The sequence below is a fragment of the Hemitrygon akajei genome, unplaced genomic scaffold (genome assembly GCF_048418815.1).
Source record: "Hemitrygon akajei unplaced genomic scaffold, sHemAka1.3 Scf000135, whole genome shotgun sequence".
NCBI lineage: Eukaryota > Metazoa > Chordata > Chondrichthyes > Myliobatiformes > Dasyatidae > Hemitrygon > Hemitrygon akajei.
Window position 1 is genome coordinate 284,899 of NW_027332021.1, and position 1,153,433 is coordinate 1,438,331.

A 1,153,433-nucleotide genomic window follows, 5' to 3' on the forward strand; every position below is an offset into this window, starting at 1 on the left:
TCATGGATGACCTCACATCGTCGCTCAACACCACCTCCCTGAAAAAGAAGGCACAGCAGCAGCTCAACTTCCTATAATACTGAGCCAGGTGAGGCTCACCCACCGCCCATCCGAACTGAATGTCACAGCGGAACCATTGAGACCATCCTGACAAACTGCACCTCCATCTGGTCTGGGAGAAACCAAGCTTCGACCCAGAAATCCCCTGAAAGGACTGTGAGAACACCTAAGAAGGTCTTGGGAGACTCTCTCTAACATCCATTGGGGACATTTATCAGGACCGCTGCATACGCAGGGCTCTCAGCGTTACAAGGTTCCCACCCACCTATCCAGTATCCTCTTTGACGTTCTACCATCGGGCAGGAGATTATGAAGGATAAAAACAAGAATGGACAGCATGGCAAACAGTTTCTTCTCTCAGGCCATTCATCTTTCCGAAATCCCTGCCTCATAACATTCGCTGTGTCATCGATTAATCTGTTCTGCACCTGACAATTTTTAATTGATGTATTTATTTATGCAGAGTTCGTCAGTAGATTTTATTCTTACTTTCCGGAGTTATTGGGTGTTACATGAGTAATTCTGTGTTTTACACCGTGTTCTGGATAAATGGCGTCTCATTTCAGGTACACAGTTAAATGACAATAAACTTGACTTGACTTAAATGGATGAAGTTCCTGTATCTTCTTCCGTTAATGTTGCTTCCAACAGTAAAACTAGCCTACACACAGTGTCAGAATCCGGCCGCAAACATTGTGCTTTCATCCCAGCACATTGTAAATTGACCAGCTCACTGAGTGCCCGATGGAGACCCAACCCGTGCCGTGTACACATGTGATCACATCTCCCATGATTCGTACATTTCAAATACCCTCAGGATGGATTTCTGATTCAGTCTCAAGTTTAAGGTACATTCAGCTCATCATCAGACCTGATAAACCATGTCTCCCCACAGCTGGACCTACTGGTGCGCCCTCTTTCCTCCATCTCCAGGGAAGCTGCATCTCCACACAGACTCCTCACTGGACAAGACGTGAAACAGGGAAGCACATTACGTCACTGTCGCTTTCCTTTTACCGTGTCTGACTTAATTTCGTCCGTGTGTCCTCCCGGCTCTCTCTCCTCATCATTTGGCCTCTTTCCTCAGTCATCATCTGTGAGATGACAAAACAATCATCAAAAATAATCTATCAGACAGCTCTTGTACCTCTTCACCCAGACCATGTTTCCCTAGTTAAAACTCTCTATCCTCAGCGCCTTCCCTATTCCCTTTTTCAACCCCAGATATGTTACCAGATTTGATTCCACTGCAAGGACGTTTATGTCTCACAAGAGTCTGAACCAACCCGTGGCCTTCTCTGATGTAGAGGTCACTGACTCTCCCCTCCACTTTCCGAATCTGCTCTTGCATTCCTGATGGCAGCTGTTCCCAGATTCTGTAACAAACACAACGTTAACAGTAAGGTTTGACAGTAATTAATATAAGAGAAAATTATTGTTTTATGGAAGGACACGCGTGCTCTCTGATACAACGGACCAGATCCTCCCATGTTAACAACTTAATTCGCACCGAGAACCATCGTACCCGGCGCACAGTGCGTCCGATCCGTTCACTACCCCTAACATTATTCCTTCTACAGTCCCACACCCTTCCAATCAATTTTTGTTCGTTTTTGTGAACGAACAAAAATACTTCCTCCCATAACCTCTCCCACTCGCACAGACAGATCTCCTCTACCACAAACCCCTCCGAGCTTTGGGTACCGCAACAAACTGACCTAACCGCCCAAGCTCAGACGCAAATAAATAAAAAGACTGGAGCCCTCCAGCTGTCCGGCAGATCTCTGTCCCGGCCATTTTCTACTGCAACCAACCCTCGATTAGGCCAACGCGAGATTATCCTTTTCCTCATCACCGTCCGGGGAAGACAATCGCTTCGCAGGAGGTCCCCGCAGCGACGTCAGTGGCGGAATGGACCTCGCAGAACTTGTAGACGGAGATTTCAGCAGCGCCCTCGGCGACCAGTGGTCGAAGGGATAACGCAATGATTCGGCTTTCAGACCCTTTCATTGGGACTCACCCGACATCCATAACTACCCCATGCAACGGACTCTGGGTGAATTTAAATGACAATTCCTCTGGACCATCGTTTGTCTGAGTAACTCACGACCTTTTAGAGTACATATGGTTCGCATACTCGGACTATGTCAAACGGGATGGACAGAGGGGGGGCCCGCTCATAAGAGATGACAGAAACCAACTGATCTATTCAGGAGGAAGTGAACGTAAGCACGGAGTTGGAACTATGGTAGATAAGGAAACAGCAAGAACGATCAAAGGCAATGTATCCATTAACGAAAGAATGATGATGATTAAAATCTCGGCTGAACCATTTGACATTAACGTCAGAGTTCTATATGCCAACTACGGACTATGACGACGATGAATTCGATATAATGTACGGAGAAGTTGAAAAGCTGATGAAAAAGACTAAAGACAACGAAGTAACTGTGATTCTTGGTGATTTGAATGCCAATGTTGGCAGCGCAAGAGAAGTTTTGACAGTAAGACCCTTCGGGCTTACGGAAAGAAACGACCGCGGAGAAAGACTGGTTGAATTTGCAAAAGTTAACAAACTAATGATTGCGAGCACCTGGTACAGTCTGCCCAAACGGAGACTGTATACATGGACCAGTCCTGATGGTTAGGTAAAAAAAAAAAAAAACAAATTCACTACAGTTTAGTACTCAACTGGTTCAGGAGTGAAGTGAAGCAGGTGAGAACGTACGCTGGTGCTGACAGTAAAACAGATCGCAATCCTGTGGTATTGGACGCGTGTGTGCGTTTGAAGAAGCTGAGAAAGGTCAAACCATCAAATAAAATAGACTTTGATATGCTCACGGATTAAGCAAAAAAGTTCGAATGTTTGGTCGAAACGGAGAATATATTTTCAGTCATATGACGAGGTTAGCAACATGGCAGTGGACAACATCTTGGATGAGTTTAAAACAACAGTGACTGAAGTTGCGGTAAGAATTCGGGTTATCAGGAAAAGAGCAAGAGACTTAACCCTTGTTTCACCGGTGAGCTGAGAAAGTTATCTGAAGAAAGAAGAAAGGTAAAACATCGGGATAATGAAGGCGACAAAGCCCTGAACCGCTTGGTTCAAAGAAAATGGAAAGGAGCGAAAGAGAATTGGATGAATGAACAGTGCGAAAAAATTGAGCAGTTTGAACAAAATCATGATTTTCTAATCGATAATGCCAATGAGCAAAACGGCAACAGATCGTTCCTGTGTTAGAGGACTCCATCGACAATCAGCATTCTTCAAAGATTGTCTGTCTGGCGTCAATGGTCGCACAACCAGGACCTGTGATATACAGCAGCTGTTCTTAGGACCAATCTCCGATAGCTGAACGTGACCCTGATCGGCGGGGTGGAGGGGGAGTAGTGGGCCAAGCAGGTGAGCTAACCATGCTCAAGTGTGACCTACAGGCTAGCGGAGGAAAGGAGATTCTGACATCTCTTTTATTTGGTCTATCTACAAAATAATAATTCCGGATTTTGTTCAATCGATACGTGGATAAAGAATGAAAGGAGGAGCAGCTTGTGTTCAGTGGTGCAGATAATGGAAAACCCCGAGGAACCTAAAAATATCGAGTCCACATAACTTTGTGCTGCATACGGATGCATTTATCTGATGACAAATGCTGTCAATAATGTAACAAATATAATTGTTAACATTATCAGTATGTCTGTGAACACACGTTTGAAAATTATAAAATACTCAAAAATATTGTGAAGACTGCTGCAAATAAATGTTCAGATTGTGTTGCTCAAACCATGTTTTTTCATCAACAAAGAGAATTATTGCACATCACAAATCGGATAATTACAGTCAGAAATAGATGCAGTTAACCTGTTGTTGTCCAGCACATGTAGAAATAAGGAATCCACCGGATGTTGGTATAATGTGAAAATAAATCATGTTATTGATAAAGATTTTGCAATAATTTGGAGTTGTGCTCTAATATGGATAAACATTCCAAGGAAGAGTTCTCTCCAAATGGGGACGGTTGTGATACACAGCCTTGATGAATCTGCTCGAAGCCTTCGCTAATCACACGCAGACTACCTCTCCGATCTCCTGGACAGCCTTTACCTGGACTGGAACTGCAGAACAGCGGATACGAAGCAGACACGTTGAGTGTAATGCTGGAACGCCAGGACGATTACGGGCTCCTGCGTGCAATAAGCAGAATGGTCTGCAGTTTCAAAACACGTCACTGATCACGTTGATATTGTCATTGCTTCTCCAGACCTCAGCTCACTGAGCTGCGGCGATGATCTTACTGGTGGCCACGCTGCTGACGTCATTAGTATTCCGCGCCCATCGTTGAACATGTTGATAATTTTGTTGGCTCTGGAGACTTAAGAACGGCCACAGTGATGATGTCACAGCGTTTCCTGGTCATCAGCTGAAATACATTCCAAAGACACTCACATTTAATTTTCTCCTCTGTGCAAATAATTCAGCTGGAGATTTATCCAACTCCTTGTGCGATCCCTGCAGTCAGCTGATCTTTGATTATCTAGATCAAAGGGATGAACTAAGTGCTGTCTGGCATTCTGTACATTTCTGCTTTTGTTGTTTTCTGCGTGGACCGCATTGGCGATTCTGCCACAAAAAACAGCGTAATTAACAACCCAGGAGGACAATCATTCCAAGTGCTACTCCTGCAGCTTCACCACTGACATCAAATGCAGGACCACTGCCTCACCCGTACGTGGATTTTTACTTTAAAGTTGCATCTGATGTGTCGTTGTTCTAATGTCAATAGATTACAATTCGTCAAAACGCATCTGGTCTGTTTTCTATATGGATACGCCACTACACACCAGATTGGCAACGATATCAAATGAAAACCAAAGGATAGATCTTGCTTTTACTGATTGGATGACGGAGCAGTGCGATTGAGAACAAAATGTAGTGAGGTCTGGTTTCTGGGTTCTGTACGATTCAGAAATTTAATGACCGAGGGAAGAAGCTATTCCTATATTATCAATGCAGATCTAGACACATCATTGACCAGAATGACAGCGTCCCTACTTATCAAATCCCACATCCCTGATCACAGTGATAATTTTGCTTTTACAGATCGAATGACGGAGCGAAGCGATTGAAGATCGCAGTTATGCGATTTGGTGCCAGACACATTGCTGATTTCAACCTGAGTTTCTGCACAGACAATGTTTTAAACTCCACGTTTGTACCATAAATATACACACTGGATAAATCATAATCAGCATTTTGTCATTACATCTGGCGATGGAAATATTCAACACGGGACAGCTTTCTCAAATTGCGAGACGGGTTTAGACAACAGGGTCGTGTAAAGAGATTGGTAATTCACACGTATCTGACGAAAGACTTGATGCAAATGAATCTGGGACGCACTGAGTGAGGTGATTAGTGGTAGAGGGTTCACTCGAAAGATTTGGAAGTATAACAGTCGATTGAGAAGGATACCAAGTTTGAGGTAGACAACTTGTTTTCACTTCTGGAACATCACAGCTATTACAGGCACAATTTATTTCTTAAAGCGATCCTACGCAGCGATAAATTCAGCAGCCGTAGATCTTAAAAGAGAATCACTAAATATATATATAAAAAACTAGAATGAAGTTTAATGTCACCGGTATATATCGTAAAATGTGTCGTTATGCGGCAGGAGTATATTACAATACATAACAATTAAAACTGTAAATCAGAGTCACAGTTAACATTGGTCAAGAAAGTTAAATTAAGTTAAGGCATAAAATGTAGTGAGTTATGGTTCCTTGGTTCTATGCGATTCAGAACTATAATGGCTGAGGGAAGAAGCTATTCCTATATTATCATTGCAAATCCAGACACATCATTGGCCAGAATGACAGCATCCCTACTTATCAAATAGACAATAGGTGCAGAAGTAGACCATTCGGCCCTTCGAGCCTGCACCGCCATTTTGAGATCATGGCTGATCAAGTCCTATCAATATCCAGTTCCTGCCTTGTCCCCATATCCCTTGATTCCCCTATCCATAAGATACCTATCTAGCTCCTTCTTGAAAGCATCCAGAGAATTGGCCTCCACTACCTTCCGAAGCAGTGCATTCCAGACCCCCACAACTCTCTGGGAGAAGAAGATTTCCTTAACTCTGTCCTAAATGACCTACCCCTTATTCTCAAACCATGCCCTCTGGTACCGGACTCTCCCAGCATCTGGAACATATTTCCTGCCTCTATCTTGTCCAATCCCTTAATAATCTTATATGTTTCAATCAGATCCCCTCTCAATCTCCTTAATTCCAGCGTGTACAAGCCCAGTCTCTCTAACCTCTCTGCGTAAGACAGTCCAGACATCCCAGGAATTAACCTCGTGAATCTACGCTGCACTTCCTCTACAGCCAGGATGTCCTTCCTTAACCCTGGATACCAAAACTGTACACAATACTCCAGGTGTGGTCTTACCAGGGCTCTGTACAAATGCAAGAGGATTTCCTTGCTCTTGTACTCAATTCCCTTTGTAATAAAGGCCAACATTCCATTAGCCTTCTTCACTGCCTGCTGCACTTGCTCAATCACCTTCAGTGACTGATGAACAAGGACTCCGAGATCTCTTTGTATTTCTTCCTTACCCAACTGTATACCGTTCAGATAATAATCTGCCTTCCCGTTCTTACTCCCAAGGTGGATAACCTCACACTTATTCACATTAAACGCCATCTGCCAAGTATCTGCCCATTCACCCAGCCTATCCAAGTCACCCTGAATTCTCCTAACATCCTTATCACATGTCACACTGCCACCCAGCTTAGTATCATCAGCAAATTTGCTGATGTTGTTTTCTATGCCTTCACCCAAATCGTTAAGTTAAATGGTAAACAGCTGTGGGCCCAATACCGGGCCCTGTGGCACCCCACTATTCACCACCTACCATTCCGAGAAACACCCATTCACCGCTACCCTTTGCTTTCTATCTGCCAACCAGTTTTCTATCCATGTCAATGCCTTCCCCCCGATGCCCTGAGCTTTGGTTTTACCCACCAATCTTCTATGTGGGACCTTATCAAATGCCTTCTGAAAATCGAGATACACTACATTCACTGGATCTCCCCCGTCTAACTTCCTGGTTACATCCTCGAAACACTCCAACAGATTAGTCAAGCATGATTTACCCTTGGTAAATCCATGCTGGCTCGGCCCAATCCTATCACTGCTATCTAGATAAGCCACTATTTCATCCTTAATAATGGATCCGACATCCCTGATCACAGTGATAATTTCACTGCATATCCAGTCCCATCACTGTCCAGACGGAGAAGTAAACTGCATGGCCAGAACCATTATGCACTGCACTAGTAATGTCGGGGCTACCCCAACTTCAGCACTGACTATGACAAGGTCTGTTTTTAAACACGTCGCTCAGCTGAACCATAAGGCTAAAAATGATGTCGAATTATCATTGATCGCACCATCACGGGGTCCGAAGGGCAAGCGTTATAAAATTCGTAATATATTGAATTGTTAACGGCCGCTCACATGTCAGCAAACATAACTGTTGTATGTTGAGATTGACAGACATACTTTATTGATTCCGAGGGAACTTGGGCAAAATACAAACTACACAGTGAATACCTCAGTATATGCTTCGTTGATGAGATTTCAAGTACCCTAAACATCAAGGTCATATGATGTATTTTTTCGCAAGAATATCAATAAACACTCAAGCTATTGGGGAAGAACGCTCGCTGTGTTTTGTTGTTATCGTTACATCGGACAGTTGTTACACTCCGACCGAGTAGACGCGAGAAAGCGAGTGTTCATCGCACAGGGTTTCACATCAGTAATGCTTAAAGGAATTTGTTACACTTACACCGAAGGCAGTTGTGATTTAACGTCAAATTTAAATCTGGACTCCGTTCTGTCTATTCTCATATAAAGAATCTCAAATAACATAATCAGGTGCCGTTTGTATTCAGTGGCTCGACGAAAGGGTGCCGAAAGAGGAATGTAATAATATATTGTCTTTGACACCTACAGTGCACAACTGTACTTGTCTAATGTCTTGCCTGGATAAGAAATATGCTTTACAATAACTCATATGCCTTTAATCAAACGCTTACCAGCTTTAAACACCATTCTGTCAAATTTATTGCGACGACTAATGAGAATAAATATCCCCGTTTCCATGTTTTCGTATTTCAAAGCTTTAGGAGAAGCTTATTGCAAACCATAATAGAGATTAACAACAGTTAAGGAGAAATGTGATTCACCCGTTTCCGTCCATCATCTGTAAGTTCACAGATATGCCATGTTATCAGTCTACGGAAAAAATAAATCAAGACTAGTTTCCAAATATTTTGAAATAATATTTGAATGCACACACTGCTCAAGTGAGAGGAAACATTCCAAGGAACCGAATAAAGAGGAACAAAGACTAATAACATAAACCGAATAATCGGTTTAGGGCCCTGGTGGCTGTTTGTTTTTGTGTGATCTTCAATGGAGAGTAAATCGTACAAAGTTACAGCATCATCATTCCTTTCCAAATAAATACAAAGACATTTTATAAAACATGCTTATGCCCCTGAAATTAATTCTATCCTACCACACCATCATTTTATACAGAGCGAAACAGCATCAACTACTACACACTGGTAACATCTGCATGATTGTGACGTGGACTCTTGTATGGGCTACGAGTACGGGTATGGGCAGTAAGGAGATTGTTTTTATTTTTTTCCCCCTTGTTCCTTTCTGATTGAACACCATCAGGAATTCGCAAGGAAGTGAGGCACTGTACACATGTTGAAGATTATTACCATATCTACGATATGAGCATGACATGAGAAATACTAATCAGCCACTTGTAGAAACACAGAAGAATAGAGTGCCAAGAATACCTATTGACCACTCAGTGATCTGATCCCCATTGTGCTGAAGGAAACCCAGGTGCGGACAATTAATTCCACCATTCTTATCACTGTATCTCTCTCTCTCTCTCTCTCTCTCTCTCTCTCTCTCTCTCTCTCTCCTCTCTCTCTCTCTCTCTCTCTCTCTCCTCTCTCTCTCTCTTCTCTCTCTCTCTCTCTCTCTCTCTCTCTTCCCTTCCTGCCCCCCATGTCTACTTCCTACTCCTGTCTAACATGAGAGCAGGTTTCTACAGAAGGATGATAGTCCTTTTCTCTCTCATCAAACGTCCGCATTCCAAGCTCTGCTTCAGAACCATTGTTTCTTGTCCGGCATTTTAGGCAAATTAAAGAGTAATCACATGTGACTGCTGACTAAATTACTTCTTTCTTTACAGGGGATTTTTTTTAACGAAAAAGCATAAATTCTTTAATTATTTAAGGACGATTTTTGTTCTATTTTAAACTTCCTTAAATCCACCCGAAATGCCGTGAGATTTGTTATTAGTTTTCAAATTCCAAGCCATGTAACAACAACAGCGTTAGTCTACATACTGGTTCCTCAGTCACTGGTAAATGCCAAGGGTTAACTCTTCCCGTAGTTTCATGGGAAAATAATTCGCGTCAATTCAAGGTAGACTGCTGACGTCAACTAAGGGTTTCTCTCTCTTATTAATAGGAGTCCCTTTCTCTCAGTTCCCCCAGTTTCAGCGAGATCAGCCTATCCGACAACGGACAGAGATCCGGAGCTTCACCGAGAGGAGAGTAAGGACGGACTGACTCGTCCTGCCATGGATCAGAGTCCGGAAAAGATGGCTTGGAATATAACAGGACATGAGAAAAATATCTTCTGGATGGTTCCATATATTTTTGCAGATTATGATTGGATAACGGTAGATTTTCGACTCGCGCATGCTTTACAAACCATTCAAGTGATTTTCTTTGCCGTCCTCGCTATCATTGCTCTTCCCGGTGAGTGTCTTTCCAAAGATAACTTGACTGCATTTTTTTCTTCTCACGTGTACCTTTCATAATAGTAATTAACGCTGCTCTCACACATACAGCTGATAATCACAAATATCTTTGTTTTATGCACTTTGGTAATTTAGTGTCGTTAGGAATCCTGTTTAAGAAAATATGTGCTGGCAGTGGTGATCATCCAGAGCAGGTTCAGGGCAGTACTCGATTTAACCCATTGAGGCGTGTTTATTAGCCCTCTGCCTCTGGTGTTGATCAGAAAAGGAGCGGGGAACGAGAGAAGCTTACTTGTATTTGAATGGCACAGAACGAGCAGTCGTGCAGAGGATCTATCCAATGGTGGGGGAGTACAGGACGGAGAGCGCAATCTCAGAATAGATGAATGCTGCCGTCAGAACAGGGCCAAGGGGGGATTTCTATAGCCCGGTGTCAATGTGTTTATGACCTCATTGCCACAGACTGTTGCCGAGGCCAGAAGATTGGATGCATTTTAAGCGGGAGGTTAATAGGTACGTCATGAGTAGGGACATCAACAGTTGAAAGGGAGAAGGCACGAGAACGGTGTTGGGAGGGAGATAGATCGGCCATGATCGAATGGCTTATGACGGTGTGCTGTGATCAGGCTGTCTCAGTTAAAGTTCCGAAGGGCTGCTGCTGAGCTTCCGGCTACACTTTAGTCCCGCGCTTCTCAGCTACGGGCACCCAGTCCGGAAGGGAGCGAGTCGAGAGGAGGATCTCCTGGTCGGCTTGTTCCTGCGCTTGGACAAGATGGCCATTCACGGTCTCGGCGGCGGATGATGAAGGGCGCTGCCCAGGGCCGAAAGGCTGCCCCTTTTCCGAATATATGTCCGTGCCAGGGTGTCGTTGGAGAGAGAGCACGGGGTCGTCGCGGACACACTGAGGAATTTCCGTGAGCGGTGGTCACGGCGCCGGAACGACTGTTTTATCGACAAGAGAATTTATATAGTAAGTTTGGGTGTAGCTACTGACTAGTAAATATTGATTGTCTCGTTAATAAAAGTTAATGTTCCAGATGCAATCGTCAAATTTCTGATGAGTGAACTTACATACAATTGTTGCACACAGCAGCCTGTCACTGAGACGTTGAAACTGTACATTTTGACACGGTACCCACCTTTTTCCGCTCTATCTCCGACTCAAGCATATCTGCTGTGAGACAAGTGGCTTCCAGACTTGAAATTCCTTTGCAATTAAGCTTGGGTTCCAAGACTCCCAGTCTTTCCGCGGCTAATCGGTGTGACTATTATCTGCACGTCTGGCTGTTCCTGAACATTAACCAGATCCTCCGCTCTTCCGGACCTTCGGACGTGCTGCATTATTATTAAAATAGGTCAAAGGCATTTCGGCTCAAACCAGATCTATCTCTCTCTTATAAGCTCTTGGGATATACTCAGAAATTTCATCACGTTTCCCCATTGGCTGTCATTCCGCAATAACATGCCGTGCACGTTCTCTAATTGTGAACATTTCTCTTAATGATTCAGCTTCTGCCCAGCGTTGTGCTCGACTGTTCTGTTATCACATATGTGAGCAGTTTACTTTCTTTGCTTCGTATCAATTCTCACTCGGAGCCGATGGCAGGTTCAATGGTGCTGAAAAAGATACCGCATTATCTAGATTTAATGAATAACATTGTTACATACCCCGTAACGGGGTAAAAAGAACCAGCAGAAAATGGAACACACCTGGAGTCTGAGTCTTCTGTTACAAACTCTGTTTTATTAGTAAATACGTAAAATAGTCATATAAAACAAGATGAGGTAAACAGGTTAGCCAATATCAACGAGTAAATAAAGTTTCCAAACGTATGCAAGCTTAGGTAGTGAATGGTGCAGTCTTCTGAATGGTGTAGATACCGACTGTCAGTTCAGTTCATGATGGCGAATTGAGCATAATTGTGGAGGGAGAGAGAGAGAGAGAGAGAGAGAGAGAGAGAGAGAGAGAGAGAGAGAGAGAGAGAGAGAGAGGAGAGAGAGAGAGAGAGAGAGAGAAGAGAGAGAGAGAGAGAGAGAGAGAGAGAGAGAGAGAGAGAGAGAGAGAGTTGATTTGTTTTCCCAGGGCCGATGCGATGCCTTTTATCTTCCACGTCGTCCTCCAAAGTCCTGTAGAAGTCACCGACTGTGACCTCACTAAATAGAATGGCGTTTTCACGCGGTTAGTCATCAGCCCCGACAAGGGTTAAACACATCACTAGCTTTCCACCGGTAACCCCTTTGTCGGGACTGTGAGCAGAAACCCCACACTAGTCGTAGGCACACAAAACTCATCCAGTGTCATTGTCTTCCTTGAGTGTCTCGTGTGTCAGATTACAAAGTCATGTTGGCCTTGTATATATTCCACAAATCCTGAACACCAGGGGTCCTTCATATAACTCCGCCCTATCGTAACCATGGCAACCCACTGGCTGCTCGTTGCTCTCTCTCTCTTTCTGAAGTAGCACACACTTCCTCTCTATTTTTAAAGGAACAATCCATAGTGAATAATCCTTCGGATCTCGTCACAAGAATACAGAGCTGACGGTGAAAGTAAAAAAAAAGGAGACGGTGGGCCTTGTAACATGATTTGAAGCTGTAATCACTCACTCAATGTCGGCAACCAAGAAGAGAGACGCAATGATACGACTTTGGGTCGCTGCTGTCTCTGCAAACCCGGCGCCCTGGGTAACAATCATGGACGGGAATCTGCGCTTCCGCTAAATGTTAGGGGTGTCATGCAGACTAATTTCAGGACAACGACATTATGCAGAATTATCCATCATTCAGTTCATTTTTCCCTCAACACGTACGAAATTCCCCAATCACCAGCCATCGTTACCTGCTGATACAATAGATTGTACTGCTTACAGTAGTTTCCAAACGGTATAGGTTTATTGAATGGTAACACTACGATTATATTCAATCGTCTTCTACAATCATTTCTAACAGTGTTACAGACAAGAAAGTGGTCTACAGTATATGTTTGCTTCAGGGGAACCGTTGCTGATGTGTTTAACCTGACCGTTTTCTTCGCTCGCAGTGAACATGGTGACCATATTCGTTCTGTCTCGGGGAAAGTGCGGCCTCTCCAGAGTTGTCACTTGCTACCTGGTTGCCATGGCAGTGGCGGATCTTCTGGTTCTCATCCTGGACCTGATACTGAGCAAGATTCCACTGATGTATATGTCACGCTACGTTTACCTCCACGCATTGATCAAGGGGTGTAATATCCACGCTGTTCTGCTTCACTCCGTCACCGACTGTTCGGTCTGGTTCACCGTCATGTTCACCTTTGATCGGTTTATCGCCATTTGTTGCCAGAAGCTGAAAGCAAAATATTGCACCGGGAAAACTGCGGTCGTCATTTTGGGAACAGTCACTGTGATCAGCTGTTTAAAGAATATTTACTGGTATTTTCGGCTCTCACGGTACTACAGAGGACTGACTGCTCTATTCATTTGTTCGGAGAGACCGGTTTTTTTAACTCTAAGAAAATCTACTGTAATTGAACTCTTTTACTACTTCCTCACCCCTGTACTCCCATTTGTGCTGGTTCTGCTGACGAACGGCCTCACTGTCAAGCACGTCTTAGTCACCGGCAGAGCTCGCAGGAGACTCAGGGTTCCCGGAAACGGACAGACAGCCGGAGACCCGGAGATGGAGAAACGCAGGAAATCCCTTATTTTATTGTTGATCGTCTCGGGCAATTTCATCCTGCTGTGGGCACCTTTCACTGTATACTCTGCGTGGGATCGGATTTCTTTTGTTACCACATATGTGTTTCCTCCCGACTCGCTGATGCAGCTTGGCATCATTCTGCAGCTTCTGAGCTGTTGTACGAACACGGCCCTCTACGCCGTTACACAGACCAGGTTCAGGGAGCAGCTAATAAATGTGGTAAAATCTCCGCTTTCCCTCATTGTTGCGAGGAAGTCCTGAGTCAGCGGCCTCACCCACCCGGACCTGACCAACGTTCCGTACATTGTAGGCACCTTCTGTCCGACTGGGCCGGCGCAATCCTTGTTCCACTCAGAACTCCCAAGCAACAATTACATACAGAGGTCCCTCCCACAGACTCAGTGTGTTTCCTTCATTCGCCGGCTTGTCTTCCCATTTCTGCTCCATCAGAGCACCCTTCAATTTTAAAGTGCATTGTGCTCCACAGTTGCACCGTGCGGTCCTATTGCCCGCCAGTGTACATCTGTCCAGCTACGAGACTATGGTCCTGAGTCTGTGTTCCCGAACCCATCTGTTCAACCCCTACATTGACGACTGAATTAGTGCTGCTTCCAGCACCAACGCTGAGCTCGTCAATTTCATCTACGACGCCGACAACTTTCCCCACCGCCTTCAGATATGCCACTGATCCTCCCGACAACCTCCTGCGGCAACTCCTCCTGTCCCTCGTGCGAAAGCGCTATTACATTTTGTCATTTCTTTGGATGAGCAGTTCCTCTCAGGACATTGCGGGCGGGGTGCAGAGAGGAGGGGAGAGTTCGATATTTTACAATAAACTGAAATACCCTTCCACCATGATCGGCGATGACATCGTCACTATCTGCGCTATTTCCATCAAGTGTACTATTACCCCACCCCAAGGCAAATAATAGAGGATGTTTTGTTAATACAAGTTTGAAATATTTGTTCATATCATTGTGAAAATCCCTGAAATACGTTATGTCGTAGTTTATAATTAATAAATTTTCTGAATAGTGAACAAACCCCGGACTGTATTTTGAAAGAGCTTGGAACTTCAGTGTATTTACATTGTCGGATTTTCAAGTTAGGACACTGTTACAAGCAGCAAAATTAGCCAGAATGGAAGGCGATATTTCATTTTTAGTAAATTGCCGGCAGCTGAACACCGACGCAGTCTGGTCAAAGCATTGCAATTTTGCCATTGTGCCTGTCAGTTGTCTTGACAGCCGGGCATCATTTACTCGGTTACAGCATTTACAATAAGCTCAATTATCAGTCAGTGTAATAGTTTCCCGTCGAGGCGATGGTTGAACCCGCCCAGCTGTTAAAAAAAAAAGAGGAAACGTTGTTGACTTGCAATATCTGGGTTCAGAATCTGACCTTATAATCAGGACTTTTGAAAAGAAGAGCAAAAGGGCGGTTGTCGTTTTAACGAGAAAGGCATCCTGATATTTCTTCCATCAGAATCTCTGGTTCTTCGCTTGTTGATGCCGTCTTTCTATAAATATCTATCCGCGCATTAGTCACACCATACCCGTCTTTGGAGATAAAGTGCTTCGAGTATTGCGCAGTTTTTTATTGTCGCTCTGTTTAGGGAAAGCAGGTGTATGTGGAAAGGAATGGAGACAGTATTTAAAATTTAAATCTGGACTCTGTTCAGTCTATTCTCAGATAAAAAATCTCAAATAACATAATCAGGTGCCGTTTGTATTCAGTGGCTCGACGAAAGGGTGCCGAAAGAGGAATGTAATAATATATTGTCTTTGACACCTACTGTGCACAACTGTACTTGTCTAATGTCTTGCCTGGATAAGAAATATGCTTTAAGAAATATGCTTTACAATAACTCATATGCCTTTAATCAAACGCTTACCAGCTTTAAACACCATTCTGTCAAATTTATTGCGACGACCAATGAGAATAAATATCCCCGTTTCCATGTTTTCGTATTTCAAAAGCTTTAGGAGAAGCTTATTGCAAACCGTAATAGAGATTAACAACAGTTAAGGAGGAATGTGATTCACCGTTTCCGTCCATCATCTGTAAGTTCACAGATATGCCATGTTATCAGTCTACGGAAAAAATAAATCAACACTAGTTTCCAAATATTTTGAAATAATATTTGAATGCACACACTGCTCAAGTGAGAGGAAACATTCCAAGGAACCAACTAAAGAGGGACAAAGAATAATAACATAAACCGAATAACCGGTTTAGGGCCATGGTGGCTGCTGTTTTTGTGTGATCTTCAATGGAGAGTAAATTGTACAAAGTTACAGCATCATCATTCCTTTCCAAATAAATACAAAGTCATTTTAATAAAACATGCTGATGCCCCTGAAATTAATTCTATCCTACCACACCATCATTTTACACAGAGCGAAACAGCATCAACTACTACACACTGGTAACATCTGCATGATTGTGAACGTGGACTCTTGTATGGGCTACGAGTACGGGAGTATGGGGTAGCAGTAAGTAGATTGTTTTTATTTTTTTTCCCCTTGTTCCTTTCTGATTGAACACCATCAGGAATTCGCAAGGAAGTGAGGGCACTGTACACATGTCGAAGATTATTACCATATCTACGATATCAGCATGACATGAGAAATACTAAACAGGCACGTAGAACCACAGAAGAATAGTGTGCCAAGAATAGCTATTGACCACTCAGTGATCCGATCCCCATTGTGCTGAAGTAAACCCAGGTGCGGACAATTAATTCCACCATTCTTGTCACTGTATCTCTCTCTCTCTCTCTCTCTCTCTCTCTCTCTCTCTCTCCTCTCTCTCTCTCTCTCTCTCTCTCTCTCTCTCTCTCTCTCTCTCTCTCTCTCTCTCTCTCTCTCTCTCTCTCTCTCTCTCTCTCTCTCTCTCTCTCTCTCTCTCTCTCTCCTCTCTCTCTCTCTCTCTCTCTCTCCTCTTCCCTTCCTTCCTATTCCTGTCTAACATGAGAGCAGGTTTCTACAGAAGGCTGATAGTCCTTTTCTCTCTCATCAAACGTCCGCATTCCAAGCTCTGCTTCAGAACCAGTGTTTCTTGTTCCTGCATTTTAGGCAAATTAAAGAGTAATCACATGTGACTGCTGACTAATTTATTTATTTCTTTACAGGGGATTTTTTTTAACGAAAAAAGCATAAATTCTTTAATTATTTAAGCACGATTTTGTTCTATTTTAAACTTCCTTAAATCCCCCCGAAATGCCGTGAGATTTGTTATTAGTTTTCAAATTCCAAGCCATGTAACAACAACAGCGTTCGTCTACACACTGGTTCCTCAGCCACTGGTAAACCAAGGGTTAACTCTCCCGTAGTTTCATGGAAAATAATTCGCGTCAATTCAAGGTAGACTGCTGACGTCAACTAAGGGTTTCTCTCTCTTATTAATAGGAGTCCCTTTCACTCAGTTCCAGCCTATCGACAACGGACAATGATCCGGAGCTGCACCGGGAGGAGAGTAAGGACGTACTGACTCGCTCCTGCCATGGATCAGAGTCCGGGAAAGATGGCTTGGAATATAACAGGACATGGGAAAAATATATTCTGGATGTTTTCCATATATTTTTGCAGATTATGATTGGATAACGGTAGATTTTCGACTCGCGCATGCTGTACAAACCATTCAAGTGATTTTCTTTCCCGTCCTCGCTATCATTGCTCTTCCCGGTGAGTGTTTTTTCCAAAGATAACTTGACTGCATTTTTTTCTTCTCACGTGTTACCTTTCATAATAGTAATTAATGCTGCTCTCACACATACAGTTGATAATCACATATATCTTTGTTTTAAGCACTTTGATAATTTAGTGTCGTTAGGAATCCTGTTTAAGAAAATATGTGCTGGCAGTGGGGATCATCCAGAGCAGGTTCAGGGCAGTACTCGATTTAACCCATGAGGCGTGTTTGTTAGCCCTCTGCCTCTGGTGTTGATCAGAAAGGAGCGGGGAACGAGAGAAGCTTACTTGTATTTGAATGGCACAGAACGAGCCGTCGTGCAGAGGATCTATCCAACGGTGGGGGAGTCCAGGACAGAGAGCGCAATCTCAGAATAGATGAATGCTGCCGTCAGAACAGGGCCAAGGGGGAATTTATATAGCCGGTGGCAATGTGTTTATGGACCTCATTGCCACAGACTTTTGCCGAGGCCAGAAGATTGGATGCATTTTAGGCGGAGGTTAATAGGTACGTCCATGAGTAGGGACATCAACAGTTAAAGGGAGAAGGCACGAGAACGGTGTTGGGAGGGAGATACATCGGCCATGATCGAATGGCTTATGACCGTGTGCTGTGATCAGGCTGTCTCAGTTAATGCTCCGAAGTGCTGCTGCTGAGTTTCCGGCTGCACTTTCGACCCGCGATCCTCATCTCCGGGCACCCATTCCGGAAGGGGGGCGAGTCGAGAGGGGATCTCCTGGTCGGCTTGTTCCCGGGCTCGGCCGAGATGGCCATTCACGAGTCTGGGCGGCGGATGATGAAGGGCGGCTGCCAGGGCCGAAAGGCAGACGCTTTTCCGAGTATATGTCCGTGCCAGGGTGTCGTTGGAGAGAGAGCACGGGGGTCGTCGCGGACACACTGAGGAATTTCCGTGAGCGGTGGTCACGGCGCCGGAACGACTGTTTTATCGACAAGAGAATTTATATAGTAATTTTGGGTGTAGCTACTGTCTTGTAAATATTGATTGTCTCGTTAATAAAAGTTAATGCTCCAGATGCAAACGTCAAATTTCTGATGAATGAACTTACTTACATTCGTTGCACACAAGCCTGTCACTGAGACGTTGAAACTGTACATTTTGACACGGTACCCCCCTTTTCTCCGCTCTATCCCCGCCTCATGTATACTGCTGTGAGACAAGTGGCTTTCTCACTAGAGGTTCCTTTGCAATTAAGCTGGGTTCCAAACCTTTCCGCGGCTAATCGGTGTGACTATTATCTGCACGTCTGGCAATCATATAATGATTTTGGGTGTAGCTACTGTCTTGTAACTATTGATTGTCTTGTTCATAAAAGTTAATGCTCCGGATGCAATGCTCAGATTTCTGATGAGTGAACTTACATACAATCGTTGCACACAGCAGCCTGTCACTGAGAGGCTGGAACGTTACATTTTTGACAGGATACCCCCTTTCCATCCGCTCTATCTCCGCCTCAAGTGTATCTGCTGTGAAACAAGATGCTTCCTCACTTGAGGTTCCTCTGCAATTAAACTGGGTTCCAACATCCCAGTCTTTCCGTGGCTAATCGGAGTGACTATCATCTGCACATCAGACTGTTCCTGAACATTAACCAGGTTCCTCCGTTCTTAGGACCTTCGGACGTGCCTGCCATATTATTAAAGCGGTCATTTGCATTTCGGATCAAAACAGAACTACCTCCTTTTTAAAGCTCTTGGGATATACTCAGAACTTTCACCACGGTTCCCCATTGGCTGTTATTCCGCAATAACATGCCGTGCACGTTCTCTAATTGTGAACATTTCTCTTAATGATTCAGCTTCTGCCCAGCGTTCTGCTCGACTGTTCTGTATCCACGTATGTGAGCAGTTTACTTTCTTTGGTTTCGAATTAATTCTCACTCGGAGCCGATGGCAGGTTCAATGGTGCTGAAAAAGATACCGCATTATCGAGATTTAATGAATGGCATTGTTACATACCCCGTAACGGGGTAAAAAGGACCAGCAGAAGTGGAACACACCTGGAGTATGAGTCTTCTGTTACAAACTCTGTTTTATTAGTAACTACGTAAAATAGTCATATAAAACAAGATGAGGTAAACAGGTTAGCCAATATCAACGAGTAAATAAAGTTTCCAAACGTCTGCAAGCTTAGGTAATGAATGGTGCAGTCTTCTGAATGGTGTAGATAGCGACTGTCAGTTCAGTTCATGATGGTGAATTGAGTATAATTGAGGAGGAGAGAGAGAGAGAGAGAGAGAGAGAGAGAGAGAGAGAGAGAGAGAGAGAGAGAGAGAGAGAGGAGAGAGAGAGAGAGAGAGAGAGAGAGAGAGAGAGAGAGAGAGAGAGAGAGAGAGGTGATTTGTTTTCCCAGTGGCCGATGCGATGCCTTTTATCTTCCACGTCGTCCTCCAAAGTCCTGTAGAAGTCACCGACTGTGACCTCACTAAATAGAATGGCGTTTTCACGCGGTTAGTCATCAACCCCGACAAGGGTTAAACACATCACTAGCTTTCCACCGGTCACCCCTTTGTCGGGACTGTGAGCAGAAAGCCCACACTTGTCGTGAGCACACAAAACTCATCCAGTGTCATTGTCTTCCTTGAGTGTCTCGTGTGTCTGATTACAAAGCCAGATGACCTTGTATATATTCCACAAATGCTGAACACCAGCGGTCCTTCATATAACTCCGCCCTATCGTAACCATGGCAACCCACTGGCTGCTCGTTGCTCTCTCTCTCTCTTTCTGAAGTAGCACACACTTCCACTCTTTTTAAAGGAACAATCCATAGTGAATAATCCTTCGGATCTCGTCACAAGCATACAGATATGAAGGTGAAAGTAAAAAAAAAAGGAGACGGTGGGCCTTGTAACATGATTTGAAGCTGTAATCACTCACTCAATGTCGGCAAGCAAGAAGAGAGACGCAATGATACGACTTTGGGTCGCTGCTGTCTCTGCAAACCCGGCGCCCTGGATAACAGTCAGGGACGGGAATCTGCGCTTCCGCTAAATGTTAGGGGTGTCATGCAGACTAATTTCAGGACAACGACATTATGCAGAATTATCCATCATTCAGTTCATTTTTCCCTCAACACGTACGAAATTCCCCAATCACCATCCATCGTTACCTGCTGATACAATAGATTGCACTGTTTACAGTAGTTTACAAACGGTATAGGTTTATTGAATGGTAACGCTACGATTATATTCAATCGTCTTCTACAATCATTTCTAACAGTGTTACAGACAAGAAAGTGGTCTACAGTATATGTTTGCTTTAGGAGAACGTTGCTGATGTGTTTAACCTGACCGTTTCCTTTGTTCGCAGTGAACATGGTGACCATATTCGTTCTATCTCGGGGAAAGTGCGGCCTCTCCAGAGTTGTCACTTGCTACCTGGTTGCCATGGCAGTGGCGGATCTTCTGGTTCTCATCCTGGACCTGATATTGAGCAAGATTCCACTGATGTACATGTCACGCTACGTTTACCTCCACGCATTGATCAAGGGGTGTAATATCCACGCTTGTCTGATTTACACCGTCACCGACTGTTCGGTCTGGTTCACCGTCACGTTCACCTTTGATCGGTTTATCGCCATTTGTTGCCAGAAGCTGAAAACAAAATATTGCACCGGGAAAACTGCGGTCGTCGTTTTGGGGACAGTCACTGTGATCAGCTGTTTAAAGAATATTTACTGGTATTTTCGGCTCTCACGGTACTACAGAGGAATGATTGGTCTATTCATTTGTAGGGAGAGACCGTTTTTTTTAACTCTAAGAAAATCTACTGTAATTGAACTCTTTCACTACTTCCTCACCCCTGTACTCCCATTTGTGCTGGTTCTGCTGACGAACAGCCTCACCGTCAGGTACGTCTTAGTCACCGGCAGAGCTCGCAGGAGACTCAAGGTTCCCGGAAACGGACAGACAGCCAGAGACCCGGAGATGGAGAAACGCAGGAAATCCCTCGTTTTATTGTTGATCGTCTCAGGCAATTTCATCCTGCTGTCGGCACCTTTCACTGTGTATTCTGCGTGGGAACAGGTGTCTTTTGTTACCACATATGTGTTTCCTCCAGATTCGCTGATACAGCTGGGCATCATGCTGCAGCTTCTGAGCTGTTGTACGAACACGGTCCTTTACGCTGTTACACAGACCAGGTTCAGGGAGCAGCTATTAAATGTGGTAAAATCTCCGCTTTCCCTCATTGTTGCGAGGAAGTTCTGAGTCAGCGGCCTCACCCACCCGGACCTGACCAACGTTCCGTACATTGCCGGCACCTTCTGTCCGACTGGGCCGGCGCAATCCTTGTTCCACTCAGAACTCTCAAGCAGAAATTACATACAGAGGTCCCTCCCACGGACTCAGTGCGTTTCCTTCATTCGCCGGCTTGTCTTCCCATTTCTGCTCCATCAGATCACCCTTCAATTTTAAAGTGCATTGTGCTCCACAGTTGCACCGTGCGGTCCTATTGCCCGCCAGTGTACATCTGTCCAGATACAAGACTATGGTGCTGAGTCTGTGCTCCGGAGACCACCCATTCAACCCCTACATTGACGACTGAATTAGTGCTGCTTCCTGCACCCACGCTGAGTTCATCAATTTCATCTACGACGCCGACAACTTTCCCCACCGCCTTCAGATATGCCACTGATCCTCCCGCCAACCTCCTGCGGCACCTCCTCCTGTCCCACGTGCGAAAGCGCTATTACATTTTGTCATTTCTTTGGATGAGCAGTTCCTCTCAGGACATTGCGGGTGGGGTGCAGAGAGGAGGGGAGAGTCCGATATTTTACAATAAACTGAAATTGCCTTCCACCATGATCGGCGATGACATCGTCACTATCTGCGTTATTTCCATCAAGTGTCCTATTACCCCATCCCAAGGCAAATAATAAAGGAGGTTTTGCTAATACAACACTGAAATATTTGTTCATATTATTGTCAAAATCCCTGAAATAAGTTATGTCGTAGTTTATAATTAATAAATTTTCTGAATAGTAAACATACCACGGACAGTACTTTGAAAGAGCTTGGAACTTCAGTCTATGTACATTGTCGGATTTTCAAGTTAGGACACTGTTACAAGCAGTACAGTTCACCAGAATGGAAGACGATATTTCATTTTTAGTAAATTGCCGGCAGCTGAACACCGACGCTGCCTGGTCAAAGCATTGCAATTTTGCCATTGTGCCTGTCAGTTGGGTTGACAGCCGGGCATCATTACCCGTTTGCAGCATTTACAATGAGCTCAATTATCAGTCAGTGTAATAGTTTCCCGTCGAGGCGGTGGTTGAACCCGCCCAGCTGTTAAAAAATAAGAGGGAACGTTGTTGACTTGCAATATCTGGGTTCAGAATCTGACCTTATAATCAGGACTTTTGAAAAGAAGAGCAAAAGGGCGGTTGTCGTTTTAACGAGAAAGGCATCCTGATATTTCTTCCACAAGAATCTCTGGTTCTTCGCTTGTTGATGCCGTCTTTCTATAAATCTCTATCCGCGCATTAGTCACACCATACCCGTCTTTGGAGATAAAGTGATTCAAGTATCGCGCAGTTTTTTTTTTTGTCGCTCTGTTTAGGGAAAGCAGGAGTATGTGGAAAGGAATGTAGACAGTATTTAAAATTATGCTGTAATGACCCTAGTGTCTGAGTTATAGTGAGAAGTGTCGCCGTGTCATAGGGACGGATTCGGACGAGTGGCATTTTATTCCTTCAGGAGACGTTTGGAGCATGACTTCATAGAGGTGTGTTAATTCCTGACGGTGTGTAGATACAGTTAATGTGTGAAGTCATGGGTTTTTTTCTCTCTCCATAGGTTGGGTAAACATGAACTACGGAGGAAGGTTTAAGTTCAGATGACAAAGATGTAGTTAGATGCCATATAACCATATAACCATATAACAATCACAGCACGGAAACAGGCCATTCCGGCCCTCCTAGTCCGTGCCGAACTCTTAATCTCACCTAGTCCCACCTACCCGCACTCAGCCCATAACCCTCCACTCCTTTCCTATCCATATACCTATCCAATTTTACCTTAAATGACACAACTGATCTGGCCTCTACTACTTCTACAGGAAGCTCATTCCACACAGCTATCACTCTCTGAGTAAAGAAATACCCCCTCGTGTTTCCCTTAAACTTTTGCCCCCTAACTCTCAAATCATGTCCTCTCGTTTGAATCTCCCCTACTCTCAATGGAAACAGCCTATTCACGTCAACTCTATCTATCCCTCTCAACATTTTAAATACCTCGATCAAATCCCCCCTCAACCTTCTACGCTCCAATGAATAGAGACCTAACTTGTTCAACCTTTCTCTGTAACTTAAGTGCTGAAACCCTGGTAACATCCTAGTAAATCGTCTCTGCACTCTCTCTAATTTATTGATATCTTTCCTATAATTCGGTGACCAGAACTGTACACAATATTCCAAATTTGGCCTTACCAATGCCTTGTACAATTTTAACATTACATCCCAACTTCTGTACTCAATGCTCTGATTTATAAAGGCCAGCGTTCCAAAAGCCTTCTTCACCACCCTATCTACATGAGACTCCACCTTCAGGGAACTATGCACTGTTATTCCTAGATCTCTCTGTTCCACTGCATTCCTCAATGCCCTACCATTTACCCTGTATGTTCTATTTGGATTATTCCTGCCAAAATGTAGAACCTCACACTTCTCAGCATTAAACTCCATCTGCCAACGTTCAGCCCATTCTTCTAACCGGCATAAATCTCCCTGCAAGCTTTGAAAACCCACCTCATTATCCACAACACCTCCTACCTTAGTATCATCAGCATACTTACTAATCCAATTTACCACCCCATCATCCAGATCATTTATGTATATTACAAACAACATTGGGCCCAAAACAGATCCCTGAGGCACCCCGCTAGTCACCGGCCTCCATCCCGATAAACAATTATCCACCACTACTCTCTGGCATCTCCCATCTAGCCACTGTTGAATCCATTTTATTACTCCAGCACTAATACCTAACGACTGAACCTTCTTAACTAACCTTCCATGTGGAACTTTGTCAAAGGCCTTGCTGAAGTCCATATAGACTACATCCACTGCCTTACCCTCGTCAACATTCCTCGTAACTACTTCAAAAAATTCAATAAGGTTTGTCAAACATGACCTTCCACGCACAAATCCATGCTGGCTACTCCTAATCAGATCCTGTCTATCCAGATAATTATAAATACTATCTCTAAGAATACTTTCCATTAATTTACCCACCACTGATGTCAAACTGACAGGTCTATAATTGCCAGGCTTACTTCTAGAACCCTTTTTAAACAATGGAACCACATGAGCAATACGCCAATCCTCCGGCACAATCCCTGTTTCTAATGACATCTGAAAGATCTCCGTCAGAGCTCCTGCTATCTCTACACAAACTTCCCTCAAGGTCCTGGGGAATATCCGGTCAGGACCCGGAGATTTATCCACTTTTAAATTTCTTAAAAGCGCCAGTACTTCCACCTCTTTAATTGTCATAGGTTCCATAACTTCCTTACTTGTTTCCCACACCTTACACCATTCGATATCCTTCTCCTTAGTGAATACCGAAGAGAAGAAATTGTTCAAAATCTCTCCCATCTCCCTCGGCTCCACACATAGCTGACCACCCTGATTCTCTAAGGGACCAATTTTATCCCTCACTATCCTCTTGCTTTTAATATAACTGTAGAAGCCTTTCGGATTTACTTCCACCTTATTTGCCAAACCAAACTCGTAACTTCTTTTAGCTTTTCTAATCTCTTTCTTAAGTTTCCTTTTACATTCTTTATATTCCTCGAGCAATTCCTTTACTCCATGCTGCCTATATCTATTGTAGACATCCCTCTTTTTTCGAACCAAGTTTCTAATATCCCTTGAAAACCATGGCGCTTTCAAACCTTTAATCTTTCCTTTCAACCGAACAGGAACATAAAGATTCTGTACCCTCATAATTTCACCCTTAAATGACCTCCATTTCTCTATTACATCCTTCCCATAAAACAACTTGACCCATTCCACTCTCTCTAAATCCCTGCGCATCTCCTCAAAGTTAGCCTTTCTCCAATCAAAAATCTCAACTCTAGGTCCAGTCCTGTCCTTCTCCATAATTATATTGAAGCTAATGCTATTGTGATCACTGGACCCGAAGTGCTCCCCAACACATACATCTGTCAGCTGACCTATCGCATTCCCTAACAGGAGATCTAACACTGCCCCATCTCTAGTCGGTACTTCTATGTATTGTTGCAAAAAGCTATCCTGCACACATTTCACAAACTCTAAACCATCCAGCCCTTTTACAGAATGAGCTTCCCAATCTATGTGTGGAAAATTAAAATCTCCCACAATCACCACCTTGTGTTTACTACAAATATCTGCTATCTCCTTACACATTTGCTCTTCCAACTCACGCTCCCCATTAGGTGGCCTATAATACACTCCTATCAGTGTTACTACACCTTTCCCATTCCTCAATTCCACCCAAATAGCCTCCCTAGAGGAGCTCTGTAATCTATCCTTCCAAAGCACCGCCATAAGATTTTCTCGGACAAGCAATGCAACACCTCCTCCTCTGGCCCCTCCTACTCTATCACACCTGAAGCAACTAAATCCAGGAATATTTAGTTGCCAATCACACCCTTCCTGCAACCATGTTTCACTAATAGCTACAACATCATAATTCCATGTATCAATCCACACTTTAAGCTCATCCACCTTTCTTACAATGCTCCTAGCATTAAAATAGATACATTTAAGATACTCTCCACCTCCTCCTCTCTTTTCATCCCTAGCAATGCATTCAAATTTATTATCCTTTTCTTTCTTCTCCCCTACAACTTCGGGCTGAGCGCATCCCTCCTCCATCACCTGCCTGTCCTCCCTCACACACGGTCTACTTACTTGCTCTACTGTTGAACTAACCTCCTCTCCCATAGTTTCCTCAAATTGATTTCCGCCCCCCCATCTTACTAGTTTAAAGTCTGCCCCGTAGCCCTAGCAAACCTCCCCGCTAGGATATTGGTCCCCCCAGGATTCAAGTGTAACCCGTCCTTCTTGAACAGGTCACGCCTGCCCCAGAAGAGGTCCCAATGATCCAGAAACTTGAATCCCTGCCCCCTGCTCCAATCCCTCAACCACGCATTCATCCTCCACCTAATTCCATTCCTACTCTCACTGTCGCGTGGTACAGGCAGTAATCCCGAGATTACTACCTTTGCGGTCCTTCTTCTTAACTGCCTTCCTAACTCCCTATACTCTCGTTTCAGGACCTCTTCCCCTTTCCTACCTATGTCATTGGTACCTACATGTACCACGATCTCTGGCTCCTCACCCTCCCACTTCAGGATATCTTGGACGCGATCAGAAACGTCCCGGACCCTGGCACCAGGGAGGCAAACTACCATCCGGGACTCCCGATCACCTCCACAGAACCGCCTGTCTGAACCCCTGACTATCGAGTCCCCTATTACTATGGTCCTCTTTCTTCTATCCCTACCCTTCTGAGCTACAGGGCCGTCCTCTGTGCCGGAGGCCCGGCCACTGTCACTTCCTCCAGGTAGGCTGTCCCCCCCAACAGTACTCAAACATGAGTACTTATTGTCAAGGGGTACAGCCACTGGGGTACTCTCTAGTACCTGCCCCTTCCCCTTCCTGATCGTGACCCACCTATCTGCCTCCCGTGGCCCCGGAGTGACCACCTGCCTGTAACTCCTCTCTATCACCTCCTCACTCTCCCTGACCAGGCGAAGGTCATCGAGCTGCAGCTCCAGTTCCCTAATTCGGTCCCTCAGGAGCTGCAGTTCGGCGCACCTGGCGCAGATGTGGACGTCCGGGAGGCTCGGAGACTCCAGGATCTCCCACATCCGACACCGAGAACAACAAGCTGCCCTCACACTCATACCTCCCGAATAACTGAAAATAACAAGAACTAAAAGATAAGCCTACTGTGCCCTCTTCCGCCTAAGCCCTCTGAGCCCAAGCCCTACACTCTGCTCCCGACTCAGTCCGCTGCCCGCAAACGAAGCTGCCCGCTGCTTAAGGCTGCGTTCTTTTTATATCTTCCCTCCTTCCCAGGCCTCCTTCACGCGCCTGCGCAGTCCCGCCTCTCAGAACTCCGATCTGAGAAGCAATTTGAAAATGGCCGCCGCCGCACTTCTTCTCAGCCTCGCTGTCCTCTTCCAAAAGAGAACTGCCTCACTCCTTCTCTCCTTTTTATATCTTCCCTCCTTCCCAGGCCTCCTTCACGCGCCTGCGCAGTCCCGCCTCTCAGAACTCCGATCTGAGAAGCAATGCCGAGGGACATTTTATCACAAAGAATGTGATCTGTATGTGGAACAGCCTAACAAAGTACGTGGATGTTACAGGGCCGTTAACAATATTTAAAAGACTCCTGGACACTTTCTTGAATGAGAAAAGTTGACAGAGATGTGATCCATACGCGGACAAACGGGACCAGCTCAGATGGCCATGTCAGTCAGCTTGGAAATATTGGGCTCTATCAATCTTGCACTCTACTCGTAGCTGCGGCCTCGGTGAACGTGAAGCGATTATATGAATATATACTACTGTAACGCACTTTATGCTCTGGACAGGTGTTCACATAAACCGCATAAACAAAGGTATATCCTTACTCACAGTGATAAAGTCCATTAGAAGTAAATGACGGACTTTATATCAAGCGAACAAAAGATGTTTCGACTTCTATACAAATGGCGATTTGATTTTTAAGAAAAAAAATCTTGTTTTTGTTCTGTTTCGTTTCGCCGCAGTTAACCTTGTGACAATCACCATTCTCTGCCGAGGAAAATGCGCTCTGTCCAAATGTGTCTGTCGTTACCTGTTGGCGATGGCTGTGGCGGATCTAATGGTGGTGATTATCGAAGTCCTGTTGTAACAGATTGGTCAAGTATATAGACTTTACCGTGTCCTGTACAACGCAGTGTCCACTACGTCCTGTGGCACGCGGCCGTTGATTGCTCCGTGTGCTTCACTGTCGCTTTCACTTTCGATAGCTTTGCGGTCATTTGCTCCGTTACATTTAAAACAAAATATTGCTCTCACAAAATTACGTAATTCGTAATTGGCGCAGTATCTGTTGGTTTCTGTTTAAAACACAACCCATTTTCTTTCCTGTTTATGAAAACAGTAACGTCGTTCGGGAGTGGCAAATAGGTCTGTAACGGTAGACTTGTAATTCTTTTTTGGAAATCATTTGGGGGTTTTATTGGGTGGAAGGTCTGTTGTAACCGTTACTTCCTTTCTTCCTCATTCTGACTCTCAATGCTCTCATTGCCAGACAGATTCTGTCGGCGATCAGAGACCGCAGGGGTCTCAAGGGACGGGGCATATGCGGGCAACAGCGAGATCCGGAAATAGAGAGCTATAGACAATCCACCATTCTGCTCCTCACCCTGTCGATGAGTTTCCTTCTCTGTTGAGCGTCAACCACTCTGGTCTTCATTCTCATGCGATGTCTCTTCAGCTTTTTCAGGAACAATGTTGGGTTCTGTGATTCAGAATTTCAGTAGCTGCACAAATACATTTATTTATGGCATGACCCAGACTAGGTTCACAGAGTAGCTGAAAGATGTTTTACTCTCCCCCGCGAAATTAATTCTGATTTTATTTTTTAGAAATCTGTACCTCACAGATGAAAGGTTCAAATAATATTCCAATTCCGAAAAAAAGGAAAAACCTGCTTTATGCTGCAAAAATATTAACAACTGTTACAGACTGGAAACGTTGCTGTTCTGAACCAACATTTCGGTTCCCTACAGATCTGCCTTCGCTCTCTTTCAGTAAAACCTTATTCAGAAAGTGAAGAGTAATGGGGTCTAAGAATGGGAATTGATTGATTCGAAATGGTTTAAAGTACTGTGCAAACTGTCTTTGTAATTATGCCGCATAACGCTCTGGCCGTTGGCACATTTTAGAGGTAATTCAGTTTGTTACTTTATCATTTTCTGTCAGAGTCATCTGATATTCAGATACCCCCGCAACCAGCCTCTATTTAAGTACAGTCAATGTATATAAGTTAATCCTATGTAATTACCATCTCACTGTACTTTTTATTTCATAGTATAACGTTTATATTGATATTTATTGTGTTATTATGCGTACTTTGTTTTTTTTTAAAGCTGCATCGGAATTGAGTAATAATGGTTTCGTTCTCCATTACGCTCGTGGATTGATGAATGATAATAGACGATCCCAACATTCGAGAATTGATGCAACACACACAAAATGTTTGTGGAACACAGCAGGTCAGGCAGCATCTATAAGGAGAAGCACTAGATGCTGCCTGACCTGCTGTGTTCCACCAGCATTTTGTGTGTGTTGCTTGAATTTCCAGCATCTGCAGATTTCCTCGTATTCGAGAATTGATATCGGGTTGGAGTCACAGAGAGGGTCGGACCGATCAGAGAGAGAACAGTGAATGCCGACAACGCACAAGCGAAGCAATAATTGGCGGCATTCCCTCATGACGATTGTTATATTACCCTTTAGGCATGGAATACTATCTCCCGTTGTTATTTGTATACCACATCCCTACTCTTGTCTGTGGGGTCTCTCTAAAAATCACACCGACGTCTTTTACCCTTACAGTTCGTTAGCTCTATCCACAATGATACATCGCCTTATCACCCTGTATCACCTCTTTGCAATGATTTGATTTCATTTTTAAACAACAGAGCAACAGCGCCCCTTCCTCGTTCTTTCCTGGACTTTTGCTACAATGTGTATCACTCACATTAAGCTCCTAGCTATAATCTTCTTTCAACTATGATTCAGTTGTTCTTTCCACAGCTTACACACATATGCCAATATGGAGCTCCGCTAGAAGTTCTACAATATCCAGTAAACAACGCAAATTGAAATATAACTTCTTCAGTCCAGCGTTCACCCATTTCAATTACGTCCGCCTTTTTAACGTGCAACTAATCTTCTTGAAAGCAATTTTGGTCTATCATCAGCCTTTCCTTTCTAGCGGTCTCGTTACACATTGCCTCTGTTTCTCAAACAGCTGCCGCATCTTTGGCACTATCACGTCGGTTCCCTGCCCCATAACAAATTAAGATAAATTGACCAGAAAAACTCGAGCCAAACTGCCTGTTAGGACATTAGACCCCATGGATTCAGGTCTAACTTGTCCCTTTGGTACAGATCATACCTTCCCCAGAATCTCTTCCACAATCTCAAATGCAATCTCATTTTGTTAGTTAATGTGAATGAGGAGAAACGGCAACAAATCGCCCCTGTGTTCGAGGACTCCAGGGATGATCAGCACTCTTCAAACATTGTCTGTTTTCCGTCAATGGTTCCATAACCAGGACCTGTGACATACAACAACTGCTCATATGACAATCCGCCACCAAATCCCATGGCTGCACGTGACACTGATCGATGCGGTGGAGGGGGAGCAGTGGGCTAAGCAAGTTGGCTAACCATATTCAAGTATGACTAGCAGGCTAGAGGAGGAAAGGGACGACTTACATCTCTTTTATTTGGTCTATCTGCACAAAAAAAAAATAATTCCGGACATTGCTCAGTGGAGAAGTTAATAAAGAACCGAAAGTATGAAAGGATGTGCAGCTTGTATTCAGTGGTGCAGATAATGGAACACACGGGGGAGTATAATAATATCGAGTCTACATCAATTACAGCTTTATACAGCAGCTTTTTGTTCTGATCTCGCATACTGGTAATGACATAGCAAATATAATTGTTGAAATATCATGCATGCATATAAACACACATTTTACATATTTAAACACTTAACCGTATTGTGAAAAATTTCCTAATAAATGTTCAGGTTTGTTTTGATTAAACTTGGCTGTATGCAACAACAAAGAGAGTCATTGGACATCACAAATCAGATTAATTGCAGTTAGAAATAATTGTTGTTAACCCGTTGCAGTTCAGCCAATGCAGTTATGGAATACGCCATATGACTGTATAAAATAAAATAAATCATGCTATTCTTAAAGATCTTGCATTGATTTGTAAACATTGCTTCAAAAGAATAAAAGGAAGAGTTCTTTGCAAATGCAGACGGATGTGAAACACTGTCTTGATGAATCCGTCCGAAATCTCAGCCGATGAAACTCAAACTCATCTCTTCGACCTCATGGAGATCAACTCCCTGGATTGGAACTGTAGGACAGCGGAAACGGAGCAGACACAATGAGTGTAATGCTGGAACTTCAGAAAGATTACGGGCCTTTGCCTTAAATGAAAAGAGTGTTCTACATGTTCAAGGTTGGTCACTGCTCACGCTGATGTTGTCATTGCTTGTCTGGCTCTCAGCTCACTCAGCTGAGATGATGATCTCACTGCAGGACAAGCTGCCGACGTCATTACTTTTCAACGCCCACAGTTGACCATGATGATAATTTGTCATTTGGGCCATAGCAGTGACCAATGTGATAATTTTACGGCGTGTCCTGTTCACTGACTGAACTGTGTTCCGAAGACAGCCACATTTTAAATTCTTCCTCTCTGCATAGAATTAAACTGGAGATTTATCCAACTCCTCTGCAGTCATCAGCTCGCGATTACCTGTATCAAAGGCACCATAAATGCAGAATTGTATTTTGTCCATTACTGCCCCATATGACAGCGTAAGTAGCAACAGGTGGACAATCATTCCAGGTGCTACTGTCTTGCTGCTTCACAGCTAACCTCAAATGCAGAATCACTGCCTAACTCATATATCGGCTTTTACCTTAAAAGTGCAACTGTGTGTCGATATTCTAATGCCAATAGATTGCAATTTGTCATCATGCATCCGTATGGTTTCTGTATAGATGAGACTGTACACAGCAAATTGCGAACTGTATGAAGTGATCACCAACGGAAATAACTTTTTCTATGGGTCGGACAGCGGAGCGAAAGGATTGAACAATGCAATGATGTAATTTGGTGGCACAAGTGTTGACCATTTTAACTTGAGTTTTTGCGTGGCCATTTCAGTCTCCACGTGTGTAGCACAAACATATACAGAGAACAAATCATAATCAGCATCTTCTTCATTACACCTGATGGTGGAAATAATCAAAATGAAAGAGCCTTCTCACCCTGCGCGATGGGATACTATTTGGACAACAGAACCGTGTAAAGGGATTGATAATACAGAGGCATCTGAGGGAAAATCTGTCAGAAGGAATCTCAAACGCACAGTAAAATGATTTGGGGTAGAGGATAATATTGCACAGTAGATTGAGAAGATTGACAGATAGGAAAAAGGGAACTAGTCTGAACTTCTGGAAGGTTTCAACTATCAGAGGCGTATTTTGATTTCTTAAATGGACCCTACGCAATACTAAATAAAGCAGCCATGAATCTTTGAAGCGAATCACTGACTGTACACAATCAGAACCAGAAGGAGGTGTAAAATAATGTTAGAAGATAATATATAAAATAGTTAAATTGAATTAGTGCACAAAGTGGACAACATGTTGTGAGGGAGTGTTTCTGGGTTCAATATCCATTCAGAATCCTGATGGCTGAGGGAAATAAGCTATTCCTGTATGATCATTACGGATCCAAACACATCACTGACCAGACTTACAGCGCCCCTACTGCTCACATCCCACATCGCTAACCACAGTGATAATTTCACTGCAGACACAGTCCCGTCTCTGTTCACATGGAGAACTAAGCTGCTTGCCCAGTTCCAGTATGTTCGACACCAGTAATGCCGCTGCTACTCCAACACCATCGCTGACAATGCGGTGGCCTGTCTTTAATCAAGTCGCTCGGCAGAACTATTCGACCAATGATAATGTCCAACTATTATTGATCCCATTGTCATGGGTTACTAACGACAAGTGCGACAACATTCGTAATATGCTGAATTGTTAATGCCCGCTCACATGCAGCAAATATAACGGCTCACTGCTCAGCAAGATACAAAACTGTATAGTCAATATCTCAATATTGGTGTCATTGATGGGATTTCTAACAAATAAACATTAAGCTTATATGATGTTACTTTTGCACAAGGATATTGGTAAACATTCAGGCTGTTAGGGAAGAAGGGTAGTAGTCTGTTATTTTTATCATTACATCGGGTTGTGGTACAATACGAGCAGATCAGAGAAAGCGAGTGTTTATGGAAGAAATGTTCACATAGTACGGACAAAGGAATTTGTCACACTTACAACGAAGACATTTGAGACTTCTACGTTCAATTTAATACTAGTGACTGTTCATTTGATAAAGAACCTGAAGTCACATAATCATATGCCGCTTATATTAAGTGATTAGACGGAACGGTGCCGACAGGAGAATCTAATAATTTCCTTCCACGGCACTGACTGTGCAATGGTTTATACACCGTTACGCGAGTATGCTTCTTTGATGTTTCGTGTGACAAAGAAATATATGTTTTTAAAGCAGAATCTGCCACCGCCCCTCTTCTCGCGGGACCCCTGCCACCCGCAGCCGTCTGCGTAGTCCGTCGCCGTAGGGGGGGGGGAGTGGCCCTCTCTACCAGTCCGATCATCCGGAGGGTCGACTCCCGCTGTTAAAATCGGGGACATCTCAGTTCTCAGCTCTGCCATTCCACGGGTTGGGCTGGCCGCGGAAACTTCACCACTAGGCGCTACTGCCGAGGACTGTACCCTGCCAACGGATTCCGCCCGCATCTCCGATGTGTTCTTCTCCTCCCGCACCTCTCTGATCAGCTGAACAAGTGAGGGACTGTTGCAGACCCCAAGCAATCATGTCCTGGGATGGACGCCCTTGGCTATCTGGTCCATCCTCAACTTATCCACCTCAGCCACCTGAATGACCCACGGTGCCGCAAATAAATTTAACTGCCTCTGTAGCCGAAAAATGTAAGCGGAAAGCTTCTCCGTATTCTCTATGATTTGAAACCCCCCATAAACTCCAGTGGGCTCCCTGTCGTACCAAAAGCGCTTTCTAATGCGTGTAGATACTCAGACAGCGTAGCAGAGGTTTGGCTAGTTTTCACGGCTGTCACTATATCAGCCGCCAACCTCTTCAATCAGTCCGGAACTCAAAATCAGTCAAAAATCTGGTATCATCAAGGACATTAAAATAATTTGTGCTTTCCCAATTGCAAAGCGGCTGAATCGATGGAATGAATTCAAGAAATAAAATATGAATTCGGGTAGACTTTGGAGCCGGACGAAGTGTAGAATACGCTGGTGAATCTTCATCATGACTAAAAATCTGTAAATATCGCAGCTCAAGGACATTCAGGTTTATCGTGCATCGCAGTTTAATAAACCTCCTCAACAGAATGCAGATCCACTGAGAGAGCCATACGGCCTGCGGATATTTGTCCCACTGTAGACATAAACACACACACACACACACACACACACACACACACACACACACACACACACACACACACACACACACACACACATAGATATAGATATATAGCTAGAGATACAGTAAGATCAAAATAGTGCAAAAACAGAAGTAATAAAAGTGAGTTACTTTTAATTGGTTAAATGTCTATTGAAGAATCGGATTTCAGAGCGAATGAAACTGCTCCTGGATCGCTGCATGTGTACTTTCAGCACTGTACTTCCCTCCTGACAATAGCAATGAGAAGCGGGCATGTCCTGAGTGATGGAGTGATGGGGGGTCGGATGGTCCTCAGTGACAATCTGCGCCTTTCTGAGGCATCCCTCCTTGAAGATATCTGGGACATTACGGAAGCCAGTAGGCAAGATGGAGCTGACAAATGTTGCAATTTTTTGTAGTTTCCTTTGATCCTGTACAATAGTCCCGCAGCCCCGTACCAGACAATGATGCAGCCTGTCAGGATGATAACCATGGTACATCTGTAGAAGCTATCGAGTGTTTTAGGTGACAAACCAAACACAGCCGATGTCTTGTTTTATTTAAACTGCATCGATACGATGGGTTCAGGTCTACTGGTGAGTATACTGGCAGTAGAGCAATAGGCTAAACACACATCCCTGACGTGCGCCAATGTTGATGGGCACCGTGGAGGAGACATTATTACCATTCCGCACAGAATATATAAACCCCATTTCCAGAAAAGTTGCGATATTTTCCAAAACGCAATAAAAACAAAAATCTGTGATATGTTAATTCACGTGAACCTTTATTTAACTGACAAAAGTACAGAGAAAATATTTTCAATAGTTTTACTGACCAACTTAATTGTATTTTGTAAATATACACAAATTTAGAATTTGATAGCTGCAACACACTCAACAAAAGTTGGGACAGAGTCATGTTTACACATTGTGTTACATCGCCTTTCCTTTTAATAACACTTTTTAATCGTTTTGGAACTGAGGATACTAATTGTAGTAGATTTGCAATTGGAAATTTTCTTTCTTGTTCAATCTTTTTATTATTATTATTAGTATCAACAAAACAAAATTAATACATAGATAATGGGATTACAGAACATACATATTTCAACTGAACATAAAAGAGTACATAAGCAATGATTACATTATAAATGAGTATCCCAAATAATAAACGATACAATATACAAATAAACAAGGCAAGCCTGGGTATATCATAATATGTATAAAAAAGAAAAAAGAAAAAAAAAATATGCAAAAAACTAATCTAATAATCTAATAACTAATAAGAAAAAAACAAACAAGAAAAAGGAAAAAAGAAAAAAGAAAAGAAAAGAAGAATAAAAAGGGCTGTTTATATTATCTCAGAAGAATACATAATCATCAGTGTCGTCAGCTCCGATCCTCTCAACATAAATAAAATTAAGGCTGGAAAATCCAATAAACTTGGAACAGGGTCATATTACATCATATTAAAATATTGAATAAATGGTCTCCATAACTTTTCAAATTTAATAGAAGTATCGAATACACCACTTCTAATTTTTTTCTAAATTTAAACATAACATAGTTTGAGAAAGCCAATGAAATACAGTGGGAGGATTAATTTCCTTCCAATTCAACAAAATAGATCTTCTAGCCATCAAAGTAAGAAATGCAATCATTCGACCGGCGGAAGGAGATAAATGAATTGAGTCCTTCATCGGTAAACCAAAAATTGCGGTAATAGGATGGGGTTGTAAATCTATGTTCAATACCGCAGAAATAATATCAAAAATATCTTTCCAATATTTTTTCAAAATCGGACAAGACCAAAATATATGAGTTAAAGACGCAATTTCAAATTGACATCTATCACAAGTAGGGTTTATATAAGAATAAAAATGAGCTAATTTATCCTTAGACATAAATATGAACGACCTTAAATTGTATTAATGAATGTTTGGCACATATAGATGATGTATTAACTAATTGAAGAATTCTATGCCAATTCTCATTAGGAATAATAAGATTAAGCTCTCTTTCCCAATCATTTTTGGTCTTGTCAAGGGACTCTGAACGTATCATCATAATTATATTATAAATTTTTGATATAAGCCCTTTTTGAAAGGGGTTTAATTCGAACAAACTCTCCAAAATATCTGAAGATACAAAATTTGGAAACGAAGGAAGTACCGTACTTAAAAAATGCCTCACCTGTAAATATCTAAAAAAGTGAAATCTAGGCAAATTAAATTTATTAGATAATTGCTCAAAAGACATAAAACAATTGTCCGAAAATAAATCAGAAAATCTTAATAAACCCTTAGTTTTCCAGGACAAAAAAGCTTGATCTATAATTGAAGGATGGAAAAAACAATTAGATACGATAGGACTATTTAAAACGAAATGTGTCAACCCGAAAAATTTCCTAAATTGAAACCATATACGTAAGGTATATTTAACTATCGGGTTGTCAATTCGTTTCGGCAACTTAGAAAGAGCAAAAGGGAGAGTAGTCCTTAAAATAGAACCCAGGGCATAACCTGGTACCGATTTAATTTCTAAACACACCCAATGTGGACCAAAAGGACCGTCCCAATCTTTTAACCAACATAACAAATATCTAATATTAACTGCCCAATAATAAAATCTGAAATTAGGTAATGCCAACCCACCTTCCTTCTTTGTCTTCTGTAAGTATATTTTACATATCCTGGGATTTTTATTCTGCCATATGTTTGAGGAAATTTTTGAATCAACATTAGTAAAAAAGGATTTCGGAATAAAAATTGGTACGGCTTGAAAAATGTATAAAAACTTAGGTAAAATAACCATCTTAATAGCATTAATCCTACCTATCAGAGATAAAGATAAAGGTGACCACTTAGTAAACAAGGCTTTAATCTGATCAATTAAGGGTAAAAAATTAAACCTAATAAATCCTTATGGTTTTTTTGTAATTTTAATCCCTAAGTAAGTAAAAGAGTCATTAACTAATTTAAAAGGTAAGTTACCATAACTTGGGACCTGTCTATTCAAAGGATACTAATTGTAGTAGATTTGCAATTTGAAATTTTGGCCATTCTTGTTTGATATAAGACTTCAGCTGCTCAACAGTCCGTGGTCTCCGTTGTCTGATTCTCCTCTTCATGATACTCCATACATGTTCAATAGGAGATAGATCTGGACTGGCAGCGGGCCAGTCAAGCGCATGCACTGTGTGTCTACAAAGCCACGCTGTTGTAGCCCGTCCAGAATATGGCCTGGCATTGTCCTGCTGAAATAAGCATGTACGTCACCTTGATGGCAACATATGTCTCTCTAAAACCATAATATACGCCTCAGAGTCAATGGTACATTCACATACATGCAACTCATCCATGCCGTGGGCACTGATGCACCCCCATACCATCACAGATGCTGGATTTTGCACCTTTCGCTGATAACAATCAGGATGGTCGTTTTCATCTTTGGCACGGAGAACTCAACGCCCGTTTTTTTCGGAAAACTAGCTGAAATGTGGGCTCATCTGACCACAGCACATGGTTCCACAGTCTTTCAGTCACTCTGAGATGAGCTCGGGCAAAGAGAACCCGCCGGCGTTTCTGCATAGAGATGATGTATGGCTTCCTCCTTGAGTAATACAGTTTCAAGTTGCATTTCTGGATGCAGCGATGGACTGTGTTAAGTGACAATGGTTTTCCAAAAGTACTTCCGAGCCCAGGAGGCTATAATTGTCACACTAGCATGATGGTTTCTTAGGCAGTGCCACCTGACGGCTCGAAGATCACACGCATTCCACAGTGGTTTCTGACCTTTCCCTTTACGCACTGAGATGCCTCGGAATTCTCTGAATCTTTTCACAATATTATGTACTGTAGATGTTCAAATACCTAAATTCTCTGCAATCTTGCTTTGGGAAATGTTCCTTTTGAACTGACTACCAATTCTGTCATGAATCTTGGCACAAAGGGGTGAGCCACAACCCATCCTTGCTTGCAAAGACTGAGCCTTCGATGGACGCTACTCTCATATCCAGTCATGATACCTCACCTGTTTCCAATTAATCTACATAATGTGGAGTCTTCCAAACCGGTGTTAGTTGAATATTATGTGCACTTTTCAATCTTATTTTAATTCTGTCCCAACTTTTGCTGAGTGTGCTGCAGCCATCAAATTCTAAATTTGTGTATATTTACAAAATACAATTACGTTGGTCAGTAAAACTATTGACAATCTTTTCTTTGTGTTTTTGTCAGTTAAATAAAGGTTCACATGAATTAACATATCACAGATTTTTGTTTTTATTGCATTTTGGAAAATATCCCAACTTTTTCTGGAAATGGGGCTTGTATATTACTGTTCAGGAAATCGACGAACGGGTTGCAGTGGAAGGTACAGGGTCCAGGTACCGAAATATATCAATGGGGACTAGTGGAATAATGATGGTGTTCAACGATGAGCTAATCAACGAAGGCATCGAGACATAGGTGATTCTATTGTCCAAGTGATCAAAACCGCGTGAAGACCTTCTGCCTTAGACCTATTGTGGCTATAGCCAAATTGCAATGGTCCAGTTCCTTGCTGAGGCACGATTTAATTCTGGCCATGACGAACCTCACCTCCTCAAAGCATTTTATCACCGTAGATGTGACTGCTACGGACGGTAATCAGTAAGGAAGCACTCTGCCTACACTCAGGAAGTAGCGGTACAGTCGGGTGATTGAACATTCCTGGTGTGGGCGTAAAATAGCACGGTAAGCTCTCTTCATCTTACTGTAACTGCGGTTCAGTGTGTTGTTCACACTGGTACTACACGTGATTGTTGATGACAACTTTTAAGTGACCTTTTCAAACTGGCCTGGTTAAAATCCCCCAATAAGATGCCGATTCAAGTAATATTGGCGATTAGGCGAATGAGAAGGGGGCGGGTGAGTAGGAATGATGGACGAAACTACGACGTGATAGGTAGACATGTCAAAGGCCTGAAGTAGATGTAATCTGATTGTAGTACATGGTGGACCATGGATTGAAGGGAAACAAGTGGAGGGGGAAATAGTGCAATGAGTGCTTGGATGACGGCCGATACGAGAGTGTCCATGGAAAGTGACTGCTTTATTTTTATGGGGGGAACAGTGGAATTCGCTCTTTCCTTTGCGAAGTCCATTATCCAGCTGTCCAATCCCCACATCCCCAGATCACATCTCTGCCTCTCTCTCCATCTGTCCATGAACAGGTACATGGACAGGAACGTTTAAGAGGAATTCGCACCATAGTCGGACAAATGTGACGAGCAGATGGGATTCTTGGTCAGCATCTAATAGCTGGGGCGATAAACTATATAATCCTTCCGGGATTACGTCATACCCCCCACCACGTTCTCCAACATTCCTAGCCTGGATGCAGGTATTAAGGAAGAGAAACAGTTTAAAATTGGAGCTCAAACCCACAAGCCTGAATGAAAAGTCTGTTCTAAAAATCCGCACTCATTATGAATCTTGAGTTCATGTATGTCTGGTGTAACACTGAAGCCATTTTCTTGAGTGTTAAATATCCCAAGTTATCTATTAAGCCAGCAACCAATAACAGAAAATCTGCAGAATAAAGAAAATCAACCGATTAACTGCCACCTTGCTCTTCTTCCTCTCCTCACTCCACCTTCTTGCTCTAAATTCGCATCTTTTTTATCCCGCCGCAAGTCCTGATGAACGTCGGCGGCACGGAACGTCGACTATTTTCTTCCACAGCTGTTGCCTGGCCTGCTGACTTCCTCCAACATGTTGTGTGTATCACTAGTAACTAATAAATTACTCCCCATAAATTGTCTGGCCTTCATGTAAACTCTGATCCTTTTCACACTCTGTCTCACTGTGATAGACCGTGCAGGGATTTGCAGTTAGCCATCGCTGTTCGGGATTTATTTACGGATCAATGTTCCTCGATTATGGAGCTGATCTTCAGTAGTCGAACAACCTCAGCTGTCGCTGTGACAAATAATTTGTACAACGTGCCCCACTGCCAGTTTGCGTACACCACCCGTCATCCTGTCCTCGCGTTAATCCGACGATTTCGCACCATTCTGATGGGAAATGTATCAGCGATATAGATGAAGTAGGTTCTCGAATCGAAACATCGTCTCTATTCGTTCCCATAGATGCTGACTGGCCTGCTGAGTTCCATCAGCATTTTATGTGCGTTGCTTTTGATGAGTAAAGCACAGATTTCTCGCAACATTACTGTCAATGTGATGCAAATTTATCAAGTTCATGCGTAGTGCAGTGTCAATTCAAAATATCAGATTTATAAGCTTTAAAATCGAATGGCATTCAGAAACGCAAATGCACCCCCAGATTTCAGCTCATTATCCTGGGCCTTGAAACCTAGCAGACTGATCCTGCACTGCAGTTTTCCCCGTTATTCCAGACGTTCCGTTGTCGTGTCTGTCGTTGGGAGCTGCGTACCATCGAGATTGGAATGCGCTACGGTCGCAGAGATCGCGAGGTGGAATACAAGTTGGAAGTTAAGTGAAACTGGCAAGAGTTGGGCAAGGGAGGGGTGGGGGTGTTCAGTAGCAGGAATAGTGGTGCAGAATTTTGACTGACAGTGTGAAGTGTTGTGGGACACCACCAAAATTTAAACAGGGAAACAATTGAGTAAGCGGCGGATCGCCCGATGTAATATTAGTGCATTTCTGTCTGTATATACATATAAATGTGTGCGCTCGTGTCCGTTTGTCATTTCCCACTTTGTCGGTCATGCTGCCAATTATTCAAGTATTTTATGTGTTTATGTAAGTGCAAATCTGTATATAATAAAGGTGCCAATTTATCCAGAAGGGGCTCTGCGCGATTCTATATATGCCCGGTCAGAGAGTGACAGTATTTGATGACTATGCAAACGTGAGAGATACGGAATGTGATTGAAGGTACGTGTGTGAGATAAGGTGCAATTGTGAGATGAGGAATATGGATTCTTCAAAGTTCAAATATTCACAGAAAAATCTTTAATCAGAGTACATACATGTCACCACATACAACCATGATATTATTTTTATTTTCCTATGGGCACACTTGGCTAACCTATGGAACAGCAAGAGTAAACAGGATCAATGGACAACAAACTGTGTAAATCCAGATATAAATAAATCTCAATAAACACAAAGCATGAACTAAAAAGGGTGTATTTAAATGAGTGTCGTTATCCAATTTTGTTCAAGAACCTGATGGGTCACGGGTATCTGGTGTTCTTGAGCCTGGTGGCGCGAGTCCTGAGGCTCTTGTACCATCCACCTGATGGCAGCAGCGAGGAAAGAGCGCGGCCTGGGTGGTGAGAATCCCCAATGATAGACGCTGCTATCCCACGGCAACGTTTTATTGAGGTTTGGTCAAAGGTTGAGAGGGATCCAGCCGAGATATACTCGACCGAATCATCCCACCCCCTGTCGGATTTTCCGCTCAAAGGCATTGCTGTTCCCATACCAGACTGCAATGCAGCCAATCAGCACACTCCAGAGCCCTCAGTAGTTTGCCAATATTTCTGATGACATGCCGAATCTCCGCAGACCCATGAGGAAGCAAAGGCGACGCCGCGCCCCTTTGCTACCATACCTGTATGATAGGTCCCGGACAGGTCTTCTGGCAGGATTTTAAGGTTTATTTGTGAGTAAAGTAGAGGAGCTGAGATTGGATATGTGACAGGCTGCGTGTAAATAGGTAACACTGAGAAGGTAGGTAAGGGTGCATATGCCTGCTTGGGTAATGGAGTGTTCATTAAACACACATGAAGGTGCACGAGAAATGGGTTATGTGTGCATGAAAGCTGGAAAGGGGACTGCAAAGAGCAGTAAAATATTGTATCTGTTATTAGATGAAGAACTTATGAATTTACGCCCCGCTCCCTAATCAATAAATTCAATACAATGAATTTTTGCACTGGTGTGAGGAAAGAGTTAAATTTTATTCCTCTTTGCCAAGACATGTAACAAAAAACATCGATCTTTGTTAGACATTTTTTCAGTCTATAAAGTGGGAATGTATTGCGAGAGTTCAGCAAAGACCATTGCACAGTGATGTTTTACAACTCAGCGTGAGTACGTTTATAGACGCACGAGAGGCTGGGGGGGAGAGAGACGGGAAAGAAAGACGAGAAGAGTAGGAGGTAGAGACACTAGGGGAGAATGAAGGGAAGACGGTGAAAGTTCGAGGCGGAGAGAATAGAAGAAGAGTAGGACAATGGGCTGAGAGGGACGGGGAGAGAGCAATGCTGGAGAGCGCGGCAGGGAGAATGAGAATCGGGGAGAGAGACGTAAAGAAGACGGGGAATCAAACTGGAAGAAAGAGACAGGGGAGAGAGAGACGGGGAGAGCGAGATTGTGGTGAGTGGAAATGGGGGAAGAGACACTGAGGACAGCGAGAGACACGGGCGAGAGTGAGAGAGACTGGGGAGAGCGAAACCGATTTGGAAGAGCGAGAGGGAAAGGGAGAGAAATGTTGAGCAGACAGGGAGACCAGGGGGAGAGATAATGGAGTAAAACTGAGAGAGTAGGAGCGAAGAGCGTCTGTGTGGAGAGCGATCCAGAGGGGAGGGTGTAAGGGGCAGAGACCTTTGGGAGCGAGAGACCGTGGTTGGGGTCCGGGAAGATTGACTGTGGGAAGAGGGGGAGAGAGAGATTGTTTTAGATATTGGCCCTATCCCCCAGCTCACTATGTGTGTGCTAACCATGATGACAATTTGTTACTGCATGTTTGCCTGAATGTGTGTCGGTCGCCTCATTGACTAAATCCCCAAAGGTTTAAACCACCTTACTGCTCGTTGACCTAAAGTCTCCTCCTCCTTGTTGTCCACACGTCTGAGAATATTGCCATACCAACTTCCTGATATAATTCGCTCTATCAGTCTCTCTCTTGCTTTCACTCGCCTGCTGTCCATCACTTCGGTTCTCTGTTGCGCTCCCTCTCAGCGCTCCATCACCGCTCAATTGCTGACAGCAGTCATAAAGGTATGTGCCTTTACGGTATCGTGATAGATGTTGTGAAGCCGTGCACCCTCCCGCTCTGGCAGCGGCTGTAGTAGTATCTGCATTCTTACCGTACGGGGTTTTGTGTTCTAAAGCTCAGTTAAAGTTCTCTAGCTGGAAGACAGTTGAAGGTGGCAGAGGGAATGAGAACCTATAGGTAGAGGAGGAGGAGAAAAAGAGCGTGTACGTAATGACGGGTCACAACAGGGGCAGGAGTGTTTCACACAGACGAAATTATACTCAGGGATCAGGCAGTGTTGTCAAAACCGAGAAGCAGGGGTAACAGGCTCGCCTGAACTTTCAATTTCATTAGAGAGGGAGGATTTATGCAAAGGAAAATTCTATGGAAAAGAACAAACAGGGGCCGACACCATTCATCAGGACCTTGAGTTTGTGTGTGTTGTTTTTGGACTTCGAGGATCTAAGAGATTTTCTCATGTTTACTTTGTATCTCTGTTCATCACATTGTTTGTTTTCTAACTCTCTTCATAAAAATCCGATTCAAAGGCCATTTCACCGCATTCTTCAGTTCCTCTCTGAATTTGCTCTGAGTCAGTCCGTAAATACAAGTGTTGGTGCAGGAACTGAGAACCTGCAGCATCGCTGAAATCTCTTCTGCGATGTAACAGGGGTCCGGGACAGAATAAACAAAACTCAATGAAATTCGTTGATAGATATAAAATACCACCTGTGTTATCCACAGCAAGATGAAACTACCGGATATGCTGAAGAGCAAAATGATGGATTTGCGACGGTTTGCTATCTCCCGGCCCCTGTCAGTCTCTCCACTGTTTTGTCCTCCGAGCCTCCTGCGGGCTCGACTGGCAGCTAGAATCCGCCTGACGGTCAGTATATTGAACAGGAAAATCAGAAAGAATGGGGTACAAGGGGTTAAAATGCGGTAAGACAATTCAAATGCGGCCCATGCGGGAGAGTTTTCGAAACTCGATGTAAGAGCACAATACCAGGGAACGCCATGAATTAACTCTCTACGCTCGTATACAAAGTACCAGGGAACACTCTCCAAACAGGCCAGCGCACTCACTGTCCCGATAACCACAGCCGCCGTTCTCTCGGTGCAATATTTTGTTTTCAGCTTCTCACAGCAAATAGCCACAAATCGATCGACGGTGAAAGCGACAGTCATCCAGACAGAGGTCGCGGTGCTCGCAAATACCAGCCATCCACCGAGACTGCACACAGGAGTGATGAAAAGGAATGATCGGGGAAAATAAAACGATGCAGTCCACCCCAGCAGCGGATCGGAGATAACGACCAGGAGATCGGCCGCTGCCATTCCCACCAGGTACCGAGAGACACATTTGGAGAGACCGCACTTTCCCCGGAGCAAGATCACAATCGCCACCAAGTTCGCTGGATGAGAGAGAGGGAACAGGAAGTTGAGAAAAAGAACTCCTCACATTTGCTAAATTGTTACTACCAAAAGATCGTTTTATTGTTACACCTAACTCAGAGACCCGTTCAAGTACAACTGCAGACAATCAATTCGTTTAGTATTAGCTGGCTGTGCAAACACAGTATTCCCAAATACAGGGCAGCTGCCACAAGACCAAAGTACGGAAAACAGAACATCAAATTATTGAACGCAAACACCAGGAAGAACGCTGTCTAACCCGTTCAATTCCACAGATGTTGGCCGATTCGCTAAATTCTTGCAGCAGTTTGTTTTTGATCCGGATTCCAGAATACACATTCCCGGTGTTTCCATTCCATTCCTGAAATGCAGAACACCGGGACTGGACAGGTGACAGTGGAAACCAGCGACAGAAGCGATCACAATATTATTATTAAACTTCAATTCCCACCAACGGCAGGTGACACTGCGGCCTACCGGGAATTCCAAAGGCTGAAATAAAAGGACAGTAGACTTCCTTTATCTGCCAGATGAGAGAACAATCCATTTCAGTGAGAATGTATTAATTCTGTTACTCCTGAATCCACAGCTCGGGCAGACACTTTGAGCTGATTTCGTCAAAACGGCCCTGGTTTATACAAATTATCGGTCTCCTGAGATATGGTTGCATCCCTGACTAACTTTCTTAGTTACAGCTTCTTGAACAAACACTTTAATTTAAAATTATTGTCTCTGATGTAAGTATTCGGCCGATCGAAGACAACTGCAACAAAAATGTTTGGGCATTATATAGATGATTCATCTGGAGGAAATAATGCGGTAGCAGTCACATTTACAGATTTCAGGGATTTGCTGACTAATTGTACATCTGTAAACGAGGTGCACCGACACCGCCCGACCGACACCGAACTTCTGCCCCTGCCGTTTCCCATTTTGAACTGCCCTTCAATGCTTCAACACCTTTCTGGCCAAACACACACACACACACACACTCTCTCTCTCACGCACACACACACACACACACACACACACACACACACACACACACACACACACACACACACACACACACACACACACACAAACACACACACACACACACACACACACACACGAAAAACAGATATAAACAGAGATATAGCAGACAGATGAACGTCGTGTTAGCAACGGACAAATGAACACGTTGCTGATGTAGAAAAAATATGAAACCATTTGCAGATGCTGTAAATCCTAAACAACACACACGATGTTCTGGCAAATCTCTGCTGAGTTCATCCAGCATTTTGTGATTTTGCTGATGTAAAATAATTGTGTACATATCACAAATCTGTCAGAGGTGTAACGAAAACTGAGAAGAAATGTTTCATGCTGCAAATAAGTGGGCATACCGGAAACTAATTAAAAATTAGTCTCCCCAGTATAAGAAACATCCTCTCCCAATCTTCTCTATCTAGGCTGTTCAATATTCGATAGGTTTCAATGAGATCCCCCTCCATTCTTCTAAACTCAAGCGAGTACAGGCCAAGAGCCATCAAATTCTCCTCATTGATTAACATTTATTCCGATGGACCTCTATAAACCTTTCCAATGCCAGCACATCTTTTTCTTAGATAAAGGGCCCAAATCTGATCACACCGCTCCGTGTGGTCTGACCAATGGTTATAACGCCCCAGGAGTACATCCTTGCTCTTATATTATAGTTCTCTTGAAATGAAAGCAACCACAGACTCAGCCCTCAAGTTAACCATTAGATAATCCTGCACAAGGAGTCCCAGGTTCCTTTGCACCTCTGAGTGTTAAACTTTCTCTCCATTTAGAAAATAGTCTATGCCTTTATTCTTCTACCAAAGTGCATGACTATATAAACACTTCCCTACACTATATTCCATCTTCTCATTCTCCTAGTCTGTCTCAGCCTTCTGCAGATTTTAGCTTCCTGAACGCTACCTTCCCCTGCAACTCTCTTTGGGTAATACTGAATCTTGGCATAAAGCCATCAATTCTGTCATCCAAATCACTGACATATAACATGAAAAGAATCGGCTCCGACAAAGTGGCCCCGTTGAACACTGCTAAGTGACTGCAGCAAACCAGAAAAGTCCCCTTATTCTCACTTCTGCCAGTTAGCCAACCTTCGATCTATGCTAGTATCTTTCCAGTAGTGCCGTGGGCTCTTAATTTGCGAAGCAGACTCATGTGCGGCACCTTGTCAAAGCCCTTCTGAAAATCCAAGTAATCAACATCCACAGATTTTCTGTTGTTTATCCTGCTTGTGATTTCCTCAAAGAATTCCAACAGATTTGTTAGGCATGATTTCCTCTGAAGGAAACCACTCTGATTTTGCTGGCTTTATCATGTGCCTCCAACTACACCAAAACCTCATCCTTAATAATAACTCCAGCACCTCCAACTACTGAAGTCAGGATGATTGGCTAATAATTCTCTTTCTTTTGCCTCCCTCCCTTAAAGTGTGGAGTGATATTTGCACTTTTCCAATCTTCCAGAGCCATTGTAGAACCTAATGATTATTGAAAGATCATGACTAATACCTCTACAGCCTCCTCTGCTACCTCTTTCAGAACCTGAGAGTGTAGTCCATCCGGTCCTGGTGACTTATCTAACATTCAAACTTTCAACTTCCAAAGCACCTTCTCCTTAGTAATAACAACACTCAATTATGCCCCCAATATTTTTGGATTCTTGGCATACTCCTAGTGCCTTCTACAGTGAAAACAGACAGAAAATACGTATTAAGTTTGTCTGCCATTTCTTTTCCCGCATTACTACCTCTCCAGCGCAATTTTCCAGTGGTCCGATGTCCACTCTCGTCTCTCCTTTACTTTTTATATTTCAGAAAAAATAGTTTTGGCATCATCACATTATTGGCTAACTTATGTTCATTTTTTATCTATTCTCTCTTTCTGACGTTTGGTTGTGCATTGTTAGTTTTTAAAAGCTTCGCAATCCTCCAACTTCCCACAATTTTTGCTTTATTGTTTGTTCTCTCATTTCACTCTATGCAGTCTTTGACTTCGGTTGTCAGCCACAGTTACCTTTAGAATACTTGGGGATGTATCTATCCTGCGCCTTCTGAATTGCTCCCAGATACACCAACCATTGTTGTTCTGCTGTAATCCCTCGTACTGTCCCCTTCCAATTAAACTTGCCCAGCTCCGCTCTCATGCTTCTGTTACAGTATTCATTTTTTTCCACTGAAATACTAATATATCCGACTTTATTTTCTCCCTCGCAATCTGCAGGCTGAATTTATCATATTACGATACCTGTCTCATTTACCTAAAACTTCCTAATGAAATCTGGTTCATAACACAGCAATCAATCCAGAATTGCTTTTCACCTGGTGGCCTCAACCACAACAGGTTCCAGAAACCCAACTTGAACGCTTTCCACAAATTCCATCTCTTGGGGTTCGGCACCAACATGAATGTCTCAATCTACCTGCATATTGAAATACCCCATGACTATTGTAACATTTCCATTTTTATATGCCTCTTCTGTCTGCTGTTGTGATTTGTACCTCACATCTAGCCGCTGTTCGAAGTCCTGGATATAATTCCCATCAGGTTCTCGTTCCCCTTGCAGTTTCTTAACTCTACCCACAAGGATACTTCATCTTCCAATCGAATGTTTCCTATTTCATTTTTTACTAACAAAGCCACTCCACCCTCTCTGCCTACCTGTCTGTCCTTTCCTTACAATGTATTTTTTGACGTTAATCTCCCAACTATTAATTTATTTCATTCACGATTCAGTGATGCCCACAATGTCATAACTGTAATCTTTAACTTCTACCTTATTCCATAAACTGTACAGTGTGCATTCAGATATTATACCTTCAGACATTTATTCCTTACCCTCTACGATTTTGCTACCATGCCAGACTTCAACTCATCCCAGTGGCTGCAACTTTGCCCTATCATCTGCCTGTCCTTCCTCACAGACTCACTACACTCTGCATCTACTTGTATATCAAATGCCCCATCATCAGACCTGTAATTCCAGTTTCTTTCCTCCCTGCCTAATTAGTTTAACCATCCCCCACAGCTCCAGCAAACCTGCCCACAAGAATATTGGTGCCCCTTGGCTTCAGGTGTCATCTATCCTTTTGGTATAGGTCATAAATTCCGATCTTAGGCTATTAGTTTCAAGAAAATTAGACCATCATTGTTTAACGTTCTCATGGGTTTCATAACTAGTGGAAATAACAGTGTTAGGCCACCATTAAAATGGATCCTTAGCATTCTGTTTTGAAACACACGCTGTTGATCTGACGTAACTCAATCCAAGATTCTTCTCTCCTTCCAGGACTTTGCTTTATTTCTACTTCTGACTGCAAGTTTATTGGACTGGATGGTTGTTCCTCCTGTAGGGGAGGGATGATCCTGTGCTTCTGTTTTTCTTGCGTCATTTCTGGGATTTCTATTATTCATGTAGTTTTTGCTTTTAAGGCCGTGCACCTAAGGGAACCAAGGGATCAGAGGTTTCCCATCATTTTAAGTGCATAAAGGTGGACCAATCTAATGAAATCATGTTTGCAATGTCGGGTATCAACATCTTTATTCAATTAGGTAATAGCATTTAACTATTAATTCATAACTACGTACGTAATTTTGTACGTACAAAAATTGATCTCTGTGATTTAAAAAAAAAAATCCCACAGAAATAATCTTTTTTTTTACAACGGATGGTCTTCTGTGTTCTTCCTGGTGAGGCTTCAATTAGAAATCCTTTATTGCTTGTTTGCTAATATTTTCTCCTTTTTCTACTATTTTTTAGGTTTAGGCCGCTTCAATGCTAACTCAGAGGGAAAGGATGTCTAATTCAACGCAGACAAATTCATCTCTCAGCAACCTAACAGACATCAAAAGAGGGAGCGCTTACAAAACAGTTGAAGTAATCTTTATTGTGATTGTAGCATTATCTTTGAGTCTGGTGACCATTATCGGAAACATTCTGGTTATGCTTTCTATCAAATTAAACAGACAGTTACAAACAATTAACAACTATTTTATTTTCAGCTTAGCCTCTGCTGATTTGATTATTGGTGCGTTCTCCATGAACCTTTACACCATTTACATCGTCTTTGGATACTGGCCTATGGGCCCAGTGGTGTGTGATTTATGGCTGGCTCTAGATTATGTTGTTAGTTCTGCATCTGTCATGAACCTTCTTATCATCAGCTTTGACCGATATTTCTGTGTGACAAAGCCTCTCAGCTACCCTGCGAAGAGAACCACCAAGATGGCACGGATGATGATTGCAGCTGCTTGGGTGCTGTCATTTATCCTGTGGGCTCCTGCCATTCTCTTCTGGCAGTTCATTGTAGGTGGGCGGACTGTTGAAGAAGGTGAGTGTCATATACAGTTCTTATCAAATCCACTTGTCACTTTTGGTACTGGAATAGCAGCCTTCTATCTACCAGTTATTACCATGACTATTTTGTATCTGCACATATCCCGTGCGAGCAAGAGTCGGATCAGGAAGGATAAGAAAGAGCCAGAGTCATGTTGTTCTCCCAGTCTAGTGCGAGGCCAAACAATGAAACCAAATAACAACAACATTTCCAGTGTACCTGATGAGATGCAGAATGTCAAAACACAGAACGGCAAGGCAGCTTGTGAAGTAATGACGGATCATTGTGGCCAAGGACAGGAAAAGGGGGTCCCAAATGACTCGACTTCCCTCAGTGTCGTCCCTTCCATCCAGACGGAGGAAAGAACGATTGATGAAAGCTCAAACGTCTCCAGTGTACAGAGGCATTTTAGCAATGGCAGCTCCAAGCTCTCCAACATAAAGGTTGTCACGAAATCCCAGAAGAGTGACTACTGTGCTACCGCAATTGAAATGGTGTCAGACAACAGCAATAAGAATGGTAAAGATAGAGAGCGCACCGCAGCCCACAAGATCATTAAAATGACAAAGACCCCTGCTAAGAAAAAGAAGGGAGCTGTAACCCGTGAGAATAAGGTGACCAGGACCATCTTGGCTATTCTGCTGTCATGTATCATCACCTGGACCCCATACAGTGTCATGGTTATCATTAACACTATATGTTCAGTTTGCGTCCCTAACACAGTATGGACCATTGGATACTGGCTCTGTTACATCAACAGTACTCTCAACCCAGCCTGCTATGCACTATTTAATTCTACCTTCAAGAAAACCTTCAAACATCTTCTCTTCTGTCAATATAAAAACATTGGTGCAACAAGATAAAATCAACAACAAACTCATCTCCATGAACATTTTATACATGCGATAGATGACTTTCATAATGTTTATCACTAATGTATGCAAGTAAAATGTTCAACACGCCACGTTATGCCTCAAATAGACATTACATGTAATATAGTGAAAGTACACTTGAGTTATGTCCAATGAATTTCTAATTTCTCTTTAAATGAAGAGTGTGCTGATTAGTATAATGTTTCTGTGTGAAATCATAAACGAATCTGCCCAAATTTCAAATATAGTGCGTAATTGGGGCAGACGGAATTGTACATTTTGGCCCGATTAAATGGCTGCCCCAATGAGCCGAAGTTTCCTGGAAATAGTTAACACGGTATAAAAAAAGACAAACTTCCATATAAATACGTAACAAACTATGTATTTAAAGGAAATACAGAATAAATTGGAACACAACAAAAATCACTACGGTATATAAAACTGTGTTAGTTCCTGATTATTATGCTGTAATTCATTAAGTGTACATTGACATGTTCTTTTGATTGACTGTAAATAAACAAAATTATCAGAAACACCAAGTGCAGATAGTGGACAGCTTTCAAACAGTGTTATCGATTATTGGAACCTCCAAATCCTCATTTTAATTGTAACGTTCAAGATGATTGCTGATACCTTTAAATTAATCATAGTACCTAACTAAGTGAAGTATTGAAATTGTTTCATTGCACCCCAGCCGTTTCTGGCATCCGCAAGCCTGAATGCTTGAAACTGCAGTGAGGAAAACCGTTCCAAATTGTCTTACTGTTTATCATTTGCCTGCGATCAATGACAAAAATCACTGCTTTTTGAATACGAACACACAAGTGATACTATTTAAGATGGTTGCTTTAATTGCAGCGTAGTGTATAATGGCCACATAACTTGCATGTGACTGATAATAGTTAGAACCTGTTTGGGAACAGATTCCTGCTCCAATTAAGTGGCATAGTTTTCCAAATAAAGAAAGAAATCTTTTTTTTTTTAATTTATTTTTTTCATTAAGTATTGTCCGAAATAAGCGGCTGCTCCAATTAACCAATGGCACAATTAATGCCATTTGACTGAATTATAAAATTAAACATAGTCACATCTAATAACTTTGTGTTTCTAATAGATACACACTACATTACCTTTTAGTTAGTAGTTCTAATTGGTTGCTTCGAAACTTAATCACTTGTCATAAAGGGGGCGTTACGACACTGAGGGACTAGGAACAGGGCTAGTTGTGTTAAGAAAGCAAGGGAAGAGAGGAATAAATGACGAAGGACATTGGCACAGGCATTGAACGAGACTAGGATTCAGGGCCTGGGCTGGGACTTGTTCTAGAGACAAGGGACACGGACGTTGAACTAGGAACTTGGAGCCTGGGCTAGGGCTCCGAGCCGGAGACTGGACAAGGACCCAAAACCTAAGTCTTGACTTGGGCTCAGAACACGGATTTAGGCGAGGTCAAAACGTGGCTACAGGTCGTGGCGTGGCTACAGGACTGGATATGAGGCTCCAGGACAGGACGGGGGAACTCCAACACCGGGATGCGCGAGGTAGCCCTGGACTGGGCGAGGTACAAGGACAGGACGAGGCACATGGACAGAACGAGAACATGAAGCGGCCGCACTGGGAGCACCGGAAGCAGTATGTCATACCGGTTGACTCACAGATGAAGTGTCGCCACAGTTAGAAGGACAGTCTGCGGCCATGAATGTTAGTGATGGAGCAAGTGTAAGGGCAGGTGTAGCACTTGTTCCATTTACAAGGTTAAGTGCTGGGAGGGAGATCGGTGGAATGGATCGGGGTATGTATGGACAAGGGAGAAACGTAGAGAGGGATCTCTGTGGAAAGCAGAAACTGGGGGGGGGGGGGGGGCTGGAGGTGAGGGCGGAAAATGTGCTTGCCGGTGAGGTGCTTCCAGTTCGGACTTATATACATTGGTGAGAACTGAGGCAGACTGGGAGACCGTTTCACTGAATACCGACTCTCTGTCCGCCAGAGGAAGCAGGATCTCCTAGTGGCCATACATTTTAATTCCACGTCACATTCCCATTCTGATATGTCTATCCACGGCATCCTCCACTGTCAAGACGATGCCACACTCAGGTTGCAGGAACAACACCTTATATACCGGCTGGGTAGCCTCTAGCCTGATGGCATGAACATTGACTTCTCTAACTTTCGTTAATGCCACTCCTCCCCTTAATACCCCATCCTTTATTCATCCATTCATTCATTTATCTATCTATCTATTTATTTATTTATTCATTCATTTATTTGTTTGTTTATTCATTTAGTTATTCTCCCTTTCTTCTTTCTCTCTCTCTGTCCCTCAAACAATACTCCTTGGTATTCCTTTGCGGATGCAGCGTATAATGTAAATGTCCGTGATGGCGGGAAGAGAGGCGCCGATGATCTTCTCAGGAAACATTGAGCCTCCGGGGCTCCACTCCCTCTTTCTTTCTTCCCAGCCTCCCGTCGCATGACCCTTTCCTTTCTGCAGTCGGGTATCCCTTTTGCCAATCAACTTTCCAGCTCTATCTCCTCCCCATCCTGTCTTGTCCTATCATTTCCGATCTCTCCTTCCCCTTTCAAATCTCTCACTATCTCTTCTTTCAGTTAGTCCTGACGCAGGATCTCGTCCCGAAACATCGACTGTGCTTCTGTCTATAAATGCTGCCTGGCCTGTTGTGCAACATCAGCATCTTGTGTGTGTTACTTGTATTTTCAGCATCTGCAGATTTCCACGTGTTTGCATCAGACATCCTTTGTGCACCACTGTCACATTAACCATCGTCCCATTGATCACCGTCTGTCAACCAGGTTCATAACTAGCATCCATACACTCAGTAGCATAGTTGCATATGTAGCAAGTCTCGTGACTATTGTTCATAGGTTGCACATAATTCAACAATGACAGACACAGTATTCAAATAGTCCTGTATAAAGCAGAATAATTCATTCCCTCTCATTCTGTCCGGGATATTAGACAGAGAGCAGTAGTTAGGATGGCTGAGACATTGCATCACATGTCCTCACAGAGAGGCGCTGCTTCATGTTAGTAGGACTAACCTATTGGGTCAATGGTTAATCCTCGGCTGAATACCGAACCCTTCTCGAATTCTACTTTCCACTTAATCCACAATTTCTCATGTTTTACCAAATGTATAACTGTCTTAACAGAAAAATAATTCTTTTACATTCGCCCGTGTCCCTCAAAACTTCGGTACTCCTGTGGGGTAAATTTCAGCTGGCCAAGAATCACACTCTAGTAAACTGGTGATGGAAAGGAATTTAAATGATGGCACCGACTCACTCAGTCGTGTAATCAAATCGAGCGCATTATTTAGAGATGGGCTCAGCGGTGTATCTTTGCATATGGAGTAATTCCGGGCATGTAGCCTGCACCTTGGGCTCGGGATGTACGAATAATTCAGTAAATCACAGAAAAGTTTGAGAAAAACCAAGTTAAGTAAGGACTTTCGTGAATAAGAAGGTTAAGAATTGTGAAATTCCTGATTCCAGAAAACGTGTGAAGAGCATGGAGGAATCCACATTAACCTTGCAAAGAGATTGGAGCCCTTCCACAGCTTCACAGAAGTGCTGAGTAACTTCGTTTTGGGTTGAAGACCCTGTGCCTTGCAGCTGATATCTCAAATCCTGATGCAGTAGTGGCGGACTCCAACCAAGTGTACGTGTGTTGATGTGGAAGCTCCCATTTCCACTGTCTCAACTCAGGATGTGGCCAATATGGTGGGGGATAATAATGTTCAAAAGCAATGACAGGATGTTGTAACAATACAGCAATCTCATCTCGTTCACAGTGCTGGGGTAGCTGGACTGTCATGTGGAGGGAGCAGCAGTGGCATTATGCAGTAAAGACTGAATTCATTATCCCACCATTGTCATTCTGCCAGTTGTCTTGTCATTATGAGAAACGATATTCAAGTCTCACAGGATAATCAGGAGCCCTTCTCATCAGAAATGATGCCAATCTTCACGGGAATGTATAGTTCAGAGACAGACTTCCAGACCCACAATTGCACACCAAAGCTATTTACAGTCTCCTTCACTAAAGTTCCCTACATTCAGCCTACCGCAGAGTGTGCTCTGCATGAATCTCTTCCCAACTTACTTCAATAATTCCATCAAAGGTTCAAAAGTCCAATTTAATGTCAGAGAAATGTATAAAATATACATCCTCAATTGCTTTATGTTTGCAAACATCCACCAAAACAAAGAAGTGCCCCGAAGAATGAACGACAGTTAAACATGAGAACCCCAAAATCCCCCTCCCTTGCATAAGCAGTTGCAACCAATAATCCTCCCTCCTCCCACCGACAGAAAAAGCAAGCATCGGCACCGTCACCAAGCGGTCAAGTGTGAGCAAAGCGATAGCAAAGACACAGACTTGCAGTTACCCCAAAGACTTCGAATTTCACCCAGTCTTCGACATATCGCAGGTTCTCTCTCTCCCTAATGAGGGAGATGAAGTATTCTCCATCAGCAGACAAATGTATTTCCTTCCTCACAAACTCTATTTAGTATCCACTTAAGTGCGTCTGTATTATTTACTTAAGACACCTTCTGTCATGGCAATTTTGATTTCTACCTTCTTACCTATCTTTGGATAAGTAAGTTAGATTTTAATGGTGACTAACTTGTTGCGTTGGCCTCTATGTGTTCCACCTGACCACTGGAGCGATTCTGTCGCCATCCACTTAAGTAAAGACACTAAGGGTGAAAAAGTGTTCTTATTCTACTTGCTAAGATTGGATTGATAAAACCGGGTTGGAATATTTATTTTGTATTGGCTTGGTATTTCATGTTGCAGCCAAATACGTTTTAACAGAATAGTGAATGAGGATGTGTTTTACTGCTGCAGTTGGATGAATTGGTACTGAAATGGATGAGCATTCAACCTGGCCAAGCATTCTGCTTCTGTTTCTCTTTCTTCTTGTTCCCCTTCTGCTTCTGAACCCCCAACCTCCCCACCACTTTTTTCTTAGTGTCTAGCTGCTTGACAAGGAGCTGGTTAACAAAAGAAGAGCCCTTATAAAGGGAAGCCTGTGAGGCACACAGCAGAATTCGAGCCATAGAATCATCAAAAAGTACAGCACAGAAACAGACCCTTCAGCCCATCTAGGGGGCCGAACAATTAAAACTGCCTACTCCCATCGACCTGCACCAAGACCATAGCCCTCCATACATCTACCATCCATGTACCCATCCAAACTTCTCTTAAATGTTTCATGTATCTCTCATGCTGGCAGCTCTTTCCCCACTCACAGAACCCTCTGAGTGAAAAAGTTTCCCCTCATGTTCCCCTTAAACTTTTCCCCGTTTTCTTCTGCCGTGTATTGCAGAGCTCCTCCTGGTTGGTGTGGGCAGTAGAATCTTTGTTGCAGCTCAACAACTGTTTGCTCTTTCACATTTTTGTCTGGTAGCCATGTGGCATTTGTGTGTGCAGGAATCCCTGTGTAGCAGACCATGTTGTAGGCATTAACACTTAAACTCCCATAACTACTTTTTGGTTAGTTGTGGTGGTTCACCTGCAGACTGCAGCAGAACATTATAGTATACAGCCATCTTGACAGCTCCAGGCACCATCATTTATTTGTGTCAATTCACTGATTGGCCTTGCCCTGTCTGGTCACCAAGAGCATGATTATTCCTTTTGGTCAAGTTAAACCTAGATCACCAGCCTTTAATATGCCATAGACGGATCCCATTAAGCAAGGGGTTGGTGGATGCCAGATTGGCATCTGGAGCTTTAATGTGGCATCTGCAGAGTTGTGGTCTGATCACCCTGCACAGTGAAGAAGCTTGCACAAAGCTATTCACAGATTCCATTCTTGCTTCTCTGGCATTGGAGACTCTCACTTAGGAAGGTGACCTCCAGTGCATTGCCGCTTCAGGTTTGAACTTCTAATTATGGCTGGAGAAGGTGACCGTTTTGAGTGAGAGCGTCTTTATTGAACCACCAATGACTGGAAGATTGTTCTCTTACTGAGATTCAGAGAATTGCTCCTGAATATTTTGTGTATGAGAGCCCTTCTTCTAAGAGACTTGCCTCACTGTCTCCCGTAGCTTTCTCTCTCATCAAACAGGCTGTCCTCTATATGCTCTCAGCTCATTCTGCATACACAAAGAATACCTGCTAATCCACGCCCCCGCCCCCCCCCCGTATCTGGGAGAAACTGGTGTCTGCAGAAGCCTTCGAGTCAAGCCAAAAGCTTAGTGTTTTGTCACATCATTACCTGTACACTGCCCAAGAGTAAACATTAGAAACAATTAAACATTTGTGGATTTCCAGTTCACCAATCAGAAATAAATCAAATCTCTCAGCGTTGTCTCAACTAAGCTGAGTTTTAAAAAAAATGTATGTGTCCTTCAAGACAGCCTGCTGTGCTGGAAGGTGAACTGTTATCACTGCAAGTATCTTGGGATAAATAGGAATGCATCACTGCACTGTATATACACTTATCACAATGACGGAAGGATTGAACCTTTGTATCGGTAGAGCTGTCTAAAGGAATGAAAGATTTTATTACCATTGCACATCAGGATATTCTGAAATAGCTGTCCAGTTTTGAAAAGGAAAGTCGGTCCTGAGAAGCCTCGAAGCCTTTGATTGATTTTGGCTTGCTGTGAATAGGATGTCTCAGGGGCTTGTTTGTTTCTTGAATTTGGCTAGTTCACAGGGATTGGTGTGCCTGTGCTTTGTCTTTTATTTATGCAGAAGCCAGTTGATGCCAGATATGACGGAGATTAGGAGCCATTCTTCGTTTGTGATGAAGAATCAGTTGAGGGCCTGGAGAAAGAGGGCAAGCAACTCAAAGAGAGAGAGAGGAAGGAAAGAACACTAAAGGGCTTTGATAACTGCAAGGAATATTCAGAAGCAATTCATCCACCTGAGCATCAATAAGAAACAGTGTATCAGGTATCTGTGTGTCAGGAAAGATGTTCTCTCTAAAACCTGCCACCTGTTCCAAACATAGATAAAATAGTTATTGTTTTCAGTTGGCAGTGAAGGGACTGTACGTCTGTCATGCTGCAACTAATATGGAATTTTAATTCCCACATACATTTGAGCTCCATTTACTAAACCTCAGGAAGAGATGCCACATGCAACATAAAATAATACAGTTGTTATTATTTTAAGAAATAATAAAATTCCAGAAAAATAATTTAAGTTACAGACTGCACACGGAATTTGTCTTTTTCAATAAATATTAAGAGTAGAAAACTGTTTTGTTTCCAGTAACTTGACTGTATCCGTTCTCAATATCCTGCGTTACGATTTACAGCTCAGATTTATGGTCGAATAAGTAAAGAATGCCACAGTAATTTGCTGATCATGTCTTGTTTTAAAATAACAAAAACAAAATTTCTTTTGAACTATTACGCTTTTTAGAAATTCTCTAGTTTGATTACCTCTGATTTTGAACGCTGGAAGCTATTCTGAATTATAGGTTACGAACTTCTCAATACAAATTATCAGCACACTCTTAATATATGTAATTATTGGTTCCTCTATGATTACTGTCTTGCTCTTAGACAAGGTCATTTGTAGGCTGCTTATTTCAGTCAAATATATGTCAAAGTGGAAATGTCTTTCCTTCGTGTCAGTGCCAGTGAATCATCAACAATATCTTACTATTAAAATTTCATGGGCCAATAGGGTTAAAGTAAGGTGCCTGTGGTATCTTACATTCCACATCAATGCCTTCCTTTAGTTTCTCTTCATTGTGATTGAATGAAATGAATGTAAAACTGACATGTATCATCCTCATCTTTTTGGTAGCACTATCATGCTCTCTGATGTCTCTCTGATTTATATTAACGTCATTTGACATAAGTGTTCGTTAATACCCTCAATATGCATGCACAGAAAGTGAATTGACTTCTCATTTCATTGAAGTATCATTGTTTGAAATGTCTGCCTTACATTGTGAATACGTGAATGAGAGGAAATCTTCAGGATTGATTTTGGTCACTGCGGTATGAAAATGACACTATGTTCTGGTTAAGAGATGCAGATTCATTACAGCGATGCAACCCTTGACTAGTGATCGTGTTTGGCTTAGTGATAGATGTATCAGGCAAACCTGCTTCGTCAGCATGGTGACAAATAATTGAAACAAAATTCAGTGAGGAGGCATGGATCTGATGGCAAACTGAAATGCTAACATCAATCCAGGAACTAGTAACCAACTAACGGAAATGGGTGAGTATCAATTCTGCACGGACATGGTGAGAAGGGTAGATTATACTGTATTCTCCATTGAAGATTTTTCAGTTACATATTCTAATTAATTGTTAGCCACTTTGTCTTTGATAACTTTGTAAAAAAAAAATTCTTCTTCCCTTACAGTTTGCAAAGCGAAGGTAGGTTGTTAATAACATTGATTGATTGCGTTGAAGCACAATTGTGCTTTTCAGTAAAGTATCTCATTAGATGCACAAAGAACATAATTTTATTATCTTTTAGTTGATCGCATCCGTCCACTCCAGGAACTGGTTTCGCATGCCGGGGTAGACAACTCCCTATCTTACTGGGGTTGAAGTTTCCTGGCTACACTCAACTGTTTTAGCCCGCTTGTCGACGTGGAGTACTAGGGTGTTGTCACTGTCACATGCAGACTGTTACGCGGAGCCACAGGTGAGTTCTGGATGGCAGGAGGGGACTAAAGGTGAACGAGCTGCCACTGTGTGGAGCACGAACAACCCGCCACCAGAAGTGCCTAACCAATTAATGTTTATAATATTTTGAAATAAAGGGTACTGCAGTTTTTTTTGCACGATTTTCATAATCATTGCTGGTATCTGTTTCTGGTTGTGATTCTGTATATTCCATAAAAATAGTCTCCGTGCCTATTTTAAAGAAAGAGATTTACAGTTTATCGCCAATGTGCGGAAATGAATCGATATTAGATGGATAAATAGATATTTAAAAAGATAGATTGTGAAGGATAACATTTAGGAGAAAGATAATTTGATTCCCTTCCTCAGCTGTGAGGAAACAACTGGGGTTATTTCCCTGCTCCGAAGGGATCCACTACTGCAGTGAACAGAACTGTCAGAGCTCTACAGGCACATCACTGACGAACCCGGTCAGTGCTTAATCTGACATAACACCGGCTACATAGATAATGTCACTACTTGTCCAGTTCCCTCAATATTGCAATGTTATTATCAAAGCTCATTCGGTCCCACCATCTCTCACAGAACATATCACTGCTTATTCAGAACCATCTCTGAAAATACTGGTAATTTCATTGCTCGCAGTCTCATGACGGTCACAGCGAAAAGAAGATGCCTGACCATAAGACCATAACATATAATAACATCGTTCTTTAAAAAAGTGCCCCTCCGCCCCTCCGCACAATCACAAAGTTTGGGTCTATGTCTGTCACCACTCTCCACGCGGTCAGTGAGTATCAGAACATACAGGTTATGTCTTTATTTGTCAATGCCGGCTCCCTTGCAACAAATAAAATGCTGATAACGCAGCAAATTACAAACTGGAGAATCAATACCTCAAACGTGCAATCAATAATGTCATTTATAGTACCCTGTACAACAAGAGATAGCTATGTGATGCGGATAGAACTTCCATGCAACTTATCATTATGGACTTGTTTTACAGGTTGTACAGTTCAGAGGAGAGGGATGATCTATCCATGTACCAACGAGTACCCGAGCATCATTGACGAAAACAGGTACAGCTTGTGTTCAGTAGGGTCAGATAATCTGAACCACCAAGAATGTATAGTCATTATCACTAACACCTTACACAACCAACATGCTTTTTCACTGATGTCTCATACCAAGAATAGAATAGTAAATATAATTGTTAAAATACCCGCTATAGATGTAAATATACGATAGGTTTTCTTAAACTTTGGAAAAAATGTGCTGTATGCAGCGAATAAATGTGTATTTTATTGTTGTTTCAAGCAGGTGGTGTAGAACAACAAGAGAAAATTATTGCACATCACTGGTCCGATTAATCACAGTCAAGATGAGATGAAGTTAACCCCTTGTAGTTTGCACTTCCAGAATTACGAAATACGCTCAGCTATATGTTTGAGTACATTCACAGAGACAGCTTTCTCTAACACATTTTGTAATAATTTGTAAATATGGCTCGAATGAGAGAAAACATTCCAAGGAAAATAATAAAGAGGCCAGGTCTCCGCAGATGAGCAGTAAAGAGAAACACAGCCACATGAATATGCACAAACTATAGAAGGTAACAGGTGAAACCAAAAGGAGGAGGAAATACCCTTCTTGTCCAGCTATCTGTCAATTCTTAACTTCCGGTCACAGATTGTCATCTATAAGACTAAACAGAATACGGTGCATTTACACTGAAGTCCTCTGACGTTAATTTCTATGACCTATCCATTCAAGTTTAAATCTGGACCCTTGTGCGGATCAGTTGAAACAGAATCGGAGGTTCATAAACATGTGCCAGTTGTATTCATTGGCTGGAGTTGTGGCCCGATGGGGGAATGGAAAATTATTGTTACTGATACACTTACTGTGTAATGGTGTGTGCAGCTTTATGCTGGATACTGCACTTTTCTGCGGTTTCGTGCCATGAGGAATATTTCAAATATGTTTGAATGTATCGTGTGTCCTACTAAACAGACATTTAACAGGTTGAAACACATGTTCTGAATATTTAGCTAGGTGTGTGTCTGCTTCGTTGTTCCTACATGTTTGTGTAGAAAAGCAAGAAAGGCTTATTGTGCATGACCGATGAGATTAACAATATTCGAGAAGATATTTAGTCAACGCGCTGCTGTTCGCCATTACAGGCTCACGTGGTATTTATTTTTGTAAAATGGAAAGAAGACCAAATTTCGAAGGATTTTGAAAACATATATAAATGAGTCTGTTGTTCCAATAATTGAGAAATAAAGAACCAGAGGGTTTTGCACTTTCAACATTTCTGGACCCAAGAGCCGAACCCCCATCTCTGTCACTTCCTGGACAGCTACAGCTGGAAAAAGGAACCAAGCAGGCACGAAGGACACAAACTGATTGCAGTACGATCACAGGCGGAGCTTCGTCGTTCAAATAGAGACGTCAGTTTGACACAGAGAATAGTTTGTTTTATTTTGTAATAACCTCAGCGACAGCACTGATGTTATCGCTGCCTTTCCAGAACAATCACTGCACACACTGACAATGTCACTGCTGACCATGCTGATGACGAAATTGGTAATGCAGGCCCATCACTGACCACACTAAAATAGAGTGATCTCTCTGCAGACTTACCAGTGTCAGTTTAGGCAACCATGAACTAAAGAAACATTGATTTAAGGTGACCTGAGAGAATTAATAGAAAGTGGAGGGACAAATTTTGACCAATGAAGTGGGTAGGTATATGGAAAGAGCTGCCCGTGGACATTTTCGAGGTATACACTTCCTCAACAGTCCATGAATTGGACTACAGTAGTTGGGTAGTACATGAATACAAATGTTTTAATCGGGATAACGGCCACAGCGAGCTAATAAGGTCAGTTTCTCTCTCTCTCTCTCTCTCTCTCTCTCTCTCTCTCTCTCTCTCTCTCTCTCTCTCTCTCTCTCTCTCTCTCTCTCTCTCATCTCTCTCTCTCTCTCTCTCTCTCTCTCTCTCTCTCTCTCTCTCTCTCTCTCTCTCTCGATGTGTGGAGGGAGATTCACTGTCTGATCCCGGAGTGTGTGATGGAACGGCGTGAAGGGATCATCACTCTGTGCGGAGTGTGATGGGAGACTCTCTTTCTCTCTCTCTCCCTCCCTCCCTTCCTCCCTGTCTCTCGTTCTGGTTCTCTCTGGTATGCGTCATGTCAGATGTCACTGCAAGATGTTGGTAAATCAGACAAATTGTACCTATAGTATCCAATCCCCTTTTTGTTCGCAAACATGAGGACATCAGCAGATACTGGAAATTAAAAGAAAACACACAAAAAAACTGCTGTTGAACGCAGCAGGCCAGGCAGCATCTATAGGAAGAGGTACAGTCGACGTTTCGGGCACAGACCCTTCGTCAGGGCTAACTGGAAGAAGAGATAGTAACGATTTGAAAGGTTGTTTTCCCTTGCTTTACCTCAATGAACTGTGTACTGATTTGAATAGTGTGCGCAGTATGTTAGTAACGGTGCTCACAGTACATCGGTACACGGTACATGTCAGAATACTAATTCCAATTCCACATAACGTACCCACGGCATTTTTTCTTCTAAGAGATTCTGGCTAAATACATGAGGAAGACTGACAGGAGATCAGTGTTACAGGCTAAGTGGAATAGCTCTGAATTGCCATATCCCAAACACAGCCTGAATGTGCGAAATTCACTCTTCCAATGTAAACATTTCCATTTACTTAACTACAAATTACACTCCCATTGAACCGCCAGTAGACTCATCACATTGCCAAACGCTATCTGTGTCTGTTGAGCTGAGAGTTTCACCTGGTGAATATTCTCCAAAGCCTATTCTGATAAAATCGCCAATAGGTAGATTCCACTGTTCGCCCTGACTCACGCTGTTGTTGCGTTTGTGATGGGAAATTGAGATAATCAGGCCTCCATTTCAGCCGCAGCGACACTAAGATTTGCTGAAATGTGTTCGTCTTGAGCTGCATCGTTAAGCCAGACTACAGTGAAATTGCTGAGACCAAGAGAGGTTACTCACTATCAAATGTCTTCCGTCACACAGAGAGATTTTTGTAGTTCTAGCTGGACGCCTCTAATCTTTTGAATTTAAATCTCACAGCATTAAACGGCGTGTCATTACACCGCTACATTACACCAGAACGTAACACAATATGATCAGCAGTAATCCCTATGGGGTCTCAAACCTCGGTCAATATTTCCAGCCGATCAGCAGGCCTTTAACAGCTCGAATCAATCCGCATCACAACAGCTTTTCAGTACACACTGAACCAACGGATATACACTTATCAGTTATCAATGTATATTACTGCCATATCCCGGAACATGGTGATAGTATCTAAGTTAGTTATAAAAGTATTTACACATATCAGGATTAAATGAAAGAATCTCCGCCTCCAACCCTCTGTGACACGAAGTATTCATCAAGAGATTTCCAGGAGGTCATGGGCTGGGTAGTATTATGGACCGTGGTGACGATGTTGAGTGTTGAATCTGGGGAGTGGTTGGTGTTTGAAGTTTTTCATGTCAACAGCTTTTTTTCCTTAGAAGTGTCGAGATTCTTGAAGCACTGATTTCATCTGGTGGTGTTGGTGCCATTGGAGTGATTCTTGTTGCTGGAGAAGCAAAGGGGCGGAGTGAAACGGCTGAGGTGTTGAACGCGCCAAGGCCGAAAAATGAAATTGATTCAGGGAGTGAATGAAGGAGATAGACAAACGACATGGTAGGGAGCCTCACGGTTGGATATACCTCTCCAGTGTTTGGGCAGAGAGTACTTTGAACCCACGAAATCGAAGGGGAAAACATGGTAGATCAAAAATTATGCCATGGTTGTCATATGGTGGAGCTGGGAGCGGACCCAAATGCAAGACCCAGACATTGACGTACTAGGAACAGGACAGGTCTAGTGATTAGAGTTAGGGAAGTGACTGGATGCAGTCTAGGAGCTGGGACAAGAACACAGACTTGGGCTAGGACATTGGCTAGGAAATCGGGAGCAGGACAAGGAGCTGTGAACAAGGAACCTGGGATTTGACTCCGAGCCAGAGACTGGATAAGGACCCAGAACTTGGGTCTTCACTTGGGCTCGGACCCCGGAAATAGACGACAACATGACGTGGCTGCAGAACTGGATATGGCCTGGGTTCTTCGTGGCTTGGGTTCTTCATGGCTTGGGTTATTCATCGCTTGAGTTCTTCATGGCTTGGGTTCTTCATGGCTTGGGTTCTTCGAGGCGAGGACATGACGAGGCTTGGGTTGGTATCCGAGCCAGAGACTGGACAAGGACCCAGAACCTGGGTCTTGACACGGGCTCGGAGTCCAGAACTAGGCAAAGACATGACGTGGTCTTGGGAAACAGGACGAGGCGAAGCTACGGAACAGAACGTGAGTCTCTTGGGCAGGACGAGGGAACTCCAGCACAGGACGAGAGAATTCCAGCACAGGACGAAGCATATGCACAGGAGGAGGTACATGGACCGGACGAGAACACGGAGCCTTGTAACTCTGGAAGAGCCGAGCCTTGGACTTGAGACGACAAGAACCTCGGAACCTTGGACTTGGGATAACAGGAACGCAGAATACAGAGCCTTGGTCTTTGGGAGGACAGAAACACAGAGGCTTGGTCCAGAGCACGGGAACAAAGGGACATGGAAAATAGAGCCGAAACCCCTCCTTAGGAACAGGATTTATGGCCGGGACTCGTACACGGAACACAGAGCCATGACCCCTCCTTGGGAACAGGACATGGGGCCGGGGATCTGCACAAAATGCCGATCACGACGAGACGGTTCCTCAACACTAGGTAGCGGCAAACGGCCGGACCTACCTAGCGCAGGCGTAGACACAGAGACAGTTCCAAGTCAACGATAGAAACAGTTCCTTATCATGAGACAGCAAGGCTCCGGTCTCGCTCCGATGGTAGAACTTCACAAAGTTGCAGGCAGGGATCCAGAGACAGGTTGCAGGAAAGGCTTCAGAAGGAATGGCAAAGGAATGGAACAGTCCAGCCTCAGGGTAACGGCCAAGACGGCCTGGCTTACCCAACGGAGGCAAGGACAGGAAGGGGCAGGTCCAACCTCAGGGTAACGGCAAATAGGTTCAAAGGTCCAAAGTTTCAAAGGTTCAAAGGTTCAATGGTTCAAATATAAGAGGAATGTATATAATATGCATCCAGAAATGCTTTTTCTCTGCAAACATCCACGAAAACAAAGCGCCACTAAGAATGTACGGCAGTTAAACTTAGGATCCCAAAGATCCCTCCACAGCTGCCATTACCCCCGCGCGAAAGCGGCAGCAAACAAAGATTCCCCTCCCCCTCCCACCAGCAAACTAGCATCAGCACCCAACACCAAGCACTCAAGCGGGAGCAATTCAATAGCTAATACACAGACTTGTATTCACCCCGAAAGCCTGGCGTGTCACCCGGAATTCGTCACAACGTAGGTACTCTGTCTTCCTTATAAGGGACAAGGAGGTGCCTCTGTTATTTTACCCAGCAAGCGGGAGACATGACAAGCAACTCGTTGGTTTACGATGTTAAAATTCCGTCACGTGGCTTTTGCCGAGCTTTGTTCCCAAAGTTCTCATAATCCATGGATCTTTGGACGCACAACAGTAGACTTTCTGGCCCCAGCGACAAGACGCTGTTCTCCTGCCGTGACACGGATTCTCGGTCCGCCCGTTTCCAGAGCACCGAGATCTTAGGCTTCCAAATCAGAGTAGGATGCTCGGGCCGAACCCTCGGCATCCCGAACAACAGCCAGTCCCGGAATCCCGAGAACGGGTCCCCTTCCCGTAAAGAACCGAAGTCAACGTCTAACTACAGGTCAGGGTCTTCAAAGGAACCCTGAAAGGGAGAAATAAAGATATTAAAGATGGAAATAGAGCTGTTTCAGAAGATGCAAGCAAAGGTGTCGCCGCTTACTGCCATCTTGAATACTCACCGCCTCCCATGGAGCTTAGAAAAATACAGGGCTCTGGGTAACCCAGGTAATCTCGAAAGAAATTTTCATTTCGGCACAGCATTGTGGGACGAAGGGCTTGTATTGTGGCACGTTTTCTATGTTTCTATGGTTCTAAATTCCTCGGGATATTGGCAATGAGTGCATCTTATTTCTTGTGAGGCGAGATGTCACCATCTCCTACAACTGTTCCCAACTCTTTTGTGTCGTGACGTAACGAAACATAAGTATGCAGAAGCTCAGAATGCGCAGCCTGCAGCACAGTTTCGAATGGCAACAGTTTCAGCTATTTTTTGGGCGATCTTCACAGCGAATACTCAGCTGGCGTTTCTTATCTGAAACCGACAGGCACATTCTCTGCATTGAATTGTATTGCTTCAATTCTACTCTGAAATAAAGAAATTTACATGTGCAGCAACTTTCGTTCGTGAAGCAGCACAATGTGCCGAGATCCCGTGGCGACAAGACATTTAGTGTTGCCTACAGATTAGCTGAGTTACAGATACTGAGCAGAATTACATATCCCAATTCTGGTCATTTGCAAATACGTCATTCCATGGTTTGTTATCTATTCGGCTCTAAAACACCAAATAAGAATCAGACGAAAGTAATCACAAGCAAGTGATTTGTCTGCAAATGCCGATTCCCACAGACAAACGATCTACCTGAGCCACAGTAAGAGAATAATACATTTACAAAATTCCCTAAATCCTCTGGCCGGTTGGTGTTCAATGGAACATGATTTTCCACCAATCAGCTTCTCCTTGTTCAAAATTTGAAAAACAAAAACATCTCCTGACGTATCTTGATCTCGCCCTCTTGTACAATTTGGCATATTTTCGGAACGCTTTCCTGAAGTATGCCTGTCATTCCCTTATTCCCCTATTATCGTCAGAATACCAAGCAGACGCTAGGTGTTCTTTTCATTGTCTAATTCGCAATATCCAAAAACAATTTCCTGATTTCACGTTGCACCCTGACTGGTGTTTGTAGGCTATACATTTCAGATCACATCTGCTCTTCGGTAGCTCTTACTTCTCTGCTGAAGGTTTGCCAGCGGTCACCTTATCTTAGACTGCTTCCAGTAAGACCCATCATAGCCTAAAGCAGGTAATGGAGTCCTGCTGGCGATGACAGCTTGAAACACGTTGACATGTTGGGCCGTAACATTGGTCCGTGTTCTATGACACGTGAAATTCAGCTCGTTAGAATTGCCTAAGTAGTGTTTAGGCCCCTATATTTGATAAGTGAAGATGCTAAAAGAGATCCCGTATTTTAACAGCAATCGAGAACTGAATACAATGCGAAAACAACAACTCATACAGACAGACAAGAGGGTAAGGGCTTTTTGGAAGAACATTCTATCCGTTCTAGCCAGTGAATCGGTCGGGCAGGATGAAAAGCACCCAATGTCATTCCCTTGTTTAAGGAGAACATGGATAATCCATAGAAATAGAGGCGGGTGTGTTTCCCGTGTGTAACATGGAAGGGATAGGAGAAGATTTTAGGGAGATAATTGTCTCTATAACGTATGCCGATTAACGACAGTCCGCATCCCGCCTGCGGAACATGTCATGCGTTAAACAAAAGAACTACTCAGAGTTTGGAGGAGATCCCGGATATGGGTTGTGAAAAGTAGATGTCTGCATTTATTTTGTTACAGCGTTTGAGATGGCCGCTCATTGTTAGCTGCTCGGTTTGATTATGGACACGAGATTCACGGAGAATGTTAAGTTTGATTGAAAACATCTTGATCATGGAAGAAAGTGGACAGTGGCGGAAGGATGTTATTCTGGCTGGGCGTCTGTGATTATTGATGTTCCGGACAGATCACCGCTGGGACCTCTGCTGTTTTTTGACCTGATTGCAAGGGGAACGTTTAGCAGGATACATAACATAACTGATGTACAGAACGATATTGGAGTCCGAGTCGAAATTTGTTCTTCTTTCCACTTTACACAAATAGATAACTTGTGAGCCTGCAATGGCGAATAGCAGCGCGTTGACTAAATGTCTTCTCCACTATTGTTAATCTGATCTGTGATGCACAATAAGCCTTTCTTGCTTTTCGACACAACCATGTAGGAACAACGAAGCAGACACATACTTTGCAAAATATTCAGAAAATGTTTTTCAACCTGTTAAATGTCTGCTTAGTAGGACACGGGATACATTCAAATATACTTGAAATATTCCTCATGGCACGAAACCGCAGAAAAGTGCAGTATACAGCATAAAGCTGCACACACCATTACACAGTACGTGATTCAGTAACAATACTTTTCGATTCCCCGATCGGGCCACAACTCCAGCCAATGAATACAACTGGCACATGTTTATGAACCTCCGATTCTGTTTCTACTGATCCGCACAAGCGTCCAGATTTAAATTTGAATGGATAGGTCATAGAAATTAACGTCAGAAGTCTTCAGTGTAAATGTACCGAATTCTGTTTAGTCTTATATTTGACAATCTGTGTCCGGAAGCTGAGAATTGACAGAGAGCTGGACAGGAAGTGTATTTCCTCCTCCTTCTGGTTTCACATATTCAATTGGCTGTGTTTCTCTTTACTGCTCATCTGCGGAGACCTGGCATCTTTATTATTTTGCTTGGAAAGTTTTCTCTCATTCGAGCAATATTTACAGAACTGTTTCCGAAGATGCAAGCAAAGCAGTCTCCCTTAGGCGCCATCATCCTAAGCTCCGCCCTCCAATTATAAACGAGGTATCACATTAAATAGATACACCTTCACTCCATTAATAAGGCGGTAAAGAACATAGTTCCGAATTGGAGGTCCGTGTGGCAAACTTCCTATGTTCTACCTGGCTCGTTGATTAAGGCACCCGATTCTCATCCGAACCGGCATCATAAAAACTCCGGTTTACATCTATTCAGGGCTGAACCGTTACTTCAGCCAGTGCGGCAATGTATTTTCCGAGCCGCCAAGGATGGTGGATTCTAAGCTGCTTCTGTGCCTGGGGTTGCTTCGGGAATTCTGTCTCTTTGTATTCAGTTAAGTGATTGCCGGTCGTTTGCCGCTACTCCGAGTCACGAACTGAGTGTTCTGTATTCTGAGTTCCGTTCCCGCGCTGGTTGCCTGTATTAATTCACTCCCGTGTTAATAGTAGGGCATTCCGCCATCTGTTCTTTCCCGGCCAAGCTCATCCCCTGGCCCACATCCTTCTTCTGCCTAATAACTCCCGAATCTTGCTGACGTGACCCGGGTTCGATCCCCGGTCCAGCTTCTCTCACTCCTTGGCTCCCCTCGACCTACCCGCCGGCCTTCCTTGCAACTATTAATAAACACACTTCTGTTAATACTACCTACGTGTCTGTGTCCTGCACTTGGGTCCTTGTAACAGAAGGGTCCAGCCAAACACAGACACAAACACTGACTTACAAACTCTCGCTAACCAGAATCCCGCCCAGGGAGCAATTGTATGTTTGAAGAGAGTGACTCAGAGCACCCAGGTATCAACTGATAAAATTGTGCAAATGCAACGACAATTAGAATAATACAATGTGCCGTTACCAACTGAATTGTACTTTTGAGCTAGGATTAGGGTACTGTTGTCATTGACAAGGTAGGGGGTGATATTACATGGTGTATTACAACATGCAACTTTGATATTGATAATTGATAACTTTGATAGTGATATTGATAACCTTGATAATAAACTCACTTCTGTTAACACAACCTACGTGCCGATGTTTTGGTTCGCTTCCAACGTCCCTGTGACATTGTTGATTCAACGGTGGTAATTGTGAGTATTAAACATGATACTATACAACAAATCGTTCATTTAGTCTCAATCCCATCTTTGGTTACTGATTTGAGGTGAGAGCACGTTTAAGTCTTTGGAGAATTGGTAATGTGGTGACGGCATGATTTCAATATTTTGAATATTAACTTGCGTACGATACATAACTACCAGCGACCTTCGCTTTTGACTCGAAAGAATTCCTTATTTGTTGTATGATTCCAAATATGGATTATTTGTTAATTGTTCAACATTTAAAGGTGTGTCATGCTCTGCGAGAGTTTAAAGTGTGAACACATTGAGAATATACAATATTGCACAAGTACTGAACATTCAGTTCAGAACAAAGAGAAACAGTGGTAATGCGTGCTTGAATCAACGGAAGGCTAGGCGTGTGATTTTTAGGATTGTGTTGAAAAGATTATTGAATCAAACCTTTCTGTCACAATTGGATCTCACTGTCTGCAATTGTATGCTTCATTGGTTGAAATAAATATGTAGGAGCATGTGAATATCACAGACTGTTTCCTTTTTTTCCGAAATTGTATCAAGTCTTAGTATATTGGGCCGCAATCACCCATATCTGGTTTAGAATATTTGTTAAGGATGTTCACTCTAGGAATTATCTGTTTATTCTATATACGCAAGTTACCGGTTACAGTTTTGAAGGAAGAAACGTTCGAGCTTAGATTTTTGTTTTGCCTTACCTGCGTATTTAGATTTTGTTCCTTTGTTTGTTTCCTTTGGTATTGATTTCAGAAGGAGACACCGATTCCACACTTGCCGTGGGAAAGGTTAAAGTGACGGAGATTGAGTGTATCTATTCCGGGTCCGATAAACCAGCTGTCCCAAGCTAAACGGACATTAATACAAATTCGAATCGACTTGAATTTGGAATTTGAAATTCTCGTTATGGTAGGCTGGTTCATTTGGAGAACACCAAAGGATACGGCTGAGTACTTTGAAATGCAGATTTTGAGTTGCAGGATACCATCGGAAAAGATTGTTTTGATGTAATCGTAGCATCTGCCCTGTAACAAATAAATGTGATTTCAGTTTCGAGATTGTGCAGTTTCTGTCCGGATTCAGTACTTTGCTTCCAAAATCAGCCCTAACTCAGTAAATTAGCAAAGTGCTGCAGGATGGTCAAATTAATGTCTGTCTCTCAGAACACTGATAGCAGAGTCTAGATGTAGTTGTAAAGTATACAAAAGATTATACCTTTCCTGCGGAACATCACTAGCCACTGTCCTCCAGGCAGAGTACACTCCATCCACTACCTCACTGGTCTTCCCTTGGTTAGCCAGTTCAAAATCTAGGCAGCCAGGTTTCACTAGATCCCAGGAATCTTTCACTTCTTTCACTTCTGTTTTTCACTTATTTTGGCTCATAAGGGACACAAACCCATGCTGACTATCCCAAAACAGAATACGTTTATCCGTAAATTCTGTCTCTAACGAACCTCTCCAACACCTTGCCCACTACTGACCGAAGACTCACTAGCCTGTAATTCTCAAGACTATCTCTATTACAGTTTTTGAACAAAGAAATAGCATTTGCCATTCTCCAACCCTCCCGTACTACGTCTGTGCCCAGTGATGACGCAAATGTTATGTCCAAAATCGCAGCAATATTTTTACTCGTTTTTTCTAATTACATGGATTACATCCATTCTAGCACTGGAGAATGGATACTTGTCACGTTTTCCCAGTTTCTAGCTCGTAACTCGAAGCGTCTGCATGTCCCAGCACACCTGTTTTTTTTTTGTTTTTTTTCCCCTCGCTATACCCACATCCATCAAGGTCTCATTCACTGGCGAATACCGAAGCAAGTTATCAGAAAGGACCTTCACTGCCTCCTTGCACTACAGACACACACTTCATCTTTTATCTCTGATCTCTCCCACACTCTTTCCCGTCATACCCCTGCTTTTCACCTACCTTACCGCTGCTCTCCCATGCCTTCCATTTTAATTCTTCTAAGTCCACTTTCAAATCCCTCCGCGCGACATTGTGACTTTCCATAGCCTTGCCTGATCCTTTCTTCCAAACCATTATGTACATTGCTTTCTTCTTCTTGAAGAGGTGTTCCATATCTCTTGTCAACCAGTTTTACTTTACGGGGCCATTCGTTCCCCGCCTCAATGAAAGAAGCCAAGGCTGAACCCCAAACAAGTGCTCCATTAACAATCTCCAAATTTCTCTTGTGCATTTGAAGGAACAAATCGCTTCCCTAATTCGGCTCCCACGTTCCGACCCAATAGTATCAATTAAGTACATTGCATAACGTCTGCTGGTATGCCAGTGTAAGGTATGTCGAATAACTCTGCTCTATCGTTCTGAAATGCTGACAGGCGGAGAGATCAGTTACCTGACTCATTCCATTTCTCGTATTATTCACAGGATGGACTGGTCACTTCTCCACCTGCCCGCTACTTGTGCCAGGTCTCCTTCCTGTACACAACTGAGAAACTCCCTCACATCTAAATCCTTTAATGGGAAGAATTACCAATGAATGTCCGCGAAGTTTAAGTTGCCCGTGGCAACAGCCGTGTTAATATAAGCACCTGTGGAAAATATATGTTCCGACCTGTCACTGTCTCTGTGTGTTGTTTCCGTTCTGGTGATGCGAGCTCTGTACAGAGTACACTGAAACGAGTGTTTCTTCCCTTCCTACTTCTGGGTTCCACTCACAGTCTATAAACATACAAAGCCCCCACAGCGTCCTTTTCCGCAGCTGTGAGGCTGTCAAGCTCTCCCTGTGTTTAAAAGACTTTCTGTTTACTCTGTTTTACCCGAAATTCTGTCACATCTATTCCTTTTAAAAAGAGGAATTGCCGATGAATACCAGTGAAGTTTCAGTTGCCTATGACAACAGACGTGATAATATTAGCACCTATGCAAAATATATGTCCCGATCTGTCACTGTCTCACTGTTTCCATTTTGGTGATGTGAGCTCTGTACAGAGTAGTCTGAAACGATTGTTTGTTCCCTTACTACATCTAAGTTCCACTCACAGTCTATTAACATACAATCACACCACGTTGTCCTCCTTTTCCGTAATTGTGAGGCTGTCAAGCACTCCCTGTGTTTAAAATACTTTCCCTTTATTCTCTTTAAGCGATTGTGAGCATTTCGAAACATCTGAACCCCGAAAAGTACGGAAGTCAATCATCCCCTTGTGATTGAATTGACTTTATTTCTTACATTCTTCACATGCCTGACGAATAAAGATCTTCAGGTTACGTCTCCGTCTAAATGTGTAATGTGCAATCCTAGTAATTTATCATAAGTTATAATAAATAGAACAGTCAATATAACATAGAAAATCACTCAAATCAGCGGGAGTTAATCTGTTTTATGGCCTGGCGGATGACGCTATCCCGGAGCCAGTTGGTCCTGACTTTTATGCTGTGGTATCGTTTGCAGGATGATTGTCAAGTCTCTGTGATAGTTTGGAATGTATTCATTTCAGGATGACCAGTGTTACGTACTCGTGACACGTGACAGTGGTACCCTTGTCACGTGTCTGGGGTTGAAGTTATACAGGACTTGAGGTAATGTTCTTGTGATGGTGGAGTGACGTCATTTTCCCGCCTGTAGAGGTCATGTGACAGTTTCTTTTTACAGGTTATAAAAGGAAGACCCCACCCTGTGGGGAGGGGCAGTTCGTGGCTGGATTTGCCAAGTTGACTTCATGCCACTGCGTGATTTAATGTTATGACGCAGTTTAGTTGCAAAATGAAGTTTTATCTAATGCCTAAAGTTTAAAAGGTCATTGCCAGCAGTTTCTTTACAATACTGCTAGTGGAGAGTGAAGATAAGAGTTCGGGAGTTAAGAATCGAGGAGAATCGATTTTCGACGGTGGAATGGATTCGACCTTGTGTGATCCTCATTCGGAAGGATTCAGTTGACTGTTCTCATGTTAATCTCTGCGGGATAGCAGAAGATTGAGGCCAGTGTGATAAAGGAAAGGTCAGTGCCTTTAATCCGTTAAGTTTCATAAAATTCTTCGTGGGAAGAGTTCGACTTTGGAAACTGAAGGAAAACGACGTGGAAGAGAATTTAAATCGCCTTAAAATGTCTCTCCTTTTAAATGTCCTGTGAGCATTTTGAACTTTTGGCAATATCGCTTTAAAGAACTGTTTTTGCAACATCGCTTTAAGAACTGTTTGAGCTACATCGCTTTAAGAACTGTTAAGCTGCCGCACAGCAGCTGTTTTCCGGTTACGTTAGTGTTTGTTTACTTTTGGGGGGTTTGTTTTCTGTGTTTAATAAACGTGTTATTTGTTATAAAAACCCTTGCCTAACTCACATATATTTATTGTTGCCTAAATACGTAACACCAGGCACAAAATTGTTTGAATTTATGACATGATTGCAAAAACTAATCATTTATTCCAACTGTTTTATTCTCAAATTCCGCTGAATTGCAATTGGAGTGGGCGTTATCTACACAGACGCCCATTTAACGTAAACACATACTTCATTCCATCCTTCAGCTCTTGCCTGAATTTCCTCTGTGTCAGTGTATAGATACAAGTATTGGTGCACACACTGAGAGTTTACAACATGTACCCAAATTGCTGTAGTATATACACCGAGGTACTCAAATATCTGTCCAGGTAATAATAATTTTCCGTTTGCCATTTCAGGGAACGAATTGTAGCGGGCATCCAAAGTAATATGAAATTAGCTGAAATTGCAAACAATAAAATCATCGATTTTCTGCGGTTTTCCACCTCGGTATCTTTCTGTTTATCACTGCTCTTCCGAAGCCCTCTGCGGACTCTATTTACCGCAATTATATGTCTGATTGTTAACCCATTGAAGATAAGAATTAAGCCGATTGGTAGCAACGGTGATAAAATGCTATCTAGTAATTCGAATCCTTTCCACACGGGTGAAGTAGCGTATTCATCTGTGAGGGTGCAACGCCACGGCACGTTGTCAATAATGACGTAAGGTTCAACAACAAAGTAAAACGGGAAACTTTTCCCGCAGCACACTATAACCACGGTGGCCATAACCACCGTTGCTGTTCTCTCAGTGCAGTATCGTTCCCCGAGCTTTCGACAACATATTGCGATGAAACGTTCGAAGGTAAAACTGACCGTGAACCAAACAGAACAGTCCAACGTCACAACAAATAATACACCTGTCACTGCGCATACAGGAGTAATGAGCAGGAATCTAGAATAAATGTAGATATTGTTGGTCTGTTCCACTAAAGCGACAACTATAACCGCCATCAGATCCGCTGTTGCCATTCCCACCAGGTAACGGGTGATGCATTTGGAGAGTCCGCACTTTCCCCGAGATAGGATTACAATCGCCGTTAAATTAACTACAAGAAATTTGCAGAGAAAAAAAAATCAACACCGAATTATCGTTAGCTGCAAATGTCTGAATGCCCATCACTTTCCCAATGCTACGTAGGGTATAATTTTTTTTTTGAAAATGAAAAGCAGAAATTCATTTTGTATGGAATCTGTCCGTGCACTCCGTCTGGACAATAATGGGCAGAATTAGCAGTGGTTTGGTGACGTTCTGACAGTTTAGAGCTGGGCATCTGATTTCCACATCACGTTCCTGTAAAGGTCGGTCGCTCCATTTCCATTGTTTGAGGTGAAATAGCTGAGGCTGTATTTGTGGTGAAATCATGAGATTGAATGCACAAGATATAATTTAAAGTTTTATGGAAGAAAACACCTTAGTGTCAATTTTCGATTGGCGGGTCAGTTGAAAAAATCTCCTGATCTGGAAAAGCGACCACTGTTGGTTCAGAAAGCCGAGGAAGGTGAAATTATGGATCTATGGCAATATTGGCACCAACGCAATTATTTGTTAATTGTTCAACATTTAAAACTCAAGATGGTACAATACATAGAGTGACCAGCTCCAGTATCTTACCAGGGATACCGATCGCTACGATTGCAGGATAGAAAACACACGCGATGTAGTAAATTGCTGGATATCCCATACTCCGTCAGAAGCTGCGTTCATTTGCAGAGAACGGTCCAAGTGCTCATATGAACTGATGGCAGGTTTTACAGACTTATATGTAATTCAGAGTAATTCCACTGAGGCAGTTAGTGTGTTTATGACATCTGTCGCACGAAGGACAACCAGCTACACAGTTGCATTAAAATGTTTTTGTCACTCTGTAACCTTAACCAGAAACTTGTATCCCCAAGGGATGTTACAAGTTATTATCCTTTCAACAAAAGATAATACGAGCGTTACCAATGTACTTTCCAAGACAGCTGACGTCAGCTGCTAAAATGGGACATTTTCTGGTCAGTGTTGTTTCTAACGTAGACAATCATCCTGAGCAATCAACATAGACAATCAACTTCAAACAGATTTATCTTGTCCCATTCAACCGAACACATTCACTGTTGATATTGAGGGCGGGTTTTCAACTGGACAGGTGAAATAGGGTAGGGTTTCATGAGGGGGGAATATAGGATCATTCTTACTTTCGCTTGTTTTAGTCACTTCGAGTCACTTGACTGAAGAAAATCATAGTAATAGCTGATGACATGTATCAAAATAAAATACGTTGTACGTATGTTCTTCTGAGCATATAAAAGAGATAGAGAGTAATATCTCAGAGACCTTTGACAATATAAAAAAAAATACGAGTCCATACGAATTTAGACGTGGCTTGTGCACGGATTGATGACCGTTATTTTCTCGATTATCAGAGAGCGGATGGTTGATTTTTTGACTCTGACAAGTGTACTGAAGGGATTGGTGTTAGGCCCATTTTTAAAAAAATATTATCATGAATGTTAATGACTGAGATGTCGATGTAGAAAAGTGAATCAGAAGAATTGCGGACGACTCCTGAGCTGGTGTCGTTGTTCCAACCAGGAACTCCATCCAAGGTTGTAGCTTGATGTTGACTCGTTAGGAAACATGCTGAAAAATGGCAGATGGCATTTAATACAGACAAGTGTAGGATTGTCTGCGTTGTGAGGAAAGATAGAACAGGTTTCGACGCTCATATTGAATATGTGGACTTTGGCGTGCAGTATTTAAAAAAGAGACGTGGCGATAAAGATGGATAATTCCAGGAAAGCGGTGTCATGGGCAGATCGGCTTGCATTGAGCTCTGATCACAGTGGCCCTCACAAGCAGATCACGGAGTATACGAGTTTGGACATTATGTTGAAGATGGACAACACGTTGGTGAGGCCGTAGTTTGAATAACGTAGCCAATTCTCGCCAACAACTTAAAGTTTGGAAATATCAATAAGCTTCAAAATGTCCAGAGATAATTCGAAAGGAAGAGTTCGGGAAACGAACAAGGTGAATGCCTGCAGATTTTCCCCAACTAGGGTCTATACTATAGACACTATAGAGAGGGTGCGTATAGAGAGGGAGTGCAAAGGCGATTTACAAGGGAATAGAGGTCGTACCTTAGGAGAACAGCATTAGTGCACTTAATTTGTTCGCCTTGTAGTGGCGGAAGTGAGAGGTGACCTGAAAGAGGTGTATAAGATGAAGAGAGTAATTGATCGTGTGGATAGTCAGAGTGTTTTCCTCCAGGGTCGAAATGGCTAACACAAGAGAGCATAGCTGTAAAATGCTAGGAAATAGGTACAGAGGGGAAACGAGGGGTAAGTTTTTCACACAGACAGCGCTCTCTGCATGGAATGCAGTGCGGGCGATGTTGGTGGCAGCGAATAAAATAGGGTCTTTTAAGAGTCTTTTAGACAGGTACACGGAGCTTATAAATCTAGAGGGCTACGCGCTTGGGAATGTCTAAAGTGATTCTAGCGTCGGTTACATATTAGGCACAACATTGTGGACCGAAGGGCCTTTAATATGCCCTGGATTTCTATGTTCTATCTTCAGACAGACAGACAAACAGACAGACAGACATACTTTATTGATCCCGAGGGAAACTGGGTTTCGTTACAGTCGCACCAACCAAGAATAGTGTAGAAAGAAAGCAATATAAAACCATAAATAATTAAATAATAAGTAAGATTATTCCAAGTGGAAATAAGTCCAGGACCAGCCTATTGGGTCAGGGTGTCTGACACTCCGACGCGGAGTTGTAAGGTTTGATGGCCACAGGTAGGAATGACTTCCTATGACGCTCAGTGTTGCATCTCGGTGGAATGAGTCTCTGGCTGAACGTACTCCTGTGCCTAACCAGTACGTTATGGAGTGGATGGGAGTCATTGTCCAAGATGGCATGCAACTTGGACAGCATCCTCTTTTCAGTCAGCACCGTCAGAGAGTCCAGTTCCACCCCCACAACATCACTGGCCTTATGAATGAATTTGTTGATTCTGTTGGTGTCTGCTACCCTCAGACTGCTGCCCCAGCACACAACAGCAAACAGGATAGTACTATCCACCACAGACTCGTAGAACATCCTCAGCATCGTCCAGAAGATGTTAAAGGACCTCAGTCTCCTCAGGAAATAGAGACGGCTCTGCCCCTTCTTGCAGGCAGCCTCAGTGTTCTTTGACCATTCCAGTTTATTTCTTTCCAGTTCTTTCTTTTCAGTAATTCTACAACTAGAGTTCATCGGCTTGGGGAGAAATTTCAAATATGCAAGAAGTTAATGCACTAGAACTTATTCACTCAGAGGGTCGAGCGGGTGTGGAATGAACTGCATACATAACTGGTAGATGCGGATTCAATTGTATCATTTCAGTGAAAGCTGTGTAGGTACGTGGATGTGAGAGCGGCAGAGGGTGCAGATATATAGGACTGGGCGGAGGATCACAGAGAGATGACTTAGATGAACAGAAGTGTGTATTTCTCTGTAGTAGTAATCTATGACTTCACGACTATCTCTGTCCGATTTCCCCATTCACTGTCTTCTCATTTTCGCCACCAATCTAAGTATGTGCAGAACAGAGGGTGCGTCCAAGCTCACCTTCCAAGCTCATTTCCGTCTGCTTTTGTAGTACAAACTACTGGCTGCCTTTTGTGGAACTCGTACCGATGAACGAACCTCGACTTGTAGGGAGAGCAAAGTCTTACCATTCTGCATCCGGTGTGGAACTTGTACCAATGTGCAGCCTTCGGTTGACTGGAGAAAATCTCACGTCTGTATCCATCGTGGAGCTGGTATCGATGTGCGATGTGCGGAACTGGTATCATCACTGTGGGCTGACTCAGCACCCTGTATGCATTGTGGAACTGGTACTGCTGCGTGGCCTTCGGCTTCTCTGAAAATATCTTAGCGCTGATACGACGCTTTTCCCTCTCACACTTTGAATACGATCTCTGAGGCTAACTGCGCTAGTCTCTCCGTGTGATTCGCCTTTTCTTGTAAATTCTGTCAATAACTCGGAAATAGTTTTCATTTGTTGCGAAAGCAATTCATTTCAAGACCGACTCCGCCATTTCATTGTCCACTGCCCCATTAATCAATATATCCTGTCCATTGATCAATACATCAACGCTCGTACTAGGTTAGTTGACTTCTGCGATATGTGTGTTGTTACCGAGGCATCATTTATTATCTGTCTTCAATTGCTTCTCCGATGACAATGATTAACTTCTCTTTCATAGGATTGCAGCCTTTCCAGTGGCGAATGGGCAGACGTAGAGAATAACAGTGACGTATGGAGATATATGTCTTTGCAAAACAGTTTTCTGACTCACATGTGGACTCTGAGATGGAGAGTTCCCCTCCAACTGTGTCATCGTTCCAATTGCCTGGACAAACACCATAAACGGTACACACTGCAGAATGAAATGTGATGAAACGGGGTCCTTTGCTGATGGCATCAACATTCCTATTGACTTGCTGAAGCTTGAAGTGTGGAGTATTCCATCATACTCTTGTTCCGTGTCACGTGTGGACAAAAAGTCGGATATCTCAGGAGAAGGGTCACAGAGCAAGTTTCCAAAGTGAATCCTGCATCCTGCTGCAAAGCAGTTTGACACTTATTTTTCCAATCTACCTGGGATTCACTGGGCTCCATTCTTTAAGACCGGTCGCAGATCCATCTGGATAGGAACACCGGGGAATGTTCACATGTTCACTCGGCAATGTAAAAAGAGGCTAATGTTTAGATGGAGAATGCGGAGCAATAGTGCTCCACAATGAGGTACCGGAATCTATATTGGGTCTCACCAATGTGAAATGAGGGAGGACGTGTAGATGCAGGTAGAGAACTTCTAACGCTTGCAGTGATAAGTGCCAGGAAGGAGATTAGTAGAGAGAGATAGTCATACCTGCAGAAACCGCATAAGGGTCTGGGGACTGTGTAGAGGATTGGATTGTCGTAAGATTCCCGTTGAAGAGGGAGGATGTTCCGGAGGGGGTTTGCTGGACGGGTGTTAGGTAACAACATGAAGATATTTTTTTCTCTCCAGCTAGAGGAAGGACGTGGAAATCACAGAAAGGGTGCAGAGAAGATGTACAAAGATTTGCCTTATCAGAATAGGTTGAGTGAAGTCGGCCTTTTTTACTTGAGCGACGGAGGAAGAGAGGTGACTTGGCAGAGGTGTATAATGATGAGAAGCATTGGATCGTGTGGATAGTCAGAGGCTTTTTCCCAGGGCTGGAATGGTTAGCACGAGAGGGCAGATTTTTAAGAGCCTTGAAAGTAGGTACAGAGGCGATGTCAGGGGTAAGCTTTTTTTACGCAGAGAGTGGTGACTGCATATAATGGGCTGTCGGCGATGGTGGTGGAGTCGGATACCATAGGGTCTTTAAAAGACTCCTGGACAGGTATATGGAGCTCACAAAAGTAGAGTGCTATGGGTATCTCAAGGTAACTTCACAGGTAAGGTCATGTTCAGCACATGTTTTGGGCCGAAGGCCCTGTATGGAGCTGTAGGTTTCCCTTGTTTCTATGTTACTGTGACACTGGAAGAAGGTAACTCAGCTGGTTCAGGGTGATAATATCATTTTGTCAGTAGAACGTCAGGCAAATATTGTGCAAAAAGAAATATTAAGACCAAACCCTGTAAAATAATGATGATTACTAGCTGAAGTAAATGAGAACGCGGGATACTGCACCAAATTTCAAGTGTGTGAGGATGTTTCTTTCTGGATCCTCAATGGGAAGTACCTAAGGACACAGTCCGATGTAATAGTTACGTGCTAGAAAGAATTGTTCTGACAACTCTGCAACAAAATTACAGATGCTGTCTCTCCAGTGAATACAATTACTGTCATTGTCATCCTGAACATTTGGGTTTTGTACTGGTCATATAAATATCGTGAAGATTTAGTATGCTAAATATCGTCAACTACAACCAACATTGAATTACTAACGGCTCAGTGAAACGTGGGTCTTCCACCTTCAGGAACACATATACATTTAGCTCATTTTACCCACTTACAAACTCCCTGTCGTTAACAGGCAGCCATTGTGCTCTGCCAACAATCAGACTTGATACCTATTTAGTTCACTTTGTTCATGCTATGAAAGTGACTAATTTTAAAATTTCTCTAATTAACAGCTCAGGTTTCCTGCCTAAATAAAATCTGCAAGTCCCTTCATTTTAAAATGTTGTAAACAGAATATTCTTTGCTCCTGTCGTGTTGGGCTTGTCGTACTCTACCCAGAGGCAGCTCGTCCACTTTTCGTTCCCTCCTGACAACCAGCTCTTACTGATGGCTCCAAGAAACTGTTTGCATCCGACAGTGGCAACCCCGGTACGGTGCTTCGACAGGCGGGCTAAACGAGATGAGGGTAGCCGCCAAACATGAAGCTCCGTGAGTTAGGGATTTGCCTACGCCATCATGTTTAGCCAGTTCCAGGACTCGGCGGTTGAGATCAACTACAAGATCCAACACCCAAGAAGGCTCTGCAGCAACGCTTCATGGACAATGAACTCAAAACACATGCAGAGAAGACGTCACAGCTACCGCTGCAGCCGAGCAAAACTCCATAGAAATCGTCACTATGTCTCTTTCAAAGAAAGAGGTTTTCAGTTTATTCCCAATGTGTGCATATAAATTGATAGTTTCGTGCATAAGTAGATAGATATACAGATAGATAGATTGAGAAGGATTACATTTAAGAGACAGATAATTTGATTCACTTTCTGGGCTCTGTGGAGACCACTGGGGTCATGTTCCCTCCTTTCGAGCGATCAATTACATCAACGAACAGGGTTGTCACAGACTATAGGAACATCAATAGCCACATGGTGTTGTCAGTGCTTATTCTGACACGCCACCGAAAACATGGATAATGTCACTGTCTGTCCAGTTCCACCAATACTGCAATGTTATTTTCTCATCTCATTCGGTCCACGAACTCTCACACAAAGAATGTCACTGCTTATTCAGAACCATCTTCAAGTGTACTGGTAAATTCATTGCTTGTCCAACGTCTTGATGGACTCAGCGAAAACAAGATGCATGACTATAAAACCATATCAATATCCCTCTTTAAATGTAAAAAATTCTCTTCAGCACAATAACACTACCAGTAATGATAGCCTGTAATCAATGGTCACACTGTAACTGGATATCAGAACATATTGGTTATGCGTATATTTTTAATGCCCGCTCCCTTGCAGCAAATAACATGTTATTAACACATAAATTACAAATTGTAGAATCAATATATTAAATGTGCAATCATTAATGGCATTTACAGTGCCCTGCACAACAGGAGATGGCTCTGTGATGTGGACAGAATCTCCGTGCAACTTATCGTGTAGAGGGGTTCGGTCGTGTACGGTACGTTACGGGATTCGGTCGGGTTTTGATCGTGTACTTTTAATTTACCAACGAGTGACCGAAACATCAGTGGACATAAAGATATTTAACCTCGGCTTTTGTTGTTACTTTCGTACTCATATCAGCTTTGACCCAACGGATAAGGAGAAATATTCACTCTTATTTTTTCTCTGTCATCACATTGGACCATGTTTATATTTCGAAGCACCTGCGCATTTTTATTTTAGTATATCTAAATGAAATTTAGTTATTTATTTATAAGTCCTGTTACACTTTTATAGTTGGTCAGTCCGCACGGGGAAAAAGAAACATCCAGATATTGTGCAATGTGTTCCCGGGTAAAGAACCGCATTGACGAAAATAGGCAGAACTTGCATTCAGTGGGTTCAGATAATGGGAACCACCGGGGAGCATACGAATGCAGAGTCTTCATCACTAACACTTTACACAACCGATATTATTTCATCTGATGTCTCACACCAGGAATAAAATAGTGAATATAATTGTTAAAATACCCTGTATACATTATAAGTTAAATATATAAGTTAACCCATTATAGTTCGACACTTGCAGAATTGCAAGAAACGTTCAGTTATATGTTTGTGTACAACAAAACCGAGACATTTCTGAAAGACTTGGAAATAATTGTAAATATTGATCGAATGAGATAAACTTACAAGGAACACAATAAAAAGGACTCTGTAGGAAGACCAGAAACATGAAACACAACTGGATGAATATGCATAAGTTCTAGAAGGTGAGAGATGAAAGCAAGTGGGTGAGGTATCCTTCTTGTTCAGCTCTTTGCCTTTTCCTCCCGTCATTTCCCAGCTTCAGACACATATTTTCATTTATCAGACTAAGCGGAATACGGTACATTTACATTGAAGGCCTCTCACATTCATTATTGTGACCTATCTGTTTTATTTTAAATCTGGACTCGTCTGCGTATCAGAGGAAACAGAATCGGGGGTTGCATAAACATACGCCACTTGTATTCAGTGGCTAGAGGTAATGGTCCCGATCTGGGAATTGAAAAGTGTTTTTACATGAATCACTTACTGTGCAATGGTGTGTAGAGCTTTATGTTGTACAACCGAAATTTACTGCGGTTTCATGTCATGAAGACTATCTTAACTGCTGCTTTTCCAAAACAATTACAACACACACATTGAACTGACAATGTCATTTCTGACCATGATCAGAATCAGAATCAGAATCAGACTTTAATCGCCAAGTACCTATGCACATACAAGGAATTTACTTCCGGCAGATGTTGTCTCTCTGCTCAAAACAATAATAATGATAAATATAAATGAAAATATAGATTATGCATACAGGTAGGGCAATCCAAGTAATAGTTAGCCGACAGTTAACCGGCAGTTAACTGTTCAGCAAAATAACCGCAGTAGGAAAAAAACTTCTCCAGTGCCTATTAGTCTTAGTCTGGAGGGATCTAAAGCGCCTACCAGACGGAAGCAGATCAAACAGTCCGTGCGCAGGATGGGAGGAGTCCTTTATGATGTTCCCCGCCCTCTTCTTCAACCTGGAAGAGTACAGGTCCACAATAGAGGGCAGGGAGGCTCCAATAATGCGCTCGGCAGTCCTCACGGTGCGCTGTAGTCTGGTTCTATCCTGCTTGGTGGCGGCCCCAAACCACACAATGATGGAGGTGCACAGGACAGACTCAATGACTGCAGTGTAGAACTGCAGCAGCAATTCTTGAGGCAGACCGTATTTCCTCAAGAGCCGCAGGAAATACATCCGCTGCTGGGCCTTCTTCAGGATGGAGCTGATGTTGTGCTCCCACTTCAGATCCTGAGAGATGGTGGTTTCCAGGAACCTGAAGTTCTCCACGGTGGACACAGGGCTGCTGAGGACTGTGAGGGGAGACATTGGTATTCCAGGCCCATCACTGCCCAAACGAATAATACTGTTATCTCTGCAGACATACCAGTGAGAATCATTTACTAATAGACATTGATTTAAGGTGACGAGAGAAGTAATAGAAAGTGGAGAGACCACTTTTGACCAATAAAGTCAGTAAGTGTATGGGACGAGCTGCCCGAGGATGTGTTTGAGAAACACACTTTCGGAACAAGCAAAATGTAATTTGACAGTCCATGTATAGGAATGCTTTAACGGGATAAGGTCAAAAAGGGAGCAAATTAAGATAGCTTAGATGGTACGAACCGCTTGGGCCACCGTTTTTACATCTGTTTACGAAGACTATTTACTTTAAGAACTGGAACATTAATAGCGTCTGCAATTCTGTGCATGAGTTGTGCTTTATTTCCGATTTCAGTCACTTGTGTATACTCCTGTGCTAAGGATAATCGTGGAGGTGAACCAAATAGACGGAGAATGGAGACAGAGACTGTGCGCATGTGTGAAAGAGGGAGAGAACTCCTAAGCTATGCTGAATTATCCTTTAGTATTTTTCATTTACGGCAGATAATGTTTTTTTTTCCCTGGGGCTTTGCTATTGCTTCTTTGGTAGGGGAAGGGTGACGATGCGTTTTGCTGCAATGACCGTTGGAGGGGCGGTCAATGACTTTTACTCGCGTGAATGTGGCAAATTCTGTTCAGCACATGGCATCCAGATTAATGAAATATTCCCAATTCTTGGTAGTTGTGCAGAAGTTGAAACACAAACAGATGGAGGATGTCCTCCACGGGAATCAGGATCTGTCTTTCTGCTGCAAGGATTCTCACAGTTCTTGCTGTTGGTAAGTAAATGATTAATGAGTTTTTAGTAAACAGCATCTTTTGTCTCACTTGCAAAACCCGTGACCTTCTCCATCGTAACAGCATATTGGATCAATCGTTCATCAAAGAGTCCTACCGGACCATTCCGGATTGGCTAAGGCCTCGGGGACCATACATGGAGGCTGGTGGTGTTAGGCTTTCTATCTGGCCTGCTCACGCTGCGATGCCCTTGTCTCCACCCAGCTGATACGGTTCACCTGCCACTCGTTCCACACACATGATCCGAAGCCCACTTAACCCCAGTTCTCAAACACCATCCTTCTTCACTCATCGATCCAGTCGGCCTCAACCAGTAGATTTTTGGCTTTCAGCTGACCTGTAAACGTTCACCTTGTCAAATTTCCTTGCCCCATATTTTGTGGCTTCTGGTGTTATTCTGTTTTATTACTTTGCGATCTTATAGAAGTTATCTTTCCCCGCTGAATCCGCTCCGCTGCTCTAATTATGGATCAAGCCTCCGCTGCATTTCCTGACAGATTGAACGTCAAGCGCGTTAAATATAGAAGACATCTCCCGGTGATATTACAGCCACCCTTGGAATAACGTTTGTTATATTCCATGAAATGACATGAAATATTTACCCTTGATTTGAACAGTAGTGGAGTAAAATCTGTGATGATAAATGCTCCTGTTATTAGATATTTTTCAATTACACACAAAACGTTTCAGAACACGAATGAAAGCGTAACATCGCAGATATGATGACATTTAACTGAGAAGTAAATTGTATTTTTTTTTTAAATTTTATTTAATTGAATTTTTAAATGATTACAAGTGTAGAAAAAAAAAGTATGTGACCCTTCCCCCCTCCCCTTAATCCCTCCCCCCTAACTTCCCTATATGAAAAAAATTAAGAAAGAAAGAAAAGAAAGAAAGAAAGAATGCCTGGTTGTTGGAAGGTCTCCACATGCTCCATTGAGTTCTTATTAACTTTAGTATATGTATTTATTTCTTTCCCCAAGTAACCATTAATTTTCTCTTCAGAGCACCTATATATTTAATCCTGTCTTTTGTAAATAAGGGCCCCAGATTTTCAAAAATGTTTCATATTTATCTCTTAAGTTATAAGTAATTTTTTCTAATGGAATACAGCCATAGATTTCTTTTTTCCAACAATCTATACTTAAATATGTATCTGATTTCCAAGTAATTGCAATAGCCTTTTTGGCTACAGCCAGCGCAATTTTTATAAATTATTTCTGATATTTATTAAGTTTGAGTTTCGGTTTTGTCCCTTCAATATCACCTAGTAAAAGTAATATTGGATTATGAGGAAAAGTAAATTGTAATTAAAGAAATAACGCAATATGTCGTATTTTTTCTATTACGACCTTTAACGAAAATAGGAAATTTGTCAATAATTCTTTACAATCTATCTTTCCCTGAATTAATTCGTGCTGATGAGTAGATTGCATGTCATCCTTTGGAATTTGTACTTCCCAACGGTGAGTTATTTCATTGTAAATGCATGCAACTGTAGGATCAGAAAGGGGAAAAAATGGATTTAAAATGTACTTACAGTAGAACCCGTACAGGATCCCACACGACAGTTGTACAAAACTATCCGGAGTATTGCACCTGCTGCTGCACTGGATGCAAAGAGCTAGGGGTGAGGACAAGTTTTATGCGGATGCATCAGTCCCGTTCTTCGAACTGGCCTTGTATCTATTGTAAAGCAACATAACCTCAGTTGTAAACGTTGTGATTTTACATAACTTGCCCTGCAGGAAAGTTCACAAAAATCCAACTGCCGCAAGTGACCGAAATCGGAAATGAAGCAAAACTCGGGTACAGAAACTCAGAAACTATTAACGTTCTAGGTCTTAAAGTAAACAGTCTCAGTTAACAAATGTACAAATAGCGGTCCAAGCGTTTCGCACCATTTAAGCTGTCTTCATTTGCTCCCTTTTGAAACTTACCCTGTTAAAGCATTGTCCAATTAAATTTTGAATTTTGTGAAAGCGCACACGTCAACCACATCCTCAGTATCGCTTTCCATGTACTTAACACTTAAGTGGTCAAAGTGGTCCCTCCACTTCTTATTAACTTTCTCTCGACACTTTAAATAAATGCCCATTAGTAAATGATCTGCTAAACAGTTTGCCACTGGTAAGTCTGCAGGGCTAAGAGTATTTTTAGTCTGATCATTGATGTGCCTGTGTTACCAATGTCGTCATCATCATGGTCAGCAGTGACATTGTCAGTGCGTGTGCGCAGTATTGTTCTGGAAAAGCAGCAGTTACGATATTCTTCATGACTGGAAACCGCCGTAATGTTCGGTTCTATAATATAAAGCTCTACACCTCATTGATTGATTTAGTGAAAACACTTCAATTACTAGAATAAAAAACACAAAATGCTGGCAGAATTCAGCAGGCCAGAGAGCATATACTGATACAGTATATCACCCCAGGTGACACGCAGTTGAAGTGGTGCCTCACCTGAAAGGACTGTCTGGGGCCTGGGATGGTGGTGAGGGAAGAGGTCCTACACCTGTCTCCACACCACTTTGCCTGCCAGTCAACTGGGGTAATATACCGTATCCGGCGCTCCGTCCTCCAGCAGTGGCGGGATCTCCCTATGGCCACACACTTCAATTCCACAGACCACTCCCACTCCAACATGTCTGTCCAAGGCCTCCTGTACCGTCAAGATGAGGCCACACGCAGGTCGATGGAGCAATACCTTATCTCCCGCCTAGGTAGCCTCCTTCCTGCCGGCATGAACATCCAATTCACTGACCTCCGTTGATAACACTGCCCCCACCCTTACCCCTATCCCTATCTATTATTTTAGTCTGGTTCTTTTTCTCTCTCTTTTCCCCCCCTCACTATAATCTCTCCCGCCAGCCTACCTTTCTCTCTCTTTTATTTACCATAATTCTGCACCTTCCCCCTAGACCATTTCCCTCCAGCCTATCACTTCCCATCTCTCTACTTTATCCCTCCCCCCTCGACCATCCCACGTTACTTCACTCCTGATGAAGGGTTTCGGCCCGAAACGTCGTCACTACCTCCTCCCATAGATGCTGTCTGGCCTGCTGAGTTCTGCCAGCATTTTGTGTTTTTTAAAAAATTTATTTCCAGCATCTGCAGATTCACTCGTGTTGCCTTTCAATTGCGAGACTATTATTTCTAGCCACTGAATATAAGTGGCACATGCTTATGCAATTTCCATTTCTGTTTCCACGGATCCACATACGAGTTCAGATTTGAATTTGAACGGAAACTATTTACTTCATTGTAAGTGTACCAAATTTTATTTAGTCTTACAAATGAAAATATGTGTCCGAAGCAGGGAAATGACAGGAGGAAAGGTATCTCCTCCACCTGCTTTCATCTCTCACCTTCTAGAGATTGTGCATATTCATCCGGATGTGTTTCAGGTTATTGTTCATCCTGCAGAGACCACTTTATTCTGTTCCTTGCAATGTATGTCTCATTCCAGTAATACTTACAAATTATTCAAAATCTTTTAAACTGTCTCAATTTTATTGTACACAAACATGTAACTGAGCGTATCTTGTAATTCTGCAAGTGCCGAACTATAACGGGTTAACTACTTCTCACCTTGACAGTAATTAATCTGACTAGCGATGTGTAATAATTCTCTCTTGTTGTTCTACTCCATGTGCTTGAAACAATAGAAAGCGTACTCATTTATTCTCAGCATACAGCACAGTTTTTTTCAAAGGTTAAGAATATCTAACGTATGTTTACACATATGTAGGGTGTTTTAACAATTAGATTCTCTATTTTATTCTTGGCATGATGCATCAGAAGAAATGATATCGGTGTGTAAAGGTGATGAAAGCTCGTCATTCTCATGTTCCCCGGTGGTTTCCATTATCTGAACCCACTGAACACCAGCTGCACCTATATTCATCATTGCTGTTCTATACCTGCGAGCCCACTGAACAATGTCCGGATTTCTTCGTGCAGACTCACTAAGTATAAGCGTGTGACAGGATTTTAATATAAACAACACAGAATTTCATTTAGATATACTAAAATAAAAATGTGCCGGTGCTTCACAATATAAACACGGCCCAACGTGATGATAGAAAAGAATGAATGACTATTTCTCCTTATACACTGTGTCACACCTGAGATGAGTACGAAAATATCAACAAAAGCCGAGGTTAAATATCTTTATGTCCACTGATGTTTCGGTCACTCGTTGGTACATTGACCGTACGACAGATATTGTTTCTGCAGTTTCTAATTTGTGTTATCAACATTTTATTTGCTGCAAGGGAGCGGGCATTGACATATAAATACATAAATAATATGTTCCGATCAGCGACATTGTGATCACTGATTGCAGGGCATCATCTCTAACAGTTCGATTGTGCTGAAGTTCATTTTTTATAAAGAAGGATAATGATATGGTTTTCTGATCATACATATTGTTTTCGTTGTGTTCGTCATGAGGTTGGACAAACAGTGAAATTGGACATGGTTTGAATAAGCAGTGATATTCTCTGTGTGAGGGATCATGGGACCTAAAGTGGTGTGATAATAACATTTACGGTATTGATGGAACTTGACAAACAGAGACATTATCACCACCAGTGTTGAAGTGATACGCCTGTAGAGCATGACTGTCCAGTTAATTGCAAGGATGGAAGTAACACAACTTCGCTCCTCACAGCCCAAAAGGGAATTAAATTCTCGTAAGCGTAATCCTTCTCAATCAGGTCATGTATATATCTGTCTATTTATGCAGCTATCTATCTATATCCGCACATTGGCGATAAGCTGAAAACCTCTTTCTTTGAAATAGCCCTGATGATAATGTTTATGGAATATGCAGAATTAAACTAGAAAGCAGATGTATACTTGAAATGATCGTGAAAATCGTGCAAAGTGAAATCTTGAAAGAATATCAGTGCGTTATGTCCTAGCTGATTTGTTTGTAGTTTACATATATTTCTAACTCATATTTAATTATTGTTTAGCGGTGTTGATTGCCTGTCGTATCCGACGAACGCGCAAAATTTGAAGGAAGAATTTCATAGTGAAAAAGTCGTTGCACGGAGCAGTTCCACTCTCTCGGCCTCAAATATCTTGGTCCAATGGCAGGAAAGGACGTCAAAATTGGAGACTTTCTCGGCTGCAGTGGATAACCGGGACTCCTTTTGTGCCTTGCTTTGCCCTTCGTTGTCCATGAAGCGTTGTTGCACCGCCTTCTTGGGTGTTGGATCTTGTAGTTGATCTCATCCGCCGAATCCGGGAAATGGCTTCATATGCTGGGGTAGGCAATTCCCTAACTCACGGGGGTTCAAGTTTGCCGGCGACCCTTATCTGTCGAAGCGCCGTACCAGGGGACTGCCACTGTCGGATGCAAACAGTTACTCGGAGCCAACAGTAAGAGCTGGACGTAGGAGGGGACTAAAAGTGGACGAGCTGCCTCTGGGTAGAGTACGACAAGCCCAGCACGAGAGGTGAAAAATAAGCTACTGTGTATAACATTTTAAAATGAAGGGTCTTGGAGATTTTATTTTGGCACGAAACTTGGCCTGCTAATTTGAGAAATATTAATAATTAGTAACATTCATTGCATGTACGATGTGCAAATAAATAAGTATCAAAATTGAATTTTGGTAGAGCACAATGGTTCTCTGTTAACGACTGGAAGTATTTTAAGCGGGTGAAATGTACTATATGTATATATGTTCCTGAAGGTGGAACACGCATGCTTCGCGAAGCCGTTAGTAATTCAAATCTGGTTGTGGTTGATGATATTTATCATAATAAATGTTTACTTGACCAGTACATAATCAACATTTTCAGGATGACAATGACAGTAATTGCATTCACCAGAGAAACACCATCTGGAATTTTATCGCAGAGTTGGCAGAGCAACACTTTCTAGCAGGTACATATACCGTTTTCCCATGTCCTTAGATACATCCCATTGATGATCCTGCAAAAACAGCTTTACACGCTTGAAGTTTGTTGCAGTTCCCTGCATTCTCATTTACTTCAGAGAGAAATCATCCTTATTTTGCAGGTTTTGTTGTTTGATTTTGCACAAAATTTGTCTGACCTTCGATTCCCTTGTCCACTATTCCTCCCTACTAATCTCCTTCCTAGCAATTGTCACTGAAAGCGTTAAATGTGCCCTACCTGCATCAACACGTCCTCCCTCATTCCACATTGGTGAGTCCCAGTATAGATTTCCATACCGCATTGTGGAACACTATCGTTTTGCATTCACCCTCTAAAATCCATGCCTTGTGCATTAGTGAATGAAACTGTGAGCATGTCCGGATGTTCCTATCAAGGTGGATCTGCGTCCTTCTATAAGAATGGAACCGACTGAACTCCAGGTAGAGTGCCGAAATGAGTTTCAAACTGCCTTCCAACAGGATGCATAGATTCACGTCGGAGACTTGCTCTGTAACTCGCCTCTTAAGATGACACGGAACAAGAGTATGATGGAATATTCCACATTTAAATCTTCAGCAATTCAATAGGAATGTTAATGCCATCCAGCGAAGGACCCCGCTTCATCACATCTCATTCTGTAGTGTGGACCGTGTTCAGTGCTCGTCCAGGCAGCACCTCCGGTGTCTGAGCATTGACTACAGTTGCAGGGAAACCTCGCCATGCACGTTTGAATAAGAAACCTGCTTTGCCGAGAAATACTATATATCTCTGTCCATCACTGTTCTTCTCTACCACTTCCCATTCGCTACTTGAAAGGTTACAATCCTAAAAATCATTGTCATCGGAGCAGCAATTGGAGACAGATATTAAATGATGCCTTGGTAACAACACAAATATCGCAGAAATCAACAAAACTCGTACGAGCGTTGACGTATGGATCAATGAACCAGATATATTGATTAATGGCGCAGGAGGAATGGAAATTAATTGTCGCAACAAACGTCAACTGTTTCCGATTTACTGATAGAAAACAACTTACAAGAAAAGGTGAATCACATGGTGAGATTAGCACAGTCAGACTCACTGATCGTATTCAAATTGTGGAGGTGAAAAGTGTTTTATCAACGCTGAAATTTTCTAAACGAAGCCGAGATCCACGCATCAATATGAGTTTCACAATGGATATACTGGTGAGTCAACCCACAGTGGTGATACGAGTTCCGCATATCAATAGAAGCTCCACGATGGATATAGAAGTGATAGTTTCTCCAGGCAACCGAGGGCTGCACAGTGGTACAAGTTCCACGTTGGATGCAGAATGGTGAGACTTTGTTTTTCAGATAAGCCAAGGGCCGCTCGACATTACCTCTCGGCTCCTAAATTCAATTCCACGATTGATGAACACCAAAAAAATCATACGCCTTCTTAACACAGCGTCAATCTGCGCAGCTGCTTTGCGCGTCCTATGGACTCGGACCCCAAGATTCCTCTGATCCTCCACACTGCCAAGAGTCTTACCATTAATACTATATTCTGCCATCACATCTGACCTACAAATATGAACCACTTCACACTTATCTGGGTTGAATTCCATCTGCCACTTCTCAGCCCAGTTTTGGATCCTATCAATGCCCCGCTGTAACCTCTGACAACCCTACACACTATCCACAACACCTCCAAACTTTGTGTCATTAGCAAACTTACTAACTCATCCCTCCACTTCCTCATCCATGACATTTATAAAAATCAGGAAGAGATTTTTTTTAATAAAATCCCAGAACAGATCCCTAAGGCACCCCACTGGTGACCGACCTCCATGCTCAATATGACCCATCTACAAACAGGCTTTACCTTCTATGGGCAAGCCAGTTCCGGATCCACAAAACAATCTCCGCTTGGATCCGGTACCTCTTTACTTTCTCAATAAGCCTTGCATGGGGTACCTTATCAAATCCATGTACACTACATCTACTGCCCTTTCTTCATCAACGTGATTAGTTATATCCTCAAGAAATTCAATCAGGCTCGTAACGCACGACCTGTCCTTGACAAAGCCATGCTGACTACTCCTAATCATATTACACTTCTCCAAATGTTCATAAATCCTGCATTTCAGGATCTTCTCCATCAACTTACCAACCACTAGGGTTTAAATCACTGGTCTATAATAATGCAAAGGTAATCGCCAGAGGCTCATGGATCTCCTCCCTTGCCTCCCACAAATAGCCTGGGGTACATCTCATCCGATCCCGGCGACCTATCCAACTTGATGCTTTCCAAAAGCTCCAGCACATCCTCTGTCTTAATAACTACATGATCAAGCTTTTCAGTCTGTTGCAAGACATCACTCCAATCACCAAGATCTTTTTCCATAGTGAATACTGAAGTAAAGTTTTCATAAAGCACCTTTGCTATTTCCGCCGGTTCCATATACACTTTCTAAATGTCACACTTGATAGATCCTATCCTTTTACGTCTTATCCTCTTTCTCTTCACATACTTGTAGAATGCATTGGGGTTTTCCTTAATCCTGCAGGTGAAGGCCTTCTCATTGCTCCTTCTGGCTCTCCTAATTTCCTTCTTAAGATCCTTCCTATTAGCCTGATAAACTTATGGATCTCTAACATTACCTAGCTCTCTGAACCTTTTGTTAACTTTTCTTTTCTTCTTGACTAGGTTTATTACAGCCTTTGTACACCACAGTTCCTGTACCTCACCAGAACTTCCCTGTATCATTTATCTGCACCCTCCGTCTCTCTTTCATCCACGTACCTACTCAAACTTCACTGAAATGATACAATTGAATCCGCATCTGCCAGTTACGCTTGCAGTTCCTTCCACATTCTTGCGAACCTCTGAGTGAATAACATCTACTACATAAAGTTCTTGCATATTTCCACTTCCTTCCCAAGCCGATGAACTCTAGTTGTAGATTCACTTAAAGGAGAGAACACAGAATATAGAAATCTACAGCATATTACAGGCCCTTCGGTGCACATGCTGTGCCGAATATGTAACCTTCTCTAGCAACTTCTTGGGTGCATTGGTTCCCTAGTGCATTGCCCACTATTGTTCTGTGTTCCATGTACCTGTCTAAAAGGCTCTTAAAAGACTCTATTGTATCCGATTCTACCACAGCAGCCGGCAGTGCATTCCATGCGCACACCACTGTCTGCGGGAAAACCTTACCCTGGTAACCCCGCTGTCGCTCACAACGCAGACCACTTCACACTTATCTGTACTAAATGTGATCTGCCATTTTTCAGCCCATTTCCCAGCCAATCAACATCAAGCTACAAGCTTGAATAGAGTTCCCAGAGTGGACTACGCCCCCAACCTAGGAGTGTTCCGCATGTCTTTTGATTCAGTTATCTACATCGACAACTATGTCATTAACATTCATGATAAATAACAACGGACCGAACACCAATTGCTGCAGCAGACACGTCAGAGTCAAAGAATCAACCATTCACTTTCTGCTAATCCAGATAAGAACGTTTATCAATTCGTCTACAAGCCGGAGCCAAATTCGAGTGGGCACGTAATTTTTTTTTATTATCACAGGTGCCTGGAATATTGCTCTCGATCTCGCTTATATGCTCTGAAGAACAAACGTACAACGTGTTTTACTGTGATACATATCACCGGGTGATACTGTTATTTTCGTCATTCAAATGACTCGAAATTACTATAACAAGCGACAGAAAAATATGATCCCATCTTCCTCTTCAATAAAGTGTACTCCATTTCACCTGCCGAGCTAATGTCCCGCATCAATGTCAGAAGCGAATGAGCTTCGCTGAATGTGACAAAATAAATTTGTTTGAAGTTGATTATCCATGTTGATTGTTCAGGATGATTGCCTATGTTAGAAAGAACACTGATCAGAAAATGTCCCATTTTACCAGCTGACGTCAGATGTCTTGGAAATTACATTGGCAACGTTCATATTATCTTTTGTTTAAAAGTTAACAACTTGTAACATCCTTGGAGATTTCATAGCACGGTACCAGAGTAAGAAAAACACTTTAATGTAAGTGCTTGTTTTGTCCCTCATGCGACTGAGGTGATAATCACACTAATTGCCACAATGGAATTGCACTGAATTGCATATAGCTCTAAAACCGATCACCGGCCCACATGAGCAGTTGGATCGTCCCATACAACTGAACGCTGCCTCTGACGGATTATGGGATATGCAGCGATTTATTACATCGCGGGCGTTTTCTATCCTACAATCGTAGCGATCGGCGTCCCTGGTAAGATACTGGACCCGGTCACTCTATGTATGGTGCCGTCTTCATCCTGCTTTTGTTCCGCTGCACTGTTTGGACTTTTACTGAGCACAGATGCTACCTTCGTCTGAACTGTGTTTCAAGAATTGAGGATCCAAGCATCTGATAGTTTTGTAACTTAGTTTCCATATTGTTTTTGAGTGATGCTTTCTACTTTTATCAATTATGTTGGTGTCGATATTGCCAGAATTCTACAGTGTCACCTTGGTTGACTCTCAGGTCTGTTCTTCATGAAACGTTAGATTATAACTTATGCATTAAATCTCATGATTTCACCACAAATAATCCCTTCAGCTATTTCACCTCAAACAATGGAAATGATGTTGTTTCTGGAGCGATCGACCTTCACGGGTACGTGACGTGGATATCAGATGCCCGGCTATAAGCTGTCGGAAAGTCACCAACCCACTGCTAATTCTGTCCATTATTGTCCAGCCGGAGTGCACGGACAGAGTCCGCACAAATTGAATTTCTGCTTTTCACTTCCAAAAAATAAATCCTATACTGCGGAGCATTGGAAAAATGGTGGGCATGCAGACATTTGCAGCTAACGATAATTCTGTGTTGATTTTTTTCCTCTCCTAATTTCTTGTAGTTAATTTAACGGCGATTGTGATCCTGTCTCGTGGAAAATGCGGACTCTCCAAATGCATCAGCCGTTACCTGGTTGGAATGGCAACAGCGGATCTGATGACGGTCATAGTTTTCGCTTTACTGGAACAGACCAACAATATCTACATTTATTCTAGATTCCTGCTAATCACTCCTGTATGCGCAGTGACAGGTGTATTATATGTTGTGACGAGGGACTGTTCTGTTTGGTTTACGGTCAGTTTTACCTTCGATCGTTTCATCGCAATATGTTGTCGAAAGCTCGGGAAACGATACTGCACTGACAGAACAGCAACTGTGGTTATGGTGACCGTGGTTATAGTGAGCTGCGGGAAATGTGTCCCGTATTACTTTGTTGTTGAACCTTACGTCATTATTGACAACGTGCCGTGGCGTTGCGCCCTCACACATGAATACGCTACTTTACCCGTGTGGAGAGGATACGAAATGTTGGATAGCATTGTTACACCTTTGCTACCAATCGTCTTAATTCTTATCTTCAATGGGTTAACAGTAAGACATATAATTGCGGCAAATAGCGTCCGCAGAGGGCTTCGGAAGAGCACCGATAATCAGAAGGATACCGAGGTGGGAAACCGCAGAAAATCTATGATTTTGTTGTTTGCAATTTCAGCTAATTTCATATTACTTTGGATGCCCTATACAGTTCGTTCCCTGAAATGGCAATTGGAAAATTACTATTACATGGACAGATATTTGACTACCCCGGTCTATTTACTACAACAATTTGGGCACATGTTGCAAACTCTCAGTGTGTGCACCAATACTTGTATCTATACACTGACACAGAGGAAATTCAGACAAGAGCTGAAGGATGGAATGAAGTATGTTTTTACGTTAAATGGCCATCTATGTCGATAACGCCCACTCCAATTGCAATTCAGCGGAGGTTTAAAATAAAACAGTTGGAATAAATCATTAGGATTGGTAAATATGTCATAAATTCAAACAATCTTGTGCCTGGTCATCCGGAAATGAATAAATTCCAAACTATCACAGAGACTGGACAGTCATCCGGGAAACGGTAACACAGCATAAATGCCAGGACCAACAGGCTCCGGGATAGCTTCATCCACCAGGCCGTCAAGCTGATTAACTCGCGCGGATTTGAGTGGTTTTCTATGTTATATTAACTGTTCTATTTATTATAAATTATTAGGATTGCACATTTAGACGGAGACGTAACCTAAAGATATTTATTCATCATGTATGTGAAGGATGTAGAAAATTCAGTAAGTTCAGTCTCAAGGGGAGGAATGACTTCCGGACTTCTCGGCGTTCAGATGTTTCAAAATGCGCATAGTCGCGTAAAAGAGTAAAGGGAAAGTCTTTTAAACACAAGGAGTTGTTGACAACCTCACAACTGCTGAAAGGGAGGTGATTGTATGTTGATAGACTGTGAGTGCAACTCAGAAGTAGGAAGTAGCAGGCACAAGTTCTGGAACAAGTAGCAGGCAAGCGGACTCGTAAACATTTCATCTTGTGCTAATACTAGAAAGTTAATTGTGTCGGGTAACTGATTTCTCCGCGTGTCAGCATTTCAGAACGATAGAGCACAGCTATTCGACATACCTTACACTGGGATAGCAGCAGACAATATGGAATGTACTTAATTGATACTATTGGGTAGGAACGTGGGAGCCGGATTAGGGAAGCGATGCAAATCTTCAAATGCAGAAAAGAAATATGAAGATTGTTCATGGAGCACTTGATTGGGTTTCAGCATTGGTTTGTTTCATTGAGGCGGGGTTCGGGAGGTCCCGTAAAGTAACCCTGGTTAATGAGAGATATGGAACACCTCTTCAAGAAGAAGAAATAAATATACTTAAGGTGTTGGAAGAAAGGATCAGGCAGCGTTAAGGAAAAACACAAAGTAACCAGGAGAGATTTAACAATAGATTTAGCAGCATGAAAAGGAGTCAGGAGAAAGCATGGGAGAGCCGCATTAATGTAGGTGAAAAACAGGAAGGTAACGAGAGAGAGAGAGAGTGGAAGAGATAAGAGATAAAAGAGGAAACGTGTGTCTGGAGTGCAAGGAGGCAGTGAAATTCCTTTATGATACTTTGCTTCGGTAATCACCAGTGAGTGAGATCTTGATGCATTTGGATACAGCAAAAAAAGGCAGGCGTGCTGACGCCTGCAGACGCAGAGAATTACGAGCTGGAAACTGGGAATACTTGAACATAAACCATTTCCCGGTGCTGGAAGGTACGCAATCCAGGTAATTAGAGAAAGCGAGCGGAAATATTGCTGGGGCTTTGGACATGACATTTGCGTCATCACTGGCTACTGAAGTAGTATAGAAGGATTGGAGAATGGCAAATGTTATTTCTTTGTTCATGAAATGTAATAGGGATAGTCTTGAGAATTACAGACCAGTGAGTCGGTCAGTAGCGGGCAAACTATTGGAGAGGCTTCTTAGAGACGGAATTTACGGAAAACCGTATTCTGTTTGGTGATAGTATGGTTTTCTGTCGCTTATGAGTCAGAATAAATTCCATGAAAAAGTGAAAAATAGGTAGATGAAGCAGAAGAGTCGATATGGGGTATATTAATTCTCTAAGTTGCTAGACTGGGTTCCCGATGGTGCACCCTTTCAGAAAGGCAGGTGGCCTGGGATCTAGTGAAACCCGGCTGCATAGATTCAGAAATGGCTACTCAAGGGAAGGCCGATGAGGCAGTTGACGGAGTGTATTCTGCCCGGATGACAGTGGCTAGTGATTTTCCTCAAGGAATGTCTAATCTTTAGTACACTTTACAACTATATATATAGACTTTGCTATTATAGTGTTCTGAGAGACAGACCATAATTTCTCCATCCTGCAGGACTTGGATAATTTACTGAGTTAGGGCTGATTTTGAAAGCAAACTAGTGAATTCGGACTGAAACTGCACGCTATCTAAACTGAAATCACGTATTCTTATTACAGGACTGAAACTGCACGCTATCTAAACTGAAATCATGTATTCTGATTACAGGACGGAAACTGCACGCAATCTAAACTGAAATCACGTATTCTTATTACAGGACTGAAACTGCACGCTATCTAAACTGAAATCACGTATTCTTATTACAGGACTGAAACTGCACGCAATCTAAACTGAAATCACGTATTCTTATTACAGGACAGAAACTGCACGCTATCTAAACTGAAATCACGTATTCTTATTACAGGACTAAAACTGCACGCAATCTAAACTGAAATCATGTATTCTGATTACAGGACGGAAACTGCACGCAATCTAAACTGAAATTATGTTTACTTATTACAAGGCAGGTGGTACGGTTACTTCCAAACATTTTATGTTTCCAATGGAACCCAGCAACTCAAGATCAGTATTTCAAAATATTCAGCAGCGTCCTTTGTTGCTTTCCAAATGAACGAGCCTCCCGGAAAGCGAAATTCAAATTACCAATTCAAGTAAACACGAATTTGTCTTATGTCAGTTTACGTTTGAACAGTGGCTTTATCGTACCCGGAACATATATACTAATATCTCGATCATTTTATCCGTGATTTCGCATTGCCCTTGTGGAATCCGTGTCACCCTCTGAAATCAATACCAAAGCAAACAAACACCAGAATGCAATCGAAATACGCAGGTAAGGCATTTATTTCAACCAATGAAGCAGACATTTGCAGACAGTGAAATCCTTTTCTGAATGAAAAGGTTAATTCAAACATCCTTTCAATACAATGCCAACAATCACACAACTTTCTTCCGTTCATTCACGCACGGATTACATCTGTTTCTCTTTCAACTGAACTCACAATTGTCCAGTCCTTGTGCAATATTTTACATTCTCAGTCCATTCACACTTTAAACTATCGCTGAACATTTAAGTGTTGAACAGTGAACAAATAATCTATGATTAGAATCATACAACATTTAAGACATCCTTTCGAGTCTAAAGCAGAGGGACGCTGATAGTTATGTATCGTCCGCAAATCATTCTTCAACGTTTCTAAAAGATTACGTCACCGCATCCCCAAATCTCCAACGGCTTAAACTTTTTCTCACCTCCAATCACTGACCAAAGATAGGATTGAGATTGTATGAACGTTTCGTTGTATATTATCAGTTTTAATAAACCCCGTCATCACCGTTAAAGTAACAGATTTGTTCACTGAAGTTAGAGGCCGCAGCCGAAGTCGCGAAGGATGAAGTGGAAGCATTAAAAAACAAAGCAGTGTTTTACAAACGGCTATAAATGTGATTCGGAAATCCGCACCGGAAAGGAAAAGCAACACAGGCGATCGTGCAAAGTGCAAAAAACAGTTTCAAAATTTGCAGGACCAACTTGCAGCACAGAGAGGAATGAAATATGTTTTTGGATGTAAACAGGGGAGGAAGGTAAACATGGAGATATTGTTTTATATGATTTAACAGATTAAGCTACTTGACACAGTTACGATAATTACAGAGCCCCATTTCCCATGGAATTCCCACGAACACACTATCAACGGGAGCGGGTACTACCGTCTCAACTATTCTCATACCTAGTTACTATCAGAAAATTGTGCGGGTGGGGGTGGCGTAGGGTGAGCTAATCAAATCCGAACATATCAAACACCGCACTGTTCGACGTACAGCAGTTTGGAGACATTGCTACGTATATCGGGACGTGTGTGCTCGGAGACGATCCTCGAGAGGTTTTCCAAGCAACTAGACATCACAGAGTAATACATGGCCTAGATCACTCTGAGGAAAGGACATTCATGATAATGTGTTTATATCCAAGTTTACACTCAGCTTTGCCAGATATATAACCAAATGTTCTGGGAACAAGGATGTGACTGAAGAACGCAATAATGACTGCAATGGGTGTTAACAGAGGAGACACTGCATACCTGCTATTCAAATGTGACAAGTGGAGAGGGGAACATTCCAGTGTATTTGCATCCCGTTTATGGATTGTGTTCCAAGGGATGTATGGAACAGCATTAGATCGGGACTATTTAGGAACAGGGGCCTCAGATAGATGGTTGAGGACACTGGTGTCTCACTACACCGATGAATCTAAAACGGTTCTGGAAATGTCTGATGGCAGGCATGCTGAGCATGGTCACGGAGGAAAATGAGTAGAGCGTGGGACAAGGAGATACAGAGACCAACAGAACTCTGTAATGGGAAGGGCATGTCTATTAAATGTCAGCCTGCCTGGAGAACAGGGGGTAGGGTTCTCTTCCCAAGGACCTTCTTGCTACAGTATCGAAGGGCACGGAAGGGCAGAGGATATGAAACAGGGCTCGGAAAAGCGAGAACTGAAGGTGGTGAAATTAAATGCTTTATCTGAGGTAAGGAGGGACACATTAAGAGAGAACGCTCAAACCGGAGACGGGAAAAAGCAGAGCAATGCGGTTTGCCATTGGAGGGGCCAGAACGACCGAGACCACAAAATAACATGGTCGACACGCCATCATACAGGGAATTGTACCCTAAGCTCCAATGACCGTGTCAGGATTCACCAACATGGCTATGTGGCATAAGATATGATGAAGTCGGAAGGCCTCTGCCGAATAGTGGGGTTGGAGGCCACCCTGTTACCTATTTCTAGACACTGGCGGATCGCGAGAAAATGTAATAAAAACGCAATGTGGAATATACAAGGTAAAAGTATTCAACGTAGATTTAGGACATTCACAAGTGGGACATACGAGTGCACCTTTGGAAGTTATAATAGGAGACATAGCATTGAAACATCCGATAGTGTTGGTGGCATTACTCGGGGAGAAAGGTGCATATACTGCGAAGTGATTCTATGGCTAAAGCGCGGCTCTGCTTTGACCCAGTGAACTGTAATATTTAGCAGTTGAGTAACACACCGCATGCAGATCCCAGCAGAAGAATATCAGGATGGAATACACACAATGACTGAAACGTGGATAAAACCGGAGGAGGTGAGCAATGAGCAGACGGTACAGCAAAATATTGCACAGAAGACGGGGCATTTACAGGGTTCAGACATTCCACCACCACCCCCCCCCCCAAAAAAAAAACAGAGGAAGTTATAGGTAAGTTAATACGTGTTTAGTACAAAAGGAGAACTGAGGCTGGTGGCCTCAACTATTAACACACCCATATGGCCAGTGAGGAAAGCAGATGTAGTTGGAGGTTCACAATAGACTATCGGCAGCTGAATAAAGCAACTCCGTTAACAGCCCCAACTGTTTCAACTAACCCGGAGACAGTAGTCCAACATATTGAAAGAGTGCAATGGTTCACAGTTTCAGACATAATTAATGGATTTTGATCTATCCCAGTAAATCGAGAGTGTCAATACAAGCTTTTATTTACCATTCAGGGTCAGCAGTATGCGTGGACAGCCCTACCACAGGCGTACTATAATTCCCTTAATATTTCACCAGTCCTTAGGGGAAGTTGTAAAATAGATTTCAAAAACACACTGTTTGGTGCAATACGTAGATGACATACCCTTGCAGACTGAAACCAAGCAGGAGTATTATCAACTATTGAACATAGAATAGTACAGCACATTACAGGCCATTCGGCCCACAATGTTGGTCCGACCCACAAAACCTGCCTCCCATATAACCCCCCACATTAAATTCCTCCATATACCTATCTAGTAGTCTCTTAAAGTTCACTAGTGTATCTGCATCCACCACTGACTCAGGCAGTGCATTCCACGCACCAACCACTCTCTGAGAAAAAAAACCTGAGGAAGGACACGTAGATACAGGTACGGCGCTTGTAACGCCTGCAGTGATAAGTGCAAGAAGGAGATTAGTAGGGAGGGGTATTGAACAAGGGAGTGACGTGATACCATCGGAAACCGCAGAAGGGGCTGGGAGTTGTGTGTGTAATTGTATCGTCGTAAGATTTCCGTTAAAGACGGAGGAGGAATGACGGAGGTGTGTTAGGTAACAACATGAATTTATTTCTCTCTCTCTTTCTCTCTCTCTCTCTCTCTCTCTCTCTCTCTCTCTCTCTCTCTCTCTCTCTCTCTCTCTCTCTCTCTCTCTCTCTCTCTCTCTCTCTCTCTCTCTCTCTCTCTCTCTCTCTCTCTCTCTCTCTCTCTCTCTCTCTCCAGCAATAGGAAGGATGTGCAAATCTTAGAATGGGTGCGGAGGCGATTTACAAAGATTTACCTGGCTTAGGTAGCATGCCTTATGAGCATAGGTTGAATGAACTTGCCCTTTTTTGCTCAGAGCGACGGAGGATGAGATGTGACCTGATAGAGGTGTATAACAGGATGAGAGGCATTGATCGTGTGAATAGTCAGAGGCTTTTTCCTCGGGCTGGAATGGCTAACACGAGTGGACACAGATATAAAGTGCTTGGAAGTGGGTTCAGAGGAGATATCAGGGGCATTGAATTACTAACGGCTCAGTAAAACGCGGGTCTTCCGCCTTCAGGAACACATTTACATTTACTTCCTTTTGCCTGCTTAAGAACTCCCTGTCGTTAACAGAGAGCCATTGTGCTTTGCCAAGGATTGGATTTGATACTTATATTGTGCACGTTGTACATGCTATCGAAGTGACGAAAATTTCTCTAATTAGCAGCTCAAGTTTCGTGTCGAAATAAAATCTCCAAGACCCTTCATTGTAATATGTTGAAAACAGTATATTCGTTGCGCTTCTGGTGGCGAGCTTGTCGCAATCAACCTAGAGGCAGTTCGTCCACTTTGAGTCCCGCCTGTCACCCAGCTCTTACCGGTGGCTCCAAGTAACTGATTGCATCCGACAGTGCCAAACCCCGGTACGGCGCTTCGACAGGCGGGCTAAACCAGGTGAGGGTAGCCGACAAACTTAAACTCAAATGAGTTATGGATTTGCCTACCCCAGCATGTGAAGCCAGTTCCCGGACTCGGCGGATGAGATCAACTACGAGATCCAACACGAAAGAAAACGGTGCAGCAACGCTTCGTGGAGAGCGAAGGGCAAAGCTAGGCACAAAGTGCGTTATTGTTATCCATTGCAGCCGAGGAAGTCTCCAATCTTGACATTCTTTCCAGCCATCAGACCAGGACTTTTGAGGCCGACAGAGTGGAGCTACCCCAGATCAATGATTTTTTTTCAATATGATATTCTTCCTTTACAAGTTATAGCATCGTCGGAAATGACGGACATTCAACACCGATAAACAATAATTAAAAAATAAAGAATTAGAATTAAATCAATGGAACAAATCAGCTAGGGCATAATACATTGATGCTCTTCTCGGATTTTACCTTTCACCGTTTCAAGTACACATCTGTTTTCTAGTTATAATTCTGTATATGCCATAGTAATCGTCACCACGGCTATTTCAAAGAAAGAGATTATAGGTTTACCGCCAATAGACGCATATAAAGAGATAGATAGTTGCATATATAGATAGATAAAATGCGAAGGATTACATTTGCGACTCAGAAAATTTGATTCGTTTTCTGGGGTGTGAGGAGCAACTGGGAGATTTCCCTTCTTCCAATGGATCCACTACTGTAATGAACAGGACTGTCAAAAATCTACAGGCACATCACTGAGAATCTGGGTGTTACCATGTGCTTACTCTGAAATGCCACCGGCCACATGGATAATGTGTCTGCTTGTCGAGATCCCTCAATTCTGCAATATATTATCACATTTCTTTCGGTCCCACTAACTCTCACACAAAGAATGTCACTGCTTATTCAGAACCATCTTCAAGTATACTGGTAAATTCATTGCTTGTCCAACATCATGATACACATATCGAAAACAATATGTATGACCATTAAACCATATCAATATCCCTCTCTATAAAAATGTTCTATATCACAATCCACTGCTATTGATGATGCCCTGCAATCAATATTCACACTGTCGCTGCATATCAGAATATATTGGTTAAACTTTTATGTGTCAATGACCGCTCCCTTGTAGCAAATAAAATATTGATAACGCACAAATTACAAACGGCAGAATCAATACCTCAAATGTGTAATCATTAACGGCATTTATAGTACCTGCGTAGCAGGAGATGGCCACATGATGTGAACAGATTCAATACCTCACATGTGTAATCACTGATGACATTTACAGTACCTGCACAGCTGGAGATGGCTATGTGATGTGGACAGAATCAGTACGTCACATGTGTAATCACTGATGACATTTACGGTGCCTGCACAGCAGGAGATGGCTTTGTGAAGTGGACAGAATTATTAATGTGTAATCATGAATGACATTTATAGTACCGTGCACGATATGAGATGCCTATGTAAATTAAACAGAATCTTCGTGCAACTTATCGTTCAGAGGGGAGAGTTGTATGGTCAATTTGCCAACTAGTGACCGAAGCATCAGTAGACATAAAGAGATTTAACTTCGGCTTTTGTTGCTATTTCCGTACTCATATCAGCTGTGACCCAGCGGATAAGGAGAAATACTAACTCTGTTTTTCTATCATCACATTGGGCCATGTTTATATTTCCGGTCACCCGCATATTTTTTATTTCCATATATCTAAAAGAAATTCAGTGATGTTTATTTGCAAGTCCTGTTACACGCTGATATTCAGTGGGTTCGCGGATAGAGTCATGCAATGACGAAAATAAATGCAGCTTGTGTTTAGAAGCTTCAGATAATGGAAACCACCGGGGAACATGAGAATGCCGAGCTTTCATCGCCTTTACACAACCGATATGATTTCCTCTGATGTCTCATACCAGCAATAAAACAGTTAATATAATCGTTAAAATACCCTGTATACATGTAAACATACGTTAGGTATTCATAACTTTGAAAAAAAATGTGCCGTATGCTGCGAATAAATGTGTAAACTTTCTGTTGTTTCAAGCAGATGGTGTAGAGAGAGAATTATTGTACACCACTAAGCAGATTAATAACAGTCAAGGTGAGATGTAGTTAACCCGTTATAGTTCGGCACTTGCAGAATTACAACATACGCTCAGTTATATGTTTCTTACAATAAAATTGAGACAGTTTTTAAAGATTTTGAAATAATTTAGAAATATTGCTTGAATGAGATAAAACATTGCAAGGAACAGAATAAGGTGGTCTCTGCAGTATGACCAATAACCTGAAACACAACCGGTTGAATCTGCACAAGCGCTAGATGGTGAGAGATGAAAAGAGGTGGAGGAGATTCCCTTCTTGTTCAGCTCTTTCTCCGTTCCTCCTGTCATTCCCCAGCTTCGTTCACAATTCTTCATGTGGAAGACTCAACGGAATTCGGTACATTTACAATGAAGTCTTCTCACAAACATTATATTGACCTATCCGTTCAAATTTAAATCTGGACTCGATTGCGGATCTGTGAAAGCAGAATCGGTGGTTGCATAAACATATGCCGCTTGTCTTCAGTGGCTGGAATTAATGGTCTGGGAATCGAAATGTGTCTTCATTAAATCATTTTCTGTGTAATGATGGGTAGAGATTTATATTGTACAACCGAACTTCACTGCGCTTTCCTGTCCTGAAGAATATTTTAATTGCCGCTTTTCCAGAACCATTACTGCACACACACTGCCAATGCCTTTGCTGAATATGATGATGACAACAATGCTAATCCAGGCACGTCACTGACCAGACTAACAATACTGGCGACTCAGCAGACTTACCAGTGACAAACAGTTTAGAGAATCATCTACTAATGGACTTTGATTTAACGTGACGAGAGAGAATGAATGGAAAGTGGAGGGACCACTTTGACCAACTCAGTGTAAGTACATGTAAAGATGTAACCAAGAACCTGTTTGAGGTATACACTTCCACAACATTCAGAATGTAATTGGACAGTCCATGGATAGGAAGGCTTTAATGGGGTAAGGTCCAAAGGGGGGCAAATGAGGATAGCTTCGATGTTATGAACGGCTTCGGCCGCCGTTTCCACATCCGGTCACTAAGACTGTTTACTTTAAGAACCGGAACATTAATAGCTTCTGCGATTCTGTACCTGACTTGTATTTCATTTCCGATTCTGTACCTGACTTGTACTTCACTTCCGATTCTGTACCTGACTTATACTTCACTTCCGATTCTATACCTGACTTGTACTTCACTTCCGATTCTGTACCTGACTTGTACTTCACTTCCGATTCTGTACCTGACTTGTACTTCACTTCCGATTCTGTACCTGACTTGTATTTCATTTCCGATTCTGTACCTGACTTGTACTTCACTTCCGATTCTACACCTGACTTGTACTTCACTTCCGATTCTGTACCTGACTTGTACTTCACTTCCGATTCTACACCTGACTTGTACTTCACTTCCGATTCTGTACCTGACTTGTACTTCACTTCCGATTCTACACCTGACTTGTACTTCACTTCCGATTCTGTACCTGACTTGTACTTCACTTCCGATTTCGGGCACGTGCGGCAGTTGGATTTCTGTGTTTTTTCATGGAGGGTAAAATATGAAAAAACACAGCGTTTGCATGAGGTTATTTTGACTGTCAATATATACAAGGTCAGTTCGAAGCATTGGACTGATGCATCTGCAGAAAACCTGTCCTCTCATGCTACTTCGTTGCATCCAAGGGAGCAGCATCAGGTGCCATACTCCGGAGCATTTTGTACAGCTGTGGTGTGGGATCATGTACGGGTTCTGCTGTAAAGGAAATATTTTAATTCAATTTGTTTTCCTTTATGATTAAACAGCCGCATGTACTTACAATGAAATAACGCACGGCGGAAGTATTGAAGTCCGTAAAAGCACGCATTTATCAGGATAACATGCAATCTACTCATCAGCCAGATGAAAAATGGAAGTAAACCAGAGAAAGATATGTGGTAAAGAATACCTATCGGGCATTCAGTGATCTGACCCATTGAATACTGGAGGGAAACCACTTGCCGACAGCTGAACCCGCCAAAGCACTTTTATGCTAACACCACTGTGTCTTCCTGCTATCAGCTTTCGTTACCGATTCTCAGACATAACAAGTAAACACAAATGTGATTATTGACAAATTTCCTATTCCCTTTAAAGTTCGTAATATGAAAAAAACGAAATATCGCGTTCTATTTATAATTATAAATTTATTTTACGTTAAATATGATCATATCTGCCATGTTACGCTTTAATACATACTCTGAGACTTTCTGTGTGTAGTTCAAAAATAGGTAATAACAGGAGCATTTATCCTCACAGATTTTGCTCCACTATTGTCCAAGTCAAGAGGTAACATTTCATGGAAGATAATTAACGTCATTTCAAGAGTGGCTGTAATATGACCGGAAAGATCTTTTCTCTATTTAAAACGCTTGCCGTTTAATCAGAAATGCAGAGGAGGCTTGAGCCAAAATCAGAACAGTGGATCGGATTAAGCGGAGAACGATAACTTACATGACAGATCGCACAATAATAAAGCAGAATAACAACAGAAGCCACAGCAAACCGGACAAGGGAAAATAAACGCCTTTTGCGACAAGGTAAACGTTATGCAGGCCGAGTGAAAGCCATAACATACTAGTTGAGGCTGATTAGTTTGATAAGTGAGCAAGGATGGTGGTTGAGGACTGGGGTTAAGTAGGCTGCAGACCACGTGTATGGAGCGAGTGGCCGGTGAAGCCTATCGGCTGGGTGGAGACAAGGATATGTCAGCGAGAGCACGTCACCCTCCATGGCCCTTCTCCGACCACCTTAGCGGAACTGGATGGGTCCGGTAGAACTTATTGATGAGCAATTAATCCAAGATGCTGTTACGAAGGAAGACATTGATTAGTAAAAGCTCATTAATCATTTACTTAACAACAGCAAGAACTGTCACGTAATTGCAGCAGAAATTAAAACCCTGATTTTCTCGGAGAGCATTCCCGCTCTCTTTGTAATTCAGCCTCTGCCAATAATTTGGAATATTTCATGGGATTTTGAATTTAATCTGGACGCCACGTGTTTAACAGCATTTGCCGATGACACACGACTAAAAGTTATCTTTGCTCACTTTGTGCATTTGTTTTTAATATGTCCGTATATAGGATGAAGTTCAGGCCAGAACATCGCAAAAAAAAGGATTCCGGAATTACCGGAATGTGAATTCTCATGACCTGAACATTGTAAGGAGAAAACAATCCATAATATTACTCTTCACTATATCGGGCACCGTCATGCAACTCAGTCTGACAGCATCCGGGAATCATGTTATCCTTTCTTTCGCCAAGTATTCAGATCCCGACCATATTCCCCTACGGATATCATTGAACATATCAGGCAGCTGCTCACGCACATCATTTAGAAAATAGACAATAGACAATAGGTGCAGAAGTAGTCCATTCGGCCCTTCGAACCGGCACCACCATTTTGAGATCATGGCTGATCAACTACTATCAATACCCGGTTCCTGTCTTGTCCCCATATCCCTTGATTCCCCTATCCATAAGATAGCTATCCAGCTCCTTCTTGAAAGCATCCAGTGAATTGGCCTCCACTACCATCCGAGGCAGTGCATTCCAGACCCCCACAACTCTCTGGGAGAAGAGGTTTTTCCTTAAATCAGTCCTAAATGACCTACCCCTTATTCTCAAACCATGCCCTCTGGTACTGAACTCTCCCAGCATCTGGAACATATTTCCTGCCTCTATCTTGTCCAATCCCTTAATAATCTTATATGTTTCAATCAGAACTCCTCTCAATCTCCTTAATTCCAGCGTGTACAAGCCCAGTCTCTCTAACCTCTCTCCGTAAGACAGTCCAGACATCCCAGGAATTAACCTCGTGAATCTACGTTGCACTTCCTCTACAGCCAGGATGTCTTAACCCTGGAGACCAAAACTATACACAATACTCCAGGTGTGGTCTCACCAGGGCTCTGTACAAATGGAAGAGGTTTTCCTTGCTCTTGTACTCAATTCCCTTTGTAATAAAGGCCAACATTCCATTCGCCTTCTTCACTGCCTGCTGCACTTACTCATTCACCTTCAGTGACTGATGAACAAGGACTCCTAGATCTCTTTGTATTTCTCCCTTACCTAACTCTACACCGTTCAGATAATAATCTACCTTCCTGTTCTTACTCCCAAAGTGGATAACCTCACACTTATTCACATTAAACGCCATCTGCCAAGTATCTGCCCACTCACCCAGCCTATCCAAGTCACCCTGAATTCTCCTAACATCCTCATCACATGTCATCCTGCCACCCAGCTTAGTATCATCAGCAAATTTGCTGATGTTATTTTCAATGCCTTCATCCAAATCGTTAACGTAAATGGTAAACAGCTGTGGTCCCAATATCGAGCCCTGTGGCACCCCACTAGTCACCACCTGTCTTTCCGAGAAACACCCATTCACCGCTACCCTTTGCTTTCTATCTGCCAACCAGTTTTCTATCCATGTCAATGTCTTCCCCCCGATGCCCTGAGTTTTCATTTTACCCACCAATCTCCTAAGTGGGACCTTATCAAATGCCTTCTGAAAATCGAGGTACACTACATCCAGTGGATCTGCCCCGTCTAACTTCCTGGTTACATCCTCGAAAAACTCCAACAGATTAGTCAAGCATGATTTACCCTTGGTAAATCCATGCTGGCTCGGCACAATCCTATCATTATTATCTAGATATGCCACTATTTCATCCTTAATAATGGACTCTAGCATCTTCCCCACCACCGATGTCAGGCTGACTGGTCGATAGTTCTCTGTTTTCTCCCAAACTCCTTTCTTAAAAAGTGGGATAACATTAGACATTCTCCAATCCTCAGGAACTGATCCTGAATCCAAGGAGCATTGGAAAATGATTACCAATGCATCCGCAATTTCCAGGGTCACCTCCTTTAGTACCCGAGGATGCAGACCATCCGGACCTGGGGATTTGTCAGCCTTCAGTCCCATCAGTCTTCTCATCACCATTTCCTTCCGAATGTCAATCTGTTTCATTTCCTCTGTTACCCTATGTCCTTGGCCCATCCATACATCTGGGAGATTGTTTATGTCTTCCTTAGTGAAAACAGATCTAAAGTACTCATTAAATCATTAAATTCTTCTGCCATTTCTCTGTTTCCCATAACAATTACACCCAATTCATTCTTGTTGTTGTAGTTCATCCATGCGATGTCTAGATGCTTGCCATTGCATATCCACCGTCAACCCTTAGCAAGAATCATTTGCTAGTCTATCTTAGCGAATTCACGTTTCATACATTCAAAGTTACCTTTCTTTAAGTTCAGAACCTTTGTTTCTGAATTAACTATGTCACTGTCCATCTTAATGAAGAATTCCACCATATTATGGTCACTCTTACCCAAGGGGCCTCGCACGACAAGATTGCTAACTAACCCTTCCTCATTGCTCAATGTTAAACTAGAATGGCCTGCTCTCTAAATTGGTTCCTCAACATGTTGGTTCAGAAAACCATCCCGCATACATTCTACGAAATCCTATTCCTCAGCACCCTTACCAATTTGGTTCCCCAATCTATATGTAGATTGAAGTCACCCATTATAACTACTGTTCCTTTATCGCACGCATTTCTAATTTCCTGTTTAATGCCATCCCCAACCTCGCTACTACTGTTAGTTGGCCTGTGCACAAAGCCCACCAGCGTTTTCTGCCCCTTAGTGTTATGCAGTTCGACCCATATCGATTCCACATCCTCCAGGCTAATGTTCTTCCTTTCTATTGCGTTAAACTCCTCTCTAACCAGCAATGCTACCCAACCTCCTTTTCTTTCCTGTCTATCCATCCTGAATATTGTATATCCCTGAATGTTGAGCTCCCATCCTTGGTCACCCTGGAGCCATGTCTCTCTGATCCCAATTATATCATATTCGTTAATAACTATCTGCACGTTCAATTCATCTACCTTATTTCGAATGCTCCTTGCATTGACGCACAAAGCCTTTAGACTTGGTTTTACAACACTCTTAGCCCTTATACAATTATGTTGAAAAGTGGCCCTTTTTGCTTTATGCCCTGGATTTGCCTGCCTGCCACTTTTACTTTTCACCTTACTACTTTTTGTTTCTACCCTCATTTTACACCACTCCGTCTCTCTGCACTTGTTCCCATCCCCCTGCCACATTAGTTGAAATCCTCCTGAACAGCAATAGCAAACGCTCCTCCAAGGACATTGATTCCAGTACAGCCCAGGTGCAGACCTTCCTGTTTACACCGGTCCCACCTCCCTCAGATCTGGTTCCAATGCCCCAAAAATTTTAATCCCTTCCCCTTGCACCATTTTCAAGCCATGTATTCATCTGAAATATCCTCCTATTTCTACTCTGACTAGCACGTGGCACTGGTAGTAATCCAGAGATTATTACCTTTGTGGTCCTACTTTTTAGTTTATCTCCTAACTCCCTAGATTCACCTTGTAGGACCTCATCCAGTTTTTCACCTATATCGTTGGTACCTATGTGCACCACGACCACTGGCTGTTCACCCTCCCACTACAGAATGTCCTGCAGCCGCTCAGAGACATCCTTGACCATTGCACCAGGGAGACAACATACCATCCTGGAGTCTCGTTTGCGGCCGCAGAAACGCCTATCTATTCCCCTTACAATCCAATCCCCTATCGCTATAGCTCTCCCACTCCTTTTCCTTCCCTCCAGTGCCGCAGAGCCACCCATGGTGCCATGAACTTGGCTGCTGCTGCTTTCCCCTGATGAGACATCTCCCCCAACAGTATTTCTGTTAAGGAGGAAGAAGACCTCAGGGGTCTCTTGCACTACTTGCCTACTGCTACGCTGTCTAGTGGCCACCCCTTCCCTTTCTGCCTGTGTAGCCTTTACCTGTAGTGTGGCCAACTCACTGAACGTGCTATTCACGACTTTCTCAGCATTGCGAATGCTCCAGTATGAATCCAATCGCAGCTCCAGACGCTCAATGCGGTCTGCCAGAAGCTGCAGCTGGACACACTTCCTGCACACATAGTCGTCAGGGACACTGGAAGTAACCCTGATTTCCCACATGCTGCAGGATGAACAAACCACGGGGCCGATCGCAGCCGCCATGACCTACCCAATATGTTGCCTCAACTTTTGAAACGTTCTCCTTTTAAAGGAACTTACCCGGCCTTACCATACTTGGAATGAAGCTCGTCCTCAACCAGTCAAGACAAAGCCTTCCTACTCTTGCCCCCTGTAATCCGTCGCCCGCTCCGTCTAACTGTTCTCTTTAAAGACTCCCGCTGCCTCACGGTCCGACTTAAACGCGCTTGCGCATTCGTGCCCCCGTTAAACGGCCGAAGAAAATGACCTACTTCTTCTAACTGTTCTCTTTAAATACTATCTATTGCCTCAGACACGCTAATTGCCTCAGCGAAATTGCTCTCTCCTCAAAAAAAGTCAGCTAAAACGATCGCCAGTCCATCTGAGTAGCTGAAACGTTCCTTACAACTGAACGCTGCTTCTGACGGAATATGGGATATCCGGCGATTTACTAGATCGCGACCATTTTCTATCCCACACTTGTAGCGGTTGTTGTCCCCGGTAACGTGCCGGACTGGTTACTTTATGCATAGTGCCGTCGTTACTGCGCTGCGGTACCCGCACAGATGCTACTATCGGCTGAAACGTCTTTGCGAAATGGAGGATTCAGGCATCTGATTGTTTTATTTCCACTTTTCTTACTTTGGTCGCAGATTTTTTCTTCTTTCTTCAATTAAGTTGGTGCCGATATTGCCACTGTTTCACAATTTCACCTCGGTAGGCTTTCTGAAGTGATTAAGGTGGTCTTTGCTCTTCTAGGCCAGAGTCTCTATCAGTACAGACACTGCGACCTTATAACAACATGGTAGCTTATTTAAATAACGGTCCAGTCTGTTTTCGACACGGAATTCTGTTCTTCTATATGTCAGTAAATGAGAACTCCTGCTTTATATCTCATTGACTCTACTTTGTCACCGCTCCAAACAATCCTTTCAGCTGTTTCACCTCTAATAATAGAATTTGTATTGTTTACAGGAGCGAGCGACTGCTAGCCGGTACGTGAGTGGTGGACCTCGGATGCCTCGCTCTAAACTGTGGGAAGGTCGCAAATCGACTGAAAATCACATCCGTCATTGTCCTCCAGCCGCAGTGCAGCGACGGAGACCACACACACTGGATTCCCCTTTCCACTTCCAAACAGACCATAGCCTGCATAGCATCGGTAGAATGGGGACATTCCGGGAGCTGACCATATTTCTATTTTGTTTCCAAATTTCTTGCAGTTAACTTAACCCCGATTGTGATCCTATCTCGGTGAAAATCCGGACTCTCCAAATGGATCACCCGTTACCTAGTTGGAATGGCAACAGCGGATCTGTTGGTGGTTATCGTTTTTGCTTTAGTGGAACAGACCAACAATATCTACATTTATTTCAGATCTCTGCTCATCACTCCTGTGTGCGCTCTGACACTTGTATTTCCGGCTGTGGCGCAGGACTGTTCTGTTTGGTTTACGGTCAGTTTTACCTTGGATCGCTTCATCACAATATGTTGCCGAAAGCTGCGGGAGAGATACTGCACTGATAGAACAGCAACGGTGATTATACTGACCGTGGTTATAGTGAGCTGCGGGAGATGTGCCCCGGTTTACTTTGCCCTTGAAACATACGTCATCATTGACAATACGCCGTGGCAGTGCAGCGGCATATATGAATATGCTACTTCACCTCTGTGGAGAGGATACTCATTACTGGACTGTATTGTAACACTATTACTACCGATCTGCTTATTCCTCGTGTTTAACGGGTTAACCGTAAGACATATTTCTTTGTGGCAAATAGAGTCCGCAGAAGGCTTCTGCACAGCAGTGACAATCAGAAAGATGCCGAGATGGAAAAACGCAGAAAATAGATGATTTTGTTGTTTTCAATATCAGCTAATTTCATATTATTTTGGATGCCCAATGTAAACCACTCTCTGAAATGGCAAGACCAAAACTATTTTCAGGAGGACAGATATTTGAGTTCCCTGGTATATATACTACAACAATTTGGGTACATGCTGCAAATTCTCGCGTGTGCACCAATACTTGTATCTATACACTGACATAGAGGAAATTCAGAGAAGAGCTGAGGAACGGACTGACGTATGTGTTTACGTTAAATGGCCATCTCTGTAGATAACGCCCGCGTCTAATGGTAAGTTGGCCGAGTTTTCAAATAAAGCCGTTTCAAAATCAACAGGTTTGGCAAATATGACCTTAATTCTTTTTCAATCTTTGTATTAAATTTCAATTCATTACAAATGTAGTTTAGCCTCCCAATCTCTTTGGAACTTACCATGAAAAAATATATTTTATAAAGAGACAAAAAAAACCTTAACTAATAAAAGCTAAACTAACAGAAAACAAAGACTGGCCTGCCATATTTCATCGGCTAAAATTATAATTTGTCGTTAACTCCGCTCCTCTATACATGAGCAAAAAATTACCAAAAAAAAAAGAAAGGATTCTGAGAGGATCAACTTACATCATATGGAAGTATTGAACAAACGGCCTCCAAGTTTCTTCAAATTTAACCGAAAGAGCCATAGTAGTGCTCCTAATTTTTTCCAAGGTTAATCATGCTATCGTTTCGGAAAACCATTGAAATATGGTAGAGGGATTGGAATATTTCGATTTAAGTAAAATGAATCTTCTGGCTATTAATGTAACAAATACAATTAGACGACAAGCCGATGAGGATAACTAACTGTTGTCTATCACTGCTAGTCCAAAAAATGCAGTAATAGGATAAGGTTGTAAATCAACACGCAGAACTACTGAAGTAATATCAAAAAATATCTTTCCAAAATTTTCCTAGAAGAGGGCAAGATCAGAACATATGTGTCAAGGAAGCTACTTCAGATTTACTTCTATCACGAATAGGATTTATATGGAAGTAAAAACGAGTTAACATATCTTTGGACATATGAGTCCTATGAACCACCTTAAATTCTATCAAATCTTGTCTGGCGCACTTGAAGAATTATTAACTGCATGAAGCATTTTCCGCCATTTCTCTGTAGATAAAGATATTTGAAGTTCTCCTTTCCACCCATTCTTAATTTTATCAGAAGTACCTAAGCGTATTTTCAGAATTAAATCATAAGTAAATGCTATTAAACACTTCTGATATGGATTTAAACTTTTTTTTCTGTAACTTCAATTTGATGTGATATCGGAAAAGTAACTAACGTAGCGTTCAAAACGTTTCTAATCTGCAAATATCTGAATAAGTGTGAAGGCATTAACTCAAACAATCAGATGCCTGGTCAACCTGAAATTGCAGAATTGGCGGAAGATTGCCGAATTCATGCAGTTCAGGTCGGTAACAATACAAACGTTCGATGCTGCTGGTGTGATTTTCACATTGGTTGAAGTATGTTCCAAACTATCACAGACACTCGACTGGCAGAAGGGCAGGGAAGGCGTCAGGACTTTTCGGGTTTCAGATGCTTGACAATGGTCAGGGAAAAGTAAAAAAAAACAAAAGGTGAAGGCCGTGCGATGACAAACCAGAGATAGGATCGTTTCTGCAGAAAGGGAGGGCTACGTGGAGCGTTCGTTTGTTAATAGACCGTCAGACGAACAGGAAGAGCGCGAAAGCCCTATTTTGACCATTCGAAACAGCCGCCCACCAAATTAACCAAACAAAAAACTGCAACGGAAACCGTGATGAACCGATAGGGAAGCGGATCTTGGACATGTGCCATGTTATTGAAACGAGCAATTGAAGCTTCCCTAATATTGTTTGGCACCTCCTCAAGGTAAATGGATTTGGTATGGCATCATTTCCCAGTTATGTCAAATATTGGAAAAGGAAACGGATCAGGTGACAGATCTCTTCGCGGGTCAGCGTTTCAGAACGACAGGGCAGAACTCCCCGACATTTACTTTGCATAGGGATAGGACAAGGGAGTATGGGATGTGCTTAATTGGGGGTTGGCGATGTATGATGCTACCTGACAGGAGATTGGGAACGTACATTGGAAAATAATGTATTCAGGGAAATGCGTATCAGTAAGGTCTCACTGAGGTAGGGAAAGGATGATAGCGTAAAGTGACCCGGGATGACAAGATTCAAGAGGAAGAAAGAAATATACTTAAGAGTCAGGAAGAAAGGATCGGGTAGGGTTTAGGCGAGTCACAATGGAGACAGGAGAGAATTTAAAAGTGTACTTAGAAGAGGTAGAAGGGGACTTGAGAAGCCCTTTGCGAGTTGCACTGTGGTGAACAGGAGGATGACGAGAGAGAGTGTGGGCAGATCAGAGGTAAAAGAGGAAGACTTGTGTCCGGAGTCCAAGGAGGCAGTGAAGCTCCTTACTGAATATATTGGTGAATGTGAACACAGCGTAAAACGGCAGATATGCTCGAACATGCCGGCACTGAGAAAGAGGATGCGCTGGAAACTTGGTAAATATGATAGGTTATTCCCCGGTGCCGAAAGGGATATTGTCTGGTGATTTTGGAAAGCGAACGAAGATATTACAGAGCTTTTCAGAAGTACACTTGTGTCTTCGCTGGCCACGGAAGCGGAACTAGATGACTGGAGAGTGGAAAGTGTAATTCCTTTGTCCAAGAAAGATAGTAAGGATACTTATTGGAATTATCGACCTGTGAGTCTTACGTCAGTTATGTACAACCTATTGGAGAGGATTATCAGAGAGGACATTTATGAGTATTTGAAGAAACGTAGTCTGGCTACAGACAGTCAACACAGCTTTTTGTGGCATGTTGTCCTTTATGAGGCAGGTTGAATTATTTGAAAAAGTGACAATAAACAGATGAATCAGAACAGTGGATCTGGGTGCGTGAATTTTGGTCAGACATTTGATCCGTTCCCCACAGCAGACTCATTCTGAGAGTCAGGGGCATGGGATCTAGGTAATCCTGTGTTGATTCAGAATTGGCTTACTAACAGAAGGCAGATGATGAGTAGATAGAGTGAATTCGGGCTGGAAGACAACGGGCAGCAGCGTCCCGCTTGGAGGGTGGAAACTTTGGGGCATTTTACAACTATATTTGGAGTCTGCAGTTACAGTGCTCGAGAAATAGCGTTGTGGAAATAACCGATTTTATCTGACCACCCAGTAGCAGCTGGATAATTTATGCAATTTGGGCTGACGATTTAAGCCAATCTCCGAGCTAGTGACTGCAACAGTGCGATATCTAAACTGACCTGCCGTTTACATGTTACAGGGCAGATGCTTCAATGTCCACAAAACAATCTTTTCCAAAAGAACCCTACAATTTAAAACCAGCAATTCAAAATGTTTAGCAGCAGCTTTTGGTGCTCATTAAACGAACTAGGCTTCCAAGATGCCAAGTTCAAATTCCCAATTCAAGTACACACCAATTTATCCTAATGCCAATTTACCGCTGGATCGTGGTTTTATCGTATCGGGTGTAGATACACTCATATTTTGATCCATTTAACCCTGAATACACACGGCTGGTGTGAGATCCATGTCTCCCTCTGAAATCAATAATAAATGAAACAAATAAAGCTACAGAAGCTAAATACGCAGCGAATGAAAAACAAGCATCCGGTCTCACACTTATCTTCCTTCCACACCATCGCAGGGAATTGGAGAATACAGAATAAACAACTTCTAAAGCAAAAGACCTGAGCACGTATTCTAAAGAACTTCGGAGAGTGAGATGTGGGGAGCTGAGGCACACACACACTAACACTTCATAGAATTTCGGAAAGATATGCAGACTCCGAATTTCACATCTGTTCTTGGAAATCACATCTCGCAAGGAACCACAAATTTTCTGCCACATGTCTGGTCAAAAGGACGGTGAATTCAATCATTCCCCCCCCCCAACGCAAACTAAAGAAGCACATCACTCTAATAAAGTCAGTTATGACCGTAATGTTTCTTTATCTTTCTTTTTGAATTGAACTCAATTATGTCCACACATCGTGCAATATTTTAAATCCGCAATGCATTCATATTTTAAAAATATCGCAGAAAATGGCAATCTCTTATTTGTTCGACAGTTAACAAACATCTGGAATGGCAATCACACAACATTTAATAAAGCATTTCGATTACAAGACAAAAAGATTATTCTTATTACTCTTATCTCGTTACTATTATTATTGTTGTCATTATTGTTAAACAGCGTCTTGACTTTTCTACATTAGTTGTACGTGTTTCATTGGTCTTTCATTGATTATATTATTCTATAATACATTTATTTAGTATGCACGCAAGAAAAAAATAAGACTCTCGGGTTTGTGTGTGGCGCTGACACATTAATTTCAACACTGAACGTTGAGGACGATAATGATAAGAGCTCCTGTTTTGACAAGCTGGATAATCCATCACCAGACTGAATCAGATAAAAAATTCTGAGTGTAGTTGATAGGTCAGAAGGAGAACAGATGTGATCGCATGTGTAGGCATTACGTTTCCATCTGACCCCCAGTGAGATGGTTCAAGTTACAATGTGCAGGAATGAAAGCACATTACACAGTGATTGTGACAGTTAGTTTTCTGTAAGGAAGCAACATTAATGGAAGAAAACTCAGAAACTTCATCAATTAACAGTTGTTTAACGGAAATGAGCAACTTGCATGCGACCTTAACAAACTCATATTCGCAGTGGTTACAAAGGGGTGCAGTCTGATTTATTTCAGATTGGAGAGTGGTGTGGAGATGTGATACCAATGCCAGCATGTTGGGAGTGGTGAATCACACAGCACGGGAACAGGCCTTTCGCCGGCCATACCTGTTCTGACCATCCACTCACTGTCTACACTGGCCCCATTTATCAGCACTTGGTTCACAGCCGACTGTATCTCGGCAGTTTCAATGTTCATCCACTTTGTAAATGTTATCAAGTTACCTGCTACCAGCACCACCTCAGGCAGTGTTTTCCAGATTTTAACTTCCCTCTGAGTGACACGTTCCTTCCTCAGATTCCTCATAATTACGCCAATTGCTACTTCCCATCTGCATCAATAGGTTGATTGATTATGCATTTGTTATTGGTATCAAGGTTGCAGGGAGTAAGTTCAATGACTTTTATTGAAAGATAATTGATATCAACTCCTCTTTGTTTCCTTCTCCCTACTTAGAATCCCCCTCCCCTCTCGCTTTCTCCCTCCCCCCACCTAACGCCTGTTTCCCTCTACACAGCATCTTCCCCTCCCTTCCTCTCGGAGTTCCAGAATTAGGGGTGAACAGTGAAATGTTTAAGGGAATCTGAGAGGAGCTTCACTTAGTGTATGGTGACTGTGTGGAACGAGATTACAGCGGAAGTGGTTGATAATGGCTCGATATCGATATTTAACGGAAATCTTATCAGGACAGGATGGGATGTTTGCGGGTGGGGAGGAATAGTAAAGTTTCATCGGACCACTCAGGAAAAAAACAGACAGCATGGGCTAGAAGGACCTAAGGGCCTGTTTCTGTGCTACTGCGCTCTATGAAACTAATAATGTTCTGATTTGCAATTTCCTCTGTTAGTGGTTTGCTGATAACGACTGAACCTAGAAAGTTGCAGTGTGGGTGAAGAGGCTGCCCATCGACTGTTGCTGTGCTGAAAGTCTCTGGTACTTCCCATCACTGAGCTGATATTGTCTTCTCCATTCTCTTTCACTCAGTTTGTCACTCAGCAAGTTGATTGTTTACAGGAAGCCACAGAACTCACGGAGAAGGGTAACCCAACAGAGGATTCCCCGATAAAGCTTAACCTAGTGATGGGGAAAGGCTCCCAGTCCCAGGGAGTGATGTGGGAATCCTCTGTGGGAAAGAGGAATGGGCTGGCACAGTTGGATACATTGCTGAAAGAAACGCAGTAGCTTGGTACGTTAAAACGATACACTGCAATGAAAATTACACTGACAAGTTGTTGACTTAACATAGGCAGAGAGCATAGAACAGTCTAGCACAGCGACAGGCCATTCGGCCCACAATGTTCATATCTCCCTGGAAGAGGCCCAAACTGCTCTGTACACTAATCCTTTGTGCATTCAAAATTTCAATATCCTACCACTTTCCTCTCATACAGTCTCCCTGCTCTACATATATCTCTTACAAACATAAACCTCTATCATATTTCACTTCACAATCGACCTCTCAAGCGAAAACAGCCCAAGTTTGTTTAAGAACCTCGTACAACTATTGTGCACTCTCTCCAAAACCACAACATTTTTCCTGGAGTGAGGCTACCAGAACGGTGCGCAATATTATGATGTGGCCTAACTATAGTTCTATCAGGTGCAACATAACTACCTGAATTTTGAATCAACTGCCTCGCGTAATAAAGTCAAGCATGCCATATGCCTTCTTAACTACCTAATCAACCTGCATAACCAATATCATGGAACGTTGAACTAGAATCCCAACATCTTTCTACATATTAACACCTGTTAAGTGTCTTGCACTTAGCAGTGTACTGTCCCTTTCCATGTGACCCACAGAGGTGCAAAACGTCAGATTTGCCTGGGTTAAACTCCATCTGCCATTTCCCTGACCATAACTGCAATTGAATCACGGTACACCCAGCTGTCTTCTTTGCCAGTTATCATTGCTATCTATACCCATGTACATTTTCAGCAACATCGTTTATATACCTCAGAAACTGCAGAGGTGGCAGTACTGATCCCTGCAGAACACCACTTATCAGAGAAAACCAGCAACAATAGTTCCCTTCAACCACCACCCTCTGTCTCCAATGGGCAGGCCAGTTCTGGATCCAAACGCCCAATTCACCACTGATCCCAGGCATCATCATCATCATCATCATCATCATCATCATCATCATCATCATCATCATCATCATCATCATCATCATCACTATTATTATCTGATAGTTTGAGTCCTGAGGCTTCTATACCTTCCTCCTGATGCTATATCAAGAGGAAGGAATGGACTGTATGGCGGAGTTCTCTGATGATGGATGATGCTTTTCTGCGACGTTTCATGTAGAGCTGCCCAGTAGTGAGGAAGACTTATTCGTGATGGATGGGGCCTTTTCCAGTTCTTTTCATGTGACTTTCCGTTCAATGGCAATCATGTTTCCATACCAGGTTGTGGTGCAGCCAGCCAATGTGGTCTTTACTGCCCATCTATAGAAGTTCGTCAAAGTTTTAGATGTCATGCCAAATCGTCGCAAAGTCCAAAGGAAGTAGAGCACCGGCACGCTTCCTAGGTAACTGTATTTACATTCTGGGCCCAGGACAAGCCTTCCAAGTAATAACGCTAAGGGAACTCACGACGTTAGAAGCAGCTCTTTGGTCTTGCTACTTGGTCAGTCTCCTTCCCATATGCCGATTCGTTACCACTTTGGATATAATACGCTTAATTCGTGAAACATTAATTGTCTCTTCAACCTACAAACAATTGGCATGTGTCTTCGCGCTCAGCCAGTTGATTGGCTTACTCAAAGTCACTTGTCATTGATTTCCTTGTGTACATACTAATGCGCGTAGGCCACTCGGCCCCTCAGCCACGCTACTCCTGGCAGTAACCTGATTTAAACTTTGCTTGTCACACTTGCAATTTCATCCCGCATTCGGAACGCCCGCTCCACAGAGCTATTCACTCCCACGTTGAACAATCATCTGGCTTTCGAATGTTATTGAAAATGCTTCCACTGGCCATTGTGAGAAATTACAAACACTTACAATCTACCCAGAATATACATTCATGCATACATCTGAAATGAGATATTTTGAAAACCTAGCAGGCGTTGGCCAACCCCCAAGAATATTCTGACATTGTTGACGTTTTCAAGTGGTGCCTTTCAACTCGCCCCCCTCACTGCCCCGCACATGCCCTCTCGGGGACATTTTGTGATCTTAGCAATACACAAAATACTGCGAGAATTCAGCAGGTCAGGCAGCGTCCATGCATGAAAGTGAACAGTCCATGTTTGAGTCCGATAGCTTTCATGGGGACTGGAAATGAAGTGGGATGTAGGCAGATGATTTATTGATTTGACAGGTGCAGGTTGTTGTCCTGTAAAATTCAGAACTCAGGTTCCCTCGTAAGCAGCTGCGTGTCCGAGCACATTTCTGAGATCAGGGAGCGGCTCTCAAACTGAAATCAATACTAATCCGTTCCTTAAAAAACAGTCATATTCAGAAGTGAACAAAGTCGCTTTAATATTGTAAATAACCGTTTCTGCTGCAGGCACGACCATTCCATACTCTAACGTAATAAAAAAAGACAAGTCTTTAATTGATAGTAGACTCGAGTCATCTACAATTTCCTCAACAAAATATTCTTCACGATTCCTTTTGGTTGCTTCTCAACAGCAACATTTTTTTTAACATAAAAAATACAACAACATTATCTACAGAATGGAACTGTTACAATTTCTACTTACATTTTCAATGCTCTATGTGGAAGCGTGAGGGTGAGTATGAGGAGAAGAGAGAGAGTGAGGGTAAGGATTGAATTATGCTTTGTGCTGAGGCGAGTGCGATTTTAGGTTGAGAGTGGGGCGGTCGTAGTGTGAGTAAGAGTGAATGTGGGGGTGGGGAGGGTGAGCGTGAGTTTGGGGATGAGTTTTAAGGTGATGTTTAGATTTAGCAGTGAGAGAAAGAGGGTGATGGGGAGTGAAAGCGGAGGGTGAGGGGGAGGGTCTGGAAAAGTGAAGCTGAGAAGAGTCGCCGGGGCAACGGAGGGATGGGGAGAAAGTTGACGGGATTGGTGTGTGGAAAGTTGATGATGAGGTAGACGGTTATGGTGAGAGGGAGAGTGGGGCAAATACGGAGAGTGAGGGTGGGAGTGCGTGGTGAGTGTGAATGTCTGAGGGAGCGAGGACAATGGGATGTCTAAGATGGGTAGACAGGAGGGATGGATGAGAGGGATGTAAGGAGAGGAGGAACGTTGACCGATTTTGTTAGGGCAATGTGGCAGTCGGGGTGAGGGAGACGAGCGTGAGGATGAACGAGTGAAGGAGTGGGGTGAGGACGAAGGAGTGAGCATGAGCGATCGGTGAGTGAGAAGAGCAGATGGAGAAAGGGAGTGTTGAGTTGAGAGGGATGTAGAAGAGGGAGGCGTGAAGGAGAAGGGCAGTGAGAGACAGGTGGGAGAGAGAGGCAGCAAACAGGGAGGGATGGATGAATGTGGCGAGGAATGGGACGTGATGGTAAAGGGCAGGTGGAGGGAGCTTTGATCAGTATTGTTAAACTAACTATTTATTCATTCCACAGCAACATGGATTTCATTCCTGGCTGTTCACAAGTCACCGAACAAGTCCGCGGTGAGATTATATTTCCTTGTCTCATCTCGGTATCGTACACCAGGAGATTTGCCACGCAATGTTCCCTTTCTCCATGTCCTACATGGATAGTTTTACCTCACACGATTACCAGTCTCTATATCCCACCGCACACAATTTCTAGTCACCGTATGCTACACGGGAATTTTACCGTGCATAATTCCGAATGTGCCACACTGGGAGGTATACTCTGCACGTTTGCTGGTCTCTGCCGAACTGTTAGTCTACCGAGACCCGTTACCTGGTCTCCGTACTCGTCCCACCCAAGTACTTATCCACATTTCTGAAACAGATGTTAGTATCGCTGACAAGTCGGGATTAAAATGTTCCACGCACCAACCACTCTCTGAGTGAAAAAACCCTTCCTCTAATATCCCCCTTGAACTTCCCTCCCATTAACTTAAATCCATGTCCTCTTGTACTGAGCAGTGGTGGCCTGGGGAAGAGGAGATGGCTGTCCACTCTGTCCATTCCTCTTAATATCTTGTACACCTCTATCATGTCTCCTCTCATCCTCCTTCTCACCAAAGAGTAAAACCCTAGCTGCCTTAATCTCTGATCATAATCCACACTCTGTAAACCAGGCAGCATCCTGGTAAATCTCCTCTGTACGCTTTCCAATGCTTCCACATCCATCCTATAGTGAGACGACCCGAACTGGACACAGTACTCCAAGTGTGGCCTAACTAGAGTTTTATAGAGCTGCATCATTACATCGCCTCTCCTAAACTCTGTCCCTCGACTTATGAAAGCTAACACCCCATAAGCTTTCTTAACTACCCTATCTACCTGTGAGGTAACTTTCAGGGATCTCTGGACATGTACCCCAAGACCCCGCTGCTCCTCCACACTGCCAAGTATCCTATCCATACTTGACATCCACGTATCTATCCAAACTTCTCTGATAGATTGAAATTGGAATCGCATCCAGCACTTGCGCTGGAAGCTTCTTCTTCTACCGTCTCACTACCCACTTTACCTTTCAACCTTAACCCGTGACTTTTAGTTGTATTCCACAAACGGAAAAAAAACTGTTTGCATTTACCCGATCTATACTCTTCTTAATAGTGTAAACCCTAATCAATTGCCCCTTAATCTTCGGCGTTGTAAGCAATAAATTTCTGACCTATTCGATGTCTCCTTATAACACAGATCCTCCAGACCTGTCAACATCTTTGTTTTTTTTTCTGTACTCCATCGATCTTGTTTACATCTAGCCTGTCGGTAAATGACCAAATCTGTACACTTTACTCCAAATTAGGCCTCACTAACGCCTTATTCTGGCAACAAAGAGAACCAGTGGATGTTTTATTACTGCCCTCAATTGCTCCCTGAACATTTTCTGGGTGACGGCATAAAGAGCCGTGTTTGTGCAGCAGCTCAGAATCTGCAGCATTGAGCCCAGATCTTGCAGAATTTCAGGGGCAGGAATCGATGTATAATAATATAAAAGCGGGACCCATGCGGAATACACAGTGTACGGTGCCCAAAGCAGGACGAAATTGCCAGAGATGATCAGCAGTAAAACGAGGGATTTCCTGCGGCTCGCCATTTCCTGGTCTCTGGCACCCTGTCCCTTGTCAGCACCCCGGAGTCTCCTGCGCCCTCTGCTGGTGACTAAAACATATCTGACGGTTAATCCATTCGTCAGGAGAATCAGCAGGAATGGGATTACAGGGGTGAGGAAGAAATTAAATAAATCTATTAGCCCGGAGATATATGGGGACAAAGACCCGGAAGGCAAGCAAATAAATGGAGCAAACATCAGTGCATAATAACCTGCGAGCAGAAAATACCAGTAAATGTTCTTTAAACAGCTGATCACCGTCACTGTCCCCAGAATCAGAGCCGCTGTTTTCCTGATACAATATTTTGATTTCAGCTTTTGGCAACATATGGCCACGAATCGATCAAAGGTGAAAGTGACGGTGAACCAGACGGAACAATCGGTGGCGATGTAAAGCAGAACGGCATGTATATTACACACCGGTGTAGACAGAGACCAGAAATAAACGACGAATGGCGCATAACTATTCGGAATCTTGCTCAATATGAGGTCCAGGACAACGACCAGAAGATCCGCTGTTGCCATGGCCACCAGGTAGCAAGTGACAACTCTAGAGAGACCGCACTTTCCTCTGGACAGGATTACAATAGTCACCAGATTCACTGTGATAAGCATAAAAAAAATCAGTCAGTACGCATCAGGAACCGTTCTCCATTAAATGGACACATAACTTATCTCATGTGTTTCTGTCCTTAGTCATGTTAGAACGTCATTGCACCTCGGGAGATATTTATTCGTAGCGAAAAGCGATAATTAGAATCCAAAGACAGCTAAAATCAGTGAAGTGTCGAGCGGAATATTTGCGGACAAATATCACCCAAGAAACAGCATTAAATACCAAACATAACGATCACTGATGATTGGACAATTTCGTACATGTTGAGGGAAAAGAGGTAGCTGAGGCATTAAATACTAACTTCGCTGAAACGTAATTGCCATTGAATAAATGTTCACAACACTGACTCTGTTCAGATCAAGGGCAGGCTTCTGTAAAATAGCTGTCGTGCTTAAGGAATTTGAACAGGACTGTCTTTATCAACGTAGAGCGTGTTTGCAAATCTGGCGGGAGCAAACAATGTTGGTAAAGGGGAGGGTGGAGATGTGGAACTGGTGACAGAGGAGGACTGCCGGGGCGGTTTGGCGCGGGTGCAGACACACCCAGTCCTGAGTCACCAGGCAAGGTAATTTCATTCCAAATAATTGTTTATTGATCATTACAGAATGTCTCGACAGTGCTTCCCGCTCCCTCCCACTATCTTCTCCTTTTCCCAACCGTGATTCCCCTCTCCCTGCTCTCTTCCCACTGTCAGTCAACAACAGAGACATATCAGATCAGAATCATCATCACTCTCTTATGTTACTGATTTAATTATTTTGTTTGCAGCAGCATCACAGTGCAATGCATAAAATTACTGCAGTACTGGGCAAAGGTCTTTGGCATTCTACTATCCGACTTCTCCTCTATCCTATACTTTAACCAATAGGGTACTGTCACTGATTATCCTGTCAGCAGTGGCTCCGTCGAATTCGCTCACTGAGCGAGTGTGTCAGAGCTGTGGTACCGAACCAGGTTTCACACGACCCATCAGCTGATCCAAAGCAGCCGAAAAAAAGCTTGGAGAAACTGGTAGACTTTCAGGAACGCTGAGTGGAAGAGCTGACTTTCCTGCATCAAATGATGTGATCACACACCGAAGGTTACCTGCTCAGATCGTACACACTTGGAATACGTTACCCCCTTCAGAAACACCTGCCCGTATTAGCGGCATTTCCCTCATTCTTATGCATTTTATTCCATTCCTGACGCAATGTTATTTAGCCGCAGCTGTGATCCCCTTCTATCGCCAAACCAAAGTAGCACAGTAAGAATATCGTGGGCTTTTCGCAATCTTTGAATTTGCAGATATGTTATAAGGATTGAGTTCACAGTCCAATACAAACACCGATGATAACAAAACTATCAGTTCAGGACATTTTTGTACTGCAATAGGAGAACGCAATCAGTTTTAGGTGACGACTACCGTAAATCACTGAGTCAAGTGCGCCCGCCAAATATCAGTACGAACATTGGCATTTTACAAAAGTTGAATTCCAATCGTAGGTATAACTATGATAGAGACAACATGGTGAGGAGGCTGGTCAGAGGAGCATGAGTCATGGCAACACCATTTTAACGGAGAGATAGTGGAGATTGTGATCGCTTTCCTTTTGATGAAGAAAATTTAAACGGAATTCAAGGAATAATTCCAAAGTAGCAATTACGCCGAAGCTTATGCTGTTGATATGACGATCAATATTTTTTTAATGACCAGAGAATGAGAGAGGCGAGAGGATTCACAATAGCTTAACTCTTTGAGGAGAAGACAAATAATGGGCCGTTTCTCTTTGCTTTCATTATTACACAATTCCACCATAGAGTCAGAGTGACAATCTAAAAGGGAATCAAGTTAAATAAAATATTTACTTTTGTGGAGACAGGAAAGGACAATGGGGAATTTCGAAGGGGCGGAACAATTGATAACTTTAGGTATTGTGGAGATGGAGTTGCAGTGGGACGAATGCCAGCAGAGAACAGCGAGGAAAGGACCAGGGGTTCTCTGGACCTCCCGAGAGTTTAAGCATACACAGCTGGCCTGGGAGAAGTGCAAAGAGGGAATGGTCTGTTTATGACACGGTAGGCCCGTACGAAGCTTCAGCACGCCTGTGGACACTCTCTCTTGGGGAGTGACCCTGACGTGCAGATGACACAATCCGAACAGTTGCCTGCAGGAATAGTGCGGATTTGGATCTCAGATTACAGTGACCATCACAAGTAGATAACAGAGCAGTTGTCTCCGGGAATATTGCCGATATTAAGATGAGATTAAATTCAATAGAAACACAACGCGAGGAAACACCTTGATTCTGCACCAGATATTTCCGAGGCGAGGATGGTGGAAATAAAATGAAGCAACGTCTACAGATGCAAAATATCAGACCCTCTGCCCTAAACCAATTTGAGCAAAGATTGAACACAGTTTACCGATCAGATCATTGACTATTACATCGGAACATTTCTAAAAGCCGCAGTGGACAGCATCGGTTGCAGATTTTAGAGTGCTGAAGATTTCTTTTCTGATGTGTGACAGTAGCCATAATTTGACATTCGTTGTACACATTAGAATGAAAGGAATGCAGTTAAATATAGGTGCATAATTAAGCTTTGGAGAGAGACTCACCGGGAAGAGCAACTATAGCGAGGACGGGGTAGTAAAACACCCGAATTACTTTTATTGCATACACGATTCGAAAATGCAAGGTAATCCACTCGTCATTTGCAAAGATAAATTCAGCAGCCCAGAGGGGATTCTGCCGAATTCCTGTTACATTCCGCACGGCTGTTCGTCGACTCTGATCCATTCCGGAGCCAGCAAAGCTTCTTTCCCCAAAGTATGCCCTCTCTGTCCCTCTTGTTGGATCATACGGTCGTTGTCAGTGTCGGGGCGGCTGCTCACGTTGACACTGAGAGAACTCGGTGAGTCGGACGGCTATTCACATGAGAGAGAAACTCTCTTGTGACGTCGAAATCCTCCGTGGAATTTACATTAATTCTGTTCTGTCAAATGACAGATGCAGTTAACCCTTCGATCATGATAGTTGTATATATCCATAATTTGTTTAGAAATAATTCAGCAGGTTTAACAAAATATTTAAGCAATTATGCGGATGAACACACTTCATTTGGACTGCTCGTGTTTGTGGCTGTACCATTTCTACCCTGCTCAAGCATATTTTTAAAAGTTATTCATAAACCTGTTGCACCCACGTGATCGATCCATATACTTAAGTAAAACAGTTACCCATCCTTCCCGAGTAAATGTCTACACTCACCCTGTCCGTTAGTGCATGACCCGTGAGGATCTGGTCAGTGACGACTCTGCAGAAGCAACAAACTTATCTGTGTGGTCAGTGATAGACGGGGAGCGGCAAGAACTCCGCCGGCCTGGTCCGTGTGCTGAGGGGAGTGTTTGGGCAGATCCAGAAGACTGTGGTGAACATCTCTCCCCAACTGCTCAACTCTCTTTATTGGAACCCTGAGACATTTCTCCCCTATTAGAGCGGCATCTGGATTTATATTTTATTACAAGATATTTTGAATAATTGTACGTCTTCACTGGTTAACCTTTAGTTACATACCCCTCCTTGCATCTTGTCGGATGGTTCAGCATTCAGTGTATTTCACGGCCCAGTATGCTCAAAGAAACGCCGAGAACGATATTTCAAACGTTGTGAAGCTGTGTACGGAACACGTGGGAATTGAAAACTTGGCTCCTTAGAAACAAGTATTGGAATGAGCAAAGTTTCTGTCATCACATTACATTATCTTTACTCCTACATCAGACCTTCCATACAGTTAAACATCTCTTCATCTCATTTGAGGAATGCAGTTTGTTGTCTAATCAATATTCAAATCTTGATGAACGTCTTTTGGCAGAATATAATCCATTAAATAAGGCTAATGAAATATGAGGTAAAAAGTGAAGGTAATTGTTCCTTCTATTATTTTTACCGCAGTGCCGACCAATCATTTCTGTGAGTAGGAAATGTGTACATAGTCTGAAAGCTCCGGGGCTATTTATTTATTGTAATGTTCATACTATGAGTGTCCAGAAAGAAAACTGAAACATCACATTCTTTGATTTCATTTATTATTTGAAGGGTATAATGAAATACCGCACAATAAAGACAATCTTCCGCATTTTGAACATTATCGTCCGCAGCTTCCGCCAATTTCAACAGGACCCCACCACTAAACACATTTTTCCCTCTCTACCCCTCTCCGCTTTTCGCAAGGATCGTACCCTGCGCGACTGCCTGGTCCACACGTCCGTCCCCACGGATCTTCCACCCGGCACTTATTCCTGCAAGCGTAAGTCCTACACCTGTCCCTACACCTCTTATCCCACCACCGTTCAGGGCCCCAAACAGTCCTTCCAGGTGAGTCAACACTGCACTTGTGAATCCGTTGGGGTCATCTAATGCATCCGGTGCTCCCGGTGCGGTGTCCTCTACATCGGTGAGACCCGCCCGAGATTGTGGGACCACTTCGTCGAGCCCGTCCACTCCGTCCGCCACAACAGACAGGATCTCCCGTTTGCCACCCACTTCAACTCTGCTTCACATTCCCATTCGGATATGTCCATACATGGCCTCCTCTACTGCCATGACGAGGCCAAACTCAGGTTGGAGGAGCAACACGTCACATACCGTCTGGGTAGTCTCCAGTCCTTTGGTATGAACATCGAATTCTCCTACTTCCGGTAATTCCTTCCCTCTGCCTTCCCCCCATCCCACTTTCACACTGCCTCCTCTTCCAGCTGCCTATCACCGCTCTCATGATTCTGCCTTCTTGTACTACCCATAGTGCTTTCCCCTTATATTCGTGCTTCACCTTTCCTGCCTATCCCCTCCCTGCCTCCCCTCCCCCACCCCTTGATCTTTCCTCTGATTGTTTTTTCACGTGGCACCTTCTTTATATGGCCACTGCCCCTCCTTCTTCAGTCCTGACGAAGGGTCTCAGCCCGAAACGTTGACTGTTCGTTTCCACGGATTCTGCCCGACCTGCTGTGTTCCTCCAGCATGTTTGTACGGCGGTGGTAGAGGCGGAAACGATAGTGTCTTTTATGAGTTTCCTGTATAGGTACAGGAGCTTAGAAGAATAGAGGGCCAAGGATAACCCTAGGTTAAACATCAGGTAAGGACATGTTCAGCACCGCATTGTGGGCCGAATGGCCTGTATTGTGCTCTAAGTTTTCTATGTTTCTAAAATACCAGAAACCTAATGCCTGAGCCTTCATTTCTTCTTAGCGAAGCCTCTTGAGCAAATCTTCAAATCCCCACTTGAATACTGACCAACTCACCGAATTGCGTCTCCCGCAAATGAGGCTCTGCTTAAGTATAGCTTCGTTATATAAATGTTCCATATCACAAACTTGTCGTCAACTTCCTGCAAGTCCTGCGCACTTTTATGTGGTGCACTGTTCCTGTAACACGCAATATATCTGATTTGAAGTCATACTGAGAATCTGACAGTAAACTACTTACCAGTTAGAACGGTGATATTAGTTATATGTACAGTGAGTGTGCTGTCCTGCTAAGAGAGTATCCCTTTGGTCTTGAGAACGGTCGGTAATCGGTCATTGTATTCTTCATCATAACCGGAAGCTTTATATTGATCTGGTTAATATGGGGCATTTCATATCTGCTGACGCATTGCAAAGAATCCTCATAACTCTGACATTGATCAGATTTAAATGGTAGAATCCGCGGGAACGACGCTGAAGGGCATTTACCTTCAGATTCCACATATTGAGCTCAATAATCAGTTCCTCGGTCTTGTTGCCTTTCAGTCAGAGGGTCGGAGGTTGTTGTTATGGTACCACTCAGCGAGATTTTGAAACTTCCTCGGATATGCTGATTTCTTACCAGTATTGGGATATACTGATATAGCCTGGGATAGTCGTGTAGCCTCAATCTTGAAAATGCCATTGCTGCTGTTCATAGTCACAGAGTTACAAATGAAATCTCGTGGAGGAGGGATTTCAGCACAAATACAGGGATACACCTGGACTGATAGAGATTGTGGAGGAGATTTTGCCAATCTTAACTGAACTGGGTCTGCAGGTTATAACAGGGTGCCAAAATCATAAAGGCTGATGAATACAGGAGTGGAAGATTTACCTCTGTGTCCTCGAAGGAGACAGAAGAAGGGTATATGTTATTGTAATGCAATTAACGTTTGGCAGGTTCGATGCTGATGGTTTGTCAGAAGCGTGGCTGAATGAAGTTCATAGCCAGGAATTAATATCCAAATATGCATTTTGTATCGAAAGGACAGGAAGGTGTGTATCTAAAGATCTTGACGATTGTAGGGATGATTTACAGCGGAATAGGATCGGCGATTGTAAGGATGAATTGCAGCAGACAGAATAGCTTGAGAATGTAGATAATGAGGAAGAGGAAATGCTCTTGGAAAGCATCAAGTTGGATAAGTCACCGGGACAGGACAGGATGTACTGCAGGCTACTGTGGGAAGCGAGGGAGGTGATTGCTGAGCCTCTGGCAATGATCGTTGCATCATTAATGAGGAAGGGCGAGGATTGTAGGATTGTGGATGGTGTTCCTTTATTCAAGTAAGAGATTAGAGAGAGTCCAGGAAATCATAGATCTGTCTTTCTTACTTCAAAGGTTGCTAAGTTTATGGAGAAGATCAGGAGAGGCAGCAATTATGAAAATTTGTAGAGGCATAATATGATTAGGAATAGTCAGCACGTCAAAAGCAGGTTGTGCCTTACGTGCCTGATTGATATTTTTGTGCATGACTAAACACATTTATGAAGGTAGAGCCATAGATCTAGTGCATCTGGATTTCAGCAAAGCATTTGATAAGGTACCAGTCAAGGCTTATGAAGAAGGTAAGGACACATGCAATGCAAGGGAACAATGCTTTGTGGATAAGGAACTGGCTTGCCCACAGAAGGCAAATAATGGTTGTAGATGGATCATATTCTGCATGGATGTCGGTGATCACTGGTGTGTCTCAGGGATCTGTTTTGGGACCCCTACTGTTCGTGATTTTTATAAATGACCTGGATGAAGAAGTGGACCTGGAAGGGTTACTAAATTTGCTGATGACACAAAGGTTGGGGTGTTGTGGATAGTGTGAAGGGCGGTCAAAAGTTACAGCTGGATATTAAGAGGATGCAAAACTGGGCTGACAAGTGTTAGATGGACTTCAACCCAGATCATTGTGAGGTGATTCATTTTGGTAGATCAAATATGTTGGCAGAAAATAGCGTTCATACTCAGACTCTTAGCGGTGTGGTTTCCGAGGGATTGTGGGGTCAGAGTTCATGGGACACTCAAAGCTGCTATGCAGGTGGACTCTGTGGTTAAGAAGGCATACGGTGCATTGACCTTCATCAACCGTGGGATTGAGTTTAAGAGCCGAGAGCTAGTGTTTCAGTTATATAGGACCTGGTCAGACCCCACTTGGAGGACTGTGTTCATTTCTGGTCGCCTCACTATAGGAAGGAGGTGGAATCAATAGAAAACGGTGCAGAGGAGATTTACAAGGATGTTGACTGCATTGGGGAGGCATGCCTTATGAGAATAGGTGTTGAGAACTCGGCCTTTTCTCCTTGAAGCGACGAAGGATAAGAGGATGTGACGAAGGACGAAGGATCTGATAGAGTTGATCGTGTGGATAGGCAGAGACTTTTTTCCCCAGGGCTGAAATGGCTGGTACGAGAGAGCATCGTGCTTGGAAGTAGGTACAGCGGAGATGTCAGGGGTAAGTTGTTTTTTTTTTGATAGGCACTTCCAGAGAAAGTTGCTAAATCAGAAACAATTCCATTCCTTAGTAGAGAGTTTGAAAGATAAACAGATATATTGAAAGTGAAAGCCGCCAAGAGAGTCGCAGTTCTCCCTTCCCCTAACAATGACACTTACCAGGAGCTTTGCGGACTTAGGGCGCAAACCATTGTTGAGGATTCCTACCACCCGTTCAACAGTCTCTTTATCTCTCTGCCGTCAGTACGAAGGAACTGAAGGATTGGTACTGGGTCTGCCAGACTGGGTAACATTTTCTTTACTCAGGCTCTGAGGTTAACGAATATCTTCCTAACATCGAGCTATTGTCACCCGGCCAGCGAGGTTCTAGCTGTTTATTGTACAGTTTACTGATTACTATGTACCCATGGTGAACATTACACATATTTGGAATTATATTTTCATATCATATTTGTGGTAATATTTGGTTAATGCCCTCTGTGTGGTTTTCTGATGGGTGGACGTACCTTGGTCCAGAGGAAAGGTGTTAGGTGTGATTGCATCTATGTAAAGTCAATTGACAATAAACTTAAACTTCAACGTGACACATAAATATGCAGGCTTTGAGTGAGAGGTTCCTAATGCCGGTAATCTGCATTGGAGTGGATTGGCAAGATGGTCAGCATGGCCAGGACTGAATTACACACGTACGTTATCTCCTTCGACCTATTTCTTCGAAGTACTGTCTCAAATCATATTTATTTACTTTTTCGCTGATATTGAACTTCTGTGCTACACAATGCACTGCACTTGAACATATGAAATTCAGAATGACAAATAGAAAGAGAAGAACAAAAATGGCTCGAGACTGAGCATGAGCACGAAGGGATGGAGTACAGAAGGAATTAAAAGGAGAAATATTGCGAAACAGTGAGGAAGAAGGTTAGAGTAAGGTATGATGACAAATACTTGTCAAGCGGCAGCTGAATTTAAATAGCAGGAATAATATCTGGCAGAAGACGTTGAACGAGGTATTTCATGTAAAAGCTGAAAGAGAACAGCGTTAACACGAGACATCAGAAGAAGTTGTCGAAAGAGAGGATACATCATAATCGGCTTTTATTGTTGGGCTCTCATCATTCCTCTGCTCATTTAATGATGTTTGCAATTTGGACAAAGGGATATTTCACCATATTGTTTACCTGCTCCCTGAACGTCGCCTGGGTTACAGCGTAAATACACGTGTTCGTGCAGCAGCTGAAAAGCTGGAACATGAATCCCAGTTCTTGCAGAAACTCCGGAAAGTACGCTGGCCTCAGCCCCATAAAGCGGAGCCGTGTGATGATAGAGCAGAACATGAACAGTGCCCATAGCAAGATAAAATTACCAGAAATGGCAAACAATAAAACGATGGATTTCCTTCTGCTCGCCATCTCGGAATCTTTTGGAGTATCTGCAGTACTCTGACCACGGAGCCGCCTCCGTCCCCTGCTCGCCACTATAATCTGCCTGACGGTCAAGGTGTTGAAAAGCAGGATCAGAGCAAATGCTACTCCAGGGGTAAGGATATAATGAAGGAGTTCTACCGATCCCCAGGCAGACGAATTCGAAATACCTTGCGTTACAAAACCAAGGGAAATTCCAGAGTATATAATTACCAGTGAACATAAAATACCAGAAGATATTCTTCAGACAGCTCACAACAGTGACCGTCCCCAGAACCACAATCGCCTTCTGCGCGGTGCAATACGTTGCTCTCAGTTTCTGGCAACAAGTAGCGATGAAGCGATCAAGGGTGAAAGAGACGGTGAACAAGACGGACCAATCTGTGGCTGCGAACAGAAGGACGGCGTGTATATGACATATGCGGATTCTGGCCACGAATTGAAATTCTCGCCAATAAACAATGGGAATCTGTCTCCATATCAGGTCCAGTATAACGACCAGCAGATCTGCCACCGCCATGGCCACCAGGTAGCGAGTAACGCATTTGGAGAGACCGCATTTTCCACGGGACAGGACTACGATCGACAGCAGGTTAACTGAGAGGAAGCAAATAGAACAATATTATCCTATGCTCCAAAACATGCATGTTTGTTTCAATGTCTGTTTTTTTTTTAATTCACAGAATCTGCTGGTAAGACTGCATGTGTGGAAAAAGAAACGAGTAACCGTTTCTGATCGATCCCTATTTGAACATATTCGAGTAGTGCTGCCGCAAAATAAAACAATGTCCGTGTCATATGCCAGAGATAGTTAACCGGTTTTCCATTCTGATTCGGATTCCAATCCTAACTCTCAAGCTGATTAAACGTATATAACGATCAGATATATCAGATCGGATATGATCAGATAATTATATATAACTTTCATAACTTTATTTCTTAATGAAATCTGTTCTTTTTATTGATAAGGTTGGTATGGTTAGATATCTCATAAAAAAAACACTCTTTCCGGAACATTTCTAAACTATTTCCTCAATTTAAAAAAAATGCATTTATTTATTAATTTCGTTCTTATAACATGAGCTTTGAACTTCTTCTGTCAGAAACGTCGAACAAAGATAAGGTCAATTGTCCTGCTTCCAGATAGATGCAGTTACACCGGTTTTAAGTTGCGTGCTACTGAAAACAAGTCTGAACCCGCTAGAGAATACGAAATGTAAATGTTGGTTATCTCTGCCAGATCAAAATCGTAATGAGTAACCAACAAATACGCAAGCATAGTCGGAGCACTGATCAGGATGTCAGAGGTGTGACCAACGCCATCAATCACACAAGCTGTTCTCTATTACATCGGTGCCCAGCTGCAACACCAAATGAAGATCGATTTGATGATTCTAATAATGACATCGGCAGAGTCAGCAGAACGAACAGGAAGCGCACAGTGTTCAGATAATATCTCAGAACATGTCACTCCGAACGACTCGGCTAAATGGGATAACGATTACTTGAAAAAAGAACATCATCTCCACGGACAGGTAAAGAATGTACAATATCAATTGTCTCTCAAATCACATTTAATTTCTAAGGTAACTCCTTCAGTTGGTAGTTGTGATGGACGTTGAGATTGCGATTATCATTCATATCAGAACATCAGAACAACAAAAACGCAAATATTTTTAATATAATATAATCATTTCTATATCAGTGTTCCATTTGTATGGAATCAACCGCCTGATGAATTTACATGCCAGGAACTGCAATAGCAGCGAGTAATGGATAATATCTCCATTGTGCCCTCAAGACGTAGCTATAAATGATCATATGGAACATCATGTTCTTCCCCGATTGGAACAGCAATCCCGGTAAATACCGATGGAATCGCTGTCACTGGATAGTTGAAGCCATCTGACAAACGTCCCTCTTATACAGGAGAGAACATTGAACCGATGACGTAACGGGGTTCCAATGAGACTCCAATTAATACAGTAAATTAACAAAATTATTTAACCGTTTCAAAACCGAAAATTACAGAGAAAAATATGTGGAACACAATGCCATATTGTAATGTATAAAGCTCGACGAAACTCCAGACCAACAAAGTGAGAAATTTGGTTAAGTAATTATTTCTCCAACTCTGTGGGACAAGGCAATTGTGTGAAATTTATCGGGACGGTTGGATAGAAGTCTTGCAATGAAGAGGATATGTTTCCGGATGGAATGAATGAATATACCTGCACAGACAGTGTCCTGAGATAAATAAACTGATCGTCAAAGGATTGAGCTGTTCTCGCATCAGCAGCTCATGTAGCACCTATATGGTATAAAGCAGGAGATATTCCATACAAGCAGCTGTAATATAGAACCGCACGACAAATATCAACTGAGTTGGTACTGGAAAATAAAACTACTATCACATATTGTTACTATTAACACAATATTGTTACATTCACAACAAATCACGTGTGTGTGTGTGTGTGTGTGTGTGTGTCTGTGTGTGTGTGTGTGTGCGTGCGTGCGTGTGTGTGTGAGTGTGTGTGTGTGTGTGTGTGTGTGTGTGTGTGTGTGTGTGTGTGTGCGTGCGTGCGTGTGTGTGTGAGTGTGTGTGTGTGTGTGTGTGTGTGTGTGTGTGTGTGTGTGTGTGTGTGTGTCTGTGAGCGTGTGTGTGTGTGTGTGTGTGTGTGTGTGTGTGTGTGTGTGTGTGTGTGTGTGTGTGTGTGTGAGCGTGTGTGCGTGGTTGACTGTCAATACCACCAAGACAGAAGTGGTTTGCTAATGGAGTACCAGTCTCCCACCCACCCTACCTGCCATCACTGTTGGTGATGAAAAGCTGTCAGTAGTGCCATCTTTCAAATGCCTGGGGACCGTTCACTCTGAGGATAGCGGCATTGAGAACGGTATCCATAGCCACATTAAACAGGCATCAGCTGCCTTTCGGAGACCTCGGCGTAGAGTCATTCAGAACACGAGCCTTCGTCCCTTCACAAAGGTCGCCTTATACCAAGCGCTCTGTGTCACCACCCTCCTTTATAGCTGTGAACCTTAGGTAACCTACAGCCGTCAAATCAGGTCCTTGGAGCGCTTCCATATAAGCTGCCTTCTGTGCATCCTGGGAACTACCTGGCGTGAGCGGGTACCTCACACTTAAATACTTGTAAAGACAAAATGCAGAAGTATTTGAGGCCATGATTATTCAGCGTCAGCTGCAGTCGCTGGAGTACGTGATAATGATGCCCCCATGTCGGCTAGCCCGCAGAGTGTTATACGGCCAGCTACATCATAGTCGACGCTCAGCTGGAGGGCGCATGAAGCGCTATAAGGATCAGATGAAGAATGCTTTAGGGATGTGCAAGATCAGACCTGAATCTATCACTTGGCGACTGCTGTGTAGGCATTGAGTTCGTATTCTGGAGATGGAAAGAACAACCAGAAGAAAGTAGAAGAGAGTCAGGAGAAATGCAGCCATGGTTGCCAACACTACCACGACTACTACATATACATGTCCCACCTGCAATAGGGCTTAAAGGTCCAGGATAGGATTGCATAATCAGCCAAGATCTCACTATTAAAGGAGCAGACTTCGTCATCGAATTTCGATGGGAAGAAGAAGAAGAAAGAAGAAGAAGAAGAAGAAGAAGAAGAAGAAGAAGAAGAAGAAGAAGAAGAAGAAGAAGAAGAAGAAGAAGAAGAAGAAGAAGAAGAAGAAGAAGAAGAAGAAGAAGGAAGAGAAGGAGGAGGAGGAGGAGGAGGAGGAGGAGGAGGAGGGAGGAGGAAGAGGAAGAGAGAGCGAGAGAGAGAGCGAGAAATCTGTTTTAATGTCTGTCTTTGACGGGTGCTCTCCTGCTTCACATGTGCTGGGCTATTGATCCGAACCAATGAAAATAACACTAATGACGCAGTGCCGTGGTGTCACCTCACCTTCATGAAAAGTGTCCGATTGGTGTTGAAGTTGCTCATGTGGGGCTTGCCCGATGTCCCACACTGGCTGCGTGGATTCTCCCTGTGGTATCCAGTTTCAACGAGTGATAATTTGTTAAGTAACTGTGGCTGTAATTTACCCTCGCTGCCGTTGAGACCTCATAGAGACGATTTGCAGATGATAGAAATTATAGATAAAGTGTAAACGAGAGGCGGCAGAGGATACTGGATCACTGAAAAACGAAGTTGCAGAAATGGTAATGGGGAAAACCTAATGGTAGATGAAGTGAATAAATATTTCGAATCTACACTGTGGAAGAGAAGTACAGTCTGGTGGAAGTTGCAGGTGTCAAAGATCATGGAGGGTGTAAAGTTGTCAAAACTAAAGAGAGGGTTCTTTAGGGACGGAATGGTTTGAATGTAGGTAGGTCACCTGGACGAGAAGGTCTACACTCCAATTTTTCAAAGATGTGGATGCGGAGGTCATGCAGACTTTGGTAATAATCATTCAATAATCTCTAGAGTCTGGATTGGTTCCCGAAGACGGAAAAATTATAAATGTCAGTCAACACATTTTTATGTACCCCGTAACTGGGTGTCCGACCTGCAGAGAAAGAAGAATCCGTTGGAGTCTGGTGGTACCAAGCTAAAGGTGTTTATTAGTAAACTACACAATACAATATCAAAAATGCAAATATACATATAAAACGAGTTAGCAGTAATAAACCTAAAAGTGTTGAAATAATAATAATCAATAATAAGCAAGCTCTATTGATGTCTAGGGGTAAAGTAATTGTCATAGGAAAGTATATTCAGTTCATAAATGCTGAAGTAGTTATGGTTGTTGTATTGAAAACGTTGGAGAGAGATAGAGAGAGAGAGAGAGATAGCGAGATGTAACAGGTACAGCAGCCAAACCTTTTGTTGCTTTCTTAATCCGTCGTATCGTTGTGGTCATTCAGTTATGACGAATCTTTTCTTCAGCTAGACCGTTCTTCTGCGGTGCACTCGTCACTCTGGCATGAGTGGTCACACACACAAGTCCCCACCGGCCCTGCTGTCACACTGTGAGCTTTATTGACCGATTTACTGGTTCGGACTCGTAAGCGGGAGTCTCTCCAGGCCTATATTTTATCCTCTCTCACGGGGTATCAGCAATCCATCAACTCTGAATGACTGTGTCCATCAAATCAGGCCACTCCTGCTATCTCCTGAGGAATGTTAACGAGCAAAGTACAGTCCTTGTAGTAGAAGTTATATAATCCAAGAAGAATCATAATAAAGTAAATCAACAGTGTCTCTCTCCCCTCTTATCTGTAGCAAATGTTCTTGCCTGGGCTTTCTCTCTCTCTCTCACGCTCTCTCTCTCTCTCTCTCTCTCTCTCTCTCTCTCTCTCTCTCTCTCTCTCTCTCTCTCTCTCTCTCTCTCTCTCTCTCTCTCTCTCTCTCTCTCTCTCTCTCTCTCTCTCTCTCTCTCTCTCAATAGCTGTATAACAACCGCAATAGTTCGTAGTTCTCAGGAGGGGGGGCGGGGAATGGTTAACTCTGCACCCCATTGTCCATCAGGTCTGTCCATCACTCATAACAAGATCAAGACGGGAGAGAAGCAGAGAAAAGAAACAATAGGCTTGTTCCTGTGACCTCAGAGATTGGCAAGCTGTTAGAGTCGATTATTATGGATGAGATTTCAGGGTACTTTGATCCACATGACAAAATAGGCGCCATCAACATAGTTTCCACAAGGGGAAATCTTGCCCAACAAACTTGTTGGAACTTTTTAAAGGAATAACAAAGAAGATAGACAATGATGAGTCTGTTCATTTTGTGTATATAGATTTTCAGAAGACCTTTGACATGGTGCCACATGAGAATGCTTAACCCAAGGTAACACAGGAAATAGTCTAGCATGGATAAAGCAGTGACCATGTGGCAAGACCCAACGAGTGAGAATAAAGGGAGCCTCTTTAGCAGTGACAAGTGGTGTAAGACTGAGGTCCGTTAACATCTGCCGGACGATGCTGACGATGTTGTACGAGTCTGTGGTGGCCAGTGCTATCATGTTTGCTGTTGCGAGCTGGGGCAACAGGCTGAGGGTAACCGGCAACAGCAGAATCAACAAACTCATTCGTAAGGCCAGTGATATTGTGGGGGTGGAATTGGACTCTCTGACGGTGGTGTCTGGAAAGAGGATGCTGTCTAAGTTGCTTGCCACCTTGAACAATGATTCCCATGCACTCCATAATGTACTGGTTGGGCACAGGAGTACGTTCAGCCAGAGACTCATTCCACCGAGATGTAACACTGTGCGTCATTTGAAGTCATTCCTGCCTGTGGCCATCAAACTTTACAATTCCTTCCTCGGAGTGTCAGACACCCTGAGCCAATAAGCTGGTCCTGAACTTATTTCCACTTGTTATAATTAACATTATTATTTAATTATTTATGGTTTTATATTGCTATATTTCTACACTATTCTTGGTTGGTGCGGCTGTAGCAAAACCCTGTTTCCCTCGGGATCAATGAAGTCTGTCTGTCTGTCTGTCTGTGTTCCTCAGGCGTCTGTGATGGGACCGATTATTTTTTTCGTTGTCTGTCAGTGATAGATTTTATGGCTTGGTTGCAAAGTTTGCAGACAATATGAAGACAGATGAAAGACAGGCAGTTTTGCGAAATTGAGAGGCTACAGATGGACTTCAGTTAGGAGAATGGGCGAATACATTGTCCGGAAGTGTAAGGTCATGCACTTTGGCAGAAGAAATAAAAGGGCTGATTATTTTCTAAATCGGGAGAAAATACAAGAAACTGGGGTGCAATGGGGCTTCGATCCTTGCAGAGGCGTTCCGAAGGTTAATTTGCAGTTTAAGTCTCTGGTGAGGAAGGGAAATACAATGTATGCTTCCAACCAAGAGGACTAGAACATAAAATCACTGGGGAGGCATCATAGAGCATTGTAAGCTGTTCTGGGCCCCTTATCATAGAAAGGATTCGCTGCCACTGGAGAGGGTTCGGAACAGGTTCACGAAACTGATTCCAGGACTGAATGGATTGTCACTTGAAGAGCGTTTAATGCTCTGAGCCTTTATGATCAAGAATTCAAAATGAGTGGTAGACCTTATTGTGACCTATCTAATGGTGAAAGGCCTTGATAGAGTGGATGCGTAGAGGATGTCTCTTATGATGGGAGAGTCGAAGACAGAGGACAGTGTGTCAGAATAGAGGCACTTCCTTTTAGAAGGGTCAGAAGGAGGAATTTCGTTAGCGGGAAAGCGGTGAATCTGTGAATTCTTTTTTTTTCTTTGCCAAAGGCCGTTGTAGAGGCTAGGTGTTTATACATATTCAAGGTAGAGATTGATTTATAGTTTATTGGTAAGGGCTTGAAAGGATGCAGCGATGTGGGGTAGAGTGGCAACGAATACTCCCAAATAGGAACTGAGGTAGTGTTTGTGGGTTAAAAATCCTCTGATATATTCACGTAAAGGAAAATAAGCTACTTACTATTCCACAAATTACAACTCCAGTAGACTTAACATTGCTTGTCCTGCCTGCTACCTGTTCCTGCAGTAAACAAGCAAATCTTTGTTCCTGTTCACGCTGGGCAATGAAGTGGTAAATGAAATACCCTGTTGGAAAGTGTATGATCATGCACGTTGGTGGTGGAAATAAACGGGCAGACTATTATTTAGATAGGGAGAGAATTCAAAATGCAGAGGTAATAGGAACTAATAGGGTAATCTCAGGACTGCGTCAGTTGTGAAGAAGGCGAAAGCAATGCTGGCATTCTTATATAGAATATAAGAGCAGGGATGTGATGTAGAGACTCTATAAGGCACCGGTGAGACCAGACTTGGAGTATTGTCTGCAGTTTTGGAGTCCTTATTTTAGAAAGCATATACAGACATTGGAGAGGGTTCAGAGAAGATTTAAGAGGATGATTCCAGGAATGAAAGTGCACTGCATGAGGAACGTCTGGCGGGTCCGGATCTGCATTTCCTGGAGTTCAGTGAAATAAGTTGAGTGAAATCGGCAGGGGGGTGGGGAAGGTTGGATCTCAGTAGAACTGCAATTATGCCTAGTTCCTGACCAGCTACTTGGTTCACGCGAGCAGAGACAAACAGGTACAGTATGAACCGGACATTCACGCACTGTAACAGAGAGTAGGAGATACAGCAGGAACGTTACAATCCTACATTGAATGAATCTACCCGTGGATGTCTGCCTGCCTGCTTATCAATCCTTCTATCAGTTTTCCCATCAGCCTCCCTCCCTCTCTCTCGAAACTAAAACTGTATCTCACGTTCACTTGCAGCCATCCTGCATGTTTTCTGCTCGAAATTTAGAGAACTTTAAAAAAATTATTTAACCAGTCTGTCCATTCCTTTGAAGATGGAAAAGATTCTGCTAAGTTTTCCTTTGATGGATTTCAGATCCCTATAAAACTCTATTACATCAGCAACATCGTACACAAAATACGACAGGAACTCAGCAGAAAGCCGCCAGCACGTAATTAGTGTGGCCTTCGATTTCCAAAATCTGCAGACGTTCTGTTTGTTATATTTCCGTGCGTACCTGTAATTCTGTGGGATTTGAGGGACTGAAAGGCAGATCCAATGGTTCGTCTCGGAGAACTCCGTTTGCAGATGTATAATTAGACAACAAAAAATTGATAGCTGTAAATGTGATTGCTCCGAAACAAAGCTCATTCTTTGTTATTAGAGCTCCTGCATCATTTCCACCGTATGAAAGAATACTGAGGTAATGCCAAAGGAATTTTTGATGTTTTTGTGTTCAATCAGCCCAATATTTACATCAGAGACAATGGTGCCGAATTAAAGTGTTTATTCAAGTAAGTGCAACTAAGAAAGTTAGTCAGGGGTGTAACCGTATCTCTGGAGACCGATCCTCTCTATAAGGCAGGCTTGTTTGGAATGAATCAGCTCAGAGTGTCCGCAAGAGCTGTGAATTCTGGAGCAACAGCAGTCACGGATTCTCAGTTAGATGGGTTATCCGGTCATCTGGCGGATACTAGATGTTTACTATCCCTTCATTTCAGCCTTTGGAATTCTCGGTAAGCTGAGGTGCCATCTGCTGTAGCTGGTAAATGGTTTAATTCCATATTGTGTTTGTTTTTGTCTCTGGTTTCCATTGCCATCTGCCCAGTTCCAGTATTTCGCGTTTCAGGAATGAAGTGGAAAAACCGGGACTGTGGATTTCCGGATTAGGATCTGAAAACAGGAATTCAGCGAATCCACTAACATCTGTGGAATTCAACGATCAAGCAGCGTTCTCCAGCGGTTTGTGATCAATAATGTGATGTTCGGGTCTTTGAGCCTTTGGTCTTGTAGCAGCTGCAATTGCTTTGCAAATATTGCGTTGTTACAGCACGTGGAGATTATACCAGTTGACTGTTTACATTTGTATGTGAGCAGTTGTCTGAATTAGGTGTAACAATCAAACCAATACTGGTAGTGACAATTGAGTAAATGTGAGCAGTTCCATGTTGCAGCATGAGACTTGTGTATTTTTGATAAATGTGTGCGCAGTGACTGAATGTGAAGCAGTTGGCGGACAACACAATGTAGTCGTTGCAGAGTTGATTAACACAACTAACGTGTTAATGTTATCACCACCCTGAAATGTATTCTGTTATATTGACATCAAACACTGTTACAGACATCTGACTACGGCACCGGATTTACTGCTGGATGTTGAGTTTCAGCATCCTACAAATGGATTGAAAGGGAGGCGTCATGTCTGTCTGTGAGATTGTGTCAGACTGCGCGGTATTGGTTGGAATCAGTCAATGTTTTGTTGTAAAGTCAGTCAGTTGGCTAATGCTGGGATTGAAAATAAACACAAGAAATGCGGGAAACACTGAGCCCCAGGCTGCTTAGATGGAATGGGAAACGTTACCACGCGTGTCCTAGGCCTCCCTGAGAACAGTTCTGAGGCGAGACACTTCGACTGTGTTTTCTCCACATGTTTCGTTTTGTCCAGATGAATGTTTCCAGCATTTCCTGTCTTTTGTTCCGTCCTTCGGCTGTTCTGTCGCGGTCGGGGAGCGCCATGGTAATTGATGATTGTCTTATGGAAGAATCCCGCCAGCAGCACGTGGATTTATTCTCTTCATACTCACGAGACGCCGAATGACATCCATTAATGACTCTGAGGAGTTCGTTACTCAGTTTTAGCTTTGACCTGTCACTTCACATTTCAGTCAATAATATTCGCCTCTGCTCAGTATTTTCTCAACTTGCTGTTCACTGTCTTTCTTCCAGCGAACTTGGTGGCGATTGTCATCCTGTCGCGGGGAAAGTGCGGTCTTTCCAAATGTGTCACTCGCTACATGGTGGGAATGGCCGCGGCCGATCTCCTGGTCGTTATCTTGGACCCGCTGCTGAGGTGGACAGCTTGGAGTTATTTTCCCGGAACATTCCTGGACATCACTCCCGTGTGCAACCTCCATGAATGGCTGGTTTTTGCGAGCACTGCGATTTCTGTCTGGCTGACTGTCGCCTTCACAATCGATCGATTTGTGGCTATTTGTTGTCAGAAGCTGAAAGCAAAATATTGCACCGAGAGAACTGCAGCTGTGGTTATCGGGACAGTGAGTGTGCTGGTCTGTTTGGAGAGTGTCCCCTGGTACTTTACATATGAGCCTTTTGTAATAATTGATGGTATTCCCTGGTACTGTGTTAGGAAACCGAGCTACTATACATCTCCTTCATGGGCGGCGTTTACGATGTTTCACCGCATTTTAACCCCTTGTGTACCATTCTTTCTGATTTTGCTATTCAATATTCTGACTGTCAGGCGGATTCTAGCGGCCAGTCAAGCTCGCAGGGGGCTCCGGGGACAAAAAAATGGAGAGAATGACAAGGACAGGGAGATGGAGAATCGACGCAAATCCATCGTTTTGCTTTTCAGCATTACCGGTAGTTTCATATTGCTGTGGGTTACACAGGTTGTGTTTTATATCTACGAACGGATTTCAAAGAGTATTGTTTATTCTGTCACTGATCTCCGTTACATCACAGTATATACAGCAGCAATGCTTCAGGTTCTCAGTTCCTGCACCAATTCGTGCATTTACGCCCTGACTCAGAGCAAATTCCGAGAGGAACTAAAGAATGCGGTGAAGTACCCATTGAATCGGATTTTGAAACTATGAAACGTTAAAAATAATTCCTGTAAGTCGTTACCATTCAGTTGCCTCCATGCTTCCTATTTTGTGTTAATACTTTGGTGAATGTAAACAATGTGATCAACAGGGTTGCAAATCAAACACGATAATATCTGCTGATGCTCTTAGTACAAAACAACACACACAAAATCAGAGTCCCGATGAAGTGTGTAGACCCAAAACGACTGATTACTGTTTTCAAGAGTTCCTCCAGCATGCTACCCTTTGTTACTAAAAGCTTCCCTGGCGTCAGCCCACCATTCCCACGATAATATTGATGCGTGAAGTGAAGCCTGAGCCATGTAAGGATTTGTATTCAGACATTACCTGATCGAGATGAACAACTGACGACCTTCATTCAAGGGTTTACTCCTGATTTGTTGTTCCATAGAGTCAATCCAGTTCATCTGGAGCGGGTAGAATCTAAGCGTACACTTGATCAATAGGCAATAGGAATGATAGTGGAAACTCTGAAACAGTGACACATGCATTAATGGAGCCTAAATTATTGGAGAAAATTCTTCGAGATTGGATTGCTGAGTGCTCGGTGAGAGAAAATCACGGCAATTCTATGGCTTTTTGCGGGTAAGTCGTGCCTTACATACAAATTGATTTTCTTTGAGGAGGTGACAAAGCAAGTTCAGCTGTGGATGCTGGGTATATGCAATTGTCTGAGGAGCCTGACAAGAGTCCACGTCACAGACCCATTCAGAATGTCACGAGGCCTGGGATTCATCGAAACATGGCTGACTGGATTTGTAATTACTTTGCCCTTGAGGCACCTACTGGTTATAGATGGAGCATTTCCAACAAATCTGTTATGGAGCCCTGCTATTTGTGATTTCTGTAAATGACTTTGAAGAGGAAGTGTATAGTTGGGTTGCTAAGTATCAGTTTGGGACACCACGTGGCTTAGCTACTCCAGTTCGAGGCGTTGGAATTCCTCGTTCAATGCCAGCTTCCTCTGGAATGAGTCTGTGAGCACTCTGGGTCTCCTTTCCCCTGCCAAATTTAAATAGAGTAGATTAACTGGTCATTATAGATTCCCTAGCGACGAGGCCAGAGTTAAATCGGGGTTGCTGGGCACCGTGACTCATTGTGCCTTAAAGAGCTATTACCTCTATATGTTTAAAATAAACAAATATTAAATCAATAAATAATACGAAGGTTGGTGGCGTTGTGAATAGTGTAGAACGTATTTAACGATTATACAGGGACGCCGACACGTTGCAGAGCTGGGCTGAGAACTGGCAAATGGAGTTCCATCCGGAAAAATGTGAGGTACTACGGAATGAAAAGTCAAACTGCATTACAGAGTACAGATGGCAGAATTCAGTGGCAATATGGAAAAACGGGCGGGATTTGATCGTGCTTTGGAAGCTCACAGATCCCTTAAGCTTTCCTCATATGTTAATTGGGTGGTTATGAAAGCTTTTGATGTGTTGGTCTTCATTATTCCGGGCATTAAGTTGAAGAGCCACGTGACATTATTACAAATCTACAAAACTCTGATTCACCACACGAAATATTGTGTTACCTTCGGGTCGCCTGATTATCGGAAGCATGTGGCAACTTTTTAGATGGTGCAGAGGGTATTTGAAATGATTCAGCCTTAATTAGAGAACCCGTACGGACCCCATTTCTTCCCGGTCGTCTCTAAAACTTGGTCGCTAGTCCTCGATGGCAGGCACCCAACGCAGCACCGAAATTACTGCTGTTCTCCAGCCGCGTACGTCTGAGGATTACACACTCTGTTCCCGCCAAACCGATTGAGATTAAGATGTCTCTCCCGCCCAAGTTCTGGATTTTGTGAATCGTGTGTCATTTAGAGCTCGTTGCCAGGAAGTTACAGACCGCACACTGTAAATAATTCAATGCTGTATAAAAATGAATATCAACTTAAATAAAGGGTTACTAAATCGGATAAAAGCAAAACAAAAGACCAATTATAATTAAACAGACAAATATGCCCACATTGGAACTCAACTCTTCCATAAGTCATATTCGTCGATTGTGAGTAGTCTCCAGCACCTTGCTCCATCGACCCATGGTCATCACCGGATCGAATCTACGACCCATTGTTCCCTGTTCATCTCTCGACGATCGAAGCCAAAGGCTCACACCGGTGTCAGGCACAAAAAAAAGCTTCCTCCACCTTCTCTCCTGATTGGATGGCTCACATTTCTCAGCTCCCTTCATCTCTGACAACCCAAACACTGTTTCTACAGAAAGACCATTACATGGGTTATCCTACAACGTTAGCAGTGAAACCTTTACTAGGGAGTTACACTCTCCACAAGCTAAACATAATCGTTTTCCCTGGACTTTGAGATAACTGATCCCCCTTCATGAACAACCCTGATTTTGAAAGGAATTTCGCTGTGTCAGTCCTTCTGATCCAGGTGAAAATGGCGGTTACATATCTCAAAATGGAGAGTAGCACAACACAAGCTTTCCGGTGCGACATGGTCCGAACTATCTGGGGAACTCCAGACTCACATTTACTTCTCCGGTCGCATCCTAGTTTTTTTTTTCTGTCTACACGGGGATGGGTCTCCCTGTCTGTTACTCTCGCCTCCAGAAAATTCAGACCCCCTTGCCGTTTGGCTAATCTCAGCTTCAGCTCCAGTTATTCTCAAGTCCAGTCTCCCGTAATTTTCGAACCGAGACTCCATCTGCCACAGCTAGGTCCCCCCATTTCACCTGCATTAAAGTTGGTGGAGTTGGGAATCTCTTCATCTGCACTTAGGGAGTTTGAAAAGGGCTGCGTAGCCCATTCGCCCATCCTCTGAGTCGGTAATACATTCAGTAGTTAGGTCCTGCCCAGATCTTCCTGCTGCTTGCCCTTCAGCTCTCCCACGTCGCCGAAGAGTCCTGTTATTGAGTGTAGGGACCAGGTCAGTCTCAGGCTCAACACACACCTCTTGTCACAGAGGCTGAAGGCGTTTCCGATGCAGAATCTTAACAAGCCCATTCCCATTCTGTGGTTTCACCCGGAAAACTAATAAGTTTGGCATCTGACTCTCCACTGCACAGGACGTATCCGTGCAGCGATCAACGAACTGATTCATCCCAGGTTTCCCAAGAAGACTCCGTCTCCAGGCATGAGCTGGGAAAACATAACCTTCTGATCGTACCTCTTCTTATTCCCTCAATATTGCTTGGTAGCCGCGACCTCCGCTAGTTCATGGGTCCTTTTCATTTCTGTCCAGATATCAGACACAAACTTTGTGTGAACACCCTACCCGCCAGTCCCAAAACAGAGGTTAACGTACAGCCTTTCCTCGCGTCCAAACATCTGGTAAAATTGCGAGTACCTGGTGGCTTCACTCACAGCACAGTTAGAGCAGTTGTCCAGATGCCCAATATGTTGAATCCACCTGTTCTTCCAACAGATCTCCAAAATTCCTAGCACGTTCATTAATGTCGGTTTGAAGCTCTCGGGCTAAGGATCACCTTGAAGGTGAGAAGGGGTTGTCCTCGACTTGGAGCTCCTGGCTTGCCCGCGATCTCAACTTAGATCAGGGGTGACCACGTCTTTGTTGCAGCCCCTAGACTAATGAACAGCATTAGCCCCACAACAGATCTGCCCTCTTCATCGACTCTTTTAATTCCAGGCGTAATACTTACTTTTTATTCACTAACTTTGAAAGCACTTCATCAACCGATTCTCCTTTGTCTATCTTACTTTTTACTTCTTCAAAAAATTTCAACATACTTATCAAGAAGTTTTTCCCTCGAAGACAACATGCTGAGAGTGGCCGATTTTATCACGTGCCTCGAAATACACTGAAAACACATCCTCGATGACCGATTCCATTATCTTCCCAATCGGTGGGGCCGAAAATTTCTGTTCTTCCACCTCTTTCCCTTCTTGAAGAGTGGAGTGATATTTCCAAATTTCCATACTTCCAGAACCATACAAGAATCCATTGTTTCTAGAAATATCATTACTGAACCCCTCCACAATCTCTTCAGCTACCTGTTTCAGAACTCTGGGATGTACACCATCTGGTCCAGGTGACGTATTTACCTTCATTCATTTCTGTTTCTCCAGAACCTTCTCCCGAGTAATATAACTTTACACACTTCTGACCACTGACATCTGGGCTTCTACCGCTAATATCTTCTATAGTGAAGACTGATGCAGAATACTTATTCAGCTCATACACCGGCTCCTTGTCCCCTATTACCTCCCCCCAGCCACGTTTTCCAGTGGTCCGATATCCACTTTCAACTCTCCTTCATACTTTCCTCCTTTACAAGAAACATTTGGTATCCTCTTTATTACTGGATAGCATAACTTCGCATTCCATATTTCGCTTCTCAATTGCTTAGTACCCTTTTGTTGCTTTCCAAAAGCTTCCTAATCCCCTAACTTGCCACCATTGTTTGATTTGTAATATGCCCTCCCTTTGGCTTTCATGTTGGCTTTCCCTTCTCATTAGCTACCGTTGCTTCATCTTGTCTTTGGAATACTTCTTCCTCTTTGGTACATATGGCTTATCCTGTGCCTTCCAAATTGCTTCCAGAAATTCCAGTCATTCTGTCGTCATCCCTGCCAGTGTTCTTTTCTAAACAATTTAGGACAAACCTTCTCTCTGTAATTCTCTTTTTCTTCTACGGAAGTCAATGTTCGTGCCATCAGGTTGGAGACTACCCATCTGGTATATAAGGTGTTGTTCCTCCAACCTGAGTGTGGCTTCATCTTACCAGAAAAGGAGTCCGTGGATAGACATATCAGAATGGGAATGGGACGTGGAATTAAAATGTGTGGCCACTGGGAGACACTGCTTTCTCTGGCGGACAGATAAACGGTCTCCCAGTCTGCGTCGGGTCTCAACAATATATAAAAGTCCGCACCGGGAGCACCAGACGCAGTATACCACACCAACCGACTCACAGGTGAAGTGTCACCTCACCTGGAATGACTTCTCTAACTTCTGTTAATTTCCCTTCTTAACCCATCCCTGATATATTTAGTTTTTCCTCCCATTTTTTTCTCTCTCTCTGCCCATCACTCTGCCTGTTCTTTATCTCCCTCTGGTACTCCCTTCCCCCTTACTTTCTCCCTAGGCCTCCCGTCCCATGATCCCTTCCCTTCTCCAGCTCTGTATCCCTTTTGCCCAACATCTCTCCAGCTCTTAGCTTCACCCCACCCCCTCCGGTCTTCTCCTATCATTTCGAATTTCCCCTCCCACTCCTACTATCAAATCACTTGCCAGCTTCCCTTTCAGTTAGCCCTGACGAAGGGTTTCGGCCCGAAACATCGACAGTGCTTCTTCCAATAGATGCTGCCCGTCCTGCTGCATTCCACCAGCATTTTGTGTGTGTTGCTTGAATTTCCAGCATCTGCATATTTCCTGGTGTTTGCTTTTCAGGTTAACTCCCAATGTCATTCTTCCTCAGCCCAGAGATTAGAGGGGAACAGAACATCTGACAGAACTGCAGTCAGCTCGACTTCTTCAGTCTGCAGAAAATTCAGGGGAAACCTCTTCACCCACAGAGAGGTGACTGTTTGGAACCGATCACAAAAGGGAGAGCGAGAGATGAACAACAGGGGAGGATTTAAAAGGACTGACGTGGAACTGAATCACTGGCAGGGTCGAGCCGGCCTGAGTTAACTCTCTACTGTACACTAGGTGTGTTATAAATTCACTAAATACTAGAGACTGAGTTCAAAATAGAACTGTTTTATTTGTTTCAGATCCAGAATATTAAACTCCAGTCCCATTAATGGTGAATGTGCAGCAGAAGAGACTCCTCTCATGTCCAGTGACCAGGGTGCAGAACTGGGTGTAGCAAGCAACAGCAATAATTGCAGAGTTCAGCACCGACAGTCACTCTCGAAATTGCATTCAGCAACGGCGATGGACAAATATCCAGCATGCAACTCATTGAAACTTTCTCCCCAGTGTGAACCCGGTAGTGTGTCACAAGGTTACACAACTGAGTGAATCCCTTCCCACATTCACAGCAGGTGAGCGGCCTCTCCCCAGTGTGAACTCAATGATGCACATTTTGTTAATTTTGCACAGAGAATCTCTTCCCACAGTCTGAACAGGTGAACGTCCTCTACCCAGTGTGAATTCTCTGGTAAACCTGCAGGTTGGATGATTGCGTGAACCCCTTCCCACATTCTGAGCAGGTAAATGGCCTCTGTCCAGTGTGACCTCTCTGATGTACCTTCAGTTGAGATGAGCAAGTGAATCCCTTCCCACAGTCTGAGCTGATGAACGGCCTCTCCCCAGTGTGAACTCGTTGGTGAGCCAGCAGATCAGATGTCTGAGTGAATGCTTTCCCACATTAAGAGCAGGTGAACGGCTTCTCCCCAGTGTGAACTTGTTGGTGACTGTTGATTGGGTAACGGGGTGAATTCCTTTCCACAGTCTGAGCAGGTGAATGGTTTCTCCCCTGTGTGAACTTGTTGGTGACTCCGTAGGTGGGATGATTGAGAGAATCCCTTTCCACAGTCTGCACAGGTGAATGGCCTCTCTCCAGTGTGAACTCGCTGATGTACCTTCAGTTGAGATGAACAAGTGAATCCCTTCCCACAGTCTGAGCAGGTGAATGGCCTCTCTCCAGTGTGAACTCGCAGGTGAGCCATTAGGTCAGAAGACTGAGTGAATCCTTCCCCACAAATTCAGCAGATGACCAGCCTCTGACCAATGTGAACTGACTGGTGTGTCCACAGGTGGGAAGACAAAATGAAGCCTTTCTCACACAGAGAACAGTTGGATGGCCGTGCCCAGTGTAAACTTGCTGATGTACGTTTAGTTGAGATGACCGACTGAATCTAGTCCCACTGTCTGAGCACGTGAATGGGTTAACCCTGTGTAAAATGAAGGCTGTGCCAGTCGTTCAGATGACCGAGTGAATCCCTGCCCACAGTCTAAGCAGGAAGGATGATCGAGGGAATCCCTTGCTCCACTTCGTAAAAATCTGGACAGAGGCAACAAAACTGGCATGTTGTGCTTGAGATTCCCGTAGATAAATCCAGTGTCATTTTAAACCTGTGAAACGATTTACAAAATCCATCAATGGGTATAGGACAACATTTCAGATGAGCTTACTTGAGTTGTCAAGGTGTGATCTAGTATTACACTGTTACAGTGAAGTTTCACCCAAGTTGGAGAGAGAAATCATCTTCCAACTGGGCACAGTGATGGGATCTGGAATGACCATCAATCTCTCTGATGCTCTTCCTGTCTCTACAAGAATCGGGCATTTCTGCCGTCTCCAATCTGTGACCTGGCTCAGTCTGACTCTCTCCATTGGTATTATTCCCTGGTCCCAGTGAGCTCCATGAGTGTCTAGCCCAACAGTAACTGAAACACTCTCATGCAGATACTCTTTGTGGACGTGCAGCTGGGATTATCTTTTATGCACTGTTAATTTGAAGTGCCACAGTTTCATGAAATGTAAATATCTCCTGACCTGGCTGGAGGCATAGTGGCATCAGTGCGGAATTCGGGACGAAAGATCCCGATTTCAAATCCAGCCAGCTCCCCTGCATACTTTCCATCCGTCGTAAGCTGGTGGTTTCTTTGGAATCTCACCCGGAAGAAAGCAATAACAAACCACTGCTGTAACTTGCCTCGGACGCGGTTCCTCATTACATCAGAGAGGCGTGAAGGGAAACCATCCGCTAACCGGAGAAACTCCGGATGCAACGTACCTTTCCTTAAATGTCCCCTACTCAGATGTGTGTTTGGTCTGCACAGATGTTAAAAGGAATTCCAGTGAATGTTAGTATTATTTAAGGTTCCTGTCACAGTCATGGAAAAGTACAACACGGAAACAGGCCCTTTGGCCCATCTAGATTGTGTTGAACTATTTAAACTGTCTAATTCCGGACCCCTGCCATCCAGGTACCTATACAGATACCTAACATGTTGAAATTGAGCTCGCATGCACCACTTGGGCTATCTGCTCATTCCACACCCGGATGACCGTCTTTGGGAAGATGTTTCCCCTCATGTTCCCCTTAATGTTTGACATTTCACACTTAACCCATGGCCTATGGTTGTAATGCCACCCCATCTCAGTGGTAAAAGACAGCTTGCATTTACCACAGGTTAGGTTACTGTCGATGCAATGCTCCTCAGACAGGATGAAGAGGTCAATACTCCCGAATGCCATTAGGCTTTACAATTCAACTGCCAGGACTTAAGAACTTTTTTAAAGCTATTATTAATGCTTTTTGAGTTAGTGATTTAGATGCATATCATATTATTACTGAGTTAAGTATTGTATGTAATGAGTTTTTGCTACAACAAGTGTATGGGACATTGGAAAAAATGTTGAATTTCCCCATGGGGATGAATAAAGTATCTATCTATCTATCTATCTATCTCTCACACTCATAATATTGGTACACCTCCATCAAATTTCCCCTCAATCTTCTATATTCTAAGGAATAAAGCCCAGACCTGTCCAATCTCTCCTTATGACCCAAACCCAGCAGACCTGGCAATATCCTTGCAAATTTTAACTCTTTCAACCTCTTTTACATATTTCCTGCAGGTAAGTGACCAAACTGCACACACTACTCAAAATTCGGCCTCGCCAATATCTTGTACAACGTGAACATATAAACCATCTCCTGTATTCAGTACTTTGGTTCATGAAGGCCAATGTGCCAAAATCTTTCTTTCCATTCCTATCGAACTGTGACACCACTTTCAGTGAAATATAGACCTGTATTCCCAGATTTCTTTCCTCTACAACACTGCTCAGTGCCCGACCAGTCACTGTGTAAGACCTACCCTGTTAGGTCCTACCAAAGTGCAACACCTCACACTTGTCTGCATTAAATTCCATTTTCCATTTCTCAACACAATTTTCTAGCTGGTCCAGTTTGCACTGCAAGCCATGATAGTCTTCTCGCAGTCTGCTGAATCCCCGGTCTTGGTTTCATCTACAAATTTGTTGATCCAGCTAATCATGTTATGATCCACATTCTGATATGCATGACAAACAACAAAAACTCCAGCACTGATCTCTGTGGCAAGAACTAGTCGCAGGCCTCCAGTTAACCATATAACCATATAACAATCACAGCACGGAAAACAGGCCATTCCGGCCCTCCTAGTCCGTGCTGAACTGTTAATCTCACCTAGTCCCAGCTACCCGCACTCAGCCCATAACCCTCCACTCCTTTCCTGTCCATATACCTATCCAATTTTACCTTAAATGACACAACTGAACTGGCCTCTACTACTTCTACAGGAAGCTCATTCCACACAGCTATCACTCTCTGAGTAAAGAAATACCCCCTCGTGTTTCCCTTAAACTTTTGCCCCCTAACTCTCAAATCATGTCCTCTCGTTTGAATCTCCCCTACTCTCAATGGAAACAGCCTATTCACGTCAACTCTATCTATCCCTCTCAACATTTTAAATACCTCGATCAAATCCCCCCTCAACCTTCTACGCTCCAATGAATAGAGACCTAACTTGTTCAACCTTTCTCTGTAACTTAAGTGCTGAAACCCAGGTAACATCCTAGTAAGTCGTCTCTGCACTCTCTCTAATTTATTGATATCTTTCCTATAATTCGGTGACCAGAACTGTACACAATATTCCAAATTTGGCCTTACCAATGCCTTGTACAATTTTAACATTGCATCCCAACTTCTGTACTCAATGCTCTGATTTATAAAGGCCAGCGTTCCAAAAGCCTTCTTCACCACCCTATCTACATGAGACTCCACCTTCAGGGAGCTATGCACTGTTATTCCTAGATCTCTCTGTTCCACTGCATTCCGCAATGCCCTACCGTTTACCCTGTATGTTCTATTTGGATTATTCCTGCCAAAATGTAGAACCTCACACTTCTCAGCATTATCTCCATCTGCCAACGTTCAGCCCATTCTTCTAACCGGCATAAATCTCCCTGCAAGCTTTGAAAACCCACCTAGTTAAAGAGGCAACCATCTGCTACCACACTCTGGCTTCTCCCAAAGCCAGTGTCTCATCCAATTTCCTATCTCAACTTGAATACTGAGTGACTGAACCTTCTTGACCCACCTCCCATATGAGACATTGTCAAGTGCCTTGTGTAGGTCCATGTAGACAACATCCACTGCCTTGCCTTCATCCACTTTCCTGATACCTTCCTCGAGAGACTCTATAACAATGGTTAGACATGACGTACCATGCACAAAGCCATGTTGTCTGTCCTTAATCAGTCGACATCTATACAAATACTTATATATCCAGTTCTTGCACATACATTCCAATAATTTTCCCACTACGGATGTCAAGATCACCAACATACAATTTCTTAGTTTATTTTAGAGCCTTTCTTGAACAGAGGAACAACATTGGTTGCCCTCCAATCCTCCAGTACCTCACCTGTCACTAAGGATGATTTAAATATCTGTGCTTATGCCCCGACAATTTCTACATTTGTTTTCAGCATGGTTCTAGGATACAACCTGTCCGGCCCTGGGGATTTATCCACGCTAATTTCACTTGAGACAGCAAACATCTCTGCCTCTGTAATCTGTACAGGGTCTATGAAGTTGAGGCTGCTTTGCCTCAATTCTATAGACTCTGTGTCCGTCTCCTGTATAAATATGGATACAAAAGAATCTCCCTGATCTATTTTGTTACCTCATATGGATTACCATTCTGATCTTCCAGAGGATTATTTTTTTCCCTTGCAATCTTTTTGCTCTTAACATATCTGCAGAATCCATGAGGATTCTCCTTCACCTTGTCTACTGGGCAACCTCATGCCTTCTTTTATTTCTTTCATAAGTGTTCACTTGAATTTCCTGTACCTCACAAGTACCACTTTTGTTCCTATTTGCCTGTACCTCGTATGAAGCTCATTTTTATTGATCTGGGAGATGAAAACCAAAAGGGGTGATAGAGCTGCATGGTGGGAAGTGGGGGTAGAGTGTGGTGTTAAACTAAAGTTGCAGGGGGAATGGGAGACTTTATAGCATAACAGATTGTGGAGGGGTTGTGGAGACAGATGTTGTTCAGTCCTCAGACAAAGTCAGGAATGAAAAATTTGAGCAATTTGCAGTGAATATGCTGAGCCCTGTATATTTCAATAAATGGAGCAGCGTAGAAAAGGTGGATGCGTTTAGGGTGCTGGAAAAACTTAATAATGGACGCTACGTTTCAGAGATACCGCTCCCTAAAAATGTCCTGAGTACTTTGTAGGCTCGTGCCCAAGATGTAGCTAACTAGATTTACAACCTTTTGCAGTTTCACTCGGTCCTGTGCAGTAGCCCGGCCACACCAGACAGTGATGCAGCTTGTCAGAATGATCTCCACGGTAAAACTATAGAAGGTTTTGAGTGCATTTGTTTTCTAGTGCTTGTGTGGCAACTTATCAAAAGCCTTCTGAATATCCAGATAAATGTCGTTCAAAGGCTGTCCTTTGTCCACCCTGCTTGGTATTTCCTCGAATAGCTCTAAGAAATTTGTCAGGCAAGGTTTCCCTGACAGAATCCATGCTGACTTTGACTTATTTAATCATTAATCTCCAAGTACCCAGAAACATCCTTAATAATAGACTCCAAAACTTTACCAACCACTGAGGATAGACTAACTAACCTATGATTTCCGTTCTTTTGACTTCGTCCCATCTTAAAAAGTGGTGTGGCATTTGCAAGTTGCCAGTCCTCGGGGGCCGTGGAGGATCAAGTAATCCCTGAAAGACTGGAAGCAATGCAGCCGTTCTCTCTTCAGCAACGACTCTCAGGACTGCGAGATGTTGTCCGCCTGGTGCAGGTGATATTCACCTTCAAACTTTGAGCGTAACCTGCACATTTTCCTTTGTAATAGCAAAGTCAATCTCTCCTGCCTACTGACACTCACGGCCTTCTGGGACACTGCTCGTGTTTTCCACACGGAAGACTGATGCACGGCATTCATTATGTCCATCTGCCATTTTATTGTCCCCCATTAGTATCACACCAACATCACTTTCCAGTGATCCATTATCAACCCTTATCTCCCTTTTACTCTGACTAACTGAAAATTAATTTTGGTATTCTGCTTTATATTATCGGCCAGTCTGCCGACATATTTCATCTTTTCCCTTATTATTGCTTTGTAGTTGCCTTTTGCTGGAATTTAGAAGCTTCTCTGTCATCCAAGCTCCTACTTACTTACCTGCCTTTCTGCAAATTCATTAGCTATTATGTAATCCTTTACTTCCCATTTCAGTCATGGTTTCCTACCACTTCCAGTTGGGAACTTCTTCCTCTGCGGGGTATATCTATCGTGCGCTTTGTGAACTATTCCCAGAAACTTCAGTCGTTTCTCTCCTGTCATCCCCGCCAGTATCCCTCTGCAATCCAGCTAGGCAAGCTCCTCTCTTATGCCTTTGTAATTTACTTGAGAAAATATTGTTTTTTTATTATTCACTATATCATTTAGCAACAGGTTTTGTCCCTTAAATATTAAAAACGCTGTATATCTTATTATTGTTTATAACAAGTTAAATGATGGGTCTTGGAGGTTCAACTTTGGCATGAAATTTGAGCTGCTTAATTTGAAAATGGTAATTATTAGTTATTTTTATAACTTGAACAATCAGCTCCATAAAAGTGCCAGTTCTTACTCAAAAATCGGCAGAGCACGATGGTTCTCTAATAAAGGAAGTTCTTTGGCAGGTAAAATTAATTATATGTGTTGCTGAAGGTGGAAACCGTTTCCTGAAAGGAACAATCCTGCCTGACAAACCCACTGCGATTGTTTGAGGAAATTACAAGCAGGGCAATAGAGGAGATGCAGTAGACGTTGTGTACTTGGATTTTCAGAAGGCTTTTGACAAGGTGTCGCACATAAGGCTGCTTAGCAATATAAGACCCATGGGATTATAGGGAAGTTATTCTAGCGGGTGGAGCATCGGCTGGTCGACAGCAAACAGAGAGTGGAAATAAGGGGATCCTATTCCGGCTTACTGCCAGTTACCAGTGGAGTTCCACAGGGGTCGGTGTTCGGACCGCGGCTTTTTACGATATATGTCAATGATATGGACGACGATAATAATGGATTTGTGGCTAAATTTGCCGATGATACAAAGATAGCTGAAGGAGCGGGTAGTGTTGAGCAAACAGAGACCCTGTAGAGAGACAGTTATCATCGGGGACTGGGCTAAGAAGGAGCAAATGAAATATAATGTTGGGAAGTAAAGTGGTCATGCACAGTGGTGGAATTCAAAATTAGAGATAATTAGATCGGGAAATAATTGAAAATGCAGAGATGCAAAGACACTTGCAAGCCCTTGGGCAAGATATCACATCGGTTAACCTCCAGGTACTGTCGGTTGTGAAGAAGGCGAAAGCAATGTTGGTATTCATTACTGGAGATATAGAATATAAGAGCAGGGATGTGATGATGAGGCTCTATAAGGCACTCTTGAAACCACACTTGGAGTACAGTATGCAGTTTTGGGCTCCTCATTTTAGAAAGGATACACTGACAGAGGAGACTATTCAGAGAGAATTCGCGAGAATGATTCCAGGAATGAAAGAGTTACCGTACGGTGAACGTCTGGCACCTCCTGGGCTGTATTCCCTGGAATTCAGGAGAATTGGGGTGGGGTGATCTCATATAAACATCCGATTGTTAAAGCACCCGAACAGATTAGATGTGGCAAAGTTCATTCCCATTGTAGGGGATCCTTGGACAAAAGGGCAGAACTTCAGCAGAGAAGGACGTCCTTTTGGAACAGAGATGCGGAAAAATTAATTTAGTCAGAGGGTAGTCAATCTATGGGATTTGTTGACACAAGCGTCTGTGGAGGCCAGGCCAGTGGGTATAATTAAGGCAGAGATAGATAGGTTCTTGATGAGTCAGGGCATCAAAGTATCTGTGGTGAAAGCAGAGGGGTGGGATTGACTGATGAAGTGGATCAGCCCATGTTTGAATGGCGGAGCAGACACAATTGGGCGAATGCCCTATTCCTGTTCCTATTTCTTATGTTCATATGGGAATTATTTGAAAGAAAAACACCGCACCCAAACCACCATCCCGTCCAAGAAGAACAACACCCCGATCCGCAAACCACCTTCCCCCACCGCGCGAAATGGAACGGGAACATTTGCTTCCTGTTCCGAAAGAAACAACCTCTCTCCGCACGAATAAGGAACATGATTTCCCACAACTTACTCTGTGTGTGTGTGTGTGTGTGTGTGTGTGTGTGTGTGTGTGTGTGTGTGTGTGTGTGTGTGTGTGTGTGCGTGTGTGTGAGTGTGTGTGTGTGTGTGTGTGTGCGTGCGTGTGTGTGTGTGTGTGTGTGCGTGTGTGTGTGTGTGTGTGTGTGTGTGTGTGTGCGTGTGTGTGCGTGTGTGTATGTGTGTGTGTGTGTGTGTGTGTGTGTGTGTATGCGAATATGCACGCGCGCGCGTGTGAACTGTATAATTGTCATTAAGCTGTGACAAAGATCTCTCCTTGTAAGTAAACACACAGTTCTTTTTGCTGTCCGATACTTTACTGAGGTAATGCCAAAGAATTTTGATGTAATTATATTCAATCGAACCAAACACATATACGATATAATGGATTGAATTAAATTGTTTGTTCAAGTGACTGTAACTAAGAAACTATCTCCGGAGACCGAACCGCCGTATAAATCATGGACTTTTCGAATGTATCAGCTTAGAGTGTCTGCGGAGCTGTGAATCCAGGAGCAACAGAAGTCACAGATTCTCACTTAAATGGAGTATCCAGTCATCACGCGGATACGAGAAGTTTACTATCCTTTTATTTCGGCATTTGGAATTCCCGGTAAGCTGCAGTGCCAGTTGACGTTGTTGGGAAGTGAAGTTTAATTCCAATGCTGGGACTGTTTCTGTCGCTTATTTTCGCTAGCACCTGTCAGTCCCACTGTTCCACATTTCAGGTGTGGAATGGCAACACCGATCTGTGGATTCAGATATCTGGATGGAAAAACAAACCGGCTCAGAAATACACCGAATCGACCAGCATTGTGGAATTCAGCCGGTTAGACAGCGTCCTTACTGCGGTTTCCGTTCAGTGATGGGATATTATACCAATTGATTGTCTGCACTTGCATGCGAGCAGTTGTCAGAGTTCGATGTAACAATCAAACATTTAATAACACTTTAGCGAATGTAAGGAGTTCCGTGTTGTAGCATGAAACCTGAGGATGTTTGATAAACCTGTGCTGTATGACTGCGTGTGAAGCCGTTCATGGACAACACAATGAAGAGCTCTCTGAACCAATTATCACAACCGACGTGTTACTTCATAGTTGCCAACACTGGAAAATTTATTCTTTTATACCGGTCGTTGAATTCCTCTGGCCCGCCTTCGAGTGATGGATTCAACGGGAGGCGTCATGTCTGTCTGTGAGGTTGTGACAGACAGCGCTGTATCTATTGGAATCAGTCAATGTTCTGTTGTAAAGTCAGTGAGGTGCCAAATGCTGGAATAGGAAACAAACTCATGGAGGCTGAAAACACTAATCCCCAGGCAGCTTGTGTGGAAAGAGGGCTGTCTGAGAGCAGTTCCGATGTGAAATACTTTAACTGTTTTTCCGTATAATCTGGTTTGTCTGGATGATTGCTTCCACATTTCATATTTCCCATCCATCCGCCGGTGTTATGACAGGAAGTGCCCTGGAAGCTGATGTTTCAGTAATGTAGATTTGTCCTAGATGTATTCCATACATACGAGACGCGGGAGGAACCGGGAGAAAATGTTCCAAACTCTATTGACACTGAGGAGATAGCAATCCTATTTTAACTTTCAGCTGCTACTTCACATTTCGGAAATCAGTAAGGAATCCATATTCAGATCTTACTGAACTTGCTTCACTCTTTAAACTCCTTGTTTGCCTTGCCAGCTCTGTGCACTCTCTCGGCCGCTAACTGCAACAATGATGTTGAAATATTACTGGACCCCTCACACTGCTGCATTGGCTTCTGCTCAGTATTTTCTCATCTTGCTGTTATCTGTCTCTCTTCCAGCGAACTTGGTGGCGATTGTGATTCTGGTCCGCGGAAAGTGCTGTCTCTCCAAATGCGTCACTCGCTACCTGATTGGAATGGCCGCGGCCGATCTCCTGGTCGTTATCTCGGATCCCCTGTTGAGGTGGACTGCTGATATTTATTTTCCCGGATCGTTCCTGTCCATCACTCCTGTCTGTAGACTCGGCAGATGGCTGATTTTTGCCAGCACTGCGACCTCTGTCTGGCTGACTGTCGCTTTCACCGTAGATCGATTTGTGGCTATTTGCTGTGAGAAGCTGAAAACAAAATATTGCACCGAGAGAACGGCGGCTGTGTTTATCGGGACAGTGAGTCTGCTGGCCTGTTTGGAGTGTGTTCCCTGGGGCTTTATATACGGACCTTTGGTAATAATGAATGGCGTTCCCTGGTACTGTGTTCATACCGCGAACTACAAAAACTCTCCTTCATGGGCGGCATTTGAGATGTTTCACCGAATTTTAACCCCTTGTGTCCCATTCTTTCTGATTTTGCTGTTCAATATTCAGACTGTCAGGCGGATTCTAGCGGCCAGTCGAGCCCGCATGAGGCTCCGGGAACAAAAGAGTGGAGAGAATGACAAGGACCGAGAGATGGAGAACCGACGCAAATCCATCGTTTTGCTCTTCAGCATAACCGGTAGTTTCATATTGTTGTGGATAACTCAGGTGGTATTTTATATCTATAGACGGATTTCAATGAGTTTTGTTTATTCTGTCACGGATCCCCGTTACATCACAGAATATGCATCGGGAATGTTGCAAGTTCTCAGTTCTTGCACCAACACGTGTATTTACGCCCTGACTCAGAGCAAGTTCCGAGAGGAACTCAAAAACGCAGTGATTTGCCCTCTGAATCGAATTTGGAAACCCATGAAACGTGATAAATAATTGTTTTAAAGGATTAAAATTCAGCTTCATCTGTGCTCCCATTCTGTATATCTGCTTGTGGATGAATGTAAACAATGTGATGAACAGAGTTACGAAACAAGCACGAGAAACTCTGCAGAAGTTCGAAATACAAAATAGCAGACACGAATCAGAGTCCTATTGAAGTGCCTCGGCCCGAAACAATTTTCCATGGATGATGCCTGTCCTGCTGAATTTTCCAGCATTTCTTTTTGTATATTGTTAAAAATTACAACATCGCAGCTTCCAGCTGATCTCGACGGCATGACTGGCTTCATCAGCACAGGGAAATCCCCTTTGCAATTGCATTTTCCCCGCGATTAAATTGAAGATAGAGGTTCAAGTATTACCCTTGCTTCTCGGTTCTGATAAAACTGCTTGATCTTGAGTATAATTTGGTCTGAATCAGTCACACCTGCTCCTGCATAACCCGTTTTCCCTTTATTTCTCTTTATCTCCTTGTTCTCTATCAGCTGTCTCCTTCTGAACTTGCAATAACAAATTTTCACTGTTTTACAAATAATGACATATAACCATAGAGAGATGGTGGTGGGGAGTGAGTGAGAAAGAAAGAGTGAGGGAGAGAGAGAGACACACACACAGAGGTGGAGGGAGAGCGAGATGTGAACAAAGCAAAGACAAACCCAAGAACACAAAATGGGAGCATACATGATATAAACCTGGTCCATAGCAAACTGATCAAAGTGATATTCTGCCGTGACAACACGGAGTCGACCCTGGACATGAAAACAGCGAATAATCCATGAAAAGAACAGTGAGAGTTATTGTAAATCAGAAGCTCTGACATGATAATTTATTGAACAATGGCTCAGATAATTTTGAATTTATGCAAGCCGATTGCCGAAGGGTGACTCAAAACCAACATTTACGGACAGATTATTGATTGTATGCGTTGATGTTGACGAGATAAGTAGACAACTGTATTCTAATTTAGAGGGTGGAGCAGAGGACGCTGTTTAAGTGGAATTGAGTCAGGCGTTCGTCCTAAAAAATATGGTCAAGCAGCAAGATAGGAGGCCTGGAATTGATGGAAACTTGGCTTACTGAATCTGGAATTGTCTTGCCCAGAGAATAAGAAACTAACACTAAATGGGGGTTTCCAGGCTGTTCTGTAACCATGCTCTTTCTGATTTTTCTAAAGAGACTTGAAAGAGGAACTGGATATGTGAAAACTGTACGGAAGGGAATTCTCTCACAGGAAGGTTTGCGGGAGTTGCGTTGGGTGAAGCTTAAACTGTGGCATACGGGGGAGGGCGGTGTGCGGGAAACTATTGCTACAATTCAGCAAGTAGCATCGAGCAGAAGGCAGAGACGCGGACCGGGAATGCCAAAATGAAGTCGAAGTGCGTCCGCACGTTAATGAGCACGTTAGTCACGTGGGCCAGAATTGTGTTTATTTCACTGCAGGGTGGATAACAGTTAAGACAGATACCTTTAGAGCCATTACAGATAACCGGTACAAAGAAAGGCTGGACTGGTGGCTAATCATTGCTGGGTTGAAATGATTGAGATGATTCGGACAGTTCACAGTGAGGTATAGCAGTTTGGCCAGCTCCCCTGCTGATCAGGCTACGAAACAGGGGCAAGGTCATCCCATAGGCTCAGCCAGTATGCCTAGGTCGGTAGAGCTTAATAATAAGACAGATGAAGTCGCTGTTATGGGATTATACTAGTATTCCTCCCAATATCCAGTAAGAGAGAGAAACCGGTATGTCAGAAGTTTATGGGCTGATGTAAGAATAATTTAGTGGGTGAATAGTCTGCAGTGAATGGCCAGGAATCACCTTCCTCTAAGGCCTGGATTCCTGAATCAGTATGTAGATGGACCACACGGGAGGGAGAGACACTTGACCTGGTATTGGGAAAGAAGCTTAGCGACTTGATTGGAGTTTCGTTAGAAATTCTGGAGATTTTCAAACGGTTATTGATAAGGAAAAGACGAGAAGTCCAGTCGGATAAATGGAAATTTGGGGAAGAGTAATTACAGCAGAATTGGGTAGGAATCACAGAGCGTACTCTGTGTACCGGTGTTATGTCTGACATGTGAGAGTCACTTACCGTCAAGTTGTTCAGACTACAGGACTTGCCCGTTGCTTTGAAGTAATTAGAGAATGATGGGTTATTCAGGAAATTGGAATGATATGGTATTTATTTCAACAAGTAAGCCGAGTCATATGTAAGCTTTGCAAGCTGAAAATATATAGGTTTTTGTAGGAGCATATAGGAACCCAGAAACAAGTCACACTGTGAATCAGGAGAGTTAGCAGTCTGCAGGAAATGTCACAGAGAGTGGTGTGTACGTGGAATGCACTGCCGACGGCGGTGGTGGAAGCGGATACAATAGCGCCTTTTAGGAACCTATTCAATAGTACGTCGAGTTTGGGAAAACAGAGGGCCGTACGCTAGGGAAATTCTAGGCAGGCTGTAAATCAAGTTACATGGTTTGTACAACATTGTGGGCCGAAAGGTTCTGCAATCTGCCGTAATTTCTATGTTCTATGTCCAACGTGAAGAGAATTGAGTCCCAGCGCATTTTATGAATACACTGAAAATAACAGTATACACAGGGCTACTCAAGAACAAAGAAGTGAGTCTATTCCTGCTGCCAGAGTTAGCACGTGATGTACAGAAATATTCATTTGCATTCATTGGAGTTCACTGAGGAGAATGACATGGAGGAAAGCGAGATCAGGGAGGTGATATGGTGATACTTTCAGACGTACAGATACTGAGGAGGAGATTGTGTTGTGCACTAAGGTGTGCAGATACTTTGGGGAATTCAGTCCGCTGGGGACACAGGCCATATCCAGGGAAACATGCAGTATAAATTGTCATGATGGTCAGCACACAGACAGTACGCAGAGGGGGCTGTTCCTGTGCTGTACTGTTCACCATTTATTGGTCAATGAATTGAGGCCCAGTTGGCAAAGGATCAACGGGGCCTATTAATGTGGTTCTCGACTGGGACACACTCCATGCAGGGTTGGGGGAACAGACAATCAAAATGCTGGATGAGGAACTGGGCACGTTATTTAGGAATTTTAACCTGTCAAGCTGTCGGAAGACAGTGGGGAACGGGACGGTAGGAATGTTGCGATTCAGTGGCTACTAATGACATCAGACACTTAGTCCGATCTCCAGGAGAACTCTAATCTATCTGGTCTAATCTATCTAATCTATCTATCTAATCTATTCCAAGCACACCCAGCTGTCAGAGGATGCTCAAGACAGTAAGGGCACATACCAGTACAAGACTCCAATGCAAGTGTAGATTTGTTTTCAACACTGAATACATATATCTGGACAATCCCACTTTTGCACTGTAACTGTGATCAAAAAAACACCATCAGCATTGTGTTCTAGTGGGACAAGCCTTTGCCAACACTGTGCACGGCATGGGAAGGATACACAACTCTAAAAGAGTTGGCACCAGACCGAAGACAGACATCTCTCCAATAGTCGACACCGTTCTGTAAGGCCATTGATCTTTACAACAGCTGGCCCCGCACTGCAAGGTAGACATGTTTACAACAAATGGCAACGTACTGTAAGGATAGAGATCTTTACGACAGCGTATCGTACTATAAGATTAGAGACCTTTACTACAACTAGCACCATGTACCAAGAACAGAGAACTCGGCAAGAGCTAGCACTGGACTGTAAGGGCAGAGATCTTTGTAACTGTTGGCAGCATGTTCTGAGGAGACTGTCCTTTACAACAACTAGACAGCAAAAGCCCTGCACAGCCGCGGATAAGGTGGATGTGCAGAGGTTGTTTCTGGTGGTGATGTGTCCAGAACTAAAGGGGACAGCCTCAGAATTGAGGGGCGAACTTTTACAAAGGACGTAAGGAAGATTTTTTTCTTTATCCAGAGAGTCGAGAATGTGAGAGACAGGTGTAGAGGCCAAGTCCGTAGGTAAATTTAAGGCACTGTAATATTGTCCCTGATTAGAAGTACTACTCCACCTTCTTTTACCTCCACCTCCGCGCTTTCTAAACTTATGAAAACCTTTTATAGTCATCATCCATTCTAGTCCCGCTCTCAGTCTGGGCTCTGTAATGTACTCGTCGCATTAAAAGGCTCATTTCAAACCATCAAATAGCTTAACTGAATTTTGCCTCCGCCTTTCTTCATTTTTTGATCTGGTGCTCTCGTTCCTACCCCATGGGAAAATTAGTTTAAACCCTCGACAAGCACTATCTAACCTTCAGGCCAGGGTATTAGTTCCCCGGACAAACAAGCTGGATGAACTCAGCAGGTCGGGCAGCATCCGCTGAAGCGAGCAGTTACCGTTTCGGGCCGAGACCCTTCGTCAGGACTGAAGAGGGAGGGGGCAGGGGCCCTATAAAGAAGGTGGGGGAGGGTGGGTAGGAGAAGGCTGGTAGGTGCCGGGTGAAAACTAATCAGAGGAAAGATCAAGGGGTGGGGGAAGGGAAGCCGGGAGGGGATAGGCTGAAGAGGTGAAGAAGGAATCTAACGGGAAAGCACTATGAGTAGTAGAAGAAGGCAGAGACATGATAGGCAGCTAGAAGAGGAGGCAGAGTGGAAGTGGGATGGGGCAAGGGAGAGGGGGGGAATTAACGGGTTGGAGAATTCGATGTTGATAACAAGGTGCTGGAGACTACCCAGACGGTATATGAGGTGTTGCTCCTCCAACCTGAGTTTGGCCTAATCATGGCAGTAGAGGAGGCCATGTATGGACATATTCGAATGGGAATGTGAAGCAGAGTTGAAGTAGGCGGCAACCAGCAGGTCCTGTTTGTTGTGGCGGACGGAACGGAGGTGCTCGACGAAGCGGTCCCCCAATCTGCGGCGGGTCTCGCAGATGTAGAGGAGGCCGCACCGGGAGCACCGGATGCAATAGATGACCCCAGCAGACTCACAAGGGAAGTGTTGGCTCACCTGCAAGGACTGATTGGGGCCCTGAATGGTGGTAGGAGAGAAGGTGCAGGGACAGGTGTAGCACTTACGCTTGCAGGGATAAGAACCTGCTGAGTTCATCCAGCGTGTTTGTACGTGTTGACTTGACCACAGCATCTGCAGTGAACTTTGTGTTTACCATCAGTTCCCCTCCAGTTCCGATGCAATCCGTCCCTCTTGTACCGATCACCCATTCCCCGGAATAACATTCCAATGGCCCAAGGAGCTGAAACCCAGCAGCCTGCACCATCATCCCTCAGACACACATTCATACCATTCGTAATTGCGCCAGCTCGATTCAGCAGAAGTGATCCGGAGATAAGTACGTTGGAGATCCTTCTGTTCAGTCACATTCCCAACTCTACATACTCACTGCGTGAGGCTCTTCCTCATTTTGCCTGTGCCATTAATACCAACACACTTCACAAGCTCTGACTGTTCAGCCTTCATCTTGAAAATATCCTTGAGCCACTCCGATACATGCTGGAACCTTGCGTCCCGGAAGCAGCACACCAACCTTGTGTATTTGCTGTCAGAGAGTTTCCTGGCTGTCCCCCTAACTATCGAGTCACCTATCACTACAATACTGCCTGACTTTACCCTTATATACAGCGCCTCAGAGCCGGCTCCATTGCTACGGCTGCTGTTTTGCCCTGATGGCCCATCAACCCCACCCTGTTGTATCCAAATCGGTATGCTTGTTGCTGCAGGGATTAGCAATAGGAAAACTGCCAATAATTTTTAGTCATATTTTGAAATTAAATAAATTCGTATAGTTTGGTACAGACAAAACACATCGATAGTGTCATTGCACTCGGGCTGTTGTCTGAGAATCTGGATTAAAATCTGCTGTGCTCTGACACTGGAGGTCTCGGACAGCAGGCCACAGGCCAGATTTTGGATACTAAGAGTAAAAAGTGACTACACTGCCTTCCTTCCATTGACCAGACGCGAGCTGGATGGCACGTTCATTGGCAACTGGATACCGTCCTTTCTGTACATAGGTGACAGAAGGAGGAAAGAGGCGATGGGTGACTGGGAAATTACCGTGTTCATTGTCAGAGCTATATCGCTGGCAGTTATGCCCTTCTGAGTCTGAGTCCCTGTTCATGATCAGAATATATCCTTTGCCCTTGGCTGTGGCTGGGTGGGACTGGTGTACTGGGAATGCGATTTCACTGACAGTGGGTTGTTCTGCCATTCCACCCGTGTGTCGAAAGGAGCTCTCCCTGGAACGAAAATCATACCTCATTTCTGGTCAATCCTGTAGGAATAGTAAGTTTGTTGTGTAGAGTTCTGTGGGATTATGTTACATGGGAAAGATGTGTTTAGATCACCCACACCGCATGTACAACTTACAACAACTCGCTGCTTTTCTGATCGCAGGGTCCTTTTACCTTCCGTCACGGAAGCTCGCAGCTTCTGCCTACTCACAATGCACTGTGACAAAATTCAGCCATCTTGCAAACACCGTCTGTACAGGGCAATGGGCTGAGGCTGAATTACATTCTCCTCAAATGGTGAGCATTCCGAATTAATATTCTGATAGGATATGAATTAATATTCCAGTATTATTCGCCCTGTGAGAAATTGCTTTTTCTTGGAGGGGAGGGGGGTATGGTTGATGTTTGAAATTTAAAAAGTCATGAAGGGTACAGAGGAGATTTACCAGGATGCTGCCTGGTTTAGAGAATATGGAATATGATCAGAGATTAAGGGACCTAGGGCTTTTCTCTTTGCAGAGATGGAGGATGAGAGGAGACATGATAGAGGTGTACAAGATATTAAGAGGAATAGACAGAGTGGACAGCCAGCGCCCCTTCCCCAGGGCACCACTGCTCAGTACAAGAGGACATGGCGTTAAGGTAGGGGTGGCAAGTGAAAGGGGGATATTAGAGGAAGGTCTTTTACTCAGAGAGTGGTTGATGCGTGGAATGCACTGCCTGGGTTAGTGGTGGAGGCAGATACACTAGTGAAGTTTAAGAGACTACTAGACAGGTATAAGGAGGAATTTAAGGTGGGGGTTATATGGGAGGCAGGGTTTGAGGGTCAGCACCACATTGTGGGCCGAAGGGCCTGTAATGTGCTGCACTATTCTATGTTCTATGTTCTATAAGATCACAGATAGATGTGAAACGAGAAACTTTCCCCTTTAAATCTGGAGGGTACATGACAATGCACAAGTGAGGCAATGCAGACAAAATGTCTACGTAAGGCCAGGAGATCCATATCAAATGGTGGAATGTGAAGTACAATGGTGGACCAGAGGGATCCCGGAAAGCACATGGACAGATCTCTGAAGATAAGGGCCCAGTTCGGTGGGAAATTTAGCAGCCGAATTGAGATCTGATTCTGTTGATTAACGGTAGTGAATGCCAGAGAAGGTAGCTCTGCTGGATCTATAGAAACACTTGTCTGCATAAACATGAAGCGTTGTGCGCAGTCCGGCCATTACGCCAAAGGGACATACAGACACAGTAACATTAACATCAGGAGGATGTGATGTGCAAGCGGACTTCTGCCTTCAAAGTCAGGCATGAATTCATAAGAATCCAAACTCCATATCCCGATATACCTCCTGGAAACGTTTAGCCCTTTACTTGTCAAATATCTGCGAACGGCTGTCTCAAAATACTCAAATCTACGCTCTCATCACCATTTCCGGGGAAAAAGTAGCAAAGATACTGGAGTGAATACGACATCACCCTGAAAACACATATACGGGGCTTAATTACAACATTTATTATAGAATTAGTAATATATGATGTACTGTTGGCTTCACAATCTGCCTACTTTTGATGTTGCACCTTATCATCTACCTTTCTCTACAGCGGTTATACCTCACTCCGCATTCCGTAATTCAACTACTACGACCACAGTTACGTCATTCAATAGTGTAGAACCGTTGCGAATCTTTTTTCAGTGACTCCCAGCACATGTCCCGAGAACTACTAAAGTTAATGCAATAGCGTGTATTAATAATTAGGAGTGAACATTGAGATTGTCGGCCCGTAGTCCTATTTCCGCCTGAATGACTTTTGCAGTATTATTCCAACATAACTACTATCGTCCAGCTGTCAGTGTGTATAATGAATTTGGAGGTGTCAGCTGGAGGTAGCTTGATATAGTTGTGCAAAATGTAGTTTGAATAAAAAAATGCAGCTAATTGTACACGATGATCTAATGTCAGACTTATGGGACAAAAGCAAAAAGTAAAAGTATGATCCCGTCATTTTCACGCTATATCAGAGACGGAGGTACAATATGAAATCCATACTGTTACACTGTAGAGGAGACAGAGAGATACAGAATGAAACTGACACTCTCACACTGTAGATCAGACAGAGAGATGCGGATTGAAACTGACACTCTCACACTGTAGAAGAGACAGAGAGATGCGGGTTGAAACACACATTCTCACACTGTAGAAGAGACTGAGAGATGCAGAATGAAACTGACACTCTCACACTGTAGAAGAGACAGAGAGATGCAGAATAAAACTGACACTCTCACACTGCAGAGGAGACAGAGAGATACAGAATGAAATCCGCACTCTCACACTCCAGCAGGAACCAGCAGGAACAGAACGAACCCTACACTGTCCCAGAGACTGACACGTACAGAATGAACACCACACTCTCAAACTGTAAAAGATACTGACAGATAGGGAATGAACCCCACACTCACACACAATGCAGCACTCTCACATGGTACAGGAGACCGACAGGGACTGAATGAACCCGACATTCATCTATTGCATCACAGACTAGGACATACAGCAGCAACATCAGACATCTACTCATCTGCCTCTGGTTGTCTGTCTGCCTACATGTCTCTCTCTCTCTCTCTCTCTCTCTCTCTCTCTCTCTCTCTCTCTCTCTCTCTCTCTCTCTCTCTCTCTCTCTCTCTCTCTCTCTCTCTCATATCTGACATTGCACGTGATGCTTCTCTTTCTCTCGTTTGCTTTCAGATATCCTGCATCTACTCTAGACAGAGTACTATTTTTTTATTATTATTTAACATGTCTCCCAATTCCTTTGCAGATTGAAATATTTCTTCTCAAAATCTGTTTGACCTTTAGATGATTTGAGATGTTCATAAAAGTCTACAAATTCAGCACCATACAAAATATTGTAGGAGTTCAGCAAAGATTTTCCAGCACTTAGTTTGTCCTGCATTGAACTTCCAGATTCCGCAGAATTTCCTCGTTTTTTTACATCGCCATTAGGGTTATTTGATAATTGTCATCCCGACACTGTTCTGTCTGTTGCATCTCTGCTCCTATTGTGCTACTCTTACTCTCTCACTCTGTGTGTGTGTGTGTGTGTGTGTGTGTGTGTGTGTGTGTGTGTGTGTATGAGAGAGAGAGAGAGAGAGAGAGAGAGAGAGAGAGAGAGAGAGAGAGAGAGAGAGAGAGAGAGAGAGAGAGAGGGAGGGACTGCCTGACAGGAATTGCAGGACAGTACAAAATGGAACCCGTAGGGACAGAAGCTACGGATCTGTCGGTGTCGGTGTCGATGAATAATCAACAAAAAACGTGAAATCTGTAAATGTGTCGGCTCCGTGACGAAGCTCAGCTTGTCATTGGAGTTACTGCAATATTTACACCTGCTGAGTCACTGCTGAGGTGTACCCAATAATTTAATGTATTTGTCTTTGATCGGACAGTGCCTACATCTGGTCCCGTATTTAATTCAATCGGACTGAATTAAGTGTTTGTTCATGTGACTGAAAACAAGAACGCTACTGAAGGGTACAAACGTGTCTCTGGAGATTGATCCTCTGTGTAAATATGGGCGCTGTGTAAGCATCAGCTCAGAGTGTCTGCCGGAGCTGTGAATCCAGGAGCAACAGGTGTCCCAGCCTCTCACTGAAATGGTGTATCCCGTCATCTGGCGGATACAATACGTTTACTACCCTTTGATTTCAGCCTTTGGAATTGTCGGTAATTCAATGTCAGAATGTCAGCGGCCGTTGGTGGTAATTGAAGTTTAATTCCGATGTTGAGAGTGTATCTGTCGCTAGTTTCCACTGTCAGATGTTGTGTCCTTGGTATCTCGCATTTCCACAATGCAATGGAAACAGAGGGACTGTGGATTCCGGATTCCGGATATAAAATCAAGCCACTGCGGGAATTTAGCCATTCCGCCAATACCTCTGGTTTTCAGCGGACCAGGCAGCGCCCTTCCTGCCATTTATGTTTAATAATGTGTTGTCCGGATCGCTGTGCTGTTGGTCTTGTCGCAGCTTTACTGGTTTGGCAAATATAACCATATAAACAGTAACATATAACAATTACAGCACGGAAACAGGCCATCTCGGGCCTTCTAGTCCATGCCGAACGCTTACTGTCACCTAGTCCCACCTACCTGCACTCAGCCGATAACCCTTCATTCCTTTCCTGCCCCATACCTATCCATTTTTTTAATGACAACATCGAACGTGCCTCTACCACTTCTACTGCAATTTCGTTTCACGCAGCTACCACTCTCTGAGTAAAGACCTTCCCCCTCGTGTCACCCCTAAACTTTTGCCCCTTAACTCTCGACTCATATCCTCTTGATGAATCTCCCCTACCCTCAAGGGAAAAAACCTATTCACGTCAACTCTATCAGTCCCCCTCATAATTTTAAATATCTCTATCAAGTCCCCCCTCAACCTTCTACGCTCCAAAGAATAAAGACCTAACTTGTTCAACCTTTAGTGAATTTATACAGCCGACGCAGATTATGCCAATTGTTTCTCTGCACTTGGATAAGAGCTGTTGTCTCTGTTAGTTGTAATAATCAAACCATCGACTGGTAGTAACATTTTGGCAACGGCGGGGAGTTCGATGTTGTATCATGAAACGTGTGGATTTTTAATAAACGTGTGCGCTGTGAGTGAATGTGAAGCAGTTGCTGTACAACGCAATGAAGTCTTTGTTGATGAGATACCCCACGCAAGTCTTACTGAGAAAGCAAGGAGGTATAGGATCCAGGGAAACCATGCTTTGTGGATCCATAACTGGCTTGTCCACAGAAGATACCGATTGATTATAATCGGATCATATTCTGCATGGTGGTAGGTGACCAGTGGTGTGCCTCAGGGATCTGTTCTGGGACCTCTAATCTTTGTGATTTTTATAAATGACCTGAATGAGAAAATGGAGGATGGGTCGGTAAATATGCTGATCACACAAGTTTGCAGGTGTTGTGGATAGTGTGGAGGCCTGTCAGAGGTTATAGCAGAACATTGATAAAATGCAAAACTGGCCTGAGAAGGAGCAAATGCAGTCCAACCCAGATAAGGTAAGGTAGTTCCTTTTGGTAGGTCAAACATGGTGACAGAATACAACAATAATTGTAAGTCTTTTGTCAGTGTTGAGGATCAGAGGGATCTTGGGGTCCGAGTCCATAGGACACTCAGAGCTGCTGAGCAGGTTGACTCTGCGGTTGAGAAGGCAAACAGTGTATTGGTCCATCAATCGTGGGAATGAGATAAAGAGCGTAGTTTAATGTTGCAGCTATATAGGACCCTGGTCAGACCCCACCCGGAGTACTGTGCTCAGTTCTGGTCACCTCACTACAGGAAGGAGATGAAAACAATAGAAAGTGTGCAGAGGAGATTTACAAGTATGTCTTCTGGATTGGGGATCAAGCCTTATGAGAAAGGTCTGAGTAAATTCGGCCTTTCCTCCTTGGAGCGACGAAGTATGAGAGGTGACCTGATAGAGGTGTTTAAGGTGATTATAGGCGTTGATCGTGTGGATAGTCAGAGGATTTTTCCCAGGGTTGAATGGTTGGAACCAGAGGGCATGGTTTGAAAGTGCTTGGCAGGAGGTACAGATCAGATTTCAAGGGTAAATTGTGATTCTTTTTAACGCAGAAAGCGGTGGTGCGTGGAATGGGCGGCCAGCGGAAGTGGTGGAGGCGGAAACGATAGGCTCTTTTAAGAGAATCCTGGATAAGTCCATGGAGCTCAGAAAAAATATAGGGCTATGGGTAAGCCGAGGTAATGTCGAAGTTAAGGACATGCAGAATGTGCCGACATAAAATGGTCATTTAGAGTTGACTCTGAGGAGGTAGTTTCCCAGTTTTAGCTATCCCTGCCACTTCACATTTCCGTCCTCATTAAGAAATCTGTAATCAGATTGTACTAATTTTATTTTACTGATAAACTTCCGTGTCTCTGCCCGCTCGGCATTCTCTCTCGATCCATCCACCGCTAAATGCAGCAATGAAGCGGAAATATTACACGATCCACTCCAATCGCTGCATTGTCTTCTGCTCAGTATTTTCTAAACTTGCTGTTCCCCGTCTGTCTTCCAACGAACTTGGTGGCGATTCTGCTCCTGTCCCGGGGAAGTGCGGTTTAGCCAAATATGTCACTAGCTAACTTGTGGGAATGGCAGCGGCCGATCTCCTGGTAGTCATTTCGGATCCGCTGCTGACGAGGACATCTGGGATTTATTTTTTTCCGTTCATTCCTGCGCATCACTCCTGTGTGCAGAGGCCGTGAATGGATAATTTTTGCGAGAACTGCGACCTCGGAATGGCTGACTGTCGCTTTCACCGTCGATCGATTTTTGACTATTTCCTATGAGAAGCTGAAAACAAAATATTGCACCGAGAGAACGGCAGCTGTGGCTGTAGAAACAATGAGTTGTGCTGGTTTGTTTGGAGAGTGACAGCTGGGGCTTTATATACGAGTATATAGAAATAATTGATCGTGCTCCCTGGTATTGTGTTGCTACAACGAGCTACAGAAACTCTCCCTCATGGGTGGCATTTACACTGTTTTACCTCATTTTAACCCCTTGTGTCCCATGCTTTCTGATTTTGCTGTTCAATGTTCAGACTGTCTGTTTGATTCTGGCGGCCAGTCGAGCTCGCAGGGGTCTCCGGGGACAAACGAGTGGAGAGATTATCAGGGACCGGGAGATTGAGACCCGTCGCAAATCCATCGTTTTACTCTTCTCTGATTCTCCGGCATCATTGGATAGAAGGCTGCTTCTTGATCACTTTTCCCCACATTGTTCAATTGCAGATGTTCACTCAATCACTTCTGTCTGCATCCACAAACGCTTCTCTACCTATCGCAATACTGATTCTGCCACCAAGCTCTGTAACTGCAGCGGACACAAATATAATACACTTGGTCCCACATTCAAATTATTATATCGACAGCGAACAGTTGGGGGCCAAGACCCAATCCACCAGTTTCTGTTCTGTGCACAGATTCCCAAACAGAAAGTGCCCCAATTATTCCCCTTTCTGCCTTTGACCTGCTTCTGATTGTCAGTCCAACAAACTCATTATTCAGAACACCATGTGCTTGTCAGTATCTTTTCTAAATTCCACACACACCTGATTCATTATTTCCCAATTTTCCATCTGATTGTCCTTTCTTGCACCACACTGACAATGCTAACGCTCTTGTTACTGTCCTCCCAAAACCTCGCGTGGGTAAATGGAGTCTGGGTCAGTGTCTCTACCTGTACGACCCTGGTATGGTATACAGTGTAAACATTGATCACCTCGGTTTGAGTGTAACAGCTGTATTGGAATCGAGTATCTCGTGTTTGGGCTCAGATTCGGACTGGATATCTCTTCCCTCTATGAATGTGCAAACCATGAGCGGTCAGTACTTTGCTGATCTGTAACACACCTAGCCAGTGAGAGAGGGGTGGCTGTCCTTTACCTTGTGTCTCGACAGGAGGAAAGTCGGAGGTGGTTAGGAGAAGGAAACAGGGCAGTGAGGGGGAGGTAATAGTCAGGCGGTTCTGTGAAGTGGCCGGTGCAGACAGTGCCAGAGTCAACCTGTCTGTCTATCTGTTTGACGTTGTCTTTGTCCGTGAATCTGTTTATCTCCCAATATAGAATACCATTTTTGTTATTTAACCGGACTGCCATTTCTCTGCCGGTTGAAAGAAATATTTTCAATGTTCGTTTGACCTCTGGCAGATTTGAGATGCTCATGAAAGTCTATTACATCAGCAACATCAAAGCTGCGAGAGGAACCAAGCAGAGTTTAAGCAGCATTCTGTGCGTTTGTGTTGTCCTCGAATCCAGCATCTGCATATTTTCTCATGTTTGTACATGAGCAACCTGGTCATCTGACCGTTACTGTGCCGACCTTGTTCTGTCTATTTTATCTCTGCTCTTATCTGTGTTTCTGTGTGTGTGTGTGTGTGTGTGTGTGTGTGTGTGTGTGTGTGTGTGTGTGTGTGTGTGTGTGTGTGTGTGTGTGTCTGTCTGTCTGTCTTCGCTCACGTGTATGTGTGTTGGACAATGTGTGTGGCCAGGAGGGATGTGAAGCACTGAAGGAGAGTTTAAATTGGGAAACCGCAAAGAAAGACGTTAGGGATCGGGCAGTACTGATGAACACCTTAAAGATGAATATCAAACATCAAAAGCGTGAACTTTGTGAACGTGGCTACTCGGTGACAACACTCAGCCTTTGGCATTAGAGCTCCACCGCATGAGTGGAAAATGTCCAATGCCCGCGAACTCTGATGCGCTTATCTTCAATGAGGCTAATATTTACATCAGAGTCAATGGTGCAGAATTCAAGTGTTCGTTCAAGTGACTGTAACGAAGGAAGCTAGTCAGGGGCATAATCGTATCTCTGGAGACCGATCCTCTGTATAAATCGGGGCCGTTTGGAAAGGATCAGCTCAGAGTGTCTGCCGGAGCTGTAGAGCCAGGAGAAACAGTGGTCACACATTCTCACTGAAATGGTGTATCCAGTCATCTGGCGGATAGAGGACGTCTACTATCCTTTTATTTCAGCCTTTGGAATTCCCGGTAAGCCGCAGTGTCAGCTGTCGTTGCTGGGAAATGAGGCTTAATTCCAATATTGCGATTATTTCTGTCGCTGGTTTCCACTGTCACAGGTCCAGTCCTAATATTCAAATTTTCAGGAATTGAATGTAAACACAAGGATTGTGGATTGTGGGATCTGGATCTGAAGACCGCTGCAGAAATGTCGCGATTCCGCCAACACCTGCGGAACGCAACGGGTCAGGCAGTGATCTTCCATCTGTTTGTGTTCAATGGTATTGTGATCGGGTTTTGTAGCAGGTGAACTGCATTTGGAAATATTGTTCCACATAGATTATAACAATTGATTCTCTACGTTTGCATGGGAGTGGTTGTCTGAGTTAGATTTAACAACTAAACCATCGACTGGTAGTAACACTTTAGCAACTGTGCGCAGTTGCATGTTGTATCATAAACGTCGCATATCTTTAATAAATGTATACGATATGACTAAATGTGAAAGAATTGATGGACAACATAATGAAGTTATTGCTGAGCAATTAACGCCATCGACGTGTTGTTCCATTGCTATCAGTAGTGTGAAATGTCTTCCTTTTTGTCTACATCTGACACTGCTACAAACATGGGACTACGGCACCGAGCTCAGGCTGGACGTAGAGTTCCTCTCCCCGGCTTCCCTGTGATGGATTCTGTGGGGGGCGCCATGTCTGTCTGTGAGGTTGTGTCAGACTGCGCTGTGTCTGATGGTATGTCGATGCTCTGTTATGAAGTCACTGAAGATGCAAATGGGGGAATAGGAAACTCACCCGGGGAATTCTAGAAGCACGAAGCCCGAAGCAGCTTGTGTGGAAAGAGAAACTAGGTAACACTCGTGTCAGGGGCCTCACTGAGAACAATTCTGACGAAAGAATCGTCAACTGCTTTTCCACATATTCCTTTTTTACCTAGAGAAGCGTTTCCAGTTTCAGATTTCCCCTGCCACTTCACAGTTCGGTCATCAGTTATGAATCTTTATTCAGATCATATTGTTCTGATTTTACTGCATAAACTCCTCTCTGTCTCCGTCAGCTCTGCGACTTCTCTCCACCCTCCCACCGGTAAAGGCAACAATAAAGTGAAAACATGAAAGGATCCGCTCACACTGCTGCATTGCTCTTTGTTCAGTATATTCCCTACATGCTGTTCCCTTTCTCTCTTCCAGCGAACTTGGTGGCGATTGTGATCCTGTCCCGGGGAAGGTGCGGTCTCTCCAAATGTATCACTTGTTACATGATGGGAATGGCAGCGAGCGACCTTCTGTCGTCATCTCCGATCCGCTGCTAAGGTGGACTGCCGATATTTATTTTCCCCCATCATTCCTGTCCATCACTCCTGTGTGCAGACTCAGGATGTGGTTGGTTTATGCGAGCACTGCGACCTCTGTCTGGCTGACTGTCGCTTTCACCGTCGATCGATTTGTGGATATTTGCTGTGAGAAGCTGAAAACAAAATATTGCACGACGAGAACGGCGGTTGTGGTTATCGGGACAGTGAGTCTGCTCGCCTATTTGGAGTGTGTCCCCTGGGGCTTTGTACATGAGCCTCGAGAAATCATTGACGGTGTTCCCTGGTATTGTGTCTTTGCAGCGTACTTCAAACGCTCTCCCGAGTGGGCGGCATTTGAGATGTTTCACCGAATTTTAACCCCTTGTGTTCCATCTTCTCTGATTTTGCTGTTCAATATTCAGACTGTCAGGCGGATTCTAGCGGGCAGTCGAGCCCGCAGGGGACTCCGGGGACAAAAGAGTGGAGAGAATGACAAGGACCGGGAGATGGAGAACCGACGCAAATCCATCGTTTTGCTCTTCAGTATTACCGGTAGTTTCATATCGTTGTGGGTAACACCGGTGGTATTTTACATCTATCAACGGATTTCAAGGAGTTTTGTTTATTCTGTCACGGATCCCCGTTACATCACAGAATACTCATCGGGAATGCTCCAGGTTCTCAGTTCCTGCACCAACACGTGTATTTACGCCCTGACTCAGAGCAAGTTCCGAGAGGAACTCAAAAATGCGGTGAAATATCCATTGAGTTGGATTTTAAAGCTCATGAAACGTTAGGAATAAATGATGTAAAGTATTACAATTCAGCTGCCTTCCTGCTCCCTATTCTCTTCTCCCACTTGTGGGTAAATGTAAACAATGTGATAAGCGGAGTTACAAAACAAACAGGAGAAAATCTGCAGACGCTCGACATACAAAACGACACACACGAAGTCAGATCTGGGCCCGAAACGACGACTTTCTTCTCTCTTCAAAGCTGTTGAGTGGTTTGATGAAATTCTCCAGCATTTTGAGTGAGTTGTCTTCGAGTTACAAAGCAATTGTTTACTGCTGTTCCCGATGGCATCACTGGGCTTAGCGTCCCGGAGAAATACCCGTTGCTCCTCACCTTGTCTTCCGATTAAACTGAAGCTTGAGCTGAATCTGTGTGTACCTGCCGATCTGTGGGAGAGATTGGGGGAAGGGGGCAGAGGGAATATTGAACCAGGAGCTAGTATAGACTCGATCGGTTGGACGGACCCCGTCCCACAATGATCCTGTGCCCAATAATAGTAACAAATTTCCTACAAATCTCCAACAAACCTCTAATCCAAGGTCATTTTGAGTAATAACGGCACATTTCTTTAAAGGCACTCGTCCTGTTTTCTACGCACAGTGAGCTGCCAGAGCACAGCACCTCCCAGTGAGGGCACAGAACAATACAAAACTCTAGAACAACGCCAGGCTTTATTAAAGCACAACCCTGATGGCGCAGAGCTGGGCAATACCAGTTTTGCACTATAACGCTGACATAAAAACATCGTCAGCACTGTATTGTAAGGTCACAGACCTTTATAATACCAAACACCATTCTGTAGGGACACATACGTATATTAACAACAGCTGGCTCCTGAGTAAGGTAAGAGGTCATTGAAATAGGCGGCACCATGCTGTAAGTAAATTTGATTTTACAACAGCTTGTCACGTACTGCAAGCCTACAGATCGTTAGAACAGATGACAAGGTACTGTAAGGATACAGATCTTTACAACTGCAGGCCGCATGCTGTAAGGAAATAGACTTTCACAACAAGCTGCATAGACCTGCAGTTGTGTACAAAAAGACCGGCATAGCCATGGAAATATACTGGAAAGGCAGAGACTCTTATTACACATCGACACCGAACTGGCTTGTGCTGACTGATCAAAGACCTGGGCGATCAATGAAATGGGCATAAATTTAACTGTAATGTAATACCCTGGATCATATACTTTTTTACTGTGATGCTATTCTGTATTTATTTTTCTGCTGTTCTCTACAAGCTTGTTTGGGTTACTCTTGGAGATAAGAGATAGGAGAATTGTGTGCCATCCAATCAGGATGCGGGGATGGACGGTAGGATTCTCTGGTGAGGAACACTGAGGTTGGGCTTGGGGCTTTCGTTAAGTTGATGAACAGAGAAGAGATCGTAGTACTCGGCATGGATCGGGGTTATGATTCGACAAACAGCTGAGAGAGATCAAAGCAGTTTCGGCGACGGGGTAACCGTGAGTAGCAACTTGTACACAACAGACTTTTTCATTTAAATGGACCGTTTTCTTTCTTTTTTTTTGCTCTTTCTCTTCTAAATTTAAAACGGTGTACTGTGTTTATCTCGTGGCAATTACTTGTAACACGTTAAAAAAAACACGCCGCACAAGAGGGGGCTTGGGGGTGGGTTTGTGCCGGAATCTCACGGGTTTGGCGGCACCAGAGATAGTCTTTCCTAGACTTACGCAGCCAACGGAAGCAGAGTGTTTCATTGTGAGCGTATCGTCCGGTGCCGATGCTGTTGCATGTTGTGCGATTGCCCTGAGCATTGATCCGATTTATTTACGCCTGTGCCAAGCTGTAGTGCGGTAAAGTGATCACGGTACGCGGTTATGGATGCTACAGGGGTTCAGCGGTGGTGCGAATCCACGGGGTTACTGGTAATGAATTAATGAATTGTTCATCCGACACTTTAAGTACTGTTAAAGCCCTAGGAACAGTTACCATTGTGGCGAATGGGTTTGACAAAATGGCAGGCAAAACCTTTACTTTAGATCAGGCTACCGCTAACTTAACGGCAGTGGAAATGCGTGGGTGATCGAGGGTTGTCCATACGTGCCCGGAGGAGGGGAGTGTAGGAGGGCGGACCGAATCGCAAGCCGAGTGTCCCGCAGCAGGGGACGGATACTTCAAAGCCAAGTTGCTCACGTTTCAGCGGAGAGAGTGAACGGAGTAGTCCGATATAATATCTAACGAGTCCCAGCGAAGAGTGGGACTTCTGAGGCGGTATCAGCCCTCACACCACTGGCGAATAAATGGACCAGTGCCCAAGACGAGGGTCTTACCTACCTTTAGCTGAGCATGTTCTCCGGAGTGAAGACCACTCCCCGAGGGGAAAAAGGGGCATGAAACTTGGGCGGAAAAGACTTGTCAGCTGTTAGAAGAGCGGTAGCGCTGTGAAAACGTAAAAAGACTGCAATAGTGAGAGCAATAAAGTCAGAGAACCCCCTCGCTACGTCTGCGGTCAGCAAGCAAGCGCTGTAAAGTGTGTTTGCCGGGACGGGAAACAAACAGAACATGTTTCAGGAGAAGAGGGATATGTATGTTGAACTGATCAGAGAAGTGCCGGCTGGTGTTGGAACAGATCACACAGCTGTGTCCGTTTCAAGTCGTGGTCCATACCCTTCCCAGTCCACCAGGTACTGGACCTTACCATCCACCCGGCGAGATGCCTGGAGGCGCCTGCATCTTATAGACAAGGGAACCATCTATCAGGCGGGGAGGATGGGCTGGTGGGTTGACTGGGGCCAGGAGTGAGGTATCAAACGGCTTGAGCTGGGAAACGAGGAAGAGTGGGAGGATCTTCAGTTATGTTCGTAGACGCAACCTATAGGACACTTTGACAGCCTTACCCACTGACAGTCTATGTCACCCACATAGCTCGGTGACAATTTCCGGATCTCGACTTTCAGGAGATGGTATCTTGACACCGACCTGACCTCCTTTCCTGACTTGACTGCCCTTACCTGTCGACGGAGCCGAGCAGCCTGCCGGGAATGCTGTTTCCCGGCGCGCAGCACAGAAGCCCTGGGTCGGCTCCAGGTGCGCTTGTAGCGCTGGATCGGCTGTTCACCAGTTAGAACACCTACGTCAAGCTCCAGATCAGGGAAGAGTGGGGTCTGGAATCGCTTTGGCATTCAACGGGAGTGACACCGGTGGAGGACGACTGGATTTTATTGTGAGCGATCTCTGTCCAAAGCAATTGGGAGCTCTAGGACGTGGGGTTGGAAGAGGCAGGACAGCGCAGGATTTTCGCCAACTTCTGGTCCACTCTTTCAGTCTGACCATTGGATTGGGGTTGGAACTAAGACGAGAGGCTGGCCGTCACTCCTGCAAGAGAGGTTTAGGAAACCTTCCAAAAGCGGAAACTGAACTGTGGTCAAGCCAATTCCAGTGAATTCTTATTGTCAGTGCAACCATAACTGCAGGTACAGTACACAGTAAAAACGAGACGACTTTTTTCAGGACCGTGGTGCTACATGAAATAATACAAAAACTACACTGAACTACGTGATAAACAACACAGAAAAAAAGAAATACTACACTGGACTACAGACCTACCCAGGACTGCATAAAGTGCACAGCCCAGTGCAGGCATTACAATAAATAATAGACAGGAAAATAGGCACGGCAGAGGGCAGAAGTTTGGTGTCAATCCAGGCTCTGAGTATTGAGGAGGCTGATAGCATGGGGGAAGAAACTGTTACATTATCTGGCCGTGGGAGTCCGAATGCTTCGGTGCCTTTTCCCAGACGGCAGGAAGGAGAAGAGTTTGTATAAGGGCTGCGTGGGGTCCATCACAATGCTGTTTGCTTTGCGGGTGCAGATGTCTGTAATGGTGGGAAGAGAGACCCCGATGATTTCTCAGCTGACCTCACTATCTATTCAAGTGTCTTGCGATCCAAGATGGTGCAATTTCCGAACCAGGCAGTGAAGCAGCTGACCCTGTATCTGCATTTAACATGCTGAACACCAGCTGTCCATTGTATAGCTCCGCCCTTCTATCACCATAGCAACGTACGTACGAGCTGCTCGGTTCCTCTCTCTCTCTCCCTCTCTCTCTCTCTCCCTCTCTCTCTCTCTCTCCCTCCCTCTCTCCCTCCCTCCCTCTCTCTCTCTCTCCCTCCCTCTCTCTCTCTCTCTCTCTCTCTCTCTCTCTCTCTCTCTCTCTCTCTCTCTCTCTCTCTCTCTCTCTCTCTCTCTCTCTCTCCTCTCTCTCTCTCTCTCTCTCTCTCTCTTTTTAAAGGCACCGTCCATAATGAACAAACCTTAGGATTTCGTCACATGTCATTTTCTCTAATTTCAAAGGACTGAGCCTCAGACAGCTTGGTTGTTTGCAGTGCGGCTCCAAAGTCTGACAGCAGACTAGCGAGTCAGATGAAGCAGAGTCAGAAACCAAGGAGTTGCCAGCCTGATTCAGGGCTTTGGTGCTCCAAAGAGTGATGGGGCCTAGAGTTTACGAGGAGGAGGAGGAATCAGATCAGCAGGATATGACTACAAAGGAAAGATCTGAAACATTAGAAAACTGATTGCTCGAAAATAATTATTTAATTTCTGCAAAATACCGGTGGAAATCAACAGATCAGGCAGCAAATGTGTAGAGGAATAAATACACAACGTTTATGCCGAACCCTTTCAGCATGCCTAGACTGTGTGCTCCTTTGCTTAGTTGTTGCCTGAACCTCAGAGCTTCTCCAGTAGCTTGTGGGCATGTGTCTGCATTTCCAGTAACTGCAGAATATCTTGTGTTTCAAATCTGCATTTGTAAGAAGGTTCTACTTTGGCATTAAACACCCAGAAAGTTTGCAGATATTAAGTGTATTGTTTATGGGAGCTGCTTTCTGCGTTGAAAGTACTGCAGAGCTTTCTACACAAAAAAATGAGGAACGTGTAGTATTGATGAGACTCGGACACCGCTGCAGATTGAACAACCACGTTTATTTAAGTCAAGTCTATTTAATTGTCATTTCGACCAAAACTGCTGGTACAGTACATAGTAAAATGAGACAACGCTTTTCAGGACCATGGTGTTACATGACACAGTATAAAAACTAGACTGAACTACGTAAAAACAAAAACAACACAGACTTCAGACCGACACAGGACTGCGTAAAATGCACAAAAAACATTGTAGGCATTGCAATAAATAATAGACAGGACAATAGGTCAACGTGTCAGTCAAGGCTCTGGGTATTGAGGAGTCTGAGAGCTCGGGGGAAGAAACTGTTACATAGTCTGGTCGTGAGAGCCTGAATGCTTCGGTGCCTTTTCCAAAACAGCAGGAGGGAGAAGAGTTTGCATGAGGGGTGCATGGGGTCCTTCATAATGCTGTTTGCTTTGCGGATGCAGCGTGTAGTGTAAATGTCCGTGATGGCGGCAAGAGAGACCCCGATGATCTTCTCAGCTGACCTCAATATCCACTGCAGGGTCTTGCGATCCGAGATGGTGTGATCTCCGAACCAGGCAGTGATGCAGCTGCTCAGGATGCTCTCAATACAACCACTCTAGAATGTGATGAGGATGGGGGGTGGGAGATGGACTTTCCTCAACCTTCGCAAAAAGTGGAGACGCTGTTGTGCTTTCTTTGCTATGGAGCTGGTGTTCAGGGACCACGTGAGATTCTCCGCCAGGTGAACACCGAGAAATATGGATCTCTACCGAGGAACCGTCGATATTCAGCGGGGAGTGGTCGCTCCGTGCCCTCCTGAAGTCAATAACCATATTTTCTGTTTTGTTCATATTAAGAGACAGGTTGTTGGCTCTGCACCAGCCTGTTAACTGCTGCACCTTCTCTCTGTAAGCTGACTTGTCCTTCTTGCTGATGAGACCCACCACGGTGGTGTCATCGGCGAACTTGATGATGTGGTTCGAGCTGTGTGTTGCAGCACAGTCGTGGGTCAGCAGAGTGAACAGCAGTGGACTGAGCACACGGCCCTGGGGGACCCCCGTGTTCAGTGTGATGGTGTTGGAGATGTTGTCTCCGATCCAGTCTGACTGAGGTCGAGAATCCAGTTGCAGAAGGAGGTGTTCAGGCCCAAACGGCTCAGCTTTCCAATCAGTTTCTGAGGGATGATTGTGTTGAATGCTGAACTGAAGTCCATGAACAGCATTCGAACATTTTTTTTGTCCAGGTGGATTAGGGTAGTTGTAATAGGGTCGTCTGTTGAACGGTTGGGACGGTACGCGAACAGCAGGGTGACCAGTGGGGGGGGGGGGGGGGCAGCAGGATTTTGATGTGCCTCATGACGAGCATCTCGAAACACTTCATGATGATGGATGTGAGTCCGAAGACTTCTTCGGCACTGGGACGATGGTGGCGACCTTGAAGCGCGTGGGAAATACGGCCCCGCTCAGAGAGATTTTGAAAGTGTCAGTGAGAACATCTGCTAACTGTCCTGCACAACCTCTAAGCGCTCTCCAAGGAATATTGTCTGGTCCAGCAGCCTTCCTTGGGTTGACCCTGCACAGGGTTCTTCTCACACCAGCCACGGTGAGACACAGCACCAGGGCATTTGGAGGACCGGTGGACTGCCTCGCAGCTACGTCATTTTCCGCCTAAAAACGAGCGAAGATGCTGTTCAGTGTACCTAGGAGGGAGGCATCACCCGCACAGTCGGATGATGCTGTTCTGTAGTTGGTGATGCCCTGAATACCCTTCCACATGCGCCGTGTGTCGCCGCTGTCGTGGAAGTGGCTGTGGATTCGCTGGGCTTGAGCATGTTTTGCCTCTCTGATGGCCCGGGACAGGTTGGCCCTCGCTTTTGTTAGGGCTGCCTTGTCGCCTGCTCTGAAGGCGGAGTCGCGGGTCCTCAGCAGCGCACGCACCTCTGCGGTCATCCATGGCTTCTGGTTAGCGCGTGCTGTGTTGATCTTGCCCACAATGACGTCGTCGATGCAGTTGCTGATGTAGCTGGGCACTGATGCCTTGTACTCCTCTAAGTTGGCAGAGTCACCATCGCTTGCAGCCTCCTTGAGCATGTGCCAGTCAGTGTGCTCAAAGCAGTCTTGAAGAACAGAGATGGCTCTGGTTGGTTTGGTTTTCTCCTGCTTCTGAACTAGTCTGGAGCGCAACTCTAGCGGTCTGTATGCTGTTACTAGCATAACAGAGATGTGGTCTGAATAACCGAGGTGGGAGCGGTGCTCCGCCCGGTACGCGTCGGGAATGTTTGTATAAATAATCTCCAACGCGTTCTCCCCTCTCGTTGCAAAGTCCACATATTGATAGAATTTGGGGAGCACTGACTTGAGGTTGAATTTCCCACACCCAGCTACGGAAAACCCGACTTGTGATTGGGTTCGTTCGGCCACCCACCGTTACGTCGGCGCTGGTCAGCATTAAGGCTGATTTATACTGGTGTATCATATCGACGCCGTAGCTAACGCGTAACTTACACCTTACCTGTGCCTTACCTTACCTATGCTGTAGGGTGACGTGCAGAAAGGTTACTCACGCGTCACGGCGACGCAGACCGCAACAACTGTAATTGATCCGCTTGGGAGCATCGCATTTCCTTCTACGCATTTCCGGTTGCTTCTCCTCCGCCGTTGCTTTAGTCGGTGCGTACAACGTTGCGAAATAAATAATCCAAATTGTCAAATCTACCTGCCGACATGCGAAAATGTTTCAAATGCATTTCCTCGTCCATGTCTCTCACGAAGAAACTCAACACAGCGGCATAGAAACCCCACCGCCAACTAGCGTTTTGACGTACGAATGCTCGCTTTGGCGTAGAGCGACGCAGAGGTGAAAATCAGGGTTATGGCGTAGGCTGTGGCATAGCCCGTACGGAAGAATCAGCCTAAACGACAGCTAGGCCGATATTTTATCAAAACTCCGCCCACTCTCGCAAGTTCAACAGTACTTAACTGGCGAATTAGCAATGCATTCGAAGTACGACTATCGACCCAACTAGTTCAATGCTCAGGGTTTTCACACGACATTGCCGAAATCAATACAACAACGATATCCCCACAATTGGAACCGTCAGGTTCAGCTGGCGGCTTAATCTAGGGGAAGACTGCTTGCGGCCGGTCCAAATTTGAGTAATGGTGTCTGGATGCATGTTGCGTCATATGTCCGTTAAAAATCAGTGCCACGAAAGCAGAAACAGTATACCATATGCAATTAAAGGACTGAGCTTTTTAATTCTTAATTTGGCTATAGGTTAGTAAAGATCCCGAAAACAAGAAAAAAAAACATGTGTCCATTCATATAAAACTGTCTAATGCGCACGTTGGAGCTCACACTTCCGTCGATGCATCACGCATCGGTCTAACTCGAGTGTCGCGGACCCTCGCATCCTCGCTCCAAGTCCACTCCGTCCAGCAGTCTACCTCTTCCCACCACTCGCGCCTTCTGTCCTCATCTTTCCCCGACAAAATACCCTGAAATTCCTTCTCTCAGAGCCACAAGAAAGCCTCTTATTGGAGGACGCACATTCCAAAGACGCGTACAAACATTGCCACCGCAGAGACGTCATTGCATTAGCAGTCAGCCCTTACATACCGGTCTTTCATCACAGCACAAAGCCAGTCAAGTGTCAGCGTGTGTCCTTCCATCTCATTTTCGTGCCTATAAAGGATTTTATATGCCCAGTTGTTGTGAAGGCCTGTCTCTTACTGCGTGCGGACTATAGTCATAAACATCTGTATCCTAACAGTACGGTGCCATATTTTTTATAGATCTGTACCCTTACATGGCTAGCTGCTGTAAAAATCCAACTTGCTTACAGCATAGTGCCGAATATTGCAAAGATCTCTATCCTTCATCTGGTGCCAAAAGCTGTAAAGGTCTGTGTTCTGACACTGCAGGGTTCGGTATCATAAAGGCCTGAGCTGGTGATGTGTTTTATGTCAGCCTTCCAGTGCGAAAGCCCAGCTTTGTCCAGCTCTCCGGCATCATGTTTTGATAAATCCTCTCCTTGTTTTAGAGTTTTGTGCTGCTCTAAGCCTTCATTGGACAGTGCTGTTTTCTGTCAGCTCATTGTGCTTGGAATACAGTGGCAGTGACTTTATATAAGTGTGTCCTTATCGTGCAAAAGAACCTTATATACACTATGGCAGAGAAAAAGTGTCGTGGAGACCAGACAGAGAGTTTGCTACCATTACTGGAGATAGGATCATTGTGGGATGGGGTAGACCATTTAACCCATAAGGTCTGTGTAAGCTCCTGATTCAACATTTCCCAGTTCCCTTCCCCAATCTCTTCCCAGAGTTCGGCAGGTAAATTCTCCTGAAGGACCGGCCCAGTTCATCATTGAACGCGTTGATTGATCGCTTCCTCCACCAGTGGTCCCGGATGACAACCAGAAACGGTATAGAAATAAGAATTCTGTCACATGCTCATTTGATACGTTGCTCACTGTTCCTCAAATCATTGAACAATAAACAGTGAAGAGTACAGCAAGAAACAGTCCTCTCGGCCGATTTTCTGTCTGATGACCCTGACGACAATTCACACTGCATCTTTGGCTGCCTATGGTCTGTCCCCGAAGGACAAAAGCATTTCCCGCCAGTGCCGTTTACTCAACACCACATCCTATTTAATGTTACCAAGCTGAGAATATCAGCATACCCCATTCCTGATCTCGCTTTTCTCCATCTCCTTCTCCTCAGTGAAAACCAATGAATGTAAAGTAATTATCTTGTGCCTCGCATACTGACTCTGGTTACAGGCATAAATCCCCTTCATTGTCCTTGAGTGGCCCTGTGCTCTCCACAGAAAAAATGCTGTTTCAGTGTATACCTAAAATATTTTGGTAACCCCGATAATCGCACTCGATGAGATTATTTCCAGTCCATTGTTATTTCTTCTAATTCACAATGTGACTGTGTGACTTGGTTCTTGGATCATATATGCCCGTCCAAGACTCGGTCTAATTTTAACTTCCGAAATTTTGAACACGACTCATCTTACTTTTTGTTTAACTAAATACAATGCCTATCACCATCCACAGTTCTTGAATGTCCCCTTCCTTCTCTAACTCCCTCAAAGGAACAGGAACATCCTGAATTTTGATCGGCTGAACTGCAAGCGACCCTCACATGTCAGATATGCACTAAGCCATTAACACAGGTATCCAGACGAATCCGTCCGATTCCTGCCCAGTTCTGCTTGAAATAGCCTTCCCCAAATATGCATTTATCCACCAAAGGTCCAGTCTCATCCATGTTAGTGATGACCTGAAAACAGCCTGAATTTTAATACTTAAATATTTCCAGATGTAACTCCAATAATCTCGCTAGGCTCAGTTTACAATATAAATTTAACTGTTACTGCCTCCCTGGTGGACACCTACATAACGTTTCGGGAAACCTTCCTGAACAAACCTAACAAATAATGTCATCCAAGGCTTAGGGTGTAGGCTATTCCCAGTGAATCTGTGGAGATTATTCATCCACTACAGTTGCTCTAATTGACATCAGCAGATAACCTGTCGACATATCTGATCCTCTGTCCTAATGTCTACTGGGAGGCTAAGTATAGTAACTTCACAGCAATTTCACCATCCTCATTCTTGAGCTCAACCCATATATTATTACTGATTGATCCTCTGCGATTAAAGCGCCTCTATGACAACCTGCCTGATCAACAGTAGAAATCCACAAAATACTTCGACCTCCCTTTGGACTGTCCGAATCATCTGAAACCTGAAATGTTTGGCTGCCGTTCCTGCCCTTCTCTCAGCCGGATCTCTAGAATGGACGATCCACCGTGGCACGTACTAGTACGGGATCCAAGAACATCTGCCGTAACTGTTACACACCCTGCTTTAAAATAAACTCACTCCAACCATAAACTGCCGCTTCCTCGCATTTTCTATAGCGTGATGTATCCCTCTCTCTCTCTCTCGCTCGCTGTCAATATCAGGCAGTTTCGTAAGAACGGTGAATCACCGGTAATACTTTCGTCTCAATCTTCAAATTAATCGGAGGGGAGGGTAAGAAACAAGGGGAAATTCTCTGGGATGCTAAGGCCAATAATGCCGTCGGGACCAGGTGATCACGGTTGTTTTGTAACTCTATGGCAACAGACACAGAAGACTGGAGAAACTCTTTTAAGAATCTCCTCTTTTAATAAACTCTTAAGAATTTGTTTGTTTCTTTTTCCGTCACCCTCTTTCAAGAATCTGATATATGTGTGATCTTAATTATTTCGAGCCCCTGCAGAATTTCTCCTGTTTGTTTTGTAAGGCTGTTCATCACTTTGTTTCCATGTACCCAGAAATGGGGTGGGGGGAGAGAGAGGGGGAGTGTGGTGGATGAGACTGTTGAGCATGATGCAGCTGAAACTTCACACTATACAGTATTCATTTCTAACGATTAATGAATTTCAAAATCAGATTCAATGGGTATATCACCGCATTCGTGAGTTCCTCTCGGAATTTGCTCTGAGTCAGGGCGTAAATACAAGTGTTGCTGCAGGAACTGAGAACCTGCAGCATTGCCGATGTCTGTAGTATAATGTAACGGGGATCCCTGACTGAATAAACAAAACTCATTGAAATTCGTCTATAGATATAAAATTCCACCTGAGTTACCCACAACAATGTGAAACTACCGGTTATGCTGAAGACCAAAACGATGGATTTTCGACGGTTCTCCGTCTCCCGGTCCTTGACATGCTCTCGACTCTTTGTTCCCCGGAGTCCCTTCCGGGCACGACTAGCCTCTAGAATCCGTCTGGCAGTCATTATATTAAACAGCAAAATCAGAAAGAATGGGACGCAGGGAGTAAAAATGCGGTGAAACATTTCAAATGCCGTCCATGAAGGAGAGTTTTTGTAGCTGGATGTAAGAACACAAAACCAGGGAACACCGTCAATAATTTCGCTAGGCTTGAGTATAAAGCCCCAGGGAACACACTCCAAAAAGGCCAGCATACTCACTGTCCCAATAACCACAGCCGCCGTTCTCTCAGTGCAATATTTTGTTTTCAGTTTCTCACAGCAAATAGCCACAAATCGATCGACGGTGAAAGCGACAGTCAGCCAGACAGAGGTCGCAGTGCTCGCAAAAATCAACCACATCCTGAGTCTGCACACAGGAGTGATGAACAGGAATGATCGGGGAAAATAAATCCGAGCAGTCCACCTCATCAGTGGATCGAAGATAACGACTAGGAGATCGGCCGCTGCCATTCCCACCAGGTAGCGAGTGACACATTTGGAGAGACCGCACTGTCCCCGGGACAGGATCACAATCGCCACCAAGTTCGCTGGAAGAGAGACAGGAACAGCAAGTTAAGAACACACTGAGCAAAAGTCAATGCCGCAGTTTGAGATACCATTTTATTTTTGCATTTAGCGTTGAAATGGTCAAGATAGGGCAGAGAGCTGGCGGAAACAGAGATGTTTAAACAACAAGGCAAAAACAATATTATCCGAATGCGGGTGCGTAACTGATTAAAGGACTGTGAAGTGGGTAACGAAAGACAAAACTTGTTATCTGCCTCCTGAGAGTCAATACTGGATGGAACATTTTCTACCGGCGCCTTCCTCATCTCCTTTCGATGAAATGAATACATCCAGATTCTTCCATCGGACAATCATCAACTTCCATGGCGATCCCTGTCAGCGACAGAACAGCCGAAGGACGGAATTTAAAAATAAGTAAATGTTGTAAGTGCATATTTAGGCAAAACAGAATATGTGGAAGAACTGCTCTAAGGGAGGCCCGTAACACGAGTGTTAACTGGTTACTCTTTCTATATAAGCTTCATGGGGCTCAGTGCTCCCAGCATTCCATGTGCCTGTTTACAGTTGAAGCATTTGCCACCTCAGTGACTTGACTGATTCCAGAGGATACAGCGCGGAACAATGTCTACATGTGGCAGTACAACCAGCGACAGGAACAATCACAACATTGGAATTAAACTGCGATTCCCACCAACGGCATTTGACACTGTGGCTTACCGGGAATTCCAAAGACTGAAATAAAAGGATAGTAAACTTCTCGTATTCGCCAGATGACCGGATACACCATTTCAGTTAGAATCTGTCGCTCCTACTGCTCCTGAATTCACTGCTCCAGCTGATACTGAACTGATGCATTCCAAACGACCGTGATTTATATAGAGAATCAGTCTCTGGAGACGGTTATACCCCTGACTAACTTTGTTAGTTACAGCTACTTGAACAAACATTTAGTTCAATACCACTGTCTCTCATGTGAGTATGAGCCGATGGAAGACAATAAATCAGAATCTTTGGGCAATACCTCAGCAATGATTCATCGGGTGGAATTAGTTACAACGACCACGTTTTGTCAAAGAGCAGCCACGCCTACAGATTTCACGTTTTATATAGCTAATTATTCTTTGTAGAAGGACGTTAACCGACACCGATCGACCACTAATATCTGTCCCCGCAGTTTCTCAGTTTCAACTGTCCTTGAGTCCTTCAGATCCCTCTTGAACACAGACACACAGACACACACACACACACACACACACACACACACACACACACACACACACACACACACACACACACACACACACACACACACACACACACACACACACACACACACACACACAATTCAGAGTGGTGACACTCCTTCTATATCTCCCAGTCTCTGAGGCCGTGAGCGAATGCGGGTTCATTTTGTACTTGTATGTCTATGATTCAATATTGGAGTGTGGGGTTCATTCTGCACCTGTCAATCTATGATAAAGTGTAAAAATGTAGCTTAATTTCTGTAAATTCCAGAAAAGCTAAAGACGAACTTAAAGTGGTGGGGGGAGGAGGGGGAAAGTGGCTGCACAACCAATCATGGATACTATCAGAGCTAAAGTCAGGGAGAACATATTAGTGGGTTTATTTACTGAGCTATTTAGTGAAACTCAAGTATACGATGGGCCCAATCAAACTGATGAGATTGTACTACTACTACCTGGTGTTGGGAAATGTGAGTTTCTATGTGTGAGTAGCTGAGCAACAGTGGCCACAAATCTATCAGTTTTAGGATAGCTAGAGGTATGATAACTCTGGGAGAGTCTTACGTTGGAATAGGGCAAATTGTGATGGCACAAGGCAGTAATTTAAAAAAAATGTTAATTGGGTAAAATGATTTTTCTGGCAAGTCTTTATCGGAAATGTGGATAGTGGTTAAAGATCATTGTACAGAATTCAGATAGAAGGATGGACAGAAAGTGAAATATAAATGATCCTCGGATGTTCAGGGAGATGATTAATTCAGTCAAGAAGAAAAAAAAGAAAGGCACGTTAAGCTTCCTAAGTTAGGATCAAATGAGCACAAGGATTATAAAGAAGCCAAGAAGAACTAACGAAGGGATATATGAATGCTAAAATAGACTATGAAAATCTCATGATATTGTATACATACATCAAGAGCAAAGGGATAACTAGAGTGTAGGACTAAGGAAGAATAAAAAGATGATTATTTGCTTGGATATGGATAATATGAATGAGGTACTCAATGTCCCGTGCTTCAGTAGTTCAAATTTTAATGCTTATTGTAAATTTTTAAACTAACTTTTTTTATATATCTCTGTTTTTTTCGTTGTTGCTGTTCTTGAATACTGATTCACACATGTTATCTTCTGTTCATGTGGCACATCACACATCACACGTTCACTAGCCAGTGAACGCTTAATAATCTCTGGCATTGCCCCAGCTCTCTTCCTTGTTGTTCTGCACAGCAGCCCATGATACGTCTCGTCGGGGCCCGAGGATTTACACACCATCAACTATCTAAGATCAGTCATATCTGCTCCGCTAAATTTTATATGTTCAAACTAAGAAATTGAGGGAATGCTACGGAACATGTACATTTCTGAAACGGGTAGATGAGATAGAGACTGAAGTATAGTTCCACTGGTAAGTAAGCTTTGAACCGAAGACATAACATCAAGATTCAGGGGAAGTGATTTACGGTGCCGATGATGAGAATCTGCCTCTCCCAGGTAGTAGTGAATCTGCGGATTATTATTTTTATAAGGAAATTGCAGGAAAGTTTGATGAAGGAAAGGCAAACGAAGGTTTCTACATGAAAATTATTAAGTTAATTGACAAAATCCCATATGGTAGGTTGATTAAAATGTTCTTTTTTTATTCCGCAAATGCATTGTCTTTCCTAGATAAGCCGCAGACGGCAGTAGCAGTTGCCTCTCCGAATGAAGGCCTGTGACTAGTGCTGTGATGAAGTAATCGATAATGGGGCTGCTGTTCTTTGGCATCCGTGTCAATGATTTGGATGACAATGCGGTAAATTCGATTAATGTATTTACGGATGACACCAGGAATGAGAGTACGGTGGACAGGAAGAAATGTTATCAAAGCTTGCAATGGGATCTGGACCAGCTGTAAACATGCATGTGCAATTTAATGCAGAAAAGTGTGTGGTGTGTGGATAGACAAACGTGGATAGAACTTGCAGCGTGCACCGCAGGGAATTGAAACGTGTGGAAGAATAGAGGGATTTAGGAATACGATCTATAATGCCATTACAGGAAGAGGAGGATTGCTTTTGGTACTTAAGACTTGGTCAATCAAATTATTGAGTGAGGGGCAAGGGGAGTTTGTTTTGCTTTGACATTTTATGAGACATTGGTGAGGTCTAATTTAACGTCTGGTGACCAATTATAGTCACCTATCTATAGGAAATATATCAAGAATATTGAAAGAGTGCAGACAAAATTTACAAGGATGATGCGAGGACTTGAGAACCTGATTTAATGGGCAGAGTTTAACGTACTGTGAATATTCCCCAGATCACAGGAGAACAAGAGGAGATTTGATGGAACTACTCAAATTTACGAGTGGTGTACGTGGGGAAAATGCAATCCGGGATTTCCATTGAGGATGGGTGAGTCTAGAACTAGAATTTGAGAGAGAAAGGTGAAACGTTTAAAGGGAACATGAGGGGTATATTCTTTAATCAGAGAGTGGCGAGATTCTGGAACAAGCTGCCAAAGGAAGTGGTGAAGGCGGGTATCATTCCGACATTTCAGAGATTGTGGCGAGATTGTGGAACAAGCTGCCAAAGGAAGTGGTGAAGGCGGGTATCATTCCGACATTTCAGAGATTGTGGCGAGATTGTGGAACAAGCTGCCAAAGGAAGTGGTGAAGGCTGGTATCATTCCAACATTTCAGATCGGATCCAGTTGATAGGAATTGACAGATTAATAGTTCGGGGGTCCTAGGTAGTGCATGGTTATATGCAGAAGGGTTTAATGACTCGACAACACTTGAGGCATTTGCACAGATATTTCAATGAGTAAGGCATTAATTAGTATAGACAGGTCTGATAGTGGACACACACATATGATGGACCGATGGGCCTGTTTCTATGCTGTACAGTGTTTGATCCCATCCGTTCAACAATCTTTCAGACACCTCTCCAGTATTATCCACAACGCCTCACCCCTTTCCCATGTAAAATGATGTTTCATTATTTTACCCTCGATCAATAGAAATTCATTACAATGTTTTTGAATGTTTCAGGTCAGTTCGGTTGAAGTTCTGTGTTGCAGATTCCCAGCGCAGAGTCAGAGCCCATCGTGTGAATGCTGATAATCGAAAGTCTGTCTCTTCCAAATCAGCATTTGGTCTGTTGCCAGCTATTTTGATGATTCAAGTGTTCCAGAAAATGGTCCTTAAATACCTGCCTGCATAATTCGCTCAGGCTCTGTGTTCCAGATTGTTACTTCCAGAAGCATTCATTCCTCCGAACGCCACTTAATCTCACACTCCTCTTCTTGTGCCCGGCCACAAAAGACGGGTATCCCATTGGATGCCTTCATTCTGTCCACGTGTTTGTGCACCTTCAGTGACCTCTGTGCCTGTACGTCACTGTTGGAATTCCTGGGAGTATTGCAGAAGGCACAGGTTAGATACGTCAGTTAAAATTTGGGGCATATAAATTGCAAAAACAGCATATAGTGGGAAGAGATATGATTGGCTTTTAAAATAAAAAAAATAGAATCAGATTTCAAATGTTCAAAGCACATTTATTTTCAAAGTATATTTTTTATATGCATCCTTGAAATCCGTCTATATACAGGCAGACAGGAAACAAAGAACCGATTGAAGATAAATCTCTCTCTCTCTCTCTCTCTCTCTCTCTCTCTCTCTCTCTCTCTCTCTCTCTCTCTCTCTCTCTCTCTCTCTCTCTCTCTCTCTCTCTCTCTCTCTCTCTCTCTCTCTCTCTCTCTCTCTCTCTCCCCCTCCTCTTTCTCTCTCTCTCTCAATGCAGTGGCCAGCCGGGTCCTTAAGCGGTTACGGGATCGGAACAACGAGGATAATCGCCATGATCCGGACATGGTGAGCAGGAGGAGGTTTCGTGGTTTTACTTTTTTCCCTGTCCGGCAGCTTCATACACCTGTGGATAATATTCTTAGTTAATTCCATATATTTTCAGCTCTCGGGAAAAGGATTTGATTTCAATATTTCGGAACAGATATTTCACTTCTTCGGCTATTTGCCGAGGAAATTTAGCTGTTGCACGAATACCGTTATTTACGTGGTGACTCAGTGGAAATTCAAGATTTTTCTGTTCATTAATAAAGCCTAAACCAAAGGCAGCAGTAGCAGCTTCATTCCGGGCTGCAGCTCCTCCCATTCATCAACTGATCCCCCAGTTGTTATACTCGGTACTCGGACGTATTGTCCCAATTGGCCGGAAGCTACGAGATTGTGTGTGTGTGTGTGTGTGTGTGTGTGTGTGTGTGTGTGTGTGTGTGTGTGTGTGTGTGTGTGTGTGTGTGTGTGTGTGGTGTGTGTGTGTGTGTGTGTGAGAGAGAGAGAGAGAGAGAGAGAGAGAGAGAAGGGGGTGGGGTGAAGCTCCGTTCTGGCGCCACAGTTCCTTATTAGCCCCGCGATATATCAGTCAGAAAACATCACCGGAAATCCGCCCACCAGTCAGACTTTGGACATGTCCGTCTGTTCATATTCCAGCCCCGGAACCTAATTGTCTGACGTCGGAACTAGTCTTACGCTGGTTAGGTAATCTACTGTATGCACTCCAGTCTACTCCTATCAATGAACAATTGCCTACCGTGAAGAAGAGGGGCGGATTTTCAATCAATGGCGTTTGCCAGATCAACTTAATTGTGCATTCCCACCCGCAGCTGAGATGGACTGTGGTGCAGAGAACTGTGGAGTAAATCCCTGACCACTTGTTTGTTTGCTTTTTTTTCCGTGAAGTAGAGCGAATTGACCCCAAAGTGAGCCCTACAGATTGTAATTAAAGAAAGAAGATAGTATGAATTAATTTTATTCACTTCCATAATTCAGCAATTTAAAAACATATAAACTATAAACCAATAAAGAGTTAATGAAGCCTGAATTTGATTTATGTCAACCGTATGTTATTCAATTGTTTCATATCGACAAAACGTAAGCAACCCAAAATGATGTTTACAAACAATAAGTTAGACGGAAAAGAGCATGTTATAGCCAATTGTAAGCTCCGTCCGCTGGAAAAAGCGGGATATCCAGTGTACATCAATTTTGATTCCACTTCCCATTTACAACACGACATGTCAGTCCATGGCTTCCTCCATTGCCGCAATATGGCCACACTCAGGTCTGAGGAGCGACAACTGGAATTCCGTCTGAGTAGCCTCCAACTTGATGGCGTGAACATCGGTTTCTCAAACGTCCAGTGAAGTCCACCCTCCCCTTCATCATTCCCCATTCCCAATAGCTTCTTTATCTTATCACCGTACCTTCACATCACCACCGTCTGGTAGCTGCCCCGCCGCAGCCCGGCCGTTCCTCGATTCCCTTAGACAATAAGGCATGGGCGGATAACTAAGCTATTCTGCCCATCGAGCCTGCTTCACCATTCCATTAGGTTTCGACTTAACCGCATACACCTGTCTAAAGGGCCTACCCCCTCCCTTATCTCTATTACTGGGCTTCGGACCTCTCCCCCCCCCCCTCCCACCCCGCATTCCTGACGATGTGTCTCGGCCCGAAACGTTGGCTACTCTTTTCTCTCGGATGCTGCCTGACCTGCTGAGTTCTTCCAGCGTTGTGTACGTCAACTTTCAACTTTGAAGGTAATGGGAGCTATTTTGTGAACTGTTTGATACGACTGTTGCTTTTGGATAAACTAGTGTGCATGTGGGGTTGTCTATCTTTATGCGGTGTACTTTGAATTTGGGTTGCTCGAATTTGGTGATGTGCGCAGATTTGGTGTTGCACAAGGAATTGGCGACGTTGGCAGGTTGAGGGTGTGTTCTCGAGTATCCGGGTGCACACGGATTTGCAGTTATACCCAGACATGGGAGACATTGGTGAGTCCGCCGATTTGACGTTGCAATCGAAGTTTAGGCTGCTTGCGGAATTTTAATGTCGAACGAACCCATTTTCAGATCCTTTTGAAATGATTCTGCTTTGGGTTAAACTATAATGCATGTAGCGTTGGGAGTGTGTTTGTGGTGCGCACTGACTTACGGATTGCACAGATTCAGTGCAGTGTCCGGTAAATAAAGGTGCTCACCGATTTGGGAAAACGGAAAAGATTTGTGGTGTCACTGGATTTGCACTTGTGACGTATGTTAAGATTTCATTCACAGATACGTTCATAATCAATGCACATTGACATTTCATCGGTACTCTTGTGGTTTTATAATGGAGACTGCAATTTTGTGAACTGTGTGAAATGATTATTCCTTTGGGGTACTCCACTGTGCATGTCGGGGTATCAGCGGGCTTGGGGTGAGCACTTACTTGGGATATGAGCAAATCCTTGGATTTGGGGATTCGCACGAATTGGTAGATGACCACAGATTGGGGTGTCTCAGCGTATTTAGGGATGCACACGAATTTGGGTGTGTATGCGCATTTGTGACTGTGGCTTTGTCACGTTTACACACCTGTACGGTATCTGCACATTCGGATGTATGACGAAACTCGATATTGTTTCAATGAGACAGCTATTTTATGAACTCACTGTAATGATTCTTGTTCAGCGATAATCTCATGTGCATGGCGGGGTGTTGAGGCCAGGTGGTATCAGCCGGCATGGGGTGCACATATTTGTGTTTACTTGAGGATTTGGGGGAACACAGGTATTTGGGCTTCCTGTGGATTTGGGTCTGCACGCTGATGTTGGGGTTGTTTGCGGTTTGATGAAAACACAGATTTGGGTGTAAACATGGATTTGGTGCACACGGGTTTGGGGATGCTCACAGAGTTAGGCATCCGTCGGCAAATGCGGGTGTAACGTACTTAGTGGATGCGAAAAGAGTTAGGGATCTGTTTGCCAAATAGAGATGCACGCGGACTTGGGGTGTGCAGAGATTTTGGTGTGTGGTTTCGAATAGTTTGTTGGATTCGGAATGTGAGTGGACAGTGATTCGTGTGCGTCGGTGGGTTTAGGAGTGCACACGGATTACAGGCGATTGGCGGTGTGATGAATCTCAAAGCACTTTGAATGTTGAACTTTGTCCTTGATATTGCTTAAAGCAGAGACAGCTATTACAAGAATGTTTCTCGCTCTGGGATAATCTAATGCGCACGTGGCGGTGACAGTGGATTTGAGGATGTACTCAGATTTACCTCTGCTGGAGAAGTTGGGAGTGCACACAGATTTGGGGATGTCGGTGTATTATGTGGTGCGCACTGATTTCTGGGTTGCATGTTTGCTGGGTGCTGCAGATGGATTTGGGTCTGCGCACATGGTCTGAGGGTGCGTGCGGATTTGGGGATGTGCGCACATTTAGGGGTGTGTTGAAAATGGCTGCGAATGGAAAGGTGTACGTAGAAATGTGACAAACTCAAGGATGTTTTATTTTATAGATACCCTCATGATAAACGAATTTTAAATGTTGAACGCCATTCTTGCTCTACTTTTAAGGTGGAAAAAAACATTTTCTGCAGTGTTTGAAGGGAATCTTTATCTGGGATAATCAATTATGCATGCGCAGCTGTCAGAGATTTTGGTGATCCGTATGCATTTTGTTTTGCACTCGGACTTGGACAGTGCGTGCCGATTTGGGGATTTAGGGGTGTGTCAGCGCATATAGGTTCACAAGGATTAATGGATGCCGGTGGATTTTGGGTTTGACTAGTCTCAAATTTGTATCATTTACAGATACATAAGTTTGTTCTTGCAGTAACTTTAAGGTGGAGACATTTACATTCTGAACAGTTACAAATGATAGTTTTGCTGGGATGATCAAATGTGCATACAGGTGTTTCTGTAGATACGGTCACGGATATGAGGTGTTCACGGATATAGGGATGTCCGCAGATTTTGGGGTGTGTCTGCGAATATTTGAATCCACACGGATTTGCAAGGTGTCAGTGCATTTGGAGGTGTGACGAAACTCAAGATTGTTTCATTTATAGATACTTTATTACATGTTTATAATACATGTATAAATGCATGTACAAACTGAACTTTGGCCTTGATATTTCTGTAAGATGAATGCAGCTATTCTGTGATCTGTTTGAAAAGATTTTTTTTTTGTCCTCTGGGATAACAAATATGTATATGGGGATGTCAGCGCGATTGTCGGTTAGAAACATAGAAACATAAACATAGAAAGCCTACAGCACAATACAGGGCCTTCGGCCCATAAAGCTACGCCGATCATATCGTTAACTTAGACATAACCTAAGGTTACTTATAGCGCTCTATTTTTCTGAGCTCAATGTGCCTGTCCACGACTTTCTTAAAAGACCTTATCGTATCTGCCTCCACTACCAGTTAAATTAATAGGCAGAAGGTGTGGTCTGGCAATTTGCATAAGAAATATTAAATCATTAGAAAGGGATGACATAGGTACAGGAAGTGTAGAGAACCCTATGGGTTGATTTACCAAAAGACAAGGGTTAAACCTCAATGGCAGTTGTCATCAGGCATCCAAACAACAGCTGGGTTGTGGAGTAAAAATTATAGCGGAAGACCAACGTGATGATAATCGTTAGTGTCTTTAACATGAAACTGGATTGGGAAAACCAGGCCAGTACTGGACCTCAAGACAGAGAACTTGCAGGATATGTGAGTGTGGCATTTTAAAACAGCTTGTTGTTAAGCCTACTCGGGGATCGGCTGTGGTAGATAAGGTGCTGTACAACGTTCCGGAGGTGATAAAGAGGTTAAGGTTAAGGGACACTTATGTAGTATTCACAATATGATCGAATTCATTTTGAAATTTGAGTGGAAGAAGGAACTGAATTCCAATGTGTCGGTATTTCAGTGGAATAAGGAAAATTACAATAGCGTGAGAAGGGAGCCGACCAAGGGTGACTGGGAAGAACACTTAGCAGGAAGGACAGCAGAGCGGCAATGCCTTATTCCAAATAAGATGAAATTTTCGAACGGAAGAAGGACAATACCATGGTTGACAAGTGAAGTCAGAAAGTGAAAGCAAAAGAGAGGGCTTACCAGCCCCTTTTTTTTCCAGAACCAGGAACCAGGGATAACAGGTTTGCCTCAAAAATTTATTTAATCGATCCGCGAGGTAAGGTGCAACAAGGATGTCTCTGGATGCTGAGGCCAGTGAGTTGTGGGGAAAATTTGTAAACAGCTGATATGCTACTGTAAGAGAACAAACCCAAAATGATGCAGGAACTCAGCAGACCAGGCAGCAACCAGGGAGAACACAATTCTGGCAGACACCATTCATCAGGCCTGATCTTTTCCCACAAGTAGGAGAATAGAACATTTAACATGAAAACAGCTGAAATGAAATACATCACTACATTTATTTATAACGATTACTGAGTTTCAAAATCCGAATCAGCGGGTATATCACCACATTCTTCAGTTCCTCTCGAAATTTGCTCTGGGTCAGGGCGTAAATACACGTGTTGGTGCAGGAGCTGAGAACCTGTAGCATCCCCGCTGTATGGTCTGTGATGTAACGGGGATCGGTGATAGAATACACAAAACTCATTGAAATCCGTTGATAGATATAAAATACCACCTGTGTTATCCACAACAATATGAAACTACCGGTAATGCTGAAGAGTAGAACGATGGCCTTGCGTCGGTTCTCCACCTCCCTGTCCTTGTCATTCTCTCCGCTCCTTTGTCCCTTCAGCCCCCTGCGGGCTCGACTGGCCGTTAAAATCCTTCTGACAGTCAGAACATTGAACAGCAAAATCAGAAAGAATGCGACACAAGGGGTTAAAATCAGGTGTAACAACTCAAATGCCGCCCAGGAGGGAGAGTTAACGAAGCTCGGTTTGTAAGCACAATACCAGGGAAGACCATTAATTATTAGAACATGCTTCAATGTAAAGCTCCAGGGGACACTCTCCAAACAGGCCAGCACACTCACTGTCCCGATAACCACAGCCGCCGTTCTCTCGGTGCAATATTTTGTTTTCAGCTTCTCACAGCAAATAGCCACAAATCGATCGACGGTGAAAGCGACAGTCAGCCAGACAGAGGTCGCAGTGCTCGCAAAAATCAACCAAAAACAGAGTTTGCACACGGGAGTGAAGAACAGGAATGACTGGGGAAAATAAATCCGAGCAGTCCACCTCAGCAGCGGATCGGAGATAACGACCAGGAGATCGGCCGCTGCCATTCCCAGCAGGTAGCGAGAGACACATTTGGAGAGACCGCACCTTCCCCGGGACAGGATCACAATCGCCACCAAGTTCACTGGAAGAGATACAGAAACAGCAAGTTGAGAAATTTCTGAGCAGAAACTAATGTAGCAGCGTGAGGGGATTCAGTAATATTTCACAGTTTTGCTGCATTTAGTGGTGTTCAAGCGAGTGCTCAGAGCTGCTGGAGTCATGGACGGAGTTTACACGGTAAAACAGAGTCAATGTGATCTCAATACCGATTCATTACTGATTCCCGAAATCTGAAGTGTTAGCGGAAAGCTAAAGACTCCTCAGAATCAATACTAGATCATTTTCCACCGTTGCCTTCCACATCCCGTAAGGATGGAAAGAATACATGGAGGGATTCTTCCATTTGAGAATCATCAACATCCTTGGCTCTCCCTGTCAGCGACAGAACAGTCAAAGGGCGGAACAAAAAACAGGAAATGCTGAAAACACATCCAGGCCAAATGGAATAAGTGGAAAAAAAAAGTTCGTGTCTTTTCTGAGAAATATTCTCTGAGAATCCCCGAATATGAGAGTGTTACTCGCTTCTATTTACAAAACAAGTTGCTTCCAGCATTCTCCAAGTTTGTTTCCTATTTCAGCATTTGTCAGTTCACTCATTACAACAGAATATTGACTGATTCCAGCAAATAAAGCGCATTCTAACACAACCTCACAGACAAACATGACATGCCCCACTAAATCCCTCACAGGGGGGCAAGGAAGAGGAATTCAACGTCCAGCACCAAGCTCATTGCCCTAATCTTATGCCTATAACAGTGTCAAAGATAGATATAATAGAATGTATTGCAGAATATAGATAACTATGAAGCAGCACGTCTGTCGTGCTAAATGGCGGAACAAAGACTTCATGGTGTTGTCCATGAACTGTCTCACATTCAGTTGTAGCGCACAGATTCAGTAAAAATCCACACGTTTTATGCTACAGCATGGAACTACTCACATTTGCTGAACTGTTGCTACCTGTCAATGGTTTGATTGATAAACCTATTTCAGATAACCGCTCACATACAAATGTAGACAATCAATTGGTAAACACAGTGTGTGTAAATAGATAGATAGATAGATAGATAGATAGATAGATAGATAGATAGATAGATAGATAGATAGATAGATAGATAGATAGATACTTTATTCATCCCCATGGGGAAATTCAACATTTTTTCCAATGTCCCATACACTTGTTGCAGCAAAAACTAATTACATACAATACTTAACTCAGTAATAATATGATATGCATCTAAATCACTAACTCAAAAAGCATTAATAATAGCTTTAAAAAAAAGTTCTTAAGTCCTGGCAGTTGAATTGTAAAGCCTAATGGCATTGGGGAGTATTGACCTCTTCATCCTGTCTGAGGAGCATTGCATCGATAGTAACCTGTCGCTGAAACTGCTTCTCTGTCTCTGGATGGTGCTATGTAGAGGATGTTCAGGGTTTTCCATAATTGACCGTAGCCTACTCAGCGCCCTTCGCTCAGCTACCGATGTTAAACTCTCCAGTACTTTGCCCACGACAGAGCCCGCATTCCTTACCAGCTTATTAGCTGCTTAGCTACTATAAGACCAAGAGTAAAGAAACTCTAACATCACATCATTGATGAGAAACAGCTAGACTCTTTGAATTGCGCTGATGGTTACCGATCCACTGCGGTTTGTTTCCAGATCCAAATCCCAGACTCCACAGTCCCAATCCTTCCAGTCCATTGCTGAAATGACGAATACTGAGACTGGACATGCGGCGGTGCACACCAGCGATAGAAACATTCACAACATTGGAATTAAATGTCAATTCCCACCTACGGCTCTGACACTGCAGCTTACCGGGAATTCCAAAGGCTGAAATGAAAGGATAGTAAACGTCCTCTATCCGCCAGATGACTGGATACTCCATTTCAGGGAGAATCTGTGACTCTATGGTTTCTGAATTCACAGCTCCGGCAGAAACTCTGATCTGATGCATTCAGAACGGCCCTATTTATACAGACGATCAGTCTCCAGAGATACCCCTGACTGAATTTATTTGGTAAAGATACATGAACAAACAATTTAATTCAATACAATTGTCACTCACGTAAATATTTGGCCGGTTGAAGACAAGCAGAGCAAATTTCCTGGCCATTACCTCAGCATTGTTCATCTGGTGAAAATAATGCCGAAGCTCTGATTACAAAGACTGAGCTTTGTCAGAGTGCAGCTGCATTTTCATATATCAGGTTTGTTGTTAGCTAATCACTTATCTGTAAACGGAGTTCACCGACAGCGCCCGACATTTAACTTCAGTCCCTGTAGTTACCCATTTCGTACTGTGCCTCAGTCCTTCAATACCCTGCTGGCTGCATACACACACACGCAGATACAGACACACACTCATAAACACACACACACACACACACACACAAACACACGCGCGCAGATACAGAAACTCACTCATAAACACACACACACACACACACACACACACTCACACACACACGCGCACACGCACACACACTCATAAACACACACACACACAAACACACGCACGCAGATACAGACACTCACTCATAAACACACACACACACACACACACACACACACAAACACACGCACGCAGATACAGACACTCACTCATAAACACACACACACACACACACACACACTTACACACACACGCGCACACGCACACACACACACACACGCACACACACACACACACACACACACACACACACACACATACACAATAAAGTCGGGATGGCAACGCTGAGATGTCCTTGTTGCTGTTGGACAAACATGAGAAATTCTGCAGACGCTGGAAATAGAAGGGAATACACACAAAGAGCTGAAAAATTTCTGCTGATATCTTCCAGCATTTTGTTATGTTGCTGAAATTATAGACTTTTAACAACATCTCAAATCTACCAGAAGTAAAACGAAATTTAATCTTCAAAAGAATGGGCAGACCTTTTAAAAATGAAAAAAATAAACAGAATTCTAAATTGGGAGATGCACAGATGCAGGTCGACTGGAAGTGAATGAAAGAAGGACAAGCGTCAGATACGGTGTTATTTATGTGTGTGCGTTAGTGAGTCTATGTGTGTTTATGCGCGTGTGGCTCGGTGACTGCGTCTGTGTGTGTGAGCCGGTGTGGGTGTGTGTGTGGGGGGGGGGAGTGGTGTGTGTTTGTGTCTGTGTGTGTGCGCGTGTGGGTCTGTGTGTGTGGGTGTGTGTATGTCTGTCTGAGTGTTTGAGAGAGTCTCGGAGTCTGAGTGTCTGACAGTCAATCAGTCTGAGATTCTGACAGTCAGATTGACTGACAAGTAAGCAGACAGACAGCCAAAGACAGAGAAGTAGAGTGTAGGATTGTAATTTTCCTCATGTACCCCTCGGCTCCTGTTTCACACGGATATCTGTGCAGGCCAGCTCTTTGGGTGTATTAATGGCAGAGCCTGATATATCCTTGATTGGCCACGGCATGCAAGATTGCGGAGAGAAGGTCGAGGAATGGGGCTGAGGACGGGAAATGAATCAGCCATGATTGAACGGCGGAATAGACCCGATGAGCCATGTGGCCTAAAGCTGTTCCTATGCCTTATCATATTGTTGTCTGTTGGACAGGAACATTGCAAATGCCACATCACACTTCAGTGTGGAACTGCTTCTTTTCACGTTATCGCTCAATGAAACGATGCTCTTGTCGCCAGGTTTGCCGATGACATGAAGATAGCCGGTGGAATAAGCAGTGCTATGCAAGATCAATAGACAGATTAGGTAATCGGTAAAGAAGTGGCAGATAGAAAAACCTGTTGGGATGTGGATGATTAGGTAGTTTAATAGAATGACTAAGGATACCGACAATATTTTAAATGGAGAGCAAATTAATAAATAATCGATGGAGCAGAGAGAATACTGAGTCCTCCTGTAGGATTTCCTAAAGTCGCTGGTGAGAAAGGCAAATGTACTCTTCACATTTACTTTGAGGTGAATCGAATATGAAAAAAAAAATGATGCAGTGTTGGGCAAATATAAGGCAGTGATCCGGTCTCACTTGGAATATTGTGAGCAGTTTTGGGTTTCTTATATAAGAACAAATAAGATGGCACTGGAGAGCGTCCAGACGAGGCTCATGAGAATAATTCCCGGAAGGAAACTGTTAACATATGAGAAGTGTTCTCTGCCTCTGGGCATGTACTCGCTGGGGTTGGAAGAATGTGCTGCGTTCTCCTTTAAAAATTGCTTGAGGTTTTCAGCAGCCAGGGAGCATCTATGAAAAAGAGGAAAGTTAGCTTTTCGGTCGGAGACTCTTCATCAGGACTGGAGAAAAAAGATGAGAACAGACTATGAATATGGGGCAAGGTGCGGAAGAAATGCCAGGTAGTAATTGACAGTTGAAACCGGGAGGTGAGGGGAGTGAAGCAAATAGCTGGAAAGGCGAATTTTGAAAGATTCAAAATGCTGGAGAAGGGAGAAAGTGATAGGAGAGTGCAGAATGCCATGGAAGAAAGGGAAGGCGGAGCACGACAGAGAGATGTGCAGCAAATAAGAGGATAACTTGAGAGAGGGAAATAGGAATGGTAAATATTGAAAGAGCAGTGGGTACAGAATATTACCCTAACAGACTCTCAAATGAAGTGTCGCCTGACCAGGAAGGATTGTTTTGTGCTCTGAACGTTTGTGAGGGAGGAGGTGTTGGCGTAGGTGTAGCACGTATTCCACATGGAAGGATGAGTGCCAGGAGGGAGGTCAATAGGAATGGCTAAATGGAAAATGGCGTCGTAAAGGGGGTAATCCCAGTGGAATACAGAAAGAGGGAGAAAGGGAAATATATGCTACGTGGTGGGATTCCTTTGCAAATGGTGGAAGTTACGGAGCACTATGTGCAGGAGTTGGATCCTAGTGGGGTGGTAAGGAAGGTCAAGAGGATCGCTGTACGTGGTAGCGTGGTGAGATGCCGGAGTGAAGACAGATGTGCACAAAATGGAAGCGATGCGGTTAACGGCAGCGTTGATGGTGGAGGATAGGAAGTTCCTTTCTTTGAAGAAGGATGGCATCTCTGTAGTTCTGGAAGGAAAGGTCTCTTCAAGAAAGCAGATGCAGTGGAGACGGAAGAACTGAGAGAAGAGGGTGGTGATTTTGCAAGTGACAGATAAGGTAGAGGTGGGGTCCAGTTAGCTGTGAGAGTCAGTTGATTTATAAAAGACATCATTAGATAATCTCTCTCTAGCGATAAATTTAGAAAGGTTAAGGACCGTGTCTGAGGTGTGAAAATGGAGTAGGTAAATTTGAGGGCTATGTCGGCGTCAAAATAGTTGAAGATTATACGAAGCATCACGTACGCAGTCGTCGATGTAGTGTAGGAATTGCCTGGAACTGATGCTAGTGTAGGCTTGAAACATAGACTGTTCCATTTAACTGACAACAATGCATGCATAACTGGGATGTATGCAACGAATTTGAAATTCTAAACGGCGGTGACTGGTGATGGAGTGGATCGGATTGGCCCTGATGTTCAAAAACAAATACAGACAGTTTTGAAAGTTTTCTGCGGTGGCTGGATGTTTATTGGTACTGGAGATCAAGGCGGTGGAACTGGAAATCACTGAAAAGATCAGGAATGTAGTAACTGCTAGCGATTTAAATAGCAAAATCTTGAACAGTGATGTGAAAATGAGTCGTCGTATGCAGATATCAGTTCAGTGCGGCCGGAATAAACAGAGACAATGCGTCTACAGGGAAAACAGGTTTATGGATTACGGTTAGGGGGTAGAACGTGAGCTGTGAGGTGAGTGAACTATGATGTTGGTGGCAGTGGATGGGAGATCCCCAAAGCTAATAAGGTAAGTAAAGGTGTAGGGGGCAATGGCTTGAGATCCCTAGTGGGGTCCTGTTCAAGAGGTATGTAAGAGCAGGGGACTGAGAGGACTCGCTTGGCCTCAGCAACGTACAGGTAATACTCACAGAGTGGGGGGGGGGGGGCGGGCGCAGGGCGCCAAAGGAGGCCGTTACAAAGGGCGGAACACTCAACGCACAATTCAAATGCAGAAGAATTGATTGATGTTAGGACATGATGTTGATACTGAAGAAGGCTATCATAGATCACAGGGAAATCCTGATCAGTTGGGGAAGAGGGCTACAGAGTGGCAAGTACATTCCAACGCAGGCAGTTGTGTACTTTCTAAGGAAGCTGAAGATAGCTGGACTATGCTTTCTATACTCAGATCATTTTGCAGATACGCAGTCGGCGGGAGATTATTATAAAATGAACTTCATTCACTTAAAAATTATAGGTTTAAACCGTGCGAAGCCTTACAATTTCTTCCACACAAAGTCAATATTACACACCAATTATTAGCACTGCTGCAACTTATGTGACGTCCTGTTGTGGTTTACTACTGCACTTACTGAGGGCTTTATATTTCCAAACTGGCCCCTCATTCTGGAGTAGCAGAACAACAAGAAACTGTGGTCCGTTTCTACCGACCCTTTGCAGTGGCTGTCCCAAGTTGCAGGGCGTCCATCAGCAGGTACTCCTCCTCTCTTAAATGTAGGATATCAACATCAGGCGCGTAAACTGGGTTTGGTCCTACCCTGGATTTGTCATTGAGCACTAAATATTGTCGCTGGCGTAGCCTTCATCAGTAATTAGTGATTAATTAAACACAACAGAAGATGAACCAGTGACTGAAGACGAAATGAAAATCCGGTCACAAGAAGAGTAAAATTTACAAAGAGATCTGTTTTCCAACAGTCTACTACTGCGCAGCTAAAGGGTTTCAAGAAACACGAATACAAACTCGATCTGTTACGGACAGAGGCAGCAGGAGGATACTCAAAAGATTGATTTGAAATGCCAAAAAGAGTCCATGAAATGTTTTTGACGAGCAGGATCAAGCATAATCACAACGCATTTTATAGTTTATTTAAGGAAAGGGAGTTAAGCAAGGAGAGGACAGGTTAATGGTAGAACGTCATGGTCGGAGTCACTGCAAGTTGCCGAGATACTAAATGAGTATTTTTAGACGGTATCTACCGAGGTGAAGAAATCTGAGTGTGCAGAGATGTGTTGAGATTGACGAGGAAGGAATGCTGGATCTTCAGAAAACAGTAAGTCTGATGGCTTACATCCCACAATCGTAAAAGAAGCAAGTGAGAATAATGATGGGGATTTGACAAGGATCAGTATAGCCTCGGAAGCAACAACCCTGGAGTAATTTTGTAGTAATTTTGTGCCTTTGCTCAAGAATAGGCCAAACATCACTGTAAGCTGTTGAAGAGGATAAAGACGGACAGGATTTATGCAAATTTGGAAAGGCAGTTTCTGCTTGGGAACAGGACAGCATAGCTTTGTCTGGGAAGTTCATGCCTCATAAACCTGAGTGAGGTTTTTTTTAAGGTAGTGAAATAGATATGTGATTATGCTAATACAGTTGATGTTATCTACGTGAACCCTATCAATGCACTTACTAACTATTTTCATGCCAACTTCTTTGAGATATACTGGATTCATTTAGATAATCCGTTTAGATAAGGGACTGGCTTACCCAGAGAAGGGTGAATAGGGGTGCAAAACTGTTATTCTGGATGCATGACTGCATCATCAGTCGTGTTCCACAGTCATCGGTGGTGGATTCTCTTTTGTCTGTGATATCGAAAATTTGGATGAACATCTAGATGGGTAGATTGAGAAGTTTTCAGATGACTCTAAGAACCCACATTCAGGAAACCGAGGTGGAAATGGTCAGTAACATTAAATTAATTTGCATTATATCTGAGGACGTGTCCTGGGATCCGGACGAAATTGTCTTTAGAAAGAAGACAGAGCAACACTCCCTACTTTCACAGGCGATTATATGGATTCGGCGTATCATGTAACCCTTTGGCAAAGTTCTATAGATGTACACTGTGGTGTGTCCTGAGTGGTTGGTACGGAGCCTCGTGAAGAAACAGTAATGTCTAAGAATGGAAAAGCCGACAAACGTGGTGGATGTAGACCAGTCAGGTACATCATAGGAAAAGCCTTCCTCACCATTCAAAGCTTCCGGACTTAGTGCTACCACAAGAAATCAACATCATTCATCAAAGACTCAACGAACCAGGCTATGCTATCTTCCCGTAGCTACCATCAGAAGCGAGGTGCAGGAGGCTTAGGCCCCACTCTACCAAATTGAAGGACATTTAAAATTCTGAAAACCTCAGGATCCGGAAGTACAATGAGTACCTTCACTCACCTCAACACTGAACTGCCTGCACAACCTCTAGCAGCAGGAAGGAAATTGTAAACAGGCTACCCTGACCTCAGTGGTCGGGAAGATATTGGAATCTAACGTTAAGGATGAGGTTATGGAGAACTTGATGACACAGGACACGATAGGTCAAAATGAACGCCTTTTCTGTAAGGGTAATCTTGCCAAACCGGTTGCAGTTCTTGAGTAGATAACAAGTAGGATAGATAAAGATGATGCAGTGGACGTTGTACATTTTGATTTCAAAATGCCTATGACAATATGCCATACATCATCTTGCCTACCAAGTTAAGGGCCTATGGTTTTACAAGCAAGTTACTAGCATGTTCAGCCCGTTGGCTAATTGGTAAGAGGAAGTCAGTGGGAAAGAAAGGATCCTTTTCTGTTTGGCAGCATGTTACTGGTGCTGCTCCACTGGGTTCTGTGTTGAGACTGCTTCATTTTATTCTGCATATCAATGACTTAGATGATTGATTATATGGTTTTGTTGCCAATTTTGCAGATGATACGAAGATTTGTTGAGGAGCTAATGGGGGTGGAGGAAAGAGGAAGGATACGGACGGACTTAGATGAGAGGAATGGGCAATGAAGTGGCAAATGAAAGTGTTGGAATATTCATCGTCATTTTTTTAGGTAAAAGAAATAAATGTGCAGGCAATTCTCATAACAAGGAGAAACTCCAAAAGTCTGAGATGCAAATGGAATTGGCAGTTCTCGTGCATAACACCCTAAATGTTAGCTTGCAATTGGAATCAATGGTAACTAAGGCAAATGCAATATCAGCATCCAATTCGAAAGCGCTGGAAGGTAAGAGGAGGGATATGATGCTGAGGTTTATAAGGTACTGGTCAGGCCTCATACTGAGTGGCGTGAACAGTTTGGGGCTCCTCATCTGAGAAAAATGTCCTGGCATTGGAAAGGGTTCAGAGTAGTCCGGAAAAATTCCGGGAATGAAAGGGTTATCATCTGAGGGTCGTTTGATGGCTCTGGGCCTGTACTCGCTGAGAGTTAGAAGAATGAAGGGGGATCTCAGTAAAACATTTCTAATGATGAAATACCTAGACTGAGCGAACGTGTAAAAGATGTTTCCGACGGTGGGGAGTGCAGTACAAGAGGGCACAGTATCAGGACAGAGCGGCGTCCATTGAAAATAGTGATACGGGGAATTAATTGATCCAGAGACTGGGAAATCTGTTGAATTTGTTGCAAGATCCAGCTGTGGAGGCGAGATCGTTGGGTGTTTTTAAGGCGCAGATTTATATGATCTTTATGAAACGGCATCAAAGTTGAGGGCAAAACGGTTACGGGAAGTGGAGCTGAGGAGTGGTAAAAAGGGATGAGCAATGGTAGAATGCTGGAGGAGAGACGATTGGCCAAATGACCTAATTCTGCTGCTATGTCTATATAAACCTGGATGTTTACATGAATCTCGTCAAGACGTACAAGGAAACGCATGGAAATCATGGAATGTTGGCATCTGAGGAAGCACATTAGTAGTACAGAGAAGTTAGAAAAGTGTTACAGAAGGGTATTCGGAAAGCCAGGAGTGGCCACGAAAAGCCTTGGCATCTAAGATTAAGGTGAATCACAAAGTAGAAACAGGAACATTCCCCATATGGCAGAGGGAAGAACGTGTTCTTGAATCGCTGAGCGTGTTCCTCCAGGCTTTGGTACCTCTATCCTGACACGAGCAATGAGAAGAAGGCATGTCCTGGCTGATGGTTGTCTTTATTATTAGATGCCATCTTTCTGTGGCAACGCTGTCTATATATGTCTTGGGTCCTACGGAAGCCGGTACCTAAGATAGGGCTGAATAATTTTACAACTTTCTGCAGTTTCTTTCGATCCTGTGCAGTAGCAACCCAATCCCGCAAACTAGACAGTGATGCAGCCTGTCAGAATACAATCTTGGAACATTTTCAGACGTACTCGAGCGTTGCACGTGATATTTCAAATCCCCGCCTACTCCGAAAGAACCATTACCACTGCCTTGCCTTCTTTATAGCGACATAAATATGAGGCGACGAGGTTATGTCCTCAGAGATCTCAACAACAAGGAACCTGAAATTAGTTACTCTCTCCACCTCTGTTCCCACTATGAGGGTTGGTTTCTCTTCTGTTCTCTTGTGTTACCATTACTGATGTCCACAATCAGTTTTTTTTCGCTTACTGACATTGAGTGGAAAGACATTCCTGCGACACCACTCAGCTACCTGATGGATATCACTCCTGTACACATCTCCACCTGAGATTCTACTAACAATGGTTCTATCAGTAACAAATTTATAGATCACAGTAGAATTATACATAGCAACGGAATTAAGGGTATAAAGAGAGTAGAATAAAGGACAAAGCACGCATCGCTTGAGTGCAACAGTGTTGATCGCCTGTGTGGAGGCGATTGTGTTATTTACCCACACAGATTGAGGTCTTCCGGTTGAGAGGTCGAGGATCCAATTGCAGAGGAGGTACAGATGCCCAGATTTGGTAGCCTTTTCATCAGGACTTTTGGAATTATCGTGTTAAACTTTGAGCTACAGTCAACGAACAGCATCCTGACATAGCTGTTTGTATTGGTCTGGTGATCTAAGATGAGAAGGGCCATTGAGATTGCGTTTGCAGTAGACCTATTGTGGCGATAGGCAAATTGCAGTGGATCCAGGTTCTTGCAGAGGATGGAGCTGGTTGTAGCCATGACAAACCTTTCAAAGCATTTCATTCTAATGAGGACTAATGGTGATACTGGATGATAGGGATGAAGAGCACTCACACCACTCTTCTTGGGCATTAGTATAATTCAGCGGTGTCAAACTCATTTTAGGTCACGGGCGGGATTGAGCAAAATGCAGCTTGATGCGGGCCGGATCAGTCGGACGCGTGCGAACGCAGCTTTCGTTGCCTCCGTTTTTTCAGCCTGCTCTCATGTGTCTCAGTCTCTGCTATTACTACAAAGTGTTTCACTTTACAAATTCCGTTTCTTATGAAGAAGACTGCCGAATAAACACTAAAAACCCTGAAAACCTGGTAGCTGAATAAACTCAGTATTAGCCATATCATACGCCATAGGCGCTTCGATTACTGGGGCCAGCTTTAATAGTAATTAGATATTATCTCGCCGGCCAAAGATAATTCCACCGCGGGCCGTATGTGGCCCGAGGGCCTTGAGTTTGACATATATGGTATAATTGTTGCCATTTTGAAGCAGATGGATACTTATTAGGTGTTGATATTTGCCTTGTATACACCCGGTAGTTGTACGGTGCAGGTTCTCAGAGGCTCACCAGGTACTCCGACAGGGCCTGTCACCTTGCGTGATCAAGCTTCTGAATTGGTAGAAGTACATAAGTGAATGGGAGATATAGATCAGTCAGCGACATTTTACCCTCACGAGTAAATCATAAACATTAGAAAGCATCTTTTTCTTCCGAGAGGGGGAAAAAATAGAGGCCATATCGATGGCATTTTCTCAGGCAGAACGGACTGCCCGAGGAGGAGGTCGAAATCGATATGGTCAGAAAGTGTAAGAGGAACTTCGGCAGATCAACCGGCGGTACTTGTGATATGGACCATGCAAACTAACATGTAATAGTGGGAAATTAAAACGGTGCTCTGCATAAATGTTGTGGGTCAAATACCCTGAACCTGTGCTGAAATATTCTCCTCCACGCTCATCACCACAGCTAATCTCCAAATAGTCTATGTTCTGTAAATCGCAAGATCATTGTATAGGTCCAACATTGGGCCTGAAATTTGCGACATTTTTTCTAACGTGCATCAGTTATATTGAAGGGATTTGGAAAGACTGCTAAGTAGAGAGAAGGCGCTCTGAGTGCCAGATTTGTAGTCTGGAGTAACAGACCATTCCCGCCTTCTAAATCCATCGGTTCATAAAGGTAGCCACAAAGTTGGAAGGGACAGTCAATAATGTATTTTTTTTTTCCTTTGCTAAGACCATAGCAAAAACAAACAGGCGATTTCGAAATTTCAGATAAATAGAGGCACTGATTAAATAAACATCAACCTAACATTTCCGCCGTCTGATTTTACATACAACCAGTTTTTGTTTTTTGTTTTTTTAATTCACTTCCGACATAGAACACAAGTACATTGAGGTGTTCTTACAAATGCATATAACGTCGTTTCTTCTACCACTAGTGGACTACAAGCCGGTCCGGTCGACACTGTACAGTAAATAATGTCGGTACTGCAATGGTGCTGAAGATGGTACTGCAATTGTGCCGTGGCAGTTTTTCAGTGCAAAGAAGTAACTGGATCCGGCAGAGTGTGTACTTGTTGCAGTGAAACAAGCCGAGGCGGACCGAGAGCATAGAATATCAGCGGACTAATCAGTTGGCGTACAAATTTAGAGGGATGGGTTGTTGTCAAGATAAACTGGTTCAAAGGGGAAAAGAGGTCCTTCTTCCTTCACTCAGAGAGTGTTTACTAGCTGTAACATGTTGCCCGATCAATTGGATCGGATTTCACTGGACTTCTGAAGTGTCGACATGAACACTTGGAAAGGAAAGATGAATAGGGCTTCTGACCAAATGCAATATTTGCGAATACTTCATGTGGACTCGTTTGGCCGAATATTCGTGACTATATAATAAAGAATCTGTGATCAAGTTAGCGGTCGGGTCTCACACGTCTTTGGGCAAGATGATCTGGGACACCTGATGGAATTCTGATCCCCATAGCGGTCAGGATGTTTCGCATGTGCTCCGGGATACCCGGCGGGCGGATTGGAATTGGTTATTTTCACTATTGTCACACTTACTGTAAAGCAGTGAAATGGACGTTCATCGAAAAGCTTATTATGGATAGTATTCATGCAGAACAACTCATTATACAGTGAACTGCAGTAAAACAACAGCGGTGCAGAATAAATTGTAAAGCTGCAGGTGAACAGTGAGGCACAATACCACATCAAGATTCATGGTGAGGCCGTTTCAATCTTTCCCGCTTGACACAAGCCACAGCAAGAGAGAAACCCGTAAAGGAGCCGACTCACTGTAAACACTGTAAAAGGACAGTGAAGGGAAGGAACAGAAGCTGGAAAGTGATAGGAAAGTTAAGCGGAGTGGGAAGGCAGGGGACTGGGGAGTCGGGATGAAAGGGATTCATAAATAAGCCGTTAGCTGATAGCTGGAAGACGTGGAGCTGAGGAAGAGGAATCTGAAAGGTCAGAAGTCCCTGGAATTATATGAAGAATTTCGATGCTGATGGGCAGTTTATAAGGGTGTGGATGACGAGAATGCACGAGAAGCTCACCTGACTGAGAGGAAAGGAAAGGAAGAGCTGTGAGAAAATCGTCGAGATTGTTTACCGGCGGCAACAGAAAGGGATGTGCTCTAGACAAGAATACCCATTGTGGGCCATCTGTTGCAGTGCGAACCCTTGTAGTGGTCACCCTGATTCACATGCGATCAGCGACTCCCCGCGGGCTGATTGTAATTGGATTTGTTTGATTAGTTGTTTTATTATGTAATTGGATTTGTTTATGATGATGTATACGGTAAAGCAATGAATTGGATGTTCATGGAAAAGCTTGTGGTGCATAGTATTCATGGAGAATACATTTTATACAGTGAATTGAAGTAAAACATCAGCAGTGCAGTAAGTTGTAACAGCCACAGGTGAACAATAATGCACAATACTACAACGAGATAACTTGTGAGGTCAAGGGTCAGTCATATCGACTCTCCTCTAGCCCCAGCAATACGGACGACCTGAAGGAGTCAACTCGCTGTAAGCACCTTCGCGTCATAAAACATGTAAACACAAACGCTTCCAGGCATCGCTCAGATTCGGCAACACAGAACGCAAGAAGAATTGTTAGCAGGAAAGTCAGCAAAAAGTATCGCATCTGCAAGAATACCAATTACTTCGTTATTCTCCAGGTACCTAAACAGCCTGGCCGGAGCGGCAATATTTCATATGCAAACCATTGGGCGTTAAGTGAAATCACTGGTGCTCAGATTGTGACACCTCCTCTGCATTGTTAAGGTCTGACGTTGGCTCAATAACCACTTCATCTACCAGTTTGGATCTGTCTTTGCTGCTGTCTAGAGCCGCCGACTCCACCACCCCCACGCCAACCGCACAGTCGTATTTATTCCGCTTCTCTTCCGACACTGAAATATCTATTCTAGCGCTCGACAGTCGCCAAATTGATCCTCTATGAACAAACGTGAATAACTTACACTTAATTTTCCGCTTGTGCGCTCACCAATATCACGGTAAAAGCATCGATTACGCAAGATGGTGGAAATCTGCGGCTTCACGGAGTTTCTGCAATATTTGTCATCGTTTCAGCGATAGCCAGCTCAGAACATTCTGTCCCGTCTGATTCTGGGAAGTGAGTTAGTTGACCGCTGCAGATAAGGGAAATCATGACCAAAACGAAGAAATTGTAGGAGGAAGCCAGCATGCCAGGCAGAAAGGATACAGGGAAAGGGGCCGTTTCGTGCCAACACGCTCCTTTAGGTTTGGAAGGGATATCGACAGAAGCCCGGGAATAAACAAAAGTCCCATTGAAGGGGTGTAGCTGAAACTAGAAGCTGATATCTGAGTTCAGCTGAGCGGGAAAGCAGGTGGTTTGGAAAGGTGGCATGAAACAGAATCACAAGTGAAGCAGGGAGTTGATCAGTGGAAGACAAAAGAGCAGAGGAAGACGAATAGGGCTGTGAACCGTGGAATAAAGCACAGAGCCTGGGAACTAGAGGATGGTGATAGACAGGTCATGAGGGCGGGGTGGCCGAGAATGCGCGAGAAGCGCAACATACTGCAGGAAAACAAATGGGTAAGCGGTGAGAAACAAAAAGAGATTGTTCCCGGCACTAAAAGAAATGGAGAACCAGAGACATTATGAGGTGTTACTCATTTTACCTGAGATGGATTTATCGTGGCAGAATTGGAAGTTGTGGATCGACGTAACGTGTCGGGATGTGTTACACAACTCAAGTAGATAGACGCCCACTGATCCTGAATGAGGCAGCGAATAGAGCAAATGTGTCCTATAAAACGGTCCCTCAATCTACCTGGGGTCACAGTGAGGTAGAGGAGGCCGTAGTGGGAGCACGGGATTCAGTCAATGTCCATGAAAGATTCGCAGGTGGAAGCATCGCCTTACAAGAGAGGATGCTTGGGGCCTTAATGACTGTGAAGAGATAGTTTACGGGCAGATGAAGTAATAAGCAAGGTGGCAGGAATGAGGGAGACCTGTGGGAAGCGACGAGTAAATACAAGAATCGCGCAGAGAACGATCTTCGAAACTGGACATGAGGAAGAAAAAAACGTATTTAGTGGCAGAGTCGATTTAGAGATTGCAGGACTTCTGATACCTATCTTGCATGCGGAGGCTTGTGGCTTGTTATCTGCGGACAAGGAGACTAATATCCTTGATTTTTTTTATTATTTTGTGTGGCATGGAGTGATGTTAGATACAGCAAATATTGTTGATGTGAGCGTCGATCATGGTGGAATGCAATTTCTGTTTTCTGTAAAATATAGGAATCTCCGCTCCCTTCTCCCCCCACTCGCCATGACCAGAGAGAATATACTCATCCAAAGAAATTATAGAATGGAATAGCGTTTTGAATGTGTTAGTGAGGCAGCGGGTATAGTTTCAACATCAATGGTTTTCCAAACGAGGTTGATAGACAATCTGCCTCTGGAATTGGGGCGAAGATATCTAGAGTCCACTGTCGAGGCAGGCATCTGGGTGGGAACGAATATATCTCAGGGCGCTGCGGAAAATTGCAGGAAACACTGATGTAATTGGCGAGTTCAGCGCCCATGCGCGAAGCAGAACCAATTCTTTCGTCAATGTTGGGATTGAATTTGTTATCTCGGGAGCACAGACGCCCTCTCGGGCTTATCGCCTAATAGCTGGACCGATGTACACGGGCGTACAGCAGGGCTACACGGTGAAATTCTGGGGCAAAATGTATTAGAATTGTAGGGTGCTCCCATGGGTCAGAGATGGGAAGATAGGTCAGCGAATGAAGGAAACGCATTGAGTCTGTGTGAGGGACCTTCATATGTAATGGCCGCTAGGGAGGTGTGAGTGGAGCAAGGACAGCACCAGGACCAGAGGGACACAAGGTACCCGCAATTTATGGATTTCAGTTATGTCAGTGCAGATGACACTGCTAATTCACGACTTCCTCGCAACAATGAGTCTGAGTGGAGATTTTACCAAATTCTTTAGCTGCTCCCTGAACTTGGTCTGTGTAACGGCGTAAAGAGCCGTGTTTGTACAGCAGCTCAAAAGCTGCAGAAAAATGCCTAGCTCTCGCAGCGAATCGGGCGGAAGCACGGACATGGTAAGATCATACAGTCGATTCCACGCAGAATACACTGTGAAAGGTGCCCACAGCAGGATGAAGTTACCCGAGACAATCAGCAATAAAACGAGGGATTTCCTGCGTTTCTCCATCTCCGGGTCTCTGGTACTCTGTCCGTTGCCGGGAACCCTCAGTCTCACGCGAGCTCTGCTGGTGACTAAGACGTGCCTGGTGGTGAATCCATTCGATACCAGAATCAACACAAATGGGAGTACAGGGGTGAGGAAGTAATAAAAGAGTTCAATTTGGGTCGCAATAAATACATTGAAATAATGATCTCTCATCAAACAAATGAATGGCTGGATTATCCACGTGTATTTCTCTGAGAGCCGAAAATACCAGTAAATATTCTTTAAACAGCTGATCGCAGTTACTGTTCCCAAAACCACTGCCGCAGTTTTCCCGGTGCAATATTTTGCTTTCAGCTTCTTGCAACAAATGGCGATAAACCGATCAAAGGTGAACGTGACGGTGAACCAGACCGAACAGTCGGTGACGGTGTAAATGAGAGCCGCGTGGATATTGCACCACTTGGTCATTGACTGGATGAAAACGTATAATGACATGTACATAAGTGGCAATTTGCTCAATGTCAGGTCCAGGATAAGAATCAGAAGATCCGCCGCTGCCATGGCAACCAGGTAGCAAGTGACAACTCTGGAGAGGCCGCACTTTCCCCGAGACAGGATGAATATGGTCACCATGTTCACTGCGAACAAACGAAACAATCAGGGTAAACACATCAGGAAGGGTTCTCTAAAAGCAAACATATTTTGCAGACGGCTTTTCTACTTGTGCCAACGAGAAAAGTAAGTGTACTTGACGGAATAATACAATCGTAGCGATTGTCAATCAATAAAAGTAAACCGTTTTGCAAACCAGTGTAAACTCACTGCTGTCTGTTCGGTCAAATATCACTAATGAAATAGGAAGATCACAGGAACAGTAAGGATCACGGATGAGGATGGATGATGATCAGACAATTTCGTATGCGTTGAGTGAAAGAGCGCTGAATCTATTTACTGCAGAATCTCAAATGTCGTGAAATAAGTTTAACTGATAACAGCCAAGTTCAGATAAAGCAAACGTCTAAGGCAATGAGTTCCAGATACTGTCTCTGGCAGTCGAAATTTTTCCGCAGCTCTGTTCTCACGGGGAATTCATTTATTCTGAGGCTGCGCTCTCTGGCCCTAGACTCGCTCACTATCTGAGCCTTTAAATTACTGGTAAGCTTCCGCGGTCCCCCGGTCCCATTCTGCTAAATTCCTACGAATACAGGCACAGGGCATTGAAACACGATTCATACATTAAATCTTTTATTTCCGGGATCATCCTCGCATACCTGTTCTGGATCATCACTGCGGCCGACAGAGGTCCTCAGGACAGTAACTTAGCAAAGTTCATTGAGCAAAGGTTTGCTTAATCAGCAACTGGTATGTACGAGAGCAGCATTAGTTATTATAATGAGAAGTGCACATCGGAAGGAAAATGTGCAGTTAAATGTTGCTTCATAAGTTATCTTTGGAAAGAGACTCACCGGGCAGAGCAATGATGGCGAGGACGGGGTAGAAAATCACTTGAATGGTGACTAAAGCATGCGTGACCCGAAAATCTACCGTTATCCAATCACCATCTGCAAAAATATACGGAATCATCCAGAAGATATATTTCCCATTCCCTGTTATATTCCAAGCTGTCCTTCCCGGATTGTGATCCATGACGGAACGACCCTGTCTGTCCTTACTCCCCCTCTTTGTTCAGATCCGGATCTGTGTCCGAGGCAGGAGAGGCTGCTCTCGCTGAAACTGGGGAACTGAGTGAAAGCGACTCTTATTAATAAGAGACAGAAACTCTCCAGTGACGTCAGAAGCCAACTTTGAAAAAGCACTAATTATTTTCCATGAAACTACGAAGAGTTAACCATGACTCATGACTGATCCATGACAGAATAGGCTTTGATTCAGAGGCATCAGCATTTTTATACGAAATTACTTTGTATTTTTTGGCAGACAAAGGGGGAAGCTGTGACATTGTAGAATTTAATCTCCATTGAAGATCACACTAAAACAAACAACCACCAGTGATCTAAATCGGTTATTCGGTTTAATTTATTATTCTGTTACTTGAGCAGAATCTGCATTGATATATTATTTAAAATCCTTGGAAAATGGTTTTATTTTCGCAAGCTGATGTACCTAAATGTAGTTTATATTAAGACATACTTCTTCATCACACAAAACATCAGACAAGCAAAGTTGTGAAACGTTCTATAGCTGTTGAAGTAACGATGTTATCAGATTGTACTGTCGGCACCATTACGTCCAGACACTGAATACAAACGGCACATGATTGTGTAATTCAAGTTATTTATCTGCTTATCAACTAAACAACGATCACATTTAGACCCGAACGTATAATTCACAAATGTCTTAGGTGTACATTTAACAAGTTCTTTCAGCCTTACTAATGTGTAACCCCGTGTAACCACGAGCCAATGTAATGATAGCAATAAAACACAGCGAACGTTCCTCCCCAACAGCTTGGCTGCTTGCTGAAAATTCTGTGTAAAAGGATCATTTGATCTTCATGTCCATGTGTTATAAGTTCCTTTATTGATGCCAAAGCTGTACAGTTTTATATCTTGTTGAACAGACAACCGTGAAGTTTGCTGGCATGTGAGCCGGCAGTAACAATTCAATATATACGAATATTTTCATTCCTGCCTTTGTAATCCGTAACAAAGGGATCGATGGCAAACGGACATCATCTTTGGTCGTATAGTTCTGCTGAGTGACATGTTTAAAGACAGACATTCGGATTGTCAGTGGTGGTGTTGGAGGAGCAGCGTCATTACTCGTGCTGAACATAATGGAACTGGGCGAGCAGCTTAGTTCTCAGTGCGGACAGTGCTGGGACAGGATATGTAGTCAAATCATCACTGTGGTTCGGGCTGTGGATTTGATCATCAGGGGCCCTGTCAGTCTGGTCAGTGATGTGTCTGGATCTGCAATAATAACATAGGATTATCGTCGTTCCATCAGCCATCAGGATTCTGAATGGACGTTGAACCCATAAACCCTTCCTCATTTCGCTTCGCCCTTTTTTGCACTTATTTAATTTATCTTTTTTATATATTATCTCCTAACTGTGATTTACACTTTCTATTATTATTTTTATTCTTATAGTTTTTTTAAAATTATTATGTGTTGCCACGTACAGCTGCCGCATTTCACGACATGGTTCTGGTTCTGAGTTTGTACAGATGGTTCGCTTCTAACATCTGCGGCTGCTTTGTTTATTGCTGCGTCGGCTCCATTTAAGAATTCAACTACGCCTCTGGTAGCAGTCACGGTCCAGAAGTGCAAACGTTTTGTCTCCATTATATCTGGCACCATTCCTAGTCTACTGTAAAACATATCTCATCCAAATGATTTGTGTTTACCCTCTACCACTAATCACCTTACTCAGTGCGTCCATATTCCTTCTGACATATGGTTGGAATTTCTTTTTCCTCAGACTCCTCTGTATTATCAAGCCCTTTACCCGATTCCATTGTCTAAGTAGTGTCCTGTTCGCATGGTGAGAAAGGTGTCCCGTTTCCACCACTAGGTGTAATGAAGTAGATGCTTATGATGACTTATCCTGCAGAAAAAATGACTGCGCAGAAGGTAAAGTTGAAATGAATGACGTGTTTGCCAACAAATTACATTGCTGCAAACACGAGGAAATCTGCAGATGCTGGAAAATCAAGCAACACACACACAAACAGCTGTTGGGACGCAGCAGGCCAGGCAGAATCTATAGGAAGAAGTACAGTCGACGTTTCGGCCCGAGATCCTTCGTCAGGACTAACTGGAAGAAGAGATAGTAAGAGATTTGAAAGTGCGAACTACATTACTGCGTTGCTCAATCGTTTCGCTCCGTCGTCCGAGCTATAAAACAAGTTATTGCTTCTTTTGATCTAGATAATCGCGATCAGATGACTGCAGGGAACTCTCCAGGAGATGGATAAATCTCTCTCCGCAGAGAGAAGGAATCTAAAGTAGAGTTGCTTTAGGAATACATTTCGGTGAATGACCAGGACACGCTGTAACATTACCGCCGTGGTCAGTGTTAAGGCTCTAGAGACAATAACATTACCATCACGATCAACAGTCGGAGTGGAATAATAATGACTTCGACATCTTGGCCTGCATCATCTCAGTTCAGTGAGTGGAGATCCAGAACAGTGACAACATCAGCGTGGTCAGTGACATGAGTAGTGGAGACTTCGGGCAGATTCATCAAGGTTATATTTCACATCCGTCCCATCCGCAGAGACATCTTCCTTGGAATATTTACTTCAATTGGAGCAAGCATTTCAAATCATTGCAGAATCTTTAATAATAACATGCCATAATTTCATTTTACACCGACATGTGACGTGTTCCATATTTCTGCATGTGCTGAGCTACAACGGGTTAACTACATCTATTTCTGACTGCAATCAATCTGATTCGTGATGTAGAATAATTCTCTATGTTGCTCTACACAGCCTGGCTGAAATAACACGAATCTGAATGTTTATTTGTAGTATTCATCACAATATATTTAGTGTTTCAGTATGTTAGAGGAATATTTAACCATTATGTTTACTATGTTATTGGCAGTATACGGGATCAGATAAAAGCAACTGTATAAAGCTGTAAGTGATGTAAACTCGCTCTTTTAGGTCCTCCGTGTGTTTAATTATCTGCATCACTGAACACAAGCTGCACATCTTTTCATATTTTAGCTTCTCTATCCACTACTCCTCTGAGCAATGCCTGGAATTAATTTTGTGCAGATAGACCAAGTAACAGAGATGATAAAACGCTCCTTCCGTCCACGAGTCTTCAGCTTAGACTCGAGCATACTGCAGTCACGGCTCAGCGCACCACTTGACCCAGCCCCACCGATATGGCCACGTGCAGCCGTGGGAGCTGCTGGAGGATGGTCGATTGGGGCGCTGCTGTATATCACAAGTCCTGGTTATACGACCACTGACACCAGACAGACAATTTTGAAGGTGTGGATTATCGCGGGGTTCATCGAACACAAGGACGATTTGTTGCCGGTTTGCTCATCGACATTAACGATTTGAATGAGATTGTAGTTACGACCTATACAGAAGAAGCCGGTTACACCAAAACCCGGGCAGAGTGGCAAGAGCATTTGTGGTGGACATCGATTAATTTTCCACGGGGACGTGAACCGCCGTGATAGTGTCGAAGATGCCGCAACTGTTTGACAAAGAGATGCATTGTGCAGTGAGACTGCTAGGAAGGAAGGGCTGATATTGTGGCAAAGCATAATAGGTGGGCAAAACTAAAATGGGTGAAAACAGGACTGAAAGCATCATATTTGATTGTGCGAGGTATACTGGGTATCATTGAATAACTTGCAGCAGATTCACAGACTGGATGTGCTGAAGCCTGCTGCCCGGGTTCGGGACATCTTATCTGCTCCGCAGAGCAATTTGTAGTGGGAGGGGGAAGGTATAGTTGTCCTGGTCCATGTGCGCACCGGCGACATAAGGAGAACGAGTAGAGAGGTTCTGCTAAGGAAATTTCAGCAGCAAAGGACTACATTAAAATGCAGAAACAAAAAGATGTCAATCTCTGGATTACTACTTGAGCAGCGTACAAATTGGCATCGGGTCAGCAGAATTAGGCAGTTAAATGCGTGGCTCAAAGATTCTTCTGGGAGAAGTGGGTTTGAATTAATGGAAATTGACCCCAGTGTTGGGGAAGGAAGAAGCTGTACTAATGGTACAGGCTCCAGTTGAACCATGATGGGACCTGCATCCCAGCGAATCACACAACAAGGGCTAAGGGTAAAGCTTTAAAAAAAATCATATAGGATGCATGCAGCAGATTGGAGAAGTAAAGTTTCACTATTATTAGGTTATGGCTGTGTATATTGCCTACAGCCGTTGTACACAGGTGGTACATACCTCATATTTAGGATGTGCTGTACACTAATTTACGAGAACTTGTTCATAGTAACTTCCGACAGAAATGAATCTGAGACTCATTTAAGAAAATCTCGCCAATAACGGAAATAATTAAGTATCGGGAAAAGACTCGGTAACATCGGATCCCTCCACAGGAAAACACTTTACATTGTGATGTTTCAAAATAATACAGTGAGCGTTTCTGTCAACAGTTCGATGCATTCCCTATACTATCGCGAATAGGATAACAGAAGTCAAAGTTAAATGCCTCTATGTTCCTCTGTGAGAGTGGTCACTCGCTGGAGCCTTTGTCCATATATGTATCTCCCTCAAACGGTATAACATCAAGCTTCAAACCACTTTCAGGTTTCACCCTGTCAGACCAAGCTATCCCCGATGTATGCGGCATCGGGATAGCTAATTCTGACAGGGACTGTAAATGGCTTCATTGATGACAATAGGTTTTCAGGATTGTAGCATTGTCAGCATTTTATTTCTTGCAAGGCAGCGGACAATACTAATAAAGTGTATTACAAATATGGTCTCCGTTGTTCTTGGATTACCATTGCCTGTTTGGGAACAATGCCTGGAGTACGGTTACAGGAAAAATTGATGCATGTGGGAAACGGCATGTTATCAATGGAGTCGCGCAAACAACGGTCTTCGGCCTGCGGGGATTGGGGAAGGAAAGACGTGCCTAGTGCTGGAGTCGCCACGGAGTTGGAGGAAATTAGGGAAAATATCCTGAAGGCGGAGGCTTCTGGCGTGTTACCTGAGGGCAAGGAGACCCTATCTGTTTTATTATATTCGGAGGGATGGAGTGATGTCACCGACAGGAAATGCGACTGGGAATGGTGACGGCAGCATTGGTCGTGCTGGAATAGAATCTCCATTTACTGTAAAACGTCCTGAGAGGAAATTTAGATCCAAGGAAATGGAATGGAACAACACTTTTGCGAGAGTCCGTATGGCAGGACATGTCGAAAATGTAACTGTGAGGGTTAGTAGCTTAACTTTTCAAAATATGTTGTTAGATAATCTGTCTCTAGAATTGGGGATGGAGTGACCGAGAGAGAGGAGAAGTGTCAGAATGGGACCAAGTTGACCTGAGGGCGGTGCGGCAAGTTGTAGGGAACGTACATGAAATGGACGAGCTCAGCGTTGGTGAAGGAAGTCGCATCAGTTGTGTCGTCAATGGACTCGTAGCATCAATTCAGTCGTCACTGTCGGGAATGAACGGGTTGTTTCGGAAACAGAGAAGCCCTCGAAGGAGTATGGACTTGCAGCTGGACCAATGTATCGCAAGGAAAAACACTGCGTCTGTATAAGAGACCGTTCGCTGTAACTGCCGCTTGTGGGATGTGAGAGGAACGAGGATAGCAGCAGGCCCCGAGGGACAGACAGTGCCCGCAGTGTATTGAAATTTAGTGGGGTCAGCTCGGGCGACACCGCAAGAACAAGACCTCTGCGCAAAAATGAGAGCGAACGGAGATTCTACCACATTCTTTTGCTGCTCTCTGAAAACTGGTCTGCGTAACGGTGTAATGGACCGTGTTTGTACAACAGCTCAGAAGCTGCAGAATGACGCCCAGCTCTCGCAGCGAATCAGGTAGACGCACAGACGTGGTGAAAACATACAGCCGATTCCACGCAGAGAACACAGAAAACACGCAGCGCCCACAGCAGGATGAAATTGCCCAAGACGATCAGCAGTAAAACGAGGGATTTCCTGCGTTTCTCCATCCCCTGGTCTCTGGCTCTCCGTCCGTTGCCGGGAATCCTGAATCTCCTGCAAGTCTGCTGTGACTAAGACGTGTCTGACAGTTAAGCCGTTCGTCAACAGAACCAGGAGAAATGGAAGTACAGGTGTGGGGAAGTAATAAAATAGTATATTTTAATCGCCACAAATAAACGCAAATAATACGCTCTCTCCCTGGAAACGATTAGGTCAAAGATCCATGTATATTTTTTGAGATCCAAAAATTCCAGTAAATATTCTTTAAACATCTGATTACAGTTACTGTCCCCAAATCTCCACCATCAGTTTTTGTTCTATAATATTTTGTTTTCATCTGCTGGCAACAAATGTCAATAACCCGATCAAAGGTGAACGTGAAGGTGAACCAGACTGAACAGTCGGTGTCGGTGTGAAGCAGAATAGTGTGGATATTACATCCCCTGGCCACTGATCGGAGGAGGACTTGGAATGGCATGTACGTAAGCAGAATCTTGCTCAACAGCTCGACCAGGATAAGAACGAGAAGAAACGTCACTGCCATGGCAACCAGGTAGCAAGTGACAACCCAGGAGAGGCCGCAACTTCCCGGAGACAGGATGAATACTGTTACCATGTTCACCGCGAAAAAAGAAACGGTCAGGGGAGCGCACAACGAAGGATTATCTCAAAGCAAAATTATAACATAAAATTAAACAGTCTTGCAAGTGAGGGTGAACTCAATCCAATCTGTTTGGACCGAATATCAGTAAAGAACCAGAGAGTGAAGAACACAGGTAACGAGGGCTAATGACTGGGAAACTCCGTTCGTGATGAGGCAAACAGAGCTGAATGGAGTATCAGCGATGAAATCTGCGGCATCTCAACTGCCGTGAACTGAGTATCCTTGACAGCCACCAGCTTTAGATGAAGAGCAGCTTCCCGCCACTGATCGTCACCCGGGCACCGCAATTTACAAATGGAGTAGCAACCCAGATCCCAGTTACTGCACCTCTCTTCCTGTTTCCCTTGAGAAAGTGAATATTAGCTTCAACTTATACGACGAGTCTCTCCGTCTCCTTCACTGGACACATTTGGCAGATTTTCGAATGCTGTGCATTATTTTTTTTTCTTCAACATTGACGTGGATTTCCCACCAGCACAATACGTCATGATTAGTATTTCAAGGTGTTTCAGTGGTCTATCATGTTTTCAGAAATGTGTTGCTTACGTTCCGAGCACCGTCAAATGCAGCCGGCGTGAAAATGTACTTTCAGGAACTTTGTATTTCATAATGTTTGGATACCAATCGGAAAATGCATTTTACGCACTCAGAGGGGAGGAGGATAACCATATCCCGAAGAGGGAACTCGTGATTACATTCGCAGAGACAATTCTTATTTTGCTTCAGCGGGAACTCTGGCACCATACGGAAGTAGGGAACGCGTTTACAAATGTACTAATTTTTGTATTCCGACCGATGTTTAGTTAAAATTATCAGGGAGAAATCGAGTATGTGTGCTTACAATAATGTTACTTTTTATATGGAAAGACTGCTCACGTACGTGGAAACTGAACAGGGGAACGCAAACATAGGCAGAAGAGGAAGGCTTAAGATAAATCTTCACAATAAGAGAATGTGGACATGTTATGATGGAGAGACAGTGAAGTGGAAACATGAAAAGTGAACGCCGGGCTTTGAGAAAATCAGAGGGAGATAGTTCCGTTAGGAACCGAAATGTGAATATTCCCTTTGATAATAAGGCGGACACGTCCGAAGGTCTTAAAAGCAGAGGGACCTGGTTAATGTTCCGCAACGCCCTGGGGTGTAGATGACAGTCAGCGATTAACTTCGGGAACACAGGGGGCTTGGAAATCAGTTTAATTGCAAGGGAATCTCAAGTGTGGAAGCAACTCGATTCACAACAGATATTCCCGAGTCCAGGATACATGGAAAGGGGAATCAGAGCGGATTAAACATGTAATCTTTCATCGTTTCAGTGACTGACCGCTGTGTGCAGCAATTTTAGGGCGTTTACTCATGAGAACTTTTTCAATTGCATCTGGAATATTAGCGCGGCAACGTGACCAGAGCACATGCTGATGATAGTTGATGTATTTTCCACCCAGCAGGGTTTTTCTTGCCTTCTCTATATAAACTTCGATGTCCCTGTGAATTACACTTCTATAAACCTCCGCTTAAAAACGCCAATTATTTGGCCTCAGCAACCGTTCTGTGGTTGAAATGAATTGTAAATTGAGGTTATGACGATATGGGAGGAGCTTAAAGTTAGGTCCGCAAAGAGCGACTGCACTTTCGGAAATGCTCCATAATTCAGAAACCTTGGGGATACGCCAAACTGAATTATTGACAAATTTCTTAACACGAGGTGTGATTGCTAAATTCGTGGCCGAAGATAGAAGGAGATTTTTTATACAACTCTCGTTACATGCACATGTAGTGCAGCTCATTGAGTGATTATGCAGAAAGTTTGAAGTTAAGAACTCATCAGTCATTAACTCATCGGTGTGTTTGATAAGTTCGTGGCCCAAGTTAGCAGGAGATGTTATTAACTTCAACCTTTCTGCATAATCACTCAAAGGTTGAGCTGCATGAGCATGTAAAAAGAGCTGTATAGCTGATGCCTATGAACCATAGGCCACGGACGTATCAATCACCCATGTGTGGGCACTTTCTGGAGGTCCAAGATTCGTATAATCAACGACCGCTGGACTAAGTGTGTAGATGTAGGAGTGGACAATGTTGAAAAAATAAAAGTGCCAGGTTTTCTGAAATTGGCTCCTTCTAACCCATGCCACGAATTATCAGTCACCCCGCGATAAACTACTCAACATACGAAGTATGCGGTTTGTGTTTCAATTATGTACCAAGGATTAACAAAGTTAAATTTAGAGAACCACCATTTTCCATATTAGATATCAGGTGGACAGTGCAGGAAATAGATAGATGACACATGTTGTCACATTCGGGAATTCACCTGAACAAACTCCTCCGTGTATATTATAGAAATAGGTCGGGACCACTTAATGTTGGATCAGGACTTTATATTTTTTAACCATAGTAAAAACCGAATATGCCCACTGTATTGTGGGGAAGCGTCAAGAAGGAGCTTGGATTTCACTCGTCACTCACCCATTTATGCTTTCAAATGGCAATAATCTAACAAGGGGGCACATTTCACTCCTTGTAGTCAAAGGAAAGAATCGTTCAGCCAACGGACGGTCCCCTATTTCAGCGTCTGGGGTTTGGAGAGGTATTCGGAGTCAGTATTCGTACAATAGGAACAATACAATTCTGGATTTTATTTGTTGCCCTGGGGTAACCACAATTCCGGTTATCTTTATATAGAAACAATAAAGTACAACTGTTGAATTATTCAAAACTTCCGCAGAGAATTGCCAAATCTCGATCAGTTGACGATAGTTCAACACCGGTTAGCATCATCTGTTCCAGCGCCTCCGTTCCAACTTTGAAATTTGTATTAGTGATTTGGTTGAGAGTCAGAATTGCAGCACAGCGTGAATTTAAATCGAGGATCATTCAATCGGTAATTTTAAGCTGGAATCAACATGAGAGTGTCTGAATGTGGTCAGATATTCCGGAAAGACGCAAAATCAGTTATTATGTTAGAGACAGTAGGCAATTGGCATGTATTATTCTGTTAACGTGTAGATGCAGCATGCAATCACAAAGATGAAATGCGAGCTGGTGATTGTTGGATATTTCATTAAACGAGAAGAACATCTCTATGAAAGGAAATCTGGATATGTTGAGCTCACATCCGCGGTCTCATAATACGCTGCAAATGGACAAGGTCAGCTCAGTTTCAGCAGATTCCTTGCTAGCACATTTAGCTAGTCATTTCAAGAAGGACTGAGTAGGCATGGCTTCAATTGCCGGACAGCAGAAACAATAGAATATGGTCTCCACAAAGTTATGCAAGATGTGTACAGGCCTCAACAGAACTGTTGCAGACTTTTCTTACATTACAAGAAACCACATTTGGTTAAACACTGAAGCAAATAAATCTTTCTTTGAAAGGAACGCCGGCCTGCCCCCAGATAGTGTTTCCAATCGGTATGAGTCAGCATTCAGTATCTCCGTCTGCATTCAAACGCATCGTTGTTAGATGTTGACGCACCTCTGTAGTCTCTGTCGTCACAATCAATGCAATAGATTTGATAAATCTAACGACTGCTTCCATGGAATTACGGGAGTTTTGCATCACTATTGGTGTAGCTTCGGAGATCGATATCAGTGGTTGGTAAGTAAACATGTGACACCCAGACATTGCGTATCAGGGAAGTGCCTACGTATTGAGAGGGGGGAACAATTGACAACGGTCAATCTAGGCAATGGGTTGTAGCAACTGTTCTTTGCAAGTACTTGTTCTCATCGGATCGGCATTTGGGAACTGCTCGGCGATTAAATATGCAAAAATGTAGTCTTTTCGATTTTAGCAGGGATTGCTTTAACGGGAGAATGAACGCAAAACGTTGCAGTGGTCTCCGGACTTCGCTCAACAGCTGGTTTTCTTAATGAACTCAAAAACTGAGGTAACGGGATTTTTCACTCGCTCCCTGAACTTGGACTGAGTCGCCACGTAAATAAATGTGTTGGTGCAGCAGCTTAAAGTTCTCAGCAAAAAAGCGACTTCATAAAATATATATTCAGAATCATTCCACTCGCCTCCTGTTCCTGTTATTTGATAATAGAGGAATTGTAAAACAGCTGTCAGCCACAGGAAGATGAAGCTGCCGGAGAGAGTGAAGAGTAAAACCACTGATCTCCTCCTGCTCTCCATCTCTGGGTCACTGCGACTCTCCCCTTTGCTCTGACCCCTCAGCCCCTTCCGGACCCGACTGGCCACTAAGATGTGTCTGACAGTCAGAGCGTTGAGCAGCAGAATTACAGCGAAAGGGAGCAATGGAGTTAATACCGTATCAAACCAGTCAAATCCAATCCATCCCGGAGCAGTGTAGTAACTTACTTTTATAACAATGTACCACGGTACGTTGTCAATAATTTCTCCCGGTTCAAGCGTGAAGTAGAAGGGAATATTTTTCAAACAGAACAACACGCCAACTGCTGCCAGAACCACGGCTGCTGTTTTCCCGGTGCAATATTTTGCTTTCAGCTTGTGGCAACAAATGGCGATAAAGCGATCAAATGTGAAAGCGACAGTGAACCATACAGAATAGTCCACGACTGCACGAGTCAGGACAACTCTAACACTCCCCACGGGAGTAATGTTCAGGACACTCACTGGGAAATAATGATTGCTGATCCGATACAAAATTACCTCCGTGATAATGACCATCAGATCTGCCGTTGCCATGGCCACCAAGTAGCGAGTGGTGCAGGTGGACAAACCACACTTCCTCTGTGACAGGATTGTAATCGCCAATAAATTCACTGGAGAAACAGAGTTAAGAGGCATTATAGATTACAATAAATACCTTTACAAGAAAAGTGGCTGATATATTTAATCAACGAAATCAAACCAAAGCCTTTGCACCGGAAGAGTGGATACTGAGAGTACCCGTGACTTTGGATACCAACAAGTAAAGTTAAGGGTGAAATGGTCGCAGAAAGATTGGACAAACCAAACGGTTTTCCATTTTTATCCCGTACAGAGCGTTTAATCAAAACAACTGGACACCGAAGGGAAGCAAGAAGACGTTCAGAGGGCAGACAAAGCTAGTCCGTTGTTCAGGAGAAAGCGGATTCATTACAGGACTACTGTTGCAATGAGTACAATTCATTTTTTTTTCCGCTGTGACATGTCCTGCTATTATGTGCCCTGTAAGCGAACAAAACCAACTGAAACCATCTTAGTCTATCCTTCCGATGTGTTCCCTTTGCTCAGCGCTGGCACACCAACCTAGACAGTGTCCGTGAAGGCTGCTTACATTTACGGCTTTACCATACGTTTCATACAGTTTTCTCAGTCACGTGGCTGCAAGTAATAGGCAAACTACCGGATGAAAACTGTGTAAATGAGCAAAGGATTATCACCACACGAGGCTTTGGATGCAGGTCGCCGATATAGTAAGCAAAAAAAAAAAACAGTCTCACTTACAGAGTTGTTGTGTTCTTGGATTCGCTTACCTGGAACGCCAATCAGGGCAATGAAGACATAAAATATTTTCTCGACACGGTAATACGCTTCAAGCATTTTCTTTTCACGCAATTAGCCGGTCCGTTTGCGTTACAGGCATTCTTTTTGATTGAATGTTTTCGTCCATGCAGTTTATATCCTTTATGATCTCTCCTGGGACAATGGTTCACAACTACTACCATTGGATTCTAGAAATGGAAGCAAACAGATGACGCCATCTCAGTTACATTCCCGACGTGGCAGATTTTGAAAATCTCTGAGATCGAATGAGCAGACCCAATACATTTAATCCGATCAGACCAATTGCTTAAACTGCAGCATCTCCTTTGCAGTAAATGGCATACCTTTTCAAATGCCAACAGCTCATCCCAGTTTCTCATATTGCTGGATTTTTTTAAAAAATCTTCCGATCATTTACAAACTCACTTTAGTCACCGGAATCTGTGGATGAACTGTTTATCAATGCTAGAGTCGAGTATGCATGGTATTCAAGTATTCATATAACTAGACCCCCATTCCTGGCCTAAATATGGACAGAACAGTTGAGTGATGGCGGCCTAAGAAATGTGAGTCTGTTCTTCATCAGATTTTCTAGCTTGGGTCTAAGTCTACTCGTGAAAATGAACATGATGGACGTCACTGGGTGTTTGTGACAGTCCCAGTACCTCTACAAAGGAAGATATTTATGTTTGTAACATATCAGTAGATTCGGCATACTGGACTCCTTGTGAATATTACCCAACTTCAGTCATAGGCTGGCAGGCACGCCCTTAAATAAGGGACTTCATCGTAAACTTTAACTATTTATTTCCATAGATGCTGCCAAATCTGCTGTGTCCATCTACCATTTTGTCTGTGCCGCTTTCATTTCCAGCATCTCCAGCATTCCTTGTGTTCTTCATTTGCTACTTCAATGCAAACATACTTCGACGGATGACCACACTGAAAAAAGTTTAAATCTTCTTAAATAATAAAAAAACAAACACCTTTTTGTCTGTTCCAAAGTCTCACCTATTTTCTGTTCTCACATTTATCACTTGCTACTTGGCCCCTTCCTCCTTCGTTTTTTCCTAACGTCCGTTCCCTTCGCGTATTAGATTCCTCCCTCTGCAGACCTTTACCATTCCCAGCCACCAGGCTTCACCTATCAGCTTCTGGCAGAGATCACATCGCTGGCAGTGACACCAATGCGTACCCACTCATGAAACTCTTGAGGGTAGGCGTCGCATGGGAAGGGAAACCAGAACAAGGCAGAATCAGATCTTAATACAGATCTTGCAACAGCACCTTCGATTAAGACCCAGGCCTCTCCGAGTCATTCTCGTTCGAGGTCGCTGCCACCATAAAACCGTATCAGCTTTGTAACTCCAAAGATGACAGACTGACGCCAGTAACATTTGCAAATCGAATATTTACACCGACGAAACGAGATATCTAACATCCCAAGGTCATTATCGATGATTTGGACAGTTAAATATTTTACTTATGCTCTGGCATAATATGCTTTATGTCATCTGGATGACAGTAAGAAAGATGCAACTGTCAGTCAAATTCCACTAGTCAGTTGAAATTGTTATTACAGGGCTGTAACGTCGTGGTTGAACGAGTTAACAGTGCTGTCACGCTCGTTGAGAATTGAACTTATCGGGGTGAAACTCATGAGTGCCCGGTGACAGTAGTACAACAAAGGAAAGGACCATTCATTCTCATCTTAAATTAAAATCAAGAGAGGGCAATAGGGCCATGCGAATGCAATGTTCATATTTATGGATATTTCCTGAAGGATGGCGATTAGATCAGGAAGAAGAGTGGTTTGTCGAATCTGTTCTATAGATATGGATGGAGTATGAGTACAGATAGAAAGTATTATGAACAATCTGCCAAAATTAATGTGTACACAAGTGCTAGAACTTGCTTTAATGGCTTTTATTGTTAACAACCCAGACGAAACTCCTTCAGGGACGACATTGCACACGGATAGTATGTGTGTCTGTGATAGTTTAACTGAATAATTTCAATTATGGGAAGCCAGATCTTACATGTATCCCCAAATACGTGTGCACGGCCATGTTTCAGATTAAATTTCGAGTGATGTCTGAGTTTCTTCCTTAAATCTCACCGGCGGTTCTTTTCTCGCATTCCCTTCAAACTTGCAGCAATTTCTAAAAGCACAGCGCAGTACCGTTAAATGTGAATTTAAAGTATTTTACAATTTTGATAAAGAATTAGACCAATACTCTGTAAAGTTGCCCAGTGCTCCAGATTATTCGAATGTAATTTAGCAGAGTCTTTGCATTGATAAATCAAAACTGCAGCCATGAATTCACAAAACCTTGCACATCAGCAAATCAGTGCGCACTCCAAATACGGTGACACACCACATACAAAATAGATTATTCCAAAGCAGAATTCATGTCCAACAGTTCAGAAAATGGCTGTTTCGATCTTTAAAATCCGCACGCACCCCAAAATACGATCGCAACTGTTGATCGGTCAACAAATAACCCCCGGAATATACGAACATCAGAACATCTAATTACGCCCCCGTAATTGACTAAAACCCCAAAATTTGCGTGTATCCCCAAATACCTGTGCATATTTGCCGCCAACCCTACAATCTACGAACACCCGAAGTCAATGCTCACCCCTTCATTTGAGGATTCAACTTTAAATCCGTGCGCATTCCCAAAATCCAAACTCACACCATAGCAGTGTGCACCCCTTATTCTCAGACACTGCCCAATATCTGTACGACTCAATTCAGTGCGCACCCCAAAAACGCTAACATCCTGACATGCAGTTTAAAATCCTTTCAAGAATTCAGAAAATAGATGCCTCGATATTAAAACCCGCACACAGTCCAAAATTCATGTGCAACTTCTGATCCACCAACACGCCCAAATCTTTATCTCAGCCCATATCCGTGTTTACATGTACACAATCCCAAATCCATGTACACCTCAAATATGTATACCACCTCAACTAGGAGCCTACCCTAAAATTCATGTGAATATCATACCCGCGAAGAAAGACACTTGCACATTAGATTATCGCAGAGGAGAGACATTTAAAATACTTCATGTCAAATTTCTAATTAAATTTATTATTCACGTGATCTACATGAAACAACTTTGAGCTTCGGCACAGCTCCAAACAGTAGACACCCCAAATACGTGAGAAATCCATGTGCAACTCCAAATGCAAATAGATCCCCACAACTTCAAAACCGTGGACACACACCCGCTAAATCGATTATCTCAACATAATAATTTCAGACTTTCACAAGATGACAAAATCTGTGTACAACGAGCCCCACAAATGAATGTGGGGGTTTCAGCGTGTTTGGGCTGCGCATGGATTTGGTGATGCGCACCAATTTGACAATGCACATGGATTTGGTGATATTCGCTGATTTGGGTTGCCTTTTCGATCATGGGATACACATAGATTTGGTGAGTTGACGGATCAAAATTTGCGTGCGGATTATTAATGTCGAGGCTGCCACTTTCTCAATTGCTTTTATTGATTGTTGCTCCGGGAAAATCTGTTGTACAAGTGGCGGAGTCCGTGGGTTTCGGGTTCGCACTGAATTGGCGATTGCGCAATTTTATTTTTTGTCGTCAAATATGGGTTGTACACGGTCTTGTGTTTTATAAGGATCTGGGGTTGTGAATGGATTTAGGAGCGTTCTCTAATAAAGGGTTGCAAACTGTTTTAGGGGAGTGCTCCGATATCGGGGTGCGCACCTTTTTGGGGATAGCAAATTTGGGGTAGTTAGCGAATATGTGAGTCTCCACATTTTTGTGAGTGCATATCGATTTGGTGACGGACGTTGGGATTTTGGGTTACGTAGTGGTTTTTTTCTGTTAAGACAGCCATTTTGTGTTTGGGTCATCTAATATGCCTGTGGGGTGCTCTCGTATTTGAGGATGTGCGCAGATTTGGGGGTGCGGACGGATTTTAGTGATCAGATATTAAGAGTGTAGATTTCAATATGGGCTGCACACGGATTTGGGTTGACACGCAGATTTGGGTGTTTCGCCGATCTGCAAAAGGATTTTGCCTTCCTAACCTGGAGATGGTCATTTTCTGAATTGATTGAAATGTTTGCTTGTCTGGGATAATCCATTATGCATCTCGGGTGTCAGCGGGTTTGGGGAGCGCACCGATTTTGGGTTTGCGCAGATTTAGGGCTGCTTCGGCATATATGGGTGGCAACTGATTTGCGATGCGAACAGATTTTGGGAAAATAGCGGATTTGGGGGTACATACAGATCTGGACTCTTTAGGAGAGTTTCCGCGAGGACGTGTGCACAGTGATCGGTGGATTTGGAAACACATACGTATTTGATGGTGCTTTCTGATTGGGAGGTTGCACAAGCTTAGGAATGTATCAACCAATATAGGTGCACAGGACGTCAGTATGAATTTGGGGTGCACACGGGTGCCTGACGATTGATGATGAGATCAGGTTTAGGTAGGTGTCGGCGCATATGGGTGCATATTAATTTGTTGGTGTCTGTCGATTTGGGGTTGTGGTCAATCTCAAAGTCATTTCATTTATAGAGTCTTCAATAATAGCTGCACTATTTTCTCGCGATTTCTTTAAGGTGAATGCTGTCACACTAAAGTGACTCTTCTTTTGGGAAAAACAAATGTGTATACGTGGGTGTCAGCAGGTTTGGTTGTGTACAACCATGGTGTTGCGCATTCACATATGAATACGGTACTTCACTAGTACGGAAAGGAATCGAATTACTGGATAGCAGTTTAACACCGTTGCTACCAATCGGCTTAATCCTAGTGTTCAATGAGTTAACAGTAAGGCATATTATTAAGGCAAATAGAGTCCGCAGAGGGCTTCGGAAGAAATGTGATAATCAGAAGTATGCCGAGGTAGAAAAGTGATGATTTTGTTGTTTGCAATATCCGCTAATTTCATATTATTTTGGCTGCCCTATGTAGCTCATTCCCTGAAATGGCAAGCACAAAACTATTCTTATCAAGACAGATATTTGAGTTCCTCGGTATATATACTACAGCAATTGTTGCAAATTCTGAGTATGTGCACTAACACTTGTATCTGTACACTGACACAAAGGAAATTCAGAGAAGAGCTGAAGAATAGATGTGTTTACATTAAATGGCCGTCTATGTAGATAACGTCCAAGTTCAATTGCAAATCAGCGGAGTTTTCAAGCAAAACAGTTTTCAGGATAATGTTTGGCAAAGTATTCATATATTCAAACAATCAAGTGACAGGCCATTCTTAAATCCAAAATCGGCGCAAGATTGCACACTTCATACAGTTCAAGTAGGAAACTGGGCAAATGGTCAATGAGCTGACGTAATTGTTACATTGGTTGATTAAACTCCAAATTATCACAGAAACTTCACAATCACAAGGAGAGGAATGGCTTCTGGACAGGCCGGAGTTCCGATGTTACAGAACGGATATTGACGGGTGAATAAGTTTAAAGACAGAGCCTTTCAACAACAGGGAAGGTCAGATAATTTAGCAGTTCACTTTGGTTGCTTATTTCAGTAAACAGATGGTTGTGTCTCAAGAGGTATTTGCAAAGCAGTCGTTTTGAAGGCAGGGTTAACGGGAAGGGTTTGGTAATAGAAATTTCTCGATGAGGTGTCAGACTATAGAAAATTGTTTCCATTACCCAGTCCCATCATCTTCTGTCACCTCAGCTTTGCTGCCATCAGTTTTTTTTTTAATATGCGTCTGTGCGTTTCAACAGATGTTACCTCTCCATCGTTCGTATTCTGATAACGTCTTGTGGTAAACACAAATTCATATAAGCAGCCGTTGAGCAAAGCACACTGTTTATTGGAAATTTCAGAGGCATCAGGTTTTGCAGAAGATCCACGGTAAACTCTGCATGGAATTACAGTGCTGCGCATAAAGCCAGGGAGGCTAAAACATTTGTCAGTGCTGTATACGCCAAAATGGAGTGGAAAGTGAGTTTATAAAGCTGATGGGAGCAAAGGATGTTGGGAAGGGCGACATTGGAACGTCGCGTGAGAGGTGTTGAATTGGAGGCAGATCAGGAGTGCTAGAGGTAGTGGCATATTTCAGAATATAGAGTACGTTACTAAAATGCCATAAGACATAAGAGCAGTATCAGCCCATCAAGCCTGCTCCACAATTTCAGCATGGCTGATCCATTTCTCCTTTCAGTCCCAGTCTTCGGCAGAGCTCACAGCCCCCGACCATATCCCTTCATACCCTGACCAATCAGGAATATATCAACATCTGTCTTAAATATAATTAAAGATTTGGCTTCTACAGCTGCCTGCGGCAAATAATTACACCGAGTCACTGCTTTCTCGCTGAAAACAATCCTCCTCAACTCAGTTCTAAATGGACGCACTCATTTCTGAGATTGTACCCTCCAACGTTAGACACTACCACCATCGGAAGCATCCTCTCCAGATTCACTCACCATTAAGGAGGATGTGAGCGTGGTGATCCTGGTGAGAAACCCGTTTCTAACCTTACTCTGCCCCACGCATTCTTTCACAGAGCTGTGTAGCACTTTAGCCTGGACGCTCCCTTCTTCTCACCCGAGGTTTACAAATTATCCTTCCACTAATAGCAACCTCATGATTCCTCACTAACCTGGCAAACCTAGCTCTACCCCCCTCTCCAAACCTAATAGGAGAACTTCTTATTATCTCCTCCCTTTTTAAATGATCCCAATGAACTATTATCATTACTGGGTTTGGCGTCCTACTAACCGCTTCCTACTCCCTATATATATTTATTATAACACAACGAGGGCCTCTCCCCCCTCATATAACCTTTATAAATCCCTCCCATACACGAGAATATCTATTAATATATCTCCATCTAATCCCAACACTCCTCCTTATCTCCAAACCAGAACTAATTCTAGGCTGAACATCCTGTAATTATAGCTTAATAAAAACATTAGATTGTGGTTCTAAAAATAAAAGTTAAACTCTTTTTAATTACCCAAGAAAGGTCTGGGACAAGGGAAACTGCTAACTTCCCCCACCGATGGTTCAAATCCATGGTTTTCTTAAAGCTTTAGAAAGATAATAGTCATCTATCGGTCTTAGGAACCAAAAACTCTTGGTGCAACTCCAAGCTGAAGCTATGATCTCATTAATCTTCAACACATCATTTTTACTAATCTTCCTAATCCTCCTATATCCCTTAATTTCATCTATACTCCCTACCAAAACACACCTCGATCATACCTGATCCTCAACCTATGTTAAAACAGCCGTAAAAACTTCTTTCTTCATCAGCCTTATCCCCCTATTCATTTTTCCAGACCAAGGCTTAGAATCTATTACAACTATTTGAAACTGAATTAACCTAGAAACTATTGACATTAACATGCTTCAAATTTGACTCCTATTCCATTATCTGAGTTGATTAAGTTAATGAAACAGGGAAAGAGTACAAGAAAAATATGCTGTTTTGGTAGGAATATGAAGACATGCGTTAGGTACTAAAATGGCTGCTGCTGATTTTGTGACAGTAACGCGTAGTTGTTTTGGTGGAACGTGTGAGCGAGTGAAAACGTTAGCAGGATGTGCAAAGATTTTGATAACAGAAAGTAGCGCTAAACGTTCAAACAAACAAACAAACAACGACGATGGAATTACAGTTTATACTATCAATCCTTCGAGACAGCGACAGCATCCGAAGTCCGGGCAATTACAGCCGGCATCAACAGTCCTGCGGAAAAACGGCAACATCCTAGTTCTGGAAAATCACAGCCGGCAGCAAACAGTCCTGTAATACCGTGCTGCCATCCGAGCTCTGGGAAATTACAGTCTATATCAAGCATTCCTCTGATTTACGCTGGCTGCCCCACCACTCTATATGTCCTGGTCCATCACGCCCATGACTCTGAATGAACCGGAGTATATCCAGATTCAACTCGAACACCTTTGGGCGGATTGTTACACAATGCAGCTGTGTGCACTTCCCGCAGGTGTCGTCATCAGGAACTCTGGACGTCTCCCCGCCTTCCACATCCTGCGAGGAGCCTTTTACTGAGACAATGGCTGCCCCGCTTGTCCCTGCCTTACTTTAATGTGTTCAGTGCCGTTACCACTGGATCAGAGAACCTGAGCGAATTACGTTCTCTAAAGCGTCTTATCTCTCAGAAAGGCATCTGCTCTAACGTTCAAAACACCTTTCTTCTGTTTCCTCTCCGTCAGATTAAACATTGGCCGACAAGCCTGAACAACATTCTGACTGTAATAACTCATCCATGACGGAATGATGAAGCAAACCCAGGAGACCGAACCGTCTTTCTGCACGATGTCTTATGTTCTTGTGAACCTTATATCGATTTGGCTTCCTTCCATAATCATCAGATAACTGGGCCTTATAGTCTACTTACCAACATCCATCTGTAAAGCAGCGTTGCACGGTACAATTGAACCTCCTGTGTTCAGTTTCTGTTGTCACGATCAAATCCCACCCAATGTTTTCAGATTCAGTCCTGTCTAGAAACGTTTATTTCTCCGCTTCCCTAAATGTGAAAACAATGAGTCTTCCAAGCGTTCTCATCCATCTCAGCAAAAGTCCTTCCCAGTTCTTGCAGAGACGCGTCCCACAAGTCTTCGATTTGTAATTGTTTTACAGCTTCACTCTCCACAGAAGCTGTTAACCTCTCGCCTTCATTTCCGATATGCAGGGCGAAATGCGTGTTTGTCTGTATATGACTTTGCTTACAAATCGGACATTCATTCCGTTCTGAAACACAACTCAAAAGTTGTCCGGATGGCCGAGTGCTCTAAGGCGCCAGACTCAAGGAATGAAAGTATTTCCAACAAAATGGAGTGTTCTGGTCTCCATCTGGGGTCGTGGGTTCGAATCCCACTCCTGACATAATTTGTCTATAAGCATTCAATAGAGGTGATGTTATTACTGCAAAAAAAAACAAAAACACCTGGGGTGTTGAGGTGGATTAGAAAACTGGTTGGAAGATAAGGTTTTGTTTTTTTGACACTGTACATCGCATTACAACAGATCAATGTATACCGAATTCTGGGTAAGTGATTTCTTCAGAAACAATTTCACAGTGAAGAATCTCGGCCCAAAACGCCGACTGTTTACGTTTTTCCACAGATGCTGCCTGGTCTACTGAGCTCCTCCTGGCATACTCAGCTAATCAATACAGAATAGCTTTTAAAATGAAATGACTGGTTGTCAGAATGTTCAATGGATGAGCACGTGAGTGTACATTATCACCTTTTGATGAAATTTCATATGATATAAACATGATTTCGGAAGTTATAAGAATAAAATCTGGACAATATAAACACATTAATCCACATTAAAAATAGCAAGAACAAAACTCAACGTTAAAGTGCATTATTTATCCGAGTATCTATAAACGAAACAATTTGAATTTTGGCATTAACCCAATTCCTCCGACATCCAAAAATCCACGAGCACTCCCAATTCCGTATGCTCACCCAAATGGGTGCGCACTCCGTATCCGACAACACCTCTCACTTACAGATTAAGTTATCAGAGAGGAGAAATAATTTCAAATAGCTCGCAAAGTAACAACCTCCAAATTAAAAATCACAGCAAGAGCAGAGTAGAAAAATGAAAGTGTATTTATTAATAATATACCTGTCAATGAAACAACCTTGATGTTTATCAGGATCCGAAATCCAAAGACACCCCCAAATCCGGGAGCACTCTAAGATCGTGTACACCACCAAACCTGTTGACACACACATGGGAATTTGATTTTCCCAAAGGAACAATCACTTTAGAGTGGCAGCATTCACCTCAAAGAAATCGCGAGAACATAGTGCAGGTATTTAAAGGCACTATAAATAAAATGACTTTGAGCTTCAGCACAACCCCAAATCGACCGACACCAACAAATTTATGTGCACCCATATGCGCCGACATGCACCTAAACCTGTCCTCATCCCCAGTCCTCAGGGGACTGTATAGTCTGAATGAGGTGGGGAGATGCATTCGAAGATCACAATGACAAAACAGCTGCTTAACATAATAAATCAAGTTGACAGAGTATAAATGCTGGCAGTAAGAAAATGAATGAACTAATGTTCAGAGCTCCCGCCACACCATGCAACTCACACCCTCCATTCTACTCTCTGAATCCACTCCAAATCCACACTGACGTCTAAGTACCAGTGCATCCATATTGCTTGTGCAACCTCCCAGTCAGAAAGCACCATCAAATACGTATGTGGTTCCAAATCATTGTGCACACGTATTCGCCGAAACTCTCCTAAAGAGAGTACCCCCAAATCCGCTGTTTTCACTAAATCTGTTCGCCGAAGCAGCCCTAAATCTGCGCAATCCCAAAATCGGTGCGCACCCCAAAACGGCTGACACACCAGATGCATGATGGATGCCAGCAAGCATTTCAATCAATTCAGAAGATGACCGTCTCGAGGTTAGGAAGCCACATGTGCGCCAAAATCCTTTTGCAGATCGGTGACACACCCAAATCTGCGTATCAACGCAAATCCGTGTGCAGCCCCATATTCAGGACTACACCTCGAACTGTAAGCAGATCACTAAATTCCGTCCGCACCCCCAAATCTGCGCACATCCCATATACGAGAGCGTCTCAGATCCGCTGACAATCCTACAGGCATATGAGATGATCCAGACGGATAATCAATGCAAACACAAAATGGCTGTCTTAACAGTAAAAAGCACCACGTATCCCAAGACTCTAAGTACGTCACCAAATCGATATGCAAAACTTGGAGACTCGCCAACTACCCAAAATCTGCTATCGCCAAAAAGGTGCGCACCCCTATATCGGAGCGCTCCCCTAAATCAGTTTGCAACCCTTTATTAGAGAACGCTCCGAAATCCATGCACAACCGCAGATCCATATGAACCACAGGTGTGCAACCCATATTCGACGACAGAAAGTAAAATTCCGCAATCGCCAATTCAGTGCGCACCCTAAACCTGCGGACTCCACCACGGGTAAATCAGATTTTCCCGGAGCAACAGTCAATAAAAACAATTGAGAAAAAGGCAGCCAGACGCAAATTTTGATCCGCCAACTCACACAAATCTATGTGTATCCCATCAGCGCACATAACCATGTGCATCGTCAAATTGGTGCGCATCACCAAATCTATCGTCAAATTGGTGCACCAAATCATCGTCAAATTGGTGCACATCACCATGTGCATCGTCCATGTGCATCGTCAAATTGGTGCGTATCACCAAATCTATGCGCAGCCCTAACACGCTGACACCCGGGGCTCGTTGTACACAGATTTTGTCATCTTGTGAACGTCTAAAATTATTATTTTGCGATAATCTAATTAACGTGTTTTGAAGTTGTGGGGATGCATTTGCATTTGGAGATGCACACGGATTTCTCACTCATTTTGGGTGTCTGCGGTTTGGAGGTGTGCCGATTCTCAAAGTTGTTTCATATAGATCACGTGAATAATGAAGTTAATTTGATACTTGACATGAAGTATTTTAAATGATACTTCCTCTGGGATAATCTAATGTGCGGATGGGTTTCTCACAGGGTATGATATTCGCATGGATTTTGGGGTGCGCTCCTAGTGAGGTGGTGCACATATTTGAAGTGTACATGGATGAGATTGTGTACATGGAAACGGATTTAGGGTGAGATAAAGATTTGGGCGTGTTGGCGGATCTGAAGTTGCACATGAATTTTGAGCTTTGTGCGGATTCTAAAGTCGTGGCATCCACTTTCTGAATTTTTGAAAGGACTCTAAACTGCAAGTTTGGATGTTAGCGGATTTATGTACAACAGACAATAAACAATAGGTGCAGAAGTAGACCATTTGGCCCTTCGAGCCTGCACCGCCATTTTGAGATCATGGCTGATCATCTACTATCAATACCCGGTTCCTGCCTTGTCTCCACATCCCTTGATTCCCCTATCCATAAGATACCTATCTAGCTCCTTCTTGAAAGCATCCAGAGAATTGGGCTCCACTACCTTCCGAGGCAGTGCATTCCAGACCCCCACAATTCTCCGGGAGAAGAAGTTTTTCCTTAACTCAGTCCTAAATGACCTACCCCTTATTCTCAAACCATGCTCTCTGGAGCTCGACTCTCCCAGCATCTGGAACATATTTCCTGCCTCTATCTTGTCCAATCCCTTAATAATCTTATATGTTGCAATCAGATCCCCTCTCAATCTCCTTAATTCCAGCGTGTACAAGCCCAGTCTCTCTAATCCCTCTGCGTAATACAGTCCAGACATCGCAGGAATTAACCTCGTGAATCTACGCTGCACTTCCTCTACAGCCAGGATGTCCTTCCTTAACCCTGGAGACCAAAACTGTACACAATACTCCGGGTGTGGTCTCACCAGGGATCTGTACAAATGCAAGAGCATTTGCTCTTTGCTCTTGTACTCAATTCCCTTGATAATAAAGGGCAACATTCCATTAGCCTTCTTCACTGCCTGCGGCACTTGCTCATTCACCTTCCGTGACTGATGAACTAGGAATCCTGGATCTCTTTGTATCTCTTCTCCCTTACCTAACTCTACATCATTCAGATAATAATCTGCCTTCCTGTTCTTACTCCCAAATTGGATAACCTCACACTTATTCACATTAAACGTCATCTGCCAAGTATCTGCCCACTCATCCAACCTATCCAAGTCACCCTGAATTCTCCTAACATCCTCTTCACATGTCACACTGTCACCCAGCTTAGTATCATCAGCAAATTTGCTGATGTTATTCTCAATGCCTTCATCTAAATCGTTGACGTAAATTGTAAACAGCTGTGGTCCCAATACCGAGCCCTGCGGCACCCCACTAGTCACCACCTGCCATTCCGAGAAATACCCATTTACCGCTACACTTTGCTTTCTATCTGACATCCAGTTTTCTATCCATGTCAATGTCTTCCCCCCGATGCCATGAGCTTTGATTTTACCCTGCAATCTCCTATGTGGGAACTTATCAAATGCCTTCTGAAAATCGAGGTACACTACATCCACTGCATCTCCCCCGTCTATCTTCCTGGTTACATCCTCGGAAAACTCCAACAGATTAGTCAAGCATGATTTACCCTTGGTAAATCCATGCTGGCTCGGCCCAATACAATCACTGCTATCTAGATATGACACTATTTAATCCTTAATAATGGACTCTAGCATGTTCCCCACCACCGATGTCAGGCTGAGAGGTCGATAGTTTTCTGTTTTCTCCCTCCCTCCTTTCTTAAAAAGTGGGATAACATTAGCCATTCTCCAATCCTCAGGAACTGATCCTGAATCTAAGGAACATTGGAAAATGATTACCAATGCATCCGCAATTTCCAGGGCCAGCTCCTTTAGTACCCTAGGATGCAGACCATCTGGACCTGGGGATTTTTCAGCCTTCAGTCCCATCAGTCTTCTCATCACCGTTTCCTTTCTAATGTCAATCTGTTTCATTTCCTCTGTTACTCTATGTCCTTGGCCCATCCATACATCTGGGAGACCGCTGGTGTCTTCCTTAGTGAAAACAGATCTAAAGTACTCATTAAATTATTCTGCCGTTTCTGTGTTTCCCATAACAATTTCACCCAATTCATTCTTCAAGGGCCAAACATTGATAGATAGATAGATAGATAGATAGATAGATAGATAGATAGATAGATAGATAGATAGATAGATAGATAGATAGATAGATAGATAGATAGATAGATAGATAGATAGATAGATAGATAGATACTTTATTCATCCCCATGGGGAAATTCAACTTTTTTTCCAATGTCCCATACACTTGTTGTAGCAAAGCTAATTACATACAATACTTAACTCAGTAAAAAAATATGATATGCATCTAAATCACTATCTCAAAAAGCATTAATAATAGCTTTTAAAAAGTTCTTAAGTCCTGGCGGTAGAATTGTAAAGCCTAATGGCATTGGGGAGTATTGACCTCTTCATCCTGTCTGAGGAGCATTGCATCGATAGTAACCTGTCGCTGAAACTGCTTCTCTGTCTCTTGTTCTTAACTGTCTTCTTTCTCTTCACATACCTAAAAAAGCTTTTGCTATCTTCCTTTATATTCCTGGCTAGCTTGCGTTCGGACCTCATTTTTTCACCCCGTATTGCCTTTTTAGTTAAGTTCTGTTGTTCCTTAAAAACTTCCCAATCATCTGTCCTCCCACTCACCTTAGCTCTGTCATACTTCCTTTTTTAATGCTATGCAAACTCTGACTTCCTTTGTCAACCACTGTGGCACCTTTCCCCCCTTTGAATCCTTCCTTCTCAGGGGTATGAACTGATTTTGCACCTTGTGCATTATTCCCAAGAGTCCCTGGGTGCGCACTGAATTGGGTCGCGCGGATATTGGACAGTGTCGGAGAATAAGGGGTGCACACTGCTATGGTGTGAGTTTGGATTTGGGAATGCACACGGATTTAAAGTTGAGTCCTCAAATAAAGTTAAGTCCTCAGTTGAGCACTGATTTCAGGTGTGCGTAGATTTAGGGTTTGGCGGAAAATATGCACAAGGATTTGGGGATACGCGCCAATTTAGGGATCTGTAGTTAATTAGGGGACGTAATTAGATGTGATGTTCGTATATTCCGGGGGCTCTTTGCTTACTAATCAACAGTTGCAATCGTAATTTCGGGTTGTGCGAATTTTAAATGTCAAAACAACCATTTTCTGAACTGTTGGACATGATTTCTGCTTTGAAATTATCTATTATGTATATGGGGTGTCAGTGTGTTTGGAGTGTGCACTGATTTGGTGATGTGCACATCTTTTGTGGATTCGTGGCGGGCAGTTTTGATTTATCAGTGCAAAGACTCTGCCAAAGTAAATTCCGAAAGTCCGGAGCGCTGTGCAACTTTACAGACTATTGGTCTAATTCATAATCAATGCTGTAACATACTTTAAATTTACATTTAAAGGTACTGAGCTGTGCTTTTAGAAATTGCTGCAAGTTTGAAGGGAATGCGAGAAAAGAACCGCTGGTGAGATTTCAGGAAGAAACTCAGACATCACTCGAAATTTAGTCTCAAACATGGCCGTGCACACGTATTTGGAGATATACATAGATTTGGGTGTGTTGGCCGATCAGGATTTGCACCCGAAAGTGTTGAGTGCGGATTGTTAACGTCGAGTCTGCCAATTTCCCAACTGTTTCGAATGTATCTTGCTTGGGAAAATCCCATGGACATGTGGGGGTGTCAGCGGGTTTAGGATGCGCGCTGCAGAAATTAGGCGTGTCAGCGAAAATGGGTTGCACAGAGTCTCGGGGTGCACACGGATGCACACGGATTTTGGGGTTTGTTCTTGAATATGTGGATGCGCTCGTATTTGGGGATAGCATATCTGGGGGTGTGTCGGCGAATATGGAGTCGCCACATTTCTTTGGGTGTATCTGCGAGTTCATAAGGATTTGGGTTGATCTGTGTGTGTCGGTGGATTTGGTGATGTGCTCACGACCTTTGGGATGCGTGGGGCTTTTAGCGTCAATGCAGCCATTTTGTGTTTGAAATGATTCTTCGTCTGGGTCATCAAATGTGCGTCCTTACTTGGGGAAGTGCGCAGATTTTGGGACTCACACGCATTTTCGAGATACGTGCATACTGCTGCTGAGTATGAGGGTGCACATGAATTTGACCATCGTTGACCATGATGATAATGTTGTTGTATTTGGAGCCTTAACACTGGCCAGTGTGATAATATAACAACGTGTCCCGGTCATTCACAGCAATGCATTCCTAAGACACCCATACTGTAACTTCCTCTCCTGTGCATACAATTCAACTGGAGATTTACCCAACTCCTTGAGTCGGCTGAATGCAATCAGCTCGATCAAAGGTATATGCAGTCTTGTATGCTGTACATTACTGCCCCATATAACTGAATACTTAACAAAACGGGTGCGGGGGGTGGTGTTTAGTCCAAATGCTGGAGAAACTTCTCAGGCCAGGCAGCATTTATGGAAAAGAACGCAGTCGACGTTTCGGGCCGAAGCCCCTCAGCAGGACTGGAGGGGAAAAAAGCAGAGGAGTAGATTTGAAAGATAGTGTGAGGGGAAAGAGAAACCCCAGACGACAGGTGAAACTTGGAGGTGGAAGGATGAAGCAAAGTGCTAGGAAGTTGATTGCTGAAAGAGACAGAAAGCTATGGAAGAATGAAAGAAAAATGGGGTAAGGGGAGCTGGACCATAGTGAGGCTATAGCGGACAAGGAGATATTAAGTGAGAGGGACAAAGGGGTGGAAATGGTGAAGGAGAGGTTTGAGAAAGCAATGTTCATGCCATCAGGTTGGAAGCGAACCAAACGGATTATAAGCTGTTGTTCCTCGCACCTAAGTGTGACCTTATCGTGACAGTGGAGGATCTCATGAATGGACATATCGGAATGGGAATGGGAAGTGGAATTAAAATGGGTGACCACTTGGAGATACCGCCTGTTCGGCGGATGGAGTGTAGATGCACAAACCCCCAATCGGTTTGCATCCCTTTAACTGAGAAGAAACCCTTAAGTCTGCGCAATTTCCAATTCTGTTCACATCTCAAACCCATGTGCACCCCAAATACGCACACATCCTCAAGAAAGAGCACACCCAAAATCCACCTGTGCATCAAACCCGCTGGGAACCTCAAATGCGTTTTAAGTATCCCAGAAAATAATCATTTCGAGTAGTACACATGATGGCTTCGTAAATTATTGTGCTTCGCAAATTTGTAGCGGACGTCCTAAATCTGCTCTATCCCCAAATCGGCGCGCACCCTAATCACTCTGACACGCCCCAATGCATAATCTCAGAATGAGAATCATTTTAAAGAATTCAGAAAATGACTGTCTCGACGTTAAAAATTCACATATACCCCAGAATTCATTTGGAGATCAACCACTACACAAAAGTATGGTTGTACAGCAAATCTGCGTGGAGCCACATATTCAACCTTGCACCCCTATACCGGCGCAATCCCAATTTCAGTCTGACCACAAGCCCGTTGACATGCACACATGCACATTAGATTTTCCCAGAGCAAGGATAACTTCAAACAGATCACCAAATTGCTGCCGCCACCATAAAGTAACAAGAATACTGTGGAACATTAAAAGTATATCTATTATGAAAGTATCTGTAAATGATGCAAAATTTAGACAAGTCACAACTCCAAATCCGCAGACACCAAAACTCTGTGAGATCTCAGAATTCCGAAAACATCCCCATAAATCGGCGCAATCCCTAAATCAGTGCGCACCTAAAACACGCTGACACTTCCAAATGCATAATGGATTATTTCAGAGCAGGAATCATTTCAACCAGTTCAGAAAATGTCTGAATCGACATTAAAAAATCCTGACAAATGCCCCAAAATTGTTTACAGATCGGCAGACACACTGAAATTTGCTTCTCACCACAAAGCCCTGTTTACCCTCATACTCAACAGTACACACCTAAATATGCACAGATCACGAAAATCTGCGAAAGCTCCATAACCTTCGCAGATCTCTAAATAAGAGCGCACCCCAAAGTGCATGTACACCTCAACCCAGATATTGGATGATCCAGGCACAGGATGGTTTCAAACACGAGATGGCTGCCTTGACAGCAAAAACCCCAGGCATCTCAAAATCCATGAGGAGACCACCACATCCGTAGAAATACCAAGATCACAACCAACCCGCCTGAACACCCAGATACACCCACAAAAACGTGGATATGGGGTGCTCACGTACTTGGGGATAACATGTTTGGGGTGTGTGCATGGGTGCATTGATTAATATAATTGTGTAAAATGTAAATTGAAGAAAACATGAAGATAATCACAAAAGATGATTCAGTGCCAGATTTATGGACGAAATTTGTAAAAGTGTATGAACCTTACGTTCTCACACTGTAGCAGAGACAGACAGGTAGAGGATGAATTATTTAACCAGACTGCCCATTACTTGGCAGCCTGAAATATTTCTTCACAACTTTCGTCTGACCTCAGTCAGCTTTGACATGCTCAGAAAATTCTCTTACATCAGCAACATCACGCACACAATTCTCAGCAGAGATGTTCCTGTTCTCATTGGGTGTTGCCTTGGACGTCGCATTCTGCAGATTTTCTTCAGTTTCTTCAACAGTAACATGGTCATTTCACCGTTGTCACCGACCTTGTTCTCTGTTTCGTAACTCTGCTGGTGTGTGTGTGTGTGTGTGTGTGTGTGTGTGTGTGTGTGTGTGTGTGTGTGTGTGTGTGTGTGTGTGTGTGTGTGTGTGTGTGTGTGTGTGTGTGTGTGTGCGTGTGCGCGTGTGTGTGTGCGTGTGTGTGTGCGTGTGTGTGTGTGTGTGTGTGTGTGTGCAATCAGCGTCCGGATTTACTAATTTCATCCAACGTGACGCGAAGGCAGGGGTAAAAAAAAGACTCTTAGGAGGGTGATAACCCGGCTTTAGTTTTCCTCTGCCGCTTCAAATTTAGGAATTAATATAGGAATCATTTTGACTTCATTTTACAGGGCAAAATCCTCTTCTGTCTCTGGATGACATGCGCCCTCTCTTGACACTTTCACTAAATGCGACAATGAACTGGAAATATTGCAGGATCCCCTCAAACTGCTGAATTAGTTGCTGCTCTGTATTTTCTGTTCTCGCTTTTCTCTGCCTCTGTTCCAGCGAATTTGATGACGATTGCAAGCCTGTATCGGGGAAAGTGCGGTCTCTCCAAATGTGTCACTCGCTACCTGGTGGGAATGGCAGTGGCCGATATCCTGGTCGTTATCTCCGATCCGCTGCTGAGGTGGACTCCTTGGTATTATTTCCCCAGTCATTCCTGATCATAACTCCTGTGTGTAAACTCCTTTTCTGGTTGATTTTTGCGAGAAAAGCGACCTCTGTCTGTCTGACTGTCGCTTTCACCGTCGGTCGATTTGTGGCTATTTGCTGTGACAAGCTGAAAATAAAATATTGCACAGAGAGAACGGCGGTTGTGGTTATCGGAACAGTGAGTGTGCTGGCCTGTTTGGAGAGTGTTCCCTGGGAATTTGCATCAGAACATAAGGTAATAATTAATAGTGTTCCCTGGTATTGTGTTCTTACACCGAGCTATAGAAACTCACTCTCATGAGCTGAGTTTGTGATTCTTCACCGCATTTGTACACCTTATGTCCCATTTTTTCTGATTTTGTTGTTCAATATTTTGACTGTCAACCGGATTCTAGCGGCTAGTCAAGCCCGCAGTGCGCTCCGCAGACAAAAGAGTGCAGAGAATGAGCAGGACCGGGAGATGAAGAACCGACGGAAATCTATCGTTTTGCTCTTCAGCATTACCGGTAGCTTCATATTGTTGTGGGTAACACAAGTAATATTTTATATCTATCAAACGATTTCAAAGAGTGTTGCTTATTCTGTTACTGAACCCCGTTAAATCACAGAAACGACATACAGAATGCTGCAGATTCTCAGTTCCTGTTCTAATACATTTACGTCCTGACCCAGAGCAAATTCCGGGAGGAACTAAGGAATGCGGTGCGATACCCGTGGAATCCTGTGTTGAAGCTCATGAAACGTCAGAAATGAATGACATGAAGATTTATAATTCGGCTGTCTTCTTGCTCCCTATTCTGCAACCCGCCTTGTGTATACAATGAAACAATGTGATGATCACAGTTACAAAACAAACAGCGCACCCAAGATCAGAGTCTTGATAAAGAGTGTCAACCCAAGAGGTTGACTCTTTACAAATTTACACCGAAATCACCTTTGCACTCACTCACCTCCCACCTTTATAATTTTCAGGCGAACCTGTCACCCTCAGTCTTCTGGTTCTGACAAAACTACCTGATCCTGGAGCATATTTTCGTCAGTACCAACTACTCCTGCTCCCGTAATAACTCGCGCTTTCCTTCCCTCTTGCACTCTTGTTTTCTCCTCTTTCTTTAACTGTAGGTTCTTCAGCTATCTTCCAGCAACAGAAGTTTTACTGTTTTACAGATTAAGATGGAACAAAATTGCTTTAACTTTTAACTGCAAGAGAGAGAAAAATAAATATAGGAGAGTAGAGTGATAGAAAGAGAGAAAGAGGAGGGTTGTAAAGGAGATACCTGAGAGAGGGGAAAAGAGGAAGAGACATTGTGAGAGACAGCTTGGGAGAGAGAGCGCGCGAGGAAGAGCGACAGAGACAGAGAAGGAAGAATGAGATCAGGAAGCGCCTATGGTGATATTCTCAGACGCGTTGATACTACGGAGGAGGTGGTGCTCGATCAAGGAGCATAACTGTGGGGGACACGGACCACATGCAGGCACATATGCAGCTTAAATTATCATCATTGACAGCACACACACAGTGAGCTGGGGAAGGGTGTGGAGGTCTATTCCTGTACTGTACTGTTTAATGTATATTGGTCAATTGTTTGAAGCCCAGTCTGCATGTGATGAAATTGTTATTTCGACTCTGACTGTCGTTTTCATCTGGGACATTCCTGCATGGGTGCTGGGAACAGCCAATTAGAGTGTTCAGAGCTAAGGTGGGCAGATCCTCCGGGAGAATTAACCTGCCGAGCTGCAGGAACGGGACAGTGGGAACGATATACAAGATTAGTTTGTGTGACAAGAACACACTTCTCTAAACGCAATGGCACTGCAAACAAGCAAACAGAGGTGCCAGAGCACAGCTCTGGTCAGTGTTTGTACAGGCCAGCACAAGAGTCTAATACAAGTGCCGAGATTGATCAAAATATAACATTGATAATGCAGAGCTGGTTTGTACTGTAACTCTGATCGATAAACATCGCCAGCTCTGGACTGTTGGGGCACCAAAATCGAGGAACACGAATTCCAATAAACGCAACACTGCTCGGCGAAGACTCATATTTACTGTAGAGGTAAAGGCACGAACAACCTCACATTTCACTGTGCATTCAGAGACGATCATTCTCAGCCCGCTGAATACACCGGCCACCTGCAACACTGCAGGAACACAGACCTGTGCAAACCAGCTCTGAACTGTATGTACACTGACCAGTGCAGCTCCAGCACGGCACCGCAGGGAGGTGGATAATCAGAAAGCAAACTCTGCTGCAACTCCGCGTGTTGAGAAAGAGGAGGGTGTAACCATCATATAAACATGTCGTGCATACGAGCCTGTACGAGAACATACAGCAGCTGGTTGCCTGGATAATGAACTTTACAATATCCAGATTTTCAAAACCAGGACACAGACCTATACAACTCTGAACATTGTGAATTGACCACATAGACCTTTCCACACTCAGCACTGTACTCCACCCTGTGCGACACTGACACTGGAATTCATCGACACTATCAATCACCTACCTCCCTCTAGGCAGCTTTCGAGATGTAACGCAGAGTTCATGGGGGGAGGGGGGGGGGGGTTCCTGAGATGTTATGTGCTTCAATTTCCAAAGATTTTTGAGATGCTAGCAGGAGAGAAATAAATACATGCCACCAGCTTATGGAAATTGTAAGAGCACCAGAGTAGTTTGCAGCTCGCCTATAATTACTTAAATATTGACTGGAATTGTTAGTGTAGAGGCCCAGAGGAGCAGCATTTGTTAGCTGTGTTTTGGAAAGGTTTACCAGTATTTACAACCTGTACTATGTCAGTTCGTGCAGATTTGTGATGTCATCCAAACATATTAACATCTACGGGTGTATACTGGAGAATATCTGACAGACTGTATCATGATCTGGTATGGAAACACAAATCTCTTATACCGACTGAACTGCTCGCTCCATTTTTCCATGGTGATAATCGTGTTCCATTCTCGTCCTAGTACGATACAACCCTAAAGAGAAGCCAGTGTTTCACGCGCCACAGTTTAACTTATCTTTCACAGCCCCACAAACTCCATTTTGAAAATTGAAGCATTTACTCTTCACCTAAAGTCCGAGGGTGATCGTTATGTATATGTTTCTATTTCAGACCTTGAAACAACACCTGTCACGTGACATACACTGACAAAAACGAATCATAAATTACCAAATGCCCATGGCCGATCCATGGAATGGAATAAACTGGAGCCATTAGTTTCATGCTGTAATGGCAGGCGAATCACGTCTGAAAATGCGCGAGTGCTCTTCGAGGTTGAACTGCCATTGTCGAACGAGGTTGTGCCATGAAAACTCATGAAATACTGGATAGTGGTCATCGACAGGCGAACAGGGGTCACTATTGAGGTCATTAACTTCCATGGATGAGTTGGGTTGGGATATTGACAAAGAGTGAATGGGTTCTTATCTGCTGATGTAGGGAAAGGCAAGGGAATGGGATTTCAAACATGAATGAAGGTAGGGAACGTGTAGAGAATTGTGCATTTCAACACATTCCGACTACCTGTCTTAACGAACCGGAAAGGTCATGATCCAGTGACATATAATTATGGTCTAATCAGAGTATCATAATGTTTGGATGTGATTGCACTGAAACCGCTGCAGAAAGGCTTCACCAGGAAGTTGCCAAACATGAAAAATTTCAGATATCAGCGGAGAATCTAGCATTCAATTCTTGAACTGGAGGAAGAAGAAGCAGTTTAAAAAAAAGTTTAAAAGAATATTAGAGTCATACTGTTGTTCATTAGTGTTAACTACTTCTCCATATCAGGTGTATCTAATATGACGGCATAGGTTTATTGGAACTGTAAGTTTTAACTGACGTCAGCGGAATGTGCTGAGTTTCTTCAGATGTAGGCATTTGTCGCAGCGATTTCGTCTCCACACTGCGACCAATGTTAGTGCATTTTCATTGCTCACAAAATTGACGCTTCCACATTAGAACAAAGAATCACCGGGCTTGGGTGCACGGTCTCCGGAATAGTTGTGTACGGACCACATGGGTGAACCTGCGTTTTCTGGTGAAACTCATTCCAGTGACCTTCAAACTATTTTCCCCGCCTCCGGCGTTCTCCACTGGCATCGCGAGGCAGAGCAAACAGGACATCAGATCATCCACCATGACCGGTTTGCAAGGATTCGGGATGAACTACGATGTCTTTTGTTCTTGCACCGGCTGAGCTGTCCTCTCGCTGCTTCTATGACGATGCCGTGCCCCTTTCTCGCATGTGATTAAGCCACGCTGAGTCAGAATATCCGTCCCAAAGAATCTCCATCCTCGAGTAAGAATCTTCATCCCTGAGTAATTATCAGCAATGTCCTTCTCGTCTGCATAACAGTCTATGTCTTTCTTTCTATCTTTCTTTCTTACACAAATATTTCCACACAAATATTCCCTGTTCCTGTATACTGAACCAGTATACTCCATAACCTCCCTGTCTCACTGGACCGTACCAATGCAGAACTCCACACAAAAATGCCCTGAACCTGTACCCCTCCATTACCTACCCGTCTCCCTGGAACTAACCAATGCAGAACTCCACACAAATTTGCCCTGAACCTGTACCCTCCATAACAACCCTGTCTCACTGCAACGTAACAGTGCAGAACTCCACAAAAGTATGCCCTGGACCTGTACCCCTCCATAACCTCCCTTTCTCACTGGAATGTACCAATGCAGAACTCCACACAAATATGTCCTGAACCTGTACCCTCCATAACCTCCTAGTGTCACTGGAACGTACCAATGCAGAACTCCACACAAATATGCCCTGAACCTGTAACCCTCCATAACCTCCCTTTCTCACTGGAATGTACCAATGCAGAACTCCACACAAATATGTCCTGAACCTGTACCCTCCATAACCTCCTTGTGTCACTGGAACGTACCAATGCAGAACTCCACACAAATATGCCCTGAACCTGTAACCCTCCATAACCTCTCAGTCTCACTGGAACTTACCAATGCAGAACTCCACACAAAAATGCCCTGACCCTGTACCCCACCATAACATCCCTGTCTGACTGGAACGAACCAATGCAGAACTCCACACAAATATACCCTGAACCTGTACCCTCCAAGACCTCCCTGTCTCACTGGAACGTACCAATGCAGAACTCCACGCAAATATGCCCTGAACCTGTACCCCTACATTAATTCCCTGTCTCACTGGAACGAACCAATGCAGAACTCCACACAAATATGCCCTGAAGCTATACCCTCCATAACCTCGCTCTCTCACTGGAACGTACCAAAGCAGAACTCCACACAAATATGTCCTGAACCTGTACCCTCCGTAACCTCCCTGTCTCACTGGAAAGTACCAATGCAGAACTCCACACAAATATGCTCTGAACCTGTTCCCCTGCATTACCTCCCAGTCTCACTGGAACGTACCAATGCAGATCTCCACACAAATATGCCCTGAACCAGTATCCTCCATAAACTCCCTGTCTCACTGGAACGTACCAATGCAGGACTCCACACAAATATGCCCTGAACCTGCACCCTCCATAACCACCCTGTCTGACTGGAAAGTACCAATGCAGAACTCCACACAAATATGCTCTGAACCTGTAACCCTCCATTACCTCCCTGTCTCACTGGAACGTGCCAATGCAGAACTCCACACATATATGCCCTGAACCTGTACGCTCCATAACCTCCCTGTCTCACTGGAAAGTACCAATGCAGAACTCCACACAAATATGCTCTGAACCTGTAACCCTCCATTAACTCCCTGTCTCACTGGAACGTACCAATGCAGATCTCCACACAAATATGCCCTGAACCAGTATCCTCCATAATCTCCCTGTCTCACTGGAACGTACCAATGCAGATCTCCACACAAATATGCCCTTAACCAGTATCCTCCATAACCTCCCTGTCTCACTGGAACGTACCAATGCAGATCTCCACACAGATATGCCCTGAACCAGTATCCTCCATAACCTCCCTGTCTCACTGGAACGTACCAATGCAGAACTCCACACAAATGTGCCCTGAACATGCACCCCTCCATTAACTCCCTGTCTCACTGGACCGTACCAATGCAGAACTCCACACAAATATGCCCAGAACATGTACCCTTCCATGACCTAACCGTCTCCCTGGAACTAACCAATGCAGAACTCCACACAAATTTGCCCTGAACCTGTACCCTCCATAACATCAATGACTCACTGGAACGTACCAATGCAGAACCCCACACAAATATGCACTGTTCCAGATCCCCTCCATAACCTCCCTGTCTCACTGGAACGTAACAGTGCAGAACTCCACAAAAGTATGCCCTGAACCTGTACCCCTCCATAACCTCCCTTTCTCACTGGAATGTACCAATGCAGAACTCCACAGAAATATGCCCTGAACCTGGACCCCTCCATAACCTCCCAGTCTCACTGTAAATTACCAATGCAGAACTCCACACAAAAATGCCCTGACCCTGTACCCCACCATAACATTCCTGTCTGACTGGAACGAACCAATGCAGAACTCCACACAAATATGCCCTGAACCTGTACCCCTACATAAATTCCCTGTCTCACTGGAACGAACCAATGCAGAACTCCAAACAAATATGCCCAGAACCAGTACCCTCCATAACCTCCCTCTCTCACTGGAACGTACCAATGCAGAACTCCACACAAATATGACCTGAACCGGTACCCCTCCATAACCTCCCTGTCTCACTGGAACGTACCAATGCAGAACTCCACAGAAATATGCACTGAACCTATTCCCCTGCATTACCTCCCAGTCTCACTGGAACGTACCAATGCAGATCTCCACACAAATATGCCCTGAACCAGTATCCTCCATAACCTCCCTATTTCACCGGAACGTACCAATGCAGAACTCCACACAAATATGCCCTGAACATGCACCACTCCATTAACTCCCTGTCTCACTGGAACGTACCAATTCAGAAATCCACACAAATATGCACTGAACCTGTACCCCTCCATTACCTCCCCGTCTCCCTGGAACTAACCAATGCAGAACTCCACACAAATTTGCCCTGAACCTGTACCCTCCATAACCTCCCTGTCTCACTGGAACATACCAATGCAGAACTACACACAAATATTCCCTGTTCCTGTACCCCTCCATAACGTCCCTGTCTCACTGTAAAGTAGCAATGCAGAACTCCACACAAATATGCCCTGTTCCTGTACCGAACCATAACATCCCTGTATGACTGGAACGAACCAATGTAGAACTCCACACAAATATGCCCTGAACCTGTACCCTCCATGACCTCCCTGTCTCACTGGAACGTACCAATGCAGAACTCCACACAAATATGCCCTGAACCTGTACCCCTCCATTACCTCCACGTCTCACTGGAACTAACCGATGCAGAACTCCACACAAATATGCCCTGAAGCTGTACCCTCCATAACCTCCCAGTCTCACTGGAATGTAACAATGCTGACCTCCACACAAATATGCCCTTTTCGTTTACCCCTCCATAACCTCCCTGTCTCACTGTAAAGTACCAATGCAGAACTCCACACAAATATGCCCTGACCCTGTACCCCTCCATAACCTCCCTGTCTCACTGGAACGTACCAATGCAGATCTCCACAGAAATATGCCCTGAACCAGTACCCTCCAAGACCTCCCTGTCTCACTGGAACGTACCAATGCAGAACTCCACACAAATATGCTCTGAACCTGTAACCCTCCATTAACTCCCTGTCTCACTGGAACGTACCAATGCAGATCTCCACACAAATATGCCCTGAACCAGTATCCTCCATAACCTCCCTGTCTCACTGGAACGTACCAATGCAGATCTCCACACAAATATGCCCTTAACCAGTATCCTCCATAATCTCCCTGTCTCACTGGAACGTACCAATGCAGATCTCCACACAGATATGCCCTGAACCAGTATCCTCCATAAACTCCCTGTCTCACTGGAACGTACCAATGCAGAACTCCACACAAATGTGCCCTGAACAGGCTCCCCTCCATTAACTCCCTGTCTCACTGGACCGTACCAATGCAGAACTCCACACAAATATGCCCTGAACATGTACCCTTCCATTACCTAACCGTCTCCCTGGAACTAACCAATGCAGAACTCCACACAAATTTGCCCTGAACCTGTACCCTCCATAACATCAATGACTCACTGGAACGTACCAATGCAGAACCCCACACAAATATGCACTGTTCCAGAACCCCTCCATAACCTCCCTGTCTCACTGGAATGTACCAATGCAGAACTCCACAGAAATATGCCCTGAACCTGTACCCTCCATAACCTCCTTGTGTCACTGGAACGTACCCATGCAGAACACCACATAAAAATGCCCTGAACCTGTACCCCTCCATAACCTCCCAGTCTCACTGGAAATTACCAATGCAGAACTCCACACAAAAATGCCCTAACCCTGTACCCCACCATAACATTCCTGTCTGACTGGAACGAACCAATGCAGAACTCCACACAAATATGCCCTGAACCTGTACCCCTACATAAATTCCCTGTCTCACTGGAACGAACCAATGCAGAACTCCAAACAAATATGTCCAGAACCAGTACCCTCCATAACCTCCCTCTCTCACTGGAACGTACCAATGCAGAACTCCACACAAATATGACCTGAACCGGTACCCCTCCATAACCTCCCTGTCTCACTGGAACGTACCAATGCAGAACTCCACAGAAATATGCACTGAACCTATTCCCCTGCATTACCTCCCAGTATCACTGGAACGTACCAATGCAGATCTCCACACAAATATGCCCTGAACCAGTATCCTCCATAACCTCCCTGTTTCACCGGAACGTACCAATGCAGAACTCCACACAAATATGCCCTGAACATGCACCACTCCATTAACTCCCTGTCTCACTGGAACGTACCAATTCAGAACTCCACACAAATATGCACTGAACCTGTACCCCTCCATTACCTCCCCGTCTCCCTGGAACTAACCAATGCAGAACTCCACACAAATTTGCCCTGAACCTGTACCCTCCATAACCTCCCTGTCTCACTGGAACATACCAATGCAGAACTACACACAAATATTCCCTGTTCCTGTACCCCTCCATAACGTCCCTGTCTCACTGTAAAGTAGCAATGCAGAACTCCACACAAATATGCCCTGTTCCTGTACCCCACCATAACATCCCTGTATGACTGGAACGAACCAATGTAGAACTCCACACAAATATGCCCTGAACCTGTACCCTCCATGACCTCCCTGTCTCACTGGAACGTACCAATGCAGAACTCCACACAAATATGCCCTGAACCTGTACCCCTCCATTACCTCCACGTCTCACTGGAACTAACCGATGCAGAACTCCACACAAATATGCCCTGAAGCTGTACCCTCCATAAACTCCCAGTCTCACTGGAATGTAACAATGCCGACCTCCACACAAATATGCCCTTTTCGTTTACCCCTCCATAACCTCCCTGTCTCACTGTAAAGTACCAATGCAGAACTCCACACAAATATGCCCTGACCGTGTACCCCTCCATAACCTCCCTGTCTCACTGGAACGTACCAATGCAGATCTCCACAGAAATATGCCCTGAACCAGTACCCTCCAAGACCTCCCTGTCTCACTGGAACGTACCAATGCACAACTCCACGCAAATATGCCCTGAACCTGTACCCCTACATTAATTCCATGTCTCACTGGAACGAACCAATGCAGAACTCCACACAAATATGCCCTGAACCTGTACCCTCCATAACCTCCCTGTCTCACTGGAACGTACCAATGCCGAACTCCACACAAATATGCTCTGAACCTGTACCCCTCCATAACCTCCCTGTCTCACTGGAACTCACCAATGCCGAACTCCACTCAAATATGACCTGAACCTGTACCCTGCGTAACCTCCCTGTCTCACTGGAAAGTACCAATGCAGAACTCCAAACAAATATGCCCTGAACCTGTACCCGTCCATTACCTCCCTGTCTCACTGGAACGTACCACTGCAGAACTCAACAAAAATCTGCCCTGATGCTGTACCCTCCATAACCTCCCGGTCTCACTGGAATGTACCAATGCAGAACTCCACACAAATATGCAATGAACCTGTACCCCTCCATAACTTCCCTGTCTCACTGGAACGTACCAATGCAGAACTCCACACAAATATGCCCTGAACCTGTACCCGTCCATAACCTCCCTGTCTCACTGGAACGTCCCACTGAAGAACTCCACACAAATTTGCCATGAACCTGTACCCTCCTTAACCTCCCTGTCTGACTGGAAAGTACCAATGCGGAACTACACACAAATATGCCCTGAAACTGTACCCATTCATAACCTCCCTGTCTCATTAGAACGTGCCAATGCAGAACTACACACAAATATGCCCTGACCCTGTACCCCTCCATAACCTCCCTGTCTCCCTGGAACGCACCAAAGCCGATCTCCACTCAAATATGCCCTGAACCTGTACCCTGCATAACCTCCCTGTCTCACTGGAACTAACCGATGCAGAACTCCACACAAATATGCCCTGAAGCTGTACCCTCCATAACCTCCCAGTCTCACTGGAATGTAACAATGCCGACCTCCACACAAATATGCCCTTTTCGTTTACCCCTCCATAACCTCCCTGTCTCACTGTAAAGTACCAATGCAGAACTCCACACAAATATGCCCTGACCGTGTACCCCTCCATAACCTCCCTGTCTCACTGGAACGTACCAATGCAGACCTCCACAGAAATATGCCCTGAACCAGTACCCTCCAAGACCTCCCTGTCTCACTGGAACGTACCAATGCAGAACTCCACGCAAATATGCCCTGAACCTGTACCCCTACATTAATTCCCTGTCTCACTGGAACGAACCAATGCAGAACTCCACACAAATATGCCCTGAACCTGTACCCTCCATAACCTCCCTGTCACACTGGAACGTACCAATGCCGAACTCCACACAAATATGCTCTGAACCTGTACCCCTCCATAACCTCCCTGTCTCACTGGAACTCACCAATGCCGAACTCTACTCAAATATGACCTGAACCTGTACCCCTGCGTAACCTCCCTGTCTCACTGGAAAGTACCAATGCAGAACTCCAAACAAATATGCCCTGAACCTGTACCCGTCCATAACCTCCCTGTCTCACTGGAACGTCCCACTGCAGAACTCCACACAAATTTGCCATGAACCTGTACCCTCCTTAACCTCCCTGTCTGACTGGAAAGTACCAATGCGGAACTACACACAAATATGCCCTGAAACTGTACCCATCCATAACCTCCCTGTCTCATTAGAACGTGCCAATGCAGAACTACACACAAATATGCCCTGACCCTGTACCCCTCCATAACCTCCCTGTCTCCCTGGAACGCACCAAAGCCGATCTCCACTCAAATATGCACTGAACCTGTACCCTGCATAACCTCCCTGTCTCACTCGAAAGTACCACTGCAGAAAACCACACAAATTTGCCCTGAAACTGTACCCCTCCATAACCGCTCTGTCTCCCAGGAACGTACCAATGCAGAACTCCACACAAATATGCCCTGAACCTGTACCCGTCCATTACCTCCCTGTCTCACTGGAACGTACCACTGCAGAACTCAACAAAAATCTGCCCTGATGCTGTACCCTCCATAACCTCCCGGTCTCACTGGAATGTACCAATGCAGAACTCCACACAAATATGCAATGAACCTGTACCCCTCCTTAACCTCCCTGTCTGACTGGAAAGTACCAATGCGGAACTACACACAAATATGCCCTGAAACTGTACCCATCCATAACCTCCCTGTCTCATTAGAACGTGCCAATGCAGAACTACACACAAATATGCCCTGACCCTGTACCCCTCCATAACCTCCCTGTCTCCCTGGAACGCACCAAAGCCGATCTCCACTCAAATATGCACTGAACCTGTACCCTGCATAACCTCCCTGTCTCACTCGAAAGTACCACTGCAGAAAACCACACAAATTTGCCCTGAAACTGTACCCCTCCATAACCGCTCTGTCTCCCAGGAACGTACCAATGCAGAACTCCACACAAATATGCCCTGAACCTGTACCCGTCCATTACCTCCCTGTCTCACTGGAACGTACCACTGCAGAACTCAACAAAAATCTGCCCTGATGCTGTACCCTCCATAACCTCCCGGTCTCACTGGAATGTACCAATGCAGAACTCCACACAAATATGCAATGAACCTGTACCCCTCCTTAACCTCCCTGTCTGACTGGAAAGTACCAATGCGGAACTACACACAAATATGCCCTGAAACTGTACCCATCCATAAACTCCCTGTCTCATTAGAACGTGCCAATGCAGAACTACACACAAATATGCCCTGACCCTGTACCCCTCCATAACCTCCCTGTCTCCCTGGAACGCACCAAAGCCGATCTCCACTCAAATATGCCCTGAACCTGTACCCTGCATAACCTCCCTGTCTCACTGGAACGTACCATTGCAGAACACCACACAAATATGCCCTGAACCTGTACCCCTCCATAACCACCCTGTCTCCCTGGAAAGTACCAATGCAGATCTCCACACAAATATGCCCTGAACATGTACCCGTTCATATTCTCCCTGTCTCACTGGAACGTATAACTGCAGAACTCCACACAAATATGCACTGAACCTGTACCCTGCATAACCTCCCTGTCTCACTCGAACGTACCACTGCAGAAAACCACACAAATATGCCCTGAAACTGTACCCCTCCATAACCGCTCTGTCTCCCAGGAACGTACCAATGCAGAACTCCACACAAATATGCCCTGAACCTGTACCCGTCCATTACCTCCCTGTCTCACTGGAACGTACCACTGCAGAACTCAACAAAAATCTGCCCTGATGCTGTACCCTCCATAACCTCCCGGTCTCACTGGAATGTACCAATGCAGAACTCCACACAAATATGCAATGAACCTGTACCCCTCCATATCTTCCCTGTCTCACTGGAACGCACCAATGCCAAACTCCACTCAAATGTGCCTGAACCTGTACCCTGCATAACCTCCCTGTCTCACTGGAACGTACCATTGCAGAACACCACACAAATATGCCCTGAACCTGTACCCCTCCATAACCACACTGTCTCACTGGAACGTACCAATGCAGAACTCCACACAAATATGCATTGAACCTGAACCCTGCATAAAGTCCCTGTCTCACTGGAACGTACCATTGCAGAACACCACACAAATATGTCCTGAACCTGTACCCCTCCATAGCTTCCCTGTCTGACTGGAAAATACCAATGCAGAACTCCACACAAATATGCCCTGAAACTGTACCCTGCATAACCTCCCTGTCTCACTGGAACGTACCATTGCAGAACACTACACAAATATGCCCTGAACTGGAACCCCTCCATAACCACCCTGTCTCACTGGAATGTACCAATGCCGATCTCCACTCAAATATGCCCTGAACCTGTACCCTGCATAACCTCCCTGTCTCACTGGTACGTACCATTGCAGAACATCACACAAATATGCCCTGAACCTGTACCCCTCCATAACCACCTTGTCTCACTGGAACGTAGCAATGCAGAACTCCACACAAATATGCCCTGAAACTGTACCCGTCCATAACCTCTCTGTCTCACTGGAACGCACCAATGCCGAACTCCACTCAAATATGCCCTGAACCTGTACCCTGCATAACCTCCCTGTCTCACTGGAACGTACCACTGCAGAACACCACACAAATATGCCCTGAACCTGTACCCCTCAATAATCGCTCTGTCTCACTGGAACGTACCAATGCAGAACTCCACACAAATATGCCCTGAACATGTACACGTCCATATTCTCCCTGTCTAAGTGGAACGTCCCACTGCAGAACTCCACAGAAATATGCATTGAACCTGTACCCTCCATAACCTCCCTGTCTCACTGGAAAGTGCCAATGCAGAACTCCACACAAATATGCCCTGAACATGTACCCGTTCATATTCTCCCTGTCTCACTGGAACGTATCACTGCAGAACTACACACAAATATGCCCTGACCCTGTACCCCTCCATAACCTCCCTGTCTCCCTGGAACGCACCAAAGCCGATCTCCACTCAAATATGCCCTGAACCTGTACCCTGCATAACCTCCCTGTCTCACTGGAACGTACCATTGCAGAACACCACACAAATATGCCCTGAACCTGTACCCCTCCATAACCACCCTGTCTCCCTGGAAAGTACCAATGCAGATCTCCACACAAATATGCCCTGAACATGTACCCGTTCATATTCTCCCTGTCTCACTGGAACGTATCACTGCAGAACTCCACACAAATATGCACTGAACCTGTACCCTGCATAACCTCCCTGTCTCACTCGAACGTACCACTGCAGAAAACCACACAAATATGCCCTGAAACTGTACCCCTCCATAACCGCTCTGTCTCCCAGGAACGTACCAATGCAGAACTCCACACAAATATGCCCTGAACCTGTACCCGTCCATTACCTCCCTGTCTCACTGGAACGTACCACTGCAGAACTCAACAAAAATCTGCCCTGATGCTGTACCCTCCATAACCTCCCGGTCTCACTGGAATGTACCAATGCAGAACTCCACACAAATATGCAATGAACCTGTACCCCTCCATATCTTCCCTGTCTCACTGGAACGCACCAATGCCAAACTCCACTCAAATGTGCCTGAACCTGTACCCTGCATAACCTCCCTGTCTCACTGGAACGTACCATTGCAGAACACCACACAAATATGCCCTGAACCTGTACCCCTCCATAACCACACTGTCTCACTGGAACGTACCAATGCAGAACTCCACACAAATATGCATTGAACCTGAACCCTGCATAAAGTCCCTGTCTCACTGGAACGTACCATTGCAGAACACCACACAAATATGTCCTGAACCTGTACCCCTCCATAGCTTCCCTGTCTGACTGGAAAATACCAATGCAGAACTCCACACAAATATGCCCTGAAACTGTACCCTGCATAACCTCCCTGTCTCACTGGAACGTACCATTGCAGAACACTACACAAATATGCCCTGAACCTGTACCCCTCCATAACCACCCTGTCTCACTGGAATGTACCAATGCCGATCTCCACTCAAATATGCCCTGAACCTGTACCCTGCATAACCTCCCTGTCTCACTGGTACGTACCATTGCAGAACATCACACAAATATGCCCTGAACCTGTACCCCTCCATAACCACCTTGTCTCACTGGAACGTAGCAATGCAGATCTCCACACAAATATGCCCTGAAACTGTACCCGTCCATAACCTCTCTGTCTCACTGGAACGCACCAATGCCGAACTCCACTCAAATATGCCCTGAACCTGTACCCTGCATAACCTCCCTGTCTCACTAGAACGTACCACTGCAGAACACCACACAAATATGCCCTGAAACTGTACCCCTCAATAATCGCTCTGTCTCACTGGAACGTACCAATGCAGAACTCCACACAAATATGCCCTGAACATGTACACGTCCATATTCTCCCTGTCTAAGTGGAACGTCCCACTGCAGAACTCCACAGAAATATGCATTGAACCTGTACCCTCCATAACCTCCCTGTCTCACTGGAAAGTGCCAATGCAGAACTCCACACAAATATGCCCTGAACATGTACCCGTTCATATTCTCCCTGTCTCACTGGAACGTATCACTGCAGAACTACACACAAATATGCCCTGACCCTGTACCCCTCCATAACCTCCCTGTCTCCCTGGAACGCACCAAAGCCGATCTCCACTCAAATATGCCCTGAACCTGTACCCTGCATAACCTCCCTGTCTCACTGGAACGTACCATTGCAGAACACCACACAAATATGCCCTGAACCTGTACCCCTCCATAACCACCCTGTCTCCCTGGAAAGTACCAATGCAGATCTCCACACAAATATGCCCTGAACATGTACCCGTTCATATTCTCCCTGTCTCACTGGAACGTATCACTGCAGAACTCCACACAAATATGCACTGAACCTGTACCCTGCATAACCTCCCTGTCTCACTCGAACGTACCACTGCAGAAAACCACACAAATATGCCCTGAAACTGTACCCCTCCATAACCGCTCTGTCTCCCAGGAACGTACCAATGCAGAACTCCACACAAATATGCCCTGAACCTGTACCCGTCCATTACCTCCCTGTCTCACTGGAACGTACCACTGCAGAACTCAACAAAAATCTGCCCTGATGCTGTACCCTCCATAACCTCCCGGTCTCACTGGAATGTACCAATGCAGAACTCCACACAAATATGCAATGAACCTGTACCCCTCCATATCTTCCCTGTCTCACTGGAACGCACCAATGCCAAACTCCACTCAAATGTGCCTGAACCTGTACCCTGCATAACCTCCCTGTCTCACTGGAACGTACCATTGCAGAACACCACACAAATATGCCCTGAACATGTACCCCTCCATAACCACACTGTCTCACTGGAACGTACCAATGCAGAACTCCACACAAATATGCATTGAACCTGAACCCTGCATAAACTCCCTGTCTCACTGGAACGTACCATTGCAGAACACCACACAAATATGTCCTGAACCTGTACCCCTCCATAGCTTCCCTGTCTGACTGGAAAATACCAATGCAGAACTCCACACAAATATGCCCTGAAACTGTACCCTGCATAACCTCCCTGTCTCACTGGAACGTACCATTGCAGAACACTACACAAATATGCCCTGAACCTGTACCCGTCCATAACCACCCTGGCTCACTGGAATGTACCAATGCCGATCTCCACTCAAATATGCCCTGAACCTGTACCCTGCATAACCTCCCTGTCTCACTGGTACGTACCATTGCAGAACATCACACAAATATGCCCTGAACCTGTACCCCTCCATAACCACCTTGTCTCACTGGAACGTACCAATGCAGAACTCCACACAAATATGCCCTGAAACTGTACCCGTCCATAACCTCTCTGTCTCACTGGAACGCACCAAAGCCGAACTCCACTCAAATATGCCCTGTACCTGTACCCTGCATAACCTCCCTGTCTCACTGGAACGTACCACTGCAGAACACCACACAAATATGCCCTGAACCTGTACCCCTCAATAATCGCTCTGTCTCACTGGAATGTACCAGTGCAGAACTCCACACAAATATGCCCTGAACATGTACCCGTCCATAACCTCTCTGTCTCACTGGAACGCACCAATGCCGAACTCCACTCAAATATGCCCTGAACCTGTACCATGCATAACATCCCTGTCTCACTGGAACGTACCAATGCAGAACTCCACACAAATATGCCCTGAACATGTACACGTCCATATTCTCCTTGTCTCAGTGGAACGTCCCACTGCAGAACTCCACACAAATATGCATTGAACCTGTACCCGTCCATTACCTCCCTGTCTCACTGGAACGTACCACTGCAGAACTCAACACAAATATGCCCTGATGCTGTATCCTCCATAACCTCCCTTACTCACTGGAATGTACCAATGCAGAACTACACACAAATATGCCCTGAACCTGTACCCCTCCATAACCTCCTTGTCTCACTGGTACGTACCAATGCAGAACTCCACACAAATATGCCCTGAACCTGTACCCCTCCATAACCTCCCTGTCTCAGTGGAACGTACCAATGCAGAACTCCACACAAATATGCCCTGAAGCTGTACCCCTCCATAACCTCCTTGTCTCACTGGTACGTACTAATGCAGAACTCCACACAAATATGCCCTGAAACTGTACCCTGCATAACCTACCTGTCTTACTGGAACGTACCATTGCAGAACACTACACAAATATGCCCTGAACCTGTACCCCTCCATAACCACCCTGTCTCACTGGAATGTACCAATGCCGATCTCCACTCAAATATGCCCTGAACCTGTACCCTGCATAACCTCCCTGTCTCACTGGTACGTACCATTGCAGAACATCACACAAATATGCCCTGAAACTGTACCCGTCCATAACCTCCCTGTCTCACTGGAACGTACCACTGCAGAACACCACACAAATATGCCCTGAACCTGTACCCGTCCATTACCACCCTGACTCACTGGAACGTACCACTGCAGAACTCAACACAAATATGCCCTGATGCTGTATCCTCCATAACCTCCCTGACTCACTGGAATGTACCAATGCAGAACTACACACAAATATGCCCTGAACCTGTACCCCTCCATAACGTCCCTGTCTCACTGTAAAGTAGCAATGCAGAACTCCACACAAATATGCCCTGTTCCTGTACCCCACCATAACATCCCTGTATGACTGGAACGAACCAATGTAGAACTCCACACAAATATGCCCTGAACCTGTACCCTCCATGACCTCCCTGTCTCACTGGAACGTACCAATGCAGAACTCCACACAAATATGCCCTGAACCTGTACCCCTCCATTACCTCCACGTCTCACTGGAACTAACCGATGCAGAACTCCACACAAATATGCCCTGAAGCTGTACCCTCCATAACCTCCCAGTCTCACTGGAATGTAACAATGCGACCTCCACACAAAAATGCCCTTTTCGTTTACCCCTCCATAACCTCCCTGTCTCACTGTAAAGTACCAATGCAGAACTCCACACAAATATGCCCTGACCCTGTACCCCTCCATAACCTCCCTGTCTCACTGGAACGTACCAATGCAGATCTCCACAGAAATATGCCCTGAACCAGTACCCTCCAAGACCTCCCTGTCTCACTGGAACGTACCAATGCAGAACTCCACGCAAATATGCCCTGAACCTGTACCCCTACATTAATTCCCTGTCTCACTGGAACGAACCAATGCAGAACTCCACACAAATATGCCCTGAACCTGTACCCTCCATAACCTCCCTGTCTCACTGGAACGTACCAATGCCGAACTCCACACAAATATGCTCTGAACCTGTACCCCTCCATAACCTCCCTGTCTCACTGGAACTCACCAATGCCGAACTCCACTCAAATATGACCTGAACCTGTACCCTGCGTAACCTCCCTGTCTCACTGGAAAGTACCAATGCAGAACTCCAAACAAATATGCCCTGAACCTGTACCCGTCCATTACCTCCCTGTCTCACTGGAACGTACCACTGCAGAACTCAACAAAAATCTGCCCTGATGCTGTACCCTCCATAACCTCCCGGTCTCACTGGAATGTACCAATGCAGAACTCCACACAAATATGCAATGAACCTGTACCCCTCCATAACTTCCCTGTCTCACTGGAACGTACCAATGCAGAACTCCACACAAATATGCCCTGAACCTGTACCCGTCCATAACCTCACTGTCTCACTGGAACGTCCCACTGCAGAACTCCACACAAATTTGCCATGAACCTGTACCCTCCTTAACCTCCCTGTCTGACTGGAAAGTACCAATGCGGAACTACACACAAATATGCCCTGAAACTGTACCCATCCATAACCTCCCTGTCTCATTAGAACGTGCCAAAGCAGAACTACACACAAATATGCCCTGACCCTGTACCCCTCCATAACCTCCCTGTCACCCTGGAACGCACCAAAGCCGATCTCCACTCAAATATGCCCTGAACCTGTACCCTGCATAACCTCCCTGTCTCACTGAAACGTACCATTGCAGAACACCACACAAATATGCCCTGAACCTGTACCCCTCCATAACCACCCTGTCTCCCTGGAAAGTACCAATGCAGATCTCCACACAAATATGCCCTGAACATGTACCCGTTCATATTCTCCCTGTCTCACTGGAACGTATCACTGCAGAACACCACACAAATATGCACTGAACTTGTACCCTGCATAACCTCCCTGTCTCACTCGAACGTACCACTGCAGAAAACCACACAAATATGCCCTGAAACTGTACCCCTCCATAACCGCTCTGTCTCCCAGGAACGTACCAATGCAGAACTCCACACAAATATGCCCTGAACCTGTACCCGTCCATTACCTCCCTGTCTCACTGGAACGTACCACTGCAGAACTCAACAAAAATCTGCCCTGATGCTGTACCCTCCATAACCTCCCGGTCTCACTGGAATGTACCAATGCAGAACTCCACACAAATATGCAATGAACCTGTACCCCTCCATATCTTCCCTGTCTCACTGGAACGCACCAATGCCAAACTCCACTCAAATGTGCCTGAACCTGTACCCTGCATAACCTCCCCCTCTCACTGGAACGTACCAATGCAGAACTCCACACAAATATGCCCTGAAACTGTACCCTGCATAACCTCCCTGTCTCACTGGAACGTACCATTGCAGAACACTACACAAATATGCCCTGAACCTGTACCCCTCCATAACCACCCTGTCTCACTGGAATGTACCAATGCCGATCTCCACTCAAATATGCCCTGAACCTGTACCCTGCATAACCTCCCTGTCTCACTGGTACGTACCATTGCAGAACATCACACAAATATGCCCTGAACCTGTACCCCTCCATAACCACCTTGTCTCACTGGAACGTACCAATGCAGAACTCCACACAAATATGCCCTGAAACTGTACCCGTCCATAACCTCTCTGTCGCACTGGAACGCACCAATGCCGAACTCCACTCAAATATGCCCTGAAGCTGTACCCTGCATAACCTCCCTGTCTCACTGGAACGTACCACTGCAGAACACCACACAAATATGCCCTGAACCTGTACCCCTCAATAATCGCTCTGTCTCACTGGAACGTACCAATGCAGAACTCCACACAAATATGCCCTGAACATGTACACGTCCATATTCTCCCTGTCTAAGTGGAACGTCCCACTGCAGAACTCCACAGAAATATGCATTGAACCTGTACCCTCCATAACCTCCCTGTCTCACTGGAAAGTGCCAATGCAGAACTCCAAACAAATATGCCCTGAACCTGTACCCGTCCATTACCTCCCTGTCTCACTGGAACGTACCAATGCAGAACTCCACACAAATATGCCCTGAACCTGTACCCGTCCATAACCTCCCTGTCTCACTGGAACGTCCCACTGCAGAACTCCACACAAATTTGCCATGAACCTGTACCCTCCTTAACCTCCCTGTCTGACTGGAAAGTACCAATGCGGAACTACACACAAATATGCCCTGAAACTGTACCCATCCATAACCTCCCTGTCTCATTAGAACGTGCCAATGCAGAACTACACACAAATATGCCCTGACCCTGTACCCCTCCATAACCTCCCTGTCTCCCTGGAAGGCACCAAAGCCGATCTCCACTCAAATATGCACTGAACCTGTACCCTGCATAACCTCCCTGTCTCACTGGAACGTACCATTGCAGAACACCACACAAATATGCCCTGAACCTGTACCCCTCCATAACCACCCTGTCTCCCTGGAAAGTACCAATGCAGATCTCCACACAAATATGCCCTGAACATGTACCCGTTCATATTCTCCCTGTCTCACTGGAACGTATCACTGCAGAACTCCACACAAATATGCACTGAACCTGTACCCTGCATAACCTCCCTGTCTCACTCGAACGTACCACTGCAGAAAACCACACAAATATGCCCTGAAACTGTACCCCTCCATAACCGCTCTGTCTCCCAGGAACGTACCAAATCAGAACTCCACACAAATATGCCCTGAACCTGTACCCGTCCATTACCTCCCTGTCTCACTGGAACGTACCACTGCAGAATTCAACAAAAATCTGCCCTGATGCTGTACCCTCCATAACCTCCCGGTCTCACTGGAATGTACCAATGCAGAACTCCACACAAATATGCAATTAACCTGTACCCCTCCATATCTTCCCTGTCTCACTGGAACGCACCAATGCCAAACTCCACTCAAATGTGCCTGAACCTGTACACTGCATAACCTCCCTGTCTCACTGGAACGTACCATTGCAGAACACCACACAAATATGCCCTGAACCTGTACCCCTCCATAACCACACTGTCTCACTGGAACGTACCAATGCAGAACTCCACACAAATATGCATTGAACCTGAACCCTGCATAAACTCCCTGTCTCACTGGAACGTACCATTGCAGAACACCATACAAATATGTCCTGAACCTGTACCCCTCCATAGCTTCCCTGTCTGACTGGAAAATACCAATGCAGAACTCCACACAAATATGCCCTGAAACTGTACCCTGCATAACCTCCCTGTCTCACTGGAACGTACCATTGCAGAACACTACACAAATATGCCCTAAACCTGTACCCCTCCATAACCACCCTGTCTCACTGGAATGTACCAATGCCGATCTCCACTCAAATATGCCCTGAACCTGTACCCTGCATAACCTCCCTGTCTCACTGGTACGTACCATTGCAGAACATCACACAAATATGCCCTGAACCTGTACCCCTCCATTACCACCTTGTCTCACTGGAACGTACCAATGCAGAACTCCACACAAATATGCCCTGAAACTGTACCCTCCATAACCTCCCTGACTCACTGGAATGTACCAATGCAGAACTCCACACAAATATGCCCTGAACCTGTACCCCTCCATAACCTCCTTGTCTCACTGGTACGTACCAATGCAGAACTCCACACAAATATTCCATGAACCTGTACCCCCCCATAACCTCCCTGTCTCAGTGGAACGTACCAATGCAGAACTCCACACAAATATGCCCTGAAACTGTACCCGTCCGTAACCTCTCTGTCTCACTGGAACGCACCAATGCCGAACTCCACTCAAATATGCCCTGAACCTGTACCATGCATAACATCCCTGTCTCACTGGAACGTACCACTGCAGAACACCACACAAATATGCCCTGAACCTGTACCCCTCCATAACCGCTCTGTCTCACTGGAACGTACCAATGCAGAACTCCACACAAATATGCCCTGAACATGTACCCGTCCATATTCTCCCTGTCTCAGTGGAACGTCCCACTGCAGAATTCCACAAAAATATGCCCTGAACCTGTACCCTCCATAACCTCCCTGTCTCACTGGAGCGTACCAATACAGAACTCCACACAAATATGCCCTGAACCTGCACACCTCCATAAACACCCTGTCTCACTGGAACGTACCAATGCAGAACTCCACACAAATATGCCCTGAACATGTACCCGTCCATATTCTCCCAGTCTCAGTGGAACGTCCCTCTGCAGAACTCCACACAAATATGCATTGAACCTGTACCCTCCATAACCTCTCTGTCTCACTGGAAAGTACCAATGCAGAACTCCAAACAAATATGCCCTGAACCTGTACCCGTCCATTGCCTCCCTGTCTCACTGGAACATACCACTGCAGAACTCAACAAAAATATGCCCTGATGCTGTACCCTCCATAACCTCCCGGTCTCACTGGAATGTACCAATGCAGAACTCCACACAAATATGCCCTGAACCTGTACCCCTCCATAACTTCCCTGTCTCACTGGAACGTACCAATGCAGAACTCCACACAAATATGCCCTGAACCTGTACCCGTCCATAACCTCCCTGTCTCACTGGAACGTTGCACTGCAGAACTCCACACAAATTTGCCATAAACCTGTACCCTCCATAAACTCCCTGTCTGACTGGAAAGTACCAATGCGGAACTACACACAAATATGCCCTGAAACTGTACCCATCCATAACCACCCGGTCTCACTGGAACGTACCACGGCAGAACTCCACACAAATATGCCCTGAACCTGTACCCTGCATCACCTCCCTGTCTCCCTGGAACGCACCAATGCCGATCTCCACTCAAATATGCCCTGAACCTGTACCCTGCATAACCTCCCTGTCTCACTGGAACGTACCATTGCAGAACACCACACAAATATCCCCTGAACCTGTACCCCTCCATAACCACCCTGTCTCACTGGAAAGATCCAATGCAGAACTCCACACAAATATGCCCTGAAACAGTACCCGTCCATAAACTCCCTATCTCAATGGAACATACCACTGCAGAATTCCACACAAATATCCCCTGAACCTGTACCCTGCATAACCTCCCTGTCTCACTGGAACGTACCAATGCAGAACTCCACACAAATATGCCCAGAAACTATACCCGTCCATAACCTCCCTGTCTCACTGGAACGCACCAATGCCGAACTCCACTCAAATATGCCTGAACCTGTAACCTGCATAACCTCCCTGTCTCAGTGGAACGTACCATTGCAGAACACCACACAAATATTCCCTGAACCTGTACCCCTCCATAACCACCCTGTCTCACTGGAACGTACCAATGCAGAACTCCACACAAATATGCATTGAACCTGAAACCTGCATAAACTCCCTGTCTCACTGGTACGTACCATTGCAGAACATCACACAAATATGACCTGAACCTGTACCCCTCCATAACCACCTTGTCTCACTGGAACGTACCAATGCAGAACTCCACACAAATATGCCCTGAAACTGTACCCGTCCATAACCTCTCTGTCTCACTGGAACGCACCAATGCCGAACTCCACTCAAATATGCCCTGAACCTGTACCCCTCCATAACCTCCCTGTCTCACTGGAACGTACCATTGCAGAACTCCACACAAATATGCCCTGAAACTGTACCCGTCCATAACCTCCCTGTCTCACTGGAACGTACCACTGCAGAACACCACACAAATATGCCCTGAACCTGTACCCGTCCATTACCTCCCTGACTCACTGTAACGTACCACTGCAGAACTCAACACAAATATGCCCTGATGCTGTATCCTCCATAACCTCCCTGACTCATTGGAATGTACCAAATCAGAACTACAAACAAATATGCCCTGAACCTGTACCCCCCCATAACCTCCCTGTCTCAGTGGAACGTACCAATGCAGAACTCCACACAAATATGCCCTGAAACTGTACCCGTCCATAACCTCTCTGTCTCACTGGAACGTACCAATGCAGAACTCCACACAAATATGCCCAGAAACTATACCCGTCCATAACCTCCCTGTCTCACTGGAACGCACCAATGCCGAACTCCACTCAAATATGACTGAACCTGTACCCTGCATAACCTCCCTGTCTCAGTGGAACGTACCATTGCAGAACACCACACAAATATTCCCTGAACCAGTACCCTGCAAAACCTCACTGTCTCACTGGAACGTACCATTGCAGAACTCCACACAAATATGCCCTGAAACTGTACCCGTCCATAACCTCTCTGTCTCACTGGAACGCACCAATGCCGAACTCCACTCAAATATGCCCTGAACCTGTACCCTGCAAAACCTCCCTGACTCACTGGAACGTACCACTGCAGAACTCAACACAAATATGCCCTAATGCTGTATCCTCCATAACCTCCCTGACTCACTGGAATGTAGCAATGCAGAACTACACACAAATATTCCCTGAACCTGTACCCCCCCATAACCTCCCTGTCTCACTGGAACGTTGCACTGCAGAACTCCACACAAATTTGCCATAAACCTGTACCCTCCATAAACTCCCTGTCTGACTGGAAAGTACCAATGCGGAACTACACACAAATATGCCCTGAAACTGTACCCATCCATAACCACCCGGTCTCACTGGAACGTACCACGGCAGAACTCCACACAAATATGCACTGAACCTGTACCCTGCATAACCTCCCTGTCTCCGTGGAACGCACCAATGCCGATCTCCACTCAAATATGCCCTGAACCTGTACCCTGCATAACCTCCCTGTCTCACTGGAACGTACCATTGCAGAACACCACACAAATGTCCCCTGAACCTGTACCCCTCCATAACCACCCTGTCTCACTGGAAAGATCCAATGCAGAACTCCACACAAATATGCCCTGAAACTGTACCCGTCCATAAACTCCCTATCTCAATGGAACGTACCACTGCAGAATTCCACACAAATATCCCCTGAACCTGTACCCTGCATAACCTCCCTGACTCACTGGAACGTACCAATGCAGAACTCCACACAAATATGCCCAGAAACTATACCCGTCCATAACCTCCCTGTCTCACTGGAACGCACCAATGCCGAACTCCACTCAAATATGCCTGAACCTGTACCCTGCATAACCTCCCTGTCTCAGTGGAACGTACCATTGCAGAACACCACACAAATATTCCCTGAACCTGTTCCCCTCCATAACCACCCTGTCTCACTGGAACGTACCAATGCAGAACTCCACACAAATATGCATTGAACCTGAAACCTGCATAAACTCCCTGTCTCACTGGTACGTACCATTGCAGAACATCACACAAATATGACCTGAACCTGTACCCCTCCATAACCACCTTGTCTCACTGGAACGTACCAATGCAGAACTCCACACAAATATGCCCTGAAACTGTACCCGTCCATAACCTCTCTGTCTCACTGGAACGCACCAATGCCGAACTCCACTCAAATATGCCCTGAACCTGTACCCTGCAAAACCTCCCTGTCTCACTGGAACGTACCAGTGCAGAACTCCACACAAATATGCCCTGAAACTGTACCCGTCCATAACCTCCCTGTCTCACTGGAACGTACCACTGCAGAACACCACACAAATATGCCCTGAACCTGTAGGCGTCCATTACCTCCCTGACTCACTGGAACGTACCACTGCAGAACTCAACACAAATATGCCCTGATGCTGTATCCTCCATAACCTCCCTGACTCACTGGAATGTACCAATGCAGAACTACACACAAATATGCCCTGAACCTGTACCCCTCCATAACCTCCTTGTCTCACTGGTACGTACCAATGCAGAACTCCACACAAATATTCCCTGAACCTGTACCCCCCCATAACCTCCCTGTCTCAGTGGAACGTACCAATGCAGAACTCCACACAAATATGCCCTGAACCTGTACCATGCATAACATCCCTGTCTCACTGGAACGTACCACTGCAGAACACCACACAAATATGCCCTGAACCTGTACCCCTCCATAACCGCTCTGACTCACTGGAACGTACCAATGCAGAACTCCACACAAATATGCCCTGAACATGTACCCGTCCATATTCTCCCTGTCTCAGTGGAACGTCCCACTGCAGAATTCCACAAAAATATGCCCTGAACCTGTACCCTCCATAACCTCCCTGTCTCACTGGAGCGTACCAATACAGAACTCCACACAAATATGCCCTGAACCTGCACACCTCCATAAACACCCTGTCTCACTGGAACGTACCAATGCAGAACTCCACACAAATATGCCCTGAACATGTACCCGTCCATATTCTCCCAGTCTCAGTGGAACGTCCCTCTGCAGAACTCCACACAAATATGCATTGAACCTGTACCCTCCATAACCTCTCTGTCTCACTGGAAAGTACCAATGCAGAACTCCAAACAAATATGCCCTGAACCTGTACCCGTCCATTGCCTCCCTGTCTCACTGGAACATACCACTGCAGAACTCAACAAAAATATGCCCTGATGCTGTACCCTCCATTACCTCCCGGTCTCACTGGAATGTACCAATGCAGAACTCCACACAAATATGCCCTGAACCTGTACCCCTCCATAACTTCCCTGTCTCACTGGAACGTACCAATGCAGAACTCCCCACAAATATGCCCTGAACCTGTACCCGTCCATAACCCCCCTGTCTCACTGGAACGTTGCACTGCAGAACTCCACACAAATTTGCCATAAACCTGTACCCTCCATAAACTCCCTGTCTGACTGGAAAGTACCAATGCGGAACTACACACAAATATGCCCGGAAACTGTACCCATCCATAACCACCCGGTCTCACTGGAACGTACCACGGCAGAACTCCACACAAATATGCCCTGAACCTGTACCCTGCATCACCTCCCTGTCTCCCTGGAACGCACCAATGCCGATCTCCACTCAAATATGCCCTGAACCTGTACCCTGCATAACCTCCCTGTCTCACTGGAACGTACCATTGCAGAACACCACACAAATATCCCCTGAACCTGTACCCCTCCATAACCACCCTGTCTCACTGGAAAGATCCAATGCAGAACTCCACACAAATATGCCCTGAAACAGTACCCGTCCATAAACTCCCTATCTCAATGGAACGTACCACTGCAGAATTCCACACAAATATCCCCTGAACCTGTACCCTGCATAACCTCCCTGTCTCACTGGAACGTACCAATGCAGAACTCCACACAAATATGCCCAGAAACTATACCCGTCCATAACCTCCCTGTCTCACTGGAACGCACCAATGCCGAACTCCACTCAAATATGCCTGAACCTGTACCCTGCATAACCTCCCTGTCTCAGTGGAACGTACCATTGCAGAACACCACACAAATATTCCCTGAACCTGTACCCCTCCATAACCACCCTGTCTCACTGGAACGTACCAATGCAGAACTCCACACAAATATGCATTGAACCTGAAACCTGCATAAACTCCCTGACTCACTGGTACGTACCATTGCAGAACATCACGCAAATATGACCTGAACCTGTACCCCTCCATAACCACCTTGTCTCACTGGAACGTACCAATGCAGAACTCCACACAAATATGCCCTGAAACTGTACCCGTCCATAACCTCTCTGTCTCACTGGAACGCACCAATGCCGAACTCCACTCAAATATGCCCTGAACCTGTACCCTGCAAAACCTCCCTGTCTCACTGGAACGTACCATTGCAGAACTCCACACAAATATGCCCTGAAACTGTACCCGTCCATAACCTCCCTGTCTCACTGGAAAGTACCACTGCAGAACACCACACAAATATGCCCTGAACCTGTACCCGTCCATTACCTCCCTGACTCACTGGAACGTACCACTGCAGAACTCAACACAAATATGCCCTGATGCTGTATCCTCCATAACCTCCCTGACTCACTGGAATGTACCAATGCAGAACTACACACAAATATGCCCTGAACCTGTACCCCTCCATAACCTCCTTGTCTCACTTGTACGTACCAATGCAGAACTCCACACAAATATTCCCTGAACCTGTACCCCCCCCATAAACTTCCTGTCTCAGTGGAACGTACCAATGCAGAACTCCACACAAATATGCCCTGAAACTGTACCCGTCCATAACCTCTCTGTCTGACTGGAACGTACCAATGCAGAACTCCACACAAATATGCCCAGAAACTATACCCGTCCATAACCTCCCTGTCTCACTGGAACGCACCAATGCCGAACTCCACTCAAATATGCCTGAACCTGTACCCTGCATAACCTCCCTGTCTCAGTGGAACGTACCATTGCAGAACACCACACAAATATTCCCTGAACCAGTACCCCTCCATAACCACCCTGTCTCACTGGAACGTACCAATGCAGAACTCCACACAAATATGCATTGAACCTGAAACCTCCATAAACTACCTGTCTCACTAGTACGTACCATTGCAGAACATCACACAAATATGACCTGAACCTGTACCCCTCCATAACCACCTTGTCTCACTGGAACGTACCAATGCAGAACTCCACACAAATATGCCCTGAAACTGTACCCGTCCATAACCTCTCTGTCTCACTGGAACGCACCAATGCCGAACTCCACTCAAATATGCCCTGAACCTGTACCCTGCAAAACCTCCCTGTCTCACTGGAACGTACCATTGCAGAACTCCACACAAATATGCCCTGAAACTGTACCCGTCCATAACCTCCCTGTCTCACTGGAACGTACCACTGCAGAACACCACACAAATATGCCCTGAACCTGTACCCGTCCATTACCTCCCTGAATCACTGGAACGTACCACTGCAGAACTCAACACAAATATGCCCTGATGCTGTATCCTCCATAACCTCCCTGACTCACTGGAATGTAGCAATGCAGAACTACACACAAATATTCCCTGAACCTGTACCGCCCCCATAACCTCCCTGTCTCAGTGGAACGTACCAATGCAGAACTCCACACAAATATGCCCTGAAACTGTACCCGTCCATAACCTCTCTGTCTCACTGGGACGCACCAATGCCGAACTCCACTCAAATATGCCCTGAACCTGTACCATGCATAACATCCCTGTCTCACTGGAACGTACCACTGCAGAACACCACACAAATATGCCCTGAACCTGTACCCGTCAATAATCGCTCTGTCTCACTGGAACGCACCAATGCAGAACTCCACACAAATATGCCCTGAACCTGTACCCGTCCATAACCTCCCTGTCTCACTGGAACGTTGCACTGCAGAACTCCACACAAATTTGCCATAAACCTGTACCCTCCATAAACTCCCTGTCTGACTGGAAAGTACCAATGCGGAACTACACACAAATATGCCCTGAAACTGTACCCATCCATAACCACCCGGTCTCACTGGAACGTACCACGGCAGAACTCCACACAAATATGCCCTGAACCTGTACCCTGCATCACCTCCCTGTCTCCCTGGAACGCACCAATGCCGATCTCCACTCAAATATGCCCTGAACCTGTACCCTGCATAACCTCCCTGTCTCACTGGAACGTACCATTGCAGAACACCACACAAATATCCCCTGAACCTGTACCCCTCCATAACCACCCTGTCTCACTGGAAAGATCCAATGCAGAACTCCACACAAATATGCCCAGAAACTATACCCGTCCATAACCTCCCTGTCTCACTGGAACGCACCAATGCCGAACTCCACTCAAATATGCCTGAACCTGTACCCTGCATAACCTCCCTGTCTCAGTGGAACGTACCATTGCAGAACACCACACAAATATTCCCTGAACCTGTACCCCTCCATAACCACCCTGTCTCACTGGAACGTACCAATGCAGAACTCCACACAAATATGCATTGAACCTGAAACCTGCATAAACTCCCTGTCTCACTGGTACGTACCATTGCAGAACATCACACAAATATGACCTGAACCTGTACCCCTCCATAACCACCTTGTCTCACTGGAACGTACCAATGCAGAACTCCACACAAATATGCCCTGAAACTGTACCCGTCCATAACCTCTCTGTCTCACTGGAACGCACCACTGCAGAATTCCACAAAAATATGCCCTGAACCTGTACCCTCCATAACCTCCCTGTCTCACTGGAGCGTACCAATACAGAACTCCACACAAATATGCCCTGAACCTGCACACCTCCATAAACACCCTGTCTCACTGGAACGTACCAATGCAGAACTCCACACAAATATGCCCTGAACATGTACCCGTCCATATTCTCCCAGTCTCAGTGGAACGTCCCTCTGCAGAACTCCACACAAATATGCATTGAACCTGTACCCTCCATAACCTCTCTGTCTCACTGGAACATACCACTGCAGAACTCAACAAAAATATGCCCTGATGCTGTACCCTCCATTACCTCCCGGTCTCACTGGAATGTACCAATGCAGAACTCCACACAAATATGCCCTGAACCTGTACCCCTCCATAACTTCCCTGTCTCACTGGAACGTACCAATGCAGAACTCCACACAAATATGCCCTGAACCTGTACCCGTCCATAACCTCCCTGTCTCACTGGAACGTTGCACTGCAGAACTCCACACAAATTTGCCATAAACCTGTACCCTCCATAAACTCCCTGTCTGACTGGAAAGTACCAATGCGGAACTACACACAAATATGCCCGGAAACTGTACCCATCCATAACCACCCGGTCTCACTGGAACGTACCACGGCAGAACTCCACACAAATATGCCCTGAACCTGTACCCTGCATCACCTCCCTGTCTCCCTGGAACGCACCAATGCCGATCTCCACTCAAATATGCCCTGAACCTGTACCCTGCATAACCTCCCTGTCTCACTGGAACGTACCATTGCAGAACACCACACAAATATCCCCTGAACCTGTACCCCTCCATAACCACCCTGTCTCACTGGAAAGATCCAATGCAGAACTCCACACAAATATGCCCTGAAACAGTACCCGTCCATAAACTCCCTATCTCAATGGAACGTACCACTGCAGAATTCCACACAAATATCCCCTGAACCTGTACCCTGCATAACCTCCCTGTCTCACTGGAACGTACCAATGCAGAACTCCACACAAATATGCCCAGAAACTATACCCGTCCATAACCTCCCTGTCTCACTGGAACGCACCAATGCCGAACTCCACTCAAATATGCCTGAACCTGTACCCTGCATAACCTCCCTGTCTCAGTGGAACGTACCATTGCAGAACACCACACAAATATTCCCTGAACCTGTACCCCTCCATAACCACCCTGTCTCACTGGAACGTACCAATGCAGAACTCCACACAAATATGCATTGAACCTGAAACCTGCATAAACTCCCTGTCTCACTGGTACGTACCATTGCAGAACATCACACAAATATGACCTGAACCTGTACCCCTCCATAACCACCTTGTCTCACTGGAACGTACCAATGCAGAACTCCACACAAATATGCCCTGAAACTGTACCCGTCCATAACCTCTCTGTCTCACTGGAACGCACCAATGCCGAACTCCACTCAAATATGCCCTGAACCTGTACCCTGCAAAACCTCCCTGTCTCACTGGAACGTACCATTGCAGAACTCCACACAAATATGCCCTGAAACTGTACCCGTCCATAACCTCCCTGTCTCACTGGAAAGTACCACTGCAGAACACCACACAAATATGCCCTGAACCTGTACCCGTCCATTACCTCCCTGACTCACTGGAACGTACCACTGCAGAACTCAACACAAATATGCCCTGATGCTGTATCCTCCATAACCTCCCTGACTCACTGGAATGTACCAATGCAGAACTACACACAAATATGCCCTGAACCTGTACCCCTCCATAACCTCCTTGTCTCACTTGTACGTACCAATGCAGAACTCCACACAAATATTCCCTGAACCTGTACCCCCCCCATAAACTTCCTGTCTCAGTGGAACGTACCAATGCAGAACTCCACACAAATATGCCCTGAAACTGTACCCGTCCATAACCTCTCTGTCTGACTGGAACGTACCAATGCAGAACTCCACACAAATATGCCCAGAAACTATACCCGTCCATAACCTCCCTGTCTCACTGGAACGCACCAATGCCGAACTCCACTCAAATATGCCTGAACCTGTACCCTGCATAACCTCCCTGTCTCAGTGGAACGTACCATTGCAGAACACCACACAAATATTCCCTGAACCAGTACCCCTCCATAACCACCCTGTCTCACTGGAACGTACCAATGCAGAACTCCACACAAATATGCATTGAACCTGAAACCTCCATAAACTACCTGTCTCACTGGTACGTACCATTGCAGAACATCACACAAATATGACCTGAACCTGTACCCCTCCATAACCACCTTGTCTCACTGGAACGTACCAATGCAGAACTCCACACAAATATGCCCTGAAACTGTACCCGTCCATAACCTCTCTGTCTCACTGGAACGCACCAATGCCGAACTCCACTCAAATATGCCCTGAACCTGTACCCTGCAAAACCTCCCTGTCTCACTGGAACGTACCATTGCAGAACTCCACACAAATATGCCCTGAAACTGTACCCGTCCATAACCTCCCTGTCTCACTGGAACGTACCACTGCAGAACACCACACAAATATGCCCTGAACCTGTACCCGTCCATTACCTCCCTGAATCACTGGAACGTACCACTGCAGAACTCAACACAAATATGCCCTGATGCTGTATCCTCCATAACCTCCCTGACTCACTGGAATGTAGCAATGCAGAACTACACACAAATATTCCCTGAACCTGTACCGCCCCCATAACCTCCCTGTCTCAGTGGAACGTACCAATGCAGAACTCCACACAAATATGCCCTGAAACTGTACCCGTCCATAACCTCTCTGTCTCACTGGGACGCACCAATGCCGAACTCCACTCAAATATGCCCTGAACCTGTACCATGCATAACATCCCTGTCTCACTGGAACGTACCACTGCAGAACACCACACAAATATGCCCTGAACCTGTACCCGTCAATAATCGCTCTGTCTCACTGGAACGCACCAATGCAGAACTCCACACAAATATGCCCTGAACCTGTACCCGTCCATAACCTCCCTGTCTCACTGGAACGTTGCACTGCAGAACTCCACACAAATTTGCCATAAACCTGTACCCTCCATAAACTCCCTGTCTGACTGGAAAGTACCAATGCGGAACTACACACAAATATGCCCTGAAACTGTACCCATCCATAACCACCCGGTCTCACTGGAACGTACCACGGCAGAACTCCACACAAATATGCCCTGAACCTGTACCCTGCATCACCTCCCTGTCTCCCTGGAACGCACCAATGCCGATCTCCACTCAAATATGCCCTGAACCTGTACCCTGCATAACCTCCCTGTCTCACTGGAACGTACCATTGCAGAACACCACACAAATATCCCCTGAACCTGTACCCCTCCATAACCACCCTGTCTCACTGGAAAGATCCAATGCAGAACTCCACACAAATATGCCCAGAAACTATACCCGTCCATAACCTCCCTGTCTCACTGGAACGCACCAATGCCGAACTCCACTCAAATATGCCTGAACCTGTACCCTGCATAACCTCCCTGTCTCAGTGGAACGTACCATTGCAGAACACCACACAAATATTCCCTGAACCTGTACCCCTCCATAACCACCCTGTCTCACTGGAACGTACCAATGCAGAACTCCACACAAATATGCATTGAACCTGACACCTGCATAAACTCCCTGTCTCACTGGTACGTACCATTGCAGAACATCACACAAATATGACCTGAACCTGTACCCCTCCATAACCACCTTGTCTCACTGGAACGTACCAATGCAGAACTCCACACAAATATGCCCTGAAACTGTACCCGTCCATAACCTCTCTGTCTCACTGGAACGCACCACTGCAGAACACCACACAAATATGCCCTGAACCTGTACCCGTCCATTACCTCCCTGACTCACTGGAACGTACCACTGCAGAACTCAACACAAATATGCCCTGATGCTGTATCCTCCATAACCTCCCTGACTCACTGGAATGTACCAATGCAGAACTACACACAAATATGCCCAGAAACTATACCCGTCCATAACCTCCCTGTCTCACTGGAACGCACCAATGCCGAACTCCACTCAAATATGCCTGAACCTGTACCCTGCATAACCTCCCTGTCTCAGTGGAACGTACCATTGCAGAACACCACACAAATATTCCCTGAACCAGTACCCCTCCATAACCACCCTGTCTCACTGGAACGTACCAATGCAGAACTCCACACAAATATGCATTGAACCTGAAACCTGCATAAACTCCCTGTCTCACTGGTACGTACCATTGCAGAACATCACACAAATATGACCTGAACCTGTACCCCTCCATAACCACCTTGTCTCACTGGAACGTACCAATGCAGAACTCCACACAAATATGCCCTGAAACTGTACCCGTCCATAACCTCTCTGTCTCACTGGAACGCACCAATGCCGAACTCCACTCAAATATGCCCTGAACCTGTACCCTGCAAAACCTCCCTGTCTCACTGGAACGTACCATTGCAGAACTCCACACAAATATGCCCTGAAACTGTACCCGTCCATAAACTCCCTGTCTCACTGGAACGTACCACTGCAGAACACCACACAAATATGCCCTGAACCTGTACCCGTCCATTACCTCCCTGACTCACTGGAACGTACCACTGCAGAACTCAACACAAATATGCCCTGATGCTGTATCCTCCATAACCTCCCTGACTCACTGGAATGTAGCAATGCAGAACTACACACAAATATTCCCTGAACCTGTACCCCCCCATAACCTCCCTGTCTCAGTGGAACGTACCAATGCAGAACTCCACACAAATATGCCCTGAAACTGTACCCGTCCATAACCTCTCTGTCTCACTGGGACGCACCAATGCCGAACTCCACTCAAATATGCCCTGAACCTGTACCATGCATAACATCCCTGTCTCACTGGAACGTGCCACTGCAGAACAACACACAAATATGCCCTGAACCTGTACCCCTCAATAATCGCTCTGTCTCACTGGAACGTACCAATGCAGAACTCCACACAAATATGCTCTGAACATGTACACGTCCATATTCTCCCTGTCTCAGTGGAACGGCCCACTGCAGAACTCCACAGAAATATGCATTGAACCTGTACCCTCCATAACCTCCCTGTCTCACTGGAAAGTGCCAATGCAGAACTCCAAACAAATATGCCCTGAACCTGTACCCGTCCATTACCTCCCTGTCTCACTGGAACGTACCACTGCAGAACTCAACACAAATATGCCCTGATGCTGTATCCTCCATAACCTCCCTGACTCACTGGAATGTACCAATGCAGAACTACACACAAATATGCCCTGAACCTGTACCCCTCCATAACCTCCTTGTCTCACTGGAACGTACCAATGCAGAACTCCACACAAATATTCCCTGAACCTGTACCCCCCCATAACCTCCCTGTCTCAGTGGAACGTACCAATGCAGAACTCCACACAAATATGCCCTGAAACTGTACCCGTCCATAACCTCTCTGTCTCACTGGAACGCACCATTGCCGAACTCCACTCAAATATGCCCTGAACCTGTACCATGCATAACATCCCTGTCTCACTGGAACGTACCACTGCAGAACAACACACAAATATGCCCTGAACCTGTACCCGTCAATAATCGCTCTGTCTCACTGGAGCGTACCAATGCAGAACTCCACACAAATATGCCCTGAACATGTACACGTCCATATTCTCCTTGTCTCAGTGGAACGTCCCACTGCAGAACTCCACACAAATATGCATTGAACCTGTACCCGTCCATTACCTCCCTGTCTTACTGGAACGTACCACTGCAGAACTCAACACAAATATGCCCTGATGCTGTATCCTCCATAACCTCCCTGACTCACTGGAATGTACCAATGCAGAACTACACACAAATATGCCCTGAACCTGTACCCCTCCATAACCTCCTTGTCTCACTGGTACGTACCAATGCAGAACTCCACACAAATATGCCCTGAACCTGTACCCCTCCATAACCTCCCTGTCTCAGTGGAACGTACCAATGCAGAACTCCACACAAATATGCCCTGAACCTGTACCCCTCCATAACCTCCCTGTCTCACTGGAACGCACCAATGCCGAACTCCACTCAAATATGCCCTGAACCTGTACCCTGCAAAACCTCCCTGTCTCACTGGAACGTACCATTGCAGAACTCCACACAAATATGCCCTGAAACTGTACCCGTCCATAACCTCCCTGTCTCACTGGAACGTACCACTGCAGAACACCACACAAATATGCCCTGAACCTGTACCCGTCCATTACCTCCCTGAATCACTGGAACGTACCACTGCAGAACTCAACACAAATATGCCCTGATGCTGTATCCTCCATAACCTCCCTGACTCACTGGAATGTAGCAATGCAGAACTACACACAAATATTCCCTGAACCTGTACCGCCCCCATAACCTCCCTGTCTCAGTGGAACGTACCAATGCAGAACTCCACACAAATATGCCCTGAAACTGTACCCGTCCATAACCTCTCTGTCTCACTGGGACGCACCAATGCCGAACTCCACTCAAATATGCCCTGAACCTGTACCATGCATAACATCCCTGTCTCACTGGAACGTACCACTGCAGAACACCACACAAATATGCCCTGAACCTGTACCCGTCAATAATCGCTCTGTCTCACTGGAACGCACCAATGCAGAACTCCACACAAATATGCCCTGAACCTGTACCCGTCCATAACCTCCCTGTCTCACTGGAACGTTGCACTGCAGAACTCCACACAAATTTGCCATAAACCTGTACCCTCCATAAACTCCCTGTCTGACTGGAAAGTACCAATGCGGAACTACACTCAAATATGCCCTGAACCTGTACCCTGCAAAACCTCCCTGTCTCACTGGAACGTACCATTGCAGAACTCCACTCAAATATGCCCTGAACCTGTACCCTGCAAAACCTCCCTGTCTCACTGGAACGTACCATTGCAGAACTCCACACAAATATGCCCTGAAACTGTACCCGTCCATAAACTCCCTGTCTCACTGGAACGTACCACTGCAGAACACCACACAAATATGCCCTGAACCTGTACCCGTCCATTACCTCCCTGACTCACTGGAACGTACCACTGCAGAACTCAACACAAATATGCCCTGATGCTGTATCCTCCATAACCTCCCTGACTCACTGGAATGTAGCAATGCAGAACTACACACAAATATTCCCTGAACCTGTACCCCCCCATAACCTCCCTGTCTCAGTGGAACGTACCAATGCAGAACTCCACACAAATATGCCCTGAAACTGTACCCGTCCATAACCTCTCTGTCTCACTGGGACGCACCAATGCCGAACTCCACTCAAATATGCCCTGAACCTGTACCATGCATAACATCCCTGTCTCACTGGAACGTGCCACTGCAGAACAACACACAAATATGCCCTGAACCTGTACCCCTCAATAATCGCTCTGTCTCACTGGAACGTACCAATGCAGAACTCCACACAAATATGCTCTGAACATGTACACGTCCATATTCTCCCTGTCTCAGTGGAACGGCCCACTGCAGAACTCCACAGAAATATGCATTGAACCTGTACCCTCCATAACCTCCCTGTCTCACTGGAAAGTGCCAATGCAGAACTCCAAACAAATATGCCCTGAACCTGTACCCGTCCATTACCTCCCTGTCTCACTGGAACGTACCACTGCAGAACTCAACACAAATATGCCCTGATGCTGTATCCTCCATAACCTCCCTGACTCACTGGAATGTACCAATGCAGAACTACACACAAATATGCCCTGAACCTGTACCCCTCCATAACCTCCTTGTCTCACTGGAACGTACCAATGCAGAACTCCACACAAATATTCCCTGAACCTGTACCCCCCCATAACCTCCCTGTCTCAGTGGAACGTACCAATGCAGAACTCCACACAAATATGCCCTGAAACTGTACCCGTCCATAACCTCTCTGTCTCACTGGAACGCACCATTGCCGAACTCCACTCAAATATGCCCTGAACCTGTACCATGCATAACATCCCTGTCTCACTGGAACGTACCACTGCAGAACAACACACAAATATGCCCTGAACCTGTACCCGTCAATAATCGCTCTGTCTCACTGGAGCGTACCAATGCAGAACTCCACACAAATATGCCCTGAACATGTACACGTCCATATTCTCCTTGTCTCAGTGGAACGTCCCACTGCAGAACTCCACACAAATATGCATTGAACCTGTACCCGTCCATTACCTCCCTGTCTTACTGGAACGTACCACTGCAGAACTCAACACAAATATGCCCTGATGCTGTATCCTCCATAACCTCCCTGACTCACTGGAATGTACCAATGCAGAACTACACACAAATATGCCCTGAACCTGTACCCCTCCATAACCTCCTTGTCTCACTGGTACGTACCAATGCAGAACTCCACACAAATATGCCCTGAACCTGTACCCCTCCATAACCTCCCTGTCTCAGTGGAACGTACCAATGCAGAACTCCACACAAATATGCCCTGAACCTGTACCCCTCCATAACCTCCCTGTCTCACTGGAACGCACCAATGCCGAACTCCACTCAAATATGCCCTGAACCTGTACCCTGCAAAACCTCCCTGTCTCACTGGAACGTACCATTGCAGAACTCCACACAAATATGCCCTGAAACTGTACCCGTCCATAACCTCCCTGTCTCACTGGAACGTACCACTGCAGAACACCACACAAATATGCCCTGAACCTGTACCCGTCCATTACCTCCCTGAATCACTGGAACGTACCACTGCAGAACTCAACACAAATATGCCCTGATGCTGTATCCTCCATAACCTCCCTGACTCACTGGAATGTAGCAATGCAGAACTACACACAAATATTCCCTGAACCTGTACCGCCCCCATAACCTCCCTGTCTCAGTGGAACGTACCAATGCAGAACTCCACACAAATATGCCCTGAAACTGTACCCGTCCATAACCTCTCTGTCTCACTGGGACGCACCAATGCCGAACTCCACTCAAATATGCCCTGAACCTGTACCATGCATAACATCCCTGTCTCACTGGAACGTACCACTGCAGAACACCACACAAATATGCCCTGAACCTGTACCCGTCAATAATCGCTCTGTCTCACTGGAACGCACCAATGCAGAACTCCACACAAATATGCCCTGAACCTGTACCCGTCCATAACCTCCCTGTCTCACTGGAACGTTGCACTGCAGAACTCCACACAAATTTGCCATAAACCTGTACCCTCCATAAACTCCCTGTCTGACTGGAAAGTACCAATGCGGAACTACACTCAAATATGCCCTGAACCTGTACCCTGCAAAACCTCCCTGTCTCACTGGAACGTACCATTGCAGAACTCCACACAAATATGCCCTGAAACTGTACCCGTCCATAAACTCCCTGTCTCACTGGAACGTACCACTGCAGAACACCACACAAATATGCCCTGAACCTGTACCCGTCCATTACCTCCATGACTCACTGGAACGTACCACTGCAGAACTCAACACAAATATGCCCTGATGCTGTATCCTCCATAACCTCCCTGACTCACTGGAATGTAGCAATGCAGAACTACACACAAATATTCCCTGAACCTGTACCCCCCCATAACCTCCCTGTCTCAGTGGAACGTACCAATGCAGAACTCCACACAAATATGCCCTGAAACTGTACCCGTCCATAACCTCTCTGTCTCACTGGGACGCACCAATGCCGAACTCCACTCAAATATGCCCTGAACCTGTACCATGCATAACATCCCTGTCTCACTGGAACGTGCCACTGCAGAACAACACACAAATATGCCCTGAACCTGTACCCCTCAATAATCGCTCTGTCTCACTGGAACGTACCAATGCAGAACTCCACACAAATATGCTCTGAACATGTACACGTCCATATTCTCCCTGTCTCAGTGGAACGGCCCACTGCAGAACTCCACAGAAATATGCATTGAACCTGTACCCTCCATAACCTCCCTGTCTCACTGGAAAGTGCCAATGCAGAACTCCAAACAAATATGCCCTGAACCTGTACCCGTCCATTACCTCCCTGTCTCACTGGAACGTACCACTGCAGAACTCAACACAAATATGCCCTGATGCTGTATCCTCCATAACCTCCCTGACTCACTGGAATGTACCAATGCAGAACTACACACAAATATGCCCTGAACCTGTACCCCTCCATAACCTCCTTGTCTCACTGGAACGTACCAATGCAGAACTCCACACAAATATTCCCTGAACCTGTACCCCCCCATAACCTCCCTGTCTCAGTGGAACGTACCAATGCAGAACTCCACACAAATATGCCCTGAAACTGTACCCGTCCATAACCTCTCTGTCTCACTGGAACGCACCATTGCCGAACTCCACTCAAATATGCCCTGAACCTGTACCATGCATAACATCCCTGTCTCACTGGAACGTACCACTGCAGAACAACACACAAATATGCCCTGAACCTGTACCCGTCAATAATCGCTCTGTCTCACTGGAGCGTACCAATGCAGAACTCCACACAAATATGCCCTGAACATGTACACGTCCATATTCTCCTTGTCTCAGTGGAACGTCCCACTGCAGAACTCCACACAAATATGCATTGAACCTGTACCCGTCCATTACCTCCCTGTCTTACTGGAACGTACCACTGCAGAACTCAACACAAATATGCCCTGATGCTGTATCCTCCATAACCTCCCTGACTCACTGGAATGTACCAATGCAGAACTACACACAAATATGCCCTGAACCTGTACCCCTCCATAACCTCCTTGTCTCACTGGTACGTACCAATGCAGAACTCCACACAAATATGCCCTGAACCTGTACCCCTCCATAACCTCCCTGTCTCAGTGGAACGTACCAATGCAGAACTCCACACAAATATGCCCTGAACCTGTACCCCTCCATAACCTCCCTGTCTCACTGGAACGCACCAATGCCGAACTCCACTCAAATATGCCCTGAACCTGTACCCTGCAAAACCTCCCTGTCTCACTGGAACGTACCATTGCAGAACTCCACACAAATATGCCCTGAAACTGTACCCGTCCATAACCTCCCTGTCTCACTGGAACGTACCACTGCAGAACACCACACAAATATGCCCTGAACCTGTACCCGTCCATTACCTCCCTGAATCACTGGAACGTACCACTGCAGAACTCAACACAAATATGCCCTGATGCTGTATCCTCCATAACCTCCCTGACTCACTGGAATGTAGCAATGCAGAACTACACACAAATATTCCCTGAACCTGTACCGCCCCCATAACCTCCCTGTCTCAGTGGAACGTACCAATGCAGAACTCCACACAAATATGCCCTGAAACTGTACCCGTCCATAACCTCTCTGTCTCACTGGGACGCACCAATGCCGAACTCCACTCAAATATGCCCTGAACCTGTACCATGCATAACATCCCTGTCTCACTGGAACGTACCACTGCAGAACACCACACAAATATGCCCTGAACCTGTACCCGTCAATAATCGCTCTGTCTCACTGGAACGCACCAATGCAGAACTCCACACAAATATGCCCTGAACCTGTACCCGTCCATAACCTCCCTGTCTCACTGGAACGTTGCACTGCAGAACTCCACACAAATTTGCCATAAACCTGTACCCTCCATAAACTCCCTGTCTGACTGGAAAGTACCAATGCGGAACTACACACAAATATGCCCTGAAACTGTACCCATCCATAACCACCCGGTCTCACTGGAACGTACCACGGCAGAACTCCACACAAATATGCCCTGAACCTGTACCCTGCATCACCTCCCTGTCTCCCTGGAACGCACCAATGCCGATCTCCACTCAAATATGCCCTGAACCTGTACCCTGCATAACCTCCCTGTCTCACTGGAACGTACCATTGCAGAACACCACACAAATATCCCCTGAACCTGTACCCCTCCATAACCACCCTGTCTCACTGGAAAGATCCAATGCAGAACTCCACACAAATATGCCCAGAAACTATACCCGTCCATAACCTCCCTGTCTCACTGGAACGCACCAATGCCGAACTCCACTCAAATATGCCTGAACCTGTACCCTGCATAACCTCCCTGTCTCAGTGGAACGTACCATTGCAGAACACCACACAAATATTCCCTGAACCTGTACCCCTCCATAACCACCCTGTCTCACTGGAACGTACCAATGCAGAACTCCACACAAATATGCATTGAACCTGAAACCTGCATAAACTCCCTGTCTCACTGGTACGTACCATTGCAGAACATCACACAAATATGACCTGAACCTGTACCCCTCCATAACCACCTTGTCTCACTGGAACGTACCAATGCAGAACTCCACACAAATATGCCCTGAAACTGTACCCGTCCATAACCTCTCTGTCTCACTGGAACGCACCACTGCAGAACACCACACAAATATGCCCTGAACCTGTACCCGTCCATTACCTCCCTGACTCACTGGAACGTACCACTGCAGAACTCAACACAAATATGCCCTGATGCTGTATCCTCCATAACCTCCCTGACTCACTGGAATGTACCAATGCAGAACTACACACAAATATGCCCAGAAACTATACCCGTCCATAACCTCCCTGTCTCACTGGAACGCACCAATGCCGAACTCCACTCAAATATGCCTGAACCTGTACCCTGCATAACCTCCCTGTCTCAGTGGAACGTACCATTGCAGAACACCACACAAATATTCCCTGAACCAGTACCCCTCCATAACCACCCTGTCTCACTGGAACGTACCAATGCAGAACTCCACACAAATATGCATTGAACCTGAAACCTGCATAAACTCCCTGTCTCACTGGTACGTACCATTGCAGAACATCACACAAATATGACCTGAACCTGTACCCCTCCATAACCACCTTGTCTCACTGGAACGTACCAATGCAGAACTCCACACAAATATGCCCTGAAACTGTACCCGTCCATAACCTCTCTGTCTCACTGGAACGCACCAATGCCGAACTCCACTCAAATATGCCCTGAACCTGTACCCTGCAAAACCTCCCTGTCTCACTGGAACGTACCATTGCAGAACTCCACACAAATATGCCCTGAAACTGTACCCGTCCATAACCTCCCTGTCTCACTGGAACGTACCACTGCAGAACACCACACAAATATGCCCTGAACCTGTACCCGTCCATTACCTCCCTGACTCACTGGAACGTACCACTGCAGAACTCAACACAAATATGCCCTGATGCTGTATCCTCCATAACCTCCCTGACTCACTGGAATGTAGCAATGCAGAACTACACACAAATATTCCCTGAACCTGTACCCCCCCATAACCTCCCTGTCTCAGTGGAACGTACCAATGCAGAACTCCACACAAATATGCCCTGAAACTGTACCCGTCCATAACCTCTCTGTCTCACTGGGACGCACCAATGCCGAACTCCACTCAAATATGCCCTGAACCTGTACCATGCATAACATCCCTGTCTCACTGGAACGTGCCACTGCAGAACAACACACAAATATGCCCTGAACCTGTACCCCTCAATAGTCGCTCTGTCTCACTGGAACGTACCAATGCAGAACTCCACACAAATATGCTCTGAACATGTACACGTCCATATTCTCCCTGTCTCAGTGGAACGGCCCACTGCAGAACTCCACAGAAATATGCATTGAACCTGTACCCTCCATAACCTCCCTGTCTCACTGGAAAGTGCCAATGCAGAACTCCAAACAAATATGCCCTGAACCTGTACCCGTCCATTACCTCCCTGTCTCACTGGAACGTACCACTGCAGAACTCAACACAAATATGCCCTGATGCTGTATCCTCCATAACCTCCCTGACTCACTGGAATGTACCAATGCAGAACTACACACAAATATGCCCTGAACCTGTACCCCTCCATAACCTCCTTGTCTCACTGGAACGTACCAATGCAGAACTCCACACAAATATTCCCTGAACCTGTACCCCCCCATAACCTCCCTGTCTCAGTGGAACGTACCAATGCAGAACTCCACACAAATATGCCCTGAAACTGTACCCGTCCATAACCTCTCTGTCTCACTGGAACGCACCATTGCCGAACTCCACTCAAATATGCCCTGAACCTGTACCATGCATAACATCCCTGTCTCACTGGAACGTACCACTGCAGAACAACACACAAATATGCCCTGAACCTGTACCCGTCAATAATCGCTCTGTCTCACTGGAGCGTACCAATGCAGAACTCCACACAAATATGCCCTGAACATGTACACGTCCATATTCTCCTTGTCTCAGTGGAACGTCCCACTGCAGAACTCCACACAAATATGCATTGAACCTGTACCCGTCCATTACCTCCCTGTCTTACTGGAACGTACCACTGCAGAACTCAACACAAATATGCCCTGATGCTGTATCCTCCATAACCTCCCTGACTCACTGGAATGTACCAATGCAGAACTACACACAAATATGCCCTGAACCTGTACCCCTCCATAACCTCCTTGTCTCACTGGTACGTACCAATGCAGAACTCCACACAAATATGCCCTGAACCTGTACCCCTCCATAACCTCCCTGTCTCAGTGGAACGTACCAATGCAGAACTCCACACAAATATGCCCTGAACCTGTACCCCTCCATAACCTCCCTGTCTCACTGGAACGCACCAATGCCGAACTCCACTCAAATATGCCCTGAACCTGTACCCTGCAAAACCTCCCTGTCTCACTGGAACGTACCATTGCAGAACTCCACACAAATATGCCCTGAAACTGTACCCGTCCATAACCTCCCTGTCTCACTGGAACGTACCACTGCAGAACACCACACAAATATGCCCTGAACCTGTACCCGTCCATTACCTCCCTGAATCACTGGAACGTACCACTGCAGAACTCAACACAAATATGCCCTGATGCTGTATCCTCCATAACCTCCCTGACTCACTGGAATGTAGCAATGCAGAACTACACACAAATATTCCCTGAACCTGTACCGCCCCCATAACCTCCCTGTCTCAGTGGAACGTACCAATGCAGAACTCCACACAAATATGCCCTGAAACTGTACCCGTCCATAACCTCTCTGTCTCACTGGGACGCACCAATGCCGAACTCCACTCAAATATGCCCTGAACCTGTACCATGCATAACATCCCTGTCTCACTGGAACGTACCACTGCAGAACACCACACAAATATGCCCTGAACCTGTACCCGTCAATAATCGCTCTGTCTCACTGGAACGCACCAATGCAGAACTCCACACAAATATGCCCTGAACCTGTACCCGTCCATAACCTCCCTGTCTCACTGGAACGTTGCACTGCAGAACTCCACACAAATTTGCCATAAACCTGTACCCTCCATAAACTCCCTGTCTGACTGGAAAGTACCAATGCGGAACTACACACAAATATGCCCTGAAACTGTACCCATCCATAACCACCCGGTCTCACTGGAACGTACCACGGCAGAACTCCACACAAATATGCCCTGAACCTGTACCCTGCATCACCTCCCTGTCTCCCTGGAACGCACCAATGCCGATCTCCACTCAAATATGCCCTGAACCTGTACCCTGCATAACCTCCCTGTCTCACTGGAACGTACCATTGCAGAACACCACACAAATATCCCCTGAACCTGTACCCCTCCATAACCACCCTGTCTCACTGGAAAGATCCAATGCAGAACTCCACACAAATATGCCCAGAAACTATACCCGTCCATAACCTCCCTGTCTCACTGGAACGCACCAATGCCGAACTCCACTCAAATATGCCTGAACCTGTACCCTGCATAACCTCCCTGTCTCAGTGGAACGTACCATTGCAGAACACCACACAAATATTCCCTGAACCTGTACCCCTCCATAACCACCCTGTCTCACTGGAACGTACCAATGCAGAACTCCACACAAATATGCATTGAACCTGAAACCTGCATAAACTCCCTGTCTCACTGGTACGTACCATTGCAGAACATCACACAAATATGACCTGAACCTGTACCCCTCCATAACCACCTTGTCTCACTGGAACGTACCAATGCAGAACTCCACACAAATATGCCCTGAAACTGTACCCGTCCATAACCTCTCTGTCTCACTGGAACGCACCACTGCAGAACACCACACAAATATGACCTGAACCTGTACCCGTCCATTACCTCCCTGACTCACTGGAACGTACCACTGCAGAACTCAACACAAATATGCCCTGATGCTGTATCCTCCATAACCTCCCTGACTCACTGGAATGTACCAATGCAGAACTACACACAAATATGCCCAGAAACTATACCCGTCCATAACCTCCCTGTCTCACTGGAACGCACCAATGCCGAACTCCACTCAAATATGCCTGAACCTGTACCCTGCATAACCTCCCTGTCTCAGTGGAACGTACCATTGCAGAACACCACACAAATATTCCCTGAACCAGTACCCCTCCATAACCACCCTGTCTCACTGGAACGTACCAATGCAGAACTCCACACAAATATGCATTGAACCTGAAACCTGCATAACTCCCTGTCTCACTGGTACGTACCATTGCAGAACATCACACAAATATGACCTGAACCTGTACCCCTCCATAACCACCTTGTCTCACTGGAACGTACCAATGCAGAACTCCACACAAATATGCCCTGAAACTGTACCCGTCCATAACCTCTCTGTCTCACTGGAACGCACCAATGCCGAACTCCACTCAAATATGCCCTGAACCTGTACCCTGCAAAACCTCCCTGTCTCACTGGAACGTACCATTGCAGAACTCCACACAAATATGCCCTGAAACTGTACCCGTCCATAACCTCCCTGTCTCACTGGAACGTACCACTGCAGAACACCACACAAATATGCCCTGAACCTGTACCCGTCCATTACCTCCCTGACTCACTGGAACGTACCACTGCAGAACTCAACACAAATATGCCCTGATGCTGTATCCTCCATAACCTCCCTGACTCACTGGAATGTAGCAATGCAGAACTACACACAAATATTCCCTGAACCTGTACCCCCCCATAACCTCCCTGTCTCAGTGGAACGTACCAATGCAGAACTCCACACAAATATGCCCTGAAACTGTACCCGTCCATAACCTCTCTGTCTCACTGGGACGCACCAATGCCGAACTCCACTCAAATATGCCCTGAACCTGTACCATGCATAACATCCCTGTCTCACTGGAACGTGCCACTGCAGAACAACACACAAATATGCCCTGAACCTGTACCCCTCAATAATCGCTCTGTCTCACTGGAACGTACCAATGCAGAACTCCACACAAATATGCTCTGAACATGTACACGTCCATATTCTCCCTGTCTCAGTGGAACGGCCCACTGCAGAACTCCACAGAAATATGCATTGAACCTGTACCCTCCATAACCTCCCTGTCTCACTGGAAAGTGCCAATGCAGAACTCCAAACAAATATGCCCTGAACCTGTACCCGTCCATTACCTCCCTGTCTCACTGGAACGTACCACTGCAGAACTCAACACAAATATGCCCTGATGCTGTATCCTCCATAACCTCCCTGACTCACTGGAATGTACCAATGCAGAACTACACACAAATATGCCCTGAACCTGTACCCCTCCATAACCTCCTTGTCTCACTGGAACGTACCAATGCAGAACTCCACACAAATATTCCCTGAACCTGTACCCCCCCATAACCTCCCTGTCTCAGTGGAACGTACCAATGCAGAACTCCACACAAATATGCCCTGAAACTGTACCCGTCCATAACCTCTCTGTCTCACTGGAACGCACCAATGCCGAACTCCACTCAAATATGCCCTGAACCTGTACCATGCATAACATCCCTGTCTCACTGGAACGTACCACTGCAGAACAACACACAAATATGCCCTGAACCTGTACCCGTCAATAATCGCTCTGTCTCACTGGAGCGTACCAATGCAGAACTCCACACAAATATGCCCTGAACATGTACACGTCCATATTCTCCTTGTCTCAGTGGAACGTCCCACTGCAGAACTCCACACAAATATGCATTGAACCTGTACCCGTCCATTACCTCCCTGTCTTACTGGAACGTACCACTGCAGAACTCAACACAAATATGCCCTGATGCTGTATCCTCCATAACCTCCCTGACTCACTGGAATGTACCAATGCAGAACTACACACAAATATGCCCTGAACCTGTACCCCTCCATAACCTCCTTGTCTCACTGGTACGTACCAATGCAGAACTCCACACAAATATGCCCTGAACCTGTACCCCTCCATAACCTCCCTGTCTCAGTGGAACGTACCAATGCAGAACTCCACACAAATATGTCCTGAACCTGTACCCCTCCATAGCTTCCCTGTCTGACTGGAAAATACCAATGCAGAACTCCACACAAATATGCCCTGAACCTGTACCCCTCCATAACCACCTTGTCTCACTGGAACGTACCAATGCAGAACTCCCCACAAATATGCACTGAAACTGTACCCGTCCATAACATCTCTGTCTCACTGGAACGCACCAATGCCGAACTCCACTCAAATATGCCCTGAACCTGTACCCTGCATAACCTCCCTGTCTCACTGGAACGTACCATTGCAGAACTCCACACAAATATGCCCTGAAACTGTACCCGTCCATAACCTCCCTGTCTCACTGGAACGTACCACTGCAGAACTCCACACAAATATGCCCTGAACCTGTACCCTGCATAACCTCCTTGTCTCACTCGAACGTACCACTGCAGAACCCACACAAATATGCCCTGAACATGTACCCCTCCATAACCGCTCTGTCTCACTGGAACGTACCAATGCAGAACTCCACACTAATATGCCCTGAACATGTACCCGTCCATATTCTCCCTGTCTCACTGGAACGTACCACTGCAGAATTCCACACAAATATGCCCTGAACATGTACCCGTCCATATTCTCCCAGTCTCAGTGGAACGTCCCACTGCAGAATTCCACAAAAATATGCCCTGAACCTGTACCCTCCATAACCTCCCTGTCTCACTGGAGCGTACCAATACAGAACTCCACACAAATATGCCCTGAACCTGCACACCTCCATAAACACCCTGTCTCACTGGAACGTACCAATGCAGAACTCCACACAAATATGCCCTGAAACTGTACCCGTCCATAAACTCTCTGTCTCACTGGGACGCACCAATGCCGAACTCCACTCAAATATGCCCTGAACCTGTACCATGCATAACATCCCTGTCTCACTGGAACGTACCACTGCAGAACACCTCACAAATATGCCCTGAACCTGTACCCGTCAATAATCGCTCTGTCTCACTGGAACGCACCAATGCAGAACTCCACACAAATATGCCCTGAACATGTACCCTGCATAACATCCCTGTCTCAGTGGAACGTACCATTGCAGAACACCACACAAATATTCCCTGAACCAGTACCCCTCCATAACCACCCTGTCTCACTGGAACGTACCAATGCAGAACTCCACACAAATATGCATTGAACCTGAAACCTGCATAAACTCCCTGTCTCACTGGTACGTACCATTGCAGAACATCACACAAATATGCCCTGATGCTGTATCCTCCATAACCTCCCTGACTCACTGGAATGTAGCAATGCAGAACTACACCCAAATATTCCCTGAACCTGTACCCCCCCCCATAACCTCCCTGTCTCAGTGGAACGTACCAATGCAGAACTCCACACAAGTATGCCCTGAAACTGTACCCGTCCATAACCTCTCTGTCTCACTGGGACGCACCAATGCCGAACTCCACTCAAATATGCCCTGAACCTGTACCATGCATAACATCCATGTCTCACTGGAACGTACCACTGCAGAACACCACACAAATATGCCCTGAACCTGTACCCGTCAATAATCGCTCTGTCTCACTGGAACGTACCAATGCAGAACTCCACACAAATATGCCCTGAACATGTACACGTCCATATTCTCCTTGTCTCAGTGGAACGTCCCACTGCAGAACTCCACACAAATATGCATTGAACCTGTACCCGTCCATTACCTCCCTGTCTCACTGGAACGTACCACTGCAGAACTCAACACAAATATGCCCTGATGCTGTATCCTCCATAACCTCCCTGACTCACTGGAATGTACCAATGCAGAACTACACACAAATATGCCCTGAACCTGTACCCCTCCATAACCTCCTTGTCTCACTGGTACGTACCAATGCAGAACTCCACACAAATATGCCCTGAACCTGTACCCCTCCATAACCCCCCTGTCTCAGTGGAACGTACCAATGCAGAACTCCACACAAATATGCCCTGAAACTGTACCCGTCCATAAACTCTCTGTCTCACTGGGACGCACCAATGCCGAACTCCACTCAAATATGCCCTGAACCTGTACCATGCATAACATCCCTGTCTCACTGGAACGTACCACTGCAGAACACCTCACAAATATGCCCTGAACCTGTACCCGTCAATAATCGCTCTGTCTCACTGGAACGCACCAATGCAGAACTCCACACAAATATGCCCTGAACATGTACCCTGCATAACATCCCTGTCTCAGTGGAACGTACCATTGCAGAACACCACACAAATATTCCCTGAACCAGTACCCCTCCATAACCACCCTGTCTCACTGGAACGTACCAATGCAGAACTCCACACAAATATGCATTGAACCTGAAACCTGCATAAACTCCCTGTCTCACTGGTACGTACCATTGCAGAACATCACACAAATATGCCCTGATGCTGTATCCTCCATAACCTCCCTGACTCACTGGAATGTAGCAATGCAGAACTACACACAAATATTCCCTGAACCTGTACCCCCCCCCCCCATAACCTCCCTGTCTCAGTGGAACGTACCAATGCAGAACTCCACACAAATATGCCCTGAAACTGTACCCGTCCATAACCTCTCTGTCTCACTGGGACGCACCAATGCCGAACTCCACTCAAATATGCCCTGAACCTGTACCATGCATAACATCCATGTCTCACTGGAACGTACCACTGCAGAACACCACACAAATATGCCCTGAACCTGTACCCGTCAATAATCGCTCTGTCTCACTGGAACGTACCAATGCAGAACTCCACACAAATATGCCCTGAACATGTACACGTCCATATTCTCCTTGTCTCAGTGGAACGTCCCACTGCAGAACTCCACACAAATATGCATTGAACCTGTACCCGTCCATTACCTCCCTGTCTCACTGGAACGTACCACTGCAGAACTCAACACAAATATGCCCTGATGCTGTATCCTCCATAACCTCCCTGACTCACTGGAATGTACCAATGCAGAACTACACACAAATATGCCCTGAACCTGTACCCCTCCATAACCTCCTTGTCTCACTGGTACGTACCAATGCAGAACTCCACACAAATATGCCCTGAACCTGTACCCCTCCATAACCCCCCTGTCTCAGTGGAACGTAGCAATGCAGAACTCCACACAAATATGCCCTGAAGCTGTACCCCTCCATAACCTCCTTGTCTCACTGGTACGTACTAATGCAGAACTCGACACAAATATGCCCTGAAACTGTACCCTGCATAACCTCCCTGTCTCACTGGAACGTACCATTGCAGAACACTACACAAATATGCCCTGAACCTGTACCCCTCCATAACCACCCTGTCTCACTGGAATGTACCAATGCCGATCTCCACTCAAATATGCCCTGAACCTGTACCCTGCATAACCTCCCTGTCTCACTGGTACGTACCATTGCAGAACATCACACAAAAATGCCCTGAACCTGTACCCCTCCATAACCACCTTGTCTCACCGGAACGTACCAATGCAGAACTCCACACAAATATGCCCTGAAACTGTACCCGTCCATAACCTCTCTGTCTCCCTGGAACGCACCAATGCCGAACTCCACTCAAATATGCCCTGAACCTGTACCCTGCATAACCTCCCTGTCTCACTGGAACGTACCATTGCAGAACTCCACACAAATATGCCCTGAACCTGTACCCTGCATAACCTCCCTGTCTCACTGGAACGTACCACTGCAGAACACCACACAAATATGCCCTGAACCTGTACCCCTCAATAATCGCTCTGTCTCTCTGGAACGTACCAATGCAGAACTCCACACAAATATGACCTGAACATGTACACGTCCATATTCTCCCTGTCTCAGTGGAACGTCCCACTGCAGAACTCCACAGAAATATGCATTGAACCTGTACCCTCCATAACCTCCCTGTCTCACTGGAAAGTGCCAATGCAGAACTCCAAAAAAAAATATGCCCTGAACCTGTACCCGTCCATTACCTCCCTGTCTCACTGGAACGTACCACTGCAGAACTCAACACAAATATGCCCTGATGCTGTATCCTCCATAACCTCCCTGACTCACTGGAATGTACCAATGCAGAACTACACACAAATATGCCCTGAACCTGTACCCCTCCATAACCTCCTTGTCTCACTGGTACGTACCAATGCAGAACTCCACACAAATATTCCCTGAACCTGTACCCCCCCATAACCTCCCTGTCTCAGTGGAACGTACCAATTCAGAACTCCACACAAATATGCCCTGAAACTGTACCCGTCCATAACCTCTCTGTCTCACTGGAACGCACCAATGCCGAACTCCACTCAAATATGCCCTGAACCTGTACCATGCATAACAGCCCTGTCTCACTGGAACGTACCACTGCAGAACACCACACAAATATGCCCTGAACCTGTACCCGTCAATAATCGCTCTGTCTCACTGGAACGTACCAATGCAGAACTCCACACAAATATGCCCTGAACATGTACACGTCCATATTCTCCTTGTCTCAGTGGAACGTCCCACTGCAGAACTCCACACAAGTATGCATTGAACCTGTACCCGTCCATTACCTCCCTGTCTCACTGGAACGTACCACTGCAGAACTCAACACAAATATGCCCTGATGCTGTATCCTCCATAACCTCCCTGACTCACTGGAATGTACCAATGCAGAACTACACATAAATATGCCCTGAACCTGTACCCCTCCATAACCTCCTTGTCTCACTGGTACGTACTAATGCAGAACTCGACACAAATATGCCCTGAAACTGTACCCTGCATAACCTCCCTGTCTCACTGGAACGTACCATTGCAGAACACTACACAAATATGCCCTGAACCTGTACCCTGCAAAACCTCCCTGTCTCACTGGAACGTGCCATTGCAGAACTCCACACAAATATGCCCTGAAACTGTACCCGTCCATAACCTCCCTGTCTCACTGGAACGTACCACTGCAGAACACCACACAAATATGCCCTGAACCTGTACCCGTCCATTACCTCCCTGACTCACTGGAACGTACCACTGCAGAACTCAACACAAATATGCCCTGATGCTGTATCCTCCATAACCTCCCTGACTCACTGGAATGTAGCAATGCAGAACTACACACAAATATTCCCTGAACCTGTACCCCCCCCCCATAACCTCCCTGTCTCAGTGGAACGTACCAATGCAGAACTCCACACAAATATGCCCTGAAACTGTACCCGTCCATAACCTCTCTGTCTCACTGGGACGCACCAATGCCGAACTCCACTCAAATATGCCCTGAACCTGTACCATGCATAACATCCATGTCTCACTGGAACGTACCACTGCAGAACACCACACAAATATGCCCTGAACCTGTACCCGTCAATAATCGCTCTGTCTCACTGGAACGTACCAATGCCGAACTCCACTCAAATATGCCCTGAACCTGTACCCTGCATAACCTCCCTGTCTCACTGGAACGTACCATTGCAGAACTCCACACAAATATGCCCTGAAACTGTACCCGTCCATAACCTCCCTGTCTCACTGGAACGTACCACTGCAGAACTCCACACAAATATGCCCTGAACCTGTACCCTGCATAACCTCCTTGTCTCACTCGAACGTACCACTGCAGAACACCACACAAATATGCCCTGAACATGTACCCCTCCATAACCGCTCTGTCTCACTGGAACGTACCAATGCAGAACTCCACACTAATATGCCCTGAACATGTACCCGTCCATATTCTCCCTGTCTCACTGGAACGTACCACTGCAGAATTCCACACAAATATGCCCTGAACATGTACCCTGCATAACCTCCCTGTCTCAGTGGAACGTACCATTGCAGAACACCACACAAATATTCCCTGAACCAGTACCCCTCCATAACCACCCTGTCTCACTGGAACGTACCAATGCAGAACTCCACACAAATATGCATTGAACCTGAAACCTGCATAAACTCCCTGTCTCACTGGTACGTACCATTGCAGAACATCACACAAATATGCCCTGATGCTGTATCCTCCATAACCTCCCTGACTCACTGGAATGTAGCAATGCAGAACTACACACAAATATTCCCTGAACCTGTACCCCCCCCCATAACCTCCCTGTCTCAGTGGAACGTACCAATGCAGAACTCCACACAAATATGCCCTGAAACTGTACCCGTCCATAACCTCTCTGTCTCACTGGGACGCACCAATGCCGAACTCCACTCAAATATGCCCTGAACCTGTACCATGCATAACATCCATGTCTCACTGGAACGTACCACTGCAGAACACAACACAAATATGCCCTGAACCTGTACCCGTCAATAATCGCTCTGTCTCACTGGAACGTACCAATGCAGAACTCCACACAAATATGCCCTGAACATGTACACGTCCATATTCTCCTTGTCTCAGTGGAACGTCCCACTGCAGAACTCCACACAAATATGCATTGAACCTGTACCCGTCCATTACCTCCCTGTCTCACTGGAACGTACCACTGCAGAACTCAACACAAATATGCCCTGATGCTGTATCCTCCATAACCTCCCTGACTCACTGGAATGTACCAATGCAGAACTACACACAAATATGCCCTGAACCTGTACCCCTCCATAACCTCCTTGTCTCACTGGTACGTACCAATGCAGAACTCCACACAAATATGCCCTGAACCTGTACCCCTCCATAACCCCCCTGTCTCAGTGGAACGTACCAATGCAGAACTCCACACAAATATGCCCTGAAGCTGTACCCCTCCATAACCTCCTTGTCTCACTGGTACGTACTAATGCAGAACTCGACACAAATATGCCCTGAACCTGTACCCCTCCATAACCACCCTGTCTCACTGGAATGTACCAATGCCGATCTCCACTCAAATATGCCCTGAACCTGTACCCTGCATAACCTCCCTGTCTCACTGGTACGTACCATTGCAGAACACCACACAAAAATGCCCTGAACCTGTACCCCTCCATAACCACCTTGTCTCACCGGAACGTACCAATGCAGAACTCCACACAAATATGCCCTGAAACTGTACCCGTCCATAACCTCTCTGTCTCCCTGGAACGCACCAATGCCGAACTCCACTCAAATATGCCCTGAACCTGTACCCTGCATAACCTCCCTGTCTCACTGGAACGTACCATTGCAGAACTCCACACAAATATGCCCTGAACCTGTACCCTGCATAACCTCCCTGTCTCACTGGAACGTACCACTGCAGAACACCACACAAATATGCCCTGAACCTGTACCCCTCAATAATCGCTCTGTCTCTCTGGAACGTACCAATGCAGAACTCCACACAAATATGACCTGAACATGTACACGTCCATATTCTCCCTGTCTCAGTGGAACGTCCCACTGCAGAACTCCACAGAAATATGCATTGAACCTGTACCCTCCATAACCTCCCTGTCTCACTGGAAAGTGCCAATGCAGAACTCCAAAAAAAAATATGCCCTGAACCTGTACCCGTCCATTACCTCCCTGTCTCACTGGAACGTACCACTGCAGAACTCAACACAAATATGCCCTGATGCTGTATCCTCCATAACCTCCCTGACTCACTGGAATGTACCAATGCAGAACTACACACAAATATGCCCTGAAACTGTACCCCTCCATAACCTCCTTGTCTCACTGGTACGTACCAATGCAGAACTCCACACAAATATTCCCTGAACCTGTACCCCCCCATAACCTCCCTGTCTCAGTGGAACGTACCAATGCAGAACTCCACACAAATATGCCCTGAAACTGTACCCGTCCATAACCTCTCTGTCTCACTGGAACGCACCAATGCCGAACTCCACTCAAATATGCCCTGAACCTGTACCATGCATAACAGCCCTGTCTCACTGGAACGTACCACTGCAGAACACCACACAAATATGCCCTGAACCTGTACCCGTCAATAATCGCTCTGTCTCACTGGAACGTACCAATGCAGAACTCCACACAAATATGCCCTGAACATGTACACGTCCATATTCTCCTTGTCTCAGTGGAACGTCCCACTGCAGAACTCCACACAAGTATGCATTGAACCTGTACCCGTCCATTACCTCCCTGTCTCACTGGAACGTACCACTGCAGAACTCAACACAAATATGCCCTGATGCTCTATCCTCCATAACCTCCCTGACTCACTGGAATGTACCAATGCAGAACTACACATAAATATGCCCTGAACCTGTACCCCTCCATAACCTCCTTGTCTCACTGGTACGTACTAATGCAGAACTCGACACAAATATGCCCTGAAACTGTACCCTGCATAACCTCCCTGTCTCACTGGAACGTACCATTGCAGAACACTACACAAATATGCCCTGAACCTGTACCCTGCAAATCCTCCCTGTCTCACTGGAACGTGCCATTGCAGAACTCCACACAAATATGCCCTGAAACTGTACCCGTCCATAACCTCCCTGTCTCACTGGAACGTACCACTGCAGAACACCACACAAATATGCCCTGAACCTGTACCCGTCCATTACCTCCCTGACTCACTGGAACGTACCACTGCAGAACTCAACACAAATATGCCCTGATGCTGTATCCTCCATAACCTCCCTGACTCACTGGAATGTAGCAATGCAGAACTACACACAAATATTCCCTGAACCTGTACCCCCCCCCCATAACCTCCCTGTCTCAGTGGAACGTACCAATGCAGAACTCCACACAAATATGCCCTGAAACTGTACCCGTCCATAACCTCTCTGTCTCACTGGGACGCACCAATGCCGAACTCCACTCAAATATGCCCTGAACCTGTACCATGCATAACATCCATGTCTCACTGGAACGTACCACTGCAGAACACCACACAAATATGCCCTGAACCTGTACCCGTCAATAATCGCTCTGTCTCACTGGAACGTACCAATGCAGAACTCCACACAAATATGCCCTGAACATGTACACGTCCATATTCTCCTTGTCTCAGTGGAACGTCCCACTGCAGAACTCCACACAAATATGCATTGAACCTGTACCCGTCCATTACCTCCCTGTCTCACTGGAACGTACCACTGCAGAACTCAACACAAATATGCCCTGATGCTGTATCCTCCATAACCTCCCTGACTCACTGGAATGTACCAATGCAGAACTACACACAAATATGCCCTGAACCTGTACCCCTCCATAACCTCCTTGTCTCACTGGTACGTACCAATGCAGAACTCCACACAAATATGCCCTGAACCTGTACCCCTCCATAACCCCCCTGTCTCAGTGGAACGTACCAATGCAGAACTCCACACAAATATGCCCTGAAGCTGTACCCCTCCATAACCTCCTTGTCTCACTGGTACGTACTAATGCAGAACCCGACACAAATATGCCCTGAAACTGTACCCTGCATAACCTCCCTGTCTCACTGGAACGTACCATTGCAGAACACTACACAAATATGCCCTGAACCTGTACCCCTCCATAACCACCCTGTCACACTGGAATGTACCAATGCCGATCTCCACTCAAATATGCCCTGAACCTGTACCCTGCATAACCTCCCTGTCTCACTGGTACGTACCATTGCAGAACATCACACAAAAATGCCCTGAACCTGTACCCCTCCATAACCACCTTGTCTCACCGGAACGTACCAATGCAGAACTCCACACAAATATGCCCTGAACATGTACACGTCCATATTCTCCTTGTCTCAGTGGAACGTCCCACTGCAGAACTCCACACAAGTATGCATTGAACCTGTACCCGTCCATTACCTCCCTGTCTCACTGGAACGTACCACTGCAGAACTCAACACAAATATGCCCTGATGCTGTATCCTCCATAACCTCCCTGACTCACTGGAATGTACCAATGCAGAACTACACATAAATATGCCCTGAACCAGTACCCCTCCATAACCTCCTTGTCTCACTGGTACGTACTAATGCAGAACTCGACACAAATATGCCCTGAAACTGTACCCTGCATAACCTCCCTGTCTCACTGGAACGTACCATTGCAGAACACTACACAAATATGCCCTGAACCTGTACCCCTCCATAACCACCCTGTCTCACTGGAATGTACCAATGCCGATCTCCACTCAAATATGCCCTGAACCTGTACCCTGCATAACCTCCCTGTCTCACTGGTACGTACCATTGCAGAACATCACACAAAAATGCCCTGAACCTGTACCCCTCCATAACCACCTTGTCTCACCGGAACGTACCAATGCAGAACTCCACACAAATATGCCCTGAAACTGTACCCGTCCATAACCTCTCTGTCTCCCTGGAACGCACCAATGCCGAACTCCACTCAAATATGCCCTGAACCTGTGCCCTGCATAACCTCCCTGTCTCACTGGAACGTACCATTGCAGAACTCCACACAAATATGCCCTGAACCTGTACCCTGCATAACCTCCCTGTCTCACTGGAACGTACCACTGCAGAACACCACACAAATATGCCCTGAACCTGTACCCTGCATAACCTCCCTGTCTCACTGGTACGTACCATTGCAGAACATCACACAAAAATGCCCTGAACCTGTACCCCTCCATAACCACCTTGTCTCACCGGAACGTACCAATGCAGAACTCCACACAAATATGCCCTGAAACTGTACCCGTCCATAACCTCTCTGTCTCCCTGGAACGCACCAATGCCGAACTCCACTCAAATATGCCCTGAACCTGTACCCTGCATAACCTCCCTGTCTCACTGGAACGTACCATTGCAGAACTCCACACAAATATGCCCTGAACCTGTACCCTGCATAACCTCCCTGTCTCACTGGAACGTACCACTGCAGAACACCACACAAATATGCCCTGAACCTGTACCCCTCAATAATCGCTCTGTCTCTCTGGAACGTACCAATGCAGAACTCCACACAAATATGCCCTGAACATGTACACGTCCATATTCTCCTTGTCTCAGTGGAACGTCCCACTGCAGAACTCCACACAAATATGCATTGAACCTGTACCCGTCCATTACCTCCCTGTCTCACTGGAACGTACCACTGCAGAACTCAACACAAATATGCCCTGATGCTGTATCCTCCATAACCTCCCTGACTCACTGGAATGTACCAATGCAGAACTACACACAAATATGCCCTGAACCTGTACCCCTCCATAACCTCCTTGTCTCACTGGTACGTACCAATGCAGAACTCCACACAAATATGCCCTGAACCTGTACCCCTCCATAACCTCCCTGTCTCAGTGGTACGTACCATTGCAGAACATCACACAAAAATGCCCTGAACCTGTATCCCTCCATAACCACCTTGTCTCACCGGAACGTACCAATGCAGAACTCCACACAAATATGCCCTGAACCTGTACCCCTCCATAACCTCCTTGTCTCACTGGTACGTACCAATGCAGAACTGCACACAAATATTCCCTGAACCTGTACCCCCCCATAACCTCCCTGTCTCAGTGGAACGTACCAATGCAGAACTCCACACAAATATGCCCTGAAACTGTACCCGTCCATAACCTCTCTGTCTCACTGGAACGCACCAATGCCGAACTCCACTCAAATATGCCCTGAACCTGTACCATGCATAACATCCCTGTCTCACTGGAACGTACCACTGCAGAACACCACACAAATATGCCCTGAACCTGTACCCGTCAATAATCGCTCTGTCTCACTGGAACGTACCAATGCAGAACTCCACACAAATATGCCCTGAACATGTACACGTCCATATTCTCCTTGTCTCAGTGGAACGTCCCACTGCAGAACTCCACACAAATATGCATTGAACCTGTACCCGTCCATTACCTCCCTGTCTCACTGGAACGTACCACTGCAGAACTCAACACAAATATGCCCTGATGCTGTATCCTCCATAACCTCCCTGACTCACTGGAATGTACCAATGCAGAACTACACACAAATATGCCCTGAACCTGTACCCCTCCATAACCTCCTTGTCTCACTGGTACGTACCAATGCAGAACTCCACACAAATATGCCCTGAACCTGTACCCCTCCATAACCTCCCTGTCTCAGTGGTACGTACCATTGCAGAACATCACACAAAAATGCCCTGAACCTGTACCCCTCCATAACCACCTTGTCTCACCGGAACGTACCAATGCAGAACTCCACACAAATATGCCCTGAACATGTACACGTCCATATTCTCCTTGTCTCAGTGGAACGTCCCACTGCAGAACTCCACACAAGTATGCATTGAACCTGTACCCGTCCATTACCTCCCTGTCTCACTGGAACGTACCACTGCAGAACTCAACACAAATATGCCCTGATGCTGTATCCTCCATAACCTCCCTGACTCACTGGAATGTACCAATGCAGAACTACACATAAATATGCCCTGAACCTGTACCCCTCCATAACCTCCTTGTCTCACTGGTACGTACTAATGCAGAACTCGACACAAATATGCCCTGAAACTGTACCCTGCATAACCTCCCTGTCTCACTGGAACGTACCATTGCAGAACACTACACAAATATGCCCTGAACCTGTACCCCTCCATAACCACCCTGTCTCACTGGAATGTACCAATGCCGATCTCCACTCAAATATGCCCTGAACCTGTACCCTGCATAACCTCCCTGTCTCACTGGTACGTACCATTGCAGAACATCACACAAAAATGCCCTGAACCTGTACCCCTCCATAACCACCTTGTCTCACCGGAACGTACCAATGCAGAACTCCACACAAATATGCCCTGAAACTGTACCCGTCCATAACCTCTCTGTCTCCCTGGAACGCACCAATGCCGAACTCCACTCAAATATGCCCTGAACCTGTACCCTGCATAACCTCCCTGTCTCACTGGAACGTACCATTGCAGAACTCCACACAAATATGCCCTGAACCTGTACCCTGCATAACCTCCCTGTCTCACTGGAACGTACCACTGCAGAACACCACACAAATATGCCCTGAACATGTACCCCTCAATAATCGCTCTGTCTCTCTGGAACGTACCAATGCAGAACTCCACACAAATATGCCCTGAAACTGTACCCGTCCATAACCTCTCTGTCTCACTGGAACGCACCAATGCCGAACTCCACTCAAATATGCCCTGTACCTGTACCATGCATAACATCCCTGTCTCACTGGAACGTACCACTGCAGAACACCACACAAATATGCCCTGAACCTGTACCCGTCAATAATCGCTCTGTCTCACTGGAACGTACCAATGCAGAACTCCACACAAATATGCCCTGAACATGTACACGTCCATATTCTCCTTGTCTCAGTGGAACGTCCCACTGCAGAACTCCACACAAATATGCATTGAACCTGTACCCGTCCATTACGTCCCTGTCTCACTGGAACGTACCACTGCAGAACTCAACACAAATATGCCCTGATGCTGTATCCTCCATAACCTCCCTGACTCACTGGAATGTACCAATGCAGAACTACACACAAATATGCCCTGAACCTGTACCCCTCCATAACCTCCTTGTCTCACTGGTACGTACCAATGCAGAACTCCACACAAATATGCCCTGAACCTGTACCCCTCCATAACCTCCCTGTCTCAGTGGAACGTACCAATGCAGAACTCCACACAAATATGTCCTGAACCTGTACCCCTCCATAGCTTCCCTGTCTGACTGGAAAATACCAATGCAGAACTCCACACAAATATGCCCTGAACCTGTACCCCTCCATAACCACCTTGTCTCACTGGAACGTACCAATGCAGAACTCCCCACAAATATGCACTGAAACTGTACCCGTCCATAACATCTCTGTCTCACTGGAACGCACCAATGCCGAACTCCACTCAAATATGCCCTGAACCTGTACCCTGCATAACCTCCCTGTCTCACTGGAACGTACCATTGCAGAACTCCACACAAATATGCCCTGAAACTGTACCCGTCCATAACCTCCCTGTCTCACTGGAACGTACCACTGCAGAACTCCACACAAATATGTCCTGAACCTGTACCCTGCATAACCTCCTTGTCTCACTCGAACGTACCACTGCAGAACACCACACAAATATGCCCTGAACCTGTACCCCTCAATAATCGCTCTGTCTCACTGGAACGTACCAATGCAGAACTCCACACAAATATGCCCTGAACATGTACACGTCCATATTCTCCCTGTCTCAGTGGAACGTCCCACTGCAGAACTCCACAGAAATATGCATTGAACCTGTACCCTCCATAACCTCCCTGTCTCACTGGAAAGTGCCAATGCAGAACTCCAAAAAAAAATATGCCCTGAACCTGTACCCGTCCATTACCTCCCTGTCTCACTGGAACGTACCACTGCAGAACTCAACACAAATATGCCCTGATGCTGTATCCTCCATAACCTCCCTGACTCACTGGAATGTACCAATGCAGAACTACACACAAATATGCCCTGAACCTGTACCCCTCCATAACCTCCTTGTCTCACTGGTACGTACCAATGCAGAACTCCACACAAATATTCCCTGAACCTGTACCCCCCCATAACCTCCCTGTCTCAGTGGAACGTACCAATGCAGAACTCCACACAAATATGCCCTGAAACTGTACCCGTCCATAACCTCTCTGTCTCACTGGAACGCACCAATGCCGAACTCCACTCAAATATGCCCTGAACCTGTACCATGCATAACATCCCTGTCTCACTGGAACGTACCACTGCAGAACACCACACAAATATGCCCTGAACCTGTACCCGTCAATAATCGCTCTGTCTCACTGGAACGTACCAATGCAGAACTCCACACAAATATGCCCTGAACATGTACACGTCCATATTCTCCTTGTCTCAGTGGAACGTCCCACTGCAGAACTCCACACAAATATGCATTGAACCTGTACCCGTCCATTACCTCCCTGTCTCACTGGAACGTACCACTGCAGAACTCAACACAAATATGCCCTGATGCTGTATCCTCCATAACCTCCCTGACTCACTGGAATGTACCAATGCAGAACTACACACAAATATGCCCTGAACCTGTACCCCTCCATAACCTCCTTGTCTCACTGGTACGTACCAATGCAGAACTCCACACAAATATGCCCTGAACCTGTACCCCTCCATAACCTCCCTGTCTCAGTGGAACGTACCAATGCAGAACTCCACACAAATATGTCCTGAACCTGTACCCCTCCATAGCTTCCCTGTCTGACTGGAAAATACCAATGCAGAACTCCACACAAATATGCCCTGAACCTGTACCCCTCCATAACCACCTTGTCTCACTGGAACGTACCAATGCAGAACTCCCCACAAATATGCCCTGAACCTGTACCCGTCAATAATCGCTCTGTCTCACTGGAACGTACCAATGCAGAACTCCACACAAATATGCCCTGAACATGTACACGTCCATATTCTCCTTGTCTCAGTGGAACGTCCCACTGCAGAACTCCACACAAATATGCATTGAACCTGTACCCGTCCATTACCTCCCTGTCTCACTGGAACGTACCACTGCAGAACTCAACACAAATATGCCCTGATGCTGTATCCTCCATAACCTCCCTGACTCACTGGAATGTACCAATGCAGAACTACACACAAATATGCCCTGAACCTGTACCCCTCCATAACCTCCTTGTCTCACTGGTACGTACCAATGCAGAACTCCACACAAATATGCCCTGAACCTGTACCCCTCCATAACCTCCCTGTCTCAGTGGAACGTACCAATGCAGAACTCCACACAAATATGTCCTGAACCTGTACCCCTCCATAGCTTCCCTGTCTGACTGGAAAATACCAATGCAGAACTCCACACAAATATGCCCTGAACCTGTACCCCTCCATAACCACCTTGTCTCACTGGAACGTACCAATGCAGAACTCCCCACAAATATGCACTGAAACTGTACCCGTCCATAACATCTCTGTCTCACTGGAACGCACCAATGCCGAACTCCACTCAAATATGCCCTGAACCTGTACCCTGCATAACCTCCCTGTCTCACTGGAACGTACCATTGCAGAACTCCACACAAATATGCCCTGAAACTGTACCCGTCCATAACCTCCCTGTCTCACTGGAACGTACCACTGCAGAACTCCACACAAATATGTCCTGAACCTGTACCCTGCATAACCTCCTTGTCTCACTCGAACGTACCACTGCAGAACACCACACAAATATGCCCTGAACATGTACCCCTCCATAACCGCTCTGTCTCACTGGAACGTACCAATGCAGAACTCCACACTAATATGCCCTGAACATGTACCCGTCCATATTCTCCCTGTCTCACTGGAACGTACCACTGCAGAACTCCACACAAATATGCCCTGAACATGTACCCGTCCATATTCTCCCAGTCTCAGTGGAACGTCCCATTGCAGAATTCCACAAAAATATGCCCTGAACCTGTACCCTCCATAACCTCCCTGTCTCACTGGAGCGTACCAATACAGAACTCCACACAAATATGCCCTGAACCTGCACACCTCCATAAACACCCTGTCTCACTGGAACGTACCAATGCAGAACTCCACACAAATATGCCCTGAAACTGTACCCGTCCATAACCTCTCTGTCTCACTGGGACGCACCAATGCCGAACTCCACTCAAATATGCCCTGAACCTGTACCATGCATAACATCCCTGTCTCACTGGAACGTACCACTGCAGAACACCTCACAAATATGCCCTGAACCTGTACCCGTCAATAATCGCTCTGTCTCACTGGAACGCACCAATGCAGAACTCCACACAAATATGCCCTGAACATGTACCCTGCATAACCTCCCTGTCTCAGTGGAACGTACCATTGCAGAACACCACACAAATATTCCCTGAACCAGTACCCCTCCATAACCACCCTGTCTCAATGGAACGTACCAATGCAGAACTCCACACAAATATGCATTGAACCTGAAACCTGCATAAACTCCCTGTCTCACTGGTACGTACCATTGCAGAACATCACACAAATATGACCTGAACCTGTACCCCTCCATAACCACCTTGTCTCACTGGAACGTACCAATGCAGAACTCCACACAAATATGCCCTGAAACTGTACCCGTCCATAACCTCTCTGTCTCACTGGAACGCACCAATGCCGAACTCCACTCAAATATGCCCTGAACCTGTGCCCTGCAAAACCTCCCTGTCTCACTGGAACGTGCCATTGCAGAACTCCACACAAATATGCCCTGAAACTGTACCCGTCCATAACCTCCCTGTCTCACTGGAACGTACCACTGCAGAACACCACACAAATATGCCCTGAACCTGTACCCGTCCATTACCTCCCTGACTCACTGGAACGTACCACTGCAGAACTCAACACAAATATGCCCTGATGCTGTATCCTCCATAACCTCCCTGACTCACTGGAATGTAGCAATGCAGAACTACACACAAATATTCCCTGAACCTGTACCCTGCATAACCTCCCTGTCTCAGTGGAACGTACCAATGCAGAACTCCACACAAATATGCCCTGAAACTGTACCCGTCCATAACCTCTCTGTCTCACTGGGACGCACCAATGCCGAACTCCACTCAAATATGCCCTGAACCTGTACCATGCATAACATCCCTGTCTCACTGGAACGTACCACTGCAGAACACCACACAAATATGCCCTGAACCTGTACCCGTCAATAATCGCTCTGTCTCACTGGAACGTACCAATGCAGAACTCCACACAAATATGCCCTGAACATGTACACGTCCATATTCTCCTTGTCTCAGTGGAACGTCCCACTGCAGAACTCCACACAAATATGCATTGAACCTGTACCCGTCCATTACCTCCCTGTCTCACTGGAACGTACCACTGCAGAACTCAACACAAATATGCCCTGATGCTGTATCCTCCATAACCTCCCTGACTCACTGGAATGTACCAATGCAGAACTCCACACAAATATGCCCTGAACCTGTACCCCTCCATAACCACCTTGTCTCACCGGAACGTACCAATGCAGAACTCCACACAAATATGCCCTGAAACTGTACCCGTCCATAACCTCTCTGTCTCCCTGGAACGCACCAATGCCGAACTCCACTCAAATATGCCCTGAACCTGTACCCTGCATAACTTCCCTGTCTCACTGGAACGTACCATTGCAGAACTCCACACAAATATGCCCTGAACCTGTACCCTGCATAACCTCCCTGTCTCACTGGAACGTACCACTGCAGAACACCACACAAATATGCCCTGAACCTGTACCCCTCAATAATCGCTCTGTCTCACTGGAACGTACCAATGCAGAACTCCACACAAATATGCCCTGAACATGTACACGTCCATATTCTCCCTGTCTCAGTGGAACGTCCCACTGCCGAACTCCACAGAAATATGCATTGAACCTGTACCCTCCATAACCTCCCTGTCTCACTGGAAAGTGCCAATGCAGAACTCCAAAAAAAAATATGCCCTGAACCTGTACCCGTCCATTACCTCCCTGTCTCACTGGAACGTACCACTGCAGAACTCAACACAAATATGCCCTGATGCTGTATCCTCCATAACCTCCCTGACTCACTGGAATGTACCAATGCAGAACTACACACAAATATGCCCTGAACCTGTACCCCTCCATAACCTCCTTGTCTCACTGGTACGTACCAATGCAGAACTCCACACAAATATTCCCTGAACCTGTACCCCCCCATAACCTCCCTGTCTCAGTGGAACGTACCAATGCAGAACTCCACACAAATATGCCCTGAAACTGTACCCGTCCATAACCTCTCTGTCTCACTGGAACGCACCAATGCCGAACTCCACACAAATATGCCCTGAACATGTACACGTCCATATTCTCCTTGTCTCAGTGGAACGTCCCACTGCAGAACTCCACACAAATATGCATTGAACCTGTACCCGTCCATTACCTCCCTGTCTCACTGGAACGTACCACTGCAGAACTCAACACAAATATGCCCTGATGCTGTATCCTCCATAACCTCCCTGACTCACTGGAATGTACCAATGCAGAACTACACACAAATATGCCCTGAACCTGTACCCCTCCATAACCTCCTTGTCTCACTGGTACGTACCAATGCAGAACTCCACACAAAAATGCCCTGAACCTGTACCCCTCCATAACCTCCCTGTCTCAGTGGAACGTACCAATGCAGAACTCCACACAAATATGTCCTGAACCTGTACCCCTCCATAGCTTCCCTGTCTGACTGGAAAATACCAATGCAGAACTCCACACAAATATGCCCTGAACCTGTACCCCTCCATAACCACCTTGTCTCACTGGAACGTACCAATGCAGAACTCCCCACAAATATGCCCTGAACCTGTACCCGTCAATAATCGCTCTGTCTCACTGGAACGTACCAATGCAGAACTCCACACAAATATGCCCTGAACATGTACACGTCCATATTCTCCTTGTCTCAGTGGAACGTCCCACTGCAGAACTCCACACAAATATGCATTGAACCTGTACCCGTCCATTACCTCCCTGTCTCACTGGAACGTACCACTGCAGAACTCAACACAAATATGCCCTGATGCTGTATCCTCCATAACCTCCCTGACTCACTGGAATGTACCAATGCAGAACTACACACAAATATGCCCTGAACCTGTACCCCTCCATAACCTCCTTGTCTCACTGGTACGTACCAATGCAGAACTCCACACAAATATGCCCTGAACCTGTACCCCTCCATAACCTCCCTGTCTCAGTGGAACGTACCAATGCAGAACTCCACACAAATATGTCCTGAACCTGTACCCCTCCATAGCTTCCCTGTCTGACTGGAAAATACCAATGCAGAACTCCACACAAATATGCCCTGAACCTGTACCCCTCCATAACCACCTTGTCTCACTGGAACGTACCAATGCAGAACTCCCCACAAATATGCACTGAAACTGTACCCGTCCATAACATCTCTGTCTCACTGGAACGCACCAATGCCGAACTCCACTCAAATATGCCCTGAACCTGTACCCTGCATAACCTCCCTGTCTCACTGGAACGTACCATTGCAGAACTCCACACAAATATGCCCTGAAACTGTACCCGTCCATAACCTCCCTGTCTCACTGGAACGTACCACTGCAGAACTCCACACAAATATGTCCTGAACCTGTACCCTGCATAACCTCCTTGTCTCACTCGAACGTACCACTGCAGAACACCACACAAATATGCCCTGAACATGTACCCCTCCATAACCGCTCTGTCTCACTGGAACGTACCAATGCAGAACTCCACACTAATATGCCCTGAACATGTACCCGTCCATATTCTCCCTGTCTCACTGGAACGTACCACTGCAGAACTCCACACAAATATGCCCTGAACATGTACCCGTCCATATTCTCCCAGTCTCAGTGGAACGTCCCATTGCAGAATTCCACAAAAATATGCCCTGAACCTGTACCCTCCATAACCTCCCTGTCTCACTGGAGCGTACCAATACAGAACTCCACACAAATATGCCCTGAACCTGCACACCTCCATAAACACCCTGTCTCACTGGAACGTACCAATGCAGAACTCCACACAAATATGCCCTGAAACTGTACCCGTCCATAACCTCTCTGTCTCACTGGGACGCACCAATGCCGAACTCCACTCAAATATGCCCTGAACCTGTACCATGCATAACATCCCTGTCTCACTGGAACGTACCACTGCAGAACACCTCACAAATATGCCCTGAACCTGTACCCGTCAATAATCGCTCTGTCTCACTGGAACGCACCAATGCAGAACTCCACACAAATATGCCCTGAACATGTACCCTGCATAACCTCCCTGTCTCAGTGGAACGTACCATTGCAGAACACCACACAAATATTCCCTGAACCAGTACCCCTCCATAACCACCCTGTCTCAATGGAACGTACCAATGCAGAACTCCACACAAATATGCATTGAACCTGAAACCTGCATAAACTCCCTGTCTCACTGGTACGTACCATTGCAGAACATCACACAAATATGACCTGAACCTGTACCCCTCCATAACCACCTTGTCTCACTGGAACGTACCAATGCAGAACTCCACACAAATATGCCCTGAAACTGTACCCGTCCATAACCTCTCTGTCTCACTGGAACGCACCAATGCCGAACTCCACTCAAATATGCCCTGAACCTGTGCCCTGCAAAACCTCCCTGTCTCACTGGAACGTGCCATTGCAGAACTCCACACAAATATGCCCTGAAACTGTACCCGTCCATAACCTCCCTGTCTCACTGGAACGTACCACTGCAGAACACCACACAAATATGCCCTGAACCTGTACCCGTCCATTACCTCCCTGACTCACTGGAACGTACCACTGCAGAACTCAACACAAATATGCCCTGATGCTGTATCCTCCATAACCTCCCTGACTCACTGGAATGTAGCAATGCAGAACTACACACAAATATTCCCTGAACCTGTACCCTGCATAACCTCCCTGTCTCAGTGGAACGTACCAATGCAGAACTCCACACAAATATGCCCTGAAACTGTACCCGTCCATAACCTCTCTGTCTCACTGGGACGCACCAATGCCGAACTCCACTCAAATATGCCCTGAACCTGTACCATGCATAACATCCCTGTCTCACTGGAACGTACCACTGCAGAACACCACACAAATATGCCCTGAACCTGTACCCGTCAATAATCGCTCTGTCTCACTGGAACGTACCAATGCAGAACTCCACACAAATATGCCCTGAACATGTACACGTCCATATTCTCCTTGTCTCAGTGGAACGTCCCACTGCAGAACTCCACACAAATATGCATTGAACCTGTACCCGTCCATTACCTCCCTGTCTCACTGGAACGTACCACTGCAGAACTCAACACAAATATGCCCTGATGCTGTATCCTCCATAACCTCCCTGACTCACTGGAATGTACCAATGCAGAACTCCACACAAATATGCCCTGAACCTGTACCCCTCCATAACCACCTTGTCTCACCGGAACGTACCAATGCAGAACTCCACACAAATATGCCCTGAAACTGTACCCGTCCATAACCTCTCTGTCTCCCTGGAACGCACCAATGCCGAACTCCACTCAAATATGCCCTGAACCTGTACCCTGCATAACCTCCCTGTCTCACTGGAACGTACCATTGCAGAACTCCACACAAATATGCCCTGAACCTGTACCCTGCATAACCTCCCTGTCTCACTGGAACGTACCACTGCAGAACACCACACAAATATGCCCTGAACCTGTACCCCTCAATAATCGCTCTGTCTCACTGGAACGTACCAATGCAGAACTCCACACAAATATGCCCTGAACATGTACACGTCCATATTCTCCCTGTCTCAGTGGAACGTCCCACTGCCGAACTCCACAGAAATATGCATTGAACCTGTACCCTCCATAACCTCCCTGTCTCACTGGAAAGTGCCAATGCAGAACTCCAAAAAAAAATATGCCCTGAACCTGTACCCGTCCATTACCTCCCTGTCTCACTGGAACGTACCACTGCAGAACTCAACACAAATATGCCCTGATGCTGTATCCTCCATAACCTCCCTGACTCACTGGAATGTACCAATGCAGAACTACACACAAATATGCCCTGAACCTGTACCCCTCCATAACCTCCTTGTCTCACTGGTACGTACCAATGCAGAACTCCACACAAATATTCCCTGAACCTGTACCCCCCCATAACCTCCCTGTCTCAGTGGAACGTACCAATGCAGAACTCCACACAAATATGCCCTGAAACTGTACCCGTCCATAACCTCTCTGTCTCACTGGAACGCACCAATGCCGAACTCCACTCAAATATGCCCTGAACCTGTACCATGCATAACATCCCTGTCTCACTGGAACGTACCACTGCAGAACACCACACAAATATGCCCTGAACCAGTACCCGTCAATAATCGCTCTGTCTCACTGGAACGTACCAATGCAGAACTCCACACAAATATGCCCTGAACATGTACACGTCCATATTCTCCTTGTCTCAGTGGAACGTCCCACTGCAGAACTCCACACAAATATGCATTGAACCTGTACCCGTCCATTACCTCCCTGTCTCACTGGAACGTACCACTGCAGAACTCAACACAAATATGCCCTGATGCTGTATCCTCCATAACCTCCCTGACTCACTGGAATGTACCAATGCAGAACTACACACAAATATGCCCTGAACCTGTACCCCTCCATAACCTCCTTGTCTCACTGGTACGTACCAATGCAGAACTCCACACAAATATGCCCTGAACCTGTACCCCTCCATAACCTCCCTGTCTCAGTGGAACGTACCAATGCAGAACTCCACACAAATATGTCCTGAACATGTACCCCTCCATAGCTTCCCTGTCTGACTGGAAAATACCAATGCAGAACTCCACACAAATATGCCCTGAACCTGTACCCCTCCATAACCACCTTGTCTCACTGGAACGTACCAATGCAGAACTCCCCACAAATATGCACTGAAACTGTACCCGTCCATAACATCTCTGTCTCACTGGAACGCACCAATGCCGAACTCCACTCAAATATGCCCTGAACCTGTACCCTGCATAACCTCCCTGTCTCACTGGAACGTACCATTGCAGAACTCCACACAAATATGCCCTGAAACTGTACCCGTCCATAACCTCCCTGTCTCACTGGAACGTACCACTGCAGAACTCCACACAAATATGTCCTGAACCTGTATCCTGCATAACCTCCTTGTCTCACTCGAACGTACCACTGCAGAACACCACACAAATATGCCCTGAACATGTACCCCTCCATAACCGCTCTGTCTCACTGGAACGTACCAATGCAGAACTCCACACTAATATGCCCTGAACATGTTACCCGTCCATATTCTCCTTGTCTCACTGGAACGTACCACTGCAGAACTCCACACAAATATGCCCTGAACATGTACCCGTCCATATTCTCCCAGTCTCAGTGGAACGTCCCACTGCAGAATTCCACAAAAATATGCCCTGAACCTGTACCCTCCATAACCTCCCTGTCTCACTGGAGCGTACCAATACAGAACTCCACACAAATATGCCCTGAACCTGCACACCTCCATAAACACCCTGTCTCACTGGAACGTACCAATGCAGAACTCCACACAAATATGCCCTGAAACTGTACCCGTCCATAACCTCTCTGTCTCACTGGGACGCACCAATGCCGAACTCCACTCAAATATGCCCTGAACCTGTACCATGCATAACATCCCTGTCTCACTGGAACGTACCACTGCAGAACACCTCACAAATATGCCCTGAACCTGTACCCGTCAATAATCGCTCTGTCTCACTGGAACGCACCAATGCAGAACTCCACACAAATATGCCCTGAACCTGTACCCTGCATAACCTCCCTGTCTCACTGGAACGTACCACTGCAGAACACCACACAAATATGCCCTGAACCTGTACCCCTCAATAATCGCTCTGTCTCTCTGGAACGTACCAATGCAGAACTCCACACAAATATGACCTGAACATGTACACGTCCATATTCTCCCTGTCTCAGTGGAACGTCCCACTGCAGAACTCCACAGAAATATGCATTGAACCTGTACCCTCCATAACCTCCCTGTCTCACTGGAAAGTGCCAATGCAGAACTCCAAAAAAAAATATGCCCTGAACCTGTACCCGTCCATTACCTCCCTGTCTCACTGGAACGTACCACTGCAGAACTCAACACAAATATGCCCTGATGCTGTATCCTCCATAACCTCCCTGACTCACTGGAATGTACCAATGCAGAACTACACACAAATATGCCCTGAACCTGTACCCCTCCATAACCTCCTTGTCTCACTGGTACGTACCAATGCAGAACTCCACACAAATATTCCCTGAACCTGTACCCCCCCATAACCTCCCTGTCTCAGTGGAACGTACCAATGCAGAACTCCACACAAATATGCCCTGAAACTGTACCCGTCCATAACCTCTCTGTCTCACTGGAACGCACCAATGCCGAACTCCACTCAAATATGCCCTGAACCTGTACCATGCATAACATCCCTGTCTCACTGGAACGTACCACTGCAGAACACCACACAAATATGCCCTGAACCTGTACCCGTCAATAATCGCTCTGTCTCACTGGAACGTACCAATGCAGAACTCCACACAAATATGCCCTGAACATGTACACGTCCATATTCTCCTTGTCTCAGTGGAACGTCCCACTGCAGAACTCCACACAAATATGCATTGAACCTGTACCCGTCCATTACCTCCCTGTCTCACTGGAACGTACCACTGCAGAACTCAACACAAATATGCCCTGATGCTGTATCCTCCATAACCTCCCTGACTCACTGGAATGTACCAATGCAGAACTACACACAAATATGCCCTGAACCTGTACCCCTCCATAACCTCCTTGTCTCACTGGTACGTACCAATGCAGAACTCCACACAAATATGCCCTGAACCTGTACCCCTCCATAACCTCCCTGTCTCAGTGGAACGTACCAATGCAGAACTCCACACAAATATGTCCTGAACCTGTACCCCTCCATAGCTTCCCTGTCTGACTGGAAAATACCAATGCAGAACTCCACACAAATATGCCCTGAACCTGTACCCCTCCATAACCACCTTGTCTCACTGGAACGTACCAATGCAGAACTCCCCACAAATATGCACTGAAACTGTACCCGTCCATAACATCTCTGTCTCACTGGAACGCACCAATGCCGAACTCCACTCAAATATGCCCTGAACCTGTACCCTGCATAACCTCCCTGTCTCACTGGAACGTACCATTGCAGAACTCCACACAAATATGCCCTGAAACTGTACCCGTCCATAACCTCCCTGTCTCACTGGAACGTACCACTGCAGAACTCCACACAAATATGTCCTGAACCTGTATCCTGCATAACCTCCTTGTCTCACACGAACGTACCACTGCAGAACACCACACAAATATGCCCTGAACATGTACCCCTCCATAACCGCTCTGTCTCACTGGAACGTACCAATGCAGAACTCCACACTAATATGCCCTGAACATGTTACCCGTCCATATTCTCCTTGTCTCACTGGAACGTACCACTGCAGAACTCCACACAAATATGCCCTGAACATGTACCCGTCCATATTCTCCCAGTCTCAGTGGAACGTCCCACTGCAGAATTCCACAAAAATATGCCCTGAACCTGTACCCTCCATAACCTCCCTGTCTCACTGGAGCGTACCAATACAGAACTCCACACAAATATGCCCTGAACCTGCACACCTCCATAAACACCCTGTCTCACTGGAACGTACCAATGCAGAACTCCACACAAATATGCCCTGAAACTGTACCCGTCCATAACCTCTCTGTCTCACTGGGACGCACCAATGCCGAACTCCACTCAAATATGCCCTGAACCTGTACCATGCATAACATCCCTGTCTCACTGGAACGTACCACTGCAGAACACCTCACAAATATGCCCTGAACCTGTACCCGTCAATAATCGCTCTGTCTCACTGGAACGCACCAATGCAGAACTCCACACAAATATGCCCTGAACATGTACCCTGCATAACCTCCCTGTCTCAGTGGAACGTACCATTGCAGAACACCACACAAATATTCCCTGAACCAGTACCCCTCCATAACCACCCTGTCTCACTGGAACGTACCAATGCAGAACTCCACACAAATATGCATTGAACCTGAAACCTGCATAAACTCCCTGTCTCACTGGTACGTACCATTGCAGAACATCACACAAATATGACCTGAACCTGTACCCCTCCATAACCACCTTGTCTCACTGGAACGTACCAATGCAGAACTCCACACAAATATGCCCTGAAACTGTACCCGTCCATAACCTCTCTGTCTCACTGGAACGCACCAATGCCGAACTCCACTCAAATATGCCCTGAACCTGTACCCTGCAAAACCTCCCTGTCTCACTGGAACGTGCCATTGCAGAACTCCACACAAATATGCCCTGAAACTGTACCCGTCCATAACCTCCCTGTCTCACTGGAACGTACCACTGCAGAACACCACACAAATATGCCCTGAACCTGTACCCGTCCATTACCTCCCTGACTCACTGGAACGTACCACTGCAGAACTCAACACAAATATGCCCTGATGCTGTATCCTCCATAACCTCCCTGACTCACTGGAATGTAGCAATGCAGAACTACACACAAATATTCCCTGAACCTGTACCCCCCCATAACCTCCCTGTCTCAGTGGAACGTACCAATGCAGAACTCCACACAAATATGCCCTGAAACTGTACCCGTCCATAACCTCTCTGTCTCACTGGGACGCACCAATGCCGAACTCCACTCAAATATGCCCTGAACCTGTACCATGCATAACATCCCTGTCTCACTGGAACGTACCACTGCAGAACACCACACAAATATGCCCTGAACCTGTACCCGTCAATAATCGCTCTGTCTCACTGGAACGTACCAATGCAGAACTCCACACAAATATGCCCTGAACATGTACACGTCCATATTCTCCTTGTCTCAGTGGAACGTCCCACTGCAGAACTCCACACAAATATGCATTGAACCTGTACCCGTCCATTACCTCCCTGTCTTACTGGAACGTACCACTGCAGAACTCAACACAAATATGCCCTGATGCTGTATCCTCCATAACCTCCCTGACTCACTGGAATGTACCAATGCAGAACTCCACACAAATATGCCCTGAACCTGTACCCCTCCATAACCTCCCTGTCTCAGTGGAACGTACCAATGCAGAACTCCACACAAATATGCCCTGAAGCTGTACCCCTCCATAACCTCCTTGTCTCACTGGTACGTACTAATGCAGAACTCCACACAAATATGCCCTGAAACTGTACCCTGCATAACCTCCCTGTCTCACTGGAACGTACCATTGCAGAAAACTACACAAATATGCCCTGAACCTGTACCCCTCCATAACCACCCTGTCTCACTGGAATGTACCAATGCCGATCTCCACTCAAATATGCCCTGAACCTGTACCCTGCATAACCTCCCTGTCTCACTGGTACGTACCATTGCAGAACATCACACAAAAATGCCCTGAACCTGTACCCCTCCATAACCACCTTGTCTCACCGGAACGTACCAATGCAGAACTCCACACAAATATGCCCTGAAACTGTACCCGTCCATAACCTCTCTGTCTCCCTGGAACGCACCAATGCCGAACTCCACTCAAATATGCCCTGAACCTGTACCCTGCATAACCTCCCTGTCTCACTGGAACGTACCATTGCAGAACTCCACACAAATATGCCCTGAACCTGTACCCTGCATAACCTCCCTGTCTCACTGGAACGTACCACTGCAGAACACCACACAAATATGCCCTGAACCTGTACCCCTCAATAATCGCTCTGTCTCACTGGAACGTACCAATGCAGAACTCCACACAAATATGCCCTGAACATGTACACGTCCATATTCTCCCTGTCTCAGTGGAACGTCCCACTGCAGAACTCCACAGAAATATGCATTGAACCTGTACCCTCCATAACCCCCCTGTCTCACTGGAAAGTGCCAATGCAGAACTCCAAAAAAAAATATGCCCTGAACCTGTACCCGTCCATTACCTCCCTGTCTCACTGGAACGTACCACTGCAGAACTCAACACAAATATGCCCTGATGCTGTATCCTCCATAACCTCCCTGACTCACTGGAATGTACCAATGCAGAACTACACACAAATATGCCCTGAACCTGTACCCCTCCATAACCTCCTTGTCTCACTGGTACGTACCAATGCAGAACTCCACACAAATATTCCCTGAACCTGTACCCCCCCATAACCTCCCTGTCTCAGTGGAACGTACCAATGCAGAACTCCACACAAATATGCCCTGAAACTGTACCCGTCCATAACCTCTCTGTCTCACTGGAACGCACCAATGCCGAACTCCACTCAAATATGCCCTGAACCTGTACCATGCATAACATCCCTGTCTCACTGGAACGTACCACTGCAGAACACCACACAAATATGCCCTGAACCTGTACCCGTCAATAATCGCTCTGTCTCACTGGAACGTACCAATGCAGAACTCCACACAAATATGCCCTGAACATGTACACGTCCATATTCTCCTTGTCTCAGTGGAACGTCCCACTGCAGAACTCCACACAAATATGCATTGAACCTGTACCCGTCCATTACCTCCCTGTCTCACTGGAACGTACCACTGCAGAACTCAACACAAATATGCCCTGATGCTGTATCCTCCATAACCTCCCTGACTGTACCCCTCCATAGCTTCCCTGTCTGACTGGAAAATACCAATGCAGAACTCCACACAAATATGCCCTGAACCTGTACCCCTCCATAACCACCTTGTCTCACTGGAACGTACCAATGCAGAACTCCCCACAAATATGCACTGAAACTGTACCCGTCCATAACATCTCTGTCTCACTGGAACGTACCATTGCAGAACTCCACACAAATATGCCCTGAAACTGTACCCGTCCATAACCTCCCTGTCTCACTGGAACGTACCATTGCAGAACTCCACACAAATATGCCCTGAACCTGTACCCTGCATAACCTCCCTGTCTCACTGGAACGTACCACTGCAGAACACCACACAAATATGCCCTGAACCTGTACCCCTCAATAATCGCTCTGTCTCTCTGGAACGTACCAATGCAGAACTCCACACAAATATGACCTGAACATGTACACGTCCATATTCTCCCTGTCTCAGTGGAACGTCCCACTGCAGAACTCCACAGAAATATGCATTGAACCTGTACCCTCCATAACCTCCCTGTCTCACTGGAAAGTGCCAATGCAGAACTCCAAAAAAAAATATGCCCTGAACCTGTACCCGTCCATTACCTCCCTGTCTCACTGGAACGTACCACTGCAGAACTCAACACAAATATGCCCTGATGCTGTATCCTCCATAACCTCCCTGACTCACCGGAATGTACCAATGCAGAACTACACACAAATATGCCCTGAACCTGTACCCCTCCATAACCTCCTTGTCTCACTGGTACGTACCAATGCAGAACTCCACACAAATATTCCCTGAACCTGTACCCCCCCATAACCTCCCTGTCTCAGTGGAACGTACCAATGCAGAACTCCACACAAATATGCCCTGAAACTGTACCCGTCCATAACCTCTCTGTCTCACTGGAACGCACCAATGCCGAACTCCACTCAAATATGCCCTGAACCTGTACCATGCATAACATCCCTGTCTCACTGGAACGTACCACTGCAGAACACCACACAAATATGCCCTGAACCTGTACCCGTCAATAATCGCTCTGTCTCACTGGAACGTACCAATGCAGAACTCCACACAAATATGCCCTGAACATGTACACGTCCATATTCTCCTTGTCTCAGTGGAACGTCCCACTGCAGAACTCCACACAAATATGCATTGAACCTGTACCCGTCCATTACCTCCCTGTCTCACTGGAACGTACCACTGCAGAACTCAACACAAATATGCCCTGATGCTGTATCCTCCATAACCTCCCTGACTCACTGGAATGTACCAATGCAGAACTACACACAAATATGCCCTGAACCTGTACCCCTCCATAACCTCCTTGTCTCACTGGTACGTACCAATGCAGAACTCCACACAAATATGCCCTGAACCTGTACCCCTCCATAACCTCCCTGTCTCAGTGGAACGTACCAATGCAGAACTCCACACAAATATGTCCTGAACCTGTACCCCTCCATAGCTTCCCTGTCTGACTGGAAAATACCAATGCAGAACTCCACACAAATATGCCCTGAACCTGTACCCCTCCATAACCACCTTGTCTCACTGGAACGTACCAATGCAGAACACCCACAAATATGCACTGAAACTGTACCCGTCCATAACATCTCTGTCTCACTGGAACGCACCAATGCCGAACTCCACTCAAATATGCCCTGAACCTGTACCCTGCATAACCTCCCTGTCTCACTGGAACGTACCATTGCAGAACTCCACACAAATATGCCCTGAAACTGTACCCGTCCATAACCTCCCTGTCTCACTGGAACGTACCACTGCAGAACTCCACACAAATATGTCCTGAACCTGTATCCTGCATAACCTCCTTGTCTCACTCGAACGTACCACTGCAGAACACCACACAAATATGCCCTGAACATGTACCCCTCCATAACCGCTCTGTCTCACTGGAACGTACCAATGCAGAACTCCACACTAATATGCCCTGAACATGTACCCGTCCATATTCTCCTTGTCTCACTGGAACGTACCACTGCAGAACTCCACACAAATATGCCCTGAACATGTACCCGTCCATATTCTCCCAGTCTCAGTGGAACGTCCCACTGCAGAATTCCACAAAAATATGCCCTGAACCTGTACCCTCCATAACCTCCCTGTCTCACTGGAGCGTACCAATACAGAACTCCACACAAATATGCCCTGAACCTGCACACCTCCATAAACACCCTGTCTCACTGGAACGTACCAATGCAGAACTCCACACAAATATGCCCTGAAACTGTACCCGTCCATAACCTCTCTGTCTCACTGGGACGCACCAATGCCGAACTCCACTCAAATATGCCCTGAACCTGTACCATGCATAACATCCCTGTCTCACTGGAACGTACCACTGCAGAACACCTCACAAATATGCCCTGAACCTGTACCCGTCAATAATCGCTCTGTCTCACTGGAACGCACCAATGCAGAACTCCACACAAATATGCCCTGAACATGTACCCTGCATAACCTCCCTGTCTCAGTGGAACGTACCATTGCAGAACACCACACAAATATTCCCTGAACCAGTACCCCTCCATAACCACCCTGTCTCACTGGAACGTACCAATGCAGAACTCCACACAAATATGCATTGAACCTGAAACCTGCATAAACTCCCTGTCTCACTGGTACGTACCATTGCAGAACATCACACAAATATGACCTGAACCTGTACCCCTCCATAACCACCTTGTCTCACTGGAACATACCAATGCAGAACTCCACACAAATATGCCCTGAACCTGTACCCTGCAAAACCTCCCTGTCTCACTGGAACGTGCCATTGCAGAACTCCACACAAATATGCCCTGAAACTGTACCCGTCCATAACCTCCCTGTCTCACTGGAACGTACCACTGCAGAACACCACACAAATATGCCCTGAACCTGTACCCGTCCATTACCTCCCTGACTCACTGGAACGTACCACTGCAGAACTCAACACAAATATGCCCTGATGCTGTATCCTCCATAACCTCCCTGACTCACTGGAATGTAGCAATGCAGAACTACACACAAATATTCCCTGAACCTGTACCCCCCCATAACCTCCCTGTCTCAGTGGAACGTACCAATGCAGAACTCCACACAAATATGCCCTGAAACTGTACCCGTCCATAACCTCTCTGTCTCACTGGGACGCACCAATGCCGAACTCCACTCAAATATGCCCTGAACCTGTACCATGCATAACATCCCTGTCTCACTGGAACGTGCCACTGCAGAACAACACACAAATATGCCCTGAACCTTTACCCCTCAATAATCGCTCAGTCTCACTGGAGCGTACCAATGCAGAACTCCACACAAATATGCCCTGAACATGTACACGTCCATATTCTCCTTGTCTCAGTGGAACGTCCCACTGCAGAACTCCACACAAATATGCATTGAACCTGTACCCGTCCATTACCTCCCTGTCTCACTGGAACGTACCACTGCAGAACTCAACACAAATATGCCCTGATGCTGTATCCTCCATAACCTCCCTGACTCACTGGAATGTACCAATGCAGAACTCCACACAAATATGCCCTGAACCTGTACCCCTCCATAACCTCCCTGTCTCAGTGGAACGTACCAATGCAGAACTCCACACAAATATGTCCTGAACCTGTACCCCTCCATAGCTTCCCTGTCTGACTGGAAAATACCAATGCAGAACTCCACACAAATATGCCCTGAACCTGTACCCCTCCATAACCACCTTGTCTCACTGGAACGTACCAATGCAGAACTCCCCACAAATATGCACTGAAACTGTACCCGTCCATAACATCTCTGTCTCACTGGAACGCACCAATGCCGAACTCCACTCAAATATGCCCTGAACCTGTACCCTGCACAACCTCCCTGTCTCACTGGAACGTACCATTGCAGAACTCCACACAAATATGCCCTGAAACTGTACCCGTCCATAACCTCCCTGTCTCACTGGAACGTACCACTGCAGAACTCCACACAAATATGCCCTGAACCTGTACCCTGCATAACCTCCTTGTCTCACTCGAACGTACCACTGCAGAACACCACACAAATATGCCCTGAACATGTACCCCTCCATAACCGCTCTGTCTCACTGGAACGTACCAATGCAGAACTCCACACTAATATGCCCTGAACATGTACCCGTCCATATTCTCCCTGTCTCACTGGAACGTACCACTGCAGAACTCCACACAAATATGCCCTGAACATGTACCCGTCCATATTCTCCCAGTCTCAGTGGACGTCCCACTGCAGAATTCCACAAAAATATGCCCTGAACCTGTACCCTCCATAAACTCCCTGTCTCACTGGAGCGTACCAATACAGAACTCCACACAAATATGCCCTGAACCTGCACACCTCCATAAACACCCTGTCTCACTGGAACGTACCAATGCAGAACTCCACACAAATATGCCCTGAAACTGTACCCGTCCATAACCTCTCTGTCTCACTGGGACGCACCAATGCCGAACTCCACTCAAATATGCCCTGAACCTGTACCATGCATAACATCCCTGTCTCACTGGAACGTACCACTGCAGAACACTTCACAAATATGCCCTGAACCTGTACCCGTCAATAATCGCTCTGTCTCACTGGAACGCACCAATGCAGAACTCCACACAAATATGCCCTGAACATGTACACGTCCATATTCTCCTTGTCTCAGTGGAACGTCCCACTGCAGAACTCCACACAAATATGCATTGAACCTGTACCCGTCCATTAACTCCCTGTCTCACTGGAACGTACCACTGCAGAACTCAACACAAATATGCCCTGATGCTGTATCCTCCATAACCTCCCTGACTCACTGGAATGTACCAATGCCGAACTACACACAAATATGCCCTGAACCTGTACCCCTCCATAACCTCCTTGTCTCACTGGTACGTACCATTGCAGAACTCCACACAAATATGCACTGAACCTGTACCCCTCCATAACCTCCCTGTCTCAGTGGAACGTACCAATGCAGAACTCCACACAAATATGCCCTGAAGCTGTACCCCTCCATAACCTCCTTGTCTCACTGGTACGTACTAATGCAGAACTCCACACAAATATGCCCTGAAACTGTACCCTGCATAACCTCCCTGTCTCACTGGAACGTACCATTGCAGAAAACTACACAAATATGCCCTGAACCTGTACCCCTCCATAACCACCCTGTCTCACTGGAATGTACCAATGCCGATCTCCACTCAAATATGCCCTGAACCTGTACCCTGCATAACCTCCCTGTCTCACTGGTACGTACCATTGCAGAACATCACACAAAAATGCCCTGAACCTGTACCCCTCCATAACCACCTTGTCTCACCGGAACGTACCAATGCAGAACTCCACACAAATATGCCCTGAAACTGTACCCGTCCATAACCTCTCTGTCTCCCTGGAACGCACCAATGCCGAACTCCACTCAAATATGCCCTGAACCTGTACCCTGCATAACCTCCCTGTCTCACTGGAACGTACCATTGCAGAACTCCACACAAATATGCCCTGAACCTGTACCCTGCATAACCTCCCTGTCTCACTGGAACGTACCACTGCAGAACACCACACAAATATGCCCTGAACCTGTACCCCTCAATAATCGCTCTGTCTCACTGGAACGTACCAATGCAGAACTCCACACAAATATGCCCTGAACATGTACACGTCCATATTCTCCCTGTCTCAGTGGAACGTCCCACTGCAGAACTCCACAGAAATATGCATTGAACCTGTACCCTCCATAACCTCCCTGTCTCACTGGAAAGTGCCAATGCAGAACTCCAAAAAAAAATATGCCCTGAACCTGTACCCGTCCATTACCTCCCTGTCTCACTGGAACGTACCACTGCAGAACTCAACACAAATATGCCCTGATGCTGTATCCTCCATAACCTCCCTGACTCACTGGAATGTACCAATGCAGAACTACACACAAATATGCCCTGAACCTGTACCCCTCCATAACCTCCTTGTCTCACTGGTACGTACCAATGCAGAACTCCACACAAATATTCCCTGAACCTGTACCCCCCCATAACCTCCCTGTCTCAGTGGAACGTACCAATGCAGAACTCCACACAAATATGCCCTGAAACTGTACCCGTCCATAACCTCTCTGTCTCACTGGAACGTACCACTGCAGAACACCACACAAATATGCCCTGAACCTGTACCCGTCAATAATCGCTCTGTCTCACTGGAACGTACCAATGCAGAACTCCACACAAATATGCCCTGAACATGTACACGTCCGTATTCTCCTTGTCTCAGTGGAACGTCCCACTGCAGAACTCCACACAAATATGCATTGAACCTGTACCCGTCCATTACCTCCCTGTCTCACTGGAACGTACCACTGCAGAACTCAACACAAATATGCCCTGATGCTGTATCCTCCATAACCTCCCTGACTCACTGGAATGTACCAATGCAGAACTACACACAAATATGCCCTGAACCTGTACCCCTCCATAACCTCCTTGTCTCACTGGTACGTACCAATGCAGAACTCCACACAAATATGCCCTGAACCTGTACCCCTCCATAACCTCCCTGTCTCAGTGGAACGTACCAATGCAGAACTCCACACAAATATGTCCTGAACCTGTACCCCTCCATAGCTTCCCTGTCTGACTGGAAAATACCAATGCAGAACTCCACACAAATATGCCCTGAACCTGTACCCCTCCATAACCACCTTGTCTCACTGGAACGTACCAATGCAGAACTCCCCACAAATATGCACTGAAACTGTACCCGTCCATAACATCTCTGTCTCACTGGAACGCACCAATGCCGAACTCCACTCAAATATGCCCTGAACCTGTACCCTGCATAACCTCCCTGTCTCACTGGAACGTACCATTGCAGAACTCCACACAAATATGCCCTGAAACTGTACCCGTCCATAACCTCCCTGTCTCACTGGAACGTACCACTGCAGAACTCCACACAAATATGCCCTGAACCTGTACCCTGCATAACCTCCTTGTCTCACTCGAACGTACCACTGCAGAACACCACACAAATATGCCCTGAACATGTACCCCTCCATAACCGCTTTGTCTCACTGGAACGTACCAATGCAGAACTCCACACTAATATGCCCTGAACATGTACCCGTCCATATTCTCCCTGTCTCACTGGAACGTACCACTGCAGAACTCCACACAAATATGCCCTGAACATGTACCCGTCCATATTCTCCCAGTCTCAGTGGAACGTCCCACTGCAGAATTCCACAAAAATATGCCCTGAACCTGTACCCTCCATAACCTCCCTGTCTCACTGGAGCGTACCAATACAGAACTCCACACAAATATGCCCTGAACCTGCACACCTCCATAAACACCCTGTCTCACTGGAACGTACCAATGCAGAACTCCACACAAATATGCCCTGAAACTGTACCCGTCCATAACCTCTCTGTCTCACTGGGACGCACCAATGCCGAACTCCACTCAAATATGCCCTGAACCTGTACCATGCATAACATCCCTGTCTCACTGGAAGGTACCACTGCAGAACACCTCACAAATATGCCCTGAACCTGTACCCGTCAATAATCGCTCTGTCTCACTGGAACGCACCAATGCAGAACTCCACACAAATATGCCCTGAACATGTACCCTGCATAACCTCCCTGTCTCAGTGGAACGTACCATTGCAGAACACCACACAAATATTCCGTGAACCAGTACCCCTCCATAACCACCCTGTCTCACTGGAACGTACCAATGCAGAACTCCACACAAATATGCATTGAACCTGAAACCTGAATAAACTCCCTGTCTCACTGGTACGTACCATTGCAGAACATCACACAAATATGACCTGAACCTGTACCCCTCCATAACCACCTTGTCTCACTGGAACGTACCAATGCAGAACTCCACACAAATATGCCCTGAAACTGTACCCGTCCATAACCTCTCTGTCTCACTGGAACGCACCAATGCCGAACTCCACTCAAATATGCCCTGAACCTGTACCCTGCAAAACCTCCCTGTCTCACTGGAACGTGCCATTGCAGAACTCCACACAAATATGCCCTGAAACTGTAACCGTCCATAACCTCCCTGTCTCACTGGAACGTACCACTGCAGAACACCACACAAATATGCCCTGAACCTGTACCCGTCCATTACCTCCCTGACTCACTGGAACGTACCACTGCAGAACTCAACACAAATATGCCCTGATGCTGTATCCTCCATAACCTCCCTGACTCACTGGAATGTAGCAATGCAGAACTACACACAAATATTCCCTGAACCTGTACCCCCCCATAACCTCCCTGTCTCAGTGGAACGTACCTATGCAGAACTCCACACAAATATGCCCTGAAACTGTACCCGTCCATAACCTCTCTGTCTCACTGGGACGCACCAATGCCGAACTCCACTCAAATATGCCCTGAACCTGTACCATGCATAACATCCCTGTCTCACTGGAACGTACCACTGCAGAACACCACACAAATATGCCCTGAACCTGTACCCCTCAATAATCGCTCTGTCTCACTGGAACGTACCAATGCAGAACTCCACACAAATATGCCCTGAACATGTACACGTCCATATTCTCCCTGTCTCAGTGGAACGTCCCACTGCAGAACTCCACACAAATATGCATTGAACCTGTACCCGTCCATTACCTCCCTGTCTCACTGGAACGTACCACTGCAGAACTCAACACAAATATGCCCTGATGCTGTATCCTCCATAACCTCCCTGACTCACTGGAAGGTACCAATGCAGAACTACACACAAATATGCCCTGAACCTGTACCCCTCCATAACCTCCCTGTCTCAGTGGAACGTACCAATGCAGAACTCCACACAAATATGCCCTGAAGCTGTACCCCTCCATAACCTCCTTGTCTCACTGGTACGTACTAATGCAGAACTCCACACAAATATGCCCTGAAACTGTACCCGTCCATAACCTCTCTGTCTCCCTGGAACGCACCAATGCCGAACTCCACTCAAATATGCCCTGAACCTGTACCCTGCATAACCTCCCTGTCTCACTGGAACGTACCATTGCAGAACTCCACACAAATATGCCCTGAACCTGTACCCTGCATAACCTCCCTGTCTCACTGGAACGTACCACTGCAGAACACAACACAAATATGCCCTGAACCTGTACCCCTCAATAATCGCTCTGTCTCACTGGAACGTACCAATGCAGAACTCCACACAAATATGCCCTGAACATGTACACGTCCATATTCTCCCTGTCTCAGTGGAACGTCCCACTGCAGAACTCCACAGAAATATGCATTGAACCTGTACCCTCCATAACCTCCCTGTCTCACTGGAAAGTGCCAATGCAGAACTCCAAAAAAAAATATGCCCTGAACCTGTACCCGTCCATTACCTCCCTGTCTCACTGGAACGTACCACTGCAGAACTCAACACAAATATGCCCTGATGCTGTATCCTCCATAACCTCCCTGACTCACTGGAATGTACCAATGCAGAACTACACACAAATATGCCCTGAACCTGTACCCCTCCATAACCTCCTTGTCTCACTGGTACGTACCAATGCAGAACTCCACACAAATATTCCCTGAACCTGTACCCCCCCCATAACCTCCCTGTCTCAGTGGAACGTACCAATGCAGAACTCCACACAAATATGCCCTGAAACTGTACCCGTCCATAACCTCTCTGTCTCACTGGAACGCACCAATGCCGAACTCCACTCAAATATGCCCTGAACCTGTACAATGCATAACATCCCTGTCTCACTGGAACGTACCACTGCAGAACACCACACAAATATGCCCTGAACCTGTACCCGTCAATAATCGCTCTGTCTCACTGGAACGTACCAATGCAGAACTCCACACAAATATGCCCTGAACATGTACACGTCCATATTCTCCTTGTCTCAGTGGAACGTCCCACTGCAGAACTCCACACAAATATGCATTGAACCTGTACCCGTCCATTACCTCCCTGTCTCACTGGAACGTACCACTGCAGAACTCAACACAAATATGCCCTGATGCTGTATCCTCCATAACCTCCCTGACTCACTGGAATGTACCAATGCAGAACTACACACAAATATGCCCTGAACCTGTACCCCTCCATAACCTCCTTTTCTCACTGGTACGTACCAATGCAGAACTCCACACAAATATGCCCTGAACCTGTACCCCTCCATAACCTCCCTGTCTCAGTGGAACGTACCAATGCAGAACTCCACACAAATATGTCCTGAACCTGTACCCCTCCATAGCTTCCCTGTCTGACTGGAAAATACCAATGCAGAACTCCACACAAATATGCCCTGAACCTGTACCCCTCCATAACCACCTTGTCTCACTGGAACGTACCAATGCAGAACTCCCCACAAATATGCACTGAAACTGTACCCGTCCATAACATCTCTGTCTCACTGGAACGCACCAATGCCGAACTCCACTCAAATATGCCCTGAACCTGTAACCTGCATAACCTCCCTGTCTCACTGGAACGTACCATTGCAGAACTCCACACAAATATGCCCTGAAACTGTACCCGTCCATAACCTCCCTGTCTCACTGGAACGTACCACTGCAGAACTCCACACAAATATGCCCTGAACCTGTACCCTGCATAACCTCCTTGTCTCACTCGAACGTACCACTGCAGAACACCACACAAATATGCCCTGAACCTGTACCCCTCCATAACCGCTCTGTCTCACTGGAACGTACCAATGCAGAACTCCACACTAATATGCCCTGAACATGTACCCGTCCATATTCTCCCTGTCACACTGGAACGTACCACTGCAGAACTCCACACAAATATGCCCTGAACATGTACCCGTCCATATTCTCCCAGTCTCAGTGGAACGTCCCACTGCAGAATTCCACAAAAATATGCCCTGAACCTGTACCCTCCATAACCTCCCTGTCTCACTGGAGCGTACCAATACAGAACTCCACACAAATATGCCCTGAACCTGCACACCTCCATAAACACCCTGTCTCACTGGAACGTACCAATGCAGAACTCCACACAAATATGCCCTGAACATGTACCCGTCCATATTCTCCCAGTCTCAGTGGAACGTCCCTCTGCAGAACTCCACACAAATATGCATTGAACCTGTACCCTCCATAACCTCTCTGTCTCACTGGAAAGTACCAATGCAGAACTCCAAACAAATATGCCCTGAACCTGTACCCGTCCATTGCCTCCCTGTCTCACTGGAACGTACCACTGCAGAACTCAACAAAAATATGCCCTGATGCTGTACCCTCCATAACCTCCCGGTCTCACTGGAATGTACCAATGCAGAACTCCACACAAATATGCCCTGAACCTGTACCCCTCCATAACTTCCCTGTCTCACTGGAACGTACCAATGCAGAACTCCACACAAATATGCCCTGAACCTGTACCCTCCATAAACTCCCTGTCTGACTGGAAAGTACCAATGCGGAACTACACACAAATATGCCCTGAAACTGTACCCATCCATAACCACCCGGTCTCACTGGAACGTACCACGGCAGAACTCCACACAAATATGCCCTGAACCTGTACCCTGCATCACCTCCCTGTCTCCCTGGAACGCACCAATGCCGATCTCCACTCAAATATGCCCTGAACCTGTACCCTGCATAACCTCCCTGTCTCACTGGAACGTACCATTGCAGAACACCACACAAATATCCCCTGAACCTGTACCCCTCCATAACCACCCTGTCTCACTGGAAAGAACCAATGCAGAACTCCACACAAATATGCCCTGAAACTGTACCCGTCCATAAACTCCCTATCTCAATGGAACGTACCACTGCAGAATTCCACACAAATATCCCCTGAACCTGTACCCTGCATAACCTCCCTGTCTCACTGGAACGTACCAATGCAGAACTCCACACAAATATGCCCAGAAACTATACCCGTCCATAACCTCCCTGTCTCACTGGAACGTACCATTGCAGAACACCACACAAATATTCCCTGAACCTGTACCCCTCCATATCCACCCTGTCTCACTGGAACGTACCAATGCAGAACTCCACACAAATATGCATTGAACCTGAAACCTGCATAAACTCCCTGTCTCACTGGTACGTACCATTGCAGAACATCACACAAATATGACCTGAACCTGTACCCCTCCATAACCACCTTGTCTCACTGGAACGTACCAATGCAGAACTCCACACAAATATGCCCTGAAACTGTACCCGTCCATAACCTCTCTGTCTCACTGGAACGCACCAATGCCGAACTCCACTCAAATATGCCCTGAAACTGTACCCTGCAAAACCTCCCTGTCTCACTGGAACGTACCATTGCAGAACTCCACACAAATATGCCCTGAAACTGTACCCGTCCATAACCTCCCTGTCTCACTGGAACGTACCACTGCAGAACAACACACAAATATGCCCTGAACCTGTACCCGTCCATTACCTCCCTGACTCACTGGAACGTACCACTGCAGAACTCAACACAAATATGCCCTGATGCTGTATCCTCCATAACCTCCCTGACTCACTGGAATGTACCAATGCAGAACTACACACAAATATGCCCTGAACCTGTACCCCTCCATAACCTCCTTGTCTCACTGGTACGTACCAATGCAGAACTCCACACAAATATTCCCTGAATCTGTACCCCCCCATAACCTCCCTGTCTCAGTGGAACGTACCAATGCAGAACTCCACACAAATATGCCCTGAAACTGTACCCGTCCATAACCTCTCTGTCTCACTGGAACGCACCATTGCCGAACTCCACTCAAATATGCCATGAACCTGTACCATGCATAACATCCCTGTCTCACTGGAACGTACCACTGAAGAACACCACACAAATATGCCCTGAACCTGTACCCGTCAATAATCGCTCTGTCTCACTGGAACGTACCAATGCCGAACTCCACACAAATATGCCCTGAACATGTACACGTCCATATTCTCCCTGTCTCAGTGGAACCTCCCACTGCGGAACTCCACACAAATATGCATTGAACCTGTACCCGTCCATTACCTCCCTGTCTCACTGGAACGTACCACTGCAGAACTCAACACAAATATGCCCTGATGCTGTATCCTCCATAACCTCCCTGACTCACTGGAATGTACCAATGCAGAACTACACACAAATATGCCCTGAACCTGTACCCCTCCATAACCTCCTTGTCTCACTGGTACGTACTAATGCAGAACGCCACACAAATATGCCCTGAACCTGTACCCCTCCATAACCTCCCTGTCTCAGTGGAACGTACCAATGCAGAAATCCACACAAATATGTCCTGAACCTGTACCCCTCCATAGCTTCCCTGTCTGACTGGAAAATACCAATGCAGAACTCCACACAAATATGCCCTGAAACTGTACCCTGCATAACCTCCCTGTCTCACTGGAACGTACCATTGCAGAACACTACACAAATATGCCCTGAACCTGTACCCCTCCATAACCACCCTGTCTCACTGGAATGTACCAATGCCGATCTCCACTCAAAGATGCCCTGAACCTGTACCCTGCATAACCTCCCTGTCGCACTGGTACGTACCATTGCAGAACATCACACAAATATGCCCTGAACCTGTACCCCTCCATAACCTTCCTGACTCACTGGAATGTACCAATGCAGAACTACACACAAATATGCCCTGAACCTGTACCCCTCCATAACCTCCTTGTCTCACTGGTACGTACCAATGCAGAACTCCACACAAATATTCCCTGAACCTGTACCCCCCCATAACCTCCCTGTCTCAGTGGAACGTACCAATGCAGAACTCCACACAAATATGCCCTGAAACTGTACCCGTCCATAACCTCTCTGTCTCACTGGAACGCACCAATGCCGAACTCCACTCAAATATGCCCTGAACCTGTACCATGCATAACATCCCTGTCTCACTGGAACGTACTACTGCAGAACACCACACAAATATGCCCTGAACCTGTACCCGTCAATAATCGCTCTGTCTCACTGGAACGTACCAATGCTGAACTCCACACAAATATGCCCTGAACATGTACACGTCCATATTCTCCTTGTCTCAGTGGAACGTCCCACTGCAGAACTCCACACAAATATGCATTGAACCTGTACCCGTCCATTACCTCCCTGTCTCACTGGAACATACCACTGCGGAACTCAAAACAAATATGCCCTGATGCTGTATCCTCCATAACCTCCCTGACTCACTGGAATGTACCAATGCAGAACTACACACAAATATGCCCTGAACCTGTACCCCTCCATAACCTCCTTGTCTCACTGGTACGTACCAATGCAGAACTCCACACAAATATGCCCTGAACCTGTACCCCTCCATAACCTCCCTGTCTCAGTGGAACGTACCAATGCAGAACTCCACACAAATATGCCCTGAACCTGTACCCCTCCATAACCACCTTGTCTAGCTGGAACGTGCCAATGCAGAACTCCCCACAAATATGCACAGAAACTGTACCCGTCCATAACATCTCTGTCTCACTGGAACGCACCAATGCCGAACTCCACTCAAATATGCCCTGAACCTGTACCCTGCATAACCTCCCTGTCTCACTGGAACGTACCATTGCAGAACTCCACACAAATATGCCCTGAAACTGTACCCGTCCATAACCTCCCTGTCTCACTGGAACGTACCACTGCAGAACTCCACACAAATATGTCCTGAACCTGTACCCTGCATAACCTCCTTGTCTCACTCGAACGTACCACTGCAGAACACCACACAAATATGCCCTGAACCTGTACCCCTCCATAACCGCTCTGTCTCACTGGAACGTACCAATGCAGAACTCCACACTAATATGCCCTGAACATGTACCCGTCCATATTCTCCCTGTCTCACTGGAACGTACCACTGCAGAACTCCACACAAATATGCCCTGAACATGTACCCGTCCATATTCTCCCTGTCTCAGTGGAACGTCCCACTGCAGAATTCCACAAAAATATGCCCTGAACCTGTACCCTCCATAACCTCCCTGTCTCACTGGAGCGTACCAATACAGAACTCCACACAAATATGCCCTGAACCTGCACACCTCCATAAACACCCTGTCTCACTGGAACGTACCAATGCAGAACTCCACACAAATATGCCCTGAACATGTACCCGTCCATATTCTCCCAGTCTCAGTGGAACGTCCCTCTGCAGAACTCCACACAAATATGCATTGAACCTGTACCCTCCATAACCTCCCTGTCTCACTGGAAAGTACCAATGCAGAACTCCAAACAAATATACCCTGAACCTGTACCCGTCCATTGCCTCCCTGTCTCACTGGAACGTACCACTGCAGAAATCAACAAAAATATGCCCTGATGCTGTACCCTCCATAACCTCCCGGTCTCACTGGAATGTACCAATGCAGAACTCCACACAAATATGCCCTGAACCTGTACCCCTCCATAACTTCCCTGTCTCACTGGAACCTACCAATGCAGAACTCCACACAAATATGCCCTGAACCTGTACCCGTCCATAACCTCCCTGTCTCACTGGAACGTCCCACTGCAGAACTCCACACAAATTTGCCATAAACCTGTACCCTCCATAAACTCCCTGTCTGACTGGACAGTACCAATGCGGAACTACACACAAATATGCCCTGAAACTGTACCCATCCATAACCACCCGGTCTCACTGGAACGTACCACGGCAGAACTCCACACAAATATGCCCTGAACCTGTACCCTATATAACCTCCCTGTCTCCCTGGAACGCACCAATGCCGATCTCCACTCAAATATGCCCTGAACCTGTACCCTGCATAACCTCCCTGTCTCACTGGAACGTACCATTGCAGAACACCACACAAATATCCCCTGAACCTGTACCCCTCCATAACCACCCTGTCTCACTGGAAAGTACCAATGCAGAACTCCACACAAATATGCCCTGAAACTGTACCCGTCCATAAACTCCCTATCTCAATGGAACGTACCACTGCAGAATTCCACACAAATATCCCCTGAACCTGTACCCTGCATAACCTCCATGTCTCACTGGAACGTACCAATGCAGAACTCCACACAAATATGCCCAGAAACTATACCCGTCCATAACCTCCCTGTCTCACTGGAACGCACCAATGCCGAACTCCACTCAAATATGCCTGAACCTGTACCCTGCATAACCTCCCTGTCTCAGTGGAACGTACCATTGCAGAACACCACACAAATATTCCCTGAACCTGTACCCCTCCATAACCACCTTGTCTCACTGGAACGTACCAATGCAGAACTCCACACAAATATGCCCAGAAACTATACCCGTCCATAACCTCCCTGTCTCACTGGAACGCACCAATGCCGAACTCCACTCAAATATGCCTGAACCTGTACCCTGCATAACCTCCCTGTCTCACTGGAACCTACCACTGCAGAACTCAACACAAATATGCCCTGATGCTGTATCCTCCATAACCTCCCTGACTCACTGGAATGTACCAATGCAGAACTCCACACAAATATGCCCTGAAGCTGTACCCCTCCATAACCTCCTTGTCTCACTGGTACGTACTAATGCAGAACTCCACACAAATATGCCCTGAACCTGTACCCCTCCATAACCTCCCTGTCTCAGTGGAACGTAAAAATGCAGAAATCCACACAAATATGTCCTGAACCTGTACCCCTCCATAGCTTCCCTGTCTGACTGGAAAATACCAATGCAGAACTCCACACAAATATGCCCTGAAACTGTACCCTGCATAACCTCCCTGTCTCACTGGAACGTACCATTGCAGAACACTACACAAATATGCCCTGAACCTGTACCCCTCCATAACCACCCTGTCTCACTGGAATGTACCAATGCCGATCTCCACTCAAAGATGCCCTGAACCTGTACCCTGCATAACCTCCCTGTCTCACTGGTACGTACCATTGCAGAACATCACACAAATATGCCCTGAACCTGTACCCCTCCATAACCTCCCTGACTCACTGGAATGTACCAATGCAGAACTACACACAAATATGCCCTGAACCTGTACACCTCCATAACCTCCTTGTCTCACTGGTACGTACCAATGCAGAACTCCACACAAATATTCCCTGAACCTGTACCCCCCCATAACCTCCCTGTCTCACTGGAACGTACTACTGCAGAACACCACACAAATATGCCCTGAACCTGTACCCGTCAATAATCGCTCTGTCTCACTGGAACGTACCAATGCAGAACTCCACACAAATATGCCCTGAACATGTACACGTCCATATTCTCCTTGTCTCAGTGGAACGTCCCACTGCAGAACTCCACACAAATATGCATTGAACCTGTACCCGTCCATTACCTCCCTGTCTCACTGGAACATACCACTGCGGAACTCAACACAAATATGCCCTGATGCTGTATCCTCCATAATCTCCCTGACTCACTGGAATGTACCAATGCAGAACTACACACAAATATGCCCTGAACCTGTACCCCTCCATAACCTCCTTGTTTCACTGGTACGTACCAATGCAGAACTCCACACAAATATGCCCTGAACCTGTACCCCTCCATAACCTCCCTGTCTCAGTGGAACGTACCAATGCAGAACTCCACACAAATATGTCCTGAACCTGTACCCCTCCATAGCTTCCCTGTCTGACTGGAAAATACCAATGCAGAACTCCACACAAATATGCCCTGAACCTGTACCCTTCCATAACCACCTTGTCTAGCTGGAACGTACCAATGCAGAACTCCCCACAAATATGCACTGAAACTGTACCCGTCCATAACATCTCTGTCTCACTGGAACGCACCAATGCCGAACTCCACTCAAATATGCCCTGAACCTGTACCCTGCATAACCTCCCTGTCTCACTGGAACGTACCATTGCAGAACTCCACACAAATATGCCCTGAAACTGTACCCGTCCATAACCTCCCTGTCTCACTGGAACGTACCACTGCAGAACTCCACACAAATATGTCCTGAACCTGTACCCTGCATAACCTCCTTGTCTCACTCGAACGTACCACTGCAGAACTCCACACAAATATGCCCTGAAACTGTACCCGTCCATAACCTCCCTGTCTCACTGGAACGTACCACTGCAGAACTCCACACAAATATGTCCTGAACCTGTACCCTGCATAACCTCCTTGTCTCACTCGAACGTACCACTGCAGAACACCACACAAATATGCCCTGAACCTGTACCCCTCCATAACCGCTCTGTCTCACTGGAACGTACCAATGCAGAACTCCACACTAATATGCCCTGAACATGTACCCGTCCATATTCTCCCTGTCTCACTGGAACGTACCACTGCAGAACTCCACACAAATATGCCCTGAACATGTACCCGTCCATATTCTCCCTGTCTCAGTGGAACGTCCCACTGCAGAATTCCACAAAAATATTCCCTGAACCTGTACCCTCCATAACCTCCCTGTCTCACTGGAGCGTACCAATACAGAACTCCACACAAATATGCCCTGAACCTGCACACCTCCATAAACACCCTGTCTCACTGGAACGTACCAATGCAGAACTCCACACAAATATGCCCTGAACATGTACCCGTCCATATTCTCCCAGTCTCAGTGGAACGTCCCTCTGCAGAACTCCACACAAATATGCATTGAACCTGTACCCTCCATAACCTCCCTGTCTCACTGGAAAGTACCAATGCAGAACTCCAAACAAATATACCCTGAACCTGTACCCGTCCATTGCCTCCCTGTCTCACTGGAACCTACCAATGCAGAACTCCACACAAATATGCCCTGAACCTGTACCCGTCCATAACCACCCTGTCTCACTGGAAAGTACCAATGCAGAACTCCACACAAATATGCCCTGAAACTGTACCCGTCCATAAACTCCCTATCTCAATGGAAAGTACCACTGCAGAATTCCACACAAATATCCCCTGAACCTGTACCCTGCATAACCTCCCTGTCTCACTGGAACGTAGCAATGCAGAACTCCACACAAATATGCCCAGAAACTATACCCGTCCATAACCTCCCTGTCTCACTGGAACGCACCAATGCCGAACTCCACTCAAATATGCCTGAACCTGTACCCTGCATAACCTCCCTGTCTCAGTGGAACGTACCATTGCAGAACACCACACAAATATTCCCTGAACCTGTACCCCTCCATAACCACCTTGTCTCACTGGAACGTACCAATGCAGAACTCCACACAAATATGCCCTGAAACTGTACCCGTCCATAAACTCTCTGTCTCACTGGAACGCACCAATGCCGAACTCCACTCAAATATGCCCTGAACCTGTACCCTGCAAAACCTCCCTGTCTCAGTGGAACGTACCAATGCAGAACTCCACACAAATATGCCCAGAAACTATACCCGTCCATAACCTCCCTGTCTCACTGGAACGCACCAATGCCGAACTCCACTCAAATATGCCTGAACCTGTACCCTGCATAACCTCCCTGTCTCACTGGAACGTACCACTGCAGAACTCAACACAAATATGCCCTGATGCTGTATCCTCCATAACCTCCCTGACTCACTGGAATGTACCAATGCAGAACTCCACACAAATATGCCCTGAAGCTGTACCCCTCCATAACCTCCTTGTCCCACTGGTACGTACTAATGCAGAACTCCACACAAATATGCCCTGAACCTGTACCCCTCCATAACCTCCCTGTCTCAGTGGAACGTACCAATGCAGAAATCCACACAAATATGTCCTGAACCTGTACCCCTCCATAGCTTCCCTGTCTGACTGGAAAATACCAATGCAGAACTCCACACAAATATGCCCTGAAACTGTACCCTGCATAACCTCCCTGTCTCACTGGAACGTACCATTGCAGAACACTACACAAATATGCCCTGAACCTGTACCCCTCCATAACCACCCTGTCTCACTGGAATGTACCAATGCCGATCTCCACTCAAAGATGCCCTGAACCTGTACCCTGCATAACCTCCCTGTCTCACTGGTACGTACCATTGCAGAACATCACACAAATATGCCCTGAACCTGTACCCCTCCATAACCTCCCTGACTCACTGGTACGTACCAATGCAGAACTCCACACAAATATTCCCTGAACCTGTACCCCCCCATAACCTCCCTGTCTCAGTGCAACGTACCAATGCAGAACTCCACACAAATATGCCCTGAAACTGTACCCGTCCATAACCTCTCTGTCTCACTGGAACGCACCAATGCCGAACTCCACTCAAATATGCCCTGAACCTGTACCATGCATAACATCCCTGTCTCACTGGAACGTACTACTGCAGAACACCACACAAATATGCCCTGAACCTGTACCCGTCAATAATCGCTCTGTCTCACTGGAACGTACCAATGCAGAACTCCACACAAATATGCCCTGAACATGTACACGTCCATATTCTCCTTGTCTCAGTGGAACGTCCCACTGCAGAACTCCACACAAATATGCATTGAACCTGTACCCGTCCATTACCTCCCTGTCTCACTGGAACATACCACTGCGGAACTCAACCCAAATATGCCCTGATGCTGTATCCTCCATAACCTCCCTGACTCACTGGAATGTACCAATGCAGAACTACACACAAATATGCCCTGAACCTGTACCCCTCCATAACCTCCTTGTCTCACTGGTACGTACCAATGCAGAACTCCACACAAATATGCCCTGAACCTGTACCCCTCCATAACCTCCCTGTCTCAGTGGAACGTACCAATGCAGAACTCCACACAAATATGTCCTGAACCTGTACCCCTCCATAGCTTCCCTGTCTGACTGGAAAATACCAATGCAGAACTCCACACAAATATGCCCTGAACCTGTACCCCTCCATAACCACCTTGTCTAGCTGGAACGTACCAATGCAGAACTCCCCACAAATATGCACTGAAACTGTACCCGTCCATAACATCTCTGTCTCACTGGAACGCACCAATGCCGAACTCCACTCAAATATGCCCTGAACCTGTACCCTGCATAACCTCCCTGTCTCACTGGAACGTACCATTGCAGAACTCCACACAAATATGCCCTGAAACTGTACCCGTCCATAACCTCCCTGTCTCACTGGAACGTACCACTGCAGAACTCCACACAAATATGTCCTGAACCTGTACCCTGCATAACCTCCTTGTCTCACTCGAACGTACCACTGCAGAACACCACACAAATATGCCCTGAACCTGTACCCCTCCATAACCGCTCTGTCTCACTGGAACGTACCAATGCAGAACTCCACACTAATATGCCCTGAACATGTACCCGTCCATATTCTCCCTGTCTCACTGGAACGTACCACTGCAGAACTCCACACAAATATGCCCTGAACATGTACCCGTCCATATTCTCCCTGTCTCAGTGGAACGTCCCACTGCAGAATTCCACAAAAATAAGCCCTGAACCTGTACCCTCCATAACCTCCCTGTCTCACTGGAGCGTACCAATACAGAACTCCACACAAATATGCCCTGAACCTGCACACCTCCATAAACACCCTGTCTCACTGGAACGTACCAATGCAGAACTCCACACAAATATGCCCTGAACATGTACCCGTCCATATTCTCCCAGTCTCAGTGGAACGTCCCTCTGCAGAACTCCACACAAATATGCATTGAACCTGTACCCTCCATAACCTCCCTGTCTCACTGGAAAGTACCAATGCAGAACTCCAAACAAATATACCCTGAACCTGTACCCGTCCATTGCCTCCCTGTCTCACTGGAACGTACCACTGCAGAAATCAACAAAAATATGCCCTGATGCTGTACCCTCCATAACCTCCCGGTCTCACTGGAATGTACCAATGCAGAACTCCACACAAATATGCCCTGAATCTGTACCCCTCCATAACTTCCCTGTCTCACTGGAACCTACCAATGCAGAACTCCACACAAATATGCCCTGAACCTGTACCCGTCCATAACCTCCCTGTCTCACTGGAACGTCCCACTGCAGAACTCCACACAAATTTGCCATAAACCTGTACCCTCCATAAACTCCCTGTCTGACTGGAAAGTACCAATGCGGAACTACACACAAATATGCCCTGAAACTGTACCCATCCATAACCACCCGGTCTCACTGGAACGTACCACGGCAGAACTCCACTCAAATATGCCCTGAACCTGTACCCTGCATCACCTCCCTGTCTCCCTGGAACGCACCAATGCCGATCTCCACTTAAATATGCCCTGAACCTGTACCCCTCCATAACCACCCTGTCTCACTGGAAAGTACCAATGCAGAACTCCACACAAATATGCCCTGAAACTGTACCCGTCCATAAACTCCCTATCTCAATGGAACGTACCACTGCAGAATTCCACACAAATATCCCCTGAACCTGTACCCTGCATAACCTCCCTGTCTAACTGGAACGTACCAATGCAGAACTCCACACAAATATGCCCAGAAACTATACCCGTCCATAACATCCCTGTCTCACTGGAACGCACCAATGCCGAACTCCACTGAAATATGCCTGAACCTGTACCCTGCATAACCTCCCTGTCTCAGTGGAACGTACCATTGCAGAACACCACACAAATATTCCCTGAACCTGTACCCCTGCATAACCACCTTGTCTCACTGGAACGTACCAATGCAGAACTCCACACAAATATGCCCTGAAACTGTACCCGTCCATAACCTCTCTGTCTCACTGGAACGCACCAATGCCGAACTCCACTCAAATATGCCCTGAACCTGTACCCTGCAAAACCTCCCTGCCTCACTGGAACGTACCATTGCAGAACTCCACACAAATATGCCCTGAAACTGTACCCGTCCATAACCTCCCTGTCTCACTGGAACGTACCACTGCAGAACACCACACAAATATGCCCTGAACCTGTACCCGTCCATTACCTCCATGACTCACTGGAACGTACCACTGCAGAACTCAACACAAATATGCCCTGATGCTGTATTCTCCATAACCTCCCTGACTCACTGGAATGTACCAATGCAGAAATACACACAAATATGCCCTGAACCTGTACCCCTCCATAACCTCCCTGACTCACTGGAATGTACCAATGCAGAACTCCACACAAATATGCCCTGAAGCTGTACCCCTCCATAACCTCCTTGTCTCACTGGTACGTACTAATGCAGAACTCCACACATATATGCCCTGAACCTGTACCCCTCCATAACCTCCCTGTCTCAGTGGAACGTACCAATGCAGAAATCCACACAAATATGTCCTGAACCTGTACCCCTCCATAGCTTCCCTGTCTGACTGGAAAATACCAATGCAGAACTCAACACAAATATGCCCTGATGCTGTATTCTCCATAACCTCCCTGACTCACTGGAATGTACCAATGCAGAAGTACACACAAATATGCCCTGAACCTGTACCCCTCCATAACCTCCCTGACTCACTGGAATGTACCAATGCAGAACTCCACACAAATATGCCCTGAAGCTGTACCCCTCCATAACCTCCTTGTCTCACTGGTACGTACTAATGCAGAACTCCACACATATATGCCCTGAACCTGTACCCCTCCATAACCTCCCTGTCTCAGTGGAACGTACCAATGCAGAAATCCACACAAATATGTCCTGAACCTGTACCCCTCCATAGCTTCCCTGTCTGACTGGAAAATACCAATGCAGAACTCCACACAAATATGCCCTGAAACTGTACCCTGCATAACCTCCCTGTCTCACTGGAACGTACCATTGCAGAACACTACACAAATATGCCCTGAACCTGTACCCCTCCATAACCACCCTGTCTCACTGGAATGTACCAATGCCGATCTCCACTCAAAGATGCCCTGAACCTGTACCCTGCATAACCTCCCTGTCTCACTGGTACGTACCATTGCAGAACATCACACAAATATGCCCTGAAACTGTACCCGTCCATAACCTCTCTGTCTCACTGGAACGCACCAATGACGAACTCCACTGAAATATGCCCTGAACCTGTACCATGCATAACATCCCTTTCTCACTGGAACGTACCACTGCAGAACACCACACAAATATGCCCTGAACCTGTACCCGTCAATAATCGCTCTGTCTCACTGGAACGTACCAATGCAGAACTCCACACAAATATGCCCTGAACATGTACACGTCCATATTCTCCCTGTCTCAGTGGAACGTCCCACTGCAGAACTCCACACAAATATGCATTGAACCTGTACCCGTCCATTACCTCCCTGTCTCACTGGAACGTACCACTGCAGAACTCAACACAAATATGCCCTGATGCTGTATCCTCCATAAACTCCCTGACTCACTGGAATGTACCAATGCAGAAATACACACAAATATGCCCTGAACCTGTCCCCCTCCATAACCTCCTTGTCTCACTGGTACGTACCAATGCAGAACTCCACACAAATATGCCCTGAACCTGTACCCCTCCATAGCTTCCCTGTCTGACTGGAAAATACCAATGCAGAACTCCACACAAATATGCCCTGAACCTGTACCCCTCCATAACCACCTTGTCTCACTGGAACGTACCAATGCAGAAATCCCCACAAATATGCCCTGAAACTGTACCCGTCCATAAAATCTCTGTCTCACTGGAACGCACCAATGCCAAACTCCACTCAAATATGCCCTGAACCTGTACCCTGCATAACCTCCCTGTCTCACTGGGACGTACCATTGCAGAACTCCACACAAATATGCCCTGAAACTGTACCCGTCCATAACTTCCCTGTCTCACTGGAACGTACCACTGCAGAACTCCACACAAATATGCCCTGAACCTGTACCCTGCATAACCTCCTTGTCTCACTCGAACGTACCACTGCAGAACACCACACAAATATGCCCTGAACCTGTACCCCTCCATAACCGCTCTGTCTCACTGGAACGTACCAATGCAGAACTCCACACTAATATGCCCTGAACATGTACCCGTCCATATTCTCCCTGTCTCACTGGAACGTACCACTGCAGAACTCCACACAAATATGCCCTGAACATGTACCCGTCCATATTCTCCCTGTCTCAGTGGAACGTCCCACTGCAGAATTCCACAAAAATATGCCCTGAACCTGTACCCTCCATAACCTCCCTGTCTCACTGGAGCGTACCAATACAGAACTCCACACAAATATGCCCTGAACCTGTACACCTCCATAAACACCCTGTCTCACTGGAAGGTACCAATGCAGAACTCCACACAAATATGCCCTGAACATGTACCCGTCCATATTCTCCCAGTCTCAGTGGAACGTCCCACTGCAGATCTCCACACAAATATGCATTGAACCTGTACCCTCCTAAACCTCCCTGTCTCACTGGAAAGTACCAATGCAGAACTCAACACAAATATGCCCTGATGCTGCATCCTCCATAACCTCCCTGACTCACTGGAATGTACCAATGCAGAACTACACACAAATATGCCCTGAACCTGTACCCCTCCATAACCTCCTTGTCTCACTGGTACGTACCAATGCAGAACTCCACACAAATATTCCCTGAACCTGTACCCCCCCATAACCTCCCTGTCTCAGTGGAACGTACCAATGCAGAACTCCACACAAATATGCCCTGAAACTGGACCCGTCCATAACCTCTCTGTCTCACTGGAACGCACCAATGCCGAACTCCACTCAAATATGCCCTGAACCTGTACCATGCATAACATCCCTGTCTCACTGGAACGTACCACTGCAGAACACCACACAAATATGCCCTGAACCTGTACCCGTCAATAATCGCTCTGTCTCACTGGAACGTACCAATGCAGAACTCCACACAAATATGCCCTGAACATGTACACGTCCATATTCTCCCTGTCTCAGTGGAACGTCCCACTGCAGAACTCCACACAAATATGCATTGAACCTGTACCCGTCCATTACCTCCCTGTCTCACTGGAACGTACCACTGCAGAACTCAACACAAATATGCCCTGATGCTGTATCCTCCATAAACTCCCTGACTCACTGGAATGTACCAATGCAGAAATACACACAAATATGCCCTGAACCTGTCCCCCTCCATAACCTCCTTGTCTCACTGGTACGTACCAATGCAGAACTCCACACAAATATGCCCTGAACCTGTACCCCTCCATAGCTTCCCTGTCTGACTGGAAAATACCAATGCAGAACTCCACACAAATATGCCCTGAACCTGTACCCCTCCATAACCACCTTGTCTCACTGGAACGTACCAATGCAGAAATCCCCACAAATATGCCCTGAAACTGTACCCGTCCATAAAATCTCTGTCTCACTGGAACGCACCAATGCCAAACTCCACTCAAATATGCCCTGAACCTGTACCCTGCATAACCTCCCTGTCTCACTGGGACGTACCATTGCAGAACTCCACACAAATATGCCCTGAAACTGTACCCGTCCATAACTTCCCTGTCTCACTGGAACGTACCACTGCAGAACTCCACACAAATATGCCCTGAACCTGTACCCTGCATAACCTCCTTGTCTCACTCGAACGTACCACTGCAGAACACCACACAAATATGCCCTGAACCTGTACCCCTCCATAACCGCTCTGTCTCACTGGAACGTACCAATGCAGAACTCCACACTAATATGCCCTGAACATGTACCCGTCCATATTCTCCCTGTCTCACTGGAACGTACCACTGCAGAACTCCACACAAATATGCCCTGAACATGTACCCGTCCATATTCTCCCTGTCTCAGTGGAACGTCCCACTGCAGAATTCCACAAAAATATGCCCTGAACCTGTACCCTCCATAACCTCCCTGTCTCACTGGAGCGTACCAATACAGAACTCCACACAAATATGCCCTGAACCTGTACACCTCCATAAACACCCTGTCTCACTGGAAAGTACCAATGCAGAACTCCACACAAATATGCCCTGAACATGTACCCGTCCATATTCTCCCAGTCTCAGTGGAACGTCCCACTGCAGATCTCCACACAAATATGCATTGAACCTGTACCCTCCTAAACCTCCCTGTCTCACTGGAAAGTACCAATGCAGAACTCAACACAAATATGCCCTGATGCTGTATCCTCCATAACCTCCCTGACTCACTGGAATGTACCAATGCAGAACTACACACAAATATGCCCTGAACCTGTACCCCTCCATAACCTCCTTGTCTCACTGGTACGTACCAATGCAGAACTCCACACAAATATTCCCTGAACCTGTACCCCCCCATAACCTCCCTGTCTCAGTGGAACGTACCAATGCAGAACTCCACACAAATATGCCCTGAAACTGGACCCGTCCATAACCTCTCTGTCTCACTGGAACGCACCAATGCCGAACTCCACTCAAATATGCCCTGAACCTGTACCATGCATAACATCCCTGTCTCACTGGAACGTACCACTGCAGAACACCACACAAATATGCCCTGAACCTGTACCCGTCAATAATCGCTCTGTCTCACTGGAACGTACCAATGCAGAACTCCACACAAATATGCCCTGAACATGTACACGTCCATATTCTCCCTGTCTCAGTGGAACGTCCCACTGCAGAACTCCACACAAATATGCATTGAACCTGTACCCGTCCATTACCTCCCTGTCTCACTGGAACGTACCACTGCAGAACTCAACACAAATATGCCCTGATGCTGTATCCTCCATAACCTCCCTGTCTCAGTGGAATGTACCAATGCAGAACTCCACACAAATATGCCCTGAAACTGTACCCGTCCATAACCTCTCTGTCTCACTGGAACGCACCAATGCCGAACTCCACTCAAATATGCCCTGAACCTGTACCCTGCATAACCTCCCTGTCTCACTGGAACGTACCATTGCAGAACTCCACACAAATATGCCCTGAAACTGTACCCGTCCATAACTTCCCTGTCTCACTGGAACGTACCACTGCAGAACTCCACACAAATATGCCCTGAACCTGTACCGTGCATAACCTCCTTGTCTCACTCGAACGTACCACTGCAGAACACCACACAAATATGCCCTGAACCTGTACCCCTCCATAACCGCTCTGTCTCACTGGAATGTACCAATGCAGAACTCCACACTAATATGCCCTGAACATGTACCCGTCCATATTCTCCCTGTCTCACTGGAACGTACCACTGCAGAACTCCACACAAATATGCCCTGAACATGTACCCGTCCATATTCTCCCTGTCTCAGTGGAACGTCCCACTGCAGAATTCCACAAAAATATGCCCTGAACCTGTACCCTCCATAACCTCCCTGTCTCACTGGAGCGTACCAATACAGAACTCCACACAAATATGCCCTGAACCTGTACACCTCCATAAAAACCCTGTCTCACTGGAACGTACCAATGCAGAATTCCACACAAATATGCCCTGAACATGTACCCGTCCATATTCTCCCAGTCTCAGTGGAACGTCCCACTGCAGAACTCCACACAAATATGCATTGAACCTGTACCCTCCATAACCTCCCTGTCTCACTGGAAAGTACCAATGCAGAACTCCAAACAAATATGCCCTGTACCTGTACCCGTCCATTGCCTCCCTGTCTCACTGGAACGTACCACTGCAGAACTCAACAAAAATATGCCCTGATGCTGTACCCTCCATAACCTCCCGGTCTCACTGGAATGTACCAATGCAGAACTCCACACAAATATGCCCTGAAACTGTACCCCTCCATAACTTCCCTGTCTCACTGGAACGTACCAATGCAGAACATCACTCAAATATGCCCTGAACCTGTACCCCTCCATAACCACCTTGTCTCACTGGAACGTACCACTGCAGAACTCAACACAAATATGCCCAGATGCTGTATCCTCCATAACCTCCCTGACTCACTGGAATGTACCAATGCAGAACTACACACAAATATGCCCTGAACCTGTAACCCTCCATAACCTCCTTGTGTCACTGGTACGTACCAATGCAGAACTCCACACAAATATTCCCTGAACCTGTACCCCCCCATAACCTCCCTGTCTCAGTGGAACGTACCAATGCAGAACTCCACACAAATATGCCCTGAAACTGTACCCGTCCATAACCTCTCTGTCTCACTGGAAGGCACCAATGCCGAACTCCACTCAAATATGCTCTGAACCTGTACCATGCATAACATCCCTGTCTCACTGGAACGTACCACTGCAGAACACCACACAAATATGCCCTGAACCTGTACCCGTCAATAATCGCTCTGTCTCACTGGAACGTACCAATGCAGAACTCCACACAAATATGCCCTGAACATGTACACGTCCATATTCTCCCTGCCTCAGTGGAACGTCCCACTGCAGAACTCCACACAAATATGCATTGAACCTGTACCCGTCCATTACCTCCCTGTCTCACTGGAACGTAGCACTGCAGAACTCAACACAAATATGCCCTGATGCTGTATCCTCCATAACCTCCCTGACTCACTGGAATGTACCACTGCAGAACTACACACAAATATGCCCTGAACCTGTACCCCTCCATAACTACCTTGTCTCACTGGTACGTACCAATGCAGAACTCCACACAAATATGCCCTGAACCTGTACCCCTCCATTACCTCCCTGTCTCAGTGGAACGTACCAATGCAGAACTCCACACAAATATGTCCTGAAACTTTACCCCTCCATAGCTTCCCTGTCTGACTGGAAAATACCAATGCAGATCTCCACCCAAATATGCCCTGAACCTGTACCCCTCCATAACCACCTTGTCTCACTGGAACGTACCAATGCAGAACTCCCCACAAATATGCCCTGAAACTGTACCCGTCCATAACATCTCTGTCTCACTGGAACGCTCCAATGCCGAACTCCACTCAAATATGCCCTGAACCTGTACCCTGCATAACGTCCCTGTCTCACTGGAACGTACCATTGCAGAACTCCACACAAATATGCCCTGAAACTGTACCCGTCCATAACTTCCCTGTCTCACTGGAACGTACCACTGCAGAACTCCACACAAATATGCCCTGAACCTGTACCCTGCATAACCTCCTTGTCTCACTCGAACGTACCACTGCAGAACACCACACAAATATGCCCTGAACCTGTACCCCTCCATAACCGCTCTGTCTCACTGGAACGTACCAATGCAGAACTCCACACTAATATGCCCTGAACATGTACCCGTCCATATTCTTCCTGTCTCACTGGAACGTACCAGTGCAGAACTCCACAAAAATATGCCCTGAACATGTACCCGTCCATATTCTCCCTGTCTCAGTGGAACGTCCCACTGCAGAATTCCACAAAAATATGCCCTGATCCTGTCCCCTCCATAATCTCCCTGTCTAGCTGGAGCGTACCAATACAGAACTCCACACAAATATGCCCTGAACCTGTACACCTCCATAAACACCCTGTCTCACTGGAACGTACCAATGCAGAACTCCACACAAATATGCCCTGAACATGTACCCGTCCATATTCTCCCAGTCTCAGTGGAACGTCCCACTGCAGAACTCCACACAAATATGCATTGAACCTGTACCCTCCATAACCTCCCTGTCTCACTGGAACGTACCACTGCAGAACTCAACAAAAATATGCCCTGATGCTGTACCCTCCATAACCTCCCGGTCTCACTGGAATGTACCAATGCAGAACTCCACAGAAATATGCCCTGAACCTGTACCCCTCCATAACTTCCCTGTCTCACTGGAAAGTACCAATGCAGAACTCCACACAAATATGCCCTGAACATGTACCCGTCCATATTCTCCCTGTCTCAGTGGAACGTCCCACTGCAGATCTCCACACAAATATGCATTGAACCTGTACCCTCCTAAACCTCCCTGTCTCACTGGAAAGTACCAATGCAGAACTCAACACAAATATGCCCTGATGCTGTATCCTCCATAACCTCCCTGACTCACTGGAATGTACCAATGCAGAACTACACACAAATATGCCCTGAACCTGTACCCCTCCATAACCTCCTTGTCTCACTGGTACGTACCAATGCAGAACTCCACACAAATATTCCCTGAACCTGTACCCCCCCATAACCTCCCTGTCTCAGTGGAACGTACCAATGCAGAACTCCACACAAATATGCCCTGAAACTGGACCCGTCCATAACCTCTCTGTCTCACTGGAACGCACCAATGCCGAACTCCACTCAAATATGCCCTGAACCTGTACCATGCATAACATCCCTGTCTCACTGGAACGTACCACTGCAGAACACCACACAAATATGCCCTGAACCTGTACCCGTCAATAATCGCTCTGTCTCACTGGAACGTACCAATGCAGAACTCCACACAAATATGCCCTGAACATGTACACGTCCATATTCTCCCTGTCTCAGTGGAACGTCCCACTGCAGAACTCCACACAAATATGCATTGAACCTGTACCCGTCCATTACCTCCCTGTCTCACTGGAACGTACCACTGCAGAACTCAACACAAATATGCCCTGATGCTGTATCCTCCATAACCTCCCTGTCTCAGTGGAATGTACCAATGCAGAACTCCACACAAATATGCCCTGAAACTGTACCCGTCCATAACCTCTCTGTCTCACTGGAACGCACCAATGCCGAACTCCACTCAAATATGCCCTGAACCTGTACCCTGCATAACCTCCCTGTCTCACTGGAACGTACCATTGCAGAACTCCACACAAATATGCCCTGAAACTGTACCCGTCCATAACTTCCCTGTCTCACTGGAACGTACCACTGCAGAACTCCACACAAATATGCCCTGAACCTGTACCGTGCATAACCTCCTTGTCTCACTCGAACGTACCACTGCAGAACACCACACAAATATGCCCTGAACCTGTACCCCTCCATAACCGCTCTGTCTCACTGGAATGTACCAATGCAGAACTCCACACTAATATGCCCTGAACATGTACCCGTCCATATTCTCCCTGTCTCACTGGAACGTACCACTGCAGAACTCCACACAAATATGCCCTGAACATGTACCCGTCCATATTCTCCCTGTCTCAGTGGAACGTCCCACTGCAGAATTCCACAAAAATATGCCCTGAACCTGTACCCTCCATAACCTCCCTGTCTCACTGGAGCGTACCAATACAGAACTCCACACAAATATGCCCTGAACCTGTACACCTCCATAAAAACCCTGTCTCACTGGAACGTACCAATGCAGAATTCCACACAAATATGCCCTGAACATGTACCCGTCCATATTCTCCCAGTCTCAGTGGAACGTCCCACTGCAGAACTCCACACAAATATGCATTGAACCTGTACCCTCCATAACCTCCCTGTCTCACTGGAAAGTACCAATGCAGAACTCCTAACAAATATGCCCTGTACCTGTACCCGTCCATTGCCTCCCTGTCTCACTGGAACGTACCACTGCAGAACTCAACAAAAATATGCCCTGATGCTGTACCCTCCATAACCTCCCGGTCTCACTGGAATGTACCAATGCAGAACTCCACACAAATATGCCCTGAAACTGTACCCCTCCATAATTTCCCTGTCTCACTGGAACGTACCAATGCAGAACATCACTCAAATATGCCCTGAACCTGTACCCCTCCATAACCACCTTGTCTCACTGGAACGTACCACTGCAGAACTCAACACAAATATGCCCAGATGCTGTATCCTCCATAACCTCCCTGACTCACTGGAATGTACCAATGCAGAACTACACACAAATATGCCCTGAACCTGTAACCCTCCATAACCTCCTTGTCTCACTGGTACGTACCAATGCAGAACTCCACACAAATATTCCCTGAACCTGTACCCCCCCATAACCTCCCTGTCTCAGTGGAACGTACCAATGCAGAACTCCACACAAATATGCCCTGAAACTGTACCCGTCCATAACCTCTCTGTCTCACTGGAACGCACCAATGCCGAACTCCACTCAAATATGCTCTGAACCTGTACCATGCATAACATCCCTGTCTCACTGGAACGTACCACTGCAGAACACCACACAAATATGCCCTGAACCTGTACCCGTCAATAATCGCTCTGTCTCACTGGAACGTACCAATGCAGAACTCCACACAAATATGCCCTGAACATGTACACGTCCATATTCTCCCTGCCTCAGTGGAACGTCCCACTGCAGAACTCCACACAAATATGCATTGAACCTGTACCCGTCCATTACCTCCCTGTCTCACTGGAACGTAGCACTGCAGAACTCAACACAAATATGCCCTGATGCTGTATCCTCCATAACCTCCCTGACTCACTGGAATGTACCACTGCAGAACTACACACAAATATGCCCTGAACCTGTACCCCTCCATAACTACCTTGTCTCACTGGTACGTACCAATGCAGAACTCCACACAAATATGCCCTGAACCTGTACCCCTCCATTACCTCCCTGTCTCAGTGGAACGTACCAATGCAGAACTCCACACAAATATGCATTGAACCTGTACCCGTCCATTACCTCCCTGTCTCACTGGAACGTACCACTGCAGAACTCAACACAAATATGCCCTGATGCTGTATCCTCCATAACCTCCCTGTCTCAGTGGAATGTACCAATGCAGAACTCCACACAAATATGCCCTGAAACTGTACCCGTCCATAACCTCTCTGTCTCACTGGAACGCACCAATGCCGAACTCCACTCAAATATGCCCTGAACCTGTACCCTGCATAACCTCCCTGTCTCACTGGAACGTACCATTGCAGAACTCCACACAAATATGCCCTGAAACTGTACCCGTCCATAACTTCCCTGTCTCACTGGAACGTACCACTGCAGAACTCCACACAAATATGCCCTGAACCTGTACCGTGCATAACCTCCTTGTCTCACTCGAACGTACCACTGCAGAACACCACACAAATATGCCCTGAACCTGTACCCCTCCATAACCGCTCTGTCTCACTGGAATGTACCAATGCAGAACTCCACACTAATATGCCCTGAACATGTACCCGTCCATATTCTCCCTGTCTCACTGGAACGTACCACTGCAGAACTCCACACAAATATGCCCTGAACATGTACCCGTCCATATTCTCCCTGTCTCAGTGGAACGTCCCACTGCAGAATTCCACAAAAATATGCCCTGAACCTGTACCCTCCATAACCTCCCTGTCTCACTGGAGCGTACCAATACAGAACTCCACACAAATATGCCCTGAACCTGTACACCTCCATAAAAACCCTGTCTCACTGGAACGTACCAATGCAGAATTCCACACAAATATGCCCTGAACATGTACCCGTCCATATTCTCCCAGTCTCAGTGGAACGTCCCACTGCAGAACTCCACACAAATATGCATTGAACCTGTACCCTCCATAACCTCCCTGTCTCACTGGAAAGTACCAATGCAGAACTCCAAACAAATATGCCCTGTACCTGTACCCGTCCATTGCCTCCCTGTCTCACTGGAACGTACCACTGCAGAACTCAACAAAAATATGCCCTGATGCTGTACCCTCCATAACCTCCCGGTCTCACTGGAATGTACCAATGCAGAACTCCACACAAATATGCCCTGAAACTGTACCCCTCCATAATTTCCCTGTCTCACTGGAACGTACCAATGCAGAACATCACTCAAATATGCCCTGAACCTGTACCCCTCCATAACCACCTTGTCTCACTGGAACGTACCACTGCAGAACTCAACACAAATATGCCCAGATGCTGTATCCTCCATAACCTCCCTGACTCACTGGAATGTACCAATGCAGAACTACACACAAATATGCCCTGAACCTGTAACCCTCCATAACCTCCTTGTCTCACTGGTACGTACCAATGCAGAACTCCACACAAATATTCCCTGAACCTGTACCCCCCCATAACCTCCCTGTCTCAGTGGAACGTACCAATGCAGAACTCCACACAAATATGCCCTGAAACTGTACCCGTCCATAACCTCTCTGTCTCACTGGAACGTACCAATGCCGAACTCCACTCAAATATGCTCTGAACCTGTACCATGCATAACATCCCTGTCTCACTGGAACGTACCACTGCAGAACACCACACAAATATGCCCTGAACCTGTACCCGTCAATAATCGCTCTGTCTCACTGGAACGTACCAATGCAGAACTCCACACAAATATGCCCTGAACATGTACACGTCCATATTCTCCCTGCCTCAGTGGAACGTCCCACTGCAGAACTCCACACAAATATGCATTGAACCTGTACCCGTCCATTACCTCCCTGTCTCACTGGAACGTACCACTGCAGAACTCAACACAAATATGCCCTGATGCTGTATCCTCCATAACCTCCCTGACTCACTGGAATGTACCACTGCAGAACTACACACAAATATGCCCTGAACCTGTACCCCTCCATAACTACCTTGTCTCACTGGTACGTACCAATGCAAAACTCCACACAAATATGCCCTGAACCTGTACCCCTCCATTACCTCCCTGTCTCAGTGGAACGTACCAATGCAGAACTCCACACAAATATGTCCTGAAACTGTACCCCTCCATAGCTTCCCTGTCTGACTGGAAAATACCAATGCAGATCTCCACCCAAATATGCCCTGAACCTGTACCCCTCCATAACCACCTTGTCTCACTGGAACGTACCAATGCAGAACTCCCCACAAATATGCCCTGAAACTGTACCCGTCCATAACATCTCTGTCTCACTGGAACGCTCCAATGCCGAACTCCACTCAAATATGCCCTGAACCTGTACCCTGCATAACGTCCCTGTCTCAGTGGAACGTACCATTGCAGAACTCCACACAAATATGCCCTGAAACTGTACCCGTCCATAACTTCCCTGTCTCACTGGAACGTACCACTGCAGAACTCCACACAAATATGCCCTGAACCTGTACCCTGCATAACCTCCTTGTCTCACTCGAACGTACCACTGCAGAACACCACACAAATATGCCCTGAACCTGTACCCCTCCATAACCGCTCTGTCTCACTGGAACGTACCAATGCAGAACTCCACACTAATATGCCCTGAACATGTACCCGTCCATATTCTTCCTGTCTCACTGGAACGTACCAGTGCAGAACTCCACAAAAATATGCCCTGAACATGTACCCGTCCATATTCTCCCTGTCTCAGTGGAACGTCCCACTGCAGAATTCCACAAAAATATGCCCTGATCCTGTACCCTCCATAATCTCCCTGTCTCACTGGAGCGTACCAATACAGAACTCCACACAAATATGCCCTGAACCTGTACACCTCCATAAACACCCTGTCTCACTGGAACGTACCAATGCAGAACTCCACACAAATATGCCCTGAACATGTACCCGTCCATATTCTCCCAGTCTCAGTGGAACGTCCCACTGCAGAACTCCACACAAATATGCATTGAACCTGTACCCTCCATAACCTCCCTGTCTCACTGGAACGTACCACTGCAGAACTCAACAAAAATATGCCCTGATGCTGTACCCTCCATAACCTCCCGGTCTCACTGGAATGTACCAATGCAGAACTCCACAGAAATATGCCCTGAACCTGTACCCCTCCATAACTTCCCTGTCTCACTGGAACGTACCAATGCAGAACTCCACACAAATATGCCTTAAACCTGTACCCTCCATAAACTCCCTGTCTGACTGGAAAGTACCAATGCGGAACTACACACAAATATGCGCTGAAACTGTACCCATCCATAACCACCCGGTCTCACTGGAACGTACCACTGCAGAACTCCACACAAATATGCCCTGCACCTGTACCCTGCATAACCTCCCTGTCTCCCTGGAACGCACCAATGCCGATCTCCACTCAAATATGCCCTGAAACTGTACCCTGCATAACCTCCCTGTCTCACTGGAACGTACCATTGCAGAACACCACACAAATATCCCCTGAACCTGTACCCCTCCATAACCACCCTGTCTCACTGGAAAGTACCAATGCAGAACTCCACACAAATATGCCCTGAAACTGTACCCGTCCATAAACTCCCTATCTCAATGGAACGTACCACTGCAGAATTCCACAGAAATATCCCCTGAACCTGTACCCTGCATAACCTCCCTGTCTCACTGGAACGTACCAATGCAGAACTCCACACAAATATGCCCGGAAACTATACCCGTCCATAACCTCCCTGTCTCACTGGATCGCACCAATGCCGAACTCCACTCAAATATGCCTGAACCTGTACGCTGCATAACCTCCCTGTCTCGGTGGAACGTACCATTGGAGAACACCACACAAATATGCCCTGAACCTGTACCCCTCCATAACCACCCTGTCTCACTGGAACGTACCAATGCAGAACTCCACACAAATATGCATTGAACCTGAAACCTGCATAAACTCCCTGTCTCACTGGTACGTACCATTGCAGAACATCACACAAATATGCCCTGAACCTGTACCCCTCCATAACCACCTTGTCTCACTGGAACGTACCAATGCAGAACTCCACACAAATATGCCCTGAAACTGTACCCGTCCATAACCTCTCTGTCTCACTGGAACGCACCAATGCCGAACTCCACTCAAATATGCCCTGAACCTGTACCCTGAAAAACCTCCCTGTCTCACTGGAATGTACCATTGCAGAACTCCACACAAATATGCCCTGAAACTGTACCCGTCCATAACCTCCCTGTCTCACTGGAACGTACCACTGCAGAACACCACTCAAATATGCCCTGAACCTGTACCCCTCCATAACCGCTCTGTCTCTCTGGAACGTACCAATGCAGAACTCCACACTAATATGCCCTGAACATGTACCCTTCCATATTCTCCCTGTCTCACTGGAACGTACCACTGCAGAACTCCACACAAATATGCCCTGAACATGTACCCGTCCATATTCTCCCTGTCTCAGTGGAACGTCCCACTGCAGAAATCCACACAAATATGCATTGAACGTGTACCCTCCATAACCTCCCTGTCTCACTGGAACGTACCAATGCAGAACTCCACACAAATATGCCCTGAACCTGTACCCTGCATAACCTCCCTGTCTCATTAGAACGTGCCAATGCAGAACTACACACAAATATGCCCTGACCCTGTACCCCTCCATAACCTCCCTGTCTCCCTGGAACGCACCAAAGCCGATCTCCACTCAAATATGCCCTGAACCTGTACCCTGCATGACCTCCCTGTCTCACTGGAACGTACCATTGCAGAACACCACACAAATATCTCCTGAACCTGTACCCCTCCATAACCACCCTGTCTCACTGGAACGTACCAATGCAGAACTCCACACAAATATGCCCTGAACCTGTACCCTGCATAATCTCCCTGTCTCATTAGAACGTGCCAATGCAGATCTCCACACAAATATGCCCTGAAACTGTACCCGTCCATTAACTCCCTGTCTCAATGGAACGTACCACTGCAGAACGCCACACAAATATGCCCTGAACCTGTACCCTGTATAACCACTCTGTCTCACTGGAACGTACCAATGCAGAACTCCACACTAATATGCCCTGAACATGTACCCGTCCATATTCTCCCTGTCTCACTGGAACTTACCACTGCAGAACTCCACACAAATATGCCCTGAACATGTACCCGTCCATATTCTCCCTGTCTCAGTGGAACGTCCCACTGCAGAATTCCACAAAAATATGCCCTGAACCTGTACCCTCCATAACCTCCCTGTCTCACTGGAGCGTACCACTGCAGAACTCAACACAAATATGCCCTGATGCTGTATCCTCCATAACCTCCCTGACTCACTGGAATGTACCAATGCAGAACTACACACAAATATGCCCTGAACCTGTACCCCTCCATAACTACCTTGTCTCACTGGTACGTACCAATGCAGAAATCCACACAAATATGCCCTGAACCTGTACCCCTCCATAACCTCCCTGTCTCAGTGGAACGTACCAATGCAGAACTCCACACAAATATGTCCTGAACCTGTACCCCTCCATAGCTTCCCTGTCTGACTGGAAAATACCAATGCAGAACTCCACACAAATATGCCCTGAACCTGTACCCCTCCATAACCACCTTGTCTCACTGGAACGTACCAATGCAGAACTCCCCACAAATATGCCCTGAAACTGTACCCGTCCATAACATCTCTGTCTCACTGGAACGCACCAATGCCGAACTCCACTCAAATATGCCCTGAACCTGTACCCTGCATAACCTCCCTGTCTCACTGGAACGTACCATTGCAGAACTCCACACAAATATGCCCTGAAACTGTACCCGTCCATAACTTCCCTGTCTCACTGGAACGTACCACTGCAGAACTCCACACAAATATGCCCTGAACCTGTACCCTGCATAACCTCCTTGTCTCACTCGAACGTACCACTGCAGAACACCACACAAATATGCCCTGAACCTGTACCCCTCCATAACCGCTCTGTCTCACTGGAACGTACCAATGCAGAACTCCACACTAATATGCCCTGAACATGTACCCGTCCATATTCTCCCTGTCTCACTGGAACGTACCACTGCAGAACTCCACACAAATATGCCCTGAACATGTACCCGTCCTTATTCTCCCTGTCTCAGTGGAACGTCCCACTGCAGAATTCCACAAAAATATGCCCTGAACCTGTACCCTCCATAACCTCCCTGTCTCACTGGAGCATACCAATACAGAACTCCACACAAATATGCCCTGAACCTGTACACCTCCATAAACACCCTGTCTCACTGGAACGTACCAATGCAGAACTCCACACAAATATGCCCTGAACATGTACCGGTCCATATTCTCCCAGTCTCAGTGGAACGTCCCACTGCAGAACTCCACACAAATATGCATTGAACCTGTACCCTCCATAACCTCCCTGTCTCACTGGAAAGTACCAATGCAGAACTCCAAACAAATATGCCCTGAACCTGTACCCGTCCATTGCCTCCCTGACTCACTGGAACGTACCACTGCAGAACTCCACACAAATATGCATTGAACGTGTACCCTCCATAACCTCCCTGTCTCACTGGAACGTACCAATGCAGAACTCCACACAAATATGCCCTGAACCTGTACCCGTCCATTGCCTCCCTGACTCACTGGAACGTCCCACTGCAGAACTCCACACAAATATGCATTGAACGTGTACCCTCCATAACCTCCCTGTCTCACTGGAACGTACCAATGCAGAACTCCACACAAATATGCCCTGAACCTGTACCCTGCATAACCTCCCTGTCTCATTAGAACGTGCCAATGCAGAACTACACACAAATATGCCCTGACCCTGTACCCCTCCATAACCTCCCTGTCTCCCTGGAACGCACCAAAGCCGATCTCCACTCAAATATGCCCTGAACCTGTACCCTGCATGACCTCCCTGTCTCACTGGAACGTACCATTGCAGAACACCACACAAATATCTCCTGAACCTGTACCCCTCCATAACCACCCTGTCTCACTGGAACGTACCAATGCAGAACTCCACACAAATATGCCCTGAACCTGTACCCTGCATAACCTCCCTGTCTCATTAGAACGTGCCAATGCAGATCTCCACACAAATATGCCCTGAAACTGTACCCGTCCATTAACTCCCTGTCTCAATGGAACGTACCACTGCAGAACGCCACACAAATATGCCCTGAACCTGTACCCTGTATAACCACTCTGTCTCACTGGAACGTACCAATGCAGAACTCCACACTAATATGCCCTGAACATGTACCCGTCCATATTCTCCCTGTCTCACTGGAACTTACCACTGCAGAACTCCACACAAATATGCCCTGAACATGTACCCGTCCATATTCTCCCTGTCTCAGTGGAACGTCCCACTGCAGAATTCCACAAAAATATGCCCTGAACCTGTACCCTCCATAACCTCCCTGTCTCACTGGAGCGTACCACTGCAGAACTCAACACAAATATGCCCTGATGCTGTATCCTCCATAACCTCCCTGACTCACTGGAATGTACCAATGCAGAACTACACACAAATATGCCCTGAACCTGTACCCCTCCATAACTACCTTGTCTCACTGGTACGTACCAATGCAGAAATCCACACAAATATGCCCTGAACCTGTACCCCTCCATAACCTCCCTGTCTCAGTGGAACGTACCAATGCAGAACTCCACACAAATATGTCCTGAACCTGTACCCCTCCATAGCTTCCCTGTCTGACTGGAAAATACCAATGCAGAACTCCACACAAATATGCCCTGAACCTGTACCCCTCCATAACCACCTTGTCTCACTGGAACGTACCAATGCAGAACTCCCCACAAATATGCCCTGAAACTGTACCCGTCCATAACATCTCTGTCTCACTGGAACGCACCAATGCCGAACTCCACTCAAATATGCCCTGAACCTGTACCCTGCATAACCTCCCTGTCTCACTGGAACGTACCATTGCAGAACTCCACACAAATATGCCCTGAAACTGTACCCGTCCATAACTTCCCTGTCTCACTGGAACGTACCACTGCAGAACTCCACACAAATATGCCCTGAACCTGTACCCTGCATAACCTCCTTGTCTCACTCGAACGTACCACTGCAGAACACCACACAAATATGCCCTGAACCTGTACCCCTCCATAACCGCTCTGTCTCACTGGAACGTACCAATGCAGAACTCCACACTAATATGCCCTGAACATGTACCCGTCCATATTCTCCCTGTCTCACTGGAACGTACCACTGCAGAACTCCACACAAATATGCCCTGAACATGTACCCGTCCTTATTCTCCCTGTCTCAGTGGAACGTCCCACTGCAGAATTCCACAAAAATATGCCCTGAACCTGTACCCTCCATAACCTCCCTGTCTCACTGGAGCATACCAATACAGAACTCCACACAAATATGCCCTGAACCTGTACACCTCCATAAACACCCTGTCTCACTGGAACGTACCAATGCAGAACTCCACACAAATATGCCCTGAACATGTACCGGTCCATATTCTCCCAGTCTCAGTGGAACGTCCCACTGCAGAACTCCACACAAATATGCATTGAACCTGTACCCTCCATAACCTCCCTGTCTCACTGGAAAGTACCAATGCAGAACTCCAAACAAATATGCCCTGAACCTGTACCCGTCCATTGCCTCCCTGACTCACTGGAACGTACCACTGCAGAACTCAACAAAAATATGCCCTGATGCTGTACCCTCCATAACTTCCCTGTCTGACTGGAAAGTACCAATGCGGAACTACACACAAATATGCGCTGAAACTGTACCCATCCATAACCACCCGGTCTCACTGGAACGTACCACTGCAGAACTCCACACAAATATGCCCTGAACCTGTACCCTGCATAACCTCCCTGTCTCCCTGGAACGCACCAATGCCGATCTCCACTCAAATATGCCCTGAACCTGTACCCTGCATAACCTCCCTGTCTCACTGGAACGTACCATTGCAGAACACCACACAAATATCCCCTGAACCTGTACCCCTCCATAACCACCTTGTCTCACTGGAACGTACCAATGCAGAACTCCCCACAAATATGCCCTGAAACTGTACCCGTCCATAACATCTCTGTCTCACTGGAACGCTCCAATGCCGAACTCCACTCAAATATGCCCTGAACCTGTACCCTGCATAACGTCCCTGTCTCACTGGAACGTACCATTGCAGAACTCCACACAAATATGCCCTGAAACTGTACCCGTCCATAACTTCCCTGTCTCACTGGAACGTACCACTGCAGAACTCCACACAAATATGCCCTGAACCTGTACCCTGCATAACCTCCTTGTCTCACTCGAACGTACCACTGCAGAACACCACACAAATATGCCCTGAACCTGTACCCCTCCATAACCGCTCTGTCTCACTGGAACGTACCAATGCAGAACTCCACACTAATATGCCCTGAACCTGTACCCTGCATAACCTCCCTGTCTCATTAGAACGTGCCAATGCAGATCTCCACACAAATATGCCCTGAAACTGTACCCGTCCATTAACTCCCTGTCTCAATGGAACGTACCACTGCAGAACGCCACACAAATATGCCCTGAACCTGTACCCTGTATAACCACTCTGTCTCACTGGAACGTACCAATGCAGAACTCCACACTAATATGCCCTGAACATGTACCCGTCCATATTCTCCCTGTCTCACTGGAACTTACCACTGCAGAACTCCACACAAATATGCCCTGAACATGTACCCGTCCATATTCTCCCTGTCTCAGTGGAACGTCCCACTGCAGAATTCCACAAAAATATGCCCTGAACCTGTACCCTCCATAACCTCCCTGTCTCACTGGAGCGTACCACTGCAGAACTCAACACAAATATGCCCTGATGCTGTATCCTCCATAACCTCCCTGACTCACTGGAATGTACCAATGCAGAACTACACACAAATATGCCCTGAACCTGTACCCCTCCATAACTACCTTGTCTCACTGGTACGTACCAATGCAGAAATCCACACAAATATGCCCTGAACCTGTACCCCTCCATAACCTCCCTGTCTCAGTGGAACGTACCAATGCAGAACTCCACACAAATATGTCCTGAACCTGTACCCCTCCATAGCTTCCCTGTCTGACTGGAAAATACCAATGCAGAACTCCACACAAATATGCCCTGAACCTGTACCCCTCCATAACCACCTTGTCTCACTGGAACGTACCAATGCAGAACTCCCCACAAATATGCCCTGAAACTGTACCCGTCCATAACATCTCTGTCTCACTGGAACGCACCAATGCCGAACTCCACTCAAATATGCCCTGAACCTGTACCCTGCATAACCTCCCTGTCTCACTGGAACGTACCATTGCAGAACTCCACACAAATATGCCCTGAAACTGTACCCGTCCATAACTTCCCTGTCTCACTGGAACGTACCACTGCAGAACTCCACACAAATATGCCCTGAACCTGTACCCTGCATAACCTCCTTGTCTCACTCGAACGTACCACTGCAGAACACCACACAAATATGCCCTGAACCTGTACCCCTCCATAACCGCTCTGTCTCACTGGAACGTACCAATGCAGAACTCCACACTAATATGCCCTGAACATGTACCCGTCCATATTCTCCCTGTCTCACTGGAACGTACCACTGCAGAACTCCACACAAATATGCCCTGAACATGTACCCGTCCTTATTCTCCCTGTCTCAGTGGAACGTCCCACTGCAGAATTCCACAAAAATATGCCCTGAACCTGTACCCTCCATAACCTCCCTGTCTCACTGGAGCATACCAATACAGAACTCCACACAAATATGCCCTGAACCTGTACACCTCCATAAACACCCTGTCTCACTGGAACGTACCAATGCAGAACTCCACACAAATATGCCCTGAACATGTACCGGTCCATATTCTCCCAGTCTCAGTGGAACGTCCCACTGCAGAACTCCACACAAATATGCATTGAACCTGTACCCTCCATAACCTCCCTGTCTCACTGGAAAGTACCAATGCAGAACTCCAAACAAATATGCCCTGAACCTGTACCCGTCCATTGCCTCCCTGACTCACTGGAACGTACCACTGCAGAACTCAACAAAAATATGCCCTGATGCTGTACCCTCCATAACTTCCCTGTCTGACTGGAAAGTACCAATGCGGAACTACACACAAATATGCGCTGAAACTGTACCCATCCATAACCACCCGGTCTCACTGGAACGTACCACTGCAGAACTCCACACAAATATGCCCTGAACCTGTACCCTGCATAACCTCCCTGTCTCCCTGGAACGCACCAATGCCGATCTCCACTCAAATATGCCCTGAACCTGTACCCTGCATAACCTCCCTGTCTCACTGGAACGTACCATTGCAGAACACCACACAAATATCCCCTGAACCTGTACCCCTCCATAACCACCTTGTCTCACTGGAACGTACCAATGCAGAACTCCCCACAAATATGCCCTGAAACTGTACCCGTCCATAACATCTCTGTCTCACTGGAACGCTCCAATGCCGAACTCCACTCAAATATGCCCTGAACCTGTACCCTGCATAACGTCCCTGTCTCACTGGAACGTACCATTGCAGAACTCCACACAAATATGCCCTGAAACTGTACCCGTCCATAACTTCCCTGTCTCACTGGAACGTACCACTGCAGAACTCCACACAAATATGCCCTGAACCTGTACCCTGCATAACCTCCTTGTCTCACTCGAACGTACCACTGCAGAACACCACACAAATATGCCCTGAACCTGTACCCCTCCATAACCGCTCTGTCTCACTGGAACGTACCAATGCAGAACTCCACACTAATATGCCCTGAACATGTACCCGTCCATATTCCTCCTGTCTCACTGGAACGTACCAGTGCAGAACTCCACAAAAATATGCCCAGAACATGTACCCGTCCATATTCTCCCTGTCTCAGTGGAACGTCCCACTGCAGAATTCCACAAAAATATGCCCTGATCCTGTACCCTCCATAATCTCCCTGTCTCACTGGAGCGTACCAATACAGAACTCCACACAAATATGCCCTGAACCTGTACACCTCCATAAACACCCTGTCTCACTGGAACGTACCAATGCAGAACTCCACACAAATATGCCCTGAACATGTACCCGTCCATATTCTCCCAGTCTCAGTGGAACGTCCCACTGCAGAACTCCACACAAATATGCATTGAACCTGTACCCTCCATAACCTCCCTGTCTCACTGGAACGTACCACTGCAGAACTCAACAAAAATATGCCCTGATGCTGTACCCTCCATAACCTCCCGGTCTCACTGGAATGTACCAATGCAGAACTCCACAGAAATATGCCCTGAACCTGTACCCCTCCATAACTTCCCTGTCTCACTGGAACGTACCAATGCAGAACTCCACACAAATATGCCTGAACCTGTACCCGTCCATAACCTCCCTGTCTCACTGGAACGTCCCACTGCGGAACTCCACACAAATTTGCCATAAACCTGTACCCTCCATAAACTCCCTGTCTGACTGGAAAGTACCAATGCGGAACTACACACAAATATGCGCTGAAACTGTACCCATCCATAACCACCCGGTCTCACTGGAACGTACCACTGCAGAATTCCACACAAATATGCCCTGCACCTGTACCCTGCATAACCTCCCTGTCTCCCTGGAACGCACCAATGCCGATCTCCACTCAAATATGCCCTGAACCTGTACCCTGCATAACCTCCCTGTCTCACTGGAACGTACCATTGCAGAACACCACACAAATATCCCCTGAACCTGTACCCCTCCATAACCACCCTGTCTCACTGGAAAGTACCAATGCAGAACTCCACACAAATATGCCCTGAAACTGTACCCTGCATAACCTCCCTGTCTCACTGGAACGTACCATTGCAGAACACCACAGAAATATCCCCTGAACCTGTACCCTGCATAACCTCCCTGTCTCACTGGAACGTACCAATGCAGAACTCCACACAAATATGCCCGGAAACTATACCCGTCCATAACCTCCCTGTCTCACTGGATCGCACCAATGCCGAACTCCACTCAAATATGCCTGAACCTGTACGCTGCATAACCTCCCTGTCTCAGTGGAACGTACCATTGGAGAACACCACACAAATATGCCCTGAACCTGTACCCCTCCATAACCACCCTGTCTCACTGGAACGTACCAATGCAGAACTCCACACAAATATGCATTGAACCTGAAACCTGCATAAACTCCCTGTCTCACTGGTTCGTACCATTGCAGAACATCACACAAATATGCCCTGAACCTGTACCCCTCCATAACCAGCTTGTCTCACTGGAACGTACCAATGCAGAACTCCACACAAATATGCCCTGAAACTGTACCCGTCCATAACCTCTCTGTCTCACTGGAACGCACCAATGCCGAACTCCACTCAAATATGCCCTGAACCTGTACCCTGAAAAACCTCCCTGTCTCACTGGAATGTACCATTGCAGAACTCCACACAAATATGCCCTGAAACTGTACCCGTCCATAACCTCCCTGTCTCACTGGAACGTACCACTGCAGAACACCACACAAATATGCCCTGAACCTGTACCCCTCCATAACCGCTCTGTCTCTCTGGAACGTACCAATGCAGAACTCCACACTAATATGCCCTGAACATGTACCCTTCCATATTCTCCCTGTCTCACTGGAACGTACCACTGCAGAACTCCACACAAATATGCCCTGAACATGTACCCGTCCATATTCTCCCTGTCTCAGTGGAACGTCCCACTGCAGAACTCCACACAAATATGCATTGAACGTGTACCCTCCATAACCTCCCTGTCTCACTGGAACGTACCAATGCAGAACTCCACACAAATATGCCCTGAACCTGTACCCTGCATAACCTCCCTGTCTCATTAGAACGTGCCAATGCAGAACTACACACAAATATGCCCTGACCCTGTACCCCTCCATAACCTCCCTGTCTCCCTGGAACGCACCAAAGCCGATCTCCACTCAAATATGCCCTGAACCTGTACCCTGCATGACCTCCCTGTCTCACTGGAACGTACCATTGCAGAACACCACACAAATATCTCCTGAACCTGTACCCCTCCATAACCACCCTGTCTCACTGGAACGTACCAATGCAGAACTCCACACAAATATGCCCTGAACCTGTACCCTGCATAACCTCCCTGTCTCATTAGAACGTGCCAATGCAGATCTCCACACAAATATGCCCTGAAACTGTACCCGTCCATTAACTCCCTGTCTCAATGGAACGTACCACTGCAGAACGCCACACAAATATGCCCTGAACCTGTACCCTGTATAACCACTCTGTCTCACTGGAACGTACCAATGCAGAACTCCACACTAATATGCCCTGAACATGTACCCGTCCATATTCTCCCTGTCTCACTGGAACGTACCACTGCAGAACTCCACACAAATATGCCCTGAACATGTACCCGTCCATATTCTCCCTGTCTCAGTGGAACGTCCCACTGCAGAATTCCACAAAAATATGCCCTGAACCTGTACCCTCCATAACCTCCCTGTCTCACTGGAGCGTACCACTGCAGAACTCAACACAAATATGCCCTGATGCTGTATCCTCCATAACCTCCCTGACTCACTGGAATGTACCAATGCAGAACTACACACAAATATGCCCTGAACCTGTACCCCTCCATAACCTCCTTCTCTCACTGGTACGTACCAATGCAGAAATCCACACAAATATGCCCTGAACCTGTACCCCTCCATAACCTCCCTGTCTCAGTGGAACGTACCAATGCAGAACTCCACACAAATATGTCCTGAACCTGTACCCCTCCATAGCTTCCCTGTCTGACTGGAAAATACCAATGCAGAACTCCACACAAATATGCCCTGAACCTGTACCCCTCCATAACCACCTTGTCTCACTGGAACGTACCAATGCAGAACTCCCCACAAATATGCTCTGAAACTGTACCCGTCCATAACATCTCTGTCTCACTGGAACGCACCAATGCCGAACTCCACTCAAATATGCCCTGAACCTGTACCCTGCATAACCTCCCTGTCTCACTGGAACGTACCATTGCAGAACTCCACACAAATATGCCCTGAAACTGTACCCGTCCATAACTTCCCTGTCTCACTGGAACGTACCACTGCAGAACTCCACACAAATATGCCCTGAACCTGTACCCTGCATAACCTCCTTGTCTCAATCGAACGTACCACTGCAGAACACCACACAAATATGCCCTGAACCTGTACCCCTCCATAACCGCTCTGTCTCACTGGAACGTACCAATGCAGAACTCCACACTAATATGCCCTGAACATGTACCCGTCCATATTCTCCCTGTCTCACTGGAACGTACCACTGCAGAACTCCACACAAATATGCCCTGAACATGTACCCGTCCTTATTCTCCCTGTCTCAGTGGAACGTCCCACTGCAGAATTCCACAAAAATATGCCCTGAACCTGTACCCTCCATAACCTCCCTGTCTCACTGGAGCATACCAATACAGAACTCCACACAAATATGCCCTGAACCTGTACACCTCCATAAACACCCTGTCTCACTGGAACGTACCAATGCAGAACTCCACACAAATATGCCCTGAACATGTACCGGTCCATATTCTCCCAGTCTCAGTGGAACGTCCCACTGCAGAACTCCACACAAATATGCATTGAACCTGTACCCTCCATAACCTCCCTGTCTCACTGGAAAGTACCAATACAGAACTCCAAACAAATATGCCCTGAACCTGTACCCGTCCATTGCCTCCCTGTCTCACTGGAACGTACCACTGCAGAACTCAACAAAAATATGCCCTGATGCTGTACCCTCCATAACCTCCCTGTCTGACTGGAAAGTACCAATGCGGAACTACACACAAATATGCGCTGAAACTGTACCCATCCATAACCACCCGGTCTCACTGGAACGTACCACTGCAGAACTCCACACAAATATGCCCTGAACCTGTACCCTGCATAACCTCCCTGTCTCCCTGGAACGCACCAATGCCGATCTCCACTCAAATATGCCCTGAACCTGTACCCTGCATAACCTCCCTGTCTCACCGGAACGTACCATTGCAGAACACCACACAAATATCCCCTGAACCTGTACCCCTCCATAACCACCCTGTCTCACTGGAAAGTACCAATGCAGAACTCCACACAAATATGCCCTGAAACTGTACCCGTCCATAAACTCCCTATCTCAATGGAACGTACCACTGCAGAATTCCACAGAAATATCCCCTGAACCTGTACCCTGCATAACCTCCCTGTCTCACTGGAACGTACCAATGCAGAACTCCACACAAATATGCCCGGAAACTATACCCGTCCATAACCTCCCTGTCTCACTGGAAGGCACCAATGCCGAACTCCACTCAAATATGCCTGAACCTGTACGCTGCATAACCTCCCTGTCTCAGTGGAACGTACCATTGCAGAACACCACACAAATATGCCCTGAACCTGTACCCCTCCATAACCACCCTGTCTCACTGGAACGTACCAATGCAGAACTCCACACAAATATGCATTGAAGCTGAAACCTGCATAAACTCCCTGTCTCACTGGTACGTACCATTGCAGAACATCACACAAATATGCCCTGAACCTGTACCCCTCCATAACCACCTTGTCTCACTGGAACGTACCAATGCAGAACTCCACACAAATATGCCCTGAAACTGTACCCGTCCATAACCTCCCTGTCTCACTGGAACGTACCACTGCAGAACACCACACAAATATGCCCTGAACCTGTACCCCTTCCTAACCGCTCTGTCTCACTGGAACGTACCAATGCAGAACTCCACACTAATATGCCCTGAACATGTACCCTTCCATATTCTCCCTGTCTCACTGGAACGTACCACTGCAGAACTCCACACAAATATGCCCTGAACATGTACCCGTCCATATTCTCCCTGTCTCAGTGGAACGTCCCACTGCAGAACTCCACACAAATATGCATTGAACGTGTACCCTCCATAACCTCCCTGTCTCACTGGAACGTACCAATGCAGAACTCCACACAAATATGCCCTGAACCTGTACCCTGCATAACCTCCCTGTCTCATTAGAACGTGCCAATGCAGAACTACACACAAATATGCCCTGACCCTGTACCCCTCCATAACCTCCCTGTCTCCCTGGAACGCACCAAAGCCGATCTCCACTCAAATATGCCCTGAACCTGTACCCTGCATGACCTCCCTGTCACACTGGAACGTACCATTGCAGAACACCACACAAATATCTCCTGAACCTGTACCCCTCCATAACCACCCTGTCTCACTGGAACGTACCAATGCAGAACTCCACACAAATATGCCCTGAAACTGTACCCGTCCAATAACTCCCTGTCTCAATGGAACATACCACTGCAGAACGCCACACAAATATGCCCTGAACCTGTACCCTGTATAACCACTCTGTCTCACTGGAACGTACCAATGCAGAACTCCACACTAATATGCCCTGAACCTGTACCCTCCATAACCTCCCTGTCTCACTGGAGCGTACCACTGCAGAACTCAACACAAATATGCCCTGATGCTTTATCCTCCATAACCTCCCTGACTCACTGGAATGTACCAATGCAGAACTACACACAAATATGCCCTGAACCTGTACCCCTCCATACCCTCCTTGTCTCACTGGTACGTACCAATGCAGAAATCCACACAAATATGCCCTGAACCTGTACCCCTCCATAACCTCCCTGTCTCAGTGGAACGTACCAATGCAGAACTCCACACAAATATGTCCTGAATCTGTACCCCTCCATAGCTTCCCTGTCTGACTGGAAAATACCAATGCAGAACACCACTCAAATATCTCCTGAACCTGTACCCCTCCATAACCACCCTGTCTCAGTGGAACGTACCAATGCAGAACTCCACACTAATATGCCCTGAACCTGTACCCTCCATAACCTCCCTGTCTCACTGGAGCGTACCACTGCAGAACTCAACACAAATATGCCCTGAACCTGTACCCTGTATAACCACTCTGTCTCACTGGAACGTACCAATGAAGAACTCCACACTAATATGCCCTGAACCTGTACCCTCCATAACCTCCCTGTCTCACTGGAGCGTACCACTGCAGAACTCAACACAAATATGCCCTGATGCTGTATCCTCCATAACCTCCCTGACTCACTGGAATGTACCAATGCAGAACTACACACAAATATGACCTGAACCTGTACCCCTCCATAACCTCCTTGTCTCACTGGTACGTACCAATGCAGAACTCCACACAAATATGCCCTGAAACTGTACCCGTCCATAACCTCTCTGTCTCACTGGAACGCACCAATGCCGAACTCCACTCAAATATGCCCTGAACCTGTACCCTGAAAAACCTCCCTGTCTCACTGGAAAGTACCATTGCAGAACTCCACACAAATATGCCCTGAAACTGTACCCGTCCATAACCTCCCTGTCTCACTGGAACGTACCACTGCAGAACACCACACAAATATGCCCTGAACCTGTACCCCTCCATAACCGCTCTGTCTCACTGGAACGTACCAATGCAGAACTCCACACTAATATGCCCTGAACATGTACCCTTCCATATTCTCCCTGTCTCACTGGAACGTACCACTGCAGAACTCCACACAAATATGCCCTGAACATGTACCCGTCCATATTCTCCCTGTCTCAGTGGAACGTCACACTGCAGAACTCCACACAAATATGCATTGAACGTGTACCCTCCATAACCTCCCTGTCTCACTGGAACGTACCAATGCAGAACTCCACACAAATATGCCCTGAACCTGTACCCTGCATAACCTCCCTGTCTCATTAGAACGTGCCAATGCAGAACTACACACAAATATGCCCTGACCCTGTACCCCTCCATAACCTCCCTGTCTCCCTGGAACGCACCAAAGCCGATCTCCACTCAAATATGCCCTGAACCTGTACCCTGCATGACCTCCCTGTCACACTGGAACGTACCATTGCAGAACACCACACAAATATCTCCTGAACCTGTACCCCTCCATAACCACCCTGTCTGACTGGAACGTACCAATGCAGAACTCCACACAAATATGCCCTGAACCTGTACCCTGCATAACCTCCCTGTCTCATTAGAACGTGCCAATGCAGATCTCCACACAAATATGCCCTGAAACTGTACCCGTCCATTAACTCCCTGTCTCAATGGAACATACCACTGCAGAACGCCACACAAATATGCCCTGAACCTGTACCCTGTATAACCACTCTGTCTCACTGGAACGTACCAATGCAGAACTCCACACTAATATGCCCTGAACTTGTACCCGTCCATATTCTCCCTGTCTCACTGGAACGTACCAATGCAGAACTCCACACTAATATGCCCTGAACCTGTACCCTCCATAACCTCCCTGTCTCACTGGAGCGTACCACTGCAGAACTCAACACAAATATGCCCTGAACCTGTACCCTGCATAACCACTCTGTCTCACTGGAACGTACCAATGAAGAACTCCACACTAATATGCCCTGAACCTGTACCCTCCATAACCTCCCTGTCTCACTGGAGCGTACCACTGCAGAACTCAACACAAATATGCCCTGATGCTGTATCCTCCATAACCTCCCTGACTCACTGGAATGTACCAATGCAGAACTACACACAAATATGCCCTGAACCTGTACCCCTCCATAACCTCCTTGTCTCACTGGTACATAACAATGCAGAACTCCACACAAATATGCCCTGAAACTGTACCCGTCCATAACCTCTCTGTCTCACTGGAACGCACCAATGCCGAACTCCACTCAAATATGCCCTGAACCTGTACCCTGAAAAACCTCCCTGTCTCACTGGAACGTACCATTGCAGAACTCCACACAAATATGCCCTGAAACTGTACCCGTCCATAACCTCCCTGTCTCACTGGAACGTACCACTGCAGAACACCACACAAATATGCCCTGAACCTGTACCCCTCCATAACCGCTCTGTCTCACTGGAACGTACCAATGCAGAACTCCACACTAATATGCCCTGAACATGTACCCTTCCATATTCTCCCTGTCTCACTGGAACGTACCACTGCAGAACTCCACACAAATATGCCCTGAACATGTACCCGTCCATATTCTCCCTGTCTCAGTGGAACGTCCCACTGCAGAACTCCACACAAATATGCATTGAACGTGTACCCTCCATAACCTCCCTGTCTCACTGGAACGTACCAATGCAGAACTCCACACAAATATGCCCTGAACCTGTACCCTGCATAACCTCCCTGTCTCATTAGAACGTGCCAATGCAGAACTACACACAAATATGCCCTGACCCTGTACCCCTCCATAACCTCCCTGTCTCCCTGGAACGCACCAAAGCCGATCTCCACTCAAATATGCCCTGAACCTGTACCCTGCATGACCTCCCTGTCTCACTGGAACGTACCATTGCAGAACACCACACAAATATCTCCTGAACCTGTACCCCTCCATAACCACCCTGTCTCACTGGAACGTACCAATGCAGAACTCCACACAAATATGCCCTGAACCTGTACCCTGCATAACCTCCCTGTCTCATTAGAACGTGCCAATGCAGATCTCCACACAAATATGCCCTGAAACTGTACCCGTCCATTAACTCCCTGTCTCAATGGAACGTACCACTGCAGAACGCCACACAAATATGCCCTGAACCTGTACCCTGTATAACCACTCTGTCTCACTGGAACGTACCAATGCAGAACTCCACACTAATATGCCCTGAACATGTACCCGTCCATATTCTCCCTGTCTCACTGGAACGTACCACTGCAGAACTCCACACAAATATGCCCTGAACATGTACCCGTCCATATTCTCCCTGTCTCAGTGGAACGTCCCACTGCAGAATTCCACAAAAATATGCCCTGAACCTGTACCCTCCATAACCTCCCTGTCTCACTGGAGCGTACCACTGCAGAACTCAACACAAATATGCCCTGATGCTGTATCCTCCATAACCTCCCTGACTCACTGGAATGTACCAATGCAGAACTACACACAAATATGCCCTGAACCTGTACCCCTCCATAACCTCCTTCTCTCACTGGTACGTACCAATGCAGAAATCCACACAAATATGCCCTGAACCTGTACCCCTCCATAACCTCCCTGTCTCAGTGGAACGTACCAATGCAGAACTCCACACAAATATGTCCTGAACCTGTACCCCTCCATAGCTTCCCTGTCTGACTGGAAAATACCAATGCAGAACTCCACACAAATATGCCCTGAACCTGTACCCCTCCATAACCACCTTGTCTCACTGGAACGTACCAATGCAGAACTCCCCACAAATATGCCCTGAAACTGTACCCGTCCATAACATCTCTGTCTCACTGGAACGCACCAATGCCGAACTCCACTCAAATATGCCCTGAACCTGTACCCTGCATAACCTCCCTGTCTCACTGGAACGTACCATTGCAGAACTCCACACAAATATGCCCTGAAACTGTACCCGTCCATAACTTCCCTGTCTCACTGGAACGTACCACTGCAGAACTCCACACAAATATGCCCTGAACCTGTACCCTGCATAACCTCCTTGTCTCACTCGAACGTACCACTGCAGAACACCACACAAATATGCCCTGAACCTGTACCCCTCCATAACCGCTCTGTCTCACTGGAACGTACCAATGCAGAACTCCACACTAATATGCCCTGAACATGTACCCGTCCATATTCTCCCTGTCTCACTGGAACGTACCACTGCAGAACTCCACACAAATATGCCCTGAACATGTACCCGTCCTTATTCTCCCTGTCTCAGTGGAACGTCCCACTGCAGAATTCCACAAAAATATGCCCTGAACCTGTACCCTCCATAACCTCCCTGTCTCACTGGAGCATACCAATACAGAACTCCACACAAATATGCCCTGAACCTGTACACCTCCATAAACACCCTGTCTCACTGGAACGTACCAATGCAGAACTCCACACAAATATGCCCTGAACATGTACCGGTCCATATTCTCCCAGTCTCAGTGGAACGTCCCACTGCAGAACTCCACACAAATATGCATTGAACCTGTACCCTCCATAACCTCCCTGTCTCACTGGAACGTACCACTGCAGAACTCAACAAAAATATGCCATGATGCTGTACCCTCCATAACCTCCCTGTCTGACTGGAAAGTACCAATGCGGAACTACACACAAATATGCGCTGAAACTGTACCCATCCATAACCACCCGGTCTCACTGGAACGTACCACTGCAGAACTCCAGACAAATATGCCCTGAACCTGTACCCTGCATAACCTCCCTGTCTCCCTGGAACGCACCAATGCCGATCTCCACTCAAATATGCCCTGAACCTGTACCCTGCATAACCTCCCTGTCTCACTGGAACGTACCATTGCAGAACACCACACAAATATCCCCTGAACCTGTACCCCTCCATAACCACCCTGTCTCACTGGAAAGTACCAATGCAGAACTCCACACAAATATGCCCTGAAACTGTACCCGTCCATAAACTCCCTATCTCAATGGAACGTACCACTGCAGAATTCCACAGAAATATCCCCTGAACCTGTACCCTGCATAACCTCCCTGTCTCACTGGAACGTACCAATGCAGAACTCCACACAAATATGCCCGGAAACTATACCCGTCCATAACCTCCCTGTCTCACTGGAAGGCACCAATGCCGAACTCCACTCAAATATGCCTGAACCTGTACGCTGCATAACCTCCCTGTCTCAGTGGAACGTACCATTGCAGAACACCACACAAATATGCCCTGAACCTGTACCCCTCCATAACCACCCTGTCTCACTGGAACGTACCAATGCAGAACTCCACACAAATATGCATTGAAGCTGAAACCTGCATAAACTCCCTGTCTCACTGGTACGTACCATTGCAGAACATCACACAAATATGCCCTGAACCTGTACCCCTCCATAACCACCTTGTCTCACTGGAACGTACCAATGCAGAACTCCACACAAATATGCCCTGAAACTGTACCCGTCCATAACCTCCCTGTCTCACTGGAACGTACCACTGCAGAACACCACACAAATATGCCCTGAACCTGTACCCCTTCCTAACCGCTCTGTCTCACTGGAACGTACCAATGCAGAACTCCACACTAATATGCCCTGAACATGTACCCTTCCATATTCTCCCTGTCTCACTGGAACGTACCACTGCAGAACTCCACACAAATATGCCCTGAACATGTACCCGTCCATATTCTCCCTGTCTCAGTGGAACGTCCCACTGCAGAACTCCACACAAATATGCATTGAACGTGTACCCTCCATAACCTCCCTGTCTCACTGGAACGTACCAATGCAGAACTCCACACAAATATGCCCTGAACCTGTACCCTGCATAACCTCCCTGTCTCATTAGAACGTGCCAATGCAGAACTACACACAAATATGCCCTGACCCTGTACCCCTCCATAACCTCCCTGTCTCCCTGGAACGCACCAAAGCCGATCTCCACTCAAATATGCCCTGAACCTGTACCCTGCATGACCTCCCTGTCACACTGGAACGTACCATTGCAGAACACCACACAAATATCTCCTGAACCTGTACCCCTCCATAACCACCCTGTCTCACTGGAACGTACCAATGCAGAACTCCACACAAATATGCCCTGAAACTGTACCCGTCCATTAACTCCCTGTCTCAATGGAACATACCACTGCAGAACGCCACACAAATATGCCCTGAACCTGTACCCTGTATAACCACTCTGTCTCACTGGAACGTACCAATGCAGAACTCCACACTAATATGCCCTGAACCTGTACCCTCCATAACCTCCCTGTCTCACTGGAGCGTACCACTGCAGAACTCAACACAAATATGCCCTGATGCTTTATCCTCCATAACCTCCCTGACTCACTGGAATGTACCAATGCAGAACTACACACAAATATGCCCTGAACCTGTACCCCTCCATACCCTCCTTGTCTCACTGGTACGTACCAATGCAGAAATCCACACAAATATGCCCTGAACCTGTACCCCTCCATAACCTCCCTGTCTCAGTGGAACGTACCAATGCAGAACTCCACACAAATATGTCCTGAATCTGTACCCCTCCATAGCTTCCCTGTCTGACTGGAAAATACCAATGCAGAACACCACTCAAATATCTCCTGAACCTGTACCCCTCCATAACCACCCTGTCTCAGTGGAACGTACCAATGCAGAACTCCACACTAATATGCCCTGAAACTGTACCCATCCATAACCACCCGGTCTCACTGGAACGTACCACTGCAGAACTCCAGACAAATATGCCCTGAACCTGTACCCTGCATAACCTCCCTGTCTCCCTGGAACGCACCAATGCCGATCTCCACTCAAATATGCCCTGAACCTGTACCCTGCATAACCTCCCTGTCTCACTGGAACGTACCATTGCAGAACACCACACAAATATCCCCTGAACCTGTACCCCTCCATAACCACCCTGTCTCACTGGAAAGTACCAATGCAGAACTCCACACAAATATGCCCTGAAACTGTACCCGTCCATAAACTCCCTATCTCAATGGAACGTACCACTGCAGAATTCCACAGAAATATCCCCTGAACCTGTACCCTGCATAACCTCCCTGTCTCACTGGAACGTACCAATGCAGAACTCCACACAAATATGCCCGGAAACTATACCCGTCCATAACCTCCCTGTCTCACTGGAAGGCACCAATGCCGAACTCCACTCAAATATGCCTGAACCTGTACGCTGCATAACCTCCCTGTCTCAGTGGAACGTACCATTGCAGAACACCACACAAATATGCCCTGAACCTGTACCCCTCCATAACCACCCTGTCTCACTGGAACGTACCAATGCAGAACTCCACACAAATATGCATTGAAGCTGAAACCTGCATAAACTCCCTGTCTCACTGGTACGTACCATTGCAGAACATCACACAAATATGCCCTGAACCTGTACCCCTCCATAACCACCTTGTCTCACTGGAACGTACCAATGCAGAACTCCACACAAATATGCCCTGAAACTGTACCCGTCCATAACCTCCCTGTCTCACTGGAACGTACCACTGCAGAACACCACACAAATATGCCCTGAACCTGTACCCCTTCCTAACCGCTCTGTCTCACTGGAACGTACCAATGCAGAACTCCACACTAATATGCCCTGAACATGTACCCTTCCATATTCTCCCTGTCTCACTGGAACGTACCACTGCAGAACTCCACACAAATATGCCCTGAACATGTACCCGTCCATATTCTCCCTGTCTCAGTGGAACGTCCCACTGCAGAACTCCACACAAATATGCATTGAACGTGTACCCTCCATAACCTCCCTGTCTCACTGGAACGTACCAATGCAGAACTCCACACAAATATGCCCTGAACCTGTACCCTGCATAACCTCCCTGTCTCATTAGAACGTGCCAATGCAGAACTACACACAAATATGCCCTGACCCTGTACCCCTCCATAACCTCCCTGTCTCCCTGGAACGCACCAAAGCCGATCTCCACTCAAATATGCCCTGAACCTGTACCCTGCATGACCTCCCTGTCACACTGGAACGTACCATTGCAGAACACCACACAAATATCTCCTGAACCTGTACCCCTCCATAACCACCCTGTCTCACTGGAACGTACCAATGCAGAACTCCACACAAATATGCCCTGAAACTGTACCCGTCCATTAACTCCCTGTCTCAATGGAACATACCACTGCAGAACGCCACACAAATATGCCCTGAACCTGTACCCTGTATAACCACTCTGTCTCACTGGAACGTACCAATGCAGAACTCCACACTAATATGCCCTGAACCTGTACCCTCCATAACCTCCCTGTCTCACTGGAGCGTACCACTGCAGAACTCAACACAAATATGCCCTGATGCTTTATCCTCCATAACCTCCCTGACTCACTGGAATGTACCAATGCAGAACTACACACAAATATGCCCTGAACCTGTACCCCTCCATACCCTCCTTGTCTCACTGGTACGTACCAATGCAGAAATCCACACAAATATGCCCTGAACCTGTACCCCTCCATAACCTCCCTGTCTCAGTGGAACGTACCAATGCAGAACTCCACACAAATATGTCCTGAATCTGTACCCCTCCATAGCTTCCCTGTCTGACTGGAAAATACCAATGCAGAACACCACTCAAATATCTCCTGAACCTGTACCCCTCCATAACCACCCTGTCTCAGTGGAACGTACCAATGCAGAACTCCACACTAATATGCCCTGAACCTGTACCCTCCATAACCTCCCTGTCTCACTGGAGCGTACCACTGCAGAACTCAACACAAATATGCCCTGAACCTGTACCCTGTATAACCACTCTGTCTCACTGGAACGTACCAATGAAGAACTCCACACTAATATGCCCTGAACCTGTACCCTCCATAACCTCCCTGTCTCACTGGAGCGTACCACTGCAGAACTCAACACAAATATGCCCTGATGCTGTATCCTCCATAACCTCCCTGACTCACTGGAACGTACCAATGCAGAACTACACACAAATATGACCTGAACCTGTACCCCTCCATAACCTCCTTGTCTCACTGGTACGTACCAATGCAGAACTCCACACAAATATGCCCTGAAACTGTACCCGTCCATATTCTCCCTGTCTCAGTGGAACGTCACACTGCAGAACTCCACACAAATATGCATTGAACGTGTACCCTCCATAACCTCCCTGTCTCACTGGAACGTACCAATGCAGAACTCCACACAAATATGCCCTGAACCTGTACCCTGCATAACCTCCCTGTCTCATTAGAACGTGCCAATGCAGAACTACACACAAATATGCCCTGACCCTGTACCCCTCCATAACCTCCCTGTCTCCCTGGAACGCACCAAAGCCGATCTCCACTCAAATATGCCCTGAACCTGTACCCTGCATGACCTCCCTGTCACACTGGAACGTACCATTGCAGAACACCACACAAATATCTCCTGAACCTGTACCCCTCCATAACCACCCTGTCTCACTGGAACGTACCAATGCAGAACTCCACACAAATATGCCCTGAACCTGTACCCGTCCATTAACTCCCTGTCTCAATGGAACATACCACTGCAGAACGCCACACAAATATGCCCTGAACCTGTACCCTGTATAACCACTCTGTCTCACTGGAACGTACCAATGCAGAACTCCACACTAATATGCCCTGAACTTGTACCCGTCCATATTCTCCCTGTCTCACTGGAACGTAACACTGCAGAACTCCACACAAATATGCCCTGAACATGTACCCGTCCATATTCTCCCTGTCTCACTGGAACGTACCAATGCAGAACTCCACACTAATATGCCCTGAACCTGTACCCTCCATAACCTCCCTGTCTCACTGGAGCGTACCACTGCAGAACTCAACACAAATATGCCCTGAACCTGTACCCTGCATAACCACTCTGTCTCACTGGAACGTACCAATGAAGAACTCCACACTAATATGCCCTGAACCTGTACCCTCCATAACCTCCCTGTCTCACTGGAGCGTACCACTGCAGAACTCAACACAAATATGCCCTGATGCTGTATCCTCCATAACCTCCCTGACTCACTGGAATGTACCAATGCAGAACTACACACAAATATGCCCTGAACCTGTACCCCTCCATAACCTCCTTGTCTCACTGGTACATAACAATGCAGAACTCCACACAAATATGCCCTGAAACTGTACCCGTCCATAACCTCTCTGTCTCACTGGAACGCACCAATGCCGAACTCCACTCAAATATGCCCTGAACCTGTACCCTGAAAAACCTCCCTGTCTCACTGGAACGTACCATTGCAGAACTCCACACAAATATGCCCTGAAACTGTACCCGTCCATAACCTCCCTGTCTCACTGGAACGTACCACTGCAGAACACCACACAAATATGCCCTGAACCTGTACCCCTCCATAACCGCTCTGTCTCACTGGAACGTACCAATGCAGAACTCCACACTAATATGCCCTGAACATGTACCCTTCCATATTCTCCCTGTCTCACTGGAACGTACCACTGCAGAACTCCACACAAATATGCCCTGAACATGTACCCGTCCATATTCTCCCTGTCTCAGTGGAACGTCCCACTGCAGAACTCCACACAAATATGCATTGAACGTGTACCCTCCATAACCTCCCTGTCTCACTGGAACGTACCAATGCAGAACTCCACACACATATGCCCTGAACCTGTACCCTGCATAACCTCCCTGTCTCATTAGAACGTGCCAATGCAGAACTACACACAAATATGCCCTGACCCTGTACCCCTCCATAACCTCCCTGTCTCCCTGGAACGCACCAAAGCCGATCTCCACTCAAATATGCCCTGAACCTGTACCCTGCATGACCTCCCTGTCACACTGGAACGTACCATTGCAGAACACCACACAAATATCTCCTGAACCTGTACCCCTCCATAACCACCCTGTCTCACTGGAACGTACCAATGCAGAACTCCACACAAATATGCCCTGAAACTGTACCCGTCCATTAACTCCCTGTCTCAATGGAACATACCACTGCAGAACGCCACACAAATATGCCCTGAACCTGTACCCTGTATAACCACTCTGTCTCACTGGAACGTACCAATGCAGAACTCCACACTAATATGCCCTGAACCTGTACCCTCCATAACCTCCCTGTCTCACTGGAGCGTACCACTGCAGAACTCAACACAAATATGCCCTGATGCTGTATCCTCCATAACCTCCCTGACTCACTGGTACGTACCAATGCAGAAATCCACACAAATATGCCCTGAACCTGTACCCGTCCATATTCTCCCTGTCTCAGTGGAACGTCCCACTGCAGAATTCCACACAAATATGCCCTGAACATGTACCGGTCCATATTCTCCCAGTCTCAGTGGAACGTCCCACTGCAGAACTCCACACAAATATGCCCTGAACCTGTACCCGTCCATTGCCTCCCTGTCTCACTGGAACGTACCACTGCAGAACTCAACAAAAATATGCCCTGATGCTGTACCCTCCATAACCTCCCTGTCTGACTGGAAAGTACCAATGCGTAACTACACACAAATATGCGCTGAAACTGTACCCATCCATAACCACCCTGTCTCACTGGAACGTACCAATGCAGAACTCCACACAAATATGCATTGAAGCTGAAACCTGCATAAACTCCCTGTCTCACTGGTACGTACCGTTGCAGAACATCACACAAATATGCCCTGAACCTGTACCCCTCCATAACCACCTTGTCTCACTGGAACGTACCAATGCAGAACTCCACACAAATATGCCCTGAAACTGTACCCGTCCATAACCTCTCTGTCTCACTGGAACGCACCAATGCCGAACTCCACTCAAATATGCCCTGAACCTGTACCCTGAAAAACCTCCCTGTCTCACTGGAACGTACCATTGCAGAACTCCACACAAATATGCCCTGAAACTGTACCCGTCCATAACCTCCCTGTCTCACTGGAACGTACCACTGCAGAACACCACACAAATATGCCCTGAACCTGTACCCCTCCATAACCGCTCTGTCTCACTGGAACGTACCAATGCAGAACTCCACACTAATATGCCCTGAACATGTACCCTTCCATATTCTCCCTGTCTCACTGGAACGTACCACTGCAGAACTCCACACAAATATGCCCTGAACATGTACCCGTCCATATTCTCCCTGTCTCAGTGGAACGTCCCACTGCAGAACTCCACACAAATATGCATTGAACGTGTACCCTCCATAACCTCCCTGTCTCACTGGAACGTACCAATGCAGAACTCCACACAAATATGCCCTGAACCTGTACCCTGCATAACCTCCCTGTCTCATTAGAACGTGCCAATGCAGAACTACACACAAATATGCCCTGACCCTGTACCCCTCCATAACCTCCCTGTCTCCCTGGAACGCACCAAAGCCGATCTCCACTCAAATATGCCCTGAACCTGTACCCTGCATGACCTCCCTGTCACACTGGAACGTACCATTGCAGAACACCACACAAATATCTCCTGAACCTGTACCCCTCCATAACCACCCTGTCTCACTGGAACGTACCAATGCAGAACTCCACACAAATATGCCCTGAACCTGTACCCTGCATAACCTCCCTGTCTCATTAGAACGTGCCAATGCTGATCTCCACACAAATATGCCCTGAAACTGTACCCGTCCATTAACTCCCTGTCTCAATGGAACATACCACTGCAGAACGCCACACAAATATGCCCTGAACCTGTACCCTGTATAACCACTCTGTCTCACTGGAACGTACCAATGCAGAACTCCACACTAATATGCCCTGAACCTGTACCCTCCATAACCTCCCTGTCTCACTGGAGCGTACCACTGCAGAACTCAACACAAATATGCCCTGATGCTGTATCCTCCATAACCTCCCTGACTCACTGGAATGTACCAATGCAGAACTACACACAAATATGCCCTGAACCTGTACCCCTCCATAACCTCCTTGTCTCACTGGTACGTACCAATGCAGAAATCCACACAAATATGCCCTGAACCTGTACCCCTCCATAACCTCCCTGTCTCAGTGGAACGTACCAATGCAGAACTCCACACAAATATGTCCTGAACCTGTACCCCTCCATAGCTTCCCTGTCTGACTGGAAAATACCAATGCAGAACTCCACACATATATGCCCTGAACCTGCACCCGTCCATATTCTCCCTGTCTCAGTGGAACGTCCCACTGCAGAATTCCACAAAAATATGCCCTGAACCTGTACCCTCCATAACCTCCCTGTCTCACTGGAGCATACCAATACAGAACTCCACACAAATATGCCCTGAACCTGTACACCTCCATAAACACCCTGTCTCACTGGAACGTACCAATGCAGAACTCCACACAAATATGCCCTGAACATGTACCGGTCCATATTCTCCCAGTCTCAGTGGAACGTCCCACTGCAGAACTCCACACAAATATGCATTGAACCTGTACCCTCCATAACCTCCCTGTCTCACTGGAAAGTACCAATGCAGAACTCCAAACAAATATGCCCTGAACCTGTACCCGTCCATTGCCTCCCTGTCTCACTGGAACGTACCACTGCAGAACTCAACAAAAATATGCCCTGATGCTGTACCCTCCATAACCTCCCTGTCTGACTGGAAAGTACCAATGCGTAACTACACACAAATATGCGCTGAAACTGTACCCATCCATAACCACCCGGTCTCACTGGAACGTACCACTGCAGAACTCCACACAAATATGCCCTGAACCTGTACCCTGCATAACCTCCCTGTCTCACTGGAACGTACCAATGCAGAACTCCACACAAATATGCCCGGAAACTATACCCGTCCATAACCTCCCTGTCTCACTGGAACGCACCAATGCCGAACTCCACTCAAATATGCCTGAACCTGTACGCTGCATAACCTCCCTGTCTCAGTGGAACGTACCATTGCAGAACACCACACAAATATGCCCTGAACCTGTACCCCTCCATAACCACCCTGTCTCACTGGAACGTACCAATGCAGAACTCCACACAAATATGCATTGAACCTGAAACCTGCATAAACTCCCTGTCTCACTGGTACGTACCATTGCAGAACATCACACAAATATGCCCTGAACCTGTACCCCTCCATAACCACCTTGTCTCACTGGAACGTACCAATGCAGAACTCCACACAAATATGCCCTGAAACTGTACCCGTCCATAACCTTTCTGTCTCACTGGAACGCACCAATGCCGAACTCCACTCAAATATGCCCTGAACCTGTACCCTGAAAAACCTCCCTGTCTCACTGGAACGTACCATTGCAGAACTCCACACAAATATGCCCTGAAACTGTACCCGTCCATAACCTCCCTGTCTCACTGGAAGGTACCACTGCAGAACACCACACAAATATGCCCTGAACCTGTACCCCTCCATAAGCGCTCTGTCTCACTGGAACGTACCAATGCAGAACTCCACACTAATATGCCCTGAACATGTACCCTTCCATATTCTCCCTGTCTCACTGGAACGTACCACTGCAGAACTCCACACAAATATGCCCTGAACATGTACCCGTCCATATTCTCCCTGTCTCAGTGGAACGTCCCACTGCAGAACTCCACACAAATATGCATTGAACGTGTACCCTCCATAACCTCCCTGTCTCACTGGAACGTACCAATGCAGAACTCCACACAAATATGCCCTGAACCTGTACCCCTCCATAACCACCCTGTCTCACTGGAACGTACCAATGCAGAACTCCACACAAATATGCCCTGAACCTGTACCCTGCATAACCTCCCTGTCTCATTAGAACTTGCCAATGCAGATCTCCACACAAATATGCCCTGAAACTGTACCCGTCCATTAACTCCCTGTCTCAATGGAACATACCACTGCAGAACGCCACACAAATATGCCCTGAACCTGTACCCTCCATAACCTCCCTGTCTCACTGGAGCGTACCACTGCAGAACTCAACACAAATATGCCCTGATGCTGTATCCTCCATAACCTCCCTGACTCACTGGAATGTACCAATGCAGAACTACACACAAATATGCCCTGAACCTGTACCCCTCCATAACCTCCTTGTCTCACTGGTACATAACAATGCAGAACTCCACACAAATATGCCCTGAAACTGTACCCGTCCATAACCTCTCTGTCTCACTGGAACGCACCAATGCCGAACTCCACTCAAATATGCCCTGAACCTGTACCCTGAAAAACCTCCCTGTCTCACTGGAACGTACCATTGCAGAACTCCACACAAATATGCCCTGAAACTGTACCCGTCCATAACCTCCCTGTCTCACTGGAACGTACCACTGCAGAACACCACACAAATATGCCCTGAACCTGTACCCCTCCATAACCGCTCTGTCTCACTGGAACGTACCAATGCAGAACTCCACACTAATATGCCCTGAACATGTACCCTTCCATATTCTCCCTGTCTCACTGGAACGTACCACTGCAGAACTCCACACAAATATGCCCTGAACATGTACCCGTCCATATTCTCCCTGTCTCAGTGGAACGTCCCACTGCAGAACTCCACACAAATATGCATTGAACGTGTACCCTCCATAACCTCCCTGTCTCACTGGAACGTACCAATGCAGAACTCCACACACATATGCCCTGAACCTGTACCCTGCATAACCTCCCTGTCTCATTAGAACGTGCCAATGCAGAACTACACACAAATATGCCCTGACCCTGTACCCCTCCATAACCTCCCTGTCTCCCTGGAACGCACCAAAGCCGATCTCCACTCAAATATGCCCTGAACCTGTACCCTGCATGACCTCCCTGTCACACTGGAACGTACCATTGCAGAACACCACACAAATATCTCCTGAACCTGTACCCCTCCATAACCACCCTGTCTCACTGGAACGTACCAATGCAGAACTCCACACAAATATGCCCTGAAACTGTACCCGTCCATTAACTCCCTGTCTCAATGGAACATACCACTGCAGAACGCCACACAAATATGCCCTGAACCTGTACCCTGTATAACCACTCTGTCTCACTGGAACGTACCAATGCAGAACTCCACACTAATATGCCCTGAACCTGTACCCTCCATAACCTCCCTGTCTCACTGGAGCGTACCACTGCAGAACTCAACACAAATATGCCCTGATGCTGTATCCTCCATAACCTCCCTGACTCACTGGTACGTACCAATGCAGAAATCCACACAAATATGCCCTGAACCTGTACCCGTCCATATTCTCCCTGTCTCAGTGGAACGTCCCACTGCAGAATTCCACACAAATATGCCCTGAACATGTACCGGTCCATATTCTCCCAGTCTCAGTGGAACGTCCCACTGCAGAACTCCACACAAATATGCCCTGAACCTGTACCCGTCCATTGCCTCCCTGTCTCACTGGAACGTACCACTGCAGAACTCAACAAAAATATGCCCTGATGCTGTACCCTCCATAACCTCCCTGTCTGACTGGAAAGTACCAATGCGTAACTACACACAAATATGCGCTGAAACTGTACCCATCCATAACCACCCTGTCTCACTGGAACGTACCAATGCAGAACTCCACACAAATATGCATTGAAGCTGAAACCTGCATAAACTCCCTGTCTCACTGGTACGTACCGTTGCAGAACATCACACAAATATGCCCTGAACCTGTACCCCTCCATAACCACCTTGTCTCACTGGAACGTACCAATGCAGAACTCCACACAAATATGCCCTGAAACTGTACCCGTCCATAACCTCTCTGTCTCACTGGAACGCACCAATGCCGAACTCCACTCAAATATGCCCTGAACCTGTACCCTGAAAAACCTCCCTGTCTCACTGGAACGTACCATTGCAGAACTCCACACAAATATGCCCTGAAACTGTACCCGTCCATAACCTCCCTGTCTCACTGGAACGTACCACTGCAGAACACCACACAAATATGCCCTGAACCTGTACCCCTCCATAACCGCTCTGTCTCACTGGAACGTACCAATGCAGAACTCCACACTAATATGCCCTGAACATGTACCCTTCCATATTCTCCCTGTCTCACTGGAACGTACCACTGCAGAACTCCACACAAATATGCCCTGAACATGTACCCGTCCATATTCTCCCTGTCTCAGTGGAACGTCCCACTGCAGAACTCCACACAAATATGCATTGAACGTGTACCCTCCATAACCTCCCTGTCTCACTGGAACGTACCAATGCAGAACTCCACACAAATATGCCCTGAACCTGTACCCTGCATAACCTCCCTGTCTCATTAGAACGTGCCAATGCAGAACTACACACAAATATGCCCTGACCCTGTACCCCTCCATAACCTCCCTGTCTCCCTGGAACGCACCAAAGCCGATCTCCACTCAAATATGCCCTGAACCTGTACCCTGCATGACCTCCCTGTCACACTGGAACGTACCATTGCAGAACACCACACAAATATCTCCTGAACCTGTACCCCTCCATAACCACCCTGTCTCACTGGAACGTACCAATGCAGAACTCCACACAAATATGCCCTGAACCTGTACCCTGCATAACCTCCCTGTCTCATTAGAACGTGCCAATGCTGATCTCCACACAAATATGCCCTGAAACTGTACCCGTCCATTAACTCCCTGTCTCAATGGAACATACCACTGCAGAACGCCACACAAATATGCCCTGAACCTGTACCCTGTATAACCACTCTGTCTCACTGGAACGTACCAATGCAGAACTCCACACTAATATGCCCTGAACCTGTACCCTCCATAACCTCCCTGTCTCACTGGAGCGTACCACTGCAGAACTCAACACAAATATGCCCTGATGCTGTATCCTCCATAACCTCCCTGACTCACTGGAATGTACCAATGCAGAACTACACACAAATATGCCCTGAACCTGTACCCCTCCATAACCTCCTTGTCTCACTGGTACGTACCAATGCAGAAATCCACACAAATATGCCCTGAACCTGTACCCCTCCATAACCTCCCTGTCTCAGTGGAACGTACCAATGCAGAACTCCACACAAATATGTCCTGAACCTGTACCCCTCCATAGCTTCCCTGTCTGACTGGAAAATACCAATGCAGAACTCCACACATATATGCCCTGAACCTGCACCCGTCCATATTCTCCCTGTCTCAGTGGAACGTCCCACTGCAGAATTCCACAAAAATATGCCCTGAACCTGTACCCTCCATAACCTCCCTGTCTCACTGGAGCATACCAATACAGAACTCCACACAAATATGCCCTGAACCTGTACACCTCCATAAACACCCTGTCTCACTGGAACGTACCAATGCAGAACTCCACACAAATATGCCCTGAACATGTACCGGTCCATATTCTCCCAGTCTCAGTGGAACGTCCCACTGCAGAACTCCACACAAATATGCATTGAACCTGTACCCTCCATAACCTCCCTGTCTCACTGGAAAGTACCAATGCAGAACTCCAAACAAATATGCCCTGAACCTGTACCCGTCCATTGCCTCCCTGTCTCACTGGAACGTACCACTGCAGAACTCAACAAAAATATGCCCTGATGCTGTACCCTCCATAACCTCCCTGTCTGACTGGAAAGTACCAATGCGTAACTACACACAAATATGCGCTGAAACTGTACCCATCCATAACCACCCGGTCTCACTGGAACGTACCACTGCAGAACTCCACACAAATATGCCCTGAACCTGTACCCTGCATAACCTCCCTGTCTCACTGGAACGTACCAATGCAGAACTCCACACAAATATGCCCGGAAACTATACCCGTCCATAACCTCCCTGTCTCACTGGAACGCACCAATGCCGAACTCCACTCAAATATGCCTGAACCTGTACGCTGCATAACCTCCCTGTCTCAGTGGAACGTACCATTGCAGAACACCACACAAATATGCCCTGAACCTGTACCCCTCCATAACCACCCTGTCTCACTGGAACGTACCAATGCAGAACTCCACACAAATATGCATTGAACCTGAAACCTGCATAAACTCCCTGTCTCACTGGTACGTACCATTGCAGAACATCACACAAATATGCCCTGAACCTGTACCCCTCCATAACCACCTTGTCTCACTGGAACGTACCAATGCAGAACTCCACACAAATATGCCCTGAAACTGTACCCGTCCATAACCTTTCTGTCTCACTGGAACGCACCAATGCCGAACTCCACTCAAATATGCCCTGAACCTGTACCCTGAAAAACCTCCCTGTCTCACTGGAACGTACCATTGCAGAACTCCACACAAATATGCCCTGAAACTGTACCCGTCCATAACCTCCCTGTCTCACTGGAAGGTACCACTGCAGAACACCACACAAATATGCCCTGAACCTGTACCCCTCCATAAGCGCTCTGTCTCACTGGAACGTACCAATGCAGAACTCCACACTAATATGCCCTGAACATGTACCCTTCCATATTCTCCCTGTCTCACTGGAACGTACCACTGCAGAACTCCACACAAATATGCCCTGAACATGTACCCGTCCATATTCTCCCTGTCTCAGTGGAACGTCCCACTGCAGAACTCCACACAAATATGCATTGAACGTGTACCCTCCATAACCTCCCTGTCTCACTGGAACGTACCAATGCAGAACTCCACACAAATATGCCCTGAACCTGTACCCCTCCATAACCACCCTGTCTCACTGGAACGTACCAATGCAGAACTCCACACAAATATGCCCTGAACCTGTACCCTGCATAACCTCCCTGTCTCATTAGAACTTGCCAATGCAGATCTCCACACAAATATGCCCTGAAACTGTACCCGTCCATTAACTCCCTGTCTCAATGGAACATACCACTGCAGAACGCCACACAAATATGCCCTGAACCTGTACCCTGTATAACCACACTGTCTCACTGGAACGTACCAATGCAGAACTCCACACCAATATGCCCTGAACATGTACCCGTCCATATTCTCCCTGTCTCACTGGAACGTACCACTGCAGAACTCCACACAAATATGCCCTGAACATGTACCCGTCCATATTCTCCCTGTCTCAGTGGAACGTCCCACTGCAGAATTCCACAAAAATATGCCCTGAACCTGTACCCTCCATAACCTCCCTGTCTCACTGGAGCGTACCACTGCAGAACTCAACACAAATATGCCCTGATGCTGTATCCTCCATAACCTCCCTGACTCACTGGAATGTACCAATGCAGAACTACACACAAATATGCCCTGAACCTGTACCCCTCCATAACCTCCTTGTCTCACTGGTACGTACCAATGCAGAAATCCACACAAATATGCCCTGAACCTGTACCCCTCCATAACCTCCCTGTCTCAGTGGAACGTACCAATGCAGAACTCCACACAAATATGTCCTGAACCTGTACCCCTCCATAGCTTCCCTGTCTGACTGGAAAATACCAATGCAGAACTCCACACAAATATGCCCTGAACCTGTACCCCTCCATAACCACCTTGTCTCACTGGAACGTACCAATGCAGAACTCCCCACAAATATGCCCTGAAACTGTACCCGTCCATAACATCTCTGTCTCACTGGAACGCACCAATGCCGAACTCCACTCAAATATGCCCTGAACCTGTACCCTGCATAACCTCCCTGTCTCACTGGAACGTACCATTGCAGAACTCCACACAAATATGCCCTGAAACTGTACCCGTCCATAACTTCCCTGTCTCACTGGAACGTACCACTGCAGAACTCCACACAAATATGCCCTGAACCTGTACCCTGCATAACCTCCTTGTCTCACTCGAACGTACCACTGCAGAACACCACACAAATATGCCCTGAACATGTACCCCTCCATAACCGCTCTGTCTCACTGGAACGTACCAATGCAGAACTCCACACTAATATGCCCTGAACATGTACCCGTCCATATTCTCCCTGTCTCACTGGAACGTACCACTGCAGAACTCCACACAAATATGCCCTGAACATGTACCCTTCCATATTCTCCCTGTCTCAGTGGAACGTCCCACTGCAGAATTCCACAAAAATATGCCCTGAACCTGTACCCTCCATAACCTCCCTGTCTCACTGGAGCGTACCAATACAGAACTCCACACAAATATGCCCTGAACCTGTACACCTCCATAAACACCCTATCTCACTGGAACGTACCAATGCAGAACTCCACACAAATATGCCCTGAACATGTACCCGTCCATATTCTCCCTGTCTCACTGGAACGTACCACTGCAGAACTCCACACAAATATGCCCTGAACATGTACCCTTCCATATTCTCCCTGTCTCAGTGGAACGTCCCACTGCAGAATTCCACAAAAATATGCCCTGAACCTGTACCCTCCATAACCTCCCTGTCTCACTGGAGCGTACCAATACAGAACTCCACACAAATATGCCCTGAACCTGTACACCTCCATAAACACCCTATCTCACTGGAACGTCCCACTGCAGAACACCACACAAATATGCATTGAACCTGTACCCTCCATAACCTCCCTGTCTCACTGGAAAGTACCAATGCAGAACTCCAAACAAATATGCCCTGAACCTGTACCCGTCCATTGTCTCCCTGTCTCACTGGAACGTACCACTGCAGAACTCAACAAATATATGCCCTGATTTTGTACCCTCCATAACCTCCCGGTCTCACTGGAATGTACCAATGCAGAACTCCACAAAATTATGCCCTGAACCTGTACCCCTCCATAACTTCCCTGTCTCACTGGAACGTACCAATGCAGAACTCCACACAAATATGCCCTGAACCTGTACCCGTCCATAACCTCCCTGTCTCACTTGAACGTCCCACTGCAGAACTCCACACAAATTTGCCATAAACCTGTACCCTCCATAAACTCCCTGTCTGACGGGAAAGTACCAATGCGGAACTACACACAAATATGCCCTGAAACTGTACCCATCCATAACCACCCGGTCTCACTGGAACGTACCACTGCAGAACTCCACACAAATATGCCCTGAACCTGTACCCTGCATCACCTCCCTGTCTCCCTGGAACCCACCAATGCCGATCTCCACTCAAATATGCCCTGAACCTGTACCCGTCCATAAACTCCCTATCTCAATGGAACGTACCACTGCAGAATTCCACACAAATATGCCCTGAACCTGTACCCTGCATCACCTCCCTGTCTCCCTGGAACGCACCAATGCCGATCTCCACACAAATATCCCCTGAACCTGTACCCTGCATAACCTCCCTGTCTCACTGGAACGTACCACTGCAGAACGCCACAAAAATATGCCCTGAACCTGTACCCATCCATTACCTCCCTGTCTCACTGGAACGTACCAATGCAGAACTCCACACAAATATGCCCTGAAACTGTACCCGTCCATAACCTCTCTGTCTCACTGGAACGCACCAATGCCGAACTCCACTCAAATATGCCCTGAACCTGTACCCTGCAAAACCTCCCTGTCTCACTGGAACGTACCATTGCAGAACTCCACACAAATATGCCCTGAAACTGTACCCGTCCATAACCTCCCTGTCTCACTGGAACGTACCACTGCAGAACGCCACAAAAATATGCCCTGAACCTGTACCCATCCATTACCTCCCTGTCTCACTGGAACGTACCACTGCAGAACTCAACACAAATATGCCCTGATGCTGTATCCTCCATAACCTCCCTGACTCACTGGACTGTAGCAATGCAGAACTACACACAAATATGCCCTGAACCTGTACCCGTCCATAAACTCCCTATCTCAATGGAACGTACCACTGCAGAATTCCACACAAATATGCCCTGAACCTGTACCCTGCATCACCTCCCTGTCTCCCTGGAACGCACCAATGCCGATCTCCACACAAATATGCCCTGAAACTGTACCCGTCCATAAACTCCCTATCTCAATGGAACGTACCACTGCAGAATTCCACACAAATATCCCCTGAACCTGTACCCTGCATAACCTCCCTGTCTCACTGGAACGTACCAATGCAGAACTCCACACAAATATGCCCAAAAACTATACCCGTCCATAACCTCCCTGTCTCACTGGAACGCACCAATGCCGAACTCCACTCAAATATGCCTGAACCTGTACCCTGCATAACCTCCCTGTCTCAGTGGATCGTACCATTGCAGAACACCACACAAATATGCCCTGAACCTGTACCCCTCCATAACCACCCTGTCTCACTGGAACGTACCAATGCAGAACTCCACACAAATATGCATTGAACCTGAAACCTGCATAAACTCCCTGTCTCACTGGTACGTACCATTGCAGAACATCACACAAATATGCCCTGAACCTGTACCCCTCTATAATCACCTTGTCTCACTGGAACGTACCAATGCAGAACTCCACACAAATATGCCCTGAAACTGTACCCGTCCATAACCTCTCTGTCTCACTGGAACGCACCAATGCCGAACTCCACTCAAATATGCCCTGAACCTGTACCCTGCAAAACCTCCCTGTCTCACTGGAACGTACCATTGCAGAACTCCACACAAATATGCCCTGAAACTGTACCCGTCCATAACCTCCCTGTCTCACTGGAACGTACCACTGCAGAACGCCACAAAAATATGCCCTGAACCTGTACCCATCCATTACCTCACTGTCTCACTGGAACGTACCAATGCAGAACTCCACACAAATATGCCCTGAAACTGTACCCGTCCATAACCTCTCTGTCTCACTGGAACGCACCAATGCCGAACTCCACTCAAATATGCCCTGAACCTGTACCCTGCAAAACCTCCCTGTCTCACTGGAACGTACCATTGCAGAACTCCACACAAATATGCCCTGAAACTGTACCCGTCCATAACCTCCCTGTCTCACTGGAACGTACCACTGCAGAACGCCACAAAAATATGCCCTGAACCTGTACCCATCCATTACCTCCCTGTCTCACTGGAACGTACCAATGCAGAACTCCACACAAATATGCCCAGAAACTATACCCGTCCATAACCTCCCTGACTCACTGGACTGTACCAATGCAGAACTACACACAAATAAGCCCTGAACCTGTACCCGTCCATAAACTCCCTATCTCAATGGAACGTACCACTGCAGAATTCCACACAAATATGCCCTGAACCTGTACCCTGCATCACCTCCCTGTCTCCCTGGAACGCACCAATGCCGATCTCCACACAAATATGCCCTGAAACTGTACCCGTCCATATTCTCCCTGTCTCACTGGAACGTACCACTGCAGAACTCCACACAAATATGCCCTGAACATGTACCCTTCCATATTCTCCCTGTCTCAGTGGAACGTCCCACTGCAGAATTCCACAAAAATATGCCCTGAACCTGTACCCTCCATAACCTCCCTGTCTCACTGGAGCGTACCAATACAGAACTCCACACAAATATGCCCTGAACCTGTACACCTCCATAAACACCCTATCTCACTGGAACGTCCCACTGCAGAACACCACACAAATATGCATTGAACCTGTACCCTCCATAACCTCCCTGTCTCACTGGAAAGTACCAATGCAGAACTCCAAACAAATATGCCCTGAACCTGTACCCGTCCATTGTCTCCCTGTCTCACTGGAACGTACCACTGCAGAACTCAACAAATATATGCCCTGATTTTGTACCCTCCATAACCTCCCGGTCTCACTGGAATGTACCAATGCAGAACTCCACAAAATTATGCCCTGAACCTGTACCCCTCCATAACTTCCCTGTCTCACTGGAACGTACCAATGCAGAACTCCACACAAATATGCCCTGAACCTGTACCCGTCCATAACCTCCCTGTCTCACTTGAACGTCCCACTGCAGAACTCCACACAAATTTGCCATAAACCTGTACCCTCCATAAACTCCCTGTCTGACGGGAAAGTACCAATGCGGAACTACACACAAATATGCCCTGAAACTGTACCCATCCATAACCACCCGGTCTCACTGGAACGTACCACTGCAGAACTCCACACAAATATGCCCTGAACCTGTACCCTGCATCACCTCCCTGTCTCCCTGGAACCCACCAATGCCGATCTCCACTCAAATATGCCCTGAACCTGTACCCGTCCATAAACTCCCTATCTCAATGGAACGTACCACTGCAGAATTCCACACAAATATGCCCTGAACCTGTACCCTGCATCACCTCCCTGTCTCCCTGGAACGCACCAATGCCGATCTCCACACAAATATCCCCTGAACCTGTACCCTGCATAACCTCCCTGTCTCACTGGAACGTACCACTGCAGAACGCCACAAAAATATGCCCTGAACCTGTACCCATCCATTACCTCCCTGTCTCACTGGAACGTACCAATGCAGAACTCCACACAAATATGCCCTGAAACTGTACCCGTCCATAACCTCTCTGTCTCACTGGAACGCACCAATGCCGAACTCCACTCAAATATGCCCTGAACCTGTACCCTGCAAAACCTCCCTGTCTCACTGGAACGTACCATTGCAGAACTCCACACAAATATGCCCTGAAACTGTACCCGTCCATAACCTCCCTGTCTCACTGGAACGTACCACTGCAGAACGCCACAAAAATATGCCCTGAACCTGTACCCATCCATTACCTCCCTGTCTCACTGGAACGTACCACTGCAGAACTCAACACAAATATGCCCTGATGCTGTATCCTCCATAACCTCCCTGACTCACTGGACTGTAGCAATGCAGAACTACACACAAATATGCCCTGAACCTGTACCCGTCCATAAACTCCCTATCTCAATGGAACGTACCACTGCAGAATTCCACACAAATATGCCCTGAACCTGTACCCTGCATCACCTCCCTGTCTCCCTGGAACGCACCAATGCCGATCTCCACACAAATATGCCCTGAAACTGTACCCGTCCATAAACTCCCTATCTCAATGGAACGTACCACTGCAGAATTCCACACAAATATCCCCTGAACCTGTACCCTGCATAACCTCCCTGTCTCACTGGAACGTACCAATGCAGAACTCCACACAAATATGCCCAAAAACTATACCCGTCCATAACCTCCCTGTCTCACTGGAACGCACCAATGCCGAACTCCACTCAAATATGCCTGAACCTGTACCCTGCATAACCTCCCTGTCTCAGTGGATCGTACCATTGCAGAACACCACACAAATATGCCCTGAACCTGTACCCCTCCATAACCACCCTGTCTCACTGGAACGTACCAATGCAGAACTCCACACAAATATGCATTGAACCTGAAACCTGCATAAACTCCCTGTCTCACTGGTACGTACCATTGCAGAACATCACACAAATATGCCCTGAACCTGTACCCCTCTATAATCACCTTGTCTCACTGGAACGTACCAATGCAGAACTCCACACAAATATGCCCTGAAACTGTACCCGTCCATAACCTCTCTGTCTCACTGGAACGCACCAATGCCGAACTCCACTCAAATATGCCCTGAACCTGTACCCTGCAAAACCTCCCTGTCTCACTGGAACGTACCATTGCAGAACTCCACACAAATATGCCCTGAAACTGTACCCGTCCATAACCTCCCTGTCTCACTGGAACGTACCACTGCAGAACGCCACAAAAATATGCCCTGAACCTGTACCCATCCATTACCTCACTGTCTCACTGGAACGTACCAATGCAGAACTCCACACAAATATGCCCTGAAACTGTACCCGTCCATAACCTCTCTGTCTCACTGGAACGCACCAATGCCGAACTCCACTCAAATATGCCCTGAACCTGTACCCTGCAAAACCTCCCTGTCTCACTGGAACGTACCATTGCAGAACTCCACACAAATATGCCCTGAAACTGTACCCGTCCATAACCTCCCTGTCTCACTGGAACGTACCACTGCAGAACGCCACAAAAATATGCCCTGAACCTGTACCCATCCATTACCTCCCTGTCTCACTGGAACGTACCAATGCAGAACTCCACACAAATATGCCCAGAAACTATACCCGTCCATAACCTCCCTGACTCACTGGACTGTACCAATGCAGAACTACACACAAATAAGCCCTGAACCTGTACCCGTCCATAAACTCCCTATCTCAATGGAACGTACCACTGCAGAATTCCACACAAATATGCCCTGAACCTGTACCCTGCATCACCTCCCTGTCTCCCTGGAACGCACCAATGCCGATCTCCACACAAATATGCCCTGAAACTGTACCCGTCCATAAACTCCCTATCTCAATGGAACGTACCACTGCAGAATTCCACACAAATATCCCCTGAACCTGTACCCTGCATAACCTCCCTGTCTCACTGGAACGCACCAATGCCGAACTCCACTCAAATATGCCTGAACCTGTACCCTGCATAACCTCCCTGTCTCAGTGGAACGTACCATTGCAGAACACCACACAAATATGCCCTGAAACTGTACCCCTCCATAACCACCCTGTCTCATGGGAACGTACCAATGCAGAACTCCACACAAATATGCATTGAACCTGAAACCTGCATAAACTCCCTGTCTCACTGGTACGTACCATTGCAGAACATCACACAAATATGCCCTGAACCTGTACCCCTCCATAATCACCTTGTCTCACTGGAACGTACCAATGCAGAACTCCACACAAATATGCCCTGAAACTGTACCCGTCCATAACCTCTCTGTCTCACTGGAACGCACCAATGCCGAACTCCACTCAAATATGCCCTGAACCTGTACCCTGCAAAACCTCCCTGTCTCACTGGAACGTACCATTGCAGAACTCCACACAAATATGCCCTGAAACTGTACCCGTCCATAACCTCCCTGTCTCACTGGAACGTACCACTGCAGAACGCCACAAAAATATGCCCTGAACCTGTACCCATCCATTACCTCCCTGTCTCACTGGAACGTACCAATGCAGAACTCCACACAAATATGCCCTGAAACTGTACCCGTCCATAACCTCTTGTCTCACTGGAACGCACCAATGCCGAACTCCACTCAAATATGCCCTGAACCTGTACCCTGCAAAACCTCCCTGTCTCACTGGAACGTACCATTGCAGAACTTCACACAAATATGCCCTGAAACTGTACACGTTCATAACCTCCCTGTCTCACTGGAACGTACCACTGCAGAACGCCACAAAAATATGCCCTGAACCTGTACCCATCCATTACCTCCCTGTCTCACTGGAACGTACCAATGCAGAACTCCACACAAATATGCCCTGAAACTGTACCCGTCCATAACCTCTCTGTCTCACTGGAACGCACCAATGCCGAACTCCACTCAAATATGCCCTGAACCTGTACCCTGCAAAACCTCCCTGTCTCACTGGAACGTACCATTGCAGAACTCCACACAAATATGCCCTGAAACTGTACCCGTCCATAACCTCCCTGTCTCACTGGAACGTACCACTGCAGAACGCCACAAAAATATGCCCTGAACCTGTACCCATCCATTACCTCCCTGTCTCACTGGAACGTACCACTGCAGAACTCAACACAAATATGCCCTGATGCTGTATCCTCCATAACCTCCCTGACTCACTGGACTGTACCAATGCAGAACTACACACAAATATCTCCTGAACCTGTACCCGTCCATAACCTCCCTGTCTCACTGGAAAGTACCAATGCAGATCTCCACACAAATATGCCCTGAACCTGTACCCCTCCATAACGGCTCTGTCTCACTGGAACGTACCAATGCAGAACTCCACACTAATATGCCCTGAACATGTACCCTTCCATATTCTCCCTGTCTCACTGGAAAGTACCACTGCAGAACTCCACACAAATATGCCCTGAACATGTACCCGTCCATATTCTCCCTGTCTCAGTGGAACGTCCCACTGCAGAACTCCACACAAATATGCATTGAACGTGTACCCTCCATAACCTCCCTGTCTCACTGGAACGTACCAATGCAGAACTCCACACAAATATGCCCTGAACCTGTACCCTGCATAACCTCCCTGTCTCATTAGAACGTGCCAATGCAGAACTACACACAAATATGCCCTGACCCTGTACCCCTCCATAACCTCCCTGTCTCCCTGGAACGCACCAAAGCCGATCTCCACTCAAATATGCCCTGAACCTGTACCCTGCATGACCTCCCTGTCACACTGGAACGTACCATTGCAGAACACCACACAAATATCTCCTGAACCTGTACCCCTCCATAACCACCCTGTCTCACTGGAACTTACCAATGCAGAACTCCACACAAATATGCCCTGAACCTGTACCCTGCATAACCTCCCTGTCTCATTAGAACGTGCCAATGCAGATCTCCACACAAATATGCCCTGAAACTGTACCCGTCCATTAACTCCCTGTCTCAATGGAACATACCACTGCAGAACGCCACACAAATATGCCCTGAACCTGTACCCTGTATAACCACACTGTCTCACTGGAACGTACCAATGCAGAACTCCACACCAATATGCCCTGAACATGTACCCGTCCATATTCTCCCTGTCTCACTGGAACGTACCACTGCAGAACTCCACACAAATATGCCCTGAACATGTACCCGTCCATATTCTCCCTGTCTCAGTGGAACGTCCCACTGCAGAATTCCACAAAAATATGCCCTGAACCTGTACCCTCCATAACCTCCCTGTCTCACTGGAGCGTACCACTGCAGAATTCAACACAAATATGCCCTGATGCTGTATCCTCCATAACCTCCCTGACTCACTGGAATGTACCAATGCAGAACTACACACAAATATGCCCTGAACCTGTACCCCTCCATAACCTCCTTGTCTCACTGGTACGTACCAATGCAGAAATCCACACAAATATGCCCTGAACCTGTACCCCTCCATAACCTCCCTGTCTCAGTGGAACGTACCAATGCAGAACTCCACACAAATATGTCCTGAACCTGTACCCCTCCATAGCTTCCCTGTCTGACTGGAAAATACCAATGCAGAACTCCACACAAATATGCCCTGAACCTGTACCCCTCCATAACCACCTTGTCTCACTGGAACGTACCAATGCAGAACTCCCCACAAATATGCCCTGAAACTGTACCCGTCCATAACATCTCTGTCTCACTGGAACGCACCAATGCCGAACTCCACTCAAATATGCCCTGAACCTGTACCCTGCATAACCTCCCTGTCTCACTGGAACGTACCATTGCAGAACTCCACACAAATATGCCCTGAAACTGTACCCGTCCATAACTTCCCTGTCTCACTGGAACGTACCACTGCAGAACTCCACACAAATATGCCCTGAACCTGTACCCTGCATAACCTCCTTGTCTCACTCGAACGTACCACTGCAGAACACCACACAAATATGCCCTGAACATGTACCCCTCCATAACCGCTCTGTCTCACTGGAACGTACCAATGCAGAACTCCACACTAATATGCCCTGAACATGTACCCGTCCATATTCTCCCTGTCTCTCTGGAACGTACCACTGCAGAACTCCACACAAATATGCCCTGAACATGTACCCTTCCATATTCCCCCTGTCTCAGTGGAACGTCCCACTGCAGAATTCCACAAAAATATGCCCTGAACCTGTACTCTCCATAACCTCCCTGTCTCACTGGAGCGTACCAATACAGAACTCCACACAAATATGCCCTGAACCTGTACACCTCCATAAACACCCTATCTCTCTGGAACGTACCAATGCAGAACTCCACACAAATATGCCCTGAACATGTACCCGTCCATATTCTCCCAGTCTCAGTGGAACGTCCCACTGCAGAACACCACACAAATATGCATTGAACCTGTACCCTCCATAACCTCCCTGTCTCACTGGAAAGTACCAATGCAGAACTCCAAACAAATATGCCCTGAACCTGTACCCTTCCATTGCCTCCCTGTCTCACTGGAACGTACCACTGCAGAACTCAACAAAAATATGCCCTGATGCTGTACCCTCCATAACCTCCCGGTCTCACTGGAATGTACCAATGCAGAACTCCACACAATTATGCCCTGAACCTGTACCCCTCCATAACTTCCCTGTCTCACTGGAACGTACCAATGCAGAACTCCACACAAATATGCCCTGAACCTGTACCCGTCCATAACCTCCCTGTCTCACTGGAACGTCCCACTGCAGAACTCCACACAAATTTGCCATAAACCTGTACCCTCCATAAACTCCCTGTCTGACGGGAAAGTACCAATGCGGAACTACACACAAATATGCCCTGAAACTGTACCCATCCATAACCACCCGGTCTCACTGGAACGTACCACTGCAGAACTCCACACAAATATGCCCTGAACCTGTACCCTGCATCACCTCCCTGTCTCCCTGGAACGCACCAATGCCGATCTCCACTCAAATATGCCCTGAACCTGTACCCGTCCATAAACTCCCTATCTCAATGGAACGTACCACTGCAGAATTCCACACAAATATGCCCTGAACCTGTACCCTGCATCACCTCCCTGTCTCCCTGGAACGAACCAATGCCGATCTCCACACAAATATGCCCTGAAACTGTACCCGTCCATAAACTCCCTATCTCAATGGAACGTACCACTGCAGAATTCCACAGAAATATCCCCTGAACCTGTACCCTGCATAACCTCCCTGTCTCACTGGAACGTACCAATGCAGAACTCCACACAAATATGCCCTGAAACTGTACCCGTCCATAACCTCTCTGTCTCACTGGAACGCACCAATGCCGAACTCCACTCAAATATGCCCTGAACCTGTACCCTGCAAAACCTCCCTGTCTCACTGGAACGTACCATTGCAGAACTCCACACAAATATGCCCTGAAACTGTACCCGTCCATAACCTCCCTGTCTCACTGGAACGTACCACTGCAGAACGCCACAAAAATATGCCCTGAACCTGTACCCATCCATTACCTCCCTGTCTCACTGGAACGTACCACTGCAGAACTCAACACAAATATGCCCTGATGCTGTATCCTCCATAACCTCCCTGACTCACTGGACTGTAGCAATGCAGAACTACACACAAATATGCCCTGAACCTGTACCCGTCCATAAACTCCCTATCTCAATGGAACGTACCACTGCAGAATTCCACACAAATATGCCCTGAACCTGTACCCTGCATCACCTCCCTGTCTCCCTGGAACGCACCAATGCCGATCTCCACACAAATATGCCCTGAAACTGTACCCGTCCATAAACTCCCTATCTCAATGGAACGTACCACTGCAGAATTCCACACAAATATCCCCTGAACCTGTACCCTGCATAACCTCCCTGTCTCACTGGAACGTACCAATGCAGAACTCCACACAAATATGCCCAAAAACTATACCCGTCCATAACCTCCCTGTCTCACTGGAACGCACCAATGCCGAACTCCACTCAAATATGCCTGAACCTGTACCCTGCATAACCTCCCTGTCTCAGTGGATCGTACCATTGCAGAACACCACACAAATATGCCCTGAACCTGTACCCCTCCATAACCACCCTGTCTCACTGGAACGTACCAATGCAGAACTCCACACAAATATGCATTGAACCTGAAACCTGCATAAACTCCCTGTCTCACTGGTACGTACCATTGCAGAACATCACACAAATATGCCCTGAACCTGTACCCCTCTATAATCACCTTGTCTCACTGGAACGTACCAATGCAGAACTCCACACAAATATGCCCTGAAACTGTACCCGTCCATAACCTCTCTGTCTCACTGGAACGCACCAATGCCGAACTCCACTCAAATATGCCCTGAACCTGTACCCTGCAAAACCTCCCTGTCTCACTGGAACGTACCATTGCAGAACTCCACACAAATATGCCCTGAAACTGTACCCGTCCATAACCTCCCTGTCTCACTGGAACGTACCACTGCAGAACGCCACAAAAATATGCCCTGAACCTGTACCCATCCATTACCTCACTGTCTCACTGGAACGTACCAATGCAGAACTCCACACAAATATGCCCTGAAACTGTACCCGTCCATAACCTCTCTGTCTCACTGGAACGCACCAATGCCGAACTCCACTCAAATATGCCCTGAACCTGTACCCTGCAAAACCTCCCTGTCTCACTGGAACGTACCATTGCAGAACTCCACACAAATATGCCCTGAAACTGTACCCGTCCATAACCTCCCTGTCTCACTGGAACGTACCACTGCAGAACGCCACAAAAATATGCCCTGAACCTGTACCCATCCATTACCTCCCTGTCTCACTGGAACGTACCAATGCAGAACTCCACACAAATATGCCCAGAAACTATACCCGTCCATAACCTCCCTGACTCACTGGACTGTACCAATGCAGAACTACACACAAATAAGCCCTGAACCTGTACCCGTCCATAAACTCCCTATCTCAATGGAACGTACCACTGCAGAATTCCACACAAATATGCCCTGAACCTGTACCCTGCATCACCTCCCTGTCTCCCTGGAACGCACCAATGCCGATCTCCACACAAATATGCCCTGAAACTGTACCCGTCCATAAACTCCCTATCTCAATGGAACGTACCACTGCAGAATTCCACACAAATATCCCCTGAACCTGTACCCTGCATAACCTCCCTGTCTCACTGGAACGCACCAATGCCGAACTCCACTCAAATATGCCTGAACCTGTACCCTGCATAACCTCCCTGTCTCAGTGGAACGTACCATTGCAGAACACCACACAAATATGCCCTGAAACTGTACCCCTCCATAACCACCCTGTCTCATGGGAACGTACCAATGCAGAACTCCACACAAATATGCATTGAACCTGAAACCTGCATAAACTCCCTGTCTCACTGGTACGTACCATTGCAGAACATCACACAAATATGCCCTGAACCTGTACCCCTCCATAATCACCTTGTCTCACTGGAACGTACCAATGCAGAACTCCACACAAATATGCCCTGAAACTGTACCCGTCCATAACCTCTCTGTCTCACTGGAACGCACCAATGCCGAACTCCACTCAAATATGCCCTGAACCTGTACCCTGCAAAACCTCCCTGTCTCACTGGAACGTACCATTGCAGAACTCCACACAAATATGCCCTGAAACTGTACCCGTCCATAACCTCCCTGTCTCACTGGAACGTACCACTGCAGAACGCCACAAAAATATGCCCTGAACCTGTACCCATCCATTACCTCCCTGTCTCACTGGAACGTACCAATGCAGAACTCCACACAAATATGCCCTGAAACTGTACCCGTCCATAACCTCTTGTCTCACTGGAACGCACCAATGCCGAACTCCACTCAAATATGCCCTGAACCTGTACCCTGCAAAACCTCCCTGTCTCACTGGAACGTACCATTGCAGAACTCCACACAAATATGCCCTGAAACTGTACACGTTCATAACCTCCCTGTCTCACTGGAACGTACCACTGCAGAACGCCACAAAAATATGCCCTGAACCTGTACCCATCCATTACCTCCCTGTCTCACTGGAACGTACCAATGCAGAACTCCACACAAATATGCCCTGAAACTGTACCCGTCCATAACCTCTCTGTCTCACTGGAACGCACCAATGCCGAACTCCACTCAAATATGCCCTGAACCTGTACCCTGCAAAACCTCCCTGTCTCACTGGAACGTACCATTGCAGAACTCCACACAAATATGCCCTGAAACTGTACCCGTCCATAACCTCCCTGTCTCACTGGAACGTACCACTGCAGAACGCCACAAAAATATGCCCTGAACCTGTACCCATCCATTACCTCCCTGTCTCACTGGAACGTACCACTGCAGAACTCAACACAAATATGCCCTGATGCTGTATCCTCCATAACCTCCCTGACTCACTGGACTGTACCAATGCAGAACTACACACAAATATCTCCTGAACCTGTACCCGTCCATAACCTCCCTGTCTCACTGGAAAGTACCAATGCAGATCTCCACACAAATATGCCCTGAACCTGTACCCCTCCATAACGGCTCTGTCTCACTGGAACGTACCAATGCAGAACTCCACACTAATATGCCCTGAACATGTACCCTTCCATATTCTCCCTGTCTCACTGGAAAGTACCACTGCAGAACTCCACACAAATATGCCCTGAACATGTACCCGTCCATATTCTCCCTGTCTCAGTGGAACGTCCCACTGCAGAACTCCACACAAATATGCATTGAACGTGTACCCTCCATAACCTCCCTGTCTCACTGGAACGTACCAATGCAGAACTCCACACAAATATGCCCTGAACCTGTACCCTGCATAACCTCCCTGTCTCATTAGAACGTGCCAATGCAGAACTACACACAAATATGCCCTGACCCTGTACCCCTCCATAACCTCCCTGTCTCCCTGGAACGCACCAAAGCCGATCTCCACTCAAATATGCCCTGAACCTGTACCCTGCATGACCTCCCTGTCACACTGGAACGTACCATTGCAGAACACCACACAAATATCTCCTGAACCTGTACCCCTCCATAACCACCCTGTCTCACTGGAACTTACCAATGCAGAACTCCACACAAATATGCCCTGAACCTGTACCCTGCATAACCTCCCTGTCTCATTAGAACGTGCCAATGCAGATCTCCACACAAATATGCCCTGAAACTGTACCCGTCCATTAACTCCCTGTCTCAATGGAACATACCACTGCAGAACGCCACACAAATATGCCCTGAACCTGTACCCTGTATAACCACACTGTCTCACTGGAACGTACCAATGCAGAACTCCACACCAATATGCCCTGAACATGTACCCGTCCATATTCTCCCTGTCTCACTGGAACGTACCACTGCAGAACTCCACACAAATATGCCCTGAACATGTACCCGTCCATATTCTCCCTGTCTCAGTGGAACGTCCCACTGCAGAATTCCACAAAAATATGCCCTGAACCTGTACCCTCCATAACCTCCCTGTCTCACTGGAGCGTACCACTGCAGAATTCAACACAAATATGCCCTGATGCTGTATCCTCCATAACCTCCCTGACTCACTGGAATGTACCAATGCAGAACTACACACAAATATGCCCTGAACCTGTACCCCTCCATAACCTCCCTGTCTCACTGGTACGTACCAATGCAGAACTCCACACAAATATGTCCTGAACCTGTACCCCTCCATAGCTTCCCTGTCTGACTGGAAAATACCAATGCAGAACTCCACACAAATATGCCCTGAACCTGTACCCCTCCATAACCACCTTGTCTCACTGGAACGTACCAATGCAGAACTCCCCACAAATATGCCCTGAAACTGTACCCGTCCATAACATCTCTGTCTCACTGGAACGCACCAATGCCGAACTCCACTCAAATATGCCCTGAACCTGTACCCTGCATAACCTCCCTGTCTCACTGGAACGTACCATTGCAGAACTCCACACAAATATGCCCTGAAACTGTACCCGTCCATAACTTCCCTGTCTCACTGGAACGTACCACTGCAGAACTCCACACAAATATGCCCTGAACCTGTACCCTGCATAACCTCCTTGTCTCACTCGAACGTACCACTGCAGAACACCACACAAATATGCCCTGAACATGTACCCCTCCATAACCGCTCTGTCTCACTGGAACGTACCAATGCAGAACTCCACACTAATATGCCCTGAACATGTACCCGTCCATATTCTCCCTGTCTCTCTGGAACGTACCACTGCAGAACTCCACACAAATATGCCCTGAACATGTACCCTTCCATATTCCCCCTGTCTCAGTGGAACGTCCCACTGCAGAATTCCACAAAAATATGCCCTGAACCTGTACTCTCCATAACCTCCCTGTCTCACTGGAGCGTACCAATACAGAACTCCACACAAATATGCCCTGAACCTGTACACCTCCATAAACACCCTATCTCTCTGGAACGTACCAATGCAGAACTCCACACAAATATGCCCTGAACATGTACCCGTCCATATTCTCCCAGTCTCAGTGGAACGTCCCACTGCAGAACACCACACAAATATGCATTGAACCTGTACCCTCCATAACCTCCCTGTCTCACTGGAAAGTACCAATGCAGAACTCCAAACAAATATGCCCTGAACCTGTACCCTTCCATTGCCTCCCTGTCTCACTGGAACGTACCACTGCAGAACTCAACAAAAATATGCCCTGATGCTGTACCCTCCATAACCTCCCGGTCTCACTGGAATGTACCAATGCAGAACTCCACACAATTATGCCCTGAACCTGTACCCCTCCATAACTTCCCTGTCTCACTGGAACGTACCAATGCAGAACTCCACACAAATATGCCCTGAACCTGTACCCGTCCATAACCTCCCTGTCTCACTGGAACGTCCCACTGCAGAACTCCACACAAATTTGCCATAAACCTGTACCCTCCATAAACTCCCTGTCTGACGGGAAAGTACCAATGCGGAACTACACACAAATATGCCCTGAAACTGTACCCATCCATAACCACCCGGTCTCACTGGAACGTACCACTGCAGAACTCCACACAAATATGCCCTGAACCTGTACCCTGCATCACCTCCCTGTCTCCCTGGAACGCACCAATGCCGATCTCCACTCAAATATGCCCTGAACCTGTACCCGTCCATAAACTCCCTATCTCAATGGAACGTACCACTGCAGAATTCCACACAAATATGCCCTGAACCTGTACCCTGCATCACCTCCCTGTCTCCCTGGAACGAACCAATGCCGATCTCCACACAAATATGCCCTGAAACTGTACCCGTCCATAAACTCCCTATCTCAATGGAACGTACCACTGCAGAATTCCACAGAAATATCCCCTGAACCTGTACCCTGCATAACCTCCCTGTCTCACTGGAACGTACCAATGCAGAACTCCACACAAATATGCCCGGAAACTATACCCGTCCATAACCTCCCTGTCTCACTGGAACGCACCAATGCCGAACTCCACTCAAATATGCCTGAACCTGTACCCTGCATAACCTCCCTGTCTCAGTGGATCGTACCATTGCAGAACACCACACAAATATCCCCTGAACCTGTACCCCTCCATAACCACCCTGTCTCACTGGAACGTACCAATGCAGAACTCCACACAAATATGCATTGAACCTGAAACCTGCATAAACTCCCAGTCTCACTGGTACGTACCATTGCAGAACATCACACAAATATGCCCTGAACCTGTACCCCTCCATAATCACCTTGTCTCACTGGAACGTACCAATGCAGAACTCCACACAAATATGCCCTGAAACTGTACCCGTCCATAACCTCTCTGTCTCACTGGAGCGCACCAATGCCGAACTCCACTCAAATATGCCCTGAACCTGTACCCTGCAAAACCTCCCTGTCTCACTGGAACGTACCATTGCAGAACTCCACACAAATATGCCCTGAAACTGTACCCGTCCATAACCTCCCTGTCTCACTGGAACGTACCACTGCAGAACGCCACAAAAATATGCCCTGAACCTGTACCCATCCATTACCTCCCTGTCTCACTGGAACGTACCAATGCAGAACTCCACACAAATATGCCCTGAAACTGTACCCGTCCATAACCTCTCTGTCTCACTGGACTGTACCAATGCAGAACTACACACAAATATCTCCTGAACCTGTACCCCTCCATAACCACCCTGTCTCACTGGAACGTACCAATGCAGAACTCCACACAAATATGCATTGAACCTGAAACCTGCATAAACTCCCTGTCTCACTGGTACGTACCATTGCAGAACATCACACAAATATGCCCTGAACCTGTACCCCTCCATAATCACCTTGTCTCACTGGAACGTACCAATGCAGAACTCCACACAAATATGCCCTGAAACTGTACCCGTCCATAACCTCTCTGTCTCACTGGAACGCACCAATGCCGAACTCCACTCAAATATGCCCTGAACCTGTACCCTGCAAAACCTCCCTGTCTCACTGGAACGTACCATTGCAGAACTCCACACAAATATGCCCTGAAACTGTACCCGTCCATAACCTCCCTGTCTCACTGGAACGTACCACTGCAGAACGCCACAAAAATATGCCCTGAACCTGTACCCATCCATTACCTCCCTGTCTCACTGGAACGCACCAATGCCGAACTCCACTCAAATATGCCCTGAACCTGTACCCTGCAAAACCTCCCTGTCTCACTGGAACGTACCATTGCAGAACTCCACACAAATATGCCCTGAAACTGTACCCGTCCATAACCTCCCTGTCTCACTGGAACGTACCACTGCAGAACGCCACAAAAATATGCCCTGAACCTGTACCCATCCATTACCACCCTGTCTCACTGGAACGTACCAATGCAGAACTCCACACAAATATGCCCTGAAACTGTACCCGTCCATAACCTCTCTGTCTCACTGGAACGCACCAATGCCGAACTCCACTCAAATATGCCCTGAACCTGTACCCTGCAAAACCTCCCTGTCTCACTGGAACGTACCATTGCAGAACTCCACTCAAATATGCCCTGAACCTGTACCCTGCAAAACCTCCCTGTCTCACTGGAACGTACCATTGCAGAACTCCACACAAATATGCCCTGAAACTGTACCCGTCCATAACCTCCCTGTCTCACTGGAACGTACCACTGCAGAACGCCACAAAAATATGCCCTGAACCTGTACCCATCCATTACCTCCCTGTCTCCCTGGAACGTACCAATGCAGAACTCCACACAAATATGCCCAGAAACTATACCCGTCCATAACCTCCCTGACTCACTGGACTGTACCAATGCAGAACTACACACAAATAAGCCCTGAACCTGTACCCGTCCATAAACTCCCTATCTCAATGGAACGTACCACTGCAGAATTCCACACAAATATGCCCTGAACCTGTACCCTGCATCACCTCCCTGTCTCCCTGGAACGCACCAATGCCGATCTCCACACAAATATGCCCTGAAACTGTACCCGTCCATAAACTCCCTATCTCAATGGAACGTACCACTGCAGAATTCCACACAAATATCCCCTGAACCTGTACCCTGCATAACCTCCCTGTCTCACTGGAACGTACCAATGCAGAACTCCACACAAATATGCCCAGAAACTATACCCGTCCATAACCTCCCTGTCTCACTGGAACGCACCAATGCCGAACTCCACTCAAATATGCCTGAACCTGTACCCTGCATAACCTCCCTGTCTCAGTGGATCGTACCATTGCAGAACACCACACAAATATGCCCTGAACCTGTACCCCTCCATAACCACCCTGTCTCACTGGAACGTACCAATGCAGAACTCCACACAAATATGCATTGAACCTGAAACCTGCATAAACTCCCTGTCTCACTGGTACGTACCATTGCAGAACATCACACAAATATGCCCTGAACCTGTACCCCTCCATAATCACCTTGTCTCACTGGAACGTACCAATGCAGAACTCCACACAAATATGCCCTGAAACTGTACCCGTCCATAACCTCTCTGTCTCACTGGAACGCACCAATGCCGAACTCCACTCAAATATGCCCTGAACCTGTACCCTGCAAAACCTCCCTGTCTCACTGGAACGTACCATTGCAGAACTCCACACAAATATGCCCTGAAACTGTACCCGTCCATAACATCCCTGTCTCACTGGAACGTACCACTGCAGAACGCCACAAAAATATGCCCTGAACCTGTACCCATCCATTACCTCCCTGTCTCACTGAAACGTACCACTGCAGAACTCAACACAAATATGCCCTGATGCTGTATCCTCCATAACCTCCCTGACTCACTGGACTGTACCAATGCAGAACTACACACAAATATCTCCTGAACCTGTACCCCTCCATAACCAACCTGTCTCACTGGAAAGTACCAATGCAGATCTCCACACAAATATGCCCTGAAACTGTACCCGTCCATTAACTCCCTGTCTCAATGGAACGTACCACTGCAGAACGCCACACAAATATGCCCTGAACCTGTACCCTGCATAACCGCTCTGTCTCACTGGAACGTACCAATGCAGAACTCCACACTAATATGCGTTGAACATGTACCCGTCCATATTCTCCCTGTCTCACTGGAACGTACCACTGCAGAACTCCACACAAATATGCCCTGAACATGTACCCGTCCATATTCTCCCTGTCTCAGTGGAACGTCCCACTGCAGAATTCCACAAAAATATGCCCTGAACCTGTACCCTCCATAACCTCCCTGTCTCACTGGAGCGTACCAATACAGAACTCCACACAAATATGCCCTGAACCTGTACACCTCCATAAACACCCTGTCTCACTGGAACGCACCAATGCCGAACTCCACTCAAATATGCCCTGAACCTGTACCCTGAAAATCCTCCCTGTCTCACTGGAACGTACCATTGCAGAACTCCACACAAATATGCCCTGAAACTGTACCCGTCCATAACCTCCCTGTCTCACTGGAACGTACCACTGCAGAACGCCACAAAAATATGCCCTGAACCTGTACCCATCCATTACCTCCCTGTCTCACTGGAACGTACCACTGCAGAACTCAACACAAATATGCCCTGATGCTGTATCCTCCATAACCTCCCTGACTCACTGGACTGTACCATTGCAGAACTCCACACAAATATGCCCTGAAAGTGTACCCGTCCATAACCTCCCTGTCTCACTGGAAGGTACCACTGCAGAACACCACACAAATATGCCCTGAACCTGTACCCATCCATTACCTCCCTGTCTCACTGGAACGCACCAATGCCGAACTCCACTCAAATATGCCCTGAACCTGTACCCTGCAAAACCTCCCTGTCTCACTGGAACGTACCATTGCAGAACTCCACACAAATATGCCCTGAAACTGTACCCGTCCATAACCTCCCTGTCTCACTGGAACGTACCACTGCAGAACGCCACAAAAATATGCCCTGAACCTGTACCCATCCATTACCTCCCTGTCTCACTGGAACGTACCAATGCAGAACTCCACACAAATATGCCCTGAAACTGTACCCGTCCATAACCTCTCTGTCTCACTGGAACGCACCAATGCCGAACTCCACTCAAATATGCCCTGAACCTGTACCCTGCAAAACCTCCCTGTCTCACTGGAACGTACCATTGCAGAACTCCACACAAATATGCCCTGAAACTGTACCCGTCCATAACCTCCCTGTCTCACTGGAACGTACCACTGCAGAACGCCACAAAAATATGCCCTGAACCTGTACCCATCCATTACCTCCCTGTCTCACTGGAACGTACCAATGCAGAACTCCACACAAATATGCCCAGAAACTATACCCGTCCATAACCTCCCTGACTCACTGGACTGTACCAATGCAGAACTACACACAAATAAGCCCTGAACCTGTACCCGTCCATAAACTCCCTATCTCAATGGAACGTACCACTGCAGAATTCCACACAAATATGCCCTGAACCTGTACCCTGCATCACCTCCCTGTCTCCCTGGAACGCACCAATGCCGATCTCCACACAAATATGCCCTGAAACTGTACCCGTCCATAAACTCCCTATCTCAATGGAACGTACCACTGCAGAATTCCACACAAATATCCCCTGAACCTGTACCCTGCATAACCTCCCTGTCTCACTGGAACGTACCAATGCAGAACTCCACACAAATATGCCCAGAAACTATACCCGTCCATAACCTCCCTGTCTCACTGGAACGCACCAATGCCGAACTCCACTCAAATATGCCTGAACCTGTACCCTGCATAACCTCCCTGTCTCAGTGGATCGTACCATTGCAGAACACCACACAAATATGCCCTGAACCTGTACCCCTCCATAACCACCCTGTCTCACTGGAACGTACCAATGCAGAACTCCACACAAATATGCATTGAACCTGAAACCTGCATAAACTCCCTGTCTCACTGGTACGTACAATTGCAGAACATCACACAAATATGCCCTGAACCTGTACCCCTCCATAATCACCTTGTCTCACTGGAACGTACCAATGCAGAACTCCACACAAATATGCCCTGAAACTGTACCCGTCCATAACCTCTCTGTCTCACTGGAACGCACCAATGCCGAACTCCACTCAAATATGCCCTGAACCTGTACCCTGCAAAACCTCCCTGTCTCACTGGAACGTACCATTGCAGAACTCCACACAAATATGCCCTGAAACTGTACCCGTCCATAACCTCCCTGTCTCACTGGAACGTACCACTGCAGAACGCCACAAAAATATGCCCTGAACCTGTACCCATCCATTACCTCCCTGTCTCACTGAAACGTACCACTGCAGAACTCAACACAAATATGCCCTGATGCTGTATCCTCCATAACCTCCCTGACTCACTGGACTGTACCAATGCAGAACTACACACAAATATCTCCTGAACCTGTACCCCTCCATAACCACCCTGTCTCACTGGAAAGTACCAATGCAGATCTCCACACAAATAATCCCTGAACCTGTACCCGTCCATTAACTCCCTGTCTCAATGGAACGTACCACTGCAGAACGCCACACAAATATGCCCTGAACCTGTACCCTGCATAACCGCTCTGTCTCACTGGAACGTACCAATGCAGAACTCCACACTAATATGCCCTGAACATGTACCCGTCCATATTCTCCCTGTCTCACTGGAACGTACCACTGCAGAACTCCACACAAATATGCCCTGAACATGTACCCGTCCATATTCTCCCTGTCTCAGTGGAACGTCCCACTGCAGAATTCCACAAAAATATGCCCTGAACCTGTACCCTCCATAACCTCCCTGTCTCACTGGAGCGTACCAATACAGAACTCCACACAAATATGCCCTGAACCTGTAAACCTCCATAAACACCCTGTCTCACTGGAACGCACCAATGCCGAACTCCACTCAAATATGCCCTGAACCTGTACCCTGAAAATCCTCCCTGTCTCACTGGAACGTACCATTGCAGAACTCCACACAAATATGCCCTGAAACTGTACCCGTCCATAACCTCCCTGTCTCACTGGAACGTACCACTGCAGAACGCCACAAAAATATGCCCTGAACCTGTACCCATCCATTACCTCCCTGTCTCACTGGAACGTACCACTGCAGAACTCAACACAAATATGCCCTGATGCTGTATCCTCCATAACCTCCCTGACTCACTGGACTGTACCATTGCAGAACTCCACACAAATATGCCCAGAAACTGTACCCGTCCATAACCTCCCTGTCTCACTGGAAGGTACCACTGCAGAACACCACACAAATATGCCCTGAACCTGTACCCCTCCATAACCGCTCTGTCTCACTGGAACGTACCAATGCAGAACTCCACACTAATATGCCCTGAACATGTACCCTTCCATATTCTCCCTGTCTCACTGGAACGTACCACTGCAGAACTCCACACAAATATGCCCTGAACATGTACCCGTCCATATTCTCCCTGTCTCAGTGGAACGTCCCACTGCAGAACTCCACACAAATATGCATTGAACGTGTACCCTCCATAACCTCCCTGTCTCACTGGAACGTACCAATGCAGAACTCCACACAAATATGCCCTGAACCTGTACCCTGCATAACCTCCCTGTCTCATTTGAACGTGCCAATGCAGAACTACACACAAATATGCCCTGACCCTGTACCCCTCCATAACCTCCCTGTCTCCCTGGAACGCACCAAAGCCGATCTCCACATAAATATGCCCTGAACCTGTACCCTGCATGACCTCCCTGTCACACTGGAACGTACCATTGCAGAACACCACACAAATATCTCCTGAACCTGTACCCCTCCATAACCACCCTGTCTCACTGGAACTTACCAATGCAGAACTCCACACAAATATGCCCTGAACCTGTACCCTGCATAACCTCCCTGTCTCATTAGAACGTGCCAATGCAGATCTCCACACAAATATGCCCTGAAACTGTACCCGTCCATTAACTCCCTGTCTCAATGGAACATACCACTGCAGAACGCCACACAAATATGCCCTGAACCTGTACCCTGTATAACCACACTGTCTCACTGGAACGTACCAATGCAGAACTCCACACCAATATGCCCTGAACATGTACCCGTCCATATTCTCCCTGTCTCACTGGAACGTACCACTGCAGAACTCCACACAACTATGCCCTGAACATGTACCCGTCCATATTCTCCCTGTCTCAGTGGAACGTCCCACTGCAGAATTCCACAAAAATATGCCCTGAACCTGTACCCTCCATAACCTCCCTGTCTCACTGGAGCGTACCACTGCAGAACTCAACACAAATATGCCCTGATGCTGTATCCTCCATAACCTCCCTGACTCACTGGAATGTACCAATGCAGAACTACACACAAATATGCCCTGAACCTGTACCCCTCCATAACCTCCTTGTCTCACTAGTACGTACCAATGCAGAAATCCACACAAATATGCCCTGAACCTGTACCCCTCCATAACCTCCCTGTCTCAGTGGAACGTACCAATGCAGAACTCCACACAAATATGTCCTGAACCTGTACCCCTCCATAGCTTCCCTGTCTGACTGGAAAATACCAATGCAGAACTCCACACAAATATGCCCTGAACCTGTACCCCTCCATAACCACCTTGTCTCACTGGAACGTACCAATGCAGAACTCCCCACAAATATGCCCTGAAACTGTACCCGTCCATAACATCTCTGTCTCACTGGAACGCACCAATGCCGAACTCCACTCAAATATGCCCTGAACCTGTACCCTGCATAACCTCCCTGTCTCACTGGAACGTACCATTGCAGAACTCCACACAAATATGCCCTGAAACTGTACCCGTCCATAACTTCCCGTCTCACTGGAACGTACCACTGCAGAACTCCACAAAAATATGCCCTGAACCTGTACCCTGCATAACCTCCTTGTCTCACTCGAACGTACCACTGCAGAACACCACACAAATATGCCCTGAACATGTACCCCTCCATAACCGCTCTGTCTCACTGGAACGTACCAATGCAGAACTCCACACTAATATGCCCTGAACATGTACCCGTCCATATTCTCCCTGTCTCACTGGAACGTACCACTGCAGAACTCCACACAAATATGCCCTGAACATGTACCCTTCCATATTCTCCCTGTCTCAGTGGAACGTCCCACTGCAGAATTCCACAAAAATATGCCCTGAACCTGTACCCTCCATAACCTCCCTGTCTCACTGGAGCGTACCAATACAGAACTCCACACAAATATGCCCTGAACCTGTACACCTCCATAAACACCCTATCTCACTGGAACGTACCAATGCAGAACTCCACACAAATATGCCCTGAACATGTACCCGTCCATATTCTCCCAGTCTCAGTGGAACGTCCCACTGCAGAACACCACACAAATATGCATTGAACCTGTACCCTCCATAACCTCCCTGTCTCACTGGAAAGTACCAATGCAGAACTCCAAACAAATATGCCCTGAACCTGTACCCGTCCATTGCCTCCCTGTCTCACTGGAACGTACCACTGCAGAACTCAACAAAAATATGCCCTGATGCTGTACCCTCCATAACATCCCGGTCTCACTGGGATGTACCAATGCAGAACTCCACACAATTATGCCCTGAACCTGTACCCCTCCATAACTTCCCTGTCTCACTGGAACGTACCAATGCAGAACTCCACACAAATATGCCCTGAACCTGTACCCGTCCATAACCTCCCTGTCTCACTGGAACGTCCCACTGCAGAACTCCACACAAATTTGCCATAAACCTGTACCCTCCAAAAACTCCCTGTCTGACGGGAAAGTACCAATGCGGAACTACACACAAATATGCCCTGAAACTGTACCCATCCATAACCACCCGGTCTCACTGGAACGTACCACTGCAGAACTCCACACAAATATGCCCTGAACCTGTACCCTGCATCACCTCCCTGTCTCCCTGGAACGCACCAATGCCGATCTCCACTCAAATATGCCCTGAACCTGTACCCGTCCATAAACTCCCTATCTCAATGGAACGTACCACTGCAGAATTCCACACAAATATGCCCTGAACCTGTACCCTGCATCACCTCCCTGTCTCCCTGGAACGCACCAATGCCGATCTCCACACAAATATGCCCTGAAACTGTACCCGTCCATAAACTCCCTATCTCAATGGAACGTACCACTGCAGAATTCCACACAAATATCCCCTGAACCTGTACCCTGCATAACCTCCCTGTCTCAGTGGATCGTACCATTGCAGAACACCACACAAATATGCCCTGAACCTGTACCCCTCCATAACCACCCTGTCTCACTGGAACGTACCAATGCAGAACTCCACACAAATATGCATTGAACCTGAAACCTGCATAAACTCCCTGTCTCACTGGTACGTACCATTGCAGAACATCACACAAATATGCCCTGAACCTGTACCCCTCCATAATCACCTTGTCTCACTGGAACGTACCAATGCAGAACTCCACACAAATATGCCCTGAAACTGTACCCGTCCATAACCTCTCTGTCTCACTGGAACGCACCAATGCCGAACTCCACTCAAATATGCCCTGAACCTGTACCCTGCAAAACCTCCCTGTCTCACTGGAACGTACCATTGCAGAACTCCACACAAATATGCCCTGAAACTGTACCCGTCCATAACCTCCCTGTCTCACTGGAACGTACCACTGCAGAACGCCACAAAAATATGCCCTGAACCTGTACCCATCCATTACCTCCCTGTCTCACTGAAACGTACCACTGCAGAACTCAACACAAATATGCCCTGATGCTGTATCCTCCATAACCTCCCTGACTCACTGGACTGTACCAATGCAGAACTACACACAAATATCTCCTGAACCTGTACCCCTCCATAACCACCCTGTCTCACTGGAAAGTACCAATGCAGATCTCCACACAAATATGCCCTGAAACTGTACCCGTCCATTAACTCCCTGTCTCAATGGAACGTACCACTGCAGAACGCCACACAAATATGCCCTGAACCTGTACCCTGCATAACCGCTCTGTCTCACTGGAACGTACCAATGCAGAACTCCACACTAATATGCCCTGAACATGTACCCGTCCATATTCTCCCTGTCTCACTGGAACGTACCACTGCAGAACTCCACACAAATATGCCCTGAACATGTACCCGTCCATATTCTCCCTGTCTCAGTGGAACGTCCCACTGCAGAATTCCACAAAAATATGCCCTGAACCTGTACCCGTCCATAACCTCCCTGTCTCACTGGAACGTCCCACTGCAGAACTCCACACAAATTTGCCATAAACCTGTACCCTCCATAAACTCCCTGTCTGACGGGAAAGTACCAATGCGGAACTACACACAAATATGCCCTGAAACTGTACCCATCCATAACCACCCGGTCTCACTGGAACGTACCACTGCAGAACTCCACACAAATATGCCCTGAACCTGTACCCTGCATCACCTCCCTGTCTCCCTGGAACGCACCAATGCAGATCTCCACTCAAATATGCCCTGAACCTGTACCCGTCCATAAACTCCCTATCTCAATGGAACGTACCACTGCAGAATTCCACACAAATATGCCCTGAACCTGTACCCTGCATCACCTCCCTGTCTCCCTGGAACGCACCAATGCCGATCTCCACACAAATATGCCCTGAAACTGTACCCGTCCATAAACTCCCTATCTCAATGGAACGTACCACTGCAGAATTCCACACAAATATCCCCTGAACCTGTACCCTGCATAACCTCCCTGTCTCACTGGAACGTACCAATGCAGAACTCCACACAAATATGCCCAGAAACTATACCCGTCCATAACCTCCCTGTCTCACTGGAACGCACCAATGCCGAACTCCACTCAAATATGCCTGAACCTGTACCCTGCATAACCTCCCTGTCTCAGTGGATCGTACCATTGCAGAACACCACACAAATATGCCCTGAACCTGTACCCCTCCATAACCACCCTGTCTCACTGGAACGTACCAATGCAGAACTCCACACAAATATGCATTGAACCTGAAACCTGCATAAACTCCCTGTCTCACTGGTACGTACCATTGCAGAACATCACACAAATATGCCCTGAACCTGTACCCCTCCATAATCACCTTGTCTCACTGGAACGTACCAATGCAGAACTCCACACAAATATGCCCTGAAACTGTACCCGTCCATAACCTCTCTGTCTCACTGGAACGCACCAATGCCGAACTCCACTCAAATATGCCCTGAACCTGTACCCTGCAAAACCTCCCTGTCTCACTGGAACGTACCATTGCAGAACTCCACACAAATATGCCCTGAAACTGTACCCGTCCATAACCTCCCTGTCTCACTGGAACGTACCACTGCAGAACGCCACAAAAATATGCCCTGAACCTGTACCCATCCATTACCTCCCTGTCTCACTGAAACGTACCACTGCAGAACTCAACACAAATATGCCCTGATGCTGTATCCTCCATAACCTCCCTGACTCACTGGACTGTACCAATGCAGAACTACACACAAATATCTCCTGAACCTGTACCCCTCCATAACCACCCTGTCTCACTGGAAAGTACCAATGCAGATCTCCACACAAATATGCCCTGAAACTGTACCCGTCCATTAACTCCCTGTCTCAATGGAACGTACCACTGCAGAACGCCACACAAATATGCCCTGAACCTGTACCCTGCATAACCGCTCTGTCTCACTGGAACGTACCAATGCAGAACTCCACACTAATATGCCCTGAACATGTACCCGTCCATATTCTCCCTGTCTCACTGAAACGTACCACTGCAGAACTCCACACAAATATGCCCTGAACATGTACCCGTCCATATTCTCCCTGTCTCAGTGGAACGTCCCACTGCAGAATTCCACAAAAATATGCCCTGAACCTGTACCCTCCATAACCTCCCTGTCTCACTGGAGCGTACCAATACAGAACTCCACACAAATATGCCCTGAACCTGTACACCTCCATAAACACCCTGTCTCACTGGAACGCACCAATGCCGAACTCCACTCAAATATGCCCTGAACCTGTACCCTGAAAATCCTCCCTGTCTCACTGGAACGTACCATTGCAGAACTCCACACAAATATGCCCTGAAACTGTACCCGTCCATAACCTCCCTGTCTCACTGGAACGTACCACTGCAGAACGCCACAAAAATATGCCCTGAACCTGTACCCATCCATTACCTCCCTGTCTCACTGGAACGTACCACTGCAGAGCTCAACACAAATATGCCCTGATGCTGTATCCTCCATAACCTCCCTGACTCACTGGACTGTACCATTGCAGAACTCCACACAAATATGCCCTGAAACTGTACCCGTCCATAACCTCCCTGTCTCACTGGAAGGTACCACTGCAGAACACCACACAAATATGCCCTGAACCTGTACCCCTCCATAACCGCTCTGTCTCACTGGAACGTACCAATGCAGAACTCCACACTAATATGCCCTGAACATGTACCCTTCCATATTCTCCCTGTCTCACTGGAACGTACCACTGCAGAACTCCACACAAATATGCCCTGAACATGTTCCCGTCCATATTCTCCCTGTCTCAGTGGAACGTCCCACTGCAGAACTCCACACAAATATGCATTGAACGTGTACCCTCCATAACCTCCCTGTCTCACTGGAACGTACCAATGCAGAACTCCACACAAATATGCCCTGAACCTGTACCCTGCATAACCTCCCTGTCTCATTAGAACGTGCCAATGCAGAACTACACACAAATATGCCCTGACCCTGTACCCCTCCATAACCTCCCTGTCTCCCTGGAACGCACCAAAGCCGATCTCCACTCAAATATGCCCTGAACCTGTACCCTGCATGACCTCCCTGTCACACTGGAACGTACCATTACAGAACACCACACAAATATCTCCTGAACCTGTACCCCTCCATAACCACCCTGTCTCACTGGAACTTACCAATGCAGAACTCCACACAAATATGCCCTGAACCTGTACCCTGCATAACCTCCCTGTCTCATTAGAACGTGCCAATGCAGATCTCCACACAAATATGCCCTGAAACTGTACCCGTCCATTAACTCCCTGTCTCAATGGAACATACCACTGCAGAACGCCACACAAATATGCCCTGAACCTGTACCCTGTATAACCACACTGTCTCACTGGAACGTACCAATGCAGAACTCCACACCAATATGCCCTGAACATGTACCCGTCCATATTCTCCCTGTCTCACTGGAACGTACCACTGCAGAACTCCACACAACTGTGCCCTGAACATGTACCCGTCCATATTCTCCCTGTCTCAGTGGAACGTCCCACTGCAGAATTCCACAAAAATATGCCCTGAACCTGTACCCTCCATAACCTCCCTGTCTCACTGGAGCGTACCACTGCAGAACTCAACACAAATATGCCCTGATGCTGTATCCTCCATAACCTCCCTGACTCACTGGAATGTACCAATGCAGAACTACACACAAATATGCCCTGAACCTGTACCCCTCCATAACCTCCTTGTCTCACTAGTACGTACCAATGCAGAAATCCACACAAATATGCCCTGAACCTGTACCCCTCCATAACCTCCCTGTCTCAGTGGAACGTACCAATGCAGAACTCCACACAAATATGTCCTGAACCTGTACCCCTCCATAGCTTCCCTGTCTGACTGGAAAATACCAATGCAGAACTCCACACAAATATGCCCTGAACCTGTACCCCTCCATAACCACCTTGTCTCACTGGAACGTACCAATGCAGAACTCCCCACAAATATGCCCTGAAACTGTACCCGTCCATAACATCTCTGTCTCACTGGAACGCACCAATGCCGAACTCCACTCAAATATGCCCTGAACCTGTACCCTGCATAACCTCCCTGTCTCACTGGAACGTACCATTGCAGAACTCCACACAAATATGCCCTGAAACTGTACCCGTCCATAACTTCCCTGTCTCACTGGAACGTACCACTGCAGAACTCCACACAAATATGCCCTGAACCTGTACCCTGCATAACCTCCTTGTCTCACTCGAACGTACCACTGCAGAACACCACACAAATATGCCCTGAACATGTACCCCTCCATAACCGTTCTGTCTCACTGGAACGTACCAATGCAGAACTCCACACTAATATGCCCTGAACATGTACCCGTCCATATTCTCCCAGTCTCACTGGAACGTACCACTGCAGAACTCCACACAAATATGCCCTGAACATGTACCCTTCCATATTCTCCCTGTCTCAGTGGAACGTCCCACTGCAGAATTCCACAAAAATATGCCCTGAACCTGTACCCTCCATAACCTCCCTGTCTCACTGGAGCGTACCAATACAGAACTCCACACAAATATGCCCTGAACCTGTACACCTCCATAAACACCCTATCTCACTGGAACGTACCAATGCAGAACTCCACACAAATATGCCCTGAACATGTACCCGTCCATATTCTCCCAGTCTCAGTGGAACGTCCCACTGCAGAACACCACACAAATATGCATTGAACCTGTACCCTCCATAACCTCCCTGTCTCACTGGAAAGTACCAATGCAGAACTCCAAACAAATATGCCCTGAACCTGTACCCGTCCATTGCCTCCCTGTCTCACTGGAACGTACCACTGCAGAACTCAACAAAAATATGCCCTGATGCTGTACCCTCCATAACCTCCCGGTCTCACTGGAATGTACCAATGCAGAACTCCACACAATTATGCCCTGAACCTGTACCCCTCCATAACTTCCCTGTCTCACTGGAACGTACCAATGCAGAACTCCACACAAATATGCCCTGAACCTGTACCCGTCCATAACCTCCCTGTCTCACTGGAACGTCCCACTGCAGAACTCCACACAAATTTGCCATAAACCTGTACCCTCCATAAACTCCCTGTCTGACGGGAAAGTACCAATGCGGAACTACACACAAATATGCCCTGAAACTGTACCCATCCATAACCACCCGGTCTCACTGGAACGTACCACTGCAGAACTCCACACAAATATGCCCTGAACCTGTACCCTGCATCACCTCCCTGTCTCCCTGGAACGCACCAATGCCGATCTCCACTCAAATATGCCCTGAACCTGTACCCGTCCATAAACTCCCTATCTCAATGGAACGTACCACTGCAGAATTCCACACAAATATGCCCTGAACCTGTACCCTGCATCACCTCCCTGTCTCCCTGGAACGCACCAATGCCGATCTCCACACAAATATGCCCTGAAACTGTACCCGTCCATAAACTCCCTATCTCAATGGAACGTACCACTGCAGAATTCCACACAAATATCCCCTGAACCTGTACCCTGCATAACCTCCCTGTCTCACTGGAACGTACCAATGCAGAACTCCACACAAATATGCCCAGAAACTATACCCGTCCATAACCTCCCTGTCTCACTGGAACGCACCAATGCCGAACTCCACTCAAATATGCCTGAACCTGTACCCTGCATAACCTCCCTGTCTCAGTGGATCGTACCATTGCAGAACACCACACAAATATGCCCTGAACCTGTACCCCTCCATAACCACCCTGTCTCACTGGAACGTACCAATGCAGAACTCCACACAAATATGCATTGAACCTGAAACCTGCATAAACTCCCTGTCTCACTGGTACGTACCATTGCAGAACATCACACAAATATGCCCTGAACCTGTACCCCTCCATAATCACCTTGTCTCACTGGAACGTACCAATGCAGAACTCCACACAAATATGCCCTGAAACTGTACCCGTCCATAACCTCTCTGTCTCACTGGAACGCACCAATGCCGAACTCCACTCTAATATGCCCTGAACCTGTACCCTGCAAAACCTCCCTGTCTCACTGGAACGTACCATTGCAGAACTCCACACAAATATGCCCTGAAACTGTACCCGTCCATAACCTCCCTGTCTCACTGGAACGTACCACTGCAGAACGCCACAAAAATATGCCCTGAACCTGTACCCATCCATTACCTCCCTGTCTCACTGAAACGTACCACTGCAGAACTCAACACAAATATGCCCTGATGCTGTATCCTCCATAACCTCCCTGACTCACTGGACTGTACCAATGCAGAACTACACACAAATATCTCCTGAACCTGTACCCCTCCATAACCACCCTGTCTCACTGGAAAGTACCAATGCAGATCTCCACACAAATATGCCCTGAAACTGTACCCGTCCATTAACTCCCTGTCTCAATGGAACGTACCACTGCAGAACGCCACACAAATATGCCCTGAACCTGTACCCTGCATAACCGCTCTGTCTCACTGGAACGTACCAATGCAGAACTCCACACTAATATGCCCTGAACATGTACCCGTCCATATTCTCCCTGTCTCACTGGAACGTACCACTGCAGAACTCCACACAAATATGCCCTGAACATGTACCCGTCCATATTCTCCCTGTCTCAGTGGAACGTCCCACTGCAGAATTCCACAAAAATATGCCCTGAACCTGTACCCTCCATAACCTCCCTGTCTCACTGGAGCGTACCAATACAGAACTCCACACAAATATGCCCTGAACCTGTACACCTCCATAAACACCCTGTCTCACTGGAACGCACCAATGCCGAACTCCACTCAAATATGCCCTGAACCTGTACCCTGAAAATCCTCCCTGTCTCACTGGAACGTACCATTGCAGAACTCCACACAAATATGCCCTGAAACTGTACCCGTCCATAACCTCCCTGTCTCACTGGAACGTACCACTGCAGAACGCCACAAAAATATGCCCTGAACCTGTACCCATCCATTACCTCCCTGTCTCACTGGAACGTACCAATGCAGAACTCCACACAAATATGCATTGAACCTGAAACCTGCATAAACTCCCTGTCTCACTGGTACGTACCATTGCAGAACTTCACACAAATATGCCCTGAACCTGTACCCCTCCATAATCACCTTGTCTCACTGGAACGTACCAATGCAGAACTCCACACAAATATGCCCTGAAACTGTACCCGTCCATAACCTCTCTGTCTCACTGGAACGCACCAATGCCGAACTCCACTCAAATATGCCCTGAACCTGTACCCTGCAAAACCTCCCTGTCTCACTGGAACGTACCATTGCAGAACTCCACACAAATATGCCCAGAAACTGTACCCGTCCATAACCTCCCTGTCTCACTGGAACGTACCACTGCAGAACGCCACAAAAATATGCCCTGAACCTGTACCCATCCATTACCTCCCTGTCTCACTGAAACGTACCACTGCAGAACTCAACACAAATATGCCCTGATACTGTATCCTCCATAACCTCCCTGACTCACTGGACTGTACCAATGCAGAACTACACACAAATATCTCCTGAACCTGTACCCCTCCATAACCACCCTGTCTCACTGGAAAGTACCAATGCAGATCTCCACACAAATATGCCCTGAAACTGTACCCGTCCATTAACTCCCTGTCTCAATGGAACGTACCACTGCAGAACGCCACACAAATATGCCCTGAACCTGTACCCTGCATAACCGCTCTGTCTCACTGGAACGTACCAATGCAGAACTCCACACTAATATGCCCTGAACATGTACCCGTCCATATTCTCCCTGTCTCACTGGAACGTACCACTGCAGAACTCCACACAAATATGCCCTGAACATGTACCCGTCCATATTCTCCCTGTCTCAGTGGAACGTCCCACTGCAGAATTCCACAAAAATATGCCCTGAACCTGTACCCTCCATAACCTCCCTGTCTCACTGGAGCGTACCAATACAGAACTCCACACAAATATGCCCTGAACCTGTACACCTCCATAAACACCCTGTCTCACTGGAACGCACCAATGCCGAACTCCACTCAAATATGCCCTGAACCTGTACCCTGAAAATCCTCCCTGTCTCACTGGAACGTACCATTGCAGAACTCCACACAAATATGCCCTGAAACTGTACCCGTCCATAACCTCCCTGTCTCACTGGAACGTACCACTGCAGAACGCCACAAAAATATGCCCTGAACCTGTACCCATCCATTACCTCCCTGTCTCACTGGAACGTACCACTGCAGAACTCAACACAAATATGCCCTGATGCTGTATCCTCCATAACCTCCCTGTCTCACTGGAAGGTACCACTGCAGAACACCACACAAATATGCCCTGAACCTGTACCCCTCCATAACCGCTCTGTCTCACTGGAACGTACCAATGCAGAACTCCACACTAATATGCCCTGAACATGTACCCTTCCATATTCTCCCTGTCTCACTGGAACGTACCACTGCAGAACTCCACACAAATATGCCCTGAACATGTACCCGTCCATATTCTCCCTGTCTCAGTGGAACGTCCCACTGCAGAACTCCACACAAATATGCATTGAACGTGTACCCTCCATAACCTCCCTGTTTCACTGGAACGTACCAATGCAGAACTCCACACAAATATGCCCTGAACCTGTACCCTGCATAACCTCCCTGTCTCATTAGAACGTGCCAATGCAGAACTACACACAAATATGCCCTGACCCTGTACCCCTCCATAACCTCCCTGTCTCCCTGGAACGCACCAAAGCCGATCTCCACTCAAATATGCCCTGAACCTGTACCCTGCATGACCTCCCTGTCACACTGGAACGTACCATTGCAGAACACCACACAAATATCTCCTGAACCTGTACCCCTCCATAACCACCCTGTCTCACTGGAACTTACCAATGCAGAACTCCACACAAATATGCCCTGAACCTGTACCCTGCATAACCTCCCTGTCTCATTAGAACGTGCCAATGCAGATCTCCACACAAATATGCCCTGAAACTGTACCCGTCCATTAACTCCCTGTCTCAATGGAACATACCACTGCAGAACGCCACACAAATATGCCCTGAACCTGTACCCTGTATAACCACACTGTCTCACTGGAACGTACCAATGCAGAACTCCACACCAATATGCCCTGAACATGTACCCGTCCATATTCTCCCTGTCTCACTGGAACGTACCACTGCAGAACTCCACACAACTATGCCCTGAACATGTACCCGTCCATATTCTCCCTGTCTCAGTGGAACGTCCCACTGCAGAATTCCACAAAAATATGCCCTGAACCTGTACCCTCCATAACCTCCCTGTCTCACTGGAGCGTATCACTGCAGAACTCAACACAAATATGCCCTGATGCTGTATCCTCCATAACCTCCCTGACTCACTGGAATGTACCAATGCAGAACTACACACAAATATGCCCTGAACCTGTACCCTGCATAACCTCCCTGTCTCACTGGAACGTACCATTGCAGAACTCCACACAAATATGCCCTGAAACTGTACCCGTCCATAACTTCCCTGTCTCACTGGAACGTACCACTGCAGAACTCCACAAAAATATGCCCTGAACCTGTACCCTGCATAACCTCCTTGTCTCACTCGAACGTACCACTGCAGAACACCACACAAATATGCCCTGAACATGTACCCCTCCATAACCGCTCTGTCTCACTGGAACGTACCAATGCAGAACTCCACACTAATATGCCCTGAACATGTACCCGTCCATATTCTCCCTGTCTCACTGGAACGTACCACTGCAGAACTCCACACAAATATGCCCTGAACATGTACCCTTCCATATTCTCCCTGTCTCAGTGGAACGTCCCACTGCAGAATTCCACAAAAATATGCCCTGAACCTGTACCCTCCATAACCTCCCTGTCTCACTGGAGCGTACCAATACAGAACTCCACACAAATATGCCCTGAACCTGTACACCTCCATAAACACCCTATCTCACTGGAACGTACCAATGCAGAACTCCACACAAATATGCCCTGAACATGTACCCGTCCATATTCTCCCAGTCTCAGTGGAACGTCCCACTGCAGAACACCACACAAATATGCATTGAACCTGTACCCTCCATAACCTCCCTGTCTCACTGGAAAGTACCAATGCAGAACTCCAAACAAATATGCCCTGAACCTGTACCCGTCCATTGCCTCCCTGTCTCACTGGAACGTACCACTGCAGAACTCAACAAAAATATGCCCTGATGCTGTACCCTCCATAACCTCCCGGTCTCACTGGAATGTACCAATGCAGAACTCCACACAATTATGCCCTGAACCTGTACCCCTCCATAACTTCCCTGTCTCACTGGAACGTACCAATGCAGAACTCCACACAAATATGCCCTGAACCTGTACCCGTCCATAACCTCCCTGTCTCACTGGAACGTCCCACTGCAGAACTCCACACAAATTTGCCATAAACCTGTACCCTCCATAAACTCCCTGTCTGACGGGAAAGTACCAATGCGGAACTACACACAAATATGCCCTGAAACTGTACCCATCCATAACCACCCGGTCTCACTGGAACGTACCACTGCAGAACTCCACACAAATATGCCCTGAACCTGTACCCTGCATCATCTCCCTGTCTCCCTGGAACGCACCAATGCCGATCTCCACTCAAATATGCCCTGAACCTGTACCCGTCCATAAACTCCCTATCTCAATGGAACGTACCACTGCAGAATTCCACACAAATATGCCCTGAACCTGTACCCTGCATCACCTCCCTGTCTCCCTGGAACGCACCAATGCCGATCTCCACACAAATATGCCCTGAAACTGTACCCGTCCATAAACTCCCTATCTCAATGGAACGTACCACTGCAGAATTCCACACAAATATCCCCTGAACCTGTACCCTGCATAACCTCCCTGTCTCACTGGAACGTACCAATGCAGAACTCCACACAAATATGCCCAGAAACTATACCCGTCCATAACCTCCCTGTCTCACTGGAACGCACCAATGCCGAACTCCACTCAAATATGCCTGAACCTGTACCCTGCATAACCTCCCTGTCTCAGTGGATCGTACCATTGCAGAACACCACACAAATATGCCCTGAACCTGTACCCCTCCATAACCACCCTGTCTCACTGGAACGTACCAATGCAGAACTCCACACAAATATGCATTGAACCTGAAACCTGCATAAACTCCCTGTCTCACTGGTACGTACCATTGCAGAACATCACACAAATATGCCCTGAACCTGTACCCCTCCATAATCACCTTGTCTCACTGGAACGTACCAATGCAGAACTCCACACAAATATGCCCTGAAACTGTACCCGTCCATAACCTCTCTGTCTCACTGGAACGCACCAATGCCGAACTCCACTCAAATATGCCCTGAACCTGTACCCTGCAAAACCTCCCTGTCTCACTGGAACGTACCATTGCAGAACTCCACACAAATATGCCCTGAAACTGTACCCGTCCATAACCTCCCTGTCTCACTGGAACGTACCACTGCAGAACGCCACAAAAATATGCCCTGAACCTGTACCCATCCATTACCTCCCTGTCTCACTGAAACGTACCACTGCAGAACTCAACACAAATATGCCCTGATGCTGTATCCTCCATAACCTCCCTGACTCACTGGACTGTACCAATGCAGAACTACACACAAATATCTCCTGAACCTGTACCCCTCCATAACCACCCTGTCTCACTGGAAAGTACCAATGCAGATCTCCACACAAATATGCCCTGAAACTGTACCCGTCCATTAACTCCCTGTCTCAATGGAACGTACCACTGCAGAACGCCACACAAATATGCCCTGAACCTGTACCCTGCATAACCGCTCTGTCTCACTGGAACGTACCAATGCAGAACTCCACACTAATATGCCCTGAACATGTACCCGTCCATATTCTCCCTGTCTCACTGGAACGTACCACTGCAGAACTCCACACAAATATGCCCTGAACATGTACCCGTCCATATTCTCCCTGTCTCAGTGGAACGTCCCACTGCAGAATTCCACAAAAATATGCCCTGAACCTGTACCCTCCATAACCTCCCTGTCTCACTGGAGCGTACCAATACAGAACTCCACACAAATATGCCCTGAACCTGTACACCTCCATAAACACCCTGTCTCACTGGAACGCAACAATGCCGAACTCCACTCAAATATGCCCTGAACCTGTACCCTGAAAATCCTCCCTGTCTCACTGGAACGTACCATTGCAGAACTCCACACAAATATGCCCTGAAACTGTACCCGTCCATAACCTCCCTGTCTCACTGGAACGTACCACTGCAGAACGCCACAAAAATATGCCCTGAACCTGTACCCATCCATTACCTCCCTGTCTCACTGGAACGTACCACTGCAGAACTCAACACTAATATGCCCTGATGCTGTATCCTCCATAACCCCCCTGACTCACTGGACTGTACCATTGCAGAACTCCACACAAATATGCCCTGAAACTGTACCCGTCCATAACCTCCCTGTCTCACTGGAAGGTACCACTGCAGAACACCACACAAATATGCCCTGAACCTGTACCCCTCCATAACCGCTCTGTCTCACTGGAACGTACCAATGCAGAACTCCACACTAATATGCCCTGAACATGTACCCTTCCATATTCTCCCTGTCTCACTGGAACGTACCACTGCAGAACTCCACACAAATATGCCCTGAACATGTACCCGTCCATATTCTCCCTGTCTCAGTGGAACGTCCCACTGCAGAACTCCACACAAATATGCATTGAACGTGTACCCTCCATAACCTCCCTGTTTCACTGGAACGTACCAATGCAGAACTCCACACAAATATGCCCTGAACCTGTACCCTGCATAACCTCCCTGTCTCATTAGAACGTGCCAATGCAGAACTACACACAAATATGCCCTGACCCTGTACCCCTCCATAACCTCCCTGTCTCCCTGGAACGCACCAAAGCCGATCTCCACTCAAATATGCCCTGAACCTGTACCCTGCATGACCTCCCTGTCACACTGGAACGTACCATTGCAGAACACCACACAAATATCTCCTGAACCTGTACCCCTCCATAACCACCCTGTCTCACTGGAACTTACCAATGCAGAACTCCACACAAATATGCCCTGAACCTGTACCCTGCATAACCTCCCTGTCTCATTAGAACGTGCCAATGCAGATCTCCACACAAATATGCCCTGAAACTGTACCCGTCCATTAACTCCCTGTCTCAATGGAACATACCACTGCAGAACGCCACACAAATATGCCCTGAACCTGTACCCTGTATAACCACACTGTCTCACTGGAACGTACCAATGCAGAACTCCACACCAATATGCCCTGAACATGTACCCGTCCATATTCTCCCTGTCTCACTGGAACGTACCACTGCAGAACTCCACACAACTATGCCCTGAACATGTACCCGTCCATATTCTCCCTGTCTCAGTGGAACGTCCCACTGCAGAATTCCACAAAAATATGCCCTGAACCTGTACCCTCCATAACCTCCCTGTCTCACTGGAGCGTATCACTGCAGAACTCAACACAAATATGCCCTGATGCTGTATCCTCCATAACCTCCCTGACTCACTGGAATGTACCAATGCAGAACTACACACAAATATGCCCTGAACCTGTACCCCTCCATAACCTCCTTGTCTCACTAGTACGTACCAATGCAGAAATCCACACAAATATGCCCTGAACCTGTACCCCTCCATAACCTCCCTGTCTCAGTGGAACGTACCAATGCAGAACTCCACACAAATATGTCCTGAACCTGTACCCCTCCATAGCTTCCCTGTCTGACTGGAAAATACCAATGCAGAACTCCACACAAATATGCCCTGAACCTGTACCCCTCCATAACCACCTTGTCTCACTGGAACGTACCAATGCAGAACTCCCCACAAATATGCCCTGAAACTGTACCCGTCCATAACATCTCTGTCTCACTGGAACGCACCAATGCCGAACTCCACTCAAATATGCCCTGAACCTGTACCCTGCATAACCTCCCTGTCTCACTGGAACGTACCATTGCAGAACTCCACACAAATATGCCCTGAAACTGTACCCGTCCATAACTTCCCTGTCTCACTGGAACGTACCACTGCAGAACTCCACAAAAATATGCCCTGAACCTGTACCCTGCATAACCTCCTTGTCTCACTCGAACGTACCACTGCAGAACACCACACAAATATGCCCTGAACATGTACCCCTCCATAACCGCTCTGTCTCACTGGAACGTACCAATGCAGAACTCCACACTAATATGCCCTGAACATGTACCCGTCCATATTCTCCCTGTCTCACTGGAACGTACCACTGCAGAACTCCACACAAATATGCCCTGAACATGTACCCTTCCATATTCTCCCTGTCTCAGTGGAACGTCCCACTGCAGAATTCCACAAAAATATGCCCTGAACCTGTACCCTCCATAACCTCCCTGTCTCACTGGAGCGTACCAATACAGAACTCCACACAAATATGCCCTGAACCTGTACACCTCCATAAACACCCTATCTCACTGGAACGTACCAATGCAGAACTCCACACAAATATGCCCTGAACATGTACCCGTCCATATTCTCCCAGTCTCAGTGGAACGTCCCACTGCAGAACACCACACAAATATGCATTGAACCTGTACCCTCCATAACCTCCCTGTCTCACTGGAAAGTACCAATGCAGAACTCCAAACAAATATGCCCTGAACCTGTACCCGTCCATTGCCTCCCTGTCTCACTGGAACGTACCACTGCAGAACTCAACAAAAATATGCCCTGATGCTGTACCCTCCATAACCTCCCGGTCTCACTGGAATGTACCAATGCAGAACTCCACACAATTATGCCCTGAACCTGTACCCCTCCATAACTTCCCTGTCTCACTGGAACGTACCAATGCAGAACTCCACACAAATATGCCCTGAACCTGTACCCGTCCATAACCTCCCTGTCTCACTGGAACGTCCCACTGCAGAACTCCACACAAATTTGCCATAAACCTGTACCCTCCATAAACTCCCTGTCTGACGGGAAAGTACCAATGCGGAACTACACACAAATATGCCCTGAAACTGTACCCATCCATAACCACCCGGTCTCACTGGAACGTACCACTGCAGAACTCCACACAAATATGCGCTGAACCTGTACCCTGCATCATCTCCCTGTCTCCCTGGAACGCACCAATGCCGATCTCCACTCAAATATGCCCTGAACCTGTACCCGTCCATAAACTCCCTATCTCAATGGAACGTACCACTGCAGAATTCCACACAAATATGCCCTGAACCTGTACCCTGCATCACCTCCCTGTCTCCCTGGAACGCACCAATGCCGATCTCCACACAAATATGCCCTGAAACTGTACCCGTCCATAAACTCCCTATCTCAATGGAACGTACCACTGCAGAATTCCACACAAATATCCCCTGAACCTGTACCCTGCATAACCTCCCTGTCTCACTGGAACGTACCAATGCAGAACTCCACACAAATATGCCCAGAAACTATACCCGTCCATAACCTCCCTGTCTCACTGGAACGCACCAATGCCGAACTCCACTCAAATATGCCTGAACCTGTACCCTGCATAACCTCCCTGTCTCAGTGGATCGTACCATTGCAGAACACCACACAAATATGCCCTGAACCTGTACCCCTCCATAACCACCCTGTCTCACTGGAACGTACCAATGCAGAACTCCACACAAATATGCATTGAACCTGAAACCTGCATAAACTCCCTGTCTCACTGGTACGTACCATTGCAGAACATCACACAAATATGCCCTGAACCTGTACCCCTCCATAATCACCTTGTCTCACTGGAACGTACCAATGCAGAACTCCACACAAATATGCCCTGAAACTGTACCCGTCCATAACCTCTCTGTCTCACTGGAACGCACCAATGCCGAACTCCACTCAAATATGCCCTGAACCTGTACCCTGCAAAACCTCCCTGTCTCACTGGAACGTACCATTGCAGAACTCCACACAAATATGCCCTGAAACTGTACCCGTCCATAACCTCCCTGTCTCACTGGAACGTACCACTGCAGAACGCCACAAAAATATGCCCTGAACCTGTACCCATCCATTACCTCCCTGTCTCACTGAAACGTACCACTGCAGAACTCAACACAAATATGCCCTGATGCTGTATCCTCCATAACCTCCCTGACTCACTGGACTGTACCAATGCAGAACTACACACAAATATCTCCTGAACCTGTACCCCTCCATAACCACCCTGTCTCACTGGAAAGTACCAATGCAGATCTCCACACAAATATGCCCTGAAACTGTACCCGTCCATTAACTCCCTGTCTCAATGGAACGTACCACTGCAGAACGCCACACAAATATGCCCTGAACCTGTACCCTGCATAACCGCTCTGTCTCACTGGAACGTACCAATGCAGAACTCCACACTAATATGCCCTGAACATGTACCCGTCCATATTCTCCCTGTCTCACTGGAACGTACCACTGCAGAACTCCACACAAATATGCCCTGAACATGTACCCGTCCATATTCTCCCTGTCTCAGTGGAACGTCCCACTGCAGAATTCCACAAAAATATGCCCTGAACCTGTACCCTCCATAACCTCCCTGTCTCACTGGAGCGTACCAATACAGAACTCCACACAAATATGCCCTGAACCTGTACACCTCCATAAACACCCTGTCTCACTGGAACGCACCAATGCCGAACTCCACTCAAATATGCCCTGAACCTGTACCCTGAAAATCCTCCCTGTCTCACTGGAACGTACCATTGCAGAACTCCACACAAATATGCCCTGAAACTGTACCCGTCCATAACCTCCCTGTCTCACTGGAACGTACCACTGCAGAACGCCACAAAAATATGCCCTGAACCTGTACCCATCCATTACCTCCCTGTCTCACTGGAACGTACCACTGCAGAACTCAACACAAATATGCCCTGATGCTGTATCCTCCATAACCCCCCTGACTCACTGGACTGTACCATTGCAGAACTCCACACAAATATGCCCTGAAACTGTACCCGTCCATAACCTCCCTGTCTCACTGGAAGGTACCACTGCAGAACACCACACAAATATGCCCTGAACCTGTACCCCTCCATAACCGCTCTGTCTCACTGGAACGTACCAATGCAGAACTCCACACTAATATGCCCTGAACATGTACCCTTCCATATTCTCCCTGTCTCACTGGAACGTACCACTGCAGAACTCCACACAAATATGCTCTGAACATGTACCCGTCCATATTCTCCCTCTCTCAGTGGAACGTCCCACTGCAGAACTCCACACAAATATGCATTGAACGTGTACCCTCCATAACCTCCCTGTCTCACTGGAACGTACCAATGCAGAACTCCACACAAATATGCCCTGAACCTGTACCCTGCATAACCTCCCTGTCTCATTAGAACGTGCCAATGCAGAACTACACACAAATATGCCCTGACCCTGTACCCCTCCATAACCTCCCTGTCTCCCTGGAACGCACCAAAGCCGATCTCCACTCAAATATGCCCTGAACCTGTACCCTGCATGACCTCCCTGTCACACTGGAACATACCATTGCAGAACACCACACAAATATCTCCTCAACCTGTACCCCTCCATAACCACCCTGTCTCACTGGAACTTACCAATGCAGAACTCCACACAAATATGCCCTGAACCTGTACCCTGCATAACCTCCCTGTCTCATTAGAACGTGCCAATGCAGATCTCCACACAAATATGCCCTGAAACTGTACCCGTCCATTAACTCCCTGTCTCAATGGAACATACCACTGCAGAACGCCACACAAATATGCCCTGAACCTGTACCCTGTATAACCACACTGTCTCACTGGAACGTACCAATGCAGAACTCCACACCAATATGCCCTGAACATGTACCCGTCCATATTCTCCCTGTCTCACTGGAACGTACCACTGCAGAACTCCACACAACTATGCCCTGAACATGTACCCGTCCATATTCTCCCTGTCTCAGTGGAACGTCCCACTGCAGAATTCCACAAAAATATGCCCTGAACCTGTACCCTCCATAACCTCCCTGTCTCACTGGAGCGTACCACTGCAGAACTCAACACAAATATGCCCTGATGCTGTATCCTCCATAACCTCCCTGACTCACTGGAATGTACCAATGCAGAACTACACACAAATATGCCCTGAACCTGTACCCCTCCATAACCTCCTTGTCTCACTAGTACGTACCAATGCAGAAATCCACACAAATATGCCCTGAACCTGTACCCCTCCATAACCTCCCTGTCTCAGTGGAACGTACCAATGCAGAACTCCACACAAATATGTCCTGAACCTGTACCCCTCCATAGCTTCCCTGTCTGACTGGAAAATACCAATGCAGAACTCCACACAAATATGCCCTGAACCTGTACCCCTCCATAACCACCTTGTCTCACTGGAACGTACCAATGCAGAACTCCCCACAAATATGCCCTGAAACTATACCCGTCCATAACATCTCTGTCTCACTGGAACGCACCAATGCGAACTCCACTCAAATATGCCCTGAACCTGTACCCTGCATAACCTCCCTGTCTCACTGGAACGTACCATTGCAGAACTCCACACAAATATGCCCTGAAACTGTACCCGTCCATAACTTCCCTGTCTCACTGGAACGTACCACTGCAGAACTCCACACAAATATGCCCTGAACCTGTACCCTGCATAACCTCCTTGTCTCACTCGAACGTACCACTGCAGAACACCACACAAATATGCCCTGAACATGTACCCCTCCATAACCGCTCTGTCTCACTGGAACGTACCAATGCAGAACTCCACACTAATATGCCCTGAACATGTACCCGTCCATATTCTCCCTGTCTCACTGGAACGTACCACTGCAGAACTCCACACAAATATGCCCTGAACATGTACCCTTCCATATTCTCCCTGTCTCAGTGGAACGTCCCACTGCAGAATTCCACAAAAATATGCCCTGAACCTGTACCCTCCATAACCTCCCTGTCTCACTGGAGCGTACCAATACAGAACTCCACACAAATATGCCCTGAACCTGTACACCTCCATAAACACCCTATCTCACTGGAACGTACCAATGCAGAACTCCACACAAATATGCCCTGAACATGTACCCGTCCATATTCTCCCAGTCTCAGTGGAACGTCCCACTGCAGAACACCACACAAATATGCATTGAACCTGTACCCTCCATAACCTCCCTGTCTCACTGGAAAGTACCAATGCAGAACTCCAAACAAATATGCCCTGAACCTGTACCCGTCCATTGCCTCCCTGTCTCACTGGAACGTACCACTGCAGAACTCAACAAAAATATGCCCTGATGCTGTACCCTCCATAACCTCCCGGTCTCACTGGAATGTACCAATGCAGAACTCCACACAATTATGCCCTGAACCTGTACCCCTCCATAACTTCCCTGTCTCACTGGAACGTACCAATGCAGAACTCCACACAAATATGCCCTGAACCTGTACCCGTCCATAACCTCCCTGTCTCACTGGAACGTCCCACTGCAGAACTCCACACAAATTTGCCATAAACCTGTACCCTCCATAAACTCCCTGTCTGACGGGAAAGTACCAATGCGGAACTACACACAAATATGCCCTGAAACTGTACCCATCCATAACCACCCGGTCTCACTGGAACGTACCACTGCAGAACTCCACACAAATATGCCCTGAACCTGTACCCTGCATCACCTCCCTGTCTCGCTGGAACGCACCAATGCCGATCTCCACTCAAATATGCCCTGAACCTGTACCCGTCCATAAACTCCCTATCTCAATGGAACGTACCACTGCAGAATTCCACACAAATATGCCCTGAACCTGTACCCTGCATCACCTCCCTGTCTCCCTGGAACGCACCAATGCCGATCTCCACACAAATATGCCCTGAAACTGTACCCGTCCATAAACTCCCTATCTCAATGGAACGTACCACTGCAGAATTCCACACAAATATCCCCTGAACCTGTACCCTGCATAACCTCCCTGTCTCACTGGAACGTACCAATGCAGAACTCCACACAAATATGCCCAGAAACTATACCCGTCCATAACCTCCCTGTCTCACTGGAACGCACCAATGCCGAACTCCACTCAAATATGCCTGAACCTGTACCCTGCATAACCTCCCTGTCTCAGTGGATCGTACCATTGCAGAACACCACACAAATATGCCCTGAACCTGTACCCCTCCATAACCACCCTGTCTCACTGGAACGTACCAATGCAGAACTCCACACAAATATGCATTGAACCTGAAACCTGCATAAACTCCCTGTCTCACTGGTACGTACCATTGCAGAACATCACACAAATATGCCCTGAACCTGTACCCCTCCATAATCACCTTGTCTCACTGGAACGTACCAATGCAGAACTCCACACAAATATGCCCTGAAACTGTACCCGTCCATAACCTCTCTGTCTCACTGGAACGCACCAATGCCGAACTCCACTCAAATATGCCCTGAACCTGTACCCTGCAAAACCTCCCTGTCTCACTGGAACGTACCATTGCAGAACTCCACACAAATATGCCCTGAAACTGTACCCGTCCATAACCTCCCTGTCTCACTGGAACGTACCACTGCAGAACGCCACAAAAATATGCCCTGAACCTGTACCCATCCATTACCTCCCTGTCTCACTGGAACGTACCAATGCAGAACTCCACACAAATATGCCCTGAAACTGTACCCGTCCATAACCTCTCTGTCTCACTGGACTGTACCAATGCAGAACTACACACAAATATCTCCTGAACCTGTACCCCTCCATAACCACCCTGTCTCACTGGAACGTACCAATGCAGAACTCCACACAAATATGCATTGAACCTGTACCCATCCATTACCTCCCTGTCTCACTGGAACGTACCAATGCAGAACTCCACACAAATATGCCCTGAAACTGTACCCGTCCATAACCTCTCTGTCTCACTGGAACGCACCAATGCCGAACTCCACTCAAATATGCCCTGAACCTGTACCCTGCAAAACCTCCCTGTCTCACTGGAACGTACCATTGCAGAACTCCACACAAATATGCCCTGAAACTGTACACGTCCATAACCTCCCTGTCTCACTGGAACGTACCACTGCAGAACGCCACAAAAATATGCCCTGAACCTGTACCCATCCATTACCTCCCTGTCTCACTGGAACGTACCACTGCAGAACTCAACACAAATATGCCCTGATGCTGTATCCTCCATAACCTCCCTGACTCACTGGACTGTACCAATGCAGAACTACACACAAATATGCCCTGAACCTGTACCCGTCCATAAACTCCCTATCTCAATGGAACGTACCACTGCAGAATTCCACACAGATATGCCCTGAACCTGTACCCTGCATCACCTCCCTGTCTCCCTGGAACGCACCAATGCCGATCTCCACACAAATATGCCCTGAAACTGTACCCGTCCATAAACTCCCTATCTCAATGGAACGTACCACTGCAGAATTCCACACAAATATCCCCTGAACCTGTACCCTGTATAACCTCCCTGTCTCACTGGAACGTACCAATGCAGAACTCCACACAAATATGCCCAGAAACTATACCCGTCCATAACCTCCCTGTCTCACTGGAACGCACCAATGCCGAACTCCACTCAAATATGCCTGAACCTGTACCCTGCATAACCTCCCTGTCTCAGTGGATCGTACCATTGCAGAACACCACACAAATATGCCCTGAACCTGTACCCCTCCATAACCACCCTGTCTCACTGGAACGTACCAATGCAGAACTCCACACAAATATGCATTGAACCTGAAACCTGCATAAACTCCCTGTCTCACTGGTACGTACCATTGCAGAACATCACACAAATATGCCCTGAACCTGTACCCCTCCATAATCACCTTGTCTCACTGGAACGTACCAATGCAGAACTCCACACAAATATGCCCTGAAACTGTACCCGTCCATAACCTCTCTGTCTCACTGGAACGCACCAATGCCGAACTCCAATCAAATATGCCCTAAACCTGTACCCTGCAAAACCTCCCTGTCTCACTGGAACGTACCATTGCAGAACTCCACACAAATATGCCCTGAAACTGTACCCGTCCATAACCTCCCTGTCTCACTGGAACGTACCACTGCAGAACGCCACAAAAATATGCCCTGAACCTGTACCCATCCATTACCCCTCTGTCTCACTGGAACGTACCAATGCAGAACTCCACACAAATATGCCCTGAAACTGTACCCGTCCATAACCTCTCTGTCTCACTGGAACGCACCAATGCCGAACTCCACTCAAATATGCCCTGAACCTGTACCCTGCAAAACCTCCCTGTCTCACTGGAACGTACCATTGCAGAACTCCACACAAATATGCCCTGAAACTGTACCCGTCCATAACCTCCCTGTCTCACTGGAACGTACCACTGCAGAACGCCACAAAAATATGCCCTGAACCTGTACCCATCCATTACCTCCCTGTCTCACTGGAACGTACCAATGCAGAACTCCACACAAATATGCCCTGAAACTGTACCCGTCCATAACCTCTCTGTCTCACTGGAACGCACCAATGCCGAACTCCACTCAAATATGCCCTGAACCTGTACCCTGCAAAACCTCCCTGTCTCACTGGAACGTACCATTGCAGAACTCCACACAAATATGCCCTGAAACTGTACCCGTCCATAACCTCCCTGTCTCACTGGAACGTACCACTGCAGAACGCCACAAAAATATGCCCTGAACCTGTACCCATCCATTACCTCCCTGTCTCACTGGAACGTACCACTGCAGAAATCAACACAAATATGCCCTGATGCTGTATCCTCCATAACCTCCCTGACTCACTGGACTGTACCAATGCAGAACTACACACAAATATGCCCTGAACCTGTACCCGTCCATAAACTCCCTATCTCAATGGAACGTACCACTGCAGAATTCCACACAAATATGCCCTGAACCTGTACCCTGCATCACCTCCCTGTCTCCCTGGAACGCACCAATGCCGATCTCCACACAAATATGCCCTGAAACTGTACCCGTCCATAAACTCCCTATCTCAATGGAACGTACCACTGCAGAATTCCACACAAATATCCCCTGAACCTGTACCCTGCATAACCTCCCTGTCTCACTGGAACGTACCAATGCAGAACTCCACACAAATATGCCCAGAAACTATACCCGTCCATAACCTCCCTGTCTCACTGGAACGCACCAATGCCGAACTCCACTCACATATGCCTGAACCTGTACCCTGCATAACCTCCCTGTCTCAGTGGATCGTACCATGGCAGAACACCACACAAATATGCCCTGAACCTGTACCCCTCCATAACCACCCTGTCTCACTGGAACGTACCAATGCAGAACTCCACACAAATATGCATTGAACCTGAAACCTGCATAAACTCCCTGTCTCACTGGTACGTACCATTGCAGAACATCACACAAATATGCCCTGAACCTGTACCCCTCCATAATCACCTTGTCTCACTGGAACGTACCAATGCAGAACTCCACACAAATATGCCCTGAAACTGTACCCGTCCATAACCTCTCTGTCTCACTGGAACGCACCAATGCCGAACTCCACTCAAATATGCCCTGAACCTGTACCCTGCAAAACCTCCCTGTCTCACTGGAACGTACCATTGCAGAACTCCACACAAATATGCCCTGAAACTGTACCCGTCCATAACCTCCCTGTCTCACTGGAACGTACCACTGCAGAACGCCACAAAAATATGCCCTGAACCTGTACCCATCCATTACCTCCCTGTCTCACTGGAACGTACCACTGCAGAACTCAACACAAATATGCCCTGATGCTGTATCCTCCATAACCTCCCTGACTCACTGGACTGTACCAATGCAGAACTACACACAAATATCTCCTGAACCTGTACCCCTCCATAACCACCCTGTCTCACTGGAAAGTACCAATGCAGATCTCCACACAAATATGCCCTGAAACTGTACCCGTCCATTAACTCCCTGTCTCAATGGAACGTACCACTGCAGAACGCCACACAAATATGCCCTGAACCTGTACCCTGCATAACCGCTCTGTCTCACTGAACGTACCAATGCAGAACTCCACACTAATATGCCCTGAACATGTACCCGTCCATATTCTCCCTGTCTCACTGGATCGTACCACTGCAGAACTCCACACAAATATGCCCTGAACATGTACCCGTCCATATTCTCCCTGTCTCAGTGGAACGTCCCACTGCAGAATTCCACAAAAATATGCCCTGAACCTGTACCCTCCATAACCTCCCTGTCTCACTGGAGCGTACCAATACAGAACTCCACACAAATATGCCCTGAACCAGTACACCTCCATAAACACCCTGTCTCACTGGAACGCACCAATGCCGAACTCCACTCAAATATGCCCTGAACCTGTACCCTGAAAAACCTCCCTGTCTCACTGGAACGTACCATTGCAGAACTCCACACAAATATGCCCTGAAACTGTACCCGTCCATAACCTCCCTGTCTCACTGGAACGTACCACTGCAGAACGCCACAAAAATATGCCCTGAACCTGTACCCATCCATTACCTCCCTGTCTCACTGGAACGTACCACTGCAGAACTCAACACAAATATGCCCTGATGCTGTATCCTCCATAACCTCCCTGACTCACTGGACTGTACCAATGCAGAACTACACACAAATATCTCCTGAACCTGTACCCCTCCATAACCACCCTGTCTCACTGGAAAGTACCAATGCAGAACTCCACACAAATATGCCCTGAAACTGTACCCCTCCATAACCGCTCTGTCTCACTGGAACGTACCAATGCAGAACTCCACACTAATATGCCCTGAACATGTACCCGTCCATATTCTCCCTGTCTCACTAGAACGTACCACTGCAGAACTCCACACAAATATGCCCTGAACATGTACCCTTCCATATTCTCCCTGTCTCAGTGGAACGTCCCACTGCAGAATTCCACAAAAATATGCCCTGAACCTGTACCCTCCATAACCTCCCTGTCTCACTGGAGCGTACCAATACAGAACTCCACACAAATATGCCCTGAACCTGTACACCTCCATAAACACCCTATCTCACTGGAACGTACCAATGCAGAACTCCACACAAATATGCCCTGAACATGTACCCGTCCATATTCTCCCAGTCTCAGTGGAACGTCCCACTGCAGAACACCACACAAATATGCATTGAACCTGTACCCTCCATAACCTCCCTGTCTCACTGGAAAGTACCAATGCAGAACTCCAAACAAATATGCCCTGAACCTGTACCCGTCCATTGCCTCCCTGTCTCACTGGAACGTACCACTGCAGAACTCAACAAAAATATGCCCTGATGCTGTACCCTCCATAACCTCCCGGTCTCACTGGAATGTACCAATGCAGAACTCCACACAATTATGCCCTGAACCTGTACCCCTCCATAACTTCCCTGTCTCACTGGAACGTACCAATGCAGAACTCCACACAAATATGCCCTGAACCTGTACCCGTCCATAACCTCCCTATCTCACTGGAACGTCCCACTGCAGAACTCCACACAAATTTGCCATAAACCTGTACCCTCCATAAACTCCCTGTCTGACGGGAAAGTACCAATGCGGACCTACACACAAATATGCCCTGAAACTGTACCCATCCATAACCACCCGGTCTCACTGGAACGTACCACTGCAGAACTCCACACAAATATGCCCTGAACCTGTACCCTGCATCACCTCCCTGTCTCCCTGGAACGCACCAATGCCGATCTCCACTCAAATATGCCCTGAACCTGTACCCGTCCATAAACTCCCTATCTCAATGGAACGTACCACTGCAGAATTCCACACAAATATGCCCTGAACCTGTACCCTGCATCACCTCCCTGTCTCCCTGGAACGCACCAATGCCGATCTCCACACAAATATGCCCTGAAACTGTACCCGTCCATAAACTCCCTATCTCAATGGAACGTACCACTGCAGAATTCCACACAAATATCCCCTGAACCTGTACCCTGCATAACCTCCCTGTCTCACTGGAACGTACCAATGCAGAACTCCACACAAATATGCCCAGAAACTATACCCGTCCATAACCTCCCTGTCTCACTGGAACGCACCAATGCCGAACTCCACTCAAATATGCCTGAAACTGTACCCTGCATAACCTCCCTGTCTCAATGGAACGTACCACTGCAGAACGCCACACAAATATGCCCTGAACCTGTACCCTGCATAACCGCTCTGTCTCACTGGAACGTACCAATGCAGAACTCCACACTAATATGCCCTGAACATGTACCCGTCCATATTCTCCCTGTCTCACTGGAACGTACCACTGCAGAACTCCACACAAATATGCCCTGAACATGTACCCGTCCATATTCTCCCTGTCTCAGTGGAACGTCCCACTGCAGAATTCCACAAAAATATGCCCTGAACCTGTACCCGTCCATAACCTCCCTGTCTCACTGGAACGTCCCACTGCAGAACTCCACACAAATTTGCCATAAACCTGTACCCTCCATAAACTCCCTGTCTGACGGGAAAGTACCAATGCGGACCTACACACAAATATGCCCTGAAACTGTACCCATCCATAGCCACCCGGTCTCACTGGAAAGTACCACTGCAGAACTCCACACAAATATGCCCTGAACCTGTACCCTGCATCACCTCCCTGTCTCCCTGGAACGCACCAATGCCGATCTCCACTCAAATATGCCCTGAACCTGTACCCGTCCATAAACTCCCTATCTCAATGGAACGTACCACTGCAGAATTCCACACAAATATGCCCTGAACCTGTACCCTGCATCACCTCCCTGTCTCCCTGGAACGCACCAATGCCGATCTCCACACAAATATGCCCTGAAACTGTACCCGTCCATAAACTCCCTATCTCAATGGAACGTACCACTGCAGAATTCCACACAAATATCCCCTGAACCTGTACCCTGCATAACCTCCCTGTCTCACTGGAAGGTACCAATGCAGAACTCCACACAAATATGCCCAGAAACTATACCCGTCCATAACCTCCCTGTCTCACTGGAACGCACCAATGCCGAACTCCACTCAAATATGCCTGAACCTGTACCCTGCATAACCTCCCTGTCTCAGTGGAACGTACCATTGCAGAACACCACACAAATATGCCCTGAACCTGTACCCCTCCATAACCACCCTGTCTCACTGGAACGTACCAATGCAGAACTCCACACAAATATGCATTGAACCTGAAACCTGCATAAACTCCCTGTCTCACTGGTACGTACCATTGCAGAACATCACACAAATATGCCCTGAACCTGTACCCCTCCATAATCACCTTGTCTCACTGGAACGTACCAATGCAGAACTCCACACAAATATGCCCTGAAACTGTACCCGTCCATAACCTCTCTGTCTCACTGGAACGCACCAATGCCGAACTCCACTCAAATATGCCCTGAACCTGTACCCTGCAAAACCTCCCTGTCTCACTGGAACGTACCATTGCAGAACTCCACAAAAATATGCCCTGAACCTGTACCCATCCATTACCTCCCTGTCTCACTGGAACGTACCACTGCAGAACTCAACACAAATATGCCCTGATGCTGTATCCTCCATAACCTCCCTGACTCACTGGACTGTACCAATGCAGAACTACACACAAATATCTCCTGAACCTGTACCCCTCCATAACCACCCTGTCTCACTGGAAAGTACCAATGCAGATCTCCACACAAATATGTCCTGAAACTGTACCCGTCCATTAACTCCCTGTCTCAATGGAACGTACCACTGCAGAACGCCACACAAATATGCCCTGAACCTGTACCCTGCATAACCGCTCTGTCTCACTGGAACGTACCAATGCAGAACTCCACACTAATATGCCCTGAACATGTACCCGTCCATATTCTCCCTGTCTCACTGGAACGTACCACTGCAGAACTCCACACAAATATGCCCTGTACATGTACCCGTCCATATTCTCCCTGTCTCAGTGGAACGTCCCACTGCAGAATTCCACAAAAATATGCCCTGAACCTGTACCCTCCATAACCTCCCTGTCTCACTGGAGCGTACCACTGCAGAACTCAACACAAATATGCCCAGATGCTGTATCCTCCATAACCTCCCTGACTCACTGGAATGTACCAATGCAGAACTACACACAAATATGCCCTGAACCTGTACCCCTCCATAACCTCCTTGTCTCACTGGTACGTACCAATGCAGAAATCCACACAAATATGCCCTGAACCTGTACCCCTCCATAACCTCCCTGTCTCAGTGGAACGTACCAATGCAGAACTCCACACAAATATGTCCTGAACCTGTACCCCTCCATAGCTGCCCTGTCTGACTGGAAAATACCAATGCAGAACTCCACACAAATATGCCCTGAACCTGTACCCCTCCATAACCACCTTGTCTCACTGGAACGTACCAATGCAGAACTCCCCACAAATATGCCCTGAAACTGTACCCGTCCATAACATCTCTGTCTCACTGGAACGCACCAATGCCGAACTCCACTCAAATATGCCCTGAACCTGTACCCTGCATAACCTCCCTGTCTCACTGGAACGTACCATTGCAGAACTCCACACAAATATGCCCTGAAACTGTACCCGTCCATAACTTCCCTGTCTCACTGGAACGTACCACTGCAGAACTCCACACAAATATGCCCTGAACCTGTACCCTGCATAACCTCCTTGTCTCACTCGAACGTACCACTGCAGAACACCACACAAATATGCCCTGAACCTGTACCCCTCCATAACCGCTCTGTCTCACTGGAACGTACCAATGCAGAACTCCACACTAATATGCCCTGAACATGTACCCGTCCATATTCTCCCTGTCTCACTGGAACGTACCACTGCAGAACTCCACACAAATATGCCCTGAACATGTACCCGTCCATATTCTCCCTGTCTCAGTGGAACGTCCCACTGCAGAATTCCACAAAAATATGCCCTGAAACTGTACCCTCCATAACCTCACTGTCTCACTGGAGCATACCAATACAGAACTCCACACAAATATGCCCTGAACCTGTACACCTCCATAAACACCCTGTCTCACTGGAACGTACCAATGCAGAACTCCACACAAATATGCCCTGAACATGTACCCGTCCATATTCTCCCAGTCTCAGTGGAACGTCCCACTGCAGAACACCACACAAATATGCATTGAACCTGTACCCTTCATAACCTCCCTGTCTCACTGGAAAGTACCAATGCAGAACTCCAAACAAATATGCCCTGAACCTGTACCCGTCCATTGCCTCCCTGTCTCACTGGAACGTACCACTGCAGAACTCAACAAAAATATGCCCTGATGCTGTACCCTCCATAACCTCCCGGTCTCACTGGAATGTACCAATGCAGAACTCCACACAAATATGCCCTGAACCTGTACCCCTCCATAACTTCCCTGTCTCAGTGGAACGTACCATTGCAGAACACCACACAAATATGCCCTGAACCTGTACCCCTCCATAACCACCCTGCCTCACTGGAACGTACCACTGCAGAACTCCACACAAATATGCCCTGAACCTGTACCCTGCATCACCTCCCTGTCTGCCTGGAACGCACCAATGCCGATCTCCACTCAAATATGCCCTGAACCTGTACCCGTCCATAAACTCCCTATCTCAATGGAACGTACCACTGCAGAATTCCACACAAATATGCCCTGAACCTGTACCCTGCATCACCTCCCTGTCTCCCTGGAACGCACCAATGCCGATCTCCACACAAATATGCCCTGAAACTGTACCCGTCCATAAACTCCCTATCTCAATGGAACGTACCACTGCAGAATTCCACACAAATATCCCCTGAACCTGTACCCTGCATAACCTCCCTGTCTCACTGGAACGTACCAATGCAGAACTCCACACAAATATGCCCAGAAACTATACCCGTCCATAACCTCCCTGTCTCACTGGAACGCACCAATGCCGAACTCCACTCAAATATGCCTGAACCTGTACCCTGCATAACCTCCCTGTCTCAGTGGAACGTACCATTGCAGAACACCACACAAATATGCCCTGAACCTGTACCCCTCCATAACCACCCTGTCTCACTGGAACGTACCAATGCAGAACTCCACACAAATATGCATTGAACCTGAAACCTGCATAAACTCCCTGTCTCACTGGTACGTACCATTGCAGAACATCACACAAATATGCCCTGAACCTGTACCCCTCCATAATCACCTTGTCTCACTGGAACGTACCAATGCAGAACTCCACACAAATATGCCCTGAAACTGTACCCGTCCATAACCTCTCTGTCTCACTGGAACGCACCAATGCCGAACTCCACTCAAATATGCCCTGAACCTGTACCCTGCAAAACCTCCCTGTCTCACTGGAACGTACCATTGCAGAACTCCACAAAAATATGCCCTGAACCTGTACCCATCCATTACCTCCCTGTCTCACTGGAACGTACCACTGCAGAACTCAACACAAATATGCCCTGATGCTGTATCCTCCATAACCTCCCTGACTCACTGGACTGTACCAATGCAGAACTACACACAAATATCTCCTGAACCTGTACCCCTCCATAACCACCCTGTCTCACTGGAAAGTACCAATGCAGATCTCCACACAAATATGTCCTGAAACTGTACCCGTCCATTAACTCCCTGTCTCAATGGAACGTACCACTGCAGAACGCCACACAAATATGCCCTGAACCTGTACCCTGCATAACCGCTCTGTCTCACTGGAACGTACCAATGCAGAACTCCACACTAATATGCCCTGAACATGTACCCGTCCATATTCTCCCTGTCTCACTGGAACGTACCACTGCAGAACTCCACACAAATATGCCCTGTACATGTACCCGTCCATATTCTCCCTGTCTCAGTGGAACGTCCCACTGCAGAATTCCACAAAAATATGCCCTGAACCTGTACCCTCCATAACCTCCCTGTCTCACTGGAGCGTACCACTGCAGAACTCAACACAAATATGCCCAGATGCTGTATCCTCCATAACCTCCCTGACTCACTGGAATGTACCAATGCAGAACTACACACAAATATGCCCTGAACCTGTACCCCTCCATAACCTCCTTGTCTCACTGGTACGTACCAATGCAGAAATCCACACAAATATGCCCTGAACCTGTACCCCTCCATAACCTCCCTGTCTCAGTGGAACGTACCAATGCAGAACTCCACACAAATATGTCCTGAACCTGTACCCCTCCATAGCTTCCCTGTCTGACTGGAAAATACCAATGCAGAACTCCACACAAATATGCCCTGAACCTGTACCCCTCCATAACCACCTTGTCTCACTGGAACGTACCAATGCAGAACTCCCCACAAATATGCCCTGAAACTGTACCCGTCCATAACATCTCTGTCTCACTGGAACGCACCAATGCCGAACTCCACTCAAATATGCCCTGAACCTGTACCCTGCATAACCTCCCTGTCTCACTGGAACGTACCATTGCAGAACTCCACACAAATATGCCCTGAAACTGTACCCGTCCATAACTTCCCTGTCTCACTGGAACGTACCACTGCAGAACTCCACACAAATATGCCCTGAACCTGTACCCTGCATAACCTCCTTGTCTCACTCGAACGTACCACTGCAGAACACCACACAAATATGCCCTGAACCTGTACCCCTCCATAACCGCTCTGTCTCACTGGAACGTACCAATGCAGAACTCCACACTAATATGCCCTGAACATGTACCCGTCCATATTCTCCCTGTCTCACTGGAACGTACCACTGCAGAACTCCACACAAATATGCCCTGAACATGTACCCGTCCATATTCTCCCTGTCTCAGTGGAACGTCCCACTGCAGAATTCCACAAAAATATGCCCCGAAACTGTACCCTCCATAACCTCACTGTCTCACTGGAGCATACCAATACAGAACTCCACACAAATATGCCCTGAACCTGTACACCTCCATAAACACCCTGTCTCACTGGAAAGTACCAATGCAGATCTCCACACAAATATGTCCTGAAACTGTACCCGTCCATTAACTCCCTGTCTCAATGGAACGTACCACTGCAGAACGCCACACAAATATGCCCTGAACCTGTACCCTGCATAACCGCTCTGTCTCACTGGAACGTACCAATGCAGAACTCCACACTAATATGCCCTGAACATGTACCCGTCCATATTCTCCCTGTCTCACTGGAACGTACCACTGCAGAACTCCACACAAATATGCCCTGTACATGTACCCGTCCATATTCTCCCTGTCTCAGTGGAACGTCCCACTGCAGAATTCCACAAAAATATGCCCTGAACCTGTACCCTCCATAACCTCCCTGTCTCACTGGAGCGTACCACTGCAGAACTCAACACAAATATGCCCAGATGCTGTATCCTCCATAACCTCCCTGACTCACTGGAATGTACCAATGCAGAACTACACACAAATATGCCCTGAACCTGTACCCCTCCATAACCTCCTTGTCTCACTGGTACGTACCAATGCAGAAATCCACACAAATATGCCCTGAACCTGTACCCCTCCATAACCTCCCTGTCTCAGTGGAACGTACCAATGCAGAACTCCACACAAATATGTCCTGAACCTGTACCCCTCCATAGCTTCCCTGTCTGACTGGAAAATACCAATGCAGAACTCCACACAAATATGCCCTGAACCTGTACCCCTCCATAACCACCTTGTCTCACTGGAACGTACCAATGCAGAACTCCCCACAAATATGCCCTGAAACTGTACCCGTCCATAACATCTCTGTCTCACTGGAACGCACCAATGCCGAACTCCACTCAAATATGCCCTGAACCTGTACCCTGCATAACCTCCCTGTCTCACTGGAACGTACCATTGCAGAACTCCACACAAATATGCCCTGAAACTGTACCCGTCCATAACTTCCCTGTCTCACTGGAACGTACCACTGCAGAACTCCACACAAATATGCCCTGAACCTGTACCCTGCATAACCTCCTTGTCTCACTCGAACGTACCACTGCAGAACACCACACAAATATGCCCTGAACCTGTACCCCTCCATAACCGCTCTGTCTCACTGGAACGTACCAATGCAGAACTCCACACTAATATGCCCTGAACATGTACCCGTCCATATTCTCCCTGTCTCACTGGAACGTACCACTGCAGAACTCCACACAAATATGCCCTGAACATGTACCCGTCCATATTCTCCCTGTCTCAGTGGAACGTCCCACTGCAGAATTCCACAAAAATATGCCCCGAAACTGTACCCTCCATAACCTCACTGTCTCACTGGAGCATACCAATACAGAACTCCACACAAATATGCCCTGAACCTGTACACCTCCATAAACACCCTGTCTCACTGGAACGTACCAATGCAGAACTCCACACAAATATGCCCTGAACATGTACCCGTCCATATTCTCCCAGTCTCAGTGGAACGTCCCACTGCAGAACACCACACAAATATGCATTGAACCTGTACCCTCCATAACCTCCCTGTCTCACTGGAAAGTACCAATGCAGAACTCCAAACAAATATGCCCTGAACCTGTACCCGTCCATTGCCTCCCTGTCTCACTGGAACGTACCACTGCAGAACTCAACAAAAATATGCCCTGATGCTGTACCCTCCATAACCTCCCGGTCTCACTGGAATGTACCAATGCAGAACTCCACACAAATATGCCCTGAACCTGTACCCCTCCATAACTTCCCTGTCTCAGTGGAACGTACCATTGCAGAACACCACACAAATATGCCCTGAACCTGTACCCCTCCATAACCACCCTGCCTCACTGGAACGTACCACTGCAGAACTCCACACAAATATGCCCTGAACCTGTACCCTGCATCACCTCCCTGTCTGCCTGGAACGCACCAATGCCGATCTCCACTCAAATATGCCCTGAACCTGTACCCGTCCATAAACTCCCTATCTCAATGGAACGTACCACTGCAGAATTCCACACAAATATGCCCTGAACCTGTACCCTGCATCACCTCCCTGTCTCCCTGGAACGCACCAATGCAGAACTCCACACAAATATGCCCAGAAACTATACCCGTCCATAACCTCCCTGTCTCACTGGAACGCACCAATGCCGAACTCCACTCAAATATGCCTGAACCTGTACCCTGCATAACCTCCCTGTCTCAGTGGAACGTACCATTGCAGAACACCACACAAATATGCCCTGAACCTGTACCCCTCCATAACCACCCTGTCTCACTGGAACGTACCAATGCAGAACTCCACACAAATATGCATTGAACCTGAAACCTGCATAAACTCCCTGTCTCACTGGTACGTACCATTGCAGAACATCACACAAATATGCCCTGAACCTGTACCCCTCCATAATCACCTTGTCTCACTGGAACGTACCAATGCAGAACTCCACACAAATATGCCCTGAAACTGTACCCGTCCATAACCTCTCTGTCTCACTGGAACGCACCAATGCCGAACTCCACTCAAATATGCCCTGAACCTGTACCCTGCAAAACCTCCCTGTCTCACTGGAACGTACCATTGCAGAACTCCACAAAAATATGCCCTGAACCTGTACCCATCCATTACCTCCCTGTCTCACTGGAACGTACCACTGCAGAACTCAACACAAATATGCCCTGATGCTGTATCCTCCATAACCTCCCTGACTCACTGGACTGTACCAATGCAGAACTACACACAAATATCTCCTGAACCTGTACCCCTCCATAACCACCCTGTCTCACTGGAAAGTACCAATGCAGATCTCCACACAAATATGTCCTGAAACTGTACCCGTCCATTAACTCCCTGTCTCAATGGAACGTACCACTGCAGAACGCCACACAAATATGCCCTGAACCTGTACCCTGCATAACCGCTCTGTCTCACTGGAACGTACCAATGCAGAACTCCACACTAATATGCCCTGAACATGTACCCGTCCATATTCTCCCTGTCTCACTGGAACGTACCACTGCAGAACTCCACACAAATATGCCCTGTACATGTACCCGTCCATATTCTCCCTGTCTCAGTGGAACGTCCCACTGCAGAATTCCACAAAAATATGCCCTGAACCTGTACCCTCCATAACCTCCCTGTCTCACTGGAGCGTACCACTGCAGAACTCAACACAAATATGCCCAGATGCTGTATCCTCCATAACCTCCCTGACTCACTGGAATGTACCAATGCAGAACTACACACAAATATGCCCTGAACCTGTACCCCTCCATAACCTCCTTGTCTCACTGGTACGTACCAATGCAGAAATCCACACAAATATGCCCTGAACCTGTACCCCTCCATAACCTTCCTGTCTCAGTGGAACGTACCAATGCAGAACTCCACACAAATATGTCCTGAACCTGTACCCCTCCATAGCTTCCCTGTCTGACTGGAAAATACCAATGCAGAACTCCACACAAATATGCCCTGAACCTGTACCCCTCCATAACCACCTTGTCTCACTGGAACGTACCAATGCAGAACTCCCCACAAATATGCCCTGAAACTGTACCCGTCCATAACATCTCTGTCTCACTGGAACGCACCAATGCCGAACTCCACTCAAATATGCCCTGAACCTGTACCCTGCATAACCTCCCTGTCTCACTGGAACGTACCATTGCAGAACTCCACACAAATATGCCCTGAAACTGTACCCGTCCATAACTTCCCTGTCTCACTGGAACGTACCACTGCAGAACTCCACACAAATATGCCCTGAACCTGTACCCTGCATAACCTCCTTGTCTCACTCGAACGTACCACTGCAGAACACCACACAAATATGCCCTGAACCTGTACCCCTCCATAACCGCTCTGTCTCACTGGAACGTACCAATGCAGAACTCCACACTAATATGCCCTGAACATGTACCCGTCCATATTCTCCCTGTCTCACTGGAACGTACCACTGCAGAACTCCACACAAATATGCCCTGAACATGTACCCGTCCATATTCTCCCTGTCTCAGTGGAACGTCCCACTGCAGAATTCCACAAAAATATGCCCTGAAACTGTACCCTCCATAACCTCACTGTCTCACTGGAGCATACCAATACAGAACTCCACACAAATATGCCCTGAACCTGTACACCTCCATAAACACCCTGTCTCACTGGAACGTACCAATGCAGAACTCCACACAAATATGCCCTGAACATGTACCCGTCCATATTCTCCCAGTCTCAGTGGAACGTCCCACTGCAGAACACCACACAAATATGCATTGAACCTGTACCCTCCATAACCTCCCTGTCTCACTGGAAAGTACCAATGCAGAACTCCAAACAAATATGCCCTGAACCTGTACCCGTCCATTGCCTCCCTGTCTCACTGGAACGTACCACTGCAGAACTCAACAAAAATATGCCCTGATGCTGTACCCTCCATAACCTCCCGGTCTCACTGGAATGTACCAATGCAGAACTCCACACAAATATGCCCTGAACCTGTACCCCTCCATAACTTCCCTGTCTCACTGGAACGTACCAATGCAGAACTCCACACAAATATGCCCTGAACCTGTACCCGTCCATAACCTCCCTGTCTCACTGGAACGTCCCACTGCAGAATTCCACACAAATTTGCCATAAACCTGTACCCTCCATAAACTCCCTGTCTGACTGGAAAGTGCCAATGCGGAACTACACACAAATATGCCCTGAAACTGTACCCATCCATAACCACCCGGTCTCCCTGGAACGCACCAATGCCGATCTCCACTCAAATATGCCCTGAACCTGTACCCGTCCATAAACTCCCTATCTCAATGGAACGTACCACTGCAGAATTCCACACAAATATGCCCTGAACCTGTACCCTGCATCACCTCCCTGTCTCCCTGGAACGCACCAATGCCGATCTCCACACAAATATGCCCTGAAACTGTACCCGTCCATAAACTCCCTATCTCAATGGAACGTACCACTGCAGAATTCCACACAAATATCCCCTGAACCTGTACCCTGCATAACCTCCCTGTCTCACTGGAACGTACCAATGCAGAACTCCACACAAATATGCCCAGAAACTATACCCGTCCATAACCTCCCTGTCTCACTGGAACGCACCAATGCCGAACTCCACTCAAATATGCCTGAACCTGTACCCTGCATAACCTCCCTGTCTCAGTGGAACGTACCATTGCAGAACACCACACAAATATGCCCTGAACCTGTACCCCTCCATAACCACCCTGCCTCACTGAAACGTACCACTGCAGAACTCCACACAAATGTGCCCTGAACCTGTACCCTGCATCACCTCCCTGTCTGCCTGGAACGCACCAATGCCGATCTCCACTCAAATATGCCCTGAACCTGTACCCGTCCATAAACTCCCTATCTCAATGGAACGTACCACTGCAGAATTCCACACAAATATGCCCTGAACCTGTACCCTGCAACACCTCCCTGTCTCCCTGGAACGCACCAATGCCGATCTCCACACAAATATGCCCTGAAACTGTACCCGTCCATAAACTCCCTATCTCAATGGAACGTACCACTGCAGAATTCCACACAAATATCCCCTGAACCTGTACCCTGCATAACCTCCCTGTCTCACTGGAACGTACCAATGCAGAACTCCACACAAATATGCCCAGAAACTATACCCGTCCATAACCTCCCTGTCTCACTGGAACGCACCAATGCCGAACTCCACTCAAATATGCCTGAACCTGTACCCTGCATAACCTCCCTGTCTCAGTGGAACGTACCATTGCAGAACACCACACAAATATGCCCTGAACCTGTACCCCTCCATAACCACCCTGTCTCACTGGAACGTACCAATGCAGAACTCCACACAAATATGCATTGAACCTGAAACCTGCATAAACTCCCTGTCTCACTGGTACGTACCATTGCAGAACATCACACAAATATGCCCTGAACCTGTACCCCTCCATAATCACCTTGTCTCACTGGAACGTACCAATGCAGAACTCCACACAAATATGCCCTGAAACTGTACCCGTCCATAACCTCTCTGTCTCACTGGAACGCACCAATGCCGAACTCCACTCAAATATGCCCTGAACCTGTACCCTGCAAAACCTCCCTGTCTCACTGGAACGTACCATTGCAGAACTCCACACAAATATGCCCTGAAACTGTACCCGTCCATAACCTCCCTGTCTCACTGGAACGTACCACTGCAGAACTCAACACAAATATGCCCTGATGCTGTATCCTCCATAACCTCCCTGACTCACTGGACTGTACCAATGCAGAACTACACACAAATATCTCCTGAACCTGTACCCCTCCATAACCACCCTGTCTCACTGGAAAGTACCAATGCAGATCTCCACACAAATATGCCCTGAAACTGTACCCGTCCATTAACTCCCTGTCTCAATGGAACGTACCACTGCAGAACGCCACACAAATATGCCCTGAACCTGTACCCTGCATAACCGCTCTGTCTCACTGGAACGTACCAATGCAGAACTCCACACCAATATGCCCTGAACATGTACCCGTCCATATTCTCCCTGTCTCACTGGAACGTACCACTGCAGAACTCCACACAAATATGCCCTGAACATGTACCCGTCCATATTCTCCCTGTCTCAGTGGAACGTCCCACTGCAGAATTCCACAAAAATATGCCCTGAACCTGTACCCTCCATAACCTCCCTGTCTCACTGGAGCGTACCAATACAGAACTCCACACAAATATGCCCTGAACCTGTACACCTCCATAAACACCCTGTCTCACTGGAACGCACCAATGCCGAACTCCACTCAAATATGCCCTGAACCTGTACCCTGAAAATCCTCCCTGTCTCACTGGAACGTACCATTGCAGAACTCCACACAAATATGCCCTGAAACTGTACCCGTCCATAACCTCCCTGTCTCACTGGAACGTACCACTGCAGAACGCCACAAAAATATGCCCTGAACCTGTACCCATCCATTACCTCCCTGTCTCACTGGAACGTACCACTGCAGAACTCAACACAAATATGCCCTGATGCTGTATCCTCCATAACCTCCCTGACTCACTGGACTGTACCAATGCAGAACTACACACAAATATCTCCTGAACCTGTACGCCTCCATAACCACCCTGTCTCACTGGAAAGTACCAATGCAGAACTCCACACAAATATGCCCTGAAACTGTACCCCTACATAACCGCTCTGTCTCACTGGAACGTACCAATGCAGAACTCCACACTAATATGCCCTGAACATGTACCCGTCCATATTCTCCCTGTCTCACTGGAACGTACCACTGCAGAACTCCACACAAATATGCCCTGAACATGTACCCTTCCATATTCTCCCTGTCTCAGTGGAACGTCCCACTGCAGAATTCCACAAAAATATGCCCTGAACCTGTACCCTCCATAACCTCCCTGTCTCACTGGAGCGTACCAATACAGAACTCCACACAAATATGCCCTGAACCTGTACACCTCCATAAACACCCTATCTCACTGGAACGTACCAATGCAGAACTCCACACAAATATGCCCTGAACATGTACCCGTCCATATTCTCCCAGTCTCAGTGGAACGTCCCACTGCATAACACCACACAAATATGCATTGAACCTGTACCCTCCATAACCTCCCTGTCTCACTGGAAAGTACCAATGCAGAACTCCAAACAAATATGCCCTGAACCTGTACCCGTCCATTGCCTCCCTGTCTCACTGGAACGTACCACTGCAGAACTCAACAAAAATATGCCCTGATGCTGTACCCTCCATAACCTCCCGGTCTCCCTGGAATGTACCAATGCAGAACTCCACACAAATATGCCCTGAACCTGTACCCCTCCATAACTTCCCTGTCTTACTGGAACGTACCAATGCAGAACTCCACACAAATATGCCCTGAACCTGTACCCGTCCATAACCTCCCTGTCTCACTGGAACGTCCCACTGCAGAACTCCACACAAATTTGCCATAAACCTGTACCCTCCATAAACTCCCTGTCTGACGGGAAAGTACCAATGCGGAACTACACACAAATATGCCCTGAAACTGTACCCCTCCATAACCACCCTGTCTCACTGGAACGTACCAATGCAGAACTCCACACAAATATGCCCAGAAACTATACCCGTCCATAACCTCCCTGTCTCACTGGAACGCACCAATGCCGAACTCCACTCAAATATGCCTGAACCTGTACCCTGCATAACCTCCCTGTCTCAGTGGAACGTACCATTGCAGAACACCACACAAATATGCCCTGAACCTGTACCCCTCCATAACCACCCTGCCTCACTGGAACGTACCACTGCAGAACTCCACACAAATGTGCCCTGAACCTGTACCCTGCATCACCTCCCTGTCTGCCTGGAACGCACCAATGCCGATCTCCACTCAAATATGCCCTGAACCTGTACACGTCCATAAACTCCCTATCTCAATGGAACGTACCACTGCAGAATTCCACACAAATATGCCCTGAACCTGTACCCTGCATCACCTCCCTGTCTCCCTGGAACGCACCAATGCCGATCTCCACACAAATATGCCCTGAAACTGTACCCGTCCATAAACTCCCTATCTCAATGGAACGTACCACTGCAGAATTCCACACAAATATCCCCTGAACCTGTACCCTGCATAACCTCCCTGTCTCACTGGAACGTACCAATGCAGAACACCACACAAATATGCCCTGAACCTGTACCCCTCCATAACCTCTCTGTCTCACTGGAACGCACCAATGCCGAACTCCACTCAAATATGCCCTGAACCTGTACCCTGCAAAACCTCCCTGTCTCACTGGAACGTACCATTGCAGAACTCCACACAAATATGCCCTGAAACTGTACCCGTCCATAACCTCCCTGTCTCACTGGAACGTACCACTGCAGAACTCAACACAAATATGCCCTGATGCTGTATCCTCCATAACCTCCCTGACTCACTGGACTGTACCAATGCAGAACTACACACAAATATCTCCTGAACCTGTACCCCTCCATAACCACCCTGTCTCACTGGAAAGTACCCATGCAGAACTCCACACAAATATGCCCTGAACATGTACCCGTCCATATTCTCCCTGTCTCAGTGGAACGTCCCACTGCAGAATTCCACAAAAATATGCCCTGAACCTGTACCCTCCATAACCTCCCTGTCTCACTGGAACGCACCAATGCCGAAATCCACTCAAATATGCCCTGAACCTGTACCCTGAAAAACCTCCCTGTCTCACTGGAACGTACCATTGCAGAACTCCACACAAATATGCCCTGAAACTGTACCCGTCCATAACCTCCCTGTCTCACTGGAACGTACCACTGCAGAACGCCACAAAAATATGCCCTGAACCTGTACCCATCCATTACCTCCCTGTCTCACTGGAACGTACCACTGCAGAACTCAACACAAATATGCCCTGATGCTGTATCCTCCATAACCTCCCTGACTCACTGGACTGTACCAATGCAGAACTACACACAAATATCTCCTGAACCTGTACGCCTCCATAACCACCCTGTCTCACTGGAAAGTACCAATGCAGAACTCCACACAAATATGCCCTGAAACTGTACCCCTACATAACCGCTCTGTCTCACTGGAACGTACCAATGCAGAACTCCACACTAATATGCCCTGAACATGTACCCGTCCATATTCTCCCTGTCTCACTGGAACGTACCACTGCAGAACTCCACACAAATATGCCCTGAACATGTACCCTTCCATATTCTCCCTGTCTCAGTGGAACGTCCCACTGCAGAATTCCACAAAAATATGCCCTGAACCTGTACCCTCCATAACCTCCCTGTCTCACTGGAGCGTACCAATACAGAACTCCACACAAATATGCCCTGAACCTGTACACCTCCATAAACACCCTATCTCACTGGAACGTACCAATGCAGAACTCCACACAAATATGCCCTGAACATGTACCCGTCCATAACCTCCCTGTCTCACTGGAACGTCCCACTGCAGAACTCCACACAAATTTGCCATAAACCTGTACCCTCCATAAACTCCCTGTCTGACGGGAAAGTACCAATGCGGAACTACACACAAATATGCCCTGAAACTGTACCCATCCATAACCACCCGGTCTCACTGGAACGTACCACTGCAGAACTCCACACAAATATGCCCTGAAACTGTACCCTGCATCACCTCCCTGTCTCCCTGGAACGCACCAATGCCGATCTCCACTCAAATATGCCCTGAACCTGTACCCGTCCATAAACTCCCTATCTCAATGGAACGTACCACTGCAGAATTCCACACAAATATGCCCTGAACCTGTACCCTGCATCACCTCCCTGTCTCCCTGGAACGCACCAATGCCGATCTCCACACAAATATGCCCTGAAACTGTACCCGTCCATAAACTCCCTATCTCAATGGAACGTACCACTGCAGAATTCCACACAAATATCCCCTGAACCTGTACCCTGCATAACCTCCCTGTCTCACTGGAACGTACCAATGCAGAACTCCACACAAATATGCCCAGAAACTATACCCGTCCATAACCTCCCTGTCTCACTGGAACGCACCAATGCCGAACTCCACTCAAATATGCCTGAACCTGTACCCTGCATAACCTCCCTGTCTCAGTGGAACGTACCATTGCAGAACACCACACAAATATGCCCTGAACCTGTACCCCTCCATAACCACCCTGTCTCACTGGAACGTACGAATGCAGAACTCCACACAAATATGCATTGAACCTGAAACCTGCATAAACTCCCTGTCTCACTGGTACGTACCATTGCAGAACATCACACAAATATGCCCTGAACCTGTACCCCTCCATAATCACCTTGTCTCACTGGAACGTACCAATGCAGAACTCCACACAAATATGCCCTGAAACTGTACCCGTCCATAACCTCCCTGTCTCACTGGAACGTACCACTGCAGAACGCCACAAAAATATGCCCTGAACCTGTACCCATCCATTACCTCCCTGTCTCACTGGAACGTACCACTGCAGAACTCAACACAAATATGCCCTGATGCTGTATCCTCCATAACCTCCCTGACTCACTGGACTGTACCATGCAGAACTACACACAAATATCTCCTGAACCTGTACCCCTCCATAACCACCCTGTCTCACTGGAAAGTACCAATGCAGATCTCCACACAAATATGCCCTGAAACTGTACCCGTCCATTAACTCCCTGTCTCAATGGAACGTACCACTGCAGAACGCCACACAAATATGCCCTGAACCTGTACCCTGCATAACCGCTCTGTCTCACTGGAACGTACCAATGCAGAACTCCACACTAATATGCCCTGAACATGTACCCGTCCATATTCTCCCTGTCTCACTGGAACGTACCACTGCAGAACTCCACACAAATATGCCCTGAACATGTACCCGTCCATATTCTCCCTGTCTCAGTGGAACGTCCCACTGCAGAATTCCACAAAAATATGCCCTGAACCTGTACCCTCCATAACCTCCCTGTCTCACTGGAGCGTACCAATACAGAACTCCACACAAATATGCCCTGAACCTGTACACCTCCATAAACACCCTGTCTCACTGGAACGCACCAATGCCGAACTCCACTCAAATATGCCCTGAACCTGTACCCTGAAAAACCTCCCTGTCTCACTGGAACGTACCATTGCAGAACTCCACACAAATATGCCCTGAAACTGTACCCGTCCATAACCTCCCTGTCTCACTGGAACGTACCACTGCAGAACGCCACAAAAATATGCCCTGAACCTGTACCCATCCATTACCTCCCTGTCTCACTGGAACGTACCACTGCAGAACTCAACACAAATATGCCCTGATGCTGTATCCTCCATAACCTCCCTGACTCACTGGACTGTACCAATGCAGAACTACACACAAATATCTCCTGAACCTGTACCCCTCCATAACCACCCTGTCTCACTGGAAAGTACCAATGCAGATCTCCACACAAATATGCCCTGAAACTGTACCCGTCCATTAACTCCCTGTCTCAATGGAACGTACCACTGCAGAACGCCACACAAATATGCCCTGAACCTTTACCCTGCATAACCGCTCTGTCTCACTGGAACGTACCAATGCAGAACTCCACACTAATATGCCCTGAACATGTACCCGTCCATATTCTCCCTGTCTCACTGGAACGTACCACTGCAGAACTCCACACAAATATGCCCTGAACATGTACCCGTCCATATTCTCCCTGTCTCAGTGGAACGTCCCACTGCAGAATTCCACAAAAATATGCCCTGAACCTGTACCCTCCATAACCTCCCTGTCTCACTGGAGCGTACCACTGCAGAACTCAACACAAATATGCCCAGATGCTGTATCCTCCATAACCTCCCTGACTCACTGGAATGTACCAATGCAGAACTACACACAAATATGCCCTGAACCTGTACCCCTCCATAACCTCCTTGTCTCACTGGTACGTACCAATGCAGAAATCCACACAAATATGCCCTGAACCTGTACCCCTCCATAACCTCCCTGTCTCAGTGGAACGTACCAATGCAGAACTCCACACAAATATGTCCTGAACCTGTACCCCTCCATAGCTTCCCTGTCTGACTGGAAAATACCAATGCAGATCTCCACACAAATATGCCCTGAACCTGTACCCCTCCATAACCACCTTGTATCACTGGAACGTACCAATGCAGAACTCCCCACAAATATGCCCTGAAACTGTACCCGTCCATAACATCTCTGTCTCACTGGAACGCACCAATGCCGAACTCCACTCAAATATGCCCTGAACCTGTACCCTGCATAACCTCCCTGTCTCACTGGAACGTACCATTGCAGAACTCCACACAAATATGCCCTGAAACTGTACCCGTCCATAACTTCCCTGTCTCACTGGAACGTACCACTGCAGAACTCCACACAAATATGCCCTGAACCTGTACCCTGCATAACCTCCTTGTCTCACTCGAACGTACCACTGCAGAACACCTCACAAATATGCCCTGAACCTGTACCCCTCCATAACCGCTCTGTCTCACTGGAACGTACCAATGCAGAACTCCACACTAATATGCCCTGAACATGTACCCGTCCATATTCTCCCTGTCTCAGTGGAACGTCCCACTGCAGAATTCCACAAAAATATGCCCTGAACCTGTACCCTCCATAACCTCACTGTCTCACTGGAGCATACCAATACAGAACTCCACACAAATATGCCCTGAACCTGTACACCTCCATAAACACCCTGTCTCACTGGAACGCACCAATGCCGAACTCCACTCAAATATGCCCTGAACCTGTACCCTGAAAAACCTCCCTGTCTCACTGGAACGTACCATTGCAGAACTCCACACAAATATGCCCTGAAACTGTACCCGTCCATAACCTCCCTGTCTCACTGGAACGTACCACTGCAGAACGCCAGAAAAATATGCCCTGAACCTGTACCCATCCATTACCTCCCTGTCTCACTGGAACGTACCACTGCAGAACTCAACACAAATATGCCCTGATGCTGTATCCTCCATAACCTCCCTGACTCACTGGACTGTACCAATGCAGAACTACACACAAATATCTCCTGAACCTGTACCCCTCCATAACCACCCTGTCTCACTGGAAAGTACCAATGCAGATCTCCACACAAATATGCCCTGAAACTGTACCCGTCCATTAACTCCCTGTCTCAATGGAACGTACCACTGCAGAACGCCACACAAATATGCCCTGAACCTGTACCCTGCATAGCCGCTCTGTCTCACTGGAACGTACCAATGCAGAACTCCACACTAATATGCCCTGAACATGTACCCGTCCATATTCTCCCTGTCTCACTGGAACGTACCACTGCAGAACTCCACACAAATATGCCCTGAACATGTACCCGTCCATATTCTCCCTGTCTCAGTGGAACGTCCCACTGCAGAATTCCACAAAAATATGCCCTGAACCTGTACCCTCCATAACCTCCCTGTCTCACTGGAGCGTACCACTGCAGAACTCAACACAAATATGCCCAGATGCTGTATCCTCCATAAACTCCCTGACTCACTGGAATGTACCAATGCAGAACTACACACAAATATGCCCTGAACCTGTACCCCTCCATAACCTCCTTGTCTCACTGGTACGTACCAATGCAGAAATCCACACAAATATGCCCTGAACCTGTACCCCTCCATAACCTCCCTGTCTCAGTGGAACGTACCAATGCAGAACTCCACACAAATATGTCCTGAACCTGTACCCCTCCATAGCTTCCCTGTCTGACTGGAAAATACCAATGCAGAACTCCACACAAATATGCCCTGAACCTGTACCCCTCCATAACCACCTTGCCTCACTGGAACGTACCAATGCAGAACTCCCCACAAATATGCCCTGAAACTGTACCCGTCCATAACATCTCTGTCTCACTGGAACGCACCAATGCCGAACTCCACTCAAATATGCCCTGAACCTGTACCCTGCATAACCTCCCTGTCTCACTGGAACGTACCATTGCAGAACTCCACACAAATATGCCCTGAAACTGTACCCGTCCATAACTTCCCTGTCTCACTGGAACGTACCACTGCAGAACTCCACACAAATATGCCCTGAACCTGTACCCTGCATAACCTCCTTGTCTCACTCGAACGTACAACTGCAGAACACCACACAAATATGCCCTGAACCTGTACCCCTCCATAACCGCTCTGTCTCACTGGAACGTACCAATGCAGAACTCCACACTAATATGCCCTGAACATGTACCCGTCCATATTCTCCCTGTCTCACTGGAACGTACCACTGCAGAACTCCACACAAATATGCCCTGAACATGTACCCCTCCATATTCTCCCTGTCTCAGTGGAACGTCCCACTGCAGAATTCCACAAAAATATGCCCTGAACCTGTACCCTCCATAACCTCACTGTCTCACTGGAGCATACCAATACAGTACTCCACACAAATATGCCCTGAACCTGTACACCTCCATAAACACCCTGTCTCACTGGAACGTACGAATGCAGAACTCCACACAAATATGCCCTGAACATGTACCCGTCCATATTCTCCCAGTCTCAGTGGAACGTCCCACTGCAGAACACCACACAAATATGCATTGAACCTGTACCCTCCATAACCTCCCTGTCTCACTGGAAAGTACCAATGCAGAACTCCAAACAAATATGCCCTGAACCTGTACCCGTCCATTGCCTCCCTGTCTCACTGGAACGTACCACTGCAGAACTCAACAAAAATATGCCCTGATGCTGTACCCTCCATAACCTCCCGGTCTCCCTGGAATGTACCAATGCAGAACTCCACACAAATATGCCCTGAACCTGTACCCCTCCATAACCACCCTGTCTCACTGGAACGTACCAATGCAGAACTCCACACAAATATGCATTGAACCTGAAACCTGCATAAACTCCCTGTCTCACTGGTACGTACCATTGCAGAACATCACACAAATATGCCCTGAACCTGTACCCCTCCATAATCACCTTGTCTCACTGGAACGTACCAATGCAGAACTCCACACAAATATGCCCTGAAACTGTACCCGTCCATAACCTCCCTGTCTCACTGGAACGTACCACTGCAGAACGCCACAAAAATATGCCCTGAACCTGTACCCATCCATTACCTCCCTGTCTCACTGGAACGTACCACTGCAGAACTCAACACAAATATGCCCTGATGCTGTATCCTCCATAACCTCCCTGACTCACTGGACTGTACCATGCAGAACTACACACAAATATCTCCTGAACCTGTACCCCTCCATAACCACCCTGTCTCACTGGAAAGTACCAATGCAGATCTCCACACAAATATGCCCTGAAACTGTACCCGTCCATTAACTCCCTGTCTCAATGGAACGTACCACTGCAGAACGCCACACAAATATGCCCTGAACCTGTACCCTGCATAACCGCTCTGTCTCACTGGAACGTACCAATGCAGAACTCCAGACTAATATGCCCTGAACATGTACCCGTCCATATTCTCCCTGTCTCACTGGAACGTACCACTGCAGAACTCCACACAAATATGCCCTGAACATGTACCCGTCCATATTCTCCCTGTCTCAGTGGAACGTCCCACTGCAGAATTCCACAAAAATATGCCCTGAACCTGTACCCTCCATAACCTCCCTGTCTCACTGGAGCGTACCAATACAGAACTCCACACAAATATGCCCTGAACCTGTACACCTCCATAAACACCCTGTCTCACTGGAACGCACCAATGCCGAACTCCACTCAAATATGCCCTGAACCTGTACCCTGAAAAACCTCCCTGTCTCACTGGAACGTACCATTGCAGAACTCCACACAAATATGCCCTGAAACTGTACCCGTCCATAACCTCCCTGTCTCACTGGAACGTACCACTGCAGAACGCCACAAAAATATGCCCTGAACCTGTACCCATCCATTACCTCCCTGTCTCACTGGAACGTACCACTGCAGAACTCAACACAAATATGCCCTGATGCTGTATCCTCCATAACCTCCCTGACTCACTGGACTGTACCAATGCAGAACTACACACAAATATCTCCTGAACCTGTACCCCTCCATAACCACCCTGTCTCACTGGAAAGTACCAATGCAGATCTCCACACAAATATGCCCTGAAACTGTACCCGTCCATTAACTCCCTGTCTCAATGGAACGTACCACTGCAGAACGCCACACAAATATGCCCTGAACCTGTACCCTGCATAACCGCTCTGTCTCACTGGAACGTACCAATGCAGAACTCCACACTAATATGCCCTGAACATGTACCCGTCCATATTCTCCCTGTCTCACTGGAACGTACCACTGCAGAACTCCACACAAATATGCCCTGAACATGTACCCGTCCATATTCTCCCTGTCTCAGTGGAACGTCCCACTGCAGAATTCCACAAAAATATGCCCTGAACCTGTACCCTCCATAACCTCCCTGTCTCACTGGAGCGTACCACTGCAGAACTCAACACAAATATGCCCAGATGCTGTATCCTCCATAACCTCCCTGACTCACTGGAATGTACCAATGCAGAACTACACACAAATATGCCCTGAACCTGTACCCCTCCATAACCTCCTTGTCTCACTGGTACGTACCAATGCAGAAATCCACACAAATATGCCCTGAACCTGTACCCCTCCATAACCTCCCTGTCTCAGTGGAACGTACCAATGCAGCACTCCACACAAATATGTCCTGAACCTGTACCCCTCCATAGCTTCCCTGTCTGACTGGAAAATACCAATGCAGAACTCCACACAAATATGCCCTGAACCTGTACCCCTCCATAACCACCTTGTCTCACTGGAACGTACCAATGCAGAACTCCCCACAAATATGCCCTGAAACTGTACCCGTCCATAACATCTCTGTCTCACTGGAACGCACCAATGCCGAACTCCACTCAAATATGCCCTGAACCTGTACCCTGCATAACCTCCCTGTCTCACTGGAACGTACCATTGCAGAACTCCACACAAATATGCCCTGAAACTGTACCCGTCCATAACTTCCCTGTCTCACTGGAACGTACCACTGCAGAACTCCACACAAATATGCCCTGAACCTGTACCCTGCATAACCTCCTTGTCTCACTCGAACGTACCACTGCAGAACACCACACAAATATGCCCTGAACCTGTACCCCTCCATAACCGCTCTGTCTCACTGGAACGTACCAATGCAGAACTCCACACTAATATGCCCTGAACATGTACCCGTCCATATTCTCCCTGTCTCACTGGAACGTACCACTGCAGAACTCCACACAAATATGCCCTGAACATGTACCCGTCCATATTCTCCCTGTCTCAGTGGAACGTCCCACTGCAGAATTCCACAAAAATATGCCCAGAACCTGTACCCTCCATAACCTCACTGTCTCACTGGAGCATACCAATACAGAACTCCACACAAATATGCCCTGAACCTGTACACCTCCATAAACACCCTGTCTCACTGGAACGTACCAATGCAGAACTCCACACTAATATGCCCTGAACATGTACCCGTCCATATTCTCCCTGTCTCACTGGAACGTACCACTGCAGAACTCCACACAAATATGCACTGAACCTGTACCCTGCATAACCTCCCTGTCACACTCGAACGTACCACTGCAGAACACCCCACAAATATGCCCTGGAACTGTACCCCTCCATAACCGCTCTGTCTCACTGGAACGTACCAATGCAGAACTCCACACAAATATGCCCTGAACATGTACCCGTCCATATTCTCCCTGTCTCAGTGGAATGTCCCTCTGCAGAATTCCACAAAAATATGCCCTGAACCTGTACCCTCCATAACCTCCCTGTCTCACTGGAGCGTACCAATACAGAACTCCACAGAAATATGCCCTGAACCTGTACCCGCCCATAACCTCATTGTCTCACTGGAACTTACCAATGCAGAACTCCACACAAATTTGCCCTGAACCTGTACACCTCCATAACCACCCTGTCTCACTGGAACGTACCAATGCAGAACTCCACACAAATATGCCCTGAACCTGTACCCTCCATAACCTCCCTGTCTCACTGGAAAGTACCAACGCCGAACTCCACACAAATATGCTCTGAACCTGTACCCCTCCATAACCTCCCTGTATCACTGGAACTCACCAATGCCGAACTCCACTCAAATATGACCTGAACCTGTACCCTGCATAACCTCCCTGTCTCACTGGAAAGTACCAATGCAGAACTCCAAACAAATATGCCCTGAACCTGTACCCGTCCATTACCTCCCTGTCTCACTGGAACGTACCACTGCAGAACTCAACAAAAATCTGCCCTGATGCTGTACCCTCCATAACCTCCCGGTCTCACTGGAATGTACCAATGCAGAACTCCACACAAATATGCAATGAACCTGTACCCCTCCATAATTTCCCTGTCTCACTGGAACGTACCAATGCAGAACTCCACACAAATATGCCCTGAACCTGTACCCGTCCATAACCTCCCTGTCTCACTGGAACGTCCCACTGCAGAACTCCACACAAATTTGCCATTAACCTGTACCCTCCATAACCTCCCTGTCTGACTGGAAAGTAACAAAGCGGAACTACACACAAATATGCCCTGAAACTGTACCCATCCATAACCTCCCTGTCTCACTGGAACGTACCAATGCAGAACTCCACACAAATATGCCCTGAACCTGTACCCTGCATAACCTCCCTGTCTCATTAGAACGTGCCAATGCAGAACTACACACAAATATGCCCTGACCCTGTACCCCTCCATAACCTTCCTGTCTCCCTGGAACGCACCAAAGCCGATCTCCACTCAAATATGCCCTGAACCTGTACCCTGCATAACCTCCCTGTCTCACTGGAACGTACCATTGCAGAACACCCCACAAATATCCCCTGAACCTGTACCCCGCCATAACCACCCTGTCTCACTGGAAAGTACCAATGCAGATCTCCACACAAATATGCACTGAAACTGTACCCGTCCATTAACTCCCTGTCTCAATGGAACGTACCACTGCAGAACGCCACACAAATATGCCCTGAACCTGTACCCTGCATAACCTCCCTGTCTCACTGGAACGTACCAATGCAGAACTCCACACAAATATGCCCAGAAACTGTACCCGTCTATAATCTCCCTTTCTCACTGGAACGCACCAATGCCAAACTCCACTCAAATGTGCCTGAACCTGTACCCTGCATAACCTCCCTGTCTCACTGGAACGTACCATTGCAGAACACCACACAAATATGCCCTGAACCTGTACCCCTCCATAACCACCCTGTCTCACTGGAACGTACCAATGCAGAACTCCACACAAATATGCATTGAACCTGAACCCTGCATAAACTCCCTGTCTCACTGGAACGTACCATTGCAGAACACCACACAAATATGCCCTGAACCTGTACCCCTCCATAACCACCCTGTCTCACTGGAACGTACCAATGCAGAACTCCACACAAATATGCCCTGAAACTGTACCCGTCCATATCCTCCCTTTCTCACGGCAACGTACCACTGCAGAAATCCACACAAATATGCCCTGAACCTGTACCCTGCATAACCTCCCTGACTCACTGGAACGTACCACTGCAGAACACCACACAAAAATGCCCTGAACCTGTACCCCTCAATAATCGCTCGGTCTCACTGGAACGTACCAATGCAGAACTCCACACAAATATGCCCTGAACATGTACACGTCCTTATTCTCCCTGTCTCAGTGGAACGTCCCACTGCAGAACTCCACACAAATATGCATTGAACCTGTACCCTCCATAACCTCCCTGTCTCACTGGAAAGTACCAATGCAGAACTCCAAACAAATATGCCCTGAACCTGTACCCGTCCATTACCTCCCTGTCTCACTGGAACGTACCACTGCAGAACTCAACACAAATATTCCCTGATGCTGTATCCTCCATAACCTCCCGGACTCACTGGAATGTACCAATGCAGAACTACACACAAATATGCCCTGAACCTGTACCCCTCCATAACCTCCTTGTCTCACTGGTACGTACCAATGCAGAACTCCACACAAATATGCCCTGAACCTGTACCCCTCCATAACCTCCCTGTCTCTGTGGAACGCACCAATGCCGAACTCCACTCAAATATGCCCTGAACCTGTACCCCTCCATAACCACCCTGTCTCACTGGAATGTACCAATGCCGATCTCCACTCAAATATGCCCTGAACCTGTACCCTGCATAACCTCCCTGTCTCACTGGTACGTACCATTGCAGAACATCACACAAATATGCCCTGAACCTGTACCCCTCCATAACCACCTTGTCTCACTGGAACGTACCAATGCAGAACTCCACACAAATATGCCCTGAAACTGTACCCGTCCATAACCTCTCTGTCTCACTGGAACGCACCAATGCCGAACTCCACTCAAATATGCCCTGAACCTGTACCCTGCATAATCTCCCTGTCTCACTGGAACGTACCATGGTAGAACTCCACACAAATATGCCCTGAACCTGCACCCTGCATAACCTCCCTGTCTCACTGGAACGTACCACTGCAGAACACCACACAAATATGCCCTGAACCTGTACCCCTCAATAATCGCTCTGTCTCACTGGAACGTACCAATGCAGAACTCCACACAAATATGCCCTGAACATGTACACGTCCATATTCTCCCTGTCTCAGTGGAACGTCCCACTGCAGAACTCAACACAAATATGCCCTGATGCTGTATCCTCCATAACCACCCTGACTCACTGGAATGTACCAATGCAGAACTCCACACAAATATGCCCTGAACCTGTACCCCTCCATAACCTCCCTGTCTCAGTGGAACGTACCAATGCAGAACTCCACACAAATATGCCCTGAAACTGTACCCGTCCATAACCTCTCTGTCTCACTGGAACGGACCAATGCCGAACTCCGCTCAAATATGCCATGAACCTGTACCATGCATAACCTCCCTGTCTCACTGGAACGTACCACTGCAGAACACCACACAAATATGCCCTGGAACTGTACCCCTCCATAACCGCTCTGTCTCACTGGAACGTACCAATGCAGAACTCCACACAAATATGCCCTGAACATGTACCCGTCCATATTCTCCCTGTCTCAGTGGAATGTCCCTCTGCAGAATTCCACAAAAATATGCCCTGAACCTGTACCCTCCATAACCTCCCTGTCTCACTGGAGCGTACCAATACAGAACTCCACACAAATATGCTCTGAACCTGTACCCCTCCATAACCTCCCTGTATCACTGGAACTCACCAATGCCGAACTCCACTCAAATATGACCTGAACCTGTACCCTGCATAACCTCCCTGACTCACTGGAAAGTACCAATGCAGAACTCCAAACAAATTTGCCCTGAACCTGTACCCGTCCATTACCTCCCTGTCTCACTGGAACGTACCACTGCAGAACTCAACAAAAATCTGCCCTGATGCTGTACCCCTCCATAACTTCCCTGTCTCACTGGAACGTACCAATGCAGAACTCCACACAAATATCTCCTGAACCTGTACCCCTCCATAACCACCCTGTCTCACTGGAAAGTACCAATGCAGATCTCCACACAAATATGCCCTGAAACTGTACCCGTCCATTAACTCCCTGTCTCAATGGAACGTACCACTGCAGAACGCCACACAAATATGCCCTGAACCTGTACCCTGCATAACCGCTCTGTCTCACTGGAACGTACCAATGCAGAACTCCACACTAATATGCCCTGAACATGTACCCGTCCATATTCTCCCTGTCTCACTGGAACGTACCACTGCAGAACTCCACACAAATATGCCCTGAACATGTACCCGTCCATATTCTCCCTGTCTCAGTGGAACGTCCCACTGCAGAATTCCACAAAAATATGCCCTGAACCTGTACCCTCCATAACCTCCCTGTCTCACTGGAGCGTACCACTGCAGAACTCAACACAAATATGCCCAGATGCTGTATCCTCCATAACCTCCCTGACTCACTGGAATGTACCAATGCAGAACTACACACAAATATGCCCTGAACCTGTACCCCTCCATAACCTCCTTGTCTCACTGGTACGTACCAATGCAGAAATCCACACAAATATGCCCTGAACCTGTACCCCTCCATAACCTCCCTGTCTCAGTGGAACGTACCAATGCAGCACTCCACACAAATATGTCCTGAACCTGTACCCCTCCATAGCTTCCCTGTCTGACTGGAAAATACCAATGCAGAACTCCACACAAATATGCCCTGAACCTGTACCCCTCCATAACCACCTTGTCTCACTGGAACGTACCAATGCAGAACTCCCCACAAATATGCCCTGAAACTGTACCCGTCCATAACATCTCTGTCTCACTGGAACGCACCAATGCCGAACTCCACTCAAATATGCCCTGAACCTGTACCCTGCATAACCTCCCTGTCTCACTGGAACGTACCATTGCAGAACTCCACACAAATATGCCCTGAAACTGTACCCGTCCATAACTTCCCTGTCTCACTGGAACGTACCACTGCAGAACTCCACACAAATATGCCCTGAACCTGTACCCTGCATAACCTCCTTGTCTCACTCGAACGTACCACTGCAGAACACCACACAAATATGCCCTGAACCTGTACCCCTCCATAACCGCTCTGTCTCACTGGAACGTACCAATGCAGAACTCCACACTAATATGCCCTGAACATGTACCCGTCCATATTCTCCCTGTCTCACTGGAACGTACCACTGCAGAACTCCACACAAATATGCCCTGAACATGTACCCGTCCATATTCTCCCTGTCTCAGTGGAACGTCCCACTGCAGAATTCCACAAAAATATGCCCAGAACCTGTACCCTCCATAACCTCACTGTCTCACTGGAGCATACCAATACAGAACTCCACACAAATATGCCCTGAACCTGTACACCTCCATAAACACCCTGTCTCACTGGAACGTACCAATGCAGAACTCCACACTAATATGCCCTGAACATGTACCCGTCCATATTCTCCCTGTCTCACTGGAACGTACCACTGCAGAACTCCACACAAATATGCACTGAACCTGTACCCTGCATAACCTCCCTGTCACACTCGAACGTACCACTGCAGAACACCACACAAATATGCCCTGGAACTGTACCCCTCCATAACCGCTCTGTCTCACTGGAACGTACCAATGCAGAACTCCACACAAATATGCCCTGAACATGTACCCGTCCATATTCTCCCTGTCTCAGTGGAATGTCCCTCTGCAGAATTCCACAAAAATATGCCCTGAACCTGTACCCTCCATAACCTCCCTGTCTCACTGGAGCGTACCAATACAGAACTCCACAGAAATATGCCCTGAACCTGTACCCGCCCATAACCTCATTGTCTCACTGGAACTTACCAATGCAGAACTCCACACAAATTTGCCCTGAACCTGTACACCTCCATAACCACCCTGTCTCACTGGAACGTACCAATGCAGAACTCCACACAAATATGCCCTGAACCTGTACCCTCCATAACCTCCCTGTCTCACTGGAAAGTACCAACGCCGAACTCCACACAAATATGCTCTGAACCTGTACCCCTCCATAACCTCCCTGTATCACTGGAACTCACCAATGCCGAACTCCACTCAAATATGACCTGAACCTGTACCCTGCATAACCTCCCTGTCTCACTGGAAAGTACCAATGCAGAACTCCAAACAAATATGCCCTGAACCTGTACCCGTCCATTACCTCCCTGTCTCACTGGAACGTACCACTGCAGAACTCAACAAAAATCTGCCCTGATGCTGTACCCTCCATAACCTCCCGGTCTCACTGGAATGTACCAATGCAGAACTCCACACAAATATGCAATGAACCTGTACCCCTCCATAATTTCCCTGTCTCACTGGAACGTACCAATGCAGAACTCCACACAAATATGCCCTGAACCTGTACCCGTCCATAACCTCCCTGTCTCACTGGAACGTCCCACTGCAGAACTCCACACAAATTTGCCATTAACCTGTACCCTCCATAACCTCCCTGTCTGACTGGAAAGTAACAAAGCGGAACTACACACAAATATGCCCTGAAACTGTACCCATCCATAACCTCCCTGTCTCACTGGAACGTACCAATGCAGAACTCCACACAAATATGCCCTGAACCTGTACCCTGCATAACCTCCCTGTCTCATTAGAACGTGCCAATGCAGAACTACACACAAATATGCCCTGACCCTGTACCCCTCCATAACCTTCCTGTCTCCCTGGAACGCACCAAAGCCGATCTCCACTCAAATATGCCCTGAACCTGTACCCTGCATAACCTCCCTGTCTCACTGGAACGTACCATTGCAGAACACCCCACAAATATCCCCTGAACCTGTACCCCGCCATAACCACCCTGTCTCACTGGAAAGTACCAATGCAGATCTCCACACAAATATGCACTGAAACTGTACCCGTCCATTAACTCCCTGTCTCAATGGAACGTACCACTGCAGAACGCCACACAAATATGCCCTGAACCTGTACCCTGCATAACCTCCCTGTCTCACTGGAACGTACCAATGCAGAACTCCACACAAATATGCCCAGAAACTGTACCCGTCTATAATCTCCCTTTCTCACTGGAACGCACCAATGCCAAACTCCACTCAAATGTGCCTGAACCTGTACCCTGCATAACCTCCCTGTCTCACTGGAACGTACCATTGCAGAACACCACACAAATATGCCCTGAACCTGTACCCCTCCATAACCACCCTGTCTCACTGGAACGTACCAATGCAGAACTCCACACAAATATGCATTGAACCTGAACCCTGCATAAACTCCCTGTCTCACTGGAACGTACCATTGCAGAACACCACACAAATATGCCCTGAACCTGTACCCCTCCATAACCACCCTGTCTCACTGGAACGTACCAATGCAGAACTCCACACAAATATGCCCTGAAACTGTACCCGTCCATATCCTCCCTTTCTCACGGCAACGTACCACTGCAGAAATCCACACAAATATGCCCTGAACCTGTACCCTGCATAACCTCCCTGACTCACTGGAACGTACCACTGCAGAACACCACACAAAAATGCCCTGAACCTGTACCCCTCAATAATCGCTCGGTCTCACTGGAACGTACCAATGCAGAACTCCACACAAATATGCCCTGAACATGTACACGTCCTTATTCTCCCTGTCTCAGTGGAACGTCCCACTGCAGAACTCCACACAAATATGCATTGAACCTGTACCCTCCATAACCTCCCTGTCTCACTGGAAAGTACCAATGCAGAACTCCAAACAAATATGCCCTGAACCTGTACCCGTCCATTACCTCCCTGTCTCACTGGAACGTACCACTGCAGAACTCAACACAAATATTCCCTGATGCTGTATCCTCCATAACCTCCCGGACTCACTGGAATGTACCAATGCAGAACTACACACAAATATGCCCTGAACCTGTACCCCTCCATAACCTCCTTGTCTCACTGGTACGTACCAATGCAGAACTCCACACAAATATGCCCTGAACCTGTACCCCTCCATAACCTCCCTGTCTCTGTGGAACGCACCAATGCCGAACTCCACTCAAATATGCCCTGAACCTGTACCCCTCCATAACCACCCTGTCTCACTGGAATGTACCAATGCCGATCTCCACTCAAATATGCCCTGAACCTGTACCCTGCATAACCTCCCTGTCTCACTGGTACGTACCATTGCAGAACATCACACAAATATGCCCTGAACCTGTACCCCTCCATAACCACCTTGTCTCACTGGAACGTACCAATGCAGAACTCCACACAAATATGCCCTGAAACTGTACCCGTCCATAACCTCTCTGTCTCACTGGAACGCACCAATGCCGAACTCCACTCAAATATGCCCTGAACCTGTACCCTGCATAATCTCCCTGTCTCACTGGAACGTACCATGGTAGAACTCCACACAAATATGCCCTGAACCTGCACCCTGCATAACCTCCCTGTCTCACTGGAACGTACCACTGCAGAACACCACACAAATATGCCCTGAACCTGTACCCCTCAATAATCGCTCTGTCTCACTGGAACGTACCAATGCAGAACTCCACACAAATATGCCCTGAACATGTACACGTCCATATTCTCCCTGTCTCAGTGGAACGTCCCACTGCAGAACTCAACACAAATATGCCCTGATGCTGTATCCTCCATAACCACCCTGACTCACTGGAATGTACCAATGCAGAACTCCACACAAATATGCCCTGAACCTGTACCCCTCCATAACCTCCCTGTCTCAGTGGAACGTACCAATGCAGAACTCCACACAAATATGCCCTGAAACTGTACCCGTCCATAACCTCTCTGTCTCACTGGAACGGACCAATGCCGAACTCCGCTCAAATATGCCATGAACCTGTACCATGCATAACCTCCCTGTCTCACTGGAACGTACCACTGCAGAACACCACACAAATATGCCCTGGAACTGTACCCCTCCATAACCGCTCTGTCTCACTGGAACGTACCAATGCAGAACTCCACACAAATATGCCCTGAACATGTACCCGTCCATATTCTCCCTGTCTCAGTGGAATGTCCCTCTGCAGAATTCCACAAAAATATGCCCTGAACCTGTACCCTCCATAACCTCCCTGTCTCACTGGAGCGTACCAATACAGAACTCCACACAAATATGCTCTGAACCTGTACCCCTCCATAACCTCCCTGTATCACTGGAACTCACCAATGCCGAACTCCACTCAAATATGACCTGAACCTGTACCCTGCATAACCTCCCTGACTCACTGGAAAGTACCAATGCAGAACTCCAAACAAATTTGCCCTGAACCTGTACCCGTCCATTACCTCCCTGTCTCACTGGAACGTACCACTGCAGAACTCAACAAAAATCTGCCCTGATGCTGTACCCCTCCATAACTTCCCTGTCTCACTGGAACGTACCAATGCAGAACTCCACACAAATATGCCCTGAACCTGTACCCGTCCATAACCTCCCTGTCTCACTGGAACGTCCCACTGCAGAACTCCACACAAATTTGCCATGAACCTGTACCCTCCATAACCTCCCTGTCTGACTGGAAAGTACCAATGCGGAACTACACACAAATATGCCCTGAACCTGTACCCTGCATAACCTCCCTGTCTCATTAGAACGTGCCAATGCAGAACTATACACAAATATGCCCTGACCCTGTACCCCTCCATAACCTCCCTGTCTCCCTGGAACGCACCAAAGCCGATCTCCACTCAAATATGCCCTGAACCTATACCCTGCATAACCTCCTTGTCTCACTGGAACGTACCATTGCAGAACACCACACAAATATCCCCTGAACCTGTACCCCTCCATAACCACCCTGTCTCACTGGAAAGTACCAATGCAGATCTCCACACAATTATGCCCTGAAACTGTACCCGTCCATTAACTCCCTGTCTCAATGGAACGTACCACTGCAGAACGCCACACAAATATGCCCTGAACCTGTACCCTGCATAACCTCCCTGTCTCACTGGAAAGTACCAATGCAGAACTCCACACAAATATGCCCAGAAACTGTACCCGTCCATAATCTCCCTGTCTCACTGGAGCGCACCAATGCCAAACTCCACTCAAATGTGCCTGAACCTGTACCCTGCATAACCTCCCTGTCTCACTGGAACGTACCATTGCAGAACACCACACAAATATGCCCTGAACCTGTACCCCTCCATAACCACACTGTCTCACTGGAACGTACCAATGCAGAACTCCACACAAATATGCATTGAACCTGAACCCTGCATAAACTCCCTGTCTCACTGGAACGTACCATTGCAGAACACCACACAAATATGCCCTGAACCTGTACCCCTCCATAACCACCCTGTCTCACTGGAACGTACCAATGCAGAACTCCACACAAATATGCCCTGAAACTGTACCCGTCCATATCCTCCCTTTCTCACGGGAACGTACCACTGCAGAAATCCACACAAATATGCCCTGAACCTGTACCCTGCATAACCTCCCTGACTCACTGGAATGTACCACTGCAGAACACCACACAAAAATGCCCTGAACCTGTACCCCTCAATAATCGCTCTGTCTCACTGGAACGTACCAATGGAGAACTCCACACAAATATGCCCTGAACATGTACACGTCCATATTCTCCCTGTCTCAGTGGAACGTCCCACTGCAGAACTCCACACAAATATGCATTGAACCTGTACCCGTCCATTACCTCCCTGTCTCACTGGAACGTACCACTGCAGAACTCAACACAAATATTCCCTGATGCTGTATCCTCCATAACCTCCCTGACTCACTGGAAGGTACCAATGCAGAACTACACACAAATATGCCCTGAACCTGTACCCCTCCATAACCTCCTTGTCTCACTGGTACGTACCAATGCAGAACTCCACACAAATATGCCCTGAACCTGTACCCCTCCATAAATTCCCTGTCTCAGTGGAACGTACCAATGCAGAACACCACACAAATATGTCCTGAACCTGTACCCCTCCATAGCTTCCCTGTCTGACTGGAAAATACCAATTCAGAACTCCACACAAATATGCCCTGAAACTGTACCCTGCATAACCTCCCTGTCTCACTGGAACGTACCATAGCAGAACACTACACAAATATGCCCTGAACCTGTACCCCTCCATAACCACCCTGTCTCACTGGAATGTACCAATGCCGATCTCCACTCAAATATGCCCTGAACCTGTACCCTGCATAACCTCCCTGTCTCACTGGTACGTACCATTGCGGAACATCACACAAATATGCCCTGAACCTGTACCCCTCCATAACCACCTTGTCTCACTGGAACGTACCAATGCAGAACTCCACACAAATATGCCCTGAAACTGTACCCGTCCATAACCTCTCTGTCTCACTGGAACGCACCAATGCCGAACTCCACTCAAATATGCCCTGAACCTGTACCCTGCATAATCTCCCTGTCTCACTGGAACGTACCATTGCAGAACTCCACACAAATATGCCCTGAACCTGTACCCCTCAATAATCGCTCTGTCTCAGTGGAACGTCCCACTGCAGAACTCCACACAAATATGCATTGAACCTGTACCCTCCATAACCTCCCTGTCTCACTGGAATGTACCAATGCAGAACTCTTAACAAATATGCCCTGAACCTGTACCCGTCCATTACCTCCCTGTCTCACTGGAACGTACCACTGCAGAACTCAACACAAATATGCCCTGAAACTGTACCCGTCCATAACCTCTCTGTCTCACTGGAACGCACCAATGCCAAACTCCACTCAAATATGCCCTGAACCTGTACCCCTCCATAACCACCCTGTCTCACTGGAATGTACCAATGCCGATCTCCACTCAAATATGCCCTGAACCTGTACCCTGCATAACCTCCCTGTCTCACTGGTACGTACCATTGCAGAACATCACACAAATATGCCCTGAAACTGTACCCGTCCATAACCTCTCTGTCTCACTGGAACGCACCAATGCCGAACTCCACACAAATATGCCCTGAACCTGTACCCTGCATAATCTCCCTGTCTCACTGGAACGTACCATTGCAGAACTCCACACAAATATGCCCTGAACCTGTACCCCTCAATAATCGCTCTGTCTCACTGGAACGTACCAATGCAGAACTCCACACAAATATGCCCTGAACATGTACACGTCCATATTCTCCCTGACTCAGTGGAACGTCCCACTGCAGAACTCAACACAAATATGCCCTGATGCTGTATCCTCCATAACCACCCTGACTCACTGGAATGTACCAATGCAGAACTCCACACAAATATGCCCTGAACCTGTACCCCTCCATAACCTCCCTGTCTCAGTGGAACGTACCAATGCAGAACTCCACACAAATATGCCCTGAAACTGTACCCGTCCATAACCTCTCTGTCTCACTGGAACGGACCAATGCCGAACTCCGCTCAAATATGCCATGAACCTGTACCATGCATAACCTCCCTGTCTCACTGGAACGTACCACTGCAGAACACCACACAAATATGCCCTGGAACTGTACCCCTCCATAACCGCTCTGTCTCACTGGAACGTACCAATGCAGAACTCCACACAAATATGCCCTGAACATGTACCCGTCCATATTCTCCCTGTCTCAGTGGAATGTCCCTCTGCAGAATTCCACAAAAATATGCCCTGAACCTGTACCCTCCATAACCTCCCTGTCTCACTGGAGCGTACCAATACAGAACTCCACACAAATATGCTCTGAACCTGTACCCCTCCATAACCTCCCTGTATCACTGGAACTCACCAATGCCGAACTCCACTCAAATATGACCTGAACCTGTACCCTGCATAACCTCCCTGACTCACTGGAAAGTACCAATGCAGAACTCCAAACAAATTTGCCCTGAACCTGTACCCGTCCATTACCTCCCTGTCTCACTGGAACGTACCACTGCAGAACTCAACAAAAATCTGCCCTGATGCTGTACCCCTCCATAACTTCCCTGTCTCACTGGAACGTACCAATGCAGAACTCCACACAAATATGCCCTGAACCTGTACCCGTCCATAACCTCCCTGTCTCACTGGAACGTCCCACTGCAGAACTCCACACAAATTTGCCATGAACCTGTACCCTCCATAACCTCCCTGTCTGACTGGAAAGTACCAATGCGGAACTACACACAAATATGCCCTGAACCTGTACCCTGCATAACCTCCCTGTCTCATTAGAACGTGCCAATGCAGAACTATACACAAATATGCCCTGACCCTGTACCCCTCCATAACCTCCCTGTCTCCCTGGAACGCACCAAAGCCGATCTCCACTCAAATATGCCCTGAACCTATACCCTGCATAACCTCCTTGTCTCACTGGAACGTACCATTGCAGAACACCACACAAATATCCCCTGAACCTGTACCCCTCCATAACCACCCTGTCTCACTGGAAAGTACCAATGCAGATCTCCACACAATTATGCCCTGAAACTGTACCCGTCCATTAACTCCCTGTCTCAATGGAACGTACCACTGCAGAACGCCACACAAATATGCCCTGAACCTGTACCCTGCATAACCTCCCTGTCTCACTGGAAAGTACCAATGCAGAACTCCACACAAATATGCCCAGAAACTGTACCCGTCCATAATCTCCCTGTCTCACTGGAGCGCACCAATGCCAAACTCCACTCAAATGTGCCTGAACCTGTACCCTGCATAACCTCCCTGTCTCACTGGAACGTACCATTGCAGAACACCACACAAATATGCCCTGAACCTGTACCCCTCCATAACCACACTGTCTCACTGGAACGTACCAATGCAGAACTCCACACAAATATGCATTGAACCTGAACCCTGCATAAACTCCCTGTCTCACTGGAACGTACCATTGCAGAACACCACACAAATATGCCCTGAACCTGTACCCCTCCATAACCACCCTGTCTCACTGGAACGTACCAATGCAGAACTCCACACAAATATGCCCTGAAACTGTACCCGTCCATATCCTCCCTTTCTCACGGGAACGTACCACTGCAGAAATCCACACAAATATGCCCTGAACCTGTACCCTGCATAACCTCCCTGACTCACTGGAATGTACCACTGCAGAACACCACACAAAAATGCCCTGAACCTGTACCCCTCAATAATCGCTCTGTCTCACTGGAACGTACCAATGGAGAACTCCACACAAATATGCCCTGAACATGTACACGTCCATATTCTCCCTGTCTCAGTGGAACGTCCCACTGCAGAACTCCACACAAATATGCATTGAACCTGTACCCGTCCATTACCTCCCTGTCTCACTGGAACGTACCACTGCAGAACTCAACACAAATATTCCCTGATGCTGTATCCTCCATAACCTCCCTGACTCACTGGAAGGTACCAATGCAGAACTACACACAAATATGCCCTGAACCTGTACCCCTCCATAACCTCCTTGTCTCACTGGTACGTACCAATGCAGAACTCCACACAAATATGCCCTGAACCTGTACCTCTCCATAAATTCCCTGTCTCAGTGGAACGTACCAATGCAGAACACCACACAAATATGTCCTGAACCTGTACCCCTCCATAGCTTCCCTGTCTGACTGGAAAATACCAATTCAGAACTCCACACAAATATGCCCTGAAACTGTACCCTGCATAACCTCCCTGTCTCACTGGAACGTACCATAGCAGAACACTACACAAATATGCCCTGAACCTGTACCCCTCCATAACCACCCTGTCTCACTGGAATGTACCAATGCCGATCTCCACTCAAATATGCCCTGAACCTGTACCCTGCATAACCTCCCTGTCTCACTGGTACGTACCATTGCGGAACATCACACAAATATGCCCTGAACCTGTACCCCTCCATAACCACCTTGTCTCACTGGAACGTACCAATGCAGAACTCCACACAAATATGCCCTGAAACTGTACCCGTCCATAACCTCTCTGTCTCACTGGAACGCACCAATGCCGAACTCCACTCAAATATGCCCTGAACCTGTACCCTGCATAATCTCCCTGTCTCACTGGAACGTACCATTGCAGAACTCCACACAAATATGCCCTGAACCTGTACCCCTCAATAATCGCTCTGTCTCAGTGGAACGTCCCACTGCAGAACTCCACACAAATATGCATTGAACCTGTACCCTCCATAACCTCCCTGTCTCACTGGAATGTACCAATGCAGAACTCTTAACAAATATGCCCTGAACCTGTACCCGTCCATTACCTCCCTGTCTCACTGGAACGTACCAATGCAGAACTCCACACAAATATGCCCTGAACCTGTACCCCTCCATAACCTCCCTGTCTCAGTGGAACGTACCAATGCAGAACTCCACACAAATATGCCCTGAAACTGTACCCGTCCATAACCTCTCTGTCTCACTGGAACGGACCAATGCCGAACTCCGCTCAAATATGCCATGAACCTGTACCATGCATAACCTCCCTGTCTCACTGGAACGTACCACTGCAGAACACCACACAAATATGCCCTGGAACTGTACCCCTCCATAACCGCTCTGTCTCACTGGAACGTACCAATGCAGAACTCCACACAAATATGCCCTGAACATGTACCCGTCCATATTCTCCCTGTCTCAGTGGAATGTCCCTCTGCAGAATTCCACAAAAATATGCCCTGAACCTGTACCCTCCATAACCTCCCTGTCTCACTGGAGCGTACCAATACAGAACTCCACACAAATATGCTCTGAACCTGTACCCCTCCATAACCTCCCTGTATCACTGGAACTCACCAATGCCGAACTCCACTCAAATATGACCTGAACCTGTACCCTGCATAACCTCCCTGACTCACTGGAAAGTACCAATGCAGAACTCCAAACAAATTTGCCCTGAACCTGTACCCGTCCATTACCTCCCTGTCTCACTGGAACGTACCACTGCAGAACTCAACAAAAATCTGCCCTGATGCTGTACCCCTCCATAACTTCCCTGTCTCACTGGAACGTACCAATGCAGAACTCCACACAAATATGCCCTGAACCTGTACCCGTCCATAACCTCCCTGTCTCACTGGAACGTCCCACTGCAGAACTCCACACAAATTTGCCATGAACCTGTACCCTCCATAACCTCCCTGTCTGACTGGAAAGTACCAATGCGGAACTACACACAAATATGCCCTGAACCTGTACCCTGCATAACCTCCCTGTCTCATTAGAACGTGCCAATGCAGAACTATACACAAATATGCCCTGACCCTGTACCCCTCCATAACCTCCCTGTCTCCCTGGAACGCACCAAAGCCGATCTCCACTCAAATATGCCCTGAACCTATACCCTGCATAACCTCCTTGTCTCACTGGAACGTACCATTGCAGAACACCACACAAATATCCCCTGAACCTGTACCCCTCCATAACCACCCTGTCTCACTGGAAAGTACCAATGCAGATCTCCACACAATTATGCCCTGAAACTGTACCCGTCCATTAACTCCCTGTCTCAATGGAACGTACCACTGCAGAACGCCACACAAATATGCCCTGAACCTGTACCCTGCATAACCTCCCTGTCTCACTGGAAAGTACCAATGCAGAACTCCACACAAATATGCCCAGAAACTGTACCCGTCCATAATCTCCCTGTCTCACTGGAGCGCACCAATGCCAAACTCCACTCAAATGTGCCTGAACCTGTACCCTGCATAACCTCCCTGTCTCACTGGAACGTACCATTGCAGAACACCACACAAATATGCCCTGAACCTGTACCCCTCCATAACCACACTGTCTCACTGGAACGTACCAATGCAGAACTCCACACAAATATGCATTGAACCTGAACCCTGCATAAACTCCCTGTCTCACTGGAACGTACCATTGCAGAACACCACACAAATATGCCCTGAACCTGTACCCCTCCATAACCACCCTGTCTCACTGGAACGTACCAATGCAGAACTCCACACAAATATGCCCTGAAACTGTACCCGTCCATATCCTCCCTTTCTCACGGGAACGTACCACTGCAGAAATCCACACAAATATGCCCTGAACCTGTACCCTGCATAACCTCCCTGACTCACTGGAATGTACCACTGCAGAACACCACACAAAAATGCCCTGAACCTGTACCCCTCAATAATCGCTCTGTCTCACTGGAACGTACCAATGGAGAACTCCACACAAATATGCCCTGAACATGTACACGTCCATATTCTCCCTGTCTCAGTGGAACGTCCCACTGCAGAACTCCACACAAATATGCATTGAACCTGTACCCGTCCATTACCTCCCTGTCTCACTGGAACGTACCACTGCAGAACTCAACACAAATATTCCCTGATGCTGTATCCTCCATAACCTCCCTGACTCACTGGAAGGTACCAATGCAGAACTACACACAAATATGCCCTGAACCTGTACCCCTCCATAACCTCCTTGTCTCACTGGTACGTACCAATGCAGAACTCCACACAAATATGCCCTGAACCTGTACCTCTCCATAAATTCCCTGTCTCAGTGGAACGTACCAATGCAGAACACCACACAAATATGTCCTGAACCTGTACCCCTCCATAGCTTCCCTGTCTGACTGGAAAATACCAATTCAGAACTCCACACAAATATGCCCTGAAACTGTACCCTGCATAACCTCCCTGTCTCACTGGAACGTACCATAGCAGAACACTACACAAATATGCCCTGAACCTGTACCCCTCCATAACCACCCTGTCTCACTGGAATGTACCAATGCCGATCTCCACTCAAATATGCCCTGAACCTGTACCCTGCATAACCTCCCTGTCTCACTGGTACGTACCATTGCGGAACATCACACAAATATGCCCTGAACCTGTACCCCTCCATAACCACCTTGTCTCACTGGAACGTACCAATGCAGAACTCCACACAAATATGCCCTGAAACTGTACCCGTCCATAACCTCTCTGTCTCACTGGAACGCACCAATGCCGAACTCCACTCAAATATGCCCTGAACCTGTACCCTGCATAATCTCCCTGTCTCACTGGAACGTACCATTGCAGAACTCCACACAAATATGCCCTGAACCTGTACCCCTCAATAATCGCTCTGTCTCAGTGGAACGTCCCACTGCAGAACTCCACACAAATATGCATTGAACCTGTACCCTCCATAACCTCCCTGTCTCACTGGAATGTACCAATGCAGAACTCTTAACAAATATGCCCTGAACCTGTACCCGTCCATTACCTCCCTGTCTCACTGGAACGTACCACTGCAGAACTCAACACAAATATGCCCTGAAACTGTACCCGTCCATAACCTCTCTGTCTCACTGGAACGCACCAATGCCAAACTCCACTCAAATATGCCCTGAACCTGTACCCCTCCATAACCACCCTGTCTCACTGGAATGTACCAATGCCGATCTCCACTCAAATATGCCCTGAACCTGTACCCTGCATAACCTCCCTGTCTCACTGGTACGTACCATTGCAGAACATCACACAAATATGCCCTGAAACTGTACCCGTCCATAACCTCTCTGTCTCACTGGAACGCACCAATGCCGAACTCCACACAAATATGCCCTGAACCTGTACCCTGCATAATCTCCCTGTCTCACTGGAACGTACCATTGCAGAACTCCACACAAATATGCCCTGAACCTGTACCCCTCAATAATCGCTCTGTCTCACTGGAACGTACCAATGCAGAACTCCACACAAATATGCCCTGAACATGTACACGTCCATATTCTCCCTGTCTCAGTGGAACGTCCCACTGCAGAACTCCACACAAATATGCATTGAACCTGTACCCTCCATAACCTCCCTGTCTCACTGGAAAGTACCAATGCAGAACTCTTAACAAATATGCCCTGAACCTGTACCCGTCCATTACCTCCCTGTCTCACTGGAACGTACCACTGCAGAACTCAACACAAATATGCCCTGATGCTGTATCCTCCATAACCTCCCTGACTCACTGGAATGTACCAATGCAGAACTACACACAAATATGCCCTGAACCTGTACCCCTCCATAACCTCCCTGTCTCAGTGGAACGTACCAATGCAGAACTCCACACAAATATGCCCTGAACCTGTACCATGCATAACCTCCCTGTCTCACTGGAACGTACCACTGCAGAACACCACACAAATATGCCCTGGAACTGTACCCCTCCATAACCGCTCTGTCTCACTGGAACGTACCAATGCAGAACTCCATACAAATATGCCCTGAACATGTACCCGTCCATATTCTCCCTGTCTCAGTGGAATGTCCCTCTGCAGAATTCCACAAAAATATGCCCTGAACCTGTACCCTCCATAACCTCCCTGTCTCACTGGAGCGTACCAATACAGAACTCCACACAAATATGCTCTGAACCTGTACCCCTCCATAACCTCCCTGTATCACTGGAACTCACCAATGCCGAACTCCACTCAAATATGACCTGAACCTGTACCCTGCATAACCTCCCTGACTCACTGGAAAGTACCAATGCAGAACTCCAAACAAATATGCCCTGAACCTGTACCCGTCCATTACCTCCCTGTCTCACTGGAACGTACCACTGCAGAACTCAACAAAAATCTGCCCTGATGCTGTACCCCTCCATAACTTCCCTGTCTCACTGGAACGTACCAAAGCAGAACTCCACACAAATATGCCCTGAACCTGTACCCGTCCATAACCTCCCTGTCTCACTGGAACGTCCCACTGCAGAACTCCACACAAATTTGCCATGAACCTGTACCCTCCATAACCTCCCTGTCTGACTGGAAAGTACCAATGCGGAACTACACACAAATATGCCCTGAAACTGTACCGATCCATAACCTCACTGTCTCACTGGAACGTACCAATGCAGAACTCCACACAAATATGCCCTGAACCTGTACCCTGCATAACCTCCCTGTCTCATTAGAACGTGCCAATGCAGAACTATAAACAAATATGCCCTGACCCTGTACCCCTCCATAACCTCCCTGTCTCCCTGGAACGCACCAAAGCCGATCTCCACTCAAATATGCCCTGAACCTATACCCTGCATAACCTCACTGTCTCACTGGAACGTACCACTGCAGAACTCCACACAAATATGCCCTGAACATGTACCCGTCCATATTCTCCCTGTCTCAGTGGAACGTCCCACTGCAGAATTCCACAAAAATATGCCCTGAACCTGTACCCTCCATAACCTCCCTGTCTCACTGGAGCGTACCAATACAGAACTCCACACAAATATGCCCTGAACCTGTACACCTCCATAAACACCCTGTCTCACTGGAATGTACCAATGCAGAACTCCACACAAATATGCCCTGAACATGTACCCGTCCATATTCTCCCAGTCTCAGTGGAACGTCCCACTGCAGAACTCCACACAAATATGCATTGAACCTGTACCCTCCATAACCTCCCTGTCTCACTGGAAAGTACCAATGCAGAACTCCAAACAAATATGCCCTGAACCTGTACCCGTCCATTACCTCCCTGTCTCACTGGAACGTACCACTGCAGAACTCAACACAAATATGCCCTGATGCTGTATCCTCCATAACCTCCCTGACTCACTGGAATGTACCAATGCAGAACTACACACAAATATGCCCTGAACCTGTACCCCTCCATAACCTCCTTGTCTCACTGGTACGTACCAATGCAGAACTCCACACAAATATGCCCTGAACCTGTACCCCTCCATAACCTGCCGGTCTCAGTGGAACGTACCAATGCAGAACTCCACACAAATATGCCCTGAAACTGTACCCGTCCATAACCTCTCTGTCTCACTGGAATGTACCAATGCCGATCTCCACTCAAATATGCCCTGAACCTGTACCCTGCATAACCTCCCTGTCTCACTGGTACGTACCATTGCAGAACATCACACAAATATGCCCTGAACCTGTACCCCTCCATAACCACCTTGTCTCACTGGAACGTACCAATGCAGAACTCCACACAAATATGCCCTGAAACTGTACCCGTCCATAACCTCTCTGTCTCACTGGAACGCACCAATGCCGAACTCCACTCAAATATGCCCTGAACCTGTACCCTGCATAATATAATCTCCCTGTCTCACTGGAACGTACCATTGCAGAATCCACACAAATATGCCCTGAACCTGTACCCCTCAATAATCGCTCTGTCTCACTGGAACGTACCAATGCAGAACTCCACACAAATATGCCCTGAACATGTACACGTCCATATTCTCCCTGTCTCAGTGGAACGTCCCACTGCAGAACTCCACACAAATATGCATTGAACCTGTACACTCCATAACCTCCCTGTCTCACTGGTAAGTACCAATGCAGAACTCTTAACAAATATGCCCTGAACCTGTACCCGTCCATTACCTCCCTGTCTCACTGGAACGTACCACTGCAGAACGCAACACAAATATGCCCTGATGCTGTATCCTCCATAACCTCCCTGACTCACTGGAATGTACCAATGCAGAACTCCAAACAAATATGCCCTGAACCTGTACCCCTCCATAACCTCATTGTCTCACTGGTACGTACCAATGCAGAACTCCACACAAATATGCCCTGAACCTGTACCCCTCCATAACCTCCCTGTCTCAGTGGAACGTACCAATGCAGAACTCCACACAAATATGCCCTGAAACTGTACCCGTCCATAACCTCTCTGTCTCACTGGAACGCACCAATGCCGAACTCCACTCAAATATGCCCTGAACCTGTACCATGCATAACTTCCCTGTCTCACTGAAACGTACCACTGCAGAACACCACACAAAAATGCCCTGAACCTGAACCCGTCAATAATCGCTCTGTCTCACTGGAACGTACCAATGCAGAACTCCACACAAATATGCCCTGAACATGTACACGTCCATATTCTCCCTGTCTCAGTGGAACGTCCCACTGCAGAACTCCACACAAATATGCATTGAACCTGTACCCTCTATAACCTCCCTGTCGCACTGGAAAGTACCAATGCAGAACTCCAAACAAATATGCCCTGAACCTGTACCCGTCCATTACCTCCCTGTCTCACTGGAACGTAACACTGCAGAACTCAACACAAATATGCCCTGATGCTGTATCCTCCATAACCTCCCTGACTCACTGGAATGTACCAATGCAGAACTACACACAAATATGCCCTGAACCTGTACCCCTCCATAACCTCCTTGTCTCACTGGTACGTACCAATGCAGAACTCCACACAAATATGCCCTGAACCTGTACCCCTCCATAACCTCCCGGTCTCAGTGGAACGTACCAATGCAGAACTCCACACAAATATGCCCTGAAACTGTACCCGTCCATAACCTCTCTGTCTCACTGGAATGTACCAATGCCGATCTCCACTCAAATATGCCCTGAACCTGTACCCTGCATAACCTCCCTGTCTCACTGGTACGTACCATTGCAGAACATCACACAAATATGCCCTGAACCTGTACCCCTCCATAACCACCTTGTCTCACTGGAACGTACCAATGCAGAACTCCACACAAATATGCCCTGAAACTGTACCCGTCCATAACCTCTCTGTCTCACTGGAACGCACCAATGCCGAACTCCACTCAAATATGCCCTGAACCTGTACCCTGCATAATATAATCTCCCTGTCTCACTGGAACGTACCATTGCAGAATCCACACAAATATGCCCTGAACCTGTACCCCTCAATAATCGCTCTGTCTCACTGGAACGTACCAATGCAGAACTCCACACAAATATGCCCTGAACATGTACACGTCCATATTCTCCCTGTCTCAGTGGAACGTCCCACTGCAGAACTCCACACAAATATGCATTGAACCTGTACACTCCATAACCTCCCTGTCTCACTGGTAAGTACCAATGCAGAACTCTTAACAAATATGCCCTGAACCTGTACCCGTCCATTACCTCCCTGTCTCACTGGAACGTACCACTGCAGAACGCAACACAAATATGCCCTGATGCTGTATCCTCCATAACCTCCCTGACTCACTGGAATGTACCAATGCAGAACTCCAAACAAATATGCCCTGAACCTGTACCCCTCCATAACCTCATTGTCTCACTGGTACGTACCAATGCAGAACTCCACACAAATATGCCCTGAACCTGTACCCCTCCATAACCTCCCTGTCTCAGTGGAACGTACCAATGCAGAACTCCACACAAATATGCCCTGAAACTGTACCCGTCCATAACCTCTCTGTCTCACTGGAATGTACCAATGCCGATCTCCACTCAAATATGCCCTGAACCTGTACCCTGCATAACCTCCCTGTCTCACTGGTACGTACCATTGCAGAACATCACACAAATATGCCCTGAACCTGTACCCCTCCATAACCACCTTGTCTCACTGGAACGTACCAATGCAGAACTCCACACAAATATGCCCTGAAACTGTACCCGTCCATAACCTCTCTGTCTCACTGGAACGCACCAATGCCGAACTCCACTCAAATATGCCCTGAACCTGTACCCTGCATAATATAATCTCCCTGTCTCACTGGAACGTACCATTGCAGAATCCACACAAATATGCCCTGAACCTGTACCCCTCAATAATCGCTCTGTCTCACTGGAACGTACCAATGCAGAACTCCACACAAATATGCCCTGAACATGTACACGTCCATATTCTCCCTGTCTCAGTGGAACGTCCCACTGCAGAACTCCACACAAATATGCATTGAACCTGTACACTCCATAACCTCCCTGTCTCACTGGTAAGTACCAATGCAGAACTCTTAACAAATATGCCCTGAACCTGTACCCGTCCATTACCTCCCTGTCTCACTGGAACGTACCACTGCAGAACGCAACACAAATATGCCCTGATGCTGTATCCTCCATAACCTCCCTGACTCACTGGAATGTACCAATGCAGAACTCCAAACAAATATGCCCTGAACCTGTACCCCTCCATAACCTCATTGTCTCACTGGTACGTACCAATGCAGAACTCCACACAAATATGCCCTGAACCTGTACCCCTCCATAACCTCCCTGTCTCAGTGGAACGTACCAATGCAGAACTCCACACAAATATGCCCTGAAACTGTACCCGTCCATAACCTCTCTGTCTCACTGGAACGCACCAATGCCGAACTCCACTCAAATATGCCCTGAACCTGTACCATGCATAACTTCCCTGTCTCACTGAAACGTACCACTGCAGAACACCACACAAAAATGCCCTGAACCTGAACCCGTCAATAATCGCTCTGTCTCACTGGAACGTACCAATGCAGAACTCCACACAAATATGCCCTGAACATGTACACGTCCATATTCTCCCTGTCTCAGTGGAACGTCCCACTGCAGAACTCCACACAAATATGCATTGAACCTGTACCCTCTATAACCTCCCTGTCGCACTGGAAAGTACCAATGCAGAACTCCAAACAAATATGCCCTGAACCTGTACCCGTCCATTACCTCCCTGTCTCACTGGAACGTAACACTGCAGAACTCAACACAAATATGCCCTGATGCTGTATCCTCCATAACCTCCCTGACTCACTGGAATGTACCAATGCAGAACTACACACAAATATGCCCTGAACCTGTACCCCTCCATAACCTCCTTGTCTCACTGGTACGTACCAATGCAGAACTCCACACAAATATGCCCTGAACCTGTACCCCTCCATAACCTCCCGGTCTCAGTGGAACGTACCAATGCAGAACTCCACACAAATATGCCCTGAAACTGTACCCGTCCATAACCTCTCTGTCTCACTGGAATGTACCAATGCCGATCTCCACTCAAATATGCCCTGAACCTGTACCCTGCATAACCTCCCTGTCTCACTGGTACGTACCATTGCAGAACATCACACAAATATGCCCTGAACCTGTACCCCTCCATAACCACCTTGTCTCACTGGAACGTACCAATGCAGAACTCCACACAAATATGCCCTGAAACTGTACCCGTCCATAACCTCTCTGTCTCACTGGAACGCACCAATGCCGAACTCCACTCAAATATGCCCTGAACCTGTACCCTGCATAATATAATCTCCCTGTCTCACTGGAACGTACCATTGCAGAATCCACACAAATATGCCCTGAACCTGTACCCCTCAATAATCGCTCTGTCTCACTGGAACGTACCAATGCAGAACTCCACACAAATATGCCCTGAACATGTACACGTCCATATTCTCCCTGTCTCAGTGGAACGTCCCACTGCAGAACTCCACACAAATATGCATTGAACCTGTACACTCCATAACCTCCCTGTCTCACTGGTAAGTACCAATGCAGAACTCTTAACAAATATGCCCTGAACCTGTACCCGTCCATTACCTCCCTGTCTCACTGGAACGTACCACTGCAGAACGCAACACAAATATGCCCTGATGCTGTATCCTCCATAACCTCCCTGACTCACTGGAATGTACCAATGCAGAACTCCAAACAAATATGCCCTGAACCTGTACCCCTCCATAACCTCATTGTCTCACTGGTACGTACCAATGCAGAACTCCACACAAATATGCCCTGAACCTGTACCCCTCCATAACCTCCCTGTCTCAGTGGAACGTACCAATGCAGAACTCCACACAAATATGCCCTGAAACTGTACCCGTCCATAACCTCTCTGTCTCACTGGAACGCACCAATGCCGAACTCCACTCAAATATGCCCTGAACCTGTACCATGCATAACTTCCCTGTCTCACTGAAACGTACCACTGCAGAACACCACACAAAAATGCCCTGAACCTGAACCCGTCAATAATCGCTCTGTCTCACTGGAACGTACCAATGCAGAACTCCACACAAATATGCCCTGAACATGTACACGTCCATATTCTCCCTGTCTCAGTGGAACGTCCCACTGCAGAACTCCACACAAATATGCATTGAACCTGTACCCTCTATAACCTCCCTGTCGCACTGGAAAGTACCAATGCAGAACTCCAAACAAATATGCCCTGAACCTGTACCCGTCCATTACCTCCCTGTCTCACTGGAACGTAACACTGCAGAACTCAACACAAATATGCCCTGATGCTGTATCCTCCATAACCTCCCTGACTCACTGGAATGTACCAATGCAGAACTACACACAAATATGCCCTGAACCTGTACCCCTCCATAACCTCCTTGTCTCACTGGTACGTACCAATGCCGATCTCCACTCAAATATGCCCTGAACCTGTACCCTGCATAACCTCCCTGTCTCACTGGTACGTACCATTGCAGAACATCACACAAATATGCCCTGAACCTGTACCCCTCCATAACCACCTTGTCTCACTGGAACGTACCAATGCAGAACTCCACACAAATATGCCCTGAAACTGTACCCGTCCATAACCTCTCTGTCTCACTGGAACGCACCAATGCCGAACTCCACTCAAATATGCCCTGAACCTGTACCCTGCATAATATAATCTCCCTGTCTCACTGGAACGTACCATTGCAGAATCCACACAAATATGCCCTGAACCTGTACCCCTCAATAATCGCTCTGTCTCACTGGAACGTACCAATGCAGAACTCCACACAAATATGCCCTGAACATGTACACGTCCATATTCTCCCTGTCTCAGTGGAACGTCCCACTGCAGAACTCCACACAAATATGCATTGAACCTGTACACTCCATAACCTCCCTGTCTCACTGGTAAGTACCAATGCAGAACTCTTAACAAATATGCCCTGAACCTGTACCCGTCCATTACCTCCCTGTCTCACTGGAACGTACCACTGCAGAACGCAACACAAATATGCCCTGATGCTGTATCCTCCATAACCTCCCTGACTCACTGGAATGTACCAATGCAGAACTCCAAACAAATATGCCCTGAACCTGTACCCCTCCATAACCTCATTGTCTCACTGGTACGTACCAATGCAGAACTCCACACAAATATGCCCTGAACCTGTACCCCTCCATAACCTCCCTGTCTCAGTGGAACGTACCAATGCAGAACTCCACACAAATATGCCCTGAAACTGTACCCCTCCATAGCTTCCCTGTCTGACTGGAAAGTACCAATGCAGAACTCCACACAAATATGCCCTGAACCTGTACCCCTCCATAACCACCTTGTCTCACTGGAACGTACCAATGCAGAACTCCACACAAATATGCCCTGCAACTGTACCCGTCCATAACCTCTCTGTCTCACTGGAACGCACCAATGCCGAACTCCACACAAATATGCCCTGAACCTGTAGCCTGCATAACATTCTTGTCTCACTCGAACGTACCACTGCAGAACACCACACAAATATGCCCTGAACCTGTACCCCTCCATAACCGCTCTGTCTCACTGGAACGTACCAATGCAGAATTCCACTCTAATATGCCCTGAACATGTACCCGTCCATATTCCCCCTGTCTCACTGGAACGTACCACTGCAGAACTCCACACAAATATGCCCTGAACATGTACCCGTCCATATTCTCCCTGTCTCAGTGGAACGTCCCACTGCAGAATTCCACAAAAATATGCCCTGAACCTGTACCCTCCATAACCTCCCTGTCTCACTGGAGCGTACCAATACAGAACTCCACACAAATATGCCCTGAACCTGTACACCTCCATAAACACCCTGTCTCACTGGAATGTACCTATGCAGAACTCCACACAAATATGCCCTGAACATGTACCCGTCCATATTCTCCCAGTCTCAGTGGAACGTCCCACTGCAGAACTCCACACAAATATGCATTGAACCTGTACCCTCCATAACCACCTTGTCTCACTGGAACGTACCAATGCAGAACTCCACACAAATATGCCCTGAAACTGTACCCGTCCATAACCTCTCTGTCTCACTGGAACGCACCAATGCCGAACTCCACTCAAATATGCCCTGAACCTGTACCCTGCATAACCTCCCTGTCTCACTGGAACGTACCATTGCAGAACTCCACACAAATATGCCCTGAAACTGTACCCGTCCATAAACTCCCTGTCTCACTGGAACGTACCAATGCAGAACTCCAGACAAATATGCCCTGAACCTGTACCCGTCCATAACCTCCCTGTCTCACTGGAACGTCCCACTGCAGAACTCCACACAAATTTGCCATAAACCTGTACCCTCCATAAACTCCCTGTCTGACTGGAAAGTACCAATGCGGAACTACACACAAATATGCCCTGAAAATTTAACCATCCATAACCACCCGGTCTCACTGGAACGTACCACTGCAGAACTCCACAGAAATATGCCCTGAACCTGTACCCTGCATAACCTCCCTGTCTCCCTGGAACGCACCAATGCCGATCTCCACTCAAATATGCCCTGAACCTGTACCCTGCATAACCTCCCTGTCTCACTGGAACGTACCAATGCCGAACTCCACTCAAATATGACCTGAACCTGTACCCTGCATAACCTCCCTGACTCACTGGAAAGTACCAATGCAGAACACCACACAAATATGCCCTGGAACTGTACCCCTCCATAACCGCTCTGTCTCACTGGAACGTACCAATGCAGAACTCCACACAAATATGCCCTGAACATGTACCCGTCCATATTCTCCCTGTCTCAGTGGAATGTCCCTCTGCAGAATTCCACAAAAATATGCCCTGAACCTGTACCCTCCATAACCTCCCTGTCTCACTGGAGCGTACCAATACAGAACTCCACACAAATATGCTCTGAACCTGTACCCCTCCATAACCTCCCTGTATCACTGGAACTCACCAATGCCGAACTCCACTCAAATATGACCTGAACCTGTACCCTGCATAACCTCCCTGACTCACTGGAAAGTACCAATGCAGAACTCCAAACAAATATGCCCTGAACCTGTACCCGTCCATTACCTCCCTGTCTCACTGGAACGTACCACTGCAGAACTCAACAAAAATCTGCCCTGATGCTGTACCCCTCCATAACTTCCCTGTCTCACTGGAACGTACCAAAGCAGAACTCCACACAAATATGCCCTGAACCTGTACCCGTCCATAACCTCCCTGTCTCACTGGAACGTCCCACTGCAGAACTCCACACAAATATGCCCTGAACCTGTACCCCTCCATAAATTCCCTGTCTCAGTGGAACGTACCAATGCAGAACACCACACAAATATGTCCTGAACCTGTACCCCTCCATAGCTTCCCTGTCTGACTGGAAAATACCAATTCAGAACTCCACACAAATATGCCCTGAAACTGTACCCTGCATAACCTCCCTGTCTCACTGGAACGTACCATAGCAGAACACTACACAAATATGCCCTGAACCTGTACCCCTCCATAACCACCCTGTCTCACTGGAATGTACCAATGCCGATCTCCACTCAAATATGCCCTGAACCTGTACCCTGCATAACCTCCCTGTCTCACTGGTACGTACCATTGCGGAACATCACACAAATATGCCCTGAACCTGTACCCCTCCATAACCACCTTGTCTCACTGGAACGTACCAATGCAGAACTCCACACAAATATGCCCTGAAACTGTACCCGTCCATAACCTCTCTGTCTCACTGGAACGCACCAATGCCGAACTCCACTCAAATATGCCCTGAACCTGTACCCTGCATAATCTCCCTGTCTCACTGGAACGTACCATTGCAGAACTCCACACAAATATGCCCTGAACCTGTACCCCTCAATAATCGCTCTGTCTCAGTGGAACGTCCCACTGCAGAACTCCACACAAATATGCATTGAACCTGTACCCTCCATAACCTCCCTGTCTCACTGGAATGTACCAATGCAGAACTCTTAACAAATATGCCCTGAACCTGTACCCGTCCATTACCTCCCTGTCTCACTGGAACGTACCACTGCAGAACTCAACACAAATATGCCCTGAAACTGTACCCGTCCATAACCTCTCTGTCTCACTGGAACGCACCAATGCCAAACTCCACTCAAATATGCCCTGAACCTGTACCCCTCCATAACCACCCTGTCTCACTGGAATGTACCAATGCCGATCTCCACTCAAATATGCCCTGAACCTGTACCCTGCATAACCTCCCTGTCTCACTGGTACGTACCATTGCAGAACATCACACAAATATGCCCTGAAACTGTACCCGTCCATAACCTCTCTGTCTCACTGGAACGCACCAATGCCGAACTCCACACAAATATGCCCTGAACCTGTACCCTGCATAATCTCCCTGTCTCACTGGAACGTACCATTGCAGAACTCCACACAAATATGCCCTGAACCTGTACCCCTCAATAATCGCTCTGTCTCACTGGAACGTACCAATGCAGAACTCCACACAAATATGCCCTGAACATGTACACGTCCATATTCTCCCTGTCTCAGTGGAACGTCCCACTGCAGAACTCAACACAAATATGCCCTGATGCTGTATCCTCCATAACCACCCTGACTCACTGGAATGTACCAATGCAGAACTCCACACAAATATGCCCTGAACCTGTACCCCTCCATAACCTCCCTGTCTCAGTGGAACGTACCAATGCAGAACTCCACACAAATATGCCCTGAAACTGTACCCGTCCATAACCTCTCTGTCTCACTGGAACGGACCAATGCCGAACTCCGCTCAAATATGCCATGAACCTGTACCATGCATAACCTCCCTGTCTCACTGGAACGTACCACTGCAGAACACCACACAAATATGCCCTGGAACTGTACCCCTCCATAACCGCTCTGTCTCACTGGAACGTACCAATGCAGAACTCCACACAAATATGCCCTGAACATGTACCCGTCCATATTCTCCCTGTCTCAGTGGAATGTCCCTCTGCAGAATTCCACAAAAATATGCCCTGAACCTGTACCCTCCATAACCTCCCTGTCTCACTGGAGCGTACCAATACAGAACTCCACACAAATATGCTCTGAACCTGTACCCCTCCATAACCTCCCTGTATCACTGGAACTCACCAATGCCGAACTCCACTCAAATATGACCTGAACCTGTACCCTGCATAACCTCCCTGACTCACTGGAAAGTACCAATGCAGAACTCCAAACAAATTTGCCCTGAACCTGTACCCGTCCATTACCTCCCTGTCTCACTGGAACGTACCACTGCAGAACTCAACAAAAATCTGCCCTGATGCTGTACCCCTCCATAACTTCCCTGTCTCACTGGAACGTACCAATGCAGAACTCCACACAAATATGCCCTGAACCTGTACCCGTCCATAACCTCCCTGTCTCACTGGAACGTCCCACTGCAGAACTCCACACAAATTTGCCATGAACCTGTACCCTCCATAACCTCCCTGTCTGACTGGAAAGTACCAATGCGGAACTACACACAAATATGCCCTGAACCTGTACCCTGCATAACCTCCCTGTCTCATTAGAACGTGCCAATGCAGAACTATACACAAATATGCCCTGACCCTGTACCCCTCCATAACCTCCCTGTCTCCCTGGAACGCACCAAAGCCGATCTCCACTCAAATATGCCCTGAACCTATACCCTGCATAACCTCCTTGTCTCACTGGAACGTACCATTGCAGAACACCACACAAATATCCCCTGAACCTGTACCCCTCCATAACCACCCTGTCTCACTGGAAAGTACCAATGCAGATCTCCACACAATTATGCCCTGAAACTGTACCCGTCCATTAACTCCCTGTCTCAATGGAACGTACCACTGCAGAACGCCACACAAATATGCCCTGAACCTGTACCCTGCATAACCTCCCTGTCTCACTGGAAAGTACCAATGCAGAACTCCACACAAATATGCCCAGAAACTGTACCCGTCCATAATCTCCCTGTCTCACTGGAGCGCACCAATGCCAAACTCCACTCAAATGTGCCTGAACCTGTACCCTGCATAACCTCCCTGTCTCACTGGAACGTACCATTGCAGAACACCACACAAATATGCCCTGAACCTGTACCCCTCCATAACCACACTGTCTCACTGGAACGTACCAATGCAGAACTCCACACAAATATGCATTGAACCTGAACCCTGCATAAACTCCCTGTCTCACTGGAACGTACCATTGCAGAACACCACACAAATATGCCCTGAACCTGTACCCCTCCATAACCACCCTGTCTCACTGGAACGTACCAATGCAGAACTCCACACAAATATGCCCTGAAACTGTACCCGTCCATATCCTCCCTTTCTCACGGGAACGTACCACTGCAGAAATCCACACAAATATGCCCTGAACCTGTACCCTGCATAACCTCCCTGACTCACTGGAATGTACCACTGCAGAACACCACACAAAAATGCCCTGAACCTGTACCCCTCAATAATCGCTCTGTCTCACTGGAACGTACCAATGGAGAACTCCACACAAATATGCCCTGAACATGTACACGTCCATATTCTCCCTGTCTCAGTGGAACGTCCCACTGCAGAACTCCACACAAATATGCATTGAACCTGTACCCGTCCATTACCTCCCTGTCTCACTGGAACGTACCACTGCAGAACTCAACACAAATATTCCCTGATGCTGTATCCTCCATAACCTCCCTGACTCACTGGAAGGTACCAATGCAGAACTACACACAAATATGCCCTGAACCTGTACCCCTCCATAACCTCCTTGTCTCACTGGTACGTACCAATGCAGAACTCCACACAAATATGCCCTGAACCTGTACCTCTCCATAAATTCCCTGTCTCAGTGGAACGTACCAATGCAGAACACCACACAAATATGTCCTGAACCTGTACCCCTCCATAGCTTCCCTGTCTGACTGGAAAATACCAATTCAGAACTCCACACAAATATGCCCTGAAACTGTACCCTGCATAACCTCCCTGTCTCACTGGAACGTACCATAGCAGAACACTACACAAATATGCCCTGAACCTGTACCCCTCCATAACCACCCTGTCTCACTGGAATGTACCAATGCCGATCTCCACTCAAATATGCCCTGAACCTGTACCCTGCATAACCTCCCTGTCTCACTGGTACGTACCATTGCGGAACATCACACAAATATGCCCTGAACCTGTACCCCTCCATAACCACCTTGTCTCACTGGAACGTACCAATGCAGAACTCCACACAAATATGCCCTGAAACTGTACCCGTCCATAACCTCTCTGTCTCACTGGAACGCACCAATGCCGAACTCCACTCAAATATGCCCTGAACCTGTACCCTGCATAATCTCCCTGTCTCACTGGAACGTACCATTGCAGAACTCCACACAAATATGCCCTGAACCTGTACCCCTCAATAATCGCTCTGTCTCAGTGGAACGTCCCACTGCAGAACTCCACACAAATATGCATTGAACCTGTACCCTCCATAACCTCCCTGTCTCACTGGAATGTACCAATGCAGAACTCTTAACAAATATGCCCTGAACCTGTACCCGTCCATTACCTCCCTGTCTCACTGGAACGTACCACTGCAGAACTCAACACAAATATGCCCTGAAACTGTACCCGTCCATAACCTCTCTGTCTCACTGGAACGCACCAATGCCAAACTCCACTCAAATATGCCCTGAACCTGTACCCCTCCATAACCACCCTGTCTCACTGGAATGTACCAATGCCGATCTCCACTCAAATATGCCCTGAACCTGTACCCTGCATAACCTCCCTGTCTCACTGGTACGTACCATTGCAGAACATCACACAAATATGCCCTGAAACTGTACCCGTCCATAACCTCTCTGTCTCACTGGAACGCACCAATGCCGAACTCCACACAAATATGCCCTGAACCTGTACCCTGCATAATCTCCCTGTCTCACTGGAACGTACCATTGCAGAACTCCACACAAATATGCCCTGAACCTGTACCCCTCAATAATCGCTCTGTCTCACTGGAACGTACCAATGCAGAACTCCACACAAATATGCCCTGAACATGTACACGTCCATATTCTCCCTGTCTCAGTGGAACGTCCCACTGCAGAACTCCACACAAATATGCATTGAACCTGTACCCTCCATAACCTCCCTGTCTCACTGGAAAGTACCAATGCAGAACTCTTAACAAATATGCCCTGAACCTGTACCCGTCCATTACCTCCCTGTCTCACTGGAACGTACCACTGCAGAACTCAACACAAATATGCCCTGATGCTGTATCCTCCATAACCTCCCTGACTCACTGGAATGTACCAATGCAGAACTACACACAAATATGCCCTGAACCTGTACCCCTCCATAACCTCCCTGTCTCAGTGGAACGTACCAATGCAGAACTCCACACAAATATGCCCTGAACCTGTACCATGCATAACCTCCCTGTCTCACTGGAACGTACCACTGCAGAACACCACACAAATATGCCCTGGAACTGTACCCCTCCATAACCGCTCTGTCTCACTGGAACGTACCAATGCAGAACTCCATACAAATATGCCCTGAACATGTACCCGTCCATATTCTCCCTGTCTCAGTGGAATGTCCCTCTGCAGAATTCCACAAAAATATGCCCTGAACCTGTACCCTCCATAACCTCCCTGTCTCACTGGAGCGTACCAATACAGAACTCCACACAAATATGCTCTGAACCTGTACCCCTCCATAACCTCCCTGTATCACTGGAACTCACCAATGCCGAACTCCACTCAAATATGACCTGAACCTGTACCCTGCATAACCTCCCTGACTCACTGGAAAGTACCAATGCAGAACTCCAAACAAATATGCCCTGAACCTGTACCCGTCCATTACCTCCCTGTCTCACTGGAACGTACCACTGCAGAACTCAACAAAAATCTGCCCTGATGCTGTACCCCTCCATAACTTCCCTGTCTCACTGGAACGTACCAAAGCAGAACTCCACACAAATATGCCCTGAACCTGTACCCGTCCATAACCTCCCTGTCTCACTGGAACGTCCCACTGCAGAACTCCACACAAATTTGCCATGAACCTGTACCCTCCATAACCTCCCTGTCTGACTGGAAAGTACCAATGCGGAACTACACACAAATATGCCCTGAAACTGTACCGATCCATAACCTCACTGTCTCACTGGAACGTACCAATGCAGAACTCCACACAAATATGCCCTGAACCTGTACCCTGCATAACCTCCCTGTCTCATTAGAACGTGCCAATGCAGAACTATAAACAAATATGCCCTGACCCTGTACCCCTCCATAACCTCCCTGTCTCCCTGGAACGCACCAAAGCCGATCTCCACTCAAATATGCCCTGAACCTATACCCTGCATAACCTCACTGTCTCACTGGAACGTACCACTGCAGAACTCCACACAAATATGCCCTGAACATGTACCCGTCCATATTCTCCCTGTCTCAGTGGAACGTCCCACTGCAGAATTCCACAAAAATATGCCCTGAACCTGTACCCTCCATAACCTCCCTGTCTCACTGGAGCGTACCAATACAGAACTCCACACAAATATGCCCTGAACCTGTACACCTCCATAAACACCCTGTCTCACTGGAATGTACCAATGCAGAACTCCACACAAATATGCCCTGAACATGTACCCGTCCATATTCTCCCAGTCTCAGTGGAACGTCCCACTGCAGAACTCCACACAAATATGCATTGAACCTGTACCCTCCATAACCTCCCTGTCTCACTGGAAAGTACCAATGCAGAACTCCAAACAAATATGCCCTGAACCTGTACCCGTCCATTACCTCCCTGTCTCACTGGAACGTACCACTGCAGAACTCAACACAAATATGCCCTGATGCTGTATCCTCCATAACCTCCCTGACTCACTGGAATGTACCAATGCAGAACTACACACAAATATGCCCTGAACCTGTACCCCTCCATAACCTCCTTGTCTCACTGGTACGTACCAATGCAGAACTCCACACAAATATGCCCTGAACCTGTACCCCTCCATAACCTGCCGGTCTCAGTGGAACGTACCAATGCAGAACTCCACACAAATATGCCCTGAAACTGTACCCGTCCATAACCTCTCTGTCTCACTGGAATGTACCAATGCCGATCTCCACTCAAATATGCCCTGAACCTGTACCCTGCATAACCTCCCTGTCTCACTGGTACGTACCATTGCAGAACATCACACAAATATGCCCTGAACCTGTACCCCTCCATAACCACCTTGTCTCACTGGAACGTACCAATGCAGAACTCCACACAAATATGCCCTGAAACTGTACCCGTCCATAACCTCTCTGTCTCACTGGAACGCACCAATGCCGAACTCCACTCAAATATGCCCTGAACCTGTACCCTGCATAATATAATCTCCCTGTCTCACTGGAACGTACCATTGCAGAATCCACACAAATATGCCCTGAACCTGTACCCCTCAATAATCGCTCTGTCTCACTGGAACGTACCAATGCAGAACTCCACACAAATATGCCCTGAACATGTACACGTCCATATTCTCCCTGTCTCAGTGGAACGTCCCACTGCAGAACTCCACACAAATATGCATTGAACCTGTACACTCCATAACCTCCCTGTCTCACTGGTAAGTACCAATGCAGAACTCTTAACAAATATGCCCTGAACCTGTACCCGTCCATTACCTCCCTGTCTCACTGGAACGTACCACTGCAGAACGCAACACAAATATGCCCTGATGCTGTATCCTCCATAACCTCCCTGACTCACTGGAATGTACCAATGCAGAACTCCAAACAAATATGCCCTGAACCTGTACCCCTCCATAACCTCATTGTCTCACTGGTACGTACCAATGCAGAACTCCACACAAATATGCCCTGAACCTGTACCCCTCCATAACCTCCCTGTCTCAGTGGAACGTACCAATGCAGAACTCCACACAAATATGCCCTGAAACTGTACCCGTCCATAACCTCTCTGTCTCACTGGAACGCACCAATGCCGAACTCCACTCAAATATGCCCTGAACCTGTACCATGCATAACTTCCCTGTCTCACTGAAACGTACCACTGCAGAACACCACACAAAAATGCCCTGAACCTGAACCCGTCAATAATCGCTCTGTCTCACTGGAACGTACCAATGCAGAACTCCACACAAATATGCCCTGAACATGTACACGTCCATATTCTCCCTGTCTCAGTGGAACGTCCCACTGCAGAACTCCACACAAATATGCATTGAACCTGTACCCTCTATAACCTCCCTGTCGCACTGGAACGTACCAATGCAGAACTCCAAACAAATATGCCCTGAACCTGTACCCGTCCATTACCTCCCTGTCTCACTGGAACGTAACACTGCAGAACTCAACACAAATATGCCCTGATGCTGTATCCTCCATAACCTCCCTGACTCACTGGAATGTACCAATGCAGAACTACACACAAATATGCCCTGAACCTGTACCCCTCCATAACCTCCTTGTCTCACTGGTACGTACCAATGCAGAACTCCACACAAATATGCCCTGAACCTGTACCCCTCCATAACCTCCCGGTCTCAGTGGAACGTACCAATGCAGAACTCCACACAAATATGCCCTGAAACTGTACCCGTCCATAACCTCTCTGTCTCACTGGAATGTACCAATGCCGATCTCCACTCAAATATGCCCTGAACCTGTACCCTGCATAACCTCCCTGTCTCACTGGTACGTACCATTGCAGAACATCACACAAATATGCCCTGAACCTGTACCCCTCCATAACCACCTTGTCTCACTGGAACGTACCAATGCAGAACTCCACACAAATATGCCCTGAAACTGTACCCGTCCATAACCTCTCTGTCTCACTGGAACGCACCAATGCCGAACTCCACTCAAATATGCCCTGAACCTGTACCCTGCATAATATAATCTCCCTGTCTCACTGGAACGTACCATTGCAGAATCCACACAAATATGCCCTGAACCTGTACCCCTCAATAATCGCTCTGTCTCACTGGAACGTACCAATGCAGAACTCCACACAAATATGCCCTGAACATGTACACGTCCATATTCTCCCTGTCTCAGTGGAACGTCCCACTGCAGAACTCCACACAAATATGCATTGAACCTGTACACTCCATAACCTCCCTGTCTCACTGGTAAGTACCAATGCAGAACTCTTAACAAATATGCCCTGAACCTGTACCCGTCCATTACCTCCCTGTCTCACTGGAACGTACCACTGCAGAACGCAACACAAATATGCCCTGATGCTGTATCCTCCATAACCTCCCTGACTCACTGGAATGTACCAATGCAGAACTCCAAACAAATATGCCCTGAACCTGTACCCCTCCATAACCTCATTGTCTCACTGGTACGTACCAATGCAGAACTCCACACAAATATGCCCTGAACCTGTACCCCTCCATAACCTCCCTGTCTCAGTGGAACGTACCAATGCAGAACTCCACACAAATATGCCCTGAAACTGTACCCGTCCATAACCTCTCTGTCTCACTGGAACGCACCAATGCCGAACTCCACTCAAATATGCCCTGAACCTGTACCATGCATAACTTCCCTGTCTCACTGAAACGTACCACTGCAGAACACCACACAAAAATGCCCTGAACCTGAACCCGTCAATAATCGCTCTGTCTCACTGGAACGTACCAATGCAGAACTCCACACAAATATGCCCTGAACATGTACACGTCCATATTCTCCCTGTCTCAGTGGAACGTCCCACTGCAGAACTCCACACAAATATGCATTGAACCTGTACCCTCTATAACCTCCCTGTCGCACTGGAAAGTACCAATGCAGAACTCCAAACAAATATGCCCTGAACCTGTACCCGTCCATTACCTCCCTGTCTCACTGGAACGTAACACTGCAGAACTCAACACAAATATGCCCTGATGCTGTATCCTCCATAACCTCCCTGACTCACTGGAATGTACCAATGCAGAACTACACACAAATATGCCCTGAACCTGTACCCCTCCATAACCTCCTTGTCTCACTGGTACGTACCAATGCAGAACTGCACACAAATATGCCCTGAACCTGAACCCCTCCATAACCTCCCTGTCTCAGTGGAACGTTCCAATGCAGAACTCCACACAAATATGTCCTGAACCTGTACCCCTCCATAGCGTCCCTGTCTGACTGGAAAATACCAATGCAGAACTACACACAAATATGCCCTGAACCTGTACCCCTCCATAACCTCCTTGTCTCACTGGTACGTACCAATGCAGAACTCCACACAAATATGCCCAGAACCTGTACCCCTCCATAACCTCCCTGTCTCAGTGGAACGTACCAATGCAGAACTCCACACAAATATGTCCTGAACCTGTACCCCTCCATAGCTTCCCTGTCTGACTGGAAAGTACCAATGCAGAACTCCACACAAATATGCCCTGAACCTGTACCCCTCCATAACCACCTTGTCTCACTGGAACGTACCAATGCAGAACTCCACACAAATATGCCCTGCAACTGTACCCGTCCATAACCTCTCTGTCTCACTGGAACGCACCAATGCCGAACTCCACACAAATATGCCCTGAACCTGTAGCCTGCATAACATTCTTGTCTCACTCGAACGTACCACTGCAGAACACCACACAAATATGCCCTGAACCTGTACCCCTCCATAACCGCTCTGTCTCACTGGAACGTACCAATGCAGAATTCCACTCTAATATGCCCTGAACATGTACCCGTCCATATTCCCCCTGTCTCACTGGAACGTACCACTGCAGAACTCCACACAAATATGCCCTGAACATGTACCCGTCCATATTCTCCCTGTCTCAGTGGAACGTCCCACTGCAGAATTCCACAAAAATATGCCCTGAACCTGTACCCTCCATAACCTCCCTGTCTCACTGGAGCGTACCAATACAGAACTCCACACAAATATGCCCTGAACCTGTACACCTCCATAAACACCCTGTCTCACTGGAATGTACCTATGCAGAACTCCACACAAATATGCCCTGAACATGTACCCGTCCATATTCTCCCAGTCTCAGTGGAACGTCCCACTGCAGAACTCCACACAAATATGCATTGAACCTGTACCCTCCATAACCACCTTGTCTCACTGGAACGTACCAATGCAGAACTCCACACAAATATGCCCTGAAACTGTACCCGTCCATAACCTCTCTGTCTCACTGGAACGCACCAATGCCGAACTCCACTCAAATATGCCCTGAACCTGTACCCTGCATAACCTCCCTGTCTCACTGGAACGTACCATTGCAGAACTCCACACAAATATGCCCTGAAACTGTACCCGTCCATAAACTCCCTGTCTCACTGGAACGTACCAATGCAGAACTCCAGACAAATATGCCCTGAACCTGTACCCGTCCATAATCTCCCTGTCTCACTGGAACGTCCCACTGCAGAACTCCACACAAATTTGCCATAAACCTGTACCCTCCATAAACTCCCTGTCTGACTGGAAAGTACCAATGCGGAACTACACACAAATATGCCCTGAAAATTTAACCATCCATAACCACCCGGTCTCACTGGAACGTACCACTGCAGAACTCCACAGAAATATGCCCTGAACCTGTACCCTGCATAACCTCCCTGTCTCCCTGGAACGCACCAATGCCGATCTCCACTCAAATATGCCCTGAACCTGTACCCTGCATAACCTCCCTGTCTCACTGGAACGTACCAATGCCGAACTCCACTCAAATATGACCTGAACCTGTACCCTGCATAACCTCCCTGACTCACTGGAAAGTACCAATGCAGAACACCACACAAATATGCCCTGGAACTGTACCCCTCCATAACCGCTCTGTCTCACTGGAACGTACCAATGCAGAACTCCACACAAATATGCCCTGAACATGTACCCGTCCATATTCTCCCTGTCTCAGTGGAATGTCCCTCTGCAGAATTCCACAAAAATATGCCCTGAACCTGTACCCTCCATAACCTCCCTGTCTCACTGGAGCGTACCAATACAGAACTCCACACAAATATGCTCTGAACCTGTACCCCTCCATAACCTCCCTGTATCACTGGAACTCACCAATGCCGAACTCCACTCAAATATGACCTGAACCTGTACCCTGCATAACCTCCCTGACTCACTGGAAAGTACCAATGCAGAACTCCAAACAAATATGCCCTGAACCTGTACCCGTCCATTACCTCCCTGTCTCACTGGAACGTACCACTGCAGAACTCCACACAAATATGCCCTGAACCTGTACCCGTCCATAACCTCCCTGTCTCACTGGAACGTCCCACTGCAGAACTCCACACAAATTTGCCATGAACCTGTACCCTCCATAACCTCCCTGTCTGACTGGAAAGTACCAATGCGGAACTACACACAAATATGCCCTGAAACTGTACCGATCCATAACCTCACTGTCTCACTGGAACGTACCAATGCAGAACTCCACACAAATATGCCCTGAACCTGTACCCTGCATAACCTCCCTGTCTCATTAGAACGTGCCAATGCAGAACTATAAACAAATATGCCCTGACCCTGTACCCCTCCATAACCTCCCTGTCTCCCTGGAACGCACCAAAGCCGATCTCCACTCAAATATGCCCTGAACCTATACCCTGCATAACCTCACTGTCTCACTGGAACGTACCACTGCAGAACTCCACACAAATATGCCCTGAACATGTACCCGTCCATATTCTCCCTGTCTCAGTGGAACGTCCCACTGCAGAATTCCACAAAAATATGCCCTGAACCTGTACCCTCCATAACCTCCCTGTCTCACTGGAGCGTACCAATACAGAACTCCACACAAATATGCCCTGAACCTGTACACCTCCATAAACACCCTGTCTCACTGGAATGTACCAATGCAGAACTCCACACAAATATGCCCTGAACATGTACCCGTCCATATTCTCCCAGTCTCAGAGGAACGTCCCACTGCAGAACTCCACACAAATATGCATTGAACCTGTACCCTCCATAACCACCTTGTCTCACTGGAACGTACCAATGCAGAACTCCACACAAATATGCCCTGAAACTGTACCCGTCCATAACCTCTCTGTCTCACTGGAACGCACCAATGCCGAACTCCACTCAAATATGCCCTGAACCTGTACCCTGCATAACCTCCCTGTCTCACTGGAACGTACCATTGCAGAACTCCACACAAATATGCCCTGAAACTGTACCCGTCCATAAACTCCCTGTCTCACTGGAACGTACCAATGCAGAACTCCAGACAAATATGCCCTGAACCTGTACCCGTCCATAATCTCCCTGTCTCACTGGAACGTCCCACTGCAGAACTCCACACAAATTTGCCATAAACCTGTACCCTCCATAAACTCCCTGTCTGACTGGAAAGTACCAATGCGGAACTACACACAAATATGCCCTGAAAATTTAACCATCCATAACCACCCGGTCTCACTGGAACGTACCACTGCAGAACTCCACAGAAATATGCCCTGAACCTGTACCCTGCATAACCTCCCTGTCTCCCTGGAACGCACCAATGCCGATCTCCACTCAAATATGCCCTGAACCTGTACCCTGCATAACCTCCCTGTCTCACTGGAACGTACCAATGCCGAACTCCACTCAAATATGACCTGAACCTGTACCCTGCATAACCTCCCTGACTCACTGGAAAGTACCAATGCAGAACACCACACAAATATGCCCTGGAACTGTACCCCTCCATAACCGCTCTGTCTCACTGGAACGTACCAATGCAGAACTCCACACAAATATGCCCTGAACATGTACCCGTCCATATTCTCCCTGTCTCAGTGGAATGTCCCTCTGCAGAATTCCACAAAAATATGCCCTGAACCTGTACCCTCCATAACCTCCCTGTCTCACTGGAGCGTACCAATACAGAACTCCACACAAATATGCTCTGAACCTGTACCCCTCCATAACCTCCCTGTATCACTGGAACTCACCAATGCCGAACTCCACTCAAATATGACCTGAACCTGTACCCTGCATAACCTCCCTGACTCACTGGAAAGTACCAATGCAGAACTCCAAACAAATATGCCCTGAACCTGTACCCGTCCATTACCTCCCTGTCTCACTGGAACGTACCACTGCAGAACTCCACACAAATATGCCCTGAACCTGTACCCGTCCATAACCTCCCTGTCTCACTGGAACGTCCCACTGCAGAACTCCACACAAATTTGCCATGAACCTGTACCCTCCATAACCTCCCTGTCTGACTGGAAAGTACCAATGCGGAACTACACACAAATATGCCCTGAAACTGTACCGATCCATAACCTCACTGTCTCACTGGAACGTACCAATGCAGAACTCCACACAAATATGCCCTGAACCTGTACCCTGCATAACCTCCCTGTCTCATTAGAACGTGCCAATGCAGAACTATAAACAAATATGCCCTGACCCTGTACCCCTCCATAACCTCCCTGTCTCCCTGGAACGCACCAAAGCCGATCTCCACTCAAATATGCCCTGAACCTATACCCTGCATAACCTCACTGTCTCACTGGAACGTACCACTGCAGAACTCCACACAAATATGCCCTGAACATGTACCCGTCCATATTCTCCCTGTCTCAGTGGAACGTCCCACTGCAGAATTCCACAAAAATATGCCCTGAACCTGTACCCTCCATAACCTCCCTGTCTCACTGGAGCGTACCAATACAGAACTCCACACAAATATGCCCTGAACCTGTACACCTCCATAAACACCCTGTCTCACTGGAATGTACCAATGCAGAACTCCACACAAATATGCCCTGAACATGTACCCGTCCATATTCTCCCAGTCTCAGTGGAACGTCCCACTGCAGAACTCCACACAAATATGCATTGAACCTGTACCCTCCATAACCTCCCTGTCTCACTGGAAAGTACCAATGCAGAACTCCAAACAAATATGCCCTGAACCTGTACCCGTCCATTACCTCCCTGTCTCACTGGAACGTACCACTGCAGAACTCAACACAAATATGCCCTGATGCTGTATCCTCCATAACCTCCCTGACTCACTGGAATGTACCAATGCAGAACTACACACAAATATGCCCTGAACCTGTACCCCTCCATAACCTCCTTGTCTCACTGGTACGTACCAATGCAGAACTCCACACAAATATGCCCTGAACCTGTACCCCTCCATAACCTCCCGGTCTCAGTGGAACGTACCAATGCAGAACTCCACACAAATATGCCCTGAACCTGTACCCTGCATAACCTCCCTGTCTCCCTGGAACGCACCAATGCCGATCTCCACTCAAATATGCCCTGAACCTGTACCCTGCATAACCTCCCTGTCTCACTGGAACGTACCAATGCCGAACTCCACTCAAATATGACCTGAACCTGTACCCTGCATAACCTCCATGACTCACTGGAAAGTACCAATGCAGAACACCACACAAATATGCCCTGGAACTGTACGCCTCCATAACCGCTCTGTCTCACTGGAACGTACCAATGCAGAACTCCACACAAATATGCCCTGAACATGTACCCGTCCATATTCTCCCTGTCTCAGTGGAATGTCCCTCTGCAGAATTCCACAAAAATATGCCCTGAACCTGTACCCTCCATAACCTCCCTGTCTCACTGGAGCGTACCAATACAGAACTCCACACAAATATGCTCTGAACCTGTACCCCTCCATAACCTCCCTGTATCACTGGAACTCACCAATGCCGAACTCCACTCAAATATGACCTGAACCTGTACCCTGCATAACCTCCCTGACTCACTGGAAAGTACCAATGCAGAACTCCAAACAAATATGCCCTGAACCTGTACCCGTCCATTACCTCCCTGTCTCACTGGAACGTACCACTGCAGAACTCAACAAAAATCTGCCCTGATGCTGTACCCCTCCATAACTTCCCTGTCTCACTGGAACGTACCAAAGCAGAACTCCACACAAATATGCCCTGAACCTGTACCCGTCCATAACCTCCCTGTCTCACTGGAACGTCCCACTGCAGAACTCCACACAAATTTGCCATGAACCTGTACCCTCCATAACCTCCCTGTCTGACTGGAAAGTACCAATGCGGAACTACACACAAATATGCCCTGAAACTGTACCCATCCATAACCTCACTGTCTCACTGGAACGTACCAATGCAGAACTCCACACAAATATGCCCTGAACCTGTACCCTGCATAACCTCCCTGTCTCATTAGAACGTGCCAATGCAGAACTATAAACAAATATGCCCTGACCCTGTACCCCTCCATAACCTCCCTGTCTCCCTGGAACGCACCAAAGCCGATCTCCACTCAAATATGCCCTGAACCTATACCCTGCATAACCTCACTGTCTCACTGGAACGTACCACTGCAGAACTCCACACAAATATGCCCTGAACATGTACCCGTCCATATTCTCCCTGTCTCAGTGGAACGTCCCACTGCAGAATTCCACAAAAATATGCCCTGAACCTGTACCCTCCATAACCTCCCTGTCTCACTGGAGCGTACCAATACAGAACTCCACACAAATATGCCCTGAACCTGTACACCTCCATAAACACCCTGTCTCACTGGAATGTACCAATGCAGAACTCCACACAAATATGCCCTGAACATGTACCCGTCCATATTCTCCCAGTCTCAGTGGAACGTCCCACTGCAGAACTCCACACAAATATGCATTGAACCTGTACCCTCCATAACCTCCCTGTCTCACTGGAAAGTACCAATGCAGAACTCCAAACAAATATGCCCTGAACCTGTACCCGTCCATTACCTCCCTGTCTCACTGGAACGTACCACTGCAGAACTCAACACAAATATGCCCTGATGCTGTATCCTCCATAACCTCCCTGACTCACTGGAATGTACCAATGCAGAACTACACACAAATATGCCCTGAACCTGTACCCCTCCATAACCTCCTTGTCTCACTGGTACGTACCAATGCAGAACTCCACACAAATATGCCCTGAACCTGTACCCCTCCATAACCTCCCGGTCTCAGTGGAACGTACCAATGCAGAACTCCACACAAATATGCCCTGAAACTGTACCCGTCCATAACCTCTCTGTCTCACTGGAATGTACCAATGCCGATCTCCACTCAAATATGCCCTGAACCTGTACCCTGCATAACCTCCCTGTCTCACTGGTACGTACCATTGCGGAACATCACACAAATATGCCCTGAACCTGTACCCCTCCATAACCACCTTGTCTCACTGGAACGTACCAATGCAGAACTCCACACAAATATGCCCTGAAACTGTACCCGTCCATAACCTCTCTGTCTCACTGGAACGCACCAATGCCGAACTCCACTCAAATATGCCCTGAACCTGTACCCTGCATAATCTCCCTGTCTCACTGGAACGTACCATTGCAGAACTCCACACAAATATGCCCTGAACCTGTACCCCTCAATAATCGCTCTGTCTCAGTGGAACGTCCCACTGCAGAACTCCACACAAATATGCATTGAACCTGTACCCTCCATAACCTCCCTGTCTCACTGGAATGTACCATGCAGAACTCTTAACAAATATGCCCTGAACCTGTACCCGTCCAATACCTCCCTGTCTCACTGGAACGTACCACTGCAGAACTCAACACAAATATGCCCTGAAACTGTACCCGTCCATAACCTCTCTGTCTCACTGGAACGCACCAATGCCAAACTCCACTCAAATATGCCCTGAACCTGTACCCCTCCATAACCACCCTGTCTCACTGGAATGTACCAATGCCGATCTCCACTCAAATATGCCCTGAACCTGTACCCTGCATAACCTCCCTGTCTCACTGGTACGTACCATTGCAGAACATCACACAAATATGCCCTGAAACTGTACCCGTCCATAACCTCTCTGTCTCACTGGAACGCACCAATGCCGAACTCCACACAAATATGCCCTGAACCTGTACCCTGCATAATCTCCCTGTCTCACTGGAACGTACCATTGCAGAACTCCACACAAATATGCCCTGAACCTGTACCCCTCAATAATCGCTCTGTCTCACTGGAACGTACCAATGCAGAACTCCACACAAATATGCCCTGAACATGTACACGTCCATATTCTCCCTGTCTCAGTGGAACGTCCCACTGCAGAACTCCACACAAATATGCATTGAACCTGTACCCTCCATAACCTCCCTGTCTCACTGGAAAGTACCAATGCAGAACTCTTAACAAATATGCCCTGAACCTGTACCCGTCCATTACCTCCCTGTCTCACTGGAACGTACCACTGCAGAACTCAACACAAATATGCCCTGATGCTGTATCCTCCATAACCTCCCTGACTCACTGGAATGTACCAATGCAGAACTACACACAAATATGCCCTGAACCTGTACCCCTCCATAACCTCCCTGTCTCAGTGGAACGTACCAATGCAGAACTCCACACAAATATGCCCTGAACCTGTACCATGCATAACCTCCCTGTCTCACTGGAACGTACCACTGCAGAACACCACACAAATATGCCCTGGAACTGTACCCCTCCATAACCGCTCTGTCTCACTGGAACGTACCAATGCAGAACTCCACACAAATATGCCCTGAACATGTACCCGTCCATATTCTCCCTGTCTCAGTGGAATGTCCCTCTGCAGAATTCCACAAAAATATGCCCTGAACCTGTACCCTCCATAACCTCCCTGTCTCACTGGAGCGTACCAATACAGAACTCCACACAAATATGCTCTGAACCTGTACCCCTCCATAACCTCCCTGTATCACTGGAACTCACCAATGCCGAACTCCACTCAAATATGACCTGAACCTGTACCCTGCATAACCTCCCTGACTCACTGGAAAGTACCAATGCAGAACTCCAAACAAATATGCCCTGAACCTGTACCCGTCCATTACCTCCCTGTCTCACTGGAACGTACCACTGCAGAACTCAACAAAAATCTGCCCTGATGCTGTACCCCTCCATAACTTCCCTGTCTCACTGGAACGTACCAAAGCAGAACTCCACACAAATATGCCCTGAACCTGTACCCGTCCATAACCTCCCTGTCTCACTGGAACGTCCCACTGCAGAACTCCACACAAATTTGCCATGAACCTGTACCCTCCATAACCTCCCTGTCTGACTGGAAAGTACCAATGCGGAACTACACACAAATATGCCCTGAAACTGTACCCATCCATAACCTCACTGTCTCACTGGAACGTACCAATGCAGAACTCCACACAAATATGCCCTGAACCTGTACCCTGCATAACCTACCTGTCTCATTAGAACGTGCCAATGCAGAACTATAAACAAATATGCCCTGACCCTGTACCCCTCCATAACCTCCCTGTCTCCCTGGAACGCACCAAAGCCGATCTCCACTCAAATATGCCCTGAACCTATACCCTGCATAACCTCACTGTCTCACTGGAACGTACCACTGCAGAACTCCACACAAATATGCCCTGAACATGTACCCGTCCATATTCTCCCTGTCTCAGTGGAACGTCCCACTGCAGAATTCCACAAAAATATGCCCTGAACCTGTAACCTCCATAACCTCCCTGTCTCACTGGAGCGTACCAATACAGAACTCCACACAAATATGCCCTGAACCTGTACACCTCCATAAACACCCTGTCTCACTGGAATGTACCAATGCAGAACTCCACACAAATATGCCCTGAACATGTACCCGTCCATATTCTCCCAGTCTCAGTGGAACGTCCCACTGCAGAACTCCACACAAATATGCATTGAACCTGTACCCTCCATAACCTCCCTGTCTCACTGGAAAGTACCAATGCAGAACTCCAAACAAATATGCCCTGAACCTGTACCCGTCCATTACCTCCCTGTCTCACTGGAACGTACCACTGCAGAACTCAACACAAATATGCCCTGATGCTGTATCCTCCATAACCTCCCTGACTCACTGGAATGTACCAATGCAGAACTACACACAAATATGCCCTGAACCTGTACCCCTCCATAACCTCCTTGTCTCACTGGTACGTACCAATGCAGAACTCCACACAAATATGCCCTGAACCTGTACCCCTCCATAACCTCCCGGTCTCAGTGGAACGTACCAATGCAGAACTCCACACAAATATGCCCTGAAACTGTACCCGTCCATAACCTCTCTGTCTCACTGGAATGTACCAATGCCGATCTCCACTCAAATATGCCCTGAACCTGTACCCTGCATAACCTCCCTGTCTCACTGGTACGTACCATTGCGGAACATCACACAAATATGCCCTGAACCTGTACCCCTCCATAACCACCTTGTCTCACTGGAACGTACCAATGCAGAACTCCACACAAATATGCCCTGAAACTGTACCCGTCCATAACCTCTCTGTCTCACTGGAACGCACCAATGCCGAACTCCACTCAAATATGCCCTGAACCTGTACCCTGCATAATATAATCTCCCTGTCTCACTGGAACGTACCATTGCAGAATCCACACAAATATGCCCTGAACCTGTACCCCTCAATAATCGCTCTGTCTCACTGGAACGTACCAATGCAGAACTCCACACAAATATGCCCTGAACATGTACACGTCCATATTCTCCCTGTCTCAGTGGAACGTCCCACTGCAGAACTCCACACAAATATGCATTGAACCTGTACACTCCATAACCTCCCTGTCTCACTGGTAAGTACCAATGCAGAACTCTTAACAAATATGCCCTGAACCTGTACCCGTCCATTACCTCCCTGTCTCACTGGAACGTACCACTGCAGAACGCAACACAAATATGCCCTGATGCTGTATCCTCCATAACCTCCCTGACTCACTGGAATGTACCAATGCAGAACTCCAAACAAATGTGCCCTGAACCTGTACCCCTCCATAACCTCATTGTCTCACTGGTACGTACCAATGCAGAACTCCACACAAATATGCCCTGAACCTGTACCCCTCCATAACCTCCCTGTCTCAGTGGAACGTACCACTGCAGAACACCACACAAAAATGCCCTGAACCTGAACCCGTCAATAATCGCTCTGTCTCACTGGAACGTACCAATGCAGAACTCCACACAAATATGCCCTGAACATGTACACGTCCATATTCTCCCTGTCTCAGTGGAACGTCCCACTGCAGAACTCAACACAAATATGCCCTGATGCTGTATCCTCCATAACCTCCCTGACTCACTGGAATGTACCAATGCAGAACTACACACAAATATGCCCTGAACCTGTACCCCTCCATAACCTCCTTGTCTCACTGGTACGTACCAATGCAGAACTGCACACAAATATGCCCTGAACCTGAACCCCTCCATAACCTCCCTGTCTCAGTGGAACGTTCCAATGCAGAACTCCACACAAATATGTCCTGAACCTGTACCCCTCCATAGCTTCCCTGTCTGACTGGAAAATACCAATGCAGAACTACACACAAATATGCCCTGAACCTGTACCCCTCCATAACCTCCTTGTCTCACTGGTACGTACCAATGCAGAACTCCACACAAATATGCCCAGAACCTGTACCCCTCCATAACCTCCCTGTCTCAGTGGAACGTACCAATGCAGAACTCCACACAAATATGTCCTGAACCTGTACCCCTCCATAGCTTCCCTGTCTGACTGGAAAGTACCAATGCAGAACTCCACACAAATATGCCCTGAACCTGTACCCCTCCATAACCACCTTGTCTCACTGGAACGTACCAATGCAGAACTCCACACAAATATGCCCTGCAACTGTACCCGTCCATAACCTCTCTGTCTCACTGGAACGCACCAATGCCGAACTCCACACAAATATGCCCTGAACCTGTAGCCTGCATAACATTCTTGTCTCACTCGAACGTACCACTGCAGAACACCACACAAATATGCCCTGAACCTGTACCCCTCCATAACCGCTCTGTCTCACTGGAACGTACCAATGCAGAATTCCACACTAATATGCCCTGAACATGTACCCGTCCATATTCTCCCTGTCTCACTGGAACGTACCACTGCAGAACTCCACACAAATATGCCCTGAACATGTACCCGTCCATATTCTCCCTGTCTCAGTGGAACGTCCCACTGCAGAATTCCACAAAAATATGCCCTGAACCTGTACCCTCCATAACCTCCCTGTCTCACTGGAGCGTACCAATACAGAACTCCACACAAATATGCCCTGAACCTGTACACCTCCATAAACACCCTGTCTCACTGGAATGTACCTATGCAGAACTCCACACAAATATGCCCTGAACATGTACCCGTCCATATTCTCCCAGTCTCAGTGGAACGTCCCACTGCAGAACTCCACACAAATATGCATTGAACCTGTACCCTCCATAACCACCTTGTCTCACTGGAACGTACCAATGCAGAACTCCACACAAATATGCCCTGAAACTGTACCCGTCCATAACCTCTCTGTCTCACTGGAACGCACCAATGCCGAACTCCACTCAAATATGCCCTGAACCTGTACCCTGCATAACCTCCCTGTCTCACTGGAACGTACCATTGCAGAACTCCACACAAATATGCCCTGAAACTGTACCCGTCCATAAACTCCCTGTCTCACTGGAACGTACCAATGCAGAACTCCAGACAAATATGCCCTGAACCTGTACCCGTCCATAACCTCCCTGTCTCACTAGAACGTCCCACTGCAGAACTCCACACAAATTTGCCATAAACCTGTACCCTCCATAACCTCCCTGTCTCACTGGAACGTACCAATGCCGAACTACACACAAATATGCCCTGAAACTGTACCCTGCATAACCTCCCTGACTCACTGGAAAGTACCAATGCAGAACACCACACAAATATGCCCTGGAACTGTACCCCTCCATAACCGCTCTGTCTCACTGGAACGTACCAATGCAGAACTCCACACAAATATGCCCTGAACATGTACCCGTCCATATTCTCCCTGTCTCAGTGGAATGTCCCTCTGCAGAATTCCACAAAAATATGCCCTGAACCTGTACCCTCCATAATCTCCCTGTCTCACTGGAGCGTACCAATACAGAACTCCACACAAATATGCTCTGAACCTGTACCCCTCCATAACCTCCCTGTATCACTGGAACTCACCAATGCCGAACTCCACTCAAATATGACCTGAACCTGTACCCTGCATAACCTCCCTGACTCACTGGAAAGTACCAATGCAGAACTCCAAACAAATATGCCCTGAACCTGTACCCGTCCATTACCTCCCTGTCTCACTGGAACGTACCACTGCAGAACTCAACAAAAATCTGCCCTGATGCTGTACCCTCCATAACTTCCCTGTCTCACTGGAACGTACCAAAGCAGAACTCCACACAAATATGCCCTGAACCTGTACCCGTCCATAACCTCCCTGTCTCACTGGAACGTCCCACTGCAGAACTCCACACAAATTTGCCATGAACCTGTACCCTCCATAACCTCCCTGTCTGACTGGAAAGTACCAATGCGGAACTACACACAAATATGCCCTGAAACTGTACCGATCCATAACCTCACTGTCTCACTGGAACGTACCAATGCAGAACTCCACACAAATATGCCCTGAACCTGTACCCTGCATAACCTCCCTGTCTCATTAGAACGTGCCAATGCAGAACTATAAACAAATATGCCCTGACCCTGTACCCCTCCATAACCTCCCTGTCTCCCTGGAACGTACCACTGCAGAACTCCACACAAATATGCCCTGAACATGTACCCGTCCATATTCTCCCTGTCTCAGCGGAACGTCCCACTGCAGAATTCCACAAAAATATGCCCTGAACCTGTACCCTCCATAACCTCCCTGTCTCACTGGAGCGTACCAATACAGAACTCCACACAAATATGCCCTGAACCTGTACACCTCCATAAACACCCTGTCTCACTGGAATGTACCAATGCAGAACTCCACACAAATATGCCCTGAACATGTACCCGTCCATATTCTCCCAGTCTCAGTGGAACGTCCCACTGCAGAACTCCACACAAATATGCATTGAACCTGTACCCTCCATAACCTCCCTGTCTCACTGGAAAGTACCAATGCAGAACTCCAAACAAATATGCCCTGAACCTGTACCCGTCCATTACCTCCCTGTCTCACTGGAACGTACCACTGCAGAACTCAACACAAATATGCCCTGATGCTGTATCCTCCATAACCTCCCTGACTCACTGGAATGTACCAATGCAGAACTACACACAAATATGCCCTGAACCTGTACCCCTCCATAACCTCCTTGTCTCACTGGTACGTACCAATGCAGAACTCCACACAAATATGCCCTGAACCTGTACCCCTCCATAACCTCCCGGTCTCAGTGGAACGTACCAATGCAGAACTCCACACAAATATGCCCTGAAACTGTACCCGTCCATAACCTCTCTGTCTCACTGGAATGTACCAATGCCGATCTCCACTCAAATATGCCCTGAACCTGTACCCTGCATAACCTCCCTGTCTCACTGGTACGTACCATTGCAGAACATCACACAAATATGCCCTGAACCTGTACCCCTCCATAACCACCTTGTCTCACTGGAACGTACCAATGCAGAACTCCACACAAATATGCCCTGAAACTGTACCCGTCCATAACCTCTCTGTCTCACTGGAACGCACCAATGCCGAACTCCACTCAAATATGCCCTGAACCTGTACCCTGCATAATATAATCTCCCTGTCTCACTGGAACGTACCATTGCAGAACTCCACACAAATATGCCCTGAACCTGTACCCCTCAATAATCGCTCTGTCTCACTGGTAAGTACCAATGCAGAACTCTTAACAAATATGCCCTGAACCTGTACCCGTCCATTACCTCCCTGTCTCACTGGAACGTACCACTGCAGAACGCAACACAAATATGCCCTGATGCTGTATCCTCCATAACCTCCCTGACTCACTGGAATGTACCAATGCAGAACTCCACACAAATATGCCCTGAACCTGTACCCCTCCATAACCTCATTGTCTCACTGGTACGTACCAATGCAGAACTCCACACAAATATGCCCTGAAACTGTACCCGTCCATAACCTCTCTGTCTCACTGGAACGCACCAATGCCGAACTCCACTCAAATATGCCCTGAACCTGTACCCTGCATAATCTCCCTGTCTCACTGGAACGTACCATTGCAGAACTCCACACAAATATGCCCTGAACCTGTACCCCTCAATAATCGCTCTGTCTCAGTGGAACGTCCCACTGCAGAACTCCACACAAATATGCATTGAACCTGTACCCTCCATAACCTCCCTGTCTCACTGGAATGTACCATGCAGAACTCTTAACAAATATGCCCTGAACCTGTACCCGTCCATTACCTCCCTGTCTCACTGGAACGTACCACTGCAGAACTCAACACAAATATGCCCTGAAACTGTACCCGTCCATAACCTCTCTGTCTCACTGGAACGCACCAATGCCAAACTCCACTCAAATATGCCCTGAACCTGTACCCCTCCATAACCACCCTGTCTCACTGGAATGTACCAATGCCGATCTCCACTCAAATATGCCCTGAACCTGTACCCTGCATAACCTCCCTGTCTCACTGGTACGTACCATTGCAGAACATCACACAAATATGCCCTGAAACTGTACCCGTCCATAACCTCTCTGTCTCACTGGAACGCACCAATGCCGAACTCCACACAAATATGCCCTGAACCTGTACCCTGCATAATCTCCCTGTCTCACTGGAACGTACCATTGCAGAACTCCACACAAATATGCCCTGAACCTGTACCCCTCAATAATCGCTCTGTCTCACTGGAACGTACCAATGCAGAACTCCACACAAAAATGCCCTGAACATGTACACGTCCATATTCTCCCTGTCTCAGTGGAACGTCCCACTGCAGAACTCCACACAAATATGCATTGAACCTGTACCCTCCATAACCTCCCTGTCTCACTGGAAAGTACCAATGCAGAACTCTTAACAAATATGCCCTGAACCTGTACCCGTCCATTACCTCCCTGTCTCACTGGAACGTACCACTGCAGAACTCAACACAAATATGCCCTGATGCTGTATCCTCCATAACCTCCCTGACTCACTGGAATGTACCAATGCAGAACTACACACAAATATGCCCTGAACCTGTACCCCTCCATAACCTCCCTGTCTCAGTGGAACGTACCAATGCAGAACTCCACACAAATATGCCCTGAACCTGTACCATGCATAACCTCCCTGTCTCACTGGAACGTACCACTGCAGAACACCACACAAATATGCCCTGGAACTGTACCCCTCCATAACCGCTCTGTCTCACTGGAACGTACCAATGCAGAACTCCACACAAATATGCCCTGAACATGTACCCGTCCATATTCTCCCTGTCTCAGTGGAATGTCCCTCTGCAGAATTCCACAAAAATATGCCCTGAACCTGTACCCTCCATAACCTCCCTGTCTCACTGGAGCGTACCAATACAGAACTCCACACAAATATGCTCTGAACCTGTACCCCTCCATAACCTCCCTGTATCACTGGAACTCACCAATGCCGAACTCCACTCAAATATGACCTGAACCTGTACCCTGCATAACCTCCCTGACTCACTGGAAAGTACCAATGCAGAACTCCAAACAAATATGCCCTGAACCTGTACCCTGCATAACCTCCCTGTCTCATTAGAACGTGCCAATGCAGAACTATAAACAAATATGCCCTGACCCTGTACCCCTCCATAACCTCCCTGTCTCCCTGGAACGCACCAAAGCCGATCTCCACTCAAATATGCCCTGAACCTATACCCTGCATAACCTCACTGTCTCACTGGAACGTACCACTGCAGAACTCCACACAAATATGCCCTGAACATGTACCCGTCCATATTCTCCCTGTCTCAGTGGAACGTCCCACTGCAGAATTCCACAAAAATATGCCCTGAACCTGTACCCTCCATAACCTCCCTGTCTCACTGGAGCGTACCAATACAGAACTCCACACAAATATGCCCTGAACCTGTACACCTCCATAAACACCCTGTCTCACTGGAATGTACCAATGCAGAACTCCACACAAATATGCCCTGAACATGTACCCGTCCATATTCTCCCAGTCTCAGTGGAACGTCCCACTGCAGAACTCCACACAAATATGCATTGAACCTGTACCCTCCATAACCTCCCTGTCTCACTGGAAAGTACCAATGCAGAACTCCAAACAAATATGCCCTGAACCTGTACCCGTCCATTACCTCCCTGTCTCACTGGAACGTACCACTGCAGAACTCAACACAAATATGCCCTGATGCTGTATCCTCCATAACCTCCCTGACTCACTGGAATGTACCAATGCAGAACTACACACAAATATGCCCTGAACCTGTACCCCTCCATAACCTCCTTGTCTCACTGGTACGTACCAATGCAGAACTCCACACAAATATGCCCTGAACCTGTACCCCTCCATAACCTCCCGGTCTCAGTGGAACGTACCAATGCAGAACTCCACACAAATATGCCCTGAAACTGTACCCGTCCATAACCTCTCTGTCTCACTGGAATGTACCAATGCCGATCTCCACTCAAATATGCCCTGAACCTGTACCCTGCATAACCTCCCTGTCTCACTGGTACGTACCATTGCAGAACATCACACAAATATGCCCTGAACCTGTACCCCTCCATAACCACCTTGTCTCACTGGAACGTACCAATGCAGAACTCCACACAAATATGCCCTGAAACTGTACCCGTCCATAACCTCTCTGTCTCACTGGAACGCACCAATGCCGAACTCCACTCAAATATGCCCTGAACCTGTACCCTGCATAATATAATCTCCCTGTCTCACTGGAACGTACCATTGCAGAATCCACACAAATATGCCCTGAACCTGTACCCCTCAATAATCGCTCTGTCTCACTGGAACGTACCAATGCAGAACTCCACACAAATATGCCCTGAACATGTACACGTCCATATTCTCCCTGTCTCAGTGGAACGTCCCACTGCAGAACTCCACACAAATATGCATTGAACCTGTACACTCCATAACCTCCCTGTCTCACTGGTAAGTACCAATGCAGAACTCTTAACAAATATGCCCTGAACCTGTACCCGTCCATTACCTCCCTGTCTCACTGGAACATACCACTGCAGAACGCAACACAAATATGCCCTGATGCTGTATCCTCCATAACCTCCCTGACTCACTGGAATGTACCAATGCAGAACTCCAAACAAATATGCCCTGAACCTGTACCCCTCCATAACCTCATTGTCTCACTGGTACGTACCAATGCAGAACTCCACACAAATATGCCCAGAACCTGTACCCCTCCATAACCTCCCTGTCTCAGTGGAACGTACCAATGCAGAACTCCACACAAATATGCCCTGAACCTGTACCCCTCCATAACCACCTTGTCTCACTGGAACGTACCAATGCAGAACTCCACACAAATATGCCCTGCAACTGTACCCGTCCATAACCTCTCTGTCTCACTGGAACGCACCAATGCCGAACTCCACACAAATATGCCCTGAACCTGTAGCCTGCATAACATTCTTGTCTCACTCGAACGTACCACTGCAGAACACCACACAAATATGCCCTGAACCTGTACCCCTCCATAACCGCTCTGTCTCACTGGAACGTACCAATGCAGAATTCCACACTAATATGCCCTGAACATGTACCCGTCCATATTCTCCCTGTCTCACTGGAACGTACCACTGCAGAACTCCACACAAATATGCCCTGAACATGTACCCGTCCATATTCTCCCTGTCTCAGTGGAACGTCCCACTGCAGAATTCCACAAAAATATGCCCTGAACCTGTACCCTCCATAACCTCCCTGTCTCACTGGAGCGTACCAATACAGAACTCCACACAAATATGCCCTGAACCTGTACACCTCCATAAACACCCTGTCTCACTGGAATGTACCTATGCAGAACTCCACACAAATATGCCCAAAACATGTACCCGTCCATATTCTCCCAGTCTCAGTGGAACGTCCCACTGCAGAACTCCACACAAATATGCATTGAACCTGTACCCTCCATAACCACCTTGTCTCACTGGAACGTACCAATGCAGAACTCCACACAAATATGCCCTGAAACTGTACCCGTCCATAACCTCTCTGTCTCACTGGAACGCACCAATGCCGAACTCCACTCAAATATGCCCTGAACCTGTACCCTGCATAACCTCCCTGTCTCACTGGAACGTACCATTGCAGAACTCCACACAAATATGCCCTGAAACTGTACCCGTCCATAAACTCCCTGTCTCACTGGAACGTACCAATGCAGAACTCCAGACAAATATGCCCTGAACCTGTACCCGTCCATAACCTCCCTGTCTCACTGGAACGTCCCACTGCAGAACTCCACACAAATTTGCCATAAACCTGTACCCTCCATAACCTCCCTGTCTCACTGGAACGTACCAATGCCGAACTACACACAAATATGCCCTGAAACTGTACCCTGCATAACCTCCCTGACTCACTGGAAAGTACCAATGCAGAACACCACACAAATATGCCCTGGAACTGTACCCCTCCATAACCGCTCTGTCTCACTGGAACGTACCAATGCAGAACTCCACACAAATATGCCCTGAACATGTACCCGTCCATATTCTCCCTGTCTCAGTGGAATGTCCCTCTGCAGAATTCCACAAAAATATGCCCTGAACCTGTACCCTCCATAACCTCCCTGTCTCACTGGAGCGTACCAATACAGAACTCCACACAAATATGCTCTGAACCTGTACCCCTCCATAACCTCCCTGTATCACTGGAACTCACCAATGCCGAACTCCACTCAAATATGACCTGAACCTGTACCCTGCATAACCTCCCTGACTCACTGGAAAGTACCAATGCAGAACTCCAAACAAATATGCCCTGAACCTGTACCCGTCCATTACCTCCCTGTCTCACTGGAACGTACCACTGCAGAACTCAACAAAAATCTGCCCTGATGCTGTACCCTCCATAACTTCCCTGTCTCACTGGAACGTACCAAAGCAGAACTCCACACAAATATGCCCTGAACCTGTACCCGTCCATAACCTCCCTGTCTCACTGGAACGTCCCACTGCAGAACTCCACACAAATTTGCCATGAACCTGTACCCTCCATAACCTCCCTGTCTGACTGGAAAGTACCAATGCGGAACTACACACAAATATGCCCTGAAACTGTACCGATCCATAACCTCACTGTCTCACTGGAACGTACCAATGCAGAACTCCACACAAATATGCCCTGAACCTGTACCCTGCATAACCTCCCTGTCTCATTAGAACGTGCCAATGCAGAACTATAAACAAATATGCCCTGACCCTGTACCCCTCCATAACCTCCCTGTCTCCCTGGAACGCACCAAAGCCGATCTCCACTCAAATATGCCCTGAACCTATACCCTGCATAACCTCACTGTCTCACTGGAACGTACCACTGCAGAACTCCACACAAATATGCCCTGAACATGTACCCGTCCATATTCTCCCTGTCTCAGCGGAACGTCCCACTGCAGAATTCCACAAAAATATGCCCTGAACCTGTACCCTCCATAACCTCCCTGTCTCACTGGAGCGTACCAATACAGAACTCCACACAAATATGCCCTGAACCTGTACACCTCCATAAACACCCTGTCTCACTGGAATGTACCAATGCAGAACTCCACACAAATATGCCCTGAACATGTACCCGTCCATATTCTCCCAGTCTCAGTGGAACGTCCCACTGCAGAACTCCACACAAATATGCATTGAACCTGTACCCTCCATAACATCCCTGTCTCACTGGAAAGTACCAATGCAGAACTCCAAACAAATATGCCCTGAACCTGTACCCGTCCATTACCTCCCTGTCTCACTGGAACGTACCACTGCAGAACTCAACACAAATATGCCCTGATGCTGTATCCTCCATAACCTCCCTGACTCACTGGAATGTACCAATGCAGAACTACACACAAATATGCCCTGAACCTGTACCCCTCCATAACCTCCTTGTCTCACTGGTACGTACCAATGCAGAACTCCACACAAATATGCCCTGAACCTGTACCCCTCCATAACCTCCCGGTCTCAGTGGAACGTACCAATGCAGAACTCCACACAAATATGCCCTGAAACTGTACCCGTCCATAACCTCTCTGTCTCACTGGAAAGTACCAATGCCGATCTCCACTCAAATATGCCCTGAACCTGTACCCTGCATAACCTCCCTGTCTCACTGGTACGTACCATTGCAGAACATCACACAAATATGCCCTGAACCTGTACCCCTCCATAACCACCTTGTCTCACTGGAACGTAACAATGCAGAACTCCACACAAATATGCCCTGAAACTGTACCCGTCCATAACCTCTCTGTCTCACTGGAACGCACCAATGCCGAACTCCACTCAAATATGCCCTGAACCTGTACCCTGCATAATATAATCTCCCTGTCTCACTGGAACGTACCATTGCAGAACTCCACACAAATATGCCCTGAACCTGTACCCCTCAATAATCGCTCTGTCTCACTGGTAAGTACCAATGCAGAACTCTTAACAAATATGCCCTGAACCTGTACCCGTCCATTACCTCCCTGTCTCACTGGAACGTACCACTGCAGAACGCAACACAAATATGCCCTGATGCTGTATCCTCCATAACCTCCCTGACTCACTGGAATGTACCAATGCAGAACTCCACACAAATATGCCCTGAACCTGTACCCCTCCATAACCTCATTGTCTCACTGGTACGTACCAATGCAGAACTCCACACAAATATGCCCTGAACCTGTACCCCTCCATAACCTCCCTGTCTCAGTGGAACGTACCAATGCAGAACTCCACACAAATATGCCCTGAAACTGTACCCGTCCATAACCTCTCTGTCTCACTGGAACGCACCAATGCCGAACTCCACTCAAATATGCCCTGAACCTGTACCATGCATAACTTCCCTGTCTCACTGAAACGTACCACTGCAGAACACCACACAAAAATGCCCTGAACCTGAACCCGTCAATAATCGCTCTGTCTCACTGGAACGTACCAATGCAGAACTCCACACAAATATGCCCTGAACCTGAACCCGTCCATTACCTCCCTGTCTCACTGGAACGTAACACTGCAGAACTCAACACAAATATGCCCTGAACATGTACACGTCCATATTCTCCCTGTCTCAGTGGAACGTCCCACTGCAGAACTCCACACAAATATGCATTGAACCTGTACCCTCCATAACCTCCCTGTCGCACTGGAAAGTACCAATGCAGAACTCCAAACAAATATGCCCTGAACCTGAACCCGTCCATTACCTCCTTGTCTCACTGGAACGTAACACTGCAGAACTCAACACAAATATGCCCTGATGCTGTATCCTCCATAACCTCCCTGACTCACTGGAATGTACCAATGCAGAACTACACACAAATATGCCCTGAACCTGTACCCCTCCATAACCTCCTTCTCTCACTGGTACGTACCAATGCAGAACTGCACACAAATATGCCCTGAACCTGAACCCCTCCATAACCTCCCTGTCTCAGTGGAACGTTCCAATGCAGAACTCCACACAAATATGTCCTGAACCTGTACCCCTCCATAGCTTCCCTGTCTGACTGGAAAATACCAATGCAGAACTACACACAAATTTGCCCTGAACCTGTACCCCTCCATAACCTCCTTGTCTCACTGGTACGTACCAATGCAGAACTCCACACAAATATGCCCAGAACCTGTACCCCTCCATAACCTCCCTGTCTCAGTGGAACGTACCAATGCAGAACCACACAAATATGTCCTGAACCTGTACCCCTCCATAGCTTCCCTGTCTGACTGGAAAGTACCAATGCAGAACTCCACACAAATATGCCCTAAACCTGTACCCCTCCATAACCACCTTGTCTCACTGGAACGTACCAATGCAGAACTCCACACTAATATGCCCTGCAACTGTACCCGTCCATAACCTCTCTGTCTCACTGGAACGCACCAATGCCGAACTCCACACAAATTTGCCCTGAACCTGTAGCCTGCATAACATTCTTGTCTCACTCGAACGTACCACTGCAGAACACCACACAAATATGCCCTGAACCTGTACCCCTCCATAACCGCTCTGTCTCACTGGAACGTACCAATGCAGAATTCCACACTAATATGCCCTGAACATGTACCCGTCCATATTCTCCCTGTCTCAGTGGAACGTCCCACTGCAGAATTCCACAAAAATATGCCCTGAACCTGTACCCTCCATAACCTCCCTGTCTCACTGGAGCGTACCAATACAGAACTCCACACAAATATGCCCTGAACCTGTACCCTCCATAACCTCCCTGTCTCACTGGAACGTACCAATGCAGAACTCCACACAAATATGCCCTGAACCTGAACCCGTCCATTACCTCCCTGTCTCACTGGAACGTAACACTGCAGAACTCAACACAAATATGCCCTGAACATGTACACGTCCATATTCTCCCTGTCTCAGTGGAACGTCCCACTGCAGAACTCCACACAAATATGCATTGAACCTGTACCCTCCATAACCTCCCTGTCGCACTGGAAAGTACCAATGCAGAACTCCAAACAAATATGCCCTGAACCTGAACCCGTCCATTACCTCCTTGTCTCACTGGAACGTAACACTGCAGAACTCAACACAAATATGCCCTGATGCTGTATCCTCCATAACCTCCCTGACTCACTGGAATGTACCAATGCAGAACTACACACAAATATGCCCTGAACCTGTACCCCTCCATAACCTCCTTCTCTCACTGGTACGTACCAATGCAGAACTGCACACAAATATGCCCTGAACCTGAACCCCTCCATAACCTCCCTGTCTCAGTGGAACGTTCCAATGCAGAACTCCACACAAATATGTCCTGAACCTGTACCCCTCCATAGCTTCCCTGTCTGACTGGAAAATACCAATGCAGAACTACACACAAATTTGCCCTGAACCTGTACCCCTCCATAACCTCCTTGTCTCACTGGTACGTACCAATGCAGAACTCCACACAAATATGCCCAGAACCTGTACCCCTCCATAACCTCCCTGTCTCAGTGGAACGTACCAATGCAGAACCACACAAATATGTCCTGAACCTGTACCCCTCCATAGCTTCCCTGTCTGACTGGAAAGTACCAATGCAGAACTCCACACAAATATGCCCTAAACCTGTACCCCTCCATAACCACCTTGTCTCACTGGAACGTACCAATGCAGAACTCCACACTAATATGCCCTGCAACTGTACCCGTCCATAACCTCTCTGTCTCACTGGAACGCACCAATGCCGAACTCCACACAAATTTGCCCTGAACCTGTAGCCTGCATAACATTCTTGTCTCACTCGAACGTACCACTGCAGAACACCACACAAATATGCCCTGAACCTGTACCCCTCCATAACCGCTCTGTCTCACTGGAACGTACCAATGCAGAATTCCACACTAATATGCCCTGAACATGTACCCGTCCATATTCTCCCTGTCTCACTGGAACGTACCACTGCAGAACTCCACACAAATATGCCCTGAACATGTACCCGTCCATATTCTCCCTGTCTCAGTGGAACGTCCCACTGCAGAATTCCACAAAAATATGCCCTGAACCTGTACCCTCCATAACCTCCCTGTCTCACTGGAGCGTACCAATACAGAACTCCACACAAATATGCCCTGAACCTGTACACCTCCATAAACACCCTGTCTCACTGGAATGTACCTATGCAGAACTCCACACAAATATGCCCTGAACATGTACCCGTCCATATTCTCCCAGTCTCAGTGGAACGTCCCACTGCAGAACTCCACACAAATATGCATTGAACCTGTACCCTCCATAACCACCTTGTCTCACTGGAACGTACCAATGCAGAACTCCACACAAATATGCCCTGAAACTGTACCCGTCCATAACCTCCCTGTCTCACTGGAACGTCCCACTGCAGAACTCCACACAAATTTGCCATAAACCTGTACCCTCCATAAACTCCCTGTCTGACTGGAAAGTACCAATGCGGAACTACACACAAATATGCCCTGAAACTTTACCCATCCATAACCACCCGGTCTCACTGGAACGTACCACTGCAGAACTCCACAGAAATATGCCCTGAACCTGTACCCTGCATAACCTCCCTGTCTCCCTGGAACGCACCAATGCCGATCTCCACTCAAATATGCCCTGAACCTGTACCCTGCATAACCTCCCTGTCTCACTGGAACGTACCATTGCAGAACACCACACAAATATCCCCTGAACCTGAACCCCTCCATAACCACCCTGTCTCACTGGAAAGTACCAATGCAGAACTCCACACAAATATGCCCTGAAACTGAACCCGTCCATAAACTCCCTACCTCAATGGAACGTTCCACTGCAGAATTCCACACAAATATCCCCTGAACCTGTACCCTGCATAACCTCCCTGTCTCACTGGAACGTACCAATGCAGAACTCCACTCAAATATGCCTGAACCTGTACCCTGCATATCCTCCCTGTCTCAGTGGAAAGTACCATTGCAGAACACCACACAAATATGCCCTGAACCTGTACCCCTCCATAAACACCCTGTCTCACTGGAACGTACCAATGCAGAACTCTACACAAATATGCCCTGAAACTGAACCCGTCCATAACCTCCCTGTCTCACGGGATCGTACAACTGCAGAAATCCACACAAATATGCCCTGAACCTGTACCCTGCATAACCTCCCTGTCTCACTGGTACGTACCATTGCAGAACTCCACACAGATATGCCCTGAAACTGTACCCGTCCATAACCTCCCTGTCTCACTGGAACGTACCACTGCAGAACACCACACAAATATGCCCTGAACCTGTACCCCTCCATAACCGCTCTGTCTCACTGGAACGTCCCAATGCAGAACTCCACACTAATATGCCCTGAACATGTACCCGTCCATATTCTCCCTGTCTCACTGGAACGTACCACTGCAGAACTCCACACAAATATGCCCTGAACATGTACCCGTCCATATTCTCCCTGTCTCAGTGGAACGTCCCACTGCAGAATTCCACAAAAATATGCCCTGAACCTGTACCCTCCATAACCTCCCTATCTCACTGGAGCGTACCAATACAGAACTCCACACAAATATGCCCTGAACCTGTACACCTCCATAAACACCCTGTCTCACTGGAACGTACCAATGCAGAACTCCACACAAATATGCCCTGAACCTGTACCCTCCATAACCTCCCTGTCTCACTGGAAAGTACCAATGCAGAACTCCACACAAATATGAGCTGAACCTGTACCCTGCATAACCTCCCTCTCTCAGTGGAACGTACCACTGCAGAACACCACACAAATATGCACTGAACCTGTACCCCTCGATAACCTCCCTGTCTCAGTGGAACGTACCAATGCAGAACTCCACACAAATATGTCCTGAACCTGTACCCCTCCATAGCTTCCCTGTCTGACTGGAAAATACCAATGCAGAACTCCACACAAATATGCCCTGAACCTGTACCCCTCCATAACCACCTTGTCTCACTGGAACGTACCAATGCAGAACTCCACACAAATATGCCCTGAAACTGTACCCGTCCATAACCTCTCTGTCTCACTGGAACGCACCAATGCCGAACTCCACACAAATATGCCCTGAACCTGTACCCTGCATAACCTCCTTGTCTCACTCGAACGTACCACTGCAGAACACCACACAAATATGCCCTGAACCTGGTCCCCTCCATAACCGCTCTGTCTCACTGGAACGTACCAATGCAGAACTCCACACTAATATGCCCTGAACATGTACCCGTCCATATTCTCCCTGTCTCACTGGAACGTACCACTGCAGAACTCCACACAAATATGCCCTGAACATGTACCCGTCCATATTGTCCCTGTCTCAGTGGAACGTCCCACTGCAGAATTCCACAAAAATATGCCCTGAACCTGTACCCTCCATAACCTCCCTGTCTCACTGGAGTGTACCAATACAGAACTCCACACAAATATGCCCTGAACCTGTACACCTCCATAAACACCCTGTCTCACTGGAACGTACCAATGCAGAACTCCACACAAATATGCCCTGAACATGTACCCGTCCATATTCTCCCAGTCTCAGTGGAATGTCCCACTGCAGAACTCCACACAAATATGCATTGAACCTGTACCCTCCATAACCTCCCTGTCTCACTGGAAAGTACCAATGCAGAACTCCAAACAAATATGCCCTGAACCTGTACCCGTCCATTGCCTCCCTGTCTCACTGGAACGTACCACTGCAGAACTCAACAAAAATATGCCCTGATGCTGTACCCTCCATTACCTCCCGGTCTCACTGGAATGTACCAATGCAGAACTCCACACAAATATGCCCTGAACCTGTACCCCTCCATAACTTCCCTGTCTCACTGGAACGTACCAATGCAGAAATCCACACAAATATGCCCTGAACATGTACCCATCCATATTCTCCCAGTCTCAGTGGAACGTCCCACTGCAGAACTCCACACAAATATGCCCTGATGCTGTACCCTCCATTACCTCCCGGTCTCACTGGAATGTACCAATGCAGAACTGCACACAAATATGCCCTGAACCTGTACCCTCCATAACCTCCCTGTCTCACTGGAGCGTACCAATACAGAACTCCACACAAATATGCCCTGAACCTGTACACCTCCATAAACACCCTGTCTCACTGGAATGTACCTATGCAGAACTCCACACAAATATGCCCTGAACATGTAACCGTCCATATTCTCCCAGTCTCAGTGGAACGTCCCACTGCAGAACTCCACACAAATATGCATTGAACCTGTACCCTCCATAACCACCTTGTCTCACTGGAACGTACCAATGCAGAACTCCACACAAATATGCCCTGAAACTGTACCCGTCCATAACCTCCCTGTCTCACTGGAACGTCCCACTGCAGAACTCCACACAAATTTGCCATAAACCTGTACCCTCCATAAACTCCCTGTCTGACTGGAAAGTACCAATGCGGAACTACACACAAATATGCCCTGAAACTTTACCCATCCATAACCACCCGGTCTCACTGGAACGTACCACTGCAGAACTCCACAGAAATATGCCCTGAACCTGTACCCTGCATAACCTCCCTGTCTCCCTGGAACGCACCAATGCCGATCTCCACTCAAATATGCCCTGAACCTGTACCCTGCATAACCTCCCTGTCTCACTGGAACGTACCATTGCAGAACACCACACAAATATCCCCTGAACCTGAACCCCTCCATAACCACCCTGTCTCACTGGAAAGTACCAATGCAGAACTCCACACAAATATGCCCTGAAACTGAACCCGTCCATAAACTCCCTACCTCAATGGAACGTTCCACTGCAGAATTCCACACAAATATCCCCTGAACCTGTACCCTGCATAACCTCCCTGTCTCACTGGAACGTACCAATGCAGAACTCCACTCAAATATGCCTGAACCTGTACCCTGCATATCCTCCCTGTCTCAGTGGAAAGTACCATTGCAGAACACCACACAAATATGCCCTGAACCTGTACCCCTCCATAAACACCCTGTCTCACTGGAACGTACCAATGCAGAACTCTACACAAATATGCCCTGAAACTGTACCCGTCCATAACCTCCCTGTCTCACGGGATCGTACAACTGCAGAAATCCACACAAATATGCCCTGAACCTGTACCCTGCATAACCTCCCTGTCTCACTGGTACGTACCATTGCAGAACTCCACACAGATATGCCCTGAAACTGTACCCGTCCATAACCTCCCTGTCTCACTGGAACGTACCACTGCAGAACACCACACAAATATGCCCTGAACCTGTACCCCTCCATAACCGCTCTGTCTCACTGGAACGTCCCAATGCAGAACTCCACACTAATATGCCCTGAACATGTACCCGTCCATATTCTCCCTGTCTCACTGGAACGTACCACTGCAGAACTCCAAACAAATATGCCCTGAACATGTACCCGTCCATATTCTCCCTGTCTCAGTGGAACGTCCCACTGCAGAATTCCACAAAAATATGCCCTGAACCTGTACCCTCCATAACCTCCCTATCTCACTGGAGCGTACCAATACAGAACTCCACACAAATATGCCCTGAACCTGTACACCTCCATAAACACCCTGTCTCACTGGAACGTACCAATGCAGAACTCCACACAAATATGCCCTGAACCTGTACCCTCCATAACCTCCCTGTCTCACTGGAAAGTACCAATGCAGAACTCCACACAAATATGACCTGAACCTGTACCCTGCATAACCTCCCTCTCTCAGTGGAACGTACCACTGCAGAACACCACACAAATATGCACTGAACCTGTACCCCTCGATAACCTCCCTGTCTCAGTGGAACGTACCAATGCAGAACTCCACACAAATATGTCCTGAACCTGTACCCCTCCATAGCTTCCCTGTCTGACTGGAAAATACCAATGCAGAACTCCACACAAATATGCCCTGAAACTGTACCCGTCCATAACCTCTCTGTCTCACTGGAACGCACCAATGCCGAACTCCACACAAATATGCCCTGAACCTGTACCCTGCATAACCTCCTTGTCTCACTCGAACGTACCACTGCAGAACACCACACAAATATGCCCTGAACCTGGTCCCCTCCATAACCGCTCTGTCTCACTGGAACGTACCAATGCAGAACTCCACACTAATATGCCCTGAACATGTACCCGTCCATATTCTCCCTGTCTCACTGGAACGTACCACTGCAGAACTCCACACAAATATGCCCTGAACATGTACCCGTCCATATTGTCCCTGTCTCAGTGGAACGTCCCACTGCAGAATTCCACAAAAATATGCCCTGAACCTGTACCCTCCATAACCTCCCTGTCTCACTGGAGTGTACCAATACAGAACTCCACACAAATATGCCCTGAACCTGTACACCTCCATAAACACCCTGTCTCACTGGAACGTACCAATACAGAACTCCACACAAATATGCCCTGAACATGTACCCGTCCATATTCTCCCAGTCTCAGTGGAATGTCCCACTGCAGAACTCCACACAAATATGCATTGAACCTCTACCCTCCATAACCTCCCTGTCTCACTGGAAAGTACCAATGCAGAACTCCAAACAAATATGCCCTGAACCTGTACCCGTCCATTGCCTCCCTGTCTCACTGGAACGTACCACTGCAGAACTCAACAAAAATATGCCCTGATGCTGTACCCTCCATTACCTCCCGGTCTCACTGGAATGTACCAATGCAGAACTCCACACAAATATGCCCTGAACCTGTACCCCTCCATAACTTCCCTGTCTCACTGGAACGTACCAATGCAGAAATCCACACAAATATGCCCTGAACATGTACCCATCCATATTCTCCCAGTCTCAGTGGAACGTCCCACTGCAGAACTCCACACAAATATGCCCTGATGCTGTACCCTCCATTACCTCCCGGTCTCACTGGAATGTACCAATGCAGAACTGCACACAAATATGCCCTGAACCTGTACCCCTCGATAACTTCCCTGTCTCACTGGAACGTACCAATGCAGAACTCCACACAAATATGCCCTGAAACTATACCCGTCCATAACCTCCCTGTCTCACTGGAACGCACCATTGCCGAACTCCACTCAAATCTGCCTGAACCTGTACCCTGCATAACCTCCCTGTCTCACTGGAAGGTACCAATGCAGAACTCCACACAAATATGCCCTGAACCTGTACCCCGCATAACCTCCCTGTCTCACTGGTACGTACCATTGCAGAACTCCACACAAATATGCCCTGAAACTGTACCCGTCCATAACCTCCCTGTCTCACTGGAACGTACCACTGCCGAACACCACACAAATATGCACTGAACCTGTACCCCTCCATAACCGCTCTGTCTCACTGGAACGTACCAATGCAGAACTGCACACAAATTTGCCCTGAACCTGTACCCCTCCATAACCACCTTGTCTCACTGGAACGTACCAATGCAGAACTCCACACAAATATGCCCTGAAACTGTACCCGTCCATAAACTCTCTGTCTCACTGGAACGCACCAATGCCGAACTCCACTCAAATATGCCCTGAACCTGTACCCTGCATAACCTCCCTGTCTCACTGGAACGTACCATTGCAGAGCTCCACACAAATATGCCCTGAAACTGTACCCGTCCATAACCTCCCTGTCTCACTGGAACGTACCACTGCAGAACTCCACACAAATATGCCCTGAACCTGTACCCTGCATAACTTCCTTGTCTCACTCGAACGTATCACTGCAGAACACCACACAAATATGCCCTGAACCTGTACCCCTCCATAACCGCTCTGTCTCACTGGAACGTACCAATGCAGAACTCCACACTAATATGCCCTGAACATGTACCCGTCTTAATTCTCCCTGTCTCACTGGAACGTACCACTGCAGAACTCCACACAAATATGCCCTGAACATGTACCCGTCCATATTCTCCCTGTCTCACTGGAGCGTACCAATACAGAACTCCACACAAATATGCCCTGAACCTGTACACCTCCATAAACACCCTGTCTCACTGGAACGTTCCAATGCAGAACTCCACACAAATATGCCCTGAATATGTACCCTGCATAACCTCCCTCTCTCACTGGAACGTACCACTGCAGAACACCACACAAATATGCACTGAACCTGTACCTCTCGATAACCTCCCTGCCTCAGTGGAACGTACCAATGCAGAACTCCACACAAATATGTCCTGAACCTGTACCCCTCCATAGCTTCCCTGTCTGACTGGAAAATACCAATGCAGAACTCCACACAAATATGCCCTGAACCTGTACCCCTCCATAACCACCTTGTCTCACTGGAGCGCACCAATGCCGAACTCCACACAAATATGCCCTGCACCTGTACCCTGCATAACCTCCTTGTCTCACTCGAACGTACCTCTGCAGAACACCACACAAATATGCCCTGAACCTGTACCCCTCCATAACCGCTCTGTCTCACTGGAATGTACCAATGCAGAACTCCACACTAATATGCCCTTAACATGTACCCGTCCATATTCTCCCTGTCTCACTGGAACGTACCAGTGCAGAACTCCACACAAATATGCCCTGAACCTGTACCCCTCAATAACCACCTTGTCTCACTGGAACGTACCAATGCAGAACTCCACACAAATATGCCCTGAAACTATACCCGTCCATAACCTCCCTGTCTCACTGGAACGCACCAATGCCGAGCTCCACTCAAATATGCCTGAACCTGTACCCTGCATAACCTCCCTGTCTCAGTGGAACGTACCATTGCAGAACACCACACAAATATGCCCTGAACCTGTACCCTCCATAACCACCTTGTCTCACTGGAACGTACCAATGCAGAACTCCACACTAATATGCCCTGAACATGTACCCGTCCATATTCTCCCTGTCTCACTGGAACGTACCACTGCAGAACTCCACACAAATATGCCCTGAACCTGTACCCCTCCATAACCACCTTGTCTCACTGGAACGTACCAATGCAGAACTCCACACAAATATGCCCTGAAACTGTACCCGTCCATAACCTCTCTGTCTCACTGGAACGCACCAATGCCGAACTCCACTCAAATATGCCCTGAACCTGTACCCTGCATAACCTCCCTGTCTCACTGGAACGTACCATTGCAGAACTCCACACAAATATGCCCTGAAACTGTACCCGTCCATAACCTCCCTGTCTCTCTGAACGTACCACTGCAGAACTCCACACAAATATGCCCTGAACCTGTACCCTGCATAACCTCCTTGTCTCACTCGAACGTACCACTACAGAACACCACACAAATATGCCCTGAACCTGTACCCCTCCATAACCGCTCTGTCTCACTGGAACGTACCAATGCAGAACTCCACACTAATATGCCCTGAACATGTACCCGTCCATATTCTCCCTGTCTCACTGGAACGTACCACTGCAGAACTCCACACAAACATGCCCTGAACATGTACCCGTCCATATTCTCCCTGTCTCAGTGGAACGTCCCACTGCAGAATTCCACAAAAATATGCCCTGAACCTGTACCCTCCATAAACTCCCTGTCTCACTGGAGCGTACCAATACAGAACTCCACACAAATATGCCCTGAACCTGTGCACCTCCATAAACACCCTGTCTCACTGGAACGTACCAATGCAGAACTCCACACAAATATGCCCTGAACCTGTACCCTCCATAACCTCCCTGTCTCACTGGAACATACCAATGCAGAACTCCACACAAATATGACCTGAACCTGTACCCTGCATAACCTCCCTCTCTCACTGGAACGTACCACTGCAGAACACCACACAAATATGCACTGAACCTGTACCCCGCAATAACCGCCCTGGCTCACTGGAACGTACCAATGCAGAACTCCACACAAATATGCCCTGAACATGTACCCGTCCATATTCTCCCAGTCTCAGTGGAACGTCCCACTGCAGAACTCCACACAAATATGCATTGAACCTGTACCCTCCATAACCTCCCTGTCTCACTGGAAAGTACCAATGCAGAACTCCAAACAAATATGCCCTGAACCTGTACCCGTCCATTACCTCCCTGTCTCACTGGAACGTACCACTGCAGAACTCAACAAAGATATGCCCTGATGCTGTACCCTCCATAACCTCCCGGTCTCACTGGAACGTACCAATGCAGAACTCCACACAAATATGCCCTGAACCTGTACCCGTCCATAACCTCCCTGGCACACTGGAACGTCCCACTGCAGAACTCCACTTAAATTTGCCATAAACCTGTACCCTCCATAAACTCCCTGTCTGACTGGAAAGTACCAATGCGGAACTACACACAAATATGCCCTGAACCTGTACCCTGCATAACCTCCCTGTCTCACTGGAACGTACCATTGCAGAACTCCACACAAATATGCCCTGAAACTGTACCCGTCCATAAACTCCCTGTCTCACTGGAACGTACCACTGCAGAACTCCACACAAATATGCCCTGAACCTGTACCCTGCATAACCTCCTTGTCTCACTCGAATGTACCACTGCAGAACACCACACAAATATGCCCTGAAACTGTATCCCTCCATAACCGCTCTGTCTCACTGGAACGTCCCAATGCAGAACTCCACACTAATATGCCCTGAACATGTACCCGTCCATATTCTCCCTGTCTCACTGGAACGTACCACTGCAGAACTCCACACAAATATGCCCTGAACATGTACCCGTCCATATTCTCCCTGTCTCAGTGGAACGTCCCACTGCAGAATTCCACAAAAATATGCCCTGAACCTGTACCCTCCATAACCTCCCTGTCTCACTGGAGCGTACTAATACAGAACTCCACACAAATATGCCCTGAACCTGTACACCTCCATAAACACCCTGTCTCACTGGAACGTACCAATGCAGAACTCCACACAAATATGCCCTGAACCTGTACCCTCCATAACCTCCCTGTCTCACTGGAAAATACCAATGCAGAACTCCACACAAATATGACCTGAACCTGTACCCTGCATAACCTCCCTCTCTCAGTGGAACGTACCACTGCAGAACACCACACAAATATGCACTGAACCTGTACCCCTCGATAACCTCCCTGTCTCAGTGGAACGTACCAATGCAGAACTCCACACAAATATGTCCTGAACCTGTACCCCTCCATAGCTTCCCTGTCTGACTGGAAAATACCAATGCAGAACTCCACACAAATATGCCCTGAACCTGTACCCCTCCATAACCACCTTGTCTCACTGGAACGTACCAATGCAGAACTCCACACAAATATGCCCTGAAAATGTACCCGTCCATAACCTCTCTGTCTCACTGGAACGCACCAATGCCGAACTCCACACAAATATGCCCTGAACCTGTACCCTGCATAACCTCCTTGTCTCACTCGAACGTACCACTGCAGAACACCACACAAATATGCCCTGAACCTGTACCCCTCCATAACCGCTCTGTCTCACTGGAACGTACCAATGCAGAACTCCACACTAATATGCCCTGAACATGTACCCGTCCATATTCTCCCTGTCTCACTGGAACGTACCACTGCAGAACTCCACACAAATATGCCCTGAACATGTACCCGTCCATATTGTCCCTGTCTCAGTGGAACGTCCCACTGCAGAATTCCACAAAAATATGCCCTGAACCTGTACCCTCCATAACCTCCCTGTCTCACTGGAGCGTACCAATACAGAACTCCACACAAATATGCCCTGAACCTGTACACCTCCATAAACACCCTGTCTCACTGGAACGTACCAATGCAGAACTCCACACAAATATGCCCTGAACATGTACCCGTCCATTTTCTCCCAGTCTCAGTGGAATGTCCCACTGCAGAACTCCACACAAATATGCATTGAACCTGTACCCTCCATAACCTCCCTGTCTCACTGGAAAGTACCAATGCAGAACTCCAAACAAATATGCCCTGAACCTGTACCCGTCCATTGCCTCCCTGTCTCACTGGAACGTACCACTGCAGAACTCAACAAAAATATGCCCTGATGCTGTACCCTCCATTACCTCCCGGTCTCACTGGAATGTACCAATGCAGAACTCCACACAAATATGCCCTGAACCTGTACCCCTCCATAACTTCCCTGTCTCACTGGAACGTACCAATGCAGAACTCCACACAAATATGCCCTGAAACTATACCCGTCCATAACCTCCCTGTCTCACTCGAACGCACCAATGCCGAACTCCACTCAAATATGCCTGAACCTGTACCCTGCATAACCTCCCTGTCTCAGTGGAACGTACCATTGCAGAAATCCACACAAATATGCCCTGAACCTGTACCCCGCATAACCTCCCTGTCTCACTGGTACGTACCATTGCAGAACTCCACACAAATATGCCCTGAAACTGTACCCGTCCATAACCTCCCTGTCTCACTGGAACGTACCACTGCAGAACACCACACAAATATGCACTGAACCTGTACCCCTCCATAACCGCTCTGTCTCACTGGAACGTACCAATGCAGAACTCCACACTAATATGCCCTGAACATAAACCCGTCCATATTCTCCCTGTCTCACTGGAACGTACCACTGCAGAACTGCACACAAATTTGCCCTGAACCTGTACCCCTCCATAACCACCTTGTCTCACTGGAACGTACCAATGCAGAACTCCACACAAATATGCCCTGAAACTGTACCCGTCCATAACCTCTCTGTCTCACTGGAACGCACCAATGCCGAACTCCACTCAAATATGCCCTGAACCTGTACCCTGCATAACCTCCCTGTCTCACTGGAACGTACCATTGCAGAGCTGCACACAAATATGCCCTGAAACTGTACCCGTCCATAACCTCCCTGTCTCACTGGAACGTACCACTGCAGAACTCCACACAAATATGCCCTGAACCTGTACCCTGCATAACTTCCTTGTCTCACTCGAACGTATCACTGCAGAACACCACACAAATATGCCCTGAACCTGTACCCCTCCATAACCGCTCTGTCTCACTGGAACGTACCAATGCAGAACTCCACACTAATATGCCCTGAACATGTACCCGTCCATATTCTCCCTGTCTCATTGGAACGTACCACTGCAGAACTCCACACAAATATGCCCTGAACATGTACCCGTCCATATTCTCCCGGTCTCACTGGAGCGTACCAATGCAGAACTCCACACAAATATGCCCTGAATATGTACCCTTCATAACCTCCCTCTCTCACTGGAACGTACCACTGCAGAACACCACACAAATATGCACTGAACCTGTACCTCTCGATAACCTCCCTGTCTCAGTGGAACGTACCAATGCAGAACTCCACACAAATATGTCCTGAACCTGTACCCCTCCATAGCTTCCCTGTCTGACTGGAAAATACCAATGCAGAACTCCACACAAATATGCCCTGAACCTGTACCCCTCCATAACCACCTTGTCTCACTGGAACGTACCAATGCAGAACTCCACACAAATATGCCCTGAAACTGTACCCGTCCATAACCTCTCTGTCTCACTGGAACGCACCAATGCCGAACTCCACACAAATATGCCCTGAACCTGTACCCTGCATAACCTCCTTGTCTCACTCGAACGTACCTCTGCAGAACACCACACAAATATGCCCTGAACCTGTACCCCTCCATAACCGCTCTGTCTCACTGGAACGTACCAATGCAGAACTCCACACTAATATGCCCTTAACATGTACCCGTCCATATTCTCCCTGTCTCACTGAAACGTACCACTGCAGAACTCCACACAAATATGCCCTGAACATATACCCGTCCATATTGTCCCTGTCTCAGTGGAACGTCCCACTGCAGAACTCCACACAAATATGCATTGAACCTGTACCCTCCATAACCTCCCTGCCTCACTGGAAAGTACCAATGCAGAACTCCAAACAAATATGCCCTGAACCTGTACCCGTCCATTACCTCCCTGTCTCACTGGAACGTACCACTGCAGAACTCAACAAAGATATGCCCTGATGCTGTACCCTCCATAACCTCCCGGTCTCACTGGAACGTACCAATGCAGAACTCCACACAAATATGCCCTGAACCTGTACCCGTCCATAACCTCCCTGGCACACTGGAACGTCCCACTGCAGAACTCCACTGAAATTTGCCATAAACCTGTACCCTCCATAAACTCCCTGTCTGACTGGAAAGTACCAATGCGGAACTACACACAAATATGCCCTGAACCTGTACCCTGCATAACCTCCCTGTCTCACTGGAACGTACCATTGCAGAACTCCACACAAATATGCCCTGAAACTGTACCCGTCCATAAACTCCCTGTCTCACTGGAACGTACCACTGCAGAACTCCACACAAATATGCCCTGAACCTGTACCCTGCATAACCTCCTTGTCTCACTCGAATGTACCACTGCAGAACACCACACAAATATGCCCTGAAACTGTATCCCTCCATAACCGCTCTGTCTCACTGGAACGTCCCAATGCAGAACTCCACACTAATATGCCCTGAACATGTACCCGTCCATATTCTCCCTGTCTCACTGGAACGTACCACTGCAGAACTCCACACAAATATGCCCTGAACATGTACCCGTCCATATTCTCCCTGTCTCAGTGGAACGTCCCACTGCAGAATTCCACAAAAATATGCCCTGAACCTGTACCCTCCATAACCTCCCTGTCTCACTGGAGCGTACCAATACAGAACTCCACACAAATATGCCCTGAACCTGTACACCTCCATAAACACCCTGTCTCACTGGAACGTACCAATGCAGAACTCCACACAAATATGCCCTGAACCTGTACCCTCCATAACCTCCCTGTCTCACTGGAAAATACCAATGCAGAACTCCACACAAATATGACCTGAACCTGTACCCTGCATAACCTCCCTCTCTCAGTGGAACGTACCACTGCAGAACACCACACAAATATGCACTGAACCTGTACCCCTCGATAACCTCCCTGTCTCAGTGGAACGTACCAATGCAGAACTCCACACAAATATGTCCTGAACCTGTACCCCTCCATAGCTTCCCTGTCTGACTGGAAAATACCAATGCAGAACTCCACACAAATATGCCCTGAACCTGTACCCCTCCATAACCACCTTGTCTCACTGGAACGTACCAATGCAGAACTCCACACAAATATGCCCTGAAAATGTACCCGTCCATAACCTCTCTGTCTCACTGGAACGCACCAATGCCGAACTCCACACAAATATGCCCTGAACCTGTACCCTGCATAACCTCCTTGTCTCACTCGAACGTACCACTGCAGAACACCACACAAATATGCCCTGAACCTGTACCCCTCCATAACCGCTCTGTCTCACTGGAACGTACCAATGCAGAACTCCACACTAATATGCCCTGAACATGTACCCGTCCATATTCTCCCTGTCTCACTGGAACGTACCACTGCAGAACTCCACACAAATATGCCCTGAACATGTACCCGTCCATATTGTCCCTGTCTCAGTGGAACGTCCCACTGCAGAATTCCACAAAAATATGCCCTGAACCTGTACCCTCCATAACCTCCCTGTCTCACTGGAGCGTACCAATACAGAACTCCACACAAATATGCCCTGAACCTGTACACCTCCATAAACACCCTGTCTCACTGGAACGTACCAATGCAGAACTCCACACAAATATGCCCTGAACATGTACCCGTCCATATTCTCCCAGTCTCAGTGGAATGTCCCACTGCAGAACTGCACACAAATTTGCCCTGAACCTGTACCCCTCCATAACCACCTTGTCTCACTGGAACGTACCAATGCAGAACTCCACACAAATATGCCCTGAAACTGTACCCGTCCATAACCTCTCTGTCTCACTGGAACGCACCAATGCCGAACTCCACTCAAATATGCCCTGAACCTGTACCCTGCATAACCTCCCTGTCTCACTGGAACGTACCATTGCAGAGCTGCACACAAATATGCCCTGAAACTGTACCCGTCCATAACCTCCTTGTCTCACTCGAACGTATCACTGCAGAACACCACACAAATATGCCCTGAACCTGTACCCCTCCATAACCGCTCTGTCTCACTGGAACGTACCAATGCAGAACTCCACACTAATATGCCCTGAACATGTACCCGTCCATATTCTCCCTGTCTCACTGGAACGTACCACTGCAGAACTCCACACAAATATGCCCTGAACATGTACCCGTCCATATTCTCCCGGTCTCACTGGAGCGTACCAATGCAGAACTCCACACAAATATGCCCTGAATATGTACCCTTCATAACCTCCCTCTCTCACTGGAACGTACCACTGCAGAACACCACACAAATATGCACTGAACCTGTACCTCTCGATAACCTCCCTGTCTCAGTGGAACGTACCAATGCAGAACTCCACACAAATATGTCCTGAACCTGTACCCCTCCATAGCTTCCCTGTCTGACTGGAAAATACCAATGCAGAACTCCACACAAATATGCCCTGAACCTGTACCCCTCCATAACCACCTTGTCTCACTGGAACGTACCAATGCAGAACTCCACACAAATATGCCCTGAAACTGTACCCGTCCATAACCTCTCTGTCTCACTGGAACGCACCAATGCCGAACTCCACACAAATATGCCCTGAACCTGTACCCTGCATAACCTCCTTGTCTCACTCGAACGTACCTCTGCAGAACACCACACAAATATGCCCTGAACCTGTACCCCTCCATAACCGCTCTGTCTCACTGGAACGTACCAATGCAGAACTCCACACTAATATGCCCTTAACATGTACCCGTCCATATTCTCCCTGTCTCACTGAAACGTACCACTGCAGAACTCCACACAAATATGCCCTGAACATATACCCGTCCATATTGTCCCTGTCTCAGTGGAACGTCCCACTGCAGAACTCCACACAAATATGCCCTGAAACTGTACCCGTCCATATTCTCCCTGTCTCACTGGAACGTACCAGTGCAGAACTCCACACAAATATGCCCTGAACCTGTACCCCTCAATAACCACCTTGTCTCACTGGAACGTACCAATGCAGAACTCCACACAAATATGCCCTGAAACTATACCCGTCCATAACCTCCCTGTCTCACTGGAACGCACCAATGCCGAGCTCCACTCAAATATGCCTGAACCTGTACCCTGCATAACCTCCCTGTCTCAGTGGAACGTACCATTGCAGAACACCACACAAATATGCCCTGAACCTGTACCCCTCCATAACCACCTTGTCTCACTGGAACGTACCAATGCAGAACTCCACACTAATATGCCCTGAACATGTACCCGTCCATATTCTCCCTGTCTCACTGGAACGTACCACTGCAGAACTCAACACAAATATGCCCTGAACCTGTACCCCTCCATAACCACCTTGTCTCACTGGAACGTACCAATGCAGAACTCCACACAAATATGCCCTGAAACTGTACCCGTCCATAACCTCTCTGTCTCACTGGAACGCACCAATGCCGAACTCCACTCAAATATGCCCTGAACCTGTACCCTGCATAACCTCCCTGTCTCACTGGAACGTACCATTGCAGAACTCCACACAAATATGCCCTGAAACTGTACCCGTCCATAACATCCCTGTCTCTCTGAACGTACCACTGCAGAACTCCACACAAATATGCCCTGAACCTGTACCCTGCATAACCTCCTTGTCTCACTCGAACGTACCACTGCAGAACACCACACAAATATGCCCTGAACCTGTACCCCTCCATAACCGCTCTGTCTCACTGGAACGTACCAATGCAGAACTCCACACTAATATGCCCTGAACATGTACCCGTCCATATTCTCCCTGTCTCACTGGAACGTACCACTGCAGAACTCCACACAAATATACCCTGAACATGTACCCGTCCATATTCTCCCTGTCTCAGTGGAACGTCCCACTGCAGAATTCCACAAAAATATGCCCTGAACCTGTACCCTCCATAAACTCCCTGTCTCACTGGAGCGTACCAATACAGAACTCCACACAAATATGCCCTGAACCTGTACACCTCCATAAACACCCTGTCTCACTGGAACGTACCAATGCAGAACTCCACACAAATATGCCCTGAACCTGTACCCTCCATAACCTCCCTGTCTCACTGGAACATACCAATGCAGAACTCCACACAAATATGACCTGAACCTGTACCCTGCATAACCTCCCTCTCTCACTGGAACGTACCACTGCAGAACACCACACAAATATGCACTGAACCTGTACCCCGCAATAACCGCCCTGGCTCACTGGAACGTACCAATGCAGAACTCCACACAAATATGCCCTGAACATGTACCCGTCCATATTCTCCCAGTCTCAGTGGAACGTCCCACTGCAGAACTCCACACAAATATGCATTGAACCTGTACCCTCCATAACCTCCCTGTCTCACTGGAAAGTACCAATGCAGAACTCAACAAAAATATGCCCTGATGCTGTACCCTCCATAACCTCCCGGTCTCACTGGAACGTACCAATGCAGAACTCCACACAAATATGCCCTGAACCTGTACCCGTCCATAACCTCCCTGGCACACTGGAACGTCCCACTGCAGAACTCCACTGAAATTTGCCATAAACCTGTACCCTCCATAAACTCCCTGTCTGACTGGAAAGTACCAATGCGGAACTACACACAAATATGCCCAGAAACTGTACCCATCCGTAACCTCCCTGTCTCACTGGAACGTACCACTGCAGAACTCCACACAAATATGCCCTGAACCTGTACCCTCCATAAACTCCCTGTCTGACTGGAAAGTTCCAATGCGGAACTACACACAAATATGCCCTGAAACTGTACCCATCCATAACCTCCCTGTCTCACTGGAACGTACCACTGCAGAACTCCACACAAATATGCCCTGAAGCTGTACCCTGCATAACCTCCCTGTCTCCCTGGAACGCACCAATGCCGATCTCCACTCAAATATGCCCTGAACCTGTACCCTGCATAACCTCCCTGTCTCACTGGAACGTACCATTGCCGAACACCACACAAATATCCCCTGAACCTGTACCCCTCCATAACCACCCTGTCTCACTGGAAAGTACCAATGCAGAACTCCACACAAATATGCCCTGAAACTGTACCCGTCCATAAACTCCCTATCTTAATGGAACGTACCACTGCAGAATTACACACAAATATCCCCTGAACCTGTACCCTGCATAACCTCCCTGTCTCACTGGAACGTACCAATGCAGAACACCACACAAATATGCCCTGAAACTATACCCGTCCATAACCTCCCTGTCTCACTGGAACGCACCAATGCCGAACTCCACTCAAATATGCCTGAACCTGTACCCTGCATAACCTCCCTGTCTCACTGGAACGTACCATTGCAGAACACCACACAAATATGCCCTGAACCTGTACCCCTCCATAACCACCCTGTCTCACTGGAACGTACCAATGCAGAACTCCACACAAATATGCCCTGAACCTGTACCCTCCATAACCTCCCTGTCTCACTGGAACATACCAATGCAGAACTCCACACAAATATGACCTGAACCTGTACCCTGCATAACCTCCCTCTCTCACTGGAACGTACCACTGCAGAACACCACACAAATATGCATTGAACCTGTACCCTCCATAACCTTCCTGTCTCACTGGAAAGTAGCAATGCAGAACTCCAAACAAATATGCCCTGAACCTGTACCCGTCCATTACCTCCCTGTCTCACTGGAACGTACCACTGCAGAACTCCACACAAATATGCCCTGAACCTGTACCCGTCCATAACCTCCCTGGCACACTGGAACGTCCCACTGCAGAACTCCACTGAAATTTGCCATAAACCTGTACCCTCCATAAACTCCCTGTCTGACTGGAAAGTACCAATGCGGAACTACACACAAATATGCCCTGAAACTGTACCCATCCGTAACCTCCCTGTCTCACAGGAACGTACCACTGCAGAACTCCACACAAATATGCCCTGAACCTGTACCCTCCATAAACTCCCTGTCTGACTGGAAAGTTCCAATGCGGAACTACACACAAATATGCCCTGAAACTGTACCCATCCATAACCTCCCTGTCTCACTGGAACGTACCACTGCAGAACTCCACACAAATATGCCCTGAACCTGTACCCTGCATAACCTCCCTGTCTCCCTGGAACGCACCAATGCCGATCTCCACTCAAATATGCCCTGAACCTGTACCCTGCATAACCTCCCTGTCTCACTGGAACGTACCATTGCCGAACACCACACAAATATCCCCTGATCCTGTACCCCTCCATAACCACCCTATCTCAATGGAACGTACCACTGCAGAATTACACACAAATATCCCCTGAACCTGTACCCTGCATAACCTCCCTGTCTCACTGGAACGTACCAATGCAGAACACCACACAAATATGCCCTGAAACTATACCCGTCCATAACCTCCCTGTCTCACTGGAACGCACCAATGCCGAACTCCACTCAAATATGCCTGAACCTGTACCCTGCATAACCTCCCTGTCTCACTGGAACGTACCATTGCAGAACACCACACAAATATATCTTGAACCTGTACCCCTCCATAACCACCCTGTCTCACTGGAACGTACCATTGCAGAACTCCACACAAATATGCATTGAACCTGAAACCTGCATAAACTCCCTGTCTCACTGGAACGTACCATTGCAGAACACCACACAAATATGCCCTGAACCTGTACCCCTCCATAACCACCCTGTCTCACTGGAACGTACCAATGCAGAACTCTACACAAATATGCCCTGAAACTGTACCCGTCCATAACCTCCCTGTCTCACGGGATCGTACCACTGCAGAAATCCACACAAATATGCCCTGAACCTGTACCCTGCATATCCTCCCTGTCTCACTGGTACGTACCAATGCAGAACTCCACACAAATATGCCCTGAAACTGTACCCGTCCATAACCTCTCTGTCTCACTGGAACGCACCAATGCCGAACTCCACTCAAATATGCCCTGAACCTGTACCCTGCATAACCTCCCTGTCTCACTGGAACGTACCATTGCAGAACTCCACACAAATATGCCCTGAAACTGTACCCGTCCATAACCTCCCTGTCTCACTGAAACGTACCACTGCAGAACTCCACACAAATATGCCCTGAACCTGTACCCTGCATAACCTCCTTGTCTCACTCGAACGTACCACTGCAGAATACTACACAAATATGCCCTGAACCTGTACCCCTCCATAAACGCTCAGTCTCACTGGAACGTACCAATGCAGACCTCCACACTAATATGCCCTGAACATGTACCCGTCCATATTCTCCCTGTCTCACTGGAACGTACCAGTGCAGAACTCCACACAAATATGCCCTGAACATGTACTCGTCCATATTCTCCCTGTCTCAGTGGAACGTCCCACTGCAGAATTCCACAAAAATATGCCCTGAACCTGTACCCTCCATAACCTCCCTGTCTCACTGGAGCGTACCAAAACTGAACTCCATACAAATATGCCCTGAACCTGCACACATCCATAAACACCCTGTCTCACTGGAACGTACCAATGCAGAACTCCACACAAATATGCCCTGAACCTGTACCCTCCATAACCTCCCTGTCTCACTGGAACATACCAATGCAGAACTCCACACAAATATGACATGAACCTGTACCCTTCACAACCTTCCTCTCTCACTGGAACGTACCACTGCAGAACACCACACAAATAGGCCCAGAACCTGTACCCTCCATAAACTCCCTGTCTCACTGGAACGTACCAATGCAGAACTCCACACAAATATGCCCTGAACCTGTACCCCTCCATAACCTACCTTTCTCACTGGAACTCACCAATACCGAACTCCACTCAAATATGCCCTGAACCTGTACCCTGCATAACCTCCCTGTCTCACTGGAATGTACCACTGCAGAACACCACACAAATATGCACTGAACCTGTACCCCGCAATAACCGCCCTGTCTCACTGGAACGTACCAATGCAGAACTCCACACAAATATGCCCTGATCATGTTCCCGTCCATATTCTCCCAGTCTGAGTGGAACGTCCCACTGCAGAACTCCACACAAATATGCATTGAACCTGTACCCTCCATAACCTCCCTGTCACACTGGAAAGTACCAATGCAGAACTCCAAACAAACATGCCCTGAACCTGTACCCCTCCATAACCTCCCTGTCTCACTGGAACGTACCAATGCAGAACTCAACATAAATATGCCCTGATGCTGTACCCTCCATAACCTCCCGGTCTCACTGGAATGTACCAATGCAGAACTACACACAAATATGCCCTGAACCTGTACCCGTCCATATTCTCCCGGTCTCACTGGAGCGTACCAATGCCGATCTCCACTCAAATATGCCCTGAACCTGTACCCTGCATAACCTCCCTGTCTCACTGGAACGTACCATTGCCGAACACCACACAAATATCCCCTGAACCTGTACCCCTCCATAACCACCCTGTCTCACTGGAACGTACCAATGCAGAACTCAACATAAATATGCCCTGATGCTGTACCCTCCATAACCTCCCGGTCTCACTGGAATGTACCAATGCAGAACTACACACAAATATGCCCTGAACCTGTACCCGTCCATATTCTCCCGGTCTCACTGGAGCGTACCAATGCCGATCTCCACTCAAATATGCCCTGAACCTGTACCCTGCATAACCTCCCTGTCTCACTGGAACGTACCATTGCCGAACACCACACAAATATCCCCTGAACCTGTACCCCTCCATAACCACCCTGTCTCACTGGAAAGTACCAATGCAGAACTCCACACAAATATGCCCTGAAACTGTACCCGTCCATAAACTCCCTATCTTAATGGAACGTACCACTGCAGAATTACACACAAATATCCCCTGAACCTGTACCCTGCATAACCTCCCTGTCTCACTGGAACGTACCAATGCAGAACACCACACAAATATGCCCTGAAACTATACCCGTCCATAACCTCCCTGTCTCACTGGAACGCACCAATGCCGAACTCCACTCAAATATGCCTGAACCTGTACCCTGCATAACCTCCCTGTCTCACTGGAACGTACCATTGCAGAACACCACACAAATATGCCCTGAACCTGTACCCCTCCATAACCACCCTGTCTCACTGGAACGTACCAATGCAGAACTCCACACAAATATGCCCTGAACCTGTACCCTCCATAACCTCCCTGTCTCACTGGAACATACCAATGCAGAACTCCACACAAATATGACCTGAACCTGTACCCTGCATAACCTCCCTCTCTCACTGGAACGTACCACTGCAGAACACCACACAAATATGCATTGAACCTGTACCCTCCATAACCTTCCTGTCTCACTGGAAAGTAGCAATGCAGAACTCCAAACAAATATGCCCTGAACCTGTACCCGTCCATTACCTCCCTGTCTCACTGGAACGTACCACTGCAGAACTCCACACAAATATGCCCTGAACCTGTACCCGTCCATAACCTCCCTGGCACACTGGAACGTCCCACTGCAGAACTCCACTGAAATTTGCCATAAACCTGTACCCTCCATAAACTCCCTGTCTGACTGGAAAGTACCAATGCGGAACTACACACAAATATGCCCTGAAACTGTACCCATCCGTAACCTCCCTGTCTCACAGGAACGTACCACTGCAGAACTCCACACAAATATGCCCTGAACCTGTACCCTCCATAAACTCCCTGTCTGACTGGAAAGTTCCAATGCGGAACTACACACAAATATGCCCTGAAACTGTACCCATCCATAACCTCCCTGTCTCACTGGAACGTACCACTGCAGAACTCCACACAAATATGCCCTGAACCTGTACCCTGCATAACCTCCCTGTCTCCCTGGAACGCACCAATGCCGATCTCCACTCAAATATGCCCTGAACCTGTACCCTGCATAACCTCCCTGTCTCACTGGAACGTACCATTGCCGAACACCACACAAATATCCCCTGATCCTGTACCCCTCCATAACCACCCTATCTCAATGGAACGTACCACTGCAGAATTACACACAAATATCCCCTGAACCTGTACCCTGCATAACCTCCCTGTCTCACTGGAACGTACCAATGCAGAACACCACACAAATATGCCCTGAAACTATACCCGTCCATAACCTCCCTGTCTCACTGGAACGCACCAATGCCGAACTCCACTCAAATATGCCTGAACCTGTACCCTGCATAACCTCCCTGTCTCACTGGAACGTACCATTGCAGAACACCACACAAATATATCTTGAACCTGTACCCCTCCATAACCACCCTGTCTCACTGGAACGTACCAATGCAGAACTCCACACAAATATGCATTGAACCTGAAACCTGCATAAACTCCCTGTCTCACTGGAACGTACCATTGCAGAACACCACACAAATATGCCCTGAACCTGTACCCCTCCATAACCACCCTGTCTCACTGGAACGTACCAATGCAGAACTCTACACAAATATGCCCTGAAACTGTACCCGTCCATAACCTCCCTGTCTCACGGGATCGTACCACTGCAGAAATCCACACAAATATGCCCTGAACCTGTACCCTGCATATCCTCCCTGTCTCACTGGTACGTACCAATGCAGAACTCCACACAAATATGCCCTGAAACTGTACCCGTCCATAACCTCTCTGTCTCACTGGAACGCACCAATGCCGAACTCCACTCAAATATGCCCTGAACCTGTACCCTGCATAACCTCCCTGTCTCACTGGAACGTACCATTGCAGAACTCCACACAAATATGCCCTGAAACTGTACCCGTCCATAACCTCCCTGTCTCACTGAAACGTACCACTGCAGAACTCCACACAAATATGCCCTGAACCTGTACCCTGCATAACCTCCTTGTCTCACTCGAACGTACCACTGCAGAATACTACACAAATATGCCCTGAACCTGTACCCCTCCATAAACGCTCAGTCTCACTGGAACGTACCAATGCAGACCTCCACACTAATATGCCCTGAACATGTACCCGTCCATATTCTCCCTGTCTCACTGGAACGTACCAGTGCAGAACTCCACACAAATATGCCCTGAACATGTACTCGTCCATATTCTCCCTGTCTCAGTGGAACGTCCCACTGCAGAATTCCACAAAAATATGCCCTGAACCTGTACCCTCCATAACCTCCCTGTCTCACTGGAGCGTACCAAAACTGAACTCCATACAAATATGCCCTGAACCTGCACACATCCATAAACACCCTGTCTCACTGGAACGTACCAATGCAGAACTCCACACAAATATGCCCTGAACCTGTACCCTCCATAACCTCCCTGTCTCACTGGAACATACCAATGCAGAACTCCACACAAATATGACATGAACCTGTACCCTTCACAACCTTCCTCTCTCACTGGAACGTACCACTGCAGAACACCACACAAATAGGCCCAGAACCTGTACCCTCCATAAACTCCCTGTCTCACTGGAACGTACCAATGCAGAACTCCACACAAATATGCCCTGAACCTGTACCCCTCCATAACCTACCTTTCTCACTGGAACTCACCAATACCGAACTCCACTCAAATATGCCCTGAACCTGTACCCTGCATAACCTCCCTGTCTCACTGGAATGTACCACTGCAGAACACCACACAAATATGCACTGAACCTGTACCCCGCAATAACCGCCCTGTCTCACTGGAACGTACCAATGCAGAACTCCACACAAATATGCCCTGATCATGTTCCCGTCCATATTCTCCCAGTCTGAGTGGAACGTCCCACTGCAGAACTCCACACAAATATGCATTGAACCTGTACCCTCCATAACCTCCCTGTCACACTGGAAAGTACCAATGCAGAACTCCAAACAAACATGCCCTGAACCTGTACCCCTCCATAACCTCCCTGTCTCACTGGAACGTACCAATGCAGAACTCAACATAAATATGCCCTGATGCTGTACCCTCCATAACCTCCCGGTCTCACTGGAATGTACCAATGCAGAACTACACACAAATATGCCCTGAACCTGTACCCGTCCATATTCTCCCGGTCTCACTGGAGCGTACCAATACAGAACTCCACACAAATATGCCCTGAACCTGTACACCTCCATAAACACCCTGTCTCACTGGAACGTACCAATGCAGAACTCCACACAAATATGCCCTGAATATGTACCCTGCATAACCTCCCTCTCTCACTGGAACGTACCACTGCAGAACACCACACAAATATGCACTGAACCTGTACCTCTCGATAACCTCCCTGTCTCAGTGGAACGTACCAATGCAGAACTCCACACAAATATGTCCTGAACCTGTACCCCTCCATAGCTTCCCTGTCTGACTGGAAAATACCAATGCAGAACTCCACACAAATATGCCCTGAACCTGTACCCCTCCATAACCACCTTGTCTCACTGGAACGTACCAATGCAGAACTCCACACAAATATGCCCTGAAACTGTACCCGTCCATAACCTCTCTGTCTCACTGGAACGCACCAATGCCGAACTCCACACAAATATGCCCTGAACCTGTACCCTGCATAACCTCCTTGTCTCACTCGAACGTACCTCTGCAGAACACCACACAAATATGCCCTGAACCTGTACCCCTCCATAACCGCTCTGTCTCACTGGAACGTACCAATGCAGAACTCCACACTAATATGCCCTTAACATGCACCCGTCCATATTCTCCCTGTCTCACTGAAACGTACCACTGCAGAACTCCACACAAATATGCCCTGAACATATACCCGTCCATATTGTCCCTGTCTCAGTGGAACGTCCCACTGCAGAACTCCACACAAATATGCCCTGAAACTGTACCCGTCCATATTCTCCCTGTCTCACTGGAACGTACCAGTGCAGAACTCCACACAAATATGCCCTGAACCTGTACCCCTCAATAACCACCTTGTCTCACTGGAACGTACCAATGCAGAACTCCACACAAATATGCCCTGAAACTATACCCGTCCATAACCTCCCTGTCTCACTGGAACGCACCAATGCCGAGCTCCACTCAAATATGCCTGAACCTGTACCCTGCATAACCTCCCTGTCTCAGTGGAACGTACCATTGCAGAACACCACACAAATATGCCCTGAACCTGTACCCCTCCATAACCACCTTGTCTCACTGGAACGTACCAATGCAGAACTCCATACTAATATGCCCTGAACATGTACCCGTCCATATTCTCCCTGTCTCACTGGAACGTACCACTGCAGAACTCCACACAAATATGCCCTGAACCTGTACCCCTCCATAACCACCTTGTCTCACTGGAACGTACCAATGCAGAACTCCACACAAATATGCCCTGAACCTGTACCCTGCATAACCTCCCTGTCTCACTGGAACGTACCATTGCAGAACTCCACACAAATATGCCCTGAAACTGTACCCGTCCATAACCTCCCTGTCTCTCTGAACGTACCACTGCAGAACTCCACACAAATATGCCCTGAACCTGTACCCTGCATAACCTCCTTGTCTCACTCGAACGTACCACTGCAGAACACCACACAAATATGCCCTGAACCTGTACCCCTCCATAACCGCTCTGTCTCACTGGAACGTACCAATGCAGAACTCCACACTAATATGCCCTGAACATGTACCCGTCCATATTCTCCCTGTCTCACTGGAATGTACCACTGCAGAACTCCACACAAATATGCCCTGAACATGTACCCGTCCATATTCTCCCTGTCTCACTGGAGCGTACCAATACAGAACTCCACACAAATATGCCCTGAACCTGTACACCTCCATAAACACCCTGTCTCACTGGAACGTACCAATGCAGAACTCCACACAAATATGCCCTGAACCTGTACCCTCCATAACCTCCCTGTCTCACTGGAACATACCAATGCAGAACTCCACACAAATATGACCTGAACCTGTACCCTGCATAACCTCCCTCTCTCACTGGAACGTACCACTGCAGAACACCACACAAATATGCACTGAACCTGTACCCCGCAATAACCGCCCTGGCTCACTGGAACGTACCAATGCAGAACTCCAAACAAATATGCCCTGAACATGTACCCGTCCATATTCTCCCAGTCTCAGTGGAACGTCCCACTGCAGAACTCCACACAAATATGCATTGAACCTGTACCCTCCATAACCTCCCTGTCTCACTGGAAAGTACCAATGCAGAACTCCAAACAAATATGCCCTGAACCTGTACCCGTCCATTACCTCCCTGTCTCACTGGAACGTACAACTGCAGAACTCAACAAAAATATGCCCTTATGCTGTACCCTCCATAACCTCCCGGTCTCACTGGAACGTACCAATGCAGAACTCCACACAAATATGCCCTGAACCTGTACCCGTCCATAACCTCCCTGGCACACTGGAACGTCCCACTGCAGAACTCCACTGAAATTTGCCATAAACCTGTACCCTCCATAAACTCCCTGTCTGACTGGAAAGTACCAATGCGGAACTACACACAAATATGCCCAGAAACTGTACCCATCCGTAACCTCCCTGTCTGACTGGAACGTACCACTGCAGAACTCCACACAAATATGCCCTGAACCTGTACCCTCCATAAACTCCCTGTCTGACTGGAAAGTTCCAATGCGGAACTACACACAAATATGCCCTGAAACTGTACCCATCCATAACCTCCCTGTCTCACTGGAACGTACCACTGCAGAACTCCACACAAATATGCCCTGAACCTGTACCCTGCATAACCTCCCTGTCTCCCTGGAACGCACCAATGCCGATCTCCACTCAAATATGCCCTGAACCTGTACCCTGCATAACCTCCCTGTCTCACTGGAACGTACCATTGCCGAACACCACACAAATATCCCCTGAACCTGTACCCCTCCATAACCACCCTATCTCAATGGAACGTACCACTGCAGAATTACACACAAATATCCCCTGAACCTGTACCCTGCATAACCTCCCTGTCTCACTGGAACGTACCAATGCAGAACACCACACAAATATGCCCTGAAACTATACCCGTCCATAACCTCCCTGTCTCACTGGAACGCACCAATGCCGAACTCCACTCAAATATGCCTGAACCTGTACCCTGCATAACCTCCCTGTCTCACTGGAACGTACCATTGCAGAACACCACACAAATATGTCTTGAACCTGTACCCCTCCATAACCACCCTGTCTCACTGGAACGTACCAATGCAGAACTCCACACAAATATGCATTGAACCTGAAACCTGCATAAACTCCCTGTCTCACTGGAACGTACCATTGCAGAACACCACACAAATATGCCCTGAACCTGTACCCCTCCATAACCACCCTGTCTCACTGGAACGTACCAATGCAGAACTCCACACAAATATGCCCTGAACCTTTACCCTCCATAAACTCCCTGTCTCACTGGAGCGTACCAATACAGAACTCCACACAAATATGCCCTGAACCTGTACACCTCCATAAACACCCTGTCTCACTGGAACGTACCAATGCAGAACTCCACACAAATATGCCCTGAACCTGTACCCTCCATAACCTCCCTGTCTCACTGGAACATACCAATGCAGAACTCCACACAAATATGACCTGAACCTGTACCCTGCATAACCTCCCTCTCTCACTGGAACGTACCACTGCAGAACACCACACAAATATGCACTGAACCTGTACCCCGCAATAACCGCCCTGGCTCACTGGAACGTACCAATGCAGAACTCCACACAAATATGCCCTGAACATGTACCCGTCCATATTCTCCCAGTCTCAGTGGAACGTCCCACTGCAGAACTCCACACAAATATGCATTGAACCTGTACCCTCCATAACCTCCCTGTCTCACTGGAAAGTACCAATGCAGAACTCCAAACAAATATGCCCTGAACCTGTACCCGTCCATTACCTCCCTGTCTCACTGGAACGTACCACTGCAGAACTCAACAAAAATATGCCCTGATGCTGTACCCTCCATAACCTCCCGGTCTCACTGGAACGTACCAATGCAGAACTCCACACAAATATGCCCTGAACCTGTACCCGTCCATAACCTCCCTGGCACACTGGAACGTACCAATGCAGAACTCCACTCAAATATGCCTGAACCTGTACCCTGCATAACCTCCCTGTCTCACTGGAACGTACCACTGCAGAACACCACACAAATATGTCTTGAACCTGTACCCCTCCATAACCACCCTGTCTCACTGGAACGTACCAATGCAGAACTCCACACAAATATGCATTGAACCTGAAACCTGCATAAACTCCCTGTCTCACTGGAACGTACCATTGCAGAACACCACACAAATATGCCCTGAACCTGTACCCCTCCATAACCACCCTGTCTCACTGGAACGTACCAATGCAGAACTCCACACAAATATGCCCTGAACCTGTACCCTCCATAAACTCCCTGTCTCACTGGAGCGTACCAATACAGAACTCCACACAAATATGCCCTGAACCTGTACACCTCCATAAACACCTTGTCTCACTGGAACGTACCAATGCAGAACTCCACACAAATATGCCCTGAACCTGTACCCTCCATAACCTCCCTGTCTCACTGGAACATACCAATGCAGAACTCCACACAAATATGACCTGAACCTGTACCCTGCATAACCTCCCTCTCTCACTGGAACGTACCACTGCAGAACACCACACAAATATGCACTGAACCTGTACCCCGCAATAACCGCCCTGGCTCACTGGAACGTACCAATGCAGAACTCCACACAAATATGCCCTGAACATGTACCCGTCCATATTCTCCCAGTCTCAGTGGAACGTCCCACTGCAGAACTCCACACAAATATGCATTGAACCTGTACCCTCCATAACCTCCCTGTCTCACTGGAAAGTACCAATGCAGAACTCCAAACAAATATGCCCTGAACCTGTACCCGTCCATTACCTCCCTGTCTCACTGGAACGTACCACTGCAGAACACAACAAAAATATGCCCTGATGCTGTACCCTCCATAACCTCCCGGTCTCACTGGAACGTACCAATGCAGAACTCCACACAAATATGCCCTGAACCTGTACCCGTCCATAACCTCCCTGGCACACTGGAACGTCCCACTGCAGAACTCCACTGAAATTTGCCATAAACCTGTACCCTCCATAAACTCCCTGTCTGACTGGAAAGTACCAATGCGGAACTACACACAAATATGCCCAGAAACTGTACCCATCCGTAACCTCCCTGTCTCACTGGAACGTACCACTGCAGAACTCCACACAAATATGCCCTGAACCTGTACCCTCCATAAACTCCCTGTCTGACTGGAAAGTTCCAATGCGGAACTACACACAAATATGCCCTGAACCTGTACCCTCCATAAACTCCCTGTCTCACTGGAGCGTACCAATACAGAACTCCACACAAATATGCCCTGAACCTGTACACCTCCATAAACACCCTGTCTCACTGGAACGTACCAATGCAGAACTCCACACAAATATGCCCTGAACCTGTACCCTCCATAACCTCCCTGTCTCACTGGAACATACCAATGCAGAACTCCACACAAATATGACCTGAACCTGTACCCTGCATAACCTCCCTCTCTCACTGGAACGTACCACTGCAGAACACCACACAAATATGCACTGAACCTGTACCCCGCAATAACCGCCCTGGCTCACTGGAACGTACCAATGCAGAACTCCACACAAATATGCCCTGAACATGTACCCGTCCATATTCTCCCAGTCTCAGTGGAACGTCCCACTGCAGAACTCCACACAAATATGCATTGAACCTGTACCCTCCATAACCTCCCTGTCTCACTGGAAAGTACCAATGCAGAACTCCAAACAAATATGCCCTGAACCTGTACCCGTCCATTACCTCCCTGTCTCACTGGAACGTACCACTGCAGAACTCAACAAAAATATGCCCTGATGCTGTACCCTCCATAACCTCCCGGTCTCACTGGAACGTACCAATGCAGAACTCCACACAAATATGCCCTGAACCTGTACCCGTCCATAACCTCCCTGGCACACTGGAACGTACCAATGCAGAACTCCACTCAAATATGCCTGAACCTGTACCCTGCATAACCTCCCTGTCTCACTGGAACGTACCACTGCAGAACACCACACAAATATGTCTTGAACCTGTACCCCTCCATAACCACCCTGTCTCTCTGGAACGTACCAATGCAGAACTCCACACAAATATGCATTGAACCTGAAACCTGCATAATCTCCCTGTCTCACTGGAACGTACCATTGCAGAACACCACACAAATATGCCCTGAACCTGTACCCCTCCATAACCACCCTGTCTCACTGGAACGTACCAATGCAGAACTCCACACAAATATGCCCTGAACCTGTACCCTCCATAAACTCCCTGTCTCACTGGAGCGTACCAATACAGAACTCCACACAAATATGCCCTGAACCTGTACACCTCCATAAACACCCTGTCTCACTGGAACGTACCAATGCAGAACTCCACACAAATATGCCCTGAACCTGTACCCTCCATAACCTCCCTGTCTCACTGGAACATACCAATGCAGAACTCCACACAAATATGACCTGAACCTGTACCCTGCATAACCTCCCTCTCTCACTGGAACGTACCACTGCAGAACACCACACAAATATGCACTGAACCTGTACCCCGCAATAACCGCCCTGGCTCACTGGAACGTACCAATGCAGAACTCCACACAAATATGCCCTGAACATGTACCCGTCCATATTCTCCCAGTCTCAGTGGAACGTCCCACTGCAGAACTCCACACAAATATGCATTGAACCTGTACCCTCCATAACCTCCCTGTCTCACTGGAAAGTACCAATGCAGAACTCCAAACAAATATGCCCTGAACCTGTACCCGTCCATTACCTCCCTGTCTCACTGGAACGTACCACTGCAGAACACAACAAAAATATGCCCTGATGCTGTACCCTCCATAACCTCCCGGTCTCACTGGAACGTACCAATGCAGAACTCCACACAAATATGCCCTGAACCTGTACCCGTCCATAAACTCCCTGGCACACTGGAACGTCCCACTGCAGAACTCCACTGAAATTTGCCATAAACCTGTACCCTCCATAAACTCCCTGTCTGACTGGAAAGTACCAATGCGGAACTACACACAAATATGCCCAGAAACTGTACCCATCCGTAACCTCCCTGTCTCACTGGAACGTACCACTGCAGAACTCCACACAAATATGCCCTGAACCTGTACCCTCCATAAACTCCCTGTCTGACTGGAAAGTTCCAATGCGGAACTACACACAAATATGCCCTGAAACTGTACCCATCCATAACCTCCCTGTCTCACTGGAACGTACCACTGCAGAACTCCACACAAATATGCCCTGAACCTGTACCCTGCATAACCTCCCTGTCTCCCTGGAACGCACCAATGCCGATCTCCACTCAAATATGCCCTGAACCTGTACCCTGCATAACCTCCCTGTCTCACTGGAACGTACCATTGCCGAACACCACACAAATATCCCCTGAACCTGTACCCCTCCATAACCACCCTATCTCAATGGAACGTACCACTGCAGAATTACACACAAATATCCCCTGAACCTGTACCCTGCATAACCTCCCTGTCTCACTGGAACGTACCAATGCAGAACACCACACAAATATGCCCTGAAACTATACCCGTCCATAACCTCCCTGTCTCACTGGAACGCACCAATGCCGAACTCCACTCAAATATGCCTGAACCTGTACCCTGCATAACCTCCCTGTCTCACTGGAACGTACCATTGCAGAACACCACACAAATATGTCTTGAACCTGTACCCCTCCATAACCACCCTGTCTCACTGGAACGTACCAATGCAGAACTCCACACAAATATGCATTGAACCTGAAACCTGCATAAACTCCCTGTCTCACTGGAACGTACCATTGCAGAACACCACACAAATATGCCCTGAACCTGTACCCCTCCATAACCACCCTGTCTCACTGGAACGTACCAATGCAGAACTCTACACAAATATGCCCTGAAACTGTACCCGTCCATAACCTCCCTGTCTCACGGGATCGTACCACTGCAGAAATCCACACAAATATGCCCTGAACCTGTACCCTGCATATCCTCCCTGTCTCACTGGTACGTACCAATGCAGAACTCCACACAAATATGCCCTGAAACTGTAACCGTCCATAACCTCTCTGTCTCACTGGAACGCACCAATGCCGAACTCCACTCAAATATGCCCTGAACCTGTACCCTGCATAACCTCCCTGTCTCACTGGAACGTACCATTGCAGAACTCCACACAAATATGCCCTGAAACTGTACCCGTCCATAACCTCCCTGTCTCACTGAAACGTACCACTGCAGAACTCCACACAAATATGCCCTGAACCTGTACCCCTGCATAAACGCTCTGACTCACTGGAACGTACCAATGCAGACCTCCACACTAATATGCCCTGAACATGTACCCGTCCATATTCTCCCTGTCTCACTGGAACGTACCAGTGCAGAACTCCACACAAATATGCCCTGAACATGTACTCGTCCATATTCTCCCTGTCTCAGTGGAACGTCCCACTGCAGAATTCCACAAAAATATGCCCTGAACCTGTACCCTCCATAACCTCCCTGTCTCACTGGAACATACCAATGCAGAACTCCACACAAATATGCCCTGAACCTGTACCCTCCATAACCTCCCTGTCTCACTGGAACATACCAATGCAGAACTCCACACAAATATGACATGAACCTGTACCCTTCACAACCTTCCTCTCTCACTGGAACGTACCACTGCAGAACACCACACAAATAGGCCCAGAACCTGTACCCTCCATAAACTCCCTGTCTCACTGGAACGTACCAATGCAGAACTCCACACAAATATGCCCTGAACCTGTACCCCTCCATAACCTACCTTTCTCACTGGAACTCACCAATACCGAACTCCACTCAAATATGCCCTGAACCTGTACCCTGCATAACCTCCCTGTCTCACTGGAATGTACCACTGCAGAACACCACACAAATATGCACTGAACCTGTACCCCGCAATAACCGCCCTGTCTCACTGGAACGTACCAATGCAGAACTCCACACAAATATGCCCTGATCATGTTCCCGTCCATATTCTCCCAGTCTGAGTGGAACGTCCCACTGCAGAACTCCACACAAATATGCATTGAACCTGTACCCTCCATAACCTCCCTGTCACACTGGAAAGTACCAATGCAGAACTCCAAACAAACATGCCCTGAACCTGTACCCCTCCATAACCTCCCTGTCTCACTGGAACGTACCAATGCAGAACTCAACATAAATATGCCCTGATGCTGTACCCTCCATAACCTCCCGGTCTCACTGGAATGTACCAATGCAGAACTACACACAAATATGCCCTGAACCTGTACCCTGCATAACCTCCCTGTCTCACTGGAACGTACCATTGCCGAACACCACACAAATATCCCCTGAACCTGTACCCCTCCATAACCACCCTGTCTCACTGGAAAGTACCAATGCAGAACTCCACACAAATATGCCCTGAAACTGTACCCGTCCATAAACTCCCTATCTCAATGGAACGTACCACTGCAGAATTACACACAAATATCCCCTGAACCTGTACCCTGCATAACCTCCCTGTCTCACTGGAACGTACCAATGCAGAACACCACACAAATATGCCCTGAAACTATACCCGTCCATAACCTCCCTGTCTCACTGGAACGCACCAATGCCGAACTCCACTCAAATATGCCTGAACCTGTACCCTGCATAACCTCCCTGTCTCACTGGAACGTACCATTGCAGAACACCACACAAATATGCCCTGAACCTGTACCCCTCCATAACCACCCTGTCTCACTGGAACGTACCAATGCAGAACTCCACACAAATATGCCCTGAACCTGTACCCTCCATAACCTCCCTGTCTCACTGGAACATACCAATGCCGAACTCCACACAAATATGACCTGAACCTGTACCCTGCATAACCTCCCTCTCTCACTGGAACGTACCACTGCAGAACACCACACAAATATGCACTGAACCTGTACCCCGCAATAACCGCCCTGGCTCACTGGAACGTGCCAATGCAGAACTCCACACAAATATGCCCTGAACATGTACCCGTCCATATTCTCCCAGTCTCAGTGGAACGTCCCACTGCAGAACTCCACACAAATATGCATTGAACCTGTACCCTCCATAACCTCCCTGTCTCACTGGAAAGTACCAATGCAGAACTCCAAACAAATATGCCCTGAACCTGTACCCGTCCATTACCTCCCTGTCTCACTGGAACGTACCACTGCAGAACTCAACAAAAATATGCCCTGATGCTGTACCCTCCATAACCTCCCGGTCTCACTGGAACGTACCAATGCAGAACTCCACACAAATATGCCCTGAACCTGTACCCGTCCATAACCTCCCTGGCACACTGGAACGTCCCACTGCAGAACTCCACTGAAATTTGCCATAAACCTGTACCCTCCATAAACTCCCTGTCTGACTGGAAAGTACCAATGCGGAACTACACACAAATATGCCCTGAAACTGTACCCATCCGTAACCTCCCTGTCTCACAGGAACGTACCACTGCAGAACTCCACACAAATATGCCCTGAACCTGTACCCTCCATAAACTCCCTGTCTGACTGGAAAGTTCCAATGCGGAACTACACACAAATATGCCCTGAAACTGTACCCATCCATAACCTCCCTGTCTCACTGGAACGTACCACTGCAGAACTCCACACAAATATGCCCTGAACCTGTACCGTGCATAACCTCCCTGTCTCCCTGGAACGCACCAATGCCGATCTCCACTCAAATATGCCCTGAACCTGTACCCTGCATAACCTCCCTGTCTCACTGGAACGTACCATTGCCGAACACCACACAAATATCCCCTGAACCTGTACCCCTCCATAACCACCCTATCTCAATGGAACGTACCACTGCAGAATTACACACAAATATCCCCTGAACCTGTACCCTGCATAACCTCCCTGTCTCACTGGAACGTACCAATGCAGAACACCACACAAATATGCCCTGAAACTATACCCGTCCATAACCTCCCTGTCTCACTGGAACGCACCAATGCCGAACTCCACTCAAATATGCCTGAACCTGTACCCTGCATAACCTCCCTGTCTCACTGGAACGTACCATTGCAGAACACCACACAAATATGTCTTGAACCTGTACCCCTCCATAACCACCCTGTCTCACTGGAACGTACCAATGCAGAACTCCACACAAATATGCATTGAACCTGAAACCTGCATAAACTCCCTGTCTCACTGGAACGTACCATTGCAGAACACCACACAAATATGCCCTGAACCTGTACCCCTCCATAACCACCCTGTCTCACTGGAACGTACCAATGCAGAACTCTACACAAATATGCCCTGAAACTGTACCCGTCCATAACCTCCCTGTCTCACGGGATCGTACCACTGCAGAAATCCACACAAATATGCCCTGAACCTGTACCCTGCATATCCTCCCTGTCTCACTGGTACGTACCAATGCAGAACTCCACACAAATATGCCCTGAAACTGTACCCGTCCATAACCTCTCTGTCTCACTGGAACGCACCAATGCCGAACTCCACTCAAATATGCCCTGAACCTGTACCCTGCATAACCTCCCTGTCTCACTGGAGCGTACCATTGCAGAACTCCACACAAATATGCCCTGAAACTGTACCCGTCCATAACCTCCCTGTCTCACTGAAACGTACCACTGCAGAACTCCACACAAATATGCCCTGAACTTGTACCCTGCATAACCTCCTTGTCTCACTCGAACGTACCACTGCAGAATACCACACAAATATGCCCTGAACCTGTACCCCTCCATAAACGCTCTGTCTCACTGGAGCGTACCAATGCAGACCTCCACACTAATATGCCCTGAACATGTACCCGTCCATATTCTCCCTGTCTCACTGGAACGTACCAGTGCAGAACTCCACACAAATATGCCCTGAACATGTACTCGTCCATATTCTCCCTGTCTCAGTGGAACGTCCCACTGCAGAATTCCACAAAAATATGCCCTGAACCTGTACCCTCCATAACCTCCCTGTCTCACTGGAGCGTACCAAAACTGAACTCCATACAAATATGCCCTGAACCTGCACACATCCATAAACACCCTGTCTCACTGGAACGTACCAATGCAGAACTCCACACAAATATGCCCTGAACCTGTACCCTCCATAACCTCCCTGTCTCACTGGAACATACCAATGCAGAACTCCACACAAATATGACATGAACCTGTACCCTTCACAACCTTCCTCTCTCACTGGAACGTACCACTGCAGAACACCACACAAATAGGCACAGAACCTGTACCCTCCATAAACTCCCTGTCTCACTGGAACGTACCAATGCAGAACACCACACAAATATGCCCTGAACCTGTACCCCTCCATAACCTACCTTTCTCACTGGAACTCACCAATACCGAACTCCACTCAAATATGCCCTGAACCTGTACCCTGCATAACCTCCCTGTCTCACTGGAATGTACCACTGCAGAACACCACACAAATATGCACTGAACCTGTACCCCGCAATAACCGCCCTGTCTCACTGGAACGTACCAATGCAGAACTCCACACAAATATGCCCTGATCATGTTCCCGTCCATATTCTCCCAGTCTGAGTGGAACGTCCCACTGCAGAACTCCACACAAATATGCATTGAACCTGTACCCTCCATAACCTCCCTGTCACACTGGAAAGTACCAATGCAGAACTCCAAACAAACATGCCCTGAACCTGTACCCCTCCATAACCTCCCTGTCTCACTGGAACGTACCAATGCAGAACTCAACATAAATATGCCCTGATGCTGTACCCTCCATAACCTCCCGGTCTCACTGGAATGTACCAATGCAGAACTACACACAAATATGCCCTGAACCTGTACCCGTCCATATTCTCCCGGTCTCACTGGAGCGTACCAATACAGAACTCCACACAAATATGCCCTGAACCTGTACACCTCCATAAACACCCTGTCTCACTGGAACGTACCAATGCAGAACTCCACACAAATATGCCCTGAATATGTACCCTGCATAACCTCCCACTCTCACTGGAACGTACCACTGCAGAACACCACACAAATATGCACTGAACCTGTACCTCTCGATAACCTCCCTGTCTCAGTGGAACGTACCAATGCAGAACTCCACACAAATATGTCCTGAACCTGTACCCCTCCATAGCTTCCCTGTCTGACTGGAAAATACCAATGCAGAACTCCACACAAATATGCCCTGAACCTGTACCCCTCCATAACCACCTTGTCTCACTGGAACGTACCAATGCAGAACTCCACACAAATATGCCCTGAAACTGTACCCGTCCATAACCTCTCTGTCTCACTGGAACGCACCAATGCCGAACTCCACACAAATATGCCCTGAACCTGTACCCTGCATAACCTCCTTGTCTCACTCGAACGTACCTCTGCAGAACACCACACAAATATGCCCTGAACCTGTACCCCTCCATAACCGCTCTGTCTCACTGGAACGTACCAATGCAGAACTCCACACTAATATGCCCTTAACATGTACCCGTCCATATTCTCCCTGTCTCACTGAAACGTACCACTGCAGAACTCCACACAAATATGCCCTGAACATATACCCGTCCATATTGTCCCTGTCTCAGTGGAACGTCCCACTGCAGAACTCCACACAAATATGCCCTGAAACTGTACCCGTCCATATTCTCCCTGTCTCACTGGAACGTACCAGTGCAGAACTCCACACAAATATGCCCTGAACCTGTACCCCTCAATAACCACCTTGTCTCACTGGAACGTACCAATGCAGAACTCCACACAAATATGCCCTGAAACTATACCCGTCCATAACCTCCCTGTCTCACTGGAACGCACCAATGCCGAGCTCCACTCAAATATGCCTGAACCTGTACCCTGCATAACCTCCCTGTCTCAGTGGAACGTACCATTGCAGAACACCACACAAATATGCCCTGAACCTGTACCCTGCATAACCTCCCTGTCTCACTGGAACGTACCATTGCAGAACACCACACAAATATGCCCTGAACCTGTACCCCTCCATAACCACCCTGTCTCACTGGAACGTACCAATGCAGAACTCCACACAAATATGCCCTGAACCTGTACCCTCCATAACCTCCCTGTCTCACTGGAACATACTAATGCAGAACTCCACACAAATATGACCTGAACCTGTACCCTGCATAACCTCCCTCTCTCACTGGAACGTACCACTGCAGAACACCACACAAATATGCACTGAACCTGTACCCCGCAATAACCGCCCTGGCTCACTGGAACGTGCCAATGCAGAACTCCACACAAATATGCCCTGAACATGTACCCGTCCATATTCTCCCAGTCTCAGTGGAACGTCCCACTGCAGAACTCCACACAAATATGCATTGAACCTGTACCCTCCATAACCTCCCTGTCTCACTGGAAAGTACCAATGCAGAACTCCAAACAAATATGCCCTGAACCTGTACCCGTCCATTACCTCCCTGTCTCACTGGAACGTACCACTGCAGAACTCAACAAAAATATGCCCTGATGCTGTACCCTCCATAACCTCCCGGTCTCACTGGAACGTACCAATGCAGAACTCCACACAAATATGCCCTGAACCTGTACCCCTCCATAACCACCCTATCTCAATGGAACGTACCACTGCAGAATTACACACAAATATCCCCTGAACCTGTACCCTGCATAACCTCCCTGTCTCACTGGAACGTACCAATGCAGAACACCACACAAATATGCCCTGAAACTATACCCGTCCATAACCTCCCTGTCTCACTGGAACGCACCAATGCCGAACTCCACTCAAATATGCCTGAACCTGTACCCTGCATAACCTCCCTGTCTCACTGGAACGTACCATTGCAGAACACCACACAAATATGTCTTGAACCTGTACCCCTCCATAACCACCCTGTCTCACTGGAACGTACCAATGCAGAACTCCACACAAATATGCATTGAACCTGAAACCTGCATAAACTCCCTGTCTCACTGGAACGTACCATTGCAGAACACCACACAAATATGCCCTGAACCTGTACCCCTCCATAACCACCCTGTCTCACTGGAACGTACCAATGCAGAACTCTACACAAATATGCCCTGAAACTGTACCCGTCCATAACCTCCCTGTCTCACGGGATCGTACCACTGCAGAAATCCACACAAATATGCCCTGAACCTGTACCCTGCATATCCTCCCTGTCTCACTGGTACGTACCAATGCAGAACTCCACACAAATATGCCCTGAAACTGTACCCGTCCATAACCTCTCTGTCTCACTGGAACGCACCAATGCCGAACTCCACTCAAATATGCCCTGAACCTGTACCCTGCATAACCTCCCTGTCTCACTGGAGCGTACCATTGCAGAACTCCACACAAATATGCCCTGAAACTGTACCCGTCCATAACCTCCCTGTCTCACTGAAACGTACCACTGCAGAACTCCACACAAATATGCCCTGAACTTGTACCCTGCATAACCTCCTTGTCTCACTCGAACGTACCACTGCAGAATACCACACAAATATGCCCTGAACCTGTACCCCTCCATAAACGCTCTGTCTCACTGGAGCGTACCAATGCAGACCTCCACACTAATATGCCCTGAACATGTACCCGTCCATATTCTCCCTGTCTCACTGGAACGTACCAGTGCAGAACTCCACACAAATATGCCCTGAACATGTACTCGTCCATATTCTCCCTGTCTCAGTGGAACGTCCCACTGCAGAATTCCACAAAAATATGCCCTGAACCTGTACCCTCCATAACCTCCCTGTCTCACTGGAGCGTACCAAAACTGAACTCCATACAAATATGCCCTGAACCTGCACACATCCATAAACACCCTGTCTCACTGGAACGTACCAATGCAGAACTCCACACAAATATGCCCTGAACCTGTACCCTCCATAACCTCCCTGTCTCACTGGAACATACCAATGCAGAACTCCACACAAATATGACATGAACCTGTACCCTTCACAACCTTCCTCTCTCACTGGAACGTACCACTGCAGAACACCACACAAATAGGCACAGAACCTGTACCCTCCATAAACTCCCTGTCTCACTGGAACGTACCAATGCAGAACACCACACAAATATGCCCTGAACCTGTACCCCTCCATAACCTACCTTTCTCACTGGAACTCACCAATACCGAACTCCACTCAAATATGCCCTGAACCTGTACCCTGCATAACCTCCCTGTCTCACTGGAATGTACCACTGCAGAACACCACACAAATATGCACTGAACCTGTACCCCGCAATAACCGCCCTGTCTCACTGGAACGTACCAATGCAGAACTCCACACAAATATGCCCTGATCATGTTCCCGTCCATATTCTCCCAGTCTGAGTGGAACGTCCCACTGCAGAACTCCACACAAATATGCATTGAACCTGTACCCTCCATAACCTCCCTGTCACACTGGAAAGTACCAATGCAGAACTCCAAACAAACATGCCCTGAACCTGTACCCCTCCATAACCTCCCTGTCTCACTGGAACGTACCAATGCAGAACTCAACATAAATATGCCCTGATGCTGTACCCTCCATAACCTCCCGGTCTCACTGGAATGTACCAATGCAGAACTACACACAAATATGCCCTGAACCTGTACCCGTCCATATTCTCCCGGTCTCACTGGAGCGTACCAATACAGAACTCCACACAAATATGCCCTGAACCTGTACACCTCCATAAACACCCTGTCTCACTGGAACGTACCAATGCAGAACTCCACACAAATATGCCCTGAATATGTACCCTGCATAACCTCCCACTCTCACTGGAACGTACCACTGCAGAACACCACACAAATATGCACTGAACCTGTACCTCTCGATAACCTCCCTGTCTCAGTGGAACGTACCAATGCAGAACTCCACACAAATATGTCCTGAACCTGTACCCCTCCATAGCTTCCCTGTCTGACTGGAAAATACCAATGCAGAACTCCACACAAATATGCCCTGAACCTGTACCCCTCCATAACCACCTTGTCTCACTGGAACGTACCAATGCAGAACTCCACACAAATATGCCCTGAAACTGTACCCGTCCATAACCTCTCTGTCTCACTGGAACGCACCAATGCCGAACTCCACACAAATATGCCCTGAACCTGTACCCTGCATAACCTCCTTGTCTCACTCGAACGTACCTCTGCAGAACACCACACAAATATGCCCTGAACCTGTACCCCTCCATAACCGCTCTGTCTCACTGGAACGTACCAATGCAGAACTCCACACTAATATGCCCTTAACATGTACCCGTCCATATTCTCCCTGTCTCACTGAAACGTACCACTGCAGAACTCCACACAAATATGCCCTGAACATATACCCGTCCATATTGTCCCTGTCTCAGTGGAACGTCCCACTGCAGAACTCCACACAAATATGCCCTGAAACTGTACCCGTCCATATTCTCCCTGTCTCACTGGAACGTACCAGTGCAGAACTCCACACAAATATGCCCTGAACCTGTACCCCTCAATAACCACCTTGTCTCACTGGAACGTACCAATGCAGAACTCCACACAAATATGCCCTGAAACTATACCCGTCCATAACCTCCCTGTCTCACTGGAACGCACCAATGCCGAGCTCCACTCAAATATGCCTGAACCTGTACCCTGCATAACCTCCCTGTCTCAGTGGAACGTACCATTGCAGAACACCACACAAATATGCCCTGAACCTGTACCCTGCATAACCTCCCTGTCTCACTGGAACGTACCATTGCAGAACACCACACAAATATGCCCTGAACCTGTACCCCTCCATAACCACCCTGTCTCACTGGAACGTACCAATGCAGAACTCCACACAAATATGCCCTGAACCTGTACCCTCCATAACCTCCCTGTCTCACTGGAACATACTAATGCAGAACTCCACACAAATATGACCTGAACCTGTACCCTGCATAACCTCCCTCTCTCACTGGAACGTACCACTGCAGAACACCACACAAATATGCACTGAACCTGTACCCCGCAATAACCGCCCTGGCTCACTGGAACGTGCCAATGCAGAACTCCACACAAATATGCCCTGAACATGTACCCGTCCATATTCTCCCAGTCTCAGTGGAACGTCCCACTGCAGAACTCCACACAAATATGCATTGAACCTGTACCCTCCATAACCTCCCTGTCTCACTGGAAAGTACCAATGCAGAACTCCAAACAAATATGCCCTGAACCTGTACCCGTCCATTACCTCCCTGTCTCACTGGAACGTACCACTGCAGAACTCAACAAAAATATGCCCTGATGCTGTACCCTCCATAACCTCCCGGTCTCACTGGAACGTACCAATGCAGAACTCCACACAAATATGCCCTGAACCTGTACCCGTCCATAACCTCCCTGGCACACTGGAACGTCCCACTGCAGAACTCCACTGAAATTTGCCATAAACCTGTACCCTCCATAAACTCCCTGTCTGACTGGAAAGTACCAATGCGGAACTACACACAAATATGCCCTGAAACTGTACCCATCCGTAACCTCCCTGTCTCACAGGAACGTACCACTGCAGAACTCCACACAAATATGCCCTGAACCTGTACCCTCCATAAACTCCCTGTCTGACTGGAAAGTTCCAATGCGGAACTACACACAAATATGCCCTGAAACTGTACCCATCCATAACCTCCCTGTCTCACTGGAACGTACCACTGCAGAACTCCACACAAATATGCCCTGAACCTGTACCGTGCATAACCTCCCTGTCTCCCTGGAACGCACCAATGCCGATCTCCACTCAAATATGCCCTGAACCTGTACCCTGCATAACCTCCCTGTCTCACTGGAACGTACCATTGCCGAACACCACACAAATATCCCCTGAACCTGTACCCCTCCATAACCACCCTATCTCAATGGAACGTACCACTGCAGAATTACACACAAATATCCCCTGAACCTGTACCCTGCATAACCTCCCTGTCTCACTGGAACGTACCAATGCAGAACACCACACAAATATGCCCTGAAACTATACCCGTCCATAACCTCCCTGTCTCACTGGAACGCACCAATGCCGAACTCCACTCAAATATGCCTGAACCTGTACCCTGCATAACCTCCCTGTCTCACTGGAACGTACCATTGCAGAACACCACACAAATATGTCTTGAACCTGTACCCCTCCATAACCACCCTGTCTCACTGGAACGTACCAATGCAGAACTCCACACAAATATGCATTGAACCTGAAACCTGCATAAACTCCCTGTCTCACTGGAACGTACCATTGCAGAACACCACACAAATATGCCCTGAACCTGTACCCCTCCATAACCACCCTGTCTCACTGGAACGTACCAATGCAGAACTCTACACAAATATGCCCTGAAACTGTACCCGTCCATAACCTCCCTGTCTCACGGGATCGTACCACTGCAGAAATCCACACAAATATGCCCTGAACCTGTACCCTGCATATCCTCCCTGTCTCACTGGTACGTACCAATGCAGAACTCCACACAAATATGCCCTGAAACTGTACCCGTCCATTACCTCTCTGTCTCACTGGAACGCACCAATGCCGAACTCCACTCAAATATGCCCTGAACCTGTACCCTGCATAACCTCCCTGTCTCACTGGAGCGTACCATTGCAGAACTCCACACAAATATGCCCTGAAACTGTACCCGTCCATAACCTCCCTGTCTCACTGAAACGTACCACTGCAGAACTCCACACAAATATGCCCTGAACCTGTACCCTGCATAACCTCCTTGTCTCACTCGAACGTACCACTGCAGAATACCACACAAATATGCCCTGAACCTGTACCCCTCCATAAACGCTCTGTCTCACTGGAACGTACCAATGCAGACCTCCACACTAATATGCCCTGAACATGTACCCGTCCATATTCTCCCTGTCTCACTGGAACGTACCAGTGCAGAACTCCACACAAATATGCCCTGAACATGTACTCGTCCATATTCTCCCTGTCTCAGTGGAACGTACCACTGCAGAATTCCACAAAAATATGCCCTGAACCTGTACCCTCCATAACCTCCCTGTCTCACTGGAGCGTACCAAAACTGAACTCCATACAAATATGCCCTGAACCTGCACACATCCATAAACACCCTGTCTCACTGGAACGTACCAATGCAGAACTCCACACAAATATGCCCTGAACCTGTACCCTCCATAACCTCCCTGTCTCACTGGAACATACCAATGCAGAACTCCACACAAATATGACATGAACCTGTACCCTTCACAACCTTCCTCTCTCACTGGAACGTACCACTGCAGAACACCACACAAATAGGCCCAGAACCTGTACCCTCCATAAACTCCCTGTCTCACTGGAACGTACCAATGCAGAACTCCACACAAATATGCCCTGAACCTGTACCCCTCCATAACCTACCTTTCTCACTGGAACTCACCAATACCGAACTCCACTCAAATATGCCCTGAACCTGTACCCTGCATAACCTCCCTGTCTCACTGGAATGTACCACTGCAGAACACCACACAAATATGCACTGAACCTGTACCCCGCAATAACCGCCCTGTCTCACTGGAACGTACCAATGCAGAACTCCACACAAATATGCCCTGATCATGTTCCCGTCCATATTCTCCCAGTCTGAGTGGAACGTCCCACTGCAGAACTCCACACAAATATGCATTGAACCTGTACCCTCCATAACCTCCCTGTCACACTGGAAAGTACCAATGCAGAACTCCAAACAAACATGCCCTGAACCTGTACCCCTCCATAACCTCCCTGTCTCACTGGAACGTACCAATGCAGAACTCAACATAAATATGCCCTGATGCTGTACCCTCCATAACCTCCCGGTCTCACTGGAATGTACCAATGCAGAACTACACACAAATATGCCCTGAACCTGTACCCGTCCATATTCTCCCGGTCTCACTGGAGCGTACCAATACAGAACTCCACACAAATATGCCCTGAACCTGTACACCTCCATAAACACACGGTCTCACTGGAACGTACCAATGCAGAACTCCACACAAATATGCCCTGAATATGTACCCTGCATAACCTCCCACTCTCACTGGAACGTACCACTGCAGAACACCACACAAATATGCACTGAACCTGTACCTCTCGATAACCTCCCTGTCTCAGTGGAACGTACCAATGCAGAACTCCACACAAATATGTCCTGAACCTGTACCCCTCCATAGCTTCCCTGTCTGACTGGAAAATACCAATGCAGAACTCCACACAAATATGCCCTGAACCTGTACCCCTCCATAACCACCTTGTCTCACTGGAACGTACCAATGCAGAACTCCACACAAATATGCCCTGAAACTGTACCCGTCCATAACCTCTCTGTCTCACTGGAACGCACCAATGCCGAACTCCACACAAATATGCCCTGAACCTGTACCCTGCATAACCTCCTTGTCTCACTCGAACGTACATCTGCAGAACACCACACAAATATGCCCTGAACCTGTACCCCTCCATAACCGCTCTGTCTCACTGGAACGTACCAATGCAGAACTCCACACTAATATGCCCTTAACATGTACCCGTCCATATTCTCCCTGTCTCACTGAAACGTACCACTGCAGAACTCCACACAAATATGCCCTGAACATATACCCGTCCATATTGTCCCTGTCTCAGTGGAACGTCCCACTGCAGAACTCCACACAAATATGCCCTGAACATGTACACGTCCATATTCTCCCTGTCTCACTGGAACGCACCAATGCCGAGCTCCACTCAAATATGCCTGAACCTGTACCCTGCATAACCTCCCTGTCTCAGTGGAACGTACCATTGCAGAACACCACACAAATATGCCCTGAACCTGTACCCCTCCATAACCACCTTGTCTCACTGGAACGTACCAATGCAGAACTCCACACTAATATGCCCTGAACATGTACCCGTCCATATTCTCCCTGTCTCACTGGAACGTACCACTGCAGAACTCCACACAAATATGCCCTGAACCTGTACCCGTCCATAACCTCTCTGTCTCACTGGAACGCACCAATGCCGAACTCCACTCAAATATGCCCTGAACCTGTACCCTGCATAACCTCCCTGTCTCACTGGAACGTACCATTGCAGAACTCCACACAAATATGCCCTGAAACTGTACCCGTCCATAACCTCCCTGTCTCTCTGAACGTACCACTGCAGAACTCCACACAAATATGCCCTGAACCTGTACCCTGCATAACCTCCTTGTCTCACTCGAACGTACCACTGCAGAACACCACACAAATATGCCCTGAACCTGTACCCCTCCATAACCGCTCTGTCTCACTGGAACGTACCAATGCAGAACTCCACACTAATATGCCCTGAACATGTACCCGTCCATATTCTCCCTGTCTCACTGGAATGTACCACTGCAGAACTCCACACAAATATGCCCTGAACATGTACCCGTCCATATTCTCCCTGTCTCAGTGGAACGTCCCACTGCAGAATTCCACAAAAATATGCCCTGAACCTGTACCCTCCATAAACTCCCTGTCTCACTGGAGCGTACCAATACAGAACTCCACACAAATATGCCCTGAACCTGTACACCTCCATAAACACCCTGTCTCACTGGAACGTACCAATGCAGAACTCCACACAAATATGCCCTGAACCTGTACCCTCCATAACCTCCCTGTCTCACTGGAACATACCAATGCCGAACTCCACACAAATATGACCTGAACCTGTACCCTGCATAACCTCCCTCTCTCACTGGAACGTACCACTGCAGAACACCACACAAATATGCACTGAACCTGTACCCCGCAATAACCGCCCTGGCTCACTGGAACGTACCAATGCAGAACTCCACACAAATATGCCCTGAACATGTACCCGTCCATATTCTCCCAGTCTCAGTGGAACGTCCCACTGCAGAACTCCACACAAATATGCATTGAACCTGTACCCTCCATAACCTCCCTGTCTCACTGGAAAGTACCAATGCAGAACTCCAAACAAATATGCCCTGAACCTGTACCCGTCCATTACCTCCCTGTCTCACTGGAACGTACCACTGCAGAACTCAACAAAAATATGCCCTGATGCTGTACCCTCCATAACCTCCGGGTCTCACTGGAACGTACCAATGCAGAACTCCACACAAATATGCCCTGAACCTGTACCCGTCCATAACCTCCCTGTCTCACTGGAACGTCCCACTGCAGAACTCCACTGAAATTTGCCATAAACCTGTACCCTCCATAAACTCCCTGTCTGACTGGAAAGTACCAATGCGGAACTACACACAAATATGCCCAGAAACTGTACCCATCCGTAACCTCCCTGTCTCACTGGAACGTACCATTGCAGAACTCCACACAAATATGCCCTGAACCTGTACCCTCCATAAACTCCCTGTCTGACTGGAAAGTTCCAATGCGGAACTACACACAAATATGCCCTGAAACTGTACCCTTCACAACCTTCCTCTCTAACTGGAACGTACCACTGCAGAACACCACACAAATAGGCCCAGAACCTGTACCCTCCATAAACTCCCTGTCTCACTGGAACGTACCAATGCAGAACTCCACACAAATATGCCCTGAACCTGTACCCCTCCATAACCTACCTTTCTCACTGGAACTCACCAATACCGAACTCCACTCAAATATGCCCTGAACCTGTACCCTGCATAACCTCCCTGTCTCACTGGAATGTACCACTGCAGAACACCACACAAATATGCACTGAACCTGTACCCCGCAATAACCGCCCTGTCTCACTGGAACGTACCAATGCAGAACTCCACACAAATATGCCCTGATCATGTTCCCGTCCATATTCTCCCAGTCTGAGTGGAACGTCCCACTGCAGAACTCCACACAAATATGCATTGAACCTGTACCCTCCATAACCTCCCTGTCACACTGGAAAGTACCAATGCAGAACTCCAAACAAACATGCCCTGAACCTGTACCCCTCCATAACCTCCCTGTCTCACTGGAACGTACCAATGCAGAACTCAACATAAATATGCCCTGATGCTGTACCCTCCATAACCTCCCGGTCTCACTGGAATGTACCAATGCAGAACTACACACAAATATGCCCTGAACCTGTACCCTGCATAACCTCCCTGTCTCACTGGAACGTACCATTGCCGAACACCACACAAATATCCCCTGAACCTGTACCCCTCCATAACCACCCTGTCTCACTGGAAAGTACCAATGCAGAACTCCACACAAATATGCCCTGAAACTGTACCCGTCCATAAACTCCCTATCTCAATGGAACGTACCACTGCAGAATTACACACAAATATCCCCTGAACCTGTACCCTGCATAACCTCCCTGTCTCACTGGAACGTACCAATGCAGAACACCACACAAATATGCCCTGAAACTATACCCGTCCATAACCTCCCTGTCTCACTGGAGCGCACCAATGCCGAACTCCACTCAAATATGCCTGAACCTGTACCCTGCATAACCTCCCTGTCTCACTGGAACGTACCATTGCAGAACACCACACAAATATGCCCTGAACCTGTACCCCTCCATAACCACCCTGTCTCACTGGAACGTACCAATGCAGAACTCCACACAAATATGCCCTGAACCTGTACCCTCCATAACCTCCCTGTCTCACTGGAACATACCAATGCAGAACTCCACACAAATATGACCTGAACCTGTACCCTGCATAACCTCCCTCTCTCACTGGAACGTACCACTGCAGAACACCACACAAATATGCACTGAACCTGTACCCCGCAATAACCGCCCTGGCTCACTGGAACGTGCCAATGCAGAACTCCACACAAATATGCCCTGAACATGTACCCGTCCATATTCTCCCAGTCTCAGTGGAACGTCCCACTGCAGAACTCCACACAAATATGCATTGAACCTGTACCCTCCATAACCTCCCTGTCTCACTGGAAAGTACCAATGCAGAACTCCAAACAAATATGCCCTGAACCTGTACCCGTCCATTACCTCCCTGTCTCACTGGAACGTACCACTGCAGAACTCAACAAAAATATGCCCTGATGCTGTACCCTCCATAACCTCCCGGTCTCACTGGAACGTACCAATGCAGAACTCCACACAAATATGCCCTGAACCTGTACCCGTCCATAACCTCCCTGGCACACTGGAACGTCCCACTGCAGAACTCCACTGAAATTTGCCATAAACCTGTACCCTCCATAAACTCCCTGTCTGACTGGAAAGTACCAATGCGGAACTACACACAAATATGCCCTGAAACTGTACCCATCCGTAACCTCCCTGTCTCACAGGAACGTACCACTGCAGAACTCCACACAAATATGCCCTGAACCTGTACCCTCCATAAACTCCCTGTCTGACTGGAAAGTTCCAATGCGGAACTACACACAAATATGCCCTGAAACTGTACCCATCCATAACCTCCCTGTCTCACTGGAACGTACCACTGCAGAACTCCACACAAATATGCCCTGAACCTGTACCGTGCATAACCTCCCTGTCTCCCTGGAACGCACCAATGCCGATCTCCACTCAAATATGCCCTGAACCTGTACCCTGCATAACCTCCCTGTCTCACTGGAACGTACCATTGCCGAACACCACACAAATATCCCCTGAACCTGTACCCCTCCATAACCACCCTATCTCAATGGAACGTACCACTGCAGAATTACACACAAATATCCCCTGAACCTGTACCCTGCATAACCTCCCTGTCTCACTGGAACGTACCAATGCAGAACACCACACAAATATGCCCTGAAACTATACCCGTCCATAACCTCCCTGTCTCACTGGAACGCACCAATGCCGAACTCCACTCAAATATGCCTGAACCTGTACCCTGCATAACCTCCCTGTCTCACTGGAACGTACCATTGCAGAACACCACACAAATATGTCTTGAACCTGTACCCCTCCATAACCACCCTGTCTCACTGGAACGTACCAATGCAGAACTCCACACAAATATGCATTGAACCTGAAACCTGCATAAACTCCCTGTCTCACTGGAACGTACCATTGCAGAACACCACACAAATATGCCCTGAACCTGTACCCCTCCATAACCACCCTGTCTCACTGGAACGTACCAATTCAGAACTCTACACAAATATGCCCTGAAACTGTACCCGTCCATAACCTCCCTGTCTCACGGGATCGTACCACTGCAGAAATCCACACAAATATGCCCTGAACCTGTACCCTGCATATCCTCCCTGTCTCACTGGTACGTACCAATGCAGAACTCCACACAAATATGCCCTGAAACTGTACCCGTCCATAACCTCTCTGTCTCACTGGAACGCACCAATGCCGAACTCCACTCAAATATGCCCTGAACCTGTACCCTGCATAACCTCCCTGTCTCACTGGAGCGTACCATTGCAGAACTCCACACAAATATGCCCTGAAACTGTACCCGTCCATAACCTCCCTGTCTCACTGAAACGTACCACTGCAGAACTCCACACAAATATGCCCTGAACCTGTACCCTGCATAACCTCCTTGTCTCACTCGAACGTACCACTGCAGAATACCACACAAATATGCCCTGAACCTGTACCCCTCCATAAACGCTCTGTCTCACTGGAACGTACCAATGCAGACCTCCACACTAATATGCCCTGAACATGTACCCGTCCATATTCTCCCTGTCTCACTGGAACGTACCAGTGCAGAACTCCACACAAATATGCCCTGAACATGTACTCGTCCATATTCTCCCTGTCTCAGTGGAACGTCCCACTGCAGAATTCCACAAAAATATGCCCTGAACCTGTACCCTCCATAACCTCCCTGTCTCACTGGAGCGTACCAAAACTGAACTCCATACAAATATGCCCTGAACCTGCACACATCCATAAACACCCTGTCTCACTGGAACGTACCAATGCAGAACTCCACACAAATATGCCCTGAACCTGTACCCTCCATAACCTCCCTGTCTCACTGGAACATACCAATGCAGAATTCCACAAAAATATGCCCTGAACCTGTACCCTCCATAACCTCCCTGTCTCACTGGAGCGTACCAAAACTGAACTCCATACAAATATGCCCTGAACCTGCACACATCCATAAACACCCTGTCTCACTGGAACGTACCAATGCAGAACTCCACACAAATATGCCCTGAACCTGTACCCTCCATAACCTCCCTGTCTCACTGGAACATACCAATGCAGAACTCCACACAAATATGCCCAGAACCTGTACCCTCCATAAACTCCCTGTCTCACTGGAACGTACCAATGCAGAACTCCACACAAATATGCCCTGAACCTGTACCCCTCCATAACCTACCTTTCTCACTGGAACTCACCAATACCGAACTCCACTCAAATATGCCCTGAACCTGTACCCTGCATAACCTCCCTGTCTCACTGGAATGTACCACTGCAGAACACCACACAAATATGCACTGAACCTGTACCCCGCAATAACCGCCCTGTCTCACTGGAACGTACCAATGCAGAACTCCACACAAATATGCCCTGATCATGTTCCCGTCCATATTCTCCCAGTCTGAGTGGAACGTCCCACTGCAGAACTCCACACAAATATGCATTGAACCTGTACCCTCCATAACCTCCCTGTCACACTGGAAAGTACCAATGCAGAACTCCAAACAAACATGCCCTGAACCTGTACCCCTCCATAACCTCCCTGTCTCACTGGAACGTACCAATGCAGAACTCAACATAAATATGCCCTGATGCTGTACCCTCCATAACCTCCCGGTCTCACTGGAATGTACCAATGCAGAACTACACACAAATATGCCCTGAACCTGTACCCGTCCATATTCTCCCGGTCTCACTGGAGCGTACCAATACAGAACTCCACACAAATATGCCCTGAACCTGTACACCTCCATAAACACCCTGTCTCACTGGAACGTACCAATGCAGAACTCCACACAAATATGCCCTGAATATGTACCCTGCATAACCTCCCACTCTCACTGGAACGTACCACTGCAGAACACCACACAAATATGCACTGAACCTGTACCTCTCGATAACCTCCCTGTCTCAGTGGAACGTACCAATGCAGAACTCCACACAAATATGTCCTGAACCTGTACCCCTCCATAGCTTCCCTGTCTGACTGGAAAATACCAATGCAGAACTCCACACAAATATGCCCTGAACCTGTACCCCTCCATAACCACCTTGTCTCACTGGAACGTACCAATGCAGAACTCCACACAAATATGCCCTGAAACTGTACCCGTCCATAACCTCTCTGTCTCACTGGAACGCACCAATGCCGAACTCCACACAAATATGCCCTGAACCTGTACCCTGCATATCCTCCTTGTCTCACTCGAACGTACCTCTGCAGAACACCACACAAATATGCCCTGAACCTGTACCCCTCCATAACCGCTCTGTCTCACTGGAACGTACCAATGCAGAACTCCACACTAATATGCCCTTAACATGTACCCGTCCATATTCTCCCTGTCTCACTGAAACGTACCACTGCAGAACTCCACACAAATATGCCCTGAACATATACCCGTCCATATTGTCCCTGTCTCAGTGGAACGTCCCACTGCAGAACTCCACACAAATATGCCCTGAAACTGTACCCGTCCATATTCTCCCTGTCTCACTGGAACGTACCAGTGCAGAACTCCACACAAATATGCCCTGAACCTGTACCCCTCAATAACCACCTTGTCTCACTGGAACGTACCAATGCAGAACTCCACACAAATATGCCCTGAAACTATACCCGTCCATAACCTCCCTGTCTCACTGGAACGCACCAATGCCGAGCTCCACTCAAATATGCCTGAACCTGTACCCTGCATAACCTCCCTGTCTCAGTGGAACGTACCATTGCAGAACACCACACAAATATGCCCTGAACCTGTACCCTGCATAACCTCCCTGTCTCACTGGAACGTACCATTGCAGAACACCACACAAATATGCCCTGAACCTGTACCCCTCCATAACCACCCTGTCTCACTGGAACGTACCAATGCAGAACTCCACACAAATATGCCCTGAACCTGTACCCTCCATAACCTCCCTGTCTCACTGGAACATACTAATGCAGAACTCCACACAAATATGACCTGAACCTGTACCCTGCATAACCTCCCTCTCTCACTGGAACGTACCACTGCAGAACACCACACAAATATGCACTGAACCTGTACCCCGCAATAACCGCCCTGGCTCACTGGAACGTGCCAATGCAGAACTCCACACAAATATGCCCTGAACATGTACCCGTCCATATTCTCCCAGTCTCAGTGGAACGTCCCACTGCAGAACTCCACACAAATATGCATTGAACCTGTACCCTCCATAACCTCCCTGTCTCACTGGAAAGTACCAATGCAGAACTCCAAACAAATATGCCCTGAACCTGTACCCGTCCATTACCTCCCTGTCTCACTGGAACGTACCACTGCAGAACTCAACAAAAATATGCCCTGATGCTGTACCCTCCATAACCTCCCGGTCTCACTGGAACGTACCAATGCAGAACTCCACACAAATATGCCCTGAACCTGTACCCGTCCATAACCTCCCTGGCACACTGGAACGTCCCACTGCAGAACTCCACTGAAATTTGCCATAAACCTGTACCCTCCATAAACTCCCTGTCTGACTGGAAAGTACCAATGCGGAACTACACACAAATATGCCCTGAAACTGTACCCATCCGTAACCTCCCTGTCTCACAGGAACGTACCACTGCAGAACTCCACACAAATATGCCCTGAACCTGTACCCTCCATAAACTCCCTGTCTGACTGGAAAGTTCCAATGCGGAACTACACACAAATATGCCCTGAAACTGTACCCATCCATAACCTCCCTGTCTCACTGGAACGTACCACTGCAGAACTCCACACAAATATGCCCTGAACCTGTACCGTGCATAACCTCCCTGTCTCCCTGGAACGCACCAATGCCGATCTCCACTCAAATATGCCCTGAACCTGTACCCTGCATAACCTCCCTGTCTCACTGGAACGTACCATTGCCGAACACCACACAAATATCCCCTGAACCTGTACCCCTCCATAACCACCCTATCTCAATGGAACGTACCACTGCAGAATTACACACAAATATCCCCTGAACCTGTACCCTGCATAACCTCCCTGTCTCACTGGAACGTACCAATGCAGAACACCACACAAATATGCCCTGAAACTATACCCGTCCATAACCTCCCTGTCTCACTGGAACGCACCAATGCCGAACTCCACTCAAATATGCCTGAACCTGTACCCTGCATAACCTCCCTGTCTCACTGGAACGTACCATTGCAGAACACCACACAAATATGTCTTGAACCTGTACCCCTCCATAACCACCCTGTCTCACTGGAACGTACCAATGCAGAACTCCACACAAATATGCATTGAACCTGAAACCTGCATAAACTCCCTGTCTCACTGGAACGTACCATTGCAGAACACCACACAAATATGCCCTGAACCTGTACCCCTCCATAACCACCCTGTCTCACTGGAACGTACCAATGCAGAACTCTACACAAATATGCCCTGAAACTGTACCCGTCCATAACCTCCCTGTCTCACGGGATCGTACCACTGCAGAAATCCACACAAATATGCCCTGAACCTGTACCCTGCATATCCTCCCTGTCTCACTGGTACGTACCAATGCAGAACTCCACACAAATATGCCCTGAAACTGTACCCGTCCATAACCTCTCTGTCTCACTGGAACGCACCAATGCCGAACTCCACTCAAATATGCCCTGAACCTGTACCCTGCATAACCTCCCTGTCTCACTGGAGCGTACCATTGCAGAACTCCACACAAATATGCCCTGAAACTGTACCCGTCCATAACCTCCCTGTCTCACTGAAACGTACCACTGCAGAACTCCACACAAATATGCCCTGAACCTGTACCCTGCATAACCTCCTTGTCTCACTCGAACGTACCACTGCAGAATACCACACAAATATGCCCTGAACCTGTACCCCTCCATAAACGCTCTGTCTCACTGGAACGTACCAATGCAGACCTCCACACTAATATGCCCTGAACATGTACCCGTCCATATTCTCCCTGTCTCACTGGAACGTACCAGTGCAGAACTCCACACAAATATGCCCTGAACATGTACTCGTCCATATTCTCCCTGTCTCAGTGGAACGTCCCACTGCAGAATTCCACAAAAATATGCCCTGAACCTGTACCCTCCATAACCTCCCTGTCTCACTGGAGCGTACCAAAACTGAACTCCATACAAATATGCCCTGAACCTGCACACATCCATAAACACCCTGTCTCACTGGAACGTACCAATGCAGAACTCCACACAAATATGCCCTGAACCTGTACCCTCCATAACCTCCCTGTCTCACTGGAACATACCAATGCAGAACTCCACACAAATATGACATGAACCTGTACCCTTCACAACCTTCCTCTCTCACTGGAACGTACCACTGCAGAACACCACACAAATAGGCCCAGAACCTGTACCCTCCATAAACTCCCTGTCTCACTGGAACGTACCAATGCAGAACACCACACAAATATGCCCTGAACCTGTACCCCTCCATAACCTACCTTTCTCACTGGAACTCACCAATACCGAACTCCACTCAAATATGCCCTGAACCTGTACCCTGCATAACCTCCCTGTCTCACTGGAATGTACCACTGCAGAACACCACACAAATATGCACTGAACCTGTACCCCGCAATAACCGCCCTGTCTCACTGGAACGTACCAATGCAGAACTCCACACAAATATGCCCTGATCATGTTCCCGTCCATATTCTCCCAGTCTGAGTGGAACGTCCCACTGCAGAACTCCACACAAATATGCATTGAACCTGTACCCTCCATAACCTCCCTGTCACACTGGAAAGTACCAATGCAGAACTCCAAACAAACATGCCCTGAACCTGTACCCCTCCATAACCTCCCTGTCTCACTGGAACGTACCAATGCAGAACTCAACATAAATATGCCCTGATGCTGTATCCTCCATAACGTCCCGGTCTCACTGGAATGTACCAATGCAGAACTACACACAAATATGCCCTGAACCTGTACCCGTCCATATTCTCCCGGTCTCACTGGAGCGTACCAATACAGAACTCCACACAAATATGCCCTGAACCTGTACACCTCCATAAACACCCTGTCTCACTGGAACGTACCAATGCAGAACTCCACACAAATATGCCCTGAATATGTACCCTGCATAACCTCCCACTCTCACTGGAACGTACCACTGCAGAACACCACACAAATATGCACTGAACCTGTACCTCTCGATAACCTCCCTGTCTCAGTGGAACGTACCAATGCAGAACTCCACACAAATATGTCCTGAACCTGTACCCCTCCATAGCTTCCCTGTCTGACTGGAAAATACCAATGCAGAACTCCACACAAATATGCCCTGAACCTGTACCCCTCCATAACCACCTTGTCTCACTGGAACGTACCAATGCAGAACTCCACACAAATATGCCCTGAAACTGTACCCGTCCATAACCTCTCTGTCTCACTGGAACGCACCAATGCCGAACTCCACACAAATATGCCCTGAACCTGTACCCTGCATAACCTCCTTGTCTCACTCGAACGTACCTCTGCAGAACACCACACAAATATGCCCTGAACCTGTACCCCTCCATAACCGCTCTGTCTCACTGGAACGTACCAATGCAGAACTCCACACTAATATGCCCTTAACATGTACCCGTCCATATTCTCCCTGTCTCACTGAAACGTACCACTGCAGAACTCCACACAAATATGCCCTGAACATATACCCGTCCATATTGTCCCTGTCTCAGTGGAACGTCCCACTGCAGAACTCCACACAAATATGCCCTGAACATGTACACGTCCATATTCTCCCTGTCTCACTGGAACGCACCAATGCCGAGCTCCACTCAAATATGCCTGAACCTGTACCCTGCATAACCTCCCTGTCTCAGTGGAACGTACCATTGCAGAACACCACACAAATATGCCCTGAACCTGTACCCCTCCATAACCACCTTGTCTCACTGGAACGTACCAATGCAGAACTCCACACTAATATGCCCTGAACATGTACCCGTCCATATTCTCCCTGTCTCACTGGAACGTACCACTGCAGAACTCCACACAAATATGCCCTGAACCTGTACCCGTCCATAACCTCTCTGTCTCACTGGAACGCACCAATGCCGAACTCCACTCAAATATGCCCTGAACCTGTACCCTGCATAACCTCCCTGTCTCACTGGAACGTACCATTGCAGAACTCCACACAAATATGCCCTGAAACTGTACCCGTCCATAACCTCCCTGTCTCTCTGAACGTACCACTGCAGAACTCCACACAAATATGCCCTGAACCTGTACCCTGCATAACCTCCTTGTCTCACTCGAACGTACCACTGCAGAACACCACACAAATATGCCCTGAACCTGTACCCCTCCATAACCGCTCTGTCTCACTGGAACGTACCAATGCAGAACTCCACACTAATATGCCCTGAACATGTACCCGTCCATATTCTCCCTGTCTCACTGGAATGTACCACTGCAGAACTCCACACAAATATGCCCTGAACATGTACCCGTCCATATTCTCCCTGTCTCAGTGGAACGTCCCACTGCAGAATTCCACAAAAATATGCCCTGAACCTGTACCCTCCATAAACTCCCTGTCTCACTGGAGCGTACCAATACAGAACTCCACACAAATATGCCCTGAACCTGTACACCTCCATAAACACCCTGTCTCACTGGAACGTACCAATGCAGAACTCCACACAAATATGCCCTGAACCTGTACCCTCCATAACCTCCCTGTCTCACTGGAACATACCAATGCAGAACTCCACACAAATATGACCTGAACCTGTACCCTGCATAACCTCCCTCTCTCACTGGAACGTACCACTGCAGAACACCACACAAATATGCACTGAACCTGTACCCCGCAATAACCGCCCTGGCTCACTGGAACGTACCAATGCAGAACTCCACACAAATATGCCCTGAACATGTACCCGTCCATATTCTCCCAGTCTCAGTGGAACGTCCCACTGCAGAACTCCACACAAATATGCATTGAACCTGTACCCTCCATAACCTCCCTGTCTCACTGGAAAGTACCAATGCAGAACTCCAAACAAATATGCCCTGAACCTGTACCCGTCCATTACCTCCCTGTCTCACTGGAACGTACCACTGCAGAACTCAACAAAAATATGCCCTGATGCTGTACCCTCCATAACCTCCGGGTCTCACTGGAACGTACCAATGCAGAACTCCACACAAATATGCCCTGAACCTGTACCCGTCCATAACCTCCCTGTCTCACTGGAACGTCCCACTGCAGAACTCCACTGAAATTTGCCATAAACCTGTACCCTCCATAAACTCCCTGTCTGACTGGAAAGTACCAATGCGGAACTACACACAAATATGCCCAGAAACTGTACCCATCCGTAACCTCCCTGTCTCACTGGAACGTACCATTGCAGAACTCCACACAAATATGCCCTGAACCTGTACCCTCCATAAACTCCCTGTCTGACTGGAAAGTTCCAATGCGGAACTACACACAAATATGCCCTGAAACTGTACCCTTCACAACCTTCCTCTCTCACTGGAACGTACCACTGCAGAACACCACACAAATAGGCCCAGAACCTGTACCCTCCATAAACTCCCTGTCTCACTGGAACGTACCAATGCAGAACTCCACACAAATATGCCCTGAACCTGTACCCCTCCATAACCTACCTTTCTCACTGGAACTCACCAATACCGAACTCCACTCAAATATGCCCTGAACCTGTACCCTGCATAACCTCCCTGTCTCACTGGAATGTACCACTGCAGAACACCACACAAATATGCACTGAACCTGTACCCCGCAATAACCGCCCTGTCTCACTGGAACGTACCAATGCAGAACTCCACACAAATATGCCCTGATCATGTTCCCGTCCATATTCTCCCAGTCTGAGTGGAACGTCCCACTGCAGAACTCCACACAAATATGCATTGAACCTGTACCCTCCATAACCTCCCTGTCACACTGGAAAGTACCAATGCAGAACTCCAAACAAACATGCCCTGAACCTGTACCCCTCCATAACCTCCCTGTCTCACTGGAACGTACCAATGCAGAACTCAACATAAATATGCCCTGATGCTGTACCCTCCATAACCTCCCGGTCTCACTGGAATGTACCAATGCAGAACTACACACAAATATGCCCTGAACCTGTACCCGTCCATATTCTCCCGGTCTCACTGGAGCGTACCAATACAGAACTCCACACAAATATGCCCTGAACCTGTACACCTCCATAAACACCCTGTCTCACTGGAACGTACCAATGCAGAACTCCACACAAATATGCCCTGAATATGTACCCTGCATAACCTCCCACTCTCACTGGAACGTACCACTGCAGAACACCACACAAATATGCACTGAACCTGTACCTCTCGATAACCTCCCTGTCTCAGTGGAACGTACCAATGCAGAACTCCACACAAATATGTCCTGAACCTGTACCCCTCCATAGCTTCCCTGTCTGACTGGAAAATACCAATGCAGAACTCCACACAAATATGCCCTGAACCTGTACCCCTCCATAACCACCTTGTCTCACTGGAACGTACCAATGCAGAACTCCACACAAATATGCCCTGAAACTGTACCCGTCCATAACCTCTCTGTCTCACTGGAACGCACCAATGCCGAACTCCACACAAATATGCCCTGAACCTGTACCCTGCATAACCTCCTTGTCTCACTCGAACGTACCTCTGCAGAACACCACACAAATATGCCCTGAACCTGTACCCCTCCATAACCGCTCTGTCTCACTGGAACGTACCAATGCAGAACTCCACACTAATATGCCCTCAAACATGTACCCGTCCATATTCTCCCTGTCTCACTGAAACGTACCACTGCAGAACTCCACACAAATATGCCCTGAACATATACCCGTCCATATTGTCCCTGTCTCAGTGGAACGTCCCACTGCAGAACTCCACACAAATATGCCCTTAAACTGTACCCGTCCATATTCTCCCTGTCTCACTGGAACGCACCAATGCCGAGCTCCACTCAAATATGCCTGAACCTGTACCCTGCATAACCTCCCTGTCTCAGTGGAACGTACCATTGCAGAACACCACACAAATATGCCCTGAACCTGTACCCCTCCATAACCACCTTGTCTCACTGGAACGTACCAATGCAGAACTCCACACTAATATGCCCTGAACATGTACCCGTCCATATTCTCCCTGTCTCACTGGAACGTACCACTGCAGAACTCCACACAAATATGCCCTGAACCTGTACCCGTCCATAACCTCTCTGTCTCACTGGAACGCACCAATGCCGAACTCCACTCAAATATGCCCTGAACCTGTACCCTGCATAACCTCCCTGTCTCACTGGAACGTACCATTGCAGAACTCCACACAAATATGCCCTGAAACTGTACCCGTCCATAACCTCCCTGTCTCTCTGAACGTACCACTGCAGAACTCCACACAAATATGCCCTGAACCTGTACCCTGCATAACCTCCTTGTCTCACTCGAACGTACCACTGCAGAACACCACACAAATATGCCCTGAACCTGTACCCCTCCATAACCGCTCTGTCTCACTGGAACGTACCAATGCAGAACTCCACACTAATATGCCCTGAACATGTACCCGTCCATATTCTCCCTGTCTCACTGGAATGTACCACTGCAGAACTCCACACAAATATGCCCTGAACATGTACCCGTCCATATTCTCCCTGTCTCAGTGGAACGTCCCACTGCAGAATTCCACAAAAATATGCCCTAAACCTGTACCCTCCATAAACTCCCTGTCTCACTGGAGCGTACCAATACAGAACTCCACACAAATATGCCCTGAACCTGTACACCTCCATAAACACCCTGTCTCACTGGAACGTACCAATGCAGAACTCCACACAAATATGCCCTGAACCTGTACCCTCCATAACCTCCCTGTCTCACTGGAACATACCAATGCAGAACTCCACACAAATATGACCTGAACCTGTACCCTGCATAACCTCCCTCTCTCACTGGAACGTACCACTGCAGAACACCACACAAATATGCACTGAACCTGTACCCCGCAATAACCGCCCTGGCTCACTGGAACGTACCAATGCAGAACTCCACACAAATATGCCCTGAACATGTACCCGTCCATATTCTCCCAGTCTCAGTGGAACGTCCCACTGCAGAACTCCACACAAATATGCATTGAACCTGTACCCTCCATAACCTCCCTGTCTCACTGGAAAGTACCAATGCAGAACTCCAAACAAATATGCCCTGAACCTGTACCCGTCCATTACCTCCCTGTCTCACTGGAACGTACCACTGCAGAACTCAACAAAAATATGCCCTGATGCTGTACCCTCCATAACCTCCGGGTCTCACTGGAACGTACCAATGCAGAACTCCACACAAATATGCCCTGAACCTGTACCCGTCCATAACCTCCCTGTCTCACTGGAACGTCCCACTGCAGAACTCCACTGAAATTTGCCATAAACCTGTACCCTCCATAAACTCCCTGTCTGACTGGAAAGTACCAATGCGGAACTACACACAAATATGCCCAGAAACTGTACCCATCCGTAACCTCCCTGTCTCACTGGAACGTACCATTGCAGAACTCCACACAAATATGCCCTGAACCTGTACCCTCCATAAACTCCCTGTCTGACTGGAAAGTTCCAATGCGGAACTACACACAAATATGCCCTGAAACTGTACCCATCCATAACCTCCCTGTCTCACTGGAACGTACCACTGCAGAACTCCACACAAATATGCCCTGAACCTGTACCCTCCATAAACTCCCTGTCTGACTGGAAAGTTCCAATGCGGAACTACACACAAATATGCCCTGAAACTGTACCCATCCATAACCTCCCTGTCTCACTGGAACGTACCACTGCAGAACTCCACACAAATATGCCCTGAACCTGTACCCTGCATAACCTCCCTGTCTCCCTGGAACGCACCAATGCCGATCTCCACTCAAATATGCCCTGAAACTATACCCGTCCATAACCTCCCTGTCTCACTGGAACGCACCAATGCCGAACTCCACTCAAATATGCCTGAACCTGTACCCTGCATAACCTCCCTGTCTCACTGGAACGTACCATTGCAGAACACCACACAAATATGTCTTGAACCTGTACCCCTCCATAACCACCCTGTCTCACTGGAACGTACCAATGCAGAACTCCACACAAATATGCATTGAACCTGAAACCTGCATAAACTCCCTGTCTCACTGGAACGTACCATTGCAGAACACCACACAAATATGCCCTGAACCTGTACCCCTCCATAACCACCCTGTCTCACTGGAACGTACCAATGCAGAACTCCACACAAATATGCCCTGAACCTGTACCCTCCATAAACTCCCTGTCTCACTGGAGCGTACCAATACAGAACTCCACACAAATATGCCCTGAACCTGTACACCTCCATAAACACCCTGTCTCACTGGAACGTACCAATGCAGAACTCCACACAAATATGCCCTGAACCTGTACCCTCCATAACCTCCCTGTCTCACTGGAACATACCAATGCAGAACTCCACACAAATATGACCTGAACCTGTACCCTGCATAACCTCCCTCTCTCACTGGAACGTACCACTGCAGAACACCACACAAATATGCACTGAACCTGTACCCCGCAATAACCGCCCTGGCTCACTGGAACGTACCAATGCAGAACTCCACACAAATATGCCCTGAACATGTACCCGTCCATATTCTCCCAGTCTCAGTGGAACGTCCCACTGCAGAACTCCACACAAATATGCATTGAACCTGTACCCTCCATAACCTCCCTGTCTCACTGGAAAGTACCAATGCAGAACTCCAAACAAATATGCCCTGAACCTGTACCCGTCCATTACCTCCCTGTCTCACTGGAACGTACCACTGCAGAATTCCACAAAAATATGCCCTGAACCTGTACCCTCCATAAACTCCCTGTCTCACTGGAGCGTACCAATACAGAACTCCACACAAATATGCCCTGAACCTGTACACCTCCATAAACACCCTGTCTCACTGGAACGTACCAATGCAGAACTCCACACAAATATGCCCTGAACCTGTACCCTCCATAACCTCCCTGTCTCACTGGAACATACCAATGCAGAACTCCACACAAATATGACCTGAACCTGTACCCTGCATAACCTCCCTCTCTCACTGGAACGTACCACTGCAGAACACCACACAAATATGCACTGAACCTGTACCCCGCAATAACCGCCCTGGCTCACTGGAACGTACCAATGCAGAACTCCACACAAATATGCCCTGAACATGTACCCGTCCATATTCTCCCAGTCTCAGTGGAACGTCCCACTGCAGAACTCCACACAAATATGCATTGAACCTGTACCCTCCATAACCTCCCTGTCTCACTGGAAAGTACCAATGCAGAACTCCAAACAAATATGCCCTGAACCTGTACCCGTCCATTACCTCCCTGTCTCACTGGAACGTACCACTGCAGAACTCAACAAAAATATGCCCTGATGCTGTACCCTCGATAACCTCCGGGTCTCACTGGAACGTACCAATGCAGAACTCCACACAAATATGCCCTGAACCTGTACCCGTCCATAACCTCCCTGTCTCACTGGAACGTCCCACTGCAGAACTCCACTGAAATTTGCCATAAACCTGTACCCTCCATAAACTCCCTGTCTGACTGGAAAGTACCAATGCGGAACTACACACAAATATGCCCAGAAACTGTACCCATCCGTAACCTCCCTGTCTCACTGGAACGTACCATTGCAGAACTCCACACAAATATGCCCTGAACCTGTACCCTCCATAAACTCCCTGTCTGACTGGAAAGTTCCAATGCGGAACTACACACAAATATGCCCTGAAACTGTACCCATCCATAACCTCCCTGTCTCACTGGAACGTACCACTGCAGAACTCCACACAAATATGCCCTGAACCTGTACCCTCCATAAACTCCCTGTCTGACTGGAAAGTTCCAATGCGGAACTACACACAAATATGCCCTGAAACTGTACCCATCCATAACCTCCCTGTCTCACTGGAACGTACCACTGCAGAACTCCACACAAATATGCCCTGAACCTGTACCCTGCATAACCTCCCTGTCTCCCTGGAACGCACCAATGCCGATCTCCACTCAAATATGCCCTGAAACTATACCCGTCCATAACCTCCCTGTCTCACTGGAACGCACCAATGCCGAACTCCACTCAAATATGCCTGAACCTGTACCCTGCATAACCTCCCTGTCTCACTGGAACGTACCATTGCAGAACACCACACAAATATGTCTTGAACCTGTACCCCTCCATAACCACCCTGTCTCACTGGAACGTACCAATGCAGAACTCCACACAAATATGCATTGAACCTGAAACCTGCATAAACTCCCTGTCTCACTGGAACGTACCATTGCAGAACACCACACAAATATGCCCTGAACCTGTACCCCTCCATAACCACCCTGTCTCACTGGAACGTACCAATGCAGAACTCCACACAAATATGCCCTGAACCTGTACCCTCCATAAACTCCCTATCTCACTGGAGCGTACCAATACAGAACTCCACACAAATATGCCCTGAACCTGTACACCTCCATAAACACCCTGTCTCACTGGAACGTACCAATGCAGAACTCCACACAAATATGCCCTGAACCTGTACCCTCCATAACCTCCCTGTCTCACTGGAACATACCAATGCAGAACTCCACACAAATATGACCTGAACCTGTACCCTGCATAACCTCCCTCTCTCACTGGAACGTACCACTGCAGAACACCACACAAATATGCACTGAACCTGTACCCCGCAATAACCGCCCTGGCTCACTGGAACGTACCAATGCAGAACTCCACACAAATATGCCCTGAACATGTACCCGTCCATATTCTCCCAGTCTCAGTGGAACGTCCCACTGCAGAACTCCACACAAATATGCATTGAACCTGTACCCTCCATAACCTCCCTGTCTCACTGGAAAGTACCAATGCAGAACTCCAAACAAATATGCCCTGAACCTGTACCCGTCCATTACCTCCCTGTCTCACTGGAACGTACCACTGCAGAACTCCACACAAATATGCCCTGAACCTGTACCCTCCATAAACTCCCTGTCTGACTGGAAAGTTCCAATGCGGAACTACACACAAATATGCCCTGAAACTGTACCCATCCATAACCTCCCTGTCTCACTGGAACGTACCACTGCAGAACTCCACACAAATATGCCCTGAACCTGTACCCTCCATAAACTCCCTGTCTGACTGGAAAGTTCCAATGCGGAACTACACACAAATATGCCCTGAAACTGTACCCATCCATAACCTCCCTGTCTCACTGGAACGTACCACTGCAGAACTCCACACAAATATGCCCTGAACCTGTACCCTGCATAACCTCCCTGTCTCCCTGGAACGCACCAATGCCGATCTCCACTCAAATATGCCCTGAACCTGTACCCTGCATAACCTCCCTGTCTCACTGGAACGTACCATTGCCGAACACCACACAAATATCCCCTGAACCTGTACCCCTCCATAACCACCCTATCTCAATGGAACGTACCACTGCAGAATTACACACAAATATCCCCTGAACCTGTACCCTGCATAACCTCCCTGTCTCACTGGAACGTACCAATGCAGAACACCACACAAATATGCCCTGAAACTATACCCGTCCATAACCTCCCTGTCTCACTGGAACGCACCAATGCCGAACTCCACACAAATATGCCTGAACCTGTACCCTGCATAACCTCCTTGTCTCACTCGAACGTACCTCTGCAGAACACCACACAAATATGCCCTGAACCTGTACCCCTCCATAACCGCTCTGTCTCACTGGAACGTACCAATGCAGAACTCCACACTAATATGCCCTTAACATGTACCCGTCCATATTCTCCCTGTCTCACTGAAACGTACCACTGCAGAACTCCACACAAATATGCCCTGAACATATACCCGTCCATATTGTCCCTGTCTCAGTGGAACGTCCCACTGCAGAACTCCACACAAATATGCCCTGAAACTGTACCCGTCCATATTCTCCCTGTCTCACTGGAACGTACCAGTGCAGAACTCCACACAAATATGCCCTGAACCTGTACCCCTTAATAACCACCTTGTCTCACTGGAACGTACCAATGCAGAACTCCACACAAATATGCCCTGAAACTATACCCGTCCATAACCTCCCTGTCTCACTGGAACGCACCAATGCCGAGCTCCACTCAAATATGCCTGAACCTGTACCCTGCATAACCTCCCTGTCTCAGTGGAACGTACCATTGCAGAACACCACACAAATATGCCCTGAACCTGTACCCCTCCATAACCACCTTGTCTCACTGGAACGTACCAATGCAGAACTCCACACTAATATGCCCTGAACATGTACCCGTCCATATTCTCCCTGTCTCACTGGAACGTACCACTGCAGAACTCCACACAAATATGCCCTGAACCTGTACCCCTCCATAACCACCTTGTCTCACTGGAACGTACCAATGCAGAACTCCACACAAATATGCCCTGAAACTGTACCCGTCCATAAACTCTCTGTCTCACTGGAACGCACCAATGCCGAACTCCACTCAAATATGCCCTGAACCTGTACCCTGCATAACCTCCCTGTCTCACTGGAACGTACCATTGCAGAACTCCACACAAATATGCCCTGAAACTGTACCCGTCCATAACCTCCCTGTCTCTCTGAACGTACCACTGCAGAACTCCACACAAATATGCCCTGAACCTGTACCCTGCATAACCTCCCTCTCTCACTGGAACGTACCACTGCAGAACACCACACAAATATGCACTGAACCTGTACCCCGCAATAACCGCCCTGGCTCACTGGAACGTACCAATGCAGAACTCCACACAAATATGCCCTGAACATGTACCCGTCCATATTCTCCCAGTCTCAGTGGAACGTCCCACTGCAGAACTCCACACAAATATGCATTGAACCTGTACCCTCCATAACCTCCCTGTCTCACTGGAAAGTACCAATGCAGAACTCCAAACAAATATGCCCTGAACCTGTACCCGTCCATTACCTCCCTGTCTCACTGGAACGTACCACTGCAGAACTCAACAAAAATATGCCCTGATGCTGTACCCTCCATAACCTCCGGGTCTCACTGGAACGTACCAATGCAGAACTCCACACAAATATGCCCTGAACCTGTACCCGTCCATAACCTCCCTGTCTCACTGGAACGTCCCACTGCAGAACTCCACTGAAATTTGCCATAAACCTGTACCCTCCATAAACTCCCTGTCTGACTGGAAAGTTCCAATGCGGAACTACACACAAATATGCCCTGAAACTGTACCCATCCATAACCTCCCTGTCTCACTGGAACGTACCACTGCAGAACTCCACACAAATATGCCCTGAACCTGTACCCTGCATAACCTCCCTGTCTCCCTGGAACGCACCAATGCCGATCTCCACTCAAATATGCCCTGAACCTGTACCCTGCATAACCTCCCTGTCTCACTGGAACGTACCATTGCCGAACACCACACAAATATCCCCTGAACCTGTACCCCTCCATAACCACCCTATCTCAATGGAACGTACCACTGCAGAATTACACACAAATATCCCCTGAACCTGTACCCTGCATAACCTCCCTGTCTCACTGGAACGTACCAATGCAGAACACCACACAAATATGCCCTGAAACTATACCCGTCCATAACCTCCCTGTCTCACTGGAACGCACCAATGCCGAACTCCACTCAAATATGCCTGAACCTGTACCCTGCATAACCTCCCTGTCTCACTGGAACGTACCATTGCAGAACACCACACAAATATGTCTTGAACCTGTACCCCTCCATAACCACCCTGTCTCACTGGAACGTACCAATGCAGAACTCCACACAAATATGCATTGAACCTGAAACCTGCATAAACTCCCTGTCTCACTGGAACGTACCATTGCAGAACACCACACAAATATGCCCTGAACCTGTACCCCTCCATAACCACCCTGTCTCACTGGAACGTACCAATGCAGAACTCCACACAAATATGCCCTGAACCTGTACCCTCCATAAACTCCCTGTCTCACTGGAGCGTACCAATACAGAACTCCACACAAATATGCCCTGAACCTGTACACCTCCATAAACACCCTGTCTCACTGGAACGTACCAATGCAGAACTCCACACAAATATGCCCTGAACCTGTACCCTCCATAACCTCCCTGTCTCACTGGAACATACCAATGCAGAACTCCACACAAATATGACCTGAACCTGTACCCTGCATAACCTCCCTCTCTCACTGGAACGTACCACTGCAGAACACCACACAAATATGCACTGAACCTGTACCCCGCAATAACCGCCCTGGCTCACTGGAACGTACCAATGCAGAACTCCACACAAATATGCCCTGAACATGTACCCGTCCATATTCTCCCAGTCTCAGTGGAACGTCCCACTGCAGAACTCCACACAAATATGCATTGAACCTGTACCCTCCATAACCTCCCTGTCTCACTGGAAAGTACCAATGCAGAACTCCAAACAAATATGCCCTGAACCTGTACCCGTCCATTACCTCCCTGTCTCACTGGAACGTACCACTGCAGAACTCCACACAAATATGCCCTGAACCTGTACCCTCCATAAACTCCCTGTCTGACTGGAAAGTTCCAATGCGGAACTACACACAAATATGCCCTGAAACTGTACCCATCCATAACCTCCCTGTCTCACTGGAACGTACCACTGCAGAACTCCACACAAATATGCCCTGAACCTGTACCCTCCATAAACTCCCTGTCTGACTGGAAAGTTCCAATGCGGAACTACACACAAATATGCCCTGAAACTGTACCCATCCATAACCTCCCTGTCTCACTGGAACGTACCACTGCAGAACTCCACACAAATATGCCCTGAACCTGTACCCTGCATAACCTCCCTGTCTCCCTGGAACGCACCAATGCCGATCTCCACTCAAATATGCCCTGAACCTGTACCCTGCATAACCTCCCTGTCTCACTGGAACGTACCATTGCCGAACACCACACAAATATCCCCTGAACCTGTACCCCTCCATAACCACCCTATCTCAATGGAACGTACCACTGCAGAATTACACACAAATATCCCCTGAACCTGTACCCTGCATAACCTCCCTGTCTCACTGGAACGTACCAATGCAGACCACCACACAAATATGCCCTGAAACTATACCCGTCCATAACCTCCCTGTCTCACTGGAACGCACCAATGCCGAACTCCACACAAATATGCCTGAACCTGTACCCTGCATAACCTCCTTGTCTCACTCGAACGTACCTCTGCAGAACACCACACAAATATGCCCTGAACCTGTACCCCTCCATAACCGCTCTGTCTCACTGGAACGTACCAATGCAGAACTCCACACTAATATGCCCTTAACATGTACCCGTCCATATTCTCCCTGTCTCACTGAAACGTACCACTGCAGAACTCCACACAAATATGCCCTGAACATATACCCGTCCATATTGTCCCTGTCTCAGTGGAACGTCCCACTGCAGAACTCCACACAAATATGCCCTGAAACTGTACCCGTCCATATTCTCCCTGTCTCACTGGAACGTACCAGTGCAGAACTCCACACAAATATGCCCTGAACCTGTACCCCTTAATAACCACCTTGTCTCACTGGAACGTACCAATGCAGAACTCCACACAAATATGCCCTGAAACTATACCCGTCCATAACCTCCCTGTCTCACTGGAACGCACCAATGCCGAGCTCCACTCAAATATGCCTGAACCTGTACCCTGCATAACCTCCCTGTCTCAGTGGAACGTACCATTGCAGAACACCACACAAATATGCCCTGAACCTGTACCCCTCCATAACCACCTTGTCTCACTGGAACGTACCAATGCAGAACTCCACACTAATATGCCCTGAACATGTACCCGTCCATATTCTCCCTGTCTCACTGGAACGTACCACTGCAGAACTCCACACAAATATGCCCTGAACCTGTACCCCTCCATAACCACCTTGTCTCACTGGAACGTACCAATGCAGAACTCCACACAAATATGCCCTGAAACTGTACCCGTCCATAACCTCTCTGTCTCACTGGAACGCACCAATGCCGAACTCCACTCAAATATGCCCTGAACCTGTACCCTGCATAACCTCCCTGTCTCACTGGAACGTACCATTGCAGAACTCCACACAAATATGCCCTGAAACTGTACCCGTCCATAACCTCCCTGTCTCTCTGAACGTACCACTGCAGAACTCCACACAAATATGCCCTGAACCTGTACCCTGCATAACCTCCCTCTCTCACTGGAACGTACCACTGCAGAACACCACACAAATATGCACTGAACCTGTACCCCGCAATAACCGCCCTGGCTCACTGGAACGTACCAATGCAGAACTCCACACAAATATGCCCTGAACATGTACCCGTCCATATTCTCCCAGTCTCAGTGGAACGTCCCACTGCAGAACTCCACACAAATATGCATTGAACCTGTACCCTCCATAACCTCCCTGTCTCACTGGAAAGTACCAATGCAGAACTCCAAACAAATATGCCCTGAACCTGTACCCGTCCATTACCTCCCTGTCTCACTGGAACGTACCACTGCAGAACTCAACAAAAATATGCCCTGATGCTGTACCCTCCATAACCTCCGGGTCTCACTGGAACGTACCAATGCAGAACTCCACACAAATATGCCCTGAACCTGTACCCGTCCATAACCTCCCTGTCTCACTGGAACGTCCCACTGCAGAACTCCACTGAAATTTGCCATAAACCTGTACCCTCCATAAACTCCCTGTCTGACTGGAAAGTACCAATGCGGAACTACACACAAATATGCCCAGAAACTGTACCCATCCGTAACCTCCCTGTCTCACTGGAACGTACCACTGCAGAACTCCACACAAATATGCCCTGAACCTGTACCCTCCATAAACTCCCTGTCTGACTGGAAAGTTCCAATGCGGAACTACACACAAATATGCCCTGAAACTGTACCCATCCATAACCTCCCTGTCTCACTGGAACGTACCACTGCAGAACTCCACACAAATATGCCCTGAACCTGTACCCTCCATAAACTCCCTGTCTGACTGGAAAGTTCCAATGCGGAACTACACACAAATATGCCCTGAAACTGTACCCATCCATAACCTCCCTGTCTCACTGGAACGTACCACTGCAGAACTCCACACAAATATGCCCTGAACCTGTACCCTGCATAACCTCCCTGTCTCCCTGGAACGCACCAATGCCGATCTCCACTCAAATATGCCCTGAACCTGTACCCTGCATAACCTCCCTGTCTCACTGGAACGTACCATTGCCGAACACCACACAAATATCCCCTGAACCTGTACCCCTCCATAACCACCCTATCTCAATGGAACGTACCACTGCAGAATTACACACAAATATCCCCTGAACCTGTACCCTGCATAACCTCCCTGTCTCACTGGAACGTACCAATGCAGAACACCACACAAATATGCCCTGAAACTATACCCGTCCATAACCTCCCTGTCTCACTGGAACGCACCAATGCCGAACTCCACTCAAATATGCCTGAACCTGTACCCTGCATAACCTCCCTGTCTCACTGGAACGTACCATTGCAGAACACCACACAAATATGTCTTGAACCTGTACCCCTCCATAACCACCCTGTCTCACTGGAACGTACCAATGCAGAACTCCACACAAATATGCCCTGAACCTGTACCCTCCATAAACTCCCTGTCTCACTGGAGCGTACCAATACAGAACTCCACACAAATATGCCCTGAACCTGTACACCTCCATAAACACCCTGTCTCACTGGAACGTACCAATGCAGAACTCCACACAAATATGTCCTGAACCTGTACCCTCCATAACCTCCCTGTCTCACTGGAACATACCAATGCAGAACTCCACACAAATATGACCTGAACCTGTACCCTGCATAACCTCCCTCTCTCACTGGAACGTACCACTGCAGAACACCACACAAATATGCACTGAACCTGTACCCCGCAATAACCGCCCTGGCTCACTGGAACTTACCAATGCAGAACTCCACACAAATATGCCCTGAACATGTACCCGTCCATATTCTCCCAGTCTCAGTGGAACGTCCCACTGCAGAACTCCACACAAATATGCATTGAACCTGTACCCTCCATAACCTCCCTGTCTCACTGGAAAGTACCAATGCAGAACTCCAAACAAATATGCCCTGAACCTGTACCCGTCCATTACCTCCCTGTCTCACTGGAACGTACCACTGCAGAACTCAACAAAAATATGCCCTGATGCTGTACCCTCCATAACCTCCCGGTCTCACTGGAACGTACCAATGCAGAACTCCACACAAATATGCCCTGAACCTGTACCCGTCCATAACCTCCCTGGCACACTGGAACGTCCCACTGCAGAACTCCACTGAAATTTGCCATAAACCTGTACCCTCCATAAACTCCCTGTCTGACTGGAAAGTACCAATGCGGAACTACACACAAATATGCCCAGAAACTGTACCCATCCGTAACCTCCCTGTCTCACTGGAACGTACCACTGCAGAACTCCACACAAATATGCCCTGAACCTGTACCCTCCATAAACTCCCTGTCTGACTGGAAAGTTCCAATGCGGAACTACACACAAATATGCCCTGAAACTGTACCCATCCATAACCTCCCTGTCTCACTGGAACGTACCACTGCAGAACTCCACACAAATATGCCCTGAACCTGTACCCTGCATAACCTCCCTGTCTCCCTGGAACGCACCAATGCCGATCTCCACTCAAATATGCCCTGAACCTGTACCCTGCATAACCTCCCTGTCTCACTGGAACGTACCATTGCCGAACACCACACAAATATCCCCTGAACCTGTACCCCTCCATAACCACCCTATCTCAATGGAACGTACCACTGCAGAATTACACACAAATATCCCCTGAACCTGTACCCTGCATAACCTCCCTGTCTCACTGGAACGTACCAATGCAGAACACCACACAAATATGCCCTGAAACTATACCCGTCCATAACCTCCCTGTCTCACTGGAACGCACCAATGCCGAACTCCACTCAAATATGCCTGAACCTGTACCCTGCATAACCTCCCTGTCTCACTGGAACGTACCATTGCAGAACACCACACAAATATGTCTTGAACCTGTACCCGTCCATAACCACCCTGTCTCACTGGAACGTACCAATGCAGAACTCCACACAAATATGCATTGAACCTGAAACCTGCATAAACTCCCTGTCTCACTGGAACGTACCATTGCAGAACACCACACAAATATGCCCTGAACCTGTACCCCTCCATAACCACCCTGTCTCACTGGAACGTACCAATGCAGAACTCTACACAAATGTGCCCTGAAACTGTACCCGTCCATAACCTCCCTGTCTCACGGGATCGTACCACTGCAGAAATCCACACAAATATGCCCTGAACCTGTACCCTGCATAACCTCCCTGTCTCCCTGGAACGCACCAATGCCGATCTCCACTCAAATATGCCCTGAACCTGTACCCTGCATAACCTCCCTGTCTCACTGGAACGTACCATTGCCGAACACCACACAAATATCCCCTGAACCTGTACCCCTCCATAACCACCCTATCTCAATGGAACGTACCACTGCAGAATTACACACAAATATCCCCTGAACCTGTACCCTGCATAACCTCCCTGTCTCACTGGAACGTACCAATGCAGAACACCACACAAATATGCCCTGAAACTATACCCGTCCATAACCTCCCTGTCTCACTGGAACGCACCAATGCCGAACTCCACTCAAATATGCCTGAACCTGTACCCTGCATAACCTCCCTGTCTCACTGGAACGTACCATTGCAGAACACCACACAAATATGTCTTGAACCTGTACCCCTCCATAACCACCCTGTCTCACTGGAACGTACCAATGCAGAACTCCACACAAATATGCCCTGAACCTGTACCCTCCATAAACTCCCTGTCTCACTGGAGCGTACCAATACAGAACTCCACACAAATATGCCCTGAACCTGTACCCTCCATAACCTCCCTGTCTCACTGGAACATACCAATGCAGAACTCCACACAAATATGACCTGAACCTGTACCCTGCATAACCTCCCTCTCTCACTGGAACGTACCACTGCAGAACACCACACAAATATGCACTGAACCTGTACCCCGCAATAACCGCCCTGGCTCACTGGAACGTTCCAATGCAGAACTCCACACAAATATGCCCTGAACATGTACCCGTCCATATTCTCCCAGTCTCAGTGGAACGTCCCACTGCAGAACTCCACACAAATATGCATTGAACCTGTACCCTCCATAACCTCCCTGTCTCACTGGAAAGTACCAATGCAGAACTCCAAACAAATATGCCCTGAACCTGTACCCGTCCATTACCTCCCTGTCTCACTGGAACGTACCACTGCAGAACTCCACACAAATATGCCCTGAACCTGTACCCTCCATAAACTCCCTGTCTGACTGGAAAGTTCCAATGCGGAACTACACACAAATATGCCCTGAAACTGTACCCATCCATAACCCCCCTGTCTCACTGGAACGTACCACTGCAGAACTCCACACAAATATGCCCTGAACCTGTACCCTCCATAAACTCCCTGTCTGACTGGAAAGTTCCAATGCGGAACTACACACAAATATGCCCTGAAACTGTACCCATCCATAACCTCCCTGTCTCACTGGAACGTACCACTGCAGAACTCCACACAAATATGCCCTGAACCTGTACCCTGCATAACATCCCTGTCTCCCTGGAACGCACCATTGCCGAACACCACACAAATATCCCCTGAACCTGTACCCCTCCATAACCACCCTATCTCAATGGAACGTACCACTGCAGAATTACACACAAATATCCCCTGAACCTGTACCCTGCATAACCTCCCTGTCTCACTGGAACGTACCAATGCAGAACACCACACAAATATGCCCTGAAACTATACCCGTCCATAACCTCCCTGTCTCACTGGAACGCACCAATGCCGAACTCCACTCAAATATGCCTGAACCTGTACCCTGCATAACCTCCCTGTCTCACTGGAACGTACCATTGCAGAACACCACACAAATATGTCTTGAACCTGTACCCCTCCATAACCACCCTGTCTCACTGGAACGTACCAATGCAGAACTCCACACAAATATGCCCTGAACCTGTACCCTCCATAAACTCCCTGTCTCACTGGAGCGTACCAATACAGAACTCCACACAAATATGCCCTGAACCTGTACACCTCCATAAACACCCTGTCTCACTGGAACGTACCAATGCAGAACTCCACACAAATATGTCCTGAACCTGTACCCTGCATAACCTCCCTGTCTCACTGGAACATACCAATGCAGAACTCCACACAAATATGACCTGAACCTGTACCCTGCATAACCTCCCTCTCTCACTGGAACGTACCACTGCAGAACACCACACAAATATGCACTGAACCTGTACCCCGCAATAACCGCCCTGGCTCACTGGAACTTACCAATGCAGAACTCCACACAAATATGCCCTGAACATGTACCCGTCCATATTCTCCCAGTCTCAGTGGAACGTCCCACTGCAGAACTCCACACAAATATGCATTGAACCTGTACCCTCCATAACCTCCCTGTCTCACTGGAAAGTACCAATGCAGAACTCCAAACAAATATGCCCTGAACCTGTACCCGTCCATTACCTCCCTGTCTCACTGGAACGTACCACTGCAGAACTCAACAAAAATATGCCCTGATGCTGTACCCTCCATAACCTCCCGGTCTCACTGGAACGTACCAATGCAGAACTCCACACAAATATGCCCTGAACCTGTACCCGTCCATAACCTCCCTGGCACACTGGAACGTCCCACTGCAGAACTCCACTGAAATTTGCCATAAACCTGTACCCTCCATAAACTCCCTGTCTGACTGGAAAGTACCAATGCGGAACTACACACAAATATGCCCAGAAACTGTACCCATCCGTAACCTCCCTGTCTCACTGGAACGTACCACTGCAGAACTCCACACAAATATGCCCTGAACCTGTACCCTCCATAAACTCCCTGTCTGACTGGAAAGTTCCAATGCGGAACTACACACAAATATGCCCTGAAACTGTACCCATCCATAACCTCCCTGTCTCACTGGAACGTACCACTGCAGAACTCCACACAAATATGCCCTGAACCTGTACCCTGCATAACCTCCCTGTCTCCCTGGAACGCACCAATGCCGATCTCCACTCAAATATGCCCTGAACCTGTACCCTGCATAACCTCCCTGTCTCACTGGAACGTACCATTGCCGAACACCACACAAATATCCCCTGAACCTGTACCCCTCCATAACCACCCTATCTCAATGGAACGTACCACTGCAGAATTACACACAAATATCCCCTGAACCTGTACCCTGCATAACCTCCCTGTCTCACTGGAACGTACCAATGCAGAACACCACACAAATATGCCCTGAAACTATACCCGTCCATAACCTCCCTGTCTCACTGGAACGCACCAATGCCGAACTCCACTCAAATATGCCTGAACCTGTACCCTGCATAACCTCCCTGTCTCACTGGAACGTACCATTGCAGAACACCACACAAATATGTCTTGAACCTGTACCCGTCCATAACCACCCTGTCTCACTGGAACGTACCAATGCAGAACTCCACACAAATATGCATTGAACCTGAAACCTGCATAAACTCCCTGTCTCACTGGAACGTACCATTGCAGAACACCACACAAATATGCCCTGAACCTGTACCCCTCCATAACCACCCTGTCTCACTGGAACGTACCAATGCAGAACTCTACACAAATGTGCCCTGAAACTGTACCCGTCCATAACCTCCCTGTCTCACGGGATCGTACCACTGCAGAAATCCACACAAATATGCCCTGAACCTGTACCCTGCATAACCTCCCTGTCTCCCTGGAACGCACCAATGCCGATCTCCACTCAAATATGCCCTGAACCTGTACCCTGCATAACCTCCCTGTCTCACTGGAACGTACCATTGCCGAACACCACACAAATATCCCCTGAACCTGTACCCCTCCATAACCACCCTATCTCAATGGAACGTACCACTGCAGAATTACACACAAATATCCCCTGAACCTGTACCCTGCATAACCTCCCTGTCTCACTGGAACGTACCAATGCAGAACACCACACAAATATGCCCTGAAACTATACCCGTCCATAACCTCCCTGTCTCACTGGAACGCACCAATGCCGAACTCCACTCAAATATGCCTGAACCTGTACCCTGCATAACCTCCCTGTCTCACTGGAACGTACCATTGCAGAACACCACACAAATATGTCTTGAACCTGTACCCCTCCATAACCACCCTGTCTCACTGGAACGTACCAATGCAGAACTCCACACAAATATGCCCTGAACCTGTACCCTCCATAAACTCCCTGTCTCACTGGAGCGTACCAATACAGAACTCCACACAAATATGCCCTGAACCTGTACCCTCCATAACCTCCCTGTCTCACTGGAACATACCAATGCAGAACTCCACACAAATATGACCTGAACCTGTACCCTGCATAACCTCCCTCTCTCACTGGAACGTACCACTGCAGAACACCACACAAATATGCACTGTACCTGTACCCCGCAATAACCGCCCTGGCTCACTGGAACGTTCCAATGCAGAACTCCACACAAATATGCCCTGAACATGTACCCGTCCATATTCTCCCAGTCTCAGTGGAACGTCCCACTGCAGAACTCCACACAAATATGCATTGAACCTGTACCCTCCATAACCTCCCTGTCTCACTGGAAAGTACCAATGCAGAACTCCAAACAAATATGCCCTGAACCTGTACCCGTCCATTACCTCCCTGTCTCACTGGAACGTACCACTGCAGAACTCCACACAAATATGCCCTGAACCTGTACCCTCCATAAACTCCCTGTCTGACTGGAAAGTTCCAATGCGGAACTACACACAAATATGCCCTGAAACTGTACCCATCCATAACCCCCCTGTCTCACTGGAACGTACCACTGCAGAACTCCACACAAATATGCCCTGAACCTGTACCCTCCATAAACTCCCTGTCTGACTGGAAAGTTCCAATGCGGAACTACACACAAATATGCCCTGAAACTGTACCCATCCATAACCTCCCTGTCTCACTGGAACGTACCACTGCAGAACTCCACACAAATATGCCCTGAACCTGTACCCTGCATAACCTCCCTGTCTCCCTGGAACGCACCAATGCCGATCTCCACTCAAATATGCCCTGAACCTGTACCCTGCATAACCTCCCTGTCTCACTGGAACGTACCATTGCCGAACACCACACAAATATCCCCTGAACCTGTACCCCTCCATAACCACCCTATCTCAATGGAACGTACCACTGCAGAATTACACACAAATATCCCCTGAACCTGTACCCTGCATAACCTCCCTGTCTCACTGGAACGTACCAATGCAGAACACCACACAAATATGCCCTGAAACTATACCCGTCCATAACCTCCCTGTCTCACTGGAACGCACCAATGCCGAACTCCACTCAAATATGCCTGAACCTGTACCCTGCATAACCTCCCTGTCTCACTGGAACGTACCATTGCAGAACACCACACAAATATGTCTTGAACCTGTACCCCTCCATAACCACCCTGTCTCACTGGAACGTACCAATGCAGAACTCCACACAAATATGCCCTGAACCTGTACCCTCCATAAACTCCCTGTCTCACTGGAGCGTACCAATACAGAACTCCACACAAATATGCCCTGAACCTGTACACCTCCATAAACACCCTGTCTCACTGGAACGTACCAATGCAGAACTCCACACAAATATGTCCTGAACCTGTACCCTCCATAACCTCCCTGTCTCACTGGAACATACCAATGCAGAACTCCACACAAATATGACCTGAACCTGTACCCTGCATAACCTCCCTCTCTCACTGGAACGTACCACTGCAGAACACCACACAAATATGCACTGAACCTGTACCCCGCAATAACCGCCCTGGCTCACTGGAACTTACCAATGCAGAACTCCACACAAATATGCCCTGAACATGTACCCGTCCATATTCTCCCAGTCTCAGTGGAACGTCCCACTGCAGAACTCCACACAAATATGCATTGAACCTGTACCCTCCATAACCTCCCTGTCTCACTGGAAAGTACCAATGCAGAACTCCAAACAAATATGCCCTGAACCTGTACCCGTCCATTACCTCCCTGTCTCACTGGAACGTACCACTGCAGAACTCAACAAAAATATGCCCTGATGCTGTACCCTCCATAACCTCCCGGTCTCACTGGAACGTACCAATGCAGAACTCCACACAAATATGCCCTGAACCTGTACCCGTCCATAACCTCCCTGGCACACTGGAACGTCCCACTGCAGAACTCCACTGAAATTTGCCATAAACCTGTACCCTCCATAAACTCCCTGTCTGACTGGAAAGTACCAATGCGGAACTACACACAAATATGCCCAGAAACTGTACCCATCCGTAACCTCCCTGTCTCACTGGAACGTACCACTGCAGAACTCCACACAAATATGCCCTGAACCTGTACCCTCCATAAACTCCCTGTCTGACTGGAAAGTTCCAATGCGGAACTACACACAAATATGCCCTGAAACTGTACCCATCCATAACCTCCCTGTCTCACTGGAACGTACCACTGCAGAACTCCACACAAATATGCCCTGAACCTGTACCCTGCATAACCTCCCTGTCTCCCTGGAACGCACCAATGCCGATCTCCACTCAAATATGCCCTGAACCTGTACCCTGCATAACCTCCCTGTCTCACTGGAACGTACCATTGCCGAACACCACACAAATATCCCCTGAACCTGTACCCCTCCATAACCACCCTATCTCAATGGAACGTACCACTGCAGAATTACACACAAATATCCCCTGAACCTGTACCCTGCATAACCTCCCTGTCTCACTGGAACGTACCAATGCAGAACACCACACAAATATGCCCTGAAACTATACCCGTCCATAACCTCCCTGTCTCACTGGAACGCACCAATGCCGAACTCCACTCAATATGCCTGAACCTGTACCCTGCATAACCTCCCTGTCTCACTGGAACGTACCATTGCAGAACACCACACAAATATGTCTTGAACCTGTACCCGTCCATAACCACCCTGTCTCACTGGAACGTACCAATGCAGAACTCCACACAAATATGCATTGAACCTGAAACCTGCATAAACTCCCTGTCTCACTGGAACGTACCATTGCAGAACACCACACAAATATGCCCTGAACCTGTACCCCTCCATAACCACCCTGTCTCACTGGAACGTACCAATGCAGAACTCTACACAAATATGCCCTGAAACTGTACCCGTCCATAACCTCCCTGTCTCACGGGATCGTACCACTGCAGAAATCCACACAAATATGCCCTGAACCTGTACCCTGCATAACCTCCCTGTCTCCCTGGAACGCACCAATGCCGATCTCCACTCAAATATGCCCTGAACCTGTACCCTGCATAACCTCCCTGTCTCACTGGAACGTACCATTGCCGAACACCACACAAATATCCCCTGAACCTGTACCCCTCCATAACCACCCTATCTCAATGGAACGTACCACTGCAGAATTACACACAAATATCCCCTGAACCTGTACCCTGCATAACCTCCCTGTCTCACTGGAACGTACCAATGCAGAACACCACACAAATATGCCCTGAAACTATACCCGTCCATAACCTCCCTGTCTCACTGGAACGCACCAATGCCGAACTCCACTCAAATATGCCTGAACCTGTACCCTGCATAACCTCCCTGTCTCACTGGAACGTACCATTGCAGAACACCACACAAATATGTCTTGAACCTGTACCCCTCCATTACCACCCTGTCTCACTGGAACGTACCAATGCAGAACTCCACACAAATATGCATTGAACCTGAAACCTGCATAAACTCCCTGTCTCACTGGAACGTACCATTGCAGAACACCACACAAATATGCCCTGAACCTGTACCCCTCCATAACCACCCTGTCTCACTGGAACGTACCAATGCAGAACTCCACACAAATATGCCCTGAACCTGTACCCTCCATAAACTCCCTGTCTCACTGGAGCGTACCAATACAGAACTCCACACAAATATGCCCTGAACCTGTACACCTCCATAAACACCCTGTCTCACTGGAACGTACCAATGCAGAACTCCACACAAATATGCCCTGAACCTGTACCCTCCATAACCTCCCTGTCTCACTGGAACATACCAATGCAGAACTCCACACAAATATGACCTGAACCTGTACCCTGCATAACCTCCCTCTCTCACTGGAACGTACCACTGCAGAACACCACACAAATATGCACTGAACCTGTACCCCGCAATAACCGCCCTGGCTCACTGGAACGTTCCAATGCAGTACTCCACACAAATATGCCCTGAACATGTACCCGTCCATATTCTCCCAGTCTCAGTGGAACGTCCCACTGCAGAACTCCACACAAATATGCATTGAACCTGTACCCTCCATAACCTCCCTGTCTCACTGGAAAGTACCAATGCAGAACTCCAAACAAATATGCCCTGAACCTGTACCCGTCCATTACCTCCCTGTCTCACTGGAACGTACCACTGCAGAACTCCACACAAATATGCCCTGAACCTGTACCCTCCATAAACTCCCTGTCTGACTGGAACGCACCAATGCCGATCTCCACTCAAATATGCCCTGAACCTGTACCCTGCATAACCTCCCTGTCTCACTGGAACGTACCATTGCCGAACACCACACAAATATCCCCTGAACCTGTACCCCTCCATAACCACCCTATCTCAATGGAACGTACCACTGCAGAATTACACACAAATATCCCCTGAACCTGTACCCTGCATAACCTCCCTGTCTCACTGGAACGTACCAATGCAGAACACCACACAAATATGCCCTGAAACTATACCCGTCCATAACCTCCCTGTCTCACTGGAACGCACCAATGCCGAACTCCACTCAAATATGCCTGAACCTGTACGCTGCATAACCTCCCTGTCTCACTGGAACGTACCATTGCAGAACACCACACAAATATGTCTTGAACCTGTACCCCTCCATAACCACCCTGTCTCACTGGAACGTACCAATGCAGAACTCCACACAAATATGCCCTGAACCTGTACCCTCCATAAACTCCCTGTCTCACTGGAGCGTACCAATACAGAACTCCACACAAATATGCCCTGAACCTGTACACCTCCATAAACACCCTGTCTCACTGGAACGTACCAATGCAGAACTCCACACAAATATGTCCTGAACCTGTACCCTCCATAACCTCCCTGTCTCACTGGAACATACCAATGCAGAACTCCACACAAATATGACCTGAACCTGTACCCTGCATAACCTCCCTCTCTCACTGGAACGTACCACTGCAGAACACCACACAAATATGCACTGAACCTGTACCCCGCAATAACCGCCCTGGCTCACTGGAACTTACCAATGCAGAACTCCACACAAATATGCCCTGAACATGTACCCGTCCATATTCTCCCAGTCTCAGTGGAACGTCCCACTGCAGAACTCCACACAAATATGCATTGAACCTGTACCCTCCATAACCTCCCTGTCTCACTGGAAAGTACCAATGCAGAACTCCAAACAAATATGCCCTGAACCTGTACCCGTCCATTACCTCCCTGTCTCACTGGAACGTACCACTGCAGAACTCAACAAAAATATGCCCTGATGCTGTACCCTCCATAACCTCCCGGTCTCACTGGAACGTACCAATGCAGAACTCCACACAAATATGCCCTGAACCTGTACCCGTCCATAACCTCCCTGGCACACTGGAACGTCCCACTGTAGAACTCCACTGAAATTTGCCATAAACCTGTACCCTCCATAAACTCCCTGTCTGACTGGAAAGTACCAATGCGGAACTACACACAAATATGCCCAGAAACTGTACCCATCCGTAACCTCCCTGTCTCACTGGAACGTACCACTGCAGAACTCCACACAAATATGCCCTGAACCTGTACCCTCCATAAACTCCCTGTCTGACTGGAAAGTTCCAATGCGGAACTACACACAAATATGCCCTGAAACTGTACCCATCCATAACCTCCCTGTCTCACTGGAACGTACCACTGCAGAACTCCACACAAATATGCCCTGAACCTGTACCCTGCATAACCTCCCTGTCTCCCTGGAACGCACCAATGCCGATCTCCACTCAAATATGCCCTGAACCTGTACCCTGCATAACCTCCCTGTCTCACTGGAACGTACCATTGCCGAACACCACACAAATATCCCCTGAACCTGTACCCCTCCATAACCACCCTATCTCAATGGAACGTACCACTGCAGAATTACACACAAATATCCCCTGAACCTGTACCCTGCATAACCTCCCTGTCTCACTGGAACGTACCAATGCAGAACACCACACAAATATGCCCTGAAACTATACCCGTCCATAACCTCCCTGTCTCACTGGAACGCACCAATGCCGAACTCCACTCAAATATGCCTGAACCTGTACCCTGCATAACCTCCCTGTCTCACTGGAACGTACCATTGCAGAACACCACACAAATATGTCTTGAACCTGTACCCGTCCATAACCACCCTGTCTCACTGGAACGTACCAATGCAGAAATCCACACAAATATGCATTGAACCTGAAACCTGCATAAACTCCCTGTCTCACTGGAACGTACCATTGCAGAACACCACACAAATATGCCCTGAACCTGTACCCCTCCATAACCACCCTGTCTCACTGGAACGTACCAATGCAGAACTCTACACAAATATGCCCTGAAACTGTACCCGTCCATAACCTCCCTGTCTCACGGGATCGTACCACTGCAGAAATCCACACAAATATGCACTGAACCTGTACCCTGCATATCCTCCCTGTCTCACTGGTACGTACCAATGCAGAACTCCACACAAATATGCCCTGAAACTGTACCCGTCCATAACCTCTCTGTCTCACTGGAACGCACCAATGCCGAACTCCACTCAAATATGCCCTGAACCTGTACCCTGCATAACCTCCCTGTCTCACTGGAACGTACCATTGCAGAACTCCACACAAATATGCCCTGAAACTGTACCCGTCCATAACCTCCCTGTCTCACTGAAACGTACCACTGCAGAACTCCACACAAATATGCCCTGAACCTGTACCCTGCATAACCTCCTTGTCTCACTCGAACGTACCACTGCAGAATACCACACAAATATGCCCTGAACCTGTACCCCTCCATAAACGCTCTGTCTCACTGGAACGTACCAATGCAGACCTCCACACTAATATGCCCTGAACATGTACCCGTCCATATTCTCCCTGTCTCACTGGAACGTACCAGTGCAGAACTCCACACAAATATGCCCTGAACATGTACTCGTCCATATTCTCCCTGTCTCAGTGGAACGTCCCACTGCAGAATTCCACAAAAATATGCCCTGAACCTGTACCCTCCATAACCTCCCTGTCTCACTGGAGCGTACCAAAACTGAACTCCATACAAATATGCCCTGAACCTGCACACATCCATAAACACCCTGTCTCACTGGAACGTACCAATGCAGAACTCCACACAAATATGCCCTGAACCTGTACCCTCCATAACCTCCCTGTCTCACTGGAACATACCAATGCAGAACTCCACACAAATATGACATGAACCTGTACCCTTCACAACCTTCCTCTCTCACTGGAACGTACCACTGCAGAACACCACACAAATAGGCCCAGAACCTGTACCCTCCATAAACTCCCTGTCTCACTGGAACGTACCAATGCAGAACACCACACAAATATGCCCTGAACCTGTACCCCTCCATAACCTACCTTTCTCACTGGAACTCACCAATACCGAACTCCACTCAAATATGCCCTGAACCTGTACCCTGCATAACCTCCCTGTCTCACTGGAATGTACCACTGCAGAACACCACACAAATATGCACTGAACCTGTACCCCGCAATAACCGCCCTGTCTCACTGGAACGTACCAATGCAGAACTCCACACAAATATGCCCTGAACATGTTCCCGTCCATATTCTCCCAGTCTGAGTGGAACGTCCCACTGCAGAACTCCACACAAATATGCATTGAACCTGTACCCTCCATAACCTCCCTGTCACACTGGAAAGTACCAATGCAGAACTCCAAACAAACATGCCCTGAACCTGTACCCCTCCATAACCTCCCTGTCTCACTGGAACGTACCAATGCAGAACTCAGCATAAATATGCCCTGATGCTGTACCCTCCATAACCTCCCGGTCTCACTGGAATGTACCAATGCAGAACTACACACAAATATGCCCTGAACCTGTACCCCTCCATAACCTCCCTGTCTCACTGGAACGTACCAATGCAGAACTCCACACAAATATGCCCTGAACCTGCACCCATCCATAACTTCCCTGTCTCACTGGAACGTACCAATGCAGAACTCCACACAAATATGCCCTGAACCTGTACCCGTCCATAACCTGCCTGTCTGACTGGAACGTCCCACTGCAGAACTCCACACAAATTTGCCATGAACCTGTACCCTCCATAACCTCCCTGTCTGACAGGAAGGTACCAATGCGGAACTCCACACAAATATGCCCTGAAACTGTACCCATCCATAAACTCCCTGTCTCACTGGAACGTACCACTGCAGAACTCCACACAAATATGCCCTGAACATGTACCCTGCATAACCTCCCTGTCTCATTAGAACGTGCCAATGCAGAATAACACACAAATATGGCCTGACCCTGTACTCCTCCATAACCACCCTCTCTCACTGGAAAGTACCAATGCAGAACTCCACACAAATATGCCCTGAAACTGTACCCATCCATAACCTCTCTGTCTCACTGGAACGCACCAATGCCGAACTCCACTCAAATATGCCTGAACCTGTACCCTGCATAACCTCTCTGTCTCACTTGAACGTACCATTGCAGAACACCACACAAATATGCCCTGAACCTGTACCCTCCATAACCACCCTGTCTCACTGGAACGTACCAATGCAGATCTCCACACAAATATGCCCTGAACCTGTACCCTCCATAACCTCCCTGTCTCACTGGAACATACCAATGCAGAACTCCACACAAATATGACATGAACCTGTACCCTTCACAACCTTCCTCTCTCACTGGAACGTACCACTGCAGAACACCACACAAATAGGCCCAGAACCTGTACCCTCCATAAACTCCCTGTCTCACTGGAACGTACCAATGCAGAACTCCACACAAATATGCCCTGAACCTGTACCCCTCCATAACCTACCTTTCTCACTGGAACTCACCAATACCGAACTCCACTCAAATATGCCCTGAACCTGTACCCTGCATAACCTCCCTGTCTCACTGGAATGTACCACTGCAGAACACCACACAAATATGCACTGAACCTGTACCCCGCAATAACCGCCCTGTCTCACTGGAACGTACCAATGCAGAACTCCACACAAATATGCCCTGATCATGTTCCCGTCCATATTCTCCCAGTCTGAGTGGAACGTCCCACTGCAGAACTCCACACAAATATGCATTGAACCTGTACCCTCCATAACCTCCCTGTCACACTGGAAAGTACCAATGCAGAACTCCAAACAAACATGCCCTGAACCTGTACCCCTCCATAACCTCCCTGTCTCACTGGAACGTACCAATGCAGAACTCAACATAAATATGCCCTGATGCTGTACCCTCCATAACCTCCCGGTCTCACTGGAATGTACCAATGCAGAACTACACACAAATATGCCCTGAACCTGTACCCGTCCATATTCTCCCGGTCTCACTGGAGCGTACCAATACAGAACTCCACACAAATATGCCCTGAACCTGTACACCTCCATAAACACCCTGTCTCACTGGAACGTACCAATGCAGAACTCCACACAAATATGCCCTGAATATGTACCCTGCATAACCTCCCACTCTCACTGGAACGTACCACTGCAGAACACCACACAAATATGCACTGAACCTGTACCTCTCGATAACCTCCCTGTCTCAGTGGAACGTACCAATGCAGAACTCCACACAAATATGTCCTGAACCTGTACCCCTCCATAGCTTCCCTGTCTGACTGGAAAATACCAATGCAGAACTCCACACAAATATGCCCTGAACCTGTACCCCTCCATAACCACCTTGTCTCACTGGAACGTACCAATGCAGAACTCCACACAAATATGCCCTGAAACTGTACCCGTCCATAACCTCTCTGTCTCACTGGAACGCACCAATGCCGAACTCCACACAAATATGCCCTGAACCTGTACCCTGCATAACCTCCTTGTCTCACTCGAACGTACCTCTGCAGAACACCACACAAATATGCCCTGAACCTGTACCCCTCCATAACCGCTCTGTCTCACTGGAACGTACCAATGCAGAACTCCACACTAATATGCCCTTAACATGTACCCGTCCATATTCTCCCTGTCTCACTGAAACGTACCACTGCAGAACTCCACACAAATATGCCCTGAACATATACCCGTCCATATTGTCCCTGTCTCAGTGAACGTCCCACTGCAGAACTCCACACAAATATGCCCTGAAACTGTACCCGTCCATATTCTCCCTGTCTCACTGGAACGTACCAGTGCAGAACTCCACACAAATATGCCCTGAACCTGTACCCCTCAATAACCACCTTGTCTCACTGGAACGTACCAATGCAGAACTCCACACAAATATGCCCTGAAACTATACCCGTCCATAACCTCCCTGTCTCACTGGAACGCACCAATGCCGAGCTCCACTCAAATATGCCTGAACCTGTACGCTGCATAACCTCCCTGTCTCAGTGGAACGTACCATTGCAGAACACCACACAAATATGCCCTGAACCTGTACCCCTCCATAACCACCTTGTCTCACTGGAACGTACCAATGCAGAACTCCACACTAATATGCCCTGAACATGTACCCGTCCATATTCTCCCTGTCTCACTGGAACGTACCACTGCAGAACTCCACACAAATATGCCCTGAACCTGTACCCCTCCATAACCACCTTGTCTCACTGGAACGTACCAATGCAGAACTCCACACAAATATGCCCTGAAACTGTACCCGTCCATAACCTCTCTGTCTCACTGGAACGCACCAATGCCGAACTCCACTCAAATATGCCCTGAACCTGTACCCTGCATAACCTCCCTGTCTCACTGGAACGTACCATTGCAGAACTCCACACAAATATGCCCTGAAACTGTACCCGTCCATAACCTCCCTGTCTCTCTGAACGTACCACTGCAGAACTCCACACAAATATGCCCTGAACCTGTACCCTGCATAACCTCCTTGTCTCACTCGAACGTACCACTGCAGAACACCACACAAATATGCCCTGAACCTGTACCCCTCCATAACCGCTCTGTCTCACTGGAACGTACCAATGCAGAACTCCACACTAATATGCCCTGAACATGTACCCGTCCATATTCTCCCTGTCTCACTGGAATGTACCACTGCAGAACTCCACACAAATATGCCCTGAACATGTACCCGTCCATATTCTCCCTGTCTCAGTGGAACGTCCCACTGCAGAATTCCACAAAAATATGCCCTGAACCTGTACCCTCCATAAACTCCCTGTCTCACTGGAGCGTACCAATACAGAACTCCACACAAATATGCCCTGAACCTGTACACCTCCATAAACACCCTGTCTCACTGGAACGTACCAATGCAGAACTCCACACAAATATGCCCTGAACCTGTACCCTCCATAACCTCCCTGTCTCACTGGAACATACCAATGCAGAACTCCACACAAATATGACCTGAACCTGTACCCTGCATAACCTCCCTCTCTCACTGGAACGTACCACTGCAGAACACCACACAAATATGCACTGAACCTGTACCCCGCAATAACCGCCCTGGCTCACTGGAACGTACCAATGCAGAACTCCACACAAATATGCCCTGAACATGTACCCGTCCATATTCTCCCAGTCTCAGTGGAACGTCCCACTGCAGAACTCCACACAAATATGCATTGAACCTGTACCCTCCATAACCTCCCTGTCTCACTGGAAAGTACCAATGCAGAACTCCAAACAAATATGCCCTGAACCTGTACCCGTCCATTACCTCCCTGTCTCACTGGAACGTACCACTGCAGAACTCAACAAAAATACGCCCTGATGCTGTACCCTCCATAACCTCCCGGTCTCACTGGAACGTACCAATGCAGAACTCCACACAAATATGCCCTGAACCTGTACCCGTCCATAACCTCCCTGTCTCACTGGAACGTCCCACTGCAGAACTCCACTGAAATTTGCCATAAACCTGTACCCTCCATAAACTCCCTGTCTGACTGGAAAGTACCAATGCGGAACTACACACAAATATGCCCAGAAACTGTACCCATCCGTAACCTCCCTGTCTCACTGGAACGTACCACTGCAGAACTCCACACAAATATGCCCTGAACCTGTACCCTCCATAAACTCCCTGTCTGACTGGAAAGTTCCAATGCGGTACTACACACAAATATGCCCTGAAACTGTACCCATCCATAACCTCCCTGTCTCACTGGAACGTACCACTGCAGAACTCCACACAAATATGCCCTGAACCTGTACCCTCCATAAACTCCCTGTCTGACTGGAAAGTTCCAATGCGGAACTACACACAAATATGCCCTGAAACTGTACCCATCCATAACCTCCCTGTCTCACTGGAACGTACCACTGCAGAACTCCACACAAATATGCCCTGAACCTGTACCCTGCATAACCTCCCTGTCTCCCTGGAACGCACCAATGCCGATCTCCACTCAAATATGCCCTGAACCTGTACCCTGCATAACCTCCCTGTCTCACTGGAACGTACCATTGCCGAACACCACACAAATATCCCCTGAACCTGTACCCCTCCATAACCACCCTATCTCAATGGAACGTACCACTGCAGAATTACACACAAATATCCCCTGAACCTGTACCCTGCATAACCTCCCTGTCTCACTGGAACGTACCAATGCAGAACACCACACAAATATGCCCTGAAACTATACCCGTCCATAACCTCCCTGTCTCACTGGAACGCACCAATGCCGAACTCCACTCAAATATGCCTGAACCTGTACCCTGCATAACCTCCCTGTCTCACTGGAACGTACCATTGCAGAACACCACACAAATATGTCTTGAACCTGTACCCCTCCATAACCACCCTGTCTCACTGGAACGTACCAATGCAGAACTCCACACAAATATGCATTGAACCTGAAACCTGCATAAACTCCCTGTCTCACTGGAACGTACCATTGCAGAACACCACACAAATATGCCCTGAACCTGTACCCCTCCATAACCACCCTGTCTCACTGGAACATACCAATGCAGAACTCCACACAAATATGCCCTGAACCTGTACCCTCCATAAACTCCCTGTCTCACTGGAGCGTACTAATACAGAACTCCACACAAATATGCCCTGAACCTGTACACCTCCATAAACACCCTGTCTCACTGGAACGTACCAATGCAGAACTCCACACAAATATGCCCTGAACCTGTACCCTCCATAACCTCCCTGTCTCACTGGAACATACCAATGCAGAACTCCACACAAATATGACCTGAACCTGTACCCTGCATAACCTCCCTCTCTCACTGGAACGTACCACAGCAGAACACCACACAAATATGCACTGAACCTGTACCCCGCAATAACCGCCCTGGCTCACTGGAACGTACCAATGCAGAACTCCACACAAATATGCCCTGAACATGTACCCGTCCATATTCTCCCAGTCTCAGTGGAACGTCCCACTGCAGAACTCCACACAAATATGCATTGAACCTGTACCCTCCATAACCTCCCTGTCTCACTGGAAAGTACCAATGCAGAACTCCAAACAAATATGCCCTGAACCTGTACCCGTCCATTACCTCCCTGTCTCACTGGAACGTACCACTGCAGAACTCCACACAAATATGCCCTGAACCTGTACCCTCCATAAACTCCCTGTCTGACTGGAAAGTTCCAATGCGGAACTACACACAAATATGCCCTGAAACTGTACCCATCCATAACCTCCCTGTCTCACTGGAACGTACCACTGCAGAACTCCACACAAATATGCCCTGAACCTGTACCCTCCATAAACTCCCTGTCTGACTGGAAAGTTCCAATGCGGAACTACACACAAATATGCCCTGAAACTGTACCCATCCATAACCTCCCTGTCTCACTGGAACGTACCACTGCAGAACTCCACACAAATATGCCCTGAACCTGTACCCTGCATAACCTCCCTGTCTCCCTGGAACGCACCAATGCCGATCTCCACTCAAATATGCCCTGAACCTGTACCCTGCATAACCTCCCTGTCTCACTGGAACGTACCATTGCCGAACACCACACAAATATCCCCTGAACCTGTACCCCTCCATAACCACCCTATCTCAATGGAACGTACCACTGCAGAATTACACACAAATATCCCCTGAACCTGTACCCTGCATAACCTTATTGTCTCACTGGAACGTACCAATGCAGAACACCACACAAATATGCCCTGAAACTATACCCGTCCATAACCTCCCTGTCTCACTGGAACGCACCAATGCCGAACTCCACTCAAATATGCCCTGAACCTGTACCCCTCCATAACCACCTTGTCTCACTGGAACGTACCAATGCAGAACTCCACACAAATATGCCCTGAAACTGTACCCGTCCATAACCTCTCTGTCTCACTGGAACGCACCAATTCCGAACACCACTCAAATATGCCCTGAACCTGTACCCTGCATAACCTCCCTGTCTCACTGGAACGTACCATTGCAGAACTCCACACAAATATGCCCTGAAACTGTACCCGTCCATAACCTCCCTGTCTCTCTGAACGTACCACTGCAGAACTCCACACAAATATGCCCTGAACCTGTACCCTGCATAACCTCCTTGTCTCACTCGAACGTACCACTGCAGAACACCACACAAATATGCCCTGAACCTGTACCCCTCCATAACCGCTCTGTCTCACTGGAACGTACCAATGCAGAACTCCACACTAATATGCCCTGAACATGTACCCGTCCATATTCTCCCTGTCTCACTGGAATGTACCACTGCAGAACTCCACACAAATATGCCCTGAACATGTACCCGTCCATATTCTCCCTGTCTCAGTGGAACGTCCCACTGCAGAATTCCACAAAAATATGCCCTGAACCTGTACCCTCCATAAACTCCCTGTCTCACTGGAGCGTACCAATACAGAACTCCACACAAATATGCCCTGAACCTGTACACCTCCATAAACACCCTGTCTCACTGGAACGTACCAATGCAGAACTCCACACAAATATGCCCTGAACCTGTACCCTCCATAACCTCCCTGTCTCACTGGAACATACCAATGCAGAACTCCACACAAATATGACCTGAACCTGTACCCTGCATAACCTCCCTCTCTCACTGGAACGTACCACTGCAGAACACCACACAAATATGCACTGAACCAGTACCCAGCAATAACCGCCCTGGGTCACTGGAACGTACCAATGCAGAACTCCACACAAATATGCCCTGAACATGTACCCGTCCATATTCTCCCAGTCTCAGTGGAACGTCCCACTGCAGAACTCCACACAAATATGCATTGAACCTGTACCCTCCATAACCTCCCTGTCTCACTGGAAAGTACCAATGCAGAACTCCAAACAAATATGCCCTGAACCTGTACCCGTCCATTACCTCCCTGTCTCACTGGAACGTACCACTGCAGAACTCAACAAAAATATGCCCTGATGCTGTACCCTCCATAACCTCCCGGTCTCACTGGAACGTACCAATGCAGAACTCCACACAAATATGCCCTGAACCTGTACCCGTCCATAACCTCCCTGTCTCACTGGAACGTCCCACTGCAGTACTCCACTGAAATTTGCCATAAACCTGTACCCTCCATAAACTCCCTGTCTGACTGGAAAGTACCAATGCGGAACTACACACAAATATGCCCAGAAACTGTACCCATCCGTAACCTCCCTGTCTCACTGGAACGTACCACTGCAGAACTCCACACAAATATGCCCTGAACCTGTACCCTCCATAAACTCCCTGTCTGACTGGAAAGTTCCAATGCGGAACTACACACAAATATGCCCTGAAACTGTACCCATCCATAACCTCCCTGTCTCACTGGAACGTACCACTGCAGAACTCCACACAAATATGCCCTGAACCTGTACCCTCCATAAACTCCCTGTCTGACTGGAAAGTTCCAATGCGGAACTACACACAAATATGCCCTGAAACTGTACCCATCCATAACCTCCCTGTCTCACTGGAACGTACCACTGCAGAACTCCACACAAATATGCCCTGAACCTGTACCCTGCATAACCTCCCTGTCTCCCTGGAACGCACCAATGCCGATCTCCACTCAAATATGCCCTGAACCTGTACCCTGCATAACCTCCCTGTCTCACTGGAACGTACCATTGCCGAACACCACACAAATATCCCCTGAACCTGTACCCCTCCATAACCACCCTATCTCAATGGAACGTACCACTGCAGAATTACACACAAATATCCCCTGAACCTGTACCCTGCATAACCTCCCTGTCTCACTGGAACCTACCAATGCAGAACACCACACAAATATGCCCTGAAACTATACCCGTCCATAACCTCCCTGTCTCACTGGAACGCACCAATGCCGAACTCCACTCAAATATGCCTGAACCTGTACCCTGCATAACCTCCCTGTCTCACTGGAACGTACCATTGCAGAACACCACACAAATATGTCTTGAACCTGTACCCCTCCATAACCACCCTGTCTCACTGGAACGTACCAATGCAGAACTCCACACAAATATGCATTGAACCTGAAACCTGCATAAACTCCCTGTCTCACTGGAACGTACCATTGCAGAACACCACACAAATATGCCCTGAACCTGTACCCCTCCATAACCACCCTGTCTCACTGGAACGTACCAATGCAGAACTCCACACAAATATGCCCTGAACCTGTACCCTCCATAAACTCCCTGTCTCACTGGAGCGTACCAATACAGAACTCCACACAAATATGCCCTGAACCTGTACACCTCCATGAACACCCTGTCTCACTGGAACGTACCAATGCAGAACTCCACACAAATATGCCCTGAACCTGTACCCTCCATAACCTCCCTGTCTCACTGGAACATACCAATGCAGAACTCCACACAAATATGACCTGAACCTGTACCCTGCATAACCTCCCTCTCTCACTGGAACGTACCACTGCAGAACACCACACAAATATGCACTGAACCTGTACCCCGCAATAACCGCCCTGGCTCACTGGAAAGTACCAATGCAGAACTCCAAACAAATATGCCCTGAACCTGTACCCGTCCATTACCTCCCTGTCTCACTGGAACGTACCACTGCAGAACTCAACAAAAATATGCCCTGATGCTGTACCCTCCATAACCTCCCGGTCTCACTGGAACGTACCAATGCAGAACTCCACACAAATATGCCCTGAACCTGTACCCGTCCATAACCTCCCTGGCACACTGGAACGTCCCACTGCAGAACTCCACTGAAATTTGCCATAAACCTGTACCCTCCATAAACTCCCTGTCTGACTGGAAAGTACCAATGCGGAACTACACACAAATATGCCCAGAAACTGTACCCATCCGTAACCTCCCTGTCTCACTGGAACGTACCACTGCAGAACTCCACACAAATATGCCCTGAACCTGTACCCTCCATAAACTCCCTGTCTGACTGGAAAGTTCCAATGCGGAACTACACACAAATATGCCCTGAAACTGTACCCATCCATAACCTCCCTGTCTCACTGGAACGTACCACTGCAGAACTCCACACAAATATGCCCTGAACCTGTACCCTGCATAACCTCCCTGTCTCCCTGGAACGCACCAATGCCGATCTCCACTCAAATATGCCCTGAACCTGTACCCTGCATAACCTCCCTGTCTCACTGGAACGTACCATTGCCGAACACCACACAAATATCCCCTGAACCTGTACCCCTCCATAACCACCCTATCTCAATGGAACGTACCACTGCAGAATTACACACAAATATCCCCTGAACCTGTACCCTGCATAACCTCCCTGTCTCACTGGAACGTACCAATGCAGAACACCACACAAATATGCCCTGAAACTATACCCGTCCATAACCTCCCTGTCTCACTGGAACGCACCAATGCCGAACTCCACTCAAATATGCCTGAACCTGTACCCTGCATAACCTCCCTGTCTCACTGGAACGTACCATTGCAGAACACCACACAAATATGTCTTGAACCTGTACCCCTCCATAACCACCCTGTCTCACTGGAACGTACCAATGCAGAACTCCACACAAATATGCATTGAACCTGAAACCTGCATAAACTCCCTGTCTCACTGGAACGTACCATTGCAGAACACCACACAAATATGCCCTGAACCTGTACCCCTCCATAACCACCCTGTCTCACTGGAACGTACCAATGCAGAACTCTACACAAATATGCCCTGAAACTGTACCCGTCCATAACCTCCCTGTCTCACGGGATCGTACCACTGCAGAAATCCACACAAATATGCCCTGAACCTGTACCCTGCATATCCTCCCTGTCTCACTGGTACGTACCAATGCAGAACTCCACACAAATATGCCCTGAAACTGTACCCGTCCATAACCTCTCTGTCTCACTGGAACGCACCAATGCTGAACTCCACTCAAATATGCCCTGAACCTGTACCCTGCATAACCTCCCTGTCTCACTGGAACGTAACATTGCAGAACTCCACACAAATATGCCCTGAAACTGTACCCGTCCATAACCTCCCTGTCTCACTGAAACGTACCACTGCAGAACTCCACACAAATATGCCCTGAACCTGTAACCTGCATAACCTCCTTGTCTCACTCGAACGTACCACTGCAGAATACCACACAAATATGCCCTGAACCTGTACCCCTCCATAAACGCTCTGTCTCACTGGAGCGTACCAATGCAGACCTCCACACTAATATGCCCTGAACATGTACCCGTCCATATTCTCCCTGTCTCACTGGAACGTACCAGTGCAGAACTCCACACAAATATGCCCTGAACATGTACTCGTCCATATTCTCCCTGTCTCAGTGGAACGTCCCACTGCAGAATTCCACAAAAATATGCCCTGAACCTGTACCCTCCATAACCTCCCTGTCTCACTGGAGCGTACCAAAACTGAACTCCATACAAATATGCCCTGAACCTGCACACATCCATAAACACCCTGTCTCACTGGAACGTACCAATGCAGAACTCCACACAAATATGCCCTGAACCTGTACCCTCCATAACCTCCCTGTCTCACTGGAACATACCAATGCAGAACTCCACACAAATATGACATGAACCTGTACCCTTCACAACCTTCCTCTCTCACTGGAACGTACCACTGCAGAACACCACACAAATAGGCCCAGAACCTGTACCCTCCATAAACTCCCTGTCTCACTGGAACGTACCAATGCAGAACTCCACACAAATATGCCCTGAACCTGTACCCCTCCATAACCTACCTTTCTCACTGGAACTCACCAATACCGAACTCCACTCAAATATGCCCTGAACCTGTACCCTGCATAACCTCCCTGTCTCACTGGAATGTACCACTGCAGAACACCACACAAATATGCACTGAACCTGTACCCCGCAATAACCGCCCTGTCTCACTGGAACGTACCAATGCAGAACTCCACACAAATATGCCCTGAACATGTTCCCGTCCATATTCTCCCAGTCTGAGTGGAACGTCCCACTGCAGAACTCCACACAAATATGCATTGAACCTGTACCCTCCATAACCTCCCTGTCACACTGGAAAGTACCAATGCAGAACTCCAAACAAACATGCCCTGAACCTGTACCCCTCCATAACCTCCCTGTCTCACTGGAACGTACCAATGCAGAACTCAACATAAATATGCCCTGATGCTGTACCCTCCATAACCTCCCGGTCTCACTGGAATGTACCAATGCAGAACTACACACAAATATGCCCTGAACCTGTACCCCTCCATAACCTCCCTGTCTCACTGGAACGTACCAATGCAGAACTCCACACAAATATGCCCTGAACCTGCACCCATCCATAACTTCCCTGTCTCACTGGAACGTACCAATGCAGAACTCCACACAAATATGCCCTGAACCTGTACCCGTCCATAACCTGCCTGTCTGACTGGAACGTCCCACTGCAGAACTCCACACAAATTTGCCATGAACCTGTACCCTCCATAACCTCCCTGTCTGACAGGAAGGTACCAATGCGGAACTCCACACAAATATGCCCTGAAACTGTACCCATCCATAAACTCCCTGTCTCACTGGAACGTACCACTGCAGAACTCCACACAAATATGCCCTGAACCTGTACCCTGCATAACCTCCCTGTCTCATTAGAACGTGCCAATGCAGTATAACACACAAATATGGCCTGACCCTGTACTCCTCCATAACCACCCTCTCTCACTGGAAAGTACCAATGCAGAACTCCACACAAATATGCCCTGAAACTGTACCCATCCATAACCTCTCTGTCTCACTGGAACGCACCAATGCCGAACTCCACTCAAATATGCCTGAACCTGTACCCTGCATAACCTCTCTGTCTCACTTGAACGTACCATTGCAGAACACCACACAAATATGCCCTGAACCTGTACCATCCATAACCACCCTGTCTCACTGGAACGTAACAATGCAGATCTCCACACAAATATGCCCTGAAACTGTACCCGTCCATAACCTCCCTGTCTCACTGGAACGTACCACTGCAGAACTCCACACAAATATGCCCTGAACCTGTACCCTGCATAACCTCCCTGTCTCACTCGAACGTACCACTGCAGAACACCACACAAATATGCCCTGAACCTGTACCCCTCCATAACCGCTCTGGCTCACTGGAACGTACCAATGCAGAACTCCACTCAAATATGCCTGAACCTGTACCCTGCATAACCTCTCTGTCTCACTTGAACGTACCATTGCAGAACACCACACAAATATGCCCTGAACCTGTACCCTCCATAACCACCCTGTCTCACTGGAACGTACCAATGCAGATCTCCACACAAATATGCCCTGAAACTGTGCCCGTCCATAACCTCCCTGTCTCACTGGAACGTGCCACTGCAGAACTCCACACAAATATGCCCTGAACCTGTACCCTGCATAACCTCCCTGTCTCACTCGAACGTACCACTGCAGAACACCACACAAATATGCCCTGAACCTGTACCCCTCCATAACCGCTCTGGCTCACTGGAACGTACCAATGCAGAACTCCACACTAATATGCCCAGAACATGTACCCGTCCATATTCTCCCTGTCTCAGTGGAACGTCCCACTGCAGCATTCCACAAAAATATGCCCTGAACCTGTACCCTCCATAATCTCCCTGTCTCACTGGAGCGTACCAATACAGAACTCCACAGAAATATGCCCTGAACCTGTACCCGCCCATAATCTCATTGTCTCACTGGAACTTACCAATGCAGAACTCCACACAAATTTGCCCTGAACCTGTACACCTGCATAACCACCCTGTCTCACTGGAACGTACCAATGCAGAACTCCACACAAATATGCCCTGAACCTGTACCCTCCATAACCTCCCTGTCTCACTGGAACGTACCAATGCCGAACTCCACACAAATATGCTCTGAACCTGTACACCTCCATAACCTCCCTGTCTCACTGGAACTCACCAATGCCGAACTCCACTCAAATATGACCTGAACCTGTACCCTGCATAACCTCCCTGTCTCACTGGAAAGTACCAATGCAGAACTCCAAACAAATATGCCCTGAACCTGTACCCGTCCATTACCTCCCTGTCTCACTGGAACGTCCCACTGCAGAACTCAACAAAATCTGCCCTGATGCTGTACCCTCCATAACCTCCCTGTCTGACTGGAAAGTACCAATGCGGAACTACACACAAATATGCCCTGAAACTGTACCCATCCATAACCTCCCTGTCTCACTGGAACGTACCAGTGCAGAACTCCACACAAATATGCCCTGAACCTGTACACTGCATAACCTCCCTGTCTCATTAGAACGTGCCAATGTAGAACTACACTCAAATATGCCCTGACCCTGTACCACTCCATAACCTCCCTGTCTCCCTGGAACGCACCAAAGCCGATCTCCACTCAAATATGCCCTGAACCTGTACCCTGCAAAACCTCCCTGTCTCACTGGAACGTACCATTGCAGAACACCACACAAATATCCCCTGAACCTGTACCCCTCCATAACCACCCTGTCTCACTGAAAAGTATCAATGCAGATCTCCACACAAATATGCCCTGAAACTGTACCCGTCCATAAACTCCCTGTCTCAATGGAACGTACCACTGCAGAACTCCACACAAATATGCCCTGAACCTGTACCCTGCATAACCTCCCTGTCTCACTGGAACGTACCATTGCAGAACACCACACAAATATGTCTTGAACCTGTACCCCTCCATAACCACCCTGTCTCACTGGAACGTACCAATGCAGAACTCCACACAAATATGCATTGAACCTGAAACCTGCATAAACTCCCTGTCTCACTGGAACGTACCATTGCAGAACACCACACAAATATGCCCTGAACCTGTACCCCTCCATAACCACCCTGTCTCACGGGATCGTACCACTGCAGAAATCCACACAAATATGCCCTGAACCTGTACCCTGCATATCCTCCCTGTCTCACTGGTACGTACCAATGCAGAACTCCACACAAATATGCCCTGAAACTGTACCCGTCCATAACCTCTCTGTCTCACTGGAACGCACCAATGCCGAACTCCACTCAAATATGCCCTGAACCTGTACCCTGCATAACCTCCCTGTCTCACTGGAACGTACCATTGCAGAACTCCACACAAATATGCCCTGAAACTGTACCCGTCCATAACCTCCCTGTCTCACTGAAACGCACCACTGCAGAACTCCACACAAATATGCCCTGAACCTGTACCCTGCATAACCTCCTTGTCTCACTCGAACGTACCACTGCAGAACACCACACAAATATGCCCTGAACCTGTACCACTCCATAAACGCTCTGTCTCACTGCAACGTACCAATGCAGACCTCCACACTAATATGCCCTGAACATGTACCCGTCCATATTCTCCCTGTCTCACTGGAACGTACCAGTGCAGAACTCCACACAAATATGCCCTGAACATGTACCCGTCCATATTCTCCCTGTCTCAGTGGAACGTCCCACTGCAGAATTCCACAAAAATATGCCCTGAACCTGTACCCTCCATAACCTCCCTGTCTCACTGGAGCGTACCAAAACTGAACTCCACACAAATATGCCCTGAACCTGCACACCTCCATAAACACCCTGTCTCACTGGAACGTACCAATGCAGAACTCCACACAAATATGCCCTGAACCTGTACCCTCCATAACCTCCCTGTCTCACTGGAACATACCAATGCAGAACTCCACACAAATATGACATGAACCTGTACCCTTCACAACCTTCCTCTCTCACTGGAACGTACCACTGCAGAACACCACACAAATAGGCCCAGAACCTGTACCCTCCATAAACTCCCTGTCTCACTGGAACGTACCAATGCAGAACTCCACACAAATATGCACTGAACCTGTACCCCTCCATAACCTCCCTTTCTCACTGGAACTCACCAATACCGAACTCCACTCAAATATGCCCTGAAACTGTACCCCGCAATAACCGCCCTGTCTCACTGGAACGTACCAATGCAGAACTCCACACAAATATGCCCTGAACATGTTCCCGTCCATATTCTCCCAGTCTGAGTGGAACGTCCCACTGCAGAACTCCACACAAATATGCATTGAACCTGTACCCTCCATAACCTCCCTGTCACACTGGAAAGTACCAATGCAGAACTCCAAACAAACATGCCCTGAACCTGTACCCCTCCATAAACTCCCTGTCTCACTGGAACGTACCAATGCAGAACTCAACAAAAATATGCCCTGATGCTGTACCCTCCATAACCTCCCGGTCTCACTGGAATGTACCAATGCAGAACTACACACAAATATGCCCTGAACCTGTACCCTGCATAACCTCCCTGTCTCACTCGAACGTACCACTGCAGAACACCACACAAATATGCCCTGAACCTGTACCCCTCCATAACCGCTCTGACTCACTGGAACGTACCAATGCAGAACTCCACACTAATATGCCCAGAAGATGTACCCGTCCATATTCTCCCTGTCTCAGTGGAACGTCCCACTGCAGCATTCCACAAAAATATGCCCTGAACCTGTACCCTCCATAATCTCCCTGTCTCACTGGAGCGTACCAATACAGAACTCCACAGAAATATGCCCTGAACCTGTACCCGCCCATAATCTCATTGTCTCACTGGAACTTACCAATGCAGAACTCCACACAAATTTGCCCTGAACCTGTACACCTGCATAACCACCCTGTCTCACTGGAACGTACCAATGCAGAACTCCACACAAATATGCTCTGAACCTGTACACCTCCATAACCTCCCTGTCTCACTGGAACTCACCAATGCCGAACTCCACTCAAATATGACCTGAAGCTGTACCCTGCATAACCTCCCTGTCTCACTGGAAAGTACCAATGCAGAACTCCAAACAAATATGCCCTGAACCTGTACCCGTCCATTACCTCCCTGTCTCACTGGAACGTCCCACTGCAGAACTCAACAAAAATCTGCCCTGAACCTGTACACTGCATAACCTCCCTGTCTCATTAGAACGTGCCAATGCAGAACTACACACAAATATGCCCTGACCCTGTACCACTCCATAACCTCCCTGTCTCCCTGGAACGCACCAAAGCCGATCTCCACTCAAATATGCCCTGAACCTGTACCCTGCAAAACCTCCCTGTCTCACTGGAACGTACCATTGCAGAACACCACACAAATATCCCCTGAACCTGTACCCCTCCATAACCACCCTGTCTCACTGAAAAGTACCAATGCAGATCTCCACACAAATATGCCCTGAAACTGTACCCGTCCATAAACTCCCTGTCTCAATGGAACGTACCACTGCAGAACTCCACACAAATATGCCCTGAACCTGTACCCTGCATAACCTCCCTGTCTCACTGGAACGTACCAATGCAGAACTCCACACAAATATGCCCTGAAACTGTACCCGTCCATAATCTCCCTGTCTCACTGGAACGCACCAATGCCTAACTCCACTCAAATATGCCTGAACCTGTACCCTGCATAACCTCCCTGTCTCACTGGAACGTACCATTGCAGAACACCACACAAATATACACTGAACCTGTACCCCTCCATAACCACCCTGTCTCACTGGAACGTACCAATGCAGAACTCCACACTAATATGCCCAGAACATGTACCCGTCCATATTCTCCCTGTCTCAGTGGAACGTCCCACTGCAGCATTCCACAAAAATATGCCCTGAACCTGTACCCTCCATAATCTCCCTGTCTCACTGGAGCGTACCAATACAGAACTCCACAGAAATATGCCCTGAACCTGTACCCGCCCATAATCTCATTGTCTCACTGGAACTTACCAATGCAGAACTCCACACAAATTTGCCCTGAACCTGTACACCTGCATAACCACCCTGTCTCACTGGAACGTACCAATGCAGAACTCCACACAAATATGCTCTGAACCTGTACACCTCCATAACCTCCCTGTCTCACTGGAACTCACCAATGCCGAACTCCACTCAAATATGACCTGAACCTGTACCCTGCATAACCTCCCTGTCTCACTGGAAAGTACCAATGCAGAACTCCAAACAAATATGCCCTGAACCTGTACCCGTCCATTACCTCCCTGTCTCACTGGAACGTCCCACTGCAGAACTCAACAAAAATCTGCCCTGAACCTGTACACTGCATAACCTCCCTGTCTCATTAGAACGTGCCAATGCAGAACTACACACAAATATGCCCTGACCCTGTACCACTCCATAACCTCCCTGTCTCCCTGGAACACACCAAAGCCGATCTCCACTCAAATATGCCCTGAACCTGTACCCTGCAAAACCTCCCTGTCTCACTGGAACGTACCATTGCAGAACACCACACAAATATCCCCTGAACCTGTACCCCTCCATAACCACCCTGTCTCACTGAAAAGTACCAATGCAGATCTCCACACAAATATGCCCTGAAACTGTACCCGTCCATAAACTCCCTGTCTCAATGGAACGTACCACTGCAGAACTCCACACAAATATGCCCTGAACCTGTACCCTGCATAACCTCCCTGTCTCACTGGAACGTACCAATGCAGAACTCCACACAAATATGCCCTGAAACTGTACCCGTCCATAATCTCCCTGTCTCACTGGGACGCACCAATGCCTAACTCCACTCAAATATGCCTGAACCTGTACCCTGCATAACCTCCCTGTCTCACTGGAACGTACCATTGCAGAACACCACACAAATATACACTGAACCTGTACCCCTCCATAACCACCCTGTCTCACTGGAACTTACCAATGCAGAACTCCACACAAATATGCATTGAACCTGAACCCTGCATAAACTCCCTGTCTCACTGGAACGTACCATTGCAGAACACCACACAAATATGCCCTGAACCTGTACCCCTCCATAACCACCCTGTCTCACTGGAACGTACCAATGCAGAACTCCACACAAATATGCCCTGAAACTGTACCCGTCCATAACATCCCTTTCTCACGGGAACGTACCACTGCAGAAATCCACACAAATATGCCCTGAACCTGTACCCTGCATAACCTCCCTGCCTCACTGGAACGTACCACTGCAGAACACCACACAAATATGCCCTAAACCTGTACCCCTCAAAAATCGCTCTGTCTCACTGGAACGTACCAATGCAGAACTCCACACAAATATGCCCTGAACATGTACACGTCCATATTCTCCCTGTCTCAGTGGAACGTCCGACTGCAGAACTCCACACAAATATGCATTGAACCTGTAACCTCCATAACCTCCCTGTCTCACTGGAACGTACCACTGCAGAACTCAACACAAATATGCCCTGTTGCTGTATCCTCCATAACCTCCCTTACTCACTGGAATGTACCAATGCAGAACTACACACAAATATGCCCTGAACCTGTACCCCTCCATAACCTCCTTGTCTCACTGGTACGTACCAATGCAGAACTCTACACAAATATGTCCTGAACCTGTACCCCTCCATAGCTTCCCTGTCTGACTGGAAAATACCAATGCAGAACTCCACACAAATATGTCCTGAACCTGTACCCTGCATAACCTCCCTGTCTCACTGGAACGTACCATTGCAGAACACTACAAAAATATGTCCTGAACCTGTACCCCTCCATAACCACCCTCTCTCACTGGAATGTACCAATGCCGATCTCCACTCAAATATGCCCTGAACCTGTACCCTGCATAACCTCCCTGTCTCACTGGTACGTACCATTGCAGAACATCACACAAATATGCCCTGAACCTGTACCCCGCCATAACCACCTTGTCTCACTGGAACGTACCAATGCAGAACTCCACACAAATATGCCCTGAAACTGTACCCGTCCATAACCTCTCTGTCTCACTGGAACGCACCAATGCCGAACTCCACTCAAATATGCCCTGAACCTGTACACGTCCCTATTCTCCCTGTCTCAGTGGAACGTCCCACTGCAGAACTCCACACAAATATGCATTGAACCTGTACCCTCCATAACCTCCCTGTCTCACTGGAAAGTACCAATGCAGAACTCCAAACAAATATGCCCTGAACCTGTACCCGTCCATGACCTCCCTGTCTCACTGGAACATACCACTGCAGAACTCAACACAAATATGCCCTGATGCTGTATCCTCCATAATCTCCCGGACTCACTGGAATGTACCAATGCAGAACTACACACAAATATGCCCTGAACCTGTACACTTCCATAACCTCCTTGTCTCACTGGTACGTACCAATGCAGAACTCCACACAAATATGCCCTGAACCTGTACCCCTCCATAACCTCCCTGTCTCAGTGGAACGTACCAATGCAGAACTCCAAACAAATATGCCCTGAAACTGTACCCGTCCATAACCTCTCTGTCTCACTGGAACGCACCAATGCCGAACTCCACTCAAATATGCCCTGAACCTGTACCCCTCCATAACCTCCCGGTCTCACTGGAACGTACCATTGCAGAAGTCCAAACAAACATGCCCTGAACCTGTACCCGTCCATTACCTCCCTGTCTCACTGGAACGTACCACTGCAGAACTCAACACAAATATGCCCTGATGCTGTATCCTCCATAACCTCCCTGACTCACTGGAATGTACCAATGCAGAACTATACACAAATATGCCCTGAACCTGTACCCCTCCATAACCTCCTTGTCTCACTGGTACGTATCAATGCAGAACTCCACACAAATATGCCCTGAACCTGTACCCCTCCATAACCTCCCAGTCTCAGTGGAACGTACCAATGCAGAACTCCACACAAATATGTCCTGAACCTGTACCCCTCCATAGCTTCCCTGTCTGACTGGAAAATACCAATGCAGAACTCCACACAAATATGCACTGAAACTGTACCCTGCATAACCTCCCTGTCTCACTGGAACGTACCATTGCAGAACACTACACGAATATGCCCTGAACCTGTACCCCTCCATTCCTACCCTGTCTCACTGGAATGTACCAATGCCGATCTCCACTCAAATATGCCCTGAACCTGTACCCTGCATATCCTCCCTGTCTCACTGGTACGTAGCATTGCAGAACATCACACAAATATGCCCTGAACCTGTACCCCTCCATAACCACCTTGTCTCACTGGAACGTACCAATGCAGAACTACACACAAATATGCCCTGAAACTGTAACCGTCCATAACATCTCTGTCTCACGGGAACGCACCAATGCCGAAATCCACTCAAATATGCCCTGAACCTGTACCCTGCATAACGTCCCTGTCTCACTGGAACGTACCATTGCAGAACTCCACACAAATATGCCCTGAACCTGTACCCCTCCATAACCGCTCTGTCTCACTGGAACGTACCAATGCAGAACTCCACACTAATATGCCCTGAACATGTACCTGTCCATATTCTCCCGGTCTCACTGGAACGTACCGGTGCAGAACTCCACACAAATATGCCCTGAACATGTACCCATCCATATTCTCCCTGTCTCAGTGGAACGTCCCAATACTGAACTCCACACAAATATGCCCTGAAACTGTACACCTCCAAAACCACCCTGTCTCACTGGAACGCACCAATGCCGAACTCCGCTCAAATATGCCCTGAACCTGTACCCTGCATAACCTCCCTGTCTCACTGGAACGTACCATTGCAGAACTCCACACAAATATGCCCTGAAACTGTACACGTCCATAACCTCCCTGTCTCACTGAAACGTACCACTGCAGAACTCCACACAAATATGCCCTGAACCTGTACCCTGCATAACCTCCTTGTCTCACTCGAACGTACCACTGCAGAACACCACACAAATATGCCCTGAACCTGTACCCCTCCATAAACGCTCTGTGTCACTGGAACGTAGCAATGCAGACCTCCACACTAATATGCCCTGAACATGTACCCGTCCATATTCTCCCTGTCTCACTGGAACGTACCAGTGCAGAACTCCACACAAATATGCCCTGAACATGTACCCGTCCATATTCTCCCTGTCTCAGTGGAACGTCCCACTGCAGAATTCCACAAAAATATGCCCTGAACCTGTACCCTCCATAACCTCCCTGTCTCACTGGAGCGTACCAAAACTGAACTCCACACAAATATGCCCTGAACCTGCACACCACCATAAACACCCTGTCTCACTGGAACGTACCAATGCAGAACTCCACACAAATATGCACTGAACCTGTACCCTCCATAACCTCCCTGTCTCACTGGAACGTACCAATGCAGAACTCCACACAAATATGACCTGAACCTGTACCCTGCACAACCTTCCTCTCTCACTGTAACGTACCACTGCAGAACACCACACAAATAGGCCCAGAACCTGTACCCTCCATAAACTCCCTGTCTCACTGGAACGTACCAATGCAGAACTCCACACAAATATGCCCTGAACCTGTACCCCTCCATAACCTCCCTTTCTCACTGGAACTCACCAATACCGAACTCCACTCAAATATGCCCTGAACCTGTACCCTGCATAACCTCCCTGTCTCACTGGAATGTTCCACTGCAGAACACCACACAAATATGCACTGAACCTGTACCCCGCAATAACCGCCCTGTCTCACTGGAACGTACCAATGCAGAACTCCACACAAATATGCCCTGAACATGTTCCCGTCCATATTCTCCCAGTCTGAGTGGAACGTCCCACTGCAGAACTCCACACAAATATGCCCTGAACCTGTACCCCTCCATAACCTCCTTGTCTCACTGGTACGTACCAATGCAGAACTCTACACAAATATGCCCTGAACCTGTACCCCTCCATAACCTCCCTGTCTCACTGGAACGTACCATTCCAGAACACCACACAAATATGCCCTGAACCTGTACCCTCCATAACCACCCTGTCTCACTGGAACGTACCACTGCAGAACTCAACAAAAATCTGTCCTGATGCTGTACCCTCCATAACCTCCCGGTCTCACTGGAATGTACCAATGCAGAACTCCACACAAATATGCAATGAACCTGTACCCCTCCATAACTTCCCTGTCTCACTGGAACGTACCAATGCAGAACTCCACACAAATATGCCCTGAACCTGTGCCCGTCCATAACCTCCCTGTTTCACTGGAACGTCCCACTGCAGAACTCCACACAAATTTGCCATGAACCTGTACCCTCCTTAACCTCCCTGTCTGACTGAAAAGTACCAATGCGGAACTACACACAAATATGCCCTGAAACTGTACCCTGCATAACCTCCCTGTCTCACTGGAACGTACCATTGCAGAACACTACACAAATATGCCCTGAACCTGTACCCCTCCATAACCACCCTGTCTCACTGGAATGTACCAATGCCGATCTCCACTCAAATATGCCCTGAACCTGTACCCTGCATAACCTCCCTGTCTCACTGGAACGTACCATTGCAGAATTCCACACAACTATGCCCTGAACCTGTACCCTGCATAACCTCCCTGTCTCACTGGAACGTACCACTGCAGAACACCACACAAATATGCCCTGAACCTGTACCCCTCAATAATCGCTCTGTCTCACTGGAACGTACCAATGCAGAACTCCACACAAATATGCCCTGAACATGTACACGTCCATATTCTCCCTGTCTCAGTGGAACGTCCCACTGCAGAACTCCACACAAATATGCATTGAACCTGTACCCTCCATAACCTCCCTGTATCACTGGAAATTACCAATGCAGAAATCCAAACAAATATGCCCTGAACCTGTACCCGTCCATTACCTCCCTGTCTCACTGGAACGTACCACTGCAGAACTCAACACAAATATGCCCTGATGCTGTATCCTCCATAACCTCCCTGACTCACTGGAATGTACCATTGCAGAACTACACACAAATATGCCCTGAACCTGTACCCCTCCATAACCTCCTTGTCTCACTGGTACGTACCAATGCAGAACTCCACACAAATATGCCCCTAACCTGTACCCCTCCATAACCTCCTTGTCTCACTGGTACGTACCAATGCAGAACTCCACACAAATATGCCCTGAACCTGTACCCCTCCATAACCTCCCTGTCTCAGTGGAACGTACCAATGCAGAACTCCGCACAAATATGCCCTGAACCTGAACCCCTCCTTCACCACCTTGTCTCACTGGAACGTACCAATGCAGAACTCCCCACAAATATGCCCTGAAACTGAACCCGTCCATAACCTCTCTGTCTCCCTGGAACGCACCAATGCCGAACTCCACTCAAATATGCGTGAACCTGTACCCTACATAACCTCCCTTCTCACTGGAACGTACCATTGCAGAACACCACACAAATATGCCCTGAACCTGTACCCTCCATAACCACCCTGTCTCACTGGAACGTACCACTGCAGAACTCAACAAAAATCTGCCCTGATGCTGTACCCTCCATAACCTCCCGGTCTCACTGGAATGTACCAATGCAGAACTCCACACAAATATGCAATGAACCTGTACCCCTCCATAACTTCCCTGTCTCACTGGAACGTACCAATGCAGAACTCCACACAAATATGCCCTGAACCTGTGCCCGTCCATAACCTCCCTGTCTCACTGGAACGTCCCACTGCAGAACTCCACACAAATTTGCCATGAACCTGTACCCTCCTTAACCTCCCTGTCTGACTGGAAAGTACCAATGCGGAACTACACACAAATAGGCCCTGAAACTGTACCCATCCATAACCTCCCTGTCTCACTGGAACGTACCACTGCAGAACTCCACACAAATATGCCCTGAACCTGTACCCTGCATAACCTCCCTGTCTCATTAGAATGTGCCAATGCAGAACTACACACAAATATGCCCTGACCCTGTACCCCTCCATAACCTCCCTGTCTCCCTGGAACGCACCAAAGCCGATCTCCACTCAAATATGCCCTGAACCTGTACCCTGCATAACCTCCCTGTCTCACTGGAACGTACCATTGCAGAACACCACACAAGTATGCCCTGAACCTGTACCCCTCCATAACCACCCTGTCTCACTGGAAAGTACCAATGCAGATCTCCACACAAATATGTCCTGAACATGTACCCGTCCATATTCTCCCTGTCTCAATGGAACGTATCACTGCAGAACTCCACACAAATATGCACTGAACCTGTACCCTGCATAACCTCCCTGTCTCACTCGAACGTACCACTGCAGAAAACCACACAAATATGCCCTGAAACTGTACCCCTCCATAACCACCCTGTCTCACTGGAACGTACCAATGCAGAACTCCACACAAATATGAATTGAACCTGAACCCTGCATAAACTCCCTGTCTCACTGGAACGTACTATTGCAGAACACCACACCAATATGCCCTGAACCAGTACCCCTCCATAACATCCCTGTCTCAGTGGAACGTACCAATGCAGAACTCCACACAAAAATGTCCTGAACCTGTACCCCTCCATAGCTTCCCTGTCTGACTGGAAAATACCAATGCAGAACTCCACACAAATATGCCCTGAAACTGTACCCTGCATAACCTCCCTGTCTCACTGGAACGTACCATTGCAGAACACTACACAAATATGCCCTGAACCTGTACCCCTCCATAACCACCCTGTCTCACTGGAATGTACCAATGCCGATCTCCACTCAAATATGCCCTGAACCTGTACCCTGCATAACCTCCCTGTCTCACTGGTACGTACCATTGCAGAACATCACACAAATATGCCCTGAACCTGTACCCCTCCATAACCCCCTTGTCTCACTGGAACGTACCAATGCAGAACTCCACACAAATATGCCGTGAAACTGTACCCGTCCATAACCTCTCTGTCTCACTGGAACGCACCAATGCCGAACTCCACTCAAATATGCCCTGAACCTGTACCCTGCATAACCTCCCTGTCTCACTGGAACGTACCATTGCAGAATTCCACACAAATATGCCCTGAACCTGTACCCTGCATAACCTCCCTGTCTCACTGGAACGTACCACTGCAGAACTCAACACAAATATGCCCTGATGCTGTATCCTCCATAACCTCCTTGTCTCACTGGTACGTACCAATGCAGAACTCCACACAAACATGCCCTGAACCTGTACCCCTCCATAACCTCCCTGTCTCAGTGGAACGTACCAATGCAGAACTCCACATAAATATGCCCTGAAACTGTACGCCTCCATAAACTCTCTGTCTCACTGGAAAGCACCAATGCCGAACTCCACTCAAATATGCCCTGAACCTGTACCATGCATAACCTCCCTGTCTCACTGGAACGTACCACTGCAGAACACCACACAAATATGCCCTGAACCTGTACCCTCCATAAACTCCCTGTCTCACTGGAACGTACCAATGCAGAACTCCACACAAATATGCCCTGAACCTGTACCCCTCCATAACCTCCCTTTCTCACTGGAACTCACCAATACCGAACTCAACTCAAATATGCCCTGAACCTGTACCCTGCATAACCTCCCTGTCTCACTGGAATGTACCACTGCAGAACACCACACAAATATGCACTGAACCTGTACCCCGCAATAACCTCCCTGTCTCACTGGAACGTACCAATGCAGAACTCCACACAAATATGCCCTGAACATGTTCCCGTCCATATTCTCCCAGTCTGAGTGGAACGTCCCACTGCAGAACTCCACACAAATATGCCCTGAACCTGTACCCCTCCATAACCTCCTTGTCTCACTGGTACGTACCAATGCAGAACTCCACACAAATATGCCCTGAACCTGTACCCGTCCATAACCTCCCTGTCTCACTGGAACGTACCATTCCAGAACACCACACAAATATGCCCTGAACCTGTACCCTCCATAACCACCCTGTCTCACTGGAACGTACCACTGCAGAACTCAACAAAAATCTGTCCTGATGCTGTACCCTCCATAACCTCCCGGTCTCACTGGAATGTACCAATGCAGAACTACACACAAATATGCCCTGAACCTGTACCCCTCCATAACCTCCCTGTCTCAGTGGAACGTACCAATGCAGAACTCCACATAAATATGCCCTGAAACTGTACGCCTCCATAAACTCTCTGTCTCACTGGAAAGCACCAATGCCGAACTCCACTCAAATATGCCCTGAACCTGTACCATGCATAACCTCCCTGTCTCACTGGAACGTACCACTGCAGAACACCACACAAATATGCCCTGAACCTGTACCCTCCATAAACTCCCTGTCTCACTGGAACGTACCAATGCAGAACTCCACACAAATATGCCCTGAACCTGTACCCCTCCATAACCTCCCTTTCTCACTGGAACTCACCAATACCGAACTCAACTCAAATATGCCCTGAACCTGTACCCTGCATAACCTCCCTGTCTCACTGGAATGTACCACTGCAGAACACCACACAAATATGCACTGAACCTGTACTATGCAATAACCGCCCTGTCTCACTGGAACGTACCAATGCAGAACTCCACACAAATATGCCCTGAACATGTTCCCGTCCATATTCTCCCAGTCTGAGTGGAACGTCCCACTGCAGAACTCCACACAAATATGCCCTGAACCTGTACCCCTCCATAACCTCCTTGTCTCACTGGTACGTACCAATGCAGAACTCCACACAAATATGCCCTGAACCTGTACCCCTCCATAACCTCCCTGTCTCACTGGAACGTACCATTCCAGAACACCACACAAATATGCCCTGAACCTGTACCCTCCATAACCACCCTGTCTCACTGGAACGTACCACTGCAGAACTCAACAAAAATCTGTCCTGATGCTGTACCCTCCATAACCTCCCGGTCTCACTGGAATGTACCAATGCAGAACTCCACACAAATATGCAATGAACCTGTACCCCTCCATAACTTCCCTGTCTCACTGGAACGTACCAATGCAGAACTCCACACAAATATGCCCTGAACCTGTGCCCGTCCATAACCTCCCTGTTTCACTGGAACGTCCCACTGCAGAACTCCACACAAATTTGCCATGAACCTGTACCCTCCTTAACCTCCCTGTCTGACTGAAAAGTACCAATGCGGAACTACACACAAATATGCCCTGAAACTGTACCCTGCATAACCTCCCTGTCTCACTGGAACGTACCATTGCAGAACACTACACAAATATGCCCTGAACCTGTACCCCTCCATAACCACCCTGTCTCACTGGAATGTACCAATGCCGATCTTCACTCAAATATGCCCTGAACCCGTACCCTGCATAACCTCCCTGTCTCACTGGTACGTACCATTGCAGAACATCACACAAATATGCCCTGAACCTGTACCCCTCCATAACCCCCTTGTCTCACTGGAACGTACCAATGAAGAACTCCACACAAATATGCCCTGAAACTGTACCCGTCCATAACCTCTCTGTCTCACTGGAACGCACCAATGCCGAACTCCACTCAAATATGCCCTGAACCTGTACCCTGCATAACCTCCCTGTCTCACTGGAACGAACCACTGCAGAACACCACACAAATATGCCCTGAACCTGTACCCCTCAATAATCGCTCTGTCTCACTGGAACGTACCAATGCAGAACTCCACACAAATATGCCCTGAACATGTACACGTCCATATTCTCCCTGTCTCAGTGGAACGTCCCACTGCAGAACTCCACACAAATATGCATTGAACCTGTACCCTCCATAACCTCCCTGTATCACTGGAAATTACCAATGCAGAAATCCAAACAAATATGCCCTGAACCTGTGCCCGTCCATTACCTCCCTGTCTCACTGGAACGTACCACTGCAGAACTCAACACAAATATGCCCTGATGCTGTATCCTCCATAACCTCCCTGACTCACTGGAATGTACCAATGCAGAACTACACACAAATATGCCCTGAAACTGTACCCCTCCATAACCTCCTTGTCTCACTGGTACGTACCAATGCAGAACTCCACACAAATATGCCCTGAACCTGTACCCCTCCATAACCTCCCTGTCTCAGTGGAACGTACCAATGCAGAACTCCACACAAATATGTCCTGAACCTGTACCCCTCCATAGCTTCCCTGTCTGACTGGAAAATACCAATGCAGAACTCCACACAAATATGCCCTGAACCTGAACCCCTCCTTAACCACCTTGTCTCACTGGAACGTACCAATGCAGAACTCCCCACAAATATGCCCTGAAACTGAACCCGTCCATAACCTCTCTGTCTCCCTGGAACGCACCAATGCCGAACTACACTCAAATATGCCCTGAACCTGTACCCTGCATAACCTCCCTGTCTCACTGGAACGTACCATTGCAGAACTCCACACAAATATGCCCTGAAACTGTACCCGTCCATAACATCCCTGTCTCACTGGAACGCACCAATGCCGAACTCCACTCAAATATGCGTGAACCTGTACCCTGCATAACCTCCCTTCTCACTGGAACGTACCATTGCAGAACACCACACAAATATGCCCTGAACCTGTACCCTCTATAACCACCCTGTCTCACTGGAACGTACCACTGCAGAACTCCACACAAATTTGCCATGAACCTGTACCCTCCTTAACCTCCCTGTCTGACTGGAAAGTACCAATGCGGAACTACACACAAATATGCCCTGAAACTGTACCCATCCATAACCTCCCTGTCTCACTGGAACGTACCACTGCAGAACTCCACACAAATATGCCCTGAACCTGTACCCTGCATAACCTCCCGGTCTCACTGGAATGTACCAATGCAGAACTCCACACAAATATACAATGACCCTGTACCCCTCCATAACCTCCCTGTCTCCCTGGAACGCACCAATGCCAAACTCCACTCAAATGTGCCTGAACCTGTACCCTGCATAACCTCCCTGTCTCACTGGAACGTACCAATGCAGAACTCCAAACAAATATGAATTGAACCTGAACCCTGCATAAACTCCCTGTCTCACTGGAACGTACCATTGCAGAACACCACACAAATATGCCCTGAACCAGTACCCCTCCATAACATCCCTGTCTCAGTGGAACGTACCAATGCAGAACTCCACACAAAAATGTCCTGAACCTGTACCCCTCCATAGCTTCCCTGTCTGACTGGAAAATACCAATGCAGAACTCCACACAAATATGCCCTGAAACTGTACCCTGCATAACCTCCCTGTCTCACTGGAACGTACCATTGCAGAACACTACACAAATATGCCCTGAACCTGTACCCCTCCATAACCACCCTGTCTCACTGGAATGTACCAATGCCGATCTCCACTCAAATATGCCCTGAACCTGTACCCTGCATAACCTCCCTGTCTCACTGGTACGTACCATTGCAGAACATCACACAAATATGCCCTGAACCTGTACCCCTCCATAACCCCCTTGTCTCACTGGAACGTACCAATGCAGAACTCCACACAAATATGCCCTGAAACAGTACCCGTCCATAACCTCTCTGTCTCACTGGAACGCACCAATGCCGAACTCCACTCAAATATGCCCTGAACCTGTACCCTGCATAACCTCCCTGTCTCACTGGAACGTACCATTGCAGAATTCCACACAAATATGCCCTGAACCTGTACCCTGCATAACCTCCCTGTCTCAGTGGAACGTACCAATGCAGAACTCCACATAAATATGCCCTGAAACTGTACCCGTCCATAAACTCTCTGTCTCACTGGAACGCACCAATGCCGAACTCCACATAAATATGCCCTGAAACTGTACCCGTCCATAAACTCTCTGTCTCACTGGAACGCACCAATGCCGAACTCCACTCAAATATGCCCTGAACCTGTACCCCTCCATAACCTCCTTGTCTCACTGGTACGTACCAATGCAGAACTCCACACAAATATGCCCTGAACCTGTACCCCTCCATAACCTCCCTGTATCAGTGGAACGTACCAATGCAGAACTCCACATAAATATGCCCTGAAACTGTACCCGTCCATAAACTCTCTGTCTCACTGGAACGCACCAATGCCGAACTCTACTCAAATATGCCCTGAACCTGTACCATGCATAACCTCCCTGTCTCACTGGAACGTACCACTGCAGAACACCACACAAATATGCCCTGAACCTGTACGCGTCAATAATCGCTCTGTCTCACTGGAACGTACCAATGCAGAACTCCACACAAATATGCCCTGAACATGTACACGTCCATATTCTCCCTGTCTCAGTGAAACGTCCCACTGCAGAACTCCACACAAATATGCATTGAACCTGTACCCGTCCATTACCTCCCTGTCTCACTGGAACGTACCACTGCAGAACTCAACACAAATATACCCTGATGCTGTATCCTCCATAACCTCCCTGACTCACTGGAATGTACCCATGCAGAACTACACAGAAATATGCCCTGAACCTGTACACCTCCATAACCTCCTTGTCTCACTGGTACGTACCAATGCAGAACTCCACACAAATATGCCCTGAACCTGTACCCCTCCATAACCTCCCTGTCTCAGTGGAACGTACCAATGCAGAACTCCACACAAATATGTCCTGAACCTGTACCCCTCCATAGCTTCCCTGTCTGACTGGAAAATACCAATGCAGAACTCCACACAAATATGCCCTGAACCTGTACCCGTCCATAACCTCTCTGTCTCCCTGGAACGCACCAATGCCGAACTCCACTCAAATATGCCCTGAACCTGTACCCTGCATAACCTCCCTGTCTCACTCGAACGTACCACTGCAGAACACCACACAAATATGCCCTGAACATGTATGCGTCCATATTCTCCCAGTCTCAGTGGAACGTCCCACTGCAGAACTCCACACAAATATGCCCTGAACCTGTACCCCTCCATAACCTCCCTGTCTCACTGGAATGTACCACTGCAGAACACCACACAAATATGCACTGAACCTGTACCCCGCAATAACCGCCCTGTCTCACTGGAACGTACCAATGCAGAACTCCACACAAATATGCCCTGAACATGTTCCCGTCCATATTCTCCCAGTCTGAGTGGAACGTCCCACTGAAGAACTCCACACAAATATGCATTGAACCTGTACCCTCCATAACCTCCCTGTCTCACTGGAACGTACCAATGCAGAACTCAACATAAATATGCCCTGATGCTGTACCCTCCATAACCTCCCGGTCTCACTGGAATGTACCAATGCAGAACTACACACAAATATGCCCTGAACCTGTACCCCTCCATAACCTCCCTGTCTCACTGGAAAGTACCAATGCAGAACTCCAAACAAATATGCCCTGAACCTGTACACGTCCATTGCCTCCCTGTCTCACTGGAACGTACCACTGCAGAACTCAACAAAAATATGCCCTGATGCTGTACCCTCCATAACCTCCCGGTCTCACTGGAATGTACCAATGCAGAACACCACACAAATATGCCCTGAACCTGTACCCCTCCATAACTTGCCTGTCTCACTGGAACGTACCAATGCAGAACTCCAGACAAATATGCCCTGAACCTGTACCCGTCCATAACCTCCCTGTCTCACTGGAACGTACCATTGCAGAACACCACACAAATATGCCCTGAACCGGTACCCTCCATAACCACCCTGTCTCACTGGAACGTACCAATGCAGAGCTCCACACAAATATGCCCTGAAACTGTACCCGTCCATAACCTCCTGTCTCACTCGAACGTACCGCTGCAGAACTCCACACAAATATGCCCTGAACCTGTACCCTCCATATCTTCCCTGTCTCACTGGAACGTACCATTGCAGAACACCACACAAATATGCCCTGAACCTGTACCCTGCATAACCTCCTTGTCTCACTCGAACGTACCACTGCAGAATACCACACAAATATGCCCTGAACCTGTACCCCTCCATAAACGCTCTGTCTCACTGGAACGTACCAATGCAGACCTCCACACTAATATGCCCTGAACATGTACCCGTCCATATTCTCCCTGTCTCACTGGAACGTACCAGTGCAGAACTCCACACAAATATGCCCTGAACATGTACTCGTCCATATTCTCCCTGTCTCAGTGGAACGTCCCACTGCAGAATTCCACAAAAATATGCCCTGAACCTGTACCCTCCATAACCTCCCTGTCTCACTGGAGCGTACCAAAACTGAACTCCATACAAATATGCCCTGAACCTGCACACATCCATAAACACCCTGTCTCACTGGAACGTACCACTGCAGAACACCACACAAATAGGCCCAGAACCTGTACCCTCCATAAACTCACTGTCTCACTGGAACGTACCAATGCAGAACTCCACACAAATATGCCCTGAACCTGTACCCCTCCATAACCTTCCTTTCTCACTAGAACTCACCAATACCGAACTCCACTCAAATATGCCCTGAACCTGTACCCTGCATAACCTCCCTGTCTCACTGGAATGTACCACTGCAGAACACCACACAAATATGCACTGAAACTGTACCCCGCAATAACCGCCCTGTCTCACTGGAACGTACCAATGCAGAACTCCACACAAATATGCCCTGAACATGTTCCCGTCCATATTCTCCCAGTCTGAGTGGAACGTCCACTGCAGAACTCCACACAAATATGCATTGAACCTGTACCCTCCATAACCTCCCTGTCTCACTGGAACGTACCAATGCAGAACTCAACATAAATATGCCCTGATGCTGTACCCTCCATAACCTCCCGGTCTCACTGGAATGTACCAATGCAGAACTACACACAAATATGCCCTGAACCTGTACCCCTCCATAACCTCCCTGTCTCACTGGAAAGTACCAATGCAGAACTCCAAACAAATATGCCCTGAACCTGTACACGTCCATTGCCTCCCTGTCTCACTGGAACGTACCACTGCAGAACTCAACAAAAATATGCCCTGATGCTGTACCCTCCATAACCTCCCGGTCTCACTGGAATGTACCAATGCAGAACACCACACAAATATGCCCTGAACCTGTACCCCTCCATAACTTGCCTGTCTCACTGGAACGTACCAATGCAGAACTCCAGACAAATATGCCCTGAACCTGTACCCGTCCATAACCTCCCTGTCTCACTGGAACGTACCATTGCAGAACACCACACAAATATGCCCTGAACCGGTACCCTCCATAACCACCCTGTCTCACTGGAACGTACCAATGCAGAGCTCCACACAAATATGCCCTGAAACTGTACCCGTCCATAACCTCCTGTCTCACTCGAACGTACCACTGCAGAACTCCACACAAATATGCCCTGAACCTGTACCCTCCATAACCTCCCGGTCTCACAGGAATGTACCAATGCAGAACTCCACACAAATATGCAATGAACCTGTACCCCTCCATATCTTCCCTGTCTCACTGGAACGTACCATTGCAGAACACCACACAAATTTGCCCTGAACCTGTACACGTCCATAACCACCCTGTCTCACTGGAACGTACCAATGCAGAACTCAACACAAATATACCCTGATGCTGTATCCTCCATAACCTCCCTGACTCACTGGAATGTACCCATGCAGAACTACACACAAATATGCCCTGAACCTGTACCCCTCCATAACCTCCTTGTCTCACTGGTACGTACCAATGCAGAACTCCACACAAATATGCCCTGAACCTGTACCCCTCCATAACCTCCCTGTCTCAGTGGAACGTACCAATGCAGAACTCCACACAAATATGTCCTGAACCTGTACCCCTCCATAGCTTCCCTGTCTGACTGGAAAATACCAATGCAGAACTCCACACAAATATGCCCTGAACCTGTACCCGTCCATAACCTCTCTGTCTCCCTGGAACGCACCAATGCCGAACTCCACTCAAATATGCCCTGAACCTGTACCCTGCATAACCTCCCTGTCTCACTCGAACGTACCACTGCAGAACACCACACAAATATGCCCTGAACATGTACCCGTCCATATTCTCCCAGTCTCAGTGGAACGTCCCACTGCAGAACTCCACACAAATATGCATTGAACCTGTACCCTCCATAACCTCCCTGTCTCACTGGAAAGTACCAATGCAGAACTCCAAACAAATATGCCCTGAACCTGTACACGTCCATTGCCTCCCTGTCTCACTGGAACGTACCACTGCAGAACTCCACACAAATATGCATTGAACCTGAAACCTGCATAAACTCCCTGTCTCACTGGAACGTACCATTGCAGAACACCACACAAATATGCCCTCAACCTGTACCCCTCCATAACCACCCTGTCTCACTGGAACGTACCAATGCAGAACTCTACACAAATATGCCCTGAAACTGTACCCGTCCATAACCTCCCTGTCTGACGGGATCGTACCACTGCAGAAATCCACACAAATATGCCCTGAACCTGTACCCTGCATATCCTCCCTGTCTCACTGGTACGGACCAATGCAGAACTCCACACAAATATGCCCTGAAACTGTACCCGTCCATAACCTCTCTGTCTCACTGGAACGCACCAATGCCGAACTCCACTCAAATATGCCCTGAACCTGTACCCTGCATAACCTCCCTGTCTCACTGGAACGTACCATTGCAGAACTCCACACAAATATGCCCTGAAACTGTACCCGTCCATAACCTCCCTGTCTCACTGAAACGTACCACTGCAGAACTCCACACAAATATGCCCTGAACCTGTACCCTGCATAACCTCCTTGTCTCACTCGAACGTACCACTGCAGAATACCACACAAATATGCCCTGAACCTGTACCCCTCCATAAACGCTCTGTCTCACTGGAACGTACCAATGCAGACCTCCACACTAATATGCCCTGAACATGTACCCGTCCATATTCTCCCTGTCTCACTGGAACGTACCAGTGCAGAACTCCACACAAATATGCCCTGAACATGTACTCGTCCATATTCTCCCTGTCTCAGTGGAACGTCCCACTGCAGAATTCCACAAAAATATGCCCTGAACCTGTACCCTCCATAACCTCCCTGTCTCACTGGAGCGTACCAAAACTGAACTCCATACAAATATGCCCTGAACCTGCACACATCCATAAACACCCTGTCTCACTGGAACGTACCACTGCAGAACACCACACAAATAGGCCCAGAACCTGTACCCTCCATAAACTCCCTGTCTCACTGGAACGTACCAATGCAGAACTCCACACAAATATGCCCTGAACCTGTACCCCTCCATAACCTACCTTTCTCACTGGAACTCACCAATACCGAACTCCACTCAAATATGCCCTGAAACTGTACCCTGCATAACCTCCCTGTCTCACTGGAATGTACCACTGCAGAACACCACACAAATATGCACTGAACCTGTACCCCGCAATAACCGCCCTGTCTCACTGGAACGTACCAATGCAGAACTCCACACAAATATGCCCTGAACATGTTCCCGTCCATATTCTCCCAGTCTGAGTGGAACGTCCCACTGCAGAACTCCACACAAATATGCATTGAACCTGTACCCTCCATAACCTCCCTGTCTCACTGGAACGTACCAATGCAGAACTCAACATAAATATGCCCTGATGCTGTACCCTCCATAACCTCCCGGTCTCACTGGAATGTACCAATGCAGAACTACACACAAATATGCCCTGAACCTGTACCCCTCCATAACCTCCCTGTCTCACTGGAACGTACCAATGCAGAACTCCACACAAATATGCCCTGAACCTGCACCCATCCATAACTTCCCTGTCTCACTGGAACGTACCAATGCAGAACACCACACAAATATCCCCTGAACCTGTACCCCTCCATAACCACCCTGTCTCACTGAAAAGTATCAATGCAGATCTCCACACAAATATGCCCTGAAACTGTACCCGTCCATAAACTCCCTGTCTCAATGGAACGTACCACTGCAGAACTCCACACAAATATGCCCTGAACCTGTACCCTGCATAACCTCCCTGTCTCACTGGAACGTACCATTGCAGAACACCACACAAATATGTCTTGAACCTGTACCCCTCCATAACCACCCTGTCTCACTGGAACGTACCAATGCAGAACTCCACACAAATATGCATTGAACCTGAAACCTGCATAAACTCCCTGTCTCACTGGAACGTACCATTGCAGAACACCACACAAATATGCCCTGAACCTGTACCCCTCCATAACCACCCTGTCTCACTGGAACGTACCAATGCAGAACTCTACACAAATATGCCCTGAAAATGTACCCGTCCATAACCTCCCTGTCTCACGGGATCGTACCACTGCAGAAATCCACACAAATATGCCCTGAACCTGTACCCTGCATATCCTCCCTGTCTCACTAGTACGTACCAATGCAGAACTCCACACAAATATGCCCTGAAACTGTACCCGTCCATAACCTCTCTGTCTCACTGGAACGCACCAATGCCGAACTCCACTCAAATATGCCCTGAACCTGTACCCTGCATAACCTCCCTGTCTCACTGGAACGTACCATTGCAGAACTCCACACAAATATGCCCTGAAACTGTACCCGTCCATAACCTCCCTGTCTCACTGAAACGCACCACTGCAGAACTCCACACAAATATGCCCTGAACCTGTACCCTGCATAACCTCCTTGTTTCACTCGAACGTACCACTGCAGAACACCACACAAATATGCCCTGAACCTGTACCCCTCCATAAACGCTCTGTCTCACTGGAACGTACCAATGCAGACCTCCACACTAATATGCCCTGAACATGTACCCGTCCATATTCTCCCTGTCTCACTGGAACGTACCAGTGCAGAACTCCACACAAATATGCCCTGAACATGTACCCGTCCATATTCTCCCTGTCTCAGTGGAACGTCCCACTGCAGAATTCCACAAAAATATGCCCTGAACCTGTACCCTCCATAACCTCCCTGTCTCACTGGAGCGTACCAAAACTGATCTCCACACAAATATGCCCTGAACCTGCACACCTCCATAAACACCCTGTCTCACTGGAACGTACCAATGCAGAACTCCACACAAATATGCCCTGAACCTGTACCCTCCATAACCTCCCTGTCTCACTGGAACATACCAATGCAGAACTCCACACAAATATGACATGAACCTGTACCCTTCACAACCTTCCTCTCTCACTGGAACGTACCACTGCAGAACACCACACAAATAGGCCCAGAACCTGTACCCTCCATAAACTCCCTGTCTCACTGGAACGTACCAATGCAGAACTCCACACAAATATGCACTGAACCTGTACCCCTCCATAACCTCCCTTTCTCACTGGAACTCACCAATACCGAACTCCACTCAAATATGCCCTGAACCTGTACCCCGCAATTCCTCCCTGTCTCACTGGAACGTACCAATGCAGAACTCCACACAAATATGCCCTGAACATGTTCCCGTCCATATTCTCCCAGTCTGAGTGGAACGTCCCACTGCAGAACTCCACACAAATATGCATTGAACCTGTACCCTCCATAACCTCCCTGTCACACTGGAAAGTACCAATGCAGAACTCCAAACAAACATGCCCTGAACCTGTACCCCTCCATAACCTCCCTGTCTCACTGGAACGTACCAATGCAGAACTCAACAAAAATATGCCCTGATGCTGTACCCTCCATAACCTCCCGGTCTCACTGGAATGTACCAATGCAGAACTACACACAAATATGCCCTGAACCTGTACCCTGCATAACCTCCCTGTCTCACTGGAACGTACCACTGCAGAACACCACACAAATATGCCCTGAACCTGTACCCCTCCATAACCGCTCTGGCTCACTGGAACGTACCAATGCAGAACTCCACACTAATATGCCCAGAACATGTACCCGTCCATATTCTCCCTGTCTCAGTGGAACGTCCCACTGCAGCATTCCACAAAAATATGCCCTGAACCTGTACCCTCCATAATCTCCCTGTCTCACTGGAGCGTACCAATACAGAACTCCACAGAAATATGCCCTGAACCTGTACCCGCCCATAATCTCATTGTCTCACTGGAACTTACCAATGCAGAACTCCACACAAATTTGCCCTGAACCTGTACACCTGCATAACCACCCTGTCTCACTGGAACGTACCAATGCAGAACTCCACACAAATATGCCCTGAACCTGTACCCTCCATAACCTCCCTGTCTCACTGGAACGTACCAATGCCGAACTCCACACAAATATGCTCTGAACCTGTACACCTCCATAACCTCCCTGTCTCACTGGAACTCACCAATGCCGAACTCCACTCAAATATGACCTGAACCTGTACCCTGCATAACCTCCCTGTCTCACTGGAAAGTACCAATGCAGAACTCCAAACAAATATGCCCTGAACCTGTACCCGTCCATTACCTCCCTGTCTCACTGGAACGTCCCACTGCAGGACTCAACAAAAATCTGCCCTGAACCTGTACCCTGCAAAACCTCCCTGTCTCACTGGAACGTACCATTGCAGAACACCACACAAATATCCCCTGAACCTGTACCCCTCCATAACCACCCTGTCTCACTGAAAAGTACCAATGCAGATCTCCACACTAATATGCCCTGAACATGTACCCGTCCATATTCTCCCTGTCTCACTGGAACGTACCAGTGCAGAACTCCACACAAATATGCCCTGAACATGTACCCGTCCATATTCTCCCTGTCTCAGTGGAACGTCCCACTGCAGAATTCCACAAAAATATGCCCTGAACCTGTACCCTCCATAACCTCCCTGTCTCACTGGAGCGTACCAAAACTGAACTCCACACAAATATGCCCTGAACCTGCACACCACCATAAACACCCTGTCTCACTGGAACGTACCAATGCAGAACTCCACACAAATATGCCCTGAACCTGTACCCTCCATAACCTCCCTGTCTCACTGGAACGTACCAATGCAGAACTCCACACAAATATGACCTGAACCTGTACCCTGCACAACCTTCCTCTCTCACTGTAACGTACCACTGCAGAACACCACACAAATAGGCCCAGAACCTGTACCCTCCATAAACTCCCTGTCTCACTGGAACGTACCAATGCAGAACTCCACACAAATATGCCCTGAACCTGTACCCCTCCATAACCTCCCTTTCTCACTGGAACTCACCAATACCGAACTCCACTCAAATATGCCCTGAACCTGTACCCTGCATAACCTCCCTGTCTCACTGGAATGTTCCACTGCAGAACACCACACAAATATGCACTGAACCTGTACCCCGCAATAACCGCCCTGTCTCACTGGAACGTACCAATGCAGAACTCCACACAAATATGCCCTGAACATGTTCCCGTCCATATTCTCCCAGTCTGAGTGGAACGTCCCACTGCAGAACTCCACACAAATATGCCCTGAACCTGTACCCCTCCATAACCTCCTTGTCTCACTGGTACGTACCAATGCAGAACTCCACACAAATATGCCCTGAACCTGTACCGCTCCATAACCTCCCTGTCTCACTGGAACGTACCATTCCAGAACACCACACAAATATGCCCTGAACCTGTACCCTCCATAACCACCCTGTCTCAGTGGAACGTACCACTGCAGAACTCAACAAAAATCTGTCCTGATGCTGTACCCTCCATAACCTCCCGGTCTCACTGGAATGTACCAATGCAGAACTCCACACAAATATGCAATGAACCTGTACCCCTCCATAACTTCCCTGTCTCACTGGAACGTACCAATGCAGAACTCCACACAAATATGCCCTGAACCTGTGCCCGTCCATAACCTCCCTGTTTCACTGGAACGTCCCACTGCAGAACTCCACACAAATTTGCCATGAACCTGTACCCTCCTTAACCTCCCTGTCTGACTGAAAAGTACCAATGCGGAACTACACACAAATATGCCCTGAAACTGTACCCTGCATAACCTCCCTGTCTCACTGGAACGTACCATTGCAGAACACTACACAAATATGCCCTGAACCTGTACCCCTCCATAACCACCCTGTCTCACTGGAATGTACCAATGCCGATCTCCACTCAAATATGCCCTGAACCTGTACCCTGCATAACCTCCCTGTCTCACTGGAACGTACCATTGCAGAATTCCACACAACTATGCCCTGAACCTGTACCCTGCATAACCTCCCTGTCTCACTGGAACGTACCACTGCAGAACACCACACAAATATGCCCTGAACCTGTACCCCTCAATAATCGCTCTGTCTCACTGGAACGTACCAATGCAGAACTCCACACAAATATGCCCTGAACATGTACACGTCCATATTCTCCCTGTCTCAGTGGAACGTCCCACTGCAGAACTCCACACAAATATGCATTGAACCTGTACCCTCCATAACCTCCCTGTATCACTGGAAATTACCAATGCAGAAATCCAAACAAATATGCCCTGAACCTGTACCCGTCCATTACCTCCCTGTCTCACTGGAACGTACCACTGCAGAACTCAACACAAATATGCCCTGAACCTGTACCGCTCCATAACCTCCCTGTCTCACTGGAACGTACCATTCCAGAACACCACACAAATATGCCCTGAACCTGTACCCTCCATAACCACCCTGTCTCAGTGGAACGTACCACTGCAGAACTCAACAAAAATCTGTCCTGATGCTGTACCCTCCATAACCTCCCGGTCTCACTGGAATGTACCAATGCAGAACTCCACACAAATATGCAATGAACCTGTACCCCTCCATAACTTCCCTGTCTCACTGGAACGTACCAATGCAGAACTCCACACAAATATGCCCTGAACCTGTGCCCGTCCATAACCTCCCTGTTTCACTGGAACGTCCCACTGCAGAACTCCACACAAATTTGCCATGAACCTGTACCCTCCTTAACCTCCCTGTCTGACTGAAAAGTACCAATGCGGAACTACACACAAATATGCCCTGAAACTGTACCCTGCATAACCTCCCTGTCTCACTGGAACGTACCATTGCAGAACACTACACAAATATGCCCTGAACCTGTACCCCTCCATAACCACCCTGTCTCACTGGAATGTACCAATGCCGATCTCCACTCAAATATGCCCTGAACCTGTACCCTGCATAACCTCCCTGTCTCACTGGAACGTACCATTGCTGAATTCCACACAACTATGCCCTGAACCTGTACCCTGCATAACCTCCCTGTCTCACTGGAACGTACCACTGCAGAACACCACACAAATATGCCCTGAACCTGTACCCCTCAATAATCGCTCTGTCTCACTGGAACGTACCAATGCAGAACTCCACACAAATATGCCCTGAACATGTACACGTCCATATTCTCCCTGTCTCAGTGGAACGTCCCACTGCAGAACTCCACACAAATATGCATTGAACCTGTACCCTCCATAACCTCCCTGTATCACTGGAAATTACCAATGCAGAAATCCAAACAAATATGCCCTGAACCTGTACCCGTCCATTACCTCCCTGTCTCACTGGAACGTACCACTGCAGAACTCAACACAAATATGCCCTGATGCTGTATCCTCCATAACCTCCCTGACTCACTGGAATGTACCATTGCAGAACTACACACAAATATGCCCTGAACCTGTACCCCTCCATAACCTCCTTGTCTCACTGGTACGTACCAATGCAGAACTCCACACAAATATGCCCCTAACCTGTACCCCTCCATAACCTCCTTGTCTCACTGGTACGTACCAATGCAGAACTCCACACAAATATGCCCTGAACCTGTACCCCTCCATAACCTCCCTGTCTCAGTGGAACGTACCAATGCAGAACTCCGCACAAATATGCCCTGAACCTGAACCCCTCCTTCACCACCTTGTCTCACTGGAACGTACCAATGCAGAACTCCCCACAAATATGCCCTGAAACTGAACCCGTCCATAACCTCTCTGTCTCCCTGGAACGCACCAATGCCGAACTCCACTCAAATATGCGTGAACCTGTACCCTACATAACCTCCCTTCTCACTGGAACGTACCATTGCAGAACACCACACAAATATGCCCTGAACCTGTACCCTCCATAACCACCCTGTCTCACTGGAATGTACCAATGCAGAACTCCACACAAATATGCAATGAACCTGTACCCCTCCATAACTTCCCTGTCTCACTGGAACGTACCAATGCAGAACTCCACACAAATATGCCCTGAACCTGTGCCCGTCCATAACCTCCCTGTCTCACTGGAACGTCCCACTGCAGAACTCCACACAAATTTGCCATGAACCTGTACCCTCCTTAACCTCCCTGTCTGACTGGAAAGTACCAATGCGGAACTACACACAAATAGGCCCTGAAACTGTACCCATCCATAACCTCCCTGTCTCACTGGAACGTACCACTGCAGAACTCCACACAAATATGCCCTGAACCTGTACCCTGCATAACCTCCCTGTCTCATTAGAATTTGCCAATGCAGAACTACACACAAATATGCCCTGACCCTGTACCCCTCCATAACCTCCCTGTCTCCCTGGAACGCACCAAAGCCGATCTCCACTCAAATATGCCCTGAACCTGTACCCTGCATAACCTCCCTGTCTCACTGGAACGTACCATTGCAGAACACCACACAAATATGCCCTGAACCTGTACCCCTCCATAACCACCCTGTCTCACTGGAAAGTACCAATGCAGATCTCCACACAAATATGTCCTGAACATGTACCCGTCCATATTCTCCCTGTCTCAATGGAACGTATCACTGCAGAACTCCACACAAATATGCACTGAACCTGTACCCTGCATAACCTCCCTGTCTCACTCGAACGTACCACTGCAGAAAACCACACAAATATGCCCTGAAACTGTACCCCTCCATAACCGCTCTGTCTCACAGGAACGTCCCAATGCAGAACTCCACACAAATATGCCCTGAACCTGTACCCGTCCATTACCTCCCTGTCTCACTGGAACGTACCACTGCAGAACTCAACAAAAATCTGCCCTGATGCTGTACCCTCCATAACCTCCCGGTCTCACTGGAATGTACCAATGCAGAACCCCACACAAATATGCAATGAACCTGTACCCCTCCATATCTTCCCTGTCTAACTGGAACGCACCAATGCCAAACTCCACTCAAATGTGCCTGAACCTGTACCCTGCATAACCTCCCTGTCTCACTGGAACGTACCATTGCAGAACACCACACAAATATGCCCTGAACCTGTACCCCTCCATAACCACCCTGTCTCACTGGAACGTACCAATGCAGAACTCCACACAAATATGAATTGAACCTGAACCCTGCATAAACTCCCTGTCTCACTGGACCGTACCATTGCAGAACACCACACAAATATGCCCTGAACCAGTACCCCTCCATAACATCCCTGTCTCAGTGGAACGTACCAATGCAGAACTCCACACAAAAATGTCCTGAACCTGTACCCCTCCATAGCTTCCCTGTCTGACTGGAAAATACCAATGCAGAACTCCACACAAATATGCCCTGAAACTGTACCCTGCATAACCTCCCTGTCTCACTGGAACGTACCATTGCAGAACACTACACAAATATGCCCTGAACTTGTACCCCTCCATAACCACCCTGTCTCACTGGAATGTACCAATGCCGATCTCCACTCAAATATGCCCTGAACCTGTACCCTGCATAACCTCCCTGTCTCACTGGTACGTACCATTGCAGAACATCACACAAATATGCCCTGAACCTGTACCCCTCCATAACCCCCTTGTCTCACTGGAACGTACCAATGCAGAACTCCACACAAATATGCCGTGAAACTGTACCCGTCCATAACCTCTCTGTCTCACTGGAACGCACCAATGCCGAGCTCCACTCAAATATGCCCTGAACCTGTACCCTGCATAACCTCCCTGTCTCACTGGAACGTACCATTGCAGAATTCCACACAAATATGCCCTGAACCTGTACCCTGCATAACCTCCCTGTCTCACTGGAACGTACCACTGCAGAACTCAACACAAATATGCCCTGATGCTGTATCCTCCATAACCTCCCTGACTCACTGGAATGTACCAATGCAGAACTACACACAAATATGCCCTGAACCTGTACCCCTCCATAACCTCCTTGTCTCACTGGTACGTACCAATGCAGAACTCCACACAAACATGCCCTGAACCTGTAACCCTCCATAACCTCCCTGTCTCAGTGGAACGTACCAATGCAGAACTCCACATAAATATGCCCTGAAACTGTACGCCTCCATACACTCTCTGTCTCACTGGAAAGCACCAATGCCGAACTCCACTCAAATATGCCCTGAACCTGTACCATGCATAACCTCCCTGTCTCACTGGAACGTACCACTGCAGAACACCACACAAATATGCCCTGAACCTGTACCCTCCATAAACTCCCTGTCTCACTGGAACGTACCAATGCAGAACTCCACACAAATATGCCCTGAACCTGTACCCCTCCATAACCTCCCTTTCTCACTGGAACTCACCAATACCGAACTCAACTCAAATATGCCCTGAACCTGTACCCTGCATAACCTCCCTGTCTCACTGGAATGTACCACTGCAGAACACCACACAAATATGCACTGAACCTGTACCCCGCAATAACCGCCCTGTCTCACTGGAACGTACCAATGCAGAACTCCACACAAATATGCCCTGAACATGTTCCCGTCCATATTCTCCCAGTCTGAGTGGAACGTCCCACTGCAGAACTCCACACAAATATGCCCTGAACCTGTACCCCTCCATAACCTCCTTGTCTCACTGGTACGTACCAATGCAGAACTCCACACAAATATGCCCTGAACCTGTACCCCTCCATAACCTCCCTGTCTCACTGGAACGTACCATTCCAGAACACCACACAAATATGCCCTGAACCTGTACCCTCCATAACCACCCTGTCTCACTGGAACGTACCACTGCAGAACTCAACAAAAATCTGTCCTGATGCTGTACCCTCCATAACCTCCCGGTCTCACTGGAATGTACCAATGCAGAACTCCACACAAATATGCAATGAACCTGTACCCCTCCATAACTTCCCTGTCTCACTGGAACGTACCAATGCAGAACTCCACACAAATATGCCCTGAACCTGTGCCCGTCCATAACCTCCCTGTTTCACTGGAACGTCCCACTGCAGAACTCCACACAAATTTGCCATGAACCTGTACCCTCCTTAACCTCCCTGTCTGACTGAAAAGTACCAATGCGGAACTACACACAAATATGCCCTGAAACTGTACCCTGCATAACCTCCCTGTCTCACTGGAACGTACCATTGCAGAACACTACACAAATATGCCCTGAACCTGTACCCCTCCATAACCACCCTGTCTCACTGGAATGTACCAATGCCGATCTTCACTCAAATATGCCCTGAACCCGTACCCTGCATAACCTCCCTGTCTCACTGGTACGTACCATTGCAGAACATCACACAAATATGCCCTGAACCTGTACCCCTCCATAACCCCCTTGTCTCACTGGAACGTACCAATGCAGAACTCCACACAAATATGCCCTGAAACTGTACCCGTCCATAACCTCTCTGTCTCACTGGAACGCACCAATGCCGAACTCCACTCAAATATGCCCTGAACCTGTACCCTGCATAACCTCCCTGTCTCACTGGAACGTACCACTGCAGAACACCACACAAATATGCCCTGAACCTGTACCCCTCAATAATCGCTCTGTCTCACTGGAACGTACCAATGCAGAACTCCACACAAATATGCCCTGAACATGTACACGTCCATATTCTCCCTGTCTCAGTGGAACGTCACACTGCAGAACTCCACACAAATATGCATTGAACCTGTACCCTCCATAACCTCCCTGTATCACTGGAAATTACCAATGCAGAAATCCAAACAAATATGCCCTGAACCTGTACCCGTCCATTACCTCCCTGTCTCACTGGAACGTACCACTGCAGAACTCAACACAAATATGCCCTGATGCTGTATCCTCCATAACCTCCCTGACTCACTGGAATGTACCAATGCAGAACTACACACAAATATGCCCTGAACCTGTACCCCTCCATAACCTCCTTGTCTCACTGGTACGTACCAATGCAGAACTCCACACAAATATGCCCTGAACCTGTACCCCTCCATAACCTCCTTGTCTCACTGGTACGTACCAATGCAGAACTCCACACAAATATGCCCTGAACCTGTACCCCTCCATAACCTCCCTGTCTCAGTGGAACGTACCAATGCAGAACTCCACACAAATATGTCCTGAACCTGTACCCCTCCATAGCTTCCCTGTCTGACTGGAAAATACCAATGCAGAACTCCACACAAATATGCCCTGAACCTGAACCCCTCCTTAACCACCTTGTCTCACTGGAACGTACCAATGCAGAACTCCCCACAAATATGCCCTGAAACTGAACCCGTCCATAACCTCTCTGTCTCCCTGGAACGCACCAATGCCGAACTACACTCAAATATGGCCTGAACCTGTACCCTGCATAACCTCCCTGTCTCACTGGAACGTACCATTGCAGAACTCCACACAAATATGCCCTGAAACTGTACCCGTCCATAACATCCCTGTCTCACTGGAACGCACCAATGCCGAACTCCACTCAAATATGCGTGAACCTGTACCCTGCATAACCTCCCTTCTCACTGGAACGTACCATTGCAGAACACCACACATATATGCCCTGAACCTGTACCCTCTATAACCACCCTGTCTTTACTGGAACGTACCACTGCAGAACTCCACACAAATTTGCCATGAACCTGTACCCTCCTTAACCTCCCTGTCTGACTGGAAAGTACCAATGCGGAACTACACACAAATATGCCCTGAAAGTGTACCCATCCATAACCTCCCTGTCTCACTGGAACGTACCACTGCAGAACTCCACACAAATATGCCCTGAACCTGTACCCTGCATAACCTCCCGGTCTCACTGGAATGTACCAATGCAGAACTCCACACAAATATACAATGACCCTGTACCCCTCCATAACCTCCCTGTCTCCCTGGAACGCACCAATGCCAAACTCCACTCAAATGTGCCTGAACCTGTACCCTGCATAACCTCCCTGTCTCACGGGAACGTACCATTGCAAAACACCACACAAATATGCCCTGAACCTGTACCCCTCCATAACCACCCTGTCTCACTGGAACGTACCAATGCAGAACTCCAAACAAATATGAATTGAACCTGAACCCTGCATAAACTCCCTGTCTCACTGGAACGTACCATTGCAGAACACCACACAAATATGCCCTGAACCAGTACCCCTCCATAACATCCCTGTCTCAGTGGAACGTACCAATGCAGAACTCCACACAAAAATGTCCTGAACCTGTACCCCTCCATAGCTTCCCTGTCTGACTGGAAAATACCAATGCAGAACTCCACACAAATATGCCCTGAAACAGTACCCTGCATAACCTCCCTGTCTCACTGGAACGTACCATTGCAGAACACTACACAAATATGCCCTGAACCTGTACCCCTCCATAACCACCCTGTCTCACTGGAATGTACCAATGCCGATCTCCACTCAAATATGCCCTGAACCTGTACCCTGCATAACCTCCCTGTCTCACTGGTACGTACCATTGCAGAACATCACACAAATATGCCCTGAACCTGTACCCCTCCATAACCCCCTTGTCTCACTGGAACGTACCAATGCAGAACTCCACACAAATATGCCCTGAAACTGTACCCGTCCATAACCTCTCTGTCTCACTGGAACGCACCAATGCCGAACTCCACTCAAATATGCCCTGAACCTGTACCCTGCATAACCTCCCTGTCTCACTGGAACGTACCATTGCAGAATTCCACACAAATATGCCCTGAACCTGTACCCTGCATAACCTCCCTGTCTCAGTGGAACGTACCAATGCAGATCTCCACATAAATATGCCCTGAAACTGTACCCGTCCGTAAACTCTCTGTCTCACTGGAACGCACCAATGCCGAACTCCACATAAATATGCCCTGAAACTGTACCCGTCCATAAACTCTCTGTCTCACTGGAACGCACCAATGCCGAACTCCACTCAAATATGCCCTGAACCTGTACCCCTCCATAACCTCCTTGTCTCACTGGTACGTACCAATGCAGAACTCCACACAAATATGCCCTGAACCTGTACCCCTCCATAACCTCCCTGTCTCAGTGGAACGTACCAATGCAGACCTCCACATAAATATGCCCTGAAACTGTACCCGTCCATAAACTCTCTGTCTCACTGGAACGCACCAATGCCGAACTCCTCTCAAATATGCCCTGAACCTGTACCATGCATAACCTCCCTGTCTCACTGGAACGTACCACTGCAGAACACCACACAAATATGCCCTGAACCTGTACCCGTCAATAATCGCTCTGTCTCACTGGAACGTACCAATGCAGAACTCCACACAAATATGCCCTGAACATGTACACGTCCATATTCTCCCTGTCTCAGTGAAACGTCCCACTGCAGAACTCCACACAAATATGCATTGAACCTGTACCCGTCCATTACCTCCCTGTCTCACTGGAACGTACCACTGCAGAACTCAACACAAATATACCCTGATGCTGTATCCTCCATAACCTCCCTGACTCACTGGAATGTGCCCATGCAGAACTACACAGAAATATGCCCTGAACCTGTACACCTCCATAACCTCCTTGTCTCACTGGTACGTACCAATGCAGAACTCCACACAAATATGCCCTGAACCTGTACCCCTCCATAACCTCCCTGTCTCAGTGGAACGTACCAATGCAGAACTCCACACAAATATGTCCTGAACCTGTACCCCTCCATAGCTTCCCTGTCTGACTGGAAAATACCAATGCAGAACTCCACACAAATATGCCCTGAACCTGTACCCGTCCATAACCTCTCTGTCTCCCTGGAACGCACCAATGCCGAACTCCACTCAAATATGCCCTGAACCTGTACCCTGCATAACCTCCCTGTCTCACTCGAACGTACCACTGCAGAACACCACACAAATATGCCCTGAACATGTATGCGTCCATATTCTCCCAGTCTCAGTGGAACGTCCCACTGCAGAACTCCACACAAATATGCATTGAACCTGTACCCTCCATAACCTCCCTGTCTCACTGGAAAGTACCAATGCAGAACTCCAAACAAATATGCCCTGAACCTGTACACGTCCATTGCCTCCCTGTCTCACTGGAACGTACCACTGCAGAACTCAACAAAAATATGCCCTGATGCTGTACCCTCCATAACCTCCCGGTCTCACTGGAATGTACCAATGCAGAACACCACACAAATATGCCCTGAACCTGTTCCCCTCCATAACTTGCCTGTCTCACTGGAACGTACCAATGCAGAACTCCAGACAAATATGCCCTGAACCTGTACCCGTCCATAACCTCCCTGTCTCACTGGAACGTACCATTGCAGAACACCACACAAATATGCCCTGAACCGGTACCCTCCATAACCACCCTGTCTCACTGGAACGTACCAATGCAGAGCTCCACACAAATATGCCCTGAAACTGTACCCGTCCATAACCTCCTGTCTCACTCGAACGTACCACTGCAGAACTCCACACAAATATGCCCTGAACCTGTACACGTCCATTGCCTCCCTGTCTCACTGGAACGTACCACTGCAGAACTCCACACAAATATGCATTGAACCTGAAACCTGCATAAACCCCCTGTCTCACTGGAACGTACCATTGCAGAACACCACACAAATATGCCCTGAACCTGTACCCCTCCATAACCACCCTGTCTCACTGGAACGTACCAATGCAGAACTCTACACAAATATGCCCTGAAACTGTACCCGTCCATAACCTCCCTGTCTCACGGGATCGTACCACTGCAGAAATCCACACAAATATGCCCTGAACCTGTACCCTGCATATCCTCCCTGTCTCACTGGTACGTACCAATGCAGAACTCCACACAAATATGCCCTGAAACTGTACCCGTCCATAACCTCTCTGTCTCACTGGAACGCACCAATGCCGAACTCCACTCAAATATGCCCTGAACCTGTACCCTGCATAACCTCCCTGTCTCACTGGAACGTACCATTGCAGAACTCCACACAAATATGCCCTGAAACTGTACCCGTCCATAACCTCCCTGTCTCACTGAAACGTACCACTGCAGAACTCCACACAAAGATGCCCTGAACCTGTACCCTGCATAACCTCCTTGTCTCACTCGAACGTACCACTGCAGAATACCACACAAATATGCCCTGAACCTGTACCCCTCCATAAACGCTCTGTCTCACTGGAACGTACCAATGCAGACCTCCACACTAATATGCCCTGAACATGTACCCGTCCATATTCTCCCTGTCTCACTGGAACGTACCAGTGCAGAACTCCACACAAATATGCCCTGAACATGTACTCGTCCATATTCTCCCTGTCTCAGTGGAACGTCCCACTGCAGAATTCCACAAAAATATGCCCTGAACCTGTACCCTCCATAACCTCCCTGTCTCACTGGAGCGTACCAAAACTGAACTCCATACAAATATGCCCTGAACCTGCACACATCCATAAACACCCTGTCTCACTGGAACGTACCACTGCAGAACACCACACAAATAGGCCCAGAACCTGTACCCTCCATAAACTCCCTGTCTCACTGGAACGTACCAATGCAGAACTCCACACAAATATGCCCTGAACCTGTACACCTCCATAACCTACCTTTCTCACTGGAACTCACCAATACCGAACTCCACTCAAATATGCCCTGAACCTGTACCCTGCATAACCTCCCTGTCTCACTGGAATGTACCACTGCAGAACACCACACAAATATGCACTGAACCTGTACCCCGCAATAACCGCCCTGTCTCACTGGAACGTACCAATGCAGAACTCCACACAAATATGCCCTGAACATGTTCCCGTCCATATTCTCCCAGTCTGAGTGGAACGTCCCACTGCAGAACTCCACACAAATATGCATTGAACCTGTACCCTCCATAACCTCCCTGTCTCACTGGAACGTACCAATGCAGAACTCAACATAAATATGCCCTGATGCTGTACCCTCCATAACCTCCCGGTCTCACTGGAATGTACCAATGCAGAACTACACACAAATATGCCCTGAACCTGCACCCCTCCATAACCTCCCTGTCTCACTGGTACGTACCATTGCAGAACATCACACAAATATGCCCTGAACCTGTACCCCTCCATAACCCCCTTGTCTCACTGGAACGTACCAATGCAGAACTCCACACAAATATGCCCTGAAACTGTACCCGTCCATAACCTCTCTGTCTCACTGGAACGCACCAATGCCGAACTCCACTCAAATATGCCCTGAACCTGTACCCTGCATAACCTCCCTGTCTCACTGGAACGTACCACTGCAGAACACCACACAAATATGCCCTGAACCTGTACCCCTCAATAATCGCTCTGTCTCACTGGAACGTACCAATGCAGAACTCCACACAAATATGCCCTGAACATGTACACGTCCATATTCTCCCTGTCTCAGTGGAACGTCACACTGCAGAACTCCACACAAATATGCATTGAACCTGTACCCTCCATAACCTCCCTGTATCACTGGAAATTACCAATGCAGAAATCCAAACAAATATGCCCTGAACCTGTACCCGTCCATTACCTCCCTGTCTCACTGGAACGTACCACTGCAGAACTCAACACAAATATGCCCTGATGCTGTATCCTCCATAACCTCCCTGACTCACTGGAATGTACCAATGCAGAACTACACACAAATATGCCCTGAACCTGTACCCCTCCATAACCTCCTTGTCTCACTGGTACGTACCAATGCAGAACTCCACACAAATATGCCCTGAACCTGTACCCCTCCATAACCTCCTTGTCTCACTGGTACGTACCAATGCAGAACTCCACACAAATATGCCCTGAACCTGTACCCCTCCATAACCTCCCTGTCTCAGTGGAACGTACCAATGCAGAACTCCACACAAATATGTCCTGAACCTGTACCCCTCCATAGCTTCCCTGTCTGACTGGAAAATACCAATGCAGAACTCCACACAAATATGCCCTGAACCTGAACCCCTCCTTAACCACCTTGTCTCACTGGAACGTACCAATGCAGAACTCCCCACAAATATGCCCTGAAACTGAACCCGTCCATAACCTCTCTGTCTCCCTGGAACGCACCAATGCCGAACTACACTCAAATATGGCCTGAACCTGTACCCTGCATAACCTCCCTGTCTCACTGGAACGTACCATTGCAGAACTCCACACAAATATGCCCTGAAACTGTACCCGTCCATAACATCCCTGTCTCACTGGAACGCACCAATGCCGAACTCCACTCAAATATGCGTGAACCTGTACCCTGCATAACCTCCCTTCTCACTGGAACGTACCATTGCAGAACACCACACATATATGCCCTGAACCTGTACCCTCTATAACCACCCTGTCTTTACTGGAACGTACCACTGCAGAACTCCACACAAATTTGCCATGAACCTGTACCCTCCTTAACCTCCCTGTCTGACTGGAAAGTACCAATGAGGAACTACACACAAATATGCCCTGAAACTGTACCCATCCATAACCTCCCTGTCTCACTGGAACGTACCACTGCAGAACTCCACACAAATATGCCCTGAACCTGTACCCTGCATAACCTCCCGGTCTCACTGGAATGTACCAATGCAGAACTCCACACAAATATACAATGACCCTGTACCCCTCCATAACCTCCCTGTCTCCCTGGAACGCACCAATGCCAAACTCCACTCAAATGTGCCTGAACCTGTACCCTGCATAACCTCCCTGTCTCACGGGAACGTACCATTGCAAAACACCACACAAATATGCCCTGAACCTGTACCCCTCCATAACCACCCTGTCTCACTGGAACGTACCAATGCAGAACTCCAAACAAATATGAATTGAACCTGAACCCTGCATAAACTCCCTGTCTCACTGGAACGTACCATTGCAGAACACCACACAAATATGCCCTGAACCAGTACCCCTCCATAACATCCCTGTCTCAGTGGAACGTACCAATGCAGAACTCCACACAAAAATGTCCTGAACCTGTACCCCTCCATAGCTTCCCTGTCTGACTGGAAAATACCAATGCAGAACTCCACACAAATATGCCCTGAAACAGTACCCTGCATAACCTCCCTGTCTCACTGGAACGTACCATTGCAGAACACTACACAAATATGCCCTGAACCTGTACCCCTCCATAACCACCCTGTCTCACTGGAATGTACCAATGCCGATCTCCACTCAAATATGCCCTGAACCTGTACCCTGCATAACCTCCCTGTCTCACTGGTACGTACCATTGCAGAACATCACACAAATATGCCCTGAACCTGTACCCCTCCATAACCCCCTTGTCTCACTGGAACGTACCAATGCAGAACTCCACACAAATATGCCCTGAAACTGTACCCGTCCATAACCTCTCTGTCTCACTGGAACGCACCAATGCCGAACTCCACTCAAATATGCCCTGAACCTGTACCCTGCATAACCTCCCTGTCTCACTGGAACGTACCATTGCAGAATTCCACACAAATATGCCCTGAACCTGTACCCTGCATAACCTCCCTGTCTCAGTGGAACGTACCAATGCAGATCTCCACATAAATATGCCCTGAAACTGTACCCGTCCGTAAACTCTCTGTCTCACTGGAACGCACCAATGCCGAACTCCACATAAATATGCCCTGAAACTGTACCCGTCCATAAACTCTCTGTCTCACTGGAACGCACCAATGCCGAACTCCACTCAAATATGCCCTGAACCTGTACCCCTCCATAACCTCCTTGTCTCACTGGTACGTACCAATGCAGAACTCCACACAAATATGCCCTGAACCTGTACCCCTCCATAACCTCCCTGTCTCAGTGGAACGTACCAATGCAGAACTCCACATAAATATGCCCTGAAACTGTACCCGTCCATAAACTCTCTGTCTCACTGGAACGCACCAATGCCGAACTCCTCTCAAATATGCCCTGAACCTGTACCATGCATAACCTCCCTGTCTCACTGGAACGTACCACTGCAGAACACCACACAAATATGCCCTGAACCTGTACCCGTCAATAATCGCTCTGTCTCACTGGAACGTACCAATGCAGAACTCCACACAAATATGCCCTGAACATGTACACGTCCATATTCTCCCTGTCTCAGTGAAACGTCCCACTGCAGAACTCCACACAAATATGCATTGAACCTGTACCCGTCCATTACCTCCCTGTCTCACTGGAACGTACCACTGCAGAACTCAACACAAATATACCCTGATGCTGTATCCTCCATAACCTCCCTGACTCACTGGAATGTGCCCATGCAGAACTACACAGAAATATGCCCTGAACCTGTACACCTCCATAACCTCCTTGTCTCACTGGTACGTACCAATGCAGAACTCCACACAAATATGCCCTGAACCTGTACCCCTCCATAACCTCCCTGTCTCAGTGGAACGTACCAATGCAGAACTCCACACAAATATGTCCTGAACCTGTACCCCTCCATAGCTTCCCTGTCTGACTGGAAAATACCAATGCAGAACTCCACACAAATATGCCCTGAACCTGTACCCGTCCATAACCTCTCTGTCTCCCTGGAACGCACCAATGCCGAACTCCACTCAAATATGCCCTGAACCTGTACCCTGCATAACCTCCCTGTCTCACTCGAACGTACCACTGCAGAACACCACACAAATATGCCCTGAACATGTATGCGTCCATATTCTCCCAGTCTCAGTGGAACGTCCCACTGCAGAACTCCACACAAATATGCATTGAACCTGTACCCTCCATAACCTCCCTGTCTCACTGGAAAGTACCAATGCAGAACTCCAAACAAATATGCCCTGAACCTGTACACGTCCATTGCCTCCCTGTCTCACTGGAACGTACCACTGCAGAACTCAACAAAAATATGCCCTGATGCTGTACCCTCCATAACCTCCCGGTCTCACTGGAATGTACCAATGCAGAACACCACACAAATATGCCCTGAACCTGTTCCCCTCCATAACTTGCCTGTCTCACTGGAACGTACCAATGCAGAACTCCAGACAAATATGCCCTGAACCTGTACCCGTCCATAACCTCCCTGTCTCACTGGAACGTACCATTGCAGAACACCACACAAATATGCCCTGAACCGGTACCCTCCATAACCACCCTGTCTCACTGGAACGTACCAATGCAGAGCTCCACACAAATATGCCCTGAAACTGTACCCGTCCATAACCTCCTGTCTCACTCGAACGTACCACTGCAGAACTCCACACAAATATGCCCTGAACCTGTACACGTCCATTGCCTCCCTGTCTCACTGGAACGTACCACTGCAGAACTCCACACAAATATGCATTGAACCTGAAACCTGCATAAACCCCCTGTCTCACTGGAACGTACCATTGCAGAACACCACACAAATATGCCCTGAACCTGTACCCCTCCATAACCACCCTGTCTCACTGGAACGTACCAATGCAGAACTCTACACAAATATGCCCTGAAACTGTACCCGTCCATAACCTCCCTGTCTCACGGGATCGTACCACTGCAGAAATCCACACAAATATGCCCTGAACCTGTACCCTGCATATCCTCCCTGTCTCACTGGTACGTACCAATGCAGAACTCCACACAAATATGCCCTGAAACTGTACCCGTCCATAACCTCTCTGTCTCACTGGAACGCACCAATGCCGAACTCCACTCAAATATGCCCTGAACCTGTACCCTGCATAACCTCCCTGTCTCACTGGAACGTACCATTGCAGAACTCCACACAAATATGCCCTGAAACTGTACCCGTCCATAACCTCCCTGTCTCACTGAAACGTACCACTGCAGAACTCCACACAAAGATGCCCTGAACCTGTACCCTGCATAACCTCCTTGTCTCACTCGAACGTACCACTGCAGAATACCACACAAATATGCCCTGAACCTGTACCCCTCCATAAACGCTCTGTCTCACTGGAACGTACCAATGCAGACCTCCACACTAATATGCCCTGAACATGTACCCGTCCATATTCTCCCTGTCTCACTGGAACGTACCAGTGCAGAACTCCACACAAATATGCCCTGAACATGTACTCGTCCATATTCTCCCTGTCTCAGTGGAACGTCCCACTGCAGAATTCCACAAAAATATGCCCTGAACCTGTACCCTCCATAACCTCCCTGTCTCACTGGAGCGTACCAAAACTGAACTCCATACAAATATGCCCTGAACCTGCACACATCCATAAACACCCTGTCTCACTGGAACGTACCACTGCAGAACACCACACAAATAGGCCCAGAACCTGTACCCTCCATAAACTCCCTGTCTCACTGGAACGTACCAATGCAGAACTCCACACAAATATGCCCTGAACCTGTACCCCTCCATAACCTACCTTTCTCACTGGAACTCACCAATACCGAACTCCACTCAAATATGCCCTGAACCTGTACCCTGCATAACCTCCCTGTCTCACTGGAATGTACCACTGCAGAACACCACACAAATATGCACTGAACCTGTACCCCGCAATAACCGCCCTGTCTCACTGGAACGTACCAATGCAGAACTCCACACAAATATGCCCTGAACATGTTCCCGTCCATATTCTCCCAGTCTGAGTGGAACGTCCCACTGCAGAACTCCACACAAATATGCATTGAACCTGTACCCTCCATAACCTCCCTGTCTCACTGGAACGTACCAATGCAGAACTCAACATAAATATGCCCTGATGCTGTACCCTCCATAACCTCCCGGTCTCACTGGAATGTACCAATGCAGAACTACACACAAATATGCCCTGAACCTGCACCCCTCCATAACCTCCCTGTCTCACTGGAACGTACCATGCAGAACTCCACACAAATATGCCCTGAACCTGCACCCATCCATAACTTCCCTGTCTCACTGGAACGTACCAATGCAGAACTCCACACAAATATGCCCTGAACCTGTACCCGTCCATAACCTGCCTGTCTGACTGGAACGTCCCACTGCAGAACTCCACACAAATTTGCCATGAACCTGTACCCTCCATAACCTCCCTGTCTGACAGGAAGGTACCAATGCGGAACTCCACACAAATATGCCCTGAAACTGTACCCATCCATAAACTCCCTGTCTCACTGGAACGTACCACTGCAGAACTCCACACAAATATGCCCTGAACCTGTACCCTGCATAACCTCCCTGTCTCATTAGAACGTGCCAATGCAGAATAACACACAAATATGGCCTGACCCTGTACCCCTCCATAACCGCTCTGGCTCACTGGAACGTACCAATGCAGAACTCCACTCAAATATGCCTGAACCTGTACCCTGCATAACCTCTCTGTCTCACTTGAACGTACCATTGCAGAATACCACACAAATATGCCCTGAACCTGTACCCTCCATAACCACCCTGTCTCACTGGAACGTACCAATGCAGATCTCCACATAAATATGCCCTGAAACTGTGCCCGTCCATAACCTCCCTGTCTCACTGGAACGTACCACTGCAGAACTCCACACAAATATGCCCTGAACCTGTACCCTGCATAACCTCCCTGTCTCACTCGAACGTACCACTGCAGAACACCACAAAAATATGCCCTGAACCTGTACCCCTCCATAACCGCTCTGGCTCACTGGAACGTACCAATGCAGAACTCCACACTAATATGCCCAGAACATGTACCCGTCCATATTCTCCCTGTCTCAGTGGAACGTCCCACTGCAGCATTCCACAAAAATATGCCCTGAACCTGTACCCTCCATAATCTCCCTGTCTCACTGGAGCGTACCAATACAGAACTCCACAGAAATATGCCCTGAACCTGTACCCGCCCATAATCTCATTGTCTCACTGGAACTTACCAATGCAGAACTCCACACAAATTTGCCCTGAACCTGTACACCTGCATAACCACCCTGTCTCACTGGAACGTACCAATGCAGAACTCCACACAAATATGCCCTGAACCTGTACCCTCCATAACCTCCCTGTCTCACTGGAACGTACCAATGCCGAACTCCACACAAATATGCTCTGAACCTGTACACCTCCATAACCTCCCTGTCTCACTGGAACTCACCAATGCCGAACTCCACTCAAATATGACCTGAACCTGTACCCTGCATAACCTCCCTGTCTCACTGGAAAGTACCAATGCAGAACTCCAAACAAATATGCCCTGAACCTGTACCCGTCCATTACCTCCCTGTCTCACTGGAACGTCCCACTGCAGAACTCAACAAAAATCTGCCCTGATGCTGTACCCTCCATAACCTCCCTGTCTGACTGGAAAGTACCAATGCGGAACTACACACAAATATGCCCTGAAACTGTACCCATCCATAACCTCCCTGTCTCACTGGAACGTACCAGTGCAGAACTCCACACAAATATGCCCTGAACCTGTACACTGCATAACCTCCCTGTCTCATTAGAACGTGCCAATGCAGAACTACACACAAATATGCCCTGACCCTGTACCACTCCATAACCTCCCTGTCTCCCTGGAACGCACCAAAGCCGATCTCCACTCAAATATGCCCTGAACCTGTACCCTGCAAAACCTCCCTGTCTCACTGGAACGTACCATTGCAGAACACCACACAAATATCCCCTGAACCTGTACCCCTCCATAACCACCCTGTCTCACTGAAAAGTACCAATGCAGATCTCCACACAAATATGCCCTGAAACTGTACCCGTCCATAAACTCCCTGTCTCAATGGAACGTACCACTGCAGAACTCCACACAAATATGCCCTGAACCTGTACCCTGCATAACCTCCCTGTCTCACTGGAACGTACCATTGCAGAACACCACACAAATATGTCTTGAACCTGTACCCCTCCATAACCACCCTGTCTCACTGGAACGTACCAATGCAGAACTCCACACAAATATGCATTGAACCTGAAACCTGCATAAACTCCCTGTCTCACTGGAACGTACCATTGCAGAACACCACACAAATATGCCCTGAACCTGTACCCCTCCATAACCACCCTGTCTCACTGGAACGTACCAATGCAGAACTCTACACAAATATGCCCTGAAACTGTACCCGTCCATAACCTCCCTGTCTCACGGGATCGTACCACTGCAGAAATCCACACAAATATGCCCTGAACCTGTACCCTGCATATCCTCCCTGTCTCACTGGTACGTACCAATGCAGAACTCCACACAAATATGCCCTGAAACTGTACCCGTCCATAACCTCTCTGTCTCACTGGAACGCACCAATGCCGAACTCCACTCAAATATGCCCTGAACCTGTACCCTGCATAACCTCCCTGTCTCACTGGAACGTACCATTGCAGAACTCCACACAAATATGCCCTGAAACTGTACCCGTCCATAACCTCCCTGTCTCACTGAAACGCACCACTGCAGAACTCCACACAAATATGCCCTGAACCTGTACCCCTCCATTATCGCTCTGTCTCACTGGAACGTACCAATGCAGACCTGCACACTAATATGCCCTGAACATGTACCCGTCCATATTCTCCCTGTCTCACTGGAACGTACCAGTGCAGAACTCCACACAAATATGCCCTGAACATGTACCCGTCCATATTCTCCCTGTCTCAGTGGAACGTCCCACTGCAGAATTCCACAAAAATATGCCCTGAACCTGTACCCTCCATAACCTCCCTGTCTCACTGGAGCGTACCAAAACTGAACTCCACACAAATATGCCCTGAACCTGCACACCTCCATAAACACCCTGTCTCACTGGAACGTACCAATGCAGAACTCCACACAAATATGCCCTGAACCTGTACCCTCCATAACCTCCCTGTCTCACTGGAACATACCAATGCAGAACTCCACACAAATATGACATGAACCTGTACCCTTCACAACCTTCCTCTCTCACTGGAACGTACCACTGCAGAACACCACACAAATAGGCCCAGAACCTGTACCCTCCATAAACTCCCTGTCTCACTGGAACGTACCAATGCAGAACTCCACACAAATATGCACTGAACCTGTACCCCTCCATAACCTCCCTTTCTCACTGGAACGTACCAATGCAGAACTCCACACAAATATGCCCTGAACATGTTCCCGTCCATATTCTCCCAGTCTGAGTGGAACGTCCCACTGCAGAACTCCACACAAATATGCATTGAACCTGTACCCTCCATAACCTCCCTGTCACACTGGAAAGTACCAATGCAGAACTCCAAACAAACATGCCCTGAACCTGTACCCCTCCATAACCTCCCTGTCTCACTGGAACGTACCAATGCAGAACTCAACAAAAATATGCCCTGATGCTGTACCCTCCATAACCTCCCGGTCTCACTGGAATGTACCAATGCAGAACTACACACAAATATGCCCTGAACCTGTACCCCTCCATAACCTCCCTGTCTCACTGGAACGTACCAATGCAGAACTCCACACAAATATGCCCTGAACCTGCACCCATCCATAACTTCCCTGTCTCACTGGAACGTACCAATGCAGAACTCCACACAAATATGCCCTGAAACTGTACCCGTCCGTAACCTGCCTGTCTGACTGGAACGTCCCACTGCAGAACTCCACACAAATTTGCCATGAACCTGTACCCTCCATAACCTCCCTGTCTGACAGGAAGGTACCAATGCGGAACTCCACACAAATATGCCCTGAAACTGTACCCATCCATAAACTCCCTGTCTCACTGGAACGTACCACTGCAGAACTCCACACAAATATGCCCTGAACCTGTACCCTGCATAACCTCCCTGTCTCATTAGAACGTGCCAATGCAGAATAACACACAAATATGGCCTGACCCTGTACTCCTCCATAACCACCCTCTCTCACATGAAAGTACCAATGCAGAACTCCACACAAATATGCCCTGAAACTGTACCCATCCATAACCTCTCTGTCTCACTGGAACGCACCAATGCCGAACTCCACTCAAATATGCCTGAACCTGTACCCTGCATAACCTCTCTGTCTCACTTGAACGTACCATTGCAGAACACCACACAAATATGCCCTGAACCTGTACCCTCCATAAACACCCTGTCTCACTGGAACGTACCAATGCAGATCTCCACACAAATATGCCCTGAAACTGTACCCGTCCATAACCTCCCTGTCTCACTGGAACGTACCACTGCAGAACTCCACACAAATATGCCCTGAACCTGTACCCTGCATAACCTCCCTGTCTCACTCGAACGTACCACTGCAGAACACCACACAAATATGCCCTGAACCTGTACCCCTCCATAACCGCTCTGGCTCACTGGAACGTACCAATGCAGAACTCCACACTAATATGCCCAGAACATGTACCCGTCCATATTCTCCCTGTCTCAGTGGAACGTCCCACTGCAGCATTCCACAAAAATATGCCCTGAACCTGTACCCTCCATAATCTCCCTGTCTCACTGGAGCGTACCAATACAGAACTCCACAGAAATATGCCCTGAACCTGTACCCGCCCATAATCTCATTGTCTCACTGGAACTTACCAATGCAGAACTCCACACAAATTTGCCCTGAACCTGTACACCTGCATAACCACCCTGTCTCACTGGAACGTACCAATGCAGAACTCCACACAAATATGCCCTGAACCTGTACCCTCCATAACCTCCCTGTCTCACTGGAACGTACCAATGCCGAACTCCACACAAATATGCTCTGAACCTGTACACCTCCATAACCTCCCTGTCTCACTGGAACTCACCAATGCCGAACTCCACTCAAATATGACCTGAACCTGTACCCTGCATAACCTCCCTGTCTCACTGGAAAGTACCAATGCAGAACTCCAAACAAATATGCCCTGAACCTGTACCCGTCCATTACCTCCCTGTCTCACTGGAACGTCCCACTGCAGAACTCAACAAAAATCTGCCCTGAACCTGTACACTGCATAACCTCCCTGTCTCATTAGAACGTGCCAATGCAGAACTACACACAAATATGCCCTGACCCTGTACCACTCCATAACCTCCCTGTCTCCCTGGAACGCACCAAAGCCGATCTCCACTCAAATATGCCCTGAACCTGTACCCTGCAAAACCTCCCTGTCTCACTGGAACGTACCATTGCAGAACACCACACAAATATCCCCTGAACCTGTACCCCTCCATAACCACCCTGTCTCACTGGAACGTACCAATGCAGAACTCCACACAAATATGCCCTGAACCTGTACCCTCCATAACCTCCCTGTCTCACTGGAACGTACCAATGCCGAACTCCACACAAATATGCTCTGAACCTGTACACCTCCATAACCTCCCTGTCTCACTGGAACTCACCAATGCCGAACTCCACTCAAATATGACCTGAACCTGTACCCTGCATAACCTCCCTGTCTCACTGGAAAGTACCAATGCAGAACTCCAAACAAATATGCCCTGAACCTGTACCCGTCCATTACCTCCCTGTCTCACTGGAACGTCCCACTGCAGAACTCAACAAAAATCTGCCCTGAACCTGTACACTGCATAACCTCCCTGTCTCATTAGAACGTGCCAATGCAGAACTACACACAAATATGCCCTGACCCTGTACCACTCCATAACCTCCCTGTCTCCCTGGAACGCACCAAAGCCGATCTCCACTCAAATATGCCCTGAACCTGTACCCTGCAAAACCTCCCTGTCTCACTGGAACGTACCATTGCAGAACACCACACAAATATCCCCTGAACCTGTACCCCTCCATAACCACCCTGTCTCACTGAAAAGTACCAATGCAGATCTCCACACAAATATGCCCTGAAACTGTACCCGTCCATAAACTCCCTGTCTCAATGGAACGTACCACTGCAGAACTCCACACAAATATGCCCTGAACCTGTACCCTGCATAACCTCCCTGTCTCACTGGAACGTACCATTGCAGAACACCACACAAATATGTCTTGAACCTGTACCCCTCCATAACCACCCTGTCTCACTGGAACGTACCAATGCAGAACTCCACACAAATATGCATTGAACCTGAAACCTGCATAAACTCCCTGTCTCACTGGAACGTACCATTGCAGAACACCACACAAATATGCCCTGAACCTGTACCCCTCCATAACCACCCTGTCTCACTGGAACGTACCAATGCAGAACTCTACACAAATATGCCCTGAAACTGTACCCGTCCATAACCTCCCTGTCTCACGGGATCGTATCACTGCAGAAATCCACACAAATATGCCCTGAACCTGTACCCTGCATATCCTCCCTGTCTCACTGGAACGTACCATTGCAGAACACCACACAAATATACCCTGAACCTGGACCCCTCCATAACCACCCTGTCTCACTGGAACTTACCAATGCAGAACTCCACACAAATATGCATTGAACCTGAACCCTGCATAAACTCCCTGTCTCACTGGAACATACCATTGCAGAACACCACACAAATATGCCCTGAACCTGTACCCCTCCATAACCACCCTGTCTCACTGGAACGTACCAATGCAGAACTCCACACAAATATGCCCTGAAACTGTACCCGTCCATAACATCCCTTTCTCACGGGAACGTACCACTGCAGAAATCCACACAAATATGCACTGAACCTGTACCCTGCATAACCTCCCTGCCTCACTGGAACGTACCATTGCAGAACATCACACAAATATGCCCTGAACCTGTACCCCTCCATAACCACCTTGTCTCACTGGAACGTACCAATGCAGAACTCCACACAAATATGCCCTGAAACTGTACCCGTCCATAACCTCTCTGTCTCACTGGAACGCACCAATGCCGAACTCCACTCAAATATGCCCTGAACCTGTACACGTCCCTATTCTCCCTGTCTCAGTGGAACGTCCCACTGCAGAACTCCACACAAATATGCATTGAACCTGTACCCTCCATAACCTCCCTGTCTCACTGGAAAGTACCAATGCAGAACTCCAAACAAATATGCCCTGAACCTGTACCCGTCCATGACCTCCCTGTCTCACTGGAACATACCACTGCAGAACTCAACACAAATATGCCCTGATGCTGTATCCTCCATAATCTCCCGGACTCACTGGAATGTACCAATGCAGAACTACACACAAATATGCCCTGAACCTGTACACTTCCATAACCTCCTTGTCTCACTGGTACGTACCAATGCAGAACTCCACACAAATATGCCCTGAACCTGTACCTTTCCATAACCTCCCTGTCTCACTGGAACGTACCAATGCAGAACTCCACACAAATATGCCCTGAACCTGTACCCCTCCATAACCTCCCTGTCTCAGTGGAACGTACCAATGCAGAACTCCAAACAAATATGCCCTGAAACTGTACCCGTCCATAACCTCTCTGTCTCACTGGAACGCACCAATGCCGAACTCCAATCAAATATGCCCTGAAACTGTACCCTGCATAATCTCCCTGTCTCACTGGAACGTACCAATGCCGAACTCCAAACAAATATGCCCTGAACCTGTACCCCTCCATAACCTCCCGGTCTCACTGGAACGTACCATTGCAGAAGTCCAAACAAACATGCCCTGAACCTGTACCCGTCCATTACCTCCCTGTCTCACTGGAACGTACCACTGCAGAACTCAACACAAATATGCCCTGATGCTGTATCCTCCATAACCTCCCTGACTCACTGGAATGTACCAATGCAGAACTATACACAAATATGCCCTGAACCTGTACCCCTCCATAACCTCCTTGTCTCACTGGTACGTATCAATGCAGAACTCCACACAAATATGCCCTGAACCTGTACCCCTCCATAACCTCCCAGTCTCAGTGGAACGTACCAATGCAGAACTCCACACAAATATGTCCTGAACCTGTACCCCTCCATAGCTTCCCTGTCTGACTGGAAAATACCAATGCAGAACTCCACACAAATATGCACTGAAACTGTACCCTGCATAACCTCCCTGTCTCACTGGAACGTACCATTGCAGAACACTACACGAATATGCCCTGAACCTGTACCCCTCCATTCCCACCCTGTCTCACTGGAATGTACCAATGCCGATCTCCACTCAAATATGCCCTGAACCTGTACCCTGCATAACCTCCCTGTCTCACTGGTACGTAGCATTGCAGAACATCACACAAATATGCCCTGAACCTGTACCCCTCCATAACCACCTTGTCTCACTGGAACGTACCAATGCAGAACTACACACAAATATGCCCTGAAACTGTAACCGTCCATAACATCTCTGTCTCACGGGAACGCACCAATGCCGAAATCCACTCAAATATGCCCTGAACCTGTACCCTGCATAACGTCCCTGTCTCACTGGAATGTACCATTGCAGAACTCCACACAAATATACCCTGAAACTGTACCCGTCCATAACCTCCCTGTCTCACTGGAACGTACCACTGCAGAACTCCACACAAATATGCCCTGAACCTGTACCCTGCATAACCTCCTTGTCTCACTCGAACGTACCACTGCAGAACACCACACAAATATGCCCTGAACCTGTACCCCTCCATAACCGCTCTGTCTCACTGGAACGTACCAATGCAGAACTCCACACTAATATGCCCTGAACATGTACCCGTCCATATTCTCCCTGTCTCACTGGAACGTACCAGTGCAGAACTCCACACAAATATGCCCTGAACATGTACCCGTCCATATTCTCCCTGTCTCAGTGGAACGTCCCACTGCAGAATTCCACAAAAATATGCCCTGAACCTGTACCCTCCATAACCTCCCTGTCTCACTGGAGCGTACCAAAACTGAACTCCACACAAATATGCCCTGAACCTGCACACCACCATAAACACCCTGTCTCACTGGAACGTACCAATGCAGAACTCCACACAAATATGCCCTGAACCTGTACCCTCCATAACCTCCCTGTCTCACTGGAAAGTACCAATGCAGAACTCCACACAAATATGACCTGAACCTGTACCCTGCACAACCTTCCTCTCTCACTGTAACGTACCACTGCAGAACACCACACAAATAGGCCCAGAACCTGTACCCTCCATAAACTCCCTGTCTCACTGGAACGTACCACTGCAGAACTCCACACAAATATGCCCTGAACCTGTACCCTGCATAACCTCCCTGTCTCACTGGAACGTACCAATGCAGAACTCCACACAAATATGCCCTGAAACTGTACCCGTCCATAATCTCCCTGTCTCACTGGAACGCACCAATGCCTAACTCCACTCAAATATGCCTGAACCTGTACCCTGCATAACCTCCCTGTCTCACTGGAACGTACCATTGCAGAACACCACACAAATATACCCTGAACCTGGACCCCTCCATAACCACCCTGTCTCACTGGAACTTACCAATGCAGAACTCCACACAAATATGCATTGAACCTGAACCCTGCATAAACTCCCTGTCTCACTGGAACATACCATTGCAGAACACCACACAAATATGCCCTGAACCTGTACCCCTCCATAACCACCCTGTCTCACTGGAACGTACCAATGCAGAACTCCACACAAATATGCCCTGAAACTGTACCCGTCCATAACATCCCTTTCTCACGGGAACGTACCACTGCAGAAATCCACACAAATATGCCCTGAACCTGTACCCTGCATAACCTCCCTGCCTCACTGGAACGTACCACTGCAGAACACCACACAAATATGCCCTAAACCTGTACCCCTCAAAAATCGCTCTGTCTCACTGGAACGTACCAATGCAGAACTCCACACAAATATGCCCTGAACATGTACACGTCCATATTCTCCCTGTCTCAGTGGAACGTCCCACTGCAGAACTCCACACAAATATGCATTGAACCTGTAACCTCCATAACCTCCCTGTCTCACTGGAACGTACCACTGCAGAACTCAACACAAATATGCCCTGTTGCTGTATCCTCCATAACCTCCCTAACTCACTGGAATGTACCAATGCAGAACTACACACAAATATGCCCTGAACCTGTACCCCTCCATAACCTCCTTGTCTCACTGGTACGTACCAATGCAGAACTCCACACAAATATGCCCTGAACCTGTACCCCTCCATAACCTCCCCATCTCAGTGGAACGTACCAATGCAGAACTCCACACAAATATGTCCTGAACCTGTACCCCTCCATAGCTTCCCTGTCTGACTGGAAAATACCAATGCAGAACTCCACACAAATATGTCCTGAACCTGTACCCTGCATAACCTCCCTGTCTCACTGGAACGTACCATTGCAGAACACTACAAAAATATGTCCTGAACCTGTACCCCTCCATAACCACCCTGTCTCACTGGAATGTACCAATGCCGATCTCCACTCAAATATGCCCTGAACCTGTACCCTGCATAACCTCCCTGTCTCACTGGTACGTACCATTGCAGAACATCACACAAATATGCCCTGAACCTGTACCCCTCCATAACCACCTTGTCTCACTGGAACGTACCAATGCAGAACTCCACACAAATATGCCCTGAAACTGTACCCGTCCATAACCTCTCTGTCTCACGGGAACGCACCAATGCCGAACTCCACTCAAATATGCCCTGAACCTGTACACGTCCCTATTCTCCCTGTCTCAGTGGAACGTCCCACTGCAGAACTCCACACAAATATGCATTGAACCTGTACCCTCCATAACCTCCCTGTCTCACTGGAAAGTACCAATGCAGAACTCCAAACAAATATGCCCTGAACCTGTACCCGTCCATGACCTCCCTGTCTCACTGGAACATACCACTGCAGAACTCAACACAAATATGCCCTGATGCTGTATCCTCCATAATCTCCCGGACTCACTGGAATGTACCAATGCAGAACTCCACACAAATATGCCCTGAAACTATACCCCTCCATAACCTCCCTGTCTCAGTGGAACGTACCAATGCAGAACTCCAAACAAATATGCCCTGAAACTGTACCCGTCCATAACCTCTCTGTCTCACTGGAACGCACCAATGCCGAACTCCACTCTAATATGCCCTGAAACTGTACCCTGCATAATCTCCCTGTCTCACTGGAACGTACCAATGCCGAACTCCAAACAAATATGCCCTGAACCTGTACCCCTCCATAACCTCCCGGTCTCACTGGAACGTACCATTGCAGAAGTCCAAACAAACATGCCCTGAACCTGTACCCGTCCATTACCTCCTTGTCTCACTGGTACGTATCAATGCAGAACTCCACACAAATATGCCCTGAACCTGTACCCCTCCATAACCTCCCAGTCTCAGTGGAACGTACCAATGCAGAACTCCACACAAATATGTCCTGAACCTGTACCCCTCCATTCCCACCCTGTCTCACTGGAATGTACCAATGCCGATCTCCACTCAAATATGCCCTGAACCTGTACCCTGCATAACCTCCCTGTCTCACTGGTACGTAGCATTGCAGAACATCACACAAATATGCCCTGAACCTGTACCCCTCCATAACCACCTTGTCTCACTGGAACGTACCAATGCAGAACTACACACAAATATGCCCTGAAACTGTAACCGTCCATAACATCTCTGTCTCACGGGAACGCACCAATGCCGAAATCCACTCAAATATGCCCTGAACCTGTACCCTGCATAACGTCCCTGTCTCACTGGAACGTACCATTGCAGAACTCCACACAAATATACCCTGAAACTGTACCCGTCCATAACCTCCCTGTCTCACTGGAACGTACCACTGCAGAACTCCACACAAATATGCCCTGAACCTGTACCCTGCATAACCTCCTTGTCTCACTCGAACGTACCACTGCAGAACACCACACAAATATGCCCTGAACCTGTACCCTCCATAACCTCCCTGTCTCACTGGAAAGTAACAATGCAGAACTCCACACAAATATGACCTGAACCTGTACCCTGCACAACCTTCCTCTCTCACTGTAACGTACCACTGCAGAACACCACACAAATAGGCCCAGAACCTGTACCCTCCATAAACTCCCTGTCTCACTGGAACGTACCAATGCAGAACTCCACACAAATATGCCCTGAACCTGTACCCCTCCATAACCTCCCTTTCTCACTGGAACTCACCAATACCGAACTCCACTCAAATATGCCCTGAACCTGTACCCTGCATAACCTCCCTGTCTCACTGGAATGTTCCACTGCAGAACACCACACAAATATGCACTGAACCTGTACCCCGCAATAACCGCCCTGTCTCACTGGAACGTACCAATGCAGAACTCCACTCAAATATGCCCTGAACATGTTCCCGTCCATATTCTCCCAGTCTGAGTGGAACGTCCCACTGCAGAACTCCACACAAATATGCCCTGAACCTGTACCCCTACATAACCTCCTTGTCTCACTGGTACGTACCAATGCAGAACTCCACACAAATATGCCCTGAACCTGTACCCCTCCATAACCTCCCTGTCTCACTGGAACGTACCATTCCAGAACACCACACAAATATGCCCTGAACCTGTACCCTCCATAACCACCCTGTCTCACTTGAACGTACCACTGCAGAACTCAACAAAAATCTGTCCTGATGCTGTACCCTCCATAACCTCCCGGTCTCACTGGAATGTACCAATGCAGAACTCCACACAAATATGCAATGAACCTGTACCCCTCCATAACTTCCCTGTCTCACTGGAACGTACCAATGCAGAACTCCACACAAATATGCCCTGAACCTGTGCCCGTCCATAACCTCCCTGTTTCACTGGAACGTCCCACTGCAGAACTCCACACAAATTTGCCATGAACCTGTACCCTCCTTAACCTCCCTGTCTGACTGAAAAGTACCAATGCGGAACTACACACAAATATGCCCTGAACCTGTACCCCTCCATAACCTCCTTGTCTCACTGGTACGTACCAATGCAGAACTCCACACAAATATGCCCTGAACCTGTACCCCTCCATAACCTCCCCATCTCAGTGGAACGTACCAATGCAGAACTCCACACAAATATGTCCTGAACCTGTACCCCTCCATAGCTTCCCTGTCTGACTGGAAAATACCAATGCAGAACTCCACACAAATATGTCCTGAACCTGTACCCTGCATAACCTCCCTGTCTCACTGGAACGTACCATTGCAGAACACTACAAAAATATGTCCTGAACCTGTACCCCTCCATAACCACCCTGTCTCACTGGAATGTACCAATGCCGATCTCCACTCAAATATGCCCTGAACCTGTACCCTGCATAACCTCCCTGTCTCACTGGTACGTACCATTGCAGAACATCACACAAATATGCCCTGAACCTGTACCCCTCCATAACCACCTTGTCTCACTGGAACGTACCAATGCAGAACTCCACACAAATATGCCCTGAAACTGTACCCGTCCATAACCTCTCTGTCTCACTGGAACGCACCAATGCCGAACTCCACTCAAATATGCACTGAACCTGTACACGTCCCTATTCTCCCTGTCTCAGTGGAACGTCCCACTGCAGAACTACACACAAATATGCATTGAACCTGTACCCTCCATAACCTCCCTGTCTTACTGGAAAGTACCAATGCAGAACTCCAAACAAATATGCCCTGAACCTGTACCCGTCCATGACCTCCCTGTCTCACTGGAACATACCACTGCAGAACTCAACACAAATATGCCCTGATGCTGTATCCTCCATAATCTCCCGGACTCACTGGAATGTACCAATGCAGAACTACACACAAATATGCCCTGAACCTGTACACTTCCATAACCTCCTTGTCTCACTGGTACGTACCAATGCAGAACTCCACACAAATATGCCCTGAACCTGTACCCCTCCATAACCTCCCTGTCTCAGTGGAACGTACCAATGCAGAACTCCAAACAAATATGCCCTGAAACTGTACCCGTCCATAACCTCTCTGTCTCACTGGAACGCACCAATGCCGAACTCCACTCTAATATGCCCTGAAACTGTACCCTGCATAATCTCCCTGTCTCACTGGAACGTACCAATGCCGAACTCCAAACAAATATGCCCTGAACCTGTACCCCTCCATAACCTCCCGGTCTCACTGGAACGTACCATTGCAGAAGTCCAAACAAACATGCCCTGAACCTGTACCCGTCCATTACCTCCCTGTCTCACTGCAACGTACCATTGCAGAACTCAACACAAATATGCCCTGATGCTGTATCCTCCATAACCTCCCTGACTCACTGGAATGTACCAATGCAGAACTATACACAAATATGCCCTGAACCTGTACCCCTCCATAACCTCCTTGTCTCACTGGTACGTATCAATGCAGAACTCCACACAAATATGCCCTGAACCTGTACCCCTCCATAACCTCCCAGTCTCAGTGGAACGTACCAATGCAGAACTCCACACAAATATGTCCTGAACCTGTACCCCTCCATTCCCACCCTGTCTCACTGGAATGTACCAATGCCGATCTCCACTCAAATATGCCCTGAACCTGTACCCTGCATAACCTCCCTGTCTCACTGGTACGTAGCATTGCAGAACATCACACAAATATGCCCTGAACCTGTACCCCTCCATAACCACCTTGTCTCACTGGAACGTACCAATGCAGAACTACACACAAATATGCCCTGAAACTGTAACCGTCCATAACATCTCTGTCTCACGGGAACGCACCAATGCCGAAATCCACTCAAATATGCCCTGAACCTGTACCCTGCATAACGTCCCTGTCTCACTGGAACGTACCATTGCAGAACTCCACACAAATATACCCTGAAACTGTACCCGTCCATAACCTCCCTGTCTCACTGGAACGTACCACTGCAGAACTCCACACAAATATGCCCTGAACCTGTACCCTGCATAACCTCCTTGTCTCACTCGAACGTACCACTGCAGAACACCACACAAATATGCCCTGAACCTGTACCCTCCATAACCTCCCTGTCTCACTGGAAAGTACCAATGCAGAACTCCACACAAATATGACCTGAACCTGTACCCTGCACAACCTTCCTCTCTCACTGTAACGTACCACTGCAGAACACCACACAAATAGGCCCAGAACCTGTACCCTCCATAAACTCCCTGTCTCACTGGAACGTACCAATGCAGAACTCCACACAAATATGCCCTGAACCTGTACCCCTCCATAACCTCCCTTTCTCACTGGAACTCACCAATACCGAACTCCACTCAAATATGCCCTGAACCTGTACCCTGCATAACCTCCCTGTCTCACTGGAATGTTCCACTGCAGAACACCACACAAATATGCACTGAACCTGTACCCCGCAATAACCGCCCTGTCTCACTGGAACGTACCAATGCAGAACTCCACTCAAATATGCCCTGAACATGTTCCCGTCCATATTCTCCCAGTCTGAGTGGAACGTCCCACTGCAGAACTCCACACAAATATGCCCTGAACCTGTACCCCTACATAACCTCCTTGTCTCACTGGTACGTACCAATGCAGAACTCCACACAAATATGCCCTGAACCTGTACCCCTCCATAACCTCCCTTTCTCACTGGAACGTACCATTCCAGAACACCACACAAATATGCCCTGAACCTGTACCCTCCATAACCACCCTGTCTCACTGGAACGTACCACTGCAGAACTCAACAAAAATCTGTCCTGATGCTGTATCCTCCATAACCTCCCGGTCTCACTGGAATGTACCAATGCAGAACTCCACACAAATATGCAATGAACCTGTACCCCTCCATAACTTCCCTGTCTCACTGGAACGTACCAATGCAGAACTCCACACAAATATGCCCTGAACCTGTGCCCGTCCATAACCTCCCTGTTTCACTGGAACGTCCCACTGCAGAACTCCACACAAATTTGCCATGAACCTGTACCCTCCATAACCTCCCTGTCTGACTGAAAAGTACCAATGCGGAACTACACACAAATATGCCCTGAAACTGTACCCTGCATAACCTCCCTGTCTCACTGGAACGTACCATTGCAGAACACTACACAAATATGCCCTGAACCTGTACCCCTCCATAACCACCCTGTCTCACTGGAATGTACCAATGCCGATCTCCACTCAAATATGCCCTGAACCTGTACCCTGCATAACCTCCCTGTCTCACTGGAACGTACCATTGCAGAATTCCACACAAATATGCCCTGAACCTGTACCCTGCATAACCTCCCTGTCTCACTGGAACGTACCACTGCAGAACACCACACAAATATGCCCTGAACCTGTACCCCTCAATAATCGCTCTGTCTCACTGGAACGTACCAATGCAGAACTCCACACAAATATGCCCTGAACATGTACACGTCCATATTCTCCCTGTCTCAGTGGAACGTCCCACTGCAGAACTCCACACAAATATGCATTGAACCTGTACCCTCCAAAACCTCCCTGTATCACTGGAAATTACCAATGCAGAAATCCAAACAAATATGACCTGAACCTGTACCCGTCCATTACCTCCCTGTCTCACTGGAACGTACCACTGCAGAACTCAACACAAATATGCCCTGATGCTGTATCCTCCATAACCTCCCTGACTCACTGGAATGTACCAATGCAGAACTACACACAAATATGCCCTGAACCTGTACCCCTCCATAACCTCCTTGTCTCACTGGTACGTACCAATGCAGAACTCCACACAAATATGCCCCTAACCTGTACCCCTCCATAACCTCCTTGTCTCACTGGTACGTACCAATGCAGAACTCCACACAAATATGCCCTGAACCTGTACCCCTCCATAACCTCCCTGTCTCAGTGGAACGTACCAATGCAGAACTCCGCACAAATATGCCCTGAACCTGAACCCCTCCTTCACCACCTTGTCTCACTGGAACGTACCAATGCAGAACTCCCCACAAATATGCCCTGAAACTGAACCCGTCCATAACCTCTCTGTCTCCCTGGAACGCACCAATGCCGAACTCCACTCAAATATGCCCTGAACATGTACCCTGCATAAACTCCCTGTCTCACTGGTACGTACCATTGCAGAACTCCACACAAATATGCCCTGAAACTGTACCCGTCCATAACCTCCCTGTCTCACTGGAACGCACCAATGCCGAACTCCACTCAAATATGCGTGAACCTGTACCCTGCATAACCTCCCTTCTCACTGGAACGTACCATTGCAGAACACCACACAAATATGCCCTGAACCTGTACCCTCCATAACCACCCTGTCTCACTGGAACGTACCACTGCAGAACTCAACAAAAATCTGCCCTGATGCTGTACCCTCCATAACCTCCCGGTCTCACTGGAATGTACCAATGCAGAACTCCACACAAATATGCACTGAAACTGTACCCTGCATAACCTCCCTGTCTCACTGGAACGTACCATTGCAGAACACTACACGAATATGCCCTGAACCTGTACCCCTCCATTCCCACCCTGTCTCACTGGAATGTACCAATGCCGATCTCCACTCAAATATGCCCTGAACCTGTACCCTGCATAACCTCCCTGTCTCACTGGTACGTAGCATTGCAGAACATCACACAAATATGCCCTGAACCTGTACCCCTCCATAACCACCTTGTCTCACTGGAACGTACCAATGCAGAACTACACACAAATATGCCCTGAAACTGTAACCGTCCATAACATCTCTGTCTCACGGGAACGCACCAATGCCGAAATCCACTCAAATATGCCCTGAACCTGTACCCTGCATAACGTCCCTGTCTCACTGGAACGTACCATTGCAGAACTCCACACAAATATACCCTGAAACTGTACCCGTCCATAACCTCCCTGTCTCACTGGAACGTACCACTGCAGAACTCCACACAAATATGCCCTGAACCTGTACCCTGCATAACCTCCTTGTCTCACTCGAACGTACCACTGCAGAACACCACACAAATATGCCCTGAACCTGTACCCCTCCATAACCGCTCTGTCTCACTGGAACGTACCAATGCAGAACTCCACACTAATATGCCCTGAACATGTACCTGTCCATATTCTCCCGGTCTCACTGGAACGTACCGGTGCAGAACTCCACACAAATATGCCCTGAACATGTACCCATCCATATTCTCCCTGTCTCAGTGGAACGTCCCACTGCAGAATTCCACAAAAATATGCCCTGAACCTGTACCCTCCATAACCTCCCTGTCTCACTGTAGCGTACCAATACTGAACTCCACACAAATATGCCCTGAACCTGTACACCTCCAAAAACACCCTGTCTCACTGGAACGCACCAATGCCGAACTCCGCTCAAATATGCCCTGAACCTGTACCCTGCATAACCTCCCTGTCTCTCTGGAACGTACCATTGCTGAACTCCACACAAATATGCCCTGAAACTGTACACGTCCATAACCTCCCTGTCTCACTGAAACGTACCACTGCAGAACTCCACACAAATATGCCCTGAACCTGTACCCTGCATAACCTCCTTGTCTCACTCGAACGTACCACTGCAGAACACCACACAAATATGCCCTGAACCTGTACCCCTCCATAAACGCTCTGTGTCACTGGAACGTAGCAATGCAGACCTCCACACTAATATGCCCTGAACATGTACCCGTCCATATTCTCCCTGTCTCACTGGAACGTACCAGTGCAGAACTCCACACAAATATGCCCTGAACATGTACCCGTCCATATTCTCCCTGTCTCAGTGGAACGTCCCACTGCAGAATTCCACACAAATATGACCTGAACCTGTACCCTGCACAACCTTCCTCTCTCACTGTAACGTACCACTGCAGAACACCACACAAATAGGCCCAGAACCTGTACCCTGCACAACCTTCCTCTCTCACTGTAACGTACCACTGCAGAACACCACACAAATAGGCCCAGAACCTGTACCCTCCATAAACTCCCTGTCTCACTGGAACGTACCAATGCAGAACTCCACACAAATATGCCCTGAACCTGTACCCCTCCATAACCTCCCTTTCTCACTGGAACTCACCAATACCGAACTCCACTCAAATATGCCCTGAACCTGTACCCTGCATAACCTCCCTGTCTCACTGGAATGTTCCACTGCAGAACACCACACAAATATGCACTGAACCTGTACCCCGCAATAACCGCCCTGTCTCACTGGAACGTACCAATGCAGAACTCCACTCAAATATGCCCTGAACATGTTCCCGTCCATATTCTCCCAGTCTGAGTGGAACGTCCCACTGCAGAACTCCACACAAATATGCCCTGAACCTGTACCCTCCTTAACCTCCCTGTCTGACTGAAAAGTACCAATGCGGAACTACACACAAATATGCCCTGAAACTGTACCCTGCATAACCTCCCTGTCTCACTGGAACGTACCATTGCAGAACACTACACAAATATGCCCTGAACCTGTACCCCTCCATAACCACCCTGTCTCACTGGAATGTACCAATGCCGATCTCCACTCAAATATGCCCTGAACCTGTACCCTGCATAACCTCCCTGTCTCACTGGAACGTACCATTGCAGAATTCCACACAAATATGCCCTGAACCTGTACCCTGCATAACCTCCCTGTCTCACTGGAACGTACCACTGCAGAACACCACACAAATATGCCCTGAACCTGTACCCCTCAATAATCGCTCTGTCTCACTGGAACGTACCAATGCAGAACTCCACACAAATATGCCCTGAACATGTACACGTCCATATTCTCCCTGTCTCAGTGGAACGTCCCACTGCAGAACTCCACACAAATATGCATTGAACCTGTACCCTCCATAACCTCCCTGTATCACTGGAAATTACCAATGCAGAACTCCCCACAAATATGCCCTGAAACTGAACCCGTCCTTCACCACCTTGTCTCACTGGAACGTACCAATGCAGAACTCCGCACAAATATGCCCTGAACCTGTACCCCTCCATAACCTCCCTGTCTCAGTGGAACGTACCAATGCAGAACTCCGCACAAATATGCCCTGAACCTGAACCCCTCCTTCACCACCTTGTCTCACTGGAACGTACCAATGCAGAACTCCCCACAAATATGCCCTGAAACTGAACCCGTCCATAACCTCTCTGTCTCCCTGGAACGCACCAATGCCGAACTCCACTCAAATATGCCCTGAACATGTACCCTGCATAAACTCCCTGTCTCACTGGTACGTACCATTGCAGAACTCCACACAAATATGCACTGAAACTGTACCCGTCCATAACCTCCCTGTCTCACTGGAACGCACCAATGCCGAACTCCACTCAAATATGCGTGAACCTGTACCCTGCATAAACTCCCTTCTCACTGGAACGTACCATTGCAGAACACCACACAAATATGCCCTGAACCTGTACCCTCCATAACCACCCTGTCTCACTGGAACGTACCACTGCAGAACTCAACAAAAATCTGCCCTGATGCTGTACCCTCCATAACCTCCCGGTCTCACTGGAATGTACCAATGCAGAACTCCACACAAATATGCAATGAACCTGTACCCCTCCATAACTTCCCTGTCTCACTGGAACGTACCAATGCAGAACTCCACACAAATATGCCCTGAACCTGTGCCCGTCCATAACCTCCCTGTCTCACTGGAACGTCCCACTGCAGAACTCCACACAAATTTGCCATGAACCTGTACCCTCCTTAACCTCCCTGTCTGACTGGAAAGTACCAATGCGGAACTACACACAAATAGGCCCTGAAACTGTACCCATCCATAACCTCCCTGTCTCACTGGAACGTACCACTGCAGAACTCCACACAAATATGCCCTGAACCTGTACCCTGCATAACCTCCCTGTCTCATTAGAATGTGCCAATGCAGAACTACACACAAATATGCCCTGACCCTGTACCCCTCCATAAACTCCCTGTCTCCCTGGAACGCACCAAAGCCGATCTCCACTCAAATATGCCCTGAACCTGTACCCTGCATAACCTCCCTGTCTCACTGGAACGTACCATTGCAGAACACCACACAAATATGCCCTGAACCTGTACCCCTCCATAACCACCCTGTCTCACTGGAAAGTACCAATGCAGATCTCCACACAAATATGTCCTGAACATGTACCCGTCCATATTCTCCCTGTCTCAATGGAACGTATCACAGCAGAACTCCACACAAATATGCACTGAACCTGTACCCTGCATAACCTCCCTGTCTCACTCGAACGTACCACTGCAGAAAACCACACAAATATGCCCTGAAACTGTACCCCTCCATAACCGCTCTGTCTCACAGGAACGTCCCAATGCAGAACTCCACACAAATATGCCCTGAACCTGTACCCGTCCATTACCTCCCTGTCTCACTGGAACGTACCACTGCAGAACTCAACAAAAATCTGCCCTGATGCTGTACCCTCCATAACCTCCCGGTCTCACTGGAATGTACCAATGCAGAACTCCACACAAATATGCAATGAACCTGTACCCCTCCATATCTTCCCTGTCTAACTGGAACGCACCAATGCCAAACTCCACTCAAATGTGCCTGAAACTGTACCCTGCATAACCTCCCTGTCTCACTGGAACGTACCATTGCAGAACACCACACAAATATGCCCTGAACCTGTACCCCTCCATAACCACCCTGTCTCACTGGAACGTACCAATGCAGATCTCCACACAAATATGAATTGAACCTGAACCCTGCATAAACTCCCTGTCTCGCTGGAACGTACCATTGCAGAACACCACACAAATATGCCCTGAACCAGTACCCCTCCATAACATCCCTGTCTCAGTGGAACGTACCAATGCAGAACTCCACACAAAAATGTCCTGAACCTGTACCCCTCCATAGCTTCCCTGTCTGACTGGAAAATACCAATGCAGAACTCCACACAAATATGCCCTGAAACTGTACCCTGCATAACCTCCCTGTCTCACTGGAACGTACCATTGCAGAACACTACACAAATATGCCCTGAACCTGTACCCCTCCATAACCACCCTGTCTCACTGGAATGTACCAATGCCGATCTCCACTCAAATATGCCCTGAACCTGTACCCTGCATAACCTCCCTGTCTCACTGGTACGTACCATTGCAGAACATCACACAAATATGCCCTGAACCTGTACCCCTCCATAACCCCCTTGTCTCACTGGAACGTACCAATGCAGAACTCCACACAAATATGCCCTGAAACTGTACCCGTCCATAACCTCTCTGTCTCACTGGAACGCACCAATGCCGAACTCCACTCAAACATGCCCTGAACCTGTACCCTGCATAACCTCCCTGTCTCACTGGAACGTACCATTGCAGAATTCCACACAAATATGCCCTGAACCTGTACCCTGTATAACCTCCCTGTCTCACTGGAACGTACCACTGCAGAACTCAACACAAATATGCCCTGATGCTGTATCCTCCATAACCTCCCTGACTCACTGGAATGTACCAATGCAGAACTACACACAAATATGCCCTGAACCTGTACCCCTCCATAACCTCCTTGTCTCACTGGTACGTACCAATGCAGAAATCCACACAAACATGCCCTGAACCTGTACCCCTCCATAACCTCCCTGTCTCAGTGGAACGTACCAATGCAGAACTCCACATAAATATGCCCTGAAACTGTACGCCTCCATAAACTCTCTGTCTCACTGGAAAGCACCAATGCCGAACTCCACTCAAATATGCCCTGAACCTGTACCATGCATAACCTCCCTGTCTCACTGGAACGTACCACTGCAGAACACCACGCAAATATGCCCTGAACCTGTACCCTCCATAAACTCCCTGTCTCACTGGAACGTACCAATGCAGAACTCCACACAAATATGCCCTGAACCTGTACCCCTCCATAACCTCCCTTTCTCACTGGAACTCACCAATACCGAACTCAACTCAAATATGCCCTGAACCTGTACCCTGCATAACCTCCCTGTCTCACTGGAATGTACCACTGCAGAACACCACACAAATATGCACTGAACCTGTACCCCGCAATAACCGCCCTGTCTCACTGGAACGTACCAATGCAGAACTCCACACAAATATGCCCTGAACATGTTCCCGTCCATATTCTCCCAGTCTGAGTGGAACGTCCCACTGCAGAACTCCACACAAATATGCCCTGAACCTGTACCCCTCCATAACCTCCTTGTCTCACTGGTACGTACCAATGCAGAACTCCACACAAATATGCCCTGAACCTGTACCCCTCCATAACCTCCCTGTCTCACTGGAACGTACCATTCCAGAACACCACACAAATATGCCCTGAACCTGTACCCTCCATAACCACCCTGTCTCACTGGAACGTACCACTGCAGAACTCAACAAAAATCTGTCCTGATGCTGTACCCTCCATAACCTCCCGGTCTCACTGGAATGTACCAATGCAGAACTCCACACAAATATGCAATGAACCTGTACCCCTCCATAACTTCCCTGTCTCACTGGAACGTACCAATGCAGAACTCCACACAAATATGCCCTGAACCTGTGCCCGTCCATAACCTCCCTGTTTCACTGGAACGTACCAATGCAGAACTCCACACAAATATGCCCTGAACCTGTACCCCTCCATAACCTCCCTGTCTCAGTGGAACGTACCAATGCAGAACTCCACATAAATATGCCCTGAAACTGTACGCCTCCATAAACTCTCTGTCTCACTGGAAAGCACCAATGCCGAACTCCACTCAAATATGCCCTGAACCTGTACCATGCATAACCTCCCTGTCTCACTGGAACGTACCACTGCAGAACACCACACAAATATGCCCTGAACCTGTACCCTCCATAAACTCCCTGTCTCACTGGAACGTACCAATGCAGAACTCCACACAAATATGCCCTGAACCTGTACCCCTCCATAACCTCCCTTTCTCACTGGAACTCACCAATACCGAACTCAACTCAAATATGCCCTGAACCTGTACCCTGCATAACCTCCCTGTCTCACTGGAATGTACCACTGCAGAACACCACACAAATATGCACTGAACCTGTACCCCGCAATAACCGCCCTGTCTCACTGGAACGTACCAATGCAGAACTCCACACAAATATGCCCTGAACATGTACACGTCCATATTCTCCCTGTCTCAGTGGAACGTCCCACTGCAGAACTCCACACAAATATGCATTGAACCTGTACCCTCCATAACCTCCCTGTATCACTGGAAATTACCAATGCAGAAATCCAAACAAATATGCCCTGAACCTGTACCCGTCCATTACCTCCCTGTCTCACTGGAACGTACCACTGCAGAACTCAACACAAATATGCCCTGATGCTGTATCCTCCATAACCTCCCTGACTCACTGGAATGTACCAATGCAGAACTACACACAAATATGCCCTGAAACTGTACCCCTCCATAACCTCCTTGTCTCACTGGTACGTACCAATGCAGAACTCCACACAAATATGCCCTGAACCTGTACCCCTCCATAACCTCCCTGTCTCAGTGGAACGTACCAATGCAGAACTCCACACAAATATGCCCTGAACATGTACACGTCCATATTCTCCCTGTCTCAGTGGAACGTCCCACTGCAGAACTCCACACAAATATGCATTGAACCTGTACCCTCCATAACCTCCCTGTATCACTGGAAATTACCAATGCAGAAATCCAAACAAATATGCCCTGAACCTGTACCCGTCCATTACCTCCCTGTCTCACTGGAACGTACCACTGCAGAACTCAACACAAATATGCCCTGATGCTGTATCCTCCATAACCTCCCTGACTCACTGGAATGTACCAATGCAGAACTACACACAAATATGCCCTGAAACTGTACCCCTCCATAACCTCCTTGTCTCACTGGTACGTACCAATGCAGAACTCCACACAAATATGCCCTGAACCTGTACCCCTCCATAACCTCCCTGTCTCAGTGGAACGTACCAATGCAGAACTCCACACAAATATGTCCTGAACCTGTACCCCTCCATAGCTTCCCTGTCTGACTGGAAAATACCAATGCAGAACTCCACACAAATATGCCCTGAACCTGAACCCCTCCTTAACCACCTTGTCTCACTGGAACGTACCAATGCAGAACTCCACACAAATATGCCCTGAACATGTACACGTCCATATTCTCCCTGTCTCAGTGGAACGTCCCACTGCAGAACTCCACACAAATATGCATTGAACCTGTACCCTCCATAACCTCCCTGTATCACTGGAAATAACCAATGCAGAAATCCAAACAAATATGCCCTGAATCTGTACCCGTCCATTACCTCCCTGTCTCACTGGAACGTACCACTGCAGAACTCAACACAAATATGCCCTGATGCTGTATCCTCCATAACCTCCCTGACTCACTGGAATGTACCAATGCAGAACTACACACAAATATGCCCTGAAACTGTACCCCTCCATAACCTCCTTGTCTCACTGGTACGTACCAATGCAGAACTCCACACAAATATGCCCTGAACCTGTACCCCTCCATAACCTCCCTGTCTCAGTGGAACGTACCAATGCAGAACTCCACACAAATATGTCCTGAACCTGTACCCCTCCATAACTTCCCTGTCTGACTGGAAAATACCAATGCAGAACTCCCCACAAATATGCCCTGAAACTGAACCCGTCCATAACCTCTCTGTCTCCCTGGAACGCACCAATGCCGAACTACACTCAAATATGCCCTGAACCTGTACCCTGCATAACCTCCCTGTCTCACTGGAACGTACCATTGCAGAACTCCACACAAATATGCCCTGAAACTGTACCCGTCCATAACATCCCTGTCTCACTGGAACGCACCAATGCCGAACTCCACTCAAATATGCGTGAACCTGTACCCTGCATAACCTCCCTTCTCACTGGAACGTACCATTGCAGAACACCACACAAATATGCCCTGAACCTGTACCCTCTATAACCACCCTGTCTCACTGGAACGTACCACTGCAGAACTCCACACAAATGTGCCATGAACCTGTACCCTCCTTAACCTCCCTGTCTGACTGGAAAGTACCAATGCGGAACTACACACAAATATGCCCTGAAACTGTACCCATCCATAACCTCCCTGTCTCACTGGAACGTACCACTGCAGAACTCCACACAAATATGCCCTGAACCTGTACCCTGCATAACCTCCCGGTCTCACTGGAATGTACCAATGCAGAACTCCACACAAATATACAATGACCCTGTACCCCTCCATAACCTCCCTGTCTCCCTGGAACGCACCAATGCCAAACTCCACTCAAATGTGCCTGAACCTGTACCCTGCATAACCTCCCTGTCTCACTGGAACGTACCAATGCAGAACTCCAAACAAATATGAATTGAACCTGAACCCTGCATAAACTCCCTGTCTCACTGGAACGTACCATTGCAGAACACCACACAAATATGCCCTGAACCAGTACCCCTCCATAACATCCCTGTCTCAGTGGAACGTACCAATGCAGAACTCCACACAAAAATGTCCTGAACCTGTACCCCTCCATAGCTTCCCTGTCTGACTGGAAAATACCAATGCAGAACTCCACACAAATATGCCCTGAAACTGTACCCTGCATAACCTCCCTGTCTCACTGGAACGTACCATTGCAGAACACTACACAAATATGCCCTGAACCTGTACCCCTCCATAACCACCCTGTCTCACTGGAATGTACCAATGCCGATCTCCACTCAAATATGCCCTGAACCTGTACCCTGCATAACCTCCCTGTCTCACTGGTACGTACCATTGCAGAACATCACACAAATATGCCCTGAACCTGTACCCCTCCATAACCCCCTTGTCTCGCTGGAACGTACCAATGCAGAACTCCACACAAATATGCCCTGAAACAGTACCCGTCCATAACCTCTCTGTCTCACTGGAACGCACCAATGCCGAACTCCACTCAAATATGCCCTGAACCTGTACCCTGCATAACCTCCCTGTCTCACTGGAACGTACCATTGCAGAATTCCACACAAATATGCCCTGAACCTGTACCCTGCATAACCTCCCTGTCTCAGTGGAACGTACCAATGCAGAACTCCACATAAATATGCCCTGAAACTGTACCCGTCCATAAACTCTCTGTCTCACTGGAACGCACCAATGCCGAACTCCACATAAATATGCCCTGAAACTGTACCCGTCCATAAACTCTCTGTCTCACTGGAACGCACCAATGCCGAACTCCACTCAAATATGCCCTGAACCTGTACCCCTCCATAACCTCCTTGTCTCACTGGTACGTACCAATGCAGAACACCACACAAATATGCCCTGAACCTGTACCCCTCCATAACCTCCCTGTCTCAGTGGAACGTACCAATGCAGAACTCCACATAAATATGCCCTGAAACTGTACCCGTCCATAAACTCTCTGTCTCACTGGAACGCACCAATGCCGAACTCCACTCAAATATGCCCTTAACCTGTACCATGCATAACCTCCCTGTCTCACTGGAACGTACCACTGCAGAACACCACACAAATATGCCCTGAACCTGTACCCGTCAATAATCGCTCTGTCTCACTGGAACGTACCAATGCAGAACTCCACACAAATATGCCCTGAACATGTACACGTCCATATTCTCCCTGTCTCAGTGAAACGTCCCACTGCAGAACTCCACACAAATATGCATTGAACCTGTACCCGTCCATTACCTCCCTGTCTCACTGGAACGTACCACTGCAGAACTCAACACAAATATACCCTGATGCTGTATCCTCCATAACCTCCCTGACTCACTGGAATGTACCCATGCAGAACTACACAGAAATATGCCCTGAACCTGTACACCTCCATAACCTCCTTGTCTCACTGGTACGTACCAATGCAGAACTCCACACAAATATGCCCTGAACCTGTACCCCTCCATAACCTCCCTGTCTCAGTGGAACGTACCAATGCAGAACTCCACACAAATATGTCCTGAACCTGTACCCCTCCATAGCTTCCCTGTCTGACTGGAAAATACCAATGCAGAACTCCACACAAATATGCCCTGAACCTGTACCCGTCAATAACCTCACTGTCTCCCTGGAACGCACCGATGCCGAACTCCACTCAAATATGCCCTGAACCTGTACCCTGCATAACCTCCCTGTCTCACTCGAACGTACCACTGCAGAACACCACACAAATATGCCCTGAACATGTATGCGTCCATATTCTCCCAGTCTCAGTGGAACGTCCCACTGCAGAACTCCACACAAATATGCCCTGAACCTGTACCCCTCCATAACCTCCCTGTCTCACTGGAATGTACCACTGCAGAACACCACACAAATATGCACTGAACCTGTACCCCGCAATAACCGCCCTGTCTCACTGGAACGTACCAATGCAGAACTCCACACAAATATGCCCTGAACATGTTCCCGTCCATATTCTCCCAGTCTGAGTGGAACGTCCCACTGCAGAACTCCACACAAATATGCATTGAACCTGTACCCTCCATAACCTCCCTGTCTCACTGGAACGTACCAATGCAGAACTCAACATAAATATGCCCTGATGCTGTACCCTCCATAACCTCCCGGTCTCACTGGAATGTACCAATGCAGAACTACACACAAATATGCCCTGAACCTGTACCCCTCCATAACCTCCCTGTCTCACTGGAAAGTACCAATGCAGAACTCCAAACAAATATGCCCTGAACCTGTACACGTCCATTGCCTCCCTGTCTCACTGGAACGTACCACTGCAGAACTCAACAAAAATATGCCCTGATGCTGTACCCTCCATAACCTCCCGGTCTCACTGGAATGTACCAATGCAGAACACCACACAAATATGCCCTGAACCTGTACCCCTCCATAACTTGCCTGTCTCACTGGAACGTACCAATGCAGAACTCCAGACAAATATGCACTGAACCTGTACCCGTCCATAACCTCCCTGTCTCACTGGAACGTACCATTGCAGAACACCACACAAATATGCCCTGAACCGGTACCCTCCATAACCACCCTGTCTCACTGGAACGTACCAATGCAGAGCTCCACACAAATATGCCCTGAAACTGTACCCGTCCGTAACCTCCTGTCTCACTCGAACGTACCGCTGCAGAACTCCACACAAATATGCCCTGAACCTGTACCCTCCATAACCTCCCGGTCTCACTGGAATGTACCAATGCAGAACTCCACACAAATATGCAATGAACCTGTACCCCTCCATATCTTCCCTGTCTCACTGGAACGTACCATTGCAGAACACCACACAAATATGCCCTGAACCTGTACCCTGCATAACCTCCTTGTCTCACTCGAACGTACCACTGCAGAATACCACACAAATATGCCCTGAACCTGTACCCCTCCATAAACGCTCTGTCTCACTGGAACGTACCAATGCAGACCTCCACACTAATATGCCCTGAACATGTACCCGTCCATATTCTCCCTGTCTCACTGGAACGTACCAGTGCAGAACTCCACACAAATATGCCCTGAACATGTACTCGTCCATATTCTCCCTGTCTCAGTGGAACGTCCCACTGCAGAATTCCACAAAAATATGCCATGAACCTGTACCCTCCATAACCTCCCTGTCTCACTGGAGCGTACCAAAACTGAACTCCATACAAATATGCCCTGAACCTGCACACATCCATAAACACCCTGTCTCACTGGAACGTACCACTGCAGAACACCACACAAATAGGCCCAGAACCTGTACCCTCCATAAACTCACTGTCTCACTGGAACGTACCAATGCAGAACTCCACACAAATATGCCCTGAACCTGTACCCCTCCATAACCTACCTTTCTCACTGGAACTCACCAATACCGAACTCCACTCAAATATGCCCTGAACCTGTACCCTGCATAACCTCCCTGTCTCACTGGAATGTACCACTGCAGAACACCACACAAATATGCACTGAAACTGTACCCCGCAATAACCGCCCTGTCTCACTGGAACGTACCAATGCAGAACTCCACACAAATATGCCCTGAACATGTTCCCGTCCATATTCTCCCAGTCTGAGTGGAACGTCCACTGCAGAACTCCACACAAATATGCATTGAACCTGTACCCTCCATAACCTCCCTGTCTCACTGGAACGTACCAATGCAGAACTCAACATAAATATGCCCTGATGCTGTACCCTCCATAACCTCCCGGTCTCACTGGAATGTACCAATGCAGAACTACACACAAATATGCCCTGAACCTGTACCCCTCCATAACCTCCCTGTCTCACTGGAAAGTACCAATGCAGAACTCCAAACAAATATGCCCTGAACCTGTACACGTCCATTGCCTCCCTGTCTCACTGGAACGTACCACTGCAGAACTCAACAAAAATATGCCCTGATGCTGTACCCTCCATAACCTCCCGGTCTCACTGGAATGTACCAATGCAGAACACCACACAAATATGCCCTGAACCTGTACCCCTCCATAACTTGCCTGTCTCACTGGAACGTACCAATGCAGAACTCCAGACAAATATGCCCTGAACCTGTACCCGTCCATAACCTCCCTGTCTCACTGGAACGTACCATTGCAGAACACCACACAAATATGCCCTGAACCGGTACCCTCCATAACCACCCTGTCTCACTGGAACGTACCAATGCAGAGCTCCACACAAATATGCCCTGAAACTGTACCCGTCCATAACCTCCTGTCTCACTCGAACGTACCACTGCAGAACTCCACACAAATATGCCCTGAACCTGTACCCTCCATAACTTCCCGGTCTCACAGGAATGTACCAATGCAGAACTCCACACAAATATGCAATGAACCTGTACCCCTCCATATCTTCCCTGTCTCACTGGAACGTACCATTGCAGAACACCACACAAATTTGCCCTGAACCTGTACACGTCCATAACCACCCTGTCTCACTGGAACGTACCAATGCAGAACTCAACACAAATATACCCTGATGCTGTATCCTCCATAACCTCCCTGACTCACTGGAATGTACCCATGCAGAACTACACACAAATATGCCCTGAACCTGTACCCCTCCATAACCTCCTTGTCTCACTGGTACGTACCAATGCAGAACTCCACACAAATATGCCCTGAACCTGTACCCCTCCATAACCTCCCTGTCTCAGTGGAACGTACCAATGCAGAACTCCACACAAATATGTCCTGAACCTGTACCCCTCCATAGCTTCCCTGTCTGACTGGAAAATACCAATGCAGAACTCCACACAAATATGCCCTGAACCTGTACCCGTCCATAACCTCTCTGTCTCCCTGGAACGCACCAATGCCGAACTCCACTCAAATATGCCCTGAACCTGTACCCTGCATAACCTCCCTGTCTCACTCGAACGTACCACTGCAGAACACCACACAAATATGCCCTGAACATGTACCCGTCCATATTCTCCCAGTCTCAGTGGAACGTCCCACTGCAGAACTCCACACAAATATGCATTGAACCTGTACCCTCCATAACCTCCCTGTCTCACTGGAATTACCAATGCAGAACTCCAAACAAATATGCCCTGAACCTGTACACGTCCATTGCCTCCCTGTCTCACTGGAACGTACCACTGCAGAACTCCACACAAATATGCATTGAACCTGAAACCTGCATAAACTCCCTGTCTCATTGGAACGTACCATTGCAGAACACCACACAAATATGCCCTGAACCTGTACCCCTCCATAACCACCCTGTCTCACTGGAACGTACCAATGCAGAACTCTACACAAATATGCCCTGAAACTGTACCCGTCCATAACCTCCCTGTCTGACGGGATCGTACCACTGCAGAAATCCACACAAATATGCCCTGAACCTGTACCCTGCATATCCTCCCTGTCTCACTGGTACGTACCAATGCAGAACTCCACACAAATATGCCCTGAAACTGTACCCGTCCATAACCTCTCTGTCTCACTGGAACGCACCAATGCCGAACTCCACTCAAATATGCCCTGAACCTGTACCCTGCATAACCTCCCTGTCTCACTGGAACGTACCATTGCAGAACTCCACACAAATATGCCCTGAAACTGTACCCGTCCATAACCTCCCTGTCTCACTGAAACGTACCACTGCAGAACTCCACACAAATATGCCCTGAACCTGTACCCTGCATAACCTCCTTGTCTCACTCGAACGTACCACTGCAGAATACCACACAAATATGCCCTGAACCTGTACCCCTCCATAAACGCTCTGTCTCACTGGAACGTACCAATGCAGACCTCCACACTAATATGCCCTGAACATGTACCCGTCCATATTCTCCCTGTCTCACTGGAACGTACCAGTGCAGAACTCCACACAAATATGCCCTGAACATGTACTCGTCCATATTCTCCCTGTCTCAGTGGAACGTCCCACTGCAGAATTCCACAAAAATATGCCCTGAACCTGTACCCTCCATAACCTCCCTGTCTCACTGGAGCGTACCAAAACTGAACTCCATACAAATATGCCCTGAACCTGCACACATCCATAAACACCCTGTCTCACTGGAACGTACCACTGCAGAACACCACACAAATAGGCCCAGAACCTGTACCCTCCATAAACTCCCTGTCTCACTGGAACGTACCAATGCAGAACTCCACACAAATATGCCCTGAACCTGTACCCCTCCATAACCTACCTTTCTCACTGGAACTCACCAATACCGAACTCCACTCAAATATGCCCTGAACCTGTACCCTGCATAACCTCCCTGTCTCACTGGAATGTACCACTGCAGAACACCACACAAATATGCACTGAACCTGTACCCCGCAATAACCGCCCTGTCTCACTGGAACGTACCAATGCAGAACTCCACACAAATATGCCCTGAACATGTTCCCGTCCATATTCTCCCAGTCTGAGTGGAACGTCCCACTGCAGAACTCCACACAAATATGCATTGAACCTGTACCCTCCATAACCTCCCTGTCTCACTGGAACGTACCAATGCAGAACTCAACATAAATATGCCCTGATGCTGTACCCTCCATAACCTCCCGGTCTCACTGGAATGTACCAATGCAGAACTACACACAAATATGCCCTGAACCTGTACCCCTCCATAACCTCCCTGTCTCACTGGAACGTACCAATGCAGAACTCCACACAAATATGCCCTGAACCTGCACCCATCCATAACTTCCCTGTCTCACTGGAACGTACCAATGCAGAACACCACACAAATATCCCCTGAACCTGTACCCCTCCATAACCACCCTGTCTCACTGAAAAGTATCAATGCAGATCTCCACACAAATATGCCCTGAAACTGTACCCGTCCATAAACTCCCTGTCTCAATGGAACGTACCTCTGCAGAACTCCACACAAATATGCCCTGAACCTGTACCCTGCATAACCTCCCTGTCTCACTGGAACGTACCATTGCAGAACACCACACAAATATGTCTTGAACCTGTACCCCTCCATAACCACCCTGTCTCACTGGAACGTACCAATGCAGAACTCCACACAAATATGCATTGAACCTGAAACCTGCATAAACTCCCTGTCTCACTGGAACGTACCATTGCAGAACACCACACAAATATGCCCTGAACCTGTACCCCTCCATAACCACCCTGTCTCACTGGAACGTACCAATGCAGAACTCTACACAAATATGCCCTGAAAATGTACCCGTCCATAACCTCCCTGTCTCACGGGATCGTACCACTGCAGAAATCCACACAAATATGCCCTGAACCTGTACCCTGCATATCCTCCCTGTCTCACTGGTAAGTACCAATGCAGAACTCCACACAAATATGCCCTGAAACTGTACCCGTCCATAACCTCTCTGTCTCACTGGAACGCACCAATGCCGAACTCCACTCAAATATGCCCTGAACCTGTACCCTGCATAACCTCCCTGTCTCACTGGAACGTACCATTGCAGAACTCCACACAAATATGCCCTGAAACTGTACCCGTCCATAACCTCCCTGTCTCACTGAAACGCACCACTGCAGAACTCCACACAAATATGCCCTGAACCTGTACCCTGCATAACCTCCTTGTCTCACTCGAACGTACCACTGCAGAACACCACACAAATATGCCCTGAACCTGTACCCCTCCATAAACGCTCTGTCTCACTGGAACGTACCAATGCAGACCTCCACACTAATATGCCCTGAACATGTACCCGTCCATATTCTCCCTGTCTCACTGGAACGTACCAGTGCAGAACTCCACACAAATATGCCCTGAACATGTACCCGTCCATATTCTCCCTGTCTCAGTGGAACGTCCCACTGCAGAATTCCACAAAAATATGCCCTGAACCTGTACCCTCCATAACCTCCCTGTCTCACTGGAGCGTACCAAAACTGAACTCCACACAAATATGCCCTGAACCTGCACACCTCCATAAACACCCTGTCTCACTGGAACGTACCAATGCAGAACTCCACACAAATATGCCCTGAACCTGTACCCTCCATAACCTCCCTGTCTCACTGGAACATACCAATGCAGAACTCCACACAAATATGACATGAACCTGTACCCTTCACAACCTTCCTCTCTCACTGGAACGTACCACTGCAGAACACCACACAAATAGGCCCAGAACCTGTACCCTCCATAAACTCCCTGTCTCACTGGAACGTACCAATGCAGAACTCCACACAAATATGCACTGAACCTGTACCCCTCCATAACCTCCCTTTCTCACTGGAACTCACCAATACCGAACTCCACTCAAATATGCCCTGAACCTGTACCCCGCAATAACCGCCCTGTCTCACTGGAACGTACCAATGCAGAACTCCACACAAATATGCCCTGAACATGTTCCCGTCCATATTCTCCCAGTCTGAGTGGAACGTACCACTGCAGAACTCCACACAAATATGCATTGAACCTGTACCCTCCATAACCTCCCTGTCACACTGGAAAGTACCAATGCAGAACTCCAAACAAACATGCCCTGAACCTGTACCCCTCCATAACCTCCCTGTCTCACTGGAACGTACCAATGCAGAACTCAACAAAAATATGCCCTGATGCTGTACCCTCCATAACCTCCCGGTCTCACTGGAATGTACCAATGCAGAACTACACACAAATATGCCCTGAACCTGTACCCTGCATAACCTCCCTGTCTCACTCGAACGTACCACTGCAGAACACCACACAAATATGCCCTGAACCTGTACCCCTACATAACCGCTCTGGCTCACTGGAACGTACCAATGCAGAACTCCACACTAATATGCCCAGAACATGTACCCGTCCATATTCTCCCTGTCTCAGTGGAACGTCCCACTGCAGCATTCCACAAAAATATGCCCTGAACCTGTACCCTCCATAATCTCCCTGTCTCACTGGAGCGTACCAATACAGAACTCCACAGAAATATGCCCTGAACCTGTACCCGCCCATAATCTCATTGTCTCACTGGAACTTACCAATGCAGAACTCCACACAAATTTGCCCTGAACCTGTACACCTGCATAACCACCCTGTCTCACTGGAACGTACCAATGCAGAACTCCACACAAATATGCCCTGAACCTGTACCCTCCATAACCTCCCTGTCTCACTGGAACGTACCAATGCCGAACTCCACACAAATATGCTCTGAACCTGTACACCTCCATAACCTCCCTGTCTCACTGGAACTCACCAATGCCGAACTCCACTCAAATATGACCTGAACCTGTACCCTGCATAACCTCCCTGTCTCACTGGAAAGTACCAATGCAGAACTCCAAACAAATATGCCCTGAACCTGTACCCGTCCATTACCTCCCTGTCTCACTGGAACGTCCCACTGCAGGACTCAACAAAAATCTGCCCTGAACCTGTACCCTGCAAAACCTCCCTGTCTCACTGGAACGTACCATTGCAGAACACCACACAAATATCCCCTGAACCTGTACCCCTCCATAACCACCCTGTCTCACTGAAAAGTACCAATGCAGATCTCCACACAAATATGCCCTGAAACTGTACCCGTCCATAAACTCCCTGTCTCAATGGAACGTACCACAGCAGAACTCCACACAAATATGCCCTGAACCTGTACCCTGCATAACCTCCCTGTCTCACTGGAACGTACCAATGCAGAACTCCACACAAATATGCCCTGAAACTGTACCCGACCATAATCTCCCTGTCTCATTGGAACGCACCAATGCCTAACTCCACTCAAATATGCCTGAACCTGTACCCTGCATAACCTCCCTGTCTCACTGGAACGTACCATTGCAGAACACCACACAAATATACACTGAACCTGTACCCCTCCATAACCACCCTGTCTCACTGGAACTTACCAATGCAGAACTCCACACAAATATGCATTGAACCTGAACCCTGCATAAACTCCCTGTCTCACTGGAACGTACCATTGCAGAACACCACACAAATATGCCCTGAACCTGTACCCCTCCATAACCACCCTGTCTCACTGGAACGTACCAATTCAGAACTCCACACAAATATGCCCTGAAACTGTACCCGTCCATAACATCCCTTTCTCACGGGAACGTACCACTGCAGAAATCCACACAAATATGCCCTGAACCTGTACCCTGCATAACCTCCCTGCCTCACTGGAACGTACCACTGCAGAACACCACACAAATATGCCCTAAACCTGTACCCCTCAAAAATCGCTCTGTCTCACTGGAACGTACCAATGCAGAACTCCACACAAATATGCCCTGAACATGTACACGTCCATATTCTCCCTGTCTCAGTGGAACGTCCGACTTTAGAACTCCACACAAATATGCATTGAACCTGTAACCTCCATAACCTCCCTGTCTCACTGGAACGTACCACTGCAGAACTCAACACAAATATGCCCTGTTGCTGTATCCTCCATAACCTCCCTTACTCACTGGAATGTACCAATGCAGAACTACACACAAATATGCCCTGAACCTGTACCCCTCCATAACCTCCTTGTCTCACTGGTACGTACCAATGCAGAACTCCACACAAATATGCCCTGAACCTGTACCCCTCCATAACCTCCCCATCTCAGTGGAACGTACCAATGCAGAACTCCACACAAATATGTCCTGAACCTGTACCCCTCCATAGCTTCCCTGTCTGACTGGAAAATACCAATGCAGAACTCCACACAAATATGTCCTGAACCTGTACCCTGCATAACCTCCCTGTCTCACTGGAACGTACCATTGCAGAACACTACAAAAATATGTCCTGAACCTGTACCCCTCCATAACCACCCTGTCTCACTGGAATGTACCAATGCCGATCTCCACTCAAATATGCCCTGAACCTGTACCCTGCATAACCTCCCTGTCTCACTGGTACGTACCATTGCAGAACATCACACAAATATGCCCTGAACCTGTACCCCTCCATAACCTCCTTGTCTCACTGGAACGTACCAATGCAGAACTCCACACAAATATGCCCTGAAACTGTACCCGTCCATAACCTCTCTGTCTCACTGGAACGCACCAATGCCGAACTCCACTCAAATATGCCCTGAACCTGTACACGTCCCTATTCTCCCTGTCTCAGTGGAACGTCCCACTGCAGAACTCCACACAAATATGCATTGAACCTGTACCCTCCATAACCTCCCTGTCTCACTGGAAAGTACCAATGCAGAACTCCAAACAAATATGCCCTGAACCTGTACCCGTCCATGACCTCCCTGTCTCACTGGAACATACCACTGCAGAACTCAACACAAATATGCCCTGATGCTGTATCCTCCATAACCTCCCGGACTCACTGGAATGTACCAATGCAGAACTACACACAAATATGCCCTGAACCTGTACACTTCCATAACCTCCTTGTCTCACTGGTACGTACCAATGCAGAACTCCACACAAATATGCCCTGAACCTGTACCCCTCCATAACCTCCCTGTCTCAGTGGAACGTACCAATGCAGAACTCCAAACAAATATGCCCTGAAACTGTACCCGTCCATAACCTCTCTGTCTCACTGGAACGCACCAATGCCGAACTCCACTCAAATATGCCCTGAAACTGTACCCTGCATAATTTCCCTGTCTCACTGGAACGTACCAATGCCGAACTCCAAACAAATATGCCCTGAACCTGTACCCCTCCATAACCTCCCGGTCTCACTGGAACGTACCATTGCAGAAGTCCAAACAAACATGCCCTGAACCTGTACCCGTCCATTACCTCCCTGTCTCACTGGAACGTACCACTGCAGAACTCAACACAAATATGCCCTGATGCTGTATCCTCCATAACCTCCCTGACTCACTGGAATGTACCAATGCAGAACTATACACAAATATGCCCTGAACCTGTACCCCTCCATAACCTCCTTGTCTCACTGGTACGTATCAATGCAGAACTCCACACAAATATGCCCTGAACCTGTACCCCTCCATAACCTCCCAGTCTCAGTGGAACGTACCAATGCAGAACTCCACACAAATATGTCCTGAACCTGTACCCCTCCATAGCTTCCCTGTCTGACAGGAAAATACCAATGCAGAACTCCACACAAATATGCACTGAAACTGTACCCTGCATAACCTCCCTGTCTCACTGGAACGTACCATTGCAGAACACTACACGAATATGCCCTGAACCTGTACCCCTCCATTCCCACCCTGTCTCACTGGAATGTACCAATGCCGATCTCCACTCAAATATGCCCTGAACCTGTACCCTGCATAACCTCCCTGTCTCACTGGTACGTAGCATTGCAGAACATCACACAAATATGCCCTGAACCTGTACCCCTCCATAACCACCTTGTCTCACTGGAACGTACCAATGCAGAACTACACACAAATATGCCCTGAAACTGTAACCGTCCATAACATCTCTGTCTCACGGGAATGCACCAATGCCGAAATCCACTCAAATATGCCCTGAACCTGTACCCTGCATAACGTCCCTGTCTCTCTGGAACGTACCATTGCAGAACTCCACACAAATATGCCCTGAACCTGTACCCCTCCATAACCGCTCTGTCTCACTGGAACGTACCAATGCAGAACTCCACACTAATATGCCCTGAACATGAACCTGTCCATATTCTCCCGGTCTCACTGGAACGTACCGGTGCAGAACTCCACACAAATATGCCCTGAACATGTACCCATCCATATTCTCCCTGTCTCAGTGGAACGTCCCACTGCAGAATTCCACAAAAATATGCCCTGAACCTGTACCCTCCATAACCTCCCTGTCTCACTGTAGCGTACCAATACTGAACTCCACACAAATATGCCCTGAAACTGTACACCTCCAAAAACACCCTGTCTCACTGGAACGCACCAATGCCGAACTCCGCTCAAATATGCCCTGAACCTGTACCCTGCATAACCTCCCTGTCTCACTGGAACGTACCATTGCAGAACTCCACACAAATATGCCCTGAAACTGTACACGTCCATAACCTCCCTGTCTCACTGAAACGTACCACTGCAGAACTCCACACAAATATGCCCTGAACCTGTACCCTGCATAACCTCCTTGTCTCACTCGAACGTACCACTGCAGAACACCACACAAATATGCCCTGAACCTGTACCCCTCCATAAACGCTCTGTGTCACTGGAACGTAGCAATGCAGACCTCCACACTAATATGCCCTGAACATGTACCCGTCCATATTCTCCCTGTCTCACTGGAACGTACCAGTGCAGAACTCCACACAAATATGCCCTGAACATGTACCCGTCCATATTCTCCCTGTCTCAGTGGAACGTCCCACTGCAGAATTCCACAAAAATATGCCCTGAACCTGTACCCTCCATAACCTCCCTGTCTCACTGGAGCGTACCAAAACTGAACTCCACACAAATATGCCCTGAACCTGCACACCACCATAAACACCCTGTCTCACTGGAACGTACCAATGCAGAACTCCACACAAATATGCCCTGAACCTGTACCCTCCATAACCTCCCTGTCTCACTGGAACGTACCAATGCAGAACTCCACACAAATATGACCTGAACCTGTACCCTGCACAACCTTCCTCTCTCACTGTAACGTACCACTGCAGAACACCACACAAATAGGCCCAGAACCTGTACCCTCCATAAACTCCCTGTCTCACTGGAACGTACCAATGCAGAACTCCACACAAATATGCCCTGAACCTGTACCCCTCCATAACCTCCCTTTCTCACTGGAACTCACCAATACCGAACTCCACTCAAATATGCCCTGAACCTGTACCCTGCATAACCTCCCTGTCTCACTGGAATGTTCCACTGCAGAACACCACACAAATATGCACTGAACCTGTACCCCGCAATAACCGCCCTGTCTCACTGGAACGTACCAATGCAGAACTCCACACAAATATGCCCTGAACATGTTCCCGTCCATATTCTCCCAGTCTGAGTGGAACGTCCCACTGCAGAACTCCACACAAATATGCCCTGAACCTGTACCCCTCCATAACCTCCTTGTCTCACAGGTACGTACCAATGCAGAACTCCACACAAATATGCCCTGAACCTGTACCCCTCCATAACCTCCCTGTCTCACTGGAACGTACCATTCCAGAACACCACACAAATATGCCCTGAACCTGTACCCTCCATAACCACCCTGTCTCAGTGGAACGTACCACTGCAGAACTCAACAAAAATCTGTCCTGATGCTGTACCCTCCATAACCTCCCGGTCTCACTGGAATGTACCAATGCAGAACTCCACACAAATATGCAATGAACCTGTACCCCTCCATAACTTCCCTGTCTCACTGGAACGTACCAATGCAGAACTCCACACAAATATGCCCTGAACCTGTGCCCGTCCATAACCTCCCTGTTTCACTGGAACGTCCCACTGCAGAACTCCACACAAATTTGCCATGAACCTGTACCCTCCTTAACCTCCCTGTCTGACTGAAAAGTACCAATGCGGAACTACACACAAATATGCCCTGAAACTGTACCCTGCATAACCTCCCTGTCTCACTGGAATGTACCAATGCAGAACTATACACAAATATGCCCTGAACCTGTACCCCTCCATAACCTCCTTGTCTCACTGGTACGTATCAATGCAGAACTCCACACAAATATGCCCTGAACCTGTACCCCTCCATAACCTCCCAGTCTCAGTGGAACGTACCAATGCAGAACTCCACACAAATATGTCCTGAACCTGTACCCCTCCATAGCTTCCCTGTCTGACTGGAAAATACCAATGCAGAACTCCACACAAATATGCACTGAAACTGTACCCTGCATAACCTCCCTGTCTCACTGGAACGTACCATTGCAGAACACTACACGAATATGCCCTGAACCTGTACCCCTCCATTCCCACCCTGTCTCACTGGAATGTACCAATGCCGATCTCCACTCAAATATGCCCTGAACCTGTACCCTGCATAACCTCCCTGTCTCACTGGTACGTAGCATTGCAGAACATCACACAAATATGCCCTGAACCTGTACCCCTCCATAACCACCTTGTCTCACTGGAACGTACCAATGCAGAACTACACACAAATATGCCCTGAAACTGTAACCGTCCATAACATCTCTGTCTCACGGGAATGCACCAATGCCGAAATCCACTCAAATATGCCCTGAACCTGTACCCTGCATAACGTCCCTGTCTCTCTGGAACGTACCATTGCAGAACTCCACACAAATATGCCCTGAACCTGTACCCCTCCATAACCGCTCTGTCTCACTGGAACGTACCAATGCAGAACTCCACACTAATATGCCCTGAACATGAACCTATCCATATTCTCCCGGTCTCACTGGAACGTACCGGTGCAGAACTCCACACAAATATGCCCTGAACATGTACCCATCCATATTCTCCCTGTCTCAGTGGAACGTCCCACTGCAGAATTCCACAAAAATATGCCCTGAACCTGTACCCTCCATAACCTCCCTGTCTCACTGTAGCGTACCAATACTGAACTCCACACAAATATGCCCTGAAACTGTACACCTCCAAAAACACCCTGTCTCACTGGAACGCACCAATGCCGAACTCCGCTCAAATATGCCCTGAACCTGTACCCTGCATAACCTCCCTGTCTCACTGGAACGTACCATTGCAGAACTCCACACAAATATGCCCTGAAACTGTACACGTCCATAACCTCCCTGTCTCACTGAAACGTACCACTGCAGAACTCCACACAAATATGCCCTGAACCTGTACCCTGCATAACCTCCTTGTCTCACTCGAACGTACCACTGCAGAACTCCACACAAATATGCCCTGAACCTGTACCCCTCCATAAACGCTCTGTGTCACTGGAACGTAGCAATGCAGACCTCCACACTAATATGCCCTGAACATGTACCCGTCCATATTCTCCCTGTCTCACTGGAACGTACCAGTGCAGAACTCCACACAAATATGCCCTGAACATGTACCCGTCCATATTCTCCCTGTCTCAGTGGAACGTCCCACTGCAGAATTCCACAAAAATATGCCCTGAACCTGTACCCTCCATAACCTCCCTGTCTCACTGGAGCGTACCAAAACTGAACTCCACACAAATATGCCCTGAACCTGCACACCACCATAAACACCCTGTCTCACTGGAACGTACCAATGCAGAACTCCACACAAATATGCCCTGAACCTGTACCCTCCATAACCTCCCTGTCTCACTGGAACGTACCAATGCAGAACTCCACACAAATATGACCTGAACCTGTACCCTGCACAACCTTCCTCTCTCACTGTAACGTACCACTGCAGAACACCACACAAATAGGCCCAGAACCTGTACCCTCCATAAACTCCCTGTCTCACTGGAACGTACCAATGCAGAACTCCACACAAATATGCCCTGAACCTGTACCCCTCCATAACCTCCCTTTCTCACTGGAACTCACCAATACCGAACTCCACTCAAATATGCCCTGAACCTGTACCCTGCATAACCTCCCTGTCTCACTGGAATGTTCCACTGCAGAACACCACACAAATATGCACTGAACCTGTACCCCGCAATAACCGCCCTGTCTCACTGGAACGTACCAATGCAGAACTCCACACAAATATGCCCTGAACATGTTCCCGTCCATATTCTCCCAGTCTGAGTGGAACGTCCCACTGCAGAACTCCACACAAATATGCCCTGAACCTGTACCCCTCCATAACCTCCTTGTCTCACAGGTACGTACCAATGCAGAACTCCACACAAATATGCCCTGAACCTGTACCCCTCCATAACCTCCCTGTCTCACTGGAACGTACCATTCCAGAACACCACACAAATATGCCCTGAACCTGTACCCTCCATAACCACCCTGTCTCAGTGGAACGTACCACTGCAGAACTCAACAAAAATCTGTCCTGATGCTGTACCCTCCATAACCTCCCGGTCTCACTGGAATGTACCAATGCAGAACTCCACACAAATATGCAATGAACCTGTACCCCTCCATAACTTCCCTGTCTCACTGGAACGTACCAATGCAGAACTCCACACAAATATGCCCTGAACCTGTGCCCGTCCATAACCTCCCTGTTTCACTGGAACGTCCCACTGCAGAACTCCACACAAATTTGCCATGAACCTGTACCCTCCTTAACCTCCCTGTCTGACTGAAAAGTACCAATGCGGAACTACACACAAATATGCCCTGAAACTGTACCCTGCATAACCTCCCTGTCTCACTGGAACGTACCATTGCAGAACACTACACAAATATGCCCTGAACCTGTACCCCTCCATAACCACCCTGTCTCACTGGAATGTACCAATGCCGATCTCCACTCAAATATGCCCTGAACCTGTACCCTGCATAACCTCCCTGTCTCACTGGAACGTACCATTGCAGAATTCCACACAACTATGCCCTGAACCTGTACCCTGCATAACCTCCCTGTCTCACTGGAACGTACCACTGCAGAACACCACACAAATATGCCCTGAACCTGTACCCCTCAATAATCGCTCTGTCTCACTGGAACGTACCAATGCAGAACTCCACACAAATATGCCCTGAACATGTACACGTCCATATTCTCCCTGTCTCAGTGGAACGTCCCACTGCAGAACTCCACACAAATATGCATTGAACCTGTACCCTCCATAACCTCCCTGTATCACTGGAAATTACCAATGCAGAAATCCAAACAAATATGCCCTGAACCTGTACCCGTCCATTACCTCCCTGTCTCACTGGAACGTACCACTGCAGAACTCAACACAAATATGCCCTGATGCTGTATCCTCCATAACCTCCCTGACTCACTGGAATGTACCATTGCAGAACTACACACAAATATGCCCTGAACCTGTACCCCTCCATAACCTCCTTGTCTCACTGGTACGTACCAATGCAGAACTCCACACAAATATGCCCCTAACCTGTACCCCTCCATAACCTCCTTGTCTCACTGGTACGTACCAATGCAGAACTCCACACAAATATGCCCTGAACCTGTACCCCTCCATAACCTCCCTGTCTCAGTGGAACGTACCAATGCAGAACTCCGCACAAATATGCCCTGAACCTGAACCCCTCCTTCACCACCTTGTCTCACTGGAACGTACCAATGCAGAACTCCCCACAAATATGCCCTGAAACTGAACCCGTCCATAACCTCTCTGTCTCCCTGGAACGCACCAATGCCGAACTCCACTCAAATATGCGTGAACCTGTACCCTACATAACCTCCCTTCTCACTGGAACGTACCATTGCAGAACACCACACAAATATGCCCTGAACCTGTACCCTCCATAACCACCCTGTCTCACTGGAACGTACCACTGCAGAACTCACCAAAAATCTGCCCTGATGCTGTACCCTCCATAACCTCCCGGTCTCACTGGAATGTACCAATGCAGAACTCCACACAAATATGCAATGAACCTGTACCCCTCCATAACTTCCCTGTCTCACTGGAACGTACCAATGCAGAACTCCACACAAATATGCCCTGAACCTGTGCCCGTCCATAACCTCCCTGTCTCACTGGAACGTCCCACTGCAGAACTCCACACAAATTTGCCATGAACCTGTACCCTCCTTAACCTCCCTGTCTGACTGGAAAGTACCAATGCGGAACTACACACAAATAGGCCCTGAAACTGTACCCATCCATAACCTCCCTGTCTCACTGGAACGTACTGTTACGTACCCGTGACACGTGACAGTGGTACCCTTGTCACGTGACTGGGGTTGAAGTTATACTGGACATGAGGTAATGGTGGAGTGATGTCATTTTCCCGCCAGTAGAGGTCATGTGACAGGTTTTTTCTACAGGGTATAAAAGGAAGACCCACCCTGTCAGGTGGGGCAGTTCGTGGCTGGATTTGCCAAGATGACTTCATGTTGCTGTGTGATTTAATGTGATGACGCAGTTTAGTTAAAAATGAAGTTTTATATAATGCCTAAAGTTTAAAAGGTCAGAGCCAACGGTTTCTTTGCCAAGGGAGAGTGAAGTTTGGAAGACAAATCGAGAAGAATCGATTTTCAATGGATTGACTTCGACCTTGTGTGATCCTCATTCGGAAGGATTTCGTTGACTATTCTCGCTGTTGACCCCTGGGATGACCAGAAAGGGTTTGAGAATAGTGTGGAAGAGAGGTCAGTCACTTTAAGTTGTTATATTTAATAAGATTCGACGTGGGAGTTCGACGCTGGGAATCGAAGGACATCGACGTGGAAGAGAATTTAAATCGCTTTAAAAAGTCTCTCCTTTTAAAAGTACCGTGAGCTTTTGAACTGTCGGCATATCGTTTTAAAATACTGCTTTCATTCGGCATATCGCTTTGGAGAACTGAGTTCTTTTCAATACTGCTTTAAAGACTGTTTGGGACTGCAACGCTATTAAGAACTGTTTGATTCAGCTGCCAGCAGCTGGTTTCGGGTCATTGTTTGGGTTTGTTTACTTTTGAAGGGGGTTTGTTATCAGTGTTTAATAAACGTGTTATTTGTTATAAAACCTCTTGCCTAACTCATCTATATTATTGTTGCCCGAATACGTAACAGTACCACTGCAGAACTCCACACAAATATGCCCTGAACCTGTACCCTGCATAACCTCCCTGTCTCATTAGAATTTGCCAATGCAGAACTACACACAAATATGCCCTGACCCTGTACCCCTCCATAACCTCCCTGTCTCCCTGGAACGCACCAAAGCCGATCTCCACTCAAATATGCCCTGAACCTGTACCCTGCATAACCTCCCTGTCTCACTGGAACGTACCATTGCAGAACACCACACAAATATGCCCTGAACCTGTACCCCTCCATAACCACCCTGTCTCACTGGAAAGTACCAATGCAGATCTCCACACAAATATGTCCTGAACATGTACCCGTCCATATTCTCCCTGTCTCAATGGAACGTATCACTGCAGAACTCCACACAAATATGCACTGAACCTGTACCCTGCATAACCTCCCTGTCTCACTCGAACGTACCACTGCAGAAAACCACACAAATATGCCCTGAAACTGTACCCCTCCATAACCGCTCTGTCTCACAGGAACGTCCCAATGCAGAACTCCACACAAATATGCCCTGAACCTGTACCCGTCCATTACCTCCCTGTCTCACTGGAACGTACCACTGCAGAACTCAACAAAAATCTGCCCTGATGCTGTACCCTCCATAACCTCCCGGTCTCACTGGAATGTACCAATGCAGAACTCCACACAAATATGCAATGAACCTGTACCCCTCCATATCTTCCCTGTCTAACTGGAACGCACCAATGCCAAACTCCACTCAAATGTGCCTGAACCTGTACCCTGCATAACCTCCCTGTCTCACTGGAACGTACCATTGCAGAACACCACACAAATATGCCCTGAACCTGTACCCCTCCATAACCACCCTGTCTCACTGGAACGTACCAATGCAGAACTCCACACAAATATGAATTGAACTTGAACCCTGCATAAACTCCCTGTCTCACTGGAACGTACCATTGCAGAACACCACACAAATATGCCCTGAACCAGTACCCCTCCATAACATCCCTGTCTCAGTGGAACGTACCAATGCAGAACTCCACACAAAAATGTCCTGAACCTGTACCCCTCCATAGCCTCCCTGTCTGACTGGAAAATACCAATGCAGAACTCCACACAAATATGCCCTGAAACTGTACCCTGCATAACCTCCCTGTCTCACTGGAACGTACCATTGCAGAACACTACACAAATATGCCCTGAACTTGTACCCCTCCATAACCACCCTGTCTCACTGGAATGTACCAATGCCGATCTCCACTCAAATATGCCCTGAACCTGTACCCTGCATAACCTCCCTGTCTCACTGGTACGTACCATTGCAGAACATCACACAAATATGCCCTGAACCTGTACCCCTCCATAACCCCCTTGTCTCACTGGAACGTACCAATGCAGAACTCCACACAAATATGCCGTGAAACTGTACCCGTCCATAACCTCTCTGTCTCACTGGAACGCACCAATGCCGAGCTCCACTCAAATATGCCCTGAACCTGTACCCTGCATAACCTCCCTGTCTCACTGGAACGTACCATTGCAGAATTCCACACAAATATGCCCTGAACCTGTACCCTGCATAACCTCCCTGTCTCACTGGAACGTACCACTGCAGAACTCAACACAAATATGCCCTGATGCTGTATCCTCCATAACCTCCCTGACTCACTGGAACGTCCCAATGCAGAACTCCACACAAATATGCCCTGAACCTGTACCCGTCCATTACCTCCCTGTCTCACTGGAACGTACCACTGCAGAACTCAACAAAAATCTGCCCTGATGCTGTACCCTCCATAACCTCCCGGTCTCACTGGAATGTACCAATGCAGAACTCCACACAAATATGCAATGAACCTGTACCCCTCCATATCTTCCCTGTCTAACTGGAACGCACCAATGCCAAACTCCACTCAAATGTGCCTGAACCTGTACCCTGCATAACCTCCCTGTCTCACTGGAACGTACCATTGCAGAACACCACACAAATATGCCCTGAACCTGTACCCCTCCATAACCACCCTGTCTCACTGGAACGTACCAATGCAGAACTCCACACAAATATGAATTGAACTTGAACCCTGCATAAACTCCCTGTCTCACTGGAACGTACCATTGCAGAACACCACACAAATATGCCCTGAACCAGTACCCCTCCATAACATCCCTGTCTCAGTGGAACGTACCAATGCAGAACTCCACACAAAAATGTCCTGAACCTGTACCCCTCCATAGCTTCCCTGTCTGACTGGAAAATACCAATGCAGAACTCCACACAAATATGCCCTGAAACTGTACCCTGCATAACCTCCCTGTCTCACTGGAACGTACCATTGCAGAACACTACACAAATATGCCCTGAACTTGTACCCCTCCATAACCACCCTGTCTCACTGGAATGTACCAATGCCGATCTCCACTCAAATATGCCCTGAACCTGTACCCTGCATAACCTCCCTGTCTCACTGGTACGTACCATTGCAGAACATCACACAAATATGCCCTGAACCTGTACCCCTCCATAACCCCCTTGTCTCACTGGAACGTACCAATGCAGAACTCCACACAAATATGCCGTGAAACTGTACCCGTCCATAACCTCTCTGTCTCACTGGAACGCACCAATGCCGAGCTCCACTCAAATATGCCCTGAACCTGTACCCTGCATAACCTCCCTGTCTCACTGGAACGTACCATTGCAGAATTCCACACAAATATGCCCTGAACCTGTACCCTGCATAACCTCCCTGTCTCACTGGAACGTACCACTGCAGAACTCAACACAAATATGCCCTGATGCTGTATCCTCCATAACCTCCCTGACTCACTGGAATGTACCAATGCAGAACTACACACAAATATGCCCTGAACCTGTACCCCTCCATAACCTCCTTGTCTCACTGGTACGTACCAATGCAGAACTCCACACAAACATGCCCTGAACCTGTACCCCTCCATAACCTCCCTGTCTCAGTGGAACGTACCAATGCAGAACTCCACATAAATATGCCCTGAAACTGTACGCCTCCATACACTCTCTGTCTCACTGGAAAGCACCAATGCCGAACTCCACTCAAATATGCCCTGAACCTGTACCATGCATAACCTCCCTGTCTCACTGGAACGTACCACTGCAGAACACCACACAAATATGCCCTGAACCTGTACCCTCCATAAACTCCCTGTCTCACTGGAACGTACCAATGCAGAACTCCACACAAATATGCCCTGAACCTGTACCCCTCCTTAACCACCTTGTCTCACTGGAACGTACCAATGCAGAACTCCCCACAAATATGCCCTGAAACTGAACCCGTCCATAACCTCTCTGTCTCCCTGGAACGCACCAATGCCGAACTACACTCAAATATGGCCTGAACCTGTACCCTGCATAACCTCCCTGTCTCACTGGAACGTACCATTGCAGAACTCCACACAAATATGCCCTGAAACTGTACCCGTCCATAACATCCCTGTCTCACTGGAACGCACCAATGCCGAACTCCACTCAAATATGCGTGAACCTGTACCCTGCATAACCTCCCTTCTCACTGGAACATACCATTGCAGAACACCACACATATATGCCCTGAACCTGTACCCTCTATAACCACCCTGTCTTTACTGGAACGTACCACTGCAGAACTCCACACAAATTTGCCATGAACCTGTACCCTCCTTAACCTCCCTGTCTGACTGGAAAGTACCAATGCGGAACTACACACAAATATGCCCTGAAACTGTACCCATCCATAACCTCCCTGTCTCACTGGAACGTACCACTGCAGAACTCCACACAAATATGCCCTGAACCTGTACCCTGCATAACCTCCCGGTCTCACTGGAATGTACCAATGCAGAACTCCACACAAATATACAATGACCCTGTACCCCTCCATAACCTCCCTGTCTCCCTGGAACGCACCAATGCCAAACTCCACTCAAATGTGCCTGAACCTGTACCCTGCATAACCTCCCTGTCTCACGGGAACGTACCATTGCAGAACACCACACAAATATGCCCTGAACCTGTACCCCTCCATAACCACCCTGTCTCACTGGAACGTACCAATGCAGAACTCCAAACAAATATGAATTGAACCTGAACCCTGCATAAACTCCCTGTCTCACTGGAACGTACCATTGCAGAACACCACACAAATATGCCCTGAACCAGTACCCCTCCATAACATCCCTGTCTCAGTGGAACGTACCAATGCAGAACTCCACACAAAAATGTCCTGAACCTGTACCCCTCCATAGCTTCCCTGTCTGACTGGAAAATACCAATGCAGAACTCCACACAAATATGCCCTGAAACAGTACCCTGCATAACCTCCCTGTCTCACTGGAACGTACCATTGCAGAACACTACACAAATATGCCCTGAACCTGTACCCCTCCATAACCACCCTGTCTCACTGGAATGTACCAATGCCGATCTCCACTCAAATATGCCCTGAACCTGTACCCTGCATAACCTCCCTGTCTCACTGGTACGTACCATTGCAGAACATCACACAAATATGCCCTGAACCTGTACCCCTCCATAACCCCCTTGTCTCACTGGAACGTACCAATGCAGAACTCCACACAAATATGCCCTGAAACTGTACCCGTCCATAACCTCTCTGTCTCACTGGAACGCACCAATGCCGAACTCCACTCAAATATGCCCTGAACCTGTACCCTGCATAACCTCCCTGTCTCACTGGAACGTACCATTGCAGAATTCCACACAAATATGCCCTGAACCTGTACCCTGCATAACCTCCCTGTCTCAGTGGAACGTACCAATGCAGATCTCCACATAAATATGCCCTGAAACTGTACCCGTCCGTAAACTCTCTGTCTCACTGGAACGCACCAATGCCGAACTCCACATAAATATGCCCTGAAACTGTACCCGTCCATAAACTCTCTGTCTCACTGGAACGCACCAATGCCGAACTCCACTCAAATATGCCCTGAACCTGTACCCCTCCATAACCTCCTTGTCTCACTGGTACGTACCAATGCAGAACTCCACACAAATATGCCCTGAACCTGTACCCCTCCATAACCTCCCTGTCTCAGTGGAACGTACCAATGCAGAACTCCACATAAATATGCCCTGAAACTGTACCCGTCCATAAACTCTCTGTCTCACTGGAACGCACCAATGCCGAACTCCTCTCAAATATGCCCTGAACCTGTACCATGCATAACCTCCCTGTCTCACTGGAACGTACCACTGCAGAACACCACACAAATATGCCCTGAACCTGTACCCGTCAATAATCGCTCTGTCTCACTGGAACGTACCAATGCAGAACTCCACACAAATATGCCCTGAACATGTACACGTCCATATTCTCCCTGTCTCAGTGAAACGTCCCACTGCAGAACTCCACACAAATATGCATTGAACCTGTACCCGTCCATTACCTCCCTGTCTCACTGGAACGTACCACTGCAGAACTCAACACAAATATACCCTGATGCTGTATCCTCCATAACCTCCCTGACTCACTGGAATGTACCCATGCAGAACTACACAGAAATATGCCCTGAACCTGTACACCTCCATAACCTCCTTGTCTCACTGGTACGTACCAATGCAGAACTCCACACAAATATGCCCTGAACCTGTACCCCTCCATAACCTCCCTGTCTCAGTGGAACGTACCAATGCAGAACTCCACACAAATATGTCCTGAACCTGTACCCCTCCATAGCTTCCCTGTCTGACTGGAAAATACCAATGCAGAACTCCACACAAATATGCCCTGAACCTGTACCCGTCCATAACCTCTCTGTCTCCCTGGAACGCACCAATGCCGAACTCCACTCAAATATGCCCTGAACCTGTACCCTGCATAACCTCCCTGTCTCTCTCGAACGTACCACTGCAGAACACCACACAAATATGCCCTGAACATGTATGCGTCCATATTCTCCCAGTCTCAGTGGAACGTCCCACTGCAGAACTCCACACAAATATGCATTGAACCTGTACCCTCCATAACCTCCCTGTCTCACTGGAAAGTACCAATGCAGAACTCCAAACAAATATGCCCTGAACCTGTACACGTCCATTGCCTCCCTGTCTCACTGGAACGTACCTCTGCAGAACTCAACAAAAATATGCCCTGATGCTGTACCCTCCATAACCTCCCGGTCTCACTGGAATGTACCAATGCAGAACACCACACAAATATGCCCTGAACCTGTACCCCTCCATAACTTGCCTGTCTCACTGGAACGTACCAATGCAGAACTCCAGACAAATATGCCCTGAACCTGTACCCGTCCATAACCTCCCTGTCTCACTGGAACGTACCATTGCAGAACACCACACAAATATGCCCTGAACCGGTACCCTCCATAACCACCCTGTCTCACTGGAACGTACCAATGCAGAGCTCCACACAAATATGCCCTGAAACTGTACCCGTCCATAACCTCCTGTCTCACTCGAACGTACCACTGCAGAACTCCACACAAATATGCCCTGAACCTGTACACGTCCATTGCCTCCCTGTCTCACTGGAACGTACCACTGCAGAACTCCACACAAATATGCATTGAACCTGAAACCTGCATAAACCCCCTGTCTCACTGGAACGTACCATTGCAGAACACCACACAAATATGCCCTGAACCTGTACCCCTCCATAACCACCCTGTCTCACTGGAACGTACCAATGCAGAACTCTACACAAATATGCCCTGAAACTGTACCCGTCCATAACCTCCCTGTCTCACGGGATCGTACCACTGCAGAAATCCACACAAATATGCCCTGAACCTGTACCCTGCATATCCTCCCTGTCTCACTGGTACGTACCAATGCAGAACTCCACACAAATATGCCCTGAAACTGTACCCGTCCATAACCTCTCTGTCTCACTGGAACGCACCAATGCCGAACTCCACTCAAATATGCCCTGAACCTGTACCCTGCATAACCTCCCTGTCTCACTGGAACGTACCATTGCAGAACTCCACACAAATATGCCCTGAAACTGTACCCGTCCATAACCTCCCTGTCTCACTGAAACGTACCACTGCAGAACTCCACACAAAGATGCCCTGAACCTGTACCCTGCATAACCTCCTTGTCTCACTCGAACGTACCACTGCAGAATACCACACAAATATGCCCTGAACCTGTACCCCTCCATAAACGCTCTGTCTCACTGGAACGTACCAATGCAGACCTCCACACTAATATGCCCTGAACATGTACCCGTCCATATTCTCCCTGTCTCACTGGAACGTACCAGTGCAGAACTCCACACAAATATGCCCTGAACATGTACTCGTCCATATTCTCCCTGTCTCAGTGGAACGTCCCACTGCAGAATTCCACAAAAATATGCCCTGAACCTGTACCCTCCATAACCTCCCTGTCTCACTGGAGCGTACCAAAACTGAACTCCATACAAATATGCCCTGAACCTGCACACATCCATAAACACCCTGTCTCACTGGAACGTACCACTGCAGAACACCACACAAATAGGCCCAGAACCTGTACCCTCCATAAACTCCCTGTCTCACTGGAACGTACCAATGCAGAACTCCACACAAATATGCCCTGAACCTGTACCCCTCCATAACCTACCTTTCTCACTGGAACTCACCAATACCGAACTCCACTCAAATATGCCCTGAACCTGTACCCTGCATAACCTCCCTGTCTCACTGGAATGTACCACTGCAGAACACCACACAAATATGCACTGAACCTGTACCCCGCAATAACCGCCCTGTCTCACTGGAACGTACCAATGCAGAACTCCACACAAATATGCCCTGAACATGTTCCCGTCCATATTCTCCCAGTCTGAGTGGAACGTCCCACTGCAGAACTCCACACAAATATGCATTGAACCTGTACCCTCCATAACCTCCCTGTCTCACTGGAACGTACCAATGCAGAACTCAACATAAATATGCCCTGATGCTGTACCCTCCATAACCTCCCGGTCTCACTGGAATGTACCAATGCAGAACTACACACAAATACGCCCTGAACCTGCACCCCTCCATAACCTCCCTGTCTCACTGGAACGTACCAATGCAGAACTCCACACAAATATGCCCTGAACCTGTACCCGTCCATAACCTGCCTGTCTGACTGGAACGTCCCACTGCAGAACTCCACACAAATTTGCCATGAACCTGTACCCTCCATAACCTCCCTGTCTGACAGGAAGGTACCAATGCGGAACTCCACACAAATATGCCCTGAAACTGTACCCATCCATAAACTCCCTGTCTCACTGGAACGTACCACTGCAGAACTCCACACAAATATGCCCTGAACCTGTACCCTGCATAACCTCCCTGTCACATTAGAACGTGCCAATGCAGAATAACACACAAATATGGCCTGACCCTGTACTCCTCCATAACCACCCTCTCTCACTGGAAAGTACCAATGCAGAACTCCACACAAATATGCCCTGAAACTGTACCCATCCATAACCTCTCTGTCTCACTGGAACGCACCAATGCCGAACTCCACTCAAATATGCCTAAACCTGTACCCTGCATAACCTCTCTGTCTCACTTGAACGTACCATTGCAGAACACCACACAAATATGCCCTGAACCTGTACCCTCCATAACCACCCTGTCTCACTGGAACGTACCAATGCAGATCTCCACACAAATATGCCCTGAAACTGTACCCGTCCATAACCTCCCTGTCTCACTGGAACGTACCACTGCAGAACTCCACACAAATATGCCCTGAACCTGTACCCTGCATAACCTCCCTGTCTCACTCGAACGTACCACTGCAGAACACCACACAAATATGCCCTGAACCTGTACCCCTCCATAACCGCTCTGGCTCACTGGAACGTACCAATGCAGAACTCCACTCAAATATGCCTGAACCTGTACCCTGCATAACCTCTCTGTCTCACTTGAAAGTACCATTGCAGAATACCACACAAATATGCCCTGAACCTGTACCCTCCATAACCACCCTGTCTCACTGGAACGTACCAATGCAGATCTCCACACAAATATGCCCTGAAACTGTGCCCGTCCATAACCTCCCTGTCTCACTGGAACGTACCACTGCAGAACTCCACACAAATATGCCCTGAACCTGTACCCTGCATAACCTCCCTGTCTCACTCGAACGTACCACTGCAGAACACCACAAAAATATGCCCTGAACCTGTACCCCTCCATAACCGCTCTGGCTCACTGGAACGTACCAATGCAGAACTCCACACTAATATGCCCAGAACATGTACCCGTCCATATTCTCCCTGTCTCAGTGGAACGTCCCACTGCAGCATTCCACAAAAATATGCCCTGAACCTGTACCCTCCATAATCTCCCTGTCTCACTGGAGCGTACCAATACAGAACTCCACAGAAATATGCCCTGAACCTGTACCCGCCCATAATCTCATTGTCTCACTGGAACTTACCAATGCAGAACTCCACACAAATTTGCCCTGAACCTGTACACCTGCATAACCACCCTGTCTCACTGGAACGTACCAATGCAGAACTCCACACAAATATGCCCTGAACCTGTACCCTCCATAACCTCCCTGTCTCACTGGAACGTACCAATGCCGAACTCCACACAAATATGCTCTGAACCTGTACACCTCCATAACCTCCCTGTCTCACTGGAACTCACCAATGCCGAACTCCACTCAAATATGACCTGAACCTGTACCCTGCATAACCTCCCTGTCTCACTGGAAAGTACCAATGCAGAACTCCAAACAAATATGCCCTGAACCTGTACCCGTCCATTACCTCCCTGTCTCACTGGAACGTCCCACTGCAGAACTCAACAAAAATCTGCCCTGATGCTGTACCCTCCATAACCTCCCTGTCTGACTGGAAAGTACCAATGCGGAACTACACACAAATATGCCCTGAAACTGTACCCATCCATAACCTCCCTGTCTCACTGGAACGTACCAGTGCAGAACTCCACACAAATATGCCCTGAACCTGTACACTGCATAACCTCCCTGTCTCATTAGAACGTGCCAATGCAGAACTACACACAAATATGCCCTGACCCTGTACCACTCCATAACCTCCCTGTCTCCCTGGAACGCACCAAAGCCGATCTCCACTCAAATATGCCCTGAACCTGTACCCTGCAAAACCTCCCTGTCTCACTGGAACGTACCATTGCAGAACACCACACAAATATGTCTTGAACCTGTACCCCTCCATAACCACCCTGTCTCACTGGAACGTACCAATGCAGAACTCCACACAAATATGCATTGAACCTGAAACCTGCATAAACTCCCTGTCTCACTGGAACGTACCATTGCAGAACACCACACAAATATGCCCTGAACCTGTACCCCTCCATAACCACCCTGTCTCACTGGAACGTACCAATGCAGAACTCTACACAAATATGCCCTGAAACTGTACCCGTCCATAACCTCCCTGTCTCACGGGATCGTACCACTGCAGAAATCCACACAAATATGCCCTGAACCAGTACCCTGCATATCCTCCCTGTCTCACTGGTACGTACCAATGCAGAACTCCACACAAATATGCCCTGAAACTGTACCCGTCCATAACCTCTCTGTCTCACTGGAACGCACCAATGCCGAACTCCACTCAAATATGCCCTGAACCTGTACCCTGCATAACCTCCCTGTCTCACTGGAACGTACCATTGCAGAACTCCACACAAATATGCCCTGAAACTGTACCCGTCCATAACCTCCCTGTCTCACTGAAACGCACCACTGCAGAACTCCACACAAATATGCCCTGAACCTGTACCCTGCATAACCTCCTTGTCTCACTCGAACGTACCACTGCAGAACACCACACAAATATGCCCTGAACCTGTACCCCTCCATTATCGCTCTGTCTCACTGGAACGTACCAATGCAGACCTGCACACTAATATGCCCTGAACATGTACCCGTCCATATTCTCCCTGTCTCACTGGAACGTACCAGTGCAGAACTCCACACAAATATGCCCTGAACATGTACCCTTCCATATTCTCCCTGTCTCAGTGGAACGTCCCACTGCAGAATTCCACAAAAATATGCCCTGAACCTGTACCCTCCATAACCTCCCTGTCTCACTGGAGCGTACCAAAACTGAACTCCACACAAATATGCCCTGAACCTGCACACCTCCATAAACACCCTGTCTCACTGGAACGTACCAATGCAGAACTCCACACAAATATGCCCTGAACCTGTACCCTCCATAACCTCCCTGTCTCACTGGAACATACCAATGCAGAACTCCACACAAATATGACATGAACCTGTACCCTTCACAACCTTCCTCTCTCACTGGAACGTACCACTGCAGAACACCACACAAATAGGCCCAGAACCTGTACCCTCCATAAACTCCCTGTCTCACTGGAACGTACCAATGCAGAACTCCACACAAATATGCACTGAACCTGTACCCCTCCATAACCTCCCTTTCTCACTGGAACGTACCAATGCAGAACTCCACACAAATATGCCCTGAACATGTTCCCGTCCATATTCTCCCAGTCTGAGTGGAACGTCCCACTGCAGAACTCCACACAAATATGCATTGAACCTGTACCCTCCATAACCTCCCTGTCACACTGGAAAGTACCAATGCAGAACTCCAAACAAACATGCCCTGAACCTGTACCCCTCCATAACCTCCCTGTCTCACTGGAACGTACCAATGCAGAACTCAACAAAAATATGCCCTGATGCTGTACCCTCCATAACCTCCCGGTCTCACTGGAATGTACCAATGCAGAACTACACACAAATATGCCCTGAACCTGTACCCCTCCATAACCTCCCTGTCTCACTGGAACGTACCAATGCAGAACTCCACACAAATATGCCCTGAACCTGCACCCATCCATAACTTCCCTGTCTCACTGGAACGTACCAATGCAGAACTCCACACAAATATGCCCTGAAACTGTACCCGTCCGTAACCTGCCTGTCTGACTGGAACGTCCCACTGCAGAACTCCACACAAATTTGCCATGAACCTGTACCCTCCATAACCTCCCTGTCTGACAGGAAGGTACCAATGCGGAACTCCACACAAATATGCCCTGAAACTGTACCCATCCATAAACTCCCTGTCTCACTGGAACGTACCACTGCAGAACTCCACACAAATATGCCCTGAACCTGTACCCTGCATAACCTCCCTGTCTCATTAGAACGTGCCAATGCAGAATAACACACAAATATGGCCTGACCCTGTACTCCTCCATAACCACCCTCTCTCACATGAAAGTACCAATGCAGAACTCCACACAAATATGCCCTGAAACTGTACCCATCCATAACCTCTCTGTCTCACTGGAACGCACCAATGCCGAACTCCACTCAAATATGCCTGAACCTGTACCCTGCATAACCTCTCTGTCTCACTTGAACGTACCATTGCAGAACACCACACAAATATGCCCTGAACCTGTACCCTCCATAAACACCCTGTCTCACTGGAACGTACCAATGCAGATCTCCACACAAATATGCCCTGAAACTGTACCCGTCCATAACCTCCCTGTCTCACTGGAACGTACCACTGCAGAACTCCACACAAATATGCCCTGAACCTGTACCCTGCATAACCTCCCTGTCTCACTCGAACGTACCACTGCAGAACACCACACAAATATGCCCTGAACCTGTACCCCTCCATAACCGCTCTGGCTCACTGGAACGTACCAATGCAGAACTCCACACTAATATGCCCAGAACATGTACCCGTCCATATTCTCCCTGTCTCAGTGGAACGTCCCACTGCAGCATTCCACAAAAATATGCCCTGAACCTGTACCCTCCATAATCTCCCTGTCTCACTGGAGCGTACCAATACAGAACTCCACAGAAATATGCCCTGAACCTGTACCCGCCCATAATCTCATTGTCTCACTGGAACTTACCAATGCAGAACTCCACACAAATTTGCCCTGAACCTGTACACCTGCATAACCACCCTGTCTCACTGGAACGTACCAATGCAGAACTCCACACAAATATGCCCTGAACCTGTACCCTCCATAACCTCCCTGTCTCACTGGAACGTACCAATGCCGAACTCCACACAAATATGCTCTGAACCTGTACACCTCCATAACCTCCCTGTCTCACTGGAACTCACCAATGCCGAACTCCACTCAAATATGACCTGAACCTGTACCCTGCATAACCTCCCTGTCTCACTGGAAAGTACCAATGCAGAACTCCAAACAAATATGCCCTGAACCTGTACCCGTCCATTACCTCCCTGTCTCACTGGAACGTCCCACTGCAGGACTCAACAAAAATCTGCCCTGAACCTGTACACTGCATAACCTCCCTGTCTCATTAGAACGTGCCAATGCAGAACTACACACAAATATGCCCTGACCCTGTACCACTCCATAACCTCCCTGTCTCCCTGGAACGCACCAAAGCCGATCTCCACTCAAATATGCCCTGAACCTGTACCCTGCAAAACCTCCCTGTCTCACTGGAACGTACCATTGCAGAACACCACACAAATATCCCCTGAACCTGTACCCCTCCATAACCACCCTGTCTCACTGGAACGTACCAATGCAGAACTCCACACAAATATGCCCTGAACCTGTACCCTCCATAACCTCCCTGTCTCACTGGAACGTACCAATGCCGAACTCCACACAAATATGCTCTGAACCTGTACACCTCCATAACCTCCCTGTCTCACTGGAACTCACCAATGCCGAACTCCACTCAAATATGACCTGAACCTGTACCCTGCATAACCTCCCTGTCTCACTGGAAAGTACCAATGCAGAACTCCAAACAAATATGCCCTGAACCTGTACCCGTCCATTACCTCCCTGTCTCACTGGAACGTCCCACTGCAGAACTCAACAAAAATCTGCCCTGAACCTGTACACTGCATAACCTCCCTGTCTCATTAGAACGTGCCAATGCAGAACTACACACAAATATGCCCTGACCCTGTACCACTCCATAACCTCCCTGTCTCCCTGGAACGCACCAAAGCCGATCTCCACTCAAATATGCCCTGAACCTGTACCCTGCAAAACCTCCCTGTCTCACTGGAACGTACCATTGCAGAACACCACACAAATATCCCCTGAACCTGTACCCCTCCATAACCACCCTGTCTCACTGAAAAGTACCAATGCAGATGTCCACACAAATATGCCCTGAAACTGTACCCGTCCATAAACTCCCTGTCTCAATGGAACGTACCACTGCAGAACTCCACACAAATATGCCCTGAACCTGTACCCTGCATAACCTCCCTGTCTCACTGGAACGTACCATTGCAGAACACCACACAAATATGTCTTGAACCTGTACCCCTCCATAACCACCCTGTCTCACTGGAACGTACCAATGCAGAACTCCACACAAATATGCATTGAACCTGAAACCTGCATAAACTCCCTGTCTCACTGGAACGTACCATTGCAGAACACCACACAAATATGCCCTGAACCTGCACCCATCCATAACTTCCCTGTCTCACTGGAACGTACCAATGCAGAACTCCACACAAATATGCCCTGAAACTGTACCCGTCCGTAACCTGCCTGTCTGACTGGAACGTCCCACTGCAGAACTCCACACAAATTTGCCATGAACCTGTACCCTCCATAACCTCCCTGTCTGACAGGAAGGTACCAATGCGGAACTCCACACAAATATGCCCTGAAACTGTACCCATCCATAAACTCCCTGTCTCACTGGAACGAACCACTGCAGAACTCCACACAAATATGCCCTGAACCTGTACCCTGCATAACCTCCCTGTCTCATTAGAACGTGCCAATGCAGAATAACACACAAATATGGCCTGACCCTGTACTCCTCCATAACCACCCTCTCTCACATGAAAGTACCAATGCAGAACTCCACACAAATATGCCCTGAAACTGTACCCATCCATAACCTCTCTGTCTCACTGGAACGCACCAATGCCGAACTCCACTCAAATATGCCTGAACCTGTACCCTGCATAACCTCTCTGTCTCACTTGAACGTACCATTGCAGAACACCACACAAATATGCCCTGAACCTGTACCCTCCATAAACACCCTGTCTCACTGGAACGTACCAATGCAGATCTCCACACAAATATGCCCTGAAACTGTACCCGTCCATAACCTCCCTGTCTCACTGGAACGTACCACTGCAGAACTCCACACAAATATGCCCTGAACCTGTACCCTGCATAACCTCCCTGTCTCACTCGAACGTACCACTGCAGAACACCACACAAATATGCCCTGAACCTGTACCCCTCCATAACCGCTCTGGCTCACTGGAACGTACCAATGCAGAACTCCACACTAATATGCCCAGAACATGTACCCGTCCATATTCTCCCTGTCTCAGTGGAACGTCCCACTGCAGCATTCCACAAAAATATGCCCTGAACCTGTACCCTCCATAATCTCCCTGTCTCACTGGAGCGTACCAATACAGAACTCCACAGAAATATGCCCTGAACCTGTACCCGCCCATAATCTCATTGTCTCACTGGAACTTACCAATGCAGAACTCCACACAAATTTGCCCTGAACCTGTACACCTGCATAACCACCCTGTCTCACTGGAACGTACCAATGCAGAACTCCACACAAATATGCCCTGAACCTGTACCCTCCATAACCTCCCTGTCTCACTGGAACGTACCAATGCCGAACTCCACACAAATATGCTCTGAACCTGTACACCTCCATAACCTCCCTGTCTCACTGGAACTCACCAATGCCGAACTCCACTCAAATATGACCTGAACCTGTACCCTGCATAACCTCCCTGTCTCACTGGAAAGTACCAATGTAGAACTCCAAACAAATATGCCCTGAACCTGTACCCGTCCATTACCTCCCTGTCTCACTGGAACGTCCCACTGCAGAACTCAACAAAAATCTGCCCTGAACCTGTACACTGCATAACCTCCCTGTCTCATTAGAACGTGCCAATGCAGAACTACACACAAATATGCCCTGACCCTGTACCACTCCATAACCTCCCTGTCTCCCTGGAACGCACCAAAGCCGATCTCCACTCAAATATGCCCTGAACCTGTACCCTGCAAAACCTCCCTGTCTCACTGGAACGTACCATTGCAGAACACCACACAAATATCCCCTGAACCTGTACCCCTCCATAACCACCCTGTCTCACTGGAACGTACCAATGCAGAACTCCACACAAATATGCCCTGAACCTGTACCCTCCATAACCTCCCTGTCTCACTGGAACGTACCAATGCCGAACTCCACACAAATATGCTCTGAACCTGTACACCTCCATAACCTCCCTGTCTCACTGGAACTCACCAATGCCGAACTCCACTCAAATATGACCTGAACCTGTACCCTGCATAACCTCCCTGTCTCACTGGAAAGTACCAATGCAGAACTCCAAACAAATATGCCCTGAACCTGTACCCGTCCATTACCTCCCTGTCTCACTGGAACGTCCCACTGCAGAACTCAACAAAAATCTGCCCTGAACCTGTACACTGCATAACCTCCCTGTCTCATTAGAACGTGCCAATGCAGAACTACACACAAATATGCCCTGACCCTGTACCACTCCATAACCTCCCTGTCTCCCTGGAACGCACCAAAGCCGATCTCCACTCAAATATGCCCTGAACCTGTACCCTGCAAAACCTCCCTGTCTCACTGGAACGTACCATTGCAGAACACCACACAAATATCCCCTGAACCTGTACCCCTCCATAACCACCCTGTCTCACTGAAAAGTACCAATGCAGATCTCCACACAAATATGCCCTGAAACTGTACCCGTCCATAAACTCCCTGTCTCAATGGAACGTACCACTGCAGAACTCCACACAAATATGCCCTGAACCTGTACCCTGCATAACCTCCCTGTCTCACTGGAACGTACCATTGCAGAACACCACACAAATATGTCTTGAACCTGTACCCCTCCATAACCACCCTGTCTCACTGGAACGTACCAATGCAGAACTCCACACAAATATGCATTGAACCTGAAACCTGCATAAACTCCCTGTCTCACTGGAACGTACCATTGCAGAACACCACACAAATATGCCCTGAACCTGTACCCCTCCATAACCACCCTGTCTCACTGGAACGTACCAATGCAGAACTCTACACAAATATGCCCTGAAACTGTACCCGTCCATAACCTCCCTGTCTCACGGGATCGTACCACTGCAGAAATCCACACAAATATGCCCTGAACCAGTACCCTGCATATCCTCCCTGTCTCACTGGTACGTACCAATGCAGAACTCCACACAAATATGCCCTGAAACTGTACCCGTCCATAACCTCTCTGTCTCACTGGAACGCACCAATGCCGAACTCCACTCAAATATGCCCTGAACCTGTACCCTGCATAACCTCCCTGTCTCACTGGAACGTACCATTGCAGAACTCCACACAAATATGCCCTGAAACTGTACCCGTCCATAACCTCCCTGTCTCACTGAAACGCACCACTGCAGAACTCCACACAAATATGCCCTGAACCTGTACCCTGCATAACCTCCTTGTCTCACTCGAACGTACCACTGCAGAACACCACACAAATATGCCCTGAACCTGTACCCCTCCATTATCGCTCTGTCTCACTGGAACGTACCAATGCAGACCTGCACACTAATATGCCCTGAACATGTACCCGTCCATATTCTCCCTGTCTCACTGGAACGTACCAGTGCAGAACTCCACACAAATATGCCCTGAACATGTACCCTTCCATATTCTCCCTGTCTCAGTGGAACGTCCCACTGCAGAATTCCACAAAAATATGCCCTGAACCTGTACCCTCCATAACCTCCCTGTCTCACTGGAGCGTACCAAAACTGAACTCCACACAAATATGCCCTGAACCTGCACACCTCCATAAACACCCTGTCTCACTGGAACGTACCAATGCAGAACTCCACACAAATATGCCCTGAACCTGTACCCTCCATAACCTCCCTGTCTCACTGGAACATACCAATGCAGAACTCCACACAAATATGACATGAACCTGTACCCTTCACAACCTTCCTCTCTCACTGGAACGTACCACTGCAGAACACCACACAAATAGGCCCAGAACCTGTACCCTCCATAAACTCCCTGTCTCACTGGAACGTACCAATGCAGAACTCCACACAAATATGCACTGAACCTGTACCCCTCCATAACCTCCCTTTCTCACTGGAACGTACCAATGCAGAACTCCACACAAATATGCCCTGAACATGTTCCCGTCCATATTCTCCCAGTCTGAGTGGAACGTCCCACTGCAGAACTCCACACAAATATGCATTGAACCTGTACCCTCCATAACCTCCCTGTCACACTGGAAAGTACCAATGCAGAACTCCAAACAAACATGCCCTGAACCTGTACCCCTCCATAACCTCCCTGTCTCACTGGAACGTACCAATGCAGAACTCAACAAAAATATGCCCTGATGCTGTACCCTCCATAACCTCCCGGTCTCACTGGAATGTACCAATGCAGAACTACACACAAATATGCCCTGAACCTGTACCCCTCCATAACCTCCCTGTCTCACTGGAACGTACCAATGCAGAACTCCACACAAATATGCCCTGAACCTGCACCCATCCATAACTTCCCTGTCTCACTGGAACGTACCAATGCAGAACTCCACACAAATATGCCCTGAAACTGTACCCGTCCGTAACCTGCCTGTCTGACTGGAACGTCCCACTGCAGAACTCCACACAAATTTGCCATGAACCTGTACCCTCCATAACCTCCCTGTCTGACAGGAAGGTACCAATGCGGAACTCCACACAAATATGCCCTGAAACTGTACCCATCCATAAACTCCCTGTCTCACTGGAACGTACCACTGCAGAACTCCACACAAATATGCCCTGAACCTGTACCCTGCATAACCTCCCTGTCTCATTAGAACGTGCCAATGCAGAATAACACACAAATATGGCCTGACCCTGTACTCCTCCATAACCACCCTCTCTCACATGAAAGTACCAATGCAGAACTCCACACAAATATGCCCTGAAACTGTACCCATCCATAACCTCTCTGTCTCACTGGAACGCACCAATGCCGAACTCCACTCAAATATGCCTGAACCTGTACCCTGCATAACCTCTCTGTCTCACTTGAACGTACCATTGCAGAACACCACACAAATATGCCCTGAACCTGTACCCTCCATAAACACCCTGTCTCACTGGAACGTACCAATGCAGATCTCCACACAAATATGCCCTGAAACTGTACCCGTCCATAACCTCCCTGTCTCACTGGAACGTACCACTGCAGAACTCCACACAAATATGCCCTGAACCTGTACCCTGCATAACCTCCCTGTCTCACTCGAACGTACCACTGCAGAACACCACACAAATATGCCCTGAACCTGTACCCCTCCATAACCGCTCTGGCTCACTGGAACGTACCAATGCAGAACTCCACACTAATATGCCCAGAACATGTACCCGTCCATATTCTCCCTGTCTCAGTGGAACGTCCCACTGCAGCATTCCACAAAAATATGCCCTGAACCTGTACCCTCCATAATCTCCCTGTCTCACTGGAGCGTACCAATACAGAACTCCACAGAAATATGCCCTGAACCTGTACCCGCCCATAATCTCATTGTCTCACTGGAACTTACCAATGCAGAACTCCACACAAATTTGCCCTGAACCTGTACACCTGCATAACCACCCTGTCTCACTGGAACGTACCAATGCAGAACTCCACACAAATATGCCCTGAACCTGTACCCTCCATAACCTCCCTGTCTCACTGGAACGTACCAATGCCGAACTCCACACAAATATGCTCTGAACCTGTACACCTCCATAACCTCCCTGTCTCACTGGAACTCACCAATGCCGAACTCCACTCAAATATGACCTGAACCTGTACCCTGCATAACCTCCCTGTCTCACTGGAAAGTACCAATGCAGAACTCCAAACAAATATGCCCTGAACCTGTACCCGTCCATTACCTCCCTGTCTCACTGGAACGTCCCACTGCAGGACTCAACAAAAATCTGCCCTGAACCTGTACACTGCATAACCTCCCTGTCTCATTAGAACGTGCCAATGCAGAACTACACACAAATATGCCCTGACCCTGTACCACTCCATAACCTCCCTGTCTCCCTGGAACGCACCAAAGCCGATCTCCACTCAAATATGCCCTGAACCTGTACCCTGCAAAACCTCCCTGTCTCACTGGAACGTACCATTGCAGAACACCACACAAATATCCCCTGAACCTGTACCCCTCCATAACCACCCTGTCTCACTGGAACGTACCAATGCAGAACTCCACACAAATATGCCCTGAACCTGTACCCTCCATAACCTCCCTGTCTCACTGGAACGTACCAATGCCGAACTCCACACAAATATGCTCTGAACCTGTACACCTCCATAACCTCCCTGTCTCACTGGAACTCACCAATGCCGAACTCCACTCAAATATGACCTGAACCTGTACCCTGCATAACCTCCCTGTCTCACTGGAAAGTACCAATGCAGAACTCCAAACAAATATGCCCTGAACCTGTACCCGTCCATTACCTCCCTGTCTCACTGGAACGTCCCACTGCAGAACTCAACAAAAATCTGCCCTGAACCTGTACACTGCATAACCTCCCTGTCTCATTAGAACGTGCCAATGCAGAACTACACACAAATATGCCCTGACCCTGTACCACTCCATAACCTCCCTGTCTCCCTGGAACGCACCAAAGCCGATCTCCACTCAAATATGCCCTCAACCTGTACCCTGCAAAACCTCCCTGTCTCACTGGAACGTACCATTGCAGAACACCACACAAATATCCCCTGAACCTGTACCCCTCCATAACCACCCTGTCTCACTGAAAAGTACCAATGCAGATGTCCACACAAATATGCCCTGAAACTGTACCCGTCCATAAACTCCCTGTCTCAATGGAACGTACCACTGCAGAACTCCACACAAATATGCCCTGAACCTGTACCCTGCATAACCTCCCTGTCTCACTGGAACGTACCATTGCAGAACACCACACAAATATGTCTTGAACCTGTACCCCTCCATAACCACCCTGTCTCACTGGAACGTACCAATGCAGAACTCCACACAAATATGCATTGAACCTGAAACCTGCATAAACTCCCTGTCTCACTGGAACGTACCATTGCAGAACACCACACAAATATGCCCTGAACCTGCACCCATCCATAACTTCCCTGTCTCACTGGAACGTACCAATGCAGAACTCCACACAAATATGCCCTGAAACTGTACCCGTCCGTAACCTGCCTGTCTGACTGGAACGTCCCACTGCAGAACTCCACACAAATTTGCCATGAACCTGTACCCTCCATAACCTCCCTGTCTGACAGGAAGGTACCAATGCGGAACTCCACACAAATATGCCCTGAAACTGTACCCATCCATAAACTCCCTGTCTCACTGGAACGAACCACTGCAGAACTCCACACAAATATGCCCTGAACCTGTACCCTGCATAACCTCCCTGTCTCATTAGAACGTGCCAATGCAGAATAACACACAAATATGGCCTGACCCTGTACTCCTCCATAACCACCCTCTCTCACATGAAAGTACCAATGCAGAACTCCACACAAATATGCCCTGAAACTGTACCCATCCATAACCTCTCTGTCTCACTGGAACGCACCAATGCCGAACTCCACTCAAATATGCCTGAACCTGTACCCTGCATAACCTCTCTGTCTCACTTGAACGTACCATTGCAGAACACCACACAAATATGCCCTGAACCTGTACCCTCCATAAACACCCTGTCTCACTGGAACGTACCAATGCAGATCTCCACACAAATATGCCCTGAAACTGTACCCGTCCATAACCTCCCTGTCTCACTGGAACGTACCACTGCAGAACTCCACACAAATATGCCCTGAACCTGTACCCTGCATAACCTCCCTGTCTCACTCGAACGTACCACTGCAGAACACCACACAAATATGCCCTGAACCTGTACCCCTCCATAACCGCTCTGGCTCACTGGAACGTACCAATGCAGAACTCCACACTAATATGCCCAGAACATGTACCCGTCCATATTCTCCCTGTCTCAGTGGAACGTCCCACTGCAGCATTCCACAAAAATATGCCCTGAACCTGTACCCTCCATAATCTCCCTGTCTCACTGGAGCGTACCAATACAGAACTCCACAGAAATATGCCCTGAACCTGTACCCGCCCATAATCTCATTGTCTCACTGGAACTTACCAATGCAGAACTCCACACAAATTTGCCCTGAACCTGTACACCTGCATAACCACCCTGTCTCACTGGAACGTACCAATGCAGAACTCCACACAAATATGCCCTGAACCTGTACCCTCCATAACCTCCCTGTCTCACTGGAACGTACCAATGCCGAACTCCACACAAATATGCTCTGAACCTGTACACCTCCATAACCTCCCTGTCTCACTGGAACTCACCAATGCCGAACTCCACTCAAATATGACCTGAACCTGTACCCTGCATAACCTCCCTGTCTCACTGGAAAGTACCAATGTAGAACTCCAAACAAATATGCCCTGAACCTGTACCCGTCCATTACCTCCCTGTCTCACTGGAACGTCCCACTGCAGAACTCAACAAAAATCTGCCCTGAACCTGTACACTGCATAACCTCCCTGTCTCATTAGAACGTGCCAATGCAGAACTACACACAAATATGCCCTGACCCTGTACCACTCCATAACCTCCCTGTCTCCCTGGAACGCACCAAAGCCGATCTCCACTCAAATATGCCCTGAACCTGTACCCTGCAAAACCTCCCTGTCTCACTGGAACGTACCATTGCAGAACACCACACAAATATCCCCTGAACCTGTACCCCTCCATAACCACCCTGTCTCACTGGAACGTACCAATGCAGAACTCCACACAAATATGCCCTGAACCTGTACCCTCCATAACCTCCCTGTCTCACTGGAACGTACCAATGCCGAACTCCACACAAATATGCTCTGAACCTGTACACCTCCATAACCTCCCTGTCTCACTGGAACTCACCAATGCCGAACTCCACTCAAATATGACCTGAACCTGTACCCTGCATAACCTCCCTGTCTCACTGGAAAGTACCAATGCAGAACTCCAAACAAATATGCCCTGAACCTGTACCCGTCCATTACCTCCCTGTCTCACTGGAACGTCCCACTGCAGAACTCAACAAAAATCTGCCCTGAACCTGTACACTGCATAACCTCCCTGTCTCATTAGAACGTGCCAATGCAGAACTACACACAAATATGCCCTGACCCTGTACCACTCCATAACCTCCCTGTCTCCCTGGAACGCACCAAAGCCGATCTCCACTCAAATATGCCCTGAACCTGTACCCTGCAAAACCTCCCTGTCTCACTGGAACGTACCATTGCAGAACACCACACAAATATCCCCTGAACCTGTACCCCTCCATAACCACCCTGTCTCACTGAAAAGTACCAATGCAGATCTCCACACAAATATGCCCTGAAACTGTACCCGTCCATAAACTCCCTGTCTCAATGGAACGTACCACTGCAGAACTCCACACAAATATGCCCTGAACCTGTACCCTGCATAACCTCCCTGTCTCACTGGAACGTACCATTGCAGAACACCACACAAATATGTCTTGAACCTGTACCCCTCCATAACCACCCTGTCTCACTGGAACGTACCAATGCAGAACTCCACACAAATATGCATTGAACCTGAAACCTGCATAAACTCCCTGTCTCACTGGAACGTACCATTGCAGAACACCACACAAATATGCCCTGAACCTGTACCCCTCCATAACCACCCTGTCTCACTGGAACGTACCAATGCAGAACTCTACACAAATATGCCCTGAAACTGTACCCGTCCATAACCTCCCTGTCTCACGGGATCGTACCACTGCAGAAATCCACACAAATATGCCCTGAACCAGTACCCTGCATATCCTCCCTGTCTCACTGGTACGTACCAATGCAGAACTCCACACAAATATGCCCTGAAACTGTACCCGTCCATAACCTCTCTGTCTCACTGGAACGCACCAATGCCGAACTCCACTCAAATATGCCCTGAACCTGTACCCTGCATAACCTCCCTGTCTCACTGGAACGTACCATTGCAGAACTCCACACAAATATGCCCTGAAACTGTACCCGTCCATAACCTCCCTGTCTCACTGAAACGCACCACTGCAGAACTCCACACAAATATGCCCTGAACCTGTACCCTGCATAACCTCCTTGTCTCACTCGAACGTACCACTGCAGAACACCACACAAATATGCCCTGAACCTGTACCCCTCCATTATCGCTCTGTCTCACTGGAACGTACCAATGCAGACCTGCACACTAATATGCCCTGAACATGTACCCGTCCATATTCTCCCTGTCTCACTGGAACGTACCAGTGCAGAACTCCACACAAATATGCCCTGAACATGTACCCTTCCATATTCTCCCTGTCTCAGTGGAACGTCCCACTGCAGAATTCCACAAAAATATGCCCTGAACCTGTACCCTCCATAACCTCCCTGTCTCACTGGAGCGTACCAAAACTGAACTCCACACAAATATGCCCTGAACCTGCACACCTCCATAAACACCCTGTCTCACTGGAACGTACCAATGCAGAACTCCACACAAATATGCCCTGAACCTGTACCCTCCATAACCTCCCTGTCTCACTGGAACATACCAATGCAGAACTCCACACAAATATGACATGAACCTGTACCCTTCACAACCTTCCTCTCTCACTGGAACGTACCACTGCAGAACACCACACAAATAGGCCCAGAACCTGTACCCTCCATAAACTCCCTGTCTCACTGGAACGTACCAATGCAGAACTCCACACAAATATGCACTGAACCTGTACCCCTCCATAACCTCCCTTTCTCACTGGAACGTACCAATGCAGAACTCCACACAAATATGCCCTGAACATGTTCCCGTCCATATTCTCCCAGTCTGAGTGGAACGTCCCACTGCAGAACTCCACACAAATATGCATTGAACCTGTACCCTCCATAACCTCCCTGTCACACTGGAAAGTACCAATGCAGAACTCCAAACAAACATGCCCTGAACCTGTACCCCTCCATAACCTCCCTGTCTCACTGGAACGTACCAATGCAGAACTCAACAAAAATATGCCCTGATGCTGTACCCTCCATAACCTCCCGGTCTCACTGGAATGTACCAATGCAGAACTACACACAAATATGCCCTGAACCTGTACCCCTCCATAACCTCCCTGTCTCACTGGAACGTACCAATGCAGAACTCCACACAAATATGCCCTGAACCTGCACCCATCCATAACTTCCCTGTCTCACTGGAACGTACCAATGCAGAACTCCACACAAATATGCCCTGAAACTGTACCCGTCCGTAACCTGCCTGTCTGACTGGAACGTCCCACTGCAGAACTCCACACAAATTTGCCATGAACCTGTACCCTCCATAACCTCCCTGTCTGACAGGAAGGTACCAATGCGGAACTCCACACAAATATGCCCTGAAACTGTACCCATCCATAAACTCCCTGTCTCACTGGAACGTACCACTGCAGAACTCCACACAAATATGCCCTGAACCTGTACCCTGCATAACCTCCCTGTCTCATTAGAACGTGCCAATGCAGAATAACACACAAATATGGCCTGACCCTGTACTCCTCCATAACCACCCTCTCTCACATGAAAGTACCAATGCAGAACTCCACACAAATATGCCCTGAAACTGTACCCATCCATAACCTCTCTGTCTCACTGGAACGCACCAATGCCGAACTCCACTCAAATATGCCTGAACCTGTACCCTGCATAACCTCTCTGTCTCACTTGAACGTACCATTGCAGAACACCACACAAATATGCCCTGAACCTGTACCCTCCATAAACACCCTGTCTCACTGGAACGTACCAATGCAGATCTCCACACAAATATGCCCTGAAACTGTACCCGTCCATAACCTCCCTGTCTCACTGGAACGTACCACTGCAGAACTCCACACAAATATGCCCTGAACCTGTACCCTGCATAACCTCCCTGTCTCACTCGAACGTACCACTGCAGAACACCACACAAATATGCCCTGAACCTGTACCCCTCCATAACCGCTCTGGCTCACTGGAACGTACCAATGCAGAACTCCACACTAATATGCCCAGAACATGTACCCGTCCATATTCTCCCTGTCTCAGTGGAACGTCCCACTGCAGCATTCCACAAAAATATGCCCTGAACCTGTACCCTCCATAATCTCCCTGTCTCACTGGAGCGTACCAATACAGAACTCCACAGAAATATGCCCTGAACCTGTACCCGCCCATAATCTCATTGTCTCACTGGAACTTACCAATGCAGAACTCCACACAAATTTGCCCTGAACCTGTACACCTGCATAACCACCCTGTCTCACTGGAACGTACCAATGCAGAACTCCACACAAATATGCCCTGAACCTGTACCCTCCATAACCTCCCTGTCTCACTGGAACGTACCAATGCCGAACTCCACACAAATATGCTCTGAACCTGTACACCTCCATAACCTCCCTGTCTCACTGGAACTCACCAATGCCGAACTCCACTCAAATATGACCTGAACCTGTACCCTGCATAACCTCCCTGTCTCACTGGAAAGTACCAATGCAGAACTCCAAACAAATATGCCCTGAACCTGTACCCGTCCATTACCTCCCTGTCTCACTGGAACGTCCCACTGCAGGACTCAACAAAAATCTGCCCTGAACCTGTACACTGCATAACCTCCCTGTCTCATTAGAACGTGCCAATGCAGAACTACACACAAATATGCCCTGACCCTGTACCACTCCATAACCTCCCTGTCTCCCTGGAACGCACCAAAGCCGATCTCCACTCAAATATGCCCTGAACCTGTACCCTGCAAAACCTCCCTGTCTCACTGGAACGTACCATTGCAGAACACCACACAAATATCCCCTGAACCTGTACCCCTCCATAACCACCCTGTCTCACTGGAACGTACCAATGCAGAACTCCACACAAATATGCCCTGAACCTGTACCCTCCATAACCTCCCTGTCTCACTGGAACGTACCAATGCCGAACTCCACACAAATATGCTCTGAACCTGTACACCTCCATAACCTCCCTGTCTCACTGGAACTCACCAATGCCGAACTCCACTCAAATATGACCTGAACCTGTACCCTGCATAACCTCCCTGTCTCACTGGAAAGTACCAATGCAGAACTCCAAACAAATATGCCCTGAACCTGTACCCGTCCATTACCTCCCTGTCTCACTGGAACGTCCCACTGCAGAACTCAACAAAAATCTGCCCTGAACCTGTACACTGCATAACCTCCCTGTCTCATTAGAACGTGCCAATGCAGAACTACACACAAATATGCCCTGACCCTGTACCACTCCATAACCTCCCTGTCTCCCTGGAACGCACCAAAGCCGATCTCCACTCAAATATGCCCTGAACCTGTACCCTGCAAAACCTCCCTGTCTCACTGGAACGTACCATTGCAGAACACCACACAAATATCCCCTGAACCTGTACCCCTCCATAACCACCCTGTCTCACTGAAAAGTACCAATGCAGATGTCCACACAAATATGCCCTGAAACTGTACCCGTCCATAAACTCCCTGTCTCAATGGAACGTACCACTGCAGAACTCCACACAAATATGCCCTGAACCTGTACCCTGCATAACCTCCCTGTCTCACTGGAACGTACCATTGCAGAACACCACACAAATATGTCTTGAACCTGTACCCCTCCATAACCACCCTGTCTCACTGGAACGTACCAATGCAGAACTCCACACAAATATGCATTGAACCTGAAACCTGCATAAACTCCCTGTCTCACTGGAACGTACCATTGCAGAACACCACACAAATATGCCCTGAACCTGCACCCATCCATAACTTCCCTGTCTCACTGGAACGTACCAATGCAGAACTCCACACAAATATGCCCTGAAACTGTACCCGTCCGTAACCTGCCTGTCTGACTGGAACGTCCCACTGCAGAACTCCACACAAATTTGCCATGAACCTGTACCCTCCATAACCTCCCTGTCTGACAGGAAGGTACCAATGCGGAACTCCACACAAATATGCCCTGAAACTGTACCCATCCATAAACTCCCTGTCTCACTGGAACGAACCACTGCAGAACTCCACACAAATATGCCCTGAACCTGTACCCTGCATAACCTCCCTGTCTCATTAGAACGTGCCAATGCAGAATAACACACAAATATGGCCTGACCCTGTACTCCTCCATAACCACCCTCTCTCACATGAAAGTACCAATGCAGAACTCCACACAAATATGCCCTGAAACTGTACCCATCCATAACCTCTCTGTCTCACTGGAACGCACCAATGCCGAACTCCACTCAAATATGCCTGAACCTGTACCCTGCATAACCTCTCTGTCTCACTTGAACGTACCATTGCAGAACACCACACAAATATGCCCTGAACCTGTACCCTCCATAAACACCCTGTCTCACTGGAACGTACCAATGCAGATCTCCACACAAATATGCCCTGAAACTGTACCCGTCCATAACCTCCCTGTCTCACTGGAACGTACCACTGCAGAACTCCACACAAATATGCCCTGAACCTGTACCCTGCATAACCTCCCTGTCTCACTCGAACGTACCACTGCAGAACACCACACAAATATGCCCTGAACCTGTACCCCTCCATAACCGCTCTGGCTCACTGGAACGTACCAATGCAGAACTCCACACTAATATGCCCAGAACATGTACCCGTCCATATTCTCCCTGTCTCAGTGGAACGTCCCACTGCAGCATTCCACAAAAATATGCCCTGAACCTGTACCCTCCATAATCTCCCTGTCTCACTGGAGCGTACCAATACAGAACTCCACAGAAATATGCCCTGAACCTGTACCCGCCCATAATCTCATTGTCTCACTGGAACTTACCAATGCAGAACTCCACACAAATTTGCCCTGAACCTGTACACCTGCATAACCACCCTGTCTCACTGGAACGTACCAATGCAGAACTCCACACAAATATGCCCTGAACCTGTACCCTCCATAACCTCCCTGTCTCACTGGAACGTACCAATGCCGAACTCCACACAAATATGCTCTGAACCTGTACACCTCCATAACCTCCCTGTCTCACTGGAACTCACCAATGCCGAACTCCACTCAAATATGACCTGAACCTGTACCCTGCATAACCTCCCTGTCTCACTGGAAAGTACCAATGTAGAACTCCAAACAAATATGCCCTGAACCTGTACCCGTCCATTACCTCCCTGTCTCACTGGAACGTCCCACTGCAGAACTCAACAAAAATCTGCCCTGAACCTGTACACTGCATAACCTCCCTGTCTCATTAGAACGTGCCAATGCAGAACTACACACAAATATGCCCTGACCCTGTACCACTCCATAACCTCCCTGTCTCCCTGGAACGCACCAAAGCCGATCTCCACTCAAATATGCCCTGAACCTGTACCCTGCAAAACCTCCCTGTCTCACTGGAACGTACCATTGCAGAACACCACACAAATATCCCCTGAACCTGTACCCCTCCATAACCACCCTGTCTCACTGGAACGTACCAATGCAGAACTCCACACAAATATGCCCTGAACCTGTACCCTCCATAACCTCCCTGTCTCACTGGAACGTACCAATGCCGAACTCCACACAAATATGCTCTGAACCTGTACACCTCCATAACCTCCCTGTCTCACTGGAACTCACCAATGCCGAACTCCACTCAAATATGACCTGAACCTGTACCCTGCATAACCTCCCTGTCTCACTGGAAAGTACCAATGCAGAACTCCAAACAAATATGCCCTGAACCTGTACCCGTCCATTACCTCCCTGTCTCACTGGAACGTCCCACTGCAGAACTCAACAAAAATCTGCCCTGAACCTGTACACTGCATAACCTCCCTGTCTCATTAGAACGTGCCAATGCAGAACTACACACAAATATGCCCTGACCCTGTACCACTCCATAACCTCCCTGTCTCCCTGGAACGCACCAAAGCCGATCTCCACTCAAATATGCCCTGAACCTGTACCCTGCAAAACCTCCCTGTCTCACTGGAACGTACCATTGCAGAACACCACACAAATATCCCCTGAACCTGTACCCCTCCATAACCACCCTGTCTCACTGAAAAGTACCAATGCAGATCTCCACACAAATATGCCCTGAAACTGTACCCGTCCATAAACTCCCTGTCTCAATGGAACGTACCACTGCAGAACTCCACACAAATATGCCCTGAACCTGTACCCTGCATAACCTCCCTGTCTCACTGGAACGTACCATTGCAGAACACCACACAAATATGTCTTGAACCTGTACCCCTCCATAACCACCCTGTCTCACTGGAACGTACCAATGCAGAACTCCACACAAATATGCATTGAACCTGAAACCTGCATAAACTCCCTGTCTCACTGGAACGTACCATTGCAGAACACCACACAAATATGCCCTGAACCTGTACCCCTCCATAACCACCCTGTCTCACTGGAACGTACCAATGCAGAACTCTACACAAATATGCCCTGAAACTGTACCCGTCCATAACCTCCCTGTCTCACGGGATCGTACCACTGCAGAAATCCACACAAATATGCCCTGAACCTGTACCCTGCCTATCCTCCCTGTCTCACTGGTACGTACCAATGCAGAACTCCACACAAATATGCCCTGAAACTGTACCCGTCCATAACCTCTCTGTCTCACTGGAACGCACCAATGCCGAACTCCACTCAAATATGCCCTGAACCTGTACCCTGCATAACCTCCCTGTCTCACTGGAACGTACCATTGCAGAACTCCACACAAATATGCCCTGAAACTGTACCCGTCCATAACCTCCCTGTCTCACTGAAACGCACCACTGCAGAACTCCACACAAATATGCCCTGAACCTGTACCCTGCATAACCTCCTTGTCTCACTCGAACGTACCACTGCAGAACACCACACAAATATGCCCTGAACCTGTACCCCTCCATTATCGCTCTGTCTCACTGGAACGTACCAATGCAGACCTGCACACTAATATGCCCTGAACATGTACCCGTCCATATTCTCCCTGTCTCACTGGAACGTACCAGTGCAGAACTCCACACAAATATGCCCTGAACATGTACCCGTCCATATTCTCCCTGTCTCAGTGGAACGTCCCACTGCAGAATTCCACAAAAATATGCCCTGAACCTGTACCCTCCATAACCTCCCTGTCTCACTGGAGCGTACCAAAACTGAACTCCACACAAATATGTCTTGAACCTGTACCCCTCCATAACCTCCCTGTCTCACTGGAACTCACCAATGCCGAACTCCACTCAAATATGACCTGAACCTGTACCCTGCATAACCTCCCTGTCTCACTGGAAAGTACCAATGCAGAACTCCAAACAAATATGCCCTGAACCTGTACCCGTCCATTACCTCCCTGTCTCACTGGAACGTCCCACTGCAGAACTCAACAAAAATCTGCCCTGAACCTGTACACTGCATAACCTCCCTGTCTCATTAGAACGTGCCAATGCAGAACTACACACAAATATGCCCTGACCCTGTACCACTCCATAACCTCCCTGTCTCCCTGGAACGCACCAAAGCCGATCTCCACTCAAATATGCCCTGAACCTGTACCCTGCAAAACCTCCCTGTCTCACTGGAACGTACCATTGCAGAACACCACACAAATATCCCCTGAACCTGTACCCCTCCATAACCACCCTGTCTCACTGAAAAGTACCAATGCAGATCTCCACACAAATATGCCCTGAAACTGTACCCGTCCATAAACTCCCTGTCTCAATGGAACGTACCACTGCAGAACTCCACACAAATATGCCCTGAACCTGTACCCTGCATAACCTCCCTGTCTCACTGGAACGTACCAATGCAGAACTCCACACAAATATGCCCTGAAACTGTACCCGTCCATAATCTCCCTGTCTCACTGGAACGCACCAATGCCTAACTCCACTCAAATATGCCTGAACCTGTACCCTGCATAACCTCCCTGTCTCACTGGAACGTACCATTGCAGAACACCACACAAATATACCCTGAACCTGGACCCCTCCATAACCACCCTGTCTCACTGGAACTTACCAATGCAGAACTCCACACAAATATGCATTGAACCTGAACCCTGCATAAACTCCCTGTCTCACTGGAACATACCATTGCAGAACACCACACAAATATGCCCTGAACCTGTACCCCTCCATAACCACCCTGTCTCACTGGAACGTACCAATGCAGAACTCCACACAAATATGCCCTGAAACTGTACCCGTCCATAACATCCCTTTCTCACGGGAACGTACCACTGCAGAAATCCACACAAATATGCCCTGAACCTGTACCCTGCATAACCTCCCTGCCTCACTGGAACGTACACTGCAGAACACCACACAAATATGCCCTAAACCTGTACCCCTCAAAAATCGCTCTGTCTCACTGGAACGTACCAATGCAGAACTCCACACAAATATGCCCTGAACATGTACACGTCCATATTCTCCCTGTCTCAGTGGAACGTCCCACTGCAGAACTCCACACAAATATGCATTGAACCTGTAACCTCCATAACCTCCCTGTCTCACTGGAACGTACCACTGCAGAACTCAACACAAATATGCCCTGTTGCTGTATCCTCCATAACCTCCCTAACTCACTGGAATGTACCAATGCAGAACTACACACAAATATGCCCTGAACCTGTACCCCTCCATAACCTCCTTGTCTCACTGGTACGTACCAATGCAGAACTCCACACAAATATGCCCTGAACCTGTACCCCTCCATAACCTCCCCATCTCAGTGGAACGTACCAATGCAGAACTCCACACAAATATGTCCTGAACCTGTACCCCTCCATAGCTTCCCTGTCTGACTGGAAAATACCAATGCAGAACTCCACACAAATATGTCCTGAACCTGTACCCTGCATAACTTCCCTGTCTCACTGGAACGTACCATTGCAGAACACTACAAAAATATGTCCTGAACCTGTACCCCTCCATAACCACCCTGTCTCACTGGAATGTACCAATGCCGATCTCCACTCAAATATGCCCTGAACCTGTACCCTGCATAACCTCCCTGTCTCACTGGTACGTACCATTGCAGAACACCACACAAATATGCCCTGAACCTGTACCCTCCATAACCACCTTGTCTCACTGGAACGTACCAATGCAGAACTCCACACAAATATGCCCTGAAACTGTACCCGTCCATAAACTCCCTGTCTCAATGGAACGTACCACTGCAGAACTCCACACAAATATGCCCTGAACCTGTACCCTGCATAACCTCCCTGTCTCACTGGAACGTACCAATGCAGAACTCCACACAAATATGCCCTGAAACTGTACCCGTCCATAATCTCCCTGTCTCACTGGAACGCACCAATGCCTAACTCCACTCAAATATGCCTGAACCTGTACCCTGCATAACCTCCCTGTCTCACTGGAACGTACCATTGCAGAACACCACACAAATATACCCTGAACCTGGACCCCTCCATAACCACCCTGTCTCACTGGAACTTACCAATGCAGAACTCCACACAAATATGCATTGAACCTGAACCCTGCATAAACTCCCTGTCTCACTGGAACATACCATTGCAGAACACCACACAAATATGCCCTGAACCTGTACCCCTCCATAACCACCCTGTCTCACTGGAACGTACCAATGCAGAACTCCACACAAATATGCCCTGAAACTGTACCCGTCCATAACATCCCTTTCTCACGGGAACGTACCACTGCAGAAATCCACACAAATATGCCCTGAACCTGTACCCTGCATAACCTCCCTGCCTCACTGGAACGTACCACTGCAGAACACCACACAAATATGCCCTAAACCTGTACCCCTCAAAAATCGCTCTGTCTCACTGGAACGTACCAATGCAGAACTCCACACAAATATGCCCTGAACATGTACACGTCCATATTCTCCCTGTCTCAGTGGAACGTCCCACTGCAGAACTCCACACAAATATGCATTGAACCTGTAACCTCCATAACCTCCCTGTCTCACTGGAACGTACCACTGCAGAACTCAACACAAATATGCCCTGTTGCTGTATCCTCCATAACCTCCCTAACTCACTGGAATGTACCAATGCAGAACTACACACAAATATGCCCTGAACCTGTACCCCTCCATAACCTCCTTGTCTCACTGGTACGTACCAATGCAGAACTCCACACAAATATGCCCTGAACCTGTACCCCTCCATAACCTCCCCATCTCAGTGGAACGTACCAATGCAGAACTCCACACAAATATGTCCTGAACCTGTACCCCTCCATAGCTTCCCTGTCTGACTGGAAAATACCAATGCAGAACTCCACACAAATATGTCCTGAACCTGTACCCTGCATAACTTCCCTGTCTCACTGGAACGTACCATTGCAGAACACTACAAAAATATGTCCTGAACCTGTACCCCTCCATAACCACCCTGTCTCACTGGAATGTACCAATGCCGATCTCCACTCAAATATGCCCTGAACCTGTACCCTGCATAACCTCCCTGTCTCACTGGTACGTACCATTGCAGAACACCACACAAATATGCCCTGAACCTGTACCCTCCATAACCACCTTGTCTCACTGGAACGTACCAATGCAGAACTCCACACAAATATGCCCTGAAACTGTACCCGTCCATAACCTCTCTGTCTCACTGGAACGCACCAATGCCGAACTCCACTCAAATATGCCCTGAACCTGTACACGTCCCTATTCTCCCTGTCTCAGTGGAACGTCCCACTGAAGAACTCCACACAAATATGCATTGAACCTGTACCCTCCATAACCTCCCTGTCTCACTGGAAAGTACCAATGCAGAACTCCAAACAAATATGCCCTGAACCTGTACCCGTCCATGACCTCCCTGTCTCACTGGAACATACCACTGCAGAACTCAACACAAATATGCACTGATGCTGTATCCTCCATAATCTCCCGGACTCACTGGAATGTACCAATGCAGAACTACACACAAATATGCCCTGAACCTGTACACTTCCATAACCTCCTTGTCTCACTGGTACGTACCAATGCAGAACTCCACACAAATATGCCCTGAACCTGTACCCCTCCATAACCTCCCTGTCTCAGTGGAACGTACCAATGCAGAACTCCAAACAAATATGCCCTGAAACTGTACCCGTCCATAACCTCTCTGTCTCACTGGAACGCACCAATGCCGAACTCCAATCAAATATGCCCTGAAACTGTACCCTGCATAATCTCCCTGTCTCACTGGAACGTACCAATGCCGAACTCCAAACAAATATGCCCTGAACCTGTACCCCTCCATAACCTCCCGGTCTCACTGGAACGTACCATTGCAGAAGTCCAAACAAACATGCCCTGAACCTGTACCCGTCCATTACCTCCCTGTCTCACTGGAACGTACCACTGCAGAACTCAACTCAAATATGCCCTGATGCTGTATCCTCCATAACCTCCCTGATTCACTGGAATGTACCAATGCAGAACTATACACAAATATGCCCTGAACCTGTACCCCTCCATAACCTCCTTGTCTCACTGGTACGTATCAATGCAGAACTCCACACAAATATGCCCTGAACCTGTACCCCTCCATAACCTCCCAGTCTCAGTGGAACGTACCAATGCAGAACTCCACACAAATATGTCCTGAACCTGTACCCCTCCATAGCTTCCCTGTCTGACTGGAAAATACCAATGCAGAACTCCACACAAATATGCACTGAAACTGTACCCTGCATAACCTCCCTGTCTCACTGGAACGTACCATTGCAGAACACTACACGAATATGCCCTGAACCTGTACCCCTCCATTCCCACCCTGTCTCACTGGAATGTACCAATGCCGATCTCCACTCAAATATGCCCTGAACCTGTACCCTGCATAACCTCCCTGTCTCACTGGTACGTAGCATTGCAGAACATCACACAAATATGTCCTGAACCTGTACCCCTCCATAGCTTCCCTGTCTGACTGGAAAATACCAATGCAGAACTCCACACAAATATGCACTGAAACTGTACCCTGCATAACCTCCCTGTCTCACTGGAACGTACCATTGCAGAACACTACACGAATATGCCCTGAACCTGTACCCCTCCATTCCCACCCTGTCTCACTGGAATGTACCAATGCCGATCTCCACTCAAATATGCCCTGAACCTGTACCCTGCATAACCTCCCTGTCTCACTGGTACGTAGCATTGCAGAACATCACACAAATATGCCCTGAACCTGTACCCCTCCATAACCACCTTGTCTCACTGGAACGTACCAATGCAGAACTACACACAAATATGCCCTGAAACTGTAACCGTCCATAACATCTCTGTCTCACGGGAACGCACCAATGCCGAAATCCACTCAAATATGCCCTGAACCTGTACCCTGCATAACGTCCCTGTCTCACTGGAACGTACCATTGCAGAACTCCACACAAATATACCCTGAAACTGTACCCGTCCATAACCTCCCTGTCTCACTGGAACGTACCACTACAGAACTCCACACAAATATGCCCTGAACCTGTACCCTGCATAACCTCCTTGTCTCACTCGAACGTACCACTGCAGAACACCACACAAATATGCCCTGAACCTGTACCCCTCCATAACCGCTCTGTCTCACTGGAACGTACCAATGCAGAACTCCACACTAATATGCCCTGAACATGTACCTGTCCATATTCTCCCGGTCTCACTGGAACGTACCGGTGCAGAACTCCACACAAATATGCCCTGAACATGTACCCATCCATATTCTCCCTGTCTCAGTGGAACGTCCCACTGCAGAATTCCACAAAAATATGCCCTGAACCTGTACCCTCCATAACCTCCCTGTCTCACTGTAGCGTACCAATACTGAACTCCACACAAATATGCCCTGAACCTGTACACCTCCAAAAACACCCTGTCTCACTGGAACGCACCAATGCCGAACTCCGCTCAAATATGCCCTGAACCTGTACCCTGCATAACCTCCCTGTCTCTCTGGAACGTACCATTGCAGAACTCCACACAAATATGCCCTGAAACTGTACACGTCCATAACCTCCCTGTCTCACTGAAACGTACCACTGCAGAACTCCACACAAATATGCCCTGAACCTGTACCCTGCATAACCTCCTTGTCTCACTCGAACGTACCACTGCAGAACACCACACAAATATGCCCTGAACCTGTACCCCTCCATAAACGCTCTGTGTCACTGGAACGTAGCAATGCAGACCTCCACACTAATATGCCCTGAACATGTACCCGTCCATATTCTCCCTGTCTCACTGGAACGTACCAGTGCAGAACTCCACACAAATATGCCCTGAACATGTACCCGTCCATATTCTCCCTGTCTCAGTGGAACGTCCCACTGCAGAACTCAACACAAATATGCCCTGATGCTGTATCCTCCATAATCTCCCGGACTCACTGGAATGTACCAATGCAGAACTACACACAAATATGCCCTGAACCTGTACACTTCCATAACCTCCTTGTCTCACTGGTACGTACCAATGCAGAACTCCACACAAATATGCCCTGAACCTGTACCCCTCCATAACCTCCCTGTCTCAGTGGAACGTACCAATGCAGAACTCCAAACAAATATGCCCTGAAACTGTACCCGTCCATAACCTCTCTGTCTCACTGGAACGCACCAATGCCGAACTCCAATCAAATATGCCCTGAAACTGTACCCTGCATAATCTCCCTGTCTCACTGGAACGTACCAATGCCGAACTCCAAACAAATATGCCCTGAACCTGTACCCCTCCATAACCTCCCGGTCTCACTGGAACGTACCATTGCAGAAGTCCAAACAAACATGCCCTGAACCTGTACCCGTCCATTACCTCCCTGTCTCACTGGAACGTACCACTGCAGAACTCAACTCAAATATGCCCTGATGCTGTATCCTCCATAACCTCCCTGATTCACTGGAATGTACCAATGCAGAACTATACACAAATATGCCCTGAACCTGTACCCCTCCATAACCTCCTTGTCTCACTGGTACGTATCAATGCAGAACTCCACACAAATATGCCCTGAACCTGTACCCCTCCATAACCTCCCAGTCTCAGTGGAACGTACCAATGCAGAACTCCACACAAATATGTCCTGAACCTGTACCCCTCCATAGCTTCCCTGTCTGACTGGAAAATACCAATGCAGAACTCCACACAAATATGCACTGAAACTGTACCCTGCATAACCTCCCTGTCTCACTGGAACGTACCATTGCAGAACACTACACGAATATGCCCTGAACCTGTACCCCTCCATTCCCACCCTGTCTCACTGGAATGTACCAATGCCGATCTCCACTCAAATATGCCCTGAACCTGTACCCTGCATAACCTCCCTGTCTCACTGGTACGTAGCATTGCAGAACATCACACAAATATGTCCTGAACCTGTACCCCTCCATAGCTTCCCTGTCTGACTGGAAAATACCAATGCAGAACTCCACACAAATATGCACTGAAACTGTACCCTGCATAACCTCCCTGTCTCACTGGAACGTACCATTGCAGAACACTACACGAATATGCCCTGAACCTGTACCCCTCCATTCCCACCCTGTCTCACTGGAATGTACCAATGCCGATCTCCACTCAAATATGCCCTGAACCTGTACCCTGCATAACCTCCCTGTCTCACTGGTACGTAGCATTGCAGAACATCACACAAATATGCCCTGAACCTGTACCCCTCCATAACCACCTTGTCTCACTGGAACGTACCAATGCAGAACTACACACAAATATGCCCTGAAACTGTAACCGTCCATAACATCTCTGTCTCACGGGAACGCACCAATGCCGAAATCCACTCAAATATGCCCTGAACCTGTACCCTGCATAACGTCCCTGTCTCACTGGAACGTACCATTGCAGAACTCCACACAAATATACCCTGAAACTGTACCCGTCCATAACCTCCCTGTCTCACTGGAACGTACCACTACAGAACTCCACACAAATATGCCCTGAACCTGTACCCTGCATAACCTCCTTGTCTCACTCGAACGTACCACTGCAGAACACCACACAAATATGCCCTGAACCTGTACCCCTCCATAACCGCTCTGTCTCACTGGAACGTACCAATGCAGAACTCCACACTAATATGCCCTGAACATGTACCTGTCCATATTCTCCCGGTCTCACTGGAACGTACCGGTGCAGAACTCCACACAAATATGCCCTGAACATGTACCCATCCATATTCTCCCTGTCTCCGTGGAACGTCCCACTGCAGAATTCCACAAAAATATGCCCTGAACCTGTACCCTCCATAACCTCCCTGTCTCACTGTAGCGTACCAATACTGAACTCCACACAAATATGCCCTGAACCTGTACACCTCCAAAAACACCCTGTCTCACTGGAACGCACCAATGCCGAACTCCGCTCAAATATGCCCTGAACCTGTACCCTGCATAACCTCCCTGTCTCTCTGGAACGTACCATTGCAGAACTCCACACAAATATGCCCTGAAACTGTACACGTCCATAACCTCCCTGTCTCACTGAAACGTACCACTGCAGAACTCCACACAAATATGCCCTGAACCTGTACCCTGCATAACCTCCTTGTCTCACTCGAACGTACCACTGCAGAACACCACACAAATATGCCCTGAACCTGTACCCCTCCATAAACGCTCTGTGTCACTGGAACGTAGCAATGCAGACCTCCACACTAATATGCCCTGAACATGTACCCGTCCATATTCTCCCTGTCTCACTGGAACGTACCAGTGCAGAACTCCACACAAATATGCCCTGAACATGTACCCGTCCATATTCTCCCTGTCTCAGTGGAACGTCCCACTGCAGAATTCCACAAAAATATGCCCTGAACCTGTACCCTCCATAACCTCCCTGTCTCACTGGAGCGTACCAAAACTGAACTCCACACAAATATGCCCTGAACCTGCACACCACCATAAACACCCTGTCTCACTGGAACGTACCAATGCAGAACTCCACACAAATATGCCCTGAACCTGTACCCTCCATAACCTCCCTGTCTCACTGGAAAGTACCAATGCAGAACTCCACACAAATATGACCTGAACCTGTACCCTGCACAACCTTCCTCTCTCACTGTAACGTACCACTGCAGAACACCACACAAATAGGCCCAGAACCTGTACCCTCCATAAACTCCCTGTCTCACTGGAACGTACCACTGCAGAACTCCACACAAATATGCCCTGAACCTGTACCCTGCATAACCTCCCTGTCTCACTGGAACGTACCAATGCAGAACTCCACACAAATATGCCCTGAAACTGTACCCGTCCATAATCTCCCTGTCTCACTGGAACGCACCAATGCCTAACTCCACTCAAATATGCCTGAACCTGTACCCTGCATAACCTCCCTGTCTCACTGGAACGTACCATTGCAGAACACCACACAAATATACCCTGAACCTGGACCCCTCCATAACCACCCTGTCTCACTGGAACTTACCAATGCAGAACTCCACACAAATATGCATTGAACCTGAACCCTGCATAAACTCCCTGTCTCACTGGAACATACCATTGCAGAACACCACACAAATATGCCCTGAACCTGTACCCCTCCATAACCACCCTGTCTCACTGGAACGTACCAATGCAGAACTCCACACAAATATGCCCTGAAACTGTACCCGTCCATAACATCCCTTTCTCACGGGAACGTACCACTGCAGAAATCCACACAAATATGCCCTGAACCTGTACCCTGCATAACCTCCCTGCCTCACTGGAACGTACCACTGCAGAACACCACACAAATATGCCCTAAACCTGTACCCCTCAAAAATCGCTCTGTCTCACTGGAACGTACCAATGCAGAACTCCACACAAATATGCCCTGAACATGTACACGTCCATATTCTCCCTGTCTCAGTGGAACGTCCCACTGCAGAACTCCACACAAATATGCATTGAACCTGTAACCTCCATAACCTCCCTGTCTCACTGGAACGTACCACTGCAGAACTCAACACAAATATGCCCTGTTGCTGTATCCTCCATAACCTCCCTAACTCACTGGAATGTACCAATGCAGAACTACACACAAATATGCCCTGAACCTGTACCCCTCCATAACCTCCTTGTCTCACTGGTACGTACCAATGCAGAACTCCACACAAATATGCCCTGAACCTGTACCCCTCCATAACCTCCCCATCTCAGTGGAACGTACCAATGCAGAACTCCACACAAATATGTCCTGAACCTGTACCCCTCCATAGCTTCCCTGTCTGACTGGAAAATACCAATGCAGAACTCCACACAAATATGTCCTGAACCTGTACCCTGCATAACCTCCCTGTCTCACTGGAACGTAACATTGCAGAACACTACAAAAATATGTCCTGAACCTGTACCCCTCCATAACCACCCTGTCTCACTGGAATGTACCAATGCCGATCTCCACTCAAATATGCCCTGAACCTGTACCCTGCATAACCTCCCTGTCTCACTGGTACGTACCATTGCAGAACATCACACAAATATGCCCTGAACCTGTACCCCTCCATAACCACCTTGTCTCACTGGAACGTACCAATGCAGAACTCCACACAAATATGCCCTGAAACTGTACCCGTCCATAACCTCTCTGTCTCACTGGAACGCACCAATGCCGAACTCCACTCAAATATGCCCTGAACCTGTACACGTCCCTATTCTCCCTGTCTCAGTGGAACGTCCCACTGCAGAACTCCACACAAATATGCATTGAACCTGTACCCTCCATAACCTCCCTGTCTCACTGGAAAGTACCAATGCAGAACTCCAAACAAATATGCCCTGAACCTGTACCCGTCCATGACCTCCCTGTCTCACTGGAACATACCACTGCAGAACTCAACACAAATATGCCCTGATGCTGTATCCTCCATAATCTCCCGGACTCACTGGAATGTACCAATGCAGAACTACACACAAATATGCCCTGAACCTGTACACTTCCATAACCTCCTTGTCTCACTGGTACGTACCAATGCAGAACTCCACACAAATATGCCCTGAACCTGTACCCCTCCATAACCTCCCTGTCTCAGTGGAACGTACCAATGCAGAACTCCAAACAAATATGCCCTGAAACTGTACCCGTCCATAACCTCTCTGTCTCACTGGAACGCACCAATGCCGAACTCCACTCTAATATGCCCTGAAACTGTACCCTGCATAATCTCCCTGTCTCACTGGAACGTACCAATGCCGAACTCCAAACAAATATGCCCTGAACCTGTACCCCTCCATTACCTCCCTGTCTCACTGGAACGTACCATTGCAGAACTCAACACAAATATGCCCTGATGCTGTATCCTCCATAACCTCCCTGACTCACTGGAATGTACCAATGCAGAACTATACACAAATATGCCCTGAACCTGTACCCCTCCATAACCTCCTTGTCCCACTGGTACGTATCAATGCAGAACTCCACACAAATATGCCCTGAACCTGTACCCCTCCATAACCTCCCAGTCTCAGTGGAACGTACCAATGCAGAACTCCACACAAATATGTCCTGAACCTGTACCCCTCCATTCCCACCCTGTCTCACTGGAATGTACCAATGCCGATCTCCACTCAAATATGCCCTGAACCTGTACCCTGCATAACCTCCCTGTCTCACTGGTACGTAGCATTGCAGAACATCACACAAATATGCCCTGAACCTGTACCCCTCCATAACCACCTTGTCTCACTGGAACGTACCAATGCAGAACTACACACAAATATGCCCTGAAACTGTAACCGTCCATAACATCTCTGTCTCACGGGAACGCACCAATGCCGAAATCCACTCAAATATGCCCTGAACCTGTACCCTGCATAACGTCCCTGTCTCACTGGAACGTACCATTGCAGAACTCCACACAAATATACCCTGAAACTGTACCCGTCCATAACCTCCCTGTCTCACTGGAACGTACCACTGCAGAACTCCACACAAATATGCCCTGAACCTGTACCCTGCATAACCTCCTTGTCTCACTCGAACGTACCACTGCAGAACACCACACAAATATGCCCTGAACCTGTACCCTCCATAACCTCCCTGTCTCACTGGAAAGTACCAATGCAGAACTCCACACAAATATGACCTGAACCTGTACCCTGCACAACCTTCCTCTCTCACTGTAACGTACCACTGCAGAACACCACACAAATAGGCCCAGAACCTGTACCCTCCATAAACTCCCTGTCTCACTGGAACGTACCAATGCAGAACTCCACACAAATATGCCCTGAACCTGTACCCCTCCATAACCTCCCTTTCTCACTGGAACTCACCAATACCGAACTCCACTCAAATATGCCCTGAACCTGTACCCTGCATAACCTCCCTGTCTCACTGGAATGTTCCACTGCAGAACACCACACAAATATGCACTGAACCTGTACCCCGCAATAACCGCCCTGTCTCACTGGAACGTACCAATGCAGAACTCCACTCAAATATGCCCTGAACATGTTCCCGTCCATATTCTCCCAGTCTGAGTGGAACGTCCCACTGCAGAACTCCACACAAATATGCCCTGAACCTGTACCCCTACATAACCTCCTTGTCTCACTGGTACGTACCAATGCAGAACTCCACACAAATATGCCCTGAACCTGTACCCCTCCATAACCTCCCTGTCTCACTGGAACGTACCATTCCAGAACACCACACAAATATGCCCTGAACCTGTACCCTCCATAACCACCCTGTCTCACTGGAACGTACCACTGCAGAACTCAACAAAAATCTGTCCTGATGCTGTACCCTCCATAACCTCCCGGTCTCACTGGAATGTACCAATGCAGAACTCCACACAAATATGCAATGAACCTGTACCCCTCCATAACTTCCCTGTCTCACTGGAACGTACCAATGCAGAACTCCACACAAATATGCCCTGAACCTGTGCCCGTCCATAACCTCCCTGTTTCACTGGAACGTCCCACTGCAGAACTCCACACAAATTTGCCATGAACCTGTACCCTCCTTAACCTCCCTGTCTGACTGAAAAGTACCAATGCGGAACTACACACAAATATGCCCTGAACCTGTACCCCTCCATAACCTCCTTGTCTCACTGGTACGTACCAATGCAGAACTCCACACAAATATGCCCTGAACCTGTACCCCTCCATAACCTCCCCATCTCAGTGGAACGTACCAATGCAGAACTCCACACAAATATGTCCTGAACCTGTACCCCTCCATAGCTTCCCTGTCTGACTGGAAAATACCAATGCAGAACTCCACACAAATATGTCCTGAACCTGTACCCTGCATAACCTCCCTGTCTCACTGGAACGTACCATTGCAGAACACTACAAAAATATGTCCTGAACCTGTACCCCTCCATAACCACCCTGTCTCACTGGAATGTACCAATGCCGATCTCCACTCAAATATGCCCTGAACCTGTACCCTGCATAACCTCCCTGTCTCACTGGTACGTACCATTGCAGAACATCACACAAATATGCCCTGAACCTGTACCCCTCCATAACCACCTTGTCTCACTGGAACGTACCAATGCAGAACTCCACACAAATATGCCCTGAAACTGTACCCGTCCATAACCTCTCTGTCTCACTGGAACGCACCAATTCCGAACTCCACTCAAATATGCCCTGAACCTGTACACGTCCCTATTCTCCCTGTCTCAGTGGAACGTCCCACTGCAGAACTCCACACAAATATGCATTGAACCTGTACCCTCCATAACCTCCCTGTCTCACTGGAAAGTACCAATGCAGAACTCCAAACAAATATGCCCTGAACCTGTACCCGTCCATGACCTCCCTGTCTCACTGGAACATACCACTGCAGAACTCAACACAAATATGCCCTGATGCTGTATCCTCCATAACCTCCTTGTCTCACTGGTACGTACCAATGCAGAACTCCACACAAATATGCCCTGAACCTGTACCCCTCCATAACCTCCCTGTCTCAGTGGAACGTACCAATGCAGAACTCCAAACAAATATGCCCTGAAACTGTACCCGTCCATAACCTCTCTGTCTCACTGGAACGCACCAATGCCGAACTCCACTCTAATATGCCCTGAAACTGTACCCTGCATAATCTCCCTGTCTCACTGGAACGTACCAATGCCGAACTCCAAACAAATATGCCCTGAACCTGTACCCCTCCATAACCTCCCGGTCTCACTGGAACGTACCATTGCAGAAGTCCAAACAAACATGCCCTGAACCTGTACCCGTCCATTACCTCCCTGTCTCACTGGAACGTACCATTGCAGAACTCAACACAAATATGCCCTGATGCTGTATCCTCCATAACCTCCCTGACTCACTGGAATGTACCAATGCAGAACTATACACAAATATGCCCTGAACCTGTACCCCTCCATAACCTCCTTGTCTCACTGGTACGTATCAATGCAGAACTCCACACAAATATGCCCTGAACCTGTACCCCTCCATAACCTCCCAGTCTCAGTGGAACGTACCAATGCAGAACTCCACACAAATATGTCCTGAACCTGTACCCCTCCATTCCCACCCTGTCTCACTGGAATGTACCAATGCCGATCTCCACTCAAATATGCCCTGAACCTGTACCCTGCATAACCTCCCTGTCTCACTGGTACGTAGCATTGCAGAACATCACACAAATATGCCCTGAACCTGTACCCCTCCATAACCACCTTGTCTCACTGGAACGTACCAATGCAGAACTACACACAAATATGCCCTGAAACTGTAACCGTCCATAACATCTCTGTCTCACGGGAACGCACCAATGCCGAAATCCACTCAAATATGCCCTGAACCTGTACCCTGCATAACGTCCCTGTCTCACTGGAACGTACCATTGCAGAACTCCACACAAATATACCCTGAAACTGTACCCGTCCATAACCTCCCTGTCTCACTGGAACGTACCACTGCAGAACTCCACACAAATATGCCCTGAACCTGTACCCTGCATAACCTCCCTTTCTCACTGGAACTCACCAATACCGAACTCCACTCAAATATGCCCTGAACCTGTACCCTGCATAACCTCCCTGTCTCACTGGAATGTTCCACTGCAGAACACCACACAAATATGCACTGAACCTGTACCCCGCAATAACCGCCCTGTCTCACTGGAACGTACCAATGCAGAACTCCACTCAAATATGCCCTGAACATGTTGCCGTCCATATTCTCCCAGTCTGAGTGGAACGTCCCACTGCAGAACCCCACACAAATATGCCCTGAACCTGTGCCCGTCCATAACCTCCCTGTTTCACTGGAACGTCCCACTGCAGAACTCCACACAAATTTGCCATGAACCTGTACCCTCCTTAACCTCCCTGTCTGACTGAAAAGTACCAATGCGGAACTACACACAAATATGCCCTGAAACTGTACCCTGCATAACCTCCCTGTCTCACTGGAACGTACCATTGCAGAACACTACACAAATATGCCCTGAACCTGTACCCCTCCATAACCACCCTGTCTCACTGGAACGTACCAATGCAGTACTCCACACAAATATGCCCTGAACATGTACCCATCCATATTCTCCCAGTCTCAGTGGAACGTCCCACTGCAGAGCTCCACACAAATATCCCCTGAACCTGTACCCTGCATAACCTCCCTGTCTCACTGGAACGTACCAATGCAGAACTCCACACAAATATGCCCTGAACCTGTACCCCTCAATAATCGCTCTGTCTCACTGGAACGTACCAATGCAGAACTCCACACAAATATGCCCTGAACATGTACACGTCCATATTCTCCCTGTCTCAGTGGAACGTCCCACTGCAGAACTCCACACAAATATGCATTGAACCTGTACCCTCCATAACCTCCCTGTATCACTGGAAATTACCAATGCAGAAATCCAAACAAATATGCCCTGAACCTGTACCCGTCCATTCCCTCCCTGTCTCACTGGAACGTACCACTGCAGAACTCAACACAAATATGCCCTGATGCTGTATCCTCCATAACCTCCCTGACTCACTGGAATGTACCAATGCAGAACTACACACAAATATGCCCTGAACCTGTACCCCTCCATAACCTCCTTGTCTCACTGGTACGTACCAATGCAGAACTCCACACAAATATGCCCCTAACCTGTACCCCTCCATAACCTCCTTGTCTCACTGGTACGTACCAATGCAGAACTCCACACAAATATGCCCTGAACCTGTACCCCTCCATAACCTCCCTGTCTCAGTGGAACGTACCAATGCAGAACTCCGCACAAATATGCCCTGAACCTGAACCCCTCCTTCACCACCTTGTCTCACTGGAACGTACCAATGCAGAACTCCCCACAAATATGCCCTGAAACTGAACCCGTCCATAACCTCTCTGTCTCCCTGGAACGCACCAATGCCGAACTCCACTCAAATATGCCCTGAACATGTACCCTGCATAAACTCCCTGTCTCACTGGTACGTACCATTGCAGAACTCCACACAAATATGCCCTGAAACTGTACCCGTCCATAACCTCCCTGTCTCACTGGAACGCACCAATGCCGAACTCCACTCAAATATGCGTGAACCTGTACCCTGCATAACCTCCCTTCTCACTGGAACGTACCATTGCAGAACACCACACAAATATGCCCTGAACCTGTACCCTCCATAACCACCCTGTCTCACTGGAACGTACCACTGCAGAACTCAACAAAAATCTGCCCTGATGCTGTACCCTCCATAACCTCCCGGTCTCACTGGAATGTACCAATGCAGAACTCCACACAAATATGCACTGAAACTGTACCCTGCATAACCTCCCTGTCTCACTGGAACGTACCATTGCAGAACACTACACGAATATGCCCTGAACCTGTACCCCTCCATTCCCACCCTGTCTCACTGGAATGTACCAATGCCGATCTCCACTCAAATATGCCCTGAACCTGTACCCTGCATAACCTCCCTGTCTCACTGGTACGTAGCATTGCAGAACATCACACAAATATGCCCTGAACCTGTACCCCTCCATAACCACCTTGTCTCACTGGAACGTACCAATGCAGAACTACACACAAATATGCCCTGAAACTGTAACCGTCCATAACATCTCTGTCTCACGGGAACGCACCAATGCCGAAATCCACTCAAATATGCCCTGAACCTGTACCCTGCATAACGTCCCTGTCTCACTGGAACGTACCATTGCAGAACTCCACACAAATATACCCTGAAACTGTACCCGTCCATAACCTCCCTGTCTCACTGGAACGTACCACTGCAGAACTCCACACAAATATGCCCTGAACCTGTACCCTGCATAACCTCCTTGTCTCACTCGAACGTACCACTGCAGAACACCACACAAATATGCCCTGAACCTGTACCCCTCCATAACCGCTCTGTCTCACTGGAACGTACCAATGCAGAACTCCACACTAATATGCCCTTAACATGTACCTGTCCATATTCACCCGGTCTCACTGGAACGTACCGGTGCGGAACTCCACACAAATATGCCCTGAACATGTACCCATCCATATTCTCCCTGTCTCAGTGGAACGTCCCACTGCAGAATTCCACAAAAATATGCCCTGAACCTGTACCCTCCATAACCTCCCTGTCTCACTGTAGCGTACCAATACTGAACTCCACACAAATATGCCCTGAACCTGTACACCTCCAAAAACACCCTGTCTCACTGGAACGCACCAATGCCGAACTCCGCTCAAATATGCCCTGAACCTGTACCCTGCATAACCTCCCTGTCTCTCTGGAACGTACCATTGCAGAACTCCACACAAATATGCCCTGAAACTGTACACGTCCATAACCTCCCTGTCTCACTGAAACGTACCACTGCAGAACTCCACACAAATATGCCCTGAACCTGTACCCTGCATAACCTCCTTGTCTCACTCGAACGTACCACTGCAGTACACCACACAAATATGCCCTGAACCTGTACCCCTCCATAAACGCTCTGTGTCACTGGAACGTACCACTGCAGAATTCCACACAAATATCCCCTGAACCTGTACCCTGCATAACCTCCCTGTCTCACTGGAACGTACCAATGCAGAACTCCACACAAATATGCCCTGAAACTATACCCGTCCATAACCTCCCTGTCTCACTGGAACGCACCAATGCCGAACTCCACTCAAATATGCCTGAACCTGTACCCTGCATAACCTCCCTGTCTCAGTTGAACGTACCATTGCAGAACACCACACAAATATGCCCTGAACCTGTACCCCTCCATAACCTCCCTGTCTCACGGGATCGTAACACTGCAGAAATCCACACAAATATGCCCTGAACCTGTACCCTGCATAAGCTCCCTGTCTCACTGGTACGTATCATTGCAGAACATCACACAAATATGCCCTGAACCTGTACCCCTCCATAACCACCTTGTCTCACTGGAACGTACCAATGCAGAACTCCACACAAATATGCCCTGAAATTGTACCCGTCCATAACCTCTCTGTCTCACTGGAACGCACCAATGCCGAACTCCACTCAAATATGCCCTGAACCTGTACCCTGCAAAACCTCCCTGTCTCACTGGAACGTACCATTGCAGAACTCCACACAAATATGCCCTGAAACTGTACCCGTCCATAACCTCCCTGTCTCACTGGAACGTACCACTGCAGAACACCACACAAATATGCCCTGAACCTGTACCCCTCCATAACGGCTCTGTCTCACTGGAACGTACCAATGCAGAACTCCACACTAATATGCCCTGAACATGTACCCGTCCATATTCTCCCTGTCTCACTGGAACGTACCACTGCAGAACTCCACACAAATATGCCCTGAACCTGTACCCCTCCATAACCACCTTGTCTCGCTGGAACGTACCAATGCAGAACTCCACACAAATAAGCCCTGAAACTGTACCCGTCCATAACCTCCCTGTCTCACTGGAACGTACCACAGCAGAACTCCACACAAATATGCCCTGAACCTGTACCCTGCATAACCTCCTTCTCTCACTCGAACGTACCACTGCAGAACACCACACAAATATGCCCTGCACCTGTACCCCTCCATAACCGCTCTGTCTCACTGGAACGTACCAATGCAGAACTCCACACTAATATGCCCTGAACATGTACCCTTCCATATTCTCCCTGTCTCACTGGAACGTACCACTGCAGAACTCCACACAAATATGCCCTGAACATGTACCCGTCCATATTCTCCCTGTCTCAGTGGAACGTCCCAATGCAGAATTCCACAAAAATATGCCCTGAACCTGTACCCTCCATAACCTCCCTGTCTCACTGGAGCGTACCAATACAGAACTCCACACAAATATGACCTGAACCTGTACCCTGCATAACCTCCCTCTCTCACTGGAACGTACCACTGCAGAACACCACACAAATATGCACTGAACCTGTACACCGCAATAACCGCCCTGGCTCACTGGAACATACCAATGCAGAACTCCACACAAATATGTCCTGAACCTGTACCCCTCCATAGCTTCCCTGTCTGACTGGAAAATACCAATGCAGAACTCCACACAAATATGCCCTGAACCTGTACCCCTCCATAACCACCTTGTCTCACTGGAACGTACCAATGCAGAACTCCCCACAAATATGCCCTGAAACTGTACCCGTCCATAACATCTCTGTCTCACTGGAACGCACCAATGCCGAACTCCACTCAAATATGCCCTGAGCCTGTACCCTGCATAACCTCCCTGTCTCACTGGAACGTACCATTGCAGAACTCCACACAAATATGCCCTGAAACTGTACCCGTCCATAACCACCCTGTCTCACTGGAACGTACCACTGCAGAACTCCACACAAATATGCCCTGAACCTGTACCCTGCATAACCTCCTTGTCTCACTCGAACGTACCACTGCAGAACACCACCCAAATATGCCCTGAACCTGTACCCCTCCATAACCGCTCTGTCTCACTGGAACGTACCAATGCAGAACTCCACACTAATATCCCCTGAACATGTACCCGTCCATATTCTCCCTATCTCACTGGAACGTAACACTGCAGAACTCCACACAAATATGCCCTGAACATGTACCCGTCCATATTCTCCCTGTCTCAGTGGAACGTCCCACTGCAGAATTCCACAAAAATATGCCCTGAACCTGTACCCTCCATAACCTCCCTGTCTCACTGGAGCGTACCAATACAGAACTCCACACAAATATGCCCTGAACCTGTACCCCTCCATAAACACCCTGTCTCACTGGAACGTACCAATGCAGTACTCCACACAAATATGCCCTGAACATGTACCCATCCATATTCTCCCAGTCTCAGTGGAACGTCCCACTGCAGAACTCCACACAAATATCCCCTGAACCTGTACCCTGCATAACCTCCCTGTCTCACTGGAACGTACCAATGCAGAACTCCACACAAATATGCCCTGAAACTATACCCGTCCATAACCTCCCTGTCTCACTGGAACGCACCAATGCCGAACTCCACTCAAATATGCCTGAACCTGTACCCTGCATAACCTCCCTGTCTCAGTTGAACGTACCATTGCAGAACACCACACAAATATGCCCTGAACCTGTACCCCTCCATAACCTCCCTGTCTCACGGGATCGTAACACTGCAGAAATCCACACAAATATGCCCTGAACCTGTACCCTGCATAACCTCCCTGTCTCACTGGTACGTACCATTGCAGAACATCACACAAATATGCCCTGAACCTGTACCCCTCCATAACCACCTTGTCTCACTGGAACGTACCATTGCAGAACTCCACACAAATATGCCCTGAAACTGTACCCGTCCATAACCTCCCTGTCTCACTGGAACGTACCACTGCAGAACACCACACAAATATGCCCTGAACCTGTACCCCTCCATAACGGCTCTGTCTCACTGGAACGTACCAATGCAGAACTCCACACTAATATGCCCTGAACATGTACCCGTCCATATTCTCCCTGTCTCACTGGAACGTACCACTGCAGAACTCCACACAAATATGCCCTGAACCTGTACCCCTCCATAACCACCTTGTCTCGCTGGAACGTACCAATGCAGAACTCCACACAAATAAGCCCTGAAACTGTACCCGTCCATAACCTCCCTGTCTCACTGGAACGTACCACTGCAGAACTCCACACAAATATGCCCTGAACCTGTACCCTGCATAACCTCCTTCTCTCACTCGAACGTACCACTGCAGAACACCACACAAATATGCCCTGCACCTGTACCCCTCCATAACCGCTCTGTCTCACTGGAACGTACCAATGCAGAACTCCACACTAATATGCCCTGAACATGTACCCTTCCATATTCTCCCTGTCTCACTGGAACGTACCACTGCAGAACTCCACACAAATATGCCCTGAACATGTACCCGTCCATATTCTCCCTGTCTCAGTGGAACGTCCCAATGCAGAATTCCACAAAAATATGCCCTGAACCTGTACCCTCCATAACCTCCCTGTCTCACTGGAGCGTACCAATACAGAACTCCACACAAATATGACCTGAACCTGTACCCTGCATAACCTCCCTCTCTCACTGGAACGTACCACTGCAGAACACCACACAAATATGCACTGAACCTGTACCCCGCAATAACCGCCCTGGCTCACTGGAACATACCAATGCAGAACTCCACACAAATATGCCCTGAACCTGTACCCCTCCATTACCTCCCTGTCTCACGGGATCGTAACACTGCAGAAATCCACACAAATATGCCCTGAACCTGTACCCTGCATAACCTCCCTGTCTCACGGGATCGTAACACTGCAGAAATCCACACAAATATGCCCTGAACCTGTACCCTGCATAACCTCCCTGTCTCACTGGTACGTACCATTGCAGAACATCACACAAATATGCCCTGAACCTGTACCCCTCCATAACCACCTTGTCTCACTGGAACGTACCAATGCAGAACTCCACACAAATATGCCATGAAATTGTACCCGTCCATAACCTCTCTGTCTCACTGGAACGCACCAATGCCGAACTCCACTCAAATATGCCCTGAACCTGTACCCTGCAAAACCTCCCTGTCTCACTGGAACGTACCATTGCAGAACTCCACACAAATATGCCCTGAAACTGTACCCGTCCATAACCTCCCTGTCTCACTGGAACGTACCACTGCAGAACTCCACACAAATATGCCCTGAACCTGTACCCCTCCATAACGGCTCTGTCTCACTGGAACGTACCAATGCAGAACTCCACACTAATATGCCCTGAACATGTACCCGTCCATATTCTCCCTGTCTCACTGGAACGTACCACTGCAGAACTCCACACAAATATGCCCTGAACCTGTACCCCTCCATAACCACCTTGTCTCGCTGGAACGTACCAATGCAGAACTCCACACAAATAAGCCCTGAAACTGTACCCGTCCATAACCTCCCTGTCTCACTGGAACGTACCACTGCAGAACTCCACACAAATATGCCCTGAACCTGTACCCTGCATAACCTCCTTCTCTCACTCGAACGTACCACTGCAGAACAATACACAAATATGCCCTGCACCTGTACCCCTCCATAAACGCTCTGTCTCACTGGAACGTACCAATGCAGACCTCCACACTAATATGCCCTGAACATGTACCCTTCCATATTCTCCCTGTCTCACTGGAACGTACCACTGCAGAACTCCACACAAATATGCCCTGAACATGTACCCGTCCATATTCTCCCTGTCTCAGTGGAACGTCCCAATGCAGAATTCCACAAAAATATGCCCTGAACCTGTACCCTCCATAACCTCCCTGTCTCACTGGAGCGTACCAATACAGAACTCCACACAAATATGACCTGAACCTGTACCCTGCATAACCTCCCTCTCTCACTGGAACGTACCACTGCAGAACACCACACAAATATGCACTGAACCTGTACCCCGCAATAACCGCCCTGGCTCACTGGAACATACCAATGCAGAACTCCACACAAATATGTCCTGAACCTGTACCCCTCCATAGCTTCCCTGTCTGACTGGAAAATACCAATGCAGAACTCCACACAAATATGCCCTGAACCTGTACCCCTCCATAACCACCTTGTCTCACTGGAACGTACCAATGCAGAACTCCCCACAAATATGCCCTGAAACTGTACCCGTCCATAACATCTCTGTCTCACTGGAACGCACCAATGCCGAACTCCACTCAAATATGCCCTGAGCCTGTACCCTGCATAACCTCCCTGTCTCACTGGAACGTACCATTGCAGAACTCCACACAAATATGCCCTGAAACTGTACCCGTCCATAACCACCCTGTCTCACTGGAACGTACCACTGCAGAACTCCACACAAATATGCCCTGAACCTGTACCCTGCATAACCTCCTTGTCTCACTCGAACGTACCACTGCAGAACACCACCCAAATATGCCCTGAACCTGTACCCCTCCATAACCGCTCTGTCTCACTGGAACGTACCAATGCAGAACTCCACACTAATATCCCCTGAACATGTACCCGTCCATATTCTCCCTGTCTCACTGGAACGTAACACTGCAGAACTCCACACAAATATGCCCTGAACATGTACCCGTCCATATTCTCCCTGTCTCAGTGGAACGTCCCACTGCAGAATTCCACAAAAATATGCCCTGAACCTGTACCCTCCCTAACCTCCCTGTCTCACTGGAGCGTACCAATACAGAACTCCACACAAATATGCCCTGAACCTGTACCCCTCCATAAACACCCTGTCTCACTGGAACGTACCAATGCAGTACTCCACACAAATATGCCCTGAACATGTACCCATCCATATTCTCCCAGTCTCAGTGGAACGTCCCACTGCAGAACTCCACACAAATATGCATTGAAACTGTACCCTCCATAACCTCCCCGTCTCACTGGAAAGTACCAATGCAGAACTCCAAACAAATATGCCCTGAACCTGTACCCGTCCATTGCCTCCCTGTCTCACTGGAACGTACCACTGCAGAACTCAACAAAAATATGCCCTGATGCTGTACCCTCCATAACCTCCCGGTCTCACTGGAATGTACCAATGCAGAACTCCACACAAATATGCCCTGAACCTGTACCCCTCCATAACTTCCCTGTCTCACTGGAACGTACAAATGCAGTACTCCACACAAATATGCCCTGAACCTGCACCCGTCCATAACTTCCCTGTCTCACTGGAACGTCCCACTGCAGAACTCCACACAAATTTGCCAAAAACCTGTACCCTCCATAAACTCCCTGTCTGACTGGAAAGTACCAATGCGGAACTACACACAAATATGCCCTGAAACTGTACCCATCCATAACAATCCGGTCTCACTGGAACGTACCACTGCAGAACTCCACACAAATATGCCCTGAACCTGTACCCTGCATAACCTCCCTGTCTCCCTGGAACGCACCAATGCCGATCTCCACTCAAACATGCCCTGAACCAGTACCCTGCATAACCTCCCTGTCTCACTGGAACGTACCATTGCAGAACACCACACAAATATCCCCTGAACCTGTACCCCTCCATAACCACCCTGTCTCAGTGGAAAGTACCAATGCAGAACTCCACACAAGTATGCCCTGAAACTGTACCCGCCCATAAACTCCCTATCTCAATGGAACATACCACTGCAGAATTCCACACAAATATCCCCTGAACCTGTACCCTGCATAACCTCCCTGTCTCACTGGAACGTACCAATGCAGAACTCCACACAAATATGCCCTGAAACTATACCCGTCCATAACCTCCCTGTCTCACTGGAACGCACCAATGCCGAACTCCACTCAAATATGCCTGAACCTGTACCCTGCATAACCTCCCTGTCTCAGTTGAACGTACCATTGCAGAACACCACACAAATATGCCCTGAACCTGTACCCCTCCATAACCTCCCTGTCTCACGGGATCGTAACACTGCAGAAATCCACACAAATATGCCCTGAACCTGTACCCTGCATAACCTCCCTGTCTCACTGGTACGTACCATTGCAGAACATCACACAAATATGCCCTGAACCTGTACCCCTCCATAACCACCTTGTCTCACTGGAACGTACCAATGCAGAACTCCACACAAATATACCCTGAAATTGTACCCGTCCATAACCTCTCTGTCTCACTGGAACGCACCAATGCCGAACTCCACTCAAATATGCCCTGAACCTGTACCCTGCAAAACCTCCCTGTCTCACTGGAACGTACCATTGCAGAACTCCACACAAATATGCCCTGAAACTGTACCCGTCCATAACCTCCCTGTCTCACTGGAACGTACCACTGCAGAACACCACACAAATATGCCCTGAACCTGTACCCCTCCATAACGGCTCTGTCTCACTGGAACGTACCAATGCAGAACTCCACACTAATATGCCCTGAACATGTACCCGTCCATATTCTCCCTGTCTCACTGGAACGTACCACTGCAGAACTCCACACAAATATGCCCTGAACCTGTACCCCTCCATAACCACCTTGTCTCGCTGGAACGTACCAATGCAGAACTCCACACAAATAAGCCCTGAAACTGTACCCGTCCATAACCTCCCTGTCTCACTGGAACGTACCACTGCAGAACTCCACACAAATATGCCCTGCACCTGTACCCCTCCATAACCGCTCTGTCTCACTGGAACGTACCAATGCAGAACTCCACACTAATATGCCCTGAACATGTACCCTTCCATATTCTCCCTGTCTCACTGGAACGTACCACTGCAGAACTCCACACAAATATGCCCTGAACATGTACCCGTCCATATTCTCCCTGTCTCAGTGGAACGTCCCAATGCAGAATTCCACAAAAATATGCCCTGAACCTGTACCCTCCATAACCTCCCTGTCTCACTGGAGCGTACCAATACAGAACTCCACACAAATATGACCTGAACCTGTACCCTGCATAACCTCCCTCTCTCACTGGAACGTACCACTGCAGAACACCACACAAATATGCACTGAACCTGTACCCCGCAATAACCGCCCTGGCTCACTGGAACATACCAATGCAGAACTCCACACAAATATGTCCTGAACCTGTACCCCTCCATAACCTCCCTGTCTCACGGGATCGTAACACTGCAGAAATCCACACAAATATGCCCTGAACCTGTACCCTGCATAACCTCCCTGTCTCACTGGTACGTACCATTGCAGAACATCACACAAATATGCCCTGAACCTGTACCCCTCCATAACCACCTTGTCTCACTGGAACGTACCAATGCAGAACTCCACACAAATATGCCCTGAAATTGTACCCGTCCATAACCTCTCTGTCTCACTGGAACGCACCAATGCCGAACTCCACTCAAATATGCCCTGAACCTGTACCCTGCAAAACCTCCCTGTCTCACTGGAACGTACCATTGCAGAACTCCACACAAATATGCCCTGAAACTGTACCCGTCCATAACCTCCCTGTCTCACTGGAACGTACCACTGCAGAACTCCACACAAATATGCCCTGAACCTGTACCCCTCCATAACGGCTCTGTCTCACTGGAACGTACCAATGCAGAACTCCACACTAATATGCCCTGAACATGTACCCGTCCATATTCTCCCTGTCTCACTGGAACGTACCACTGCAGAACTCCACACAAATATGCCCTGAACCTGTACCCCTCCATAACCACCTTGTCTCGCTGGAACGTACCAATGCAGAACTCCACACAAATAAGCCCTGAAACTGTACCCGTCCATAACCTCCCTGTCTCACTGGAACGTACCACTGCAGAACTCCACACAAATATGCCCTGAACCTGTACCCTGCATAACCTCCTTCTCTCACTCGAACGTACCACTGCAGAACACCACACAAATATGCCCTGCACCTGTACCCCTCCATAACCGCTCTGTCTCACTGGAACGTACCAATGCAGACCTCCACACTAATATGCCCTGAACATGTACCCTTCCATATTCTCCCTGTCTCACTGGAACGTACCACTGCAGAACTCCACACAAATATGCCCTGAACATGTACCCGTCCATATTCTCCCTGTCTCAGTGGAACGTCCCAATGCAGAATTCCACAAAAATATGCCCTGAACCTGTACCCTCCATAACCTCCCTGTCTCACTGGAGCGTACCAATACAGAACTCCACACAAATATGACCTGAACCTGTACCCTGCATAACCTCCCTCTCTCACTGGAACGTACCACTGCAGAACACCACACAAATATGCACTGAACCTGTACCCCGCAATAACCGCCCTGGCTCACTGGAACATACCAATGCAGAACTCCACACAAATATGCCCTGAACCTGTACCCCTCCATAACCACCTTGTCTCACTGGAACGTACCAATGCAGAACTCCCCACAAATATGCCCTGAAACTGTACCCGTCCATAACATCTCTGTCTCACTGGAATGCACCAATGCCGAACTCCACTCAAATATGCCCTGAGCCTGTACCCTGCATAACCTCCCTGTCTCACTGGAACGTACCATTGCAGAACTCCACACAAATATGCCCTGAAACTGTACCCGTCCATAACCACCCTGTCTCACTGGAACGTACCACTGCAGAACTCCACACAAATATGCCCTGAACCTGTACCCTGCATAACCTCCTTGTCTCACTCGAACGTACCACTGCAGAACACCACCCAAATATGCCCTGAACCTGTACCCCTCCATAACCGCTCTGTCTCACTGGAACGTACCAATGCAGAACTCCACACTAATATCCCCTGAACATGTACCCGTCCATATTCTCCCTGTCTCACTGGAACGTAACACTGCAGAACTCCACACAAATATGCCCTGAACATGTACCCGTCCATATTCTCCCTGTCTCAGTGGAACGTCCCACTGCAGAATTCCACAAAAATATGCCCTGAACCTGTACCCTCCATAACCTCCCTGTCTCACTGGAGCGTACCAATACAGAACTCCACACAAATATGCCCTGAACCTGTACCCCTCCATAAACACCCTGTCTCACTGGAACGTACCAATGCAGTACTCCACACAAATATGCCCTGAACATGTACCCATCCATATTCTCCCAGTCTCAGTGGAACGTCCCACTGCAGAACTCCACACAAATATGCATTGAAACTGTACCCTCCATAACCTCCCCGTCTCACTGGAAAGTACCAATGCAGAACTCCAAACAAATATGCCCTGAACCTGTACCCGTCCATTGCCTCCCTGTCTCACTGGAACGTACCACTGCAGAACTCAACAAAAATATGCCCTGATGCTGTACCCTCCATAACCTCCCGGTCTCACTGGAATGTACCAATGCAGAACTCCACACAAATATGCCCTGAACCTGTACCCCTCCATAACTTCCCTGTCTCACTGGAACGTACAAATGCAGTACTCCACACAAATATGCCCTGAACCTGCACCCGTCCATAACTTCCCTGTCTCACTGGAACGTCCCACTGCAGAACTCCACACAAATTTGCCAAAAACCTGTACCCTCCATAAACTCCCTGTCTGACTGGAAAGTACCAATGCGGAACTACACACAAATATGCCCTGAAACTGTACCCATCCATAACAATCCGGTCTCACTGGAACGTACCACTGCAGAACTCCACACAAATATGCCCTGAACCTGTACCCTGCATAACCTCCCTGTCTCCCTGGAACGCACCAATGCCGATCTCCACTCAAACATGCCCTGAACCAGTACCCTGCATAACCTCCCTGTCTCACTGGAACGTACCATTGCAGAACTCCACACAAGTATGCCCTGAAACTGTACCCGCCCATAAACTCCCTATCTCAATGGAACATACCACTGCAGAATTCCACACAAATATCCCCTGAACCTGTACCCTGCATAACCTCCCTGTCTCACTGGAACGTACCAATGCAGAACTCCACACAAATATGCCCTGAAACTATACCCGTCCATAACCTCCCTGTCTCACTGGAACGCACCAATGCCGAACTCCACTCAAATATGCCTGAACCTGTACCCTGCATAACCTCCCTGTCTCAGTTGAACGTACCATTGCAGAACACCACACAAATATGCCCTGAACCGGTACCCCTCCATAACCTCCCTGTCTCACGGGATCGTAACACTGCAGAAATCCACACAAATATGCCCTGAACCTGTACCCTGCATAACCTCCCTGTCTCACTGGTACGTACCATTGCAGAACATCACACAAATATGCCCTGAACCTGTACCCCTCCATAACCACCTTGTCTCACTGGAACGTACCAATGCAGAACTCCACACAAATATGCCCTGAAATTGTACCCGTCCATAACCTCTCTGTCTCACTGGAACGCACCAATGCCGAACTCCACTCAAATATGCCCTGAACCTGTACCCTGCAAAACCTCCCTGTCTCACTGGAACGTACCATTGCAGAACTCCACACAAATATGCCCTGAAACTGTACCCGTCCATAACCTCCCTGTCTCACTGGAACGTACCACTGCAGAACACCACACAAATATGCCCTGAACCTGTACCCCTCCATAACGGCTCTGTCTCACTGGAACGTACCAATGCAGAACTCCACACTAATATGCCCTGAACATGTACCCGTCCATATTCTCCCTGTCTCACTGGAACGTACCACTGCAGAACTCCACACAAATATGCCCTGAACCTGTACCCCTCCATAACCACCTTGTCTCGCTGGAACGTACCAATGCAGAACTCCACACAAATAAGCCCTGAAACTGTACCCGTCCATAACCTCCCTGTCTCACTGGAACGTACCACTGCAGAACTCCACACAAATATGCCCTGAACCTGTACCCTGCATAACCTCCTTCTCTCACTCGAACGTACCACTGCAGAACACCACACAAATATGCCCTGCACCTGTACCCCTCCATAACCGCTCTGTCTCACTGGAACGTACCAATGCAGAACTCCACACTAATATGCCCTGAACATGTACCCTTCCATATTCTCCCTGTATCACTGGAACGTACCACTGCAGAACTCCACACAAATATGCCCTGAACATGTACCCGTCCATATTCTCCCTGTCTCAGTGGAACGTCCCAATGCAGAATTCCACAAAAATATGCCCTGAACCTGTACCCTCCATAACCTCCCTGTCTCACTGGAGCGTACCAATACAGAACTCCACACAAATATGACCTGAACCTGTACCCTGCATAACCTCCCTCTCTCACTGGAACGTACCACTGCAGAACACCACACAAATATGCACTGAACCTGTACCCCGCAATAACCGCCCTGGCTCACTGGAACATACCAATGCAGAACTCCACACAAATATGCCCTGAACCTGTACCCTCCATAACCTCCCTGTCTCACTGGAGCGTACCAATACAGAACTCCACACAAATATGACCTGAACCTGTACCCTGCATAACCTCCCTCTCTCACTGGAACGTACCACTGTAGAACACCACAAAAATATGCACTGAACCTGTACCCCGCAATAACCGCCCTGGCTCACTGGAACATACCAATGCAGAACTCCATACAAATATGCCCTGAAACTGTACCCGTCCATAACCTCCCTGTCTCACTGGAACGTACCACTGCAGAACACCACACAAATATGCCCTGAACCTGTACCCCTCCATAACCGCTCTGTCTCACTGGAACGTACCAATGCAGAACTCCACACTAATATGCCCTGAACATATACCCGTCCATATTCTCCCTGTCTCACTGGAACGTACCACTGCAGAACTCCACACAAATATGCCCTGAACCTGTACCCCTCCATAACCACCTTGTCTCGCTGGAACGTACCAATGCAGAACTCCACACAAATATGCCCTGAAACTGTACCCGTCCATAACCTCCCTGTCTCACTGGAACTTACCACTGCAGAACTCCACACAAATATGCCCTGAACATGTACCCGTCCATATTCTCCCTGTCTCAGTGGAACGTCCCAATGCAGAATTCCACAAAAATATGCCCTGAACCTGTACCCTCCATAACCTCCCTGTCTCACTGGAGCGTACCAATACAGAACTCCACACAAATATGACCTGAACCTGTACCCTGCATAACCTCCCTCTCTCACTGGAACGTACCACTGCAGAACACCACACAAATATGCACTGAACCTGTACCCCGCAATAACCGCCCTGGCTCACTGGAACATACCAATGCAGAACTCCACACAAATATGTCCTGAACCTGTACCCCTCCATAGCTTCCCTGTCTGACTGGAAAATACCAATGCAGAACTCCACACAAATATGCCCTGAAACTGTACCCCTCCATAACCTCCCTGTCTCACGGGATCGTAACACTGCAGAAATCCACACAAATATGCCCTGAACCTGTACCCTGCATGACCTCCCTGTCTCACTGCTACGTACCATTGCAGAACATCACACAAATATGCCCTGAACCTGTACCCCTCCATAACCACCTTGTCTCACTGGAACGTACCAATGCAGAACTCCACACAAATATGCCCTGAAATTGTACCCGTCCATAACCTCTCTGTCTCACTGGAACGCACCAATGCCGAACTCCACTCAAATATGCCCTGAACCTGTACCCTGCAAAACCTCCCTGTCTCACTGGAACGTACCATTGCAGAACTCCACACAAATATGCCCTGAAACTGTACCCGTCCATAACCTCCCTGTCTCACTGGAACGTACCACTGCAGAACACCACACAAATATGCCCTGAACCTGTACCCCTCCATAACGGCTCTGTCTCACTGGAACGTACCAATGCAGAACTCCACACTAATATGCCCTGAACATGTACCCGTCCATATTCTCCCTGTCTCACTGGAACGTACCACTGCAGAACTCCACACAAATATGCCCTGAAACTGTACCCCTCCATAACCACCTTGTCTCGCTGGAACGTACCAATGCAGAACTCCACACAAATAAGCCCTGAAACTGTACCCGTCCATAACCTCCCTGTCTCACTGGAACGTACCACTGCAGAACTCCACACAAATATGCCCTGAACCTGTACCCTGCATAACCTCCTTCTCTCACTCGAACGTACCACTGCAGAACACCACACAAATATGCCCTGCACCTGTACCCCTCCATAACCGCTCTGTCTCACTGGAACGTACCAATGCAGACCTCCACACTAATATGCCCTGAACATGTACCCTTCCATATTCTCCCTGTCTCACTGGAACGTACCACTGCAGAACTCCACACAAATATGCCCTGAACATGTACCCGTCCATATTCTCCCTGTCTCAGTGGAACGTCCCAATGCAGAATTCCACAAAAATATGCCCTGAACCTGTACCCTCCATAACCTCCCTGTCTCACTGGAGCGTACCAATACAGAACTCCACACAAATATGACCTGAACCTGTACCCTGCATAACCTCCCTCTCTCACTGGAACGTACCACTGCAGAACACCACACAAATATGCACTGAACCTGTACCCCGCAATAACCGCCCTGGCTCACTGGAACATACCAATGCAGAACTCCACACAAATATGTCCTGAACCTGTACCCCTCCATAGCTTCCCTGTCTGACTGGAAAATACCAATGCAGAACTCCACACAAATATGCCCTGAACCTGTACCCCTCCATAACCACCTTGTCTCACTGGAACGTACCAATGCAGAACTCCCCACAAATATGCCCTGAAACTGTACCCGTCCATAACATCTCTGTCTCACTGGAACGCACCAATGCCGAACTCCACTCAAATATGCCCTGAGCCTGTACCCTGCATAACCTCCCTGTCTCACTGGAACGTACCATTGCAGAACTCCACACAAATATGACCTGAACCTGTACCCTGCATAACCTCCCTCTCTCACTGGAACGTACCACTGCAGAACACCACACAAATATGCACTGAACCTGTACCCCGCAATAACCGCCCTGGCTCACTGGAACATACCAATGCAGAACTCCACACAAATATGTCCTGAACCTGTACCCCTCCATAGCTTCCCTGTCTGACTGGAAAATACCAATGCAGAACTCCACACAAATATGCCCTGAAACTGTACCCCTCCATAACCTCCCTGTCTCACGGGATCGTAACACTGCAGAAATCCACACAAATATGCCCTGAACCTGTACCCTGCATGACCTCCCTGTCTCACTGCTACGTACCATTGCAGAACATCACACAAATATGCCCTGAACCTGTACCCCTCCATAACCACCTTGTCTCACTGGAACGTACCAATGCAGAACTCCACACAAATATGCCCTGAAATTGTACCCGTCCATAACCTCTCTGTCTCACTGGAACGCACCAATGCCGAACTCCACTCAAATATGCCCTGAACCTGTACCCTGCAAAACCTCCCTGTCTCACTGGAACGTACCATTGCAGAACTCCACACAAATATGCCCTGAAACTGTACCCGTCCATAACCTCCCTGTCTCACTGGAACGTACCACTGCAGAACACCACACAAATATGCCCTGAACCTGTACCCCTCCATAACGGCTCTGTCTCACTGGAACGTACCAATGCAGAACTCCACACTAATATGCCCTGAACATGTACCCGTCCATATTCTCCCTGTCTCACTGGAACGTACCACTGCAGAACTCCACACAAATATGCCCTGAAACTGTACCCCTCCATAACCACCTTGTCTCGCTGGAACGTACCAATGCAGAACTCCACACAAATAAGCCCTGAAACTGTACCCGTCCATAACCTCCCTGTCTCACTGGAACGTACCACTGCAGAACTCCACACAAATATGCCCTGAACCTGTACCCTGCATAACCTCCTTCTCTCACTCGAACGTACCACTGCAGAACACCACACAAATATGCCCTGCACCTGTACCCCTCCATAACCGCTCTGTCTCACTGGAACGTACCAATGCAGACCTCCACACTAATATGCCCTGAACATGTACCCTTCCATATTCTCCCTGTCTCACTGGAACGTACCACTGCAGAACTCCACACAAATATGCCCTGAACATGTACCCGTCCATATTCTCCCTGTCTCAGTGGAACGTCCCAATGCAGAATTCCACAAAAATATGCCCTGAACCTGTACCCTCCATAACCTCCCTGTCTCACTGGAGCGTACCAATACAGAACTCCACACAAATATGACCTGAACCTGTACCCTGCATAACCTCCCTCTCTCACTGGAACGTACCACTGCAGAACACCACACAAATATGCACTGAACCTGTACCCCGCAATAACCGCCCTGGCTCACTGGAACATACCAATGCAGAACTCCACACAAATATGTCCTGAACCTGTACCCCTCCATAGCTTCCCTGTCTGACTGGAAAATACCAATGCAGAACTCCACACAAATATGCCCTGAACCTGTACCCCTCCATAAACACCTTGTCTCACTGGAACGTACCAATGCAGAACTCCCCACAAATATGCCCTGAAACTGTACCCGTCCATAACATCTCTGTCTCACTGGAACGCACCAATGCCGAACTCCACTCAAATATGCCCTGAGCCTGTACCCTGCATAACCTCCCTGTCTCACTGGAACGTACCATTGCAGAACTCCACACAAATATGCCCTGAAACTGTACCCGTCCATAACCACCCTGTCTCACTGGAACGTACCACTGCAGAACTCCACACAAATATGCCCTGAACCTGTACCCTGCATAACCTCCTTGTCTCACTCGAACGTACCACTGCAGAACACCACCCAAATATGCCCTGAACCTGTACCCCTCCATAACCGCTCTGTCTCACTGGAACGTACCAATGCAGAACTCCACACTAATATCCCCTGAACATGTACCCGTCCATATTCTCCCTGTCTCACTGGAACGTAACACTGCAGAACTCCACACAAATATGCCCTGAACATGTACCCGTCCATATTCTCCCTGTCTCAGTGGAACGTCCCACTGCAGAATTCCACAAAAATATGCCCTGAACCTGTACCCTCCATAACCTCCCTGTCTCACTGGAGCGTACCAATACAGAACTCCACACAAATATGCCCTGAACCTGTACCCCTCCATAAACACCCTGTCTCACTGGAACGCACCAATGCCGATCTCCACTCAAACATGCCCTGAATCAGTACCCTGCATAACCTCCCTGTCTCACTGGAACGTACCATTGCAGAACACCACACAAATATCCCCTGAACCTGTACCCCTCCATAACCACCCTGTCTCAGTGGAAAGTACCAATGCAGAACTCCACACAAGTATGCCCTGAAACTGTACCCGCCCATAAACTCCCTATCTCAATGGAACATACCACTGCAGAATTCCACACAAATATCCCCTGAACCTGTACCCTGCATAACCTCCCTGTCTCACTGGAACGTACCAATGCAGAACTCCACACAAATATGCCCTGAAACTATACCCGTCCATAACCTCCCTGTCTCACTGGAACGCACCAATGCCGAACTCCACTCAAATATGCCTGAACCTGTACCCTGCATAACCTCCCTGTCTCAGTTGAACGTACCATTGCAGAACACCACACAAATATGCCCTGAACCTGTACCCCTCCATAACCTCCCTGTCTCACGGGATCGTAACACTGCAGAAATCCACACAAATATGCCCTGAACCTGTACCCTGCATAACCTCCCTGTCTCACTGGTACGTACCATTGCAGAACATCACACAAATATGCCCTGAACCTGTACCCCTCCATAACCACCTTGTCTCACTGGAACGTACCAATGCAGAACTCCACACAAATATACCCTGAAATTGTACCCGTCCATAACCTCTCTGTCTCACTGGAACGCACCAATGCCGAACTCCACTCAAATATGCCCTGAACCTGTACCCTGCAAAACCTCCCTGTCTCACTGGAACGTACCATTGCAGAACTCCACACAAATATGCCCTGAAACTGTACCCGTCCATAACCTCCCTGTCTCACTGGAACGTACCACTGCAGAACACCACACAAATATGCCCTGAACCTGTACCCCTCCATAACGGCTCTGTCTCACTGGAACGTACCAATGCAGAACTCCACACTAATATGCCCTGAACATGTACCCGTCCATATTCTCCCTGTCTCACTGGAACGTACCACTGCAGAACTCCACACAAATATGCCCTGAACCTGTACCCCTCCATAACCACCTTGTCTCGCTGGAACGTACCAATGCAGAACTCCACACAAATAAGCCCTGAAACTGTACCCGTCCATAACCTCCCTGTCTCACTGGAACGTACCACTGCAGAACTCCACACAAATATGCCCTGCACCTGTACCCCTCCATAACCGCTCTGTCTCACTGGAACGTACCAATGCAGAACTCCACACTAATATGCCCTGAACATGTACCCTTCCATATTCTCCCTGTCTCACTGGAACGTACCACTGCAGAACTCCACACAAATATGCCCTGAACATGTACCCGTCCATATTCTCCCTGTCTCAGTGGAACGTCCCAATGCAGAATTCCACAAAAATATGCCCTGAACCTGTACCCTCCATAACCTCCCTGTCTCACTGGAGCGTACCAATACAGAACTCCACACAAATATGACCTGAACCTGTACCCTGCATAACCTCCCTCTCTCACTGGAACGTACCACTGCAGAACACCACACAAATATGCACTGAACCTGTACCCCGCAATAACCGCCCTGGCTCACTGGAACATACCAATGCAGAACTCCACACAAATATGTCCTGAACCTGTACCCCTCCATAACCTCCCTGTCTCACGGGATCGTAACACTGCAGAAATCCACACAAATATGCCCTGAACCTGTACCCTGCATAACCTCCCTGTCTCACTGGTACGTACCATTGCAGAACATCACACAAATATGCCCTGAACCTGTACCCCTCCATAACCACCTTGTCTCACTGGAACGTACCAATGCAGAACTCCACACAAATATGCCCTGAAATTGTACCCGTCCATAACCTCTCTGTCTCACTGGAACGCACCAATGCCGAACTCCACTCAAATATGCCCTGAACCTGTACCCTGCAAAACCTCCCTGTCTCACTGGAACGTACCATTGCAGAACTCCACACAAATATGCCCTGAAACTGTACCCGTCCATAACCTCCCTGTCTCACTGGAACGTACCACTGCAGAACTCCACACAAATATGCCCTGAACCTGTACCCCTCCATAACGGCTCTGTCTCACTGGAACGTACCAATGCAGAACTCCACACTAATATGCCCTGAACATGTACCCGTCCATATTCTCCCTGTCTCACTGGAACGTACCACTGCAGAACTCCACACAAATATGCCCTGAACCTGTACCCCTCCATAACCACCTTGTCTCGCTGGAACGTACCAATGCAGAACTCCACACAAATAAGCCCTGAAACTGTACCCGTCCATAACCTCCCTGTCTCACTGGAACGTACCACTGCAGAACTCCACACAAATATGCCCTGAACCTGTACCCTGCATAACCTCCTTCTCTCACTCGAACGTACCACTGCAGAACACCACACAAATATGCCCTGCACCTGTACCCCTCCATAACCGCTCTGTCTCACTGGAACGTACCAATGCAGACCTCCACACTAATATGCCCTGAACATGTACCCTTCCATATTCTCCCTGTCTCACTGGAACGTACCACTGCAGAACTCCACACAAATATGCCCTGAACATGTACCCGTCCATATTCTCCCTGTCTCAGTGGAACGTCCCAATGCAGAATTCCACAAAAATATGCCCTGAACCTGTACCCTCCATAACCTCCCTGTCTCACTGGAGCGTACCAATACAGAACTCCACACAAATATGACCTGAACCTGTACCCTGCATAACCTCCCTCTCTCACTGGAACGTACCACTGCAGAACACCACACAAATATGCACTGAACCTGTACCCCGCAATAACCGCCCTGGCTCACTGGAACATACCAATGCAGAACTCCACACAAATATGCCCTGAACCTGTACCCCTCCATAACCACCTTGTCTCACTGGAACGTACCAATGCAGAACTCCCCACAAATATGCCCTGAAACTGTACCCGTCCATAACATCTCTGTCTCACTGGAATGCACCAATGCCGAACTCCACTCAAATATGCCCTGAGCCTGTACCCTGCATAACCTCCCTGTCTCACTGGAACGTACCATTGCAGAACTCCACACAAATATGCCCTGAAACTGTACCCGTCCATAACCACCCTGTCTCACTGGAACGTACCACTGCAGAACTCCACACAAATATGCCCTGAACCTGTACCCTGCATAACCTCCTTGTCTCACTCGAACGTACCACTGCAGAACACCACCCAAATATGCCCTGAACCTGTACCCCTCCATAACCGCTCTGTCTCACTGGAACGTACCAATGCAGAACTCCACACTAATATCCCCTGAACATGTACCCGTCCATATTCTCCCTGTCTCACTGGAACGTAACACTGCAGAACTCCACACAAATATGCCCTGAACATGTACCCGTCCATATTCTCCCTGTCTCAGTGGAACGTCCCACTGCAGAATTCCACAAAAATATGCCCTGAACCTGTACCCTCCATAACCTCCCTGTCTCACTGGAGCGTACCAATACAGAACTCCACACAAATATGCCCTGAACCTGTACCCCTCCATAAACACCCTGTCTCACTGGAACGTACCAATGCAGTACTCCACACAAATATGCCCTGAACATGTACCCATCCATATTCTCCCAGTCTCAGTGGAACGTCCCACTGCAGAACTCCACACAAATATGCATTGAAACTGTACCCTCCATAACCTCCCCGTCTCACTGGAAAGTACCAATGCAGAACTCCAAACAAATATGCCCTGAACCTGTACCCGTCCATTGCCTCCCTGTCTCACTGGAACGTACCACTGCAGAACTCTACAAAAATATGCCCTGATGCTGTACCCTCCATAACCTCCCGGTCTCACTGGAATGTACCAATGCAGAACTCCACACAAATATGCCCTGAACCTGTACCCCTCCATAACTTCCCTGTCTCACTGGAACGTACAAATGCAGTACTCCACACAAATATGCCCTGAACCTGCACCCGTCCATAACTTCCCTGTCTCACTGGAACGTCCCACTGCAGAACTCCACACAAATTTGCCAAAAACCTGTACCCTCCATAAACTCCCTGTCTGACTGGAAAGTACCACTGCAGAACTCCACACAAATATGCCCTGAACCTGTACCCTGCATAACCTCCCTGTCTCCCTGGAACGCACCAATGCCGATCTCCACTCAAACATGCCCTGAACCAGTACCCTGCATAACCTCCCTGTCTCACTGGAACGTACCATTGCAGAACTCCACACAAGTATGCCCTGAAACTGTACCCGCCCATAAACTCCCTATCTCAATGGAACATACCACTGCAGAATTCCACACAAATATCCCCTGAACCTGTACCCTGCATAACCTCCCTGTCTCACTGGAACGTACCAATGCAGAACTCCACACAAATATGCCCTGAAACTATACCCGTCCATAACCTCCCTGTCTCACTGGAACGCACCAATGCCGAACTCCACTCAAATATGCCTGAACCTGTACCCTGCATAACCTCCCTGTCTCACGGGATCGTAACACTGCAGAAATCCACACAAATATGCCCTGAACCTGTACCCTGCATAACCTCCCTGTCTCACTGGTACGTACCATTGCAGAACATCACACAAATATGCCCTGAACCTGTACCCCTCCATAACCACCTTGTCTCACTGGAACGTACCAATGCAGAACTCCACACAAATATGCCCTGAAATTGTACCCGTCCATAACCTCTCTGTCTCACTGGAACGCACCAATGCCGAACTCCACTCAAATATGCCCTGAACCTGTACCCTGCAAAACCTCCCTGTCTCACTGGAACGTACCATTGCAGAACTCCACACAAATATGCCCTGAAACTGTACCCGTCCATAACCTCCCTGTCTCACTGGAACGTACCACTGCAGAACACCACACAAATATGCCCTGAACCTGTACCCCTCCATAACGGCTCTGTCTCACTGGAACGTACCAATGCAGAACTCCACACTAATATGCCCTGAACATGTACCCGTCCATATTCTCCCTGTCTCACTGGAACGTACCACTGCAGAACTCCACACAAATATGCCCTGAACCTGTACCCCTCCATAACCACCTTGTCTCGCTGGAACGTACCAATGCAGAACTCCACACAAATAAGCCCTGAAACTGTACCCGTCCATAACCTCCCTGTCTCACTGGAACGTACCACTGCAGAACTCCACACAAATATGCCCTGAACCTGTACCCTGCATAACCTCCTTCTCTCACTCGAACGTACCACTGCAGAACACCACACAAATATGCCCTGCACCTGTACCCCTCCATAACCGCTCTGTCTCACTGGAACGTACCAATGCAGAACTCCACACTAATATGCCCTGAACATGTACCCTTCCATATTCTCCCTGTATCACTGGAACGTACCACTGCAGAACTCCACACAAATATGCCCTGAACATGTACCCGTCCATATTCTCCCTGTCTCAGTGGAACGTCCCAATGCAGAATTCCACAAAAATATGCCCTGAACCTGTACCCTCCATAACCTCCCTGTCTCACTGGAGCGTACCAATACAGAACTCCACACAAATATGACCTGAACCTGTACCCTGCATAACCTCCCTCTCTCACTGGAACGTACCACTGCAGAACACCACACAAATATGCACTGAACCTGTACCCCGCAATAACCGCCCTGGCTCACTGGAACATACCAATGCAGAACTCCACACAAATATGCCCTGAACCTGTACCCTCCATAACCTCCCTGTCTCACTGGAGCGTACCAATACAGAACTCCACACAAATATGACCTGAACCTGTACCCTGCATAACCTCCCTCTCTCACTGGAACGTACCACTGTAGAACACCACAAAAATATGCACTGAACCTGTACCCCGCAATAACCGCCCTGGCTCACTGGAACATACCAATGCAGAACTCCACACAAATATGCCCTGAAACTGTACCCGTCCATAACCTCCCTGTCTCACTGGAACGTACCACTGCAGAACACCACACAAATATGCCCTGAACCTGTACCCCTCCATAACCGCTCTGTCTCACTGGAACGTACCAATGCAGAACTCCACACTAATATGCCCTGAACATATACCCGTCCATATTCTCCCTGTCTCACTGGAACGTACCACTGCAGAACTCCACACAAATATGCCCTGAACCTGTACCCCTCCATAACCACCTTGTCTCGCTGGAACGTACCAATGCAGAACTCCACACAAATATGCCCTGAAACTGTACCCGTCCATAACCTCCCTGTCTCACTGGAACTTACCACTGCAGAACTCCACACAAATATGCCCTGAACATGTACCCGTCCATATTCTCCCTGTCTCAGTGGAACGTCCCAATGCAGAATTCCACAAAAATATGCCCTGAACCTGTACCCTCCATAACCTCCCTGTCTCACTGGAGCGTACCAATACAGAACTCCACACAAATATGACCTGAACCTGTACCCTGCATAACCTCCCTCTCTCACTGGAACGTACCACTGCAGAACACCACACAAATATGCACTGAACCTGTACCCCGCAATAACCGCCCTGGCTCACTGGAACATACCAATGCAGAACTCCACACAAATATGTCCTGAACCTGTACCCCTCCATAGCTTCCCTGTCTGACTGGAAAATACCAATGCAGAACTCCACACAAATATGCCCTGAAACTGTACCCCTCCATAACCTCCCTGTCTCACGGGATCGTAACACTGCAGAAATCCACACAAATATGCCCTGAACCTGTACCCTGCATAACCTCCCTGTCTCACTGCTACGTACCATTGCAGAACATCACACAAATATGCCCTGAACCTGTACCCCTCCATAACCACCTTGTCTCACTGGAACGTACCAATGCAGAACTCCACACAAATATGCCCTGAAATTGTACCCGTCCATAACCTCTCTGTCTCACTGGAACGCACCAATGCCGAACTCCACTCAAATATGCCCTGAACCTGTACCCTGCAAAACCTCCCTGTCTCACTGGAACGTACCATTGCAGAACTCCACACAAATATGCCCTGAAACTGTACCCGTCCATAACCTCCCTGTCTCACTGGAACGTACCACTGCAGAACACCACACAAATATGCCCTGAACCTGTACCCCTCCATAACGGCTCTGTCTCACTGGAACGTACCAATGCAGAACTCCACACTAATATGCCCTGAACATGTACCCGTCCATATTCTCCCTGTCTCACTGGAACGTACCACTGCAGAACTCCACACAAATATGCCCTGAAACTGTACCCCTCCATAACCACCTTGTCTCGCTGGAACGTACCAATGCAGAACTCCACACAAATAAGCCCTGAAACTGTACCCGTCCATAACCTCCCTGTCTCACTGGAACGTACCACTGCAGAACTCCACACAAATATGCCCTGAACCTGTACCCTGCATAACCTCCTTCTCTCACTCGAACGTACCACTGCAGAACACCACACAAATATGCCCTGCACCTGTACCCCTCCATAACCGCTCTGTCTCACTGGAACGTACCAATGCAGACCTCCACACTAATATGCCCTGAACATGTACCCTTCCATATTCTCCCTGTCTCACTGGAACGTACCACTGCAGAACTCCACACAAATATGCCCTGAACATGTACCCGTCCATATTCTCCCTGTCTCAGTGGAACGTCCCAATGCAGAATTCCACAAAAATATGCCCTGAACCTGTACCCTCCATAACCTCCCTGTCTCACTGGAGCGTACCAATACAGAACTCCACACAAATATGACCTGAACCTGTACCCTGCATAACCTCCCTCTCTCACTGGAACGTACCACTGCAGAACACCACACAAATATGCACTGAACCTGTACCCCGCAATAACCGCCCTGGCTCACTGGAACATACCAATGCAGAACTCCACACAAATATGTCCTGAACCTGTACCCCTCCATAGCTTCCCTGTCTGACTGGAAAATACCAATGCAGAACTCCACACAAATATGCCCTGAACCTGTACCCCTCCATAACCACCTTGTCTCACTGGAACGTACCAATGCAGAACTCCCCACAAATATGCCCTGAAACTGTACCCGTCCATAACATCTCTGTCTCACTGGAACGCACCAATGCCGAACTCCACTCAAATATGCCCTGAGCCTGTACCCTGCATAACCTCCCTGTCTCACTGGAACGTACCATTGCAGAACTCCACACAAATATGCCCTGAAACTGTACCCGTCCATAACCACCCTGTCTCACTGGAACGTACCACTGCAGAACTCCACACAAATATGCCCTGAACCTGTACCCTGCATAACCTCCTTGTCTCACTCGAACGTACCACTGCAGAACACCACCCAAATATGCCCTGAACCTGTACCCCTCCATAACCGCTCTGTCTCACTGGAACGTACCAATGCAGAACTCCACACTAATATCCCCTGAACATGTACCCGTCCATATTCTCCCTGTCTCACTGGAACGTAACACTGCAGAACTCCACACAAATATGCCCTGAACATGTACCCGTCCATATTCTCCCTGTCTCAGTGGAACGTCCCACTGCAGAATTCCACAAAAATATGCCCTGAACCTGTACCCTCCATAACCTCCCTGTCTCACTGGAGCGTACCAATACAGAACTCCACACAAATATGCCCTGAACCTGTACCCCTCCATAAACACCCTGTCTCACTGGAACGTACCAATGCAGTACTCCACACAAATATGCCCTGAACATGTACCCATCCATATTCTCCCAGTCTCAGTGGAACGTCCCACTGCAGAACTCCACACAAATATGCATTGAAACTGTACCCTCCATAACCTCCCCGTCTCACTGGAAAGTACCAATGCAGAACTCCAAACAAATATGCCCTGAACCTGTACCCGTCCATTGCCTCCCTGTCTCACTGGAACGTACCACTGCAGAACTCAACAAAAATATGCCCTGATGCTGTACCCTCCATAACCTCCCGGTCTCACTGGAATGTACCAATGCAGAACTCCACACAAATATGCCCTGAACCTGTACCCCTCCATAACTTCCCTGTCTCACTGGAACGTACAAATGCAGTACTCCACACAAATATGCCCTGAACCTGCACCCGTCCATAACTTCCCTGTCTCACTGGAACGTCCCACTGCAGAACTCCACACAAATTTGCCAAAAACCTGTACCCTCCATAAACTCCCTGTCTGACTGGAAAGTACCAATGCGGAACTACACACAAATATGCCCTGAAACTGTACCCATCCATAACAATCCGGTCTCACTGGAACGTACCACTGCAGAACTCCACACAAATATGCCCTGAACCTGTACCCTGCATAACCTCCCTGTCTCCCTGGAACGCACCAATGCCGATCTCCACTCAAACATGCCCTGAACCAGTACCCTGCATAACCTCCCTGTCTCACTGGAACGTACCATTGCAGAACACCACACAAATATCCCCTGAACCTGTACCCCTCCATAACCACCCTGTCTCAGTGGAAAGTACCAATGCAGAACTCCACACAAGTATGCCCTGAAACTGTACCCGCCCATAAACTCCCTATCTCAATGGAACATACCACTGCAGAATTCCACACAAATATCCCCTGAACCTGTACCCTGCATAACCTCCCTGTCTCACTGGAACGTACCAATGCAGAACTCCACACAAATATGCCCTGAAACTATACCCGTCCATAACCTCCCTGTCTCACTGGAACGCACCAATGCCGAACTCCACTCAAATATGCCTGAACCTGTACCCTGCATAACCTCCCTGTCTCAGTTGAACGTACCATTGCAGAACACCACACAAATATGCCCTGAACCTGTACCCCTCCATAACCTCCCTGTCTCACGGGATCGTAACACTGCAGAAATCCACACAAATATGCCCTGAACCTGTACCCTGCATAACCTCCCTGTCTCACTGGTACGTACCATTGCAGAACATCACACAAATATGCCCTGAACCTGTACCCCTCCATAACCACCTTGTCTCACTGGAACGTACCAATGCAGAACTCCACACAAATATGCCCTGAAATTGTACCCGTCCATAACCTCTCTGTCTCACTGGAACGCACCAATGCCGAACTCCACTCAAATATGCCCTGAACCTGTACCCTGCAAAACCTCCCTGTCTCACTGGAACGTACCATTGCAGAACTCCACACAAATATGCCCTGAAACTGTACCCGTCCATAACCTCCCTGTCTCACTGGAACGTACCACTGCAGAACACCACACAAATATGCCCTGAACCTGTACCCCTCCATAACGGCTCTGTCTCACTGGAACGTACCAATGCAGAACTCCACACTAATATGCCCTGAACATGTACCCGTCCATATTCTCCCTGTCTCACTGGAACGTACCACTGCAGAACTCCACACAAATATGCCCTGAACCTGTACCCCTCCATAACCACCTTGTCTCGCTGGAACGTACCAATGCAGAACTCCACACAAATAAGCCCTGAAACTGTACCCGTCCATAACCTCCCTGTCTCACTGGAACGTACCACTGCAGAACTCCACACAAATATGCCCTGAACCTGTACCCTGCATAACCTCCTTCTCTCACTCGAACGTACCACTGCAGAACACCACACAAATATGCCCTGCACCTGTACCCCTCCATAACCGCTCTGTCTCACTGGAACGTACCAATGCAGAACTCCACACTAATATGCCCTGAACATGTACCCTTCCATATTCTCCCTGTCTCACTGGAACGTACCACTGCAGAACTCCACACAAATATGCCCTGAACATGTACCCGTCCATATTCTCCCTGTCTCAGTGGAACGTCCCAATGCAGAATTCCACAAAAATATGCCCTGAACCTGTACCCTCCATAACCTCCCTCTCTCACTGGAACGTACCACTGCAGAACACCACACAAATATGCACTGAACCTGTACCCCGCAATAACCGCCCTGGCTCACTGGAACATACCAATGCAGAACTCCACACAAATATGCCCTGAACCTGTACCCTCCATAACCTCCCTGTCTCACTGGAGCGTACCAATACAGAACTCCACACAAATATGACCTGAACCTGTACCCTGCATAACCTCCCTCTCTCACTGGAACGTACCACTGTAGAACACCACAAAAATATGCACTGAACCTGTACCCCGCAATAACCGCCCTGGCTCACTGGAACATACCAATGCAGAACTCCACACAAATATGCCCTGAAACTGTACCCGTCCATAACCTCCCTGTCTCACTGGAACGTACCACTGCAGAACACCACACAAATATGCCCTGAACCTGTACCCCTCCATAACCGCTCTGTCTCACTGGAACGTACCAATGCAGAACTCCACACTAATATGCCCTGAACATGTACCCGTCCATATTCTCCCTGTCTCACTGGAACGTACCACTGCAGAACTCCACACAAATATGCCCTGAACCTGTACCCCTCCATAACCACCTTGTCTCGCTGGAACGTACCAATGCAGAACTCCACACAAATATGCCCTGAAACTGTACCCGTCCATAACCTCCCTGTCTCACTGGAACTTACCACTGCAGAACTCCACACAAATATGCCCTGAACCTGTACCCTGCATAACCTCCTTGTCTCACTCGAACGTACCACTGCAGAACACCACACAAATATGCCCTGCACCTGTACCCCTCCATAACCGCTCTGTCTCACTGGAACGTACCAATGCAGAACTCCACACTAATATGCCCTGAACATGTACCCTTCCATATTCTCCCTGTCTCACTGGAACGTACCACTGCAGAACTCCACACAAATATGCCCTGAACATGTACCCGTCCATATTCTCCCTGTCTCAGTGGAACGTCCCAAAGCAGAATTCCACAAAAATATGCCCTGAACCTGTACCCTCCATAACCTACCTGTGTCACTGGAGCGTACCAATACAGAACTCCACACAAATATGACCTGAACCTGTACCCTGCATAACCTCCCTCTCTCACTGGAACGTACCACTGCAGAACACCACACAAATATGCCCTGCACCTGTACCCCTCCATAACCGCTCTGTCTCACTGGAACGTACCAATGCAGAACTCCACACAAATATGCCCTGAACATGTACCCGTCCATATTCTCCCAGTCTCAGTGGAACGTACCATTGCAGAACTCCACACAAATATGCATTGAACCTGTACCCTCCATAACCTCCCTGTCTCACTGAACATACCAATGCAGAACTACACACAAATATGACCTGAACCTGTACCCTCCATAACCTCCCTGTCTCACTGGAACTTACCACTGCAGAACTCCACACAAATATGCATTGAACCTGAACCCTGCATAAACTCCCTGTCTCACTGGAACGTACCATTGCAGAACACCACACAAATATGCCCTGAACCTGTACCCCTCAATAACCACCCTGTCTCACTGGAACGTACCAATGCAGAACTCCACACAAACATGCCCTGAAACTGTACCCGTCCATATCCTCCCTTTCTGACGGGAACGTACCACTGCAGAAATCCACACAAATATGCCCTGAACCTGTACCCAGCATAACCTCCCTGACTCACTGGAACGTACCACTGCAGAACACCACACAAATATGCCCTGAAACTGTACCCGTCCATAACCTTCCTGTCTCACTGGAACGTACCACTGCAGAACTCCACACAAATATGCCCTGAACCTTTACCCTGCATAACCTCCTTGTCTCACTCGAACGTACCACTGCAGAACACCACACAAATATGCCCTGCACCTGTACCCCTCCATAACCGCTCTGTCTCACTGGAACGTACCAATGCAGAACTCCACACTAATATGCCCTGAACATGTACCCTTCCATATTCTCCCTGTCTCACTGGAACGTACCACTGCAGAACTCCACACAAATATGCCCTGAACATGTACCCGTCCATATTCTCCCTGTCTCAGTGGAACGTCCCAATGCAGAATTCCACAAAAATATGCCCTGAACCTGTACCCTCCATAACCTCCCTGTCTCACTGGAGCGTACCAATACAGAACTCCACACAAATATGCCCTGAACCTGTACACCTCCATAAACACCCTGTCTCACTGGAACGTACCAATGCAGAACTCCACACAAATATGCCCTGAACCTGTTCCCTCCATAACCTCCCTGTCTCACTGAACATACCAATGCAGAACTCCACACAAATATGACCTGAACCTGTACCCTGCATAACCTCCCTCTCACACTGGAACGTACCACTGCAGAACACCACACAAATATGCACTGAACCTGTACCCCGCAATAACCGCCCTGGCTCACTGGAACATACCAATGCAGAACTCCACACAAATATGCCCTGAAACTGTACCCGTCCATATTATCACAGTCTCAGTGGAACGTACCATTGCAGAACTCCACACAAATATGCCCTGAAACTGTACACCTCCATAAACACCCTGTCTCACTGGAACGTACCAATGCAGAACTCCACACAAATATGCCCTGAACCTGTACCCTCCATAACCTCCCTGTCTCACTGAACATACCAATGCAGAACTCCACACAAATATGACCTGAACCTGTACCCTGCATAACCTCCCTCTCTCACTGGAACGTACCACTGCAGAACACCACACAAATATGCACTGAACCGGTACCCCACAATAACCGCCCTGGCTCACTGGTACATACCAATGCAGAACTCCACACAAATATGCCCTGAAACTGTACCCGTCCATAACCTCCCTGTCTCACTGGAACGTACCAATGCAGAACTCCACACAAATATGCCCTGAACATGTACCCGTCCATATTCTCCCAGTCTCAGTGGAACGTCCCACTGCAGAACTCCACACAAATATGCATTGAACCTCTACCCTCCATAACCTCCCTGTCTCATTGAACATACCAATGCAGAACTCCACACAAATATGACCTGAACCTGTACCCCGCAATAACCGCCCTGGCTCACTGGAACATACCAATGCAGAACTCCACACAAATATGCCCTGAAACTGTACCCGTCCATATTCTCCCAGTCTCAGTGGAACGTACCATTGCAGAACTCCACACAAATATGCCCTGAAACTGTACCCGTCCATAACCTCCCTGTTTCACTGGAACGTACCAATGCAGAACTCAACACAAATATGCCCTGAACATGTACCCGTCCATATTCTCCCAGTCTCAGTGGAACGTCCCACTGCAGAACTCCACACAAATATGCATTGAACCTGTACCCTCCATAACCTCCCTGTCTCACTGGAAAGTACCAATGCAGAACTCCAAACAAATATGCCCTGAACCTGTACCCGTCCATTGCCTCCCTGTCTCACTGGAACGTACCACTGCAGAACTCAACAAAAATATGCCCTGATGCTGTACCCTCCATAACCTCCCGGTCTCACTGGAATGTACCAACGCAGAACTCCACACAAATATGCCCTGAACCTGTACCCCTCCATAACTTCCCTGTCTCACTGGAACGTACCAATGCAGAACTCCACACAAATATGCTCTGAACCTGTACCCGTCCATAACCTCCCTGTCTCACTGGAACGTACCACTGCAGAACTCCACACAAATTTGCCATAAACCTGTACCCTCCATAAACTCCCTGTCTGACTGGAAAGTACCAATGCGGAACTACACACAAATATGCCCTGAAACTGTACCCATCCATAACCACCCGGTCTCACTGGAACGTAGAAACTGCAGAACTCCACACAAATATGCCCTGAACCTGTACCCTGCATAACCTCCCTGTCTCCCTGGAACGCACCAATGCCGATCTCCACTCAAATATGCCCTGAACCTGTACCCTGCATAACCTCCCTGTCTCACTGGAACGTACCATTGCAGAACACCACACAAATATCCCCTGAACCTGTACCCCTCCATAACCACCCTGTCTCACTGGAAAGTACCAATGCAGAACTCCACACAAGTATGCCCTGAAACTGTACCCGTCCATAAACTCCCTATCTCAATGGAACGTACCACTGCAGAATTCCACACAAATATCCCCTGAACCTGTACCCTGCATAACCTCCCTGTCTCAGTGGAACGTTCCAATGCAGAACTACACAAATATGCCCTGAAACTATACCCGTCCATAACCTCCCTGTCTCACTGGAACGCACCAATGCCGAACTCCACTCAAATATGCCTGAACCTGTACCCTGCATAACCTCCCTGTCTCAGTGGAACGTACCATTGCAGAACACCACACAAATATGCCCTGAACCTGTACCCCTCCATAACCACCCTGTCTCACTGGAACGTACCAATGCAGAACTCCACACATATATGCATTGAACCTGAAACCTGCATAAACTCCCTGTCTCACTGGAACGTACCATTGCAGAACACCACACAAATATGCCCTGAACCTGTACCCCTCCATAACCTCCCTGTCTCACGGGATCGTACCACTGCAGAAATCCACACAGATATGCCCTGAACCTGTACCCTGCATAACCTCCCTGTCTCACTGGTACGTACCATTGCAGAACATCACACAAATATGCCCTGAACCTGTACCCCTCCATAACCACCTTGTCTCACTGGAACGTACTAATGCAGAACTCCACACAAATATGCCCTGAAACTGTACCCGTCCATAAACTCTCTGTCTCACTGGAACGCACCAATGCCGAACTCCACTCAAATATGCCCTGAACCTGTACCCCTCCATAACCGCTCGGTCTCACTGGAACGTACCAATGCAGAACTCCACACAAATATGCCCTGAACATGTACACGTCCATATTCTCCCTGTCGCACTGGAACGTACCACTGCAGAACTCCACACAAATATGCCCTGAACCTGTACCCCTCCATAACCACCTTGTCTCACTGGAACGCACCAATGCAGAACTCCACACAAATATGCCCTGAAACTGTACCCGTCCATAACCTCTCTGTCTCACTGGAACGCACCAATGCCGAACTCCACTCAAATATGCCCTGAACCTGTACCCGTCCATAACCACCCTGTCTCACTGGAACGTACCAATGCAGAACTCCACACAAATATGCCCTGAAACTGTACCCGTCCATATCCTCCCTTTCTGACGGGAACGTACCACTGCAGAAATCCACACAAATATGCCCTGAACCTGTACCCAGCATAACCTCCCTGACTCACTGGAACGTACCACTGCAGAACACCACACAAATATGCCCTGAACCTGTACCCATCAATAATCGCTCTGTCTCACTGGAACGTACCAATGCAGAACTCCACACAAATATGCCCTGAACATGTACACGTCCATATTCTCCCTGTCTCAGTGGAACGTCCGACTGCAGAACTCCACACAAATATGCATTGAAACTGTACCCTCCATAACCTCCCTGTCTCACTGGAACGCACCAATGCCGAACTCCACTCAAATATGCCATGAACCTGTACCCTGCATAACCTCCCTGTCTCACTGGAACGTACCATTGCGGAACTCCACACAAATATGCCCTGAAACTGTACCCGTCCATAACCTCCCTGTCTCACTGGAACGTACCACTGCAGAACTCCACACAAATATACCCTGAACCTGTACCCTGCATAACCTCCTTGTCTCACTCGAACGTACCACTGCAGAACACCACACAAATATGCCCTGCACCTGTACCCCTCCATAACCGCTCTGTCTCACTGGAACGTACCAATGCAGAACTCCACACTAATATGCCCTGAACATGTACCCTTCCATATTCTCCCTGTCTCACTGGAACGTACCACTGCAGAACTCCACACAAATATGCCCTGAACATGTACCCGTCCATATTCTCCCTGTCTCAGTGGAACGTCCCAATGCAGAATTCCACAAAAATATGCCCTGAACCTGTACCCTCCATAACCTCCCTGTCTCACTGGAGCGTACCAATACAGAACTCCACACAAATATGCCCTGAACCTGTACACCTCCATAAACACCCTGTCTCACTGGAACGTACCAATGCAGAACTCCACACAAATATGCCCTGAACCTGTACCCTCCATAACCTCCCTGTCTCACTGAACATACCAATGCAGAACTCCACACAAATATGACCTGAACCTGTACCCTGCATAACCTCCCTCTCTCACTGGAACGTACCACTGCAGAACACCACACAAATATGCACTGAACCTGTACCCCGCAATAAACGCCCTGGCTCACTGGAACATACCAATGCAGAACTCCACACAAATATGCCCTGAAACTGTACCCGTCCATATTATCCCAGTCTCAGTGGAACATACCATTGCAGAACTCCACACAAATATGCCCTGAACCTGTACCCTCCATAACCTCCCTGTCTCACTGAACATACCAATGCAGAACTCCACACAAATATGACCTGAACCTGTACCCTGCATAACCTCCCTCTCTCACTGGAACGTACCACTGCAGAACACCACACAAATATGCACTGAACCGGTACCCCACAATAACCGCCCTGGCTCACTGGAACATACCAATGCAGAACTCCACACAAATATGCCCTGAAACTGTACCCGTCCATAACCTCCCTGTCTCACTGGAACGTACCAATGCAGAACTCCACACAAATATGCCCTGAACATGTACCCGTCCATATTCTCCCAGTCTCAGTGGAACGTCCCACTGCAGAACTCCACACAAATATGCATTGAACCTGTACCCTCCATAACCTCCCTGTCTCACTGAACATACCAATGCAGAACTCCACACAAATATGACCTGAACCTGTACCCCGCAATAACCGCCCTGGCTCACTGGAACATACCAATGCAGAACTCCACACAAATATGCCCTGAAACTGTACCCGTCAATATTCTCCCAGTCTCAGTGGAACGTACCATTGCAGAACTCTACACAAATATGCCCTGAAACTGTACCCGTCCATAACCTCCCTGTTTCCCTGGAACGTACCAATGCAGAACTCAACACAAATATGCCCTGAACATGTACCCGTCCATATTCTCCCAGTCTCAGTGGAACGTCCCACTGCAGAACTCCACACAAATATGCATTGAACCTGTACCCTCCATAACCTCCCTGTCTCACTGGAAAGTACCAATGCAGAACTCCAAACAAATATGCCCTGAACCTGTACCCGTCCATTGCCTCCCTGTCTCACTGGAACGTACCACTGCAGAACTCAACAAAAATATGCCCTGATGCTGTACCCTCCATAACCTCCCGGTCTCACTGGAATGTACCAACGCAGAACTCCACACAAATATGCCCTGAACCTGTACCCCTCCATAACTTCCCTGTCTCACTGGAACGTACCAATGCAGAACTCCACACAAATATGCTCTGAACCTGTACCCGTCCATAACCTCCCTGTCTCACTGCAACGTACCACTGCAGAACTCCACACAAATTAACCATAAACCTGTACCCTCCATAAACTCCCTGTCTGACTGGAAAGTACCAATGCGGAACTACACACAAATATGCCCTGAAACTGTACCCATCCATAACCACCCGGTCTCACTGGAACGTACCATTGCAGAACACCACACAAATATCCCCTGAACCTGTACCCCTCCATAACCACCCTGTCTCACTGGAAAGTACCAATGCAGAACTCCACACAAGTATGCCCTGAAACTGTACCCGTCCATAAACTCCCTATCTCAATGGAACGTACCACTGCAGAATTCCACACAAATATCCCCTGAACCTGTACCCTGCATAACCTCCCTGTCTCAGTGGAACGTTCCAATGCAGAACTACACAAATATGCCCTGAAACTATACCCGTCCATAACCTCCCTGTCTCACTGGAACGCACCAATGCCGAACTCCACTCAAATATGCCTGAACCTGTACCCTGCATAACCTCCCTGTCTCAGTGGAACGTACCATTGCAGAACACCACACAAATATGCCCTGAACCTGTACCCCTCCATAACCACCCTGTCTCACTGGAACGTACCAATGCAGAACTCCACACATATATGCATTGATCCTGAAACCTGCATAAACTCCCTGTCTCACTGGAACGTACCATTGCAGAACACCACACAAATATGCCCTGAACCTGTACCCCTCCATAACCTCCCTGTCTCACGGGATCGTACCACTGCAGAAATCCACACAGATATGCCCTGAACCTGTACCCTGCATAACCTCCCTGTCTCACTGGTACGTACCATTGCAGAACATCACACAAATATGCCCTGAACCTGTACCCCTCCATAACCACCTTGTCTCACTGGAACGTACTAATGCAGAACTCCACACAAATATGCCCTGAAACTGTACCCGTCCATAACCTCTCTGTCTCACTGGAACGCACCAATGCCGAACTCCACTCAAATATGCCCTGAACCTGTACCCGTCCATTACCTCCCTGTCTCACTGGAACGTACCACTGCAGAACTCAACAAAAATCTGCCCTGATGCTGTACCCTCCATAACCTCCCGGTCTCACTGGAATGTACCAATGCAGAACTCCACACAAATATGCAATGAACCTGTACCCCTCCATATCTTCCCTGTCTCACTGGAACGCACCAATGCCAAACTCCACTCAAATGTGCCTGAACCTGTACCCTGCATAACCTCCCTGTCTCACTGGAACGTACCATTGCAGAACACCACACAAATATGCCCTGTACCTGTACCCCTCCATAACCACCCTGTCTCACTGGAACGTACCAATGCAGAACTCCACACAAATATGCATTGAACCTGAACCCTGCATAAACTCCCTGTCTCACTGGAACGTACCATTGCAGAACACCACACAAATATGCCCTGAACCTGTACCCCTCCATAACCACCCTGTCTCACTGGAACGTACCAATGCAGAACTCCACACAAATATGCCCTGAAACTGTACCCGTCCATATCCTCCCTTTCTGACGGGAACGTACCACTGCAGAAATCCACACAAATATGCCCTGAACCTGTACCCAGCATAACCTCCCTGACTCACTGGAACGTACCACTGCAGAACACCACACAAATATGCCCTGAACCTGTACCCATCAATAATCGCTCTGTCTCACTGGAACGTACCAATGCAGAACTCCACACAAATATGCCCTGAACATGTACACGTCCATATTCTCCCTGTCTCAGTGGAACGTCCGACTGCAGAACTCCACACAAATATGCATTGAACCTGTACCCTCCATAACCTCCCTGTCTCACTGGAAAGTTCCAATGCAGAACTCCAAACAAATATGCCCTGAACATGTACCCGTCCATTACCTCCCTGTCTCACTGGAACGTACCACTGCAGAACTCAACACAAATATTCCCAGTTGCTGTATCCTCCATAACCTCCCTGACTCACTGGAATGTACCAATGCACAACTACACACAAATATGCCCTGAACCTGTACCCCTCCATAACCTCCTTGTCTCACTGGTACGTACCAATGCAGAACTCCACACAAATATGCCCTGAACCTGTACCCCTCCATAACCTCCCTGTCTCAGTGGAACGTACCAATGCAGAAATCCACACAAATATGTCCTGAACCTGTACCCCTCCATAGCTTCCCTGTCTGACTGGAAAATACCAATGCAGAACTCCACACAAATATGCCCTGAAACTGTACCCTGCATAACCTCCCTGTCTCACTGGAACGTACCATTGCAGAGCACTACACAAATATGCCCTGAACCTGTACCCCTCCATAACCACCCTGTCTCACTGGAATGTACCAATGCCGATCTCCACTCAAATATGCCCTGAACCTGTACCCTGCATAAACTCCCTGTCTCACTGGTACGTACCATTGCAGAACATCACACAAATATGCCCTGAACCTGTACCCCTCCATAACCACCTTGTCTCACAGGAACGTACCAATGCAGAACTCCACACAAATATGCCCTGAAACTGTACCCGTCCATAACCTCTCTGTCTCACTGGAACGCACCAATGCCGAACTTCACTCAAATATGCCCTGAACCTGTACCCTGCATAACCTCCCTGTCTCACTGGAACGTACCATTGCAGAACTCCACACAAATAGGCCCTGAACCTGTACCCTGCATAACCTCCCTGTCTCACTGGAACGTACCACTGCAGAACACCACACAAATATGCCCTGAACCTGTACCCCTCAATAATCGCTCTGTCTCACTGGAACGTCCCACTGCAGAACTCCACACAAATATGCCCTGAACATGTACACGTCCATATTCTCCCTGTCTCAGTGGAACGTCCCACTGCAGAACTCCACACAAATATGCATTGAACCTGTACCCGTCCATTACCTCCCTGTCACACTGGAACGTACCACTGCAGAACTCAACAGAAATATGCCCTGATGCTGTATCCTCCATAACCTCCCTGTCTCCCTGGAATGTACCAATGCAGAACTACACACAAATATGCCCTGAACCTGTACCCCTCCATAACCTCCTTGTCTCACTGGTACGTACCAATGCTGAACTCCACACAAATATGCCCTGAACCTGTACCCCTCCATAACCTCCCTGTCTCAGTGGAACGTGCCAATGCAGAACTCCACACAAATATGTCCTGAACCTGTACCCCTCCATAGCTTCCCTGTCTGACTGGAAAATACCAATGCAGAACTCCACACAAATATGCCCTGAACCTGTACCCCTCCATAACCACCTTGTCTCACTGGAACGTACCAATGCAGAACTCCCCACAAATATGCCCTGAAACTGTACCCGTCCATAACATCTCTGTCTCACTGGAACGCACCAATGCCGAACTCCACTCAAATATGCCCTGAACCTGTACCCTGCATAACCTCCCTGTCTCACTGGAACGTACCATTGCAGAACTCCACACAAATATGCCCTGAAACTGTACCCGTCCATAACCACCCTGTCTCACTGGAACGTACCACTGCAGAACTCCACACAAATATGCCCTGAACCTGTACCCTGCATAACCTCCTTGTCTCACTCGAACGTACCACTGCAGAACACCACCCAAATATGCCCTGAACCTGTACCCCTCCATAACCGCTCTGTCTCACTGGAACGAACCAATGCAGAACTCCACACTAATATCCCCTGAACATGTACCCGTCCATATTCTCCCTGTCTCACTGGAACGTAACACTGCAGAACTCCACACAAATATGCCCTGAACATGTACCCGTCCATATTCTCCCTGTCTCAGTGGAACGTCCCACTGCAGAATTCCACAAAAATATGCCCTGAACCTGTACCCTCCATAACCTCCCTGTCTCACTGGAGCGTACCAATACAGAACTCCACACAAATATGCCCTGAACCTGTACCCCTCCATAAACACCCTGTCTCACTGGAACGTACCAATGCAGTACTCCACACAAATATGCCCTGAACATGTACCCATCCATATTCTCCCAGTCTCAGTGGAACGTCCCACTGCAGAACTCCACACAAATATGCATTGAAACTGTACCCTCCATAACCTCCCCGTCTCACTGGAAAGTACCAATGCAGAACTCCAAACAAATATGCCCTGAACCTGTACCCGTCCATTGCCTCCCTGTCTCACTGGAACGTACCACTGCAGAACTCAACAAAAATATGCCCTGATGCTGTACCCTCCATAACCTCCCGGTCTCACTGGAATGTACCAATGCAGAACTCCACACAAATATGCCCTGAACCTGTACCCCTCCATAACTTCCCTGTCTCACTGGAACGTACAAATGCAGAACTCCACACAAATATGCCCTGAACCTGCACCCGTCCATAACTTCCCTGTCTCACTGGAACGTCCCACTGCAGAACTCCACACAAATTTGCCAAAAACCTGTACCCTCCATAAACTCCCTGTCTGACTGGAAAGTACCAATGCGGAACTACACACAAATATGCCCTGAAACTGTACCCATCCATAACAATCCGGTCTCACTGGAACGTACCACTGCAGAACTCCACACAAATATGCCCTGAACCTGTACCCTGCATAACCTCCCTGTCTCCCTGGAACGCACCAATGCCGATCTCCACTCAAACATGCCCTGAACCAGTACCCTGCATAACCTCCCTGTCTCACTGGAACGTACCATTGCAGAACACCACACAAATATCCCCTGAACCTGTACCCCTCCATAACCACCCTGTCTCAGTGGAAAGTACCAATGCAGAACTCCACACAAGTATGCCCTGAAACTATACCCGCCCATAAACTCCCTATCTCAATGGAACGTACCACTGCAGAATTCCACACAAATATCCCCTGAACCTGTACCCTGCATAACCTCCCTGTCTCACTGGAACGCACCAATGCCGAACTCCACTCAAATATGCCTGAACCTGTACCCTGCATAACCTCCCTGTCTCAGTTGAACGTACCATTGCAGAACACCACACAAATATGCCCTGAACCTGTACCCCTCCATAACCTCCCTGTCACACGGGATCGTAACACTGCAGAAATCCACACAAATATGCCCTGAACCTGTACCCTGCATAACCTCCCTGTCTCACTGGTACGTACCATTGCAGAACATCACACAAATATGCCCTGAACCTGTACCCCTCCATAACCACCTTGTCTCACTGGAACGTACCAATGCAGAACTCCACACAAATATGCCCTGAAATTGTACCCGTCCATAACCTCTCTGTCTCACTGGAACGTACCATTGCAGAACTCCACACAAATATGCCCTGAAACTGTACCCGTCCATAACCTCCCTGTCTCACTGGAACGTACCACTGCAGAACACCACACAAATATGCCCTGAACCTGTACCCCTCCATAACGGCTCTGTCTCACTGGAACGTACCAATGCAGAACTCCACACTAATATGCCCTGAACATGTACCCGTCCATATTCTCCCTGTCTCACTGGAACGTACCACTGCAGAACTCCACACAAATATGCCCTGAACCTGTACCCCTCCATAACCACCTTGTCTCGCTGGAACGTACCAATGCAGAACTCCACACAAATAAGCCCTGAAACTGTACCCGTCCATAACCTCCCTGTCTCACTGGAACGTACCACTGCAGAACTCCACACAAATATGCCCTGAACCTGTACCCTTCATAACCTCCTTCTCTCACTCGAACGTACCACTGCAGAACACCACACAAATATGCCCTGCACCTGTACCCCTCCATAACCGCTCTGTCTCACTGGAACGTACCAATGCAGAACTCCACACTAATATGCCCTGAACATGTACCCTTCCATATTCTCCCTGTCTCACTGGAACGTACCACTGCAGAACTCCACACAAATATGCCCTGAACATGTACCAGTCCATATTCTCCCTGTCTCAGTGGAACGTCCCAATGCAGAATTCCACAAAAATATGCCCTGAACCTGTACCCTCCATAACCTCCCTGTCTCACTGGAGCGTACCAATACAGAACTCCACACAAATATGACCTGAACCTGTACCCTGCATAACCTCCCTCTCTCACTGGAACGTACCACTGCAGAACACCACACAAATATGCACTGAACCTGTACCCCGCAATAACCGCCCTGGCTCACTGGAACATACCAATGCAGAACTCCACACAAATATGCCCTGAACCTGTACCCTCCATAACCTCCCTGTCTCACTGGAGCGTACCAATACAGAACTCCACACAAATATGACCTGAACCTGTACCCTGCATAACCTCCCTCTCTCACTGGAACGTACCACTGCAGAACACCACACAAATATGCACTGAACCTGTACCCCGCAATAACCGCCCTGGCTCACTGGAACATACCAATGCAGAACTCCACACAAATATGCCCTGAAACTGTACCCGTCCATAACCTCCCTGTCTCACTGGAACGTACCACTGCAGAACACCACACAAATATGCCCTGAACCTGTACCCCTCCATAACCGCTCTGTCTCACTGGAACGTACCAATGCAGAACTCCACACTAATATGCCCTGAACATGTACCCGTCCATATTCTCCCTGTCTCACTGGAACGTACCACTGCAGAACTCCACACAAATATGCCCTGAACCTGTACCCCTCCATAACCACCTTGTCTCGCTGGAACGTACCAATGCAGAACTCCACACAAATATGCCCTGAAACTGTACCCGTCCATAACCTCCCTGTCTCACTGGAACTTACCACTGCAGAACTCCACACAAATATGCCCTGAACCTGTACCCTGCATAACCTCCTTGTCTCACTCGAACGTACCACTGCAGAACACCACACAAATATGCCCTAGACCTGTACCACTCCATAACCGCTCTGTCACACTGGAACGTACCAATGCAGAACTCCACACTAATATGCCCTGAACATGTACCCTTCCATATTCTCCCTGTCTCACTGGAACGTACCACTGCAGAACTCCACACAAATATGCCCTGAACATGTACCCGTCCATATTCTCCCTGTCTCAGTGGAACGTCCCAAAGCAGAATTCCACAAAAATATGCCCTGAACCTGTACCCTCCATAACCTACCTGTCTCACTGGAGCGTACCAATACAGAACTCCACACAAATATGACCTGAACCTGTACCCTGCATAACCTCCCTCTCTCACTGGAACGTACCACTGCAGAACACCACACAAATATGCCCTGCACCTGTACCCCTCCATAACCGCTCTGTCTCACTGGAACGTACCAATGCAGAACTCCACACAAATATGCCCTGAACATGTACCCGTCCATATTCTCCCAGTCTCAGTGGAACGTACCATTGCAGAACTCCACACAAATATGCATTGAACCTTTACCCTCCATAACCTCCCTGTCTCACTGAACATACCAATGCAGAACTACACACAAATATGACCTGAACCTGTACCCTCCATAACCTCCCTGTCTCACTGAACATACCAATGCAGAGCTCCACACAAATATGACCTGAACCTGTACCCTGCATAACCTCCCTCTCTCACTGGAACGTACCACTGCAGAACACCACACAAATATGCACTGAACCTGTACCCCGCAATAACCGCCCTGGCTCACTGGAACATACCAATGCAGAACTCCACACAAATATGCCCTGAACATGTACCCGTCCATATTCTCCCAGTCTCAGTGGAACGTCCCACTGCAGAACTCCATACAAATATGCATTGAACCTGTACCCTCCATAACCTCCCTGTCTCACTGAACATACCAATGCAGAACTCCACACAAATATGACCTGAACCTGTACCCCGCAATAACCGCCCTGGCTCACTGGAACATACCAATGCAAAACTCCACACAAATATGCCCTGAAACTGTACCCGTCCATATTCTCCCAGTCTCAGTGGAACGTACCATTGCAGAACTCCACACAAATATGCCCTGAAACTGTACCCGTCCATAACCTCCCTGTCTCACTGGAACGTACCAATGCAGAACTCCACACAAATATGCCCTGAACATGTACCCGTCCATATTCTCCCAGTCTCAGTGGAACGTACCATTGCAGAACTCCACACAAATATGCATTGAACCTGTACCCTCCATAACCTCCCTGTCTCACTGAACATACCAATGCAGAACTACACACAAATATGACCTGAACCTGTACCATCCATAACCTCCCTGTTTCACTGAACATACCAATGCAGAGCTCCACACAAATATGACCTGAACCTGTACCCTGCATAACCTCCCTCTCTCACTGGAACGTACCACTGCAGAACACCACACAAATATGCACTGAACCTGTACCCCGCAATAACCGCCCTGGCTCACTGGAACATACCAATGCAGAACTCCACACAAATATGCCCTGAACATGTACCCGTCCATATTCTCCCAGTCTCAGTGGAACGTCCCACTGCAGAACTCCACACAAATATGCATTGAACCTGTACCCTCCATAACCTCCCTGTCTCACTGAACATACCAATGCAGAACTCCACACAAATATGACCTGAACCTGTACCCCGCAATAACCGCCCTGGCTCACTGGAACATACCAATGCAAAACTCCACACAAATATGCCCTGAAACTGTACCCGTCCATATTCTCCCAGTCTCAGTGGAACGTACCATTGCAGAACTCCACACAAATATGCCCTGAAACTGTACCCGTCCATTGCCTCCCTGTCTCACTGGAACGTACCACTGCAGAACTCAACAAAAATATGCCCTGATGCTGTACCCTCCATAACCTCCCGGTCTCACTGGAATGTACCAATGCAGAACTCCACACAAATATGCCCTGAACCTGTACCCCTCCATAACTTCCCTATCTCACTGGAACGTACCAATGCAGAACTCCACACAAATATGCTCTGAACCTGTACCCGTCCATAACCTCCCTGTCTCACTGGAACGTCCCACTGCAGAACTCCACACAAATTTGCCATACACCTGTACCCTCCATAAACTCCCTGTCTGACTGGAAAGTACCAATGCGGAACGACACACAAATATGCCCTGAAACTGTACCAATCCATAACCACCCGGTCTCACTGGAACGTAGAAACTGCAGAACTCCACACAAATATGCCCTGAACCTGTACCCTCCATAACCTCCCTGTCTCACTGAACATACCAATGCAGAACTCCACACAAATATGACCTGAACCTGTACCCTGCATAACCTCCCTCTCTCACTGGAACGTACCACTGCAGAACACCACACAAATATGCACTGAACCTGTACCCCGCAATAACCGCCCTGGCTCACTGGAACGTACCAATGCAGAACTCCACACAAATATGCCCTGAAACTGTACCCGTCCATATTCTCCCAGTCTCAGTGGAACGTACCATTGCAGAACTCCACACAAATATGCCCTGAAACTGTACACCTCCATAAACACCCTGTCTCACTGGAACGTACCAATGCAGAACTCCACACAAATATGCCCTGAACCTGTACCCTCCATAACCTCCCTGTCTCACTGAACATACCAATGCAGAACTCCACACAAATATGACCTAAACCTGTACCCTGCATAACCTCCCTCTCTCACAGGAACGTACCACTGCAGAACTCCACACAAATATGCACTGAACCTGTACCCCGCAATAACCGCCCTGGCTCACTGGAACATACCAATGCAGAACTCCACACAAATATGCCCTGAAACTGTAACCGTCCATAACCTCCCTGTCTCACTGGAACGTACCATTGCAGAACTCCACACAAATATGCCCTAAAACTGTACCCGTCCATAACCTCCCTGTCTCACTGGAACGTACCAATGCAGAACTCCACACAAATATGCCCTGAACATGTACCCGTCCATATTCTCCCAGTCTCAGTGGAACGTCCCACTGCAGAACTCCACACAAATATGCATTGAACCTGTACCCTCCATAACCTCCCTGTCTCACTGGAAGGTACCAATGCAGAACTTCAAACAAATATGCCCTGAACCTGTACCCGTCCATTGCCTCCCTGTCTCACTGGAACGTACCACTGCAGAACTCAACAAAAATATGCCCTGATGCTGTACCCTCCATAACCTCCCGGTCTCACTGGAATGTACCAATGCAGAACTCCACACAAATATGCCCTGAACCTGTACCCCTCCATAACTTCCCTGTCTCACTGGAACGTACCAATGCAGAACTCCACACAAATATGCTCTGAACCTGTACCCGTCCATAACCTCCCTGTCTCACTGGAACGTCCCACTGCAGAACTCCACACAAATTTGCCATAAACCTGTACCCTGCATAAACTCCCTGTCTGACTGGAAAGTACCAATGCGGAACTACACACAAATATGCCCTGAAACTGTACCAATCCATAACCACCCGGTCTCACTGGAACGTAGAAACTGCAGAACTCCACACAAATATGCCCTGAACCTGTACCCTCCATAACCTCCCTGTCTCACTGAACATACCAATGCAGAACTCCACACAAATATGACCTGAACCTGTACCCTGCATAACCTCCCTCTCTCACTGGAACGTACCACTGCAGAACACCACACAAATATGCACTGAACCTGTACCCCGCAATAACCGCCCTGGCTCACTGGAACATACCAATGCAGAACTCCACACAAATATGCCCTGAAACTGTACCCGTCCATATTCTCCCAGTCTCAGTGGAACGTACCATTGCAGAACTCCACACAAATATGCCCTGAAACTGTACACCTCCATAAACACCCTGTCTCACTGGAACGTACCAATGCAGAACTCCACACAAATATGCCCTGAACCTGTACCCTCCATAACCTCCCTGTCTCACTGAACATACCAATGCAGAACTCCACACAAATATGACCTAAACCTGTACCCTGCATAACCTCCCTCTCTCACTGGAACGTACCACTGCAGAACACCACACAAATATGCACTGAACCTGTACCCCGCAATAACCGCCCTGGCTCACTGGAACGTACCAATGCAGAACTCCACACAAATATGCCCTGAAACTGTACCCGTCCATAACCTCCCTGTCTCACTGGAACGTACCAATGCAGAACTCCACACAAATATGCCCTGAACATGTACCCGTCCATATTCTCCCAGTCTCAGTGGAACGTCCCACTGCAGAACTCCACAGAAATATGCATTGAACCTGTACCCTCCATAACCTCCCTGTCTCACTGAACATACCAATGCAGAACTCCACACAAATATGACCTGAACCTGTACCCCGCAATAACCGACCTGGCTCACTGGAACATACCAATGCAGAACTCCACATAAATATGCCCTGAAACTGTACCCGTCCATATTCTCCCAGTCTCAGTGGAACGTACCATTGCAGAACTCCACACAAATATGCCCTGAAACTGTACCCGTCCATAACCTCCCTGTCTCACTGGAACGTACCAATGCAGAACTCCACACAAATATGCCCTGAACATGTACCCGTCCATATTCTCCCAGTCTCAGTGGAACGTCCCACTGCAGAACTCCACACAAATATGCATTGAACCTGTACCCTCCATAACTTCCCTGTCTCACTGGAAAGTACCAATGCAGAACTCCAAACAAATATCCCCTGAACCTGTACCCGTCCATTGCCTCCCTGTCTCACTGGAACGTAGCACTGCAGAACTCAACAAAAATTTTGCCTGATGCTGTACCCTCCATAATCTCCCGGTCTCACTGGAATGTACCAATGCAGAACTCCACACAAATATGCCCTGAACCTGTACACCTCCATAACTTCCCTGTCTCACTGGAACGTTCCAATGCAGAACTCCACACAAATATGCTCTGAACCTGTACCCGTCCATAACCTCCCTGTCTCACTGGAACGTCCCACTGCAGAACTCCACACAAATTTGCCATAAACCTGTACCCTCCATAAACTCCCTGTCTGACTGGAAAGTACCAATGCGGAACTACACACAAATATGCCCTGAAACTGTACCCATCCATAACCACCCGGTCTTACTGGAACGTAGAAACTGCAGAACTCCACACAAATATGCCCTGAACCTGTACCCTGCATAACCTCCCTGTCTCTCTGGAACGCACCAATGCCGATCTCCACTCAAATATGCCCTGAACCTGTACCCTGCATAACCTCCCTGTCTCACTGGAACGTACCATTGCAGAACACCACACAAATATCCCCTGAACCTGTACCCCTCCATAACCACCCTGACTCACTGGAAAGTACCAATGCAGAACTCCACACAAGTATGCCCTGAAACTGTACCCGTCCATAAACTCCCTATCTCAATGGAACGTACCACTGCAGAATTCCACACAAATATCCCCTGAACCTGTACCCTGCATAACCTCCCTGTCTCAGTGGAACGTACCAATGCAGAACTACACAAATATGCCCTGAAACTATACCCGTCCATAACCTCCCTGTCTCACTGGAACGCACCAATGCCGAACTCCACTCAAATATGCCTGAACCTGTACCCTGCATAACCTCCCTGTCTCAGTGGAACGTACCATTGCAGAACACCACACAAATATGCCCTGAACCTGTACCCTCCATAACCACCCTGTCTCACTGGAACGTACCAATGCAGAACTCCACACAAATATGCATTGAACCTGAAACCTGCATAAACTCCCTGTCTCACTGGAACGTACCATTGCAGAACACCACACAAATATGCCCTGAACCTGCACCCCTCCATAACCTCCCTGTCTCACGGGATCGTACCACTGCAGAAATCCACACAAATATGCCCTGAACCTGTACCCTGCATAACCTCCCTGTCTCACTGGTACGTACCATTGCAGAACATCACACAAATATGCCCTGAACCTGTATCCCTCCATAACCACCTTGTCTCACTGGAACGTACTAATGCAGAACTCCACACAAATATGCCCTGAAACTGTACCCGTCCATAACCTCTCTGTCTCACTGGAACGCACCAATGCCGAACTCCACTCAAATATGCCCTGAACCTGTACCCTGCAAAACCTCCCTGTCTCACTGGAACGTACCATTGCAGAACTCCACACAAATATGCCCTGAAACTGTACCCGTCCATAACCTCCCTGTCTCACTGGAACGTACCACTGCAGAACACCACACAAATATGCCCTGAACCTGTACCCCTCCATAACCGCTCTGTCTCACTGGAACGTACCAATGCAGAACTCCACACTAATATGCCCTGAACATGTACCCGTCCATATTCTCCCTGTCTCACTGGAACGTACCACTGCAGACCTCCACACAAATATGCCCTGAACCTGTACCCCTCCATAACCACCTTGTCTCACTGGAACGTACCAATGCAGAACTCCACACAAATATGCCCTGAAACTGTACCCGTCCATAACCTCTCTGTCTCACTGGAACGCACCAATGCCGAACTCCACTCAAATATGCCCTGAACCTGTACCCTGCATAACCTCCCTGACTCACTGGAACGTACCATTGCGGAACTCCACACAAATATGCCCTGAAACTGTACCCGTCCATAACCTCCCTGTCTCACTGGAACGTACCACTGCAGAACTCCACACAAATATGCCCTGAACCTGTACCCTGCATAACCTCCTTGTCTCACTCGAACGTACCACTGCAGAACACCACACAAATATGCCCTGAACCTGTACCCCTCCATAACCGCTCTGTCTCACTGGAACGTACCAATGCAGAACTCCACACTAATATGCCCTGAACATGTACCCTTCCATATTCTCCCTGTCTCACTGGAACGTACCACTGCAGAACTCCACACAAATATGCCCTGAACATGTACCCGTCCATATTCTCCCTGTCTCAGTGGAACGTCCCACTGCAGAATTCCACAAAAATACACCCTGAACCTGTACCCTCCATAACCTCCCTGTCTCACTGGAGCGTACCAATACAGAACTCCACACAAATATGCCCTGAACCTGTACACCTCCATAAACACCCTGTCACACTGGAACGTACCAATGCAGAACTCCACACAAATATGCCCTGAACCTGTACCCTCCATAACCTCCCTGTCTCACTGGAACATACCAATGCAGAACTCCACACAAATATGACCTGAACCTGTACCCTGCATAACCTCCCTCTCTCACTGGAACGTACCACTGCAGAACACCACACAAATATGCACTGAACCTGTACCCCGCAATAACCGCCCTGGCTCACTGGAACATACCAATGCAGAACTCCACACAAATATGCCCTGAAACTGTACCCGTCCATAACCTCCCTGTCTCACTGGAACGTACCAATGTAGAACTCCACACAAATATGCCCTGAACATGTACCCGTCCATATTCTCCCAGTCTCAGTGGAACGTCCCACTGCAGAACTCCACACAAATATGCATTGAACCTGTACCCTCCATAACCTCCCTGTCTCACTGGAAAGTACCAATGCAGAACTCCAAACAAATATGCCCTGATGCTGTACCCTCCATAACCTCCCGGTCTCACTGGAATGTACCAATGCAGAACTCCACACAAATATGCCCTGAACCTGTAAACCTCCGTAACTTCCCTGTCTTACTGGAACGTACCAATGCAGAACTCCACACAAATATGCCCTGAACCTGTACCCGTCCATAACCTCCCTGTCTCACTGGAACGCCCCACTGCAGAACTCCACTCAAATTTGCCATAAACCTGTACACTCCATAAACTCCCTGTCTGACTGGAAAGTACCAATGCGGAACTACACACAAATATGCCCTGAAACTGTACCCATCCATAACCTCCCTGTTTCACTGGAACGTACCACTGCAGAGCTCCACACAAATATGCCCTGAACCGGTACCCTGCATAAACTCCCTGTCTCCCTGGAACGCACCAATGCCGATCTCCACTCAAATATGCCCTGAACCTGTACCCCTCCATAACCACCTTGTCTCACTGGAACGTACCAATGCAGAACTCCACACAAATATGCCCTGAAACTGTACCCGTCCATAACCTCTCTGTCTCACTGGAACGCACCAATGCCGAACTCCACTCAAATATGCCCTGAACCTGTACCCTGCATAACCTCCCTGTCTCACTGGAACGTACCATTGCGGAACTCCACACAAATATGCCCTGAAACTGTACCCGTCCATAACCTCCCTGTCTCACTGGAACGTACCACTGCAGAACTCCACACAAATATGCCCTGAACCTGTACCCTGCATAACCTCCTTGTCTCACTCGAACGTACCACTGCAGAACACCACACAAATATGCCCTGAACCTGTACCCCTCCATAACCGCTCTGTCTCACTGGAACGTACCAATGCAGAACTCCACACTAATATGCCCTGAACATGTACCCTTCCATATTCTCCCTGTCTCACTGGAACGTACCACTGCAGAACTCCACACAAATATGCCCTGAACATGTACCCGTCCATATTCTCCCTGTCTCAGTGGAACGTCCCACTGCAGAATTCCACAAAAATACACCCTGAACCTGTACCCTCCATAACCTCCCTGTCTCACTGGAGCGTACCAATACAGAACTCCACACAAATATGCCCTGAACCTGTACACCTCCATAAACACCCTGTCACACTGGAACGTACCAATGCAGAACTCCACACAAATATGCCCTGAACCTGTACCCTCCATAACCTCCCTGTCTCACTGGAACATACCAATGCAGAACTCCACACAAATATGACCTGAACCTGTACCCTGCATAACCTCCCTCTCTCACTGGAACGTACCATTGCAGAACACCACACAAATATGCCCTGAACCTGCACCCCTCCATAACCTCCCTGTCTCACGGGATCGTACCACTGCAGAAATCCACACAAATATGCCCTGAACCTGTACCCTGCATAACCTCCCTGTCTCACTGGTACGTACCATTGCAGAACATCACACAAATATGCCCTGAACCTGTATCCCTCCATAACCACCTTGTCTCACTGGAACGTACTAATGCAGAACTCCACACAAATATGCCCTGAAACTGTACCCGTCCATAACCTCTCTGTCTCACTGGAACGCACCAATGCCGAACTCCACTCAAATATGCCCTGAACCTGTACCCTGCAAAACCTCCCTGTCTCACTGGAACGTACCATTGCAGAACTCCACACAAATATGCCCTGAAACTGTACCCGTCCATAACCTCCCTGTCTCACTGGAACGTACCACTGCAGAACACCACACAAATATGCCCTGAACCTGTACCCCTCCATAACCGCTCTGTCTCACTGGAACGTACCAATGCAGAACTCCACACTAATATGCCCTGAACATGTACCCGTCCATATTCTCCCTGTCTCACTGGAACGTACCACTGCAGACCTCCACACAAATATGCCCTGAACCTGTACCCCTCCATAACCACCTTGTCTCACTGGAACGTACCAATGCAGAACTCCACACAAATATGCCCTGAAACTGTACCCGTCCATAACCTCTCTGTCTCACTGGAACGCACCAATGCCGAACTCCACTCAAATATGCCCTGAACCTGTACCCTGCATAACCTCCCTGACTCACTGGAACGTACCATTGCGGAACTCCACACAAATATGCCCTGAAACTGTACCCGTCCATAACCTCCCTGTCTCACTGGAACGTACCACTGCAGAACTCCACACAAATATGCCCTGAACCTGTACCCTGCATAACCTCCTTGTCTCACTCGAACGTACCACTGCAGAACACCACACAAATATGCCCTGAACCTGTACCCCTCCATAACCGCTCTGTCTCACTGGAACGTACCAATGCAGAACTCCACACTAATATGCCCTGAACATGTACCCTTCCATATTCTCCCTGTCTCACTGGAACGTACCACTGCAGAACTCCACACAAATATGCCCTGAACATGTACCCGTCCATATTCTCCCTGTCTCAGTGGAACGTCCCACTGCAGAATTCCACAAAAATACACCCTGAACCTGTACCCTCCATAACCTCCCTGTCTCACTGGAGCGTACCAATACAGAACTCCACACAAATATGCCCTGAACCTGTACACCTCCATAAACACCCTGTCACACTGGAACGTACCAATGCAGAACTCCACACAAATATGCCCTGAACCTGTACCCTCCATAACCTCCCTGTCTCACTGGAACATACCAATGCAGAACTCCACACAAATATGACCTGAACCTGTACCCTGCATAACCTCCCTCTCTCACTGGAACGTACCACTGCAGAACACCACACAAATATGCACTGAACCTGTACCCCGCAATAACCGCCCTGGCTCACTGGAACATACCAATGCAGAACTCCACACAAATATGCCCTGAAACTGTACCCGTCCATAACCTCCCTGTCTCACTGGAACGTACCAATGTAGAACTCCACACAAATATGCCCTGAACATGTACCCGTCCATATTCTCCCAGTCTCAGTGGAACGTCCCACTGCAGAACTCCACACAAATATGCATTGAACCTGTACCCTCCATAACCTCCCTGTCTCACTGGAAAGTACCAATGCAGAACTCCAAACAAATATGCCCTGATGCTGTACCCTCCATAACCTCCCGGTCTCACTGGAATGTACCAATGCAGAACTCCACACAAATATGCCCTGAACCTGTAACCCTCCGTAACTTCCCTGTCTTACTGGAACGTACCAATGCAGAACTCCACACAAATATGCCCTGAACCTGTACCCGTCCATAACCTCCCTGTCTCACTGGAACGCCCCACTGCAGAACTCCACTCAAATTTGCCATAAACCTGTACACTCCATAAACTCCCTGTCTGACTGGAAAGTACCAATGCGGAACTACACACAAATATGCCCTGAAACTGTACCCATCCATAACCTCCCTGTTTCACTGGAACGTACCACTGCAGAGCTCCACACAAATATGCCCTGAACCGGTACCCTGCATAAACTCCCTGTCTCCCTGGAACGCACCAATGCCGATCTCCACTCAAATATGCCCTGAACCTGTACCCCTCCATAACCACCTTGTCTCACTGGAACGTACCAATGCAGAACTCCACACAAATATGCCCTGAACCTGTACCCTGCATAACCTCCTTGTCTCACTCGAACGTACCACTGCAGAACACCACACAAATATGCCCTGAACCTGTACCCCTCCATAACCGCTCTGTCTCACTGGAACGTACCAATGCAGAACTCCACACTAATATGCCCTGAACATGTACCCTTCCATATTCTCCCTGTCTCACTGGAACGTACCACTGCAGAACTCCACACAAATATGCCCTGAACATGTACCCGTCCATATTCTCCCTGTCTCAGTGGAACGTCCCACTGCAGAATTCCACAAAAATACACCCTGAACCTGTACCCTCCATAACCTCCCTGTCTCACTGGAGCGTACCAATACAGAACTCCACACAAATATGCCCTGAACCTGTACACCTCCATAAACACCCTGTCACACTGGAACGTACCAATGCAGAACTCCACACAAATATGCCCTGAACCTGTACCCTCCATAACCTCCCTGTCTCACTGGAACATACCAATGCAGAACTCCACACAAATATGACCTGAACCTGTACCCTGCATAACCTCCCTCTCTCACTGGAACGTACCACTGCAGAACACCACACAAATATGCACTGAACCTGTACCCCGCAATAACCGCCCTGGCTCACTGGAACATACCAATGCAGAACTCCACACAAATATGCCCTGAAACTGTACCCGTCCATAACCTCCCTGTCTCACTGGAACGTACCAATGTAGAACTCCACACAAATATGCCCTGAACATGTACCCGTCCATATTCTCCCAGTCTCAGTGGAACGTCCCACTGCAGAACTCCACACAAATATGCATTGAACCTGTACCCTCCATAACCTCCCTGTCTCACTGGAAAGTACCAATGCAGAACTCCAAACAAATATGCCCTGATGCTGTACCCTCCATAACCTCCCGGTCTCACTGGAATGTACCAATGCAGAACTCCACACAAATATGCCCTGAACCTGTAACCCTCCGTAACTTCCCTGTCTTACTGGAACGTACCAATGCAGAACTCCACACAAATATGCCCTGAACCTGTACCCGTCCATAACCTCCCTGTCTCACTGGAACGCCCCACTGCAGAACTCCACTCAAATTTGCCATAAACCTGTACACTCCATAAACTCCCTGTCTGACTGGAAAGTACCAATGCGGAACTACACACAAATATGCCCTGAAACTGTACCCATCCATAACCTCCCTGTTTCACTGGAACGTACCACTGCAGAGCTCCACACAAATATGCCCTGAACCGGTACCCTGCATAAACTCCCTGTCTCCCTGGAACGCACCAATGCCGATCTCCACTCAAATATGCCCTGAACCTGTACCCCTCCATAACCACCTTGTCTCACTGGAACGTACCAATGCAGAACTCCACACAAATATGCCCTGAAACTGTACCCGTCCATAACCTCTCTGTCTCACTGGAACGCACCAATGCCGAACTCCACTCAAATATGCCCTGAACCTGTACCCTGCATAACCTCCCTGTCTCACTGGAACGTACCATTGCGGAACTCCACACAAATATGCCCTGAAACTGTACCCGTCCATAACCTCCCTGTCTCACTGGAACGTACCACTGCAGAACTCCACACAAATATGCCCTGAACCTGTACCCTGCATAACCTCCTTGTCTCACTCGAACGTACCACTGCAGAACACCACACAAATATGCCCTGAACCTGTACCCCTCCATAACCGCTCTGTCTCACTGGAACGTACCAATGCAGAACTCCACACTAATATGCCCTGAACATGTACCCTTCCATATTCTCCCTGTCTCACTGGAACGTACCACTGCAGAACTCCACACAAATATGCCCTGAACATGTACCCGTCCATATTCTCCCTGTCTCAGTGGAACGTCCCACTGCAGAATTCCACAAAAATACACCCTGAACCTGTACCCTCCATAACCTCCCTGTCTCACTGGAGCGTACCAATACAGAACTCCACACAAATATGCCCTGAACCTGTACACCTCCATAAACACCCTGTCACACTGGAACGTACCAATGCAGAACTCCACACAAATATGCCCTGAACCTGTACCCTCCATAACCTCCCTGTCTCACTGGAACATACCAATGCAGAACTCCACACAAATATGACCTGAACCTGTACCCTGCATAACCTCCCTCTCTCACTGGAACGTACCACTGCAGAACACCACACAAATATGCACTGAACCTGTACCCCGCAATAACCGCCCTGGCTCACTGGAACATACCAATGCAGAACTCCACACAAATATGCCCTGAAACTGTACCCGTCCATAACCTCCCTGTCTCACTGGAACGTACCAATGTAGAACTCCACACAAATATGCCCTGAACATGTACCCGTCCATATTCTCCCAGTCTCAGTGGAACGTCCCACTGCAGAACTCCACACAAATATGCATTGAACCTGTACCCTCCATAACCTCCCTGTCTCACTGGAAAGTACCAATGCAGAACTCCAAACAAATATGCCCTGATGCTGTACCCTCCATAACCTCCCGGTCTCACTGGAATGTACCAATGCAGAACTCCACACAAATATGCCCTGAACCTGTAACCCTCCGTAACTTCCCTGTCTTACTGGAACGTACCAATGCAGAACTCCACACAAATATGCCCTGAACCTGTACCCGTCCATAACCTCCCTGTCTCACTGGAACGCCCCACTGCAGAACTCCACTCAAATTTGCCATAAACCTGTACACTCCATAAACTCCCTGTCTGACTGGAAAGTACCAATGCGGAACTACACACAAATATGCCCTGAAACTGTACCCATCCATAACCTCCCTGTTTCACTGGAACGTACCACTGCAGAGCTCCACACAAATATGCCCTGAACCGGTACCCTGCATAAACTCCCTGTCTCCCTGGAACGCACCAATGCCGATCTCCACTCAAATATGCCCTGAACCTGTACCCCTCCATAACCACCTTGTCTCACTGGAACGTACCAATGCAGAACTCCACACAAATATGCCCTGAAACTGTACCCGTCCATAACCTCTCTGTCTCACTGGAACGCACCAATGCCGAACTCCACTCAAATATGCCCTGAACCTGTACCCTGCATAACCTCCCTGTCTCACTGGAACGTACCATTGCGGAACTCCACACAAATATGCCCTGAAACTGTACCCGTCCATAACCTCCCTGTCTCACTGGAACGTACCACTGCAGAACTCCACACAAATATGCCCTGAACCTGTACCCTGCATAACCTCCTTGTCTCACTCGAACGTGCCACTGCAGAACACCACACAAATATGCCCTGAACCTGTACCCCTCCATAACCGCTCTGTCTCACTGGAACGTACCAATGCAGAACTCCACACTAATATGCCCTGAACATGTACCCGTCCATATTCTCCCTGTCTCATTGGAACGTCCCACTGCAGAATTCCACAAAAATATACCCTGAACCTGTACCCTCCATAACCTCCCTGTCTCACTGGAGCGTACCAATACAGAACTCCACACAAATATGCCCTGAACCTGTACACCTCCATAAACACCCTGTCTCACTGGAACGTACCAATGCAGAACTCCACACAAATATGCCCTGAACCTGTACCCTCCATAACGTCCCTGTCTCACTGGAACATACCAATGCAGAACTCCACACAAATATGACCTGAACCTGTACCCTGCATAACCTCCCTCTCTCACTGGAACGTACCACTGCAGAACACCACACAAATATGCACTGAACCTGTACCCCGCAATAACCGCCCTGGCTCACTGGAACATACCAATGCAGAACTCCACACAAATATGCCCTGAACATGTACCCGTCCATATTCTCCCATCTCTGTGGAACGTCCCACTGCAGAACTCCACACAAATATGCATTGAACCTGTACCCTCCATAACCTCCCTGTCTCACTGGAAAGTACCAATGCAGAACTCCAAACAAATATGCCCTGATGCTGTACCCTCCATAACCTCCCGGTCTCACTGGAATGTACCAATGCAGAACTCCACACAAATATGCCCTGAACCTGTAACCCTCCATAACTTCCCTGTCTCACTGGAACGTACCAATGCAGAACTCCACACAAATACGCCCTGAACCTGTACCCGTCCATAACCTCCCTCTCTCACTGGAACGCCCCACTGCAGAACTCCACTCAAATTTGCCATAAACCTGTACCCTCCATAAACTCCCTGTCTGACTGGAAAGTACCAATGCGGAACTACACACAAATATGCCCTGAAACTGTACCCATCCATAACCTCCCTGTCTGACTGGAAAGTACCAATGCGGAACTACACACAAATATGCCCTGAAACTGTACCCATCCATAACCTCCCTGTCTCACTGGAACGTACCACTGCAGAACTCCACACAAATATGCCCTGAACCGGTACCCTGCATAAACTCCCTGTCTCCCTGGAACGCACCAATGCCGATCTCCACTCAAATATGCCCTGAACCTGTACCCCTCCATAACCACCTTGTCTCACTGGAACGTACCAAAGCAGAACTCCACACAAATATGCCCTGAAACTGTACCCGTCCATAACCTATCTGTCTCACTGGAACGCAACAATGCCGAACTCCACTCAAATATGCCCTGAACCTGTACCCTGCATAACCTCCCTGTCTCACTGGAACGTACCATTGCGGAACTCCACACAAATATGCCCTGAAACTGTACCCGTCCATAACCTCCCTGTCTCTCTGGAACGTACCAATGCAGAACTCCACACAAATATGCCCTGAACCTGTACCCTCCATAACCTCCCTGTCTCACTGAACATACCAATGCAGAACTCCACACAAATATGCCCTGAACCTGTACCCTCCATAACCTCCCTGTCTCACTGAACATACCAATGCAGAACTCCACACAAATATGACCTGAACCTGTACCCTGCATAACCTCCCTCTCTCACTGGAACGTACCACTGCAGAACACCACACAAATATGCACTGAACCTGTACCCCGCAATAACCGCCCTGGCTCACCTGAACATACCAATGCAGAACTCCACACAAATATGCCCTGAAACTGTACCCGTCCATAACCTCCCTGTTTCACTGGAACGTACCAATGCAGAACTCCACACAAATATGCCCTGAACATGTACCCGTCCATATTCTCCCAGTCTCAGTGGAACGTCCCACTGCAGAACTCCACACAAATATGCATTGAACCTGTACCCTCCATAACCTCCCTGTCTCACTGAACATACCAATGCAGAACTCCACACAAATATGACCTGAACCTGTACCCCGCAGTAACCGCCCTGGCTCACTGGAACATACCAATGCAGAACTCCACACAAATATGCCCTGAAACTGTACCCGTCCATATTCTCCCAGTCTCAGTGGAACGTACCATTGCAGAACTCGACACAAATATGCCCTGAAACTGTACCCGTCCATAACCTCCCTGTCTCACTGGAACGTACCACTGCAGAACTCCACACAAATATGCCCTGAACAAGTACCCGTCCATATTCTCCCAGTCTCAGTGGAACGTCCCACTGCAGAACTCCACACAAATATGCATTGAACCTGTACCCTCCATAACCTCCCTGTCTCACTGGAAAGTACCAATGCAGAACTTCAAACAAATATGCCCTGAACCTGTACCTGTCCATTGCCTCCCTGTCTCACTGGAACGTACCACTGCAGAACTCAACAAAAATATGCCCTGATGCTGTACCCTCCATAACCTCCCGGTCTCACTGGAATGTACCAATGCAGAACTCCACACAAATATGCCCTGAACCTGTACCCCTCCATAACTTCCCTATCTCACTGGAACGTACCAATGCAGAAATCCACACAAATATGCTCTGAACCTGTACCCGTCCATAACCTCCCTGTCTCACTGGAATGTCCCACTGCAGAACTCCACACAAATTTGCCATACACCTGTACCCTCCATAAACTCCCTGTCTGACTGGAAAGTACCAATGCGGAACTACACACAAATATGCCCTGAAACTGTACCAATCCATAACCACCCGGTCTCACTGGAACGTAGAAACTGCAGAACTCCACACAAATATGCCCTGAACCTGTACCCTCCATAACCTCCCTGTCTCACTGAACATACCAATGCAGAACTCCACACAAATATGACCTGAACCTGTACCCTGCATAACCTCCCTCTCTCACTGGAACGTACCACTGCAGAACACCACACAAATATGCACTGAACCTGTACCCCGCAATAACCGCCCTGGCTCACTGGAAGGTACCAATGCAGAACTTCAAACAAATATGCCCTGAACCTGTACCCGTCCATTGCCTCCCTGTCTCACTGGATCGTACCACTGCAGAACTCAACAAAAATATGCCCTGATGCTGTACCCTCCATAACCTCCCGGTCTCACTGGATGTACCAATGCAGAACTCCACACAAATATGCCCTGAACCTGTACCCGTCCATAACCTCCCTGTCTCACTGGAACGTCCCACTGCAGAACTCCACACAAATTTGCCATAAACCTGTACCCTCCATAACCTCCCTGTCTCACTGAACATACCAATGCAGAACTCCACACAAATATGACCTGAACCTGTACCCTGCATTACCTACCTCTCTCACTGGAACGTACCACTGCAGAACACCACACAAATATGCAATGAACCTGTACCCCGCAATAACCGCCCTGGCTCACTGGAACATACCAATGCAGAACTCCACACAAATATGCCCTGAAACTGTACCCGTCCATATTCTCCCAGTCTCAGTGGAACGTGCCATTGCAGAACTCCACACAAATATGCCCTGAAACTGTACCCGTCCATAACCTCCCTGTCTCACTGGAACGTACCAATGCAGAACTCCACACAAATATGCCCTGAACATGTACCCGTCCATATTCTCCCAGTCTCAGTGGAACGTCCCACTGCAGAACTCCACACAAATCTGCATTGAACCTGTACCCTCCATAACCTCCCTGTCTCACTGGAAAGTACCAATGCAGAACTTCAAACAAATATGCCCTGAACCTGTACCCGTCCATTGCCTCCCTGTCTCACTGGAACGTACCACTGCAGAACTCAACAAAAATATGCCCTGATGCTGTACCCTCCATAACCTCCCGGTCTCACTGGAATGTACCAATGCAGAACTCCACACAAATATGCCCTGAACCTGTACCCCTCCATAACTTCCCTATCTCACTGGAACGTACCAATGCAGAACTCCACACAAATATGCTCTGAACCTGTACCCGTCCATAAACTCCCTGTCTCACTGGAATGTCCCACTGCAGAACTCCACACAAATTTGCCATACACCTGTACCCTCCATAAACTCCCTGTCTGACTGGAAAGTACCAATGCGGAACTACACACAAATATGCCCTGAAACTGTACCAATCCATAACCACCCGGTCTCACTGGAACGTAGAAACTGCAGAACTCCACACAAATATGCCCTGAACCTGTACCCTCCATAACCTCCCTGTCTCACTGAACATACCAATGCAGAACTCCACACAAATATGACCTGAACCTGTACCCTGCATAACCTCCCTCTCTCACTGGAACGTACCACTGCAGAACACCACACAAATATGCACTGAACCTGTACCCCGCAATAACCGCCCTGGCTCACTGGAAGGTACCAATGCAGAACTTCAAACAAATATGCCCTGAACCTGTACCCGTCCATTGCCTCCCTGTCTCACTGGAACGTACCACTGCAGAACTCAACAAAAATATGCCCTGATGCTGTACCCTCCATAACCTCCCGGTCTCACTGGATGTACCAATGCAGAACTCCACACAAATATGCCCTGAACCTGTACCCCTCCATAACTTCCCTGTCTCACTGGAACGTACCAATGCAGAACTCCACACAAATATGCTCTGAACCTGTACCCGTCCATAACCTCCCTGTCTCACTGGAACGTCCCACTGCAGAACTCCACACAAATTTGCCATAAACCTGTACCCTCCATAACCTCCCTGTCTCACTGAACATACCAATGCAGAACTCCACACAAATATGACCTGAACCTGTACCCTGCATAACCTCCCTCTCTCACTGGAACGTACCACTGCAGAACACCACACAAATATGCACTGAACCTGTACCCCTCCATAACCACCCTGTCTCACTGGAACGTACCACTGCAGAACACCACACAAATATGCACTGAACCTGTACCCCGCAATAACCGCCCTGGCTCACTGGAACATACCACTGCAGAACTCCACACAAATATGCCCTGAAACTGTACCCGTCCAAATTCTCCCAGTCTCAGTGGAACGTACCATTGCAGAACTCCACACAAATATGCCCTGAAACTGTACCCGTCCATAACCTCCCTGTCTCACTGGAACGTACCAATGCAGAACTCCACACAAATATGCCCTGAACATGTACCCGTCCATATTCTCCCAGTCTCAGTGGAACGTACCATTGCAGAACTCCACACAAATATGCCCTGAAACTGTACCCATCCATAACCTCCCTGTCTCACTGGAACGTCCCACTGCAGAACTCCACACAAATTTGCCATAAACCTGTACCCTCCATTATCTCCCTGTCTGACTGGAAAGTACCAATGCGGAACTACACACAAATATGCCCTGAAACTGTACCCATCCATAACCACCCGGTCTCACTGGAACGTAGAAACTGCAGAACTCCACACAAATATGCCCTGAACCTGTACCCTGCATAACCTCCCTGTCTCCCTGGAACGCACCAATGCCGATCTCCACTCAAATATGCCCTGAACCTGTACCCTGCATAACCTCCCTGTCTCACTGGAACGTACCATTGCAGAACACCAGACAAATATCCCCTGAACCTGTACCCCTCCATAACCACCCTGACTCACTGGAAAGTACCAATGCAGAACTCCACACAAGTATGCCCTGAAACTGTACCCGTCCATAAACTCCCTATCTCAATGGAACGTACCACTGCAGAATTCCACACAAATAACCCCTGAACCTGTACCCTGCATAACCTCCCTGTCTCAGTGGAACGTACCAATGCAGAACTACACAAATATGCCCTGAAACTATACCCGTCCATAACCTCCCTGTCTCACTGGAACGCACCAATGCCGAACTCCACTCAAATATGCCTGAACCTGTACCCTGCATAACCTCCCTGTCTCAGTGGAACGTACCATTGCAGAACACCACACAAATATGCCCTGAACCTGTACCCTCCATAACCACCCTGTCTCACTGGAACGTACCAATGCAGAACTCCACACAAATATGCCCTGAAACTGTACCCGTCCATAACCTCTCTGTCTCACTGGAACGCACCATTGCCGAACTCCACTCAAATATGCCCTGAACCTGTACCCTGCATAACCTCCCTGTCTCACTGGAACGTACCATTGCGGATCTCCACACAAATATGCCCTGAAACTGTACCCGTCCATAACCTCCCTGTCTCACTGGAACGTACCACTGCAGACCTCCACACAAATATGCCCTGAACCTGTACCCTGCATAACCTCCTTGTCTCACTCGAACGTACCACTGCAGAACACCACACAAATATGCCCTGAACCTGTACCCCTCCATAACCGCTCTGTCTCAGTGGAACGTCCCACTGCAGAATTCCACAAAAATATACCCTGAACCTGTACCCTCCATAACCTCCCTGTCTCACTGGAGCGTACCAATACAAAACTCCACACAAATATGCCCTGAACCTGTACACCTCCATAAACACCCTGTCTCACTGGAACGTACCAATGCAGAACTCCACACAAATATGCCCTGAACCTGTACCCTCCATAACCTCCCTGTCTCACTGGAACATACCAATGCAGAACTCCACACAAATATGACCTGAACCTGTACCCTGCATAACCTCCCTCTCTCACTGGAACGTACCACTGCAGAACACCACACAAATATGCACTGAACCTGTACCCCGCAATAACCGCCCTGGCTCACTGGAACATACCAATGCAGAACTCCACACAAATATGCCCTGAACATGTACCCGTCCATATTCTCCCAGTCTCAGTGGAACGTCCCACTGCAGAACTCCAGACAAATATGCATTGAACCTGTACCCTCCATAACCTCCCTGTCTCACTGGAAAGTACCAATGCAGAACTCCACACTAATATGCCCTGATGCTGTACCCTCCATAACCTCCCGGTCTCACTGGAATGTACCAATGCAGAACTCCACACAAATATGCCCTGAACCTGTAACCCTCCGTAACTTCCCTGTCTTACTGGAACGTACCAATGCAGAACTCCACACAAATATGCCCTGAACCTGTACCCGTCCATAACCTCCCTGTCTCACTGGAACGCCCCACTGCAGAACTCCACTCAAATTTGCCATAAACCTGTACACTCCATAAACTCCCTGTCTGACTGGAAAGTACCAATGCGGAACTACACACAAATATGCCCTGAAACTGTACCCATCCATAACCTCCCTGTCTCACTGGAACGTACCACTGCAGAACTCCACACAAATATGCCCTGAACCGGTACCCTGCATAAACTCCCTGTCTCACTGGAACGCACCAATGCCGATCTCCACTCAAATATGCCCTGAACCTGTACCCCTCCATAACCACCTTGTCTCACTGGAACGTACCAATGCAGAACTCCACACAAATATGCCCTGAAACTGTACCCGTCCATAACCTCTCTGTCTCACTGGAACGCACCAATGCCGAACTCCACTCAAATATGCCCTGACCCTGTACCCTGCATAACCTCCCTGTCTCACTGCAACGTACCATTGCGGAACTCCACACAAATATGCCCTGAAACTGTACCCGTCCATAACCTCCCTGTCTCACTGGAACGTACCACTGCAGAACTCCACACAAATATGCCCTGAACCTGTACCCTGCATAACCTCCTTGTCTCACTCGAACGTACCACTGCAGAACACCACACAAATATGCCCTGAACCTGTACCCCTCCATAACCGCTCTGTCTCACTGGAACGTACCAATGCAGAACTCCACACTAATATGCCCTGAACATGTACCCTTCCATATTCTCCCTGTCTCACTGGAACGTACCACTGCAGAACTCCACACAAATATGCCCTGAACATGTACCCGTCCATATTCTCCCTGTCTCATTGGAACGTCCCACTGCAGAATTCCACAAAAATATACCCTGAACCTGTACCCTCCATAACCTCCCTGTCTCACTGGAGCGTACCAATACAGAACTCCACACAAATATGCCCTGAACCTGTACACCTCCATAAACACCCTGTCTCACTGGAACGTACCAATGCAGAACTCCACACAAATATGCCCTGAACCTGTACCCTCCATAACATCCCTGTCTCACTGGAACATACCAATGCAGAACTCCACACAAATATGACCTGAACCTGTACCCTGCATAACCTCCCTCTCTCACTGGAACGTACCACTGCAGAACACCACACAAATATGCACTGAACCTGTACCCCGCAATAACCGCCCTGGCTCACTGGATCATACCAATGCAGAACTCCACACAAATATGCCCTGAACATGTACCCGTCCATATTCTCCCAGTCTCAGTGGAACGTCCCACTGCAGAACTCCACACAAATATGCATTGAACCTGTACCCTCCATAACCTCCCTGTCTCACTGGAAAGTACCAATGCAGAACTCCAAACAAATATGCCCTGATGCTGTACCCTCCATAACCTCCCGGTCTCACTGGAATGAACCAATGCAGAACTCCACACAAATATGCCCTGAACCTGTAACCCTCCATAACTTCCCTGTCTCACTGGAACGTACCAATGCAGAACTCCACACAAATACGCCCTGAACCTGTACCCGTCCATAACCTCCCTGTCTCACTGGAACGCCCCACTGCAGAACTCCAAGCAAATTTGCCATAAACCTGTACCCTCCATAAACTCCCTGTCTGACTGGAAAGTACCAATGCGGAACTACACACAAATATGCCCTGAAACTGTACCCATCCATAACCTCCCTGTCAGACTGGAAAGTACCAATGCGGAACTACACACAAATATGCCTTGAAACTGTACCCATCCATAACCTCCCTGTCTCACTGGAACGTACCACTGCAGAACTCCACACAAATATGCCCTGAACCGGTACCCTGCATAAACTCCCTGTCTCCCTGGAACGCACCAATGCCGATCTCCACACTAATATGCCCTGAACATGTACCCGTCCATATTCTCCCTGTCTCACTGGAACGTACCACTGCAGAACTCCACACAAATATGCCCTGAACCTGTACCCCTCCATAACCACCTTGTCTCACTGGAACGTACCAATGCAGAACTCCACACAAATATGCCCTGAAACTGTACCCGTCCATAACCTCTCTGTCTCACTGGAACGCACCATTGCCGAACTCCACTCAAATATGCCCTGAACCTGTACCCTGCATAACCTCCCTGTCTCACTGGAACGTACCATTGCGGAACTCCACACAAATATGCCCTGAAACTGTACCCGTCCATAACCTCCCTGTCTCACTGGAACGTACCACTGCAGAACTCCACACAAATATGCCCTGAACCTGTACCCTGCATAACCTCCTTGTCTCACTCGAACGTACCACTGCAGAACACCACACAAATATGCCCTGAACCTGTACCCCTCCATAACCGCTCTGTCTCACTGGAACATACCAATGCAGAACTCCACACTAATATGCCCTGAACATGTACCCGTCCATATTCTCCCCGTCTCACTGGAACGTACCACTGCAGAACTCCACACAAATATGCCCTGAACATGTACCCGTCCATATTCTCCCTGTCTCAGTGGAACGTCCCACTGCAGAATTCCACAAAAATATACCCTGAACCTGTACCCTCCATAACCTCCCTGTCTCACTGGAACGTACCAATGCAGAACTCCACACAAATATGCCCTGAACCTGTACCCTCCATAACCTCCCTGTCTCACTGGAACATACCAATGCAGAACTCCACACAAATATGACCTGAACCTGTACCCTGCATAACCTCCCTCTCTCACTGGAACGTACCACTGCAGAACACCACACAAATATGCACTGAACCTGTACCCCGCAAAAACCGCCCTGGCTCACTGGAACATACCAATGCAGAACTCCACACAAATATGCCCTGAACATGTACCCGTCCATATTCTCCCAGTCTCAGTGGAACGTCCCACTGCAGAACTCCAGACAAATATGCATTGAACCTGTACCCTCCATAACCTCCCTGTCTCACTGGAAAGTACCAATGCAGAACTCCACACTAATATGCCCTGATGCTGTACCCTCCATAACCTCCCGGTCTCACTGGAATGTACCAATGCAGAACTCCACACAAATATGCCCTGAACCTGTAACCCTCCGTAACTTCCCTGTCTTACTGGAACGTACCAATGCAGAACTCCACACAAATATGCCCTGAACCTGTACCCGTCCATATCCTCCCTGTCTCACTGGAACGCCCCACTGCAGAACTCCACTCAAATTTGCCATAAACCTGTACACTCCATAAACTCCCTGTCAGACTGGAAAGTACCAATGCGGAACTACACACAAATATGCCCTGAAACTGTACCCATCCATAACCTCCCAGTCTCACTGGAACGTTCCACTGCAGAACTCCACACAAATATGCCCTGAACCGGTACCCTGCATAAACTCCCTGTCTCCCTGGAACGCACCAATGCCGATCTCCACTCAAATATGCCCTGAACCTGTACCCCTCCATAACCACCTTGTCTCACTGGAACGTACCAATGCAGAACTCCACACAAATATGCCCTGAAACTGTACCCGTCCATAACCTCTCTGTCTCACTGGAACGCACCATTGCCGAACTCCACTCAAATATGCCCTGAACATGTACCCTGCATAACCTCCCTGTCTCACTGGAACGTACCATTGCGGAACTCCACACAAATATGCCCTGAAACTGTACCCGTCCATAACCTCCCTGTCTCACTGGAACGTACCACTGCAGAACTCCACACAAATATGCCCTGAACCTGTACCCTGCATAACCTCCTTGTCTCACTCGAACGTACCACTGCAGAACACCACACAAATATGCCCTGAACCTGTACCCCTCCATAACCGCTCTGTCTCACTGGAACGTACCAATGCAGAACTCCACACTAATATGCCCTGAACATGTACCCTTCCATATTCTCCCTGTCTCACTGGAACTTACCACTGCAGAACTCCACACAAATATGCCCTGAACATGTACCCGTCCATATTCTCCCTGTCTCAGTGGAACGTCCCACTGCAGAATTCCACAAAAATATACCCTGAACCTGTACCCTCCATAAGCTCCCTGTCTCACTGGAGCGTACCAATACAAAACTCCACACAAATATGCCCTGAACCTGTACACCTCCATAAACACCCTGTCTCACTGGAACGTACCAATGCAGAACTCCACACAAATATGCCCTGAACCTGTACCCTCCATAACCTCCCTGTCTCACTGGAACATACCAATGCAGAACTCCACACAAATATGACCTGAACCTGTACCCTGCATAACCTCCCTCTCTCACTGGAACGTACCACTGCAGAACACCACACAAACATGCACTGAACCTGTACCCCGCAATAACCGCCCTGGCTCACTGGAACATACCAATGCAGAACTCCACACAAATATGCCCTGAACATGTACCCGTCCATATTCTCCCAGTCTCAGTGGAACGTCCCACTGCAGAACTCCAGACAAATATGCATTGAACCTGTACCCTCCATAACCTCCCTGTCTCACTGGAAAGTACCAATGCAGAACTCCACACTAATATGCCCTGATGCTGTACCCTCCATAACCTCCCGGTCTCACTGGAATGTACCAATGCAGAACTCCACACAAATATGCCCTGAACCTGTAACCCTCCGTAACTTCCCTGTCTTACTGGAACGTACCAATGCAGAACTCCACACAAATATGCCCTGAACCTGTACCCGTCCATAACCTCCCTGTCTCACTGGAACGCCCCACTGCAGAACTCCACTCAAATTTGCCATAAACCTGTACACTCCATAAACTCCCTGTCTGACTGGAAAGTACCAATGCGGAACTACACACAAATATGCCCTGAAACTGTACCCATCCATAACCTCCCTGTCTCACTGGAACGTACCACTGCAGAACTCCACACAAATATGCCCTGAACCGGTACCCTGCATAAACTCCCTGTCTCACTGGAACGCACCAATGCCGATCTCCACTCAAATATGCCCTGAACCTGTACCCCTCCATAACCACCTTGTCTCACTGGAACGTACCAATGCAGAACTCCACACAAATATGCCCTGAAACTGTACCCGTCCATAACCTCTCTGTCTCACTGGAACGCACCAATGCCGAACTCCACTCAAATATGCCCTGACCCTGTACCCTGCATAACCTCCCTGTCTCACTGCAACGTACCATTGCGGAACTCCACACAAATATGCCCTGAAACTGTACCCGTCCATAACCTCCCTGTCTCACTGGAACGTACCACTGCAGAACTCCACACAAATATGCCCTGAACCTGTACCCTGCATAACCTCCTTGTCTCACTCGAACGTACCACTGCAGAACACCACACAAATATGCCCTGAACCTGTACCCCTCCATAACCGCTCTGTCTCACTGGAACGTACCAATGCAGAACTCCACACTAATATGCCCTGAACATGTACCCTTCCATATTCTCCCTGTCTCACTGGAACGTACCACTGCAGAACTCCACACAAATATGCCCTGAACATGTACCCGTCCATATTCTCCCTGTCTCATTGGAACGTCCCACTGCAGAATTCCACAAAAATATACCCTGAACCTGTACCCTCCATAACCTCCCTGTCTCACTGGAGCGTACCAATACAGAACTCCACACAAATATGCCCTGAACCTGTACACCTCCATAAACACCCTGTCTCACTGGAACGTACCAATGCAGAACTCCACACAAATATGCCCTGAACCTGTACCCTCCATAACATCCCTGTCTCACTGGAACATACCAATGCAGAACTCCACACAAATATGACCTGAACCTGTACCCTGCATAACCTCCCTCTCTCACTGGAACGTACCACTGCAGAACACCACACAAATATGCACTGAACCTGTACCCCGCAATAACCGCCCTGGCTCACTGGATCATACCAATGCAGAACTCCACACAAATATGCCCTGAACATGTACCCGTCCATATTCTCCCAGTCTCAGTGGAACGTCCCACTGCAGAACTCCACACAAATATGCATTGAACCTGTACCCGTCCATAACCTCTCTGTCTCACTGGAACGTACCAATGCAGAACTCCACACAAATATGCCCTGAAACTGTACCCGTCCATAACCTCTCTGTCTCACTGGAACGCACCATTGCCGAACTCCACTCAAATATGCCCTGAACCTGTACCCTGCATAACCTCCCTGTCTCACTGGAACGTACCATTGCGGAACTCCACACAAATATGCCCTGAAACTGTACCCGTCCATAACCTCCCTGTCTCACTGGAACGTACCACTGCAGAACTCCACACAAATATGCCCTGAACCTGTACCCTGCATAACCTCCTTGTCTCACTCGAACGTACCACTGCAGAACACCACACAAATATGCCCTGAACCTGTACCCCTCCATAACCGCTCTGTCTCACTGGAACGTACCAATGCAGAACTCCACACTAATATGCCCTGAACATGTACCCTTCCATATTCTCCCTGTCTCACTGGAACTTACCACTGCAGAACTCCACACAAATATGCCCTGAACATGTACCCGTCCATATTCTCCCTGTCTCAGTGGAACGTCCCACTGCAGAATTCCACAAAAATATACCCTGAACCTGTACCCTCCATAAGCTCCCTGTCTCACTGGAGCGTACCAATACAAAACTCCACACAAATATGCCCTGAACCTGTACACCTCCATAAACACCCTGTCTCACTGGAACGTACCAATGCAGAACTCCACACAAATATGCCCTGAACCTGTACCCTCCATAACCTCCCTGTCTCACTGGAACATACCAATGCAGAACTCCACACAAATATGACCTGAACCTGTACCCTGCATAACCTCCCTCTCTCACTGGAACGTACCACTGCAGAACAACACACAAATATGCACTGAACCTGTACCCCGCAATAACCGCCCTGGCTCACTGGAACATACCAATGCAGAACTCCACACAAATATGCCCTGAACATGTACCCGTCCATATTCTCCCAGTCTCAGTGGAACGTCCCACTGCAGAACTCCAGACAAATATGCATTGAACCTGTACCCTCCATAACCTCCCTGTCTCACTGGAAAGTACCAATGCAGAACTCCACACTAATATGCCCTGATGCTGTACCCTCCATAACCTCCCGGTCTCACTGGAATGTACCAATGCAGAACTCCACACAAATATGCCCTGAACCTGTAACCCTCCATAACTTCCCTGTCTCACTGGAACGTACCAATGCAGAACTCCACACAAATACGCCCTGAACCTGTACCCGTCCATAACCTCCCTGTCTCACTGGAACGCCCCACTGCAGAACTCCAATCAAATTTGCCATAAACCTGTACCCTCCATAAACTCCCTGTCTGACTGGAAAGTACCAATGCGGAACTACACACAAATATGCCCTGAAACTGTACCCATCCATAACCTCCCTGTCTGACTGGAAAGTACCAATGCGGAACTACACACAAATATGCCTTGAAACTGTACCCATCCATAACCTCCCTGTCTCACTGGAACGTACCACTGCAGAACTCCACACAAATATGCCCTGAACCGGTACCCTGCATAAACTCCCTGTCTCCCTGGAACGCACCAATGCCGATCTCCACACTAATATGCCCTGAACATGTACCCGTCCATATTCTCCCTGTCTCACTGGAACGTACCACTGCAGAACTCCACACAAATATGCCCTGAACCTGTACCCCTCCATAACCACCTTGTCTCACTGGAACGTACCAATGCAGAACTCCACACAAATATGCCCTGAAACTGTACCCGTCCATAACCTCTCTGTCTCACTGGAACGCACCATTGCCGAACTCCACTCAAATATGCCCTGAACCTGTACCCTGCATAACCTCCCTGTCTCACTGGAACGTACCATTGCGGAACTCCACACAAATATGCCCTGAAACTTTACCCGTCCATAACCTCCCTGTCTCACTGGAACGTACCACTGCAGAACTCCACACAAATATGCCCTGAACCTGTACCCTGCATAACCTCCTTGTCTCACTCGAACGTACCACTGCAGAACACCACACAAATATGCCCTGAACCTGTACCCCTCCATAACCGCTCTGTCTCACTGGAACGTACCAATGCAGAACTCCACACTAATATGCCCTGAACATGTACCCGTCCATATTCTCCCCGTCTCACTGGAACGTACCACTGCAGAACTCCACACAAATATGCCCTGAACATGTACCCGTCCATATTCTCCCTGTCTCAGTGGAACGTCCCACTGCAGAATACCACAAAAATATACCCTGAACCTGTACCCTCCATAACCTCCCTGTCTCACTGGAGCGTACCAATACAAAACTCCACACAAATATGCCCTGAACCTGTACACCTCCATAAACACCCTGTCTCACTGGAACGTACCAATGCAGAACTCCACACAAATATGCCCTGAACCTGTACCCTCCATAACCTCCCTGTCTCACTGGAACATACCAATGCAGAACTCCACACAAATATGACCTGAACCTGTACCCTGCATAACCTCCCTCTCTCACTGGAACGTACCACTGCAGAACACCACACAAATATGCACTGAACCTGTACCCCGCAAAAACCGCCCTGGCTCACTGGAACATACCAATGCAGAACTCCACACAAATATGCCCTGAACATGTACCCGTCCATATTCTCCCAGTCTCAGTGGAACGTCCCACTGCAGAACTCCAGACAAATATGCATTGAACCTGTACCCTCCATAACCTCCCTGTCTCACTGGAAAGTACCAATGCAGAACTCCACACTAATATGCCCTGATGCTGTACCCTCCATAACCTCCCGGTCTCACTGGAATGTACCAATGCAGAACTCCACACAAATATGCCCTGAACCTGTAACCCTCCGTAACTTCCCTGTCTTACTGGAACGTACCAATGCAGAACTCCACACAAATATGCCCTGAACCTGTACCCGTCCATATCCTCCCTGTCTCACTGGAACGCCCCACTGCAGAACTCCACTCAAATTTGCCATAAACCTGTACACTCCATAAACTCCCTGTCTGACTGGAAAGTACCAATGCGGAACTACACACAAATATGCCCTGAAACTGTACCCATCCATAACCTCCCTGTCTCACTGGAACGTACCACTGCAGAACTCCACACAAATATGCCCTGAACCGGTACCCTGCATAAACTCCCTGTCTCCCTGGAACGCACCAATGCCGATCTCCACTCAAATATGCCCTGAACCTGTACCCCTCCATAACCACCTTGTCTCACTGGAACGTACCAATGCAGAACTCCACACAAATATGCCCTGAAACTGTACCCGTCCATAACCTCTCTGTCTCACTGGAACGCACCATTGCCGAACTCCACTCAAATATGCCCTGAACCTGTACCCTGCATAACCTCCCTGTCTCACTGGAACGTACCATTGCGGAACTCCACACAAATATGCCCTGAAACTGTACCCGTCCATAACCTCCCTGTCTCACTGGAACGTACCACTGCAGAACTCCACACAAATATGCCCTGAACCTGTACCCTGCATAACCTCCTTGTCTCACTCGAACGTACCACTGCAGAACACCACACAAATATGCCCTGAACCTGTACCCCTCCATAACCGCTCTGTCTCACTGGAACGTACCAATGCAGAACTCCACACTAATATGCCCTGAACATGTACCCTTCCATATTCTCCCTGTCTCACTGGAACTTACCACTGCAGAACTCCACACAAATATGCCCTGAACATGTACCCGTCCATATTCTCCCTGTCTCAGTGGAACGTCCCACTGCAGAATTCCACAAAAATATACCCTGAACCGGTACCCTCCATAAGCTCCCTGTCTCACTGGAGCGTACCAATACAAAACTCCACACAAATATGCCCTGAACCTGTACACCTCCATAAACACCCTGTCTCACTGGAACGTACCAATGCAGAACTCCACACAAATATGCCCTGAACCTGTACCCTCCATAACCTCCCTGTCTCACTGGAACATACCAATGCAGAACTCCACACAAATATGACCTGAACCTGTACCCTGCATAACCTCCCTCTCTCACTGGAACGTACCACTGCAGAACACCACACAAATATGCACTGAACCTGTACCCCGCAATAACCGCCCTGGCTCACTGGAACATACCAATGCAGAACTCCACACAAATATGCCCTGAACATGTACCCGTCCATATTCTCCCAGTCTCAGTGGAACGTCCCACTGCAGAACTCCAGACAAATATGCATTGAACCTGTACCCTCCATAACCTCCCTGTCTCACTGGAAAGTACCAATGCAGAACTCCACACTAATATGCCCTGATGCTGTACCCTCCATAACCTCCCGGTCTCACTGGAATGTACCAATGCAGAACTCCACACAAATATGCCCTGAACCTGTAACCCTCCGTAACTTCCCTGTCTTACTGGAACGTACCAATGCAGAACTCCACACAAATATGCCCTGAACCTGTACCCGTCCATAACCTCCCTGTCTCACTGGAACACCCCACTGCAGAACTCCACTCAAATTTGCCATAAACCTGTACACTCCATAAACTCCCTGTCTGACTGGAAAGTACCAATGCGGAACTACACACAAATATGCCCTGAAACTGTACCCATCCATAACCTCCCTCTCTCACTGGAACGTACCACTGCAGAACTCCACACAAATATGCCCTGAACCGGTACCCTGCATAAACTCCCTGTCTCACTGGAACGCACCAATGCCGATCTCCACTCAAATATGCCCTGAACCTGTACCCCTCCATAACCACCTTGTCTCACTGGAACGTACCAATGCAGAACTCCACACAAATATGCCCTGAAACTGTACCCGTCCATAACCTCTCTGTCTCACTGGAACGCACCAATGCCGAACTCCACTCAAATATGCCCTGAACCTGTACCCTGCATAACCTCCCTGTCTCACTGGAACGTACCATTGCGGAACTCCACACAAATATGCCCTGAAACTGTACCCGTCCATAACCTCCCTGTCTCACTGGAACGTACCACTGCAGAACTCCACACAAATATGCCCTGAACCTGTACCCTGCATAACCTCCTTGTCTCACTCGAACGTACCACTGCAGAACACCACACAAATATGCCCTGAACCTGTACCCCTCCATAACCGCTCTGTCTCACTGGAACGTACCAATGCAGAACTCCACACTAATATGCCCTGAACATGTACCCTTCTATATTCTCCCTGTCTCACTGGAACGTACCACTGCAGAACTCCACACAAATATGCCCTGAACATGTACCCGTCCATATTCTCCCTGTCTCATTGGAACGTCCCACTGCAGAATTCCACAAAAATATACCCTGAACCTGTACCCTCCATAACCTCCCTGTCTCACTGGAGCGTACCAATACAGAACTCCACACAAATATGCCCTGAACCTGTACACCTCCATAAACACCCTGTCTCACTGGAACGTACCAATGCAGAACTCCACACAAATATGCCCTGAACCTGTACCCTCCATAACCTCCCTGTCTCACTGGAACATACCAATGCAGAACTCCACACAAATATGACCTGAACCTGTACCCTGCATAACCTCCCTCTCTCACTGGAACGTACCACTGCAGAACACCACACAAATATGCACTGAACCTGTACCCCGCAATAACCGCCCTGGCTCACTGGAACATACCAATGCAGAACTCCACACAAATATGCCCTGAACATGTACCCGTCCATATTCTCCCAGTCTCAGTGGAACGTCCCACTGCAGAACTCCAGACAAATATGCATTGAACCTGTACCCTCCATAACCTCCCTGTCTCACTGGAAAGTACCAATGCAGAACTCCACACTAATATGCCCTGATGCAGTACCCTCCATAACTTCCCGGTCTCACTGGAATGTACCAATGCAGAACTCCACACAAATATGCCCTGAACCTGTAACCCTCCGTAACTTCCCTGTCTTACTGGAACGTACCAATGCAGAACTCCACACAAATATGCCCTGAACCTGTACCCGTCCATAACCTCCCTGTCTCACTGGAACGCCCCACTGCAGAACTCCACTCAAATTTGCCATAAACCTGTACACTCCATAAGCTCCCTGTCTGACTGGAAAGTACCAATGCGGAACTACACACAAATATGCCCTGAAACTGTACCCATCCATAACCTCCCTGTCTCACTGGAACGTACCACTGCAGAACTCCACACAAATATGCCCTGAACCGGTACCCTCCATAAGCTCCCTGTCTCACTGGAGCGTACCAATACAAAACTCCACACAAATATGCCCTGAACCTGTACACCTCCATAAACACCCTGTCTCACTGGAACGTACCAATGCAGAACTCCACACAAATATGCCCTGAACCTGTACCCTCCATAACCTCCCTGTCTCACTGGAACATACCAATGCAGAACTCCACACAAATATGACCTGAACCTGTACCCTGCATAACCTCCCTCTCTCACTGGAACGTACCACTGCAGAACACCACACAAATATGCACTGAACCTGTACCCCGCAATAACCGCCCTGGCTCACTGGAACATACCAATGCAGAACTCCACACAAATATGCCCTGAACATGTACCCGTCCATATTCTCCCAGTCTCAGTGGAACGTCCCACTGCAGAACTCCAGACAAATATGCATTGAACCTGTACCCTCCATAACCTCCCTGTCTCACTGGAAAGTACCAATGCAGAACTCCACACTAATATGCCCTGATGCTGTACCCTCCATAACCTCCCGGTCTCACTGGAATGTACCAATGCAGAACTCCACACAAATATGCCCTGAACCTGTAACCCTCCGTAACTTCCCTGTCTTACTGGAACGTACCAATGCAGAACTCCACACAAATATGCCCTGAACCTGTACCCGTCCATAACCTCCCTGTCTCACTGGAACACCCCACTGCAGAACTCCACTCAAATTTGCCATAAACCTGTACACTCCATAAACTCCCTGTCTGACTGGAAAGTACCAATGCGGAACTACACACAAATATGCCCTGAAACTGTACCCATCCATAACCTCCCTCTCTCACTGGAACGTACCACTGCAGAACTCCACACAAATATGCCCTGAACCGGTACCCTGCATAAACTCCCTGTCTCACTGGAACGCACCAATGCCGATCTCCACTCAAATATGCCCTGAACCTGTACCCCTCCATAACCACCTTGTCTCACTGGAACGTACCAATGCAGAACTCCACACAAATATGCCCTGAAACTGTACCCGTCCATAACCTCTCTGTCTCACTGGAACGCACCAATGCCGAACTCCACTCAAATATGCCCTGAACCTGTACCCTGCATAACCTCCCTGTCTCACTGGAACGTACCATTGCGGAACTCCACACAAATATGCCCTGAAACTGTACCCGTCCATAACCTCCCTGTCTCACTGGAACGTACCACTGCAGAACTCCACACAAATATGCCCTGAACCTGTACCCTGCATAACCTCCTTGTCTCACTCGAACGTACCACTGCAGAACACCACACAAATATGCCCTGAACCTGTACCCCTCCATAACCGCTCTGTCTCACTGGAACGTACCAATGCAGAACTCCACACTAATATGCCCTGAACATGTACCCTTCTATATTCTCCCTGTCTCACTGGAACGTACCACTGCAGAACTCCACACAAATATGCCCTGAACATGTACCCGTCCATATTCTCCCTGTCTCATTGGAACGTCCCACTGCAGAATTCCACAAAAATATACCCTGAACCTGTACCCTCCATAACCTCCCTGTCTCACTGGAGCGTACCAATACAGAACTCCACACAAATATGCCCTGAACCTGTACACCTCCATAAACACCCTGTCTCACTGGAACGTACCAATGCAGAACTCCACACAAATATGCCCTGAACCTGTACCCTCCATAACCTCCCTGTCTCACTGGAACATACCAATGCAGAACTCCACACAAATATGACCTGAACCTGTACCCTGCATAACCTCCCTCTCTCACTGGAACGTACCACTGCAGAACACCACACAAATATGCACTGAACCTGTACCCCGCAATAACCGCCCTGGCTCACTGGAACATACCAATGCAGAACTCCACACAAATATGCCCTGAACATGTACCCGTCCATATTCTCCCAGTCTCAGTGGAACGTCCCACTGCAGAACTCCAGACAAATATGCATTGAACCTGTACCCTCCATAACCTCCCTGTCTCACTGGAAAGTACCAATGCAGAACTCCACACTAATATGCCCTGATGCAGTACCCTCCATAACTTCCCGGTCTCACTGGAATGTACCAATGCAGAACTCCACACAAATATGCCCTGAACCTGTAACCCTCCGTAACTTCCCTGTCTTACTGGAACGTACCAATGCAGAACTCCACACAAATATGCCCTGAACCTGTACCCGTCCATAACCTCCCTGTCTCACTGGAACGCCCCACTGCAGAACTCCACTCAAATTTGCCATAAACCTGTACACTCCATAAACTCCCTGTCTGACTGGAAAGTACCAATGCGGAACTACACACAAATATGCCCTGAAACTGTACCCATCCATAACCTCCCTGTCTCACTGGAACGTACCACTGCAGAACTCCACACAAATATGCCCTGAACCGGTACCCTGCATAAACTCCCTGTCTCACTGGAACGCACCAATGCCGATCTCCACTCAAATATGCCCTGAACCTGTACCCCTCCATAACCACCTTGTCTCACTGGAACGTACCAATGCAGAACTCCACACAAATATGCCCTGAAACTGTACCCGTCCATAACCTCTCTGTCTCACTGGAACGCACCAATGCCGAACTCCACTCAAATATGCCCTGACCCTGTACCCTGCATAACCTCCCTGTCTCACTGGAACGTACCATTGCGGAACTCCACACAAATATGCCCTGAAACTGTACCCGTCCATAACCTCCCTGTCTCACTGGAACGTACCACTGCAGAACTCCACACAAATATGCCCTGAACCTGTACCCTGCATAACCTCCTTGTCTCACTCGAACGTACCACTGCAGAACACCACACAAATATGCCCTGAACCTGTACCCCTCCATAACCGCTCTGTCTCACTGGAACGTACCAATGCAGAACTCCACACTAATATGCCCTGAACATGTACCCTTCCATATTCTCCCTGTCTCACTGGAACGTACCACTGCAGAACTCCACACAAATATGCCCTGAACATGTACCCGTCCATATTCTCCCTGTCTCATTGGAACGTCCCACTGCAGAATTCCACAAAAATATACCCTGAACCTGTACCCTCCATAACCTCCCTGTCTCACTGGAGCGTACCAATACAGAACTCCACACAAATATGCCCTGAACCTGTACACCTCCATAAACACCCTGTCTCACTGGAACGTACCAATGCAGAACTCCACACAAATATGCCCTGAACCTGTACCCTCCATAACATCCCTGTCTCACTGGAACATACCAATGCAGAACTCCACACAAATATGACCTGAACCTGTACCCTGCATAACCTCCCTCTCTCACTGGAACGTACCACTGCAGAACACCACACAAATATGCACTGAACCTGTACCCCGCAATAACCGCCCTGGCTCACTGGATCATACCAATGCAGAACTCCACACAAATATGCCCTGAACATGTACCCGTCCATATTCTCCCAGTCTCAGTGGAACGTCCCACTGCAGAACTCCACACAAATATGCATTGAACCTGTACCCTCCATAACCTCCCTGTCTCACTGGAAAGTACCAATGCAGAACTCCAAACAAATATGCCCTGATGCTGTACCCTCCATAACCTCCCGGTCTCACTGGAATGTACCAATGCAGAACTCCACACAAATATGCCCTGAACCTGTAACCCTCCATAACTTCCCTGTCTCACTGGAACGTAGCAATGCAGAACTCCACACAAATACGCCCTGAACCTGTACCCGTCCATAACCTCCCTGTCTCACTGGAACGCCCCACTGCAGAACTCCACTCAAATTTGCCATAAACCTGTACCCTCCATAAACTCCCTGTCTGACTGGAAAGTACCAATGCGGAACTACACACAAATATGCCCTGAAACTGTACCCATCCATAACCTCCCTGTCTGACTGGAAAGTACCAATGCGGAACTACACACAAATATGCCTTGAAACTGTACCCATCCATAACCTCCCTGTCTCACTGGAACGTACCACTGCAGAACTCCACACAAATATGCCCTGAACCGGTACCCTCCATAAGCTCCCTGTCTCACTGGAGCGTACCAATACAAAACTCCACACAAATATGCCCTGAACCTGTACACCTCCATAAACACCCTGTCTCACTGGAACGTACCAATGCAGAACTCCACACAAATATGCCCTGAACCTGTACCCTCCATAACCTCCCTGTCTCACTGGAACATACCAATGCAGAACTCCACACAAATATGACCTGAACCTGTACCCTGCATAACCTCCCTCTCTCACTGGAACGTACCACTGCAGAACACCACACAAATATGCACTGAACCTGTACCCCGCAATAACCGCCCTGGCTCACTGGAACATACCAATGCAGAACTCCACACAAATATGCCCTGAACATGTACCCGTCCATATTCTCCCAGTCTCAGTGGAACGTCCCACTGCAGAACTCCAGACAAATATGCATTGAACCTGTACCCTCCATAACCTCCCTGTCTCACTGGAAAGTACCAATGCAGAACTCCACACTAATATGCCCTGATGCTGTACCCTCCATAACCTCCCGGTCTCACTGGAATGTACCAATGCAGAACTCCACACAAATATGCCCTGAACCTGTAACCCTCCGTAACTTCCCTGTCTTACTGGAACGTACCAATGCAGAACTCCACACAAATATGCCCTGAACCTGTACCCGTCCATAACCTCCCTGTCTCACTGGAACACCCCACTGCAGAACTCCACTCAAATTTGCCATAAACCTGTACACTCCATAAACTCCCTGTCTGACTGGAAAGTACCAATGCGGAACTACACACAAATATGCCCTGAAACTGTACCCATCCATAACCTCCCTCTCTCACTGGAACGTACCACTGCAGAACTCCACACAAATATGCCCTGAACCGGTACCCTGCATAAACTCCCTGTCTCACTGGAACGCACCAATGCCGATCTCCACTCAAATATGCCCTGAACCTGTACCCCTCCATAACCACCTTGTCTCACTGGAACGTACCAATGCAGAACTCCACACAAATATGCCCTGAAACTGTACCCGTCCATAACCTCTCTGTCTCACTGGAACGCACCAATGCCGAACTCCACTCAAATATGCCCTGAACCTGTACCCTGCATAACCTCCCTGTCTCACTGGAACGTACCATTGCGGAACTCCACACAAATATGCCCTGAAACTGTACCCGTCCATAACCTCCCTGTCTCACTGGAACGTACCACTGCAGAACTCCACACAAATATGCCCTGAACCTGTACCCTGCATAACCTCCTTGTCTCACTCGAACGTACCACTGCAGAACACCACACAAATATGCCCTGAACCTGTACCCCTCCATAACCGCTCTGTCTCACTGGAACGTACCAATGCAGAACTCCACACTAATATGCCCTGAACATGTACCCTTCTATATTCTCCCTGTCTCACTGGAACGTACCACTGCAGAACTCCACACAAATATGCCCTGAAACTGTACCCGTCCATAACCTCTCTGTCTCACTGGAACGCACCAATGCCGAACTCCACTCAAATATGCCCTGAACCTGTACCCTGCATAACCTCCCTGTCTCACTGGAACGTACCATTGCGGAACTCCACACAAATATGCCCTGAAACTGTACCCGTCCATAACCTCCCTGTCTCACTGGAACGTACCACTGCAGAACTCCACACAAATATGCCCTGAACCTGTACCCTGCATAACCTCCTTGTCTCACTCGAACGTACCACTGCAGAACACCACACAAATATGCCCTGAACCTGTACCCCTCCATAACCGCTCTGTCTCACTGGAACGTACCAATGCAGAACTCCACACTAATATGCCCTGAACATGTACCCTTCTATATTCTCCCTGTCTCACTGGAACGTACCACTGCAGAACTCCACACAAATATGCCCTGAACATGTACCCGTCCATATTCTCCCTGTCTCATTGGAACGTCCCACTGCAGAATTCCACAAAAATATACCCTGAACCTGTACCCTCCATAACCTCCCTGTCTCACTGGAGCGTACCAATACAGAACTCCACACAAATATGCCCTGAACCTGTACACCTCCATAAACACCCTGTCTCACTGGAACGTACCAATGCAGAACTCCACACAAATATGCCCTGAACCTGTACCCTCCATAACCTCCCTGTCTCACTGGAACATACCAATGCAGAACTCCACACAAATATGACCTGAACCTGTACCCTGCATAACCTCCCTCTCTCACTGGAACGTACCACTGCAGAACACCACACAAATATGCACTGAACCTGTACCCCGCAATAACCGCCCTGGCTCACTGGAACATACCAATGCAGAACTCCACACAAATATGCCCTGAACATGTACCCGTCCATATTCTCCCAGTCTCAGTGGAACGTCCCACTGCAGAACTCCAGACAAATATGCATTGAACCTGTACCCTCCATAACCTCCCTGTCTCACTGGAAAGTACCAATGCAGAACTCCACACTAATATGCCCTGATGCAGTACCCTCCATAACTTCCCGGTCTCACTGGAATGTACCAATGCAGAACTCCACACAAATATGCCCTGAACCTGTAACCCTCCGTAACTTCCCTGTCTTACTGGAACGTACCAATGCAGAACTCCACACAAATATGCCCTGAACCTGTACCCGTCCATAACCTCCCTGTCTCACTGGAACGCCCCACTGCAGAACTCCACTCAAATTTGCCATAAACCTGTACACTCCATAAACTCCCTGTCTGACTGGAAAGTACCAATGCGGAACTACACACAAATATGCCCTGAAACTGTACCCATCCATAACCTCCCTGTCTCACTGGAACGTACCACTGCAGAACTCCACACAAATATGCCCTGAACCGGTACCCTGCATAAACTCCCTGTCTCACTGGAACGCACCAATGCCGATCTCCACTCAAATATGCCCTGAACCTGTACCCCTCCATAACCACCTTGTCTCACTGGAACGTACCAATGCAGAACTCCACACAAATATGCCCTGAAACTGTACCCGTCCATAACCTCTCTGTCTCACTGGAACGCACCAATGCCGAACTCCACTCAAATATGCCCTGACCCTGTACCCTGCATAACCTCCCTGTCTCACTGGAACGTACCATTGCGGAACTCCACACAAATATGCCCTGAAACTGTACCCGTCCATAACCTCCCTGTCTCACTGGAACGTACCACTGCAGAACTCCACACAAATATGCCCTGAACCTGTACCCTGCATAACCTCCTTGTCTCACTCGAACGTACCACTGCAGAACACCACACAAATATGCCCTGAACCTGTACCCCTCCATAACCGCTCTGTCTCACTGGAACGTACCAATGCAGAACTCCACACTAATATGCCCTGAACATGTACCCTTCCATATTCTCCCTGTCTCACTGGAACGTACCACTGCAGAACTCCACACAAATATGCCCTGAACATGTACCCGTCCATATTCTCCCTGTCTCATTGGAACGTCCCACTGCAGAATTCCACAAAAATATACCCTGAACCTGTACCCTCCATAACCTCCCTGTCTCACTGGAGCGTACCAATACAGAACTCCACACAAATATGCCCTGAACCTGTACACCTCCATAAACACCCTGTCTCACTGGAACGTACCAATGCAGAACTCCACACAAATATGCCCTGAACCTGTACCCTCCATAACATCCCTGTCTCACTGGAACATACCAATGCAGAACTCCACACAAATATGACCTGAACCTGTACCCTGCATAACCTCCCTCTCTCACTGGAACGTACCACTGCAGAACACCACACAAATATGCACTGAACCTGTACCCCGCAATAACCGCCCTGGCTCACTGGATCATACCAATGCAGAACTCCACACAAATATGCCCTGAACATGTACCCGTCCATATTCTCCCAGTCTCAGTGGAACGTCCCACTGCAGAACTCCACACAAATATGCATTGAACCTGTACCCTCCATAACCTCCCTGTCTCACTGGAAAGTACCAATGCAGAACTCCAAACAAATATGCCCTGATGCTGTACCCTCCATAACCTCCCGGTCTCACTGGAATGTACCAATGCAGAACTCCACACAAATATGCCCTGAACCTGTAACCCTCCATAACTTCCCTGTCTCACTGGAACGTAGCAATGCAGAACTCCACACAAATACGCCCTGAACCTGTACCCGTCCATAACCTCCCTGTCTCACTGGAACGCCCCACTGCAGAACTCCACTCAAATTTGCCATAAACCTGTACCCTCCATAAACTCCCTGTCTGACTGGAAAGTACCAATGCGGAACTACACACAAATATGCCCTGAAACTGTACCCATCCATAACCTCCCTGTCTGACTGGAAAGTACCAATGCGGAACTACACACAAATATGCCTTGAAACTGTACCCATCCATAACCTCCCTGTCTCACTGGAACGTACCACTGCAGAACTCCACACAAATATGCCCTGAACCGGTACCCTGCATAAACTCCCTGTCTCCCTGGAACGCACCAATGCCGATCTCCACACTAATATGCCCTGAACATGTACCCGTCCATATTCTCCCTGTCTCACTGGAACGTACCACTGCAGAACTCCACACAAATATGCCCTGAACCTGTACCCCTCCATAACCACCTTGTCTCACTGGAACGTACCAATGCAGAACTCCACACAAATATGCCCTGAAACTGTACCCGTCCATAACCTCTCTGTCTCACTGGAACGCACCATTGCCGAACTCCACTCAAATATGCCCTGAACCTGTACCCTGCATAACCTCCCTGTCTCACTGGAACGTACCATTGCGGAACTCCACACAAATATGCCCTGAAACTGTACCCGTCCATAACCTCCCTGTCTCACTGGAACGTACCACTGCAGAACTCCACACAAATATGCCCTGAACCTGTACCCTGCATAACCTCCTTGTCTCACTCGAACGTACCACTGCAGAACACCACACAAATATGCCCTGAACCTGTACCCCTCCATAACCGCTCTGTCTCACTGGAACGTACCAATGCAGAACTCCACACTAATATGCCCTGAACATGTACCCGTCCATATTCTCCCCGTCTCACTGGAACGTACCACTGCAGAACTCCACACAAATATGCCCTGAACATGTACCCGTCCATATTCTCCCTGTCTCAGTGGAACGTCCCACTGCAGAATTCCACAAAAATATACCCTGAACCTGTACCCTCCATAACCTCCCTGTCTCACTGGAGCGTACCAATACAAAACTCCACACAAATATGCCCTGAACCTGTACACCTCCATAAACACCCTGTCTCACTGGAACGTACCAATGCAGAACTCCACACAAATATGCCCTGAACCTGTACCCTCCATAACCTCCCTGTCTCACTGGAACATACCAATGCAGAACTCCACACAAATATGACCTGAACCTGTACCCTGCATAACCTCCCTCTCTCACTGGAACGTACCACTGCAGAACACCACACAAATATGCACTGAACCTGTACCCCGCAAAAACCGCCCTGGCTCACTGGAACATACCAATGCAGAACTCCACACAAATATGCCCTGAACATGTACCCGTCCATATTCTCCCAGTCTCAGTGGAACGTCCCACTGCAGAACTCCAGACAAATATGCATTGAACCTGTACCCTCCATAACCTCCCTGTCTCACTGGAAAGTACCAATGCAGAACTCCACACTAATATGCCCTGATGCTGTACCCTCCATAACCTCCCGGTCTCACTGGAATGTACCAATGCAGAACTCCACACAAATATGCCCTGAACCTGTAACCCTCCGTAACTTCCCTGTCTTACTGGAACGTACCAATGCAGAACTCCACACAAATATGCCCTGAACCTGTACCCGTCCATATCCTCCCTGTCTCACTGGAACGCCCCACTGCAGAACTCCACTCAAATTTGCCATAAACCTGTACACTCCATAAACTCCCTGTCTGACTGGAAAGTACCAATGCGGAACTACACACAAATATGCCCTGAAACTGTACCCATCCATAACCTCCCTGTCTCACTGGAACGTACCACTGCAGAACTCCACACAAATATGCCCTGAACCGGTACCCTGCATAAACTCCCTGTCTCCCTGGAACGCACCAATGCCGATCTCCACTCAAATATGCCCTGAACCTGTACCCCTCCATAACCACCTTGTCTCACTGGAACGTACCAATGCAGAACTCCACACAAATATGCCCTGAAACTGTACCCGTCCATAACCTCTCTGTCTCACTGGAACGCACCATTGCCGAACTCCACTCAAATATGCCCTGAACCTGTACCCTGCATAACCTCCCTGTCTCACTGGAACGTACCATTGCGGAACTCCACACAAATATGCCCTGAAACTGTACCCGTCCATAACCTCCCTGTCTCACTGGAACGTACCACTGCAGAACTCCACACAAATATGCCCTGAACCTGTACCCTGCATAACCTCCTTGTCTCACTCGAACGTACCACTGCAGAACACCACACAAATATGCCCTGAACCTGTACCCCTCCATAACCGCTCTGTCTCACTGGAACGTACCAATGCAGAACTCCACACTAATATGCCCTGAACATGTACCCTTCCATATTCTCCCTGTCTCACTGGAACTTACCACTGCAGAACTCCACACAAATATGCCCTGAACATGTACCCGTCCATATTCTCCCTGTCTCAGTGGAACGTCCCACTGCAGAATTCCACAAAAATATACCCTGAACCTGTACCCTCCATAAGCTCCCTGTCTCACTGGAGCGTACCAATACAAAACTCCACACAAATATGCCCTGAACCTGTACACCTCCATAAACACCCTGTCTCACTGGAACGTACCAATGCAGAACTCCACACAAATATGCCCTGAACCTGTACCCTCCATAACCTCCCTGTCTCACTGGAACATACCAATGCAGAACTCCACACAAATATGACCTGAACCTGTACCCTGCATAACCTCCCTCTCTCACTGGAACGTACCACTGCAGAACACCACACAAATATGCACTGAACCTGTACCCCGCAATAACCGCCCTGGCTCACTGGAACATACCAATGCAGAACTCCACACAAATATGCCCTGAACATGTACCCGTCCATATTCTCCCAGTCTCAGTGGAACGTCCCACTGCAGAACTCCAGACAAATATGCATTGAACCTGTACCCTCCATAACCTCCCTGTCTCACTGGAAAGTACCAATGCAGAACTCCACACTAATATGCCCTGATGCTGTACCCTCCATAACCTCCCGGTCTCACTGGAATGTACCAATGCAGAACTCCACACAAATATGCCCTGAACCTGTAACCCTCCGTAACTTCCCTGTCTTACTGGAACGTACCAATGCAGAACTCCACACAAATATGCCCTGAACCTGTACCCGTCCATAACCTCCCTGTCTCACTGGAACGCCCCACTGCAGAACTCCACTCAAATTTGCCATAAACCTGTACACTCCATAAACTCCCTGTCTGACTGGAAAGTACCAATGCGGAACTACACACAAATATGCCCTGAAACTGTACCCATCCATAACCTCCCTGTCTCACTGGAACGTACCACTGCAGAACTCCACACAAATATGCCCTGAACCGGTACCCTGCATAAACTCCCTGTCTCACTGGAACGCACCAATGCCGATCTCCACTCAAATATGCCCTGAACCTGTACCCCTCCATAACCACCTTGTCTCACTGGAACGTACCAATGCAGAACTCCACACAAATATGCCCTGAAACTGTACCCGTCCATAACCTCTCTGTCTCACTGGAACGCACCAATGCCGAACTCCACTCAAATATGCCCTGACCCTGTACCCTGCATAACCTCCCTGTCTCACTGCAACGTACCATTGCGGAACTCCACACAAATATGCCCTGAAACTGTACCCGTCCATAACCTCCCTGTCTCACTGGAACGTACCACTGCAGAACTCCACACAAATATGCCCTGAACCTGTACCCTGCATAACCTCCTTGTCTCACTCGAACGTACCACTGCAGAACACCACACAAATATGCCCTGAACCTGTACCCCTCCATAACCGCTCTGTCTCACTGGAACGTACCAATGCAGAACTCCACACTAATATGCCCTGAACATGTACCCTTCCATATTCTCCCTGTCTCACTGGAACGTACCACTGCAGAACTCCACACAAATATGCCCTGAACATGTACCCGTCCATATAATCCCTGTCTCATTGGAACGTCCCACTGCAGAATTCCACAAAAATATACCCTGAACCTGTACCCTCCATAACCTCCCTGTCTCACTGGAGCGTACCAATACAGAACTCCACACAAATATGCCCTGAACCTGTACACCTCCATAAACACCCTGTCTCACTGGAACGTACCAATGCAGAACTCCACACAAATATGCCCTGAACCTGTACCCTCCATAACATCCCTGTCTCACTGGAACATACCAATGCAGAACTCCACACAAATATGACCTGAACCTGTACCCTGCATAACCTCCCTCTCTCACTGGAACGTACCACTGCAGAACACCACACAAATATGCACTGAACCTGTACCCCGCAATAACCGCCCTGGCTCACTGGATCATACCAATGCAGAACTCCACACAAATATGCCCTGAACATGTACCCGTCCATATTCTCCCAGTCTCAGTGGAACGTCCCACTGCAGAACTCCACACAAATATGCATTGAACCTGTACCCTCCATAACCTCCCTGTCTCACTGGAAAGTACCAATGCAGAACTCCAAACAAATATGCCCTGATGCTGTACCCTCCATAACCTCCCGGTCTCACTGGAATGTACCAATGCAGAACTCCACACAAATATGCCCTGAACCTGTAACCCTCCATAACTTCCCTGTCTCACTGGAACGTACCAATGCAGAACTCCACACAAATACGCCCTGAACCTGTACCCGTCCATAACCTCCCTGTCTCACTGGAACGCCCCACTGCAGAACTCCAATCAAATTTGCCATAAACCTGTACCCTCCATAAACTCCCTGTCTGACTGGAAAGTACCAATGCGGAACTACACACAAATATGCCCTGAAACTGTACCCATCCATAACCTCCCTGTCTGACTGGAAAGTACCAATGCGGAACTACACACAAATATGCCTTGAAACTGTACCCATCCATAACCTCCCTGTCTCACTGGAACGTACCACTGCAGAACTCCACACAAATATGCCCTGAACCGGTACCCTGCATAAACTCCCTGTCTCCCTGGAACGCACCAATGCCGATCTCCACACTAATATGCCCTGAACATGTACCCGTCCATATTCTCCCTGTCTCACTGGAACGTACCACTGCAGAACTCCACACAAATATGCCCTGAACCTGTACCCCTCCATAACCACCTTGTCTCACTGGAACGTACCAATGCAGAACTCCACACAAATATGCCCTGAAACTGTACCCGTCCATAACCTCTCTGTCTCACTGGAACGCACCATTGCCGAACTCCACTCAAATATGCCCTGAACCTGTACCCTGCATAACCTCCCTGTCTCACTGGAACGTACCATTGCGGAACTCCACACAAATATGCCCTGAAACTGTACCCGTCCATAACCTCCCTGTCTCACTGGAACGTACCACTGCAGAACTCCACACAAATATGCCCTGAACCTGTACCCTGCATAACCTCCTTGTCTCACTCGAACGTACCACTGCAGAACACCACACAAATATGCCCTGAACCTGTACCCCTCCATAACCGCTCTGTCTCACTGGAACGTACCAATGCAGAACTCCACACTAATATGCCCTGAACATGTACCCGTCCATATTCTCCCCGTCTCACTGGAACGTACCACTGCAGAACTCCACACAAATATGCCCTGAACATGTACCCGTCCATATTCTCCCTGTCTCAGTGGAACGTCCCACTGCAGAATTCAACAAAAATATACCCTGAACCTGTACCCTCCATAACCTCCCTGTCTCACTGGAGCGTACCAATACAAAACTCCACACAAATATGCCCTGAACCTGTACACCTCCATAAACACCCTGTCTCACTGGAACGTACCAATGCAGAACTCCACACAAATATGCCCTGAACCTGTACCCTCCATAACCTCCCTGTCTCACTGGAACATACCAATGCAGAACTCCACACAAATATGACCTGAACCTGTACCCTGCATAACCTCCCTCTCTCACTGGAACGTACCACTGCAGAACACCACACAAATATGCACTGAACCTGTACCCCGCAAAAACCGCCCTGGCTCACTGGAACATACCAATGCAGAACTCCACACAAATATGCCCTGAACATGTACCCGTCCATATTCTCCCAGTCTCAGTGGAACGTCCCACTGCAGAACTCCAGACAAATATGCATTGAACCTGTACCCTCCATAACCTCCCTGTCTCACTGGAAAGTACCAATGCAGAACTCCACACTAATATGCCCTGATGCTGTACCCTCCATAACCTCCCGGTCTCACTGGAATGTACCAATGCAGAACTCCACACAAATATGCCCTGAACCTGTAACCCTCCGTAACTTCCCTGTCTTACTGGAACGTACCAATGCAGAACTCCACACAAATATGCCCTGAACCTGTACCCGTCCATATCCTCCCTGTCTCACTGGAACGCCCCACTGCAGAACTCCACTCAAATTTGCCATAAACCTGTACACTCCATAAACTCCCTGTCTGACTGGAAAGTACCAATGCGGAACTACACACAAATATGCCCTGAAACTGTACCCATCCATAACCTCCCTGTCTCACTGGAACGTACCACTGCAGAACTCCACACAAATATGCCCTGAACCGGTACCCTGCATAAACTCCCTGTCTCCCTGGAACGCACCAATGCCGATCTCCACTCAAATATGCCCTGAACCTGTACCCCTCCATAACCACCTTGTCTCACTGGAACGTACCAATGCAGAACTCCACACAAATATGCCCTGAAACTGTACCCGTCCATAACCTCTCTGTCTCACTGGAACGCACCATTGCCGAACTCCACTCAAATATGCCCTGAACCTGTACCCTGCATAACCTCCCTGTCTCACTGGAACGTACCATTGCGGAACTCCACACAAATATGCCCTGAAACTGTACCCGTCCATAACCTCCCTGTCTCACTGGAACGTACCACTGCAGAACTCCACACAAATATGCCCTGAACCTGTACCCTGCATAACCTCCTTGTCTCACTCGAACGTACCACTGCAGAACACCACACAAATATGCCCTGAAACTGTACCCCTCCATAACCGCTCTGTCTCACTGGAACGTACCAATGCAGAACTCCACACTAATATGCCCTGAACATGTACCCTTCCATATTCTCCCTGTCTCACTGGAACTTACCACTGCAGAACTCCACACAAATATGCCCTGAACATGTACCCGTCCATATTCTCCCTGTCTCAGTGGAACGTCCCACTGCAGAATTCCACAAAAATATACCCTGAACCTGTACCCTCCATAAGCTCCCTGTCTCACTGGAGCGTACCAATACAAAACTCCACACAAATATGCCCTGAACCTGTACACCTCCATAAACACCCTGTCTCACTGGAACGTACCAATGCAGAACTCCACACAAATATGCCCTGAACCTGTACCCTCCATAACCTCCCTGTCTCACTGGAACATACCAATGCAGAACTCCACACAAATATGACCTGAACCTGTACCCTGCATAACCTCCCTCTCTCACTGGAACGTACCACTGCAGAACACCACACAAATATGCACTGAACCTGTACCCCGCAATAACCGCCCTGGCTCACTGGAACATACCAATGCAGAACTCCACACAAATATGCCCTGAACATGTACCCGTCCATATTCTCCCAGTCTCAGTGGAACGTCCCACTGCAGAACTCCAGACAAATATGCATTGAACCTGTACCCTCCATAACCTCCCTGTCTCACTGGAAAGTACCAATGCAGAACTCCACACTAATATGACCTGAACCTGTACCCGTCCATAACCTCCCTGTCTCACTGGAACGCCCCACTGCAGAACTCCACTCAAATTTGCCATAAACCTGTACACTCCATAAACTCCCTGTCTGACTGGAAAGTACCAATGCGGAACTACACACAAATATGCCCTGAAACTGTACCCATCCATAACCTCCCTCTCTCACTGGAACGTACCACTGCAGAACTCCACACAAATATGCCCTGAACCGGTACCCTGCATAAACTCCCTGTCTCACTGGAACGCACCAATGCCGATCTCCACTCAAATATGCCCTGAACCTGTACCCCTCCATAACCACCTTGTCTCACTGGAACGTACCAATGCAGAACTCCACACAAATATGCCCTGAAACTGTACCCGTCCATAACCTCTCTGTCTCACTGGAACGCACCAATGCCGAACTCCACTCAAATATGCCCTGAACCTGTACCCTGCATAACCTCCCTGTCTCACTGGAACGTACCATTGCGGAACTCCACACAAATATGCCCTGAAACTGTACCCGTCCATAACCTCCCTGTCTCACTGGAACGTACCACTGCAGAACTCCACACAAATATGCCCTGAACCTGTACCCTGCATAACCTCCTTGTTTCACTCGAACGTACCACTGCAGAACACCACACAAATATGCCCTGAACCTGTACCCCTCCATAACCGCTCTGTCTCACTGGAACGTACCAATGCAGAACTCCACACTAATATGCCCTGAACATGTACCCTTCTATATTCTCCCTGTCTCACTGGAACGTACCACTGCAGAACTCCACACAAATATGCCCTGAACATGTACCCGTCCATATTCTCCCTGTCTCATTGGAACGTCCCACTGCAGAATTCCACAAAAATATACCCTGAACCTGTACCCTCCATAACCTCCCTGTCTCACTGGAGCGTACCAATACAGAACTCCACACAAATATGCCCTGAACCTGTACACCTCCATAAACACCCTGTCTCACTGGAACGTACCAATGCAGAACTCCACACAAATATGCCCTGAACCTGTACCCTCCATAACCTCCCTGTCTCACTGGAACATACCAATGCAGAACTCCACACAAATATGACCTGAACCTGTACCCTGCATAACCTCCCTCTCTCACTGGAACGTACCACTGCAGAACACCACACAAATATGCACTGAACCTGTACCCCGCAATAACCGCCCTGGCTCACTGGAACATACCAATGCAGAACTCCACACAAATATGCCCTGAACATGTACCCGTCCATATTCTCCCAGTCTCAGTGGAACGTCCCACTGCAGAACTCCAGACAAATATGCATTGAACCTGTACCCTCCATAACCTCCCTGTCTCACTGGAAAGTACCAATGCAGAACTCCACACTAATATGCCCTGATGCAGTACCCTCCATAACTTCCCGGTCTCACTGGAATGTACCAATGCAGAACTCCACACAAATATGCCCTGAACCTGTAACCCTCCGTAACTTCCCTGTCTTACTGGAACGTACCAATGCAGAACTCCACACAAATATGCCCTGAACCTGTACCCGTCCATAACCTCCCTGTCTCACTGGAACGCCCCACTGCAGAACTCCACTCAAATTTGCCATAAACCTGTACACTCCATAAACTCCCTGTCTGACTGGAAAGTACCAATGCGGAACTACACACAAATATGCCCTGAAACTGTACCCATCCATAACCTCCCTGTCTCACTGGAACGTACCACTGCAGAACTCCACACAAATATGCCCTGAACCGGTACCCTGCATAAACTCCCTGTCTCACTGGAACGCACCAATGCCGATCTCCACTCAAATATGCCCTGAACCTGTACCCCTCCATAACCACCTTGTCTCACTGGAACGTACCAATGCAGAACTCCACACAAATATGCCCTGAAACTGTACCCGTCCATAACCTCTCTGTCTCACTGGAACGCACCAATGCCGAACTCCACTCAAATATGCCCTGACCCTGTACCCTGCATAACCTCCCTGTCTCACTGGAACGTACCATTGCGGAACTCCACACAAATATGCCCTGAAACTGTACCCGTCCATAACCTCCCTGTCTCACTGGAACGTACCACTGCAGAACTCCACACAAATATGCCCTGAACCTGTACCCTGCATAACCGCTCTGTCTCACTGCAACGTACCAATGCAGAACTCCACACAAATATGCCCTGAAACTGTACCCGTCCATAACCTCCCTGTCTCACTCGAACGTACCACTGCAGAACACCACACAAATATGCCCTGAACCTGTACCCCTCCATAACCGCTCTGTCTCACTGGAACGTACCAATGCAGAACTCCACACTAATATGCCCTGAACATGTACCCTTCCATATTCTCCCTGTCTCACTGGAACGTACCACTGCAGAACTCCACACAAATATGCCCTGAACATGTACCCGTCCATATTCTCCCTGTCTCATTGGAACGTCCCCCTGCAGAATTCCACAAAAATATACCCTGAACCTGTACCCTCCATAACCTCCCTGTCTCACTGGAGCGTACCAATACAGAACTCCACACAAATATGCCCTGAACCTGTACACCTCCATAAACACCCTGTCTCACTGGAACGTACCAATGCAGAACTCCACACAAATATGCCCTGAACCTGTACCCTCCATAACATCCCTGTCTCACTGGAACATACCAATGCAGAACTCCACACAAATATGACCTGAACCTGTACCCTGCATAACCTCCCTCTCTCACTGGAACGTACCACTGCAGAACACCACACAAATATGCACTGAACCTGTACCCCGCAATAACCGCCCTGGCTCACTGGATCATACCAATGCAGAACTCCACACAAATATGCCCTGAACATGTACCCGTCCATATTCTCCCAGTCTCAGTGGAACGTCCCACTGCAGAACTCCACACAAATATGCATTGAACCTGTACCCTCCATAACCTCCCTGTCTCACTGGAAAGTACCAATGCAGAACTCCAAACAAATATGCCCTGATGCTGTACCCTCCATAACCTCCCGGTCTCACTGGAATGTACCAATGCAGAACTCCACACAAATATGCCCTGAACCTGTAACCCTCCATAACTTCCCTGTCTCACTGGAACGTAGCAATGCAGAACTCCACACAAATACGCCCTGAACCTGTACCCGTCCATAACCTCCCTGTCTCACTGGAACGCCCCACTGCAGAACTCCACTCAAATTTGCCATAAACCTGTCCCCTGCATAAACTCCCTGTCTGACTGGAAAGTACCAATGCGGAACTACACACAAATATGCCCTGAAACTGTACCCATCCATAACCTCCCTGTCTGACTGGAAAGTACCAATGCGGAACTACACACAAATATGCCTTGAAACTGTACCCATCCATAACCTCCCTGTCTCACTGGAACGTACCACTGCAGAACTCCACACAAATATGCCCTGAACCGGTACCCTGCATAAACTCCCTGTCTCCCTGGAACGCACCAATGCCGATCTCCACACTAATATGCCCTGAACATGTACCCGTCCATATTCTCCCTGTCTCACTGGAACGTACCACTGCAGAACTCCACACAAATATGCCCTGAACCTGTACCCCTCCATAACCACCTTGTCTCACTGGAACGTACCAATGCAGAACTCCACACAAATATGCCCTGAAACTGTACCCGTCCATAACCTCTCTGTCTCACTGGAACGCACCATTGCCGAACTCCACTCAAATATGCCCTGAACCTGTACCCTGCATAACCTCCCTGTCTCACTGGAACGTACCATTGCGGAACTCCACACAAATATGCCCTGAAACTGTACCCGTCCATAACCTCCCTGTCTCACTGGAACGTACCACTGCAGAACTCCACACAAATATGCCCTGAACCTGTACCCTGCATAACCTCCTTGTCTCACTCGAACGTACCACTGCAGAACACCACACAAATATGCCCTGAACCTGTACCCCTCCATAACCGCTCTGTCTCACTGGAACGTACCAATGCAGAACTCCACACTAATATGCCCTGAACATGTACCCGTCCATATTCTCCCCGTCTCACTGGAACGTACCACTGCAGAACTCCACACAAATATGCCCTGAACATGTACCCGTCCATATTCTCCCTGTCTCAGTGGAACGTCCCACTGCAGAATTCCACAAAAATATACCCTGAACCTGTACCCTCCATAACCTCCCTGTCTCACTGGAGCGTACCAATACAAAACTCCACACAAATATGCCCTGAACCTGTACACCTCCATAAACACCCTGTCTCACTGGAACGTACCAATGCAGAACTCCACACAAATATGCCCTGAACCTGTACCCTCCATAACCTCCCTGTCTCACTGGAACATACCAATGCAGAACTCCACACAAATATGACCTGAACCTGTACCCTGCATAACCTCCCTCTCTCACTGGAACGTACCACTGCAGAACACCACACAAATATGCACTGAACCTGTACCCCGCAAAAACCGCCCTGGCTCACTGGAACATACCAATGCAGAACTCCACACAAATATGCCCTGAACATGTACCCGTCCATATTCTCCCAGTCTCAGTGGAACGTCCCACTGCAGAACTCCAGACAAATATGCATTGAACCTGTACCCTCCATAACCTCCCTGTCTCACTGGAAAGTACCAATGCAGAACTCCACACTAATATGCCCTGATGCTGTACCCTCCATAACCTCCCGGTCTCACTGGAATGTACCAATGCAGAACTCCACACAAATATGCCCTGAACCTGTAACCCTCCGTAACTTCCCTGTCTTACTGGAACGTACCAATGCAGAACTCCACACAAATATGCCCTGAACCTGTACCCGTCCATATCCTCCCTGTCTCACTGGAACGCCCCACTGCAGAACTCCACTCAAATTTGCCATAAACCTGTACACTCCATAAACTCCCTGTCTGACTGGAAAGTACCAATGCGGAACTACACACAAATATGCCCTGAAACTGTACCCATCCATAACCTCCCTGTCTCACTGGAACGTACCACTGCAGAACTCCACACAAATATGCCCTGAACCGGTACCCTGCATAAACTCCCTGTCTCCCTGGAACGCACCAATGCCGATCTCCACTCAAATATGCCCTGAACCTGTACCCCTCCATAACCACCTTGTCTCACTGGAACGTACCAATGCAGAACTCCACACAAATATGCCCTGAAACTGTACCCGTCCATAACCTCTCTGTCTCACTGGAACGCACCATTGCCGAACTCCACTCAAATATGCCCTGAACCTGTACCCTGCATAACCTCCCTGTCTCACTGGAACGTACCATTGCGGAACTCCACACAAATATGCCCTGAAACTGTACCCGTCCATAACCTCCCTGTCTCACTGGAACGTACCACTGCAGAACTCCACACAAATATGCCCTGAACCTGTACCCTGCATAACCTCCTTGTCTCACTCGAACGTACCACTGCAGAACACCACACAAATATGCCCTGAAACTGTACCCCTCCATAACCGCTCTGTCTCACTGGAACGTACCAATGCAGAACTCCACACTAATATGCCCTGAACATGTACCCTTCCATATTCTCCCTGTCTCACTGGAACTTACCACTGCAGAACTCCACACAAATATGCCCTGAACATGTACCCGTCCATATTCTCCCTGTCTCAGTGGAACGTCCCACTGCAGAATTCCACAAAAATATACCCTGAACCTGTACCCTCCATAAGCTCCCTGTCTCACTGGAGCGTACCAATACAAAACTCCACACAAATATGCCCTGAACCTGTACACCTCCATAAACACCCTGTCTCACTGGAACGTACCAATGCAGAACTCCACACAAATATGCCCTGAACCTGTACCCTCCATAACCTCCCTGTCTCACTGGAACATACCAATGCAGAACTCCACACAAATATGACCTGAACCTGTACCCTGCATAACCTCCCTCTCTCACTGGAACGCACCAATGCCGATCTCCACTCAAATATGCCCTGAACCTGTACCCCTCCATAACCACCTTGTCTCACTGGAACGTACCAATGCAGAACTCCACACAAATATGCCCTGAAACTGTACCCGTCCATAACCTCTCTGTCTCACTGGAACGCACCAATGCCGAACTCCACTCAAATATGCCCTGACCCTGTACCCTGCATAACCTCCCTGTCTCACTGGAACGTACCATTGCGGAACTCCACACAAATATGCCCTGAACCTGTACCCTGCATAACCGCTCTGTCTCACTGCAACGTACCAATGCAGAACTCCACACAAATATGCCCTGAAACTGTACCCGTCCATAACCTCCCTGTCTCACTCGAACGTACCACTGCAGAACACCACACAAATATGCCCTGAACCTGTACCCCTCCATAACCGCTCTGTCTCACTGGAACGTACCAATGCAGAACTCCACACTAATATGCCCTGAACATGTACCCTTCCATATTCTCCCTGTCTCACTGGAACGTACCACTGCAGAACTCCACACAAATATGCCCTGAACATGTACCCGTCCATATTCTCCCTGTCTCATTGGAACGTCCCCCTGCAGAATTCCACAAAAATATACCCTGAACCTGTACCCTCCATAACCTCCCTGTCTCACTGGAGCGTACCAATACAGAACTCCACACAAATATGCCCTGAACCTGTACACCTCCATAACCTCCCTGTCTCACTGGAAAGTACCAATGCAGAACTCCACACTAATATGCCCTGATGCTGTACCCTCCATAACCTCCCGGTCTCACTGGAATGTACCAATGCAGAACTCCACACAAATATGCCCTGAACCTGTAACCCTCCGTAACTTCCCTGTCTTACTGGAACGTACCAATGCAGAACTCCACACAAATATGCCCTGAACCTGTACCCGTCCATATCCTCCCTGTCTCACTGGAACGCCCCACTGCAGAACTCCACTCAAATTTGCCATAAACCTGTACACTCCATAAACTCCCTGTCTGACTGGAAAGTACCAATGCGGAACTACACACAAATATGCCCTGAAACTGTACCCATCCATAACCTCCCTGTCTCACTGGAACGTACCACTGCAGAACTCCACACAAATATGCCCTGAACCGGTACCCTGCATAAACTCCCTGTCTCCCTGGAACGCACCAATGCCGATCTCCACTCAAATATGCCCTGAACCTGTACCCCTCCATAACCACCTTGTCTCACTGGAACGTACCAATGCAGAACTCCACACAAATATGCCCTGAAACTGTACCCGTCCATAACCTCTCTGTCTCACTGGAACGCACCATTGCCGAACTCCACTCAAATATGCCCTGAACCTGTACCCTGCATAACCTCCCTGTCTCACTGGAACGTACCATTGCGGAACTCCACACAAATATGCCCTGAAACTGTACCCGTCCATAACCTCCCTGTCTCACTGGAACGTACCACTGCAGAACTCCACACAAATATGCCCTGAACCTGTACCCTGCATAACCTCCTTGTCTCACTCGAACGTACCACTGCAGAACACCACACAAATATGCCCTGAAACTGTACCCCTCCATAACCGCTCTGTCTCACTGGAACGTACCAATGCAGAACTCCACACTAATATGCCCTGAACATGTACCCTTCCATATTCTCCCTGTCTCACTGGAACTTACCACTGCAGAACTCCACACAAATATGCCCTGAACATGTACCCGTCCATATTCTCCCTGTCTCAGTGGAACGTCCCACTGCAGAATTCCACAAAAATATACCCTGAACCTGTACCCTCCATAAGCTCCCTGTCTCACTGGAGCGTACCAATACAAAACTCCACACAAATATGCCCTGAACCTGTACACCTCCATAAACACCCTGTCTCACTGGAACGTACCAATGCAGAACTCCACACAAATATGCCCTGAACCTGTACCCTCCATAACCTCCCTGTCTCACTGGAACATACCAATGCAGAACTCCACACAAATATGACCTGAACCTGTACCCTGCATAACCTCCCTCTCTCACTGGAACGCACCAATGCCGATCTCCACTCAAATATGCCCTGAACCTGTACCCCTCCATAACCACCTTGTCTCACTGGAACGTACCAATGCAGAACTCCACACAAATATGCCCTGAAACTGTACCCGTCCATAACCTCTCTGTCTCACTGGAACGCACCAATGCCGAACTCCACTCAAATATGCCCTGACCCTGTACCCTGCATAACCTCCCTGTCTCACTGGAACGTACCATTGCGGAACTCCACACAAATATGCCCTGAAACTGTACCCGTCCATAACCTCCCTGTCTCACTGGAACGTACCACTGCAGAACTCCACACAAATATGCCCTGAACCTGTACCCTGCATAACCGCTCTGTCTCACTGCAACGTACCAATGCAGAACTCCACACAAATATGCCCTGAAACTGTACCCGTCCATAACCTCCCTGTCTCACTCGAACGTACCACTGCAGAACACCACACAAATATGCCCTGAACCTGTACCCCTCCATAACCGCTCTGTCTCACTGGAACGTACCAATGCAGAACTCCACACTAATATGCCCTGAACATGTACCCTTCCATATTCTCCCTGTCTCACTGGAACGTACCACTGCAGAACTCCACACAAATATGCCCTGAACATGTACCCGTCCATATTCTCCCTGTCTCATTGGAACGTCGCCCTGCAGAATTCCACAAAAATATACCCTGAACCTGTACCCTCCATAACCTCCCTGTCTCACTGGAGCGTACCAATACAGAACTCCACACAAATATGCCCTGAACCTGTACACCTCCATAAACACCCTGTCTCACTGGAACGTACCAATGCAGAACTCCACACAAATATGCCCTGAACCTGTACCCTCCATAACATCCCTGTCTCACTGGAACATACCAATGCAGAACTCCACACAAATATGACCTGAACCTGTACCCTGCATAACCTCCCTCTCTCACTGGAACGTACCACTGCAGAACACCACACAAATATGCACTGAACCTGTACCCCGCAATAACCGCCCTGGCTCACTGGATCATACCAATGCAGAACTCCACACAAATATGCCCTGAACATGTACCCGTCCATATTCTCCCAGTCTCAGTGGAACGTCCCACTGCAGAACTCCACACAAATATGCATTGAACCTGTACCCTCCATAACCTCCCTGTCTCACTGGAAAGTACCAATGCAGAACTCCAAACAAATATGCCCTGATGCTGTACCCTCCATAACCTCCCGGTCTCACTGGAATGTACCAATGCAGAACTCCACACAAATATGCCCTGAACCTGTAACCCTCCATAACTTCCCTGTCTCACTGGAACGTAGCAATGCAGAACTCCACACAAATACGCCCTGAACCTGTACCCGTCCATAACCTCCCTGTCTCACTGGAACGCCCCACTGCAGAACTCCACTCAAATTTGCCATAAACCTGTCCCCTGCATAAACTCCCTGTCTGACTGGAAAGTACCAATGCGGAACTACACACAAATATGCCCTGAAACTGTACCCATCCATAACCTCCCTGTCTGACTGGAAAGTACCAATGCGGAACTACACACAAATATGCCTTGAAACTGTACCCATCCATAACCTCCCTGTCTCACTGGAACGTACCACTGCAGAACTCCACACAAATATGCCCTGAACCGGTACCCTGCATAAACTCCCTGTCTCCCTGGAACGCACCAATGCCGATCTCCACACTAATATGCCCTGAACATGTACCCGTCCATATTCTCCCTGTCTCACTGGAACGTACCACTGCAGAACTCCACACAAATATGCCCTGAACCTGTACCCCTCCATAACCACCTTGTCTCACTGGAACGTACCAATGCAGAACTCCACACAAATATGCCCTGAAACTGTACCCGTCCATAACCTCTCTGTCTCACTGGAACGCACCATTGCCGAACTCCACTCAAATATGCCCTGAACCTGTACCCTGCATAACCTCCCTGTCTCACTGGAACGTACCATTGCGGAACTCCACACAAATATGCCCTGAAACTGTACCCGTCCATAACCTCCCTGTCTCACTGGAACGTACCACTGCAGAACTCCACACAAATATGCCCTGAACCTGTACCCTGCATAACCTCCTTGTCTCACTCGAACGTACCACTGCAGAACACCACACAAATATGCCCTGAACCTGTACCCCTCCATAACCGCTCTGTCTCACTGGAACGTACCAATGCAGAACTCCACACTAATATGCCCTGAACATGTACCCGTCCATATTCTCCCCGTCTCACTGGAACGTACCACTGCAGAACTCCACACAAATATGCCCTGAACATGTACCCGTCCATATTCTCCCTGTCTCAGTGGAACGTCCCACTGCAGAATTCCACAAAAATATACCCTGAACCTGTACCCTCCATAACCTCCCTGTCTCACTGGAGCGTACCAATACAAAACTCCACACAAATATGCCCTGAACCTGTACACCTCCATAAACACCCTGTCTCACTGGAACGTACCAATGCAGAACTCCACACAAATATGCCCTGAACCTGTACCCTCCATAACCTCCCTGTCTCACTGGAACATACCAATGCAGAACTCCACACAAATATGACCTGAACCTGTACCCTGCATAACCTCCCTCTCTCACTGGAACGTACCACTGCAGAACACCACACAAATATGCACTGAACCTGTACCCCGCAAAAACCGCCCTGGCTCACTGGAACATACCAATGCAGAACTCCACACAAATATGCCCTGAACATGTACCCGTCCATATTCTCCCAGTCTCAGTGGAACGTCCCACTGCAGAACTCCAGACAAATATGCATTGAACCTGTACCCTCCATAACCTCCCTGTCTCACTGGAAAGTACCAATGCAGAACTCCACACTAATATGCCCTGATGCTGTACCCTCCATAACCTCCCGGTCTCACTGGAATGTACCAATGCAGAACTCCACACAAATATGCCCTGAACCTGTAACCCTCCGTAACTTCCCTGTCTTACTGGAACGTACCAATGCAGAACTCCACACAAATATGCCCTGAACCTGTACCCGTCCATATCCTCCCTGTCTCACTGGAACGCCCCACTGCAGAACTCCACTCAAATTTGCCATAAACCTGTACACTCCATAAACTCCCTGTCTGACTGGAAAGTACCAATGCGGAACTACACACAAATATGCCCTGAAACTGTACCCATCCATAACCTCCCTGTCTCACTGGAACGTACCACTGCAGAACTCCACACAAATATGCCCTGAACCGGTACCCTGCATAAACTCCCTGTCTCCCTGGAACGCACCAATGCCGATCTCCACTCAAATATGCCCTGAACCTGTACCCCTCCATAACCACCTTGTCTCACTGGAACGTACCAATGCAGAACTCCACACAAATATGCCCTGAAACTGTACCCGTCCATAACCTCTCTGTCTCACTGGAACGCACCATTGCCGAACTCCACTCAAATATGCCCTGAACCTGTACCCTGCATAACCTCCCTGTCTCACTGGAACGTACCATTGCGGAACTCCACACAAATATGCCCTGAAACTGTACCCGTCCATAACCTCCCTGTCTCACTGGAACGTACCACTGCAGAACTCCACACAAATATGCCCTGAACCTGTACCCTGCATAACCTCCTTGTCTCACTCGAACGTACCACTGCAGAACACCACACAAATATGCCCTGAAACTGTACCCCTCCATAACCGCTCTGTCTCACTGGAACGTACCAATGCAGAACTCCACACTAATATGCCCTGAACATGTACCCTTCCATATTCTCCCTGTCTCACTGGAACTTACCACTGCAGAACTCCACACAAATATGCCCTGAACATGTACCCGTCCATATTCTCCCTGTCTCAGTGGAACGTCCCACTGCAGAATTCCACAAAAATATACCCTGAACCTGTACCCTCCATAAGCTCCCTGTCTCACTGGAGCGTACCAATACAAAACTCCACACAAATATGCCCTGAACCTGTACACCTCCATAAACACCCTGTCTCACTGGAACGTACCAATGCAGAACTCCACACAAATATGCCCTGAACCTGTACCCTCAATAACCTCCCTGTCTCACTGGAACATACCAATGCAGAACTCCACACAAATATGACCTGAACCTGTACCCTGCATAACCTCCCTCTCTCACTGGAACGTACCACTGCAGAACACCACACAAATATGCACTGAACCTGTACCCCGCAATAACCGCCCTGGCTCACTGGAACATACCAATGCAGAACTCCACACAAATATGCCCTGAACATGTACCCGTCCATATTCTCCCAGTCTCAGTGGAACGTCCCACTGCAGAACTCCAGACAAATATGCATTGAACCTGTACCCTCCATAACCTCCCTGTCTCACTGGAAAGTACCAATGCAGAACTCCACACTAATATGCCCTGAACCTGTACCCGTCCATAACCTCCCTGTCTCACTGGAACGCCCCACTGCAGAACTCCACTCAAATTTGCCATAAACCTGTACACTCCATAAACTCCCTGTCTGACTGGAAAGTACCAATGCGGAACTACACACAAATATGCCCTGAAACTGTACCCATCCATAACCTCCCTCTCTCACTGGAACGTACCACTGCAGAACTCCACACAAATATGCCCTGAACCGGTACCCTGCATAAACTCCCTGTCTCACTGGAACGCACCAATGCCGATCTCCACTCAAATATGCCCTGAACCTGTACCCCTCCATAACCACCTTGTCTCACTGGAACGTACCAATGCAGAACTCCACACAAATATGCCCTGAAACTGTACCCGTCCATAACCTCTCTGTCTCACTGGAACGCACCAATGCCGAACTCCACTCAAATATGCCCTGAACCTGTACCCTGCATAACCTCCCTGTCTCACTGGAACGTACCATTGCGGAACTCCACACAAATATGCCCTGAAACTGTACCCGTCCATAACCTCCCTGTCTCACTGGAACGTACCACTGCAGAACTCCACACAAATATGCCCTGAACCTGTACCCTGCATAACCTCCTTGTTTCACTCGAACGTACCACTGCAGAACACCACACAAATATGCCCTGAACCTGTACCCCTCCATAACCGCTCTGTCTCACTGGAACGTACCAATGCAGAACTCCACACTAATATGCCCTGAACATGTACCCTTCTATATTCTCCCTGTCTCACTGGAACGTACCACTGCAGAACTCCACACAAATATGCCCTGAACATGTACCCGTCCATATTCTCCCTGTCTCATTGGAACGTCCCACTGCAGAATTCCACAAAAATATACCCTGAACCTGTACCCTCCATAACCTCCCTGTCTCACTGGAGCGTACCAATACAGAACTCCACACAAATATGCCCTGAACCTGTACACCTCCATAAACACCCTGTCTCACTGGAACGTACCAATGCAGAACTCCACACAAATATGCCCTGAACCTGTACCCTCCATAACCTCCCTGTCTCACTGGAACATACCAATGCAGAACTCCACACAAATATGACCTGAACCTGTACCCTGCATAACCTCCCTCTCTCACTGGAACGTACCACTGCAGAACACCACACAAATATGCACTGAACCTGTACCCCGCAATAACCGCCCTGGCTCACTGGAACATACCAATGCAGAACTCCACACAAATATGCCCTGAACATGTACCCGTCCATATTCTCCCAGTCTCAGTGGAACGTCCCACTGCAGAACTCCAGACAAATATGCATTGAACCTGTACCCTCCATAACCTCCCTGTCTCACTGGAAAGTACCAATGCAGAACTCCACACTAATATGCCCTGATGCAGTACCCTCCATAACTTCCCGGTCTCACTGGAATGTACCAATGCAGAACTCCACACAAATATGCCCTGAACCTGTAACCCTCCGTAACTTCCCTGTCTTACTGGAACGTACCAATGCAGAACTCCACACAAATATGCCCTGAACCTGTACCCGTCCATAACCTCCCTGTCTCACTGGAACGCCCCACTGCAGAACTCCACTCAAATTTGCCATAAACCTGTACACTCCATAAACTCCCTGTCTGACTGAAAAGTACCAATGCGGAACTACACACAAATATGCCCTGAAACTGTACCCATCCATAACCTCCCTGTCTCACTGGAACGTACCACTGCAGAACTCCACACAAATATGCCCTGAACCGGTACCCTGCATAAACTCCCTGTCTCACTGGAACGCACCAATGCCGATCTCCACTCAAATATGCCCTGAACCTGTACCCCTCCATAACCACCTTGTCTCACTGGAACGTACCAATGCAGAACTCCACACAAATATGCCCTGAAACTGTACCCGTCCATAACCTCTCTGTCTCACTGGAACGCACCAATGCCGAACTCCACTCAAATATGCCCTGACCCTGTACCCTGCATAACCTCCCTGTCTCACTGGAACGTACCATTGCGGAACTCCACACAAATATGCCCTGAAACTGTACCCGTCCATAACCTCCCTGTCTCACTGGAACGTACCACTGCAGAACTCCACACAAATATGCCCTGAACCTGTACCCTGCATAACCGCTCTGTCTCACTGCAACGTACCAATGCAGAACTCCACACAAATATGCCCTGAAACTGTACCCGTCCATAACCTCCCTGTCTCACTCGAACGTACCACTGCAGAACACCACACAAATATGCCCTGAACCTGTACCCCTCCATAACCGCTCTGTCTCACTGGAACGTACCAATGCAGAACTCCACACTAATATGCCCTGAACATGTACCCTTCCATATTCTCCCTGTCTCACTGGAACGTACCACTGCAGAACTCCACACAAATATGCCCTGAACATGTACCCGTCCATATTCTCCCTGTCTCATTGGAACGTCCCCCTGCAGAATTCCACAAAAATATACCCTGAACCTGTACCCTCCATAACCTCCCTGTCTCACTGGAGCGTACCAATACAGAACTCCACACAAATATGCCCTGAACCTGTACACCTCCATAAACACCCTGTCTCACTGGAACGTACCAATGCAGAACTCCACACAAATATGCCCTGAACCTGTACCCTCCATAACATCCCTGTCTCACTGGAACATACCAATGCAGAACTCCACACAAATATGACCTGAACCTGTACCCTGCATAACCTCCCTCTCTCACTGGAACGTACCACTGCAGAACACCACACAAATATGCACTGAACCTGTACCCCGCAATAACCGCCCTGGCTCACTGGATCATACCAATGCAGAACTCCACACAAATATGCCCTGAACATGTACCCGTCCATATTCTCCCAGTCTCAGTGGAACGTCCCACTGCAGAACTCCACACAAATATGCATTGAACCTGTACCCTCCATAACCTCCCTGTCTCACTGGAAAGTACCAATGCAGAACTCCAAACAAATATGCCCTGATGCTGTACCCTCCATAACCTCCCGGTCTCACTGGAATGTACCAATGCAGAACTCCACACAAATATGCCCTGAACCTGTAACCCTCCATAACTTCCCTGTCTCACTGGAACGTAGCAATGCAGAACTCCACACAAATACGCCCTGAACCTGTACCCGTCCATAACCTCCCTGTCTCACTGGAACGCCCCACTGCAGAACTCCACTCAAATTTGCCATAAACCTGTCCCCTGCATAAACTCCCTGTCTGACTGGAAAGTACCAATGCGGAACTACACACAAATATGCCCTGAAACTGTACCCATCCATAACCTCCCTGTCTGACTGGAAAGTACCAATGCGGAACTACACACAAATATGCCTTGAAACTGTACCCATCCATAACCTCCCTGTCTCACTGGAACGTACCACTGCAGAACTCCACACAAATATGCCCTGAACCGGTACCCTGCATAAACTCCCTGTCTCCCTGGAACGCACCAATGCCGATCTCCACACTAATATGCCCTGAACATGTACCCGTCCATATTCTCCCTGTCTCACTGGAACGTACCACTGCAGAACTCCACACAAATATGCCCTGAACCTGTACCCCTCCATAACCACCTTGTCTCACTGGAACGTACCAATGCAGAACTCCACACAAATATGCCCTGAAACTGTACCCGTCCATAACCTCTCTGTCTCACTGGAACGCACCATTGCCGAACTCCACTCAAATATGCCCTGAACCTGTACCCTGCATAACCTCCCTGTCTCACTGGAACGTACCATTGCGGAACTCCACACAAATATGCCCTGAAACTGTACCCGTCCATAACCTCCCTGTCTCACTGGAACGTACCACTGCAGAACTCCACACAAATATGCCCTGAACCTGTACCCTGCATAACCTCCTTGTCTCACTCGAACGTACCACTGCAGAACACCACACAAATATGCCCTGAACCTGTACCCCTCCATAACCGCTCTGTCTCACTGGAACGTACCAATGCAGAACTCCACACTAATATGCCCTGAACATGTACCCGTCCATATTCTCCCCGTCTCACTGGAACGTACCACTGCAGAACTCCACACAAATATGCCCTGAACATGTACCCGTCCATATTCTCCCTGTCTCAGTGGAACGTCCCACTGCAGAATTCCACAAAAATATACCCTGAACCTGTACCCTCCATAACCTCCCTGTCTCACTGGAGCGTACCAATACAAAACTCCACACAAATATGCCCTGAACCTGTACACCTCCATAAACACCCTGTCTCACTGGAACGTACCAATGCAGAACTCCACACAAATATGCCCTGAACCTGTACCCTCCATAACCTCCCTGTCTCACTGGAACATACCAATGCAGAACTCCACACAAATATGACCTGAACCTGTACCCTGCATAACCTCCCTCTCTCACTGGAACGTACCACTGCAGAACACCACACAAATATGCACTGAACCTGTACCCCGCAAAAACCGCCCTGGCTCACTGGAACATACCAATGCAGAACTCCACACAAATATGCCCTGAACATGTACCCGTCCATATTCTCCCAGTCTCAGTGGAACGTCCCACTGCAGAACTCCAGACAAATATGCATTGAACCTGTACCCTCCATAACCTCCCTGTCTCACTGGAAAGTACCAATGCAGAACTCCACACTAATATGCCCTGATGCTGTACCCTCCATAACCTCCCGGTCTCACTGGAATGTACCAATGCAGAACTCCACACAAATATGCCCTGAACCTGTAACCCTCCGTAACTTCCCTGTCTTACTGGAACGTACCAATGCAGAACTCCACACAAATATGCCCTGAACCTGTACCCGTCCATATCCTCCCTGTCTCACTGGAACGCCCCACTGCAGAACTCCACTCAAATTTGCCATAAACCTGTACACTCCATAAACTCCCTGTCTGACTGGAAAGTACCAATGCGGAACTACACACAAATATGCCCTGAAACTGTACCCATCCATAACCGCCCTGTCTCACTGGAACGTACCACTGCAGAACTCCACACAAATATGCCCTGAACCGGTACCCTGCATAAACTCCCTGTCTCCCTGGAACGCACCAATGCCGATCTCCACTCAAATATGCCCTGAACCTGTACCCCTCCATAACCACCTTGTCTCACTGGAACGTACCAATGCAGAACTCCACACAAATATGCCCTGAAACTGTACCCGTCCATAACCTCTCTGTCTCACTGGAACGCACCATTGCCGAACTCCACTCAAATATGCCCTGAACCTGTACCCTGCATAACCTCCCTGTCTCACTGGAACGTACCATTGCGGAACTCCACACAAATATGCCCTGAAACTGTACCCGTCCATAACCTCCCTGTCTCACTGGAACGTACCACTGCAGAACTCCACACAAATATGCCCTGAACCTGTACCCTGCATAACCTCCTTGTCTCACTCGAATGTACCACTGCAGAACACCACACAAATATGCCCTGAACCTGTACCCCTCCATAACCGCTCTGTCTCACTGGAACGTACCAATGCAGAACTCCACACTAATATGCCCTGAACATGTACCCTTCCATATTCTCCCTGTCTCACTGGAACTTACCACTGCAGAACTCCACACAAATATGCCCTGAACATGTACCCGTCCATATTCTCCCTGTCTCAGTGGAACGTCCCACTGCAGAATTCCACAAAAATATACCCTGAACCTGTACCCTCCATAAGCTCCCTGTCTCACTGGAGCGTACCAATACAAAACTCCACACAAATATGCCCTGAACCTGTACACCTCCATAAACACCCTGTCTCACTGGAACGTACCAATGCAGAACTCCACACAAATATGCCCTGAACCTGTACCCTCCATAACCTCCCTGTCTCACTGGAACATACCAATGCAGAACTCCACACAAATATGACCTGAACCTGTACCCTGCATAACCTCCCTCTCTCACTGGAACGTACCACTGCAGAACACCACACAAATATGCACTGAACCTGTACCCCGCAATAACCGCCCTGGCTCACTGGAACATACCAATGCAGAACTCCACACAAATATGCCCTGAACATGTACCCGTCCATATTCTCCCAGTCTCAGTGGAACGTCCCACTGCAGAACTCCAGACAAATATGCATTGAACCTGTACCCTCCATAACCTCCCTGTCTCACTGGAAAGTACCAATGCAGAACTCCACACTAATATGCCCTGATGCTGTACCCTCCATAACCTCCCGGTCTCACTGGAATGTACCAATGCAGATCTCCACACAAATATGCCCTGAACCTGTAACCCTCCGTAACTTCCCTGTCTTACTGGAACGTACCAATGCAGAACTCCACACAAATATGCCCTGAACCTGTACCCGTCCATAACCTCCCTGTCTCACTGGAACGCCCCACTGCAGAACTCCACTCAAATTTGCCATAAACCTGTACACTCCATAAACTCCCTGTCTGACTGGAAAGTACCAATGCGGAACTACACACAAATATGCCCTGAAACTGTACCCATCCATAACCTCCCTGTCTCACTGGAACGTACCACTGCAGAACTCCACACAAATATGCCCTGAACCGGTACCCTGCATAAACTCCCTGTCTCACTGGAACGCACCAATGCCGATCTCCACTCAAATATGCCCTGAACCTGTACCCCTCCATAACCACCTTGTCTCACTGGAACGTACCAATGCAGAACTCCACACAAATATGCCCTGAAACTGTACCCGTCCATAACCTCTCTGTCTCACTGGAACGCACCAATGCCGAACTCCACTCAAATATGCCCTGAACCTGTACCCTGCATAACCTCCCTGTCTCACTGGAACGTACCATTGAGGAACTCCACACAAATATGCCCTGAAACTGTACCCGTCCATAACCTCCCTGTCTCACTGGAACGTACCACTGCAGAACTCCACACAAATATGCCCTGAACCTGTACCCTGCATAACCTCCTTGTCTCACACGAGCGTACCACTGCAGAACACCACACAAATATGCCCTGAACCTGTACCCTTCCATAACCGCTCTGTCTCACTGGAACGTACCAATGCAGAACTCCACACTAATATGCCCTGAACATGTACCCTTCTATATTCTCCCTGTCTCACTGGAACGTACCACTGCAGAACTCCACACAAATATGCCCTGAACATGTACCCGTCCATATTCTCCCTGTCTCATTGGAACGTCCCACTGCAGAATTCCACAAAAATATACCCTGAACCTGTACCCTCCATAAGCTCCCTGTCTCACTGGAGCGTACCAATACAGAACTCCACACAAATATGCCCTGAACCTGTACACCTCCATAAACACCCTGTCTCACTGGAACGTACCAATGCAGAACTCCACACAAATATGCCCTGAACCTGTACCCTCCATAACATCCCTGTCTCACTGGAACATACCAATGCAGAACTCCACACAAATATGACCTGAACCTGTACCCTGCATAACCTCCCTCTCTCACTGGAACGTACCACTGCAGAACACCACACAAATATGCACTGAACCTGTACCCCGCAATAACCGCCCTGGCTCACTGGATCATACCAATGCAGAACTCCACACAAATATGCCCTGAACATGTACCCGTCCATATTCTCCCAGTCTCAGTGGAACGTCCCACTGCAGAACTCCACACAAATATGCATTGAACCTGTACCCTCCATAACCTCCCTGTCTCACTGGAAAGTACCAATGCAGAACTCCAAACAAATATGCCCTGATGCTGTACCCTCCATAACCTCCCGGTCTCACTGGAATGTACCAATGCAGAACTCCACACAAATATGCCCTGAACCTGTAACCCTCCATAACTTCCCTGTCTCACTGGAACGTACCAATGCAGAACTCCACACAAATACGCCCTGAACCTGTACCCGTCCATAACCTCCCTGTCTCACTGGAACGCCCCACTGCAGAACTCCACTCAAATTTGCCATAAACCTGTACCCTCCATAAACTCCCTGTCTGACTGGAAAGTACCAATGCGGAACTACACACAAATATGCCCTGAAACTGTACCCATCCATAACCTCCCTGTCTGACTGGAAAGTACCAATGCGGAACTACACACAAATATGCCCTGAAACTGTACCCATCCATAACCTCCCTGTCTCACTGGAACGTACCACTGCAGAACTCCACACAAATATGCCCTGAACCGGTACCCTGCATAAACTCCCTGTCTCCCTGGAACGCACCAATGCCGATCTCCACTCAAATATGCCCTGAACCTGTACCCCTCCATAACCACCTTGTCTCACTGGAACGTACCAATGCAGAACTCCACACAAATATGCCCTGAAACTGTACCCGTCCATAACCTATCTGTCTCACTGGAACGCAACAATGCCGAACTCCACTCAAATATGCCCTGAACCTGTACCCTGCATAACCTCCCTGTCTCACTGGAACGTACCATTGCGGAACTCCACACAAATATGCCCTGAAACTGTACCCGTCCATAACCTCCCTGTCTCACTGGAACGTACCACTGCAGAACTCCACACAAATATGCCCTGAACCTGTACCCTGCATAACCTCCTTGTCTCACTCGAACGTACCACTGCAGAACACCACACAAATATGCCCTGAACCTGTACCCCTCCATAACCGCTCTGTCTCACTGGAACGTACCAATGCAGAACTTCACACTAATATGCCCTGAACATGTACCCTTCCATATTCTCCCTGTCTCACTGGAACGTACCACTGCAGAACTCCACACAAATATGCCCTGAACATGTACCCGTCCATATTCTCCCTGTCTCATTGGAACGTCCCACTGCAGAATTCCACAAAAATATACCCTGAACCTGTACCCTCCATAACCTCCCTGTCTCACTGGAGCGTACCAATACAGAACTCCACACAAATATGCCCTGAACCTGTACACCTCCATAAACACCCTGTCTCACTGGAAGGTACCAATACAGAACTCCACACAAATATGCCCTGAACCTGTACCCTCCAAAACCTCCCTGTCTCACTGGAACATACCAATGCAGAACTCCACACAAATATGACCTGAACCTGTACCCTGCATAACCTCCCTCTCTCACTGGAACGTACCACTGCAGAACACCACACAAATATGCACTGAACCTGTACCCCGCAATAACCGCCCTGGCTCACTGGAACATACCAATGCAGAACTCCACACAAATATGCCCTGAACATGTACCCGTCCATATTCTCCCAGTCTCAGTGGAACGTACCATTGCAGAACTCCACACAAATATGCCCTGAAACTGTACCCGTCCATAACCTCCCTGTCTCACTGGAACGTACCACTCTAGAACACCACACAAATATGCCCTGAAACTGTACCCTGCATAACCTCCTTGTCTCACTCGAACGTACCACTGCAGAACACAACACAAATATGCCCTGAACCTGTACCACTCCATAACCGCTCTGTCTCACTGGAACGTACCAATGCAGAACTCCACACTATTATGCCCTGAACATGTACCCGTCCATATTCTCCCTGTCTCACTGGAACGTACCACTGCAGAACTCCACACAAATATGCCCTGAACATGTACCCGTCCATATTCTCCCTGTCTCAGTGGAACGTCCCACTGCAGAATTCCACAAAAATATGCCCTGAACCTGTACCCTCCATAACCTCCCTGTCTCACTGGAGCGTACCAATACAGATCTCCACACAAATATGCCCTGAACCTGTACACCTCCATAAACACCCTGTCTCACTGGAACGTACCAATGCAGAACTCCACACAAATATGCTCTGAACCTGTACCCCTCCATAACTTCCCTGTCTCACTGGAACGTACCAATGCAGAACTCCACACAAATATGCCCTGAACCTGTACCCGTCCATAACCTCCCTGTCTCACTGGAACGTCCCACTGCAGAACTCCACACAAATTTGCCATAAACCTGTACCCTCCATAAACTCCCTGTCTGACTGGAAAGTACCAATGCGGAACTACACACAAATATGCCCTGAAACTGTACCCATCCATAACCACCCGGTCTCACTGGAACGTACCACTGCAGAACTCCACACAAATATGCCCTGAACCTGTACCCTGCATAACCTCCCTGTCTCCCTGGAACGCACCAATGCCGATCTCCACTCAAATATGCCCTGAACCTGTACCCTGCATAACCTCCCTGTCTCACTGGAACGTACCATTGCAGAACACCACACAAATATCCCCTGAACCTGTACCCCTCCATAACCACCCTGTCTCACTGGAAAGTACCAATGCAGAACTCCACACAAATATGCCCTGAAACTGTACCCGTCCATAAACTCCCTATCTCAATGGATCGTACCACTGCAGAATTCCACACAAATATCCCCTGAACCTGTACCCTGCATAACCTCCCTGTCTCACTGGAACGTACCAATGCAGAACTCCACACAAATATGCCCTGAAACTATACCCGTCCATAACCTCCCTGTCTCACTGGAACGCAACAAAGCCGAACTCCACTCAAATATGCCGGAACATGTACCCTGCATAACCTCCCTCTCTCACTGGAACGTACCATTGCAGAACACCACACAAATATGCACTGAACCTGTACCCCGCAATAACCGCCCTGGCTCACTGGAACATACCAATGCAGAACTCCACACAAATATGCCCTGAACATGTACCCGTCCATATTCTCCCAGTCTCAGTGGAACGTCCCACTGCAGAACTCCACACAAATATGCATTGAACCTGTACCCTCCATAACCTCCCTGTCTCACTGGAAAGTACCAATGCAGAACTCCAAACAAATATGCCCTGATGCTGTACCCTCCATAACCTCCCGGTCTCACTGGAATGTACCAATGCAGAACTCCACACAAATATGCCCTGAACCTGTAACCCTCCATAACTTCCCTGTCTCACTGGAACGTACCAATGCAGAACTCCACACAAATATGCCCTGAACCTGTACCCGTCCATAACCTCCCTGTCTCACTGGAACGGCCCACTGCAGAACTCCACTCAAATTTGCCATAAACCTGTACCCTCCATAAACTCCCTGTCTGACTGGAAAGTACCAATACGGAACTACACACAAATATGCCCTGAAACTGTACCCATCCATAACCTCCCTGTCTGACTGGATAGTACCAATGCGGAACTACACACAAATATGCCCTGAAACTGTACCCATCCATAACCTCCCTGTCTCACTGGAACGTACCACTGCAGAACTCCACACAAATATGCCCTGAAACTGTACCCGTCCATAACCTCTCTGTCTCACTGGAATGCACCAATGCCGAACTCCACTCAAATATGCCCTGAACCTGTACCCCTCCATAACCGCTCTGCCTCACTGGAACGTACCACTGCAGAACTCCACACAAATATGCCCTGAAACTGTACCCGTCCATAACCTCTCTGTCTCACTGGAACGCACCAATGCCGAACTCCACTCAAATATGCCCTGAACCTGTACCCCTCCATAACCGCTCTGTCTCACTGGAACGTACCAATGCAGAACTCCACACTAATATGCCCTGAGCATGTACCCTTCCATATTCTCCCTCTCTCACTGGAACGTACCACTGCAGAACTCCACACAAATATGCCCTGAACATGTACCCGTCCATATTCTCCCTGTCTCATTGGAACGTCCCACTGCAGAATTCCACAAAAATATACCCTGAACCTGTACCCTCCATAACCTCCCTGTCTCACTGGAGCGTACCAATACAGAACTCCACACAAATATGCCCTGAACCTGTACACCTCCATAAACACCCTGTCTCACTGGAACGTACCAATGCAGAACTCCACACAAATATGCCCTGAACCTGTACCCTCCATAATCTCCCTGTCTCACTGGAACATACCAATGCAGAACTCCACACAAATATGACCTGAACCTGTACCCTGCATAACCTCCCTCTCTCACTGGAACGTACCACTGCAGAACACCACACAAATATGCACTGAACCTGTACCCCGCAATAACCGCCCTGGCTCACTGGAACATACCAATGCAGAACTCCACACAAATATGCCCTGAACCTGTAACCCTCCATAACTTCCCTGTCTCACTGGAACGTACCAATGCAGAACTCCACACAAATACGCCCTGAACCTGTACACGTCCATAACCTCCCTGTCTCACTGGAACGCCCCACTGCAGAACTCCACTCAAATTTGCCATAAACCTGTACCCTCCATAAACTCCCTGTCTGACTGGAAAGTACCAATGCGGAACTACACACAAATATGCCCTGAAACTGAACCCATCCATAACCTCCCTGTCTGACTGGAAAGTACCAATGCGGAACTACACACAAATATGCCCTGAAACTGTACCCATCCATAACCTCCCTGTCTCACTGGAACGTACCACTGCAGAACTCCACACAAATATGCCCTGAACCGGTACCCTGCATAAACTCCCTGTCTCCCTGGAATGCACCAATGCCGATCTACACTCAAATATGCCCTGAACCTGTACCCCTCCATAACCACCTTGTCTCACTGGAACGTACCAATGCAGAACTCCACACAAATATGCCCTGAAACTGTACCCGTCCATAACCTATCTGTCTCACTGGAACGCAACAATGCCGAACTCCACTCAAATATGCCCTGAACCTGTACCCTGCATAACCTCCCTGTCTCACTGGAACGTACCATTGCGGAACTCCACACAAATATCCCCTGAAACTGTACCCGTCCATAACCTCCCTGTCTCACTGGAACGTACCACTGCATAACTCCACACAAATATGCACTGAACCTGTACCCTGCATAACCTCCTTGTCTCACTCGAACGTACCACTGCAGAACACCACACAAATATGCCCTGAACCTGTACCCCTCCATAACCGCTCTGTCTCACTGGAACGTAGCAATGCAGAACTTCACACTAATATGCCCTGAACATGTACCCTTCCATATTCTCCCTGTCTCACTGGAACGTACCACTGCAGAACTCCACACAAATATGCCCTGAACATGTACCCGTCCATATTCTCCCTGTCTCATTGGAACGTCCCACTGCAGAATTCCACAAAAATATACCCTGAACCTGTACCCTCCATAACCTCCCTGTCTCACTGGAGCGTACCAATACAGAACTCCACACAAATATGCCCTGAACCTGTACACCTCCATAAACACCCTGTCTCACTGGAACGTACCAATACAGAACTCCACACAAATATGCCCTGAACCTGTACCCTCCATAACCTCCCTGTCTCACTGGAACATACCAATGCAGAACTCCACACAAATATGACCTGAACCTGTACCCTGCAAAACCTCCCTCTCTCACTGGAACGTACCACTGCAGAACACCACACAAATATGCACTGAACCTGTACCCCTCCATAACCGCCCTGGCTCACTGGAACATACCAATGCAGAACTCCACACAAATATGCCCTGAACATGTACCCGTCCATATTCTCCCAGTCTCAGTGGAACGTACCATTGCAGAACTCCACACAAATATGCCCTGAACCTGTACCCTACATAACCTCCTTGTCTCACTCGAACGTACCACTGCAGAACACCACACAAATATGCCCTGAACCTGTACCCCTCCATAACCGCTCTGTCTCACTGGAACGTACCAATGCAGAACTCCACACTAATATGCCCTGAACATGTACCCGTCCATATTCTCCCTGTCTCACTGGAACGTACCACTGCAGAACTCCACACAAATATGCCCTGAACATGTACCCGTCCATATTCTCCCTGTCTCAGTGGAACGTCCCACTGCAGAATTCCACAAAAATATGCCCTGAACCTGTACCCTCCATAACCTCCCTGTCTCACTGGAGCGTACCAATACAGATCTCCACACAAATATGCCCTGGACCTGTACACCTCCATAAACACCCTGTCTCACTGGAACGTACCAATGCAGAACTCCACACAAATATGCCCTGAACCTGTACCCCTCCATAACTTCCCTGTCTCACTGGAACGTACCAATGCAGAACTCCACACAAATATGCCCTGAACCTGTACCCGTCCATAACCTCCCTGTCTCACTGGAACGTCCCACTGCAGAACTCCACACAAATTTGCCATAAACCTGTACCCTCCATAAACTCCCTGTCTGACTGGAAAGTACCAATGCGGAACTACACACAAATATGCCCTGAAACTGTACCCATCCATAACCACCCGGTCTCACTGGAAGGTACCACTGCAGAACTCCACACAAATATGCCCTGAACCTGTACCCTGCATAACCTCCCTGTCTCCCTGGAACGCACCAATGCCGATCTCCACTCAAATATGCCCTGAACCTGTACCCGTCCATAAACTCCCTATCTCAATGGATCGTACCACTGCAGAATTCCACACAAATATCCCCTGAACCTGTACCCTGCATAACCTCCCTGTCTCACTGGAACGTACCAATGCAGAATTCCACACAAATATGCCCTGAAACTATACCCGTCCATAACCTCCCTGTCTCACTGGAACGCACCAATGCCGAACTCCACTCAAATATGCCGGAACCTGTACCCTGCATAACCTCCCTCTCTCACTGGAACGTACCATTGCAGAACACCACACAAATATGCACTGAACCTGTACCCTCCATAACCTCCCTGTCTCACTGGAAAGTACCAATGCAGAACTCCAAACAAATATGCCCTGATGCTGTACCCTCCATAACCTCCCGGTCTCACTGGAATGTACCAATGCAGAACTCCACACAAATATGCCCTGAACCTGTAACCCTCCATAACTTCCCTGTCTCACTGGAACGTACCAATGCAGAACTCCACACAAATATGCCCTGAACCTGTACCCGTCCATAACCTCCCTGTCTCACTGGAACGGCCCACTGCAGAACTCCACTCAAATTTGCCATAAACCTGTACCCTCCATAAACTCCCTGTCTGACTGGAAAGTACCAATGCGGAACTACACACAAATATGCCCTGAAACTGTACCCATCCATAACCTCCCTGTCTGACTGGATAGAACCAATGCGGGACTACACACAAATATGCCCTGAAACTGTACCCATCCATAACCTCCCTGTCTCACTGGAACGTACCAATGCAGAACTCCACACAAATATGCCCTGAAACTGTACCCGTCCATAACCTCTCTGTCTCACTGGAACGCACCAATGCCGAACTCCACTCAAATATGCCCTGAACCTGTACCCTGCATAACCTCCCTGTCTCACTGGAACGTACCATTGCGGAACTCCACACAACTATGCCCTGAAACTGTACCCGTCCATAACCTCCCTGTCTCACTGGAACGTACCACTGCAGAACTCCACACAAATATGCCCTGAACCTGTACCCTGCATAACCTCCTTGTCTCACTCGAACGTACCACTGCAGAACACCACACAAATATGCCCTGAACCTGTACCCCTCCATAACCGCTCTGTCTCACTGGAACGTACCAATGCAGAACTCCACACTAATATGCCCTGAACATGTACCCTTCCATATTCTCCCTGTCTCACTGGAACGTACCACTGCAGAACTCCACACAAATATGCCCTGAACATGTACCCGTCCATATTCTCCCTGTCTCATTGGAACGTCCCACTGCAGAATTCCACAAAAATATACCCTGAACCTGTACCCTCCATAACCTCCCTGTCTCACTGGAGCGTACCAATACAGAACTCCACACAAATATTCCCTGAACCTGTACACCTCCATAAACACCCTGTCTCACTGGAACGTACCAATGCAGAACTCCACACAAATATGCCCTGAACCTGTACCCTCCATAACCTCCCTGTCTCACTGGAACATACCAATGCAGAACTCCACACAAATATGACCTGAACCTGTACCCTGCATAACCTCCCTCTCTCACTGGAACGTACCACTGCAGAACACCACACAAATATGCACTGAACCTGTACCCCGCAATAACCGCCCTGGCTCACTGGAACATACCAATGCAGAACTCCACACAAATATGCCCTGAACATGTACCCGTCCATATTCTCCCAGTCTCAGTGGAACGTACCATTGCAGAACTCCACACAAATATGCCCTGAAACAGTACCCGTCCATAACCTCCCTGTCTCACTGGAACGTACCACTGCAGAACTCCACACAAATATGCCCTAAACCTGTACCCTGCATAACCTCCTTGTCTCACTCGAACGTACCACTGCAGAACACCACACAAATATGCCCTGAACCTGTACCCCTCCATAACCGCTCTGTCTCACTGGAACGTACCAATGCAGAACTCCACACTAATATGCCCTGAACATGTACCCGTCCATATTCTCCCCGTCTCACTGGAACGTACCACTGCAGAACTCCACACAAATATGCCCTGAACATGTACCCGTCCATATTCTCCCTGTCTCAGTGGAACATCCCACTGCAGAATTCCACAAAAATATGCCCTGAACCTGTACCCTCCATAACCTCCCTGTCTCACTGGAGCGTACCAATACAGAACTCCACACAAATATGCCCTGAACCTGTACACCTCCATAAACACCCTGTCTCACTGGAACGTACCAATGCAGAACTCCACACAAATATGCCCTGAACCTGTACCCTCCATAACCTCCCGGTCTCACTGGAATGTACCAATGCAGAACTCCACACAAATATGCCCTGAACCTGTAACCCTCCATAACTTCCCTGTCTCACTGGAACGTACCAATGCAGAACTCCACACAAATATGCCCTGAACCTGTACCCGTCCATAACCTCCCTGTCTCACTGGAACGGCCCACTGCAGAACTCCACTCAAATTTGCCATAAACCTGTACCCTCCATAAACTCCCTGTCTGACTGGAAAGTACCAATGCGGAACTACACACAAATATGCCCTGAAACTGTACCCATCCATAACCTCCCTGTCTGACTGGATAGTACCAATGCGGAACTACACACAAATATGCCCTGAAACTGTACCCATCCATAACCTCCCTGTCTCACTGGAACGTACCAATGCAGAACTCCACACAAATATGCCCTGAAACTGTACCCGTCCATAACCTCTCTGTCTCACTGGAACGCACCAATGCCGAACTCCACTCAAATATGCCCTGAACCTGTACCCTGCATAACCTCCCTGTCTCACTGGAACGTACCATTGCGGAACTCCACACAAATATGCCCTGAAACTGTACCCGTCCATAACCTCCCTGTCTCACTGGAACGTACCACTGCAGAACTCCACACAAATATGCCCTGAACCTGTACCCTGCATAACCTCCTTGTCTCACTCGAACGTACCACTGCAGAACACCACACAAATATGCCCTGAACCTGTACCCCTCCATAACCGCTCTGTCTCACTGGAACGTACCAATGCAGAACTCCACACTAATATGCCCTGAACATGTACCCTTCCATATTCTCCCTGTCTCACTGGAACGTACCACTGCAGAACTCCACACAAATATGCCCTGAACATGTACCCGTCCATATTCTCCCTGTCTCATTGGAACGTCCCACTGCAGAATTCCCCAAAATTTACCCTGAACCTGTACCCTCCATAACCTCCCTGTCTCACTGGAGCGTACCAATACAGAACTCCACACAAATATGCCCTGAACCTGTACACCTCCATAAACACCCTGTCTCACTGGAACGTACCAATGCAGAACTCCACACAAATATGCCCTGAACCTGTACCCTCCATAACCTCCCTGTCTCACTGGAACATACCAATGCAGAACTCCACACAAATATGACCTGAACCTGTACCCTGCATAACCTCCCTCTCTCACTGGAACGTACCACTGCAGAACACCACACAAATATGCACTGAACCTGTACCCCGCAATAACCGCCCTGGCTCACTGGAACATACCAATGCAGAACTCCACACAAATATGCCCTGAACATGTACCCGTCCATATTCTCCCAGTCTCAGTGGAACGTACCATTGCAGAACTCCACACAAATATGCCCTGAAACTGTACCCGTCCATAACCTCCCTGTCTCACTGGAACGTACCACTGCAGAACTCCACACAAATATGCCCTGAACCTGTACCCTGCATAACCTCCTTGTCTCACTCGAACGTACCACTGCAGAACACCACACAAATATGCCCTGAACCTGTACCCCTCCATAACCGCTCTGTCTCACTGGAACGTACCAATGCAGAACTCCACACTAATATGCCCTGAACATGTACCCGTCCATATTCTCCCCGTCTCACTGGAACGTACCACTGCAGAACTCCACACAAATATGCCCTGAACATGTACCCGTCCATATTCTCCCTGTCTCAGTGGAACGTCCCACTGCAGAATTCCACAAAAATATGCCCTGAACCTGTACCCTCCATAACCTCCCTGTCTCACTGGAACGGCCCACTGCAGAACTCCACTCAAATTTGCCATAAACCTGTACCCTCCATAAACTCCCTGTCTGACTGGAAAGTACCAATGCGGAACTACACACAAATATGCCCTGAAACTGTACCCATCCATAACCTCCCTGTCTGACTGGATAGTACCAATGCGGAACTACACACAAATATGCCCTGAAACTGTACCCATCCATAACCTCCCTGTCTCACTGGAACGTACCAATGCAGAACTCCACACAAATATGCCCTGAAACTGTACCCGTCCATAACCTCTCTGTCTCACTGGAACGCACCAATGCCGAACTCCACTCAAATATGCCCTGAACCTGTACCCTGCATAACCTCCCTGTCTCACTGGAACGTACCATTGCGGAACTCCACACAAATATGCCCTGAAACTGTACCCGTCCATAACCTCCCTGTCTCACTGGAACGTACCACTGCAGAACTCCACACAAATATGCCCTGAACCTGTACCCTGCATAACCTCCTTGTCTCACTCGAACGTACCACTGCAGAACACCACACAAATATGCCCTGAACCTGTACCCCTCCATAACCGCTCTGTCTCACTGGAACGTACCAATGCAGAACTCCACACTAATATGCCCTGAACATGTACCCTTCCATATTCTCCCTGTCTCACTGGAACGTACCACTGCAGAACTCCACACAAATATGCCCTGAACATGTACCCGTCCATATTCTCCCTGTCTCATTGGAACGTCCCACTGCAGAATTCCCCAAAATTTACCCTGAACCTGTACCCTCCATAACCTCCCTGTCTCACTGGAGCGTACCAATACAGAACTCCACACAAATATGCCCTGAACCTGTACACCTCCATAAACACCCTGTCTCACTGGAACGTACCAATGCAGAACTCCACACAAATATGCCCTGAACCTGTACCCTCCATAACCTCCCTGTCTCACTGGAACATACCAATGCAGAACTCCACACAAATATGACCTGAACCTGTACCCTGCATAACCTCCCTCTCTCACTGGAACGTACCACTGCAGAACACCACACAAATATGCACTGAACCTGTACCCCGCAATAACCGCCCTGGCTCACTGGAACATACCAATGCAGAACTCCACACAAATATGCCCTGAACATGTACCCGTCCATATTCTCCCAGTCTCAGTGGAACGTACCATTGCAGAACTCCACACAAATATGCCCTGAAACTGTACCCGTCCATAACCTCCCTGTCTCACTGGAACGTACCACTGCAGAACTCCACACAAATATGCCCTGAACCTGTACCCTGCATAACCTCCTTGTCTCACTCGAACGTACCACTGCAGAACACCACACAAATATGCCCTGAACCTGTACCCCTCCATAACCGCTCTGTCTCACTGGAACGTACCAATGCAGAACTCCACACTAATATGCCCTGAACATGTACCCGTCCATATTCTCCCCGTCTCACTGGAACGTACCACTGCAGAACTCCACACAAATATGCCCTGAACATGTACCCGTCCATATTCTCCCTGTCTCAGTGGAACGTCCCACTGCAGAATTCCACAAAAATATGCCCTGAACCTGTACCCTCCATAACCTCCCTGTCTCACTGGAGCGTACCAATACAGAACTCCACACAAATATGCCCTGAACCTGTACACCTCCATAAACACCCTGTCTCACTGGAACGTACCAATGCAGAACTCCACACAAATATGCCCTGAACCTGTATCCCTCCATAACTTCCCTGTCTCACTGGAACGTACCAATGCAGAACTCCACACAAATATGCCCTGAACCTGTACCAGTCCATAACCTCCCTGTCTCACTGGAACGTCCCACTGCAGAACTCCACACAAATTTGCCATAAACCTGTACCCTCCATAAACTCCCTGTCTGACTGGAAAGTACCAATGCGGAACTACACACAAATATGCCCTGAAACTGTACCCATCCATAACCACCCGGTCTCACTGGAACGTACCACTGCAGAACTCCACACAAATATGCCCTGAACCTGTACCCTGCATAACCTGCCTGTCTCCCTGGAACGCACCAATGCCGATCTCCGCTCAAATATGCCCTGAACCTGTACCCTGCATAACCTCCCTGTCTCACTGGAACGTACCATTGCAGAACACCACACAAATATCCCCTGAACCTGTACCCCTCCATAACCACCCTGTCTCACTGGAAAGTACCAATGCAGAACTCCACACAAATATGCCCTGAAACTGTACCCGTCCATAAACTCCCTATCTCAATGGATCGGACCACTGCAGAATTCCACACAAATATCCCCTGAACCTGTACCCTGCATAACCTCCCTGTCTCACTGGAACGTACCAATGCAGAACTCCACACAAATATGCCCTGAAACTATACCCGTCCATAACCTCCCTGTCTCACTGGAACGCACCAATGCCGAACTCCACTCAAATATGCCTGAACCTGTACCCTGCATAACCTCCCTGTCTCACTGGAACGTACCATTGCAGAACACCACACAAATATGCCCTGAACCTGTACCCCTCCATAACCTCCCTGTCTCACGGGATCTTACCACTGCAGAAATCCACACAAATATGCACTGAACCTGTACCCTGCATAACCTCCCTGTCTCACTGGTACGTACCATTGCAGAACATCACACAAATACGCCCTGAACCTGTACCTCTCCATAACCACCTTGTCTCACTGGAACGTACCAATGCAGAACTCCACACAAATATGCCCGGAAACTGTACCCGTCCATAACATCTCTGTCTCACTGGAACACACCAATGCCGAACTCCACTCAAATATGCCCTGAACCTCTACCCTGCAAAACCTGCCTGTCTCACTGGAACGTACCATTGCAGAACTCCACACAAATATGCCCTGAAACTGTACCCGTCCATAACCTCCCTGTCTCACTGGAAAGTACCACTGCAAAACACCACACAAATATGCCCTGAACCTGTACCCCTGCATAACCGCTCTGTCTCACTGGAACGTACCAATGCAGAACTCCACACTAATATGCCCTGAACATGTACCCTTCCATATTCTCCCTGTCTCACTGGAACGTACCACTGCAGAACTCCACACAAATATGCCCTGAACCTGTACCACTCCATAACCTCCCTGTCTCACTGGAACGTACCATTGCGGAACTCCACACAAATATGCCCTGAAACTGTACCCGTCCATAACCTCCCTGTCTCACTGGAACGTACCACTGAAGAACACCACACAAATATGCCCTGAACCTGTACCCCTCCATAACCGCTCTGTCTCACTGGAACGTACCAATGCAGAACTCCACACTAATATGCCCTGAACATGTACCCTTCCATATTCTCCCTGTCTCACTGGAACGTACCACTGCAGAACTCCACAAAAATATGCCCTGAACATGTACCCGTCCATATTCTCCCTGTCTCAGTGGAACGTCCCACTGCAGAATTCCACAAAAATATACCCTGAACCTGTACCCTCCATAACCTCCCTGTCTCACTGGAGCGTACCAATACAGAACTCCACACAAATATGCCCTGAACCTGTATACCTCCATAAACACCCTGTCTCACTGGAACGTTCCAATGCAGAACTCCACACAAATATGCCCTGAACCTGTACCCTCCATAACCTCCCTGTCTCACTGGAATGTACCAATGCAGAACTACGCACAAATATGCCCTGAACCTGTACCCCTCCATAACCTCCCTGTCTCACTGGAACGTACCAATGCAGAACTCCACACCAATGTGCCCTGAACCTGTACCCCTCCATAACCTCCCTGTCTCACTGGAACGTACCAATGCAGAACTCCACACAAATATGCCCTGAACCTGTACCCCTCCATAACCGCTCTGTCTCACTGGAACGTACCAATGCAGAACTCCACACTAATATGCCCTGAACATGAACCCTTCCATATTCTCCCTGTCTCACTGGAACGTACCACTGCAGAACTCCACACAAATATGCCCTGAACATGTACCCGTCCATATTCTCCCTGTCTCAGTGGAACGTCCCACTGCAGAATTCCACAAAAATATACCCTGAACCTCTTCCCTCCATAAGCTCCCTGTCTCACTGGAGCGTACCAATACAAAACTCCACACAAATATGCCCTGAACCTGTACACCTCCATAAACACCCTGTCTCACTGGAACGTACCAATGCAGAACTCCACACAAATATGCCCTGAACCTGTACCCTCCATAACCTCCCTGTCTCACTGGAACATACCAATGCAGAACTCCACACAAATATGACCTGAACCTGTACCCTGCATAACCTCCCTCTCTCACTGGAACGTACCACTGCAGAACACCACACAAATATGCACTGAACCTGTACCCCGCAATAACCGCCCTGGCTCACTGGAACATACCAATGCAGAACTCCACACAAATATGCCCTGAACATGTACCCGTCCATATTCTCCCAGTCTCAGTGGAACGTCCCACTGCAGAACTCCAGACAAATATGCATTGAACCTGTACCCTCCATAACCTCCCTGTCTCACTGGAAAGTACCAATGCAGAACTCCACACTAATATGCCCTGATGCTGTACCCTCCATAACCTCCCGGTCTCACTGGAATGTACCAATGCAGAACTCCACACAAATATGCCCTGAACCTGTAACCCTCCGTAACTTCCCTGTCTTACTGGAACGTACCAATGCAGAACTCCACACAAATATGCCCTGAACCTGTACCCGTCCATAACCTCCCTGTCTCACTGGAACGCCCCACTGCAGAACTCCACTCAAATTTGCCATAAACCTGTACCCTCCATAAACTCCCTGTCTGACTGGAAAGTACCAATGCGGAACTACACACAAATATGCCCTGAAACTGTACCCATCCATAACCACCCGGTCTCACTGGAACGTACCACTGCAGAACTCCACACAAATATGCCCTGAACCTGTACCCTGCATAACCTGCCTGTCTCCCTGGAACGCACCAATGCCGATCTCCGCTCAAATATGCCCTGAACCTGTACCCTGCATAACCTCCCTGTCTCACTGGAACGTACCATTGCAGAACACCACACAAATATCCCCTGAACCTGTACCCCTCCATAACCACCCTGTCTCACTGGAAAGTACCAATGCAGAACTCCACACAAATATGCCCTGAAACTGTACCCGTCCATAAACTCCCTATCTCAATGGATCGGACCACTGCAGAATTCCACACAAATATCCCCTGAACCTGTACCCTGCATAACCTCCCTGTCTCACTGGAACGTACCAATGCAGAACTCCACACAAATATGCCCTGAAACTATACCCGTCCATAACCTCCCTGTCTCACTGGAACGCACCAATGCCGAACTCCACTCAAATATGCCTGAACCTGTACCCTGCATAACCTCCCTGTCTCACTGGAACGTACCATTGCAGAACACCACACAAATATGCCCTGAACCTGTACCCCTCCATAACCTCCCTGTCTCACGGGATCTTACCACTGCAGAAATCCACACAAATATGCACTGAACCTGTACCCTGCATAACCTCCCTGTCTCACTGGTACGTACCATTGCAGAACATCACACAAATACGCCCTGAACCTGTACCTCTCCATAACCACCTTGTCTCACTGGAACGTACCAATGCAGAACTCCACACAAATATGCCCGGAAACTGTACCCGTCCATAACATCTCTGTCTCACTGGAACACACCAATGTCGAACTCCACTCAAATATGCCCTGAACCTCTACCCTGCAAAACCTGCCTGTCTCACTGGAACGTACCATTGCAGAACTCCACACAAATATGCCCTGAAACTGTACCCGTCCATAACCTCCCTGTCTCACTGGAAAGTACCACTGCAAAACACCACACAAATATGCCCTGAACCTGTACCCCTGCATAACCGCTCTGTCTCACTGGAACGTACCAATGCAGAACTCCACACTAATATGCCCTGAACATGTACCCTTCCATATTCTCCCTGTCTCACTGGAACGTACCACTGCAGAACTCCACACAAATATGCCCTGAACCTGTACCACTCCATAACCTCCCTGTCTCACTGGAACGTACCATTGCGGAACTCCACACAAATATGCCCTGAAACTGTACCCGTCCATAACCTCCCTGTCTCACTGGAACGTACCACTGAAGAACACCACACAAATATGCCCTGAACCTGTACCCCTCCATAACCGCTCTGTCTCACTGGAACGTACCAATGCAGAACTCCACACTAATATGCCCTGAACATGTACCCTTCCATATTCTCCCTGTCTCACTGGAACGTACCACTGCAGAACTCCACAAAAATATGCCCTGAACATGTACCCGTCCATATTCTCCCTGTCTCAGTGGAACGTCCCACTGCAGAATTCCACAAAAATATACCCTGAACCTGTACCCTCCATAACCTCCCTGTCTCACTGGAGCGTACCAATACAGAACTCCACACAAATATGCCCTGAACCTGTATACCTCCATAAACACCCTGTCTCACTGGAACGTTCCAATGCAGAACTCCACACAAATATGCCCTGAACCTGTACCCTCCATAACCTCCCTGTCTCACTGGAATGTACCAATGCAGAACTACGCACAAATATGCCCTGAACCTGTACCCCTCCATAACCTCCCTGTCTCACTGGAACGTACCAATGCAGAACTCCACACCAATGTGCCCTGAACCTGTACCCCTCCATAACCTCCCTGTCTCACTGGAACGTACCAATGCAGAACTCCACACAAATATGCCCTGAACCTGTACCCCTCCATAACCGCTCTGTCTCACTGGAACGTACCAATGCAGAACTCCACACTAATATGCCCTGAACATGTACCCTTCCATATTCTCCCTGTCTCACTGGAACGTACCACTGCAGAACTCCACACAAATATGCCCTGAACATGTACCCGTCCATATTCTCCCTGTCTCAGTGGAACGTCCCACTGCAGAATTCCACAAAAATATACCCTGAACCTCTACCCTCCATAAGCTCCCTGTCTCACTGGAGCGTACCAATACAAAACTCCACACAAATATGCCCTGAACCTGTACACCTCCATAAACACCCTGTCTCACTGGAACGTACCAATGCAGAACTCCACACAAATATGCCCTGAACCTGTACCCTCCATAACCTCCCTGTCTCACTGGAACATACCAATGCAGAACTCCACACAAATATGACCTGAACCTGTACCCTGCATAACCTCCCTCTCTCACTGGAACGTACCACTGCAGAACACCACACAAATATGCACTGAACCTGTACCCCGCAATAACCGCCCTGGCTCACTGGAACATACCAATGCAGAACTCCACACAAATATGCCCTGAACATGTACCCGTCCATATTCTCCCAGTCTCAGTGGAACGTCCCACTGCAGAACTCCAGACAAATATGCATTGAACCTGTACCCTCCATAACCTCCCTGTCTCACTGGAAAGTACCAATGCAGAACTCCACACTAATATGCCCTGATGCTGTACCCTCCATAACCTCCCGGTCTCACTGGAATGTACCAATGCAGAACTCCACACAAATATGCCCTGAACCTGTAACCCTCCGTAACTTCCCTGTCTTACTGGAACGTACCAATGCAGAACTCCACACAAATATGCCCTGAACCTGTACCGGTCCATAACCTCCCTGTCTCACTGGAACGCCCCACTGCAGAACTCCACTCAAATTTGCCATAAACCTGTACACTCCATAAACTCCCTGTCTGACTGGAAAGTACCAATGCGGAACTACACACAAATATGCCCTGAAACTGTACCCATCCATAACCTCCCTGTCTCACTGGAACGTACCACTGCAGAACTCCACACAAATATGCCCTGAACCGGTACCCTGCATAAACTCCCTGTCTCACTGGAACGCACCAATGCCGATCTCCACTCAAATATGCCCTGAACCTGTACCCCTCCATAACCACCTTGTCTCACTGGAACGTACCAATGCAGAACTCCACACAAATATGCCCTGAAACTGTACCCGTCCATAACCTCTCTGTCTCACTGGAACGCACCAATGCCGAACTCCACTCAAATATGCCCTGACCCTGTACCCTGCATAACCTCCCTGTCTCACTGGAACGTACCATTGCGGAACTCCACACAAATATGCCCTGAAACTGTACCCGTCCATAACCTCCCTGTCTCACTGGAACGTACCACTGCAGAACTCCACACAAATATGCCCTGAACCTGTACCCTGCATAACCTCCTTGTCTCACTCGAACGTACCACTGCAGAACACCACACAAATATGCCCTGAACCTGTACCCCTCCATAACCGCTCTGTCTCACTGGAACGTACCAATGCAGAACTCCACACTAATATGCCCTGAACATGTACCCTTCCATATTCTCCCTGTCTCACTGGAACGTACCACTGCAGAACTCCACACAAATATGCCCTGAACATGTACCCGTCCATATTCTCCCTGTCTCATTGGAACGTCCCACTGCAGAATTCCACAAAAATATACCCTGAACCTGTACCCTCCATAACCTCCCTGTCTCACTGGAGCGTACCAATACAGAACTCCACACAAATATGCCCTGAACCTGTACACCTCCATAAACACCCTGTCTCACTGGAACGTACCAATGCAGAACTCCACACAAATATGCCCTGAACCTGTACCCTCCATAACATCCCTGTCTCACTGGAACATACCAATGCAGATATCCACACAAATATGACCTGAACCTGTACCCTGCATAACCTCCCTCTCTCACTGGAACGTACCACTGCAGAACACCACACAAATATGCACTGAACCTGTACCCCGCAATAACCGCCCTGGCTCACTGGATCATACCAATGCAGAACTCCACACAAATATGCCCTGAACATGTACCCGTCCATATTCTCCCAGTCACAGTGGAACGTCCCACTGCAGAACTCCACACAAATATGCATTGAACCTGTACCCTCCATAACCTCCCTGTCTCACTGGAAAGTACCAATGCAGAACTCCAAACAAATATGCCCTGATGCTGTACCCTCCATAACCTCCCGGTCTCACTGGAATGTACCAATGCAGAACTCCACACAAATATGCCCTGAACCTGTAACCCTCCATAACTTCCCTGTCTCACTGGAACGTACCAATGCAGAACTCCACACAAATACGCCCTGAACCTGTACCCGTCCATAACCTCCCTGTCTCACTGGAACGCCCCACTGCAGAACTCCACTCAAATTTGCCATAAACCTGTACCCTCCATAAACTCCCTGTCTGACTGGAAAGTACCAATGCGGAAATACACACAAATATGCCCTGAAACTGTACCCATCCATAACCTCCCTGTCTGACTGGAAAGTACCAATGCGGAACTACACACAAATATGCCCTGAAACTGTACCCATCCATAACCTCCCTGTTTCACTGGAACGTACCACTGCAGAACTCCACACAAATATGCCCTGAACCGGTACCCTGCATAAACTCCCTGTCTCCCTGGAACGCACCAATGCCGATCTCCACTCAAATATGCCCTGAACCTGTACCCCTCCATAAACACCCTGTCTCACTGGAACGTACCAATGCAGAACTCCACACAAATATGCCCTGAACCTGTATCCCTCCATAACTTCCCTGTCTCACTGGAACGTACCAATGCAGAACTCCACACAAATATGCCCTGAACCTGTACCCGTCCATAACCTCCCTGTCTCACTGGAACGTCCCACTGCAGAACTCCACACAAATTTGCCATAAACCTGTACCCTCCATAAACTCCCTGTCTGACTGGAAAGTACCAATGCGGAACTACACACAAATATGCCCTGAAACTGTACCCATCCATAACCACCCGGTCTCACTGGAACGTACCACTGCAGAACTCCACACAAATATGCCCTGAACCTGTACCCTGCATAACCTGCCTGTCTCCCTGGAACGCACCAATGCCGATCTCCGCTCAAATATGCCCTGAACCTGTACCCTGCATAACCTCCCTGTCTCACTGGAACGTACCATTGCAGAACACCACACAAATATCCCCTGAACCTGTACCCCTCCATAACCACCCTGTCTCACTGGAAAGTACCAATGCAGAACTCCACACAAATATGCCCTGAAACTGTACCCGTCCATAAACTCCCTATCTCAATGGATCGGACCACTGCAGAATTCCACACAAATATCCCCTGAACCTGTACCCTGCATAACCTCCCTGTCTCACTGGAACGTACCAATGCAGAACTCCACACAAATATGCCCTGAAACTATACCCGTCCATAACCTCCCTGTCTCACTGGAACGCACCAATGCCGAACTCCACTCAAATATGCCTGAACCTGTACCCTGCATAACCTCCCTGTCTCACTGGAACGTACCATTGCAGAACACCACACAAATATGCCCTGAACCTGTACCCCTCCATAACCTCCCTGTCTCACGGGATCTTACCACTGCAGAAATCCACACAAATATGCACTGAACCTGTACCCTGCATAACCTCCCTGTCTTACTGGTACGTACCATTGCAGAACATCACACAAATACGCCCTGAACCTGTACCCCTCCATAACCACCTTGTCTCACTGGAACGTACCAATGCAGAACTCCACACAAATATGCCCGGAAACTGTACCCGTCCATAACATCTCTGTCTCACTGGAACACACCAATGCCGAACTCCACTCAAATATGCCCTGAACCTCTACCCTGCAAAACCTCCCTGTCTCACTGGAACGTACCATTGCAGAACTCCACACAAATATGCCCTGAAACTGTACCCGTCCATAACCTCCCTGTCTCACTGGAAAGTACCACTGCAAAACACCACACAAATATGCCCTGAACCTGTACCCCTGCATAACCGCTCTGTCTCACTGGAACGTACCAATGCAGAACTCCACACTAATATGCCCTGAACATGTACCCTTCCATATTCTCCTTGTCTCACTGGAACGTACCACTGCAGAACTCCACACAAATATGCCCTGAACCTGTACCACTCCATAACCTCCCTGTCTCACTGGAACGTACCATTGCGGAACTCCACACAAATATGCCCTGAAACTGTACCCGTCCATAACCTCCCTGTCTCACTGGAACGTACCACTGAAGAACATCACACAAATATGCCCTGAACCTGTACCCCTCCATAACCGCTCTGTCTCACTGGAACGTACCAATGCAGAACTCCACACTAATATGCCCTGAACATGTACCCTTCCATATTCTCCCTGTCTCACTGGAACGTACCACTGCAGAACTCCACAAAAATATGCCCTGAACATGTACCCGTCCATATTCTCCCTGTCTCAGTGGAACGTCCCACTGCAGAATTCCACAAAAATATACCCTGAACCTGTACCCTCCATAACTTCCCTGTCTCACTGGAGCGTACCAATACAGAACTCCACACAAATATGCCCTGAACCTGTATACCTCCATAAACACCCTGTCTCACTGGAACGTTCCAATGCAGAACTCCACACAAATATGCCCTGAACCTGTACCCTCCATAACCTCCCTGTCTCACTGGAATGTACCAATGCAGAACTACGCACAAATATGCCCTGAACCTGTACCCCTCCATAACCTCCCTGTCTCACTGGAACGTACCAATGCAGAACTCCACACCAATGTGCCCTGAACCTGTACCCCTCCATAACCTCCCTGTCTCACTGGAACGTACCAATGCAGAACTCCACACAAATATGCCCTGAACCTGTACCCCTCCATAACCGCTCTGTCTCACTGGAACGTACCAATGCAGAACTCCACACTAATATGCCCTGAACATGTACCCTTCCATATTCTCCCTGTCTCACTGGAACGTACCACTGCAGAACTCCACACAAATATGCCCTGAACATGTACCCGTCCATATTCTCCCTGTCTCAGTGGAACGTCCCACTGCAGAATTCCACAAAAATATACCCTGAACCTCTACCCTCCATAAGCTCCCTGTCTCACTGGAGCGTACCAATACAAAACTCCACACAAATATGCCCTGAACCTGTACACCTCCATAAACACCCTGTCTCACTGGAACGTACCAATGCAGAACTCCACACAAATATGCCCTGAACCTGTACCCTCTATAACCTCCCTGTCTCACTGGAACATACCAATGCAGAACTCCACACAAATATGACCTGAACCTGTACCCTGCATAACCTCCCTCTCTCACTGGAACGTACCACTGCAGAACACCACACAAATATGCACTGAACCTGTACCCCGCAATAACCGCCCTGGCTCACTGGAACATACCAATGCAGAACTCCACACAAATATGCCCTGAACATGTACCCGTCCATATTCTCCCAGTCTCAGTGGAACGTCCCACTGCAGAACTCCAGACAAATATGCATTGAACCTGTACCCTCCATAACCTCCCTGTCTCACTGGAAAGTACCAATGCAGAACTCCACACTAATATGCCCTGATGCTGTACCCTCCATAACCTCCCGGTCTCACTGGAATGTACCAATGCAGAACTCCACACAAATATGCCCTGAACCTGTAACCCTCCGTAACTTCCCTGTCTTACTGGAACGTACCAATGCAGAACTCCACACAAATATGCCCTGAACCTGTACCCGTCCATAACCTCCCTGTCTCACTGGAACGCCCCACTGCAGAACTCCACTCAAATTTGCCATAAACCTGTACACTCCATAAACTCCCTGTCTGACTGGAAAGTACCAATGCGGAACTACACACAAATATGCCCTGAAACTGTACCCATCCATAACCTCCCTGTCTCACTGGAACGTACCACTGCAGAACTCCACACAAATATGCCCTGAACCGGTACCCTGCATAAACTCCCTGTCTCACTGGAACGCACCACTGCCGATCTCCACTCAAATATGCCCTGAACCTGTACCCCTCCATAACCACCTTGTCTCACTGGAACGTACCAATGCAGAACTCCACACAAATATGCCCTGAAACTGTACCCGTCCATAACCTCTCTGTCTCACTGGAACGCACCAATGCCGAACTCCACTCAAATATGCCCTGACCCTGTACCCTGCATAACCTCCCTGTCTCACTGGAACGTACCATTGCGGAACTCCACACAAATATGCCCTGAAACTGTACCCGTCCATAACCTCCCTGTCTCACTGGAACGTACCACTGCAGAACTCCACACAAATATGCCCTGAACCTGTACCCTGCATAACCTCCTTGTCTCACTCGAACGTACCACTGCAGAACACCACACAAATATGCCCTGAACCTGTACCCCTCCATAACCGCTCTGTCTCACTGGAACGTACCAATGCAGAACTCCACACTAATATGCCCTGAACATGTACCCTTCCATATTCTCCCTGTCTCACTGGAACGTACCACTGCAGAACTCCACACAAATATGCCCTGAACATGTACCCGTCCATATTCTCCCTGTCTCATTGGAACGTCCCACTGCAGAATTCCACAAAAATATACCCTGAACCTGTACCCTCCATAACCTCCCTGTCTCACTGGAGCGTACCAATACAGAACTCCACACAAATATGCCCTGAACCTGTACACCTCCATAAACACCCTGTCTCACTGGAACGTACCAATGCAGAACTCCACACAAATATGCCCTGAACCTGTACCCTCCATAACATCCCTGTCTCACTGGAACATACCAATGCAGAACTCCACACAAATATGACCTGAACCTGTACCCTGCATAACCTCCCTCTCTCACTGGAACGTACCACTGCAGAACACCACACAAATATGCACTGAACCTGTACCCCGCAATAACCGCCCTGGCTCACTGGATCATACCAATGCAGAACTCCACACAAATATGCCCTGAACATGTACCCGTCCATATTCTCCCAGTCACAGTGGAACGTCCCACTGCAGAACTCCACACAAATATGCATTGAACCTGTACCCTCCATAACCTCCCTGTCTCACTGGAAAGTACCAATGCAGAACTCCAAACAAATATGCCCTGATGCTGTACCCTCCATAACCTCCCGGTCTCACTGGAATGTACCAATGCAGAACTCCACACAAATATGCCCTGAACCTGTAACCCTCCATAACTTCCCTGTCTCACTGGAACGTACCAATGCAGAACTCCACACAAATACGCCCTGAACCTGTACCCGTCCATAACCTCCCTGTCTCACTGGAACGCCCCACTGCAGAACTCCACTCAAATTTGCCATAAACCTGTACCCTCCATAAACTCCCTGTCTGACTGGAAAGTACCAATGCGGAAATACACACAAATATGCCCTGAAACTGTACCCATCCATAACCTCCCTGTCTGACTGGAAAGTACCAATGCGGAACTACACACAAATATGCCCTGAAACTGTACCCATCCATAACCTCCCTGTTTCACTGGAACGTACCACTGCAGAACTCCACACAAATATGCCCTGAACCGGTACCCTGCATAAACTCCCTGTCTCCCTGGAACGCACCAATGCCGATCTCCACTCAAATATGCCCTGAACCTGTACCCCTCCATAACCACCTTGTCTCACTGGAACGTACCAATGCAGAACTCCACACAAATATGCCCTGAAACTGTACCCGTCCATAACCTATCTGTCTCACTGGAACGCAACAATGCCGAACTCCACTCAAATATGCCCTGAACCTGTACCCTGCATAACCTCCCTGTCTCACTGGAACGTACCATTGCGGAACTCCACACAAATATGCCCTGAAACTGTACCCGTCCATAACCTCCCTGTCTCACTGGAACGTACCACTGCAGAACTCCACACAAATATGCCCTGAACCTGTACCCTGCATAACCTCCTTGTCTCACTCGAACGTACCACTGCAGAACACCACACAAATATGCCCTGAACCTGTACCCCTCCATAACCGCTCTGTCTCACTGGAACGTACCAATGCAGAACTTCACACTAATATGCCCTGAACATGTACCCTTCCATATTCTCCCTGTCTCACTGGAACGTACCACTGCAGAACTCCACACAAATATGCCCTGAACATGTACCCGTCCATATTCTCCCTGTCTCATTGGAACGTCCCACTGCAGAATTCCACAAAAATATACCCTGAACCTGTACCCTCAATAACCTCCCTGTCTCACTGGAGCGTACCAATACAGAACTCCACACAAATATGCCCTGAACCTGTACACCTCCATAAACACCCTGTCTCACTGGAACGTACCAATACAGAACTCCACACAAATATGACCTGAACCTGTACCCTGCATAACCTCCCTCTCTCACTGGAACGTACCACTGCAGAACACCACACAAATATGCACTGAACCTGTACCCCGCAATAACCGCCCTGGCTCACTGGAACATACCAATGCAGAACTCCACACAAATATGCCCTGAACATGTACCCTCCATAACCTCCCTGTCTCACTGGAACATACCATTGCAGAACTCCACACAAATATGCCCTGAAACTGTACCCGTCCATAACCTCCCTGTCTCACTGGAACGTACCACTCTAGAACACCACACAAATATGCCCTGAACCTGTACCCTGCATAACCTCCTTGTCTCACTCGAACGTACCACTGCAGAACACAACACAAATATGCCCTGAACCTGTACCCCTCCATAACCGCTCTGTCTCACTGGAACGTACCAATGCAGAACTCCACACTATTATGCCCTGAACATGTACCCGTCCATATTCTCCCTGTCTCACTGGAACGTACCACTGCAGAACTCCACACAAATATGCCCTGAACATGTACCCGTCCATATTCTCCCTGTCTCAGTGGAACGTCCCACTGCAGAATTCCACAAAAATATGCCCTGAACCTGTACCCTCCATAACCTCCCTGTCTCACTGGAGCGTACCAATACAGATCTCCACACAAATATGCCCTGAACCTGTACACCTCCATAAACACCCTGTCTCACTGGAACGTTCCAATGCAGAACTCCACACAAATATGCTCTGAACCTGTACCCCTCCATAACTTCCCTGTCTCACTGGAACGTACCAATGCAGAACTCCACACAAATATGCCCTGAACCTGTACCCGTCCATAACCTCCCTGTCTCACTGGAACGTCCCACTGCAGAACTCCACACAAATTTGCCATAAACCTGTACCCTCCATAAACTCCCTGTCTGACTGGAAAGTACCAATGCGGAACTACACACAAATATGCCCTGAAACTGTACCCATCCATAACCACCCGGTCTCACTGGAACGTACCACTGCAGAACTCCACACAAATATGCCCTGAACCTGTACCCTGCATAACCTCCCTGTCTCCCTGGAACGCACCAATGCCGATCTCCACTCAAATATGCCCTGAACCTGTACCCTGCATAACCTCCCTGTCTCACTGGAACGTACCATTGCAGAACACCACACAAATATCCCCTGAACCTGTACCCCTCCATAACCACCCTGTCTCACTGGAAAGTACCAATGCAGAACTCCACACAAATATGCCCTGAAACTGTACCCGTCCATAAACTCCCTATCTCAATGGATCGTACCACTGCAGAATTCCACACAAATATCCCCTGAACCTGTACCCTGCATAACCTCCCTGTCTCACTGGAACGTACCAATGCAGAACTCCACACAAATATGCCCTGAAACTATACCCGTCCATAACCTCCCTGTCTCACTGGAACGCACCAATGCCGAACTCCACTCAAATATGCCGGAACATGTACCCTGCATAACCTCCCTCTCTCACTGGAACGTACCATTGCAGAACACCACACAAATATGCACTGAACCTGTACCCCGCAATAACCGCCCTGGCTCACTGGAACATACCAATGCAGAACTCCACACAAATATGCCCTGAACATGTACCCGTCCATATTCTCCCAGTCTCAGTGGAACGTCCCACTGCAGAACTCCACACAAATATGCATTGAACCTGTACCCTCCATAACCTCCCTGTCTCACTGGAAAGTACCAATGCAGAACTCCACACAAATATGCCCTGAACCTGTACCCGTCCATAACCTCCCTGTCTCACTGGAACGTCCCACTGCAGAACTCCACACAAATTTGCCATAAACCTGTACCCTCCATAAACTCCCTGTCTGACTGGAACGTACCAATGCAGAACTCCACACAAATATGCCCTGAAACTGTACCCATCCATAACCACCCGGTCTCACTGGAAGGTACCACTGCAGAACTCCACACAAATATGCCCTGAACCTGTACCCTGCATAACCTCCCTGTCTCCCTGGAACGCACCAATGCCGATCTCCACTCAAATATGCCCTGAACCTGTACCCGTCCATAAACTCCCTATCTCAATGGATCGTACCACTGCAGAATTCCACACAAATATCCCCTGAACCTGTACCCTGCATAACCTCCCTGTCTCACTGGAACGTACCAATGCAGAACTCCACACAAATATGCCCTGAAACTATACCCGTCCATAACCTCCCTGTCTCACTGGAACGCACCAATGCCGAACTCCACTCAAATATGCCGGAACCTGTACCCTGCATAACCTCCCTCTCTCACTGGAACGTACCATTGCAGAACACCACACAAATATGCACTGAACCTGTACCCTCCATAACATCCCTGTCTCACTGGAAAGTACCAATGCAGAACTCCAAACAAATATGCCCTGATGCTGTACCCTCCATAACCTCCCGGTCTCACTGGAATGTACCAATGCAGAACTCCACACAAATATGCCCTGAACCTGTAACCCTCCATAACTTCCCTGTCTCACTGGAACGTACCAATGCAGAACTCCACACAAATATGCCCTGAACCTGTACCCGTCCATAACCTCCCTGTCTCACTGGAACGGCCCACTGCAGAACTCCACTCAAATTTGCCATAAACCTGTACCCTCCATAAACTCCCTGTCTGACTGGAAAGTACCAATGCGGAACTACACACAAATATGCCCTGAAACTGTACCCATCCATAACCTCCCTGTCTGACTGGATAGTACCAATGCGGAACTACACACAAATATGCCCTGAAACTGTACCCATCCATAACCTCCCTGTCTCACTGGAACGTACCAATGCAGAACTCCACACAAATATGCCCTGAAACTGTACCCGTCCATAAACTCTCTGTCTCACTGGAACGCACCAATGCCGAACTCCACTCAAATATGCCCTGAACCTGTACCCTGCATAACCTCCCTGTCTCACTGGAACGTACCATTGCGGAACTCCACACAAATATGCCCTGAAACTGTACCCGTCCATAACCTCCCTGTCTCACTGGAACGTACCACTGCAGAACTCCACACAAATATGCCCTGAACCTGTACCCTGCATAACCTCCTTGTCTCACTCGAACGTACCACTGCAGAACACCACACAAATATGCCCTGAACCTGTACCCCTCCATAACCGCTCTGTCTCACTGGAACGTACCAATGCAGAACTCCACACTAATATGCCCTGAACATGTACCCTTCCATATTCTCCCTGTCTCACTGGAACGTACCACTGCAGAACTCCACACAAATATGCCCTGAACATGTACCCGTCCATATTCTCCCTGTCTCATTGGAACGTCCCACTGCAGAATTCCACAAAAATATACCCTGAACCTGTACCCTCCATAACCTCCCTGTCTCACTGGAGCGTACCAATACAGAACTCCACACAAATATGCCCTGAACCTGTACACCTCCATAAACACCCTGTCTCACTGGAACGTACCAATGCAGAACTCCACACAAATATGCCCTGAACCTGTACCCTCCATAACCTCCCTGTCTCACTGGAACATACCAATGCAGAACTCCACACAAATATGACCTGAACCTGTACCCTGCATAACCTCCCTCTCTCACTGGAACGTACCACTGCAGAACACCACACAAATATGCACTGAACCTGTACCCCGCAATAACCGCCCTGGCTCACTGGAACATACCAATGCAGAACTCCACACAAATATGCCCTGAACATGTACCCGTCCATATTCTCCCAGTCTCAGTGGAACGTACCATTGCAGAACTCCACACAAATATGCCCTGAAACTGTACCCGTCCATAACCTCCCTGTCTCACTGGAACGTACCACTGCAGAACTCCACACAAATATGCCCTGAACCTGTACCCTGCATAACCTCCTTGTCTCACTCGAACGTACCACTGCAGAACACCACACAAATATGCCCTGAACCTGTACCCCTCCATAACCGCTCTGTCTCACTGGAACGTACCAATGCAGAACTCCACACTAATATGCCCTGAGCATGTACCCGTCCATATTCTCCCCGTCTCACTGGAACGTACCACTGCAGAACTCCACACAAATATGCCCTGAACATGTACCCGTCCATATTCTCCCTGTCTCAGTGGAACGTCCCACTGCAGAATTCCACAAAAATATGCCCTGAACCTGTACCCTCCATAACCTCCCTGTCTCACTGGAGCGTACCAATACAGAACTCCACACAAATATGCCCTGAACCTGTACACCTCCATAAACACCCTGTCTCACTGGAACGTACCAATGCAGAACTCCACACAAATATGCCCTGAACCTGTATCCCTCCATAACTTCCCTGTCTCACTGGAACGTACCAATGCAGAACTCCACACAAATATGCCCTGAACCTGTACCCGTCCATAACCTCCCTGTCTCACTGGAACGTCCCACTGCAGAACTCCACACAAATTTGCCATAAACCTGTACCCTCCATAAACTCCCTGTCTGACTGGAAAGTACCAATGCGGAACTACACACAAATATGCCCTGAAACTGTACCCATCCATAACCACCCGGTCTCACTGGAACGTACCACTGCAGAACTCCACACAAATATGCCTTGAACCTGTACCCTGCATAACCTGCCTGTCTCCCTGGAACGCACCAATGCCGATCTCCGCTCAAATATGCCCTGAACCTGTACCCTGCATAACCTCCCTGTCTCACTGGAACGTACCATTGCAGAACACCACACAAATATCCCCTGAACCTGTACCCCTCCATAACCACCCTGTCTCACTGGAAAGTACCAATGCAGAACTCCACACAAATATGCCCTGAAACTGTACCCGTCCATAAACTCCCTATCTCAATGGATCGTACCACTGCAGAATTCCACACAAATATCCCCTGAACCTGTACCCTGCATAACCTCCCTGTCTCACTGGAACGTACCAATGCAGAACTCCACACAAATATGCCCTGAAACTATACCCGTCCATAACCTCCCTGTCTCACTGGAACGCACCAATGCCGAACTCCACTCAAATATGCCTGAACCTGTACCCTGCATAACCTCCCTGTCTCAGTGGAACGTACCATTGCAGAACACCACACAAATATGCCCTGAACCTGTACCCCTCCATAACCACCCTGTCTCACTGGAACGTACCAATGCAGAACTCCACACAAATATGCATTGAACCTGAAACCTGCATAAACTCCCTGTCTCACTGGAACGTACCATTGCAGAACACCACACAAATATGCCCTGAACCTGTACCCCTCCATAACCTCCCTGTCTCACGGGATCTTACCACTGCAGAAATCCACACAAATATGCACTGAACCTGTACCCTGCATAACCTCCCTGTCTCACTGGTACGTACCATTGCAGAACATCACACAAATATGCCCTGAACCTGTACCCCTCCATAACCACCTTGTCTCACTGGAACGTACCAATGCAGAACTCCACACAAATATGCCCGGAAACTGTACCCGTCCATAACATCTCTGTCTCACTGGAACGCACCAATGGCGAACTCCACTCAAATATGCCCTGAACCTCTACCCTGCAAAACCTCCCAGTCTCACTGGAACGTACCATTGCAGAACTCCACACAAATATGCCCTGAAACTGTACCCGTCCATAACCTCCCTGTCTCACTGGAAAGTACCACTGCAAAACACCACACAAATATGCCCTGAACCTGTACCCCTGAATAACCGCTCTGTCTCACTGGAACGTACGAATGCAGAACTCCACACTAATATGCCCTGAACATGTACCCTTCCATATTCTCCCTGTCTCACTGGAACGTACCACTGCAGAACTCCACACAAATATGCCCTGAACCTGTACCACTCCATAACCTCCCTGTCTCACTGGAACGTACCATTGCGGAACTCCACACAAATATGCCCTGAAACTGTACCCGTCCATAACCTCCCTGTCTCACTGGAACGTACCACTGAAGAACACCACACAAATATGCCCTGAACCTGTACCCCTCCATAACCGCTCTGTCTCACTGGAACGTACCAATGCAGAACTCCACACTAATATGCCCTGAACATGTACCCTTCCATATTCTCCCTGTCTCACTGGAACGTACCACTGCAGAACTCCACAAAAATATGCCATGAACATGTACCCGTCCATATTCTCCCTGTCTCAGTGGAACGTCCCACTGCAGAATTCCACAAAAATATACCCTGAACCTGTACCCTCCATAACCTCCCTGTCTCACTGGAGCGTACCAATACAGAACTCCACACAAATATGCCCTGAACCTGTATACCTCCATAAATACCCTGTCTCACTGGAACGTTCCAATGCAGAACTCCACACAAATATGCCCTGAACCTGTACCCTCCATAACCTCCCTGTCTCACTGGAATGTACCAATGCAGAACTACGCACAAATATGCCCTGAACCTGTACCCCTCCATAACCTCCCTGTCTCACTGGAACGTACCAATGCAGAACTCCACACCAATGTGCCCTGAACCTGTACCCCTCCATAACCTCCCTGTCTCACTGGAACGTACCAATGCAGAACTCCACACAAATATGCCCTGAACCTGTACCCCTCCATAATCTCCCTGTCTCACTGGAACGTACCAATGCAGAACTCCACACAAATATGCCCTGAACCGGTACTCTCCATAACCTCCCTGTCTCACTGGAACGTACTAATGCAGAATTCCTCACAAATATGCCCTGAACGTGTACCCGCCCATAACTTCCTTTTCTCACTAGAACGCACCAATGCAGAACTCCACACAAATTTGCCGTGAACCTGTAGCCCTCCATACCCTCCCAGTCACACTGGAACATACCAACGCAGAGCTCCACACAAATATACCCTGAACCTGTACCCGTCCATATCCTCCCTGTCTCACTGGAACGTACCTCTGCAGAACTCCACACAAATATGCCCTGAACCTGTACCCTCTATAACCTCCTTGTCTCACTGGAACGTACCAATGCGGAACTACACACAAATATGCCCTGAACCTGTACCCCTCCATAACCTTCCTGTCTCACTGGAACGTACCAATGCAGAACGCCACACAAATATGCCCTGAACCTGAACCCTCCATAACCTCCCTGTCTCACTGGAATGTACCAATGCAGAACTACACACAAATTTGCCCTGAACCTTTACCCCTCCATAACATCCCTGTCTCACTGGAACGTACCAATGCAGAACTCCACACCAAGGTGCCCTGAACCTGTACCCCTCCATAACATCCCTGTCTCACTGGAACGTACCAATGCAGAACTCCACACAAATATGCCCCGAACCTGTACCCCTCCATAACCTCCCAGTCTCACTGGAACGTACCAATGCAGAACTCCTCACAAATATGCCCTGAAACTGTAACCGTCCATAACCTCCCTGTCTCATTGGAATGTCCCACTGCAGAACTCCACACAAATATGCCATGAACCGGTACCCTCCATAACCACCCTGTCTCACTGGAAAGTACCAATGCAGAACTCCTCACAAATATGCCCTGAACCTGTACCCGTCCATATCCTCCCTGTCTCACTGGAACGTACCACTGCAGAACTCCACACAAATATACCCTGAACCTGTACCCTCTATAACCTCCTTGTCTCACTGGAACATACCAATGCAGAACTACACACAAATATGCCCTGAAACTGTACCCATCCATAACCTCCCTGTCTGACTGGATAGTACCAATGCGGAACTACACACAAATATGCCCTGAAACTGTACCCATCCATAACCTCCCTGTCTCACTGGAACGTACCAATGCAGAACTCCACACAAATATGCCCTGAAACTGTACCCGTCCATAAACTCTCTGTCTCACTGGAACGCACCAATGCCGAACTCCACTCAAATATGCCCTGAACCTGTACCCTGCATAACCTCCCTGTCTCACTGGAACGTACCATTGCGGAACTCCACACAAATATGCCCTGAAACTGTACCCGTCCATAACCTCCCTGTCTCACTGGAACGTACCATTGCAGAACTCCACACAAATATGCCCTGAACCTGTTCCCTGCATAACCTCCTTGTCTCACTCGAACGTACCACTGCAGAACACCACACAAATATGCCCTGAACCTGTACCCCTCCATAACCGCTCTGTCTCACTGGAACGTACCAATGCAGAACTCCACACTAATATGCCCTGAACATGTACCCTTCCATATTCTCCCTGTCTCACTGGAACGTACCACTGCAGAACTCCACACAAATATGCCCTGAACATGTACCCGTCCATATTCTCCCTGTCTCATTGGAACGTCCCACTGCAGAATTCCACAAAAATATACCCTGAACCTGTACCCTCCATAACCTCCCTGTCTCACTGGAGCGTACCAATACAGAACTCCACACAAATATGCCCTGAACCTGTACACCTCCATAAACACCCTGTCTCACTGGAACGTACCAATGCAGAACTCCACACAAATATGCCCTGAACCTGTACCCTCCATAACCTCCCTGTCTCACTGGAACATACCAATGCAGAACTCCACACAAATATGACCTGAACCTGTACCCTGCATAACCTCCCTCTCTCACTGGAACGTACCACTGCAGAACACCACACAAATATGCACTGAACCTGTACCCCGCAATAACCGCCCTGGCTCACTGGAACATACCAATGCAGAACTCCACACAAATATGCCCTGAACATGTACCCGTCCATATTCTCCCAGTCTCAGTGGAACGTACCATTGCAGAACTCCACACAAATATGCCCTGAAACTGTACCCGTCCATAACCTCCCTGTCTCACTGGAACGTACCACTGCAGAACTCCACACAAATATGCCCTGAACCTGTACCCTGCATAACCTCCTTGTCTCACTCGAACGTACCACTGCAGAACACCACACAAATATGCCCTGAACCTGTACCCCTCCATAACCGCTCTGTCTCACTGGAACGTACCAATGCAGAACTCCACACTAATATGCCCTGAACATGTACCCGTCCATATTCTCCCCGTCTCACTGGAACGTACCACTGCAGAACTCCACACAAATATGCCCTGAACATGTACCCGTCCATATTCTCCCTGTCTCAGTGGAACGTCCCACTGCAGAATTCCACAAAAATATGCCCTGAACCTGTACCCTCCATAACCTCCCTGTCTCACTGGAGCGTACCAATACAGAACTCCACACAAATATGCCCTGAACCTGTACACCTCCATAAACACCTTGTCTCACTGGAACGTACCAATGCAGAACTCCACACAAATATGCCCTGAACCTGTATCCCTCCATAACTTCCCTGTCTCACTGGAACGTACCAATGCAGAACTCCACACAAATATGCCCTGAACCTGTACCCGTCCATAACCTCCCTGTCTCACTGGAACGTCCCACTGTAGAACTCCACACAAATTTGCCATAAACCTGTACCCTCCATAAACTCCCTGTCTGACTGGAAAGTACCAATGCGGAACTACACACAAATATGCCCTGAAACTGTACCCATCCATAACCACCCGGTCTCACTGGAACGTACCACTGCAGAACTCCACACAAATATGCCCTGAACCTGTACCCTGCATAACCTGCCTGTCTCCCTGGAACGCACCAATGCCGATCTCCGCTCAAATATGCCCTGAACCTGTACCCTGCATAACCTCCCTGTCTCACTGGAACGTACCATTGCAGAACACCACACAAATATCCCCTGAACCTGTACCCCTCCATAACCACCCTGTCTCACTGGAAAGTACCAATGCAGAACTCCACACAAATATGCCCTGAAACTGTACCCGTCCATAAACTCCCTATCTCAATGGATCGTACCACTGCAGAATTCCACACAAATATCCCCTGAACCTGTACCCTGCATAACCTCCCTGTCTCACTGGAACGTACCAATGCAGAACTCCGCACAAATATGCCCTGAAACTATACCCGTCCATAACCTCCCTGTCTCACTGGAACGCACCAATGCCGAACTCCACTCAAATATGCCTGAACCTGTACCCTGCATAACCTCCCTGTCTCAGTGGAACGTACCATTGCAGAACACCACACAAATATGCCCTGAACCTGTACCCCTCCATAACCACCCTGTCTCACTGGAACGTACCAATGCAGAACTCCACACAAATATGCATTGAACCTGAAACCTGCATAAACTCCCTGTCTCACTGGAACGTACCATTGCAGAACACCACACAAATATGCCCTGAACCTGTACCCCTCCATAACCTCCCTGTCTCACGGGATCTTACCACTGCAGAAATCCACACAAATATGCCCTGAACCTGTACCCTGCATAACCTCCCTGTCTCACTGGTACGTACCATTGCAGAACATCACACAAATATGCCCTGAACCTGTACCCCTCCATAACCACCTTGTCTCACTGGAACGTACCAATGCAGAACTCCACACAAATATGCCCGGAAACTGTACCCGTCCATAACATCTCTGTCTCACTGGAACGCACCAATGCCGAACTCCACTCAAATATGCCCTGAACCTCTACCCTGCAAAACCTCCCTGTCTCACTGGAACGTACCATTGCAGAACTCCACACAAATATGCCCTGAAACTGTACCCGTCCATAACCTCCCTGTCTCACTGGAACGTACCATTGCGGAACTCCACACAAATATGCCCTGAAACTGTACCCGTCCATAACCTCCCTGTCTCACTGGAACGTACCACTGAAGAACACCACACAAATATGCCCTGAACCTGTACCCCTCCATAACCGCTCTGTCTCACTGGAACGTACCAATGCAGAACTCCACACTAATATGCCCTGAACATGTACCCTTCCATATTCTCCCTGTCTCACTGGAACGTACCACTGCAGAACTCCACAAAAATATGCCCTGAACATGTACCCGTCCATATTCTCCCTGTCTCAGTGGAACGTTCCACTGCAGAATTCCACAAAAATATACCCTGAACCTGTACCCTCCATAACCTCCCTGTCTCACTGGAGCGTACCAATACAGAACTCCACACAAATATGCCCTGAACCTGTATACCTCCATAAACACCCTGTCTCACTGGAACGTTCCAATGCAGAACTCCACACAAATATGCCCTGAACCTGTACCCTCCATAACCTCCCTGTCTCACTGGAATGTACCAATGCAGAACTACGCACAAATATGCCCTGAACCTGTACCCCTCCATAACCTCCCTGTCTCACTGGAACGTACCAATGCAGAACTCCACACCAATGTGCCCTGAACCTGTACCCCTCCATAACCTCCCTGTCTCACTGGAACGTACCAATGCAGAACTCCACACAAATATGCCCTGAACCTGTACCCCTCCATAATCTCCCTGTCTCACTGGAACGTACCAATGCAGAACTCCACACAAATATGCCCTGAACCGGTACTCTCCATAACCTCCCTGTCTCACTGGAACGTACTAATGCAGAATTCCTCACAAATATGCCCTGAACGTGTACCCGCCCATAACTTCCTTTTCTCACTAGAACGCACCAATGCAGAACTCCACACAAATTTGCCGTGAACCTGTAGCCCTCCATACACTCCCAGTCACACTGGAACATACCAACGCAGAGCTCCACACAAATATACCCTGAACCTGTACCCGTCCATATCCTCCCTGTCTCACTGGAACGTACCTCTGCAGAACTCCACACAAATATGCCCTGAACCTGTACCCTCTATAACCTCCTTGTCTCACTGGAACGTACCAATGCGGAACTACACACAAATATGCCCTGAACCTGTACCCCTCCATAACCTTCCTGTCTCACTGGAACGTACCAATGCAGAACTCCACACCAAGGTGCCCTGAACCTGTACCCCTCCATAACCTCCCTGTCTCACTGGAACGTACCAATGCAGAACTCCACACAAATATGCCCCGAACCTGTACCCCTCCATAACCTCCCAGTCTCACTGGAACGTACCAATGCAGAACTCCTCACAAATATGCCCTGAAACTGTAACCGTCCATAACCTCCCTGTCTCATTGGAATGTCCCACTGCAGAACTCCACACAAATATGCCATGAACCGGTACCCTCCATAACCACCCTGTCTCACTGGAAAGTACCAATGCAGAACTCCTCACAAATATGCCCTGAACCTGTACCCGTCCATATCCTCCCTGTCTCACTGGAACGTACCACTGCAGAACTCCACACAAATATACCCTGAACCTGTACCCTCTATAACCTCCTTGTCTCACTGGAACATAACAATGCAGAACTACACACAAATATGCGCTGAACCTGTACCCCTCCATAACCTCCCTGTCTCACTGGAACGTACCAATGCAGAACTCCACACAAATATGCCCTGAACCTGTACCCTCCATAACCTCCCTGTCTCACAGGAACGTACCAATGCAGAACTCTGCACAAATATGGCCTGTTCCTGTACCCCTCCATAACCTCTCTGTCTCATTGGAATGTACCAATGCAGAACTACACACAAATATGCCCTGAACCTGTACCCTCCATAACCTCCCTGTCTCACTGGAACGTACCAATGCAGAACTCCACACAAATATGCCCTGTTCCTGTACCCCTCCATAACATCCCTGTCTCACTGGAACGTACCAATGCCGAACTCCACACAAATATGCCCTGCTCCTGTACCCCACCATAACGTCCCTGTCTCACTGGAACGTCCCAATGAAGAAATCCACACAAATATGCCCTGAACCTGTACCCCTCCATGACATCCCTGTCTCACTGGAACGCACCAATGCCGAACTCCACTCAGATATGCCCTGATCCTGTACCGTGCATAACCTCCCTGTCTCACTGGAACGTAGCATTGCAGAACTCGACACAAATATGCCCTGAACCTGTTCCCTCCATAACCTCCCTGTCTCACTGGAACTTAAAAATGCAGAACTACACACAAACATGCCCTGAACCTGTACCCTCCATAACCTCCCAGTCTCACTGGAACATACCAATGCAGAACTCCACACAAATATGCCCTGAAACTGTACCCGTCCATAACCTCCCTGTCTCACTGGAACGTACCACTGCAGAACTCCACACAAATATGCCCTGAACCTGTACCCTGCATAACCTCCTTGTCTCACTCGAACGTACCACTGCAGAACACCACACAAATATGCCCTGAACCTGTACCCTGCATAACCTCCCTGTCTCACTGGAACGTACCATTGCGGAACTCCACACAAATATGCCCTGAAACTGTACCCGTCCATAACCTCCCTGTCTCACTGGAACGTACCACTGCAGAACTCCACACAAATATGCCCTGAACCTGTACCCTGCATAACCTCCTTGTCTCACTCGAACGTACCACTGCAGAACACCACACAAATATGCCCTGAACCTGTACCCCTCCATAACCGCTCTGTCTCACTGGAACGTACCAATGCAGAACTCCACACTAATATGCCCTGAACATGTACCCTTCCATATTCTCCCTGTCTCACTGGAACGTACCACTGCAGAACTCCACACAAATATGCCCTGAACATGTACCCGTCCATATTCTCCCTGTCTCATTGGAACGTCCCACTGCAGAATTCCACAAAAATATACCCTGAACCTGTACCCTCCATAACCTCCCTGTCTCACTGGAGCGTACCAATACAGAACTCCACACAAATATGCCCTGAACATGTACACCTCCATAAACACCCTGTCTCACTGGAACGTACCAATGCAGAACTCCACACAAATATGCCCTGAACCTGTACCCTCCATAACATCCCTGTCTCACTGGAACATACCAATGCAGAACTCCACACAAATATGACCTGAACCTGTACCCTGCATAACCTCCCTCTCTCACTGGAACGTACCACTGCAGAACACCACACAAATATGCACTGAACCTGTACCCCGCAATAACCGCCCTGGCTCACTGGATCATACCAATGCAGAACTCCACACAAATATGCCCTGAACATGTACCCGTCCATATTCTCCCAGTCACAGTGGAACGTCCCACTGCAGAACTCCACACAAATATGCATTGAACCTGTACCCTCCATAACCTCCCTGTCTCACTGGAAAGTACCAATGCAGAACTCCAAACAAATATGCCCTGATGCTGTACCCTCCATAACCTCCCGGTCTCACTGGAATGTACCAATGCAGAACTCCACACAAATATGCCCTGAACCTGTAACCCTCCATAACTTCCCTGTCTCACTGGAACGTACCAATGCAGAACTCCACACAAATACGCCCTGAACCTGTACCCGTCCATAACCTCCCTGTCTCACTGGAACGCCCCACTGCAGAACTCCACTCAAATTTGCCATAAACCTGTACCCTCCATAAACTCCCTGTCTGACTGGAAAGTACCAATGCGGAAATACACACAAATATGCCCTGAAACTGTACCCATCCATAACCTCCCTGTCTGACTGGAAAGTACCAATGCGGAACTACACACAAATATGCCCTGAAACTGTACCCATCCATAACCTCCCTGTTTCACTGGAACGTACCACTGCAGAACTCCACACAAATATGCCCTGAACCGGTACCCTGCATAAACTCCCTGTCTCCCTGGAACGCACCAATGCCGATCTCCACTCAAATATGCCCTGAACCTGTACCCCTCCATAACCACCTTGTCTCACTGGAACGTACCAATGCAGAACTCCACACAAATATGCCCTGAAACTGTACCCGTCCATAACCTATCTGTCTCACTGGAACGCAACAATGCCGAACTCCACTCAAATATGCCCTGAACCTGTACCCTGCATAACCTCCCTGTCTCACTGGAACGTACCATTGCGGAACTCCACACAAATATGCCCTGAAACTGTACCCGTCCATAACCTCCCTGTCTCACTGGAACGTACCACTGCAGAACTCCACACAAATATGCCCTGAACCTGTACCCTGCATAACCTCCTTGTCTCACTCGAACGTACCACTGCAGAACACCACACAAATATGCCCTGAACCTGTACCCCTCCATAACCGCTCTGTCTCACTGGAACGTACCAATGCAGAACTTCACACTAATATGCCCTGAACATGTACCCTTCCATATTCTCCCTGTCTCACTGGAACGTACCACTGCAGAACTCCACACAAATATGCCCTGAACATGTACCCGTCCATATTCTCCCTGTCTCATTGGAACGTCCCACTGCAGAATTCCACAAAAATATACCCTGAACCTGTACCCTCAATAACCTCCCTGTCTCACTGGAGCGTACCAATACAGAACTCCACACAAATATGCCCTGAACCTGTACACCTCCATAAACACCCTGTCTCACTGGAACGTACCAATACAGAACTCCACACAAATATGACCTGAACCTGTACCCTGCATAACCTCCCTCTCTCACTGGAACGTACCACTGCAGAACACCACACAAATATGCACTGAACCTGTACCCCGCAATAACCGCCCTGGCTCACTGGAACATACCAATGCAGAACTCCACACAAATATGCCCTGAACATGTACCCTCCATAACCTCCCTGTCTCACTGGAACATACCATTGCAGAACTCCACACAAATATGCCCTGAAACTGTACCCGTCCATAACCTCCCTGTCTCACTGGAACGTACCACTCTAGAACACCACACAAATATGCCCTGAACCTGTACCCTGCATAACCTCCTTGTCTCACTCGAACGTACCACTGCAGAACACAACACAAATATGCCCTGAACCTGTACCCCTCCATAACCGCTCTGTCTCACTGGAACGTACCAATGCAGAACTCCACACTATTATGCCCTGAACATGTACCCGTCCATATTCTCCCTGTCTCACTGGAACGTACCACTGCAGAACTCCACACAAATATGCCCTGAACATGTACCCGTCCATATTCTCCCTGTCTCAGTGGAACGTCCCACTGCAGAATTCCACAAAAATATGCCCTGAACCTGTACCCTCCATAACCTCCCTGTCTCACTGGAGCGTACCAATACAGATCTCCACACAAATATGCCCTGAACCTGTACACCTCCATAAACACCCTGTCTCACTGGAACGTTCCAATGCAGAACTCCACACAAATATGCTCTGAACCTGTACCCCTCCATAACTTCCCTGTCTCACTGGAACGTACCAATGCAGAACTCCACACAAATATGCCCTGAACCTGTACCCGTCCATAACCTCCCTGTCTCACTGGAACGTCCCACTGCAGAACTCCACACAAATTTGCCATAAACCTGTACCCTCCATAAACTCCCTGTCTGACTGGAAAGTACCAATGCGGAACTACACACAAATATGCCCTGAAACTGTACCCATCCATAACCACCCGGTCTCACTGGAACGTACCACTGCAGAACTCCACACAAATATGCCCTGAACCTGTACCCTGCATAACCTCCCTGTCTCCCTGGAACGCACCAATGCCGATCTCCACTCAAATATGCCCTGAACCTGTACCCTGCATAACCTCCCTGTCTCACTGGAACGTACCATTGCAGAACACCACACAAATATCCCCTGAACCTGTACCCCTCCATAACCACCCTGTCTCACTGGAAAGTACCAATGCAGAACTCCACACAAATATGCCCTGAAACTGTACCCGTCCATAAACTCCCTATCTCAATGGATCGTACCACTGCAGAATTCCACACAAATATCCCCTGAACCTGTACCCTGCATAACCTCCCTGTCTCACTGGAACGTACCAATGCAGAACTCCACACAAATATGCCCTGAAACTATACCCGTCCATAACCTCCCTGTCTCACTGGAACGCACCAATGCCGAACTCCACTCAAATATGCCGGAACATGTACCCTGCATAACCTCCCTCTCTCACTGGAACGTACCATTGCAGAACACCACACAAATATGCACTGAACCTGTACCCCGCAATAACCGCCCTGGCTCACTGGAACATACCAATGCAGAACTCCACACAAATATGCCCTGAACATGTACCCGTCCATATTCTCCCAGTCTCAGTGGAACGTCCCACTGCAGAACTCCACACAAATATGCATTGAACCTGTACCCTCCATAACCTCCCTGTCTCACTGGAAAGTACCAATGCAGAACTCCACACAAATATGCCCTGAACCTGTACCCGTCCATAACCTCCCTGTCTCACTGGAACGTCCCACTGCAGAACTCCACACAAATTTGCCATAAACCTGTACCCTCCATAAACTCCCTGTCTGACTGGAACGTACCAATGCAGAACTCCACACAAATATGCCCTGAAACTGTACCCATCCATAACCACCCGGTCTCACTGGAAGGTACCACTGCAGAACTCCACACAAATATGCCCTGAACCTGTACCCTGCATAACCTCCCTGTCTCCCTGGAACGCACCAATGCCGATCTCCACTCAAATATGCCCTGAACCTGTACCCGTCCATAAACTCCCTATCTCAATGGATCGTACCACTGCAGAATTCCACACAAATATCCCCTGAACCTGTACCCTGCATAACCTCCCTGTCTCACTGGAACGTACCAATGCAGAACTCCACACAAATATGCCCTGAAACTATACCCGTCCATAACCTCCCTGTCTCACTGGAACGCACCAATGCCGAACTCCACTCAAATATGCCGGAACCTGTACCCTGCATAACCTCCCTCTCTCACTGGAACGTACCATTGCAGAACACCACACAAATATGCACTGAACCTGTACCCTCCATAACATCCCTGTCTCACTGGAAAGTACCAATGCAGAACTCCAAACAAATATGCCCTGATGCTGTACCCTCCATAACCTCCCGGTCTCACTGGAATGTACCAATGCAGAACTCCACACAAATATGCCCTGAACCTGTAACCCTCCATAACTTCCCTGTCTCACTGGAACGTACCAATGCAGAACTCCACACAAATATGCCCTGAACCTGTACCCGTCCATAACCTCCCTGTCTCACTGGAACGGCCCACTGCAGAACTCCACTCAAATTTGCCATAAACCTGTACCCTCCATAAACTCCCTGTCTGACTGGAAAGTACCAATGCGGAACTACACACAAATATGCCCTGAAACTGTACCCATCCATAACCTCCCTGTCTGACTGGATAGTACCAATGCGGAACTACACACAAATATGCCCTGAAACTGTACCCATCCATAACCTCCCTGTCTCACTGGAACGTACCAATGCAGAACTCCACACAAATATGCCCTGAAACTGTACCCGTCCATAAACTCTCTGTCTCACTGGAACGCACCAATGCCGAACTCCACTCAAATATGCCCTGAACCTGTACCCTGCATAACCTCCCTGTCTCACTGGAACGTACCATTGCGGAACTCCACACAAATATGCCCTGAAACTGTACCCGTCCATAACCTCCCTGTCTCACTGGAACGTACCACTGCAGAACTCCACACAAATATGCCCTGAACCTGTACCCTGCATAACCTCCTTGTCTCACTCGAACGTACCACTGCAGAACACCACACAAATATGCCCTGAACCTGTACCCCTCCATAACCGCTCTGTCTCACTGGAACGTACCAATGCAGAACTCCACACTAATATGCCCTGAACATGTACCCTTCCATATTCTCCCTGTCTCACTGGAACGTACCACTGCAGAACTCCACACAAATATGCCCTGAACATGTACCCGTCCATATTCTCCCTGTCTCATTGGAACGTCCCACTGCAGAATTCCACAAAAATATACCCTGAACCTGTACCCTCCATAACCTCCCTGTCTCACTGGAGCGTACCAATACAGAACTCCACACAAATATGCCCTGAACCTGTACACCTCCATAAACACCCTGTCTCACTGGAACGTACCAATGCAGAACTCCACACAAATATGCCCTGAACCTGTACCCTCCATAACCTCCCTGTCTCACTGGAACATACCAATGCAGAACTCCACACAAATATGACCTGAACCTGTACCCTGCATAACCTCCCTCTCTCACTGGAACGTACCACTGCAGAACACCACACAAATATGCACTGAACCTGTACCCCGCAATAACCGCCCTGGCTCACTGGAACATACCAATGCAGAACTCCACACAAATATGCCCTGAACATGTACCCGTCCATATTCTCCCAGTCTCAGTGGAACGTACCATTGCAGAACTCCACACAAATATGCCCTGAAACTGTACCCGTCCATAACCTCCCTGTCTCACTGGAACGTACCACTGCAGAACTCCACACAAATATGCCCTGAACCTGTACCCTGCATAACCTCCTTGTCTCACTCGAACGTACCACTGCAGAACACCACACAAATATGCCCTGAACCTGTACCCCTCCATAACCGCTCTGTCTCACTGGAACGTACCAATGCAGAACTCCACACTAATATGCCCTGAGCATGTACCCGTCCATATTCTCCCCGTCTCACTGGAACGTACCACTGCAGAACTCCACACAAATATGCCCTGAACATGTACCCGTCCATATTCTCCCTGTCTCAGTGGAACGTCCCACTGCAGAATTCCACAAAAATATGCCCTGAACCTGTACCCTCCATAACCTCCCTGTCTCACTGGAGCGTACCAATACAGAACTCCACACAAATATGCCCTGAACCTGTACACCTCCATAAACACCCTGTCTCACTGGAACGTACCAATGCAGAACTCCACACAAATATGCCCTGAACCTGTATCCCTCCATAACTTCCCTGTCTCACTGGAACGTACCAATGCAGAACTCCACACAAATATGCCCTGAACCTGTACCCGTCCATAACCTCCCTGTCTCACTGGAACGTCCCACTGCAGAACTCCACACAAATTTGCCATAAACCTGTACCCTCCATAAACTCCCTGTCTGACTGGAAAGTACCAATGCGGAACTACACACAAATATGCCCTGAAACTGTACCCATCCATAACCACCCGGTCTCACTGGAACGTACCACTGCAGAACTCCACACAAATATGCCTTGAACCTGTACCCTGCATAACCTGCCTGTCTCCCTGGAACGCACCAATGCCGATCTCCGCTCAAATATGCCCTGAACCTGTACCCTGCATAACCTCCCTGTCTCACTGGAACGTCCCATTGCAGAACACCACACAAATATCCCCTGAACCTGTACCCCTCCATAACCACCCTGTCTCACTGGAAAGTACCAATGCAGAACTCCACACAAATATGCCCTGAAACTGTACCCGTCCATAAACTCCCTATCTCAATGGATCGTACCACTGCAGAATTCCACACAAATATCCCCTGAACCTGTACCCTGCATAACCTCCCTGTCTCACTGGAACGTACCAATGCAGAACTCCACACAAATATGCCCTGAAACTATACCCGTCCATAACCTCCCTGTCTCACTGGAACGCACCAATGCCGAACTCCACTCAAATATGCCTGAACCTGTACCCTGCATAACCTCCCTGTCTCAGTGGAACGTACCATTGCAGAACACCACACAAATATGCCCTGAACCTGTACCCCTCCATAACCACCCTGTCTCACTGGAACGTACCAATGCAGAACTCCACACAAATATGCATTGAACCTGAAACCTGCATAAACTCCCTGTCTCACTGGAACGTACCATTGCAGAACACCACACAAATATGCCCTGAACCTGTACCCCTCCATAACCTCCCTGTCTCACGGGATCTTACCACTGCAGAAATCCACACAAATATGCACTGAACCTGTACCCTGCATAACCTCCCTGTCTCACTGGTACGTACCATTGCAGAACATCACACAAATATGCCCTGAACCTGTACCCCTCCATAACCACCTTGTCTCACTGGAACGTACCAATGCAGAACTCCACACAAATATGCCCGGAAACTGTACCCGTCCATAACATCTCTGTCTCACTGGAACGCACCAATGGCGAACTCCACTCAAATATGCCCTGAACCTCTACCCTGCAAAACCTCCCAGTCTCACTGGAACGTACCATTGCAGAACTCCACACAAATATGCCCTGAAACTGTACCCGTCCATAACCTCCCTGTCTCACTGGAAAGTACCACTGCAAAACACCACACAAATATGCCCTGAACCTGTACCCCTGAATAACCGCTCTGTCTCACTGGAACGTACGAATGCAGAACTCCACACTAATATGCCCTGAACATGTACCCTTCCATATTCTCCCTGTCTCACTGGAACGTACCACTGCAGAACTCCACACAAATATGCCCTGAACCTGTACCACTCCATAACCTCCCTGTCTCACTGGAACGTACCATTGCGGAACTCCACACAAATATGCCCTGAAACTGTACCCGTCCATAACCTCCCTGTCTCACTGGAACGTACCACTGAAGAACACCACACAAATATGCCCTGAACCTGTACCCCTCCATAACCGCTCTGTCTCACTGGAACGTACCAATGCAGAACTCCACACTAATATGCCCTGAACATGTACCCTTCCATATTCTCCCTGTCTCACTGGAACGTACCACTGCAGAACTCCACAAAAATATGCCATGAACATGTACCCGTCCATATTCTCCCTGTCTCAGTGGAACGTCCCACTGCAGAATTCCACAAAAATATACCCTGAACCTGTACCCTCCATAACCTCCCTGTCTCACTGGAGCGTACCAATACAGAACTCCACACAAATATGCCCTGAACCTGTATACCTCCATAAATACCCTGTCTCACTGGAACGTTCCAATGCAGAACTCCACACAAATATGCCCTGAACCTGTACCCTCCATAACCTCCCTGTCTCACTGGAATGTACCAATGCAGAACTACGCACAAATATGCCCTGAACCTGTACCCCTCCATAACCTCCCTGTCTCACTGGAACGTACCAATGCAGAACTCCACACCAATGTGCCCTGAACCTGTACCCCTCCATAACCTCCCTGTCTCACTGGAACGTACCAATGCAGAACTCCACACAAATATGCCCTGAACCTGTACCCCTCCATAATCTCCCTGTCTCACTGGAACGTACCAATGCAGAACTCCACACAAATATGCCCTGAACCGGTACTCTCCATAACCTCCCTGTCTCACTGGAACGTACTAATGCAGAATTCCTCACAAATATGCCCTGAACGTGTACCCGCCCATAACTTCCTTTTCTCACTAGAACGCACCAATGCAGAACTCCACACAAATTTGCCGTGAACCTGTAGCCCTCCATACCCTCCCAGTCACACTGGAACATACCAACGCAGAGCTCCACACAAATATACCCTGAACCTGTACCCGTCCATATCCTCCCTGTCTCACTGGAACGTACCTCAACAGAACTCCACACAAATATGCCCTGAACCTGTACCCTCTATAACCTCCTTGTCTCACTGGAACGTACCAATGCGGAACTACACACAAATATGCCCTGAACCTGTACCCCTCCATAACCTTCCTGTCTCACTGGAACGTACCAATGCAGAACGCCACACAAATATGCCCTGAACCTGAACCCTCCATAACCTCCCTGTCTCACTGGAATGTACCAATGCAGAACTACACACAAATTTGCCCTGAACCTTTACCCCTCCATAACATCCCTGTCTCACTGGAACGTACCAATGCAGAACTCCACACCAAGGTGCCCTGAACCTGTACCCCTCCATAACATCCCTGTCTCACTGGAACGTACCAATGCAGAACTCCACACAAATATGCCCCGAACCTGTACCCCTCCATAACCTCCCAGTCTCACTGGAACGTACCAATGCAGAACTCCTCACAAATATGCCCTGAAACTGTAACCGTCCATAACCTCCCTGTCTCATTGGAATGTCCCACTGCAGAACTCCACACAAATATGCCATGAACCGGTACCCTCCATAACCACCCTGTCTCACTGGAAAGTACCAATGCAGAACTCCTCACAAATATGCCCTGAACCTGTACCCGTCCATATCCTCCCTGTCTCACTGGAACGTACCACTGCAGAACTCCACACAAATATACCCTGAACCTGTACCCTCTATAACCTCCTTGTCTCACTGGAACATACCAATGCAGAACTACACACAAATATGCCCTGAAACTGTACCCATCCATAACCTCCCTGTCTGACTGGATAGTACCAATGCGGAACTACACACAAATATGCCCTGAAACTGTACCCATCCATAACCTCCCTGTCTCACTGGAACGTACCAATGCAGAACTCCACACAAATATGCCCTGAAACTGTACCCGTCCATAAACTCTCTGTCTCACTGGAACGCACCAATGCCGAACTCCACTCAAATATGCCCTGAACCTGTACCCTGCATAACCTCCCTGTCTCACTGGAACGTACCATTGCGGAACTCCACACAAATATGCCCTGAAACTGTACCCGTCCATAACCTCCCTGTCTCACTGGAACGTACCATTGCAGAACTCCACACAAATATGCCCTGAACCTGTTCCCTGCATAACCTCCTTGTCTCACTCGAACGTACCACTGCAGAACACCACACAAATATGCCCTGAACCTGTACCCCTCCATAACCGCTCTGTCTCACTGGAACGTACCAATGCAGAACTCCACACTAATATGCCCTGAACATGTACCCTTCCATATTCTCCCTGTCTCACTGGAACGTACCACTGCAGAACTCCACACAAATATGCCCTGAACATGTACCCGTCCATATTCTCCCTGTCTCATTGGAACGTCCCACTGCAGAATTCCACAAAAATATACCCTGAACCTGTACCCTCCATAACCTCCCTGTCTCACTGGAGCGTACCAATACAGAACTCCACACAAATATGCCCTGAACCTGTACACCTCCATAAACACCCTGTCTCACTGGAACGTACCAATGCAGAACTCCACACAAATATGCCCTGAACCTGTACCCTCCATAACCTCCCTGTCTCACTGGAACATACCAATGCAGAACTCCACACAAATATGACCTGAACCTGTACCCTGCATAACCTCCCTCTCTCACTGGAACGTACCACTGCAGAACACCACACAAATATGCACTGAACCTGTACCCCGCAATAACCGCCCTGGCTCACTGGAACATACCAATGCAGAACTCCACACAAATATGCCCTGAACATGTACCCGTCCATATTCTCCCAGTCTCAGTGGAACGTACCATTGCAGAACTCCACACAAATATGCCCTGAAACTGTACCCGTCCATAACCTCCCTGTCTCACTGGAACGTACCACTGCAGAACTCCACACAAATATGCCCTGAACCTGTACCCTGCATAACCTCCTTGTCTCACTCGAACGTACCACTGCAGAACACCACACAAATATGCCCTGAACCTGTACCCCTCCATAACCGCTCTGTCTCACTGGAACGTACCAATGCAGAACTCCACACTAATATGCCCTGAACATGTACCCGTCCATATTCTCCCCGTCTCACTGGAACGTACCACTGCAGAACTCCACACAAATATGCCCTGAACATGTACCCGTCCATATTCTCCCTGTCTCAGTGGAACGTCCCACTGCAGAATTCCACAAAAATATGCCCTGAACCTGTACCCTCCATAACCTCCCTGTCTCACTGGAGCGTACCAATACAGAACTCCACACAAATATGCCCTGAACCTGTACACCTCCATAAACACCTTGTCTCACTGGAACGTACCAATGCAGAACTCCACACAAATATGCCCTGAACCTGTATCCCTCCATAACTTCCCTGTCTCACTGGAACGTACCAATGCAGAACTCCACACAAATATGCCCTGAACCTGTACCCGTCCATAACCTCCCTGTCTCACTGGAACGTCCCACTGTAGAACTCCACACAAATTTGCCATAAACCTGTACCCTCCATAAACTCCCTGTCTGACTGGAAAGTACCAATGCGGAACTACACACAAATATGCCCTGAAACTGTACCCATCCATAACCACCCGGTCTCACTGGAACGTACCACTGCAGAACTCCACACAAATATGCCCTGAACCTGTACCCTGCATAACCTGCCTGTCTCCCTGGAACGCACCAATGCCGATCTCCGCTCAAATATGCCCTGAACCTGTACCCTGCATAACCTCCCTGTCTCACTGGAACGTACCATTGCAGAACACCACACAAATATCCCCTGAACCTGTACCCCTCCATAACCACCCTGTCTCACTGGAAAGTACCAATGCAGAACTCCACACAAATATGCCCTGAAACTGTACCCGTCCATAAACTCCCTATCTCAATGGATCGTACCACTGCAGAATTCCACACAAATATCCCCTGAACCTGTACCCTGCATAACCTCCCTGTCTCACTGGAACGTACCAATGCAGAACTCCGCACAAATATGCCCTGAAACTATACCCGTCCATAACCTCCCTGTCTCACTGGAACGCACCAATGCCGAACTCCACTCAAATATGCCTGAACCTGTACCCTGCATAACCTCCCTGTCTCAGTGGAACGTACCATTGCAGAACACCACACAAATATGCCCTGAACCTGTACCCCTCCATAACCACCCTGTCTCACTGGAACGTACCAATGCAGAACTCCACACAAATATGCATTGAACCTGAAACCTGCATAAACTCCCTGTCTCACTGGAACGTACCATTGCAGAACACCACACAAATATGCCCTGAACCTGTACCCCTCCATAACCTCCCTGTCTCACGGGATCTTACCACTGCAGAAATCCACACAAATATGCCCTGAACCTGTACCCTGCATAACCTCCCTGTCTCACTGGTACGTACCATTGCAGAACATCACACAAATATGCCCTGAACCTGTACCCCTCCATAACCACCTTGTCTCACTGGAACGTACCAATGCAGAACTCCACACAAATATGCCCGGAAACTGTACCCGTCCATAACATCTCTGTCTCACTGGAACGCACCAATGCCGAACTCCACTCAAATATGCCCTGAACCTCTACCCTGCAAAACCTCCCTGTCTCACTGGAACGTACCATTGCAGAACTCCACACAAATATGCCCTGAAACTGTACCCGTCCATAACCTCCCTGTCTCACTGGAAAGTACCACTGCAAAACACCACACAAATATGCCCTGAACCTGTACCCTTCCATATTCTCCCTGTCTCACTGGAACGTACCACTGCAGAACTCCACACAAATATGCCCTGAACCTGTACCACTCCATAACCTCCCTGTCTCACTGGAACGTACCATTGCGGAACTCCACACAAATATGCCCTGAAACTGTACCCGTCCATAACCTCCCTGTCTCACTGGAACGTACCACTGAAGAACACCACACAAATATGCCCTGAACCTGTACCCCTCCATAACCGCTCTGTCTCACTGGAACGTACCAATGCAGAACTCCACACTAATATGCCCTGAACATGTACCCTTCCATATTCTCCCTGTCTCACTGGAACGTACCACTGCAGAACTCCACAAAAATATGCCCTGAACATGTACCCGTCCATATTCTCCCTGTCTCAGTGGAACGTTCCACTGCAGAATTCCACAAAAATATACCCTGAACCTGTACCCTCCATAACCTCCCTGTCTCACTGGAGCGTACCAATACAGAACTCCACACAAATATGCCCTGAACCTGTATACCTCCATAAACACCCTGTCTCACTGGAACGTTCCAATGCAGAACTCCACACAAATATGCCCTGAACCTGTACCCTCCATAACCTCCCTGTCTCACTGGAATGTACCAATGCAGAACTACGCACAAATATGCCCTGAACCTGTACCCCTCCATAACCTCCCTGTCTCACTGGAACGTACCAATGCAGAACTCCACACCAATGTGCCCTGAACCTGTACCCCTCCATAACCTCCCTGTCTCACTGGAACGTACCAATGCAGAACTCCACACAAATATGCCCTGAACCTGTACCCCTCCATAATCTCCCTGTCTCACTGGAACGTACCAATGCAGAACTCCACACAAATATGCCCTGAACCGGTACTCTCCATAACCTCCCTGTCTCACTGGAACGTACTAATGCAGAATTCCTCACAAATATGCCCTGAACGTGTACCCGCCCATAACTTCCTTTTCTCACTAGAACGCACCAATGCAGAACTCCACACAAATTTGCCGTGAACCTGTAGCCCTCCATACACTCCCAGTCACACTGGAACATACCAACGCAGAGCTCCACACAAATATACCCTGAACCTGTACCCGTCCATATCCTCCCTGTCTCACTGGAACGTACCTCTGCAGAACTCCACACAAATATGCCCTGAACCTGTACCCTCTATAACCTCCTTGTCTCACTGGAACGTACCAATGCGGAACTACACACAAATATGCCCTGAACCTGTACCCCTCCATAACCTTCCTGTCTCACTGGAACGTACCAATGCAGAACTCCACACCAAGGTGCCCTGAACCTGTACCCCTCCATAACCTCCCTGTCTCACTGGAACGTACCAATGCAGAACTCCACACAAATATGCCCCGAACCTGTACCCCTCCATAACCTCCCAGTCTCACTGGAACGTACCAATGCAGAACTCCTCACAAATATGCCCTGAAACTGTAACCGTCCATAACCTCCCTGTCTCATTGGAATGTCCCACTGCAGAACTCCACACAAATATGCCATGAACCGGTACCCTCCATAACCACCCTGTCTCACTGGAAAGTACCAATGCAGAACTCCTCACAAATATGCCCTGAACCTGTACCCGTCCATATCCTCCCTGTCTCACTGGAACGTACCACTGCAGAACTCCACACAAATATACCCTGAACCTGTACCCTCTATAACCTCCTTGTCTCACTGGAACATAACAATGCAGAACTACACACAAATATGCGCTGAACCTGTACCCCTCCATAACCTCCCTGTCTCACTGGAACGTACCAATGCAGAACTCCACACAAATATGCCCTGAACCTGTACCCTCCATAACCTCCCTGTCTCACAGGAACGTACCAATGCAGAACTCTGCACAAATATGGCCTGTTCCTGTACCCCTCCATAACCTCTCTGTCTCATTGGAATGTACCAATGCAGAACTACACACAAATATGCCCTGAACCTGTACCCTCCATAACCTCCCTGTCTCACTGGAACGTACCAATGCAGAACTCCACACAAATATGCCCTGTTCCTGTACCCCTCCATAACATCCCTGTCTCACTGGAACGTACCAATGCCGAACTCCACACAAATATGCCCTGCTCCTGTACCCCACCATAACGTCCCTGTCTCACTGGAACGTCCCAATGAAGAAATCCACACAAATATGCCCTGAACCTGTACCCCTCCATGACATCCCTGTCTCACTGGAACGCACCAATGCCGAACTCCACTCAGATATGCCCTGATCCTGTACCGTGCATAACCTCCCTGTCTCACTGGAACGTAGCATTGCAGAACTCGACACAAATATGCCCTGAACCTGTTCCCTCCATAACCTCCCTGTCTCACTGGAACTTAAAAATGCAGAACTACACACAAACATGCCCTGAACCTGTACCCTCCATAACCTCCCAGTCTCACTGGAACATACCAATGCAGAACTCCACACAAATATGCCCTGAAACTGTACCCGTCCATAACCTCCCTGTCTCACTGGAACGTACCACTGCAGAACTCCACACAAATATGCCCTGAACCTGTACCCTGCATAACCTCCTTGTCTCACTCGAACGTACCACTGCAGAACACCACACAAATATGCCCTGAACCTGTACCCCTCCATAACCGCTCTGTCTCACTGGAACGTACCAATGCAGAACTCCACACTAATATGCCCTGAACATGTACCCTTCCATATTCTCCCTGTCTCACTGGAACGTACCACTGCAGAACTCCACAAAAAATATGCCCTGAACATGTACCCGTCCATATTCTCCCTGTCTCAGTGGAACGTCCCACTGCAGAATTCCACAAAAATATACCCTGAACCTGTACCCTCCATAACCTCCCTGTCTCACTGGAGCATACCAATACAGAACTCCACACAAATATGCCCTGAACCTGTACACCTCCATAAACACCCTGTCTCACTGGAACGTACCAATGCAGAACTCCACACAAATATGCCCTGAACCTGTACCCTCCATAACCTCCCTGTCTCACTGGAACATACCAATGCAGAACTCCACACAAATATGACCTGAACCTGTACCCTGCATAACCTCCCTCTCTCACTGGAACGTACCACTGCAGAACACCACACAAATATGCACTGAACCTGTACCCCGCAATAACCGCCCTGGCTCACTGGAACATACCAATACAGAACTCCACACAAATATTAACTGAACATGTACCCGTCCATATTCTCCCAGTCTCAGTGGAACGTCCCACTGCAGAACTCCACACAAATATGCATTGAACCTGTACCCTCCATAACCTCCCTGTCTCACTGGAAAGTACCAATGCAGAACTCCAAACAAATATGCCCTGATGCTGTACCCTCCATAACCTCCCTGTCTCACTGGAATGTACCAATGCAGAACTACGCACAAATATGCCCTGAACCTGTACCCCTCCATAACCTCCCTGTCTCACTGGAACGTACCAATGCAGAACTCCACACCAATGTGCCCTGAACCTGTACCCCTCCATAACCTCCCTGTCTCACTGGAACGTACCAATGCAGAACTCTACACAAATATGCCCTGAACCTGTACCCCTCCATAATCTCCCTGTCTCACTGGAACGTACCAATGCAGAACTCCACACAAATATGCCCTGAACCGGTACTCTCCATAACCTCCCTGTCTCACTGGAACGTACTAATGCAGAATTCCTCACAAATATGCCCTGAACGTGTACCCGCCCATAACTTCCTTTTCTCACTAGAACGCACCAATGCAGAACTCCACACAAATTTGCCGTGAACCTGTAGCCCTCCATACCCTCCCAGTCACACTGGAACATACCAACGCAGAGCTCCACACAAATATACCCTGAACCTGTACCCGTCCATATCCTCCCTGTCTCACTGGAACGTACCTCTGCAGAACTCCACACAAATATGCCCTGAACCTGTACCCTCTATAACCTCCTTGTCTCACTGGAACGTACCAATGCGGAACTACACACAAATATGCCCTGAACCTGTACCCCTCCATAACCTTCCTGTCTCACTGGAACGTACCAATGCAGAACTCCACACAAATATGCCCTGAACCTGAACCCTCCATAACCTCCCTGTCTCACTGGAATGTACCAATGCAGAACTACACACAAATTTGCCCTGAACCTTTACCCCTCCATAACCTCCCAGTCTCACTGGAACGTACCAATGCAGAACTCCTCACAAATATGCCCTGAAACTGTAACCGTCCATAACCTCCCTGTCTCATTGGAATGTCCCACTGCAGAACTCCACACAAATATGCCATGAACCGGTACCCTCCATAACCACCCTGTCTCACTGGAAAGTACCAATGCAGAACTCCTCACAAATATGCCCTGAACCTGTACCCGTCCATATCCTCCCTGTCTCACTGGAACGTACCACTGCAGAACTCCACACAAATATACCCTGAACTGTACCCTCTATAACCTCCTTGTCTCACTGGAACATACCAATGCAGAACTCCACACAAATATGCCCTGAACCTGTACCCTCCATAACCTCCCTGTCTCACAGGAACGTACCAATGCAGAACTCTGCACAAATATGGCCTGTTCCTGTACCCCTCCATAACCTCCCTGTCTCACTGGAACGTACCAATGCAGAACTCCACACAAATATGCCCTGTTCCTGTACCCCTCTATAACATCCCTGTCTCACTGGAACGTACCAATGCCGAACTCCACACAAATATGCCCTGCTCCTGTACCCCACCATAACGTCCCTGTCTCACTGGAACGTCCCAATGCAGAAATCCACACAAATATGCCCTGAACCTGTACCCTCCATAACCTCCCTGTCTCACTGGAACGTCCCAACGCAGAACTCCACACAAATATGCCCTGAACCTGTACCCTCTATAACCTCCTTGTCTCACTGGAACGTACCAATGCGGAACTAAACACAAATATGCCCTGAACCTGTACCCCTCCATAACCTTCCTGTCTCACTGGAACGTACCAATGCAGAACTCCACACAAATATGCCCTGAACCTGAACCCTCCATAACCTCCCTGTCTCACTGGAATGTACCAATGCAGAACTACACACAAATTTGCCCTGAACCTTTACCCCTCCATAACATCCCTGTCTCACTGGAACGTACCAATGCAGAACTCCACACCAAGGTGCCCTGAACCTGTACCCCTCCATAACCTCCCTGTCTCACTGGAACGTACCAATGCAGAACTCCACACAAATATGCCCCGAACCTGTACCCCTCCATAACCTCCCAGTCTCACTGGAACGTACCAATGCAGAACTCCTCACAAATATGCCCTGAAACTGTAACCGTCCATAACCTCCCTGTCTCATTGGAATGTCCCACTGCAGAACTCCACACAAATATGCCATGAACCGGTACCCTCCATAACCACCCTGTCTCACTGGAAAGTACCAATGCAGAACTCCTCACAAATATGCCCTGAACCTGTACCCGTCCATATCCTCCCTGTCTCACTGGAACGTACCACTGCAGAACTCCACACAAATATACCCTGAACCTGTACCCTCTATAACCTCCTTGTCTCACTGGAACATACCAATGCAGAACTACACACAAATATGCGCTGAACCTGTACCCCTCCATAACATCCCTGTCTCACTGGAACGTACCAATGCAGAACTCCACACAAATATGCCCTGAACCTGTACCCTCCATAACCTCCCTGTCTCACAGGAACGTACCAATGCAGAACTCTGCACAAATATGGCCTGTTCCTGTACCCCTCCATAACCTCTCTGTCTCATTGGAATGTACCAATGCAGAACTACACACAAATATGCCCTGAACCTGTACCCTCCATAACCTCCCTGTCTCACTGGAACGTACCAATGCAGAACTCCACACAAATATGCCCTGTTCCTGTACCCCTCCATAACATCCCTGTCTCACTGGAACGTACCAATGCCGAACTCCACACAAATATGCCCTGCTCCTGTACCCCACCATAACGTCCCTGTCTCACTGGAACGTCCCAATGAAGAAATCCACACAAATATGCCCTGAACCTGTACCCCTCCATGACATCCCTGTCTCACTGGAACGCACCAATGCCGAACTCCACTCAGATATGCCCTGATCCTGTACCGTGCATAACCTCCCTGTCTCACTGGAACGTAGCATTGCAGAACTCGACACAAATATGCCCTGAACCTGTTCCCTCCATAACATCCCTGTCTCACTGGAACTTAAAAATGCAGAACTACACACAAACATGCCCTGAACCTGTACCCTCCATAACCTCCCAGTCTCACTGGAACATACCAATGCAGAACTCCTCACAAATATGCCCTGAAACTGTACCCTGCATAACCTCCTTGTCTCACTCGAACGTACCACTGCAGAACACCACACAAATATGCCCTGAACCTGTACCCCTCCATACCCGCTCTGTCTCACTGGAACGTACCAATGCAGAACTCCACACTAATATGCCCTGAACATGTACCCTTCCATATTCTCCCTGTCTCACTGGAACGTACCACTGCAGAACTCCACAAAAAATATGCCCTGAACATGTACCCGTCCATATTCTCCCTGTCTCAGTGGAACGTCCCACTGCAGAATTCCACAAAAATATACCCTGAACCTGTACCCTCCATAACCTCCCTGTCTCACTGGAGCATACCAATACAGAACTCCACACAAATATGCCCTGAACCTGTACACCTCCATAAACACCCTGTCTCACTGGAACGTACCAATGCAGAACTCCACACAAATATGCCCTGAACCTGTACCCTCCATAACCTCCCTGTCTCACTGGAACATACCAATGCAGAACTCCACACAAATATGACCTGAACCTGTGCCCTGCATAACCTCCCTCTCTCACTGGAACGTACCACTGCAGAACACCACACAAATATGCACTGAACCTGTACCCCGCAATAACCGCCCTGGCTCACTGGAACATACCAATGCAGAACTCCACACAAATATTAACTGAACATGTACCCGTCCATATTCTCCCAGTCTCAGTGGAACGTCCCACTGCAGAACTCCACACAAATATGCATTGAACCTGTACCCTCCATAACCTCCCTGTCTCACTGGAAAGTACCAATGCAGAACTCCAAACAAATATGCCCTGATGCTGTACCCTCCATAACCTCCCGGTCTCACTGGAATGTACCAATGCAGAACTCCACACAAATATGCCCTGAACCTGTAACCCTCCATAACTTCCCTGTCTCACTGGAACGTACCAATGCAGAACTCCACACAAATATGCCTTGAACCTGTACCCGTCCATAACCTCCCTGTCTCACTGGAACGCCCCACTGCAGAACTCCAATCAAATTTGCCATAAACCTGTACCCTCCATAAACTCCCTGTCTGACTGGAAAGTACCAATGCAGAACTACACACAAATATGCCCTGAAACTGTACCCATCCATAACCTCCCTGTCTGACTGGAAAGTACCAATGCGGAACTACACACAAATATGCCCTGAAACTGTACCCATCCATAACCTCCCTGTCTCACTGGAACGTACCACCGCAGAACTCCACACAAATATGCCCTGAACCGGTACCCTGCATAAACTCCCTGTCTCCCTGGAACGCACCAATGCCGATCTCCACTCAAATAAGCCCTGAACCTGTACCCCTCCATAACCTCCCTGTCTCACAGGAACGTACCAATGCAGAACTCTGCACAAATATGGCCTGTTCCTGTACCCCTCCATAACCTCTCTGTCTCATTGGAATGTACCAATGCAGAACTACACACAAATATGCCCTGAACCTGTACACTCCATAACCTCCCTGTCTCACTGGAACGTACCAATGCAGAACTCCACACAAATATGCCCTGTTCCTGTACCCCTCCATAACATCCCTATCTCACTGGAACGTACCAATGCCGAACTCCACACAAATATGCCCTGCTCCTGTACCCCACCATAACGTCCCTGTCTCACTGGAACGTCCCAATGAAGAAATCCACACAAATATGCCCTGAACCTGTACCCTCCATTACCTCCCTGTCTCACTGGAACGTCCCAACGCAGAACTCCACACAAATATGCCCTGTTCCTGTACCCCTCCATGAACTCCCTGTCTCATTGGAACTTACCAATGCAGAACTCCCCACAAATATGCCCTGAACCTGTACCCATCCATGACATCCCTGTCTCACTGGAACGCACCAATGCCGAACTCCACTCAGATATGCCCTGATCCTGTACCGTGCATAACCTCCCTGTCTCACTGGAACGTACCACTGCAGAACTCCACACAAATATGCCCTGAACCTGTACCCTGCATAACCTCCTTGTCTCACTCGAACGTACCACTGCAGAACACCACACAAATATGCCCTGAACCTGTACCCCTCCATAACCGCTCTGTCTCACTGGAACGTACCAATGCAGAACTCCACACTAATATGCCCTGAACATGTACCCTTCCATATTCTCCCTGTCTCACTGGAACGTACCACTGCAGAACTCCACACAAATATGCCCTGAACATGTACCCGTCCATATTCTCCCTGTCTCATTGGAACGTCCCACTGCAGAATTCCACAAAAATATACCCTGAACCTGTACCCTCCATAACCTCCCTGTCTCACTGGAGCGTACCAATACAGAACTCCACACAAATATGCCCTGAACCTGTACACCTCCATAAACACCCTGTCTCACTGGAACGTACCAATGCAGAACTCCACACAAATATGCCCTGAACCTGTACCCTCCATAACCTCCCTGTCTCACTGGAACATACCAATGCAGAACTCCACACAAATATGACCTGAACCTGTACCCTGCATAACCTCCCTCTCTCACTGGAACGTACCACTGCAGAACACCACACAAATATGCACTGAACCTGTACCCCGCAATAACCGCCCTGGCTCACTGGAACATACCAATGCAGAACTCGACACAAATATGCCCTGAACATGTACCCGTCCATATTCTCCCAGTCTCAGTGGAACGTACCATTGCAGAACTCCACACAAATATGCCCTGAAACTGTACCCGTCCATAACCTCCCTGTCTCACTGGAACGTACCACTGCAGAACTCCACACAAATATGCCCTGAACCTGTACCCTGCATAACCTCCTTGTCTCACTCGAACGTACCACTGCAGAACACCACACAAATATGCCCTGAACCTGTACCCCTCCATAACCGCTCTGTCTCACTGGAACGTACCAATGCAGAACTCCACACTAATATGCCCTGAACATGTACCCGTCCATATTCTCCCCGTCTCACTGGAACGTACCACTGCAGAACTCCACACAAATATGCCCTGAACATGTACCCGTCCATATTCTCCCTGTCTCAGTGGAACGTCCCACTGCAGAATTCCACAAAAATATGCCCTGAACCTGTACCCTCCATAACCTCCCTGTCTCACTGGAGCGTACCAATACAGAACACCACACAAATATGCCCTGAACCTGTACCCCTCCATAACCGCTCTGTCTCACTGGAACGTACCAATGCAGAACTCCACACTAATATGCCCTGAACATGTACCCGTCCATATTCTCCCCGTCTCACTGGAACGTACCACTGCAGAACTCCACACAAATATGCCCTGAACATGTACCCGTCCATATTCTCCCAGTCTCAGTGGAACGTCCCACTGCAGAACTCCACACAAATATGCATTGAACCTGTACCCTCCATAACCTCCCTGTCTCACTGGAAAGTACCAATGCAGAACTCCACACAAATATGCCCTGAACCTGTACCCGTCCATAACCTCCCTGTCTCACTGGAACGTCCCACTGCAGAACTCCACACAAATTTGCCATAAACCTGTACCCTCCATAAACTCCCTGTCTGACTGGAACGTACCAATGCAGAACTCCACACAAATATGCCCTGAAACTGTACCCATCCATAACCACCCGGTCTCACTGGAAGGTACCACTGCAGAACTCCACACAAATATGCCCTGAACCTGTACCCTGCATAACCTCCCTGTCTCCCTGGAACGCACCAATGCCGATCTCCACTCAAATATGCCCTGAACCTGTACCCGTCCATAAACTCCCTATCTCAATGGATCGTACCACTGCAGAATTCCACACAAATATCCCCTGAACCTGTACCCTGCATAACCTCCCTGTCTCACTGGAACGTACCAATGCAGAACTCCACACAAATATGCCCTGAAACTATACCCGTCCATAACCTCCCTGTCTCACTGGAACGCACCAATGCCGAACTCCACTCAAATATGCCGGAACCTGTACCCTGCATAACCTCCCTCTCTCACTGGAACGTACCATTGCAGAACACCACACAAATATGCACTGAACCTGTACCCTCCATAACATCCCTGTCTCACTGGAAAGTACCAATGCAGAACTCCAAACAAATATGCCCTGATGCTGTACCCTCCATAACCTCCCGGTCTCACTGGAATGTACCAATGCAGAACTCCACACAAATATGCCCTGAACCTGTAACCCTCCATAACTTCCCTGTCTCACTGGAACGTACCAATGCAGAACTCCACACAAATATGCCCTGAACCTGTACCCGTCCATAACCTCCCTGTCTCACTGGAACGGCCCACTGCAGAACTCCACTCAAATTTGCCATAAACCTGTACCCTCCATAAACTCCCTGTCTGACTGGAAAGTACCAATGCGGAACTACACACAAATATGCCCTGAAACTGTACCCATCCATAACCTCCCTGTCTGACTGGATAGTACCAATGCGGAACTACACACAAATATGCCCTGAAACTGTACCCATCCATAACCTCCCTGTCTCACTGGAACGTACCAATGCAGAACTCCACACAAATATGCCCTGAAACTGTACCCGTCCATAAACTCTCTGTCTCACTGGAACGCACCAATGCCGAACTCCACTCAAATATGCCCTGAACCTGTACCCTGCATAACCTCCCTGTCTCACTGGAACGTACCATTGCGGAACTCCACACAAATATGCCCTGAAACTGTACCCGTCCATAACCTCCCTGTCTCACTGGAACGTACCACTGCAGAACTCCACACAAATATGCCCTGAACCTGTACCCTGCATAACCTCCTTGTCTCACTCGAACGTACCACTGCAGAACACCACACAAATATGCCCTGAACCTGTACCCCTCCATAACCGCTCTGTCTCACTGGAACGTACCAATGCAGAACTCCACACTAATATGCCCTGAACATGTACCCTTCCATATTCTCCCTGTCTCACTGGAACGTACCACTGCAGAACTCCACACAAATATGCCCTGAACATGTACCCGTCCATATTCTCCCTGTCTCATTGGAACGTCCCACTGCAGAATTCCACAAAAATATACCCTGAACCTGTACCCTCCATAACCTCCCTGTCTCACTGGAGCGTACCAATACAGAACTCCACACAAATATGCCCTGAACCTGTACACCTCCATAAACACCCTGTCTCACTGGAACGTACCAATGCAGAACTCCACACAAATATGCCCTGAACCTGTACCCTCCATAACCTCCCTGTCTCACTGGAACATACCAATGCAGAACTCCACACAAATATGACCTGAACCTGTACCCTGCATAACCTCCCTCTCTCACTGGAACGTACCACTGCAGAACACCACACAAATATGCACTGAACCTGTACCCCGCAATAACCGCCCTGGCTCACTGGAACATACCAATGCAGAACTCCACACAAATATGCCCTGAACATGTACCCGTCCATATTCTCCCAGTCTCAGTGGAACGTACCATTGCAGAACTCCACACAAATATGCCCTGAAACTGTACCCGTCCATAACCTCCCTGTCTCACTGGAACGTACCACTGCAGAACTCCACACAAATATGCCCTGAACCTGTACCCTGCATAACCTCCTTGTCTCACTAAAACGTACCACTGCAGAACACCACACAAATATGCCCTGAACCTGTACCCCTCCATAACCGCTCTGTCTCACTGGAACGTACCAATGCAGAACTCCACACTAATATGCCCTGAGCATGTACCCGTCCATATTCTCCCCGTCTCACTGGAACGTACCACTGCAGAACTCCACACAAATATGCCCTGAACATGTACCCGTCCATATTCTCCCTGTCTCAGTGGAACGTCCCACTGCAGAATTCCACAAAAATATGCCCTGAACCTGTACCCTCCATAACCTCCCTGTCTCACTGGAGCGTACCAATACAGAACTCCACACAAATATGCCCTGAACCTGTACACCTCCATAAACACCCTGTCTCACTGGAACGTACCAATGCAGAACTCCACACAAATATGCCCTGAACCTGTATCCCTCCATAACTTCCCTGTCTCACTGGAACGTACCAATGCAGAACTCCACACAAATATGCCCTGAACCTGTACCCGTCCATAACCTCCCTGTCTCACTGGAACGTCCCACTGCAGAACTCCACACAAATTTGCCATAAACCTGTACCCTCCATAAACTCCCTGTCTGACTGGAAAGTACCAATGCGGAACTACACACAAATATGCCCTGAAACTGTACCCATCCATAACCACCCGGTCTCACTGGAACGTACCACTGCAGAACTCCACACAAATATGCCCTGAACCTGTACCCTGCATAACCTGCCTGTCTCCCTGGAACGCACCAATGCCGATCTCCGCTCAAATATGCCCTGAACCTGTACCCTGCATAACCTCCCTGTCTCACTGGAACGTACCATTGCAGAACACCACACAAATATCCCCTGAACCTGTACCCCTCCATAACCACCCTGTCTCACTGGAAAGTACCAATGCAGAACTCCACACAAATATGCCCTGAAACTGTACCCGTCCATAAACTCCCTATCTCAATGGATCGTACCACTGCAGAATTCCACACAAATATCCCCTGAACCTGTACCCTGCATAACCTCCCTGTCTCACTGGAACGTACCAATGCAGAACTCCACACAAATATGCCCTGAAACTATACTCGTCCATAACCTCCCTGTCTCACTGGAACGCACCAATGCCGAACTCCACTCAAATATGCCTGAACCTGTACCCTGCATAACCTCCCTGTCTCAGTGGAACGTACCATTGCAGAACACCACACAAATATGCCCTGAACCTGTACCCCTCCATAACCACCCTGTCTCACTGGAACGTACCAATGCAGAACTCCACACAAATATGCATTGAACCTGAAACCTGCATAAACTCCCTGTCTCACTGGAACGTACCATTGCAGAACACCACACAAATATGCCCTGAACCTGTACCCCTCCATAACCTCCCTGTCTCACGGGATCTTACCACTGCAGAAATCCACACAAATATGCACTGAACCTGTACCCTGCATAACCTCCCTGTCTCACTGGTACGTACCATTGCAGAACATCACACAAATATGCCCTGAACCTGTACCCCTCCATAACCACCTTGTCTCACTGGAACGTACCAATGCAGAACTCCACACAAATATGCCCGGAAACTGTACCCGTCCATAACATCTCTGTCTCACTGGAACGCACCAATGGCGAACTCCACTCAAATATGCCCTGAAACTCTACCCTGCAAAACCTCCCTGTCTCACTGGAACGTACCATTGCAGAACTCCACACAAATATGCCCTGAAACTGTACCCGTCCATAACCTCCCTGTCTCACTGGAAAGTACCACTGCAAAACACCACACAAATATGCCCTGAACCTGTACCCCTGAATAACCGCTCTGTCTCACTGGAACGTACGAATGCAGAACTCCACACTAATATGCCCTGAACATGTACCCTTCCATATTCTCCCTGTCTCACTGGAACGTACCACTGCAGAACTCCACACAAATATGCCCTGAACCTGTACCACTCCATAACCTCCCTGTCTCACTGGAACGTACCATTGCGGAACTCCACACAAATATGCCCTGAAACTGTACCCGTCCATAACCTCCCTGTCTCACTGGAACGTACCACTGAAGAACACCACACAAATATGCCCTGAACCTGTACCCCTCCATAACCGCTCTGTCTCACTGGAACGTACCAATGCAGAACTCCACACTAATATGCCCTGAACATGTACCCTTCCATATTCTCCCTGTCTCACTGGAACGTACCACTGCAGAACTCCACAAAAATATGCCATGAACATGTACCCGTCCATATTCTCCCTGTCTCAGTGGAACGTCCCACTGCAGAATTCCACAAAAATATACCCTGAACCTGTACCCTCCATAACCTCCCTGTCTCACTGGAGCGTACCAATACAGAACTCCACACAAATATGCCCTGAACCTGTATACCTCCATAAATACCCTGTCTCACTGGAACGTTCCAATGCAGAACTCCACACAAATATGCCCTGAACCTGTACCCTCCATAACCTCCCTGTCTCACTGGAATGTACCAATGCAGAACTACGCACAAATATGCCCTGAACCTGTACCCCTCCATAACCTCCCTGTCTCACTGGAACGTACCAATGCAGAACTCCACACCAATGTGCCCTGAACCTGTACCCCTCCATAACCTCCCTGTCTCACTGGAACGTACCAATGCAGAACTCCACACAAATATGCCCTGAACCTGTACCCCTCCATAATCTCCCTGTCTCACTGGAACGTACCAATGCAGAACTCCACACAAATATGCCCTGAACCGGTACTCTCCATAACCTCCCTGTCTCACTGGAACGTACTAATGCAGAATTCCTCACAAATATGCCCTGAACGTGTACCCGCCCATAACTTCCTTTTCTCACTAGAACGCACCAATGCAGAACTCCACACAAATTTGCCGTGAACCTGTAGCCCTCCATACCCTCCCAGTCACACTGGAACATACCAACGCAGAGCTCCACACAAATATACCCTGAACCTGTACCCGTCCATATCCTCCCTGTCTCACTGGAACGTACCTCTGCAGAACTCCACACAAATATGCCCTGAACCTGTACCCTCTATAACCTCCTTGTCTCACTGGAACGTACCAATGCGGAACTACACACAAATATGCCCTGAACCTGTACCCCTCCATAACCTTCCTGTCTCACTGGAACGTACCAATGCAGAACGCCACACAAATATGCCCTGAACCTGAACCCTCCATAACCTCCCTGTCTCACTGGAATGTACCAATGCAGAACTACACACAAATTTGCCCTGAACCTTTACCCCTCCATAACATCCCTGTCTCACTGGAACGTACCAATGCAGAACTCCACACCAAGGTGCCCTGAACCTGTACCCCTCCATAACATCCCTGTCTCACTGGAACGTACCAATGCAGAACTCCACACAAATATGCCCCGAACCTGTACCCCTCCATAACCTCCCAGTCTCACTGGAACGTACCAATGCAGAACTCCTCACAAATATGCCCTGAAACTGTAACCGTCCATAACCTCCCTGTCTCATTGGAATGTCCCACTGCAGAACTCCACACAAATATGCCATGAACCGGTACCCTCCATAACCACCCTGTCTCACTGGAAAGTACCAATGCAGAACTCCTCACAAATATGCCCTGAACCTGTACCCGTCCATATCCTCCCTGTCTCACTGGAACGTACCACTGCAGAACTCCACACAAATATACCCTGAACCTGTACCCTCTATAACCTCCTTGTCTCACTGGAACATACCAATGCAGAACTACACACAAATATGCCCTGAAACTGTACCCATCCATAACCTCCCTGTCTGACTGGATAGTACCAATGCGGAACTACACACAAATATGCCCTGAAACTGTACCCATCCATAACCTCCCTGTCTCACTGGAACGTACCAATGCAGAACTCCACACAAATATGCCCTGAAACTGTACCCGTCCATAACCTCTCTGTCTCACTGGAACGCACCAATGCCGAACTCCACTCAAATATGCCCTGAACCTGTACCCTGCATAACCTCCCTGTCTCACTGGAACGTACCATTGCGGAACTCCACACAAATATGCCCTGAAACTGTACCCGTCCATAACCTCCCTGTCTCACTGGAACGTACCATTGCAGAACTCCACACAAATATGCCCTGAACCTGTTCCCTGCATAACCTCCTTGTCTCACTCGAACGTACCACTGCAGAACACCACACAAATATGCCCTGAACCTGTACCCCTCCATAACCGCTCTGTCTCACTGGAACGTACCAATGCAGAACTCCACACTAATATGCCCTGAACATGTACCCTTCCATATTCTCCCTGTCTCACTGGAACGTACCACTGCAGAACTCCACACAAATATGCCCTGAACATGTACCCGTCCATATTCTCCCTGTCTCATTGGAACGTCCCACTGCAGAATTCCACAAAAATATACCCTGAACCTGTACCCTCCATAACCTCCCTGTCTCACTGGAGCGTACCAATACAGAACTCCACACAAATATGCCCTGAACCTGTACACCTCCATAAACACCCTGTCTCACTGGAACGTACCAATGCAGAACTCCACACAAATATGCCCTGAACCTGTACCCTCCATAACCTCCCTGTCTCACTGGAACATACCAATGCAGAACTCCACACAAATATGACCTGAACCTGTACCCTGCATAACCTCCCTCTCTCACTGGAACGTACCACTGCAGAACACCACACAAATATGCACTGAACCTGTACCCCGCAATAACCGCCCTGGCTCACTGGAACATACCAATGCAGAACTCCACACAAATATGCCCTGAACATGTACCCGTCCATATTCTCCCAGTCTCAGTGGAACGTACCATTGCAGAACTCCACACAAATATGCCCTGAAACTGTACCCGTCCATAACCTCCCTGTCTCACTGGAACGTAGCACTGCAGAACTCCACACAAATATGCCCTGAACCTGTACCCTGCATAACCTCCTTGTCTCACTCGAACGTACCACTGCAGAACTCCACACAAATATGCCCTGAACATGTACCCGTCCATATTCTCCCTGTCTCAGTGGAACGTCCCACTGCAGAATTCCACAAAAATATGCCCTGAACCTGTACCCTCCATAACCTCCCTGTCTCACTCGAACGTACCACTGCAGAACACCACACAAATATGCCCTGAACCTGTACCCCTCCATAACCGCTCTGTCTCACTGGAACGTACCAATGCAGAACTCCACACTAATATGCCCTGAACATGTACCCGTCCATATTCTCCCCGTCTCACTGGAACGTACCACTGCAGAACTCCACACAAATATGCCCTGAACATGTACCCGTCCATATTCTCCCTGTCTCAGTGGAACGTCCCACTGCAGAATTCCACAAAAATATGCCCTGAACCTGTACCCTCCATAACCTCCCTGTCTCACTGGAGCGTACCAATACAGAACTCCACACAAATATGCCCTGAACCTGTACACCTCCATAAACACCTTGTCTCACTGGAACGTACCAATGCAGAACTCCACACAAATATGCCCTGAACCTGTATCCCTCCATAACTTCCCTGTCTCACTGGAACGTACCAATGCAGAACTCCACACAAATATGCCCTGAACCTGTACCCGTCCATAACCTCCCTGTCTCACTGGAACGTCCCACTGTAGAACTCCACACAAATTTGCCATAAACCTGTACCCTCCATAAACTCCCTGTCTGACTGGAAAGTACCAATGCGGAACTACACACAAATATGCCCTGAAACTGTACCCATCCATAACCACCCGGTCTCACTGGAACGTACCACTGCAGAACTCCACACAAATATGCCCTGAACCTGTACCCTGCATAACCTGCCTGTCTCCCTGGAACGCACCAATGCCGATCTCCGCTCAAATATGCCCTGAACCTGTACCCTGCATAACCTCCCTGTCTCACTGGAACGTACCATTGCAGAACACCACACAAATATCCCCTGAACCTGTACCCCTCCATAACCACCCTGTCTCACTGGAAAGTACCAATGCAGAACTCCACACAAATATGCCCTGAAACTGTACCCGTCCATAAACTCCCTATCTCAATGGATCGTACCACTGCAGAATTCCACACAAATATCCCCTGAACCTGTACCCTGCATAACCTCCCTGTCTCACTGGAACGTACCAATGCAGAACTCCGCACAAATATGCCCTGAAACTATACCCGTCCATAACCTCCCTGTCTCACTGGAACGCACCAATGCCGAACTCCACTCAAATATGCCTGAACCTGTACCCTGCATAACCTCCCTGTCTCAGTGGAACGTACCATTGCAGAACACCACACAAATATGCCCTGAACCTGTACCCCTCCATAACCACCCTGTCTCACTGGAACGTACCAATGCAGAACTCCACACAAATATGCATTGAACCTGAAACCTGCATAAACTCCCTGTCTCACTGGAACGTACCATTGCAGAACACCACACAAATATGCCCTGAACCTGTACCCCTCCATAACCTCCCTGTCTCACGGGATCTTACCACTGCAGAAATCCACACAAATATGCCCTGAACCTGTACCCTGCATAACCTCCCTGTCTCACTGGTACGTACCATTGCAGAACATCACACAAATATGCCCTGAACCTGTACCCCTCCATAACCACCTTGTCTCACTGGAACGTACCAATGCAGAACTCCACACAAATATGCCCGGAAACTGTACCCGTCCATAACATCTCTGTCTCACTGGAACGCACCAATGCCGAACTCCACTCAAATATGCCCTGAACCTCTACCCTGCAAAACCTCCCTGTCTCACTGGAACGTACCATTGCAGAACTCCACACAAATATGCCCTGAAACTGTACCCGTCCATAACCTCCCTGTCTCACTGGAAAGTACCACTGCAAAACACCACACAAATATGCCCTGAACCTGTACCCTTCCATATTCTCCCTGTCTCACTGGAACGTACCACTGCAGAACTCCACACAAATATGCCCTGAACCTGTACCACTCCATAACCTCCCTGTCTCACTGGAACGTACCATTGCGGAACTCCACACAAATATGCCCTGAAACTGTACCCGTCCATAACCTCCCTGTCTCACTGGAACGTACCACTGAAGAACACCACACAAATATGCCCTGAACCTGTACCCCTCCATAACCGCTCTGTCTCACTGGAACGTACCAATGCAGAACTCCACACTAATATGCCCTGAACATGTACCCTTCCATATTCTCCCTGTCTCACTGGAACGTACCACTGCAGAACTCCACAAAAATATGCCCTGAACATGTACCCGTCCATATTCTCCCTGTCTCAGTGGAACGTTCCACTGCAGAATTCCACAAAAATATACCCTGAACCTGTACCCTCCATAACCTCCCTGTCTCACTGGAGCGTACCAATACAGAACTCCACACAAATATGCCCTGAACCTGTATACCTCCATAAACACCCTGTCTCACTGGAACGTTCCAATGCAGAACTCCACACAAATATGCCCTGAACCTGTACCCTCCATAACCTCCCTGTCTCACTGGAATGTACCAATGCAGAACTACGCACAAATATGCCCTGAACCTGTACCCCTCCATAACCTCCCTGTCTCACTGGAACGTACCAATGCAGAACTCCACACCAATGTGCCCTGAACCTGTACCCCTCCATAACCTCCCTGTCTCACTGGAACGTACCAATGCAGAACTCCACACAAATATGCCCTGAACCTGTACCCCTCCATAATCTCCCTGTCTCACTGGAACGTACCAATGCAGAACTCCACACAAATATGCCCTGAACCGGTACTCTCCATAACCTCCCTGTCTCACTGGAACGTACTAATGCAGAATTCCTCACAAATATGCCCTGAACGTGTACCCGCCCATAACTTCCTTTTCTCACTAGAACGCACCAATGCAGAACTCCACACAAATTTGCCGTGAACCTGTAGCCCTCCATACACTCCCAGTCACACTGGAACATACCAACGCAGAGCTCCACACAAATATACCCTGAACCTGTACCCGTCCATATCCTCCCTGTCTCACTGGAACGTACCTCTGCAGAACTCCACACAAATATGCCCTGAACCTGTACCCTCTATAACCTCCTTGTCTCACTGGAACGTACCAATGCGGAACTACACACAAATATGCCCTGAACCTGTACCCCTCCATAACCTTCCTGTCTCACTGGAACGTACCAATGCAGAACTCCACACCAAGGTGCCCTGAACCTGTACCCCTCCATAACCTCCCTGTCTCACTGGAACGTACCAATGCAGAACTCCACACAAATATGCCCCGAACCTGTACCCCTCCATAACCTCCCAGTCTCACTGGAACGTACCAATGCAGAACTCCTCACAAATATGCCCTGAAACTGTAACCGTCCATAACCTCCCTGTCTCATTGGAATGTCCCACTGCAGAACTCCACACAAATATGCCATGAACCGGTACCCTCCATAACCACCCTGTCTCACTGGAAAGTACCAATGCAGAACTCCTCACAAATATGCCCTGAACCTGTACCCGTCCATATCCTCCCTGTCTCACTGGAACGTACCACTGCAGAACTCCACACAAATATACCCTGAACCTGTACCCTCTATAACCTCCTTGTCTCACTGGAACATACCAATGCAGAACTACACACAAATATGCGCTGAACCTGTACCCCTCCATAACCTCCCTGTCTCACTGGAACGTACCAATGCAGAACTCCACACAAATATGCCCTGAACCTGTACCCTCCATAACCTCCCTGTCTCACAGGAACGTACCAATGCAGAACTCTGCACAAATATGGCCTGTTCCTGTACCCCTCCATAACCTCTCTGTCTCATTGGAATGTACCAATGCAGAACTACACACAAATATGCCCTGAACCTGTACCCTCCATAACCTCCCTGTCTCACTGGAACGTACCAATGCAGAACTCCACACAAATATGCCCTGTTCCTGTACCCCTCCATAACATCCCTGTCTCACTGGAACGTACCAATGCCGAACTCCACACAAATATGCCCTGCTCCTGTACCCCACCATAACGTCCCTGTCTCACTGGAACGTCCCAATGAAGAAATCCACACAAATATGCCCTGAACCTGTACCCCTCCATGACATCCCTGTCTCACTGGAACGCACCAATGCCGAACTCCACTCAGATATGCCCTGATCCTGTACCGTGCATAACCTCCCTGTCTCACTGGAACGTAGCATTGCAGAACTCGACACAAATATGCCCTGAACCTGTTCCCTCCATAACCTCCCTGTCTCACTGGAACTTAAAAATGCAGAACTACACACAAACATGCCCTGAACCTGTACCCTCCATAACCTCCCAGTCTCACTGGAACATACCAATGCAGAACTCCACACAAATATGCCCTGAAACTGTACCCGTCCATAACCTCCCTGTCTCACTGGAACGTACCACTGCAGAACTCCACACAAATATGCCCTGAACCTGTACCCTGCATAACCTCCTTGTCTCACTCGAACGTACCACTGCAGAACACCACACAAATATGCCCTGAACCTGTACCCCTCCATAACCGCTCTGTCTCACTGGAACGTACCAATGCAGAACTCCACACTAATATGCCCTGAACATGTACCCTTCCATATTCTCCCTGTCTCACTGGAACGTACCACTGCAGAACTCCACAAAAAATATGCCCTGAACATGTACCCGTCCATATTCTCCCTGTCTCAGTGGAACGTCCCACTGCAGAATTCCACAAAAATATACCCTGAACCTGTACCCTCCATAACCTCCCTGTCTCACTGGAGCATACCAATACAGAACTCCACACAAATATGCCCTGAACCTGTACACCTCCATAAACACCCTGTCTCACTGGAACGTACCAATGCAGAACTCCACACAAATATGCCCTGAACCTGTACCCTCCATAACCTCCCTGTCTCACTGGAACATACCAATGCAGAACTCCACACAAATATGACCTGAACCTGTACCCTGCATAACCTCCCTCTCTCACTGGAACGTACCACTGCAGAACACCACACAAATATGCACTGAACCTGTACCCCGCAATAACCGCCCTGGCTCACTGGAACATACCAATACAGAACTCCACACAAATATTAACTGAACATGTACCCGTCCATATTCTCCCAGTCTCAGTGGAACGTCCCACTGCAGAACTCCACACAAATATGCATTGAACCTGTACCCTCCATAACCTCCCTGTCTCACTGGAAAGTACCAATGCAGAACTCCAAACAAATATGCCCTGATGCTGTACCCTCCATAACCTCCCTGTCTCACTGGAATGTACCAATGCAGAACTACGCACAAATATGCCCTGAACCTGTACCCCTCCATAACCTCCCTGTCTCACTGGAACGTACCAATGCAGAACTCCACACCAATGTGCCCTGAACCTGTACCCCTCCATAACCTCCCTGTCTCACTGGAACGTACCAATGCAGAACTCTACACAAATATGCCCTGAACCTGTACCCCTCCATAATCTCCCTGTCTCACTGGAACGTACCAATGCAGAACTCCACACAAATATGCCCTGAACCGGTACTCTCCATAACCTCCCTGTCTCACTGGAACGTACTAATGCAGAATTCCTCACAAATATGCCCTGAACGTGTACCCGCCCATAACTTCCTTTTCTCACTAGAACGCACCAATGCAGAACTCCACACAAATTTGCCGTGAACCTGTAGCCCTCCATACCCTCCCAGTCACACTGGAACATACCAACGCAGAGCTCCACACAAATATACCCTGAACCTGTACCCGTCCATATCCTCCCTGTCTCACTGGAACGTACCTCTGCAGAACTCCACACAAATATGCCCTGAACCTGTACCCTCTATAACCTCCTTGTCTCACTGGAACGTACCAATGCGGAACTACACACAAATATGCCCTGAACCTGTACCCCTCCATAACCTTCCTGTCTCACTGGAACGTACCAATGCAGAACTCCACACAAATATGCCCTGAACCTGAACCCTCCATAACCTCCCTGTCTCACTGGAATGTACCAATGCAGAACTACACACAAATTTGCCCTGAACCTTTACCCCTCCATAACCTCCCAGTCTCACTGGAACGTACCAATGCAGAACTCCTCACAAATATGCCCTGAAACTGTAACCGTCCATAACCTCCCTGTCTCATTGGAATGTCCCACTGCAGAACTCCACACAAATATGCCATGAACCGGTACCCTCCATAACCACCCTGTCTCACTGGAAAGTACCAATGCAGAACTCCTCACAAATATGCCCTGAACCTGTACCCGTCCATATCCTCCCTGTCTCACTGGAACGTACCACTGCAGAACTCCACACAAATATACCCTGAACTGTACCCTCTATAACCTCCTTGTCTCACTGGAACATACCAATGCAGAACTACACACAAATATGCGCTGAACCTGTACCCCTCCATAACCTCCCTGTCTCACTGGAACGTACCAATGCAGAACTCCACACAAATATGCCCTGAACCTGTACCCTCCATAACCTCCCTGTCTCACAGGAACGTACCAATGCAGAACTCTGCACAAATATGGCCTGTTCCTGTACCCCTCCATAACCTCCCTGTCTCACTGGAACGTACCAATGCAGAACTCCACACAAATATGCCCTGTTCCTGTACCCCTCTATAACATCCCTGTCTCACTGGAACGTACCAATGCCGAACTCCACACAAATATGCCCTGCTCCTGTACCCCACCATAACGTCCCTGTCTCACTGGAACGTCCCAATGCAGAAATCCACACAAATATGCCCTGAACCTGTACCCTCCATAACCTCCCTGTCTCACTGGAACGTCCCAACGCAGAACTCCACACAAATATGCCCTGAACCTGTACCCTCTATAACCTCCTTGTCTCACTGGAACGTACCAATGCGGAACTAAACACAAATATGCCCTGAACCTGTACCCCTCCATAACCTTCCTGTCTCACTGGAACGTACCAATGCAGAACTCCACACAAATATGCCCTGAACCTGAACCCTCCATAACCTCCCTGTCTCACTGGAATGTACCAATGCAGAACTACACACAAATTTGCCCTGAACCTTTACCCCTCCATAACATCCCTGTCTCACTGGAACGTACCAATGCAGAACTCCACACCAAGGTGCCCTGAACCTGTACCCCTCCATAACCTCCCTGTCTCACTGGAACGTACCAATGCAGAACTCCACACAAATATGCCCCGAACCTGTACCCCTCCATAACCTCCCAGTCTCACTGGAACGTACCAATGCAGAACTCCTCACAAATATGCCCTGAAACTGTAACCGTCCATAACCTCCCTGTCTCATTGGAATGTCCCACTGCAGAACTCCACACAAATATGCCATGAACCGGTACCCTCCATAACCACCCTGTCTCACTGGAAAGTACCAATGCAGAACTCCTCACAAATATGCCCTGAACCTGTACCCGTCCATATCCTCCCTGTCTCACTGGAACGTACCACTGCAGAACTCCACACAAATATACCCTGAACCTGTACCCTCTATAACCTCCTTGTCTCACTGGAACATACCAATGCAGAACTACACACAAATATGCGCTGAACCTGTACCCCTCCATAACATCCCTGTCTCACTGGAACGTACCAATGCAGAACTCCACACAAATATGCCCTGAACCTGTACCCTCCATAACCTCCCTGTCTCACAGGAACGTACCAATGCAGAACTCTGCACAAATATGGCCTGTTCCTGTACCCCTCCATAACCTCTCTGTCTCATTGGAATGTACCAATGCAGAACTACACACAAATATGCCCTGAACCTGTACCCTCCATAACCTCCCTGTCTCACTGGAACGTACCAATGCAGAACTCCACACAAATATGCCCTGTTCCTGTACCCCTCCATAACATCCCTGTCTCACTGGAACGTACCAATGCCGAACTCCACACAAATATGCCCTGCTCCTGTACCCCACCATAACGTCCCTGTCTCACTGGAACGTCCCAATGAAGAAATCCACACAAATATGCCCTGAACCTGTACCCCTCCATGACATCCCTGTCTCACTGGAACGCACCAATGCCGAACTCCACTCAGATATGCCCTGATCCTGTACCGTGCATAACCTCCCTGTCTCACTGGAACGTAGCATTGCAGAACTCGACACAAATATGCCCTGAACCTGTTCCCTCCATAACATCCCTGTCTCACTGGAACTTAAAAATGCAGAACTACACACAAACATGCCCTGAACCTGTACCCTCCATAACCTCCCAGTCTCACTGGAACATACCAATGCAGAACTCCTCACAAATATGCCCTGAAACTGTACCCTGCATAACCTCCTTGTCTCACTCGAACGTACCACTGCAGAACACCACACAAATATGCCCTGAACCTGTACCCCTCCATACCCGCTCTGTCTCACTGGAACGTACCAATGCAGAACTCCACACTAATATGCCCTGAACATGTACCCTTCCATATTCTCCCTGTCTCACTGGAACGTACCACTGCAGAACTCCACAAAAAATATGCCCTGAACATGTACCCGTCCATATTCTCCCTGTCTCAGTGGAACGTCCCACTGCAGAATTCCACAAAAATATACCCTGAACCTGTACCCTCCATAACCTCCCTGTCTCACTGGAGCATACCAATACAGAACTCCACACAAATATGCCCTGAACCTGTACACCTCCATAAACACCCTGTCTCACTGGAACGTACCAATGCAGAACTCCACACAAATATGCCCTGAACCTGTACCCTCCATAACCTCCCTGTCTCACTGGAACATACCAATGCAGAACTCCACACAAATATGACCTGAACCTGTGCCCTGCATAACCTCCCTCTCTCACTGGAACGTACCACTGCAGAACACCACACAAATATGCACTGAACCTGTACCCCGCAATAACCGCCCTGGCTCACTGGAACATACCAATGCAGAACTCCACACAAATATTAACTGAACATGTACCCGTCCATATTCTCCCAGTCTCAGTGGAACGTCCCACTGCAGAACTCCACACAAATATGCATTGAACCTGTACCCTCCATAACCTCCCTGTCTCACTGGAAAGTACCAATGCAGAACTCCAAACAAATATGCCCTGATGCTGTACCCTCCATAACCTCCCGGTCTCACTGGAATGTACCAATGCAGAACTCCACACAAATATGCCCTGAACCTGTAACCCTCCATAACTTCCCTGTCTCACTGGAACGTACCAATGCAGAACTCCACACAAATATGCCTTGAACCTGTACCCGTCCATAACCTCCCTGTCTCACTGGAACGCCCCACTGCAGAACTCCACTCAAATTTGCCATAAACCTGTACCCTCCATAAACTCCCTGTCTGACTGGAAAGTACCAATGCAGAACTACACACAAATATGCCCTGAAACTGTACCCATCCATAACCTCCCTGTCTGACTGGAAAGTACCAATGCGGAACTACACACAAATATGCCCTGAAACTGTACCCATCCATAACCTCCCTGTCTCACTGGAACGTACCACCGCAGAACTCCACACAAATATGCCCTGAACCGGTACCCTGCATAAACTCCCTGTCTCCCTGGAACGCACCAATGCCGATCTCCACTCAAATATGCCCTGAACCTGTACCCCTCCATAACCTCCCTGTCTCACAGGAACGTACCAATGCAGAACTCTGCACAAATATGGCCTGTTCCTGTACCCCTCCATAACCTCTCTGTCTCATTGGAATGTACCAATGCAGAACTACACACAAATATGCCCTGAACCTGTACACTCCATAACCTCCCTGTCTCACTGGAACGTACCAATGCAGAACTCCACACAAATATGCCCTGTTCCTGTACCCCTCCATAACATCCCTGTCTCACTGGAACGTACCAATGCCGAACTCCACACAAATATGCCCTGCTCCTGTACCCCACCATAACGTCCCTGTCTCACTGGAACGTCCCAATGAAGAAATCCACACAAATATGCCCTGAACCTGTACCCTCCATTACCTCCCTGTCTCACTGGAACGTCCCAACGCAGAACTCCACACAAATATGCCCTGTTCCTGTACCCCTCCATGAACTCCCTGTCTCATTGGAACTTACCAATGCAGAACTCCCCACAAATATGCCCTGAACCTGTACCCATCCATGACATCCCTGTCTCACTGGAACGCACCAATGCCGAACTCCACTCAGATATGCCCTGATCCTGTACCGTGCATAACCTCCCTGTCTCACTGGAACGTACCACTGCAGAACTCCACACAAATATGCCCTGAACCTGTACCCTGCATAACCTCCTTGTCTCACTCGAACGTACCACTGCAGAACACCACACAAATATGCCCTGAACCTGTACCCCTCCATAACCGCTCTGTCTCACTGGAACGTACGAATGCAGAACTCCACACTAATATGCCCTGAACATGTACCCTTCCATATTCTCCCTGTCTCACTGGAACGTACCACTGCAGAACTCCACACAAATATGCCCTGAACATGTACCCGTCCATATTCTCCCTGTCTCATTGGAACGTCCCACTGCAGAATTCCACAAAAATATACCCTGAACCTGTACCCTCCATAACCTCCCTGTCTCACTGGAGCGTACCAATACAGAACTCCACACAAATATGCCCTGAACCTGTACACCTCCATAAACACCCTGTCTCACTGGAACGTACCAATGCAGAACTCCACACAAATATGCCCTGAACCTGTACCCTCCATAACCTCCCTGTCTCACTGGAACATACCAATGCAGAACTCCACACAAATATGACCTGAACCTGTACCCTGCATAACCTCCCTCTCTCACTGGAACGTACCACTGCAGAACACCACACAAATATGCACTGAACCTGTACCCCGCAATAACCGCCCTGGCTCACTGGAACATACCAATGCAGAACTCGACACAAATATGCCCTGAACATGTACCCGTCCATATTCTCCCAGTCTCAGTGGAACGTACCATTGCAGAACTCCACACAAATATGCCCTGAAACTGTACCCGTCCATAACCTCCCTGTCTCACTGGAACGTACCACTGCAGAACTCCACACAAATATGCCCTGAACCTGTACCCTGCATAACCTCCTTGTCTCACTCGAACGTACCACTGCAGAACACCACACAAATATGCCCTGAACCTGTACCCCTCCATAACCGCTCTGTCTCACTGGAACGTACCAATGCAGAACTCCACACTAATATGCCCTGAACATGTACCCGTCCATATTCTCCCCGTCTCACTGGAACGTACCACTGCAGAACTCCACACAAATATGCCCTGAACATGTACCCGTCCATATTCTCCCTGTCTCAGTGGAACGTCCCACTGCAGAATTCCACAAAAATATGCCCTGAACCTGTACCCTGCATAACCTCCCTGTCTCACTGGAGCGTACCAATACAGAACTCCACACAAATATGCCCTGAACCTGTACACCTCCATAAACACCCTGTCTCACTGGAACGTACCAATGCAGAACTCCACACAAATATGCCCTGAACCTGTATCCCTCCATAACTTCCCTGTCTCACTGGAACGTACCAATGCAGAACTCCACACAAATATGCCCTGAACCTGTACCCGTCCATAACCTCCCTGTCTCACTGGAACGTCCCACTGCAGAACTCCACACAAATTTGCCATAAACCTGTACCCTCCATAAACTCCCTGTCTGACTGGAAAGTACCAATGCGGAACTACACACAAATATGCCCTGAAACTGTACCCATCCATAACCACCCGGTCTCACTGGAACGTACCACTGCAGAACTCCACACAAATATGCCCTGAACCTGTACCCTGCATAACCTGCCTGTCTCCCTGGAACGCACCAATGCCGATCTCCGCTCAAATATGCCCTGAACCTGTACCCTGCATAACCTCCCTGTCTCACTGGAACGTACCATTGCAGAACACCACACAAATATCCCCTGAACCTGTACCCCTCCATAACCACCCTGTCTCACTGGAAAGTACCAATGCAGAACTCCACACAAATATGCCCTGAAACTGTACCCGTCCATAAACTCCCTATCTCAATGGATCGTACCACTGCAGAATTCCACACAAATATCCCCTGAACCTGTACCCTGCATAACCTCCCTGTCTCACTGGAACGTACCAATGCAGAACTCCACACAAATATGCCCTGAAACTATACCCGTCCATAACCTCCCTGTCTCACTGGAACGCACCAATGCCGAACTCCACTCAAATATGCCTGAACCTGTACCCTGCATAACCTCCCTGTCTCAGTGGAACGTACCATTGCAGAACACCACACAAATATGCCCTGAACCTGTACCCCTCCATAACCACCCTGTCTCACTGGAACGTACCAATGCAGAACTCCACACAAATATGCATTGAACCTGAAACCTGCATAAACTCCCTGTCTCACTGGAACGTACCATTGCAGAACACCACACAAATATGCCCTGAACCTGTACCCCTCCATAACCTCCCTGTCTCACGGGATCTTACCACTGCAGAAATCCACACAAATATGCACTGAACCTGTACCCTGCATAACCTCCCTGTCTCACTGGTACGTACCATTGCAGAACATCACACAAATATGCCCTGAACCTGTACCCCTCCATAACCACCTTGTCTCACTGGAACGTACCAATGCAGAACTCCACACAAATATGCCCGGAAACTGTACCCGTCCATAACATCTCTGTCTCACTGGAACGCACCAATGGCGAACTCCACTCAAATATGCCCTGAACCTCTACCCTGCAAAACCTCCCTGTCTCACTGGAACGTACCATTGCAGAACTCCACACAAATATGCCCTGAAACTGTACCCGTCCATAACCTCCCTGTCTCACTGGAAAGTACCACTGCAAAACACCACACAAATATGCCCTGAACCTGTACCCCTGAATAACCGCTCTGTCTCACTGGAACGTACGAATGCAGAACTCCACACTAATATGCCCTGAACATGTACCCTTCCATATTCTCCCTGTCTCACTGGAACGTACCACTGCAGAACTCCACACAAATATGCCCTGAACCTGTACCACTCCATAACCTCCCTGTCTCACTGGAACGTACCATTGCGGAACTCCACACAAATATGCCCTGAAACTGTACCCGTCCATAACCTCCCTGTCTCACTGGAACGTACCACTGAAGAACACCACACAAATATGCCCTGAACCTGTACCCCTCCATAACCGCTCTGTCTCACTGGAACGTACCAATGCAGAACTCCACACTAATATGCCCTGAACATGTACCCTTCCATATTCTCCCTGTCTCACTGGAACGTACCACTGCAGAACTCCACAAAAATATGCCCTGAACATGTACCCGTCCATATTCTCCCTGTCTCAGTGGAACGTCCCACTGCAGAATTCCACAAAAATATACCCTGAACCTGTACCCTCCATAACCTCCCTGTCTCACTGGAGCGTACCAATACAGAACTCCACACAAATATGCCCTGAACCTGTATACCTCCATAAATACCCTGTCTCACTGGAACGTTCCAATGCAGAACTCCACACAAATATGCCCTGAACCTGTACCCTCCATAACCTCCCTGTCTCACTGGAATGTACCAATGCAGAACTACGCACAAATATGCCCTGAACCTGTACCCCTCCATAACCTCCCTGTCTCACTGGAACGTACCAATGCAGAACTCCACACCAATGTGCCCTGAACCTGTACCCCTCCATAACCTCCCTGTCTCACTGGAACGTACCAATGCAGAAACCACACAAATATGCCCTGAACCTGTACCCCTCCATAATCTCCCTGTCTCACTGGAACGTACCAATGCAGAACTCCACACAAATATGCCCTGAACCGGTACTCTCCATAACCTCCCTGTCTCACTGGAACGTACTAATGCAGAATTCCTCACAAATATGCCCTGAACGTGTACCCGCCCATAACTTCCTTTTCTCACTAGAACGCACCAATGCAGAACTCCACACAAATTTGCCGTGAACCTGTAGCCCTCCATACCCTCCCAGTCACACTGGAACATACCAACGCAGAGCTCCACACAAATATACCCTGAACCTGTACCCGTCCATATCCTCCCTGTCTCACTGGAACGTACCTCTGCAGAACTCCACACAAATATGCCCTGAACCTGTACCCTCTATAACCTCCTTGTCTCACTGGAACGTACCAATGCGGAACTACACACAAATATGCCCTGAACCTGTACCCCTCCATAACCTTCCTGTCTCACTGGAACGTACCAATGCAGAACGCCACACAAATATGCCCTGAACCTGAACCCTCCATAACCTCCCTGTCTCACTGGAATGTACCAATGCAGAACTACACACAAATTTGCCCTGAACCTTTACCCCTCCATAACATCCCTGTCTCACTGGAACGTACCAATGCAGAACTCCACACCAAGGTGCCCTGAACCTGTACCCCTCCATAACCTCCCTGTCTCACTGGAACGTACCAATGCAGAACTCCACACAAATATGCCCCGAACCTGTACCCCTCCATAACCTCCCAGTCTCACTGGAACGTACCAATGCAGAACTCCTCACAAATATGCCCTGAAACTGTAACCGTCCATAACCTCCCTGTCTCATTGGAATGTCCCACTGCAGAACTCCACACAAATATGCCATGAACCGGTACCCTCCATAACCACCCTGTCTCACTGGAAAGTACCAATGCAGAACTCCTCACAAATATGCCCTGAACCTGTACCCGTCCATATCCTCCCTGTCTCACTGGAACGTACCACTGCAGAACTCCACACAAATATACCCTGAACCTGTACCCTCTATAACCTCCTTGTCTCACTGGAACATACCAATGCAGAACTACACACAAATATGCCCTGAAACTGTACCCATCCATAACCTCCCTGTCTGACTGGATAGTACCAATGCGGAACTACACACAAATATGCCCTGAAACTGTACCCATCCATAACCTCCCTGTCTCACTGGAACGTACCAATGCAGAACTCCACACAAATATGCCCTGAAACTGTACCCGTCCATAACCTCTCTGTCTCACTGGAACGCACCAATGCCGAACTCCACTCAAATATGCCCTGAACCTGTACCCTGCATAACCTCCCTGTCTCACTGGAACGTACCATTGCGGAACTCCACACAAATATGCCCTGAAACTGTACCCGTCCATAACCTCCCTGTCTCACTGGAACGTACCATTGCAGAACTCCACACAAATATGCCCTGAACCTGTTCCCTGCATAACCTCCTTGTCTCACTCGAACGTACCACTGCAGAACACCACACAAATATGCCCTGAACCTGTACCCCTCCATAACCGCTCTGTCTCACTGGAACGTACCAATGCAGAACTCCACACTAATATGCCCTGAACATGTACCCTTCCATATTCTCCCTGTCTCACTGGAACGTACCACTGCAGAACTCCACACAAATATGCCCTGAACATGTACCCGTCCATATTCTCCCTGTCTCATTGGAACGTCCCACTGCAGAATTCCACAAAAATATACCCTGAACCTGTACCCTCCATAACCTCCCTGTCTCACTGGAGCGTACCAATACAGAACTCCACACAAATATGCCCTGAACCTGTACACCTCCATAAACACCCTGTCTCACTGGAACGTACCAATGCAGAACTCCACACAAATATGCCCTGAACCTGTACCCTCCATAACCTCCCTGTCTCACTGGAACATACCAATGCAGAACTCCACACAAATATGACCTGAACCTGTACCCTGCATAACCTCCCTCTCTCACTGGAACGTACCACTGCAGAACACCACACAAATATGCACTGAACCTGTACCCCGCAATAACCGCCCTGGCTCACTGGAACATACCAATGCAGAACTCCACACAAATATGCCCTGAACATGTACCCGTCCATATTCTCCCAGTCTCAGTGGAACGTACCATTGCAGAACTCCACACAAATATGCCCTGAAACTGTACCCGTCCATAACCTCCCTGTCTCACTGGAACGTACCACTGCAGAACTCCACACAAATATGCCCTGAACCTGTACCCTGCATAACCTCCTTGTCTCACTCGAACGTACCACTGCAGAACACCACACAAATATGCCCTGAACCTGTACCCCTCCATAACCGCTCTGTCTCACTGGAACGTACCAATGCAGAACTCCACACTAATATGCCCTGAACATGTACCCGTCCATATTCTCCCCGTCTCACTGGAACGTACCACTGCAGAACTCCACACAAATATGCCCTGAACATGTACCCGTCCATATTCTCCCTGTCTCAGTGGAACGTCCCTCTGCAGAATTCCACAAAAATATGCCCTGAACCTGTACCCTCCATAACCTCCCTGTCTCACTGGAGCGTACCAATACAGAACTCCACACAAATATGCCCTGAACCTGTACACCTCCATAAACACCTTGTCTCACTGGAACGTACCAATGCAGAACTCCACACAAATATGCCCTGAACCTGTATCCCTCCATAACTTCCCTGTCTCACTGGAACGTACCAATGCAGAACTCCACACAAATATGCCCTGTACCTGTACCCGTCCATAACCTCCCTGTCTCACTGGAACGTCCCACTGCAGAACTCCACACAAATTTGCCATAAACCTGTACCCTCCATAAACTCCCTGTCTGACTGGAAAGTACCAATGCGGAACTACACACAAATATGCCCTGAAACTGTACCCATCCATAACCACCCGGTCTCACTGGAACGTACCACTGCAGAACTCCACACAAATATGCCCTGAACCTGTACCCTGCATAACCTGCCTGTCTCCTTGGAACGCACCAATGCCGATCTCCGCTCAAATATGCCCTGAACCTGTACCCTGCATAACCTCCCTGTCTCACTGGAACGTACCATTGCAGAACACCACACAAATATCCCCTGAACCTGTACCCCTCCATAACCACCCTGTCTCACTGGAAAGTACCAATGCAGAACTCCACACAAATATGCCCTGAAACTGTACCCGTCCATAAACTCCCTATCTCAATGGATCGTACCACTGCAGAATTCCACACAAATATCCCCTGAACCTGTACCCTGCATAACCTCCCTGTCTCACTGGAACGTACCAATGCAGAACTCCACACAAATATGCCCTGAAACTATACCCGTCCATAACCTCCCTGTCTCACTGGAACGCACCAATGCCGAACTCCACTCAAATATGCCTGAACCTGTACCCTGCATAACCTCCCTGTCTCAGTGGAACGTACCATTGCAGAACACCACACAAATATGCCCTGAACCTGTACCCCTCCATAACCACCCTGTCTCACTGGAACGTACCAATGCAGAACTCCACACAAATATGCATTGAACCTGAAACCTGCATAAACTCCCTGTCTCACTGGAACGTACCATTGCAGAACACCACACAAATATGCCCTGAACCTGTACCCCTCCATAACCTCCCTGTCTCACGGGATCTTACCACTGCAGAAATCCACACAAATATGCCCTGAACCTGTACCCTGCATAACCTCCCTGTCTCACTGGTACGTACCATTGCAGAACATCACACAAATATGCCCTGAACCTGTACCCCTCCATAACCACCTTGTCTCACTGGAACGTACCAATGCAGAACTCCACACAAATATGCCCGGAAACTGTACCCGTCCATAACATCTCTGTCTCACTGGAACGCACCAATGCCGAACTCCACTCAAATATGCCCTGAACCTCTACCCTGCAAAACCTCCCTGTCTCACTGGAACGTACCATTGCAGAACTCCACACAAATATGCCCTGAAACTGTACCCGTCCATAACCTCCCTGTCTCACTGGAAAGTACCACTGCAAAACACCACACAAATATGCCCTGAAACTGTACCCTTCCATATTCTCCCTGTCTCACTGGAACGTACCACTGCAGAACTCCACACAAATATGCCCTCAACCTGTACCACTCCATAACCTCCCTGTCTCACTGGAACGTACCATTGCGGAACTCCACACAAATATGCCCTGAAACTGTACCCGTCCATAACCTCCCTGTCTCACTGGAACGTACCACTGAAGAACACCACACAAATATGCCCTGAACCTGTACCCCTCCATAACCGCTCTGTCTCACTGGAACGTACCAATGCAGAACTCCACACTAATATGCCCTGAACATGTACCCTTCCATATTCTCCCTGTCTCACTGGAACGTACCACTGCAGAACTCCACAAAAATATGCCCTGAACATGTACCCGTCCATATTCTCCCTGTCTCAGTGGAACGTTCCACTGCAGAATTCCACAAAAATATACCCTGAACCTGTACCCTCCATAACCTCCCTGTCTCACTGGAGCGTACCAATACAGAACTCCACACAAATATGCCCTGAACCTGTATACCTCCATAAACACCCTGTCTCACTGGAACGTTCCAATGCAGAACTCCACACAAATATGCCCTGAACCTGTACCCTCCATAACCTCCCTGTCTCACTGGAATGTACCAATGCAGAACTACGCACAAATATGCCCTGAACCTGTACCCCTCCATAACCTCCCTGTCTCACTGGAACGTACCAATGCAGAACTCCACACCAATGTGCCCTGAACCTGTACCCCTCCATAACCTCCCTGTCTCACTGGAACGTACCAATGCAGAACTCCACACAAATATGCCCTGAACCTGTACCCCTCCATAATCTCCCTGTCTCACTGGAACGTACCAATGCAGAACTCCACACAAATATGCCCTGAACCGGTACTCTCCATAACCTCCCTGTCTCACTGGAACGTACTAATGCAGAATTCCTCACAAATATGCCCTGAACGTGTACCCGCCCATAACTTCCTTTTCTCACTAGAACGCACCAATGCAGAACTCCACACAAATTTGCCGTGAACCTGTAGCCCTCCATACACTCCCAGTCACACTGGAACATACCAACGCAGAGCTCCACACAAATATACCCTGAACCTGTACCCGTCCATATCCTCCCTGTCTCACTGGAACGTACCTCTGCAGAACTCCACACAAATATGCCCTGAACCTGTACCCTCTATAACCTCCTTGTCTCACTGGAACGTACCAATGCGGAACTACACACAAATATGCCCTGAACCTGTACCCCTCCATAACCTTCCTGTCTCACTGGAACGTACCAATGCAGAACTCCACACAAATATGCCCTGAACCTGAACCCTCCATAACCTCCCTGTCTCACTGGAATGTACCAATGCAGAACTACACACAAATTTGCCCTGAACCTTTACCCCTCCATAACATCCCTGTCTCACTGGAACGTACCAATGCAGAACTCCACACCAAGGTGCCCTGAACCTGTACCCCTCCATAACCTCCCTGTCTCACTGGAACGTACCAATGCAGAACTCCACACAAATATGCCCCGAACCTGTACCCCTCCATAACCTCCCAGTCTCACTGGAACGTACCAATGCAGAACTCCTCACAAATATGCCCTGAAACTGTAACCGTCCATAACCTCCCTGTCTCATTGGAATGTCCCACTGCAGAACTCCACACAAATATGCCATGAACCGGTACCCTCCATAACCACCCTGTCTCACTGGAAAGTACCAATGCAGAACTCCTCACAAATATGCCCTGAACCTGTACCCGTCCATATCCTCCCTGTCTCACTGGAACGTACCACTGCAGAACTCCACACAAATATACCCTGAACCTGTACCCACTATAACCTCCTTGTCTCACTGGAACATACCAATGCAGAACTACACACAAATATGCGCTGAACCTGTACCCCTCCATAACCTCCCTGTCTCACTGGAACGTACCAATGCAGAACTCCACACAAATATGCCCTGAACCTGTACCCTCCATAACCTCCCTGTCTCACAGGAACGTACCAATGCAGAACTCTGCACAAATATGGCCTGTTCCTGTACCCCTCCATAACCTCTCTGTCTCATTGGAATGTACCAATGCAGAACTACACACAAATATGCCCTGAACCTGTACCCTCCATAACCTCCCTGTCTCACTGGAACGTACCAATGCAGAACTCCACACAAATATGCCCTGTTCCTGTACCCCTCCATAACATCCCTGTCTCACTGGAACGTACCAATGCCGAACTCCACACAAATATGCCCTGCTCCTGTACCCCACCATAACGTCCCTGTCTCACTGGAACGTCCCAATGAAGAAATCCACACAAATATGCCCTGAACCTGTACCCCTCCATGACATCCCTGTCTCACTGGAACGCACCAATGCCGAACTCCACTCAGATATGCCCTGATCCTGTACCGTGCATAACCTCCCTGTCTCACTGGAACGTAGCATTGCAGAACTCGACACAAATATGCCCTGAACCTCTTCCCTCCATAACCTCCCTGTCTCACTGGAACTTAAAAATGCAGAACTACTCACAAACATGCCCTGAACCTGTACCCTCCATAACCTCCCAGTCTCACTGGAACATACCAATGCAGAACTCCACACAAATATGCCCTGAAACTGTACCCGTCCATAACCTCCCTGTCTCACTGGAACGTACCACTGCAGAACTCCACACAAATATGCCCTGAACCTGTACCCTGCATAACCTCCTTGTCTCACTCGAACGTACCACTGCAGAACACCACACAAATATGCCCTGAACCTGTACCCCTCCATAACCGCTCTGTCTCACTGGAACGTACCAATGCAGAACTCCACACTAATATGCCCTGAACATGTACCCTTCCATATTCTCCCTGTCTCACTGGAACGTACCACTGCAGAACTCCACAAAAAATATGCCCTGAACATGTACCCGTCCATATTCTCCCTGTCTCAGTGGAACGTCCCACTGCAGAATTCCACAAAAATATACCCTGAACCTGTACCCTCCATAACCTCCCTGTCTCACTGGAGCATACCAATACAGAACTCCACACAAATATGCCCTGAACCTGTACACCTCCATAAACACCCTGTCTCACTGGAACGTACCAATGCAGAACTCCACACAAATATGCCCTGAACCTGTACCCTCCATAACCTCCCTGTCTCACTGGAACATACCAATGCAGAACTCCACACAAATATGACCTGAACCTGTACCCTGCATAACCTCCCTCTCTCACTGGAACGTACCACTGCAGAACACCACACAAATATGCACTGAACCTGTACCCCGCAATAACCGCCCTGGCTCACTGGAACATACCAATACAGAACTCCACACAAATATTAACTGAACATGTACCCGTCCATATTCTCCCAGTCTCAGTGGAACGTCCCACTGCAGAACTCCACACAAATATGCATTGAACCTGTACCCTCCATAACCTCCCTGTCTCACTGGAAAGTACCAATGCAGAACTCCAAACAAATATGCCGGAACCTGTACCCTGCATAACCTCCCTCTCTCACTGGAACGTACCATTGCAGAACACCACACAAATATGCACTGAACCTGTACCCTCCATAACCTCCCTGTCTCACTGGAAAGTACCAATGCAGAACTCCAAACAAATATGCCCTGATGCTGTACCCTCCATAACCTCCCGGTCTCACTGGAATGTACCAATGCAGAACTCCACACAAATATGCCCTGAACCTGTAACCCTCCATAACTTCCCTGTCTCACTGGAACGTACCAATGCAGAACTCCACACAAATATGCCCTGAACCTGTACCCGTCCATAACCTCCCTGTCTCACTGGAACGGCCCACTGCAGAACTCCACTCAAATTTGCCATAAACCTGTACCCTCCATAAACTCCCTGTCTGACTGGAAAGTACCAATGCGGAACTACACACAAATATGCCCTGAAACTGTACCCATCCATAACCTCCCTGTCTGACTGGATAGTACCAATGCGGAACTACACACAAATATGCCCTGAAACTGTACCCATCCATAACCTCCCTGTCTCACTGGAACGTACCAATGCAGAACTCCACACAAATATGCCCTGAAACTGTACCCGTCCATAAACTCTCTGTCTCACTGGAACGCACCAATGCCGAACTCCACTCAAATATGCCCTGAACCTGTACCCCGCATAACCTCCCTGTCTCACTGGAACGTACCATTGCGGAACTCCACACAAATATGCCCTGAAACTGTACCCGTCCATAACCTCCCTGTCTCACTGGAACGTACCACTGCAGAACTCCACACAAATATGCCCTGAACCTGTACCCTGCATAACCTCCTTGTCTCACTCGAACGTACCACTGCAGAACACCACACAAATATGCCCTGAACCTGTACCCCTCCATAACCGCTCTGTCTCACTGGAACGTACCAATGCAGAACTCCACACTAATATGCCCTGAACATGTACCCTTCCATATTCTCCCTGTCTCACTGGAACGTACCACTGCAGAACTCCACACAAATATGCCCTGAACATGTACCCGTCCATATTCTCCCTGTCTCATTGGAACGTCCCACTGCAGAATTCCACAAAAATATACCCTGAACCTGTACCCTCCATAACCTCCCTGTCTCACTGGAGCGTACCAATACAGAACTCCACACAAATATGCCCTGAACCTGTACACCTCCATAAACACCCTGTCTCACTGGAACGTACCAATGCAGAACTCCACACAAATATGCCCTGAACCTGTACCCTCCATAACCTCCCTGTCTCACTGGAACATACCAATGCAGAACTCCACACAAATATGACCTGAACCTGTACCCTGCATAACCTCCCTCTCTCACTGGAACGTACCACTGCAGAACACCACACAAATATGCACTGAACCTGTACCCCGCAATAACCGCCCTGGCTCACTGGAACATACCAATGCAGAACTCCACACAAATATGCCCTGAACATGTACCCGTCCATATTCTCCCAGTCTCAGTGGAACGTACCATTGCAGAACTCCACACAAATATGCCCTGAAACTGTACCCGTCCATAACCTCCCTGTCTCACTGGAACGTACCACTGCAGAACTCCACACAAATATGCCCTGAACCTGTACCCTGCATAACCTCCTTGTCTCACTCGAACGTACCACTGCAGAACACCACACAAATATGCCCTGAACCTGTACCCCTCCATAACCGCTCTGTCTCACTGGAACGTACCAATGCAGAACTCCACACTAATATGCCCTGAGCATGTACCCGTCCATATTCTCCCCGTCTCACTGGAACGTACCACTGCAGAACTCCACACAAATATGCCCTGAACATGTACCCGTCCATATTCTCCCTGTCTCAGTGGAACGTCCCACTGCAGAATTCCACAAAAATATGCCCTGAACCTGTACCCTCCATAACCTCCCTGTCTCACTGGAGCGTACCAATACAGAACTCCACACAAATATGCCCTGAACCTGTACACCTCCATAAACACCCTGTCTCACTGGAACGTACCAATGCAGAACTCCACACAAATATGCCATGAACCTGTATCCCTCCATAACTTCCCTGTCTCACTGGAACGTACCAATGCAGAACTCCACACAAATATGCCCTGAACCTGTACCCGTCCATAACCTCCCTGTCTCACTGGAACGTCCCACTGCAGAACTCCACACAAATTTGCCATAAACCTGTACCCTCCATAAACTCCCTGTCTGACTGGAAAGTACCAATGCGGAACTACACACAAATATGCCCTGAAACTGTACCCATCCATAACCACCCGGTCTCACTGGAACGTACCACTGCAGAACTCAACACAAATATGCCCTGAACCTGTACCCTGCATAACCTGCCTGTCTCCCTGGAACGCACCAATGCCGATCTCCGCTCAAATATGCCCTGAACCTGTACCCTGCATAACCTCCCTGTCTCACTGGAACGTACCATTGCAGAACACCACACAAATATCCCCTGAACCTGTACCCCTCCATAACCACCCTGTCTCACTGGAAAGTACCAATGCAGAACTCCACACAAATATGCCCTGAAACTGTACCCGTCCATAAACTCCCTATCTCAATGGATCGTACCACTGCAGAATTCCACACAAATATCCCCTGAACCTGTACCCTGCATAACCTCCCTGTCTCACTGGAACGTACCAATGCAGAACTCCACACAAATATGCCCTGAAACTATACCCGTCCATAACCTCCCTGTCTCACTGGAACGCACCAATGCCGAACTCCACTCAAATATGCCTGAACCTGTACCCTGCATAACCTCCCTGTCTCAGTGGAACGTACCATTGCAGAACACCACACAAATATGCCCTGAACCTGTACCCCTCCATAACCACCCTGTCTCACTGGAACTTAAAAATGCAGAACTACACACAAACATGCCCTGAACCTGTACCCTCCATAACCTCCCAGTCTCACTGGAACATACCAATGCAGAACTCCACACAAATATGCCCTGAAACTGTACCCGTCCATAACCTCCCTGTCTCACTGGAACGTACCACTGCAGAACTCCACACAAATATGCCCTGAACCTGTACCCTGCATAACCTCCTTGTCTCACTCGAACGTACCACTGCAGAACACCACACAAATATGCCCTGAACCTGTACCCCTCCATAACCGCTCTGTCTCACTGGAACGTACCAATGCAGAACTCCACACTAATATGCCCTGAACATGTACCCTTCCATATTCTCCCTGTCTCACTGGAACGTACCACTGCAGAACTCCACACAAATATGCCCTGAACATGTACCCGTCCATATTCTCCCTGTCTCATTGGAACGTCCCACTGCAGAATTCCACAAAAATATACCCTGAACCTGTACCCTCCATAACCTCCCTGTCTCACTGGAGCGTACCAATACAGAACTCCACACAAATATGCCCTGAACCTGTACACCTCCATAAACACCCTGTCTCACTGGAACGTACCAATGCAGAACTCCACACAAATATGCCCTGAACCTGTACCCTCCATAACCTCCCTGTCTCACTGGAACATACCAATGCAGAACTCCACACAAATATGACCTGAACCTGTACCCTGCATAACCTCCCTCTCTCACTGGAACGTACCACTGCAGAACACCACACAAATATGCACTGAACCTGTACCCCGCAATAACCGCCCTGGCTCACTGGAACATACTAATGCAGAACTCCACACAAATATGCCCTGAACATGTACCCGTCCATATTCTCCCAGTCTCAGTGGAACGTACCATTGCAGAACTCCACACAAATATGCCCTGAAACTGTACCCGTCCATAACCTCCCTGTCTCACTGGAACGTACCACTGCAGAACTCCACACAAATATGCCCTGAACCTGTACCCTGCATAACCTCCTTGTCTCACTCGAACGTACCACTGCAGAACACCACACAAATATGCCCTGAACCTGTACCCCTCCATAACCGCTCTGTCTCACTGGAACGTACCAATGCAGAACTCCACACTAATATGCCCTGAGCATGTACCCGTCCATATTCTCCCCGTCTCACTGGAACGTACCACTGCAGAACTCCACACAAATATGCCCTGAACATGTACCCGTCCATATTCTCCCTGTCTCAGTGGAACGTCCCACTGCAGAATTCCACAAAAATATGCCCTGAACCTGTACCCTCCATAACCTCCCTGTCTCACTGGAGCGTACCAATACAGAACTCCACACAAATATGCCCTGAACCTGTACACCTCCATAAACACCCTGTCTCACTGGAACGTACCAATGCAGAACTCCACACAAATATGCCATGAACCTGTATCCCTCCATAACTTCCCTGTCTCACTGGAACGTACCAATGCAGAACTCCACACAAATATGCCCTGAACCTGTACCCGTCCATAACCTCCCTGTCTCACTGGAACGTCCCACTGCAGAACTCCACACAAATTTGCCATAAACCTGTACCCTCCATAAACTCCCTGTCTGACTGGAAAGTACCAATGCGGAACTACACACAAATATGCCCTGAAACTGTACCCATCCATAACCACCCGGTCTCACTGGAACGTACCACTGCAGAACTCCACACAAATATGCCCTGAACCTGTACCCTGCATAACCTGCCTGTCTCCCTGGAACGCACCAATGCCGATCTCCGCTCAAATATGCCCTGAACCTGTACCCTGCATAACCTCCCTGTCTCACTGGAACGTACCATTGCAGAACACCACACAAATATCCCCTGAACCTGTACCCCTCCATAACCACCCTGTCTCACTGGAAAGTACCAATGCAGAACTCCACACAAATATGCCCTGAAACTGTACCCGTCCATAAACTCCCTATCTCAATGGATCGTACCACTGCAGAATTCCACACAAATATCCCCTGAACCTGTACCCTGCATAACCTCCCTGTCTCACTGGAACGTACCAATGCAGAACTCCACACAAATATGCCCTGAAACTATACCCGTCCATAACCTCCCTGTCTCACTGGAACGCACCAATGCCGAACTCCACTCAAATATGCCTGAACCTGTACCCTGCATAACCTCCCTGTCTCAGTGGAACGTACCATTGCAGAACACCACACAAATATGCCCTGAACCTGTACCCCTCCATAACCACCCTGTCTCACTGGAACGTACCAATGCAGAACTCCACACAAATATGCATTGAACCTGAAACCTGCATAAACTCCCTGTCTCACTGGAACGTACCATTGCAGAACACCACACAAATATGCCCTGAACCTGTACCCCTCCATAACCTCCCTGTCTCACGGGATCTTACCACTGCAGAAATCCACACAAATATGCACTGAACCTGTACCCTGCATAACCTCCCTGTCTCACTGGTACGTACCATTGCAGAACATCACACAAATATGCCCTGAACCTGTACCCCTCCATAACCACCTTGTCTCACTGGAACGTACCAATGCAGAACTCCACACAAATATGCCCGGAAACTGTACCCGTCCATAACATCTCTGTCTCACTGGAACGCACCAATGGCGAACTCCACTCAAATATGCCCTGAACCTCTACCCTGCAAAACCTCCCTGTCTCACTGGAACGTACCACTGCAGAACTCCACACAAATATGCCCTGAACCTGTACCCTGCATAACCTCCTTGTCTCACTCGAACGTACCACTGCAGAACACCACACAAATATGCCCTGAACCTGTACCCCTCCATAACCGCTCTGTCTCACTGGAACGTACCAATGCAGAACTCCACACTAATATGCCCTGAACATGTACCCTTCCATATTCTCCCTGTCTCACTGGAACGTACCACTGCAGAACTCCACAAAAAATATGCCCTGAACATGTACCCGTCCATATTCTCCCTGTCTCAGTGGAACGTCCCACTGCAGAATTCCACAAAAATATACCCTGAACCTGTACCCTCCATAACCTCCCTGTCTCACTGGAGCATACCAATACAGAACTCCACACAAATATGCCCTGAACCTGTACACCTCCATAAACACCCTGTCTCACTGGAACGTACCAATGCAAAACTCCACACAAATATGCCCTGAACCTGTACCCTCCATAACCTCCCTGTCTCACTGGAACATACCAATGCAGAACTCCACACAAATATGACCTGAACCTGTACCCTGCATAACCTCCCTCTCTCACTGGAACGTACCACTGCAGAACACCACACAAATATGCACTGAACCTGTACCCCGCAATAACCGCCCTGGCTCACTGGAACATACCAATACAGAACTCCACACAAATATTAACTGAACATGTACCCGTCCATATTCTCCCAGTCTCAGTGGAACGTCCCACTGCAGAACTCCACACAAATATGCATTGAACCTGTACCCTCCATAACCTCCCTGTCTCACTGGAAAGTACAAATGCAGAACTCCAAACAAATATGCCGGAACCTGTACCCTGCATAACCTCCCTCTCTCACTGGAACGTACCATTGCAGAACACCACACAAATATGCACTGAACCTGTACCCTCCATAACCTCCCTGTCTCACTGGAAAGTACCAATGCAGAACTCCAAACAAATATGCCCTGATGCTGTACCCTCCATAACCTCCCGGTCTCACTGGAATGTACCAATGCAGAACTCCACACAAATATGCCCTGAACCTGTAACCCTCCATAACTTCCCTGTCTCACTGGAACGTACCAATGCAGAACTCCACACAAATATGCCCTGAACCTGTACCCGTCCATAACCTCCCTGTCTCACTGGAACGGCCCACTGCAGAACTCCACTCAAATTTGCCATAAACCTGTACCCTCCATAAACTCCCTGTCTGACTGGAAAGTACCAATGCGGAACTACACACAAATATGCCCTGAAACTGTACCCATCCATAACCTCCCTGTCTGACTGGATAGTACCAATGCGGAACTACACACAAATATGCCCTGAAACTGTACCCATCCATAACCTCCCTGTCTCACTGGAACGTACCAATGCAGAACTCCACACAAATATGCCCTGAAACTGTACCCGTCCATAAACTCTCTGTCTCACTGGAACGCACCAATGCCGAACTCCACTCAAATATGCCCTGAACCTGTACCCTGCATAACCTCCCTGTCTCACTGGAACGTACCATTGCGGAACTCCACACAAATATGCCCTGAAACTGTACCCGTCCATAACCTCCCTGTCTCACTGGAACGTACCACTGCAGAACTCCACACAAATATGCCCTGAACCTGTACCCTGCATAACCTCCTTGTCTCACTCGAACGTACCACTGCAGAACACCACACAAATATGCCCTGAACCTGTACCCCTCCATAACCGCTCTGTCTCACTGGAACGTACCAATGCAGAACTCCACACTAATATGCCCTGAACATGTACCCTTCCATATTCTCCCTGTCTCACTGGAACGTACCACTGCAGAACTCCACACAAATATGCCCTGAACATGTACCCGTCCATATTCTCCCTGTCTCATTGGAACGTCCCACTGCAGAATTCCACAAAAATATACCCTGAACCTGTACCCTCCATAACCTCCCTGTCTCACTGGAGCGTACCAATACAGAACTCCACACAAATATGCCCTGAACCTGTACACCTCCATAAACACCCTGTCTCACTGGAACGTACCAATGCAGAACTCCACACAAATATGCCCTGAACCTGTACCCTCCATAACCTCCCTGTCTCACTGGAACATACCAATGCAGAACTCCACACAAATATGACCTGAACCTGTACCCTGCATAACCTCCCTCTCTCACTGGAACGTACCACTGCAGAACACCACACAAATATGCACTGAACCTGTACCCCGCAATAACCGCCCTGGCTCACTGGAACATACCAATGCAGAACTCCACACAAATATGCCCTGAACATGTACCCGTCCATATTCTCCCAGTCTCAGTGGAACGTACCATTGCAGAACTCCACACAAATATGCCCTGAAACTGTACCCGTCCATAACCTCCCTGTCTCACTGGAACGTACCACTGCAGAACTCCACACAAATATGCCCTGAACCTGTACCCTGCATAACCTCCTTGTCTCACTCGAACGTACCACTGCAGAACACCACACAAATATGCCCTGAACCTGTACCCCTCCATAACCGCTCTGTCTCACTGGAACGTACCAATGCAGAACTCCACACTAATATGCCCTGAGCATGTACCCGTCCATATTCTCCCCGTCTCACTGGAACGTACCACTGCAGAATTCCACAAAAATATGCCCTGAACCTGTACCCTCCATAACCTCCCTGTCTCACTGGAGCGTACCAATACAGAACTCCACACAAATATGCCCTGAACCTGTACACCTCCATAAACACCCTGTCTCACTGGAACGTACCAATGCAGAACTCCACACAAATATGCCCTGAACCTATATCCCTCCATAACTTCCCTGTCTCACTGGAACGTACCAATGCAGAACTCCACACAAATATGCCCTGAACCTGTACCCGTCCATAACCTCCCTGTCTCACTGGAACGTCCCACTGCAGAACTCCACACAAATTTGCCATAAACCTGTACCCTCCATAAACTCCCTGTCTGACTGGAAAGTACCAATGCGGAACTACACACAAATATGCCCTGAAACTGTACCCATCCATAACCACCCGGTCTCACTGGAACGTACCACTGCAGAACTCCACACAAATATGCCCTGAACCTGTACCCTGCATAACCTGCCTGTCTCCCTGGAACGCACCAATGCCGATCTCCGCTCAAATATGCCCTGAACCTGTACCCTGCATAACCTCCCTGTCTCACTGGAACGTACCATTGCAGAACACCACACAAATATCCCCTGAACCTGTACCCCTCCATAACCACCCTGTCTCACTGGAAAGTACCAATGCAGAACTCCACACAAATATGCCCTGAAACTGTACCCGTCCATAAACTCCCTATCTCAATGGATCGTACCACTGCAGAATTCCACACAAATATCCCCTGAACCTGTACCCTGCATAACCTCCCTGTCTCACTGGAACGTACCAATGCAGAACTCCACACAAATATGCCCTGAAACTATACCCGTCCATAACCTCCCTGTCTCACTGGAACGCACCAATGCCGAACTCCACTCAAATATGCTTGAACCTGTACCCTGCATAACCTCCCTGTCTCAGTGGAACGTACCATTGCAGAACACCACACAAATATGCCCTGAACCTGTACCCCTCCATAACCACCCTGTCTCACTGGAACGTACCAATGCAGAACTCCACACAAATATGCATTGAACCTGAAACCTGCATAAACTCCCTGTCTCACTGGAACGTACCATTGCAGAACACCACACAAATATGCCCTGAACCTGTACCCCTCCATAACCTCCCTGTCTCACGGGATCTTACCACTGCAGAAATCCACACAAATATGCACTGAACCTGTACCCTGCATAACCTCCCTGTCTCACTGGTACGTACCATTGCAGAACATCACACAAATATGCCCTGAACCTGTACCCCTCCATAACCACCTTGTCTCACTGGAACGTACCAATGCAGAACTCCACACAAATATGCCCGGAAACTGTACCCGTCCATAACATCTCTGTCTCACTGGAACGCACCAATGGCGAACTCCACTCAAATATGCCCTGAACCTCTACCCTTCAAAACCTCCCTGTCTCACTGGAACGTACCATTGCAGAACTCCACACAAATATGCCCTGAAACTGTACCCGTCCATAACCTCCCTGTCTCACTGGAAAGTACCACTGCAAAACACCACACAAATATGCCCTGAACCTGTACCCCTGAATAACCGCTCTGTCTCACTGGAACGTACGAATGCAGAACTCCACACTAATATGCCCTGAACATGTACCCTTCCATATTCTCCCTGTCTCACTGGAACGTACCACTGCAGAACTCCACACAAATATGCCCTGAACCTGTACCACTCCATAACCTCCCTGTCTCACTGGAACGTACCATTGCGGAACTCCACACAAATATGCCCTGAAACTGTACCCGTCCATAACCTCCCTGTCTCACTGGAACGTACCACTGAAGAACACCACACAAATATGCCCTGAACCTGTACCCCTCCATAACCGCTCTGTCTCACTGGAACGTACCAATGCAGAACTCCACACTAATATGCCCTGAACATGTACCCTTCCATATTCTCCCTGTCTCACTGGAACGTACCACTGCAGAACTCCACAAAAATATGCCCTGAACATGTACCCGTCCATATTCTCCCTGTCTCAGTGGAACGTCCCACTGCAGAATTCCACAAAAATATACCCTGAACCTGTACCCTCCATAACCTCCCTGTCTCACTGGAGCGTACCAATACAGAACTCCACACAAATATGCCCTGAACCTGTATACCTCCATAAATACCCTGTCTCACTGGAACGTTCCAATGCAGAACTCCACACAAATATGCCCTGAACCTGTACCCTCCATAACCTCCCTGTCTCACTGGAATGTACCAATGCAGAACTACGCACAAATATGCCCTGAACCTGTACCCCTCCATAACCTCCCTGTCTCACTGGAACGTACCAATGCAGAACTCCACACCAATGTGCCCTGAACCTGTACCCCTCCATAACCTCCCTGTCTCACTGGAACGTACCAATGCAGAACTCCACACAAATATGCCCTGAACCTGTACCCCTCCATAATCTCCCTGTCTCACTGGAACGTACCAATGCAGAACTCCACACAAATATGCCCTGAACCGGTACTCTCCATAACCTCCCTGTCTCACTGGAACGTACTAATGCAGAATTCCTCACAAATATGCCCTGAACGTGTACCCGCCCATAACTTCCTTTTCTCACTAGAACGCACCAATGCAGAACTCCACACAAATTTGCCGTGAACCTGTAGCCCTCCATACCCTCCCAGTCACACTGGAACATACCAACGCAGAGCTCCACACAAATATACCCTGAACCTGTACCCGTCCATATCCTCCCTGTCTCACTGGAACGTACCTCTGCAGAACTCCACACAAATATGCCCTGAACCTGTACCCTCAATAACCTCCTTGTCTCACTGGAACGTACCAATGCGGAACTACACACAAATATGCCCTGAACCTGTACCCCTCCATAACCTTCCTGTCTCACTGGAACGTACCAATGCAGAACGCCACACAAATATGCCCTGAACCTGAACCCTCCATAACCTCCCTGTCTCACTGGAATGTACCAATGCAGAACTACACACAAATTTGCCCTGAACCTTTACCCCTCCATAACATCCCTGTCTCACTGGAACGTACCAATGCAGAACTCCACACCAAGGTGCCCTGAACCTGTACCCCTCCATAACATCCCTGTCTCACTGGAACGTACCAATGCAGAACTCCACACAAATATGCCCCGAACCTGTACCCCTCCATAACCTCCCAGTCTCACTGGAACGTACCAATGCAGAACTCCTCACAAATATGCCCTGAAACTGTAACCGTCCATAACCTCCCTGTCTCATTGGAATGTCCCACTGCAGAACTCCACACAAATATGCCATGAACCGGTACCCTCCATAACCACCCTGTCTCACTGGAAAGTACCAATGCAGAACTCCTCACAAATATGCCCTGAACCTGTACCCGTCCATATCCTCCCTGTCTCACTGGAACGTACCACTGCAGAACTCCACACAAATATACCCTGAACCTGTACCCTCTATAACCTCCTTGTCTCACTGGAACATACCAATGCAGAACTACACACAAATATGCCCTGAAACTGTACCCATCCATAACCTCCCTGTCTGACTGGATAGTAACAATGCGGAACTACACACAAATATGCCCTGAAACTGTACCCATCCATAACCTCCCTGTCTCACTGGAACGTACCAATGCAGAACTCCACACAAATATGCCCTGAAACTGTACCCGTCCATAACCTCTCTGTCTCACTGGAACGCACCAATGCCGAACTCCACTCAAATATGCCCTGAACCTGTACCCTGCATAACCTCCCTGTCTCACTGGAACGTACCATTGCGGAACTCCACACAAATATGCCCTGAAACTGTACCCGTCCATAACCTCCCTGTCTCACTGGAACGTACCATTGCAGAACTCCACACAAATATGCCCTGAACCTGTTCCCTGCATAACCTCCTTGTCTCACTCGAACGTACCACTGCAGAACACCACACAAATATGCCCTGAACCTGTACCCCTCCATAACCGCTCTGTCTCACTGGAACGTACCAATGCAGAACTCCACACTAATATGCCCTGAACATGTACCCTTCCATATTCTCCCTGTCTCACTGGAACGTACCACTGCAGAACTCCACACAAATATGCCCTGAACATGTACCCGTCCATATTCTCCCTGTCTCATTGGAACGTCCCACTGCAGAATTCCACAAAAATATACCCTGAACCTGTACCCTCCATAACCTCCCTGTCTCACTGGAGCGTACCAATACAGAACTCCACACAAATATGCCCTGAACCTGTACACCTCCATAAACACCCTGTCTCACTGGAACGTACCAATGCAGAACTCCACACAAATATGCCCTGAACCTGTACCCTCCATAACCTCCCTGTCTCACTGGAACATACCAATGCAGAACTCCACACAAATATGACCTGAACCTGTACCCTGCATAACCTCCCTCTCTCACTGGAACGTACCACTGCAGAACACCACACAAATATGCACTGAACCTGTACCCCGCAATAACCGCCCTGGCTCACTGGAACATACCAATGCAGAACTCCACACAAATATGCCCTGAACATGTACCCGTCCATATTCTCCCAGTCTCAGTGGAACGTACCATTGCAGAACTCCACACAAATATGCCCTGAAACTGTACCCGTCCATAACCTCCCTGTCTCACTGGAACGTACCACTGCAGAACTCCACACAAATATGCCCTGAACCTGTACCCTGCATAACCTCCTTGTCTCACTCGAACGTACCACTGCAGAACACCACACAAATATGCCCTGAACCTGTACCCCTCCATAACCGCTCTGTCTCACTGGAACGTACCAATGCAGAACTCCACACTAATATGCCCTGAACATGTACCCGTCCATATTCTCCCCGTCTCACTGGAACGTACCACTGCAGAACTCCACACAAATATGCCCTGAACATGTACCCGTCCATATTCTCCCTGTCTCAGTGGAACGTCCCACTGCAGAATTCCACAAAAATATGCCCTGAACCTGTACCCTCCATAACCTCCCTGTCTCACTGGAGCGTACCAATACAGAACTCCACACAAATATGCCCTGAACCTGTACACCTCCATAAACACCTTGTCTCACTGGAACGTACCAATGCAGAACTCCACACAAATATGCCCTGAACCTGTATCCCTCCATAACTTCCCTGTCTCACTGGAACGTACCAATGCAGAACTCCACACAAATATGCCCTGAACCTGTACCCGTCCATAACCTCCCTGTCTCACTGGAACGTCCCACTGCAGAACTCCACACAAATTTGCCATAAACCTGTACCCTCCATAAACTCCCTGTCTGACTGGAAAGTACCAATGCGGAACTACACACAAATATGCCCTGAAACTGTACCCATCCATAACCACCCGGTCTCACTGGAACGTACCACTGCAGAACTCCACACAAATATGCCCTGAACCTGTACCCTGCATAACCTGCCTGTCTCCCTGGAACGCACCAATGCCGATCTCCGCTCAAATATGCCCTGAACCTGTACCCTGCATAACCTCCCTGTCTCACTGGAACGTACCATTGCAGAACACCACACAAATATCCCCTGAACCTGTACCCCTCCATAACCACCCTGTCTCACTGGAAAGTACCAATGCAGAACTCCACACAAATATGCCCTGAAACTGTACCCGTCCATAAACTCCCTATCTCAATGGATCGTACCACTGCAGAATTCCACACAAATATCCCCTGAACCTGTACCCTGCATAACCTCCCTGTCTCACTGGAACGTACCAATGCAGAACTCCGCACAAATATGCCCTGAAACTATACCCGTCCATAACCTCCCTGTCTCACTGGAACGCACCAATGCCGAACTCCACTCAAATATGCCTGAACCTGTACCCTGCATAACCTCCCTGTCTCAGTGGAACGTACCATTGCAGAACACCACACAAATATGCCCTGAACCTGTACCCCTCCATAACCACCCTGTCTCACTGGAACGTACCAATGCAGAACTCCACACAAATATGCATTGAACCTGAAACCTGCATAAACTCCCTGTCTCACTGGAACGTACCATTGCAGAACACCACACAAATATGCCCTGAACCTGTACCCCTCCATAACCTCCCTGTCTCACGGGATCTTACCACTGCAGAAATCCACACAAATATGCCCTGAACCTGTACCCTGCATAACCTCCCTGTCTCACTGGTACGTACCATTGCAGAACATCACACAAATATGCCCTGAACCTGTACCCCTCCATAACCACCTTGTCTCACTGGAACGTACCAATGCAGAACTCCACACAAATATGCCCGGAAACTGTACCCGTCCATAACATCTCTGTCTCACTGGAACGCACCAATGCCGAACTCCACTCAAATATGCCCTGAACCTCTACCCTGCAAAACCTCCCTGTCTCACTGGAACGTACCATTGCAGAACTCCACACAAATATGCCCTGAAACTGTACCCGTCCATAACCTCCCTGTCTCACTGGAAAGTACCACTGCAAAACACCACACAAATATGCCCTGAACCTGTACCCTTCCATATTCTCCCTGTCTCACTGGAACGTACCACTGCAGAACTCCACACAAATATGCCCTGAACCTGTACCACTCCATAACCTCCCTGTCTCACTGGAACGTACCATTGCGGAACTCCACACAAATATGCCCTGAAACTGTACCCGTCCATAACCTCCCTGTCTCACTGGAACGTACCACTGAAGAACACCACACAAATATGCCCTGAACCTGTACCCCTCCATAACCGCTCTGTCTCACTGGAACGTACCAATGCAGAACTCCACACTAATATGCCCTGAACATGTACCCTTCCATATTCTCCCTGTCTCACTGGAACGTACCACTGCAGAACTCCACAAAAATATGCCCTGAACATGTACCCGTCCATATTCTCCCTGTCTCAGTGGAACGTTCCACTGCAGAATTCCACAAAAATATACCCTGAACCTGTACCCTCCATAACCTCCCTGTCTCACTGGAGCGTACCAATACAGAACTCCACACAAATATGCCCTGAACCTGTATACCTCCATAAACACCCTGTCTCACTGGAACGTTCCAATGCAGAACTCCACACAAATATGCCCTGAACCTGTACCCTCCATAACCTCCCTGTCTCACTGGAATGTACCAATGCAGAACTACGCACAAATATGCCCTGAACCTGTACCCCTCCATAACCTCCCTGTCTCACTGGAACGTACCAATGCAGAACTCCACACCAATGTGCCCTGAACCTGTACCCCTCCATAACCTCCCTGTCTCACTGGAACGTACCAATGCAGAACTCCACACAAATATGCCCTGAACCTGTACCCCTCCATAATCTCCCTGTCTCACTGGAACGTACCAATGCAGAACTCCACACAAATATGCCCTGAACCGGTACTCTCCATAACCTCCCTGTCTCACTGGAACGTACTAATGCAGAATTCCTCACAAATATGCCCTGAACGTGTACCCGCCCATAACTTCCTTTTCTCACTAGAACGCACCAATGCAGAACTCCACACAAATTTGCCGTGAACCTGTAGCCCTCCATACACTCCCAGTCACACTGGAACATACCAACGCAGAGCTCCACACAAATATACCCTGAACCTGTACCCGTCCATATCCTCCCTGTCTCACTGGAACGTACCTCTGCAGAACTCCACACAAATATGCCCTGAACCTGTACCCTCTATAACCTCCTTGTCTCACTGGAACGTACCAATGCGGAACTACACACAAATATGCCCTGAACCTGTACCCCTCCATAACCTTCCTGTCTCACTGGAACGTACCAATGCAGAACTCCACACCAAGGTGCCCTGAACCTGTACCCCTCCATAACCTCCCTGTCTCACTGGAACGTACCAATGCAGAACTCCACACAAATATGCCCCGAACCTGTACCCCTCCATAACCTCCCAGTCTCACTGGAACGTACCAATGCAGAACTCCTCACAAATATGCCCTGAAACTGGAACCGTCCATAACCTCCCTGTCTCATTGGAATGTCCCACTGCAGAACTCCACACAAATATGCCATGAACCGGTACCCTCCATAACCACCCTGTCTCACTGGAAAGTACCAATGCAGAACTCCTCACAAATATGCCCTGAACCTATACCCGTCCATATCCTCCCTGTCTCACTGGAACGTACCACTGCAGAACTCCACACAAATATACCCTGAACCTGTACCCTCTATAACCTCCTTGTCTCACTGGAACATACCAATGCAGAACTACACACAAATATGCGCTGAACCTGTACCCCTCCATAACCTCCCTGTCTCACTGGAACGTACCAATGCAGAACTCCACACAAATATGCCCTGAACCTGTACCCTCCATAACCTCCCTGTCTCACAGGAACGTACCAATGCAGAACTCTGCACAAATATGGCCTGTTCCTGTACCCCTCCATAACCTCTCTGTCTCATTGGAATGTACCAATGCAGAACTACACACAAATATGCCCTGAACCTGTACCCTCCATAACCTCCCTGTCTCACTGGAACGTACCAATGCAGAACTCCACACAAATATGCCCTGTTCCTGTACCCCTCCATAACATCCCTGTCTCACTGGAACGTACCAATGCCGAACTCCACACAAATATGCCCTGCTCCTGTACCCCACCATAACGTCCCTGTCTCACTGGAACGTCCCAATGAAGAAATCCACACAAATATGCCCTGAACCTGTACCCCTCCATGACATCCCTGTCTCACTGGAACGCACCAATGCCGAACTCCACTCAGATATGCCCTGATCCTGTACCGTGCATAACCTCCCTGTCTCACTGGAACGTAGCATTGCAGAACTCGACACAAATATGCCCTGAACCTGTTCCCTCCATAACCTCCCTGTCTCACTGGAACTTAAAAATGCAGAACTACACACAAACATGCCCTGAACCTGTACCCTCCATAACCTCCCAGTCTCACTGGAATGTCCCACTGCAGAACTCCACACAAATATGCCATGAACCGGTACCCTCCATAACCACCCTGTCTCACTGGAAAGTACCAATGCAGAACTCCTCACAAATATGCCCTGAACCTGTACCCGTCCATATCCTCCCTGTCTCACTGGAACGTACCACTGCAGAACTCCACACAAATATACCCTGAACCTGTACCCTCTATAACCTCCTTGTCTCACTGGAACATACCAATGCAGAACTACACACAAATATGCCCTGAAACTGTACCCATCCATAACCTCCCTGTCTGACTGGATAGTAACAATGCGGAACTACACACAAATATGCCCTGAAACTGTACCCATCCATAAACTCCCTGTCTCACTGGAACGTACCAATGCAGAACTCCACACAAATATGCCCTGAAACTGTACCCGTCCATAACCTCTCTGTCTCACTGGAACGCACCAATGCCGAACTCCACTCAAATATGCCCTGAACCTGTACCCTGCATAACCTCCCTGTCTCACTGGAACGTACCATTGCGGAACTCCACACAAATATGCCCTGAAACTGTACCCGTCCATAACCTCCCTGTCTCACTGGAACGTACCATTGCAGAACTCCACACAAATATGCCCTGAACCTGTTCCCTGCATAACCTCCTTGTCTCACTCGAACGTACCACTGCAGAACACCACACAAATATGCCCTGAACCTGTACCCCTCCATAACCGCTCTGTCTCACTGGAACGTACCAATGCAGAACTCCACACTAATATGCCCTGAACATGTACCCTTCCATATTCTCCCTGTCTCACTGGAACGTACCACTGCAGAACTCCACACAAATATGCCCTGAACATGTACCCGTCCATATTCTCCCTGTCTCATTGGAACGTCCCACTGCAGAATTCCACAAAAATATACCCTGAACCTGTACCCTCCATAACCTCCCTGTCTCACTGGAGCGTACCAATACAGAACTCCACACAAATATGCCCTGAACCTGTACACCTCCATAAACACCCTGTCTCACTGGAACGTACCAATGCAGAACTCCACACAAATATGCCCTGAACCTGTACCCTCCATAACCTCCCTGTCTCACTGGAACATACCAATGCAGAACTCCACACAAATATGACCTGAACCTGTACCCTGCATAACCTCCCTCTCTCACTGGAACGTACCACTGCAGAACACCACACAAATATGCACTGAACCTGTACCCCGCAATAACCGCCCTGGCTCACTGGAACATACCAATGCAGAACTCCACACAAATATGCCCTGAACATGTACCCGTCCATATTCTCCCAGTCTCAGTGGAACGTACCATTGCAGAACTCCACACAAATATGCCCTGAAACTGTACCCGTCCATAACCTCCCTGTCTCACTGGAACGTACCACTGCAGAACTCCACACAAATATGCCCTGAACCTGTACCCTGCATAACCTCCTTGTCTCACTCGAACGTACCACTGCAGAACACCACACAAATATGCCCTGAACCTGTACCCCTCCATAACCGCTCTGTCTCACTGGAACGTACCAATGCAGAACTCCACACTAATATGCCCTGAACATGTACCCGTCCATATTCTCCCCGTCTCACTGGAACGTACCACTGCAGAACTCCACACAAATATGCCCTGAACATGTACCCGTCCATATTCTCCCTGTCTCAGTGGAACGTCCCACTGCAGAATTCCACAAAAATATGCCCTGAACCTGTACCCTCCATAACCTCCCTGTCTCACTGGAGCGTACCAATACAGAACTCCACACAAATATGCCCTGAACCTGTACACCTCCATAAACACCTTGTCTCACTGGAACGTACCAATGCAGAACTCCACACAAATATGCCCTGAACCTGTATCCCTCCATAACTTCCCTGTCTCACTGGAACGTACCAATGCAGAACTCCACACAAATATGCCCTGAACCTGTACCCGTCCATAACCTCCCTGTCTCACTGGAACGTCCCACTGCAGAACTCCACACAAATTTGCCATAAACCTGTACCCTCCATAAACTCCCTGTCTGACTGGAAAGTACCAATGCGGAACTACACACAAATATGCCCTGAAACTGTACCCATCCATAACCACCCGGTCTCACTGGAACGTACCACTGCAGAACTCCACACAAATATGCCCTGAACCTGTACCCTGCATAACCTGCCTGTCTCCCTGGAACGCACCAATGCCGATCTCCGCTCAAATATGCCCTGAACCTGTACCCTGCATAACCTCCCTGTCTCACTGGAACGTACCATTGCAGAACACCACACAAATATCCCCTGAACCTGTACCCCTCCATAACCACCCTGTCTCACTGGAAAGTACCAATGCAGAACTCCACACAAATATGCCCTGAAACTGTACCCGTCCATAAACTCCCTATCTCAATGGATCGTACCACTGCAGAATTCCACACAAATATCCCCTGAACCTGTACCCTGCATAACCTCCCTGTCTCACTGGAACGTACCAATGCAGAACTCCGCACAAATATGCCCTGAAACTATACCCGTCCATAACCTCCCTGTCTCACTGGAACGCACCAATGCCGAACTCCACTCAAATATGCCTGAACCTGTACCCTGCATAACCTCCCTGTCTCAGTGGAACGTACCATTGCAGAACACCACACAAATATGCCCTGAACCTGTACCCCTCCATAACCACCCTGTCTCACTGGAACGTACCAATGCAGAACTCCACACAAATATGCATTGAACCTGAAACCTGCATAAACTCCCTGTCTCACTGGAACGTACCATTGCAGAACACCACACAAATATGCCCTGAACCTGTACCCCTCCATAACCTCCCTGTCTCACGGGATCTTACCACTGCAGAAATCCACACAAATATGCCCTGAACCTGTACCCTGCATAACCTCCCTGTCTCACTGGTACGTACCATTGCAGAACATCACACAAATATGCCCTGAACCTGTACCCCTCCATAACCACCTTGTCTCACTGGAACGTACCAATGCAGAACTCCACACAAATATGCCCGGAAACTGTACCCGTCCATAACATCTCTGTCTCACTGGAACGCACCAATGCCGAACTCCACTCAAATATGCCCTGAACCTCTACCCTGCAAAACCTCCCTGTCTCACTGGAACGTACCATTGCAGAACTCCACACAAATATGCCCTGAAACTGTACCCGTCCATAACCTCCCTGTCTCACTGGAAAGTACCACTGCAAAACACCACACAAATATGCCCTGAACCTGTACCCTTCCATATTCTCCCTGTCTCACTGGAACGTACCACTGCAGAACTCCACACAAATATGCCCTGAACCTGTACCACTCCATAACCTCCCTGTCTCACTGGAACGTACCATTGCGGAACTCCACACAAATATGCCCTGAAACTGTACCCGTCCATAACCTCCCTGTCTCACTGGAACGTACCACTGAAGAACACCACACAAATATGCCCTGAACCTGTACCCCTCCATAACCGCTCTGTCTCACTGGAACGTACCAATGCAGAACTCCACACTAATATGCCCTGAACATGTACCCTTCCATATTCTCCCTGTCTCACTGGAACGTACCACTGCAGAACTCCACAAAAATATGCCCTGAACATGTACCCGTCCATATTCTCCCTGTCTCAGTGGAACGTTCCACTGCAGAATTCCACAAAAATATACCCTGAACCTGTACCCTCCATAACCTCCCTGTCTCACTGGAGCGTACCAATACAGAACTCCACACAAATATGCCCTGAACCTGTATACCTCCATAAACACCCTGTCTCACTGGAACGTTCCAATGCAGAACTCCACACAAATATGCCCTGAACCTGTACCCTCCATAACCTCCCTGTCTCACTGGAATGTACCAATGCAGAACTACGCACAAATATGCCCTGAACCTGTACCCCTCCATAACCTCCCTGTCTCACTGGAACGTACCAATGCAGAACTCCACACCAATGTGCCCTGAACCTGTACCCCTCCATAACCTCCCTGTCTCACTGGAACGTACCAATGCAGAACTCCACACAAATATGCCCTGAACCTGTACCCCTCCATAATCTCCCTGTCTCACTGGAACGTACCAATGCAGAACTCCACACAAATATGCCCTGAACCGGTACTCTCCATAACCTCCCTGTCTCACTGGAACGTACTAATGCAGAATTCCTCACAAATATGCCCTGAACGTGTACCCGCCCATAACTTCCTTTTCTCACTAGAACGCACCAATGCAGAACTCCACACAAATTTGCCGTGAACCTGTAGCCCTCCATACACTCCCAGTCACACTGGAACATACCAACGCAGAGCTCCACACAAATATACCCTGAACCTGTACCCGTCCATATCCTCCCTGTCTCACTGGAACGTACCTCTGCAGAACTCCACACAAATATGCCCTGAACCTGTACCCTCTATAACCTCCTTGTCTCACTGGAACGTACCAATGCGGAACTACACACAAATATGCCCTGAACCTGTACCCCTCCATAACCTTCCTGTCTCACTGGAACGTACCAATGCAGAACTCCACACCAAGGTGCCCTGAACCTGTACCCCTCCATAACCTCCCTGTCTCACTGGAACGTACCAATGCAGAACTCCACACAAATATGCCCCGAACCTGTACCCCTCCATAACCTCCCAGTCTCACTGGAACGTACCAATGCAGAACTCCTCACAAATATGCCCTGAAACTGGAACCGTCCATAACCTCCCTGTCTCATTGGAATGTCCCACTGCAGAACTCCACACAAATATGCCATGAACCGGTACCCTCCATAACCACCCTGTCTCACTGGAAAGTACCAATGCAGAACTCCTCACAAATATGCCCTGAACCTATACCCGTCCATATCCTCCCTGTCTCACTGGAACGTACCACTGCAGAACTCCACACAAATATACCCTGAACCTGTACCCTCTATAACCTCCTTGTCTCACTGGAACATACCAATGCAGAACTACACACAAATATGCGCTGAACCTGTACCCCTCCATAACCTCCCTGTCTCACTGGAACGTACCAATGCAGAACTCCACACAAATATGCCCTGAACCTGTACCCTCCATAACCTCCCTGTCTCACAGGAACGTACCAATGCAGAACTCTGCACAAATATGGCCTGTTCCTGTACCCCTCCATAACCTCTCTGTCTCATTGGAATGTACCAATGCAGAACTACACACAAATATGCCCTGAACCTGTACCCTCCATAACCTCCCTGTCTCACTGGAACGTACCAATGCAGAACTCCACACAAATATGCCCTGTTCCTGTACCCCTCCATAACATCCCTGTCTCACTGGAACGTACCAATGCCGAACTCCACACAAATATGCCCTGCTCCTGTACCCCACCATAACGTCCCTGTCTCACTGGAACGTCCCAATGAAGAAATCCACACAAATATGCCCTGAACCTGTACCCCTCCATGACATCCCTGTCTCACTGGAACGCACCAATGCCGAACTCCACTCAGATATGCCCTGATCCTGTACCGTGCATAACCTCCCTGTCTCACTGGAACGTAGCATTGCAGAACTCGACACAAATATGCCCTGAACCTGTTCCCTCCATAACCTCCCTGTCTCACTGGAACTTAAAAATGCAGAACTACACACAAACATGCCCTGAACCTGTACCCTCCATAACCTCCCAGTCTCACTGGAATGTCCCACTGCAGAACTCCACACAAATATGCCATGAACCGGTACCCTCCATAACCACCCTGTCTCACTGGAAAGTACCAATGCAGAACTCCTCACAAATATGCCCTGAACCTGTACCCGTCCATATCCTCCCTGTCTCACTGGAACGTACCACTGCAGAACTCCACACAAATATACCCTGAACCTGTACCCTCTATAACCTCCTTGTCTCACTGGAACATACCAATGCAGAACTACACACAAATATGCCCTGAAACTGTACCCATCCATAACCTCCCTGTCTGACTGGATAGTAACAATGCGGAACTACACACAAATATGCCCTGAAACTGTACCCATCCATAACCTCCCTGTCTCACTGGAACGTACCAATGCAGAACTCCACACAAATATGCCCTGAAACTGTACCCGTCCATAACCTCTCTGTCTCACTGGAACGCACCAATGCCGAACTCCACTCAAATATGCCCTGAACCTGTACCCTGCATAACCTCCCTGTCTCACTGGAACGTACCATTGCGGAACTCCACACAAATATGCCCTGAAACTGTACCCGTCCATAACCTCCCTGTCTCACTGGAACGTACCATTGCAGAACTCCACACAAATATGCCCTGAACCTGTTCCCTGCATAACCTCCTTGTCTCACTCGAACGTACCACTGCAGAACACCACACAAATATGCCCTGAACCTGTACCCCTCCATAACCGCTCTGTCTCACTGGAACGTACCAATGCAGAACTCCACACTAATATGCCCTGAACATGTACCCTTCCATATTCTCCCTGTCTCACTGGAACGTACCACTGCAGAACTCCACACAAATATGCCCTGAACATGTACCCGTCCATATTCTCCCTGTCTCATTGGAACGTCCCACTGCAGAATTCCACAAAAATATACCCTGAACCTGTACCCTCCATAACCTCCCTGTCTCACTGGAGCGTACCAATACAGAACTCCACACAAATATGCCCTGAACCTGTACACCTCCATAAACACCCTGTCTCACTGGAACGTACCAATGCAGAACTCCACACAAATATGCCCTGAACCTGTACCCTCCATAACCTCCCTGTCTCACTGGAACATACCAATGCAGAACTCCACACAAATATGACCTGAACCTGTACCCTGCATAACCTCCCTCTCTCACTGGAACGTACCACTGCAGAACACCACACAAATATGCACTGAACCTGTACCCCGCAATAACCGCCCTGGCTCACTGGAACATACCAATGCAGAACTCCACACAAATATGCCCTGAACATGTACCCGTCCATATTCTCCCAGTCTCAGTGGAACGTACCATTGCAGAACTCCACACAAATATGCCCTGAAACTGTACCCGTCCATAACCTCCCTGTCTCACTGGAACGTACCACTGCAGAACTCCACACAAATATGCCCTGAACCTGTACCCTGCATAACCTCCTTGTCTCACTCGAACGTACCACTGCAGAACACCACACAAATATGCCCTGAACCTGTACCCCTCCATAACCGCTCTGTCTCACTGGAACGTACCAATGCAGAACTCCACACTAATATGCCCTGAACATGTACCCGTCCATATTCTCCCCGTCTCACTGGAACGTACCACTGCAGAACTCCACACAAATATGCCCTGAACATGTACCCGTCCATATTCTCCCTGTCTCAGTGGAACGTCCCACTGCAGAATTCCACAAAAATATGCCCTGAACCTGTACCCTCCATAACCTCCCTGTCTCACTGGAGCGTACCAATACAGAACTCCACACAAATATGCCCTGAACCTGTACACCTCCATAAACACCTTGTCTCACTGGAACGTACCAATGCAGAACTCCACACAAATATGCCCTGAACCTGTATCCCTCCATAACTTCCCTGTCTCACTGGAACGTACCAATGCAGAACTCCACACAAATATGCCCTGAACCTGTACCCGTCCATAACCTCCCTGTCTCACTGGAACGTCCCACTGCAGAACTCCACACAAATTTGCCATAAACCTGTACCCTCCATAAACTCCCTGTCTGACTGGAAAGTACCAATGCGGAACTACACACAAATATGCCCTGAAACTGTACCCATCCATAACCACCCGGTCTCACTGGAACGTACCACTGCAGAACTCCACACAAATATGCCCTGAACCTGTACCCTGCATAACCTGCCTGTCTCCCTGGAACGCACCAATGCCGATCTCCGCTCAAATATGCCCTGAACCTGTACCCTGCATAACCTCCCTGTCTCACTGGAACGTACCATTGCAGAACACCACACAAATATCCCCTGAACCTGTACCCCTCCATAACCACCCTGTCTCACTGGAAAGTACCAATGCAGAACTCCACACAAATATGCCCTGAAACTGTACCCGTCCATAAACTCCCTATCTCAATGGATCGTACCACTGCAGAATTCCACACAAATATCCCCTGAACCTGTACCCTGCATAACCTCCCTGTCTCACTGGAACGTACCAATGCAGAACTCCGCACAAATATGCCCTGAAACTATACCCGTCCATAACCTCCCTGTCTCACTGGAACGCACCAATGCCGAACTCCACTCAAATATGCCTGAACCTGTACCCTGCATAACCTCCCTGTCTCAGTGGAACGTACCATTGCAGAACACCACACAAATATGCCCTGAACCTGTACCCCTCCATAACCACCCTGTCTCACTGGAACGTACCAATGCAGAACTCCACACAAATATGCATTGAACCTGAAACCTGCATAAACTCCCTGTCTCACTGGAACGTACCATTGCAGAACACCACACAAATATGCCCTGAACCTGTACCCCTCCATAACCTCCCTGTCTCACGGGATCTTACCACTGCAGAAATCCACACAAATATGCCCTGAACCTGTACCCTGCATAACCTCCCTGTCTCACTGGTACGTACCATTGCAGAACATCACACAAATATGCCCTGAACCTGTACCCCTCCATAACCACCTTGTCTCACTGGAACGTACCAATGCAGAACTCCACACAAATATGCCCGGAAACTGTACCCGTCCATAACATCTCTGTCTCACTGGAACGCACCAATGCCGAACTCCACTCAAATATGCCCTGAACCTCTACCCTGCAAAACCTCCCTGTCTCACTGGAACGTACCATTGCAGAACTCCACACAAATATGCCCTGAAACTGTACCCGTCCATAACCTCCCTGTCTCACTGGAAAGTACCACTGCAAAACACCACACAAATATGCCCTGAACCTGTACCCTTCCATATTCTCCCTGTCTCACTGGAACGTACCACTGCAGAACTCCACACAAATATGCCCTGAACCTGTACCACTCCATAACCTCCCTGTCTCACTGGAACGTACCATTGCGGAACTCCACACAAATATGCCCTGAAACTGTACCCGTCCATAACCTCCCTGTCTCACTGGAACGTACCACTGAAGAACACCACACAAATATGCCCTGAACCTGTACCCCTCCATAACCGCTCTGTCTCACTGGAACGTACCAATGCAGAACTCCACACTAATATGCCCTGAACATGTACCCTTCATATATTCTCCCTGTCTCACTGGAACGTACCACTGCAGAACTCCACAAAAATATGCCCTGAACATGTACCCGTCCATATTCTCCCTGTCTCAGTGGAACGTTCCACTGCAGAATTCCACAAAAATATACCCTGAACCTGTACCCTCCATAACCTCCCTGTCTCACTGGAGCGTACCAATACAGAACTCCACACAAATATGCCCTGAACCTGTATACCTCCATAAACACCCTGTCTCACTGGAACGTTCCAATGCAGAACTCCACACAAATATGCCCTGAACCTGTACCCTCCATAACCTCCCTGTCTCACTGGAATGTACCAATGCAGAACTACGCACAAATATGCCCTGAACCTGTACCCCTCCATAACCTCCCTGTCTCACTGGAACGTACCAATGCAGAACTCCACACCAATGTGCCCTGAACCTGTACCCCTCCATAACCTCCCTGTCTCACTGGAACGTACCAATGCAGAACTCCACACAAATATGCCCTGAACCTGTACCCCTCCATAATCTCCCTGTCTCACTGGAACGTACCAATGCAGAACTCCACACAAATATGCCCTGAACCGGTACTCTCCATAACCTCCCTGTCTCACTGGAACGTACTAATGCAGAATTCCTCACAAATATGCCCTGAACGTGTACCCGCCCATAACTTCCTTTTCTCACTAGAACGCACCAATGCAGAACTCCACACAAATTTGCCGTGAACCTGTAGCCCTCCATACACTCCCAGTCACACTGGAACATACCAACGCAGAGCTCCACACAAATATACCCTGAACCTGTACCCGTCCATATCCTCCCTGTCTCACTGGAACGTACCTCTGCAGAACTCCACACAAATATGCCCTGAACCTGTACCCTCTATAACCTCCTTGTCTCACTGGAACGTACCAATGCGGAACTACACACAAATATGCCCTGAACCTGTACCCCTCCATAACCTTCCTGTCTCACTGGAACGTACCAATGCAGAACTCCACACCAAGGTGCCCTGAACCTGTACCCCTCCATAACCTCCCTGTCTCACTGGAACGTACCAATGCAGAACTCCACACAAATATGCCCCGAACCTGTACCCCTCCATAACCTCCCAGTCTCACTGGAACGTACCAATGCAGAACTCCTCACAAATATGCCCTGAAACTGGAACCGTCCATAACCTCCCTGTCTCATTGGAATGTCCCACTGCAGAACTCCACACAAATATGCCATGAACCGGTACCCTCCATAACCACCCTGTCTCACTGGAAAGTACCAATGCAGAACTCCTCACAAATATGCCCTGAACCTATACCCGTCCATATCCTCCCTGTCTCACTGGAACGTACCACTGCAGAACTCCACACAAATATACCCTGAACCTGTACCCTCTATAACCTCCTTGTCTCACTGGAACATACCAATGCAGAACTACACACAAATATGCGCTGAACCTGTACCCCTCCATAACCTCCCTGTCTCACTGGAACGTACCAATGCAGAACTCCACACAAATATGCCCTGAACCTGTACCCTCCATAACCTCCCTGTCTCACAGGAACGTACCAATGCAGAACTCTGCACAAATATGGCCTGTTCCTGTACCCCTCCATAACCTCTCTGTCTCATTGGAATGTACCAATGCAGAACTACACACAAATATGCCCTGAACCTGTACCCTCCATAACCTCCCTGTCTCACTGGAACGTACCAATGCAGAACTCCACACAAATATGCCCTGTTCCTGTACCCCTCCATAACATCCCTGTCTCACTGGAACGTACCAATGCCGAACTCCACACAAATATGCCCTGCTCCTGTACCCCACCATAACGTCCCTGTCTCACTGGAACGTCCCAATGAAGAAATCCACACAAATATGCCCTGAACCTGTACCCCTCCATGACATCCCTGTCTCACTGGAACGCACCAATGCCGAACTCCACTCAGATATGCCCTGATCCTGTACCGTGCATAACCTCCCTGTCTCACTGGAACGTAGCATTGCAGAACTCGACACAAATATGCCCTGAACCTGTTCCCTCCATAACCTCCCTGTCTCACTGGAACTTAAAAATGCAGAACTACACACAAACATGCCCTGAACCTGTACCCTCCATAACCTCCCAGTCTCACTGGAACATACCAATGCAGAACTCCACACAAATATGCCCTGAAACTGTACCCGTCCATAACCTCCCTGTCTCACTGGAACGTACCACTGCAGAACTCCACACAAATATGCCCTGAACCTGTACCCTGCATAACCTCCTTGTCTCACTCGAACGTACCACTGCAGAACACCACACAAATATGCCCTGAACCTGTACCCCTCCATAACCGCTCTGTCTCACTGGAACGTACCAATGCAGAACTCCACACTAATATGCCCTGAACATGTACCCTTCCATATTCTCCCTGTCTCACTGGAACGTACCACTGCAGAACTCCACAAAAAATATGCCCTGAACATGTACCCGTCCATATTCTCCCTGTCTCAGTGGAACGTCCCACTGCAGAATTCCACAAAAATATACCCTGAACCTGTACCCTCCATAACCTCCCTGTCTCACTGGAGCATACCAATACAGAACTCCACACAAATATGCCCTGAACCTGTACACCTCCATAAACACCCTGTCTCACTGGAACGTACCAATGCAGAACTCCACACAAATATGCCCTGAACCTGTACCCTCCATAACCTCCCTGTCTCACTGGAACATACCAATGCAGAACTCCACACAAATATGACCTGAACCTGTACCCTGCATAACCTCCCTCTCTCACTGGAACGTACCACTGCAGAACACCACACAAATATGCACTGAACCTGTACCCCGCAATAACCGCCCTGGCTCACTGGAACATACCAATACAGAACTCCACACAAATATTAACTGAACATGTACCCGTCCATATTCTCCCAGTCTCAGTGGAACGTCCCACTGCAGAACTCCACACAAATATGCATTGAACCTGTACCCTCCATAACCTCCCTGTCACACTGGAAAGTACCAATGCAGAACTCCAAACAAATATGCCCTGATGCTGTACCCTCCATAACCTCCCTGTCTCACTGGAATGTACCAATGCAGAACTACGCACAAATATGCCCTGAACCTGTACCCCTCCATAACCTCCCTGTCTCACTGGAACGTACCAATGCAGAACTCCACACCAATGTGCCCTGAACCTGTACCCCTCCATAACCTCCCTGTCTCACTGGAACGTACCAATGCAGAACTCTACACAAATATGCCCTGAACCTGTACCCCTCCATAATCTCCCTGTCTCACTGGAACGTACCAATGCAGAACTCCACACAAATATGCCCTGAACCGGTACTCTCCATAACCTCCCTGTCTCACTGGAACGTACTAATGCAGAATTCCTCACAAATATGCCCTGAACGTGTACCCGCCCATAACTTCCTTTTCTCACTAGAACGCACCAATGCAGAACTCCACACAAATTTGCCGTGAACCTGTAGCCCTCCATACCCTCCCAGTCACACTGGAACATACCAACGCAGAGCTCCACACAAATATACCCTGAACCTGTACCCGTCCATATCCTCCCTGTCTCACTGGAACGTACCTCTGCAGAACTCCACACAAATATGCCCTGAACCTGTACCCTCTATAACCTCCTTGTCTCACTGGAACGTACCAATGCGGAACTACACACAAATATGCCCTGAACCTGTACCCCTCCATAACCTTCCTGTCTCACTGGAACGTACAAATGCAGAACTCCACACAAATATGCCCTGAACCTGAACCCTCCATAACCTCCCTGTCTCACTGGAATGTACCAATGCAGAACTACACACAAATTTGCCCTGAACCTTTACCCCTCCATAACCTCCCAGTCTCACTGGAACGTACCAATGCAGAACTCCTCACAAATATGCCCTGAAACTGTAACCGTCCATCACCTCCCTGTCTCATTGGAATGTCCCACTGCAGAACTCCACACAAATATGCCATGAACCGGTACCCTCCATAACCACCCTGTCTCACTGGAAAGTACCAATGCAGAACTCCTCACAAATATGCCCTGAACCTGTACCCGTCCATATCCTCCCTGTCTCACTGGAACGTACCACTGCAGAACTCCACACAAATATACCCTGAACTGTACCCTCTATAACCTCCTTGTCTCACTGGGACATACCAATGCAGAACTACACACAAATATGCGCTGAACCTGTACCCCTCCATAACCTCCCTGTCTCACTGGAACGTACCAATGCAGAACTCCACACAAATATGCCCTGAACCTGTACCCTCCATAACCTCCCTGTCTCACAGGAACGTACCAATGCAGAACTCTGCACAAATATGGCCTGTTCCTGTACCCCTCCATAACCTCCCTGTCTCACTGGAACGTACCAATGCAGAACTCCACACAAATATGCCCTGTTCCTGTACCCCTCTATAACATCCCTGTCTCACTGGAACGTACCAATGCCGAACTCCACACAAATATGCCCTGCTCCTGTACCCCACCATAACGTCCCTGTCTCACTGGAACGTCCCAATGCAGAAATCCACACAAATATGCCCTGAACCTGTACCCTCCATAACCTCCCTGTCTCACTGGAACGTCCCAACGCAGAACTCCACACAAATATGCCCTGAACCTGTACCCTCTATAACCTCCTTGTCTCACTGGAACGTACCAATGCGGAACTAAACACAAATATGCCCTGAACCTGTACCCCTCCATAACCTTCCTGTCTCACTGGAACGTACCAATGCAGAACTCCACACAAATATGCCCTGAACCTGAACCCTCCATAACCTCCCTGTCTCACTGGAATGTACCAATGCAGAACTACACACAAATTTGCCCTGAACCTTTACCCCTCCATAACATCCCTGTCTCACTGGAACGTACCAATGCAGAACTCCACACCAAGGTGCCCTGAACCTGTACCCCTCCATAACCTCCCTGTCTCACTGGAACGTACCAATGCAGAACTCCACACAAATATGCCCCGAACCTGTACCCCTCCATAACCTCCCAGTCTCACTGGAACGTACCAATGCAGAACTCCTCACAAATATGCCCTGAAACTGTAACCGTCCATAACCTCCCTGTCTCATTGGAATGTCCCACTGCAGAACTCCACACAAATATGCCATGAACCGGTACCCTCCATAACCACCCTGTCTCACTGGAAAGTACCAATGCAGAACTCCTCACAAATATGCCCTGAACCTGTACACGTCCATATCCTCCCTGTCTCACTGGAACGTACCACTGCAGAACTCCACACAAATATACCCTGAACCTGTACCCTCTATAACCTCCTTGTCTCACTGGAACATACCAATGCAGAACTACACACAAATATGCGCTGAACCTGTACCCCTCCATAACATCCCTGTCTCACTGGAACGTACCAATGCAGAACTCCACACAAATATGCCCTGAACCTGTACCCTCCATAACCTCCCTGTCTCACAGGAACGTACCAATGCAGAACTCTGCACAAATATGGCCTGTTCCTGTACCCCTCCATAACCTCTCTGTCTCATTGGAATGTACCAATGCAGAACTACACACAAATATGCCCTGAACCTGTACCCTCCATAACCTCCCTGTCTCACTGGAACGTACCAATGCAGAACTCCACACAAATATGCCCTGTTCCTGTACCCCTCCATAACATCCCTGTCTCACTGGAACGTACCAATGCCGAACTCCACACAAATATGCCCTGCTCCTGTACCCCACCATAACGTCCCTGTCTCACTGGAACGTCCCAATGAAGAAATCCACACAAATATGCCCTGAACCTGTACCCCTCCATGACATCCCTGTCTCACTGGAACGCACCAATGCCGAACTCCACTCAGATATGCCCTGATCCTGTACCGTGCATAACCTCCCTGTCTCACTGGAACGTAGCATTGCAGAACTCGACACAAATATGCCCTGAACCTGTTCCCTCCATAACATCCCTGTCTCACTGGAACTTAAAAATGCAGAACTACACACAAACATGCCCTGAACCTGTACCCTCCATAACCTCCCAGTCTCACTGGAACATACCAATGCAGAACTCCTCACAAATATGCCCTGAAACTGTACCCTGCATAACCTCCTTGTCTCACTCGAACGTACCACTGCAGAACACCACACAAATATGCCCTGAACCTGTACCCCTCCATACCCGCTCTGTCTCACTGGAACGTACCAATGCAGAACTCCACACTAATATGCCCTGAACATGTACCCTTCCATATTCTCCCTGTCTCACTGGAACGTACCACTGCAGAACTCCACAAAAAATATGCCCTGAACATGTACCCGTCCATATTCTCCCTGTCTCAGTGGAACGTCCCACTGCAGAATTCCACAAAAATATACCCTGAACCTGTACCCTCCATAACCTCCCTGTCTCACTGGAGCATACCAATACAGAACTCCACACAAATATGCCCTGAACCTGTACACCTCCATAAACACCCTGTCTCACTGGAACGTACCAATGCAGAACTCCACACAAATATGCCCTGAACCTGTACCCTCCATAACCTCCCTGTCTCACTGGAACATACCAATGCAGAACTCCACACAAATATGACCTGAACCTGTGCCCTGCATAACCTCCCTCTCTCACTGGAACGTACCACTGCAGAACACCACACAAATATGCACTGAACCTGTACCCCGCAATAACCGCCCTGGCTCACTGGAACATACCAATGCAGAACTCCAGACAAATATTAACTGAACATGTACCCGTCCATATTCTCCCAGTCTCAGTGGAACGTCCCACTGCAGAACTCCACACAAATATGCATTGAACCTGTACCCTCCATAACCTCCCTGTCTCACTGGAAAGTACCAATGCAGAACTCCAAACAAATATGCCCTGATGCTGTACCCTCCATAACCTCCCGGTCTCACTGGAATGTACCAATGCAGAACTCCACACAAATATGCCCTGAACCTGTAACCCTCCATAACTTCCCTGTCTCACTGGAACGTACCAATGCAGAACTCCACACAAATATGCCTTGAACCTGTACCCGTCCATAACCTCCCTGTCTCACTGGAACGCCCCACTGCAGAACTCCACTCAAATTTGCCATAAACCTGTACCCTCCATAAACTCCCTGTCTGACTGGAAAGTACCAATGCAGAACTACACACAAATATGCCCTGAAACTGTACCCATCCATAACCTCCCTGTCTGACTGGAAAGTACCAATGCGGAACTACACACAAATATGCCCTGAAACTGTACCCATCCATAACCTCCCTGTCTCACTGGAACGTACCACCGCAGAACTCCACACAAATATGCCCTGAACCGGTACCCTGCATAAACTCCCTGTCTCCCTGGAACGCACCAATGCCGATCTCCACTCAAATATGCCCTGAACCTGTACCCCTCCATAACCTCCCTGTCTCACAGGAACGTACCAATGCAGAACTCTGCACAAATATGGCCTGTTCCTGTACCCCTCCATAACCTCTCTGTCTCATTGGAATGTACCAATGCAGAACTACACACAAATATGCCCTGAACCTGTACACTCCATAACCTCCCTGTCTCACTGGAACGTACCAATGCAGAACTCCACACAAATATGCCCTGTTCCTGTACCCCTCCATAACATCCCTGTCTCACTGGAACGTACCAATGCCGAACTCCACACAAATATGCCCTGCTCCTGTACCCCACCATAACGTCCCTGTCTCACTGGAACGTCCCAATGAAGAAATCCACACAAATATGCCCTGAACCTGTACCCTCCATTACCTCCCTGTCTCACTGGAACGTCCCAACGCAGAACTCCACACAAATATGCCCTGTTCCTGTACCCCTCCATGAACTCCCTGTCTCATTGGAACTTACCAATGCAGAACTCCCCACAAATATGCCCTGAACCTGTACCCATCCATGACATCCCTGTCTCACTGGAACGCACCAATGCCGAACTCCACTCAGATATGCCCTGATCCTGTACCGTGCATAACCTCCCTGTCTCACTGGAACGTACCACTGCAGAACTCAACACAAATATGCCCTGAACCTGTACCCTGCATAACCTCCTTGTCTCACTCGAACGTACCACTGCAGAACACCACACAAATATGCCCTGAACCTGTACCCCTCCATAACCGCTCTGTCTCACTGGAACGTACCAATGCAGAACTCCACACTAATATGCCCTGAACATGTACCCTTCCATATTCTCCCTGTCTCACTGGAACGTACCACTGCAGAACTCCACACAAATATGCCCTGAACATGTACCCGTCCATATTCTCCCTGTCTCATTGGAACGTCCCACTGCAGAATTCCACAAAAATATACCCTGAACCTGTACCCTCCATAACCTCCCTGTCTCACTGGAGCGTACCAATACAGAACTCCACACAAATATGCCCTGAACCTGTACACCTCCATAAACACCCTGTCTCACTGGAACGTACCAATGCAGAACTCCACACAAATATGCCCTGAACCTGTACCCTCCATAACCTCCCTGTCTCACTGGAACATACCAATGCAGAACTCCACACAAATATGACCTGAACCTGTACCCTGCATAACCTCCCTCTCTCACTGGAACGTACCACTGCAGAACACCACACAAATATGCACTGAACCTGTACCCCGCAATAACCGCCCTGGCTCACTGGAACATACCAATGCAGAACTCGACACAAATATGCCCTGAACATGTACCCGTCCATATTCTCCCAGTCTCAGTGGAACGTACCATTGCAGAACTCCACACAAATATGCCCTGAAACTGTACCCGTCCATAACCTCCCTGTCTCACTGGAACGTACCACTGCAGAACTCCACATAAATATGCCCTGAACCTGTACCCTGCATAACCTCCTTGTCTCACTCGAACGTACCACTGCAGAACACCACACAAATATGCCCTGAACCTGTACCCCTCCATAACCGCTCTGTCTCACTGGAACGTACCAATGCAGAACTCCACACTAATATGCCCTGAACATGTACCCGTCCATATTCTCCCCGTCTCACTGGAACGTACCACTGCAGAACTCCACACAAATATGCCCTGAACATGTACCCGTCCATATTCTCCCTGTCTCAGTGGAACGTCCCACTGCAGAATTCCACAAAAATATGCCCTGAACCTGTACCCTGCATAACCTCCCTGTCTCACTGGAGCGTACCAATACAGAACTCCACACAAATATGCCCTGAACCTGTACACCTCCATAAACACCCTGTCTCACTGGAACGTACCAATGCAGAACTCCACACAAATATGCCCTGAACCTGTATCCCTCCATAACTTCCCTGTCTCACTGGAACGTACCAATGCAGAACTCCACACAAATATGCCCTGAACCTGTACCCGTCCATAACCTCCCTGTCTCACTGGAACGTCCCACTGCAGAACTCCACACAAATTTGCCATAAACCTGTACCCTCCATAAACTCCCTGTCTGACTGGAAAGTACCAATGCGGAACTACACACAAATATGCCCTGAAACTGTACCCATCCATAACCACCCGGTCTCACTGGAACGTACCACTGCAGAACTCCACACAAATATGCCCTGAACCTGTACCCTGCATAACCTGCCTGTCTCCCTGGAACGCACCAATGCCGATCTCCGCTCAAATATGCCCTGAACCTGTACCCTGCATAACCTCCCTGTCTCACTGGAACGTACCAATGCAGAACTCCACACAAATATGCCCTGAAACTGTACCCGTCCATAAACTCCCTATCTCAATGGATCGTACCACTGCAGAATTCCACACAAATATCCCCTGAACCTGTACCCTGCATAACCACCCTGTCTCACTGGAACGTACCAATGCAGAACTCCACACAAATATGCCCTGAAACTATACCCGTCCATAACCTCCCTGTCTCACTGGAACGCACCAATGCCGAACTCCACTCAAATATGCCTGAACCTGTACCCTGCATAACCTCCCTGTCTCAGTGGAACGTACCATTGCAGAACACCACACAAATATGCCCTGAACCTGTACCCCTCCATAACCACCCTGTCTCACTGGAACGTACCAATGCAGAACTCCACACAAATATGCATTGAACCTGAAACCTGCATAAACTCCCTGTCTCACTGGAACGTACCATTGCAGAACACCACACAAATATGCCCTGAACCTGTACCCCTCCATAACCTCCCTGTCTCACGGGATCTTACCACTGCAGAAATCCACACAAATATGCACTGAACCTGTACCCTGCATAACCTCCCTGTCTCACTGGTACGTACCATTGCAGAACATCACACAAATATGCCCTGAACCTGTACCCCTCCATAACCACCTTGTCTCACTGGAACGTACCAATGCAGAACTCCACACAAATATGCCCGGAAACTGTACCCGTCCATAACATCTCTGTCTCACTGGAACGCACCAATGGCGAACTCCACTCAAATATGCCCTGAACCTCTACCCTGCAAAACCTCCCTGTCTCACTGGAACGTACCATTGCAGAACTCCACACAAATATGCCCTGAAACTGTACCCGTCCATAACCTCCCTGTCTCACTGGAAAGTACCACTGCAAAACACCACACAAATATGCCCTGAACCTGTACCCCTGAATAACCGCTCTGTCTCACTGGAACGTACCAATGCAGAACTCCACACTAATATGCCCTGAATATGTACCCTTCCATATTCTCCCTGTCTCACTGGAACGTACCACTGCAGAACTCCACACAAATATGCCCTGAACCTGTACCACTCCATAACCTCCCTGTCTCACTGGAACGTACCATTGCGGAACTCCACACAAATATGCCCTGAAACTGTACCCGTCCATAACCTCCCTGTCTCACTGGAACGTACCACTGAAGAACACCACACAAATATGCCCTGAACCTGTACCCCTCCATAACCGCTCTGTCTCACTGGAACGTACCAATGCAGAACTCCACACTAATATGCCCTGAACATGTACCCTTCCATATTCTCCCTGTCTCACTGGAACGTACCACTGCAGAACTCCACAAAAATATGCCCTGAACATGTACCCGTCCATATTCTCCCTGTCTCAGTGGAACGTCCCACTGCAGAATTCCACAAAAATATACCCTGAACCTGTACCCTCCATAACCTCCCTGTCTCACTGGAGCGTACCAATACAGAACTCCACACAAATATGCCCTGAACCTGTATACCTCCATAAATACCCTGTCTCACTGGAACGTTCCAATGCAGAACTCCACACAAATATGCCCTGAACCTGTACCCTCCATAACCTCCCTGTCTCACTGGAATGTACCAATGCAGAACTACGCACAAATATGCCCTGAACCTGTACCCCTCCATAACCTCCCTGTCTCACTGGAACGTACCAATGCAGAACTCCACACCAATGTGCCCTGAACCTGTACCCCTCCATAACCTCCCTGTCTCACTGGAACGTACCAATGCAGAACTCCACACAAATATGCCCTGAACCTGTACCCCTCCATAATCTCCCTGTCTCACTGGAACGTACCAATGCAGAACTCCACACAAAAATGCCCTGAACCGGTACTCTCCATAACCTCCCTGTCTCACTGGAACGTACTAATGCAGAATTCCTCACAAATATGCCCTGAACGTGTACCCGCCCATAACTTCCTTTTCTCACTAGAACGCACCAATGCAGAACTCCACACAAATTTGCCGTGAACCTGTAGCCCTCCATACCCTCCCAGTCACACTGGAACATACCAACGCAGAGCTCCACACAAATATACCCTGAACCTGTACCCGTCCATATCCTCCCTGTCTCACTGGAACGTACCTCTGCAGAACTCCACACAAATATGCCCTGAACCTGTACCCTCTATAACCTCCTTGTCTCACTGGAACGTACCAATGCGGAACTACACACAAATATGCCCTGAACCTGTACCCCTCCATAACCTTCCTGTCTCACTGGAACGTACCAATGCAGAACGCCACACAAATATGCCCTGAACCTGAACCCTCCATAACCTCCCTGTCTCACTGGAATGTACCAATGCAGAACTACACACAAATTTGCCCTGAACCTTTACCCCTCCATAACATCCCTGTCTCACTGGAACGTACCAATGCAGAACTCCACACCAAGGTGCCCTGAACCTGTACCCCTCCATAACCTCCCTGTCTCACTGGAACGTACCAATGCAGAACTCCACACAAATATGCCCCGAACCTGTACCCCTCCATAACCTCCCAGTCTCACTGGAACGTACCAATGCAGAACTCCTCACAAATATGCCCTGAAACTGTAACCGTCCATAACCTCCCTGTCTCATTGGAATGTCCCACTGCAGAACTCCACACAAATATGCCATGAACCGGTACCCTCCATAACCACCCTGTCTCACTGGAATGTACCAATGCAGAACTCCTCACAAATATGCCCTGAACCTGTACCCGTCCATATCCTCCCTGTCTCACTGGAACGTACCACTGCAGAATTCCACACAAATATACCCTGAACCTGTACCCTCTATAACCTCCTTGTCTCACTGGAACATACCAATGCAGAACTACACACAAATATGCCCTGAAACTGTACCCATCCATAACCTCCCTGTCTGACTGGATAGTACCAATGCGGAACTACACACAAATATGCCCTGAAACTGTACCCATCCATAACCTCCCTGTCTCACTGGAACGTACCAATGCAGAACTCCACACAAATATGCCCTGAAACTGTACCCGTCCATAACCTCTCTGTCTCACTGGAACGCACCAATGCCGAACTCCACTCAAATATGCCCTGAACCTGTACCCTGCATAACCTCCCTGTCTCACTGGAACGTACCATTGCGGAACTCCACACAAATATGCCCTGAAACTGTACCCGTCCATAACCTCCCTGTCTCACTGGAACGTACCATTGCAGAACTCCACACAAATATGCCCTGAACCTGTTCCCTGCATAACCTCCTTGTCTCACTCGAACGTACCACTGCAGAACACCACACAAATATGCCCTGAACCTGTACCCCTCCATAACCGCTCTGTCTCACTGGAACGTACCAATGCAGAACTCCACACTAATATGCCCTGAACATGTACCCTTCCATATTCTCCCTGTCTCACTGGAACGTACCACTGCAGAACTCCACACAAATATGCCCTGAACATGTACCCGTCCATATTCTCCCTGTCTCATTGGAACGTCCCACTGCAGAATTCCACAAAAATATACCCTGAACCTGTACCCTCCATAACCTCCCTGTCTCACTGGAGCGTACCAATACAGAACTCCACACAAATATGCCCTGAACCTGTACACCTCCATAAACACCCTGTCTCACTGGAACGTACCAATGCAGAACTCCACACAAATATGCCCTGAACCTGTACCCTCCATAACCTCCCTGTCTCACTGGAACATACCAATGCAGAACTCCACACAAATATGACCTGAACCTGTACCCTGCATAACCTCCCTCTCTCACTGGAACGTACCACTGCAGAACACCACACAAATATGCACTGAACCTGTACCCCGCAATAACCGCCCTGGCTCACTGGAACATACCAATGCAGAACTCCACACAAATATGCCCTGAACAAGTACCCGTCCATATTCTCCCAGTCTCAGTGGAACGTACCATTGCAGAACTCCACACAAATATGCCCTGAAACTGTACCCGTCCATAACCTCCCTGTCTCACTGGAACGTACCACTGCAGAACTCCACACAAATATGCCCTGAACCTGTACCCTGCATAACCTCCTTGTCTCACTCGAACGTACCACTGCAGAACACCACACAAATATGCCCTGAACCTGTACCCCTCCATAACCGCTCTGTCTCACTGGAACGTACCAATGCAGAACTCCACACTAATATGCCCTGAACATGTACCCGTCCATATTCTCCCCGTCTCACTGGAACGTACCACTGCAGAACTCCACACAAATATGCCCTGAACATGTACCCGTCCATATTCTCCCTGTCTCAGTGGAACGTCCCACTGCAGAATTCCACAAAAATATGCCCTGAACCTGTACCCTCCATAACCTCCCTGTCTCACTTGAGCGTACCAATACAGAACTCCACACAAATATGCCCTGAACCTGTACACCTCCATAAACACCTTGTCTCACTGGAACGTACCAATGCAGAACTCCACACAAATATGCCCTGAACCTGTATCCCTCCATAACTTCCCTGTCTCACTGGAACGTACCAATGCAGAACTCCACACAAATATGCCCTGAACCTGTACCCGTCCATAACCTCCCTGTCTCACTGGAACGTCCCACTGCAGAACTCCACACAAATTTGCCATAAACCTGTACCCTCCATAAACTCCCTGTCTGACTGGAAAGTACCAATGCGGAACTACACACAAATATGCCCTGAAACTGTACCCATCCATAACCACCCGGTCTCACTGGAACGTACCACTGCAGAACTCCACACAAATATGCCCTGAACCTGTACCCTGCATAACCTGCCTGTCTCCCTGGAACGCACCAATGCCGATCTCCGCTCAAATATGCCCTGAACCTGTACCCTGCATAACCTCCCTGTCTCACTGGAACGTACCATTGCAGAACACCACACAAATATCCCCTGAACCTGTACCCCTCCATAACCACCCTGTCTCACTGGAAAGTACCAATGCAGAACTCCACACAAATATGCCCTGAAACTGTACCCGTCCATAAACTCCCTATCTCAATGGATCGTACCACTGCAGAATTCCACACAAATATCCCCTGAACCTGTACCCTGCATAACCTCCCTGTCTCACTGGAACGTACCAATGCAGAACTCCACACAAATATGCCCTGAAACTATACCCGTCCATAACCTCCCTGTCTCACTGGAACGCACCAATGCCGAACTCCACTCAAATATGCCTGAACCTGTACCCTGCATAACCTCCCTGTCTCAGTGGAACGTACCATTGCAGAACACCACACAAATATGCCCTGAACCTGTACCCCTCCATAACCACCCTGTCTCACTGGAACGTACCAATGCAGAACTCCACACAAATATGCATTGAACCTGAAACCTGCATAAACTCCCTGTCTCACTGGAACGTACCATTGCAGAACACCACACAAATATGCCCTGAACCTGTACCCCTCCATAACCTCCCTGTCTCACGGGATCTTACCACTGCAGAAATCCACACAAATATGCCCTGAACCTGTACCCTGCATAACCTCCCTGTCTCACTGGTACGTACCATTGCAGAACATCACACAAATATGCCCTGAACCTGTACCCCTCCATAACCACCTTGTCTCACTGGAACGTACCAATGCAGAACTCCACACAAATATGCCCGGAAACTGTACCCGTCCATAACATCTCTGTCTCACTGGAACGCACCAATGCCGAACTCCACTCAAATATGCCCTGAACCTCTACCCTGCAAAACCTCCCTGTCTCACTGGAACGTACCATTGCAGAACTCCACACAAATATGCCCTGAAACTGTACCCGTCCATAACCTCCCTGTCTCACTGGAAAGTACCACTGCAAAACACCACACAAATATGCCCTGAACCTGTACCCTTCCATATTCTCCCTGTCTCACTGGAACGTACCACTGCAGAACTCCACACAAATATGCCCTGAACCTGTACCACTCCATAACCTCCCTGTCTCACTGGAACGTACCATTGCGGAACTCCACACAAATATGCCCTGAAACTGTACCCGTCCATAACCTCCCTGTCTCACTGGAACGTACCACTGAAGAACACCACACAAATATGCCCTGAACCTGTACCCCTCCATAACCGCTCTGTCTCACTGGAACGTACCAATGCAGAACTCCACACTAATATGCCCTGAACATGTACCCTTCCATATTCTCCCTGTCTCACTGGAACGTACCACTGCAGAACTCCACAAAAATATGCCCTGAACATGTACCCGTCCATATTCTCCCTGTCTCAGTGGAACGTTCCACTGCAGAATTCCACAAAAATATACCCTGAACCTGTACCCTCCATAACCTCCCTGTCTCACTGGAGCGTACCAATACAGAACTCCACACAAATATGCCCTGAACCTGTATACCTCCATAAACACCCTGTCTCACTGGAACGTTCCAATGCAGAACTCCACACAAATATGCCCTGAACCTGTACCCTCCATAACCTCCCTGTCTCACTGGAATGTACCAATGCAGAACTACGCACAAATATGCCCTGAACCTGTACCCCTCCATAACCTCCCTGTCTCACTGGAACGTACCAATGCAGAACTCCACACCAATGTGCCCTGAACCTGTACCCCTCCATAACCTCCCTGTCTCACTGGAACGTACCAATGCAGAACTCCACACAAATATGCCCTGAACCTGTACCCCTCCATAATCTCCCTGTCTCACTGGAACGTACCAATGCAGAACTCCACACAAATATGCCCTGAACCGGTACTCTCCATAACCTCCCTGTCTCACTGGAACGTACTAATGCAGAATTCCTCACAAATATGCCCTGAACGTGTACCCGCCCATAACTTCCTTTTCTCACTAGAACGCACCAATGCAGAACTCCACACAAATTTGCCGTGAACCTGTAGCCCTCCATACACTCCCAGTCACACTGGAACATACCAACGCAGAGCTCCACACAAATATACCCTGAACCTGTACCCGTCCATATCCTCCCTGTCTCACTGGAACGTACCTCTGCAGAACTCCACACAAATATGCCCTGAACCTGTACCCTCTATAACCTCCTTGTCTCACTGGAACGTACCAATGCGGAACTACACACAAATATGCCCTGAACCTGTACCCCTCCATAACCTTCCTGTCTCACTGGAACGTACCAATGCAGAACTCCACACAAATATGCCCTGAACCTGAACCCTCCATAACCTCCCTGTCTCACTGGAATGTACCAATGCAGAACTACGCACAAATTTGCCCTGAACCTTTACCCCTCCATAACATCCCTGTCTCACTGGAACGTACCAATGCAGAACTCCACACCAAGGTGCCCTGAACCTGTACCCCTCCATAACCTCCCTGTCTCACTGGAACGTACCAATGCAGAACTCCACACAAATATGCCCCGAACCTGTACCCCTCCATAACCTCCCAGTCTCACTGGAACGTACCAATGCAGAACTCCTCACAAATATGCCCTGAAACTGTAACCGTCCATAACCTCCCTGTCTCATTGGAATGTCCCACTGCAGAACTCCACACAAATATGCCATGAACCGGTACCCTCCATAACCACCCTGTCTCACTGGAAAGTAACAATGCAGAACTCCTCACAAATATGCCCTGAACCTGTACCCGTCCATATCCTCCCTGTCTCACTGGAACGTACCACTGCAGAACTCCACACAAATATACCCTGAACCTGTACCCTCTATAACCTCCTTGTCTCACTGGAACATACCAATGCAGAACTACACACAAATATGCGCTGAACCTGTACCCCTCCATAACCTCTCTGTCTCACTGGAACGTACCAATGCAGAACTCCACACAAATATGCCCTGAACCTGTACCCTCCATAATCTCCCTGTCTCACAGGAACGTACCAATGCAGAACTCTGCACAAATATGGCCTGTTCCTGTACCCCTCCATAACCTCTCTGTCTCATTGGAATGTACCAATGCAGAACTACACACAAATATGCCCTGAACCTGTACCCTCCATAACCTCCCTGTCTCACTGGAACGTACCAATGCAGAACTCCACACAAATATGCCCTGTTCCTGTACCCCTCCATAACATCCCTGTCTCACTGGAACGTACCAATGCCGAACTCCACACAAATATGCCCTGCTCCTGTACCCCACCATAACGTCCCTGTCTCACTGGAACGTCCCAATGAAGAAATCCACACAAATATGCCCTGAACCTGTACCCCTCCATGACATCCCTGTCTCACTGGAACGCACCAATGCCGAACTCCACTCAGATATGCCCTGATCCTGTACCGTGCATAACCTCCCTGTCTCACTGGAACGTAGCATTGCAGAACTCGACACAATTATGCCCTGAACCTGTTCCCTCCATAACCTCCCTGTCTCACTGGAACTTAAAAATGCAGAACTACACACAAACATGCCCTGAACCTGTACCCTCCATAACCTCCCAGTCTCACTGGAACATACCAATGCAGAACTCCACACAAATATGCCCTGAAACTGTACCCGTCCATAACCTCCCTGTCTCACTGGAACGTACCACTGCAGAACTCCACACAAATATGCCCTGAACCTGTACCATGCATAACCTCCTTGTCTCACTCGAACGTACCACTGCAGAACACCACACAAATATGCCCTGAACCTGTACCCCTCCATAACCGCTCTGTCTCACTGGAACGTACCAATGCAGAACTCCACACTAATATGCCCTGAACATGTACCCTTCCATATTCTCCCTGTCTCACTGGAACGTACCACTGCAGAACTCCACAAAAAATATGCCCTGAACATGTACCCGTCCATATTCTCCCTGTCTCAGTGGAACGTCCCACTGCAGAATTCCACAAAAATATACCCTGAACCTGTACCCTCCATAACCTCCCTGTCTCACTGGAGCATACCAATACAGAACTCCACACAAATATGCCCTGAACCTGTACACCTCCATAAACACCCTGTCTCACTGGAACGTACCAATGCAGAACTCCACACAAATATGCCCTGAACCTGTACCCTCCATAACCTCCCTGTCTCACTGGAACATACCAATGCAGAACTCCACACAAATATGACCTGAACCTGTACCCTGCATAACCTCCCTCTCTCACTGGAACGTACCACTGCAGAACACCACACAAATATGCACTGAACCTGTACCCCGCAATAACCGCCATGGCTCACTGGAACATACCAATACAGAACTCCACACAAATATTAACTGAACATGTACCCGTCCATATTCTCCCAGTCTCAGTGGAACGTCCCACTGCAGAACTCCACACAAATATGCATTGAACCTGTACCCTCCATAACCTCCCTGTCTCACTGGAAAGTACCAATGCAGAACTCCAAACAAATATGCCCTGATGCTGTACCCTCCATAACCTCCCTGTCTCACTGGAATGTACCAATGCAGAACTACGCACAAATATGCCCTGAACCTGTACCCCTCCATAACCTCCCTGTCTCACTGGAACGTACCAATGCAGAACTCCACACCAATGTGCCCTGAACCTGTACCCCTCCATAACCTCCCTGTCTCACTGGAACGTACCAATGCAGAACTCTACACAAATATGCCCTGAACCTGTACCCCTCCATAATCTCCCTGTCTCACTGGAACGTACCAATGCAGAACTCCACACAAATATGCCCTGAACCGGTACTCTCCATAACCTCCCTGTCTCACTGGAACGTACTAATGCAGAATTCCTCACAAATATGCCCTGAACGTGTACCCGCCCATAACTTCCTTTTCTCACTAGAACGCACCAATGCAGAACTCCACACAAATTTGCCGTGAACCTGTAGCCCTCCATACCCTCCCAGTCACACTGGAACATACCAACGCAGAGCTCCACACAAATATACCCTGAACCTGTACCCGTCCATATCCTCCCTGTCTCACTGGAACGTACCTCTGCAGAACTCCACACAAATATGCCCTGAACCTGTACCCTCTATAACCTCCTTGTCTCACTGGAACGTACCAATGCGGAACTACACACAAATATGCCCTGAACCTGTACCCCTCCATAACCTTCCTGTCTCACTGGAACGTACCAATGCAGAACTCCACACAAATATGCCCTGAACCTGAACCCTCCATAACCTCCCTGTCTCACTGGAATGTACCAATGCAGAACTACACACAAATTTGCCCTGAACCTTTACCCCTCCATAACCTCCCAGTCTCACTGGAACGTACCAATGCAGAACTCCTCACAAATATGCCCTGAAACTGTAACCGTCCATAACCTCCCTGTCTCATTGGAATGTCCCACTGCAGAACTCCACACAAATATGCCATGAACCGGTACCCTCCATAACCACCCTGTCTCACTGGAAAGTACCAATGCAGAACTCCTCACAAATATGCCCAAAACCTGTACCCGTCCATATCCTCCCTGTCTCACTGGAACGTACCACTGCAGAACTCCACACAAATATACCCTGAACTGTACCCTCTATAACCTCCTTGTCTCACTGGAACATACCAATGCAGAACTACACACAAATATGCGCTGAACCTGTACCCCTCCATAACCTCCCTGTCTCACTGGAACGTACCAATGCAGAACTCCACACAAATATGCCCTGAACCTGTACCCTCCATAACCTCCCTGTCTCACAGGAACGTACCAATGCAGAACTCTGCACAAATATGGCCTGTTCCTGTACCCCTCCATAACCTCCCTGTCTCACTGGAACGTACCAATGCAGAACTCCACACAAATATGCCCTGTTCCTGTACCCCTCTATAACATCCCTGTCTCACTGGAACGTACCAATGCCGAACTCCACACAAATATGCCCTGCTCCTGTACCCCACCATAACGTCCCTGTCTCACTGGAACGTCCCAATGCAGAAATCCACACAAATATGCCCTGAACCTGTACCCTCCATAACCTCCCTGTCTCACTGGAACGTCCCAACGCAGAACTCCACACAAATATGCCCTGAACCTGTACCCTCTATAATCTCCTTGTCTCACTGGAACGTACCAATGCGGAACTAAACACAAATATGCCCTGAACCTGTACCCCTCCATAACCTTCCTGTCTCACTGGAACGTACCAATGCAGAACTCCACACAAATATGCCCTGAACCTGAACCCTCCATAACCTCCCTGTCTCACTGGAATGTACCAATGCAGAACTACACACAAATTTGCCCTGAACCTTTACCCCTCCATAACATCCCTGTCTCACTGGAACGTACCAATGCAGAACTCCACACCAAGGTGCCCTGAACCTGTACCCCTCCATAACCTCCCTGTCTCACTGGAACGTACCAATGCAGAACTCCACACAAATATGCCCCGAACCTGTACCCCTCCATAACCTCCCAGTCTCACTGGAACGTACCAATGCAGAACTCCTCACAAATATGCCCTGAAACTGTAACCGTCCATAACCTCCCTGTCTCATTGGAATGTCCCACTGCAGAACTCCACACAAATATGCCATGAACCGGTACCCTCCATAACCACCCTGTCTCACTGGAAAGTACCAATGCAGAACTCCTCACAAATATGCCCTGAACCTGTACCCGTCCATATCCTCCCTGTCTCACTGGAACGTACCACTGCAGAACTCCACACAAATATACCCTGAACCTGTACCCTCTATAACCTCCTTGTCTCACTGGAACATACCAATGCAGAACTACACACAAATATGCGCTGAACCTGTACCCCTCCATAACATCCCTGTCTCACTGGAACGTACCAATGCAGAACTCCACACAAATATGCCCTGAACCTGTACCCTCCATAACCTCCCTGTCTCACAGGAACGTACCAATGCAGAACTCTGCACAAATATGGCCTGTTCCTGTACCCCTCCATAACCTCTCTGTCTCATTGGAATGTACCAATGCAGAACTACACACAAATATGCCCTGAACCTGTACCCTCCATAACCTCCCTGTCTCACTGGAACGTACCAATGCAGAACTCCACACAAATATGCCCTGTTCCTGTACCCCTCCATAACATCCCTGTCTCACTGGAACGTACCAATGCCGAACTCCACACAAATATGCCCTGCTCCTGTACCCCACCATAACGTCCCTGTCTCACTGGAACGTCCCAATGAAGAAATCCACACAAATATGCCCTGAACCTGTACCCCTCCATGACATCCCTGTCTCACTGGAACGCACCAATGCCGAACTCCACTCAGATATGCCCTGATCCTGTACCGTGCATAACCTCCCTGTCTCACTGGAACGTAGCATTGCAGAACTCGACACAAATATGCCCTGAACCTGTTCCCTCCATAACCTCCCTGTCTCACTGGAACTTAAAAATGCAGAACTACACACAAACATGCCCTGAACCTGTACCCTCCATAACCTCCCAGTCTCACTGGAACATACCAATGCAGAACTCCTCACAAATATGCCCTGAAACTGTACCCTGCATAACCTCCTTGTCTCACTCGAACGTACCACTGCAGAACACCACACAAATATGCCCTGAACCTGTACCCCTCCATACCCGCTCTGTCTCACTGGAACGTACCAATGCAGAACTCCACACTAATATGCCCTGAACATGTACCCTTCCATATTCTCCCTGTCTCACTGGAACGTACCACTGCAGAACTCCACAAAAAATATGCCCTGAACATGTACCCGTCCATATTCTCCCTGTCTCAGTGGAACGTCCCACTGCAGAATTCCACAAAAATATACCCTGAACCTGTACCCTCCATAACCTCCCTGTCTCACTGGAGCATACCAATACAGAACTCCACACAAATATGCCCTGAACCTGTACACCTCCATAAACACCCTGTCTCACTGGAACGTACCAATGCAGAACTCCACACAAATATGCCCTGAACCTGTACCCTCCATAACCTCCCTGTCTCACTGGAACATACCAATGCAGAACTCCACACAAATATGACCTGAACCTGTGCCCTGCATAACCTCCCTCTCTCACTGGAACGTACCACTGCAGAACACCACACAAATATGCACTGAACCTGTACCCCGCAATAACCGCCCTGGCTCACTGGAACATACCAATGCAGAACTCCACACAAATATTAACTGAACATGTACCCGTCCATATTCTCCCAGTCTCAGTGGAACGTCCCACTGCAGAACTCCACACAAATATGCATTGAACCTGTACCCTCCATAACCTCCCTGTCTCACTGGAAAGTACCAATGCAGAACTCCAAACAAATATGCCCTGATGCTGTACCCTCCATAACCTCCCGGTCTCACTGGAATGTACCAATGCAGAACTCCACACAAATATGCCCTGAACCTGTAACCCTCCATAACTTCCCTGTCTCACTGGAACGTACCAATGCAGAACTCCACACAAATATGCCTTGAACCTGTACCCGTCCATAACCTCCCTGTCTCACTGGAACGCCCCACTGCAGAACTCCACTCAAATTTGCCATAAACCTGTACCCTCCATAAACTCCCTGTCTGACTGGAAAGTACCAATGCAGAACTACACACAAATATGCCCTGAAACTGTACCCATCCATAACCTCCCTGTCTGACTGGAAAGTACCAATGCGGAACTACACACAAATATGCCCTGAAACTGTACCCATCCATAACCTCCCTGTCTCACTGGAACGTACCACCGCAGAACTCCACACAAATATGCCCTGAACCGGTACCCTGCATAAACTCCCTGTCTCCCTGGAACGCACCAATGCCGATCTCCACTCAAATATGCCCTGAACCTGTACCCCTCCATAACCTCCCTGTCTCACAGGAACGTACCAATGCAGAACTCTGCACAAATATGGCCTGTTCCTGTACCCCTCCATAACCTCTCTGTCTCATTGGAATGTACCAATGCAGAACTACACACAAATATGCCCTGAACCTGTAAACTCCATAACCTCCCTGTCTCACTGGAACGTACCAATGCAGAACTCCACACAAATATGCCCTGTTCCTGTACCCCTCCATAACATCCCTGTCTCACTGGAACGTACCAATGCCGAACTCCACACAAATATGCCCTGCTCCTGTACCCCACCATAACGTCCCTGTCTTACTGGAACGTCCCAATGAAGAAATCCACACAAATATGCCCTGAACCTGTACCCTGCATTACCTCCCTGTCTCACTGGAACGTCCCAACGCAGAACTCCACACAAATATGCCCTGTTCCTGTACCCCTCCATGAACTCCCTGTCTCATTGGAACTTACCAATGCAGAACTCCCCACAAATATGCCCTGAACCTGTACCCATCCATGACATCCCTGTCTCACTGGAACGCACCAATGCCGAACTCCACTCAGATATGCCCTGATCCTGTACCGTGCATAACCTCCCTGTCTCACTGGAACGTAGCATTGCAGAACTCGACACAAATATGCCCTGAACCTGTTCCCTCCATAACCTCCCTGTCTCACTGGAACTTAAAAATGCAGAACTACACACAAACATGCCCTGAACCTGTACCCTCCATAACCTCCCAGTCTCACTGGAACATACCAATGCAGAACTCCTCACAAATATGCCCTGAAACTGTACCCGTCCATACCCTCCCTGTCTCACTGGAACGTACCACTGCAGAACTCCACACAAATATGCCCTGAACCTGTACCCTGCATAACCTCCTTGTCTCACTCGAACGTACCACTGCAGAACACCACACAAATATGCCCTGAACCTGTACCCCTCCATAACCGCTCTGTCTCACTGGAACGTACCAATGCAGAACTCCACACTAATATGCCCTGAACATGTACCCTTCCATATTCTCCCTGTCTCACTGGAACGTACCACAGCAGAACTCCACAAAAAATATGCCCTGAACATGTACCCGTCCATATTCTCCCTGTCTCAGTGGAACGTCCCACTGCAGAATTCCACAAAAATATACCCTGAACCTGTACCCTCCATAACCTCCCTGTCTCACTGGAGCATACCAATACAGAACTCCACACAAATCTGCCCTGAACCTGTACACCTCCATAAACACCCTGTCTCACTGGAACGTACCAATGCAGAACTCCACACAAATATGCCCTGAACCTGTACCCTCCATAACCTCCCTGTCTCACTGGAACATACCAATGCAGAACTCCACACAAATATGACCTGAACCTGTACCCTGCATAACCTCCCTCTCTCACTGGAACGTACCACTGCAGAACACCACACAAATATGCACTGAACCTGTACCCCGCAATAACCGCCCTGGCTCACTGGAACATACCAATGCAGAACTCCACACAAATATTAACTGAACATGTACCCGTCCATATTCTCCCAGTCTCAGTGGAACGTCCCACTGCAGAACTCCACACAAATATGCATTGAACCTGTACCCTCCATAACCTCCCTGTCTCACTGGAAAGTACCAATGCAGAACTCCAAACAAATATGCCCTGATGCTGTACCCTCCATAACCTCCCGGTCTCACTGGAATGTACCAATGCAGAACTCCACACAAATATGCCCTGAACCTGTAACCCTCCATAACTTCCCTGTCTCACTGGAACGTACCAATGCAGAACTCCACACAAATATGCCTTGAACCTGTACCCGTCCATAACCTCCCTGTCTCACTGGAACGCCCCACTGCAGAACTCCACTCAAATTTGCCATAAACCTGTACCCTCCATAAACTCCCTGTCTGACTGGAAAGTACCAATGCAGAACTACACACAAATATGCCCTGAAACTGTACCCATCCATAACCTCCCTGTCTGACTGGAAAGTACCAATGCGGAACTACACACAAATATGCCCTGAAACTGTACCCATCCATAACCTCCCTGTCTCACTGGAACGTACCACCGCAGAACTCCACACAAATATGCCCTGAACCGGTACCCTGCATAAGCTCCCTGTCTCCCTGGAACGCACCAATGCCGATCTCCACTCAAATATGCCCTGAACCTGTACCCCTCCATAACCTCCATGTCTCACTGGAACGTACCATTGCGGAACTCCACACAAATATGCCCTGAAACTGTACCCGTCCATAACCTCCCTGTCTCACTGGAACGTACCACTGCAGAACACCACACAAATATGCCCTGAACCTGTACCCCTCCATAACCGCTCTGTCTCACTGGAACGTACCAATGCAGAACTCCACACTAATATGCCCTGAACATGTACCCTTCCATATTCTCCCTGTCTCACTGGAACGTACCACTGCAGAACTCCACAAAAATATGCCCTGAACATGTACCCGTCCATATTCTCCCTGTCTCAGTGGAACGTCCCACTGCAGAATTCCACAAAAATATACCCTGAACCTGTACCCTCCATAACCTCCCTGTCTCACTGGAGCGTACCAATACAGAACTCCACACAAATATGCCCTGAACCTGTATACCTCCATAAACACCCTGTCTCACTGGAACGTACCAATGCAGAACTCCACACAAATATGCCCTGAAACTGTACCCTCCATAACCTCCCTGTCTCACTGGAATGTACCAATGCAGAACTACGCACAAATATGCCCTGAACCTATACCCCTCCATAACCTCCCTGTCTCACTGGAACGTACCAATGCAGAACTCCACACCAATGTGCCCTGAACCTGTACCCCTCCATAACCTCCCTGTCTCACTGGAACGTACCAATGCAGAACTCCACACAAATATGCCCTGAACCTGTACCCCTCCATAATCTCCCTGTCTCACTGGAACGTACCAATGCAGAACTCCACACAAATATGCCCTGAACCGGTACTCTCCATAACCTCCCTGTCTCACTGGAACGTACTAATGCAGAATTCCTCACAAATATGCCCTGAACGTGTACCCACCCATAACTTCCTTTTCTCACTAGAACGCACCAATGCAGAACTCCACACAAATTTGCCGTGAACCTGTAGCCCTCCATAACCTCCCAGTCACACTGGAACATACCAACGCAGAGCTCCACACAAATATACCCTGAACCTGTACCCGTCCATATCCTCCCTGTCTCACTGGAACGTACCTCTGCAGAACTCCACACAAATATGCCCTGAACCTGTACCCTCTATAACCTCCTTGTCTCACTGGAACGTACCAATGCGGAACTACACACAAATATGCCCTGAACCTGTACCCCTCCATAACCTTCCTGTCTCACTGGAACGTACCAATGCAGAACTCCACACAAATATGCCCTGAACCTGAACCCTCCATAACCTCCCTGTCTCACTGGAATGTACCAATGCAGAACTACACACAAATTTGCCCTGAACCTTTACCCCTCCATAACCTCCCTGTCTCACTGGAACGTACCAATGCAGAACTCCACACCAAGGTGCCCTGAACCTGTACCCCTCCATAACCTCCATGTCTCACTGGAACGTACCAATGCAGAACTCCACACAAATATGCCCCGAACCTGTACCCCTCCATAACCTCCCAGTCTCACTGGAACGTACCAATGCAGAACTCCACACAAATATGCCCTGAACCTGTACCCTGCATAACCTGCCTGTCTCCCTGGAACGCACCAATGCCGATCTCCGCTCAAATATGCCCTGAACCTGTACCCTGCATAACCTCCCTGTCTCACTGGAACGTACCATTGCAGAACACCACACAAATATCCCCTGAACCTGTACCCCTCCATAACCACCCTGTCTCACTGGAAAGTACCAATGCAGAACTCCACACAAATATGCCCTGAAACTGTACCCGTCCATAAACTCCCTATCTCAATGGATCGTACCACTGCAGAATTCCACACAAAAATCCCCTGAACCTGTACCCTGCATAACCTCCCTGTCTCACTGGAACGTACCAATGCAGAACTCCACACAAATATGCCCTGAAACTATACCCGTCCATAACCTCCCTGTCTCACTGGAACGCACCAATGCCGAACTCCACTCAAATATGCCTGAACCTGTACCCTGCATAACCTCCCTGTCTCAGTGGAACGTACCATTGCAGAACACCACACAAATATGCCCTGAACCTGTACCCCACCATAACCACCCTGTCTCACTGGAACGTACCAATGCAGAACTCCACACAAATATGCATTGAACCTGAAACCTGCATAAACTCCCTGTCTCACTGGAACGTACCATTGCAGAACACCACACAAATGTACCCTGAACCTGTACCCCTCCATAACCTCCCTGTCTCACGGGATCTTACCACTGCAGAAATCCACACAAATATGCTCTGAACCTGTACCCTGCATAACCTCCCTGTCTCACTGGTACGTACCATTGCAGAACATCACACAAATATGCCCTGAACCTGTACCCCTCCATAACCACCTTGTCTCACTGGATCGTACCAATGCAGAACTCCACACAAATATGCCCGGAAACTGTACCCGTCCATAACATCTCTGTCTCACTGGAACGCACCAATGCCGAACTCCACTCAAATATGCCCTGAACCTGTACCCTGCAAAACCTCCCTGTCTCACTGGAACGTACCATTGCAGAACTCCACACAAATATGCCCTGAAACTGTACCCGTCCATAACCTCGCTGTCTCACTGGAACGTACCACTGCAAAACACCACACAAATATGCCCTGAACCTGTACCCCTGCATAACCGCTCTGTCTCACTGGAACGTACCAATGCAGAACTCCACACTAATATGCCCTGTACATGTACCCTTCCATATTCTCCCTGTCTCACTGGAACGTACCACTGCAGAACTCCACACAAATATGCCCTGAACCTGTACCCCTCAATAACCTCCATGTCTCACTGGAACGTACCATTGCGGAACTCCACACAAATATGCCCTGAAACTGTACCCGTCCATAACCTCCCTGTCTCACTGGAACGTACCACTGCAGAACACCACACAAATATGCCCTGAACCTGTACCCCTCCATAACCGCTCTGTCTCACTGGAACGTACCAATGCAGAACTCCACACTAATATGCCCTGAACATGTACCCTTCCATATTCTCCCTGTCTCACTGGAACGTACCACTGCAGAACTCCACAAAAATATGCCCTGAACATGTACCCGTCCATATTCTCCCTGTCTCAGTGGAACGTCCCACTGCAGAATTCCACAAAAATATACCCTGAACCTGTACCCTCCATAACCACCCTGTCTCACTGGAATGTACCAATGCAGAACTACGCACAAATATGCCCTGAACCTATACCCCTCCATAACCTCCCTGTCTCACTGGAACGTACCAATGCAGAACTCCACACCAATGTGCCCTGAACCTGTACCCCTCCATAACCTCCCTGTCTCACTGGAACGTACCAATGCAGAACTCCACACAAATATGCCCTGAACCTGTACCCCTCCATAATCTCCCTGTCTCACTGGAACGTACCAATGCAGAACTCCACACAAATATGCCCTGAACCGGTACTCTCCATAACCTCCCTGTCTCACTGGAACGTATTAATGCAGAATTCCTCACAAATATGCCCTGAACGTGTACCCGCCCATAACTTCCTTTTCTCACTAGAACGCACCAATGCAGAACTCCACACAAATTTGCCGTGAACCTGTAGCCCTCCATAACCTCCCAGTCACACTGGAACATACCAACGCAGAGCTCCACACAAATATACCCTGAACCTGTACCCGTCCATATCCTCCCTGTCTCACTGGAACGTACCTCTGCAGAACTCCACACAAATATGCCCTGAACCTGTACCCTCTATAACCTCCTTGTCTCACTGGAACGTACCAATGCGGAACTACACACAAATATGCCCTGAACCTGTACCCCTCCATAACCTTCCTGTCTCACTGGAACGTACCAATGCAGAACTCCACACCAAGGTGCCCTTAACCTGTACCCCTCCATAACCTCCCTGTCTCACTGGAACGTACCAATGCAGAACTCCACACAAATATGCCCCGAACCTGTACCCCTCCATAACCTCCCAGTCTCACTGGAACGTACCAATGCAGAACTCCTCACAAATATGCCCTGAAACTGTAACCGTCCATAACCTCCCTGTCTCATTGGAATGTCCCACTGCAGAACTCCACACAAATATGCCATGAACCGGTACCCTCCATAACCACCCTGTCTCACTGGAAAGTACCAATGCAGAACTCCTCACAAATATGCCCTGAACCTGTACCCGTCCATATCCTCCCTGTCTCACTGGAACGTACCACTGCAGAACTCCACACAAATATACCCTGAACCTGTACCCTCTATAACCTCCTTGTCTCACTGGAACATACCACTGCAGAACTACACACAAATATGCGCTGAACCTGTACCCCTCCATAACCTCCCTGTCTCACTGGAACGTACCAATGCAGAACTCCACACAAATATGCCCTGAACCTGTACCCTCCATAACCTCCCTGTCTCACAGGAACGTACCAATGCCGAACTACACACAAATATGCCCTGTTCCTGTACCCCTCCATAACCTCCCTGTCTCATTGGAATGTACCAATGCAGAACTCCACACAAATATGCCCTGTTCCTGTACCCCACCATAACGTCCCTGTCTCACTGGAACGTACCAATGCAGAAATCCACACAAATATACCCTGAACCTGTACCCTCCATAACCTCCCTGTCTCACTGGAACGTCCCAACGCAGAACTCCACACAAATATGCCCTGTTCCTGTACCCCTCCATGAACTCCCTGTCTCATTGGAACATACCAATGCAGAACTCCCCACAAATATGCCCTGAACTTGTACCCCTCCATGACATCCCTGTCTCACTGGAACGCACCAATGCCGAACTCCACTCAGATATGCCCTGATCCTGTACCGTGCATAACCTCCCTGTCTCACTGGAACGTAGCATTGCAGAACTCGACACAAATATGCCCTGAACCTGTTCCCTCCATAACCTCCCAGTCTCACTGGAACATACCAATGCAGAACTCCTCACAAATATGCCCTGAAACTGTAACCGTCCATAACCTCCCTGTCTCATTGGAATGTCCCACTGCAGAACTCCACACAAATATGCCATGAACCGGTACCCTCAATAACCTCCCAGTCTCACTGGAACTTACCAATGCAGAACTCCTCACAAATATGCCGTGAAACTGTAACCGTCCATAACCTCCCTGTCTCATTGGAATGTCCCACTGCAGAACTCCACACAAATATGCCATGAACCGGTACCCTCCATAACCACCCTGTCTCACTGGAAAGTACCAATGCAGAACTCCACACAAATATGCCCTGAACCTGTAGCCATCCATATCCTCCCTGTCTCACTGGAACGTACCACTGCAGAACTCCACACAAATATGCCCTGAACCTGTACCCTCTATAACCTCCTTGTCTCACTGGAACGTACCAATGCAGAACTCCACACAAATATGCCCTGAACTTGTACCCTCTATCACCTCCCTGTCTCACTGGAACTTATCAATGCAGAACTCCCCACAAATATGCCCTGAACCAGTACCCCTCCATAAACTCCCTGTCTCACTGGAACGTACCAATGCAGAACTCCACACTAATATGCCCTGAACCTGTACCCTCCATAACCTCCTTGTCTCACTGGAACGTACCAATGCAGAACTCCACACCAATGTGCCCTGAACCTGTACCCCTCCATAACCTCCCAGTCTCACTGGAACGTACCAATGCAGAACTCCACACAAATATGCCCTGAACCTGTACCCCTCCATAACCTCCCTGTCTCACTGGAACGTACCAATGCAGAACTCCACACTAATATGCCCTGAACCTGTACCCTCCATAACCTCCTTGTCTCACTGGAACGTACCAATGCAGAATTCCACACAAATATGCCCTGAACGTGTACCCGCCCATAACCTCCTTGTCTCACTGGAACGCACCAATGCAGAACTCCACACAAATTTGCCATGAACCTGCACCCCTCCATAACCTCCCAGTCACACTGGAACGTACCAACGCACAGCTCGACACAAATATACCCTGAACCTGTACCCCTCCATAACCTCCCTGTCTCACTAGAACGTACCAATGCAGAATTCCACACAAATATACACTGAACCTGTACCCTTCCATACCCTCCCTGTCTCACTGGAACGTACCAATGCAGAACTCCACACAAATATGCCCTGAACCTGTACCCCTCCATAATCTCCCTGTCTCACTGGAACGCACCAATGCCGAACTGCACTCAAATATGCCCTGATCCTGTACCGTGCATAACCACCGTCTCACTGGAACGTACCATTGCAGAACACCACACAAATATGCCCTGAACCTGTACCCCACCATAACCTCCCTGTCTCACTGGAACGTACCAATGCAGAACTCCACAAAAATATGCCCTGACCCTGTACCGTGCATAACCACCCTGTCTCAATGGAACGTACCATTGCAGAACACCACACAAATATGCCCTGATCCTGTACCTCTCCATATTCTCCCTGTCTCACTGGAACGTACCACTGCAGAACTCCACAAAAATATGCCCTGAACATGTACCCGTCCATATTCTCCCTGTCTCAGTGGAACGTCCCACTGCAGAATTCCACAAAAATATACCCTGAACCTGTACCCTCCATAACCTCCCTGTCTCACTGGAGCGTACCAATACAGAACTCCACACAAATAAGCCCTGAACCTGTATACCTCCATAAACACCCTGTCTCACTGGAACGTACCAATGCAGAACTCCACACAAATATGCCCTGAACCTGTACCCTCCATAACCTCCCTGTCTCACTGGAATGTACCAATGCAGAACTACGCACAAATATGCCCTGAACCTATACCCCTCCATAACCTCCCTGTCTCACTGGAACGTACCAATGCAGAACTCCACACCAATGTGCCCTGAACATGTACCCCTCCATAACCTCCCTGTCTCACTGGAACGTACCAATGCAGAACTCCACACAAATGTGCCCTGAACCTATACCCCTCCATAACCTCCCTGTCTCACTGGAACGTACCAATGCCGAACTCCACACAAATATGCCCTGCTCCTGTACCCCACCATAACGTCCCTGTCTCACTGGAACGTACCAATGCAGAACTCCACAAAAATATGCCCTGACCCTGTACCGTGCATAACCACCCTGTCTCAATGGAACGTACCATTGCAGAACACCACACAAATATGCCCTGATCCTGTACCTCTCCATATTCTCCCTGTCTCACTGGAACGTACCACTGCAGAACTCCACAAAAATATGCCCTGAACATGTACCCGTCCATATTCTCCCTGTCTCAGTGGAACGTCCCACTGCAGAATTCCACAAAAATATACCCTGAACCTGTACCCTCCATAACCTCCCTGTCTCACTGGAGCGTACCAATACAGAACTCCACACAAATATGCCCTGAACCTGTATACCTCCATAAACACCCTGTCTCACTGGAACGTACCAATGCAGAACTCCACACAAATATGCCCCGAACCTGTACCCCTCCATAACCTCCCAGTCTCACTGGAACGTACCAATGCAGAACTCCTCACAAATATGCCCTGAAACTGAAACCGTCCATAACCTCCCTGTCTCATTGGAATGTCCCACTGCAGAACTCCACACAAATATGCAATGAACCGGTACCCTCCATAACCACCCTGTCACACTGGAAAGTACCAATGCAGAACTCCACACAAATATGCCCTGAACCTGTACCCGTCCATATCCTCCCTGTCTCACTGGAACGTACCACTGCAGAACTCCACACAAATATGCCCTGAACCTGTACCCTCTATAACCTCCTTGTCTCACTGGAACGTACCAATGCAGAACTACACACAAATATGCGCTGAACCTGTACCCCTCCATAACCTCCCTGTCTCACTGGAACGTACCAATGCAGAACTCCACACAAATATGCCCTGAACCTGTACCCTCCATAACCTCCTTGTCTCACTGGAACGTACCAATGCAGAACTCTACACCAATGTGCCCTGAACCTGTACCCCTCCATAACCTCCAAGTCGCACTGGAACGTACCAATGCAGAACTACACACAAATATGCCCTGAACCTGTACCCCTCCATAACCTTCCAGTCTGACTGGAACGTACCAATGCAGAACTCCTCACAAATATGCCCTGAAACTGTAACCGTCCATAACGTCCCTGTCTCATTGGAATGTCCCACTGCAGAAATCCACACAAATATGCAATGAACCGGTATCCTCCATAACCACCCTGTCACACTGGAAAGTACCAATGCAGAACTCCATACAAATATGCCCTGAACCTGTACCCGTCCATAACCTCCTTGTCTCACTGGAACGTACCAATGCAGAACTCCACACCAATGTGCCCTGAACCTGTACCCCTCCATAACCTCCCAGTCTCACTGGAACGTACCAATGCAGAACTCCACACAAATATACCCTGAACCTGTACCCCTCCATAACCTCCCTGTCTCACTGGAACGTACCAATGCAGAACTCCACACAAATATGCCCTGAACCTGTACCCCTCCATAATCTCCCTGTCTCACTGGAAGGCACCAATGCCGAACTGCACTCAAATATGCCCTAATTCTGTACCGTGCATAACCACCCTGTCTCACTGGAACGTACCATTGCAGAACACCACACAAATATGCCCTGAACCTGTACCTCTCCATAACCTCCCTGTCTTACTGGAACGTTGCAATGCAGAACTCCACACAAATATGCCCTGAACCTGTACCTCTCCATAACCTCCCTGTCTTACTGGAACGCACCAATGCAGAACTCCACTCAAATTTGCCCTGAACGTGTACCCCTCCATAACCTCCCTGTCTCACTGGAACTTACCAATGCAATACTCCCCACAAATATGCCCTGAACCTGTACCCCTCCATGACATCCCTGTCCCACTGGAACGCACCAATGCCGAACTCCACTTAGATATGCCCTGATCCTGTACCGTGCATAACCTCCCTGTCTCACTGGAACGTAGCATTGCAGAACTCGACACAAATATGCCCTGAACCTGTTCCCTCCATAACCTCCCTGTCTCACTGGAACTTAAAAATGCAGAACTACACACAACCATGCCCTGAACCTGTACCATCCATAACCTCCCAGTCTCTCTGGTACGTACCAATGCAGAGCTCCTCACAAATATGCCGTGAAACTGGAACCGTCCATAACCTCCCTATCTCATTGGAATGTCCCACTGCAGAACTCCACACAAATATGCCATGAACCGGTACCCTCCATAACCACCCTGTCTCACTGGAAAGTACCAATGCAGAACACCACACAAATATGCCCTGAACCTGCTCCCATCCATATCCTCCCTGTCTCACTGGAACGTACCACTGCAGAACTCCACACAAATATGCCCTGAACCTGTACCCTCTATAACCTCCTTGTCTCACTGGAACGTACCAATGCAGAACTCCATACAAATATGCCATGAACCTGTACCCTCCATAACCTCCCTGTCTCACTGGAATGTACAAATGCAGAACTACACACAAATAGTCCCTGAACCTGTACCCCTCCATAACCTCCCAGTCTCACTGGAACGTACCAATGCAGAACTCCTCACAAATATGCCCTGAAACTGTAACCGTCCATAACCTCCCTGTCTCATTGGAATGTCCCACTGCAGAACTCCACACAAATATGCAATTTACCGGTACCCTCCATAACCACCCTGTCACACTGGAAAGTACCAATGCAGAACTCCACACAAATATGCCCTGAACCTGTACCCGTCCATATCCTCCCTGTCTCACTGGAACGTACCACTGCAAAACTCCACACAAATATGCCCTGAACCTGTACCCTCTATAACCTCCTTGTCTCACTGGAACGTACCAATGCAGAACTACACACAAATATGCGCTGAACCTGTACCCCTCCATAACCACCCTGTCTCACTGGAACGTACCAATGCAGAACTCCACACAAATATGCCCTGAACCTGTACCCTCTATAACCTCCTTGTCTCACTGGAACGTACCAATGCAGAACTACACACAAATATGCGCTGAACCTGTACCCCTCCATAACCTCCCTGTCTCACTGGAACGTACCAATGCAGAACTCCACACAAATATGCCCTGAACCTGTATCCTCCATAACCTCCTTGTCTCACTGGAACGTACCAATGCAGAACTCCACACCAATGTGCCCTGAACCTGTACCCCTCCATAACCTCCAAGTCCCACTGGAACGTACCAATGCAGAACTACACACAAATATGCCCTGAACCTGTACCCCTCCATAACCTTCCAGTCTCACTGGAACGTACCAATGCAGAACTCCTCACAAATATGCCCTGAAACTGTAACCGTCCATAACCTCCCTGTCTCATTGGAATGTCCCACTGCAGAACTCCACAAAAATATGCAATGAACCGGTATCCTCCATAACCACCCTGTCACACTGGAAAGTACCAATGCAGAACTCCACACAAATATGCCCTGAACCTGTACCCGTCCATATCCTCCCTGTCTCACTGGAAAGTACCACTGCAGAACTCCACACAAATATGCCCTGAACCTGTACCCTCTATAACCTCCTTGTCTCACTGGAACGTACCAATGCAGAACTACACACAAATATGCGCTGAACCTGTACCCCTCCATAACCTCCCTGTCTCACTGGAACGTACCAATGCAGAACTCCACACAAATATGCCCTGAACCTGTATCCTCCATAACCTCCTTGTCTCACTGGAACGTACCAATGCAGAACTCCACACCAATGTGCCCTGAACCTGTACCCCTCCATAACCTCCAAGTCTCACTGGAACGTACCAATGCAGAACTACACACAAATATGCCCTGAACCTGTACCCCTCCATAACCTTCCAGTCTCACTGGAACGTTCCAATGCAGAACTCCTCACAAATATGCCCTGAAACTGTAACCGTCCATAACGTCCCTGTCTCATTGGAATGTCCCACTGCAGAACTCCACACAAATATGCAATGAACCGGTATCCTCCATAACCACCCTGTCACACTGGAAAGTACCAATGCAGAACTCCATACAAATATGCCCTGAACCTGTACCCGTCCATATCCTCCCTGTCTCACTGGAACGTACCACTGCAGAACTCCACATAAATATGCCCTGAACCTGTACCCTCTATAACCTCCTTGTCTCACTGGAACGTACCAATGCAGAACTACACACAAATATGCGCTGAACAAGTACCCCTCCATAACCTCCCTGTCTCACTGGAACGTAACAATGCAGAACTCCACACAAATATGCCCTGAACCTGTACCCTCCATAACCTCCTTGTCTCACTGGAACGTACCAATGCAGAACTCCACACCAATGTGCCCTGAACCTGTACCCCTCCATAACCTCCCAGTCTCACTGGAACGTACCAATGCAGAACTCCACACAAATATGCCCTGAACCTGTACCCCTCCATAACCTCCCAGTCACACGGGAACGTACCAACGCAGAGCTCGACACAAATATACCCTGAACCTGTACCCCTCCATAACCTCCCTGTCTCACTGGAACGTACCAATGCAGAACTCCACACAAATATGCCCTGAACCTGTACCCCTCCATAATCTCCCTGTCTCACTGGAACGCACCAATGCCGAACTGCACTCAAATATGCCCTAATTCTGTACCGTGCATAACCACCCTGTCTCACTGGAACGTACCATTGCAGAACACCACACAAATATGCCCTGAACCTGTACCTCTCCATAACCTCCCTGTCTTACTGGAACGTTGCAACGCAGAACTCCACACAAATATGCCCTGAACCTGTACCCTTCCATAACCTCCCTGTCTTACTGGAACGCACCAATGCAGAACTCCACACAAATTTGCCCTGAACCTGTACCCCTCCATAACCTCCCTGTCTCACTGGAACTTACCAATGCAGAACTCCCCACAAATATGCCCTGAACCTGTACCCCTCCATGACATCCCTGTCTCACTGGAACGCACCAATGCCGAGCTCCACTTAGATATGCCCTGATCCTGTACCGTGCATAACCTCCCTGTCTCACTGGAACGTAGCATTGCAGAACTCGACACAAATATGCCCTGAACCTGTTCCCTCCATAACCTCCCTGTCTCACTGGAACTTAAAAATGCAGAACTACACACAAACATGCCCCGAACCTGTACCATCCATAACCTCCCAGTCTCTCTGGTACGTACCAATGCAGAACTCCTCACAAATATGCCGTGAAACTGGAACCGTCCATAACCTCCCTGTCTCATTGGAATGTCCCACTGCAGAACTCCACACAAATATGCCATGAACCGGTACCCTCCATAACCAGCCTGTCTCACTGGAAAGTACCAATGCAGAACACCACACAAATATGCCCTGAACCTGCTCCCATCCATATCCTCCCTGTCTCACTGGAACGTACCACTGCAGAACTCCACACAAATATGCCATGAAGCTGTACCCTCCATAACCTCCCTGTCTCACTGGAACGTACCACTGCAGAACACCACACAAATATGCCCTGAACCTGTACCCCTCCATAACCGCTCTGTCTCACTGGAACGTACCAATGCAGAACTCCACACTAATATGCCCTGAACATGTACCCTTCCATATTCTCCCTGTCTCACTGGAACGTACCACTGCAGAACTCCACAAAAATATGCCCTGAACATGTACCCGTCCATATTCTCCCTGTCTCAGTGGAACGTCCCACTGCAGAATTCCACAAAAATATACCCTGAACCTGTACCCTCCATAACCTCCCTGTCTCACTGGAGCGTACCAATACAGAACTCCACACAAATATGCCCTGAACCTGTATACCTCCATAAACACCCTGTCTCACTGGAACGCACCAATGCCGAACTGCACTCAAATATGCCCTAATTCTGTACCGTGCATAACCACCCTGTCTCACTGGAACGTACCATTGCAGAACACCACACAAATATGCCCTGAACCTGTACCCTCTATAACCTCCTTGTCTCACTGGAACGTACCAATGCAGAACTACACACAAATATGCGCTGAACCTGTACCCCTCCATAACCTCCCTGTCTCACTGGAACGTACCAATGCAGAACTCCACACAAATATGCCCTGAACCTGTATCCTCCATAACCTCCTTGTCTCACTGGAACGTACCAATGCAGAACTCCACACCAATGTGCCCTGAACCTGTACCCCTCCATAACCTCCAAGTCTCACTGGAACGTACCAATGCAGAACTACACACAAATATGCCCTGAACCTGTACCCCTCCATAACCTCCAAGTCTCACTGGAACGTACCAATGCAGAACTCCTCACAAATATGCCCTGAAACTGTAACCGTCCATAACGTCCCTGTCTCATTGGAATGTCCCACTGCAGAACTCCACACAAATATGCAATGAACCGGTATCCTCCATAACCACCCTGTCACACTGGAAAGTACCAATGCAGAACTCCATACAAATATGCCCTGAACCTGTACCCGTCCATATCCTCCCTGTCTCACTGGAACGTACCACTGCAGAACTCCACATAAATATGCCCTGAACCTGTACCCTCTATAACCTCCTTGTCTCACTGGAACGTACCAATGCAGAACTACACACAAATATGCGCTGAACCAGTACCTCTCCATAACCTCCCTGTCTCACTGGAACGTAACAATGCAGAACTCCAAACAAATATGCCCTGAACCTGTACCCCTCCATAACCTCCCTGTCTCACTGGAACGTAACAATGCAGAACTCCACACAAATATGCCCTGAACCTGTACCCACCATAACCTCCTTGTCTCACTGGAACGTACCAATGCAGAACTCCACACCAATGTGCCCTGAACCTGTACCCCTCCATAACCTCCCAGTCTCACTGGAACGTACCAATGCAGAACTCCACACAAATATGCCCTGAACCTGTACCCCTCCATAACCTCCCAGTCACACGGGAACGTACCAACGCAGAGCTCGACACAAATATACCCTGAACCTGTACCCCTCCATAACCTCCCTGTCTCACTGGAACGTACCAATGCAGAACTCCACACGAATATGCCCTGAACCTGTACCCCTCCATAATCTCCCTGTCTCACTGGAACGCACCAATGCCGAACTGCACTCAAATATGCCCTAATTCTGTACCGTGCATAACCACCCTGTCTCACTGGAACGTACCATTGCAGAACACCACACAAATATGCCCTGAACCTGTACCTCTCCATACCCTCCCTGTCTTACTGGAACGTTGCAATGCAGAACTCCACACAAATATGCCCTGAACCTGTACCCTTCCATAACCTCCCTGTCTTACTGGAACGCACCAATGCAGAACTCCACACAAATTTGCCCTGAACCTGTACCCCTCCATAACCTCCCTGTCTCACTGGAACTTACCAATGCAGAACTCCCCACAAATATGCCCTGAACCTGTACCCCTCCATGACATCCCTGTCTCACTGGAACGCACCAATGCCGAGCTCCACTTAGATATGCCCTGATCCTGTACCGTGCATAACCTCCCTGTCTCACTGGAACGTAGCATTGCAGAACTCGACACAAATATGCCCTGAACCTGTTCCCTCCATAACCTCCCTGTCTCACTGGAACTTAAAAATGCAGAACTACACACAAACATGCCCCGAACCTGTACCATCCATAACCTCCCAGTCTCTCTGGTACGTACCAATGCAGAACTCCTCACAAATATGCCGTGAAACTGGAACCGTCCATAACCTCCCTGTCTCATTGGAATGTCCCACTGCAGAACTCCACACAAATATGCCATGAACCGGTACCCTCCATAACCAGCCTGTCTCACTGGAAAGTACCAATGCAGAACACCACACAAATATGCCCTGAACCTGCTCCCATCCATATCCTCCCTGTCTCACTGGAACGTACCACTGCAGAACTCCACACAAATATGCCATGAAGCTGTACCCTCCATAACCTCCCTGTCTCACTGGAACGTACCACTGCAGAACACCACACAAATATGCCCTGAACCTGTACCCCTCCATAACCGCTCTGTCTCACTGGAACGTACCAATGCAGAACTCCACACTAATATGCCCTGAACATGTACCCTTCCATATTCTCCCTGTCTCACTGGAACGTACCACTGCAGAACTCCACAAAAATATGCCCTGAACATGTACCCGTCCATATTCTCCCTGTCTCAGTGGAACGTACCACTGCAGAATTCCACAAAAATATACCCTGAACCTGTACCCTCCATAACCTCCCTGTCTCACTGGAGCGTACCAATACAGAACTCCACACAAATATGCCCTGAACCTGTATACCTCCATAAACACCCTGTCTCACTGGAACGCACCAATGCCGAACTGCACTCAAATATGCCCTAATTCTGTACCGTGCATAACCACCCTGTCTCACTGGAACGTACCATTGCAGAACACCACACAAATATGCCCTGAACCTGTACCCTCTATAACCTCCTTGTCTCACTGGAACGTACCAATGCAGAACTACACACAAATATGCGCTGAACCTGTACCCCTCCATAACCTCCCTGTCTCACTGGAACGTACCAATGCAGAACTCCACACAAATATGCCCTGAACCTGTATCCTCCATAACCTCCTTGTCTCACTGGAACGTACCAATGCAGAACTCCACACCAATGTGCCCTGAACCTGTACCCCTCCATAACCTCCAAGTCTCACTGGAACGTACCAATGCAGAACTACACACAAATATGCCCTGAACCTGTACCCCTCCATAACCTTCCAGTCTCACTGGAACGTACCAATGCAGAACTCCTCACAAATATGCCCTGAAACTGTAACCGTCCATAACGTCCCTGTCTCATTGGAATGTCCCACTGCAGAACTCCACACAAATATGCAATGAACCGGTATCCTCCATAACCACCCTGTCACACTGGAAAGTACCAATGCAGAACTCCATACAAATATGCCCTGAACCTGTACCCGTCCATATCCTCCCTGTCTCACTGGAACGTACCACTGCAGAACTCCACATAAATATGCCCTGAACCTGTACCCTCTATAACCTCCTTGTCTCACTGGAACGTACCAATGCAGAACTACACACAAATATGCGCTGAACCAGTACCTCTCCATAACCTCCCTGTCTCACTGGAACGTAACAATGCAGAACTCCAAACAAATATGCCCTGAACCTGTACCCCTCCATAACCTCCCTGTCTCACTGGAACGTAACAATGCAGAACTCCACACAAATATGCCCTGAACCTGTACCCACCATAACCTCCTTGTCTCACTGGAACGTACCAATGCAGAACTCCACACCAATGTGCCCTGAACCTGTACCCCTCCATAACCTCCCAGTCTCACTGGAACGTACCAATGCAGAACTCCACACAAATATGCCCTGAACCTGTACCCCTCCATAACCTCCCAGTCACACGGGAACGTACCAACGCAGAGCTCGACACAAATATACCCTGAACCTGTACCCCTCCATAACCTCCCTGTCTCACTGGAACGTACCAATGCAGAACTCCACACAAATATGCCCTGAACCTGTACCCCTCCATAATCTCCCTGTCTCACTGGAACGCACCAATGCCGAACTGCACTCAAATATGCCCTAATTCTGTACCGTGCATAACCACCCTGTCTCACTGGAACGTACCATTGCAGAACACCACACAAATATGCCCTGAACCTGTACCTCTCCATAACCTCCCTGTCTTACTGGAACGTTGCAATGCAGAACTCCACACAAATATGCCCTGAACCTGTACCCTTCCATAACCTCCCTGTCTTACTGGAACGCACCAATGCAGAACTCCACACAAATTTGCCCTGAACCTGTACCCCTCCATAACCTCCCTGTCTCACTGGAACTTACCAATGCAGAACTCCCCACAAATATGCCCTGAACCTGTACCCCTCCATGACATCCCTGTCTCACTGGAACGCACCAATGCCGAGCTCCACTTAGATATGCCCTGATCCTGTACCGTGCATAACCTCCCTGTCTCACTGGAACGTAGCATTGCAGAACTCGACACAAATATGCCCTGAACCTGTTCCCTCCATAACCTCCCTGTCTCACTGGAACTTAAAAATGCAGAACTACACACAAACATGCCCCGAACCTGTACCATCCATAACCTCCCAGTCTCTCTGGTACGTACCAATGCAGAACTCCTCACAAATATGCCGTGAAACTGGAACCGTCCATAACCTCCCAGTCTCATTGGAATGTCCCACTGCAGAACTCCACACAAATATGCCATGAACCGGTACCCTCCATAACCAGCCTGTCTCACTGGAAAGTACCAATGCAGAACACCACACAAATATGCCCTGAACCTGCTCCCATCCATATCCTCCCTGTCTCACTGGAACGTACCACTGCAGAACTCCACACAAATATGCCATGAAGCTGTACCCTCCATAACCTCCCTGTCTCACTGGAACGTACCACTGCAGAACACCACACAAATATGCCCTGAACCTGTACCCCTCCATAACCGCTCTGTCTCACTGGAACGTACCAATGCAGAACTCCACACTAATATGCCCTGAACATGTACCCTTCCATATTCTCCCTGTCTCACTGGAACGTACCACTGCAGAACTCCACAAAAATATGCCCTGAACATGTACCCGTCCATATTCTCCCTGTCTCAGTGGAACGTCCCACTGCAGAATTCCACAAAAATATACCCTGAACCTGTACCCTCCATAACCTCCCTGTCTCACTGGAGCGTACCAATACAGAACTCCACACAAATATGCCCTGAACCTGTATACCTCCATAAACACCCTGTCTCACTGGAACGCACCAATGCCGAACTGCACTCAAATATGCCCTAATTCTGTACCGTGCATAACCACCCTGTCTCACTGGAACGTACCATTGCAGAACACCACACAAATATGCCCTGAACCTGTACCCTCTATAACCTCCTTGTCTCACTGGAACGTACCAATGCAGAACTACACACAAATATGCGCTGAACCTGTACCCCTCCATAACCTCCCTGTCTCACTGGAACGTACCAATGCAGAACTCCACACAAATATGCCCTGAACCTGTATCCTCCATAACCTCCTTGTCTCACTGGAACGTACCAATGCAGAACTCCACACCAATGTGCCCTGAACCTGTACCCCTCCATAACCTCCAAGTCTCACTGGAACGTACCAATGCAGAACTACACACAAATATGCCCTGAACCTGTACCCCTCCATAACCTTCCAGTCTCACTGGAACGTACCAATGCAGAACTCCTCACAAATATGCCCTGAAACTGTAACCGTCCATAACGTCCCTGTCTCATTGGAATGTCCCACTGCAGAACTCCACACAAATATGCAATGAACCGGTATCCTCCATAACCACCCTGTCACACTGGAAAGTACCAATGCAGAACTCCATACAAATATGCCCTGAACCTGTACCCGTCCATATCCTCCCTGTCTCACTGGAACGTACAACTGCAGAACTCCACATAAATATGCCCTGAACCTGTACCCTCTATAACCTCCTTGTCTCACTGGAACGTACCAATGCAGAACTACACACAAATATGCGCTGAACCAGTACCTCTCCATAACCTCCCTGTCTCACTGGAACGTAACAATGCAGAACTCCAAACAAATATGCCCTGAACCTGTACCCCTCCATAACCTCCCTGTCTCACTGGAACGTAACAATGCAGAACTCCACACAAATATGCCCTGAACCTGTACCCACCATAACCTCCTTGTCTCACTGGAACGTACCAATGCAGAACTCCACACCAATGTGCCCTGAACCTGTACCCCTCCATAACCTCCCAGTCTCACTGGAACGTACCAATGCAGAACTCCACACAAATATGCCCTGAACCTGTACCCCTCCATAACCTCCCAGTCACACGGGAACGTACCAACGCAGAGCTCGACACAAATATACCCTGAACCTGTACCCCTCCATAACCTCCCTGTCTCACTGGAACGTACCAATGCAGAACTCCACACAAATATGCCCTGAACCTGTACCCCTCCATAATCTCCCTGTCTCACTGGAACGCACCAATGCCGAACTGCACTCAAATATGCCCTAATTCTGTACCGTGCATAACCACCCTGTCTCACTGGAACGTACCATTGCAGAACACCACACAAATATGCCCTGAACCTGTACCTCTCCATAACCTCCCTGTCTTACTGGAACGTTGCAATGCAGAACTCCACACAAATATGCCCTGAACCTGTACCCTTCCATAACCTCCCTGTCTTACTGGAACGCACCAATGCAGAACTCCACACAAATTTGCCCTGAACCTGTACCCCTCCATAACCTCCCTGTCTCACTGGAACTTACCAATGCAGAACTCCCCACAAATATGCCCTGAACCTGTACCCCTCCATGACATCCCTGTCTCACTGGAACGCACCAATGCCGAGCTCCACTTAGATATGCCCTGATCCTGTACCGTGCATAACCTCCCTGTCTCACTGGAACGTAGCATTGCAGAACTCGACACAAATATGCCCTGAACCTGTTCCCTCCATAACCTCCCTGTCTCACTGGAACTTAAAAATGCAGAACTACACACAAACATGCCCCGAACCTGTACCATCCATAACCTCCCAGTCTCTCTGGTACGTACCAATGCAGAACTCCTCACAAATATGCCGTGAAACTGGAACCGTCCATAACCTCCCTGTCTCATTGGAAAGTCCCACTGCAGAACTCCACACAAATATGCCATGAACCGGTACCCTCCATAACCACCCTGTCTCACTGGAAAGTACCAATGCAGAACACCACACAAATATGCCCTGAACCTGCTCCCATCCATATCCTCCCTGTCTCACTGGAACGTACCACTGCAGAACTCCACACAAATATGCCATGAACCTGTACCCTCCATAACCTCCCTGTCTCACTGGAACGTACCACTGCAGAACACCACACAAATATGCCCTGAACCTGTACCCCTCCATAACCGCTCTGTCTCACTGGAACGTACCAATGCAGAACTCCACACTAATATGCCCTGAACATGTACCCTTCCATATTCTCCCTGTCTCACTGGAACGTACCACTGCAGAACTCCACAAAAATATGCCCTGAACATGTACCCGTCCATATTCTCCCTGTCTCAGTGGAACGTCCCACTGCAGAATTCCACAAAAATATACCCTGAACCTGTACCCTCCATAACCTCCCTGTCTCACTGGAGCGTACCAATACAGAACTCCACACAAATATGCCCTGAACCTGTATACCTCCATAAACACCCTGTCTCACTGGAACGCACCAATGCCGAACTGCACTCAAATATGCCCTAATTCTGTACCGTGCATAACCACCCTGTCTCACTGGAACGTACCATTGCAGAACACCACACAAATATGCCCTGAACCTGTACCCTCTATAACCTCCTTGTCTCACTGGAACGTACCAATGCAGAACTACACACAAATATGCGCTGAACCTGTACCCCTCCATAACCTCCCTGTCTCACTGGAACGTACCAATGCAGAACTCCACACAAATATGCCCTGAACCTGTATCCTCCATAACCTCCTTGTCTCACTGGAACGTACCAATGCAGAACTCCACACCAATGTGCCCTGAACCTGTACCCCTCCATAACCTCCAAGTCTCACTGGAACGTACCAATGCAGAACTACACACAAATATGCCCTGAACCTGTACCCCTCCATAACCTTCCAGTCTCACTGGAACGTACCAATGCAGAACACCTCACAAATATGCCCTGAAACTGTAACCGTCCATAACGTCCCTGTCTCATTGGAATGTCCCACTGCAGAACTCCACACAAATATGCAATGAACCGGTATCCTCCATAACCACCCTGTCACACTGGAAAGTACCAATGCAGAACTCCATACAAATATGCCCTGAACCTGTACCCGTCCATATCCTCCCTGTCTCACTGGAACGTACCACTGCAGAACTCCACATAAATATGCCCTGAACCTGTACCCTCTATAACCTCCTTGTCTCACTGGAACGTACCAATGCAGAACTACACACAAATATGCGCTGAACCAGTACCTCTCCATAACCTCCCTGTCTCACTGGAACGTAACAATGCAGAACTCCAAACAAATATGCCCTGAACCTGTACCCCTCCATAACCTCCCTGTCTCACTGGAACGTAACAATGCAGAACTCCACACAAATATGCCCTGAACCTGTACCCACCATAACCTCCTTGTCTCACTGGAACGTACCAATGCAGAACTCCACACCAATGTGCCCTGAACCTGTACCCCTCCATAACCTCCCAGTCTCACTGGAACGTACCAATGCAGAACTCCACACAAATATGCCCTGAACCTGTACCCCTCCATAACCTCCCAGTCACACGGGAACGTACCAACGCAGAGCTCGACACAAATATACCCTGAACCTGTACCCCTCCATAACCTCCCTGTCTCACTGGAACGTACCAATGCAGAACTCCACACAAATATGCCCTGAACCTGTACCCCTCCATAATCTCCCTGTCTCACTGGAACGCACCAATGCCGAACTGCACTCAAATATGCCCTAATTCTGTACCGTGCATAACCACCCTGTCTCACTGGAACGTACCATTGCAGAACACCACACAAATATGCCCTGAACCTGTACCTCTCCATAACCTCCCTGTCTTACTGGAACGTTGCAATGCAGAACTCCACACAAATATGCCCTGAACCTGTACCCTTCCATAACCTCCCTGTCTTACTGGAACGCACCAATGCAGAACTCCACACAAATTTGCCCTGAACCTGTACCCCTCCATAACCTCCCTGTCTCACTGGAACTTACCAATGCAGAACTCCCCACAAATATGCCCTGAACCTGTACCCCTCCATGACATCCCTGTCTCACTGGAACGCACCAATGCCGAGCTCCACTTAGATATGCCCTGATCCTGTACCGTGCATAACCTCCCTGTCTCACTGGAACGTAGCATTGCAGAACTCGACACAAATATGCCCTGAACCTGTTCCCTCCATAACCTCCCTGTCTCACTGGAACTTAAAAATGCAGAACTACACACAAACATGCCCCGAACCTGTACCATCCATAACCTCCCAGTCTCTCTGGTACGTACCAATGCAGAACTCCTCACAAATATGCCGTGAAACTGGAACCGTCCATAACCTCCCTGTCTCATTGGAATGTCCCACTGCAGAACTCCACACAAATATGCCATGAACCGGTACCCTCCATAACCACCCTGTCTCACTGGAAAGTACCAATGCAGAACACCACACAAATATGCCCTGAACCTGCTCCCATCCATATCCTCCCTGTCTCACTGGAACGTACCACTGCAGAACTCCACACAAATATGCCATGAACCTGTACCCTCCATAACCTCCATGTCTCACTGGAACGTACCACTGCAGAACACCACACAAATATGCCCTGAACCTGTACCCCTCCATAACCGCTCTGTCTCACTGGAACGTACCACTGCAGAACTCCACAAAAATATGCCCTGAACATGTACCCGTCCATATTCTCCCTGTCTCAGTGGAACGTCCCACTGCAGAATTCCACAAAAATATACCCTGAACCTGTACCCTCCATAACCTCCCTGTCTCACTGGAGCGTACCAATACAGAACTCCACACAAATATGCCCTGAACCTGTATACCTCCATAAACACCCTGTCTCACTGGAACGTACCAATGCAGAACTCCACACAAATATGCCCTGAACCTGTACCCTCCATAACCTCCCTGTCTCACTGGAATGTACCAATGCAGAACTACGCACAAATATGCCCTAAACCTATACCCCTCCATAACCTCCCTGTCTCACTGGAACGTACCAATGCAGAACTCCACACCAATGTGCCCTGAACCTGTACCCCTCCATAACCTCCCTGTCTCACTGGAACGTACCAGTGCAGAACTCCACACAAATATGCCCTGAACCTGTACCCCTCCATAATCTCCCTGTCTCACTGGAACGTACCAATGCAGAACTCCACACAAATATGCCCTGAACCGGTACTCTCCATAACCTCCCTGTCTCACTGGAACGTTGCAATGCAGAACTCCACACAAATATGCCCTGAACCTGTACCCCTCCATAACCTCCCTGTCTCACTGGAACTTACCAATGCAGAACTCCCCACAAATATGCCCTGAACCTGTACCCCTCCATGACATCCCTGTCTCACTGGAACGCACCAATGCCGAGCTCCACTTAGATATGCCCTGATCCTGTACCGTGCATAACCTCCCTGTCTCACTGGAACGTAGCATTGCAGAACTCGACACAAATATGCCCTGAACCTGTTCCCTCCATAACCTCCCTGTCTCACTGGAACTTAAAAATGCAGAACTACACACAAACATGCCCCGAACCTGTACCATCCATAACCTCCCAGTCTCTCTGGTACGTACCAATGCAGAACTCCTCACAAATATGCCGTGAAACTGGAACCGTCCATAACCTCCCTGTCTCATTGGAATGTCCCACTGCAGAACTCCACACAAATATGCCATGAACCGGTACCCTCCATAACCACCCTGTCTCACTGGAAAGTACCAATGCAGAACACCACACAAATATGCCCTGAACCTGCTCCCATCCATATCCTCCCTGTCTCACTGGAACGTACCACTGCAGAACTCCACACAAATATGCCATGAACCTGTACCCTCCATAACCTCCCTGTCTCACTGGAACGTACCACTGCAGAACACCACACAAATATGCCCTGAACCTGTACCCCTCCATAACCGCTCTGTCTCACTGGAACGTACCAATGCAGAACTCCACACTAATATGCCCTGAACATGTACCCTTCCATATTCTCCCTGTCTCACTGGAACGTACCACTGCAGAACTCCACAAAAATATGCCCTGAACATGTACCCGTCCATATTCTCCCTGTCTCAGTGGAACGTCCCACTGCAGAATTCCACAAAAATATACCCTGAACCTGTACCCTCCATAACCTCCCTGTCTCACTGGAGCGTACCAATACAGAACTCCACACAAATATGCCCTGAACCTGTATACCTCCATAAACACCCTGTCTCACTGGAACGTACCAATGCAGAACTCCACACAAATATGCCCTGAACCTGTACCCTCCATAACCTCCCTGTCTCACTGGAATGTACCAATGCAGAACTACGCACAAATATGCCCTGAACCTATACCCCTCCATAACCTCCCTGTCTCACTGGAACGTACCAATGCAGAACTCCACACCAATGTGCCCTGAACCTGTACCCCTCCATAACCTCCCTGTCTCACTGGAACGTACCAATGCAGAACTCCACACAAATATGCCCTGAACCTGTACCCCTCCATAATCTCCCTGTCTCACTGGAACGTACCAATGCAGAACTCCACACAAATATGCCCTGAACCGGTACTCTCCATAACCTCCCTGTCTCACTGGAACGTACTAATGCAGAATTCCTCACAAATATGCCCTGAACGTGTACCCGCCCATAACTTCCTTTTCTCACTAGAACGCACCAATGCAGAACTCCACACAAATTTGCCGTGAACCTGTAGCCCTCCATACCCTCCCAGTCACACTGGAACATACCAACGCAGAGCTCCACACAAATATACCCTGAACCTGTACCCGTCCATATCCTCCCTGTCTCACTGGAACGTACCAATGCAGAACTCCATACAAATATGCCCTGAACCTGTACCCCTCCATAACCTTCCAGTCTCACTGGAACGTACCAATGCAGAACTCCTCACAAATATGCCCTGAAACTGTAACCGTCCATAACGTCCCTGTCTCATTGGAATGTCCCACTGCAGAACTCCACACAAATATGCAATGAACCGGTATCCTCCATAACCACCCTGTCACACTGGAAAGTACCAATGCAGAACTCCATACAAATATGCCCTGAACCTGTACCCGTCCATATCCTCCCTGTCTCACTGGAACGTACCACTGCAGAACTCCACATAAATATGCCCTGAACCTGTACCCTCTATAACCTCCTTGTCTCACTGGAACGTACCAATGCAGAACTACACACAAATATGCGCTGAACCAGTACCTCTCCATAACCTCCCTGTCTCACTGGAACGTAACAATGCAGAACTCCAAACAAATATGCCCTGAACCTGTACCCCTCCATAACCTCCCTGTCTCACTGGAACGTAACAATGCAGAACTCCACACAAATATGCCCTGAACCTGTACCCACCATAACCTCCTTGTCTCACTGGAACGTACCAATGCAGAACTCCACACCAATGTGCCCTGAACCTGTACCCCTCCATAACCTCCCAGTCTCACTGGAACGTACCAATGCAGAACTCCACACAAATATGCCCTGAACCTGTACCCCTCCATAACCTCCCAGTCACACGGGAACGTACCAACGCAGAGCTCGACACAAATATACCCTGAACCTGTACCCCTCCATAACCTCCCTGTCTCACTGGAACGTACCAATGCAGAACTCCACACAAATATGCCCTGAACCTGTACCCCTCCATAATCTCCCTGTCTCACTGGAACGCACCAATGCCGAACTGCACTCAAATATGCCCTAATTCTGTACCGTGCATAACCACCCTGTCTCACTGGAACGTACCATTGCAGAACACCACACAAATATGCCCTGAACCTGTACCTCTCCATAACCTCCCTGTCTTACTGGAACGTTGCAATGCAGAACTCCACACAAATATGCCCTGAACAATACCCTTCCATAACCTCCCTGTCTTACTGGAACGCACCAATGCAGAACTCCACACAAATTTGCCCTGAACCTGTACCCCTCCATAACCTCCCTGTCTCACTGGAACTTACCAATGCAGAACTCCCCACAAATATGCCCTGAACCTGTACCCCTCCATGACATCCCTGTCTCACTGGAACGCACCAATGCCGAGCTCCACTTAGATATGCCCTGATCCTGTACCGTGCATAACCTCCCTGTCTCACTGGAACGTAGCATTGCAGAACTCGACACAAATATGCCCTGAACCTGTTCCCTCCATAACCTCCCTGTCTCACTGGAACTTAAAAATGCAGAACTACACACAAACATGACCCGAACCTGTACCATCCATAACCTCCCAGTCTCTCTGGTACGTACCAATGCAGAACTCCTCACAAATATGCCGTGAAACTGGAACCGTCCATAACCTCCCTGTCTCATTGGAATGTCCCACTGCAGAACTCCACACAAATATGCCATGAACCGGTACCCTCCATAACCACCCTGTCTCACTGGAAAGTACCAATGCAGAACACCACACAAATATGCCCTGAACCTGCTCCCATCCATATCCTCCCTGTCTCACTGGAACGTACCACTGCAGAACTCCACACAAATATGCCATGAACCTGTACCCTCCATAACCTCCCTGTCTCACTGGAACGTACCACTGCAGAACACCACACAAATATGCCCTGAACCTGTACCCCTCCATAACCGCTCTGTCTCACTGGAACGTACCAATGCAGAACTCCACACTAATATGCCCTGAACATGTACCCTTCCATATTCTCCCTGTCTCACTGGAACGTACCACTGCAGAACTCCACAAAAATATGCCCTGAACATGTACCCGTCCATATTCTCCCTGTCTCAGTGGAACGTCCCACTGCAGAATTCCACAAAAATATACCCTGAACCTGTACCCTCCATAACCTCCCTGTCTCACTGGAGCGTACCAATACAGAACTCCACACAAATATGCCCTGAACCTGTATACCTCCATAAACACCCTGTCTCACTGGAACGTACCAATGCAGAACTCCACACAAATATGCCCTGAACCTGTACCCTCCATAACCTCCCTGTCTCACTGGAATGTACCAATGCAGAACTACGCACAAATATGCCCTGAACCTATACCCCTCCATAACCTCCCTGTCTCACTGGAACGTACCAATGCAGAACTCCACACCAATGTGCCCTGAACCTGTACCCCTCCATAACCTCCCTGTCTCACTGGAACGTACCAATGCAGAACTCCACACAAATATGCCCTGAACCTGTACCCCTCCATAATCTCCCTGTCTCACTGGAACGTACCAATGCAGAACTCCACACAAATATGCCCTGAACCGGTACTCTCCATAACCTCCCTGTCTCACTGGAACGTTGCAATGCAGAACTCCACACAAATATGCCCTGAACCTGTACCCCTCCATAACCTCCCTGTCTCACTGGAACTTACCAATGCAGAACTCCCCACAAATATGCCCTGAACCTGTACCCCTCCATGACATCCCTGTCTCACTGGAACGCACCAATGCCGAGCTCCACTTAGATATGCCCTGATCCTGTACCGTGCATAACCTCCCTGTCTCACTGGAACGTAGCATTGCAGAACTCGACACAAATATGCCCTGAACCTGTTCCCTCCATAACCTCCCTGTCTCACTGGAACTTAAAAATGCAGAACTACACACAAACATGCCCCGAACCTGTACCATCCATAACCTCCCAGTCTCTCTGGTACGTACCAATGCAGAACTCCTCACAAATATGCCGTGAAACTGGAACCGTCCATAACCTCCCTGTCTCATTGGAATGTCCCACTGCAGAACTCCACACAAATATGCCATGAACCGGTACCCTCCATAACCACCCTGTCTCACTGGAAAGTACCAATGCAGAACACCACACAAATATGCCCTGAACCTGCTCCCATCCATATCCTCCCTGTCTCACTGGAACGTACCACTGCAGAACTCCACACAAATATGCCATGAACCTGTACCCTCCATAACCTCCCTGTCTCACTGGAACGTACCACTGCAGAACACCACACAAATATGCCCTGAACCTGTACCCCTCCATAACCGCTCTGTCTCACTGGAACGTACCAATGCAGAACTCCACACTAATATGCCCTGAACATGTACCCTTCCATATTCTCCCTGTCTCACTGGAACGTACCACTGCAGAACTCCACAAAAATATGCCCTGAACATGTACCCGTCCATATTCTCCCTGTCTCAGTGGAACGTCCCACTGCAGAATTCCACAAAAATATACCCTGAACCTGTACCCTCCATAACCTCCCTGTCTCACTGGAGCGTACCAATACAGAACTCCACACAAATATGCCCTGAACCTGTATACCTCCATAAACACCCTGTCTCACTGGAACGTACCAATGCAGAACTCCACACAAATATGCCCTGAACCTGTACCCTCCATAACCTCCCTGTCTCACTGGAATGTACCAATGCAGAACTACGCACAAATATGCCCTGAACCTATACCCCTCCATAACCTCCCTGTCTCACTGGAACGTACCAATGCAGAACTCCACACCAATGTGCCCTGAACCTGTACCCCTCCATAACCTGCCTGTCTCACTGGAACGTACCAATGCAGAACTCCACACAAATATGCCCTGAACCTGTACCCCTCCATAATCTCCCTGTCTCACTGGAACGTACCAATGCAGAACTCCACACAAATATGCCCTGAACCGGTACTCTCCATAACCTCCCTGTCTCACTGGAACGTACTAATGCAGAATTCCTCACAAATATGCCCTGAACGTGTACCCGCCCATAACTTCCTTTTCTCACTAGAACGCACCAATGCAGAACACCACACAAATTTGCCGTGAACCTGTAGCCCTCCATAACCTCCCTGTCACACTGGAACATACCAACGCAGAGCTCCACACAAATATGCCCTGAACATGTACCCGTCCATATTCTCCCTGTCTCAGTGGAACGTCCCACTGCAGAATTCCACAAAAATATACCCTGAACCTGTACCCTCCATAACCTCCCTGTCTCACTGGAGCGTACCAATACAGAACTCCACACAAATATGCCCTGAACCTGTATACCTCCATAAACACCCTGTCTCACTGGAACGTACCAATGCAGAACTCCACACAAATATGCCCTGAACCTGTACCCTCCATAACCTCCCTGTCTCACTGGAATGTACCAATGCAGAACTACGCACAAATATGCCCTGAACCTATACCCCTCCATAACCTCCCTGTCTCACTGGAACGTACCAATGCAGAACTCCACACCAATGTGCCCTGAACCTGTACCCCTCCATAACCTCCCTGTCTCACTGGAACGTACCAATGCAGAACTCCACACAAATATGCCCTGAACCTGTACCCCTCCATAATCTCCCTGTCTCACTGGAACGTACCAATGCAGAACTCCACACAAATATGCCCTGAACCGGTACTCTCCATAACCTCCCTGTCTCACTGGAACGTTGCAATGCAGAACTCCACACAAATATGCCCTGAACCTGTACCCTTCCATAACCTCCCTGTCTTACTGGAACGCACCAATGCAGAACCCCACACAAATTTGCCCTGAACCTGTACCCCTCCATAACCTCCCTGTCTCACTGGAACTTACCAATGCAGAACTCCCCACAAATATGCCCTGAACCTGTACCCCTCCATGACATCACTGTCTCAATGGAACGCACCAATGCCGAGCTCCACTTAGATATGCCCTGATCCTGTACCGTGCATAACCTCCCTGTCTCACTGGAACGTAGCATTGCAGAACTCGACACAAATATGCCCTGAACCTGTTCCCTCCATAACCTCCCTGTCTCACTGGAACTTAAAAATGCAGAACTACACACAAACATGCCCCGAGCCTGTACCATCCATAACCTCCCAGTCTCTCTGGTACGTACCAATGCAGAACTCCTCACAAATATGCCGTGAAACTGGAACCGTCCATAACCTCCCTGTCTCATTGGAATGTCCCACTGCAGAACTCCACACAAATATGCCATGAACCTGTACCCTCCATAACCTCCCTGTCTCACTGGAACGTACCACTGCAGAACACCACACAAATATGCCCTGAACCTGTACCCCTCCATAACCGCTCTGTCTCACTGGAACGTACCAATGCAGAACTCCACAAAAATATGCCCTGAACATGTACCCGTCCATATTCTCCCTGTCTCAGTGGAACGTCCCACTGCAGAATTCCACAAAAATATACCCTGAACCTGTACCCTCCATAACCTCCCTGTCTCACTGGAGCGTACCAATACAGAACTCCACACAAATATGCCCTGAACCTGTATACCTCCATAAACACCCTGTCTCACTGGAACGTAACAATGCAGAACTCCACACAAATATGCCCTGAACCTGTACCCACCATAACCTCCTTGTCTCACTGGAACGTACCAATGCAGAACTCCACACCAATGTGCCCTGTACCTGTACCCCTCCATAACCTCCCAGTCTCACTGGAACGTACCAATGCAGAACTCCACACAAATATGCCCTGAACCTGTACCCCTCCATAACCTCCCAGTCACACGGGAACGTACCAACGCAGAGCTCGACACAAATATACCCTGAACCTGTACCCCTCCATAATCTCCCTGTCTCACTGGAACGCACCAATGCCGAACTGCAATCAAATATGCCCTAATTCTGTACCGTGCATAACCACCCTGTCTCACTGGAACGTACCATTGCAGAACACCACACAAATATGCCCTGAACCTGTACCTCTCCATAACCTCCCTGTCTTACTGGAACGTTGCAATGCAGAACTCCACACAAATATGCCCTGAACCTGTACCCTTCCATAACCTCCCTGTCTTACTGGAACGCACCAATGCAGAACTCCACACAAATTTGCCCTGAACCTGTACCCCTCCATAACCTCCCTGTCTCACTGGAACTTACCAATGCAGAACTCCCCACAAATATGCCCTGAACCTGTACCCCTCCATGACATCCCTGTCTCACTGGAACGCACCAATGCCGAGCTCCACTTAGATATGCCCTGATCCTGTACCGTGCATAACCTCCCTGTCTCACTGGAACGTAGCATTGCAGAACTCGACACAAATATGCCCTGAACCTGTTCCCTCCATAACCTCCCTGTCTCACTGGAACTTAAAAATGCAGAACTACACACAAACATGCCCCGAACCTGTACCATCCATAACCTCCCAGTCTCTCTGATACGTACCAATGCAGAACTCCTCACAAATATGCCGTGAAACTGGAACCGTCCATAACCTCCCTGTCTCATTGGAATGTCCCACTGCAGAACTCCACACAAATATGCCATGAACCGGTACCCTCCATAACCACCCTGTCTCACTGGAAAGTACCAATGCAGAACACCACACAAATATGCCCTGAACCTGCTCCCATGCATATCCTCCCTGTCTCACTGGAACGTACCACTGCAGAACTCCACACAAATATGCCATGAACCTGTACCCTCCATAACCTCCCTGTCTCACTGGAACGTACCACTGCAGAACACCACACAAATATGCCCTGAACCTGTACCCCTCCATAACCGCTCTGTCTCACTGGAACGTACCAATGCAGAACTCCACACTAATATGCCCTGAACATGTACCCTTCCATATTCTCCCTGTCTCACTGGAACGTACCACTGCAGAACTCCACAAAAATATGCCCTGAACATGTACCCGTCCATATTCTCCCTGTTCCAGTGGAACGTCCCACTGCAGAATTCCACAAAAATATACCCTGAACCTGTACCCTCCATAACCTCCCTGTCTCACTGGAGCGTAACAATACAGAACTCCACACAAATATGCCCTGAACCTGTATACCTCCATAAACACCCTGTCTCACTGGAACGTACCAATGCAGAACTCCACACAAATATGCCCTGAACCTGTACCCTCCATAACCTCCCTGTCTCACTGGAATGTACCAATGCAGAACTACGCACAAATATGCCCTGAACCTATACCCCTCCATAACCTCCCTGTCTCACTGGAACGTACCAATGCAGAACTCCACACCAATGTGCCCTGAACCTGTACCCCTCCATAACCTCCCTGTCTCACTGGAACTTACCAATGCAGAACTCCCCACAAATATGCCCTGAACCTGTACCCCTCCATGACATCCCTGTCTCACTGGAACGCACCAATGCCGAGCTCCACTTAGATATGCCCTGATCCTGTACCGTGCATAACCTCCCTGTCTCACTGGAACGTAGCATTGCAGAACTCGACACAAATATGCCCTGAACCTGTTCCCTCCATAACCTCCCTGTCTCACTGGAACTTAAAAATGCAGAACTACACACAAACATGCCCCGAACCTGTACCATCCATAACCTCCCAGTCTCTCTGGTACGTACCAATGCAGAACTCCTCACAAATATGCCGTGAAACTGGAACCGTCCATAACCTCCCTGTCTCATTGGAATGTCCCACTGCAGAACTCCACACAAATATGCCATGAACCTGTACCCTCCATAACCTCCCTGTCTCACTGGAACGTACCACTGCAGAACACCACACAAATATGCCCTGAACCTGGACCCCTCCATAACCGCTCTGTCTCACTGGAACGTACCAATGCAGAACTCCACACTAATATGCCCTGAACATGTACCCTTCCATATTCTCCCTGTCTCACTGGAACGTACCACTGCAGAACTCCACAAAAATATGCCCTGAACATGTACCCGTCCATATTCTCCCTGTCTCAGTGGAACGTCCCACTGCAGAATTCCACAAAAATATACCCTGAACCTGTACCCTCCATAACCTCCCTGTCTCACTGGAGCGTACCAATACAGAACTCCACACAAATATGCCCTGAACCTGTATACCTCCATAAACACCCTGTCTCACTGGAACGTAACAATGCAGAACTCCACACAAATATGCCCTGAACCTGTACCCACCATAACCTCCTTGTCTCACTGGAACGTACCAATGCAGAACTCCACACCAATGTGCCCTGAACCTGTACCCCTCCATAACCTCCCAGTCTCACTGGAACGTACCAATGCAGAACTCCACACAAATATGCCCTGAACCTGTACCCCTCCATAACCTCCCAGTCACACGGGAACGTACCAACGCAGAGCTCGACACAAATATACCCTGAACCTGTACCCCTCCATAACCTCCCTGTCTCACTGGAACGTACCAATGCAGAACTCCACACAAATATGCCCTGAACCTGTACCCCTCCATAATCTCCCTGTCTCACTGGAACGCACCAATGCCGAACTGCACTCAAATATGCCCTAATTCTGTACCGTGCATAACCACCCTGTCTCACTGGAACGTACCATTGCAGAACACCACACAAATATGCCCTGAACCTGTACCTCTCCATAACCTCCCTGTCTTACTGGAACGTTGCAATGCAGAACTCCACACAAATATGCCCTGAACCTGTACCCTTCCATAACCTCCCTGTCTTACTGGAACGCACCAATGCAGAACTCCACACAAATTTGCCCTGAACCTGTACCCCTCCATAACCTCCCTGTCTCACTGGAACTTACCAATGCAGAACTCCCCACAAATATGCCCTGAACCTGTACCCCTCCATGACATCCCTGTCTCACTGGAACGCACCAATGCCGAGCTCCACTTAGATATGCCCTGATCCTGTACCGTGCATAACCTCCCTGTCTCACTGGAACGTAGCATTGCAGAACCCGACACAAATATGCCCTGAACCTGTTCCCTCCATAACCTCCCTGTCTCACTGGAACTTAAAAATGCAGAACTACACACAAACATGCCCAAAACCTGTACCATCCATAACCTCCCAGTCTCTCTGGTACGTACCAATGCAGAACTCCTCACAAATATGCCGTGAAACTGGAACCGTCCATAACCTCCCTGTCTCATTGGAATGTCCCACTGCAGAACTCCACACAAATATGCCATGAACCGGTACCCTCCATAACCACCCTGTCTCACTGGACAGTACCAATGCAGAACACCACACAAATATGCCCTGAACCTGCTCCCATCCATATCCTCCCTGTCTCACTGGAACGTACCACTGCAGAACTCCACACAAATATGCCATGAACCTGTACCCTCCATAACCTCCCTGTCTCACTGGAACGTACCACTGCAGAACACCACACAAATATGCCCTGAACCTGTACCCCTCCATAACCGCTCTGTCTCACTGGAACGTACCAATGCAGAACTCCACACTAATATGCCCTGAACATGTACCCTTCCATATTCTCCCTGTCTCACTGGAACGTACCACTGCAGAACTCCACAAAAATATGCCCTGAACATGTACCCGTCCATATTCTCCCTGTCTCAGTGGAACGTCCCACTGCAGAATTCCACAAAAATATACCCTGAACCTGTACCCTCCATAACCTCCCTGTCTCACTGGAGCGTACCAATACAGAACTCCACACAAATATGCCCTGAACCTGTATACCTCCATAAACACCCTGTCTCACTGGAACGTACCAATGCAGAACTCCACACAAATATGCCCTGAACCTGTACCCTCCATAACCTCCCTGTCTCACTGGAATGTACCAATGCAGAACTACGCACAAATATGCCCTGAACCTATACCCCTCCATAACCTCCCTGTCTCACTGGAACGTACCAATGCAGAACTCCACACCAATGTGCCCTGAACCTGTACCCCTCCATAACCTCCCTGTCTCACTGGAACGTACCAATGCAGAACTCCACACAAATATGCCCTGAACCTGTACCCCTCCATAATCTCCCTGTCTCACTGGAACGTACCAATGCAGAACTCCACACAAATATGCCCTGAACCGGTACTCTCCATAACCTCCCTGTCTCACTGGAACGTTGCAATGCAGAACTCCACACAAATATGCCCTGAACCTGTACCCCTCCATAACCTCCCTGTCTCACTGGAACTTACCAATGCAGAACTCCCCACAAATATGCCCTGAACCTGTACCCCTCCATGACATCCCTGTCTCACTGAAACGCACCAATGCCGAGCTCCACTTAGATATGCCCTGATCCTGTACCGTGCATAACCTCCCTGTCTCACTGGAACGTAGCATTGCAGAACTCGACACAAATATGCCCTGAACCTGTTCCCTCCATAACCTCCCTGTCTCACTGGAACTTAAAAATGCAGAACTACACACAAACATGCCCCGAACCTGTACCATCCATAACCTCCCAGTCTCTCTGGTACGTACCAATGCAGAACTCCTCACAAATATGCCGTGAAACTGGAACCGTCCATAACCTCCCTGTCTCATTGGAATGTCCCACTGCAGAACTCCACACAAATATGCCATGAACCGGTACCCTCCATAACCACCCTGTCTCACTGGAAAGTACCAATGCAGAACACCACACAAATATGCCCTGAACCTGCTCCCATCCATATCCTCCCTGTCTCACTGGAACGTACCACTGCAGAACTCCACACAAATATGCCATGAACCTGTACCCTCCATAACCTCCCTGTCTCACTGGAACGTACCACTGCAGAACACCACACAAATATGCCCTGAACCTGTACCCCTCCATAACCGCTCTGTCTCACTGGAACGTACCAATGCAGAACTCCACACTAATATGCCCTGAACATGTACCCTTCCATATTCTCCCTGTCTCACTGGAACGTACCACTGCAGAACTCCACAAAAATATGCCCTGAACATGTACACGTCCATATTCTCCCTGTCTCAGTGGAACGTCCCACTGCAGAATTCCACAAAAATATACCCTGACCCTGTACCCTCCATAACCTCCCTGTCTCACTGGAGCGTACCAATACAGAACTCCACACAAATATGCCCTGAACCTGTATACCTCCATAAACACCCTGTCTCACTGGAACGTACCAATGCAGAACTCCACACAAATATGCCCTGAACCTGTACCCCTCCATAACCTCCCAGTCACACGGGAACGTACCAACGCAGAGCTCGACACAAATATACCCTGAACCTGTACCCCTCCATAACCTCCCTGTCTCACTGGAACGTACCAATGCAGAACTCCACACAAATATGCCCTGAACCTGTACCCCTCCATAATCTCCCTGTCTCACTGGAACGCACCAATGCCGAACTGCACTCAAATATGCCCTAATTCTGTACCGTGCATAACCACCCTGTCTCACTGGAACGTACCATTGCAGAACACCACACAAATATGCCCTGAACCTGTACCTCTCCATAACCTCCCTGTCTTACTGGAACGTTGCAATGCAGAACTCCACACAAATATGCCCTGAACCTGTACCCTTCCATAACCTCCCTGTCTTACTGGAACGCACCAATGCAGAACTCCACACAAATTTGCCCTGAACCTGTACCCCTCCATAACCTCCCTGTCTCACTGGAACTTACCAATGCAGAACTCCCCACAAATATGCCCTGAACCTGTACCCCTCCATGACATCCCTGTCTCACTGGAACGCACCAATGCCGAGCTCCACTTAGATATGCCCTGATCCTGTACCGTGCATAACCTCCCTGTCTCACTGGAACGTAGCATTGCAGAACTCGACACAAATATGCCCTGAACCTGTTCCCTCCATAACCTCCCTGTCTCACTGGAACTTAAAAATGCAGAACTACACACAAACATGCCCCGAACCTGTACCATCCATAACCTCCCAGTCTCTCTGGTACGTACCAATGCAGAACTCCTCACAAATATGCCGTGAAACTGGAACCGTCCATAACCTCCCTGTCTCATTGGAATGTCCCACTGCAGAACTCCACACAAATATGCCATGAACCGGTACCCTCCATAACCACCCTGTCTCACTGGAAAGTACCAATGCAGAACACCACACAAATATGCCCTGAACCTGCTCCCATCCATATCCTCCCTGTCTCACTGGAACGTACCACTGCAGAACTCCACACAAATATGCCATGAACCTGTACCCTCCATAACCTCCCTGTCTCACTGGAACGTACCACTGCAGAACACCACACAAATATGCCCTGAACCTGTACCCCTCCATAACCGCTCTGTCTCACTGGAACGTACCAATGCAGAACTCCACACTAATATGCCCTGAACATGTACCCTTCCATATTCTCCCTGTCTCACTGGAACGTACCACTGCAGAACTCCACAAAAATATGCCCTGAACATGTACACGTCCATATTCTCCCTGTCTCAGTGGAACGTCCCACTGCAGAATTCCACAAAAATATACCCTGACCCTGTACCCTCCATAACCTCCCTGTCTCACTGGAGCGTACCAATACAGAACTCCACACAAATATGCCCTGAACCTGTATACCTCCATAAACACCCTGTCTCACTGGAACGTACCAATGCAGAACTCCACACAAATATGCCCTGAACCTGTACCCTCCATAACCTCCCTGTCTCACTGGAATGTACCAATGCAGAACTACGCACAAATATGCCCTGAACCTATACCCCTCCATAACCTCCCTGTCTCACTGGAACGTACCAATGCAGAACTCCACACCAATGTGCCCTGAACCTGTACCCCTCCATAACCTCCCTGTCTCACTGGAACGTACCAATGCAGAACTCCACACAAATATGCCCTGAACCTGTACCCCTCCATAATCTCCCTGTCTCACTGGAACGTACCAATGCAGAACTCCACACAAATATGCCCTGAACCGGTACTCTCCATAACCTCCCTGTCTCACTGGAACGTACTAATGCAGAATTCCTCACAAATATGCCCTGAACGTGTACCCGCCCATAACTTCCTTTTCTCACTAGAACGCACCAATGCAGAACACCACACAAATTTGCCGTGAACCTGTAGCCCTCCATAACCTCCCAGTCACACTGGAACATACCAACGCAGAGCTCCACACAAATATGCCCTGAACATGTACCCGTCCATATTCTCCCTGTCTCAGTGGAACGTCCCACTGCAGAATTCCACAAAAATATACCCTGAACCTGTACCCTCCATAACCTCCCTGTCTCACTGGAGCGTACCAATACAGAACTCCACACAAATATGCCCTGAACCTGTATACCTCCATAAACACCCTGTCTCACTGGAACGTACCAATGCAGAACTCCACACAAATATGCCCTGAACCTGTACCCTCCATAACCTCCCTGTCTCACTGGAATGTACCAATGCAGAACTACGCACAAATATGCCCTGAACCTATACCCCTCCATAACCTCCCTGTCTCACTGGAACGTACCAATGCAGAACTCCACACCAATGTGCCCTGAACCTGTACCCCTCCATAACCTCCCTGTCTCACTGGAACGTACCAATGCAGAACTCCACACAAATATGCCCTGAACCTGTACCCCTCCATAATCTCCCTGTCTCACTGGAACGTACCAATGCAGAACTCCACACAAATATGCCCTGAACCGGTACTCTCCATAACCTCCCTGTCTCACTGGAACGTTGCAATGCAGAACTCCACACAAATATGCCCTGAACCTGTACCCTTCCATAACCTCCCTGTCTTACTGGAACGCACCAATGCAGAACTCCACACAAATTTGCCCTGAACCTGTACCCCTCCATAACCTCCCTGTCTCACTGGAACTTACCAATGCAGAACTCCCCACAAATATGCCCTGAACCTGTACCCCTCCATGACATCCCTGTCTCACTGGAACGCACCAATGCCGAGCTCCACTTAGATATGCCCTGATCCTGTACCGTGCATAACCTCCCTGTCTCACTGGAACGTAGCATTGCAGAACTCGACACAAATATGCCCTGAACCTGTTCCCTCCATAACCTCCCTGTCTCACTGGAACTTAAAAATGCAGAACTACACACAAACATGCCCCGAACCTGTACCATCCATAACCTCCCAGTCTCTCTGGTACGTACCAATGCAGAACTCCTCACAAATATGCCGTGAAACTGGAACCGTCCATAACCTCCCTGTCTCATTGGAATGTCCCACTGCAGAACTCCACACAAATATGCCATGAACCTGTACCCTCCATAACCTCCCTGTCTCACTGGAACGTACCACTGCAGAACACCACACAAATATGCCCTGAACCTGTACCCCTCCATAACCGCTCTGTCTCACTGGAACGTACCAATGCAGAACTCCACACTAATATGCCCTGAACATGTACCCTTCCATATTCTCCCTGTCTCACTGGAACGTACCACTGCAGAACTCCACAAAAATATGCCCTGAACATGTACCCGTCCATATTCTCCCTGTCTCAGTGGAACGTCCCACTGCAGAATTCCACAAAAATATACCCTGAACCTGTACCCTCCATAACCTCCCTGTCTCACTGGAGCGTACCAATACAGAACTCCACACAAATATGCCCTGAACCTGTATACCTCCATAAACACCCTGTCTCACTGGAACGTACCAATGCAGAACTCCACACAAATATGCCCTGAACCTGTACCCTCCATAACCTCCCTGTCTCACTGGAATGTACCAATGCAGAACTACGCACAAATATGCCCTGAACCTATACCCCTCCATAACCTCCCTGTCTCACTGGAACGTACCAATGCAGAACTCCACACCAATGTGCCCTGAACCTGTACCCCTCCATAACCTCCCTGTCTCACTGGAACGTACCAATGCAGAACTCCACACAAATATGCCCTGAACCTGTACCCCTCCATAACCTCCCTGTCTCACTGGAACGTACCAATGCAGAACTCCACACAAATATGCCCTGAACCGGTACTCTCCATAACCTCCCTGTCTCACTGGAACGTACTAATGCAGAATTCCTCACAAATATGCCCTGAACGTGTACCCGCCCATAACTTCCTTTTCTCACTAGAACGCACCAATGCAGAACTCCACACAAATTTGCCGTGAACCTGTAGCCCTCCATAATCTCCCAGTCACACTGGAACATACCAACGCAGAGCTCCACACAAATATACCCTGAACCTGTACCCGTCCATATCCTCCCTGTCTCACTGGAACGTACCTCTGCAGAACTCCACACAAATATGCCCTGAACCTGTACCCTCTATAACCTCCTTGTCTCACTGGAACGTACCAATGCGGAACTACACACAAATATGCCCTGATCCTGTACCCCTCCATAACCTTCCTGTCTCACTGGAACGTACCAATGCAGAACTCCACACAAATATGCCCTGAACCTGAACCCTCCATAACCTCCCTGTCTCACTGGAATGTACCAATGCAGAACTACACACAAATTTGCCCTGAACCTTTACCCCTCCATAACCTCCATGTCTCACTGGAACGTACCAATGCAGAACTCCACACCAAGGTGCCCTGAACCTGTACCCCTCCATAACCTCCCTGTCTCACTGGAACGTACCAATGCAGAACTCCACACAAATATGCCCCGAACCTGTACCCCTCCATAACCTCCCAGTCTCACTGGAACGTACCAATGCAGAACTCCTCACAAATATGCACTGAAACTGTAACCGTCCATAACCTCCCTGTCTCATTGGAATGTCCCACTGCAGAACTCCACACAAATATGCCATGAACCGGTACCCTCCATAACCACCCTGTCTCACTGGAAAGTAGCAATGCAGAACTCCTCACAAATATGCCCTGAACCTGTACCCGTCCATATCCTCCCTGTCTCACTGGAACGTACCACTGCAGAACTCCACACAAATATACCCTGAACCTGTACCCTCTATAACCTCCTTGTCTCACTGGAACATACCAATGCAGAACTACACACAAATATGCGCTGAACCTGTACCCCTCCATAACCTCCCTGTCTCACTGGAACGTACCAATGCAGAACTCCACACAAATATGCCCTGAACCTGTACCCTCCATAACCTCCCTGTCTCACAGGAACGTACCAATGCAGAACTACACACAAATATGCCCTGTTCCTGTACCCCTCCATAACCTCCCTGTCTCATTGGAATGTACCAATGCAGAACTCCACACAAATATGCCCTGTTCCTGTACCCCTCCATAACATCCCTGTCTCACTGGAACGTACCAATGCCGAACTCCACACAAATATGCCCTGCTCCTGTACCCCACCATAACGTCCCTGTCTCACTGGAACGTACCAATGCAGAAATCCACACAAATATGCCCTGAACCTGTACCCTCCATAACCTCCCTGTCTCACTGGAACGTCCCAACGCAGAACTCCACACAAATATGCCCTGTTCCTGTACCCCTCCATGAACTCCCTGTCTCATTGGAACTTACCAATGCAGAACTCCCCACAAATATGCCCTGAACCTGTACCCCTCCATGACATCCCTGTCTCACTGGAACGCACCAATGCCGAACTTCACTCAGATATGCCCTGATCCTGTACCGTGCATAACCTCCCTGTCTCACTGGAACGTAGCATTGCAGAACTCGACACAAATATGCCCAGAACCTGTTCCCTCCATAACCTCCCAGTCTCACTGGAACATACCAATGCAGAACTCCTCACAAATATGCCCTGAAACTGTAACCGTCCATAACCTCCCTGTCTCATTGGAATGTCCCACTGCAGAACTCCACACAAATATGCCATGAACCGGTACCCTCAATAACCTCCCAGTCTCACTGGAACGTACCAATGCAGAACTCCTCACAAATATGCCGTGAAACTGTAACCGTCCATAACCTCCCTGTCTCATTGGAATGTCCCACTGCAGAACTCCACACAAATATGCCATGAACCGGTACCCTCCATAACCACCCTGTCTCACTGGAAAGTACCAATGCAGAACTCCACACAAATATGCCCTGAACCTGTAGCCATCCATATCCTCCCTGTCTCACTGGAACGTACCACTGCAGAACTCCACACAAATATGCCCTGAACCTGTACCCTCTATAACCTCCTTGTCTCACTGGAACGTACCAATGCAGAACTCCACACAAATATGCCTTGAACCTGTACCCTCTATCACCTCCCTGTCTCACTGGAACTTATCAATGCAGAACTCCCCACAAATATGCCCTGAACCAGTACCCCTCCATAAACTCCCTGTCTCACTGGAACGTACCAATGCAGAACTCCACACTAATATGCCCTGAACCTGTACCCTCCATAACCTCCTTGTCTCACTGGAACGTACCAATGCAGAACTCCACACCAATGTGCCCTGAACCTGTACCCCTCCATAACCTCCCAGTCTCACTGGAACGTACCAATGCAGAACTCCACACAAATATGCCCTGAACCTGTACCCCTCCATAACCTCCCTGTCTCACTGGAACGTACCAATGCAGAACTCCACACAAATATGCCCTGAACCGGTACACGCCATAACCTCCCTGTCTCACTGGAACGTACCAATGCAGAATTCCACACAAATATGCCCTGAACGTGTACCCGCCCATAACCTCCTTGTCTCACTGGAACGCACCAATGCAGAACTCCACACAAATTTGCCATGAACCAGTACCCCTCCATAAACTCCCTGTCTCACTGGAACGTACCAATGCAGAACTCCACACTAATATGCCCTGAACCTGTACCCTCCATAACCTCCTTGTCTCACTGGAACGTACCAATGCAGAACTCCACACCAATGTGCCCTGAACCTGTACCCCTCCATAACCTCCCAGTCTCACTGGAACGTACCAATGCAGAACTCCACACAAATATGCCCTGAACCTGTACCCCTCCATAACCTCCCTGTCTCACTGGAACGGACCAATGCAGAACTCCACACAAATATGCCCTGAACCGGTACACGCCATAACCTCCCTGTCTCACTGGAACGTACCAATGCAGAATTCCACACAAATATGCCCTGAACGTGTACCCGCCCATAACCTCCTTGTCTCACTGGAACGCACCAATGCAGAACTCCACACAAATTTGCCATGAACCTGCACCCCTCCATAACCTCCCAGTCACACTGGAACGTACCAACGCACAGCTCGACACAAATATACCCTGAACCTGTACCCCTCCATAACCTCCCTGTCTCACTAGAACGTACCAATGCAGAATTCCACACAAATATGCACTGAACCTGTACCCTTCCATACCCTCCCTGTCACACTGGAACGTACCAATGCAGAACTCCACACAATTATGCCCTGAACCTGTACCCCTCCATAATCTCCCTGTCTCACTGGAACGCACCAATGCCGAACTGCACTCAAATATGCCCTGATCCTGTACCGTGCATAACCACCGTCTCACTGGAACGTACCATTGCAGAACACCACACAAATATGCCCTGAACCTGTACCCCACCATAACCTCCCTGTCTCACTGGAACGTACCAATGCAGAACTCCACAAAAATATGCCCTGACCCTGTACCGTGCATAACCACCCTGTCTCAATGGAACGTACCATTGCAGAACACCACACAAATATGCCCTGATCCTGTACCTCTCCATATTCTCCCTGTCTCACTGGAACGTACCACTGCAGAACTCCACAAAAATATGCCCTGAACATGTACCCGTCCATATTCTCCCTGTCTCAGTGGAACGTCCCACTGCAGAATTCCACAAAAATATACCCTGAACCTGTACCCTCCATAACCTCCCTGTCTCACTGGAGCGTACCAATACAGAACTCCACACAAATATGCCCTGAACCTGTATACCTCCATAAACACCCTGTCACACTGGAACGTACCAATGCAGAACTCCACACAAATATGCCCTGAACCTGTACCCTCCATAACCTCCCTGTCTCACTGGAATGTACCAATGCAGAACTACGCACAAATATGCCCTGAACCTATACCCCTCCATAAGCTCCCTGTCTCACTGGAACGTACCAATGCAGAACTCCACACCAATGTGCCCTGAACCTGTACGCCTCCATAACCTCCCTGTCTCACTGGAACGTACCAATGCAGAACTCCACACAAATATGCCCTGAACCTATACCCCTCCATAACCTCCCTGTCTCACTGGAACGTACCAATGCCGAACTCCACACAAATATGCCCTGCTCCTGTACCCCACCATAACGTCCCTGTCTCACTGGAACGTACCAATGCAGAACTCCACAAAAATATGCCCTGACCCTGTACCGTGCATAACCACCCTGTCTCAATGGAACGTACCATTGCAGAACACCACACAAATATGCCCTGATCCTGTACCTCTCCATATTCTCCCTGTCTCACTGGAACGTACCACTGCAGAACTCCACAAAAATATGCCCTGAACATGTACCCGTCCATATTCTCCCTGTCTCAGTGGAACGTCCCACTGCAGAATTCCACAAAAATATACCCTGAACCTGTACCCTCCATAACCTCCCTGTCTCACTGGAGCGTACCAATACAGAACTCCACACAAATATGCCCTGAACCTGTATACCTCCATAAACACCCTGTCTCACTGGAACGTACCAATGCAGAACTCCACACAAATATGCCCCGAACCTGTACCCCTCCATAACCTCCCAGTCTCACTGGAACGTACCAATGCAGAACTCCTCACAAATATGCCCTGAAACTGAAACCGTCCATAACCTCCCTGTCTCATTGGAATGTCCCACTGCAGAACTCCACACAAATATGCAATGAACCGGTATCCTCCATAACCACCCTGTCACACTGGAAAGTACCAATGCAGAACTCCACACAAATATGCCCTGAACCTGTACCCGTCCATATCCTTCCTGTCTCACTGGAACGTACCACTGCAGAACTCCACACAAATATGCCCTGAACCTGTACCCTCTATAACCTCCTTGTCTCACTGGAACGTACCAATGCAGAACTACACACAAATATGCGCTGAACCTGTACCCCTCCATAACCTCCCTGTCTCACTGGAACGTACCAATGCAGAACTCCACACAAATATGCCCTGAACCTGTACCCTCCATAACCTCCTTGTCTCACTGGAACGTACCAATGCAGAACTCTACACCAATGTGCCCTGAACCTGTACCCCTCCATAACCTCCAAGTCGCACTGGAACGTACCAATGCAGAACTACACACAAATATGCCCTGAACCTGTACCCCTCCATAACCTTCCAGTCTGACTGGAACGTACCAATGCAGAACTCCTCACAAATATGCCCTGAAACTGTAACCGTCCATAACGTCCCTGTCTCATTGGAATGTCCCACTGCAGAAATCCACACAAATATGCAATGAACCGGTATCCTCCATAACCACCCTGTCACACTGGAAAGTACCAATGCAGAACTCCATACAAATATGCCCTGAACCTGTACTGGTCCATATCCTCCCTGTCTCACTGGAACGTACCACTGCAGAACTCCACACAAATATGCCCTGAACCTGTACCCTCTATAACCTCCTTGTCTCACTGGAACGTACCAATGCAGAACTCCACACAAATATGCCCTGAACCTGTACCCTCCATAACCTCCTTGTCTCACTGGAACGTACCAATGCAGAACTCCACACCAATGTGCCCTGAACCTGTACCCCTCCATAACCTCCCAGTCTCACTGGAACGTACCAATGCAGAACTCCACACAAATATGCCCTGAACCTGTACCCCTCCATAACCTCCCAGTCACACGGGAACGTACCAACGCAGAGCTCGACACAAATATACCCTGAACCTGTACCCCTCCATAACCTCCCTGTCTCACTGGAACGTACCAATGCAGAACTCCACACAAATATGCCCTGAACCTGTACCCCTCCATAATCTCCCTGTCTCACTGGAACGCACCAATGCCGAACTTCACTCAAATATGCCCTAATTCTGTACCGTGCATAACCACCCTGTCTCACTGGAACGTACCATTGCAGAACACCACACAAATATGCCCTGAACCTGTACCTCTCCATAACCTCGCTGTCTTACTGGAACGTTGCAATGCAGAACTCCACACAAATATGCCCTGAACCTGTACCTCTCCATAACCTCCCTGTCTTACTGGAACGCACCACTGCAGAACTCCACTCAAATTTGCCCTGAACGTGTACCCCTCCATAACCTCCCTGTCTCACTGGCACTTACCAATGCAGAACTCCACACAAATATGCCCTGAACCTGTACCCCTCCATGACATCCCTGTCTCACTGGAACGCACCAATGCCGAACTCCACTTAGATATGCCCTGATCCTGTACCGTGCATAACCTCCCTGTCTCACTGGAACGTAGCATTGCAGAACTCGACACAAATATGCCCAGAACCTGTTCCCTCCATAACCTCCCTGTCTCACTGGAACTTAAAAATGCAGAACTACACACAACCATGCCCTGAACCTGTACCATCCATAACCTCCCAGTCTCTCTGGTACGTACCAATGCAGAACTCCTCACAAATATGCCGTGAAACTGGAACCGTCCATAATCTCCCTGTCTCATTGGAATGTCCCACTGCAGAACTCCACACAAATATGCCATGAACCGGTACCCTCCATAACCACCCTGTCTCACTGGAAAGTACCAATGCAGAACACCACACAAATATGCCCTGAACCTGCTCCCATCCATATCCTCCCTGTCTCACTGGAGCGTACCAATACAGAACTCCACACAAATATGCCCTGAACCTGTATACCTCCATAAACACCCTGTCTCACTGGAACGTACCAATGCAGAACTCCACACAAATATGCCCTGAACCTGTACCCTCCATAACCTCCCTGTCTCACTGGAATGTACCAATGCAGAACTACGCACAAATATGCCCTGAACCTATACCCCTCCATAACCTCCCTGTCTCACTGGAACGTACCAATGCAGAACTCCACACCAATGTGCCCTGAACCTGTACCCCTCCATAACCTCCCTGTCTCACTGGAACGTACCAATGCAGAACTCCACACAAATATGCCCTGAACCTGTACCCCTCCATAATCTCCCTGTCTCACTGGAACGTACCAATGCAGAACTCCACACAAATATGCCCTGAACCGGTACTCTCCATAACCTCCCTGTCTCACTGGAACGTACTAATGCAGAATTCCTCACAAATATGCCCTGAACGTGTACCCGCCCATAACTTCCTTTTCTCACTAGAACGCACCAATGCAGAACTCCACACAAATTTGCCGTGAACCTGTAGCCCTCCATAATCTCCCAGTCACACTGGAACATACCAACGCAGAGCTCCACACAAATATACCCTGAACCTGTACCCGTCCATATCCTCCCTGTCTCACTGGAACGTACCTCTGCAGAACTCCACACAAATATGCCCTGAACCTGTACCCTCTATAACCTCCTTGTCTCACTGGAACGTACCAATGCGGAACTACACACAAATATGCCCTGAACCTGTACCCCTCCATAACCTTCCTGTCTCACTGGAACGTACCAATGCAGAACTCCACACAAATATGCCCTGAACCTGAACCCTCCATAACCTCCCTGTCTCACTGGAATGTACCAATGCAGAACTACACACAAATTTGCCCTGAACCTTTACCCCTCCATAACCTCCATGTCTCACTGGAACGTACCAATGCAGAACTCCACACCAAGGTGCCCTGAACCTGTACCCCTCCATAACCTCCCTGTCTCACTGGAACGTACCAATGCAGAACTCCACACAAATATGCCCCGAACCTGTACCCCTCCATAACCTCCCTGTCTCACTGGAACGTACCAATGCAGAACTCCACACAAATATGCCCTGAACCTGTACCCCTCCATAATCTCCCTGTCTCACTGGAACGTACCAATGCAGAACTCCACACAAATATGCCCTGAACCGGTACTCTCCATAACCTCCCTGTCTCACTGGAACGTACTAATGCAGAATTCCTCACAAATATGCCCTGAACGTGTACCCGCCCATAACTTCCTTTTCTCACTAGAACGCACCAATGCAGAACTCCACTCAAATTTGCCCTGAACGTGTACCCCTCCATAACCTCCCTGTCTCACTGGCACTTACCAATGCAGAACTCCACACAAATATGCCCTGAACCTGTACCCCTCCATGACATCCCTGTCTCACTGGAACGCACCAATGCCGAACTCCACTTAGATATGCCCTGATCCTGTACCGTGCATAACCTCCCTGTCTCACTGGAACGTAGCATTGCAGAACTCGACACAAATATGCCCAGAACCTGTTCCCTCCATAACCTCCCTGTCTCACTGGAACTTAAAAATGCAGAACTACACACAACCATGCCCTGAACCTGTACCATCCATAACCTCCCAGTCTCTCTGGTACGTACCAATGCAGAACTCCTCACAAATATGCCGTGAAACTGGAACCGTCCATAATCTCCCTGTCTCATTGGAATGTCCCACTGCAGAACTCCACACAAATATGCCATGAACCGGTACCCTCCATAACCACCCTGTCTCACTGGAAAGTACCAATGCAGAACACCACACAAATATGCCCTGAACCTGCTCCCATCCATATCCTCCCTGTCTCACTGGAGCGTACCAATACAGAACTCCACACAAATATGCCCTGAACCTGTATACCTCCATAAACACCCTGTCTCACTGGAACGTACCAATGCAGAACTCCACACAAATATGCCCTGAACCTGTACCCTCCATAACCTCCCTGTCTCACTGGAATGTACCAATGCAGAACTACGCACAAATATGCCCTGAACCTATACCCCTCCATAACCTCCCTGTCTCACTGGAACGTACCAATGCAGAACTCCACACCAATGTGCCCTGAACCTGTACCCCTCCATAACCTCCCTGTCTCACTGGAACGTACCAATGCAGAACTCCACACAAATATGCCCTGAACCTGTACCCCTCCATAATCTCCCTGTCTCACTGGAACGTACCAATGCAGAACTCCACACAAATATGCCCTGAACCGGTACTCTCCATAACCTCCCTGTCTCACTGGAACGTACTAATGCAGAATTCCTCACAAATATGCCCTGAACGTGTACCCGCCCATAACTTCCTTTTCTCACTAGAACGCACCAATGCAGAACTCCACACAAATTTGCCGTGAACCTGTAGCCCTCCATAATCTCCCAGTCACACTGGAACATACCAACGCAGAGCTCCACACAAATATACCCTGAACCTGTACCCGTCCATATCCTCCCTGTCTCACTGGAACGTACCTCTGCAGAACTCCACACAAATATGCCCTGAACCTGTACCCTCTATAACCTCCTTGTCTCACTGGAACGTACCAATGCGGAACTACACACAAATATGCCCTGAACCTGTACCCCTCCATAACCTTCCTGTCTCACTGGAACGTACCAATGCAGAACTCCACACAAATATGCCCTGAACCTGAACCCTCCATAACCTCCCTGTCTCACTGGAATGTACCAATGCAGAACTACACACAAATTTGCCCTGAACCTTTACCCCTCCATAACCTCCATGTCTCACTGGAACGTACCAATGCAGAACTCCACACCAAGGTGCCCTGAACCTGTACCCCTCCATAACCTCCCTGTCTCACTGGAACGTACCAATGCAGAACTCCACACAAATATGCCCCGAACCTGTACCCCTCCATAACCTCCCTGTCTCACTGGAACGTACCAATGCAGAACTCCACACAAATATGCCCTGAACCTGTACCCCTCCATAATCTCCCTGTCTCACTGGAACGTACCAATGCAGAACTCCACACAAATATGCCCTGAACCGGTACTCTCCATAACCTCCCTGTCTCACTGGAACGTACTAATGCAGAATTCCTCACAAATATGCCCTGAACGTGTACCCGCCCATAACTTCCTTTTCTCACTAGAACGCACCAATGCAGAACTCCACACAAATTTGCCGTGAACCTGTAGCCCTCCATAATCTCCCAGTCACACTGGAACATACCAACGCAGAGCTCCACACAAATATACCCTGAACCTGTACCCGTCCATATCCTCCCTGTCTCACTGGAACGTACCTCTGCAGAACTCCACACAAATATGCCCTGAACCTGTACCCTCTATAACCTCCTTGTCTCACTGGAACGTACCAATGCGGAACTACACACAAATATGCCCTGAACCTGTACCCCTCCATAACCTTCCTGTCTCACTGGAACGTACCAATGCAGAACTCCACACAAATATGCCCTGAACCTGAACCCTCCATAACCTCCCTGTCTCACTGGAATGTACCAATGCAGAACTACACACAAATTTGCCCTGAACCTTTACCCCTCCATAACCTCCATGTCTCACTGGAACGTACCAATGCAGAACTCCACACCAAGGTGCCCTGAACCTGTACCCCTCCATAACCTCCCTGTCTCACTGGAACGTACCAATGCAGAACTCCACACAAATATGCCCCGAACCTGTACCCCTCCATAACCTCCCAGTCTCACTGGAACGTACCAATGCAGAACTCCTCACAAATATGCCCTGAACCTGTACCCGTCCATATCCTCCCTGTCTCACTGGAACGTACCACTGCAGAACTCCACACAAATATACCCTGAACCTGTACCCTCTATAACCTCCTTGTCTCACTGGAACATACCAATGCAGAACTACACACAAATATGCGCTGAACCTGTACCCCTCCATAACCTCCCTGTCTCACTGGAACGTACCAATGCAGAACTCCACACAAATATGCCCTGAACCTGTACCCTCCATAACCTCCCTGTCTCACAGGAACGTACCAATGCAGAACTACACACAAATATGCCCTGTTCCTGTACCCCTCCATAACCTCCCTGTCTCATTGGAATGTACCAATGCAGAACTCCACACAAATATGCCCTGTTCCTGTACCCCTCCATAACATCCCTGTCTCACTGGAACGTACCAATGCCGAACTCCACACAAATATGCCCTGCTCCTGTACCCCACCATAACGTCCCTGTCTCACTGGAACGTACCAATGCAGAAATCCACACAAATATGCCCTGAACCTGTACCCTCCATAACCTCCCTGTCTCACTGGAACGTCCCAACGCAGAACTCCACACAAATATGCCCTGTTCCTGTACCCCTCCATGAACTCCCTGTCTCACTGGAACGCACCAATGCCGAACTTCACTCAGATATGCCCTGATCCTGTACCGTGCATAACCTCCCTGTCTCACTGGAACGTAGCATTGCAGAACTCGACACAAATATGCCCAGAACCTGTTCCCTCCATAACCTCCCAGTCTCACTGGAACATACCAATGCAGAACTCCTCACAAATATGCCCTGAAACTGTAACCGTCCATAACCTCCCTGTCTCATTGGAATGTCCCACTGCAGAACTCCACACAAATATGCCATGAACCGGTACCCTCAATAACCTCCCAGTCTCACTGGAACGTACCAATGCAGAACTCCTCACAAATATGCCGTGAAACTGTAACCGTCCATAACCTCCCTGTCTCATTGGAATGTCCCACTGCAGAACTCCACACAAATATGCCATGAACCGGTACCCTCCATAACCACCCTGTCTCACTGGAAAGTACCAATGCAGAACTCCACACAAATATGCCCTGAACCTGTAGCCATCCATATCCTCCCTGTCTCACTGGAACGTACCACTGCAGAACTCCACACAAATATGCCCTGAACCTGTACCCTCTATAACCTCCTTGTCTCACTGGAACGTACCAATGCAGAACTCCACACAAATATGCCTTGAACCTGTACCCTCTATCACCTCCCTGTCTCACTGGAACTTATCAATGCAGAACTCCCCACAAATATGCCCTGAACCAGTACCCCTCCATAAACTCCCTGTCTCACTGGAACGTACCAATGCAGAACTCCACACTAATATGCCCTGAACCTGTACCCTCCATAACCTCCTTGTCTCACTGGAACGTACCAATGCAGAACTCCACACCAATGTGCCCTGAACCTGTACCCCTCCATAACCTCCCAGTCTCACTGGAACGTACCAATGCAGAACTCCACACAAATATGCCCTGAACCTGTACCCCTCCATAACCTCCCTGTCTCACTGGAACGTACCAATGCAGAACTCCACACAAATATGCCCTGAACCGGTACACGCCATAACCTCCCTGTCTCACTGGAACGTACCAATGCAGAATTCCACACAAATATGCCCTGAACGTGTACCCGCCCATAACCTCCTTGTCTCACTGGAACGCACCAATGCAGAACTCCACACAAATTTGCCATGAACCAGTACCCCTCCATAAACTCCCTGTCTCACTGGAACGTACCAATGCAGAACTCCACACTAATATGCCCTGAACCTGTACCCTCCATAACCTCCTTGTCTCACTGGAACGTACCAATGCAGAACTCCACACCAATGTGCCCTGAACCTGTACCCCTCCATAACCTCCCAGTCTCACTGGAACGTACCAATGCAGAACTCCACACAAATATGCCCTGAACCTGTACCCCTCCATAACCTCCCTGTCTCACTGGAACGGACCAATGCAGAACTCCACACAAATATGCCCTGAACCGGTACACGCCATAACCTCCCTGTCTCACTGGAACGTACCAATGCAGAATTCCACACAAATATGCCCTGAACGTGTACCCGCCCATAACCTCCTTGTCTCACTGGAACGCACCAATGCAGAACTCCACACAAATTTGCCATGAACCTGCACCCCTCCATAACCTCCCAGTCACACTGGAACGTACCAACGCACAGCTCGACACAAATATACCCTGAACCTGTACCCCTCCATAACCTCCCTGTCTCACTAGAACGTACCAATGCAGAATTCCACACAAATATGCACTGAACCTGTACCCTTCCATACCCTCCCTGTCACACTGGAACGTACCAATGCAGAACTCCACACAATTATGCCCTGAACCTGTACCCCTCCATAATCTCCCTGTCTCACTGGAACGCACCAATGCCGAACTGCACTCAAATATGCCCTGATCCTGTACCGTGCATAACCACCGTCTCACTGGAACGTACCATTGCAGAACACCACACAAATATGCCCTGAACCTGTACCCCACCATAACCTCCCTGTCTCACTGGAACGTACCAATGCAGAACTCCACAAAAATATGCCCTGACCCTGTACCGTGCATAACCACCCTGTCTCAATGGAACGTACCATTGCAGAACACCACACAAATATGCCCTGATCCTGTACCTCTCCATATTCTCCCTGTCTCACTGGAACGTACCACTGCAGAACTCCACAAAAATATGCCCTGAACATGTACCCGTCCATATTCTCCCTGTCTCAGTGGAACGTCCCACTGCAGAATTCCACAAAAATATACCCTGAACCTGTACCCTCCATAACCTCCCTGTCTCACTGGAGCGTACCAATACAGAACTCCACACAAATATGCCCTGAACCTGTATACCTCCATAAACACCCTGTCACACTGGAACGTACCAATGCAGAACTCCACACAAATATGCCCTGAACCTGTACCCTCCATAACCTCCCTGTCTCACTGGAATGTACCAATGCAGAACTACGCACAAATATGCCCTGAACCTATACCCCTCCATAAGCTCCCTGTCTCACTGGAACGTACCAATGCAGAACTCCACACCAATGTGCCCTGAACCTGTACGCCTCCATAACCTCCCTGTCTCACTGGAACGTACCAATGCCGAACTCCACACAAATATGCCCTGCTCCTGTACCCCACCATAACGTCCCTGTCTCACTGGAACGTACCAATGCAGAACTCCACAAAAATATGCCCTGACCCTGTACCGTGCATAACCACCCTGTCTCAATGGAACGTACCATTGCAGAACACCACACAAATATGCCCTGATCCTGTACCTCTCCATATTCTCCCTGTCTCACTGGAACGTACCACTGCAGAACTCCACAAAAATATGCCCTGAACATGTACCCGTCCATATTCTCCCTGTCTCAGTGGAACGTCCCACTGCAGAATTCCACAAAAATATACCCTGAACCTGTACCCTCCATAACCTCCCTGTCTCACTGGAGCGTACCAATACAGAACTCCACACAAATATGCCCTGAACCTGTATACCTCCATAAACACCCTGTCTCACTGGAACGTACCAATGCAGAACTCCACACAAATATGCCCCGAACCTGTACCCCTCCATAACCTCCCAGTCTCACTGGAACGTACCAATGCAGAACTCCTCACAAATATGCCCTGAAACTGAAACCGTCCATAACCTCCCTGTCTCATTGGAATGTCCCACTGCAGAACTCCACACAAATATGCAATGAACCGGTATCCTCCATAACCACCCTGTCACACTGGAAAGTACCAATGCAGAACTCCACACAAATATGCCCTGAACCTGTACCCGTCCATATCCTTCCTGTCTCACTGGAACGTACCACTGCAGAACTCCACACAAATATGCCCTGAACCTGTACCCTCTATAACCTCCTTGTCTCACTGGAACGTACCAATGCAGAACTACACACAAATATGCGCTGAACCTGTACCCCTTCCATAACCTCCCTGTCTCACTGGAACGTACCAATGCAGAACTCCGCACAAATATGCCCTGAACCTGTACCCTCCATAACCTCCTTGTCTCACTGGAACGTACCAATGCAGAACTCTACACCAATGTGCCCTGAACCTGTACCCCTCCATAACCTCCAAGTCGCACTGGAACGTACCAATGCAGAACTACACACAAATATGCCCTGAACCTGTACCCCTCCATAACCTTCCAGTCTGACTGGAACGTACCAATGCAGAACTCCTCACAAATATGCCCTGAAACTGTAACCGTCCATAACGTCCCTGTCTCATTGGAATGTCCCACTGCAGAAATCCACACAAATATGCAATGAACCGGTATCCTCCATAACCACCCTGTCACACTGGAAAGTACCAATGCAGAACTCCATACAAATATGCCCTGAACCTGTACTGGTCCATATCCTCCCTGTCTCACTGGAACGTACCACTGCAGAACTCCACACAAATATGCCCTGAACCTGTACCCTCTATAATCTCCTTGTCTCACTGGAACGTACCAATGCAGAACTCCACACAAATATGCCCTGAACCTGTACCCTCCATAACCTCCTTGTCTCACTGGAACGTACCAATGCAGAACTCCACACCAATGTGCCCTGAACCTGTACCCCTCCATAACCTCCCAGTCTCACTGGAACGTACCAATGCAGAACTCCACACAAATATGCCCTGAACCTGTACCCCTCCATAACCTCCCAGTCACACGGGAACGTACCAACGCAGAGCTCGACACAAATATACCCTGAACCTGTACCCCTCCATAACCTCCCTGTCTCACTGGAACGTACCAATGCAGAACTCCACACAAATATGCCCTGAACCTGTACCCCTCCATAATCTCCCTGTCTCACTGGAACGCACCAATGCCGAACTTCACTCAAATATGCCCTAATTCTGTACCGTGCATAACCACCCTGTCTCACTGGAACGTACCATTGCAGAACACCACACAAATATGCCCTGAACCTGTACCTCTCCATAACCTCCCTGTCTTACTGGAACGCACCATTGCAGAACACCACACAAATATGCCCTGAACCTGTACCTCTCCATAACCTCCCTGTCTTACTGGAACGCACCAATGCAGAACTCTCCACTCAAATTTGCCCTGAACGTGTACCCCTCCATAACCTCCCTGTCTCACTGGCACTTACCAATGCAGAACTCCCCACAAATATGCCCTGAACCTGTACCCCTCCATGACATCCCTGTCTCACTGGAACGCACCAATGCCGAACTCCACTTAGATATGCCCTGATCATGTACCGTGCATAACCTCCCTGTCTCACTGGAACGTAGCATTGCAGAACTCGACACAAAAATGCCCAGAACCTGTTCCCTCCATAACCTCCCTGTCTCACTGGAACTTAAAAATGCAGAACTACACACAACCATGCCCTGAACCTGTACCATCCATAACCTCCCAGTCTCTCTGGTACGTACCAATGCAGAACTCCTCACAAATATGCCGTGAAACTGGAACCGTCCATAATCTCCCTGTCTCATTGGAATGTCCCACTGCAGAACTCCACACAAATATGCCATGAACCGGTACCCTCCATAACCACCCTGTCTCACTGGAAAGTACCAATGCAGAACACCACACAAATATGCCCTGAACCTGCTCCCATCCATATCCTCCCTGTCTCACTGGAGCGTACCAATACAGAACTCCACACAAATATGCCCTGAACCTGTATACCTCCATAAACACCCTGTCTCACTGGAACGTACCAATGCAGAACTCCACACAAATATGCCCTGAACCTGTACCCTCCATAACCTCCCTGTCTCACTGGAATGTACCAATGCAGAACTACGCACAAATATGCCCTGAACCTATACCCCTCCATAACCTCCCTGTCTCACTGGAACGTACCAATGCAGAACTCCACACCAATGTGCCCTGAACCTGTACCCCTCCATAACCTCCCTGTCTCACTGGAACGTACCAATGCAGAACTCCACACAAATATGCCCTGAACCTGTACCCCTCCATAATCTCCCTGTCTCACTGGAACGTACCAATGCAGAACTCCACACAAATATGCCCTGAACCGGTACTCTCCATAACCTCCCTGTCTCACTGGAACGTACTAATGCAGAATTCCTCACAAATATGCCCTGAACGTGTACCCGCCCATAACTTCCTTTTCTCACTAGAACGCACCAATGCAGAACTCCACACAAATTTGCCGTGAACCTGTAGCCCTCCATAATCTCCCAGTCACACTGGAACATACCAACGCAGAGCTCCACACAAATATACCCTGAACCTGTACCCGTCCATATCCTCCCTGTCTCACTGGAACGTACCTCTGCAGAACTCCACACAAATATGCCCTGAACCTGTACCCTCTATAACCTCCTTGTCTCACTGGAACGTACCAATGCGGAACTACACACAAATATGCCCTGAACCTGTACCCCTCCATAACCTTCCTGTCTCACTGGAACGTACCAATGCAGAACTCCACACAAATATGCCCTGAACCTGAACCCTCCATAACCTCCCTGTCTCACTGGAATGTACCAATGCAGAACTACACACAAATTTGCCCTGAACCTTTACCCCTCCATAACCTCCATGTCTCACTGGAACGTACCAATGCAGAACTCCACACCAAGGTGCCCTGAACCTGTACCCCTCCATAACCTCCCTGTCTCACTGGAACGTACCAATGCAGAACTCCACACAAATATGCCCCGAACCTGTACCCCTCCATAACCTCCCAGTCTCACTGGAACGTACCAATGCAGAACTCCTCACAAATATGCCCTGAAACTGTAACCGTCCATAACCTCCCTGTCTCATTGGAATGTCCCACTGCAGAACTCCACACAAATATGCCATGAACCGGTACCCTCCATAACCACCCTGTCTCACTGGAAAGTAGCAATGCAGAACTCCTCACAAATATGCCCTGAACCTGTACCCGTCCATATCCTCCCTGTCTCACTGGAACGTACCACTGCAGAACTCCACACAAATATACCCTGAACCTGTACCCTCTATAACCTCCTTGTCTCACTGGAACATACCAATGCAGAACTACACACAAATATGCGCTGAACCTGTACCCCTCCATAACCTCCCTGTCTCACTGGAACGTACCAATGCAGAACTCCACACAAATATGCCCTGAACCTGTACCCTCCATAACCTCCCTGTCTCACAGGAACGTACCAATGCAGAACTACACACAAATATGCCCTGTTCCTGTACCCCTCCATAACCTCCCTGTCTCATTGGAATGTACCAATGCAGAACTCCACACAAATATGCCCTGTTCCTGTACCCCTCCATAACATCCCTGTCTCACTGGAACGTACCAATGCCGAACTCCACACAAATATGCCCTGCTCCTGTACCCCACCATAACGTCCCTGTCTCACTGGAACGTACCAATGCAGAAATCCACACAAATATGCCCTGAACCTGTACCCTCCATAACCTCCCTGTCTCACTGGAACGTCCCAACGCAGAACTCCGCACAAATATGCCCTGTTCCTGTACCCCTCCATGAACTCCCTGTCTCATTGGAACTTACCAATGCAGAACTCCCCACAAATATGCCCTGAACCTGTACCCCTCCATGACATCCTTGTCTCACTGGAACGCACCAATGCCGAACTTCACTCAGATATGCCCTGATCCTGTACCGTGCATAACCTCCCTGTCTCACTGGAACGTAGCATTGCAGAACTCGACACAAATATGCCCAGAACCTGTTCCCTCCATAACCTCCCAGTCTCACTGGAACATACCAATGCAGAACTCCTCACAAATATGCCCTGAAACTGTAACCGTCCATAACCTCCCTGTCTCATTGGAATGTCCCACTGCAGAACTCCACACAAATATGCCATGAACCGGTACCCTCAATAACCTCCCAGTCTCACTGGAACGTACCAATGCAGAACTCCTCACAAATATGCCGTGAAACTGTAACCGTCCATAACCTCCCTGTCTCATTGGAATGTCCCACTGCAGAACTCCACACAAATATGCCATGAACCGGTACCCTCCATAACCACCCTGTCTCACTGGAAAGTACCAATGCAGAACTCCACACAAATATGCCCTGAACCTGTAGCCATCCATATCCTCCCTGTCTCACTGGAACGTACCACTGCAGAACTCCACACAAATATGCCCTGAACCTGTACCCTCTATAACCTCCTTGTCTCACTGGAACGTACCAATGCAGAACTCCACACAAATATGCCTTGAACCTGTACCCTCTATCACCTCCCTGTCTCACTGGAACTTATCAATGCAGAACTCCCCACAAATATGCCCTGAACCAGTACCCCTCCATAAACTCCCTGTCTCACTGGAACGTACCAATGCAGAACTCCACACTAATATGCCCTGAACCTGTACCCTCCATAACCTCCTTGTCTCACTGGAACGTACCAATGCAGAACTCCACACCAATGTGCCCTGAACCTGTACCCCTCCATAACCTCCCAGTCTCACTGGAACGTACCAATGCAGAACTCCACACAAATATGCCCTGAACCTGTACCCCTCCATAAACTCCCTGTCTCACTGGAACGTACCAATGCAGAACTCCACACAAATATGCCCTGAACCGGTACACGCCATAACCTCCCTGTCTCACTGGAACGTACCAATGCAGAATTCCACACAAATATGCCCTGAACGTGTACCCGCCCATAACCTCCTTGTCTCACTGGAACGCACCAATGCAGAACTCCACACAAATTTGCCATGAACCAGTACCCCTCCATAAACTCCCTGTCTCACTGGAACGTACCAATGCAGAACTCCACACTAATATGCCCTGAACCTGTACCCTCCATAACCTCCTTGTCTCACTGGAACGTACCAATGCAGAACTCCACACCAATGTGCCCTGAACCTGTACCCCTCCATAACCTCCCAGTCTCACTGGAACGTACCAATGCAGAACTCCACACAAATATGCCCTGAACCTGTACCCCTCCATAACCTCCCTGTCTCACTGGAACGGACCAATGCAGAACTCCACACAAATATGCCCTGAACCGGTACACGCCATAACCTCCCTGTCTCACTGGAACGTACCAATGCAGAATTCCACACAAATATGCCCTGAACGTGTACCCGCCCATAACCTCCTTGTCTCACTGGAACGCACCAATGCAGAACTCCACACAAATTTGCCATGAACCTGCACCCCTCCATAACCTCCCAGTCACACTGGAACGTACCAACGCACAGCTCGACACAAATATACCCTGAACCTGTACCCCTCCATAACCTCCCTGTCTCACTAGAACGTACCAATGCAGAATTCCACACAAATATGCACTGAACCTGTACCCTTCCATACCCTCCCTGTCACACTGGAACGTACCAATGCAGAACTCCACACAATTATGCCCTGAACCTGTACCCCTCCATAATCTCCCTGTCTCACTGGAACGCACCAATGCCGAACTGCACTCAAATATGCCCTGATCCTGTACCGTGCATAACCACCGTCTCACTGGAACGTACCATTGCAGAACACCACACAAATATGCCCTGAACCTGTACCCCACCATAACCTCCCTGTCTCACTGGAACGTACCAATGCAGAACTCCACAAAAATATGCCCTGACCCTGTACCGTGCATAACCACCCTGTCTCAATGGAACGTACCATTGCAGAACACCACACAAATATGCCCTGATCCTGTACCTCTCCATATTCTCCCTGTCTCACTGGAACGTACCACTGCAGAACTCCACAAAAATATGCCCTGAACATGTACCCGTCCATATTCTCCCTGTCTCAGTGGAACGTCCCACTGCAGAATTCCACAAAAATATACCCTGAACCTGTACCCTCCATAACCACCCTGTCTCACTGGAGCGTACCAATACAGAACTCCACACAAATATGCCCTGAACCTGTATACCTCCATAAACACCCTGACACACTGGAACGTACCAATGCAGAACTCCACACAAATATGCCCTGAACCTGTACCCTCCATAACCTCCCTGTCTCACTGGAATGTACCAATGCAGAACTACGCACAAATATGCCCTGAACCTATACCCCTCCATAAGCTCCCTGTCTCACTGGAACGTACCAATGCAGAACTCCACACCAATGTGCCCTGAACCTGTACGCCTCCATAACCTCCCTGTCTCACTGGAACGTACCAATGCAGAACTCCACACAAATATGCCCTGAACCTATACCCCTCCATAACCTCTCTGTCTCACTGGAACGTACCAATGCCGAACTCCACACAAATATGCCCTGCTCCTGTACCCCACCATAACGTCCCTGTCTCACTGGAACGTACCAATGCAGAACTCCACAAAAATATGCCCTGACCCTGTACCGTGCATAACCACCCTGTCTCAATGGAACGTACCATTGCAGAACACCACACAAATATGCCCTGATCCTGTACCTCTCCATATTCTCCCTGTCTCACTGGAACGTACCACTGCAGAACTCCACAAAAATATGCCCTGAACATGTACCCGTCCATATTCTCCCTGTCTCAGTGGAACGTCCCACTGCAGAATTCCACAAAAATATACCCTGAACCTGTACCCTCCATAACCTCCCTGTCTCACTGGAGCGTACCAATACAGAACTCCACACAAATATGCCCTGAACCTGTATACCTCCATAAACACCCTGTCTCACTGGAACGTACCAATGCAGAACTCCACACAAATATGCCCCGAACCTGTACCCCTCCATAACCTCCCAGTCTCACTGGAACGTACCAATGCAGAACTCCTCACAAATATGCCCTGAAACTGAAACCGTCCATAACCTCCCTGTCTCATTGGAATGTCCCACTGCAGAACTCCACACAAATATGCAATGAACCGGTATCCTCCATAACCACCCTGTCACACTGGAAAGTACCAATGCAGAACTCCACACAAATATGCCCTGAACCTGTACCCGTCCATATCCTTCCTGTCTCACTGGAACGTACCACTGCAGAACTCCACACAAATATGCCCTGAACCTGTACCCTCTATAACCTCCTTGTCTCACTGGAACGTACCAATGCAGAACTACACACAAATATGCGCTGAACCTGTACCCCTCCATAACCTCCCTGTCTCACTGGAACGTACCAATGCAGAACTCCACACAAATATGCCCTGAACCTGTACCCTCCATAACCTCCTTGTCTCACTGGAACGTACCAATGCAGAACTCTACACCAATGTGCCCTGAACCTGTACCCCTCCATAACCTCCAAGTCGCACTGGAACGTACCAATGCAGAACTACACACAAATATGCCCTGAACCTGTACCCCTCCATAACCTTCCAGTCTGACTGGAACGTACCAATGCAGAACTCCTCACAAATATGCCCTGAACCTGTACCCTCTATAACCTCCTTGTCTCACTGGAACGTACCAATGCAGAACTCCACACAAATATGCCCTGAACCTGTACCCTCCATAACCTCCTTGTCTCACTGGAACGTACCAATGCAGAACTCCACACCAATGTGCCCTGAACCTGTACCCCTCCATAACCTCCCAGTCTCACTGGAACGTACCAATGCAGAACTCCACACAAATATGCCCTGAACCTGTACCCCTCCATAACCTCCCAGTCACACGGGAACGTACCAACGCAGAGCTCGACACAAATATACCCTGAACCTGTACCCCTCCATAACCTCCCTGTCTCAGTGGAACGTCCCACTGCAGAATTCCACAAAAATATACCCTGAACCTGTACCCTCCATAACCTCCCTGTCTCACTGGAGCGTACCAATACAGAACTCCACACAAATATGCCCTGAACCTGTATACCTCCATAAACACCCTGTCTCACTGGAACGTACCAATGCAGAACTCCACACAAATATGCCCCGAACCTGTACCCCTCCATAACCTCCCAGTCTCACTGGAACGTACCAATGCAGAACTCCTCACAAATATGCCCTGAAACTGAAACCGTCCATAACCTCCCTGTCTCATTGGAATGTCCCACTGCAGAACTCCACACAAATATGCAATGAACCGGTATCCTCCATAACCACCCTGTCACACTGGAAAGTACCAATGCAGAACTCCACACAAATATGCCCTGAACCTGTACCCGTCCATATCCTTCCTGTCTCACTGGAACGTACCACTGCAGAACTCCACACAAATATGCCCTGAACCTGTACCCTCTATAACCTCCTTGTCTCACTGGAACGTACCAATGCAGAACTACACACAAATATGCGCTGAACCTGTACCCCTCCATAACCTCCCTGTCTCACTGGAACGTACCAATGCAGAACTCCACACAAATATGCCCTGAACCTGTACCCTCCATAACCTCCTTGTCTCACTGGAACGTACCAATGCAGAACTCTACACCAATGTGCCCTGAACCTGTACCCCTCCATAACCTCCAAGTCGCACTGGAACGTACCAATGCAGAACTACACACAAATATGCCCTGAACCTGTACCCCTCCATAACCTTCCAGTCTGACTGGAACGTACCAATGCAGAACTCCACACCAATGTGCCCTGAACCTGTACCCCTCCATAACCTCCCAGTCTCACTGGAACGTACCAATGCAGAACTCCACACAAATATGCCCTAAACCTGTACCCCTCCATAACCTCCCTGTCTCACTGGAACGTACCAATGCAGAACTCCACACAAATATGCCCTGAACCGGTACACGCCATAACCTCCCTGTCTCACTGGAACGTACCAATGCAGAATTCCACACAAATATGCCCTGAACGTGTACCCGCCCATAACCTCCTTGTCTCACTGGAACGCACCAATGCAGAACTCCACACAAATTTGCCATGAACCAGTACCCCTCCATAAACTCCCTGTCTCACTGGAACGTACCAATGCAGAACTCCACACTAATATGCCCTGAACCTGTACCCTCCATAACCTCCTTGTCTCACTGGAACGTACCAATGCAGAACTCCACACCAATGTGCCCTGAACCTGTACCCCTCCATAACCTCCCAGTCTCACTGGAACGTACCAATGCAGAACTCCACACAAATATGCCCTGAACCTGTACCCCTCCATAACCTCCCTGTCTCACTGGAACGGACCAATGCAGAACTCCACACAAATATGCCCTGAACCGGTACACGCCATAACCTCCCTGTCTCACTGGAACGTACCAATGCAGAATTCCACACAAATATGCCCTGAACGTGTACCCGCCCATAACCTCCTTGTCTCACTGGAACGCACCAAAGCAGAACTCCACACAAATTTGCCATGAACCTGCACCCCTCCATAACCTCCCAGTCACACTGGAACGTACCAACGCACAGCTCGACACAAATATACCCTGAACCTGTACCCCTCCATAACCTCCCTGTCTCACTAGAACGTACCAATGCAGAATTCCACACAAATATGCACTGAACCTGTACCCTTCCATACCCTCCCTGTCACACTGGAACGTACCAATGCAGAACTCCACACAATTATGCCCTGAACCTGTACCCCTCCATAATCTCCCTGTCTCACTGGAACGCACCAATGCCGAACTGCACTCAAATATGCCCTGATCCTGTACCGTGCATAACCACCGTCTCACTGGAACGTACCATTGCAGAACACCACACAAATATGCCCTGAACCTGTACCCCACCATAACCTCCCTGTCTCACTGGAACGTACCAATGCAGAACTCCACAAAAATATGCCCTGACCCTGTACCGTGCATAACCACCCTGTCTCAATGGAACGTACCATTGCAGAACACCACACAAATATGCCCTGATCCTGTACCTCTCCATATTCTCCCTGTCTCACTGGAACGTACCACTGCAGAACTCCACAAAAATATGCCCTGAACATGTACCCGTCCATATTCTCCCTGTCTCAGTGGAACGTCCCACTGCAGAATTCCACAAAAATATACCCTGAACCTGTACCCTCCATAACCTCCCTGTCTCACTGGAGCGTACCAATACAGAACTCCACACAAATATGCCCTGAACCTGTATACCTCCATAAACACCCTGACACACTGGAACGTACCAATGCAGAACTCCACACAAATATGCCCTGAACCTGTACCCTCCATAACCTCCCTGTCTCACTGGAATGTACCAATGCAGAACTACGCACAAATATGCCCTGAACCTATACCCCTCCATAAGCTCCCTGTCTCACTGGAACGTACCAATGCAGAACTCCACACCAATGTGCCCTGAACCTGTACGCCTCCATAACCTCCCTGTCTCACTGGAACGTACCAATGCAGAACTCCACACAAATATGCCCTGAACCTATACCCCTCCATAACCTCTCTGTCTCACTGGAACGTACCAATGCCGAACTCCACACAAATATGCCCTGCTCCTGTACCCCACCATAACGTCCCTGTCTCACTGGAACGTACCAATGCAGAATTCCACAAAAATATACCCTGAACCTGTACCCTCCATAACCTCCCTGTCTCACTGGAGCGTACCAATACAGAACTCCACACAAATATGCCCTGAACCTGTATACCTCCATAAACACCCTGTCTCACTGGAACGTACCAATGCAGAACTCCACACAAATATGCCCCGAACCTGTACCCCTCCATAACCTCCCAGTCTCACTGGAACGTACCAATGCAGAACTCCTCACAAATATGCCCTGAAATTGAAACCGTCCATAACCTCCCTGTCTCATTGGAATGTCCCACTGCAGAACTCCACACAAATATGCAATGAACCGGTATCCTCCATAACCACCCTGTCACACTGGAAAGTACCAATGCAGAACTCCACACAAATATGCCCTGAACCTGTACCCGTCCATATCCTTCCTGTCTCACTGGAACGTACCACTGCAGAACTCCACACAAATATGCCCTGAACCTGTACCCTCTATAACCTCCTTGTCTCACTGGAACGTACCAATGCAGAACTACACACAAATATGCGCTGAACCTGTACCCCTCCATAACCTCCCTGTCTCACTGGAACGTACCAATGCAGAACTCCACACAAATATGCCCTGAACCTGTACCCTCCATAACCTCCTTGTCTCACTGGAACGTACCAATGCAGAACTCTACACCAATGTGCCCTGAACCTGTACCCCTCCATAACCTCCAAGTCGCACTGGAACGTACCAATGCAGAACTACACACAAATATGCCCTGAACCTGTACCCCTCCATAACCTTCCAGTCTGACTGGAACGTACCAATGCAGAACTCCACACCAATGTGCCCTGAACCTGTACCCCTCCATAACCTCCCAGTCTCACTGGAACGTACCAATGCAGAACTCCACACAAATATGCCCTGAACCTGTACCCCTCCATAACCTCCCTGTCTCACTGGAACGTACCAATGCAGAACTCCACACAAATATGCCCTGAACCGGTACACGCCATAACCTCCCTGTCTCACTGGAACGTACCAATGCAGAATTCCACACAAATATGCCCTGAACGTGTACCCGCCCATAACCTCCTTGTCTCACTGGAACGCACCAATGCAGAACTCCACACAAATTTGCCATGAACCAGTACCCCTCCATAAACTCCCTGTCTCACTGGAACGTACCAATGCAGAACTCCACACTAATATGCCCTGAACCTGTACCCTCCATAACCTCCTTGTCTCACTGGAACGTACCAATGCAGAACTCCACACCAATGTGCCCTGAACCTGTACCCCTCCATAACCTCCCAGTCTCACTGGAACGTACCAATGCAGAACTCCACACAAATATGCCCTGAACCTGTACCCCTCCATAACCTCCCTGTCTCACTGGAACGGACCAATGCAGAACTCCACACAAATATGCCCTGAACCGGGACACGCCATAACCTCCCTGTCTCACTGGAACGTACCAATGCAGAATTCCACACAAATATGCCCTGAACGTGTACCCGCCCATAACCTCCTTGTCTCACTGGAACGCACCAAAGCAGAACTCCACACAAATTTGCCATGAACCTGCACCCCTCCATAACCTCCCAGTCACACTGGAACGTACCAACGCACAGCTCGACACAAATATACCCTGAACCTGTACCCCTCCATAACCTCCCTGTCTCACTAGAACGTACCAATGCAGAATTCCACACAAATATGCACTGAACCTGTACCCTTCCATACCCTCCCTGTCACACTGGAACGTACCAATGCAGAACTCCACACAATTATGCCCTGAACCTGTACCCCTCCATAATCTCCCTGTCTCACTGGAACGCACCAATGCCGAACTGCACTCAAATATGCCCTGATCCTGTACCGTGCATAACCACCGTCTCACTGGAACGTACCATTGCAGAACACCACACAAATATGCCCTGAACCTGTACCCCACCATAACCTCCCTGTCTCACTGGAACGTACCAATGCAGAACTCCACAAAAATATGCCCTGACCCTGTACCGTGCATAACCACCCTGTCTCAATGGAACGTACCATTGCAGAACACCACACAAATATGCCCTGATCCTGTACCTCTCCATATTCTCCCTGTCTCACTGGAACGTACCACTGCAGAACTCCACAAAAATATGCCCTGAACATGTACCCGTCCATATTCTCCCTGTCTCAGTGGAACGTCCCACTGCAGAATTCCACAAAAATATACCCTGAACCTGTACCCTCCATAACCTCCCTGTCTCACTGGAGCGTACCAATACAGAACTCCACACAAATATGCCCTGAACCTGTATACCTCCATAAACACCCTGACACACTGGAACGTACCAATGCAGAACTCCACACAAATATGCCCTGAACCTGTACCCTCCATAACCTCTCTGTCTCACTGGAATGTACCAATGCAGAACTACGCACAAATATGCCCTGAACCTATACCCCTCCATAAGCTCCCTGTCTCACTGGAACGTACCAATGCAGAACTCCACACCAATGTGCCCTGAACCTGTACGCCTCCATAACCTCCCTGTCTCACTGGAACGTACCAATGCAGAACTCCACACAAATATGCCCTGAACCTATACCCCTCCATAACCTCTCTGTCTCACTGGAACGTACCAATGCCGAACTCCACACAAATATGCCCTGCTCCTGTACCCCACCATAACGTCCCTGTCTCACTGGAACGTACCAATGCAGAACTCCACAAAAATATGCCCTGACCCTGTACCGTGCATAACCACCCTGTCTCAATGGAACGTACCATTGCAGAACACCACACAAATATGCCCTGATCCTGTACCTCTCCATATTCTCCCTGTCTCACTGGAACGTACCACTGCAGAACTCCACAAAAATATGCCCTGAACATGTACCCGTCCATATTCTCCCTGTCTCAGTGGAACGTCCCACTGCAGAATTCCACAAAAATATACCCTGAACCTGTACCCTCCATAACCTCCCTGTCTCACTGGAGCGTACCAATACAGAACTCCACACAAATATGCCCTGAACCTGTATACCTCCATAAACACCCTGTCTCACTGGAACGTACCAATGCAGAACTCCACACAAATATGCCCCGAACCTGTACCCCTCCATAACCTCCCAGTCTCACTGGAACGTACCAATGCAGAACTCCTCACAAATATGCCCTGAAACTGAAACCGTCCATAACCTCCCTGTCTCATTGGAATGTCCCACTGCAGAACTCCACACAAATATGCAATGAACCGGTATCCTCCATAACCACCCTGTCACACTGGAAAGTACCAATGCAGAACTCCACACAAATATGCCCTGAACCTGTACCCGTCCATATCCTTCCTGTCTCACTGGAACGTACCACTGCAGAACTCCACACAAATATGCCCTGAACCTGTACCCTCTATAACCTCCTTGTCTCACTGGAACGTACCAATGCAGAACTACACACAAATATGCGCTGAACCTGTACCCCTCCATAACCTCCCTGTCTCACTGGAACGTACCAATGCAGAACTCCACACAAATATGCCCTGAACCTGTACCCTCCATAACCTCCTTGTCTCACTGGAACGTACCAATGCAGAACTCTACACCAATGTGCCCTGAACCTGTACCCCTCCATAACCTCCAAGTCGCACTGGAACGTACCAATGCAGAACTACACACAAATATGCCCTGAACCTGTACCCCTCCATAACCTTCCAGTCTGACTGGAACGTACCAATGCAGAACTCCTCACAAATATGCCCTGAAACTGTAACCGTCCATAACGTCCCTGTCTCATTGGAATGTCCCACTGCAGAAATCCACACAAATATGCAATGAACCGGTATCCTCCATAACCACCCTGTCACACTGGAAAGTACCAATGCAGAACTCCATACAAATATGCCCTGAACCTGTACTGGTCCATATCCTCCCTGTCTCACTGGAACGTACCACTGCAGAACTCCACACAAATATGCCCTGAACCTGTACCCTCTATAACCTCCTTGTCTCACTGGAACGTACCAATGCAGAACTACACACAAATATGCCCTGAACCTGTACCCTCCATAACCTCCTTGTCTCACTGGAACGTACCAATGCAGAACTCCACACCAATGTGCCCTGAACCTGTACCCCTCCATAACCTCCCAGTCTCACTGGAACGTACCAATGCAGAACTCCACACAAATATGCCCTGAACCTGTACCCCTCCATAACCTCCCAGTCACACGGGAACGTACCAACGCAGAGCTCGACACAAATATACCCTGAACCTGTACCCCTCCATAACCTCCCTGTCTCAGTGGAACGTCCCACTGCAGAATTCCACAAAAATATACCCTGAACCTGTACCCTCCATAACCTCCCTGTCTCACTGGAACGTACCAATGCAGAACTCCATACAAATATGCCATGAACCTGTACCCTCCATAACCTCCCTGTCTCACTGGAATGTACAAATGCAGAACTACACACAAATAGTCCCTGAACCTGTACCCCTCCATAACCTCCCAGTCTCACTGGAACGTACCAATGCAGAACTCCTCACAAATATGCCCTGAAACTGTAACCGTCCATAACCTCCCTGTCTCATTGGAATGTCCCACTGCAGAACTCCACACAAATATGCAATTTACCGGTACCCTCCATAACCACCCTGTCACACTGGAAAGTACCAATGCAGAACTCCACACAAATATGCCCTGAACCTGTACCCGTCCATATCCTCCCTGTCTCACTGGAACGTACCACTGCAAAACTCCACGCAAATATGCCCTGAACCTGTACCCTCTATAACCTCCTTGTCTCACTGGAACGTACCAATGCAGAACTACACACAAATATGCGCTGAACCTGTACCCCTCCATAACCTCCCTGTCTCACTGGAACGTACCAATGCAGAACTCCACACAAATATGCCCTGAACCTGTACCCTCTATAACCTCCTTGTCTCACTGGAACGTACCAATGCAGAACTACACACAAATATGCGCTGAACCTGTACCCCTCCATAACCTCCCTGTCTCACTGGAACGTACCAATGCAGAACTCCACACAAATATGCCCTGAACCTGTATCTTCCATAACCTCCTTGTCTCACTGGAACGTACCAATGCAGAACTCCACAACAATGTGCCCTGAACCTGTACCCCTCCATAATCTCCCTGTCTCACTGGAACGCACCAATGCCGAACTTCACTCAAATATGCCCTAATTCTGTACCGTGCATAACCACCCTGTCTCACTGGAACGTACCATTGCAGAACACCACACAAATATGCCCTGAACCTGTACCTCTCCATAACCTCGCTGTCTTACTGGAACGTTGCAATGCAGAACTCCACACAAATATGCCCTGAACCTGTACCTCTCCATAACCTCCCTGTCTTACTGGAACGCACCAATGCAGAACTCCACTCAAATTTGCCCTGAACGTGTACCCCTCCATAACCTCCCTGTCTCACTGGCACTTACCAATGCAGAACTCCCCACAAATATGCCCTGAACCTGTACCCCTCCATGACATCCCTGTCTCACTGGAACGCACCAATGCCGAACTCCACTTAGATATGCCCTGATCCTGTACCGTGCATAACCTCCCTGTCTCACTGGAACGTAGCATTGCAGAACTCGACACAAATATGCCCAGAACCTGTTCCCTCCATAACCTCCCTGTCTCACTGGAACTTAAAAATGCAGAACTACACACAACCATGCCCTGAACCTGTACCATCCATAACCTCCCAGTCTCTCTGGTACGTACCAATGCAGAACTCCTCACAAATATGCCGTGAAACTGGAACCGTCCATAATCTCCCTGTCTCATTGGAATGTCCCACTGCAGAACTCCACACAAATATGCCATGAACCGGTACCCTCCATAACCACCCTGTCTCACTGGAAAGTACCAATGCAGAACACCACACAAATATGCCCTGAACCTGCTCCCATCCATATCCTCCCTGTCTCACTGGAACGTACCACTGCAGAACTCCACACAAATATGCCCTGAACCTGTACCCTCTATAACCTCCTTGTCTCACTGGAACGTACCAATGCAGAACTCCATACAAATATGCCATGAACCTGTACCCTCCATAACCTCCCTGTCTCACTGGAATGTACAAATGCAGAACTACACACAAATAGTCCCTGAACCTGTACCCCTCCATAACCTCCCAGTCTCACTGGAACGTACCAATGCAGAACTCCTCACAAATATGCCCTGAAACTGTAACCGTCCATAACCTCCCTGTCTCATTGGAATGTCCCACTGCAGAACTCCACACAAATATGCAATTTACCGGTACCCTCCATAACCACCCTGTCACACTGGAAAGTACCAATGCAGAACTCCACACAAATATGCCCTGAACCTGTACCCGTCCATATCCTCCCTGTCTCACTGGAACGTACCACTGCAAAACTCCACACAAATATGCCCTGAACCTGTACCCTCTATAACCTCCTTGTCTCACTGGAACGTACCAATGCAGAACTACACACAAATATGCGCTGAACCTGTACCCCTCCATAACCTCCCTGTCTCACTGGAACGTACCAATGCAGAACTCCACACAAATATGCCCTGAACCTGTACCCTCTATAACCTCCTTGTCTCACTGGAACGTACCAATGCAGAACTACACACAAATATGCGCTGAACCTGTACCCCTCCATAACCTCCCTGTCTCACTGGAACGTACCAATGCAGAACTCCACACAAATATGACCTGAACCTGTATCTTCCATAACCTCCTTGTCTCACTGGAACGTACCAATGCAGAACTCCACAACAATGTGCCCTGAACCTGTACCCCTCCATAACCTCCAAGTCTCACTGGAACGTACCAATGCAGAACTACACACAAATATGCCCTGAACCTGTACCCCTCCATAACCTTCCAGTCTCACTGGAACGTACCAATGCAGAACTCCTCACAAATATGCCCTGAAACTGTAACCGTCCATAACGTCCCTGTCTCATTGGAATGTCCCACTGCAGAACTCCACACAAATATGCAATGAACCGGTATCCTCCATAACCACCCTGTCACACTGGAAAGTAGCAATGCAGAACTCCATACAAATATGCCCTGAACCTGTACCCGTCCATATCCTCCCTGTCTCACTGGAACGTACCACTGCAGAACTCCACATAAATATGCCCTGAACCTGTACCCTCTATAACCTCCTTGTCTCACTGGAACGTACCAATGCAGAACTCCACACAAATATGCCCTGAACCTGTACCCCTCCATAACCTCCCTGTCTCACTGGAACGTAACAATGCAGAACTCCACACAAATATGCCCTGAACCTGTACCCTCCATAACCTCCTTGTCTCACTGGAACGTACCAATGCAGAACTCCACACCAATGTGCCCTGAACCTGTACCCCTCCATAACCTCCCAGTCTCACTGGAACGTACCAATGCAGAACTCCACACAAATATGCCCTGAACCTGTACCCCTCCATAACCTCCCAGTCACACGGGAACGTACCAACGCAGAGCTCGACACAAATATACCCTGAACCTGTACCCCTCCATAACCTCCCTGTCTCACTGGAATGTACCAATGCAGAACTCCACACAAATATGCCCTGAACCTGTACCCCTCCATAATCTCCCTGTCTCACTGGAACGCACCAATGCCGAACTGCACTCAAATATGCCCTAATTCTGTACCGTGCATAACCACCCTGTCTCACTGGAACGTACCATTGCAGAACACCACACAAATATGCCCTGAACCTGTACCCTCTATAACCTCCTTGTCTCACTGGAACGTACCAATGCAGAACTACACACAAATATGCGCTGAACCTGTACCCCTCCATAACCTCCCTGTCTCACTGGAACGTACCAATGCAGAACTCCACACAAATATGCCCTGAACCTGTATCCTCCATAACCTCCTTGTCTCACTGGAACGTACCAATGCAGAACTCCACACCAATGTGCCCTGAACCTGTACCCCTCCATAACCTCCAAGTCTCACTGGAACGTACCAATGCAGAACTACACACAAATATGCCCTGAACCTGTACCCCTCCATAACCTTCCAGTCTCACTGGAACGTACCAATGCAGAACTCCTCACAAATATGCCCTGAAACTGTAACCGTCCATAACGTCCCTGTCTCATTGGAATGTCCCACTGCAGAACTCCACACAAATATGCAATGAACCGGTATCCTCCATAACCACCCTGTCACACTGGAAAGTACCAATGCAGAACTCCATACAAATATGCCCTGAACCTGTACCCGTCCATATCCTCCCTGTCTCACTGGAACGTACCACTGCAGAACTCCACATAAATATGCCCTGAACCTGTACCCCTCCATAACCTACCAGTCTCATTGGAATGTCCCACTGCAGAACTCCATACAAATATGCCATGAACCGGTACCCTCCATAACCACCCTGTCTCACTGGAAAGTACCAATGCAGAACACCACACAAATATGCCCTGAACCTGCTCCCATCCATATCCTCCCTGTCTCACTGGAACGTACCACTGCAGAACTCCACACAAATATGCCCTGAACCTGTACCCTCTATAACCTCCTTGTCTCACTGGAACGTACCAATGCAGAACTCCATACAAATATGCCATGAACCTGTACCCTCCATAACCTCCCTGTCTCACTGGAATGTACAAATGCAGAACTACACACAAATAGTCCCTGAACCTGTACCCCTCCATAACCTCCCAGTCTCACTGGAACGTACCAATGCAGAACTCCTCACAAATATGCCCTGAAACTGTAACCGTCCATAACCTCCCTGTCTCATTGGAATGTCCCACTGCAGAACTCCACACAAATATGCAATTTACCGGTACCCTCCATAACCACCCTGTCACACTGGAAAGTACCAATGCAGAACTCCACACAAATATGCCCTGAACCTGTACCCGTCCATATCCTCCCTGTCTCACTGGAACGTACCACTGCAAAACTCCACACAAATATGCCCTGAACCTGTACCCTCTATAACCTCCTTGTCTCACTGGAACGTACCAATGCAGAACTACACACAAATATGCGCTGAACCTGTACCCCTCCATAACCTCCCTGTCTCACTGGAACGTACCAATGCAGAACTCCACACAAATATGCCCTGAACCTGTACCCTCTATAACCTCCTTGTCTCACTGGAACGTACCAATGCAGAACTACACACAAATATGCGCTGAACCTGTACCCCTCCATAACCTCCCTGTCTCACTGGAACGTACCAATGCAGAACTCCACACAAATATGACCTGAACCTGTATCTTCCATAACCTCCTTGTCTCACTGGAACGTACCAATGCAGAACTCCACAACAATGTGCCCTGAACCTGTACCCCTCCATAACCTCCAAGTCTCACTGGAACGTACCAATGCAGAACTACACACAAATATGCCCTGAACCTGTACCCCTCCATAACCTTCCAGTCTCACTGGAACGTACCAATGCAGAACTCCTCACAAATATGCCCTGAAACTGTAACCGTCCATAACGTCCCTGTCTCATTGGAATGTCCCACTGCAGAACTCCACACAAATATGCAATGAACCGGTATCCTCCATAACCACCCTGTCACACTGGAAAGTAGCAATGCAGAACTCCATACAAATATGCCCTGAACCTGTACCCGTCCATATCCTCCCTGTCTCACTGGAACGTACCACTGCAGAACTCCACATAAATATGCCCTGAACCTGTACCCTCTATAACCTCCTTGTCTCACTGGAACGTACCAATGCAGAACTCCACACAAATATGCCCTGAACCTGTACCCCTCCATAACCTCCCTGTCTCACTGGAACGTAACAATGCAGAACTCCACACAAATATGCCCTGAACCTGTACCCTCCATAACCTCCTTGTCTCACTGGAACGTACCAATGCAGAACTCCACACCAATGTGCCCTGAACCTGTACCCCTCCATAACCTCCCAGTCTCACTGGAACGTACCAATGCAGAACTCCACACAAATATGCCCTGAACCTGTACCCCTCCATAACCTCCCAGTCACACGGGAACGTACCAACGCAGAGCTCGACACAAATATACCCTGAACCTGTACCCCTCCATAACCTCCCTGTCTCACTGGAATGTACCAATGCAGAACTCCACACAAATATGCCCTGAACCTGTACCCCTCCATAATCTCCCTGTCTCACTGGAACGCACCAATGCCGAACTGCACTCAAATATGCCCTAATTCTGTACCGTGCATAACCACCCTGTCTCACTGGAACGTACCATTGCCGAACACCACACAAATATGCCCTGAACCTGTACCCTCTATAACCTCCTTGTCTCACTGGAACGTACCAATGCAGAACTACACACAAATATGCGCTGAACCTGTACCCCTCCATAACCTCCCTGTCTCACTGGAACGTACCAATGCAGAACTCCACACAAATATGCCCTGAACCTGTATCCTCCATAACCTCCTTGTCTCACTGGAACGTACCAATGCAGAACTCCACACCAATGTGCCCTGAACCTGTACCCCTCCATAACCTCCAAGTCTCACTGGAACGTACCAATGCAGAACTACACACAAATATGCCCTGAACCTGTACCCCTCCATAACCTTCCAGTCTCACTGGAACGTACCAATGCAGAACTCCTCACAAATATGCCCTGAAACTGTAACCGTCCATAACGTCCCTGTCTCATTGGAATGTCCCACTGCAGAACTCCACACAAATATGCAATGAACCGGTATCCTCCATAACCACCCTGTCACACTGGAAAGTACCAATGCAGAACTCCATACAAATATGCCCTGAACCTGTACCCGTCCATATCCTCCCTGTCTCACTGGAACGTACCACTGCAGAACTCCACATAAATATGCCCTGAACCTGTACCCCTCCATAACCTACCAGTCTCACTGGAACGTAACAATGCAGAACTCCACACAAATATGCCCTGAACCTGTACCCTCCATAACCTCCTTGTCTCACTGGAACGTACCAATGCAGAACTCCACACCAATGTGCCCTGAACCTGTACCCCTCCATAACCTCCCAGTCTCACTGGAACGTACCAATGCAGAACTCCACACAAATATGCCCTGAACCTGTACCCCTCCATAACCTCCCAGTCACACGGGAACGTACAAACGCAGAGCTCGACACAAATATGCCCTGAACCTGTACCCCTCCATAATCTCCCTGTCTCACTGGAACGCACCAATGCCGAACTGCACTCAAATATGCCCTAATTCTGTACCGTGCATAACCACCCTGTCTCACTGGAACGTACCATTGCAGAACACCACACAAATATGCCCTGAACCTGTACCCTCTATAACCTCCTTGTCTCACTGGAACGTACCAATGCAGAACTACACACAAATATGCGCTGAACCTGTACCCCTCCATAACCTCCCTGTCTCACTGGAACGTACCAATGCAGAACTCCACACAAATATGCCCTGAACCTGTATCCTCCATAACCTCCTTGTCTCACTGGAACGTACCAATGCAGAACTCCACACCAATGTGCCCTGAACCTGTACCCCTCCATAACCTCCAAGTCTCACTGGAACGTACCAATGCAGAACTACACACAAATATGCCCTGAACCTGTACCCCTCCATAACCTTCCAGTCTCACTGGAACGTACCAATGCAGAACTCCTCACAAATATGCCCTGAAACTGTAACCGTCCATAACGTCCCTGTCTCATTGGAATGTCCCACTGCAGAACTCCACACAAATATGCAATGAACCGGTATCCTCCATAACCACCCTGTCACACTGGAAAGTACCAATGCAGAACTCCATACAAATATGCCCTGAACCTGTACCCGTCCATATCCTCCCTGTCTCACTGGAACGTACCACTGCAGAACTCCACATAAATATGCCCTGAACCTGTACCCTCTATAACCTCCTTGTCTCACTGGAACGTACCACTGCAGGACTACACACAAATATGCCCTGAACCTGTACCCCTCCATAACCTCCCTGTCTCACTGGAACGTACCAATGCAGAACTACACACAAATATGCGCTGAACCAGTACCCCTCCATAACCTCCCTGTCTCACTGGAACGTAACAATGCAGAACTCCACACAAATATGCCCTGAACCTGTACCCCTCCATAACCTCCCAGTCACACGGGAACGTACCAACGCAGAGCTCGACACAAATATACCCTGAACCTGTACCCCTCCATAACCTCCCTGTCTCACTGGAACGTACCAATGCAGAACTCCACACAAATATGCCCTGAACCTGTACCCCTCCATAATCTCCCTGTCTCACTGGAACGCACCAATGCCGAACTGCACTCAAATATGCCCTAATTCTGTACCGTGCATAACCACCCTGTCTCACTGGAACGTACCATTGCAGAACACCACACAAATATGCCCTGAACCTGTACCTTTCCATAACCTCCCTGTCTTACTGGAACGTTGCAATGCAGAACTCCACACAAATATGCCCTGAACCTGTACCCTTCCATAACCTCCCTGTCTTACTGGAACGCACCAATGCAGAACTCCACACAAATTTGCCCTGAACCTGTACCCCTCCATAACCTCCCTGTCTCACTGGAACTTACCAATGCAGAACTCCCCACAAATATGCCCTGAACCTGTACCCCTCCATGACATCCCTGTCTCACTGGAACGCACCAATGCCGAGCTCCACTTAGATATGCCCTGATCCTGTACCGTGCATAACCTCCCTGTCTCACTGGAACGTAGCATTGCAGAACTCGACACAAATATGCCCTGAACCGGTACACGCCATAACCTCCCTGTCTCACTGGAACGTACCAATGCAGAATTCCACACAAATATGCCCTGAACGTGTACCCGCCCATAACCTCCTTGTCTCACTGGAACGCACCAATGCAGAACTCCACACAAATTTGCCATGAACCTGCACCCCTCCATAACCTCCCAGTCACACTGGAACGTACCAACGCACAGCTCGACACAAATATACCCTGAACCTGTACCCCTCCATAACCTCCCTGTCTCACTAGAACGTACCAATGCAGAATTCCACACAAATATGCACTGAACCTGTACCCTTCCATACCCTCCCTGTCTCACTGGAACGTACCAATGCAGAACTCCACACAAATATGCCCTGAACCTGTACCCCTCCATAATCTCCCTGTCTCACTGGAACGCACCAATGCCGAACTGCACTCAAATATGCCCTGATCCTGTACCGTGCATAACCACCGTCTCACTGGAACGTACCATTGCAGAACACCACACAAATATGCCCTGAACCTGTACCCCACCATAACCTCACTGTCTCACTGGAACGTACCAATGCAGAACTCCACAAAAATATGCCCTGACCCTGTACCGTGCATAACCACCCTGTCTCAATGGAACGTACCATTGCAGAACACCACACAAATATGCTCTGATCCTGTACCTCTCCATATTCTCCCTGTCTCACTGGAACGTACCAATGCAGAACTCCTCACAAATATGCCCTGAAACTGTAACCGTCCATAACCTCCCTGTCTCATTGGAATGTCCCACTGCAGAACTCCACACAAATATGCAATTTACCGGTACCCTCCATAACCACCCTGTCACACTGGAAAGTACCAATGCAGAACTCCACACAAATATGCCCTGAACCTGTACCCGTCCATATCCTCCCTGTCTCACTGGAACGTACCACTGCAAAACTCCACACAAATATGCCCTGAACCTGTACCCTCTATAACCTCCTTGACTCACTGGAACGTACCAATGCAGAACTCCACACAAATATGCGCTGAACCTGTACCCCTCCATAACCTCCCTGTCTCACTGGAACGTACCAATGCAGAACTCCACACAAATATGCCCTGAACCTGTACCCTCTATAACCTCCTTGTCTCACTGGAACGTACCAATGCAGAACTACACACAAATATGCGCTGAACCTGTACCCCTCCATAACCTCCCTGTCTCACTGGAACGTACCAATGCAGAACTCCACACAAATATGCCCTGAACCTGTATCTTCCATAACCTCCTTGTCTCACTGGAACGTACCAATGCAGAACTCCACACCAATGTGCCCTGAACCTGTACCCCTCCATAACCTCCAAGTCTCACTGGAACGTACCAATGCAGAACTACACACAAATATGCCCTGAACCTGTACCCCTCCATAACCTTCCAGTCTCACTGGAACGTACCAATGCAGAACTCCTCACAAATATGCCCTGAAACTGTAACCGTCCATAACGTCCCTGTCTCATTGGAATGTCCCACTGCAGAACTCCACACAAATATGCAATGAACCGGTATCCTCCATAACCACCCTGTCACACTGGAAAGTAGCAATGCAGAACTCCATACAAATATGCCCTGAACCTGTACCCGTCCATATCCTCCCTGTCTCACTGGAACGTACCACTGCAGAACTCCACATAAATATGCCCTGAACCTGTACCCTCTATAACCTCCTTGTCTCACTGGAACGTACCAATGCAGAACTCCACACAAATATGCCCTGAACCTGTACCCCTCCATAACCTCCCTGTCTCACTGGAACGTAACAATGCAGAACTCCACACAAATATGCCCTGAACCTGTACCCTCCATAACCTCCTTGTCTCACTGGAACGTACCAATGCAGAACTCCACACCAATGTGCCCTGAACCTGTACCCCTCCATAACCTCCCAGTCTCACTGGAACGTACCAATGCAGAACTCCACACAAATATGCCCTGAACCTGTACCCCTCCATAACCTCCCAGTCACACGGGAACGTACCAACGCAGAGCTCGACACAAATATACCCTGAACCTGTACCCCTCCATAACCTCCCTGTCTCACTGGAATGTACCAATGCAGAACTCCACACAAATATGCCCTGAACCTGTACCCCTCCATAATCTCCCTGTCTCACTGGAACGCACCAATGCCGAACTGCACTCAAATATGCCCTAATTCTGTACCGTGCATAACCACCCTGTCTCACTGGAACGTACCATTGCAGAACACCACACAAATATGCCCTGAACCTGTACCCTCTATAACCTCCTTGTCTCACTGGAACGTACCAATGCAGAACTACACACAAATATGCGCTGAACCTGTACCCCTCCATAACCTCCCTGTCTCACTGGAACGTACCAATGCAGAACTCCACACAAATATGCCCTGAACCTGTATCCTCCATAACCTCCTTGTCTCACTGGAACGTACCAATGCAGAACTCCACACCAATGTGCCCTGAACCTGTACCCCTCCATAACCTCCAAGTCTCACTGGAACGTACCAATGCAGAACTCCACACAAATATGCCCTGAACCTGTACCCCTCCATAACCTCCCTGTCTCACTGGAACGTAACAATGCAGAACTCCACACAAATATGCCCTGAACCTGTACCCTCCATAACCTCCTTGTCTCACTGGAACGTACCAATGCAGAACTCCACACCAATGTGCCCTGAACCTGTACCCCTCCATAACCTCCCAGTCTCACTGGAACGTACCAATGCAGAACTCCACACAAATATGCCCTGAACCTGTACCCCTCCATAACCTCCCAGTCACACGGGAACGTACCAACGCAGAGCTCGACACAAATATACCCTGAACCTGTACCCCTCCATAACCTCCCTGTCTCACTGGAATGTACCAATGCAGAACTCCACACAAATATGCCCTGAACCTGTACCCCTCCATAATCTCCCTGTCTCACTGGAACGCACCAATGCCGAACTGCACTCAAATATGCCCTAATTCTGTACCGTGCATAACCACCCTGTCTCACTGGAACGTACCATTGCAGAACACCACACAAATATGCCCTGAACCTGTACCCTCTATAACCTCCTTGTCTCACTGGAACGTACCAATGCAGAACTACACACAAATATGCGCTGAACCTGTACCCCTCCATAACCTCCCTGTCTCACTGGAACGTACCAATGCAGAACTCCACACAAATATGCCCTGAACCTGTATCCTCCATAACCTCCTTGTCTCACTGGAACGTACCAATGCAGAACTCCACACCAATGTGCCCTGAACCTGTACCCCTCCATAACCTCCAAGTCTCACTGGAACGTACCAATGCAGAACTACACACAAATATGCCCTGAACCTGTACCCCTCCATAACCTTCCAGTCTCACTGGAACGTACCAATGCAGAACTCCTCACAAATATGCCCTGAAACTGTAACCGTCCATAACGTCCCTGTCTCATTGGAATGTCCCACTGCAGAACTCCACACAAATATGCAATGAACCGGTATCCTCCATAACCACCCTGTCACACTGGAAAGTACCAATGCAGAACTCCATACAAATATGCCCTGAACCTGTACCCGTCCATATCCTCCCTGTCTCACTGGAACGTACCACTGCAGAACTCCACATAAATATGCCCTGAACCTGTACCCCTCCATAACCTACCAGTCTCACTGGAACGTAACAATGCAGAACTCCACACAAATATGCCCTGAACCTGTACCCTCCATAACCTCCTTGTCTCACTGGAACGTACCAATGCAGAACTCCACACCAATGTGCCCTGAACCTGTACCCCTCCATAACCTCCCAGTCTCACTGGAACGTACCAATGCAGAACTCCACACAAATATGCCCTGAACCTGTACCCCTCCATAACCTCCCAGTCACACGGGAACGTACCAACGCAGAGCTCGACACAAATATGCCCTGAACCTGTACCCCTCCATAATCTCCCTGTCTCACTGGAACGCACCAATGCCGAACTGCACTCAAATATGCCCTAATTCTGTACCGTGCATAACCACCCTGTCTCACTGGAACGTACCATTGCAGAACACCACACAAATATGCCCTGAACCTGTACCCTCTATAACCTCCTTGTCTCACTGGAACGTACCAATGCAGAACTACACACAAATATGCGCTGAACCTGTACCCCTCCATAACCTCCCTGTCTCACTGGAACGTACCAATGCAGAACTCCACACAAATATGCCCTGAACCTGTATCCTCCATAACCTCCTTGTCTCACTGGAACGTACCAATGCAGAACTCCACACCAATGTGCCCTGAACCTGTACCCCTCCATAACCTCCAAGTCTCACTGGAACGAACCAATGCAGAACTCCACACAAATATGCCCTGAACCTGTACCCCTCCATAACCTCCCTGTCTCACTGGAACGTAACAATGCAGAACTCCACACAAATATGCCCTGAACCTGTACCCTCCATAACCTCCTTGTCTCACTGGAACGTACCAATGCAGAACTCCACACCAATGTGCCCTGAACCTGTACCCCTCCATAACCTCCCAGTCTCACTGGAACGTACCAATGCAGAACTCCACACAAATATGCCCTGAACCTGTACCCCTCCATAACCTCCCAGTCACACGGGAACGTACCAACGCAGAGCTCGACACAAATATACCCTGAACCTGTACCCCTCCATAACCTCCCTGTCTCACTGGAATGTACCAATGCAGAACTCCACACAAATATGCCCTGAACCTGTACCCCTCCATAATCTCCCTGTCTCACTGGAACGCACCAATGCCGAACTGCACTCAAATATGCCCTAATTCTGTACCGTGCATAACCACCCTGTCTCACTGGAACGTACCATTGCAGAACACCACACAAATATGCCCTGAACCTGTACCCTCTATAACCTCCTTGTCTCACTGGAACGTACCAATGCAGAACTACACACAAATATGCGCTGAACCTGTACCCCTCCATAACCTCCCTGTCTCACTGGAACGTACCAATGCAGAACTCCACACAAATATGCCCTGAACCTGTATCCTCCATAACCTCCTTGTCTCACTGGAACGTACCAATGCAGAACTCCACACCAATGTGCCCTGAACCTGTACCCCTCCATAACCTCCAAGTCTCACTGGAACGTACCAATGCAGAACTACACACAAATATGCCCTGAACCTGTACCCCTCCATAACCTTCCAGTCTCACTGGAACGTACCAATGCAGAACTCCTCACAAATATGCCCTGAAACTGTAACCGTCCATAACGTCCCTGTCTCATTGGAATGTCCCACTGCAGAACTCCACACAAATATGCAATGAACCGGTATCCTCCATAACCACCCTGTCACACTGGAAAGTACCAATGCAGAACTCCATACAAATATGCCCTGAACCTGTACCCGTCCATATCCTCCCTGTCTCACTGGAACGTACCACTGCAGAACTCCACATAAATATGCCCTGAACCTGTACCCCTCCATAACCTACCAGTCTCACTGGAACGTAACAATGCAGAACTCCACACAAATATGCCCTGAACCTGTACCCTCCATAACCTCCTTGTCTCACTGGAACGTACCAATGCAGAACTCCACACCAATGTGCCCTGAACCTGTACCCCTCCATAACCTCCCAGTCTCACTGGAACGTACCAATGCAGAACTCCACACAAATATGCCCTGAACCTGTACCCCTCCATAACCTCCCAGTCACACGGGAACGTACCAACGCAGAGCTCGACACAAATATGCCCTGAACCTGTACCCCTCCATAATCTCCCTGTCTCACTGGAACGCACCAATGCCGAACTGCACTCAAATATGCCCTAATTCTGTACCGTGCATAACCACCCTGTCTCACTGGAACGTACCATTGCAGAACACCACACAAATATGCCCTGAACCTGTACCCTCTATAACCTCCTTGTCTCACTGGAACGTACCAATGCAGAACTACACACAAATATGCGCTGAACCTGTACCCCTCCATAACCTCCCTGTCTCACTGGAACGTACCAATGCAGAACTCCACACAAATATGCCCTGAACCTGTATCCTCCATAACCTCCTTGTCTCACTGGAACGTACCAATGCAGAACTCCACACCAATGTGCCCTGAACCTGTACCCCTCCATAACCTCCAAGTCTCACTGGAACGTACCAATGCAGAACTACACACAAATATGCCCTGAACCTGTACCCCTCCATAACCTTCCAGTCTCACTGGAACGTACCAATGCAGAACTCCTCACAAATATGCCCTGAAACTGTAACCGTCCATAACGTCCCTGTCTCATTGGAATGTCCCACTGCAGAACTCCACACAAATATGCAATGAACCGGTATCCTCCATAACCACCCTGTCACACTGGAAAGTACCAATGCAGAACTCCATACAAATATGCCCTGAACCTGTACCCGTCCATATCCTCCCTGTCTCACTGGAACGTACCACTGCAGAACTCCACATAAATATGCCCTGAACCTGTACCCTCTATAACCTCCTTGTCTCACTGGAACGTACCACTGCAGGACTACACACAAATATGCCCTGAACCTGTACCCCTCCATAACCTCCCTGTCTCACTGGAACGTACCAATGCAGAACTACACACAAATATGCGCTGAACCAGTACCCCTCCATAACCTCCCTGTCTCACTGGAACGTAACAATGCAGAACTCCACACAAATATGCCCTGAACCTGTACCCCTCCATAACCTCCCAGTCACACGGGAACGTACCAACGCAGAGCTCGACACAAATATACCCTGAACCTGTACCCCTCCATAACCTCCCTGTCTCACTGGAACGTACCAATGCAGAACTCCACACAAATATGCCCTGAACCTGTACCCCTCCATAATCTCCCTGTCTCACTGGAACGCACCAATGCCGAACTGCACTCAAATATGCCCTAATTCTGTACCGTGCATAACCACCCTGTCTCACTGGAACGTACCATTGCAGAACACCACACAAATATGCCCTGAACCTGTACCTTTCCATAACCTCCCTGTCTTACTGGAACGTTGCAATGCAGAACTCCACACAAATATGCCCTGAACCTGTACCCTTCCATAACCTCCCTGTCTTACTGGAACGCACCAATGCAGAACTCCACACAAATTTGCCCTGAACCTGTACCCCTCCATAACCTCCCTGTCTCACTGGAACTTACCAATGCAGAACTCCCCACAAATATGCCCTGAACCTGTACCCCTCCATGACATCCCTGTCTCACTGGAACGCACCAATGCCGAGCTCCACTTAGATATGCCCTGATCCTGTACCGTGCATAACCTCCCTGTCTCACTGGAACGTAGCATTGCAGAACTCGACACAAATATGCCCTGAACCGGTACACGCCATAACCTCCCTGTCTCACTGGAACGTACCAATGCAGAATTCCACACAAATATGCCCTGAACGTGTACCCGCCCATAACCTCCTTGTCTCACTGGAACGCACCAATGCAGAACTCCACACAAATTTGCCATGAACCTGCACCCCTCCATAACCTCCCAGTCACACTGGAACGTACCAACGCACAGCTCGACACAAATATACCCTGAACCTGTACCCCTCCATAACCTCCCTGTCTCACTAGAACGTACCAATGCAGAATTCCACACAAATATGCACTGAACCTGTACCCTTCCATACCCTCCCTGTCTCACTGGAACGTACCAATGCAGAACTCCACACAAATATGCCCTGAACCTGTACCCCTCCATAATCTCCCTGTCTCACTGGAACGCACCAATGCCGAACTGCACTCAAATATGCCCTGATCCTGTACCGTGCATAACCACCGTCTCACTGGAACGTACCATTGCAGAACACCACACAAATATGCCCTGAACCTGTACCCCACCATAACCTCACTGTCTCACTGGAACGTACCAATGCAGAACTCCACAAAAATATGCCCTGACCCTGTACCGTGCATAACCACCCTGTCTCAATGGAACGTACCATTGCAGAACACCACACAAATATGCTCTGATCCTGTACCTCTCCATATTCTCCCTGTCTCACTGGAACGTACCAATGCAGAACTCCTCACAAATATGCCCTGAAACTGTAACCGTCCATAACCTCCCTGTCTCATTGGAATGTCCCACTGCAGAACTCCACACAAATATGCAATTTACCGGTACCCTCCATAACCACCCTGTCACACTGGAAAGTACCAATGCAGAACTCCACACAAATATGCCCTGAACCTGTACCCGTCCATATCCACCCTGTCTCACTGGAACGTACCACTGCAAAACTCCACACAAATATGCCCTGAACCTGTACCCTCTATAACCTCCTTGACTCACTGGAACGTACCAATGCAGAACTACACACAAATATGCGCTGAACCTGTACCCCTCCATAACCTCCCTGTCTCACTGGAACGTACCAATGCAGAACTCCACACAAATATGCCCTGAACCTGTACCCTCTATAACCTCCTTGTCTCACTGGAACGTACCAATGCAGAACTACACACAAATATGCGCGGAACCTGTACCCCTCCATAACCTCCCTGTCTCACTGGAACGTACCAATGCAGAACTCCACACAAATATGCCCTGAACCTGTATCTTCCATAACCTCCTTGTCTCACTGGAACGTACCAATGCAGAACTCCACACCAATGTGCCCTGAACCTGTACCCCTCCATAACCTCCAAGTCTCACTGGAACGTACCAATGCAGAACTACACACAAATATGCCCTGAACCTGTACCCCTCCATAACCTTCCAGTCTCACTGGAACGTACCAATGCAGAACTCCTCACAAATATGCCCTGAAACTGTAACCGTCCATAACGTCCCTGTCTCATTGGAATGTCCCACTGCAGAACTCCACACAAATATGCAATGAACCGGTATCCTCCATAACCACCCTGTCACACTGGAAAGTAGCAATGCAGAACTCCATACAAATATGCCCTGAACCTGTACCCGTCCATATCCTCCCTGTCTCACTGGAACGTACCACTGCAGAACTCCACATAAATATGCCCTGAACCTGTACCCTCTATAACCTCCTTGTCTCACTGGAACGTACCAATGCAGAACTCCACACAAATATGCCCTGAACCTGTACCCCTCCATAACCTCCCTGTCTCACTGGAACGTAACAATGCAGAACTCCACACAAATATGCCCTGAACCTGTACCCTCCATAACCTCCTTGTCTCACTGGAACGTACCAATGCAGAACTCCACACCAATGTGCCCTGAACCTGTACCCCTCCATAACCTCCCAGTCTCACTGGAACGTACCAATGCAGAACTCCACACAAATATGCCCTGAACCTGTACCCCTCCATAACCTCCCAGTCACACGGGAACGTACCAACGCAGAGCTCGACACAAATATACCCTGAACCTGTACCCCTCCATAACCTCCCTGTCTCACTGGAATGTACCAATGCAGAACTCCACACAAATATGCCCTGAACCTGTACCCCTCCATAATCTCCCTGTCTCACTGGAACGCACCAATGCCGAACTGCACTCAAATATGCCCTAATTCTGTACCGTGCATAACCACCCTGTCTCACTGGAACGTACCATTGCAGAACACCACACAAATATGCCCTGAACCTGTACCCTCTATAACCTCCTTGTCTCACTGGAACGTACCAATGCAGAACTACACACAAATATGCGCTGAACCTGTACCCCTCCATAACCTCCCTGTCTCACTGGAACGTACCAATGCAGAACTCCACACAAATATGCCCTGAACCTGTATCCTCCATAACCTCCTTGTCTCACTGGAACGTACCAATGCAGAACTCCACACCAATGTGCCCTGAACCTGTACCCCTCCATAACCTCCAAGTCTCACTGGAACGTACCAATGCAGAACTACACACAAATATGCCCTGAACCTGTACCCCTCCATAACCTTCCAGTCTCACTGGAACGTACCAATGCAGAACTCCTCACAAATATGCCCTGAAACTGTAACCGTCCATAACGTCCCTGTCTCATTGGAATGTCCCACTGCAGAACTCCACACAAATATGCAATGAACCGGTATCCTCCATAACCACCCTGTCACACTGGAAAGTACCAATGCAGAACTCCATACAAATATGCCCTGAACCTGTACCCGTCCATATCCTCCCTGTCTCACTGGAACGTACCACTGCAGAACTCCACATAAATATGCCCTGAACCTGTACCCCTCCATAACCTACCAGTCTCACTGGAACGTAACAATGCAGAACTCCACACAAATATGCCCTGAACCTGTACCCTCCATAACCTCCTTGTCTCACTGGAACGTACCAATGCAGAACTCCACACCAATGTGCCCTGAACCTGTACCCCTCCATAACCTCCCAGTCTCACTGGAACGTACCAATGCAGAACTCCACACAAATATGCCCTGAACCTGTACCCCTCCATAACCTCCCAGTCACACGGGAACGTACCAACGCAGAGCTCGACACAAATATGCCCTGAACCTGTACCCCTCCATAATCTCCCTGTCTCACTGGAACGCACCAATGCAGAACACCACACAAATATGCGCTGAACCTGTACCCCTCCATAACCTCCCTGTCTCACTGGAACGTACCAATGCAGAACTACACACAAATATGCCCTGAACCTGTATCCTCCATAACCTCCTTGTCTCACTGGAACGTACCAATGCAGAACTCCACACCAATGTGCCCTGAACCTGTACCCCTCCATAACCTCCAAGTCTCACTGGAACGTACCAATGCAGAACTACACACAAATATGCCCTGAACCTGTACCCCTCCATAACCTTCCAGTCTCACTGGAACGTACCAATGCAGAACTCCTCACAAATATGCCCTGAAACTGTAACCGTCCATAACGTCCCTGTCTCATTGGAATGTCCCACTGCAGAACTCCACACAAATATGCAATGAACCGGTATCCTCCATAACCACCCTGTCACACTGGAACGTACCATTGCAGAACACCACACAAATATGCCCTGAACCTGTACCCTCTATAACCTCCTTGTCTCACTGGAACGTACCAATGCAGAACTACACACAAATATGCGCTGAACCTGTACCCCTCCATAACCTCCCTGTCTCACTGGAACGTACCAATGCAGAACTACACACAAATATGCCCTGAACCTGTATCCTCCATAACCTCCTTGTCTCACTGGAACGTACCAATGCAGAACTCCACACCAATGTGCCCTGAACCTGTACCCCTCCATAACCTCCAAGTCTCACTGGAACGTACCAATGCAGAACTACACACAAATATGCCCTGAACCTGTACCCCTCCATAACCTTCCAGTCTCACTGGAACGTACCAATGCAGAACTCCTCACAAATATGCCCTGAAACTGTAACCGTCCATAACGTCCCTGTCTCATTGGAATGTCCCACTGCAGAACTCCACACAAATATGCAATGAACCGGTATCCTCCATAACCACCCTGTCACACTGGAAAGTACCAATGCAGAACTCCATACAAATATGCCCTGAAACTGTACCCGTCCATATCCTCCCTGTCTCACTGGAACGTACCACTGCAGAACTCCACATAAATATGCCCTGAACCTGTACCCTCTATAACCTCCTTGTCTCACTGGAACGTACCACTGCAGGACTACACACAAATATGCCCTGAACCTGTACCCCTCCATAACCTCCCTGTCTCACTGGAACGTACCAATGCAGAACTACACACAAATATGCGCTGAACCAGTACCCCTCCATAACCTCCCTGTCTCACTGGAACGTAACAATGCAGAACTCCACACAAATATGCCCTGAACCTGTACCCCTCCATAACCTCCCAGTCACACGGGAACGTACCAACGCAGAGCTCGACACAAATATACCCTGAACCTGTACCCCTCCATAACCTCCCTGTCTCACTGGAACGTACCAATGCAGAACTCCACACAAATATGCCCTGAACCTGTACCCCTCCATAATCTCCCTGTCTCACTGGAACGCACCAATGCCGAACTGCACTCAAATATGCCCTAATTCTGTACCGTGCATAACCACCCTGTCTCACTGGAACGTACCATTGCAGAACACCACACAAATATGCCCTGAACCTGTACCTTTCCATAACCTCCCTGTCTTACTGGAACGTTGCAATGCAGAACTCCACACAAATATGCCCTGAACCTGTACCCTTCCATAACCTCCCTGTCTTACTGGAACGCACCAATGCAGAACTCCACACAAATTTGCCCTGAACCTGTACCCCTCCATAACCTCCCTGTCTCACTGGAACTTACCAATGCAGAACTCCCCACAAATATGCCCTGAACCTGTACCCCTCCATGACATCCCTGTCTCACTGGAACGCACCAATGCCGAGCTCCACTTAGATATGCCCTGATCCTGTACCGTGCATAACCTCCCTGTCTCACTTGAACGTAGCATTGCAGAACTCGACACAAATATGCCCTGAACCGGTACACGCCATAACCTCCCTGTCTCACTGGAACGTACCAATGCAGAATTCCACACAAATATGCCCTGAACGTGTACCCGCCCATAACCTCCTTGTCTCACTGGAACGCACCAATGCAGAACTCCACACAAATTTGCCATGAACCTGCACCCCTCCATAACCTCCCAGTCACACTGGAACGTACCAACGCACAGCTCGACACAAATATACCCTGAACCTGTACCCCTCCATAACCTCCCTGTCTCACTAGAACGTACCAATGCAGAATTCCACACAAATATGCACTGAACCTGTACCCTTCCATACCCTCCCTGTCTCACTGGAACGTACCAATGCAGAACTCCACACAAATATGCCCTGAACCTGTACCCCTCCATAATCTCCCTGTCTCACTGGAACGCACCAATGCCGAACTGCACTCAAATATGCCCTGATCCTGTACCGTGCATAACCACCGTCTCACTGGAACGTACCATTGCAGAACACCACACAAATATGCCCTGAACCTGTACCCCACCATAACCTCCCTGTCTCACTGGAACGTACCAATGCAGAACTCCACAAAAATATGCCCTGACCCTGTACCGTGCATAACCACCCTGTCTCAATGGAACGTACCATTGCAGAACTCCACAAAAATATGCCCTGAACAAGTACCCGTCCATATTCTCCCTGTCTCAGTGGAACGTCCCACTGCAGAAATCCACAAAAATATACCCTGAACCTGTACCCTCCATAACCTCCCTGTCTCACTGGAGCGTACCAATACAGAACTCCACACAAATATGCCCTGAACCTGTATACCTCCATAAACACCCTGTCTCACTGGAACGTACCAATGCAGAACTCCACACAAATATGCCCTGAACCTGTACCCTCCATAACCTCCCTGTCTCACTGGAATATACCAATGCAGAACTACGCACAAATATGCCCTGAACCTATACCCCTCCATAACCTCCCGGTCTCACTGGAACGTACCAATGCAGAACTCCACACCAATGTGCCCTGAACCTGTACCCCTCCATAACCTCCCTGTCTCACTGGAACGTACCAATGCAGAACTCCACACAAATATGCCCTGAACCTATACCCCTCCATAACCTCCCTGTCTCACTGGAACGTACCAATGCCGAACTCCACACAAATATGCCCTGCTCCTGTACCCCACCATAACGTCCCTGTCTCACTGGAACGTACCAATGCAGAACTCCACAAAAATATGCCCTGACCCTGTACCGTGCATAACCACCCTGTCTCAATGGAACGTACCATTGCAGAACACCACACAAATATGCCCTGATCCTGTACCTCTCCATATTCTCCCTGTCTCACTGGAACGTACCACTGCAGAACTCCACAAAAATATGCCCTGAACATGTACCCGTACATATTCTCCCTGTCTCAGTGGAACGTCCCACTGCAGAATTCCACAAAAATATACCCTGAACCTGTACCCTCCATAACCTCCCTGTCTCACTGGAGCGTACCAATACAGAACTCCACACAAATATGCCCTGAACCTGTATACCTCCATAAACACCCTGTCTCACTGGAACGTACCAATGCAGAACTCCACACAAATATGCCCCGAACCTGTACCCCTCCATAACCTCCCAGTCTCACTGGAACGTACCAATGCAGAACTCCTCACAAATATGCCCTGAAACTGAAACCGTCCATAACCTCCCTGTCTCATTGGAATGTTCCACTGCAGAACTCCACACAAATATGCAATGAACCGGTACCCTCCATAACCACCCTGTCACACTGGAAAGTACCAATGCAGAACTCCACACAAATATGCCCTGAACCTGTACCCGTCCATATCCTCCCTGTCTCACTGGAACGTACCACTGCAGAACTCCACACAAATATGCCCTGAACCTGTACCCTCTATAACCTCCTTGTCTCACTGGAACGTACCAATGCAGAACTACACACAAATATGCGCTGAACCTGTACCCATCCATAACCTCCCTGTCTCACTGGAACGTACCAATGCAGAACTCCACACAAATATGCCCTGAACCTGTACCCTCCATAACCTCCTTGTCTCACTGGAACGTACCAATGCAGAACTCTACACCAATGTGCCCTGAACCTGTACCCCTCCATAACCTCCAAGTCGCACTGGAACGTACCAATGCAGAACTACACACAAATATGCCCTGAACCTGTACCCCTCCATAACCTTCCAGTCTGACTGGAACGTACCAATGCAGAACTCCTCACAAATATGCCCTGAAACTGTAACCGTCCATAACGTCCCTGTCTCATTGGAATGTCCCACTGCAGAAATCCACACAAATATGCAATGAACCGGTATCCTCCATAACCACCCTGTCACACTGGAAAGTACCAATGCAGAACTCCATACAAATATGCCCTGAACCTGTACCCGTCCATATCCTCCCTGTCTCACTGGAACGTACCACTGCAGACCTCCACACAAATATGCCCTGAACCTGTACCCTCTATAACCTCCTTGTCTCACTGGAACGTACCAATGCAGAACTACACACAAATATGCGCTGAACCTGTACCCCTCCATAACCTCCCTGTCTCACTGGAACGTAACAATGCAGAACTCCACACAAATATGCCCTGAACCTGTACCCTCCATAACCTCCTTGTCTCACTGGAACGTACCAATGCAGAACTCCACACCAATGTGCCCTGAACCTGTACCCCTCCATAACCTCCCAGTCTCACTGGAACGTACCAATGCAGAACTCCACACAAATATGCCCTGAACCTGTACCCCTCCATAACCTCCCAGTCACACGGGAACGTACCAACGCAGAGCTCGACACAAATATACCCTGAACCTGTACCCCTCCATAACCTCCCTGTCTCACTGGAACGTACCAATGCAGAACTCCACACAAATATGCCCTGAACCTGTACCCCTCCATAATCTCCCTGTCTCACTGGAACGCACCAATGCCGAACTGCACTCAAATATGCCCTAATTCTGTACCGTGCATAACCACCCTGTCTCACTGGAACGTACCATTGCAGAACACCACACAAATATGCCCTGAACCTGTACCTCTCCATAACCTCCCTGTCTTACTGGAACGTTGCAATGCAGAACTCCACACAAATATGCCCTGAACCTGTACCTCTCCATAACCTCCCTGTCTTACTGGAACGCACCAATGCAGAACTGCACTCAAATTTGCCCTGAACGTGTACCCCTCCATAACCTCCCTGTCTCACTGGAACTTACCAATGCAGAACTCCCCACAAATATGCCCTGAACCTGTACCCCTCCATGACATCCCTGTCTCACTGGAACGCACCAATGCCGAACTCCACTTAGATATGCCCTGATCCTGTACCGTGCATAACCTCCCTGTCTCACTGGAACGTAGCATTGCAGAACTCGACACAAATATGCCCTGAACCTGTTCCCTCCATAACCTCCCTGTCTCACTGGAACTTAAAAATGCAGAACTCCACACAAATATGCCCTGAACCTGTACCCGTCCATATCCTCCCTGTCTCACTGGAACGTACCACTGCAAAACTCCACACAAATATGCCCTGAACCTGTACCCTCTATAACCTCCTTGTCTCACTGGAACGTACCAATGCAGAACTACACACAAATATGCGCTGAACCTGTACCCCTCCATAACCTCCCTGTCTCACTGGAACGTACCAATGCAGAACTCCACACAAATATGCCCTGAACCTGTACCCTCTATAACCTCCTTGTCTCACTGGAACGTACCAATGCAGAACTACACACAAATATGCGCTGAACCTGTACCCCTCCATAACCTCCCTGTCTCACTGGAACGTACCAATGCAGAACTCCACACAAATATGCCCTGAACCTGTATCCTCCATAACCTCCTTGTCTCACTGGAACGTACCAATGCAGAACTCCACACCAATGTGCCCTGAACCTGTACCCCTCCATAACCTCCAAGTCTCACTGGAACGTACCAATGCAGAACTACACACAAATATGCCCTGAACCTGTACCCCTCCATAACCTTCCAGTCTCTCTGGAACGTACCAATGCAGAACTCCTGACAAATATGCCCTGAAACTGTAACCGTCCATAACGTCCCTGTCGCATTGGAATGTCCCACTGCAGAACTCCACACAAATATGCAATGAACCGGTATCCTCCATAACCACCCTGTCACACTGGAAAGTACCAATGCAGAACTACATACAAATATGCCCTGAACCTGTACCCGTCCATATCCTCCCTGTCTCACTGGAACGTACCACTGCAGAACTCCACATAAATATGCCCTGAACCTGTACCCCTCCATAACCTCCCTGTCTCAATGGAACGTACCAATGCAGAACTCCACACAAATATGCCCTGAACCTGTACCCTCCATAACCTCCTTGTCTCACTGGAACGTACCAATGCAGAACTCCACACCAATGTGCCCTGAACCTGTACCCCTCCATAACCTCCCAGTCTCACTGGAACGTACCAATGCAGAACTCCACACAAATATGCCCTGAACCTGTACCCCTCCATAACCTCCCAGTCACACGGGAACGTACCAACGCAGAGCTCGACACAAATATACCCTGAACCTGTACCCCTCCATAACCTCCCTGTCTCACTGGAACGTACCAATGCAGAACTCCACACAAATATGCCCTGAACCTGTACCCCTCCATAATCTCCCTGTCTCACTGGAACGCACCAATGCCGAACTGCACTCAAATATGCCCTAATTCTGTACCGTGCATAACCACCCTGTCTCACTGGAACGTACCATTGCAGAACACCACACAAATATGCCCTGAACCTGTACCCTCTAGAACCTCCTTGTCTCACTGGAACGTACCAATGCAGAACTACACACAAATATGCGCTGAACCTGTACCCCTCCATAACATCCCTGTCTCACTGGAACGTACCAATGCAGAACTCCACACAAATATGCCCTGAACCTGTACCCTCCATAACCTCCTTGTCTCACTGGAACGTACCAATGCAGAACTCCACACCAATGTGCCCTGAACCTGTACCCCTCCATAACCTCCAAGTCTCACTGGAACGTACCAATGCAGAACTACACACAAATATGCCCTGAACCTGTACCCCTCCATAACCTTCCAGTCTCACTGGAACGTACCAATGCAGAACTCCTCACAAATATGCCCTGAAACTGTAACCGTCCATAACGTCCCTGTCTCATTGGAATGTCCCACTGCAGAACTCCACACAAATATGCAATGAACCGGTATCCTCCATAACCACCCTGTCTCACTGGAACGTACCAATGCAGAATTCCACACAAATATGCCCTGAACGTGTACCCGCCCATAACCTCCTTGTCTCACTGGAACGCACCAATGCAGAACTCCACACAAATTTGCCATGAACCTGCACCCCTCCATAACCTCCCAGTCACACTGGAACGTACCAACGCACAGCTCGACACAAATATACCCTGAACCTGTACCCCTCCATAACCTCCCTGTCTCACTAGAACGTACCAATGCAGAATTCCACACAAATATGCACTGAACCTGTACCCTTCCATACCCTCCCTGTCTCACTGGAACGTACCAATGCAGAACTCCACACAAATATGCCCTGAACCTGTACCCCTCCATAATCTCCCTGTCTCACTGGAACGCACCAATGCCGAACTGCACTGAAATATGCCCTGATCCTGTACCGTGCATAACCACCGTCTCACTGGAACGTACCATTGCAGAACACCACACAAATATGCCCTGAACCTGTACCCCACCATAACCTCCCTGTCTCACTGGAACGTACCAATGCAGAACTCCACAAAAATATGCCCTGACCCGGTACCGTGCATAACCACCCTGTCTCAATGGAACGTACCATTGCAGAACACCACACAAATATGCCCTGATCCTGTACCTCTCCATATTCTCCCTGTCTCACTGGAACGTACCACTGCAGAACTCCACAAAAATATGCCCTGAACCTGTACCCGTCCATATCCTCCCTGTCTCACTGGAACGTACCACTGCAGACCTCCACACAAATATGCCCTGAACCTGTACCCTCTATAACCTCCTTGTCTCACTGGAACGTACCAATGCAGAACTACACACAAATATGCGCTGAACCTGTACCCCTCCATAACCTCCCTGTCTCACTGGAACGTAACAATGCAGAACTCCACACAAATATGCCCTGAACCTGTACCCTCCATAACCTCCTTGTCTCACTGGAACGTACCAATGCAGAACTCCACACCAATGTGCCCTGAACCTGTACCCCTCCATAACCTCCCAGTCTCACTGGAACGTACCAATGCAGAACTCCACACAAATATGCCCTGAACCTGTACCCCTCCATAACCTCCCAGTCACACGGGAACGTACCAACGCAGAGCTCGACACAAATATACCCTGAACCTGTACCCCTCCATAACCTCCCTGTCTCACTGGAACGTACCAATGCAGAACTCCACACAAATATGCCCTGAACCTGTACCCCTCCATAATCTCCCTGTCTCACTGGAACGCACCAATGCCGAACTGCACTCAAATATGCCCTAATTCTGTACCGTGCATAACCACCCTGTCTCACTGGAACGTACCATTGCAGAACACCACACAAATATGCCCTGAACCTGTACCTCTCCATAACCTCCCTGTCTTACTGGAACGTTGCAATGCAGAACTCCACACAAATATGCCCTGAACCTGTACCTCTCCATAACCTCCCTGTCTTACTGGAACGCACCAATGCAGAACTCCACTCAAATTTGCCCTGAACGTGTACCCCTCCATAACCTCCCTGTCTCACTGGAACTTACCAATGCAGAACTCCCCACAAATATGCCCTGAACCTGTACCCCTCCATGACATCCCTGTCTCACTGGAACGCACCAATGCCGAACTCCACTTAGATATGCCCTGATCCTGTACCGTGCATAACCTCCCTGTCTCACTGGAACGTAGCATTGCAGAACTCGACACAAATATGCCCTGAACCTGTTCCCTCCATAACCTCCCTGTCTCACTGGAACTTAAAAATGCAGAACTCCACACAAATATGCCCTGAACCTGTACCCGTCCATATCCTCCCTGTCTCACTGGAACGTACCACTGCAAAACTCCACACAAATATGCCCTGAACCTGTACCCTCTATAACCTCCTTGTCTCACTGGAACGTACCAATGCAGAACTACACACAAATATGCGCTGAACCTGTACCCCTCCATAACCTCCCTGTCTCACTGGAACGTACCAATGCAGAACTCCACACAAATATGCCCTGAACCTGTACCCTCTATAACCTCCTTGTCTCACTGGAACGTACCAATGCAGAACTACACACAAATATGCGCTGAACCTGTACCCCTCCATAACCTCCCTGTCTCACTGGAACGTACCAATGCAGAACTCCACACAAATATGCCCTGAACCTGTATCCTCCATAACCTCCTTGTCTCACTGGAACGTACCAATGCAGAACTCCACACCAATGTGCCCTGAACCTGTACCCCTCCATAACCTCCAAGTCTCACTGGAACGTACCAATGCAGAACTACACACAAATATGCCCTGAACCTGTACCCCTCCATAACCTTCCAGTCTCTCTGGAACGTACCAATGCAGAACTCCTGACAAATATGCCCTGAAACTGTAACCGTCCATAACGTCCCTGTCGCATTGGAATGTCCCACTGCAGAACTCCACACAAATATGCAATGAACCGGTATCCTCCATAACCACCCTGTCACACTGGAAAGTACCAATGCAGAACTCCATACAAATATGCCCTGAACCTGTACCCGTCCATATCCTCCCTGTCTCACTGGAACGTACCACTGCAGAACTCCACATAAATATGCCCTGAACCTGTACCCCTCCATAACCTCCCTGTCTCAATGGAACGTACCAATGCAGAACTCCACACAAATATGCCCTGAACCTGTACCCTCCATAACCTCCTTGTCTCACTGGAACGTACCAATGCAGAACTCCACACCAATGTGCCCTGAACCTGTACCCCTCCATAACCTCCCAGTCTCACTGGAACGTACCAATGCAGAACTCCACACAAATATGCCCTGAACCTGTACCCCTCCATAACCTCCCAGTCACACGGGAACGTACCAACGCAGAGCTCGACACAAATATACCCTGAACCTGTACCCCTCCATAACCTCCCTGTCTCACTGGAACGTACCAATGCAGAACTCCACACAAATATGCCCTGAACCTGTACCCCTCCATAATCTCCCTGTCTCACTGGAACGCACCAATGCCGAACTGCACTCAAATATGCCCTAATTCTGTACCGTGCATAACCACCCTGTCTCACTGGAACGTACCATTGCAGAACACCACACAAATATGCCCTGAACCTGTACCCTCTAGAACCTCCTTGTCTCACTGGAACGTACCAATGCAGAACTACACACAAATATGCGCTGAACCTGTACCCCTCCATAACATCCCTGTCTCACTGGAACGTACCAATGCAGAACTCCACACAAATATGCCCTGAACCTGTACCCTCCATAACCTCCTTGTCTCACTGGAACGTACCAATGCAGAACTCCACACCAATGTGCCCTGAACCTGTACCCCTCCATAACCTCCAAGTCTCACTGGAACGTACCAATGCAGAACTACACACAAATATGCCCTGAACCTGTACCCCTCCATAACCTTCCAGTCTCACTGGAACGTACCAATGCAGAACTCCTCACAAATATGCCCTGAAACTGTAACCGTCCATAACGTCCCTGTCTCATTGGAATGTCCCACTGCAGAACTCCACACAAATATGCAATGAACCGGTATCCTCCATAACCACCCTGTCTCACTGGAGCGTACCAATGCAGAATTCCACACAAATATGCCCTGAACGTGTACCCGCCCATAACCTCCTTGTCTCACTGGAACGCACCAATGCAGAACTCCACACAAATTTGCCATGAACCTGCACCCCTCCATAACCTCCCAGTCACACTGGAACGTACCAACGCACAGCTCGACACAAATATACCCTGAACCTGTACCCCTCCATAACCTCCCTGTCTCACTAGAACGTACCAATGCAGAATTCCACACAAATATGCACTGAACCTGTACCCTTCCATACCCTCCCTGTCTCACTGGAACGTACCAATGCAGAACTCCACACAAATATGCCCTGAACCTGTACCCCTCCATAATCTCCCTGTCTCACTGGAACGCACCAATGCCGAACTGCACTGAAATATGCCCTGATCCTGTACCGTGCATAACCACCGTCTCACTGGAACGTACCATTGCAGAACACCACACAAATATGCCCTGAACCTGTACCCCACCATAACCTCCCTGTCTCACTGGAACGTACCAATGCAGAACTCCACAAAAATATGCCCTGACCCGGTACCGTGCATAACCACCCTGTCTCAATGGAACGTACCATTGCAGAACACCACACAAATATGCCCTGATCCTGTACCTCTCCATATTCTCCGTGTCTCACTGGAACGTACCACTGCAGAACTCCACAAAAATATGCCCTGAACATGTACCCGTCCATATTCTCCCTGTCTCAGTGGAACGTCCCACTGCAGAATTCCACAAAAATATACCCTGAACCTGTACCCTCCATAACCTCCCTGTCTCACTGGAGCGTACCAATACAGAACTCCACACAAATATGCCCTGAACCTGTATACCTCCATAAACACCCTGTCTCACTGGAACGTACCAATGCAGAACTCCACACAAATATGCCCTGAACCTGTACCCTCCATAACCTCCCTGTCTCACTGGAATGTACCAATGCAGAACTACGCACAAATATGCCCTGAACCTATACCCCTCCATAACCTCCCTGTCTCACTGGAACGTACCAATGCAGAACTCCACACCAATGTGCCCTGAACATGTACCCCTCCATAACCTCCCTGTCTCACTGGAACGTACCAATGCAGAACTCCACACAAATATGCCCTGAACCTATACCCCTCCATAACCTCCCTGTCTCACTGGAACGTACCAATGCCGAACTCCACACAAATATGCCCTGCTCCTGTACCCCACCATAACGTCCCTGTCTCACTGGAACGTACCAATGCAGAACTCCACAAAAATATGCCCTAACCCTGTACCGTGCATAACCACCCTGTCTCAATGGAACGTACCATTGCAGAACACCACACAAATATGCCCTGATCCTGTACCTCTCCATATTCTCCCTGTCTCACTGGAACGTACCACTGCAGAACTCCACACAAATATGCCCTGAACATGTACCCGTCCATATTCTCCCTGTCTCAGTGGAACGTCCCACTGCAGAATTCCACAAAAATATACCCTGAACCTGTACCCTCCATAACCTCCCTGTCTCACTGGAGCGTACCAATACAGAACTCCACACAAATATGCCCTGAACCTGTATACCTCCATAAACACCCTGTCTCACTGGAACGTACCAATGCAGAACTCCACACAAATATGCCCCGAACCTGTACCCCTCCATAACCTCCCAGTCTCACTGGAACGTACCAATGCAGAACTCCTCACAAATATGCCCTGAAACTGAAACCGTCCATAACCTCCCTGTCTCATTGGAATGTCCGACTGCAGAACTCCACACAAATATGCAATGAACCGGTACCCTCCATAACCACCCTGTCACACTGGAAAGTACCAATGCAGAACTCCACACAAATATGCCCTGAACCTGTACCTCTCCATAACCTCCCTGTCTTACTGGAACGCACCAATGCAGAACTCCACTCAAATTTGCCCTGAACGTGTACCCCTCCATAACCTCCCTGTCTCACTGGAACTTACCAATGCAGAACTCCCCACAAATATGCCCTGAACCTGTACCCCTCCATGACATCCCTGTCCCACTGGAACGCACCAATGCCGAACTCCACTTAGATATGCCCTGATCCTGTACCGTGCATAACCTCCCTGTCTCACTGGAACGTAGCATTGCAGAACTCGACACAAATATGCCCTGAACCTGTTCCCTCCATAACCTCCCTGTCTCACTGGAACTTAAAAATGCAGAACTACACACAACCATGCCCTGAACCTGTACCATCCATAACCTCCCAGTCTCTCTGGTACGTAACAATGCAGAGCTCCTCACAAATATGCCGTGAAACTGGAACCGTCCATAACCTCCCTGTCTCATTGGAATGTCCCACTGCAGAACTCCACACAAATATGCCATGAACCGGTACCCTCCATAACCACCCTGTCTCACTGGAAAGTACCAATGCAGAACACCACACAAATATGCCCTGAACCTGCTCCCATCCATATCCTCCCTGTCTCACTGGAACGTACCACTGCAGAACTCCACACAAATATGCCCTGAACCTGTACCCTCTATAACCTCCTTGTCTCACTGGAACGTACCAATGCAGAACTCCATACAAATATGCCATGAACCTGTACCCTCCATAACCTCCCTGTCTCACTGGAATGTACAAATGCAGAACTACACACAAATAGTCCCTGAACCTGTACCCCTCCATAACCTCCCAGTCTCACTGGAACGTACCAATGCAGAACTCCTCACAAATATGCCCTGAATCTGTAACCGTCCATAACCTCCCTGTCTCATTGGAATGTCCCACTGCAGAACTCCACACAAATATGCAATTTACCGGTACCCTCCATAACCACCCTGTCACACTGGAAAGTACCAATGCAGAACTCCACACAAATATGCCCTGAACCTGTACCCGTCCATATCCTCCCTGTCTCACTGGAACGTACCACTGCAAAACTCCACACAAATATGCCCTGAACCTGTACCCTCTATAACCTCCTTGTCTCACTGGAACGTACCAATGCAGAACTACACACAAATATGCGCTGAACCTGTACCCCTCCATAACCACCCTGTCTCACTGGAACGTACCAATGCAGAACTCCACACAAATATGCCCTGAACCTGTACCCGTCCATATCCTCCCTGTCTCACTGGAACGTACCACTGCAAAACTCCACACAAATATGCCCTGAACCTGTACCCTCTATAACCTCCTTGTCTCACTGGAACGTACCAATGCAGAACTACACACAAATATGCGCTGAACCTGTACCCCTCCATAACCACCCTGTCACACTGGAAAGTACCAATGCAGAACTCCATACAAATATGCCCTGAACCTGTACCCGTCCATATCCTCCCTGTCTCACTGGAACGTACCAATCCAGAACTCCACACAAATATGCCCTGAACCTGTATCCTCCATAACCTCCTTGTCTCACTGGAACGTACCAATGCAGAACTCCACACCAATGTGCCCTGAACCTGTACCCCTCCATAACCTCCAAGTCTCACTGGAACGTACCAATGCAGAACTACACACAAATATGCCCTGAACCTGTACCCCTCCATAACCTTCCAGTCTCACTGGAACGTACCAATGCAGAACTCCTCACAAATATGCCCTGAAACTGTAACCGTCCATAACGTCCCTGTCTCATTGGAATGTCCCACTGCAGAACTCCACACAAATATGCAATGAACCGGTATCCTCCATAACCACCCTGTCACACTGGAAAGTACCAATGCAGAACTCCATACAAATATGCCCTGAACCTGTACCCGTCCATATCCTCCCTGTCTCACTGGAACGTACCACTGCAGAACTCCACATAAATATGCCCTGAACCTGTACCCTCTATAACCTCCTTGTCTCACTGGAACGTACCAATGCAGAACTACACACAAATATGCGCTGAACCAGTACCCCTCCATAACCTCCCTGTCTCACTGGAACGTAACAATGCAGAACTCCACACAAATACGCCCTGAACCTGTACCCTCCATAACCTCCTTGTCTCACTGGAACGTACCAATGCAGAACTCCACACCAATGTGCCCTGAACCTGTACCCCTCCATAACCTCCCAGTCTCACTGGAACGTACCAATGCAGAACTCCACACAAATATGCCCTGAACCTGTACCCCTCCATAACCTCCCAGTCACACGGGAACGTACCAACGCAGAGCTCGACACAAATATACCCTGAACCTGTACCCCTCCATAACCTCCCTGTCTCACTGGAACGTAACAATGCAGAACTCCACACAAATATGCCCTGAACCTGTACCCCTCCATAATCTCCCTGACTCACTGGAACGCACCAATGCCGAACTGCACTCAAATATGCCCTAATTCTGTACCGTGCATAACCACCCTGTCTCACTGGAACGTACCATTGCAGAACACCACACAAATATGCCCTGAACCTGTACCTCTCCATAACCTCCCTGTCTTACTGGAACGTTGCAAAGCAGAACTCCACACAAATATGCCCTGAACCTGTACCCTTCCATAACCTCCCTGTCTTACTGGAACGCACCAATGCAGAACTCCACACAAATTTGCCCTGAACCTGTACCCCTCCATAACCTCCCTGTCTCACTGGAACTTACCAATGCAGAACTCCCCACAAATATGCCCTGAACCTGTACCCCTCCATGACATCCCTGTCTCACTGGAACGCACCAATGCCGAGCTCCACTTAGATATGCCCTGATCCTGTACCGTGCATAACCTCCCTGTCTCACTGGAACGTAGCATTGCAGAACTCGACACAAATATGCCCTGAACCTGTTCCCTCCATAACCTCCCTGTCTCACTGGAACTTAAAAATGCAGAACTACACACAAACATGCCCCGAACCTGTACCATCCATAACCTCCCAGTCTCTCTGGTACGTACCAATGCAGAACTCCTCACAAATATGCCGTGAAACTGGAACCGTCCATAACCTCCCTGTCTCATTGGAATGTCCCACTGCAGAACTCCACACAAATATGCCATGAACCGGTACCCTCCATAACCACCCTGTCTCACTGGAAAGTACCAATGCAGAACACCACACAAATATGCCCTGAACCTGCTCCCATCCATATCCTCCCTGTCTCACTGGAACGTACCACTGCAGAACTCCACACAAATATGCCATGAACCTGTACCCTCCATAACCTCCCTGTCTCACTGGAACGTACCACTGCAGAACACCACACAAATATGCCCTGAACCTGTACCCCTCCATAACCGCTCTGTCTCACTGGAACGTACCAATGCAGAACTCCACACTAATATGCCCTGAACATGTACCCTTCCATATTCTCCCTGTCTCACTGGAACGTACCACTGCAGAACTCCACAAAAATATGCCCTGAACATGTACCCGTCCATATTCTCCCTGTCTCAGTGGAACGTCCCACTGCAGAATTCCACAAAAATATACCCTGAACCTGTACCCTCCATAACCTCCCTGTCTCACTGGAGCGTACCAATACAGAACTCCACACAAATATGCCCTGAACCTGTATACCTCCATAAACACCCTGTCTCACTGGAACGCACCAATGCCGAACTGCACTCAAATATGCCCTAATTCTGTACCGTGCATAACCACCCTGTCTCACTGGAACGTACCATTGCAGAACACCACACAAATATGCCCTGAACCTGTACCCTCTATAACCTCCTTGTCTCACTGGAACGTACCAATGCAGAACTACACACAAATATGCGCTGAACCTGTACCCCTCCATAACCTCCCTGTCTCACTGGAACGTACCAATGCAGAACTCCACACAAATATGCCCTGAACCTGTATCCTCCATAACCTCCTTGTCTCACTGGAACGTACCAATGCAGAACTCCACACCAATGTGCCCTGAACCTGTACCCCTCCATAACCTCCAAGTCTCACTGGAACGTACCAATGCAGAACTACACACAAATATGCCCTGAACCTGTACCCCTCCATAACCTTCCAGTCTCACTGGAACGTACCAATGCAGAACTCCTCACAAATATGCCCTGAAACTGTAACCGTCCATAACGTCCCTGTCTCATTGGAATGTCCCACTGCAGAACTCCACACAAATATGCAATGAACCGGTATCCTCCATAACCACCCTGTCACACTGGAAAGTACCAATGCAGAACTCCATACAAATATGCCCTGAACCTGTACCCGTCCATATCCTCCCTGTCTCACTGGAACGTACCACTGCAGAACTCCACATAAATATGCCCTGAACCTGTACCCTCTATAACCTCCTTGTCTCACTGGAACGTACCAATGCAAAACTACACACAAATATGCGCTGAACCTGTACCCCTCCATAACCTCCCTGTCTCACTGGAACGTAACAATGCAGAACTCCACACAAATATGCCCTGAACCTGTACCCACCATAACCTCCTTGTCTCACTGGAACGTACCAATGCAGAACTCCACACCAATGTGCCCTGAACCTGTACCCCTCCATAACCTCCCTGTCTCACTGGAACGTAACAATGCAGAACTCCACACAAATATGCCCTGAACCTGTACCCACCATAACCTCTTTGTCTCACTGGAACGTACCAATGCAGAACTCCACACCAATGTGCCCTGAACCTGTACCCCTCCATAACCTCCCAGTCTCACTGGAACGTACCAATGCAGAACTCCACACAAATATGCCCTGAACCTGTACCCCTCCATAACCTCCCAGTCACACGGGAACGTACCAACGCAGAGCTCGACACAAATATACCCTGAACCTGTACCCCTCCATAACCTCCCTGTCTCACTGGAACGTACCAATGCAGAACTCCACACAAATATGCCCTGAACCTGTACCCCTCCATAATCTCCCTGTCTCACTGGAACGCACCAATGCCGAACTGCACTCAAATATGCCCTAATTCTGTACCGTGCATAACCACCCTGTCTCACTGGAACGTACCATTGCAGAACACCACACAAATATGCCCTGAACCTGTACCTCTCCATAACCTCCCTGTCTTACTGGACCGTTGCAATGCAGAACTCCACACAAATATGCCCTGAACCTGTACCCTTCCATAACCTCCCTGTCTTACTGGAACGCACCAATGCAGAACTCCACACAAATTTGCCCTGAACCTGTACCCCTTCATAACCTCCCTGTCTCACTGGAACTTACCAATGCAGAACTCCCCACAAATATGCCCTGAACCTGTACCCCTCCATGACATCCCTGTCTCACTGGAACGCACCAATGCCGAGCTCCACTTAGATATGCCCTGATCCTGTACCGTGCATAACCTCCCTGTCTCACTGGAACGTAGCATTGCAGAACTCGACACAAATATGCCCTGAACCTGTTCCCTCCATAACCTCCCTGTCTCACTGGAACTTAAAAATGCAGAACTACACACAAACATGCCCCGAACCTGTACCATCCATAACCTCCCAGTCTCTCTGGTACGTACCAATGCAGAACTCCTCACAAATATGCCGTGAAACTGGAACCGTCCATAACCTCCCTGTCTCATTGGAATGTCCCACTGCAGAACTCCACACAAATATGCCATGAACCGGTACCCTCCATAACCACCCTGTCTCACTGGAAAGTACCAATGCAGAACACCACACAAATATGCCCTGAACCTGCTCCCATCCATATCCTCCCTGTCTCACTGGAACGTACCACTGCAGAACTCCACACAAATATGCCATGAACCTGTACCCTCCATAACCTCCCTGTCTCACTGGAACGTACCACTGCAGAACACCACACAAATATGCCCTGAACCTGTACCCCTCCATAACCGCTCTGTCTCACTGGAACGTACCAATGCAGAACTCCACACTAATATGCCCTGAACATGTACCCTTCCATATTCTCCCTGTCTCACTGGAACGTACCACTGCAGAACTCCACAAAAATATGCCCTGAACATGTACCCGTCCATATTCTCCCTGTCTCAGTGGAACGTCCCACTGCAGAATTCCACAAAAATATACCCTGAACCTGTACCCTCCATAACCTCCCTGTCTCACTGGAGCGTACCAATACAGAACTCCACACAAATATGCCCTGAACCTGTATACCTCCATAAACACCCTGTCTCACTGGAACGTACCAATGCAGAACTCCACACAAATATGCCCTGAACCTGTACCCTCCATAACCTCCCTGTCTCACTGGAATGTACCAATGCAGAACTACGCACAAATATGCCCTGAACCTATACCCCTCCATAACCTCCCTGTCTCACTGGAACGTACCAATGCAGAACTCCACACCAATGTGCCCTGAACCTGTACCCCTCCATAACCTCCCTGTCTCACTGGAACGTACCAATGCAGAACTCCACACAAATATGCCCTGAACCTGTACCCCTCCATAATCTCCCTGTCTCACTGGAACGTACCAATGCAGAACTCCACACAAATATGCCCTGAACAGGTACTCTCCATAACCTCCCTGTCTCACTGGAACGTTGCAATGCAGAACACCACACAAATATGCCCTGAACCTGTACCCCTCCATAACCTCCCTGTCTCACTGGAACTTACCAATGCAGAACTCCCCACAAATATGCCCTGAACCTGTACCCCTCCATGACATCCCTGTCTCACTGGAACGCACCAATGCCGAGCTCCACTTAGATATGCCCTGATCCTGTACCGTGCATAACCTCCCTGTCTCACTGGAACGTAGCATTGCAGAACTCGACACAAATATGCCCTGAACCTGTTCCCTCCATAACCTCCCTGTCTCACTGGAACTTAAAAATGCAGAACTACACACAAACATGCCCCGAACCTGTACCATCCATAACCTCCCAGTCTCTCTGGTACGTACCAATGCAGAACTCCTCACAAATATGCCGTGAAACTGGAACCGTCCATAACCTCCCTGTCTCATTGGAATGTCCCACTGCAGAACTCCACACAAATATGCCATGAACCGGTACCCTCCATAACCACCCTGTCTCACTGGAAAGTACCAATGCAGAACACCACACAAATATGCCCTGAACCTGCTCCCATCCATATCCTCCCTGTCTCACTGGAACGTACCACTGCAGAACTCCACACAAATATGCCATGAACCTGTACCCTCCATAACCTCCCTGTCTCACTGGAACGTACCACTGCAGAACACCACACAAATATGCCCTGAACCTGTACCCCTCCATAACCGCTCTGTCTCACTGGAACGTACCAATGCAGAACTCCACACTAATATGCCCTGAACATGTACCCTTCCATATTCTCCCTGTCTCACTGGAACGTACCACTGCAGAACTCCACAAAAATATGCCCTGAACATGTACCCGTCCATATTCTCCCTGTCTCAGTGGAACGTCCCACTGCAGAATTCCACAAAAATATACCCTGAACCTGTACCCTCCATAACCTCCCTATCTCACTGGAGCGTACCAATACAGAACTCCACACAAATATGCCCTGAACCTGTATACCTCCATAAACACCCTGTCTCACTGGAACGTACCAATGCAGAACTCCACACAAATATGCCCTGAACCTGTACCCTCCATAACCTCCCTGTCTCACTGGAATGTACCAATGCAGAACTACGCACAAATATGCCCTGAACCTATACCCCTCCATAACCTCCCTGTCTCACTGGAACGTACCAATGCAGAACTCCACACTAATATGCCCTGAACATGTACCCTTCCATATTCTCCCTGTCTCACTGGAACGTACCACTGCAGAACTCCACAAAAATATGCCCTGAACATGTACCCGTCCATATTCTCCCTGTCTCAGTGGAACGTCCCACTGCAGAATTCCACAAAAATATACCCTGAACCTGTACCCTCCATAACCTCCCTGTCTCACTGGAGCGTACCAATACAGAACTCCACACAAATATGCCCTGAACCTGTATACCTCCATAAACACCCTGTCTCACTGGAACGCACCAATGCCGAACTGCACTCAAATATGCCCTAATTCTGTACCGTGCATAACCACCCTGTCTCACTGGAACGTACCATTGCAGAACACCACACAAATATGCCCTGAACCTGTACCCTCTATAACCTCCTTGTCTCACTGGAACGTACCAATGCAGAACTACACACAAATATGCGCTGAACCTGTACCCCTCCATAACCTCCCTGTCTCACTGGAACGTAACAATGCAGAACTCCACACAAATATGCCCTGAACCTGTACCCACCATAACCTCCTTGTCTCACTGGAACGTACCAATGCAAAACTACACACAAATATGCGCTGAACCTGTACCCCTCCATAACCTCCCTGTCTCACTGGAACGTAACAATGCAGAACTCCACACAAATATGCCCTGAACCTGTACCCACCATAACCTCCTTGTCTCACTGGAACGTACCAATGCAGAACTCCACACCAATGTGCCCTGAACCTGTACCCCTCCATAACCTCCCTGTCTCACTGGAACGTACCAATGCAGAACTCCACACAAATATGCCCTGAACCTGTACCCCTCCATAACCTCCCAGTCACACGGGAACGTACCAACGCAGAGCTCGACACAAATATACCCTGAACCTGTACCCCTCCATAATCTCCCTGTCTCACTGGAACGCACCAATGCCGAACTGCACTCAAATATGCCCTAATTCTGTACCGTGCATAACCACCCTGTCTCACTGGAACGTACCATTGCAGAACACCACACAAATATGCCCTGAACCTGTACCTCTCCATAACCTCCCTGTCTTACTGGACCGTTGCAATGCAGAACTCCACACAAATATGCCCTGAACCTGTACCCTTCCATAACCTCCCTGTCTTACTGGAACGCACCAATGCAGAACTCCACACAAATTTGCCCTGAACCTGTACCCCTCCATAACCTCCCTGTCTCACTGGAACTTACCAATGCAGAACTCCCCACAAATATGCCCTGAACCTGTACCCCTCCATGACATCCCTGTCTCACTGGAACGCACCAATGCCGAGCTCCACTTAGATATGCCCTGATCCTGCACCGTGCATAACCTCCCTGTCTCACTGGAACGTAGCATTGCAGAACTCGACACAAATATGCCCTGAACCTGTTCCCTCCATAACCTCCCTGTCTCACTGGAACTTAAAAATGCAGAACTACACACAAACATGCCCCGAACCTGTACCATCCATAACCTCCCAGTCTCTCTGGTACGTACCAATGCAGAACTCCTCACAAATATGCCGTGAAACTGGAACCGTCCATAACCTCCCTGTCTCATTGGAATGTCCCACTGCAGAACTCCACACAAATATGCCATGAACCGGTACCCTCCATAACCACCCTGTCTCACTGGAAAGTACCAATGCAGAACACCACACAAATATGCCCTGAACCTGCTCCCATCCATATCCTCCCTGTCTCACTGGAACGTACCACTGCAGAACTCCACACAAATATGCCATGAACCTGTACCCTCCATAACCTCCCTGTCTCACTGGAACGTACCACTGCAGAACACCACACAAATATGCCCTGAACCTGTACCCCTCCATAACCGCTCTGTCTCACTGGAACGTACAAATGCAGAACTCCACACTAATATGCCCTGAACATGTACCCTTCCATATTCTCCCTGTCTCACTGGAACGTACCACTGCAGAACTCCACAAAAATATGCCCTGAACATGTACCCGTCCATATTCTCCCTGTCTCAGTGGAACGTCCCACTGCAGAATTCCACAAAAATATACCCTGAACCTGTACCCTCCATAACCTCCCTGTCTCACTGGAGCGTACCAATACAGAACTCCACACAAATATGCCCTGAACCTGTATACCTCCATAAACACCCTGTCTCACTGGAACGTACCAATGCAGAACTCCACACAAATATGCCCTGAACCTGTACCCTCCATAACCTCCCTGTCTCACTGGAATGTACCAATGCAGAACTACGCACAAATATGCCCTGAACCTATACCCCTCCATAACCTCCCTGTCTCACTGGAACGTACCAATGCAGAACTCCACACCAATGTGCCCTGAACCTGTACCCCTCCATAACCTCCCTGTCTCACTGGAACGTACCAATGCAGAACTCCACACAAATATGCCCTGAACCTGTACCCCTCCATAATCTCCCTGTCTCACTGGAACGTACCAATGCAGAACTCCACACAAATATGCCCTGAACAGGTACTCTCCATAACCTCCCTGTCTCACTGGAACGTTGCAATGCAGAACTCCACACAAATATGCCCTGAACCTGTACCCCTCCATAACCTCCCTGTCTCACTGGAACTTACCAATGCAGAACTCCCCACAAATATGCCCTGAACCTGTACCCCTCCATGACATCCCTGTCTCACTGGAACGCACCAATGCCGAGCTACACTTAGATATGCCCTGATCCTGTACCGTGCATAACCTCCCTGTCTCACTGGAATGTACCAATGCAGAACTACGCACAAATATGCCCTGAACCTATACCCCTCCATAACCTCCCTGTCTCACTGGAACGTACCAATGCAGAACTCCACACCAATATGCCCTGAACCTGTTCCCTCCATAACCTCCCTGTCTCACTGGAACTTAAAAATGCAGAACTACACACAAACATGCCCCGAACCTGTACCATCCATAACCTCCCAGTCTCTCTGGTACGTACCAATGCAGAACTCCTCACAAATATGCCGTGAAACTGGAACCGTCCATAACCTCCCTGTCTCATTGGAATGTCCCACTGCAGAACTCCACACAAATATGCCATGAACCGGTACCCTCCATAACCACCCTGTCTCACTGGAAAGTACCAATGCAGAACACCACACAAATATGCCCTGAACCTGCTCCCATCCATATCCTCCCTGTCTCACTGGAACGTACCACTGCAGAACTCCACACAAATATGCCATGAACCTGTACCCTCCATAACCTCCCTGTCTCACTGGAACGTACCACTGCAGAACACCACACAAATATGCCCTGAACCTGTACCCCTCCATAACCGCTCTGTCTCACTGGAACGTACCAATGCAGAACTCCACACTAATATGCCCTGAACATGTACCCTTCCATATTCTCCCTGTCTCACTGGAACGTACCACTGCAGAACTCCACAAAAATATGCCCTGAACATGTACCCGTCCATATTCTCCCTGTCTCAGTGGAACGTCCCACTGCAGAATTCCACAAAAATATACCCTGAACCTGTACCCTCCATAACCTCCCTGTCTCACTGGAGCGTACCAATACAGAACTCCACACAAATATGCCCTGAACCTGTATACCTCCATAAACACCCTGTCTCACTGGAACGTACCAATGCAGAACTCCACACAAATATGCCCTGAACCTGTACCCTCCATAACCTCCCTGTCTCACTGGAATGTACCAATGCAGAACTACGCACAAATATGCCCTGAACCTATACCCCTCCATAACCTCCCTGTCTCACTGGAACGTACCAATGCAGAACTCCACACCAATGTGCCCTGAACCTGTACCCCTCCATAACCTCCCTGTCTCACTGGAACGTACCAATGCAGAACTCCACACAAATATGCCCTGAACCTGTACCCCTCCATAATCTCCCTGTCTCACTGGAACGTACCAATGCAGAACTCCACACAAATATGCCCTGAACCGGTACTCTCCATAACCTCCCTGTCTCACTGGAACGTACTAATGCAGAATTCCTCACAAATATGCCCTGAACGTGTACCCGCCCATAACTTCCTTTTCTCACTAGAACGCACCAATGAAGAACACCACACAAATTTGCCGTGAACCTGTAGCCCTCCATAACCTCCCAGTCACACTGGAACATACCAACGCAGAGCTCCACACAAATATGCCCTGAACATGTACCCGTCCATATTCTCCCTGTCTCAGTGGAACGTCCCACTGCAGAATTCCACAAAAATATACCCTGAACCTGTACCCTCCATAACCTCCCTGTCTCACTGGAGCGTACCAATACAGAACTCCACACAAATATGCCCTGAACCTGTATACCTCCATAAACACCCTGTCTCACTGGAACGTACCAATGCAGAACTCCACACAAATATGCCCTGAACCTGTACCCTCCATAACCTCCCTGTCTCACTGGAATGTACCAATGCAGAACTACGCACAAATATGCCCTGAACCTATACCCCTCCATAACCTCCCTGTCTCACTGGAACGTACCAATGCAGAACTCCACACCAATGTGCCCTGAACCTGTACCCCTCCATAACCTCCCTGTCTCACTGGAACGTACCAATGCAGAACTCCACACAAATATGCCCTGAACCTGTACCCCTCCATAATCTCCCTGTCTCACTGGAACGTACCAATGCAGAACTCCACACAAATATGCCCTGAACCGGTACTCTCCATAACCTCCCTGTCTCACTGGAACGTTGCAATGCAGAACTCCACACAAATATGCCCTGAACCTGTACGCTTCCATAACCTCCCTGTCTTACTGGAACGCACCAATGCAGAACTCCACACAAATTTGCCCTGAACCTGTACCCCTCCATAACCTCCCTGTCTTACTGGAACTTACCAATGCAGAACTCCCCACAAACATGCCCTGAACCTGTACCCCTCCATGACATCCCTGTCTCACTGGAACGCACCAATGCCGAGCTCCACTTAGATATGCCCTGATCCTGTACCGTGCATAACCTCCCTGTCTCACTGGAACGTAGCATTGCAGAACTCGACACAAATATGCCCTGAACCTGTACCCTCCATAACCTCCCTGTCTCACTGGAACGTACCACTGCAGAACACCACACAAATATGCCCTGAACCTGTACCCCTCCATAACCGCTCTGTCTCACTGGAACGTACCAATGCAGAACTCCACACTAATATGCCCTGAACATGTACCCTTCCATATTCTCCCTGTCTCACTGGAACGTACCACTGCAGAACTCCACAAAAATATGCCCTGAACATGTACCCGTCCATATTCTCCCTGTCTCAGTGGAACGTCCCACTGCAGAATTCCACAAAAATATACCCTGAACCTGTACCCTCCATAACCTCCCTGTCTCACTGGAACGTACCAATGCAGAACTCCACACAATTATGCCCTGAACCTGTATACCTCCATAAACACCCTGTCTCACTGGAACGTAACAATGCAGAACTCCACACAAATATGCCCTGAACCTGTACCCACCATAACCTCCTTGTCTCACTGGAACGTACCAATGCAGAACTCCACACCAATGTGCCCTGAACCTGTACCCCTCCATAACCTCCCAGTCTCACTGGAACGTACCAATGCAGAACTCCACACAAATATGCCCTGAACCTGTACCCCTCCATAACCTCCCAGTCACACGGGAACGTACCAACGCAGAGCTCGACACAAATATACCCTGAACCTGTACCCCTCCATAACCTCCCTGTCTCACTGGAACGTACCAATGCAGAACTCCACACAAATATGCCCTGAACCTGTACCCCTCCATAATCTCCCTGTCTCACTGGAACGCACCAATGCCGAACTGCACTCAAATATGCCCTAATTCTGTACCGTGCATAACCACCCTGTCTCACTGGAACGTACCATTGCAGAACACCACACAAATATGCCCTGAACCTGTACCTCTCCATAACCTCCCTGTCTTACTGGAACGTTGCAATGCAGAACTCCACACAAATATGCCCTGAACCTGTACCCTTCCATAACCTCCCTGTCTTACTGGAACGCACCAATGCAGAACTCCACACAAATTTGCCCTGAACCTGTACCCCTCCATAACCTCCCAGTCTCACTGGAACGTACCAATGCAGAACTCCACACAAATATGCCCTGAACCTGTACCCCTCCATAACCTCCCAGTCACACGGGAACGTACCAACGCAGAGCTCGACACAAATATACCCTGAACCTGTACCCCTCCATAACCTCCCTGTCTCACTGGAACGTAACAATGCAGAACTCCACACAAATATGCCCTGAACCTGTACCCCTCCATAATCTCCCTGACTCACTGGAACGCACCAATGCCGAACTGCACTCAAATATGCCCTAATTCTGTACCGTGCATAACCACCCTGTCTCACTGGAACGTACCATTGCAGAACACCACACAAATATGCCCTGAACCTGTACCTCTCCATAACCTCCCTGTCTTACTGGAACGTTGCAAAGCAGAACTCCACACAAATATGCCCTGAACCTGTACCCTTCCATAACCTCCCTGTCTTACTGGAACGCACCAATGCAGAACTCCACACAAATTTGCCCTGAACCTGTACCCCTCCATAACCTCCCTGTCTCACTGGAACTTACCAATGCAGAACTCCCCACAAATATGCCCTGAACCTGTACCCCTCCATGACATCCCTGTCTCACTGGAACGCACCAATGCCGAGCTCCACTTAGATATGCCCTGATCCTGTACCGTGCATAACCTCCCTGTCTCACTGGAACGTAGCATTGCAGAACTCGACACAAATATGCCCTGAACCTGTTCCCTCCATAACCTCCCTGTCTCACTGGAACTTAAAAATGCAGAACTACACACAAACATGCCCCGAACCTGTACCATCCATAACCTCCCAGTCTCTCTGGTACGTACCAATGCAGAACTCCTCACAAATATGCCGTGAAACTGGAACCGTCCATAACCTCCCTGTCTCATTGGAATGTCCCACTGCAGAACTCCACACAAATATGCCATGAACCGGTACCCTCCATAACCACCCTGTCTCACTGGAAAGTACCAATGCAGAACACCACACAAATATGCCCTGAACCTGCTCCCATCCATATCCTCCCTGTCTCACTGGAACGTACCACTGCAGAACTCCACACAAATATGCCATGAACCTGTACCCTCCATAACCTCCCTGTCTCACTGGAACGTACCACTGCAGAACACCACACAAATATGCCCTGAACCTGTACCCCTCCATAACCGCTCTGTCTCACTGGAACGTACCAATGCAGAACTCCACACTAATATGCCCTGAACATGTACCCTTCCATATTCTCCCTGTCTCACTGGAACGTACCACTGCAGAACTCCACAAAAATATGCCCTGAACATGTACCCGTCCATATTCTCCCTGTCTCAGTGGAACGTCCCACTGCAGAATTCCACAAAAATATACCCTGAACCTGTACCCTCCATAACCTCCCTGTCTCACTGGAGCGTACCAATACAGAACTCCACACAAATATGCCCTGAACCTGTATACCTCCATAAACACCCTGTCTCACTGGAACGTACCAATGCAGAACTCCACACAAATATGCCCTGAACCTGTACCCTCCATAACCTCCCTGTCTCACTGGAATGTACCAATGCAGAACTATGCACAAATATGCCCTGAACCTATACCCCTCCATAACCTCCCTGTCTCACTGGAACGTACCAATGCAGAACTCCACACCAATGTGCCCTGAACCTGTACCCCTCCATAACCTCCCTGTCTCACTGGAACGTACCAATGCAGAACTCCACACAAATATGCCCTGAACCTGTACCCCTCCATAATCTCCCTGTCTCACTGGAACGTACCAATGCAGAACTCCACACAAATATGCCCTGAACCGGTACTCTCCATAACCTCCCTGTCTCACTGGAACGTACTAATGCAGAATTCCTCACAAATATGCCCTGAACGTGTACCCGCCCATAACTTCCTTTTCTCACTAGAACGCACCAATGAAGAACACCACACAAATTTGCCGTGAACCTGTAGCCCTCCATAACCTCCCAGTCACACTGGAACATACCAACGCAGAGCTCCACACAAATATGCCCTGAACATGTACCCGTCCATATTCTCCCTGTCTCAGTGGAACGTCCCACTGCAGAATTCCACAAAAATATACCCTGAACCTGTACCCTCCATAACCTCCCTGTCTCACTGGAGCGTACCAATACAGAACTCCACACAAATATGCCCTGAACCTGTATACCTCCATAAACACCCTGTCTCACTGGAACGTACCAATGCAGAACTCCACACAAATATGCCCTGAACCTGTACCCCTCCATAATCTCCCTGTCTCACTGGAACGTACCAATGCAGAACTCCACACAAATATGCCCTGAACAGGTACTCTCCATAACCTCCCTGTCTCACTGGAACGTTGCAATGCAGAACTCCACACAAATATGCCCTGAACCTGTACCCCTCCATAACCTCCCTGTCTCACTGGAACTTACCAATGCAGAACTCCCCACAAATATGCCCTGAACCTGTACCCCTCCATGACATCCCTGTCTCACTGGAACGCACCAATGCCGAGCTCCACTTAGATATGCCCTGATCCTGTACCGTGCATAACCTCCCTGTCTCACTGGAATGTACCAATGCAGAACTACGCACAAATATGCCCTGAACCTATACCCCTCCATAACCTCCCTGTCTCACTGGAACGTACCAATGCAGAACTCCACACCAATATGCCCTGAACCTGTTCCCTCCATAACCTCCCTGTCTCACTGGAACTTAAAAATGCAGAACTACACACAAACATGCCCCGAACCTGTACCATCCATAACCTCCCAGTCTCTCTGGTACGTACCAATGCAGAACTCCTCACAAATATGCCGTGAAACTGGAACCGTCCATAACCTCCCTGTCTCATTGGAATGTCCCACTGCAGAACTCCACACAAATATGCCATGAACCGGTACCCTCCATAACCACCCTGTCTCACTGGAAAGTACCAATGCAGAACACCACACAAATATGCCCTGAACCTGCTCCCATCCATATCCTCCCTGTCTCACTGGAACGTACCACTGCAGAACTCCACACAAATATGCCATGAACCTGTACCCTCCATAACCTCCCTGTCTCACTGGAACGTACCACTGCAGAACACCACACAAATATGCCCTGAACCTGTACCCCTCCATAACCGCTCTGTCTCACTGGAACGTACCAATGCAGAACTCCACACTAATATGCCCTGAACATGTACCCTTCCATATTCTCCCTGTCTCACTGGAACGTACCACTGCAGAACTCCACAAAAATATGCCCTGAACATGTACCCGTCCATATTCTCCCTGTCTCAGTGGAACGTCCCACTGCAGAATTCCACAAAAATATACCCTGAACCTGTACCCTCCATAACCTCCCTGTCTCACTGGAGCGTACCAATACAGAACTCCACACAAATATGCCCTGAACCTGTATACCTCCATAAACACCCTGTCTCACTGGAACGTACCAATGCAGAACTCCACACAAATATGCCCTGAACCTGTACCCTCCATAACCTCCCTGTCTCACTGGAATGTACCAATGCAGAACTACGCACAAATATGCCCTGAACCTATACCCCTCCATAACCTCCCTGTCTCACTGGAACGTACCAATGCAGAACTCCACACCAATGTGCCCTGAACCTGTACCCCTCCATAACCTCCCTGTCTCACTGGAACGTACCAATGCAGAACTCCACACAAATATGCCCTGAACCTGTACCCCTCCATAATCTCCCTGTCTCACTGGAACGTACCAATGCAGAACTCCACACAAATATGCCCTGAACCGGTACTCTCCATAACCTCCCTGTCTCACTGGAACGTACTAATGCAGAATTCCTCACAAATATGCCCTGAACGTGTACCCGCCCATAACTTCCTTTTCTCACTAGAACGCACCAATGAAGAACACCACACAAATTTGCCGTGAACCTGTAGCCCTCCATAACCTCCCAGTCACACTGGAACATACCAACGCAGAGCTCCACACAAATATGCCCTGAACATGTACCCGTCCATATTCTCCCTGTCTCAGTGGAACGTCCCACTGCAGAATTCCACAAAAATATACCCTGAACCTGTACCCTCCATAACCTCCCTGTCTCACTGGAGCGTACCAATACAGAACTCCACACAAATATGCCCTGAACCTGTATACCTCCATAAACACCCTGTCTCACTGGAACGTACCAATGCAGAACTCCACACAAATATGCCCTGAACCTGTACCCTCCATAACCTCCCTGTCTCACTGGAATGTACCAATGCAGAACTACGCACAAATATGCCCTGAACCTATACCCCTCCATAACCTCCCTGTCTCACTGGAACGTACCAATGCAGAACTCCACACCAATGTGCCCTGAACCTGTACCCCTCCATAACCTCCCTGTCTCACTGGAACGTACCAATGCAGAACTCCACACAAATATGCCCTGAACCTGTACCCCTCCATAATCTCCCTGTCTCACTGGAACGTACCAATGCAGAACTCCACACAAATATGCCCTGAACCGGTACTCTCCATAACCTCCCTGTCTCACTGGAACGTTGCAATGCAGAACTCCACACAAATATGCCCTGAACCTGTACGCTTCCATAACCTCCCTGTCTTACTGGAACGCACCAATGCAGAACTCCACACAAATTTGCCCTGAACCTGTACCCCTCCATAACCTCCCTGTCTTACTGG

General features: G+C 47.9%; 1 protein-coding gene and 1 non-coding gene across 2 annotated transcripts; both read left to right on the forward strand.

Moving 5' to 3' along the window:
• Positions 1 to 49,846: 49,846 nt before the first annotated feature.
• On the forward strand, positions 49,847 to 51,250 carry LOC140723783 (muscarinic acetylcholine receptor M2-like). The gene has a single exon (XM_073038318.1). The coding sequence runs from the start codon at positions 49,847 to 49,849 to the stop codon at positions 51,248 to 51,250; it is 1,404 nt and encodes a 467-aa protein (XP_072894419.1).
• Positions 51,251 to 243,900: 192,650 nt separating this feature from the next.
• On the forward strand, positions 243,901 to 244,014 carry trnal-caa (transfer RNA leucine (anticodon CAA)). Its single transcript has 2 exons — positions 243,901 to 243,938; positions 243,980 to 244,014. It is a non-coding gene; the product is annotated as a tRNA-Leu (tRNA).
• The last annotated feature ends 909,419 nt before the right edge of the window (positions 244,015 to 1,153,433 follow it).

What these genes read in the sequence shown, in the direction of transcription:
- LOC140723783 (XM_073038318.1), top strand. Translation starts at nt 49,847, where the DNA reads ATGTCTAATTCAACGCAGACAAATTCATCTCTCAGCAACCTAACAGAC.